The sequence below is a fragment of the Saimiri boliviensis genome, chromosome 1 (genome assembly GCF_048565385.1).
Source record: "Saimiri boliviensis isolate mSaiBol1 chromosome 1, mSaiBol1.pri, whole genome shotgun sequence".
NCBI lineage: Eukaryota > Metazoa > Chordata > Mammalia > Primates > Cebidae > Saimiri > Saimiri boliviensis.
In genome coordinates, this window is record NC_133449.1 from 227,795,027 (window position 1) to 228,945,336 (window position 1,150,310).

General features: G+C 40.8%; 10 protein-coding genes, 2 long non-coding RNA genes and 6 pseudogenes across 36 annotated transcripts; 6 read left to right on the plus strand and 12 right to left on the minus strand.

The window, feature by feature from the left end:
* Positions 1 to 19,156: 19,156 nt before the first annotated feature.
* On the plus strand, positions 19,157 to 76,921 carry ACOT12 (acyl-CoA thioesterase 12). 6 transcript variants are annotated; one of them, XM_074384242.1, is made up of 16 exons: positions 23,717 to 23,889; positions 24,097 to 24,166; positions 30,290 to 30,350; positions 35,995 to 36,164; positions 39,766 to 39,867; positions 43,989 to 44,124; positions 57,909 to 58,065; positions 59,866 to 59,985; positions 60,789 to 60,936; positions 61,558 to 61,613; positions 61,905 to 61,968; positions 62,951 to 63,034; positions 70,421 to 70,554; positions 74,492 to 74,620; positions 76,187 to 76,313; positions 76,563 to 76,921. In XM_074384242.1, exons 4-16 carry the CDS (start codon positions 36,111 to 36,113, stop codon positions 76,710 to 76,712), a joined length of 1,461 nt encoding a protein of 486 aa, XP_074240343.1. In that variant the 5' UTR covers positions 23,717 to 23,889; positions 24,097 to 24,166; positions 30,290 to 30,350; positions 35,995 to 36,110; the 3' UTR covers positions 76,713 to 76,921. The 6 variants fall into 6 exon arrangements, 5 of the variants coding, with proteins under 5 accessions (XP_074240342.1, XP_039328090.1, XP_074240352.1 ...); XM_039472156.2 differs by lacking the exons at positions 23,717 to 23,889; positions 35,995 to 36,164 and adding an exon at positions 19,166 to 19,601; XR_005580056.2 differs by lacking the exons at positions 23,717 to 23,889; positions 35,995 to 36,164; positions 76,187 to 76,313; positions 76,563 to 76,921 and adding exons at positions 19,157 to 19,601; positions 72,663 to 72,902 and having other exon boundaries at positions 74,492 to 74,576.
* On the minus strand, positions 61,151 to 67,942 carry LOC141580922 (uncharacterized). Its single transcript, XR_012513349.1, has 4 exons — positions 67,843 to 67,942; positions 64,643 to 64,982; positions 62,172 to 62,260; positions 61,151 to 61,803 (listed from the first exon to the last, which is right to left on the minus strand). It is a non-coding gene; the product is annotated as an uncharacterized LOC141580922 (long non-coding RNA).
* A 13,993-nt stretch (positions 76,922 to 90,914) lies between the features above and the next one.
* Positions 90,915 to 101,631, minus strand: ZCCHC9 (zinc finger CCHC-type containing 9). Of its 2 annotated transcripts, none has more exons than XM_010340782.3 (6): positions 101,527 to 101,631; positions 98,477 to 98,877; positions 95,282 to 95,432; positions 94,955 to 95,047; positions 92,761 to 92,829; positions 90,915 to 91,507 (listed from the first exon to the last, which is right to left on the minus strand). In XM_010340782.3, the coding sequence occupies exons 1-6, from the start codon at positions 101,618 to 101,620 to the stop codon at positions 91,389 to 91,391; spliced, it is 927 nt and encodes a 308-aa protein (XP_010339084.2). In that variant the 5' UTR covers positions 101,621 to 101,631; the 3' UTR covers positions 90,915 to 91,388. The 2 variants fall into 2 exon arrangements, with proteins under 2 accessions (XP_010339084.2, XP_010339091.2); XM_010340789.3 differs by having other exon boundaries at positions 101,500 to 101,595.
* Positions 101,632 to 132,257: 30,626 nt separating this feature from the next.
* Positions 132,258 to 150,522, minus strand: CKMT2 (creatine kinase, mitochondrial 2). Its single transcript, XM_003920798.4, has 9 exons — positions 150,371 to 150,522; positions 148,545 to 148,743; positions 146,969 to 147,064; positions 146,250 to 146,471; positions 144,098 to 144,183; positions 143,035 to 143,158; positions 141,625 to 141,759; positions 135,022 to 135,147; positions 132,258 to 132,517 (listed from the first exon to the last, which is right to left on the minus strand). The coding sequence occupies exons 1-9, from the start codon at positions 150,520 to 150,522 to the stop codon at positions 132,398 to 132,400; spliced, it is 1,260 nt and encodes a 419-aa protein (XP_003920847.1). The 3' UTR covers positions 132,258 to 132,397.
* A 23,471-nt stretch (positions 150,523 to 173,993) lies between these two features.
* Positions 173,994 to 548,360, minus strand: RASGRF2 (Ras protein specific guanine nucleotide releasing factor 2). 3 transcript variants are annotated; one of them, XM_074384260.1, is made up of 30 exons: positions 548,275 to 548,360; positions 532,311 to 532,386; positions 528,623 to 528,696; positions 527,659 to 527,714; positions 369,634 to 369,740; positions 346,620 to 346,767; positions 344,219 to 344,308; positions 341,380 to 341,633; positions 334,712 to 334,791; positions 334,122 to 334,315; positions 328,550 to 328,659; positions 327,192 to 327,310; positions 321,096 to 321,256; positions 319,393 to 319,459; positions 318,780 to 318,916; positions 298,258 to 298,340; positions 293,685 to 293,933; positions 292,616 to 292,998; positions 282,556 to 282,681; positions 278,815 to 278,904; positions 228,855 to 228,961; positions 207,199 to 207,311; positions 199,962 to 200,022; positions 199,519 to 199,622; positions 197,227 to 197,311; positions 193,407 to 193,604; positions 189,864 to 189,943; positions 187,510 to 187,627; positions 185,239 to 185,307; positions 173,994 to 178,531 (listed from the first exon to the last, which is right to left on the minus strand). In XM_074384260.1, the coding sequence occupies exons 3-30, from the start codon at positions 528,654 to 528,656 to the stop codon at positions 178,439 to 178,441; spliced, it is 3,516 nt and encodes a 1,171-aa protein (XP_074240361.1). In that variant the 5' UTR covers positions 528,657 to 528,696; positions 532,311 to 532,386; positions 548,275 to 548,360; the 3' UTR covers positions 173,994 to 178,438. The 3 variants fall into 3 exon arrangements, with proteins under 3 accessions (XP_074240361.1, XP_003920994.2, XP_039330601.1); XM_003920945.4 differs by lacking the exons at positions 527,659 to 527,714; positions 528,623 to 528,696; positions 532,311 to 532,386; positions 548,275 to 548,360 and adding an exon at positions 460,967 to 461,791; XM_039474667.2 differs by lacking the exons at positions 346,620 to 346,767; positions 527,659 to 527,714; positions 528,623 to 528,696; positions 532,311 to 532,386; positions 548,275 to 548,360 and having other exon boundaries at positions 369,634 to 369,715.
* LOC101042006 (DNA repair protein XRCC1-like) lies at positions 461,390 to 496,092 on the minus strand (annotated as a pseudogene).
* MSH3 (mutS homolog 3) lies at positions 543,354 to 808,423 on the minus strand. Of its 4 annotated transcripts, none has more exons than XM_074384262.1 (24): positions 808,351 to 808,423; positions 777,433 to 777,553; positions 768,364 to 768,584; positions 763,208 to 763,417; positions 758,955 to 759,071; positions 758,446 to 758,565; positions 756,201 to 756,344; positions 752,217 to 752,383; positions 698,349 to 698,461; positions 694,833 to 694,947; positions 682,580 to 682,664; positions 679,831 to 679,940; positions 659,563 to 659,695; positions 652,403 to 652,590; positions 651,517 to 651,685; positions 644,155 to 644,219; positions 640,811 to 640,927; positions 631,340 to 631,447; positions 625,885 to 625,996; positions 603,485 to 603,642; positions 569,781 to 569,967; positions 560,101 to 560,230; positions 551,883 to 552,051; positions 543,354 to 548,480 (listed from the first exon to the last, which is right to left on the minus strand). In XM_074384262.1, exons 1-24 carry the CDS (start codon positions 808,411 to 808,413, stop codon positions 548,369 to 548,371), a joined length of 3,234 nt encoding a protein of 1,077 aa, XP_074240363.1. In that variant the 5' UTR covers positions 808,414 to 808,423; the 3' UTR covers positions 543,354 to 548,368. The 4 variants fall into 4 exon arrangements, with proteins under 4 accessions (XP_074240363.1, XP_074240362.1, XP_074240365.1 ...); XM_074384261.1 differs by lacking the exon at positions 808,351 to 808,423 and adding an exon at positions 779,002 to 779,202; XM_074384264.1 differs by lacking the exon at positions 808,351 to 808,423 and adding an exon at positions 778,406 to 778,864.
* On the plus strand, positions 677,434 to 677,958 carry LOC101044653 (S-phase kinase-associated protein 1 pseudogene; annotated as a pseudogene).
* Positions 702,704 to 735,738, minus strand: LOC104651891 (lamina-associated polypeptide 2, isoforms beta/gamma pseudogene; annotated as a pseudogene).
* DHFR (dihydrofolate reductase) lies at positions 779,334 to 801,729 on the plus strand. Of its 2 annotated transcripts, none has more exons than XM_039469266.2 (6): positions 779,334 to 779,521; positions 779,885 to 779,934; positions 781,740 to 781,845; positions 792,598 to 792,724; positions 796,794 to 796,909; positions 801,432 to 801,729. In XM_039469266.2, the coding sequence occupies exons 1-6, from the start codon at positions 779,367 to 779,369 to the stop codon at positions 801,508 to 801,510; spliced, it is 633 nt and encodes a 210-aa protein (XP_039325200.1). In that variant the 5' UTR covers positions 779,334 to 779,366; the 3' UTR covers positions 801,511 to 801,729. The 2 variants fall into 2 exon arrangements, with proteins under 2 accessions (XP_039325200.1, XP_074240371.1); XM_074384270.1 differs by lacking the exon at positions 779,334 to 779,521 and adding an exon at positions 780,681 to 780,744 and having other exon boundaries at positions 779,892 to 779,934.
* A 45,135-nt stretch (positions 808,424 to 853,558) lies between the features above and the next one.
* Positions 853,559 to 868,718, plus strand: ANKRD34B (ankyrin repeat domain 34B). Of its 5 annotated transcripts, none has more exons than XM_074384303.1 (5): positions 853,559 to 853,782; positions 854,795 to 854,942; positions 856,504 to 856,589; positions 859,598 to 859,678; positions 865,512 to 868,718. In XM_074384303.1, exon 5 carries the CDS (start codon positions 865,539 to 865,541, stop codon positions 867,078 to 867,080), a length of 1,542 nt encoding a protein of 513 aa, XP_074240404.1. In that variant the 5' UTR covers positions 853,559 to 853,782; positions 854,795 to 854,942; positions 856,504 to 856,589; positions 859,598 to 859,678; positions 865,512 to 865,538; the 3' UTR covers positions 867,081 to 868,718. The 5 variants fall into 5 exon arrangements, with proteins under 5 accessions (XP_074240404.1, XP_074240409.1, XP_074240410.1 ...); XM_074384308.1 differs by having other exon boundaries at positions 856,507 to 856,589; XM_074384309.1 differs by having other exon boundaries at positions 854,795 to 854,938.
* Positions 868,719 to 880,185: 11,467 nt separating this feature from the next.
* On the minus strand, positions 880,186 to 949,444 carry FAM151B (family with sequence similarity 151 member B). 4 transcript variants are annotated; one of them, XM_074384314.1, is made up of 8 exons: positions 949,028 to 949,213; positions 937,215 to 937,340; positions 915,694 to 915,820; positions 915,362 to 915,527; positions 909,951 to 910,168; positions 907,436 to 907,571; positions 890,666 to 890,734; positions 880,186 to 887,240 (listed from the first exon to the last, which is right to left on the minus strand). In XM_074384314.1, the coding sequence occupies exons 3-8, from the start codon at positions 915,716 to 915,718 to the stop codon at positions 887,081 to 887,083; spliced, it is 774 nt and encodes a 257-aa protein (XP_074240415.1). In that variant the 5' UTR covers positions 915,719 to 915,820; positions 937,215 to 937,340; positions 949,028 to 949,213; the 3' UTR covers positions 880,186 to 887,080. The 4 variants fall into 4 exon arrangements, with proteins under 4 accessions (XP_074240415.1, XP_074240416.1, XP_074240414.1 ...); XM_074384315.1 differs by lacking the exon at positions 949,028 to 949,213 and adding an exon at positions 938,787 to 940,925; XM_074384313.1 differs by lacking the exons at positions 915,694 to 915,820; positions 949,028 to 949,213 and adding an exon at positions 949,275 to 949,444.
* Positions 949,445 to 954,202: 4,758 nt separating this feature from the next.
* On the minus strand, positions 954,203 to 1,009,788 carry ZFYVE16 (zinc finger FYVE-type containing 16). 6 transcript variants are annotated; one of them, XM_074384289.1, is made up of 19 exons: positions 1,009,471 to 1,009,788; positions 1,004,983 to 1,005,106; positions 991,613 to 991,721; positions 987,199 to 989,453; positions 985,884 to 985,980; positions 982,458 to 982,625; positions 979,978 to 980,120; positions 976,685 to 977,105; positions 975,338 to 975,460; positions 974,464 to 974,619; positions 973,376 to 973,600; positions 969,367 to 969,449; positions 968,566 to 968,670; positions 968,041 to 968,188; positions 965,989 to 966,069; positions 960,844 to 961,006; positions 959,582 to 959,687; positions 958,563 to 958,730; positions 954,203 to 956,085 (listed from the first exon to the last, which is right to left on the minus strand). In XM_074384289.1, exons 3-19 carry the CDS (start codon positions 991,680 to 991,682, stop codon positions 955,927 to 955,929), a joined length of 4,671 nt encoding a protein of 1,556 aa, XP_074240390.1. In that variant the 5' UTR covers positions 991,683 to 991,721; positions 1,004,983 to 1,005,106; positions 1,009,471 to 1,009,788; the 3' UTR covers positions 954,203 to 955,926. The 6 variants fall into 6 exon arrangements, with proteins under 6 accessions (XP_074240390.1, XP_074240375.1, XP_074240395.1 ...); XM_074384274.1 differs by lacking the exon at positions 1,009,471 to 1,009,788 and adding an exon at positions 1,009,204 to 1,009,338; XM_074384294.1 differs by lacking the exon at positions 1,004,983 to 1,005,106.
* Positions 1,009,789 to 1,017,037: 7,249 nt separating this feature from the next.
* Positions 1,017,038 to 1,021,570, minus strand: LOC141581001 (uncharacterized). Its single transcript, XR_012513395.1, has 2 exons — positions 1,021,481 to 1,021,570; positions 1,017,038 to 1,018,932 (listed from the first exon to the last, which is right to left on the minus strand). It is a non-coding gene; the product is annotated as an uncharacterized LOC141581001 (long non-coding RNA).
* Positions 1,021,571 to 1,061,629: 40,059 nt separating this feature from the next.
* Positions 1,061,630 to 1,072,991, plus strand: LOC101043260 (RNA-binding motif protein, X-linked 2 pseudogene; annotated as a pseudogene).
* A 7,303-nt stretch (positions 1,072,992 to 1,080,294) lies between these two features.
* Positions 1,080,295 to 1,106,285, plus strand: LOC101043589 (actin, cytoplasmic 1-like; annotated as a pseudogene).
* SPZ1 (spermatogenic leucine zipper 1) lies at positions 1,086,007 to 1,087,777 on the minus strand. Its single transcript, XM_003920802.4, has one exon. The coding sequence runs from the start codon at positions 1,087,466 to 1,087,468 to the stop codon at positions 1,086,317 to 1,086,319; it is 1,152 nt and encodes a 383-aa protein (XP_003920851.1). The 5' UTR covers positions 1,087,469 to 1,087,777; the 3' UTR covers positions 1,086,007 to 1,086,316.
* Positions 1,100,557 to 1,100,966, minus strand: LOC101045919 (interferon-induced transmembrane protein 3 pseudogene; annotated as a pseudogene).
* Positions 1,106,286 to 1,150,310: the final 44,025 nt, after the last annotated feature.

A 1,150,310-nucleotide genomic window follows, 5' to 3' on the forward strand; every position in this document is an offset into this window, starting at 1 on the left:
GTGTGTTGGTGCATGTGCACATTACTGCATTTATTCTCAAGTGGATTTATAATTTAGTGTTTTTGTGTAAGTACTTGAGCTATTCGTATAAAGGGATAAGTTGCCATAAAGATGTACATAAATGACCCTTTAATTTGGCACGTTTTCACGTTTAATTTTTAAAAATACAGCTTTTCATATGCAGTTTCTACCGTTTCATTTCTAGCCTGTATTTCATTACTTATTGAAAAAGTAAAGTTTGTATGAAGCCAGCATGTTTTCTGAATGGCAAGTCAAAATATACCTAATGTGGATATTTGCTTATATAATTGAATTAGACATTGTGTCTTATATAATATTCAGGAGGCTCTAATATCAAAGGATTTTTATATGCATTGAAGAAAAGACTCCAATGCATCTAATGTAGATATGAGTGGCTGGTTCTGTGTGGTCAGATAACTAAACATTGAATGCCAAAAAAAAACTAATGTTATTAGCAAATAGATATATGTTAATGAATTAAGATCAGTATTTTACTCCAAGTATGACTACACATAATGTGGAAATGGAAACAGTTATCCAGGTAATTCATATAAAACTATGCTTCTCCTCAAGTACATTCACCTTTCTGATGAATTATACAGATGGTTGCCTCAGTTCACCATGAACATTTTGCCCAAATAAAGATTCCGAAGTAAGTGCTGCCTACTAGTAAATAGGTAAATGAGAATATAGGAGGAGTAGGGTCTGCAATTGAGGTGAGTGATTCATCCTTAGATATCAATGGAAGTACATTACATCATTTTTTCAATCAGTTTTTAAATCGTTCCGCATTATTTATTATGGCTTTGATCCAAGTGGAATCTTCTAGTCCAATAATACATACAGCATATTTCTACATCATGATTCGAAACAAAAATGTTATAAATTCCATTGGCCAGACAGTTTAAGCCAAAGAGTACCTCAAATAACCGGTCAGGCAATTTTAGCAAGGTGTCTGGGATTACTGGGGGGTAGAGGGTAGATAGCAAGGTGACTGATAAGTCCCTGACTTTAAAACAGGTAGAAATCATGTAACTAAGAACTTTGTTGGAACTTGTTATTTAAATTATTTCTAATTGTCCAAAAATGACTCTTACTGGTGCATTTTGTAGGTTCAGCGCAGGAGTAGCATTCATAAATAAAAGCCAACAGAATTGGTTTAATCCCTGTGAGCTCCTCTTGGTGAATGAGATAACAAACAGTGAAACATTCCAAAGCGAGGGGAAAAGAGATGAGAGTGTCTGCATACCCAGCCCCCAAGCAATCTGAGTTATCAAGGGTTTGTTCTCATAGCTCAGTGTATCCTTAAAGGTAAAGAAACTCTTGATGTCAAAAAGTCATTAAAATTAACTGAAAGAAATTCTAGATGTTCTCTTCCCTACACAAATTGTCTGATGAGAATATGTTGTAGCCTTGTAGAAGATTCTGTGCTGAGTCGACATTGTAAGTGTTTAATTGTCCCATTCCGTTCTGGAAGCTTCCCTTGAAGTAAATATTGGGCGCTGCTTGGCTGTAGCTGCCTTTCTCGGTGAATAATAACCTCAAATTTTCTTCCCAAAATCGTCTTTGCATTTTAACCACCCACAGTTCTTTGTGGGAATAGGGATGGAACTCTTGGTATTTAGTCATGTCCCATGGAAACAAATTACTTTTAAATGTGTTTTCGATAAAATATCAATAATCATGTATATTATGTAAATTAATATTTATTCTATTAAAGAATTCAGCATTACTTATGTAAATATTTGTTGCAGAGAAAGAAATGGTTTGTGAATTGAAAAGTCAGATGTATTCTTCATGTAGTCTTTTATATTACAGTGCTACTATTTTGTCATCAGGTTAGCCATTCACTTCTGACTGAAGGGATATTATACAGACATGATGGTCTCAAAATTGCTTTAACAGAACACACATATCATTGAAAGAGATATTAATTTTGAGAATTCATCATAGTATTAAAACAAGTAGTTACTAGCCACATTTTATACACAGTATTTACTTCATGTTTATTTGTGAACTACTTACCTAGGCACATGTTTTTATTCAAATGAAAAACCCACAGAGAGCTGAACTTTAATCCATTGCAAAAAGATAAATCAATCAACACTTTTAAAAATATAAACGATGGCTAGGTGCAGTGGCTCACACCTGTAACCTCAGCACTTTGGAAGGCCAAGGCAGGAGGATTGCTTGAAGCCAGGAGTTCAAGACCGTCTGGACAGCATAGGGAGTTCCTGCCCTGGCCGCACCCTGCTCCCCCAGTCAAAAAACATTTTTTAAAGCGAGGTGTAGTGGCCAGTGCCTGCAGTAGTAGCTACTCAGGATGCTGAGGCAGGAAGATCACTTGAGCCCAGGAGTTCAAGGTTACAGTGAGCTATGATCATGCCACTGCACTCCAGCCTAGGTGATAGCGCAAGACCCTGTCTCATAAAAAAAAAAAAAGTGAACTTTTGATTAAAAACATAACATGTTTTCTAAAAAACTTAACACTTTTATATGTGGCATATACATATGCCACATGTAAAGTACATATGTTGTATAAAAGTACATATGTATGTATGTATATGCCACATACAAAAGTGTTAATGAAAACAGAAGCACTAGCTATTGCAAGAGACCCATCTCATATCAAAGTTTTCAAACTAATGCCCAAATTCAAAATTAAAATGCTCAGTATGACAGGTACTTATAAGAAGAAATCTACTGAGCCAGATAACCGAAATCAAAACTAACATAAAAGCCATATCTAATTTGCAACAAAGGTGGATTAGTAAATCCACTGCCAGTATCTCTAAGTTAATTATCTCTGAAAAAATCAGACTATAATTAAATTCTCAGTATTGCACCATCAATTTAAAATTCCATCCATTTAGCAATACCATTTCAAATAGGCAGCACAATAATCTCAGGCTCTTCTCAGAAATTGTCATCTTGCCGGAAGATATCTGCTTGCAGAATTACATGGTCATAGGAGGCTCAGTGTAGAATGTAAAACATTCCAAGTCCAAATCTCTGTAGAAACTCAATGTCATGAGTGTCTCTAAAATGAGCCTCTTAAATCATTTCAGATGGGAAGTGGTCCAGGGTGAATAGAAATCTGACAAGCTATCTCTGGTTACTTCACTTCCCAGATTATTTAATACCTTGTTTGGAAAGGTATTTACCTACTGTATTTTCAAGTTCTAAAAAGATTTGCCTGTTGTTTATGTGCAAGAGAGTTACTGAACTATGCATTTGCAAAAATGAATAACATATGAAATTTTTTCCTTCAAGTAACCAGAAGTATTTTGCTGTTTTGCTCTGGAAACAGGCACTTTAGAAAACATGAACAGATTGCAAAGGTATTTCAGAAGACTTTCACGTTCATTTGACTATCTTCCTGGTTTATTTGGCATTATTGATTCTCATCAAGTTCACTATGACTTGGGCACTTTCATTGGGCCTCAAAATATGAGGTTCTGTTCACCTCTCTTGTAAATTAAAGTGGCGCTGGAAATATGTGAACTTACCCAATTGAAGAGGAGCTTTGGAGCAGACAAGTGATTAAATCAGAAATCACTCCCATTTGAATTGCAAAAATAGATGTCCTTACTCCTAATGAGTACAAATTGGCATTTAGCAAGATTAATGATTAATCACTGAACTGCCACATAAATTTCCAGTTCAGAAGTTAAATGTATGTGGTAAATTCCTAACCTACTTTGGGGGATTTCTTCCTGCTGAAGATAAAAATTTATGCTATAGGCTTTATGTTATAGATCCCTTTGTGGGCATCTTGATTCTGCTTGCCAAAATAAGCTGCAAGATTCCAGCCATTTTCAGATATAGATGACAACTAAAACACTTCAAATCCATTTCTGACAGAAAAACCTGTACACAAAAGGTAAAAGAATGAGAAAGTAGGGGTTTCACCAAAAGAGTTGCAAAGAAAAAAAAAAAATCTCTGTAACTTTGGCTTTGGAGAGTATAAATGTGCACTGATTTATTAATACATTTCAATTTTCAAATCTTGAGTAAATATTTTCTTATTTTACAAATGGAATTTATATTTTCTTGTTTGTTTAAATAATTAAATATTTAGAATGTGCTTAGAGTTCAAGACATTCATTAGTTACTTGCTACAGATGTTTATTCTCAGTGATTGTATTAAAAGCATATTTAAAATTTTCAGACTTAATTATAAGACAGATCAGAGACGTAAAAGAACAACTGGTTTCTGAGGATGTTTATATGTATAACTGTTTCAACTGGAAAACAGTCTGCACATTTCTGGAATGCAAGCACAGAATTATAAAATTGCTTTCCCATTAGGATATCTTTATTCTCTTGAGACATTTAGCCAGGGCACTGAGATAGGAAAGTGGCTGTGTGAAGCTTCCTGTGACCTTTAAATTCAGAAAGGATGAGGCCAGAAGAGGAATCTTGCTGCAAAAGACCATTTATTTGCAGGGCTGGCTCCTGTCTTCCTTGGCAAGAATTCAATTTGCTTACCCAGTGTGGGCACCACCCTCCTTTTCCTGCAGCTGTACGTTTGACAACCTGCGTCACAACAAGGACTCATTTCTCAAGCCATGTTTAAGGCAAAAGAGTTTCAATTAATATGGAAAGACGGGATGGAAACTTCAAAAAAGGAACAGAAAGAAAGGCCTATTTTCCTTTCACAATGAAAAGAGTACCTAGAAAATACTCTTAAAAGTCAGTGAAGAAATTAGTTATCCAATTATGCCTTAACTTGATTAACTGAAACCTAAGTTGCCAAATGAGAAATTCCCATGATTTTTGCAAGTGCAAATTCATTCTCTTTTTCCCTCCTCCTCCTCTCTCTCTTTTCTCTCTCTCTCGCTCTCTCTCTGATATAGTTCAGCTGTGTCTCCACCCAAATCTCATCTTGAATTGTAATCTTAATAATCCCCACGTGTCATGGGAGGGACCTGGTGGGAGGTGATTGGATCTTGGACGCAGTTTCCCCCACGCTGTTCTCATGATAGTGAGTGAGTTCTCACGAGATGTAATGGTTTTATAAGCATCTATCATTTCCCCTGCTGGAACTCATTCTTCTGCCACCCTGTGAAGAGGTGTCTTCCATCATGATTTTAAGTTTTCTGAGGCCTCCCCAGCCGTGAGGAACTGTGAGTCAATTAAGCCTCTTTTCTTCATAAATTGCCCAGTCTCGGTATTTCCTTAGAGTAATGTGAGAACAGAAATATTCTCTCTCTCTCTCTCTCTCTCTCTCTCTCTCTCTCTCGCTCTCTCTCTCACACACACACACACACACACACACGCGCACACACACACACTGTCACTTATAGATACGGTACTATACAGAATTACTGAAGAATTAATTCACCTTCATAAGCAGCTATTAGCTTTAAAAGAATTAATGTGGCTCTTGAAACACCTACTTTATTCCTTAAGGAGTAACTTAGGCACTGGTTAAGAACAGAGTCCAATTGTCTTTGGAACATTCTTAAGACAAAAAGACTCCAGGAAAACGTAGGTAACTAAAAGCCAAGTCAATACGTATCTTAAGCTACTGTGGCAAGTGGTAACGGCATCTCACAATTACTGTAATCTTTCCTGTAATGAATAATCACATTTAATAAGAAATTCCATTTTTCCATTAAACAGTCTTTTGAGTTGTTTTGCTTTAGGGCTAATCATATTCCTCATCTCTACCACAAGACCTAGTGTACACATTCAAGCCAGTTGACAGCGATCTTCCTCCACCTCCTCCTTCTCCTATCTCTCCCCATTGGACCCTGAGGTCCTTTTGTAGGAACAATGTTGATAATCACTTATCACTGAATAGGCAGCAGGTGGTTCCTCGAGTCAATATAGCACACACTAGCAGTTCCTTAGACTGAAAAAATGAACCACCAACGTGCCTCCCCTGCACCAACCCCCTTGAATCTGTTGGTTTCTGTAGAGACCCATGAAACTTTTAGGTCTTGCAAATTTCACTTTCAACTTCGAATTCTTTATTAATGTATTATTAGGAATTTTATAGTTTGCGTTCTCAGCTTTTCTTTAAAAATTTTTACTTGTCTATCTGGGCTTTAGCAGTTTTTAAAGGCAGAAACGAAGTGTTCAATGACTAATAGAAAATGATTGTTCAACAACAAGCTGGTTATTTTTATTAAACTTGGTAAGTGGCTTCTATTGATAAATGTTAGGCATGTCATATTAGGTAGACATCTGATCATGGTAGATCTTGAGTTTGCTCAGCTTTTTTATACTACACAGCATATTGTAATACCATAACAAATGTCTATTAATATTTTACATATTAGCTTTAGTGGAATATTATAAATGTGTGGTGACATTTTTAGTCAAGTGCTTTTCAATATTTAATGTTTGGTAACAATAGGGGAAAGCAGGGGAGGAAGAGAGCATGCCCCTTCATCCTTAATCACTGGTCCTTTACATGCAGGAAATATGACTTGATTGTTTCATTATCCACCTCTTCAATCAATAGTTCTTAAATACGGTGCAGAGTAAATGTATTAAGCTTCTAAGACTTGCACGGATCTGGAAACATAAGTAATATAAATCTATTTGAGCTTGCATGCTCATTTCATCTATTTTACCATTCATCTATTTCACCATTTCTGTGAACTGGATTCATCCAAACCTACTACCACAGTATTTTTTCATCCAAACACATTTATCCCATTATTTCAACATCTTATGTGGGGGCTGGGGGTCATAGATTGGTGGAGAGGCACTCATACCCAGTTATAACTGGTTAATTGTATGACTTTCAAAAATAGCAAGAAATAATCATTCAGGAAAATAAATCATAGTCCAACATATTTCTGAAACCTATGTATTTGAAGATCACTTACAATAATTAACAGCTTAGAGTTCTGAAATAGGACTTGCTTCTTTGCAAGAGGGCAAAACTGACCAGTGAATATGCTGATTAAATACTGTGACTTCATTCTGTGTCCCAAGTGATTTACATGTACATAAACACAAAGAACAAGACCAAAGAGTGAGGCAGAAGGTGAACCAGGTTAGCAGGCTGAGCTGTGCTCGGGGCAGCAGAATGAATATACGCACATTGCTGTCTGGAGTGAGCCTGCCTTTCTCTGAATATGAGGGTGTGTGGGAGCCTAAGGGGCTCCATAAATCTCAGTCCTAGTATATTCCCAGGGGATGATCAGCATCAGCATTCAGAGCTATGTTTAGCCATTATGCCATGCTATATCTTTATTAATCCTCCACATACAAAAACTGAAACAAAACATTAAAATGCAACTCCAAACAGAAAGATGGAATTTATTCCTAATAAGAAATGTGTAACTTCTAGCAAAAAGAAAAAATCCTCAGAGATTGGTTTTCAACATATTATTTCTGCTTAAGATATATTTTTACTACTAAAAATCAAGAAACACAAGGGCTTTTATTAGAAGCAATGTAGTTTCACAGAGTGACAAACCACAGTATCAGCAGACAGAAAACGTGGGTTCTAATCGTGCTTTCCCTACCTAACTCTCACCTGGTTAATTAGGTTCTCAATAAACTTAAATGATGAAATATCTCTTCTTAATGCTATTGTATTTTGTTAAAATCTAACACTGTTTATATCAAGATGATATAAGCAGCTGGAAAACCATCAGTGTAGAGAAAGAATCTGAAAAATTTTGTTAATCTATTTTTCTGCTGATATGAGAAAGTTAAGGGGTCTGATTTACTATTTTTGAGCTCACTTTCCTTTGTTAATAGTCTGTTCTCATTGAAAATCCCAAAGAAATTGTCGAATAATGTCAGTCTTTTCAGACAACTCCAGGACCTTAAGGAAAAAAGAAACTAAGGAATGATGTCAGGAATAATGTGAAAAAATATATCATCTGCCCAGTGGATTTGTTCCATTCACGTACTAGCTAACAAGAATTTTTTTTTTTTTTTTATGGGAGGCTGAGGCAGGAGAATTGCTTGAACGCAGTAGGCAGAGGTTGCAGTGAGCCAAGGTTGCACCACTGCACTTCAGCCTGGGCAATACAGCGAGACTCTGTCTCAAAAAAAAGAATGTTTTTTAATGCCTAGTCTACAGGACTTTTGTCCCCTTAATTATATTCTGAGCTTTACTAAGTCTAAGCTCTGAGACTGACCTGATGTGTTGCTAGTAGTATTTCAAGAACAGAGGTATTGAAATTTCAAAACATATTCATATGAACTCATTCTTGTGTAGATTTTCTGCCATTATTATTCATTTCTTTGAAAAGAATTTTAAATGTCCATTTAAAGGAGTAAAGCTACCATAGTAATACCGTTGATGTAGTAATGAGGTTTTAGTTCCTGAAATGTTTAGAATACGAATTTAGAGAAAGAAGATGTCACAGATAAGCAAATTTCACAAAAATGTCTTCATTAAAATGCCCAAAGCCTAATAAGCCATTCTGTGGTTCAGCATCAGGTTTCACAGAACCCGATTTATTTGGGAGGTAGGGAAAAAAGAGGACAAGGAGGCAGTTGCCAGATCACATAGGAAACTTTGGAAATAAACCCTTTGAAGATCGTTTTATAAAATCTTCGTTAGTCTATGGTTCATTATGGACATTTTCCCTTAATTGGCGGGCAAGGATTTGAAAAGGTGAGGCCTGTTGGGAGCTGACCATCCTGCCTGATTTGAGGACATACTGATGAGTTGTAGCTTTCTGCATCTTTAGCACAGTCATTTATAGTGCATGATATATATGCGCTGTAAATATGTATATATATGTATATACATGTATATATACACACATTTTATATTTGAATTTAGTTTCAAATAGTTTTGTATTTTATATTAGGTATATTTGGGAAATTATGCTACAACTAATATATATAAATTATATATAATACATAAATAAACAGAAATATCTTTAAATTGGGTTTCATTAACGAAAGCTCTTTAAAAAGAATAAAATTATATTCTTCATGTTTCACCATTCTATATAACAAACTCTATCCGTTTCAGTGGTTCTTGTGCCTTGCAATTTTGGATACATTTTAGAATAAAGTTCCATTTTACAAAAAAAATTTTTGATAAACGATGCTGAATTTCTACAGTTAAAATTACCTAAAAACAACTCTTAAGGATAAAACAAATTTCAGATTAGTTATGAAAACAAGAATGTGTCAGGGCATGGTGGCTCACATACTCGATCCTAACACTTTAGGAGGCCGAGGTGGAAGGATTGCTTCAGCCCGGGAGTTCAGGATCAGCCTGGCCAACATAGTGAGATCTTGTCTCTACAAAAACAATTTTAAAAATTAGCCACATGTGGCAGTGCATGCCTGTGGTCCCAGCTACTTGGGAGGCTGAAGTGGGAGGATTGCTTGAGCCCAGTAGTTTGAGGCTTCAGTGAGCCATGATGGTGCCACTGCACTCCCTCCTGGGCAACAGAGTGAGACCTTGTCTAAAAACACACACATAGCAACTGACCTGGACCCTGTTTGCTGCTGTGTTGTGCTCCCCACAGCTCTGGGCAGGGTCTTGAAAAGGTGAGGTGTGTTGGTGGCTGACCAACCTGCTTGATTTGATCACACACTGATGAGTCTAGATTTCTGCATCTTTAGCATAGTCAACAGCATGGCTAAAAAACTGATTTCAAAATTGCTATGAGAACAAATACATGTCCAATGTAATGTTCTCTTTGTTTATTAGGTATTAGATACTCTATATGGTACAAACATTATAATAGTATACCATCTATCTGAGATAAATGACTTGAAAATGTGATATTATCAGCTGGATCAGTCATCTGATATGAGATATAAATTTGCAGCACAAATGTCACTTAGATGCTGAAAAATGAGTATAAATCAATAATTTCATAGGAAATAAAAAGAAAATAAAATGTTGCCTAAAATTATATAAAAAACACTCTAGGGGTCTGTTAGAAATGTTTTGGTTACACATGACAGATAACGAAACTCAAATGGGCTTGGAGCAAAAAATGGAGGGCATAGGGGACATTTATTTGTTTACAGAACTGGAAAGCTCCAAGGCCGGTTGGTTTCAGGTGAGGTTTGATCCAGCAGTTCAGCAATATTACCAAGGACTTGCCTTTTACCCATATTCTTCCCCATGCCTGAATGTCCAGGTAAGAGTCATTGGTCATTTTAAAGCTTTGTCCAGTTTCCATTCTTCATTCCTAATCTGAGTTTTGGAGAACAGCTCCCCACTGTGTTTAATCTTAGTAAGAAGGTAATTATTCCAGGCACCAGTGTCATCTCTACTGAAAGACTAAGCAATAGATTTCACCTCTCCCTTTGCCCTTCCCTTCCCTTCCCCATCCCTAAGCTCATCAGCAGACGTATGACTTAAGCTTAGTCAGGTAGATGCTGTCTTCTGGACTTTGAATCGTGACAAAGTTCCACAGTATGGAAGGACCAGGGGCAGGCCTGCAGCATAGCCTTTGCTCCTGCCTGCTGTCTGTATTTAGTCAATCCTGGAAGTCCTACAAGCATTTCCTTTTGCTTAGGTTGCCTATGTCCTGCTGTTTGATTGATAGAGCAACAGAGCCTTTCTGGGAAAGCCCGTGCTGAGGACAGCCTCCCCATCTTGTCTCGATGGCACTGAGTACCGTATCTTTTGATGTGCCCGTATCAATAAACATTGTACTACTGACTTAGTAATCTGTATCCCCACCCTGCTGAGCTCTCTAAACACACAGTGCCTAGCCTATACTCAGCTCAGTGTCTGGTCAACATTAGATATTTAGAAAAATCTATGTGAATGAATGCCTGCATGCATGCATGAATGAATAGATAAGTGAATCATTTTTGGGAGAAAGGACATGCTTATATTAAACAGTTCTTAAATTTCAGTCAGCACATTATCAAGCACAAATAATAAGGGCTCTTTACAAAGTATTGAACTGCCATAAGGAATATCTTTAGGCTGTTTTATGAGGCGTTATTCTTTGAGGATCTATTTAGCTGTCGGGATGAATCTTGCTTCATCTCTGAAATGCAATCTGAAGGCTTCTTCAGTGCAGATTGCTCTCTATCTAATAGGGGATAAATATCATCCATTATGCCACTAGGAAATGCCTCTGACGTTTAGATGCATGCCTCATCCTAAATGAAATGAAGGATCTCAATTCTCCTGGGTTTGCCTGCAGCACCACTTCCGGGAGCCAAGCCCTGGCCTGCCCAACGCCGCTGCATGTGTAGAAAGATGCACTGGGTTTTGCAGGCGTGTCACAGTGCTCCAAGGAGGGGAGGGTAAGGCGGTGACATGCACTTCTGCCACTTTCTCATTGAGGCCTGAGCCCTGTACCGTGTGATCACACACAGGCTCGGCCTCCTGCAGGGGCACCGGCATTCCAGCCTGGCTCAGTATACACCTGGCATCTCCCAGGGGAGCAGGGCAGTGCCGTGAAGGTCGAGGTGTTCCAGCAAGGGCGGGCATAAAACCAGGGCTGGTCTTCCCCTACCTGTCTCCTTCCCTTTCCCTCCGAGTAACATGTGTCTAGCCATTAGGTGAGACAGAGGATGTGGATGTGTACCCGGAGCAGGACACTGCCCTGAGTCCGGTGGGGAGATTGAGAGGGAACTCCCTTAGGGGCAAGGGTGGCGAAGGAGCTGGAAGTTTGCTGTCATATTGGGGACTGACCAAAGTCAATCTATTAAGCATCACAGAAGCCAGGTTTCTTGTAAGAAAACAGAGTTAAAAATATGGGGAGGGAGAAAACCAGAATGACCCCTCCAGGTGGAACTGGATCTGACCCATCCATCTGCACTGGCGGTTTTCCAGGTGGATAGTGTGTTCATTTCCTAGGGCTGTTGTAACAAATTACCACAACCTGAGGGGCTTAAAACAGAAATGGTTTCTTCCACAGCTCTGGAGGCCAGATGTTTGAACTCAAGGTGTTGGCAGGGCCTTAATTCCCAAAAGCTCTAGGGAAGAATTCTTCTCTGCCCCTTTCCGTTTCTAGTGACTCTACAACACTGAGTCCTCACATGGCGACCTCGAGAGAAAGGCAAAAAAAAACAAGAAGAAGAAGAAGAAAGAGAAACAAGGCAGAGGGCCCGCCTAGCTCGTACTCTCTGGCCCTGTGACCAGGGCACTCACCAATGCATTCATGAGGGCAGAGGCGACAGGACTTAAGCACTTCCCAAAAGGTCCCAACTCTTGATCACATTGGGTCTTAGGTTCCAACACAGGAATTTTAGAGTGACAAATGCGTTCAAACCATAGCAGGTTCTGAGGATTAATGTCAACTTCCTCATTTTGATGGTGTGTTACGGTTCAGTAAGAAATTCCTGTTTATAGGAAATTCACACTAAAGTATTTGGGAGCAAGCATCAGGCTGGCAACTTAGTTTCATATGGCTCAGAGGAAAATATGTTTTTTGTATAGGACTTCCAAATTTTCTGTAAGTTGGTGGTGGTTTTGAAAAACAGACACAAGTCAGCTCTGATCTTTTTTTTTTTTTTTTTTTTTTTTTTTTTTGAGACGGAGTTTCACTCTTGTTATCCAGGCTGGAGTGCACTGGCTCAGTCTCGGCTCACCGCAACCTCCGCCTCCTGGGTCCAAGCAATTCTCCTGCCTCAGCCTCCTTAGTAGCTGGGACTACAGGCGTGCACCACCATGCCCAGCTAATTTTTGTATTTTTAGTAGAGACGGGGTTTCACCATGTTGACCAGGATGGTCTCGATCTCTTGACCTCGTGATCCACCCCCGCCTCTGATCTTAAATCTAGTAGACAGTCACCAGCAGGTTATGATTTGAGGAGCTACACATAGCCATCAGCCAGTTTTCATACATGCTTATTCCATTTCATTCTCATTAGAATAATGGACATTGTAGCCATTTCCCATTTTATCTTTAAACTATGAATTCTATAAAGTTCCAAGGACCAGTCTATTTTACTCACCAGCATTTATCCAATGACCAGAATAGTCCTTGCGACAATGTAGGCACTCAATAAGTATGTGCTGATTGAATGAATGAAAAGGCACCTTGAAATAGAGGCACCAGCGTGGCCTTTGGAGCTAGAGCTGGGTACCACTCCCATCTCCCTCACTCCCCATTTGTGTCCTCTGCGCCACACGCATCAACTTCTTAGCCCAGCTGAGACAAGAGCCAGACTTTCTAGATTTGAATCCTGACTCTACTACTTCCTGCTTATGTCGTCATGGCCAAGTTCCTTCCGTTTCCTCATCTATAAAATGGGAATTGTCGTAGTCTGTATACTTCCTAGGGATGTGTGGCATGTTATGAGTGTTTATGAATTATCAGGGCTTGATTTCCCAGCTCTTTAAAGAATATTACTTGCAAGGTTGTTGTGAGACTTAAAGGACCCTTTATAAATAGTGGTTATCATGATTACATTTGATAATAAATAATTGCTATGATCTAATTACAACTTCATGAAGCAGGAAAGCATCCTTGTTTTGTTTAAAAAGAACTAATGCATAAATCGGTTGAGTAATACATTCAAGTTCAACACTAGCAAGGAGAGGGTCCAACTCAGACAGGAACCCATCTCTCAAGACCCAAAACTGTGGCCCTTTTCCCCATATCACAAATTCCTTTAGAGATCTGAAAAGGTCCCCAGTGAAATTGAAAACGTTCTTGGGAAGGGCTGTACTGTAAGCGCTATTCCCTTAATGAACGTCACCGTGCCGCAGTAGTGCTTAACAGAGTGTGCAACAGGAGTTTTTAATGGAAGACTTGTTAAAACGCAGGTTATTGGTCTCACCCCTAGAATTTCGGATTCAGTTAGTACGGGTTGAGCTGGAAGATCCTGAGAAGCATTGTCCTAGGGGGAAGTAGCTGAAAGCCGGCTTCGAAAGCAGGAAATGGTAGGGGCAGGAGGCAGGAGAGATCTGGGGAAAGCCAGAGAAGCAGGAAGCGGCAGCTTTAAGAGCCCGTCAGGGAGGGGAGGGCTCTGCCAGATGGAAGAAAAAACACCAGATCAGATTTCCTGTCTTTGGCAAATAACCTTTTCTGAGATAGAAAGGAGCAATTCTTTTTAAAACAGAAGCTACCACAACTCACCCTGTATGAAATAATTTAAGTACCCCTGTAACTGCTTTAAAATTTGAATTCATGGCTGGGCGTGGTGGCTCACACCTGTAATCCCAGCACTTTGGGAGGCCAAGGTGGGTGGTTGATGAGGTCAGGCGCTCGAGGCCAGCCTGGCCGACATAGTGAAACCCTGCCTCTACTAAAAATACAAAAAAATTAGCTGGGCATGGTGGTGGGTGCCTGTAATCCCAGCTGCTCAGGAGGCTGAGGCAGGAGAATCGCTTGAACCCAGGAGGCGGAGGTTGTAGTGAGCCAAGATGGCGCCACCGCACTCCAGCCTGGGTGACAGAGCAAGGCTCTGTCTCAAAAAAACAAAAAATTGAATTCATAATTTTAAAACTTCCCAAAAAAAGAAATCTTCAAGGCCCAGAGAGTTTCACTGGAGAACTCTACCAAAAGTGTAAACAACACTAAATCTGTACAACCTTTTCCAGAATACACAGTGGGGGAATCTTTCCCTCGTTTCATGAACCCTGATGCCAAAACCAGACAAAGACAGTTTTAAAGAAGGAAAGAAAACTGCAGACCAGCATGTCTCAAAAATACAGACATAGAAGCCCTTATTAAAATATCAGTAAACAGAAATCTGTAATATATAGAAAGAATTGTGTACCATGACCAAGTGGGATGCAATATTCGAAAATAATGTGCCCTGGCATATTGACAGGCAGTGCTGCTGACCGCCAGGGGACTCTACTGAGCAGCGACCAATGGCCTGGGATGAAAGTGGGGCCAAACAAATCTGGAGAAGCAGAAAAATTGGATTCTCTACACTTGGCTTTTGTCCAAACAAAGCTTTGTACTCTACAGGAATGAGGTGGCCTTTAGGTTACACACTTAATGCTTATCAGAGAGCAGGGGCCACGGGAAGTGCAGGGACAAACAGGAGCAAGGTTATCTTGAGGCTCCAGGTGCTACGAGGGACAATCCAAGCAGCAAACCCATTCCCCAGAGTCACTGTCATCCCTAGAGCAGGTTGCAGGGGCAGAGAAGGACAGGAGACCCTCCAGTCAAGAAGCTGGCAGCCAAAGGCTAAGGAAACCCATCCTGGAATTTTTGCTTAGGGGCTCTGTATTTAAATTTTGAACCATACCCTTATAAATTTCTATTCGAATTTGAAAACACTGACCTGGCACCTTTTATAACCTATACCAAAGAGAGTTTGATGGCTAATCAAGTTCCTCTCTGTATGAAATACTTGAACTAGCAAACCCTCTGTCCGGGACACTTCTTCCACAACGGAAAGGCTCCCGGCTACCTCTACGGTTCAGGACAGGAAGGATTTCGGCTGTCTGTGCCTTGCCCGCATGGCCGTGGCACTCACCATTCTGGGTCCTAGGCCAAGCTGACAGCGTCTTCCTGTCCTACTGAAGTGAAGCGCCAGCTGAGAGTTGGCCCTTGCCCTGAAATCTGCAGAAGTCCTGGGGAGTTCATCTTCTGGGACCAGCCCTTAGTCAGTGAAGGATGCCAGTCAGAGGATAAAAACCCCAGGGTTCATGCCAGTGGGAGGGATGGTGGAGGCTGTTCTTCACAAACTGTAACGTGCCTGCGAATCACCTAGGAAGCTTAATAAAATGTAGACTCTAATTCAGTAGGTTGGAGTTGGAGCCTGAAATTCTGCATTTATAATTCTTTTTCTTTTTCTTTTTTTTTTGAGACAGGGTTTCACTCTGTCACTCAGTCTGGAGTACAGTGGCCTGATCATGGCTCACTGCAGCCTCGACCTCCTGGGCTCAAGCAATCCTCCTACCTCAGCCTCCCAAGTAGCTGGGACTACAGGCATGTGCTACCTTTCTCAGCTAATTTTTAAATGTTTTTAATAGAGTCAAGGTCTCTCTATTGTTGCTCAGGCTGGTCTCAAACTCAAGAGGATGAAGTGATCCTCCTGCCTCAGCCTTCCAAGGTGCTGGGATTACAAGCATGAGCCAACACCTCTGGCCCAAGATTCTGCATTTCTAACAGGTCCCAGGTGAGGCTGAGGCTCCTTACCTGGGGACTATGCTTTGATGCCTTCTGCAGTTTCCTCCCAAATAAGCTGCCTGCTCTCAAATTCTTGTCAGAGGTTCTGTTTTCAGAGGAAGCATTTATTTTCTACCTCTCTACTTATATTCCAGGCTCCTTGTTCTTAGTTTTCACAAAGCCCAACCACTACCTTTCAATGTGACCCAAGAAAAATCCTTCATTTCCTCATCTCTAGAATAAGAGTTTAGACTGTCTGGTTCCCCTTCCCACTCCAACGTTTTAAAGATTTTCTCGTTATTCTAGTGGTTATGGAATTCCCACAGTTTTTTGGATCAGCTTTCCTGCTCTTGTGTACAACCCTTTAAAATCAGGCTGGCTTCACGTTCTGATCATCTTCAAAAAATGTCTCTAAACACAAATGAAACGCAAAGATCTTTTATTCAACCATAATAGTAAAAATCCTTGACATCAGAGAGAATTGGAGATGACAAATATTCTTGCATGCAGATGACATTTTCATTGTAAAAGGAAGAAAGGGACCATTCAGAAAAACACAAGAATAGTAGTTCCAGGACAAGGCTATTAAAATGAAAATCAGTGTGAAACCAACAAAAGATATGAAACCATAATCTAAAAATGTCTAAACAGGAGATAAATCTAAACTCAAGTCCAAACACAGCAGTGAATTTTTATACCACATCTGCCTTTTAAGCAAACATCTCTAGACATAGAAACCCATGCTGTCCCCTTCCAGAAAATCATTTTGGAAAGCCACCCTCTTACACTTATGCTTAAACATTTTTGAAATTTATTCTTTTGTTGTTTGTTTGTTTGAGACTCAGCTCACTGCAACCTCCACCTTTTTGGCTGAAGTGATCCTCCCACCTCAGCCTCCCAAGTAGCTGGGACCACAAGTACACGCCACTATACCCGACTAATTTTTTGTATTTTTGGTAGAAAGAGGGTTTCACCATGTTGCTCAGGCTGGTCTTGAACTCTTGAGCTCAAGCAATTTACCTAAACTCAGCCTCCCAAAGTGCTGGGATTATAGGCGTGAGCCACCGCACCTGGCCTGAAATGTCTTAAGTTTATAAGAAACCAAGTACACAAGCATACATGTAATTCAATATCACCACTTTAGTCAACGCTTGTTACTCAAAATAATACAACCCAGCCTAAATGCAAACTTTATTTTCAGTAATTTAATAAACCTCCCAAATATTAATAAATACAGTTCACTCATGTAACTGTCAGCTACTGCTGCATAAAAGACAACCCCCAAAATCACAGTGGCACACAACAGTAAGTAGTCGTGTCTCATTCAAGAGTCTTCATGTCTGCTGGGTTGCTCTGCTTCAGGCTGTGAGTCCTTGGGTTGGCTGAGGACTCACAATCTGCGAATTCAGTCTGGTATCCAGATGCTAATAGGTAACTGCTTGGGCATAATCTCCTCATGACAGAGGTCAGCTGTTCCTGAGAACAGAAACACATGGTACTTCTAAAGGCAAGTCTGGTATACTGCTGTCTCTCCACATTCCATTCTAAAGCAAGTCAAATGGCCAAGTCCAAGCTCAGTAAATGGCTCCCACAGAGTTATTGGTAGATGCAGTGAATATATGCTGAATAGTAATCTCATCTATCAATTTCTAAATTATGATCCGTCAATACAGAAGACATTTCTTAAAAAGCATTCAGAATTCTTTAGGCATTTTCCAAGGAGTAGGGCCAAAAGTGATGAGAGTAATAACATTATCATTGAAATAAGTGCATAGCTACATAATGGGACCATCTTGGATGCACAAGTTTTTGTTTGTTTTTAAAAGTTATTTTAATGCCTTTTATATAAGTCAAACTTCATGCTTGCCTCAGTGAAAGCATTCAATTCCTATTTGTGCTTGAATTGTCCTGAAACCTATACAGAGGCTCCTAAAAGCTAGCAAGTCAATATTTCCTTACTTCCCCTCTTTCATTAAAAAAGAAAAAAAAATTTAAAAAGGAAACAAAAATACCAGATCTCCATTCTGATGTCGCCATGCTGGGGCTTGGCACACCAAAGGTATAACGATGAAAAGATACCCCAATTCGTGAGAGTCGGCTAGGTTTCTTGGTGCTATTCTGGACAGTCAAGAGCCCTGGGTTCCAGCTTGTGATCCGGGTGGCTTAGCAGCTCCCATCAGCTCAGCTGCTTGCTCCACTTCTCCTGGACGCTGCGCCACGTCTCCAGCTTTCCAGTTCTCCATCGAAAATGTGCTTCCTGGCGCAGCCTCCCCTGACGGTCAGACATCGACCAATCCCTTAGATGCTGGAGGTTTTCTGGAGACACCGTTTCTACAGTCACTGATAGGAGCTCTAGAAAGTGTAACCGCTTCAGTATGTCAAAAGCTGAGTACAAAACCTCTCATTGAATGTTCTAGATTTTTTTAAGATAGAAACGGGATCTCACAGTGTTGTGCAGGCTCTTGAACTCCTGGCCTTAAGCGATCCTTCCACCTCGGCTGCTCAAAGTGCAGGGATTACAGGCCTGAGCCTCTGTGCCTGTCGAATGTTCTAGATTTTGTTTCCCGTTAAGACAAGATTGTTTTGGGATTTGTGGGGACCATTAGTAACAAGGTGACAGGTTTTTTGTTTGTTTGTTTGTATTTTAAGACGGGGGTCTCAAGCTCTGTCTTGCACTGCAGGCTGCAGTGCAATGGCGCGATCTCCGCCTCCTGCAACCCCCGCCTCCCGGGTTCAAGCCAATCTCCTGCCTCAGGGGTGACAGTTTCTAATCTGAAATTCGCTAGATAAAAATAAAAATGTTACTTTCTCTTGTTGCGTGACTGATGCACCTAAATACATCTTCTGTAAGGTTTGTGCGGCAGTGGGAGCAATTTCGTAACAAAATGATCTTTGGAGCCATTATAATTTCCCAAGAATCAGACGGTGGATTTTGAACTAGGGCTCGTGTAGGGAGTGCCTGCTCTGCCTGACAGCCAACAGCCAGGAAGCCAATGCAACAAACATCAAATACTCTAAAATCAGTTTCTAAAGCAAATGCTTTACGTTCTCCAGAGACCATGAGCTCTATTCGTTCTTGCCGCCCCCTGCCGCCAAGTTCCCCAGGCTGATAAGTGTTTCCCCATCCCCTTGGCCAGGGCGGTGCCCGGCCACGTCTTGTTTCCTCGCACCGCGGCCCTCAAGGAGCCGCGCTGCCAGCCCCCTCTACCCGGGAGCACCCCCCGCCCCTGCGCATTTCCCGGGCTTCTCCTGAGAGCCGAGAGCCCTGGCCTTCGCCCCCCCTCGCGATAGTCCTGCGGCGACACTGCGGGCCTCTTCACTTGCCGCTCCGAGCACCCAGCAGTAGGAGGGCCAGGGGTTCGCGGCCCGGGCGGGCTGGGCTGCGCCCTTTGGAGCGGGGCGGGGCGGGTGGAGCGGGCATGGCCGGGTTTCGGGGGCCGAGGGCTTCGCGCTCTTGTCCCGGCCATGGAGCGGCAGGCGCCGGGCGAGGTGCTCATGAGCCAGGCCATCCAGCCTGCGCACGCCACTGCCCGCGGCGAGCTGAGCGCCGGACAGCTGCTCAAGTGGATCGACACCACCGCCTGCCTGGCGGGTGAGCGGGCGCCGGGGCTGCGGGGAGGCGCGGGGCGGAGGAGGAAGGCGAGGAAGGGACTTGCAGAGCTGAGCCCAGCGCAACCAGGGGCAGGGAGGATGCGACAGTGCACCCGCGCGGGGCATGACCGAGACCGCCGGTTCCCAAATGTGTGGGTCTCAGGACTCCTTCATCTCATGAAATAAATGGGGAGCCCAGAGAGCGTTTGCAGGGTTTTTTGTTTAGTTGTTGTTGTTAAGACAAAGTCTCACTGTCGCCCAGGCTGGAATGTATTGGCGCCACCAGGGCATGCTGCAGCCTCGACCTCCTGGGCTAAATCGATCCTCCCACCTCAGCCTCCAGAGTAACTGGGACCACAGGCACACACCACCAGGACCAGCTCATTTTTCGGGTGTTTTTGTTTCGCCTTGTTTTTGTGGAGATGGGGCCTCGCTATGTTGCCCAGGCTGGTCTCAAACTCGTGGACTCAAGTAATCTTCCCACCCCAGCCTCCCAAAGTGTTGGGATTACAGGCGCGAGCCACTGCACCCAGCCAGCTTTTGTTTAGGTTATTTGTGTCATATTTACCATATTGGAAATTTAGTATTTTAAATTTATTTTTAAAAAAGAAATGGACTACACATTAACATAACCTTTTTAATTAAAAAATAACTATTTTCGACAAGAACAAAAGTGTAGTGAGAGGAGTGTCTGGATTACATCCTGGTGAGTCTCTCTAAGGCCTGGTTAGTGGAGGATTGCTGACTTCTCAGACCTGGTTCTGCATTCACCGTGTTGCTACCACACCCTTATGTAGTCTCTGGGAAACACAGTGTTCCTGTGAGAGACAGTAAAAATGGCAAGAACATTGATTATGGACTGAATTATGCCCCCATGCTACCCACCGAAATTTATACGTTGAAGTCCTAACCCCTGGTGTGGTTGTATTTTTTGGAGTGAAGAATTAAGGCTGATGAGGTCGTCAGAGTGGAATCCTGGCACCATCCATACATTTAATGTCCTTATTAGAAGAGACACCAGAGAGCTTCATCTCTCTGCCTTGTGAGGCCACAGCAGGAAGACGCCATCCACAGGCCAGGAAAAGGGCCCTCCACTAGGACCTAATAGGCAAGCACCTCCATCTGCAACTTCCCTGCCTCCACAACTGTGAGAAATCAATGACTTGTTTAAGCCTGATTTTTTTGTTTTGTTTTTGTTTTTGTTTTTGTTTTTTGAGATGGAGTCTTGCTCTGTCACCCAGGCTTGAGTGCAATGGTACAGTCTTGGCTCACAGCAACCTCCACCTCCCAGGTTCAAGCGATTCCCCTGCGTCAGCCTCCCGAGTAGCTGGAACTACAGCCGCGCACCACCACACCTGGCTAATTTTTTGTATTTTAGTAGAGACGGGGTTTCACCATGTTGGCCGGGTCTCGATCTCCTGACCTCATGATCCCAAAGTGCTGAGATTACTGGCGTGAGCCACCGAGCCCAGTCCATTTTTGTTTTTTTGTTTTGTTTTTTGTTTTGAAACAGGATTTGACATTGGTTATATTAACGTAATAATGGAAACATGAATACAAAATTAATGCACACGTAGGAAAAAGAAACAATATAGAAACCATTGCGGTTGCTAATAATAATGATGCCTATTTCCAAGGCAACTGAATGCGTTATGAGACAACTGCAGTGACTTTTATTTACCTTGCTTAGTGCCTCTGTCTTGTGATGGAGAAACAGTGGCCCACCTGCGGTTGTCGTCATTTCTATGGCCTGACATCTTTGGAAACCCGGACCATGGAAAGATCCAACTGACAATCAATTACTCCATACCGTAGTAGTTAGGTTACTATTAGTAGTGTAATATTAATAATTAACAATATCAATATTACTAATATTAAGAAAACCTGTATGAAAAATTTGGTTTGGTAAGCATGAATAATGCCCATGTTAAACACTCTATGGTGATCAGAGGCTCCACATCAGCAGGGGACATGATTTAGCCAATGTGTAACTGAATCTGTGTAGTAATACAAGACTGATTTCTCTGGCATTTTCTCAGAGTTTTTTATAGGCCAGCATTTCTCTTTAGCTCCATTACTGCGATCCCAGTCATGGCCCCAAGGCATTGCTATGACCCCTAGGCACTGCTGGATTCCAAAATGTCTTCTCAATATTTAAAGGAAGACGAAATATTCTCACTATCCTCACTTCTGTCCGTGGCCCTATTATTTTTCCAGTCCCTGAAGTCTAAAGGCTTGAAGCCGTCTGAGTAATCCTCTATCCCACACATCCATGTATTATTTTGGAACATCTCATGCACACGTTTTTCTATTTGTGAATCTTTTCCAGGGTTTACTGTCTCTGGAGTGCCACCCAACTCATCTAGTTGAGCAAGTCAAAAGTCTAGGAGTCATCCTTGATATCTCTCTCTCCACCTTACTTCTGCCTTCATATACTCTATGCATGGGCCAAGTTCTATCGATGTTGCCCCTAAAGGAATCTGTGAAATCCAGCCGCTTTGCTGCACCCTCAAAGCAACCATGTTATCCAAGCTATCATCATCTTTCTTGCGGACTTCAGCAGCGATTTCCAAAGTGGTCTTCATTCATTCTGGTCTTCTCTCCACACTGCTTCAAAGTATTCTTTGAAGATGCTAATCTGATCATGTCGTATGTTTTGTTCATTTTTCTTTCTTTTCTTCACCAAGGGTAGTAAGGATTTTTCTAACATGTTAATCTCCCACAGATAATAATTATAAACTCTGGGCAAAACACTAAAAAGGACTTAAGGCAAGTGAAAAGTGAACAAAAGTAGGCTTAGAACGCTTGAAAGCTCACACATGAAAGAACAGAATGGTTCTGGCTCTTTCTGTTTTTGTTTTTTAAATGATTTTAAGCCTGAAAGGAAATGCCAGTCTTCCCCCAGCTATAGTTCTGATGGAAAACCCACAGGCTTGCTGGTTTGAAGAGCCCAAAGACAGGGTTTGGGAAAAGCGCAGCTACTGAACTATGAAAGGGAAACTTCCAGAAAGGAAGGAGCCAGAGAGACAGAGCCCTAAAATCTATCCACAATCTTTGCCCAGGTATCTGGCAAATCTTGAATTATGTATACATAGGACGGACTCCAAACCTCCTAGCTGAGGTCAAAATAACTGAAAATAGTTGTTCCCATCTCTAGATAAACAGAATTATAGTTTCAGTTTGGTCAAGTTAACTGCTTGCTTTAAAAAACAAAAACAAAACCAACACTTTTCAGAGAAACACAGTTTCTATAATGGATCACTCACAATGGCTAGGATATTATCCAAAATTACTTAACATACAAAGGGAAACATGATTCATTCTTAAGAGAAAAGACAAATAAATGGAGACTCATCCCTAGATAACCCTCATGCTGGAATTAAGCTTCAAGAATTTTAAAGCAGCTAGTATAACTGGGCTCAAGAATGTAATGAAAAATATGATAATAAACATTGCTGTAATCCCAGTACTTTGGGAGGCTGGAGACTGTGTGGATCACTTTAGGTCAGGAGTTTGAGACATGGTGAAATTCTGTTTCTACTCAAAATACAAAAATTAGCTGGGTGTGGTGGCAGTCGTCTGTAATCTCAGCTACTCGGGAGGCTGAGGCAGGAGAATCACTTGAATCTGGAAGGTGGAGATTGCAGTGAGCCGAGATTGTACCACTGGACTCCAACCAGGGCGAAAGAATGAGACTCTGTCTCAAAAGAAAAAGAAAAAAATAGGTTGAAAAGGTAGTACATTTCTGGAAAGTAATAAAAACTTTTTTTTTTTAAGCCAAATGGAAATTCCAGAACTGAAAAATATAGTGTCTAAAATAATAAAGTCTATGGACAGGCTTACCAGCAGAATGGACGTGGCTGAAAAAAAAGCAAATGCAAAAATACATCAACAGAAATTATCCAATCTCAGAACAGAAAAACAAATGAATTTTAAACCTAATTAATGCATGCTGAATTTGGCATAAATTTGGTAATAATAAAATAAATATTGACTATCTACTGTGTGCCCATCTCTCTCTTCTTCTCTGATACCCAGCGAAGATCCTCTTTGATTTGGGATGACTCAGGGTTTCCCATACTGCTCAAAGCTTACAGTGGTTAAATCATTTAAACAGATTCTGCTGCTGGTTCTGTGGGCAAGTGGATACACCTGTGATGCTTTGATTTGAAAACAAAAGAAGGATAGCACCTGATAAAATATTTAAAGTCATCACCAACTTACTAAAATTGCTATTTCAGTAGCAAGATTTGCTGGATATTGGTATTGAATTTCAACTACAAGATCATGTAAGTTTAAATTTAGGATAAAGCGCAGTAATTACCATGCAGTAGAAAACAGAGCAGAGAAGCTCGTGAAAGTGTGGGTACAGTGGTACTGTGATGAATGAGGGCTGGGTGACTAAAATCAATGCACATACATTTCATTCCTTTCCCTTATCCTGAAATATTCTAATGTCGCCACTAAAGCAGCACCTTTTTCTGTATTTTTTGAAGCTGAGAAACACGCTGGAGTTTCCTGTGTTACAGCCTCGGTGGATGACATACAGTTTGAGGAGACAGCTAAGTAAGTGACACAGCTCCATCACTCCTTTCTCCTGGGTTTGTTGGTTCATTTGGGACATGTACGGGTGCACCGGAGCTTATTCATGCAGCGGTAGTGATCTTGTTTCTTAATTAAATAACATGTGACCCAATTTAAGTAAGTAAAAAAAAATAATGACAGGGCCTACTTATAACAAACACTCTAAGTATACCTTCACAGTCTTAATTTTGTGGAGAAATAGTTCTCAGCCTTAGATGCATTGTGGTGTAAGGCATAACCCCCAGCTGCAGGAATAATCAACCCACAGACACTCCTGCTTTATCAATACCTCTCTACACTCCTGCAGATGCCTGGTTTGTTTTGAGGAAAATCCCAAGCATCATCTATAACTATAACTATATATATATATATATATACATATATATATATTTTTTTTTCTAAATTGTCTCACTGTTTCCCATACTGGAGTGCAGCAGTATGATCTCAGCTAACTGCAACCTATTCCTCCTGGGCTCAAGTGACCCTTCTGCCTCAGCCTCCCAAGTAGCTGGGACTATAGGCCTGCACCACCATGCCCATGTGACTAATTTTTTTTTGGATATATATTTTTTCATCATTTTGTCCAGGCTGATCTCGAACTCCTAGGCTCAAGCAATCTGCCTACTGACCTCCCAACGTGCTGAGATTACAGGCGTGAGTCACCATGCCTGGCCAGTATAAGCCAATTATTAAAGTCTCCTTCCTCTACTAGAAGAATTATTACGGATAATGAGAATCTTTATGATGGTGAATTTCATCATTAGGTTGTTAGGTAAACACTAATTCATCTGCGTAGAGAGAGTAAATTATGGAAAACATTTTATGTGTGAAAGTGCTTGTGTGCTTTACCATCTCTTATTGCAGAAAATCTCAAGATACACAAACATTTCAAACATGCATATTTAGGTTGGTAATTGCAAAAACCACCATTACTTTTGCACCAACCTATAAAATGAGAGAGGATAGTACAGTGTATCCCAAGAACCCTTCACCCCCAGCTGCAGCGATAATCAACCCACAGACACTCCTACTTTATCAATACCTCTCTACACTCCTCCACATGCCTGGATTGTTTTGAAGAAAATCTCAAGCATCATCTATAAATATTTCAGTCTATACAGCATGCATCACTTAATGACGGGCTACGTTCTGAGACATGCATCACTAATGATTTCATCCTATGCGAACATCACGGAGTGTGCTTACACAAACCTCTATAATGCAGCCTCTTACGCACCTAGGCTACGGGGTATAGCCTGTTGCTCCTACGCTACAAATCTTGCAGCCTGTTACTGTACTGCAAACTATAGGCAATTATAACACAATGCTAAGTATTTGTGTATCTAAACGTAGCTAAACAGAAAAAAGATATGGTAAAATACAGTATAAAGGGGAAAAAATGGTACATCTGTATAGGGCACTTACCATGAATGGGGCTTACAAGGCTGGAAGTTACTTTGCATGAGTCAGTGAGGTGAGTGCTGAGCAATGTGAAGGGCCGAGACCCTACCTAACACTACCATAGACTTTACAAATACCACACACTTAGGCTACACTACATTTATGAAAATAGTTTTCTTTCTTTAATTATAAATTAACCTTAGCTTACTGTAAGGTTTTTACTTTATAGACTTAAAAAAATCTTTTGGGTTCTTTTGTAATAATACTGAGCTTAAAACACAAGCCTTTTGTAGAGATGTACGAAAATATTTTTCTTTGGCCGGGCACGGTGGCTCACGCCTGTAATCCCAGCACTTTGGGAGGCTGAGGTGGGTGGATCACGCAGTCAGGAGATTGAGACCATCCTGGCCAACATGGTGAAACCCCGTCTCTACTAAAAATACCAAAAAAAGCTGGGTGTGGTGGCATGCACCTATGGTCCCAGCTACTCAGGAGGGTGAGGCAGGAGAATTGCTTGAACCTGGGAGGCAGAGGCTGCAGTGAGCCGAGATCTCACCACTGCACTCCACTCCAGCCTGGTGACAGAGTGAGACTCCATCTCAAAAAAAAAAAAAAAAAAAAAAAAAAAAAAAAAAAAAAAAAAAAAAAATTCTTTATGTCCTTACCTTATTCTATAAGCTATTTTCTACTTTAAAAATTCATTGTTGTTTTTTCACTTTTTAAACTTTTTTTATTAAAAACTATGACACAAACACATACATTAGCTTAGGCCTGCACAGGGTCAGAATCACCAGTCTCACTGTTCTGCTTCCATATCCTGTCCCACTAGAAGGTCTTACAGGATTTATTAAACCAGGATTCCGTTTAGGCAATATGTCTCTTAAGTGTGCTTTAACATATAACTTTCCCTTCCTTCTATCTTGCGATTTATTTTTTAAAGAAACCTGGTCATTTGTCTTATAGAATTTACACATTCTGTATTTGCTCACTACCACCTTGATTAATGTGTTCTCCTGTCTTTTGTATTTCTTGCAATCTGACAGTTACTTCTAAAAATTGAATATGATGAAGTTTTGATTTTTTTTTTCTTTGAGATGGAGTCTTGCTCTGTTGCTCAGGCTGGAATGCAGTGGCACTGCGATCTTGACTCACTGCAACCTCCACCTTCCAGGTTCAAACAACTCTTCTGCCTCAGTTGAGAGGCAGTAGCTGGGACTACAGGTGCATGCCACCATGCCCAGATAATTTTTGTATTTTTAGTAGAGATGAGGTTTTGCCATGTTGGCCAGGCTGGTCTCGAGCTCCTGACCTCCGGTGATCTATACCCACCTCAGCCTCTCACAGTGTTGAGATTATAGGCATGAGCCACCATACCCGGCTGATGAAGGTGTGATATTTCGGTACAAACATCTCATGTCAAGAGCATATAATATCTAATGATCATAGACTACAACCATTCTGTCATTAGACGTTGGAAACATGGTAATATGCTAATTCTTTCATTTCTTCTTCATGTATTTTCTGGAATGCTTCTCTAGAGGGAAACACTCACTAATGACCTGAGTATCCTGAGGAAAAGTTTGTCTAGGAAAAGACAGGCTTGACTCTTTCCCTTTACTCATTAGGAACCTATGGATTTTCATGTATTTGATGTGTTACAATTCACCAATGTCATCAGTCTTTTTTATTCATTTATTTACTTATTTATTTTGAGACACAGTTTTGGTCTTGTTGCCCAGGCTGGCGTGATCTCAGCTCACTGCAGTCTCCGCCTCCCAGGTTCAAGCAATTCTCCTGGCTCAGCCTCCCAAATAGCTGGGATTGTAGGTGCCCACCACCATGCACAGATAATTTTTTTGTATTTTTAGTATAGACGGGGTTTCACCATGTTGGCCAGGCTGGTGTCGAACTCCTGACCTCGGGTGATCCACCTGCCTCAGTCTCCCACAGTGCTGGGATTACAGGGGTGAGCCACCGTGCCTGGCCAATGTTATTATTCTTACAGGAGCTCAGACTGCCCCCTCTTTGAGCAGTGGGAGCTTCTTCAGTTTAATTCCTAAGTCCCTTGAACAAAAGCTCAGAGTTAAAGGTGTTTAATAATTCCTTGGCCTTCTGGTATGAAATATTTCCAGCTCATCTTTTACCTTTGCCCCCACAAACTTGGAATCCATTATTTCTCCAAGAGTCCTGATTCCTTGCAGTAGAAATGAGAAGTAGAGACCACAACCCGGGCAGGCAAGGTGCTCACTCACATCAGCATGGGCATTAGTTCTCGGCCTTTTCAGCAGATGGAATTAGGAATTATGTGTTTTTAAAGCATTTATATTAATAAACTAATAATTTAGGATATGGTCTTACTTAATTGATTTTTATGTCCATATCTCTGATTTTTTATTTTATGCTGAATATCTTGACATTTAAAGACATAAACTTATTTGATTCAAATTAATGTGTATTTACACACATGTACACATTAATTAGATTCAGAATAACAGTACCAATATTGTCACTAACGAATAGAGAAAGTCATTTCAGATTATTTATGCAGTTTCCTTCTCAAACTGTATCTCATCCTGTACAGTCAAGTCACTCTAATTTTAAGTCACTTGAAATAATCCTTTTCCATATGGTTAAGCTACTGACTTCATACATTCTTAAGTTCATTTGTTTAATTTGCTTTTTATTTTGTAGGAATGACTTTTATTTTTATTTAGTTTTGTTTTATGGTTTAAAATATCCACACGTACCAGAGTCAAATCTGGAAAACAGACCTATTTCACTCTGGGGAATCTAACTCCTCTCTACCTTCCACCTAGCTCCCTCCCTCTCTGTATAACCATTTTATTTATTTTGTGGCTTATCCTTTTTTTAATGTAAAGAAATATTTATATGTATCCATGTTATTTTAAAAATAAATTTCAACACACTATACTTTTCTCCACTTCCCTTTTTTCACTTAAAATAAAAATGAGGTGGATAAAAGTATATGTAGTGTATAAAATATACACTATAAAATATACAGTATTTCTATCTAGAAAATCACTCCATACCCATATGCAGTCATGTGCTGCATAGCGGCATTTTGGTCAGTGACAATGGTCCCATAAGACTTTAATATTGGCCTGGTGTGGTGGCTCACACCTATAATCCCTGCACTTTGGAAGGCTGAGGTGAGTGGATCACCTTAGGTCAGGAGTTCAAGACCATTCTGGCCAACACGATGAAACCTCATCTCTACTAAAAACACAAAAAATTATCTGGGCTTGATGGTGTGTGCCTGTATTCCCAGCTACTCAGTAGGCTGAGGCAGGAGAATTGCTTGAACCCTGGCGGTGGAGGTTGCTGTGAGTCAAGATCACGCCACTGCATTCCAGCCTGGGCAACAAAAGCAAAACTCTTGTCTCCAAAAAAAAAAGATTTTAATACTGCATTTTTACCAAACATTTTCTAAATTTAGCTATATTTAGACACACAAATACCATTATGTTATGGTTGTCCACAGTATTCAGCATAGTAACATCCTCTACAGGTTTGTAGCCTAGAAGCAATAGGCTATACCATATAGCCTAGGTGTGTAGAAGGCTATACCATCCAAGTGAGTGTGGGCACACTCTATGATGTTTGCACAACACAATCACCTAATGAAGCATTTCTCAGAACACATCACCATCATTAAACTAGGCATAACTGTAAGTAGATATTCTAGATATTCATCATTCCTTTTCATAGCTACCTAGTACTCCATTGTGGAGTGCGCTGCATTATTCAACTGGTCCTCCACTGATGAACATTGAGATTGTTTCCAGTCTCTCGCTATTATAAATAACATTTCAATATGTAGTCTTGTGCACTCCAGCATGCATCATGTCACTGCACTCCAGCCTGGGCGACAGAGTGAGACTGTATCTCAAAAAAAAAGCAGAAAAGAGGACAGAGTTGATGACACAGAGCCAACAAGGGAGGCAACAGGGCCACAAGAGGATGGGACCAAGGGCACTGGTAAAGATAGGATTAGGTCTTGAGAGATCCCTCTTTCCCTGAAACAGAACAGCAAAGAGAAAGGTGCAAATGCAATTCAACCTTGAAGTTAAGGAAAAATAATCAAGGAGGCTTCTATTGGGTAACCTCTCACCTTCTGCTAAGGTGAAGGGAATAGAGCTGACTGATGAGCCTTAACACAAAAGATCTGGAACAACTTCAAGTTACATGATTGACGTTTCAGTAATAGTAGGGAGTGAGTAGACCACCTGGCATCACTGAGGGCCCATACAAATCTGTTGAAGCTGATGGATTTGCTTGCTTGCTTTTTCGTATGTTTGTCCATTTTTGTATTAACTAACATTTTAAAATATCAGCTGTATAGATGTGCTGGTGTATTTGTCTTAACTTCTCTTGGGGAAACAGCTGCTGTATAGTCAGTATGTGTTGGTTGCAGATTTGGAGTCAGGTTGCACACTACCTTTGCAAAGGCTCTTTTCTGTTTCAATACTGGTGGTCCGCTAACACCGTAAGTGTGGTTTACAGTGAGTGGCCTTTGCTTTTAAGCATTGTCTTTTTCCATTATCATTAACCTGAATTTCCCATGCGTGAACGTTATCAGCATGATAAGGTGCAACTGCTTTATGGCATGCATGTAAGTAATCTTTAAGTCTGATCTAAAATGAAATGTGCTAGAACTACTGAGGTTTTTTTGTTTTTCCCTAGAATTGGACAAGTTATAACCATCAAAGCAAAAGTTACTAGAGCATTCAGCACAAGCATGGAGGTAAGAGGCACCTTTTCAAACGTCTGCCTGTTGGGGCTCCCTTCTTCATTGTTTACAAAGGGCAGAGTAGGAGGCCTAGAGTAATATTTAGAGTTAATGAGATTCTGAGTTTCAGAATGCTCTGGAATGTGTAGTCAGGTCACAGGTAAATAATATGCAGCAGATGTTTTCACTGTTTCCCAGCTAAAATTCAACCAGGCACAGTGGCTCACACCTATAATCCCTAGCACTTTGGGAGTCTGAGGCAGGAGGATCACTTGAGGCCAGGAGTGAGACCAGCCTGGGCAACATAGCAAGACGCAGTCTCTAAGAAGAAAAAAGCAGTTACCCAGCACAGTGGTTAAGTGCCTTCAGTCCTGGCTACTCAGGAGACTGAGGTGGGAGGATTGCTTGAGCCCAGGAGTTTGAGGCTACACTGAGCTATGATCGTACCACTGCACTCCAGGCTGGATGTAACAGTAACACTTTGTCTCAAAAAAACAAACAAACAAAAAAAAAGGCCGGGCGCAGTGGCTCAAGCCTGTAATCCCAGCACTTTGGGAGGCCGAGGCGGGTGGATCACAAGGTCGAGAGATCGAGACCATCCCGGTCAACATAGTGAAACCCCGTCTCTACTAAAAATACAAAAAATTAGCTGGGCATGGTGGCACGTGCCTGTAATCCCAGCTACTCGGGAGGCTGAGGCAGGAGAATTGCCTGAACCCAGGAGGCGGAGGTTGCGGTGAGCCGAGATCGCGCCATTGCACTCCAGCCTGGGTAACAAGAGCGAAACTCCGTCTCAAAAAAAAAAAAAAAAAAAAACACCACACACATTTCAACACGATACAATACACTATTTCTACATAGAAGGATATACAGAAAGTAAACTTGCAAGAGAAAAGGACACTCTTAATTCTTTATAAAGTGTGGATTTTATTTCTCAGTTATTCTGATTCTATTATTATTCTAACTCTATCTGTTGCCCATCTCCTCACTCTCTGATAGAAACTAGTTCCATAATTAACTAACTTTTGAAAAGCAAGATAACTGGACTTTAGGAAGAAGGTGAATTTAGAAGATTTTTCTTCTGCATCCCGTTGGTTTTCTTTTCTCTACGATTGTGAATACCACATTCTCGGGGGCTCTGGAGATCTCTATTCAGGTTACATTAGCAGGAAAGGATCTCATATTGCACCCTCCAGGTTGCTCAGTGGCCACCACTTTGATCTCTAGGCATGAAGACACGGAAGAGCTTGTATGTGTTTCCTAGGGCCGCCGTAACAAAGCACCACACACTGGGTGGCCTAATCACAGAAAGGGATTGTCCCCCCGTTCTGGGGACTAGAAGTCCTACATCAAGATATGGGCAGGGCTGGTTTCTCTGAGGGCTGGCGGGAGAATCTGGTCACGCCATTCTCCTAGCCCCTCGTGGTTTTCTGTAGTCTTTGGTGTTTCTTGGCTTCTGCTGCATCACCGGATCTCTGCCTTCATCTTCACATGTGTTCTCCCTGTGAGGATGTCTGCTTCCAAATTTTCCCTTTTTATAAAGATATCAGTCATATTGGATTAGAGGCCTGCTCCACTGCAGTCTGGCCTCATGTTAATTAATGACATCTGCAACGACGCTATTTCCACATTTACATTCTAAAGTACTGGGAGTTAGGACTTAAGAATTTGCGGGGAGGCTGGGCAAGGTGGCTTATGCTTGTAATCACAGCACTTTGGGAGGTCGAGGCAGGTGGATCAGGAGGTCAGGAGATTGAGACCATCCTGGCCAACATGGTGAAACCCCATCTCTACTAAAATACAAAAAATTGGCCAGGCGTGGTGGCATGCGCCTGCAGTCCCAGCTACTTGGGAGGCTGAGGCAAAAGAATAGTTTGAACCTGGGAGATGGAGGTTGCAGTAAGCCGAGATCATGCCACAGCACTCCAGGCTGGTGACAGAGTGAGACTCCATCTCAAAAAGAAAAAAGAATTTAGAAGGAGAAACGCAATTCAACTATAACAACTGTTTTGACAGTAACTATGCCCTTGATGATGGCATTAACCTGATGTGGTCACTTTCTACCATTATCCAAACAAACAGGAAACAAAGCACTTGAAGAAAGCAGAAAGGAAATGCTCGTGAAAAAAACAAGCTCTGCCAGCAAATGGTGTTTCTGGACACTGTTGATTTATTCAACTGCGGGGCTCTTAGCCTTTGCACACAGGAGCCCCTGGCTTGGTCTGTCTCCTGAGGGCCACATACTCTCCTGATAGACAGTCCAAATATAGACAAAAGCTCCTTTACCTTTCTCCTTTTCCTCCTCTTCCCTGAGACAGGCTAGAATTTCTAAAGGAGGCTTATCTAAAAGCTAAGAAAAGAAAAATAAAACCCAGTGAGTTTGAAACCACACATTTCTGATACTAGAGAAAGTAAACCCTAGCCTCCACTGACTTTCCAGGCCTGAGCCACTGTGCAGAATTTTGTTCTCTTTCATCATCTGTAAATCATGACCAGGCAGCCGCTAGATTTTGTCTTACTTTCTACCACCTGATAGAAATTTCTTGAAATTTTTTCCCCTAAATCTAGATACCAGCTAAACATTTTCATTTTTACTTTTTCAAACTGGACACGTCCTTTAGGGTCATCCTGTTCAATTTCACTTTCCTGCCACAACTGAGGCCAGCCCTCTGCTAATTTGCTGAATAGAAATAAATGACTGACTTACCCCTGAATCCAAAGCAAGCAGGAACCCTGCTCTGTGCCAACTCCACCTCCAGGGGATTCTCGGACTCTATTGATCAGTCTCTTCCCTCCTCTGGAGGGCGTGTGATGTGTTACTATTAATAGATGATATTGGCCCATTTTCACTAAGAGCGCATTATATGAGAGTGGATTTTTATTCATATATATTTTTTTGTCCTTAGAATATGTCTTTAAAAGCCAGTTTCATTATTAGCCAGGCATGGTGGCATACACCTACAGTCCCAGCTACTCAGGAGGCTGAGGTAGGAGAATTGCTTGAACCCAGGAGGCAGAGGTTGCAGTGAGCCAAAATTGCACCATTGCACTCCAGCCTGGAGAGAGAATAAGACTCCATCTCAAAAAAAAAAAAACAAAACAAACAAAAAAAAAACATGGCTGGGTGTGGTGGCTCATGCCTGTAATACCAGCACTTTGGGAGGCCGAGACATGGATCATGAGGTCAAAAGATTAAGACCATTCTGGCCAACATGGTGAAACTCTATCTCTACTAAAAAATATAAAAATTAGCTGGGTATGGTGGCGTGCTGCCTGTAATCCCAGCTACTTAGGAGGCTGAGGCAGAGAACGGCTTGAACTCAGGAGGTGGAGGTTGCAGTGAGCAGAGATTATACCCCTGCACTCCAGTCTGGTGACACAGCAAGACTCTGTCTCTTAAAAAAAAAAAAAAAAAATCAGTTTTATTGAGATACATTTTACATTAAAAATCTCCCATTTTAATTATAGATTTTGCTGGGCTTTGACAAAGTTATATAGTTGGATCACCACCACTGTAATGCATAACGTTCCCACCACTACACGAAGCCCCCTCATTCCCCTTTGCAATCAGCTCCCTCAGGCCTCAGCCTGTGAAAATCACTCATTTACTTTAGGTCGGTACCCTTTTTTTTTTCTGGCCTTTCATTGAATTTTGTGTAAACGGAATAATATATGTAATCATTTGTGTCTAGTTTATTTCACTTAGCATGGTATATTTGATTTCTACTATTTGTTATTACATTATTCTCGTTCTTAGTTTTAGGGTTTAATTTGCCTTTCTTTTTCTAGTGTCTTAAGGTAGAATCTTGGGAAATTGATTAAATTTTTCTTTTTTTTCAAATGTAAGCATTTAAGATCATAAAAGTTTCTTCAACGTATTGCTTTACCTGCATCTTTTTTCTTGTAGATTCTTCCCTAACCTCTAATCTGTCTAGTTGTGTGTTGTCTCATTTCCAAGTCTCTGATCATTTTTCCAGACATATCTTTATGTTTTTATATCTAATTTAATTCCTTTGTAGAGATAGAATATAATTTGTATAATTTCAATTATTTTAAATTTATTTAAACTTTTTTAATGACCCAAAATATGGACAATTTTGGTGAATGTTCTGTATGTACTTGAAAACAATGTGTTGCTTATAGTCAATGAAGTATTCTGCAGATGTCAATAAGCCTAACTTGGTTCAGAGCATTATTCAAGTCTTCTATGTTTTTTTTGTTTTGAGACGGTGTCCCAGACTGAAGTGCAGTGGTGTGATCTCCACTCACTGCAACCTCCACCTCCCGGGTTCAAGCGATTCTCCTACCTCAGCCTCCAGAATAGTTGGGATTGCAGGCGTGCACCACCACACCCACTAATTTTTGTATTTTTAATAGAGACGGGGTTTCACCATGTTGGCCAGGCTGGTCTTGAACTCCTGACCTCAGGTGATCCACCACCTTGGACTCCCAAAGCGCTGAGATTACAGGCATGAGCCACTGCACCCCGCCAGGATTCTTAACTCTTCCTGATCTTGTGAGCCTTTTATTGTCATGAAGTTTACCTTTTTATCTCTGGTTTTTGTTTTGAAATCTACTTTGTTCAATATTAATTTAGCCAGACAAGCTTTCTTTGGAATAGTGGGGGTTTTTTCCTATCGTTTTTTCTTTTAACCTGTCTTTTATTTGTATATGTAAGTGGGTTTCTTATCAACAGAATATATTTAGATGCTATTTTTTAATTTAGTCTAACAATCTCTGCCTTCTACCTAAAGTATTTAAGCTATTTATATTTGATTATCTATATGATAGAGTTGCAATCTGTCATCTGGCTGTTTGTCTTCTATCTCTTCCATCTGTTCTTTGTTTCTTCCTGTCCACATCTTTTCCTGCATTTTTTTTTTTTTTTTTTTTTTTTGAGACGGAGTTTCGCTCTTGTTACCCAGGCTGGAGTGCAATGGCGCGATCTCGGCTCACTGCAACCTCCGCCTCCTGGATTCAGGCAATTCTCCTGCCTCAGCCTCCTGAGTAGCTGGGATTACAGGCACGCACCACCATGTCCAGCTAATTTTTTGTATTTTTAGTAGAGACGGGGTTTCACCATGTTGACCAGGATGGTCTTGATCTCTCGACCTGGTGATCCACCCACCTCGGCCTCCCAAAGTGCTGGGATTACAGGCTTGAGCCACCGTGCCCGGCCCCTTTTCCTGCATTTTTTAGAGTAATGTTTAGTAATCCTTTTTTATCTCTACTATTGATGTTTTAATCATACATGTTTGTTTTGGTTTTAGTGTTCTTTTCCTCAAGCTTACAATACGACTACTTAACTTATCTGAGGCTACCTTCAAATAATATAACATCCCTTTGAGTCTAGTGTAATAACCTTATAACAGTACACACTTCCCTTCCCATGTCCCAGCCTTTGTGCTGTTATCGTCATGTCTTCTACATGCACATATGTAGGAGGTAAACCCTAAACTACATAGTTATTACCTATGTTTTAGATGGTCAGTCATCTTTTAAAGAGAATAAAAATGAAAAGAATGTATTTTATATATATACCCACATAGTTGCCATTTCTGGTGTTCTTTATTCTTTTGTGTATCGTGTAACTCCAAATTTCTCCCTAGTGCCATTTTCCCTCTGTCTGAAAATAACTCTTTTCACACTTCTTTTTTAGGCTTTGTTTGATCTTCATATTTAAAAGAGGTTCACATTCAGCAGATACAGAATTCTAGCCTGGCTGCGTTTCCCACCTCGCAGTACTCTACGGAGGTCTCTCCATCGTCTTTTGGCATGTATAGTTCTCTGAGAAGTCTGCTGTTATGCTTATCTTTGCTCTTCTTACATGTATGTTTTCTTTTTCTTTGTTTTAAATGTTTTCTTGTCACTGGTTTTCAGCAAGTAAATTATTTTATACCTTGGGGTTTTTTTCACATTTATTCTGGGGTTTTTTTGAGCTACTGGATCTACGGATTTATCGTTTCTAAGAAACATGGATTTTTTTTCAGCTGTTACATCTTCTTTGTTTCCTGTCTTTTGTACTGTCCCTCCTTTTGGACTTTAGAATTTTAGACTTCTCATTAGTGTTCCACAGGTCACTGATACTGTTCTTTTTCTCTTTCAGTCTTCCTTTCTCTCCATGCTACATTCTGTGTAGCTTTTTTGTCGTCTTCAGCTTCACTGATTTTTTCCCTGGCATTGTCTAAACTGCTGTTAATCTTACCTGGTTGGTTTTTTATTTCAGATGTTATATATTTTTTATCTTAGAAAGTCCCACTTTAGTATTTTTTATATTTTCCATTCTTTCCTCATTATTTTCATCTTTTTCTTTATATTAGGAGTCAGCAAACTATGGCCTATGGGCCTGTTTTTATGAGTTGTTGGTTTTTTTGTTTGTTTGTTTGTTTTTTTAGATATTTCACTCTTGTTGCCCAGGCTGGAGTGCAATGGCACAATCTCAGCTCACTGAAACCTCTGCCTCCCAGGTTCAAGCAGTTCTCCTGCCTTGGCTTCCTGAGTAGCTAGGATTACAGGTACACGCCAACACACCCGACTAATTTTGGTATTTTTGGTAGAGACAGGGTTTCACCATGTTGGTCAGGCTGGTCTCAAACTCCTGACCTCATGATCCACCCATCTTGGCCTCCCAATGTGCTAGGATTACAGGTGTGTGCCACTGTGCCTGGCTGAACAAAATTTTTTTTGGAGCACAGCTATATTCGTTCATTTATGTTTTGTCCATGTTGTTATCAGAGTACATTGACAGAGTTGAGTAGTTGCGATAGAGTCCATGTGGCTACAATACTTAAAATATTTACGATGTGTCCTTATCCATTAAGAAGATGTTGCTGACTCCTGTTCCACATCTCTGAGTTCATGGTGCCTATATTTAATTGCTGTTTTAATATCCTTTGTTGTTGATTCCATCATTTCCATTATCTGTTGTTTTTATATTACCTTTCACCTAATAATTTTCTTGCATCTAGCAATTTCTATCGGATGCTGAACATTGTGAATTTTACATTGTTTAGTGCTGGCTTTTGTTACATTTCTTTTTAAAAAAAGTGTCAAACTTTTCCTGGTAGGAAGATGTTGTTACTTGCAGATTGGTTTAAGCCTTTAAAGATCTATTTTAAGCTCTTCTATGGAAGATCTACAGTACTCTACTCTAGGGTTACTTTAGCCCATCTTTGAAGTTGAAATCTTCTGTGATCTCTGTGAAGGTGTTGTATATTGTATATGTATATGTATTGCACATGCATATGAAGATGTTGTGAAATCTGGCTGGAGAGGACTCAAAAGATTCCCAGCTGTATGTGAGTTCTTGGAATTGTTCATGTTACACTTTCCCAGGAATTGTCTGTTTCTCAGAAGCTGTTCTTGTCTGGCCTTGTGAGGTTTCACCCTGTATATGATCCAGTTAGTATCAACCCAACGATTCACATGCATATTTCTGGAATTCTTTCCTTTTTTTAGCTCCCTTCTCTAGTACTCTACCTCACAAATTTTAGTTCTGTTCAATTTAGCAGAGTTAGGTTTTTCTTCCCTAACCCTAACTGTAAATTCCCTTTAGTCTGAGAACCTGGGAACACAGTGCTCCTCTCATTGTTTTTCCCTATTTGGGGATCACAGTCCTGCATTGCCTATTTTTATAGGTGTGAAAAGAGATGCTTCCTATATTTTGTCCAGTTTTCTAGTTGTTTTCACAGGATGTAATTCCAGTCTTACCTGATGTCTTACAACACAATGAAATTTTTTCTGGCATGTTTTTGAAACATTTGGTTATCACATATAACTAAGTTAACCGTTCTAGTAGAAGATAGTGTTTAGAACTTAACACTCCAGAATTGTTGCTTTGTTTTTACTGTTAGATTTTTATATTTTATTTTTCATTTGCCCATTTCTCTAAAAGTGGAAAGCTGATTGAGGGTTGAGAGTTGGGAATAGATAATTTAATTTTGGCTAATTACCATCTAGTTAATTTAGGATTTACCATGTAAATACTAATTTGCATTTATGAGTTGAGTGACTTAAAATGAGTCATAGATTATTGATTATTCTTTTTACATGGTGTACATAGTAAAGATATAGATAGAGATATTCTTTATTGTTGATAACACAGTGCTGAGCTGTGCCTGAGATTGCTTATTATTTTCAGAAGATAATATTACTCATCTGAGATATGTAGGGAAAAGGTTTATTAGCGAGACTCCACAGACAAGTCCTTGAGTTTACCGACACTTTGGCAAAGTGCAATCCTGAGGACCAAGCTTCAGAGCTCTTTACACAGGGGAACATCTAGCCCCTTTTAGTAACAACATAAAGTGTCTCAGGTACCTTCTTATTACTCCTGAAAAATTAATCACAGAAACAAAGCTGTAAATACATGATGCAATTCTATCCATGTTATCTTGGTTATGAAACTCTGAGACTATGCTGCCTAGAGAGATTGAAAAAAAAAAAAAAAAACTCTGAGAGTAAAGCCTAAAAAAAGTTACAGTACATCTGTCTGGTAGGTTTATAAGGCAGTCACTAAGATCTTGTTTTCAAAAGCATATTTACTAATTAGGAAATTTCAAAGGGCTCATCATATAATGCCAAATTTTTAAAAATCAGAACATAAGGGCCAGGCACAGTGACTCAAGCCTGTAATCCCAGCACTTTGGGAGGCCAAGGCGGGTGGATCACGAGGTCAAGAGATTGAGACCATCCTGGTCAACATGGCGAAACCCCGTCTCTACTAAAAATACAAAAAAAAATTAGCTGGGTATGGTGGCGTGTGCCTGTAATCCCAGCTACTCAGGAGGCTGAGGCAGGAGAGTTGCCTGAACCCAGGAGGCGGAGGTTGCAGTGAGCCGAGATCGCGCCATTGCACTCCAGCCTGGGTAACAAGAGCGAAACTCCCTCTCAAAAAAAAAAAAAAAAGAACATAAAATTGTAAATACATTATAATAATTTTATATACACATGCATATATACACACATATATTTCATGTCATATGTATGGAATATGTTATGAAAAGTATATATTATGTGATATAATTATGTATATATGTTATATGACATGGATGTGTATATATTATGTATGATATACACATCACATATGATATATAAAATGAAAAGCTAGAAGAAAATTTACCTAAAATTTATAATTTTTATCTCCGGGTGATGGGATTACTGATAATATATACTCTGGATAGTCAGAGTCCATAAATTTTACAGGGTAAATAAATAATTTTTATAATCAGAAAAAAGTTATTAGTCCAATGTTATATAATGTTATTAAAATAATTCTATTGCTTAGAAACAAGTTAAAATTCTGGTTTCATTTTTAAACAGAAAGAAGATAATGGTGCATACATGTGATTAAAGTTTGAATGATGAAATCTGAACTGTTTCTGGATGGCTAAGACTGTATTTGTTTATCTTTTTTTTTTTTTCATTTTAGATCGGTATCAAGGTCATGGTACAGGACGTGCTCACTGGCATTGAGAAGCTTGTTAGTGTGGCTTTCTCAACATTTGTAGCCAAAGCAGTTGGAAAAGAAAAGGTAAATTTTCTAGGCAAATATGTATCTAGCATGTAATTCAGGGACATGGTAACAATTGCATCTGAATTATTATAGAAAAAAATTACATTTCTTCTTACCATCAGATATACTTTCCTAAGATTTGTTATTCACCAATATTTATTGTAAAAGTTCTCATTCTTTGGTAACGTCAGAGGAATAGGGACTTTAGAGAAATGTACCTTAGAGAAAAGACAATATAGACAGTTTGTAAAATACAAAAAAAAGTCCACATTGTTTTAAATGATCTGAAGGTCATACTAGCTTCTTTAAAATACTACCTACTGGTCTAGTGCTTTGCATTTGTGATCATATAACTTAAAACTGAGTTAAAATCTTTTTTAAAAAAAGCAAGAGCAATTTAGCAAGCAGTTGTGGGTTATGGATTAATATTAATCATTGTTTAATATCTGAAGGAAAATTGTCAACATTGCTGAGTTATTGAAGTTTAAAAATAAGCTTTTCGGCATCTAGGGTGAAAACACCTTCCGAAGCGATGCTTTGGCCCGATGAGCATGCTTAGCTGGCTACCCACCCCGCCCCGCCCTTGCCCCAGGCCACTGCTGGGAATTTTCTCCTTATAATTTCTTGGCATTTTTTTTTTTCAGTGTCTGGGTGCCTTGAGGAGGGTCCCCATGTAGTCTAAACACTGTGATAATTCAGTCTGGAATTTGAGTCTTTCACTCCAACAATCATCCCAGAGACACAGTGGCTTCTCCTAGCTCCACTCTGCAGCAGGGAGAAGTACTTCTCTGTCTCTCTGTCCGAAGCCTTCTTCACACTGCCTCCCACTTCAAAGCCAGGCGAAGCAATGTTTCCACTGTACCCAGGAGAGGTAGTGGCAGAACGGCACTCACCAGCTCCTCCTCCTCACCTGAGCCAGGAGGCATAGAGATGGGCTAGGGCTGAGTTGGACCATCATGATGCCAGTGGCCGGTGTCCCTGCAGAGCTTTGTACCCTGGTGCATTTCTCCCATTCTCTCTTTTTTTTTTTTTTTTTTTTTTTTTAATCGGAGTCTCGCTCTGTCATCCAAGCCAGAGTGCAGTGGCGTGATCTCAGCTCACTGCAACCTCTGCCTCCTAGGTTCAAGTGAGTCTCCTGCCTCAGCCTCCCAACTAGCTGGGATTACAGGCTCCCACCACACCTGGCTACATTTTTTTTTTTTTTTTTTTTTTTTTTAGTATTTTTAGTGGAGACGGGGTTTCGCCATGTTGGTCAGACTGGTCTCAAACTCCTGACCACAAGTGATCCACCCGCCTTGGCCTCCCAAAGTGTCAAGAGTACAGGCATGAGCCGTCACACCCGGCCTCCACTCTCAGTCTAACATTAAACACGTTGCAAGGCAAATTCATATTGCCCAAGGGTGTTGTTTTTCAAATGGAAGTTCTATCAGCTAATTGTTATTAAAAATGCAGTTTTCTGGGCCATGTTAGAATCACTAGTATGGAATCTTGGAATCTGTATACTTCCCCAAGCATCCCACAAAGCCTGTGTCCACTAAAATCTGAAACACTGAGGTAGTCTTTCCAACCATTCTGTTTTTCCTGGCATCCCACAAATCTACAGACTCTTGGAAATCAGAGAATATGGAATGGGTGTAGGTGCCCGTATCTTAAAGCAAATAACAAAGGAATGCACCTTGCCATCCCATTCCTTCACATGGGACAGCAGAGGAGGGCTGTCATTTTCCCCTTCTAGCCTCAGACTTCTCACTCTAACTTCACAGATACATGGAATAAGGGTCTGCCGGGCGCGGTGGCTCACGCCTATAATCCAGCACTTTAGGAGGCCGAGGCAGGCAGATCACCTGAGGTCAAGAGTTCGAGACCAGCCTGACCAACATTGAGAAACTCTGTCTCTACTAAAAATACAAAAATTAGCCAGGTGTGGTGGTGCATGCCTGTAATCCCAGCTGCTTAGGAAGCTGAGACAGGCAAATCGCTTGAACCCAGGAGGCGGAAGTTATGGTGAGCCCAGATCGCACCATTGCACTCCAGCCTGAGCAGCAAGAACAAAACTCCATCTCAAAAAAATAAAAGAATATAATAGTCACACTTCAGTCCAATCTCTCTTGAGACTGAAGAACTGGTTTCTGAAAGTGGAAAGTCAGATCCGTTATGGTGCTAGCATAATTGGTTGGTTCAGATAACCTTAATTAAAGCACCTTTACAGACTAACTTATTTCCCAGTTGCTAGTATGCTGGCTTAGTAGCTCATCACAAAGAGACTCATTGAAAAACTAGTGGTTTGGTTTGAACCCATAGTACTACTTGAATCTCTGTTCAAAGTGAGTTTATTCCAGGATAAAATTGGTTCAAAGCATAATGTAGGCTGATAAAAAACCAAAAAGAAATTGGCAATGATTAACCAGACTTAGTTCAACAACTGCACAGGCCAGATTGTTGAAACGACTTGCAAGACTCCACAGGGTACAGTCATGCAAGGCCTTACTAAGCTACAGTGGATGGTGCAGCGGGAGAAAGCAAGCACCGGCCAGCCTCAGAGGGGGCCGAGGCCTCCAGGCACAGCCCTGCTTCAGGGGCCTCCTTAGTCACACAAGATGTACTTTGCAGAACAGGGATCACCAAAACACATGTGACGTATATTGGTTTCAGGACAACCCATACACAAGTTTACCAAGCAGTATTAATACCCTGCTAGTCACACGACTAAAACAACGCTACAAAAACTGTTAAATTGGGCTGGGTGCAGTGGCTCACACCTATCCCACTGCTTTGGGAGGCTGAGAAGGAAGGATTGCTTGAGGCCAGGAGTTTGAGACCAGCCTGGGCAACATAGTGAGCCCTCATCTCTACAAAAAATTAAAAATTAAAAAAAAAACATAGCTAGGCATGGTGATGCTTGCCTGCAGTCCCAGTGGGAGGATCTCTTGAGCCCAGGAATTTGAGGTCATAGGAAGCTATGATTGCACCACTGTGTTCCAGCCTGGGCAACAGAGTGAGACCGTTTCAAAGGAAAAAAAAAAAGTTAAACCAGTGCATGCCATGAATCTACACATTCCTGACCAAATTACACAAGGTAGTCCAGGGGAGTTTTGGACTATCACCAGCTTATTTTTTTCTTTCTTTCTTTCTTTCTTTCTTTTCTTTTTCTGAGATGCAGTCTCACTCTGTAACCCAGGCTGGAGTGCAGTGGCATGATCTCAGCCCACTGCAAACTCCTCCTCCTGGGTTCAGGTGATTATTGTGCCTCAGCCTCCTAAGTAGCTGGGATTACAGGTGTGCTCCACCATACCTGGTTATTTTTTGTATATTTAGTAGAGATGGGGTTTCACCATATTGGCCAGGCTGGTCTTGAACTGTTGACCTCAAGTGATTCACCCACCTCAGCCTCCCAAAGTGCTGGGATTACAGGTATGAGCCACCACACCCAGCGGTCACTTACTTCATCCTTATCTTGGTCAAGGATCAGTATCAGACTTTGAGTATCTTGGACATAAGCATGGGGCTACATTAGTCCAGCTTCAAGGTGATCCCTCCTTCTACACACAGGGTCAGCAGAGGGCATTTATGTAAGAATTTGAGCTCTTGGTTCTGTTGCCTCATATTTCCAGGTTTCTGGAGGTTGGTGAAAGCTTTATTCACACATATTGATTCTTTTGGTTTGCTTATTAGATAATGTTTTCACCATGTAATGAAATTTCCAAATTGGGAATGCCTCAAGGTAAAAGATAGCTTTCTCTAGAACATCTTTATTCCCTCTGCTTGCTATCTTAATTTTGCAAAAGATAGAAAATGTTTCTTGATAAGAATTTGGTGGAGTCAGTCCCTTTCCTCATTCATCGATCTGAATAATTTCTTATTTTGTAGTTCTGCTGAAAAATTTTAAAATCAGGGGAAATTAATAGAACTTTTTAAAGCACAAATCTTATTGCATGAAGAAATAAGCCTATATTGATTTTTTTAGTTTGAAAATAATTTAAGAAAAATATCTAGTCATAGCACGTTTAGTGAAAACACTCATAAAAGCTCTATTTACTTGAGTTAGGAAACCATGTAGCATATCATTTGTTTTTGCAAAATTCATGCCGTGCTTTTATAATTTAACAAGGCAATAAAAGATGAATGCTTTTCTTTTCTAGATTCATTTAAAGCCAGTCACACTTCTAACTGAACAAGATCATGTGGAACATAATCTGGCTGCTGAGAGAAGGAAAGTTCGACTACAACATGAAGAAACCTTTAACAGTTTAATGAAGGCAAGCAGCAAGTTTGATGGTCAGTAAATTCACTTCTAAGAATTTTAATTCTATGACTGTGACAGGCAAAGGAATCTTTTCTTAGAGCACACTTATTTTCACCTTATTATTACCATTCAGTCCTGGCGATGCTAGGTATCTTTTAATTCTTTTTTTTTTTTTTTTTTTTTTTTTGAGACAAAGTCTCACTTTGTCACTTAGGCTGGAGTGCAGTGGCCCGATCTTGACTCACTGCAACCTCCACCTCCCAAGTTCAAGCGATTCTCCTGCCTCAGCCTCTCAAGTAGCTAGGATCACAGGCATGTGCTACCATGCCCAGCCAATTTCTGTATTTTTGGTAGAGACAGGATGTCACCGTCTTGGTCAGGCTGGTCTCAAAATCCTGACCACTAGTGATCCACCCACCTCAGCCTCCCAGAGTTCTGGGACCACAGGCGTGAACCACCGCGCCTGGCCGACACTAGGTATCTTTTCCAACAAATCCAGTGGCTGGAGAAGAAAGGGACTGGCCATTGAGAAAGTAACTGCTGGCACCTAAGGCCTCTTTAAATTGGAAGATCTCCAGGAGAGGAGATGGGGAAAAAGGGACCAGGCAGTCATTAGTAAGCATGTGTTCACTAATGATGGCTGAATGAAGGGTTGATGACAATGCCATACATTGACACGGTGCTTCATGGCTTACCAAGCAGTTTCTCATCCATGGTTTCATCGGAGCTGCATGTAATCTCAAAAGAGCAGGAAGCTGCAACTCTGAGCAGGAAAGAAACTTGCTGAAGAACATAGGCGATGTGAGCGGAGGCTGTAAGATCCCGCTCCTGTTGCCTGGTGCCTTCCACAATCACGCTGTGTTTTATGAGCCACACTTCCTTAGCTCTCTGGCAGTGATTTCCTGGGCTCTTTGACGCCTCCTGGAGCCAGAATGGTGGGGAAAGGCAGAGCCCCTCCCTTGCCCCTCCTCTGCCCTTCCTTTATGTCTGACCACATCTTCTGAAGCCCCAGGGGATGACAGTGGAGAGCACAGTGAGGGAGAGGAGGCCGTGGAGTGAGCCTGCCCAGGCCGCACAAGCTCACCACTGCCAGGAGGGCAGAAGGTTCAACACCTCTTAGCTCCAAAAGAAGGCACAGGAAGAAGAGGCAGGAAAGGAGAGGACAAGAACATATCAGGATAAGGATGCCAAAAGAGAAGAGAAAGGCCAGAGGAAAGAGAGAGGTAGCAGCCAGGGTGGCGGAGGGGCAGGGCCTTTATTCTGCCCCAGGTGATATTCTGGGACCAGCCCACAGAAGACTTCTGGGGTGAAAAAGAGATTTTTCAAAGGTTTCTACTCATTGCTGACCTTTCAAAGGGCAATACTTATTATCAAGAGATTTTTTTTTTTTTTTTTTTTTTTTTTGAGATAGAGTTTCATTCTTGTTGCCCAGGCTGGAGTGCGATAGCATGATCTCAGCTCACTGCAACCTCTGCCTCCCAGGTTTAAGCAACTCTCCTGCCTCAGCCTCCCAAGTAGCTGGGATTACAGATGCACGCCACCACGCACAGCTAATTTTGTATTTTTAGTAGAGACGGCGTTTCACCGTATTGGTCAGACTGGTCTCAATTCCTGGCCTCAAGTGATCTGCCCACCTCGGCCTCCAAATGTCCTGGGTTGCAGGTGTGAGCCCCCGTGCCTGGCCCAGACCAAGTTATTTTTAAGGAAATAAAGACTTCATCATTAAATGGTGGTGTTAAGAAGAGCGAGGCTCCTTTTGTAAAGCTGGTCACAGCACCAAAATACATTTCAAATGCATTTTGACCAAGTAATAAAATAGCTGAACCAAGAGAACAGCCCTGAGGCAGATGAGACAACCATTAATAAAAAACAAAACCCTGCTGTCTCCTCATCCCTAAAATCCTAAAAAAGAAATGAAATGGCGATAAAATACTTAGTAATAAGCAAACCCTTACCATGTATGGCAAGTAAATCTCTTAGGACATCTTAGGAAAACTCAAGCATTTAACACAGTTTTTAGTAAGTATATGCAGTTCCCCTAGTTTCACTGGTCTTCCTTTCTGCAGTTATGTCTTTAAAAAAGTTTTTGGCCGGGCGCAGTGGTTCAAGCCTGTAATCCCAGCACTTTGGGAGGCCGAGGCAGGTGGTTCACGAGGTCAAGAGATCAAGACCATCCTGGTCAACATGGTGAAACCCTGTCTCTACTGAAAATACAAAAAACATTCGCTGGGCATGGTGGTACGTGCCTATAATCCCAGCTACTCAGGAGGCTGAGGCAGGAGAATTGCCTGAACCCAGGAGGCAGAGGTTGCGGTGAGCCGAGATTGCGCCATTGCACTCCAGCCCGGGTAACAAGAGCTAAACTCCGTCTCAAAAAAAAAAAGCTTTTTGTTCTCATTGAAATTACACTACCTGAATTTGTGAGGAGAAAGTAGAAATAAGCCACTAAACAACCGGAAATCTAATTGACAACGTCAAAAAACAATTCTTTTTTTTTTTTTTTTTTTTTTGAGACGGGGTCTTGCTCTGTCACCCAGGCTGGAGTGCAGTGGCTTCATCTCTGCTCACTGCAATCTCTGCCTCTGCCTCCCGGGTTCAGGTGATTCTCCTGCCTTGGTCTCTGGAATAGCTGGAAATACAGACACATACCACCATACCCAGCTAATTTTTGCATTTTTAGTAGAAACAGGGTTTCAGCATGTTGGCCAGGCTGGTCTTGAACTCTTCTCTTTTTTTTTTTTTTTTTTTTTTTTTTTTTTGAGACAGTTTCTTTCTTGTTACCCAGGCTGGAGTGCAATGGCGCAATCTCGGCTCACCGCAACCTCCGCCTCCTGGGTTCAGGCAACTCTCCTGCCTCAGCCTCCTGAGTAGCTGGGATTACAGGCACACACCACCATGCCCAGCTAATTTTTTGTATTTTTAGTAGAGATGGGGTTTCACCATGTTGACCACGATGGTCTCGATCTCTTGACCTCATGATCCACCCGCCTCAGCCTCCCAAAGTGCTGGGATTACAGGCTTGAGCCACCGCATCCGGCCCCGACCTTGAACTCTTGACCTCAGGAGATCCTCCTGCCGTGGCCTCCCAAAGTGTTGGGATTACAGGTGTGAGTCACCATGCCTGGCAAAAAAACAGTTCTTTTGAAATCTGTAGATATTCATCCAGAGAGTCTTGCAAGAACTGCTTCCATCCTCTCCAGGTCATCTGTCATGTGAATCACATGTCTGAAGGTCATCCTCCATCCTTTTACTCTCTAGAGCAAGCCACTGCTCATGAGAAAGAGGGGGACCCTGTGATGTGTGAGGTGCTGGCCAGGTGGAAGGACTCCTTCCCTCTCAGCAGAGAGAGAGGACAGACTACCGCCCTGACTGGCAGTGCTATCCAACAATTATGTATGAAATGCCTGTCGTGTGCCAGGAGCCTGCTTGCCACTAGAGGTATAAAGATGAAAAATGCAGGGTCTTTGCTTTTGAGAAACTTGTAGTTTAGTGCTGGAGACAGACACATTAATAGTTTCTAAATAATATAGAGAGTGAGCAGAGAGGTATAGATGCCAAGTAACGTGAGAGCCCAGAGGAAGGGCCCTTAGGGGGTTCACAAGAGACTCGCTGGAGGAGGGGCTACGAGAAGAAAGTTGGGAAGGCGAGGAGGCGCGTAGCCGCGAGAGTGAAGGCACGGAGGCATGGAGCAGCACCTGTGCACTGGGAAGCCACCAACACGAGAGTATTGCTAGAGAGAAATTGCAAGGGAGAGGGAGGCGGGAGAGGAAGAAGGTAGGACTGTGTCATGGAGGCTCCCTCGGGCATGCTGAGAAGCTTGGCCTTTCTTCTATTCTTGATGGGAGCCACTGAAGGATTTGGAGCGGGGTTGGGGCACGACTGGGTTTGCACTTAATATGGTCACTCTGGGTAGAGGAGAGAGACCAGGGGAGAGGTGAGGAGCTCCTAAACCAGGAAGTGATAGTGAGGAGAGACAGGAGGGAGAGAGTTTAAAAATATACACGAGGCCACGCACAGTGGCTCATGCCTATAATCCCAGCACTTTAAGAGGCCAAGGTGGGTGGATAAGGTCAGGAGTTTGAAACCAGTCTGGCCAACATAGTAAAACCCCATCTCAACTAAAAACAAATACAAAAAAAAAAATTTAGCTGGGCATGGTGGTGGGCACCTGTAATCCTAGCTACTTGGGAGGCTAAGGCAGGAGAATTGCTTGAACCCAGGTGGTGGAGGTTGCAGTGAGTTGAGATCACACCACTGCACTCCAGCCCATGCGACAGTGGAAGACTCTGTCTCAAAATATGTGTGTGTGTTTGCGTGTGTGTGTGTGTGTGTGTGTATACACACATATATATATGAGGCTACACCAACAGAATAGGGTCACTGACTGGCTGTGGGAAGAAGGGCAAGGACAAAGGAGCATAGGCTGACTCCAGGGTGTCTGCCTGGAGCAGCCGGTTAGCAGTCGTGCTATGAACTGAGATCATGGATCTGAGGGGCAGGGAAGGGCAATTTTCAGGAGGTAGGTGATGAGTTCAGTTTTAGGCAGATGGAGTCTGATCTGCCCGTGGACATCCAAGGAAGAGACCGCGGCTGGGGAGATACCACCTGCGAGACAACCGCTTGGAGATGCAGCTCAAATGAAGACAATACCTGCACCGCACGGGGTGCTGGGCCAAGAACAGAACCTGCAGAGCACAGGCATCTAAGAGAGGATCCGGGAAGGCGAACCTATGAAGGACACCTGGAGGGACTCATCAGAGGGGCGCAGGGAGAGCTGGAGAGAGCAGCGTCACACGCCAAGGGAGTGGAGTTACAAGAAACAATAATTGGTCAAGTGCGTTCCAGGAAGTGAGGAATAAAACCTGTCTACTGGACTGGGAATCAGGAAGGCACTGGTGACGTCGGCAAGTGTGGGGTTAGAAGTTTGGGAGGCATTTGGATGACCTCAGTTACTTAGAGGAATAACGGGATGGGGGACGGTTTGCCATAACCGTTATGCCATATGCGCAGGCCAGATTAAACACTCCTGTCACCAGGCTTGCTTGACGCATGTGTACAAGGATGCAGGGGGGTGGGAGGAGGGAGGTGGAGCTGCAGCCTCCTCGCCCTGACAGCCCAAGTGTCATCTGTTGCGGGACATGTGGACGGTGAGGGACACAGTGGCCATCGCAGCTCTTAGAGCAGCTTGGCTAGTTCAGAACCTTTGCTTTTGTGGAAAACAGGTGTCCTGTGTCCCACAGCAGCGCTAGCATTTGGCAGGAACTCACTTTTCTCAAGGTGTTTTTTTTTTTTTACTCCAGCCATCAGAGGTGGAGCTTGCTCCTTTCTGGTCTCTGGACGCAGCCCAGCAGGAAGCAGGAGGCTTCCATCAGCCCACTTACCCCTAAACCATCCACCTGGGGAGAGCCACCTCCTCCCACTGGACTTACTCTTAAAGGCCAGTTGCTAGGAGCCAGGCCTATGCATTGGCTCATCTTTCTCTCATAGTCTCTGGTTGCCCCAGCATTAAGCTGCTCTTTGTATTTTCTCACCCAGTACTTTCTTATCCAGGTCTGTAACCAAGTCCTCTGATTTTGCAAAACCATCCTTCTATCTCTGTGAGTTCAATTGTTTTGATTTTTAGATTCCACAAATAGATGAGAACACATGATGTTTGTCTTTCTGTGCCTTACTTATTTGGCTTGACATAATGACCTCAGTTCCATCCATGTTGTTGCAGATGACAGGATCTCCTTCTGTATTATGCTGAATAGTACTGTAATAGGTCTGTCACCAAAACCTCTGACTTTGCTTTTCTCGGCTTGCTGAGGCAAGGTAAAAAATAAACAAAACAAGAGCCAGGCCTGGTGGCTCACACCTGTAAAATAACCCAGCACTTTGGAAGGCCGAGGCGTGTGGATCACAAGGTGAGGAGACTGAGACCATCCTGGCTAGCATGGTGAAACCCCATCCCTACTGAAAATACAAAAAATTAGCCAGGCTGGGTGGCATGCTCCTGTAGTCCCAGCTACTTGGGACGTTGAGGCAGGAGAATGGCTTGAACCAGAGAGGTGGAGGTTGCAGTGAGCCAAGATTGCACCACTGCACTCCAGCCTGGGTGACAGAGCAAGACTCCACCTCAAAAAATAATAATAAAAATTTAAAAACAAGAACTGTAAAATGAGAATAATAAAGGTACTTGGGTTTATGGGATCATTAAATGAGTTAATATAGAAAGTGTCAGGCATGCAGAAAGTGCTGTCATTTCTATTATAGTTTGAGAGGTCCCCACCACAGGAGGAATTAGAGCCAACAGTTAAAGACAGATACTTCAAAGGAACTTTGCTGTGAAGGATGAAAGAAATAGCCTGAAGCTAGAGGAGACCCTCAAACTCAAGGGACACTGTTTTTCAGGGTAGGAGAAATTTGGTCATGGTTCCGGGTTGATCAAGATAATTGACGAGGCCTGGCGGTGGCTCACACCTGTAATCCCAGCACTTTGGGAGACCGAGGCAGGTGGATCATTTAAGATTAGGAATTCAAGACCATGGTGAAACCCTGACTCTACTGAAAATACAAAAAATTAGCTGGATGTAGTGGTGCACTCCTGTAATTCCAGCTACTTGGGAGTCTGAGGCAAGAGAATTTCTTGAACCCAAGAGGTGAGCCAAGATCGCACCACTGAAGTCCAGACTAGGCCACAGAGCCAGATTCAGTATCAAAAAAATAAATAAATAAATAATAAATAAAAAGATAATTGATAAAAATAATTATTGAGGAAGAAGTTGATTATAAAACAAAGATATAATTCATGTCAAATCTGTACTTCAGGCCCTGGGAAATTGTTGTTATGTATTTGTCTGGGAGGAATGAGGATCTCTGCTACCCTGAGCTCCTTTGCAAGGGTTTGTCTATTGGGAAGGGTTTCTAGGATGGTGACTCAAGCTGTCTTCACACCCCACTCAAGGTCGCATGAGCCAGGTAAACGTGGGTGGCTGCATTGGCTTCTTCTGGTGTTGTACAAGTTGCACTAATAAATGAAATCAGCAGGAGACAATTTGTCTGCACAACACTAACAGTACTTTGAGTACTGGAGATAGTCTAAATTAATTAGTAACAGGCACACACGACAGTCACTCAATTACAGAGATGAAACGATTACAATTGACTTGAGTTTCAGTTTTTTAGAAAGTTATCCAGATTAGATCTACATGTCTGGTTCAATTTAGAATTACGGATTTTTTTTTAAGTCTGCTTTTATCATCTGCTTTGTTTAACCTGCCCTAACATAGATTATTCTACATTCTTTCACACAAAACAACTTTTAACCTAATTCCATTGATCTGATTTTATTTTTGGAAATTTTACTAACTTCCATGCCAGCAAAGATGCCAGAGAACTTAAAAGCAATTTCTCTTAAAGAACATAAGAGTCAGACTCTGACATTCAAAGTTGCTGTGTAGTGTGCAATTTCTCCACCCTTAGATCTGACAGAGTTGGTTTTTGACAGGACAGTGTGTGATCTAAAAGAAGAGAACCAGATCATCTCTGTTCTTGAACCATGTTTTTAGGAAACCAGGAGTTTGCATTGGTTATAAATATCAAACATAAAACATTGGAATATTTTTTGAGATGTTGTATGATGGAAATGCGTATTATTTTAACAGTGAGAACATTGAATCCAGATCATATCCTTTCAGAAGGAAAGAAAAAAGAGATGAGATTAGTTTTGTAAAAGCGGGATATTTCTGGGATGTGTATATAAGCACACACATCCCATAAATACTACTGGGTCATTATTTGCAAGTTTGACATATAGGGGAGAAACTTATGATTTGAAGCATTTTAATTCTAATTTTTCAGTAAGAAAATTAGATCTTAAGGGCATTATCCTGGGTAATTTTCTGGATATGCAGAAAGAAAACTAGGTCTAGCATGACCTCAATTCAGGTCAGATTTCCTGATCTACAAATATAGAGTGAATGTAAAGTTGTCTAAGCAGGATGATGACACAGTAAGAACATCCAAAGTACAAGAATTGAACCTGATCACTCAAAGCCGGCAGAAAGGATCAGGTCTGTTTACTTAACCCAAAGCAGAACTGTGAGCCTGAATTGCTCTCTGAACCTGAGAAAACCCTGTTTTTTCATTGGTTGTAAATTAGCTGCAAATAAGCAAACTCCTGCACCAAAGTCATTTAACCCAATATATTTCTGCATACGTACCGTAGCTGATGCTGGTGCACGTATGACCTTATCTAGCACCTCCCTCTACAGGTTCCAATGTATACTGTATATGTCTTCATAGGAAGCGTGTGGGTTCTCTTTAAAATTATCCCTCAGAAAAGAAGACGCTGGCCGGGCGCGGTGGCTCAAGTCTGTAATCCCAGCACTTTGGGAGGCCGAGGGGGGTGGATCACGAGGTCGAGAGATCGAGACCATCCTGGTCAACATGGTGAAACCCCGTCTCTACTAAAAATACAAAAAATTAGCTGGGCATGGTGGCTCGTGCCTATAATCCCAGCTACTCAGGAGGCTGAGGCAGGAGAATTGCCTGAACCCAGGAGGTGGAGGTTGCGGTGAGCCGAGATCGTGCCATTGCACTTCAGTCTGGGTAACAAGAGCGAAACTCCGTCTAAAAAAAAAAAAAAGAAAAAAGAAAAGAAGACGCTGCTTTATATTTGAGTTTTTATGATGTCTCTTATATCATGAAGCCTTCTCTTAATTTTTTTTTATTTTATAAAAACTATTTTTAAAGAGGTAGTACATGCACAGGGTAAAAAATGCAAAATGCATAAAAGAGCATATAGTTAAACAGTAAGTCTGCCCACCATTTCACTTCCCACCTTCAGAGACAATCACTATCACACACACTTTAATTTTTATGGTTACATAGTAGGTGTATATATTTATGGGCTATGTGAAGTATTGTTATACAAGCAGGTAAATGTGTAATAATCACATCATGTAAAATGGGGTATCCATTCCTTCAAGTGTGTCAAAGAATCCAATGCTACTTGTTATTTTTAAATATGTAATTATCGCTGACTATAGTCACCCTGTTGTGCTGTCAAATACTGGGTCTCATCCATCCTTTCTAACTATATTTTTTGTGCCCATTAACCATGTCCACCTTCCCACTGCCCTTCTCAGTCTCTGGTAAGCATGCTTCTGCTCTCTATTTCCGTGAGTTCAATTGCTTTCATTTTTGGCTCCCACAAATAAGTGAGAACAGGTGATGTTTGTCTTTCTATGCCTCATTTCACTGATCATAATGATCTCCAATTCAATCCACGTTGTTGCAAAAGACAGGATCTCATTCTTTTTTATGACTGCATAGTATTCCACCATATATATGTATCACATTTTCTTTATTCATTCGTCTGTTGCTAGACACTTAGTTTGCTTCCAAATTTTTGCTATTGTGAATAGTGCTGCAACAAACATGGGAGTGCAGATACCTCTTCAGTATCCTGATTTCCTTTCTTTTGGGTGTATACTCAGCAATGGGATTACTGGATCCAATGGTAGCTCTGTTTTTACTTTTTTTTAGAAACCTCCAAACTGTTCTTCGTAGGGGTTGTACTAATCTACATTCCCACCAACAGTGCATGAGGGTTCCCCTTTCTCCACATTCTTACCAGCGCTGGTTATTGCCAGTCTTTTGGATGAAAGGCATTTTAACTGGGGTAAGAAGATATCTCATTGTAGTTTTGATTTGCATTTCTCTGATGATCGGTGATGTTGAGCACCTTTCCGTATGCCTGTTTGCCATTTGCATGTCTTCTTTTGAGAAGTGACTATTCAAATCTTTGGCCCATTTTTTAAGTCAGATTATTAGATTTTTTTTTTTTTGTAGAGCTGTTTAAGCTCCTTCTTATATATTCTGGTTATTAATTGCTTATCAGATGTATTGCTGTCAAATATTTTCTCCCATTCTGTGGGTTGTCTCTTCACTTTGCTAATTGTTTTCTTTGTTGTGCAGGAGCTTTTGAACTTGATGTGATTCTGTTTGTTGATTTTTGCTTTGCTTGCCTGTGCTTATGGGGTATCGCTAAAGAAATTTTTTCCCAGACCAATGTCCTGGAGTTTCCCCGATGTTTTCCTGTAGCAGTTTCATAGTTTGAGGTTTTAGAGTTAAGCCTTGACGCCATTTTAATTTTATTTTTGTGTATGGTGAGAGATAGTGGTCTAGTTTCATTCTTCTACGTATGAGTATCCAATTTTCCCAGCACCATTTTTTGAAGAGATTGTCTTTTCCCCAATGTATGTTCTTGGTACCTTTGCTGAACGTGAATTGACTGTGGTTGTGTGAATTTGTCTCTGGGTTCTCAATTCTGTTCCATTGGACTATGTGACTGTTTTTACGCCAGTGCCATGCTGTTTTGGTTACGAAAGCTCTGTAGCATAATTTGAAGTCAGGTACTTGTGTTAATTTATTTTCAACAAAAAATGTACCATTTGAGTAAGCAACATTAGCCTGAAAACAACCTCAATCAATACTAGTGTGTGATCTGTATAAAACATCTAATAAAATCAGTTTTAGAGAGAGAAGTTGAAAGGGATTAGGATTTTATATTTCTTTTAAAAATCACTTTAGAAAGAATTCAATTTTGATTTCAGCAATATGGTGAATTCATTGTTGGGAAAAAAAATAAAAATTTCTGGAAAAATTTTTACAAATATCTTTGCAAACACATCTCAGCAGGCAGAAAAATAAGAGGAAACTCTGAAGTCCCAAAATGGTGAGAAGACACAAATGCAGCAGTGCAAGGAAGCATTGGGGCTGGCATTTGTTCTGGAGGACCCAGCAAGTGCCTGAAGACATAGAGCTTGTATGTAATGAGCTGCCTGGGCTCAGGAGACAAAGCCAGGGGCCCATGTGAGGGAGAAGGTTGGATCCAGGACCCTTCTATGGTGCTTCAGCCTCCAAAAGGTGATTCCCCCAGTGAGTCAACTAGAAAAATCCCACCCTCCAGAGAGCCTTCGCCCTAAGTGGAATGGGAAAAAAGTTCTTTCTCTTTGAGAATTCAATCACAAGTGCATCCTCATGCAGATTTGGATCCTCAGAAGTCACATGACCTGTCTGGGCCAAAACAGAACAAGTAAACTTTACTGTAAAGCAGTGCTATGTTGTAGGACCCCAGGTGATCTGCCACTGTAAATGCAGATTCTTTGTGAAAAAATGACTTTAAAGCCAGCTCTCAAGAATTTCCATAGGAAAAGATCCAAGCAGTATGAGATCCTAGCCAAAAATCATAAAAGATAGAAATAAACAAGGCACCCAAGATCTAGAAGTGTCACCAGGCCCCACAAAGTCTGAATAAGGCCTGCAAAGACAGCAGATAATAAATTTATCAAGTAAGATGAAGTAAGAATCTTAATATATTTTAAGAAATTAAAGAGCATCAAGAGTACGATGCAAGCACAAAAAAAAGAGATGACTTAGAAGGTTTAACAAAGAAACAAAGGCAATTTCTGTAAAAAGAATACATAGTAATTAAAATGTAAAACTCAGCGAATGAATGAAATAGCAGGTAAGACGGAACTAGAAGAGAGATTTGAAAGAGTTACTTAGAACACAGCCAGACAAAGAAATGGGAAACATGCAAGGTAGATTAGGAGACATGGAGAATGGAGTGAAATGTCTAACATGCAAAAAAAAGCTTCAGAAATGAGACGAGCAAGATTTCAAGCAAATGACATAAACAGACGTTTCATTAAGAGGTAATGAGAACGTTAAATATACAGGTAAAAAAGATGTTGGACCTCATTAGTAATCAAGGAAATGCAAATTATAACCAACATGAGATACTCTTGCACACCCACCAAACTGGAAATAGTTGAGTGTCTGATACTAAGCAAATATAGGGACCAGTGGGGACTCTCGTAAATAGAAGACAGAAGTGTTAGTACAACTATTCTATTACCTAAAAATATTCTATTGCGAGTAAGGCCTATGAACGCGAAGGAAATCAGCCAAGTTAAGTTCATTCATTCATTTCATTTAACAAATATTTATTGAGCACCTATGTTCAGGAATTATATTAGAATTTTTAAAATTCATAGTCCCTGCACCAAAAAGCTTAGGATCGAGTGGGTCACATAATAAAAGGTCACACAAATAACGTAAAACTACAGCCACGAATGAAAGGTCCTTCGAGAGACCCCGAAGATGGGACTGAGCTGTGGAGGTCAGAGAAGGCTCCTCTGAGGAATGATGACCAAGCTGGGCCACAGAATATGAGTGAAATGGAAGACACAGGTGGTGGTGGCCGGGGGGTTGCTGTAGACAGCTGGGGTGTGATAAATGCTCTGTTGTTGAAGGTAACACATCCTCAGAGGAAGTGAAAAAGGACCAGTGTGACTGGACCAAAGGGAGACGGAAAGTGAGGCCAGACCAGGAAGGTAGGGCTTGCAGGCCTGGGAAGGTTTTGGGGTTTTATACGGTATCAGTGGGAAGCTACTGACTTGTTTTAAGCTGGGGACTGAAATATCAATGGAAATACGAAAAAAATAAAAGAGGAAGACCATCAATTAATTATAAATCTAAAATTGCATTGGGAAGTGGAGTTCAGGGTTTCTGTGACTACACTTCTTGATCACCAGCTGTGACTGTGCCCTGAACGCCAACAGCTGCTGAGTGTATCTTCCCTCTCACACTGTAAGCTCAGCTCTGCCTCTGACAGTACAACCAGGATGGTGCCCCAGTTTGTAAATCCTTTCCCCCTCCTCCCCAACAATAGCATGGGAGATGGAAACCTAGCTAGTGGTTCACTTTGTGATGCAAGAAGCATACCATTTTACTGTTTTGCAGCCAGAGTAAATGATTTCGCCATTGTTGAGAGTAAAAACCAGTTTGTCAGTAAATGAAGCAGATATGATTCAAAAGAAGCAGAAAGGCCAGGTGTGGTGACTCATGCCTGTACTCTCAGCACTTTGGGAGGCCGAGGCGGGGAGATCACCTGACGTCAGGAGTTCAAGACGAGCCTGGTCAACATGGCAAAACTCCGTCTCTACTAAAAACACAAAAATTAGTCAGGTTTGGTGGCACGCGCCTGTAATCCCAGTTACTCGGGAGGCTGAGGCAGGAGAATCGCTTGAACCTGGGAGCCTGAGGTTGCAGTGAGCCAAGATCTCCTCAATGCGCTCCAGCATGGACGACAAAGCAAGACTCTGTCTTTAGAAGAAAAAAAAAAAAAAGAGTAGAAGGACATGGAGAAGTGTGACAGATTGTGTCTTTCCTGCTCATGACTGCATTCATTACAAACAGTTTCCACAGGAGGCCACTTTCCTCTTCTGAAGTTTCAGTGTTTCAGGCCTCTCAGTGTCTCTGGTCCTTTGTAGCTCAGATTCCTTTATTTTTAACAACTTTATTGTAGTGTAATGGACAATGAATGGCCCATATGTAAAGCATACAATTGGATAAGTTTTGACGTAAGTGTCCACTTGTGAAACCATCACCACAATCAAGATAATGACATATTCGTCACCCCCAACATTTCTGCCCCTCTCTGTCCTGATCTGTCCCTACCCTACCACAAACAACTCAAGTTTCAATGTAACCATTCTTTTCATCAAAATTCCGATAGGCTAGAATACAATCTCTAAAAGGCCCTTTCTGATGTTATCTTAAAATTAACTCAATTCACTGCAAATATTCACCATTCAGATGAGAGTTACTCTGTAGAACCTGTCAATTGGATCAGTTTTAAGGTTTTGAGAACACTTCAATTTTTCTGTAAATCTGAGTTGAATGTACTGCCAGGAAGGAAAAGCTGTAGCCCCAGAGCCTCTGGTTCATTCCGCCATCATTAATGTTTACCTCCACCTTTTAGATCTCATTTTTGATGAAGAGGAAGGAGCGGTTTCCACAAGGGGCACCTCTGTTCAGAGCATTGAACTGGTCCTCCCACCCCACGCAAACCATCACGGAAATACGTTTGGTGGCCAGATTATGGCTTGGATGGAGACAGTGGCTACTATTTCTGCAAGGTGCTTGGTTTTGACCTTCGAGATATGATATTGGGACCAGTGAGGAGAAAATGGAAAGGGTCTGAAGAGCCAGTTCTTGGGCTAGTCAAGAAGTCAAGGAAAGGACTGAGGAAAACGTTGCCTCTTACAATGATTTGTAAATCATTTACTTGCTTACTTTAGGATTAACCTGTCCTTTTGTTTGAAGGTGAATATTTATTTGGTTCAAAAATAAAAATAAGATGACAGTTTTAATACTTTATTCTGAATTATGGATATTGATCTTGTGAAACTGCAACTCATTGTCTTGATAGCTTATGACAAAGTAAATTCAGAATAGAAATGGAAGACAGACTTCACACTTAAAAAAGTCAGTCTAGGCTGGACATGGTGGTTCGTACCTATAATCTCAGCACTTTGGGAAGCCGAGGCAGGAGGATTGCTTGATGCCAGGAGTTCAAGACCAGCTTGGGTAGCATAGTAAGACCCTGCCTCTACAAAAAAAATTTTTGCTGGTGTGGCGGTGTGCACATGTAGTCCCAGCTAGTTGGGAGGCTGAGGTGGGAGGATCACTTGAGCCCAGGGATTCAAGGCTACAATGAGCTATGATCATGCTGCTGCACTCCAGCCTCTCTATAGATAAGTAAGTAAGTAAATAAATAAATAAATAAAGTCAGAAACCTTTTTAAAGACAATTTACAGTTAGGTCTGACCTTTAAAGGTGCTGGTTAAAAATCATTATGGCCAAAGAATTAACTGAAACATAGAGAAAGTAAAAAGAGAATAAGAATACTTTTTAAGACTCCTCAGTTTCAAAAAGGTTATTTTATTCTTAATGGAAAGATGGAGGTAATTGAGCAGCTTTAGGGAACACTCTGTACCCTGGAAATGCACTTGAATAGTATCTGCCCTCCTGACAATTTTCATAACCACTGAAAATGGTTGAGATTGTATTTCCCTCAAATTAAAATAAATTTTGTTATTAATATGTCTGTAGTAATGACTACAGTTAGAAACCTGTAGTTATTCTTTCTAAAAATTATGCACAAATAAGCGAGTTTGTTTTTAAAATGAGATTGTCATTCTTAATGACAGCAAAGCAACTGAACATATTCTATTGTAAAGGCTTACAATATAACTACAGCTGTGTCTGTTCACGTGGGGTTGGCACAATTCTTTAGAGTAATTGAGTGATGACAGTGGGAATCCAAAATGTGGAAAATTATAGAAGTAACTTTCTGAAATTCAATATTATATATAACTATTTTCAAATTTCACGCATACACAAATTATAAAATGTGTATCTCCTAGCCTTTCAGGCTTTATGTAGCAAGCCAGGTGATTTTTCTGTGGGGGAAAAAACTTGTCTTTTGATCTCTGGGTGAAATCTGATTAACTGTGAAGCTGAAGGATTGTGTGAGGACACCTGCCTTCACTTGGGCCCCACTCCAACCTGGATCACAACTTCTTGGGACTGCAGTCATGAGCTATCAGGATGACTGTAATTCAAATTAGAACAAAAGGCACTGGTTTGTTGTTCCAAGGGACTTCCATAGGAAACAAGACAAGAGTAGGACTGTTACCAGAGGAGCAGAAGTGTCACCATCTAAGTAAAGATCCCACTGCTGGGGACATGGGATTTCCCAAGATGTTGGCAGGTAGTGTGCAGATCCACTCTCAACACACACAATCCGGTTGTTTATTTCAGTCAAGTTTAAAGAAATGCCAATTTGGAAAATAGGTTGAAGACTTGCCTGTGCATCTGTTCAAAGAATGAATGAGTGATCGTGTTCTTCTCTCTCCCTCCCTCCATCTTCCCAGCCGCTTGTGTCGGGCGCATCTCTTTCTGAAGTCCGTAGATATGTTTAAGTTCCGGGGACCATCTACGGTTGGAGATCGTCTTGTCTTCACTGCTATCGTCAACAACACATTTCAGACCTGGTAAAGTGAGCTCTTAGGCTGCTATGAAGAAATTTAAACTTGCACAAATGTAATTTTTAATTTCAACCTGGAGGTGAGTATAGGAACTACTTTAGTGAAATTCCATTTTTTTCATGCGACTTTCAAAATCCACGAACGTATTTTTAACCCTTTGTTCTGCTTAGGGCCTTCTCCCACTGAGTAAATTGCGATGGACTGGTTTTCGTCTTATAAGGGTAGCCCTATGCCCCATTGGCCCAAGATGGACCTGGTTTATACCTGTCATCTCTGTATAATTATTAACTTTTCCATTCAGTGCCAGTGACTAGATGGTCAACCAACTCGTAATGGATCTGGTATTACCAGCATGAAATCCAAACCACTTCCCAGTTACTTTTATTATTCTTGATAGGCAATGAAAAGATTTGATTTAGTATTTCTTTCTTTTTAAATGTAAAAAAGAGTATCTGTTTCCTGTCTAATTTCAATGTTTATTTTTTAATTATAGACTTACTGTTTTTAGGGACGAAAACTGGACTTTGGCACAATTTCAGCCCTCCCCCACGTTGCCAAAATATGTTCACGAATGTATTTAAAGCCCTTCCTAGCCTTTTTCCCACTTGAAAGTGGGGAAGTAAAATGGAAGTGCCCTCAGGCAGTCCCTTGACCTGAAAATGGATTTTAATAGTTACACAGATTTGCTGGTAACAAAGAAGAAAACCCAGGCCCTTATCCTCCCGTTGCTTGGAGGAGGTGGCAGCAGTGGGCAAGGAGGCCTAACAGGCCGAGCCCCTCTGCCCACCGCCCTGCATCACCCCTCACAGTGTTGAAGTTGGAGTTCGCGTGGAGGCCTTTGACTGTCAGGAATGGACTGAGGGCCGAGGGCGTCACATCAACAGTGCTTTTCTCATCTACAATGCTGCTGATAAGGAAAATCTCATCACATTTCCCAGAATCCAACCCATTTCAAAGGTCAGTTATTATCAGGCAAGGTTCAACAGGCAGAGAGCTCTACCCAGAATCTCCTCCCACCAGCAACAACCTCTGGGGTCCTTTCCCTGTTTTGCTCTCTTTTCAGCATCACAAAGTGAAGTAGGCTTTTTTCTTTTCCTTTTCCCCCCAATCGCTCTGATCATTTGTTCAAATGATGGAAGCCCTGAAGGCCTGACCTCGACTGGGCCACACGCTGCTGTGGGTAGGATGTCACCTTCAGTGTCCTGTTTCTGGGTCTCTTCTCTCACGTCCCTAACTCCAGCTCTTGACACTGTGCCACGTTCATGGGAACCATATCTTTCCCTCATCCTGAAATTACTAATTGCTAATTTTTTCTAAAAACTCTGTAGTGACAATTGAGTATAATTCTGGTAACATAAGATAATTGTCTCCACTTTTGAAAAAAGGAAGAAAACAGCTACGAGGATTGCTGCAGCTGCCCTGTGTGGAGTCAGCAGAGGCTCTGACCTGACGAAGTCAGTTCACGGAGAGATACCGCATCCCAGTTAGCTCTTTTGACTGATTTAGGAGAAGGATACTTAAGGATTATAGCACTAAGATAGTAGAGATTTGATTTGATTTTCCTTATTTTGATTAAAGGATGATTTTAGACGCTATTGGGGAGCTATTGCACGCAAAAGAATTCGCCTAGGCAGGTAAGGAACGTAAGGTCTAATGATTTTATGGAGTATTCTCTAATCTCACAAGTTATATAACGAAGAGCCCCTCTCTGGGTCTCCATTCCCACATAATGGAAGAAGAGAAGGTCTGATGTTTCCTGGCCGTGAAGGCTGATTACTGACTTATGAAAGTAGTTCTTCCATGTTGTTCCACGGATATCCACTCCTGATGGAAGTTCAAGAAAGTATTATGATTATTGTTGTGGCTAAATGCAGAGGGAAAAAAAAAAAAAACCTGTCATTTAACATTTTACTGTTTTTCCCCAGGAAATATGTTATTTCCCACAAAAAAGAGGTTCCACTTTCCATACACTGGGATATCAGCAAGCAGGTGATGTTTTATTATTTGGAGCTCTTCATTTAAAATTATTATCTTTACAAAAATGGAAATCCCCTTGCCTAACTGGCTTAGGTTGTACCTACAAGGTTATGTGAAAAGGTGGATTACATCAGCCAGTCATGTCAAAATGAAACAAAACCAGGCTATCAGTTACCGCTGACCAACCAGCAGCTTAGCCTTGTTGGACTTCTTACCGTTCGACCCAGGATGCTCTGCCATCAGACATGTTCCAGAAGCACGGCACGGTCCCATCCGGTATCTCACTGTGGCTTGTGCCCACCAGCTTGCAATTTTATAAAAATAATAACAAAGTAGTAGTCATTTGAATATTTTTGACCATTAAATGTAAAGAGAAATCCAAGTTTACTTATTACACATTGATTAGCAGTCATACTGAAAGGTACTCTGTCTTCACTCAGGATACCAACTAAAATACCAGTTGTTAAGTATACAGTTACCTTGTCTGAATCCTAAATTAAGGGTTCAAGATAGAAATTATATGTTAGCTGCAGCTTCGTTCTTTTTAATTTTAATTTTAATGTTTTGGAGATGGAGTCTCACACTGTCACCCAGGCTGCAGGGCAGTGGTGCAAACTTGGCTCATTGAAACCTCCACCTCCTGATGGCGGGTTCAAGTGATTCTTCTGCCTCAGCCTTCTGAGTAGCTGGGATTACAGGTTTGCACCACTACACCCAGCTAATTTTTGTATTTTAAGTAGAGATGGAGTTTCACCATGTTGGCCAGACTGGTCTTGAGCTCTTATTCTCAAGTGATCTGGCTGCCTCGGCCTCCCAAAGTGCTGGGATTATAGGTGTGAGCCACGTCACCCAGCCCATAGCTTAGTTCTAAACTCAACACTATCACTTGGGCTAGACATATACATCCTCCAACAGTGCCTATTTTTTAAGCAGAAAATATTTGATCACACATCCATGTATTGAACACACAGCTTTAAAAATATTTCTATTCTAGGCATCCCTGAGTGACAGCAATGTGGAGGCCCTCAAAAAACTGGCAGCCAAAAGGGGTTGGGAGCTGACCAGCGCTGTGGAAAAGGTAGGACGCCTCCAGGTATTTGTGTAATCGATGGCTCATCACAAATCAAGGCGCTGATGGTGGTGGTGGTTCTACTGCTTCTACTGCTGCTTTTTGCAGCCATGAAAAACGATGAGTTCGTGTCCTTTGTAGGGACATGGATGAATCTGGAAACCATCATTCTCAGCAAACTGACACAAGAACAGAAAATCAAACACTGCATACTCACTCACAGGAGGGTGTTGAACAATGAGAACACATGGACGCAGGGAGGGGAGCATCACACACTGGGGTCTGTCAGGGGGAAATAGGGGAGGGACAGTGAGAGGTGGGGAGTTGTGGAGAGACAGCATGGGGAGAAATGCCAGATATAGGTGATGGGGAGGAAGGCAGCAAATCACACTGCCATGTGTGTACCTATGCCACCGTCTTGCATGTTCCCCACATGGACCCCAAAACCTAAAATGCAATAAATAAAAAGATTTAAAAATCTTTTGAGGTAACAGCTTCTAAGAGGCAAGCATCTTTTCAGCCCTGTCTCTACCAGCTGGTTGATTTGGAGTCCTTCAAATAGGCCCTGCATACTCCTACCGCTGAGCTGAGGTTCTTACACTCCGTCTCCCTCTCCTCCTTCTCCATCTACCCCAATCCCACCTGATCTAGATCAAGACAGATGCTTCTCCATAAACACTCTCCTGCCATGCTTGATTTAAGGAGCGACTTTTTCTAGTAAATCCTTTAGTCATGACTTCTTTAAAGTTAATTTTTCTGGCTGAGTGTGCTGGCTCATGCCTGGAACCCTAGTGCTTTGGGAGGCCAAGGCAGGAGGATCCCTTGAGGCCAGGAGTTTGATACCAGCCTGGGAAAAATAATGAGCCCCATCTCTACAAAAAAAATTTAAAATTAGCTTGCTGTGGTAGCAGACACTTGCAGTCTTAGCTGCCCAGAAGGTTGAGGTGGGAGGATCAGTTGAGCATTTCAGCCTCCAGTCGGCTATGATTGCATCATTGCACTCCAGTGTGGGCAATAGAGCAAGACTCTGTCTCTAAAAATAATGAACAGTTTGTCAACTAATTATACCCTGTCTCGTGACATTTCTTCCACAGCTACCTCAAATTAATATTTAAGCCTTACAGAGAAATTTAACTTTTTACACATGGTCTTCTTCCCCTAAGTACATCATAAACTTAAGAAAGAAGCCTTGTCTCACCTTCTTTGCATCTCTCTTATGACCTATGATAGTGTTTTGCATGCCATCAGGTTTAAAGAGACATACATCATTTGGATCTTAATTTTGTCTAATTTCAGAGGTTTATTAGGAGACCCTCAGAAGCTCATGCCCACACTAACTAGACCGTAGCTTTCTGAGGGCTGGTCTGCTCACCACTACACCCAGACCATGGGAACGCCTGGCACTTCAGAGATGCTCACTAATGCCGGCACTTCAGCTCCATTCATATTTCAGTATGCACTGATTTTTATCATCAGTGAAGCAGCAGCCTATGAAATAGGATGACCATATGTCCTGATTTTCCTGAGACAGTTCTGGCTTACACCTGTTATCCCATCATAATTATGAAGAGTGTCTTGGTGTTCCAGTTTGGATGATAAATTATATTGTTACTTTACCTTAAAATCTAAGTAAATTCAGATGCTACTTCATTGATTCTTTCAATGCTGACTGTGACCCCTTCTGAATGTTTTATTTTTCGTTGTTTCCTTTTATGATTTCTTTGCCCTCATTATTAAATCCTTCAGGGGTCTTCCTTATCCCATTTGGATCCGGTTAAGTTTCTGTCTTTGCCTCATTCAGTGATACAGAAACAGAGGTTTAACTAAACTATTTGTTTCTCTTTCATAAAAGATGCTTCAATGTTTTGTTTAATTCTACTCATATAAAATCTGCTTCTTTCATCATTGCTGGCATCCGAGCGTTCATGAGCAGCAGTGGAAAAGAACAAATTCATGTCTGGAATGAAGTGAAAGAACATATTTAGTGAAGTCATAGAATATATTAAAACTTCAGTTCTTTGGGAGGGTGTGGCCTGAAGCATATCCAAATAAATTTGCTAGTGTTGTAGGACAGCTATCAATGATTAATTCTTAATTTTTGTGTAGCTACTTACTAGAGGGTAAAGAAACATAGTTAAAGAAACATTCTCGTGTTATTTCCATTGAATTTCTTCTATAAAGATTATACTTATGATAAAAATCTGATTTTAAAAATCTGATAAAAATGTTTTTGAAGAGTTCTCCTCTTCTCTCCCACTTCTTACAGCTTATATGTTTTTAATTTTAAAATATTACTTTATTTTTTTCTGTCACCTTTTAGTGGAATAATTCTTACAACACAGTTGCCTGTGTTGTAAAAATCATACTTTCTGGCTGGGCACAATCGCTCACACCTGTAATCCCAGCATTTTGGGAGGCCGAGGCGGGTGGATCACTGGAGGTCAGGAGTTCAAGACCAGCCTGACCAACATGGTGAAACCCCATTTCTACTAAAAGTAAAACATTATCCAGGTGTCATGGTGGATACCTGTAATCTCAGCTGCTTGGGAGGCTTAGGCATGAGAATCACTTGAACCTGGAAAGTGGAGGTTGCAGTGAGCTGAGATCATACCACTGCACTCCAGCCTGGGCAACAGAGTGAGACCCTGTATCAAAAATTAAAACAATTTTTTAAAAGAATCATACTTTCCTCAAAGCTGGGTCTGACAGCATCCACCTGTAGTCCTAGCTACTCAGGTGTCTGAGGCAGAAGGATTGCTTGAGCCTAGGAGTTTGAAGCCAGCCTGGGTGACATAAAACGACCTTGTCTCTAAAAAAAAAACAAAACCAGGTTTTTTCCAGGTTTTCAATACAAATTTGATGGCAAAAGTCTAAAATTATAGTATATGTGATGAAATTTGATAGAGCTTATGGTTTTAACTCATTTCATGTTTCGTGTATAATGATAGAATTAAATGTAGTAGTAATACAAGGAGCAAAAGGTGTATTTTGGAAACATCACACAGGTGAAGAATAATTATAAGGTCAAACGACCTTATATATATAGTGGAATAACAAGTGAAAGATTGTAGTGCTAAAACCATAAAAGTCAGCTCTTGGTGGATCACCACGTCAGGAGTTCCAGACCAACCTGACCAACATGGTGAAACCCATCTCTGCTAAAAATACAAAAATAAATAAATAGCCAGATGTGATGGCACACACCTGTAGTCCCAGCTACTTGGGAGGCTGAGGCAGGAGAATCGCTTGTACCTGGGAGGTGGAGATTGCAGTGAGCCAAGATCATGCCACTGCACTCCAGCCTGGGTGATGGAGCTAGACTCCATCGCAACAGGTGAAAAAAATAAAAAAAGTCAGCTCTTACAGGCAAGTCCAAGAAAAAGAAGACAGTTATATAGGGAGAACTTCAGAGAGGAGGTCGTTCTTACCTCCTTGAAGATAGTGTCAGGAGTGGATTGCTGAGGGAGAAACAGGGCTTTCTAGGCAGTGGGTAGTTTGAGCCAGGTTCTCCTCATGAGAATTAGCATTGCGTAGGAGACTGGCCTGACAGCAGTAGCTTTTTATTAAAGGAAGACCTGGGTGTACTGGGGAAATTATGGTGAAGGCCAGAATGACACGAACCATCTGAAAACCTTTACACAGGACAGACTCCCAGTGTAGGAAATAGAGCCGAGGGGAACTATTCTCATGGAGCTGGGGGAAGGGCTGGGCCCAGAGCTCCGCCTGTCTGACCCCCACCTCCTTGGCCCCTGCGGTCATCTCCAGATGCCTCCAAGAAAAATGAAGCCTCTTCTAGGCTTCTGTAAAAACCACTTTTGTCCTCTTTCCCACAGTGTAGTTTCAATAATGTATTTGTTAATAGATGGCACAAACGTTCTAAAATTTTTAGTTGTTTCATCTTGTACTGTTTGGTTTTTTGAGACAAAGTCTCACTCTGATGCCCATCCTGGAGTGCAGTGGTGTGATCTCGGCTCACTGTAACCGCCACCCTCCAGGTTCAAGGGATTTTTGTGTCTCAGCCTCCCGAGCAGTTGGGACTACAGACACGCGCCACTACGCCTGGCTAATTGACATATTTTCACTAGAGATGGGATTTCACCACGTTGACCAGGCCGGTCTCAAACTCCTAACCTCAGGTGATCCACCTGCCTAGGCCTTCCACAGTGCGGGGATTACAAGCCCTTTTGTACTATTTGTATAAGACATTCACAGTCAAAAAGAGTCTTACTCGAATTTTAAAAAAAATGATATCGCTAATAAAATGTTAGCAAGCTCCAGCAGACTTTGAGCCTGCTGGCTTTCAGCTTCATTTCCTAGAATAAAATTAACCAACTATCAAGTGATAAAGCAAATGTCTGAGTTGATGTATTAGTTCATCCTCACATTGCTACAAAGAACTACCTGAGACTGGGTAATTTTTTTTTTTTTTTTTTTTTTTTTGAGACGGAGTTTCGCTCTTGTTACCCAGGCTGGAGTGCAATGGCTCGATCTCGGCTCACCGCAACCTCTGCCTCCTGGGTTCAGGCAATTCTCCTGCCTCAGCCTCCTGAGTAGCTGGGATTACAGGCACACGCCACCATGCCCAGCTAATTTTTTGTATTTTTAGTAGAGACGGGGTTTCACCATGTTGACCAGGATGGTCTCGATCTCTCGACCTCGTGATCCACCCGCCTCGGCCTCCCAAAGTGCTGGGATTACAGGCTTGAGCCACCGCGCCCGGCAGAGACTGGGTAATTTTTAAAGAAAAGAGGTTTAATTGGCTCACGGTTCCACAGACTGCACAGGAAGCGTGGCTGAGGAGGGCTCAGGAAACTTACAATCATGGCAGACGGCGAAGGGGAGACAGGCACGTCCTACCGGGCCAGAGCAGGAGGAAGCGAACGAAGGGGGAGGTGCCACACACTTTCGAACAACCAGATCTCATGAGAACTCACTCATTATCACAAGAACAGCAAGGGGGACGTCCACTCCCATGATTCAGTCACCTCCTGCCAGGCCCCTCCTCCAACAGTGGGGATTACAATTCGACATGAGATTTGGCTGAGGTCACAAATCCAGACCATATCAGTTGGTTACAAATAAATAAATAAATTGAACCTCTATATTCCCAAGCATGAAAGGTAATTCATTTTCTTGGAGAATTGTTCCTGGAAAATTTTTTTACTAAGCAAAAACGGGCCTTTCTTAGCAGGGTTTAAAGAGAACCAAAACTAACTACAGCATTTCCTTGTCTACTTTGTTTGCATCAATATCATTGATTTTGACAGCAGGGCAATGGGGACTTTCTGCTACCCTCAGCTTCTAGGGGAAAGATCAAAATCGAATTTGCTCATTCAGCACTGTACCTGGCATTGGATAAGTCAAGTGAGCTCTGTAAGGGCAGAATTCAGTGGTGGTTATAACTTAGCCTGATGTTTGGTTTGGCTCCAGGATAGAAAGCAGAAGCATGTGACTGCAGCCTGGAAGCAGCTCCCTAGAAAAGTGCTGTTTTAGTTTCCTAGGGCTGCTGTAACAGAGGACCACGGACTGGGTAGTAGACACAGTAGAAATCTATTGTCTCACAATTCTGGAAGCTGGTAGTCTGAGATCAAGATGTCAGCAGGGTTGCTTCTTTCTGAGCCTATAAGGGAGAATCTGTTCCATGCTTGTCTCCTAGCTTCTGCTGATTTTCTGGTCATCTTTGGCGTTCCTTGGCTTGTGGACACATCACCGGATCTCCACCTTTATCATCACATGTGTTCCTTCTGTAAGCATGTCTATGTCCAATGTCCCTTTTTAATAAGGATACCAGTCATATTGGATAAGGGGCTCTTCCTACCACAGTACAACCTCATCTTGACTAATTACATCTGCAAGAGTCCTATTTCCATATAAGGTCACGTTCTATGGTACAGGAGGTTGGAACTACAGCACATGAATTTGGGAGTGGACGGGTGGAGACATAATGCAACTCTTAATGAGTGCTCAGTACAATATTGCATCCCACTTCATCTCATTCCACCAGAGTAGAACATGGCTGCCCGAAGGCCAGAATAGGACTGGCACTATGGAGTTCACCCTGGCCACCTGCCCTCAGCTCCTCTGAGACTGCAGATCCCCAGTGGCCCATCCTAGAGCCATTTGCCCACCAAGCACTGGTTAGGTGTCTGATAAATCTGATAAATTCCCTCGATTTATACCAGTGAACCTCCTTCAACTCCCCCTGTGCCGGGGACAAAGTTAGACATGCCCATGCTAAGTAAGGGGAGTCTCACCAGCCACCTGGAGCCCCATCCATAGTTTTCTTTGTGTTTGGTAAGTGCTCACAGCCTCAGTCATGTCTTCTTTGCAGGCTGGATTTAAAGGGAGGCTTAGAACCAAGTTCAATTGGAGAGGTTAAATGGTATAAACAAATAATCACTTGTTTCCTTTCTGACATGCTTGTAGTTAATTTCTCATTTCTTCATTCTCTTATTGACAATATTTATGTTCAAATAAAGGTTTCTCTTTTACAGGCTGATTTTTTCTATCTTGACTCCTGCAGTGAAGTCCTAACCTCATGTGTGTTTGTCTTCTCACAGCTTATTGCCATGGGAGTGGTTATAAGGTGGCGAATTTCAACACTAACTTCAAAGTACCCTGAAAGAGACAAAGAAAATGGGAAGGATAGAAATGTGTTCTTAGCTGAACACACATCTTTGATATTGTCAAAAACACAGTAGAAGAAAAGTTCAGAGTAGCAAGGGATGCATTAATGCTTAAGTGTATGTCAAATGGCTCCCCAAAACATGCCTCCTCTTACCTAAGGAATAATGTGTGTCAGGAAACCAGGAACTAGCTTTTCTGAAGGATGAGCCAGCCTCTATGATTCAGAAATGAAACGATGCTTTGTGCTAAGGAAATATGGTGCTCCAGGAGCCCCCCCCCCGCCCCCTCGCCAGAGGCTGAGATGGTTCTAGAGGTGGCTGATTCACTTCCTGGATCCCTTTGGCCCAGTTGAAGACACACCTGACATTCTGGGAAAGTGTCCTAAGCTATATAGCCCTGGAGATGAGGTGCTGACCTGCCTCGCAGTCTGGTGATATTCTCGGTAAAGGGAGGGAAACATCACAAAGAGACAAGGAGAGAAGGGCCTAGGTTTTTAAATTTTTCATGAGAAAAAAAACTGCTGTTCAATAATTAAATACCCCACCCTCAAGTCACATATTGTTTAGAGGATAAGGGATTATAGCCTCTGGAAAGACTTCTAGACATCCTGGTATTTCAAGAGAAATTGCCATGGGGCTTCATTTTCATCCAGGAAACAAGATGCCTTAGTTAGTGCAATGGGTCTGTGACTATATATACATGTGTATGGTTTTTAAAGTAAAAGCATCAATTTTCTTTTGTAATTTAATTTTTGTTGTTTTCTTTTAGATAAAAATATACACTCTGGAAGAGCATGATGTTTTATCTGTTTGGGTTGAAAAGCACGTGGGAAGTCCAGCGCATTTGGCTTATCATCTCTTGTCTGACTTTACAAAGCGACCTTTGTGGGACCCCCATTTTGTGTAAGAACAAATTTAAAAATTTTTCTCAATCAACCTTGACATCGTGTAAAAGATGATCTCCATGTTGCAGTCCACCTCCATTGTCCAATGTGTGACCCATTGTTTTAGTAATTAAAGAGCTATTTAAAAGTTTACCCAGGCACAGCACTTTGGGAGGCTGAGGCAGGTGGATAGCTGAGCCCAGAAGTTCAAGACCAGTTTGAGCAACACAGTGAAAGACCATCTCTGTAAAATATACAAAAATTAGCTGAATGAGGTGGTGCCTGCCTGTAGTCCTAGCTACTCAGGAGGCTCAGGTGGGAGGATTGCATGAGTCTGGGAGGTCAAGGCTGCAGTCAGCCAAGATCACACCACTGTACTCTAGACTGGGTGACACAGGAGACTCTGTCAAAAATTAAAATAAAGTTGGCTCTGCATAGAATACTACATCAAGTGATACTGAGAGACACAAAACAAAAATTATTATGCTCATCATCTATATTGAGTTGACTTGCTTTGCCCACATCTATAGTAATTCTACCAGTAACTTCAAGGTTGACATTATTTCCATTTAAGAACTTCTGAGACTTGCCAAGATTGTACAAGCAATGAAGTGATGGAACCCAAATTGGAACCCAAAATCTGTTATGCTTTGAATTCTACATTCTTCTACTTTAATATGCAACCTCATTGCTCTTGAGGAAGTGATTATCCAGTTGTCCTGCCTACAATATTTCATTGACAGTCCCTTACTTTCCTGTGAAGCAACCCTCCCTGGTGAGAAGCTAAGAGGGCAAGCTGTGTGAGCCCCAGGGTGAAAGGCATGCCTGCCTGCTCCCCCTCCTGATGATGTCCCTGCTCTCATTAGCCGACATCTACTCCTGTCCCTCCCTGTCTCCTGCATCCCTAATCCAGTCTCTTCCACTCCCTGACCCTCTCCTGGAACACAGTACAGAGCTGTGCACACTGCCAAGGGCACTGATGGGGTCCAACTGCACTGAGGCCCAGCCGCCTTGGCTATGGCACCCCACTGAGCTTCACGGCCACCTTGTTGACACGGAAGGGTTGGTGAGATGGGCTTCCTATTATGTAAGGCATTTCCTAATCTTGACAAGATCGAGGCTCATCTTTAAATTTTCTAAAGCTCACTGTGATAGAGTTTTAGAAATACCATGTAACAAATCATTTAATACCACTAAAGTGAAACATCTCTTGGGTCATGTGTTACATTTGCACAGATGCTAGAGTTAAAACGGGAGGCGTTCCCTCATCCTCCTCATATGGCCGGCTACAGGGGTATGTCTTGTCTCTTCAGTTTTGCTCAAACCCCTAGGGGTATCATGCAGATGCTCAGGTTGGGGGAGCGTTTTTGGGCCCCAACCCCACAGCAGCATCTAGGGTTGAGTGTTTCCGGCTCCCGAAGCCCCAGTGGGCCTGTGCTACGGTGCGCTCTTTCAGTTTTGCTGTCTGCAGGCAGCTTGTGTTAATAAGTTCAGTTAGACCCTCTGCCTTACGGCAAGGACAGAGGGCTTTCTGTATCCTGGATTCTTTTTTTTAAGTCTTTATTTCATAATCATAAACTTAACTCTGTAATCCAGCTACGCATGGAAGGGAACAAGGGAAACATGGAATCCAAAGGGAACTGCAGCGAGATCACAGATTCTTAGATACTGCAAGCAAATGGGGTGGAGGGGTGCTCTCCTGAGCTACAGGAGGAATGGTCTGGTGGTGAAGATAAAACATAAGTCAAATTCATTAGAGTTGTCCACAGTCAGCAACGGTGATCTTCTTGCTGGTCTTGCCATTCCTGGACCCAGAGCGCTCCATGGCCTCCACAGTACTCATGGCTTCTTTCACCTTGCCGAAGACCACATGCTTGCCATCCAACCACTAAGTCTTGGCAGTGCAGATGAAAAACTGGGAGCCATTTGTGTTGGGTCCAGCATTTGTCATGGACAAGATGCCCGGACCTGAAATCTATAGGATGAAGTTCTCGTCATCAAATTTCTCCCCGTAGATGGACTTGCCACCAGTGCCATTATGGCGTGTGAAGTCACCACCCTGACACATAAACCCTGATGTAATTCTGTGAAAGCAGGAACCATTATAAACAAATCCTTTCTCTCCAGTGCTCAGGGCATGAAAGTTGTCTGCTGTCCTGGGAAAGTTGTCTGCAAACAGCTCGAAGGAAATGCAGCCCAAGGGCTCACCGTCAATGGCGATGTCAAAGAACATGGTGAGGTTGACCATGGCTGATACTACAAGGCTCCAGGCTGCAGTGGCATCTGCAAAGCGCTCTATATCCTGGATTCTTGCCTTAGTGTACTGGAAAAAATGGATCACATGTGGCCTTGGAAGATAGATGCAAGGTTTTATTAAGTGGGGGAAGTTGTTCTTAGTGAGATGGATGGGGAGCCAGAAGGGGGATGGAGTGGGAAGGTGGTTTTCTCCTGGAGTCCAGCAGCCCAGACGCCAGACTTTCCTCCGACTACCCCCAACAGAATTCCACATCTTTCCACCATCGATGGTTGCCAGCATCTGCTGATGTCTGTCAGTGTGTCCTTCTGTTCCTCTGTTCCTCTCAACATCCAGCCACTTTGTCTGTGCCTGCTAGGGTCTCGGGTTTCTTACGGACACAGGATGTGGGGTGTGGTGGGCCAAAAGGTAACTTTTGGGGTATGAGAACAGAAATGCCTGTCCTCATTTAGGTCCATGGGCACAGGCCCAAAGGTGGAGCCCTCACCAGGGACCCTGCCCTTCTCTACCCAATATTTACCATATCATAATGATACATCATAGTTAATGCTATCATAATAAATCATTCTGAGAGAAGAGGAACAGTTCTCAATTTTCTTGTATCAACTTAGTAGATACTCTACCAGTACAAAACTTTTAGGAAGAACAATGCCTAAACTTTGGTGTTGATGCTTAAAAAATGTTTCACCCGCTATTCTCTATGTCACTTGACATTACAGCCAAATTGAAGTTGAATGAATGGGGGAATGGATGAATTAATCGTAATTCAACTAACTTTTCTTGTACAGCTACTATGATTCAGGTGCCAGGTGTTTTCAGTGACTCTTTGCAATAACCCCATGTATCATTATCTAAATTTTATAGATGAAAAAATAAAATGACTTGCCTAACGCAACTTACATAGCAAGTAAGTGGCACTCTGGGAGTCGAAAGAAAGTTGTTTGACTCCAAAGTTACTGCTGTTTCCAGTATACCACGTTTCTTTGTCTAACAATCCCTGGATTAACTATGTCATTTACCAGCTTTTACTTGATTCTAGAGAATGCTTTTACTTGATTCTAGAGAAAAATAATTTTATATAAAACAACTCAATGCCTTTCACTGAAGTACTGAGAATTATGAATTTGAAGTCAGACAGCCACCATCCTCTTTATCACATGCAGAATTATTCCTTCTGATCAAAGAGCTCTCGTGTTTTTTGTCTGTTTGTTGAGGGTTTCTTTTTGTTTTTCTTTGTTTGTTTTTGAGATAAGATCTCACCCAGGCAGGAGTGCAGTGGCACAATCATGGATCACTGCAGCGTCAACTTCTCAGGCTCAAGTGATCCTTCCACCTCAGCCTCCCACATAGCTGGGACTACAGGCATGCGTCGTCACACTCAGCTAATTTAAAAAAAAAATTTTTTTTTGTAAAGATGGGGTTTTGCAAGATTGCTCAGGCTGGTCCTGAACTCCTGGCCTCAAGTGATCTTCCCACCTTGACCTCCCAAGGTGTTAGGATTACAGGCATAAGCCATTGTGCCCAGCCTCAAAGAGTTCTCCTAAAGGTAGACTTGAGCAATGATGCTAGCTTTTATGGGGATGATTAGGTGAGCTGAAGGCGCAAATATGGACACCAATAATGAGATTAGGTAAGCAAATAAGGGAAGCGAATGCCTTAGCAGGTAGAAAGTATACCCTTTTTCACTGTTCTGTATACACAGGTCCTGTGAAGTCATAGACTGGGTGAGTGAAGATGATCAGCTATATTACATCACCTGTCCTATAGTGAATGATGACAAACCCAAAGACGTGGTAGTACTCGTATCACGAAGAAAACCTCTCAAAGATGGGTAAGTATATGCAGTTCAAGTGTTCTATCAATATTTCATAGTATAGGATAGAAATTAACAGTTGATGTGAAAATAAGGAAGTTTGTGTAGATATTTCTGCTCCTCAGTTATGTTCATTTGAATTGTACCTAGATGAATCTTTAGCTATTATTTAAAAAATTAACAATCATCTATTAAGTGCCAGCTGTGTGCAAAGCACAAGGCAAGAATCCTAAAGTAGTTCTTTTCCTATGTAGATGTAAAACTGATACTCAGTAAACCTTTGAAACATTCCATGATTAGTAAAAATGCAGTGGGAGCTAAGCAAAACACCGGGAATTGGTTTAGAATTCACAGAAGCTTGGCTGTGTTAGACATCCCCCATGGCTGGCTGGCAGCTGGGGCTGTCGATCAGAATACCCAGGCATGGTTTTTCCATGTTCATTGAACTGCTCAGAGCATGGCATCTAGCTTCTAAGAGGAAGCGTCCCAAATAATCCCACACACATGTGAGCGTTAACAGATGTTCAGTGTCGTATCATTTATTATGTCAAAAAATATTAGAAACAAATGGAAAACACATCTTGTAGTTATGGTAGATCCATACTACAAAGTATCGTACCATCATTAAAATGGGTGAAGCAGCTATAGTGGCACGGATAGAGAAACACTGCCAGAGATTATTGCTAGATGAAAAATCAAATTGTAGATCGATGTTTGTAAAATGATATTTATGTAAAAAGTTTTGTGTGCATTTGCTTATACAAGTGTCATTCATTTATTTTAAAAAGGCTAGAGGGCCATACAGTAAAATGTAGTGGTCACTTCTAGGGTAGAGAGTAGGATGGGAGTGCAATTGGACTGGAGGAAGATTTTTATTTTCTAGCCTACAGGCTAGAAATTTTATTTTCTCCCCTATTGTTGGGGAGTTTTTCTTTTAACAACAATGGGTATTTATTTTATTATTATTATTATTATTATTATTATTTGAAACACAGTTTTGCTCTTGTTGCCCAGGCTGGAGAGCAATGGCATAATCTCAACTCACCGCAACCTCTGCCTCCCAGGTTCAAGCAGTTCTTCTGCCTCAGCCTCCCAAGAAGCTGGGATTATAGGCATGCATCACCATGCATGCCTGTAATTTTGTATTTTTAGTAGAGATGAGGTTTCTCCATGTTGGTCAAGCTGGTCTTGAACTCCTGACCTCAGGTGATCAGCCCACCTTGACCTCCCAAAGTTCTGAGATTATAGGCATGAGCCACTCTGCCTGGCTTGTTTTTTAATTTAAAAAGGAAAGGGGGCTGAAATTACCACCCTGTAGGGCACAATAAAACTTCAGTTTGGAGGTTGACTCCAGCTTTGTGGAGTTACACAAAGTATTGTATATGAAATTCTAAGGCAGAAAACACTACTTCCTACCTTGCATGTAGCCCAGAGAGTGTTTACTGATGAGACCAGTAATCTAGAAGATCTGGGCCTTCCTAGTTTCACTTCTACCTGTATAAATTAATTGGGTTAGCTATAGGGATTTATTTTCCGACAACTATTACATATTCTCACAAGAACTTAGAAAGTGTCTTCTTTCAGTAACACTTACACAGTGGCAGTGAAGTCGGTCATGTTGCCATCGGTCCCCCCGTCTCCACAGTACATCAGAAGTGAAATCATATGTGCTGGATTTCTCATCCATGCTATTGACAGCAATTCATGCATTGTAAGTTTGATGAAACATCTGCAGATTAATTGGCTCCTCCAGATAGAGGAAAATCTCTTAATTTATCTATATGTGTTAATTAACTGTAATTTTGTAATTTGCGTCCACACTATGGGAATCCTAAGGTCATCCTTTCGGATCATCTCTTTCAGAAGGTCCCCTGAAGGTTAGGGTCTTAGCCGCCCCTAACCCAGCAAAAGCTCCAAGTCAATGAGAAATTAAAATATTGTACTTTCTTTTTTGAAACAGGTATCTTACTTTAACCATGTTTCTGCTAGCATCCTTCCTTACTTTGCTGGAAATCTTGGTGGCTGGTCAAAATCCATTGAAGAAACAGCAGCCTCTTGTATACGGTTCTTAGAGAATCCTCCTGATGATGGGTTTATAAGCACATTTTAAATGGTCAACTTTCAATTACTGGTAATTTAATTTCCCACTTTTAATTCCAAACAACCTTAGCCTGACATTTGTCAAGCTTTGGGGCCGCAACATAATTTGATGTCAGCCTACGCAAACTGCAGTGAAGAAGAAGTTAAAAAACAAAATGCATCTCGTCAAGTACCAGTGATTTGGATTCGCATTAAAAGAGCTTTAAAATTCTGTTTTAAGTCACCTGTGGCTCTGCCTCTTCAGGGGTACTGATAACGGAAAACTGCCTGTATGCAATACAATGTGTTCTATAAAATGGCATGAATTTAGTTTAAATCATCATAAACATTTTTAGGTTACAGAGGTGAAACATGTGTTCTGTGTGAAATTTCAAAAAAAATTTAAAATCTAAAATGATGATTTGCTAAGTTGACTCATTGATTAATGTATAGCATTTTTCCTTGTGCAGCAGGTATCTATATGTCAGGAGCATTTGACAAGATGTATTACACAGTCTAGAGATTTAAATTAGGGAGACATTAAAGCATAATGGAATCCAATCAATTTTAGTAATAAGAACAACTTTACCAGTGTCATTTAACATATATTCCAGGTGGCTGACCAATTTAGTATCTATTGCTCTATATACACACACGAGGTACCTGCAAAATGTAATATTACAGGAAAAGAATATTGACTGAGCTCTCTTTCATAACTGTTACATTAGCACTTTATTCTGTAGACTTCTGCATTCATTATTCTACTCTGTCTGTGATTTGTCTTAACTCGTAAGACAAGGTAGAATATGTCAAGCTAGCCTCCTCTAAAGGACACATTTTAAAAGTTGAAGGAGTCTCCTTATTGGTTGGAGCACTTAATAGGTTAGATGCATCCTGATGCTAGTTGTACCTCTGCTCCCCCTACCCACCCTCACCCATCTATTCACACAAGGTGAGCATGGTTATAATTATTTTTATTTTTCCTGTGCCAGCAAGTTTTCATTTACATGAACTTTGGACTGTTGTGCAATTTTATACACTAACATATACATAAGAAGAGTGGATATGTGGATTAAAATAATTATATACAGGTATTGATCGACTTAACGACCTATGCAACTTACGACCATTCGACTTTACGACCACAATCGCTAGCCACGACTGCTCCGCGTCTGGCAGCGCAAACCTTGCCCAGCTGGGCGTACGACAGTGCGGACCAGCTTCTGGCAGCACTACCATCTCCGCGTGCACCATTTCAACTGTACATATAGCCTGCTCAACTAACGACTAAATCGTGTTACGACCGTTCCTCGGTCCCAACCGTGGTCGTAAGTCGAGCACTGCCTGTATTATATTCCGGAAGTAGAAATGTTTTTGAGAATATTTTTACATTTCAGAAAAGTCAACAAAATTAGTTATGAAGGGGTTACATTAAAACTTCAGACCTTGCCTACAATTGAGACACTTCCAAATGCTGTCTGCCTAGCCTAGGTCTTTGGGTTTATATTTTTTGAAACTTTTTCCTGCATAGTAATGGAAAGATTGTGAAGTTAAAGGAGTAGAGTGATGATAGCTGGATCACTCTGAGACGTAAAGATGTTGCCCATGCTAGTTTACGACAGAGGCCTAATCTACTCCTGCATTCTCTAATATGTGCCATTAACTAGCACTAGCCATATATGCTATTTAATTAAAATGAAATAAATTTCAAAAATCAATTCTCCCACCATTCTAGCCCCATTTCAAGTATTATTAGTCACCTGTGGTTAGGGTCTACCATATTGGACAATACAGATATAAAATATTTCCATGATCACAGGGGATTCTTTAAATGGTGCTGTTCTATTCAGTTTGTCCCAGTTTTCTAATAATGGAGACAGGTCCTGTTTTCCTGTTTTCACCTATCTTAGTGCCAAATAGTCCTTTCTACCCTTTTTGATATATTTCACTTCTATGTTTCTGAACAAAAACACAGGACTCATCCACCTGGCTCTTTCTTGGATCATTTGGCATATCCTGAATTGAAGAGCTCATTTTAAGGACCACTGGACTTTAGAGATGCTAAATGAGCATGGCAGGAAGACAAGATAGCAATGCATTCAGGCTCTCCTTAGGAGATTTCAAAAAGTTTGAAGTCTATTATCCCAAACAATGCCAAAATTAACTGAGGCATTCCAGTTGTAAAATTTAACAACAGCTCTTAAGTTTGCATTTCCGTTTTTATTAAGAATATGCTTACTCTTTTATTCATTCAGGTATTTACTGAGAACTTACTTTGTGCTAGACACATCTTAGACACTTCAGGTTCAGCAAGAAACAGAAGCATCCTGGTCACATCACACATAAAATTAATATAGAATATTAGAAGATATGTCATAAGGAAAAAATAAGCAGGGTAAAGATGAAGAGCGCTGGGGAAGGGCTGGGGGTGGTGGTTGATATTTTAAGCGGGTAGTCAGTGTAGGCTTCCTAGAGGGACATTTGAGCAAAAGCCTGCAAGCAGAGAGAGAGTGAGCTGAGGATCTCTGCATGTAGCATGCTTCCTACAGGACTAGCAAAGGCAAAGTCCCTAAGCAGGGAGTGTTTCTGGCACCTTCTAGGAAAGCAAAGAAGCTGGTGAGACTTCAACAGAGTGAGAGAGAAAATTAAAGACAGCTGAATTGAAGACCGTTTTCTCCCACTGTCTTTGGTGCCCAGGCTTTAAGCAAATGAGATTGCTCTAAGGGCAAGCAGCTAAGCTGCTTCATCAGCAGGCCCCTGGAGACTAAGGACAGAGGAAACCTAGAAAAATGTAGTCACACTGTGTTTTTCCTTTGGAGTGTCAAAGTATCCTTAATGGACACTCAAAATTCCATGCTGTTTTTTGATGGTAAGGGTTTTCGAGTGCTTCTGACAGGACCGAAAGCTTTTTGATTAAGAAAGGAAGCTTGGGGCGTGGTGGCTCACGCCTGTAATCCCAGCACTTTGGGAGGCTGAGGCAGGAGAATTGCTTGAATCCAGGAGGCGGGGGTTGCGCTGAGCCGAGATCGCGCCATTGCACTCCAGCCTGGGTAACAAGAGCGAAACTCCGTCTCAAAAAAAAAAAAAAAAAAAAAAAAAGGAAAAAAAGAAAAGAAAGGAAGCTTGTCCGGGTGCAGTGGCTCACACCTGTAATCCCAGCACTTTGGGAGGCCAAGGCGGGCCGATCACAAGCTCAGCCTGACCAACATGGTGAAACCCTGTCTCTACTAAAAATACAGAAATAAGCCGAGTGTGATGGTGCGTGCCTCTAATCGCAGCTGCCCAGGAGGCTGAGGCAGGAGAATCGCTTGAACCCAGGAGGAGGAGGTTGCAGTGAGCCAAGATTGCACTGTTGCACTCCAGTCTGGGCAAAGGAGTGAGACTCCATCTCAAAACCAAAAAAAAAAAAAAATGTGGGGGAGCTCATTTCTATTCTTCCTGGTTTTAGTGCAGCCTAGTTACTAATCTGCATTCAGTTTTTCTATTATGTTTGCTTTGGAAAAAATCTAGAGAAAGAAATGTGAAAATGGATCAGAATATAGTTTTACCCTATACTCAAACATCTTTAGGAAATCAATTTTAATAAATGATGAAAAGAAACCAGTATACACACACATACACACACACACATAATCACAAGGTTTTATCTGTATTTCTTATTATACATTCAGAAATAAGCTTGGAAATTTTTACTGGCATAGTTATAAGGATAGTCTTGAAAATATATGTTGATACTTTCATATTCGGGATTAAGTTAAAAGAAAATATATATTGAAAACATACATATAAAGAAGTTTTGTGGCTTAGAGTAAATTATTAAAATAAGAACTATTAAGTTTGTTCATGATTTAGTCCCCCTTTCCAAAGTATTGTAACTATGGGGACAGGCAGCTCACCATGAGCCTTGGGTGGTGGTGCCCATTCTTGCTGAGTGTGCCAGGCTATAGGACTAATCTGTCTCCCAATTTTGAGCAATTTCTGTAGCTAGTCGCATAGACAACCAAGTAGGTCAATGTCACCACAGCATGACTTCATGCTTGCTGCCTGCTACAGTGATTGCTACTTGCTCAAAAAGTTCTGGGACTTGGGTTCCTCAGCTGGGACACAAACTCAATATGTCTGCAGCATTCACTAGGCCCATCTTGTCACTTCTGTGAGACTGGGAGGGAAAGGAAAGCAACACAAATATGCTGATACGCTGCTGGCTGTGTCATGAGTAATACAGTCCATCTCTGAACCAAAAGTCTTGTGTCTTTTGTCAACACAAAACAATTAACTATTAATTTAATAGTAAGAATCTCAGCTGGGCACAGTGGCTCACACCTGTAATCCCAACACTTTGGGAGGCCGAGGCAGGTGGATCACCTGAGGTCGGGAGTTTGAGACCAGTCTGACCAATAAGGCAAAACCCTGTCTCTACTAAAAATACAAAATTAGCTGGGCATGGTAGTGCATGCCTGTAATCCCAGCCACTCGGGACACCGAGGAGAAGAATTTCTTGAACCCGGGAGGTGGAGGTTGCAGTGAGCTGAGATCATGCCACTGCACTCTAGCCTGGGCTACAAAGAACAAGACTCCATCTCAAAAAAAAAAAAAAAAAAAAAAGAAAGAAAGAAAAAATCTCAGGGCCGGGTGTGCAGTGGCTCATGCCTGTAATCCCAGCACTTTCAGAGGCTGAAGCAGAGGATCACTTGAACTCAGTTTGAGACTAGCCTGGGCAACATAGCAAGACCCTATCTCCATGAAAAAATGAAAAAATCAACCAGGCATTGTGGTGCATGCCTGTAGTTCCAGGTACTTGGGAGGCTGAGGTGGGAGGATTGTTTTAGCCCTGGAGCCATGACCGCAGTGAGCCATGATCATGCCACTACACTCCAGCCCAGGAGACAGAGTGAGACACTGTCTCTAAAAAGAGAAAGCAAAACTCTCAGACCCTTCACATTTATTGACAGTAAACCAACTCCAGATTCAAAAGTCAGATATTTAAAATGCCTTTCTTTTTTTATACCTGCAAGGATGAAGCACACTGTAAAAACTACACGACTGATACCACCTTTCACATCCAATTTAGTGATTTTTGGGGGGATACTTAAAATAGATGAGAAAAAAAGTATTTTTATCATTGGATACAACTCATTCCCACTTTACATGCCCCCACTTGTTTCCTTGTCTGGCTTAGATTCCACGGTCCATTGTTATAATCACTCCCTGAAAAACACTGCTCCTCTGTCCTTTCATTCAGCTTCTCTAACAAAAACCCCAACTGTGGCAAAATTAAACTATTCATAATACTTCACCCCTGCACAGAGCAGGTGAAAATTGTGTACTGGTCTCACTTTAAGTTCATGAGCACACATTTTAAAAGGGTGCTTAGGAGGCTGGTAATTCTAGTCCATTTCCCTGGATGATTGCTATTTCACACTGAGTCCTCTTCCCTCAAGCTTCTCATGTCTCTTACCCTGACTCAGTTCATGAACTTCAGAAAATACTTCATTGAGAAAATAGAAACCATCCGGCCGGAGTCTTCTCCCGTTCCATCCATGCGCCTTTCACCTCTTTGCCTTTTCTCCTGTTATAATGCATAAAATAGCTCTACCCCTAGCAAAGAGCAATTTCTCTCACCTTCTCCAGGACTCCTCTCCTTCAGTTCTCTTTTTTCTCTGCTTCAGGAGTTTCTTTACCTCCATTGGATTAATTTCCATAACCACTGGTATCTCTTATAAAAATAAAACAATACTTTTTCTGGATGCATTTCCTAAATCCCACCCCATCTCTATTCCAGTGATCTATAGAGGTGGTCTTCACACCTTTATTTACCTAACTATACTCCCACCTCCACTACTCCACAATACTTTATTATCAGGATCAACTATTTCTTTTCTATTGCCAAATCTAATGACCCTGTTCTTGACTTATTTAGTCTTTGAGCAGCCTTCAGTGAAATTGACTCCTTGCTTCTTTTTGCAGCATTTGGCTTCCTTCTTGGCTTCCATGACGTCACACTCTTAGAATTCCTCCCATGTCACTGATCCCATTTTTAAAGCCTTTTCTTGTGGTTCTTCCTCCTCCATCAGATCTCTCAATATTAGGTTAGCCTGGGGTTCTGCCCATGGCCTCTTCTCCTCTATCGCTATTCCTCAGTGGCTCTAACCAGGATCTGGGTTGTTTTTTTTTTTTGTTTTTTTTGTTTTTTTTGAGACAGAGTTTCACTCTTGTTACCCAGGCTGGAGTGCAATGGTGCAACCTTGGCTCACCGCAACCTCCGCCTCCTGGGTTCAGGCAATTCTCCTGCCTCAGCCTCCTGAGTAGCTGGGATTACAGGCACGCGCCACCATATCCAGCTAATTTTTTGTATTTTTAGTAGAGGCGGGGTTTCACTTTGTTGACCAGGATGGTCTCGATCTCTTGACCTCGTGATCCACCCACCTCGGCCTCCCAAAGTGCTGGGATTACAGGCTTGAGCCACCACACCCAGCCAGATCTAGGTTTTAAAACCATCTATTTACCAGGAACTCCCACATCTATGTCTCTAAGCTTAACTTCTCCTGAACTTCATACTTGTATATTTAAGTGCTTAATTGATAATTCCATTAGGACAACAGCCATCTCAAAGCCAGTATTTCCAAATTACCGAACTCTGCCACCTATCCCTCCACAAATTACCTTCCCTTCAGCAAATTATATTGGCCCTATGTCAAAAACAGAACCAAAACCTGACTACTTCTTAGCAACTTTACCACTAAAACCCTAATCCAAAACACGATTTTCTCTTATCTGGATTATAACCTATCTTCCCTGCTGGGCACAGTGGCTCATGCCTGTAACCCAGCACTGTGGGAGGCCGAGGTGGGCAAATTGCCTGAGGTCAGGAGTTCAGGACCAGCCTGGCCAACATGGTGAAACCCCATCTGCTACAATACAAAAATTAGCCAGGTGTGGTGGCACACAACTGTAATCCCAGTTACTCGGGAGGCTGAGGCAGAAGAATTGCTTGAGCCCGGGAGACGAAGGTTGCAGTGAGCTGAGATCGCACCACTGCACTCTAGCCTGGCTGAGAGGTGAGAATCTGTCTCAAAAAATAAATAAATAAATAAATAGCCTATCTTTCGTTTCTCTTTTTGCTCCTCCCTTCATTCTACTTTCAATCCAGTACCCGATCATGTCACATTTCTCTTCAAAACCCATTAACAGTTTTGCACATCACAGAGTAAAAGCCATAGTCTCATAATATAAGGGTCTGTGTGGTACATTGGATGACTATTCAGAACTATTCATTCTGTCACCTTTCATTCAGGAATGGAGTATACTTTCCTATTTCTTGCCTCTGGGCTTGACCATGTGACTCATCAATGGAATGTTAGCAGACATCGTGCAACCAAAGGCTTGAAAAGTATTTTTGCAATGGACTTTCCTTCTTGCATCTCTGCCCCTGTCATGAGAAAAACAAGCCAAGGTTAGTCTGATGGTCCCAGGAAAAGAGAGACACGTGGAGCAGAACTGCTCCATCTGAGCCCAGCTTAGATTAGCCAGCCCCAAACCGAACTGCAGATGGTTGTCAACAAGCCCAACTAGGATATGCATGGCTGTCTAGGTATGCCCAGCCTAGATCTCTGACCCATGGGCACGCGCTAAATAAATGGTTATTCTTGTATGCTGCTGAGATTTTGTGACTGTTACTTAGCAGAAACTGACTGATAGAGCCTACAGAATCTGAGCCTTGTTAACAATATGATCCTTTACTAGTTGTTTCCTCATTCTTTTCCAGCCATATTGGTCTCTTTGCTGTTTTGGTTTTTGTGTGTGTGCATTTTTTCCTCCTTTTTGCTATACCAGGCATGCTCCTTCCTCAGTATAATTGCATTTATCTATTCCCTCACCTCAGGATACCCAGGATAATATGCTTTGGCTGTGTCGCTACCCAAATCTCACCTCGAATTGTAATCCCTATAATCCCCAGGTGCCAAGGGCAGAGCCAGGTGGAGGAGGTGATTGAATCATGGGGTGGATTTCCCCCACGCTGTTCTCATGAAAGGGGGTGAGTCTCACGAGATCTGACGGTTATATAAGCCTCCCACGTTTCCCCTGCAGGCCCTTGCTCCATCCTGCTGCCCTGTGAAGACGGTGCCTGCTTTTCCTTTGCTTTCCATTATGATTCCTCCTCAGCCATTGCGGAAGTGTGAGTAATTAAACCCTTTTCTTTACAAATTACCCAGGCTCGGGTATTTCTTCATCACAATACTCTGAGAATGGACTGATACATCATGACTTACTCCCTCACCTCCTTTTGGCCTATCCTCAAAGCCTATCTTATAAAAGAGGCCTTTCCTAACCCCCTTATTTAAAATCACTCCCCTCAAACTTCCCTTTTTCTTTTTAATTCTTACCATTATCTAACATATATCTTTTTTTTTTTTCCTTTTTTTGAGACAGTTTCGCTCTTGTTGCCTAGGCTGGAGTGCCGTGGCACTATCTCGGCTCACTGCAACCTCTGCCTTCCAGTTTCAAGTGATTCTCCTGCCTCAGGCTCCCAAGTAGCTAGGATTACAGGCACCTGCCACCACACCCAGCTAATTTTTGTATTTTTAGTAGAGATAGGGTTTTACCATGTTGGCCAGGCTGGTCTCAAACTCTTGACCTCATGATCTGCCCACCTCGACATCCCAAAGTGCTGGGATTACAGGTGTGAGCCACCGTGTCTGGCACATATATCTTTTATATATTTTTTTCATCTGTCATCCCTAGTTAGAATGTAAGCTTCATAAGAGCCAAACTTTTCATTTCGTTCATTGCTGTGTCCTCAGTATTAGTATATTTCCCAGCACATAATAGGTATTCAATTAAATTTTCTTTGAATGAATAAAACTTTCTTTCCTCATCTCAGTTACAAAGTCTAAAAGTTTTAAATTAATTTGTATTTTTTCTCTTCACAAGAGCAATACATTAGAAGGATTTCATAATACTTTAGCTTATATACTATTATCTACAAGTTACGCATATTTTTGTTCTTTTAGTAGTATTTATTTCAATGTATCTACATATATACCAATATGCTTGCTTACCATTCTTTCTTGCATCTTAGAATTTACATCTTCTATGACTTCACTTCTGCCCAAAGTACGACACTGAGAATTTTCTTTAGGAGCTCTTGGTGGTACATTTTTAAAATTTACCTCCTTTTTTTTTTTTTGAGACTAAGGTCTCACTATGTTCAGGCCTTGAGCTTCTGAGCTCAAATAATCCTCCTGCCTCAGCCTCCTGAGTAGCTGGGACTATCTATAGGCACGTAGCACCACCTGGCATTGTCTTTCATCTTTAAATATAGTTCAGTGAGCATATAATTCTAAGTTGAAAATTATTTTTTCTAAGCATATTAAAGATATTATACACTGTTTCCTGGCTTTCATTGTTATTGTGACAGAGCATATTGTTCTTCTTTGTAGGTAATGTATTTTCTCTCCAAATGCTTTAAAATAATCTCATTTTATGGTTCTGTAATATACTATAATGCCTAATTGTGTATGTTGTTATCTTATTTAACCTTCTCTGGATATATTGAGCTTCCTGAAAGGAAAAACAAAAGCTTCAATGATTCTGAGAAATTCTTGGCCATTTAAAAAAGTATTGCCTCTTTCCCATGTGAGGCCTTCTTATTCTGTCCTCAAAGTCTCTTAACCTCTTTTGCCATATGTAGAACTCAACATCTCTCTGTGGTATATTTGAATTTCTTTAGATTTATCTTCCAATTCAGTGTTCTGTTCACCTTATCTTTTTTTTTTTTTTTTTTTTTTTTGACAGAGTCTTGCTTTGTTGCCCAGGCTGGAGCGCAGTGGCACAATCTTGGCTCACTGCAACTTTTGCCTCCCAGGTTCAAGCAATTCTTGTGCCTCAGCCTTCCAGGTAGTTGGGACTACAGGTGTGCACCACCATGCCTGGCTGATTTTTTGTACCTTAGTAGAGATGGGGTTTCGCCATGTTGCCCAGGCTGGTCTTGAACTCCTGAGCTCATACGATCCACCTGCCTCAGCCCCCAAAGTGCTAGGATTATAGGCGTGAGCCTCTGCACCCAGCCCACTTTATTATTTTTTGACCTAAAATTAAAATGTCAATTTCAATTCTAGAAGTTTCTATTGGTTACTTTTCAATTCTGTTTGGTAGTTTTTTGTTTTTTGTATGTTTGTTTGAACAATCTCCTGTTCCTTTCCCCAATTTTCCATTTTAAAAATTTATTTAAATATATGAATGGCTATGGTCTGAATGTTACATCCGCCCCCAATTCATATGTTGAAATCCTAACCCCCAAGGTGATAGTATTAAAATAGAGCATTTGAGAGGTGATTTGGGCATGATGGTTGAGCCCTCATCAATGAGATTGGTGCCCTTTACAAAAGAGGCCCGGAGTTAGTTTGTACCTTCTACCGTGTGAGGACACAGCAAGAAGGCGCTATCTGGTTTGTCTTTCTTTCTTTCCTTCCTCCTTTCCCCTCCCTGCTGTCCCCTCCCCTCCTCTTCCAGCAGGGTCCTGCTCTGTCTCTGTCACCCAGGCTGGAGTACAGTGGTGCAATCTCAGCTCACTGCAGCTTGACCGCCCAGGCTCAAGCAATCCTTTCCCCTCCAGCTTCCCAAGTAGCTGGGACTACAGGAGCGAGCCATCACACGCAGCCATATTTGTACCTTTTGTAGAGTTTTGCCGTGTTGCCCAGGCCAGTCTTGAACTGCTGGGTCCAAGTGATCCACCCACCTGGCCCTCCCAAAGTGCTAGGATTACAGATGTGAGCCACCTTGTCAGGCCAAGAAGGCACTATCTATTGAACCAAAGAGCAGGCCTTCACAGACACTGAATCTGTTGGCACCTTGATCTTGGACTTTCTAGTCTGCAGAACTGTAAGAAATAACAATTTCTGTTGTTTATAAGCCATCTGGTTTAGTTTACATTAGTTGGTTATAGTGGCCCAAACAAAACAAAACACAAAGCATGCTTGTTTACATTTTATTTAATAATTCCCAAACCTGAAATATTTGCAGGGTTGATTTTTACTACTCGTTGCTGCTGCTGGCTCTTATTCATGGTATCATATTGTCTTGTGTGTGTTTGTGATTTTATCATGAAGTCTGGTCCCTTGAATTTTGTGTGAATTCTTTGAGACCTGGATTTTAGTTGAGGGCTGCCAGAATGGATTGTGATGATTCTGCCAGTCACTGACGAGCACTTCTAACTCAGAATTTGACCACACAAGCAGTATGAATTAAGACTGAAAACTCGGGTGATAGTGGACAATTTTTTTCCCTGCCACCCAATGCCAAAGTGGAGACAGGCAACAAGTTCTCTTCCTGTCTTCTTTAGAATAGGCTTATTTCTCACTCTTACAGTGAGGGTATAGCTCTTTGGTCTCTGCCTTATGCAAAGGTGTTCAACTATACCGCCATAGTAACTAGGACCTTGACTGTATTTTCTGTTCCTATGCAGCTCAAAGTTTTCAGGGTTCGGCTTCAGCACTGGCTTATCTTCTGAAGCTCCTGCATTCACTTAATATTTAGCCTCTGTACGTTCTGTGCTCTCTTGTAAACTCAGTTATACTTTTAAGGAGATTGAAAAATAAATTTACTCCACGTTTTGGGGGTATATTTTTAGTGGTAAGACACATTGGAGGTTCACCCTCCTGCCAGAAACAAAATTTATGTCCGTTTCTATCTTCACATTCACCGCGCTAGTCTGACACTATAATTTCTCACTGCAAGAGCTTCCTAATTTCTCTGTGTTTGCTCTTGTACTCCTGCAATTTATCCTTCACATAGCAACCGGAATGATATTTTTTAAAAAGGTTTGTCACAGCATGTCACTTCCTAGCTCAAAACTTCCCAATGAGGAGAGTAGGCAAATCTTTAGAGAAAGAAAGTAGATTCATGGTTGCTTAGAGTAGGGTGGGTGGGGTGTTTGTGGGGATTGGGGATAGGAAGGATGAATGACTGCTAATGGGTATGGGTTTCTTATGAAGGTGATGAAGATGCTCTAATATTGATTGTGGTTATGGTTACATAGCTCTGTGAATATACTAAAGCCGATAAGCAAATAAAGCTATAGTGTTAGGTATTTGGATGAGGAAGGAAGGAGCAGCTCTTTGCTCTAAGGATGGTCATAGCAGATGCCTGAAGGAAATAAGGGGGCTGGCTATGGGGACTGGGGGAATGTCAAGCAAAGAGCAACTTGAGATTCAGGTCTGGTGGCTTGGAATGTAATTGTAGTGAAAACAAAGAGACAAAAAAGTAAATTCAGCATTTTTCCCCCCCAGGGGAAAGTGAGACTGTTTAAAGCCATCTTGAATTTGAGGTATCAGTGGAGCATCCCGGTAGGAACATCCAGCAGGCAGATGCAAGACAGGACTGATACCTGGGATTTTAGGGCTGCTGGAGATTTAGGAGCCATTCATAGAAAAGTGAAAGATAAGTCTGTAAGAGGAGATGAAATTTAAGTTTGTAAGAGGAGATGAAATTTACGAACGACTGAAGGAGCACTAAGGACTAAGTCTTAGGGGATTCAGCTGGGTGTAGTGGCTCATGCCTATTGTACTCCCAGCAACTCAGGAGGCTGAGGTGGGAGGATTGCTGGAGCCCAGGTGTTTGAGGCTTCAGTGAGCTATGCATCACTGCACTCCAGCCCGGGTGACAGATCTAAAAAATTCTTTTAAAATCTTAGGGGATTCAAAAAATATTTTAGTCATGTAATAAAACATTTCTTTCTGGTATTTTTCCTAAGTCTCCCATCCACTATTCAGCCCCATTATAATGCATGTGGCCGTGTTTTACTGACTGCCACAATTTCAAGTGCGTAAGAGTAACGGTAACATAGTAGTGCTTTGCAAGTATATAAGATGAATGATAAATTGTTGCCTTCCTTTTTAGGCATTTTAAGCTAAGAAAATAACCAATGTCTATAGCTCCTTTTAGGAAACACTCAGGATCTCTGGTGCTTTCCTTTCAGTGTCTCTACACTTGTTTAATGTTACATTCAGTACCTGCAATTTATTTCTAATAACTTTCACTGCCTAATGTTTATAGATCATTAAAATATAAACAAAGTATTCCAATTAAGACAAAAGAGATACCAATATCCTTGCACTCAAGACTACAAAAAGCATTAGACGTAACTTTGAGCTGACAGGCTGTAGACCAGGCGTCCCCAGACTTTTTACACAGGGGGCCAGTTCACTGTCCCTCAGACCGTTGGAGGGCCGTCACATACTATGCTCCTCTCAATGACCACCAGTGAAAGAGGTGCCCCTTCCTGAAGTGCGGCGGGGGGCCGGATAAATGGCCTCAGGGGGCCGCATGCGGCCCGTAGGCCGTAGTTTGGGGATGCCTGCTGTAGACGCTACAAAGCCTTCTGCTCTTGATGGGACAGGTGAAATAAATCTGGGTATGTTCAGACTAGATGACTAAGGCAGCATTACTGTCCTTTTCCAGCTGCATGGCTTGTGCAATTCTTTTTAAATGGCACTCATTTCCTTAAACTCTGGGATGCTGAGCAGTATTTTGTCATCATGTTTTCCTCTCACACTGAAATAAAAGAACAGCTCCCTATTAAGACTAGAACTGTTGAGTTGTACAGATATGAAAACAGAGAAAAGTGTTTCTTTTCTTATTTGGTAAATATTTTGCTTTTGAGGCATCAGGAACTAATCACAGCTGTTTCCTTTAGTCACAAATGGATTCAATCAGGTAAAATTTCAAATGAAACACAAAACCACTAGAGTCATTCCATTATACAGTACAATGGTAGTGTTATGCCTTGTGAAATGTATGTATTAAGTATGCATGAATTCATCAAATCAAACAAAGACGCTAATGGGTCTCTGATTAGTCTTCTAACTCTATTATGGTGATACTTCCATCTCTGCCTCATCTAAAACATGTGAACAAAATGCTATTAAGTTTATTATACAGTCTGTTATGTGCCATCATTCTGGTTAAATAACGAAAACTGAATTTTGGCTAGAATTTCTCTCTCTAACCAAGGACAGAAAGAGCTGCTGTTAAATTGAGGTATTCAATTTTAACTTTAGTAACTTGTAATCCTTTATTTCAAAAGATTACATAAAATCCTTTATGTCAAAACGGAAACAAAAATTGTTTATTCTTAACCAAGAGTCATAAAAAATCTTGTTTCCAAAGGGACTGTTAGGTGGATATTAACAAACAATGGCTATTTCAATCAAGAATCAGGTATTCAGAAACCAAGCAATAGAGAATGCATTTTTTATTCCATATTTTAAAAACACAGACTTTCTAGCAACTTGTACATTTCTATTATAATAATAAATTGATACTCTGAGCCAAGAAAACAATATCACCAAAAGTGCATTTTTATCCTTTGTTTAGGGGTGTTTCACATTTATCCATAATTTTGCTTTGATAAAAGATGATTGTTACAATTAGGTATACATCCACTTAGTTATGCCTGAGTTCTCTCCCTTAAAATGTGTTCTTTTAGAGAATCCATTTAACCATCTTATTCTCTTCTTTAGTTTTCTCTGAACAGTGGTAGAAGTACTATTTGATGAACAGAATAATCAAGATTGTTTTTGATCACAGTTAGATCATACTGCTATGTACAGTACAGTCCTGGCTACAAGGGAGCCTGACTCTAACTTGTGAAATGGGCCTGTTTAGAAAGTAAAAATGAGGTGGTAACTAATGATAGTGCTAGTTGTTATCAAAAATGAACAACTTTAGGTATTTTTGTTTTGGGTTTTTGCAGTTTAGGTGCATCCAAAATTTCTTCATAATCTGCACTCATTCCCTTTGCCCAGCGACCTACTGTGACCATTCGATCTGTAAAGGGGTAGAAAAGTGAGAATATGAGAAAAACAGTAATCAAATGCATCCACTCAGATTATCACTGGTTTTGGAAAGGAATTCGTTTTGACATGAATAATCACAAGGAGAGAAGACTCCATCACTAAAGGAAAGTGAGAAATTCTGTAATTGATTATAACCCTTGATTTCAGAGTACCATAGGCAATTTCTCATCCCAATTAGGGAAATGCAGCAACTACTTTGCAATGCATGAATTGATGAGAAAGCTCTTTCATTCTTTCCCAGAGTTCATCATTACAAAGTCAATGAATTCCAAGAGTCTGTAAACAGCAAGGCTTATGAAGCATCAGTTTTAAATGCACAAGATTCCACCTGTGAAATTATACCACATCTGCTTGTCAGTCTTGTCATTTGGGAAGTGGCAATCCTCCCAGGAGGGAGAATTCAAATTCCACTTCATCATTTCAATATCACTGCCTACAATGTACTAAAGACCATCTTCTAGACAAGCTTGTAAACAAGAGCTCTTGGTTTTCAAATTTAAATGTTAGGGATAGGAAGTAAGAATGAGCAGACTTATTTGCGTAGTGTTGTGACTACGTAAAATAAGAAGAAATGTGTTCTTTCCATAACAAGCACTGCTGGGCTATCCTACTGTCTTCTTGCTTTCTTACACATAGTTCATCATTCTAGTCCAGGCAAACTAATGTAATAAACATCTTCACTTCCTCAAAAGTCTGCCATAGATATAGTGAACATCTCTGAAGCTTATGATGCATAAGGCTGGTATTTCATCAGGAAGAACACAACTAGCCAGATTCAACACATTTTTAATATTTTGGTAGTTTCTGCAATCAACTCTGAATCTTTTAGGTATATACAAAGCAAAGCATACATGAGGACACTCAATACCAAGACTATTGAAAATTATTTCATATTTTTTATTTTCTCTTGAATTCATACTTTTCTGTAACAGAATTGGCTCTATTATATTAAATTCATTTGTTAGCAAATATAAATGCTTGTGAATAAGATGTCTTATAAAGTCAGGGTCCTCTAAGGCTTATTGGTCACTTTTTTCCCCAACTACTTAGTTACTTAATACTATGTGTGTCTATTGCTAACAGAGAAGTGATTAAGTCATTGCTACAACAGGCAAACAGGTTGTCTTAAAATCATTAGTACCCCAATGATTTTTAATAACAAGTGCAGAATAAAACACAGAATACTAATCTCACCCCTTCTAAGTAGAGGCCCAGAGATCTCACCTGAATTCTGACTTTCCGGGCAATCTTTCTTTAAATGTTCCACAGAGCCACAAAGTTTGCAACCACCACCTATTGAAAGAGCAAAGCCACTGAATACTGAATACCATCTCATACTTACATGGAATTTTTAACGTCTCAAAGCACTTTCCCAACTTACTGGATCCTCACATCCTTGCCAGTTGTAAAGGTAGCTGGACCAGGAACATAGGGAGGTGCCACCATTCCTATTAATAATTCATTCATTCCTTTGACCCTCAGAGCATTAAATTGTACCCACCCACTGCTTCTTGCACCTGGCCTTGAGAGAAGTAGGAAAGAGAAATGAGATACAATGGAAAGCATCTGTTCAAAAGCCATTGCACAGAAGCCTGGATCTTAACAATGCTTAGACAGTCAAGAGTCTGTGAATCCTTGGACCTGTAAACAAAAGTTGTAAGCAGATGCACTTTCCTGAATAGTATGTCAGATTCTCAAACACTCAGAGGCCCCAAAACAGATTAGAAACCTCTGTTCAACTGTACAGATCAGATGGGGGTAAGCATTTATGAAAGAAAGTTAATTTTTGTTTCACTGCCTTTCATTAGCCAGGCACACCATCCCTATAATATGCCCATCTGCCTACTTTATACAACATTTCAGGATTGTGAATTATGACACATGTAGTTTCTAAAATAAATCTTTCACTTAATGATCAAACACTACTGCTTAATGGTCAAGCACTATCATACTCGTGCTTGAAATGTTAAGTGACTTAGAAAACTGAGCTAATCAGGTACAAATCTGGCTGAATTTTCTTTTCCTCAAATCTTGACTTTATTTTTAATATAAAAAATGCAAATTTGGAAACCCACCCTACTTTCCCCCCAACATAATACTTTACCTCTTAAAGTACTAATTCTATATACATCACATGTATCATACAAAAATGTATCCAAAGTTTCTATTGCTACCGAAGTGTTCTAAATTAAGAGAAGTTACAGAAAGCCCCTTATTGGAAACAAAAGATTATAAGTTATAAAATCAAAGCACACACAGGCAAATCTGGCCAAATTTTCACATCTATGTGATCTACTCTCCTTGCTGCATTAATTTTTTTTTTTTTTTAAAACATCTAGTCACTTTGGTTGACCATTGAAAGTCATTTTTGCTAATTAGTCATGTTATCTACCCAGTTTCATAAGCTCAAAACTGAAACACACCTGAGCATTTTCCAGGCCCTGGTCTCTTTACATGCCATAGTGAAAAAGCAGCAGTTGAATAGTATATTTTAATCGTTATAATAACTCTTTAATTCATCAACTCTAAGACACCACTGATTATAAGATGTATCATTATTGCACATATCTCTCAGAAAAACATCTGTCAAATGTGGGATCACCAATGGTAAGATATATTCTGATTTCAGAGAGATTAAAATTCAAAAACTCTGCATCTTAATAAAATACAGTTTTATCATGTCCATTCTACAAGTGAGGAAACTGAGATAAGAGTTTAGTAAGTTTGCCAAAGCCCCCCCACCTAGTGAGTGGTGGTGCTGGGGCTATAACCCAAGTCTGACCGACTCCAAAAGTTAAGCTTTTTCACTGGACTTCTCCGGGGGAAACTCAGGACATGACACAAGAAACGTCTAGAGCCTCATGGCACTAGCCATCACATTAACAGATAACAACCTCCTCCTTAAAGCTTTAGACATATAGACTTTACTGTGTGAACCTTAATTACCTGAGTTAAAGAGAAAAAAGCCACACGATCCCACGCCAGAAAAATAACTAAGAAAAAAATTCAGAAGCAAACATTACTGCAGTATTAAGTCATGTGTACCTGCGCTTCCACCAAAACGGTATGCAGGCTGAGGTTAAATATATATCATGATTTAAAAAATCTTATATTAGCTTGAGATATAATCCCTCTGCTTCTATTATATCTAAAAGTAGAAATGTATAACATAGTCTCACAAATGATGAAGCAAGCACAGTTGGAAATATACACCTTAGTTTTGTCTAATTTGTTTTATTAACATATGAAGTCAAACTGCACAAAAAGCCCAGTACATATAACAGCACTTGATACAAATAATGAAATCTCAGGGTTCTGCAATTTATTCAAGAATTTATTCAAGAACTGATTGAGTGTAAATTAAATCACAACTGCACCATGACCACAATTTCTGCTATACAAGGGTAATGGTACTTACCATCAGCATAGAGTCCTTTGGGATTATCAGGACAAGCTCTAGACAGGTGCCCCATTTCTCCACAAACAAAACATTTTGCAAAAGGAAATTCACCTGTAAAAATCAACAGTTCCTGTTAAGTTGACAATACATATGGCAAGTCATAAAATTCACATTATTTTAAAATACTCTGAATTAAAAAATATTTTTACATAAAATTTAATCTCATATGATTTCCATATACTAAGTGGCACACTTGTAGCAAATTTTATTAACAAAAAAAATACCCAGGGTGCTATTTATTTATTGGCTTTCCCCACCAACCAAACAAAAAACTGAAAAACATACCAAGAGCCGGGTCTACTTTAGCCTTACACTTGGTTATTTCGTGCTCTGTGGACCCACACCTGTAACATATTCCAGTGCCCATATCTTGATTTTCAAGGGCGGCAGGGCAATCTGCAATTCCATGACCAGGTTTTCTACAATGGAAACACACCTGGAAAAACAAAATGTGGGTTGCCACACTGCAAAGCTATACCAGTGACTTTATTAATTCTTATTATCAAAAACATATTTAAAACATTTCTCACCTTATTTAGCTCTTTTTCTGAAATCTCAATATTTTATTTATAGGAAAAAGTGTTTCATACATTCCTGGACATTAAGAGATGTCCTTTCCATCAGAGGGTTTTATTGCTTTTGAAAAGCTCAACCAATAAATCTATCAATCTCAGGAGCAATGTTATATGTGGCTTTGTGGAAGGCAATTGCTTAAATGAATTGAGCAAATATGGACTATTCATTTGATTAACTGGAATGTGTACGGCGGAAAAATGAAGTTTTCTATAGGAGATGGACAGTGGCTATAAAAATTATCAAAATTTGTATTTGTGTATAATTATTATGTACTCATAAAACTCTTAAAAATATTTCTTTTAAAGTTCACATAATTGAATGAATTTGGGTCAAATTTCCATTCAAATTATGATTCAAACCATATGATATATTTCATAGCAAAAAAGTATATCCTTGTTTTTGTACCCTAAATACACATTCTTTTTTTTTTTTTTTTTTTCTTTTGAGACGGAGTCTTGCTCTCCTGCTAGGCTTGGAGTGCAGTGGTGCAATATCGGCTCACTGAAACCTCCGCCTCCCGGGTTCAAGAGATTCAACTGCCTTAGCCTCCCAAGTAGCTGGGATTACAAGTGCGCAGCACCATGCCCAGATAATTTTTGTATTTTTAGTAGAGACAGGGTTTCACCATGTAGGCCAGGATGGTCCTGATCTCCTGACCTCGTGATCCTCTCACCTCGGCCTTCCAAAGTGCTGGGATTACAGGCGTGAGCCACTGCAACTAGCCATACACATTCTTTATATTCATTTTTAGAATATATACACAATACATTTTAAATGAGTAATTTATTCTGAGATGAATTAATTGGCTCCAACATAAACTGAGCAATGGTTATTTTCAGAAATTTGAAGAATTTTTTTACTGCAGTAAATGAGAACATCAATCATAAATAAATATGGCAGCTATTTAAACTTATTTAAACTAGAAAAAGATATATTTCTTGGATAATAGTCATTTAACTATGTTTTTCAAAATAAACACAGGTTTTTTAAAAACGCAAATTCAATAGGTAAAATAAAACATTTATTTTGCAAATCTGTCCTTTCTTTTTTTCCTGCTTAATAAAATATTAAAAAGAATGAGTCCCTTTAAATTGTTCAGTAACTTGTACATTTAGAATGAGCTGGTCCAAAAAAAGAAGCTGCATTTATTATACAAATGCAAGAAAAGCTACTGCTAAAACCTGCATTACCACCACGGGAAGTCTTGACTTCTTGGTGAAGTCAAGGTCGTCTCTACTAAGCTGAGACCACTGCCTTAGTTCACTGCCTTCTCCTTTAAAACCTAATCATCACCTAATACAAAATTTTTGAATGGTCCTTAAGTTTAATGTAGATGGGATTGTGACTGTAAATTTCTATAGGATAATCAATTTATTAGCATTTAAGGACTGATGCTTAGTATAAGGTACTAAAAAATAGCAAGAAAGTAAATTAACAATAGGTCACAACAAGCCATATACTATTCATATAGCACTCCCCTTTTTAAAAAACAACGTTCTTCCCCACTTAATTACAAACATAATGCTTTTCTTAAGAGGTCATTAACAGTAAAGGTTTTCAAACGGTATGCAATTCACCATATGTCAACTAAATTAAATTAAAATGACTTAAAATATTTAAAAACAGACAAAACTCTATACTGGTATCAACAGAAATGTTATCCTTTCTATCCAAATTTATCCATAAGGAATGTTTCATTAGTATTATTTGTAAATAATTATCTTTAAATATAACAATGCATAGAATAATGTTGCAAACAGCCAAGACACATTTATAGAGGCTGTTAACATTTCAAGCCTGCGTTGGTGCAAATAGTGCTCAACATATAGTAATACCAATAAAAAATAATAAGTGGCAACAAGTCCTCATTCATACGAAGTGTCATGCTAGGAGACTTGGGAAGTTCATTTAGAGAAAGGAAATAATTATACCAAGTATTTCATCCCCTGTGCCTGACATACTTTAAAATCTAGGGCTAGGCATTACAGAAGAAATCTACTGCCTCCAGCATTCCTTTGAATATAATATGGGGGAGAGAGGGAGCAATGATGAGGAAGTCTCAAGGACTTTTAATTCTGCTATTACTTTGCCCTAACTAGTGTGACTCCTATGTATCTCTTTCAGGAGCCTCAGTATTTCATAAAGACCAAGAATATCCTTTCCAAGTAAGAGGGACCCCCCACACATTTAACCTGCTGTATTGTACTTCACCTTCTTCATAATTTTGATATTTTCTCAATGGTAATTTGAAAAAGGGGCTATTGGAAGGCAAGGAGAGGCTTTGATTTTTTTGAAGAACAAACTCTCATTTTGTTACCCAGACTGAAATGCAGCGGTTGACCATGGTTCACTGCAGCATTGACCTTCCAGACCCAATCCTCCTGCCTCAGCCTCCAAAGTAGGTGGGATCACTGGTGTGTACCACCACACCTGGCTGATTTATTTTTTTCTTTTGGTAGAGATGCAGTCTCCCTATGTTGCCCAGGCTGGTCTTTAACTCCTGAGCTCGAATGATCCTCCCGCGTCAGCCTCCCAAAGTGCTGGGATTACAGACATAGGCTACCAGGTCTGGTTTACAACATAGGTTTTGAAGTCAGACAGGCTGGGTTTGCATTTCACCTCTGCTACTAGTTAAGTGGCTTTCAGGAGTTATTTAATCTGTCTGCACTACAGTGTGTGCCATTCATAATATAATGCCACCACCTTTATTGTGGTGTTGTGATAATTAACCAGTACATCATGTGCCTAGCATATATATGCTAAAATAGTACTAGTCCTTAAAACGATGCTTTATAAATCTGGGACATAACAGTAAGCAGACCCTGCTATGATATATATATACATGTGTGAGTATAAGAAGAGTTTCCAGCTAAATAAATAACAAGGTAGAAGTGATGCTCTCACCATTGCATTTTTCTTTGCCGCTTGTCTTTTTAATCTTCTTCCTTCCCGTCGACTGTCTTTCTTTAAAGCAACTGCAATTTCTTCTCTTACTTCCTTACTGTCTGTTGCTATAATTTGCCCATTGTGAACCATCTGTGAATTCTGTCTTAGGTATTCCATGAATCCATTCACATCTTCATTTAAGTACTCTTTTTTCTTTTTGTTCTTTTTATGTTTTGCTTGGGGTGTATCATTTTTAAGGGATAGCCTATCGGCTTCAAGTTGTTTACGCTTTGGTAGGTTTTGGCTTGTTCCCTCAAAGGATCCCTTCTTCATGTCCTCCCATGATGTTGCAGGCAAGGGTCTTTTGTTATATGTGGTATTAATTCGTGCCCACCTGGTCATAATTTCAGCAGAGGTACCTTATCAATTTTTAAGACAAAGATGGGTGGTTAGTCATCAACAACAAAAACAACACAACTAAAGAGACATGCTATATGGCCATATGTTAAACTTTTAATTATTAAAACCCTTTTTACTTCAGTTAGATGTCTATATACATATTTAATGCTATAATACACTGCATAGATATGCTTCTAATATAAATCTACCACTTACCAGAAAAGCTGCCCCACCAGTTAAAAAAGAAAAGTGTGCTTAAAATTGAAAAATTATCTTAAACCAAATTATTTCATAAAATATAAACCAGACACTAATACAGTGAATGCAATTATTCCTTCCAAATTCTGCAGTTTTCCTGCCTGTTTTCCTATCTCCAAGTCCCACAGCTATTTTCTGTCAGTCTTCTTGCTTAGTCTGCCACTTCAATGCAACAATTTGCATAGCAGATTACTAAGTATACAGAAATTATGTCCTTTAATACGAAGTTTGCTGAAATTTCCTGGCAGAATTATAAGTAAAACATATAAAAGTGTTTACCATCACAGGATGATACTGGGCTTCCTTTCTTACTAATCAAGGTATAAGCTAGTTTCAGCCCAGTGATTTCACATCATCTTCAATTCTATTTAAATTATGATCCAAATCATAAGATACCTTTCACACCAAAATCTGTATCTTGTTTTTATACCCTTAATACCTATGCTATAATATTCAGAAATACTTTTCATTTTAGAGCACATACATAAAGAAGTAATTTATTCTAGCATTAATTATTTAGCTCCAACATAAAACTGAACAAAGTTTTGGTTACTTTACGTACTACCTAGTAATTTGGAGGATATTTTTTGACTGCAGTGAATGAGAACATTCAGCCATAATCAAAGATTCATCAAATACAGTCACACACTACATAACATTTAGGTCAACAGTGACTGCACATATGATAGTGGTCCCAGATGATTATAATGGAACTAAAAAATTCCTATTGCCTGGTGATTTTGTAGCCCTCATAACTCATAGTATAGCACGTTACTCATGTCTGTGGTGATGCTGGTGTAAACAAACCCACTGGACTGCCAGTCATATACAAGCATAGTGCTTACAATGATGTACCGTACGTAATACTTGATATTTATAAGTATTCCAGAAAAAGGCAGTTATCATAAAACATGACAGCTCCATTCATGTTACTGCCCCTGAAAACCTTCCAGTGGGGCAAGATATAGAGGAAGAAGAATGATACTGATGATCCTGACCTGGTGTAGGCATAATGTGTGTGCCTTAGTTTTTAACAACAAAAATAATTTTAACAGGAAAAAGCTATATAATAATGTAAGGGAATAATGAAAATATTTTGTATAGCCATACAACATATTTGCGTTTTAAGTTGTTATTACAAGAGTGAAGTTTAAAAGTTTGGCACAGTAAGATTAAACATTTTTAAATAAATTAGTTTAGGCTAAACATACAGCATTTATAAAGTCTACAGTAGCATACACTAGTATCCTGGGCCTTCACACTCACACACCACTCACTGACTTACCCAGAGCTACCAACAGCCCTGCAAGCTCCAAGCGTGGTAAGTGCCCTATTCAGGTGTACCACGCTCTCCTTTATATCATATTTTTACAGTATATTTTCTATGTTTAGATACACACATCCTTTTACAGTACTGCCTACAGTATTCAGTAGAGTCATGCTGTACAGGTTTGTAGTCTAGAAGCAACAGGCTAGCCCATACAGCCCAGGTGTGTAGGTTTGTGTTAAGTACACTATGATGTTTGCACAACCACGAAACGGCCCAACCTTTTCTCAGAACTATCCCAGTTGCTAAGGGAAGCATGGCTGTATTAAGCCACCACCTTTTTTGTTGTTGTTGTCATTGTTGAGATGGAGTCTCACTGTGCAGCCTAAACTGGAGTGCAGTGGGCGATTTCAGCTCACTGCAACCTCTGCCTCCGGGGCTCAAGCGATTCTCCCGCCTCGGCCTCGCACGTGCCACCACGCCCAGATAATGTTTTGTATTTTAGTAGAGACGGGATTTCACCATGTTGCCCAGGGTGGCCTCGAACTCCCAAGCTCAGGAGATCCGCCCGCCTCGGCCTCTCTGGGATTACAGGCATGAGCTACCGCGCCCGGCCTAAGCCACTTTTCACGACCAGCATCCCTGCGCAATCCCCCTTCAAGTCTCAGCTCCTGGCAACAGAAAGATCTCTTCCACAGAAGCTGAAGGGTGGACCCAACTAATTGGTGTGAGACGCTCCACCCCACTTTCCGAGCACACTCTGCGCTGAAGTTCCGGCGACTGTCACAGTGGGGACCGAAGCCGTTCAAAAGGAAGTGCATCCTCCTTCCCCTGAGTGCACGGGAGGCGGGAGGCTGAAAGCTACCAAGAGGGTGAAGTGGAAGGGGCGGGCGGCCCACCCGCGTGCGGATCCCAGGGCGGCTGGACGCGCAGTCCCCGCCCGCCCGAGCCCAGCAGCTGAGACCAGCGCCCCTAGACAGGCGGCGCATCCCACGCTCCAGTCAGCTCAGGGACCCAGCGGCCAGGCCCTGTGTCCTCCCAGCTTCACACACAAGTTCCGCCAGGTCAGTGGGAACGAACGATGAGACCCTGCGGCTTTCATGGTCGAGAACCTCACCTCACCGCGCTACCGCGAGAACCTCACCTCCCTGCGCTACCGCGCACGAATCCCCCAGAGCAGCCGAGTTAGTGAGCCAGAGAAGCCAGCCTTCGTACGGCTTTGGAGACCGGAAGCACATCGTGCCCGAGAGCGCGTCACTTCCTGCGTCGCTGACGGGAGAGACTTGGCGGGCGTGAAGGCTGGGCTGAGTTTGTGGCGCGCTTAGTGACGGGATGGCGCTGTGCGGGACACAGACACGAAAAGATGAGTGGAAACCGTGCTGTCTGAACTCAGCGTAGTGGGCGAGCTTGACGGGAGGATCGGTAGGGTGGGAGATGCCGGGAAATCTTCCTTGCGACTGGATTAGAAAACAAAAATCTGGTGAAATTGGCGGCAGGAGGGAGTTAAGGACGTTCCGGGCGGAGGCAAGGTAAAGGCGCGGTGCGAGTGGGTCACTGTGATAAAAGTCTGAAAAGGACATTTTGCGGTTGTCTTGAGCGAAAGGCAGTGCCTCATGTCCCCGCTTCAGTGCTGGTTGAGCATTCAGTTAAAATGTTAACACTTAGTAGCCAAACAAGTCTTTTTAAGAGGAAAACGCTAGATTCCTAAACGGCTCATTTTCTGTAGCCTCTTCCTAACGGATGCCACCACCAGCTGTGCCTAGTGGAAAAAATGCAATTTACCAGGACCACTACTCCCAACAGTTCGCTTACTCCATCTAACCTTTTGAATATCTGTCCACTTCTTTTTGTCTCTGTTGCCACCTCCTCCCTTGTCCCACGTCGCACCTGTGTTACTACAGCTGGTCTGGGGATTCATTCTGCCCCAACTCCCTCAAATCTGTTTTCTGTGCTGCAGCCAAGGGAACTTTTGAAAATGTAAATCAGATAATTGCTGTATTGCTCTGAACTCTCCCATCGGTTCCCATTGTTTTTAGGATGAAATTCAGACTCCTTATTAAGTCCCTGGCTGGCTACTTCACTAGCCTCACCTTGCGCAATCTCTCCTTTGAGCTACGTGCATGGGATCATTTCTTTAATTTCTCAAATGCCGCGTGTACCTTGTCATCTCCAGGCCTTTACATTTGCTGTTATCTTTGTGTGGTACTCCTTTTCTACTTTCAGTTACTTTCTGCTTACCCTACAAGGCTTTAAATATTTTATTCTCAAGAAAGCCTTCCAGCCTCCTACCCCCATACTAGACCAATCTCCTACTGTGTGCTCATGGCAGTCTTCTTACGGCACTTTGCACGTTTGTAATTATATAATAATTGTGTAATAAGTTTATTGTATCCTCATTGCATCGTTGGTGCTCGGTTCGTTTTTTTTGTTTGTTTGTTTTTTTTCGAGACCAAGTTTCGCCCTTGTCGCCCAGGCAACGGCGCAGACTTGGCTCACTGCAACCTCTGCCTCCCGGGTTCAAGTGATTCTCCTGCCTCAGCTTCCCAAGTAACTGGAATTATAGGCACTCACCACCACGCCCTGCTAATTTGCATTTTTAGTAGAGATGGGATTTCACCATGTTGCCAGGTTGGTCTCGAACTCCTCTCAGGTGATCCACCCGCCTTGGCCTCCCAAAGTGCTATTACAGGTGTGAGCCACCGCGCCCGGCCTTTGTATTTGTCACGTAAAGAAAAATAAATACTTTGCCATGTTTGTTTAAAGCAAACTAGAAAGTGGCCCAGTTTTAAGAGAAGGGATTTTAAAGTCAGTGCTGTAGGAATAAATATCCTAGGTCATGTGGAGAAAGTTTTAAAAGACAACAAACCAAAACAGCACCTTCCAGCTCTTACACATAGGTAACTTCCTAAAAGATGTATGGTAGTGTTCCCCATACTGTATTGATCTCAACCAGCTGACTTCAGGGTAGTGACATTTCATGAAGAAATTTTCTCTTTTGTAGATGCCAGGTACTTGCACGTAACGTACCACTAGAGGGCGCATTTAACTAAAACTTTTTTTTTTGAGACGGTCATTTAAATCTGTAGGTCGGTCATTCATTCTTAGAAGTAAAGGAACATTCCGATTTCTTTTTGTAGAGGTATGTCTAATAAAGATTTGTAGTTGAGTAAATGGGGCGTAAAATAGGTCCTTTGGAATTCGGAGGAAACTATTGCTACTAATAGCTAATGTTACTGAACATTTTTTAGGTGCCTGGCTCTATGCTTAATGGTTTGCATTCATTACCTAATTAGTCCACTCAGTATCCTGTGAGGTAGGTACTATTATTTTCTCCATTTTGCAATGAGGGAATAAGTTCACAGAGCTGATGTAACTTACCCAAGGTCACACAGCTAATAAGAGGTAGAGCCAGAATTTGAATCAAGATCTCAATCCAAAGCCTGTGTTCTCTGCTGCCTCGAAATACTGCAGAGAGGACTGTTTACTTGATCCACTTTAAAACACTTTATTAAGTTATCCTTGCCCATGTTAGATTTTTTTTTTTAGAAAGTATTTACTTTTATAGTTCAAGGGATTACATGTATATTCAGTTTTCCCATCTACTTACTGAAATACTGTAAATGTATTTTTTATAACAATATTATCAGCAAGCTAAGTTAAATAAAGAATGAAGGTTTGACAAAGGCTTTTATGAAGGGCTGGTACCTCATTTAAAAAAAATTATTCAGCCCGGGCAAGAGAACAAGAAAAGTGCTGAAAAGGACATTAAAAAAACATATAAAGTAATTGTAAAACACATGTTCATGTAAACATTACCCAGTTTAAGAAACTGACCACTGCCACATATTTTTTAAATTATATTAATGTAATTTTTTGCAGGGGCAATATGTTTTTATGTTTCAAACAAAAGTAGTTTGTATGATGATGTATGCTTTCTACAAAGTATCTGCCATCCTGATGATAACTATACATTTCTGGAGAAAATGTAAAAAACTGCCTGAGGATTCTGAAGAGAAAAAGACGTTTGTGGAAGGGAGACAGAATTTGAAGACAAGTAGCACATGGGTGAGAGTTCCTTTGTGTGTGGGGGGTGGGGGTTGTTCTGAGGGTAGGCCATAGTCAAAGTGGTACAGCATGAATAGTTAAAACTATAATAAAAGCTCACCGCATCTTCCCGGCTGGAAGAATCAGAGACCATGCAACAGCCATACCTAATGACAGAAGGGGGAGTTCTGGAGGGAAGAGAGTCACAAGGAGGAATCCTCTATTTCTGTGTATGAATTCCACTCAAGTCTCAAGCTCACCTCTGAATCACTCGTGCTCAACAGAAACTCAGAGTCTTAAAGAACTGAACTGAGATTTAAGTTACCACTCACAAAAAACGGTACAACACCTATGATACAAGTCTAACCAAGTTAATTGCCTGCTTAAGTGTTTTTTCTTAAGGAAAATGTGAAAGAAAAATAGAATCTTGGGACCTCAAACTCACTATGCCAAAGGGAAAGTGAAGCTTGGGAGTTGAGTCACCAGCAAAAACTGCATTCCTTTGTTCCCAAATAACTATACTTTTACATATTTACTTTATCTTGCGTAAAATCTAGATTGAGATTTCTCATCTTTTGAAAAAGATTTTCTTTTCAATTATGCCTGAGAATGCATAATTGACTTTTCCCTTACCCCCTTCTTTTCATACGTAATCACTGCACACCAAGCAGAGCCTCATAAGGATGTAACCATTTGCCTACTTGTTCACTCACTCCTTTTTTTTCTTTCCCTCATGCTTGCCCTTTTCTCTTTAAATATTGAAGTTTCAAAACCCTCTTTGGAAAAAGTTCAGGTCACACAGATTCTACTTTGACTTGTGTTTCTTTGTCACCAGTGTGCCGTCAGCCTTGGCAAAATAAACCTCTGAGATCTGCCTCAGTTACTTTTTGGTTTACAAATAGAACTCAAGGCATATACTGAATAACATACACAATGTTCAGAATAAAACCCAAAATGACTTGATATACAAAGAACTAGAAAAACGTTAAACAGTCTCAAGGAAAACAAATGGCAACCCTAGGATGATCCGGATGTTGTAATTATTAGTCAGGATCTTTAAAGGATGTATTTGACTATGCTTAAGGAGGTAAGTGAATGCTGTAAATTATGAGATAAGAAAAAAAATGCTGTAAGTGAATTGAGAGATAGGTCAGTAGAAAAATAAAAAGTATAAGAAAAACAAATTTTAGAACTAAAATGTATCTGAAATAAAAAATTACTGGGTTCTCAGTGATAGCGCTCAGAGACAAAAAAAAATTAGTGATGGGCTTAATATTATGGAAGTGACCAAAAAGAAAAAAAAAATTAGCTGGATCAAAAACTATAAGCATTTTAAATTTTGATAGATGTTGACGATTCTCCTTAGAGCTTGTACCAATTTATATGCCCAGAAGCAATGTCTGACAGCTCTAGTTTCCCATGCTTCCCCAAAGAGTATTTTGTCACACTTTTTGGTTGTCAAACTGCCATAGGTGAAAATGGTATACTGATATTATTTAAAGTATCAATTCTGCTGTTTTAAGTGAGATGGAGCATCTTTTTATATATTTAGAAGTCATTTGTATTTCCTTTTCTGTCAACCAATGATTTATATAATTTGCCCATTTCCTATTGGATTGTGGTTTTTTTCTTATTGATTCTAGGAGCTCTGCATATATATTCATAATCAGATATTGTTTATAAATATTAGACTAGGAATAGAAGGAATACAGGGCCCCTTCTATACTTTTGTCCTGGTACTTAACATGCAGTGTTACCTGTCTCCCCTGCTAGACTATAAAAGCACCAAATTATTAAAGTGATATGGATCTTTGTTGTCTTGTTTTTATCATTTACATCTTGTTTATGTTACTGGATTGGTATATAGAAGACAATTTTTGTTGAATGAAAAGAATGAATACAAAATAAGAAAAGTAGTTGTTTTTCTGTTTGATAAATAAGTGAATACCAAATTAGAATCATTCAAAATCAGTTGTCTAGTGTAGTTTAAAACAGTAGCAACCACCAGAGGAAGAAGCAAATAAAACCAGAAAAGTGAGTATCTTAGTCTCATATTCCTGAATAACTCTCAGATAGTTTTGGCCTATAAAGTGTGTAATGTAACTTTGTTTTGTCTTTGGTAGTACCTAACAGAATTTGCTGCCATCTTTTGACGGACTCCTCTCTGAACTAGGATTAAAAGGTCGTAGACTGTACCACCAGAATGTGCCATGTGCAGTACAGTTGGATACTGCTAGCAGTTTGGTGATGTTGTAAACAAGCCTTCCTTTAAGAGTTGAGATAAAAGGATACAAACATGGTATTACAGAATACCCCAGAGCACAAGTTTATGCATCAGGTATTTCAGTTTTGTATTTACTTCAAAAAATACAGCTTTAGCTATACTTGGAAGTTATTTTTAAAACATTACAGTTAATATTTATTTTCTTTTACCCAGAAATGATCTAGGCTAATGATACAGCCTGTGGGAGAGGAAGAACTATAAAAACATTTTAGGAACCTGTAAAGGATTGATCCTGTAAACAGATTGAATACCCTAATTTTAGTAATAACATTCCTATAGGACCTTAAGGTTTGGAAAGTATATTCACATAGAATTTCCATTTCTTTTATTGCACAGATATTTTCAGCTGGCTTTTGGGCACATTTTAAGGTGACTTACTTAATACCTGTTTAAATTCTTAACCTACAGATAATTTTTTTTAAAGTATTAATTTGATGAATTAATGCAAAGCTTATTGAGCAGTCTACCCTGATCCAATATTTGAATGAGTGTTCTCTATGCTCTTTCTGGCTTATACTGCAGGCTGGTACAGTGTAGGAGATACAGAGGATTAGCTGTATTGACTTTTGGGTATTTGAAAAGAGAGGGGTTTGTGCAAAGGGATCGAGGATTGGCTCTTACACTCCCAATCCCTGTATGAGTAGACACCACAAAAAGAAAAATTTTTGTGAAATAAAGTGAATTTGTTATTTCTGCAAGTTGGAATGTATAAAATTGCATCACAAAGTAATTGCTTAAATCAAGGTCTGGTCCTGGGAGTAAAAGGTAGTAGACTGATGTTTGTAACTGCAGGGAGAGCTGTCTTGTACCACGATATTTTTATCACAAAAATATTAAAACCTTTATATAAAGCACTTGGGAGGATATTTTCAGAATATCCACTATCTGTATGGAATCTGTAAGTAGGGAGCCAACCAGAGGCAGACCAAGTAAGATTTCATACTATTATCTAGGTACTTCTCTATATTTTATGGAATAAAACTTTGGGTTTCTTATTCAGCTGAAATGCAAGATTTACACTCTAAGAGACGAGAATTTCATGTTCCTATGAGACATGCTTTCCTTATTGTAAGTCCCAGAGTCCTCTGTACTCACAGAGGGAAGTTCATTTTCTGACAGGCCAAATTCTAGTCAACTTTGTTTGAGAGTTAATGATACTGATATAGTGTACTAAGATGTGGCAGTTTATCACACAAAATGGTATAGTTATTTGGGGGCAGGGATTATCTTACTGAATTTCTCAGAGTTCTTGATATAGCTTGGACAGAGAAGGCACTCCATATTTTTTCAACCAACAGAATAAATTCAAGTTTGCATCATATGTATTATATTTGCAGGGGTGGAGAGAGGAAAAGGAAAAAGGCAAAATAGAGAAAAGATAAGAATGGATATAGGCTTATGGTGAGGGAATATTGAGGAAAAATGAAAAAGGGATAAGCACTTTGGTGGCTGTAGAGTAGATGATGGGGCAGTCTGCCAGGATTATGAAGCAAAATAGGATATTCTCATATTTGAGATGGGTTTTCCTCTATGAAATTCCATTTTTAGATGACAGCTGTTACTTCTTCCAATCAGATTTTCTGTCCAAATTATCATGAAAAGATTTGGGGTAGGGGGGAAGTATATCATCAGTTTAAAGTGCTCATTAGTGTACTTCCAAATATTCTACCATTTTAGTATTTTGCTTTTTTTTATTCCCTCTCTTTTTTAAAAAATATTTTTAAATTTATTATACTTTAAGTTCTGGGGTACATGTGCAGATTGTGCAGGTTTGTTACATAGGTATACATGTGCCATGGTGGTGGTTTGCTGCCTCCATTGCCCCGTCATCTACATTAGGTATTTCTCCTAATGCTATCCCTCCCCAATACCCCCACCCCCCAGGCCCTGGTGTGTGATGTTCCCCTCCCTGTGTCCATGTGCTCTCATTGTTCAGTATCCACTTATGAGTGAGAACACACAGTGTTTGGTTTTCTGTTCTTGTGTCACTTTGCTAAGAATGATGATTTCCGGTTTCATCCGTGTCCCTGCAAAGGACATGAACTCATCCTTTTTTATGGCTGCATAGTATTCCATGCTGTATATGTGCCACATTTTCTTTACCCAGTCTATCATTAATGGGCATTTGGGTTGTTTCCAAGTCTTTGCTATTGTAAATAGTGTCGCAATGAACATACATGTGTATGTGTCTTTATAATAGAATGATTTATAATCCTTTGGGTATATACTCAGTAATGGGATTGCTGTGTCAAATGGTATTTCTATTTCTAGATTCTTGAGGAATTGCCACACTGTCTTCCACAATAGTTGAATTAATTTACATTCCCACCAACAGTGTAAAAGTGTTTGTTTTTCTCCACATCCTCTCCAGCATCTGTTGTCTCCAGATTTTTTAATGATCACCATTCTAACTGATGTGAGGTGGTATCTCAATGTGGTTTTGATTTGCATTTGTCTAATGACCAGTGATGATGAGCTTTTTTTCATATGTTTGTTGGCCTCCTGTATGTCTTCTTTTGAAAAGTGTCTGTTTATATCCCTTGCCTACTTTTTGATGGGGTTGTTTTTGTCTTGTAAATTTGTTTCAGTTCTTTGTAGATTCTGGATATTAGCCCTTTGTCAGATGGGCTAATACTTTTCTGTATTGGATATTTGTTTTTAAAACTGATATTTAGAATGGTGGTGATGCAGCATTGTGGATATGCTTAATGCCACAGAACTGTATGCTTAAAATGACTAGTGGTAAACTTTGTTATGTGTATTTACCACAATATAAAAAAATTTAAAAAACTGGTGTTTAACCTTCTTATGAGTAGCATTTTCTTGATTCTCTTTGAAGCTCAGTTTTACATGTTTATCCTTTCTTTATTAAGAAGTTACTCTGAAATTTAAGAATCAAAGTGTTAACTATGTATACTTATCACAGAATCTAACAATTTTAATTTAGCATGTGCAATTTATGAAACATGGCATTTTTAAGAATGTACATGTTTGTTACATGGGCATTTTGCATGATGTTGAGGCTTGGAATATGACTGATCCCATCACCCAAGTACTGAACATAATACCTAATAGTTTTTCAACTCTTGCTCCTCCCTCTAGCAGTCCCCAGTGTCTGTTGTTATCATCTTTATGTCCATGAATACCCAATGTTCAGCTCCTACTTATAAGCAAGAACATGGGGTTCTGTTCCTGTGTTAATTTAGTTTTCTGTTCCTGTGTTAATTCACTTAAGATAATGGCCTATAGCTTCATCCATGTTGCTGCAAAGGGCACGATTTGTTTCTTTTTATGGCTGCATAGTATTCCATGGTGTATATGTACATATTTACTTTATCCAGTCCACCATTCTTAGGCACCTAGGTTGATTGCATGCCTTTACTATTATGAATAGTGCTACAGTGGACATATGAGTGCATGTGTCTTTATAACAGAACAATTTATATTCCTTTGGGTATATACCCAGTAATAGGATTGCTGGGTCAAGTGGTAGTTCTGAGCTCTTTGAGAAGTCTCCAGACTGCTTTCCACAGTGGCTGGTCTAATTTACATTCACACCAACAGTGTATTTTAGCATTGCCTTTTCTCTGCAGCCTCACCAGCATCTGTTGTTTTTGACTTTTTTTTTTAAATTGAGATGGAGTCTCGCTCTGTCACCAGGCTAGAGTTCAGTGGTGCAATCTTGGTTCACTGCAGCCTCTGCCTCCCGGGTTCAAGCAGTTATCCTACCTCAGTCTCCCTAGTAGCTGGGACTGTAGGCATGTGCCACCATGCCAGCTGATTTTTGTATTTTTTGTAGAGACAGGGGTTCACCATGTTGGCCAGGATGGTCTCCATCTCTTGACATAACCAACTGCCTCAGCCTCCCAAAGTGCTGGAATTACCGGTGCGAGCATCTGCACCTGGCCTTATGTTTTTTTGACCTTTTAATCACCATTTTGACTGGTGGGAGTAATCTCATTGTGGTTTTAATTTGCATTTTTCTGCTGATTAGTGATGTTTGTTCATGTTTGTTGGCCACTTGTATATCTTCTTTTGAGAAGTGCCTGTTCATGCCTTTTGCCCATTTTTTAATGAGGTTGTTTTTTGCTTGTTCAGTTGTTTAAGTTCTTTATAGATTCTGGATATTAATCCTTTGTTGTATGCATGGTTTGTGAATATTTTCTCCCATTCTGTAGGTTGTTTACTCTGGTGATAGTTTCTTTTGTTGTGCAGAAGTTCTTTAGTTTAATTAGATCATCCCACTTACTGATTTTTATTTTTGTTACAGTTGTTTCTGAGGACTTAGCATGAACTCTTTCCCAAGGCCAGTGTCCAGAATGGTGTTTCCTAGATTTTCTTGTAGAATTCTTACAGTTTGAGGTCTTACATTTAAATCTTTAATCCATCTTTTGTTAATTTTTGAAAGGTAGGGATCCAGTTTCATTCTCTCACATGTTGCTAGCCAGCTATCCCAACACTATTGAATAGGGAGTCCTTTCCCCATTGCTTTTTTGTTGTTGACTTTCTTGAATATAAGAGAGTTGTCCAGCTTTATATCTGATTTTTCTATTCTGTTCCCATTGGTCTCTGTGTATCTTTTTGTGCCAGTACCATGCTGTTTGGGTTACTGTAGCCTATTAGGATAGTTTTAAGTCAGCTAATATGATACCTCCAATTTTGTTTCCTTTGCTTAGAATTCTTTCAGCTATTCCTGCTCTTTTTAGTTTCCATGTAAATTTCAGAATAGTTTTTTCTAGTCTTATGAAAAATGACATTGGTAATTTGGCAAGAATAGCATTGAATCTGTAGATTGCTTTGGGTGTTATGGCTACTTTAATGATACTGATTCTTCCAATTGTAGTTCTCCTTTTAGAGGTCTTTCACTTCCTTGGTTAGATATGTTCTTAGGTATTTCTTTCTCTCTCTCTCTCTCTCTCTCTCTCTCTCTCTCTCTCTCTGTGTGTGTGTGTGTGTGTGTGTGTGTGTGTGGTACGTGGAATTGCATTCTTCAGTTGGCTCTCAACTTGAATGTTATTGGAATATAGAAATGCTACTGTTTTTGTACATCGATTTTGTATCCTCAAACTTTACTGAAGTTGTTTATCAGTTCTGGGAGCCTTTTGATGATGGCTTTAGGTTTTTTAGGTATAGAATCATATCATCCATGAAGACAGATAGTTTCACTTCTTCTTTGCCTATCTGGATACGTTTTCTTTCTTTCTCTTGTCTGATTGCTCTGGCTAGCACTTCCAGTACTATGGTGAATATGAGTGGTTAAGAGTAGGCATCCTTGTCTTATTCCAGTTCTCAAGTGAAATGCTTCCAGTTTTTGCTTGTTCAGTATGATGTTAGCTGTGGGCTTGTCATAGATGGCTCTTATTATTTGGACATATGTTTGCTTTGAGAGAGGAGGCAGTTGGGGCTGGCTAGGCAGTTAGAGAGGGAAGGTCTCGGGAGAAGAACAACACTTGTGGGACCACAACTGCACTGCCCCTGTTATGTAGCAAGTAAGTAGAAATGTGGTGAAGAGTTTCCTCTTACACCAGGAGGTTTGCCCAGGAAGGGAGTGTCCCAACTTAGGTGTAGTAAATCAACCTAATGTCCTTAACCCAGGTCATTATATATAAATTGTTAACATGATATCTGTATGGTGGTTTTACACCCCTGCCAAGTGGGATTTTCTGTGATGTTTATGGGTAATAACTACGATGGAGTAACTTTGGACAAGAACATACCTGCACAGAAAGAAGTGGGACCGGGAAGCAACCAGGACATAGAGGGTTATACAAGATGCAAATGAGAAAAATGCCTTTGGAAAGAAGGGATAAAAACCCCTGGGGACAAGCCCGTAGGTGTCGACCCACTTTCAGGTTCCCTCTTGCTTCTGAGAGCTTTTCCTGTTGCTTAATAAACATTTACTGTGCCTTACTCACCCTTTGGTGTCCATGAACCTTATTCCTCTTGGTCATGGGACAAGAATTTGGAATTCACCCAACTATGGGAGTGAAGGAGCCACATCACCTTGATGCCTAGTTTCTTGAGGATTTTTATCATAAAGGGATATTAGATTTTATTAAAAGCTTTTTCTGTGTCTGTTGAAATGATTATATGGTTTTGTTTTAATTCTGTTTGTGTGCTGAATCACATTTATTGATTTGCACATGTTGAACTAACTGTGCTTTCCAGGAATGAAGCCTATTTGATCGTAGTAAGTTAGCTGTTTGATGTGCAGTTGTATTCAGTTTGCTAGTATTTTTGTTCAGGATCTTTGCATCTGTGTTTCTCAGGGATATTGGCCTATAGTCATCTTCTTTTTGTTGTGTCTTTGCCAGGTTTTGGTGTCAGGGTGATGCTGGTTTCATAGAATGATTTAGGAAGAACTTTCTCCCTGACTTTTTTTTTAAATAGTTTCAGTAGAATTGGTACCAGCTCTTCTTTGTATGTCTGGTAGAATTCTGCTGTGAATCCATCTGGTCTTGGACTTTTATTGGCTTATGGTTTTTTGTTTTTTGTTTTTTGTTTTTAGTCACTGATTGAATTTCAGAACTTGATATTGTTCTATTTAGGGTTTCAATTTCTCCGTGATTCAATCTTAGGAGATTGTGTGTTTCCAGGAATGGGTCCATTTCCTCTTGATTTTCTAGTTTGTGTGCATAGTGGTATTCATAATAGTCTTTGAGGATCTTTTGTATTTCTGTGGGATTGGTTGTAATATCACCTTTGTCATTTATTTAGAGACACGGTCTTACCTTTTTGCCCAGGCTGGAGTCCAGTGCCATGATCATGGCTCACTGAAGTCTTGACCTCCCTGAGCTCAGGTAATCCTCCCACTTAAGCCTCCCAAGTAACTGGTACTACGGTACTACAGGTGCATGCTACTGTGCCCAGCTAACTTGTGTAGAGACAGGGTTTCACCCGTTTGGTCTTGAACTCTTGGGCTTGAATGATCCACCCACCTTGTCCTCCCAGAGTGCTAGGATTGCAGGCATTAGCCACCATGCCTGGCCACCTTTGTCATGTCTAACTGCTGATTTGGATCATCTCTCCTTTTTCTTTGGTAATCTAGGTAGTAGTCTGTGGTCTTTATCTTTCAGAAAACCAATTTTTGGTTTTGTTGATTATTTGTATGGAGTTTGGGTGTGAATTTTGTTTGGTTCTGCTCTGAAACAATAAAGTTACCTTCTGCTAGCTTTTGGGGTTCTTATTTTTCTAGTTCCTCTATGTGTGATGATAGGTCATTAATTTGAGATTTTTCTAACATTTGGAGGTACAGTTTTGGCTATGTCAGAGATTTTGGTATGTTGTGTCTCTGTTTTCATTTCTTTCAAAGAATTTTTTTATTTCTGCCTTAATTTTATTGTTTACCTAAAAGTCCTTTGGGACTACGTTGTTTAATTTCCATTAAATTGTGTGGCTTTGAGCTATCTTTTTGGTATTTATTTCTATTTTTATCCCCCTATGCTTTGAGAGTATAGTTTATAACGGTTTTGATTTTTCGAGTTTATTAAGACTCGGTTTATGGCCAATATGTGGTTGATCTTGAAGTATGTTCCCATGTGCAGATAAGAATGTGTATTGTGACAAACTAAAGCAGGAACACAAAACCAAATACTGCATGTTCTCACTTATGAGGGAACAGGGAGGGGAACAACACACTCTCCCTCCCCTACCCCCTGATGCTACTGACAGGACCCAATGTGTGTTGTTGCCCTCCCTGTTCAGTGAGGGGAACAACACACACTGGGTCCTGTCAGCAGCATCAGGGGCTAGGGGAGGGAGAGCATCAGGAAAAATAGCTGATACATACTGGGCTTAATACATAGGTGATGGGTTGATGGGTGCAGCAAACCACCATGGCACACATTTACCTATGTAACAAACCTGCACATCCTGCATATGTACCCCAGAACATTAAATAAGAATGATATTCTGTGGTTGATAGGTGAAGTATTTTGTAGATGTCTGTTAGGTCCAGTTGGTCAGTTGTCAGATAATCAGTTTAGAATTTCTTTGTTAGTTTTCTACCTTGATGATCTTTCTAATGTTATCAATGTGGTGTTGAAGTCTTCCATTATTATTGGGTGGCTCTCTTAAGTCTTTTTGTAGATCTAGAAATACTTGTTTTATGAATCTTGTTGCTCCAATGTTGTGTGCATATATATATTTAGGAGAGTTACATCTTCTTGTTGAATTGAACCCTTTATCATTATATAATGCCCTTCTTTGTCCTTTTTGCTGTTGTTGGTTTAAAGTCTGTTTTACTGATAGAAAAATAGCCACCCCTACTCTTGTTTTCCATTTGCATAATAGATCTTTTTCCAAATCTTTATTGAGTCTGTGGATGTCCTTCAGTGTGAGACTGCTCTCTTGAAGATAGCAGATGGATAGATCTTGCTTTTCTAATCCCAACTTGCCACTCTTTGCCTTTTAAGTGGGGCATTTAGACCATTTACATTCAAGATTAACATTGAAACGTGAGGTTTTGTGGATCCAGAATGTTAAATGTCTATTTCCTTCTCTGTGCTCAGAGATAGCGATATAGCCATGTTATCTTCCTGACATTGTTTAGTATTTCATTCTGTTACTTGCTGGGCTAGTATTAAAGTACAAATTGATACCTGACAAACATTCATCTTTCCTTGCCAACTTTATATATTGCAGAATCTCATAGTAGCCCTATTTGAAGATGGTTGGACTTTCCACCCCTGTCATGGAATAGGGAATATATTCCTAGAAAAGTGTTTTGTTTTGTTTTTTAATGGGGGGCTTTATTGGCTTAGAAAAGTGCTAACAACTTAAAAGAGGGAAAAAACAACATCTAAGCAATGTAATGAGAAAATTTGGGATCTGAGAAAGAACGTTTTATTTCAATTTTAAAAACTAACAGGATAGCAAAAGACAGATAAGTTCATCTCTTTTAATTCAGCTAAAGCAATAGACCATTTAAGTGAATATGGAGGAGATGTGCCAGATAGTGTGTTACTTAAAAAACATCTTGAGGCTAGGTGTGGTGGCTCATGCCTGTAATCCCAGCACTTTGGGAGGCTGAGGCAGGCAGATCACTTGAGGTCAGGAGTTCATGACCAGCCTGGCTGACATGGTGAAACCCTGTCTCTACCAAAAATACAAAAATTAGCTGGGTATGGTGGCAGGCATCTATAATCCCAGCTACTCAGGAGGCTGAGGCAGGAGAACTGCTTGAACCTGGGAGGCCGACAGCGCATTGAGCTGAGATCGAGCCACTGTACTCCAGGCTGGGTAACAGAGCGAGACTCCATCTCAAAAAAAAAAAAAAAAAAAAAATCTTGAATAATTAAAATTTTTACCTGTCTACCAGAAAGAGATGTGACTGCACTGTTAATCACATTGTTGCCAAATGAGTAAAATGGATAAAAGATTTTAATACAGCCCCCTTTTATTTATTAAAGTCTTCTTGTGGTTCATTAATTTTAATGGTATAATCTAGTTCCGACTGAAGTACACCTGAATGCAGTTAGTGTCTCGTCAGTCCTGATGAGTTCCAATAATTCAGGCCCTATCTGCAGTGTTGGCAAATTGTGTCTTTATTTCAGCTTTATGCATGTTTGCACATGTCTTCAGCAGCACAGTTTTTACAGTACAGGAGCCCAGTGTCTTCCTGTTTGGCCTCATCCACATTATTTAAAAGAGTTATTTTCATAATTGCTTTTATGCCAACAACAGGTTTTACGCAAACAAAGATTTTGTGGCGATGCCAAAATTTGGCATTCAGGTTGAATATAGATACAGCTTATATGAGTCTAACACACTTTTGAAGAATAGGGAAATCTGATGTATGTGTTATGACAATATCAGTTCATTGGATTTCCACTGTAACTCTTAAGTTTCATGAAGCTATTAAAAAAAACAACTCTTCTTAAATCCTGCTTTTACAGTTTCATAATTACATCCCTTAAACTAGGTTTACTCATTTTCAGATACAGATTATGTTTGTAGAATGAACACATGATTCATGATGGCACACCTCTTTAATCCTTCATTTCTGGTGTGGGTGTTTTCACAGCACTAAGATAAGTAGAGCTTTCTCCTGTGATGCTGAAGGTTTATTCAACAGTTATGCTCTCTGGGTTTTTTCTGGGTTTTTTTTGAGATGAAGTTTCACTCTTGTTGCCCAGTCTAGAGTGCAATGGCGCCATCTCTGCTCACTGCAACCTCCACCTCTTGGATTCGAGTGATTCTCGTGCCTCAGCCCCCCAAGTAGCTGGGATTACAGGCGTCTGCCTCCGTGCCTGGCTAATTTCTTGTATTTTCAGTAGGGATGGGGTTTCACCATGGTGGCCAGGCTGGTCTTGAGCTCCTGACCTCAGGTGATGCACCTACCTTGCTCAGTCTGCCATAGTGCCAGAAGTACAGGTGTGAGCCACTGTGCCCAGCCCAATTATGATCTCTTAATCCTCCTTTTCTAGGTTCCATGATAACCATTTGCCTTTTCTGTTAAAAAAAAAAAAATGCATTTTTTACAGAAAGAGTGAAATGAAATTGGTTCAGCATCCTTTTCTGAATCATCCAATTCCAGTCTTGCCTCCTGGGTGTTTTTTTAGTTTCATTTTTTCTAGTTTAATTTTCAGATGGAAGTCTAATTAACTGACCCTAACTTTTTTTTTTTTTTTAATGGTTTTGAGGACCCTCATATGTATTCTGTCTCCCAATAAAATTGTAAACTTCTGGATAGTTCCCTGCATATATGAGAAGTGAAATTAACAAATGACAATCAAATACATTAGATATTCTGTAATTTTATAACAAAGCTTTTCTCCATTAAAATTGAGTAACAGCTGTATATCCCTTATTTGCACCTAAATCTTATGCTTGATTTAATTTTAAATTTCAAAAAGTTGGTATGAAATAGTTTTTGACAGTCAAAATGAATAAAGAAATGTTTTTTGTCTAGGGACCACAGGTGAGGAGTCACTGTTGTGAAAGGGAGAGTCAATTTTGGGAGCAGAAAGAGGTATGGCTGGCCAGGCGTTTATAGGTCTTATGCCTATAAACCTAGCATTTGGGGAGGCTGAAGTGGGAGGATCACGTAAGGTCAGAGTTTAAGATCAGCCTGGGCAATGTAGTGAGACTTCATCTCTACAAAAAAATTAAACATTAAAAATTAGCAAAACATGGTGGCACATGCCTGTAGTCCCAGCCACTCAGGTGGCTGACGTGAGAGGATTGCTTGAGCCCAGGAGATTGAGGCTGCAGGGAGCTTTGATTGTGCCACTACACTCCGCCTGTGCAACAGAATGAGACTGTGTATTAAAAAAAAAAAGAAAAAGAAAAAGAAAAAAAAGAGCTGCTTTTATATAGAGCAAGGAGCAGTGGGTGCCTCCTGGTGCTTACTAACTTGTCCTGGTTGTAACTGGACAGAGATGTGGTATAACCCTGGCCTAAGAGCATGTAATTACCAAGGCTTAGGGCTGAATGTTTGGCTTACACGAAGAAGTATGCCACCAAAGTCTACCGAGGTGTTAGATGAAAAGCGAGGGAAATTTAGAATAGATAATGGAGGAGGCTGAAGATGAATAGCAGCAATAGGGCTTTAGTTTATACCACCACTAACCTCCCTCTTCTAAGATGTTCCTTAGGATGTAAGACTCATGGAAGTCATAGAAGAGCTTTTTCCTAAAGTAAATTTGTATGATGCACAGTGGACTATGGTGGCTATGAAAATATATCACTGAAATTTCCTCTTGCGGGGACCATGATTGATAAATAACCCCAGCTACTGCCCCTCTTGATGAACCATTGTGTTGACACTGAGGCCAGGCTTCCTGTAGTCTATATTCAGCTCATAGCTGAGTAAAGTCCGTTCTTTCCTTAGGAGATGCAAAACTCTTACAACAGGTGTGAAGATGGCTGAACTCATTGGCCTGGCTGAACCTTTTTTGGTCTGGGACTTTTCCTACCCCTTTTTGCCTTCTTCCCTTTCAGTCCAACATACTGATTTGAAAGTATCTACCTCCTCTTATCCTTTCCCACAAAAATCACTTTCATGTTAAATCCTGTCTTGGTACCTGCTTCTTGGCATCCCCAAACACAGTTGATATTCTTGTTTAAGTCTCCTGGATTTTTCTTCATACTCTGTCTGCTTGTTCTGTGGAATTCTGAGAGTGAGAAATACTGCATATGTGTCTATTTCCTCTTGCAGTTATGTTTTGGCATCATATATTTTGAAACTTGTTATTAGGTGAGCACATATTTAGAATGTTTAAGTCTTCTTAATGAATTTGACATATGCATAATTATGAAATGCCCCCCCTTTATGCTTTTTTTCTGAAGTATACTTTAGTAATAAAATAGAACACTCTTTTGATTGGTATTTTCTTAGTATGTCTTTTTTCATCCTTTTAATTTTGTCTTTATATTTAAAGTGAGTTTCCTATAGACAGGATATCACTGGGTTTTTTAAATGTTTTCCCCAGCATAATGGTCTCTGCCTTTTTAGTGGAGTGTTTGGACCAGGGATGGACACTTTTTTTTTTTTTTTTTTTTTTTTTTCTGTAAAGAACCACATACTACATATTTTGAGTTTTGTGGACGATACGGTCTTTGTTGGAATTACTCAGATCTGCCATTGTAGTGCAAAAGCAGTGACAGACAGTATGTAAATGAACGTGTGGCTATATTCCAATAAAACCTAAAAGTAAGTGATAAGTCAGATTTGTCCCATAGCTGTTTGTCTTTTTTTTTTTTTTTTCCCTAAGACAGAGTCTCATCCTGTTGCCCAGGCTGGAGTACAGTGGCACAGTCTTGGCTCACTGGCTCACTGCAACCTCTGCCTCCCAGGTTCAAGGAATTCTCATGCCTCATCCTCCTGAGTAGCTGGAATTAAGGTGTGCACCACCATGCAATTTTTGTATTTTTGGTTGAGATGGGGTTTTGCCATGTTGGCCAGGCTTATCTCAAATTCCTGACCTCAAGCAATCCACCCACCTCTGTCTCCCAAAGTGCTGGTATTACAAGCATGTGCCATTGTGCCCAGCCAACTATTTATATTTGATGTAATTGTGGATATAGTTGGCTTTCCACCGATATTGTAGTTTATTGGACTTATCCCAAGAAAAGAATTGTATTCTTACTTCCTTCATTTAGAATTAATTTATTGATGACTTTAAAGCGTTTTGTCAGAAGATTAATTTTACTCCCCTTTCCTATTAAAATGGAATCAGTTTTCCTTAAAAGTCTTGGAAGGAGAAAGAAGTCTACTTCTATGGTTCAATATGCTTCTAACAGACTCAGTCTTCTATGGTTAAGAACTATAAACACTGATTAAATTTTTAAAATTGCATAAGAACTCTGGAGATTGGAAAAAAAGCAGGTAGCTTTTGGAGAATATTCAAATCTTAGAGGTTCAGATTGCACAAAGTACATTTCAAATTTTGCAGCATTAGCCTGCATGAGCCATAGATTCGGTACAGAATGGAGTGGCTAAGACTCCAGTAGAGAACCAAGCACTTCTTTGACCTAGCAAAAACCAGGAGATGGAGCCTGGAACAAGCATAGCCACCAGAGAGGGTATTCTAGAGGAGAGAGCCAGAGAAGTGGAGGTCTGCCTTCTCTGGATGAACTCTGCTCAAATCTTTACTTGACTTCTGAACTACATGTGAATGAAGCAGCTTCAAAACAACCCCTGAGATTTAAAGAGCTTAACTGTGTATTGAACTTGCAGTCATTACAGGCGAGATCTCAGTTTGAGTCTAATCAAGGTAATTGCCTGCTAAAACAAATACCTTGTCATTTTTAGAGCAATACAGTAGAACTCAGATTATAAAAAATATAACATTCTCAATGTCCAGGATACAATACAAAATTACTTGACTTACAATGAAGTAGGAATAGAATACTACTTAGCCATAAAAATGAACAAAATAATGGCATTTGCAACAACCTGGATGGAATTGGAGACTATTTTTCTAAGCGAAGTAACTCAGGAACGGAAAACCAAACATTGTAGATTTTCACTCATAAGTAGGAGCTGAGCTATGAGAATGCAAAGGCACAAGAATCATACAGTGGACTTTGGGGACTTGGAGTAAAGGGAGGAGGGGTGAGGGATAAAAGTCTCCTCATTGGTACAGTGTGCACCACAGGTGATGAGCTCACCAAAATCTCAGAAATCACCACTAAAGAGCTTACTCATGTAACCAAACACCACCTGTTCCCCAAAAACCTATTGAAATAATAAAAGAACAGAAACAAAGCAAATTACAACAACAAGAAAAAAGAGTAAACAGGCAAACACACAGGTCATCAGACAATAAGAAGAAGATTTTAAGAACAATTTTATGTCTATACATTCGACAATTTTCGTGAAATGAGAACATTTCTTGAAAAACCATCTGACAACAGAAAGATATGATTTGGATTCGAAAAATTTACTCTATTATTTATAAAACAAAAAAGTTCTCACACACCCAAAAAAACTCTAGAGATCTCTTTCAGTGAGATGTTCAAAATATTTAAGAAATAGCACACTTAGACAAACCCTTCTCGAGAACAGAAAAAGTTGTACTTTGCCAACTCATGACCTTTTTTGTCTTTCTTTCTTTCTTTTTTTTTTTTTTTTAAAGATGAGTTCTCGCTCTGTCACCCAGGCTGGAGTGCAGTGGCATGATCTTGGCTTACGTTGCAACCTCCATCTCCCAGTTTCAAGCAATTCTCATACTTCATCCTTCCAAGTAGCTGCGATTACAGGTGTGCACTACCATGCCCAGCTAATTTTTATATTGTTTACTAGAGACGGAGTTTCGTCATGTTGGCCAGGCTGGTCTTGAACTCCTGGTCTTGGGTGATCTGCCTGTCTCGGCTTCCCAAAGTGCTGGGATTATAGGCATGAGCCACTTTGCCTGCCCTTGCCATTTGTTTTTCTTTTTTTATACAGATTCTCTGTCTCCCAGACTGAAGTGCAGTGGCAGTATCATATCTCACGGCACCCTCAAAACTCCTAGGCTCAAGTGATCCTCCTGTCTTGGACTCCCAAAGTGCTGAGATTATAGGCTTTAGACAGTGTACCCAGCCCCAATTGAGAACCCCAGTTATTTGTCATGGAATATCAAGGAATTTTCTCATTTTATCAAAATTGTCAAATATATAGGTATAAAATTGTTCTTAAAATCTTCTTATTGACTTACTTTGTGATGACCTGTGTGTTTGCCTATTTACTCTTTCTTCTTCTTGTTATAATTTGCTTTGTTTCTGTGCTTTTTAATTATTTCAATAGGTTTGTTGGGAACAGGTGGTGTTTGGTTACATGAGTAAGCTCTTTAGTGGTGATTTCTGAGATTTTGGTGCGCTCATCACGCGACTAGTGTACGCTGTACCAAATGTGTAGACTTTTGTCCCTCACCCCATTCCCCTTTACTCCAAGTCCCCAAAGTCCGCTGTATGATTCCTGTACCTTTGCATCCTCATAGCTCAGCTCCCAGTTATGAGTGAGAACCTACAATGTTTGGTTTTCCGTTCCCGAGTTATTTCACTTAGAAAAATAGTCTCCAAATCCATCCATGTGCTGCAAATGCCATTATTTTGTTCCTTTTTATGGCTGAGTAGTATTTCATGGTATATGTACCACATTTTCTTTATCTATTTGTTGATTGATGGGTATTTGGGCTGGTTCCATTTTTTTGCACTTGCAGATTGTGCTGCTATGAACATGTGTGCAAGTTACCTTTTTTGTATGATATCTTATTTTCCTCTGGGTAGGTGCCCAGTAGTGGGATTCTGGGGTCAAATGGTACATCTACTTTAAGTTCTTTATGGAATATCCACACTGTTTTTCATAGTGGTTGTACTAGATTACATTCCCACCAGAGTGTAAAAGTGTTCTCTTTTCACCAAATCTACACCAACATCTTTTATTTTTTAATTTATGGCCATTCTTGCAGGAGTAAGGTGGTATTGCATTGTGATTTTGATTTGCAGTTCCTTGATCATTAGTGATTTTGAGCATGTTTTCATATGTTGGTCATTTGTATATCTTTCAAGAATTGCCCATTCCTGTCCTTAGCCCACTTTTTGATGGGATTGTTGTTTTTTTTTCTTCCTGATTTGAGTTCCTTGTAGATTCTGGATATTAGTCCTTCGTTAGATGTATAGATTGCGAAGATTTTCTCCCACTCTGTGGGTTGTCTCTTTACTCTGGTGATTGTTTCTTTTGCTGTGCAGAACCTTTGTAGTTTAATTAAGTTCCATCTGTTTATCTTTGTTTTTATTGCATTTGCTTTTGGGTTCTTGGTCATGAAGTAGTTGCCTAAGCCAATATCTAGGAGGATTTTCTTCTTTTATCTTCTAGAATTTTTATGGTTGCACGTCTTAGATTTAAATGTTTGATATACTCTTAGTTAACTCTTTGATACACCTTCAGTTGATTTTTTGTATAGGTGAGATATGATGATCCAGTTCCATTTTTCTACATGTGACTTGCCAGTTATCCCAGCGTCATTTGTTAATAGGGTGTTCTTTCCCCACTTTATGTTTTTGTTTGTTTTGTTGAAGATCAGTTGGGTAAGTATTTGGCCTTATTTCTGGGTTCTCTATTTTGTTCCATTAGTCCATGTGCCTATTTTTATACCAGTATCGTGCTGTTTTGGTGACTGTGGCCTTACAGAATAGTTTGAAGGTGGTATTTTGATGGAAATTCCACTGAATTTGTAGACTGCTTTTGGCAGTATGGGCACTTTCACAGTATTGATTCTACTCATGTATTGAGTCTGGCCAGCAGACTGGCTAAACAAGGGATGAAAGATGTACACAAACACAGGTTTTTTTGCCTGATCATGCGGCTAGAGGGCTGGCGCTTACTCACCCTGAGGGGAGTGCCATATTTAATTAGTACAGGGTTAATGACAAAGGTCCTGAGTAAACACCATTTGTGGGTAATTAACATTGCTGACCCCCTGAGTAGACAACAGTCATGCTCGTGGATAGGCAAAGGTTGGTCTTAGGACAACAAGCTATTTAGATAAACTCCTCTACATTCCCTGTTATCTGCTCTTTGCTGTTAGCTCAAGGTAAGAGGATTAGGCTGCCTTCAGCCATAACTCTCTCCTGAGGCTTTTGCAAAAACTTTCTGGCCTTCCAAGAATGTTTGCATCTATTTTATAATTTCTCCCACCATCCAGACCAATCTACACGTATCCATGAACATGGGATGTGTTGTCTATGATTTTTTTTCAGTGGTGTTTTGTAGTTATCCTTGTACAGGTCTTTATCTCCTTGGTTAGGTATATTCCTAAGTAATTTGTGTTTTGTTGTTGCTGTTTTATGTGTGTAGCTATTATAAAAGTGGTTCAGTTCTTGATTGATTCTCAGTTTGGTAACTCTTGGTGTATAGCCATGCTACTGATTTCTGTACATTAATTTTGTATCCGGAAACTTTGCCAAATTCATGTTTGAGTTCCAGGAGCTTTTTGGAGGACTCTTTAGGGTTTTCTATGTGTACAATCATACCATCAGCAAACAGTGACAGTTTGGCTTCCTCTTTACCAATTGGGATGCGCTTTATTTTTTCTTTTGTCTGATTGCTCTGGCTAGGACTTTCAGTACTATGTTGAATAGAAGTGGTGAAAGTGGGCATTCTTGTCTTGTTCCAGGAGGAATGCTTGCAACATTTCCAAGTTCGGTATAATACTGGGGGTGGGTTTGTCATAGATGGCTTTTATTACCTTAAGGTATATCCTTTCTATGCCAGTTTTGCTAAGGGCTTTAATCATAGAAGGATGCTGGATTTTGTCAAATGCTTTTTCTGCATCTATCGAGATTATCATGTGATTTTTGTTTTTAATTTTGTTTATGTGGTGTATCACATTTATTGACTTGTGCATGTTAAATCATTCCTGCATCCTTGGTATGAAACCCACTTGATCATAGTGGATTATCTTTTTGATATGCTGTTGGATTTGGTTAGCTAGTATTTTGTTGAGGATTTTTGCATCTATGTTTCTCAGGGAAATTGGTCTGTGGTCTGTAATTTTCTTTTTTTGTTATGTCCTTTCCTGGTTTTGGTATTAGGGTGATACTGGCTTCATAGAATGATCTAGAGAGGATTCTCTCTTTATCTGTTGGAATAGTGTCAGTAAGATTGGTACCAGTCCTTTTTTGAATGTCTGATAGAATTCAGTTGTGAATCCATCTGGTCCTGGATGTTGTTGTTCTTGGCAATTTTTAAATTACCATTTCAATTTTGCTGCTTGTTATTGGTCTGCTCAGAGTTTGTATTTCTTCCTGGTTTAATCTTACGAGGGTTGTGTATTTCCAGGAACTTACCCATTTCCTCTAGATTTTCTAGTTTATGCACATAAATGTTTTCATAGTAACCTTGAATGATCTTTTGTATTTCTGTGGTATTGGTTGTAATATCTCCTGGTTAATTTCTAATTGAGTTTATTTGGATCTTCTCTCCTTTTCTTAGCTAGTCTTGCTAATGGTCTATCAATTTATCTTTTCAAAGAACCAGCTTTTTGTTTCATTTATCTTATGTATTTTTTGTTTGTTTTAGTTTCATTTACTTCTGCTCTGATCTATCTTTCCTTCTTTCTTTTTTCCTTTCTCTCTCTCCCCCTCCCTTCCCCTCCTCTCCCCTCCCTTCCCCTCTTTTTGAGACAAAGTCTTACACTGCTGCCCAGGCTGGAGTGCAATGGCACAATCTCAGCTCACTGCAACCTCCACCTTTCAGGTTCAAGTGATTCTCCTGCCTCAGTCTCCCAAGTAGCTGGGATTACAGGTGCCCACCACCCCACCTGACTAATTTTTTATTCTTTAATTTTTTAGTAGAGAGGGGGTTTCACTATATTGGCCAGGCTGGTCTCAAACTCCAGACCTTGTGATCTGCCCACTTCAGCTTCCCAGAGTGCTGGGATTACAGGCGTGAGCCACCATGCCCGGCCATTCTTTGTTTTTTCTTTTCTTCTGCTGGGTGTGGGCTTGGTTTGTTCTTGTTTCTCTAGTTCCTTGTGTGACCTTAGATTGTCCATTTGTGCTCTTTCAGACTCTTCAGTGTAGACATTTAATGGTATGAACTTTCCTCTTAGCACTACCTTTGCTCTATCCCAGAGGTTTTCATGGGTTGTGTCATTATTATTCAGATCAAAGGATTTTTAAATTTTCATCTTGATTTCATTGTTGACCCAAGAATCATTCAGGAGCAGGTTATTTAATTTCCATGTATTTGCATCGTTTTGAGGGGTTTCTTTTGGAGTTGATTTTCACTTTTATTCCACTATAGTCTGAGAGAGTACTTGATATAATTACAATTTTCTTAAATTTATTGAGACTTGTTTTGTGGCCTATAGTATGGTCTATCTTGGAGACTATCCCATGTGCTCATGAATAGAATGTATATTCTATATTTGTTGGGTAGAATGTTCTGTAAATATCTGTTAAGTCCATTTATTGTAGGTTATAGCTTAAGTACATTGTTTCTTTGTGGACTTTTTCTTGATGACCTCTCTAGTGCTGTCTGTGGAGTATTGAAATCTCCCACTATTATTATGTTGCTGTCTGTCTCATTTCTTAGGTCTAGCAGTAATTGTATAAATTTGGGAGTTCCAGTGTTAGGTGCATGTATGTTTAGGATTATGATATTTTCCTGTTGGATAAGTCCTTTTATCATTATAGAATGTCCCTCTGTATGTTTTTAAACTGCTGTTGCTTTAAAGATTGTTTTGTATGATACAAGAATAGCTACTCTTGCTTTTGGTGTCCGTTTACATGGAACATGTTTTTCTGCTCCTTTACGTTAAGTTTTTGTGAGTTCTTCTGTGTAAGGTGAATCTCTTGAAGACAGCTGATACTTGGTTGGTGAATTCATAGCATTTAGGCCATTTACGTTCAAAATCAGTATTAAGGTGTGAGGTACTATTCTATTCATCATGGTATTTGTTGCCTGAATACCTTGCAAGTTTTTTTTTTTTTTTTTTCAGTTGTATTCTTGTTTTATAGGTCCTGTGAAATTTATGCTTTAAGGGGGTTGTAATTTTGACGTATTTCAAGGATTTGTTTCAAGATTTAGAACTCCTTTTAACAGTTCTTATAGTGCTGGGTTGGTAGTGGCACATTCTCTCAGCATTTGTTTGTCTGAAAAAGACATTGTCTTTCTTTCATTTAGAAAGCTTAATTTTGCTGGATACAAAATTTTTGACTGATAACTGTTTTGTTTAAGGAGTCTTAAGATAGGACCCCGATCCCTTCTAACTTATAGGGCGTCTGCTGAGAAATCTGCTGTTACTCTGATAGATTTTTCTTTGTAGGTTACCTGGTGTTTTTGCCTCACAGCTCTTAAGATTTCTTCCTTCATCTTGACTTTAGGTAACCTGATGGCTCTGTGTCTAGGCAGTGATCTTTCTTCAGTGAACTTTCCAGGTGTTCTTTGAGCTTCTTGTATTTGGATATCTAGATCTCTAGCAAGGCAGGAAAAGTTTTCCTTATTTCCTCGAATATGTTTTCCATACTTTGAGATTTCTCTTCTTCCTCAGGAATACCAAGTATTCTTAGGTTTGGTTGTTTAACATAATCCCAAACTTCTTGGAGGCTTTGTTCATTTTTTAAAATTCTCTTTTCTTTCTCTATGCTGGATTAGGTAAATTCAAAAGCCTTGTCAAGCTCTGAAATTCTTTGTTGTATTTGTTTGATTCTATTGCTGAGAGTTTCCATTGTAAAGTGCATCCTTCATTTCCAGAAGTTGTGATTGTTTTTTATTTATGCTATTTCTCTGGAGATTTTCTCATCCATATCCTGTAACATTTTAAAAATTTCTTTAAGTTGGTATTCACCTTTCCCTGGTGCCTCCTTGAGTAGCTTAACAATTGACCTTCTGAATTATTTTTCTGGCAATTTAGAGATTTCTTTTTGGTTTAGATTCATTGCTGGTGAGCTAGTATGATCTTTTGGGAGTATTAAAGAACCGCGTTTTGCCATATTATCAGAATTATTTTTCTGGTTCCTTCTCATTTGTGTGGACTATGTCAGAGGGAAGATTTGGGGCTGAAGGGCTGCTATTGAGATTCTTTTGTCCCGCAGGGTGTTCCTTTGATGTAGTGCTCTCCCTCTTCCTTAGGGATACTGCTTCCTGAGAGGCAAACTGCAGTGATTGTTATTTCTCTTTTGGATCTAGCCACCCAGCAGAGCTAATAGGCTGTAGCGTGGTACTGGGGAGTATCTGCAAAGAGTATTGTGATGTGATCTGTCTTGAGGTCTCTCAGCCATGGATACCAGCACCTGCTCTGGTGGAGGTAGCAGGGAGTGAAGTGGACTCTGTGAGGATCCTTGGTTGTGTTTTTGTTTAGTGTGCTAGTTTTGTGTTGGTTGGCCTCTAGCATGGAGGTGGCACTTTCAAGAGAGTATAGGGAGAATCAGCAGTGGGCAGGGCCATAGAACTCCCAAGAGATTATGTCCTTTGTCTTTGGCTACCAGGGCAGATAGAGACAGACCATTAGGTGGGGGCAGGGTTAGGTGTGTCTGAGCTTAGACTCTCCTTGGATAGAGGTTGCTGCAGCTGCTGTGGGTATGTGGGTGTAGTTCTCAGGCCAATGAAGTTATATTCCCAGGAGGATTAAGACTGCCTTTGTTTTGTCATGCATGTTGCCAGGGAAGTGGGTGAAAGCTGACAGTTACAGGCTCCAACAGCTCCCATGCAACCCAAGAGGCGGGGTTGCCCCATCCTCAGTTGCACTGAGTTTATTTCCAGGCAGCCAGTCAGCAGGGATGAGAACTTACCCAGGCTTCATACCTCCCCACTGAGGAAGCAAGCAGGGCTTTCAGGTTTCATGCCTCCCTGCCTGCCACAGCTTCTATGCTTTGTTTCTGCACTCCTGGTTTGCCCCTCCCCCAGGTTCTGTTCAGGAAACTTTGTGTTTGGTGGAAGTGGTTACAAAGTTCAGCCGAAAATTTCATTCTCCCTGTGGTCTTTCCCTAGTTCCACTGGCAGCCCTCCCAGGGATCCCTGAGAAACATAGAAATGCTTCCCTGGGGATGGAGAATTCCCACAGGGCTCTCCCTGCTCCTTCCCCTACCCCTGTATTTGGCTCAGCTGTCTAAATTGTCTCAGTTCCAAGCAATGTCAAATTCTTCTCCTGTGATCTGGACCTTCAGGTTCACCAGTGAGGAAGTGTGTTTGGGGGCAGATGATCCCCCTTTTCACACTTTCACACCTCGGGCACTCACAGTTTTCTGGCTGTGTCATATAGCCTACAGCCTGCCTGTTTGTGTACTGGGTTCTCATGTAAAATATATTTCTTCCCATAGGTTTCAGTAAAAGGAAAAGAAAAGTAAGTCACTGGCTTATTTAATCATCATGAAAACTTTATAAGGCGGGAATTCTCTCCATTTTACAAATGAAACCAAGATTCTTGAGTCAATGGAGTTAAATAATTTACCTTTGGTTATGTAGCTCATTAGTGGTTGAGCCTGAATTTCATGCAAATTTTTTGACCTCAAAACAACTTCTTTTGGGCTGGGCACAGTGGCTCATGCCTGTAATCCCAGCACTTTGGGAGGCCAAGGTAGGAGAATTGCTTGTGTCCAAGACTTCATGACCAGCCTGGGCAATATAGTAAGACCCAAAAAATAAAAAATAAGCTGGGCATGGTCATGTGCACCTGTCATTGCAGCTACTCGGGAGGCTGAGGTGGGAGGATCGCTTGAGCTTGGGAGTTTGAGGCTGCTGTGAGCCACTATCGTGCCACTTCATCAGCCTGTGTGACAGAGTGAGACTTTGTCTCAAGGGAATTCTTTTGGCTGCTTTCAGAACACTCTGACATGCTGTTTTATATTGTTTGGCCTGATGGAAGAGGAGCTGAGTCTCCATAAACAGACTTACTGTGGAAGCCCAGAAATCAAGGAGAAGACCCCTGTTTCTCTTCCCCTGTAGAAGGGAGTCAGTTTCTCAGCCATCAAAGCTTTCTCACCGCATCTGCAGCATTTGCTGCATGTAAGAAATGTAGCAAATTTTAAAAGGCTTTTGACTCAGAACCGTGCTCTGTTCATATGAGTGCTTGATGAATCCTGATCGAACTAGACCTTAGTAAACAGGAACTGTTTGCCTGCCATATGACTCCTTTGGCGGGAAGATATGTATTCAATTAGAATTTTAATTAAAAATTAAAAGTCCCTTTGTCTCTTCTAATGGACTCATCTTTCTCATAAAAGATTTCATTTTGACTGTAATTTTGCCAATGTGGTTTTTCTTGTGGTAAAATTAAAACGTCATAACTTCTGCAAACAGGATATCAAATGCTTGTCAGTGCTTGAGGAGAAAGCATATTATTGTGTCCGATTTAAGTGCTGTAACATAGTCTGATAATTGGTTGAAGAACTGTCAGGAAAAGATAGTTAATGAATATGGAGAATTTCGAAGAAAAGTGAGGTGCCAGATCGAGTATTGAGGAATCCATTGTATACTTGGTTTAGATGACTGTCTTTAGTTATGAATATTGTTTTTAAACAGTAAAGTCACACGAATAAATTCCTAGTAATATACTAAAGGTCAAACAGCCCAACAAATGAATAGTTTCAAATGTAGATATATTAAAGAAGAAGTACTAATAGTCTGTGAGCAAGCCAGTATTGAAAGCGAATGTCATTGAGCTTATTGATGAATTAAAACGAATGGATACAGGTGGGAAATAAATTTGATAAAAATGCAGCAACGAAAAAGGAGAGAGATGTTATCTGGAGTTCTTTGACCCTTAAGATATTTAGTTAATTATTGTTGATGTTGCTGTTGCTTTAGATGTGGTGGTATAGATTACAAGACTTACGTCAGCAGCCATATACGTTATGACAATGCTTGTTTTTCAGCTTTTCTTCTTAAAAAAATGAAATGTTGCTATATACATCTGTCTAGTCTCTTCAGCCCACTTATGCTTATGAGCACGTGTATTTATTAATATGCATTTGCTTCAATTTACCACTTAGCTCATAAGATCTTTCAGAAGAGGGACCATGAATCTTGTTGGCTTGCCCTAAAAGATAGTGTAAGGCATATTCCTAGGTGGATTATTACACTGTTGTAAGTGATTTTTTATTTATTTAGCAAATGCCTACATAGTACTGTGCATTGAACACTTGTAAGTGAACTGTTATATACTAATTAATTTTATCCTTCTGACAACCCTTATGCAGTAAGTATAATCATTGTTCTCATTTTATATAGAGGAACCTAGAAATTAAGTAACTCAGTTTATAGTTGGAAAATTGGGACTCGTACCCCAGCAACGCAGCTATAGAGTCAGTGTGCCTGCCATGACACCAGTCTTCTCTACCCTTTCTCTCTTAAATCAGAGAGTATCAACCACTGCATGAGGTTGTGATCCTCCCTTTTTCCTTCAGGCTTGGTTGGAGGAACAGCCCTTCACCCTCTCCCATTTGGGGCACTGACCACAATGTTTCAAATTATGTTGGTATGGTTTCCTCTTTCTGAATTTCTACCACATACCAGTTTGTCACTTAAAGTAGTCCATATTAGCACCAGCACAATTTTAATATTCTTATACTTTTTTCTCAATATAGTAGGAAGAAATACAAATGCATACATTAAAGCACGAATTTATTTTAACTATAGCACCTACAGTGCTCACTTACTATAGGGGTATAACTTGGTTTCATTTCTATTATGCTAAAAATATTTGTCTTTTGTGTGTGGAGCTGTTTCCAAACTTGTTAATTGCTCCCAGCTACTCTATCATGTCCCTTCAGGTTACAGACATCACAGGATAGATGGAAAATAACATGATTCAAGATAATGATCTGCATGCTGAGGGAAGAATTCTGCTTTCAGATTATATTAAAAGCATTTTCAGTATTTCAGCCATCCAATTTTGAATTGTTTTTGAGAGACTGAGTATACAGAGACAATGGCTATATCACAGGACAATAGAACTCTCACCCACAACCTCTAAAGCAACCATTCTAGGAGGCCAAACCACAGCCTCTGTAACAGTCAGTACAGGATGGTGAGGGTTTGATCAATGACTGCTGGCTTCCCTAATTTTTGCCCCTGCCTCCAACTCAGTACCAAATAGATAAAACCAAATATGCTTCCCAAACTAATCACATAGCATATACCACTTCTAGGCCTGTCTCCAACGTCCCCATGACTGAAATCCCAATCAGGGCATACCTGAAGCCTCCCCTTTCTTTTAGCATAGATTTCTCATGTCTCTGCCTGCCTTTGAGTCTCTGCCAAATGCAAGTGATGATGGCTGACTCCCTTGTGATAGCAAACTCTGAGTACATAAGTAGCCTCTGGGTTTTATTTCCTTACTTTCAAAAGAAATAGTCCCCTCTTGCTTCATTTGCCAGAAAATTGTTTATTATATTAATTCCTCACCTTTCAATGGTGTCCATAAGAGATATCTGAAAGGGTTGACAAACATCTGGATAGCCAAAGTGTTATTTAGATGTGTATGTAAGTTGTGGCAAAATTAAAACTTAAAAATATTAGTTTTATCATTGTCTTAAAATATTTTGCCCCTTGTCTACTTGTAATTGGATATGTTTGCCCCTAGTATTATTTAAAAAATCGAGAAACAAAGCAAAGATACATTAAGGAGAGTTTTATTGTAAAGATAGGCAGGACCTACAATTTTACATTTTTTCAAGTGTACAAAAACTCTCAGAGTAGAGATTTATGTCTGTCATACCAGCAGACAGATTACTTATAAATTGGGAAAGGGAAAGTTCATTTTTTGCCAAACTGAGGCAGAGGGGGTGGCACCTTAATATCTTGGCCTCTCTCCAACTTCTTTTCACAATCCACCAGGTAATTGACTCCATCGATGACTATCTGAACAAGCTCCACCTTTGACAGTGAAGAAGATGAATTATTAATTTGAATAGAAGACACCTGCAGGGCATTGATTAACAGGAACAACACTGGGATCAATGAGAACTTGCCACTTAGATGGACTTCACAACAATTTCTTCCTTCTCAAAAATGGAAGGTAGAGATATTTTAAGGGGTTCTCTCAGTCTTGCCATAGTTAAGATGGGGTTACTACTTTGTATGTGAAAGCTTTTTTACTATATGAAAAGCATTAGTTGGCATCTCAAATTTTTTTGCCTATCTGCTATAAAATGTGAGAGTTTGTCTAGAAATAAGACACCACAATGCCACCCTTGTGGTGTTCTTTGGCCTGGATCTGAATTCTGACCTGTCACTAATCTGTCTGAGCACTGGATATGCCAGTGTAGTTCAGATGTCATAATTTACACAGTGGGCATCTTCCTGAAAAATTATGTAACGTCAAATGTTTGTCAGCTAAATCACGTTTGTACTAGGCTAGGCAGACTTATTAATGAAATGAAGTTTTGCAAATTATATTAAGATATACTTTCTAAAATTCCTGCTCTTAAAAAACTATGTTTAGAACTTTGGTTTCCAAATATTGGTTTTCGTTAAACCAGAGCACATCTACTTAAAATTTTTTTCCCCTTGGGATCCCCTCCTAAGCAAATGACTTGCACTGTTCCCAAGGAAACCCAAATTCAGAGAGAAATTAGTTAATTTCAAACAATACATGATACAGCTAAAAAAAGAATGGCAAGGGTGAAAGGGATCATTGAATGTTAGTGCTTAGGCATCACAGATTCCAGCTGCCTCCCTGTCTCTTTATATGCATAAGGAAACTTAGGCCCCAAGAGAGGGTTGAATCAGAAAGTTAGTCACTACTAACTAAAGAAACGTATTTTCTACTTGTCCCTTTGGTCTCTTCTAGTGTTGGCGAGAGTGTGATGAGATGGGTCTGTCACTCACTGCCAGTAGGACTCTATCTTGGTATAAATCTGGTAAAAAACTTGGTCATAAATAGGGCCCCCTGCTTTTAACCCCCAATTCCTTTCCTAGAAGTATATTCTAACTAAATAACCAGAGTTGTGATTAGAATTATATGTAGAGATGGTCAAACATAAAATCAGGAAAACATTAAATAGACAATGGATTATCTTTACTATGATTAAAAATCATGTGTTTGAAGAATACTTAATATTTTGGGAAAATGCTCATGATATAATACATTGGAAAAAATTATAAGTAGTATTTGGTTATAATACTAAAATATGTGTTCCAACGATTTCTTTAAAGTTTTTTGAGTAGATTTAAAGAATGAAGGGCCATTTAGAATAATGTTCACAGTGGTTAGCAGGGTTGTTGGGTTAAATAAATGGTGTTTTAAAATTATTTTTTGGCACTTTGCTCACTTTTATGACTGCCTATCATAGTTAGACTTGAAAATTTAAGCATTAACTACATGGTTTTCCAGTAATAAATATCTAGTTAATGTTAGAATCAACAGGGATAGACTCCCAGATTTTCTTTATTCACTACACCACACATTATTCAGTAAATTTCAGAGGTTGTGGTATTATAGTTGCTTGTCCCTCAGGTACTTTACCACAGCTGATAGCACACAGGCTGATCTAATTGTTTGGATGTTTCTTCCTTTCCTTTTCCTCAGTGTACAGGTGGGATATCAATAGGCAGTGAAATATTCAAAAACTGGTAAGGAAGAAGACAGTTTCGATAATCCATAGATTTAATAACCAGTCACTGAATCATTAAGAGTTTTGTTATGAGAGGAGCCTTTTAAATTAATGATGGGCATGATCTGTCCAATGAGACCACATCCAGATAAGCTGGTATAACTTACCATGATCAGTATTTGCTTAGCATTCAGCTGCATGTTCCTTATATGTGATCTTTTTGCCTCATTGTTCAGGGCCACACATAGTCTATGAATCCTTTTCATCCTACATATTCATCACAGAATCCTAAGGATTTTATGAACACAAACTTATCTAGACCTGGCACATGACATATTTGCTATCTTTAGCCTAAGAAATAAAAGTGTAGATACCATCAAGCATCTAAGAACACCAAAGTAAAGATGATAAGAACACCAAAGAAAATTCACAATCAATAGAAAATTCCACTATTTTGTCACCCTCCAAGGGATAGCACAGATGTTCTGACTTTAAAGTAATAAAATACTTCAGTCTTTTAGCATAATAGAGCTCCTGCTTGCTGAAGATTGTTGGAATACTCTTAAGGCAGGTTGGTGACAACAGCCTCACTGTAAATTCCTATACTTGCCTGTAAATTCTCAGCTCACATTATGTTTACCTTTATGCAGTTATTTCCCATGGAAGAATAATGTTACAGAATGAAAAGCTAACTTAACTCAGGACTCGATGGGTGAAAAGGTGGTCTTGAATTCTGTGAAAACGGTAAGGCTGTTTAGGCTGCTTTTCTCTTTTCTCTCAGGCTGATTTTGTTAATTCATGTTAGGAAAGTGAGAGAGACATTACCTCTGATCGACCAATTCTGTCTATGTTGGAAATGTCGTACACATCTGCAACCGCGGCAGTGTCCACACCACCTGTGCCACGCTTCTGGAGTCTTAGGTTTTCCAGGATCTTAGAAAAGCGTGGGTCCTAGGACAAGGGAATAATACTTAAATGCAGTAAGAGGCAAAAATCGATTCATAATCGTTGGTACATTTACTTAGAAAAGACATATAGTAAGATAACAGTTTAACTTTTTTTTCTTATACTTTTAAGTTCTGGGATACCTGTGCAGAACATGCAGGTTTGTTACATAGGTATACATGTGCCATGGTGATTTGCTGTGCCCATCAACCCATCATCTACATTAGGTATTTCTCCTAATGCTGTCCCTATCCCCTAGCCCCCCACGCCCTGACAGGCCCCAGTGTGTGACATTCCCTTCCCTGTGTCCATGTGTTCTCATTGTTCAATTCCTACTTATAAGTGAGAACATGCAGTATTTGGTTTTTGGTTCCTGTGTTTGTTTGCTGACAATTATGGTTTCTAGCTTCATCCATATCCCTGCAAAGGACATAAATTCATCCTCTTTTATGTGTTCCATGGTGTATATGTGCCACATTTTCTTTATCCAGTCTATCATTGATTGGTATTTGAGTTGCTTCCAAGTGTTTGCTATTGTGAGCAGTGCTGTAGTAAACACATATTTGCATGTGTCTTTATAGTAGAATGATTTATAATCCTTTGAGTATATTACCCAGTAATGGGATTGCTAAGTCAATTGGTATTTCTGGTTCTAGATCCTTGAGGAATCACCACACTGTCTTCCACAATGGTTGAACTAATTTTACACTCCCACCAGCAGTGTAAAAGCATTCCTATTTCTCCACATCCTCTCCAGCATCTGTTGTTTTGTGATTTTTTTTTTAATGATTGCCATTCTACTGGCATGAGATGGTTTATCAATGTGGTTTTGATTTGCATTTCTCTAGTGACCAGTGATGATGAGCCTTCTTTCATATGTCAGTTGACCCCTTAAATGTCTTCTTGTGAGAAGTGCTTGTTCATATTGTTCACCCACTTTTTGATGAGGTTGTTTTTTTCTTGCAAATTTAAGTTCTTTGCAGATTCTGGATATTAGCCATTTGTCAGATGGAAAGATGGCAAAAATTTTCTCCGATTCTGTAGGTTGCCAGTTCACTCTGATAATTTATTTTGCTGTGCAGAAGCTCTTCAGTTTAATTAGATCCCATTTGTCAATTTTGGCTTTTGTTGCCATTGCTTTGGGCATTTTAGTCATGAAGTCTTTGCCCATGCCTATGTCTTGAATGGTATTGCCTAGGTTTTCTTCTAGGTTTTTTTTATGGTTTTAGGTCTTATGTTTAAGGCTTTAATCCATCCTGAGTTAATTTTTGTATAAGGTGTAAGGAAGGGGTCCAGTTTCAGTTTTCTTCATATGGCTATCCAGTTTTCCCAACGCCATTTATTAAATAGGGAATTCTTTCCCCATTGCTTGTATTTATTAGGTTTGTCAAAGATCAGATGGTTATAGATTTGTGGTGTTATTTCTGAGGCCTCTGTTCTGTTCCATTGGTCTATATATCTGTTTTGGTACCAGTACCATGCTGTTTTGGTTACTGTAGCCTTGTAATATAGTTTGAAGTCAGGTAGCATGATGCTTCCAGCTTTGTTCTTTATGCTTAGGATTGTCTTGGCTAAAGGGGCTCTTTTTTGATTCTATGTGAAATTTAAAGTAGTTTTTCCTAAATCTGTGAAGAAAGTCAGTGGTAACTATACAGGCTCTTTTTTGGTTCCATATGAAATTTAAAGTAGTTTTTTCTAATTCTGTGAAGGAAGTCCATGGTAGCTTGATGGGGATGGCATTGAATCTATAAATTACTTTGGGCAGTATGGCCATTTTCACGATACTGATTCTTCCTATCCATGAGCATGGAATGTTTTTCCATTTGTGTCCTCTCTTATTTCCTTGAGCAGTGGGTTGTAGTTCTTCTTGAAGAGGTCCTTCACATCCCTTCTAAGTTGTATTCTTTGGTATTTTATTCTCTTTATAGCAATCTGGAATGGGAGTTCACTCATAATTTGGCTATTTTTGGTGTATAGGAATGCTTTTTGATTTTTGCACACTGATTTTGTATCCTGAGACTTTTCTGAAATTGCTTATCAGCTTAAGAAGATTTTGGGGCAAGACAATGGATTTTCTCTTTTTTTTGAGACGGAGTTTCACTCTTGTACCCAGGCTGCAGTGCAATGGCGCAATCTCGGCTCACCGCAACCTCCGCCTCCTGGGTTCAGGCAGTTCTCCTGCCTCAGCCTCCTGAGTAGCTGGGATTACAGGCACGCGCCACCATGCCCAGCTAATTTTCTGTATTTTTAGTAGAGACGGGGTTTCACCATGTTGACCAGGATGGTCGCAATCTCTTGACCTCGTGATGCACCCCCCTCGGCCTCCCAGAGTGCTGGGATTACAGGCTTGAGCCACCGTGCCTGGGGACAATGGAGTTTTCTAAATACACAATCATGTCATCTGTGAACAGCCAATTTGACTTCCTCTCTTCCTATTTGAATACCTTTTATTTCTTTCTCTTGCCTGACTTCCCTGGCCAGAACTTACAATACTATGTTGAATAGGAGTGGTGAGAGAGGGTATTCTTGTCTTGTGCCTGATTTCAAAGGGAGTGCTTCCAGCTTTTGCCCATTTAGTATGATATTGGCTGTGGCTTTGTCATAAATAGCTCTTATTTTGAGATACGTCCCATCAATACCTAGTTTATTGAGAGTTTTTAATATGAAGAGATGTTGAATTTTATCGAAAGCCTTTTCTGCATCTGTTGAATTAATCGTGGGTTTTGCCACTGATTCTGTTTATGCACTAGATTATGTTTGTTGATTTGCAGATGTTGAAGTAGCCTTGCAGCCCAGGGATGAAGCTGGCTTGATCGTGGTGGATAAGCTTTTACATGTGCTGCTGGACTTGGTTTGCTAGTATTTTATCGTTATAATTAAAATAATGATGTTCATCAGGGATACTGACCTGAAATTTTGTTTTTTTTTGTTGTGTCTCTACCAGGTTTTGGTATCAGGATGATGCTGGCCTCATAAAGTAAGTTAGGGAGGAGTCCCTCTTTTTCTGTTGTTTGGAATAATTTCAGAAGGAATGCTACCAGCTCCCCTTTGTACCTCTGATAGAAGTTGGCTGTGAATCCGTCTGGTCCTGAGCTTGTTTTGGTTGGTAAGCTATTAATTACTGCTTCAATTTCAGAAGTTGTTATTGGTGTATTCAGGGATTTGATTCTTCCTGGTTTAGTCTTGGGAGGTGTGTATGTCCAGGAATTTATCCATTCTTTCTAGATTTTCTAGTTTATTTGTGTAGAGGTTTTTGTAGTATTCTCTGGTGGTAGTTTGTATTTCTGTGAGATCAGTGGTGATACCTCCTCTTTTTTTTTTTGAGACGGAGTTCCACTCTTGTTACCCAGGCTGGAGTGCAATGGTGTGATCTTGGCTGACCGTAACCTCCGCCTCCTGGGTTCAAGCAATTCTCCTCCCTCAGCCTCCCGAGTAGCTGGGACTACAGGCACGCGCCACCATGCCCAGCTAATTTTTGTACTTTTAGTAGAGACGAGTTTTCACCATGTTAACCAGGATGGTCTCAATCTCTTGACCTCATGATCCACCCACCTCAGCCTCCCAAAGTCCTGGGATTATAGACGTGAGCCACCACGCCCAGCCTATCATTTTTTTTTTTAAATCTATTTGATTCTTTTCTCTTTTTTCTTTATTAGTTGGCTAGCAGTCTATTTTGTTAATCTTTTCAAAAAACCAGCTCCTGGATTCCTAGATTTTTTTTTTTTTTGAAGGGTTTCTTACCTCTCTCTCTCTCCTTCACTTCTGCTCTGATCTTAGTTATTTCTTGTCTTCTGCTAGCTTTTGAATGTGTTTGCTCTGCTTCTTTAGTTCTTTTAATTGTGATGTTAGGGCGTCAGTTTTAGATCTTTCCTGCTTTCTTCTGTGGGCATTTAGTGCTGCAGATTTCCCTCTGCATACTACTTTAGCTGTGTCCCAGAGACTCTGGCACATTGGATCTCTGTTCACATTGGTTTCAAAGAACTTATTTACTTCTGCCTTATTTTCGTTATTTACCCAGGAGTAGGTTGTTCAGTTTCCATGTAGTTGTGTAGTTTTGAGTGAGTTTCTTTTTTTTTTTTTTTTGAGACGGAGTTTCGCTCTTGTTACCCAGGCTGGAGTGCAATGGCGCAATCTCGGCTCACTGCAACCTCCACCTCCTGGGTTCAGGCAATTCTCCTGCCTCAGCCTCCTGAGTAGCTGGGATTACAGGCACTCGCCACCATGCCCAGCTAATGTTTTGTATTTTTAATAGAGACGGGGTTTGACCAGGATGGTCTCGATCTCTTGACCTTGTGATCCACCCACCTTGGCCTCCCAAAGTGCAGGGATTACAGGCTTGAGCCACCACACCCGGCTTGAGTGAGTTTCTTAATCCTGAGTTCTAATTTGATTGCACTGTGGACTGAAAGACTGATTTCCATTCTTTTGCATTTGCTGAGGAGTGTTTTACTTCCAATTATGTGGTCAATTTTAGAAAAAGTATGATGTGGTACTGAGAAGAATGTATATTCTGTTGATTTGGGGTGGAGAGTTCTGTAGATGCCTGTTAGGTCCACTTGGTCCAGAGTCGAGTTCAAGTCCTGAAGATCCATGTTAATTTTCTGTCTTATTGATCTAATACTGACATTGGAGTGTTAAAGTCTCCCACTACTATTGTGTGGGAGTCTAAGTCTCTTTGTAGGTCTCTAAGAACTTGCTTTGTAAATCTGGGTGCTCTTGTATTGGGTGCATATATATTTAGGATAGTTAGCTCTTCTTGTTGCATTGATCCCTTTACCATTATGTAATGCCCTTTGTCTTTTTTGATCTTTGTTGGTTTAAAGTCTGTTTTACCAGAGACTAGGATTGCAACCCCTGCTTTTTTTGCTTTCCATTTGCTTGGTAAATCTTCCTCCATCCCTTTATTTTGAGCCAATGTGTATCCATGCATGTGAGATGGGTCTCCTGAATTCAGCACACTGATGAGTCTTGATTATTTATCCAATTTGTCACTCTTTGTCTTTTAATTGGAGCATTTAGCCTGTTTACATTTAAGGTTAATATTGTTATATGTGAATTTGATCCTGTCATTATGATGCTAACTGGTTGTTTTGCCCATTAGTTGATGCAGTTTGTTCATAGCATCCATGGTCTTTACAATTTGGTATGTTTTTGCAGTGGCTGGTACCGGTTTTTCCTTTCCATATTTAGTGCATCTTTTAGGAGCTCTTGTAAGGCAGGCCTAGTAGTGACAAAATCTCTCAGCATTTGCTCTCTGTGAAGGATTTTGTTTCTCCTTCACTTACAAAGCTTAGTTTGGCTGAATATGAAATTCTGAGCTGAGAATTCTTTAAGAATGTTGAATATTGGCCCCTACTCCCTTCTGGCTTGGAACTCCTGGACTCAAGGGATCGTCCTGCCTCTCGAGTAACTAGGACTATAAGCACACACTACTGTGCCTGGCTAATTTTTTTCATTTTGTAAAGATGAGGTCTCACATATTGTTCAGGCTGGTCTCGAACTCTGGGGCTCAAGTAATCCTCCCGCCTCGGCCAGAGTGCTGAGATTACAGGTGTGAGCCACTGTGGCTGGCTGAAACTTGTGTTCTTAACTTCCATATCATTTGGTTTTTGGTGCTAAGATGCCAGCATTGGTGTGTTTATTATTCGTTTACGTAACAGTTGTCATTGTTAAAATTAGAAAGTTAAATCACTTAAATTTCTTAGCTTTAAAATTTTGAACAAAAAATTTCTTTCTTTTTTTTTTTTTTGGTAGGAAGCACATTTTCTAGAATTGTTTTAAAGTATTTGATTCACTTTGGGTGCTAAAACTACTAGTTGCCCACCAGAATCTTTTTCTTCTTCTAGCATAGGAGCTAGAAAGTGACCACTGGCCAAGTTCTTAGCTAATGAAACAAATGGAAGTAATGTGTGCCACTTCCAGGCCCAGAACTAAAATCTCTATATGCTGTCTCCCCTTTCCACAAGCTGGAACATGGGGCCTGACTGTGACCATGGAAATGGGGACAGTGCTGTAAGACAGCACTCCTCCAAGTGTAGCCCCTTGACCAACAGCTTCAGCATCTCCTGGAAACTTGTCAGAAATGCGAATTCCGTAGGTGGGGCCTACAACTTGTGTTTCACCCAGTCCTTCAGGTGATCTCATGCACACTCAAGTTTGAGAACTGCTTGAACTAAGAGAGACAGAGAAGGGAGATGGAAAGAACAGAGAGAGCATAGCCTAAGTATCCCGAGTTGTTACATGAGGAAAAATTTAAAGGTCATATTCTTGAAGCTACCATCTTTTTCTTAGTCTCCTTAACCTTTTATTCTAACTAATATAACTGTCTTTTGAGGCAAACTTAATTTTTTCTTATTATTTTTATATTACAGGTAGAGAAAGTAGAGTTAAGGAATGGGCAGTGACGTTTTCTCCCTCCACAAAGCAGTCACATCTGAGCTGATCCTGGCCCATCGGGGCCACTAGTCAGTCACATAACAGTACCTTGCTGAGCTTTGGGATCCTAACGTGGACACCGGCTCGTAGTCCTGTTCCAAGGTTTGAAGGACAGGTCAGAATGTATCCTAGGCGCTCATTCCACATGAACTCCCACCCTCGTTCTTGAATTAACCGTTCCACCTACAAGTAGAACCACAGTGAACAAATGACAGTATTTTCCAATATCCATTCATTCAGCACATCCCCAACACCAGGGAGAGAGATGTGTACCCTTCTCTGGCATGAATGAAATTAAGATAAATTTATAGTACTCCTTTAACAGAAAATAATACCTCTCCTACCAGACTATTAAAATGGTCCAATTAAGTTAAATGAACCATGTAAAGCAGTGGTCCCCAACCTTTTTGACATCAGAGACTGGTGTCTTGGAAGACAATTTTTCTACGGCCCATGGGGAGGGATTGTTCTGGGATGAAACTGTTGCTCCACCTCAGATCATCAGGCATTAGCTTCTCATGAGGCACTCGCAACCTAGATCCCACACATGCAGTTCACAATAGGGTTTGTGCTCCTGTGAAAATCTAATGCCGCCACTGATCTGACAGGAGGTGGAGCTTAGGTGTTAATGTTTGCTCACCCACCACTCACCTCCTGCTGTGCGGCCCAGTTCCTAACAGGCCATAGACTGGTACCAGATCCATGGCCCGGGGGTTGAGGACCCCTGATGTAAAGCAGTCACCACAGTACCTAGTACGCACTAAGCAGCACTCAATGAATGTTAGTTGGTGGCATTATTTTTCATGCCAAGAGAGTAGGAGAATATAGGAATTCTCAGCAGGTAAGTCTATGATGAGGCTACATTCTCTGTTGTCTCTCTGCTTAGAATAGCTCAGAGCAATATTAAATAAATCAAAAAAGAAATAATGATCCACAGACTTCCCCAAACCACAGTGGAATGGGGAGGAAAACATAATAGCTTTCTAATAACGAGAGAAAGTCACCTATTTTCTGAAGCACTACTTTGAAAGTTCCACTCCAAGAAATGCCTTGAGGCCTGCTCCTGTAATCCCAGCACTTTGGGAGGCTGAGGCAGGTAGATCACCTGAGGTCAGGAGTTCGGAATTAGCCTGACCAACATGGTAAAACCCAGTCTCTACTAAGAATACAAAAATTAACCAGGCATGGTGGCCAGCACCTGTAATCCCAGCTACTTTGGAGGCTGAGGTGGGAGAATCACTTGAACCCAGGAGGTGGCAGTTGCAGTGAGCTGAGACTATACCACTGCACTCCAGCATGGGCAACGAGCGAAATTCCGTCTCAATAAAAAAAAAGCCTTGATCTCTACAAAAAAAAATGAGCCCCATCTTGGAAGTTACCATAGTGTCTTCTTTCAAGAACAAAAAATACGGTAATTTTATTTTAATAAATATCCAGAAATCTCAGATAACATCTTACTTCTTTTAGTCCACGACAGAATCGCTCAAACACTCGTTTCATATTGCCTCCTTTTTCCATTGAGATTACCCTGGTGTGATCTTCCTCATTTATCCAGATGAGAAATGTCTTATCATAATTATGCCTAATGAAGAGAGAAATATGGTGCTGAGTGTTAATTGCATTTGTTTCAACACATGAAAATTCCCATTACCTTCCTGGCTTGATTGCTTCATTTCACCTTCCTCATTTCCTAGATGGCCCTAATCTCTTAACTGTGCCTGAAAAAGTATGACAAAATAATGTTACCCTGACAGAAGGAAGAATAAGACCAGCTGTCACCATAAAAGATGTCATGTTTTTACCCAACAAGAATATAACTCCCCCTAGGTCCTCTGACTAGGATGACAGTAATTCAACTATGTAACATTGGCTTCGATACTAACAAGAATGTTTTATCTCCTAAAAGATTCAACCAAAATCTTGTGCTTTACAAAGGGGGTGGGGTTACCTTCCACCCAAGATGTTTAAGGTATACAGCATTTCACACGTTTGCACCATAGATCCTGCCTGTCCATCCCTACTGAGCGGCTGCTCATGAACACCTTTATTTCCACTACTTCAGGTATATTCACTCATAATAAGCTATCAGGGTACAGGAGGCAAAGTGGGCTGAGGACTGTTGGCCAAGATAAAATATATATATATATATATATATATATATATATATATATATATATATATATATACTAGATATCAGTTCTTTCAGGGTTTTTCTTAAATCCTCAATATTTTTTAAGTTTTGCTCTTTTAATGTCATGAAACAGATACTCTGTGAGGTCAAATAATATGAAGTAAATTTTTTCTTAAAAAGGTAGCCTTTTTTCTTAGGCATAATTCAGGCAAACCAGGTCACATTTCTACACATCTTAGTAACATCACAATACTTAGACACACACACACACACACAATTTTTAAGGCATGCTGTCAACTTCAGTACACAGCAACTCCAGGTTAGGATAAGCAGGTGATCTCAAAGAGATCCTCTACAGATACTGCAAATGTGAAAATGCTACATCCATACCAGATTCCTCTGGCATCTGGCCAGTCACGGGCCATTCCAGCACATGTTAATAAAGGGGACACTGGCTTATCAAACAGAAAGTGGTCCTGTAGGTCAAAAGGGATAAAGCAGAGAGGAGAGACTGATGAGGTCAAGCAGGACTGCAAGTGGCAGGTGAGTAAGTTTCAACTCAATTCTAATGACTGCTGTCTCTTAGGTGGTGGTTCTTAGCCTTGACTGCTCAGTAGAATAACCTAGGAGCCTAAACAAACTAATGCCTACTTCCCATCCCCAGAGATTCTGACCTAGTTGTTCTAGACTGTGTCTGGGCATCAGGTTTTTTAAAAGACTCTTTCAGGTGATTTTAGGGTGCAGCTAATGTTTGAAAACACTAGTTTAGTCCATATGGAACTCAGTAAATCACTATGGAGTAGGTATACACACTACCAACACCAACCCTATGCAATGGCTGAATGAGCAATGAATGGGGGGCGCTGTCCTGAAAAGGCTTTTGTACACAGTGGTCATTCTCTGTTTCTAGCATTATTGCTTCATGTATTTCTTTCATTAAAAAGTATTAGAGATGTACAATAATGATCAATAAATTAAAATAGCTACCATTAATACTGTTCCAGGCTCTAGATCACAGGCTTTTATTTCCTTTAATCTTCACAACTATGAAATAAGTGTTATTCTATTTTATAAATGAGGAAAACAGATTCAGAGAGATCATACAACTTGTCCAATAGGGTGATTGTGGGAAGCAGCAGAATATAGATTCAAGTATAGACTTTATGACTCCCAGGCTTGTGCTTTAACCACTGGAATGTACTACTCCACATATCAAAGTCAAAGTCGAGACTAACTTTTTTTTTGCAGTGTGTATACCAGTGTTTCTTTCATAGCTACACACATACTCTACAGTGAGACATATGGAAACTGTATATTCAAATATGATTACACTGAGGTAAGAAAACAAGTGGATGTGGAGAGAGGAGTCCTACAGTCTCTAAGGGGGAGAGATCAGCCAGGAGAGGATGTGAACTGCCACCATCCAGAGAGCAGCAGCGGTTTCCCTTAAGCAGGAAACCAGGGTGGCTACTTGAGGTGGAGGGAGGCTTGTTCTGTAACGGGGCAGGAGAATAATTGGCCTAGTGGTCACACAGAGACCAGGAGTAGCCCATAGGCCATATAGTTGTCCAGTCTGGTTTGGAAATGAGGCATATTTCTTAGCATTTGCATCTTTTGAAATGACAAAATTTTGGTTCTGCGTTTTTTTAGAGTTTAGTTAAAAGTTACTTTTGAAAGTGCTATCTTGGCCGGGCGTGGTGGCTCAAGCCTGTAATCCCAGCACTTTGGGAGGCCAAGGCAGGTGGATCACGAGGTCAAGAGATCGAGACCATCCTGGTCAACATGGTGAAACCCTGTCTCTACTAAAAATACAAAAATTAGCTGGGCATGGTGGCGTGTGCCTGTAATCCCAGCTACTCAGGAGGCTGAGGCAGGAGAATTGCCTGAACCCGGGAGGCGGAGGTTGCGTTGAGCCGAGATCGCGCCATTGCACTCCAGCCTGGGTAACAAGAGCGAAACTCCTCCTCAAAAAAAAAAAAAAGGAAAGAAAGAAAGTGCTATCTTGTTTTAGCTATGATAAGGTGAAAATAAGTAAGGGACTTGAGTTTTGTGCACTCTGGTGCCAGAGGGAAGCCATGGTGGACACAGTGGAAGCAGCAGGAATCAACCCCAGCAGGAAATGCAGAGGCTGGCACCACGTGAGTCAGGGCTGGCCTCCTACCTGGAAATTCCTTTGGCTATGATAATAGAGACCATCTTCTGGGCACAGACAGGATTTCCACACCTAACTTCCCATTTATGAACAAGCTAGGAGATCCTCCATTCAATCTCCACCCCGCCCCCCACCCCCTCCATGCACAGGCACCATCTCCATATTGGAGCTTCCTATGCAGATTTTATCCATGGAATATTTCAGTGGCTTGACAAGTACAATGTAAGGCCTCATCTTTCTTTCTTACAGTGAATAAGTAGATGCCCTTGGGCTGAGCCCAGCAAGCTCCCGGCCAGGGTAAGGGCTGAGCTGAGCACCAGGAGAGGCCTTCCTGTACACGTCAGAGCCCCACATCCAGCCCTTCTCTAGGGATCTCCATCTGTTACTCACATCGATAAGCCGCTGCTGGTCCTGCTCCGTCATCTCAGACAGCCTGTAGTAGCGGCCGGCCAGGTCTCCCTTGAGGCCCTCCAGGGCCATGATGGCCACGTTCTCCACCTCCCTCCGCTCAGCCCGGGTGCAGGCAGGTGGTAGGCTCAGCCCACGGATGCTGCGGCCTGTGCGTACCCGAGATGACAGCACATAGTGCTCATCGAACTGCCCTTGGGTGATCTGCCAAGCAGAGTATGGGGTCATGGCGGCCAGCCTCCGACCACGGGCCTGCCACAGCCACAGTTGTTTCCAATCTGCAGTTTCCCAGGGGACCCTCAGGCACTGTGCACAACTGCACAATCCATAAGTTGGACACATTCTGGAAGTCTTGGGGCAGGGGCCTTCGACTAGCAAAGGGGAGAGCTGTTTTATATAGTGTGGTCTGAGGTCCTTGACCCTAACTGGACGGTTTGGGATGAAAAAGGGAATAGCTTTGGAAAAGGTTTAAATTTCCCAATGACCAACCTTTCCCTAGTTGTATTTATTAAAGAAAACAAAGACTTTGGGAATTTCCTCACCTCTCGTCTGTGGCCCTCCAGTGGGCAGGCTGTGCTAGGGCAGTCACAGCACTTTGCAGGGGTATCGACACAAGATGGGGAGCCCTTCTCTCCAGGGCTCCTCCCCTTAGGCTCTGGAGTGCAAGCTTCATGGGAAAGGAGAAGGAGGCAGGAGCCTACCTTGGATGCATCCAGGTCAGTTGGGTGCTTCATCACCCTGGGGTCATAGCCATTGTGTCTTAGTTTGATGACGGGGTCAAAAAGGTCAGCAAACACCTGCAGGAGGGAAGATGCGTGTTTCCTCTTTAATTGGTTCACCTACTGTTCAAAGACCTTTCCATTCACTTGCTCTTTATATCTTAAAAGCCAAAGTTGATGCCTCACTCCTCTGACATCCTTGGGACTATCATATAGGAAATGGATGTGAGAATGGATTGGTTAATGATAATAACAAGAGGGAAAACCTTTTGGAGGCATCTTGCCTCTTGAGACAGGGTGAGGCTGCTGAGTCCTGCCAGCTTACCCTCCCCCCCGAGTGATCTGCCAAAATCACTGCCATCAGACCGAGCAAGAAAATTCTCATGGTTAGGAATTTAAAGGGTTTCCTAGACGTGTTTGCCTTTGTGGGTTACAAGAAGCCACCAGATCGGAGGCTACAGTTTTATGCTCAAAGGGAAAGTCAGTTTCTAAAGGTTAAGCCACATACTAAATTTGTTGAAAACCTGACTGTGCCAGAAGAAAGTACACAGCAACAGCTAGGGCGAAGCAGGGAACCCTCACCCTGTGAGGACCTTTCCCAGCCCACACGATCTCCTGCAAAATCTTATTTAAAAACAAAACTTCAGGCATATCCTTTGTTTTTTTAAAAAATAAAAAATAAATAAATAAATAAATAAAATTGTAACAAAGCACCCTGCAGACTTTAGGAGCTGTGGAAAGTAGGGAGGGCTTTGGGTCCAGAGAGCTACCACTAGCTTGGGACTCAAACTAGACCCAGGATTGTGCGCTGCTGTATGTAAATGAGCCACAAGTTGTGTTTTTTTCCCCAAGATGGCTCCCTCTCCTCTGGCTGTCTTTCTAGGGAACTGCCTTCAGTTCCCTGCAACAGAAGAACCCAAAAGGGTGGACCTGAAGGAGGAGGTCTGCAGGCATTTGCCTCGGCAGAGAGGCTACTCTGGAGGGGATGCATGGTGGCTGCATTCTGTTCCAGCCGACCACTCTGCTTCTGCACGGAGGATGAGGATGGTGAGATCATAGGGTTTATCCAAGAGACTTGGTGAATTCAATAGTCTGGGTTAACAGTAATTGCCTAGTCAGTAATAGAGAATTCAGTAATAGAAGTTGTAATAAGAAGCGAAGTCCTCATTTTCCTAAAGATTGACCCCACTCAATAAAGCTCAGCCACAAACACATCAGCTTCTAATGTCTTATTGGTGAATACATGCCATTCGATTTTATTGTTTCTGTACCACTCATCCCCTTGACAAGCTCAGAGAGTTCTGTCATGCAGTTCATTCCTCCACAGGGAGGGATCCTAGCACAGCAGCAAGGGAAGCCTTGTCCCTGGAAGCTATAGACCTCATTGTTTCAGAAAGCATTCCAGGTGATTCTTCTGGAGCTGGCTTCCCTTTATGGGAGCCCTTCTGGAGAAGGCAAAAAGTTGGCCCCATAGACAAGAGAAGGACCCCAGGACTGTGCAGTTCAGTCATATCCAGAGCATCCCTCCCACCCTGGAACTAGCAGCCAACAGTTTTACCTCGTAGGACTCCTCGTCACCAGCCACCATGCCCACAGTCTTTATGAAGGGGTGTCCAGGGTTGTCTACTCCAGTCTGGATGCACTGGTCCAGGGTGTAGCCATTGGGCGTCACCTTGTTGCGAAGCTTGGCGTAGATGGCAGGGGTGAGGCACTCGGCCATGCAGTTGTTGTGCTTGCGCAGGTCTGGGTAGTCTGCGCTGTGTGGGGAGGGGGGCAGGCTGTCAGCCAGCAGCCCTCAAGGAAAGGAGCCAATGTAAGGACTTGGTGTTTGCCCATCCTTCCACTAGGCTCCCTTTAGCCAGTGGGCACAGGGATACTTGGCTAGAACTGCCCAGGAGTCATAAATGAGTAAGCCAGGTTTCAAAAAATAGTCCCAGAGAAAGGAGCCTGGCCCTAAGAATCTCATGATGCTTGCTGTAGAAGCCCACAAACCGTGGGTCATGTAAAAAGGGATAAAGTGAACATAATACAAGAATTAATTGAGATTGTATGCAGCCTCCATTCCCGCCCCCACCAGAAGTTTTGGTAAAACATTAACAACAGCCACATTTTGGTCCCGTAGGTTAGTAGTGGAGAGAAACCCTGCAGGTGGAACTGCATAGAAATACGTGTATTTCTGTCCTTTGTTTATCATGCAAGCTCTACGAGAGCAGGGATTTTGCCTTTTTGAGAACAGTCCCTGGCTCTTGAAATCAGTGTTCAGTAAATATCTGTGGGACTAATAGAGAGAAAATTGGGTGCTGTTTCACTCTGGGGTATGTCCTGGTTGAGGAATAGGAGATTGAGGACCACCACAGCCTCAAATACAGGTCATGTCACCTCAGGAATTCCCAAGGTACATGGTGGTTGCTGGTGATTGATTCCCTCAGATGCTGATTTCCACAACAGACAAAGTGTCTCTGAGAGACACTTCCGTGGTTTTCCTCGTCTCTCTTATCCACACCTGCCTAAGAGGAATTCTGCATGCCACTCAAACTCTGCTCAGCGTATGGTGTCTCATCCATGGCAGGGTTCCAAGAGCTGAGAAAAACATGCCCATTTTTACCCCCTCACGCCACTCCTCCACTTCCCATCTGCAGTGTCCTTTAGAGCTGATACTTAAAATCAATACTACAACAGAGGCATGGTTCTGGAATTAGGGGGCCTGGATTTGCATTTGGCTGCAGTAGCTATGTGAACTTGAGCACTGTTTAATTTTCGTAGGCCTTCATTTCATCACAAGCTAAGACGAGTAACAGATACTCCATGTAAAGTGCTGGTCATATATGAAAGTGCTCCACAAATGTTAACTATCCCTATTAATACCATTCAACTGGATTGCAAGCTCTAGGCAAGCACGATGATGCTACACTTCTTTGTATACACCACGGGTCACAGGCTTAATGAGTCTCAAAATGATTTTGCATTTTACTTAGTCATTCTCAAAAGCAAAAAGAAGGAATCTTGCTAACAGTTTCGAGCAGGGGAAAGCATATTTCTTGCTGACCTTTGAAGGTTTTTTGTTTGTTTTGTTTGAGACGGAGTCTCACTCTGTTGCCAGGCTGGAGTGCAGTGGAACGATCTCGGCTGACTGCAACCTCCGCCTCCCAGGTTCAAGTGATCCTCTTGCCTCAGCCTCCCGAGTAGCTGGGACTACAGGTGCCCGCCACCATGCCAAGCTAATTTTTTGTATTTTCAGTAGAAATGGGGTTTCACCATGTTGGCCAGGATGGTCTCGATCTCCTGACCTCGTGATCTGGCTGCCTTGGCCTCCCAAAGTACTGGAATTACAGGTGAAAGCCACCGCGCCCAGCCTGAAGTTATTTTAAAGCCAAGGGGCCTTACCTTGCAGGAAATAGCCTGGGCTGCTCCCGGGCCTCGGCACACACCTTCTGCCGGTTCAGCAGGTAACCAGTGGTGAGGGCACTAGTGCCCATGGTAGCAAACAGCAGAGAAGCATTGCGGCCAGTTAGCAATTTAGAAAAGATACTGGCCATCCTTTCTCTTGGATGAGTGTCTGGAAAGCAAAGAAGCTGGATTAGATAGCCTCATAGGATGACCCTGCACAGCATAGAGGTCAACAGGCAAGAGAGAAAACTGCAGAAACCATAGCACAGCCCCTCTTTCTGGGAGGTTGAGGGTGTGTGTGTGTGTGCATGTGTGTTTATTCGTTCGTTCTGTTTCTTGCTTTTTTTCTTCATATTGCTTGGGAAAATCTGGGTAGTTTTAGACATTAATGCAACTTTCTGAACTCCATGCCTTTTCTCTGTTAATATGATAAAAAATTAACCACAGCAGAGGATGGCTTCTTCCAGCTGTTTGACAGACCAGGTGCTCTTTTGAACTTTGCCACTAGACCACAACTAGACCCTGAACAGGATGGATTTCTGGACTTCCAAAAGGTAGGAGAAATTTCTGAGGACCACCCTCCCCCTCTGCTAAAGTTGGGATGCCAGCAATGGGGATGGGGACTGAGACTGGGATTCCCTCATTGGAGTAGGACCTTTGAAAGAGATTGAAGTGGCACAAAGTCAGCAGACCTCATCCTCTGACTCCCACCTGAAGCAGGCCTAAAAGCTCTTGGAGGAAATTATATTTAGTTTAGGCCCTGGATTCCTACAGATTAAGATGAAAGAACAAACCCCCAAAGATCACCAAACACACAAAGAGGTGCAGTGAATAAGAGTCAACAGAAGAAATAAAAGATTTAGCCTGCTAACGACTGAAGATGCTTAGAACTGTCAAATAATAATATAAATAAGCCCTAGATTGAATGTTTAAAGAACTAAGTGTGAAATCATAATTATGAGCAAGCAACAAGAGACTATTAAGAATGACCAAGCTGCCCATTCAAAAATGGGCGAAGGATATGAACAGATACTTTACAAAAGAAGACATACAGGAGGCCAACAAACATGAAAAAAATGCTCATCATCACTGGTCATTAGAGAAATGCAAATCAAAACCACATTGAGATACCATCTCACACCAGTTAGAATGGTGATCATTAAATCTGGAAACAACAGATGCTGGAGAGGATGTGGAGAAATAGGAACACTTTTACACTGTTGGTGGGAATGTAAATTAATTCAACCACTGTGGAAGACAGTGTGGCGATTCCTCAATGACCTAAAAATAGAAATCCCATTTGACCCAGCAATCCCATTACTGAGTATATATCCAAAGGATTATAAATCATTCTAGTATAAGGACTCATGCACATGAATGTTCATAGCAGCACTGTTTACAATAGCAAAGACCTGGAACCAACCCAAATGCCCAACGATGATAGACTGGATAGGGAAAATGTGGTACATATACACCATGGAATATTACGCAGCCATCAAAAACGGTGAGTTCACATCCTTTGTAGGGACATGGATGAACCTGGAAACCATCATTCTCAGCAAACTGACGAGCAGAAAATCAAACACCGCATGTTCTCACTCATAGGCAGGTGTTGAACACTGAGAACACATGGACACAGGGAGGGGAGCACTACACATTGGGGTCCGTTGGGGGGAAATGGGGAGGGGTGGGGAGGTGGGAAGAGATAGCATTGGGGAGAAATGACAGATGCAGGCAAGGGGACGGAAGGCAGAAAACCACACTGCCAGGTGTGTACCTATGCAACAATCTTGCATGTTCTTCACATGTACCCCAAAACCTAAAATGCAATTAAAAAAAAAAAGTCGGCCGGGCGCGGTGGCTCAAGCCTGTAATCCCAGCACTTTGGGAGGCCCAGGCGGGTGGATCACGAGGTCGAGAGATCGAGACCATCCTGGTCAACATGGTGAAACCCCGTCTATACTAAAAATATAAAAAATTAGCTGGGCATGGTGGCGTGTGCCTGTAATCCCAGCTACTCAGGAGGCTGAGGCAGGAGAATGGCCTGAGCCCAGGAGGCGGAGGTTGCGGTGAGCCGAGATCGCGCCATTGCACTCCAGCCTGGGTAACAAGAGCGAAACTCCGTCTCAAAAAAAAAAAAAAAAAAAAAAAAAGTCAAACAAGCAAACAAAAAAGAATGACCAAGCTGATTTGAAAGAACTAAATTAAACTACACATTATGACACAGCTGAACATAGAACAGATGAACTGGAAGATATTAAGAAATTACTCAGACTATATCACAGAGAAATGAGAAAATGGAAAATAGATATAAATTAAGAGAGATGATGGATAGAATGTCAAGCTCAAATACACATCAAATTGAAGTCCCAGAAAGAATAGAGAAAACAGAGAAGTCAAATTTGAAGAGGAATAACTGAGACATTTTTAGAACTGATGAAAGACAAGAATCCATGATTCAAGAGGTATAACATAATCTAAGTAAACAAAAAAAATTGACACCTAGACAAATAATAATGAAACTGCAGATTATCGGTGACCAAGATGTGAAAAGCAGTCAGAAAGAAAAGACACTTTACCTACAAAGAAATGACAAACATGAGCTGATTTTTCAGTGATGAGCCCAGGTAAATATTTTTTAGAACCCAATAACTATTAACATAGAACTGGGGAACTAGTCTAACCATTTTTTCAAAAATGAGAGTGAAAAACATATTGATAAAAAACATCAATAACAAAGGAATTACTAAACTATCTGCTTGAGAAAGAAAGGAAATGACAGCAAAAGGAAAGCCTAAAATGCAGAAAATGGAGAAAGCACATATAAATCTAAATAATATTTATATACTTATTTATAATACAGGTACTAAACTACCAATAAATGATGAAAAACAGGATGAACATGCATGGACAGAAACCCTGCTGGGTCTGCTAGTGCCCCGAGATTAGATGGGCCAATTAGCCCTACAGTGTTACCTAGCAGGAGCTATGCAACATGGCTCTTTAAGTAGAGAACAAAAGAGCAGGTACCTCTCAGTACTTACTCTCTGATGTTCATGATGCCCATATAAAGAGTGTATGGGCCAGCCACAGTAGTTCACGCCTATAATCCCAGCACTGGGAGGCTGAGGTGGACAGATCAATTGAGGCCAGGAGTTTGAGATCAGCCTGGCCAACATGGCAAAACACTGTCTCTACTAAAAATACAAAAAATTAGCTGGGTATGGTGGCATGCATCTGTAGTCCCAGCTACTCAGGAGGCTAAGGCATAAGAATCACTTGAACCCAGGAGGCGGAGGTTGCAGTGAGCCAAGATGACACCACTGCAATCCAGCCTGAGTTACAGAGTGAAACTCTATTTAATAAAAAGTAAAAGTATGGATTTCTCTAACATTTGGAAGGCTCCCAAGACTCAGCTGGAAGATGCTCCAAGCTTAGATGGTTTGATGGCTTCAAAGAACTTGCTGATGTGGAAGGCTGTAGCTGAAAACCTGGGCCATCCAGTGAAGGATAAACAACTCTTCCAAAAAGTTGAACCATCATTTGGAAGTTTCTACTAAACCTGAATGTCCCCACTAAAAGCATCAAAAACCTTGAAAACATTTGAGAAGTTGTTTATCTGCATTAGCCCAGGGAATCAGATTAGTTCTTCCATGCTAGTATCTGCCAACAATTCTTTTAATTCTAAGGACAACATAAGTTACTAAGAGCAGACAAATTGGTCATTTCTTGAAGTTGTCCTGGGGACTTGTAAAGACCCAACATTAAATCTGATCACGTAAACTTTGCTCCCCTACTAGATTTCAGGTTGTCCTGTAAGTATCCCTCCGAGAATAGATAACGGCTCTTCAAGGAGCTGCACCAGTGCTTCCTGGTCCGTGCATGCAGCAGGCAACACCAGCATACGTCCTTTGGGCTATCTTATCTACTGTCACACCCTCAAATCCACTTTCTAAGGAGAGAGAGGCAATGCCGTCACTCTAGAGGTTTACTATAGAACTGACCAAAGTCAAAGAAGCTCTGCCCAGATTCTTTCCAGGCAGTATGGGCCTAAACATAAGCCAGACTGGTCTTCCTAAGCTATCAGGAAGTACATTCCTTTCTGGGATTTACCCAAATATCTTGATCTTTTCCTTTCCTTAAATTGCCTATCCACTGATAAAGTGTTCAAGTCAGAGTCTGTTTGAGAGGATCTTAGGAAACAGAGCCAAGAGGAAGGGGAGGGAATGGTCTCCATGTACAGCCACATGACCACTGGAAGTTTTCAAAGGTCTTCCTCCCTATGAGGGTGATGTGTGGGTGGGCATCTGGCTCAAAATGTAATATCTGAAGTGTCATCCATATGTTAGTTCCTAGAAGGAACTAATTTATTCTAATTAATTTATAATTAGTTATTAATTTATTCTAAGAGTTCCAACACTGCCCTTGTATCTGAGCAACAAAGTATGATTCATGCAGATAATCCTGGGGAGGCTTTGGTCGAGACTAGCAAAGCTATCTTGAAACTGAAATTCCTCCGTATCCTTGCTTTGATTCCTTGAAGAGAATTGATACAGACTCCAAGTTTTAGTGAAGCAAAGAATTCCTGCTTCCTTAACTCTGATTTTCTCTTGCCAGGACACAAAGAGGCATTGAATTTCACCATTAGGCCTTAATTAGTAACCTTGTTTGTGAAATTGACACAAAGGTCTCAGTGAAAGGCTGGCAATGGCTGTTCTATGCTCTCAAGACCCAGAATCAAGGCTTGCAATGAAATCACTTTTCCTCATGACTAAACTAAATCTCTCTTGCATGTTAAAAGTCTTTTAAAAGCTGTGCAGTCAGAACATTGCTTTGGCTTTCACATTTCCCTGTTACCTGGCAGGCCCCAAATGTTACATAAGCGTTCTCTGCAGCTGTAACCCCTACCTAGAAGAGGCTTGACTTGTTATTTGCACACATGATAACATGTGGCGTAAATAAGAAAAGCTGGGAAGATGTATGTTTGTAAGGGGTTATCTGTGTCTACCAAAGCAGATAGTATTTAGATATATTGACTTAAAACATGGTTTTAAGTCAGTATATCTTGTGCAACCATTAGGACAGAAGTTTGGAACAAAAAGAAATCCGAGGCTCACTTGCAGAGCTTTTTTAATGTTTTCAATTCCCTCCATGTTCTGGGCATTATAACATACTCAACTGTTCTGTTCAGAGATCACTAGGGAGAGGAGATGAGGAACCAGAGCAGCCAGGATGTTTCTCCCTGGGATAAAAGCTCAAGCATGGCCGGGCGCGGTGGCTCAAGCCTGTAATCCCAGCACTTTGGGAGGCCGAGGTGGGTGGATCACGAGGTCAAGAGATCGAGACCATCCTGGTCAACATGGTGAAACCCCGTCTCTACTAAAAATACTAAAAATTAGCTGGGCATGGTGGTGCGTGCCTGTAATCCCAGCTACTCAGGAGGCTGAGGCAGGAGAATTGCCTGAACCCAGGAGGCGGAGGTTGCGGTGAGCCGAGATCGCGCCATTGCACTCCAGCCTGGGTAACAAGAGCGAAACTCCGTCTCAAAAAAAAAAAAAAAAAAAAAAAAGCTCAAGCATTCAGACAGCCTCCCTGTGGGCTCCACTTCTGTAGCCAGGGGGATTGCAAACAGCAGGAGCATCTCACATACAGCTTGTAGGAGGCACACATCTTTTCCCCAAATGTTTCGTTTTGTAGTTGGTCCTTGCTGGCTGATCCAACTTACCCATCAGCATATGATGAGCAGTTGAGTGAGAGGACCACACTTCCAATCCTGGCAGTTATGGGTCCACAAGGACCTTCTCCCAGGGAACCCTGGCTGCTAGCTACCATAAGGCTGAGGGAATCTGGCTTCTCAACTTCGCTGCTGCCCACTTTCCTTCCCACCATCCCCTCCACTCTAATTGGCCCTGTTTTCCGGCCTCACATCTACCACTGTGCCGTCTTAGATCAGTTAAACAGCCTAGGATTGGCTTCTAGCCCAAGCAGGAAACACAGAATTCATTACCTACTAAGTGCCAGGCACTGCACTAGTCAATGATGATATGAAAGTGAGCAAAAGGAACAGTTCTGTCCTGTGGGGGCTTCTAATTCATTTGTGGCAGACAGTCCAGAAACAAAATCATCATAGGTGGGGTGAGTGCAAAAAAGGGAATAAGCAGGATGTTATTCAGGGAAAGCAGAAGTGATATTTACTTTTAAATAGGCTAGTCAGGAGCAAAGAGAATAGAACAGCAAAGCCTTAAAGCTGGACAGATCTGGACTTGCCCCAGGACAGGAAAGAAGTCAGTGGGGCTGAAGCACAGGGAGCAAATCACAGTGGACTGCCGGAAGGGTGGAGGGGCGGTGGTGAAGGGAGCCAGGTGCTCAGGGCCCCGAGAACACCCTAAGGAGTATGGATTTTATTCCAGTGCAGAGGAAATTCACAGATGTGCTTGCAAGCAGGAGAGGAGCTGAACTCATTTCATCAGTTACAGGGGCAGCTCTGGCTGCCAGCGGAGAATGGCTTAGAGGGACGTGCAGAATGGAAGCAGAGAGCAGTCAAAGGCCCTGCAGGTTGTCCGGTGAGAGATGAGGTGCTGAGACCCAGGTGAGTCGGCGAGGATGAGGAAGAACGTATTTGCACTCTGTTGTGGGGCAGAACTGACAGGTCTTTCTAATGGTTTGGAAATGTAAGAGAAAATCAGGGATGTCTCAGATTTCTGGCTTACAGTTGGTAGGGTGGTGAGGCCCTTAGGTTTTGGGGCCTCTGGTACGACAGCAGCTGGAGAGTAGAGCGTTGCTGGCAGAGGTGGCCCCAGGCCTCTCCCACTGCAGCCGCTGGGACTCCTCACAGCTCTGGCGGTGCTGTGCCCTCTGCCTGCTTACCTGCTACCCCATCTCAGCTGTCCCATCCCGCTGGCTGCTGGGACTCTTTCAAAGGCTTCATAACACCTACAGGGAAGGCCTGGCCATCAGGCCGCATTTCTGCCCAGCACCACTACAGAGACTGCCATACCCAGTGGTGACATTGTGCCCTATGAACTTCCCCACATTCTCTTCAACTCCCAGATGACCTCAAATGTAGCTGCTCTCTCAGGCCTTCAGTGTACGTCTCCACTCAAATGAGTAATAATTGCATTACGAGGAGGAAAGGAGAGAGGAATGGGGAACCACTGGGTACCTGCTGTACCAGGCACATTATATGCTGTTGTCCTGTTTTCCAGATAAAGCCAGATACTCCTCTATGACATTAAATGACTTGTCAGGGTTACACTGCTGGCGAGTGACGGAGATGGAATTTGAATGCACACCTGTCTAACTCTACCTCCCATGTTCTTTCTGCATGGCCAGCAAGCTCCACTGTCCCTTCTGGCTCTCTGGGAGGTGGCTACCCTCTCTTTCCACCCCCTTTCTGGATCTTGACAAGTAGTTCTGCCCTGCCCCAGCTGTCAAAGCCTGCAACAGCTGCCAAAAAAAAAAAAAAAAAAATCAACACAGGTGCACTTTGGACCTCCATCATGTGTTGATGTCACAGATGCTGTATGGGGCATTTGACTCCTTGATCTAAAGCCAGGATTCCTTCCTGGAGGCCATAAGGTGGACAGAGGTGGGAAGCAGGCAGGAATATAATAGACTGTCCAAAAGTGTTATTTGAGAGGCAAGAGGCAGGGTGAGGAGGGCAATCGGTGGGTTTCCATGAAAAGCGATGCACGGCCGGGCATGGTGGCTCATGCCTGTAATTCCAACATATTGGGAGGCCGAGGCAGGCAGATCACTTGAGGTCAGGAGTTCAAGACCAGCCTGGCCAACATGGCGAAACCCCATCTCTACTAAAAATAACAAAAATTATCTGGGCACGGTTGTGGGTGCCTGTAATCCCAGCTACTTGGGAGGCTGAAGCAGGAGAATTACTAGAACCTGGAAGGTGGAGGCTGCAGTGAGTTGAGATTGTGCCTCTGGACTACAGCCTGGGCAACAGAGTAAGAATGTCTCAAAAAAAGAAAAAAAATGGGGATGCATGCTCACACAAAGGAATCCTAACAGAGGAAAAATGGCATGATCAGTTTCCCCACCTGTGTAGCACTGTGATGAAAGATCACCTTTCAGTTATGTGCCTTGATGGAGCCAATGGTGGAGGAAGAGGGGCAGTGAGAGGTTCGAGGACAAGCTGCTGATACCCTCATATATCATCACAGTGGCGCCGTTTGGGAGCCTCTAGTGCGCTAGTCCACTCTAGGAAGAGGAATTGTCTTATCCACAATTCTGTCTTCAACACTGAAATTCCTTTGGGCAGAGCCTAAAAGAGAGCTGCCTCATTTCATGTAACTATAGTGTATGTAGTGAAGAGGCTCCAATGTGTTTTCAAGGCAGACCGAGAGCTCTTTCTGGAAATCCTCGGCTGATGACGTCTGCAGCTGATTCTAATTTGTCTTAACAACCAGGCTGAGACCTTCAGCATCATCAGACTGTGGAACTGCTCAGGTCAGGGCAGGCAGATAGAAAGGCCCACATGGATGGTGGTTCCTCCTCCCAGGAGGCCCACACCAGGAAGGGGCAGGTGATGTTAATGATGTGAGGCAGGCAATTATGTCTTGTGATTTCCATGAATTACACTAAGGAAGTTTATCTCACTTGGTTTGTGACTTCTGTTAGTGAAAAGTGGCTTGCTGGCCTATACTATAGTGGACTTGCAGAAAACTTCCCAGCCACTGGCAGAAGGTTCAGACGTCTCCCCCTGGTTCCTCCCCAACCCATTTAGTGTGAAACAGGACAAAGGGAAACATTTCATTCTATCTATTTTTGGGGAAAGAGGCAAATGTCAACTAAATAAGATTGTATTAGAGACCGGGCGTGATGGCTCAGCACTTTGGGAGGCCAAGGCGGGCAGATCACCTGAGGTCAGGAGTTCGAGACCAGCCTGACCAACATTGCAAAACTCTGTCTCCACTAAAAATACAATATATATATATATATATATATATATATATATATATATATATATATATATTAGCCAGGCATGGTGGCATGTGCCTGTAATCTCAGCCTCAGGAGGCTGAGGCATGAGAATCACTTGAACCTGAGAAGCCGAGGTTGCAGTGAGCCAAGATCACATGACTGCCCTTTTGCAGCCTGGGTGATAGAAACTGCCTCAAAAAAAGAAAAAAAAAAAGATCCTGTCAGGAATTTGATGAAAGCTCACATAGTTCATGCACACATCATTTGGGACCTGTCACAGGGCCCCAGAACATCAGGACACGGTAGCCCACCTCACATTCAGCTGCATGGCGCTAGAGCCCTGCATGATCTCAACTTGAAAAACGAATGTGTCTATATACATTTGTATATTCTAATATTAAATACTGTATATGACTTTTAAAAATATTGGTTTGCTGTTTCTGTTTTGTGCTAATGCAATAAATCTTATTAATTTGCTTTAGAAAAAGTTATTACTGTTTCTTGCTTCTTACTGCCCCCTACAGTTTGGACTTTGTTGTCCATCTTTCCCTGCCTAATTGGACCACAGCCTGGTGCCTCAATCTCCACAAAATCTGTTCCCTTCTAGCTCAAGATGACAGCATTCTCAGTTCCCATGCACTCTCAGGCTGCTTATTCATTTGCCCTTGTGCTCTGTGCCTTTTTGGCATCTGCCAGCAAACTCGATGTCACATATCTCTATCCTGTTAACTCCTACTGTTTGCATTGTCTTCCCAGTAAGAGGGAGCAGGGACCCCGCTTATGGCACTACTGGGTCCCTCCCCTTACCCATACCCGCCAACTGTAGAAATCAAGGATTTCTATGTCCCTTTAAGTTCTCTTAAAAGAACTTCCCTCTCAGTCCCTTTCAGGGAAGTTCCGGGCACCTAGCTAGTCCTGCAGCCAGCAATTAAGGAAGTTAACGAGTAACCTGCTAAACAGGAAGATAACGTAAACAAAAGCCACCCGAGTCAGTCAGAGTCACAAAATGTTTGATTCCCCATAGAAACTAAAGATAGCACATTGATATATGCCCTTGCATTGATTTTCAGAAACCAATTCCCACACCAGATAGAAAATGCTGACCACAGTCATAGACCTCAGACTGAAACCAAAAAACAGATAAGAAAATTCCCTAGCTCTTCACTCATTTTGGAAAACCCACCCCCTACTCCTGCCTTAAAAACCCTTGCTTATAAGCTACCAGGAAGCTCAGGTGTTAAATCCTAGGTACCCATTCTTCTTGCTTGGCATCCTGCAATAAATGGCTGACTTTTTCTCACTGCAAATCCCAGCATCAGTGTTTGGCTTTTTTGGCATGCTGGGCGAGCAGAACTAAGCCCATCTTTGTGTGCTCACGTCCAACCGTGATGCTCCTGTGTATGTCCAGTTGGTGGAGGCCCTTTGTGTTGAACACCAGATCAATCTAATTAAGGTTGATGACAAGACACTAGGGGATAGGCAGGCAGCCTCTGTGAAACTGACGGAGGGGAAACCATGCAAAGTGACTGGTTGCAGTTGCGTAGTGGGTAGGGACTATGGCAAGGAGTCTCAGGCCAAGGATGTCATCGAAGAGTCCTTCAAACGCAAGAAATGAACAAATAAATCTTTGGCTCACAAAATAAAACCACAAACTTTTGAACAAAGTCTGCTTATACGATGTGACATTTCTTTCAGACATGGACGTTGAAATCCTATCAAAAGCCACCAAGTAAGACTGACAAGTCTGATTTTGAACTGCTCTGTTTCCTGGTATCTGCAAATTAGGGTGGCCCAGTGCAGGCTCCTGACCTTTTTGACCATGACAGGCTGTATGAACCCTGGAAGCTCATGGTGCCCATCCTCAGATTTCTTTGTGTGACCCAGCAGACACTACCCCACAGATAACAGATGCAAGACAGCAGAGTACAGGGCATAAATGTGCATGCCCTTCTGTTTCCTTTTTTTTTTTAGGGGTTCTGACTGAGCAGGCAGATAGGGAAGGAAGAATCAGATGAGGAGCAAGTGCTAGGCGTTGGAGAAACATAATTTAAATTTCCTACCACCCCAGAAATTTCTCTATAAGATATAGGAGAAAAAGGATTTCATTATTGAATAAACTTGAAGCTAGTGCTGCACATCTTTAGCATTCTGCTAAGGAAATCCCACCCTTTATATAGGCAAGCAGACAGAACTCATTCATTACATACATGTTCCCAAACTAACTCAAGTAAGAGGACTTGGCAGCATCATTTACCAAGCACAATTCATCCTAAATTCACATGGTAATTGGGGTGGCCATTTGTGTTTGCTAATTGCCTTTATCAAAAGGAAAAATAAAATTCCTTAAATCTCTATGACAGAAGGTAGTTTTACAACTTGGAGCCAGGTGCTTAAATGAAACTACTACCCACTGCCCTTCCACTGAGAGTGGGAGGTAGAGAGCTATTTTCCTTGATGTCTACATTTTCAAAGAGGTGACTTCCAAGCCCTTGAAGAAAGAGAGTCCTCGGTTGTAAAATTGACTGGAGCCTTACTTCGCTTTTAAAAAGATTTATATACATTTCAAAGGGGAGCAAAATAATTTCCATGTTTCCTAAAGGAAATGCTCTAAGAAAGAGGAGGAAGCTCTTTCGCTTTGTGCATGGGGTTGTGGGGGAACATTCTGGAATTCTTGAGGAGCGTGAATTTGGTTTCCTCCCCTCCTCCACGTGCTAGAGGGCAAAGTGTAAGAAGCTCGGTAAGGCTCTAGTCAGGGGTGGACAACCACTGGGAATTCCACGCATCAAAGGGACAAGGGACAATCACTGGGTCCACTCTGAGGGACGAGACCCAGTGAATGTAGAACTGGGCCAGTTTGCCTTTGTTCTGAAGCCCGCTGGCCCACACATGATAGGCTAGCATTAAACGCCTACTGAGTGAATGAATGTCAGGAACTTGAGAGACTAATTTCGAGGTCATTTGCCTCGGCTGAAATTCAGGCATCCCTTTCCCTTAGCCCTTCTTAAATACCAGCAGTGCTAGAGATCTCACCACCTGCCAGCGCAACCATGTTACTGTTGGATCACTGTAATTATTAGGACATTTTTCGTATCTTAATAAGGAGAGAAAAACAAAATCAGAGTACTTTCAAGGGCTAGGTACTTTTTTCAAAACAATCCCAAGAAGCAGGTATCCCATGTCACAGAGGAGAGAACTCAAAAACAGAGATGTCTATAGCCCAAGGTCACACAGCTGAAGGAAATTCATACGTTATCGAGTGTCTGTTCTGTACCAGGCACTCATTTAAATAAAGATTCTGCTTTCACTCACAAAGATTTACCATGCAAACATGACAGCACGTCTAGATGGGGTTGACCCCTTTGTCTCCCAAGGAACAGAGCTGCCAGAAAGTTCCAGCTGCCTCAGATCCTCCCTGGTCTCTCAGGGAGGCTGAGCGCTTTCCGCCCAGCAGGGTTTCCAATAGGAGGATGCCGAGGAGAGGCTAAACATGGGGCCAGATCCCCACAGCACACAGGTGTCATTGTGGGTGGCACTGAGGGGAAGCAGAACCAGGGGGTGGCCCTTGGGGCATTCGTTCACAGGAACAACACTCATCACAGACTTCCAGGCAGTCAATGGGTCGTGTGAGTCAAGGGCAAGTGAGTGAATGACGCTGATATGTATGCTTCAAGAAGCGTATCGAGAAGCCATGGTGGGCAGCTTCGGAAGGGAAGAAGGAGAAAGACAGGAGAGGGGAGAGGGGGGAGAGCGGGGAGAGGGGGGAGAGCGGGGAGAGGGGGGAGAGGGGGGAGAGGGGGGAGAGGGGGGAGAGGGGGGGAGCGGGGGGAGCGGGGGGAGCGGGGGGAGCGGGGGGAGCGGGGGAGAAGGACAGGAGAGGAAGACGGGGGTAAGGGGAAAGGGGGGAGGGGGGAAAGGAGGAAAAGGGGAGAAGCGGGGAAGGGACAGGGAGGGGATGGAGATACGTATTTGTCTACTTATTCATCTGATGACTATTTAAGTACCTACTATGTGGCAGCTTTCCCAGAGTCCTTAGTCTGAAAGAAAAACCCTATGTGCTGAGCACTGAGTTCTGTTCGTTTTATGGGTATTACCCCCATTTAATCCTCACAGTAGACCCAGGAAGTAGATGCTCTTATTTCCATTTTACAAGTAAGCGGATGCAGGGAAAGAAAGGCAAAATAACTTGCCCAGGACCACACGGTTTGTGAGTGGCAGTGCTGGGATTCTGGGCAGCAGTCAGTCCACACTCTTAACCAGGGACCTCTGCTGGGCAATTAGAAATTGTGTTCAATTTGTGCTCTACTTGGGGAGCCAGAGCCCGGTGAGGGGGTCCTGGGAGGGCATGGTTGGCTATGGGACAGACCATTCAGTGATGTTGTTTAGGTCTTAACCATACCAAAGTATCGCATGCCTCCAGCTGCCTTGAGACTAGGGCCATGTCACACACTGCAAAGGATTCGAGTGGAAATAAGTAGACCACTAAATGGAGGACCACGGGTCCCACGTGCGTCCGTTCCTCACTCCCAACAGCTGCTTTCCAGGCAACTTCCAGGTGAGGACATGGCCATTGCCCTCAGCCCGTAGCAGACTTAGCCTACCCCTGAATGCTGCTGAAAAAAAGAAAAGGGTAAATGTGTCCCCTGTTCTATTCCTAGGTCCAGATTCTTAAGGATGAGGACATCGCATCCTGGGCCACTGCGGCTAATACAAATTTGCCTCTGGAGGGACTCTACAGAAGATAATTCACCTGAAACATGGAGAGCTGAATTAAGCTAGAACTGTTTCTGCCTGGAATTTGTGGTGGCTACCTACCCTAAAGGGCCTCAAGGAAACCCATGATTTGGGACAACCCTGACAGATTCTAGAGTCTAGAACAGAACACCTGCAGCTACCAGGGATGGAGCTGAACATGGGCGAGACCAACCACCCAGCTCATGGCCTGTTTACAGAGAAGATTACATTACAGCCTGAGAGCTAAGCCTGGAAGTTCTTTCATCCATCTGTTTGTCCATCCATCTGCCCATCTGCCCATCCATCCATCCATCCACCCACCCACCGACCGACCGACCCATCTGCTCATCCATCCATCCATCTGCTCAACAAATGTTAGAGAATCAATCCCTATGTCAGATACTGGGGCTGCCCTCAATGAGCTTTTTTTTTTTTTTTTTTTTTTTTTTTTTTTTTAAGATGGGGTTTCTCCATGATGGCCAGGCTGGTCTTGAACTCCTGACCTCAGGTGATCCACCCACCTTGGCCTCCCAAAGTGCTAGGATTACAGGCGTGAGCCACCGTGCCCAGCCTCAAGGAGCTTTTACAGAGTTCAGGGTACAGCCTGGTGAGGGAGACAGACTACTGTAAAAACCTACCACTATAAAAAGGACAAGAGCAAAAATAGTAAAGAGGAGAGAAGACCCAAATTTGCCTGGTGGGTCACAGAGGGCTTTCTAGAGGAGGTGAAAAATCTGCAGGGCTATCATTTCACCTCACCTGGTAGATAAAGGGAGGACTTTCCAGATATAGTGGACAGCTCGTGCAGAGGCAGGAGCATGGGTGGCAGCGGAGAGTGAAGGGCAGAGGCAGGGCAGGGACTGCAGAGACAGGCCGGAGCCAAAGCACTGGAGCCACAGCCAGAGGAACAAACTGTGAGACCTGGGACTTTTGGAAGCGGTGAAAAGTGACAAGAAGATTCTTCATAAGAGTGATTTTGGGCCAGGCACGGTGGCTCAAGCCTGTAATCCCGGCACTTTGGGAGGCCGAGGCGGGTGGATCACGTGGTCAAGAGATCGAGACCATCCCGGTCAACATGGTGAAACCCCGCCTCTACTAAAAATACAAAAAATTAGCTGGGCATGGTGGCACGTGCCTGTAATCCCAGATACTCAGGAGGCTGAGGCAGGAGAATTGCCTGACCCCAGGAGGCGGATGTTGCGGTGAGCCGAGATAGCGCCATTGCACTCCAGCCTGGGTAACAAGAGCGAAACTCTGTCTCAAAAAAAAAAAAAAAAAAAAAAAAGTGATTTTGTTTTGTTTGACTTATGGAAGGTTGACTCCGGACCAATGCTGTGGGCTGTGGGCTGTTACCAGTTCATGACGACGTAAGTAGAGGAATTGAGAGTAAGCATGTAGAACACTTAGAGCGCATTGATAGTCATTTTAGTTTTTAAATTTTGAGGTAGCATTTTGTATGTCTGTTGATTCTATTTTTCTAGTAGTTGTGCTTTATCATATTTTACAAATGTGTGGGTCTGCTATGAATTAGAAATTTTCAACATTTTGAAACTTTGAAAGAAATTAGAAAATTAGAGATTTTGCCACAGACAGTGTGAGAAGCCCAGCATTGCCACTCAGAAACTGCTGGTGCATTCAGATGGTGAAGTATTCTGCACCTATTAAAGGAGTTAGAACTGCCTCCACGGACCTGGCCATCTGTGACACCTTTTAGGTGAAAAGGAAAATTTGCTTAGGACTGAATATGAGTGGTTGCAGTTTTGTAACAATGATGCATGCACATATACATTTTCATATATTTGTATGAACATGAAAGTATCAAAGGATATTCATCAAACTGCCAAAAGGGTTGCTTCAGAGCAACGGACTTGGAGAAGGCAGATTAATTTTCTCTTAATGGAACTCTGTATTGTATCACTTGTAAAAATAAGCATGTGTCACTTTTATGATGAAATAACAACCTAAAAAAGAAAATTGTGATGTGTGTTAAAATTTTGGATTTCTAGGCTCCACCTTTTGGAATGGGTCTCTCTAAGAGTGGGGTCCTCACGTGTATAGTGAGAAAAAGCTCCCTGAGTACAGGCTGTCACCAAGACCGCTGGGTGTAGGAACCCTGCATGGTACCCACCTGAGCCTGAGCAGCTCCTCTCCATCATGGGCATAATGGAGTCTCCCTGTGGGGTGTCATGAAGACGACGGGACAGGCTGCAGTAGGCACTGAATAAATGCGAGTCGCTTCCCCCCGATGACCCTACGGCTATGGGATCGTTGTCACTACCTCCCCAAAGCCACACCTGATTTTTCCAGCCAGCACTGGTCTGCCCCTCCTCTGAATGCTTTTTCATTTTAGCCTACATTTTTAGCATTTAAATCTTTCATTTAATTTGAGAAGTAGTCTCACTCGGTCACCCAGGCTGGAGTGCAGTGACATCCCTGCTCACTGCAACCTCCAATTCTTGGGTTCAAGCAATTCTCTTGCTTCAGTCTCCCAAGTAGCTGGGGTTACAGGCGCCCACCACTGCATGTGGCTAATTGTGTACTTTTAGTAGAGATGGGATTTTGCCATGTTGGCCAGGCTAGTCTCAAACCTCTGACCTTAATTGATCCACCTGCCTCAGCCTCCCAAAGGGCTGGGATTATAGGCGTGAGCCACATGGCTGGCTTCATTTAATTTGTATTTTCTATCTCTCTGCAGACAAGACTTTGAAGGTGTCTATCACATACTTTCAGACCTACTGGTCATCCTCCGAAAAGCAACATTAGGGTTCACAAAATGGATTTAACCAGTTGAGTTCCCCAGTTTTTCTTCCAGACTCCACCCTCCAACAGTGTGTCCAGTGACGTCCTGGCATCACCGGACAGGTCCTTCACTTTGCCACCTCTGACCCTTTGCTTGAGCATTTTCTTTTACCTGGAATATCCTTTCCAACCCTGTACACCGACTGAGTCAAACCTCTGTCTTCTTTTTTGAGCTAACATTTATGAGCTTCTATTATGAGCCATGCATTATGCAATGGGCCTTATAAACACAACCAGTCTTTGTAACAATCTTGCCAAGTATGCTTTATTGTGTGCATGGGGAAACTGAGGCTCAAGAGAAGTGACCTACCCCAGGTTTCAGCGCCAGCACACTGGTAGAGCTGGGATTTTTTTTTTTTTTTTTTTTGAGACGGAGTTTCGCTCTTGCTACCCAGGCTGGAGTGCAATGGCACGATCTCGGCTCACCGCAACCTCCGCCTCCTGGGTTCAGGCAATTCTCCTGCCTCAGCCTCCTGAGTAGCTGGGATGACAGGCACGCGCCACCATGCCTAGCTAATTTTTTGTATTTTTAGTAGAGACGGGGTTTCACCATGTTGACCAGGTTGGTCTCGATCTCTTGACCTTGTGATCCACCCGCCTCGGCCTCCCAAAGTGCTGGGATTACAGGCTTGAGCCACCGCGCCCGGCCTTAGAGCTGGGATTTGAACCCAGGTTTGCCTTTAGCCCTGGATTCAGCTTCCTTGCAGATCCCAGCACCTCACAGACAGCCCTGCACTGACCAGCAGTTGGAAGGAAATCACCCTTGTGGCTTAGGAGCTGTGGTGCCACAGGCCACTCCACTCGGTCAAACCCCAAGACCGTACAAGTACATTTACCATAGCAGCTCCTGGGCACAGGATTGTCACCTCAGGGCATATGACTCGCCCTGAAATCCTAGAGTTGCAGATTATAAACTTACTCTCTCTCCCTGTCCTTGGACTCCCCACTATGGAGCCCAGATGCCAGGGATATCTCTGCCCCTTCCACTCTGACCCCAGGTGCCCAATGTGCCTCCCAGGCCTTGCTAGGGATGCTGTGCCAGTATGAGGAGGAAGGCAGTCTCCAGCTCTCACGCCATAGAAACTGTCTGCCTCAGTTTCCCTGACCTGGGACACTGCCATGGCTCCCAGTTTGAAAAACACCATTTATAGCATGTAGGCTAAAACTGGCAGAATACCTGGGCTCCAAGCTAGGGAGATCGGGAGCAGGGAAGTGCAAGGGTACAGCCAGACAGAGCCAAAAGCAATAATACTGTGTTTGGTCCTACACTGCCCTCTCCGTTAAAAATAAGGAGAATTGCATCAGGCTCTTTTAATTGACCACGAGCTATACATGTCTTGGTCCCAGGCAGTCATACTGGGAGTCCAGATCCTGGTCTAATGGTCTTCTCTGGTTCTGTGACATCCTAGAATGTGAAGGGGAGGCCCTGGGTTCTGTCGCTGCCTCCAGCCCAAGCTCCCTGCTTTTCCTGGGCATCATGGATGGACCATGTCTGCCTTTCGGCTGACTCAGACTTATTTCTGCTCCAGCCATTCACAGCGTCGGTGTGTCTGAACTCCTCAGCCAGAGGGCAGGTGGAAGGCTGTGGGGAGCATCACGTGTCAGCTTTCCATCCAGAGAGCCACCCCAAAACAGAGGACGTCCTTGAGTTTGGACCAGCTCCACAGAACACTCTGAACAAATTCTCAAGAGGCCAGGCTCCTAGGCCAGCAGAAAATGCCTGTCTCCTCCCAGTTCTAAGACAGCAAAGGGTTCAATTGACCTCACGATCACTGGGTACACAGCCAACCTTAATGGGCACTCTTGACATCACTGTTCTACTCAGCAAGTAGAAAGTCCCAGGCAGGAGATACTTAGAATCCTACTTGGTAGGACAGAGGCCTTTCCTGGGCCTCCTGTGAAGGAGATACGGGATTGTTACCAGACTTGTTCCTCAAGGGTGTATATATTTTTAAGAAAACAGGAAGCTAGGAGCCATCTAGTCCACTGAAGTGCTGTGAAGTGGGCTTCCTTCCTCCCTGCCCACAGTGGGAGTCTCTGAGGCTTCCCAGGCAGGGCTGGGTATGACCTCCAGCAGTCACCTTCAGCATGGCTTCCTGCTGGATTCCTGGCTCTGTGGGCAGGAGCTCCCAGAATGCTCAACGAAGGCTCTATGAGGCTTCCTCTGGGAAGACAAATGGAGCCAGCTCTAGGCGATGGCAGAGACGGAGGCCCGGGGCCTCTGAGCTAGGGGCAAAGTCAGTCCCCACCATGTGTCTGAAACCTCAGGATTCCCTGTTCTGTGCTGCCCCCGCCCCACCGACACACACGTAACTCACGGTTTCCTTAGGAAAACCGACCTGGCTATGGCCCATTTCTGAAGGATGTGATTTGGTCACGAGGCCAGCAGTCCACGGGGTGCCTGTGGCACTCCTGTGCTCTGCTGGGACAGTGCCTTAACCCTCAAGTGTGATTAACGCCAAAGTCTTTGGAAAAGGTGCCTCTCAATGCAGAGGAAGTGAAGTGCTCAAACTGCCAAGCAAGGCGCAGAGCCTTCTGGAGGAGCCCACCTGTCAGGAAACCTGTGGCCACATTCCGTGGCCGTGCTCGCTTCCGCGAGAGGACAGAGAGACCAAGGACACGAGTTCAGAATGGAGAAACCGTGAGGGCCACAGACCGGAGAAGCAGCCCTTCTGGAAACAGCGCACAGGTGTAACTAGCGTTAACCTTGTCCTGAGGCACTAATCGCCCCTCACTTGACTCCAGCTGCCACTGAGGGGTCACTGAGCCTGGCGACACTCTCTAGAAGATCTAAAGAGCAGCACTGAGGAGACCTAAAGATTTTGGCCTGTCAAATGTCACTCTTCCTCAGATTCGGAGGAGAGCATTTGAAAGCAGACCACTCAACAGGATTGACTGTAACCCCGGGACAACCCAGCAAGCTAGCGAAGAACAAGCCCCTGCCCAGATGCAACGCATGGGGCCAATTCCACAGGTTTGGGTTGTTAATTAACCTCCGGTGGGAAAGGTAAGGAAGGGGGGAGGGGAGACGCTTACTTGGCTCATTTTTATCATTGTGTAAATATTAATGATGGCAAAACTGAATCTCTAGCAATATTATTTGCCAGTTTAAACTGGGCCTGGCTACTGGGCTTATTAGTAATTAGCGTCACCAAAATTTTAATTTTCTAGTCAGTTCATCCCGTCACTGATTTACATGTCTTTTTGAGACTGAGACTCCTGGGGAAAAACATTCCCGGAAATGAGTGGATTAGACTCTGCAAATTACAAGGGGAAGATATTTGAAGTTTAAAGTTGTCCCAAACTTAGTGTCAAAATACAGCCTTTGGATTTCTTTTCCTTTTTGTCCATCAGGAAAAATTCCTGATTCACGACAAAAAGAGGCCCTGCAGGCAGCGTGCTGATTTGTTCTGCTCCTCGGGCTGAGCTGCCCCAAGCCAGGGAGGAGGGGACGCTCCGGCCAAGGGCGGCGGTCTGCGGGCTTTAGCGAGTCAGCGTTGCCTCCCCGCAATCAGCGTCCTAACGGGGTCCCTGCCGGGCCACAGCCCTGCATCCGCTCCGCCGAGGCCCCTCACACTGGCTCTAGCCATGCCGCCTCTTTGGAGGAATAAAACAGAGTTTCACGGACTCACCGACCTTGACGCCGGACTCTCCCACGTCCTGCAGAGCCCACACAGCCAAGAAGCGTCCGGGGAGCCGGCCGGCCGGCCTGGAAAAGCCTCCCTGGCGGGGCGGGGCTTAGGACCTCGCCAATCCCAGCGCGGACCTCCCGTGGCACCGGCCCCACAGCCGTACCCTTGAAGGCAGGCCCCTGAGCGCTGGGCCCTTGGCAGCACCTGCCCTTTCTCTGAAACGTAAACGGCCAGTCTTGCTCCCCAGGCCTGGTCCTGGAGGCTCCTCTGCCAGTGCTCTAAGAGTGGTGCTTGGGTCTCAGAATGGAAGGGTCAGCAGGAGAAACTGCACATCTGTTGGGGGATTTGTTTCTCTCTTCTCTCAGGTGCACCAGCCTTGGGTCCTGGTGAGCTCTGGAGGATGAACCCCTCAAGCCAAGGTCAGAGAGGAGGATGTCTCAAGCTGCCTGACTCCAGCAGCTGACCGGTCCCTGAACCAGGGGCCGGAGGGACCTCCTTCCAGCATCTTTGTCTGGGGCCGGGATCCAGGGACAACTACAGTCACATTTCTCTTCAAGATCAGGCCATCTGCAGTAGACGGCTAGATCATGTCGCTTTCTGTCCACACCAGCTTAACCCACGGCAGGCCATAGCCCTGCTTAAAAATAGCCCTGCCTGGGATATCCATTGCACGCTGGGAAGGCTGCTTGTAAATAGCAATGAACCAAGCAGGATTTTGGACAGCAGCCCTGCCATTTCAAGGGAGCCTACCTAGGTATCTGGTGACCGTCACGTACTCAGCTTCTGAGGCCACGTGGACATGACCAGCTGGTTCCTGTCTCTTCCTTCTCAGAGCCCAGCTCACGCTCAGAGGACTTGATGGAGCAGGAGGTGGAGCCCCATGAGTAACCTTTTACCCAGTGTGCTTCTCCTTCAGTTTCTATTTCTTTTAAACACGACCCATGTTTAAAAATATCACCTGTTGCCGGGCGCGGTGGCTCAAGCCTGTAATCCCAGCACTTTGGGAGGCCGAGGCGTGTGGATCACGAGGTCAACAGATCGAGACCATCCTGGTCAACATGGTGAAACCCCGTCTCTAGAAAAAATACAAAAATTAGCTGGGCATGGTGGCCCGTGCCTGTAATCCCAGCTACTCAGGAGGCTGAGGCAGGAGAATTGCCTGAACCCAGGAGGCAGAGGTTGCGGTGAGCCGAGATAGCGCCATTGCACTCCAGCCTGGGTAACAAGAGCGAAACTCCGTCTCAAAAAAAAAAAAAAAAAAAAAAAAAAAAATCACCTATTTTACCTTTGCATGGGGTACTGATTGGGAGAGCACATGAGGGGGCCTTTTGGTGGGATGGAAAGGTTCTTGGCTGGAGTGGTTATATACAGTAAAGATAGGGACCAACCAAATGGATTTCATAATCCTGTAAGGAGTCAAGACCCACCAGTGTGCATATTCTGTCATCAGGGCGGTCTCGGTTTATTCCTTCTCAAAATAGCTCTTTTGCACACACAGGCGTTTCAAGTTAGTTCAGGCACCAACTGAAATAAATCCAGTGACCCTGAAACAGCCCCCCTCCCAGATCCAGAAAACCATAAGGCTTTTGAAGAGCATGGAATTGTAGATTTCAAGAAATGGCATCTATAGCAAAAACCTCCTTTTCCTCCCCAATTGCCTAGTCAACATTTAGGGCCCCCTCCACTCACCCTAACTCAACACCTTATATTTTACAGAATAAATGTATAGGTTAGTGAGTAAGGTCAGAAGAAAAGCTGGGTCCTTGTTGAGAAAAGAGAGGGTACCACTCTTCCTTTGAGGACCTGGTCCTCTCCAAGCTTATAAAGGTGGGGTGATGGGGCTGAAATCTCTACGAGGTTCTCACAGTGGAAATTCTGGATTTCTGGAAATCCTTCAAATGCCATCCCTCTCACATGCCATCCATTCCCCTCTCATCATTACCAACTCCCTCTGAAGCTCTGGGGCTCGAGCCACACCAGGCTGCCCTGTGGCTGGCTGCTGCCATAGGGGCGGGAACAGAATTGAAGCGTATGATTGCCATATCATTTGCTGTAAAGGAAAATGTCCTGGACTTACTCTTTTCCGTTCCTGAGTCCAGCAGGAGTGTGGCTAGAACAGGCCACAGATTTGACCTTGTAGGCAAGGACAATGCCTTGTGGGATGAGCAAGTAATAGGATGAAAGGAACCTGGGTCCCACCAGCCTGGATTGCTCATTTCAGAATTGGGCAGGAGGAACGCCTTTACCCCTTTCCTTAGTCTATTCTTGTGTCCAGCAAGTGTGACTTAATTCCATCAGCTCTAAATGTTAGCACAACCTCGTAAAATTTCAAAGTATTTTAATATATAGTAATCTATATGCTACTGCAGTGATTTTAGGGGTAGACAGGAGTCTTATTTCAGAAGGCCCTCCTGAGTGGCACCTGGTGACTGTTGGGCCAGGACTCCACCCCAGCAGCTTATCTCCACAGCCCATGCAGGAGCATTGAGCTGCTGTGTGATGGACTGAGCTGTTCTAGGTGGTAGTGAGTTCTCCGTGCCTGGAGGTAATCAAATATGGGCTGGGGATGTCACAGGAGGAATCTAAGCACTGGAAAGAAAGTCTGATTAGCTGATCGTTTGTATTATTTCAAAGCTTTCCCCAAATTCTTTGATATTTTAGGGCCACTTCTAAACTGTTTTTCTCCCTGAACTTTGGAAGTAATATTTAGAAATAAAATATTTCAAGGAACTCACAAGAAGATGCAAAATAAAAATAAGCCCCCCAAGCAAAACAAAACAGACTCATTGTGGTAAAAGAGACCCCAGAAAATGTTAAAAACCAGATTCTACAGCTCTGGCAAGGGAAGAGGTCAGCCACACCCAGCATTCCCCCACCTGGGTAACTGCCTCAAGACTTTCTTTCCTACAATTAAATGAAAACCAGTTGCTGAAAAACTATGTCTGGAGGATTTCTTCCTCAACTTCAACAGACAAACTGATGTTGTGACGAACCCCCGTTTCTTCAACACAGTTTCCCTATGACAAGTGATCAGCCTCACAAAGCATTCCATCCTCATAACTGACCATGGACCACAGCCGGCTCTGGCTGGCTTACAGATTGCACACCAAACGTCTTTGTGTCCCGTGTTTCATCTCTTGACGTACACAGCCCAATTTTACTACATTTTAATGTTAAGTCTCCATCCCCAAATGAACACGGGTTGTATGTAACATATATGATTACTGACTATGCATGCATTAGGACCTCTCGTAAATATTTGTAAGATTATCCTATAATCTACCTAATGTCTATGTATGACCCCTCTTGTTGGGCATAAATCTCAGCCTCTCCCTTTTGTCTCTAAAGGGCTTGCTTTTGGCTTTGGCCAGAGGCTCCAGCCTGCAGGCTGTAACCCTTATATAAGAAATAAAGTTCTATTTTTTCAAAATGTATACATTTCATGGTTTTAAGTTGACAAAGGCAATGCAGAAAATGGGGAGGGGGAAGAGTTAAATGAAGAAACCAATGAGATTTCTGCATATTCAAGAAAGGTGAAGTTTAATTTGCATATAGGCATAACCTACACCTCCCCTGGCAAGTGTCAGGCCACAGCACAAACCCCTCTGTCCAATCCCAAAGGCCCAGAGATTTGCAAAGTAACTGGACACGAATGATATGCTTCTCAAACTAATACACATATTCGTCCATGGCACACACACTCAAATGATAAAGAAATACACAGAAATCCTCTACAAAAAAAGAGCTGAGGATAGTAATCAGATTACCTCACATGTGGACAGCACTTTACAGTTTACAGTCTCCATTTGGTCCTCACAATAGCCCCGTGAGGTAAGCAGCACAGGGATTACTATTCATTCACACCATTTTGCAGATGAGGAAATTGAGGCTCAAAGATGCGTAAACACCAGCCTAAGGTTTTCCAGGGGGAGACTGGGCCTAGGACTCATAGCTGGGATGCCTAGGCCAGGTCTCTTTCATAACTGGCTTTCTAGTGAAAAATGAAATGAGCTGTGTGAAAAACAACATCATTAAGTATAATAGAACTATTATTTTCCTTGAGCAGAACAGACGAAGTACAATCAGTTCTAATGTTAGTGTCATGCTGCATGGCAGCTGAGATGAATAATTTTCTCAATCGTTCATGTGTTTATACCTACAACAAAATGACTGTTTCCCATTTTGGTTCTGCCTCGTCTTAATTTTAAGTCACCACTGGCTGCTGAGAAATGACACACTGATTAGATTTCATTGACTCAAGTCTTCTTCCCAGGAATTACATAGTGGTGTCTATAATTGAGTCACTTATTAAACTTACAATCTGATTTCTTACTGAAATGAAAATGACTTTCATTCATTGATTCCCTCTGGCTGTGGACATTAGCCTGGCTATGTCCTTCAGCCCTAAATAGTAGGTTCTTTTATGCCATTTCAATAGTCGTGAAAATAATACATTTTGCAGTTGGAGTTTTTAAAACCTTTATACTTTAAAGTGAAGAGAGACTTTTTTAAAGGGGATAATATCAAACTTTGAAAAGAAAAACTAAGTAAAATGTGTTGCTTTTAAATAAAAATTAATTTTATTGGGAATAATCCCTGTATTGCATTATTCTTTTTAGTTAAGAATTTAAAAGCTGCCTAATCACTGCTGGGCCAAGGTCTCATCTGATACAATAACAAGAGAGAAAGGGCACTGATCCATTATTATTTGCTCCACGTGGGACCATAATGGATTTTTCTCTTCCAAGTGATTCAGTTTCTCTGAGTTTCATTTGTTTATAAGTAGTACTTTAGGACGTACTGAAATTTAACAAACAGTAATGGGACTTTGTGTGAGAGCCACTTGAAAATATTGCAACGGCTGTTTAAAATTCCCTTTTTAAATTCCTTCAGAAAAACACTAAGGAAAAGTGACAACGTTTCACTTTATGCCTGAATCTGTCAAATAATGTATTGGATTAGAGAAGAGATTTGTCCCTGTAGCAAAACTAGATGTCTTAGTTAATAACCAAAGGCATCCCCTAAAAGCCCCAGGATAATTCCGTTGACAGTACAAAATGTGGGCAGTCTTTCCAAAGCATAAAATTGGATTCTACTTCGGATTTTCTAGGTTAATTTTACAGTATACATGTTCGCTACTTGGCTGTTAGAGGCTGACCTCCCATTTCCTCTTAGAAATGGGTCTCCATACTGGAATAGAGGCAGACACAGCTGGGAACGCAGGCTCTGTGCGTAGGCAGAAGAGGATGGCTACTTTAACGATCAGAAAAAAAACACTGCAAATTGCTCTTGGGGATTTTTAATTTGACCAAATTGAAGGTATTTTAAAATGTGCATTCCCATCCCAGCTGGCCCAAGAACAGTGCAGGTCATCAAAACGCACCCCCTCAGAGGTGGAACGAGCTCTCTTGCTCTCTTGCAGCTCCAGGAAGACTGCAGACTCCAGGAAGTGGTGTCATTCTCAAACGAAAATGCAAAGGGCTGGCGAGTGGCGCGCCCCTGCAGTCCCAGCTACTTGAGGGGCTGAGGCAGGAAGATTGCTTGGGTCCAGGAGTTCAAGGCCAGCCTGAGCAACATAGTGAGACCCTGTTTTTCAAAGAAACAAAAACTCCCTAAAAGGCAGCATAGCAATTGACAGTGCCTAATATGACCACCACGACACAGTTCCAACATCCTGCAGTAAATAGGTGCAAAAGCTTTTTCACTAGTTGAAGAAAAGCTGTGGTCCCAAAGGGCAGGAGCATTTGGAAACTCCCATCTTATTTTTCTTTAATAAGAATGGCTGCAGCGTCTCTGGAACATTTGGGTCAAAGAAATGAGTCCAAACTTCCAGGGAAAGCACACGTTGAACCATCCCTTTCCCTCTGAAGGGCTCTGGCAGCTCCAAGGCAGAAGAGAACGCATCGACCTTTCCACGTGTTGTTTGGCCTGAAACTAATATGTGTGTGGTCTTCTCACAGATTTGTCCTGCTTTTAGTTCACCTTTCAGGACTTCGCATTAGAGCCAAGAAATCTAACCTTTACTTTTCTTCTGCAAGACCTTGAGGTGTCTGGTGCAACTGATACATATTATGTCAAACTCTCAGTTTCTGCGCACTGAGAAATAAATCACAAGTTATGCTTTGTTAGGATCCAAACAGCCCATGCTTCTCATCATGCATCAAGATGCGTCAACCTCTTATTTGAAACTAAAGAGAACAAACAAGCAACTTTAAAAAAAGAAAAAAAGAAAAAGAAAGCATCCATAAGGAACCCTCCCTGGGTTGAGTGCTACACTGTTGGCTAATATGAACTATTAAAAATATTTTTGGAATGGTCTTCAAATATTATAAATATCTTCTTTTACTTAGTTGACATTTTACTATATAGTTATGTACAGAGATGGCGCTCACCATGCAGAAAATGTACATTCTCTACCTCTATGGTATATTACCCATGCTAGCTCTTCCACTGGGTCTTAGGAGCCAGCAGGTGGAATTTATTAGTCAGCTGTTAGCTCTAGCAACATAATTAAAGTGCAAGGAAAGAGGGAAAACAGCCAGACAGATCGATTTTTCATTGTCAGCATCAATAAGTTTCATGCCGCTAAGAGAAAACGTCAGGTGCAATAGGTTCAGGGAAATAGAACTGTATTTTTTTCTCTTCCTTCTTTTAAAGCAGCAGTCTCCCTGAGAAGAGAAGAGGGAGGTAAACAATGAGATAGCCCTATTTCTTCCACGACTGACAGCCTTGGGAAAAGTAAGGTCAATTCCCCAGCCTCAGGTAGCAGGACTAACCCCCACATTTGGTTTTGTAATATAAGAGCTGTTCGGTGGTTGGGCCCACTTCCCATGCACTTACAATATTATCACTCAGAGATCCCTCAACATCATTTTTAAAAGAAAGATATCTACCAGCAGCATATGGAAGTGTGGGTTTTGAAAGGAAAATTTCACAAACTGGTTTAAAAAAAAAATACAGCCAATGTTCATAGTAAGCCTATAAAAGGTCCGCATAAATGAGAATGGATTCCTGCGGTACGAAGGGCAGGGAAAGAAAACACGCAAAGCGAGGCGCGGAGAGGTTTTTTAGGTCTGGGTTTTCACTCAGCACTGAAACCCATGACTGCCCACAGCCCTTGGCGGCCTTCTGCCTGTTCCGCAGTTTTGCTGGTGAAACGGGTGTGTGTGTGTGTGTGTGTGTGTGTGTTTGACAACTGCAGTGCCTCTCCAAGGGGGTTGGCTTCTTATGACCAAACAGTCTCAAGGAAGAGCTCCCCACCCACCTCAGCCAGCCACTGCCTGGAATCCTCCTACTGCATTTACTTAAGGAAATGTTACATACACATCCATTTGTCTTTCCTCCTGTCTTTCCTATCCCGTTGCCTAAAGACTGGAAAGGCAGTTTCAGAAGGTACCATTCCTCACATGTAAATATTTACAATGCACTGAAAACCATGCACATGCTGTAGACTGAAATTGCTTGTGTGTTGGTCCCTCTCTGCAGAGGAAGTGTCAGCTTTTCTGTGAAGCTTATACCAAAAGGAAATGTAATGGAACCAGTCAAATCCCAGAAGATTGGTAGGTGTGTCCAAGCCAGTAAAGCGCCAGAGAAACATCACAGGTCCTTTTCATGGATCCTTGTCCCTGAGTTCTAACAGAACACGGACAGAGCTTAAAATCTACCGATTTACCTGCTTTGTTAAAATGGCAACTAGCATCTCCCATCTGACATTCTCTTACGTAAAACGTGCCACCAGCTTTCTACACAGCCATCTTTCACCTTCCCACCCAAGTCTGAAGCCTCTGTCTTGGCCCCAAACAGCTGGGTTTCTCTCTAACGGAGACAGAATTCCAGTCTGGTTCCATCTTCTTTGGTGGAGAAAGGAGACTGGCTTCGTGCTGTACCGTGTGAGGCATGGCATACACAATTCTGTCTGTCCTGCTTTCCATGAAAATCCCGTGGATGCAGGGGCAAGGCCAGATCTTCAAGCAGGGAGTCGAGGTTCAATTTTTAGTGACAGCTCATATAGCGTATCTTCATCTATGATAAGGTCTTTGTCAAGCAAGTACTGTGTAACCTGAAAAAAAGGGGAAGTCCCAGCTTTTACCTCTTTTAGAACACAAGTGGGTACATTTTCTGAATGGAATCTAACAGAATTCAACATTTTCTCTTAAACACCTAAAAATCTTGTGTGACCAAAAAATCATAAATGTTTTCACTGTGGAAAAAAAAAAAAAAAGCAATCAAATATCTCTAGTCCTCTGGCACCCTCCGATCCCAGGTACCTCCCTCAAGAAGAGCTACTGTTTCCAGCTGGTTTCATTCTCCCAGTTGTTTCTCTATGTGTTTATAGACATGACATGTACTTAAAGAAACCATTTTTCCCTCTAAAATTGGCATCATGCTGTATAGTTTATTCTGCTTTCATTTCCTAATGATAGGTCAGAGAGGGCTCCCTACACAGAGCTCTAGCTGCTATACAGTATTAATAGTGCAATACATTGAACCCTATTTAATAATCTCATTGATGGATGTTGAGTTGCTGTCAATACTTCACTGTTACACAAAGTTTCAGTGAATTCCTTGTTAGCATGCTTCCTGGTGTGCATTTGTAAATACTCTGCTAGGGTAGACACCAGAAGTGAAAGGAAAGGAATTGACAGGAGAAAATGAAAATGTTGGGGCATGGGGCATTTCCATGAAAATATTTCTTTAGTTTTATTGAAATATAACACACTAAAGTGAAATGAATACTTTGATCAGTTTTGACAAACATATACACCACGTAACTTACACACATTTCATGATAAAGCACAATTTCAGCATCCCCAAAAGTTTCCTCACGCACCTACCCAGTCAGTCTGCTCCCAGAATCAAGCACTGCCTTGGTTTCTGCCACCGCATATTAGTTCTGTCTACTTTGGAACCTCCTATCAATGGAATCGTATGGTGTGTACTCCTTTGTATGTGGCTTCTTTCACACAGCGCTTTGAGATTCAGCCTTGCTGTGGCCTGTACCAGTAGTTTGCTCTCTTCTCATGGCTGAGTAATATTTCATTGCAGAGAGATACCATAATTTGCTTATTCATTCGTCAGTTGATGGACACTTGAGTTCTTCCCAGATATGGGCTATTATTTAGAAATGTTATGAACATTTTATACATGGTTTTTAATGAGCATGCTTTCATTTTCCCTTTGGATAAATACTTAAGAGAGAAATTGCTAGGTCCTAAGACAGATGTTCTTTTAACAGTTTAAGAAACTTCCAAATGGCACAATTTTGTAAAATGGTTGTTCTATTTTATTCTCACCAACAATGGTAAGAGTTCCAGTAATTCAATATGCCAATTTTTAATTTTAAATGATGATGGAAAATGACCTGCAAAGCTTCCGAACCTACAGTACATGACAGTACCTGTTTTCCCGTATCCTAAGCAATGTTTGATATTATCAGTCTCTTAAGTTTTTGTCCATCTGATAAGTGAAAATGCTGTCCCACTCTAGTTTGCATTTTCTCTTTTTACTAGTGAAGTTGAGCATTTAAAAAATATTTTTTCGCCATTTTGTTTCTTCTCTGACGTAACCATTCACAGATTTACCAATGGAATTGTTTATGCTTTTCTTATAGATTACAGAAATACTTTTATTCTGTTTCTTCATTTTATATGTTGCAAATGTTGTCTCCTTGTCTACTGCTTATATTTTGACTTCAAAAATAATTGTCGCGCCGGGCGCGGTGGCTCAAGCCTGTAATCCCAGCACTTTGGGAGGCCGAGGCGGGTGGATCACAAGGTCAAGAGATCGAGACCATCCTGGTCAACATGGTGAAACCCCGTCTCTACTAAAAGTGCAAAAAATTAGCTGGGCATGGTGGCACGTGCCTGTAATCCCAGCTACTCAGGAGGCTGAGGCAGGAGAATTGCCTGAACCCAGGAGGCGGAGGTTGCGGTGAGCCGAGATCGTGCCATTGCACTCCAGCCTGGGTAACAAGGGCGAAACTCCGTCTCAAAAAAAAAAAAAAAAAAAAAAAAAAAATTGTCCTCTGTCATATAGAAGTCCTTAATTTTCATTAATTTTACAAAGCTTGGTTTTTACGTTTTTGCATTCTGTACTTAAGAAGGTCTTTCAAATCCAAAGTCATGAATATTTTATCCTTCATTTTATTCAAATAATATAAATATTTATTTTTAAACTTAAGTAATGAACTCATCTGGAATTTATTTTTGTGAACGGTAAGACAGAGAGCCAAAATTCCTGTTCTATTTATTGAACGGTCAGTTTCTTTCTGGCACTTTCTTTAAGTGTCTTCTTTATCTAGTATTAGATTTTCACGTAGATGAAACACACACGGCCTTTCTTCTGCCTCACTGGATCTGCACTGCTGTGCAAGGAGGGTCCTGCCTTAGTTACTCTCACTTTAGAATGTGGCCATAGCTGGTAGGGAACACTCTCCTTTACTATTCTTATTTACCAAACAGTTCTTGTCTGTTTTCTGGCCTATCCATGCTTCCATATGAGTTGCAGGATAAGCCTGTCAAGTTCCATGAGAACCCTGTTGGGATTTTGACCAGGATTTCAATGAATTTATACATTAATTTGAGTTCAATGGATCTCTTTACAATAGCAAGTGTTTTGATCCATGAATATGATAGAACTCTCTCCTTATGTACTTTAGTACATAAAAGTCTCACATATTTCCTGTTCCACTTAATCCTAGGCATTACCGATTTTGTTGCTATTTTGATTGAGATTATTTATATTGTATTTGAATTGGTTATTACCAATGTAGAAAATTGTTGGTTTTTACATGTCAAGTTGTTATACTCCCTTAATAATTTATCAGTTTTTCTCCTGGATTTCCTCTTGAATTTCTCTTGGATTTTCTAGATCAAATCATCTGTGAATTATAGTATTTAATCTTTACTTTTCCAATTTTTATGCCCTTTGCTTCGTTTTTTTTGCTTCATTGCCATGGTGAATTTTTTCCTGCTTGAAAATGAATAGTAGCAGCGATGGTCACAACCTTGTCTTTTTCCTGACTTGTATTAACTAATTCAAGAAGCATTTATTAGGCCAGGCGCGGTGGCTCAAGCCTGTAATTCCAGCACTTTGGGAGGCCGAGGCGGGCGGATCACAAGGTCAAGAGATCGAGACCATCCTGGTCAACATGGTGAAACCCCGTCTCTATTAAAAATACAAAAAATTAGCTGGGCATGGTGGGGCGTGCCTGTAATCCCAGCTACTCGGGAGGCTGAGGCAGGAGAATTGCCCGAACCCAGGAGGCGGAGGTTGCGCTGAGCCAAGATCGCGCCATTGCACTCCAGCCTGGGTAACAAGAGCGAAACTCCGTCTCAAAAAAAGAAAAAAAAAAAAAAAAGAAGAAGCATTTATTGTCTGCTATGGTCCAGGCACTGGGCAAGATGCTGGGGCTATGATAGTAAACACAGTAAGTTTGGCTCTGACCCTCAGAGATATCATGCATGTGTACATAATCACACAAATAAATGTTAAATGGCGACTCAAGCAGTAAGTGCTAGAAAGGAGAGGGACATGGTGCAATACAACCTTGAAAGAGTGGAGCAGGGTTTGGGAAAGCTAGGGAAGTCTTTCTGAGAAAGTGATACTTAAGCTGTGTACATGTAAACTATGCAATGAGGAAGAAATGGCACTCCAGACAGAAGGAAGAACATAGGTAACAGCTTTGTGGCAAACAGAAATAGGGCAAAACCTAGGGGCTATTACAGAAAGTGTGTCTCTCACTGTTGGAGTGGGAATTTACAGATAAGCAAATGTGGGGAGAGGGCTGGTGTGTTTCACATGGTAACAGAATAGAGTTGGAGGCATCAGTATATTTAGATTAATACAAATATTGATGGTTACATAAAGACATTTATAAATATGTATGTGTGTATGCATATATGCATATACATATATATGGGTAAACCTATATATACGTGTATGTGTATGTATATAGTTTTTATATATATATATATATATACACACACACGTATATATAGGTTTTATACACACACACACATATATATGTGTGTATATATATATATATATATATATGTGTGTGTGTGTATATATATATAGGTTGGTATACACACATTGATTCCTGTGCTCTGTCAGCTGAGGGGGCCTAAAAGAAATGATATCTCTATAACACAAGCATACCTAGAGCCTATATCTTGGTTGCTGAAACCACTCTCCAAAAAAAAAAAAGGAACTGGAGCTTTTGGCAGAAATATCTGATTCTAGGAATGGAGCAAAATATAAAAAATGAGTCTAGAGCATCTTTTTTCCCCCCCAGAGTCAGGGTGTTGCTCTGTTGCCCTGGCCAGAGTGCACTGGCTGGAGTGCTGTGGTGGGATCTCAGCTCACTGCAACATTTGCCTCCCAGTGTCAAGCGATTCTCCTGCCTCAGCCTCCTGATTAGCTAGGATTACAGATGCCCGTGACCATACCTGGCTAATTTTTGTAGTTTTAGTAGAGACAGGGGTTCACTACGTTGGCCAAGCTGGTCTTGAACTCCTGACCTCAGGTAATCCACTTGCTTTGGCCTTCCAAAATGGTGGGAATACAGGCATGAGCCACCACACCCAGCCACACTTGGTTAATTTTTAATTTTTTTGTAGAGACAAGGTCTCGCTATGTTGCCCCGGCTGGGCTCAAACTCCTGGGCTCAACCCATCCTCCTGCCTTGGCTCCCCTGAGTGCTAGGATTATAGGTGTGAGCCACCGTGCCTGGCCTGGAGCATCTTATATTATCAGAAAGTAAGAAAGTCCTTAAAAAAGAAAAAGAGAAAACCCCACATGGATTGGGGTATGACAAGGAAGTCAACTGAAAGAGCACCCAGTGGCCAAGCTTGGAACAATTTCAGCAATAGAATAAAGTATTAGTGGATGACAACCCTAAGTATCAAATCCATTAGTCCATATGGATATAAATAAAAGACTGAATAAATTAATAAATGGAGAAGAAACAAATCTCTTGAGCAGAAGAATCTCAAGGAATTTATGTAGGTATTTCACTCTCAAGGAGAGGTAGGCATAATTCTCCACTCCTTAGGTGTGGGCTGTACCTAGTGACTTCCTTCCCAAGAATACAGGATGGGAAGGAAGGAAAAAGAGTAACTTTACAGTGGAGACACCCAGCAAGCATTACCTTAGCCAGGCGAGTCAAGCTAACATCAACAGTCATAAATTATGTTGATAATATAATCTCCGATATGACGTGATGAAAATGGCACTTCCCCTCTGCGGTCTTCCTTCCAATAACCCATAACCCCAGCCTATCCATGAGTAAACATCCGACACATTTCAACAGCGGGCCGTCCTGCAAAATACCTGAGCCTATTCCTCCCAGGCGTCCCCAGACTTGTTACACAGGGGCCGGTTCACTGTCCCTCAGACCGTTGGAGGGCCGCCACATACTGTGCTCCTCTCACTGACCACCAATGAAAGAGGTGCCCCTTCCTAAAGTGCGGCGGTGGGGGCCGGATAAATGGCCTCGGGGGGCCGCATGCGGCCCGTGGGCCATAGTTTGGGGACTCCTGCAGACAGTCAAGGCCACCCAAAATAAGGAAAGTCTAAGAAACCACCACAACCAGGGAGAGCCTACAGAACCTTGACAATTAAATGACATGTGGTGTCCTGGATGGGATCCTGGAGCAGAAAGAGAGTATTAGGTAAAAAATAAGGAAATCTGAATAAACTATAGTCTTCAGTTAATAATAAGGTATCAGACTGGACGCGGTGGCTCACACCTGTAATCCCAGCACTTTGGGAGGCTGATGGAGGTGGATCACAAGGTCAGGAGACTGAGACCATCCTGGCCAACATAGTGAAACCCCATCTCTGCTAAAAATACAAAAAAATTAGCTGGATGTGGTGGCACATGCCTGTAGTCCCAGCAACTTGGGAGGGTGAGGCAGGAGAATTGCTTGAACCAGGGGGATGGAGGTTGCAGTGAGCCGAGATTGCGCCACTACACTCCAGCCCAGCGAAAGAGTGAGATTCTGTCTAAAAAAAAAAATAGTATCAGTATTGGCTCATTAAGTCTAACAAACACATCATACTAATACAAGATAATAATAGGGACATTGGCAGTGAGGTATATGGGAATTTTCTCTACACACTACCTTCTCAATTTTTCTGTGAATTTTCTATGAATTAGACTATCCTAAAAAAGAAAAGTCTATTTTAAAATGGGGGTAAAAGACCATTTGTGACTGGGATGGAGATGGTAAGGGGGTGTATGATGTGACCTGAATCTTAAGAAACAAGTAGGGGCCATATAATGTGAGACTTCACGGTCATGTCAAAGATCCTTTTTTTTTTTTTTTTTTTTAAATCCTAAGAACAATGGGAAGCCAAGAAAATGTTTTATGTAATGGAGAAAATAATCCACTTTGCATTTCACAGAGCTCTACCTAGCTGTAATTTGTAGAATGAATTTTGCATTCTAGAGTGAATGCAAGTAGACCAGGCAACAGATACTGGCAGCTGGAACCAAGGGTGGTGGTGGTGAAAACAAATGGAAGAGGGACAGAGTCACAAGAAATGCAGGATGTAAAATCAATAGAACTTGATGATGAACCGTTTTTTTTTTTTTTTTTTTTAAATCAGACTTGCCAAAAATTTTCTATTTTACTGGTCTTTTCCATGAGCTAGCTTTTGGTATTTTGAATCACCGTTTACTGTTGTTTTCTAATTCACTAACTTCCCCCCCCACCCCCGCTTTTTTTTTTTATTAATTCCTTCACAGCCACATAATATTACCTTTGGTTGATGATCTATTCTGTAGGAAGTCTGCTGGAACTGGCGTATCTCTCTGATGATGTGTGATATCTAACAGAGAAGAAAACAAAACAAAATGACAGAAACACAAGCAAAGAATGGTATTTCCTGTATTGCAGCACATTATTCTGAGGCCTCTTCCCAGAGGGGTCAGTCCCTTCCTCCAGTGAGGTAGGTGGAGCCTGCCTGACCATTCCCTATGCTTGGTGCTTTCTTGCCTCTCAAGGAGGCTCCTGAAATGCCAAAAGCAAAAAGATACTGAATTCAAAATCGGGGAACAGCTGGCACTATGTGGCCTCAGGTTTGGGAGAGGCAAGCTCTGGGTGCTATCATTCCTTGCTTCTAGCTTAGTGCTCAGAATCTGGCTGTCCAGACTGGGTGCGGTGTGGCTCACACCTGTAAACCCAGCACTTTGGGAGGCTGAGGTGAGTGAATCAGGAATTCGAGACCAGCCTGGCCCCAACACGGTGAAACCCTGTCTCTACTATTAATACAAAAATTAGCCAGGTGTGGTGTCATGCACCTGTGATCCCAGCTACTCAGGAGGCTGAGGCATGAGAATCACTTGAACCCGGGAGGCGGAGGTTGCAGTGAGCCAAGATCATGCCACTGGCCTCTGCACTCCAGCCTTGGTGACAGAACTGTGTCTCAAAAAAAAAGAACCTGCCTGTCCATCAAGAATCCTTCAGCAAGTGTCTATCACTGGCCAGTCTTAGGGAGTCATCCTTGGATTTCCCATCCCCTTGGGGATGCTGAAATGGCTCTGCCAAAAATCTCCTCAATCACTACTTAGGAATATACCTAACCAAGGAGTCGAAAGACCTCTACAAGGAAAGTTACAAAACACTGCTGAAAGAAATCACAGACAACACAAACAAATGAAAACACATCCCATGTTCATGGACGGGCAGAATCAATATTGTGAAAATGGCCATATTGCCAAAAGCAATCTACAAATTCAACACAAGCCCCATCAAAATACCACCATCATTCTTCACAGAATTAGAAAAAACAATTCTAAAATTCATATGGAGCCAAAAAAGGGCCCACATAGCCAAAGCAAGACTAAGCAAAAAGAACAAATCTGGAGGCATCCCACTACCTGATTCCAAGCTATACTGTAAGGCCACTGTCACCAAAACAGCAAGGTACTGGTACAAAAATAGGCACAAAGACCAATGGAACAGAATATAGAACACAGAAATAAACCTAAATACTTACAGATGGATCTTCAACAAAGCAAACGAAAACATAAAGTGAGGAAAGTACCCTTTTCAACCAGTGGTGCTGGGACAATTGGCTAGCCACATGCAGGAGAATAAGAGAATCTCTCACCTTACACAAAAATCAACTCAAGATGGATTAAGGACTTAAAGCTAAGATCTGAAACCATAAAAATTCTAGAAGATAACATTGGAAAAACCCTTCTAGACATTGGTTTAAGCAAGGATTTCATGACCAAAAATCTCCTCAATCAGACCATATTGGGTATTAGCAGTATCCACCACCTCTTCCACCTCGAGATTAAAAAGCAGACATTGGACCAGGCCTGCCATCCCAGCACTTTGGGAGGCCAAGGAGGGCAAATCACTTGAGGTCAGGAGTTCGAGAACAGCCTGGCCAACATGGTGAAAGCCCCTCTCTACTGAAGATATAAAAATTAGCTGAACATAGTGGCGTGTACCTGTAATCCCAGCTACTCAGGAGGCTAAGGCAGGAGAATTGCTCAAACCCAAGAGGTAGAGGTTGCAATGGGCTGAGATTGCACCACTGCACTCCAACCTGGGTGACAGAGTGAGACTCTTTTTTAAAAAAAAAAAAAAGAAAGAAGGCCGGGCGCGGTGGCTCAAGCCTGTAATCCCAGCACTTTGGGAGGCCGAGGCGGGTGGATCACGAGGTCAAGAGATCGAGACCATCCTGGTCAACATGGTGAAACCCCGTCTCTACTAAAAATACAAAAAATTAGCTGGGCATGGTGGCACGTGCCTGTAATCCCAGCTACTCAGGAGGCTGAGGCAGGAGAATTGCCTGAACCCAGGAGGCGGAGGTTGCGGTGAGCCGAGATCGCGCCATTGCACTCCAGCCTGGGTAACAAGAGCGAAACTCCGTCTCAAAAAAAAAAAAAAAAAAAAGAAAGAAAGAAAAGAAAAGAGAAGGAAAAAAAAGCAGACAATGAGTTTTTTTTTTTACTTAGCCTCCTCTCTATAAACCTCTAAAGCCATTGAAACAGGATAATTGTGAAATTATACTTACCATTCTCATTTTGGAGAAATTGACAAGGCCTTCCTCAGTAAAGTTTGGTGTTCCTTCCTCAATAAAGGCCAGGTCTGTCAAGTACATCCCAAGATAAGGAACTGCAGGAGGGTTACAACTGCAAAAGACCAAGAGGCACTGTTCTCAGACTCATTAGAATCAATGTCTATTTCCGTCCCCAAATTAAACTGGAAGCAACTGTGCTGCTTTGATCCTGGAGAACAAACTCTTTTTATTTCAGTTTCAGAAGCATATTCATGATAGGCAGAATTTTAAACACATTTCACAATAGAATATAATACAAAATGACAGCTCATGCTTTACTACGTGTTTGAAAAAAAAATGGCATGTTCAGACAACAGGATATCTTAGAGACAAATGCAAAGCAGTTACTAGCAGTAACTGTTTGCAGTACTTGTAAATTGCCCACACTTCTTTGAGGGGTAGAAGCTTGGAGGAAAACATCTATGGTCTTATGTCTTTAAATCAAACATTCAGCCTTGATGAACTAGACGGGAAAATCCATGCAATTAGAGCTTTGCACTGGTAAAAACTTGTTTTCTGTTTTCATTGGTACTTAAATGTTTTAGAAAGTGTAGACTCAACATCAAAACTCAGGCTAAGGTGAGACGCTGTTTTGTTTAGTTTTTAGAGAGAGCTGGGTATACTTGGTCTTCTCAGAGGCCTGAGGCTAAGCACATGGGCTTTTGATGCAGGAGGAGCTGGGTTTGAATCCCAACTTGACCAATTACTAAGTGATACTGGGAACGCTCTCTGAACTGCAATTTGCTTTTCTGTAAAATGGAAATAGAAAAGCTTATCTCAGGCTGGGGGCAGTGGCTCATATGTCTAATCGAAGCACTCTAAGGCCGAGGTGGGTAGAGCACCTGAGGTCAAGAGTTGGAAACCAGCCTGGCCAACATGGTGAAACCCGGCCTCTACTGAAAACAACAATTATTCAGGCACAGTGGTGTGTGCCTGTAGTCCCAGCTACTCAGAAGGCTGAGGCAGGAGAATCAATTGAAAGCAGGAGGTGGAGGTTGCAGTGAGCCAAGATAGTGCCATTGCACTCCAGCTGGGGTTGTGAGGCTTACATAAGACACATCACACGCTTAGTATGAAACCTGTCATTTAGTAAATATTTTGGTAATTAGTTCTTATACTATTATTGCTGTTGTTGCTATCATTATTATTATCAGTCTTAGTTTTGCTTTCACTTATACCATCACAGGACTCATGTTTTTCCAGAGTAAGTACATGTAGTAGATCATGAGAAAACCAGTTGCAGAAAAATCAATCTCTCTCTCTCTTTCTCTCTCTCTCTCTCTCTGTGTGTGTGTGTGTGTGTGTGTGTGTGTGTGTGTGTGTGTTTAGAAAGCAAATGATCTAGAAACCAAAAACCCAAAATAATAATCAACAGGTGCTGGAATATTTAAATAAAACTCACAGGAAATCATTGTGCTTACAGTAAAAGATAGTTTGCTTTATTATGGTGGTATTACCTTCTTTTTTTTTTTTGAGACGGAGTTTCGCTCTTGTTACCCAGGCTGGAGTGCAATGGCGCGATCTTGGCTCACCGCAACCTCCGCCTCCTGGGTTCAGGCAATTCTCCTGCCTCAGCCTTCTGAGTAGCTGGGATTACAGGCACCTGCCACCATGCCCAGCTAATTTTTTGTATTTTTAGTAGAGATGGGGTTTCACTATGTTGACCAGGATGGTCTCGATCTCTTGACCTCGTGATCCACCCGCCTCGGCCTCCCAAAGTGCTGGGACTACAGGCTTGAGCCACCACGCCCAGCCCATGGTATTACCTTCTTAATTCTCTTTTTTTTTTTTTTTTTTTGAGACGGAGTTTCGCTCTTGTTACCCAGGCTGGAGTGCAATGGCGCGATCTCGGCTCACCGCAACCTCCGCCTCCTGGGTTCAGGCAATTCTCCTGCCTCAGCCTCCTGAGTAGCTGGGATTACAGGCATGTGCCACCATGCCCAGCTAATTTTTTGTGTTTTTAGTAGAGACGGGGTTTCACCATGTTGACCAGGATGGTCTCGATCTCTCGACCTCGTGATCCACCCGCCTCGGCCTCCCAAAGTGCTGGGATTACAGGCTTGAGCCACCGCGCCCGGCCACCTTCTTAATTCTTAATCTGTATACCGTGAGTCTATCCATAAGACAATTACTGTATGCACAGTATTCCAAATAATGAGGAAAAATCAGAAAAATACCTAGATGATGAAAATTGTTTCCCATTTATTTTTCTTTTCAAAGCAAAGTAGGTGGTTGGTCACTGTTTGTATACTATACACATTACATACATTTCTGAATTATGAAAAAATTAATAATTAAGATAGACATACTTTTTAAGGGTTTCTCTAAGATTTTTAAATCTTCCTTCAGAGGAAACAGTCTTTTGAAGTTTGTCCATTAGAGCTTTTGTCTAAAAAGAAAAGAAAAAAACTTAAGAGTCATGAAAATAGCGTGGTTTAAAAAGACAGTGAATTGCCAAAAGATGTTCAGTTCACTTCTTTGGTGGCAGGTGTTGATACCTTCACCAGAATAAAGGTCATTATGTGATATGATTCTTATGAGGTAGAGACAGGGCATTGTTTACATTTAATTTAAGAATATATGGAGAAGAGGAAGTGCCTATATCTATACATTTAGCTAAAAAGAGAGGGAAAATGGGTAGAAAGAAAAATTGCAATAGACAGAAAACTTAGGCACTTAAAGAACTGACAAGTAAGCCAGGTGCAGTGGGTCAAGCCTATAATCCTAGCACTTTGGGAGGCTGAGGTGGGCGATCACCTGAGGCCAGAAGCTTGAGACCAGCCTGGCCAACATGCTGAAACCCCATCTCTACTGAAAGTACAAAAATTAGCCGGGCATAATGGCGCATGTCTGTAATCCTAGCTACTCAGGAGGCTGAGGCAGGAGAATCACTTGAACCTGGGAGGTTGCAGTGAGCTGAGAATGCGCCACTGCTTTCCAGCCTGGGTGACAGACCTAAAAAAAAAAAAAAAAAAATTGACAAGCACATGTTGAATATAGAATTTTTTTTTTTTTTTTTTTTTTTTGAGACACAGTCTCACTCTGTTGCCCAGGCTGGAGTGTAATGGTGCAATCTCAGCTCACTGCAACCTCTGCCTCCTGAATTCAAGCAATTCTCCTGCCTCAGCCTCCCAAGTAACTGAGATTATAGGCTCCCATCACCATGTCCAGCTAATTTTTGTACTTTTAGTAGAGATGGGGTTTCACCACGTTGGCCAGGCTGGTCTCAAACTCCTGACCTCAAGTGATCCACCCACCTTGGCCTCCCAAAGTGCTGGGAGTACAGACATGAGCCACCGCGCCCGGGTGAATATAGAATCTTACAGGAGAAGTCTCATGTCGGACAGCTTTTGTGATGTACCCTTTTGAGTGTTAATCTCCATGTGGTTGCTTTGGTATTGACTGAGCAATGTCTTCTACTATAGATCCTTTCTTCCGTGATCTTCTTCATCAATTGGTTAGAAAAGGATAACTGATAATTACTAAGAAATAGCATTGTTGTTGACATTGGTCTGGGGTTTCTTCTATGAATACAGGAGATTGGTAGGGTGGCCCTTGGGTATGATATCTCCTTCCTGGGGATCCTCCATGCACATCCAGGCAGCTTGGCTGTGCATGGAGGATCCCGGTCCTACCTGGAGAAGAACTTCGCCTGCCCAGGTTGAGGGTCCTCAAACTTCTTTGTCCTGCCAGGAGAGGAGCTGCACAGCCTCCTGAGAGGCAAAGGGCTGTCTTCCTAATTCTGGTGTCAGGGCTCTAAGACCGCCTGCTTGGTCCAGGGCTAACCTTGCTCAAAAAAGTTGCAAAGGTTCAACCTGTCCTATAGCCACAGACCAATCTGTGGGCTCCAGAGTGCAGATTATCAGGCCCGCTGAACAACGCCCTGGCTGATCTCAGATGTGGAAAAGGGACAGCTGCGCAGCAGATGTTATCACCAAACATGTCGACATATCTGCAAACAGGCTCTACCTACCATGGCTGGAGTAAGGCGCTTGGCTCTGGAGACAGCCTCTCTGGAGGTCAGTCCATTAGCCCATGCTAAGGGCACTGTGAGTGACCTATAACATGACTGAAATGCTAATATCTTATTTAGAACGTCTACAGATGGTATATTCACATTTTGAAACAATCATTTCAATTTTAGTCTCATCATCTCTATTTCATGATCAGTACAGTTATGCCTAAACCCGCATCCTATCCAGAACAAGAATAAGTTCACTACAAAGCGGGCCTTGAAACTTTCTTAGGAAAGATTTAGGAATCCCTTGGTGATAGCTGGTGAAATCTGAATAAGACTGGTGGATTGCAGCAATGTTCGTTTCCTAGTTGTGATACTGTCTGCAGTAATGCAAGATGCTGCTGCTGGGGAAACTGGGTGTGAAGTGCAGGAAATCTCCGTGTTATTTCCTACAACTGCATGTGAAGCTATAATTATCTCAAAAAAAAAAGTTTTTTTTTTTTTTTAAACCAGTATTTGTAAAAACTGTGGCCGTTATTTACCACAGGTCCATTGTTGACAGAAAAGAGGACTCCTGAGTTCTAAGGGGCTGAATTTGGGATTCTCAGAGCACTGCATTTTTACTAAGAAATAAGTGGGGGAAGGCAAGGTGACAGATATGACTTAGGCTTGGTTTCCTGCTACATGGAGAAATTAACTTGTTCTCCTACGCTAAAGGGAAAGGCTTGGAGGGCAAAAGGAAGACAGAAAAGAGTAAGAAAACAATGCATGTCTCTGAGAGGGGCTTAAATCCTCGGAGTGGGGTGATAAAACAGTTTTTAGGCCATGTCAGCAGAACATAGATCTTCTGATCTGGGACCCTGGAGGTGGCACTCTGTGGATTCCCCTCACCAACCCTGTGTCCACAGCAAGGCAGGGGAGGGTCAGGCAGAGAGGGCCTGATGTAGACTCCCGTACCCTCTGGCACCAATGGGACATGGAGGAGCCTCGAAACTTCCCCAGAGACCCTTTGAGAGGGCCAAGGTAGTCATCTAATGATAAAGAGTTCACACGTCCATTAGGGACCGCCACAAGGCAGAATGGCTGTCACAGCGGTTAAGACAAACCCCAGACCCAGCCAATGATGGCTGAAGGGGTGGCGAGGTCAGCCACACTCCCCGAGTGCAATCACTATGCATTGTTCCTGGGAGGGGCGGGCAGGCCAGATGACACCAGGTACAGGCAATTCACAGCAGCCTGCACCCAATGAATAATCAGCAAAGGATGACCACAGGAGGCCAGAGGAGCTGGCAGGTGCCCAGAAGCCCAGAGATGCCCTGGGTACCCAACATCCAGGGAGGAGGCCAGGAGAAAGAGCAGGGGAAGAATCATGATTCAGTTTGAATCTCGAAATTATCTGAGTGAAAATGACAGACATGGGCAAGCTGGGATTAATGAAAGAAAACGAAAATTACATTTCCACACTTCTAAGTCATTATGCTAAAACTTTACATCTACTACATGAATGAGAAAGAAAAAGGTGAACATTGAGGCCTTTTGTCCCTAAGGAGTTTGCATCCTCACCTTGGGAGAGAAAGAATGAACCCAGTTGGATATAAGCATGCTTACTCAGAGTCAATGTACCCTCTGAAATAGTTCAGGAAACAACTCTTGACTGACAACCACATTGTTTGTGGCTGTCCCCCAAAATGCTTTAATGACTGTTTTAGAAATGCACATGAATGAAATCAATTAAGTGGTAAGAGCACTGTAATTACCCATGTTGGCACCTTCCTTTGGCAACTGAGCGGCTTATTTCAGTTAATGATTTCCCAATTAGTAATATTGATCTTGGCTCCCATCTCCCAGCCTCTCATCCTCTTAGCAGCAGGATGTGTCACACGCTGGGGCTCACCTGCTTAGAGACCTTGGCCCAGGTTTTCTTTAGCCTGTAGATGGCACTTCTGTTTAAGGCCGAGGTGATCTCCAGCACGCCGTTGTAGTTGTGCAGGCATCGGCAGATGTCGGCCACCGCCACCCATTTCTCAATGGCGTTGGCACGGGAGCTGACATCAGCATAGTTCATTATCTGGGAGGCCACCAGGTTACTCATCTGAGACAATCAAAGAGCCCGAAAAGGCAGTCTAAGAGCCAAACCAGTGCATTCAGGCAAAACACGTAAATTATCTGCAGATAGGTCAGGAAGGCAGGGTGTTGAGTAGGGGAAGATCACAGTCTACATTTAGATACCAACTTTCTAAAGAGACTAAAGTCTGTAATAATAGCAAACTAATGAACATCTGGTTATCCTCTGAGTGAAAACAGGTATTATCTGGATTCCTGCTTGTTGGGGGAAGAGGTGGTTTTGTTCATCAGCAATTTTGATGGTGTCATTTCTAATAATTTCTGAGGAAATGGGACAGAACAACCCAATGCCTGAGGAAAGGCCAAGTCTGCAGATCATGGATGTCACTCCCTGCGGCCTTTCCCCATATTCCTTGGCCCCCAACAGTGTGTGATTGCTCACTCTGGGAAGCCACAGTTATCACAGAGAAAGAGAAAAAAACACTTGGCCCCAGTTAGATCAAATTCTGAACTGATTACCTCTCAAACCAGAAACACTTGGCTGCAGGGGAAAGGGGAGCATTTCCTTCGTCTAATCTTATTCTTCACCAGCAGTTAAAAGGACCTACAGTTTTGAGGCTAAGTACTGTAATTTTATTACTTAAAGCCAGTTTAAGAAGCTCAGCTCTTGCAAAAGGGAAAGGAAAAAAAGTGAAATAGGATTACTGTGTTAGCAAAGGGGATTCGGGGCATGTAATCTTATATCCATACACTACATCTGATGGATTCGCCCATTCTTTGATGATTCTGAAGCTACTTAAGGTCTCACAGTGCCTCAACACGACCACTGTGGACATTCCCTAAAGCACCCGCTGCAGCGCTATTCGCCGAGTGCCTCTGCATCCTTAGCGTGAGGAGAGGAATCACCTGGAATCCAGTTTGTTCCAGGAAGAGGTGCTTTTGTTAAGCAGTAACTTCGATGAAGAAGTTCTTGCCAATAACTATTGAGGAAATGCGATAGAACAGGATTCTTTTTGGTGCTGGGAACAGAAAGACAAATCTGTGTCCCTGACCTTAAGGTAGTCTGAGCCTAGGCAGGTGGGAAGGAGAGGGGCACAGATACATAAACAGGTTAAGTGCCATGCAGTGAAACACAAAGTTAAATCTATTCATGGCGGGATTTGAGAATATACAGGCAGCATGGGCATCTGGTCTAGTACAGAGGAGGCTTCTAGGAAGAGGTGATACCTGCATTGAGTCTTTTTTTTTTTTTTTTTTTTTGAGACAGGATCTTGCTGTGTTGCTCGGGTGGAGTATAGTGGCATGATCACAGCTCCCTGCAGCCTCAACCTCCAGGACTCAAGTGATCGTCCCACCTCAGCCTTCCAAGTAGCTGGGACCACAGGTATGCATTACCATACCTGGCTAATTTTTTGTATTTGTAGAGACAGGGTCTCACTATGTTGCCCAGGCTGGTCTTGAACTGCTGGGCTAAAGCAATCCTCCTACCTCGGCCTCTCAAAGTGCTGGGATTACAGGTGTGAGCTACAGTATCCAGCCTTGCATTGAGTCTTAAAGGATCCAAGTATGAGAGCAAGGGGACAGAGGTGGGAGGGATGATGTAATGGAGGTTGTGGCAGCCATCTGAGGGGCATGAGGAGTGGAAGACACAAGGGTGACAGATGGGCAGGGCTCTTGTATGCCAGGTTGAGCAGTTGGGACCATATCCTGAAGGTAAGGGGAAGCCACTGACAGATTTTTGTCAAAGGGAGGGAGATAATTAGGTTGACTTTTCAGAGAAGTCATTCCTGTGCCACTGCATGAAGGATGGTTTAAGGTACATGGCTGTGCTTTGGTCAAAGATAGGCCAAGGTGGACATCCAGGCCAGAGTGACTCTGAATTTAGAGCACAGGTGTATAATTCCAGTTGTTATCACAACCATGACCATAGCATGGAAGGCCGTCACTTGGCTCTAAGCCACTATTGTCTGTAAAAGGTATAATTGCCCTGCTGACACTGTACAGGAGCTCATGCCCAGAGAGAGAAAGAGTTAAGCTGCTGACCCTGAAGGCAAGGGAGAGCCGGCCATGCAGCTGTGCGTGGTGGCCACGGCTCATGCAGCGGAGACAGAGCGGACAGCATTAGGAGAGCTGGTGATGAGAGAGTTGCTGCTGAATAAAACGATCTTTCACCTACCTATGCACCCCCCCAACCCCACGTGTTCTTTCAGGTATCCACCCAATCCCCTGAGACCTCAGCATGGGCTGGAACCTGACCCTGGACCTAACAGATGGATTGGAGGGCAGTGAGGTTGCAGGGGAGAGATGAGTTAGGAGCTCCTGGAGAGAACGGATAAAAGGCCACATCAGGGTGGTGGCAGTGAGGAAGGCAGGGTTGGGAAGGGCCTGAGATGCATATAGATCTAGGGTTTGCAAATCTGTTGGGCAGTGGTGAGGGTGAGGTAGGTAAGGAAGACGATGACTTCCAGAGCCTGTGCTTGGGTAAGTGAGTGTGTGGCGAGGCCACTACCCAAGACTGAGAACAGACAGGACAATGAAGAAGCAGGCTGGGTGAGTCTGGGGTGCAAATGACAGGTTCCATCTGTAATTGTCTACAATGCAATGCATCGGGCATCCCAGCGGAGGAGACGTGGGCCTGGGGCCTGGGATTGAACCTCTTTAGACTTCTTTGGAATGTCCATTATATCCGGTGTGTTGACTGACCACAGGTAACAGAGGTTTATTTCCCACGGCAGGGAATCTGTTTCTCAGGGAGGGACTGGATGGTCATGCCCCTTGTCCTTTAGGCAGCAGCGGCACTGAAGCTCATTGCGTGATAGCGTTCGCTCAGCACCCACGTGCTCTCGGGAAAGCCTGCACAAAACACTGTCTTGGGAATCTAAACTGTCATTTTTGCATTTTGTTTCTAGATGACTTATTAATTTACCTATGGGGTTCCTGGTAGTTTGCTGTTGTTGTTTTAAAGAAAGCATCATTATTTATTTACTATAGTTTAGCGAAACTGGAAAGGGAGGCTTCCCTTTGCCTGGATAGGCCAGAAGACACTCACACACCTATTACTTGTTCTACCACGGGACTGAGACTATGAGAACAGCACGAATTAACAGCTGGGAGGTATAAAAGCATTTCCGAGTCTTACTGCTGGGGAAAAGCAGAGCTGGAAGATGGACCGACAGCTGGCCACCACGGCACAGAACCACACCAACAATGTGATTATGCTCCAAGAGACCCCTTAACCCGGGAATGTAACTCAGGCCGAACGTTCAGTAATGATAAAGACTTGCACCAACCCAGCCTGACCGTCACCAACACCACCAGGGGCCAGTGACACAGCTGCTGCTCATTCTGTTAGTCAATTTATGACACGAAGTAGTGATGATCCCAACAAAAATAGGAAAAGCAACCTGTATATTACTGAGCACTTACCAGACTTGGGCACCATCAAAAGTGAACCTCTCATATGTCAGGAAGTTAACTGGACATGATTACATTACTGTGAGCTGTTAGAGGAGATTTAAGCTTGTCTTCAATATCCCAACCATTCTGTTTAAAAAGTGGGTGGCAGAGTTGCTTTATTTTAGGGGCGTCTTAAGACTCCAAAATCCATCTTCCTGTGACCCACCCAAGGCTCTACTTTGATGGTCACTCACGTCATTAAAGTGTTGGCTGGTTTTCATGATGTAAGGTGTTCTTTCGTTTTTATCCAGCTTCATCCACCCCTGCCCAAGAAACTCCCTGAAAGTTCAAAACAAAACACAAAACCAATTAAGTTTTTTTAAACAATGGTGGCTATGATCCTGGATAATTGTCATGAATATGAGAAACGTTCCATGTGACACTGTCTAGAATGTTTCCTGACACCTGCTGCTGCCAACCTCACCAGTGAATTTGACCTCGACTCTAGCCGTTTACCTCTCAATGCCAAAAAGGAAGATTTTTCAGTTTCCAGCTCTCTTATAAATGTTTGGAACTGCATCTTTATTAGGATCCTATAAAGGCTTCTCTGGAGTTGGAAAACAAGAACCAACACAAGGGAAATAAAGAGGTTAAGCGCTACTTAGAAATCAAGAATAGTTTCCCAGGATTAGCTTTTAAAAATATTAAGCCTCAGCAAAGGGTCCAAGTGTTTCATCACTACCAAAAACATTATTCAGAAGCAGAATTTTCTCCCTCTGTTCTGCCCTGCCTGCCACTCTCCTGGAGGATGCAGGGACTGTGCTTTGTTCTCAGGAGAGTGCACATATTAAGGGCTGAAAAGTGCTCCTTGTTAGGCTTATACCTCACGTTCACCTGACCAGGCAGTTCAGCAAGGCAGGAGCTCCGCCCGTTGAGATGGGCTGTCTTCAGGGCAGCATCCCTGATCATTCACTTCATTCCTGAGCAGGGCACCAGACACAGCAAGAAACAAGGGACAAGCGAGATGGAGCATACAGGAATTATGTTGTATAGGCATTAAAATAACTCAAAATTACTCTGACACCTTCTTAAGATGAGACGATGACTGAGTCCCTGGGCAGGGTTCTTTGTCCCTTGCTGTTGCTGGTCCCACTCCCATCCTGCAGAGTGCTGGACACAGAGGTGTGCCAGTTCCATGGATGGAAACAATTGGTAGGTATTCACACAGGAACCGGGGGGACAGGGACAAGCAGTGGGGGGGAGGGGTGCTGCCCAGAAACAGACCACACTAAGGGCAACTACAAAACTCTGGCTTTGCTCTTTCTCCTCTTCCATGGAGGCCATGGCCCCCCATCCGCACTGCACTGCAGGCTGGGTGAGGAGGGCAGTGGATGGAAGCGGGTGAGAAGAGAGACTGTGGCTCCTAACTCAAGTGTTCAAATAGCCAATGGTCCACGTTTCTTTTTCTTTTTTTTTTTTTTCATGGCTAGCTCCATGAGTGCTGGAAGACAGGGAAGGAAAGAAAAGAAAATTCACAAAAGAAGAGTCTGCAGGGGCATTCTCTGGCCCTGTCCCTGGTGCCTCTGACACAGCTGCAGCTCTGACCCCCAACCCATCCACCCTCCGTCATCATGGACGTCCTCTACTCTGTATGCAACGTGGCTCACTCATGTCCCTGCCCAAATCTCCCTTTATCTCCAGCTTAGTTATTAGCTCACAGACAACATCTGCTAACAGTTGCCATTTGTCCAAACAAAAGCCTTGCTTGTGCAGCTACTGAATATGACACTCAGAGGGACTTAAAGAGCCCCCTTACTCTATACACAAGGAAATCAAAAGGCTTTGTGACGAGCCCATGGTCACAGCTTAGCAATACTTGTTAATGTAGGGAAGCCGGTGAAGAATTGTAGCAGAATTTAGAGCCTCCTCTCTAGATCAGTGGTTCCCAAAGCACAGGCTTAGACCACCCAGAATTTTCTGGGGTTCTCCTTGAAAACAGTTTCCTTGCCTCAACCAAATCTATTGGAATCAGAAATTCTGGGTGGGGGGCTGGCCAGGAATGTACATTTTTAACAAGCTTCCCAAATGATTTTAGGTACATTGAAGCTTGAGAACCACTACTGTGTACTGAGGTTTCTGTAATTCAGGATAAGACAGTACAAAGAAATTCACATTCGGTACCACAGAAATTCACATTCTGTACACATTCTGTATCATATTCTGTGGTACAGAATGTGAATTTCTTTGTACTGTCCTATCCTTGAATTATAGAAACCCAAGTGCCTACAGAGTAGCCATCTTGAGAGTCCCCCAAATCAATATTTCAAACATAAACTGAAATCAGAAGACATTCAAGTGGTACCAAATTATCTTAAGACTTACATCTCTGTGTGTGTGTGTGTGTGTGTGTGTGTATGCATGCGCACACCCACACACACACACACAAGCACACCCCCCCCACACACACACAATCTGCCTTAGGCATAATGTCAATTTCTAAGCCAGCTAGTACAGCCAAGCCCTGCTGCTATGGGGGTGGCACTCACTCGTAGGGAATGCTTCTGAAAATGATGTGGTCCAGGAGGGTGATCTGTTCAGCCAGCTCCATGGCCGACAAGGACTGAAAGCATTCGGCCTTCATGCAGTCAGTCTGCAAGAGATGAGGGAGGGAGATGAAACACCGGGAGCAATGGGCCTACCATCTCACTGCAGGTCAATGAGGCAGACAGCTGCCTGTGTGGAAGCAGGACGTTCACCATTAAATTCTAACTGTAAACAAATGGCAGAAAGCTAAAAAACATCAAAGCCAACACGAGTATCTTAGACCAACTGCTAGACCTCACACCAAATGTGGTTCATCTCATAGAGCTTCAGAGATAGGACAGAGGGTCTAACGCCACAACATTCCTGATCGGTTACAAGCATATTGCTCGCCTTGGAGAGGTAGTTTGCACACAGTTGTGCTAGACAAAAATGTGGTCAGACTTACCATTTGAATTATGTCCTCTAATTTTAGGTGGATGTCATCTTGATCATCTTGTGAAAGGGCCCTGAAAGAGACATCAAATTATCCTCCACGACAAAAAAACAGACAACCTAAGAGGGAAGCTACAAAATGCAGTTTGGTTTTCCCTGGATGGGAGGTCTGAAGATTTGGGTCTAAACGCCATGCAGCACAACAGGCTGCTGAGCTGGAGATGAGCAATCCCCAAACAGAAAACATGCTCAGGGTATGAGAGAATCATCAGGACAGCTGACTTAGAACCAAGAGCCAACCTGTTACATACATGGTTGCAAATGAAACAACCACCATCAAAGTGAACCTGAGGGTGAGCACGCTGGGTGTGCTCTGAGTTACTGTCTATAATGTAAAATGGAGCAGCCTCTAACGCTATCAGCCAGTTGTACTCCTAGGCCCGAGTGCCCACCTCCCCAAACCTCTCTCCCCTACTGCAGGCCTTCCCTGCTGTCACAGACTCAGGAGAGGCAGGGCCACCCCCTTCTCAAGCTCACGTAGACCAGAAGCACAGGGGCTTAGCTTCTGCCCCCTTGCACTGCCTGCAGATGGACTTCCCTCAGACACTTTTGGCCCTGAATCTCAGACATGTTATTCAGCTCTCTCTCTCTCTCTCTCTCTCTCTCTCTCTATATATATATATATATATATATATATATTTTTTTTTTTTTTTGAGACGGAGTTTCGCTCTTTTTACCCAGGTTGGAGTGCAATGGTGCAATCTCGGCTCACCGCAACCTCCGCCTCCTGGGTTCAAGCAATTCTCCTGCCTCAGCTTCCTGAGTAGCTGGGATTACAGGCACGCGCCACCATGCCCAGCTAATTTTTTGTATTTTTTTTTAGTAGAGACGGGGTTTCACCATGTTGACCAGGATGGTCTCGATCTCTTGACCTCGTGATCCACCCGCCTCGGCCTCCCAAAGTGCTGGGATTACAGGCTTGAGCCACCGCGCCCGGCAAATATCTTTTTTTTTTTTTAAATGATGAATGAATGAATAAATGAATAAACACAAGTTAATATCTTAGATACTGGTTTTAGAGTAGAAGGTATTTTATAGCCAATGGAAGTTCAGAGTCCAGGAAAATCAGAGTGCAGTAGGGCTCCAATTACATAATTTTCCATTGAAGAGACAAGCATTTTACATTTCCAAAAGGAAGGCACAAGTACATATTAAAAGTATTAAAATATCTGAACAGTCCCAAACCAAGTACCCTGTCTGCTTCAGGAAACTTGTTTTAAAAGAATTAATGATGATGTGATGTTCTGTTGTGTTCTGAGTTGATTAAAACAGCAACCAAACCCTCAAAACTACAGTATCAACAGAGATGGCTTACCGTACGCCTGCTCTATGCCAGGCATGCGCTAAGCATTGGATACGCACTATCTCCTGTATCCTAACAAATCCCTTCCAAGGGACTGATATACAAGATAGCGCATAACGGAGGCATTGTGATCTCCAGTTTACAGAGCAGAAAACAAAAGCTCAAAGACATTGACTAAGCGGCCCAGGGTTCTGGGCCAGTTGTGCTCTTTCTCACTCTGCGCTTCTCTTAAGCAGGCTCAGGGGAGGCACCTCTTCAAGGGTCCCAGGCACAGCACACAGTCAAGAAACACAACTTCCTTCCCTCTGCTGTCTGAAGGGGGAGCCGGAGCCTTCTAGATTATACTAGTAGCCCTCTTATCAGCACTTAGCCATATTATTTGTGAACAGAAACAGCCGTCTTGCCGGGTGTGGTGGCTCATACCTATAATCCCAGCACTTTGGGAGGCTGAGGTGAGCAGATCACCTGAGGTCAGGAGTTCAAGACCAGCCTGGCCAACATGGCGAAACTTCATCTCTACTAAAAATACAAAAAAATTAGCCAGGTGTGGGTGGCAGGCACCTGTAACCCCAGCTACTTAGGAGACTGAGGCAAGAGAATTGCTTGAACCCAGGAGTCAGAGGTTGCAGTGAGCTGAGATCACACCACTGCACTCCAGCCTGGGTGACAGAGTGGGACTCCATCTCTAGAAAAAGAAAAGAAATAGTCATCTTATCTTAAATGGCAGATTAAGATGAGCAAAAAATAAGTTAAAGCTAACTCTTTCTCCAAAGACTATTAAATCACATGGAAGGGTGACACATAGGGGATAAGAGTGACTTTTCTGGAAGTTCATGTCATTTTTTCCACCAGAGTCTGGGTTCCTGGGGAGAGATCTGTGGCTCCATAATTATGTGTGCCAGTGGGAAAGGTCTTTCTTATGAAGCTGGGTAATATATTTCCTTTGGAAAGCAAAGGTCAAAAAGTTAGTTAGTTCCCATTAAATGTTTCTCTTCTCAATGATCTTACCCTCATTTTCCAAGATGGCCTCTGGTTCCATTAAGTTACCTAACATTTTATGCCTTCTCATTGATGCTATGTGGGGTTTGGGGATGACTTTTCTATGACCTGAGCCCATCACAGCTGAACATCCAAGAAGTTAATCACTGTTTCTTTTTATTTTGTGGCATGTGAGGTATCTAAAAAAATCTGTACACTGAAAAGACTTTGAAGACAGCTAGTTAGACAACTTTGGAGGAAGAGAGATGGTATTTTAGAATATACGTTTTGAGTAGAGGTTTTTATTTACAAACAGGGCAACAAACTATATATGGCCATTAAGTGTACTCAGTATCATTAAGTGACCTCTATGAGGCTGTGAGTCAGAGATGCGTCACTAAAAAGAGCATTTGCTTTGTTGCATTAACACAACATATGCATAAAAACATGTTTTATGTTCATATGTCTTATATGACAGGAATGCATACACCTCCGAATGTCGGGGCTGCACTTAACTACCATGTATGATAAGTTTATATCTCTCACAGTCATAGCCTGTATTTCCTAGAGGGCATGTTTAGAATTCTTTCCCTTCAGATGAGGAGGCCTCTGCACTTCTGGTTCAGACCCTATAGAGGAAATATTTGCTTCTAGTCTTCTGGCTACCCGTGGGCTTTGATGAACATTCCAGGATCCCGGGTTTCCCACCACCACCACTACCACATCTAACAGCAGTATCAACAGTTTAATAATTGTGCATTTACAATGAAACACCAAATAAAAGGAAATGGGATTATCCAAGTTGTATGAATGGAAAATTCCTCTTTCAATTAGGGGAGTCCAAAACAGAGCCAAGAGCAACCAGTGTCTGTCCTGGGATTGGTCCATGCTCTCTTTGTGTGGAGAAGGTGATGAAGCCTAGAGAAAGTAGAGTGTGACTCAGATCCAGCCTGGTTTTGCTTGGGTCATGTGGCCTTCATGGCAGAGGCTGCTTTTTCCAGGAACTACTGTCGGTGTTTCTAACAGTAATAACACTCACTTTACTATGAGTGCTAATGACTTTCCAGGCATCGTGTTAACCTCCTTACACATATCACATCATGTACTCTTCACAACAACCTAATGAAGTAGCTATTACGAGTCCCACTTTATAAATGAGGAAACAGGTTCGGACTGGTTGAGAACTCGACATCTGTCAATGGCTGAGCCAAGACTTAGCCCTGTGACATCCTGCCAAAGCTCTGCTCAGTGTTGGGGTTTCAAGCTGTACCGCCTACTAAAACGTCTATTCCCTATCAGTCTTACACTTCTAACTTTCAGGTCATTATTCAGCAAAAAGAGTTGGCACACCTGAAACTGGATGAATAATCAAGACCTGGGATGACAAACAGGATTCATCGGGTTTTTTTTTTTTTTTTTTTTTTTTGAGACAGAGTTTTGCTTTTGTCACCCAGGCTGGAGTGTACAATGGTACGATCTCGGCTCACTGTAACCCCCGCCTCCCAGGTTCAAGCAATTCTCCTGCCTCAGCCTCCTGAGTAGCTGGGATTACAAGCATGTGCCACCATGCCCAGACAATTTTGTATTTTTACTAGAGACAGGGTTTCACGATGTTGGTCAGGCTGGTCTCGAACTCCTGATCTCAGGTGATCCACCTGTCTCGGCCTCCCAAAGTGCTAGGATTACAGGTGTGGGCCACCACACCCAGCCAGGATTCATCTTAAACACCAACTCCAATTAACTGACTTCTGAGGTCACCTCTTGATGCAGACAGAAAACTCTCAGAATTGATGGGTCAAGTCTGGCCTGGGCATCTTGAGGGGACTGGCAACAGATGCCCTCATACTGGCTGATCCTGACAGTTTTCCCCAGCCCGAACACCCTCACTTCCCTGAAAGCTATTTAGTCAAATGTCCCTAGGGGCACACACTTTCGGAATGTAGTTTTTAAACATTAGCGTTTTAAATGCAAAGAACATATAAACTAGTTACATGAAGAAAACAGAAACAGTAATCACTCACTGACAGAGTCACTCATCCACTGAAACCAGACTTCACCTCAATATGTACTTACAATTTTAAAATCTGAAAACAGGCACAGGAATGGAATCCCTGGGCTTATTTAGATGTTTTCATAGACTGGAAAATGTGAAGACGGCCCCTAATTGTTTCCTAGGGCTGCCCTAAAAAAATCCCACACGCCGGGTGGCTTAAAACAACAGAAATGTGCTGTCTCCCGCTTCCAGAGAGAGGTCTGGCATGGAGCTCTCAGCAGGGCTGTGCTGCCTCTGAACCTGGAGAGGAGCCCTCCCTTGCTGGTGGTTTAGCTGCTGGTGGTTTGCCGGCGGTCTTTGCCATTCTTTGGCTTGCAGCTACATCACTCAGTCTCTGCTTCCACCTTCAGATGCCATTGTCTCTGTGTCTGTCTTCCATGGTTGACTTCTTTTTTTTTGAACAGTCTTGCTGTCACCCAGGCTGGAGTGCAGTGGTACCATCTTGGCTCACTGCAACCTCCGCCTCTTGAGTTCAGGTGATTCTCATGCCTCAGTCTCCCAAGTAGCTGGGACTACAAGCACTCACCACCACACCTGGCTGGATTTCACCATGTTGGCCAGGCTGGTCTCAAACTCCTGTCCTTAGGTGATCCGCCTGCCTCGGCCTCCCAAAGTACTGGGATTACAGGCATGAGCCACATGGTTGACTTCTTATAAGGGACGCCAATCAAAGTGGATTGGGGTCCACCCTGCTCCAGTCTTAACTGATGACATTGGCAATGACCTCATTTCCAAACGAGGTCACATTTTGAGGTATGGGAGGTTGGGACTACAACATATCTTTTAGCGGGTAGAGATATATGGAGATACAATTCTCTACATAAAAGCCCCTACACCGATGCAAGGTCTGTCTACGGGATCTTCAGCTAATGGGGGCTAAGAAGGACTTACAGGCGGGTTGCTAACATAACACAGAGCAACATCTGGCACTGCTGCATCAGGGAAGGACTTTTTGAAATGCAAAGTAATTTATTTGTTTTGCTACATACTGTTCCAGACTTTTTTTTTTTTTGAGACGGGGTTTCGCTCTTGTTACCCAGGCTGGAGTGCAATGGCGCGATCTCGGCTCACCGCAACCTCCGCCTCCTGGGTTCAGGCAATTCTCCTGCCTCAGCCTCCTGAGTAGCTGGGATTACAGGCACGTGCCACCATGCCCAGCTAATGTTTTGTATTTTTAGTAGAGACGGGGTTTCACCATGTTGACCAGGATGGTCTCGATCTCTTGACCTCGTGATCCACCCGCCTCGGCCTCCCAAAGTGCTGGGATTACAGGCTTGAGCCACCGCGCCCAGTCTGTTCCAGACTTTTAAAGGGGACAATAAAGCAGACTGTGGGGAGGAGCATGTCAGGAGTGAGCTTGGTTGTTTTAGCAGCACCGGAATATGCCTACCTACTCCTCTTTTCCTTGAAAACAACCCACAATGCTCCAACTCCCTGTCTCCTTTAGAGAGACATGAAACTGTCACAGGTGCTGGATGACAATCAAAGGTTATGTCCCTTAAAAACAAAAACAAACAAACAAAAAACATAGACTGAGCTAAAAATAGACTGCCTGTGGATGACACAAGCCTTCTGGATAATGTTAACAAGGAGACAATGTAGCCAAGGGAAGGAAGGTCATTGCTAGAGGTTGTAAATGAAGAGGGAACTAGAAGTCAGAGTGGTAAAGAAGCGCCAGACCCTGGCAGAGAGAAGCTGGGCTTCCCATCCTCAAGCAGGGACAAAGAACACGGTTATGTGTGAGCCGGGAAGCTGTAACTGAGATGTCTGCACAAAGCCAGCAGTGGCTGCCCCTTTCCACATACAGTGAACTAGAAAACATCCACCCACCAGTTCAAGAAGCTATAAGAAAGCTTGTTACCCACCTAGATGCTGGGTACAACTATGGACACAAATAAATCTCTAGCAGGATCCCAAAGTGGAAGCCTTTATCACATAGAAGTGTGCAGTCATACCTTATACAATCCCCCATAATTATACCACCTACATGATGTGGAAATCCTAATTGGACAAGTTGTAGAAAAGCTGATCAAGGACCAGTGAAAGAAGCCAAAGAAGATTCATAACTACTCTGTGATGGCACATCCACAATTTACGTGCACGAGACTCCCACAGACACTACTACCCTGCTCACAAACATGAACTTGCAATAAACAATTACAACCCACATGAGGAAAAGTCGTCTCCCTTTGACGCCTGCTGGACTCACAGGAGAGGCTTCTCCAGGCTTCCTTTCTTTTTTTTTTTTTTTTTTTTTTTTTTGAGACGGAGTTTCGCCCTTGTTACCCAGGCTGGAGCGCAATGGCGCGATCTCGGCTCACCGCAACCTCCGCCTCCTGGGCTCAGGCAATTCTCCTGCCTCAGCCTCCTGAGTAGCTGGGATTACAGGCACGTGCCACCATGCCCAGCTAATTTTTTGCACTTTTAGTAGAGACAGGGTTTCACCATGTTGACCAGGATGGTCTCGATCTCTCGACCTCGTGATCCACCCGCCTCGGCCTCCCAAAGTGCTGGGATTACAGGCTTGAGCCACCGCGCCCGGCTCCAGGCTTCCTTTCTTTAACTGTTGGTTCTATGGTAAACTGCTGTCTGCCTCCATATATAACAGCAATTGCCTTCCACATGAGTTATACCACCCAGTCCCAAGTCTTCCTGAGAGAGTAGGACCAAATTGCCCCCAGGAAAGAGAAGATGATAGGTAACACTTTACTGCCAAGAACATAGTCCCAACTGTCCCCTGGATTCTAAGATTTATCCTTCTGGTTTGATAGGCTCTGATTTTCTATAAACATAGCACAAATAAACCAATGTCACGAAATCAACCAAGATCCAGTCGGTATCTTCAATTGCCTTCACCTGAGGATATTCGCGGTGGCTTTTCTTTCTTGGGGAAGAAGGTCTGGGTCTCGCAAAACTTCTTCTAGCAAATTTAGGACATTCATCTTTAGTTCATTGTTGAGTTCAAAATCCTATAAGATAAAATAAGTCTTTTTAAATTTTAGTTTTGAAAGGTTTAGCTCTATGACACACGACACCATTCTTCATGATAAATTCTCTAGAAGCTAGATAGGGAAATTAAACATATAGACCCTAGAGTTCCCTGCCACACCTAGGATCTTGATTTTTTTTTTTTTTTTAGATGGGTTTTGCTCTTATTGCCCAGGCTGGAGTGCAATGGTGCGATCTTGGCTCATCGCAATCTCTGCCTCCCAGGTTCAAGTGATTCTCCTGCCTCAGCCTCTCAAGTAGCTGGGATTATAGGTATGCACCACCAAGCCCGGCTAATTTTGTATTTTTAATAGAGATGGGATTTGTTCATGTTGGTCAGGCTGGTCTCGATCTCCCGGCCTCATGTCATCTGCCTGCCTCAGCCTCCCAAAGCGCTGGGATTACAGGCGTGAGCCACCGCGCCCAGCCAGATCCTGATTTACGTGGTTTGGAAAGGGGGTCTGTTATTGGTATTTCTGACAGGCACCCCCAGGAGCTCACCAGGAGTGCAAATGTGCAGTCAGTGTTGAGAACAACTGCCTCTAGAGACAGCCATTGGGAAGTGTCCTTAACAGAGCTACAAAGCCCTGGCCCACCCCTCCAGCCTCTTCTCTCGCACTGCTGCGTACCTGAGGCCTGCAACAATACCACGCCCCCAGCACACCCACGCTGTCCTAGACTTAACAAATACCTTCAGTTCCTCAAGAGACACGTGACGTGCTTCCCACAGCCTGGAACACAATGCCACCTCCACACATTTATTTCTATTCATTTTTTGGGCCTAGGAGATGATATGCATTCTCTCTGGTGTCTTTCTCAGTTCACCCAGTGGGACTGGGAGCTTTTCGTTGTGCACCCATGGCACATGTAACTCATGGCTGCTGTAACTCCCTGCAATACACTGCAAGGGTCAATTTAATTGCCTGGATTTTTTTTTCTTTTTTCTTTTTTTTTTTCGAAATGGAGTCTTGCTCTGTCACCCAGGCTGGAATGCAGTGGTGTGATCTCAGCTCACTGCAACCTCCACACTCAGAGTTCAAGTGATTCTCCTGCCTCAGCCTCCCAAGTAGCTGGCATTACAGGTGCTTGCCACTGCACCCAGCTAATTTTTGTATTTTTAGTAGAGATGGAGTTTCACCATCTTGGCCAGGCTGGTCTTGAACTGCTATGAGCCACTGTGCCTGGCTAACTGCCTGGCTTTTTACTGGCTCATGAGTAAGATCAGTACTGTGACATACCAGTATCTCGAAAAATATTTGCTGCAAGAAAAAAATCTGTCATTTGAGCAGCATGTTGAATGAAGATATGCTAAGGCTATAAATATCTATATCTGAATTGATATAGATATGCTAAGGGCTAAAGGATGATCCAGACTAATGGGGCCATGTCAAATGAACACAGGAGTGAGATTGAAGAGGCACTCCCTGGGGAAAGTTTTGACAACATGAGCATCAAAATGAATAATGAGGGTAATGAGCAATAACCAGTTTAATAAGAAGAACCTGTACGTCCTTATTGATATTGATGCTCGCAAAGACAGACAGATTTTAAAAAGGTAGAAAATGAAACTATTCTTCTTCTTTTTTTTTTTTAATCACAGGGTCTCTCTGTGTCACCCAGGCTGGAGTGCAGTGGTGTGATCATAGCTCACTGCAGCCTCAAATTCCTGGGCTCAAGGCGTCACTATCATTCAGCCACCTGAGTGGCTGGGACTACAAGTGTGTGCTGCCATGGCCAACTAATTTCTAAATTTTTTGTAGAGACAGGTCTTGCCATGTTGCCCAGGCTGGTCTCGAGCTCCTGGGGTCAAGTGACCCTCTGGTCTCAGTCTGTCAAAGTGCTGGGATTACAGGCATGAGCCACTGCACCTGGCCCAAAATCATCATTTTCAACCAAGGCAGTTATCACCGATTCAGGCAAGGATCATGAAAGAATGCTGAAATGATTGAATGAAGTGTATCAGAGGACAGAATTAACAGTGTCAGAGTACGCCTCAGAGATTGCTTGTTAATTACAAAGGGAGAATCTGGCAGATAATCATCTTACCCCAAATGATCAAAGTTACCATCCCCCATGATGGAAGAAACCAACATCATATGTCTACTAACGTAATGCTCTATAATGTAATACATCCTTAGTATTTCTGCCAAAAATGCATAATATTGATTTGATTTTGAAGAAGCATTGGCCTGTACTCTTCAGAAATGTCAATATCATAAACAACAGAGACAAACTGAGGAACTCTTCCAGCTCTAAAGACACCAAAGGGACAACAGCTAAATGCAACCTGTGAACCTGGAGTCAAGAGAGGAACGCTTTAAAAGGGCATTACTATGACAGCTGGCAAAAACAGAATCAGGACTACTCACTAGTAGAGAGCATTCTGCCAATGTTAAATTTTCCTGAATTTGATCGTTTTACTGTTGGCTATGCAAGAGCAGGTTTTGCATTTATAGACTATTGGTGGGAATGCAAATGAGTTCAGTCCCTGTGGAAAGCAGTTTGGAGATTTCTCAAATAACTAAAAATGGAACCACCATTCAACTCAGCCATCCCTGGGTATATACCCAAAAGAAAATAAATTGTTCTACCAAAAAGACACATATACTCGCAAGTTCATTGCAGCACTGTTCATAACAGCAAGGACATGGAATCAACCTAGGTGGCCATCAGCAGTGGATCAGATAAAGAAAATGTGGTACACACACCACGGAATACTATGCAGCCATGAAAAATGAAATCATGTTCTTCACAGCAACATGGATGAAGCTAGAGGCCATTACCCTAAGCAAACTAATGCATAAAGAGAAAACCAAATATCATGTTTTCACTTGCAAGTGGGAGCTAAATCTTGGGACCACATGAACATAAAGATGGCAACAGTAGACACTGGGGACTCCAAAAGGAGGGAGAGGTATGGGTGTGAGGGCTGGAAAACTTCCTATTGTGTACTATGTTCACTATCTGGGTAATGAGATCCAAATCTTAGCACGACATAGTATACCCTCATAACAAACCTGCACACATACCCACCGAACTAAAAGAAAAAGGCACACATTCTTTTAAAAGAACAAGTTTTTGTTCTTAGAGGGAGTGGGAAGAGAGAGGATTCATGTGTTAAACACGTGAATGATTACTGAGGGATTCTGGATGTGTATCAGTGTACTTTCTTTTATTCTGGCAATTTTTTTCTCAATTTGAAAATTTTCAAGGTGAATGTTGGGAAAAAAAAGAACAAAAATGTGTCTCTGACATGCTTTAGTTGAATGTATCCTTATAAAACACATACAGGCAGCATAGAGGAATTGTTAGGTATCCAGAGATGAACCGAACACGGCAAAGTCCTGCTTTTGAGAATCTTACTCTGATAGACCACATCTTTGTATGTACAGACATGAGTATTTCTTTTCCCTCATGGAAAGTGACTTATAATCACATTTTAACTTCAGGGAAAGTAATTTTGAAGCACTGACATTCCGAATGCTTTTAAATGATTGGAGAGAACACTGTTAATTGCAACAAATCAGATAAAAAGAAAACAGCAAGATTTTACTGTATTTGGTAAAAAAAAAAAAAATTAAGATCATAATTTCACAAACTGTAGACAATGCAAGTCTAATCTAATTTGAATTGAGTATTTTTGTACCTCAGTTTGGTGGCAGATGATGTAACAAATTATTCCCAATATTTTACTTTTCACTGTTTGACACAGTCCCAATTCTTTAGAAACAAGAGCCACTGGGGACCAGCAGCAACATAGATGTTAATATCTCATAAATAGTAAGGCTTCAGATGATACGTTTTCCTAATATTTCACCTATTTATTGCCAAACACCTTCTCGCTTTTAATTTTTCTTTGAAAATGTATGTAAAGAGAAGAGAGTAATAGTTTGCCGGTATTCTTTTTTTTTTTTTGTTCCACTCCCTCCCTCCTTTTAAGGTAAAGGGAATGATGTTTGTAAACAGTTTATGCTCTCACCTTCATCAATCTGTGTGCATTACCAGAGAATTTCTCAGCCATCCGGACTTTATTTCCTTAATGAATATTTCATATATATTAGTGAGACAACCGAGTCCTCATGTAGCTATGTCAGGTCTCTAATGATGCAAATAATCTTGATTATCATGAATGCACAATCAGTGTGAAGGATATCAGGTTACTGTTTGGACCGTGCTGAAGGCCAATTAGTGGTTTAATCAACCGGCATCAGTGAGCACCTACTGTGCTGCATGCTGGGCTCAACAGCGGACGCTTCTGGGGCCCCAGGACAGGAAGTGTGTGAAAGGTCTTATTAAGGAAAACCTAATATAATCGCATTATTTTGAATTCTGGGAAGACTGGCCTGAGAGGGACCTTTGAAAGACTTCATGAAATCTGCTGAGACACTATTTGAAGCATGACAAATAGTCACAGTTGAATAGTTGCTTGGCTGCTGATGGTATAAATCAGACTCTGATAGAATGCAATGCAGGCTCTCTGATAGTGGAGTATGAAATGGAAGAATTTTTGCCATCCATAATTTCCGCTTACATTTGCACAGGTTTTTACAATGTACAAAGTGACCTGTTGTATATAATTATTTGCTGTTGCTTGGTTTTGAGACAGAGTCTCACTCTGCTGCCCAGGCTAGAGTGTGGCATGATCTGGGCTCACTGCAGCCTCTGCCTCCCAGGTTCAATGGATTCTCATACTTCAGCTTCCCGAGTAGCTGTGACTACAGGCACACACCATCATGCCCAGCTAATTTTTGTGTTTTTTGTAGAGATGGGGGTTTCACCATGTTGGCCAGGTTGGTCTCGAACTCCTGACCTCAAGTGACCTGCCCTCTTTGGCTTCCCAAAGTGCTGGGATTACAGGCGTGAGCCATGGTACCCGGCCTCGTATATAATTTTAATTCTTCCTCAGCTGACCTAGCATCAGACAAGACAGAAACCATAATCTATGGTCTCCCATCACATATGGGCCACAGAGGCTGAAGAGAGGTGATCGCGTGGGCTGAGAAGCATGGGGAGATGGAGGGGCTGGGACAAGAACACTAACCCTTCTGACTCCTTCACAGTCCTTTATACTTGTCCTTTTCAAACTGTTACATGCACTGGACTCACTAGGGGTTCTGGCGAAAATCAGATTCTGATTCAGAGGATCTGGAACCGGGATAAGGATTCTGTGTTTCCAACAAGCTCCCAGATGATGCTGATACTCCTAGTCCAGGGTCCACATTTTGAGTAGCAAGTTTACATTACCTCTGTTTATCTACCCGCCCCCCCAAAAAACCCATGCCAAAAAAAACCCTAAAAAGTAAAAGAAATTTAGATCTTCTGATGTACTAACTAGAATAGATGATTTTACTTTTTACAAATGCGTGTAAAATACAGAATTGGGTCATTCAAAAGTCCCTGTTGAAAATATAGAAGCTGCTGCTCAATAAAAGAAATCTAAAGCAGCAAAAAGACATTTGCCCTATTTCAATCCAGAGATAAGTGACTGCTAATGCCCGGCTGACAGCCACCTTGTGATTGTCCAGCATGGGATTTTTGGCTACGTTTCCCCAAGTCCTGAAACGATGGAGTTAAGATTTACCCGAGCGCCTGCTCGGAGGCGGCCATCGAGGCGCCCACAAGGTGGCGCTCCCGGGTCGGCGTTGACCCCTGGCGCGGGCTTCTGGAGTGGGCCCGCAGGCCCCGAGGACGGAGGCCACCGGCCCGCGGTTGCAGCACAGCGCCGCGCAAAGCCGCCTGCGCCGGTAGAGCGAAGCAGTGGCACCCAAGCGACCCCAAGGTACTTGCCGAAGTTCCCAAAGCAGCAGCATCTAGTTTACTTTTTGTTTTCCAATTCCTGAAGCAGGGATGCAGAGACAGAGGATTCGAACAAAGAAAGGTTTGTTTGCTCAAAGTTGGGGCGCTCAGAAAATGCAAGACATTTACAGTTCTTTCTCTGAAAAGGAGCCCATCGCTGTTGTTCCTTCAACAAGAATTACTGAGCAACAAACAAGGTTCTGTGGTGACGGTGCAGCAAACAGACTTCAGGGTGGGTTTGCACATGAAAGAAACACTAACCAAAGAAACCAGAAGAGGCTTAGGGAGGGCGGCCATCTGCAAGGCGGGGCTTGGGGACGCCCTACTGACCCTTAGGAGAGGCTGGGCCTGGAAACACAGCAGTCCGGAAACCACCTGCAAGAAGTCGGTAGTTCTGGCAGGGAGCAAGACAGAAACTATCGAGGGGCAAAACGCTGTCCACTGACGATGTCAGAATCCCCCAAGAGAGATGCTATTGTGAGATGGGTCTATTTTACCAAGATTGTATTGACTCTACTCAACATGTTCATAAATAATTAGGAAAATCAGCATTTTCCCTGGATCAAATGAAAACAACAACAACAACAACAACAAAACCTTCCTAAAGTAATTATAAGACTTAATGAGAAGTTGTCCCATGCTAGGTAATTTTTTTTGAGACAGGGTCTCGCTCTGTCCCCCAGGGCTGGAGTGCAGTGGCGTGATCACGCCTCACTAGCAGTATCCACCGCCTGGGCTCAGGGGATTCCCCCCACGTCCGCCTCCGCCTCCCGAGTAGCTGGGACTACAGGCACCTGCCACCATGCCCGACTAATTTTTAAGACTTTATTATTATTTTTTTTTTAGAGATGGGGCTCCCTCTATGTTGCCCAGGCTGGTCTCCAACTCCTGGGCTCAAGCAATCCACCTACCTTGGCCTCCCGAAATGCTGGGATTGCAAATGTGAGCCACCACACTCAGCCACATTTTAACCACTTTATTATCTCATTTAATCTTCAATAGCAATCCTGCAGCATAGTTACTATCATGATTTCTATTTTACATATGGGGAAGTCCAGGCACAGAAAATCTAGGTATCTTACCTAAGGTCACACAGTTAGCAAATGGCAGGCCCAGGACTTAGATCCAGGCTAAACTCTTGGCTAAAGGCTGAGTTTTTAACTGCTACAACCACTCAGTGTCTCGAGAAAAAGCAGCTATCAATGAATTAGTGGCAGCTGGCTTGAGGAAGACTAGACTGAAATGTCAAACAGTTGCTGAGCCTGGAACGATTTCGCTTTACCAATGACCATGTAAGACAGGGATCTGGAAACTAAGGTTTCCAGCCTGAATAAACTAGTTTGCATGAATGAGACTCGATCAAACACCAGAAAAATCATCTGCAAAGCAATAAATCAGGTTCTCTAGCACTTTAAAACTAATCCCTGTTGATAGCTTAGGCATTTTAGAAATTATATTCATTCTTTCAGGACAGCAGGGTAGTAATTAGTAATTTACTATACATGGCCAAGAGAACTCTAGGACACTGGGAAAATCTGCTTCAATAAATGCAGTTTGAGGCTAAAGAGAACTATGAGAGTCAGTGTAATCAGTACAGTATATTCCTAACGGTGGCCAGAGGTTTTGAAAGGAAAGTGGAAATACTGCAGAGTGGCTTAAAAATCACACAAATTAGTTTTTAAAGTGCATTTTAGGTTTTGGGGTACATGTGAAGAACATACAAGATTGTTGCATAGGTACACACATGGCAGTGTGATTTGCTGCCTTCCTCCCCATCACCTATCACACAAATAATTTTAAAATCTGGAACAAAGAGCTTATAAAGAAGGACTCAGGATGTGTTGAGTTCAGAAATAAGAGATGGGGGTTTAACTTGATGATTTTCAAGAAAATGAAAAGCATACTACTGTTTTCTGTCTTTGACTACACAAAATGAAGAATATAATTTAAATTGTGGTGTAGAGTTAATTAGATTCAGGCCAGTTTGTAAACTGGGAAACTGAGGCAAAGACACTGAATGATCATGATATATGCAAGTCAGGCTTGACAGGTCTGGGGTACACTTGGATTCCTCATGTTCATGGACTAGAGACAACACGCCTAAACCAACGTGGTTTTCAACTCTTCTGAGGAGAAGAAATCTTATTCAAAACTTTAACACTGCAACCCTATTCCAGGGAAGACTGCTGGCTAAAACCTGGGACAGGAGGCTCTGCAGGGCACCTGCTCCCCTTGCCCACCGGCCACCATCCGTGGGCTGCCTGCATTGGCACCACCTTGGGGCAATAATGACTCTGAATCAGGGCTTCTTGCTGGAAAAGTGGAAGGGCGGGGTTTTCTGGCATTTTTCATTGCCTAACTACAAAAATATTTTAAAGACCTCTTTGTTCGCATGATGAAAAACAACATTCTGATTGAAAAACATTAAGAAAGGGCAATAGGTTTGGAATTAAACCCTACACAGCAATACCACAGTAATTCTAAACTTTCCAATACACATTCAACACTTACTAGTCATTAACTACTCATGAGGTTCTTGAATCTTCGAAGAGGAACAGAACATAGATAAAATATATGCCTGACAGTCATCTAGGGGCTTATGTTTCAGGTAGTAAAACCCACAGGCAATTAAAGCCCAAATCGGGTAAGCACTGTGCCTTGCTCCTGGTCAGCCCTCAAATGTTTGTTGAATGAATGCATACAAATCCCTGGGGGAGAATACTTCACTTTGAGACAAGTGGTAATAAGCTACCTCAGACTTAAACTGGTGGTTTGGGAAATCAGTTTAGCAGATGTGAAGTGGGAGGCGGCTGGGAGAAGGCGCAGTGAAATGTGGAAGATATGTTAGAACAAAAATAACTGGGACAAGGCAAATGGCAATGAATGACACTAATTCAGCGAGAAGGAAAAAACCATCAGGAAAACCATTTATCGGAACATTTTCTGACAAATGACTCTGCATTTGAATGACTTGCTAAAATTCAGTCCCTAGTTCTGAACAGCTGTGCATACAGGAATCTTTAAATACTGCCCCACAACCCCGGAATCAGATCGCTTCCAAGCTTACATATTTATGTCCCAAAACAGAATCAGTCCGTTTAAAAAGTATTTTAAAAGCCTCATTCACACGATGAAAAAGAACATTCTAATTGAAAAACATAAGAGAGGGCAATAAGTTTACCGAAACAAAAGAGAATTTTTTTTTTTTTTTTCAGATACTGTATTTTCCATTAGGTGGGTGGTTAATTTATGTGGATTGTCATTTTCAAGAAAATGACAAAAGACCAGAGGGAAAAAGAAAAGTCTGGAAAGGCCTCCTTTTATTCCTGATGCTTAAAATTGTATTTAACTTTCTTAGTTAAATAATGTCCCCTGCCAACAAAATTATCTTTGAGTTTAACTCCAATATAACTAAAAAGTAGTCTATTAGTTACACTTTTTTTTTTTTTAACCCTGATCCATAGGAGGGAAAAAGACATATAAAGAAAGCCAGTGGGTGCATCCTTCCTTCCCCAAGGAGAAGATGTACTCAGAGTTACGGGAGTGTGGAGAAGATGCGCTCAGAATTACAGGCGTGTGGAGAAGATGCGCTCAGAGTTACGGGAGCGTGGAGAAGATGCGCTCAGAGTTACGGGAGCGTGGAGAAGATGCGCTCAGAGTTACGGGAGCGTGGAGAAGATGCGCTCAGAGTTACGGGAGCGTGGAGAAGATGTGCTCAGAGTTACGGGAGTGTGGAGAAGATGCGCTCAGAGTTACGGGAGTGTGGAGAAGATGCGCTCAGAGTTACAGAAATGTGGAAGAAGTAGCATCTTGGACCTTCACCCAAGGAGAGACTTTATGCAAAGAGATTGGGAGCCAGAAGTTAGGGGCATCTGAGAGCAGAGTGGCGAGGAGAGGAACACAAAGAGAAACGCAGCAGACAGGGGAGGACTGTGGGGCCTGATGAACCGGTTGATACATAAGTGTTAAGTCGGTTCTTGGCAGCCTGAGGCACCTCTAAAGTGATGGATGGCACTGGTCCAGGTCTGGCTGGATCAAACAAGGACCAGGTGATGTCAGGGTCATCGTTCCCCATCCTGAGGGCTTGGTTGCATGCCAGTCACCAGAAATGCTTCTAAGGTCCAAGAGTAATTACAAGAGGAGAGAGGAAAATTAGGAAAACTAAGGGATCCCCATGGCACTTGCATCAGAAAACTCTTAGAACAGAGATAAGAAGCTATCGACATACATAAAATTCCATCAACAAAATCCATCCATGAAAGGTTAAAGAATCCCACTAGTTCAATGGGACAAACATTTCTGTTTCAACAGCTAATGCAATCTGAAAATAAGTGCCATTAAAGACACGCTTCTTAAAAGCTTAAATCTAGCTCATGCTAACTTAATAAATCCTGTTGTAAATGACTCGCTGTGAGGAGAATTTAAAGGATAACAATAGGGAAGTATAAAAGATGGGGAAAAACTTTGGTAAGTAGTTCAAGGACCTAGGAGTTTCTTACTTGGTGGTTGTTTGTCTGGACCAGAGAGAAAGAGTTAGAAAATAAAAAAATCTATCTTTGGAATTAAAAAGAAAAGAAAAAACCCATACTTCTAAGATAAGTTTCTTACATTTCAAATTTCCAGAGAAATATAACAAATAGTTCATTTGTGCACTGTAACTCCACACAGATTAATTTGCCAGTTTTACAAATGAGGAAACTAGCCAGCTCACAATGGAATCCAAACTAGTGTGCAAGTTTCCAGATGTCTCCCTCATCTGAGACCTTTTTGACACAGGGATTTCTGAAGAACTAAAGCAAAATGTGATGCCTAAGGAATCTGTTCTGAGGAGAGAAGGAGAGGGCAATCGTTAGTAAAAGAACATGGTAGGATCCAGCACCGCCGTGAAGCTAAGGGTCAGTCTATGTGTCCAGGAAATCAGAAGGGGCCAAAAGGAATGGAAGTTGCTGGCCAATTTCAATTAAATGGAGCATTCTCTATTTCATTTCGGCTGCTGTCATGGGAAATCTGTTTGTGAACAAACACTGGTGTGTGCCTGGTGGATGTTTGGGATCTCTTAGCTGAGATACACAGAGGCTGATGGATGACATGTGGACAGCTAGAAGTGAATGGGTGCTGATAAAAGGGTGGGACTGACATAAAAAGGATATATGCCATCGATTATCCTCTGACTTGGTGATTGTATAAAACCATCTGTGGCTGGGTACAGTGGCTCTTGCCTGTAATCCCAGCACTTTGGGAGGTGGAGGTGGAAGGATCGCTTGAGGCAAGGGGTAGGTCAAGGCTAGAGTGAGCTACGATCGTACCACTGCACTCCAGCCTGGGTGACAGAACAAGAGCCCATCCCTTAAACAAACAAACATAAAACACCATTTGCAAGGCTGAAGCGGTAGACAACTCATTAGTCATTTAAAAACATTTCATAGCTGCTAGCATCTCATATTTAGACTAAATTTTTTCTTCTTCTTCCTGGTATCCCCATCAGCTCCCACTGGCTGGGGACAGGCCCAGGAGCCTCATGGCACTCTGTGCCCTGAGCAGTGAGCAGCATCTCACCCATCTGTCAAGGTGGGATGTCTGGGGTCTTGGGGCCTCAGGAACAGTGGAGTTTTCCTGGCGCTTCACTGTGGGAAGCTCTGACTGTGTCTCCTGCAGGCAGGTGGCCTGGGGAGCTGGCAGGGGTGTCTGCTGCCACTATCCCAGCCTGGGAGGTGTTGCAGTGGTTGTCAGCAGGGGTGCAGTGCTCCTTCCTGCACCAGCCTTTAGTAAGTACAAATCCTTTGTTGGAGCAACACAAAATAGACTCGTGGTCAAAAGTAACTTTCCTAAGGAAAGACTGAGAAATAGAGAAAGCCTTGGCAGGGTTGACATATGCTATTCTCACTGTCCTGAGTCAGAAGCAGGTTTTTACATTTCATTTTTTGAGCAGTCTGCATCTCAAGAGTTGGCCAGCAAGATGGAGAGGCTGCAAGATTCGGGGTACCTGGCAAAAACTGTGCAGCCACACGGCAGGGACTGACACCAGCTGCGGCCATTTGCTATCGGTGGATCCTTGGGGAAATGACTGGGTCTCTCTGAGCTTCCATTTCCCCATGTGTAAAACAGAGGTAATAACAGTATCAACTTCCTCTTCCTCAAATGAGTCAAGTCACAGAAAGTGACTTACTATTTGAAAACAACTTAAGATAGTGTCTGATATAAAGTAAGTGATATAGTATGTTATTTTTTAAAATTGGGTTTCTGTCATTCAGAATCCATCCTCACAGAGGAAACTACCTACCTTCATTCTAAGAATCAGGCTCTCAAGTCACCCATAAAAGACCATGTGCCCTGTATCCTAATTAAACCAATACCAAACTTCAGGCTGCTCCCAGGTTATTTCCATGCAATTCAATGGTTCCTCTTCCTTGCTCAAGAGTCCTCGTGACACACTTCTCCACCAGACGTCTCATCTGGCCATGGTGAAGACTTAGGGAAAGGGGCTTGTAAAGTCTTGAGCATCTTCAGGAAGTGGGGACAAAAAGCAGCACTCGCAGCAGAGAGGCCACTTTCTCCTACAAAGAGCTCAAAGGTCAGGCCCGGCATGCCAAGATTGCCTTGCCAATGGAAGAGAAGATCCGCTCTTTAAGGGCAGAGACCGGGCAGGGAGTGTGATTGAAAAGTACCCTGGGGCCGCTGGCAGGAGCCCGGATGGGTGAGGAGGGGCAGGGCTGGAAGCCGGCTGGCCGTGCGGAGAGGTGACAGCAGCTGCCTGCTTAGTAGCTGCTGGTTTCTTTCACTTCTTGTTCTCCTGCCCACACTGAAAATTCTGTGCTGTGTTTGTCCTGGCCCAACCTCCATTTCCGACTTGGAGCAATGAACAAACCTGAACTCAGGGCTCTGATCAACACAGAGTTGCGTTTCACTAGGCAATGCCAAAAAATAAACAAAAAAATGTAGAAGGGGCCCCTGCCATCTGTCAAAATAAGAAACAAAAGAGACAAACTGTGTACACTCACATTTTGGGAAAATCTGATCCCTGAGACCTTGAACATACTAAGTAGAGGCCATTACACCGGCACCCACTTTTCCACCTTAACGACTCAGAGGGTGTGTCCCCGCTTTACCTCAGACCTAGGACTGCAGCCCCAATACCTAAACTCTGTGGGGCAGACGGATGCTCACTGGTCGGTTTTCTCACTGGGAAAGCACCATTGTCTTCTCTGAGATAACAGCAACTCTGAGGTTACAGAAAGGTTTTGCTTTTCTCTCCATAAACCTAATACAGATGTGCTCCCTTCAGCAGGCTTATTGCTGGAGCCATTGTGGAGGCCACCAGTGGGGTTCCTGTTTCAGAGGAATGAGGTGCTGCAGGAGACTGGAAGGGACGTTGACAGCTGAGTTTGTTTCTCTATGGTACTTTTGAGGGGTCTAGATCTGTGCTGTCTATACTGTAACCATTAGTCACATGTAACTATTTACATTTAATTCAATTCGGTAACATCAAAACCAGCTTTTCATGGCCGGGCGTGGTGGCTCAAGCCTGTAATCCCAGCACTTTGGGAGGCCGAGGCGGGTGGATCACAAGGTCGAGAGATCGAGACCATCCTGGTCAACATGGTGAAACCCCATCTCTACTAAAAATACAAAAAAATTAGCTGGGCATCGTGGCACGTGCCTGTAATCCCAGCTACTCAGGAGGCTGAGGCAGGAGAATTGCCTGAACCCAGGAGGCGGAGGTTGCGGTGAGCCGAGATCGCGCCATTGCACTCCAGCCTGGGTAACAAGAGCGAAACTCCGTCTCAAAAAAACAAAAAAAAACCAAACAGCTTTTTAGCCACATTAGCTACATTCCAAGTGAGCAATTATCTGCACGTGGCCAGAGGCTACCGTCCTGGACACCATGATATAGAACATTTCCACCATCACAGCAAGTTTAACTGGGCGACGCTGACTGAACCCCTTTGAGACTGAAGTGGTTCACTGGTCAAATATGGGTAACGGCATTTGGCCTGCTTGAAGGTCTGGGTTTGGACCAGACATTGCCTTTACAAGATTATCTCTATCAAGAGCAGGATCTGCTGCGCTTTGAACCTCCATCTGTAATGGCTACTCTATATGTTTTAACTCATATAATCCTCACCATGACACGAAGGAAAAAGTGGTATCCATCCCCATTTTTACAGACGAAGAAATGGAGACCTGGAGGAGCTTCACAGTTTGCTCAGACACAGCCAATAAATGCCAGAGCAGGGGTTTTGATCAAGATCGCCCGACTGTCACAGCTCCAGACAGATTCCAAATCCCCCTCCACCTGCTCTGAGAGCTTTTCTACAAAGGCACACTGGGACTGAATTTAACTCCAGCTATGATTTTTGGAGATGTAAAAACTCTCACCTCAGCTGCTACGAGTGACTAGAATGGGGTTGTGAGATCTGCTAATTCCTGTCTTCTACCCCAGACTCTATTTATTTGTTAATTGTGTTATGAAAGTATCAGGGAACATATATTTTAACAAGAGTGATAAGGATTCTGTGTGTGTGTGTGTGTGTGTGTGTGTGTGTGTGTGTGTGTAGGATAAAGTATATACAAAACCCTCTTATAATGGGAAAAGGGTGTATATACGTAAAATATAAGCAATGTTAAATGTAAAAGAACAAATTGGGGGAAATGAGTATCATTGGACAGATAAAGGATTTTATCCTGAATATATTAAAAGCTCATAATGTCGAAATGAACAATACTAAAACTAATAGTACACAGGTAACACTCAGGAAGATGGGCAGAGACTTGGGGGACCCCCTCAGGTGCTGGAAAAGTCCCAGACCTTGAGGTGGGTGGCAGTTATATGGGTGTATACACAGGCAGAAAGACACTGAGCTACACACTGGAGTGTAGTGCCCTTTATATGAGGTATGCAATCTTTCAATAAAAATGCCATAAAGCATATCAATTGAAATGTAAACTCAAGTTATTCACTATCAGCTAAATCTGTATCTCTTTCTTCACCATAAAGTGAATGTAAGAGGACTGAAGCAAGTTAGAAATATAACAGCCGAGCTATTTTGATAGATTCTGTGAAACTGCTCTCCAAGGCACCCTGGACTCCCTGCACCGTAAGTAACGATGGAAGCATCAAACGGCATCACTGCTTCGTGCCCGTCCTAGCAAAGCGGTCGGCAGTCTTTCCTTCCCCACCTGGCATGGAGTTCTGGGCGGGCACCAATGTCTTCCAGCACTTTTTAGTTACAAGAATGGTCTCATTTCAACAGTCAAAATGTCCAGTCCAGTATATTCAAAACCTCAGTCCAGCCTCCCTCTGGCCCTGGCATGGGCTGCTTCCAGCCCGGTGGCCTGCACAGGAGGCCCTTTCTGCTCTCACCACCACCTCCCCACTAGCTGGCTACAGCTTCTGATCCCACAGCTCAGGTCCAGGGGACAGCAATGGTTTGGTGTGATAGTGTAGGGGGAGCCTGGCCCTGGATCTCTCTAGATATGGCAGGTGGGAAGTGGCCACCTTTTCCCATGTGACGTATTTTGGTGAAATTTTGAAGACCTCTCTGTGGGAGACTTAGGGCCACCTCCCCTGACTCTGGCAATGTCTGTCCTCCTGTGAGCCACTTTCAACTGCCCCAGGCCCTGGGCTGCCAGTGGTCCACCTCACCCAGCCTCTGTCTACGCATCAGCCCTCCAGGCAGTCCTGTTGGGCAGGATGTGGGGTCATCCAGATGGGACTCCCCACGGATCCACCTGGTTCACTGAAACACATGTGAATGCATCTCACTCCTAGCACACCCACCACTCTTCATTTTGCCCAGTGAGCACCTTTCAGGGGAGAGGCTAGCTGGGTGGGTTCCTTGAAACATTTCTCATGTGGCTCGAAGTGAAAAGGAAGCATCTCCCCGCCTTCCCCATGGTGGTAGGAACTTAGAGACAACTCTCTCTAGAAATCACTGTCCTTGACCTCTTCTGCCTCAATTCCCACAGGTGGCTGATCACAATTACCAGCAGGATTGATTTCACGAGCTCCTAGCTGGTCTTGTGTAGGTGACCTAGCCACTCAATTAAGGCCACGCAGGCTGTTGCTACCTATTTTACCTGCCCCTGTGCCTTTGGTCCTCTGCCTGAAAGTCACAAACAATCAGAAGAATTCGATTTAATAGCTGGCCACACATGTAATTTTGTTAAGTCCAGTGGCTATTAGTGGGCCTTTCCCCAATGGCTGGAAGCCCCTTGAGGTCAAAGCCTGCGTGGATCTTACTCACTCCCACACCTACCCCAATGTCTGGAACATTCTGGTGCCCAATTCTTATTAGTGAAGGAATCAAGGAGGTGAGAAAACAGAAAAGGGAGTAGCAGTATTCCTCTGTCAACTCCTCTGGGGAGCTTTTTATGTAGGTAAGTCATTTTTGTCTAATCTCATGTTCTAAAAACATTCCCCTAAGCCTACAATTAAGAAAATACGTGACTGTTTCATTCTCAGCCACTTGTCACTCAAACGGGTACTCAGAGCCTGATGGAGCCAGTGGTAACCTGCAGATACAGCTGCAGCTCTTTTACCAGCGTCACTCACGGTCTGTGAAACTCCTCGAATAACTAGACAGAACATCTCTTCAGAACTGGTTGGTCAATAAGATAATTGAGGAAAACCAAAATTGCTATAGATCATACATGAAAGGCCTTCAACAGAGACTTATGCATAGATCCGAAATGTCTGTAGCCAGCCCCCATTCATCTGTCTGTGCACAAAGGACAAAAGCAATCCTGGGAGCATTTGGTTAACAGCACTACAGATCTGACACCTGCAGGGACCTGGGAATTGTGTAAATGATACGTAAGGCCTCCCAGCAGGACATGCTCAGGAAGTGTGTCGACATCTAATGAAAACACTTCCTTTACTTAGACTGTCTAAACACACAGCCCAGATTTCTGATTGATTCGTGGTTCTAGTCTCTGTCTGGGCTGACTTTGGAAACGTTAAAGGCTAGAAAACGACCTCCAGGAAAGAATGAACAATGGAAACATTAAAATAGAAACTCAATTTCACAAGTGTTAACTGGGCATCCGCCATGTGGTCAGCATTGCAGAACTATGTGAAAGGAGAGGCAAGGATGAATGAGACCAGGAAGGAGCTTACAGGCTGGGTGTAGGGCGATGAAAAGTGCATCGCTCCTGTCCGCAGCTGAAAGGAGTTTCATCGCACACATCAATATCATGCTTTACGCTTAATTCAACATCACCTTTAACTTCATCACATCCTTGGGAGAGGTAAAGCAGAGATGGTTGTTCTTATTTTCAGAAGAGGAAACTAATACCCGAAGAGGCCGAGAGACCAGCTTGGGGCCCCGTAGGAGCTACAGTGGTAGAGCTGGAGAAAAAACACTGGTCCCCTGACTCTGGGCTGCTGCTCCCTCTGCTATCTATAGACAAGGCACATGGCAGAAACCCAGCTTGGGCCTGTGGCTTCACTTTCAACTGAAAGGCAACAAATGACTGAGAATGTGTAACAAAATGAGGAGCAATAGGCCAGAAAGTATTCACATATGAAGAGGTTTAGAACCCTCTAAAAATGAGACATCATAAGCCTCCCAAAATATTAACTAAAGAAAAAACCAGAAGGCTCTAGAAGAAATGCCCTCCCAGCATCACATGGGGGTAGAGTTAGGAGATGGTATCCTGGGGCATTCTTACTTCTCTGGAGAACAAACCCCTACCCCCATACTTCTGCAACTTTTTATTTCTCCTGAATAAAGGTCAGGGTAGTATCTGCCAATATTAGTTAGCTTTGATGAAAAGTGATAAATAAATACATGACGTCTAATTCTCTGTGGTGGCCTTGATTGTCTAGATTATTTGTGGGTAAATCTACATCTTGGTTGATGTAGAGCTACAGCTTTTCTGTTTCTAGAAATCGAAGTGGCCTCTCTGGGTAGTTTACCATGTGAGAAAAAATGTAATTGTTACCATGCTTGGCTGTAGTTTTGAGATGAGTTCAACTTCCTACTCATTTTTTAAAAGCTACTGATTCAAAATAATCAGGTTGCCACGATACTGATATATTCTTCCTGAAATGGACTCCACTAGTAAAAAGTGAATCAGATAATTAAAAATCATCTTATCCAAGCCCTTCACTTTATGATGTGAAAACCAAAGACAATAAGGGTGAGGGTGGGTTGACAGTCGGATTATAGCGTAGGTTTTTGGACCAGCAGTCCCATATAGCTAGATGCCGCCTTGGGAGAGTAAAGACCTGCAGATAAACTTGGATAAAGATACCAAGATGGACTGTTACTCTTTTTTTTTTTTTTTTTTTTTTGAGATGGAGTTTCGCTCTTGTTACTCAGGCTGGAGTGCAATGGCACGATCTCGGCTCACCGCAACCTCCGCCTCCTGGGTTCAGGCAATTCTCCTGCCTCAGCCTCCTAAGTAGCTGGGATTACAGCCATGCACCACCATGCCCAGCTAACTTTTTGTATTTTTAGTAGAGACGGGGTTTCACCTTGTTGACCAGGATGGTCTCGATCTCTCGACCTCGTGATCCACCCGCCTCGGCCTCCCAAAGTGCTGGGATTACAGGCTTGAGCCACCGCGCCCGGCCCTGTTACTCTTTTTGAGGGGGCGTGGGGGGACAGAGTTTTGCTCTTGTTGCCCAGGCTGGAGTGCGATGGCATGGTCTTCGCTCACTGCAACCTCCATCTCCCGAGTTTAAGCAATTCTCCTGCCTCAGCCTCCTGAGTGGCTGGGATTACATGTGCCTGCCACCATGTTCGGCTACTTTTTATAATTTTAGTAGAGACGGGGTTTTCCCATGTTGACCAGGCTGGTCTTAAACTACTGACCTCAGGTCATCTGTCCGCCTCCGCCTCCCAACGTGCTGGGATTACAGGCGTGAGCCACCGCTTCCGGCCCTACTCTTTCTTTAAGCACCGTAACAGTCAGCTTGCTTAGGCTCCATAAAGCCAAGGCCGCCTTCACGTGTTCTGAATGAAATGACCTCAGGCCAGGCCCACAGTTGGTGAGAGGAGGCACACAATGAGGCCCCAGGACCACGAACTGAGAGTAGCTCTGTCTGAACCATTTACCAATCCATCACCAACAGCCTGCCTTGACTTGCTCAGACTGCCCATTGTGGAGGACAAAGGATGACCAGGCAGCCACAAGTGAGTCAGCAAAAGGAAGAAAGGGAATCTGGACACTCAAGCCAGCAAAAAAGAAAAAAAAAAAATGCCCTGAAGCAATTCCCAATAAGTAGACATTTCACAGAAATGTCCTGCACGTGGCCATGTGCTCACACAGAGAGGATGAGGAAGGTGACAGGAGACGCACATGACAGGGTTACACCAGGACACCGATAACCAACCACAGTCCCCGAGGCCCACTCACACACACAGGGGACGTACGGAGAGACTTCATGGGAAGACTTCCTTGAGCACATGAGTGAATGAAACAGCCAGGGTCTGTATTTTACACAGTGGTAAGGTCGGAAGAGAAGACTGGATCCTTGAGCCGTTTCTCTCACTCACCTATGCCTCTGTTGGAGGGAGAGTCTGAGGAGCTAGGATCCCTCTCGCTGGAATTGGAGTGGACGTGCTGGCTCACGTATAAGCACAGCTGCAGTCACTCAGGTCGCAAAGCATCTGAAATGCCTAAACAATTCAGCTGCCAAATCAGGTGGCAAACCTTACTGTAGAACTCTTTATTGTAAACGAGGGCTTCCGTAGGTAAATCTCTCCCCATCTAGGAATTTTCTTTACCAAAAATAAAAAACACTCAGCATACTGTCATTCGCTTTGGGGTATTTTTGTAGCAACTGTAAAAATTATATGTGAATTGGGAGGGATTCCTATTTGAGATAATTAGAAAAAGAGGGCCCTGGGGATTGAGCAAAGTGAAGTCAGGTGGATAGGGAAGCAAGGCTGGAGGGCTTTGGGGAGAAGATTTGGAAGGGAGGAGGGGAGCTGAGGCCTGGTGAGAGGACCAGCTCAGCCTTGTCTATGGAAGCTACTTCACATCTTAGAAGCCACTGTGGGCCCCAGGAATTAAATGTCCAGATTCATGAGTGAAAAAATCAGATAAGAGGCCGGGCGCGGTGGCTCAAGCCTGTAATCCCAGCACTTTGGGAGGCCGAGGTGGGTGGATCACGAGGTCAAGAGATCGAGACCATCCTGGTCAACATGGTGAAACCCCGTCTCTACTAAAAATACAGAACATTAGCTGGGCATGGTGGCACACACCTGTAATCCCAGCTACTTGGGAGGCTGAGGCAGGAGAATTGCCTGAACCCAGGAGGCGGAGGTTGCAGTGGGCCGAGATCGCGCCATTGCACTCCAGCCTGGGTAACAAGAGCAAAACTCCATCTCAAAAAAACAAAAACAAAAACAAAAAAAATCAGAGAAGATTAAGATGGACCATCAGACAATGGAAAAGTTGTAAATGCTAAAATTCATGATAGGGTTTTATCTGCAGTGAGGCAAAATGGATTTACCAGCAGCTCACTGAGACTACAGGGAAAAGAGACTAGACATTTCTCATGAGCTAAGATGGTTCTTGGAATTTGACTCATATAGGATTAAAAAACTTTTAAGATGTGTGTAAGATGGAATTTTTACATTCTTTAGTACGCTATGTTATTTAATTAATATTTAAGAATTTTTATGGACTTACTTGTGGTTAGGCTTAAATTCTATTTTTCCTAATTAGTAAATTCTCTTAGCACAGGGATTTCAGGAGCCTGCCCTCATGATGACCCTATTGAATAGACTGTCATTACCAAGGACGACACAGCAGACACGCGATGGCCTCAGAATATACAGGCAAAAACTGCAATTACTTTTGCACCAACCTAATAATAAAGACCTGGGAATACCTTCTCTTTTTCTGTTATAACACATGAGTTTCATTAGTGGACGGACAATTTACTTATATTTCTTTTAATATAAGCTTCATATGCTCTGCTCTGAGCCACGCAGGGCCCCATTCTCTCTCTCAAATGCTCCTTGCAGGGTGCCAGGCAGGTGCGTGTCCAGGAGGGACTGCCTGGCATGCGGCAGTGGGTAAGAAAAGCTCTCTGTATGCATCATACCAGGGGAACAAAGTGGCGCCTGATTTGTTTTGCAAAAGGAGAATAAATTCTACAAACTTGCACTGAAAACGCATAAACAGATCACAATTGGGTGTCCTGTCAGTGTAACACAATTTAAAAACAGCATTGGGAACCAATACGTCAAAGGGCATGAGGCAAATTATCTCCAGAAAGCACTCCCTGACCAGATCCCAGAGTGTTACTGACTTCCGGGGGACACCTGCTGTCTGCCTCTGGGGGCACTGTGGTGCTTGCCTCTAGTTGGGTTGGGGGCAGGGGTGCCTACAGCTGGCAGCCTCTCAAGCATAGCTCCACTTACAGAGAAGACCCTGTGAAAGGTGCTCCCAGGGTAGGTGGCACAGTATAGTGGCCTTTCTATGGCTCAGGTGACCATCGGCAAGGGCTGTTTCCTCAGAAGAGGCAGGGACAGGGGAGCCCCGTTTCACCGCATCACGTCATTTGCAGATCTGAAACAGTGGATGTTGGCAAGACACGTGTGTCTGCTTTGATCTGTATGCCTAGCCTATTTCTTCCCTTCCTAAGTTCCAGCATCAAGGTTTCAAACTTAACTCCAAAGAATCGAGAGGTGTCTTACATGTGTCACAACTTAAAAAGGTGATTTTTAAAAATCCCTGACAGTAATCAATGAGGGCCCTCCCTGACTTACCTGTGCGTGCTTTGAGACCCAGTGACGGAGGACATTCAGCACTCGATTGGTAGCCGTTCTCCGTATGATGAACTCTTTATCACATGTTCTCTCCGTGTTGTTAAAGCCTTAGAAGGAAAAGAAACACACATGGGTTGCAGTTAAAACCACTCCCCAGGGACCCGGAAAAGGTCATACGTTTTAGGACACTAGTTAACGAAACTCACAGATGACACTTCTTGGCAGAGAGGTTTGAGTGCTTCAGACGGCTGTGAATTCTGCTCACCTATTACACTCTCAGCAGTGAGGCCCTCATGCAGTTACAGGTGCAATTAAATGAACAATGCACACATATTTCTTAAAGGCCACTGATTAAAGCTAAAGCTGCTCTCCTGACACTTCCATTTATGTCTGTCTTGGCTATAATACAAAGCCAAGAAGGATTTTTTTTTTTCTTTTTCTTTCTTTTTTTTTTTTTTTTTTTACTGCCACCCTTTACACACAATCACAAAGGAATTTTAACCAAGTATTTGAGTCGGCATTAATTTATACTTTGCCTCAAAGTAACTGCACAATCGAGAACATTTTCAGTATCTGTAGCTGGACGAGCCCGTATCTTGGCTCATGGATGATTCAAATACTTTACTTTGCATCTCTATACTGAGAAGCAGTATAGCATCACCGCTAAGAATGTGTATTTGAAAAATATTACAGGAGTAGATTTTCATCACACACACACACACACACACACACACACACACACACACACACAAATAGTAAATATGCGAGGTGATAGATTTGTTAGTTTGGTTTTGATCATTCCATGACATAAACGTATACCAAAGCATCACATTGTACTCCATGGGAATATAATATCTACAATTATTATTTGTCAATTAAAAAGGATATTTTTTAAAACCCCCTGGATTCCACAACCTGACTGCCTGCTCTCAAATCACTGTTCTCCCACCCTGGCAAATTAGGTCTGGTTTCCCACGTTCCTCAAGAGACAGTAATCATACCTACCTCATAGAGGTTTTGTGGGATTCAGACTTTTAATACATGTTAAAGATTTGTAATGGCACCTAGCACAGCAGTGAGACTGCAATAAATGTTAGCTATGATTACAATTCAATCTTGGTTCAGTGCCTTTGAGTCTTCTCTGTGCTGACTGATGTCTCTATCTTGGCTACCTTTTCGTTATCAATAAACCATTTTAATATTTTTCCACTGACATCCTGTTTTAAAAGATTCTGCCTTCCAATCACAATGAAATCAAATTTCCTTTAAACATTCGTTAAAGCCTTATATAACTTCAGTGGCAAACTTGTTGAAAGAGTTGTCTATACTCACTGATTTCGTTTCCTCATTTCCTATTCTCTTACATCCTACTCCAAGCTTTTCATCCCATCTCAGCAACAAATCAGCTCCCATCTAAAGTCATATCAATAACCTTCATGTTCCTACATCCAGGGGACAGCCTATAATCTCTCCATAGGAAATCTCATCTAGGCCTACCACTTAAATGATTACCTACAAGCAAATTAGTCATATATTTCTATCTCTAGATCTCTTCTCTGAGTTCCAGATCCATATACACAATATCCAATTGTCTCTTTCTATTTTCCTGTTATATGTTTCAAATACGTCTCAAACTTGATTTAAAAAACCCATGACCTTTACACCAAAGGTGTCTTCTTCTAGCGTTCCCTATCTCAGTAAAGAAATCCTACCCTCCCTCCAGTTATGGCAGCCTGAAACTTTGTTATCTGCTACATAAATCTCAGATCTGTCCCAGGTCTTCCCATCTACAAAGTCAAAATGGGGGCCGAGCTACCAGCAACTCTGTCTACTGTAACAGCCTCCCAACTGGTCTCTACTCTCACTCTTGCCTCCTCAAATTTGTTTTCCTCACTGAAGTCAGAAAGATCTTTTAGGATCATAGAAAGAAAATTCGGATGTGTTGTTCTGGCATTTAAAGCTCTTTAGATGGCTCCTGGGATAAATACTAAACTCCTTAACACAAACTACAAAGTCTTTGGTGATTTAGGCCTACCTCCTCTCAGCCTTTTCTGAAACCGTATTTTTCTATTCTTCTTCCATGTCACCATACTTCTTTTTTCATTCATCCTCGCCCCAGGGCCTTTGCACATACTGCTCCATTATCTGGAATAATGATCACTCCTCTTTTAACTCAGTGAAAGCCACTCTAGTTTCCAATTTCACTTCTTCAAATGAGCACTTTTCAGCCTGAACTAGGCAAAGCCCCTGTTACATATCTCACAGCGCCACACACGTCTACTTTATGGCACTTAGTACATTTGCAATTTTATACCTATTGATGTGATTATCTGATTAATATTTGTGTCCTCCAGGAAGACAGGGATCTAGTATGATCTTGCTGGGCACGAGCACCTGTGTGGCACATAGTAGATGCTGTACACAATATGTATTTGCAGAAAATGAAAGCCTAGATAGTAGGAACGAAGTTTTATTGAATGATCTACGACTGTAAGGATAATTGAGTGAATGACTGAAAGAATAATTCTCGGAGCTTATGAGTGAGTTAAGAGGAAAAAAAAAATCTAAAAGTTTTTAAAGGCCAGAGGCCCCTTCTCCTTACTCCTCTTTGAATGTAGACAGCATCTTCCACCCACCAGTAGACATTTTAATTCTGTCAGAGGATGGTGATGATGTGTTCTTGGCAGAGGAAGTATCTTGGGGAAAAAAATCTTTTGTTATTAAAAACGTAGAAATTCTATCACTTCTCAGCCTTTTGGCAAAGATCAAGTGTAAAAACGTAGAAATTCTGAGTAAAATATAACAAATATCTTTCTAAATGCATAGCTGAGCTCTCAAGAAAGTAAGGAATTTTCCATGGTCAAATACACAGAGGGATGTGAAAAGCAGAACCAAGTCTCTGAACTGGCGCTGGCTGTCCTGGGCGGGGGTGGGTGGCGGTCAGTATCATGGCATTTGGATCATAACATCCACATGGTTCAGGAGAAGCCCAGGGCCTTCATGAAGTGGGGATGGGGAGATGGGAGCTGAGACTCCCACATAAACCTGGAACTCTCAGAGGATCATCGCTCTGTAAAAGTGGAACGAGGAAAAAATTATCCTACCTAGAAAAGGAGACTACTAAGAAACTTGTCTGCCTCTGCCTCGGTGGGGTCATGGGAGAGGGTAGAAATGTCCTCCGCGAGAACGGATCATCGCCGCCCACCTCCTGCAGGCTGGAGGCTCAGGTTGAACCACTATTGTGTGGTCTACCCATCTAAGGAGAAGTTAAAATAAAAAGTGGCCTAGGCCAGTGATAACCCTGAGGACCCCAACAAAAGCACGTGAAAAACCTCTGTAGAGGAACGCACACCTCAGCCTGGATCGCCATGTTTTGCCCCTGAAGAATAGCACACAATCCAAAATTACAAAACACACCCACTGTCCACATAAGCAAGGATCAATAGGCACAGCAATCAGGAAGCTGATGGTCCCCACTCCACCCTTCCATCACCACCAGCAAGAATTTCAGATATAAGAACTCTTACCTAGCTCTAATTTAAACATACAGTATGTATTCCACAAGTGTGACATTAATACAATAGATTCTCCTGGATTATGGAGAATTGGGTTGTGCTGCGCATGTGAAAGATGTCTAAAGTCCCCAAAACATTTGTTATTTGCTTTTCCAGAAAATGGCACAAGGACTTCTTGGGGATGGATCTATGATTTTGGGACAGAATGGCTTCCACATGGTTACTGCCACCAATTAGCAGCGTAGACCATATTTAAATTTAAAAATAAACATTGTCCAAGCAGCTCTCTATTTAGGTGGTGGCTTATAAGCAGAAACTCTGGTTAAGTTGTAGAAAATTGTTTGCAGAGCTTTAAAGACTGTGAAAAGTGGTGAGATGGGCACATCTGATTAGAAGCATGATTGGCATGGACCTCGATGTCTATGTAAGCAAGAACACACGATCAGCTTCACACATGACAGCACAGTTAAAACAATCACAGCTAATGAGTATACATCAGCACCTTTTAGAAAACTTGATTTATCAAACTGCTACAGGCATGTCTCTTGGAGAGATGACATCGGCTTTGGGGCATTTCTAAATTGTCCCAAAGGACAATTTGGGAGAAATTAGGAATTAAGAATTGGGAATTAAGAATGCCATCTCAGTGATGCATCATCTTTCATTTCATACAAATGGGACATAATCTGTCCAATAGCATCAATGTTGTCAATGTGCTTTCTTTCGCCCAGTAGATATTTTTCTAAAGAACTGTAGGCAAGATAAAATCATACAACTGGTTTGTATACTACCGTGCACTTGGATTACAATTGTATTTCTACTCTTTGGTTGCTGTTATGAAAAGATCATTAAGATTTATTGCTGCTTTGTGCCAGGTGCTTTGCTAGGAGCTTCACAAGTGGTCTATAACTTAACGCTCACGACCAAGGACAATAATAACAATTGCCATTCATCACATGCCCACCAAGTGCTAAGTATAGTACCATAAGTAATGCAGCTTCTTCAACATATGAGCAACTACATAGGTTAAACGTTGTTATCCCAATTTGCAAGCAAAGAAACAGAAAACCAAAGAGGCTAAGAAACTTGGCAAAGGTCACAGAACTAAGAAGTGTGAGAACCAGGTTCTGAGCCCAGGTTTGTCCATTTCTAAAGCTAGAGTGCGCTTAATTACACCCCAGTGCCAGGATCCAAAGTGTAAGCCTTAAGTTTCTCTTGCAAGTTGATAAACCAACACTTAAACCTGCAAGAGAAGATGCTACTTGGATATTTGGGGAAAGAAAATGCTTTCCTTTTAATTCTATCTCTCCTCTAAATTTTCAAGTGTGAGAGCATGAGACCATTATTAAATAGACAAATAAGTCTCATACTGTCATAGATTTTAAGTCAAAACCTTTCCTATCTAATGGGAACTTAGATTTCCTCAAAATGTGCTCTTTTCCCAAATTCATCACATTTCTTATGTGACAATTATATGGAGCAGCACTTTTCTTCAAGTGGGTTGCAATAAGAAAGTTTGAAAGTGACTGATAGAGGCAATCTGATTAGTAGCACTATGTTTACACCAGGTGTCCCCAAACTTTTTACACAGGGGGACAGTTCACTGTTCCTCAGACAGTTGGAGGGCCGCCACATACTGTGCTCCTCTCACTGACCACCAATGAAAGAGGTGCCCCTTCCTGAAGTGCGGTGGGGGGCCGCATGTGGCCCACAGGCCGTAGTTTGGGGATGCCTGGTTTACACAATCTGCATTGATTTCCCCGAAATCCTGGGTCACCATATTTGTGCTTTGCTATGAAACATGCCAAGGAAAAAGCAGGAGATGCTTCTCCTCTTGTCATGGTCCCTGCTTTGCTCTGTCACCAAACACTCTTCTTATTCTCTCCCTGATTCTCCAGCCTCTCCACCTCTGCTCATTCCTTGGCTCCTCATTCCAGGGTTGGCCCCATTCAGTTAACACCCTCTTGGGCACATGCCCTCTCTCGTGGTTTTTCCATGCCTTCCAACTTGACACCTCCAGTTCCAACAGTACCCCAAACCCCTCATTTCAAACTTCCTATTAGACATGTCCCTATTAATGACACATTCTCCTCTCCTAAGAAATGTATCTAAAAACCGCGTGTATGCTTCTTTCCTTCCAACTGCTCCCCAGTCGAACTTTCCCACTGATTTCATGGCATAGCCATGGTTTCAACCTCTCAGGTGGGTAACCTTATTCTTTTTTTTTTTTTTTGAGACGGAGTTTCGCTCTTGTTACCCAGGCTGGAGTGCAATGGCGCGATCTCGGCTCACCGCAACCTCCGCCTCCTGGGTTCAGGCAATTCTCCTGCCTCAGCCTCCTGAGTAGCTGGGATTACAGGCACGCGCCACCATGCCCAGCTACTTTTTTGTATTTTTAGTAGAGACGGGGTTTCACCATGTTGACCAGGATGGTCTCGATCTCTCGACCTCGTGATCCACCCGCCTCGGCCTCCCAAAGTGCTGGGATTACAGGCTTGAGCCACCGCGCCCGGCCCTAACCTTATTCTTCTTTGTCTCTTCCTGTTTCTTCTCCTTCAGTCAATAAATTCTGTGACCTTTTGGTAGCACCTCTTGGATTTATCCCTTCTTTTCCATTCTCCAGCTGTCACGCTGTGTGCCACACATATGGGTTGCAGCTATTGTCTCTGAGATATTCTTCCTTTCTTCATTCTCTCTGTTCTTATGTTCTCCTTCTATCGATAATTCAGTTATTCAATCAGTATCTATAAAGCACTTCCTACTACGTCCAGATAATGTGTATGTGCTGAGTGAACAAAGAGAGATGCTCCCTGCTCTCAGCTCCTTAAAGTGGGAGGAGATGGTCTTCAAACAAATTTACAAAACTCGAAACTCTGAATATAAGTAAGGTGCCTATCTCTCCCAGAATAATCTTCCCACATACCTTTTAACTTGTTACTCCGCCAGCTCAAGTACTTCTTATGTCTGCCTATTGCCCACTGAACCAACTTAGAACATTTTCCTAGACATGAAGAGGTTCAGTAACTTGTTCAAGGTTACACATCTAATAAACTGAAAATAATTGGTCAATGCAGACAAGTGGATTTTCATATACATAGATCATGGTAACAGTATTCACTGAGTCTATGAACTGACATACTGTTTCTTGAGAGATAATTTAGGATAACAGGATTACGGAAGCTCAACTTTAGTCTGGATAGGGCAGGACATTTGGTGTAGTTATCTACTGGCATATTCAACTGCTTTTAAACTACTTCCATATTTATTTATTTATTTATTTATTTATTTATTTATTTATTTGAGACAGAGTCTCGCTCTGTTGCCCAGGCTGGAGTGCAATGGCACCATCTTGGCCCACGGCAACCTCCACCTCCCGGATTCAAGCAATTCTCCTGTCTCAGCCTCCTAAGTAGCTGGGATTACAGATACCCACTATCACACCCACCTAATTTTTTGTATTTTTAGTAGAGATGGGGTTTTACCATGTTGGCCAGGCTGGTCGAGAACTCCTGACCTCAGATGATCCACCTGCCTAGGTCTCCCAAAGTCCTGGGATTACATGCATCAGTCACCACGCCCAGCCTAATTGCTTCCATCTTAATGGAGTATCAGTTGGCAATCTTTTGTTTTCAAGGTACAGAAAATCCAACTCAAACTGGCTTGGAGTAAAAAGAGAATTGCTATTTCACATATCTGGAGACAGTGACAGCTCTAGATTCAGATCTCATTTGATTCAGAAGCACATGATGTCATTTCTGTCTCACTGCCAAGCAGAAAAGATGGGGAAGGCCATCTAGTCTTATAATCTCACCACACATCATCCAGAGTATGAGAGGGCATTATTTCTGGAAACTTCCAATTACGACAGAGGATGTTTCTATCCTAGGGCCCCCAACCAAATCCTTGCATTTTGCTGACATGAACTGCATCATAGGCGTTCTACAAACTCATCATTTGACAATGGTAGGGATAAGGGGTGGTAAGTTCCCACTCAAAGCACATGGACAGAATGTGAAGGGGTAGTTTCTTAAAGGTTACTGGCAAGATGCTAATGAGGCAATGAACAAATGCACCAGAGTGGATGTTTGTCTTTTTTACATTTCTATAGGTGTGTTCTCATCCTTCAGTTTTTACATTCATCTCCTTACTCAGGTTAACCTAAGATTTTCTCTAACTGCAATTAACTGTAACCACTAAAAAAAATACACATCCTTATAGACTGAGGGAAAAAGGCTCAGCAGATCTATCATTATTTGTGATAAAAAATACATGAAGAATGGTAAAATCAATATCTTTCCTTTGCTTTCACCTTTCAAGGAAATTAGTAACTAAAACTGTCAACTAAATTGTTCTCATAGATTTTTTTAAACAACATGTGTTGTTTAGATTCTTAAAGGAATGATTATATATTGAATTTAAAATGAAACGTTGAGAACCTATTATTTATCATAATTCCCATCATTCCATAAAAACATATCCCTTGTTTTTACAGATGAGGAAACTGAGCCTCAGAGAAGTCCAACATCCACCTAAGGTCACAGATGGTAAAGGAGCCAGGATTGATGACCAGATAAGTGCCTCTAAAATGCAGGCTCCTCCCACTGACACATGCAGCCTGGCCTGCCTGTGGACTCGTGAGGAGCAGAACACTGTTCCTGTTGATTTTGTGTAATTTTCAGCCCTTCCATGGCTGCTGTCATCAGCTTTTATGCTGGTACAGAAATGCAATAAGAACATACTGCCAGGATAAAGAGAGGATGTGACTTCTGCCAAAGAACAATGGGGACAGGGGTCAGTGAGAGGTGAAACTGGACACAGACACATTGAGAGGGAAGAAGGCCATGTGACACGGAGGCAGATATTGGGAGTCATGATGCCACCAGCTGGGGAACACCAAGGATTGCCAGCCAACACCAGAAGCTAGGAGGAGGCAAGGCAGGATTCTCCCCCCAGAGCCTCCAGCAAGTATGGCCCTGATGACACTTGGATTTTGGACTTCTGGCCTCCAGAACAGTGAGAGAATAAATCGTTGTTGTTTTTAGCCATCCAGATTGAGGTAATCTGTTACAGAAGCCCTAAACAACGAAGTCAAGGTTTGAGGGAAAGAAGAATCAGGAATGGCTCTACTGTTTGGGGCCTGTGCAGCTGGGTAAATGATGATGCCACTTCCGGTGATGGGCAAGGGCAGGTTTGAGGGAGACAATCAAGAGTTTGACATAGTAAATGTGAAATGCCTCTAGACATCAAAGTTGTAATACTAATGATCACACTCGAAATGCAAATTGAGAGTATCAGCATTTAAATAGTACTTAAAAATCAGAAGTCTGGATGGGCTCACTTAGGAACAGAGTATAGATGAGACAAAGGCCAGATGAAGCCCTGTGGCCCACAACCAGGAGACATTTGGTCAAAGAACCAGCAAAGCAGACCCAAAGAAGGAGAGCAAGGGGAAAGGAAACCCAGGCACACTGGAACCCAAGAGGGCAAGAGACGTTTCAACAAGGAGGAAGTGATTGCTGTGTCAAATGCCACTGAGAGGTTGAGTAAGACGAGGGGACTGGATTTGACTTTGACTCTGGCAAGCTACTGGTTGTCAGTGACCTGGGCCAGTCATTCCAAGAGTGGTGGAGTAAAAGTCCAAACTGAGGGGAAAAAGAAGGTGAGGAAGTGGAGACATGAAGTATGGCCCATTTTTCAACACACTGTGCTTTGAGGCAGAGGAAGGGAGCTGTAGCTGGTGAAATGGGTGCTATTAAGACGCTGCTGCCGGGCGCAGTGGCTCATGTCTGTAATCCCAGCACTTTGGGAGGCCAAGGCGGGTGGATCCCTGAGGTCAGGAGTTCGAGAACAGCCTGACCAATATGGTGAAACCCTGTCTCTACTAAAATATACAAAAATTACCCAGGCATGCTGTGCACCTGTAGTCCCAGCTACTCGGAGGCTGAAACAGGAAAATCGCTTGAACCCAGGAGGTGGAGGTTGCAGCGAGCCAAGATCGCACCACTGCACTCCAGCCTGGGCAACAGAGCGAGACTCTTTCTCCAAAAAAAAAAAAAAGAAAAAAGAAAAAAGAAAAAGACACTGGTGTGCTATAGGAATGGCTGAGTAAAGGGGAAATTGATGTTAAGAGAGAAAAGGGTAACTTCAGGAGACAGTTCTTAAGGAGGTGAAAAGAGAGATGGGGCACCGGGGAAGGTTTGACCCAGGAGGAGTGTGGGGATGAGTACTCCACCACCACTGGGAGAAGGCGGAGGCTGAGACCAACTGCATGTGCTGGTGAAATAAGTGGAGGGAAGAGGTCATCCTTGACTGTTTGTGTCTGCTTTCGCTGTGAAATATGACACCAGATCGTCAGCCATGCCTGGAGGGGTATATGGAGATCTGCGAAAAGGAGGAGACGGTAAACGGTGAAAGTCAGTGTAGCAACATGACTTTACTAGGATTGTCTGGCAGTGCAGAATACCCACGTAACATCTGAAGTCTTAATGTGAGTCCCGGCAGCACCACCCTGAGTCTCTCCAGAGAATGGCTCTGCTGTGTCTGACTGCTGAGTCTGACTCTGTCAATGTTCAGTCACGCTCTTGGTTGCTCCATACTCCCCACCTTTGATCTTTCCGACAGAACTTGCCAGGGGAGGCATCTGCTTTTCCTCATGTCCCTGGAGGCAGCCCATAGAGAGGAGAGGCCCAGGGGTCAGAGTGACAGCATCCCTGCCTGCAGCTGCTCTTGGGGGCTTCCATTTTCAATTCTGTGCCCTGCTTTGGAGCTTACAGAAAGCCCAGTGAGGAGAACACCACTATCACTGACTGCACTGATGTGTGCAGTTAAACCCCTTGCAGTTAAGGATTTCAGACAGATTCTACCCAGTTTGATGCATAATTCTACTCAAGTGGATTAGTTTAACAACAATTGATTCCAAATTTTAAGACTCTCTCGGTTTTGCAATTTCTCTTGTTTGTGTTCCTACTGGTGATGCTTTTCTGCTCTGCCCCCTCACCCAAGGCTGCTGTGGGGCAGAAACAACACCTACGTTTTGGTTGGCCTTGAGTCCCCAGGAATCACACAAAACAGGCCTTGGATAAATTGGCTACTGCGTGTATGTATTACAGTGAGTTCTTCTAACTGCGTAAGGAGGAATTTCTGCTGGGAAGCCCAGACTTGGACAGCCCAGGGCTTTATGCTGACAGTCTTGCATCCATCACTCTATCCGCAGAGAGCAATGTCACGTAACTCCCAATGGTGCTAACAGCTCAATGTGGTAATGCTTTAATTCTATACTGCCAGGATCATCCATCTCTTCACTCTGGGAAGACCTGGCCACCTACGGCCTAAAGATGAAAGTCATCTCATGAGAGGGATCAGGAGACACCCTAATTTCCCTTCCTTCAAAACCTCCCTACAATTTCGTCCTCATTGTTTTTCTTCACCCGTCAGGAGAGCGAAAAGACGTGATGGGAAGAACATCTCAGAAGGGACTCGGAATTCTTTAATTGGCTTAGCTCAATGAGTGGACTTAGAAAAGTCCCATCAGCTGTTGGGTTCCCAGTGACCTCTTTGGTCACGCAAGGAACTTATCTGGATGCTTCTAAAGTCCCTTCCTTAGTTTCTCCTTGGACGAAGCTCAGTTTACCCACTATGCATCTGACACCATCCTTTCCCTGACCTCAATTACCAGCTCCTCATCCCTCCCCCATCCTTCCCCTTCAGTATCCGTAAATCCTTCCCATCTGCTGACAGAGGCCTTTCCTCAACACTGCCACTCCCTCATATGTGACAGTAGAGGCTCTGTCTTTCTTGCTATTCTTAGGTATCCTCAGAATATTTGTAAGCAGACAAGGGCTTTTAGCAGGAGAAGCAAAGTTCATGGCCAGGCACGTGGCTCACACCTATAATCCCAGCACTCTGGGAGGCTGAGGTGGGTAGATTTCCTGAGGTCAGGAGTTCGAGACCAGCCTGGCCAACATGGTGAAACCCTGTCTCTACTAAAAATACAAAAATCAGCTGGAAGTGGTGGCAGGCACCTGTAATCCTAGCTACTTGGGAGGCTGAGGCAGGAGAATCGATTTAACCTGGGAGGTAGAGGTTACAGTGAGCTGAGACGGTGCCACTGCACTCCAGCCTGGGGGACAAAACAAGACTCCATCTCCAAAAAAGAAAAAGAAGGCAAAGAAAAAACAAGAAGTAACACTTTATTTTTTGCCCTAGTAATCCACTGAGGCAAATCCGCTGATGCTGAGATATGTTAGGTGGACCTGTGTGGCACAGAACCAGGTCAAACGGTAGGAAAGGATGATAGGGCCTTCTGAGAGACAAGTCACCAGAAGCAAAGAGGAGTCTGGACTGGTGCGCTGGAGGAAGCCCCAGGGCTTAGAGAAGGTGTAAGTCATGTGATCTGGATGAGTTAGCCCCAGGCTAGATAGCAGAGATCTACACCGGCCCCAGAAGTGGCCATGAAGAGGGTGAGCGTCACAGAAGCACCTCTGGAGATTGCTCAGAGGTTTGGCACGAGCAGCAGAGGCACACAGGACCGGCAGGGGGCGCTGTTGAAACAGTTAGGACCAGACATCTGGCCTAGAGGAGCCTCGCCAGACAAGGTCAGGTGAAAACAGTGCTGGAAATTTTGGGGAAATATTCTCAAGGAATTCTTTGAAAGATGGATTTTCCCATGATGATCCATACTGATTGCAAGGTGAGAGAAGCAGCTATTACACTGTTAGAATTCAAAAACAAAAGAATCAGGTCTCGCTTTGAGGTCCAATACTGGAGGCCTGGAACACTGGGTTGCATTTATGCCTCCCTGCATACGCCTAGAGAGGACCTTACACATGGTAGGTACTCAGTCAAACTGTTCAATTCTTTCTTTTAAAAAAAAAAATCAAAGATTTTTTGTTCACTTTATCATTTGTGGATAAATATACCAACACAGACTGGTTCCGTTTATGGGAAGACCTTGGTATTTCCTAAGTCAGGAGGTCCGTGAACCTCCCTGCTTTGGAATTTACCACACTTCTCCTCCCATCTCCTCCTCTCCAGGGTCTGTAACCACAAGACTTGAAGTATTGTAAAGTACTTTCAGTTCAGCAACTGAGGACTCAGAAGAGAGGCCTGGACACAGCTGTGAAACCTTAAGCCCTAGGAAAACGTCCTCCACGCAAGGGCAGGGTTGCACTGGGCTCCACCCTGGGGGAACCCCCCATGCTGGCAGGCTGCGGATTGGCTCCGTCTGTCTTCCATGTCTCTGCAACGGGTTGACAAAGTCTATTTCTATCGTTTCAATGGAAAATGGCTGCTCAATGCTCAATGTTGAAAACTTTCAACATCTATTTAAGAGTTTTACTGAAAACTCTTAAAACGTATTTGAGAGCTTTCAAGTTCCTCTTCTGCCCTGCCTAGATGCCTTCCCCTCACCTACAGGGACTCTAATTCCTATAGAGGAATTTCATCATTCTCCCCTCCAGAATCCATACTTTGCTGATCAGGCCAATACTTACTAATTGGTATGCAGCTGCCAGAAGGCAACAGAAGCTTCCCAAGATTTCCACCCCCTAAATCTGTGTTACCATTGCTATTCATTGGGCTAGACAAAGTCCTTTCTTTAAACCGCAAATTCTGAAAGTATTTTCTATGTAACTTCCCAAGAAATGATTTAACAGTCTAGAAATGATTCAACAGTCTACCAGATACTTTTAAAAAAAATATTTTCTACCAAATCAAGTCGAAATATTTGCTTAATATAAATATGAATTAATGAACCATATTCATTCTTAAACTTCATGAGGGTTTTGTTTTTTTTTTTCATCAAACTTGGCCCAATTTAAGGCCAGAGACCTTAATAACCACAATGAATGTGGTCATTTTGGTTAGGAAAACAACTTTCCAAAAGCAAACTAACCTCTTGGACTTCAGGTCCTATGGAAAGGCTATGGGAGTTACTAAACCCATGGAGTGAATGCGCAGGTTGCTGAGAAAATGCCCAGTCTCGAAGAAATGAAGATGGCCTTTGTGCTCTTCTCTCAAATTCAAGCCAGCTCTGTCTTACTCTTCAGAGGTAGGAGACCTCTGGATTCAATGGCCTAGGAAGTATACTACATTGAAAGCATCACTTTTAGAGTTCAAACATTACTATTATTATTTTACAGCTAACATCATTTGGTATTTATTTATGCCAGGGACTAAGCTCATTGAAGCTTCGCAAGTCTGCAAGTTAAGAGTTATCCCCATTTTATGGACAATAGTAACAATACAATACTAATATAATAGTGTTTATTATATGCCAGGAACTGTTCTAAGCAATTTACACATATTAAGACATTTAACACCCACACTAACTGCATGAAGTAGGAGAATTTTTGAACTGCACAATCCCACCAGGTTCCATTCACATCAACGATGATGTGACTACAGCATTCATGGTTTCTAATTTCTCCACCTTCTGAGGGTTCTTGAATGAGTAAATGCCTCTGGGTGCAGTTGGCCAGTCTAGCTCTCTGACTACACAGCATCTCATGCTGGACCCACATCACATCTGTACTTTTCCCAGGTGAGAAAAATTAAGGATCACTTATTCTAAGTACAGAACTTGATGTACACTCATACGCACAGAAACGTGGATCTCACGAGAACCCTCTATTTGCATGTTTCTTTTGTAGCTAGACCACATGTTGCACAAAAACTGCTTTGCCTGAAGGTATTCTAAAGTAGTGAGTGTGGGGGGTCTGCAGAGTTGCATTTAAATTTGTAAGAGCACCTTTTATGCCTATTTGGCTATTTCACATATGCACATTTCCCCAATATATTTATACCTGTATTTGAATTAAGATGGTTAAAAAACGGACATTCTTGGCCGGGCGCGGTGGCTCAAGCCTGTAATCCCAGCACTTTGGGAGGCCGAGGCGGGTGGATCACAAGGTCGAGAGATCGAGACCATCCTGGTCAACATAGTGAAATCCCGTCTCTACTAAAAATACAAAAAATTAGCTGGGCATGGTGGCACATGCCTGTAATCCCAGCTACTCAGGAGGCTGAGGCAGGAGAATTGCCTGAACCCAGGAGGCGGAGGTTGCGGTAAGCCGAGATCGCGCCATTGCACTCCAGCCTGGGTAACAAGAGCAAAACTCTGTCTCAAAAAAAAAAAAACCAAAAAATGGACATTCTTTCATAAGCATAACTGATGACATGTAAAGGGCTAAGACAGAGAGGTGTTCCTCCCTGTACTGTGGGGCTTGAGGGCTCAAAAGCTAGAAATCGCACTTCCTAGGCTCTCCTGCAACTCAGGTTCAAAATGCAAATAGAGTATTAAGGCCCAGAAGATGGAAGTGAGACAGGCTATTTTCCTGCTGCTGCAGCCACCTCAGCCAGCAGGTGGTCATGGAGGCTAGGACTCTCCTGCAGTGGGGTAGCGGCTTCCAGGTGTGGGGGTCATAAAAGCAGCCTCCCACAGGGGCAGAGTAGCTTCCTGATCACTGACTGTAGTTAAGTTGATGTCTTGTTGAGGCAGCAATTTTAGCAGAGATGTCCTGCTTTCCCAATGCCCCCCACCACAGAGACAGAAGCCCCCCGAAGGGCCAGTTTTACATGGTGTTCCAGAAGCGATTCCTAGACTCCCAGTCCGGAGCATTCTTCTCCAGCCTTTCCTTCTCACATACCCAATGTCCTGTAACAAATCTCTTCCCATGGAAATTAGTTCATTTGCTCCCCAAAACCAAACTTTAATGGATAATAGATAGCAAGTGCCAAACGCCCAGGAGCTGCCTTTTTCCTGTCAGGTGGCAGACGCAAACAAGGGAGGCAGTGCCCTAGTAAGTCTTGGCATACAATGAAAACTGCACATTCCATATTCAGAGGTACCAGTCCCAGAGGGCTGAAGCTTGCCTTCTAACTGATCTGTGTAATTTCTGCTTAAATACACATAGTTCTCACAATTTCTCACCACTGTACCCCATGCTCCCGAACCCCCCCCCCAAAAGAAAGCAAAAGAAATTCCAGCAGAGTTAAAGAGTTTTGCGCAAAAACTTCTCTCTCAACTCTGAGTACCATCCTCAGGGAATTGGGCACTTCTGAGCTCATCTTTGGTGTGCGCTGAACCTCTATTAACGGAACCCATCTTTAGAAGACAGTTAGCCTATGAGTTTTTAAGAGCCTGCCTCAGTCCATGCTTGCCTGGCAGAACTTAACCTCCCCTTTAAATCTGAACCAAATCACTGCAAGGGATCATTCTTTTATAGCTTCAGAATAAAAGGTCCGACGGGCAAAATAAAATAATTTAAATAGATGATAATGCATACAGGACAAAGGCTGGCAATGAGTTCCTTGGGGCCAACAATGTTTATAGTAATACTATCTTCATTGTGAGGATTTCAAGAACGCATCAAATCATTTGCACACTAAAGTTCATGTATGGGAATCTGTACACAAGGTGGAAAGAGGCTACACTAGGGACAAAACAATATTTATATATCTTCTAAGAGATCCTCTGCAGCTATAGAACGTCTAATAATACTAGCAAACTATACAAACTCTATGACTGGTAGTCAGCATGTTTGCCTGAAGGCTACATCATTGCCTCTGGCTCCTGAAGATTCTAAGAACTGGAGAGCAAGGATTTAACAGCATCTCAATCATACAGTGAGGTCATTCATTACAGCTTATTCTCCATCATCAGCCCAGATGATGAAAAAGGCTATTTTCTCTCAAGGTCATATCTCAGAAATGCTCTCTAATGAGTGAAATGAAACCAAATCAGACCATTGCAACAGCTCTCAGGAGGCCCTCTCTCTCAGTATGACCTACTCTGTCACCAGCAAGATAATTTTCAGCTCTATGAGAGCTTGCCTATGTATCAAAAATGCCTGGGTTTTTTTTTATGCTTTACTAACTTACTGTCTTGCTAAGATGCAGTAGGCAATTATGCAATCATCCTAGTCGGGAATTTAAATTGAGTGCTTGACCTATCTGCAGCTCAGACCCTATGGTGTGAATGCAGTGATCACAGTGACAACCTGACATATAAATAGGACAACACAATCCTCAGAAAGCATGGACAATTCCTTCAGCATCAGATAAATTAACCTACCTATTCAATTCTAGGTTGGATATTACTAGAACTTTTATAGAAGTCAGGAAGAAAATGCTCACAATTAAAGGTCCTTTCTTACCTACCACCAAAACTACAGTCTCTGATTGTTGCCGTTTTTTTTTTTTTTTTTAGAGACAGGGTCTTGTTCTGTCACCCAGGCTGGATGGGGTGTGATCATAGCTCATTGGAGCCTCAACCACCTGGCTTCAAGCCATCCTCCCATCTCAGCCTCCCGAGTAGCTGGGACTACAGGCACATGCCACCACAACCTGGTTGATGTTTTATTTTTAGAGACAAAGTCCTGCTATGTTGATCAGGCTGGTCTTGAACTCCTGGCCTCCGGCAATCTTCCCACCTTGGCCTTGTGCTGGGATTACAGATGTGAACCACTGCACTTGGCCTCCTTCAGAGTTCTAACTAGGATTTTCCTGATAATAAGATATCTGGAAGAGGGTTCAAAATGAGCCCACCTAACACATACCAACTTCTGCTCTGAAGAGAAGAGTTCAAAGTTCCAAAGTTCTTATAAAACTCTCTAGGCACTGCTCTTAGCTTGAACACTAGTCACTAGTAAAACAAGTCTTTCACTGAAGATAAAATGAGAATAATAATTTGAGCAGAAAATGGCTAAGCCAGTAAAAAACAGAAACAAGAATAAATGGAAGTATATGTTCTTTTTTTTTTTTTTTGAGACGGAGTTTTGCTCTTGTTACCCAGGCTGGAGTGCAATGGCGTGATCTCGGCTCACCGCAACCTCCGCCTCCTGGGTTCAGGCAATTCTCCTGCCTCAGCCTCCTGAGTAGCTGGGATTACAGGCACGCGCCACCATGCCCAGCTAATTTTTTGTATTTTTAGTCGAGACGGGGTTTCACCATGTTGACCAGGATGGTTTCGATCTCTTCACCTTGTGATCCACCCGCCTCAGCCTCCCAAAATGCTGGGATTACAGGCTTGAGCCACCGCGCCCAGCACATGTTCTTTTTAATAGGTTTATCGAGGGGTAATTTACATGCCATGAAATTCACCCATTGTAAGCATGTAGTTCACTGATATTTAGTAAATTTATAGTTTTGCAGTCATAACCACAATCCAGTTATATATAGAACATTTCTATCACCCCCCAAATACCCCTAGTGCCAATTTGCAGTCAATCCCTGTTTGCACCCCCAAGCCACTAATCTGTTTTCTGTCTCTATAGATTTACTCTTTCTGGATACTTAATATAAAAGAATCATAAAGTATGTGGTCTTTTGCATCCAGATTCTTTCTTTGAGCACCGGAGTCAGCAAACTACCTGCTGCCTGTTTTTGTAAATAAGGTTTTACTGGTACACAGCCACACCTATGCATTTATATACTGTCTGTTGCTGCTTTAGCACTACAAAAGCAGAGTTGAGAAGTTGCAACAGAGATCATCTTGTCCACAAATCTGAAATATTTATTACCTGACCCTTTAAAAAACATTTGCCCACCTCTAACTTAGCATATTTTTGCATTTCACCTATGTTGTAACATGTCTCGGTCATTCATTCCTTTTTATCACAGAACATTTTGCAATATATCACATTTGATATATAGCATGTTTGTTTATGTATTAAAATATCACATTTATATTTATGTGTATGAATGTATCACATTTGACTATCCATTCATTTGCTGATGGACATTTGGATTATTTCATGTAAAAGTTTGTGTGTGAACGTATAAGGTCATTTCTTATGGCAGACACCTAGTACCCAGGACTGACATTGCTGGATTCTACAGTAAGCTTACGTTGAACCTTATAAAAAACTGGCAAACCGTTTTCCAAGTGGCTGTAACCATTTTACGTTCCCACCAGTAATGTATGAGGGTTCCTGTTTCTCCACATTCTCACTGCCTCTTGCTACCATCTGTCAATTTTATGATGCTATTCTAATAGGTAAGAAGTGGTATATCATGGTGGTTTTTATTTGTATTTCTTCTAACGACTAATGATGTTAACATCTTTTCATGTGCTCGTTAGCTATTTGTCTTCTTTGATGAGCTGTCTTTTCAAATTCCACCTATTTTTTCTTTTCTTTCTTTTCTTTTCTCAGATTATCTTATTATTGAGGTGTAAGACTTCTTTATATATTTCATACAGAATTCCTTATCAGATGTATGATTTCCAACTATTTTCTCCCATTTCTCTATGGGTTGTTTGTTCACTTTCTTGACGGTGTCTTTTGATATTCAAAAGTTTCCAATTTTGATGATGCCCAATGTTTTAAATTTTAAAATGTATAGCTCTTGCTTTTGGTGTTGCATGTAAAAAATTTTTGTCCAGCCCAGTGTACTAACAATTTATCCTATGTTTCTTATCGAAGTTTCATAATTTCAGCTCTTAACATTTAGGATTAATCTTTTTGCTTGTAGCTGTCCAATTTCCTTAGCACCATTGTCCCTATTGAATTGCATTGATACCTTTACAGGAAATCATCAACTTTAAATGTAAGAATTTATTCCTAGAATCCTAGAATTCAGTTCCATTGATCTATATGACTGTCTTTTTGCTGATACTGTACTATCTTGCTAACTGTAGTCCTATAGTAAGTTTTTTTATTTTTATTTTATTTTTTTCATTATTATTATTTATTTTTTTTTTTGAGACAGAGTGTCGCTCATGTTACCCAGGCTGGAGTGCAATGGCGTGATCTCGGCTCACCGCAACCTCCGCCTCCTGGGTTCAGGCAATTCTCCTGCCTCAGCCTCCTGAGTAGCTGGGATTACAGGCACGCGCCACCATGCCCAGCTAATTTTTTGTATTTTTAGTCGAGACGGGGTTTCACCATGTTGACCAGGATGGTCTCGATCTCTTGACGTCGTGATCCACCCGCCTCGGCCTCCCAAAGTGCTGGGATTACAGGCTTGAGCCACTGCACCCGGCCCCTATAGTAAGTTTTAAGGTATGAAGTGTAAGTCCTTCAACATAGTTCTTATTTTTTTTCAGGATGGTATGGCTATTCTGAGACCTTCGCATTTCCGTAGAAGTGTTAGCACACTACCAAAAACAAAGCTTGCTGAGGTTTCCAATATTTGTATTTAAAACTATACTTTTTCTTTAAGGATTAGCTTGTCCATTGCTGTAAACGAACCTGATATGGTTTGGCTGTGTCCCCACCCAAATCTCATCTTGATTTGTAATCCCCATAATCCCCATTGGGAGGGACCTGATGGGAGGTAAGGGAATCACAGGGGCAGTTTCCCCCATGCTCTTCTTGTGATAATGAGTGAGTTCTCCTGAGATCTGATGGTTTTATAAGCCTCTGGCATTTCCCCTGCTAGCACTAATTCTCTCTACTGCCACCCTGTGAAGAGATGCCTTCTGCCATGATTGTAAGTTTCCTGAGATCTCCCCAGTCATGTAGAACTGAGTCAATTAAACCTCTTGTCTTTATAAATTACCCAGTTTCAAGTAGGGGTATTTCTTCATAGCAGTGTGAGAACAGACTAATACAAAGCCTACTGATATTTTGATAGGCATTGTGCTGAATCTATGAATTGATTTTGGAAAAATTTCCATCTTAACAAATATTAAGTCTTCTAGTCATTGAACTTGGTATATCTCTCCACTAATGTCTCTCAGCAATGTTTGGTACTTTATAGTACTTAAGCTTTTTTTTGTTAAATGTATTTTTAAGTAGTTGATTCTTTTTAATGATGTTGTGAATAGAATTGCTTTGATTTTTGGGTTGTTCATTGTTAATATACAAAATAAAATAGATTTTTATATATTGATCTTGTATCCTGCAACTTTGTTGCACTTATTAGTTTGAGTAGGGGCTTTTTTGTGGGTTCCTTAAGGTTTTCCACAAACAGCATTATGTTATCTATGAATACTGACAGTTTACTTCCTCCTTTCTAATCAGGCTACCTTATATTATTTCATTTTTTTCTGATTGCATTTTAAAGATGCTCCAGTGCAATACTGAATAGAAGTGGCAAGAGCATGCATCCTTAATATTGTTCTTTATACCAGGAGTAAACCTGCAGTTCACATACATAGTAGTGAAAGTAAATCTTTCCAGGTTTTCCATAGATGCATTTTTATCAAATTAAGGAATTTTCCTTTGATTCCTACTTTATTGAATGGGTGTTAAATTTTTTAAAGTGTTTTATTTATCTTGGTTAAGATAATCATATAGTTTTTTTTAATCATTTGTTATATTTATATGACATATTATATTAACTGATTTTCTGATATTAAACCACCCTTGCATTTCTAGGAAAAATCCTATTTGGTCGTGGTGTTAATCCTTTTCATAAGTTATTCCATTTGGTTTACTAATATTTTATTGAGAATTTCTGCATTTTACTCATGAGGGATATTAGTTTGTAATTTTCTTCTTGTATCTTTGTCTGACTTTGGTATCAAGGTAATACTGGCCTCATAAAATGAATAAAAAAAATGTTTTCTCCTCCATTTTCTGGAAGATTCTGTGAAGGATCAGCATTATTTATTCTTTAAATGTTGGGTAGAACATTAAAGGAATAAATAATAGTAGACATGATCTATGAGCCCATCTAGGTCCGGGGTTTTCTTTTGGGAAAGATTTTAATAACATTCAATTTCTTTATTATGCTTCCATTCAGATTTTCTTTTTTCTTCTTTTGAATCAGTTTTGATCATTTGTGTCTTATTAGAAATTTATTTATTTCAGATAAATTTCCCAGTTCCCCTTCCTCAACTTTCTTTGTCCTGACAGGGGAACATAAAGTACCTTGACACAGTTGCATGCCTTCCTCTGCAGGCTTGAACCCACACTGAGGCCTTGCACATTCCCAGGCACAATAAAGTTGTTTAGATTGTTGTGCAAAACACTGAAAGGTCAAACATGTTGCTAAACATGTAGAAAATGGCCCAAGCCCTGAGTCAAATTCCTTAATCCCCCGTATAATTTCCATACCCTGAACCCCTCATTACAGATATACCTGGGCAGAACATCTCCTGTCTCTCTATCAGTTTAGAGGCCTCTGAGGCCTCCGTAAGTTAAATGTTTTGAACCAGTCACCCGAGTGTTCAGTGCTTCTTTCTTTCTTGGAATCCTAACCAGTTTCTATCTCAGGATGGGCTGGGGTAGTCCCTTATAGGAACTCCACTGCCACCACTTTTGGGCATGGGTTTGGTTGGACAGAACATTTGTTTGCATAAAGTTGTTCAAAATATTTCCTTATAATTGTTTTAATTTCTGTAGGGTTGGTTGTGATGTTTCTGCTTTCATTTCTGATTTTGGTAGTTTGTGTCTTGTCGTGTTTCTTATTGATCACTCTAGTTTAAGGTTTGCCAATTTTGTTGATCTTAAGCAGCACTTCTGGCTTTTTAAAATTTTTCTCTAATGTTTTTTCCGGTTCTCTATTTCACTTATTTATGCTCTAATCTTTCCTTACTTCTGTTTGCTTTGGGTTTGGTCTGCTTTTCTTTTACTATTTTCTAAGGGTATCTTTTGTGAAAGATGTTATGTAAAAAAATAAACAATTTCTGAGGCTGGGAACTTAACTGATTGATTCTACATAATTTTTCTTTTCGAATATAGATATTGAAATATATACGTTTCCCTCTAAACACTGCTTATCTGAATCCTATAAATTTCAGTATATTGTGTTTTCGTTTTTATTTGTTTCAAAACATTTTCTAATTTTTCTTAAGAAGACATAAAAATAGCCAACAGATATGTGAAAAAAAAATGCTCAACATCACTAATCATCAGCAAAATGCAAATCAAAACCACAATGAGATATCATCTCACCCCAGTTAGAAATGGCTATTATCAGAAAGACAAAAATAATAAATGCTGGCAAGTATGTGGAGAAAAGGGAACTCTTGTGCACTACTGGTGAAAAAGTAAATTAGTACAGCCATTATGGAAAACAGTGTGGAGGTTTCTCAAAATATCAAAAATAGAACTACCATAGGGTCCAGCAATCCCATTACTATGTATATATACAAAGAAAATGAAACAAGTATATCAAAAGAAATCTATTTTTTTCTTTGACTCATGAGTTATTTAACAATGTATTGTTTTAATTTCTAAATATTTGAGAGTTTTCAAATTTATTTCTGTATCGATTTCTACCTGTGTTCTTGAAACATACCTTTCATAATTTCAGTCTTTTAAAATCTAGTGAGACTCGTTTTATGGCTTCATGTATGGTGTATCTTGGAGATATTTTCATGTCTTTCTTAAAGAATGTATATTCTAGCCAGGTACTGTAGCTTACACTCAAAATCTCAGCACTTTGGTAGGCCAAGGCTGGAGGACTACTTGAGACCAGGAGTTTGAGACCAGCTGGGGCAACATAGTGAGACTCTGTCTCTACAAAAATAAAAAAAGAATTATTCAGCCCAGTAGTCCTAGTACTTGGGAGGCTGATCACTTGACCCCAGGAGTTCAAGGTTACAGTAAGCTATCATCACACCACTGCACTCTAGACTGGATGACAGAGAGACTCTGTCTTAAAAAAAAAAACCAAATGTATATACTTTCATTGGTTGGAGTATTCTATTAAGTGCCTATTAGGTCAAGTTGGCTGATAGTGTTGTTCAAGCTCTTTTCTATTCCTTTCATTTTTTTTTTTTTTGGTATAGTTATTTTACCAACTATTTAGAGTGGGGTATTAAAGTTAATAATTATTATTGTTGAAATGTCTATTTGTCTTTTCAATTCTGTCAGTTTTTGCTTCATGTATTTAGGGCTCTATTGTCAGGTGCATATATTTATAATTATTATATATTCCTGAAGAATTCCCTGTGTTTTCATTATAAAACACTGCTTTTTGCTGTTAGCAACTTTTTTTTTGTCTTAGAGTCTATTTTATCAGTAGAGCCATTCCGGTCTCTCATGAATATGTTTTGCATAAAATAACTTTTTCCATTCCTTTATTTTTAATTTATTTGTGTCTTTTAATTGAAAATGTGTTTCATATATGGCATATGGTTAGATCTTACTTTTTTATATGGTCTGACAATATTTACCTTTTGATTTGCATTTTCCATCAATTCTTATTTAATGGAATTTGATATGGTTGTATTAATATCTGCCATTTTTCTATTTGCTTTCTATTCTGTATAGTTTTCTGTTGCTGCTGTAACAAATTACCATGAATTTAGTGGCTTAAAACAACATGAATTTATTATCCTTCAGTTCCGGGGGTCAAAAGTTTGATGCAAGTCTCACTGGGCTAAAAGCAAGGTGCTAGCAAGGTTGCATTCCTTTCAGGATACTCTAAGAGACAATCTGTTTTCTTGCCTTTTCTGGCTTCTAGAGGCTGCCCTCAATCCTCGGCTCATGGCATCCTCCAAAGCCAGCTATGGCCACTCCTGTCTTTCTCACATTACATTATCTGACACTGACCCTTCTGCCTCCCTCTTCCACTTTCAGATATCCTTGTGAGTCTATTGGACCTGCCTGCATAATCCAGAGTAATCTTTCTATTTGATGGCCAGCTGATTTGCAACCTTAGTTTCAACTGACATCTTAATTTTCTTTGCCGTGTAAGGTAACAATACTCATGGATTACACCAATTAGGATATAGACATACTGGGGGGCGTTACAATGCTGATTATCTTTGCCTACCATGATGTCTAGCACCTTTTTGTTTCTTTATTTGTCCTTTATGTCTTCTTTTTTTTTTTTTTTTTTTTTTTTTTTGAGATGGAGTTTTACTCTTGTTACCCAGGCTGGACTGCAATGGTGCGATCTCGGCTCACCACAACCTCTCTCCTGGGTTCAAGCAATTCTCCTGCCTCAACCTCCCAAGTAGCTGCTACTATAGGCACACGCCACCATGCCCAGCTAATTTTTTTTGTATTTTTAGTTGAGACAGGGTTTCACCGTTTTGACCAGGATGGTCTAGATCTCTTGACCTCGTGATCCACCTGCCTCGGCCTCCCAAAGTGCTGGGATTATAGGCGTGAGCTACCGCGCCCGGCCTCCTTTATGCCTTCTTTAGTGTTAAATACTTTATAATGTACTATTTTAATTATAATTCTTTTGTTGATTTTTAAATTTCCATGCCCCACCTGGAATCACAACTTCAGGCCAGCTGCAATGTTGATGTTCCCTGTCTCTTTGCCACTGAGATTGCTAATGTTTCCGACAACACTCAACAGCATGAGGTTTTCCCACATTCTGCTCTGCTCCATATCAAAGCCGGTGCCCCCTGACAATAAAGCTGCTGGTTTTCCTAGTTTGCCTATACCAAAGGAGATGGGGTGAGGAGACAAGAGCAGACTCAGGCTAAAATGCCATAGACACCCACTGTTCTGATCTAGCTAGGGTCAGTACTTTTTCCTGAATAAAAGCTTTTCTATTTTGGTATACCTGTGCTTGATTTCAGGAGCTCATAAATGGTTGGTTTTGATAATTTTGTACAATTTTGTCATTGTTTGGGGGAAGGAAATTTACTGAACTCCTCACTCTATCATTCTCATATTATTTTTAAGCACACAAAAAGTTGGCAAATAATATTTCATAGCATCTTCTTCTAGGATAAAATCACCCGTTTCTAAATCTGAGAACTTTGTGGTGGGAAGGGAGCAGTATGATGCCTAAAAACCTACAAATATTGAAGAAAAAAGGGATAGCTTAAATTTGCATATCCTTCTTTCTTCTTAGATGGGTTAAACCACACTTTGGTAAAAACAATATTGGTGACAACTTCAAATTATTAGAAATAATTGTCCAAAGGCTGAGGTTAGTACCCATAATCTTTATTTGAATTTGAACAAAAATATCTTGGCAGGACGCAGTGGCTCACACCTGTAATCTCAGCACTTTGGGAGGCCAAGGCAGGTGGATCACTTGAGGTCAGGAGTTCAAGACCAGCCTGGCCAACATGATGAAGCCCCATCTCTACCAAAAATACAAAAATTAGCTGGGCGTGGTGGCACATGCCTGTAATTCCAGCTACTCTGGAGGCTGAGACGGGAGAATCACTTGAACCTGGGAGGTGGAGGTTGCAATGAGCTGAGATCATGCCATTGCACTCCAGTCTAGGTGTCAGAGTGAGACTCCATCTAAAAAAACAAACAAACAAAACCCCTTCCATAGATTTAACATTAGTTCTCAACATCCTTCTGACTACGGAAAGACTTAGTACTGCCACATAAATGAATAAAGTATTATAATCGTTGTGCATAAACAGTAATCAAGACCAAAAAAATCATACATTAGCTGCATTGAACCACAGTGGAAAGCATTCTGAAACATATACATGATCACAGCACCAATACAGCTGTGTCCACTTTTGCATATGGTCCAAGATGATTCCTGTGAAAATCACCCTAGGAATGTCAGTCCCATGCAAGACTGGAGCAGTGTCAGAGGAAGTCTCAAAGAAGTCTTAAGTAAGAAAATACCAGAACTGACCATAGCTAGTAAAATAACTAACAGGGAATTATTCAGGCATTTTGGAGGTGCTTTCCTTGATCCTAACTTTGCTGCCTTTCCATTCTTGGAATTTTCTATATCCGATAAAATGGTCTCTTTCTGGCACAGGTCAGCCAGGCAGTAGAAGAGTCTCAACAGGCAAGCGGCAGCCATAAAGCAAGACTCCATTTCAAAAAAAAAAAAAAAAAGAAAAAAAAGAAAAAAGAAAAGGTACCAGTTTCCCCATGGACCCAAAACCCATTTGCCTTTGAACTCTATCCCAAATGGAACCCCAACAGTGTCTTCTGACTGGTAGTACAGCCAGGGATCTGCCTCAAGACCTTTCCAAAATGATGTGAGGCATAAATAAACAGGCTCAGGGGAGGGCTCTCCAGAGCTCAGACTGTTAGACAGACTCCTCTTCGAAGTACATCTAGTCCCCTCTCTTGGGTTCTTTGCACTTAGATATCCTGCTGACACCCAACACTTAGCTAATTGTAAACAGAGATCATTATCATACTATTGGCCTAGGCTTTCACAAATAACTGTGATAACTCAGTTTATATAATATATATTAAACTTTCATAAACTATATATATAGCCCATCAAAACCGTCTACACTAACATTTCTCAGACTTCTTCCCCTTCCTGAACGGTCCCAGTGCAGCTCATAAGCATCTCCTCACATTACTACTGCAAGACCCACTGGCAAGTCTCTTGGCTCTTCTCTTTCCAATGATCTGTCATTATACACAGCACCATCTGTGGTGAACACCATTATATAGCATAGATTCATTCTGGGTCTCTTGATTGTGCCTGGAAATTACGCTCCTTTTACTGAATTATCATGGGATACCACACAACTAATATATGCTTTTTTAATTTAAACTTTTGCAGTTATTTTACTAATTCCTGCCTGGAAGTCAGTTTGGGGAGTAGTGTGCATGTGTATGTGTCTGTGTATGTTCATGGGCACATATGTGTGTGCACATAAGTGAATCAGGAAGAAATCCAAAAAATAAATGGATGATGGAGGAATGCATCTATTTCACTTCAACACTGGTCTGCCTTGAGGATAGGGGCTGGAGTCCAGCGGTGAACACACAGTCCCTGCTCTCAAGAAGCTCATAAGTCAAGTGGAGGAAATAGCCAATAATAACAGCAGAAAATATTCATTGAACACTTAGATGGTTCCAGATGCTGAGCTAAGAACTGCAAATGGTTCACCTCATTTAATCCTCATGAGAACCCTGTGAATTGGGTACAATCATTCTTCTCATTTTAAAGATGAGAAAAATGAGACTTAGAGAAGCTGCCCCGGGTCACACAGCTAGCTAAACGGCAGAACTCAGGTGCAGGTTTACTTGACATCAGAATTTACTCTCTGGACCACTCTTTAATTCTGACCCCTTGGAAAGCCATTCTTACCTGCCCTCACGGCCACTCTCCCTAAGGCACTTACGGCCCATGTTCCCTAAAAACATCTTTTCCCACTGCCAAGTCACCAGACACCAGCAATCATTGTCCTTGGGAATAGGCACACAGCCCTATGTTTCCCTCCTTAGAGCAATAAGAACAGAAGCTCAAATCCTCAGGCCTAGATTGTGAACATGCCAGGGCCTGGGGCTTCTTAACTGTATCCTCCACCCACCCCACAGTGCTCAGAGTGAAGAGTTTCTCACAGATCTCAAGTGAACTACTTTCTACAGTAGGCAGCCTGGGTGTTTTCAAAAATCAAGTCTAGAAGCCCATTGAAGACGGCAGGGCAATGCTAAAAACCACTGAATTACATACTTCAAATGGGTGAACTGGGTGGTATGTGAAACACATCTGCACAAAGCTGTTTAGAAATAAGAATATGACAGGGTCGGGCGCGGTGGCTCAAGCCTGTAATCCCAGAACTTTGGGAGGCCGAGGTGGGTGGATCACGAGATCAAGAGATCGAGACCATCCTGGTCAACATGGTGAAACCCCGTCTCTACTAAAAATACAAAAAATTAGCTGGGCGTGGTGGCGCGTGCCTGTGATCCCAGCTACTCAGGAGGCTGAGGCAGGAGAATTGCCTGAACCCAGGAGGCGGAGGTTGCGGTGAGCCGAGATCGCGCCATTGCACTCCAGCCTGGGTAACAAGAGTGAAACTCCGTCTCAAAAAAAAAAAAAAAAAAAGAAATAACAATATGACAAGGCAGCCAATCTTTAAGAAAGGCTTCTCTCCTAGCTTTCCATCGAAAGATGGCGAAACTCATGGAGGATGGATTTTTAAATGACAAAGAAAATAAATGAAATCTGGTTGGTGAGTACATGTGTTTCCTCTACTTGCTGTCATGGTTCTGTTACATGTTTAGCTAAGAAATGTTTATGAGAACAAAGAAATAGGTTCAGATCCCTAAAGATGTCTTCTATGAGTATCAATCAGTATCTGAGTATGCCCTGAGCCCTGCTGGAAAATTAAACTCAAACTGTCAATTGCACAAAGGAAACCAGGAATAAAAGGCAGTCCTTAAAACTTTCTTATATATGGAAGTGACTGAATCTGAGAAGCTGGTCAGTAGTTAAAATCACAAAGCTGCATACCAATTAATTCTTCAGATGTCCCTTGAAATATCAGAGGGATATGGCTGTGAAATACCACTAAACAAAAGTAACCTAAAGCACTAGGAATCCAGTTTGTGATTTATAATTGCCCTGAGTAAGTCTCCGTGCCCCTGAGTAAGCCTCTTTTTCTCACTGAGCCTGTTCCTTTATCTGTCAGACGAGGAAGATGATGATATCAGCCTTCCTACTTCAAGCCTTGTTGTAATGAACACTTATGCATTTGTAAAGCCATAATGCGAGTACAGAAAAAAGAGAAAGAGAACATCACTTGCAAGTCATTAACACCCAGTGAGGGACCCGAGGAAGGCAAGGCAGGAGAATCTAACCTCTGCGGAGACTGCACGCATTTACTGCCTGCCTCTGAAGGGGACTATGGCTTGTTTTCCACACATCTACAGGAATTAAAAGAACTGACTTTGGCAGAGGAAATCTCTGCAGTGTAACATTATTTGCCAGATGAAGGCTTATCCAGACTAAGTTGCTCTACTGTTTTTAATTAATTTCAAATTGTGTACAGGATCTCGAAAATGAGAAGCAAAAACAAAGCAAAATCTGTAGAGAGGAGGAGGATTATAGGCAGGTAACATCTGTGCTGTTACCATTCAAATGCTAGACATAATTAAACATGTAGCCTCAGAGCCTTTACAGCGGATGATCCAGTAATATCTGAAAAAGGAGACAGGTGGTCCCCTACGGCTGTTTGCTACATTTATTTTAAAACACACACACAAAACAGCACTTCACAGCACTATTATTTTACTCGATTTTGGTTAGACTATTTGGGGTTTATGACTATTGATTTTCAAAACCAGTGAAATATAATTTGCTCCAATATGTCTCTCATCACTTCTCATTTCAATGCACGTGCAGAAATCTTGGAAATATTAATTTAGTCCAGCATGACAGATGCTGCCTCCACCTAATCTAATATACCAGCTAAATTCCTCAGACAGTTACACAAACCAGGAAATGCATACCCATAAAGAATAACTTATAGATCCAGAGGAAGAAAGTGTTTCAAAGTTAAAAAAAAAAAAAAAAATCTGCTGCCAGAAAAAGCTGACTAATTGGAAGAGCCTATGAAATAATTTGAAACTATATTAACCTATTATTTCAGGGTCATGCACTGAAGCCTTGTTATTTTGCTAATGTGACATTTTCTCTTGGTTTTCAAGTCCAGAGTTTAATAAAACATGGCTGATAATTATACTGATTATTATACAGCATGCTGGAGTTTACACCTTGATCATTTAACCTTTATTTTATGCCTGTTCATCTAACCTTTTCAACAAGCTGTCCAGTTCTTAAAGAATAGAAGCAATGCCTTCTACTCCTGTACTTTTACTCAATGTATTTCATTTTTATCCTTCCACAGTACCTGATATGACACTGCATGCTCACAGAAAGACCTATATAACTAACTGAAGATTTCTTAAAAATCAAGTAACCTTGTACATAATTTAGTCTAGAGTGGGAAAGAATAACACTTTCAATTTGAGTGGAGGCTTCTGAAACTTGATACCAACCTTTCTGATGAAGAATCAGATTTACACCTTGTGTTTGAAAATTCTAAGCAGCTGACATTTCTGGGAGCCTTCCCAACAGAGCAGGGTATCAAGGTCAGTGGTGGCTAGACATCCCACCTTCTCCCACACCCCGCCCCCCAATTTTTTAGAATTCCCACTTCTCTATGGATTCTTTTCTAAAATCATTGGCCCAGGTTGTAGTCACAATTTAAGAGCCACGTTTTTGGTCCCAGAATCACAAAATAAATACATGGTGAATACAAACCACCTGTTTGCCTACCCATGAAGAATTTACTAGTTGTTTTTTTTTTTTTTTCCAGCTTTGTCTCAGACTTTTAAATACCTCATAATTCCAAGAGACTAGCTTATCTACGAGGGACCGCAAACTGGGTCAGTCTAACTCCCTGGGCAACTGAGATGCTGGGGTAAGGATAATGTGTCACATAGGCCAGCTTCAATGTCATTTTCAAATGATAATTACAATGTTAAATTCAGCATTACAGACAGACAATAGCTACACAGGGAAGCTCCTCTCGGTTTGCAGAATAGAGTGGAACCTTTCAGTTCCTTCCTATTGCTAAGCAACAGTTGTGTTAAAATCAAACTGCTCTAGGCTCTCAAACAACAGGAAAAAATGAATCTATTCAATTCAGAGCACTACAGGTGATGAGAGAAGAGAGAGGCTGTTCAGAGACCTTGAAATAGAAAGCAGATTTAAGTTACATGTTCATTTCAAATATACTCCCTCAATTTCAAAATATTTGGTTGAGTATAAGCCCAGAGTGCTCTGTTCCATAGGCAACACCCAGAAATGCTTCTCTTTCGAAACTTAAAATACTCTCCTTAAGTTCAATGTGATTATAAATAATTTGGTGAAAGTTTACTGGCTACCATGATACCACCTGTATGAGTTATCCATTACTACACAACAAATCGCCCTAAAATTTAGAGACTTAAAACAACAAACGTTTATTATCTCACAGTTTCTTTAGGACAAGAATTCGGAGGCTTAGCTGGGTGGCTTGGGCTCGGGGTTCCTCACGTTATTGGAGAACAGATGTCCACCAGACCTGCAGTCATCTGAAAGCTGTGCTGGGGCTGCAGGGTCGGCCTCCCAGCTCACTCACATGGCTGTTGGCAGAAGACCTAGATCCTAGTTTTTCTGCCTTGTGCGACTCTCCTCATGACATGGTAGCTGGCTCTCCCTACAGCAAGTGATCCAAGACAGAGACTGACTAAGATGGGGGGCGCTGAGCTTTTGATGACCTAGGCCCCAAAGTCACACACGATCACCTTTGCTTTATTTTATTTGTTAGAAGCAAGTTACTAAGTCCAGCCCGCACTAAAGAGGGAAATTGAGCACCATTTCCTGAAGGGAGAAGTAGAAAAGAATTTTGTGGTATATTTTTAAAGCCACCAGACCATCCAAGAGAAAGGTTCATATCCCTCCTAAACAAAACGGCAACATTACAGAAACCCAAATATAAGGCTCCAGCTGTGCCCTCTCCATATAGCGCAGAGGTTAGGCTGGTGACAGGTTAGACTGTGGCCCTTTCTTCACTTGTATTTGAAACATCCAGTGTGCATTGGGCCAAGGCAATAAAGTATTGATGAAATCCAGGCAGAATAGGGTGGTGGTTACAAGAGCCAGATAACAGGATTCAAATCTGCTACTTACTCCCTATATGACCGAAGTGACCTTAGGTGATTCACTTACCTCTCCGTATCCTCTACTGGAACCTGGGTATAGTAATATTAACTACTTCACACATAAGTTAACATATGTAAGACTCAGACCATTGCTCAGTATATTGCATGCCTATTGAAGTATATAACTCTAAATTACTGTCATTGCTATGTTGATAATAAGTGCAACCACTCAATTTATATACAGAAATGCCCAACTGGACAGCATAGGAGAAGGGTTTGCAAGATGTAGGTGAAGCTTTGGGAGCTTCACCTCTATAAAAATGACCCATAACTGCTGTGTATTCACAACCAGTTAAAAAGGTGAACTGATTGTGAAGCCACAGGCTGTAAGTGCCAGTAAAGGCACAAGCTGTGCTAATCACATCTGATGCATAAATAAGGAACACACACAGGACCTGCAGTCTAAGGGGATATTTTCCTGGCAGATGAAAAGCCCCTTCCCCCCTTACCATAGACCTTAGAGGTTTTAAGATTTGGTTTACTTGCGCTGCTTCCACCACCAACCATATAAAAGCCGTCGGTTTCCACAGATTACTTTGACTATCCCACTTCATCTTTGCCATACTAGTTCAAAACATTTTACAACTAAAATCTTGTTACATCCTTTTAATGTATGAGGCTGATTAAATGTTACATAATCACAACATTATCATTGGTTATTTCTCCCCAAAAAAATTAATTGAGAAATTTCACTTTTCTTTGTACATTTTTGAGGCTGTTTACTATTTCTAACTTTCCTGCATAATAATTTTTAGCTTTGTGTAATATTGACATGACCACTGCTGCTTATTTGTCCTATTGCCCTTATTATAAAGGTTCAAACAACCAAAAAGTCCAGGAATCCAGAATTTTTTTAGTCTTACATGATCATAATTTTTGTTTTATGGTTACTCTGAATCATCATTAGATAGTGAGAGTCTTTCTGACTCATCAGAGATTATTTTCAGCATTCTTGCATTGTTCAAAGTATTTCACTGTATGTCATTATTTAAAAATTTGTATTTTATTCAGGCCGGGTGTGATGGCTCATACTTCTAGTCCCAGCACTTTGGGAGGCCAAGGTGGGTGGACCACCTGAAGTCAGGAGTTCAAGACCAGCCTGGAGAACATGATGAAATCCCATCTCTACTAAAAGTACAAAAATTAGCTATGTGTGGTGGCACATGCTTATAATCCCAGCTACTTGGGATCTTGAAGCAGGAGAATCATCTGAACTCAGGAGGCAGAGGCTGAAGTGAGTGGAGATTGCATCACTGCACTCCAGCCTATGTGGCAGAGTGAGACTCTAATAAAAAAAAAAAAAAAAAAAAAAGGATTTTCTTCAAAGAATCAGAAGTCCTATGCTTAGATATTTTTTTGTCTTTCTAATTGGTCTCTCCCAGTCTAAGATTTTTTTGTCTTTAAAATAAAGGAATTTGTCTTCTATGAATATATTTTTCACTATAGAAAACTTCTGCCGGGCGCGGTGGCTCAAGCCTGTAATCCCAGCACTTTGGGAGGCCGAGGCGGGTGGATCACGAGGTCAAGAGATCGAGACCATCCTGGTCAACATGGTGAAACCCCGTCTCTACTAAAAATACAAAAAATTAGCTGGGCATGGTGGCACGTGCCTGTAATCCCAGCTACTCAGGAGGCTGAGGCAGCAGAATTGCCTGAACCCAGGAGGCGGAGGTTGCGGTGAGCCGAGATCGTGCCATTGCACTCCAGCCTGGGTAACAAGAGTGAAACTCCGTCTCAAAAAAAAAAAAAAAAGAAAGAAAACTTCTACAGAACCAAGATATAATCCTAGAAATGCATTGGAGGCCACATCCTAAGAGCTATTTACTACAGGACCCAGCTGGATGCATTAGGAGACTGTTGGACTCCTGACAAGACTGCAAGAGGCAGGGCCAGTTGCGTGGTGTACAGCCCTGTGTCACACACTTCTAAGCATGGGCTCATGCTTAGAAGGTCACATGCTTAGTTAAATGCCCTGCTGTCTCTGTCTTGAAATTCTTAATAATTTTTTCAACAGGGAGACTTGCATTTTCATTTCACACTGGGTTCTGTAAAGCACATTGCCAGTCCTAACAAGAGGGCGTATCGCAGTGAAACAGGAGCAGAATTCCAAAATGTGAGAACCTAGCAAGGTAAAAAGAGCACGATACAGAAAAAGGAGATGAATAAAAAACAAGGCAAGGGTGGGCTCGCACCAAAAATGAAAAGATGGTGAGGGGCCCATGGGAGAAACATGGCATGCAGCCAACATTTTGATCTTAGACTTCTGAATGCTATTGCTAAAACAGGTTAGATAGGCAGCCTGCTTCCCATTATGCCCTGACTAACCAGAAGATAGAACACTGAATTCAGAAAGTGAGCATAGTTCTTTTTAGGGCTGGCAGATAGCAGAGCACTGATGCTTAGCCTTATGTCTGTTTTCGCACCATTCACATGTGCAGCACATTTCCATCAATAACATCTCTCTTTCTTTTGGAGTGCTTGCCTCTGGGCGGCCACTCAGAATCCCCAAGGGGATAGGTATATTTTGAGGAACCCCCTGGCTGTTCTTAGTCTACCCCTTCCACACTCCACTGGGAATCAATGCAGTAAAACATCTATGTGATATTAAGCTTCTGATTTTGAAAGAGAAAATTGATTTGTAATTCCTGCCTGAAATTTCCATTTTAGCTTAAAATCTCGACCCTTGAAAAAGTCCAGATTCTGTACCTTTCTTATAAGTTTATCCATGCTGTTAAGCTATTTAAACAGTGTTGAGTGTTCTCACAAATCCTGAGAGACTGTAGACAGCAGGGTATATACATGACATCAACTTAATTCACAGTAATCAATATCTCACTGCAAATTTAATCCAATTGTCAATACAAAAACACATGCTTCCTCTAACCAGATCATATCATTGTACTAAGGCCCTGATTTCTGCAATGCTGAGAAAGAAATCACAGATCCTTCAATGCTAACTGCTGTCAACTAAGATCCCAACCACAGACTACTAATTTCCCCCAGGCTTGTCTTTCTGGAGTTCCCAAACTGCTGTATCTGTCACTTAAGGGAATGCTAGGTGGATACAGAGGTGGGAAAAAGATGGAAAGAAATGGATATGCTGCAGACAAAGGCGGAAGCAAGAGTTAATAACAAAAGCAATTCAAGCTTCCCAAGCTCTTGTTGTTTTTGAAGTTAATGTGGATTAGAGGCTATATTAGAGCAAAGAAAGCAGCCATTTAGTAGTGGATAGATCTGAGTCTCATTCTCAGTTAACTATGGGAACCTGGGCAAGACCCCTCCCCACTCCAGATGCCATACTTTCTTCAGAATCTATAACATGAGATGAAGAGAGATGGTCCCCACTGTGCCCCATCCATCGTGAGGGGATGACATAGTGAGGGATGCTCAGATCTTTGAGATCAGATTATCCCCTGAAAGTGAAAGTGGTGAAGCCCAGTGCATGAGAAATCAACTTTTGTAAAATCACCCAGTAAAAGGAATAGAAGATACATGGGGTGGCACCGAAGAGATTCAGGAGTTTACTGCTCATATTCAGGAGTGTCTCTGGAAATCTTAGCTGTAGCAACCTACAACTCCAGCTGTAAGTGATTACAGTAAATCTAAGGTCACATACTGGTGGCTCACAGCCAAATGTGGCCCATGGAAGTGTTGTGTTTGGCCTGGACAGTATTTTTAAAGAGTGTGAATTCACTTCCAACATTGCAAAACAGAAGATTTCACATAAATATCCAGATTTCTGGCTGAAAAACAAAACAAAACAAAACAAAAACAAAAACAAAAAACAAAAAACAAAAAAACAGAGGAAACCCATCTGACAGCCCTAGTCCTGCAGCCCCTCATGGCAACAATCGGCAGGGGCTAGGCAGTGGCTGTGCCCTCCAGACATGGCATCAGCTCTCCGTCCCTACTTAGGTTACTTGCCTGGCCCCGACATGGATGAAACAGTAATAAAGCAGCAGTTAAGCCATGGGAGGCACAATCAGCTACATTGTCCCTTTGCTGAGAAGAGACGGTAATAGAAGAGAGTGGTCTGCAGGGAGCCTGGGAAGGGAAAGTGCAGAGAAAGGGAACTTGGCAGTACAGCACATTCAGGGAAGAAGGGCCACAGGCCAGCTGGAACAAGGATTTGGGTCTGCTTGGAAAGCACAGCAAAGATATCTCAGTGATCTAGCTTGCTGCATGGCATCTTTCCAGGAAGAGAATGCAAAGACCACCTGCCATGAGCAATCTAGCTACTTTGCAGGCTGAGGAGTGTACTCACACCAGTGAAAACTACAGCTCTGCAGTTCCGCAGTTCTAATTCCAAGCAAAATGTGAGTGTGCATCGTGTATGCGTGTGTGTGTTTAAAAATAGGACTTGGGATTACTGTTAAACTACTGGTCTTTAGTGAAATAATTTTTTTTTTTTTTTTTTTTTTTTTTTTTGAGACAGAGTTCCGCTCTTGTTGCCCAGGCTGGAGAGCAGTGGCACAATCTCGGCTCATTGCAACCTCCACCTCCCGGATTCAAGGGATGCTCTTGCCTCAGCCTCCTGATAGCTGGGATTACAGGCACGTGGCACCATGCCCAGCTAATTTTGTATTTTTAGTAAATACAGGGTTTCTCCATGTTGGTCAGGCTGGTCTCGAACCCCCAGCCTCAGGTGATCTGCCTGCCCTGGCCTTTCAAAGTGCTAGAATTACAAGTGTGAGCCACCGCACCCAGCCTAGTGAAATAATTTTTAAATATTTTAAATATATTTTTACAAAAACAATGGAAAATATGTCCCAAACTCGGACACCCTCCAGTAGGAAAAAACAAAAAGGTGTTCTGTATCTGTTGAAGAGTGGTATAAAAGAATAAGTGAACAAAAATAAAAGTATCTCTGGATGCTTTTATTTAGATATTACCCAATGACTCTGAAAAGCAAGGCCTACTAAGGTACAGCTAATCTAGTTTCAAAGTCAAGTTCCAGCCAGGCACAGTGGCTAACACTTGTAATCCCAGCACTTTAGAAGGCCAAGGCAGGAGGATCACTTAAGGACAGGAGTTGAAGACCAGCCTGGGCAATGTGGAGAGACATCGTCTCTACAAAAAACTAAAAAAATTAGCCAGATGTAGTGGTGCATACCTATAGTACCAGCTACTCAGGAGGCTTAGGTGGAAGGAATACCTGAGCCCAGGAGTTCAAGGCTGCAGGGAGCCATGCTGTGTCATTGTACTCCACAACAGCCTGGGTGACAGAGCAAGACTCTATCTCAAAAAATAAAAAAAAAAACTCTGAATTCCAATGGGAGGTGTACAGAAAAAGATTTGTGGGATTATTTTGATAGGTGCCTTTTGTGAGCTGACTGTATGTTTACATCATTATATTTATTACTGTAAAAAATGAGCACCAGCTGTATCATCACCGGTGTATAGTTCCCATACTTGACAAGGACTTGAAAGAAGCACTTGCAACTGAAAACACAGGCTTATAGGAGTTCATTTTGGTCCAGTCGATGCAATAAAGCAAGAACAGCCTGGCCAATATGGTGAAACTCTGTCTTTACTAAAAATACAAAAAATAAGCCGGGTGTGGTGGCGGGTGCCTCTAATCCCAGCTACCTAAGAGACTGAGGTGGGAAAATTGTTGGAACGGGGAGGCGGAGGTTGCAGGGAGCTGAGATGCGCTGCTGCACTCCATGCTCTGGCCTGAGTGTGACAGACCAAGACTCCGTTTCCAAAAAAAAAAAAAAAAAAATCAAGAAAGAAAATGAAAGGCATATAGATTGGAAAGGAAGAAATAAAACTAAAGGAAGAAATAAAACTATCTTTATTCATAGAAGAAATGATTCTATATGTAGAGAGTCCTAAAGAATCTTTGAAAACAAACCTAGCAGAACTAATAAATGAATTTAGCAAGGTTATAGAAAACAAGACAATCTAGAAAAATCATTTGTATTTCTATATGTTAGCAACAAACTATCTAAAAATAAAAGGAAACAAATCTATTCACAATAACACCAAAAGGAGTCAAATACTTAGGGATAAGTACAACACGACAAATGCAAGATTCGTATGCTAAAAAATAAAAAAAACATCGCTGAGAAGTGAGAGAAGATCTCAGTCAATGAAGAGACATTTCTAGTTCATGGATTGAAAGACTGAGTATTGTTAAGATGTGCAATTCTCTCCAATTTCACCTACTAAATTAATAGATCACAATAAATATCCCACCAAGTTGAGAATCTGAGTTTCAGCTCTGACACATAAAGAACTTAGAAGTTATCACATCCATCCATAACACAGGAAGAATGAAACAGACTGAAAATCAACAACTTTTCTTGGACACATCAGAAAATTGACGTTTCAAGGGAAATAGTCATCACAAACTCTGGGGGAAAAAACCGAGCACATCCACAGAGACACAGGTCTGCCTACCTGGATCAGAAGTTGCAGGAGCCATGACCCATAGCGACACTTGAATGGCTGTATTGACAAACTTCTGGAGGTTGAATGTGGACCGGGATGACAGTGAGACACTCTTGAAAACTACATTCTTAGGCGGGCCGCCACACATTTCAGGACTTTACCTCCAAGAATCATACCAAGTCCTCCCAGTAAACACTGGAGAAAGATCTCTTCATGGCTCTTGCAAGGAGAGGGGAAGAGTAACACTGGAAATACGCCAGGGCCTTCTCCACAATGAAGGCCCACTCTTCAGGGAAAAAGGCTTTGCCAAGGCCTTGTCCCACTAGGAAAAAGACATTTTTCCCATTCCAGTCCCCTCCCACCTTCCTCTTAGCTACAGGGAAAATAATATAGTCTACAAGGGTCAGGGATTCAAGGAAATAAATTGGGAATGCTGCAGCCAGGGAAGTGGAGGCAGTGGGAAAAGAAGCTGTATCACTGGAGAAACATTTGTAAGAGTCACAGCTTCAAGATACCAGTTCATTAAAACACTAAGATTTCACTGGAAGATACAGAACAGTCCCCCTCCCTACCATCATCCCACCCTGCCAACAGAGACCCAGTAAGATAACAGTAGATTACAAGAGAAAGAGCTGGAGAACGGATTCTCTCTGAGGAGGAGCACTTAGGAAAGCCCCAAGTCAAGAGGAGAAACAAATAGAGAACTGAAGGAATTTGAAGCAAACATCAAGCACAGCCCAAGTTCCAGCCAGATAACATAAATCTACACACTTAAAGGACTAGGTATCTCAGTCTCTACTATCTGATATAACCTGTCTGGGTCTCAGCAAAAAACCACAAGGCATGCCAAAAGGCAAAAAGAAACACAGTCTAAAGAGACTCTGTTAATTTGTTCAGGCTGCCATAATAAAATACCACAGAACTGGTGGCTTCAATAAATGCATTTTCTCATAGTTGTGGCGACTAGGAGTCCAGATCTCGGAGTCAGCAAATTTGGTTTCTTCTGAGCCTGTCTCTTTTTGGCCTGTAGGTGGCCATCTTCTTCCTGTGTTTTCACATGGTCACCCCTTAGTCTGTGTGTAAGTCCTAATAGCCTTCTTAGAGGGTTCACCCATATGACCTGATTTAACTTTAATGACCTCTTTAAAGACCTTACCTTTAAGTGCAGTCCTATTCTAGGGTAATGGTAGGACCTCCACATATGAATTTAGTGAGGACACAGTGCAGTTCATAACAGATAGAAAGCAAGCATCAGAATCAGACTTAGATGTGACAAAGACCTTGGAATTAGCAGACAGTGAATTTAAAGTAACTATGATTTCAGATGCCCTTCAACTTATGACTGAGTTACATCCCAATAAACCCATCTTAAGTTTAAAATAATGTAAGTCAAAAATGCATGTAATATATCTAACCTACCAAATACGATAGCTTAGCCTAGCCCACCTTAAATGTGCTCAGGACAGTAACTTACAGCTGGGCAAAATCGTCTAACACAAAGCCCATTTCACAATTAAGCACTGAATATCTCATATAATTTATTGAATACTGTACTGAAAGTGAAAAACAGAATGGTTGTATGCATACTCGAAGCATGTTTCTACTGAAAGGGCATCACTTTCACACCATTATAAAGTCAAAAAATTGTAAGTTGAGCCATCATAAGTGGGGAAATATCTATATGTTAAGTGTTCTACTGGAAAGAACAGACAACATGCAAGTTCAGATAGGCAATGTTAACAGGTAAATAGAAACTAAGAATCAAAGAAAAACGCTAGAAATAAAAAATACAGACATATAAATGAAGAATGCTTTTATCTGATTTATCGGTAGATTCAACATAGCTGAGGGAAGAATAGTGACCTTGAAAAGGGGCCAATCAAAGTTTCCGAACTGAAGTGCAAAGATAAAAAAGAAAGGGGGAAGAGACCCAAACAGAAGAGCACATCCAAGAACGGTGGGACAATTTCAAAGGGTATTATTACAAACAGGTAATTGGAGTACTGAAAAATGGAGTCAAAGAAATGTTTGCATCAATAATGGCAAGAACTTTCCAAAATTAATAACAGACATGAAACCCAAATCCAGGAGGCTCAGAGAACACCAAGCAGAATAAATACCAAGATAACCACATCTAGGCATATCATATTCAAACTGCAGCAAACCAAAGGGAAAGAGAAGTTCTTGAAACAAACACCTTACCAACTGAGGAAGAAGGACATCACAAGACTGGAGTGAAATTATTTAAAGTGTTGAAAGGAAAAAAACACCAAGCTAGAATTCCATGTTCAGTGAAATTATGCTTCAAAAGTGAAGGAGAAATAAAGACTTTCTCAGGCAAATAAAAACTGGAGGAATTCATTGCTGGCAGACCTGCCCTACCAGAAATGTTAAAAGAAGTTCTTCAGGGAGAGAAAAATGATATAGGTCAGAAACTTGGATCTATATAAACAAGAGAAGAGCACTAAAGAAGGAAAAAATGAAGATAAAGGAAAATCTTTTGTTTTTCTTATTTTTAAATGATCTAAAAGATAACTTTGCTTAAAGTAATAATAGTAGGGAGGCTGAGGCAGAAAGAATTGCCTGAACCTGGGAGGTGGAGGTTGCAGTGAGCCGAGATCACGCACACGAGCCTGGGCAACAGAGTGAGATCCATCTCAATAAAGCACTGAATATCTCATATAATTTTGAGACTCCATATCAAAATAATAGTAATAATAATTATTATTATTACAATGTACTGGATAATTATAGGATACAGGTAAGTAAAATAAATCACAGTAATATTACAGGGAAGAATTGGGATGACTCTGTTAGAAGGTACCCACACTACACTGAAAGCAGTGTAATATTACTTGAAGGTGGAGAAAATGGAACTCAATTACACCGCTGACAGAAATGCAAAATGGTATGGCCACTTTCCAAAACAGTTCGACAGTTTATCAAGCATTTAAACATTATCTTATCACACAACCTAGCAAATCCACTCCTAGGTAGATACTCACATAAATGCAAACAAACATATACACAAAAACTTGTATGTGAACTTTGATAGCAGCATCATTCATAGCAGCCAAAAAGTAGAAATAACCTCAGTGTCCATCAACTCATGAATGGTTAAGTAGAATGTGGTATATCCATACAACAGAACACTATTCCACAGTATAAAGGATCAAGTGATTGATGGATGCGACAAAAAATGGTTGAACCTCAAAAACACGATAGTCAAAGAAGCCAGTCACAAAAGGGCACATATTGTATGAATAATTCCATTTATATTAAATGTTGAGAAGTAAGTATATAGAGACAGAAAAGAGATTAGCAGCTGCAAGGGGCTAGAGGAAGAGACAAATGGGGAGTGACTGCTAACAGTTAATGGGCATCCATGGAACTGCAGACTTTTTAATTTATTATTATTTTTGAGACAGGGTCTTGCTCTGCTGCCCAGGCTGGAATGCAGTAGCACGATCATGACTCCCCACAGCCTCCACCTCCCAGGCCCAAAAGATCCTCCTACCTTAGCCTCCCGAATAGCTGGAACTACAAGTGAGTGTCACCATGTGCAGCTTTTCTTTTTTAGAAATGGGGTACATATTACTATGTTGCCCAGATTGGTCTTGCACTCCTGGGCTCAAGCAATCCTCCTGCCTCAGCCTCCCAAAATGTTGGGATTACAGGCGTGAGCCATTACACCCAGCTTAAATTGTAGGCTTTAAATAGGTGAACTGTATGGTATGTGAATTATAGCTCAATAAAGCTGTTATAAAAATGTAACTAGAGAAAAATTACTACAACAGTTTTTATTACTTTGAGATAAAAAGATTTTCTAACATGATGCAGAACTCTAGGCAATCTTCCATATTTTAAATGATGGAAGAAAAGTGAGAATTTAAATGTACAACTTGGAACAACATCAATTATGCATACTATGCAAAAAACTACCAAAAGATAAAGGTTGAGTTGTACTTAATGTTTAGGAAGAGATTCAAATTTAGGTTTTTCATGTACTGCATAGTCTACTACAAGTAATACAGAGTCAGATTTTTAAACAGGGAAGGCAGCTCAGACATTATACTAGTTCACTGGTTCTCAAACCTTAGTACGTATCAGAATCAACTAAAGAGCTTGTAAAAGACACATGCTGTACCCCAGCCTCAGAAATGGTGATTCAGTAGGAACGATGTGTGACCTGAGAATTTATTTTTCCAGTAAGTTCCCATGTTATGCTGTTGCGATAGGCCCAGAGATCACACCTGAAGAGCCTGTGCACCCGCTGAGCTCTCAGGCTTCCATCATGAAACAACAGGCCCAGAGAGAAACTGTGCAAGGCGACACACACAGGCCTCAGTCTAGCACTCCTTACATCCAGCCCACCTGCCACATCTACACCTAAAACACTGAATATGTAAATTCATACTAGACTGTAGAACGAAATCCAGACATAGTCCCTAAATTGCCTGAGGGTGTGGATTAAGACGTTTTAAACACATCCTTCTACTGAATTAATCAAATAATCATGAAACTCATCTACATCCAAATCTAATATGAAATTTGGAAACATCCAAATTTTTACCCTTAACTGACATTAGCTCAGTAAAATATTCACACATACACACACACACACACACACACACACACACACACTCCAACATACACACCTCTATCTGGTCACACACACACACACACACACACACACTCTCCAACATACACACCTCTCTCTGGTCCAGGAGTTCTCCTGCTTGGCTTCACATTAGTATCACTTAGGAAACTTTAAACATTCCTGAATCCTGATGTACCCCAGACCAATCAACTCAGAATCTCTAGGTGTGGGACCAGATATCAGTATTTTACAAAACTGATCCAAGCCCAACTCATACCAACTTCAGATCTATTGCTTACTATACAAGCCATGACCGGTTTTACAGAAGAAAAAAGAGATTATAAATTATCTACTTTACAAGTACCAGGTAATCACCAATAAAAGAGTCACTATTTATCTAAGTGATTGTAACAGTGTCATTAATTTTCCTGTAAGTTCATTCAACCATTCCTTTACTTTGTTAATTTACTTTGACTTGCACAGAACAGTAAAACATATAATCTGCTCACAGATAATCAGGAGTTGCTTACAGTATCTCCACTGCCATTATTTCTACTCTCATAAAAATAACCCACCTTATACTTTCATACTGCATTTTATATCATTTCATAAACTCTATAATTAATCCTACAACTTCAGGTGTATACTAAGTGCAATGATGTGTTCTGCTATATTTATTCATTGAATTTGCATTTCTATTCATATCATAACTATATCCAAACTGCACCTGCAGATTCCCTGTATCAGCAGCCATTTGAAATGCACACATTTATATTTCTACTTTATGCAGAGCTCTTAAATTCGAGCAGGTGCCTGCAAATACATTTCAATCAGTGTGGTGGCACAAAAGAACACCATCAGCCATGCTTTGTTTCAGTCTTATCCTGTATAGAGTTAAAGCCCTATGGAAGGGAGGCTTATTTGACATTGGGAAAGGAAATCAGGGTAGCAGTACATACATCATTCTGCTCTACTCTCCACTACCAACTAATCCAACTCAACTCCATAACAGTGCACATATTAATACCTGGTCAATTGTTCATGTTTAACTGATGGTATTTTCTGCTTTTTTCATCATGCCACCTGGACCAACTTAGAAGAAAGATGGCTAATGACTCACTGGCTATCACTGATGCCCCCACCCTCACTCCTCAGCATACAAAATTTCTTGTAGCTGTTGTGATTCCAAGAATTTTCTGGATTGAACTCGAAAGCAGATTTATCAGGAGGTCAAGAAAGCTTAAGCTTTAGGCCTTCTCAATTTGTATGGGCCTCTTCCAAAGCCCTGGGAGGTGCACTAAAGGTTTATAATTTATAATTTTATATTATTTTCCTTGAGGTGTGTTTCCCCAAATTGTATAAACATCAGGCCTACAAATTTAGGATCCATCTGTAACTGGGCCTAATTTGTAGATCAATGATGGTACATTGATCTACAAATTCTATCCAATAGATGTATTGGATAGAAAGAAAAGCCTTGTTCTATTGGATAGAAAAAAACCTCTATTGGATAGAAAGAAAAGGGTATGATTGCAACACAAAACCAATTCTTGTTAATATTACAGTATGAAGCTTTAACAGTTTAGTTAGTGCTTGCATTCTGATTGGCAGCAAACATTTAGGGTGACCCTAGGCCTCAGGTCCAGGCATATCTCAAGGACTTTACAATCATGAGTGTGAGGAAAAGTCTTACATCAAATGAAGACCGAAACAATGAGGCTCATTTACAAGTCTACCAGGTACTCAGCTCAGGGTTTTAAGTATCTAAAAAGGTGATACTAAGCACAAAAGACACTCAAAACCTGCTTCCTGACTTGAAGAGACTGGTATCACTTCCCCAGGTTAGCTGGAGAAATAAGACAAAACTCTTTTGCCCTAGAAATAACAACAAAAATTTTAAAACATCACAGCACTATAAAAATATATGAATGGTACAGTTTTTTCTTTTCTGCACTGAATATTCCCTACTGTAAGTAAGAGGATTCAGTCATTGATTCATTAATTCATTCAGTAAACATTTATGGATCATTAACTACATGTACAATACTATTCTAGATACTGGGGATACTGCAGTATATAAAATAGGTAAAAACCCCTGCCCTCGTGGATCTTACATTCTATTGGAGAAATAGATAATAAGCAAGATAAATTAGTAAAACATGTAGTATGTCAAATAGTGGTAAATGTTGAAGAAAAAAATAAAGCAAGAATAGAAAGTGTTGGTAGTGAGTTGAAATTAATCAGGAAACATGAGACAATAATCCTTCTGCTAAAAGCTGCATTTCTACAATGTGTTTCTTTGTCAGAGAAACACTATAAACAGAGAGAGAAGTAATAGTGAAAGCACATCACTACAATCCTGGATCCCGCCTATGGGTCTATATAAAAATCCAATGAAAATTCCCTGAAAGGTTACCACATTCACAGAAAGCATAACATTCGAATCTCGAGTTTTGAGGGGCAGAATTTGGGTTATCTAGATAGTGGTGACTCGGGTAAACAAAGGGAGCATGACATGGAAGGAAGAGATCCATCCAATTTTGGGAAGGGGAGGCTCCAGATAAGAAAAGAAAAGAGGGGGAAAAAAGAGATTAAGGCCAGACGCAGTGGCTCACACCTGTAATCCTAGCACTTTGGAAGGCCAATGGGGACAGATCACCCAAGGTCAGGAGTTCAAGACCAGCCTGGCCAACATGGCAAAACTCTGTCTCTACTAAAAAATACAAAAATTAGCTGGGCATGGTGGCACATGCCTGTAGCCCCCAGCTACTTGAGAGTCTGAGACAGGAGAATTGCTTGAACTTGGGAGGCAGATGTTTCAGTGAACCAAGATCACACCACTGCACTCCAGCCTGGGTGATACAGCGAGACTCTGTCCCCCGCCCTCCCTCCAAAAAAGACTGAAAATCAGGCTTTTCCAGTGCATGTGGAAATTAGGCAGGCTGAGACCTCAGCAGCAGGGCAGGCAATCCCAAACAGATCCCAGGACACCATCCACAAATAAAATCAGTTTTTCTTGCCTCTAGGGTCAGGCAGGAACATCTTGTCTTGACCTCGTGGCAAAGAAAATTTGCTGTCCTCCCACTTATTGAATTTGAAATTCTTTTTAATGCAGTAAGAAAGTTTTCTAAGCAATAATTAAAGAGAAATGGTTTAATAAGCAAATGCCTAGAATTAATGTTTGAAAGCATAATAATTAATTGACAGTTATAACTCAGAGGTACCAGATTCCTGTGTATTTTGATGGACAAGGGTCAGGGGAGGGGTTGGGAGAGTATTAAAGCAAGAGGGAATCTGCAGAGGAACCTGAAACATGGAAACCCACACTGCAGACCTCTGGCTTGGCTGAGCTGTACCTTGTTTCCTGTTATGAGCCAGAAAACAGCAGAGCTGCATCCCCAAGTGTATCTGTATCATAGCCGAATAAGCAGACAGGAAGCCTGCAGAGACCGATGAAAGCACGGGGTATTTATTTGTCTGTGCAATATTTTCTTCTGCTTGCCTTTGCAACTCACCAGGTTCTGGATGCATCCAGGCTGGTAATTCCTGATTCACAAAGGAGATACAAAGTCTGTTTGGGAGTTGACACTTATTCAGCACTCTCTTCCTTTAAACACTTGTCCAGGTATCTAGGTCTAGCCCTCCCTAGGCAATGCCATGCTCTCTCTGGCTAGGCAATAAATCCAGATTATCTGCTGGATCATCTTCTTAGATGTCTTCTTAGCCCTTCCCTGTGTCTGCTATGAGTACATCTTCTGTTCCCTGCCCAGTTCTCCCAGGCAGGTGAAATCTGCTAAGGGACCAGTTCCACTGAGTGCCTGAGCCTCAGGAATGCACTGGTCTCCACTCCAAAAGAGAACCCCCTCTCTTACTGCCACTAGCCACTGAAACTGACCCGTGTCACTTGCTGCCTTTACAGCAGAGCCACGAGCACTACTGAATCCAATCCCTTATTGCCTCTACTTCTAAAATCAAATCATGTGGCTTCAGACTGCATGACAGACAGCACAGTCATAAAACAGCAGTCTGCTCACCCAGGGTCCAGGCTTCCCCACACCCGGCAACACTGACTGAGTTTGTTAGCAAGTCCGTGCTGCTCTCCTCAGAAAGTACCGCTAGGGGCCAGCTCTCTGAAGAAGCCTTTTCTTCCTAAGACTGTCTCAGCTGCAGGAGAGAAGTAGGAAAAAAGGCAACAGAAAAGCCGCAGGCTTTCAAAAAGGGAGAAAGAGCTGGCTGTTTGGGCTACCTTTTCCTTCTGGCCCAGTGTACCTGGGAAAGCTAGTCAGAAAGTCATTCTTTAAAGGCCTTAGAATGATTCCATCTTCATTGCAACCTCGGGTGAAAAAAGGACCGCCCCCTACCCAGCTTCCAGCAAACGGGGAATGGGCTCATCTCAGAAAAACCCCACGTTTATTTTCCCTCACAAACCATACTTAAATTAGGAAATCTGGGAGATGCTCTGTCCTTCACTTTTTCCAAAGACAGACGAGCTCATGAGAACAAAATACAGGAGAAGGTCTTAGCAAATTGACAATAACTCTTCTGAAAGCCTAGTACAGCCTCTCTTATTTCCCCCCAAAAGTTCATTGTTACAGAATGTAAATAATCGTAGAAGCCAACTGTATCGACAAGATTAATATTTTGACCATTATAGGCTGCTTTGTGTTGTGCTGATGGGACTTTTGGGGAAAGGTTTCAAGAATATTTGGGGCAAACCAAACCACAACCCAATTTGCCGGACATATCTCCAGTGAATCATGTATGGCAAAATGCTGAAGAAGCAGAATACGGTCAGTCTGCAAAATTTCTATTTAGATAAAATATATACAATAATATATAATATATAAATTACTATGATAATGTCCATTAGAGAACATCTCTTTTCGGTCCGCAATTTTGAAAAAAGCAAAATCACATAGATGATACCTACTAGTTACTATTATAAATATTGGTTCAGAAGCTTTGGAAAGGACTCATTTGTTAGCACAACGGTGAAAAATGGCTAATTAGCAAAATATGCCATCTCTCATGTTTCTACAAATCATGATGCTTAGGGCCCACAGGTTTAGTTTAGGTGAAGACATAGCAACAAGGCTATTTAAATCACTTACAGATTATTTATTTATTTATTTACCTATTTACTTCTGAGGTAGAATTTCACTCTTGTCACCCAGGCTGGAGTGCAATGGTTCCATCTAGGCTCACTGCAGACTCCACCTCCCAGGTTCAAGTGATTCTCCTGCCTCCCCTTCCCAAGTAGCAGGGATTACAGGCGTGTGTCACCATGCCCAGCTGATATTTCTATTTTTAGCAGAGATGGGGTTTCATCATGTTGGCCAGGCTGGTCTTGAACTGATGACCTTGGGTGATTTGCTTGCCTTGGCCTCCCAAAGTGCTAGGATTGCAGGCATAAGCCACCACACCCAGCTCTAAACTATTTACAGATTTATTTTAACATAATATCTTCCTTGCATGTGACAGAAGAGGAAAGGAATAATGAATATAATTTTTATCTATTAAAATAATGTACTTTTATTTTAAGTACTTTTTCTTTACCCTGAAAATTAACTGACAGCAACTCAGAAAGAATCATGGAGCTACTGGAAATGAATTATGAGTCAGCTAAAGCAATAGCTGCCCCCCACCCGCTCCCCGCACTCCACAAGCCCTCCCTCCCACCTTGCATATGCTTTTAGCATTGTACTCAATTAAAATGGAAAGGTGTTCTCAGTAATTGAGTAATAAAGGGTGAAGAACTCTGTCAAACAATACAGGAGGAATAACAAAGCCTTCTCTGATAAAGAATTTCTCAAAGCTGTAACCCACAGACCACCTGAGTGAGACTCACCTGGAGAAGCTTATGCTTATTTATTTATTTATTTATTTGATTATTTTGTGTTGTATATGCTTACAGGGTACAATGTGATGTTTTGATGTGCGTATTTATTAAAGAATGATTAAGTTGAGCTAACTAAAACCTGTTACCTCACTTACTTATATTCTGTGGTGAGAGTATCTAAAATCTACTCTCTTAACAATTTTCAAGTATGCGGTACCTTTTAAACTACAGTCACCATGCTGTAAAATTGATCTCCAGAACTGAACTTATTCTTCCTGTGGAACTGAACCTTTTATCCTTTGACCAAACAGCTCCCCACTTTCCTTCCTCCCCACCAACCCCTGGGAACCACTGGTCTACTTTTTACTTCTATAAATTTGACTTTTTAGATTCCACACATAACTGAGATCATGCAGTATCTGCCTTTCTGTGCCTGGCTTATTTCAGGTAACATAATGTCCTTCAGGTTCATCCATATTGTTGCAAATAATGGAATTTCTTTTCTTTTTTCTTTTTCTTTTTTTCTTTTTTTTTTTTTTTTTAGATGGAGTCTTGCTCTGTTACACAGGCTAGGGCACAGTGGCACAATCTTGGCTCAGTGCAACCTCCGCCTTTCAGGTTCAAACAATTCTCCTGCCTCAGCCTCCTGAGTAGCTGGAATTATAGGCATGCGACACCATGCCCAACTAGTTGTTGTATTCTTAGTACAGACAGAGTTTCACCATGTTAGCCAGGCTGGTCTTGAAATCCTGACCTCAGGTGATCCGCCTGCCTCAGCCTTCCAAAGTACTAGGATTACAGGCGTGAGCCACCATGCCTGGCCAAATACGGAGATTTCTGAAGATGCTTATTTAAAAGACAGTCTCTTCCCAGAAATACTGACTCAGAAAGAGCCATGAATTTGCATTCTCTTATTATTATTTTACTTTATTTTGTTTGGTTGAGAGGGTCGTACACATGATCACACCACTGCCTGGCTGGAGTGCAGTGGTGTGATCACAGCTCCATGATCACAGTAGTCTCAAGCTCCCAGCCTCAAGCGATTTTTCTGCCTCAGCCTCTTGAGTATCTGGGACAACAGGTATGCAACACCATGCCCAGCTAATTTTTTAATTTTTTTGTAGAGATGGGGTCTCTATGTTGCCCTGGCTGGTTTCAAACTACTGGTCTCAAGCAATCCTTCTGCTTCGTTTTCCCAAAGTAGTGGAATTCCAGTGTGAGAGCTGCCGAGTGTCTCATCAAGACACTTGCAGTCATGGGCCAGTGACTTAATCTAAATGGTCACATATCTGTACGTAGCTGCTCCCCTACTCACCCGGTGGACTCCCATGTCCTGCTGCAGCTGTGGCTATTGCAAAAGCAGAGGCCGGTGAAACAGAGCAGTGGGCATTGTCAGTTGTCTGTCCTGGTTATTTGAAAAGAAAGGAAATGGAAAGGTGAGGCAAATGGATAATATTCTATAATAAAAATCATCATTTTTATTCCTGCATTGAATGAAGGACTGGGCCGAATGCCCTGTATTATCTCTGTTAGTGGGCAAATAATAAGATCACACATCAGGAATTCCACTCTAGGTATATCACCAAGAGAAGTGAAAGCAGATATCTACACACAGAAATGTGTATATGAATATTCATAGCAGCATTGCTCACAGTAGCCAAAAAGTAGAAACAACCAAATGTCTACCAATTGATGAAAAGATAAGCACAAGGGAATATTATTCGGCCACAAAAAAGGAACGAAGTTGCAATACATGCTAGAACATGGATAAACTTAGAAAACATTAGCCAAGTTAAAGAAGCAGCCAATCACAAAAGGTCACATATTATATGATTCCCTTTATGTGAAATGTCCAGCAGATGTGAATCCATAGAGGGAGAAAGTAGATTAGTGGTTGCCTAGGGCTGCTGAGGTTGGAGAAGGAATGGAGAGTGACTGCTAATGGGTACAGAGCTGCTTATATGTACAGGGTTTCTTTTTGGGTGATGAAAACGTTCTAGAATTAAACAGTGGTTATGGCTGCCTGTCCCTGTGAATGTATTAAGTTAAAAAATGGCTGAACTATATACTTCAAAAAGGTGAATTTTATGGTACATAAACTATATCTCAACATAAAAATATTCTTAGGCCGGGTGTGATGGCTCATGCCTGTAATCCCAGCACTTTGGGAGGCTGAGACGGGTAGATCATAAGGTCAGGAGTTCAAGACCAGCCTGGCCAGCACGGAGAAAATCCATCTTTACTAACAATACAAAATTAGCCAGGCGTAGCGGCATATGCCTGCAATCCTAGCTTCTCGGGAGGCTAAGGCAGGAGAGTCGCTTGAACCCAGGAGGCAAAGGTTCTTCCTCGGCTCTTCAGTGAGCTGAGATGGTACCATTGCACTCCAGCCTGGGCAACAAGAGTAAAACGCTGCCTCAAAAAAAAAAAAATTCTTAAAAAAGATACACCATGTTACTGATAGAATTTCCTTCTCAGAACACCCTTAACAGTGAGGATGGGTTAAGGGTGGCCCTTTGAAAATCAAAAGGATGCACTGAGCAACCTTGCAGTCCCGTTCACTGCTCCGACTGTACACACAGCATTTGCCAGTGCTGGTGCCAAGCTCACTGCTTTTCCTTGCTCAGGTTTTTAGTGAAAACAGTCCACTGTGATTCTGAGCTCTGACAGCAAGTAGGAGGGTCTGAGGGCTTTTATTAGTTTGGCCCTAATGTTTTACAATCATGCTTAAAATAAATAAATACCTAAGAGGGGAAGCAAAGAGCTGCTTAATGTGCCCAAGCACACACACATAAAACAGCTCTACCTTCTCTTTCCACAATAGCCTTATTGCAAAAGCAAACATTTTGGAACAAGGTGGCAAGAAGATACAGAGGCAAAATTTCAGCTAGATAGAAATGTGTGATGCTGTCCCCGTTTGGGTCCTCCATATTATCACAGGTTTCAGCCTCCTTCTGATGTTTCTATGTCTCTATGATTTAGTCATATCAGGGAAGAAATAAAGGATTTGGCTTAGTTAATCTACGAACAGGAGGAAATTTTCCAAATAATCCTTATGTAAATTAAAAATTTTACTTGTGAATATAAACATAAGAAGAGAGGATATAAAGCAGAGTTCTAATAATCCTAACACCTTGAACAGCATTTAACTCTTGCCTTGGTACAGCCTTATTTCCGTAGGTTTTGATCCCAAACGCTTCCAGGTTACAATGAACTCAAATTGTCCTACTTGCCAATTATCAAGGAAGTTGCCAAGACCTGGACTGACCAAAGCTCTAAGAAGAATAGAGAGATCTGGCTAACTCCACAGCAGTACTATGACAAGCCAGGAAAGTCTAATTTGTCACCTTCATTTACCAGAAGTACCCAAATGGCAGAGTAACCCATAACGGACCTGGAGCCTGAAAGCCCCAAGTGCTAACATCCATTAAGGCAGGTATCTAACAACAGCCTGACTCAGACCCTCCTAGGTGCTCTCAGAGTTCATGGCAATGACAACAGCTTCTACCAAGCTGCAAAGGCCACAGATAACCATTTGGTTTGCTAAAATGCCCTATTTGAAGCATGCGTATGAGAGTCAAAAATGCCTTTACAGGCCAGGCGTGGAGGCTCACACCTGTAATCCTAACACTTTGGGAGGCTGAAGAGGGTGAATTATCTGAGGTCAGAAGTTCGAGAGCAGCCTTGCCAACAAAGTGAAACCCCATCTTTATTAAAAATACAAAAACTCCTGGGCATGGTGGCACACATCTATAATCCCAGCTTTTTGAGAGGCAGGAGAATTGCTTGAACCCAGGAGGCAGAGATTGCCGTGAGTCAAGACTGCATCACTGCACTCCAGCCTAGGCAACAGAGTGAGACTCTGTCTCAAAAAAAAAAAGAAAGAAAAAGAAAAAAAAAATGTCTACTCATTTGGGTTACTTGGGGTGAATCAGGTTTCATAATTGTGTAATTTTCTCTTCTGACTTGAAGTAATTGGCTTAAGAAGAGAAAAGCAAACATTTCAAAACCACTGACATTTGGATATATTTATTTGAGCAGTGAGAAAAATGGGAGATAATTAAAATATTTCTGCTTTTTGTCCTGATTATTTTTTCTCCAATTAGAGGACATTTATTGTGTTCCCAAACAAATTATGGAGTAATGCTTTACAATTTTCTTAACCATATATCAAAAACATATGCCAGTTTCTGCCACTTGCAATAATGATGACTGGGGTCCCATGCACTTGGACCTTATTTTAGGTCCAATAATTATTGAACCTTATTTTAGGTCCAATAATATTTGGAATAATATTATTAACAAAGTCTCACCAGATTGTGATGTCCCAGATTAGTCCACTTAAATAGATGACACTGGGACTCAAGGTAAGATAACAGGGTAAGATATCAGAGACTGGGAACATTTTGGTAAACCCAGCGCTGAGATTCTTCAACTAACTAACATCTAAAGAAGAGCCCTTTGATTCACGTTACTCCTCACAAAATGCAATGCAATTGATGGAACTAAACAAATATTCGCTAGACTAATGGCGTATTCTCTAATCATTTTTTTTTTCACCACTTGGTCCTACAGTAACATTATAGTCATCCCTTGTTACCTGTAGGGTACTGGTTCTAGAATCTCCCTCAGATGCCAAAATCCATGAATGCTCAAGTCCCTGATATAAAATCATGTAGTATTTGAATATAACCTATGCACATCTTCCTGTATATTTTAAATCACCTGTAGATTATTTATAATAATACAACATAAATGCTATGTAAATAGCTGTCATACTACAATGTTTAGGGAATAATGACAAGGAAAAAAAGTAGGTACACTGTCAGTACAGAAGCTTTTTTTCTTCTAACAAATATTTTTGATGGGTGGTTGGTTGAATCCACAGATATGGAACCCCCAGATATAAAGGGCCAACTGTATTTGCTTCCAATTAATTTCAATAAGTGAGACTAAAAAAATTATTTTGGCAGTGAAAACATAAGGCAAAAGAAAGGTTCAGAAGCTAGACATCATTTTCCACGTTTCTATTTCTGAGTCCCTCCTGAGCTCTTACCTCCAGGCTGGCGGTAGCGGAGGTGCCGGGGAGTTGAGGGGGATCTGCAAGGTGAGAGTTCTGTGGCGTCCGCGGCGGGGGAGCTTTCCACTCCTGCTCGGTCCGCTGGTGCAGACTCTAGGACTGCTGCTTGAAAACAGAATGAATTTTAACAACCAGGCTATAAATTCTATAGCTTCTTGACAATATCATGCACGGAAACAAAAGTTCATTACAGATAATAAACATTTTATTAAAGGGCTTTAATATGAAATCAAGTCAAGAGCTAATGACAATAAATAAGTAGGGATCTTCTCTAACCCTGTCTTGATGACCCTATTGGACCTGGCTGATCCTAGCTGACCCTGGCCAGCCCCTTCTGTCAAATGCAGCAGCAGATGCTAAAAAGAATGGAGGGGCCAGGCATGGTGGCTCACGCTTGTAATCCCAGTACTTTGGGACGCCTCACCTGAGGTCGGGAGTTTGAGATCAGCCTGACCAACACGGAGAAACCCTGTCTCTACCAAAAATACAAAATTAGCCAGGCGTGGCACATGCCTGTAATCCCAGCTACTCAGGAGGCCGAGGCAGGAGAATAGCTTGAACCTGGGAGGCAGAGGTTGCGGTGAGCTGAGATCGCACCATTGCACTCCAGCCTGGGTAACAAGAGCAAAACTCTGACTCAAAAAGAAAGAAAGAAAGAAAGAAAAAGAACTGGGGGTATGTGGTGGTGGATCCCCTGACCTTCCAAATGTTTCTGCTTTCTCGGAGGGGAGACACTGGGAAAGATGACTTTTCCAGGTTAAAAATCAGATTGGGATAAAAATCAGAACTTCATGAATTCTTTGTCCGGGTTGCCTCCTAAGCCAACCAAAAGTTTGCATCTCTATCAATGTGGCCCTCACCAGGGATCTCTGGGATCTAAGCTATGTTGTCCAAAATGATAGCACTACCCAAACATGGCTATGTAAATTTATATTAACTGAAGTTAAATTATTATTTCAGCTCCCCACTAGTCACATTTTGAGTGCTCAGAAGCCACATGTGGCTAATGGCTATGGTATTGAACAGCCCAGATATAGAGTATTTCTATCCTCCCAGAAAATTCTATTGGGTATCTCTGAGCTAGAGCTACAGATCAGGAGGAAGCAAATGAAAAATTTTTAAATGAACCATTGGGAGGGTTTAAGGTCATTTGAGCTTCTTTGCTGCAGCTAACATCCCGAGAATAATAGGCCCATCATTTTAGGGTCACTCTTAGGCCATTACTAATGATATTTCTATACCCCTCCAACTGATTTATTAAGCAGGTAAGACTACAACTTCGTGTCTGCTCTTTCAGAGAAAAATATTTCAAAAATACAATAAATTTCCAACGATTCTTCCATTCTTCTTGGGCTTTTCATTAATTCCCACTGATAAAAGCTGTGTTACCTCCACAAATTGTACATTAATCCTGTTAGTAGAACTACTTTGCTTTGCCATTCCATTCAAGATTTCACACAACAAACTTTCAAAAACTGCAATGACTTCATATAAAGCCATTTTTATACTTGCATGTGACTTACCCACTTAGAAATATGACCACAATTTTGCTCTTTTGAAACACAAAGAGGCCAGGAAAAGGAAATGGTTAGATTCTTTCTCTGAATGACATAATTATAGTAAAGCTGGCAACGATGCAAGATGCAGACCAAAAAAAAATCAGTGCTTAGCTGTCGGTTTTATTATTTTCTAAATAACTCCTTCAAAATTCAGTAATGGAAGGCATCTGCTCTGTATGAACAAACAGAATATCAAACACACGTCCTTGGTCTGATTCAACCATTCAGTCATCTCAGGAAAATGAGAAAATCATTAGACAGCAATTATACTGAACCCAGGAAATTTCCCAATGAGAAAGCTGGACAGAACCCGACTGTTCTGAAAGAAAGGAGAGCACAGAAGAATCCTGTAAGCTAACAGGCACCTACGGAGAGAAGAAACCATGCCAGCATTGGGGGCTGGGGGCGCATTCCTTCTGGCGTGTTCACTTTCAATCAAGCTCCTTGCAAACAGCTTTGTCTGCAGGACGAGTGGGTAGATGTGGCTCAAAACAAAAGCTAAAATCGGGAGCACTTTCAGCCCACAGGCAGGCAATTTTCAAACTAAGAACACAGAAACAGACACTAGTGCTGTGGGCTGTGCAACAACACTTAGGTGGGTAAGTTGCACAGTCGTGGTCTAAGTGAACACTGAGTGGGTAATGGGGTCCGAAAACAGGGAGTAGCTCTTTGGCTCACCTTTCTTGCCTGCTGTTGGGTTGGTTTTTGTTGAGAACCCACCACTGGGTGGAATCTGGATATCTGAGAGAGGCTGGTATTTTTATTTTGTAGAGGTACTTGGGGCTGAAGAAGATAGACACTGCCTGATAAAAAGAAGGAAGGGTACTAGCGAATGTTGGATGAGCCTGGAACAGATGTAGGGACTGAGTCGGAGGGAAATTAAATTGATTTTTCCCTAAGTTCATCGCCTCACTCATTTTAAAGGATATTTCCTATTTCTCTTCTTTATTCTCACATTGATTGAAGTGCTCTTGCCAGAAAATATTGCAAGGCTGGCACTATCATTGCAATGACAATAAAAATGGATGAATATCACTAGTACTTTTCAAAGAACATGCCCTGAAATGAATAGCTGGATGGCAGTGAGGGAGACCCATGGCATCAGTATGGTCCTAATTGGCAAAACTGGTATTATACAATGAGATTGTGTGGGGTTGTATCCTTAAGTGAAAAGCAGAAAATGTCTAAGTTCTTGGCACAGGATTCTTATTCAAGTGTGCCAACTGTTTTAAGTGTTAACATTATGTGAAGCACATGCAAACATCTTTCAAATTAAAGATGGATCAACGTCTCCTTTTTCTTTGTCAACTCAAAATTTTAAGACTAGACAGCAGGGTTAACATAGCAGCACTCTTGACTCTTACAGACAACATACACACACACACGTGCACACACACACACACACACCCCACTGAACTTTCAGACTCATGCTGAAGTAGTGTTCATCTGTGATTTTCCAAAAACTATTCATGACCACTGTTACCCATATGCCAATGCAAAAAACGAAACAACAACAAAAACCCACAACTGAGTCTGTAATTTCTTTGCTTCACCTATTCAGAAAAATGCCAAAGAGCTACCTCAACCAGAGTCCAAATTCTAAACTTTCTACTCAGAGTGTTTCCTTCACAAGGATCCATAGGATAAACTGTTCTCAGTCTCAAGAGCCAGAAAGTATATGCCTGCACAACCAATCTATTCCTAGCCTTCAATATGAATCACATGACTGATTATATTCCTGTCTTTACTCTGTCAGCAGAGGAGCTTGGAACCAAAGTCAGGGGACTCTAGGAACTGCAGAAAATCACACAGTATTCATTTGTTCAGTAACCATACACTTGGCCACATACAACTTTTTCCTTTTTCCCCATTGCCCAATTTCCTTGCCTATTTTATTTTATTTTTGTCTTTTTAATTTTTTTCTGTATTTTTGAGACAGGGTCTCACTCTGTGACCCAGGCTGGAATGCAGAGGCATGATCAGTGTTCACTGTGGCCTTGACCTCTTGGGCGCAAATGATCCTCCTGTTTCAGACTCCTGAGTAGCTGGGACCACAGGGGCACACAATCGCACCTAATTCTTTATTTTTTATTTTTAGTAGAGACAAGTTCTCACTAATATGCCAGGCTGGTCTCAAATTCTTAGGCTCAAATGATCCTTCTACCTTGGCCTCCCAAAGTGCTGGGATTATAGATGTGAGCCACCATGTCCAGCTACCTACTTTTAATGTAGTTGTACCCTGTATCTCTCTGAATGACCACCTTAAATATTTTTAAGTTTAAGAAGGGAAATAAATACATTAAAAAGAAATTAGAGGACAGCTACAGAAAGGGAAAAGAATGCAAAGTAGTAGCTTAACGGAAGGATTAAGGAAGAGGTCATGGTAAAATGAGAGCTAAGCGGGGTGCATTAGGTGGTGAATATGACTAAGAAGCCTGGGGAGCAGAGGAGCTGACAGCTCTGGAGTAAAGGTCGTCTCTACAGGCTTCATCAATTGCCATGGGCCCCTCCGAGATACAATCTTGGACATTCTCCATCACCCAGAGTGGAAAGAGCTCAGCATTTCACTATGCTTGAAATGATATTTCTAACCTATGAACCATCTAGATAAATTAACTGATAAAAATACAACACTAAATCACTTGTTTTGGGGAAATCCAGTGAGAAGTGGAGGCATGAAGCCTTCCACCTAATTCTCTAATATGAGAAAGATCCTAATATTTCTGCCACACGGTTATTCACAGGTCCTCTCCATATGCTGGCCCCAGGTCATGAACGATCAGTGCTGTCACGTGACAAGGCTCTGCAGCAGCCACTGGCTATGTCCACAATGATCCCACTCTGTCCAATATCTGCACTGACAGTGTCCTTCCCTAAAAGCTTGATCCCGCTCTTTCTCATTTATCTTGGTCTCCCCATGCTATGATTTGAATATGTCCCCTAAAGTTCCTATGTTGAAAACTTAAACTCCAATGCAACAGTGTTGACAGGTAAGACCTCTAAGAGGTGATTATGTCATGAGTACTCTACACTCATGATTGAATGAATGCTTTTCTCTTGGGAACAGAATGAGTTTGGCCTACTTCCCTTTCTTTCTCATCCATATGATGCTTTCCATTATATTACAATGCAGCATGAAGGCCCTCACCAGATGCCAGCCACTAGAATTGGGAGAGACACACTTCTGTTCATTATAAATTACCCAGTCTCAGGTAGCACAAAGTAAAGACAGAAAATTAGTACTGAGAAGTGAGGTTGTTGCTATAACGAATACCGGAAAATGTGGAAGTGGCTTTAGAAATGGGTAATGGACAGATGTTGGAAGAGTTTGAAGGAATGGAATAGATAAAGCCTGTATTGCCATGAATGGAGTGTTAAGTATGATGCTAGCAATAGTCAGTGCTCAGAAGAGGAGAAGAGCTTTCAAGAGTCTGACTCTCCTTAGAGATTACTTAGGTAGTCATGATCAGAATGCTGGTAGAAATATGAATGGTAAAAGTACTTCTGGTGTGAGATCTCAGATGGAAACAGGAAACAAAGTGTTGAAAACGGATATAAAAGCCACCTTTGTTGAGAAGTAGCAAAGAACTTGACTGAATTGTGTTTATGCCCAAGGGCTTTATGGAATGCAGAACTCCAGCATGATGAACTAGGATACATGATGGAAGAAATTTATAAGCAAAATATTAAGAAGCTGCAATGGCTACTTTTAAATATATACAAGAGGAAAGAAATGGTTTAAAGGTAAAATTTATAATTAAAAAGGAAGCAGAACAGAAAGATTTGGAAAATTTGCAGCTCAGCCATGTAAAGAGTGAAAAGCCATTTTGGGAGCACAAACCAAGCCTGTGGCCAAGTGACCATTTGCTAAAGAGATTAGTGCTAAAGAGATTAGTATGGCTAAAAGAGAGCGAGGTGCTATTCATTAAGACAATGGGAGAAAGACTCCAAAGGCATTTCAGAGATGTTTCAGCCAAGCTAGCACCTTGAGGGCCAGGTTTGCAGAGAGGAGCCTAACGGACCACAGCATTTGCTGCCCAGGGCGGCTCTCCACATTACTGTGCAGTGCTCCTAAGCCCCACTAGCTGTGGCCCAGGCAAACCCAGGTGCAGCTTGGGCCACCGCACCAGAGGGTGCACATGGAAAGCACTGGTGGCATCCATGTGGTGCTAATTCTGCAGGTGCACAGAATGCACAAGCTGTGAAGGCACAGCTTCCTTCACCTAGATTTAAAAGGATGCTGCAGACAGCCTAGGGGCCCAGGCAGAGACCTCCTGCAGGGATGGAGTCACAAAGAAAGTCCTCACTGGGGCAATGCCTAGTGGAGCCATGAGAGTGAGGCCGTTGCAGAAATCCTGGAACTGTCAGCCTGCAACACCAGCCTGAGATTGCTGCAGACAAGAGACTCTAATCTATGATGTGGGCTGAGCCTAGAAAAGCCATGGGAGTAGGCCTGCCTGAGGCTTTGGGTACCTAACCCCACCCCCGTGTACCCAGGAGACAGCACATGGAGTAAAAGATTATTCTGGAATCTTAAGATTTAACGGCTGCCCCCTTGGGTTTTGGACTTACTGGAGGCATGTTATTCCTTTCTTCTTGTTTATTTTTCCCTTTCACAATGGGAAGTTCTATCCTATCCCTGTCCCACCACCATATTACAGCTGGAGGGGAATTTGCTTCAGGATGAATCATGTCTTGAGTCTCACCCATATCTGATTCAGATAAGACTCTGGACTTTGGACTTATCAGTTGATGCCAGAACAAGTTAAGATTTTGGGGGCTATCAGGATGGAATCAATGTATTTTGCACATGAGAGGGCATAAATTTGGAGGAAAAGGGACAGAATGCTATGGTTTGAATGTGTCTCCTAAAGTTCCTATGTTAAAAACTTAATCCCCAATGCAACAGTGTTGAGAGGTTGGACCTCTAAGAAGTGATTATGTCGTGAGGGCTCTAGCTACATAAATGGATTAATGCCATTATTGCAGTATTGAGTTCCTTATAAAAGTACAAGTTTGGCCCCTTTCCTCTCTCTCACGTCTATGTGTTGTCTTCCACCATGTTATGACATAGCAAGAAGGCCCGTGAAAGATATCAGCACCTTGATCTTGAACTTTCCAACCTCCAGAACTGTGAGGAATAGATTTCTATTCATTTTACAATTATCCAGTCTCAGATATTCTGCTTTAACAGCACAAAACAGAGTAAGATACTCTCAAGTCTAACTTTTTTCCAACTTATTGTTCCAGGTAAAAAAAAAACTATTGATTTCTACTCTGTCCTAGACAGTAGCTCAAGCAGCTTTCATGATAAGGTATTGGATTGTCGCTTTAAAGACTAAAACTAGGAAAGTTGGTGATCGAAGTGGAACACTCCCTGCATAACAAGTTAAAGTGGAACACTTAATCATGGTGATATCAAAGAGATATTTGCACACCATATTCGTTGCAGGATTATTCAAACAGCCAAGAGGTAGAAGCAACTAAAATGTCCTTCAATGGATAAATGCATAAAGAAAATGTAGTATTATGCATACTGCATTTTCCTATTGTTCAGCGTATTAAAAAACGAAATTCTATCACATATTATAACATGTTGACTCTTGAGGACATTACATTAAGTGAACTAACCCATTCAAAAAAGAACAAAAATTGAATGATTCCACATATATGAGGTACTTAAGGTAGTCAAATTTAGAGATAGAAAGTAGAAAGGTGGTTGCCAGGGGTGTGGGGCAGGAGGAAGATGGGATACTATATAATGATTTAGAGTTTCAGTTTTGCAAGATGAAAAAGTTCTAGGGATCTGTTGTTCAATAATAGTATTGAGCTATAACTTAAAAATGGTTGAGACGGTAAGAAGGAGAAGAAGAAAGATTCTCTATGAGAGTTGTTAAGTTTACTCACTACTAGAAAGCCCTAGGAAAAATACTAACAAGGTCTGTTCTTCAGGGCTACTGATACTGTCAAAACAGGACAAAGCCTGTCCCTTCAGAAGGAGTGATGCCTCTCACTCTCAGAAATGGCCTTCACCAGCCAGTGCAGTGGCTCATGCCTGTAAATCCCAGCACTTTGGGAGGCCGAGGTGGGTGGATCACGAGGTCAAGACATCAAGACCAGCCTGGCCAACATGGTGAAACCCCGTCTCTACTAAAAATACAAAAATTAGCTGGGTATGGTGGCGCATGTCTGTAGCCCTTGCTACTCGGGAGGCTGAGGCAGGAGAATAGCTTGAACACGGGAGGCGGAGGTTGCAGTGAGCTGAGGTTACGCCACTGTGCTCCGGCCTGGGTGACAAAGTGAGACTCTGTCTCAAAAACAAACAAAAAAGAAATGGCATTCACCACTGGTGAATACCACTACTCCTTTACTTACATATTCTCTTTGTCCAGAAGATGTCCCATCTTCTCTTTCCAACCCATATATCTTTTGGCTCATGTCAAACACACTTCTTGATTCTGCTCAACTAGATGTAATCTCCCTGCTCTTCAACTTCCAGAGCACTCTGTCGACACCTCTTGTACCACCTGCCCATATAGTTATGTTGTTTCTCTATTATCCACATAACTAGATTATGGCGGTGAAGGTGATATTTACCATTGTAGACCAGCACACATGGTATCCTGCACAAAGAGGCTCTCTCAATGACTCTTGAACAGACTTTACTGCCTCCTTATCCCAGCCCCAGGAGCAATCAAACCACAGCCTCTAAGCTACTAGTGTTGGACACTGAAATGCTTGTTCCTAAAGCTTACCTAACTCAAAAAAGGGGGAGAGAGAGAGAATCCGACTTATCTCCAGATTTCTCCTCTCCTATCTACTGCAGTGCAAGAAGAAGGGGAAAAAGCTTCCCATTCCTGACCTCAGGTGATCCACCTGATCTGAAAGGTCCTGTACTTCCCATACCACCATGCCCCATTCTAGTCATTCTCTCCACAGGGGTTCCCAAGCACTGGCACTGGATGCAACCCTGAATGCACTTGTCAGCTTGTACGCTGCCTCATTATTCCTGAGAAGAATTCCTCATAATTTTGCTTAAGCTTGTTGTTCTAATGACTTTTTAATTATCTTCTCCCTTTCCACCTCCTTAGTTGCTAACTTGTCAATTTAAAGAGTTTAAAAGGGTGCAACTTTTGATGATGACAACCACTCCAGTTAAAATTCCATTAACTGCTTCACTCAGGAAACTTACTTAAACAATCCAAGTTAGAAGCACATGGAAGCTTCAAGCAGGTAGAAAAGCAAGACTCTAGGCATCCATCTGAGCAATCCATCCTTGAGATTTGGGCACTTTGTCTGATTTACTGCCCAATTTTTATTATATTATAAATAAGTCAGTTATTATACAGTTTTTTTTAAAAAGCTGTTTGTAATTTGACTATGAATCATTTTTATTTTCATTACAGAAACATTGGACTTTAAAGCAACAAGAATCACCTCTTCCAGCCCTATACTGTACCAAGCTGAGAAAGTTAAAGCGATGGGCGAGAGGGCCCTCGATCAGTTCACTGTATATTTTATTTCATTCATTCATTTAACACAAATTTACTACTTGTCAGGTGCTGGCCAAGACACTGAGGGTACACAGGTGAGTAAGACAGACTGCTGATCTCACGGAGCTTACATGGGAAAAGAGTGGCCAAGCAGAGGAAAGGACGAGTGCAAAGGACCCTGAGGCAGAAATGACCAAGGTGTTTCTGACACGAAAAGGAAATAATGGGACAGTAGCCAGTGGATTAGGGAGGGCGGAGGACCAGGGACTGGAGAGGGAGGAAGGATTCATGTCTCACAGATCTGAAGGCCCTGGCCAAGAGAATGTCCTCTATTCTAAGTGTGATAGGAAGTCATTAGAGAATTGAAGCCAGAAACCCTATATCTAATCAATAGTTTTAAAAACTGTTTTGGCTACATCATGAGCAATTAACACTGTCTCCAATCTGATTTCTCTCCTGTACCTCTGCTATAACATGGAGCACTGTCATCATAACTAAACTAAAGAAGCCATCATGGTGCTTCCAGCCTAGCTCATCCTCAGCAGGGAAAGGCCGGAAGTACACAGGTACCTAAGGCAAACGGTGGAGGAGGAGAAAGCTTTGCAGCCTGAGTTCACAGGTGAGGGTGCCCACAACCTCCCATGGTGCAAAGCACCATGCTAGGCTCTTAAGCCAACTAGTCTTAACCGAATTCCAAGAACTCTCTAGTAATACCCTTCAGATATGCTATGCTTCCATAGACAGCTGACTACAATCAGCCTTTTACTACAGGGGCATAAGGACAACTCATCTTCCTTTCCGTTCCAGAGGGGCCAGAGGAATCTACAGAAATTTTCTCTTCTAACTAGCCATTGAACTTATTCTACTCTCTATGCAGAACTATTAGAGGTGTAAAGAAAGGAAACCAGGGTTCCAAAAGGAAGGGTGGGGAGGCAGGCGGCCAGCAAATGTGGGGTGTAATTATGCAACTGTGCTAGATATTACCTTTTTGAATATTTCGTTTTAGCTTGTTACACAGATCCACACGGGGGTTATCGACATTCTCTTCTACCGATCCCGGGCTTTGCTCTGGAGAAGAGAGGGCTCTGCTGAGATCCAGTGGTATTTGACCAGTGTGTGGCGGTGGAGAGGCAGCAGGGCTCTGGGTGGTGGTGGTGGGGCTGCTGGAGGTCGTCAGGTCCAATGCTCCTATCTTTGAGTTCAAGGGAGAAGTCAAAGACAGCTTTCTGGCCCTCACTGGGGAAGATGTTCTGGACACAGCCAGTGGTGGTGGGGAAGAGAATTTGCGACACAGACGTGGGGATTTTCCATCCACCAAATGTTCACCTCTGTTGTTCTGACTGGTAGCAAAAAACAATTCCAATGACCTAAAAATAAGAGCAAAAGTGACTAAGAGATTGTAGCCAAGTGAAATAATTTCCCAGATGTCATTCAAGAACATGTTCCCTTCATTTACAGGCCACAATCTCACTGAACTTCTATTGCTGGACTTTCCCTAATCTAAATGCTACATGTATACCCTTCACCTGCCAAAGAAGCACAGACACTTATTAGGCATCGTCTAATCCTTTACTACTAAATTGTGATCCAAACACCAGCATCGGGATCTCTGGGGAACTTGTTAGACATTCAGATCTCAGGCTCCACTCCAGACCTACTGAATCAGAGCCGGAAATTTAACAAGATACTCTCCCCCTACCACACGCAAGCTGATTCTTACGCATACTAAAATTTTAAAATCATAATTGTCAAAAAAAAAAAAAAAAGAAAAAAGAAAGAAAGAAAAAAAGAAAAGCCAAAAGCAATAGAGTTTATTTTCAAGTAATCACAGAGCAAGCAAAGGCCAATTGGAGACTTCTGGTTTTCAACTTGGTCCCTAGGAAACTCTCTGTGACCTTTACATACGGCCTCCTGCTGGAGGGCATGGTAGGTTAAAAAGCAAGCTAGTATACCCTAGGAGCTGCTTTGCAGAGCTGGCCTGCTCGTCTGCATGGTGATTCTGAAACAGAGGGCCATATGCTAATAGCAGGCAAGTCTCTAGTGACAGGCGTACCTGACGGGGATGGAGGTGAAAGGCCTCTTGTATATGTCGGAGAGTTTCCCCAGCACCACAGCGGCAGTAGTGAAAATACGATAGGTGTGCAGAAAAGTGTTGAGGAAATCGATACTAAGAAACCGCAAGTCTGTCAGTCGTTCCAAGAGGCGCTCCACGCTGGCATAACGGATCTGGGGCACCTTGCAGGAGTTGAGCGTTTTACTGAAGCAGATGTCAGTGTCATCTTTATGAAGACGGGCATCAGACCTACATGCAAAGCAGGAACATGATGGTAAAACCAGGCTGCCCCCTCGGCCACTGAGTATTTCAGTATTTGTAATCCCACACTCAGGAGTGGGCTTCTCACTGCATTTGATAGGGGGAAGATAATTGCACAGTTGTCCCCCAGTATCCTCGGGGCATTGGTGGCTTGACCCCCACCGCATTAAAGTCCGCAGATGCTCAAGTCCCAGATATGAAATGATATCGTATTGCTACATAACCTATGTACATCCTCCTGTATACTTTAAATCATCTCTAGATTATAATACTTAAAACAATGTGAATATTATGTAAATCATTATCCTGTATTTTAAAATTTATATTTTTTTATTGTGGTATAGCTATCTTTTTATTTTCTTTCTTCCAAATATTTTGGATGTGTAAGTAACTTTGGCAGATAGAGGGCTGATTGTGTATGTCTATATGATAGATAGACATACTATAATTTAGGAAAGCCAGAATTTAGGATGGAGGTGGTAAATAATAATTTGTCTCACACTGTGGATTCCTTCTAATTCAGTCATGCTTTTATAGGAAGATGAAGCCAAAGGTCCTCTTTAGGAGTGGGGGGAAGCACTGCTTATGCCCTTAAAGCAAAATATCCAAAGTGTTCATAAAGCATAGTGGGTGTCACCTTCCACAACAGGGGAGGAAAAGATGCAGATATCACTGCTATATCCGTGGTTCTTTTATTCCTCAACTCTAATTCTGTATGTTTGTGCTTTCCTCCTTTGTTCTTGATTAAATAAGGTTAGGTATTTTGCTGTCTAGAATCAGCTCTTTCATTTATCCCTTCTACTGTTTTTTATACTGAATTAATGTCTATTTTTATTTCCTTCCTGCACTTTCCTACAGTTTAGTCTCTCATTCGTTTTCTAATGTCATGATTTGAGTTCCTAATTCATTTATTTAATTCTTCCTGGCTTATTAATGCCTTTTAAGGCTATCCATTTTCTGAATACCGTCTAATCCATAAAGTTGCAAGTGTGACTTGTTATGTTTTTATTGTGTTTTCAAAATTCTGTGGTAAATGCCTTCATTTTTTTTAAATAAAAGGAATGGGTGAAATATATTCCCCTGAATAGCACCTACCCCCACCACCCTGCAATTCACTGCTTTTGTCATTCTGTAAAACTTCCCATCTGGTTGCTCCCAAGCCCTCGCCTTCAGACCATTGCACTGGCAGCCTCTCCAAGGGGACAGGGAAGACCACCAGTAGCCTTCACTTCCCTTTCTGAGATCCCTTGTTCACCCTCATTGCAGCATCTCAGAACAGGCGATGAATGAAGTCCTGAATTTCACCAGTTGATTAAAGAATATGCTACAGGGCCAGTGACTTTTAGTGAGCCAACTGCTTGCTAAGAATCGGCTGGCTAAGAATCAGTTGTGAGTGCCCTTAATTAGCCCTTTCAGCGCTTCGAGGGATTTGAAATTATATATTTATTTTCTTTCGGATAAAAAGGTATCAATAGCTTTCTTAACTTGCTCTTAGAAACACCCCAGCCCAATGTATGCTCAGTGCAGGTTGAAGTACTTCATCTGCAGGCCTGAAACAGCATGTTAAATGAGCAGCGTGCCCCTGCCAAGGAACTGACTGGGGTAGCCTGTTAGCTTGAGTTACAAATCTTGAAATGCCCGAGTGCATCTTTTGAGGTTCTTGAAAATAACAAGGCTCTTTCTTCCACTCCCTATGTGTCCCTCAACCAACTTTATTTTTCTGGTTCTTAATTTGCTCATTCATAAAAAGATCTGAGAAAAATTTTATGAATCCATCAGTCTGTCCAGAAGATGGCTGAACTAGATAACTGCTTGTTATCCCATCATTGTCCACCACAAAAATCTCTATTTTCTAAGAAAGTTGAGATCAAATATTATTAAAAGAAAGAAATACCCTATAAAGGGATATTTTCACCTAATAAGCGTCATGATTTTCACATTCTATTCATAGTTTTGAGCTTTGCATCTTTTGGCTATAATTAGCTTATTTGAAACACTAGGACAAAAAATGTGTTGCAGCCAGCATGAAATTAAAATAAAACTGACTAATTATACTACTTTCCTTCAAAATTGCGATTACAGTTTCATTTTAAGGAAAGAAATTAAATATTATGAAATTATTTCATTTTCTTTTATTACGCTGAGTAGAATCTTACTTTATTTCCTAAGGGACTCTCAAGAAAAATATAATACATTACTGAAGTCTCCTACGATAACAGCAACTCCTTTTTGGTAAACACTTAAAAAGCAATCTTGAGAGATTAAACCCAAATCATCTATTACAATTGGTAAGTTTTAAAGGAAATGAGTGTTTACAAAGTTACGCCCTGTCAGTAACATGACACAGTTGTAACAGGATATATATATTTTTTTAATTTTAACTCTGAGAAATGTTAGGAATTTTCTTCATGGTTTATAGATAGGGAAATAGATACATAGGGAAGAATACAAACTTCAAGGTAGAAAAGAGCCATCAGAAGGAAGAGAGACTGCAAAATCTCTTTCCTCTGAATGAGGATAATCAGGCCCAACAAGACTGGGAAAAATAGAAGTATATATATTAAAAAAACTTCACTCTGCCGTGGGAATAAATCTAGTGTCTTATAGATATGTTGGATTTAATAGAAAATCTTTACAGTCCAAGATACAGGTTTCTGCCCTAACAGGAGAACAATTCCAATTCATTAAGTGTCACCTCTGAGCACCTGAAGGCAGAAAAGTCCTGGTCGGTAAGTGGTTAGACAAATGAGATTGGACATGGACACTGCCATGGCTGGGGACAGAAGATGCATCTGGGTGCCAGCAACAACTGATCAGGCCCAAAACTAAAGTCTCCATTAGTATTAATTTTTAATGTCAACAAAATGTATGTGTAGTGGGCATATAGCTGCCCTAGGGTTTAGTGGCTTTGAACTTGTCTACACTGTCTTACACATTTCAATTACAAAGCAGGTGGGCTTTCACGGTTGTCTAACCTCCAAGAAAGTGCTTTCAAAAATAATAAAAATCATATATATCATTTTGGGAAATACTAAAATTATGTGATAGGAAATTAATAAGAAAACTCTAACCCAATGATGTAAATTCAAAAATTAAGTCATAGTTTTGACTTTTTGATTGAATATTCTATATTTATTCTGATTCTTAACATCATAACATTTAAACTAACCTGGTTTCAAACAGTATACTAAATTTAAAACCTAGAAAATTGAATGCAAAATAAATTTTGCCCTAGAATTTAAAAATGGCTCTACCCAAAGTATTTTTAAATTTGACTAGTAATGTAAAACACTATCATCCTTTTGTCATTTATATTTTTCTGTAGCACTGATGGTACTAGTATTATGTACTCTGCTTTCATGTGATATAATAATTAGTAAGTTTTAAAATGGGTACCATCAGGATGATGCTAACTGTAATTAATGTCTATCAGAATAGGAAAGTCTTCCTCCTAAAGTTAATGTTATTTATAGCCTCAGCAAAAACAGTTCAGACTTCAAAATATCCACATAAAAAGGCAGGAAAGACACACTTTTTTTCAGTTTCAAGTAACTTCCTTTTTAAACATAGAACTGCTTTTAAAAATACATTTTACTCTGAGAATTTGGAATGCAAATAACCAAGAAAATGAGAATAATGAAAACTGTGGTTAGCTTCAAAATACTCCCAAGACAATTTCAAAACAGAAAAGTATACGCAGACAAAAGCATTAATACAGACAGCTCTAGCACACAGTTACTGATAACTTTTCATTTTAAACTAGAGCTTCCCCAGTGGAAAATCATAAGATTTACTTTGTTAAAAACAGCTGGAGCAGGACGGCAGCCCTAGGCAAATAGCCTCTAGGGCAAAGTATAAACAGGCAGTGGGTAGACAGCAAAGCCACTTGATTCATGTTATCTAAATCTATCTGAATGGCCAAATCAGGGTATTATGACTCATACCCAATGGGAGGATTCATACCCAGTGGGGCAGCTGCACCTTTGTCTACCCTCTGACCTTGGCACATCCGGGTGTCACTATTTACTTTTTATTTTGAACTTGAACATCTTAGGATTTTGTCCTGAACGAAGACATATGTAACAGTATAAAAAATAATTTTTCTATGCTATGAGTTAATAAACCATGCATCTGAAAAGCCACTTTGATAGTCTTATTTATAACAGAATCATACGAATCACCGCATTCCTGTCAAGAAACATATTCTCAATAAGAAGCAGAATCCTATTGAAGCAGTATTTTATTCAAGGTTCTACATGCTCTACCAATTTAATCTTGATTAAAATGTAAAGGAAAGGATTCTCACACTTACTTAATCATATGTGGCACAGTGACTTTGGAATTCTCTTCAAATACTATAGTCATTAAACCATTACATCGTATATTGTCCACACACTGTAAAACAAAATGTTGACAATTACAACCAACAGGAAAGCCTAGGCAGATCACATATTCCCACAATTGTTTATAGCCAAAAGAATCAACTTAATTTCTCTCTCCCTCTTTCTTACACACACACACACACACACACACACACACACACGTGCAGAGCAAGTAAATACTACACACTGATTAAGATTCAGTATTCAGATACCAAAACTGTACCAACTAAGTGTCTGACAAATACCTGAAGAGAGATACAACAGCTGTATTCTCCCTGGATGTATTTCCCAAGAATTCTGATCACAATGTCACTTCGTCACAATTATTTGGCAACCCCAACACTACTTGAGAGGTGACTGGGACCTGACCATGATCGCTCTTGCTATATTCATTTTCTGCAACCAGGGGGTGGTATGGAGTAGTCAGATTAAAACAGTGGCTTCCTCAGATGGAGTTCCCATCTGTCTCTAGTAAGCTGTGCCTCTGCTTCTCAGGTATTCTTTGCCAATAAATTCCCACATTTTACCAGTACCTCTGGCAGCCCCTGTTGATACTATGTTATTTGGAGAAGGGACAGTGTGTAATTTCTCCTGTCTCTGGCATGCTTAAAGCTTTGTATCATCTTTTTCTCTTTTCCAAGAGGAGAGTTCAGGAAGCTCTGCTAATTTTCTCTGCCTTCATTATTTAACCTGTACCTTATCAATTTAAATTTTCCCTCCGCAATTATTTTGGGTTAAAGAAAAATTTATTTTGAATTATACATATTCCCTTTGAACAAAATAGGAAAATGAAAAAATATAATCAATTTTTAAAATAAAAATTTGCTTCTAGTCACTATGATATTATCTAGTGCTTTGTGGCTATCATTAAATAGGGCAATGAAGCTGATCACAATGTGACCTCACATAGGTCCTGAACTCAGGGTATACCCTCAACACCAATGTTCTAAAAAAAGGGTGAATGTGCATATAAAAAACTCTAGATCACTGGAATTCTGACAATTCAGTCTACTTAGTAGATCAGCCATTTTTATATTTGTTTTTCCTTAAAACTTTGTTTTCCTCACATCTTATGCCATTATTTCAACTACAAAGTATAAAGGATGCCATTTGTGGCAAGAAAGTCGAATTTTTATTTATTTATTTATTTATTTATTTTTTATTTTTTATTTTTTTGAGACGGAGTTTCACTCTTCTTGTTGCCCAGGCTGGAGTGCAATGGCACGATCTCGGCTCACCACAACCTTTGCCTCTCAGGTTCAGGCAATTTTCCTGCCTCAACCTCCTGAGTAGCTAGGATTACAGGCATGTGCCACCACCTATGGCTAATTTTGTATTTTTAGTAGAGACAAGGTTTCTCCATGCTGGTCAGGCTGGTCTCGAACTCCCGACCTCAGTTGATCTGCCCACCTCAGCCTCCCAAAGTGCTGGGATTACAGACGTAAGCCACCATGCCCGGCCAAAAGTAGAATATTTTTAAGTTCCCTTTCAATATATTTCTTTAAGCTACAGCATCTAGAAGTAATTTGGAGTTATATTTTCATATAAAAAATTATCATCTACCTATATATTTGGTTATTTTTGTTTAAATGTGAATTTATGCTCCATCTTATCCCCCAAGCGGATTACAAAAATACCAATAATAAGACAAAGTAAAGATAAGTGAGAAAATCAGAGAGAATTTTGATAAAAGGATGAAAAACAATAAGACAAAGCTGGAAATGAAGCCACTGCACATACTTGACGCTGAAGAGTACTTGCTGTAAGTTGGCCTCAAAATTAGCAGGACTACGGAGTAGTCAACTCAAAGAAGGACTAACTAGTGTTAGCTACAAAATTCACAGTTTAGCAGAAGATCAATTAATTCTAGTCTAGGACCAGAAAGGATGATTATCTTATGTGTTCTCATCAAGAGAAATATTAAATAATGTATGGAACAATGTCCTCAATAATATCTTGTTATTATTATTATTATTATTATTTTAAATTTTATATTTAATATTGTATTTTTATTTATAAATAAATTAATTTATAACATTGCCAGATCAAAATAATTGTGAACTTTGCAGTTTGAACACAATATGATTATTCCCAAATACAAACTTCAGACAAATACCAATTTTTGCATTCTAGGTACTGGATGTCTTCATATACAGGTAAACCTCAATATTAATATCTTAATTGTAAGATCACTTTCTCATAAACAGTGGCCTCTCCAGTGGTTAAAAAGAGTTTCAGTTCTAAAAATCTATCTTTCTTGTTCTTAAATGGATTCACAGACACAGACATACACACATGCCACAGTTTTGGCTTATTTTTCTGATAACATAATGCTTTATATAGCTTTTTCATTGGACTTATTTAAAAATAATTGTAAATTAATTGAAATAATACTAAGGCGTCAAATGACAACTTGTGTTTTTAATACCTAAATAGCTTAACAGTGGACTTCTTTGAGAACCATCCCGAGATTCTGAGAAAATGCTATCTACTATATCACATGGCAGAGGAAGTTATCTCTTTTGCTAGTCAGTCTTCTTTATATATACAACTGTATTTGATCATGCAGGAATTTTTTGATAATGGAGGGACACTAATAGAAAACATATCCAAAAAGGAAGGGGAAAACCTGATGGACTTTATTGCGACTGACAATTGGTTTCATTGAATACCTTCCAGGCAATCCAGCCAATCTAACACTTTGAACAGGCAAGTACAAGGTTCCATAAGGACAGCCTAGATACTGACAAAATAGAAATAACCATGAGGAAATATACATGGTTGATTTTAGAGTAAACTGTGACAGAAAGTCAGCAATTCAAATTTGTCAAGATTAGTTTTTTTCAATCAAGATCTGTGATTGATTTAGATATCACAGAAAAGTCAGGCCTGACCTCATTCTTCTATAATAACTGAGATTCTGTACCCGTTGAATAGAAATTATTTTCCTGCTGTGGCAAATACGAGACAATTTTCTTCTTGTCTTTTGATTTCCTTATGCTGCTGGCTCCAAATATAGAGAATAATTGGTAACTTTTATAGATAGCAGCAATGTGTGACTTTGTGTTTTATGGTTTGTTCTCTTTTTTTTTTTTTTTTTTTTTTTTTTGTTTTGTTTTGTTTTGTTTTGTTCTGTTTTGTTTTTTATTTATTTTATTTTATTGCATTTTAGGTTTCGGGGTACATGTGATGAACATGCAAGATTGTTGCATAGGTACACACATGGCAGTGTGGTTTGCTGCCTTCCGTCCCCTCACCTGTATCTGTCATTTCTCCCCATGCTATCTCTTCCCACTTCCCCACCCCCCACCCCTCCCCCATTTCCCCCCAACGGACCCCAGCGTGTAGTGCTCCCCTCCCTGTGTCCATGTGTTCTCATTGTTCAACACCCGCCTATGAGCGAGAATATACGGTGTTTGATTTTCTGCTCTTGTGTCAGTTTGCTGAGAATGATGGTTTCCAGGTTCATCCATGTCCCTACAAAGGACGTGAACTCATCCTTTTTGATGGCTGCGTAATATTCCATGGTGTATATGTACCACATTTTCCCTATCCAGTCTATCATCGTTGGGCAGTTGGGTTGGTTCCAGGTCTTTGCTATTGTAAACAGTGCTGCAATGAACATTCGTGTGCACGTGTCCTTGTAGTAGAATGATTTATAATCCTTTGGATATATACCCAGTAATGGGATTGCTGGGTCAAATGGGATTTCTATTTTTAGGTCCTTGAGGAATCGCCACACTGTCTTCCACAATGGTTGAACTAATTTACATTCCCACCAACAGTGTAGAAGTGTTCCTATTTCTCCACATCCTCTCCAGCATCTGTTGTTTCCCGATTTTTTAATGATCGCCATTCTAACTGGTGTGAGATGGTATCTCAATGTGGTTTTGATTTGCATTTCTCTGATGACCAGTGATGATGAGCATTTTTTCATATGTTTGTTGGCCTCCTGTATGTCTTCTTTTGTAAAGTACCTGTTCATGTCCTTTGCCCATTTTTGAATGGGCTTGTTTGTTTTTTTCTTGTAGATCCGCTTTAGTTCTTTGTAAATTCTGGATATCAGCCCCTTGTCAGATGGGTAGGCTGCAAAAATTTTTTCCCATTCTGTTGGTTGCCGATTCACTCTACTGACTATTTCTTTTGCCGTGCAGAAGCTGTGGAGTTTTATTAGGTCCCATTTGTCTATTTTGGCTTTTGTTGCCATTGCTTTTGGCGTTTTGGTCATGAAGTCCTTGCCTACACCTATGTCCTGAATGGTTTTGCCTAGATTTTCCTCTAAGGTTTTTATGGTGTTAGGTCTGATGTTTAAGTCTTTAATCCATCTGGAGTTAATTTTGGTGTAAGGTGTCAGGAAGGGGTCCTGTTTCTGCTTTCTGCACATGGCTAGCCAGTTTTCCCAACACCATTTATTAAACAGGGAGTCCTTTCCCCATTGCTTGTTTTTGTCAGGTTTGTCGAAGATAAGATGGTTGTGGGTATGTTGTTTTTCCTGTGAGGCCTCTGTTCTGTTCCATTGGTCTATATCTCTGTTTCGGTACCAGTACCATGCTGTTTTGATTACTGTAGCCTTGTAGTATAGTTTGAAGTCCGGTAGTGTGATGCCTCCTGCTTTGTTCTTTTTGCTTAGAGTTGACTTGGCTATGCGGGCTCTCTTTTGGTTCCATATGAAGTTTAAGGTGTTTTTTTCCAGTTCTGTGAAGAAGGTCATTGGTAGCTTGATGGGAATAGCATTGAATCTGTAAATTACTTTGGGCAGTATGGCCATTTTCACAATGTTGATTCTTCCTAACCATGAACATGGAATGTTTCTCCATCTGTTTGTATCCTCTCTTATTTCATTGAGCAATGGCTTGTAGTTCTCCTTGAAGAGGTCCTTTACGTTCCTTGTTAGTTGTATTCCTAGGTACTTTATTCTCTTTGTAGCAATTGTGAATGGCAGTTCGTTCTTGATTTGGCTCTCTTGAAGTCTATTACTGGTGTACAGGAATGCTTGTGATTTTTGCACGTTGATTTTGTATCCTGAGACTTTGCTGAAGTTGTTTATCAGTTTCAGGAGATTTTGGGCTGAGATGATGGGGTCTTCCAGATATACAATCATGTCATCTGCAAATAGAGACAATTTGATTTCCTCCTTTCCAATTTGAATACCCTTTATTTCTTTTTCTTGCCTGATTGCTCTGGCTAGAACTTCCAGTACTATATTGAATAGGAGTGGTGAGAGAGGGCATCCTTGTCTAGTGCCGGATTTCAAAGGGAATGCTTCCAGTTTTTGCCCATTCAGTATGATACTGGCTGTTGGTTTGTCGTAAATAGCTTTTATTGTTTTGAGATACGTTCCATCAATACCTAGTTTATTGAGGGTTTTTAGCATAAAGGGTTGTTGAATTTTGTCAAAAGCCTTCTCTGCGTCAATTGAGATAATCATGTGGTTTTTGTCTTTGGTTCTGTTTATGTGGTGGATTATGTTTATGGACTTGCGTATGTTGAACCAGCCTTGCATCCCCGGGATGAATCCTACTTGATCATGGTGGATGAGCTTTTTGATATGCTGTTGCAATCGGTTTGCCAGTATTTTATTGAAGATTTTTGCATCTATGTTCATCATGGATATTGGCCTGAAATTTTCTTTTCTTGTTGAGTCTCTGCCGGGTTTTGGTATCAGGATGATGTTTGTCTCGTAAAATGATTTGGGAAGGATTCCCTCTTTTTGGATTGTCTGGAATAGTTTCAGAAGGAATGGTATCAGCTCCTCTTTGTATGTCTGGTAGAATTCCGCTGTGAACCCATCTGGACCTGGGCTTTTTTTGGGTGGTAGGCTCTTTATTGCTGCCTCGACTTCAGACCATGTTATTGGTCTATTCAGGGTTTCGGCTTCTTCCAGGTTTAGCCTTGGGAGGGTGCAGGTGTCCAGGAATTTATCCATTTCTTCCTGGTTTACTAATTTATGTGCATAGAGTTGTTTGTAATAATCTCTGATGATGGTTTGGATTTCTGTGGAATCTGTGGTGATATCCCCTTTATCGTTTTTTATTGCATCAATTTGGTTATTCTCTCTTTTCTTTTTTATTAATCTGGCTAGTGGTCTGTCTATTTTGTTGATCTTTTCAAAAAACCAGCTCCTGGATTTATTGATTTTTTGAAGAGTTTTTTGTGTCTCTATTTCCTTCAGTTCTGCTCTGATCTTAGATATTTCCTGTCTTCTGCTAGGTTTTGAGTTTTTTTGATCTTGCTCCTCTAGCTCTTTCAATTTTGATGATAGGGTGTCAATTTTAGATCTCTCCTTTCTTCTCATGTGGGCACTCATTGCTATATATTTTCCTCTAGAGACTGCTTTAAATGTGTCCCAGAGATTCTGGTATGTTGTGTCTTCGTTCTCATTGGTTTCGAAGAACATCTTTATTTCTGCCTTCATTTCATTGTTTAGCCAGTCAACATTCAAGAGCAAGTTGTTCAGTTTCCATGAAGCTGTGTGATTCTGAGTTAGTTTCTGCATTCTGAGTTCTAACTCAATTGCACTGTGGTCTGAGAGACTGTTTGTTATGATTTCTGTTCTTTTGCATTTGCTGAGGAGTGATTTACTGCCAATTATGTGGTCAATTTTAGAGTAGGTGTGATGTGGTGCTGAGAAGAATGTATATTCTGTGGATTTGGGGTGGAGAGTTCTGTAAATGTCTATTAGGTTTGCTTGTTCCAGGTCTGAGTTCAGGTCCTGGATATCCTTGTTGATTTTCTGTCTGGATGATCTGTCTAATATTGACAGTGGGGTGTTAAAGTCTCCCACTATTATTGTGTGGGAGTCTAAGTCTCTTTGTAGGTCATTGAGAACTTGCCTTATGTATCTGGGTGCTCCTGTATTGGGTGCGTATATATTTAGGATCGTTAGCTCTTCTTGTTGGAGTGATCCTTTTACCATTATGTAATGTCCTTCTTTGTCTCTTTTGATCTTTGTTGCTTTAAAGTCTATTTTATCAGAGATGAGAGTTGCAACTCCTGCCTTTTTTTGCTCTCCATTTGCTTGGTAGATCTTCCTCCATCCCTTTATTTTGAGCCTTTGTGTATCCTTGCATGTAAGATGGGTTTCCTGGATACAGCACACTGATGGGTTTTGGCTTTTTATCCAGTTTGCCAGTCTGTGTCTTTTGATTGGGGCATTTAGTCCATTGACATTTAGGAATAGTATTGTTATGTGTGATTTTGATACTGTCATTTTGATGCTACCTGGCTGTTTTGTTGGTTAGTTGATGCAGATTCTTGATTGTGTCGATGCTCTTTTACCATTTGGTGTGTTTTTGGAGTGCCTGGTACTGGTTGTTCCTTTATAAGTGTAGAGCCTCTTTCAGGAGTTCTTGTAGAGCAGGTTTGGTGGTGATGAAATCTCTGAGCGCTTGCTTGTTCACAAAGGATTTTATTTTTCCTTCGCTTATGAAGCTTAGTTTGGCTGGATAGGAGATTCTGGGTTGAAAGTTCTTTTCTTTAAGGATGTTGAATATTGGCCCCCAATCTCTTCTGGCTTGTACGGTTTCTGCTGAGAGATCTGCTGTGAGTCTAATGGGCTTCTCTTTGTGGGTAACCCGACCTTTCTCTCTGGCTGCCCTTAGCATTTTCTCTTTCATTTCAACCTTGGTGAATCTGACGATTATGTGCCTTGGGGTTGCTCTTCTTGCGGAATATCTTTGTGGTGTTCTCTGTATTTCCTGGATTTGAATATTGGTCTGCCTTGCTAGGTTGGGGAAGTTTTCCCGGATAATATCCTGAAGAGTATTTTCCAGCTTGGATTCATTCTCTTCACACATTCAGGTACTCCTATCAGACGTAGATTAGGTTTTTTCACATAGTCCCACATTTCTTGAAGATTTTGATCATTCCTTTTTGCGCTTTTTTTCTCTGTTCTTGCCTTCTCTTTTTATTTCATTGAGTTGATCTTCGACCTCTGATATCCTTTCTTCTGCTTGGTCAATTCGGCTGTTGAAGCTTGTGCATGCTTCACGAAGTTCTCGCGTTGCGTTTTTCAGCTCCATCAATTCACTTATACTCCTCTCTATGCTGTCCATTCTCGTCAGCAGTTCGTCCAATCTTTTTTCAAGGTTCCTATTTTCTTTGCGTGCGGTTAGAACATGTTCTTTTAGCTCGCTGTAGTTTCTAACTACCCACCTTCTGAAGTCTGATTCTGTCATTTCATCACTCTCCTTCTCCATCCAGTCTGGTTCCCTTGCTGGTGAGGAGTTGTGATCCCTTTTAGGAGGAGAGGTGTTCTGGTTTCGGGAGTTTTCATCCTTTTTACGCTGGTTTCTTCCCATTTTTGTGGGTTTATCCACCTGTTGTCTGTCTCTGTCCCAGGGAGTTGGAGCTTTATGAGTTTCCGTTGCACTACTGCCTTTTTTTGATTTTTCTTTCAGGTCTGACCCGCCCAGCTAGCAGCACGCCTAGCCACTGCCTGCCCGCAGGGGCTTTGCTGAGCTGCTGTGGGCTCCGCCCAGCTGCCCTGAGCTCTTCCCTGTAGTCCTTTTTATATGGGCGTAGTTAGAACTGTCTTGGCAATGGTGGCCCCGCCTCTGTTATGGCGGACTCTCTCTGTTGTGGGAGGTTGCCTCGGCAACGGCAGCCTGCCTCCGTAGCGGTGGAGAGTCTCAGTAATGGCGGAAGTCCCTCCCCCACCGAGCCGGCCGTCCAGGTTCAGCTGTGCTTGGTTTGAAGGGCTCAACCCAGAGGGTTTCCAATTACTGTTTTTGTTTTCGTTGTTGTTGGGGGTGGAGGGGTGGGACCAACCGAGCCTGATCACCTGGCTCCCTGACTCAGAGTCTTTTCTTTTAAGTTGAACGACCCCGCGTTCCGGTCGCTTGTTGAAAAGGCGCCAGGATCTCCCGTGCTGCGACTCACGGAGTCGGCTCGGACTGCGGCGCCGGCTCCTGGTGGATTTTCTGCCTAGGAATCTCCTGGCCTGACTCGCTATTTCAGATGAATGGGCAACTCTGCCGTCTCAGGGCTCTGCTCGCCAGCTAAGAGGGCTCCCAGACCAGTGGCTTTTGTATGGAGAACCGCAGCAACAGGGAGTGGTCACAGCAGCCGCGCGGGCGGAATCAGCCCCACAGGGGCCAAAACAGCCACACCGGCTGGGACTGCGACACTGGCGACCCCTCTGCCTGGGTATCTCCTGGTCTGTGGGCAATAACAGTTCGTCTGTAAATGCGGCGTTCACTCACCCTCTGCACTTTCACTGGGAGCTGAAGTCCTGAGCTGTTCTTAGGCGGCCATCTTCCCAGCATTCCCCTTATTATTATTTTTTTAGAGACAGAGTCTCACTCTGTTGCCTAGGCTGGAATGCAGTGGCACAATCATAGTTCACTGTAACCTCAAACTCCTAAGATCAAGTGATCCTCCTGCTTCAGCCTCCTGAGTAGCTGGGACTGCAGGTGCATGCTACTACCCTGAGATTTTTTTTTCTTTTTCTTTTCCTTTTTTTTTTTTTTTTTTGTAGAGACAGGGTCTTGCTATGTTACCCAGGCTGGCCTTGAATTCCTGGGCTCAAGCAATCCTCCCACCTTTGCTCCCCAAAATTCTGGGATTACAGGTGTGAGCCACTGCATCTGGCTAATAATATCTCTAAATAACTATAAGTTTTGGCAACCTCTTTCGTATAAACAGTTGAAAAGTACAATTCCAAACATACAACCCTGTGGTGGACCCCTAAGAATGTGACCCAGAGGCCCACCCTTCTTCTGCTGGTCTGGTTGCAAGCACAGGTTTCACCCTCTCTAGAAAAGACCACGAGCTGCTCTTCTTCAGACGGAATAAATGCTGCTTTTCTCATCCTAGTTTATTAAGTCTTGAGCACTAGGAAGTTGAAAACAGTATTCTCCCACAAATCCTGAGACTGTGGTATCCTGTGTGTCCAGTTATGTAGAGTCAGTGGTTCAGCCAGTGAGCCAAGCTGCCAGTAAGTGGGATACCCTCCTGTGCCCGAAGAAAGCCCACACTACCTCTCCATGGGAAAGCTCTGTCAGGCCAATGAAAATACACATCAAGGGCCCTGTTTCAAAGTGGGACCATACATGGAAGAATGAGGAGACAGGGCTGGCTGGCATGCGTTCATGATGGAGAAGAAAGTAAGAGACAGGACAGAGAAATCAGTTGGAGGCAGGCTATGGAGGAGGGAGTCTTGAATTTTAATTTTATCCTATAGGCAGATGGGAAGCCACTGAGGGTTTCTAAGCAGCTCACTTAGGCTAAAAGATCTAAACTGGCCTCCTGGTGGGTATTCAGTCAATGGTAAAGAGGGAAGAATGAATGGAGACCCAAGGGATGATCAGAATAATATTGAGTCAGCAAATGAAATGATTCATACTTCCCCTGAGACAGACTGTGGGAATGAAGAGGAAAGGGTGGACATAAACATTTTGAAGAAAGGAATAATAAAAATGGATGGATTACTGAATAAAACCAAGAGAAGGAAACAAGGGAAAATCAAAGATGGCCATAGTTATAAGGTAATTTTTAAAATTTTTGATGCAAATATATTTAAAAGCAATAAAGCATTGCCAAATGCCTTTCGAATCACCCGGAGTTTAACCAAAGTTAAACAGTCTGTCTTGAATTCTCAAGAGCACCAAGAAGATGCATGGACTCCATGGCATTGGGATTTTACTAAGTGGCTATCTCACGTCTGCATTTATCAAGTACTTACATGTGAGGACACTGGGCTAAGCACTAGGAAATGAGGATAAAGAGAATAAAAATAATATACGAAAGAGTTTTGAAGATGAATAAGGCAAACCACTTCGAATTCACTTTCCTAATCCTGATGGGGAAAAAATAGATCAACATCATCCCTGTTCTTACCAAGCTATGTGGCAGGGTCAGGGGTGATGAGGAGAAGGATTGGATAGGGAGAGAGGTTGCACACTGGCAAGGATAATGCTCCTTCACTCAGCGACCTTTCCAGCTATTCCTTAGACTTCTTTTCATTCTCAGTGTTTCCTAATCACAATGAGGAAGCCCATTGGGTAACCAACACAGGAAGTGGGAAAGTAGACGTGGTGTTTGGTGAGACAGGTGGGAAATGAACAATGTTCCTTCAATTTCCTTTAATATTCTAAGCAAATGGCATAGTTACACAGACAACGGACTTAGAATGACCACACCATCAAGAACAGAGGTGAAGTAATGACCTGGGGAGACCTGTTAAACTCAGCCCAGAGCTCCCACACAGCTCCAAAGAGACAACCACACTGAGTGGAACCCAGACGAGGTGAGGATGTTTGCTGGAGGTAGCCAGAGTCATAGACCTGTGTCATAAAGAAGCATCTCTGTCTCGTCCTGGACAGGGGGTCAGAAGGCAGAGATTTAACTCCTGTTTCTTAGGGATTCGTAGTTCAAACCGATGGCGTATACAGGAATTGGGTCTTGAAATCCAGGAAATGAACCACTGGAGATGAATTCAAAGGGCTCGGCATCCTACCTGCACCAACAGTCAGAGAATGGAAGGGCAGAGCTAGCTGGCAGCCCATCAAAGCTGCAGGATGCTCACAATGAGAGTATCTTAAAATGGAGTTCGCTGGGGGCTGACTTTGCCCACTTCTTGGAGACCAGAAGGGACATAGCTTTTGCTTTTTGAGAAGCAAAAGCAGGAGGAAGGGGGTCTCAAGACCAATCTGCCCAGTTCACTTGCCCAGGAAACTCCGCAGGGTTGAAAGTGGGAGCAGGGAAGACAGTCAGCTTCCATAGTCCCCAACAGAAGCCACGATGTTTGACCTAAGTGCCAAGGACTGAGAGATAAGCCCACTCCAGGAAGCTGAAATACAACTTTTTTTTCCTGTTCCCAACATAAGAGGCAAGTGCTTTCCCCTCCTCCATCCTTCATCTACAGTGCCAATCCGGGGTTTAGCCGTGTGTCTCTTCTGTTTTCCAGGATCTGGAAAGGCTTGCAGAGAAAAACAGAAGAGACACACTGAGACATTTTTGATCAGCTACAGTGTTACATATAAACAGCTTAGTCAGGATACCACGTAAAATTTGAGAGAGGAAATAGAAAATAAATCTGACTTTTCATACCTGATAGGAATACACAGAGTATTACTTTGGCTGGAATAATATTTAACTTGGAAAACCATGTAATTATACAAAAGAGAATTGGAAAGGGGAAATAACACACTAAAAATTATCACAAAAAAGATGAAAAATGAAGACTGAAGAATTTTATTACTATTAAGCTATTTATTTTTAAAATAAATTATTCATTTATGAAACAGGAAAGAAGAGGTCTTCATCTTTTTCTCTTGAAATTTAAGAGATATAGGCAAATAAAAAAATCTGGTTCTTAATCATCTTACTAGCTATCATTGACCCACTGTCTTTAACGAATTTTCAATGAATTTCTAGTGAATATGTAATTTTGTGGTCCTATAGATTCTAGTTTTAAATTTTTCTATGTGGTTCCTTGACCGGTCAGCCTGTTTTTTTCTGCATAGTAATCTCTTCTTTCCTAATGGTTTCTTTCTTTCTTTTATAGTTTTATTATACTTTAAGCCTCGTTATTTTATGGTTTTTTCCAAGTTGTCACCCTATTACTTGAAGTTCTTGCAGTGCTAATTCTACTGCTCTCCATGCCTGCGGAGTCTCACTCATGATAAATCATTTACCCACAAGATTTGTAATCTTTAATTTGAGCACATGTCACAAGCCCGAATTGTAGAAGTGTTGCTAATGGAGTGACTTTGTGTTTCGGGCTGCAAGCATGCTTGGGATTTCAACACTCAAAAGTTATTTTTAAAACAATTTCTCAGTTTGGCACTTTTGCACCATGTGAATAAGTCTGATTTCAAATCTGTAGGCCAGAGACACATTCTTTTTTTTTTTTTTCCGAGACAGTCTCACTCTATCGCCCAGACTGGAATGCAGTGGAATGAGCTTGGCTCACTGCAACCTCTGCCTCCTTGGCTCAAGTGATTCTCCTGCCTCAGCCTCCTCAGAAGCTGGGACTACAGGCATGCACCACCACGCTCGGCTAATTTTTGTATTTTTAGTAGAGATGGGGTTTCATCATATTGGACAGGCTGGTCCCAAACTCCTGACCTCAAGTGATCCATCTGCCTTGGCCTCCCAAAGTGCTGGGATTACAGGCATGAGCCACTGTGCCCATCTATATTCATTTTTTAAAGGAAGATTTTTAAAAATTCAGAACCCAAGACAAAGACAAATTCCTTTATTTCTTTCCTTGGGTCAATGGGTATAGCTTTTCTAGGTTCTTGTTTCACAAAGGGAACACCCTTTCAGTGCCCAGGCTTTAAATAGAGAACTTGATTAATGGGCCTTAGGCCAACTCTTGCCCTCTTTACATGTTAATATTCCTAGGATGTAGGACTAATATCCAGTCTAAAATCATTCCCAAGTCTGTGAGTCTTTAGCTTACAAGCTTTCTGCTATGGCTTTAAATTCCCTTGTTTCTGGCAATGAGAGATTTCCTTTCCTGTCTGTAAATATACCTATGCATTAAATTTTTTTAATTTTACTGATTTTATATGTTAAACATTTCTGTTTTTATAGCTAGAGGGGACCTAAATCAGCTCAGTCCTCTATACCACCAGAATTGAAAGTTGGGATAGACATTTTGTACTCAAAAGAAGAGATTTATGTGACCATTTCCACACATCTCATTATCCAGCAGCAAGTCTCATTCACAAATCTTTCTGAGTCATTGTCAAGCATTAAAATTATTTTAGGAATAAAGGGAAATTTTCACTTTCATTCAAGTTCCAGAAGAACAAACTATATATTCAATCTGAACCATACCTCAAAAGACCATGTAATTAAGTCATATTTTAAGTGACATAAAAAGGTCTTTGATAATTGGCACACAACCTTTAATCTATCCATGAGATGGCTGGATGGATAGATGCATGGATGGAGAGAGATATATGATAGATAGATCTCATTACGACATGTTTATAACAGGGGAATGGTTTTCAAAATTAGTTTCTTATCCCCAGACTGCAGGGACATCCCCAGGCTTCAGACAACAGGAGTATGGGGAAAAATGGCTCCTGGAGTCTCTAGGTCTACCAACGTTATTTCAACCAGATAATTCTGTTTTGTCTTACTTTCATTTGGGACTTTGAGTAATGCTGCAATGAAGAAAGAGGAGTTCTGTTATAGAAAAAAATGTTAAACTACAATAGAACTGGTATATGTGAGCGTGTACATAAAGAGACTTAGAGTGAAAGGTGTGTTATATATTTATGGTTATATAAGCATGTACCCTGGTTTTTGGGAAGAAGCGATGCCTGTATACAGTTCACTTAGTTAAGAATAAATATACTGGACTGGGCACAGCGGCTTACACCTGCAATCCCATCACTTTGGGAGGCCAAAGCAGGCGGATCATCTGAGGTCAGGAGATCGAGACGAGCCTGACCAACATGGAGAAACCCTGTCCCTACTAAAAATACAAAATTTGACAGGCATGATAATGCCTGTAATCCCAGCTACTTGGGAGGCTGAAGCAGGAGAACTGCTTTAATCTGGAAGATGGAGGTTGCGGTGAGCCGAGATCGTGCCATTGCTCTCCAGCCTGGGCAAAAAGAGTGAAACCCCATCTCAAAAAAAAAAAAAGAAAAAAGAAAAAGAAAAAGAAGAAATATACTCAAGTAAGCAGGGTTTCAGATATCTTTAATGTCATCTTGAATTTATGTGAATTACAATAAACCTTGAAGTTAACAGGATAACAAAATTAGATTCCTAGATCATGGATAGTCTAGCTCAGTTTGTAATGGCTGGGATGGGATCTGGGAATATCTATGTTCACAAAATCCACAAGTGATTTTTGAAGTAGCTGGTCTTTGGACAAGTGTTGAGAATGACTTCTCCTGCATGGGGTTTTGAGGGTCTTACTAAGGCAGTACCTATTTAAAGATCAGTGATCTCCTGTGTTACCATATTTTTCACCTTCTCAATACTTCTTAGTAGTGGGAAGAAAGGTTAGAGTCAATTTTTTATATTCACCTTTTTATGTTAAAGTAGAAAATTCCCTCTTGATTTCTGAGTAGCTATTTTTAGGGAGAAAACATGTCCAGTGTGCAGACAATTTTGTCTATACAGGTCTATATTTTGGGACATTTGTCCAAACCAAGAAGCTCAGAGGTGAATTTTAATTCTGCATTTTAGTTAATAGCCATAATTACAGTGGATCTGTTTAATAAAACATTACGTATGACAGTGAGACAAGCACAAATGAATGTGCTTTATTGAAATAAATGGTCAGATCTTCAGCCTCAAATCATTCCCTATAAATAGATAAAAAAGGGGAAGAATTATTGGTTGAAACCATTAGCCACTTGCACTTTTTGCTGGAGGTGCCAACAGTTAATTACGGCCTTACTGGTGTAACTAAGAGTGTGATTAATCTTTCAAGCAATCGTTCCTTCTAAAAATTACAGCTTCAGAGACAGACCTGGCAAAGCTGAAAGTCTTAAGTTTTGTAGAGTTTCTTATGTGAAACTGGGATTGTGGCAATACTCAGGAACCACTTTATCATCTTAAATAAGAGCTACCTGTGATTAGTATAATATACAGTAGCTTATCAAGGTGGATTCAAATCAAGACAGAAAAATTAGGACTTAGAAAAATAGTGACAAAAATTAAAAAGAGAAAATAATAGAGAACATATTCATAATCTAAATAGAAAATGTTCATTTTCCTGTCTATAAGGGCAGTGCCAAATGAATTATTGTCCATCTAGTATAAACAGAAAAGAAACAGAAATAGTAGAAAATGTTAATCTCATTGATAATTACAGAAATGTAAATTAAAACCACTAGAAGCCAAAAACACTTTTCCATTAAATAAAAAGTGTGATAAATGTGACAAATTCAACATTGGCAGGACTTAGAAGAGAGTTACATAGACACCTTGTTGACTTACATATTTCTTGAAGGAATTGTGGCAGTCTGTCACACCAGGAATCACGTAATCAGAAAAGTGATCAGGCTTTTTACACCAGCCTTACAAAGGACTTTAAAAGAAGGGGAAAACTCCTGCACAAAGATGTTTAGCACCTCATTATATATTAATCCTGAAACTTGGAAACAGCTCATATACTCAATGCTCAATTATTCAGAAAAAGCTATGAAAGCAGTAAATTGATGCAGCTGAATATATTTAATATAATGCCATTGAATAATAGATAGCCAATATGCATATGAAGAGTACATAGGAATATAGAAAGAAGTAAATCAAGTAAAAAGCAAAAATGATGTATGAAGATACTGAGAGGCAAACTGTACAATTATTTCTATATGGCAAGATTGTGGGGACTTTAGATAGAAACAGTTCATTCTTCAGGACGGAGGTTCTTTAATTGTGCAAAAGTGATCTATGGAGCTTCTAGAGTTTAGAATGGCATTCGGAATGTGGGTTCAGGAATCTGCATTTAAAACAGTCCTCATGTAATTCTAATACAGGTTATCTGTGGAAGCTATTTTGATAAACATTTTAGTATGTTGGGAATATTTCTAGTTCATTTGTGTGTCTATATTTTAACATATACACAATAAAATACTAAAGAGTATATTTCAAACATTCAGTAAGCTTATCTTATTAATAATGAATATGTCCAGAGATATACTTGAGAGACTAATTCCATGAATATATATGTAATCTCTCCTATAAAAGGAAAATGCTTAAAGCAGAAAACGAGGCCAGCTGAGATATAGGCTTCTGGGCAGCTGGCTCGACTCAGTCAAGAGCAGAGCACTCTGTCCCTACCACCTACCCACCCACCATTCAAACCCCACACCAGCAAAATTACTAAGTATCCTAGAACAATCACTACTTTACTCAGCCTTTGGAAGCAGTTGTGCAAAAGTGCAAAAGTGATCTATGGAGCTTATGGAGTTTAAAATGGCATCCAGAATGTGGGTTAAGGAATCTGCATTTAAAACAGTCCCCTCCTCCTTGACAGGTTTTCTTCACTTGGCTGCGAAAACACCACGTCCTCTTGGCTGTCCTCTGGCTGCACGCGTGGTTTCTTCTTGGTTCTCTTCACTATTCTCCCTGACCTGACCCTTCTCTCAGGCTACAGCCCTATTACTTCTACCTACGCATATTCCTTCGGTGATGTCAGCAGTCTCACAGCCTTCAGTACCACCCAAATGATGTATATCTCCCACCTGGACCTCTTTCTAAACACTGGGCTTCCATATCCTACTGCTTATTCATCAACTCCACTCAAATGTCTAGCAGACTTCTGAGACTCAATATATCCAAAAGTAAACTTCTGCTTTTTGCCCCCAAATCTCTTTTCCCAGCAGATTTCTCCATCTCAGCTAACGACAACTCCATCCTTCCAGTTGCTCAGGCCAAAACCTCTAAGGTCATCCTTCGCTCTTCTTTTTCTCTCACACCCCAGCCCTAATCCACAATAAAACTCTGCTGGTTCTACCTTCAAAATGAATCCAGACTCAGAACCCTACTCTCTAACTCCACTCCTGCCAAGCTGGCCTGAGCTCACAACATCTGTCGCCTGGACTACTGCAGCGGCCTGCTCGCTCACCTCCCTGCTTCCACTCCTGCCCTCTGCCCTCAGCCCATCCTCACCACAGCAGCCATAGTGATCCTTTCCAAACCTAAGACAGTTCGTGGCATTCCTTTGCTCAGATCCTTTAATAGCTTTCATCTGACTCAGAATACAAGCCAAAGCCCCTTTCATTGGCTTAGAAAAGCATTCCTGATCTGGCCCCTGTTACCTCTTACTTTTTTTTCTCTTCTCCTTCTCACATGCCCTACTCCAGCCACACTGCCTTTCATGGTATTCCTTGAAATGTGCAGCATCCTCCTGCTTTACAGTCTTTGCAATTGCTGTTTCCTCTTCACATCACATATTCACATGGCATCACATACTCACATGGTATCTCCATCACCTACTACAGTCTAAAGCAGGCGTCCCCAAACTTTTTACACAGGGGGCCAGTTCACTGTCCCTCAGACCGTTGGAGGGCCACCATATACTGTGCTCCTCTCACTGATCACCAATGAAAGAGGTGCCCCTTCCTGAAGTGCGGTGGGGGGGCCGGATAAATGGCCTCAGGGGGCCGCATGCGGCCCGCGGGCCGTAGTTTGGGGACGCCTGGTCTAAAGTCTCCTTCAGAATGAGGTGAACACCGTTTAAAAACTCTACCAACCCACTCACCTTCAGCAACCCAACCCTTCTTACCCTGCCCTATCACTGTCTAATATAAAATAGTATCTACTTAGTTATTACCCTTATCATTTATTTTTGGTCTTCCCCATGTTAGAATGGAAGTTACAAAAGGTTAAGAGAATTTTTGTTGTTGTTGTCTCTTTTCTTCATGATAATGTCAAAAATCTCTAGAACAGTGCTAAGCATATATCACTGCATAAATATATTTGTTGAATGAATGAAACCACAAGTGTCAATGCCGCACAATGCCAAGACTGTGGGACACAGTCATTTCGTGTAATACTATCATCAGCACTATAAAGGATACAACTTTTGGTTAGCTTCCTTCCACTGAAGATATAATCTAGTACGATTTTTTTTTTTTTTTTTTTTTTTTTTGCTAAGCAGCATCATAGCCATAGCATCTTGGAGAAATAAGGAGGAAGCTGCATATTTCTACCTTAAGGTCTAGTCTAAGCAGAGAGAAAGACTCACTTAGATCTTTGCTAGTAACAGGCAAAGCACTGGCTGCCTTTCTTTAAAGGACTAGGTACAGAATCATTCCTGCACACCAAGGGTCTTTCTCTCTTAACAGTGCCTCCCCACTCACCTTAAGGAAGATCATCTGAGCTTTTATCAAGTCTGTATCTTTGGAGCTCTAATTATATCATAGAGTAGAAGGTAGAAGCAACTGGAAAAACACCTTTGCCTACTCCTATTCTCCCCATTCTTCCTACTTATCTTGGCTTCACAACATGCACAAAATTTTGTTGCATTTAGTGGTTTATTCCTTTTGCTCCCTATGAGACTGCCTGTTCTCCCTGAGACCAAGAACCATGGTTTATTCCTAGTACATGAGTAATACATGCAGCACATGGTGATTCCTCATAAATGTTCATAGAGTCAATGAATGATCCAGAGTTTCATAAAGAGATGCATTACAAATAGGGAGAGACTTAATATGGTATTAATTGATACAGCATAGAGCTAATGAAAGCATGAATAAATCACCACAAAGATGCAATTTTACAAATATGGAAGATCCCATATTTTCATTTCCTTGTCAGCCAGAAACGAAATGCCTTCTCTTCTAGCCATTTATTCACCATCGAAACCATCCTGAGGGCATATAAGTAAAAGTCCAGCATAAGGCACTCTTGTAGAGGATGTTTAGAGTGCTAAACAGAAAAAAAGACCCGGATCAGGTTTACGTTCTGACTCAGTGAAGTTGAGCAGCTTTTGACAAATGCTTAGCTTTCCAGACCTCAGCTTTTTCACCTGTGAAATGGGACTAAACTTATTTCTCTCGGTTTACCTTCAGAATACTATTATAAGAGTCAAATGAGATTAAATCTGTAAAACTTCAACGACAACTAAAAATGATTACTATTGACATTCGTTTTCTATTTCCCCTCAATTTTCAGTCACTCAAAAAAGAATTACATATCCAAAGGACTATGATTGAATTCATGTTTCCATCTAAGTCCTACATAAATTGCTATGAACCCTTCAAAAAAAAGTATGAAATCTACAATACACATCTTTTCTATGTGCCCCAGTATTCTTTGAGTTAACAACTTTGAAAACAATTATCAAGTCCTTATAAAGTATTTTTCTCATATAGCAACACTTTTCCCCTACAGAGCCAAAATGTATATGGAGCTTGAATAAGAATGCCTAAGTCCAATCATGATTAGTTCTGACATATTCTAAATCATATTATTTCCTAAATAAATGGAGCAATTCCCTAACTGGGCACTGCTGATCAAGGAAAGGTAACCAATTCTGTTCCCTGATTTTTAATATATGAAATACAGGAGCTCATTTTCATGTTTTATACCTCAGACAGTGTCCCTTTTGCTTCCTTAATTCACAATTTCTGCCACAGCCTTTGTTGTCTGTTTCTGTATCTTTCACCATTTTTCTACTTCAGAAATAAATAAGCAAAATATCGAATGGAGTCACTAGAGAATTTATTACTAACTGGGCAATTTCAATACTGTTCAACACAAATGATCACATTTGCAGCTGGTGTAAAATGCCCAGGAACTAAAATCCAATTACAACATTTCAGGCAAATTTTTGACCTTAAGAAGAAAAACAAACAGCAACAACACAGATGAGAACGATCACAGCTTATCAAGATACGTAGATTATGGCAATGACTATAGCAACTGGGTGTAATTTTTTAATAAAAATAAAAAACCTCTTAAAACTATCTCCAAAAGTTTAAGTTGTGAAACTTAAAAAACAAAAATTTGGCCAAAGCCACTTGCTTACCTGACTGATGTCACTCATCCAGGCAGCTTTCTCCTGGCGTGAGGGTGCTAACAAGACAACAGTGAAGGAGGCAGCGTCGGGAGGCTCCACCACTATTTTAAAATCCAGGTGCCCAAACACTTGCCCAGAACCTTTGGCTTGAACACATGTAAACCAAACACTCAAATGAGAATACCAAAAAAAAGTGATAGCTGCTTTCACATCATTCTATCTATACAATCCATTTGCACTCAAATCAGGAATCTCATTTCACCCATATCATACTTCTTGGGCATGAAGAAGGCTTTCTTAAACTCATAAGCAGATGAGGAAGCTGAGGTTAGTAGGTTACTTTAGACTAGAATCCTGGTTTCCTTCTAATTTCATAGTTTTTATTTTTTAAACCCCATGATTTATAGAATTCCAACACTCTAATTCAACTCTTCTTTCTTCTCTATCTGCCGCTGAATAGTCACTATCACAAAACAAATTCAGTAAAATGTGAATTCCCAAAGATGGTTTAACAAGGCTCACAGCCTAAATGGTTCAATTTTTCATATATTAATGACTTTAGGGAGTTTGTCCTCAGCCTCTCTAATTCTAATATAATCTTAAGTGACTGAATGTGACTTACAGTCATCATCGCTTGCATCTGGCTCTTCAATCAATGTGCAGTCTATTAGAGACAGAACCCCACCTGTCTGGAAACAAACCAATTTTTCATTAAGACGCTGAAGGTCTTGTGTAGATTGGGAAGCTCTGATTTGTAAACTCCATATTCAAGTTGCCATAGAAGAAAGCATAGCAATTCTGCATCATAAATAATTTTTCATAGAGCCCAAAATTAAACTTAGATGTGCAAAAGGAAGTGAATTCATTTAACTTCAGTAAAATTCTTCTCTCTCAACCCACTCTCACTCAGTTGTTTATAAAATTTAGCAAGTCAGCGGATGGGAAACTTAGATGGCACCACAGTGGCTTTAGAGAGTAATGCAGCTTAGCAAAGGGCTGAACTCATCAACCAGGAAGTGGCTTAAGCAGTAGAAAGCTGTCATCATGGTGTTGAATAATATTTGTAAGCAATAATTTTAAAAAGGGTATAGATAGGCAAACTTTTTCTGTGAAGGGTTAGATAGTAAATATTTTAGGCTCTGCAAGTCATATGATTTCTGTCACAACTACTCAGATCTGCCACTTTAGCAAAAAAGCAGCCACAGACCGTACATAAACAAATGAGCGTGGCTGTGTTTCAATAAAACTTTATTAACAAGCCAGGCACAGTGGCTCACACTTGTAATTCTAGCACTTTGGGAGGCCAAGGCAGGAGGATCACTTGAGCCAAGGAGTTCAAGACCAGCCCAAGCCACATAGCAAGACATTGTCTCTACTAAATTTTTTTTTTTTTTTAAACAGTCTCACTCTGTTGCCCAGGCTGGAGTAAAGTGGCATGATCTCGGCTCACTGCAACCTCAGCCTCCCAGGTTCAAGTAATTCCCCTGCCTCAGCCTCCTGAGTAGCTGGGATTAAAGGTGCATGCCACCATGCCCAGCTGATTTTATTTATTTTTTTTATTTTTTTTTATTTTTAGATGGGGTTTCACCATGTTGGTCACACTGGTCTCGAACTCCTGACCTCGTGATCTGCTCATCTCTGCCTTCCAAAGTGCTGGGATTACAGGTGTGAGCCACCATGCCCAGACTCTACTAAAATTTTTTTAAAAATTAGATGAGCGTGGTAGTCTGTAGTCCCAGCTACTCAGGAAGCTAGGCGGGAGGACTGTTTGAGCCTAGGAGTTCAAGGCTGCAGTGAGCTATGATCATGCCACTGCACTCCAGCCTGGGCAACAGAGTGAGACCCTATCTCAACCAAAAAAAACACCAAAATCAAAAACTGTATTAACAAAAACAGGCTGTAAGCCATGGGCCATAGTTTGCTGACTCCTAGTACGGAGCAAGATAAAATAGTGTTTAGCAAATATTGCATTGGTACATTGTAGTGATTTGACAAGATTTTTGTAGCTCAGTAGTTGTCAACTAGTATATAACTTTGTATATGATTTTAATATACAGATATAATATAGTATGTAATTTTGTCCAGGTTATGATTTTAATTGTATTTCCTTACGGTGAAGCATACATAAAATAAATTTATTTTACTTTGAATTCAAACGATAATGAATTAAATGTCAGAGCTGGTAACTGTACATTACCTCGCTCATTATGCAATCATGACAATCTGTTTTATGATAATATCAAGCATGGGAAAATACAAGTGAGTTAACATCAGTACCTTGTAAGCGCTTGGAAGATAAATGGAATAGTTATGGAAAACCAGTACCTTGAGCAGATGTAGCTTCCCTCCTGAACTTCTTGTACATATTAAAAAGTGTTTTGTAAATAAGAAGCACTGTCTCTCTCCTTCCTTTTTCAAAGACAACGAACCCAGGCGAACTTTACTAAGTTTCCCCCTCTCAACGGAAGGTACTTGAATAAGAGAACCTGGCGATTACAAAAATGAAGAATACACAGCAATTAAAATTTTGTCAAGTGAGGACCATGTCCATGGTAATAAACACTAAGGCCTGTTTCCCAAGATACCAGGGATTGATTTATGTGACGCACTATCAGAACAAGAAATTCTCTAACACTCTGAGCAGAAGAAACAATGCATTGTATTTTAAGGGCTAATCTGTTCCTAATATTTTTGTGAAACACTTTAGACTTGATTCTTCATCTAAAACTGGAAAATAAGTTTGAAAGAAGACAAGATTGAATTCAAAGTATGAGGCACTTCTGCCATCTGTCCTTAGTGATCTGATCCAATCAATTTATATATTTAAATACATATTATTGATATTACATATAATATCAATATATTATGCCAATATTATATATAATATGAATATTAAACTATTCTTGATAATATATAATACACATATTAATAATTACATATATAATTATATAAAGTAATATAACATAACAAAAAGCAAATGCAATATATTCTTCCTGAAGCACAGAAGGTAGATAAATAGCATATTAATATAGTTTACTTTGTGTTTTTAAAAATAGAATGTAGAATACTTGTATATTATAAAAATACATAAATTATATAATTCAGTGAAATTTAGCTAAGAACGATTTTTAAAGGGAGCTATTTCAAGTTACATGTAAATTATGTGTGATAAAAATTGTTTGTGGAATCTAAACAGAAAATAAACCACATAAAATCTATACCCAGTACACTCCTATGAGCAAAACTACCTTCCATTCAATGTGGGAAGCTATACACAGACTTTATAATACCAGTATTACATTGGATTATTTCTAGATTTCACCCTCATAGCAACCTCCCTACCCCAAAAAGAAAATTCCAATCTAAGTTAAATATCAAATCAAAAAGGACTAAGAAAGATTCTTGCAAATCCCTTGATTCTGACTTCTGAAGTGCCCTGAGATAGTCATATTTCTTACGTGTATTTAATCTACCACCTACCCCAAATGCAGCCTTACACAAGCCCATGTTACTCTCAGAAGAATCACTGAGTGCATATTCAGCCCTTGAATATTAACAGCAGCCATCATTAAGAGATGAGACTGTGGACAACCTTATTTTCCTCTTCATACATTTTCCTAACTTCCTGATTTTTTTTAATGAGCACAAATCACACCTATAAGCAGAAAAACATGACTAAAGCTCTTCATATAAAGAGCATATATATGTAAGTTGGTAAAACTATGTCTGTGAGTCACAAAACGTTCATATTAACATATGATTGTTGCAAACTGCACCTACTTTTTAACAGAGATTGAAAGGTGTACAGGATGGCAAGAGACCCAAGTTTCCACGCCCGGATCTCATACTACCTATTTGGGTGCGTGCTGCAGTGGGATGCCTGACAGCCACAGAGCAGGCAGCTATTCTGGGCCCAAAGAACAGCAGGGATGCAGTCCTGGGCGAGCATGTGGAATTGGGGAACAAAGGGCCAGGAGACGGCTTGACTCCCACGAAGGTATGGGCAAGAGGAGAGTGAATGAGGAGGTGAGGTGGGTGGGAGCAAACTGGCTGGCAGCCCAGGCAGCAAGGAATAACATAGAGTACAGGAGACAGGTGAAAGCAGGAGGTAAAAGTTAGGGACGTCTATGAGCAGGTCATAGCAGCAAAGGGCTGTGCTTATGGGGCTCAGGATGCAATCAAAGCCAGCGGCCTTGCAGAGGATGTGGTTCAATGCCCCCCATTTCACAAATGGGGAAACTGAGGTCTGAGGCTAAGTAGCTCTCCTAAGGTCATACCTAAGTGAGTGACGTAGCCAAGGGATTCAGCCATGTAAAATGTTAAGACTCAACAAGGGGACAGATGGGAAGAGAGCAAGTTCTAGCTTTGCGATGGGGGCTGTGGGTCATCAGGCCCATTAGTTAGGGCTGAGTAAAGGAGTGAGGCTTGGACAAATAATCTCGGTGGACAAATAGGTTTGTGAACAATTTTCAGAAAGGCTATAAGCAACCTGTGAAAACTCAGTAATAATGTGTTCGTTAGTAAATGCTTCTAGCAATTCAGCAATTTTCTATGTCAGAAATTATAGAATACGTAAAAATAAAATTTAGAAAGAAATGACAGAATACCTTATTAGCTCCTATATTAGCAATTATTGTGAATTTCAGCTGTGAGACAAAAAAAATAAATGTTTCCTTGGCATACACTAATATGCTTAATCTATAACCTATAACCATACACTAATATGCTTAATCTATAATTGTTTACCTCATATCCAAGTAGGAGGGAGACGTAGGAGACTGAGTATATTAGGTACATACAGAAATGTATACATCTGAATTAAAAGTGAGACATTTCAAATCTATGGTTTGTAAAGTAATCATGTTTGGAAAAAGCATTTTAAGTGGACTTTTTCACATTTTCTCTTGCATTTGACATGTTTCAACATAGCTATGAGACATGAAGAAAGGATTCCTCTCTAGCTAATACAAATCAGAAAATACTTAGTATTCATTTAGTAATTCATCAGATCATTGCATGATTCTTTGCACCCTGGTCATTAGTCTATTTAATAACTGGGGTTAACTTCCAACAAAATGTCTGTTATTTCAATCACTTTATTCCCACAGTATGGCATTCAAGACTGTGCCCCATATTCTTAATTCTACTGAATAGTGAAAAAGAACAAGGAGCAATTTCCAGCTTATTGGGTTGGGCATTTGAGAAGGTATAACTGTCTCTTGACCCCATGTTACAATTTCAGAGAACACTGGTGCATCGAAAGTGCATGACTTAGGGTCTAGGAATGATTAGAATATCAGGAAGGTCCATGCCTTATTTATTCTTAAGGCACTTAGCACTGTATTCAGTCACCTATATCTCATTTTCCTGATTTACATTTCCACAAAACACTGTTCACAATGCATAGTAGATTTTGTACAAAATGTCAGCTTAGAGTGCCTTTATCTTCTACTAAATATTCATATATATTTCATGTTATGGAAAATAGAAAATCATTCCAAAATTTGGATCTTGGCTTTTAAAGTTTATCATAATCTTGCAGTCTAGTCTATGTGCTTTTGTAAGCATTAGCTCATTTAATCAACAATCCTAAAAGATAGCTACTACTATTAACTCCAATTTAAGGAGAAGAAACTGAGGCAGAGAAAGGATAAGTAAATTGCCCAATGTCACACAGCAAGGAAGTAGGGGTGACAGGATTTGACCTCCAGTGATGCAGCTAGACTGTTTTCCTATCATTGCCTCAGACACGCACACATTTATTCAAAAAACTTTTAATAGATTTTACAAAATAATGACATCAGACCATTTCTATAATACAGTCTTTTGTATCCTATCCATCAGACTAATAATTGGAAGCCATTTACAATAAAACTTTCATTATTTCCATCACTAAATCCCCATCAAAAAACATTCAAGAGTGGCTGATGCCCTTATTCTGAGGTGACTTTTCAGATGATCTGGATGACGTATATTTTCTAGTCCTTAGCATAAAAATTCACATAAGGTGGAAACCACATGCACACATGCATACACATACACACAGAGAAATAGACCACATATCATCCCTAAGAGTAATTAACACAAATATTAGCACATCTTTAAAGATAAAATTGTAGACTATTTCATAGACAATAGGAATCCCTCAAAAACTTTTTTAAGTAATAATTTTAAAAATCACCTCAATGGGTCTTAAAATCTGTTAAGAGTGTTATGTAAAAGTGATAAAAGAAATAACCAAAGCTAAACAATGTAAACTTTCCAAATTCTCTGTGATTGTATTACTTCCTACTTTCAGATTTAAGGTCTGAATTTCAGAAACCAACTTTACTGAATAACTCTTAAACAACTAACCAAATCACACATGTAGAAAAACACTGCTAAAAGGCAAATCATTATATTGACATCAACACAATAATATCAGAAATACCCATAGCTGACAGAAGTGCCTTAAACATGTGGTACATAACAAGGAATTAGTAATATATGGGCATGAATACAGGGAGAAATCGTTCATGATTGTTTTCTCTCCAATTGCAATGAAAAAATATATGACATTCAATATATTTGACCTTCCAGCATTTTTCATTATTGAACATGTTTTCAAGCTCAGATCAAAAAAAAGGTTATGTTTTTTTTAGCAATATAGTAAACGTTTATGGGTAACAGTACTTCCCAATCAAGAATCCTTTAAGCAATTGTATGCTATGTCTCCATTCTCACATACTATGAAGCACATAAGTCAAACAGTAGACATTTTCAGGGAATTCCAATACAAGAAAAATACAACATAAAACACCTTTCAGTCATAATTGCAATTCAATAAATGATTTAATTTGATTCAATGCCCATTTTCCAGGTATCTGTAATAGAAAGTATCATACTAGACAAGGCAAGGCAGAGAGAATTCCTAAGCTAAGTGCTGCCCTTCAGAGTTTACAGTTACTGGGACAGAGAGGCATACAAGCAAGTACCTCTACACAAGACGATGAAATACATGCACCAGGAGTGAAGTGCCTTGGAAATGGAGTGGAAGGGAAATCCACTCTAACTGGAGGAGAGGGAAGGAGGAAGAGGAGATTCCAAGGGACTCCTTAGAGGTGTCTGATCTGAGCCTGGTGGGACAAGCAGACCTCCAACAGGCACAAAAGAGATGGATAAGGACATTCCCAGCCCCCAGGTTGGGGACAGCACAGGTAAAGGCACAGAGGCTGCCAGACAGGAAGCCAATGTGGGAACACAGTCTGCAGAGGAATAGAGAAGGCATTATAGGGCCTGATAGTGTTAGCATTACATTCTACCCTTATTTAAAGAAAAAAAGAGTATCTAAAGCCAAAATTGAGAAAAGGAATCATTTTCTAAAATAGACTCCCAAACTTTTAACATATGTGTGGTTTCTCCTTGTAAATAAATAATGGAAAATAGAATGGCATGCATTAAACTTTTAAAGTATTCTGTGCAAAAATTAATGTGCACAAAACACAGTCTTGTGTGATGAGGTTAAAAAAGATTTTAAGCAGTACATTATGGTAGGCAATGGCAACATAAATGTCTTCAAATGATACTGGCACATTATAAACAGAAACTACATTAAAGATGGCGTTCCAAATTTATGTTTCACTCCTCGCCAAATTCAAAATTATAAATGTGTGCCATATATTGTCTCAAATCAATTGCCCGAGGCATGCTCCCCTCCCACAGAGGACCTAAGTATTAAAATAAATAAATAAATAACTTGAGATGTAGTTTACATCTTGCATTTTGGAATAACAGCCAAGGAGAAATAGGCACTGTCAGGCTCTTGCTTCTCCACAGTTTCCGGCACAAATATCTTCAACTCTTCAAAAGCTTAATTTATCCAATGACGCCCCCAAAGCACACTTTGCACACACGAAAGCTTCTGCATTACCAAAGCAAGGCGTGGCAAGGGTCGATCAGAGACATTTCAGCTGGCAACGGGAGTTACCAGTTGAATCAAATGAGACCATGTGGGGCGGATCCGGAAGTGCTGATGAAAAATGGGAACAAGAGACAGCTGCTTTCACTTCGGACATGGTCCCCAGTCTTATGTGAAAGGGCTTTGAGTAACGCAAGTTTCTCCTGGGCCTTGGCCTGGGTATCGTCAGCGCTCGGCGCAGCCACGGCCGTGGGCCAGGCCGACTGGTCCTCCTTGGAGCTGCAGAGAATGTCCGGGCCGCTGAGGAGGAGCGTCCAGTCAGAATGTAACTGCCTGCCCCACTCGTGCTTTACTATGATTGTGTTGCTGTGTTTCATGGCCCCTGAAAAGAAACAGCACAAAGGTGGGCCTCAACCACAGCCTCGGCGCAGGCCGCGGGGGGCCTGCTCAGAACGCCTTCCGGGGTGTGCCGAGACCACGTGGCAGCCGCACTCAGGTCGCGGGTCCGTTCCACAAGGACTTACCTTGGCGGATGAACGTTTGGCTGGTGTCCAGCAAGATGTCACAGCCCTCCACGATCATTCTTTCGATGGCAAGGTTTTTCCTTATGTTTTCAGTGTCGCTTACTTCATCGTGCATTACTCTGTCGGACACAGCACAGTCAGGATCACAGTAAGAGAGACCTTCTGTTGCCCTAGCAGATAGGCGAAGAAGAGCTCGGAGATCTGAGAAGCTCGGTTTCCAGCTTGAAACAATTGAACTAGGGGGTTGGGGGAAATAGACTGGATCTTTCCAGGCTTCGACAAGTCATGATCCAAGGCAAGGCCAATGTGCCTCGTGATTCTACAGGGTAAGTGGGTCAGCAATGACCAGGGTCCCTGGGCATGTCTGCTTCTAAGTGCATCCGGAAAGCAACATGTTATTTTGGGGCCAGTCCTCTCATTGAAATTAGGGGGCCATTTCTTGGAGGCAGACTAAATAAGAGACCTTGAGACCATTTAGCCATGTAAGCTAAAATAACACAGGCATAAATAAGTGCTTGGAACAATGAAAAGTCACTGAGAAATGCAAACTGTACCTCCTCTAGCTTCTTGCCAAATATGAATATCAAATGCCACTGAGAGTCTATTTTGTTGACACAGGGTCTGGCTATGTTGCCCAGGCTGGTCACAAACTCCTGGGCTCAAGTAATCATCACCTGTTGCACCCTCCTCTCAGCCTCCTGAGTAGCGGGGACTACAGATGCACACCACTACAACTGGCTATCTTTTTTTTTGGTGGGGGGGGGGGGCGCGGGGATGGAGTCTCGCTGTGTCACCCAGGCTAGAGTGCAGTGGCGTGATCTCGGCTCACTGCAACCTCCGCCTCCCAGGTTCAAGTGATTCTTCTGCCTCAGCCTCCTGAGTAGCTGGGATTATAGGCATGTGCCACCCCACCTGGCTAATTTTTTGCATTTTTAGTAGAGACGGGGTTTCACCATGATAGCCAGGATGGTCTCCATCTCCTGACCTCAGGATCTGCCTGCCTCAGCCTCCCAAAGGGCTGGGATTACAGGTGTGAGCCACTGCGCCTTGCCCATTTTTTTTTTTTTAATACTGAAAGAAACGTGAACATTTCCAAAGTTAAACCAAAATATGCCTAATCTGAATTACATAAATTCACATGCTATAAGAACGTTTTCCAAGACATGTATTTTTCTTGGTTAAAGTGAATGTGAATAATGTTCAATATCACCTCACAAGCTAGTATTTAACTTGCAGGTGAATCTGAGAAGCTGGATTTGTTTTGCTTCTTGTTCCTTGGAACATACACAGGAGGTTTCCACAAGGGACTAATTTGCTGCTTTCCTCTCCCAAGCCTTTCTTATAAGTTCTTGGCGTACCTGGACAGTTCCTCTAGCTTTGATTTGGCAAACTCCAGGCTTTTCCTTTCCACATGCTCATGGGGTGTGTGAGCGAGGAGCTCATGCAGTGTGATGATGTATCTGGGGATCTAGATGCAAACAGAGGCTAGTGTGAGCAAGACATCAGGGTGGGTGACCGGGCACATGCTCTGCAGGGCCACCATTGCTTCCAGAAGCTTGTCTCTACACTCCCACTTTTGACTGTTTTACACATTTTATAAAAGAAATACAAATAAAATGAACTACACTTCACATTTCATGCACACCAAAGACTTCATCAAGAACACATAAAAAGGTAGAAATTATTGAAGTGTTATGGTACAAAGAGATGATTGTTTCTTTAATATTTTAAATATAATCATGTACTTTTGAATCATAGTTTCAGAGAGAAACAGATACAGCTGTCATCAAGTCACTTGAGTCTGTATTTTAGATATATTAGTCCATTTGCAGTGTTTTTAAGTCAACAATCCCACTGCACTACTCTAAGTATTAAAACTTGGGAGAAGACATGTTCACCTTTATTACTTCCTGTTTCTGCTTTATCTCAATTCACCTTGCAGTAAAAAGTACTGTTTAATTAGGGTATTTATTGGTACCTTTATTAACAGACTATCTGAATTTTGTCAAAGACAGAAATTCCACCAACCGGAGGAAGATCGTAATAAAACATAGTAGAGATTGAACTTAATTTACAGTGACACAACATATTTATTGTGGGCTTAATTTTAACAAGAGCATGCATGAATATCTACCACAACACTACCCACTGGGGGTTAGACTGGGTGCTCCAGGCTTTGCCAATGTGTCCAGTCCTCCAACACCATAAAGATTATTTCTCCATTTTACAGATAGAGAACTGAAGTGGGAAGAAGTTTGGTAACTTGCCCAAACTTGCCCCAAAGGTGCATCAACTATAATCCCAGCTCTAACCAGAGCACTACCTACCTTCTCTCTGAGCTTGCCATGGAGGGGGAGTCTCATCTGCCTGGGGGTGAGGGGTGTGTGTGGGGGGGCGGGGAATGAGGTCTCACTCAGCACTTGAAAGGACCTCTGAGAATGAAGAAACTAAAATGGCTTTCCAGCGCCCTGTGTGCGGTTTCTTCTTTTTTGTCCTGAAAGGCCAGTGGCCCCACCTAGGGATCTGCTTTTGCTCTTTGCCAGTGGTGGCCTTCACCGGGCTGTTTACCAATATTTATTAAGTGCCTCCATTTACACACTATGCATAGACAACAGCCACCATTAGCACAGACACTGAACTTCAGCTCTGGGACCTCGCCCTAAGGAATGTCATCAAATCAAGGTTTCAGGAAGCACAGATAGGCCCCCTTCATCATGGGAGGGTGGGATACAGGAGAACTCTCCCTTTGTAGGCTACATGGAGATTTTCTGCTCCTTTTCCCGTGAATTTCTCACTAAGACAGCCCTTACGGTTGTCCGACTTGATAAAGTCTCCTGGGATAAGTGTGCTTTTGTTGGCATAATTGCATGACTGATAAGAGTTTGCCTCTAATTAGTAGTTCCACAAGTAAATCAGGCCATTAATAGCTAACGTACCCAATTTTTCATAGCAAAGCGGGCAGGTGCAGGAAAGCCCGAGTACTTAACAATGCAATGACAATCCACAAAACTGAGTTTGGTCAATTCTCTCATGAGCCTTCCTCATTACTTACATTTCTTTTAAAGTGCTCCCTGGCTAAGATTCAGGTGGATGGATTTGAGTTCAGTCTCTGGCCCTTTCCACTTTATGGTGAAGGAACAAACAAGCACGGGAACTGCCAAAGAGCAGGTAAACAAAGTTCTGCGAGAAGTGAACAGCTCTCCAAAGGGCTCATCTGTATCTTCAAGAGCTGACTATAAATCTCTTCCCCCAAAACCAAGAATCATAGGAGCTGTCTAAATGAATTATAATTCTGCTTTCAATTATGGAGCAGATACTTGTCACTTTATAGACATTAATTAGCTTGCTCTCCAATTACAGTAAATAAATGGATAGGATAGCAAGTAGCTACTTTCTGGAGAACATCTAACACTACTGTTCTTGTCAGGAGCAGATTTCACGATCGGCTTACCAATGGACTTTCAACACATAGCCAAATAAATACATGAGCAGCTGAAGCCAATTTAAACAGTACCAGCCAAGCCACTGTCTTTAATAAATAAAAATTATGTTCATGACAACACTATTTTCCATAACAAATTTCTTGGCAATACTTGGACTTAACTGTTCTGATAGTTCAACTGGGGATAATTTTACTGCATCATCCAAATTCTACAATTTCTCTGTGTTTCCACAGTACAACATAGCTCGATAACAGCAGTAACTGACGAACTCAACAAAGGGTCCAGAAGGAGGAAGACAATCACCTTCTCTGTTCTTCACATATAAGCTAAAGGCCTTCAGTCACCTCGCCTCCTCCCTCTGCCCCTACACTAACTTCTGTCTCTGTATCTGGGCTCAAGAAAGTCTGGCCAGAGGTCCCTTGGCAGTATAAACTAGTCACCTCTTCCACTGTTGGCCTCCAGCAAAAAAAAAAAAAAAAAAAAAAAAAAAAAAAAAGTGAGAGCCCTAGCCTCATCCTGAGGGTGTCCAGCCTTACAGGGGAGCAAAGCGGATGTGCAGAAGCACCACTGCTAACACAGAGGGAAGCAGATACATCCGGCTGCTCCAAGAGATCAAACACCTCCATGACTATTTCACTTCGTTAGTGAAAGAACCACAAGGCAACAAGAAGGATAGAGTCAGCTTAGTAAGGAAAACCCTCCCAGCTTCTGGAAAAGGCAATTTCCCCCAAGTTTCTCCTAGGGTTCTTTCTAGAGAGAAGGCAGAAAAGCAAGGCATCAAGTGAAGAAGACAGAAAGGAGACACCAAGGAGCATAAGGCCCTTGGGCAGAGAACTCTAATGACTTCTCCTGGTCTATTCAATAGCTACGGGGAAGCAAACAAAGACAATTCCGTGCTCTTTCAATCTGCTCATTTCTTGCAGTTGGACAATTCTGGCTAAATTCTTTGAGGCTTCTTCCAGGGCAAAGGCTCCCACAAGCTGAAACTTCTGGTTATACTTGTCTGGCAAAAGCCAGAAAGCCTCAGTATCTGACCCAACATTCTACGGTTTGAAGTCACCACATTCTTGGGAAGGGGAGTCCTAGATTAACACCAGGCTCCTTGTAACACCACAAAGTCAGCCAACCGGAAGTATCAGAACCATTGCAGTTGCCCTAGGCTCACCACGTCAGAGGGCTAGAGAGTCTGGAGCTAGCTACAGCTCAGCTGCCTCAATTTAGCAATTAAGAAATAGCTATTCAATTATTTTCCCCAATGCTCTGACTGAAGGGTGAGTGAGACATCAGGCCTTTTAAAGATTCCTAGTCCCATGTTCTTTTTACATTATAAAAATTCCCTGGACTCAATCAAAATGCTCAGTCATTGCTATCAGACTTCATCTTCAGGAGAGGAAGGGAAGGGTGGTGGGTGAGTATCCCAGCATTTTAAAGAAATCCAAAGACCTTTCCAAGTTCCTACATTCCACTGTATTTGGACACCTCATCTGCAGTGAAAGCGTAGTTCTGCCATTTCAAAATACTGAGGAAATCACACCAAGAGGGAATTAAATAGCATGAAGAAAGACATCAGTGGGCTGTCAGATAGGGATCTGGGTTCCTCTCTGAATGTCCCACGGGTCTTTCACAACTCTACCTTTGTATAGTCAACTGACTTGGGGTAACTGAACAGATGCAATTTGGGGTACTGAATCATAACCTAGAGATAACTGTCAAAAATTCACATAGAATCTCAGAAGAATGTGATACTACATAAAATGTTTCATTGTCAATAAAATCTTAAATTTCAATTATGTAAATAGATTTTTTTTAAGTCTGAAATTTTTCTTGTAAAATATTTCCTCAGAGAGGCAAAGAGTTCAAACAATTCAGTTCCAAGGACGAAAAAAAACAAAAACAACAACAACAAAAAACCACTATAAAGTTTCACTATACTTAAGTGGTTTGAAATGCATCCTTTCGGTTAAAAACCTGACTAAACTTCTATGGCGACTTCCAGGATTTCGAGCCAGCCTGACAAACTTTAAGGCAAACAATTGTGCACCACAGCCACATTTCTTTCTGAGGCTGCAAAATGATTAGCCAGGGTCAGAGATGCCTGCTCAGGAGGACAAAGCGCTCCACAGTAACCATAACACACATGATTAGTAGAACTGGTTTACCACATGACAATTCGGAGGCCTGGCCAGAAGCCACCTAAATTCCACAGTGGGAACACTCAATGCTCTTCCAAAAGAACAGAATCAACACTTTTCCAACGAACGGGAGATTCAATGCACATTTTGGCCTCCCTGGTTCTCACTTCTGAGCTCTTAACCGTAAAACCCTAGGCCAGGAAAGAATGCAAGTGTTCTTGACCCTTTAGGTTGCTCTAGTCTCGAAAAAGGGAGCCCCTGCGGCTACCTAACCAGTTGCCAAGAGTCCCCAGGTCCAGCCCCAGCCTTCCGTTTCCTAAGTCTCCACAGCCTCTGTGACCAGGGGAGGTCCTCCTTTTGTTCTCCAGAGTCTCCAGAGCTCAACAGCAACCGCAACAGGGAGGGAGGATGGGCCGGAAAACAGCAGCCTGCCCAGCAGCCACTCCGTCCCCAAGAATCTTTTATGCAACTAGCATAAACTGGAACATTTGCACAGAATCCTATTTCTGTAAACCAAATAATATTTTTAAACATGCTGGAGGAGGAGACTCCATGAAAGAGGTCTGTGTGGAATCTTTCTGTAAAGAGAAAACTGTGCAGCGTTTCAAAAAAATCATTCTTGAATTCTTTGCTTCAAAAATGCCTGGTTTTCCTACATCCATGAGACACAGAGAATGTGTGGCACAATATTTGTTTATCTCAGGGTCAAGCTCAAGACAGCAGCAGATGATACGTGTGTGCCATAATTCCTCCCAGGGCACACTTAACACATCTCACGCTGGTCACACTAGGTTCAGTGACATTGGGCTGGAACCTCTGACTTACAAAATGCATCCCAGGCTGTCAGAATTTCCACCTGCGGGAGTCCCTCCTACAGACCCTGACTCAGCCATGGATGAATAATATCCATGTCAAACACAGAATACAAGAAAAGTGAGCTGGGGTGTCCAGGGGCCAATCGCTCACAGCAGTTAATGGCAGCCCCTACACCCGGCTTTTATTTAGTATATCAAAGGAGAGGGGTCTTCGGATAAACACCATTAGAGGATCATGAACTTCTGCAGACCCCCTGAGTAGAAGGCAGTTAAGCACCTGCAGATGATCAAAGGTTTTGCTAACGAAGGTGGGGGGTAAACAGATTTATCTGGAGAAACTTCTTTTACAATTTCCAGCATTTACTCTACTGTCCTGATGCCCTAGGGTAAAAACCTGTTGGCTTTACACAGTCATTATAAACTATGTAAACCTTTGGCCTTCCAAGAAGGTTTCTTACTATTCCCTAAAGCTATCTCTAATACTTTTGCTTTCATATTTTTGCCACCACCCTGAGTGAACCCCCACACGCAGTGACTCACCTGAAACATTGGATAGGTCAAGAATGTTTCCAGCATCCTCCCCTCACAGGCCGGATTGGCTTCATACTGTTTTAAGAGTTTGTCAAAATCTCTGTTTTGCTTACAATTGGCGAGAACTTGGAGGCTATACTGGTGATTACGCACAAATTCTTGATAAATATTCAGCATGGGGAGCAAAATATCAAACAGATCGGCTGGAAAGAAACAATAAACATGGCTGTTTCCCTTGGCGCTTGGTAAATTACCTACACTCAGCAGGAATGGCAAATAGTGGGTCCCAGAACCAGGTGTCACATATGCATGGAGCTGCAGCCCTGAGGCCTGAATGATGATCTGGTAGACTGCACTTGTGGGCAGTAGTCGACTCCAGCCCCAAATTAACTATGAGAGGCCAGGGGAAAGAGTCAAAAGGTAACTACTGAGGCAGGGCCCAAAGGACCCAGAAGGCAAGGAGACAGAGTCTTGGGGTATGGAAGCTCACAGGTCAACAGGGTGATGCAAACAGCTTAAGCTGAATAATGCTGGAGCTATTTTACTCTAATTGCAGCCATTCTAACAGAAAATCTTACATCTTTAAAGAATGCACTTACCTAAAATTAAAGTGGGCCAGTTTGCTATCCTTGCCTTTAGTCCTTGATGAAATATTTCATGAAGAAACATGATTGTTTCACTATGAAAAATGGAAAAATAATTTAGTTGCTATATGGTGTTTATTAAAGGAGGCAGTTAAGCACCTGCAGATGATCAAAGGTTTTGCTAACAGAGGTGGGGGGTCAACAGATTTATCTGGAGAAACTTCTTTTACAATTTCTAGCATTTACTCTACTGTCCTAATGCCCTAGGGTAAGAGCCTGTTGGCTTCAACACATTCAGTCATTATAAGTGGATTTTGAGTTCTTAAAATCCACTGAGTTCTTAAGCCTTGATATATAAAGGTTACATATGTCCCACAGGGCCTCCAAACTATACCCAATAATAACATGGATTACACTATCCTCTAACAAGCAATTATGACAGTCTCAGCAAACCCTGATAAAAGCTTCAAATATTAGAGGACAGAAAGCACCAAATAATTGTCACGCAATCTTCTTCATCAATTTTTAAGCGAACTTTCTATTAGAATGCAGTATTTCAATCAATAATAAGAAAATTAAAGTTATGACCCTCTTTTCTTTTCATATGTGATTCTGGATAACTCAGGAGAAAGTTTCTCTGTCAGTAAAATGAGTTTTGACAGAAGGAGAGAGGATGAAGAAAAATCTAGAGCAAAACTTTTGACAGAACTCCACTATAACCACTCCTAAGATACCCAAGACAGAAATGCAAAAGAATCTTCTGAAAAGAGTGAAGCCTACACAGAGATACTAAAATAAGGACGATGCATAAATTAGGGATCTAAATTCCTAAAAGGGCCAAGAAGGGTAATTACCAAAGTCAAAACATCATTTGCTTTCTACTCACTGGAATTAACCTACTGCAATGAGCCTTTGAAGCCCTTTCTGAACTAACACAGTGACACACAACCAAAAACAGAACTATTAATCTCAGTGAAATACCTTGGCTTGTTATTAGTCAAGTTCCATTACAGGAGACATCAAGAAGTCCTTACTATTTCAAATGATTCAAGAAATGAAACAAAAATGGCTCCGTAAGATTCTAATTTGTTTTTCTTTTATAACAATTTTAACTAAGTAGTGTTTGTTCTTCAAGGATTTCAACCAAATCTAGTTTGGCAGGTATTACAGATTAGTCATTGAATCTGTATTCTATCCTCCTAGGTGGAGAGGGGTAGAATTAAAACTACGTTTCCCAGGCTCCCTTGCCACTATGGTTCTGGATGTAAATTCAGTTCCACTAATAGATGCACTTGGAAAGACAAGGAAGGTGGAAGTAGGGGCCATCTTCCTGTTGCTGAAAGTCAGTCATGGAGATGTGAGTGCTTTAGGGCAATGTCGGCACCCAGCCTCAGGATTCTAGTTTCTGGGAACGAGCTTCCCAAGTCTGAGAGGCATCTGTGGCAGCAGCAGTGGTGGCAGTGGCATCCTAACCTCTGGATCACATCTGTGGTGCTGTTCTCTGAAAGTCAACAGTTTAAGGGCTGTTCCTTGACTTTATTCCCCCAGCCTTTCCAACAGATTCTGTAAACAATGAGTTCCCTCCACTCAGAGAGGCTTTCCTCTGTCCTATGTTGAACACGAACTAATTGATACATCCCCTTTCATACTTTGATACGTGGATGGTTAGAAAACAGATGAAACAATTCTGTATATAAATAGGAAGACTACATTTTCTTAACTATAAAACTGTGTTGAAATTTAAAATTATTGCCCTGTCTAGGACTTAATTTCAAAGGCATGTAAAGGGAATCTAGTTAAACAACAGCAATGATGTAAAACTTCTTTAAACCTCACCTGTATAGACATACCTCTTCACATTATATAAAGTGAAATAAGCCAGGCGCAGAAAGACAAATATCACATGTCCTCACTCATATTTGAAAGCTAAAAAAAAGTTGATCGCATGGAGGTAGTGAATAGAATGGTGGTTACCAGAGTCTGGGAAGGGTAGTGGGAAAGGAGAGGACGAAGAGAGGGCTTGGTGAATGGGTACAACAGTTCAGTTAAATAGAAGGAATAACTTCTATTATTTGACAGTATAAAAGGGCAGCTATAGTTAATAATTTATTTAAAAATATCTAGAAGATATAGACTGTTCCCAATACAAAAAAATGATAATGTTTGAGGTGACGGATATCTCAATTACCCAGATTTGATCATTACACATCATATGCTTATAGTAAACTACAACATATACCTCATAAATATGTACAGCTATGACATATTCATTCCACATTATATATATATTTTATGTAACCATAAAATATATCCATAAAAATTAAAAATAAAAATGTTTTTAAAATACCTCATCAAATTTCCATCTGGGTCTAGGTGTGGTAAATAATTGCTAGTCTATATGATGAGCTTGCTTATGGCTTCACCTTCCAAAGAGAGGCACATCTTGACTCTGAATTTAAACAATATGATAAACCTGGCCTTTCCTGTTTCAGATCAAGCAATCCAGTGGAAACAAAGAGCCAGAGGCAACCTAAACCAATGTGGCACAGCCTCTTTATTTACCTCTAGGTATCACCCTGTTTCTCTGTTCCTTTTTATAGCAGCCCTCTTCAAAAGAGTTTTCTATACCCATCCTCTCCAATTCCGCTCATCAGAGTGCAGTACACAGTCCCATCCACTGTCATCGGACCTGCTGAAACTGCACACTTCATGACTGAAGTCTCACCAGAATGCTGCACTGCCTGAGGATCAAGAGCTACCCCCAGGTTCCTTCGGATGTCTCACATACTTGAGAAGAGCCATGGCCAGGAAGGTGGGGAAATCTCCTTCCTTCCTTTTAACAAAAGAAAGCCTAGATTTTAATCTCATTATTATCAGACTACCAGTCATCACCCTTCCCTTCTGCACTCATCTACAGGCACGCCAGTGGCTCTTCCTGATGCCTTGAGATCTGAGCTCTCAGCTCATGGTTGCTCTTTTCTCCAACATTACTCTTGTCATAATTCTTGGGGATTCTAATATGCACACAAACAACATTTCAATATCCTGGCATCACAGGCCCTTGAACTCCTCCTCCAAAAATCTTGTCCTCCATTGACCTCAGTCAACACCCCCTTGATTGTAATCTAGACCTTGTCATCGTCAATAGCTGCGTCTCTTCCCTATCTCAGTTTCAACCACATTCTCTGACTACTCCTAATCTTTCAGTTCACTGCCTTTGGAACCCTGACTCCAAAACTTCTTTCACATCATCGCGACCTAAATCCTCAGATCCTACCACCTCTTTATCAGCCAAAACCCTCTGATACCGCATCACTTTCTCTCCTTAGTTTAGATTCCATGGCTCATTGTTATAATCTCTTCCTTGCATACACCTTCAACTTCCTTATTCTTTTCTCACTTCGTCACGGCAGCCACAACACCAATCCTAATTAATCCCAATCCTCCACCCACTCTGCACCTGCATCCATGCAGCTGAAAGCAGCTAAAGAAAAACATGCAACCATCCTGACTGATCTCACTGTGAAGTCATAACCACTAGCCTAATAAACTAAAACAGGCTCTTAGTGCTGCCCAGCACTAATACAACATTGCTGAATCCATTTACTCCCCTTCCCTAGTTATCACGATTTCTCTCACCTCTGTCTCTCTTCTCCAGCTCCGACACTTCCCTCCCATCTGCCCCATCAGTGGATGTCCTTGCCTCCGAACTACGGAAGTGTCCAAGTGCTATTCCCGCCCTGCCATGCTCCCGGCTAATGACAATCTCTTGACCCGTGCAGGACGTTCTGTCCACTTTCGCCTTTGCAAGTTTACTGCTTGACAGTTCCCTCTCTCCTCTATCCTCTTCGTTTGCCTCTAGGTACCATCCTGTTTCTCTTCTCTTTACAGCAGCCCTTTTCAAAAGAGTTTTCTATACCCACCCACTTCAATTCCTCATCCCCCCGCCCCACCACCTGTTCTCTCCTAGGCCCGCAACCAGGCTTTGGACTGTCATCAAAGTTACCAATAAACGCCGAGTGGTTAAACGCTTGGTCAATTCTAAGTTACTGCTTTTTTGACCTTTTTGGCATTGTTGTTGTTTCTCTCTTGCTTTTGTTTCCAGGTAACTCAACAGATCCCCTTCACTCTTCTTTGCTGGCTCCTGTTTCTCTTCCTGACTTCTAGATGTTGGAATATCTCTGGGCTTAGTACTTACTCCTCTTCTCTTATCCATCTGTATTCACTTGCTTGGTAATCCCATTCAGACTAGCAGCTTTAAATACTATCCGTATGCTAGAAGACCCCCAAATTTCCATCTTCAGCCCAGAATCTTCCGCTGAACTCCAAACAAATATTCAATCCTTGCTCACTTGACATCTCCATTTAGATGTCTAATAGGATCTCATGCTCAACAGATCCAAGAGAAAACAGTTAATCTTTTCCCCTCAGCCTGTTCTTGACTCAAGCTTTACCATGTAGCAAATAGTAACTCCATCCTTCTAGTTGTCCAGGCGAAAAATCATTGCAATCTTACCTGTCTTTTTGCTTTCTCTTAAAACCCATGTCAAACCCATGAACAAATCCTACTGTTGAGTCCTGATGGATAAGTAAGCAACAAGGAAGGGGCCCCAGGTGGGGGAAGGTTGCAGGTAGGGGAGAACAATGAACAATTCTTCTAAGAAATACAAACAAAAATACAAACAATCTGCTGGCACAAGGAATGACCTCTTCCACACCTAGCCCCCTCTAGCACGACCCTATAAAACTTCCCTCCAGCCCTGCCTCTCTGCAGATAGCACCTTCTCTACTCTGCTGCTCATTGCACTCTTGCAACATGTGTTCACACTTTCTCTAACAAATCTGCCTTGCTTTATCTACAACTGTTTTTGACAAATTCCATGACACTGGCCCCAACTAGTCGCACCGGTAACACCTACTGTCTCTGATTTAGAAATACACTCAGACTCCAACTACTTTTCACTGCCTCCGTTATAATCATCTCTAACCTGGATTACTGAAAAAGCTACCTAACAGGTGTGCCATCTCTCACTTTGTTTATTGAATAGCCACCAAATTGATCTCCCTACAGACCATTCTCAGCAGAGAAGCCAGAGTGAGCCTTTCAGAACAGAAGTCACATCACACCCCTTCTCTGCTCAAAACCTGACCAATGCCTCCCCATCTCATTTAGAGTAAAAGTCAATGGCTGTACCATGTCCCACCTTGAAAACTTCCTGGCTCTTCCCTTCACTGACACTAAGCAGGGCAGGCCCTCAAGCTGGCCTGCCGGGCATGTCAAAGCCCCATGTCCCCAGCACGGGCAGCTCCCTCTACTTGCCTCACTCTTCCTCCAGGAACCTCAAGCCTTTGCTCGAATGTCACCTTAGCCTTTTTGAAAACCTGCTATAAAAAAAACTATGGTACATTCACAGATTGTAATATCATGTAGTGATTTTTTTTAATAGAATGCTCTTTAGGGGGCCTGGCGCGGTGGCTCAAGCCTGTAATCCCAGCACTTTGGGAGGCCGAGGCGGGTGGATCACGAGGTCAAGAGATCGAGACCATCCTGGTCAACATGGTGAAACCCCGTCTCTACTAAAAATACAAAACATCAGCTGGACATGGTGGCGCACGCCTGTAATCCCAGCTACTCAGGAGGCTGAGGCAGGAGAATTGCCTGAACCCAGGAGGCGGAGGTTGCAGTGAGCCGAGATGGCGCCATTGCACTCCAGCCTGGGTAACAAGAGTGAAACTCTGTCTCAAAAAAAAAAAAAAAAAAAAAAAAAAAAAGAATGCTCTTTACGTATCAATATGCAAAGACCTTCAGGAAATAACGTTAAGTGAAAAAAATGAAGTATATGTTAAAGTATATTGCCTGTGTGTAAGAAGAGGGAAAATAAGACTCTATATTCATATTTTCTTAGATCAAAATTGAAAAACACTGAAAGGATAGATAAGAAACTAGTAAAAATATTAATAAAAGGCGGGGGAATCGGGTGGACAGAGACAGGGTGAGAGTGCAACGGCTAGCTGTTGTTTCCATGTAATTTTGACTTTTGAACCATGTGAGTGTACTATCTACCCAAAAACAAATAGCTACAATTCTAAGTAAAACACCCAAACTCCCCCTTGTCCCCCTTCTCCCCTTCCCTTCTTTATTTTTCTCCACAGCTCCAATCACCATGTAATATACTATCTATTTCACTAATGCTATTCGTTGTCTATCTTCCTGCATCAAAATTTAAGTTCCATAAAGGCAGAGATTTTTGGATTTTTCACTGATGAATCCTCAGCAGTAAGGAAACTATAAAGATTTATTGAGCAAATACATTCACCAGAGATTCTCAGGCCCTGCCTTAGCTTTTGCTCTTCCTAAAATACTTGCATATAATTAACATGTTTAAATCACTCCATTTCCTTCAGTTCATGAGACAGATTATCTTCGCCAACATACACCTCCACACGATAAGACAATGTATGTCAAATAATAGAGAAGAAAAAATTAAGAACATTAGATGCTAAGATTCAAGATGATACATACATTTATACTAACAATGGGACACAAATAATAGCTTTCTTATTTTTACGATCAGAAACTCATAGAGATGAATTTATGAGAACTTTTTAAGATTCAGTAAAAATTCTTGTAAGAAATAAAAAGGGGTTTTTCTCATGACTCTTTGATATATGCAATGTCAAACCTGTTGAGAAAAATACTGCTGACGTCGTCATGGCTGATGGGGGGCTTCTTGGAGCTGGCGGCCATACGCAGGGGCCGGAGAAAGCCGTTGACCAGGATGTAGAGCTGGTGAACGTACTCTGACTCTGCCTCCACCATAGTGAACACAATCTGGTTTCTCTTCCTCATGCTTTCAGCATGAGGAGAACAAATGTAATCCTGCACGATGGTCTTCCATTTCCTTCTGCACAACCATCCTCGCATGAAACTCTGAACCTACAGAACAAAAAACCAAAAGGGAATCTGACTACTTGCAATGGTGATTATTTTATGGAAAAGAACATAAAATATAATTAAAATCAATTTTGCAGAGAACATCATAGCCTCTAAAATTGATCAAAATTCCCTAGGGATGATGTGAAAAAGAACAGCAAGCCTGAGACAGTGCACTGGCCTGCGTGTTTCAGCCAATCAACAAACACCTACTGATCATCTTTAAAATGCTCAGGTGAATGCTGGGCACTGAGCAGTCAAGCATGTATTATAACCTTTAACTCAGAGGCTCTGCCATTAACCAGCTTGCAACCACCTTGACCTCTGATTCACTGTTTCTTTATCTATAAAATAACTGACAGAGCTGGACACGCAGAGGCCCGTAGTCCCGGACCTTGGGAGGCTAAGGAGAGAGGATCACTTGAGCCCAAGAGTTCAAGTCTATCCTGAACAGTACAGCAAGACCCCATCTCATGTTTCTGTTTTTAATCTCGTGTTATCAGACTACTTTCATTTTTCATAAAAATAAAATAGAATGGTTAACAAAAAAAAAAAATCCACAGTCCTTTCTAAATATAAAAAATTGTAACATAATTAATTAGGATTTGTTTTATGACAATTAGGATTTGTCACTTTAGATATGGCCAATTCAGCAACAAAGTAGGTTGTTAATTCACATATAATCGACAGTATTAAATCACTACGAAAGTATCATTATTATCTATTTAACACATCCTTATGCTTTTTACTTTTTCCATGCAATATTCTAAATTATCATGTACTAAACAACGACCCTTCTTTTGCAATGTCTAAGATTCTCTTGTTTGCCTATCAAGGTTGTCACCATGTTATCAATTTTTATACAGGCGTTAAAGTCACTCTGCCTTAATAAAAATTAACCACATTTTAAAAGAATTATGTGGGGAAATTATATTCATATTATTTGAAAAAGTCTAACAAAAATTTCCATGAATTATAACCAATTTTAAATTTTAGTCTATTAAGGTAAAAAAAAATTATATTGATATTTGCCAAGATCAGAATAGAGAAATGATTAATTGTTAACACTTTTCTCCACACGGACGTTATTTTGAATTGAGACATAAAGAACAACAAAGTTAATTTCAAAACCTATTTAACAAGTACAAAAGCTGGTTTAAAAATTATTCCTATTAAGAAACAAAAAGGTAGAAAATATTTTTAAAATTTTATCAGTATTCTTTTATTTAACAGAAATATTTTTAAAAATCAACTTAACTGGATTTGGTGTTAGGTAACACCTTTCTATTTACTTGGCAAGAGGTGCTTGCTGACCAGTAGCCACTTCACTTATTTACTAATAGAACAGTTTCTACCACATACCTGAAAATTGAATTTTATTAATTTTTTATTTACATGCAGCTGCATACTATTAAAGGAAAGGCCGTAGAATTAATATGTTTCCAGACTGACTAGATGGGATTTTTTGTAAAAAAAAACAAAAAAACAAAAAAAAACAAATTTATCTTATAATAGCATAAACCAGATTCAAATAAAAAATTTTAATTTCTAAGAAATGGATAGTGAACGAATATTTTAGTTTTTTATTTCTTGAAAACTGAAAACATTTGACTTAGTCCTAAGAATCATTTCTATTTCAAATTCTGAGCAATATTTAAAGTTATAAAAAGAACATAAAATATAATTTTAAATCAATTTTGTAGAAAACATGATATCTGAATTCCATAGGGATGATGTGAAAAGGGACAGGCCAGCCCGACAAAGTGCATGGGCCTGTGTGTTTCAGCCAATCAACAAACATTTACTGATCATCTTTAAAATGCCCAGGCAAATGGTGGCTACACTAAAGTTTTGTTAAAAGGGAAGGGGAATAATTATTAGCATAAAATAAGAAGAATAATAAAAAATTTAAAAGAAATAAGATTTGAAAATGTATATCCAGGGAAATTTCCCGATACATGATGCTTTTCACTTATTAACAAAGCTGAGTAAGTGCTTTATGTAAGACTATCAAGATCATGGGATCAAAACGTAAATGACAAATCAAAACACAGTGGACTAGAATGAGAGCCAGGGTCTGGTTCACTGCAAAAGTTGTGCAATTATAAATGGCAGTAAGAGGGGAAAATGTGCTGATTGTGTGGATGTTAAACAAGAAACAATAATAAAACAGAAATCTAAGCGGATGTGTTGATTTACCCAATCTTCTCACATGCCCAAAAATATCTTTCTTAAATAGCACTAAAGATTAAAGCTAAAAGAAATATTTTTGAAATGTAATTAAAAAAATATTCCCCCAAAATATGAAAGCCACACAAAATCAAGAGGCTGAACAGCACTTAATTAACCCAACTGAAGAACACTATTGTCTTAACGTCCGGTTTTGGCATCCTTCCCAGAGAGTGAAAAGAAATCTCAAGCAGAAGTTCTGTAGAGTAGCCACGCCTGGCACACTCCGCAGGGCAAGTCTGGGAGCCATAGCACAGAAACGCCAAGGCTGCTCCCAGCTCACGTGAGCACAAGACATCACCACAGGACAGACGACTGGTCACTATGCGCCTGCAAAGCCGGAAACCTCCAGGCCCTACCTTTTTAATCTTCTTGATGTCTGGATCTTCATCTTCTTGGTTGCTTTGGTAAGGTCGCATTCGTTCTTTGGTTTTATTAAGAGCAATAATCTGGAACACAAAATCGGTCCATTTCATGATTTGGGAAATGCTGGATTACAGCCATAACACACAGGAAGCTCTGCCTACAGAGGTGGGCCGATGAGCTCCTCAGGAAACAGCCACTTTTTCTGCATCCTCTCTTCCTTTGGTGCTGAGATGGGGGAACATAAACTTTACCCCCAACCGGCTATCACCAACAAAAGTGTTTATAAGAAGTGACTGTGGAAAGTGTGACCTGAGATCTGGGTTAGCAGAAATGTTAGCCCAAAACTCAGTCCCAGCTGCCAGTGGTGAGCAGGCCACGACCTTATCAGGAGTCCAGCGACATGTCCACCCCCTCGCCTGAAGGCAGCTGCCTGCAATGCCCTGTGGTCCCCACATGCAGTCTCACTCAGCTCAGGGCTCCTGGTTCTAGTCATTGGCCTGTTGTTTTCCAAAGCACATGGCATCCTGAACTGACAAACATCCTTAGGAAAATGGCAACCATAAAAGGAACTTCAGAGCCCTGGGGCTCGTCCTAGCCAACCAAGAGAATTCCTCGGAAAAGGTAAAAAGGATTGAAATAACCTGGGATCTCTTTATATATCTCCAGCTCAGTTCTGTGACCTGTGAAGGGCGTTTCAAGACTGGGTGGCCTCTCAACTACACACAGCAGCAAAAACCTCTAGGTCAGCACTGAACAGCTGGCTCTTACAAGCTTAAGAACCTGTACAGACTTACTAACAAGCAATACTTCAAAAGTTAAGAGATCATAATTGCCCCTATCTAACCTGTCATTCTATTTTGTCCCCAATAGCAAATGCACCCCTCCGCTATTTCTGGCAAGGAAGTAGGAAAAGAAAGGGAGTAGGAAGTAAATTATGGCTCCTGTCGAGAGACTACAGAAGACATACCTGCAACTGACAGTTTTTTGCCGTAATCTACATTCAGACTAAAACAGAACATAGTGAAGGCAGATAAACACACATAAATAAACATTGAGGAACATCGCCTAGTGCTGAGCTTCTCTCGTGGAGTAAATACCAACCTCTTTCACTTAGCAGACAAGCATCTGCTCTAGCTTACAGTGGCAAAGAAAGAACACAATAATTTTGTTTTAAATAACAGTCCCTGATACAGTCTTTTAAAATGCAGGTTTGTTAAGTGTTCTGTTGTTGTTTTCACTGTATCAGATACCAGGATCGAATCGGGAAGTTAACTATAATAATATGGTGAACATAATCCGCAAGTTGTCATCCTCAGAGAAGCTGCCACATCCCAGCTGGAAGAAGCTTACGCCCGTGCTCTGAACACTGGAGGTGATGTGGGCAGGGAACAGAAGGTGAAACCCCCACCTAGGATTCACAGGGTGTATCTTAGAGGAAAGTAGGAAGATACCAAAAGGAAAATGTCTGATGACAGTAAAAATGACCAGAACACTGCCAAGGCTGAGGAGCCTAAACTGTTCTGTCAATGAGGATACAATTACTAATAGGGTTCATTGTGTCCTATTCCCTTCTTTGAATCTCAGAAGATACTAATGCATCCCTGGGCAGAAAGAGGGAGAAAATCTCATTCTCTGCATTCCTCTCCCATTCTTCAGTTACTGCTTACTGCCCATGAGGAAGGGCAGGACAGCAGGAAAGGAACATTCGGGATTCTCTATCTAGACTGAGGCCTGGGAGGTAGGGAGGATGGAGGCACAGACCATGGCAGTGGACTCTAAAACCCCCTTCTGCTCACTCTGGGCATCAGCCTCACTCTGGGGATGCAAGGCCTGAGAAGGTCACACTCTGAGGGAGGGAGAGGGGAGGCAGGAATTCCAACTCCAGGGAAAAAGGCACCCTAGCAATGTCTTATAGTTTAATCCAGATGTTCTTTTTAAAATGGTGGAGGGGAGAAGGATGGACTCCTTCAATCTAAAAGAGTCTGAATTCATTTCTGGTCCTCCCTTAATCATCATTTTAGACTTTAATTGAATCTATGGCAGACTCGTAATTATCATTACCATAGGGTATCTGAAAACAGTTAATTTTTCAGAACCATAGTCAATTCTTGAATTTCTGAGCTAATAAAGGATATCAGGAGAAAAAAATAACACCCCCCACCCCACCCCCCACCAAAAAAGCACACTATCCTGATATGTTCCTGCAGCACATTTACCTAATCCTAATGTAAACATTAGATTCATGTCAAGGTCAGGCCCAGCCATGCATGTGCTGATGACAGAGGAACTTAGCCTGGGATTAAAATGTTGCCCTGAATAGGCCTTAAGTAATCATGAGGAAATGATGGTAAACGTGAAACAATGAGAAGGAATCTATCGACTGGGAAATAATACCTCTGATTTAAGCCTTTCGATTTCTGTGTCTTGATCTTCAAGTTGATGTCGGAGTTGGTTAGCTGCAATTTTTTCTGTCTCTACGATCTGAACTAGATGAATGTACTTCTGCATTAATACTTCCCTCTCAATCAAAATGTCTGCATAACTTGAGAGAAAATTACATAGTTAGTCATTGAGATATTGTTCTACTATATATAGTTCCATATAGAATATAATACACTACATTTGAAAAAAAGTTATGAACATTGTTTGTTCAGCTATCTCTACTTTACATAAACATTAACTTTCAGCTTATATCTGGTATCCTTCAATGATGAAGAATTTAAATAATCATTTTACATATCCTTTTCTAAGAAGTCATTTAATAATAATTGCTACCCAAAAAATCTTACCACGGAAGTGAGAAAAGCACAAAAGAAATTGTAATAGTCTTAAATTAAAAGAAAGTACTATGTCTTCTTTAACAAATATACTGAGGTCTTTTGAATTCTGGCACATGGTTTCCAGGGATGCTATTCAAAATATTTCACCGAGTAAGATATTAGCCTATAAAAATAAACCTGCTCCCAAACAGAATGAATGCAGAGACCATCAGAACAGGCACTAACTGGAGAAAAGCTATTACGTCTGTACTATTAGTGACCACCAACTCTGTTAGGTTCTCTTTTAGATTACAAGATCATTGACTACTCCATTTCTAAAGCCAACAGAAATGGAAATTATATTCTAGAAATAAGTTTAGATTATGTCGGCCCTAACTCCTGCAGCCTAGCCTGTATCTGTCTTTGCTCAAGTATGGTAAGACAAAACTTACTCTTAGATTTTTACTGATGATATAATTCTGTGGTATCTAAAATTTTGCCTTCAGATCTTCTTGCACCATTCAGGGTTATGAAATGCATGTTCTTCCATTCATATCATCTTTCTCCAGTGGTATGATAGTAATAATTCATGATAGTTACTATTTATTGAGTGCATAGGATATACCATACATTATTTCATCTTTATCTTCCCAGCAACCCCGGGAGATTTGTGATCTCAATTGCCCAGAGAAAGAATTTGATCTTCACAGAGGCAAAGTACTGACTTCAGATCACACAGCTAGTAGGTAACAGGGCTGGGATTCTAATTAAGGTCTGTCTGACCACAAGTCCATGTTCTTAACCACCAGCTAAACTGTCTCTCTGATGAGAAAGAGCATGTAGGACACAAACAAGAATGCTGAAGGATGAGTGTTTTGAGATATCTGCCCAATCTTCCACTCACTTACCTCCTCTCTAGGAACTTGGGCCACAGCAAGCCATGTTTATACCACAAAACTTGCCCTCACGACCATATTAAACCAGTCTAAAAAGAGATAACTGGCACAAGCTCAACCAAATGGATTCTTTCCCCCTTGGAACCTGGGATTGTACCTCTCCCTTATTTGCTTGAAATGAAATAATATTAACTTGGAAGTTCTAGTTGCCACTTTTGGGCAGCCATATTTGGCCACATTCATGCCAAAACAGTCAAATTGTGTCCACCAAGAGAGAAAAGAATAAGATGTGCAGAAAAGCAAAGACAGGAGAGACAGAAATTTAACAGCTACCTGGGCTCCTGTAGCTTTCTAGTTCCTGGTGCCAGGCCCTTGTGACGTCGGAATACAATTTTAGCCTGGGGTTCAAGGAGATACTGCAGTGTCCTGCTAATACATTTTTTTTTTAATGTAAACTGTTTGAGGTGTAGGTTACTTGGTTTGCGTTGCTTAGAACTAAAAGTCTTAAGACAATTCTAAAATCACAATTTTAGATCAGTATCTCAATATCCTCAGCACCTGTATCATGCATACTGTTAGGGTTAGAAAAGAACCATGTCAGAAATATTTTTAAGTCACTCATTCTAAGAAATTACCCAAAGAGAATAGAAAGGGAGGATATGAAAGTACAAGTGACCGGAAGGGAAAAGAAAAAGAAAAGAGAGAAGAGTCTTGATAAGGAGTATGCTTGGGGGAACTTAAGGGAGAAAAATAATAATGGAGCATAAGAAAAGCAATTGTTATAAAAATTATGCCTTTTCTCGTCAGATTTATTAGCAATATGCCAAATTGGTTACAAATACATTAGATCAGTGATAGGCAGCAAAGCAACATATTCTTTCCTCTTAAAAAAGAAAGAAAAAGAAAAGAAAAAGGCAGGTCCAATTTGAAATGCAAGCTGACTTCACACAGTCTCATCACCAATATCTGCCGCCGTTCGCTTCCAAGGCCTTTGCTAGGAAAATGGTTTTCTGTTTAAAGAATGAAACCCTAAGAGCATTATAAAAACAGGAAAATATGCCATCAATAGACCAGACATCCTCAGCACCCATATCATGGACTTTGTAAAATTCCATTTGAAGCAGCAAATGTAAACAGCAGAGGAGCAGGCAAGGGCAATTGTTACGATCTTCCATTAAACAAGTACCTTTAGAATATCTGAGGTTAGGCTCCTCCTCTTCATACACTTCAAAAATAAGAAATAAAAGGCACAGCTGGCAGCAGTGACATGTCCCCAGCTGGCAGTGCAAAGTCTGCTTTCTCTACAAAAGGGTGGCACTTTCCTAAAGAAGGCCTCTAATGAGGGAGCTGGACTCTGAGGCCAGAGCTTGGGTTTACTCCAGACAGTCACTGTGGACACAAGGGAGAACCAAGAAAGCAAAGGCAGGAAGAGAGCCTGGAAGCAAAATACACTGTATTCATTTTCTGTTCTGTAACAGCAGAACCGAAGCCACTAAGTCTGGTGATACTTTGTTACAAAATAGAAAATGAATACAGTGTATTTTACTTTCAGGTTCGTAAATCAACACATATTTATTATCTTATACTTTCTGTGGGTTAGGAGTCTAGACTCAGTTTAGCTAGACCTTTAGCTCAGGATGCCACAAGGCTACGATCAAGGTATGAATCAAGATGCATTATCATCTTGAGGCTTGACTGGGGAAGAGTCCCGTTCCAGGTTCATTCAGGCCAATTAGAATAGTTCATGTCTTTGCTGAGACAGAACTCATGGCAGCTTCCTTCTTCCAAGCCAGTGCGAGGGCATTTCCTACCTGCTCTTTAAGGTCTTTCATCTAATTAAATCAGGTCCACCAAAGATAATCTCCTTTTTTATTAACTCAACGTTAACTGATTTAAGACTGTAATGATATCTTTATATTCCTAAATGTAAAGCTAAGTAACAGGCTACTACAAAGGAAAAGGCTACATAAGTAACCCTTTTCCTTTGTCATATAACATAACCTAATCAACTGAGTCACTATCCCATCATGTTTGGCATATTTTAGTGGGTAGTAGCAAGTAACAAGTTCCAACTGTGTGGGTGAAAGGGTATAGAATTATACAAGGAAGAATTTCCAACCCGCCTTCCTACTGTCTGCCCACACACCTGAAAAGGAAGCTGACACAACACGATCCAGCATTCACAGTCACACAGTGAGTCCAGACCAGCTACCCAGAATGTCCCACAAGGTCCTTCATTTAGAAACAAGGAAGAGCAGACACTCATGAAAACCAGCCTTCCCTCTTCCCACAGCAGGCACCATAGTAGGCAGCATCTAAGATGGCCCCTCAGTGACCCCTGCCTTCTAGTACCCATCCCCTTAGGTAAAAAGGACTTTCCCTTTGATTGTGAGCTGGACCTAAATGACTCACTTATAAAGAACACAACATGGCAGGACTGGTGGGATGGCAATGTCATGATTATAAGACTGTGGCTTCTGGCTGGGTACGGTGGCTCAAGCCTGTAATCCCAGCACTTTGGGAGGCCAAGATGGGTGGATCACGAGGTCAAGAGATCGAGACCATCCTGGTCCACATGGTGAAACCCCGTCTCTACTAAAAAATACAAAAAATTAGCTGGGCATGGTGGCGCGTGCCTGTAATCCCAGCTACTCAGGAGGCTGAAGCAGAATTGCCTGAACCCAGGAGGCGGAGGTTGCGGTGAGCCGAGATCATGCCATTGCACTCCGGCCTGGGTAACAAGAGCGAAACTCTATCTCAAAAAAAAAAAAAAAAAAAAAAAAAAAAAAAAAAAAAAGACTGTGGCTTCTATCTACTTGCCTTCTCTTGCTGTCTTGCTGGGTTGGTTTGAGGGAAGTCAGCTGCCAGGTTCTGAGCTACTCTACAGAGAGGCCCATGAAAAGCAGACACTAAAGGAGGTCTCTGGCTAAGAGTAATTTAGCCAACAACTGGTAAGGAAGCAAATCTAGCCAACAACAGAGTGAGTGAACTTGGAAGTGGATCCTTCTTCCCCAGTTGTGCATTCAGATGAGAATACAGACCTGGCCAACAACTTCATTGTAGCCTGGTGAGACACCTTTGGGCAGAGGCACCAAGCTAAGCTATGCCTGCATTCCTGGCCCACAGGAACTGTGTATAACAACAAATTGTTTATTGTTTTAAAAACTGTTAAGTGGCAAGAGATTAAAAAAAAAAGCCCCAAATGAACAAACAGAAAAGACACAAAAAGAAACAAGGCTAATTCAGGCAAAAAGGTACTTACTACCTTCAGAAAGATATGGAAGGATATTAGAGACATAAAGAAAAAGAGGCTGCCCTGGAAAAGGAGTAATCAGGTTTTTTAAAGAATTTCTTGGAAACAAAAAAAAATAATTACGAAAATTTTATAGGTCAATGGATGTACTAACCAATAACCCAGACATGGCTAAAAACTAAGCTGGTCAGAGAGCTCAAAAAAAGAACACTAAACAAAAATATAAAGAGATTGCAAATATAAAAGGAAAACTGAGCAACCTAGAGCATAGATCCAAGAAGTCTAGTATCTGTCTTGTGTGAGTTCCAGAAAGGAAAAAATTTAGACTGCAATGGGGAAAAATATTAATAATAAAAGAAATGAGAGCTGGGCAGGGTGGCTCATGCCTGTAATCCCAGCAATTTGGCTGAAATTACACTTTGGCTAAGGTGGGCAGATCACCTGAAGTCAGGAGTTTGAGACCAGCCTGGCCAACACGGCAAAACTCCGTATCTACTAAAATACAAAAAGTTAGCTGGGTGTGGTGGTGGGCACCTATAATCGCAGCTACTTGGGAGGCTGAGGTAGGAGAATCGCTTGAACCCGAGAGGCGGAGGTTGCAGTGAGCCGAGATAGTGGCACTGTACTCCAGCCTAGGCAACAGAGTGAGACTCCATCTAAAAAAGAAAAAAAAACAGAAATGGAAGAAACTTTCCCTGAAGTGAGCATAGCACAGTTCAAATAGAATAGTCCAAATACCAGATAGAATACATGAAAACATTTCATACTCTGATATACCCTGGTAAAGTATTAGAATTCTAAGGATAGAGAAAAATTATAAAAGCTTCCAAAGAGAAACAACAGGTATCTAAAGGAAATGAGAATCATGCTGTCATACTTTTTATCATTAACTTGGGATTCTAGGTGGCCACAGAGAATTATGGAGAAAATATTTTGAACCTGCTTAACAATTTCTAAAACGATAAACAATCGCTGACCAAGTACCAGAACAAGATAGGAAAAACTTACTAACCCACACAAACTTAGTGCAAGGAAAAATTATGAGGAGGTTTTCCAACCAAACAAAACAGAAATCAAAGATAACAGAATGGCATCGAATGCAAGAAAACAAGCCAGATGAAGTAAAGGAAGCTAGAAAGAAACTAGAAGTTGACACATGCAAGATTATCCTCCAAGGAGTAAATATTAAACAACATATGGTTATATTTCATTCTCTGTGGGACCAAACACCAACCTTGATACTTTGGGACATAACATTTGTTATAATCACAATGGAAATGTTCCTTACTGGTTTTTAATTTTCAGAATCAGCCTATGACAAAACACAGAGGAACAATTTCGAGAACAGAATATAAATGTCTAAAGTTTATAAAGAATAGCCGGGCGCGGTGGCTCAAGCCTGTAATCCCAGCACTTTGGGAGGCCGAGGCGGGTGGATCACGAGGTCGAGAGATCGAGACCATCCTGGTCAACATGGTGAAACCCCGTCTCTACTAAAAATACAAAAAATTAGCTGGGCATGGTGGCGCGTGTCTGTAATCCCAGCTACTCAGGAGGCTGAGGCAGGAGAATTGCCTGAACCCAGGAGGCGGAGGTTGCGGTGAGCCGAGATCGCGCCATTGCACTCCAGCCTGGGTAACAAGAGCGAAATTCTGTCTCAAAAAAAAAAAAAAATTTATAAAGAATAAATAATAAGGAAAGTAATAAAACCTCAGGATTAGCAAAGAAATAAAAACACATTAAACGTCTTATTACACTTACCTCTCCTAGTAGAGTCAGTCCATACTGTGTAAAGTTGATAAAGCAATAGAGGTTTAATTGTATTGCTTTAGAACATGAAGTCAACTAATTTAAGAGCCAAAAATGTGTAACTAACAAAAACAGAGGGGACAAAAAGCAGGGGACATAAGAGATATTGTAAGGGTGTTAAATTTTTCATTTTTGTGCCAGAGACTCAATCATACTGGCTAAAATTAGTAAGTCAAGAAACAGACAAAAGGGTTTCACAAAACGTAATAAGCAAACGACCAATAAATGCATGAAAAGGGTCCTTCTTGCTGGGCACGGTGGCTCATGCTTGCAATCTCAACACTTTGGGAAGCTGAGGTGGGAGGATGGCTTGAAGGTAGGAGTTCAAGACCAGCCTGAGAAACTTAGTGAGACCTCACCTCTACAAAATTTTTCTTTTTAATTAGCTGGGACGAGGTGTAGTGGCTCACACCTGTAACCCCAACACTTTAGGAGGCTGAGGCAGGTGGATCACTCTTGCTCAGGAGTTTGAGACCAACCTGGGCAACATGGTGAAACCCATCTCTACAAAATAACTACAATAATTAGCTGGGTGTGGTGGCATGCACCTGTAGTCCCAACTACTTGGGGGGCTGAGGCTGGAGTGTTGCTTGAGCCTGGGAGGTCAAGGGTGCAATGACAGTGTTTATGCCACTGCACTCCAGCTTGGGTAACAAAATGACACCCTATCTACAAAAAAAAAAAGAAAAAGAAAATTAGCTGGGTGTAATGGCACACACCTGTTGTCCCAGCTACTCAGGAGGCTGAGGCAGGAGGATCACTTGAGCTCAGGAGTTTGAAGTTGCAGTGAGCTATGATCATACCACCACACTCCAGCATGGAAAACAGAGAGAGACTCTGTCTCAAAACAAAAAAAAAGTCCTTCTTAATCAAAGAAGTATAAATTATTTACCAAAACTGGTTAAGACTTTTAGAAAAAATAATACTCAGGGCTAACAAAGATATAGTAAATAGATATTGTTATATAGTAGCACTGAAGTGCATCATTGTAGAAGACAATATCACAACATGTATCAAAACAGGTCAAAATGGTTATATCCTTTGCCTTCATAATTTCCCTTATAATAATATCACTCAAAAGTAATAATCTGAGGCTTGCACAAAGAGGTACAAAGAAACAAAATATTCATTCATTAAAACAAATATAAGAAAATGGAGATAATCTAAATATATACCTGTATAATATGGAATTAAATAAGTAATAATATATCTACATAATGGAATAACAAGGCATTTAAAATATGTTTTTAAAAAATAGCCATAACATAATGGCACATACCCAAGACTCACTGATAAATAAACAGAAAAAAAAGCCCAAGAAATTGAGATAAACATTATACGTACATGTACATATATATGTGTTCATGTATAGTGGGAGAAAATTAAGTATAAACACAGACATAAGTGGATGAGGATAAGGGAAGAGAAAGACAGAGAGAAAGGTACTCTAAGTGAGAGACACACATCAAAACTTAAAGGGAGCTTTCTTGAGCTGGAGCAATTACGGGTGATTTTTAATTACTTCTTGAATTACTTCTTTTGTGCTTTTTCATACTTTCCAATATTTCTGCAATATTAAGTGGGGAGGAAAGAGAAAATACACAAAATCCTAACGGTAGTTATTTACTTCATGCATTGGGAATATAAGTAACGCTGATTTCCTTCTTTATATGTTCCCATGAGTCCACACTGATTCTCTGAGTCAACAAATATTTGCTGAGTGTTACATATTCGGAAACTGTTCAAAGCACTGGACACAGGAGTAAACATAGCAGGAAAAAATCAGTGTCTTTCTGGAGCTTACATAGTACTGGAGACAGACATCATTAATGTCACTTGGTGATTAGTACTGTAGAGGAAAAACGGTAAGAGTAGAATAGGAGGTAGGTGGGCAGAGGTTACAATTTTAACCAAGCTGTGAGGGCTGCTTTCATGGAGAAATGGTACTGGAGAAATGACTTGAAGCAGGGAGCTGTGTGGCTAGCTGATGGAACAGCATCCAGGCCCAGGGAACAGTATGTGCAAACGCCCTGCAGTGGGAGTGAGCCTAGCCTGTCTAGGGAATGACAAAGTGGTGAGTTTCCTCAAGGGGAACGATACGGTTTGGATCTGTGTTCCACCCAAATCTCACATTGAGATGTAGTCTGTTGAAGGTGGGGCCTATTGGGAGGTGTGTGGGTCACGTGTGGGTCATGAGGATGGATCCCTCATGGCTTCATGCTGTCCTCAAGATAGTGAGTTCTCATGAGATCTGACTGTTTAAAAGTGTGTGGAATCTCCTCTCTCCCTCTCTTTGTCTTGTTCCTGCTCTTGCCATATGACCCACCTGCTCCTCCTTCTCTTTTCGCCATGAATAAAAGCTTCCGGAGGCCTCTCCGGAAGTGGAGCAGATGCCGGTGCCATGCTTATACAGCCTGCAGAACTGTGAGCCAATTAAAACTCTTTTCTTTATACATTATCCAGCCTCAGGTATGTATTTTTTTTCTTTTTAGACGGAGTTTTGCCCTGTCACCCAGGTTGGAGTGCAATGGCATGATCTTGGCTCACTGCAATCTCTGCCTCCCAGGTTCAAACAATTCTCCTGCCTTGGCCTCCTGAATAGCTGGAATTATAGGCACCCACCACCACGTCCAGCTAATTTTTGTATTTTTAGCAAAGACAGGGTTTCATCATGTTGGCCAGGCTGGTCTTGAACTCCTGACCTCATGATCCACCAGCCTCAGCCTCCCAAAGTGCTAGAATTACAGGCATGAGCCACCACACCCAGCCTCAGGTATTTCTTTCTAGCAATGCAAGAAAGGGAGGGAGTAAGAAAGGGAGTAAGAGCCGGGCGCGGTGGCTCAAGCCTGTAATCCCAGCACTTTGGGAGGCCGAGGCGGGTGGATCACGAGGTCGAGAGATCGAGACCACCCTGGTCAACATGGTGAAACCCCGTCTCTACTAAAAAAATACAAAAAATGAGCTGGGCATGGTGGCGCGTGCCTGTAATCCCAGCTACTCAGGAGGCTGAGGCAGGAGAATTGCCTGAACCCAGGAGGCGGAGGTTGCGGTGAGCTGAGATCGCGCCATTGCACTCCAGCCTGGGTAACAAGAGCGAAACCCCGCCTCAAAAAAAAAAAAAAAAAAAAGAAAGGGAGTAAGAAAGAGATAAATGGGGAACAGGATTCTAAAGCATGTAGATCAACAGAAAGTCCCAGGTTTTCCCCCAGTGTTAGGTGTAAGCTTTGATAGTTGGAAGTAATGTAATAATAATCCAGGCAAAAAGATTAAATACTAGACCAGGCCTGGGGACTTGGCACAATATAGTCATTCAAATGATTTAATGTCATTGTCAAATGAAACAAATCATATTATCCAAATGAAATAAATAATCTAATATGATTTATTTCATCTAATATGAGCTAATATAATTTATCATTTAATGTGATTTATTTTGCATGGTTTATTGATTTATTTATTTATTTATTTATTTATTTTGATACAGGGCCTCACTTTGTTGCCCAGGTTGGAGTGCAATGGCCTATCAGGTTCAAATGACGCTCCCACCTCAGCCTCCCAAGTAGCTAGGACTACAAGCACAAGCCATCACATATGGCTTTTTATTTTTTGTAAGATGAGGTCGTGGCCAGGCACAATGGCTCATGCTGTAATCCCAGCACTTTGGGAGGTTGAGGCAGGTGGATCACAAGGTCAGGAGTTTGAGACCAGGCTTACCAACATGGCAAAACCCCATCTCTACCAAAACACAAAAATTAGGCGGGCATGGTGGTATACACCTGTAATCCTAGCTACTCAGGAGGCTGAGGCAGGAGAATCGTTTGAACCTAGGAGGCAGAGATTGTAGTGAGCCAAGATCACACCACTGCACTCTATCTAGCCTGGGCGACAGAGTAAGACTCTGTCTCAAAAAAAAAAAAGAAAAAAAAAAAAAGATGAGGTCTCACTATGTTGGCTCCTTATTCTTCACATAGTAGTTTTCCAGTCATGCTGTTTATTTCATTAGGGCTCCCTAGTTTACTACTCCTATTCTGTTCTTACTGGTGTACCCTCCAACGCTGCATCACAAAACTTTCTTTTCACATCCTACTAGTAAATGGATGTCTGCTCCAGGATTGCATCAAATCAACTAAAAATACATACAGGGCTTCCCTTCAATATTTCTCAGAGCACTGGTATTTTTATTCCACTAGATTGCCAATACATATTTTATCTAATTAAATTTTCCATTTATTAGATACTACTCAAGTTTTGAAATGTTTGCTTAATCTCCTTATTATTTTCATTTGGTTATTTTTTATTTTTTATGTTTGCTTTTAAGTTCAACACCTACAACAAAAAAAAAGCTTTCCCCTGCCAAAGGACATATAAATCAACATGGTAAAAGCATAACTTAAAATTGTTTCTGAGTACAAACAGATATCAACATTAGGATACATATGGAAAAAAATATTAGTACATAATATTTATAATAATTATCATGTATTATATATTTCAAAATAGCTGGAAAAGACATATTTTTAATTAATTATTTATTTATTTTTGAGGCAGGTTCTCATTCTGTTGCCCAGGCTGGAATGCAGTAGTATAATCACAAATCACTGCAGTCTTGACCTCCTGGGATCAAACCATCCTCCTGCCTCAGCTTGCCAAATAGCATGGGACTACAGGTGCATACCATCAGGCCTGGCTAATATTTTTCATCTTTTTGTGGATATGAGGTCTCACTACGTTGCCCAGGCTGGTCTTGAACTCCTAGGCTCAAGTGATCCACTGGCTTCAGCTTTCCAAAGTGGGATTATAGGCATGAGCCACAGTGCCCTGCTGAAGAGAAGTTTTTTAAATGTCCACAAAGAAATAATAAATGTTTAAGGTCACTGCCTTAAACATTTGGTGCTAATAACCAAATATTAGCTTATATGCTAATAACTCTGATTTTATCATGATACATTTATGCATGTTTCAAAGCATCACCTTGTGCCCCATAAATATGTACAATAATCATATATCAATCATAAATGAACGAATAAAATTTTTAAAAATCCTGACCACCATCACTCCATATGGAGAAAAGGGAATATTCAAATAAAATGTTGAAAAGTCTAAAGCAGAGGCACAGTGTGAAATAATAGACCTTAATTATTTTATAGAAGGGCAAAAATTATATTCGCTTAGTAAGAAGCTGTTGCTGCTGGGCCAGATTCTCACACCACTTATTTGGACTGAAGACATATATATGAAGGGAAATACACCAAAACCCAAGATGAAAAGTCATAGCCCAGGTCACTAAAGTAAAAGTCTGCCTAACTCCAGGGTTATGATAATTTTGTCAGGAAAACTGTTTGGAATCGGCATTCCTCACGTCAGGAGAATCATCATGCCTTCAGGAAGAGGAAAATCCAAGCATGGATGACAATAGTACAGATCTTATCAAAGCAACATTTGCTTTGACCTGACCTAAGCAAGACCAGTTTCTCTATCTTTACTCATCATCACTTTGGCATGACTATCACATACTGTTTCTGGTTCTCAAGTTCTCCCATGTCAGTATCTCCACTTCTTTGGCTAATCAGTATTTTTTAGATATCACATTAACATGAGGTCCTAACACTGTCACCTCCATCAATCTCTTCTCTCTACTGACAGGCTTTTCCCTCCTAAGCTGTCCCCTCTACAGTAAATGGAAAGTCAAGCATCTCAGTTAAGACAGCTCAAAAAGAGGAACAAAATTAAAGACTAAAAACCCCTCTCCTAAACATTGCTCCTTCTTTCCTGTTCACAGTCACAGTTCATTACTTAAACATTGCACTAAATTTGGGGCATGAGGAAAGTCATTGATAATCCTTTCTAAAGCACAATTAAATATAAAAGCAGGCAAAATATTGTTACTAGGAAATATAACAGAACATCATTAATGGTAAAATTATTACCTCGGGATACAGAAATTTTAAGGAGTGCTTCTAAAAATTACTATCTTTTACAGTACTATATTATGAAGCTGAGGAAAATGTTTTACATCACAATAGACATTAATGATTCTTTCCTAACACTGAGACTTTCATTTCTTTTCAAATGTGCATAAGTAGGTATTGGTAGAAGTATTTTTATCATCACAAAAAATTCTTTAACAAGAGTTAAATTCTTTAACAATTAGTAACTATACTAATTCAACCAGAATAGATTAAAGGGGCTTCTACATTCTTATATTTAATTTCCACCACAAAAACTCTAAGCAAAAAAGCAATGACAGTAAGTGTTGGTAAGGATGTGAAGAAACTAACACCCTCAATTCATTGCCGGTGGGAATGTAAAACGGTGCAGAAAACAGTCCGGCTGTCCAGTCTATCATCGATGGGCATTTGGGTTGGTTCCAGGTCTTTGCTATTGTAAACAGTGCTGCAGTGAACATTCGTGTGCATGTGTCCTTATACTAGAACGATTTATAATCCTTTGGATATATACCCAGTAATGGGATTGCTGCATCAAATGGAATTTCTATTTCTAGGTCCTTGAGGAATCGCCACACTGTCTTCCACAATGGTTGAACTAATTTACACTCCCACCAACAGTGTAAAAGTGTTCCTATTTCTCCACATCCTCTCCAGCATCTGTTGTCTCCAGATATTTTAATGATCGCCATTCTAACTGGTGTGAGATGGTATCTCAATGTAGTTTTGATTCGCATTTCTCTAATGACCAGTGATGATGAGCATTTTTTCATGTTTGTTGACCTCATGTATGTCTTCTTTTGTAAAGTGTCTGTTCATACACTTTGCCCACTTATGAATGGGCTTGTTTTGTTTTTTTTTTTTTTCTTGTAAATCTGTTTTAGTTCTTTGTAAATTCTGGATATTAGCCTTTTGTCAGATGGGTAGACTGCAAAAATTTTTTCCCATTCCATTGGTTGCTAATTCACTCTAATGCTGTTTTCTTTTGCTGTGCAGAAGCTGTGGAGTTTGATTAGGTCCCATTTGTCTATTTTGGCTTTTGTTGCCAATGCTTTTGGTGTTTGGGTCATGAAGTCCTTGCCTACACCTATGTCCTGAATGGTTTTGCCTATATTATCTTCCAGGGTTTTTATGGTGTTAGGTCTTATGTTTACCATGGAATATTATGCAGCCATCAAAAATGATGAGCTCATGTCCTTTGTAGGGACATGGATGAACCTGGAAACCACCATTCTCAGCAAACTGACACAAGAACAAAAAATCAAAACACCGCATGTTCTCACTCACAGGTGGGTGTTGAACAATGAGAACACATGGGCACAGGGAGGGGAGCATCACACACTGGGGTCTGTTGGGGGGAAACAGGGGAGAGACAGAGAGGGGTGGAGAGTTGGGGAGAGATAGCATGGGAAGAAATGCCAGATATAGGTGTAGGGGAGGAAGGCAGCAAATCACGCCACCATGTGTGTTCCTATGCAACTATCTTGCATGTTCTTCACATGTACCCCCAAACCTAAAATGCAATTAAAAAAAAAAAGACAAGAAAACAGTTTGGCAGTTTCTCAAAAAGTTAAACATAGAGTTTCCAAATGACCTGGCAATTCCACTCCCAGGCATATAGCCAAGAGAGTTGAAAACATGTGTTCAGGTACAAATGCGCACAAATATTCACAGCAGCATTATTCAGACTAGCAAAAAGCAGAAACAACCTAAATGGCCACCAACTGAGGAGCAGATAAATAAAATGTGGTATATCCATACAGTGGAATAGAATTCAGCCATTAAAAGGAATGAAGCACTAATATATGCCATAACATCTACGAAGTTTGAAAACATTATGCAAAGTGAACGAAATCAGACACAAAATGTTTGTATAATTCCATCGATACGAAATGGCCGGAAGGAGCAAATCCATAAACACAGAAAGGAGTCTGGTGATTGGCTAGAGCTAAGGGAAGTGGGGAACTGGGAGTGATGGCCATTGGATATGGGGTTTCTTTTTTGGTGTTGCAAATGCTCTGAAATTAGTGGTGATGGTTGTACAACCTTGTGACTATACTAGAAAAACACTGAATTATACACTTTACAATGATAAACTTTTGGTATATGAAGTATATCTTGATTTTTTAAAATATTTTTTAAAAAGCAATAGAACAACTTCCCCCCAAAAGCAATATATTTTAATTACATTATAATTCAAAACTCTAATATCAAAAAAAATCCCATAGGTATAACTACAAGACAAAAAAATGATGCAGGGTGATTTGAACAAATATAAAAGATGAATATATTTTTGTCATACAAAGAGCTTATTAAAAAAACTTCTAGAAAAATACCAATACCAAAAAATAAAAAGGATATGAGATGATAATTTATATGGTAAATATAGACAGATATTGGTGATAGCAAAACAACATCTCACCAATAATCAAGAAAATGCTTATTACACCAACTTATCATTTTTAACCCATTGATACAGTAAAGATTTTAAAAAATGATTCCAGTTTTCTTCTGCCCTAGTGGAGGGAGATTAAATCAGTACATGCATTTCTGAAAAGCAATTTGGCTCTATGCTGGGGCAGGGCACAAAAAGTGAGTAGTGCACAATTTGCTTTGAAGGAATTCTGGCTGACAGAGAGACACAGACATATAAACAAATCAATGCAATAATCTCTTAGGTGCTTTGAGCGAAATAAGAAGTTACCGCGAGGTCTCAAAGAAGGGAATGGCCAGGCTTCCTGCTGGTAGAGGAAGAGGACTGGGAAAGAAGATGCAAGCTGCTAAGGGCTCCATCCTAAAAGATGTGTTGGTATAAGTCAGACTGGAAGAGACATTCCTGCACATTAAAATTCCTGTAATGTGGTGGCTCTAGCTAGAGCCCAGGACATAAGGGGAGGGGTGGGACGAGGAGTTCACAGAGGTCAGCTCAGAGGGGCCTCACTTGGACTGGCTCACTCCATCACAGAACTCAGAGCAAAGCCTAGCATTGGGGAGGAAAGCAATAAATGTCAGTGAAATCATGACTATTTTCTCTTCTTAAAGCAACAAGGATAACCATTGTCTCTCTTTCTCTGCATGTATTTAAAATTTTCTACAATAAGAAGTAAATTGAATTATAATAACTAAAAGCAACCAGGAACCCTGGAATTCCTTCAGCAGATCAGATGTTCTCTTAGAAACGGCACTCTAGTAACTATGGAGAAGGGATGGGAAGGAAGCCAACCTGGAAGAGACAGATGAGGTGGCAGAGCAATAGTCCAGGCAATCGATGTTGGTGGCCTGAACCAGACCAATGCTGCAGATGTAGAGGAATGAAGACTAGTGATGTTCTGGTTTAGGATCCACAAGTGATGACTGGAATGAGTAGTCAGGCTGGGGTCGGGGGTGATACCCTGCTGGTTTGGGTGACTAGATGTATAGGAGACTATGCCTTGCATCCTAGCCAGGAAAGGAACCTGAGGCTGCCTGGAGAAATACATGAGTTTGGATTTGTCTTGCTGAGTATCAGGTAACTCTGAGAACCCAGGGAGAGATGATATATAGATAGTTCAATATAGAAAAATATGTGTTGGTGAATTTCTACATATAATGGAGGCCATATATCTTTGTGGTTAAGTGCATAGGCTTTGGAGTCAGCCTGCCAAGGACTTGATTACAGCTCTGTCATTTCCTAGATTGGTGGCCCTCAGGAGATCATTTTATCTCTCCAAGACTCAGATTCACTGGGGATAGTGCCAGCTACCTCATGAGCTATCAGATGATTAAACAAAAAGAGGCACACAGTGCATGTAGCATGTGTTTAGCAGAGAAAGTATTGAGAAAGAGAGGCTCTATCTACATGGTCTAAGTCTGGGGAGTAGATCCAAGTGAGGAGACAGAAAGAGCAAAAGCAAAGCCCCACACAAACAGCCACAGTAAAGAAAGGGACAGAACCACAGGAGTAGTGAAATAGAACAAGAAGAAATTGTCAAAGGAGTAGAGGGAGAATCAGGCGGGAGAGACATCATAAACAAAAGGAATGAAAATTTTGAGATAAGACTTAGATCCCTATATCCCTACAATGTTAAAATAAACCCTCCAAATTAACATAAAAAGATGGCAAATAATGTGAAGAGCAAATAAAAAGTCTGTAATTATATCACTCTACATATCTATCCATATGCAAATGTAGAGAAAAGTCTGGAAGTATGCACACCGAACTGTTACCAGTAAACCCATCTGAGAAAGTAAGTGGGCTTGGGGAAATAAACAGGGAGGGGATGGAACTATAACTTTTTACTTTTGTATTGTCTGAATTTTTTTTTTTTTTAGGGAGCGTGCTTTTATGTATCACTTGTGTATTTCAAAAGTAAGTATTAAATATGAACAGAAAGTTGAAGTTATATAATGAAGAAAAAGCTTTGAAAATTCATTGTTGACCCAGGTGACAACAGTTACGGCGGAGTAGGAACAAAACCCATCAGGAAGAGCTGGAAAGAGAGGAAGAGCTGCGTGCCTAGGAGAGCAACAGAACCATTTCTTCAAGAAGCTGGGCTGCATGTGCAAGAAAAGACAGTTGCAAGAGGAGTATTCAGTGCCAAGAAAAGACTTTCATTTCTCTTTCAAGACAGGAGAGATTTTTAGGAGACCCCAAAAATACAGAAAACAAAGCTAAGGAGCGAGAAGTAAATAGACTGGAAATACAAGAGAGAAATGGAGTAAGAAATCGGAGAGAGAGCTCAAGGTAGAAATTGGACTTGAACCAGAGATGGTTCTGCTGGAGCAGGCAAAGAGAGTCACGAGGATGGCTCCCTCCTGCAGGTGAGATGGTGTACGCATGAGGACGGGGCGCCAGCTTGGTGAGTGTAGGCAGAAGGTCCGACTGTGTGTCAGCTGGGTGCCTCAGGTGCAAGGCAAACACTTGAAACAAAAACACTGAGAAGTAGGAAAGACAGCTGACAAAAGTATTAACTAAATATTCAAATAAGAAAATTCAAGCCCAACTTTTCCCTGTAGAAAACAAATTGTAACCATCAAATCAGGTGAGATCTTTCATAATTTACACAGTATCCCTTCTCTTTCATGTTGCACTTTGTAGGATGTAAGAGAAAAAAGAATGTTGAATTCTCCTTCATTGTGGCAAGTATGGAGGCAAAGCCCTGACAGAAGTTCTTAGCAAAAAAATATATATATATATAAATACCTTACATGGACAAAATCTACATTTTCAGCTCTGAAGTAGTGATGGTCTTACTGTTACAAGAAGAATACAAATTATGGTGCTGGGATTCTTTAGGCTATAACATCACTGCCCATCTCTAATTTTTCTGGTCCTATGATGTTGCTGTGACACCTGAAACATTTTCAGCTTTTCTATGTAATCACTCTTCTCTGATTTGTGAGGCATTTCTCTCTGTGTGTTCTCTAAAGGGCTAATTTTATGGGAATGATATGATACACACAGTGGCCTTTAGTGCTGCACAGATTTTTATACTATATACTTTGCTGCGGATCAAGTCTTTTTCCAAGGATGAGGTTACAAGCGTTATGTGTTGGGTGTTTGGTGCAGCTACCACATTGTGTGTGTGTGTGTGTGTGTGTGTATTTTAAGGGAAAGAGAGCATGAACAACAGCTGTCTCAGGCACATGTAATCAAAAGGACTATACATGACAAACAGATCCAAGAGGCTGCATTAGAGCTTTCTTTACTGGAGAAGAGAACAAGGCATAATTGAAAGGTTTAACTGGAAGATAAAGTCTCTCTGCTCGCCAAGCTGGAGACTGACGGGTGAAAGAAAGGGTTAGGTCAGGCCCTTGCCAAAGTCCATCTGACACGAGCTTTATGGAGTAGAAACATATTCCTTTTTGTAATTCTTTTTTCCCTTTGTATGCTCTGCCCTTAGAGGAAAGCCTGCGTTTCACCTGTACAAGATACACCCTGAGGGGAGGGAAGAGAATAGAGGTGGGGATTTGAGCAGATTCAGCTGAAGAAATTGGAAAGCAGGCAAAAGATAGTGGGATAGTCTCAGACACTGAACACATAAATCTGCAGGGTTGCAAAGCTACACACATTCACCAATGCTCTGTGCTAGGCTCAATGTCCTTAACGTCTGTTTTCCCAATCCCTCCACCTTGGTAGAAACCCAAACTCTCCTCTCTCCTCAAGACACATCTTACTTCTGTATCAGCCCCCTGGATACTCATTCTCTCATACCAAGGGATCAATTCAGTATCTCACAGTTCCCTTTCCATCCCAGGGATAATCAAAGTCTTCCAATTTCCAGCAGAAATTGCTCAGTGCTTCCTGTCCAATGCTCATCATCTTTGCCCCACAAACCTGTCCTCATTCATCATTTCTTTTCCTACTGAGTGACACCATCCAAGCTAGGGGCCTGAGAGATGTGTCAGATGCCACCCTTGTCTAATACTGTCCAAATCCAGATCATCACAAAGTCATCTGAAATCTACCTACTACATCTCTGGAGAACCTTCCTCCTTCCTTCCCAAATGTCATAGTCTAGGTCCTGTGAAGTATTAGGCTTAGTCCATGGTGGCAAGATCCTTGGAAGATGTTCACCTGGATCCACGCCCATGCCATGACTATCTCCTAACTGCAGATACTTTGCTTGGTCCGTGTTATAGCAAATGAAACACTGAGAAGATATCTTTTCAGCTAATAAGCCCTAATGACCCGCAATCGACCAGGTCAGTGTCTTTGATCGTCCTAGTGTCTGCAAGTAAATCAACCATGAGGGACACATATGGCCAAGAAAACAAGAAATGTCAGGTTATTTTTCATGTCCAGAGTTCCATACTCAAGTAGAAAACCACATAGGAAATAAGCATAGACTTAACTGCTATGAAAATGCTCTGGCCTCAACCCATCAAGACAAAAACAAGACTGGGTCTCAGTAGCAGCTTCCCCTGAATTAGTGCCATAACAAGTGGTAAAATGACATCCTAAAAATGCCTGCATTCTAGAAATGCAGTATTTGCCAATGGTAAGCAAAACATTAAAATTAGCTTCTTGGACTGGTCAAAGCTTCCTACTGAAAAATGTTAATTTCAAAATGTTTTTTTTCTGGGCCAGATCTAAAGGAGAAAACATGCAACTGGACATCCCAGAAAATGACACTAAGATTCTCTGAAGACAACGTGGGGCAAGTAGATTCCTCTTGGACATACAAAAGCCAACAGCAACAAAGTGATTTTCATAGCACGCAAAGACAGCACACCCAGGCTGGTACTGAAAAGCCATCCCAGGAAAACAAGAGTGACTCAGACGAGGGGTTCTGAGCAGTCTTTGTATCTAAGTGGCATCTATAGGAGGATGAGTAGATCAGAAAAGAACTAATCTAGTGCTAAACTAATAAAAAGTTTTGATTTTTTAAAAGACGGATTAATAAAACCATAAATATTGAGTATTTAAAACTTTTATATTAAAAAGGCATCGGTACAAAATTAATGCCATCAGACTGCCCTGTGAGGGTGAAATGCTTAGTCAACCAAGCATAATTAATTAATTGTGTTTTATTACAATGCCAAAAAAAAAAATGGCTGATCAATTCTTTCTCTGAATCAGCTTCGTTAACTTTCTGGCTTTGCTCATGCATGAACAAAATCAAGGTGAATTTTACAGATCCAAGTTTATACCAAAAACTCAACTTAATCAAGCTTAGATCAAAAAGTTTTCTTCCCTGATTTAGAAAACAAAAAATTAAGAAATATCTCAATTCATAAAGCAAAATATAAGAACTCAGTATAAAGCAGTCAGAGTAAAATAAGCTATAAAAGAACCCAGTCTCATGTCTCAAGCCAAGAGAAAAGTAGACCTGGTAGACCAAAACGTCAAAACATCAAGAAAAAAAGTCAATTATTAACCAACTCTTCATATCCGAAAAGAAGAAAATGGTTCACCATTGTATCATCCAAACCAGTTAAGTGGTTTCTAAAGTCTGTCTCCTGACAAGATCACACATGCCCTGGATTTGACTGCATGTCAAACGATACCAAATACTTATCAACTCAGTTTCCTATACATGACAGAGTTCATTCCTGGAACAGAAAAAAGATCTCTTACTTGGAATCTAATCATCTTCAAAGCAATTCACACTACTTGTGTTTGGTTCACCAAGATATTTGCTTGGCAACTACAAAGGCATTTGGGGCTACTGATGGTACTTGCTCTTCTGGAATGAAAAAAGATGGGAAAACAGGCATGTTTTAAATTACGGATTCTAACTCCCAAGTAGAGAGGAATAGAAATGGCTGCAAAGATTGTGTCTGGAAATGACCCAAGGCCTCTACCTTGCCAGCTTAATGCTTCTTTCATCTTTGAAGACCTGACTTACTTTCTACAGCAAATCATTCCGCATTAGTCCTAAGTCTGGATCGAAACCCTCAAACAGAGAGCACCAAGAGCGAGGACAGCTGAACCAGGTGCCAGGGTCCTCATGACTTGTGGCAAGCTCCCCTGCGGCTCACGTAGAGAGCGGCACTTAGTTGCCAGCCCATTGCCTCTCAGAGAAAGAAAAGGAACTGAAATACTTTGCAAATAACATCTTTTACTCTCAACCCTAGTCTCACATTAATCTACTTTCCTCTTTGAATGAGGAAGAGAAAAACAAAAACAAAAACAACAAGAAAAGACTGCAGAGATAAAGAGGGTAATGAAAGTTTAAGTACAATATGGAACACTGGCTAAAGGTTCTGAGGTCCAATTGACTTGGGTTTGAATCCCAGCTCTGCAGCTTAATACCTTTGTGTTAGAATTTGGCCAATCTGCCCATCACAAATTTTTGTTTTCTCATCTGTAAAATGGGGTAATAATACCGTATTAGCTTGTAGTGAAGAATAAAAAGAGATAAGTATGTAAAGCACTTGGCACATTGCTTGTCAGAGAAGGAGCTCAACATAAGTAGCTGAAGAGGGAGGGGAGTGGAGAGGAGAGGGGAGACTTTCAGAGAAAGCGTCAAGGGTTCAAAGAACAGAACAGCCTGTACTCACTCAAAATAAATGCCTCATTCTTTTTTTTTTTTTTTTTTTTGAGATGAAGTTTTGCTCTGTCACCCAGGCTGCAGTGTAGTAGGGTGACCTCAGTTCACTGCAGCCTCCAACTCCTGGGTTTGAGCAACTCTCCTGCCTCAGCCTCCAAAGTAGCTGGACTGCAGGCGTGTGCCACCACGCCTGGCTAATTTTCTTTTTTTTTTTGAGACAGAGTCTCACTCTGTCACCAGGCACTAAGCTGGAGTGCAGTGGCACAATCTCGGCTCACTGCAACCTCTGCCTCCTGGGTTCAAGCAATTCTCTTGCCTCAGCCTCCTAAGTAGCTGGGACTACAGGCTCACTCCGCCATGCCCAGGTAATTTTTTGTATTTTTAGTAGAGACGGGGTTCACCATGTTGGCCAGGATGGTTTCAATCTCTTGACCTTGTGATCCACCCGCCTTGGCCTCCCAAAGTGCTGGGATTACAGGCTTGAGCCACCGCGCCCGGCCCTAATTTTCGTATTTTTAATAGAAACGGGGTTTCACCATGCTGGCCAGCCTGGTCCCAAAGTCCTGGCCTCAGATGATCCACCTGCCTCAGCCTCCCAAAGTGCTGGGATTACAGGTGTGAGCCACCACACCCAGCCTAAATGCTTCATTCTTATAATCAAACTGAAGAGATTTCCTGATCACCCACTACATAAGTAGCAATGCACTTCACTCAGATATGAATGTACCCCAATCCCTCTCTTCATTCTCAAGGTGTATACAATCCTACTTAGGAACCAGAAATCTGACATGTTAACTACATTAAAAAAGCAATGATAACCGGAATTGCAAAGTGGCCTGTGTGCAGTACACAATGCAAGAGCCACAACCATGTGAAGAGGGTGCCAGTGAGGGCTGACTTGCAGGGAGAGGAACAGACAGAAGGAGAAGGGAAGGCTCATCAGGTGAAGAAAAAGAAAGCATGACACAGCTAGAGTGTTGCCCCAAAATACCCGGGAGATGAGCAAGACAAAAGAGCAGGGAGTTGCAGAGTGACAGCCCGGATTAGGGAGTGGACAAGCGAAAAGGAAGAGCTTGAGAGCCATGGGAAACAAAACTGAACCGGTTTTAGGGACTGAACAGGAAAATAAAAGAGATGGCCCTGCCTTGCATCTCTCTCAGATTTCTTGTTCCCATTTAAGACCTTGCACACACCTTTCCACCTTCCTGATGTTTCACAGGGGGAAGTGAAATCACACTCTTCTATTTCCCTACATAGAGGATGTCATCACCTTCGTTTGATAACCAAGATGCACAGAGCAGGGTTTACAAATGTAGGCTGGGCTAGGGCCATATCCCAGCTCTGTGGCTTACTAGCTGTGTGACCTCAGGCAAGCAAACTAACCTTCCAGTCCTCAGTTTCCTTCTCTGCAGACGGGGGGAATTATAATGCCCCTCTGCAGACTGTTGACAGGATGAGTGAGTCAATACATTTCATACATTCTGTAACTGAAAATCACGTATACTACATATAATAATGCCTGGCACATAGGAAGAAATCCACAAAAAGGACTACCACTACTACTTATTATTATTATATGTATTATCATTAATCTTTAGCTGGAATATAGCCACGGAAAGCCCAAATAATTCTCTCACGCACGACTAAGGACCAGGCACCAGGAGAAAATTCATCTTAGAATTGCAAATTCTTTCACAACTACCACCAACAGTGGTAACCCCGATGCAGGGCCCAAACAATCAAGTACCACATAGGAGGACTCAGCCCATACCTGGCTTGGTGAATGGCCTCCATCCACTCTTTACCATCCTGCTCCTCCTCACAGCGCAGCTCCAGTGGTTTCTGACCTTCATGGCCAAAAAGAACAGTAAAGTAATACTGGAAAGGAAAACAAACACAAAAAGTTTAGTTCTATTTTTCAAGCACAACAGCATAATAACACAGTATTTGCCTACCAAGGGTATATATTTACAAAATGCATCAGCACTTATGCAAATTTTATTTCAAAATGCAACACATCATCTTGGTCCAGTTGGCAATGACTTTGCACCTAGAAGATACCATAGTCTGCATCTTAACACCCCTCAGTGAGGGTCAACCCTTAACACTACTGTAATGGACCTTTCTGTACAAGTACAAAGAAGGAATATTGTACAAACTGGGGTATGCAGATAAATGAAAGGTAATATGATATTTTCCAAAAGGTTTCCCTTTTTGTGGTGTGATAAAGCTGCAGGGACACATGAGTCTACATCACTGCACCAGCTAATTTTATTATCTGTTCTATTCTGTATCTATTCTCCATCCTGGGAAGCAATATCCCTATAATTATGCAGTCCAGTTGCTATCATTTGCCTCTTCTGCAATCTTAGCAGATGTCACCATTTGCTTATGCCCCTGTTTCCCCAGAGGTAGCCTTGTAATTCTGTTCAACACAGTATTCCAGAATGCAGACTTGAAAAACTGGAAACAACCTAAATATCCAAATGCAGTACATCTGAACAATGGAATACTACTCAGCAATAAAGAGCAAAAAAAATTATTGATAAAAGCAACACTGTGCAGAAAAAGCATCACGTTGAATAGAAAAGTCAGTCTCAAATGCTTTTCAGCAATAAAAAGAAATAATCTTGATAAAAGCAACAACGTGGAGTAAAAGTATCATTTGGAATAGAAAAGTCAGTCTCAAAGGTTATATACTATGTATGATTCCTGTTGTGTGATATTCTTTTTTTTTTTTTTGAGACGAAGTTTCGCTCTTGTTACCCAGGCTGGAGTGCAATGGCACGATCTCGGCTCACCGCAACCTCCACCTCCTGGGTTCAGGCAATTCTCCTGCCTCAGCCTCCTGAGTAGCTGGGATTACAGGCACGCACCACCATGCCCAGCTACTTTTTTGTATTTTTAGTAGAGACAGGGTTTCACCATGTTGACCAGGATGGTCTCAATCTCTTGACCTCGTGATCCACCCGCCTCGTCCTCCCAAAGTGCTGGGATTACAGGCTTGAGCCACCGCGCCCGGCACGATATTCTTAAAACAGGGACAGAGAACAGATCAGGAGTGCCAGTGGTCAGGGGTGGGAGTGTGTGACTACACAGGAATCACATGAGGGAGCTTAGGTGGTGATAAAATGGTTCTGTATCCTGATTATGGAGGTTATACAAATCCAAGCATCTGTTTACATTCATAGAAATGTACACCAAAAAACGGTCAATTTTATACTGTTAATATAAAGATAAAAATTTGTTACTGGTTTCTCAGGATTCCAGAACAGACATAATCATACAACCAAGATTCAAAGACTCTCAACCTCATGCTAGCTTGCTAAGCCACTCCATGTTCCAGCAAAGACAGACATGTTTTATAGCAACAAGCAGAGTCCTTAGATCACAGTTCTAAAACAGAAGTTTTTTACAACCAGCTTAGAATAATCTGCTAAGATGTGGAGAATTCTCATGTAAAATACACAGAAATACATATGTATATTGGGTTTAGAGTGTGCTTTGAATTAGACAAAGTGACAGACGTGTTGAGTGGAAGATGCATTGCCCTTCGACAATATTCACAAATAACAATACACCCAGTAGATCACGATCAGTCAGTACAAACTCAGACATCTTTAAGTCATAATTGAACACATGGGATATCTGAAGATTTGCTCTAGCTATAAAGTTTCAAAATGCTTTAAAACAAGCCACTAGATCTAGAAAAACTAATAGTGCTTCCAAGCCCCTTAGGATATGTTAGGATATGTCCTCTCATTTCCTTTTTTTTTTTTTTTTTTTTTTTAAGATGGGGTCTTGGTCTATCTCCCAGGCTGGATCTTGGTTCACAGCAACCTCCGCCTTCCAGGTTCAAGCAATTCTCCAGCCTCTGCCTCTCAAGGATCTGGGATTACAGGCGCCCACCACCACACGGGCTAATTTTTGTATTTTTAGTAGAGACAGGGTTTCGCCCTACTGGCCAGGTTGATCTCAAACTCCTGATCTCAGGTGATCTGCCTGCCTCAGCCTCCCAGTGTTGAGATAACAGGAGTGAGCCACCGCCCTCAGCCATCCTCTCCAATTTCCTGACCACTGTGAATCAAAGTAGGGCAAAGCAGTAAACCAAGCTGAGGGAAAATCCCAAACTGGGCAAAACATACATAGCCAAGCTAAAGTAGGGGAGAAAAGAAGGAATCCTTTGGTGTAGAAACAAAGGTGAAAGGCAAAGCCAAAGCAAAAAGCATAGTAACTAAGGTTCTAACATCCAAGGGGGTGGGGGCCTTGAATCTCATGGTCTTGGCCCTGTGCAGGGCACCAAGTTGGAGCCAAGATCCATGCATAATATTGGAACATATGAAGGGTTACCACCTCCATGCAACAGAGACTAGAAAAACTCTGCCCCAAATCCACCATACACCAGGATAATTTCCAATTGCATCAGAAATTTTAATGTTCTGTTGTATTGATAATTATTACAATAATATCAAATACTTCTTATAATATTACTATCAGTAGTAGTAATTATAAAATTATAAAGTATCTTATTCCTCTTTTGCTTATTTCCCAACAATTCCATTTCCCTGATTGAAGGATACTATCAAGTCACTTAAAAAACAAAATAGACCTGAGGAAGATGGCCGATTAGGAGCAGCTCAGGATTGCAGCTCCCAGAGAAAGCCTGGGAGGGTGAGTGGACGCCACATTTCCAGACAGATTTTTATTACCCACAGACCAGGAGACTCCCAGGTGGCGGAGCCCCAGGGGTCAATAGCATGGCTGTTTTCACCGGCGAGGCTGTTTTCGCCAGCACCCCTGCACGGTGGTTCTCCATACAAAATACACAGGTCCAGGCGCCATTTTAGCTGATGATTGGAACTCCTGGCATACAGAGTCACCCATTCAACTCATTTTAAAAAAGGGGACCGAAACAGGGAGCCAGGCCAGGAGATTCCTGGGCAAAAATGCACCACGAATCTCAGCGCGGCTGTTTCAGCTGGCGCAGTGGGTCACCACACAGGAAATCGCACAGATCCCAGTGCCTTTTCAAAAGGCAACTGGAACAACTGGGACACAGAGTCACCCATTCAACTCAGTAAAAAAGGGCTCTGAGGCAGGGAGCCAGGTGATCAGGCTTGGCTGGTCGCACCCCCGCAAAAAAACAGCAATCTGAAACGCTCTGGGTTGAGAGTTTCACAGCAACCCCAGCTGAATCTGGGAGGGTCCAACTCTGTGGGGGAGGGGTATCCATCATTACTGAGGCAGTCCACCAGTAAGGAGGTAGTCCTCCATTGCTGAGTCAGCCCGCCATTGCCGAGGCAGCCCACGATTACAGAGAGAGTCCACCACTATAGAGGTGGGCCGCCATTGCTGAGGCAGTTCTAACTACAGATATTGATCGACTTACGACCTATGCAACTTATGACCATTCGACTTTACGACCACAATCGCTAGCCACGACTGCTCTGCGTCTGGCAGTGCAAACGTTGCCCAGCTGGACGTAGGACAGTGCGGACCAGCTTCCGGAAGCACTACCATCTCCGCGTGCACCATTTCAACTGTTATCCCAGACTCAGTATGGCAATTTGTGTTTTGTGTCTTGGATATTTTTCATTAAACCCCTCCCAAGATGTCTACCAAGAGGAATTGCCAATAAAATGTTTTGTACATGTTTATATATTTTGATATGTTTTGCAACTGGGAAATGTTTCCTATGGTAGTTTTTACACCTGTATTTTGTATTTTTGTATGCACCTGTATTTTGTAATTTGGTATGTTTTGCAAGTATTAAACCAGTTGTACTGGTAATGCAGTGTTTTACTTAAACCTGACGAATGTAAAAATAAGAAACAAAATGGTGCAGAGATGATACAAATGGCATAAAATGAACAAAGAAAATTATGAAATATAACAATAATGAAAGAAAATTATGATCAAATATGACTTACAGATTTTTATAACATCATTTCACAGTACTGTACATATAGCCTACTCAACTTACGACCAAATCGTGTTACGACCAGTCTGTTGGAACCAATCGTGGTCATAAGTTGAGCACTAGCTGTATATCCATATAAACAGGACTGCAGGGAAGTTCACATGGCATCTGGGTGGAGCCCACAGCTGCTCAGCAAAGCCTCTGCAGGCAGACAGTGACTAGGCTGCCTCCTGGCTGGGCAGTGCAGCCCTGAAAAAAGGCAGCGGCACAACAGAAACACATAAATAAAGCCCTAAATCCCCAGAACAGAGCACCTGGGAAAAAGGGAAAAAGAAAAAACGGGTTTATGAGTTCTGCTACAGCAGACTTACATGTACATGCCCAGCAGCTCTGAATGAACAAAGGAGCTCACAGCTCAGCATGTGAGCTCCTATAAAGGACAGACTGTCTCCTCAAGCAGCTCCCTGACCCCTGTATATCCAAAGAGTCACCTCATAAAGGAGAGCTTAAACTGACATCTAGCAGGTATCCTTCTGGGACAAAGATAGCAGAAGAAGAAACTGGCAGCAACCCTTACTGTTCTGCAGCAGCTGCAGGTGATCACCAGGCAAGCAGGGCCTCAGCAGTCCTACAACAGAGGGGACCTCAGCAGTTCTACAGCAGAGGGGCCTGAATGTTAGAAAGAAAACTAAGAAACAGGAAGAAATAACTTCATCATCAACTAACTGGATGTCACTCAGAGACCCAATCTGAAAGTCAACAACTACAAAAACAACAGGCAGATAAATCCACAAAGATGGGAAGAAACCAGTGCAAAAAGGATGAAAACACCCGAAACCCGAACACCTCTCCTCCTACAAGGGATCACAAATCCTCACCAGCAAGGGAACAAGGCTGCATGGAGAATGAGTGTGATGAAATGACAGAATCAGACTTAAGAAGGTGGGTAATAAGAAACTTCTGTGAGCTAAAAGAACATGTTCTAACCCAATGTAAAGAAACTAAGAACCTTGAAAAAATATTTGATGAAATGCTAATGAGAATGGACAACATAGAGAGGAATATAAGTGAACTGATGGAGCTGAAAAACACAACACAAGAACTTTGCGAAGCATGCACAAATTTCAACAGCTGAATTGACCAAGCAGAAGAAAGGATATCAGCGGTTGAAGATCAACTAAATGAAATAAAACGAGAAGGCAAGAACAGAGAAAAAAGGGTAAAAAGGAATGAACAAAGTTTCCAACACATGTGGGACTTTGTGAAAAGACCTAATCTGCGTTTGATAGGTGTACCTGAATGTGACGAAGAGAATGAATCCAAGCTAGAAAATACTCTTCAGGATATTATCCAGGAAAACTTCCCCAACCTACCAAAGCAGGCCAATATTCATGTCCAGGAAATAGAGAACACCACAGAGATATTCCTCAAGAAGAGCAACCCTAAGGCACACAATTGTCAAATTCACCAGGGTTGAAATGGAGAAAATGCTAAGGGCAGCCAGAGAGAAAGGTCAGGTTATCCACAAAGGGAAGCCCATCAGACTCACAGCAGATCTCTCAGAAGAAACCCTACAAGCCAGAAGAGAGTGTGGACCAATATTCAACATGCTTAAAGAAAAGAACTTTTAACCCAGAATCTCATATCCAGCCAAACTAAGCTTCATAAGTGAAGGAAAAATAAAATCCTTTGTGAACAAGGTAATACTCAGAGATTTCATCACCACCAGGCCTGCTTTACAAGAACTCCTGAAAGAGGCTCTACACATATAAAGGAACAGTCAGTACCAGCCACTCCAAAAACATACCAAATGGTAAAGAGCATCAACACAATCAAGAATCTGCATCAACTAACAGGCAAAACAACCAGCTAGCATCAAAATGGCAGTATCAAATTCACACGTAACAATATTAACCCTAAATGTAAATGGACTAAATGTCCCAATCAAAAGACACAGACTGGCAAATTGGATAAAAAGCCAAAACCCATCAGTGTGCTGTATCCAGGAAACCCATCTCACATGCAAGGATACACAAAGGCTCGAAATATAGGGATGGAGGAAGATTTACTAAGCAAATGGAGAGCAAAAAAAAACATCGGAGTTGCAATTCTTGTCTCTGATAAAATAGACTTTAAAGCATCAAAGATCAAAAGAGACAAAGAAGGACATTACATAATGGTAAAAGGATCAATGAAACAAGAAGAGCTAACGATCCTAAATATATACGCACCCAATACAGGAGCACCCAGATACATAAGGCAAGTTCTTAATGACTTACATAGAGACTTAGACTCCCACACAATAATAGTGGGAGACTTTAACAGCCCATTGTCAATATTAGACAGATCAACAAGACAGAAAATTAACAAGGATATCCAGGACTTGAATTCAGATATGGAACAAGCAAACCTAATAGACATTTACAGAACTCTCCACCCCAAATACACAGAATATACATTCTTCTCAGCACCACATCACACCTACTCTAAAATTGACCATGTAATTGGAAGCAAATCACTCCTCAGCAAATGCAAAAGAATGGAAATCATAACAAACAGACTCTCAGACCACAGTGTAATCAAGGTAGAACTCAGAATGCAGAAACTAACTCAGAATTGCACAGCTTCATGGAAACTGAACAACTGGCTCTTGAATATTGACTGGATAAACAATGAAATGAAGGCAGAAATAAAGATGTTCTTCGAAACCAACGAGAATGAAGACACAACATACCAGAATCTCTGGGACACATTTAAAGCAGTCTCTAGAGGAAAACATATAGCAATAAGTGCCAACAGGAGAAGCAAGGAGAGATCAAAAATTGACACCCTATCATCAAAATTGAAAGAGCTAGAGGAGCAAGATCAAAAAAAACCTCAAAACCTAGCAGAAGACAAGAAATAACTAAGATCAGAGCAGAACTGAAGGAGATAGAGACACAAAAAGCCCTTCAAAAAATCAATAAATCTAGGAGCTGGTTTTTTGAAAAGATCAACAAAATAGACAGACCATTAGCCAGATTAATAAAAAAGAAAAGAGAGAATAACCAAATAGACGCAATAAAAAATGATAAAGGGGATATCACCACAGATTCCACAGAAATTCAAACCATCAGCAGAGATTACTACAAACAACTCTATGCACATAAACTAATAAATCTGGAAGAAATGGATAAATTCCTGGACACTTGCCTCCACCCAAGCCTAAACCAGGAAGAAGTTGAAACCCTGAATAGACCAATAACAAGGTCTGAAGTTGAGGCAGCAATTAAGAGCCTACCACCCAAAAAAAGCGCAGGTCCAGATGGGTTCACAGCCAAATTCTACCAGACATACAAAGAGGAGCTGGTACCATTCCTTCTGAAAATACTCCAAATAATCCAAAAAGAGGGAATCCTTCCCAAATCATTTTATGAGACCAACATCATTCTGATACCAAAACCTGGCAGACTCAACAAGAAAAGAAAACTTCAGGCCAATATCCATGATGATCATAGATGCAAAAATCTTCAATAAAATACTGGCAAGCCAAATGCAACAGTACAACAAAAAGCTTATCCACCATGATCAAGTAGGATTCATTCGAGGGATGCAAGGCTGGTTCAACATACACAAGTCTATAAACGTAATTCACCACATAAACAGAACCAAAGACAAAAACCACATGATCATCTCAATTGTTGCAGAGAAGGCCTTTGACAAAATTCAACAGCGCTTTATGCTAAAAACCCTCAATAAACTAGGTATTGATGGAATGTATCTCAAAATAATAATTTTATGACAAACCAACAGCCAATATCATACTGAATGGCCAAAAACTGGAAGCATTCCCTTTGAAATCTGGCACTAGACAAGGATGCCCTCTTTCACCACTCCTATTCAATATAGTACTGGAAGTTCTAGCCAGATCAATCAGGCAAGAAAAAGAAATAAAGGGTATTCAAATAGGAAAGGAGGAAGTCAAACTGTCTCTATTTGCAGACGACATGATTGTATATCTAGAAGACCCCATTGTCTCAGCCCAAAATCTCCTGAAACTTATAAGCAACTTCAGCAAAGTCTCAGGATGCAAATTCAATGTGCAAAAATCAGAAGCATTCCTATACACCAATAACAGACTTAAAGAGAGCCAAATCAAGAATGAACTGCCATTCACAATTGCTACAAAGAGAATAAAATACCTAGGAATACAACTAACAAGGAACATAAAGGACCTCTTCAAGGAGAATTACAAGCCACTGCTCAATGAAATAAGAGAGGACACAAACAGATGGAGAAACATTCCATGTTCATGGTTAGGAAGAATTACTATCGTGAAAATGGCCATACTGCCCAAAGTAATTTACAGATTCAATGTTATCCCCATCAAGCTACCAGTGACCTTCTTCACAGAACTGGAAAAAACCACCTTAAACTTTATATGGAACCAAAAGAGAGCCCGTAGAGCCAAGTCAATTCTAAGCAAAAAGAACAAAGCAGGAGGCATCACACTACTGGACTTCAAACTATACTACAAGGCTACAGTAATCAAAACAGCATGGTACTGGTACCAAAACAGAGATATAAACCAATGGAACAGAACAGAAGCCTCAGAGGCAACACCACACATCTACAACCATCTGATCTTTGACAAACCTGATAACAACAAGCAATGGAGAAAGGATTCCCTGTTTAATAAATGGCGTTGGGAAAACTGGTTAGCCATGTGCAGAAAGCAGAAACTGGATTCCTTCCTGAAACCTTACACTAAAATTAACTCCAGATGAATTAAAGACTTAAACATAAGACCTAACACCATAAAATCCCTAGAAGAAAATCTAGGCAAAACCATTCAGGACATAGGCGTAGGCAAGGACTTCATGACCAAAACACCAAAAGCAATGGAAACAAAAGCCAAAATAGACAAATGGGATCTAATCAAACTCCATAGCTTCTGCATGGCAAAAGAAACAGTCATTAGAGTGAATCGGCAACTGACAGAATGGGAAAAAATTTTTGCAGTCTACCCATTTGACAAAGGGCTGATACACAGAATTTACAAAGAACTAAACAGATTTACAAGAAAAAAACAAACAAGCCCATTCAAAAGTGGGCAAAGGATATGAACAGACACTTTACAAAAGAAGACATACACGAGGCCAACAAACATATGAAAAAATGCTCATCATCACTGGTCACTAGAGAAATGCAAATTAAAACTACATTGAGATACCATCGCATGCCAGTTAGAATGGCGATCATTAAAAAATCTAGAGACAATAGATGCTGGAGAGGATATGGAGAAATAGGAACACTTTTACACTGTTGGTGGAAGTGTAAATTAGTTCAACCATTGTCGAAGACAGTGTGGCAATTCCTTAAGTACATAGAAATAGAATTTCTATTTGACCCAGCAATCCCATTACTGGGTATATATCCAAAGGATTATAAATTGTTCTACTATAAGGACACATGCACACGAATGTTCATTGCAGCACTGTTTACAGTAGCAAAGACTTGGAACCAACACAAATGCCCATCAATGATAGACTGGACAGGGAAAATGTGGCACATATACACCATGGAATATGATGCAGCCATCAAAAACGATTACTTCTTATCCTTTGTAGTGACATGGATGAACCTGAAAACCATCATTCTCAGCAAACTGACACAAGAGCAGAAAATCAAACACCACATGTTCTCACTCATAGGCGGGTGTTGAACAATGAGAACACATGGACACAGGGAGGGGAGCACTACACACTGGGGTCTGTTGGGGGGAAATAGGGGAGGGACAGTGGGGGGTGGGGAGTTGGGGAGAGATAGCATGAGGAGGAATGCCAGATATAGGTGAAGGGGAGGAAGGCAGCAAATCACACTGCCATGTGTGTACCTATGCAACTATCTTGCATGTTCTTCAAATGTACCCCAAAACCTAAAATATAATAAAAAATAAATAAAAATAAAATAAAAGAATACCATAGTGGTACTGCAGGCAGGGAAAAGTCAGCGAGGACTTGGGCAGCCTCCATTTCCGGAGCTGCAAAATGAGAAAATAAACAAACAAACAAAAATCTGGGGACAACAGATGCTGGAGAGGATGTGGAGAAATAGGAACACTTTTACACTGTTGGTGGGAGTGTAAATTAGTTCCACCATTGTGGAAGACAGTGTGGCGATTCCTCAAGGACCTAGAAATAGAAATTCCATTTGACGCAGCAATCCCATTACTGGGTATATAACCAAAGGATTATAAATCATTCTACTATAAGGACACATGCACACGAATGTTCATTGCAGCACTGTTTACAATAGCAAAGACCTGGAACTAACGTGAATGCCCATCGATGATAGACTGGACAGCCAAAGTGTTTTCTACAGTGGCTGGCGGGGTGGGTGGGGAGTTGGGGAGAGATAGCATGGGGAGAAATGCCAGATATAGGTGATGGGGAGGAAGGCAGCAAATCACACTGCCATGTGTGTATCTATGCAACAATCTTGCATGTTCTTCACATGTACCCCAAAACCTAAAATGCAATTTAAAAAAAACACAGAAAAAAAATAAAATAAGTTGAGCATGGTGGCTCACACCTGTAATTGCGCTACTTTTGGAGGCTAAGGCAGGAGGATTGCTTGAGCCCAGGAGTTTGAGATCATCCTGGGCAATATAGTGAGACCCTGTTTCTACAAAAAGTAAAATTAAAAAATTAGTTAGGTATGGTGGCACATGCCTGTAGTCCCAGCTACTCAGGAGGCTGAGATGGAAGGATTGCTTCAGCCCAGGAAGCCAAGGCTGCAGTGACCAGTGACTGGACCACTGCAGTCTAGCCTGGACAACAGAGCAAGACCCTGTCTCAAAGCAAACAAACAAAAAGTTAATGTTAAAGCATTAAGCCATGTGAGTATTTTTTTTTAATGAGTGAATGCCACTATACCTCTGAATAGGACAAACTGTCCTAATAAGGGCTCGAAATCCAGAAACGTTAAGACTAGCGATCTGACTATACAAAAATGAAACATTTCTGCATAACAAAACTATTGTAAGCAATGCATAAAGACATTTGACAAAGTGGAAAAATGTATGCAATTTGTATAAAAAGGATAATATCATTAATAAATATAATCAGACCGGGTGTGGTGGCTCACACCTGTAATCCCAGCACCTTGGGAGGCCAAGATGGGTGGATCACCTTGAGGTTGGGAGTTTGACACCAGCCTGACCAACACAGAGAAACTCCTTCTCTACTAAAGATACAAAATTAGCCAGGCGTGGTGGTGCATGCCTGTAATCCCAGCTACGTGGGAGGCTGAGGCAGGAGAATCACTGGAACCCGGGAGGCGGAGATTGTGGTGAGCTGAGATGGCACCATTACACTCCAGCCTGGGCAACAAGAGCAAAACTATGTCTCAAAATAAATAAATAAAATAAAATAAAATAAAATAAAATAAAATAAATATAATCATGTGTTTTTCTCCCTAGCCTATATATACGGTAAGTTATATTAACAGATTTACTCATATTTACAACCTCTATAGTTGTGTTACTTTTATGTACAAGGTTCTGTATAGTTCATAAGTTGAAATGTGCATATCCTCCATATGCATTCTGCTTTTTTTAATTGATGTTTATATTAATGGGAGCCAGTTTAAAATCCAATATAATGGTGCACTTTACATTTTTTTCCATTTGTTCTGTCAGATTTTGTTGTATGTGTTTTAACACATAATATATATTATTAGGTGTGGACAAGTTTAGACCTGCTACATTTTCTAATGAGTTAAATATTTTATTGATATAGTGGCCCTCTTTTGCCCAAATTATATATTTGGCATCATAGTCTAAGTTTATCTTTTGGTTAGTGTTTACTTGTGATGTCTCTTCTATCACTTTATTTTTAATGTTCTCTTTTTATATTTTGGGTATATCCCTTATAACTCACTTTTACAGTAACTCAATTTTTAAACTTATTTTTGATATAATTTTAAGTTTTATCAGAAAGTTGGAAAAATCAAAATACAGTAAAATATTAGGACATCTGTTAATATAACTTACCATATGAATAGGCTAAGGAGAACAATTGTATTATCTAATTCTAAGGAAGAGTCAAATCCTACTAAAAGTAAAACTTTAAAACTGTTAGTATATAAGAGAATATCTTTATGATCTTCTTGGGTTGGAAAAGCATTTGTTAAACAAGACACAAACCCCAAATCATAAAAAAAGACTGAAAATGTTAATTGTATTACAATTTAAAACTTTTATACAACAAATGATACCTATTAAAGTGAAAAGATAAACCATAGATTTGAAAGGTTATTTGCAACACTTTTTACTGATAAAAATTAGTATCAAGAATACAGGCTGGGCACAGGGGCTCACGCTTGTAATCCCAGCAATTTGAGAAGCCAAGGCAGGAGGACTGCTTGAATTCAGGAGCTTGAGAACAGCCTGGGCGACATGGCAAGACCCCATCACTACAGAAAATTTAAAAATTGGCCAGAGATGGTGGCATGCACCTGGGATGTGGTCTCAGCTGCTTGGGAGGCTGAGGTAGGGGGACGGTTTGAAGCCAAGAGTTTGAGACCGAAGTTTGCCATGATTCCACCACTGCACTTCAGCCTACACAACATAGTGAGACCCTGCCTCTCAAAAAAAAAAAAAAAATACACACACACACACACACACACACACACACACACACACACACAAAGATTTACAAATCAATATATTTTTAAAACTCAATATAAATACAGGCGAAGGATATGAACATACCATACCCAGAAGAAGAGATAGAATGTATTAATAAACTTTAAAAGACATTTAATTGCACTCGTAATCAGGGAAAAGAAAATTTAAAAAAGAAATACAACAGTTCCTTCCTATTAGATAGACAGAAATTAAAACACCTCATAATACTAACTGTTGACAAGGAGACAGAACTGGAAAGAATCATATACTATGGCCACACAAATTGGCACAAGCTCTTCGGAAAGCAATTTGACAAAAACCTGGTAAAGCTGAAGATGCACACATCCTCTTACTTTAGCAATTTCACTCCTCCACATATACCATAAAGAAACAATCACATATTGGTACAAGAAAACATATTCAAAACTTGTCCTAACACATTTCATAATCACAAAGAAAAAACTGGAATCAATCTAAATGTTCACCAACAGGAGAAAGGATAAATACTACAAGGCATATCTATACAATGATATACCATAAAGCAATTAAAATGAATAAATTAGAGCTATAGGGAACAGCATGGATGAACCAACTCAATGTTGAGCAAAAAAATGTTTCTGACTAAATACAGCATGATATCATTTCCATAAGGCTTAAAACTATGCATATCAAGCTATTCATTTTTAGATATGTATATAGTTAGAAAGGTATAAAGTAGTACAAGGAAACATAAACATTAAACTGAAGATAATACATTCCTCTAGGAAGAAAAGGATAGCAGGAGGTTTTAAGAAGGGTACATGGAATTTCAACTGAATATTTTTTTCTAAAAACTTTTTATTTTGACATTCTTTTTAATCTTCCGAAATGTTCCAAGGAGAGCACAATAAAGACTTCACCTAGGTGTCCCTTTCAATGTTTGGTTTTTTTTTTAACCTCATTTATATTCTCTTTCTCTCAACCATTTCACATAAATCATTTTGTGTTGATCTTTTTATATCCCAGGTTGAGTGAAAGTACACAAATATTGAACGTTTTTAATATTTGTGTCTTAACATTGTATAATAAATTTAAAACAAATAACTAAAGATCCACATAAAAAGATGTCATCATGAAATTTCAGAAGAGGAATGACACAAAGAGGATCCTACAAGCCTCCAGAGAGAGAGACAGAAAATAAAGAAGCCGCATAAAAAGAATGTGAAATTAGGATAGCATTGAGAGTTGCTGGAAAAAAGTTGAGCAATGCCTTTAATATTCCGAAAAAAAAATATATTCAACATGGAATTCTATATTCAACTAAGCTGTCAATCATGTATTAGGGCAGAATACATATTTTTTAAAGGTTTTAAAAATATACCTTGTAGAATCCTGATATGGCTTGGCTGTGTCCCCACCCAAATCTCATCTTGAACTGTAGCTCTGACAATTCTCATGTGCTGTGGGAGGGACCCGGTGAGAAATAATTGAATCATGGGGGTGGTTTCCCCCACACTGTTTTTGTGATAGTAAGTCCCATGAGATCCGATGGTTTTATAAACAAGAGTTCCCCTGCACAAGCTTGCTCTTTCATGTAAGGCTGCTATGTAAGACATCCCTTTGCTCTTCCTTTGTCTTCTGCCATGATTGTGACGCCTCCCCAGCCACATGGAACTGTGAGTCCATTGAACCTCCTTTCTTTGTAAATTACCCAGTCTCGGGTATGTCTTTATTAGCAGTATGAGAATGGACTAACGCAAATCCCTTCCTAAGGAATTTATTGTATATATTATTTTGCAAATAAAGGGATTAACTAAGAAATAGGAATACACAGGGCTCAAAAACACCATGGTTCCAACACAGGAATGTAACATAGGAAAATCTCTGAATGACAGCTGTACAGAACATCCAGAGAGCAATCAGCCCAATTTGGACAAGATGGGAGTATCTGGAAGGGAAGTCTCTAGGGATTAAAAAGAATTCATAAGATATCTGGAATAGGTATATAACATCCTTAAGTAAAAATTGTAGTTAAGAGTGGCACAAGGCCAGGCATGGTGGCTCACACCTGTAATCCCAGCACTTTGGGAGGCCGAGGTGGGTGGATCACCTGAGGTCGGGAGTTTGAGACCAGCCTGACCAACATGGAGAAACCCCGTCTCTGCTAAAAATACAAAAAAAAAAAAAAAAAATTAGCCAGGCATGATGCCTTGTGCCGGTAATCCCAGCCACTCAGGAGGCTGAGGCAGGAGAATCGCTTGAACCCAGGAGGCAGAGATTGCAGTGAGCTGAGACTGCGCCATTGCACTCCAGCCTGGGCAAAAAAAGGAGCAAAACTCTATCTCAAAACAAAACAAAACAAAACAAAACAAAAGAATGTGGCACAGATATATTAAAATATTTATCAAAAAATAAAAACATGCAGATAGAAAACTAAGCAACTTGGGTATGGGAGGGATGGTAATTATTAATTCCAGGAAAAAAACAAACTTATCGGAAAAAGTAAAAGTAAAAATTGTATACTATTTGGCTGTGCAATGAACAAGATTTTCAATGATAGTGTTAATAACAATTAATTATTAGTTAATAACAATATTCCATGGTTGTGTTAATAAAAAGTACTGATTTTATCAAAATTAATGATACAATTACATATACAGAACATGAGAGTGAGAAACAGAAGGTAAGAAGATGGCAGGAGGAAAACAGAGCTAAATTTGCAACAACTGTAACAGTTCAACAGGAAATACTTAAAATTCGTAACCCAAGAAATACCTCTATAAGCATATTATTTTAAAATATGAAGGTAAGTACCAGGAAAAGAAAAACGGACAAAATGAAAAACATTTGCCTCTAAATCCTTTTCATCTAAGTTTTCAAATTATTTTCTTTATAATATTTGTTGGTACCTTTTCTCCATGTCTAATATGATTTGTGCCTTTTGAAAAAAAATGGTATTACTAAAAATGTCTTCTCAAATAAGTAGGCCTCCTTGATTAGTGCTCGTTTTTCTGTTTTATTAATTTATTCTCCATATTCCTTTTTTTCATCTGTACTTTGGATATTTGTTCTGTAGTTCTTCTAGCTTCTTGAATGCAGTGTTTGAGTTCTCAGCCACAATCTCTTTAAATATTACTAATTTGCTATGCCTCATATTCTCTCTTGCTGTAATTCCCATAGGATGTGTTTGACTCTTTCAATCCATTGTCTATATGCCTTAACAACACCTTTACATTCATATTTTCCATTTCTTTATCTCTGTTCACTGTGTTAAATTATCTAAGACTCTCTCCTATTTCACCAATTCTCTATTCAGCTGTATCTAGCATAAACTTAGCCAGTCTATTGAGTTATTTTAATTTTAATGGCAAATTTTTTATTTTCTTGATTTTTGGTAGAATCATTTTCATATCCACCTGTCCTTGATTCATAGTTACCTGGTTTTGTTTTATAATTTCTTGTCCTTTTCATGGTTGTTATATTCATATTTTAATGAGTGCCAAATGTACTTTTTTTGGAGACAGAGTCTCATTCTGTCTTCCAGGCTAGAATGCAGTGGCATGATCTTGGCTCATTGCAACCTCTGCCTCCCAGGGTTCAACTAATCCTCTTGCCTCAGCCTCCTGAGTAGCAGGACTACAGGTGCATGCTATCACACCTGGCTAATTTTTTGTATTATTTTAGAAGAGACGGGGTTTCACCGTGTTGCCCAGGCTGGTGGTGAACTCCAGAGTTCAGGCAATCTGCCCACCTCAGCCTCCCAAAGTGCTGGGATTACAGGCGTGAGCCAACGCACCCGGCCCCAAATGTACTTTTTAAATTACACCTAATCTTGAGGGACCAGAAAGATACACAGAATTGGAGGGAAACCTTCTCACTCTAGATGAGCCTGAAAACTGAGATCCTAAAACACCAGATTACCAGAAAGACATAGAAATGCAAACAAGGCCAGGCGCGGTGGCTCAAGCCTGTAATCCCAGCACTTTGGGAGGCCAAGGTGGGTGGATCACGAGGTCAAGAGATCGAGACCATCCTGGTCAACATGGTGAAACCCCGTCTCTACTAAAAATACAAAACATTAGCTGGGCATGGTGGTGCGTGCCTGTAATCCCAGCTACTCAGGAGGCTGAGGCAGGAGAATTGCCTGAACCCAGGAGGCGGAGATTGCGGTGAGCCGAGATCGCACCATTGCACTCCAGCCTGGGTAACAAGAGCGAAACTCTGTCTCAATTAAAAAAAAAAAAATGCAAACAATTAGGAAATAAATTTTTCTCAATGAAATGCAAATCATGAATTTTAATATTTCATCAAATTCCACCCACTCACACTCCAGGGTGATGTTGCAGATATTGCTTATATAGGCATTGAGCCTCTCCACACAGATATGTCTCCTTTTTTTTTTTTTCTCTGAGTCTCTCTGTTGCCGAGGCTGGAGTACAGTGCTCAATCTCGGCTCACTGCAACCTCCACCTCCTGGGTTCCAGTGTTTCTCCTGCCTTAGCCTCCAGAGCAGCTGGGACTACAGGGGCATACCACCATGCCTGGCTAATTTTTTGTATTTTTAATAGAGATGATGTTTCACCATGTTAGCCAGGATGGTCTCATCTCCTGACCTCATGATCCGCCTGCCATCACCTTCCAAAGAGATAGGATTACAGGCATAAGCCACCGCGCCAGGCCACAGATATATCTTTATAATTTTCTCTGATTTCTCAACCACTACAGATAAGCTGCCATATGCATGCTGCTCCAGGAAGACCCCAACATAGTTCCCAGTTCAAGTTCTCTGAGCATGACTCTGATCCCAAGCTATTCTTAGAATGCTTTTCAGTGATTCTGTCCCTCAGTTGTCAAACTCACAACCCCCTCTGCCTGCTGCAGAGTTCACAGACCTGGTGCTTCAGGTTTCACATGGCAGAAATATTTTTATTACACTTTTAGACCAACAAGCTTATTTTTCTCCCATTTTTATGAATAGCTATGCCATTTTAATTTTTCAAAGCATATTTTATCCTTCACTAATGTTTTCAGCAAGGGCAGATGGGAGTTATAAGGATGTGATATTTTAATGTAGAAACACTCGGCACCATCCTAAGTGTAACTACCAAAATAAATGGCTTAAATGCTTCTTCAAAGAACTTGTACAACAGACAAGATACAGGTAAGTGGTTGCCAGGAGCAAGGAGAATTGACAGTAGGGAGTGACTGCTAATGGATGAGGGGTTTATTACTATTTTTCACTATTTATTACTATTTTTTAATTAACAGACATTCTAGAACACTATTTAGTTTACAGAAAAACTGAACAGAAAGTATAGGAAACTCCCATATGCTCTCTCCCACATACACAGTTTTCCCTGTTATTGATTTTGCATATGTGACACATTTGTTACAGTTGACGAAAAAATATTGATACATGATTATTAACTAAAGCCCATAGCTTACATTAGGGTTCTATGGCTTTTGACAAATGTACAAAGTCATGCAGCCACCATTCCTGGGCTTTCCTTTTTAAGCGATAAAAATGTTCTGGAAATAGATGGTCATGATGGTTTCACAAGCTGGTGAATATACTAAAAACCACTGGATTGTACACTTGAAAATGGTGAATTTTATGAGATGTGATTTATATCTCAACTTTTAAAAGTGGGAAAAAAATAAGCAGCAGGAAACTGAGGGAAAAACACGTGCAAATTCTTGGATTTACTAAATTCCACTCATTTTTAACCATTCATGAAATCTTTTCCCAAAAATGCTTCAGCTTTAACATGCTGGTTTACTTTGACCTGTTCTTTATTAAACAATTACTTACTGAGCTGCTGCAACTACTGATAAAACACTGTATTAGGTCTTTGAAGTATAAAAAAGTTAATTCAACCTGCCCTCTGCCTCCAAAAAGTTGCTTGCTTTTTTTCCCAGCCCTAAAAATACATGGCTTTTTAAAACAATTTCATTAGTCATGCTTTTTTATGAACTTACCTGGATTTCCTGCTTCGATCAGCTGCATTAACGAAGTTGACTGGAATTGCAGCAGCATCCAACAGTTACTTTACCTCTCATTTGCCAAGCATTCTCTCTCCCATTCGCTATTCTACCTTCTACCTGCTGATTTCTTTTGTGTTTGTGTGTGCATTGTGAGTGTTGAGAGTGGAGTGAATGCATTGGTGTCAGGAGTTCCAGGATGTGTGAGTACATATATCAATCCCAGCCGGGACTGAAGGGAGCATCTCCTATGCAAACGTTTGTATGAAGAGGCAAAAAGGCTCCTTGGGGGACACAATACAGAGTCTTGGCCCTAGGGAGACCATCAGGGGAGCTTAAGTACAGAAGACGGAAAGAAAGTCTCTTTCATTGGCCAGGAGAAAGAACAGAGGCCTGAGAGAAAGAAAAAAAAGAGAGGGGAGACAGAAAGAAAAAACAGAAAAAAAGGAAGATGAGAGGAAGAAGAATGGAAGGAAAAAGGAAGGAAAGGAGGCAGAGAGGAAGAGAGGGAGGGAGGGAGGAAGAGAAAGAGGGAGGGAAAGAAGGGGGAGGGAAGAGGGAAGGAAGGAGAGAGGGAGGGAGGAAGGGAGAGGGAGGAAGGGCTGTATGCGGAGGAGGGAGGGAGTTTGTTTAATCCTACAAAAAAAAAACATAAAAACTACAAACAGATTACTGAATAGGTAAAGTAGCTTGGTGGGGGGAAAATATCACCACTTCTTACTAATCTGAGGTAGCAAAAGACTTTGGAGACCCTTTCACTCCGCTGGCCCCCAACTACAGTGACAGTAGCAGTCCATATGGGCAATGTAGCCAAATGTAACCAAATGTTAAAATGGGTCTTTCTGTTTCAGTTTCATCTGCTGCCTCCAGATAACAAATAGAAACCAACATCCAAGTATCAAGGTGAGGTACTGAACCACCATTTTGGACTTAGAAAGAAGGTGGTTAAAGTGGTTTTGACTTTCACTCAAGGCTACAGAAGAGTTAAATTTGAAATGGCCAAAGTCTTGGAGATTATAGATTTCTTTATGGAGAACTGTGTACGGTAGGCCCCCCACTTCTACCACCTGTACCCCAAAACACACACCACACACCCTAGGGAAGGGGGAAGGGCGTTTTCTTGGCCTCAAGCTAGTGAGAGGGGCTCCAAGGAACTTGCTAAGTGTTGTTCCTGTCTTCCCAAGTTGGTGTCTGGCCTGTGGAAGAATGTGACAGGCTCATGTCTGGGAGCCGCCTGCCAGGCAGCTCAAAGCAGAAGGTGCTGCATGTGGGAAGTAATACTCCCACCAACAGCAAGTAGAAAGGGAGTATTTCCTTTGGCCCAGAAGTTAGCCACATCTGAGAAAGCCAGGCTGGGCTTGCCTAAGAGCCGGCTGCAAGGACAGCGAAGAGGGCAATTTGCAGGGCAAGAAGCAGCAGCACAGAGAAGCTGCGGGAATCACACCCAGTGCCAAGGAGACGGGACGGCACATCACAGGAGACTGGGCAGAGGAGATGCACTTCCTGCTTCTCAAAAGAGGAGAATCCCCAAAGATCAAGCTTTAAATTCAGACCACACACAAGGAAACCCATGCCAGATGCATCCCAACTTGGAAAAGTCAGAGAAGCTCAGGAAGCTGGTGAGGAGACCCAGGGATGGAGGAGCAGCCGGCACTGACCTTCCCTGCAGCAAGCTCCAGCCAGGAATGGCATGGGAGAAGCTTTCACTTTAAATTCGCCTGCCTGAGGCTGGACATATTCATCACCAAACTGAGACTGTCTGGGAGGAAAATGTGAGCAGAGAACTTTTGATTGTATTAGAGTGAATAGAAAATACACTGGGCCTGTCCAAGACTTTATCCTGGCGCATGAAAAGAACCAGCCCCACAGAGCTGCTCTGAAAGAGAGAATCAAAGACCAAAACAGAATTCCCATTATCCCACCTTCCCCTACCCCAGTCCTGCTTATTCTGTATGACAGTTACATAGTCATTTTCTTCAAAGTAAGTAAAAACCCTCAGGTCAATAACCACATGAGGCCGGGCAGGGTGGCTCATGCCTGTAATCCCAGCACTATGAGAGGCCGAGGCAGGTGGATCACCTGAGGTTAGGAGTTCAAGACCGTCCTGTCTAACATGGTGAAACCTCATCGCTACTAAAAATACAAAAATTAGCCAGGCATGGTGGCCAGCACCTGTAATCCCAGCTATTCAGGAAGCTGAGGCAGGAGAATCGCTTGAACCCGGGGCTGGGGGGGTGGGGGGGTGGAGGTTGCAGTGAGCCAAGATCGTGCCACTGTACTCCAGCATGGGCAATAAGAGAGAAACTCCATCTCAAAGAAAAGAAAAAAGAAAAAGAAAAAGTCATATGAATACCTCTAGTCCTGGAGAGGGAAATTTTCAGCACAGTTTTACCAAAAAGGAAAAATTAGCTAAGAGACCTCTCAAGCCACTTGTGCGTGTCATCAGTGATTGAGGACTTTGGGCCATGCCTATGAGATAATCCACCACGCTTCCCAGACAGTCATGGGCCCCATAAATGACAGCTGTCTTTAGTTCTTAAATCTCAAGTTCAGGCAGAGGACTAAATGTTATAAACTAGGGGAAAATAACCCTTACGAAAAGACAACTGGGAATGGGAAGTATTGAGGTTAGTACTGTATTCAATAAAGCTTCATTTAAATTTGAGTGGAAGAGTCAAAACTCAATAAAATAACAAATCAGCGGCTTAAAGGGCAATCTTATAACTGATGGCATTTCAGTAACTGCTGGCTACCATCCAAATCCAAATGCCCAGTTTGGGGACAGGAAACACTTAATGAACCAGCCCAATGTATCCAAAGGCTGCAGCCTGCACCTTCACAGCAGCTGCTGCTTGGGAACCCAATTAAAAGCCACCTTTAAAAGACAGCAAGGCAATTACATTAGCAGAGTACATCCAAAGGTTAAAGCAAGTCTCAGGCATAACAATAATGGAAAGAGTTAGGAGAAGTACATGTCACACTTTTAGGAGTTAAACAAATTCAGCTAAATCACAAAAAATCAAACACTGCCTCTGCATGTGCCTGCAAATCATTATTTGTAGCCACTCATCAAAAAGTCTTGTATGTCTAGTTTCGCTCTGATATGAACTCCATGCACCACAGATCTGTCTCAGACCTGGGGCTTCACAGGTCCCCCAGAGGATGGAAAATAGCAGGAGGCACCCTGGATGGCATCCTGTGACCTTTTACCTGTCCTGCTGTAGGAATTGGAGCAGACATAACCAAGTACCGGGTCATCACAAAGTGAAAGGAATAATAAAACAGAGTGCTGACCTTGTTTATGTCTTTAAATTCAATATCTACTATGACAATGAGTTCCTCTACTTTTTTCCTTCTTGGATATTCTCATCAGTTTTCAGATCGATTTCTCCAGGCAGACTCTCTTCCAGGCACCAGCGCTGTATTTCTACACTAAACAGCATTCCTGTTACATCCAAAATGGAATGTACTTGTTACCTTCTTTCCCTCCCTCCAGTCCTCTACCCTTCACACTCAACAATTATTCCTTCTCTTGTCTTTTGTCTCGAGAAAAGTGCATCTGGACTCAACCGCTGCTCCGCCTGGGAAACTCAAAGTTCTCCCCAGCTTCTACCCCCTTATCAGCCCCCGCCCATTTGGTTTCACCAATGCCCCCTCCTAGGACTCTCTTTGGAATTTATTAGCTCTCACCAAGAACTAGACCCACTGACGCACCCCTTTATCACTGGCGTAGCAGAGGTAACATCTGTGAAACACTTTCCAATCTATGCCGCTTTATCTGACAGCGGGTCTCTTTCTCTCCTTGTGTCCCAGCTGCCATTATGGGAGGCTAATTTCCCCACCGCCCCCCAGGGAGGAGGACAGTAGGACCTGGGGAAAGTCCCAGTGAGTTGGGAGCACAAGGAGGAGGGTGGCAAGAAGGAGAGGTCTGAGGTATGTAGAGAAAACAGAGGTAGAGAGAGACTCACGTGGTACAGCTTCTCCCCACTTGGATAAATTCCCAAGGAAGGGTGAAGAGTTTAAAGCACTGAAGACAAAGCTGATGCCAAGGAGCTTCAGGGCCTCGGGGCACTCCACTTCCCTCCGGGGCTCTGGAGGACCTCCTTTCACACAATGTCCTCTTGCCCCACCCCAAGCCTCATGACAATACTGGTGGTGACCCCAGAGCTGGGGACCACATCATGTAAATCAGGAGGACTGGTGTCCCAGCAGTTGGGTAAAGAATGGGCCTGTCCAGAGCCTCCTGAGCATCTCTATGAGGTGGATGTTCCCAACTACCCTGTGGAGGAGTGTGGAGGGAAGGGCACTATCAGAACGCACAGCCTGGAGCCAGGAAGCCCCAGCAAGAGAGAGCTGGGAGAGAATGCACTGCCTGGGGCAGAATCATAGTTAGGCACTGACCGGTGGGCTGGTGCACTTCAGCCTACTCTCCTGCAGCTGCTAAGCGAGAGTCACGTAGCATGCTGACCACCGGCTACTGCTCCCCCATCATTCCTACAGATAGAATCTCCGATGCTATAATCATAAGATCTTTTTGCTCAAGAATTGCTTAAGTTGTTTTTCAGATTCTGAATTCCAGTGGAATGGCTGACATTAACCTGTCTGAAGACCCCCACCAAGGAACCGACTCAGCACAAGAATGCAGTTTCTTCACCTCTCTGTCCCATGACTTCGCCCTCACTTCCTGACCAATCAGTGATCCCCACTCTTCCGCCCTGTCCAGACCCTTTACAAACCCTGTCCCAAAGCCTTTTAGGGAGGTGAATTTGGGATTTCCTTCCATCTCCTCACTGGCTGCCCTATGATTATTAAACTCCTTCTCTGCTACATCCCAGTTCCCTGGTACACTGACTCACTGTGCATTGGGCAAATGAACTGATTGTGGTTATAGAACGACATGTTACAGCAGCCACTTCAGCAACAGGTATCAACAAAATGCCCAAAGCTGAACAGAGCAATGCCAGCTCCCAATCAGCACCAGCAAGATCCCCGCCTCACCCTCTGATACACACACACACACACACACGCTCACGCACACACACATGCTCGCACAACCTCAAGGATGTGTGAGCCCTCTTTTACCATGACACCATTTTAATGAGGCATAGAAGGACGAGTGGATTACTAAGGGGGGCCTTTTCCGTTATCAGAGTTTACTATTTCAATACTGAGCTGAGTTGATTACTCTCCACCAAATGCAGGTTCATTTTTCTCCACTTATTCAGTGGGGAGGCAGTCTTAAGGAGAAAGACCAAATTTAGAAAAACATTTTATTTGCATATCTAAGTGTAGTGAGAATAAATCTGTGACCTTCCTCCAATTTTCTCAAAATCTTCCATCCCAAATAAGGCAGCCAGGGTTTTCTTTCTAAAAGATAAATCTGAGCTGTCAGATCTGCTTACAAACCTTTGCTGGTATTCTCAAACTGTAATAGCAAATCTTATACAGGCTTCAAGCACCCTTCACACACTGGCCCCATTCTCTATGTTTTCATTTCTGCCAGTTTCTTCCAATGCACACCATACTCGAGCCCCATCAACATAACACTCCCCCAAGCAGCACAGCCCTGTGCTGTGACAGTGTAATCTGTGGCACGTTCACACCTGTATGTGAATCCTGATGCCTCCAGGTGATAACTCAAGTTAGGAGACCTGGAGCAAGCTACTTCACCTTTTGGAGCCTGGGTTTCCTCATAGGAAAAATGAGAGGACAATGATACGTGCAGCTGACATCCAGTGTCTGGCACCCAGCAGGCACTTAACAAATGCCAATTCCCTTCTGTATTAGTGTATCTCTGTGTCTTGACATATTTTTTCCTTCATCCCTGGGCCATTCCGCACCTACAGTTTCTCACTGGACTTTCTGACTCATGTCACTGAAATGTGACACGAGGACTCCAAAAGAATCCTCCCCTGGAGTCTTCTGGCAGAAAGGAGTTCCTCCCTCCTCTGCACCTTCTTTACTCACATCAGCTGAGAGCTGTCCAAACTAATGTGTCTCTCTTCCCGGCCAGCCTTGTCCTGGGGTCCCCTCAATCCTAGCACCATGCCAGGCACACAGAAAGCCCTTAATAATATTTGAGTGAATAAATGATCATCAATAAAGAAACATAAGATGTAATGAACCTAACAAACGTGCTTCAAGCAGTCATACATGATGAAGACTACACAGTCACCTCCAGATACTCATCCAGAGAAGGGATTTATACACAGATTTCACAAAGATAATAGGTAAATTGCTTGAAGAAAAAAAAAAAGACCCCTTAAGCCTCCCAATACGTCTTTTTATCATAAGTCTTAGGAAACTAGAAGATTACAATGATCTCACAAATCCCTAGCAGAACAGTAATAAGAGATTGTAGATTGGCAGGTTCACCAAAGACTCTTCCTCTTATCTACAAAGACCATAACAAGCCAGAAAGACAACAAAATGAATACATTTAGGAAACGGAAAGGTTCTGGGTCTTATTGGTATCAGCTGTAGCTTTGTGTGAATTTTTATTTTCAGTCTTCTGGTTTTTATTATAATGTGTTTGCTGCTGTTTATGCCATGTGTTTTTGCAGAGAACAAATGTAATTCAATATGAGAACACAAGCTCACTTAAAACTCTGGTCCTTAAGCTTCTGCAGCTTCCCAACAAACTTACAGCTAACAGTGGCAATTTCCAGGGAATGGTATCACCAGGCCGCTTTTCCCCTTTCTACATTTCTATATCATTTGAATCATTTATAATAAACATGTATTGCTTTATAATCAGCAATCAAGGTACTTTATTCAATTTTCAAAACTGTGTGCAGGTTCTTCTAATATTGCCTATATATCCATAGACAGTAAATGATGCTGGTTAAATCAGTGATGTTCAAATTAAGATTAAAAAATATTTTTTGGTTTTCTTTAAAAGCATATGACAGAAAAATAATTTCTAAAAAAAAATATGCGGAGAGAGATCCAAGATGGCTGATCACTAGCAGCTCAGGATTGTAGCTCCCAGTGAAAGCACAAAGAATGAGAGGACGCCATACCTTCACATGAATTCTTGTTGCTCACGCACCAGGAGATTCCCAGCGGAGGAGCCCCACGGGTCGCCAGCGCGACTCTTGTGACCAGCGAGGTGGTTTTGCCGGCGCCTCGGAGCGTCGGTTCTTGGTGCAGAGTCAGAAAAGCACCATCAATTTTAACGCCGCTGATTTAGTCGGCGCAGTGGGTTGCTCAGATTTCGGCGCTGAGAATCAATAAGTTGGACGTCCACTCAGAAACCCAATTACAAAGACGGTAATTGGATAAATCTACAACGAAGGGAAGAAAACAGCCAAAAAAGGCTGAGAATACCCAAGATCAGAACGCCTCTCCCTCAGCAGGGGATCACAGTTCCTCATCAGCAAGGGAACAAGGCTTGATGGAGAACGAGTGTGTTCCAATTACAGAAGCAGGCTTCAAAATGTGGATAATAAGAAACTTCTGTGAATTAAAAGAACTTGTTCTAACCCAATCCAAAGAAACTAAGAACTTTGAAAAAAAAGTTTGATGAAATGTTAACAAGAATACACAATTGAGAGAGGAAAATAAGTGAATTGATGGAGCTGAAAAACACAACACGAGAATTACGTGAAGTATGCACAAGTTTTAACAGCTGAATTGATCAAGCAGAAGAAAGGATATCAGAGGTCGAAGACCAACTCAATAAAATAAAACAAGAAGACAAGATTAGAGAAAAAAGGATAAAAAGGAACTAGCAAAGTCTCCAAGAAATATGGGACTATGTGAAAAGACCTAATCTACGCTTGATAGGTGTACCTGAATGTGACGAAGAAAATGAATCCAAGCTGGAAAATACGCTTCAGGATATTATTCAGGAAAATTTTCCCAACCTAGTAAGGCAGGATAATATTCAACTCCAGGTAATACAGAGAACACCACAAAGATATTCCTCAAGAAGAGCAACTCCAAGGCACATAATCATCAGATTCACCAGGGCTGAAATGAAGGAGAAAATACTAAGGGCAGCCAGAGAGAAAGGTCAGGTTACCCACAAAGGGAAGCCTATCAGACTTACAGCAGATCTCTCAGCAGAAACCCTACAAGCCAGAAGAGAGTGGGGACTAATATTCAACATCCTTAAAGAAAAGAACTTTCAACCAAGAATTTCACATCCAGCCAAACTAAGCTTCATAAGTGAAGGAAAAATAAAGTTTTTTGTGAACAAGCAAGCACTCAGAGATTTCATCACCACCAGGCCTGCTTTACAAGAGCTTCTGAAAGAACCACTACACATAGAAAGGAACAAACAGTATCAGCCTTTCTAAAAAATACCAAAAAGTAAAGAGCATCAATATAATGAAGAATTTACATCAACTAATGGGCAAAATAGCCAACTAATATTAAATAGCAGTATTAAGCTCACATATATCATTATTAATTCTAAATTTAAATTGACTAAATCCCCCAATCCAAAGACAGACAGGCAATTTGGATAAAAAACTAAAACCCATCAGTATGCTGCATCCAGACCCATCTCACATTCAAGGATAGACAAAGACTCAAAACAAGGGATGGAGAAAGATTTACCAACCAAACAGAGAGCTAAAATAAATAAAAAGCAGAAGTTACAATTTTTGCCTCTGATAAAATAGTCGTTAAAGCAACAAAGATCAAAAGAAGCAAAGAAGGACATTATATAATGATAAAAGGATCAATGCAACAACAAGAGGAGCTAAAGATCCTAAATATATACGCACCCAATACAGGAATACCCAGACATACAAGACTAATAAAGAGACCTAGACTCCCACACAATAATAGTGGGAGACTTCAACATTAATATTAGACAGATCAATGAGACAGAAAATTAACAACGATATCCAGGACTTGAACTCAGATCTGGAACAAGTAAACGTAATTAAGATTTATAGAACTCTCCACTTTAAATACACAAAATATGCACTCTTATCAGTACCACATCATATCAACTTAGAAGTTTAAACGAAATGTTGGTTGGCTCCTTGTTTGTTATTCTCTTCCCTCATTTTCTTTTATGTCTCCATTATTAAGGACAATTATAGGCATACCCATTATTTAGACTGCATTCTAGCCCGGGCAATAAAGCAATACCCCCATTCTCTCTCCCTCTTCCTCTTTCTCTTTCTTCCTCTTCTTTATTCTTTTTCTTATTCTTTTTTTCTTTCTCAAAATAAATAAATAAATAAAAAATAAAAAAAATATGCTGCTCCACACATATTACTATTTGGATAGTAATGCAGGATTTAAAATTATTACACACATGCTTTACAGTTTTCAGTTTCTGATAAAGAGAATGGAAGCCTCACCTCTCACAGATACTCCAGCCCTCTCTGTGCAGCCATGGAGGCTCCTGCTGGGAGGGATGGGAGGTTCCCATCTCCTCTCAGGCTGCAGGACCCCTGACCTCACAAGTCAGATGCTAGATGGATAAAGAAGTGGCTGCCTTTCAAAGGACACATCCCTGGCTCTGTGACTTAGCTCAGCACACAGGGACTACTGTTCTGTCACAGTAACACAGCAGCCTGCAGGGCAGTGCCCCTAAGACTCCATCAGGGCCCTAAAGTGAGGTGAAGCTCTCCCTCTTACCCACCTTGCACTCCAGCCTTCCTTCTCCCCAGAAATTTGAATAATGCTATTGAGTGGCCCTCTGAAGTCCAGGGCATTCTTCTCCCTGACATCCAATGGGTGGCCATTACCATTCATCCCAAGAGATTCCAAGTGTTTCAAGATGTACAGATGGGCCAGGTGCAGTGGCTCACACCTGTAATCCCAGCACTTTGGGAGGCTGAGGTTGGGGGGAAAACTTGAGGTAAGGAGTTTGAGACCAACCTGGCCAACATGGCAAAACCCTATGTCTACCAAAAATACAAAAATTAGCTGGGTGTGGTGGCAGGCACCTGTAGTCCCAGCTCCTCAAGAGGCTGAGGCACAAGAATCACTTTAACCTGGGAGCCAGAGGTTGCAGTGAGCCAAGATTACGCCACTGCACTCTAGCCTGGGTGACACAATGACTCTGTCTCAAAAAGAAAAAAAAAAAAAGTGCAGATGGACAGAATCACAGGCAGCAATGTTCCCATCTAGGTGCATTTCAAAAGCAGTAAAAAAGTATGTGGTCACATCATTCACCCTGTGATTCATTATCACCTCCTCTTTCTTGTTTTTCCCTTTCTTCTTTCTGTAGCTGCTTGTGAGGTGGAAATAAAATGCATTTTACACATTGGATATATTGATGAAACTGAGTTTTCTGTTCCTTTATACTAATGTTGACTCTGAATTTAATCTTCACATATCTCAAAAGGTAACCCAAACTGACAACGGAGCTGTCTTTAACACTCCTGGGAGCTTCAATTAATGTTGGCCCTTCAGAAGGGTAAAGTATCCCATCCCTGAGCCCCAGAGGCGTAGACAGCTCACTCTAAATCTGATTTGCTGCCACTGGAAGACAGAAAATGGGAGAGAGAGAATTAAGACAAGACAGAACAAAAATAACCGTAAGGTTGGCATAAAACGGGGGAAAATACTTTGTTTCTCGATAGCATTCCTCCCCTTCTCCTCACACTCCTACTCTTTCATGCTTCTTACCACTAAAATGTTACTTGCAAGGGGTTTCTCTACCTATCCCAGTTGATCATTGTGCCTTGAAAAGCATGAAGTGAATCTTGTCATTGCTGTTACAGTGAAACTGCCAGAGTACAATGGGGAACCAGTCACCTCCAGGCTGCCTAGGACACTGGACTTCTAGGTGGGGGTACCAACTGAAGAAGAAAAGTCTAGAGTCTTTTTTTTTTCTTTTTGTTTTTTGAGACAGAGTCTCGTTCTGTCACCCAGGCTGGAGTGTAGTGGCACGATACCAGCTCACTGCAACTTCCACTTCCCAGGTTCAAGCAATTCTCCTGCCTCAGCCTCCCAAGTAGCTGGAATTACAGGCGCCCATCACCATGCCCAGCTAGCTTTTTTTTTTTTTTTTTTTTTTTTTTTGGTATTTTGCTTAGAGACGGCGTTTCTATGTTGGCCAGGCTGGGGCTGGTCTCAAACTCCTGACCTCAAGTGATCTGTCTGCCTTGGCCTCCCAAAGAGTTAGGATTACAGGTGTGAGCCACCATACTTGGCCCAGAAAAGTCTAGAGTCTTATCTTTGTCCCAGCTGGTCTCTCTGGGCATAAATATTTTATTCTTGTGCCTCAGTGACTGGTGTTTACCATAACTCTATGCCATGGGCAGGTTTAGCCCCAAGAATATTCTGTGTGAATTAAGGAAGGCTGACTTTTCAACCATTTATAGAGTCCATCTTTTCATATCATGGTTACACAGTATGTTAACATTCATTCTTTATTGTCAAATTATCCAGCTACCACCTCCGGGTCTTCTGAGGAAAAAAGATCTAAGAGGCTGAATTCTTAGATCTTGAATTCAACTGCCCTATTGGTTCAATTCCCTTTAAACCTCTCAATTCAGAGGCCTTGCCATGGGCACATTTGCTTCAGTAGAAGCCAACTTCTCAGATTTGCACCAACAATGAGCAGGCCGTGCGGTTCCGCAGGAGCCAGAGGCTAGAAAGCAGATATCAGGACTCTCTCGGGGAAACGGTCTGAACTCTGGCAAGTCCCACTTTGCACTGTTTGTTCTTGGGTCAAGTGGAGACAAGCCCCTCTTTCTTACTAACCCCTAAGTGAGGATCAAATGCAGTAAAACACATCAACATGCCTTGAATAGCATAAAGTGCATCTTGTCATTGCTGTAATAGTGAAACTGCCAGGGTGCACCTGGGAGTCAGTCACCTCCAGGCTGCCTAGGACTCTGGACTCCTGTCAGTGCTGTGAAACAGGGTAGTAATTTCAGTGTTCTCTCCTGTTTTTGCCCTTCTTGCCTTAGATAAATGTGCTCATGCCTGGGGAAAAGAAGAAAGGGATGTATGACAATTACAAACCAGCACATACTAACACAGTGTAACCCCGTGCGGTCATACTGTTTTGGTGTGACGGTTGTTTGTTAGTTGTTTTGTGTTGGTGGACATTTGGGTGGATGTTTGATAGTCGTAATAAAAACAGTTCCAATTCTCTCAAAGGCATAGAGGGTAGTTTATATTTTTTTGCTTGAATGACATGCAAGAGTTTTCTAAATCATTTGTCCCAACAGAAGACAGCATATAGAGTAGAAATTTGAAACTATGAATAAAGCAAAACATTAGCCCTCATAAAATCCACACTATGCTGCTAAATCAGCTTTTATAAACTGCCTTAAAATATATTCTTCCTTTTTTATTTATATTTTTTACATTCTCAAAAGAGGTAATGAATATATTCTTCTATTAAACACATTTTGAGAGACAAGAATTCTGCTTGGAATCCAGCTCACAGAGTAAGAGTTTAGCTGCAACCTATTGTGGTTTTCTCCCACAACAGGAAAAATACATTCAGTCTCGCTTCCAGATTTTACAAATAACTGAAGCAAATTAAACCGTGCTCCCTGGAGAGTGGCAAGAACAATAAGGAGTCACAAAGCCTGTCATTTTAAGAATGGCTAAGAGAACTTAATAAATTAGGCTGCTTTTCAAATCTCTGAAAGACTATCTTATAAAAATTCAAACAGAGAAACTTTGATCAACCAAGGAATCTGAGAATCTGAGCTCCCATAAATCACCAGGCCTATTGAGATTTATGCAAAGCGAAGCTTGCTGCATGGTGGCTTAAGACATAATTCCCAATTTGCAGGGAAAGACAATGGTTCCTCTCTGTGTTGTGTTAAATTCTCATACAAGTTCCGTCTTTCTATTACCATTCCAGCTAGGGATTGTTGATGCTGAAGATGATCTTTGATCTATATGATTCTATTCACCCCAATCTCGACCCTCTCATTTACTTGTTTAGAAAGAGATCGCCAACTCTCGTCAGCCTAAGAGCCACACGGACTGAGCACACTTGTGAATTCAGTCACCATTGTCAACGTCTTCTCTTACAGTGTGATGGCTAAGTCTTCTATAAGGTTGTGCCTGGTTTATATTGGTAATCATCAGTTACACTTATCAAATTAGCTTGGAAACACAACTGCATTGATGATTTTTAATCAGAAGCATTGGGTTAATTACATTGTAAAAGTGCCAAAAAGAATACTTGAAAACATTGTTTCATTTTTTTGCATTTTAAGTGCAGTAATGAATTTAAGTGCATTTAATGAATTTAAGTGCAATAAATATTAACACAAATTCATTAACCAACACTCAGAGATGGAAGCCCTAATAATAATCATATAATAATCAAATTATTATACATATCCAAAATGTCATATGCTCATGAAGCAACAACTAGATAATACAAAAGGACTAATTAATGTACCTAATATATAGAGAGGTTTTCTAAATCAATAGGAAAAAGCTAAATACACCAATACAAATGTGGGGAAAGGGGCAGAGCATGGTGGCTCACACCTGTAATCCCAGCACTTTGGGAGGCTAAGGCGGGCGGATCATGAGGTCAGGAGATGGAGACTGATGGAAGGTGTTCTCTTTCCAGGTCCACGAGGGGGCGTAGTTTTAAGGGCAAGAATTTCCAAGCGCCATGCCCCGCTCCCATCTCTTTCCATCCGGGAGATTCAATGGTTTATGTTTGAATTTCGTAGGTGGGCCAGGAAGAAACTAAGAGCCAATCACCCCAGCGGAAGTTTAAAGGAACTCCTTTCATTAGCCAGAGGAACTTGGGAAGGTGGGAATTTCTCCCAGGATAAATTTCCCTGCTCCTTCACCCACACAGGATTTCCAGCTCCCTGGAATCCCCTCCCACATGGTGGGAGCTCCCTTTCCCCTCTGGAATCCCTTTCCACACACTTCATGGAAATCTTTCTCTTCTTCTCTTTTCCCTACCTGAATAAAAGCACCTTTCTGCAACACTTCTTGGGTCTGATATTTACTTTTACGGGCTTACAGGCCACCTGCAGTGGTCCTATCGCTTATTCTTTAAGAGATTGGAGACCAAGAACCCACACCATTCTCTCAAGGGAGCTGTGCCTCACCAGCAGCCAAGAAAAAACCTGGTTACAAGACCATCCTAGCCAACATGGTGAAACCCATCTCTACTAAAAATATAAAAATTAGCTGTGTATGGTAGTGGGTGCCTATAGTACCAGCTACTCAAGAGGCTGAGGAAGAAGAATCCCTTGAACCCAGGAGGCAGAGATTGCAGTGAGCCAAGATCATGCCACTGCACTCCAGCCTGGTGACAGAGTGAGACTCCATGGAAGGAAGGAAGGAAGGAAGGAAGGAAGGAAGGAAGGAAGGAAGGAAATGTGGGAAAAGAAACAGAATATTCCCATGCCCACAAAAAGAAAAAAAAATTATAAAACACCTGAAAATCTGAAAAAAAAATCACTGATAATGAAAGAAATGCATATTTGCATATTAAGACAATTTTACCAAATTACAACTTTTTTTGTAAACAGCTCTTCAAGCTGATTCAATTTTGTATTTATTTATTTATTTTTTAATTTTACTTTAAGTTCTGGGATACTAAATTAGTTCAACCGTTGTGGAAGACAGTGTGGTAATTCCTCAAGGATCGAGAACCAGATATACCATCTGACCCAGCAATCACATTACTGGATATATACCCAAAGGATTATAAATCATTTTACCATAAAGACACAATGCACACATATGTTTATTATAGCCAAATTATAACTTTTTAAAAATAATAAAATCCAGAGCTGAAAAGTGTAGTGTGCTGATTGAAATTTAAAAAAAAAATTCATGGCCAGGCATGGTGGCTCACGCCTGTAATCCCAGCACTTTGAGAGGCCGAGGCAGATCACGAGGTTAGGAATTCAAGACTACCCCCTGGCCAACATGGTGAAACCCCATCTCTACTAAAAAATTTTAGTTGGTCGCAGTGGCAGGCGCCTGTAATCCCCGCTACTTGGGAGCTTGCATCAGGGAGTCAGAGGTTGCAGTGAGCCTAGATTGCACCACTGCACTCCAGCCTGGTGACAGAGCAAGTCTCCAAAAAAAAAAAAAAAAAAAAAAAAAAATTCACAACAATCTTTGTGAAGATGGTTGGCAATCTGTATGATAGGCTTTAAAATATCCCCAGACTAAACTCAGTAGCTCACAGCCATAATCCAACACTTTGGGAGGCTGACATGGGAGGATTGCTTGAGCCTGTGAGGTCAAGCATACAGTGGGTCTTTACGGTCACTGCACTCCAACCTGGGCAACAGAATGTGACCCTGTCTCAAGAATAAATAAATAATTCCCATTTTCATAGAGGAATCTATACCAATAAAATAATTGGAAATATATATGACTATGTACAAGAATATTCTTAGCATCAATAATAATACGAATGTCCAACAATAAGGGATAAGTTAAATAAACTGCAGAATATTTAAACTGGAATACTCTAAGCAACTAAATAATCATGGTCCCTAATAATATTTTCAGGATTATTCCTAGGAATATTATTTATTCTACACAATAACTTTTAAAGCAAGTTGTAAAATAGCATATCAGAACATTTCAGTTGCTGCCCACCACAGGGAATACAGAGTTTAGTGAATGAGTATTGACATGGTCTAGCTGTGTTCCAACCCAAATCTCATCTTGAACTCCCACATGTTGTGGGAGGGACCTGGGGGGAGGTAACTGAATCATGGGGGCAAGTCTTTCCTGTGCTGTTCTTGTGATAGTGAATAAGTTTGATGAGATCTGATGGTTTTAAAAAGAGGTGTCCTCCTGCACAAGCTCTCCTTTTTTGCCTGCCACCATCCACATAAGATGTGACTTGCTCCTCCTTGCCCTCCGCCATGATTGTGAGGTCTCTCCAGCCATGTGGAACTGTAGACCCATTAAACCTCTTTCTTTTGTAAATTGCCAAGTCTTGGGTAAGTCTAGATCAGCAGCATGAAAACATACTAATACAAATATGAAACAAATTTTGTAAATAATAATATGTCTAGAAAAGCACTAACATAAGGAAGCAGAAGACATAAAAGATAAATTTGACATAAAACTTTAAAATACATCATGAGCAAAGGTGAAAACAGACTATGAGAAGTTATTTGCAATATAAGGGTTAACTGATTATAATCCACATATATAATCAGTAAGAAAAAGATGAATAGGAAAATGGGCAAAACTATTAAGTAGGCAAGTTATAAAATAAAAAATAGAACTTTCTAATGAATATAAAAACATTCTCACTCTCACTAGAATTTAGAGAAAAGCCCATGAAAACATTGAAATAACATTGTCACCCATCAGGCAGGGTATTACGACAACAGCTTTACAAAATTATTATCAAACATGGGGAAATGGGAACAATGATACAACATTGGTAAAGAACATTGATAAAACCAACTATGGAGAGTCATTTGATAATATCTATTAAAATTTTAAATAAATTTCTGGTTCCAGTAACAGTAGAGTAGCTTTCACTAACCCTCCAGTAGAAAACAATTAGTAATTTGGGATAATATATACAACATATATATATTTGGGATAACATATATGTCATATATATTACACACACAACATAATACATAGCATAACATACATATAAAACAAATATATTTGGGACAACATATATAACTATTTGACAACAAAATTCAAGAGAGGATTTGATTCTTGAAATAAGAGAATTGTGCATGAGCTCCATGTCTATATAGCTTTTCACATGAGGGCACACCACAGCCCAGGTGGTGTGGCACAGCCACAAATCAAGCAGAAAGCCACAACTTTACTGGTCTGAGGAGTCACTGAGGACAGAATTAAGATATGCCAGAGTAACAAAAATTAAAGGAGAAAGTACAGAAAAAGGTGGGAACCACAGAATGTCCTAAAATCTGCCTTAGAAACTTTGCTCAAACCTTTGGCTGGACCCTGAATTGTGCAAGCAAGTTCCAAGGCACCCAGTAGAAAGCAAGAGCTGGAAGACTGAAAAACTGATCAAAGATTTCAGCTGCTTATCTGCTACAGGAAAGACAAAGCTTAGAGATTAAGTCAGTCAAGTAAACTGCCTGCTAAGACTTAAAATGAACACTCTTCAGAGGAAAATAACAGAATACAGACTGTCTTAAAAATCTCTAGGGGTGCTGCAGCCAACATCATATTTGGGGCCTGCTCTTATATGTTCATTCATATGCTTCTTCCCAAGCCCATTGTCCCCAACATTTAAGTCCCTTTCCTTCCAATCCCTTGATTCCAGCCAGGCTATTCACCACTGCCATGAGTCTGTATGTACTTGAACATCAGGCAGCTTTTTATTGTTTGTCCTGTTCATTTTGGTACATGTAGATCTAACTCATTTTTTGAAAGTGCTTATTCATGTTATGACTGTGTTATAGTTTAGTTAACTATCACTTTATTGGTAGACATTTAGATTGTTGCTTTTTTTTTTTTTGCCATTAAACCAACATTACAATGAATATTCCTGCATGTGCTCTTTGAGCATCTGAGTGAATGTTTTACTAGAAAATAGTTACTTGCGGCTGAGTGCAGTGTCTTATGCCTGTAATCCCAGCAGTTTGGGAGGCCAGGGTAGACGGATCATGAGGTCAAGAGATTGAGACCCATCCTGGCCAACGTGGTGAAATCCCATTCCTACTAAAAATATAAAAATTAGCTGGATGTGGATAGTCCCAGCTACTTCGGAGGCTGAGGCAGGAGAATCGCTTGAATTCAGGAGGTGGAGTTTGCAGTGAGCCGAGATCCCGAGATTGTAGCACTGCACACCAGCCTGGTGACAGAGAGAGACTCCATCTCAGAAAAAAAAAGGAGTTGCTCCCAAAGGATGAATCCCAGTAGACATACACATTTCAAATATATCAACAGTCCTATGTGCAGTAAAGATGTGAAAAATATTCAGGGCTTACTGAACATTTTCCTGCTTTAAAACATTCAAATGTAATGCTGCAACATACCAGTGTGAAAAAGAGATCTATTTGGTATGCACTTATTTAGAAGTAGAAAAATATACAATGAATCACTGGAAACATTTATGTAAATAAAAGAACATGAAGCACATCTGGTGAACATGTCTGGCTATTAAAAACCACGGGAGCAGGATTAGGAAGGGAGCTTACAATGTTGCCTGAATGTGACTACTAATGATGGTTTTGCTGGGCCTCTTTCCCTAAGAAGACTTTTAATATTAAAAATACATTTTCCCCTCATTTGCTGATAGCTGAAAGCTTACAGCTGTCAGACTTCTAGAAGAAAATGACAGTCTCAAATCACCCAAAATCAGAATGGCTAAGAATACCAAACTTCGGTGCTGGAAAAGAAAATTGACACAAGCTCATGCACATTACCTTTACATTTTTGCTGCTTCTCCAAAAATCTTCAAAAAGCGAACTTCTCTCGAACTCTCCTGAGTAAAGTGTTTTTAACTGAACTCACACCACGCTCTTATTTCTCATACATAAAAAGTAATTGAGTTCTGTGCTGAACACATTCAGCCCTTTTTTTTCGTTGTAAAAATACAAGCCAAATACCATGGCTCTGTCCACCATCTATGCACATTATTTCCCTCTAGTGAAAACATTTGAGATTTTTGTTCATGAAAATAATACACATACATAAATACAGAAAATACACAGAGGCAAAAATAGGAAAATTTATTCATAACCCCACCATCATCCAAAGACAACCACTGTTAAATCTTGATGTATACCTCTCCGATCTATTGTTTTTGGGTTTTTTTTAGACGGAGTCTCGCTCTGTCAGACAGGCTGGAGTGCAGTGGCATGATCTCTGCTCACTGCAACCTCCACCTCCCCGGTTCAAGCGATTCTCCTGCCTCAGCCTCCTGTGTAGCTGGGACTACAAGTGTCCACCACCATGCCCAGTTAATTTTTTGTATTTTGAGTAGAGACGGGATTTCACCATATTGGCCAGGCTGGTCTCAAACTCCTGACCTTGTCATCTGCCCACCTAGGCCTCCCAAAGTGCTGGGATTACAGGTGTGAGCCTCTGTGCCCGGCCTCTCCAATATAATTCCTAAAACCATTTTAATACAGTCATGTTCATGCTGCATATGCAATGCTATTCTGGCTTATTTTTCAGGTCACATAATAACTTAAGCAATTTTCCATGTTACTTGAAAAGGTAGTAAACATTTATAAAGTACACATAATGTTTCATAGAGAGGATATCCTACTTAAATGTCTACCTAAATTATATTTGCCAATTTTAACATTTGGAAAGTTTTTAATTATTCCTTATGAATCTTGGTATACAAAATTTTTTATTTGACTTTTGGGGTATTCCATTGGAGTCCAATTCCATGGACTTGAGGAACATATAATGGCCTGGGACAATGTCTCCTGGGCCTGCACAGCAGACAATGGTTTGTGACAAGTGTGTACAAGTGTGTTGATGGACTTGGAATCTTTCTTCCTGAGATTCTCAAGAGCAGATGAAGGACATGAATAATTTGGTTCTTGGAAGCTTGTTTTTAGCCTTGTTTTAGGGATATTTGCTTCTCATGTTTGCCAAGGCTGATGTGATGCTCCATCTGAGAGACATGATAAATAATCAGCTACTGAACAACACTCACATCACAATTTTAGCAACTGAGAGGCCCAATATGTGATGCTATAACTGGAAACTCTAGGCATTTGATGGCTCCTGCCCTCTAGAAGCTTACAAATGCTGTCAGGGTATAAGAGGAGTTCACTAACCTGGGCAGCATATGATGATGTTCATTATCTCCATATCTAGGCATGAAAATAGTAACATATCCATTTAGTGCCTTATACATGGCAGGCATTGTTTAAGATTCATCCTGCATTTTCTCATCAGGTCCTCATAATGAGTTCATAATTTATTCCCCCTACACCCCCACCTTTTTTTTTTGAGATGGAGTTTCGCTCTTGTATGCCCAGGCTGGAATGCAATGGCACAATCTCGGCTTACCATAACCTCCTCCACCTCCCGGGATTCTCCTGCCTCAGCCTCCCGAGTAGCTGGGATTACAGGTATGTGCCACCATGCCCAGCTAATTTTGTATTTTTAGTAAAGGCAGGGTTTCATCATGTTCAACAGGCTGGTCTCTAACTCCTAACCTCAGGTGATCCACCTGCCTTGGCTTCTCCAAGTGCTGGGATTACAAGCGTAAGCCACCATGCTCGGCCTTATTTCCCTTTTGCAGATGAGGAAACAGGCTGAAAGAGTTATTTTCTTCCCTCATTTTTTCCTGTCTCCATTATTAAGCACAATTATTGGCATAAAAGAGGTTTTCAATACCCATTTTTAGACTGCATTCTAGCCTGGGCAATAAAGCAACACTCCATTCTCTCTCCCTCTTCCTCTTCCTCTTTCTTCCTCTCCTTCATTCTTTTTTGTTTGTTTCTTTCTTTCTTTCCTTTAAAAAAAAAGGGGGGGGGGAGCAGAACAATCATCCACAACCCATCAGGGCATGTGCTCTCAGCAGCAGGCCTAAGAGCAGCAGTGGACTCCCACTGATCCACCATACTCTGTAATGAGTCTGTGTTGTGAAAGCTATCTATGCGGCAAAGCCAATTGGGTCATATGAGTCCAAAACCCACAACTCTGACATGGAGTTCTACTTGTAGAGACAATCAACCACAAAAGGATGGATTACACAGGGGCTGGAGCCTGTATAGATAATAAGTATGTCCAGAAAATAAATTTCCAAAAAATCATCAAGTCTACAAAGCTCTACTCTGCCCTTGAATTTTATAAAACCCTGCCCTAGCCACTTCTATTCTCATTTCTAATATTACATCAGCAGCCTAAGAGACAGGAGGTGCTACAAAAAAGGAGAAGGAGGGAGGGAAGAAGAGAAGGAAGAGGCGAGAAATCCATTAAATATTTTATCAACCATCTTATTTTTTGAAAGTGTCATGCCGGCATGTATTTTATAGACATACATACACTGGTCTTAAGAAGATTACAGTTTAGCTGAAGAGCTAAATCAGGTACTCATAAAGCAATTAAATAACATCGTAAGATTAAGTAACAGTGCAAGATGTGTCAAAACACTAAAATAAGCTGTATGAAAACTGAAAGCACCATCATCCATTTTTTCTAATTATTACACATTTGAGATAGCTGGTTCTGTAAATCAGACCAGACAGTGTAATCCTGGCCTATCAGAAAGTGTTTACATAGATGAAGACAACAAATACAATCATTCATCGTACAAACAGAGCAAAATACATAGGAGTTGCTCCCAAAGGATGAATCCCAGTAGACTGGCGCATCTCAGGCAAGAAGCATGGTCCGGAATATGGAGAGAGCAGATGTAAAAAGACTGGCATGTATGAGACAGGTCTCTTGTTGGATGGTCCTGGGAAGTTGGGGATATTGGAATCTTTCCATTATGGCCATGGCCAAGAAATGAGGATGCTTCCATTGCTCTTCCTACTCACATCCCTATCTTCAATTCACCCCCTCCCAAATGAGAAGTTGCATCGGATTTGCTTGCTCAGCATTTTGCATTTACTGGGTGACTCCTCCACGGGTGAGGCCACGCCTTTGAAGAACAATATATGGTTACCCTTCTTTCTCAGTTGCACCTGCGATTAGGTGAGCAAGGTCAGCAGTTACTGTGGAGGGGCAGTTGATCTGAATAGTTCACTTTCCTCATCCTAAACCAGCCTTCGATATTTACTAGTAAGCAAGGACCACTCTGAGAAAATTGACTTTGTTGGCATGAATTTTTTTTTAATGGGAAAAAGAAAGTGAAGGAATATATGGCCAACTAACCCTTACTCTGAAGAAAAAAAAATGACATCCCAGGGAAACTGACAACGGGGCTCTCTAAACACCTGGTGCCAGTGCGGAGATGTTCTGATGTTCAAGACAGCTCCGGGAAGAGGATCTCTGGGAGGGAATGGACCCCTTCCTCAAGAAGAGCCTGCTTCACTGCACAGAATGGTCTCTCGGGAGCTTGGAAAGCTAATGAAGTTGCTGAGCTTGAAAACCAGAAAGTAGGCAAAAAGAAAAAGAAGTGCAAGCTGCCTTCCAACACAGGAAATAATTTGAAACCACAGTCAGAAGCTTTTTGAGCATTACGAAAGTGTAGAGGCCAAGGGAAAACTTCCCCCCCTTCTCCCTCTGCAGGTTTCCTGAAAATCACACCCCCTCTCAAATGAGGAGCCACATCTGACAAAAGGAAGGTTAACAGAAGAGGCACACACATTTCTCAACGTGTATGGAGGTAGGCGGATCACACCGTAATTACTCCACCGTGCAATGAGATACAGATGGTTAATGGTTATGTACCCTTCTTCAGGGGAGAAAGGGAGATGGGACAGTGTGGCTTATTTTAGGAGGTTAGTAAACTATTTTTAGGAGAATTCCATGGACTTGAGGAACATATAATGGCCTGGGACAGGTCTCGTGGGCCCGCACAGCAGACAATGGTTCGTGACGAGTCTATACAAGTGTGTTGATAGACTTGGAAACTTTCTTCCTGAGATATGTGTTCAGCTAATGAAAACTCAGAAAAGTGGCCAGAAGCAATTGTTTCCTTCTTCAGCAGGTCTGGACTTTAGGCAGATAAGTGAACTTCAGAGAACAACTTAATCCTGTGCTTTGGGGCAGACAGAGAAGTGGGGGAAGGGGGATCAGAGAGGCCCTGAGGCTCCTTCCTCAGTTCAACATGTCAAAGCACCATAGTTTGGGGCATCAGCTTCTGAGCCCCTACAAAGAGAATACCTAAGCATTTTGATTGATGGCTTCTAAATCAGCCAAAACACAGGAGGAAGAAGTGGGTTAGCTGCTCTGGGGTATAGAACTATTAGATTCAAACACATTTAAAATCTCATCTCTGTCTACTACATATGAAGCTTTCTACTGACTATTCTAGAAGGTAACATACTTTCAGAAACACCTTTATACTTTCAAAACGATCATGCCTTTCCCAAAACCACTTAACGCAAAAGACTTTTCACTTTCAAAGGTCCTTCAACCAAAGTAAGAAGCATATGAATGAAATCAAGACTAGTCTGAAGGGCAATGAAAACAGGATCCCCATAGAACACTGTGCACTGAGCATGACTATAGCCCAATAAACAACAAAACAACCTAAAGGGGCAAGTTAGACAGGAAATAGGCCAAAATATTAAAGTACATGACCTTGGGTAACACAAATTTAAGTTTGGATAAGCTTTCTCCATATCCATCCAATTTTTAAACATTTATGTTTATTAAAAACACAAAACTTAACTAAATAAATAAATATTAAAGTCCAAGTTGTTTTCAAATAGGAAACAACAAGTAACCCCAGCATCTAGGGACTTTGGTGGGGTGTGGTTTATTACACAGACTTTGCTGGAAATGTTTCCCTTCATATCTTGAAAGCCTTTCAATACCACTCAGGAAAATGTTTTAACTTGGAAGATTTTAACTTGGAAATGACCTTAAAGATTTTCTGATAAAACTACTTCATTCTACGGCTAAGGAAACAGACTGAATTTCCTAACACATGGCCAGTCAGGGGCTGACATGGATCTCTAATCAACAATTCCTGCCTTCTACTTAACGCTCTATCATAGACAGAGTCCATCTCACCAAGGAACACTCCCCTTCAATTTTCCAGAGAGAGAAAAAAAAAAGCACTGCAAAATATCTCTCTCCACTCTTCAGTATGTACCCAAAAGAAATAAAATATATGTCTACACAAAAACTTGTACATGAATGTTCACAGCAGCACTATTCATAGGAGTCAAATAGTAGAAACCACCCAAATGTCCATCAGCTGAGGAATGGATAAACAAACTGTGGTATATCCATACAATGGGATTTTTTCATCATAAAAAGGAGTGAAATACAAATACATGCTACAATATGAATAAATACTAAAAACACTAACTGATATGGTTTAGCTGTGCCCCCCACCCAAATCTCATCTTGACTTGCAATTACCATAATCCCACATGTTGTGGGTAGAACCTGGTGGAAGCTAATGGAATTATGGGGACCATTATCATCATGCCATCCCTGTGATAGTGAGTGAGGTCTGATATTTTTATAAGGGGTTTCTCCCCACTTTTGCTCACACTTCTTCCTGCCGCCATGAAGAAGGACATGTTTGCGTCTCCTTCTGCCATAATTGTAAGTTTCCTGAGGCCTCCCCAGCCACGCTAAACTATGAATCAATTAAACCTCTTTCCTTTATAAATTGCCCAGTCTTGGGCATGTCTTTATTAGCAGTGTGAGAACAGAATAATACACTAATGTTAAATGCAATAAAACAGACACAAAGACCGTATATTATATGACTCCACTTATATGAAATATCCAGAATAGGCAAATCTATATAGACAAAGTAGGTTAGGGGTGGCCTAGGTCTGGGGGTAGGTTTGGAAAATTAGGAGATGATCACTAAGGGCTGAGGGGTTTCTTTTTTGAGGTAATGAAACTGTTTGGAAATTCAGAATGGTGACAGGTGCAGTTGAAAACAAATGCTAATATCAACATGCACTGCACTTCTGTTCCAAGCAAACAATACTGATGATGTCACACTGAGGAAAGAACAATCAGCTACACAGATTATCATTTCAATCAAGGCATTTGTACCTTTGCCATATTTGCTGCACTGCATTTGGTTATGTTAACCAAGCTGGGACTCTTGCTTCTATCTGCCAAGATAAGTTCTCCAGAGCCATTTCAACTGAGGGAAAGACCAGCTTAAACTGCTGTGTATACCACATCGTGGAACAAGTCAGTCTTGTGCAAGACAGCCACGTGCTTTAAAGAAAAGTACATTATCAAGATGCAAGAAATAAATCTGCTTCAAATGGTCTGACCAAGTAATTACGTGTCTAGTGATTCTCACTTACAAGCCAAATTGGTGGAAAGTTGCTATTGGACACGGAGCCTCCTGGCCTGCCACACCAAGCAGACTCTTAGCAAGCCCACTTCTCCCCCACAGAAGTCCGTGAACTCACTGGTAAGTAAATACCACTCTGTGATCAGTAGGTTGGCCACTGCCCAGAAACAAAAAGGGCTGTAACAAGTAACGTGCCACAGCCTATCACATTTCAGATCAAGGAGGAGACCTATAACCCAAATACATCAAAAACAGTAGCTGAGCAGAATTTTCTCCCCTGTTAAATGACAGGAAACTGCTCATTGTGCTTACAGTTTAGCAGCAAGTAGGAACTTAATCCTGGCTATAGGCCTCAAATCCTTCCAGAGAACCTTACATGCTCCTAGGCTGTGATCAGAGGTGCCTGCCAATATTAATACAAACACAAGGCACAGAAATCAACTCCCAGTTCACATATCACCAACAGCTCTGGGGCAGGGATCCTGCTTTTGGGAGGGAATTTTTAAACAGAAGGGTGGGACCATGTGCAACTGACTAGCACCCTTGTTAGCACCATTGATGTGAAGTTAAATGAGGTGTCCCCAAACTACTGCCCACGGGCCACATGCGGCCCCCTGAGGCCATTTATCCGCCCCCACCACCACCACCCGTCGCACTTCAGGAAGGGGCACCTCTTTCATTGGTGGTCAGTGAGAGGAGCACAGTATGTGGCGGCCCTCCAACAGTCTGAGGGACAGTGAACTGGCCCACTGTGTAAAAAGTTTGGGGACCCCTGAGTTAAATGATCCCCTCTCTAGTCAAAGTCCCTTAATTGCAATCTCCAGAACTCTCGCCAAAGATCTAACATAACTGTAAACATTTCAGAAGGCTCAGCTCGCTATGGTTTGGAATGAAACATACAGGTTTCTATTTCCTAAAATGCAGAAAATGTAGACATTCTGTTTCTTTAGGTCTGTAGCTCAGCCTCAGCACTGGCCCTGTGTTACACAGATGTCTATTTTGATAACCGCAATTAAACATTTTATTTTTATTTTTATGAATAAACCTTAAAATCCAAACCAACTTATTTTTCCTTTACTTAAAAAACTGTCTTGGCCAGGCATGATGGCTCATACCTGTAATCCTGGCACTTTAGGAGACCAAGGTGGGAGGATCACTTGAGGCTAGGAGTTCAAGATCAGCCTGGCCAACATGGCAAAACTCCATCTCTACTAAAAATACAAAAATTATCCAGGTGTGGTGGCACACACCTGTAATCCCAGCTACTCCGGAGACTGGGGCAGGAGAATCACTTGAATCTGGTAGGCAGAGGTTGCAGTGAGCTGACATCAGGCCGCTATACTTTAGCCGGGGCAACAGAGCGAGACTCTTTCTCTCAAAAAAAAAAAAAAATAGTCTCTTTGTGATATTAAAATACATTGAGACTTCATAGCTACTGTGTAGCTATGATTACTCTTCTGGCAAGTAATCAATTACTTGGACCAAATTCATGTCAACTGAACAAAAGAGTTCAAGGAACCCACACTGACACCTTCCATGTTGTTTGAAGACATCCAAAAGGCATTTTTTTCCATAAGCAGCCCAATGAACAAAGTGCATCCTGCCATTCTAGCTGCTAAACCTGTCATAATAAATGTAACATTATGCCAATAATTTATTGTCAGGGAAAATAATCAAATTTTCTCTTTCATTCTGCCTAGTGAGATAACATCTTGCAATATCCTGAAAGATTATGGCTTAATTATAAAACTTCCAGATCAGCACAACAAATAATCTTTTTTTTTTTTTTTTTTTTTTTTTTTGAGACAGAGTTTCGCTCTTGTTACCCAGGCTGGAGTGCAATGGCGCGATCTCGGCTCACCGCAACCTCCGCCTCCCAGGTTCAGGCAATTCTCCTGCCTCAGCCTCCTGAGTAGCTGGGATTACAGGCACGTGCCACCATGCCCAGCTAATTTTTTGTATTTTTAGTAGAGACGGGGTTTCACCATGTTGACCAGGATGGTCTCGATCTCTTGACCTCGTGATCCACCCGCCTTGGCCTCCCAAAGTGCTGGGATTACAGGCTTGAGCCACCACGCCCGGCTCAAATAATCTGATTTATACAGTCTTGATATTCAATAAATCCAAACATTTTGCCGGGCACGGTGGCTCAAGCCTGTAATCCCAGCACTTTGGGAGGCCGAGGTGGGTGGATCACGAGGTCGAGAGATCGAGATCATCCTGGTCAACATGGTGAAACCCCGTCTCTACTAAAAATACAAAAAAACTAGCTGGGCATGGTGGCGCGTGCCTGTAATCCCAGCTACTCAGGAGGCTGAGGCAGGAGAATTGCCTGAACCCGGGAGGCGGAGGTTGCAGTGAGCCGAGATCGCGCCATTGCACTCCAGCCTGGGTAACAAGAGCGAAACTCCGTCTCAAAAAAAAAAAAAAAAAAAAAAAATCCAAACATTTTAAAATCTAGATCATTACTAAAGACACAGCAAAAACGACTTTTTCTTTTTTACTTCTTCCAAAGATGCATGTACCCAGTAGTAGTTAAAGGCTCTTCACTTGTTTACAATGATGATATCACGATTTCTGAGTCACAGAAAATATTAAAAATGGACAGGTTACCACAAATTATTGTCCAGATGTTCCTTGGCTATCTCTCAGTTATAGTTTTGTTTTCATCCCTCATCATTGTTCATTTAAAACATGTAGCAAATGAATGGCATCTTAATCATCATCTGCCTATTCTAGTAAACACTTTGATCAAAACAAAGCATTAAATCCAATACCCAGCATACAAATGCTGGAGGGAAAATGCAACTAAGTAATTAGATGTATTACAGACAAGAAAAAAAGCCCTGAAAATAAAGTTGACAGATTAGATAACTATTCCCTCTATAAATGGGAATGGATGCTAAATGCTAAATATGCTATCTTTACTTCCTCCAGCAAAGCAAAACTAGAAGGAAAAAAAGTTGGTTGATATCCTCTTCAAAAATAGATTTACCACTGAATATATACAGTATTTTACCAACTGGACCACTGTGGAAAGTCATTTGCTAAAAAACTACAGTGATAACCAAATTATCACACACACATCTCTTCATAGACATCACACACACGTCTCTTCATAGACGAATTGATCAGATTATGAACAGGTCCCCTAGAAGCTACCAGTTCCGTCACCCTTCAAGAGGACATAGAAGACAAAGACCTTGTTCAAACCAGTAAATGAGGAGAAACCCAGAATTCCCTTGTATTTAACATAGACATATAAGTGTCCACCATATTGCAGAATCTATCCTGGGCAATGTTTGCCTATGAAGATGAGAAATTCTTCCTTGCAGCCCTCAAGGAAATTATAATCCCACAGCAGAAAAGAGGCAGGAAAACAAGTAAATAAATACAAGTCAGGGTACAATTGTCTCAAAAAGGTTGCTCTGGGTTGTCACAAGAGGAGAACAGCATGTGTATATGAGTGTGAGAAGGCTCTTTGGACATCAAACATTCACATCATATCCTTTCAACAGCCCAGGAATAGGATCCATGCTCAAAAATGGGAGGAACACTTGACTCTGAGTGCCAAGAAGCATTTTCATGTTCCCAAAGGAAAAATAATGAGATATGAGGCCCAGAATGACAGTGAAAACAGACACACTCACGTGTAAAAAGGATAAAGGACACCAAGAACGCAGACATGCATTGTGTGAGGATATGAAGTCTGTGGGGTCCTTCAGAAACACAGGCCTGTAGTGAACTCAAACTCAGACAGCAAAAAAGCCTAACAAAGGCAATTTACTGCTCAAAACCCTCATTAGCTTCTAGTACCTTATCCTTGATTAAAATTATCTTAGAAAAGACCCATCTAATCAAGACTAGCTTCATTTGTAAATCTAATAATAATAATATAAAAAAGGACTGCTGCTGGAAGGCTACTGTCTGGGAAGTAATCGTATTTCCCAGGAGTGAAGACATATAAACAACAGAAAACAAATCTCTGTAGGATCCAAATATCAGCTTAATCTTTTTAGAACAGTACTTCTTAACTTCTTAACTAAGACTGCATGCATCCTAGTCTGGTAGACATGCCCAATCTATCTGAACAGTAAATGAGGAAACACATCAAACTATTGAGATTGCATTCACTCATGCATAACTTGCAGTGCAACAATTCACCATCCTCCTAATAGATTCTTATTTTTTAAGAACATGTCTCCAGTGACAGATGCTAGATTCAGCAGCTAGCTGCTAGGTCCAGCTGTGTACACTGTTCTGTATTTTGTGATCATGTTGAAGGAACCCAGATTGAACAGAGTCTTTCTTTGCTAGAGTTGCTGACATGTAGAAATGTATAGGACACAGCCAAGGCAGTGTACCCTGTGAAACTCACTCTAATTGAACACTAGTCCCATGCCGTCAGAGCAGTCTGTGTGCTTTGACCAACACCAGCATTGGGTAAAGTCGGATATGCCCTTGACACTTTAACTTTTACTAGGAAAAAAGAAAAAATCATAGATTATCGTTAATGACTTAGTATGAGAGCTTCATTTACTGACATTATTGTTTCCAAATAAGTTGTTCAAAAGTTGGAGATAGTGGCTCACGCGTGTAATCCCAGCACTTTGGGAGGCTGAGGTGAGGCAGATCACCTGAGGTCAGGAGTTCAAGACCAGCCTGGCCAGCATAGTGAAACCCTGTATCTACTAAAAAATACTAAAATTAGCCAGATATGGTGGCAGGCACCTGTAACCCCAGCTACTCGGGAGGCTGAGGCAGGAGAATTGCTTGAACCCAGGAGGTCGATGTTGAAGTGAGCCAAGATTACACCATTGCACTCCAGGCTGGGCAACAAAAGGGAGACTCTGTTCTAAAAAAAAAAAAAAAAGTAGCAGCTAGATTCTACCTTTTCCATAGAGAAGAGTACAGACTGAGTTCATGGCTTAGTTGGGACTTAAAGGAAAGCATAGATATGTGGTCTCTCCAGCCTGGCATCTGCAGGGCAGGTGGGCTGTTCACACAGTCTCAGGGCTCTAAATGCAAGTCCTTTCTTCAGCCACCCCAGCCCAGGTACCAGAATGTGATCCAAGAAGCCACCCTGAAAGTGGTTCTTCCAGCCTCAGCTGTTGCAATGCTGGGCATTCCCAGTCCAGCTACTCCAGCCCCAGCCATCCCAGCAAAGGCCCTAGATACCGTAGAACACAGAAGAGACCTCCCCATCATGCCCTTTCTGAATTCCTGACCCACAGAATCTGTGAATATAATAAAATGTTTTAAACTGCTAAAATATATGGGGGGAGGTGGGTTAGTTTGTTATGAAACCAGTTCTTCTCTGCTTTTCCCACTCCAGAACACGAAGCTCAAGCTGTTTATCAGCAGGCTTAAACAAAAACAAAACAAAACAAAATTTAAAAAAACACAGAAAGCTCTTCGTTGAAGAAATTAAACTGAGGAGAACTGAAGCAGATGTCATGGGTATAAAACGCACACCCCCTTCCACCCACACCCAGAATGAAAACTGTTATCATTTTGACCTGGTATGGTTGGCTCACATAGGTAATCCCAACACTCTGGGAGACCCAGGAGAAGGATTGCTTGAGCCTGGAAGTTCAAGACTAGCCTGAGCAACACAGCAAGATCCTGTCTCTACAAAAAACAAAAAAATTAGCCAGGCATAGTGGCACCACCTGTGGTCCTAGCTACTCAGGTGGCTGAAGTGGGAGGATCACCTGAGCCCAGGAGGTTGAGTCTACAGTGAGCTGTGATCACAGCACTGCACTCCAGCCAACCTGGGCAACACAGCAAGACCCTGTCTCTAAAAACAAAAAACAAACAAGCAAATAAAAAATGGTTAAGAAGAGAGGGGGCTCTAGGGGTGAGATGTAGTATCTGATAGCAGGCTCCCCATCTGATCCCCATAAAGTCAAGATCCTCCTAACCAAGTACACAGAGACCCGTCAGCCCTCTTAGTTCTTCCATCTTATATAGGAATGGGTGAGCAAACTCTGATCTCTGAATATATCTTGCTTCCTCCTCCAACCCCATTGCATCAGTTAAAATCCCAAGCCAGTGGCAGCCTCAGATTAGGATAATTTGTGGTCTATTTGCCAAAACGTGAGAAAAATAAAAAGAGATAGTGCAACAATGGAGAGCTAGCAAAAGTAGAACCATCACTCTTTCAAGACCCAGGCACCAAGACAGTATTTTGCCCAAGTCAAAAAAGTCAAGAGTTTGTTTTAAAAAGAAAAAAACCTGTCTTGAGAGGGAAAGTGGTTTTCAGCAGAAGTACCAGCCAAACGGAGGCAGTCTCACAGCAGAATGAACTCCAAGCTCACTCTTTCCGCTTCTGTTCATCTACAGGGCTGAACCAGCCAGAAGCCCCCAAGCCTGGCTGTCTGCTGATGCAACTTATAGGCAGGGCAGGGTGAAAAAAGGTGGAGCGTGGATGTAGAAGTCATAGCAGAAGGTACTGTGTGTGTCTTCCAGTGAGAAAAATGAGTCAGTAAGAAACTCCAGGAAGGGGAAAATGTAAAAGAAAGTCATAGTGCAAATAGGAAGCCTGCTAAAAATGTGGCATGATGTGGTGGACACACTGGAAAGAGAATGTATTTAAATGCATTTCTTAAAGATAAAGCAGCTGTGGTGTTAGAACCACAGAGAAAGAAATCAATCAGAGTATACCCCTATTTGCTGCAACAAAACCTATTTTTGGCTCTTGTCTTTCAAGAATCAACCTATGTGTAAAACCCAGATGATCATTGAAATCTCAGAATGGATGGTATCAATCATAATAGTCTCACAGTAAAGGTAAGAGGAAGAAAGGAAGAGGTAGGGCAGAAAGTAGAGAATCAAAAGGTAATATTGAAAGTGGATGAAACAGGAAACAGAAATTTATAAGTAATATTAAAAGTTATAAAATTGGGAAGATGGTAACCAATGAGGGAAGGTTACTCCAGCCCTATGCACACAACATGTGAATACCCAGGTGTCTGAAGAAACTGCTCAGCAAACACAAGGTCCTCAGGTTTTGGTCACTCAAAGCCCTCCTTTGGCACCAGTTCCTACTCTGGATTCCTAATATCACTCATCTTCCTATTTTAAAGATGCAGCTGTTGTCAATGGAGAGATTAAAGTCTTAACACTTTAAAGATGAATATTCACTGATTTTCCTCCATGGTTTAGATTTCACTTTTATATGAACTACTGAAACTATTTCTTTTTGTGACAAAACAGTAAGTTTCCTGAGGTGGACTGTGAAGCTATTGCTGTTTCAGTGAATTCTCATTTTAGCTATCTTGCATGGATAAATACACCAAGAAAGACAAATAGTTGTTTGGGCTTCATTAATATCACACTTTGTTGCTGTTGTTGTCAGATTGAATTAAACAAATTTCTTGAAACTGTGGTTGCTGTAAGAAGGGTCTGTTTCTGTATTAAGAAGTCTCTTTGTACTCACCTTAAGTGAAATCCTCAAGCATTGGCAAATGAATTAGTAGTATCTTTGAGCACCAAAGGGGCCCTCCACTTAGTGAAGACGTCCTAATATGCAGCACCCATAGAAAAGTCGGATCTGCAAACTGGATGCCAGCTGCTAGATGATAAAGTCAAATTCTACAACTTCCAAGAAGACTTACCTTCTCAGAAGGTAAATTGCTGAGACATCCTGTTTGCACCTGCAACTCCTTATTATAAAACTACAGTCATCTCAAAGATGTTTGTTTATAAAAGTGCAAAGCAAGTAGGCTCAAGTTCATAAATAGTCCTCTGAAAGTTTTAGTTTTATAATATTGGCTGTAAATGTTCTGACTCAGTTAATTGCCAAATAAAGAGCCTTTAGTTGTAAAATCTGTATTGCTAGCTAATTTTTATCAAGTGCCTCAAGCTTTTAAATTTCATGTTTTTGCTGGAAAAAGGAAATTTCCTGACTTTGCTTTACTGAACCTATTAATACATACACAAAAGAAGCAAAACAACTCTGAGAGGCCAAGGCTGGTGGATCACTTGAGGTCAGCAGTTTGAGACCAGCCTGGCCAATGTGGTGAAACCCCATCTCTACTAAAAATACAAAAATTAGCCAGGTGTGGTGGCACGCACCTCTGGTCCCAGCTACTCAGGAGGCTGAGGCATGAAAATCACCTGAACCCAGGAGGCGGAGGTTGCAGTGAGCCGAGATTGAACCACTGTACTCCAGCCTGGGCAACAGAGCAAGAAAGAGAAAGAAAAGAAGAAAGAAAGAAAGAAAGGAAAGAAAGAAAGAAAGAAAGAAAAGAAAAGAGAGAAGAAAAGGAGAAGAAACACTTTACACTTTTTTAAAGTGTCCTGCAGTTTCTTCTGAATTTTCTTTGTTGTTTACAAAAATTAACAAATTCTTTGTTATGTTTACAATAATTAATTATTGTTACATTAACAATAATTAACATCAGAGGTCTAATTGAACTGTTTTGTAATATGTACACACAACTGAAACAAAAGCGAGTCATGAATTATCATACAGAGAGAGAAAGAGAAAGAGAATAGCAAAATAACTGGTTATGCCTGATCTCCACTCCTGAATTTTACAGTTTATGTGGTTATTTTACATAAAGGATATTCTGTAAGTCCAAAAATTGTAACTATTTTCCTCCTCAAAGTGCAAGTTTAAGGTGTAAAATCAAGAATAAACATTTAAGGTTAAAAGGTAAGCAAAAGAGGCAATAAAAATAATAATTTAACTAATAACTATAAGGAAGAGGAGGCGGAAGGGAGAAGGAGGAAGAGTGGAGGAGCTAATGCAATGAGGAAAATCATCACTCTCCCTGCGCAATGTCAATAGATGCTGTCAAGAAACAATGGTTTGGGGCTGGGCACAATGGCTGTAATCTCACCACTTTGGGAAGCCAAGGCAGGCAGATCACCTGAGGTCAGGAGTTCGAGACCAGCCTGGCCAACATGATGAAATCCCGTCTCTAATAAAAATACAAAAATTAGCCAGGCTTGATGGCGCATGCCTGTAATCCCAGCTACTCGGGAGGCTGAGGTTGAAGAATCGCTTGAACCTGTGAGGCGGAGGTTGCAGTGACCTGAGATCATCCCACTGCAAATTCATGGGGAGGGGTACTTAAAATGGATGAATTTTCTTGTCTATAAACTATACCCCAATCAAACGTTTTGAAAACTCCACTAATGGTTTGAAAATCTACTGTAATTCCCTCAAGAGAGTAAATACCCATGCTTGATTTCAAATCATAATGTTTTTGTGGTCTAGCCAATGTTGCTTCAAGCTCCCACATCAGTGAATACAAGCTCAGAGGGTGGTTCTTAACAGTCGAGGCAGTCACATAGGAGAGTCCACAATACCAGATTGTCACTTATCTGTGAGATTTATGGATCAGAAAATGGGGAGTTTTCTCCAAAAATAGAAAGATGAAAGCAGCAAATGAAATTCTATGAAGGTTTTATTTTTACCCTCCAGCCTGAAAACTATTTTCTCACAGATTTCACTAGGACTAGGGCGACGAAGACTTGAGGAAACCTGACAAAGCCATCAGCTCATCATTTCTGTTTGATTTCTTCAGTATTGTAGAGTTGGGTCCTTGCTTTGACCTGCTACTCTTCTTAAAAGTGCACTTCGCAGGGTGCCCTGGAACCACAGTGGTAAATCACAGAGATAAGCGCCCTCCAGGAGCTGACAAGAAGGCAGGAATTTCCTTACCTTGAGGAAAGACTCAAAGCATTTGTTTAGAAATATGAAGTTATGGAAAGTGCTAGGGGTCTTCCACTTGCCCCCTCCACCCTTCTCAGCCCATCTGTGCCCCTGGAGGCCGAGGGACATGGAAACCCTTTGGTTTCCTGCTGGGTTTGACCCACAGAGGCCAAGATTAGGACATGAGAGGGGAAAGGGGTGAAACTGAGGTAGCCATCTCTCCAGCTCAACTTCCTACCATGATTGGCTGCAACCCTCTCTGGCTTTTGTCAAATAATTCCCTAAAGCTAATCTCTAATTTCTATAATCACTCCCTTCCTTCTTGCCTTCAGGCCTACAGGTGGGAATGGCTCCCTGCTCTAGCCAGCCCTGGGCACTCACTAGGTCTTGTAGGTTCCCAAAGCCCTGCCCTCCCTTGGTAAATCATCTCTTTATTGGACATGCCTCCATGACCCAGTTTGAGAATGTCAGCTCTTTCTTGCCAAGACTCTGACTACCACGGAGGACTCTGGAGACAAAAAGGACCTTGATGCAACATGTAAATGCTCTCACTACATAAATTAGGAAGTGGAGTGATGAGTATAAGCCACTGGATTTACTCTAGTTTTTATATACCTGCCCTGAAATTAAAGTTGATGACATTCTGCTAACAAAAGCTTTAGGCACTAATTTTCCACTGATAAATTTAAACAATTTCAGTGTAACTTAACATTCTAAAAATACAGTTTGGTTGAGCAAAATCATATTCATGGAAGACTGGATCATGGATATGGTGTCCATCCATTCCTCCACACATTGTAATTTCATCCCTCGAGGTGGCCGGAGAGGTGCAGACTTTGATGCTCTCATTTGGGGCCCTATTGAAAAGGCTTCCCTAAATTATGCATAGACATTATGCCATCAACCTCTAGCAAAGGACATTTTGAAAAATAGCCCCATAAAACACTGCACTATGTATTTCAGTAATGTTGTTGAGAGCACAGTTCATAACATACACAATATTCCTTCTATGGGGTGTTTCTTTTGAGTCTCAGCCCAGGAAAAAAAAAATGGTTTACCTTCATCTTTTCAACATTATGAACCTTATCACTGACTCAGGGAGCCTGGAAGCTCTGGCCAAACTTGTACCCTCACTTCTAACAAGTAAACAGCATCTTCTAGAAAATGTTTCATGTGCTGACCATACTCCCTGCTTCTTTTCTTTCCACCTCATCTCCTCGTGTATTTTTGTTTTATTTTTTAATCTTTGTAGGTGTATCTTTGTGGGATGTATCAAAGCCATTTGAAATGAGGCAGGGATAAATTAAGAATGAACTTCAAAAAAGACTGAAAATAGTGACACGGATCTTTCCTCATGAAGTTTAATCTATATTTACTCCATTAAGACAATAAACAGCTCAAGTTGGAATGATAACTTTTATAACTTACCCCTGAGGCTTATCCTGGAACCAACTGTTTTCTGTTTGTCAGAGAGTTTCTCCCCTCTTTCACAAGCAAGACGCTGCTTGTATCTCCCTCCTATTCTTTTCTACAAATTAGAACACTACTTTTTCACTTTATTAACCAGAAATAAAGGTGGAACAAACACTACACTACATTGGGTAAACTTGCAGAAACCCTCAAAAAAGTAAACTCCCTGCAGGCATGGGGACATGAAAGCCACTGATGTCCCTGAGTGGGATGGGGAGACAATTTCCTCCTGCAGCCTAAACACTAAAGGGAGCATTCAGACCTTAAGAGGCAGGGTCCTACCAAGGACAGTACTGGCTTTACTGAGAGTCTTGGTCTCTTAGTGTCTCTCTCTCTCTCTCTCTCTCTCTCTCTCTCTCTCTCTCTCTCTCCCTCTCTCTCTCTCTCTCTCCCTCTCTCCCTCTCTCTCTCTCTGTGTGTGTGTGTGTGTGTGTGTATGTGTGTGTGTGTGCCTGTGTATCTGTGTGTGCGTGTAACAGAAAGAAGAGTGATATTCTGTATGTTAAAAGAAAATTCAGCTGAGGCACCGGGGTTTCTCTGGTCCAGGATGGGGGTGGAGGTGGAGGCATCACTGGGCCAGGAGAACTTGGGAACAGATACAGCAGGCGTTCATATGAGGCCCATGTGCATCATGACCTTCTTAATGGGAATTTCTTCCCAGGACATCTCATCCAAAGAGTCATTCCCTTGTCTATGCAGTCTGCTTAGATTTTAAATTCACCTCTCATGGCAGCACTTACTTACCTAAGGGCCTTTTGCCTCCACAATTCACATCAATGTTGTTAGGTTAAAAGCCACTATCTCTGGCAAAAGGTTTATGTAAACTACAGGTGCTTGAAAAAGCATTTCTGTAAAATTTGAACGTGGCTACATAACTGAAAGAGGAAAATTTTTTTTTTTTTTTTTGAGATGGAGTTTCGCTCTTGTTACCCAGGCTGGAGTACAATGGCGCTATCTCGGCTCACCGCAACCTCTGCCTCCTGGGTTCAGGCAATTCTCCTGCCTCAGCCTCCTGAGTAGCTGGGATTACAGGCACGCGCCACCATGCCCAGCTAAGTTTTTGTATTTTTGGTAGAGACGGGGTTTTACCATGTTGAACAGGACGGTCTCGATCTCTCGACCTCGTGATCCACCCGCCTCGGCCTCCCAAAGTGCTGGGATTACAGGCTTGAGCCACCGCGCCCGGCAAATATTTTTTTAAAAAGAGCAATTAGCCAGGCGCGGTGGCTCACACCTGTAATCCCAGCACTTTGGGAGGCCAAGGTGGGCAGATGACAAGGTCAAGAGATTGAGACCATCCCAGCCAAAATGGTGAAACCCCGTCTCTACTAAAAATACAAAAATTAACTGGGTGTGGTGGCACACATCTGTAGTCCCAGCTACTCGGGAGGCTGAGGCAGGAGAATTGCTTGAAACAAGGCAGCGGAGGTTGCAGTGAGCCGAGATTGCACCACTGCACTCCAGCCCGGAGCCTGGCGGCGGAATGAGACTCTGCCTCAAAAAACAAAACAAAATAAAACAAAACAAAACAGAGCAATTAATTCTTCGTATGTATTAGCTTGAAAATGCATTCAATAGTTCAGAAGGTTTTTTAAAATGTACATCAACATACATCTCATTGATATTAAAGCAAACAGGGCCACTAGAAATGGCTCCAGTGATAAAACTAAATAAAAATGGACTTGTAAGGTGGGACTTTGGAGTAAAACCATAAAAAGGTGGAAAATGTCAAAGTCCTGTTGAGTGAGAGAAGGCTGATAAGGTCTTCCTGGACCTTGTTAGGAATGCAGACTCTCAGGTACTGCCTGAGATTCTGCTATGTATTTAGTTATTGAGAGACAAGGTCTCATCTGTCACCTAGGTTGGAGTGCAGTGGCACTATCTTGGCTCACTGCAATGTCCACCTCCTGGGCTCAAATGATCCTCCCCTCTCAGGCTCCCCCAACACATGCACTTTTTCGTAGAGATGCAGTTTCACCATGTTGCCCAGGCGGCACTCAACCTCCTGGGCTTAAGTGATCTGCCTGCCTTGGCCTCCCAAACTGTTGGCATTACAAAGTGCTGGGATTACAGACATGAGTCACCATACCTGGCCCCAAGTTTGCATTTGAGAAGGCCTCAAGGAGATTTGCAGATCTTTGTAAGGTTTGACAGGCCTTGCTCTAAGGTACCTGAAGTTCAGATATTCTGTCAGTGAACATAAAATTAAGAACTACTGATGAAAAACAAGGGGTCCCAGACATCTAGAGCAATATGAAAAATGAGATTACCATTTCTCAAGGTAAATAACTTTTCTACTCTAGTCTGACAGACTCTTACGACCCACAAATTGACAAACTCCTATGACCCACAAAAGCACTATCACTAACCTGAGCTATGCAGCTCACCTTCTGTGAACCTTCATGTACTAGAGCAGCCAGCACTTCCAGTGTACAATGGACATTTGAACTCACTGTCCTTAACTGTGCTCATTTCCAGATTCATACCAAGGAATCTGAAACCACAAGAATGTGAAAGATACCAGCCAGACAGTGATTCAACCCATGGGAAAAAAAAAAAAAACAAACCTCACCTGGAAGTACAAAAGGACACCAAATGGGAGCCCAGTGGGGCTGTGGGGTGAGGCAGTGCAGGTGTGGACCAACAGCCCTGCTCAATAGAACAGGGCTCCTGCCACCAAGAGCTCCTAACAGAAGCCAGCTAGAGAAGGGAGAACACCCCCAGCAGATAGGAAGCCCCAACCCCAGAACGTTTTTGGCTTAACAACGGGGGTCTAGACAACTTCTTCCTGGAGCCCCCTCCCAACTCCTTTCACTGGCAAGAGGATGACAAGAGTGTTGGGAAAGTTCTCAGGACTCCAGGTATTAGCTCTGGGTTGCACATGAAATTGAGCATGAGAGAAGCTCACCTACTTCCTACAGAACCTGGAAATCAAGCCGCCACTAACCAACACATTGGTGCCTTTGTGCAGTTGAGTCCATGGTGCTTCAGCTGGGCAGGAAAAGATTAAAAACAAAAATCTGGCATTCAAATTCGTAAGAGGTCTTTCCTTTAGGTGATAGAGCACTGAGCTAAGCAAAGAGAAGGCAGCTGTGTTCTAAGAAAATGACCATACTTTCTTCAGAGGACACAGTTCCCACTTGTCCCCAGCAAAAACATGTATGCAGCCTTTATACACAAAGCCATCTGTCCTCCCCATCTTGGCAGCCTCTAAGGGAGGTGGTGGGGAGAAGGGGAACACAGAGTACATGAGCAGAGGCATTCTAGAGTCCAATAAACAATCCAGACAAACAATAGTGTTCTGAAGTGAGGAAATAGCTCCCCAGGGGCTCACCATCCCTCTCATCTCATTATAACTCTTATTGTAATTGTATTTTACCACAAAATAATTATATTGAGTTTCACAAGTTGACTGATAGCATGATTAACTACAGTATAACTACACAGTGTTACAATGCCATAACAGTACACATTTCAAAATCTAAGAATATAATAAAGCGCGGGCTTCAAAATGGAACTGTTTATTTCGGCATGTGAGGAGAGCAGGCTAGCTCCCTCTCTGTTCACGGTCCATCTCCATCTTCCAGATCTCATTTACTAACACAGTGCGGCACTTATGAAAACATTTTTTCACTCTACAGTAATAGCACCAAAGTCTGCAATAACATTATTAGTTGTTCCAAAGATAAAGGTTGCTTTAATACAGAATTCCACACAAAGGAGTCTTTTAGTATCCCCCATTATAGTGGAATGTCTAAACAGAACACAATAGCTGCACAAAAATGAGTAAAATCATGAATAACATTTTCCTAAGTATGTTTTGATCAATCCTTTTAACATCTGGTATCTTTAGGTAAGGCTTTATGCAACTGACTTCATCTGATTTAGAGTAATTTAATCTGATTGTGAATATCAACATACAGTAAAGGGGTTCTTTCTTTTAAAAATATCAATTATAAGGCCAGGCACAGTGGCTCATGCCTGTAATCCCAGCACTTTGGGAGAGACAGACGGGTGGATCACTTGAGGCCAGGAGTTCAAGACCAGCCTGGCCAACATGGAGAAACCCCATCTCTACTAAAAATATAAAAATTAGCTGTGCATGGTGCCTGTAATTTCAGCTACTCAGGAAGACGAGGCATGAGAATCATTTGAGCCCTGGAGGTGGCGGTTGCAGTGAGCCAAGATCGCACCACTGCACTCCAGCCTGGGTGACAGAGTGAGACTGTTTCTAAGAACAACAACAATAAATCAATTATAATGTTCAACTTTCTGATGCTCTATTAATGTCACCTTAATTTTTTAATGTCTGTAATTTAAAAAGTAAAATTTACAATCATTACAGCAAATTATATATGTCCAGACTATACCTATTTTGTTACGCTTTATTTTCCTATTTGTATGTACAAACTGTACATAATGGCTAATATGTATCAAGCATTCATTATGTGCTGGTCATTGTTAAGCAACATTACAATATTTTTAACGAACATTAAAGCAATATTTACAAATGCCTTCTCAACATTATCCCTGAATTAACCCTACCAGGGAGATGTTACTTCTGCCTCCTTAAGAGATGAAACCAGAAGTGCAGAAAGGCTAGACTGCTAATATGTGGCGGAGTCAGTATCTGAAAGCAGACAGTAAGCGACTCTCTCAATTGCTATTAAGTAGCAATTGACAGAGAAGTGCAGAAAGTATCCACCAGGGCCTGAACTATATACATCAATTAATACTTAAAACACTTAACAATGACTTAATTCAGCAAGACTCTAATATTTATTAACAACCTTCATAGAATGGCACTAAGAACTCTAGGTAACTTAAAAGAAAAATAAGATATGGTCCTTGGATAAGAGGACTTTGCAGACTAATTAAAGAGATGATAAGCCAGGTGTGGTGGCTCATGTCTGCAATCTCAGCACTTTGGGAGGCTGAGGCATAAAGATCACTTTGGTCCAGGAGTTTGAGACCAGCCTAGGCAACATGGTGAAACCTTGTCTCTACAAAACATATAAAAATTAGCCGGGCATGGTGGCGTGAGCCTGTAGTCCCAACTGCTTGAGAGGCTGAGGTTGGAAGACTGATTGAATCCAGGAGGTGAAGGTTGCAATGAGTCAAGATCATGCCATTGCACTCCAGCCTGAGTGTGAGAGCAAGACTCTGTCTTTAAAAAGACTACACACACACACACACACATTTATTTCAAAACTACATATGAGTAGAGATGATAATGTGGTATAAATGAAGCAAAGACAAAGATGACAGATATAATAGGAAGTGCTGTGGAGGTGATCTCTAAGTAGCTTTCTAAGAAAATAATGCTTGGATTAGAGTGATGGAAGAAGAGAATTTCACACTGTGATCAAAAACAGGGGCAAAAAGGAACAGGAGAGATGGAGGTGGCAGCTGGAGAATAGAATGTATGTCACGAAGTATTTCAAGTTATATGAGACTGTGATGAGCTATTTCACAGTGGTTTTCTTTAACGAAGAATCTACATTGTATGCTCATCACTATTCTGACTTTATTCCCTCTTTTCCCTGTGTTCCAGAGCAGCCTTCTGAGTATTAAGTGGAAACCAGCTCCCTGCGCTCCCTCCCTTGTCTGCCTTCCCACAAACGTGCAAGGATGTGCTCAAAAACAAACTAGCAGAGTAAATAAGTGACGTCACTACAAATCACCCACCACTTATTTCCAAAAATTGTCTTCTCATGAAGCTGAAATAAAATTAGTGTGGAATTCAAATGACTGAACTACTTGCCTATTTTAAAACGATGATGGGGAGGTCTACACCCAACCAATGTGTTTTATTTAAAGAGCTCTCACTTGACCAAATGCTTAGCCTAGGGAAAACTGTGGTTCCTGTCCACAAGGACTTTTTAATCCAGTGGGAACCAAGTCTATCACAATGCCTGGCACACAGTCAGTGCTCAACAAATGGAAGCTCCTACTTCTTAAGCACTGTAGCTGAACAATGGAAATTTAAAGAAAAAGTCCAGAAGCAAAGGACAGACCCATAAGGTCACCGTAAATCAAAGAGTTGGTAACCACTTTGTGGAGACTGACTGGCAGGGTGGGGCTAACTTCCTAGAGGGGCAGAGACCTAGTCTTTTACAGAAAAGGAGCTCATCTGGTAGAAGGAAGCTAGAGAGCATTTCGACCAAAGAACACAGCAATGTGCATGGCCTGTTGAACAGTGATGACTAGCTTTGTATGGTGTAGGTGGGTCCCAGACATGGGGACAGTGTGAGAAAAGGGGCCAGACCTCCGAGGGCTTCAGTGTTCTGGAAAGAGGGTGGGTTATCGAGCAGTTACAAGGAGTCAACAGCAGATATTAAGCAGGAAAATAATGTGATCTGACCCATTTAGAGAAACAGGCGCAATGGCAATGAGGAGAATGAATTAGAAAGGAGGCGTAGCGGTCACCTAGCAGTTCAACTGAGGTGATATAAAGGTTTGCATTCAAGCACTGGTGAGCAAGATGAAAAGATGAACCTTAACGCATACTAATAGTAGATTTCTCCTTGCAAAACGTAGTTTAAACTCCGCTAAGTTAGAAACTGTCACATTTCTTTATGTCCCCAAGGCATCCAGTACAGAGCAATTCAGACTATTCAGACTACCACCTTTTGAATATGGAGACCAATTAAAAATTGTACCATGCAGAATGCCCTTCTCTTACCTTAATTCTTTCAGTAAACACTGACTATGTGAAACTAACTACATATCTGTACTGGTAGTTAGAAATACAAAAATAAATAAGATACAGTCCTAAGGAGTTCAGAGTTTAACAGAAGACAGACAGATACACAGATAATAACCAACAATGATCCCAGTCCCAGTGCTGTAAGAGCTGTATATGGAGCGGTGGATGCACACAGGACACACAGAGTGCTTGGCTGGGACTGAGAAGGTACCGTTTAACTCCACGAATGTCTTAATGATCTAAAAGATTTATGACCAATTTTTAAAATAATGTGCATATTGCCAGTCACATTTCCAATTAACTTAACTGAAGCTATACTTAAAACATATAATTTCAGATATAGACTATGTGATGGCATCTATAAAGGTTTGTTTAATATTGTGAATGTGAAAGGTAAATCCCAGTGGTAGAGCTGTGCTTGCTGGCTGGGACTCACCTATTAACTGCTATAATAAAAGTCATTTTCTCACTGTTTGAAGTTTCAACTGTTAAACTGACCCTTTGCATTGAATTTCACCATGGGAACAACAAATGCATACACACACACACACACATACATACACACACACCTAAAGACCAATTGGAGTCAAGCACATACTCTGTATTTATCTTCCACAATTAAAATCTTTGCTTCATACCTAACACTCTCTTCAGAATCCTTTTGGTGGCCTTAGTTCACTTTCATTTTTTCCACAAACTGGCAGGAGTTCCCATAAAACCCCACCCCTTCCATATCCTTCCTGTGCTGGGTCATTTAAAAATAACTAGCCATGAAACACTTAAATGTTCAGGAAATTATTTTAGTGGAAAAGTCACTGGTGATCACAATTGTAGCAAAATGGAGAATCCAGGGTAGACCCCAGAAGGTGTTTATATAAGAACTTTATCTTTTAGAGGGTATACATGTCGTTACTCCTTACCTTACTACCAAAACAATTTGTTTTCAACATGTGACTCATCTCTGAGGGAAATCTTCTTTATCTAACATCCTTCATCATGTGATAATAAAATCAACTGTTATAAATTCTCATGCCAGGCTGGGTGCGGTGACTCAAGCCTGTAATCCCAGCACTTTGGGAGGCCGAGGCGGGTGGATTACGAGGTCAAGAGATCGAGACCATCCTGGTCAACATGGTGAAACCCCGTCTCTACCAAAAATACAAAAAATTAGCTAGGCATGGTGGCACGTGCCTGTAATCCCAGCTACTCAGGAGGCTGAGGCAGGAGAACTGCCTGAACCCGGGAGGCAGAGGTTGTGGTGAGCCAAGATCGCACCATTGCACTCCAGCCTGCGTAACAAGAGTGAAACTCCATCTCAAAAAAAAAAAAAAAAAAAAAAAAAAAATTCTCATGCCACAAAAATATTTTCATTTAGAATTTTGAACTTTTTATATAACTGCATCATATATCAGTTACTAAATGACTAAGTAATTATTTTAATTATATAAGATTTACAACTCTACTACAGAAAAATAAATCATCTTGAAGCAAATTAACCCCAAACTTCCCTATCAAAGAGAATCAGTACAAACAGTCAGAATCCATTGCTTTCAGAACTTCTGTTGTTGTTTTTGTTGTTACTATTTTTGAGACAGGTTCTCACTTTGTTGATCAGGCTGGAGTGCAGAGGCACGAACTCTGCTCACTACAATTTTCACCTCCCAGACTCAAGTCATTCTCTCACCTCAGCCTCCAAAGTAGCTGGGGCTACAGGCACTTGCCACCACATCTGGCAAATATTTTTGTATTTTTGTAGACATTAGGTCTCGCTATGTTGCCCAGGCTGGTCTTGATCTCCAGAACCCAAGTGATCCGCTTGCCTTGGCCTCCCAAAGTGCTGGGATCACAGGCATGAACCACTACACAGGCCTCTTTCAGAACTCTAAAAGCATAAATTCATACACTTCTCTTTAAAATACTGATACTTTATAGATACTTTCTAATAACTCATTTCCATCATTTACATTGGAAATACAATTATGTGGATATTCCATAATTTAAGTAACCGATCTTTATAGTTGGGCATTGAGGTTGTATTCAATTTTCCATTATTAATGACAACACTCTAATGAGCCTACTTATTATATACACACCTTTGTAGACTTTCCCAAGTGTTTCCTTAGGACATAATCCTAGAAGAAGAGTTGCTGGACCAAAGATTAGATATGATAAGGTCATAATTTTTACATCACAGAAAATGTAGACTTCATAGATATTTTAAAGCACATATGATACAATAACAAAGGAATGCCTGATTTAAAATTAAACAGAGCATAATAAACACATCTGTATTTAGAAAACACAAAGGAAAGTATACTCTTTATTTAAAGGTAAGAGTTTACATCAATTAGCCGGGCGCAGTGGCTCAAGCCTGTAATCCCAGCACTTTGGGAGGCCGAGGCGGGTGGATCACGAGGTCAAGAGATCGAGACCATCCTGCTCAACATGGTGAAACCCTGTCTCTACTAAAAATACAAAAAATTAGCTGGGCATGGTGGCACGTGCCTGTAATCCCAGCTACTCAGGAGGCTGAGGCAGGAGAATTGCCTGAACCCAGGAGGCGAAGGTTGCGGTGAGCCGAGATCGCGCCATTGCACTCCAGCCTGGATAACAAGAGCAAAACTCCCCCTCAAAAAAAAAAAAAAGGAGTTTACATCAATTAATTTATACCTTAGCTATCAACAAAATACAAACCCTAACCTAAAACATGCTTGGGGATCAGTCACATTTGCTAAATGTGTACCACAAGAAAATCGTAGCCAAGTGCAGTGGCTCATGCGTGTAATCCCAGCAATTTGGGAGGTCGAGGTGGGTGGATCACTTGAGGCCAGGAGTTCAAGACCAGCTGGGCCAACATGGTGCAACCCCATCTCTACTAAAAATACAAAAATTTGCCTGGCATGGTGCCTGTTATCCCAGCTACTTGGGAAACTGAGGCAGGAGAATCGCTTCAACTTGGGAGGCAGAGGTTACAGTGAGCCAAGATCGCACCACTGAACACTAGCCTGGGCAACAGCATGAGACTCCTTCTAAAAAAAAGAAAGAAAAGGAAGAAGAAAAAACGAGCTAGTTTTATTCAAGAGGCTCCATGAAGAAAGAACTCTGTAGACAATAAACTTGAATGCTATATTATAGATCAGCACTGGATAACCGAAACATAATATGCACCACAAATGCAAGCCGTGCATGTAATTTTAAATTTTCTAGTGGCCACATGAAAAAGAAATAAAGAGAAATAAGTAAAATTAACTTTAATAATACTTTTACTTCACCCAGTATATCCAAAATATTCATTCAACATGTAATCAAATAAAAAACATATTGAGATATTTTATGGATTTTTTTGGTACCAAGCCTTCGAATTCTGGCATGCGTCAGTACACATAAAGCACATCTAATTTTGTACTAGTCACATTTCAAGTGCTCAAAAGCCACCTGTGGCTAGTGGCTACCATAATGAACAGTGCAGGTGTAAAGCAGAGGTTAGAAATGTTTTCTGTAAAGGGCTAGATAGTAAATATTTTAGGCAAAATCCTAGATATTCTGTAGGTACTTAAATAGCACCCAAAGGCAAAATCAAAGATATTCTGTAGGTACTTAAATAGCACTGTTTACCTAGGGTGGGCTGCCCAGGGTTGTGGCTTCAGATACAGACATGCTCAGGATGGAGAGCAGCTCAGCTTAGGGTGGGCAGGGCTGCTGCCATCAGTTTCACCTGGATCCCAGTGAGCCCACACACACACACACACACCATGCAGAAAGCCCAAGTCATCACAATTTGAGCAGGTGGCTGGAAGAGACAAGACTCAGCAACTGAGACTCCCAGATGGAGAGTCTACCAACTTCAGTGTCCTGCAGTTGCCACAGCAGAGACCCCAACATGTTGGTGCTGAGCAGAGCAGATGCTGGGAGCAGAGAAGAACAGGGGCAAAGGGGATGCCCCAGCTTGGTCTCTGTACTTGCTGATGCCAGCTCATCGATATTCAGAGGGCAGACACTGCTTGAAGAACAGGTTATCAAGTAAGGGAGGATTAACAAAGATATTTGCAAAGTAAAAGTTCTGGAAATCCTGTCCTAACCCATTTCAAAAGGTGGTACCAAAGCATACAAGTGGATATTCCTCATGGCTAACTTTGAGAGACATGGCTCCAAGCTACTGTAAATTTTGTGGAGACCTATTTGACATCAAGAAAAATTCCCCACAGTAAACTTGATTAATAATAGAACCAAATTCCTATCCCACTCCCAGCCCCCAGCCACAGAGTCTGCCCTATCTGCCTTTCCAGTCTTGCCCAAACAGTATTACCAACTTGAACCTAAACACTCTCAACTGAAAACAAGCCTAGCTCTTCCTTCTTCCTACAGGTTAAACATGGCTCTTTCATCAAGGGTGATTTCAGATGCTCCTGCGACCCTCCCTGACCACAAAGCCAGAAAGGTCTTCCCCCTCCAAGAATATGTATAGCTTTTACCAAACCCCTCAACTCATCAGAGAATGCCTTCAAATACACCATGTCATCTCCTGCATAGAAATGATCTTTCAGGACAGCAGAGATGAGACCTTAAATTCTTTGACAGGCCTGAGTACAGCCTTCAATACTCATCAAGTGCTCAAAACCTGCTTAGTGAGTAAATGAAGGAATGAAGTCCTCAGGCTCTGACAAAGGCTCCTAAGAGTCATTAGAGCTGAGAATATACTTTCGAACCTTCACAGGCAGAAAAGTCCCATCAATGCCCGCCCTGATCTATCATTTTAGGGGATAAGTCATATCACTCTAGTGCTCCACTGCTAGTGAATTAACTCATTTTAAAACTGTATTTCCCTTTATAATTTATCCTTTACATAATTTTTTCTTGAAAGGCAAATATAAGACACTGTAATTTTCCCATTGAAACTATTTACTTTGCTTTCAAAATGCAATTTTTAGTATGAGAAAGGAAATGTCTGGTACACCTCCTACAGAAGACTTTAGAGGACGAGGCAGGCAGATCACTAGAGGCTAGGCTTTCACAACCAGCCTGTGCCAACATGGCGAAAACCCTTTTCTACTAAACGTACAAAATTTAGCCATGTGTGATGGTGCATGCCTATAATCCCAACTACTGAGGAGGCTGATGCATGAGAATCACTTGAACCTGGAAGGTAGAGGTTGCAGTGAGCAGATCATATGACTGCACTCCAGCCTGGGAGACAGAGCGAGACTCTACCTCGAAGAAAACACTCTCTAGAGCACTGCTACACCTACACACACACACACACACACACACACACACACACACACACGCATGTACACACCAGTGTGCTCAGAGCTCAGCAACAACAAATGACAATGTAAGAAAGCTTCTTTGCATCTCAGCTGTAGCACATGGACTGCTGAGAACACTCTTTTAGATTCTAACCACAGATTTGTAAACTTTTTTTAAGCTATCAGAAAGTACAGGTACCACAATTTTTAAAGCAAAACCATGACATCATGACCTTAAAACCCAAAAGCATTTATGGAATTATAGAGGTAGAATATTTCAATTAAGACTGTGCTGGAAAACTTGGAACCCATGCTGTGGTATCAATTAGGCAATGAAAAGCCAAATCACATTAACAGGAACAACAACAAAACTCTTTTTTTTTTTTTTTTTTTTTTTTTTTTTTGATACGGAGTTTTGCTCTTGTTACCCAGGCTGGAGTGCAATGGTGCGATCTCGGCTCACCGCAACCTCCGCCTCCTGGGTTCAGGCAATTCTCCTGCCTCAGCCTCCTGAGTAGCTGGGATTATAGGCACGCGCCACCATGCCCAGCTAATTTTTTGTATTTTTAGTACAGACAGGGTTTCACCATGTTGACCAGGTTGGTCTCGATCTCTCGACCTTGTGATCCACCCGCCTCGGCCTCCCAAAGTGCTGGGATTACAGGCTTGAGCCACCGCACCCGGTCCCCAAGTCTTTCCAAGTCTTTTTTTTTTTAATCCTTTTTTTTTTTTTTTTTTGAGACAGAGTTTTTGCTCTTATGGCCCAGGCTGGAGTGCGGTGGCACGATCTCAGCTCACATCAACCTCCACCTCCCAGGTTCAAGCAATTCTCCTGTCTCAGCCTCCCAAGTAGCTGGAATTACAGGTGCCCACCACCACACCCAGCTAATTTTTGTATCTTTAGTAGAGACAGGGTTTCACCATGTTGGTCAGACTGGTCTCGAACTCCTGACCTCAGGTGAACTGCCCACCTTGGCCTCCCAAAGTGTTGGGATTATAGGCATGAGCCACCATGCCTGGCCAAAAGTCTTAATAAAACCTAAAATGGAAGGTTTTCACTTCTTAATAGTGACTATAAGCAAGTAGTACTGGTGTATTAGGACTACAATAACACAATCAATACATACACAGCTCTAAAACTTTAAGTGGCTTTTAGACAAATGTGGAGAAGACATTACTAAGTATCTAGAAAATGCTTTCTTGCCTGGATTTTACCATGATGTCATTAGCAGGAACCCTAAGGAATTTGAGAACCGGCGTGCAGGGGTGGGTGAGTGGGCTCTGGAAGAATCCTGTTTCTCTAGCCCACAAGGCAACCAGGTGGAAAGCCAACAGGCTGTCTTCCCCTCCTCAAAATTACAGACACGCTTCCAACAAACCTGCCTTCTAAGACCCCCAAATAATTTTCAAATAAAATGTTTCATCTAAACATTACAGTTAGAACACTCATTTATTGAAATTCACAAAGAGTATAAGTTTTAAAATAGTAGAGGAGAGGAAACTAAATGGTATTCTCTTTTTTTTCTTTCTTTTTGTTTTTTGAGACAGATTTTGGCTCTGTTGCCAGGCTGGAGTACAGTGACACAATCTCAGCTCACTGCAACCTCCGCCTCCTGTGTTCAAGCTATTCTCCTAACTCAGCCTCCCGAGTAGCTAGAATTACAGGCATGCACCACCATGCCTGACTAATTTTTGTATTCCTTTAGTATCAGTGGGGTTTCACCATGTTGGCCAGGCTGGTCTCATACTCCTGACCTCAAGTAAGCCACCCACCTTGTCCTCCCAAAATGCTGGGATTACAGGCGTGAGCCACTGCGCCTAGCTGGTATTCTTCCAAGAGTACTGTCCGGTGCCCAAATCACCCTCATTTCCAAAAGCCGCATGGAAAGCCATGCTGGGGAAGGGCTGGTGGGCCCCAGGGACACAATGTTCTAGGTGGAAAGGGTAACAGTCAGTCCCAGGAGGCAAGACAGCTCTTACCAACAGTAAAGTAAAGTAGGAAAGAATGAGTTTCCTAATCCAGAAGTGCTGAATAGTTTTGTTTTGGTTTTTTCAATTCACAAAGGTAACAAATCAAATTTAAGGATGGGCTAAAATTACCAAACTGTCAAATATGCCACCTCTAAGCCAAACGGAAGAATATGAAAAAATGAAAACCCACTGCCAAATGAGTAGGTAATGCTGTAGCTGTATAAAGAATCAGCAGCAGCATCTTGATTTTTAGTGCGCAAAGGTCTTGTTGTCCTGCAGGGTTACAAAAAAAGATAAAAATCAACCAAGGGTAAAGGTCTGCTGGGACCAACATCTGCCATCTTCCAAGCAGGTTTTCAGAGCATACACCTGAAAAGCCAAGCACCAGCCTTTCCTCTTTCTCACATGGTCATGATAGTCTCTGTCCTTAAATTGAATTATTATAAAAGGCCAAAGCTTATAGTACAGAATGCAGTGTAGACATCCTTATATAGTACCTGCATGCTGTTCCGAATACACATGCAGCAAAGATCTTTGAAACACAAATAAACGCCAAGTATCTCTTGTCTGAAAGCTGCCACATTCCTTTGTTTCTAAGACGATATTGTACAATGCAATATAAATTAGTGAAGACTTTAGGGCAATAATTGGTACACCAATCAAATGTACACAATGAAAACACAACTTAATTTCAGAAAATGCAATATATTAAAATGAAGATATTCTTAGAATCAATTAAATCTTGTAATTTGAAGCATTCCTACTTTGTGCCTTCAAATGAAGCTCATTAATAATAATCCTAGGCACTTTAATTACAATAAATATCACCCCTAATATCACCAAAAAGTATTCATAACTTAGTTTTAAATCAAGAAATCAGACTACTATATTTGATCATATTCATTTCTATATTTTAATTCACAGATTGTACTTTCATTTCAGAAATATATATCTTATGTTGGATTTTTTTTTTCAATTAGTTATAAAGCTACCTTGAAATGCAAGTAGAGTGTTTATTAAAGAAAACAGTTCTTAATTAAGGTGGAGAAACTGGGAACTACCCTTAAAAGGAGACTCTCACTTTCCACTTTTTTATTTGTTCATTTCTTTGCATGTGCTCCACCAGCCCTGCAAATTTATTCACAAATGCCATCCTGATGTTCGCTGCAGAATCACAATAGCAAAACAGAGCTTTTCAACATGAAAACAGGTTGTAGGGGAGTGCTTATTGTACATCTGTGTGATAGAATGCTATACAGTCCTTAAAAATAATGTGTTCAGGGCTGGGCTCGGTGGCTCAAGCCTGTAATCCCAGCACTTTGGGAGGCCAAGGCAGGCGGATCACCTGAGGTCAGGAGTTCAAGACCAGCCTGGCCAATACGGTGAAACCCTGTCTCTAAAAAAAATAAAAATTAAAAAAAAAATTTTTTTAATGTGTTCAAAGAATATTTAATGGCAAGCAAAATGCTCAAAATGTAATATTCAGTAAAGTATCAGGATCCAAAATTCTATATACAATATGATCCCAATTTTATTTCCCTTTATTTTTAATTTTTTGAAATGGAATTTCACTCTTGTCGCCCAGGCTGGAGTGCAATGACATGATCTCAGTTCACTGCAAACTCTGCCTCCAGGGTTCAAGTGATTGTCCCACCTCAGCTTTCTGAGTAGCTTGGATTACAGGTGCCTGTCACCATGCCCAGATAATTTTCGTATTTTAAGTAGAAAAGGGGTTTCACTATGTTGGCCAGGCTGGTCTTGAAAATCCTGACCTCAGGTGATCCACCCGCCTCAGCCTCCCTAAGTGTTGGGATTACAGGCATGAGCCATTGTGCTTGGCCTTGTCTTCCTTTAAACTGTCTATTTATTATATACATACACAGAAAAAAGGCCTTGAAGAAAATTCTCCAACAATTGAGTAGTTTTCTGTGAAGAATGGAATTTCAGAAGATTTTTAGTTTTTTTCTTATAGTTCTCTGTGATTTCCAAATTTTACATGATAGACATTACTTTTATAAATTAAAAAACTGCTTTTAAAAAATGTTCCATTAACACAGTACTTTATACTAAAAGGAAGAAAAAAAGAATAAGCTGTGGACTTGTATTATTTTCCTTTTAGTATACATTTTAGACATTCTCTGTTCAAAAAAAAAGCCTACATTTTTAAAGCATAAATATCAATTTAGCTATGTATTTCCTCTAAAAAAACTACTATTCTTACTTTAATATCTTTAATACAATTATTAGTCAGAAGGATTTACATAGCAGAAAGAAATTACATGACAAAGAAACTCTTTCACTGACCTAGGCTCTAAGGCAATCATTTCCTGAAGTTAGTAAAAGTAATCTCCCAACTATTTCTTAAGGAATTTACCATCCACTAAATATTCTCTGAAGAGCTTAAAAACCCTGGACTCATAAACATGCTTACAAACCAGGCGGATAAGCTATCTGGTTCTCAAGATGAACCGTAAAATAAACAGAATACACATCTGTAGCATCCAAACTTTCAAATGATTTGCTCTTTAAATTGCCCGCACTTAAATGAAAAACTTTAATTGCAAAGAATTTAAAATAACATTTTGGACCAGGCACAGTGGTGCACACCTGTAATCTCAGCACTTTGGGAGGCTGAGGCAGGTGGATTACCTGAGGTCAGGAGTTTGAGACCAGCCTGGCCAACATGGACAAACCCTGTCTCTATTAAAAAGTACAAAAATTAGCTGGGTGTGGTGGCAGGCGCCTGTAATCCCAGCTACTCTGAGGGTAGAGCATTGCTTGAACCTAGGAGGTAGAGGTTGCAGTGAGCCAAGATCCAGACGTTGCACTCCAGCCTGGGCGACAAGAGCAAAACTCTGTCTCGATAAATAAATAAATAAATAAAATTTTGGTAGCATTTTACAGTTTACAAACTCCTTTCACATAGATTATCTCAGTTAATTTATTATTCCCACTTTATTAGGTAGAAACTATCATGTCCATTTTCCAGATGAAGACTTGAGTAAGCTTCAGGACCCAGTTTGTTAAAGGTGGGTCAAGAACTTGAACTTGGGAATTTGGCCTCAATATACTGGACTTTCGGTACCATTCATCCAAATGGTATGCCATGACTCCTTCCACGCTGTAACAAAGGACAGGTCAGGTAAACAGGAAGGAGGATGGACTCTGCTCAAACCGCCATGCTGAAAATAAATTTATATACTCATGTTTGTGGGAGGAAATGACAGTTGGGGCTCTACAATCACAGGATGCTACTGTTCATTTTATGTCACAATTCCAAACAGGTGAACCTTGCCAACAAAACAAATACAAGGCTGGGCTCGGTGGCTCATGCCTGTTATTCCAGCACTTTGGGAGACTGAGGTGGGTGGATCACAAGGTCAGGAGTTCAAGACCAGGCTGACCAACACAGTGAAACCCCATCTCTACTAATAATACAAAACTTAGCTGGGAGTGGTGGCACATGCCTGTAATCCCAGCTACTCAGGAGGCTGAGGTAGAAGAATGGCTTGAACCCGGGAGGCAGAGGTTGCAGTGAGCCGAGATCATGCCACTGCACTCCAACCTGGATGACAGAGCAAGACTCCATCTCAAAAAAAAAAAAAGAGGACACTTTGGACCAAAACAAAAGGACTGCATACATCTAAGGACCCCTTCTCATTTAATTACGCACACAGTGAATGGCACAGGTTGCAGTATGCCAATGTGTGGCAACATGTTATTCACTGTTCTGGGCCTGGGGAGACTGAAAATTACAACTAGTGGCCAGAAAGTGGTAAGCATAAATCAAGGCACACATGATGTGGGCCCGCATTAAAATGTAAGAAATGTTCTCATGGAGTTAAGAACTATAGCATAGGCAAGGTCTGAATAGGCAGAAAACCGTGTTTTCTACATCTTCAGCGCCAGCACCTTGTGGAGCTGGGCAGAAGCCTGAGCTGCAAGTCAAGAGGTTCGACAGGAAGACAGTGGGTTCTTCAGAGACAGATAGACTGCTGTTCTCCAACACCCCACTGTCTACATGACTAAGTTTCCAGGCCCTCAGCACAGAAAGATTATAGAGGGTATGCATACTAGTTCTGATGGAGAAGAATGAGACTGAAGACAAAAACATTTCCTTCCTAGCTATATACTGCCAGACTTCCAGCTCCTAGCTAAAGGCCATACTCACCAAATGCTGTTACTAATTTTGGTTCTATTAGCCAGGATTGCCATTTCATAAAGGCTTGCCCTGGTAAATTACCAAACCGTTCTAAACCTCCTGCAAAATAAACAAGATGCTGATATCTCGAGGTGGTTGCAAAGATTAAATGAGATAATATATGGAAAGAGCGTGCCTCGGTGTTAACCTTAAATCAGCATTAAACAAAAAGAGGCTCTTACAATCACCTAACACAAAACAATGTTTATAAAAAATTAGCAAGTTAGTATGTTACAGGCCTACAGAAAGATAACTGCTTTAAATTAAATGTTCATCAACTAAAATAGACAACAGACCAATAGACATTCAAGACCAATAGACAGACATCAAGTACAAGAAAATATCTCGGCCGGGCACGGTGGCTCAAGCCTGTAATCCCAGCACTTTGGGAGGCCAAGGCGGGTGGATCACGAGGTCAAGAAATTGAGACCATCCTGGTCAACATGGTGAAACCCCGTCTCTACTAAAAAAAAAAAAAAATACAAAAAACATTAGCTGGGCATGGTGGCGCGTGCCTGTAACACCAGCTACTCAGGAGGCTGAGGCAGGAGAATCGCCTGAACCCAGGAGGCGGAGGTTGCGGTGAGCCGAGATCGCGCCATTGCACTCCAGCCTGGGTAACAAGAGTGAAACTCTGTCTCAAAAAAAAAAAAGAAAGAAAATATCTAAAAGCAAAATTTAAACCCACTGTGTGAGGAATAAATGGGACTCACAGCTTGGTACCCTCATAATATACACCTCCTTACATTACTAATATAAGGGTAAATAGCTGTAACAAGTCTTATGACTACAATATGATATTTTTCTTTTATTTTGCTCAAATGTACAATGCTAAAAGATGTTCTGAATTGATAAAATAAGGATTAGCTGTAATATGATGAATTATTAGCTTATCATTATTAAACTAGAAGTAATTAACGGGTAAGTTTCCAGAAAAAAAGAGGGGGATTAACTTTTCCACTGTTTTAAAAAGTTTCATGTATTTTTGGACACAAGATTAAAACTCCTGCCGGGCACGGTGGCTCAAGCCTGTAATCCCAGCACTTTGGGAGGCCGAGGCGGGTGGATCACGAGGTCGAGAGATTAAGACCATCCTGGTCAACATGGTGAAACCCCGTCTCTACTAAAAATACAAAAAATTAGCTGGGCATGGTGGCGCGTGCCTGTAATCCCAGCTACTCAGGAGGCTGAGGCAGGAGAATTGCTTGAACCCAGGAGGCGGAGGTTGCAGTGAGCCGAGATCGCGCCATTGCACTCCAGCCTGGGTAACAAGAGCAAAACTCCGTCTCAAAAAAAAAAAAAAAAAAAAAAAAAAAAAAGATTAAAACTCCTGCCTAAGTAGTAACGGCCAAGTAGCCTGTTGCAGACCCACCCTTCAACCACACACACACTAAGAACAGTTTTCAAAGCGGGGCACAATGCCAAAAACAATAAAATCTGTCAGCCAGGACATGAGGAGCAAGGATACCTGAGAGGAGGGAGGTTCGCTAGCAGTGAGTCTGACAGTTGGGGAAGCTCTTCCCCAGAGGCACCTGCCCCTTTATCAGCGTGCAGAGCCAGGAGGCTAAGAAACCCCACAGCAGCTAAAAAGAGGGGACTAGCACTGAGTTCCTCACAATCTCATAGGGCTGAAGCGCCAAAAGAGGAAGAGTTGTGTAAATATTCCAGAATTCCAGAGAGGACTCTGGGAAGGCTATACTTTAGATTTTAGGGCAAACTAGAAATAGCCCAGCTCTCAGAAAACCTGAAACCTAGCTGACCAGCCCAATCCCAAAATGGATTAACAGAATGTACCCCCACACTAAGGCCTGCAAGAAAGCAAAAGTAAATCCTCCCTGAAAGAAACCAACAGGACCTCAAATTTCCTCTATGATTTTTCACACCCAATGTCCAGCATTCATCAAAATTACAAGGCATATAGGCAACTATTAGTTTGCTGCCTCAGAGTCTCTGTCAAAACATTCATAGAGACCTTGTTACTCTCCAGCCTGAAATTTCCATTTGAAGATGTATCAAGTCAGATCAAGAACTAACAAGGTGGGAAGGGCCAGCCCCTTGTTTGTCAAATGGAAATGGTATACTGAAGAAGGGGCTGGTCTGGCGGCCTCAGCTTTACATTTTCTAAAAAGTAGCTAGTGTCCCTGTGGGGGAAACTTTATCCCCAACTCTAATACCTGAACCAAAAACACTGGCTCAGTGAGGCCCTCGCATAGATTTTCTAAATGCTTGGGCCTGGTTCACCGATGGTTCGGCTAAGCTAAAACCCTATGGTGTTCACTAGGGTGCTGTAGCTACTCAGCGTCAGTGTTAGCTATGCAGTAGCAAAAGCAGATAGACGATGTTCTTGCTTCATTCAGTGGGTAGAACTGACTTTTCAGTTGTTGCCAATAGCACAGCTGTTTGAGCTACCATTTGGAAAACTATAGACAGGCAGATTAAAGAGACCCTTCTTTGTGGATGTGAGCCTGGAAACAAATCACGGCTGCCGATCAAACCGTCTAGAACAATTGCATAGATACTCTCAAATAAGGACTGATTCTCTGATGGAACCCACTGCTGATCAAGTCTGGCTGTTTTGGATGCAGAGGCTACCAATGAATGACAGAATTGTGACTCCTGTCAAAAGCTGACCAATGAGTCTTGCAATGAGGAAGGTCATATTGCAAGGAGCGTTACCCACTCCTGCTCCTGGTAGATCGGCTACATCAGACCTTTGAACCCTTCTGAGGGCGATCAGTGTTGCCTTATTACTGCTGATACCTTTTCGGGTTACGACTGGTCAGCTGTTTCCAGCCACACCATTGTAGCTCTTGAAACTAATCGATATTTTCAAAATGGACTGACTGTTCAGTTCTCTCTCTTCCTCATCTCCTCCTGGTCCATATCCTTTAGCAAGGTAGTTTGATATAGTTTGATCATTGAATGTACTATCCCCAAAAAGGGATCATCACTTATTGGCCAATTCCTGGATAATGGTCAGGACAAAAGGGGAGGGAAGTGATTATGGAGTATTACAGAGACCTGTTTTGAAAACTGAGGATACTTGTCTTGACCACTGCTGGGCATGATGCATCGTTCTTTCCCTCATAGCACCCCCAGGCCTGGCTGGCACACCTTCCAAGTGGTTAACTTAATTCCGGATAATTTGTATAAAGTGCCCTTATCCCTTCCAGATGAAACATCTAGGTGTGAGTAAGGAATGACTGCGAAAACCTTAAGTTAGAGCTGCTGGAATGAGATACCCAGAATATGTGGAGGTGCAGGAAGAGCCATAAGCCCTCATCCAAGGAGGGAACACTTCACATCCCCTTAGGATGAGGGAGGGAAGAACATCATGACTTTTATCTTTCAGAATTGTCCTTGGAGACTTCCTCTACAAGCAAGACAATCCTGGGGTGGCAATCCCAACCCACTGTAAACACATTCTATTCTACCTACTGTTGGGTCTTCTGTGATCCATTTGATTGATTTAACCACAATTTGATCTATCAGAGCAACAGGGAGGGCGCCAGTTCCTTTTCTTTCTACAGAAAGCAACTTCAAATGTTGTCCTCACCTCCATTCATTTCATGGACAGACAAATGCCATAAAGAAAATGAGATAACTAAAGTGTAAAACTTCTCTTCGTTAACAGACACCATTAAGAGTCGAAAGGCAAACAGCAGTAGGAGAAAATATTTGCAATACACATAACTGACAAAGGACTCATCATATGTATTAGGATGAATAATATGAAATTATGATATTCAACCATTTTTGATGTATAAAAATGGTAATTCATATAGTTTAACATAATATTTCTAAGTCCTGCAAATCAATTAGACAATTCAATAAAAGGTGGGTAAAAATTGAATAAGCACTTCAAAACAGAGAACAGGCTAGGGGTGATGGATCACACCTGTAATCCCAGCACTTTGGGGAGCCAAGATGGGCAGATCAGTTGAGGTCAGGAGTTCAAGACCAACCTGGCCAACATGGTGAAACTCTGTCTCTACTAAAAATATAAAAATTGGCCAGGCGCGGTGGCTCAAGCCTGTAATCCCAGCACTTTGGGAAGCCGAGGCAGGTGGATCACGAGGTCAAGAGATCGAGACCATCCTGGTCAACATGGTGAAACCCCGTTTCTACCAAAAATACAAAAAAAATTAGCTGGGCATGGTGGCGCGTGCCTGTAATCCCAGCTACTCAGGAGGCTGAGGCAGGAGAATTGCCTGAACCCGGGAGGCGGAGGTTGCAGTGAGCCGAGATCACGCCATTGCACTCCAGCCTGGGTAACAAGAGTGAAACTCCATCTAAAAAAAAAAAAAATTAACCTGGTGTGGTGGTACACACCTGCAATTCTAGCTACTTGGGAAGTTGAAGTAGGAGAATCCCTTGAACCTGGGAGGCAGAGGTTGTAGTGAACTGAGATCACACCACTGCACTCCAGCCTGGGCGACAGAGCAAGACTCTGGCTCGAGAAAAAAAAGAAAAAAAAAAAAAAACAGAGACCAATCAAATGATAAATGAGTATTTGAAAAGGTGCTCAACCTCATTTTTATCAGAAAAATGAAAATCAAAATCAAAATAACAAGTTACTACACACCTATTAGAATGCTTACAACTAAAATCCTGATAATATCAAGGGTTGGCAAGGATGAAAAGTAACTGGAATTCTATTTTTTTTTTTTTTTTGAGACGGAGTTTCGCTCTTGTTACCCAGGCTGGAGTGCAATGGCGCAATCTCGGCTCATCGCAACCTCCGCCTCCTGGGTTCAGGCAATTCTCCTGCCTCAGCCTCCTGAGTAGCTGGGATTACAGGCACGCGCCACCATGCCCAGCTAATTTTTTTTGTATTTTTAGTAGAGACGGGGTTTCACCATGTGGACCAGGATGGTCTCGATCTCTCGACCTTGTGATCCACCCGCCTCGGCCTCCCAAAGTGCTGGGATTACAGGCGTGAGCCACAGCGCCCGGCAGTAACTGGAATTCTATTTTTTTTTTTTTTTTGAGACAGAGTTTTGCTCTTGTTACCCAGGCTGGAGTGCAATGGCGCGATCTCAGCTCACCGCAACCTCCGCCTCCTGGGTTCAGGCAATTCTCCTGCCTCAGCCTCCTGAGTAGCTGGGATTACGGGCACGCGCCACCATGTCCAGCTAATTTTTTGTATTTTTAGTAGAAACGGGGTTTCACCATGTTGACCAGGATGGTCTCGATCTCTTGACCTCGTGATCCACCCACCTCGGCCTCCCAAAGTGCTAGGATTACAGGCTTGAGCCACCGTGCCCGGCATAACTGGAATTCTTAAACATTGCTGGAGGAAGTATAAATTGATGGAACTATTTTGGAAACTATTGAGCAGAAATTATTGACGCTGAATACATGTATGCCCTATGAAACAACAACTCCACTCCTGAAGATATATACCCAACAGAAATATGTACATGTCTGTGCGCCAAAAGACTTGTACAATCATTTTCAAAGCAGGATTATTTGTAACAGCTCCAAATTGGAAGCAACCCAAATGTAGAATAAAGAAATCTTTGTATACTCATTCAGAGGAATACTACAAAGAAATGGAAAGGGGGCAGGCACAGTGGCTCATGCCTGTAATCCCAGCACTTTGGGAGGCCGAGGTGGGAGGACCACTGGAGGCCAAGAGTTTGAGATTGGCTTTGGCAACATAAAGAGACACTGTCTCTAAAAAAAAAAAGAAGAAAAAAAATTAGCTGGGGTGGGGAGTGGCGACTCATGCCTGTAATCTAGCTAGGCATGGTGGTGCATGCCTGTAGTCCCAGGCTGAGGTGGGAGAATTCGCTTGAGCCCAGGACATTGAAGCTGCAGTCAGCCATGATCATGCCACTGTACTCCAGCCTGGATGACAGAGTAAGACCCTATTTCAAAAAAAAAAGTCAGGTGTGGTGGCATGTGCCTGTAGTCCCAGGTACTCAGGAGGCTAAGATAGGAGGATCACTTGGGCCTGGGAGGGTCAAGGCTGCAGTAAGCCATGATTGCATCACCACACTCCAACAAGACCCTGTTTCAAAAAAGAGAAAAAGAAAGAGAGAGAGAGAGAGAGAGGGAGGGAGGGAAGAAAGAAAGAAAGAAAGAGAAGGAAGGAAGGAAGGAAGAGAAAGAAAAGAAAGAAGGAAGGAGGGAAGAAGGAACAACATGGATGAATCTCACAAATACCATGTTGAGGAAGAGAAGCCCAACGCAGAAGAGTACTTCCTGCATGAGTCTGTAAGTAGGAAGTTCAAAAACTGGCAAAAGCAATCTACAGTGTCACAAATTAAGGATGGCGGCCACCCATGGTTGGGGTGATGGAGAGGAACAGACATAAAGTTAGCTCTGGAGGGCTGATCATGTTAATTTCTTGATCTGGGTTGTTGATCACAAAAATATTCACTTCGTGAAAACTCATCAAGCTCCACACCTACGATGTGTGTATTTTTCTGATGTATGCTACATTTTGAAAAATAGTTTTATTAATGTATTATTAAAAGAATAATTGTAGCCGGGCGCGGTGGCTCAAGCCTGTAATCCCAGCACTTTGGGAGGCCGAGGTGGGTGGATCACGAGGTCGAGAGATCGAGACCATCCTGGTCAACATGGTGAAACCCCGTCTCTACCAAAAATACAAAAAATTAGCTGGGCGTGGTGGTGCGTGCCTGTAATCCCAGCTACTCAGGAGGCTGAGGCAGGAGAATTGCCTGACCCCAGGAGGCGGAGGATGCAGTGAGCCGAGATCGCGCCATTGCACTCCAGCCTGGGTAACAAGGGCGAAACTCCGTCTCAAAAAAAAAAAAAAAAAAAAAAAAAAAGAATAATTGTAAATAATTTTTAAAATACAAAAAAGTAAAGAAAATTTTGAATGTGGATCCTGGGCAGTACAGGTGACGGTACAGGACCAGAGGACAGAAATGGTGTATTATTGTAAAGATCTCATTGATAAGGTTAGGGTGTAAAACTGCTACTGAAAGGAAAGAATGTGGCCTATCACGATGAACGAACATTCGTTTGGTAAAAGCAATCTTAGGTCGCTTGATGAATGCACTAGGTGCGTTAACAATGACGATCATACTCATTAAACTTTCCATGAAACACCCTCGTCCACAGCCCCTGCTGTTCGGCAGTGAAGCCACGGGCTGGTCAGGGACTGACGATTTCGTTTGGCCCCAAAATCGGAACAGAAATAATCGCATTCCCTCCCACAAGAATATGGCCCTGGTTATGAGAGACGCTGCAGTGAAAACTGAAGCAGGAGAAAAGGGGCCACAACGCTGAGTTAGTACCATGGCGAATACGGCAACCTGAAGTTAGTGGAAACAAACCCTATAAGGAAAGAAAGGCTCGGTGAGAAGGCAAATGGGGATAAACACTGAAAGCCTGGCCCAGCAGCAAGATCCAAAGAAGAGGTAGGCCCCCATAAAGAGCACTGCTCACCCTTATATTACCTGATAATATTCCCACTGTTTCCCCCAACACTCAGAGGTGATCATTATTCAAGACAACTCTAGTTCCTATGTCTCCCTTGCAATCAAAAGGGCCTAAAGCAATCAGTCATAGAACAGAAACCAACTACCTTATACAAGTTTAGCAATACTAGAAAAAGTCGACTACACACTTGATTAATGAAGCTTAGTAACTGCCCTAAAATAATATTGAGCAGCTGTTGGGTCAATAGATTGTCTCAGAACTGATTGTGAAAGTTGGATGAAACATTGGCTTATGGATGATGTCCTCATTGTAGCAAAGCTGTGCCAAGCACGGAGTGAGAAGCAGCATTATTGGCATCTGTGTAGGAAACTCCTGTCCTTCATTCTAAATAAGAGTGCTGCACAGCTGGGGGAGCTGGGTAAATGGAAAAAAGATCTCTCAGTAAGAGAATCACCAATGATTTAATCGTCCCCTAGAGTGGGGTCAAACCATGAAAATAATTTACACCATGATCATGGTTAAATAATTCAATTTGGCCAGGAAAGGTGGCTCACACCAGTAATCTCAGCACTTTGGGAGGCCAAGGCAGGAGGGTTGCTTGAGGCCAGGATTTGAGACCAGCCTAGGCAACATAGGGAGATCCCAATGCTACAAAAAAATAAACAAATAATTAGCTGGGTGTGGTGGCACACATTTGCAATCCCAACTACTTGGGGGACTGAGGAAGGAGGATTGCTAGAGCTCAGGAGTTCAAGGCAGCAGTGACCTATGATTGTGTCACTTCACTCTAGCCCAGGTGACAGAGCAAGACTCCATCTCAATTTCTGTAATTGATTTCAAACTTTCTTCTCTTTAAGATTTAACATACTAAGGCCGGGCGCGGTGGCTCAAGCTTGTGATCCCCGCACTTTGGGAGGCCGAGGCGGGTGGATCACGAGGTCGAGAGATCGAGACCATCCTGGTCAACATGGTGAAACCCCGTCTCTACTAAAAATACAAAAAATTAGCTGGGCATGGTGGCACGTGCCTGTAATCCCAGCTACTCAGGAGGCTGAGGCAGGAGAATTGCCTGAACCCAGAAGGCGGAGGTTGCGGTGAGCCGAGATCACGCCACTGCACTCCAGCCTGGGTAACAAGAGCGAAACTCCATCTCAAAAAAAAAAAAAAAAAAAAAAAAAGATTTAACATACTAGGACTTATTTAATAGCTAATTCCATCTCCTTTATATCTTCAAAAGTATTGTCTTAAGATTTTTCCTTTATTACAACATGAAAGAAACAAAAAGAGAGCTGCCATTATAAGAGCACACATTATTAACAAACTCTTTACAAACTCTTTCCAGGAGAGTCCTTCTCAGAGCTATATCCAGTGCAATCTCCAGTACCAAACAAATGCTGTGCCAAAAAGGAAAAAAACTTCCTTATTGACAAGTGAAATAATACAATGTCTGGAATTTGCTATAAAGTGGTCTAACAGAAAAAAATGTGTGCATGGAGGGAGACAGAGAGAACAAGAATGGCAGAAAGCTGAAGATGTTGAAGCTGGAGGACGAGTATATTGGCATTCCATGAAATATTCTCTTTTGTGGGTGTTAAAGTATTTTTGAAAGGAAAAAAGAAGAAAAATGCTTTGTTTTTTTTGTTTGTTTGTTATTTTTTTGAGACAGAGTCTCACTCTGTTGCCAGGCTGGAGTGCAGTGGTGCGATCTTGGCTCACTGCAACCTCCGCCTCCCATGTTCAAGCGATTCTCCTGCCTCAGCCTCCCGAGTAGCTAGGACTAGAGGCCACACCACCACACCCAGCTAATTTTCGTATTTTTAGTAGAGACTGGCTTTCACCGTGTTGGCCAGGATGGTCTCCACCTCTTGACCTCATGAAATGCCCGCCTCGGCCTCCCAAAGTGCTGGGATTACAGGTATGAGTCACTGCACCTGGCCATGAAGGAAAATACTTTCTTTCTAAGTGATCCTAATAATGAAAATAAAAAGAAAACTATCAAAGAGAGTAATAAAAATATTAGCTGACAAATGTGCTGACTGTTCACCGTGTGCTAGGTCTATGCCAAGAGCTTGGCCTGGGATATTGCCTGTGAGCCTCAAAACAACCTGATGGCGCAGATACTATCATGATCCCCATCTTCCAGGCAGGGAACCAGGCTTAAAAAGAGAAACTGCTCAAGATCATGTGTCTAGCAAGTAGCAGAGCCAAGACTGAATCCCATGCAGTTTAAATCCTGAACTAAACCATATATAATACCAGCACCTCACCTAGAAACTGATATTCTTAACTTCTTAAAAGAAAGCAAATTCATATTGAGTATGAGTGACCTCCTATTCCTATGAATCACTGATATTATCTCATCATGACTTCTTTTGTAATCAGTTATACTGTTATCTACTGAGCCTCAGACCAAGTTATCACCTCCCCATTTCCACACTGCTAAATACAGGAAACCTCCCAGCTTTCCAACAGTCCCTCTATTTGAAAGAACTAACCCCACTGTTTACATTAGTCACACAAATGGCATGGGCTCATAAATACAGTTCAGGAAATGAATCAGGCATTGTCTAAATTAAATCAGACAATGACACAATAAAACATTTCAGTGCTCTGAAAATAACAAAAAGTACCACTCACGTCCCTGCTGTTTCCATCACCATAGGTCTTAGCAATGTCACATTGGTAAGTATCGTAAGAGCCAAAAACAGAAACTGTGGCCTGATTTTTTTTTAATTAAGCACTAACGAATCAATAAATTTTACTTTATTTTGTTTACTTTTGAGACAGAGTTTCAGTCTTGTTGCCCAGGCTGGAGTGCAATGACACGATCTTGGCTCACTGCAACCTCCACCTCTCCAGTTCAAGCGATTCTCCTGCCTCAGCCTCCTGAGTAACTGTGATTACAGGCATGTGCCACCACGCGTGGCTAATTCTGTATTTTTAGTAGAGACGGGGTTTCACCATGTTGGTCAGACTGGTCTCAAACTCCTGACCTTGTGATCCACCTGCCTCAGCCTCCCAAAGTGCTAGGATTATAGGCATGAGCCACCAATCTCGGCCAATAAATTTTATTAAGTATTGCTTTTTTTTTTTTTTTTTTTGAGACGGAGTTTCGCTCTTGTTACCCAGGCTGGAGTGCAATGGCGCGATCTCGGCTCACCGCAATCTCCGCCTCCTGGGTTCAGGCAATTCTCCTGCCTCAGCCTCCTGAGTAGCTGGGATTACAGGCACGCGCCACCATGCCCAGCTAATTTTTTGTATTTTTAGTAGAGACAGGGTTTCACCATGTTGACCGGGATGGTCTCGATCTCTTGACCTCGTGATCCACCCGCCTTGGCCTCCCAAAGTGCTGAGATTACAGGCTTGAGCCACCGCGCCCGGACTGCTTTTTTTTTTAAGCATCGTTTTATCCTTATCTTCTCGAATCTTAAAAGAATTAAAATTCTGATTAACTTAGTCAAAAGCTGTAAATTATTCTTATGCAGATCTCCTAACTTTCTGTCTCATTTCTTTCTTTACAGTTTTTTTTAACAAAGAAAAGAAACATTGAAGTATATTAGTTAAATAAACACACACCAATTCAAACTTATTACTTTTTTTCTGTCTTTTTTCTAAAATTACATTGGGAGGATTTTGTAGTCACTGTAATAAGTTTTAGGAAAAATAATTTGATTCCTTATTTTTCATTAAATCATTAGTTTTTCAAGTGCCAGTAAAAAAAATTAAACTGTGAGTATGTGTGTTTTCTGCCTCTCTGTTCCACCTACTGATGCCAATATTTTCTGCAACAACAACAACAACAAACCTGCTACTGTTTTTTTTTTTTTCTAAATATATACACAATTATATTTTTAACTCCTTGGGCAAAACTGCTAACATATTCTCTTTGGCAGAACCAAATTCACATATTTATAACTTCTCAATCAGCTAAAACTTAAGTTATACCAATAAAAAATATAATGAATAATTTTAGAATAGTGGTTAGATTTAGGAATAAATGCCAAATATCATAAAATAATCAAACATTTATCAAAGTGCTGTGTTGATACTTAACAAATATCATTTCTAGCTTCCTATGAATATCAATAAAATTTTACTACTTACAATGTTTAAGGTAGACTACTTTCAGAGAGGAATTTATATTGCAAGTAACTTAACAGAATTGTTACATATCCTTAGTCCTGAAAAATAAATCTCCCCAAATTGTAGACAGATTGGATTTATAACTCAGGTCTTGAAATGTTAATGATACAAATCAAAATCTGCAAACTTCAATATATAACTGCCTAACAAATGTTCAGTATTCAATGACACAAAGTAAAAAACTGAATAAACACTACACAAACACGTACACACACACACACACACACACACACACACCCCTTTCTTGTAGAACAAATAAATAGGTATAAAAACAGAAAGCCGCTTTAAACATGTGAATTTAAGATCTGAGCAAATCCATATTATTGGTCAATCTAATTTCATTACAAAATAATCATAAAGACTTAAGTTTTTTCATTCCAAAAAATTAAAATTAGACTGACTGTGGCATAGATATTTAAGTAGTATTTATAAATGTAGAAAAAAATCAATTTCATAATATAATCTGCGTTAAACAGACAGCGATATCAACAATTGTTTTAACAAACCACTGACATTTGCTTGGCTAAAACCAGAAACAATTGCTTATCACACATACTTTAGGTCTTATCATCACCCACTATGAGAAAAATTTCTCTATTTTTTAATTGTCAAAAGAAGGAAAAAATAGCCGGGCGTGGTGGCTCAAGCCTGTAATCCCAGCACTTTGGGAGGCCAAGGTGGGTGGATCACGAGGTTCAGAGATAGAGACCATCCTGGTCAACATGGTGAAACCCCGTCTCTACTAAAAACATAAAAAATTAGCTGGGCATGATGGCACATGCCTGTAATCCCAGCTACTCAGGAGGCTGAGGCAGGAGAATTGCTTGAATCCAGGAGGCGGAGGTTGCGGTGAGCCAAGATCGTGCCATTGCACTCCAGCCTGGGTAACAAGAGCGAAACTCCGTCGCAAAAAAAAAAAAAAAAAAAAAAAAAAAAAAAAAAAAAAAAGAAGGAAAAAATTGTTATAACACTACAAATATTTTCTACCCCTCAATAGTGCATTTAGTTGTCACTTATCGAAACCCACAGAAAAATAACTGTTCACAACAAGAATGCATTTTTATGTATTAAAACATCTGTCATATCAGGGATGGAGTTTTTTTATGTTGAATTCTTACACAATAATCTAAATAGTAAGGCTTAGTGTAGCCAAAATTAAAATAACTCGATTTTACTAATCCACCAGATTTTTTCTTCATTTAACTTTAAATAGAAGGATAATTAGAAAGTTTAAGTCATAAATCATTTTGTTCCCTAAATTATATTTTTTAATGTTGCACAAGATTTAGCAAACATCATTATTATATTTCCCTTTGTGTTCAGTAAGCAAAAGTTGAAAAGAATATATTTAGTTGGTTATGATTAAACTTGAAGTAGCATGAAAATCGACCATCCACACTCTCCATCTCCCACAAATATTTCAGAGCTTGCATGCAGCTCAGCCTTATTCATTTGCATGATTAAAATCCTCTGCTTGTGGTCAAGTTAGGAAGGCTAAAATGACTATCTAGTAATGAAGTGACAGGAAATCACATAGCCTTTAATCCCTTTAAAATTAAACCAACATGTTTAATTCAGCACAAATACAACTGTCTACTTCTTTAAACCTCCAGAGCTAAAGAGATATTTACCCCCAAAACAAGTGAAATTAAGCTAAACAGAACACTGAACATCAACAGCAAAATAAGAATCAAGGTGGCTTTGTTGCTACATGTCTTCTCCTGCTAATAGGCAAGACTGATCCTGCTACTTAAACAGAGCAGACTAACCAGGATGTGTACTTTCACCCTAATTGCAAATATTTTTAAAGGTACCCCATTCCTGAAGTAAATGAATTCCTGAAGTAAAGGAATGTCGTGTGAAACTGCTTATTTAAAAATAAATCTCGTTTTTCTTTGCACATGTAATCATCTGCAATTGTATTTTTTTTTTTTTTTTTTTTTTCCTGAGATGGAGTTTCGCTCTTGTTACCCAGGCTGGAGTGCAATGGCGCGATCTCGGCTCACCACAACCTCCGCCTCCTGGGTTCAGGCAATTCTCCTGCCTCAGCCTCCTGAGTAGCTGGGATTACAGGCACGTGCCACCATCTCCAGCTAATTTTTTGTATTTTTAGTAGAGACAGGGTTTCATCATGTTGAACAGGATGGTCTCGATCTCTTGACCTCGTGATCCACCTGCCTCGGCCTCCCAAAGTGCTAGGATTACAGGCTTGAGCCACCGCGCCCGGCTGCAATTGTATTTCTTAAGAATTACAACTGCCAGGGCTGGGTGCAGTGGCTCAAGCCTGTAATCCCAGCACTTTGGGAAGCTGAGGCGGGTGGATCACGAGGTCAAGAGATCGAGACCAGCCTGGTCAACATGGTAAAACCCCGTCTCTACTAAAAATACAAAACATTAGCTGGGCATGGTGGCACGTGCCTGTAATCCCAACTACTCAGGAGGCTGAGGCAGGAGAATTGCCTGAACCCAGGAGGCGGAGGTTGCGGTGAGCCGAGATCGCGCCATTGCACTCCAGCCTGGGTAACAAGAGCGAAACTCTGTCTCAAAAAAAAAAAAGAATTACAACCGCCATTTAAATAGTTTTGAAAAGGAAATAAGAATAAACAAAACAGGCTGGGCGCGGTGGCTCAAGCCTGTAATCCCAGCACTTTGGGAGGCCGAGGCGGGTGGATCATGAGGTCAAGAGATCGAGACCATCCTGGTCAACATGGTGAAACCCCGTCTCTACTAAAAATACAAAAAAATAGCTGGGCATGGTGGTGTGTGCCTGTAATCCCAGCTACTAAGGAGGCTGAGGCAGGAGAATTGCTTGAACCCAGGAGGCGGAGGTTTCGGTGGGCCAAGATCATGCCATTGCACTCCAGCCTGGGTAACAAGAGTGAAACTCCGTCTCAAAAAAAAAAAAAAAAAGAATAAACAAAACAGTGATTCACATCATATAACCCTAAACCCCCAACCATTCAGATTTGCTCAGTGGATTTAAATCCAGTCTTAGTAAGGAACTCTTCCACATTATTTATTTAGTCTCCATATCTTCAGTTGGACTTTGATCATCTCCCTAGAAGTCTCTGAATTTCAATGTCAGCAATAGGTAATAATAATGATGATGTTAATAAGCATCATCTCCAAAAGCTGAAGTTCAAATTAGATGAGGTTATGGAGGATAACAGCCACCCAGAGCACAGAGCCTACCATGCAGAAGGTACTTGCTAAATACAACTTCCCTTTCTCCTTCACCTGGAACAAAAGGGAAGGTTCTCATTTTCCACAAATGGAGCTTTACTAGAAAGAAGTGCCACCGGACACATTTTGAAGAAAAGGAACAACACTTTTGGAGAAAATAAATCACTTAAAATTGTTTTTAACTGATCTCATTTTCAGTATATCACCATTACTATTCCAAAGAAGTAGTCACTATGGAAGGCTGGTAAGAGAGCCTGCAATCCTCCAAGGACTAATCAAAGTGAAATCTGAGAACGCTGTGAAAAAAATAGAGCAATGCAAATATTCCTAAAACCTAAGCATAGTTGGAAAGTAAAAATCGTCTTTCTTTTTTCTGCTTAATTGGTAACTGTTTAAGTCCAAGTAAAAAAATAAAATGATTTTTTGTTGTTGTTGTCAACCAACTTATTTTGAATTATTACTTAGATGAAGCAAACCAATGGGTGTTTTCTCCTCATAACTTACCTAAAAACAATTAATAAGCATAAAAATTATTTGAAAGAGAGGCAGAATTTAAGCTCTCAAGAATGCTTAGAGGCAATTTATTGCAAGAATTACATCAACTATTATAACTGTCAAGGAGATTACAATAAATATGTTGCCCTCCAATGTGATTAATAAGAATGTCTCTGCCTCAGGCAATGATGTTACTATAGATTTGCGCATCTTCTGACCTAACTAATTTATCAGAATGTCCACTTCAATCACCTGCTTGTCCTTGGCTTCTCAGATGCAGTATTTATTACAAACACTGGTAAATTTTGAATCTTGTGAAATGGTCTTTCACAGTCTCCACACTGCAAAAAGCTCACACTGTCTATAATAACCTTATAAATAGATGTCATTATTGGAAGGTACCTGGAAATCATCAGCTTAGCCAAACTCTTAATTTTTACATATTAGGAAACAGATTTCATTAACCAAAAGACAGACAGAGAGAGAGAGAGAGAGAGAGAGAGAGAGATTAAGAGAAGTGCTTAAGCTGGGCACGGTGGCTCAAGCCTGTATCCCAGCACTTTGGGAAGCTGAGGCGGGTGGATCACGAGGTCAAGAGATCGAGACCATCCTGGTCAACATGGTGAAACCCCGTCTCTACTAAAAATACAAAAAATTAGCTGGGCACCGTGGTGCATGCCTGTAATCCCAGCTACTCAGGAGGCTGAGGCAGGAGAATTGCCTGAACCCAGGAGGCAGAGGTTGCAGTGAGCCAAGATCGTGCCATTGCACTCCAGCCTGGGTAACAAGAGCGAAACTCCGTCTAAAAAAAAAAAAAAGAGATGTGCTTAAAGAAATAACATGGAAACTTGGTGAAGAAAAATGACTCTGCCTCGCTAAGTCCTGTTTCAAGCCCTAAACTTCATAGCACTGAGGGAGACATTGACATGGAAAGCTCCAGAAGCATACAAGGAGAAGCAGACCTTGGGATGTGCTCATTTCCTCACATCCTCCACAGATCCTTCGTGTCTGGATGTATCTGGATGATCTGAGCACCTCAGAACATAAACTAGCTGAAAGGGAACCAACTGCAAAAACTGTAGATTTAAGGTAGAATGTTTCTCCTTGTTTCTTATTTTCACAGTTTCTTCTTAATTATTCAAACACACCCAGTTAGCAGTGCCAGATAAAAGCATCAGTCAGCTAAGCTAACCCAACTCACAGAAGCACATCTAATGCAAGACAAAATTTGGAAGCCTTCCCAACCCAGCTCCTAATCCATTCTGGAATGCTTGCTTCTCTACATCTTAGATTTATCTACAAACACCAAAGATTCTGATTTCTAACCTCTCGAAGATGCATAAAATGACTGAGAAGGACTCACCATTTGTATGGTCATAAAAAGAGAGAAAAAAAATTTCATTAGATGGTCTGTTTAGGACAACCATTAGAAAGTGGCATAAAAGTCAAACCATTTGGAAGTTATGTTTCTTTATTAAAGTGCAAGAAAGAAAACAGTCCTGAAGATTATAGTCCAGATATTTTCCAAGTAGAAAAATGTTGGTTTCCATATAACGTTAACAAGTCAGAGAGACATGTGAATTGTAACAGGTAAAAACTCCCCACCCCTAACTCCAAAAAAAAAAAAAAAAAATACACACACCCCTCCCCCAAAAGTGATTATTTTATGTTAATATAAATATGAAGAAAATAATTTGGGGTTAAGTAAATGATATATATCCCAAGTAATTTAAAATACCCTATTTTACTTTAGACATAATAACACTTAGAAACCTATTGATTTTGGTTCCTGTGGGGCCTTAGAACACATATCTTTAAAAAAAAAAATCCCACCAATAGAATATATATATATATATATATATATATATATATATATATATATAATCCTGGAAAAAATGTTTCCTCAAAATTCTTCTCCCAAATTAAATTCTAAAATGTATGACTTGAAATTTATGTTTATGTTTCTAGTACCCGTATCTATAAAGCTGGAAATCAGTTTTTCAAATGACTCTGAATAAGCCCTCAGAAACTAAAGAGCATATTTAAAATTTCAGGTTTCTGAGTGTTATAACAAGTTAAGTCTGTTAATGATTTATAGTGAAAACAAATCAAACTTCTGGTTGGTCTAGTTTTAACTCCTCTTAATTGTACACATTGTTTTCTGAGCCCCAAGGAGTTAGGTAGGCATCTTATGGATCACTCCGTTGCTAGCAGTTCCCACAGCCTCTGTGGTTTGCGGTATGTGCAGTCTGATCTGACTTACATGGAAAATTCAGCTGCGAAATATTTTTATGCAACAGCAAAAACAATCAGCCTTTTTTTGTATCGAGGTGGGAAACGAGAAGCGAAATGAGAACGTAGGGAACATACAATTAGTCTGCTTTCATTTCAATAACCAAACAGTGATTGAAAAAATACAAATTTTGTATTTGCGGGAGTGGGGGGCTGGGATCACTAGACCGAAAGGGTTGTTCTCTCCCACCCCGCGGCCATGAGCACACAGCAAAACTAATAAAATTATGACCCAGAATTAAAAGGTCGCATTCATTTTCAAAGCAGTCATTTCAAAGTACAGAAGTGTTCTTTAAAAATGCCCACATTTTTAAACATAGCAAGAATGTGGCTACCAAATATTAATCCTGAGGAATATGAATACACATTTACCTTTATAATTAGACCCAGCAGGTCAAATGTTACCAAGGCAAACTGACCTAAATCACAAAGACTGATTGAAAATGACCAACAGAAAGTGTCTGTCCGGTTTGGAAGCCCCGCTTGTACCCAGCTCAACCAGTGGTCAAACATCTGCAGGCAAAGAAATCTACGCGCGCCAGCCGGGTATGGCAGAAACCAAACTTTTCCGAGTAAGTTAGTTCCGTCTTGCCAATCTACACCCAACAGGTGCTGATACAAGTCACCAGACAAAATTCTTGCGAGCCAGGTCTAGAGAAGCAATGGATGGGTGGCAGAGAAGCTGAAACGACTCGACCTCTATCAAGGTCCTGAAAGCGAGTGGGGCCACTATTCTGACCGATCACTTGGCAGTGGGGTGCAGGGGTGTGGAGATGGGAGAATTCCTGGATGAAGATAGGGAGACGCACGGAGATGTCCCGCCACTGGTGCCGCGGGAGGATTTCGGAGCACCGTCCTTGCACTCGTACTCGTTCCCGACCCCCGACCCCCGACCCCCGACCCCCGGTTAGGACTGCCAAGGCTGGGACACCGCAGAGGGAGGGCACGCGGTACCTGCTTGTCCAGAGCGTCCCGGACGCCTCCCGGCCCGGCGCCGGCCCTGGGTGGCGCGGGCGTTCGTTCGCAGCTGCAGCCCTCCAGGAGGTACATGCCCGCCGGGCGGCAGCTCTGCTCGCCCTCGAAGTAGAAGAGCACATTCTGGTAGAGGGCGAACCACTTCTCGTGCCAGCGGCTCGCCTCGGCCGTCTTCTTACTCAGGAAGCCGCGCTTCGTGCCCTCCTTGCGCGCCAGGAAGGCCAGGTACAGGGCGTGCCCCTCGTTGTAGCGCACGCTCTTCTGCATGGTGCGGGCGCGCGGGGCGCGCAGGCGTCCGCCCGCCTCACCCCTGCCTCGCGGCCATGGCCCGGCCGACTCCCTCGAGGGCGCGCTCGCTCAGGTCCCGGCCGGCGAAGGGCGCCCCCTTTCCCAACGCCGCGCTCAGGGCACCCCGGCCGCTTTCGGCAGGCGGCGGCGCGCGGTGCCAGGGGCGCGGGCTGGGGCCGGGACACGCTCTCCGCCCTGACCGCCACCCTCGCGGCCGAGCCCTCGGAGCCCCCAGAGCCTCCGACGCCCTCGTGGAGCGCGGCCCCGCGAGGGCGCCCTAGCCCGCAGCCGCTTCGCCCAAAGTTGCGGGAGGCGAGCCCCCGCGGCGGGCTGGGGCGGCAGCCGGGAAAGGACTGTCCTCGGGCAACGCGCTCCGGGAGACAGAAGGTAAAACGTCACGTGGGAGCTCAGCTGTAATCGGCTTGGAGACCGATTTAAAGGGCGAAGTCGGCGCAGCGCCGGCGGTGGCGCAGCCCGCTCGCCCCGCCGCGCGTCTCTCCCTCGCCCGCCCCGGCCCGGGTTGCTGCCTCTGCTCAGGCGCCCGCCGGGATGGGGCGGATCGGAAAGGTGGAGGCCCCTGGACGCACCACACACCCGCTCACACGCGCGCTCCCACACTCGCGCAGAACGCGCGCACACACACGCACACCCACACACACGCAGACCAGTACATTCACCCAGATCCACAACGCACACACTCAGATGCACAAAAATATACACTCACAAATGCACACAAACACAATGCTCGCACATATGCACAAAAACACACGGGCACACTCATGACACAAATACACATTCACACAACGCTCACAATACACAGTCAACACACAAATACATATAAACAAATACCCCCACAATGTGCGCTCTTGCACACAAAAATACAAACCCAAATACAGATACACACTTAGGCAACTACACAAATGCACGCACTGATATGCTCACTCACACACACATTCACTCAAACCATATGCAAATATATACTCATACACACATTTACACTCACATATTCACACCAACAGCACACATATACTCACACGTTCACAATCAGACTCACAAGCAGATAGTCATACACAAACACACACAGATGAACACACATATGTGCATTCACATACAAATACACACATTCACCCAAAAATACAAACACACACACATACATAAGCACCCACACACGTATTCACACAAATCTACACACTTTCACAAACCCACTCACACATACACACATTCACATGCCACATTCATAAGCACGTTCCCATGGCAGTAGGTGGAGTCACAGAGTGACTTTCCATGGCCCGTATCCTTGGCTTTTCTGCTTGTACCTGCACTGTAGTGTTTAAAACTGCTGGTAAAGGTTAAGGAGAGTGTCCCAAGTGTTTTCGGAAAGGCATCAGATGCTGAGAGTTCTTTAGGAATGCCTGTTATTTCACAGTGGTAAGATGCTAAATTTTAAGTGCTGGAGTTCTCAACCAGGAAAAAAAAAAAAATATTCAAATCAGGGACACTTTGCTGCCCAGGGCAGAATCCATCCCCAAAGGCCAGCTGTCTCAGGCTCACTGTTTGTAGGACTGGATTCATTTGATTAACAAATCTGACAGCCAGTAAACCAAGAGCCCCCACCCCCACTCCCACCCCCACTCTGTGCTATAAAATGTAAGTGGAAAAGAAATAATGTACCCAGCAGCTGTGAGAGAAAGCCAGAGAAACCCCTAGGGAGTGTCCGTGTTTGATTCTGCTATACACACATTTTATGCCCCCCAGTCATTTATCACTAAATCGGAGTGCCATCATAAAATGTTTATTGTTAAAAGTAAATAATAATGCTTTTCTGGGTAGTGAGTCTATGACAATACACCTGTCTTGTACTGCCAGTTGTGTGTTCATAAATTGGTAGCCGCAGGGGTTCTGCCTGTTTCATAAGTGCTGTTTCTGCAGAATATTTTAACTCTGCCTCACTGAGCAGCTGAGTGCGTTTGTTTTTTTTTTTTTTTTCTTTTACCTTAAAAAAAAACTTTCACTTTTAACAACTATATAATAGGGAAATTGCCATTTGGAAATTACAGTGTGAGAACAGTGGTCATTTTTCTTTACATTTTTAAAAATATCTAAAGGACGGTGCTGTGCTAAATTGGGTTTAACCCAGCTGGAAGCTTGCATTGTTCTTCAGAGAAGACACAAGTCTAGAGGCCGTAAGGAAACGAAGGCAACATTTTGTAGCCAGAGTTTAGACGCGGAGGAGCTGGTGATTGCCTCATGAGGCCTTTTATTTCTTTCTCTGTGGTCCAACCCCAGCTCTGAGAACCGTAAGTGAATAGACACCTGTGTAGCTGAAAAGCTCCATTTTTTAGTAGCAACCAGTAAGAGGGTGAAATCGGCACAAAAACTATTTTGCCATGAATACTCAAAGCTTCCAACCCACTTGGTTTTTTTCAGAGGTGAAAGATTCTCTTCTTCAATAAGCAATATCTCACCATTTCTGTCTCCTTAAATGTGCTTTTCATTTGAACCACATGAAGTATTTATCACCCCTTGTCTGACATCACTTCCCACTATGGAAGGTTATGTGGCCCTTATATGCCCCCCACCCTGCTCTGCCCCTGGACAATGAGAGAAAGGAGCTCTTGTTTCCTCCAAAATTTGGCTGGTCACTACTGTGGGTTGTAATTATGGAAATTCACTGCAAGAACCATTTATTGATCACTAGTTTATGTCCTCAACACTATATTTAGGTGAGGTGGAAGCTACAGAGAAAAAACGGTGCCTGTGCGCCTGGTGTGCTCAAGTATAATAGGAAGAGAATTTCTTCCTTTCCTTCCTTTCCCTTTCCTTCTTTCTTTCTTTTCTTTCTCTCCCTTTCTCTCTCTCTCTGTTTAGAGACAGGGTCTTGCTCTGTTGCCCAGGGTGAAGTTGTAGCTGACTGCAGCCTCAAACTCCTAGGCTCCAGAAATCCTCCTTCCTCAGCCTCCAGAAGAGCTAAGATTATAGCCGTGCACCACCCCACCTGGTTAGTTTTGTTTTGTTTTGTTTTGTTTTAACTTTTTGTAGAGACAAAGATCCCACCATGTTGCCCAGGCTGGCCTCAAAGTCCTGGTCTCACGCAGTCCTCCTGCCTTGGCCTAGCAAAGCCCTGGGATTCTAAGTGTGAGCCCCCACCCAGCCAGGAAGAAGATTAACGTTTAGGTGCTTCTTCTCACCTGTCTGTTTCTCAGACGCAGCGCTAGCTCCCTAGTCTCTGCAGCAGCCAGGAGGAGAGTTTATATGCAGTAGGCAAATGAGCTTTTCAGACAGTTTTCTAAATCAATTTCATATTTGCTCATTGAATTGTTAAAGCAGGCCTAAGTATTCGCAAATATTAGATCATTCTGCAAGATTGTAAGAGAGGAAAACAACCAGAAATTCCTGGACAGTCTGGAGAAGCTATCTCCAACAGGTGTCTGATGGGCACCTGGGGGCCTTTGGTCTCCATTCATATGGAAACCACATCCTGGAATGGCGCCATCCCGAAACACAAAGGATCAGGAGGCTATGTAAATAAGAATGCTTTCCCCCAGCTGATCAAATAGATGAGCAAAAAGAGACTGCTGTTCCACCTGGATGGGAACAAGCTCCTCTGTGAATTCACCGTTTTTCCTCCTTGTATTGCATGGATTCTTTCTTGAGGGGGCCAGTTTAAATTGTTTTTTTATGGCCAACAAAGCATATGATCACAGTGCAAGTGTTTTCCTTCCCCTTTTCTAGATAAGAGGGAAAAAATAATGAGCTTCCACATCTGGAAGCTACTACATAGAGAGGGAGACACTCTTCGGATAATTTGACGAGAAAAAAAAAAAGAAGGGAGGAAGGAGAAAAAGAGGAAAGAAAGGAGGGAAGGAGGGAGGAGGGAAAACAGGGAGGAAAGATGGAGGGATTTGTTCGAATTGTCCAAAACTTTGAAGTTTAGGCGAGTGAGGAGTGCACAACCCAACCTACAGCTCTTCAAAATCCCTAACTCATGCCTTATCATTCAGATGCACAAGGTAGGTTTTAATTGTTTTTCTTTCTCCTAAACTCTGTTTTGTTAGTAGAATTTAAATGGGCTGCATGAGTCTCTGCAATGACTTTTCCCTGTGGTGTCTGTAATTTAGAAATGCATCAGCACTGGGTTCTTGGAGGAAGATTATGTCAAGCAGAGCTGTCAGAGGCATTTGAACCAAAGCAACTCCATCTTAAATAGGAACCAGGTAAAATGAGGCTGAAACCTACTGGGCTGCCTTACCAGATGGTTAAGGCATTCTAAGTCACAGGATGAGATAGGAGGCCAGCACAAAATACAAGTCATAAAGACCTTGCTGGTAAAACAGGTTGCAGTAAAGGAGCCACCAGAACCAAAATGGCGACAAGAGTGACTTTGTAATTCTCTTTTTTTTTTTTTTTTTTTAGACGGAGTTTCACTCTTGTGACCCAGGCTGGAGTGCAATGGCGCGATCTCGGCTCACCGCAACCTCCGCCTCCTGGGTTCAGGCAATTCTCCTGCCTCAGCCTCCTGAGTAGCTGGGATTACAGGCACGCGCCACCATGCCCAGCTAATTTTTTGTATTTTTAGTAGAGACGGGGTTTCACCATGTTGACCAGGATAGTCTCGATCTCTTGACCTCGTGATCCACCCGCCTCAGCCTCCCAAAGTGCTGGGATTACAGGCTTGAGCCACCGCGCCCAGCCTACTTTGTAATTCTCAATGCTATGCTCCCACCAGTGCCGTGACAATTTACAAATGCCATAGCAAAGTCAGGAAGTTACCCTCTATGGTCTAAAAAGGGGGAGGCATGAATAATCCACCCCTTATTTAGCATATCATCAACAAATAACCATAAAAATGGGCAACAGGGCTTCTGTATCTATGGAGTAGCCATTCTTTTATTCCTTTACTTTCTTAATAAACTTGCTTTCACTTTGCATTGTAGACTTGCCCTGAATTCTTTCTTTTTTTTTTTTTTTTTTTTTTTTGAGACGGAGTTTCGCTCTTGTTACCCAGGCTGGAGTGCAATGGCGCGATCTCGGCTCACCGCAACCTCCGCCTCCTGGGTTCAGGCAATTCTCCTGCCTCAGCCTCCTGAGTAGCTGGGATTACAGGCACACGCCACCATGCCCAGCTAATTTTTTGTATTTTTAGTAGAGACGGGGTTTCACCATGTTGACCAGGTTGGTCTCGATCTCTCGACCTTGTGATCCACCCGCCTCGGCCTCCCAAAGTGCTGGGATTACAGGCTTGAGCCACCGCGCCCGGCCCTGAATTCTTTCTTATTCGAGATCCAAGAACCCTTCCTTGAGGTATTAATTGGGACCCCTTTCCTGGAACAAAGCCACGGTATTACAAAGATCTTTTTCTTGGCCTGACAAGATCACTTGGGGAATTGTCATTTCGATGGCTTGTAGACATAGAAAATAATAACATTTAATAATGCAGACTCACCAAGAATCCCAGACTGTTTCTACAGGATACAGTGTTACCAGTTCCGGCACATATATGATACTGTATTGTCTCTTGATACTAATTAGTAAAAGTCAGGTTCTTCCCCAAGTAGGTTAAACCTAAAAGAATTATTCCTTCCTTGTTTCCAGTATTATTTCGACCAAAAAGAATTCCTTATTTACAAAATACTAGGATGAACTATTTAGAGCTAATAAAACTGTTTATCTGGTGTCTTTATGATATTTCAACTAACTTAATTGTTCTAGATACCCAAAGCTTGTCCTTCAGACACTAAAGATAAATGAGCTCTGCATCTCTATAGTCTAAAAAATGAAGAAAATTTAGCATCGTCTTGATTTAAGGTCACCATTCTAAATACAATGTGTCTGGGAGCTAGACCAGAGCTGTTGCTAGCCGCTACTCTTTTATGCAAATTAGAGAAAGGCACACTCTCTGGGAGGAGGAATTAGGGAGAGCGTTGGGGCACACACAGCCCTGAGAACAAGAACCTGATCAGTGAATGACACCAACACCTTCATGTGACTAGAAGATGCCGCTCCCCCTGATGGCTACAGCTCTGTGCAGGGAGCCCTGTGCAGTGAACAGCCTGCACAAGTGAGCACAACAGCTTGTTCTGTGTGCCTCTCCCTGGGTGGCCGTGAACAGCTGTGCTTTCAGAGTTTCTGTAGCTGTTCCACAAACCCAACTGCATCCTTCACCCTTTCTCCATCCTAACCTTCTAATTGCCATCTTCTGGTTTCTTGAAGACTTAGGCTGTGAAGCTTTTAAGAACTTTGTGAAATAAAATATGACTTTATTAAACATAAAAATGAGAAGAACTTGGAGAGTCCTCTAGAGAGTGAAGTGTGTAATCTAGCTAGGAGTACACGTGAATTGTTTTGACTACCAGAGACGATTTCCTTTTGGCTTCTCAGGTATGCTCTGGACAGATAAGGTCTGACTACATGAATGTAATTATTCATATTATATACAGTAGTATAAATTATGCATGCATTACTTTTATACTTTTTAGTATCACTACAAAAAATGTAAGTTATGATATACAAGGAATTCTTAAAGACCCAAGAAAACACTCATGATTTAGTGGTAAGTAAAAACCCCTTCCTATTCCTCTGCTTCCCTTTACAGCAAAACTTGCCCTTGATAAAATCTCTCTACACACTGGCTCTACTGCCTTCTCCCCATTTTCTCCTGAACTACTTCATTCAGTCTTTTCGTTCCCACCACCTCACTGAAACAATCCCCACAGTCACAATCACCAGCATTCCCCACAATGCCAAGCTCAATGATCAGTTTCCGGTCTGCACCTTGACATCGCACATCACAGCAGCATTTGATACAGCTGAACACTCCCTCTTTCTGGAAACACTCTTCTCACTGAGCTTCTGGGACACCACACCCTCCAGCCCCTTCCGGCTTCTCCTGCTGTGTCTTCACTTTCTCATGCTGTCTTCCTCCTCTGCCTCACCTCTAAATAGTATTTTGCCCCAGGGTCCTTTCCTGGGATGTCTTCTCTTCTTTATCTACATCTTTTTATCCACTCCATGGCTTTAAATAAGTCTCTCCACCCCTTTCCTTCTCTGACCTGCAGACCTATGTGTCTGCCTACTCAACATCTTCTCTTGAATATCTAGTTGGCATCTCAAACTCAACATGTTGAAGAATTTCCCGCAAAAAAGCAACTGTGCTCTTCCTCATCTCAGTAATGGCAACTCCATTCTTCCTTTTCTTTCTTTCTTTCTTTTTTTTTTTTAGACAACTTCTCACTCTGTCACCCAGGCTGGAGTGCAAGAGCACGATCTCGGCTCACTGCAACCTCTGGCTCCCAGGTTCAAGCTATTCTGCTGCCTCAGCCTCCCGAGTACCTGGGACTACGGGCGCCCGCCACTACATCCGGCTAATTTTTTTTTTTTTTTTTTTTTGAGACGGAGTTTCGCTCTTGTTACCCAGGCTGGAGTGCAATGGCGCGATCTCGGCTCACCGCAACCTCCACCTCCTGGGTTCAGGCAATTCTCCTGCCTCAGCCTCCTGAGTAGCTGGAATTACAGGCACGTGCCACCATGCCCAGCTAATTTTTTGTATTTTTAGTAGAGACAGGGTTTCACCGTGTTGACCAGGATGGTCTCGATCTCTCAACCTCGTGATCCACCCGCCTCGGCCTCCCAAAGTGCTGGGATTACAAGCTTGAGCCACCGCGCCCGGCCTGATTTTTTATTTTTAGTAGAGATGGAGTTTCACCATGTTAGCTAGGCTGGTCTCAAACTCCTGATCTCAGGTGGTCCGCCCTCCTTGGCCTCCCAGAGTGCTGGGATTACAGGCGTGAACCACCGCACCCGGCCCACCCTTCCTTAAGTCAAGAACTTGAAGTCATCTATGAATTCTTTCATCTTCTCTCACCCCAGTCAGCTCTGGCTTCAAAGCATATGCTGAATCAAACCATTTCTCACAAGCTCCATTGCTACCCCCATCCAGCCCATCGCCATTTCTCACCTGGACCACTGGAGCAGTCTCCTAGCCATCTCCCTGCATTCACTCTTCCCCTCCTGCTGTCTGTTCTCTATTCAGCAGCCAATGAGAACCTTGGACACATAAATCACTATTACGCCTCTTCTCTGCTCAACACCTGCCACCATCTTCCCCTTGTACTTAGGGAAAAACCCTATCCCTTTTTCTGCTTGACCCTATTCTCCTTTTCCTCTGTAGCACCTATTGCTCCCTGACATTCTAGTATGTACACAGAATTGCTTGAAACACAGTTTTTCTCTCCCTCACTGTGATATCCTCAGCACCTAGAACATTCCTGAATATTACTCCTGGTAAGACTCCACGAACATCTGTTGAATCGATGCTAGGAAAGAATGACACCCTGTTGATTCAAGAATTTCTTTTCCGCATCAAACATCTGAACCTTCATTAAATACTTTCCGGGACCAGCCCTTACACTTTCTAAGCTGCTCCTTGACTTTTATCCCTTTTTCTCATGGAATTTTACAATCCACCCCCCTCCTCAAGTTCAGCCTCTGGAGGAATCGAGAGCTTTCCACAGAACTCCTTGTGATTCTAGAGCATATTGGAGACTGAAGTGCTACCACAGTCTCCTCCTTCAGGACTGAGGGACTTGTTCACCCTCCTCACCTCATTATTCCACGCTCTACTACTGGAAGTTCTACTGGTAGTCAGTCCTCCCTGGGATTGTTCTCAGCAGAAGAGAGCCACCTCATCAAGATCATGTCTCCCCTTCCTGAGGAAGCCCACAGCCACTGAATGGACATATGGATATAAAACGCACAACCCCCTCAGGAGAACTCCCACTCATGGCATCTCTGAAGGACTATGGAACCCATATGTGCAGCACGGAGCGGGGTGTTCCTTTCTGCTGGGAAGGCACACTTCCCAATCAAGGGAGTATCTGGTCTGAGTCCTGAAGGTGGCTGGTTAAGTGGCAAATAGGCAGAGCTGGAGAATGAAGGGTTTTTTTGTTTTTGTTTTTTTTTTTTTGAGACGGAGTTTCGCTCTTGTTACCCAGGCTGGAGTGCAATGGCGCGATCTCGGCTCACTGCAACCTCCACCTCCTTGGTTCAGGCAATTCTCCTGCCTCAGCCTCCTGAGTAGCTGGGATTACAGGCACGCGCCACCATGCCCAGCTAATTTTTTGTATTTTTAGTAGAGACGGGGTTTCACCATGTTGAGCAGGATGGTCTTGATCTCTTAACCTTGTGATCCACCCGCCTCGGCCTCCCAAAGTGCTGGGATTACAGGCTTGAGCCACCGCGCCCGGCCAAATGAAGGGTTTTTAACTAAGGAAGCTATGAGAACGAAAGACCAATCACAGAACAGTACCGGGTAGAGGAAGTGTAAGTGTTTATCGGGGTTTGAGAGAAGGAAATATGGTGGGGTATGATGAGAGATGAAGGTGTAAATGGAGGTAGAGGTCAGATCACGGTGGCCTTCAAGGTACTATATACAGTAGTCAAAATGGAACAACAGGTTTTTGAGTAGGGAGGCATAGTGGCCTTGTCTCGTGTTGCACCCCTCCTTTCTTCCCCTTCTGGCCACAGTCCTGCCCTTCAGACTGTCTGGGTCAAATGGGAGCTGCCACCTTTTTATAGGCCCCCACATCCCTGGTCACAGTGATTGGCCTAGGAGCGGGGGCCTGATTTGACCCGACCAAAATGAGTTGTTCCCTGGGATATTTGAACTAAAGACCTGCAAGATTTAGTCTCAGTTCATTTCAGAGCTGCAAATTGTCCAGTGTAACCATAGGAACTGCTGAGATTGTATGAGATCATGGGCTCTGGAATAAGACAGTGTAAATTCCAATCCCTGGTCTATTACATATTCATTATGAAACGTTGAACAAACCACTTAATCTCTTACAGGCTCGGCTTTCTCATCACTAAATTGGAAATTGGAGATACAGGGAATAGTAATATCTAGCTCTGGAGGTATTTTTAATTACTTCCACAGTACCTGACACATGGTAAGTTTTGTTTTTTTGTTTGTTTTTATTTCTGAGATGGAGTCTGGCTCTGTTGCCCAGGCTAGAGTATACAGTGGTGTGATCTCAGTTCACTGTAACCTCTGCCCTGGGTTCAAGCAATTCTCCTGCCTCAACCTCCCGAATACCAGGGAGGTTGCAGGCGCCTACCACCATGCCTGGCTAATTTTTGTATTTTTAGTAGAGATGGGGTTTCACCATGTTGGTCAGTCTGGTGTCGAACTCCTGACCTCGTGATCTGCCCACCTCAGCCTCTCAAAGTGATTACACGTGTGAGCCACCATACCTGACCAACATGTGGTTAATTTTAACAATGGTAATGGAGGAAACATGTGGATGTTTCCAGCCAAATTGGAGGAATCGGCGAGTCTTGTCTGCTGAATATAGAGGTTGGAAGATGGAGGATGGAGGTGAAGCAAAGATGGCTCTAGATATCCAGCCTGAGCAAGAGAACTGATAACAAGTTGGTATTTGGGTTTGACTTCAAGGGAACTATGGCATATCTAGATGGAGAGAGATATAGTGGCATCTTGGAATTTCTAAAATAAAATACATAAGTAATGTCTTTTATAAGTCACCTGCCTGGAAATGTAGACAAATCCTTTGCTTGGTGATTTGTGTATATCTGATTGTCAAATCCACCTCACAAAGTAGGTATTATTATCATGCCCATTTCACAGAATGAAAACAGGGTCAGAGGGGGTTAAGTAACTTTCCCAAATGGTAAAGCTTGTGAGTTTCAGAGGCAGGATTTGAACCCAGGTCTATCTGACCAGAGATCCATCCTCTATTATAGAATGCTTCTCCTGTGTTGCGTGGAAGCGTGAGTTAAAGCTGAGAGGATGTGCCTTGTGCTCCAGCCCAACTCTGGCATTTATTATATTGGACAAATTACTTACCTATCCCTCAGTTTTGATGTTAGAAATGGGGGTAATAGTAGGACTTTCTTCCTAGGTGCTCATGAAAATTTATAGTTAATATAAGCAGAGTACATAGAACATGGCCTATCACATACTAATGACATCATTAAATGGGACAGGATAGGACTTTATTTATTTATTTATTTATTTATTTATTTATTTATTTAGTGAGCCAACATCTCACTCTGTTGCCCATGCTGGAGTACAGTAGTACAGTCTTGGCTCACTGCAGCCTCGACCATCCCTGGGCTCACCTCAGTCTCCTGAGTGGCTGGGACTGCAGGCAGGCACTATCATGCCTGGATTATTTTTGTAAAGACAAGGTTTTGCCAAATTGCCCAGGCTGGTCTTGAGCTCCCAGGCTCAAGCGATCACCCACCTCGGCCTCCCACAGTGTTAGGATTACAGGCTTGAGCCATTGCATCTGGCCCAGGGTGGAACTTTAAACAGAAAAAGGAGGTGAGCATGGAGCTCTGGGCTGAGTAGGAATGAACAATGCTACATTGAGGAGAGAACAGCAAAGGAGACCCAGCCTTAGAATGAGGCCTTAAGCTTTGGGAGTTGCAGCAATGACCTCCCATGAAAATCCTTGGAGTCACCCGGAGAAACAGAATTCTGGAATTGGACCTAAATCTGTTCATTCTTATTTTTCCTATTTTTGGCTACCCGAAGGAACCAACAATATTTGTTCCCTGGGTATTTCGAAGTTCACCGTAAGTAATACCACTTAGTTTAGAAAAATGTTTATTCGGCCGGGCGCGGTGGCTCACACCTGTAATCCCAGCACTTTGGGAGGCCAAGGCAGGTGGATCACAAGGTCAAGAGATCAAGACCATCCTGGTCAACATGGTGAAACCCCATCTCTACTAAAAATACAAAAAATTAGCTGGTCATGGTGGCACATGCCTGTAGTCCCAGCTACTCAGGAGGCTGAGGCAGGAGAATTGCCTGAACCCAGGAGGCGGAGGTTGCGGTGAGCTGAGATCGCGCCATTGCACTCCATCCTGGGTAACAAGAGTGAAACTCCATCTCAAAAAAAAAGAAAAAAAATGTTTATTCAACTTCCTCAGAGAATGGATTATTTAATTATGTGTCTGTGCTTAAATGGGACAGGTAGTCCAGTCCATGAAAGTGTGAGAACCATGAGCCTAGTCTTGACCTCAGGAGTCACCTAAGGAGACTAACACTAAAAATCCAAGTCACAAATCACAATATTAGAAAAATCAACTCATTCTCTAGACTTGGAAGCCTGACACTTAGATCATCTCTCTCTGAGCAGAGCCAGCTGTTGGCCCCCACAGGTGAATGTCAGTGACGTTCTGACACAGGAAAGGTCAAGAGGTGTCCCAGGACCACATCTACCTGATTAGAAGCTCTGCTGGGTTTGGTCAGGGGGAGACCCACTGCCTCGAGAGAATTTGCAATACAAGGAAAGCCCCCTGGTTAACCCTGAATGTGATATGTTATGTCATCATGAAGATAGAGGGATACTGTAGAAGACCTTACTGGGGTATGTAATGGGGAAGGTGGGCAGGGGAGGTGGGAATAAATGATGCAACAAAGTACAAAGCATCTTTTCTCTCTTGTGTGTGTGAAAATATGCTTTTTGGGGCATTAAAATCCTACCAATGGACCCACATGGCCTTCCGAGATGAGCTCAGGGAGATGTATTTTTGTGTTGCGGTCAACATGCTGATAATCATCTACATCACGGATCATGTACTTAAGGCTGAAAAACAGCAGCCTTTCCTATCCCGTCATGGAAAGGCCATGTTGAACCACATAGGCTATGTCCTTGGTAATAAACATCAGAAATAACTATTTGAATAAATTATATGTATGTAGCATGTGATTTTACAGCATGTTTCCACATGTGTTACTATCTCATTTAATTCCATTTTGATGCAAATGTGTTATACACTTGCGTAATTCTCTACATTTCACGCATTTGGGGTAGGGGCAGGGATGTAATGGCACTCAGATGACACCAGGGCCTGTTTGCTTTATGGCAGTAACTAGCATCTGTAGGGCATTTCACAGTTTATGCAGAGCTTAAATGAATTTATTAGACCTCATTTGATCCTCACAGCCTTTATAAGATGGATATTGTTCCTATCATAGACTTTAATGCATAATATTAATTGTCTTTGCTTCTTTGCATCTAACTCTAGACTGCAAGTTCCAAAAGGATTATAGCTTTTCAATACACTATTCACTATTTCGTCACAGTGCTCAGTAACTCTTTGTTTAATTGACTTTGATAGTATTATAATTGTCCCCATATTTGTGATCAATGAAGAAACTGAGGCTTTCAGAAGGATTTATTTTGCCCAGGATCACACAACTGAGAATGAAAGCCCTTGAATTCATATCTTGTCACTGCCACTGCCTGTCCAAATGGTCACATATTGGGCTATCTGCCCGGTGAGAAGTCCTTTGATCCTGCTACAATTTTCTTGGTGGATCTGTGTCATTATGCTGGATGCAGTTTCCTGTCAAGCAGGTGCAGACGTAGATGGCCAGGGCACATAGCTGCAGACCTTTGCTTAGACTGGACTCTGAAAGATTTGAAACCTTAGGGATAGAGGTGGAAAAGGAGTTGGGAAGGCAGTGGTAATAATTTGAAAACTATAAGCAATTTTCTCTCTCCAAGGAGTTGAAGACTTGGTATCTCCTTTGGTGCAGAAACTATTCCTTCATGAGAAGAGGTCCTTAAATAGGCTCTCCAGGTAAGAGATATCAAGCAAATGCCCTGTGGGAGAGAACTGTGAGGAATCCAAACAGGTATTTTGGCTTAGAACCCCCATGTCTTTTGTAATCCATGTTATTATGTGCATAGCTCCTTGGAGGAAGGCAATTTAGTTTTCTCCCGGCAGGGACTGGCAAAATAGATAAATGAAAACACTATTCTCATTTATTGGCATGGAGAGGACTGCATTTGCCAACCTCCCTTCCAGGTAACTGGGTTTTGGCCTAAGGGATGTGGGCAGACATGGTGGGCACCTCCCTATGAAAGGTCTGGTCATAATCGTCTCTGCCGTCTCTTCTTTTTCTTGAAAAGAGAGGAAGCCATATGTTGAAGGCACCAGGGTCACAAGATGGAAGAACCAGGGTCCCTGAGTCATTAGTTGGCTTCAAGCTGCCAGGAGCAACCCAACACTTGGAATTTTGACATAAACAACAAAGCATTGATTGTTTTTTTTCTGTTTGTTTGTTTTTTGAGACGGAGTTTCGCTCTTGTTACCCAGGCTGGAGTGCAATGGCGCGATCTCGGCCCACTGCAACCTCTGCCTCCTGGGTTCAGGCAATTCTCCTGCCTCAGCCTCCTGAGTAGCTGGGATTACAGGCACGCGCCACCATGCCCAGCTAATTTTTTGTATTTTTAGTAGAGATGGGGTTTCACCATGTTGACCAGGATGGTCTCGATCTTTTGACCTCGTGATCCACCCGCCTCGGCCTCCTAAAGTGCTGGGATTACAGGCTTGAGCCACCGCGCCCAGTCAAAGCATTGACTGTTTTATTAAACCAATGAGATACTGGGCTTCTTGTTTTAGCAACTAGTATAAATTGCCCTGACACATTACGGATTTAGAGTCCACTGTACTACATCTGTTTGTTGTATTTTCAAAAACAGGTTTGTTGTGGTATAATAGACTTACAATACGCTTTATATATTTAAAAACTACTCTTTAATAAGTTCAACATATTTATGTATCCATGAAACCATCACCACAATCAAGACACATTTCCATCAACTGAAAAAGTTTTCTCATTCCCCTTTGAAATCTCTTATTCCACAACTACAAACCACTGCTCAAGGAAATAAGAGAGGGCACAAACAAATGGAAAAACATCCTATGCTCATGGATAGGAAGGATCAACATCATAAAAATGGTCATGCTGCCCCAAGTAATTTATAGATTCAATGCTATTCCTATTAAACTACCATTGACATTATTTGCAGAATTAGAAAAAAACTACTTTAAAATTCATATAGAATCAAAAAAGAGCCCACATAGCCAAGACAATCTTAAGCAAAAAGAGCAAGCTGAAGGCATCACACTACCCAACTTCAAACTATACTAGAATGCTACAGTAACCAAAGCAACATGGTACTGGTACAAAAACAGACACATAGATCAATAGAACAGAATAGAAATCTCAGAAATAAGACCACACATTTACAACCATCTGACCTTCAACAAACTTGATAAAAACAATCAACGTGGAAAGGATTTCCTATTTAATAAATGGTTCTGGGAAAACTGGCTAGCCATAGTCAGAAAATTGAAACTGGACCCCTTCCTTACATCTTATACAAAAATTAACTCAGAATGGATTAAACACTTAAATGTAAAACTCCAGACTACAAAAACTCTAGAAGAAAATCTAGACAATACCATTCAGGACATAAGCATGGGCAGAGATTTCATGACTAAAATATCAAAAGCAATTGCAACAAAAGCAAAAATTGACAGATGGGATCTAATTAAACTAAAGAGCTTCTGAAAGAAACTATCATCAGAGTGAACAGACAACCTACAGAATCGCAGGAAATTTTTGCATTCTATCCATCTGACAAAGGTTTAATATCCAGAATCTACAAGAAACTTCATGAAATTTACAAGAAGAAAACACACAGCCCCACTAAAAAGTGGGTAAAGGATATGAACAGACACATCTCAAAAGCAGACATTTATGTGGCCAACAAATATGAAAAAAGGCTGAACATCACTAATCATTAGAGAAGTGCAAATCAAAACCACAATGAGATACTATCTCATACCAGTCAGAATGGCAATTATTAAAAAGTCAAGAAACAGATGCTGGCAAGGCTGTGGAGAAATAGGAACACTTTTACATTGTTTGTGGGAATGTAAATTAGTTCAACCATTGTGGAAGAGAGTGTGGCAATTCCTCAAAGACCTAGAACCAGAAATACCATTTGACCCAGCAATCCCATTACTGGGTATACACACTCCAAAATATAAATCACTGTTATAAAGATACATACATGTGTATGTTCATTGCAGCACTATTCACAATAGCAAAGAATGGAATCAACCCAAATGCCCATCAACGATAGACTGGATAAAGAAAATGTGGTACATATACACCATGGAATACTATGCAGCCATAAAAAGGAATGAGATCATGTCCTTCACAGGTACATAGATGGAGCTAGAAGCAATTATCCTCAGCAAACTAACACAGGAACAGAGAAGCAAACACCACATGTTCTCACTTATAAGTGGGAACTGAACAATGAGAACACATGGATGCAGGGAGGAGAACATCCCACACTGGGGCCTCTTCAGGGGTGGGGGAGGGAGAACATCAGGATAAATAACTAACACATGCTGGGCTTAATACCTAGCTGATGGGTTGATAGGTGCAGCAAACCACCATGGCACATGTTTACCTATGTAGCAAACCTGCACATCCTGCACATGTACCCCAGAACTTAAAATAAAAATTTCTCCTTCCCATCTTTTCTCCCCCATCACCCCATGCAATCATTGATCTACTTTGTCACTGAGAGTTAGTTTGCATTTTCTAAAATTTTATGTAAATGGACTCACACAGTATGTACTCTTTTTGTCTGGCTTCTTCCATTCAGCATAATAATTTTAAGATTCATCCATTTTGATGAGTGTGTCATTAGTGTGTTCATTTTCATTGCTGAATCATATTCTATTGTATTCTATTGGATGGGCACACGCCATTTGTGTATCCATTCACCTGCTGATGGACATTTGGGTTGTCCTTTGCGTTATCCCAAGATTTTCTTTATTTTGTTTTTTTGTTTGTTTGGTTTTTTGTTTTTGTTTTTGTTTTTTGAGGCGGAGTTTCACTCTTGTTACCCAGGCTGGAGTGCAATGGTGCGATCTCGGCTCACCACAACCTCCGCCTCCTGGGTTCAGGCAATTCTCCTGCCTCAGCCTCCTGAGTAGCTGGGATTACAGGCATGTGCCACCATGCCCAGCTAATTTTTTGTATTTTTAGTAGAGACGGGGTTTCACCATGTTGACCAGGATGGTCTCGATCTCTTGACCTCGTGATCCACCCGCCTCGGCCTCCCAAAGTGCTGGGATTACAGGCTTGAGCCACTGCGCCCAGCCACTTCTTTATTTTTTTTTTTAGAAGTTTTCTGATTTTAGCTCTTACATTTCAGACCTAGGATTCAATGGTGTAAGGTATGAGTTGAAGTTCACAGTTTTACATAAGGCTATCCAACCATTCTAGCACCATTTTTTGAAAATATTATTCTTTTCTTAATTGGCTTGTCATCTCTGCCAAAAATCAATTGGCTATACATGTATGGGTATATTTCTGGACTCTAATCTGTTCCTTTGATGTGTGTGTGTGGGTGCGCGCGTGTGTGTGTGTATGTGCGTGCGCGCGCGTGCGTGTGTACGTGTATATATATATACGTACACACGCACGCGCGCGCACGCACATACACACACACATACAGAGAGAGAGAACGGAGGGGAGAGAGAGACAGAGAGAGAGAGAGAGTAAGAGTGAGTCTTGCTCTGTCTCCCAGGCTGTAGTGCAGTGGCATGATCTCAGCTCACTGCAACCTCTGCCTCCTGGGTCAAGTGATTCTCATGTCTCAGCCACCTGAGTAACTGGATTACAGGTATATGCCACCATGCCCAGCTAATTTTTGTGTTTTTAATAGAGACGAGGTTTCACCATGTTGGCCAGGCAGGCCTCAAACTCCTGGCCTCTAGTGATCTGCCCGCCTTGGTCTCCCAAAGCGTTGGGATTACAGATGTGAGTCACCGCACCTGACCAATGTCTATCTGTATGTATGTACCAACCCACATTGATAATATATCTTTACATCAACATCACACTGTTTTGATTATCTCAACTTTCTGAAGTCTTAAAATCAAGTAGCTTAAGACTTTCAGCTTAGTTCATTTTCAAAATCAGTTTGGCTATACTAAGTCTTTTGTATTTTCATATAAGTTTTAGATTCATCTTGTAAATTTCTAACAACAAAAAAATTTAGCTAGACACAGTGGTGAGCACCTGCAGTCCTAGCTACTCAGGAGGCTGAAGCATGATTGGATGTTTAATTTTGACAGAAGGTTTTTTGATGCTCATATGGTTTTTCTTTTTTTTTATTTTAATGTGAAAAAGTAATAATTGATTTTTCTGTGTTAAACCTTGCATTCCTGGGGATAAACTCTATTTCATTATGACTATCTGCTGCTAATCCCCATTCAGTGTATTTTTTCATCACAAACATTATTCTTTTGTCACTAAAATTTTGATTTGGATCTCTTGTCTTCAATTTCCCTCTTCATCATGCTCATGATTTCCTCTGCCTTCTATAACATATAGGATATATTTATAAAGGCCATTTTAATGTCTTTGTCTACTAAGTTAGTCATTTTTGTCATTCCTGGGTCTGCTTCTATTGGTTGCACATTTTTCTGCTCCTTTGCTATTTTTGGTTAGATGACAAACATTGTGATTTTTACCTTTTGGGTTCTGTTCTTATTGTTTGTTTTTCAAAATATAGACTTTTAATATTTTGAACTTTGTTCTGAGACTCAAGCAAGCTGGGAATAGTTTTTTCCATTTGAGGCTATCGTTTCAGCTTTCTCGGGTGAGTTCCAGACAGTCTCAAGGCTCTACTTCCTAGTCCGTATGCTAGGAGACCTTGCCATTCTGACTACTAAGAGCCAGCATTAGCTCTGAAGATCGTTCCCTCTGCTCCTTTCTGGAGGTTCTTTTTCTGGCCATAGCAGTTTTCTCACTTGCATTAGCTGATTAAGACTCAGCTAGACTGTGGGAAAATCTCTTGCAGATTCAGAGCATTATCTTTCTTCAGCCGTCTCCTTTCCAGTACTCTGTCCTGTGTGTTCTAGCCACTGACATCCCAAAACTCTCCACTTTGTATCTTCAAACCAGGGATACCGTCAGCACCTCTTTGATTCTCCTCCCAGCACTGCAGCCTGGCTACTCTGCCCAGCCTTGAACCGGGGCACTTGGAGGTCTCACCTCATCTGCATCCTTCACTCAAGGATCATGGTCCTTTATTGCCTATTGTCCCATGTCTGGAAACTCTTGCTTCACATATTTTGTCCTGGTTTCTATTTGTTTAAGGCAACAAGTAGAAGTTCTGTCCTTGTTTTTCTGTTTTGTTTTGCTTTGCTTTAGAGACCGAGTTTCACTCTGTCACCTAAGTTGGAATGCAGTGGTGCAATCATGTCTCACTGCAGTCTCAACCTCCTGGGCTCAAGGGATCCTTTCATCTCAGCCTCTGGAGTAGCTGGGACTACAGGTATGCCACCACACCTGGCCCCACCTGGCTTTTTTTTTTTTTTTTTTTTTTTTAGAGATAAGAGTCTCACTATGCTGCCCAAGCTGGTCTTAAACACCTGCCTCAAGCGATCCTCCCACCTCAGCCTCCCAGAGTGTTAGGATTATAGGCATGAATCACCATGACCAGCCTGCTTTGTTCTTGAGAAGTTGTTTGACAGTTACTCATAGAAGATGAAGCGTTAATGTTGCTAGGATATCTACAGAGTAAACAACATTTACCTTAATCCACATGTAGGAGAGACTGGGAAGGAGCTGCGCCAAGCTTGGCAGGCATTCACCATGAACTGTACTATTGATTCTTACCTACCAGAGATGACTTCTAAACACTGAGAGCACAGAGGGCTCGTGTTGGACTATTAAGTCTCATTGGAGCCTGAAAGCAAGCCCCAGGGCTGGCATGTATGTTTTTTCCTAATGAAAGTGAAGCTTCTGTTCATAAAGTCATCCTGAAGGAAGCTGATTCCAAAGCAAGAAATAAGAACTAGAGAGAGGCTGGCACGGTGGCTCATGCCTGTAATGCCAGCACCTTGGGGGGCCAAGGTGGGTGGATCACCTGGGGTCAGGAGTTTGAGACCAGCCTGGCCAACATGGTAAAACCCTGTCTCTATGCAAAATACAATAATTAGCCGGGTGTAGTGGCACATGCCTGTAATTCCAGCTACTCAGGAGGCTGAGGCAGGAGAATCACTTCAACCTGGAAGGCAGCGGTTGCAGTGAGCCGAGATCATGCCACTGCACTCCAACCTGGGTGACAGAGCAAGACTCCATCTCAGCCGGGCGCGGTGGCTCAAGCCTGTAATCCCAGCACTTTGGGAGGCCGAGGCGGGTGGATCACGAGGTCGAGAGATCGAGACCATCCTGGTCAACATGGTGAAACCTCGTCTCTACTAAAAATACAAAAAATTAGCTGGGCATGGTGGCACGTGCCTGTAATCCCAGCTACTCAGGAGGCTGAGGCAGGAGAATTGCCTGAACCCAGGAGGCGGAGATTGCAGTGAGCCGAGATCGCGCCATTGCACTCCAGCCTGGGTAACAAGAGCGAAACTCCGTCTCAAAAAAAAAAAAAAAAAAAAAAGACTCCATCTCAAAAAAAAAAAAAAAGTAGAGAGAAAAGTCTTGGACTGAGGGGACAGAGAAACATTTTACAATATTACAATAGCAGGACACTCCTGAGTTAGTCTCCATGTTTAACGCCTGCATTCTCTGTTCTACCTGAACTCTCAGTTCTCTATGGTTCTGAGGAAAGTTAGAGGAAGAACTCACTCCCTGGTACAGTGAGCGGTGCTCTCCTTGCCAGTCTCCATTCCCGCTGGTCTGAAGGACGACACCAGTCCAGAATTGTGTGCAGGTGATTCCAGCTGCCAGGGGATAACAGACAAAGGCCCCTGGGGCTGGAAACTCAATGAGGAGGCTGGAGCAGGAGACCCTGTGCAGACATTTTCGTTTGTTTGTTTTGTTTTGTTTTTTGTTTTTTGTTTTTTGTTTTTTGAGGCAGAGTTTCACTCTTGTTACCCAGGCTGGAGTGCAATGGTACGATCTCGGCTCACCGCAACCTCCGCCTCCTGGGTTCAGGCAATTCTCCTGCCTCAGCCTCCTGAGTAGCTGGGATTACAGGCACGCGCCACCATGCCCAGCTAATTTTTTGTATTTTTAGTAGAGACGGGGTTTCACCATGTTGACAAGGATGGTCTCGATCTCTTGACCTCGTGATCCACCCGCCTCGGCCTCCCAAAGTGCTGGGATTACAGGCTTGAGCCACCGCGCCCGGCCCCTGTGCAGACATTTTTATGACCCCCCCACCTTAAGGAAGCACCCCAGGGGCCTTTTAGCAGTAACATGGAAACACTTTGAGATGGCAAAGTTCCTAGACTCAACTGGATGGGATACGGAAGTGTGGTAATTAGTCTAGATATTAATAGATGCGTTTCCTTATTTATTGTCCCTAGATAGTGGTGCCTAGACATATTGTTACACACACACACACACACACACACACACACACACACACCCTGGTCCAGATACCACTGCGAGTACACATTGATATCCTTTAGGTTAAGATCAAAATACCTTCCCCAAGGCCAAGTGCAGTGGCTCATACCTGTAATCCTAGCATAATGGGAGACCAAGGCAGAAGGATCACTTGAGGCCAGGAGTTCTACACCAGCCTGGGCAACATAGTGAGACCCTATCTCTATTTTTAAAATAATAAAACAAAAAACAAAAACACCGAAAATTCTTCCCTCAATTTACAAGACATACACACACACACAGAGATATGCAAGGACAATGGGTTTTCAACCTTAACTGCATTTTAAGCACACCTAGAAGGTGTTTTGTTTTTTTTGTTTTTTTTTTTGAATGGAGTCTTGCTCTGTTGCCCAGGCTGGAGTGCAATGGTGAGATCTTGGATTTTAGCTCACTGCAACCTCTGCCTCCCACTTCAAACTATTCCCCTGTCTCAGCCTCCCAAGTAACTGGGATTACAGGCACTGGCCATCATGCCCAGCTAATTTTTTTGTATTTTTGTAGAGACGGGGTTTCACCATGTTGGTCAGGCTGGTCTTAAACTCCTGATCTCAGCTGATCCACCTGCCTCAGCCTCCCAAAGTGTTGGGACTACAGGCGTGAGCCACCACACCCAGCCTGGAAGTTTTTTTTTGGTTTTGTTTTTGTTTTTAAAAACACCAATGACTGTGCCCACCCTCAGAAACTCTACTTCAAGTTGGCCTGGTGGATAGCCTAGACATCTGCATTTTCAGAAGTTTCTAAGTAATTCTAATGGCCAAGTAGGTTTTTTTTTTTTTTTTTTTTGAGACGGAGTTTCGCTCTTGTTACCCAGGCTGGAGTGCAATGGCGCGATCTCGGCTCACCACAACCTCCGCCTCCTGGGTTCAGGCAATTCTCCTGCCTCAGCCTCCCGAGTAGCTGGGATTACAAGTGCACGTCACCACACCCAGCTACTTTTTTGTATTTTTAGTAGAGACAGGGTTTCCCTATTTTGGCCAGACTGGTCTTGAATTTCTGACCTCATGGTACACAGGCCTCGGCTTCCCAAAGTGTTGGGATTACAGGCGTGAGCCACCATGCCTGGGCTGAGTTTTTTTATTAGTGTGTCCCTGGACATTTTTTTACAAATGCATATATTCCCCATAGGGATATGCATCTTCGTATGAATGGGATTATCAGCTCATGTGCTTCCTAACAAGAGAAATAAGCAGCGTGAAAGCTCTGGATTTAAAAGAGGGAAAATTATAGGGAGGGAGGGGAAAGGGGTGGAGAGTGATATTAAATTAAGGGCAAAATATATAGTTGAAAGACTTGGGAGAGAAGATAGTGACTGGGATATATTATGTCATTCAGGGTCAAGCCTGGAAAATTTGAGAATTTTAAACAGAGAGAACTTAATTCGGGAACAGAGGATCAAAGGAGCCAAACAGATTTGGGGTGGAAATTCAGAAATTAGAGCCGCAGGAAGCCATACCGCTTCTAGGCTGGAGAGACAAAGGGTGAACACCTGGGCACCTGGAGCCCCTAATAGAAGCTGGAATTGTGGTGGCCTTGTCTGGCAGGAGCTGAAGCCACAGATTAGACTGAGTCACAGCTGCAGACATCAGCCAAAGCTGAGATAGGGGAAGAGAGGGAAAGCACTGGCATCAGTCTCCTGCCTTGCAAACTCAACCATGCCTCTCGTTGGCTGGACCCAGGCAGAGCCAGGGAGACATATGCAGAATAGAGGGTTGGCAAAAAGTTGCCGGGCGCGGTGGCTCAAGCCTGTAATCCCAGCACTTTGGGAGGCCGAGGCGGGTGGATCACGAGGTCAAGAGATCGAGACCATCCTGGTCAACACGGTGAAACCCCGTCTCTACTAAAAATACAAAAAAATTAGCTGGGCATGGTGGCGTGTGCCTGTAATCCCAGCTACTCAAGAGGCTGAGGCAGGAGAATTGCCTGAACCCAGGAGGCGGAGGTTACGGTGAGCCAAGATTGCGCCATTGCACTCCAGCCTGGGTAACAAGAGCGAAACTCCATCTCAAAAAAAAAAAAAAAAAAAAGAGGGTTGGCAAAAAGTGGATCTGAGAGCACGCAAGCCCAAGACTGGGAGACACCACACACAGCTATTTCACTGCTTCCCAACTTGTTCAAGGGCTGACTGTCTTGTCAGCAGCATGCTCTGAGCATTGGAATGTTGCAGCCCTAGACTTCAAAACACAACTTTACACTAGAAATAAGTTTATGGTCTCTGTGATCCAGATCATTAAAAGGTCAATTCAACAAACATTCATCAAATTCCTACCAGTTATGGTGATGATGGTGGAAAGAAATGTGGGTAAGACTCAAGAGCCTCTGAGAATTCCCCATTTTATGTTATTATTTATTTATTTTTGAGATGGAGTCTCACTCTGTCAGCCAGGCTGGAGTGCAGTGGTGCCATCTCGGCTCATTGCAACCTCTGCCTCCTGGGTTCAAGCAATTCTCCTGCCTCAGCCTTCCAAGTAGCTGGGATTACAGGTGCATGCCACCATGGCTAAGTTTTGTATTTTTAGTAGAGATGGGGTTTCACCATCTTGGCCAGGCTGGTCTTGAACTTCTGACCTCTGGTGATCTGCCCACCTCAGCCTCTACTAAATATACAAAAAATTAGCTGGGTTTGGTGGTGTGTGCCTGTAGTCTCAGCTACTCAGGAGGCTGAGGCAGGAGAATCACTTGAATCCAGGAGGTGCAGTTTTCAGTGAGCTGAGATCATGCCACTGCACTCCAACCTGGGCAACAGGGCAGACTCTAACTCAAAAAAAAAAAAGACAAGAACAAAAATATTAACTATTGTTAACATGCGTGGTGTGCTTAGTCTTCTGGGCTAAGCCTATTTAAGTGATCATTGACTATCCTTTCAGAAAAGTTCAATATTCTTGAACAGTTGAGTAACTCCCTTAAATCAGAACATGCAAGTGGCAGAAGTAGGATTTAAATTTGAACCTTGGAACAAACAGCCTCCTACCTGGATCCATGTGTCTAAGAGATACCAAAGACTGTCTCCCTGGACCAGGCCTGTGCAACACACTGCAGGGAAAATAGATCAGTAAGCTATGATCACTCTTCCAAAAGTCCACAGTCTGGCTGGTGAGATCAAACATAAATACACAAAAGTGAATGATCACAAAAAATTTAAGTCATATTTCAAGAACTGTCACTTGGAATGCAAAAGGGGTTGCCAAGTGCATCTGACTTATCCTATCCTAACTGCAGTCGGAGTTGGAGGTGGGGCGTTTTCTCGGGTTGAGGCTTTTCAGGTGAGAGCAGAGCCTGCACCAGGGGTCAGGGCAGGCAAGTGCTACCCAGGCTGGAACAGAGGGCTTGAGGCTGGACTGTACACTGTTCCATAGCAGTTTAAATTTACTGTCTTTCAGTAATTTTTGATCTTAGCCAAAATGCCAAGAAATTCAGCAGGAGTCTCAATCATTTTTTAACAAGCTCATTCCTCTGATCAACGTTCAGCTATAGCCACCCTCATTCTTTTATTTCTCACCAAGTTAATGGTAATATACAATGAAGCATTTCCTGTGGGATAGTCATTCAGATTTCCTATACTGGAGACAAGCTCAATTTCCTGAAAAGGACCATCTGGCATTGCCTCAGGCTGTCCTTCGGAGCCAGAAACATTGCCTGGCAGTTGGCACCTGGAGTATGTTTCATTTTCTCTTGTAGGTTTCAATAATCATTTTCGTTCAAATTACAGTTCTGCTCTCCTTTAGTGCTGGAATCAGATGTGAAAATTTAGGCCAAAAATGCACATTCATTTTATAAAATTGTGGCCTCTATGTAGCACCAATCTCTGGGTCTTGACCTTGTCTATAAATTCTGTGATGTTTTATTCTTTATTCTTTTTTTTTTAATTGACTATGTCATTGGCCAGTGATGTTTTATCAAGAAGGCAATGAGGACCAGAGAAATTAGAAAGGAAGCCTCAGAAATCAGTATGCCTCAGGCTGCAGGCTGCTATGAGAAATAACATCAGAAGACTCAAGCCTGAGAGTTTTTATACCATACTGCATACACATTTTCATTTACTTTTATTTGCCTTTGTTTGCATGAGTTGTGTGAAGTTAACTACCAATGAGTTTATTTATATGACTTTCACGTTGTTGTACATGCCGATATCTACCACTGTGATCATTATTTATGACAAATTTAGCTCCCGTGGGTAAACCTAGCAGGTTTTCACTCACAGACTACATCTAAGTTTGTGTTATTTTAATCTCAAATACAAATTGGCAAGCACTTTAGTTGTGGAAGAGAACGAGGAAGCTGGATTATAGATTGCCTTTACGGAAAACAAAATATCCTGGGGATACTTTAAACCTTATTTTTTAATAGCATCTGAGGAAAAATGGGAAATCACCTGTTTGGTTTGAATGTAAATGTTCCTTTAAAATTCTCTCTTTTTTTTTTTTTTTTAGATGGAGTTTCACTCTTGCTACCCAGGCTGGAGTGCAATGGCGTGATCTCGGCTCACTGCAACCTCCACCTCCTGGGTTCAGGCAATTGTCCTGCCTCAGCCTCCTGAGTAGCTGGGATTACAGGCACGCGCCACCATGCCCAGCTAATTTTTTGTATTTTTAGTAGAGACGGGGTTTCACCATGTTGACCAGGATGGTCTCGATCTCTTGACCTCGTGATCCACCCACCTCGGCCTCCCAAAGTGCTGGGATTACAGGCGTGAGCCACCGCGCCCAGCCCTAAAATTCTTATGTTAGAACTTTAGTCCCAAGGGGATGGTATTGGAAGATAGGGCCTTGTGGAGATGCCCTCATGAATGGAATTTATGCCCTTACGAAAGGGCTGAAGAGAACAAGCTAGCTAGGTCATTTTTTGTCCTTCCATCCCTTCAACCAGGTGAGGACACAGCATTCCATCTTTCCAGAGGATGCAGCAACAAGGCACCATCTTGAAAGCAGAGAGCAGCCCTCACCAGACACCAGATCTGCCAGCACCTTGATATTGGACTTCCCTGCCTCCAGAACTGTAAGAAATAAATTTCCATTGTTCATAATTTACCCAGTCTCAGGTATTTTGTTACAGCAGAGGAGAAATGGACTAAGACATGCCCTACCTCTCCACCCAAGACACGACCCAGTGCTCCACTCTTGACTCTGATGATATCATATTTGGGGATTAAAGAGTTGAATTTTAACTTGATCTTCTACTTTTATTTCCAGTGTCATTACTACAGTTATTCAGGTTATTACAGGAATAAACTAAAATATCACAGGAACTTTTAAAATATATTCACTTGTCTTACTGGTGAGAAATATACTTTTTTGTTGCTGTTTTTGAGATACAGTCTCGCTCTGCTGCCAGGCTGGAGTTCAGTGGCGCAATCAGCTCACTGTAACATCTGCCCCCCAGGTTCAAGCAATTCCCCTGCCTCAGCCTCCTGAGTAGTGGGGACTACAGCTGTGCACCACCATGCCTGGCTAATTTTTTGTATTTTAATAGAGACAGAGTTTCATCATGTTGGCCAGGATGGTCTCGATATCCTGAACTTGTGATCTGCCCACCTCAGCCTCCCAAAGTGCTGGGATTGCAGGCATGAGCCACTGTGCTTGGCCACTCTTTTTTTTTTTTTTTTTTTTTTTTTTGAGGAGGAGTTTCGCTCTTGTTACCCAGGCTGGAGTGCAATGGTGCGATCTTGGCTCACCGCAACCTCCGCCTCCTGGGTTCAGGCAATTCTCCTGCCTCAGCCTCCTGAGTAGCTGGGATTACAGGCACACGCCACCATGCCCAGCTAATTTTTGTATTTTTAGTAGAGACGGGGTTTCACCATGTTGACCAGGATGGTCTCGATCTCTTGACCTCGTGATCCACCCACCTCAGCCTCCCAAAGTGCTGGGATTACAGGCTTGAGCCACCGCACCCGGTGGCCGCTCTTTTTTTAAAGAATAAAAAAGAAACTATCATTAGAGTAAACCAGTAACCAACAGAATGGGAAAACATTTTTGCAATCTACCCACCTGGCAAATGGCTAATATCCAGAATCTACAAAGAACTTAAATTTACAAGAAAAAAACAAACAATTCCATCAAAAAGTAGGTGAAGGATATGAACAGACACTTCTCAAAAGAAGACATGCAGTCAACTAACATATGAAAAAAAGCTCATCATCACTGGTCATTAGAGAAATGCAAATCAAAACTACACTGAGATACCATCTGATGCCAGTCAGAATGGTGATCGTTAAAAAATCAGAAGACAACAGATGCTGGAGAGGATGTGGAGAAATAGGAACACTTTGACACTGTTGGTGGGAGCCTAAATTAGTTCAACCATTGTGGAAGACAGTGTGGCGATTCCTCAAGGACCTAGAAATAGAAATTCCACTTGACCCAGCAATCCAATTACTGGGTATATACCCAAAGGGTTATAAATCATTCTATTATAAAGGCACATGCACACGAATGTTCACTGCGGCACAGTTTACAATAGCAAAGACCTGGAACCAACCCTAATGCCCATCAATGAAAGACTGGATAAAGAAAATGTGGCACATATACACCATGGAATGCTATGCAGCTATATAAAAAAAGAATGAGTTTATGTCCTTTGCAGGGACATGAATAAAGCTGGAAACTGTCATTCTCAGCAAACTGACACAAGAACAGAAAACCAAACACTGCATGTTCTCACTCATAAGTGGGTGTTGAACAATAAGAACACATGGACACAGGGAAGGGAACATCACACACAGGGGACTGTCGGGAGGTGGTGGGGGGTATGGGATAGATAGAAAGCAGGGGGTGAGGGGAGGGACAGCATTAGGAGAAATACCTAATGTAGATGATGGGGGGATGGATGCACCAAACCAGCATGGCACATGTAACAAATTTGCATGTTCTACACATGCGCCCCAGAACTTAAAGTATAATAATAAAATTAAAAATAAAAAAATTAATATTGAAATCGCTTTGTAATCAAGATGCAGGAAAAATGATACTTGTGCAGGGTTGCACAGTGGGGCCCTTCAGTGTGTATAGAAAGGGGAGGTTTTTGTCATTAGGATTGGCACAGTTGAATACATGTTGAGACATCGGGAAATTTTGGATTTCCAGTCATTGAGTAGACTATATTAATAATTTTGGGCTGGGCGCGGTGGCTCAAGCCTGTAATCCCAGCACTTTGGGAGGCCGAGGCGGGTGGATCACAAGGTCGAGAGATCGAGACCAACCTCGTCAACATGGTGAAACCCCGTCTCTACTAAAAATACAAAAAAAAATTAGCTGGGCATGGTGGCACCTGCCTATAATCCCAGCTACTCAGGAGGCTGAGGCAGGAGAATTGCCTGAACCCAGGAGGCGGAGGTTGCGGTGAGCCGAGATCGTGCCATTGCACTCCAGCCTGAGTAACAAGAGCGAAACTCCGTCTCAAAAATAATAATAATAATAATTTTGGTTATGACATAATACAACTATCCCTTGAGGATTTTTCAGTCTAAATTGTTATGATGCCCAAGAATTGAATTTTTTCAGGGGGAGGGTCTTGCTCTGTCACTACTGCACTCTAGGCTAGAGTACAGCGCCCTCCACCACACCTGGCCAATTTTTGTACTGTTTTGCAGAGACAGGGTTCCACCATGTTGCCCAGACTCATTCAAACTCCTGGGCTCAAGCAGTCCACCTGCCTCAGCCTCCCAATATGCTAGGATTACAGGTGTGAGCCACTGCACCTGGCTCTAAAAAACCAAAAAATATTTTTAAAAGTTTTTTTTTTGGCCAGGCACAGTGGCTCATGCCTGTAATCTCAGCACTTTGAGAGGCCAAGGTGGATGGATCACCTAAGGTCAGGAGTTCAAGACCAGCCTGGCCAACATGGTGAAACCCCATCTTTACTAGAAACACAAAAATTAGCTGGGTCTGGTGGTGTGCACTTGTTATCCCAGCTACTCAGAGAGGCTGAGGCAGGAAAATTGCTTGAACCAGAGAGGTGGAGGTTACAGTGAGCCAAGATCCCACCACTGCACTCCAGACAGGGCAACAGAGCAAGATTCCATCTCAAAAAAATTGTTTTTTTAAATCAAAGGTACTTTTCTGGTCACCTTTGACCTGACCCCAAGGGAAACGGCTAGACTTCTCCTGGGTTACACCTAGCTCCATCTGTGGCATCATTCTATGCCCGTCCTAAAGAGCCATTGACCACTGAGGCCTGGACCATTGGAATATGCCTATTAGACCAACTGATGGGGTCTGGGGTCATGCTTGGATAATGGAACAATGGAATAACACTTCCATGTGCTTTAATTTCAAAAATATCAAAATGTGGCCATATGTTATCTTACAGGAATGACATCTAGGAAGTCATTTAGACACTGGTTCTCAAATCATTGGCTTATAAAAAACTTCACTTGTCCTCCGTGAAATGACAAAAGTAAAGAAAACTGTAGTAATTTTGTAATACAATTTCATTATTCAAATTTAGAGCAGCCCTCCCTTTATGCTGAAATTTTGGCCTTTCCTGTTTTAGGAATTAAAATATTATTTTTCTATGAAATGACAGTGATTGTAGATAGTAGCGTTTTAAAATATATATTCTTAGCAAAATAAAAAGATTGATAATCTATCTAATCCAAGTTCTCCTCTATTCCCCAAACCCCATTAAAAAACAACCTTGGACCCATCGATCCAAGCTACACTGTATCAAGTAAGCCTGGTGTGCTGTCTTCTGCACTGCATTCAAGAATTCTGCATGTGCCGGAGCCATATGTCACTTATCCTTGGCTGTGCTTTGATTTCCTGACAGGGTTTGGCACTTTGAACGCAGTAGGTGCTCAATAAACACTTGTTTCATTGACTCGGAAGCAGCTGTCATTCATAATGAAAACATCTCCAGGGGACATCAAAGACACCCTATATTTTATGGGGACAAATCATTTTGAGATTTAGTGATATAGAGTGAAAAGGGCTGTGCAGCGGCAGGCCTGGGTGGATTCCTGGTTTTGTCACTTTCCCATGAACCTCTTAAGTTTTTAATACCTTGGTTCCTTCACCCATCAAATGTAGAGTATGTACTTTGCCTCTCCATGGACTCAGTTGTGAGGATCAGATTTGTGTGCAGAGGAGCACTCTTTGTATACGTTAACACTCCATTTTGTTCTACCCCAGGCTCCTCATCTTATGTCCCAGGATAGGACTCTGGGGCTGCCTCCTGGCTGCAAGGCTGAGTGATGCAGATGGCGCTTGGGGTCAGCTGCCACTTTCTCCTCTGTAGCAGAAGCCTGAGTGTAGTAGGAGCTTGAGGGAGTCGGCCAAGCAGAGACTGGACTAATGGCTAGCATATATTAAGTCCTCCCTATGCACCAGACACTCTTCTGAGCACTTCTACACAAGAACCCTGGAGGTAGGTGCCATTATTGTCACTCTTTATATCAGAGAATAAAACTGAAGCATAGCTAGAAAGAGGAGGAGCCAAATGTGAACCCTGGCAGCCTGGGAGGAGCCCACAGTCTCAGCCACCCCATTGTAACTGTCTTTCCAGGAAGAGGGACAGGAGGTAGACAAGCCATAACACAGCCTCCCTGGGTCTGCTCTCATCCTTCTCAGTTATACAAGCCAATTGACCCCACTTTTGAAAGCAAGTTATTATCCTCAGGTCAGCTCTCAGAATTACAGAAGGTCAGAATGTTAAGGAGGGCGGGGAATGTGTGCTCCATCTTCTCAGGAGGATGAGGAAACAGGTCCTGTGACTTACACAAAGACACGTGTTCCTGCCATCTCTGCAGCCTCAGCCCCACTTCCGCCTCCCACAGCGCTTCTGCACATCCCTACCTAACACACCTGGCCATTCCTGCTGTCAGCCATTGCTCACTTTCGTTTGAATTCTGCCACGCATCCAATCCCATATCATCCATGAAGCCTTTGCTCATTCCATCAGCCCACAGCTGTCTCTCTTTCCTCTCGGTCACCTAGCAGGGTCTACACAGTCAACTCTATTCGCAGGCTGCCTACTGGAATCTTTTATGTTGATATTTAACTGAACTCAGTTTAACTCATCTACCTGATCCTTGATGCCTATCTCAAATAAGTTCCTTAAGGGTGGAACATTCTATTTCACTTTATTTTGTGATTCTCAGAGCAGTTAGCACCAGCACCTTACATACTATTAATGTGTGTGTGAATGACAGAGGGCGGGTTGACCCTCACTCTGTTGTTATTCATCTTTTTCTCTCGTGTACTGCCTATCGGCTCAGTCCAAGAAAGTCAATAGCATCCTCCCCTTAATCACCTTCTAGCAGAGTAGCCCAAGCACCTTTCCCAAGCCTGATCCAGCCCTGTGTCTGATGATACTCAAGCCTCAATCAAGAGCGGAAAAAAACCCAAGCACTGGACAAGCCCATAACAGATAAGCTGCTGTTTGGGAACTTGATATTCCCTCTATGCAAACTGGACCAACGCACAACCTAGATATGTCACTGCAAATCTTTGTTGAATGAACAGCTCCAATATCATCAAAGTCACGTCTTTACTTCTCTTTGTAACACAGTTGTCATGAACATCATGATAAAGATGTATAGGAAAACTGAAGGCTCTGACCATTTGGAAACATTAAACATCAGAAAAAGTAGTGACCAGAATCCAAAATGTCAGATGAAATTCTGTGTTAAGCCATATAAGTAACTGAACAAAATATCTGGTCTTTCTCAGTTGGGGGGAAAAAAAAAACTTTTGTAAGGATTGTTCCATTTTACAGACTAGGAAAATGACACCCATTGAGGCTGGGTAAGCAATTCAGGATAATCCAGATGGGGAGAGAAAGAGGGCATGAGGACATTTAGCAGAGACTGAAAACACTGTCTCATACTCAATTTTTTTTCCCAAACCAAGTCATCTTTATTAATGCATCTTCTCTCCCTCCCTCTGTGTGTGTGTGTGTGTGTGTGTGTGTGTGTGTGTACATGTATGTATGTAGCAAATATTTCTTCTTTTTTTTTTTTTTTTTTTTTTTGAGACGGAGTTTCGCTCTTGTTACCCAGGCTGGAGTGCAATGGCGCGATCTCGGCTCACCGCAACCTCCGCCTCCTGGGTTCAGGCAATTCTCCTGCCTCAGCCTCCTGAGTAGCTGGGATTACAGGCACGTGCCACCATGCCCAGCTAATTTTTTGTATTTTTTAGTAGAGACGGGGTTTCACCATGTTGACCGGGATGGTCTCGATCTCTCGACCTCGTGATCCACCCGCCTCGGCCTCCCAAAGTGCTGGGATTACAGGCTTGAGCCACCGCGCCCGGCCAGTATGTAGCAAATATTTCAGGCCTGAGGCACCACCCCATAGAGCTGGTGAGGAAGTAACTTCTTTTTTTTTTTTTTTTTTTGAGACGGAGTTTTGCTCTTGTTACCCAGGCTGGAGTGCAATGGCGCGATCTCGGCTCACCGCAACCTCCGCCTCCTGGGTTCACTCAATTCTTCTGCCTCAGCCTCCGGAGTAGCTGGGATTACAGGCACGTGCCACCATGCCCAGCTAATTTTTTGTATTTTTAGTAGAGACGGGGTTTCACCATGTTGACCAGGATGGTCTCGATCTGTCGACCTAGTGATCCACCCGCCTCGGCCTCCCAAAGTGCTGGGATTACAGGCTTGAGCCACCGCGCCCGGCCCAGTAACTTCTGCTTCTCGTTGCAATTGTAGATCCACTGGGGACGAATGAATGCCAGGGTGGGGCTGTCCATCAGGGCCTCCTCAAAGCTGGGATCCCATTCCTGTGCGTGATCACAAACTGAACCCTGTTGCTCATACAGCCCTCGAGCTCCCGGTTGAAGGCTGTGATGTATTGGATGAGTTTCCGCCACTTGTTCCCAGGGAACTCCCCATAAAGGAAGAAGTGCTTGTCCTGGAAGAAATCTCGGAGCTCGCGAAATCATCCGTCTTCTCATCTGTGGAGCCTGCATATGGGTCTTCCCTGTTCTCCTCCTGGCCAGGGGGTGGTCTGTGTTCCTTCTGCTCAGCCACCCACCTCAGCTCATCTTCTGTGTCCCCAGAATCTTCCACCCCATTGTCCTGTCCTTCTGACTGTTCCCCTTCAATGTTTGTGTCTTCCTGGGGCACCAGTGAGGCTGCTTTGGTCTATTCCGGGGTTGGGGGCTTCTGGGGTGACCTCGGTCCAGCTGCCTGAGTGGGCTTGGTTTTGGTGTGGGGGCACTTGCGAGGATGCTTGAGGGCTTCATCACCACTGCTGCCGCTGTGAAAGGCCTTATCATCCTCACTGCTAGAGTCTGGCCCTGCCGTAAGGTAGCACCGGGAGGGCAGCCGCTGACGCCTGTGGTGACAGTCCAGCACCCACTCCCTATGCTCGATGCTGCCTACGAGGCCTAGGACCTGGCTGTACTTGAAGGTGTAGGCAAAGACACAGATGAGGTGCGTGCTGTCCGGGGTCCAGTCTTGGCCCCCAGCTTTACGGCCTTATCTTGCAATTCAGAGCAGAAGGGGTTCTGGAAGCCACTCAGCACCACTATCACACCCTGAAGGACCTTCCCCAGCTCCTCTGGGCCAGCGTGGGGTCGTCTGGGCTCAGCACCTTCTCCTCGGGGCTTGCCTGTCACTACCCCCTGTGCTGGGGCAGGGACTGGGGCTGTGGCTGGGGTACAGGTGGGAGCTGGCAATTTAGGTCTCTTGGGAACAGGTGGTGACAGCTGGGGTGCTGGTTTGCTGGCAGGTCTTCTTTTCTTCTTGGTTCAAATCCCGACCTCCTCTTCCCTTTGGGAGACTCCTGGGGCTTGGAGGTACTGCCTACGGCCCCGGAGACTGGAGAGGCTGAGGCGGCGGCACTGGAGGCCTAGAGGGTGGCAGCTTCGTAGCTGGGTCTCGTCAGGTCGCTGGCTGTGGCTGGGGATGTCTTTTTGACCTGGTCGAAGAAGAGAGCCCTCAGCCTCAGAGAGTTGGCATTCTCGTCCTCTTCACACGGAACTGGCCGAGCTTGGTCACTGTCACCTTCTGGGACAGGGCCTCTGCCTCATCTGTCTAGGGGGCTATGAAACCGTTCAAAACTCAGGCCAAAGGGGGAGTCCTTGCTGTAGGGCTGGCTGCAAACAATTTTGACCCGGTCCCAGAGCTTCTCAGCTGCTGCCCGGACCAGCTTGTCAGGCCCAAACATGCGAACGTGGTTGGGGTTCGAACCACTGTGGCTCTCCAAAAGGGACATGAAACATGAGGTGACCAGAAGGATCTCTTAGTCTTGCTCCCCAGCTCCTCCAGCCGAGCTGTCCACCAGCACCTCCATGAAAGCTGAGCAATCATTCCCGATGTCCACGCAGTGTATCTGCTCCTCCTTCTCCAACTGTAGGACCACAGAGATGGTCTTCTTGCCTGCCTTGGCTGCCCGTCATTTTCAGTAAGTGTCTGCCTTGTGAAGATTTTCTGCACAGTGGGTTGAGTCCTGGCTGCTGCAGGATGCAACATGGTGGAGGCTGATCTCCGGCACATCAACTTCGTGGGCTTCACTTGGCCACAGGGATGAGGTATGGTCTGGGGTCCAAGGAGCAGGGAGAGTGGGAGGCGGTGGGGTGTTCCCTGCACGGGCTCCACACTCAATTTTTAAAAAGACAAACACTAAATCAGATCATAAGGAGCATGTGGATGTTTACTCCATTGTGCCTTACATGAACTTGTCATAATGCAAATCTCAGCAAAGATTCTTTCATCATCAAAGTGTTGGCTGGGCAGGGTGGCTCACACCTGAAATCCCAGCACTTTGGGAGACCAAGGTGGGCAGATCACGAGGTCAAGAGATAGAGATCATCCTGGTTAACATGGTGAAACCCAGTTTGTACTAAAAATACAAAAATTAGCTAAACGTGGTAGCATGCACTTGTAGTCCCAGCTACTCAGAAGGCTGAGGCAGAAGAATCACTTGAACCCAGGAGGCGGAGGTTGCAGTGAGCAGAGATCACGCCACTGCAATCCCACCTGGTGACAGAGCGAGACTCCGTCTCAAAAAAAAAAAAATTTTTGAGGCCGGGCGCGGTGGCTCAAGCCTGTAATCCCAGCACTTTGGGAGGCCGAGGCGGGTGGATCACGAGGTCGAGAGATTGAGACCATCCTGGTCAACATGGTGAAACCCCGTCTCTATTAAAAATACAAAAAATTAGCTGGGCATGGTGGCGCGTGCCTGTAATCCCAGCTACTCCGGAGGCTGAGGCAGGAGAATTGCTTGAACCCAGGAGGCGGAGGTTGCGGTGAACCAAGATCGCGCCATTGCACTCCAGCCTGGGTAACAAGAGCGAAACTCCGTCTCAAAGAAAAAAAAAATTTTTTTTATAATTAGTTATTTCCATTTGATGTTTCAGTATATCTTACCACAATAAAAAAACACCAAAAAGTAGATGTTCATTATTTTAAAAATACAAAATGTACCATAAATATAATGAATAGGGCCGGGTGCAGTGGCTCAAGCCTGTAATCCCAGCACTTTGGGAGGCCGAGGCGGGTGGATCACGAGGCGGGTGGATCACGAGGCGGGTGGATCACGAGGTCAAGAGACCATCCTGGTCAACAAGGTGAAACCCCGTCTCTACTAAAAAAAATACAAAAATTAGCTGGGCATGGCGGTGCATGCCTGTAATCCCAGCTACTCAGGAGGCTGAGGCAGGAGAATTGCTTAAACCCAGGAGGCGGAGGTTGCGGTGAGCCGAGATCGCGCCATTGCACTCCAGCCTGGGTAACAAGAGCGAAACTCCGTCTCAAAAAAAAAAAAAAAAAAATATATATATATATATATATATATATATATATATAATGAATAGAATAAAAATCATTAGTAATCTCCTATCTAGGACTAATGCATTAATTATGAAGGGTTTATAAAAATGTAAATTCCTCTGCATTGCTATAGTTCTACAGTGATCTTTTAGAATGTTAACTGTGAATGACAGGCCAGTTTGCCACTATCTTTTTATTATAGTTCCATTGACTTTTGAGGAAGAGGGATTAAGGTCCAAATATTGGCAAATTCACATGAATCTATTGCAATTATCAGTGTAACCTGCTATGTGCATCTAAACTTACAGCTTCTCCTTTTGTACCCAGGAAACTCAGTGTTCCAAATAATATCATTGTGTTGATCAGATAACCAAAAGAAATGGGACACTTTAGGGCATGGAGGATGACTATAAACGGTAGTGCAAGGTGGAAAACGCTGTCTTTCTAAACCCAGTGAAACTGTCCTAGTCACCAGGTAAAGACAGGTTTTACTTCTTATATAGACAGCAGATTCCTATAGAACACTGCGGGACTAAGAAGCAAATAAAAGGTCAAACATACGTGCTTTCTATTTATGCTACTGGCTGACTGCATCTATAAACTGATGTACAGTAGTCTCCCCTTATCTATGGAAGGGTTCATTTCAAGATCCTTAGTGGATGCTTAAAACTGCAGATAGAGGCTGGGCGCGGTGGCTCAAGCCTGTAATCCCAGCACTTTGGGAGGCCGAGGCGGGTGGATCACGAGGTCAAGAGATCGAGACCATCCTGGTTAACATGGTGAAACCCCGTCTCTACTAAAAATACAAAAAATCAGCTGGGCATGGTGGCACGTGCCTGTAATCCCAGCTACTCGGGAGGCTGAGGCAGGAGAATTGCCTGAACCCAGGAGGCGGAGGTTGCGGTGAGCCGAGATCGCGCCATTGCACTCCAGCCTGGGTAACAAGAGCGAAACTCTGTCTCAAAAAAAAAAAAAAAACATGAACGCGGAGTCAAAGTATGTGGGTTTAAATTCTGGCTTTATTTCTAACAAGCTGTGTAACAAAGAAAGTTTCTTAAATTCTATGTGCCTTGGCTGAGCGAATTCAATAAAATAATTTATGTATAGGTGTTAGAATTATGTGCTTTGTATATAGTAATTGCTCCATAAATATTAGCTATTATTTTCTTTTCTTTCTTTTTTTAGCTTTTATTTTAGGCTCAGGGGTACATGTGCAGGCTTGTTAATACAGGCAAGTTCATGTCACAGGAGTCTGATGTACAGACCATTTCATCACCTGGGTACTAAGCAAAGTACCCAGCAATTATATTTTCTGATCCTCTCCTTCTTTCCACCCTCTTCCCTCAAGAGGGCCATATTAATATTTTCATTTTTAAAAATTTCTAGTTTATCCAGGGAGTAGTAAGCTGCTTAAGGGCAGAGAGTGTCACCTCATTTTTTTGTCATTCTCCAGCACTAGTAAGGGTGCCTGGCACACAATAGGTGCTCAATAAATGTTGTTTTTGAATACAGATATAACCAAAACAGACTTAGAGTCTAAGCTAAAAAAAACCACTAAACTGGCCGGGCGCGGTGGCTCAAGCCTGTAATCCCAGCACTTTGGGAGGCCGAGGCGGGTGGATCACGAGGTCAAGAGATCGAGACCATCCTGGTCAACATGGTGAAACCCCGTCTCTACTAAAAAACACAAAACATGAGCTGGGCATGGTGGTGCGTGCCTGTAATCCCAGCTACTCAGGAGGCTGAGGCAGGAGAATTGCCTGAACCCAGGAGGCGGAGGTTGCGGTGAGCCGAGATCGCACCATTGCACTCCAGCCTGGGTAACAAGAGCGAAACTGTGTCTCAAAAAAAAAAAAAAAAAAAAAAAAACCACTAAACTTTAATCTATCACCAAATATGCAGGGTTCCCTTCACTTCTCTCCAGAGTCCACACAGTAACCATCCTTTGGGACTATCCATGGTGCTGACCTCTGGCCAACTGGCCTACATGGCCAGAGCCTGACCAACAATTTGGGCCACATCCTCAAATCTGACTTAACACCTCTGCCATGCTCCCAGTTGGATGGAGCAAATTGTCACCTCAGTGTGGCTCATGACTAAGGCTTTTTATTTTTATTTCTATTTTTATTTATTTTTGAGACGGAGTTTCGCTCTTGTTACCCAGGCTGGAGTGCAATGGTGCGATCTTGGCTCACCACAACCTCCGCCTCCTGGGTTCAGGCAATTCTCCTGCCTCAGCCTCCTGAGTAGCTGGGATTACAGGCACACGCCACCATGCCCAGCTACTTTTTTGTATTTTTAGTAGAGACGGGGTTTCACCATGTTGATCAGGATGGTCTCGATCTCTTGACCTCGTGATCCACCCGCCTCGGCCTCCCAAAGTGCTGGGATTACAGGCTTGAGCCACCGCACCCAGTGACTAAGGCTTTTTAGTAACTGTCCCTACCTGACCTCCTAAATGCCAGAGGATCCTTTCCTAAACCCTGCCCTGTTCGCTGTTTCTCATGACACTGACAACAAAAGGAGCTAACTCTCTTCTCCACGTCGCCTCCCTTTCCTTTTCTAATGCCTTTTCTGCTGTGGTTTCTCCCACTACTTCATTGCTCTTGGGTTTTCCCCCATCTTTTCCTCTTTTCCTTCTTCCTCAAAATATCCCATTTTATGTCCACTACATTACTAATACCTTCTCCTGCCCCACCTCACAAAATCCTTTGGAATTAGGCATATTTTATCCAAATGCAGAAATATAGGATGCAGAGAAGGGCTTCCCTGGGAGAAGAATAAGAGACAGCAGGCTTTTCACAGGATGGGAGCTATACATCAGGCCTCTAACATTTATTTACCTGTTTAAAATATGCTCAAGAGATTTTCATTAAGACAGAGCTGAGGATGAGGGTGGTTATCAAGCAGGTATAGTGACAGAGATCAGACTAGGGGTTAAAGCCTAGGTGGGAAGTGACCCAAGGATGAACTTTGGTTACATCACTGGCTTGTGTGGGGCCAGAACTGGCTAGAGAGACAGGTTTTTGTTCCACATAAACTCTGCTGGAAGGAAGGCATCCAAAGACGAAAAGGAAAGTTATGAGGTATTTTTGATTCTCTCCATGGACTGACTTAAAAGAGTTTTAGCTACATCCCCACACATGCTGGTAAATACTATCAGCATCTTTGAGTAGGGCCATCTCTGAGAAGGAAGACCAGGAGCATTTAATCTATGTGGTTTCTAACATTGCTATAGCAAAATGCAATCAACAAAGCTGGCAAAGGACCTAAAGTGAACCAGGTTTAGATCGTTAGTCTTAGAGCTCTTCTGACAGTTGGTGCTGGAAGTGGACTAAGCCAGAGGGGCCAAGCCAGCCTCTTACCATTCACGGCAAGCATTTACTAGAATGCTTCTGAAGGTAAATGAATATACATACAGCAATATATGCAATTGTTTTGTTAATATGAGTAATCAGCAAAGGAGTTTTAAGTTTTATTTTGTTTTTTTGTTTTGCTTTTTAAAGCTAACACTAGTTGGAGCCATGCATTTTTCTTTCTTTCTTTTTTTTTGAGATGAAGTTTTGCTCTTGTTGCCCAGGCTGGAGTGCAGTGATGCAATCTTGGCCCACTGCAACCTCTGCCTCCCGGGTCCAAGCAATTCTCCTGCCTCAGCCTCCTGGAGCCATGCATTTCTCTAGGAGTTTCACATCTATTAACCCATTCAATTTCCACAGTAACCCTATGGTTTAAGTATTATTATTATACAATTTTACATATGAAGACTGAGGCCCAGAGAAGTTAAGTAACTTGCCCAAAGTCACACAATACTGTCATTTGAGTCAGGATCCAAACCCAGGTGTTCTAGCTCCATTCTCGGCTCTTAATCCCTGTATTCCTCTGGCCCTTTAAGGGAATTACAGGTGATGGACCATCTTTCTAGGGGTGCAGGGACTGGGTACAGGTCTAACTGGGTGAATCTTTTAAATATGTTTATAACAAATATTAACAACTCTTTAAAATGAAAATGAAGATATATCCCCAGAAGTACCTGCAATTCAAGGAGGCTAGGAATGGGGTGAGCAAGGTTAGATGATGAGCTCAGCTCCTGCCCTCCTTTGCAGGGAGTGACACTTCTTCATTCAGTGTCTCCAGGGGCCCCAGTTACTTAGCTCTTCCCAACTCTGTCCCCCCAAATAAACTAGTCAATTTATAATCACACATTATCAAAGTATAACAAATGTAAAACAGCATTCTGTTGTGAAGAAACAGATAAATTCTGAGCATTTCTCAAATGATCTCTTAGGATTGACTCTTGGAAACTGTGGAATTCATCTGAGTGAAATCTCTGCCAAATTGGCCTAACTTTTTCCTGTGCTTTACTTCCTATAGCTTCTCATAACCATCTTGCAAAACAGCTCCTTCCCTTTACTTGTGCTGAAATTGGTTCCCCATCCCTTCTCACGCTGCTTACCTTAGGTCACAAGAAGTTGTTTTTGGATCAACAAGGTCACCCCTTGGCTTGGGCGATCACTGTCTGATCTAAATTGTCTCCCTCCCTACTACTTTTCTTCTCCCCAGTGAGTCCAATATTTTATTTACCTTCTCCATCTTGTCCTTCGCATTCCCAGCTCAATTCATTCCTTCTCAGGAAATCCTCTCCCAACCACCTCTTCAGTAATTCCCTCCCTGCTTCACCTTTTTCTTCCTTGCTCCCATTTGCACTGGAAACTCTCTGTCACGGACATTGTTTACTCTCTCAATAAACCAATGTGCCACTCTTTTGTCTCTCTTGCTGCTGCCATATCCCACCCAGCACCTGTCACTTAGCAGACAATGAACACTCATCGGTTCCTTTAATGAAAGGACCACAGGAGACTGAAGTCATGGCTGTTAAAAAGTGTCTTTGATAGAACTTTCTCAAGCAAGAAGGACACCATGATGTTTTTCACTTCTTAAAACTTTCTTGGCTGGGCAAAATGGCTCATGCCTGTAATCCCAGCCCTTGGGGAGGCCGAGGTGGGTGGGTCATTTGAACCCAGGAGTTTGAGAGCAGCCTGGGCAAACAAACATTAAAAAATAAACATTAGCCGGGCGCGGTGGCTCAAGCCTGTAATCCCAGCACTTTGGGAGGCCGAGGCGGGTGGATCACAAGGTCGAGAGATCGAGACCAACCTGGTCAACATGGTGAAACCCCGTCTCTACTAAAAATACAAAAAATTAGCTGGGCATGGTGGCGCATGCCTATAATCCCAGCTACTCAGGAGGCTGAGGCAGGAGAATTGCCTGAACCCAGGAGGCGGAGGTTGCGGTGAGCCGAGATCGTGCCATTGCACTCCAGCCTGGGTAACAAGAGCGAAACTCCGTCTCAAAAAAAAAAAAAAAAGTGCCGGGCGCGGTGGCTCAAGCCTGTAATCCCAGCACTTTGGGAGGCCGAGGCGGGTGGATCACGAGGTCGAGAGATCGAGACCATCCTGGTCAACATGGTGAAACCCTGTCTCTACTAAAAATACAAAAAAACTAGCTGGGCGTGGTGGCGCGTGCCTGTAATCCCAGCTACTTAGGAGGCTGAGGCAGGAGAATTGCCTGAGCCCAGGCGGCGGAGGTTGCGGTGAGCCGAGACCGCGCCATTGCACTCCAGCCTGGGTAACGAGCGAAACTCCGTCTCAAAAAAAAAAAAAAGAAAAAGAAAAAAGAAAAAAGTTCTCATTAAATTTACATTTAGCATCTTTTACCTGATGGTTTTTAAAACACAATGTATATTGAAGAATATTTTGAAACTATGTCAAGTTGTTTACTTTTATTTTAAAGAGAAACATGTATAATAAATAAAACTAGTGTCACGTCCTTCAGTCATCCCTTTTGGAATCGTAAGAGTATTTCTCTACATTCTCATCTAGCTGAATTTGTTTTTCCTTGACAATCATCATTCAGTATTTTTTTTTTTTTTTTTGAGACGCAGTTCCGCTCTTGTTACCCAGGCTGGAGTGCAATGGCGCGATCTCGGCTCACCGCAACCTCCGCCTCCTGGGTTCAGGCAATTCTCCTGCCTCAGCCTCCTGAGTAGCTGGGATTACAGGCACGTGCCACCATGCCCAGCCGATTTTTTGTATTTTTAGTAGAGACGGGGTTTCACCATGTTGACCAGGATGGTCTCGATCTCTCGACCTCGTGATCCACCCGCCTCGGCCTCCCAAAGTGCTGGGATTACAGGCTTGAGCCACCGCGCCCGGCCAGTATATGTTTTTAAAAGCTTCTTTGTTATTGAATTGCGTGACTTTTCTGGCTACTTAGGTTACTGATATTACAATATTCTGCTCTTATTCATTGCAATGCATGTAATTTTAGCTATATTCTGGGTGGAACAGGCTTTTATGAACTAACCTAGAAACTTAAGTGCCCCTCTTATCCTTGTTTCCATGGGGAAATGCATTTCAATAACCAGCTAGCATACTGACTGTTAGAACACAAGCCATTTGTACAACACTGGCTGCCTGGGACATTGAAGGCCTATGACATGCAGCAACAAAGCCGTTAAATGTGCTTTTCACTTCTATGTTGCCACACAGATGTTTCAAGGTTTTTGTAAGCTGATGAAAAAATGGAAATGCTTCAGCAAAAAAATCCACAATAAATCAACAAGGTGAAGTAACCATTATGATCTGCAAGAGCTTGGTGCATTTGTGTATCCAACGAAAATTTTACGGGACAACATGCAGAAAACAGATTCTTTTTCTGGTGGGGGCTGTGGCGGGGGTGGGGTGTGGGTAAAGCTTTTCTAATTCAAAGCATAAATTTAAGAAAGAATGCTAAGAACTCACAGGTGCTGAGTAACAACAAAACTTGACCTAGGGGCAGTCTACCTATAAAATGCAGGAAACAGGAAGTAGAGAGAGACTGTAAATATCTCATAGCCAATTCTTACCTAATTTATACTAAGCAAATTAAAATAGGATAGTACAAATTAAAAACAGGAAGTTATTTAATGAAGATAATTTGTACATTTAGAAAAAAACTGTATTAGCTTTACAGCAGCTTAACTGTTCTTGCTGGAATTTTTCAAAGCAGCTACCAGGATTAAGTAACTGTACAAGTTTTGTATATTTCTCTGTTATTAATAAGAATGTGGTAGCAGAGACAATAAAAAGGGACACCAAGCATCAAAATAATACTTTTGGCAAAAGTGAAATATGCGACGTAAAACAAAAATGAAAAGAAAGTAGTGCCAGAAAAATTGAGATATTTGTTACGTGTTTCCAAAAACCTGAAATTAAAGTAACGTTCCTACAAGGTGTCCAGAAACCATACTGCGAGGACACAAAGAAAAAAGATACTAAGAACAATTAAAAGATGATCACATTTCTGAGACCTTTTCTAGGATCCACAAACACAGACATAAGAAAAAGGTCGAGGAGCAAAACATGGTTTGGGAAACAGAAAACTAGAAACAAAACAAGGAACATCTGGAATTAATAGATGATAACAGAAAGCCAACATGGAGACTATTCCAAGAAACTAAAAAACCAAACTTCTGTTGAGCATTTAGATGCATTCCTACTTGCCCAAATCCATGTCTACCCTGAGGCATTTGCGGCTGCTCGTCTCGGTGACTGGGAGCCAGGGAGTAGCCTTGCCTCTGAGGATAGATGCACATATTACTCTTTAGGGCTTGAGCCAAGAGGTCCCTGTGCACTCATCCTATTGCAGCATTAGGATACGAGAGAGAGCTCAAGACAGGGACATTGGCAGCTCTTCAGGCTTAACTATCTTTTGTTGCTGAAATTGTACATTGGGGGTTGGTGGTAGAGACATGAGTGGGGTAGGAGGGAACACGCAAGGTAGCTTCTAGGACCTTACAGCGACAAGGACCTACAACAAATGACCACAGGGAGCTGAGGGTTTTGTTCAATGCATACACCAAAGAGAACTTCATCAAGATCTGAGCTGGGTTTAGAGTGCAAATTAAGCAAAGGCCCTAAATTCCTTTGACTTTCCTTATGGTTTTTTAAAGAACTGGTAAATTCCAGGCCTATCTGGGGCAGTCATAAAGATGAACTCCTTGTGAAATGGGCGATATGAACAATGCTGTGTCCATGAAGGTTTTGTCAGTCAGGATGATTCTGGCAGCAAGAAACAGAAAAATCAGACATACGGCTTAAACCATAAAGAAATGAACAGTTCACTATGAAGTCTAGGTAGTGTGAGTTGATGGTTCAGTTACGCCATCAAGGACCCCGCTCTTTCTATCCTTGATCCCATTGCTCTCAGCTCACACAGGTGTTTACCTTCATGGTCAGAGCTCGAGCACCACATTCTTCTACTATGGCTTTTAAGGCTGAAAGTGATGAGAAGAGGACAAAAAAGGCTTTCTGAACTTTGCATGCTGCTCTTATCCGAAAGGAAAAATTCCCCTGAATTCCTAGGCAGATTCCCCTTAAAGCTCATTGTTCAGAATTGAGTCATATGCTAACCCCTAGGCCAATGACTTTCAAGGGAGAACTGAGTTGCTGTAACTGGCTTAGAATAATTGAACTGTAGTCGGACACACTGGTGGGGTTGGGCATACTGCAGCTGGAATGAAGTTGAAATTCTGTTGTCAAGAACATGAAATTGAGCCGGGCACGGTGGCTCAAGCCTGTAATCCCAGCACTTTGGGAGGCCGAGGCAGGTGGATCACGAGGTCAAGAGATCGAGACCATCCTGGTCAACATGGTGAAACCCCGTCTCTACTAAAAATACAAAAACAGGCCAGGCGCGGTGGCTCAAGCCTGTAATCCCAGCACTTTGGGAGGCCGAGGCGGGTGGATCACGAGGTCAAGAGATCGAGACCATCCTGGTCAACATGGTGAAACCCCGTCTCTACTAAAAATACAAAAACTTAGCTGGGCATGGTGGTGCGTGCCTGTAATCCCAGCTACTCAGGAGGCTGAGGCAGGAGAATTGCCTGAACCCAGGAGGCCGAGGTTGCGGTGAGCCGAGATCGTGCCACTGCACTCCAGCCTGGGTAACAAGAGCAAAACTCCATCTCAAAAAAAAAAAAGAACATGAAATTGAGTAAATTTGGATTTTGGGAAAGTGTAAACAGGTACATAAGAAGCCTATGCAAACTCTTACACAAATTACATAAATCTTTATGATGCTGCTGTTATTTGGATGGAAAATGCAACAGTCAGGATAAGCTAAAGTAATGCTGTGGGAACAAACAACACAAAATAAACTGAGGTTTATTTCCTGCTCATGTCATATGCCTACTATGGGTCAGCTGCAAATCTGCTCCACACATAGACCCAGACTCATAGTGCAGGTCTTATTTTGGATGTAACTGGTCTTACAGTAGAGGAATAAAAATCACAGTGAACCAGATGCTGGCTCTTAATGTTTCTGCTCCAAAGTGACATATGTCACTTTTGCTCACAATTTATTGCCTATAACAAGCAAATTGACCATGCTAGACCTCAACATCCAGGGAAGTATCATCCTTCTGCAGGAAGGTGAACTGAGAGAGGAACAACAGATTTTTCAAATAATGCAAACTACCAAAAAGATGAATGTGTCATTCAGCCATCATTCACTTAAATATGGTCATGCACATTTGTGACTCACAATTAAGCTTTTTCTTTTTTCTTTTTTTGAGACAAGAGTTTTGCTCTATTGCCCAGGCTGGAGTACAGTGGCACGATCATGGCTCGCTGCAACCTCCACCTCCTGGCTATAAGCAATTCCCCTGCCTCAGACTCCTGAGTAGATGGGATTACAGGCAAAACCCCGTCTCTACTGAAAACACAAAAATTAGCATTAAGGTTTTTTTTTGTTGTTGTTGTTGTTGTTGTTGTTTTGAGATAGAGTCTTGCTCTTGCTCTTGCTCTGTAGTGCAGTGATGTGATCTCAGCTCACTGCAGCCACCGGTTCCCAGATGCAAGAGATTCCCCTGCCTCAGCCTCCTGAGTAGCTGGGACTACAGGCACACACCACTACACCCAGCTAATTTTTTCTTTCTTTTTTTTTTTTTTTTGTATTATAATAGAGACAGTATTTCACCACGTTGACGAGGATGATCTCAGTCTCCTGACCTCATGATCTGGCCACCTCATCCTCCCAAAGTGCTGAGGTTACAGGCATGAGCCACCGCACCCGTCTGCATTAAGCTTTATGATTGCAGTCTTCCTTGAGTTTTTCTGTTGCCATTAGAAGCACAGCAGGCAAACTTTGCCATTTATCCTATGATGATATGCTGCCTGAAGAACAAAGTCAATGTACAGCATTTATTATTTTCCTCATGTTAAATTTTTTATAAAATAAACAACAATATTAAAATGATTTAAAATGGCCATTAAAAAATACCATTTCCTGGGCTCCATCTCTCTTTTCTTTTTTTTTTTGAGACGGAGTTTCACTCTTGTTACCCAGGCTGGAGTGCAATGGCGCGATCTCAGCTCACCGCAACCTCCACCTCCTGGGCTCAGGCAATTCTCCTGCCTCAGCCTCCTGAGTAGCTGGGATTACAGGCACGCGCCACCATGCCCAGCTAATTTTTTGTGTTTTTAGTAGAGACGGGGTTTCACCATGTTGACCAGGATGGTCTCGATCTCTCGACCTCGTGATCCACCCGCCTCGGCCTCCCAAAGTGCTGGGATTACAGGCTTGAGCCACCGCGCCCGGCCCCATCTCTCTTTTCTTACCTCAGCTTTAAGCCCTTCTGAATGCAGAAAGGACTTTATCCTCTCCACATCTCATATTCTTTTTCATCTAGAGTTAGGCTGGCTCAAGGAAGACCCCTCACACAACCACAATAGCCTAACCTGCACAGTTCAGATATGGCCTACTTGGAAAGCATAGAGTTTTATTGTTGAGCAGCTGGTTTAAACTATGGGCAAACCCCATACCTTCTAAAGCTCTATTCTGAAGTTCTGAAGGTGGATAGTGACACAGGACACAGCCTGATCATGACCTTGCAAAGCAGCCTTCTTCCAGAGCATTCTTTATTGTATTCTAAGGATGAGAATCAGGACAATTATGTAACTATCTGTGATCTCCCTGTAATAATTAAGGGAGGAAATATTGCTTTTCCTGTTGCCTAGGGCTTTGCAGAAGCATTCGAAGCAAGCTTTTAGCTCTTGTAGCATATTTTAACTTACTCTGTGATTAACAAAATTCCATGGCAACATATTATACAGAAATCATATATGACTTATTTGAAATAGTTAATGGATTAACTTTTTCATCTTTAAAGAACTCAAAATGAACTAGAATGAAGAGTACATAAAGACATTTTTCCTGAATTTCTAAATCAAGACCTATGAATAAGCAATATTATGTAATCTATTAATAAACTTCCTAAAATTGTGGTAAATACACACAAAATCAAATTTATCATTTAACTATTTTTTTTTTTTTTTTGAGACGAAGTTACCCAGCCTGGAGTGCAATGGCATGATCTCGGCTCACCGCAACCTCCGCCTCCTGGGTTCAGGCAATTCTCCTGTCTCAGCCTCCTGAGTAGCTGGGATTACAGGCATGCACCACCATGCCCAGCTAATTTTTTGTATTTTTAGTAGAGACGGGGCTTCACCTTGTTGACCAAGGTTGGTCTCGATCTCTTGACCTTGTGATCCACCCGCCTCGGCCTCCCAAAGTGCTGGGATTACAGGCGTGAGCCACCGCGCCCGGCAACTATTTTTAAATGTTAGATCAGTGGCATTGAGTACATTCAAATTGTTGTACTATTATCAGCACTATCCACCTTCAGAACTTTTCATCAACTGAAACTGAAGCTCTGTGCCCATTAAACACTAACTCTCCATTTTCCCCATCCCCTACCACCATTTCACTTTCTATCTCTATGAATTTGACTACTGTAGGTACCTCAGATAAGGAATCATATAGTATTTGTTTTTTTGGACTGGCTTGTTTCACTTAGCATAATGTCTTTAAGGTTCATCTGGCTGGGCGCGGTGGCTCAAGCCTGTAATCCCAGCACTTTGGGAGGCCGAGGTGGGTGGATCACGAGGTCAAGAGATCGAGACCATCCTGGTCAACATGGTGAAACCCCATCTCTACTAAAAATACAAAAAATCAGCTGGGCATGGTGGCGCTTGCCTGTAATCCCAGCTACTCGGGAGGCTGAGGCAGGAGAATTGCCTGAACTCAGGAGGCGGAAGTTGCGGTGAGCCGAGATCGCGCCATTGCACTCCAGCCTGGGTAACAAGAGCGAAACTCCGTCTCAAAAAAAAAGGTTCATCTATGCTGTAGCATGTTTCAGAATTTCCTTACTTTTTAACTCTATTAACTGTTCTTTTAAATAGGCAGATTCACTTTTTTCGATGTATAGTTGTGTGTGTTTCAGTGCATGCATAGGTTTGTGTAATCACAATTATGGTACAGAATCCACAAAAGTTCCCTCATTATATCCTCCCCGCAACTCTAACCCTAGGCTAACCATTAATCAGTTCTTCTTCCGTATAGTTTGTCTTTTCTAGAATGTCACATAAATGGAATCAATACATGTAAATATTTACCCATGTCATTGTGTGTATCAATAGTTTGTTCCTTTTCTGCTGGGCATGGTGGCTCATGCCTGTAATCCCAGCACTTTGGGAGGCTGAGGCAGGCAGATCACCTGAGGTCAGGAGTTCGAAATCAGCCTAGCCAACATGATGAAACCCCATCTCTACAAAAATACAAAAATTAGCCAGGTGTGATGGCACATGCCTGTAATCCCAGCTACCAGAAAGGCAGAGGCAGGAGAATTGCTTGAACCCGGGTGGTGGAGGTTGCAGTGAGCCAAGATTGTGCCACTGCATTCCAGCTGGGGTGACATAGTGAGACTCCATCTCAAAAACAAAAACGTTTGTTCCTTTTTGTTGTTGAAAAGTATACTGTTGTATGGAGGCACCACAGTTTGTTTATCCAGTCAACAAATGAAAGGCATTTGGGTTGTTTCCAGTTATGGATCATTATGAATAAAGCTGCTATAAACATTCACGTATAGGCTTTTGCTTGAATATCATTAGGGTAAATCGCTAGGGGTGGGACTGCTAAATCATACAGTAACTCTATGTTTAACTTTCATAGCAACCACCAAATGGTTTTCCAAAGTGGCTGCATCATTTTGCACTCCCACCAGTGATTATGAGTTCCAATTGCTCCATAACATCTCCAGGACTCCAGTACTGTCCGTTTTGTGTGTTGAGCCATTCTAATAAGTGTGCAAAGGTATCTCATGGTTTTCTTTTGCACTCCTCTAATAACTAATATGTTGTACATATTTTCATGTTTTTTTGTCATTCATAGATCTTCCTTCATATAGTGTTTGTACACATCTGTTGCCCATTCTTTATTGAGTTGTTTCCTTATTGCTAAGTTTTAAGAGTTCTTTATGTATTGTGGCTATAAACCCTTTGTTGGATATGTAATTTTCAAGTATTTTTTTCCAAGTCATCTTTGCATTCCCTTAACAGTGAGTTTTGCAGATGAAAAGTCTGTTTATTTATTTTGATGAAGACCCACCTATTGATTTAAAAAAATTGATTATATTTAGTGTCACACCTAAAAATTCTTTGCCTAACCCAAGGCCATATTTTCTCCTAGTAATTTTACAGTTTCACATTGTTCATTACGTCTACACTTCATTTTGAGTGAATTTTTGTACAAGAAGTGAGAGAGGCACAGCTGAGGTTTTTTACGTTTAGTTGCCAGGTTGTTCTAACATCTTTTGTTGAAGAGACTATCCTTTCTCCTAAAAATTACCTTTTCTCCTTTGTTAAAAATCAGTTGACCATAGGCTGGATGTGGTGGCTCATGCCTATAATCCTAGCACTTTGGGAGGCTGAGGCAGAAGGATTGTTTGAGGGCTGGAATTTGAGACCAGCTTGGGCAACAAAGCAAGATCCCCATCTCTACAAGAAATAAAACAAATTAGGGTCAGGCACAGTGGCACACACTTGTAATTCAAGCACTCTGGGAGGCCAGGGCAGGCAGATCACTTGAGGCCAGGAGTTCAAGACCACCCTGAACAACACAGTAAAACCCTGTCTCTACAAAAAATACAAAAAGCCAGGTGCAGTGATGTGCTCCTGTAATCCCAGGTACTAAGAAGGCTGACGCATGAGAATTGCTTGAGCCTGGGAGGCAGAAGTTTCAGTGAGCCAAGATTGCATCACTGCACTTTAGCCTTGGGAACAGAGTGAGACCTTGTCTCAAGATAAAATAAAATAAAATAGCCCAGAGTAGTGGCACATGCCTATAGTCCAAACTGCTCAGAAGGCTGAGGTAAAGAGGATAGCTTGGGCCCAGGAGTTCAAGGGTATACTGAACCATGATTACAACATTGCATTCCAGTCTAGGTGACACAGTGAGAAGAATCTGTCTCTAAACAAACAAATAACAAAATGTCGGGGTCACCACCTGAAGGGGTCTGTCCAGCTGACCCTGACTCAGTGATGGATGAATAAAGTATACTCACACATAGAACACAGTGAATGAGTGGGCCAAATGTTTGTGGCCTCTGGGTGTCTGTGACTCCCTGAAGAGTGCTGTACACAGTTGTGACCACCAACCCCCACAAGCCAGTGAGACTCATATTTATTCAGTAAAGTTTAATTGACAAAGGCTTGAGTCAACACCACTAGAGTGAAGATTAAAGGACAGGTTCTGATGCCCAAAGCAAACACCATTAGTGAGTAGTATCCCTGGTCGACCTCCTCCACCAAGAGAGCCATCCCACTCAAAGGTTAGTTTTAAGACCAGATGAGTAAACAAGTTAGTTAAGTAAACTCCCCCATACACCCTAGCTATTTGCTTTTCTTATTAACTAAACGTAAAGGGGATTTAGGCTGCCTTCAGCCAAGAATTGTAGAAAAAACCCTTAGACCTTCCAAAAGGGTTTAAGACTATATTTTATATTTCTCTAATATTTTTCCCTTAATATTTTTGCCACTACTCTCAGTGAATATTCTCAACAAAACAATTGACTGTATTTGTGAGGGTTTAATTCTGGCCTCTTCTGTTCCACTGATTTATGTGGTTACCATCTTGTGAGTGTCACAGCATCTTGATTCTTGTACCTTCAGAGTAAAGCTTAAAATCAAGTAAGATGAGTCTTCCAATATTTTGTTTCAAAATTACTTTGCCTTTTCATCTAAATTTTATGACAATCTTGTCTATATCTACAAAAGGTCTTGCTTGAGAGTTGGCTTAGAATTCACTAATACTGTAGATATATTGGAGAGATTTGAAATCATAACTATATTTTCTAATCCATGAACAGTATTTCTTTATTTATTCAGATCTTTTTTGATTTTTTAGCATGTAGATTCCACAGATATCTTATTAGACTTAAACCAAAGTATTTTATTTTGAGGCAACTATTATAAATACAGAACTTCTTTCAAAATGTTGATGCTGACATTTAATAAAACTTGAATGGGATATGAGGATTAGATGGTAGTTATGTATCCTGTGTAGCTTCCTGATTCTGAGAGTTCAATTACAGTTAATGTAGAATGTCCTTGTTTGTGAGAAATGCACACTCAAGTACTTGACACTGAAGAGGTTCAGGTCAGTAAGTTACTCTCAAACAGCTGGGGCAGGGGGAGTTCTTTGTACTATACTTGCAAATCTGACTTCTCTAAGTCTCAGAATGTTAGAAAATTGTGTAAGCAATATTAAATAGAAAATACAAAGTTGAATAAGGGGCAAAGAATGTACAGTCTGAAGAAGTTAAACATGAAATTTATACAATCCAGAGAGTCAGGGAGTGTTTCACTATGCAATTCCAGGGGCTTGACAGACCAAGAAGTGGGCAGAACAAGACAGACTAGAAACTCTTAAGCAACCCATTTAACCAACTACCCAGATTAACAGACACACACTCAAATTCCCTGAGTAAAGCAGTCAACTACCCAATTACCCCCAACTGCCACAATGACTGAAGTCCCCCATATGCAAACTGCTTGCTGCTGTAGACTGCTCTCTAGCAGAGCTGAGAGCTCCATCAGTTGAGTTATACACTTTATATATTTGCCAAGGACCAACTGTGTTTGGCCTTAACTTTGCTTGTGTTTGTTACTGTAAGTACAGTTTAAATAAAAACTGTGATATTAAAATAATAAAATGTTGATGTTGAATTGCTCGTTGTTAACATATAGAAGTGTGATTTTTAGGCCGGGCGCGGTGGCTCGAGCCTGTAATCCCAGCACTTTGGGAGGCCGAGGTGGGTGGATCACAAGGTTGAGAGATCGAGACCAACCTGGTCAACATGGTGAAACCCCGTCTCTACTAAAAATACAAAAAATTAGCTGGGCATGGTGGCGTGTGCCTATAATCCCAGCTACTCAGGAAGCTGAGGCAGGAGAATTGCCTGAACCCAGGAGGCGGAGGTTGTGGTGAGCCGAGATCGCGCCATTGCACTCCAGCCTGGGTAACGAGCGAAACTCCATCTCAAAAAAAAAAAAAAAAAGAAATGTGATTTTTATATGTTAATCATGTATTCTGCATGTTAACTGTGCTAAACTAATTAGTTCTAGCAGTTTTTTTTTTTGTAGATTCTTCAAATCTTCTGCATAGTCATATCATTGTGAATAGAGAAAGTTTTGTGTTCTTTTCTCCAATCTGTATGCCTCTTACTTCTGTTTCTTGCCTCATCGCACTTGCCAGTACTTTCAGTACAATGTTAAACAGAAATGCTTAGAGCAGGCATTTTTGCCTTTTTCCCAATCTTAGGCAAAGTAATTGGCCCTTCACCATTAAGAATGATGTTAGCTGCCAAGTTTTTCTTTTTATAGTTTATTTATTAAATTAAGGATGTTCTCTTGTATTCATACTCTGTTGCGTTTTGTTTTATAAAGGATGAATGTAGAGGTTGGGCACGATGGTTCAAGCCTGTGCTCCCAGCACTTTGGGAGGCCAAAGCAGGAAGGTTGCTTGAGCCCAGGAGTTCAAGGTCAACCTCGGCAACACAATGAGACCTTGTTTCTATAAACAGTTGTAAAATTAGTCAAGCATGGTGGTGAGCACTTGTAGTCCTAGCTACTACGGAGGCTGAGGCAAGGCTGTTTGAGCCCAGGAGGTTGAGACTACAGTAAGCCGTGATTGCCACCACTGCATTCCAGACTGAGCTACAGTGAGACCCTATCTTAAAAATTAAATAAAAAGAAGGCATGTTGAATTTTGTCAAATAGGTTTTCTGCATCTATTGTTATAATCATGTTTCTATACTTTAATCTGTTAATATGGTGGATTATATTGATTTTCAGATGTTGGAACAACCTTACATTCCTAAAAGAAAATTTTATTTAGATATTGCTGCATTCAATTTGTCAGTATTTTGTTGGGGATTTTTTTGTCTGTGTTCAGGATACTGATATTATTTTTGAAATATCTTTCTCTGGTAATGTTAGGGTAATGCTGATTCTTAAAATGAGTTGAAAATTTTTTCTTTCTCCATTTTCTGGAAGAGATTATACAGAATTGGTCTTCTTTATTCCTTAAATCTGAACCTGGAATTTTCTTTTTTGGCTAATGGTTTTCCAGCCTTCTAGATTCTTGCTGATTTTCTGTCTACTTGTTTTATTGACTACTGAGAGGAAAATTCAAATTCCCTTCTATAATTGCAGATTTATCTATTTCTCCTTTCAATTCTATTAGTTTTTGTTTTATGTACAGTATTTTGACATTCTGTTGTTAGCTGCACACATACTCAGAATTATTGTCTTCTGAGTGAAGTGACCACTTTATTTAGTAGGTAAATTACCTCTACAAACTTGTTAATTTTCCTTGTTCTGAAGCCTATTTTATCTAATATACTCATTTTAGCTTCCTTTTGATTAGTCTTTATATGGTCTATCTTTCTTTTCTTTCTTGAGATGGAGTCTCACTCTGTCACCCAGGCTGGAGTGCAGTGGTGGGATCTTGGCTTACTGCAACTCCTACCTCCTGGGTTCAAGTGATTTTCCTGCCTCAGCCTCTTGTGGAGGCACCTGCCACCATGCCCAGCCAATTTTTTTTTTCTTTTCTTTTTTTTTTAGTAGAGATGAGGTTTCACCATATTGGCCAGGCTAGTCTCAAACTCCTGACCTCAGGTGATCTGCCTGCCTCAGCCTCCCAAAGTGCTGACATTACAGGTGTGAGCCACTGACATGGTATATCTTTCTCCATCCTCTTACTTTGTACATACTTATGTCATTTAAAGTGGACTTCTAATATATAGCACATAGTTGAGTCTTGTATTAACCAAAATGACAAACTCTGTCTTTTAAATGGTGTTTCTAGAACATTTACATTTAATCTAACTGTTAATATAGTTGGATCTAGCATTCTATTACTTGTTTTCTGTTTGTCCCCCTTTTTCTTCATTCCTGTTTCTCCTTTTCTGGATTTTTTTTTTTTTTTCTGAGAGAGGGAATTGCTCTGTTGCTCAGGCTGGGGTGCAGTGGTATGATCTCGGTTCACTCCAACCTCTGATTTTCAGGCTCAAATCATCTTCCTGCGTCAGCCTCCTGGGTGTGATGCACACATGCACCATGTCTAGCTAATTTTTTAATATTTTGTTTTGGAGAGATGTTACTATGTTGCCCAGGCTGATTTCTAACTCCTGGGCTCAAGCAGTCTGCCTCCCTTGGCCTCTTAAACCGTTGGGATTACAGGTATGAGCCACCATGCCTGCCTCTTTCTTGGATTATTTTGAATTATTTGAAAATCTTTTGGTTTTCTATTTTATCTCTTGGCTTTAAAAATAACTATATACTTTTAGTAGTATTTTAAATCATTATTCTAAGGATTCCAATATATAACTTCACTTTTAAAACCAACTATTAATTTTTTATCATTTCAAATAAAATGTGGGAAACTTTCAACAATTCAGGTCCTTTAACATTCCACCCTTTATGTTGTAGTTGTCATATGTATTATATCTACATACACCAAAAATCCTACCACCAAGTGTTATAATGTTTGCTTGCATCCCATTAGACAGATTTTAAAGAACTTCTGAGGAATAAAAAGTACATTTATCCATATATGTACTGTTTCTGTTGCTCTTCTTTCTTTCCTGAAATTGTGAGTTTCCTTCTGCTATTATTTCCTTTCCACCTGATGAATTTCCTTTAGGATTTCTTCTAGTACAGCTGCATTATCTTCCGTTCTTCTGGGAAGGAATTGTTTTGCCTGCATTCCTGAGGAATATTTTCACATAATATAGAATTATGTGTTGCCATTACTTTCAGCATCAAAAAAATATTCTACTGCTTTCTGACCTTCATGATTTCTGATGAGAAACCCAGTCATTTTAGTCATTTTGCCTTTATACATGTAATGTGTCATTTTTCTCTTTCAATTTCTTTTTAAGCCAGTGTCTTGCTCTATTGCCCAGGCTGGAGTGCAGTGGCACAATCTTGGCTCACTGCAACCTCCACCTCTGGACGCAAGTAATTCTCCTACCTCAGCCTCCCACGTAGCTAGACCACAGGCATGCACCACCACGCCTGACTAATTTTTGTAGTCATATATATATATATATATTTTTTTTTGAGACGGAGTTTCACTGTTGTTACCCAGGCTGGAGTGCAATGGCGCGATCTCGGCTCACCGCAACCTCCGCCTCCTGGGTTCAGGCAATTCTCCTGCCTCAGCCTCCGGAGTAGCTGGGATTACAGGCACGCGCCACCATGCTCAGCTAATTTTTTGCACCATTAGTAGAGACGGGGTTTCACCATGTTGACCAGGATGGTCTTGATCTCTTGACCTCGTGATCCACCCGCCTCGGCCTCCCAAAGTGCTGGGATTACAGGCTTGAGCCACGGTGCCCGGCTTTTTAATTTTTTTTTTAAGAGATAGCGGTTTCGCCATGGGCTGGTCTTGAACCCCTGGGCTCAAGCAATTTGCCTGCCTTGGCCTCCCAAAGTGCTGGAATTAGAGGCGTGAGCCATCACACCTGCCCACATTTTAAAATTTTTCAGCAATTGGCCGGGCGCGGTGGCTCACGCCTATAATCCCAGCACTTTGGAAGGCCGAGGCGGGCGGATCACGAAGTCAAGAGATCGAGACCATCCTGGTCAACATGGTGAAACCCCGTCTCTACTAAAAATACAAAAATTAGCTGGGCGTGGTGGCGCGTGCCTGTAATCCCAGCTCGGGAGGCTGAGGCAGAAGAGTTGCTTGAACCCAGGAGGCGGAGGTTGCGGTGAGCCGAGATCGCGCCATTGCACTCCAGCCTGGGTAACAAGAGCAAAACTCCGTCTCAAAAAAAAAAAAAAAAAAAAAAAAAAAATTTTTCAGCAATCAAAAATCTTTAATTTTCAGCAATTAAATTTGGATGCATCTCAATGTAGTTTTTATTTATTTTAGTGCGTCTTGTTTAGGGGTTTCCTGAGTTCCCTGAATCTTTACATTGATGTCTTTTGCCACATTTTAAAGTTTCTTCCTTTATTTTTTTCAATATTCATCTGCACCACTATCTTCCTCCTGTTCTGGGACACCAAAGACATAAATGTTAAGCTTTCTGACACTGTCCCACAAGTATGCAAGCCTCTGTTAGTGTTTTCAATCTTTTTTCTTCTCTGTTGTTCAAATGGGATAATATATCTTGATCTTGATCTTTTAAGATCACGGACTCTTCTGTTATTTCCATTCCACAAATGAGCACATCCAGCGAAGGTTTTTTTTGTTTTTTTTTTTTTTTTTTTTTGAGACAGAGTCTAGTTCTGTAACCCACACTAGAGTACAGTGATGCAACCTTGGCTCACTGCAACCTCTACCTCCCAGGTTCAAGTGATTCTCCTGCCTCAGACTCCCAAGTAGCTAGGATTGCAGGTGCCTGCACCATGTCCAGCTGATTTTTGTACTTTTAGTACAGACAGGGTTTCACTGTGTTGACCAGGCTGGCCTTGAACTCCTGACCTCGTGATCCACCCACCTCGGCCTCCCAAAGTGCTGGGATTACAATGCATGAGCCACCACCCCTGGCCCTAGTGAAGATTTTTATTTATTTATTTATTTATTTATTTATTTTTTGTTTTTTTGTTTTTTTTTGAAACGGAGTTTCTCTCTTGTTACCCAGGCTGGAGTGCAATGGCGCGATCTCGGCTCACTGCAACCTCCACCTCCTGGGTTCAGGCAATCTCCTGCCTCAGCCTCCTGAGTAGCTGGGATTACAGGCACACACCACCATGCCCAGCTAATTTTTTTTTTTTTTTTTTTTTTTTTGAGACGGAGTTTCGCTCTTGTTACCCAGGCTGGAGTGCAATGGCGCGATCTCGGCTCACCGCAACCTCCGCCTCCTGGGTTCAGGCAATTCTCCTGCCTCAGCCTCCTGAGTAGCTGGGATTACAGGCACGTGCCACCATGCCCAGCTAATGTTTTGTATTTTTAGTAGAGACGGGGTTTCACCATGTTGACCAGGATGGTCTCGATCTCTTGACCTCGTGATCCACCCACCTCGGCCTCCCAAAGTGCTGGGATTACAGGCTTGAGCCACCGCGCCCAGCCGCTACTTTTTTTGGTATTTTTTAAATAGAGACGGGGTTTCACCATGTTGGTCAGAGTGGTCTCGATCTTTTGACCTTGTGATCCGCCTGCCTCGGCCTCCCAAAGTGCTGGGATTACAGGTTTGAGCCACTGCGCCCGGTCAGGTTTTTGTTTTAATTATATAGTTTTCAGTGCATATAACTAGTTTGTTCTTCCTTCCTGCGTTCTTTCCCTTCCTTAACTCTGAAATATAATTTAGTTTTACTTAGAACTATATTATGAACATCTTTTCAGGTAAGTACCTATCAATCTACTTTAGTTTTATTGTGGTAAAATACATGTAACATAAAATTGGCCATCTTAACCATTTTTAGTATACAATTTGGTAGTGTTAAGCACATTCACACTGCTGTACAGGCAGTCTCCAGAGCTCTTCTGGCTTTGAAAAATGGATACTCCATATCCGTTAAACAACAACTCTCCACTCCACCCTCCCCAAGGCACTTGCTTGTAGCTTCTATTTTTCTGTTAATTTTTCTTTCCATTCATTTCAGGAGTGTTCTCTCTTACTTCTTACTGCTCTCTCACTGTTATTATGTACTTTTTATTTTATTTTATTTTATTTTATTTTTTTTGAGATGGAGTTTCACTTTTGTTACCCAGGCTGGAGTGCAATGGCGCAATCTCGGCTCACCGCAACCTCCGCCTCCTGGGTTCAGGCAATTCTCCTGCCTCAGCCTCCTGAGTAGCTGGGATTACAGGCACGCGCCACCATGCCCAGCTGATTTTTTCTTATTTTTTTAGTAGAGACAGGGTTTCACCATGTTGACCGGGATGGTCTCGATCTGTTGACCTCGTGATCCACCCGCCTCGGCCTCCCAAAGTGCTGGGATTACAGGCTTGAGCCACCACGCCCGGCCTATTATGTACTTTTAAGATGTCTGCGTTTTCTTTCAAGAGTTTTTGGTTGTAATCACTGAGAAAGATAGTGGTATGTGCTGCTTACTCCATCTGAACTAGAAATTAAAGTCTGAACTCCTTTTTAAATTAATTAATTAATTTTTTGAGACAATGTCTCACTCTGTTGCCCAGGCTGGAGTGCAGTGGCATGATCAAGGATCACTGCAGCCTTAACCCCCTGGACTCAAGTGATCCTTCTACCTCAGACCCGTGAGTAGCTACACCTGGAACTTGGCCGTAATCGCTGCTTTGAAGTCACTGTCTGATAAGTTTAACATCTGAATCATTTGGGGACTGACTTTTTTCTTGAAAGCTGGTGAGATTTTCCTGGTTCCTTATATGGTTGATCAATTTTAGATTATTCCTGAATGTTTTATATATGTTACAAGTCTCTGAGTCTTGTTAAAGTCCTTTGGTCAATGCTTACTTTGTTTTAGCTGCTAATTAACCTGGTTGGTTCAGATAATAAGTTTGGACATACTTTTAGTAGGCTGTGGCTTTAGTGTCACTTCAGTTTGCAAAGGTTTTGCAGTGCCATCTGGATCTAACTCACATATGCACCACCCAGGTGGTCATTCTGGTGGTAGTCTACACCATAGCCAGTTCTCAGAGCTTTTGGTATGTTGTTTTGGGTCAGCTCCCTGCGTGAGCAGCTTGGGGTGGAGCTGAGAACTTTATACACAGCTTTTTAGGAACTTTTCCTTGAGCTTCGTCTTTTCTGTGATTTCCCCCATACTCTCCTGCTGCCAAGAGCCTCTTTTTCTGGTTGTGTGACCAGAAAAGTAGAAATTGAAAGTTTCACCCTCCTTGCATTGTCGTCCACTTTTTGTGACTAAGTCCACATCTAGTGTAAAGTGTTGAAAGAACAGAGACCACCACCACCACCAACAGAAATAACAGAGTGCCATTTATGAGTCCTTACGGTCAGAGAGAATTTCTCCCTCAGAGTTTCAGGTGGCCACGCATCTGTTGCTGCTGTTGCCACCACCATCTCTGCTACTGCAGGAGAGAAGTTGAGGGACTGGGGTTTGACTTGGGGGAGGGCTGGGAGAAAAAAAAAAAAAACCCCAGAGGATTTCCCCAACTATATCCACCTCATAGGGAGTCTCCCTTCCCAGTCCTGTAACAAGGTTTCTCGTAGAGCTTTTTCTGTCCACACCCACTGTGCACTAGAGCTTTTAGTCTATAGGCCAGAAGGTATGGGAGGAAGAAGAAACACATAAAAACCCAGGACCTCACCACTGTATGGATTATCCCTCAGTCTTTATTTCCCTCCCCAGTCTGCCTGCTATTATTCACTTTTCAGACTCCTAATTGTTTTATGTTTTCTTTCAAGGGTTTTTGGTTGTAATCTTCGGGAAAGGTAAAATGGTATGTGCTGCTTACTCCATCTGAACTGGAAATTAAAGTCTCAATTCTCTTTTTAATTAATTAATTAATTTTTTTTTGAGACAGGGTCTTGCTCTGTGATCCAGGCTGGAGTGCAGTAGTGTGATCGAGGATCACTGCAGCCTTGACCTCCTGGGCTCAAGTGATCCTTCCACCTCAGTCACTGGATCTACAAGCGCACCCCCCATAACTGGCTAATTAATTTTTTTGTAGAGACAGAGTCTCACTATGTTGTCCAGGATGGGCTCAAGTGTCCTGGGCTCAAGTGATCCTCTTGCTTCAGCTTTCCAAAGTGGTGCGATGATAGGTGGGAGCCACCACGCCCAGCTCATTTTATTTTTTAAGCTACTTGATGTTATTCCTCAATCAGAGAAACAAATTTGTTGGGAAATAAGCATGAAAGTAATAATATACTTTATCATTCCCTACTACTATTGATAGTAAATTATAAGTGGTATTAGATAATTGTTGCAATCATTACCAATACAACAGAGCACAGACAAATCCATTCTGACCCATACAGGCTGTGAACTTCTAAGACAGAGCTAAGATTTCCTCATCATTGACTTTTCTTCTTTGTTCCTAGTCATCAGAAACTGCTATACCCCTACTTCATTTTTTTTTTTTGAGACGGAGTTTCGCTCCTGTTACCCAGGCTGGAGTGCAATGGCGCAATCTCGGCTCACTGCAACCTCTGCCTCCTGGGTCCAGGCAATTCTCCTGCTTCAGCCTCCTGAGTAGCTGGGATTACAGGCACGCACCACCATGCCCAGCTACTTTTTTGTATTTTTAGTAGAGACGGGGTTTCACCATGTTGACCAGGTTGGTCTCGATCTCTTGACCTCGTGATCCACCCGCCTTGGCCTCCCAAAGTGCTGGGATTACAGGCTTGAGCCACCGCACCCGGCCCCTACTTCATTTTTGATTCATAAAATTAAAACTTTCACAAATATATTTCAGAGCTTGAACAAAACAAAAACAAACCAAAAATGCGTATGACTAAACATGCATTATTTACATGTTTCACACAAAGAAGTAACTGTGTGTGCTGTTCCCACAGGCAAGTTGCAGCTACAAAGAGACAGCAGAGGACAAAGAAGAATGCTTAAAGGCTTCTCCTGAACACATCTTATATCCTTCAGAAACTATGTGAATTGGATACTTATTTAAATAATTCACCAGCAGGAATATAGACTAACTTTTTATTTTTATTTATTTATTTATTTATTTATTTGAGACAGAGTTTCACTCTTGTTACCCAGGTTGGAGTGCAATGGCATGATCTCGGCTCACTGCAACCTCCGCCTCCTGGGTTCAGGCAATTCTCCTGCCTCAGCCTCCTGAGTAGCTGGGATTACAGGCACGCGCCACCATGCCCAGCTAATTTTTTTGTATTTTTAGTAGAGACGGGGTTTCACTATGTTGACCAGGATGGTCTCGATCTCTTGACCTCGTGATCCACTCGTTTCGGCCTCCCAAAGTGCTGGGATTACAGGCTTGAGCCACCGCGCCTGGCAACTTTTTATTTTTTAATAAATAATAATAAGTAATAATGGTCGGTCAATGGGCACCTTAACTATGACATTATTCTGCAATTAGACTTATTTTGCAAAAGACAGGGCAAATGGTCAGAAATACCATACATTCAAGCTTTTATGGCTTTGTATCAGAATACTTCCATCTGTAAGTCTCCCAAGACTTGCCCTCAAATGGAGAGCCCCAACATTGAACCGGGGATTGTGGATGATCCTCTCTCACAAGGGCCACTTGTCTCTCAGGGGGAACCACAGCTATCCCTATATAACCCCTTGCCAAATGCTCCAACCATGCAAGGCCAGCCAGAGAAGGAAAAAATTATATGAAGCCCCCAACATAACCGAAGTGGAACACCCTACTCAGCAGCTCCTCTGGCACTACTGCCTCTTACAGAAGTAGCAGGAGCAGAAGGGCCAGTTTGAGTGCAAGTCTCATTTTCCATAACTGATACTCAACAATGAAAAGAAAACTGGGAAGGTACTCTGATGACCCTGACAAGTTTGTAGATGGGTTCCAAACCTTGGCTCTGGCCTTCAATTCATCATAGAGAGGTATCCAATTCATTTTAGCATGCTGCTACACCGCTGTGGAAAGGGAAAGGATTTTTGAAGCTGCCCACTGAGAGGCAGTCAGTATGTTTGCCTGAAACCCCCAGGGCAATCATCTGGGCCCAGACGCAGTGCTCACCACTGACTCTAAATAGTATTATAATACCCTGTGGGAATAAACAGGCAAACAAATTTTCTTGAGGCACTCCTTGGAGGGATGAAAAAAGGGATAACCAAGACCATAAATTTTAAGATGAGGGAAGTCACACAATCTATGTTTTATGGCAGGTTAGAAGAGGCTTTCAGAAAATATACAAATTTAGACCCAACCTCTCCCAAGGTTATAGTGCTAATGGCACAACATTTTATCAGCCAGTCTACTCTGGACATTGGGTGCACCTGCAAACTCCAAAAACTGCACATGGGACCACAAACTAACCCAAATCAGCATGTTGACCAGGCGTCCCCAGACTTTTTACACAGGGGGCCAGTTCACTGTCCCTCAGACCGTTGGAGGGCCGCCACATACTGTGCTCCTCTCACTGACCACCAATGAAAGAGGTGCCCCTTCCTGAAGTGTGGCGGAGGAGCCGGATAAATGACATCAGGGGGCCGCATGCGGCCCGCGGGCTGTAGTTTGGGGACGCCTGATCTTGACATTGTCTTCATGGTATATAACAATCATGACCTGGAGGAGGGGAAAAAAGAACAGAGCAGAGAAAAAATGGCAAACCAAAATTATGATAGCCATCACTGGCAATGCCCTAAGTGCCCAAAGAGCATCCAAGGGAAACCCAAAGAGCCATAAGGATGATGCCAGCAAGGCTCTTGCTTCAAGTGCAAGAAAAATGGACATTAGGCAAAGGACTGCATTAATCCCCTTCCGTCAGTGTCAAGGCACCAGTTATGACCCCTGGCACTGGAGAACTGACTGCCCTGGCTCCCACCAAGGGGCTCAGCCAGTCAAGACTCTAGCAGTGCAAAAGAAGGAGCTAGATGAAGACTGAAGGGGCCTGGGACTTCCTCACTGCCCCCATCCAGGAACATCATCATTACCACTGAGGAGCCCTGGGTAACTGTGATGTGATGGGCAAACAAATTCAGTTCCTTTTCTTTTTTTTTTTTTTTTTTTGAGACGGAGTTTCGCTCTTGTTACCCAGGCTGGAGTGCAATGGCGCGATCTCAGCTCACTGCAACCTCCGCCTCCCGGGTTCAGGCAATTCTCCTGCCTCAGCCTCCTGAGTAGCTGGGATTACGGGCACACGCCACCATGCCCAGCTAATTTTTTGTATTTTTAGTAGAGACGGGGTTTTCACCATGTTGACCAGGATGGTCTTGATCTCTTGATCTTGTGATCCGCCCGCCTCGGCCTCCCAAAGTGCTGGGATTACAGGCTTGAGCCACCGCGCCCGGCCCTTCAGTTCCTTTTCAATACAGGGGCAAGCTACTCTGCCCTTACCGCTTTTTCAGGAAAACCCTCCACTAGTACCATGACTATTACAGGAATGGAAGGGAAAAACAAAGTCAGGCATTTTACCCCTCTTTTAACCTGCCAATTTGAAAAACATGTTTTCCCACAGGAGTTTCTAATAGATCAAGCTCCCCAGTCCCCTTGAGAAGAGATACTATGATTAAAATAGGGGCACTGCTGCAATTTAAGTGCTACCCATCAAGACTGCTCATGATAAGTGATGCAGACAATGTTCCAGGCCATGTCAACCAACAGGTCAACCACTAGCACTGTATACAGGGAGGCCTGGAAGAGCTAGAATGGCAGTGCCAGTCAAAATACCGCTTAAAGGCTCCACTCATTTTCCCTACCAAAAATAATACCCAAGTAAGCCAGAGGCAACAAAGGGCCTTAGCATATGTAGTTAAGGAAGTGCTTGCCTATGGACTCTAAAACCCTGAAATTCTCCCTACAATACCCCCATTTTACTTGTTTTAAAGCCTTCAATAAAATACAGTAGGTTACAGGATCTCAGGGCAATTAAGCCATGATCACTGTCCACCCATTAGTGGCAGATCCATATACTCTTAACTCAAGGGCTGGGGAACAAAGAATAGTTCTCAGTCCTAGACTTAAAACATGATTTATTTTTCATTCCTCTGGCCCTGGAATCTCAACACCTTTTTTTTTTTTTTTTTTTTTTTTTTTTTTTTTTTTTTTTTCTGAGACGGAGTTTCGCTCTTGTTACCCAGGCTGGAGTGCAATGGCGCGATCTTGGCTCACCGCAACCTCCGCCTCCTGGGTTCAGGCAATTCTCCTGCCTCAGCCTCCTGAGTAGCTCGGATTACAGGCATGTGCCACCACGCCCAGCTAATTTTTTGTATTTTTAGTAGAGACGGGGTTTCACCATATTGACCAGGATGGTCTCGATCTCTTGACCTCGTGATCCACCCGCCTCGGCCTCCCAAAGTGCTGGGATTACAGGCTTGAGCCACCGCGCCCGGCCATCTCAACACCTTTTTATTTTGAATGGGAAGATGTTAATGGCAGAGAAGAATGACAATACACCTGGATAGTACTTCCTCAGGGCTTTTGGGATAGCCCCCATTTTTTTTTTTTCCTGAGCCTTAGAAAGGGATCTGAGGGATCTGCAATTGGGAAACAGGAGTATACTCCAGTATGTAGATGACCTTTTTGTGTGTAGTCCAACCTGGGAGGCACCTAACAAAAATACTATAAGAACGCTGAATTTACTGGCAGACAGGGAATACAAAGTGTCCGAAGAGAAAGACCCTCCAAGAGGTCCGATATTTGGGGTATAGCTGTGGGAGTGCTAACACAGAAATTAAGACCAACTGCCTGCTTTTCAAAGAAATTGAATGGAGTGGCCTTGGGGTGGTCAAGCTGTCTGTGGGCAATAGTAGTCACTGCTATTTCAGTGGAGGAAGCCACTAAAATCACCCTGGCTCACCCACTGGAAGTGTTAAGCCCACATCAAGTAAAGTCAGTCCTGGAAACAAAAGGACGTATCTGGATGATGGGAGAAGGCTTAACCAAGTACCAGGCTATGCTCCTAGCCAATCCAGAGGTTACCCTTAAAACCTGTAGCACCCTGAATTCCAGCTTCATTGCTGCCCACAGTCCCAATAATTAATCATTCCTGCAAGCAGGTCATGGCACACACATATGTCATCTAACATGATTTAAAAGATCGGCCCCTCCCAGATTCAGACAATGAATGCTTCACAGAAGGCAGTAGCTTTGTCTCAAAAGCGGGGTGGGGTAGGGGTGGCGACCACCAGGCTGGATATGCGGTAGTAAATTACAATACCATTACTGACACTGCACCCAGGCACATCAGCACAAAAAGCTGATATAATTGCTCTTACCCAAGTCCTGATATTGGGAAAAGGGGAAAAGATTAACATCCATATGGATTCTAAATATGCATTTCTTGTGGTTCATACGCATGCTGCAATTTGGAAAGAAAGAGGACTAGTAACTAGTAAATATTCCCCTCTAGAGCATGGGTTCGAAATTCTTCAACTATTGGAAGCAATACACTTGCCAAAAGTCATATCCATGATCCATTGTAAAGGGCATCAAAAGAACTTACCCCTATAGCATGTGGGAACAAAAAGGCTGATAAGGAAGCCAAGGCAGCAGCCCACAGGGTGCAATCCCAAAAAGTCTTAGCACTGCTTCCATTTTTATGATTCCCCAAATAGAACCTGAATATATGTCACAGGAAGAGTAGTTAATAAAGGAATAAAAGAGACAAAAACAAGGATCCTGGTAGCATACAGGATCAAAAGTGTATCTCCCTCAAACAGCCCAATGAAAAGTTATAAAAATCCTGCATAACTCTTTTTTTTTTTTTTTTTTTTTTTTTTTTGAGACAGGGTCTTGCTTTGTCACCCAGGCTGGAGTGCAGTGACGTGATCTCAGCTCACTGCAATCTGCCTTCTGGGTTCAAGTGATTCTCCTGCCTCTGCCTCCAGAGTAGTTTGAATTATACGCACGCACCACATGCCCAGCTAATTTTTTAAAATTTCTAGTAGAGATGGGGTTTCGCCATGTTGGCCAGGCTGGTCTTGAATGCCTGGCCTCAAGTGATACATCCATCTAGGCCTCCCAAAGTGTCAGGATTACAGGCGTGAGCCACACCACCGGGCCTAAACACCTTGGATGAATCTTTCCATATGAAGGGAGATGCTACTCTGGCCATGATAAACAGGCTCCTTATTGGGCCTAACGCAGCTTTGTTGATTAAGCAGGTCTGTCAAGCCTGCTCACTGTGTGCATTCAACAACCCAGGAAACAAAATGCCTCCTCTAATGGAACCAGTACAGAGAAGGCAAACTCACTCAGGGGAAGACTGGCAATTGGACTTTACCCATATGCCACCCTGCAGAGGATACAAATTCTTGCTAGTGATACAGGATTTTCTGCTCCTTAGTTCAGCTAAAATCCAGGTTCTAGTCTCACATCCAGGAAAAATTAAGCACACGGACACATTGAAGGGTGAGGAAGGCAGATTCATTAGGTGAAAAGAAAGGTCTCAGCAAAGAAGGAGGAGGTCCTGCCAACAGGCTCTTACCTCACAGACTGAAAACCAGGCCACCACACAGTAGCTGAAGAGGCCAGCCTCCTTCCCTGCAGAAGATGCAAGGCGTGAATTCCTGTTGGCTCTACCTCATTCTTTCAGCTTGCATGTGGGCCCTTAATCCGAGCTACTCTATGCTGATTTATTTCCCTTACTGTGCATGCAGTAAGAAACAGAATTTTTCAACGTGGGCATGTTTAGGCAAGCCTCCTGTACACAACGACCTGGGTGGCATTTGACTGTCTCCTGTCTCTATCATTAGTGCTAACCCACCTGGCTGCATTGAAGCTTACTTTACCAGAACAGAGAAGGCTAATGAAGTTATAAAGCTTCCTCTTAAGGAAATAATCCCCTGGTTTGAGTAACCCCAAAGCCTCCAAAGTGAAAACAGCCCATTTTTGTCTCCCAAATAACTCAAGGGGTTGCTAATGCTCTCAGAATCAAATACTATTTACATTCAGCACGGAGGCCTCAAACCTCAGGAAAGAAGGGCTAAGCAAACTCTGAAATGGGCGTTAGCTAAGCTATGCCAGGAAACATCAGAAACTTGGGTCGGCTTACTGCCCATAGCCCTCTTAGGAATCCGTAACTGCCAGAGAGCAAAACTAAGTATGAGGTCATATGAAATGCTATACAGGAGGCCATTTTAAACTAATGATCTAATTACTAACCCAGAAAATGGCTGGCTTAATACATTAACTAGTTAACCGGGGAAAATTTCAGCAGGTATTACAAAAGTTTGGAATTCAAAGGCTCCCTGCATCAGGAACTAACCAGCAACCCAAGTTCAGGCCAGGAGATAAGGTACTTGTTAAAACATAGAAAGAGGGGTCCCCCACTCAACAGCTAGAACTTAAAGGGAAGGGACCTTTTATAGTGGTGTTGGCCATGCCTTCTGCAGTCAAAGTACTAGGATTAGATAGTTGGATACATCTTTCCAGGATCAAGTCTACCATACCTGAAGCCCTGGACCTGGAACCTGAAGCTCCCATCAGCCACTATCCATGTGAACCTGTGGAAGACCTGAAGTTCCTATTCAAAAGGACAAAATAACACGTAAGTACTGTTGGCTCCCATAATGATTTGGCATGGCCTGCCTATACCGGACCCTGTACACAGGGAACTAGCTTAATTTTTCAGCAGGGCTTCACCTTACCCCTTTGGCAATTAGTGAATTCTGGGTATTAAGACCTTTAATTTAACACGTAGCTTGGGAGGCCGAGGTGGGTGGATCACGAGGTCGAGAGATCGAGACCATCCTGGTCAACATAGTGAAACCCCGTCTCTACTAAAAATACAAAAAAACTAGCTGGGCGTGGTGGCGTGTGCCTGTAATCCCAGCTACTTAGGAGGCTGAGGCAGGAGAATTGCCTGAGCCCAGGAGGCGGAGGTTGCGGTGAGCCGAGATCGCGCCATTGCACTCCAGCCTGGGTAACAAGAGCGAAACTCCGTCTCAAAAAAAAAAAAAAAAAAAATTTAACACGTAGCCTGTTAAATACCACCAGTCCAGCTTTGGCAAAGGACTGTTGGCTTTGTTTATCTCCATCATCAACCAAATATGCTGCCATCCCAATCCCAGTCCGATTTTGGGCCCCTGAAAAAATGATTTATCACCCAAACTATAAGGGAGGAGGAAATTCCTTCAAATTAATGAGCCTGGATGACTTACATGACTTCAAAGTTATAAAATTGACAAAGGTTACAATGACAGGATGAACAGTACACCTTCTCCAGTCTTATCAAAGTGACCTTTCTGGGGTCACATCCCCTTAAAAACCCATTTGGGGCCCAGTATCAATGCATACAAAACTAAGATTCCATGCGCCTCTTTGTGTTAAAAGAAGCCAAAATTTTGGTTAGGCCTTGGGTACCTTGAAAACTCATCAATGCAGCTACACCCTAGATATTAACTCTTCACATGATCATGTAAGCTATGCAGTTACCCAGACTGCATCATTTAGGAAACCTGTAGAGTTTTCAGGGAAACCATCCCTAGTTAAGGGTACATTCAAGGATTCATAGCATAAGTACTGTCAGGGTAGGCCCACTAGCTATGTTCACATTTTCCCTTGGGAAGACTATACTAATCCTGAGACATCTAGCTGCCTTTTAGTTCCCCATTAGGAAAACACCTCTGGGTGGTTGTTTGTGGATACTAAGCATACCCACCTACACTGGGAGAAGAACAAAACCACTGGAGCAACTCAGGATACTTCCTAAGGCTCCTTCCAGCCTTTAACCGGGGCCACTTTAGTAAGGACCTTAACCACATGGGAAAGTGAAAACAAGCTAACCCATATGTTCACCGTACAGAACAATTTTTGTCTTGAAAAACAGGAATTCTTTTTCCTGTGTGGGGACTAGTTCCTACTTATGCTTACCAGTCAACTGGACTTGAACCTGTACACTTTTTTATTTAGCCCCTCACATCAATATAGCTCCCAATAACCAGTCTCTCATTATACCTTTAACTGCAACTGCCAGGCACAAATGAACCATTTAATGCATGACCCTTTTAGTATGAGTTTAGGAATAACTGCAGGAGTAGGAACGGGAGTTACCAGGCTTGCAACTTCCCTTTCCTATTACCAACGCTGTCCAAGGATTTTTGACAGCCTGGAAAACACTGCCCAAAGCATTGTCACCATTCAAAATCAGATAGACTCCTTGACAGTGGATGCTTTATAAAATAGAAGGGGACTGGATCCCCTAATTGCTGAAAAAGGTGGCTTATGGCTTTTCCTAGAGGAAGAATGCTGTTTTTATGTCAACTAAATCAGGATTAGTAAGGGATGCCATCTGAAAATTAGCTGACGAGGCCTCTGAAATATGACAACAGCTGCCAAGTCATGGGGCTCCTGGTCAAGGGCACTAAGTTGGGTTTCATGGCTCCTTCCCCTAGCCGGCCCATTATTAATCATTATACTTGCATTGATTTTTGGACAATATTTGCTAAATCTTTTAACCAGATTTATTTCTTCTTCCCTAGAGACCAAGACCATTAAGCTTCAAATGATCATGTAGCAGGACTTCCTGCCAGTTCCAGGTGACAATGCCAGCCCCGGCCATCAAGAAGTCATCCTGTCTCCACTAGACAGAACAGGGTGAGAGTTTTATGATCCCCAATAGGTAGGAACTGTACCCCAATCAGCATGAAGCAGTTACGTAAGAAAGACCATTGATCCCTCTGCCTCTCATAAAGATTGAAGGAGGAAATGAAGCAGGAGAATAGGGTATGGAAACAGGGAGCCTAAGGTCAATGTGTGGCTGACTTCTTGGAACTGGACCAAAAGGAAAACGTCCTCTCCATGGCCAAGAGACAAAGGGCCAGAAGCCTCTCCCTCTACATAATCTCATCTCCCCTCCCACAAGTGGAAAATGCCTCTGATTGTTGATAGGACAAGCCTCCCCTTCAGCCTCTAATTTGTCACAGTCTAATCCTCCATTTGCATAGGGGATAACCCATCAGAGGCCTCTAAAGGGTACTTGGGGGTGTTACCAAATTTTTTTTTTTTTTTTGAGACGGAGTTTCGCTCTTGTTACCCAGGCTGGAGTGCAATGGCGTAATCTCAGCTCACTGCAACCTCCGCCTCCTGGGTTCAGGCAATTCTCCTGCCTCAGCCTCCTGAGTAGCTGGGATTATAGGCATGCACCACCATGCCCAGCTAATTTTTTTTTTTGTATTTTTAGTAGAGACGGGGTTTCACCATGTTGACCAGGATGGTCTCGATCTCTTGACGTCGTGATCCACCCGCCTCTGCCTCCCAAAGTGTTGGGATTACAGGCGTGAGCCAACGCGCCCGGCCCACCAAATTCTTTTAGTTAATAAAAACCCTAAAGAACACTGCAGTTGGGGCTCCTGAGCCACTTGCTCAAGCTTGCTCCCACTCTGTAGAGTGTACTTTCACTTCAGTAAATCTGTGCTTTCATTGCTTCGTTCTTTTGTTGCTTTGTGTTTTGTTCATTTCTTTGTTCAATGCACCAAGAACCAGGACAACTTACAGTTAAGACTTTGTATCTGGCATAATCTCAAGATAAAGGATATTATCATCACCATAGAAGGCTACCTGTCCTTCATCAAAGGAGGTTTTCTAATAGGGTAAGCTGATTTTGCTTCTTTTTGCACTTGATATACAGGGATACACACACACACACACACACACACAGAGTATGTATGGTTATGTCCTTTGTTCATGCCATTTTTATTTCCCCCTGTGTAGTTTCCTAACTGGGGAGAGAGGTCAAGAGATGAGGGGCAGAGGGAACCAATTTGCTGTAGAGCAAAGATGACCTAACAGAAATAAGTAAGACTGGACCTTTTAAATAAATGGCCGGGGAGCCACAGAATCTCACACTGTCCTCCAATTTAAAGGTGGGTGAGCATGAGAAACCTGAGATTGTTCACCCCACCCCCCTTACACCGGACTAGACATACACTAGTGATGAAAAATGAAACAGATATGGTGATCGCATGCTTAGAGATAGCATACCTAAAGTGGGCTGGCTTTAGGACACCTAAAGTGGGATTTGCTGCTCAACATCACTGCTCTCTGCTGCTCCCTGCCTATCTCTATTGAAAGTAACTGAATAACCACACAGATTACAAGGTAAAAACATAAGGAAAAGGCAGGTGCATTAATACTTACTTTTACTATACTGGACAAATATCAGTCTATGTAGAACTGTCCCCACTCAAAGATAAGGAAAATGATGGTATCCAACCTATGCAAAAATAATTTTTATAATTAAGGGCTATAACATTAAAAAGATAAATGCAGAATATACACGTGAAGCCAGGCATAATGGCTCACACCTATAATCCCTGCACTTTGGGAGGCTGAGGCAGGAGGACTGTTTAAGCCCAGGAGTTTGAGACTAGCCTGGGCAACATGATGAAACACCAACTCTACAAAAAATACAAAAGCTAGCTGGGTGTGGTGGTGCATGCCTATAGTCTCAGCTACTTGGGAAACTGACGGGGGAGGACTGCCTGAGCCCAGGAGGTCAAGCCATGATTGCATCACTGTACTCCAACCAGGGGAAGAGCGAGACCCTATCTTGGGAAAAAAAGAAGAAAATACATTTGAAGATTCCTCCTGAAAACTTAAAGTTTTATTGAAAAAACATGACCTATGTTCTCTTAGGATCTGAAGAAAACAAATGGAAAGAGAAAGGGAGAGCAACAGAGGGTAAGAATAACTGGGGATACAGAAAATGAAAGTTATTACTAAAAACGTCCCATATAGAGTTCAATAGAGTAAACATGTGGTAACAAGTTTTTCCTTTCTTTTTTGAGACAGTGTCTCGCTCTGTACCCCAGGCTGGAGTGCAGCGGCATGACCATGGCTCACTGCAGCCTCAACCTCCTGGGCTCAGGTGATTCTCCCAGCTCAGTCTCTGCAGTAGCTGGGAGTACAGGCACACACCATCGAACCCAGCTAACTTTTTGTATTTCTTTGTAGAAACAGAGTTTTGCAATGTTGTCCAGGCTGGTCTTGAACTCCTTGTGTGCAAGGAATCTACCACCTTAGCCTCCTAAAGTGCTGTTATTATAGGCATGAGCCACGGTACCTGGTGGTTTTTCTGTATAAAATTTTTCTGTATAAAAGGAAAGCTGGGCCGGGCGCGGTGGCTCAATCCTGTAATCCCAGCACTTTGGGAGGCCGAGGCGGGTGGATCACGAGGTCAAGAGATTGAGACCATCCTGGTCAACATGGTGAAACCCCGTCTCTACTAAAAATACAAAAAATTAGCTGGGCATGGTGGCGCGTGCCTGTAATTCCAGCTACTCAGGAGGCTGAGGCAGGAGAATTCCCTGAACCCAGGAGGCGGAGGTTGCGGTGATCCGAGATCGCGCCATTGCACTCCAGCAGCCTGGGTAACAAGAGCGAAACTCCGTCTCAAAAAAAAAAAAAAAAAAAAAAAAGGAAAGCTGCCGGGCGCGGTGACTCAAGCCTGTAATCCCAGCACTTTGGGAGGCTTAGGCGGGTGGATCACGGGGTGGATCACGAGGTCAAGCGATCGAGACCATCCTGGTCAACATGGTGAAATCCTGTCTCTACTAAAAATACAAAAAATTAGCTGGGCATGGTGGCACGTGCCTGTAATCCCAGCTACTCAGGAGGCTGAGGCAGGAGAATTGCCTGAACCCAGGAGGTGGAGGTTGCGGTGAGCCGAGATCGCGCCATCGCACTCCAGCCTGGGTAACAAGAGTGAAACTCTGTCTCAAAAAAAAAAAAAAAAAAAAAAAAAAAGGAAAGCTAAACTAAGGAGAATGAAAGGGCTCACTATGTTTTAGGAAAAATTAATAAAATATAGTCACTAGTAAAAAATTCTGGTTATAGTGTTGAACTTCAAGGATAAAGAATATTTATGTACCATAAGGAAATGTGATGCCCAAGAAAAATAAATCAGACTGACCTTAATTTCTCCTTAGCAATAATAGATTCCAAAAAGCAATGATGCAAAGTTCCCAAGGCTTGAATGAAACAATGAGACCCTAAAAAGTCAAGCTTCCATTCACACATACAAACAAAAGAAATATATGTGGGAATTCAGGAAATACAGCAACCACGAATCCTTTCTAAAAAATACTGAAGATATAATCTAGTTAAGTTGATGCATCACAATAAAGAACTTGCAGGGAAGTTTTGATCTGGGAAAGCTAGAAATAACCATCATTTCCAGTTAAACATAAGACACAAAAATATGTGTAAGTAAAGATTCCAAATATACTATAACTGTCATAAATTTTTGAAGAAAAGCGAATGTTAAAAAGAGAGAGAATAATTCAATCATAATGAACTTAGAAAAAAATCCAGAATACATCAAGAAAAAAGGGGGCCAAAAGAAATAGGAGGAAAGCAGTGTAAGAAATAGGCACAACATATTTTTCTGTAGTTTTATACACACACACACACACACACACACACACACACACACGTATATATGCATATTTTTGGGGGCGGGGTGGTGATGGGGGTGTCTTACTCTGTTGTCCAGGCTGGAGTGCAGTGGTGTGATCATGGCTCACTGCAGACTTGACCTCCTGGGCTCAAGTGATCCTTGCCCCTCAGCCTCCCCTGTAGCTGGGACTACAGGCATGCACCACCATACCCAGCTAATTTTTTTGGTATTTTTAGTAGAGGCAAGTTTTCACCATGTTTTCCAGGCTGGTCTTGAACTCCTGGGCTCTAGGTATCTGCCTGCCTGGGCCTCCCAAAGCTTTGAATTAGGCTGGGCTCCATAGCTCATACCCATAATCCCAGCACTTTGGAAGGCTGAGGTGGGCAGATCACTTGAGGTCAGGAGTTCAAGACCAGCCTGGCCAATATGGTGAAACCCCATTTCTACTAAAAATACAAAAACTAGCCAGGTGTGGTAGTGTATGCCTGTAGTCCAGCTACTCGGGAGGTTGAGGCAGTAAGCCTCAGAGGCTCAACCTTGAGCCTAAGAGGTGGAGGTTGCCATGAGCCGAGATTGTGCCACTGTATCCAGCCTAGGCAACACAGCAAGACTCCGTCTCAAAAAACAACAACAAAAACACAAAGCTCTGGAATTACAGGCATGAGCCACTGCACCTGGTCTGTAGTATTACATTAAAGAATAAAAATTTGGCTGGGCGCAGTGGCTCACGCCTGTAATCCCAGCACTTTGGGAGGCCGAGGCGGGTGGATCACGAGGTCAAGAGATCGAGACCATCCTGGTCAACATGGTGAAACCCCGTCTCTACCAAAAATACAAAAAATTAGCTGGGCATAGTGGTGTGTGCCTGTAATCCCAGCTACTTAGGAGGCTGAGGCAGGAGAATTGACTGAACCCGGGAGGTGGAGGTTGCGGTGAGCCGAGATCGCGCCATTGCACTCCAGCCTGGGCAACAAGAGTGAAACTCCGTCTCAAAAAATAAAAAAATAAAAATAAAAAAATAAAAAAAAATAAAAATTTAACATATGATTGTTTTCAGTTATAAACACAATCCCAACAGAACTAATGGGATGATGGACAAACAAAAAGGGGCCATGTAGAAAAACAGAAAGAATAAAAACTTTCACAAAGATATGTAACAAGAAAAATAATAGGGGCCGGGTTTGGTGGCTCACACCTGTAATCCCAGCACTTTGGGAAGCCGAGGCAGGTGGATCACTTGAGGTCAGAAGTTTGGGACCAGCCTGGCCAAAATGGTGAAATCCCTTCTCTACTAAAAACACAAAAAATTAGTCAGGCATGGTGGCACATACCTGTAACCCCAGATACTTGGAAGGCTGAGGCTGAGAATCGCTTGAGTCTGGGAGGTGGAGGTTGCAGTGAGCTGAGACTGCGTTACTGTATACCGGCCTGGGAGACAGAGCAAGACTCCGTCTCAAAAAAAAAAAAAAAAGAAAGAAAGAAAAGAAATGAAAAAAGAAAAAGAAAGAAAAATAATAGGATCCCAAAATTAAGATTAAATATATCAGTTGTGTCAGTTAATTTATAAAGGATAAGTTCACCTATTAAAAAAAAAAGGGGGTCAGAGATTCTAACAACTATCTACTGTCTTTAAGAGACATACTGAAGTCACTAGGACTTAAAAAAAGAAAAGGAGTATTGGTGCAGATATACTGGGTAAATGCAAACTCAAATAAAGTAGGTCTCATCATGTTAATATTAGGCAAAGTTGAATGCAATGCAAGAGGCATTAAATAAAACAATGTGGGTTACAGTAGAATGATAAAGAGTGTAATCTATAATGAAGATATATAACTCGCATTTTATGTGGCAAATAACAAAGCGTCAAAGTACATAAAACAAAAACTTCATAAATAAGCAACTATCAGGTTTAATATGTTTTAGTTCTAGAAAAATTGAACAAATTTGAGGGGAAATTATACAGATAATCTGCAAAGTATAATTCATATGATTAAAATCATCATAAAACAGGGTCTGGGCGTGGTGGCTCCAGCACTTTGGGAGGCTGAGGTGGGAGGATCATTTCTATCCAGGAGTTTGAGACCAGCCTGGGTAACACAGTGAGACACCCATCTCTACAGAACATCAAAACTTAGCTGCTCATGGTGGCATGTGCCTGTAGTCCCAGCTACTCCTACTCCGGGGGCTGAGGTAAGAGGACTGCTTGAGCCTGGCAGTCAAGGCTGCAATGAGCCTGATTACACCACTGCAGTCAGTCTGGGCGACAATGAGACTTCATCTCAAAAAAAAAAAAAATAATAATAATTATAAAATAGGACATAGAAAATGTGATTAATATAATTAATTTACATGGGATCTGATATAAGGGTCAACCAAATAATAAGTATTATAGGCTTAGCAGACCATATAGTCTCTGTTACACTACTCAACTGTAAACGCAGCCACAGACACCATATAAACAAATGGTCATGGCTGTCATCAAACTAAACGTTTTTTACTAAAACGGGCAGTGGGCCAGATTTGGTCAATAGGCTATAGTTTTCCACCTCTGATCTAATGGTATAAAATTTTACATATACTTGCATAAAACTTTACATCCTGAGTACAGGAAAAGCACCTTTTATTCAAGCACTCATAGGAGAATTTTTAAGACAGTCGAAAGGGTACAGATGGTATTTTCTGACCACAATGAAACAAAACTCAGTAACAAAAGGAGAAACAACCTAACTTCTATGACAGAAAAAACAGAGTGGCTCAATCAATAGCCACTCCAACTCATTTGTTGCATTCCTTCCTGTGGACAAGAGCTGGAAGACCCAAGTCTGCATTTTTCCCATTCCCTTGAGACTAAGGTTCCGTATGGGCCTGCCTTTCACCAAATAGACAGATCTATGAGAGAACGTGGAAGCAGAATGGAATTTTGTAACGGGAAGGCCACATGGCTGCTCAGGCATCTATCATCTTCCAGTCTGGATTTTCTGCAACAGTTGCAGTAGAGCATCTGGTATCTAGTCATTATCTTTGTGAGCAGCAAAGGAGAGGTGGCAGCAATGAACTTTTTACTGGCACAGTATAGTGGGACAGTGATCCTGACCATACCGCTTCTCATTATAAAATACCTAGGCTTGATCCTTTATCGCTTTCAGAAACCCTGAATATTAAATAGACTCTATAATAAAGTCCTGTCTTCATAAACTGGCAGGTGTGCTTTGTTGTCTGTAACTACAAACTTGTTCAAAACAACCCCAATCACTTCAAGGTTTTAAGCTGTTTAAAGCTTTAAGACTCTTTTAAAGATACTAAGTGGCAGGGCCAGCACTAGAAGTACTGTTTGTATTGAGCCATAGAGACTCAGTTGAATGTACACCATATGTTGTATCACTCATATTTCAACCAATGATCGGATGAGTCACAGTTAGATGAGTATCTTTGGAGTCTAAAGAAAGACTGGTTAGTGCTCTCTCTGCATGTCCTCATTTTGGGTGGAAATCATGAGCTAAGGTGAACAATTTTTCTTTCCTCCAACTACAGTGAATAATAGATGTCATAAAAAATGATGGCCTGTCTAAAATACACACACACACACACACACACACACACACACACACACACAATCCTTTCTATCCCAAAATGATGGCCCTTCTGGTTCCCCTTTGGATCCTCTTAGTAAAATTAAACTCAGGGATTAAAACACACATACACACACACACACACACACACACACACACACACACACACCCCCTACCTCTAAAACAACCCACTGAATCCAAGTTAATCCTTTCTATCCCAAAGCTGTAAGTTGTTCAGCAAGTTCAGAGTCATTTGGGAACAAGGGGAAAGGCATTTCAGAAAAACTAACATCAGGTTTGGGACAATAAGAAAAGGTAGAGAAGTAGGAGGTAGCATGTGAGAGGGTAATGGGTACAGGCAGGTGCAAAGGACAGCACACAGGAAGTTATAAATTGTTCAGTAAGAGAGAAGGGAGAAACAGCAAGTACAGAAAGAGGAGGACACATTGGGCTGCTAGGACCTTCGAATCATTAATTCACAAGGCCATAGGCAGGGAATTCCGTGCCAGTGGTTGCTACTCTCCACGCTAGCTGCTGTCCATGTGAGTGCCCCAGACAAAAACTGTGTAACAGGAGCTACACCCCGCATCATTAACATAACCAATCAGGTCTGCCTTCCTAAACAGTTGAAGGACAAAGGAAGTAAGAAAGTGGTAAACTGGTAGAGGGGGTAGGAACAGAGACACCTGGAAAGAAGGCAGTTAAGACAGAGGAAAACCCAAGGCCAGAAAACAGAGCAGAAAGTCGGTAATGGCAGATGCAGCAAAAATGAAGACAGAGAGAAACTGATTCTCTGTAATGATGGAACAGCTGCCAAGCATGGAGAAACAGAAGTAGTGAGAAAGGAAGCTTGCTGTGGATAGAGTGACAAAATAACAGAAATCAAACCACACTGTATTCTGAAAACGATTCCAATTTCTCTTCTTCCATAAGCCCAGGTTAGGCCACTGTTTCTATTTTCCTTTTCAATGTATTCTCCAGTGTTTTTCTGTTCTTGCAACTTAAGAGAATTTATTACTATTTACTAAGTTTGCAGTTATTCATTTAGACACAGATTTATGATAAATTGCCACTCTGAAGGAATCATTTTAGTTTAACAATGTCTTAGCTATGGTTGAGCATTTACATAACATTTTCTTCTGGTTTAGGGCTGATCTCAAACTGACTGAATATAATTAGGTGTCTTGCAATTGATGACCTGCACTCACCTGCCACTAACAAATGTCTTTTTTACCTTTAAATCAGATAGTTTGAAGTCTCTGGTACTTCTGCAGAAAAGTTACCATTCAAAAAGCTACTAATGAACCTAAAAGCCCATCAATGACAGACTAGATAAAGACAATGTGGTACATATACACCATGGAATACTATACAGCCATAGAAAGAACGAGATCATGTCCTTTGCAGGAATATATGGATGGAGCTGGGGAGCATTATTCTTAGCAAACTAAGGCAGGAACAGAAAACCAAATACTGCATGTTCTTGCTTATTAAGTGGGAGCTAAATGATGAGAACTCGTGGACACAGAGGGGAACAACTGACACCAGAGCCTCCTTGAGAGCGGAAGTTGGGAGGAGGAGAGCAACAGAAAACATAACTATTAAGTATTAGGCTTAGTACCTGGGTGATGAAATAATCTGTACAACAAACCCCTATGACAAGAGTTTACCACCTATACAACAAACCTGCACATGTACCCCTGAACCTAAAAATTACAAAAATAGAAAAGATACTATTTCAACTTATTCAACTTATTTCTTCCCACAAATAAGAAACTACATATTCTAACTGCAAGAGAACATTAACTGAAGGACTTAAAAAAAAAATTCAGGGCCGGGCGCGGTGGCTCAAGCCTGTAATCCCAGCACTTTGGGAGGCCGAGGCGGGTGGATCACGAGGTCGAGAGATCGAGACCATCCTGGTCAACATGGTGAAACCCCGTCTCTACTAAAAATACAAAAAAATTAGCTGGGCATGGTGGCGCGTGCCTGTAATCCCAGCTACTCAGGAGGCTGAGGCAGGAGAATTGCCTGAACCCAGGAGGCGGAGGTTGCGGTGAGCCGAGATCGCGCCATTGCACTCCAGCCTGGGTAACAAGAGCGAAACTCCGTCTCAAAAAAAAAAAAAAAAAAAAAAAAAAAATTCAAATCTTACTCCAAGTCTTCTAATATAGGTTTGATTGTTGGATGATTTAATATTGTAGTACAAGTTCACCCACTGCTGATCAGCATTCATTTACACAGGGCCTTACATGCCTGTTGCTTACAAAGTATGAGTTGATTCCCGGGTTCGTTAACAACTCTTTTCTCTTTTTTAAAAAAATAAAGATAGGGTCTTGCTATGTTCCCAGGCTGGTTTCGAACTTAAAGCAATCCTCCTGCCTCAGCCTCCTAGCAGTTTCAAGATGTGAGCCACTATACCTGGCCAACAACGAAATCTATCATGTTTTTGTGCCCACAGTGAAGTAACAGTTTAGAATCCTAGCTTGTGTGCTAATACCAAAGCTACTGACTGATAGAAACCGTAATGCTTAACGTCTTGAAGCAGAGTTGGTCCTTGGGAATATTTTCGTTACCTCCTTTCCTGATAATGCTATAAAATGATTAAAATATTATTTAAAATCTAAAATACTACTCTTGTAGAGTTTATCAACAGTCTGAAGTATCATGCACGCTCTTCATAGGTACTTCTTTAAATCTCTTAACACAAAAATGCAACTTAAATGTTTGCTTTTGCCTGGTATTCTGTTAAGTAATCTAAAGAGCTTAGAGAAATTAAAGACTCACTGTTATTTGAGGAAGTGGCCTCTTCTGATGAATAATGATTTGAAGGCAATATGGCTTTTAAAACTTGATTCTTTAACTGTATAGGAATCACTTAGAATAATGATTTGAAGGCAATATGTGCTTTTTAAAACTTGATTCTTTATCTGTATAGGAATCACTTAGAATACTCAGTTTAAAACTCAAGTGTCCTCTTCACATTTCCATTCAATTTTGCTGTGAACCTAAAATTGCTCTAAAAAATAAAGCCTATTAAAAAAGAACCTATTGACCTTACACCCTTCACAAAAACTTATTCAAATAGACCACTGTAAAATGCAAACTATAAAATCCCTTGCGGATGGAAGAGAAAACCGAGAAGACCTTGGCCATCGCAATGATTTTTTAGGTATAACTCCAAAGGCATGATGAAAGAAAAAAGTGAAAGCGGGACCTCATTAAAATAAAAAACTTCTGCTCCATGAAAGGCACTGTCAAGACAATGAGAAGACAAGCCATGGATGACAAAAAAACATAGCTGATAAAGGACTGTTATCCAAAATATGCAAAGAACACTTGAAATTCAACAATAAGAAAATGAATAAACAGATTAAAAAATGAGCCAAATATCTTGACACCTCACTGAATAAGATAGATGACCAATATGCATATGAAAAGATGTTCCACATCACGTTATCAGGGAAATGAAAGTTAAAATAATGGAATATCATGACATACTATTAGAATGGCCAAAATCCATAACACTGATACCACAAAATGCTAACAAGAATGTGGAGCCACAGGAACTCTGATTCATTGCTGATGGGAATGTGAAATGGTAGTGTCACGTTGGAAGACAGCATAGTGGTTTCTTAGGAAACAGTACATTTACCAGCAATCGCACTCCTTGGTAGTTATCCAAATAAGCTGAAAATGTATGTCCACATAAAAAGCTGCACACAGATGTTTACAGATGCTTTATTCATAATTGTCAAACTTGGAGGCAACCAAGATGTACTTCAGTGGGTGAATGGATAGACTGGGATATATCCAGATGATGGAATATTATTCAGTGCTAAGAAGAAATGAGCTATCAAGCTATGAAAAGACGTGGAGTAACCCTGAGTGCATGTTATGAAGTGAATAATAAGCCAGTCTGAAAAGACTGCCTACTGTGTGATTCCAACTATATGACATTCTGGAAAAGGCAAAACTATGGAGACAGTGAAAGGATCAGTGGTTGCCAGTGGTTTGGGGTGAGTGGGATGAATAGACAGAGCACAGAGGATTTTTAGGGCACTGAAACTATTCTGTATGATACTATAATGATGGTTACATGTCATTAGAAATTTGTCCAAACCCATGGACTGTACACATTAAGAGTGAGCCCCAATGTAAATTATGAACAATGGGTGATAATGTTGTGACAATGCAGGTTTATTGACTGTAACAAACGCACCACCATGGTGCAGGATGTCAATAGTGAGGGGAGGTGGTGTGTTTGGGCAGAGAGTATGTGCTTCCCACTCAATTTTGCATTTAATCTAAAACTTCTCTAAGAAATAGTCTATTTGAAAAATAATAACGAAGTTCCCTAGACCCCACACCAGATGCAGTAAATTGATAGAATCGTAAAGAGTAGTCATGAACCAAGGAGTATGATTTTTAACAAATTTCTTTGGAGGCCAGATCACTGGCCACATGGGGAAGGAAAAAGTGAGAGAACGTGATGAAGAGAGATAGAAATTAACACTGACTGGTATTTCTGTGTCCCAACTTCAGAGATTCAAAGTCAGTAGCTTTAAGGTGGGGCCTAGAAATCAGCATTTAAGAAACTCCTTAGGTGCCTCTGACAGGGCAAGACAGTCCCACCTCCAAAAGGCAGCTTCCTGTAAGTAGGATTAAGAAAAAGGGGCTTGAAGCTGAAAAGGAGGTGAAAATAGCAGATAACATTTCTTTTCTGATGTGAAAATAAAGTACGGTTTTGTCAAAAAAAATAAAAAAAGATAGCCAATGGCAATGAAGAGAGGATCTGAGCAACGGACAAAAGAACTACAGGCGATTCCTCCTGAGGAATAATTATTTCTGCAAGAAGACAGTCTTGCTGTATATCTCACAAAGTCATGTAGGTGCACATTCCTCACCATGATTTCATGGAGAAGAGGCAGATGACATGTTATCTTCAGGGATTTAGTCTCAACAACAGATTAGGTAGCAAAGCTCTAACGCACCAATTAGCAGAGCTGTAGCTTCTAAATGCCACAATACAAAACACTTACCAAGAACAGGCAAAAACAATTGGCAGGTCTTTGGGGGCTGGTTCATCCAATAGGTAAGAAAAAAATGAATTTTTTTAGATGACATTCAAAATGTAGCAAGTCAGTAACTGTGCTCATAAACTAGCACCTATAATTGAGGTAACTGTATAAGTTATTATTCAAAACAGGACACTTTTGAATTAAAGAGGCTTTTAATAAATATGCCATCAAAACAGGTATAGAATAGACTTCCCAAGTAAACCAGAATGAATGGCTCTCAAACTGTGGTACTTCCCTGGATATTAATAAACTGAATAATCATGATATATAATAACTACAATGTTCCACAGAGGAATTGGCCTTAATTACAAAGTTAGAAATCACAGATGGTATTAACACAAGTTCTTTTCTCTCTCCACCTATATCCTTGGTGTGAAACATCAAATAGCCCTTTAATAATTACACAGCACAGCAGTAATTAATATTGATCTCAGAACTCAGTAAAGGTCAACATTAATTTGTAGAATATTTTGGATTAAATCTAGTTTCTACTCTGGAATTCATGCAGTGGGCAGTGTTTCACCAGCCCCATTACCATCACCATGATGACAACAGGCACAAGGTTGGACAAACTGTCTGTAAAAGTTTTTATTTTTTTCTAAAGATGTAGCACACTTCTGTATGGATCTTGAATCCCTAGTGAAATGGAGCCTTCATTATGAAAAGTAACATCTTTTCATTGGGTTTCTAAGCTGAAGGAGTTTGGGGTTTTTTTTTTCCACTTTAACAAATATTAATTAGGGCCTACAGTACGCCACACTCTGCCCTAAGTGACAGATGAAGCAGAGGCCAAATGGACCAAATGACTGTCAACCCAATTAAAAATATTATTTAGTCATTTGTCATCTTTGAGGCTAATGGTTCACAAACGTGACTACACATCAGAATTACTAGGTGAGCTTTTTAAAAAATATTATGCCTTGTCACACAAAAACCTGCATACAAATGTTCACAGAATTATTCATAATAGCTAGAAACCATCCAAATGTGCATCAATGAATGAATGGATAAATTAAAATGTAATGCATACATAAAATGCAATACTTCTTACCAGTTAAAGAGAATGAAGTTCTGATACACAGATGAATCTTGCATCTAAGTGAAAGGAACCAGACACAAAAGACCACATATTCTATGGTTCCGTTCATATGAAATGTCCAAAATAGGCAAATCTATAGAGACAGAATGTAGATTAGGGGTTGTCCAGGGCTGAGGATCTTGGTTGGGGAGGAATGGAGAATGACAGCTAATGGGTACAGGTTTTCTTTGTTAGGATGATAAGAACGTTCTAAAATTGATTATAGTGACAGTTGTACATCCTTCTGAATATACGAAAACCCACTGAATTATTCACTCTAAATGAGTAAATTGTTTAGTATGTAAATTATGTCAATAATAAAACTGAAAAAAGGATACTAAGCTTGGATTTCAGTCCAAAAGACTATGATTCAATTGGGAATCGTTTGATTTTCATATTCAGCACCGAGAAACATTGAGATAAACTGAGTAACTCAAATGCTTAGGTTTTTACATTTCTTTTCCTTAAAATTTTTTTTTTTTGGAGACGGGAGTCTTCCTCTGTCACCCAGGCTGGAGTGCAGTGGTGTTGTTCTCGGCTCACAGCAACCTCCATTTCCAGGGTTGAAGCAATTCTCCTGCCTCAGCCTCCCAAGGGACTACAGATGCATGCCATCATGCCTGGCTAATTTTGCATATCTTAGTAGAGATGGGGTTTCACTGTGTTGCCCAGGCTGGTCTCAAATTCCTGAGCTCAGGCAATCTGCCTGCCTCAGCCTCCCAAAGTGCTAGCATTACAGGCATGAGCCACTGTGCCCAGCCTTTAAATTTATTTTTAGCTTATAAAATTTAATTTTAAAAGTTCATTTTTCCTTCCTTTTTTCTCTTTTTAAATTATAAATTATAGTCCCATGGATTTTCAAATATTGTTATACTAATTATATTATATAAGAATATTTTTAAAACTACATAGGATAGACAGCACTGAGAAGAGATGAAGCAAAAGAAAGGTCAAAGTTGAAACCTGTTAAAATGTACTTGGCTTTTTTTCCCCTAAGGTTGGAATGATTAAACTGGTCGGACTCCAGCCTGGCCTAGATGGTGAAACCCTGCCTCTACTAAAAATACAAAACTTATCTGGGCACGGTGGTGGGCACCTATAATCCCAGCTACTCAGGAGGCTGAGGCAGGAGAATCACTTGAACCTGGGAGGTGAAGGCTGCAGTGAGTCGAAATTGTGCCACTGCACTCTAGCCTGGGCAACAGAGGAAGACTGTGTCACAAACAAACAAACAAACAAGCTGGACTGACTTTAGAAGGCTTTCGAGGAATTGGTATTTGTTACTGCAGAATCATTATCTTTTAATTTGTAATTTGATGGGTAAAAACAGACAAGTCACTTAAAGGAAGACATCACATTAAAAAGTTACTTTCCTTGACATCTGGCCACCAGTCAGCCCAGTCTCTCCCAGCCTTCATCTGAAGAACGGAAGACGTTTAGCTTACAGGTTCGTGCCTATGCAGTACCAGAGGGAATCTGGAGGGCCCTCGCCATGCACCAGCAGCCCTATTCTCACTGGGATGGTTATATGTAATCTTAGAATTGCAGCCCTATGTTGATTACCTGAAACACAAACCCAACTGATTGCAACTTTCTGCCTACCTCCCCATGGCATTCGGGCAGTCTTTATGACTGGGATTTGGCCTCAACGTTTCCTTCAATATCTCAGTAACCTGGCTGGGGATGAGCCTCACTTAGAAATGCAGTTCAGCAGTGCCGGCCTCCTCCTCAGCTTGGAGGAGGCCTGCCCTCCTGCAAGCTGGCCGCCTGGCTAGCATCCTGCTCATGCTGGAGAATCTACCCTGTAAAGTTCCATGCTGTCAGCTGCCAGACACTCTGTGCTGTGTCTGGCAGGACACTGCCAGGACACCATGCTCCTGGAACCCCTACCTGCTTCAGTGTTGATACTGGCCTGGACCAAGCAACAGGGAGAGGTGGCTCCAGATGTCCACCTGGACATTACCAGTGTTTGCTGGTCCCTGAAGCTCCCTCTGGCATGGGCATGACATTCCTGGAGTCATCTCCTTTTCTCCTTGGCCTGCCAGTGAGGTTATGGCACTATCTTTGAAATCTTGTTAGAAAGAATATCAAACATTTAGTTATATACAGTATTAAATAATTTTGTTTTTTAAAATTTAAAGAGTACATTCCAACTAACTCTATTTTAACAGTTTTGAGAACTTGACTATATGTTAGTATTTCTGGAGGGGTGGTAGAATCAATCAAACTAAATCATACTCTAATTCCAAGAAGGTTGGGAGTCAGATAGCTAAAGAGTGACTGACTCAAAGGCGAAGCAACAACTTGGGGATACTGTATTGAGTCCTCTGTCTGGGGTCATTGCTGGGATCACTGAAGGTAATAATCCGGAAGAAGGAATTAGAAATGTTCATCATATGTGGGGAAGACATTTAACTGAGCAGAAATAATAAAAGAGAGGAAAATAGGATGGAGAGCTTTTGTGCAAGATCATATATTTAGAAACAAAAAGAACACATGGATATGGGAAGCCAGATTGTAAGTGCTGTAAAAAACCCAGGGACACAGTTGAGCACGTGTTACCCTAAATTTGCAGGAAGGGAGCACTGTTATGAATCAACTAAGCTATAAGGCTCATTACTGGGAGGATCATACATCTGATATGTTGATGAATAGAAAGGTCCCAAATGAATAAGTTCACTCTTGTGTACTGCACTAGCCAAAGCAGCAACCTTAGTTTCATAATTACACCTAAAAAAATGACAATTTCCAAATACTTGAAAACATCAAAATTCAATAGGACATACCATAATCTATAGCAAGTATTCATTAAATATTTATTACTTGAATGAATGACAAATAATTTCATCCAACAATCTTTAAACTGCTTAATCTGTGGCAATATCTAACCTTTTAAATTTCATGACCTTATTCCTTCTGTGCTCTAGTTTTCTTTCTTTTTTTTTTTTTGAGATGGAGTTTCGCTCTTGTTACCCAGGCTGGAGTGCAATGGCGCGATCTCGGCTCACCGCAACCTCCGCCTCCTGGGTTCAGGCAATTCTCCTGCCTCAGCCTCCTGAGTAGCTGGGATTACAGGCACGCCCCACAATGCCCAGCTAATTTTTTGTATTTTTAGTAGAGACGGGGTTTCACCATGTTGACCAGGATGGTCTCGATCTCTTAACCTTACGATCCACCCGCCTCGGCCTCCCAAAGTGCTGGGATTACAGGCTTGAGCCACCGCGCCCGGCTGTGCTCTAGTTTTTAAAAGCTCGATAATTCTACTTCTTTTCTTTTCTTTCTTTTTTTTTTTGAGGTGGAGTCTTGCTCTGTTGCCCTGGCTGGACTGCAGTGACGTGATCCCGGCTCACTGCAACCTCCGCCTCCTAGGTTCAAGCGATTCCCCTGCCTCAGCCTCCCAAGTAGCTGGCACTACAGGAATGTGCCACCAAGCCCAGCTAATTTTTTTTTGTATTTTCAGTAGTATTTTTAGTACTTTGTATTCTTAGTAGAAATGGGGTTTTGCCATGTTGGCCAGGATGGTCTTGAACTCCTGACCTCAGGTGATTTGCCTGCCTTGGCCTCCCAAAGTCCTGGGATTGCAGGCGTGAGCCACCATGCCCAGCCAATTCTTTTTATTTCTTGTCAAAAAGTCTTATGTTCTTGGTGGATAAACTGGTTGCATAATAAAACTATTTTAGTTCAAATGGAAAGATAGATTCCTGCCAGATTCACCCAGTTGCCAATTATCTGAACTGAAACAAATAAAAGTATGAAGTAAATTTTTACATCACCCTCCAAAAGCTTGTGAATTATATTCTACCACTTAAGGCATAACTGGACTTTCTGTCCATGAAATTTTCTAATTAAAAGTGGAAGTCTATTCAAGAGTGTTTATACTTAGAAAAGATAGGAAGACAGGAACCTGAAAAAGACTGTCTTGAGAAAAGCCTCTGTTTCCAATAGGAATATACCATGGTCATAATTTTATGCTCACATGTCACACAAAGATAGGCTGTTACTGGAGAGTTATTTTGCACAGTTGGTATTTTTAATTCTCCATTTTTTTGTTCACAAATGTAGTCTTCATTTTAATGAGGAAGAGAAGTCTGTGTTTCTTCCATTTCCAACTCCTCTGTCCACTTCTGCAGGTCTTGTGCATTACTCATTGTCCATAACTTTGCAAAATACTTTAGTCTCTTCCTGGGGAAAAAGAAAATACTACTTATTTAATAAATGAATACCAGGCAGACTCTATAGTTAGGAAGCTGTGTTGTCACCCTTCAGAGCTGCTACTATAATCAAGGGACCCAGGTTATCAATTGCCACTACTGCCTCTGTGCCTTCTCCTAAAATCTCTACCCCCACCAACCCAGAGGGGAGAAGCTGACCTCCTTCCCCTTCAAACTCTGCTAGAGGCTGGTGGTGTGTGCTTATTTGCACCTGAAGACAAAAAACTCCTGTGACATGTTCCCAGGATGAAAAGTAACACCAACAAAAGACAATAAAGCTAATTACAGAGTAAAATATCAGCATACCATAGACTTACTTTTTTTTTTTTTTTTTTTTTTTTTTTTGCAGAATAGCAATCCAGTTGAGTATTTTAGGGTCTGCAGCTAGAGTATCTGAATTCCAATTACTGCTCCACCATCAACTAGCTAGGTGACCCTGGGTTAGTGTCCTGTCCTTGCTGGCTTCACTTTCCCCAAATATACTATGGGGATAAGGCTGCCATAAGGATGAAATGAGTTAATGTATGAGCACAGTAACTGGCACAATGTGTAGGCTGCTGCAAATGACTGCTCAGAATGATTTCTACACACAGTAACCATTCAATATATGGTAACTATTATAACAAATCCACACTAAGGCCCAAGATTCTGTTTGATTTCTTTGATCTGGCCAAAGGAATTTATATGATAAGCACTTTTAGGAAAAAGGTAAAATAACAAATACAGTATCTTGATAAAATTATCAGATTCCATTCCCATGCAACGTCTTCTAATAATTCTCTTAACTTGTCAAAATAACTTCATGAATTTCAAAATGTCACTTACTAGTTGGAAGAGTTAATATATTTATGAGTAATCTGTGAAATTTTTTGCTCTTGCTTTATAGGCTCTATAGCAGAAACAAGAATATATGAAAATACAGAATTGCCATATTTTATTACTATCTTGCATACATTTCTATAGCAAATATAGAAATTGACATACTTTGTTGCTATCTTGTACATATATCCTTTGTAGTAAAGTTTTATTCTGGCTTTTTTTCAGAGAAAAAGAACAATAATAAGATGACAGCTAAAGAGAATTTAAATTTGTCTCTGGACTTTGCAGAGGAAGAGGGTTAAGTTTATTTTTAAACTCTCACAGATAACTTTCCCTCAGGAAAAATTTTATATTAATCTGCCTTGTAACAGTTATAGGCTGAAACTGATCATGCCACTTTGCTTCTGTTTTGGCATTGTGATTTGGAAATGAGCCAGAAAAGAGTGTCACTAGAGGAGGCTGTGTACCATTTGTAGAGTCCAGTACTCTGGACTTGGTCAACTATAGTATACCAAGGTGGAAGAGTGTAAGGCGGAAGCACAGGAGGGAGGAGGTAGGGAAAGAGAAGTTAATTGTACTACTGCACCTTGTTAAACAAGTTAGTAACTGTTTCTTTTTTCTTTTTTTTTTGAGACGGAGTTTCGCTCTTGTTACCCAGGCTGGAGTACAATGGCGCGATCTCGGCTCACCGCAACCTCCGCCTCCTGGGTTCGGGCAATTCTCCTGCCTCAGCCTCCTGAGTAGCTGGGATTATAGGCACGTGCCGCCATGCCCAGCTAATTTTTTGTATTTTTAGTAGAGACGGGGTTTCACCATGTTGACCAGGATGGTCTCAATCTCTTGACCTCGTGATCCACTAGCCTCGGCCTCCCAAAGTGCTGGGATTACAGGCTTGAGCCACTGCACCCGGCAGCAACTGTTTCTTTAGCTAGTTTGATAGGCATTATTATTTCAATATTGAAATCTGGTAATAATTCCCAGAACCAAAGAATATTCTTTTTTTTTTTTTTGAGATGGAGTTTCGCTCTTGTTACCCAGGCTGGAGTGCAATGGCGCAATCTCGGCTCACCGCAACCTCTGCCTCCTGGGTTCAGGCAATTCTCCTGCCTCAGCCTCCTGAGTAGCTGGGATTATAGGCACGTGCCACCATGCCCAGCTAATTTTTTTGTATTTTTAGTAAAGACGGGGTTTCACCATGTTGACCAGGATGGTCTCGATCTCTTGACCTCGTGATCCACCCGCCTCAGCCTCCCAAAGTGCTGGGATTACAGGCTTGAGCCACCGCAGCCGGCAGCAACTGTTTCTTTAGCTAGTTTGATAGGCATTATTATTTCAATATTGAAATCTGGTAATAATTCCCAGAACCAAAGAATATTCTTGGAGTATAACACAGGAACCACCAGTAGCCAGCCAAGATCTTTTATTTGATCAACAATCTGTTCATCATGGTCATATAATTATCAACCAGGGTACTAATGTCCTGTCCCCAGCACATCAGGCTCCCCAGGAATGGCGGGAGCGGGAGGGGGCAGTAGGTAGATGGGGAGCTTATGTTGTCTTATAATTTTATATTTGGGAAACAAAAGGCTGTAATTTACTATTTATTAATATATTTTCCTAGGAATACCTTTCTTCCAAAGTATACCTCAGGTTTACATTGAGATTAGTTTAAGGCCGGGCGTGGTGGCTCGATCCTGTAATCCCAGCACTTTGGGAGGCCGAGGCGGGTGGATCACGAGGTCAAGAGATCGAGACCATCCTCATCAACATGGTGAAACACTGTCTCTACTAAAAATACAAAAAAATTAGCTGGGCATGGTGACGCGTGCCTGTAATCCCACCTACTCAGGAGGCTGAGGCAGGAGAATTGCCCAAACCCAGGAGGTGGAGGCTGCGGTGAGCCGAGATCGTGCCATTGCACTCCAGCCTGGGTAACAAAAGTGAAACTCTGTCTCAAAAAAAAAAAAAAAAAAAAAGATTAGTTTATATACTGACTACATATTGGCTGGATAGCAAGGGTAAAAGGTGGAAAGTATTCCCATAAGCATTTAAAGTGACAGAAGCCAGTTTAGAATGGAAAAATTTGTCATAATCTACAAAATAAGTGACATGTGGATATTGACTATGATTGCCTGTTACATAATACTATTATTTTCATTAATGTTCTGATAGAATTTCTGGATGTAATCATTGCATATATGAATAAAATCTATGAATTAATGAAATCCTCTGTAGGTTCTAAATATCTTCAATAACCTTTGGCATAACTGCATGTTTAAGGCAACTAATGTGTTGGCACATATTAAGGAGTTAACTAAATTCTTTAGAAAAATGACCGAAAAACCAATTTAGCAACTTAATAATGATCTAATAAAGATGGACTGAATTCATCTGAGCTTTGCAAGAGCTGTTTTCACTTCATCATAATTAAATGGTTCAGAATATTTGAAGAGGTGCTTAAAAGTAGATCTGATGTTCGTTTTCAGGACACTCCTCTTTCTTGGACAACTTAGGTTTTGTTACAAATGAAAAAATGCAGCACAATCACTCTGACCTTTTTGTATTTATTAATCCTTCCAGCTCTTTTGACTTGTGAGCTGCTTTCTTCAAAATTTCTCCAGGAACATCTGCTAGCTTAGCCACATTTAATCCGTAACTCCTTTCTGCAATTCCTCTAGTTATTTGATAAAGGAAAGTGACAAAATCAGGGACTTGTTCTTCACCTGTGAAATAAAGAAAAACAGAGAAAGAGATCAAACCGGTGCCTCAAAGCTGAAACAAATTAGAGGATTAAAAAGGACATGTAAATTCTCATAACTTTATTAAAGCATACAATCTGAAAAAGAAGTTCACTGTTCCTACTTGCCTGTTAGCTCCATTTATCAATCTGACATGTCTAGAAAAGGGTAAATACTGTTTTGAAACTGCTGTGTGCATGTAGGATCTATCTTTTAGCTCACTTAAAATAGTTTTTAACAATGATTCATTGCAAATTTGAACTGAATGTCTATATTAAAAAGATAATGATTTTATTTATTTACTTTTTCAGAGATAGGGTCTCACTTTATCGTCCAGGCTGGAGTGCAGTGGTACAATCATACCTCACTGTAACCTCAAACTCCCGGGCTCAAGCAATCCTGCCTAGCCTCCTAAGTAGCTAGGACTACAGGCTCGTGCCACCACACTCAGCTATTTTTTTTAAATTTTGTGTTGAGATCGGGTCTTGCTTTGTTGCTTAGGCTGGTTTTGAACTCCTGGCTTTAAACAATGCTTCCCTCCTCAGTCTCTCAAAGTGTTGGGATTACAGGCATGAGCCATTGCACTGGGATGAGAATGATCTTAGTACATGGTTGATACAATATAATTTCTCCTTTTTATGTTTCTGAGACAGGGTCTCACTCTGTCTCCCAGGCTGGGGTGCAGTGGCACAATCTTGGCTCACTAGCAGTCTCAACCTTCCAGGTTCAAGGTGATTGTCCCATCTCAGCCTCTGGAGTAGCTGGTACTACAGGTGCATACCACTAGGCCTAGCTAATTTTTTTTTTTTCTTTGTGGAGATAGGGTTTTGTCATGTTGCCCAGGCTGGTCTCGAACTTCTGGGCACAAGCGGTCCACCCACCTCAGCCTCCCAAAGTGCTAGGATTACAGGTATGAACCACCGTAGCAGGCCTATAATTTCTCCTTTAAAAACAGATGAGAAAATATTACATGTTGGACAATTTAAATAACAGGATTGAGGTGTTCTGGTTTATTAAATATTCGGGTTAACTAAGAGGTCCACATAGTGGATTCTGTTCAGTACCACCCAGATCCCACTTTCGACTAAAGTTTATTCCCTCAGCTGTCAGAAAGACTGTTAGCCTGCAACCCTCCACTGTCTGCCTTCTTTGGAAATTGCTGCAGCTGAAGGGAGGGGCTTTACCCAAGACCACACCCCACTTTGGGGCTGCCTGCAACCAGTGACTGGTTGTTGCAGGTAGCACCTAAGATGGCCATCAAGGACCTCGGCTGGCTAGCGTTCATGTGCTTGTGTCATTCCCTCTGTGTCATTCCTACCCAGTGACTCACTGCTAATGACTAGAATATGGTAAAAGTGATAAGATGTCACTTCAGAGATTAAGTTACAGAAAGACCGGTTTCTGACTTGGGCACTCTCACTTTGTTGCCTGCCTGTTCTGAGGGAAGACAGCCGCCAAGTTGTGGGCTGTCTATGGATATGCTCACATGGAAAGAAACTGATGTCTCCCACCAACAGTCAGCAAGGGCCTGAGGCCTGCCAACAGCCACTCGAGTGGGCTTGGAAGCAGATATTGGGAGGCTTGCCAAGAGCCATGTGAGTGGGCTGGGAAGCCTTGACATGGCTGCTGCCCTGATTGGTGACTGACTGTAGCCCTGTGAGGAACCAAGCTAGAGGGTCTCTCACAGGGCGACAGTGTTCAGCCTTAGAGATGTTCAGCTAAGTTGCTCCTGGGCTCCTGACTCACAGAAATTATGAGGTGATAAATGTTTGTTGTTCTAAACTGCCACGTTTTAGGGGGTAATCTGCTGCACACTGTTTGCAAATTACCTCAAACCAATAAAGATAACTAATAAACAGTATAGAAGTCTATCCCTCTCACCCCAAGTTGAGGTAACTCTAAAGGACCATCCTAGCCTCAGAGCTCTCTGCAGGGATGGCTGAAGCCTTTTGACTGTAACACAGCCCAGCACTCTCAATGAACCTTCTGAATGCAAATCTCAGAATCTGCTTCCTAGAGAACCCAGTCTCATATATATACATAGACATGAACTTAAAACTTTAAAAGAATTAGGATGTAATGAAGTACGATAATTACAACAAACCACTGCTTTGCAGTTTAAGCTAAAGCAGCTCAGGATATTACATAACTTTTATCATGAAATTCAACATAATTGTACTGTGCTGCAAAAATATCCAAGGTGAACCATAGTTACAAAGATTTCTATAATCCCAGTGTACTTTTGAGTTTGTTAAGAGCTTTTCCTCAATCATTACTTCATTTGATAGATGTATATCTTTTCTTCTTTTATCAGTGAAAATTTAAAAAGCCAAAGACTGAACACAACAGTGAAAAAGGACAATGGATTTTCCCTGGCCCTTCTCTAAGAATTCAGCAACATAGAGATGAGAGCTTTCCAAGGGTGGGTGCTAAAGAGGGAGGTGGAAAGAATGCCAACTCACTCAGGAACACAGACCCAAACTTCCATTACAAGGCACTGAGAGTACTTTTTGCCCCCAAATGAAAGTTGAGGAACACACATGAAGAAGTGGGTGGGAACAGATTAAGGAAGACACAGCTAGAAGCCAGTACCTGCAAACCTGGATAATTTTTTGTTATTTTTCAAAGTTCACAAGAGTAAGAGTGAAGTGAAAAGCAATAAGCAATCAAAAAAAGCCATGTCTTATCTTTAAGACAGAAAAACAGTTTATCACTTCAACTGTGTTAGTCCTAACTGATCTCCCTGTCTCCAGCTCTACGGAATAATCTAGACCCCACGCTGACCTTTCTAAACAAGATCCATTCATCTGTCTGTCCATCTATCCATCCATCCAGGGAGCCTAATAACTGCCACAAAATCTCCCTACTTAAAAATTTGTAACGACTTTTAAATATTTTGTTTTTATGTAAATAGTATAGACAGTTATAACAATGTTTATATATATAATGTATAATATAGCTACAAAATATAGCTAACTTACATAAAATATTACACTTCTCTGAATACCTTAATATACAAACAGTTGCTGAGTGTGTCATTATATGCTGGTCTCTACTTTAGTAGTAATTATGGTAGTTCTCACATGTTCAAGGTAAAGAATGAGACCACTCTTCCATAATCACCTGGGGGATCTCTTTTTGTAATTATGTATTCCTTTACCCTCTGTGTGGGGGACAGGTTGGGGGGGCTGGTAGGATGGAAATATGAAGTCAGAGAACGTCACATGGGAGAGAATAAAACTTGTTTTATGAGTAAAACTCTGTTTCTTTACAGGCTCACAGTAAAAGTTCTTGATGAGGATATAACTACTTATAAGCTATGGCCATTTCTTAAATGGACATTATTAAAATGTTTACCTGGCACTGCTTAGAGTCAGTGGAAGTAATAATTCATGTTTCTGCCAATTACAGGGAAACATAGCAAGATGTATATTTAAGCCAAACTTCTCTACGCAGTTCTTAAAGAGATGTGTGCTGACAAATAATTTCTGAAATTGCTTTTAGAGTAGATTCACAAAAATTTAGGGGGTGAGTGAAATTAGGTGACTTGTCCAAGATCATACAGATTGGAATAGACTAATACACAGGTTTCTTCTCTGTCCATTATTTTACCTATCATATCATGGGAATTAGAGTATCTTAGAAGCCATACAAAAGACCTGTGGTGCATTTTACTGATGACCTATGCAACGGCCTCTAACTTACACAGAAGAGGACAAGTTGGGGTGAGGTAATGGATGAAACACAGATATAGCCAGGAATAATACTGGAAGGCAGCAGGCAGTGGAGCACTGCTTCAAAATTCTGACTGAAAATGGTTTTCAATCCAAAGTTCTAACCCTGGCTGAACTATAAATTCGAACATGGAAGCTCTACAGATTTCTTTTTTTTTTTTTTTTTAACTTTTAAGTTCAGGGGTACATGTGCAGGTAAACTTGTGTCACGGGGGTTTGCTGTGCTGATTAATCACCCAGGAATTAAGCCTAGTACACAATAGTTATTTTTCCTGATCCCCTCCCTCCTGCTACTCTGCACCCTCTAGCAGGCCCCACTGTGTGTGGTTTCCCTCTCTCTGTCCATGTATTCTCATTATTTAGCTCCCACTTATAAGTGAAAACATGTGATGCTTTGTTTTCTGTTCCTGCATTAGTTTGCTAAGGAAAATGGCCTCCAGTTCCAACCATATTCCTGAAAAGGACATGATCTTATTCTTTTTTAAAGGTTGATAGTATTCCATGTTGTATTTGTACCACATTTTCTTTAACTAGTCTACCACTGATGGTAATTTAGGTTGATTCTATGTCCTGCTACTGTGAACAGTGCTGAAATGAACATACGTGTGCATGTGTCTTTATGACACAATGATTTATATTTCTTTGGGTATATACCCAGTAATAGGATTGCTGGGTTGAATGGTAATTCTGTTGTTAGGTCTTTGAGGAACCGTCACACTGTTTTCCACAATGGTTGATCTAATTTAGACTCCAACCAATAGTGTATAGCATTACTTTTTCTCCACCACCTCACCAGCACCTGTTATTTTTTGACTTTTTAATAATAGCCATTCTGACTAGTGTGAGATGGTATCTCATTGTGGTTTTTATTTTAATTTCTGTAATGATCAGTCATGTTGAGCTTTTACCATTCTAGACATAGGAATGGGAAAAGATTTTATGACTAAGAGGCTAAAAGCAATGGCGACAAAAGGAAAAACTGACACATGGGACATAATTAAACTAAAGAGCTTTTGCACAGCAAAAGAAACTACGAACATGGTAAAAAGGCCACCTACAGAATGGGAGAAAATGTGTGCAAACTGTGGATCTGACAAAGGTCTAATACTCAGCATCTATAAGAAACTTATATACATTTTAAGAAAAAACCAAACCCATTAAAAAGTAGGCAAAGGACATCAACAGATACTTTTCTAAAGAAGACATACATGTGGTCAACAAGCATGTGAGATATTTTCATTCATGAAAAATCTCAAAACTTTTACCTCCTTTAGTTGATATTAGTAGTAGCCTATTCAACATTTATTCCACCCCTAAGAAAACCCCACTTTTAAAAGGAATTAACTTGCTAATCAGTTAACTCAGGGGACTGGGTATTCAATGCCAGCTCCAGAAGTTGATCCTGATTCATCTAGGCCCATCAGAATCACCCCTGCCATCTTCTGCTAAGGAGTGTTTTAAGAAGGAGCCTGTTACTCAATTCTGAAAATGGGATGAGGCAATCATGAGACACTGGAAGGCATCTGAGAAAAAGTTCCCTTATTCTAAGAAAGAGTTATCAGGAAATGCTGATCTCTTTTCTCCCTTTGGACATCCTGGGCATGATGCCAGGAAGAACTGCAGCCATTGTCACTAGCCTGATGATAAAGCTTGCCAGGCAGGAAGACAGAGCCTGGAAATCGTGAAAAGGAGGAGCTGAAGCCTACTCTTCCTCTGGAGTTCATGGAACATGGGATTATATATACTGCATCCTTGTTGTCTGAGCCAGTGTGAGATTGAGTGTTTTGTTCCTTGCAATCACATGCTCAGTAGAGGGGTAATGGAACTCCTAGGATGTCAGCAAGGCAGGCAGGATGACAGCTGTGCAGCAGGCTGAGACAGCAGCCAGTTTAGATGAGCAGGAGGACAAAGGGCTCCAGGGGGAAGGGTCCCAGTGGGACAAATGGGAACCAGTAGGTTCAGTTGTATGGAAAAACATCTACAGAGGCATTTTACAAAGCTATTGGAGGGTACAGGAAGATTCAGCTATAGACTCAGAAACAAAACAAAACAGAATGAAAAAATAAGGACAGTCAATTCTTATTTTTGAGAAAATAGAAAATGTTGTAAAACAAAAAAAATGCACTTGTCTCCATACTTGGCTCATAAGTAAGCATTACTTAACATGGCAATAATAATGAAAACAACAAATAAGAATGACATACAATACATGTGAAATGACTATACTAGAAGGACAGAGGAAGGGAAAACTGAAGATTCTCAACTAACACAATGAGAGGTTCATCAATAATGTGTCAATTCGATGAATCGCGAGACAGTAAAATATGCACATTACTCAGAAATACAACAGAAATGGAGAAAAGTGTTGAAAGTAGTTGCCTTGGGTCTAGGATGGGGAAGGACATGAACTGAAAGGATGGAAGCTTGTCAGCAGGAGCCTTTTAGTACCACTGAATTTTAAACATTATGTTCATTGATAAAAATTAAAATCAGCTAGGCAAAGTATTACAGCATCCTGTAATCCCAGCACTTTGGGAGGCCAAGGCAGAAGGATTGCTTGAGTTCAAGAGTTTGAGACCAGCCTGGGCAACACAGTAAGAGCCCGCCTCTACAAAAAATACAAAAATCAAGCCGGGTGCGGTGGCTCAAGCCTGTAATCCCAGCACTTTGGGAGGCCGAGGCGGGTGGATCACAAGGTCAAGAGATTGAGACCATCCTGGTCAACATGGTGAAACCCCGTCTCTACTAAAAATACAAAAAAATCAACTGGGCATGGTGGCGCGTGCCTGTAATCCCAGCTACTCAGGAGGCTGAGGCAGGAGAATTGCCTGAACCCAGGAGGCGGAGGTTGCGGTGAGCTGAGACCGCGCCATTGCACTCCAGCCTGGGTAACAAGAGAGAAACTCCGTCTCAAAACAAACAAACAAACAAACAAACAAACAAACAAAAATCAGCCAGGTGTGGTAGTGTATGCCTGTAGTCCCAGCTACCAGGGAGGCTGACGTGGGAGGATCACCTGGGCCTGGGAGGTTGAGGCTGTAGTGAGCTGTGATCAGGCCACTGCTTTCCAGCCTGGATGACAGTGAGGCCCCGTCTCAAAAAAATAAAATAAAATAAAATAAAATGCCCAGAACACTTAAGGGAAAGGTACAATGCTCTGGGTTAGTTTTCAGTTCACATCAAATGCAAGCATTAGCAGCACTGACTCCTCCTCTTCCCTGTTGGTGAACTCTATTCTCTTTGTCCCAAGGGTTTTAGCTCACGTCTCCTCTTGTCACTCTGGATGCAGATTAATAGACACAAAACTACTTCCATGAGAGAATTTATGATGTGTTTTCCAAGACTGCATGGTGGTGAAAGGCAGGAACTGCCTAACATTACATTTATCTTAGGCCCAGTGCTTTGTTTTATTTGGGCCAGTTGCCTGATTTCTTTTTCAGGTCCATCCTTATTACTTTTCCAAAATAAAACTTGGACTCTGGAGTATCTTGCATGATGGATTTTCCATTGTACCATACCAATTGTGTAACCCACCACAGGCCTACAGGCTGGTAGCTTAAAACAATTACTACTGAACAGAAAAAAAATGCTAAAGTCTACTATATTACTTACTGCTCTTAAATTTACTGCTATTGGATAACGGTGTTCTTTTTCATAAAATGTCCCATTTCGGTGACACTAGTAACCGGAAAGACTAGGAAAAATATTGTAGATTTTCCCCACAGCAGCTCTGGCCGAGGAGAACAGAAGAGAATCCAGAAGCAGAAGTGAATTCTCGGCTCGTTTCAGCCCCCATCTAAGTCCTGACATGGTCAAACTGCTTTACCTGTCTGAGATTCAGTTTCCTTGTAATATTAAAATAAAAACCCATGTCCAGTACAGTATATGGCCCTTAGTAAGTTATGATATTTGGGGTAAAATATTGAGCATTTTAAAAAGACGACTAATTATACTCTGCAATTGACTGTCATCCTTACTGAGATGAATCATGTAAAAGTATAAGGCACTAAGAGGAAAACCTAAGTGCCGCCTTCACTCACACCCGATTCCTATAAAAAAAGAGAAAAGGATTGCCACAACAAATGAGAAAAGGAAGACCAGAGAAGAACTCGGAGACAGCAAGGATAAATGTGAATTCTACTTGACCTAAAGCTTAGCGAAAATGAATCTTGGCAAACGTTATTTATAGCTCACATTCACAGCTTTCATTATTAATAAGCAGTAAGTTCATATTCCAACAAACTTTGAGTTATCAAACATGAAAACCAGTATTTGTACCAACTGCAGGAATATTTCATACCTGGAGGTAGTCTGCTTTCATCCTCACTGACCAAGAAGCCCATGTGGTAATTCCCCACCTGGTGCGAGTAATTTTTTTCCAGTTCACAAACTGGAGGATAATGGGTGACAAACAGGGTTAAGGATTTCACCTACAGCAATAAGACAGAATAAATGTTATTTCCTTTTGAAATTTTATTTTAATTAAAATCTGTCTTCAACTTTCTTTCGAAAATTTTTAAACGCTCCTAAAAGTCACAAGTAAAGTACAATGACCAACTATTATATACTCTTTATCCAGATAATCAATTGTTAATATTTTGCCATATTCCCTTTCTTCTTCCCCCCACTCCACAGAGACTTTTTTTCCTGAACCATCTAAGAATTAGTTGCGGGTATTATACTTCATCTCTAAATATTTAAGATTCTATCTTCTAAGAACAAAACATCCTCCTATTTAACTAGAATACAATTATTACACTCAAGAAACGTATTACTATTATATACACAGTTCCTAAATTTCCCTAATTATCCCAACAAAGTTTCTTTTTTGTCTTTCATGACATGGACATTTTTGAAATAAAAAGTATCCTTTTGTACAGGAATAGAGTATGGATGGAGGGGGCACTTACGCTGTTTTGCATAATGTCTTTCAATTTGGACTTCGCTATTTCCTCCAGACATTACTGCCAGTAAGGACTAAGCTCTGATTGTTCATCTTGCCCAAATTCCTACATAAGGGGTTTGAGGAGTCATGCCCTGCAAACCATGGATTCTCATCAGATGAGTGTTACTGGATCGTGTATATTGTCACTTGCTTTTCAATATGACTCTGGCATAACATTATGAGACATGGAGAAGATATTTAAGCCCAAAATATATTTCCTTGCCATGCCTTGAAATTGCCCTGCGAAGTCTCTTGTGGGAAAAATCCACATTCTATAGAGAGTCCCCTTTCCCTTTTGTTTTCCTTCCTTACCAGAACCACGAGATAATCAACTAAGAGCCAGGCACCCTTTTAGGTCAGATAAGAAACATTTTACAACCTGCTCTCTCTGAAGTCTGCTATCTGAGAGATTCCTCTGCACAATAACACTTGGTCCCCACAATCCTTTATCTTAACCTGAACATTCCTTCCCCTTAATCCCAGATCTTCAGATAAACTCAGCCAATTGTCAACCAGAAAATGTTTAAATTTACCGATAGCTTGGAAACCCGTCCTCCTCTCCCCCGCCACTTTGAGTTGTTCTGCCTTTCTAAACCAAACCCATGTATTTCTTAAATGTATTTGATGGATGTCTCATGCCTCTCTAAAATATATAAAACCAAGCTGTACCCTGATCACTTTGGGCACATATTCTTAGGACTTCCTGAGGGCTGTGTCATGGGCTATGGTCACTCATATTTGACTCAGAATAAATCTCTTCAAATATTTTACAGAGTTTGACTCTTTTTGTCAACACCAGGAATACTCCATGTATATGTAGGTGATGGATCATTCCCAGTGCATCACATCAGGAGGCACATGATGTCAATTTAACTGGGGACACTGAATTTGGTTATCTGGTTGAAGTGGGTGCCCACCAGATTTCTTCACTATACCTCTTCCCTTTGAAATTAATAAATAACCCGTGGCATGATCCTTTAAGACATATGAATATCCTGTTCTTCAACAATCTTTCATCAAAGATTTTATAATCTATTGATCATCACTGCCTGAATCAGTTATTATTATAGTGATTATTAAATGTTGATTAAAAAATTCTTCCTACATTTATTCGTTGGCATTCTGTAAAGCAGAGCTTTCACTTCTCTCCACTCACCTCCACCATTTTAAAATTTATTTTTGTTAGTGTCAGTATGAATTCTTTATTAACAAATTTTTTTTCTTTAAATACAGGGTCTCACTCTGTTATTCATGCTAGACTGCAATGCACAATCATAGCTTACCATAACTTCAAACTCCTGGACTCAAGGGATCCTCCCACCTCAATCTTCCAAGTAGTTAGAACTACAGGTGTGTGCCACCATGCCCGGCTAGTTTTTTATTTTTATTTTTATTTTTGTAGAGAGGGACTACGTTGCCTAGGCTGGTCTTGAACCTGGGCTCAAGTGGTCCTTCTGCTTCAGCATCCCAAAGTATTGAGATTATAGGTGTGAGTCACTGCACCCAGTTTCATGGATTCTTTAATAAGCATTATTTTAAAGCATATTTTATGTATTCTAGAAACCCCTAACTAAAGGAAAGTTAAAACCAATCTTAGCCTAAATATTGGCAGAAGGAGGTAATTAGATCAAATAACTCCAGTTTTGATTCAAAGGCCATTCACCTTATTAAAAGTCTGCCTTCTTCTGATAACAATGACAAAGAAACCTATTAAGGCAGGATTTCTTTAAGAAGCTGTGCTTAAAGTCTGCCCTGAGGGATCTTAGGACCACTTATCTCCCTGGTGCTCCTTCTTGAGCTGACAACCATTTTTAGCTGGAAGACATAAGGGTCTGGGATCTAACACTGCACTCCTCAAGGCTGTTCTAGACCTGCAGCAGCAACACATGACCTCCCTTACTGCTCCCTCTCTAATCTCTCTTCCCTATCCAAAGACCAGAAAGAACCATGAAAATAAAGATTGTCATCCATAAAAAGGTCAGGGAGGTTTCTGGTTTCCAGTCTAGCATATAAGAAGCTTGGAGGTTGCCTATCCATCACAAGGAAAAAGCAGGACAAACTGAAAAATCAACAACTCTTCTTAGATCTGGAAGAGAAATGAAGTCACAGGCAAACCACCAACCCCCAAATTAGAGACAGACAAGCAGATACAAAGAATCACAACTTTCCTGAGCTAAAACGCAGGCAAAAGCCTCTGAGGAAATCAGTATCAGGGTAGGAAAACTGGAAGTGGAACTGATAAATTGCTGGAGGCTCAGTGTCAGGAAGTCTGAGAGTCAAAAAGTCCAGGGGAACTGAGTCATGGGGGAAAGGGGCACACTTTTGTAAGTTTTACTCCCAGGAGTTCCACTTGGTTCTCACAATAAATAGTGGAGTAAACTCCACTTATGCTTCAGGCAAGGGGAAGAAAGAAAGAACTATTTTGAAATGCACCAGGGCACTCTGTTCTTAACAAGGCCTAGCCTCAGAAGAAACTGCTTAAGCAGAGCCTAACCTGCTGGGGTTTTATTAGAGCCTAACCTACCTGGGGGGAGGGAAAGACTCAACTCTAGCCTCCTCTAGCCTATCACATAGGAGAGGGGAAATACCCCACTCCAGCCCACTCCAGCCTTCCTATTCCACCTGAGGGGTGGGAGGGAGGTAAGACTGAGACTTAATCATAGGACTCCTCCACTAGCCCTTACCACCACATTACTAAAAGCTAATTTACAGCAGTGCCTTTTATCTAATACATGGCCAGCTGTCACGAAAAAGTCACAAGACATACTAAAAGTAAAAACCCACAAATGTGAAGAGACAGAGCAAGCATCAGAACCAGACATAGCTATGGCAGGGATGTTGGAATTAACAGACCGGGAATTGGAAGCAACTGATGAGTGTGCTAAGGGCTCTATGGATAACACAGACAGCATGCAAGAACAGATGGGCAATGTAAGCACAGAGATGCATATTCTAAGAAAAAATTCAAAATGAAACACCAGAGATCAAAAACACTGTGATGGAAATGAAGAATGTGTTTGATGAGCTTACTGGTAGACTGGACACAGCTGAGGAAAGAATCTCTGAGCTTGAGGACATCTTAATAGAAACTTCCAAAATGGAAATGCAAAGAGAAAAAGACTAGAAAAAAACAGAATATTCAGAACTTTGGGGCAACTACAAAAGATATAACATACAGCTAATGAGAACACCGGAAAGAAAATAAAGAGAGAAAGAAACAGAAGAAATATTTAAAACAATAATGACTGAGAATTTCCCCCAAATTAATGTCAGACACAAAACCACAGGTCTAGGAAGCTCAGGGAACAGCAAACAGGATAAATGACCCCAAAACCACACCTAGATAAATCATATTCAAACTACAGAAAACTAAAAATAAAGAAAAAATAAAATACTGAAGCCAGAGGGAAGAAACACCTTATCCACACAAGCTCAAGGATAAAAATAACATCTGACTTCTCGGGAACCACACAAGCAAGAAAAAAGTGACATAAAATTAAAAAAACAAAACAAAACAAAAAACAAAAAAAAAACCCACCTCACCAACCTAGATAGAATTCTGTACCTTGCAAAATAATCCTTCAAAAGTGAAGAAGAAATAAAGACATTCTCAGACAAACAAAAATTGAGGATTTGTAGCCAGCAGATCTATCCCGAAATGTTTAAGGAAAGTTCTTTAGAAGGAAGGAAAATGATAGGGGTCAGAAACTTGTATCTACATAAAAAAAAGTGCAGCATTGAAGAAGGAATCGGTGAAAGCAAAAAAATTTATTTTTCTTATTTTTAATGAATCTAACATAACATTTTGTTCAAAATAACAGTAGCAATAGTATATGTGATTATATTATGTATGTCTATATATACATATGCTATGTACACTTATGTATAAGTGAAATGAATGACGGTGATGGTACAAAGAATGGAAGAATGTAATCAGGGTTATTTTGTTATTAAAAATATGTGCATTACTCATAAAGCAGTATAGTGTTATTTGAAAGTGGACTTGGATTAATTGTAAAAGTATATTTGCAAAATCTAGGGCAACCACTAGAAAAAGTAAAACAAGAAATATAACAGATATGCTAAGAAAGGGGAGAAAACAGCTGGGCACAGTGCCATGCACCTGTACTCCCTGCTACTTGGGAGGCTGAGGTGGGAAGAGCACATATATATATATATATATATATATATGCACACATGTACATATATATATGAGGAAGATATATCATGTTAACATTAAAGAAAACTGAAGCAGCTATATTAATTTCTAAAGTAAGCTGGAATAGCTACAATAATTTGAGACAGAGCAGACTTCAGAGCAAGTAAATTTGTCAGGGATAAAGGATATTATATAATGATAAAGGGATGAATTCTCCAAGAAGACATAATATCCTTAACATGTATGCATCTAACAAGAGAATGTCAAACTACATGAGGCAAAAGCTGATAGAACTGCGAAGACAAACAGATGAATATACTACTATAGTTAGAGACATCAAAATTATTCCATCTGAAACAGACATAGATTCAGCAGGCAGAAAATCAGTAAGGACATAGTTGAACTCAACAACACCATCAATCAACTAGACATCATTTATATCTATAGATACTTCATCCAACAGCTGAATACACATTCATCTCAGGCTAACATGGAACATTCGCCAAGAAAGACCACATTCTGGGCCATGAAACACAGGTTGACAAATTTAATATAATAAAAATCATACAATATTTGATCTCAGACCACAATGGAATTAAACTAGAAATCAGTAACAAAAAGGTAACCGGAAAATCCCCAAATACATGGAGACTAAACAACACATTCTTAAAAAACATATGGGTCAAAAAAGAAATAATGAGAAATTTAAAACATTTGGAACTAAATAATAACAAGAAGCACACCTTATCAAAATTTGTGGAATGCAGCAAAAACAATGCATAGAACAACATTTATAGGCCAGGAGTGGTGGCTCCACCACTTTGAGAGGCCAAGGCAAGAGGATCACTTGAGCCTAGGAATACCAGACCAGCCTGGGCAACATAGTGAGACACTCATCTCTGCAAAAAATAAAAATAACATTAGCTGGGTGTTGTGGCACGTGCCTGTAGTCTCAGCTACGTGGGAGTCTGAGGCAGGAGGATCACTTGAGCTCAGGGGGTCGAGGCTGCAGTAGGCCATGTTCATGCCACTGCAGTCCAGCCTAGGCAACAGACCAAGACTGTCTCAAAAAAGGGGAGGGGAGGAAGAAAAGAAAAGAAAAGAAAGAAAAAGAAAAAAAAAATTAATAGCACTGAACACATTAGAAAACAAAAATTTTAAATCGACAATCTAAGCTTCCATTTTAGGACACAAGAAAGAGAAGAGCAAAAATAAGCTCAAGAAAAGAGAATAAAAATTAGAGCAGAAATCAATGAAATTAAAACAAAAAAGCAATGGGGAAAATAATCAGTAGAACCAAATGCCAGTTCTTTGAAAACTGATAAGCTTCTAGCCAAGGTAACTAAGAAAAAAGAGAAAAGACACAAATGGCTAATATCAGACATGAAAAGGACAACGCTATGGATGCCGTGGAAATCAAAAGGATAATAAGGGAATACTATGACCAGCTCTATGTCCACAAATTTTTCAGGAAAATTTCCTGAAAAACAATTCCTTAAAGACACAGTCAGCCAAACTGCACACAAGAAAAAACAGAAAATCTGCATAGGTCTATCTATTGAAGAAACTGAGTCAATGGCCTTCCAAAAACAAAAAGTACAGGCCCAGATGGCTTCACTGGTGAATTCTAACAAACATTTAAGGAAGATATTTTACCAATTCTCTACAGTTTTGTTCAGAGGATAGGAGAGGAGTAAATACTTTCTAACTCATTCTATGAATTACCTGAATACCAAAACCAGACAAAGACCTTATAAGAAAACTACAAGCCAGTGTCGTTCATGAGCATAGATGCAAAAATCCTCAAAAAATATTAGCAAAATGAACCCAACAATGTATAAAAAGAAAAACAGACCATAACCAAGTAGGACTCATCCTAAGTGTGCAATACTCATTCAACATTTGAACCCCAGTTAATGTAATCCATCACAACAAATGGCTAAAGAAGAAAAATCATACGATCATATAAACAGATGCACAGAAAGCATTTGACAAAACCTAACACCCATTCATGATAAAAACTCTCAGTAAACTAGGAACAGAGGAGAACTTCCTCAATTTGACAAGGAACATCCACAAACAACCTATAGCTAACATACTTAGTGGTGAGAAACTCAAAGCTTTCCCACTATGTTCCCTTTTGTCTTTTTTTTTTTTTTTTTTTTTTTTTAAAGATGGGGTTTTAACACGTTGGTCAGGCTGGTCTTGAACTCCCGACCTCAGGTGATCCGCCCACCTTGGCCTCCAAAGTGCTTGGATTACAGGCATGAGCCACCGTGCCCGGCCCCAGCTTTCCCACTATGATCATAAACAAGGCAAGGATATCCTTTTTCACTACTCCTTTTCAACACTGGTACTGAACATCCTAGCTAGTGCAGTAAGACAAGAAAAAAAAAAATAGATTGGGAAGAAAGAAGCCAAACTGTCTGTCTGTAGCTGACATGACGGCCTATGTAGGAAATTTTAAAGCACTGACAAACATACACACAGACTGGAATTAGTAAGTAATTATAGCAATGTTGCAGGATGCAAGGTTAATATAAAAAATGAATATACTTTTGTATATTAGTTTCTATAATGTAGATTCTATAATGATTAAAGCTCCTGAGTTACGTCCTTTTGCAAATAAATTTTTTAAAGCAAAACAAAAAATTCCTTTTAAAAAAAGTGTCATAATTACCTATGTAATCTAAACAAATGTTTAAACAAAACCCGAGTCTCTCTTGGGTCTCCACTGCCAAAATAACAAAGAAAGGAAAGAATGCTGAGCACAGTAACTCATGCCTATAATCCCAGAACTTTGGGAAGCCAAGGCAGGTAGATCACTGGAGGGAGCCCAAGAGTTCAAGACTAGCCTGGGCAACATGGTGAAACTCTGTCTCCAAAAAAAAAATACAAAAATTAGCTGGGCAAGGTTGGTGTGTTCCTGTAGTCCCAGCTACTCGGGAGGCTGAAGTGGAAGGATCACCTGGACCTAGGTAGGCTGAGGCTGCAGTGAGACATGATCATGCCACTGCACTGCAGCCTGAGTGACAGAGTGAACCCCTGTCTCAAAAACAACAATGATAACAAAACAAAAACAAAAACAAAAAACAGAGGATGAGGAGGAGAAAAAAGAGGAGGAGGAAGAACAACAACAACAGTTGTGCCTAAAAGGGCCATAGCTAGGTGCAACCTATTTGCTGCACAAACTCTACTGGATGCACACCTCAGGATAAGGTCATTAAGAAGTTTGTCATTTGAAATACAGTACAAGGTACAGATGTCAGGGACACTTCCAAACTGAATGTCTTTGATGTCTATGTGCTTCCCAAGTAGTGTGTGAAACCGTATTACCGCATGAGTCATGCCACTGACAGCAAGGTAGTCAGGAACCATTCTCATGAAGCCTAGAGGACAAAACGACCCCACTCCAATTTAGATCTGAGGATGCTGCCCCACAATCTCCTTCAATGTATGAATCTGAGTCTCTAGGGACAGAAGAAAAACTACCTTCTGGAAAAAAAAATAAATGAAAATTAAGCTTTAAAAACAAAACCAAGCCCCAAAACACCAAGGGCAACAAAAGGCTAAAGAAAAAGAAATTTTATGTTTGTGTTGCTTTTTGAAAAGAAATATTAAAAATATGCTTTTATTGGCTATTTAAGGAAGAGAGAAAAATGAAAATGGGGGAAGACACAATGATAAAGGAGCAAGAAAATGGGGGAGAAAAACATCTAAGAAAGACCAGAGAAGAGAAAGTCTCAGCAGCAGGTGCCATGAGGAGGAGATCTGAAAGGCAGGGACCAAAATGAACAAGATAGAGAAAGTAAACTAAAAGGGAGAATTCAATGGAAATGATAGGGATGGAAAGTTTGACACAAACAAAATTTCACAATAAAGTTTAGAAAAAGGAGACATACGTGGAAGGAATGATGTTACTAAATCAGATAGAGACACAAAGAGATGAAATCAAGGATCTCACACTGAGATCTTTCAGGATGTTGGTGAAAAAAAAAAAAGTATATCACAAAGTAGAAATGGCACTATCTCCTTGTTTTTCCCTTGAGGGATTTGGCTGTAGATGGATGGTACCTGTTCTTGATTTAGGGTTGACCAAGGATAATAAGATACAATTCTGAATGAAAATACTGGGGGCAGGGTGCAGTGGCTCAGGCCTGTAATCCCAGCACTTTGGGAGGCCGAGGCAGGTGGATCACGAGGTCAAGAGATCGAGACCATCCTGGTCAACATGGTGAAACCCTGTCTCTACTAAAAATACAAAAAAATTAGCAGGGCATGGTGGCGCCTGCCTGTAATCCCAGCTACTCAGGAGGCTGAGGCAGAAGAATTGCCTGAACCCAGGAGGCGAAGGTTGCGGTGAGCCGAGATGGCGCCATTGCACTCCGGCCTGGGTAACAAGAGTGAAACTCCATCTCAAAAAAAAAAAAAAGAAAAGAAAAAGAAAAAGAAAAAGAAAATACTGTCAGGGAGGTCTTTTTCCTACAACCAGATTTATGTTGAATCAGCAAGAAAAAGGAACATATACCAAACAACTACAAACATTATTTATGGTCATTTCGTCTGAATTCAGTGTGTAGCATTCTAATGATTACTTGCAGGGCTGTAGTCAATTATAAAAAAGATAATTTTGAGTATTTGGAGATTGCATTCAGGGAAAAAAGGTATATAGAGTGTATCATCCATGTACAAAAGGGTATTCAGGGATTGCATAATGGTATCATGACTACAGTCGATAATAATATATATTTCAAAATAACTAAAATAAATTTCAAATGTCTCACCACAAAAAAACTGTATCTATACAATTATGACTCATTTAAAAATAATAATTTAAAAATCAATTTCTTTTAAATACAGTTTACAGGATACTTACATCTCTGATGAAATACTCAAGTGTAGCATAGGCAATAGCAATTCCATCATGGGTGCTCGTCCCTCTTCCCAATTCATCCAAGATAACCAAGGACTGTGATGTTGCTTTTCTGATTATTTCCGCTGTGTCAGTCAGTTCTTCCATAAATGTACTCCGTCCTTTATATATATTGTCTGCAGCACCCATCCTATGAGCACGAAGAAAACACCTTGAATTTCCTCTTAACTTTCTTGTTAGGAAGCCAAGCATTATTTTATGAACAATAAATATAAAAGATCATTAGGAATCTATATATTGAGCCAGTAACAGCTGAAATTACATTAAACAAAAGAAAATAATTGGATGTAAAGAGTGTCTAACATCAAATTGTACTTTGTAGGAACATTCTAGATAGAATTTGAGGTACTGCACAGAACACCTAAAAAGTATGGAAATGTTTGATCCTGCTTATTTTTCGCCAATAATTTCAAATCAAAGTTTTGGTATTCACAGGACAAAACAATGCTTCTCTGTGTTTCTGTGTTTAAAAATCCATGATGTTGTACAAAGATCTTGTACAATTAAAGGTTTTTTTCAGTGTTTCTTTAAGGATTCCATAGTGATATTAAAGTACTACATATGACATAATTTATTTATAAACAACTTTTTACGGGAACTAGGATGCTAAATGTTTGATACCTCAGACAGCAGCTAATACAAGTTCCTAAAGTGGATTTTATGAAACAGTTCATACAGATGTCAATAAATGGTCCAAAAGATTTAAATTTCTTTTCTGTTATTCTTCTTAGAGCCTTTAGCATGGAACTACACATTGTGCATTTCTCTCTTTCTTTTTTTTTTTTTGAGAAAGGGTTTCACTCCTAGTGCCCAGGCTAGAGTGCAGTGGCACACTGTCTGCTCACTACAACTTCTGCTTCCTGGGCTCACCTCCAGCCTCAGCCTCCCAAGTAACTGGAACTACAGGCGTGCACTACCACATCCAGCTAATTTTTTTTTTTTTTTTTTTTTTAAAGTAGATCTGGGGTTGCACCATTTTGGTCAGGCTGGTCTTGAACTCCTGGCCTCAAGTGATCTGCCCACCCTGGCCTCCCTAAGTGCTGGGATTACAGGAATGAACCACTGCACCCAGCCAATGCATTTCTTAGAGACAGATCTAGTACACAGCTTTTCTTTAACTGTTTTAACTATGGTCCCTGAAATGTCTTCCAGAGGACCTTGTAGCAATAATGTCTTCCAGAACACATTTGGGAAAACACCTACATAATGCAAAAGGAACTGAAAAAAAGAAAAGGAATCATTAGGTAATAGTGTCATGCAGCTATTTGCAAAAGTTAGAATTCAGGTTTTTTCACCCAGTAGCCAGCTTTGTGAATGCTGGTAACTACTTCTTAGCAAAATCCCTTCATTGATTTAGTTTTGCTACAATAGTTCACAAAATAGGTCACATACTTCACACCTGACCTACAGCACCATAATGTATCTTTCACATCCCAAGAAATTCACAGTAAAACTGCAGTTAACCAGCTGTGTTGTTGAAGCCCTATAAGGACAGGGGGATGGAATGTGATGTCTATACATGAGCAGAGCCTTAGAACTGTTCCAATAACCAGCGGCATTGAGAAACTTTAATTAACTCCATCTATGATGGAGTTAATAAAAAGGTTTTACTCAAAGTCTTGTCAATTTTATCCGTTTAAAAACCAATGGCCAGGTGAGGTGGTTCGCATCTGTAATCCCAGCACTTTGGGAGGCCAAGGTGGGCGGATCACTTGAGATCAGGATCAGCCTGGCCAACATGGTGAAACCCCAGTTAGCTGGGCATGGTGATATACACCATAGTCCCAGCTACTCAGGAGGCTGAGGTAAGAGAATCGCCTGGACCCAGGACCCGGAGGTTGCAGTGAGCTGAGATCATGCCATTGCACTCCAGCCTGGTGACAGAGCAAGATTCCATCTCAAAAAACAAAAATAAAAACTAATGAATACAAAGTATAATTTCTGAAATGTTGTTACCTTAGGAACATTCTGGCTACATTTTAAGAGTTCAAATACTGGTATTTACCTCAATTTTCAATTTTTACTTTACCAGTATTTCCTTTCCCCTACCACAAAACAAAATGATGACACTTTCACATCTCTAAAACCACTTAGAATTCTTCATAATCACAATGTTTCACCCTATTTACCACTGTTTGCCTTTATTCCTGGCAGGTTGTGAGCAGACAAAAAGAAATCTTTGGCTGATAACAGAACATACTGATGAAGGAAGGAAATATTTGGGAGGGGTGGGTCTTTAATTTTTAGAAATTAGAAATTAGGATAATACATAAGCACTGGATACAGTTTTTTTTTTTCTTTTTTGAGACAGGATTTTGCTCTGTTACCCAGGCTGGAGTGCAGTGGCGTGATGACAGCTCACTGCAGCCTCCACCTCCCAGGCTCAAGCAAGTGCTCACCTCAGTCTCCTGAATATCTGGAACCACTGGCACATGCCACCAGGCCCAGCTAATTTTTAAATGTTTTGTAAAGGCAAGGTCTTACTATGTTGTCTAGGCTGGTCTTGAACTCCTGGGTTCAAGTGATCCTCCTGCCTTGGCTTCCCAAAGAACTGAGATTATACGCATGAGCCACTATGCCTGGCTGTATGCAGTTTTAATACAGTAGATTAAGTATTATACTTACATGCTTTCTAAAACGGTAAAGTAACAGAGTGGTCTTGTTAGAAATGTCAGGAATTGTAAGATATGCTTGGGCAAGTTATTTTTAGGCAGGTACACACACATATTTATATAAAATGTTTGGCATATGACAAAAGTGAAATTTCAAATTAGTGGGGAAAGAATGAACTGCTAGTCAATGAAAAAGATACTAGCTAATTAGTTATTTTAGAAAAAACAAGGATGTGTCCCTATTCAAGCCATATTCTAAAACAAATGTGCATGAATTAAAAAGTTTAATGTGAAACTAGAAATCATAAACATACCAAGCTACATATAAATGAAATTTAATCTCTCAACAGGTGAGTGGGTAGCTTTACATATATGGCATCAAAACACATATTTAGCAAAAGACACATAATGAAAAAGTTAAAGGCAAACCACAAACTGAGAAAAACTTGCAGCACTTACAATGAAGACTTAACATTCCCAAAATAAACAGTCTGACAAAGCAAAACAAAATGGTGAACAGAAAAACAGGCAAACAACATAAAGAGTCAATTCACAAAAGAAGCAAACTCAGGAAAATATCCAAATATGTAAATTCAAACAGGAAAATATTCATATTCAATATGTATATCACTAAGTTAGCAAAGATTAAAAAGAACCTTATCTGCCATTATCAAGAGTACTGGGGGGAAAGGTATTTTTGTGTGAGACTCAGACTTGCTACAATCTTCCAAAAGACAATTTAGCAATGCCTATTAAAAGTCTTTCATGACCTATAAATTGCACTCTAGGAATAAGCATTATGAAAACTATCAGAGATACATAAAGAAATACATGTACAAATGTGTTCTTGATGTTATTTAATGAAAAGTTGGAAAAAATCAAATATCCAAGAATAAGAGGCAGAGTAAATAGTACTACAATAAAAAACTATCCAACCAGGCCGGGCGCGGTGGCTCAAGCCTGTAATCCCAGCACTTTGGGAGGCCGAGGCGGATGGATCACGAGGTCAAGAGATCGAGACCATCCTGGTCAACAAGGTGAAACCCCGTCTCTACTAAAAATACAAAAAATTAGCTGGGCATGGTGGCGCGTGCCTGTGATCCCAGCTACTCAGGAGGCTGAGGCAGGAGAATTGCCTGAACCCGGGAGGCGGAGGTTGCGGTGAGCTGAGACCGCGCCATTGCACTCCAGCCTGGGTAATAAGAGCGAAACTCCGCCTCAAAAAAAAACAAAAAAAAACAAAAAACAAAAAACTATCCAACCAACAAAACTAGTGTGTTAGAATTTTTGGCAGTGGAAAATGGTTATATTAATAACATAGTGTATGTTAAAAACTGATGTCATCAGAAATTTTTTAACTTCAGTGGAGGGGTCTGCTAGGAAAAGAGACCTTGAACTACTGGGAATTCATTCTTGCTATTATAATAACTCAAGTAATGTTCCAGTTAGATATATGAGCAGCATCCGCATTAAAGAAAAATTTGAGGACACCTGAGGAAAAATGACAATATGAAAGAGAAGACTGAGAAAAACCAACAGAGCAAGTACGCCAGAGGAAGTGCATAAAAATACAACTCACTGGCGATATGGTTCCGCTCTGTGTCCCCACCCAAATCTCATCTTGTAGCTCCTGTAACTCCCAAGTGTTGTGGAAGGGACCTGGTGAAAGATGACTGAATTACGGGGCGGGTCTTTCCCATGCTGTTCTCATGATAGTGAATGAGTCTCATGAGATCTGATGGTTTTAAAAACCGGAGTTTCCCTGCACAATCATTCTCTTTGCCTGTCATCAACGTAAGATGTGACTTGCTCCTCCTTGCCTTCTTCCATGATTGTGAGGCCTCCCTAGCCATGTGGAACTGTTAAGTCCAATAAACCTCTTTCTTTTATAAATTGGCCAGCCTCAGCTGTGTCATTATCAGCAGTGTGAAAACAGACTAATACAGCAAATTGGTACCAGGAGTGGTAAGTTGCTGGAAAGACACTTGAAAAAGTGAAAGCAACTTTGGACCTGGGTAACAGGCAGAGGTTGGAACAGCATGGAGGGCTCAGAAGACAGGAAAATGTGAGAAAGTCTGGAACTTCCTAGAGACATGTTGAATGGCTTTGACAAAAATGCTGATAGTGAGATAGATAATAAGGTTCAGGCTGAGGTGGTCTCAGATGGAAATGAGGAACTTGCTGGGAACTGGAGCAAAGGTAACTCTTGTTATGTTTTAGCAAAGAAATTGGTGGCATTTTGCTCCACCCTAAAAATCTGTAGAACTTTGAAATTGAGAGAGATGATTTAGGGTACCTGATGGAAGAAATTTCTCAGCAGAAAAGCACTCGAGATGTAACTTAGGTGCTGTTAAAGGCATTTAGGTTTTTGTTTGTTTGTTTGTTTTTTGAGATGGAGTTTCGCTCTTGTTACCCAGGCTGGAGTACAACAGCGCAATCTTGGCTCACCGCAACCTCCGCCTCCCGGGTTCAGGCAATTCTCCTGCCTCAACCTCCTGAGTAGCTGGGATTATAGGCACGTGCCGCTATGCCCAGCTAATTTTTTGTATTTTTAGTAGAGACGGGGTTTCCCCATGTTGACCATGTTGGTCTCGATCTCTTGACCTTGTGATCCACCCGCTCGGCCTCCCAAAGTGCTGGGATTACAGGCTTAAGCCACTGCGCCCAGCCAGGCATTTAGTTTTATAAGGGAAGAAGAACATAAGAGTTAGAAAAATTTGCAGCCTAAAAATGTGATACAAAACAAAATCTCATTTTCTGAGGAGAAATTCAAGCTGGCTGCAGAAATGTGCACAAAAAACAAAGCTGAATGTTAATCCCCAAGACAATGGGGAAAATGTCTCCAGGGCATGTCGGATGTCTTTAAAGCAGCCCCTCCCATCACAGGCACAGAAGCCGAGGAGGAAAAAGTGGTTTCATGGGCTGGGCCCAGGGCCCCCCTGCTGTGTGCAGCCTAGGGACTTAGTGCCCTGCATCCCAGTAACTCTAGCCATTGCTAAAAGGGGCCAAGGTACAGCTCAGGTTGTGGCTTCAGAAGGTGCAAGCACAAGCCTTGCCAGCTTCCACATGGTACTGAGCCTGCAGGTAGGCAGAAGTCAAGAACTGAAGACTGGGAACCCCCATCAGAGGATGTATGGAAATGCCTGGATATCTAGGCAGAAGTTTGCTACAGGGCAGGGCTCTCATGGAGAACGTCTGCTAGGGCAGTGCAGAAGGGAAATGTGTGGTCAGAGCCCCCACACAGAGTCCCTACTGGGGCACTGCCTAGTGGAGCTGTGAAAAGAGGGCCGCAGTCTTTCAGACCCCAGAATAGTAGATCCACCTACAGCTTACACAGTATGCCTGGACATATCAGACCCTCAATGTCAGTCTGAGAAAGCAGCTGGGAGGGAGGCTGTACCCTGCAAAGCATAGGAGTGGTGCTGCCCAAGATCACAGGAACCCAGCTCTTGCATCAGTGTGACATGGATGTGAGACATGGAGTCAAAGGATATCATTTTGGAGCTTTAAGATCTGACTGCCCCACTGGATTCTGGACTTGCATAGCCCCTTTGTTTTGGTCAATTTCTCCCATTTGGAATGGCTATATTTACCAATGCCTGTACCCCCACTGTACCCAGGAAGTAACTAACTTGCTTTTGATTTTACAGGCTTGTAGGCAGAAGGGACTTGCCTTGTCCTGGATGAGACCTTGGAATGTAGACTTTTGAGTTAATGCTGAAATAAGTTAAGACTTTGGGGGACTGCTGGGAAGGCATGATTGGTTTTGAATGTGAAGAAATGAGATTTGGGAGGGGCCAGGGTGGAATAATATGGTTTGGCTCTGTGTCCCCGCCCAAATCTCATCTTGTAGCTCCCATAATTCCCAAGTGTTGTGGGAGGGTCCTGGTGGGAGATGACTGAATCATGGGGGCAGGTCTTTCCTATGCTGTTCCTGTGACAATGAACAGGTCTCATGAGATATGATGGTTTTAAAAATAGGAGGTTCCCTGCACAATCTCTCTCTTTGCCTGCTGCCATCCACATAAGATGTGATTTGCTTTCCCTTGCCTTCTTCCATGATTGTGAGGCCCCCTCAGCCACATGAAACTGTAAGTTCAATAATCCTTTCTTTTTTAAATTGCCCAGTCTTGGGTATGTCTTTATCAGCAGTGTGAAAATGGATTAATACAACTGGAAAGAATTAAAACAAACAAAACCTCTATTTGGTATCCTCAAGGAGATTAAGAACACGACAGACTTAAAACAAGAACAGTCTATGAAGAAATAAACAACTAGAGAACAAGAAATCTTGGAAATTAAAAATACAATCACTGAAAAAATTTACTGTATGGGTGGAATTAAAATTAGATGCTGTATAGGACCAAGCTTTCATTTTATTTTATTATTGTTTTTTGAGACAGGGTCCTGGCTCTGTCACCCAGGCTGCAGTACAGTGGCATGAACATAGCACACTGCAGCCTCAACATTCCTGTACTGAGATGATCCTCCCACCTAAGCCTCCTGGGAAGCTGGGACTACAGACATGCCTGACTAATTTTTTATTTTTTGTATCTTTAGTAAAGACAGGGTTTCACCATGTTGCCCAGGCTGGTCTCGACACCTGGGCTCAAGTGATTCACCAGCCTCAGCCTCCCAAAGTGCTAGGATTACAGGGGTGAGCCACCCACCGTGCCTCACCCTAGATCCAGTTTTTAAACCTGAATGACAAATCCAAAGAAATTTCTGAGAACAGCAAATAGAAAGACCAAGAAATATAAAGTACCCACATACAGTTTTAAAACACAGAGGTCCTGTCCTGACAGTTGAAAGCCAATCAAATAGGAAGTGCAGAAGAGAAAATGCCCCTACCCTAAAATAAAACATGCATCTTCATGTGGGAAGGTTCCACAAAATGCTTAGCAAGATTAGTTAAGGAAAGATTTACATTTAAACATTCTGCTGAAAATTTTATAAAGATTAGAAAAAATTATAAATACTTCAGAGACAGAAAAAAACATCATTAAGCAAGGCATGAAAATCAGACTCTTACTTTTTATCTACATTGAATGTAATACTGGAAAATAATAGGAGCAATGTCTTTAAATTTAAAATCTGGATATTTATATTCATCTAAGCTTTCAAAGCAAATATGAAGATAAAATAAAGTTGTTTGAGGCTTTCTAAAACTAAAAAATTTTGCCACCAAGAGCCCTACATGAACAAAAGTACTCAGAGACAGACTCACGAAAGAATATTTGGTCAGGTACAGTGGCTCATGCCTGTAATCCCAGCACTTTAGGAGGCTGAGGCAGGCAGATCATTTGCGATCAGGAGTTTGAGACCGGCCTGGCCAACATGCCAAAACCCCATCTCTACTAAAAATACAAAACTGTTCAGGTGTGGTGATGCGTGCCTACAATCTCAGCTACTCAGGAGGCTGAGGCAGGAGAATCGCTTGAGTCCTGGAGGCAGAGGTTACAGTGAGCCAAGATCGTGCCATTGCATTCCAGCCTAGACAACGGAGCAAGACAGAAAAAAAAATTAGTCGGGCATGGTGGTGAGCGTCTGTAATCCCAGCTTCTTGGGAGGCTGAGGCATGAGAACTGCTTGAACCTGAGAGGCAGATTTTGCAGTGAGCAGAGATTATGCCACTGTACTGCAGGCTGGGAGAGAAAGAGTATTAGACGGGGATACCTAGAGGATTCCTCTTTTATCAACAAAGTTTAGTATCTTAGAATGATATACACATATATTTAGCTCTAAGGAGAATATACATGTAACATGTGGTCACAATAATGCATTCTATTTTAAATAAACTAGTCTATGAAAAAGCATGAGACATAATATACCAGTAATAATAAATGTCAGAGACCTTTTCAAGGTAAAAACCGTTTTACAAACTGAAGCTGAGAAGAAAGGCTCATGAATTGATAAAAAGTTTCTACATATTTTATAGCAAAAGGTCAACACTGTCTAAAGCTGATAAATCTAACCTAGAGTTAACAGATTTTATAGGAATATAATGTTAACTACCAGAACAAAATCAGGCACCACTCAGTGGTTGCCTCTAGTGCGCAGGGCTGGGGTGGGTAGGCGGGAGTTGGAAGGAGATGGGAATCTCTTAGTTTTCAGTTTTGTGCTCTCTGATTTGCTTTCGTTTCTTCCTACCATGACAGCCACTGCTTCTGCAATTATAATTTCTGAAAGTATTTTATTATGTCACTTTTATTAAAAATTACATGTGCAAAAAATATATATAGAAGGCTATCAACATGTTTAGAGTAGTTATCTCTGGGTAGGAGGATTAGTCATTTGGTGACCCTTTCACATCCCTCAAGCACCTAGCAAACATCTGACACAAAGATGGAAATTGATAAATGTACATTAAATGAAAGCAACACAATCAAGCCTTCTTTCCCAATTCCAGTGGATTAAAATATACAGGAAATATTGTTCTAGGACAGCTATAAAATTTTATGCTGCTTAAGTATTATTTTCATTACTATCATTGGGATACCCTTAAGAATCAGTTCAAAAAATATAGAGAGCCCATATATACAGCATGAATACACATACACATTTAAGTAGCAAATTTAGTTTTTGTTTGTTTGTTTATTTTTGAGACAGAGTCTTGCTCTGTCTCCCAGGCTGGACTGCAGTGGCACAATTTCAGCTCACTGCAACCTTCACCTCCCAGGTTCAAGCGATTCTCATGCCTCAGCCTCCCAAGCAGCTGGGACTACAGGTGTGTACCACCACATCTGGCTTTTTTGTATTTTTGGTAGAGACAAGGTTTCGCTATGTTGACCACGCTGGTCTTAAATTCATGGCCACAAGTGATCCTCCCACCTCAGCCTCCCACATTGCTGGGATTACAGGCGTGAGCTACCACGTCCACGCAATTTAGAGTTAAAACGTCAAATCACATCTTATATAACAGAGACATTCAGAGAGATTGAGTATTGTCACTAGAAATTTGCAAATTCTTATTTTAGGGTTAAGGCCTTGAACTTTTTAATATATCTATTTCTTGGCATTAAAAAATTAGCTGTCACACTAAAAAAGAAGTTTCTAGTTTTTAAGATCAAGTGAAAAAAATTTATAAATGCCATAATTAAAAATTATGTCACATAGCTAAATATGGTAGAAATAGCAGTAACTTGAATAAAGAGGCCATCACTCTAGTCCTGGCGTAGCCACTAACTATTGTGAGATCTTAGCCACATCGGGTAACTTTTTTATGTGGTTGTAGCTTCCTTGTCTGTAAAAAGAAGAGGTTGATTAAAAAAAAAAATTGGCCAGGCGCGATGGCTCAAGTCTGTAATCCCAGCACTTTGGGAGGCCGAGGCGGGTGGATCACGAGGTCAAGAGATCGAGACCATCCTGGTCAACATGGTGAAACCCCGTCTCTACTAAAAACACAAAAAATTAGCTGGGCATGGTGGCACGTGCCTGTAATCCCAGCTACTCAGGAGGTTGAGGCAGGAGAATTGCCTGAACCCAGGAGGCGGAGATTGCGGTGAGCCGAGATCGCGCCATTGCACTCCAGCCTTGGTAACAAGAACGAAACTCCGTCTCAAAAAAAAAAAAAATCTTCTACTCAAGTCTAATGATTTTTCATGAATGTGTTAATCCATGCTGAAAATGATATAGAAAAAAAGTTCATTAGATTAAGTTTTAAACTCTTACTGAAGAGCAAAACTGATTTAATATAGGCAAATCATTCAATGGAAAACTTTTCAATCAGTTATTTTTCATGGTAGCTGAGACTCAAATGTGATAACACATGTGAGCAATTTTCCTGTGTCTTGGACACTTACTGAAGTGTTTTACCTGCATTATCTCATTCTGTACTGATACCACCATCGTGAGATGTAGATCTTTATCCCTATTTACAAATGAGAAGACTGATCATGGGGTAAGGATTCAAACCTGGCTTGGTCTGATGCCAGAGTCTATACTCTGGTCACTCGGATTTGGAGTATGCTCTACTGTACTTTAAGAGGCTAAAAGGTACCTGTGGTGAACATGCTCTATAGTGATCCCAACCATTTCCACTTTCTGGTATTTACCCCCTTGCATAATTTCCTCCTCTTTCGGTGAGTGGGACTTGTAACTTGCTTTGACCCATCAGACTATGGCAAAGGTGATGGGATATTAATTTCATGATTATATGATGTTGTATGTTTTGCCAGTCAACTAGCGCTAGAGACTTTCTCCCTAGCTGGTTTTGAAGAAGTTCACTGTCATGTTGTGAAGGGCCATGTGATCTGCAAGCATCCTCTAGGAACTGAAAGCAGTCCCCAGTCTATAGCTGGCAAGCAGCTGAGGACCTGAGAACCACAACCTCAAGGAAATGAATTCTGCCAACAACCTCGGTAATCCTGAAAGTAGGTCCGTCTCTAGTCCTGCCTCCAGGTAAGAACTCCACCCTGACCAATACCTTGACCACAGCCTCACACAGCCCCAGCTAAGCTGTGTCTGGGGGTCATGAACCACAGAAATGTTGATATAATAAATGTGTGTTGTTCAAGCTCCTAAATTTGTGATAATTTGTTATGTGGTTCGAAAACCTAATACAGTATCTTTGTTCTATAAATATGAAAATGAGAATTCTGCGTTTTCTTATATTTTTCTTGCTCTTTTAAGATTCAATACCGCCGGGCGCGGTGGCTCAAGCCTGTAATCCCAGCACTTTGGGAGGCCGAGGCGGGTGGATCATGAGGTCGAGAGATCGAGACCATCCTGGTCAACAAGGTGAAACCCCGTCTCTACTAAAAATACAAAAAGTTAGCTGGGCATGGTGGTGCGTGCCTGTAATCCCAGCTACTTAGGAGGCTGAGGCAGGAGAATTGCCTGAGCCCAGGAGGCGGAGGTTGCGGTGAGCCGAGATCGCGCCATTGCACTCCAGCCTGGGTAACGAGAGCGAAACTCCGTCTCAAAAAAAAAAAAAAAAAAAAAAAAGATTCAATACCCAGTCCCCAGTTTTTTGTTTTTGTTTTGTTTTGTTTTGTTTAGACAGGGTCTGGCTCTGTTGCCCAGGCTAGAGTGCAATGGCATGAGCTTGGCTCACTGTAGCCTTGACCTCCCAGGTTCAAACAAGCTCCCACCTCAGCCTCCTAAGTAGCTGGAACCATAGGCATGCACCACCATGCCTGCCTAATTTTCATTTTTGGTAGAGATGGGGTTTTGCCACATTGTCTAGTCTGGTCTTGAACTTGTGAACTCAAGTGATCCTCCTGCCTCAGCCCCCCGAAGTGCTGAGATTACAGGCGTGAGCCACCATGCCTGGCTCCCGTCCCTAGTACTCTTGCAAACTAGTTTCACTAGTTTACACTCTTTGGTCGAAGCTGTTTCAATAGGCTCGTTTTTCTCTCCACCTTCACTTTTACTAACAGCTAATTTATCTTCTACCTCCATATTTTAAAATCAATGGAGTCATTTTGATTCCTATGCTTAAAAACTTACAATGTTTTGCTAATGCCTGGAAAATAAAATTCAAAATTCCTAGCATGGTTTTCAAGACCCTCTGTGGACTCTGGTCCTACATCTTTCTCCAATCTCCTCTCCTTGTGCACAACACAGGATCCCATGTCACCATCACAACAATTTACCCTCGCCATCCATAACACATGGCATGTACTTTTAAAAAATAACAGCTTTATTAAGATATAAGTGACATAGCACAAAATCCATCCTTTTAGAGGGTATACAATTGGCCCTCTGTATCTGCATCTACAGATTCAATCAACTATAGATAAAAAATATTCAATAAAAATACAAAATAAGACAAATGTTAAAAACAATATAGTATAGCCACTGTCTACATAGCACTTTCATTATACTAGGTATTATATGTAACCTAGAGATGATTTAAAGTATTGAGGAGGATGTGCACAGGTTATATGCAAATATGCCATTTTATATCAGGAACATGATCATGTGCAGATTTTTGTATTGGGGAGTCCTGAAACCAGTTCTCAGCAGATACTGAGGCAAAACCGTAATTCGGAGTTTTTTGTTTTTAGCATATTCAAAGAGCTGATGCCACACACCTTTATCCCTCTGCTTGTTCTCATGGTTCCATTAGCCTGGAATCATCTTTGCCCCTCTCTTTCTGTGGAACAGAAGCTTTATCTTCCTTAAGCTGCTTCTGTGTAGCTGTCCCTGATTCCCCTCCCACAGAACTGACCAGAAGAGCTTTCTCTTGTTATCTTCCTAGAAGTCAGTGCTCTCCGAGAACAGGCCTCACTGATTTACCTTTATAGTCCCCTCAAATATTAGGCAGTGTGTCTTGTACACAAGATGTTCGATACATGTTGAAATGAATGACTTGTTTCCAGAACTGTAATACAACTTACTTTACTCACATTACTCAAGAGTTAACAATTTTGTGAATGTCCAAAGTTAAAGTTTAAAATAAAAAGAACTGACTGACCAAGGGGCAAAAGGATTTAAATTTATATGTTCCTCTGTGCTTCTATATAGATTAGAGTATCTTTGTATACGATTGCTGAGTTTATTCATAAAATTTTTTTAAATTTTTGTAAATCATAAAATTATAACATATGTAATTCTAAGAAATATGATAGAAACTTAATTTTTAACAACAAAAACAATTCTTTTTGTTGTTTTCAGAAAGCTTATCGTAGTAATATAACTGGTTGTTATTAAACACTGGCACACAACCTCCACAGTATTCATCAGTATTCATTCATACACACACACACACACACACACACACACACACACACTTTTTTTTTTTTTTTGAGACAGAGTCTCGCTCTGTTGCCCAGGCTGGAGTGCAGTGGCACAATCTCAGCTCAGGGCAACCTCCGCCTCCCAGGGTCAAGTAATTCTCGTGCCTCAGCCTCCTGAGTAACTGTGACTACAGGCACGTACCACCAAACCCAGCTGATTCTTGTATTTTTTTTTTTTTTGAAACAGAGTTTCGCTCGTTACCCAGGCTGGAGTGCAATGGCACGATCTCGGCTCACCACAACCTCTGCCTCCTGGGTTCAAGCAATTCTCCTGCCTCAGCCTCTTGAGTAGCTGGGATTACAGGCACATGCCACCATGCCCAGCTACTTTTTTGTATTTTTTTTTAGTAGAGACGGGGTTTCACCATGTTGACCAGATGGTCTCGATCTCTCGACCTCGTGATCCACCCGCCTCGGCCTCCCAAAGTGCTGGGATTACAGGCTTGAGCCACCGTGCCCGGCTGATTCTTGTATTTTTAGTAGAGACAGGGTTTCACCAGGCTGGTCTCAAACTCCTGAACTCAAGTGTTTTGCCCACTTCAGCCTCCCAAACTGCTAGGATTACATGCATGAACCACTGCACCTGGCCTCATATTTTCTTCTTAGTTAAAAACTCTGCATTAAAAAAACCACAAAACTCCAATTTTTATTCTTTGCAATGACCTAATTAGTGTAAAAATGCCTTTCCTATATTGGTAAGGCCAAACCTGTGCTAATGAAGTATTCTTAAAAAAAAATGCTATTGCTCTTTTTAATTTTTTTTACCTTCTGCTTATCCAATCTGTCTTTGCTAATACCTTCCCTCCCTGCAAGTCTAACAAATCTCCAGCCTGCCTTAGTTTGAGATTTTGTCACTGGTGACTACCCACTTGGTGTAGATGCTTCTGATGATGTTCTCATCAAAGCCCAAACAGTCTTTCAGTCATCCTTTATCAAAGGTCTTTGTTCTTACCAAACCTTTCCTACAGAACGGTCTGACCTAGACAAGCTATAAACAAAAGGCAATTGCTCTAGACAGAGCTACTTACCTTCTCCTACATTTTATTTTTCTGTCCTCACATTCTCTATATAGAATGTGGCCATTTTTTTCTCTAATGGTTCTTCACTTTTGACAGAAGAGAAGAGCTTGTCTGATGGCAAATTCTTTGCCATCCTTGGGTTAAGAGAAAGCATTTTGAGAAAGTCTTGGTGCTGGACAAGATCTTAGTAATCGTTTTATACTCCTATTTTACAGATGAGGTAAGACATTTCAGAGGTCAAGTCACTTCCCCAAGGTGACAGGGCTAATATGTGGCAGATAAGAGACAAATACTCAGGTCTTCTGGTTTCTGGCCTGGAGTTTTTGAGTTACCCCTATGTGCCTCATGGTGTTACAGGGTTTCTTTCTTTTTTTTTTTTTTTTTTTTTTTTTTGAGACGGAGTTTCGCCCTTGTTACCCAGGCTGGAGTGCAATGGCACGATCTCGGCTCACCGCAACCTCCGCCTCCTGGGCTCAGGCAATTCTCCTGCCTCAGCCTCCTGAGTAGCTGGGATTACAGGCACGCGCCACCATGCCCAGCTAGTTTTTTGTATTTTTAGTAGAGACGGGGTTTCACCATGTGGACCAGGATGGTCTTGATCTCTCGACCTTGTGATCCACCCGCCTCGGCCTCCCAAAGTGCTGGGATTACAGGCGTGAGCCACCGCGCCCGGCGGGTTTCTTTCTTAAGAAGGACAGGCCAATGCTCAGGAGATCTTGGACATACTTTTACTGGCCAATGGTCCTGACTCTACTACTAGGTCAGAGGTTTTAAAATATCTTTTTAGCTGTTAAATCCTTCATTCAAACAATATTTTTATTTTATTATTTTTAGGTATTATTTTTATTTTAAATAAAAATGTTTTATATTTAAAACATAACTAGAGCTTGAATATTAAAATTATTAAGTAGAGGCAATGATTATTTCTATTACAACAGGATTCTTTGACATACTTCAAGTACTTTTAAAAATTATAATAAATAGACCAGGCATGGTGGCTCACAAGGTCAGCAGTTTGAGACCAGCCTGGCCGACATGATGAAACCTCGTCTCTACTAAAAATACAAAAATTAGCCGGGTGTGGTGGTGTGCACCTGTAATCCCAGCTACTCATGAGGCTGAGGCAGGAGAATCGCTTAAGCCCGGGAGGCAGAGGTTGCAGTGAGCCGAGATCGTGCCACTGCACTCCAGTCTAGGCAACAGAGCAAGACTCCATCTCAAAAAAAAAAAATTATGATAAGCATAACATAAAATTTACCAATTTAGCATTTCTTAGGTACACACTTCAGTGGTATTAACATCCACAGTGTTGTGTAGTCATCACTAATTTCCATTTGTAGAACTTTAAAAAAAAATGTTAAGTGTATTTTTAATACTAGATATATAACATTTTACAAGAAAATTCACTCTGCAGTTTAGATACAAGGAATGATGTTCGCTCTGGTTAAGAACCCAGCACTATTAGGCCCCTTATCCAGAGGTGACTCTGTGGAACTCTAGCACCCAGGAGGGCAGTTTGAAGGCCACTGCATTAGAAGCCAACACATTTTCTTTTCTTTTTTTTTTTTTTTGAGACGGAGTTTCGCTCTTGTTACCCAGGCTGGAGTGCAATGGCGCGATCTCAGCTCACAGCAACCTCCGCCTCCTGGGTTCGGGCAATTCTCCTGCCTCAGCCTCCTACGAGTAGCTGGGATTACAGGCACGTGCCACCATGCCCAGCTAATTTTTTGTATTTTTAGTAGAGACGGGGTTTCACCATGTTGACCAGGATGGTCTCGATCTCTTGACCTCGTGATCCACCCGCCTTGGCCTCCCAAAGTGCTGGGATTACAGGCTTGAGCCACCGCCCCCTGCCTGCCAACACATTTTCTATTACAATTCTATTTTTCCGTAGCACCTGATGGTAAAGTAGCAATGCTGCCCTGTACACACTACAGAAATACTGGCTCATGAACCAGTCATCAAGGCTACTGGGGAAATACTTATTTATGATTGTGGGAACTGTTTATTGATAAATGTATTTTCTGTTTATTTCCTTTAAGAAATACATAGTTGCCAGGCGTGGTGGCTCACGCCTGTAATCCCAGCACTTTGGGAGGCCGAGGCGGGTGGATCACGAGGTCAAGAGATCTAGACCATCCTCGTCAACATGGTGAAACCCAGTCTCTACTAAAAATACAAAAATTAGCTGGGCATGATGGCGCACGCCTGTAGTCCCAGCTACTAGGGAGGCTGAGGCAGGAGAATTGCTTGAACCCAGGAGGCAGAGGTTGCAGTGAGCCGAGATCTCGCCATTGCCCTCCAGCCTGGATAACAAGAGCGAAACTCCGTCTCAAAAAAAAAAAAAAAAAAGAAATACATAGTTTATTTATTCTAGTTTGATAGTACTATTTATTCTAGTTTGAATAACATCTTATTATAATGAATAAATACCTGGGTTTATCTCACAATTCAACTCTTATTTTCTCAGTGATCCAGAGTCTTTGGATACCATTATCTTCTCTTGTTATTCTGCTATGTTGTATATATCGCAGTCGAGTGCCTAAAATGGTTGAGCACGGTGGCTCATGCCTAAAATAAGTTTTTGAAGCAAGGCAAGATATACATTAACAAAAAAGTTTGGCTGGGTGTGGTGGCTCACACCTGTAATCCCAACACTTTGAGAGGCCAAGGCAGACGGATCACGAGGTCAAGAGATTGAGACCATTCTGGCTAAGATGGTGAAACCCCGTCTCTACTAAAAATACAAAAATTAGCTGGGCATGGTGGTGCACGCCTGTAGTCCCAGCTACTCAGGAGGCTGAGGCAGGAGAATCGCTTGAACCTGGGAGGCGGAAGTTGCAGCAGTGGACCAAGTTTGTGCCACTGTACTCCAGCATGCCAACAGAGTGAGACTCTGTCTCAAAAAAAAAAAAAAAAAAAAGCCAAAAAACAAACAAACAAAAAAACTCTAAAAAAGTTTCTAGCTTTTTATTAAATCAACAATCATTTATAAGACATACTATTCTAGACAATGATCCTTAAATTTTTCAAATGTTAAAATATGGTAGAGATTTAGGGAATTCCACAGCATATGTATATTATCATGCTTTATTTACAGTAAAATGTAGTAAAAAATGAAAAATGCATTCTTTAGGTTTCACCTTAGAGTTAGTTTGCTCTGAGTAGACAGAAGGTTACAGTTATGTGATTAAGGAAAAAAAATCACTCTGATATTTTTAGGAGTGGCAGCCGACTAATCTTCCTAATCCCCCTACTCCCCGCCTCTCCTATAACCCTTATATAGGTCAACAAAGCTTAATAAAGCATTAATGGAGAAAAGAAATTATTACTTTTTTGAGTCAAAACACTTTCATGGAAATTTGCAAAAGAGTTTTTCTTTTTTAATGAGATCTTAATATTTGAGACAATATTCTAGATGTTTCTCAATTAGGCAAATGGAATGGGCTTCTGTCCCTTCAAATCACAATTTCTGGGCCTTTGCAAGGAAAATGCTAGTATAAGGGAGAAATATTGCAATTAGGAAAAGAGGATTTTTCATATTAAATGATAACTAGAGCTTTAATATTATAATTGTTAAGTAGGGGCAATGATCATTATAATAGAATTCCTTGACATACTTCAAGTGCTTTTAAAAATTATCATATGTTATACACACACACACACACACACACACACATATATATATAAAATAAAATTTACCATTTTAGCATTTCTTAGGTACACAGTTCAGCGGTATTAACATCCACAATGTTGTGTAGCCATCACTACTTTCCATTTGCAGAACTTTTTTTTTTTTTTAAGATGGAATCTCACTCTGTTTCCCAGGCTAGGGTGCAGTAGCACGATCTTAGCTTACTGCAGCCTCTGCCTCCCAGGTTCAAGCGATTCTCTTGCCTCAGCCACTTGAGTAGCTGGGATTGCATGCATGCACCACTGCCCCTGGCTAATTTTTGTATTTTTACTAGAGACAGAGTTTTGCCATGCTGGTCAGCCTGGTCCTGAACACCTGACTTCAGTTTATCTGCCCACCTGGCCTCCCAGAGTGCTGGGATTACAGGCATGAGCCACCACTCCCGACCTCCATTTGTAGAACTTTTTCAGCAAAAACAGAAACAGAAACTCTGTATCCATTAAAAGTAACTCTTCACTCTCCCCTTTTCCGCATCCTGGAAAACCTCTATTCTATTTTCTGTCTCTATGAATGTACCTATTCTAGGTATCTCATATAAGTGGAATGTAGATTTATCCTCTAAGTGCTTCATATGGGAGGGTTTTTAATGTTCATTTATTTTGTGTGTTTTCTGAAACTGAAGATGTTCCCATTCACTTCAGGTTGCTAAAAACTTTGCAGAATTCTGTCCAAAATGGATGTCTAAGTCTAAGCTTCTTGGTTTGTTTGTTTGTTTTCTTTTTTGTATATTTCATATATTTTACAAAAGATAACTAATCTCCTAACTAACAAAGTACTCTAACTTTTAAGAAGGATGATAAAAGGAATTTTTAAAAACCCAAAAAACTAAAGTCCAAGTAAAGGAAAGACTGCAAGAGAATACCAATTACTAAAAGATATGTAGGCACCATGCAGCATATAAAAGGCATAAAAAGCATGAATTAGTAAATCTGTCTTGTATTTAATTAAATCTAAACATTAACTCAGAAATGGAATGAAATTACAAATCATTTACCACTACATGTGTGCATTTTAAAAAAGCCTGGAAGGCCATCTACCTAAATAATGATGATCTCCAGGTGGTGGAATTACAAGTGATTTAAAAATTTTTCTTTTGAGTTTTAAATTTTGCATAATGAACATGCATTTCTTGCATAATTAGAAAAACAAATGTTATTTTTAAAAATCACAAGTGATACATTTAAAAATTACATTGTATCATCCTGTTAAGACAAGGCAGAAATAACTAGCCTTCTTCTAGCAATATGAAAAACATTTATTAGCATGAGTAAAATTACAGACAATCCCTGACTTATTATTTTTAAATTTTATGAGAAGCTTATTGGAATATTAAATGCATTTTTGATTTATAATATTTTTGACTTATGATGGGTTTATCAGGGCATGGCCCCTTTTTAATTTGAAAAACATCTGTATTATAATAGAAAAAAAGTTACTCTAATATATCCTTTATTCTAATGGTTGCAATAGAATCACACACAGTATTTAAAGTTTATTTAGAAAAGTTATAATACTAAACTGTACATATAATCAAGCAAAAACCACTATAGCAATTTTTCAATTTCCGTGGAAACACTGATGAGAATCAAGAGAACAATCCAGCAAAGTTCTAAACTTCTACTGGCTCACATGATACAGTGTTCACTGAAACTGTCTATAAAGCATGTGTAGGACACTTATGAAGGACACAAGCATTTTCCTCCATAGAAAATCCATACTGTGCTGACTTGGCAACTCATCCTCTAACATAGCTGTGGGAAAATCCCAAGAACTGCAAAGGAAAATAATTAACTGAGCAAATGCTTTTACTCAACCTTAACTATAGCTAGGAAAACCACAGATAATTAAGGTTGCCAAAGGAAGGTAAGATTAATTAGTCATCATGAATAAGATGAATCAGATGAATTAATAAGACAAATACAGGGAAGCCCAATATAACCAGAGAATGCATCCTTGTAACTGCACACATTATAACCTCATGCAAGTCATAATCTCTCTCTGATCTTCAGTTTTTCTTCCTATAAAATGTCAGAAATTAAAATGGAAACAATGGCTTCTAAATTTGTGCATCAGAGTCACTTATAGAGATTATTAAAAGTAAGAGTTCAAGGGCAAGCCAAAAATTACAGGAAAGTAAATTAAGTCTGAAGTAAGCAGAAGACAATAATGAGATTAGAGCAGAAATCAATGAAATTAGAAATAGAAAATCAGTAACACCAAAAGCTAATTCTTTGAAAAGATAAAGAAAATTGATAAGCTTCTAGCCTGGCTAACTAAGAAAAACAGAGCGAGGATACAAATTACGAATATTAAAAACTAAAGAGGAGACATCATCACAGAGCTCATGGGAATTAGAAAGATAAAAGAATATTGTAAACAGTGTTATGCCCAGAAATTTTATATCCTAGATGAAACAGACTGATTCCTTGAAAGACACAATCTGTCAAAACTCACACAAAAAGAAAGAGACAATCTGAATAGACCTGTATCTATTAAAGAAATTGAATCAATAATTATTAACCTTCTAAAACAGAAAACACCAGGCACAAACAGCTTCACTGGTAAATTTTATCAAACATTTAAGGAAGAAATTAAAACAAATCTCTACAATCTCTTTCAGAGTATAGAAAGGCATTTCTTATAATGCCTTTGTTTGGTTTTGATATTAAGGTATTTTATTCTGTCTTACAATGCCAGACAAAGACATCATAAGAAAACTACGGGCCAATATCTCTCACGAACATAGATGCAAAAATCCTCAATAATACATTAGCAAAATGAATCCAACAATGTATAAAAAATTCTCTACAATCTATTTCAGAGAATAGAAACAGAGGGAATACTTCCTTACACATTTTAGAAGGCCAGCATTACCTTACTACCAAAACCAGACAAAGGCATTATAAGAAAACTACAGGCCCATATATCTCATGAACATAGATGCAAAAATCCTCAGTAAAACATTAGCAAAATGAATCCAACAATGTATAAAAAGAGAAATAGACCATAACCAAGTAGGACTCATCCTAAGTGTGCAATACTCATTCAACATTTGAATACCAGTTAACGTAATCCATCACAACAAATGGCTAAAGAAGAAAAATTATATGATCATATCAACAGATGCACAGAAAGCATTTGACAAAATCCAACACTGATTCATGATAAAAACTCTCAATAAATTAAGAAAAGAGAACTTTCTCAATCTGATACGGAATATCCACAAAAAAACCTATAGCTAATATCATACTTACTGGTAAGAAACTTGAAGCTTCCCCAACTGGGATCAGCAACAATGAGAAGTTGTCACCTCTTACCACTCCTTTTCAACACTGTAGTGGAAGTACTAGTTAATGCAATGTGGGAAGTAGAAAAGTTCCTTTTTAGAGTTTCCTCTCATGTAAAGTGTGCTAATAACTTTGTTAAGCCATATCCTATGAGGCTGTTAAACATGCCATGCTTACAGGCATGTAGTACATTCTAGTCTTTGTACTTTAACCAAGATATCTGTGCTGGATGTGCTCCCAGGCATGTCCCAGCTCTCCACTGCTTTTACCTGTTTAGAAAAGTTTTAAGTTATTAGCCAGTCAGGTTTTAGTTTAGATTGTGAGGTCTAGCTCCAGCCAACGCATATCAGACACAGCAGTAAGGACGACCCCAAATGCATAAGGGATAAATTTGTGTGTTTTCCTTTGTTCATTGTACTCTCATGGCATGATGGCTAGTGAAGGTACCCATCCTGCAGTCCAGGAAGTAAAAAGCGCGTTGCTGAAAGATCCTTTGTCTCAGTGCTAATTTTTCTTTGCGGCACCAAGCATCTATTTCCAACATGCAATAAAACAGGAAAAGGAAATAAAAAATGCTTTGGTTCAAATTTTGTCCCTTCTGAAACTCAAGTTGAAATTTAATCTCCAATATAAGAGTATTAAGAGGTGGGGCATTTAAGAGGTGATTGGGTGATGATGACGGCTCTGTCATTCATGGATTAACATCAAGCCAAATGTGGGATCTGAGCCAGAACCAGGACAGAGAGCCCCAGTGCGGTAATGCCTAGTTGAGCAGTGAGAACAAAACCCTGCTGAGATCTCAGAACCGTAGAACTGCCAGCATTCAGCTCCAGCCTGGGAAAGCTGCAGGCACTTGACTCTTATGTGTGAGAACTGACACCTGGGTGAGCCCAGGAAAGCCTAGGTGGTGGGAATGCTCACTGAGGCCTTGGGATTGAATCCCCACACCAGTGTATCTAGGAAGCAAGACCTGGAACCAATGAAGGTTATTCTGGAGCCTCAAGGCTTAGTTTTTCCTTTGGGTGTTGGACTTATTTGGGACCTGTTACTCTTTTCTTCCGATCTCTCCCTTATGAAATGAGAATGTCTTATACCTGTCCCACCATTTATTTTGGACGTAGATAACTTGTTCGATTTCACAGGCTCACAGCTGTAAGAAATTTACCTCAAGACAAATTGTCCCTTGAGCATTACTCACAGCTGATTCAGATGAGACTCTAGATCAGGCGTCCCCAAACTTTTTACACAGGGGGCCAGTTCACTGTCCCTCAGATCGTTGGAGGGCCACCACATACTGTGCTCCTCTCACTGACCATCAACGAAAGAGGTGCCCCTTCCTGAAGTGCAGCGGGGGGGGGGGGGCAGATAAATGGCCTGAGGGGGCCGCACGCAGCCCGCGGGGCAGTAGTTCGGGACGACTTTGGGGCTACTAAAATGGAATTAACGTATTTGTATATGAAAATGACACAGAATTGTGGGGGGCAGGAGCAGAATGTTGTGGTTTGAATATATGTCCCCTCTAAAACTCACATTGAAATTGAATTTCCAACATAACAGGATTAAGAGGTAGGGCCTTTAAGAGGTAACTGGGTCATCAGGGCTTTGTCCTTATGAATGGGTTAATCCATTTGTGGATTAATGGATTAAGGTGTAATGAATTAATGGGTTATCATAGGCGTGGGTTAGTTTCATTTGAGTGGGTCTCTTGTAAAAGCCAGTTTGGTTTTCTCTAGTAAGCCCCCTTGCCATGTCATGCCTTCTGCCATTTTATGAGGCAGTAAGAAGGCCCATACCAGATGTGGCCCCTTGACCTTGGACTTCCCAGTCTACAAAACTGTAATAAATTTACTTTGTTTATAAATTGCCCAATGAGCCCTCGTGTAAACTATGGACTTTGGGTGGTAATGACGTGCCAGTGTAGGTTCATCAATTGTAAGAAAGGTAGCATTCTGGTGGGGGATGTTGAAAATCGGGGAGGCTACATAGGGGCAGTCACAGGGGTATATGGGCACTCTATATACCGTCCTCTTAGTTTTGGTGTAAGCCTAAAACTGCTCTAAAAAATAAATAAATAAAAAAATAAAAAGTATCTAAAGGTCTCCTTCATCATATCTACTACAACAGTATCTATCTCCAGGGGATCTTCAATCAGATTTGCCCAGGATTTGCAAACCAAACCAAACCTTCAGGTGACTTTGAGGCAGTTAATTAAAGGAACAAGCATTAAATTCATAAAACCATTTCCTATCAAAAAGATGAAATAAGACAACTAGTGTTTGCTAGACACAGCCACGGGAGCTAAAGAAAGCACAGAGACATTCATAAGACAACATTTCTAACGGCAATAAAATCTTAACTTAATCACTTAGTGCTGACTTATCCTGTGGATTTTAGTACTGGTATGTTCAACTCATTAGAAGATGTGGAACTGATTCAAGATGTTTTCTTTCTGTCCATAAAGAATATATTTTGTGTAGAGTACAAATACTCCACAGTAGGTGCTCAATAAATATTTTCTGAATTATACTAAGTTAGACAAACAAATCAGTTACTAAGTACTTGAATGCTTATTACCTTCCCATTCTCTTTCAAGATAAACACACGTATCCCACTCTGAGTATACAGCATTCCCTGAAGCTGGGTGGCAGAAGGGGGAGTTTATGTAAGTACTATGGCATGAAAATTGTTAACTATGGGCCACTTCGAGAAATATCTCTTTTCACCAATGTTTAATAGAAATAAATTATGCTGAGAGAAGAGGCCAATTGTTTTGCTTTTTTCAAACTGTTTTCTAATGAGACTTAATAATTCATCGCTTTTCTAAAACTTAATTACTGAGTCTAAAAGGCTAGATAAGATTTAAGTTTATATTCATCAAGATAATAAACAGAACTTATCTTGGTGATGCATTCAAGGCTGTTAATGATCCTTGGAAATATGGGTCTAGAAATATTTCACTGATGAGTACACATATACTCACATAATACACAGATACACAAATAAATCAATTAGAGTCAAATGTATGTATTTGCCAAAATTCTACTTTAAAAAAAAATCTGCTTCTTATTTAGGAAAAGATTAGTGTGAGGTTATAATATTCAGATTAAAGATTCCTAACCTCCTATCTGTTTACAGCTTTTCATCCATTTACTACTTCTTACAACACACTGTATGGCACATAGTAGGCACTCAATGCATATGGAATCTACAGATTTCAACCTAGTGTTCTAAATGGCCAATTGATAATACAATCAATTTAGGGATAAAGCTTGGAGCTAACTCTTATGCAAATACCTAATTCTGCTAGATTTTAATATTTTTCCATTGAGTACAAAGAGCATTTGAAGTGATTTAGGACAACATATTCTAATGAAAGAATTACAATGAATATGAAATTAAGATTACAAGCCATACAGTAGATTGTTACATATGAGTTTAGCAGGAGCTTTTAAAATACTAATTCTTGTGTACCACCTTGGAGATTCCAATTAAAAAGATGTGTGAAAGGGCTTAGGAAGTAGCATTTTTAACTACCATCCCTAAGATTCTGATGCAGCTTTTCTAAGAATGACGCTAGAGAAATACTCCTATATAAGAAGAGAAGGGGAAAACTAAACCAAATCTGTTTCCACACCTGAACCTTGAGTTTAGCTCTTGCTGTCTTGGCAGCCAAGACAAAAAGGAATTAAAGCAGCAGCAGCCACTGGCTGATAGCAGGAAGCCTGGCAGTTTGTCAGAAAAGGCCAATAAATTGCTTCAAATCTTTTTGTAAACAGGCACAGTATGCACATGGAGAGAAAAAAATGTCCCCAGCATTAACAAAAAAATAATTTACCAGATGGCATTTCATGTAAAGGACATAAGTAATAAAAATGAAAATGTTCTTACAAGGAATTTTGGAGAATATCAAATGAGTATTTCTTATTCCAATCTATTTTAAGCATGAGAACAAACTTTTAAACCCTGGTGGTGGGATTCTGAGTTGGTACAGCCTCCTTGGAGAACATGAAAGATGCTTGTTCCTTACAATCCAGCAATTCCACTGCTAGATACTATATCCTAGATTGAGAAAAACTCCCTGTTGAAAAACTAGGAGTTGAATATGAGACAAGTAATAAATATGACTGATTATATTAGGAAAAAATTGGCATCAAGAAAAATGAGTGAATACTAATATATTCACACAATAGACTATCATAATTAGGGAAAAATTTAATGAACTAAAAGTGTATGTACCCATATGGATGAATTTTGTAAATATACCACTGAGGGGGGAAAAATCACTTACAGAAGAATATAGTGTGATACACTGTGTCTAAAGTTTAAAAGCATATCAAATACTTCTATGCACTCTTTCAAAAAACATATCAATGAGTGAAACTATAGAGAAATGCATGGGATGGATGCCAAAGTCAAGGACAACCAGTTAGTTACTATGGATGGGGTAGAGGGCAGTGGGATTAGGGAAGATTAGAGGTTGGATTGTATTGTAATGTTTTATTTCTTTAGTAGGGTGGAAGGTGCATGGAGGATTATTATATGTCTGAATTATTTCATAAAAAAATAAATGAAAGTTACAAGGGCATAATATCAATCTACATTCTAGGGATATAATTTAACGTGGTCCATACAGATTCCTTTCCAATGGTAACAACAGGAAGATGGGGGGAGGGGTGCAGAGGAATGGTTAGGGAACATGTCCCATATACCAGAGGGCAGTCTGTCCCAGATGGAGCTCTCAGAGGTTAAAGAGATCAAGGAGTATCTGTACTCCAGATACACTGCCGCCATTAAAAAGAGCAAGACTAATCTGTATAAACTGATAGAGAAATATGTCTCCCACATATTAGGAAACAAAAGCAAGTTATACAACAGTGATGCTTAGTACGAAACCATTTTAGAAAAGATGTATACTTGTATACTTGTGAAATGTTACCTAAAGAAACGTGCTAGGCTTGGGAGAATGGAGTGTTTTTGTTTCACTTCATGCCCTAGTACACTGTTACTTTTCATAATAAGCATCCATTATTTTCATAATTCAACACCTGATTTCTCCAGCAAGGGCTTGGGGAAGTGCTTCCACACCTTGGTTTCACTTTAACATTATCTGGGATACTTTTTTAAAATGTGACTTCTAGACCCTGCCCTAGTCCAACTTAAAATTTCTGGAGGTAGAGTTCAGGCATCAGTATTTTTTTTTAAGTTCTGTGAAAAAAAAACCTGAATGTGCATTAAGGGTTAAGAATGCTATATGAGCAGTGTTTTTATTATGAAAATGAAATACATGAAATATATGAAAATGAAATACATCTTTCCCCAGACAAAATGCCATCAACTCCTAAAGGAAGAAAAACTAGGGTTACTTATAGGCTGGGAAAAACTTTGTGGAAAAGTAAGTAGGGTCTGATATACTGAAGTGCCCAGAATGGTCACTTCAGTGAATCCGGGGTTTCCAAATTCCATGCCCCTGAGTAGGGAGGATAAATTTGCCCCCCTCCACAAAAAAAGTTACCAGACTGACCATGTAAGCATTTCACCAGATTCCTGTAAAACATCTCATTTAGCCAAGGCGGGTGGATCATGAGGTCAGGAGTTCAAGACCAGCCTGGCCAAGATGTTGAAACCCCATCTCTACTAAAAATACAAAAAGCTGGGCGCAGTGGCAGGGGCCTGTAATTCTAGCTGCACAGGAGGCCGAGGCAGGGGAATTGCTCGAACCCAGGGGGGTGGAGGTTGCAGTGAGCTGATATCACACCACTGCACTCCAGCCTGGGTGACAGAGTGAGACTCCATCTAAAAAACAAAACAAAACAAAACTCATTTTGACCAATACTGGTAATCTGTGAGGGCAGGGAGATTGTACTTTTATTACACACATTTATTTTAGAAATTAAAAGATTTATATAAGAAAAGAAAAATCACCATAAAGCCATGTCCCCCATGGTATTTTAGAATAAGCTTTCTATCTAGATGGCTTTCTCTGCATATATTTATATATACTATTACTCATACAAAAGTGGAATGAATGCCAGGCTTTGTAACTGGCTCTTTTTCATATATTACAACAAGCCTCTCCTTCCATATAACACTACCCACCAGGACCAAGTCACTGCAAAATATATCCCTAAGTAGCTAAAAAAACTGATATGTTTGATGGAGTTAATTGAGAATGAATCCTACTTTGAGAGGATGAATCCTACTATGAATGAATCTTACTATGGGAGAGAATGAGACTGAGAATGAATCCTACTACGCTGAAACAACAGATTTGGTGCTGGCAAGGTTTAAAGCTTTGTTGTTCTTTCACACAGTGACTGGCAATTGGGCCAGCTCCTTCAGGCTGTTCCTGGGTCATGAGATAAAGGCATGTCTCAGCATGGAGGAGGATGTGCAACTTCTATGCGACCACCTTCCATGGCAGCCACTTCCTGAGGAACAGGAGGAAACACACTGCCATCATCCTATTCTGTGTGGGTGGTGCCTCCAGGTTCCTGGATTCTCAACTCTGTACAGTCTTCCAAGAGGGAAAGTGTCAGGGAGATTAGATTTGGTCAACTTCTGTCAATGAGAATAGCTAAGAGCACTTCATAGTGATTTCACATCCTTTTAAAGCTTATTCTCAAATCAACCTTGTGAAGTCAGTATTAACAAACTTTTTGTTTTATAGATGCAAAAACTGATGGTAAGTTTAGAAAAGGGAGTACTATACTCACACATATATGAAGATAGATTTTAAAATCTAAAATACTAATGGCATAGAATCTGGAAGAAAAAAACTGTAATGTACTGGGTACCTACTATGTGCCCGGCACTCTCATGTACTTTATTTAATTCTCACAATAATATATGAGAGTAAGCGGCATCATCTCCATTTTACAGGTGAAAAACTGAGACACTGAGAAACAGTAATTTGGAAAAGGTCACACAGTTGTTAAAAGGGAAAAGCAAGATTTATACTCAAGTGTAACATGTCTGATTCTTTTGACTATGGCACAGCACTTCTCTCAGGGTTCTAGAAGGATGAAGTAACTTGTACATGGTCAGGACACTAGGGAACTTGTACAGAATCCTGAATTTTCTAGATCTAAAGCCTCTATTCTTTCTCATACACAGCCTGTTTACTCACATTTTGCAGCTATTTAATATTAGCAAGAGATCTAAGAATCCACTGACCCATCAAAAACTGTGTAAAGTCTAGGATTTTACTCTACTTAAAAGCTAACAAGTTGCTGGGCGCAGTGGCTCAAGCCTGTAATCCCAGCACTTTGGGAGGCCGAGGCGGGTGGATCACGAGGTCAAGAGATTGAGACCATCCTGGTCAACATGGTGAAACCCCGCCTCTACTAAAAATACAAAAAATTAGCTGGGCATGGTGGCACGTGCCTGTAATCCCAGCTACTCAGGAGGCTGAGGCAGGAGAATTGCCTGAACCCAGGAGGCGGAGGTTGCAGTGAGCCGAGATTGCGCCATTGCACTCCAGCCTGGGTAACAAGAGCAAAACTCCGTCTCAAAAACAACAACAACAACAACAAAAAGCTAACAAGTTAGCCTAATACCCTTGGTTTCATAGATGCTGGCAGAAGACACAAGACCATTGGGTTAGAGACAAAGAACTTTATTACTCATGCATTAGCATCCAAGTCCTGTGAGGGTGATGTACCATGAATGCTGTGCATACAGCAAGGGAAGCGAGCTTCCTCTTTAAGGGGAGAACTACCTTATCCCTCCAGGTTGCTTGCTGCAAGCACAACCCTGACAAATGAGAAGTGGTCCATGTAAAGAGCAATCAGGGACTTTCTTGGCATACTCAGTAAGAATATGCAGGGACACAGAGCCTATGGCAGACTGCTTCTATAAACATGACTTGAAGATCGATAAACTACCAGCTACTCAAATGGCAGAGCACAGAAAAATGTCCCATATTTCGGCATTTAAATCTCCATAATCTGCATATTTCTTTTTGAAATGGCTTATGTAATTAGTTATTATTTAATGCTTTAAAGTTGTGGTCAATTTTGAAATATGGGATCAGTATTTCTGGGTATGTTTCAGACTAATGAAAACTTCCAGGATGAAGTGAAAACAATGTAATATAAATGTGAAAATAATTTCATTTCTGATTGACTTTAATTTATATTACTATCTATAATTACTGCCATCCTGAGTGGGATAGGTGATACACGATGGAGTAGAGTTCTTTCCCTCAAATAGTGTACAAATAGCATGACGGCATGGGATAATCAGTTATGAACTAAGATAGATACTGAAATAAGACAGTGAAATAACTGAGTCCAAATAAATAGAGCATTAAGAGTTCAGAGTAAATAGATCATGGTGGAAGGAAACGGTCAGAGTAACTGTCATAGAGGTGGGACTTAAAATTATAACTAACATTACTGAGGAACTACAGTATGTCAGGTTCTAGATTGTTTTATGTGCATTATTTAAACTATACAACACCACACTGGAATATAAGTATCATAATTATCCCATCTTATAGAGAAAGAAGCAGGTTAAGAGAGCTGAATTGCCAGCACAGTCTGATACTCAGATTTGCCTGAGACTTCCCACTTTAGAGACTAGGGTCCAGATTGAGCAACTAAGCTTAACCCGGACCTTCATAAAGTACAAATCTCCTCTTAACTCAACATCAAAAGGTGCACTGGCGCACAGAGTGTTCTCAGGACAGACCAATGCCCATGACACTGGAACTTTTGCTCTTTACCTTTGTATTAATAATTTATTCTGTCACATACCTAAACTTAAGTGTTTTCTTTATAAAACTAAATCTTACACAGAAATTTGATGACTTTTTGACTCCCGTGGCAAATCTTAGTTAAGCTCCAATATACTATTTTAGATGGTGTTTGAATCACAAGGGGATGCCTCAGTCAGATTCCAGAAATCTGGACTAAGAAACAGAGCTATGTCAACACATCTTATTTATATTAAAATTTTTATCATCAGTTTTTCTGCAAATATTTACTGCATGTCTACTTAGTACTAGAAATGGAAGATAAAAGGTATGCAGAATAAGCACAATTTCTGTCTCAGTGGAGCTCGTGATCCAGAATAACATAACTGAACATTTGTTTCCTAAACTCTAACCAAAGGGACCCAATAAAAACTTGTCTATGTGATACTACCCAATATATTCTTCTAGCTGATTTTATTACTAAAAGATTGTTGCCTAACACAATAAAAAATGTTTAAGTTGCCTTCTTAACTAATTAATTTATTTTTATTTGGTTTTCTGGGCACTGTGAACTATTTAATTGAACGAGTTTTCTTTGCGGAAACCTTTGAACCAGATTTGTGGCTTATCCACAGCAGTGCTGGTCAGTGATGTTTTAATTATCAGTCATGGCTCCATTTTAAGCCCTTATCCTTATTTATTCACTTAGGCTATTTTGAATTTTCTGCAAGCTGCCTCATTCCTTTCTGGAAGATGGTAGGATAAACATGAATGAATGAATGAGCAAGCAAATAAATACATATACACATCCACTTCTCTAGCATTGTATGATCTTATTGAATTGTAAAGATTTGCTTCTCCATCTTCCTTACTGCTCTTGACCTCCATGAAGACAGGTAAATTATCTTATTCAGTTTTGTATCCCTAACATCTAGCATAAAACTATGGTGCACTAAGGTTTTAATAAAAATATGACTTTGGCCAGGCACAGTGGCTCATGCCTGTAATCCCAGCACTTTGGAAGGCTGAGGCAGGCAGATCACTTGAGATCAGGAGTTCAGGACCAGCCTGGCCAACACGGCAAAACCGTGTCTCTACTGAAAATACAAAAATTAGCCAGGCGTGCTGGCAGGCACCTGTAGTCCCAGCTACTCGGTTGGCTGATGCAGGAGAATAGCTTGAACCCAGGAGGTAGAGGTTTCAGTGAGCTGAGGTCACGTCATTGCACTCCAGCTTGGGCGATGGGACCAAAACTCCATCTCAAAAAAAATGTCTTTAGCACAACAGAGCTTAAATCTCATTATTGCATCAATATTAACATTTCCTAATACCATTATAATTTCCATGTCATTACTGATGACATGGTAATGTAAAGGCCTTCTTATCACATAACTCTACTGCTGTGCCACATGCTACAAATTAATGCTTTTGATGCTTTTTCTTCTACTCCATTCTACTGCACTAAAAAAAAAAAAAAAGAAGCTTATTTGGGTCAGCTGGACATTGGCTGCATCCTGATATGCTATGATGTGGAACACAAAGCACTATCTAGGAAGTATTGCCTCAAAATGCTAATTGCAATTCAATGCATTGATTTCACACCCATAGTTTGAAACAATGCTTATCCTACACAAGGGATCTTGTCTCTTTCTTAACTGGCTAAATCCCATGAACTTTAGAACAAAAAAACCCTTATAAAAAAATCCAAAGATGTACAACAAAGAAAAATGCATAAAATAACTCCAATGCAGCCATCATCTAACTCAAACAATGACCAATCTCATTGGCCAATCTCATTTCATCTCTATCCTGCCAAAGTTCCCTATCCATCCTTGATTATTGTGCTGTAAATCTAAGGTAGCAGATCATGTAACATGTAAACATTTTAGCATGTATCACTAAAGTAAGGATTTTTCTATTAAATCATAAAATAAACCCTTTGATTTTACTTGTATCTACAAACACTCCTGATATTCTGCTCAGTAACAAGATCCCCTTCCAGGCAAATCCCCTTAAACTGACCAAGAATTTTTTTCTTTTTTCTCTTTGTTTTCTTAATACTGTAACCAAAATAAAATACCAGTTTTGTTTTTCTTATAAAATAGAAAATGAATTACAATCTTAAGAACTAAAGAAAGACTCTTCAAATTTCTTGAGTTAGTTTAGACATATGGGGATCAGGATAACATCTATTTGGTAACACAGCATCAAACAGAATTCAGGGTACTTTGCTTTGTTCATTCTCAGATGAAAAATGAAGCTTTAAAGCATTTTAGTGTCCATTCAAGAATATCAATATAGCATGTGATATATTCTGATGTGATTCCACAGTCAAATATTACATAAATATGTAGCTGGACAACTCAGACACTCTATACACGGAGCTTGACTATACATATAGAGACTGTATTTACTTTTTAGAAATGTACATGTAAGAACTCACAATGCTCTAAGAACTGATAAATCAAAGGTGTCAGACAGATGAAACTATGAATTCTCCTTAGTGAAACAAGGATATTTCATTGATATTCCTAATGTGGCATAAAATTTAGGTTTACACATTGAGGATAAGAGTTAGTCAGTTACATGCAATGTTTTAGAGTAAAAACGAATATAAACAAAATGATCTTGGTCCAATGCCTTTTGCAGTTTGTCTCAGGTCTGCTCCTAAAATGGGGAGGGTGGACTAGTTTTCAGACTGTGCTCTACAGAGCCTAACAGCCAAGCCTCCAAGCCTTCTACCCCTGGAAGACAAGGCAGATCTGTTTCTATATTTTCAACTAAAGATTTTCCTTCAAATAAGAACTCGGCTGGGCACGGTGTTCATGCCTATAATCCCAGCACTTTGAAAGGCCAAGGCAGGTGGCTCACTTGAGGTCAGGAGTTTTGACACCAGCTTGGCCAACATGGCGAAATCCCTTCTCTACTAAAAACATAAAAATTAGCTGGGTGTAGTGGTACGTCCCTGTAATCCCAGCTACTCAGGAGGCTGAGGCAGGAGAATAGCTTGAACCAGGGAAGCAGAGGTTGCTGTGAGCTGAGACAGCGCCATTGCACTCTAGCCTAGGAAACGAGCAAAACTCCTTCTCAAAAATAATAAAAATAAAATGTAACAAGAATTCATTAAGAATAATTTGGAAACTACTGGACAAAATTAACTCCTAAGTCTTTTCTAGTTCTAACATTCATAATAAAAATCACCTTTTTTTTTTTTTTTTGAGACAGGGTCTCACTCTGTTGTCCAGGCTGGAGTGCAATGGCGTGACCTTGGCTCACTGTAGCCTTTACCTCCCCAGGCTCAGGTGATCTTCCCACCTCAGGCTCCTGGCTAATTTTTAAATTTTTTGTAGAGATGGGGTTTTGCCATGTTGCCCAGGTTGGTCTCAAATACCTAGACTCAAGTGATCCTCCCACCTTGGCCTCCCAAAGTGTTGGCATTACAGGTGTAAGCCACTGTGCCTGGTCTTGGATTAATTTAAGCTCTTAAATGTTGAATGCTTTAAAAGCATCTAAATATGTATATAAAAGGAAAATGCTTATAATAATGTGGGCTTCAATTATTTCCAAGAATACATTCAAATTGAATTAATGTTCTAACCTCGTGAAAATGCCATCCACAATCCCAATTGTTGCTTCTTCTGCAGGAACATAGGAGCCAATCTGAGCCATGATGGTAATCAACGCAACTTGTTTTATGTAGGAGCTCTTTCCACCCATGTTTGGTCCAGTAATTATCATTACTCTCTCTGAGTCCTCCTAAAAATTAAAAAGGAATTTCACTCATTGTACCAGAAAAGTTTTAAGGTAATATCCACAATTTATCCCATAAATGGAAATGCATTAGGCAAAACAATACTTTGCAGTGTAAATATCACGAAAGGAAAGAGGACCTTTTTGTCTTCAACCTGAACTGTGTGATACTGCTGAAAAGTCAATTCTTAGCAGTACACACAGCTATTCCTGGGTATTAAAAAGCAAAAAAGACCAAAGTGGATAACTGCTAGGGCTTTCTCAGTAAGCATTTTGTGATCGGCCTATGTGGACGTTCTCCCTATTGCTTATGTTTAAAGTCTATCAATTTCCATTTGTCCATCTTAAAATGACAGGTGTTACATATCTAATCACCCAAGGCCCTATTTGGGATTGGCAGCACATGAATTTTTCAGTTACAGGTAGATGACTACTAAAAGATATTTACAACACCAAATTCTAGATATTGGTTTATCAGAATTTAATTATTTACTAGCATTCACCAGAGCACGTGAAGGAGGCAGAACTGTAACTCTTGCAAGAACTTAATTTTCTAGAATTTCTCTGTATTGATCAATTATAGTATTTTCCATGTACACACCACTGCTAAGGGAACTTGTCCAATGACAGCCCTTGGCAGGTGAGTTAGCCCAGGGCATCTGTGCTCTGTGCTATGTGAATCCCACACTTTGGCAATAGCTGCCTGGTCACAAGCCAGCAGGGCACAGTGGCTCACTCCTGTAATCCCAGAACTTTGGGAGGCCAAGGAGTTAGACTGCTTGAGGCCAGGAGTTTGAGACCAGCCTGAACAACATAGTAAAACCTCATCTACATAAAAATTAGCTGGGTGTGATGATGCCAGTTACTTGGGAGGCTGAGACACGAGAATCACATGAATCCAGGAGGCAGAGGCAGAGGTTGCAGTGAGCCACTGCATTCCAGCCTGGGTGACAGAGTGAGATTCCATCTTAAAAAAAAAAAAAAAAAAAAAAAAAAAAAAAAAGCCAGAACCAGCCAATGGGCCTAGCATAAAATCTTCTCAAACTAAGCCAATCAAATAATCTTTTGGGAGTTAACTGAGAACCAGTGAGGTTCAATTACTTGGTAACTTGAGAGACTGAAAAGAATCATAGAAAAGGCCAGGTGCTGTGGCTCACACCTGTAATCCTAGCACTTTGGGAGGCCAAGGTGAGTGGACCACCTGAGGTCAGGAGTTCAAGACCAGCCTGGCCATCATAGTGAAACCCCACCTTTAAAAAAAAAAAAGAATCATAGAACAAGGCCATAAGACACTGGGGATCATGAGGAAGTAGTTAAGAGAAAATAAAAGATATGATAAAAAATTATTTAGACGGGGCAAAAGGGTTAGTTAGTAATGAAAGGAAGAAAAGATACACAAGAGAGAGCCAAAAGGAGGTGAGAAACTTCTCACAATTAACTGGGTATCAAAGTAAAGCCTTACAAAGTATAACTAATGGGGGATAAAAAGAAAACCTGTTCCATCCCTAAAGCTGCATCATATTCTAATTAGCCACACATTTCCAATCTCCCTAATGCCAAACTGTGCTAGTGATCCTGCTCTTTCTGTGTGATTCCTTTCTCTTATGGCTCCATATGGCTTTATAATGCACCTCATACATCTCCTTTACTTGAAGGAGCTTCAGTGAATCTATGTTTCGTGTGACAGGAAGAGCCTAACATAATAAGAACCTTGAAAGTAGTTTGGTATAAACAGAATAAAAGTAATGATAAAAGTAAAATGAATTCTACAGAGATTAAAAATAAGCCTGTCATAAAACAATGACAAAACTAATGAAAAAAAAAATGAATTCTACAGAGATTAAAAAATAAGCTTGTCATAAAACAATCAAATATTTGGCATGATCAAATATTTTATCTCTTTTTAATCTCTTTTTTAATATATGTCTTTCTCTCCTTTTTTAAAAATCACAAAATGACACAAGAAATAGAAAATCTAACAATCCTATATTTATTAAATTTGTAAAAGCCCTTCCACAAGAAAACCTCTAAATGCAGTTCCTCACTGAATTCTTGCAAACATTTAAGAAAGAAATAGCACCAGTATTACAATAATTCTTCTAGAGAACAATAAGGTTTTTCCAAATAATTTCAAATTTGAGTATCAATATTCTTGATATTAAGAACATTACAAGAAAAATTACAGACCAATTTTATCTATAAATGTACATGCAAAACTTTTAAATAAACTATTAATAAATCAATCCAAGGTTATATAAACCATTTAGAGCTTTTGAGGAATACAAAGTTGGTTTAGTACTCAAAGTCCAATCAGTAAAATTCACCATATTAACAGAATAAAGAACTATATAATTATCTTCAACAACGCAGAGAAAGTATTTGACAAAATCCAAAACTCACTTGTGGAAAAAAATGGGCAGGAAAGGGAAATAAAAATAAAAGGTATAAGGATTATAAAGCAAATAATAAAACTGTCATTATTCCTATATGTTATGATTGTGCTCCCAGAAAATCCAAGGAAATCTATAAAAATTGATATCTGGATACAAGTTCAGTATTCAAAAATCAACTTTCACCTATAATTTAGCAACAAATGTAGGCTGAGTATCCTTTATCCAAAATGTCTGGGGACAGAAGTATTTCCAATTTCAATTTTTTTTTGGATCCTGAAATATTTGCATTATAAATAAAATTTAAAATGCTCTGATATCCAAAGCTTTTTGAGCACCAATATGATGCTGAAAGGAAATGCTCATTGGAGCATTTCAGATTTTGGATTTTCAAATTAGGAATGCTCAACCTGTAATTCAAAATAAAACATTTTTAGTGACACAATTTACCACAGTATCAAAAGAAATCAAATATCTAGGAATAAATCTAACAAAGTGAGCAAGACACTATACAGAAAACTACACAACATTATTGGAAAAAATTAAAGAAGACCTAATTAAATGAAGGAATATACCATGTTCATGAACTGGTTGTAATGCTATAATAATTACAGTAGTGTGATTCGGCACAATGATATACATACATAACCAGTGGAATGGAAAGCACAGAAACAGACTGATATGTATACAGTTCCCTGATTTATGACAAAGGTGACACTGCAGCGCATTTGACAAAGGACAGTCTTTTCAACACAGGATGCTGGCAAGATATGGAGAGCAATCTGGAAATGCCTAGAAAGACTGTGTCTACTGGTCTACATGACCCAGCAATTCCGCTGTTAAGTATCTACCCAAAAAAACACACAAGTGCTCAAAAAGGCATGTATAAAACTGTTCGCTGTAGTATTGTTTGTATGCATTCATAATTGACAAAAACAGAGGTAATCTAATTGTCTATTGTTAGGAAAATAAATAGATCTACTTGTACAATTATTAAGACAATTGTTTACAATGCAGAATACTAAGATAGGCTCAGTGAGACATTAATGTATATTTTTAAAGATACACGAAACATGATTATATGCTTAGTTGATACATATATATGTGTGTGTGTGTGTGTGTGTGTGTGTGTGTATATATATATATATATATATATATATGTCAAATAAAAGAATAAAAACCATGCATAAGGATAATAAGTAACATCAGGATAATATTTGCCATGGAGGGTAAGAGGTGAAGAGGGAGACAAAGAAATAGCAGTTAATTATGTATGACCTTAGCTGTATCTGTAATTTTTTACTTACTAAAATTAAATTCCTAAATATTACAAAATGTCAATCTCTATGACATTTGTGTGATGGGTAAATAGATGTCTGTTACACTGTTTTCTATACTTTTTCATCAGTTGGAATCATTAAAAATCAAATGAATTTTCTTAGTTATTTCATAGATCACCATCACAAACAATTCAATAACTCCTTACAAACACATTTATGTAATTTAGGAATAATTCACATAACTTCCAAATGACATTTTGTTATTTGGAATTCCAGAACATTGTATACAAGTAAAACAATAGAGAAAAGTAAAAAATGGAATGTGCAAGAATGTAATGGAAGAGAGAATACCACACAGAAGGGTTATGTGTGTCGTGCCAAGGCTCCCTGAACTGTGACCACATTGTTAAAGGAGCTGTCTCAAATGGGATTACCAAATTCAACAAGCACATGAGAGTGACCAATGGAAATGCAGAAACAGAAATGTTTTCAAATCAGTAGTTTAGGAAAAGACAGGAGGAAAAAAAAGAAAAAATAAACACTTCTTATTTTGTAGAAAGCTTAGGCCTTCCAATACCTTGAAAGATAAGAGTATTTATACTTATTGTTCAATTTGGCTTTTTCATGCAATGAGAATCAGTAATTTGACAGTGTATTTTTTTAAAGTATTAATTTGGTAAACTAACGTAGTTTACTAAGTAAGATTTGTAGTGGTAAAGCACATTATCGTACCATTTAGAGTTAGAAGACGGGTTCAGTTTCTGGCTTAGCCATTGGCTAGGCTAGATACATTTCATTTTCTCATCTGTAAGACCGAGTAATAATGGAAATCCTAGTCTTACATGCATTTTGTAAAGTTTAAAACAATTAAAATATATATATGAAATTCCTTTGAAATTATAAATGCCATAATCATTTTTATAAATCATAAATTCTTAAAAATAAAAGATGCCCAAAGCAGCCACACACAGTCCCAATGCCCCATAAACTAATTAACTGAAACAGAGGAAATGAACTAAAACAAATGAAAATACATTTGGTTTAGGTCTAATGTAAAAGTCAGATGTGAAACTTACTTGAAGACCTTGATAAGTAAAATTCTGTGTATGATATTTACATGAATAGAAATGTTACTCTCTTCTGAATTTAAATTATATATACACTGGTGAAAAGGATGTATTACCCAAAGTGATTAAGCAAGTCTGACAGTTTCCAATATTTTCAGAAGGAGTAATGTTTTTTATACTGAACTACACAGAAACTGCCAGCTTTTAAAACTATACAGTCTTTGAGTATTTCATTTCTCCTGAGTTTAATACAGAATGATGAAGTTTTTAGTTGATTTGAACTTTAGGATTTCAGAGCTAACGGACACACAAAAATCATTCTTTGTACATATGGGGAAAAAAATCTTATAAAAAATTTCACAGTTCCAATATTTAAACAATGTTTATTTAGCTGGGAAATAGGTTTCTTTCTGACATCATCCACCAGTAAGTGGTGAGTGAGTGACAGAACAAAATTACCCTTAGACAACTTCTTCAACCAGGTCAGGGATAGCTACTAAAAACCTACAGAAAACACAGGCTTAATGGTGACATGAAAAGTCTTTCCTTAGGTCAATCAAGACACGATATCCACATTTTCCTGGAGGTCCCAGATAGCAAAACATGACAATAAAAATAAATAAAAAGGCATTAGGATGAGAAAGGACAAAACAAAACTGTTATTTGCAGATCACAAAGCTACCCATAAGGAAAACTAAAGGGAATCTCCATACGAAGTATTGTAATTGATGAGAGGATCTAGGAAAGTGGCTACATTTCAGATCAAGATGTAAACTCAGGTGCATTTTTCTATAAGAGCAACAAATAATTAGAAGACTATTGTAAAAAAGATATGACCTATATACCAACAAAAAATACTAAATAATTAATCTAATAAAATATGTAAAATTCCTTTATAGAGAACATTTAAAAACTTTATTGAAAGGACTTAAAACCAAAATAAAAACACAGCAGGTCCTCAAATAATGTCATTTCATTCAGTGTCATTTTGTTACAAAATTGATAAGGGAAAAAAAAAATTCCCAGCCAGGGCCACTGTGTTTGCACATTCTCCCCATGCCTGTGTGGATTTTCTCTGGGTATTCCGGTTTCCTCCCACATCCCAAAGATGTGTAAGTTAGGTTCGCTGGTGTGTCTAAATAGCCCCAGTCTGAGTGTGGGTGTGTGTGAGTGTGCCCTGTGACGGGGTGGCATCCTGTCCAGGGCTGGTTCCTGCCTGGTGCCCTGTGCTGTCAGGATAGGCTTTGGCTACCTATGACCCTGAAATGGAATAAGTAGGTTGGAAAATGAATGAATACAAATAATTGTCAAGCAAAAATTCAAAAGGTATGTGATAATCATACAAATGCATGACAATAAACTGATGTAACAAAAGTGGTAAGCAAGTCTGCCATATGTATTGCTGGCTTTTGAGCTGCATGATAGTAGGAGGTGCTTCTTACCATTTTCACTAAGCAAACATGTATTCATTTGTTCCTCGATTTAACCCACCATTGCTATGACCTCTTTCACTCCCTGATTTACCAAAAATTGTTTATATAAAAATCTTAAGTTTTTATTAATCTTTAACATATAGTTCATATTTATTTCAATGTTTTATATTAGAAGTGTGTTGGGTCTTTATTTAGAAGTCTGACGATGTTTTTTGTGGACAGAAGTATGACATAGGAATTTAACTTTGTATCCATTAGCCTATGATAAAATTAGTTTCATTTTATGTCATTTCACTTAAAAGTTGCAGATTTTTTTTTTTTTTTTGAGACAGGGTCTTGCTTTGTCACCTAAGCTACAGTGCAGTGGTGCAAACATGGCTCACTGTGCCTCAACCTTCTGGGCTCAAGAGATCTTCCTGCCATAGCCTCCAGGGTAGTTGGGACCACAGGGTGGTTGCCAACACATCAGGTAATTTTTTTTATGGACATGCGGTCTCGTAATCCCAGGCGAGTCTTGAACTCCTGGGCTCAAGTGATCCTCTCACTTCAGTCTCCCAATGTGCTGGGATTGCAGGTGTAAGCCTCCATATCCAACCAGCAGTTTCCAAGAACCTACTGATAACGTTGAGTGAGGACTCACTGTATAAACTGTTTTCATGGAGGGACATATTCACATGTTCACCTATGTATCATAAAGATGTCAACTCCTCCCCAAACTGATCTATCGAATCAATGCAATTCCAATAAAAATCTCAATTTTTTCCCCTAAGAAACTGAGTAAGTTGATTCTAAAATAAAGAGAGGAGCAAATGCTAAAGGAAGTTCTATTAGAAAAACAGGTGGGGAGAACTTTCCCTACAGATATAAAAAGCTGGTTTATGGACAAACACTAAACAGTGAAAAATAAAAGTTCAAAACAGCCCCATAAAAATATGGAAACTTAATATATGATAAATAATTCCATAAACTGATGGGAAAAGTATGGATTATTTGAAAACCGGTGCAAAACAATTGACTATCCATACAGAAAGATATGAGATTAGATTCCTAACTCATTTTATTCATGGATAAAAATATTCTGAGTAGACTGATTAATGAGTTAAATTTGAAAATTAAACTTTAAAATGCTGATAAAAGATTATAGGAGAATATGTTTAAGACCTCAGGGACTGGCTGGGCATGATGGATCACGCCTGTGATCCCAGCACTTTGGGAGGCCAAGGCAGGCGGATCACAAGGTCAGGAGATAGAGACCATCCTGACCAACATAGTGAAACCCTGTCTCTACTAAAAATAAAAAAAAATTAGCTGGGCATGGTGGCGTGTGCTTGCAATCCCAGCTACTCAGGAGGCTGAGGCAGGAGAATCACTTGAACCAGGGAGTTAGAGGTTGCAGTGAGCTGAGATTGTACCACTGCACTCCAGCCTGGGTGACACAGACTCTGTCTCAAAAAAAAAAGAAAGAAGAAAAGACCTCAGGGATTGAAAGATTTCTTATTTAAGGCACAAAGACATTTACTCATAAAAGGAAAGACTGATACATTCAACTTTATTAAAGTTAAGACTTTTTCTGTCATCAAAAGGCATCATACTGAGGCCAGGTGTGGTGGCTCATGCCTGTAATCCTAGCAGTTTGGGAGGTCAATGCAGGCAGATCACTTGAGGTCAGGAGTTTGAGACCAGCCAGGCCAACATGGTGAAACCCCTTCTCTACTAAAAATACAATAATTAGCTGGGCTTGGTGGTGCATATCTGTAGTGCCAGCTACTCAGGAGGCTGAGGGAGGAGAATCGTCTGAATGCTGGAGGCGGAGGTTGCAGTGAGCCAAGACTGCACCACTGCCCTCCAGCCTGGTCAATAGAGCCAGACTCTGTCTCAAAAAAAAAAAAAAAAAAAAAAAAAGGTAGGGGGCATCATACTGAAAGTGAAGACAAAAAATTACTTTAAATAATCTCCTTTAGCTATAAAAATTAGATTCCTCATCATTTAATGTATTTAAAGTGTAGAGTATCTCAAATTTTCTAATAAATTCTAATGTATATTTCAGCATTTAATTGTGTGCATTAGGGGAAATTTACATGCTTGAAAAGTCAAAAATACTATTAAGAAGACTTAATTGTTCGCAGAAGTTTTTTCTACCATCCCTTCTAAATTGGCTTGCCTGACCACTACGTTTATTTCCCAACCCACATACCAGTTTTAACACTCTTGGCTGTTTTGGTCTGAGGTCAGGTAGCAAGGCTACAACTTTGAGAGCCAGACCCTGCTGAAGCAGGCAGCAAAATACCAACACACTCAGTGCTTTGCTTTGGCATCCACTGAAACATGAAATGTGATGAAGGTGGTTAGACTAGAACAAACTCCAAATAAAAACTTTACTTTCTGGAGATGACTGGTGGATTCCTGTGGGTCTTTTGGCCCAAGGTATCAGAAAACAAGTATTACAAGGTAAATTATTCTGTCTTCACTCCTGTGACAGAGACCAAAAAGATCCCTACTGTTGAGGGCTAACAAAGAACAGGACTGCCGAGTCATATACATGTTATCAAGGTCAAATTAATTACTTTCCTTCCAGAGTTTCATCCACTGTTGCTGGGCATAGTGGTATAAACAGTGCTAGCCTTTCAGGCTGAATTTGCCACCTGCTGACTGTAGGGCCCTAGGGCCTTTAGTGAACATAGGTAGTTGTTAGACAGTGGTCACATGGGCCTTGGGTGAGACCCAGTGTTGTGTTGGTTTCAGGTCTGATCCAGTGCAGCCACAGAGGTGCTTGTGTCACCCCTCCACCAGCTCTAGGTGGCTCAGCAGAGACAGAGAGGTTCCATTTGTTTGGGGAAAGTAAAGGATGAGAACAAGAGTCTCTGCCTAGAAATCGAGGGAATTCTCTAGAATATTATGCAAAACCACCAAGGTGGCACCTCTAAGAGTCTATTAAGAGCCACAGCATTACTGGGCTTAGGGTGTCGCCTAATGCAGACATAGCTGCAGTGACCACAGATTTAAATCAGAACACCCAAGTCCCTTTGAATACTTGGAAAGCCTTCTCTAGTACAAGTACAAACAAGCTAGGCTGTGAAGGATATAATAAATACCTAATTCTTCAATGCTCACTGGGTCAAACCTGAAGCCAGCACAACACTGAGTCTCACCCAAGGCCCATGGTGACGACTGTCTGACTACTACCTATGTTCACTCAAAGTCCTAGGGCTCTACATAAACTAATGCAAAAAACTGAAGTGGACATACAAAAAGGGAAAAATATTCCACACGTATTGACTGGAAGAATAAAGACTGTTTAAGTGTCCATACTACCTAAAGTAATCTACAGATTCAATGCAATCCCTACCAATGACATTCTTGACAGAAAGAGAAAAAAAGTCTTAAAATTTCTGTGGAAACACAAAAGGATCTGAATAGCAAAAGCTGTCTTAAGCAAAAAGCACAAAACTGGGGGCATGACATTATCTGACTTCAATTTATACTACAGAACTAGAGTAATCAAAACAGTGTGGCACTGGCATAAAAACAGACACATAGACAAATGGAACAGAATAGAGAACCCAGAAACAAATTTACATACCTACAGTGCACTCATTTTTGACAAATGTGCCAAAAACCTATGCTGGGGAAAAGGCAGTCTCTTGAATACCCCAATGAATGAAATTGGACTTCTACCTCTCACCATGTAAAAAAATCAAATCAAATGGAATAGAGAGTTAAATCTAAAACCTCAAACTATGAAAGTACAAGGAAACACTGGGAAAAATCTCCAGAACACTGGTCTGGGCAGTAATTTCTTGAGGAATACCCCACGAGCACAAGCAACCAAAGCAAAAATGAACAAATGGGATCACATCAAATTATTAAATAAAAATCTGAACAGCAAAAGAAACAATCAACAAAGTGAAGAGAAAACCCATAGAATGGGAAAAATATTTGCAAACCATCCGCCTGATAAAGGAATAATAACCTGACTATAAAAGGAGCTCACGTAACTCAACAGGAAAAAAACGAAAATAAAAAAATTTTAATGGGCAAAAGATCTTAACAGATATTTCTCAAAAGAAGATATACAAATAAACAGGCATAGGAAAAGGTGCACAACATGACTGATCATCAGAGAAATGCAAATTGAAACTACAATGAGATATCATCTCACCCCAGTTAAAATGACTTATATTCAAAAGACATGCAATAACAAATGGTGGTGAGGATGTGGAGAAAAGGGAACTCTTGTACACTATTTATTGGTAGGAATGTTAGTTAGTACAACCATTGTGGATAACAGTTAAAGTTCCTCAGAAAACTAAAAACAGAACTACCGTGTGATCCAGCAATCCCACTGCTATATATATGTATGCCCAGAAGAAAGGAAATCAGTATATCGCAGAGATATCTGCGCTGCCATGTTTATTGGAGCACTATTCACAATAGCCAAGATTTGGAAGCAAATTAAGTGTCCATCAACAGATAAATGGATAAAGAAAATGTGGTAAATATACACAATGGAGTACTGTTAAGCCATAAAAAAGAATAAGATCCTGTCATTTGCAACAACATTGATGGAACTGGAGGATATTATGTTAAGTGAAATAAGCCACAGAAAGATAAACTTTGCATGTTCTCACTTCTTTGTGGGAGCTAAAAATTAAAACTACTGAATTCATGGAGTAAAGAGTAGTTACCAAAGGAAAGAGGATCCAAGATGGCCAAATAGAAACAGCTCTGGAGTGCAGTTCCCAGTGAGAATGCAGACAGTGAGTAATCACTGCATTTCCAAATGAACTTTTTACTGCCTACAGACCAGGAAATTCCCAGGCAGAAAAGCAACACGAGTCTCCAGCATGGCTGTTTCAGCCTGCACAGCAGGTCTCTGCACAAAAACACAAAAATCTGGGTGCCGATTCAATAGGAGTCTGGAGCACCTGGGAGACAGAGTCACTCATTCAACTGAAAAAAAGGGGGCTAAAACAGGGAGCCAGGTGATGTGGCTCAGTGAATTCTACCGCACAAAGACCAGCAATCTGAAACGCTCTGGACTGAGAGTTTCACAGCAAGCACAGGAGGCTGAGACAGGAGAACTGCCTGAACCCAGGAGGCGGAGGTTGCGGTGAGCCGAGATCGCGCCATTGCACCCCAGTCTGGGTAACAAGAGCGAAACTCCGTCTCAAAAAAGAAAATAAAAGAAACTAACTCAGAACCACACAACTTCCTGGAAACTGAACAACTGGCTCTTGAATGCTGACTGGATAAACGATGAAATGAAGGCAGAAATAAAGATGTTCTTCAAAGCCAACGAGAACAAAGACACAACGTACCAGAATCTTTGGGACACATTTAAAACAGTGTCTGGAGGAAAATTTATAGCAATAAATGCCCATATGAGAAGCAAGTAAAGAACTAAAATTGGCACCCTATCATCAAAATCGAAAGAGCTAGAGGAACAAGATCAAAACAACTCAAAAGCTAGCAGAAGTCAAGAAATAACCAAGATCAGCGCAGAACTGAAGGACAGAGATACAAAAAATCCTTCAAAAAAAATCAATAATTCAAGCAGCTGGTTTTTTGAAAAGATCAACAAAATAGACCACCAGCCATAATAATAAAAAAGAAAAGAGAGAAGAATCAAATAGATGCAATAAAGTGGATATAACCACAGATTCCACAGAAATACAAACTACTATCAGAGATTACTATAAACATCTCTATGCACACAAACCAGTAAACTTGGCAGAAACAGATAAATTCCTGGACACTTGCACCCTCCCAAGCCTAAACAAGGAAGAAGTCAAAACCCTCAATAGAGCAATAACAAGGACTGAAGTTGATTCAGCAATTAATAGCATACCAACCAAAAAAAGCACAGGTCCAGATGGGTTCACAGTCGAATTCTACCAGGCATACAAAGAGGAACTGGTACCACTCCTTTTGAAACTATTCCGAACAATACAAAAAGAGGGAATCCTTCACAAATCATTTTGTGAGACCAACATCATCCTGATACCAAAACCTGGCAGAGACTCAACAAAAAAAGAAAACTTCAGGCCAATATCCATGATGAACATAGATGCAAAAATCTTCAATAAAATAGTGGCAAACCAATTGCAACAGCACATCAAAAAGCTTATCCACCACTATCAAGTAGGCTTCATCCCGGGATGCAAGGCTGGTTCAACATATGCACGTCTATAAATGTAATTCACGACATAAACAGAACCAAAGACAAAAACCACATGATCATCTCAATAGATGCAGAGAAGGCCTTCAACAACATTCAACAGCGCTTTATGCTAAAAACTCTCAACATACTAGGTTTCGAAGGAACGTAACTCAAAATAATAAAAGCTATTTACGACAAACCCACAGCCAATATCATACTGAATGGGCAAAAACTGGAAGCATTCCCTTTGAAATCTGGCACTAGACAAGGATGCCCTCTCTCACGACTCCTATTCAATACAGTATTGGAAGTTCTAGCCAGAGCAATCAGGCAAGAAAAAGAAATAAAGGGTATTCAAATAGGAAAGGAGAAAGTCAAATTGTCTCTATTTGCAGATGACATGATTGTGTATTTAGAAGACCTCATTGTCTCAGCCCAAAATCTCATGAAACTGATAAGCAACTTCAACAAAGTCTCAGGATACAAAATCAATCACAAGCATTCCTATACACCAATAACAGACTTAAAGAGAGTCAAATCAAGAACAAGCTGCCATTCGCAATTGCTACAAAGAGAATAAAATACCTCGGGATACAACTAACAAAGGATATAAAGGATCTCTTCAAGGAGGACTACAAACCACTGCTCAAGGAAATAAGAGAGGATGCAAACAGATGGAAAAACATTCCATGCTCATGGTTAGGAAGAATCCATATTGTGAAAATGGCCATACTGCCCAAAGTAATTTACAGATTCAATGCTATCCCCATCAAGAAGCCTATGACCCTCTTCACAGAACTGGAAAAAAACATCTTAAATTTCATGAAGAACCATCGGTGGAATGAAAGAGCAGGAATTTAACTGGCACCAGAGCTTTGTCCAGCATTTGTTTGAAAGATAAGATGTTGTGGAATTTGCTTGCATGAAGTACCTGGGAAAAGTGGTGCATGGTGAACCTGGTCAGACTTGGGATACTGTTTTGGAGGCAGATTTTTTTTCCAGAACCCTTCCCTGGATTTGTAGATGTCAAAAAAGAACTAGGAGCTAAATGTTTACAGCTCACTAAAGTCAAATATTTGTAGGTGACAACATGGTGGCTTTCCTAATAAGCCCTAAGAGTTAGACTGCCAGTGGGAGATAAGTTGTACAGCAGGCATTCTAGTAAAACACCAGCGGGAAAAAAGATACAAGCCTATGAAGAATCAGGAGGTCCTCTTGGTGCATAAAATGACTGCAGTGGCTCCTGCTGGGTCTTTCTGCTTCTCCTCTGCTCACAATCCACTCTCCATATGGCAGCCAGAGTGACTGTCATAAAAAGTAAAACAGGACTTGTCTTTTGCTAAAAGCCCTCATCATAGACTAAAGGCCATGCCTGCCTCCAACCCATTCTCCACCACTCTCCTCCATGTTCACTTGGTGCTAGCCAGATTTGATTTCTGCTCTCTTTCCATCTGCCAGAATACATGTTGCTCGTTCCTGCTTAAGGCCTTTCCACAGGTCTAAGCTCAAACATCAACTCCCAGGACACACCTTCCTTGACCACCAATTTACAGAAGCCCCTTTGCTCTGCCATCCTCTAACACATCAGCCCATTTTATTTTGTTTTTAACCTTCGCTGAGAATTTTCTTGCTTGTTTATTACCAATCTCACTGCTAGAAAGTAAGTTCTCATGAGAGCAGGAATCATGTCTTCTAGTTCATCCCCATTGCCTAGAACAAGACTTGGCACAAAGAAGACACCCAATAAACTGATCAAAGAGATGAATATAATACATGAAAGGCATTACAGCAGAAATATCTACCTTGTTTATATTTCAAAAACAATCATTTGCATTCTCCATAAAAATTTCTCAGGAATATATGAGCCCCGTGCTTTCACGGTTCCCAAGATGACACAATAAGTAAGGAAATTGTCAAGAAATTTCACTCATCTAATGTGTTAATCTCTCTTTTTTGGCAAGGATCGTGTATTTGAGGCAGTACATGTCAAGGGTTTCCAGATATAAGACACATTAAGCCTATCTGCAGGACCATTTAGTATGAGTGAGTGTTCTAACCAAATAGCCAGAATCCGAAAGTTGGCAATAACCACCTCTCCACCCATTCTGGAGCCCACTGGGAATGCATCAAACCAGACTGGCCTTGACAGTGCCCAAAGCTGTCCTAGCACCAAGCCTAAGGAGGTCACACAGAGTAAGTTCTCAAGAAACTAAAGGGGGATGAATTAATGAATGACAGCAAACAAAACGGGGAAGTACTGCACTGAAGCGACTATGTTTCTGGATAACACCTAGAGAGGACTGCCTTGGCAAACCTATGGAGAGACTAGAAGCACATTCTTTTAAGTTTTCCCTTTAATATTGGTAGTATCTGTCTGAATAGCATCAGTCAGTAAGATCTTAGTATTGTTGATCCAGTATCTAAACAGTGAACCTAAACTTGTGATAACTAAGCAACTTCCACATAGAATGCCAACTTCTGTGGGGGAAGAGAAGATTAAAAATAAAAGGCAAACTTCAAGGTATTGTAAGAAAATCACAGATAACAAGTGCCAGGCACTGTGCTAACGATTTCATATGTATCACCTCATTTAGTTCTTACGACAGTGTCACAGAGTAATACCAGTATTACTGTATTCCCATCATACAGGTGAGGAAACAGAGGCCTGGAGGAGCTAAATATCTTGCCCAGCAATGTACAACAACTAAGTCACAGAACCGGAATGTTAAGCGACACTCATCCTCGGACGTGTCTCAACGGGAACGCTTGCTCGATGACAGGGAATCATAGTCACTACTAAATAGAAGAGATGCTTTAGCTTAGGGTCTGTGTGTTCATCATTGAATACATTAGAATGATGGACAGTCATAATATCCACGAAGCCAGGAGATGTACAGCAGAAAAAAATAAAAATAAAACTGTCACATGTTCATCTCTAAGACCTGAAAAGTGAATTTTCTGCAAAAAAAAAAAAAAAAAAAAAAAAAATTCTATCTTCCATATCAGGTATAAATATTGACAACTGTCTTTAAAGAAAAATTATGGGGGAACTATTTTTATAACAGCTGCAGACTGCTAAAAAAGTTTGGTAGTTTCAAAGTGTTTTATTCCTTGAAAACGTCAATCAACAGTAGGTTATGGTAACAGACTCTTGAATCAAAGCCTCCTCCAGAAAAGCTCTCACCAAATCTTTGCACTTTTAACCCGAGGTGAACTAGAAACAGAAAGAGGGAAAATGAGGCTGGAGAGCGGCACCGGCTGCATGTTGAGATGCCAAAGTCAGGACCTATATCCTCCCAACACTTGGATCCTGTCCGATTTACACTCCCTCAGGTGTGAGAGCTGGCTATGATCCAGCTCACCAAGGCCCAGAGAGTATCATGGTCTATCCAAAATGACCGTGAAATGAGAGCAGAGCAGGATTTGAATTTAAATCTCCTGCCACTGTGAGGCGCTTTCCTACTATACCTCTGTACCAAAAGTGGTAGGTGAGAACTTTGAAAACAGAGCAAAGAACATGCTCAAATAGAAAAGGATTTTTTTCTGGCCAGAGGATGGTGAAGGCTCTCAGGAAGAGGCAGTGTTTTGTTGGGTCCTGCAGGATGAGTGTAAGACCAATCAATGCAGACAGGTAAAAGATAAGAAGAGAGGGGAGGGCCGTTCTGGGCAGACACAGCAAATGTCCTTCTCTCTCCATTGTTTCAGAAGCAAGAAAGAGGAGAACCAGGGGAAAGGATCGATAGGAAAGCAATATTCGACTGCCATTAATATTTCCTCAAATTTTAATCCATGAGCCCGTGATTCAAAGACAATACTATGTGAAAAACACCTTTGCAGCAGAATCTGTGAGAATATAATTTAGCCATGGAATTAAATTAAGCTTTAAAGCTTAGATATATTTGATGGTATGCATTATCACTGTTCTGCTTGGTAATTAGGCACAAATTGTCAACAGCCTATGAGTATTACTGTAACTAATCTTTTAAACGTTTATACAGCCAAAGTTAAGTATTTCTGGGGCAACTAGACATTATTTGTACTGAGATAAGGGAAGGAATTGGGAAATCTGTCCTCATCTTTACCAGCTTCAAGCACTTGTTCGTGTAACAAACATGTGAGCACCCATTCCATTCCACATGCAGAGGTAAGGACTGAAGCACCCCAGGCCCCTCTTGATCTCACAAGAAGGGACCTGTGACTAGCATATCAGTGTCTACCCTGCCCCAGCATTAAAATACCTGGGGTGTGAATTCTGCTTGGGCTAGAAAGAGCTACAGGGTTCGAGCGCCTCCTGGGAGTCTTCCTGTTCTGCACTTTTGACACATTTTCTTCCCACCCAACAAACTGAGAAGCTATCAACCACTCTTTCTCCTCCCCTCCATCAGTTGAAATTTATATTATTTATACTAAAAACAAAAACCCTACAAATGAACTGAAAATTCCAATTTTAACTGCTGTTGAAAATCCATCCACTAAAAAAAGAGTCATCTGGTTTAACAAACAATCCTGTGAGAGTTGAGATTGCAGTGGGTATGCTGGGGTTTCCTAAGCAGCAGTCCTGGGCTGCTTCACAAGGTGACAGGGGTGCCAAGATGCTGACCCCTTAACCCACAGGTGGCAGGTGGGGCTGTGGCCACCACAGTCCCTGGACCAGCCTCCTTGGCCTCTGAGCAACCTCTTCCTTCTCCTTTTAAACCAGTGTGCCATTAAAATATTATCATTTTCTGTGTGCTGAAAAGTGAAAAAGCACTGGCTTGCCTTAAGATGTGTTTATGTTTAGGGAAACAGTTCAAGATGACCCAATCTGAGTAACCTCTGGCAGATCATTTCCCTTTTCTGAACCATAGTTTACTCAAATGTAAGAAGAAGTGGTTACACTGAAAGATCCCAAACTTCCCTTCTAGTTTGACAGTAAAACTATTCTGTAAATTGGAGAAATCCCCATATCATATCCTGAAAACTAACATTTTGTATAGAAAATAAAAGGCAAAAATTTAAACTGAGACTTGGAGACTGCTGAAGGCATCTAGCTACTCCTTAGTGATGTAATAAATCTGATTAGGTGCCAGCTATGTGCCAGAGAGCTGTGACTGATCCGGGATTACACACAGGTGACAGAGGTGTAGTCCCTGTTCTCTTCATGCTTATAGTCCACCGAGAAAGGCAGACAAAAAAAAAAAAAAAAAGGAAAGACTATAAATTTGTGGAATAAATACTGAGATGTGGAGAAATCGAGTGGCAAGGGTATGCGAGAGGGCTACCCACCCCAGCTAGGCAAAGGAAGGCTGAGTGCAAGAGCTGCCATCCAAGGCAAGAATTGAACAAGCCAGAGCTGGAGAGTGGGGTGGGTGGGTGGATGTGGGGGTGTGTGAGGCGGGAGTGGGTGGGGTGGGGAAAGATGACATTCTAGGTGGAGGGAACACCATCTGTCAAGTCCCAGAGGCACAATGACTTGGGAACCACATGAAGTCCAATCTGGCTGGAGTTCAAAGCACGAATTCAAAAGGGAGAGTGACATGGCCGGTTCCAGAAGCCCTGTGGCTGCAGAGTAGAGAATGCAAGGAGGTGGGCGGGGTGGAAGAGGGCGATCCAGTGGTGACCACGTGGATGAATGCTTGGATTATATAGTGAATCAAGGAAGGGGACAAAAAGAAAGAGGGTTTTAAAAAGTATTCTTAAAACTGGGAGAGAAAAAGCGGGCAGAAAGTTGGCTTGTTTAGAAGCACTATAATAAGTTCATGTAATACAGAATGCAGAAAAGTATACTTACAATTCCATGTACAAAAGACTCGTTCTTAAAACTACATGATTATCAAAAGCAACAATGTCATTTAACTTTAAAATTAATTTCAGGGTATATTTTATAATTAACATCCATAAAATATTTTAAATTGAATTTTACGTAAGTTCTTTCTCAACACTATCCCTATATATAAATTTATTCCCTGAAAAATAGAATGCACTTCACCATAGCAACAGTTCTATATCAACTCCTACTCAAGTTAGAAAAAGCATATGTAATAGAAATGAATATTCTGGAATATTCTGAGGTGCCTGCTTAGAAAAAAAATTACTCCATTTATTTTGTAAAGATTTAAATATAAGAGTTCAATGTTTCTTTAAAACATTATTGTAATTAGACAGAAGGCTATTTTAGTTCTTCAAATCTTGCTTTATTAAAGTGTAATATACTTTATAAAAGAAAAAGGGAAAAAGAAATGAATGAAAAGAAAAAAGAAATAAAAAAGTCAATCCCAAGGGTAATATTCGTGGGGTCAAGTAAAAGGGCATGGAAACAGTAACAGGAAATTATTTTAAGAGACTTATACTTCTAATATTTAGTCACTTAGTTTATATTTAACTTACATTACTTTCTCAAGAAAGGCTATATCCTACTGGTATTATGAGAACTGAAAAAAAATTCTTATCTCTTTTTTTTTTTTTTGGAGACAGAGTCTCGCTCTGTTGCTTAGGCTGGAGTACAGTGGCTTCCCAGGTTCAAGCAATTCTCCTGCCTCAGCCTCCTGAGTAGCTGGAATCACAAGCAGGTGCCACCATGCCCAGTTAATTTTTATATGCATAGTAGAAACAAGGTTTCACCATGTTGGCCAGACTGGTCTTGAACTCCTGAACTCAACTGATCCTCCCACCTTAGCCTCCCAAAGACATAGTCTTTTTTTTAAAGACAATAAAAAGATTGGTACTTATTAACTTGTTTGACTAATAAATATAAAAACTTCCTAATAAGAATGAACAAGTTTAAAAACACTGGGTCTTAGGTGGCAATGATATGAATGTTTGTGTCTCGCCCAAATTCATATGTTGAAATCCTAACCCTCATGGCAATGGTATTAGAAGATGGGGCCTTCAGGAGATGATAGGTTCATGAGGGCCTGAGAGAGATCCCTTACCCCTTCTACCATGTGAGTACATGGGTAAGAGACCCTTTACCCATTCCACCATGTGAGGTGCCATCTATGAATCAGGAAACAGGCCTTCACCATAAACTGAATCTGCTGGTGCCTTGATCTTGGACTTTCCAGACTCTAGAACTCCGAGAAATAAATTTCTGTTGTTTACGAGCTACTCAATCTATGATATTTTGTTACAGCAGCCTGAACAGACTAAGACACGTGTTATATACTACCAACAAGTCTTGTTATGATATGAAAATGCAATATTAAACCAGATGTCATTTCCTTTCACATCCCCCTCTCATGGCCAGTCAAATGCACCATGGCTGCACACATCTCTGCCATCCTTGCTCATAGCCCAAGGTAGAATACTCTGTTACAGTCCCAACTTGCTACTATTCTGAGCTTCCTTTCTCTAACCTACATTCCAAATGCTCCCCTACATCTCAATTCTTTCACTGTCCTCAGAAAAGTTCCCTAGTACTTCTGTTTCTAACCTCCTTGCTTAACATTTCCTTCATACACCAAGATGAAACCTGGCTGGCTGTTATTCCCCTGCAGGTCTCCCATTTGGGGACTGAGCTTTCTGCCACATCCAACCATGGACCATGCACCTCAGGGCTCAGAAGTTCTTCCTTCCTTCCAGTTTACCACTGCCTGTCCTCAATGCAAGCCATATACAAACTTCAGGGTTCCCAATTGCCATTCCTTGTAATCTCAGACATCCAGACCCCTGTTGTCTTCTAGGATGAATCTTGCTGTTAGACTTCAACATTCACATGGACAACTTTTTCCCAAACTCTGTTCCTTGACCTCTCCATCTCCAAAGATCGTCTCCCTTCTGCTACCCACCTTCCATAGCCATACCTAGGAACTTGCCATCACCCAGAAGAACACCACGTCTGCAATCTGAAAGTCAGGCATTTCATTCTCTGATACCTTCTCTCTCACGTAATTACTCCCTACATATTATTTGACCCATCACCATACTGTTTTATCCCATGTCAATGAAGACCCTCTCCTTGATCAAATTCTCATCAGGTTTCACTGAGCCCTCTTCTGGACTAGGTCTCAACTTTGACCTATAAAAACCTATAGACTTTGAGCAAAAATGATTTTGTCCACCCTTCCCACTTAGAAAGTAGCCCACTAGCACAGTTTCTAACAGCTCAAGGCTGCATCCATAAAATGACCCCAGCCCCACTAACAGTACCTGCTTGAAAAAGCTCAGTGCTGCCAGGATTCACTATTCCAGCCAAAAATTGGTGACAGGCAGCCAGATGCTGAAGCCCTTCTTAGAACAGTTACCTTTAGAAAGCTTGCAATTATAAATACATTCTCTGCCCCTTTGGGATGTAAATCTATCACCCAGAACTGTCTTCTTAAGGACCAGAGAGCTACTCTTTGACATGTGGTATAAGTGGCCAGGCGCAGTGGCTCACGCCTGTAATCTCAGCACTTTGGGAGGCCGAGGCGGGTGGATCACGAGGTCAAGAGATCGAGACCATCCTGGCCGACATGGTGAAACCCCGTCTCTACTAAAAATACAAAAAATTAGCTGGACGCGGTGGCACATGTCTGTAATCCCAGCTACCTAGGAGGCTGAAACAGGAGAATCACTTGAACCCAGGAAGTGGAGGTTGCAGTGAGCTGAGAATGTGCCATTGCACTCCAGCCTGGGCAGCAAGAGCGAAACTCCATCTCAAAAAAAAAAAAAAAAGAAAAGAAAAGAAAAGAAATGTGGCATAAGCAAATAATTAGTAAACCTAGATGGGTTTCACATTACCACACCTTACTTGTTCTCCTCCCCTCACTCATTTCCTCTCCCTGTTCCCTCGAGCTTCCTTTAAAACACCCAGCCATCTATGCCAAAATGAAGTCAAGTTCAGTTCACAACGGACTCTTCCCTACTGCAGGAGTATTACTGAATAAGATCAATGCTTACCACTGCAGTGCCTGCTCCATTTATCTTTGACAATGGAACTCACACACTCTGCCACAACTTCACTATTTTCCCCAGCTTCAATCACTCTCTTGCTAGTATTCTTAATCTTTTAGGGGGAAAAATGTAAATTCCTTGATATAAGTGAACTGGGCTCTTCCTTATCTCTGAACACTTCTTTCTTTACACTCTGCACTCCGACCTTACTCACCATCCTTGAATTCATCCTGCTATGCCTCACTTCCAGCATCTGCCATGCTGGTTCTTCTACCTGGAATGCTCCCCTTCACTTCCCTGGCTTGCACTGATTCATTCTTCAGTTGGTATCTCATCCCTGAGGAACATTCCTCAATGCTTCCCTGCCGTTGGGTTAGGTCAACCTGCTACCTATCCCCAGGCCACCCTGGTCTCCTCTATCATGCTAGGCACTAAGCTGTATTGCACTAGCCTATCTTCTCTGCTATACCACAAGCAGAGGGCAGGGAAGAGTTCCGTATTTTTTTTTTTGAGTTCTGTCTTCTTTACCACTCTCTGTTCCAAATCTTGCTTTACCTGAGACACAGGCACTCAGTAAGTATGTGTTAAGTGAATAAATATTTAGGATCATTCATGTTATGTAAGAGAAATCCAGACCCTATAATGAAAATTCTCATTACTGGAATCTGCAGAGGCATCTCCGATTCTTTCATAGAAAGAACATCTGAAAATAGTCACAGTACAAAGGATGTAACACTATATGCTAATACGAATTTGCAAAACTATTGTGTAATTCCAACTCTATTTGCTTATTGGGTATTTACAGATGTAAAATACTTTTATTGGGTTACCTAGGATAACTAATTACATAGAACTAAAGCTTTAGTTACTAAATCTACAGATAATCTTTCATTGAAAATCGCACCAATTCCGCATTTGGTGGTAAATATAAAACTATGTCCAGGATTAGCCCATTTAAAGTCAAAGTTGAAATCTGGGTAACTTTTAATTATAAAAACGTTTCCTTGGTATTTAAAAGTTTGGGAAGTTATTGTCAACTTTTTTTTGGCATAATATAGTACTTACTGATAAATCTGTACTATTGGGAACATATTGATCCTGTTCTCCCAGCAACACATCAATCACAGGGTGCCTTCCATTTTTTATTAAGATTTTTCTTTCTTCTTGTACAGTTGGTCTGCAAAAAGAAGTATGTTTCAATTTACTAGGCATGGAAATAGCCTTTAAAAAAATCTCTAAGATAGCATGAAAAATTTCAGTCCTCCATTTATACAACAGAAAACAAAACTTTAAACATAGATTTTAAGAACATATGTCCAGAATAAGGCCTTGAGTACAAAAGTTAAATTGGAACTATAAAATAAAAATTGAGAAAACATTTATTATTATAATAGTGCAATGAAGCACATACTTTAGAAGAGTCTGGGCTAGGTGTGGTGGCTCATGCCTATAATCCCAGCACTCTGGGAGGTCAAGGTGGGCAGATCACAAGGTCAGGAGATCGAGACCATCCTGGCCAACATGGTAAAACCCCGTCTCTACTAAAGATACAAAAATTAGCTGGGCGTGGTGGCGCATGCCTGTAGTCCCACCTACTCAGGATGCTGAGGCAAGAGAATTGCTTGAACCAGGGAAGCGGAGGTGGCTGTGAGCTGAGATTATGCTATTGCACTCTAGCCTGGTGACAGAGTGAGACTCCATCACACACACACACACACACACACACATACACACACACACACACACACACACAAAAGGGTTTTATAATGGCTTCACCTTTGTAGTTTACCCTTATAAGATCTTTTTTTTTTCTTTTGTTTCTTCCTTTTTTTTTTTTTTTTTTTAAGAGACAGGGTCTCACTGTGCTGCCCAGGCTGGAGTGCAGTGACTATTCACAGACACAATCATAGCATACTACAGCCTCAAGCTCCTGGGCTCAAGTGATCCTCTTGCCTCAGCCCCTTAAGGAGGCTGGGACTATGGGTGCATGTCACCATGTCAGCCTTTATTTTTCATTTTCCTATTACTGTCTGCGATCAAATCAATATTTTCATTAGTAAAGATAACAGTTCAGATTACTGCTACTTATTTTCATTAATGAATATAATAATGTAAATCAAATAACATTGTTTCCAGATGTAATTATTAATATAAACTATGGGTTGGACATGGAGATGAACTGACCTGAAATTTTCATACATTGTGTAATTAAAACATCTTTCTATGGTCTTTTGTATCTTTTACTTTGATACAAAAATCATTTTTGTTGATTTGGTGTTGATAAGTCTAAAAATGAAAATATTTTGAAATTATGGAGCAAAGATGACCATCTTTTAGAAAATTATGAGCTTTAAAAGATTTCAAAAACTTCAAGTATTTGCATTTTGGTTGATACAAGGGTGAAAAGAAACCGAAATAATGAGCACTAGAACCTGTTAGAAGTGTATTGACATTTGGAATTTAGTAGTTATGAATGAATATGGTCCAGGTGCACTGTTGGTCTTTATGATTTTTTTTTAACAAAACATCTATATTTGTTTCATCTACAATTTTATCTGTGTCTCTAAGCCCCTCTGAGTCCTGCCCTACTCTCAGCTCTCCTTCCCAGAGGTTACTACTGAGACCAGCTTGGTGTCTACCCTTTCCAACCTTCTTCTGTGCATTTATGTTGATATATGTATCATACTGGTTGTGATTTCTTTAGAAAAGTCACACTGTAATATATGATTCTGAAACTTAAAAAATTCAATAGTTAATCTTCAGTTACTATACTGAATTAACCCTCAGTACACACACAAAATAGATTTTACCATTTACCATCTGGATCCAATGTACTCCTTTAAGGTCATTTCACAAATAATTTTACAGAAATGTGAATAAAGGGACAGTAAAAAAAAAAATCAACCTCATGAAAAATTTTAATAAGAATTTAAACAGCAAATCTCAAAGTTTTATTCCATATTTTCCTGGTTTTCAAGACATATATATCCAAAATGAGTAACACATTCTGACTGCCATTGCTCATCAGCTGTCAAGCATGTACCTGGAGCATATTCATTCATAAATACTACATTCCAAATATTAATACATTTCCAATAGGTTCTAGAGCTCATTATTTCTGATTCTTTTCATACTTGTATCAATGAAATGCTAATACTTGAAAGTTTTGAAACCTTTTAAAGCTCATAATTTTCTTAAAGAGAAGATGGTCATCTTTGCTCCATAATTGCAAAATATTTTCATTTTTAGACTTATCAACACCAATTAGAAAAATCAAATGAGTACTTTCATTCTACATCATCTATATCCTTTCAATCTCCTGTCTGTCCACCTAGAAATTGTATCTAGTAAATTTTAGTGAATAAATATTATGAAAGATAGAAGAATACTATCACATGTCTTTCAGCAAAACAGGATAGTCCAGATTCTTGTCACCAAATATTTCATGATGAATGTTTCCTATTGAATGACTAACTAATGAGAATTTTGCCCTTACAAATACATTATTCACATGCCAATTCTTGAGTTTGAGAAAATTCACCTAGGATATTGTCTGAGCATTCAGAATCTCGGATTTTGCTGATACATGAAATTTCACCATCACCAAGAATATCCAGAGCACAGGTTTCTTTCTCTTCACATTCATCATCTGATTAACCTAGTAATTGTGAAAGGCCTCTGCCAATTTTTCTCTCTTTGCTTTTATAGGTGAAAAAAGGAAAATTCTAAATTTACAACTGTGTTCAATGAAAGTTAGAAGCAGACTCCAACTGTGGCATCTGCCCTCTTCTTTTATACCTTCTTGGGAGATGACGTAACATGGGCAATACAATAAGAAAACAGAAGGATGATGTGGCAGTGATTTCTCCCCTCACTCGTGCATCATCATTCTCCCGTTTTCTTTTTATTTTAGACTTTTATAGTATAACTGAAACAACCAATAAACAATACTGAAATAATTCTCAAGATGATGAAATAACAAAATGTTCCAAGATACAGAAAAAATAAGATCACTGAAGAGCCCAAAACGCATCTTATATTTATAAAAGAATCCAATAAACTCACATGGTAAATTAAGACAGAATAAGTTTTACTCTCCTTTTTAAAGGAAAAAAAGTAAACTTTGTCTTTGTTCTTTGGATGGCCTTTAGGAAACTGAAATTAGGGTCAATATACCTTTATAGTTACAGTATACTTAAGACACTTCTTGTCAGATTTTCAGCATTCTGTCAAAGCTGCTACACAGATGAGTTAGTCATTTTCCACTGTTGAACATTTAGATTGCATCCAAATTTTTACTTACAAATGATGATGCAATGAACAATTCTATACACGTCTCTGACGTAATAAACAATTCTATGCATGTCTCTACGTGTACATGTCCAAGTGTTTTCCAAAGTTAGAGTAAATTTTTAAAGTGGGATTTCTAAGTCATAGGGTATACATATTTTTTATTTTAATAGATAAGAGTAGACATACCAATATAACTTCCTACAAGCAGGATATGAAAGTTAACTTGTTTTCTCATACCCTCACCTAGACTTGTTATTATTAAACTTTCTAATGTTTGTCAATGTAATAGGTGAACAGTGTTATCTCACTGTTTTAATTTGCACTCACTGATGACTGAGATTGAACATCTTTTCATCAGTTACTGGTCATTCATTGGTCTTTTTCAAAAGCTTAATTGCTACCAACAACCTCCTTGAGTTCTTGACTCAGAACTTGAACATGTAACCACATTTCTGAACTTTCTCATAATACCAATCAATGAATACTATTTTCCTAAATTATTCTTCTTAAACATATCTGGCTAATAAAATCCCAAATGCTCTCATATGTTGCGAAGAAAGAGACTACAGGCCAGGACGGCGGCTCAGTCTATAATTCCAGCACTTTGGGAGGCCAAGGTGGGTGGATTGCTTGAGGCCAGGAGTTCAAGACCAGCCTGGCCAACATGGTGAAACCCTGTCTCTACTAAAAATATGAAAATTAGCCAGGTGTGGTGGCATACGTCTGTAATCTCAACTATTCAGGAGGCTGAGGCAGGAGAATACCTTGAACCTGGGAGGTGGAGGTTGCAGTGAGCTGAGATTGCACCACTGCATGCCAGCCTGGGCCACAGTGAGACTCTGTCTCAAGAAAAAGAAAAAAAAAGTGACTACAGTATCTCCTGAGTAATTAATCTGAAATCCTCTGTTGGAGAGAGACGCTTGAAATTATGAATAAAGGATAGGTTTGGGATTTTAGAGTATAATTCGGAAGACAGGATTTTAAAAATCTAGGTGGGTTATAAATTCACTGTAAAAAACAAAAAGAAAGTATTTGTCATATCAATTTTAAAATAAAATCCTAGGTGCTCTGCCAAGTGAAATCAATATATAATATTCATGACACTGATATGATTTACCAGGAAGATTTTCATTTTGAAACAAAATTTTAAGTGACTTACTCTGTTGCTATCAAAATTATATAATGACAAAGCACTTCCTGGAAGAATTGGACACAAAGGATTACTCAGAGCTGGGAGGATATACTAGGATAGAACAGGCATAGCAAAAAAGACAGACAAGGGAAAGCATACTGATGACTTCTATGGCAGTGAAGTGGAGAATCTAGATGCTTCCTGAAAAGAAAACATTTGAACTTGAACAAATGTATTTATTTTATTTTATATTTTTAAATTGTATCTCTTTTTTTTTTTTTTGAGACAGGGTCTGGCTCTGTTACCCAAGAGCACAGTGGCACTATCATGGCTCACTGCAGCCTCAAACTTCTGAGCTCAAGCAAATCTCAGCCTCCCAAGCAGCTGGTGCAACTACAAGTGTGCACCACCACACCCAGATAATTTTTTAAATTTTTGTAGAGATGGGGTTTCAATATGTTACCGAGGCTGGTCTTAAACTCCCTCATTTCAAAAGATGTTCTTGCCTCAGCCTCCCAAAGAGCTGGGTTTACAAGTGTGAATCACCACACCCAGCCTTACTTTTTCTTAAATATATATAAACTCCAGGTTTTGGAAGACATACAACTTGTATGAAAGCTGTGTCTGAATTTTAGAGTTCGATTTGTTTGACGCTAACATCCTTATGAAAAAGAGAATCAATATTCCATGTTGGGATGTCAATAAAAAATAGTGAGATGAATATAGGCTCTTAACAAAAGGAACAGATCACAGAAATGTCCTCCAATCCCTATCTTTTCAGTCTTTTGTTGCCTAATCAAACTTTTAAAATAATAAAAGTGTTCAAGTAAAAGCTAATAAATGAAAAGAGTGCTCAAACTTTATAAAAATGTCACCCACATAAACTTTAACATCTGCTTTCATTGTACTCAGTGACAGAGCAAGAAAGAAATTTCTTAATTTTCAAATCAAGCTATACATGTATGACATTCAGCTTTTCCAAGAGTCTAACACATTTGAGTCATTTTAATATTTTATAATAAAGACACTATAATTAATTGAATAATGTCATCTTATCCAAAGCACTGATAAAGGAGGAAATGAAAAGTATATTACCTGCAGTAATCTCCTTGCTTAGCGACCTTGGCCAGGGAGAAAATGCAGTCAATAGTTGCTAGGTGATCCACTGCCTTACACAAGGAGTGATAATGTTCACTGAATTTCCTACAGAAGCAGCAGCAACAACAAAAAGGTGAGCAAACTGATTTCTTAGACCTATAATAGCTCTACAACAAGCAATCACTTTATCAGCTAGTATAAGCATACGGAAGATTAGCAGACATTCCTAACAGTTAAGAGAGATGGAAATTACACCGAACAGCTTTTCTTTTTAATATAATAACTAGATTACTGAGGCTTCTTTTCGTTTTGTTTGGGATGTAATTACACAAATTTAAAACAGCTTCTATGTAAAAATACCAACTATTAAGAACACATCACAGATTTCATCTGATCCTGACATTTGAACTTAGACATAACACAAATATAGCAGTCATTTTTATTTCGTTTCAATAACATCATGAACTACTCATGTGGGTCAGCTTTGCTTCTCCTTCATAGCATCCTCCAAACCTGAAATTACAGTTTCAATACCTTTCTTACACACTAAAATGGAAGCTTCTTGAGAGCAGACTGTCTATCTGATTAACCCCATTGTAGATCTAACAACTAGTTCATAATGTTGTCATAAAATAAACAGTGTAATAAATATTTATTAAAGACAAGGGGAGAGTTACTTTTTTCACTTATCTTCAGTTATCTTATTAGTAAGGCATATAAAACCTAGTTTTAGATTTGTTTTTTAAAAGACAATGGTCATTGCCTCAAGTCTTTGGCTACTTTATAATACCTGTTGATCTAAAAGCTTAAATGACTTTTATTGAACAACTTATTCAGAAAACATACCTGAATATTTTTTTCTTTTTTCTTAAATTATCCCATTATCTCATATTATAGTATTTTACATCAACGTGTGTAATATTGTTCAAATTGTGGACATCTGTGTATAGTGACCAATTGTGGATGTTTGAAGTATACATAATTAAACTACAAAAAGGACCAAAAACTTAAGTTTTTAAGAATGGCCAGTAAAAAGAATCTTTTTAAGTAAGAGGAAATATATAGCTGAGCTTAAATCTGCCTCCAAGAGAGATTAAGACATTGCTCAATTTAAAAAAATTTTTTAAGTAGGTGGTGATGTCACAAATTCTTAAAAGATTGGAAAACGAGAAAATGTAATAAGTAAACTAACTATAAATAGGTCCAAAAGGAAAGCTGAAAGGAAAACAAACATTTACTAACCAAAGATAATGAAGAGGCCACTATATTTTTTTCTTTACAACAACCATAAAGGTAGGTCTTCATTACCTAAGTTTTACAAATGAAGTTCAGAGAGATAAAGCAGTTAGCCTAAAGCAATTGAACCTAGACTCAAACTGTGCTCTTCCTATCACCCTACCTCACAGTGCAATTTTACAGACTCCTACTGGCATCTTTCCTTATTTTTGTGCATACATAGAAATAAAATAGAAATAAGTTACCTACTTTCTGCATAATATCTGAGTGTAACTTGGATACTCTGTAAAGATGATCCAAAAACAAAGAAAATGATGACCAATGGACAATAAATACCTCTCTTAAAAAACATTTCTCTATTGTAGTGTGGGTTTCAGAAATGTTTAGACTTAGTCTGTTTACTACTGAAATTCAAAAGTTTCTAGAGTGCTTCCTAGTTTGAAAAAGATATCCAGATTAAGCTACTAAAATGAGGGATTGTTCCTATATAATCACTATGACTTTTTAAAACTGTAACTTCTGATTTTTCTATTATTAGAATAAGATATTATACATAAATGACTTTTTCCAGATACTAGAAACAAAATTTTAACTATCCAGCTTCATTTCTGTGTTTTTTGTGAACTATACTTCTTTGCTGAGTGGACAGGACATAATGAATATAACTTATCTATTTCTCACTGAATTAAAGTTCATCAAAACAAATAATATAATTCCCACTAACAGTGTTAGAATCTGTGCAAAACCCCAAACACAAAAGGGACAGGCCCCTGGCATCAGACAGGCAGCCCTTAGTCACTACTTTAAAATGTGGAGGGAAGTGGAGATGGTTAATGGTTCCAGGAAAAAAAAAAAAAAAAAAAAAATAGAAAGAATGAATAAGACCTATTATTTGATAGCAAAATAGGATGAGTATAATCAATTATAACTTAATTGTATATTTTGAAATGGCTTTTTTTTGTTGTTGAGACAGAATCTCACTCTGTTGCCCAGGTTGGAGGGCGGTGGTACTATCTTGGCTCACTACAACCTCTGCCTCCCGGGTTACAGGGATTTTCCTGCCTCAACCTCCTGAGTAGATGGAACTGCAGGCTCACACTATCACACCCAGCTAATTTTTGTATTTTTTAGTAGAGACAGGGTTTCACCATATTGGCCGCTGGTCTCTTGACCTCATGATCCTCCCACCTCCACCTCCCAAAGTGCTGGACTTACAGGCCTGAGCCACCAGGCCTGACCTGGAATGGTTTAAAGAAGGTAATTGGATTGTTTGTAACCCAAAGTATAATAGCTTGAGGGGATGAATACCCCATTCTCTGGGACATGCTTATTTCACATTGAGTGCCTGTATCAAAACATCTCATGTACCCACAAACATTTAAAAAAATAATTAAATAAAATACTCCCTAGTTTTGAAGATGGTATATGTTGCACTCACCTAACTGTCCTGGGTGTTTAGAGTCAGAGCCACCCTAAACCCTGAGTGGTTGTTCACTGACTTTGCCTTGTTATTTATTCTTTATTATTATCATTTTGAGATGTAGTAGTCAAGCTCTTTCACCCAGGCTGAAGTGTAATGACACGATTTCAGCTCACTACAACCTCCACCTCCCAGCTTCCAGTGATTCTCCTGCCTAGTAACTGAGATAAAAGGCGTGTACCACCGTGTCCAGAGAATTTTTGTATTTTTAGTAAAGATGGGGCTTCCCCATGCTGGCCAGGCTGGTCTTGAACTCTTGGCCTCAAGCAGTCCACCTGCCTCAGCCTCCCAAAGTGCTGGGATTACAGGTATGAGCCACTGCACCTGGCAATGGCTTCAACTTTAGATCTGACCACTCATTGCCCTCTTGTACTGTGGTGTCTGCTGTGTCTGTTCTAATTTCTAACCCATCTGGTCCTCCTATCTAGCAACCCTCTCATTTGCCAGAAAGCAGCCACAGTTGGTGTTCCTTCCCTTGCCTCTCTGGACATAAGTATCAAAGCTTTGGCACTAACAAATGGTCAGGTTTTCTTTCTCACTCTCCTTCCTTCCTTCTCAGGTCCTGCCCAGGTCCTCAAGACCCTAATTTGCTACTACTCAGTAGCCTGACTTGAGGGTAACTGTCCCTGATGACCTAATTTTTAAGATGAAAGTGAGATAACATAGCTCTTAGTAGGTCCCATTTCAGTTAAAACAACAAAAAAGCAAAGAGGGATAAAGTAATTAATTTGATATAAACAACAATGCTCTTTCTAATGTCAATGGTAAAAATAAGATGTGAATAAAACGAAAAATTATCATAAACCTTTAACATCATCATAATTTTTTTTTTTTTTTTGAGACGAAGTCTTGCTCTGTCGTCAGGCTGGAATGCAGTGGCGCAATCTTGGCTCACTGCAACCTCCACCTTGTTCAACCAATTCTCCTGCCTCAGCCTCCCGAGTAACTGGGGCTAAAGGCATGCATACCACGCCCATTTAACTTTTGTATTTTTAGTCGAGATGGCATTTCACCATGTTGGCCAGGATGGCCTTGATCTCTTGACCTTGTAATCAGCCTGCCTCAGCGTCCCAAAGTGCTGGGATTACAGGCATGAGCCACTGTGTTTGGCCCAACATCAACATAACTCTTAAGGAAGCTTTGTTTGGGTTAGGAGATCGAGACCATCCTGGCCAACATGGTGAAACCCTGTCTCTACTAAAAATACAAAAATTACCCAGGTGTGGTGGTGTGTGCCTGTATTCCCTGCTACTCAGGAGGCTGAGGCAGGAGAATCGCTTGAACCCAGGAGGGGGAGGCTGCAGTGAGCTGAGATAGGGCCACTGCACTCCAGCCTGGGTGACAGAGCCAGACTGTCTCAAAAAAAGCGGCAGCAGCTTTGTTTGACTTCTTGGTCTTTGTCCATTTGATACACTTTGCCAAACTTCAAAGAGATTATTTATACTTAGAAAAATAATAAGCTGAAAAATGGTCAATGCAAATAATAATGTGATAGACTGTGTTTACAGCATAGTAAGCAATTTTATCACTATGCTACCAACCAACTTAAGGATGAAGTCAAGGCACTATGATTTAATCTCTGGTCGAAAGATACTGCTGGGCCCATGGGAAGCAGATGAAGACACTTGGGTTCTAAAGCTGTTAATGATGACTAGAGAAGGTTACCATCTCTATGATATCTGATATTATGCTCAATGATATCTGAAGTTAATAAAAGTTGAAAATATTTTATTTTTTATTTGCAAATGAATATCTACAGTTTTTTATTATATGATGTTACAATTCAATGTTTACAGAATTTGCAATTGAGACGACTTTTGAATATCCACAGTCCATCTTCTAGAATGAAAAAAAAAGAGAGACATGTTTTAAGGGAGAATTTAATCCACAGCAGTGTCTACAGCCTTAATTTCTGGTAACATTTTGATAAAAAGTAATATGAGTAATGCACAACAATTAGTACCACAGCAAGTGACAAATAAATTTGTAATGCTGGTATTTAATCCTCTGATGTCAGGTTCACGGAAGTTAATCATTTTTTTAATGATATCATAGTCACACCATCTGGCACCTCAATAAATAGTGTACATAACAATCAATACTGCACTCAACTGGGGGCTCTAGCTGCAAATGCTCCAAATTTTCAGCCAATATTCTTTTTTTGGATACAAACTTTTTTTTTTTTTTTTTTTTTTGAGACATAGTCTCACTCTGTCACCCAGCCTGGAGTGCAATGGTGGTATCTCAGCTCACTGCACTCTCCGCATCCTGGGTTCAAACGATTCTCCTGCCTCAGACTCCTGGATAAAAACTTTAATACATTTTTCCTATTTTGAAAGTAGTATATGTACAATATAGAAACTTCTGAAATCACGTACAGTCATCCCTCAGTATCTACAGAGGATTAGTTCTAGGACCCCCTCCACATGCCCAAATCCAATATGATCAAATCTCTTACATAAAATGATACAGTATTTGCATACAACCTATGTATACCCTCCCATATACTTTAAATCATCTCTAGATTACTTACACTATGTAATACAATGTAAATGCTACAAATAAATAGCAGTTATACTGTACTGTTTAGGAAATAATGACAAGGAGAAAAAAAGCCTGTATGTGTTCAATATAGATGTTACCATCCTTTTCATTCCTCGAATATTTTCAACCTGCAGTTGATTAAATCCATGGATGCAGAACCCACAGATACAGAGAGCCGACTGCATTTGCAAAGTAAAGAAATTAAAATCACCAGTAACCTCTAGAAATAATTAGTTAAATGTTTTGAGTCTATACATATAATATATATGTTCATATGTGTATATGGATAGATATTTCTCCAAAGATATACACATGGTCAATAAGTATATTAGGAATACAGTAAGTATATATATTTAATCTTTATAAATATAAAAGTTTGTATGCTGCCGGGCGCAGTGGCTCAAGCCTGTAATCCCAGCACTTTGGGAGGTTGAGGCGGGTGAATCACGAGGTCGAGAGATCGAGACCATCCTGGTCAATATGGTGAAACCCCGTCTCTACTAAAAATACAAAAAATTAGCTGGGCATGGTGGCGCGTGCCTGTAATCCCAGCTACTCAGGAGGCTGAGGCAGGAGAATTGCCTGAACCCAGGAGGCGGAGGTTGCGGTGAGCCGAGATCACGCCATTGCACTCCAGCCTGGGTAACAAGAGTGAAAACTCTGTTTCAAAAAAAAAAAAAAAAAAGTTTGTATGCTATGCATTACGTGAATATACACACAAAAAACTGTATCATAGTTTGACTGTTTTACATAATTTTCTTCACTTAGTAATTAGAATATCACATTCTTCTGTGATGTTATATTTACTGTTAGCTCACTCTTCACAACTCTCAATTACAGCCGAGGGATGACATAATAAAAACTCCTGGGTCAACCTAGTAGAATGCCCAGTCAGAAGGCTGATGCAGTAAGAATGGTTTGAGTTAACAGTGGGCTGTCAGAAGACAACAGAAGAAGGGACAAATCAAAGAGACATCTCAAACGGGGGAAAGACAATCAGAAATTTGATAACAGGTTGGGCACGGTGGCTGGCACCTATAATCTCAGCACTTTGGGAGGCTGAGGCGGGCAAATCACTTGAGCCCAAGAGTTTGAGACCAGGCTGGGCAACATAGAGAAACCCTGTCTCTACAAAAACGCTTAAAAATTAGCCAGGTGTGGTGGTGCATGCCTGTGGTCCCAGCTACTTGGGAGGCTGTGGCAGGAGAACTGATTGAACGTGGTGGAGGTTGCAGTGAGCCAAGATTGCACCACTGCATTCCAGCCTGACAACAGAGCAAGACTTCGTCTCAAAAAGAAAAAAAAAGAATTTTATAACAAATAAAAGGACCAAAGGGAAGATAAATAACACCAAGATGATTAGCCTGGGATACCTGAACTTTCCTGAGTCTGGAATAATGACAGAGAGAATAGAAGCCAGATCTATGAAATTATGTATGGTCTGAATGGAATGAACATGCAATTACCTCACCAAATCCCAGGACCCTTCTAGAATGTGAGTCCTTGAAGATTGAAAGGTGTAATTTTAGTTCAATTGTCACATTTTCAGTGGTAATACTAAGGAAAAAGTCAGGAGAACTGAAAGACTCAAAGGTCCTGAAAACCCTTAAAATGGAAAATTCAAAGTGAAATAGAAAAGAAACTGATAGGCCAGGCGCGGTGGCTCAAGCCTGTAATCCCAGCACTTTAGTAGGCTGAGGCGGGTGGATCACGAGGTCAAGAGATCGAGACCATCCTGGTCAATATGGTGAAACCCCGTTTCTACTAAAAATACAAAAAAGTAGCTGGGCATGGTGGCATATGCCTGTAATCCGAGCTACTCAGGAGGCTGAGGCAGGAGAATTGCCTGAACCCAGGAGGCAGAGGTTGCAGTGAGCCGAGATCGCGCCATTGCACTCCAGCCTGGGTAACAAGAGAGAAACTCTGTCTCAAAAAAAAAAAAAAAAAAAAAAGAAAAGAAAAGAAACTGATAAGACAAAATCTGTATCTCTGCATTCAATATTCTGAGTAAAGATAATCTCAAATGATTTAAGTAAATTGGAATTTCTTCCTAGTCTTATAATTTGACACTCCTCAGGTCAAAAAGATTGGCACCAACTTACTACCTTGTAAAAATTCTCACATATCTGTCTCGTTTTTTTTAACTTATCAGGTTGATTACTTGAAATGCAATAAAACTCTCTGAAGGACATCACTGAATTTTTACTGTTTAAAGTTTTATTTATTTATTTGAGACAGTCACACTCTGTTGCCGAGGCTGGAGTGCAGAGGCACAGTCTCAGCTCACTGCAACCTCTGCCTCCCAGGTTCCAGCAATTATTGTGCCTCAGCTTCTCTAGTTAGATGGGATTACAGGCACACACCATCATGCCTGGCTAATTTTTGTATTTTTAGTAGACAGGGTTTCACCATGTTGTCCAGGCTGGTCTTGAACTCTGGTCTCAAGTGATCTGCCCACCACAGCTTTCCAAAGTGCTGGGATTACAGGTGTGAGCCACTGTGTCTGGACTGTTTACGTTTTAAAGTGAGACTAGTAGAGATGCATTTAGACTGATGCCTGTGGGCTCACCGTGGGCAGGCTGGCAAAGGCTACACACCTGGCTGACTGATGGCTGGGGCTGAATCTTGACTCCAACCCTACCCTTGGAAGATTAGCTTCTTAATTCTGCATCTCACCTTATTCATTTGTAAGTTGGGTGTGATACTTAGCTTCATAGGCCTAATGTGACACATAATAAGTTTATCTATAAAGTACTTAGGCCAGTGGTGGCCTAGAGCTGGCTCCTATGGACTCATGAAAAACAACTGTGTACATCTCTTCCCAACTCCAATCCACTGGTGGCTTGAAATCAGCCCTGGTGAGAATGTTTACACTTCAGAAATCAGCAAATTCTACAAACATGACTGTTCTTCCAAAGAGCTGGCTGTTAATCATTCGCCAGCACACCATCACTTAAAACTGCCAATATGAACACATGACTATCAATAAATCCAGAATGTGAGACATTCTTTGAGACAACGGCAAGGACTCTTCAAACACCATAGTATAAAAATAAAAAAGGGTGGCAGAAGATTCTAGGTTCAAATAGACTAAAGAAGCATAATTACCGGCTGGGCGCGATGGCTCAAGCCTGTAATCCCAGCACTTTGGGAGGCCGAGGCGGGTGGATCACAAGGTCAAGAGATCGAGACCATCCCGGTCAACATGGTGAAACCCCGTCTCTACTAAAAATACAAAAAATTAGCTGGGTATGGTGGCGCGTGCCTGTAGTCCCAGCTACTCAGGAGGCTGAGGCAGGAGAATTGCTTGAACCCAGGAGGCGGAGGTTGCGGTGAGCCGAGATCGCGCCATTGCACTCCAGCCTGGGTAACAAGAGCGAAACTCCGTCTCAAAAAAAAAAAAAAAGAAGCATAATTACCAAATGCAACATGTAAATGTTGATTAGGTCTTTCATTTAAAAATCTAAAGGAGGGGACACTGAGAAAATTCAAGGAATTCAAATACATTCATAAGTTAATGTTAATTTTTCTTAGACATAATAATGGTGTTATAATTATATAGTAGGAGGTCCTTATTTTTAAAGACATAGGGTATTTAGGGGTAAAGTGTTATGATGTCTAAAACTTACTTTCAAATGGTTCAGGAAAAAAAATACACGAGAGATAAAATACACGAGAGATAAAAAACAAATGTGGTAAATGCTAACATGTGATAAACTTAGGTGGTCATTTTAACTTTCAATAGATTTTAAGAATTTCTTTCAGGCCAGGTGCAGTAGCTCATGCCTGTAATCTCAGCACTTTGGGAGGCCGAGGCAGGTGGATCACTTGAGTTCAGTAGTTTGAGACTAGCCTGGCCAACATGCCCAAACTCTGTCTCTACTAAAAAAATTAGCTGGGTGTGGTGGCGGGAGCCTGTAATCCCAGCTACTCAGAAGGTTGAGGCAGGAAGAATTTCTTGAACCTGAGAGGTGGATGTTGCAATGAGCTGAGATTGCACCATGGCACTCCACCCTGGGCAACAGAGTGAGACTCTTTCTCAAAAAAAAAAAAAAAGAAATAAAAGAAATAAAATCAGAGAACACGTGTACTCAACTATTTCATGGTGGGCCACAAGCTGTAATCTCTATTTTCTCTTTGATAAAAAGACTTTTCCAGTCTGTTTCTAAAAGTAAAAAGTCAGATTATATTTTTCATTGTCAACTCACTCTAGAAAATCAAGCCATTCAGCACTGCAGTCAAGGACTAGCTGCTCCCGGAGCTGATTCAAATGTCTGTAATTTTCTACAATAAAAGGAGTGTGAAAACGGCTCACAGCTTTTGTGCTAGAAGAGGGGAAAAAACATAAATAGGAAATCAAGGTTAGTAAAAAATTGAAATGCCATCACTTTAGAAAATTAAAGTAGTTATTTATTATTCTCTGATGAACCTTGAAAGTAAACAGCTGTAAACAGAGGAACATTCTTTAATTATGGTCCTGAACTCTACTGATTCCAAAGAATATGTCTTTGCTCAGGAAGTCTTTCTAAATGCATTTCAAATTATATCCATATGGCAAAGTCAGAGTTTAAAATTTTTATTTCATAGGCAAAAAGCTTTTTTCTTTAAATTATACTAAGTGAGAATGCTTTTTTAAAAAGATAAGAAGCAAATATGGTAAAAGAAAGTATGACAGAGCTGGGAGGTAGATACATTGGTGAAGGTTATATTATTCTTTGTTTTATGGACTTTTCTGTATGATTAAAGTATTCCAATGAAAAAAGAAAAATAAAAAGCATTACAAACAATAGCAATGCATTAATTCAGGAGGCAATTAAAAAAGAGATCTTTAGGATACTGTGATCTGTGCAGATTCATAGTGGCCTTGGATGGCAGAAAATACCAAATGCTCCCCATCTGGGCTTGAGTATCATCTCTGCTCTCCATTCAGTAGCTGCAGAGCACAACAGAGGATGTCATGGATCCCCAGTCAGAGAAGCCAGGTTGAGGCTCTGGTCCTGCAACTTACTTACTAGCTACGTCATTTCAGGCAAATGGAACAGACCTTCTCTAAATATCACTTTCCTCATCTATGAAATAGGGATAATAGTATCTACCTCATAGGTAGTGTTGAGAGGATCAAACAGATAGCACTTAGGAAAGCACCTATATGTATTCAATAAAACTAGTTGTTTTGTGGTGGTGGTGGTTGCCATTGCCCTTAATGCTGTCATTATGATGATAAGTCTTCAAAAAGAAAAGGTCAAGGTGTCTGGTCTTTGTTTGCTCCTCCACTCTTATAATACACTGCTGCACTTTAATTTGCCAACTTGCTGAATTAGGGGTGGGCCTTTTGCAATCAAAATCTGACTGCCGATGTTCTAACTCATCTCTGTCAAAGCCCTATGGTTGAACAGATAAATTGCAATGAACCTTTCTAAAACCATCTTATCTGTTGATTCAATTTACATTATTGAACATTCAAAAGATGGTGACACTGATTTACGCCTTGCTTGTTGCTTTTAAATTACATCATCTAGACTTCTATGCCAACACATTTATCAAAGCTTTCTCTTCTGGCAAAACTCATTTAGTGAGACATTTTGGTTATTGTTGTAGATAGACTAACATGGTTTTTGGCAATTTCTCTTCATAAAGCATATTTCATTCATTAGCTGTGATATAGGACAAAAATAGATAAAGGAAAGAATGCCTGCAAAGAGAGAAAACAACATCCCTAGAATCAACAATACCCAAATCTAACGTATACCTTCTGGTAGCATTTAACAAAAAAATAATGGTATTAGTGTGAAAGAAATGCATGCCTGTGCCTTCAACATTTGATAATGTGGTAATGGATAATGAACATTTTCTTTTTAAGTTAAAATAATGAATTACAGGCTGGGCATGGTGGCTCACGCCTATAATCCCAGCACTCTGGGAGGCCGAGTAGGGTAGATCACAAGGGATCACAAGGTCAGGAGTTCAAGACCAGCCTGGCCTACACGGTGAAACCCTGTCTCTACCAAAAAAAAAAAAAAAAAAAAAAAAAAAAGCAAAAATCAGCCTGACATGGTGGCATGTGTCTGTAATCCCAGCTACTTGGGAGGCTCAAGCAGGAGAACTGCTTAAACCCTGGAGGCAGAGGTTGCAATGAGCTGAGATCATGCCACTGCACTCCAGCCTGGGCTACAGAGCAAGACTGTGGCTTAAATAAATAAATAAATGGGAGGCTGAGGCAGGTGGAATACTTGAGTTTGAGACCAGCCTGGCCAACATGGTGAAACATGATCTCTACTAAATATACCAAAAAAATTAGCCAGCCTTAGTGGTGGGCACCTGTAATCACAGCTATTTGGGAGGCTGAGGCAGGAGAATCACTAGAACCCTGGAGGCAGAGGTTGCAGTGAGCCAAGATCACACCATTGCACTCCAGCCTGGGTGACGAAAAGAGACTACTCAAAAAAAATAATAACAATAATATAATAATAAATTAACAATCATTCACACATTATGTCAAAATTTCCCTTCATCCTTAAAACAGAATGCCCATACACTATTACCAGCTACCAGTCCCTCTTCTACCACCTTAGGCAAATGTACCATTTGCATCTTGTTTGTGCAACTTACTGGTAACAGTACTAATAAATATTCCATAAAGAATACTACTCACAGGTGTATATACTTCCCTAAGACCTTGTCTTTAAATGAGTCCCCTCTTGAGGATTAATGTCTAACCAAGGACAAAAGGCAGAGTCTCAATGTAGTTCTCTAAATTTGTTTTTGATTAATTTATTTTTATCAATTCATGATCTGGGTTACCAAAAAAAGATGTAAAGATTTATAATAATTATGTGCCAAGGAAGGCATTAAGAATAAAGAGATGTGGAGCTCAGTGAGGTAGAAAATGAAATTGCAGCTTCTTAAAAGAAATGTCAGGCATAGCATTCATCATGAAGTACAAGCAACTAAATTAATCTTAAAACTGAAAGTTCCTCAACTTTTCTTTCATGTGTACCCTGTGCTGTAAGATAAAATAATTTACAAAACAAGAAAACAAATGTGAAAAATAAGATACTCTTATGAAACATGTTTTAAAATCAATGAGAAAGAGTTAAAAATAATGATCTCCTTGGTTAAAAGTTCCATAACAAAGGGCCAGACTCGGTGGCTTACATCTGTAATGCCAGCACTTTGGGAGGTCAAGGTAGATCACCTGAGGTCAGGAGTTAAAGACCAGTCTGATAACAGAGTGAAAACCCATCTCTACTAAAAATACAAAAACTAACTGGGCATGGTGGGGCACACCTGTGGTCCCAGCTACTAGGGAGGCTGCGGCATGAGAATCCCTTGAACCAGGGAGGCAGAGGTTGCAGTGAGCTGAGATTGCACCACTACACTCCAGCCTGGGCCACAGAACAAGACTACAAAAAATCAAAAAGTTCCATGAGAAGAAAAAAATAAAAAGAATTGCTTTTAGTTTCAAGAATGTGGTTACTATCAGTCCAGTAGCACGTAGATACACAGATGTCATTAAAATTCATTATAAGTAAAAAACTTATTTTAAACCTACCTTCCAACCTTTACCCAATCAGTTGGTATACAAGATACAGCAGAGTTCTTTATTTCAATCATAAACTAAAACAAATACAAATAAACAGATGTTTAAATGAATAACCATTATATATTTTAAAGCATTCCTCAAATTGTGGTATAACAATTTATTATATATTGTTCTAAACACTCGAAATAAACCCAGCATTGTTTTTCAGACTGTATATATGTCAAAAAAGACAAACATTAATTAAAGGTTCAATACTTGGGACAAAGTCCAATTTGTATTGCGCAAAACATCGTAATATGTAGGCTTTCATATATCTAATATTGTTAGATATGTACTCTGAATGACGGCTTTTTCATTAACAAACTCTTTCATTTATTCTCACTTATCTTAAGAATTCTATTACTCAGAAAAGATTGAATTTCTAAGTATATAAAATTTTAAAATATTCAATTACTAGATGTTACACCGGTTTGAGATATGATCCTCCCCTATTCTGAACAAAGAGGATTTTTAAATAGTTTTTATCCAAGGAACCTAAATCCTCTAAAATTATTTTCATAGGAAAGTACTGACTTCTCCACCTACAAAGAGAGGAAAATATTTCTTCCCATATGAGACTTTTCTTTACGTTTCTGCTTATATGAACCAAAATATCTTTTTAAAAAAGTTTTTGTGGGCACATGGTAGTTGTATATATTTACTGGTTATATGAGATATTTTGATACAGGCATACAATGCATAATAATCACATCAGGGTAAACGGGGTATCCATCACTTCAAACATTTATCTTTTGTGCTACAAATAATCCAATTATACTCAATTAGTTATTTTAAAATCTACAATTAAATTATTACTGATTATAATTTCCCTATTGTACTATCAATACTAGGTTTTACTCATTCTTTCTGTATTTCGTATCTATTAACCGTCCCCTCATCCCCCCCACCCCCACTACCATTGCCAGTTTCTAGTAAACATCATTCTATTCTATATCTCCATGAGTTCAATTGTTTTAATTTTTAGCTCCCACAAATAAGTAAGAAAATGCAAAGTTTGTCTTTCTGCACCTGGCTTATTTCCCTTAACATAATGACCTCCAACATCCACGCACGTTGTTGCAAATGACAGGATCTCATTCCCTTTTTTTGGCTGAATAGTACTTCATTGTGTCTATGTACCACATTTTCTTTACCCACTCGTCTGTTGATGGACACTAAGTTTGTTTTCAAATCTTGGCTATTGTGAATAGTACTACAATAAACACAGCAGTGCAGATACCTCTTCAATATACTGATTTTCTTTCTTTTGGGTATATACCTAGCAGTGGGATTGCTGGATCATATAGTAGCTCTTTTTTTTTTTTTTTTTGAGGGACCTCCAAACTGTTCTCCATAGTGGTGGTAGTGGTATTAATTAGCATTCCTACCAACAGTGTATGAGAGTTTCCTTTTCTCCACATCCCCACCAACATTTGTTATTGCCTGTCTTTTGGATAAAAGCCATTTTAACTGAGGTGAGATAATATCTCATTGCCATTTTAATTTACATTCTTAATATCTTTATAGATCCAACTGTGCCCTGTAAGTATGGTTCTCTGAAATCAGCCAGGAAGCAACTGAAGTTCTTCTATCACACCATTCATTTTTAGCATTAGTTACATATTATCTCTTCTCAGTGTGCTCTCATTCCTGTATTATTAGTCAAATTCAGGCCAGGTACGGTGGTTCACACCAATAATCCCAGCACTTTGGGAGACTGAGGCAGATGGATTACCTGAGGTCAGGAATTCAAGACCAGCCTGGCAAACACGGTGAAACCCCGTCTCTACTAGTAATACAAAAATTAGCTAGGCATGGTAGCAGACACTTGTAATCCCAGCTACTTGGGAGGCTGGCGCAAGAGAATCTCATGAACCCAGGAAGCGGAGATTGCAGTGAGCAGCGATCGCGCCACTGCACTCCAGCCTGGGCCACGGAGCGAGACTCTGTCTCAAAAAACAAAAACAAGAACAAAAACAAAAACACAAAATAAATGTTTCATTTAAATACATTTCTGAAAACCTATTTTGAACAGAATGGAACCCAGAAACTCTGGTTGTAGTTTTGAGATGGCTATGAGAACTTTTTCACATTTATCAGTTTCATTATATGCTTATAACTGCAGGTATTTATAATGTTCATATTAATAATAGTATCAATATGGTTCTTCAGTTTATTTTTCCCATTAATAGAAACACTGTAGCTTTTACATTAATTATATTAAGAATCAGTGGCTAATTTAAAAAATTTTCATCCTTACAAAAATGTTTGGAACTAGCGATGTCCTCATGTATAGAGAAGAATTAATATAGTTTCAAATCTGCCACACCTACTTAAATAGTTAAGAGTGAAGATTCTAAAAAAGTCTCCTTTGGCTACAAAAGTAATTTTTGAAAAACCACAAAAAATATTATTAATGGGAAAAACAAAACCACTTTTAAACTATGCTAAATAATTCTGCTATTTTAAAGTGTTCTATCAAAAGAGATGTTGGCCTTTTTATAAAATAATTCTGGAAAGAGCTATGCTAAAGGGAAACAGCAAAACTCAGCAATAGATTGACTGGATCACTGATATATGGGAAGGACACATCCAGATGCATAATGACTAACACAGAGCTCCACAGGAGTTACCACCTAAGGGATGGTGGACATTTTGAACAAGGAGCGCCTTGGGAATAGTTTGGACCATAACTATTCAATCTGTACATATCAAAGTTCTACTCTAGGGACCACAATTGCTATAGCAGGCCACATACACAGAGCCAATACAAGGAGGAAAACAGTGAGAGTCAGAAAGGTGCAAGTTAAACACCTTTGGTCATGCCCTCAGACAAAGCCTGGTCCTTGGACTCATCCTCAATGTCCTTTTTCCTCACTCAGCAGTCCTCGGGATTTCAGCCTGGGCTCCTCCTCGGAGCTGTCATCTGCTAGCTTTTCTTCTGTTCTATGCTGACAATAGGATATAAAATTTTTTCTCCAGCTATTCTTTTCTTCAAACATTCTAAGAATGAGAATAAGCAGGTAGGCCTTTGGTTTAAGAATTATATTACTAAAGAAAACTAACACGGAAAAACAGCATACATTCCAGTAATCTTAGAAAGCTCTTACAGCAACTTTTCCTGTTCTACAGTTTCTGACTTTGTTTCTTAGGTGTTGATTTGAGTAGTCTGCCTTGATTCATTATAGCAATCTCTCATATTCTTCTCCTGGGACCCAATTCTGTCTCAGTTAAATGTCAGATATTGTTACTCAATCTATATAGCCTGTGGTATCACTGGGCTGGCAACATTGCTAGGTTTGCTGAAATTCTTAACTCACTCCAGAAACTGTTGTTTTCTCCAGCACCACACTTAACCCATTCCTCCACCCCCATCATTTCATACTCTCTTCCTTTTTTTTTTTTTTTTTTTTTTTTTGAGACAGAGTCTTGTTCTGTTGCCAGGCGCCAGGCTGGAGTGCTGTGGCGTGATCTCAGCTCACTGCAACCTCCACCTCCTGGGTTCAAGCAATTCTCCTGCCTCTGCCTCCTGAGTAGCTTGGACTACAGATGAGCGCCACCGTAACCAGCTAATTTTGTATTTTAGTAGAGATGGGGGTCTCACCATATTGGCCAGGATGGTCTTGATCTCTTGACCTCATGATTCGCCCGCCTCGGCCTCCCAAAGATCTGGAATTACAGGCGTGAGCCACTGTGCCTGGCCTCTCTTTCTCTTAATAATTTAAGAAGTACTTAGATTTAACAGATTTTTTTCCACATTTTAAACATAGTAAACAGATATCTGGATATGCTGCATGCTGTCAATTAATAAAACTTTTTTTTTTTTTTTTTTTTTTGAGATGGAGTTTCACTCTTGTTACCCAGGCTGGAGTGCAATGGCGCGATCTCGGCTCACCACAACCTCCGCCTCCTGGGTTCAAGCAATTCTCCTGCCTCAGCCTCCTGGGTAGCTGGGATTACAGGCACGCGCCACCATGCCCAGCTAATTTTTTTTGTATTTTTAGTAGAGACGGGGTTTCACCATGTTGACCAGGATGGTCTCGATCTCTTGACCTCGTGATCCACCCGCCTCAGCCTCCCAAAGTGCTGGGATTACAGGCTTGAGCCACCGCGCTCGGCCTCAATAAAACTCTTTCTAAAGATTTTTTTCAATATCTTTTTTTCCTTAAAAATAATAATAATACTTATTAGTACTACCCCCAATCTAAATGTTGCCCCATTTCCATTCCATATTTGATTCAAGGTTAAAAGATAATTGGCCTATATTCATAAAATATGATAAAGGCTGTTACAGAAACAGTACACTCTGCAAACTTCTGTTTTCATTACATACGTACATAATATTCATACACATATGCATTCATTATTATGTAATAATACATAATAATGTGTGTATATTACTACATAAAATATAGTTTCTGCTTTTATTAATTCCTTCTAAGCCAATAATTACATAGTCAGAGACAATAAGGCACCATAAAATAAGGCTTTAATACTCTAATGAGTAACGAAAGCTGGAAACAGAAGTGAAAAATGAATGTTGTCAAAATAACACTGGATTGTGGCACATTTACTAATTTTAGTAAAAATAACAAGATCCACAAGATTCACATGGATCACATGGGGCTGCTATAATGGATCTTTTAAGGTCATTACAAAACCCATATGCATAGAAATAAAATGTCAGACAGAACAGAAAGGTAAAAAGAAGCACCAATAAATGTAAAATAAGGGTTTTCCACCCTGTCTCCCTCAATTCTAAGAGATAATCATATTTGGTAGAGTCTGTTCCTAGTCATTTAAGTACCTCTAAATAATTTGAGGATACCATCAATCCTGTTTGTTTTTTGTTTGTTTGTTTGTTTGAGATAGGGTTTCACTCTGTTGCCCAGGCTGGAGTACACTGGCACGATCACAGGTCACAGCAACTTTGGCCACCGAGGCTCAAGTGATTCTCTACCTTTGTCTCCCAAGTAGCAGGGACCACAGACAGATGCCACTATGTCTGGCTAATTTTATTTTTATTTTTTAGAGATGATATCTCACTATGTTGTCCAAGCAGGTCTTGAACTCCAGGGCTCAAGTGATCCTCCTGCCTTGGCCTCCCAAAGTGTTGGGATTACAGGTGTGAAACACTGTAGTCGATTTTTTAAAAACAGAATCTGATGAAAACAGTTTTGAATATTTATAATTCCTTTGGTGTTCCAATGAATAGAATCATTAATTTTCAAAATGTTTTATGAAAGCAATTCTGTATTAATGTTCTACTAAAATCCTAGAGAAGATTATTACAAACCAACAAGAATCCCTCCTACTATTAATAATGAAGAAATTTTGTTCCTCAAATTCATCAACTTAACCTAGTAGAGACAAAAGGTAACTGATCTTCCTTTGTAATAATTTTTAATACAATTTGTTGGCCTCCATGCTGTACTTTTTCTTAAACCTCAATGCCACAATCATAATGAATAAGAGATAGTCTACTATCTCTTCTGAATTCCTGTTAATTTTCTCTCATTTTTACTCAAAATGCCAAATGAATCCAGGAATGTCTTTCCAAGACTTGAACTTTATTTTACTTTGAAAACTATGAGCTCTAAAACATCTACATTTTGTCACATAAAATCCATGGTTTTGAGAATCATTTGTGTTAATATTTGGAATTAATAAATGGAGTGAAATACTGATAATATAATTGAAAGACTGGGGTCTGGCAGAATTGGGATGGAATTGTGCTTCTGACCTTGGGTAACTTATCTACTCCAAACCTTGGTTTTCTTTCCAGCAAAACTGGAATGACCCTTTTTGGTATTCTTATAAGAATTAAATAGGATAATATATGTAGGCACCTACCACCATTCTAGACTTTAACAAGTACTTGATAAATAGTAACTGTATTACTATTATTGATTATATGAGTAGCATAAGCATAGCACTTTATGATTAAAAAGCACTTTCATGTATATTAACTTAATTGGTATCCATAATAGTCTTACAACTGAGGTAACTCTTCTATGGTCATACATCATGAAAATGGTAGAACTAGCACTTACACTTAGCTCTCTCCACTGTACACCAGGCAGCCACTTTTCTACTACATGTCTTTTATAAAAGTAACTAAAGCAGTGTTAATCATCTGATTTTAAACCAATAGCCAGAATAGTGGCCTTAGGTCAATTTTCACTTTGCAACGTCATGACTGCATAGTAAAAACGAGAGTTACAATTAAATATTTGGAATTTGTCTGTTCAGACAATAAACATAAGTATAAATATTGTTAAATCATTTTTCTGTTATATAGAGCTCCATGCAGCATTCTGAATGTCTGCTGAGTATAACATCTTAATAGTTTTAGTTCAGAAGACAGGTTGATTTAATGGGTAAATCTATGAAACAGCACAAGACTAATAAACGCTTTAATGAACATCCTCAATTACTGCAGCACTGCTTATTTCAAATAACTATACAATCAACAATCTTTTGGCAAAACACACAAAGCAATGTAAGTATTTAAAAATTTGATTTGAAATTAAGTTCTTCCCCACTAGAAAAATACGTATTTTTTAAAAAATCTTGAATAAAATGCTCACTCTATAGATGTTATCCATAAATTTCCTAATTTGCTATTTTAATAAAACAGAATTTCTCAAACTCCCCCAGGCTGAATCTTCATATTTTATTAAACATAAGATATAGGAGTAGCAAGCCTCAAGACTCAGAATAGGACTGAAAAACACAACCATATTTAAAAGGCATACTTCCTCCTTTTCTGGTTCTCATTCAGACATTACTATTAAACTTTAAACAGAAGTACACATCTCCAAGAAACATATTCTAAACAGTACCATAATTTTATGGAAGACTCACTAAATGTAGTTTCTCACTCTAGATTTGTTTTTTTAGCAGCTATACTCTTTAGGAGGAAGAGCTGCATTTAATCACTGCATGAGCCAATCAACACAGGTGGCCCATTTTGTATCTTTTCATCATCTGTAAAGCAGGGATCAAAGACTAGCTTCTCTTTCCTGGATTTAAAACAAATGAATTCTGTAAGTTGCTACTCATAATAATCGAGATTTCTATAACATAATTTCAACAAATAACACTAAGACACATATAAGATTAGGTTGCATTACTTTCACAAGAGACTAATAAAACACCATCATTAAAATAATTCTTATCAAAACAAGTTATTATAACATATTTCCAAGGAACAAAACAGAAAATTTGAAAAGATAATATATATCCTATCTTCAGATTTTTATTTACATTTTAAAACAGGTTTTCTACTAGAGGAAAACTAATAGAAAACAAAAGTAGGTTTGACATTACCTCCTGTCCTGATACTGTGACATATTGTGCAGAAGGATTTTTTAGTATTTTTCTTATTTCTTGCAAATGTATTCGGATCTTGTCACTAACACCTTGAATTTCATCCTTCCTCTTTTTTATTAAAGGGAAGTCAGAAAGGTCTTTAAATAATTCAGTTTTATCCCCAACTCTAAAAAATCAAAAAATGCAAATGCATATTCAAAGTTTATTAATTAAAGCAGTTATCACTTATTTTTCAAAGTGTGATGAAAGAGGAAAGCACTAGAAGACAGGGAAATGTGGTTCCAATTGTCACTAAGCATTTATGGTTTTTTTTTAACTTTTCTGAGGATGGTCAAAATTACCCTAATATCATTTTGTCCTATAAGTTCATGATTCCCATGGTAAAACCAAGAAATAAACTATTTGTTGTTTGCCTGTGTAGAAAGTAAAGACAAATGTAAATGTCAAATCTTACTTCATTTATATAGAACGTTTTGTGCAATACATTATAAAATAACTACCTTTTAAATGATAACTTTGCTTTTAAAGATTCTAAGTATAAGGCCATCTCTGGAAATACAGGAAATGAGTACAAGATAACATCTAACACTCATTTTGGGGTTAATAAACTTCTACTGCTTAGCTTTGCCTGTGTTTTACCTTTTCATCATCTGATACCTGGGGAAGAACTATATCTGTCCTAGACAAAACTGTCTAAATTTTAGAAAGCAAGTATTCCAGCTGTAATGTAATACTTTTAGGATCCAATCACATTTCTAATGATATGTGTCCTCATGCAACTTCTATTATTAGTCTAGAAAAATTAAGAATCCACAAATCAAATGGCAAATGCGCTGGATTATGTTGACTGCTGAAAAGGAAGAATAGAGAGTCTAGTACTTACTTGGCAGCTTGTTCGTTGAGTATCTTTAGGTAATGCTCTACTGTACTGAGGAGTTCAGGAATTTCTAAAATAATGGTCCGGAGCAAGTCTGACTGAACGTGGGAATTAACAGCAGGTATTATTGCTTGAAATTCTGACTTTAAGTGATACAAGGTTTTGACAATCAAGAAGAACTCTTGGGTAGAACACTGAAAAGAGAAATATTTTTTACCAAAATAGCATAAGATACATGAAAATGAAGTTTAATTAGTGATCTTTTAAAAGTTAGAATCAGAATTAAGGAAAGTTTTAATTTTCTATTAACTAGTTAGTTGAAATAAAATACCGCTGTATTTTCCAAATGAGGTTAAATACTATGTAATATTTTAAAGACATAAAACAATTTTAGCCAGGGAAAACAAAGCCAATTCTTGTTCAGTATTTTTTCATTTTAAAATACATAAACCATATGGCAAAAATATGTTAGACAAGCTAAAAAAAATGTGAATAATAATATCTGTAAGACATAACAGACACAGAGCAAAATTCTCCCAAATATAATGGGCTCTTACAAATTGACATGAAAAAGATGAATAATCCAAAGAACAATGGCTAAACGAACTGAATGTGCAGCTCACAGAAAGAGAATAGCCAGTAGGTACATGATTATCTTCATATATAACTAAAGACAAGCAAATTAAAAATACAGGATAACATTTGTCACTTATCAGAATATCAAAGATTTAAAAGCTTCACAATAACCACGTAACAGGATGCAAAAAAAAAAAAAAAGACTTTTATATACTATTAGCAGAGGACTAATCCTTTTGAGAAACAACTGGCATGTCTTCATAATTAAAAAATGCATATAACTCTTTGAATAAGCATCACTTTAAATAATTTATCTAAAAACAGGCTTTAACAAATAGTGAAAAGTATGTGTCTGAATATTCATAGCAGCACTGCTTATACTAAAAAGATGAATAAGAAATAAATATCCATCAATTGGGATCTTATTAGAAAAAACTCATGCAATGTAATACTATGAAAAAGCTAAAATAATTAAGATCTGTTTGTACCAGCACAGAACTCTGTAATTTCAACATATAATGAATATACACAGTATGTTTACATCATATACCATATATGTATATATTTTTATGTATTTACATGGTAACACTTTGTGATTTTTTATTTTTTATTTTTTATTTTTTTTGAGATGGAATTTCGCTCTTGTTACCCTGGCTGGAGTGCAATGGCGTGATCTCGGCTCACCACAACCTCCGCCTCCTGGGTTCAGGCAATTCTCCTGCCTCAGCCTCCTGAGTAGCTGGGATTACAGGCACGCACCACCATGCCCAGCTAATTTTTTGTATTTTTAGTAGAGACGGGGTTTCACCATGTTGACCAGGATGGTCTCGATCTCTTGACCTCGTGATCCACCCGCCTCAGCCTCCCAAAGTGCTGGGATTACAGGCGTGAGCCACTGCGCCCGGCCCACTTTGTGATTTTTTAAATGAGATGCATTATTCAATATAAATAAAAAATATAAATATCAATAAATATTTTAGGAGCTAACATATGTGACTTACTTTGGTTACCTCTGGGTATCAGGTATGAAAGAGTGGCAGAGGGAAACTTTTTACCTGTTATTTTATACCCTTGCATACTACTATAGTATTTTTTTTCTTTTTTTTTAACATGAACATAAATAATTTTTACATTGTAGCTTCTGATAAGCAGAGTCGGTTAAACACATGCATCTAATTTCTCTCCATCTTGAAACGACAGTTAAGAGATTATTTTATTTTATTTTTTTTGAGATGGAGTTTCACTCTTGTTACCCAGGCTGGAGTGCAATGGTGCGATCTCGGCTCACCGCAACCTCTGCCTCCTGGGTTCAGGCAATTCTCCTGCCTCAGCCTCCTGAGTAGCTGGGATTACAGGCACGCGCCACCATGCCCAGCTAATTTTTTTGTATTTTTAGTAGAGACGGGGTTTCACCATGTTGACCAGGATGGTCTTGATCTCTTGACCTCGTGATCCACTCGCCTCGGCCTCCCAAAGTGCTGGGATTACAGGCTTGAGCCACTGCGCCCAGCCTCAAGAGACTATTTTCAAAGGCATAAAACCACACTAGAAAAGATGACAACAGCAACAATATGTTAGAAGCTATAAAGTAAACAGATAAATAGAAATTGACTTAAAAGACTCAAGGTACCTGAGTTTTAAACTGTCCTTAAGGAAAACTGAAACACAGTTTACATCAAGAATCCAAAAAGACTTGTTTATCAGTTCAGATTGTGCCCTGCTAGAGAACTTCTAAACATATTAATATCTTCCATGAAACAGAAGATATTACAACCATGAAACAAGATGCTACTTTTAAAAAGAAAAAACCTTTGGAGAACGAGAAAACAAAAATTCTTGGAAATTAAAGTATAACAGTAGAAATGAAAAAATCAACAGAAGAGGTAGTAAAGATAATAAAGTCGGCTAAAACTTAGAATTTTATACCCATCCAAACTAGCAATCAAATGTGAAGGTAGTAACAACAATTTAAAAAAAAAAAAACACTTCGAGACATGAATGTTTTAAAAGATTTACTTCCAACATGTTTCCTCAGAAAGGTTCCAGAGGATATACTCCACCAAAATGAAGGAATAAACTAAGAGGAAGACATAGAATGTAGAAGACAAAAAATTCAACTCAAAAGAAGTAAAGGGAATCTAAGATAGTACTGCACAACAGATATGAGGACAACCAGTCCATAATGGATCAAGTCAGAAGGCTCTGGAAGACAATTCAAGAATATAAAACGGACACAATATTGGCTGAAAAGAAATGTCTTGAGATGAGAAAACAATTTAAGAGTAAAGTAATAAGGCACATAATAAGTAGTATAGATGAAACAGATTAAGGCTAGAAACATATTCAAAAAGGTAACTATCAACCACAAAGGGTTAAATAAACCATACAAAAAAATAAGAAGCTAGGTCCAACTGAGCAAATGTTGAGTTCTAAGTGTATCGTAAGGCAACTTTTCTCCAGAAAAACCTCCTTCCCATCCCATACAGGAAGCTGGACTGTGTACATAAATGTGAACCCTGGAAGCTTTCTGGCCACTAGTCAATTAATGATACCTTTTAACAAAAAGCAAAGGACTAAACATAAATATTTTCAATATAATTTTGAATATTATCCTCTTGTAATTATTGTAATCCCAAGAAAAGGATTAATTTTACAAGCTGAGATACAATGTAAAGTCGGCAACAGAAGCAGGGTGAAAACCAGTAGTGCTTTACAATCACATTGAAAGCTGGAGGTAGCAAGTTGTTCTCAAGTTTCTTAAGCAAAAGAACTCAGAAGCTTTAAGAAAGCTGAGGATGGGTAAATGGCTGCTCCTGGACTCACTCTCCAGAGTTCAGCCCTTCTTCTGGCAGCAGCTATCTCACTGGGAGAGCTTGAGCATACTCACAAGTGTGGAGGCAGGGCCTTACAGGACACAGGATGGGAAGGACCCCAGCCTAAGTGCCACAATGAAAATGCAGCTTTGGGCTAATTCTTGCCTGGCTAAAAGTGATTCTCACCTAGAAAATTCTGAACACACTCTCCTCAACATTTGCTAAGTGCGATTATCCTTTAAATGTATTCACCAACCTTGATAGTTACTTAACACTTTCTTACAAAATAGTTCTTGAGCAAATAGTTCTGTGACTAGCACTATTTACAAGATTTGAATTTGATGTTTTGCCATCAAAAGAAATGCTTATTTTAGGCTAGGCATGGTGGCTCACGCCAGTAATCCCAGCACACTGGGAGGCCAAGGCAGGAGGATCTCTTGAGCACGGAAGTTGGAGACAGCCAGGGCAACATGGCCAGGCCTTATCTCTACAAATAATAATAATAATAATAATAATAATAATAATAATAATAAACTAGCTGGGCATGGTGGCACACACCTATTGTCCCAGTTACTCAGGAGACTGGACCCGGGCAACACAGTAAGATCCTGTCTCAAAAAAAAAAAAAGAAGAAGAAATGTTTACTTCATGTCAGAATCAGCTCACTTGAGATCCTCTAGCACTATCACCATAAAACATCTATTGGTACATATTCCAGGACACTTTCCACATAAGCATACAGCCTATGCTGACCACTTCCAACAACATCCAGCGTTCCTTCTCATTTTATGAATTTCACATAATTGGCACAATCTGTACCCAGGACATCACTCACTATGTGGTGTACAGAGTAGAAGCTTATTTACAGTAATCTAATGATAAAGGACAGACATATGTTTGATGATGCATTCCTAGAGTCAGCCAACTTATCTATACAACATTGGTTTAAAGCATTCAGCTTTCCTGAAGTTGGTTTGTTACCAGATCATTTTTACTCTTCACCCTTCAATCTACTCTTTAGGCACATTCTTGTGTAAACAAAACACTAAAACAGCAACAAGGAATGGCTTCCAAGTGAATCATAAGTTCCCTTAGTAAAATAAATTTTGAAATTCCAAAATAAGTCATTCTTGCACTGCATACTGGTCACTTTTTAAATGAATTAGATTCTGACTTTAGTAGAGTTTTGAAACTTTTATAAATACACAAACCCTATGCAATACAAACATCATAGCCCCATGGACTGATGCTGCCATCTTGATGCCATGGACACTTTGACTTAGTGCGTTTGAGCAGACATTGAGAGATTTTCAGCTTCGCTTCTGTTTTCTCTTAAGGAAAACAAAAATCTCTGACATCTGTCAGTGAATCCTTTCAAACAATGAAGGCAAAGTGCCTGGAGATCTGCTGTTTAAAGAAAGTTAATATGCACCAATTTTTAGGCTCCAAACCAAGGATACAAAACAACAAATGGTTTGGCACCCACTATGCAACTTCAAAAAGGTCTACTCTAAAACTTGTGACTATAAGCACAGCTTCTGCTATTGCCAGCAAAACAACATGGTGTACCCAATAATGATGCAATAGGCTCCCTTGACCCCATAACCAACTCATACATCTTTCTTCCCAGGATGAATATTCCCAATTCTGGCTTGTGCACTGTTTTCAAATTTAGCTGAAGCATGTAAAACAGTTACATAAGTAGTCTTGGGCACCTCAAGTATTCTTAGAAGCAGTATTTATCATGCTAGTAAAATTCTGTAGCGGGGGAAAAAGGGACCGAAAAAAATGGAAACACTAATAAAAAATTGGTCACAACTAAAATTTAGGCATATAGGCTGAGGGTGGTGGCCCACACCTGTAATCTTAGCACTTTGGGAAGTCAAGACGGGCAGATTACCTGAGGTCAGGAGTTCAAGACCAGCCTGGCCAACATGGTGAAACCCCATCTCTACTAAAAATATGAAAACTAGCCAGGTGTAGTGGCAGGTGCCTGGAATTCCAGCTACTTGGGAAGCTGAGACAGAAGAATCGCTTGAACCTGTGAGGTGGAGGCTGCAGTGAACCAAGACTGTGCCACTACAATCCAGCCTGGGTGACAAGAGTGAAACTTCATCTCAATAAAATAAAATAAAAAGATAAAATAAAATTTAGACACATGAAAACTGTTCTACAGTAAAAGTATTAAATCAGCAAGGAGTTACATTTGAAGGAAAAATAAAAGTTGCCTTTGAAAAGTGGCAACGGGAAAAAAAAAATGCCAGTGAAGATAACTACATCAAACACAACAGTATCCAAAAGACACAGCCACTGAAAACACAGTCAAGAATCCTTGGTCTATATACAGATTCTGTTACTAGCAAATTACTAAGCCTCTCAGCATCATCATATTAGCCAAGGTAATTCAAGTGGTTGCAGCAATATATACTTTTTTTTTTTTTTGAGACAGAGTCTTGCTCCTTCGCCAGGCTGGAGTGCGATGGGGCGATCTTGGCTCCTGCAACCTCTGCCTCCTGGATTCAAACAATTCTCCGGCCTCAGCCTCCCAAGGAGCTGGGACTACAGGTGTGCGCCACCATGCCCAGCTAATTTTTGTATTTTTAGTAGAGACGGGGTTTCACTATGTTGGCCAGGATGGTCTCGATCTCTTGACCTCGTGATCCACCTGCCTCAGACTCCCAAAGTGCTGGGACTACAGGCACGAGCCACCGTGCCCAGCAATATATACATATTTTTTTGAGACAAGTTTTGTCTGTCACCCAAGCTGGAGTGTAATGGCGTGATCTCGGCTCACTGCAACCTCCGCCTCCTGGGTTCAAGTGATTCTCCTTCCTCAGACCCCAGAGTAGCTGGGATTACAGTTGCCCACCACCACACCCAGCTAATTTTTTGTATTTTTAGTAGAGATGGGGTTTCACTATGTTGGCCAGGTTGGTCTTGAAGTCCTGACCTCAGGTAATCCACCTGCCTTGGCCTCCAAAAGTGCTGGCATTACAGGCATGAGGCACAGTGCCTGACCATATACATTACATGTATTTCATATATATTATATATATACACACACACATATATAGCATTAGATATAATTTCTCATTACTAAGAAGGTAATAAAAATAGTAATTTCTCAATGTCATAAAGTTTTGACAAGGAACAAACAGTATAAGGTATGTAAGAGTTTCTAGTGTTTTTTATCATTTAAAAATATTAATAATTTTTTTTAATTTTAGGCATATTTTGAAGATAACCTAAATTATTTCCCTAACAGTGGAAAATGACTCGTTTTTGCTATGACTCAAACTGTAAAGCTTAAGCACTGACCTTCACTATCCAAGCTTGTTTGCATACTAATTACCACAACAGATGTTATACCAGCAGATTTTTCCTTAGTTTAAGTCAAATAATAAGTTGTTCTAACATCAAAAGAGATAAGGTATTTCTTTTCTAAAATAACAATTCTACATAAATTTCCTATTTTGATAACAGTCTATACTTTCATTATAAAAATATAATACAGGAGAATATCCTGTATTGTAACAGAAGGGTCTCTGTGTTGCTGTAGTTAATACATGTGAGAAAACTTTATTTTTTAGAATGGAAAAACTGGAATAACTCTAATTTGTACTATTAAAATTTCTGACGATTCAGCCACTCTCGCATGCTATTTGTAAGATTTTACAAAATAAAACAATAATAGAGCTCTCCGAAGTTTTCCTTTAATATGAAGCGTCCTCTAGCTGAAGAACACTGTCAGCTTTAAAAGATTTCTATCACACTTACTTTTTTGTGATAAATGCTACAGAGTCCTCTCTCTATGTCGGGCAATTTATGTAGATGATTTTCTATCTGACCAAACACGCTAGATTCTGAATGGAGGACTTCAGATACAGCATCAAGTCGGGCATTTATTTCCCTGTGAGAAAAGAGTAATAGCAATTATCAGATACGTTAGGAATTCAGAATGTAGACATTTCCCACCATTTCCCACTCTAATGCCCAGGACTGTGACATAGCCACTTACTAGGCACAAAGGGAACGCCTTCATATTGAGACTGTCAGGTGGGAAGGGCTCCCTGGCAAAACTCCAAAGGGGTGGGGCCATAGAAGCTCATGCCTTTGGCAACAGGGAGGAGCCTGCCCCTTCCTCCCCCTGAATGGAACCTGGGATTAGAGTCTGAAGCGGGAAGCGTACTGGTAGGATTCTCGCTCTGTCTTGGCAGAGAGTCACTGTTTCCTTTTTTATTCCTTTTTGCCCAATAAATTCCATTTTTCTCCTCCTTCAAACTGTCTGCACGCCTAATTTTAAATGGCTGTGTGACAAGGACCATCTTCCCTCAACTCCGCTGTCTTTAGGTGAACTAAGGAAAAAGTCCTACAATATATCTGGTTCTTCAATGCCTCTTATTATTATCTTGAATCAGAGCTGGTATTGTAAAAGGAAATTCACCAGCTGGGTTTGACAAAGACAGGCTCACCAGGCAAACACACAGACATTTCCCAGTCTTCCCTGCAGTTAAGTATAGCCATGTACCCGAGTTCTGAAGCATGGGTGGGAATGAAGTAAGCCACCTCTAGTCCTAACCCATAAAAACTTCCTGAATAAGCTTTCACATTCGCCTAACTCCCTTTGCCAGCTAGGCAAGCTTGTGAGCCTCATGGTGACTCCATCAGCCTGAGCCCACAGTAGGAGCTAAAAATCCACCTTTCCCCTATCTGCTACCAATTGAACTTAGATTAGCAAGAAATAAACTTCTAATGTATTTAAACCACTTAGATGGAGAATTTGTTTGTTTGCTGATAGCTTGCAATACCTTGGCTAATACAATAGCTCAACAATGACCAACAAGACTACTTAGTGGTGGTGGTGATGGCTAAACTGATCAACTGTTTGAATGAAATGGAATTAGACATACTGATCCTGACCAAGGATTGAGGAGTAGCAACAGACAGTGCAGAGAATATGACATTCAGATATGTATGAGATCAGGGTTGCAGGATTTTCCCAATGGCTACACCTTAAGTGATGAGCCAACTTAAAATGGAACCCTGATGGACTAAATGTATCCTAAATGAGATGTGGTCCATGAAATACCTATAAACGTCAAAGGCCCACACTAAGTATAAAGGCCATATGTAGCATTAAAAACTAAGATAAGTAAACATGTCTGGTGAGTAGTAGGCTCTCAGTAAGGATTTGAAGTGTTTGTAAATCAATGAATGAATAAATAAGGAAGTGGATGAAAGAATGAACTGATGTTTGGTGCGGGGAAAGGAGTCATTAACCACTGAATAAACAGGACTGTCTCTCAAAATTCTGTTGGCATCACACACAGAATATGAAGAGCAAATCTGAGATCAGGATCCTGCCTAGATTACAATTAAACTGAGGACTTTCCAATTAATTGAGTGCTTTTGTCTTTATTATCCTTGTAACTACCTTTGAGATCATGCATTTTCATAATACAGAGCTTCTATACTAACTTCAGGCCTCCTTTTTGTTCCATTTTTCTCTGGCTCATACTCTTGTATGCAGAAAGACCATTCGTTAGTATGACGCAGGAGAACAAGACAGAACTTTGTACACACAAAGGCTGGCTCTTCCATTCTCAGCAGGGTGGCCTCTGTAATCCATCTACCTCTATCTACCTCTCCTGCCACTACTATAGTCGGAGTCAAAATCATATGGAAACAGCCTCCTAACTTTCCTCCCGACTTCTGTCCCTTTTTCCAATTCATTCTCCACACTGCAGCCCAAGTGGTTTTCCTAAAGCCCAAATCTGTTCATGTCACACCTCTGCTTTAAGCTCATCCGTGACTTGCCATTCATCTTCGGTTCAAATCCAGAATCTTTAATTGTCTTACAAAACAACTGATGCCTGTTTAGCTCTCGGGTCTCCCTTAAGACATGTATCACTCTCTTCCTCCTACTCTTAAGTTCCAGTCAGACTGCATATCTTTCAATGACTTAGTTACTTCAAGCTCTCTGACATGGAGGCTTTCTCATTTGCTGCTCACTTTGCCTAGAAGATTCTTTTCTTCTTCCCTACTATCCATCAGCTACACTTCGTTTGGTGAACTCATACCCACTCTTCCTCTGAAAGGCCTTTACAGACTCACTAGACCAGACTTAATCCCTTTACCAGCATTTCCCATGCTACCGTCTTTTCTCATAATGGTAATCATAATTGTATTTCTTCTTCAATTGGAATTTACTACTTCACTGTTTTTCCTGTAAGACTGTAAATTCAGTGAGGACAGGAGTCATTTCTTATCCCTACATTTCAGGATAAAAATTTGTGCTCAGTAAACAGTTATTCAATTCAATTTCATTCTGAAGACTACATATAAAATAAATCAAGATGAGCTGGAAAAACTAATTTTCTTTGCAAAGGATTGTTGTGATAAAATAAACCAATGTTTTACTCTAACATTTGCCCAAAATGCTACACAAATATAAAGTTTTACTTTAATAACTCACTCCTGCATAAATGAAAGATGACACCAATTGAAATAGACTAAGTTGATGCTACAGATGGTTTGAGGACTGATAAAATAATGCCATCTGTGAACGTATAAGACAGCCTACACACATAGCTACTGTCTCAAAAATTAAAGGTTTGCTGAGATACAGAAAGATACAAGCAAAAGAGTTTAATAAAAATCTAAGTCATATTTATGCAGTCTACTAGAAATGTTTTTTTAATAGATAAAAAACTATAAATTTCTTAGAGACTTGAAAGGTTATGCCAAGTTGATTTCGAATGGAGGGGTTATTCTAGCCTAGTGTCAACACAGGCAAAAGCAGCATTTTCACTATCAATCAGTTTGGTTTTAACCCAACTTTCTGTAAGGACTACGTCAGAGGTTAACAATTTGGGCTCAGAAGTCAGGTGGCCTTGATTGAAACCCAGGCTCTGCCATTTACCAATTATTTAGCCTTGCCCTAGTTTCTCCATCTATAAAATGAGAACAATGGGCCCCAACTCTTGATGTCAGTACAAGAATTCCATGAAATAATACACATCAGGCACTTAACACAGTACCTGATACATCATGACAACCACTCAGAAATGTTAACTGTTACCACATCATTACAAATGTTGTTTAGTAGACACCACAAAGAACAGCATGGAAGAGGAATAAATAGCACCCAAAATATGAGCTCAGAAATAACTATGTGTAGACATACCTCAGGGCACATATATGTAAACAGGTATTTTGTGCAAAGTGGACAACAAGTGGGAATTATACAAGGAAAGCTAGTACTGGGATCTTGAGTACTAAACCTGACAAGTAGTAATGATCTGAAGTACTCCCTGTGCTGAGACTGGACAGTAGGTTGCATTGTGAAAGCACATTGTAACTATTAATAATTATGGAGGTCTAAATGGGCAGGGAGAGAGTGAAAGGAATATGACACTGTTCACCACCAATTTCTCATCACTGGGTTAGCTATAATTCCATCTTTATCTCCTATACAAAGACCAGAATGGAAATGAGTAAGAATGACTATGTTTTTAAATTTTAAATAATTCACATATGGTAGAATTATTCTTTAATGTGCAGTAACAAGACCTTCCAAATAATTGTAATAAAACAGTATGTCAGGGCACAGAATAGAGAATTATTATTTTAGTGCAATTAATAACAGTGATGGGGTGAAAGCAACAGGAAACAAACCTAGAAGAAGCATCATCAACTAGATGATGATAAAGATACTATTCCAAGATGGCCAATAGTATTCTATGGTTGATCTTACAATACTATACAACTTAAATAACTGAAGAAAGGCACTTGAGTCATTTCATTCCATATACCAAACAAACAAAAAGACAAGGTCCTGGGGATGACAAAGATTCATCTTTACTACCAAAGATCCAAGGACTAAATGTGAATGTCACTGGAGTTCTTCACATTTGAAGATGAACGAGGTGGGAACATGAGTATCTACTGTGTGTGGCTGTCACTCAGAAACAATGAGTGTGACCTATAGCTACTGTCAGTGGTGGAGTCAGTACCCACTGGTTGCTACTGTGAAAATATCACTACAATTCAAACTTAAGGTTATTTTGTACAGTTAGATATACTGAATAAGATCTAGTATTTGGGAGTTCAACAGCGTGACTACAGCCAACAATTTATTGTACATTTAAAAGTAACTAAAAGAGTATAATGGGAACATTTGTAACACAAAGAAATGATAAATGCTTGAGGTGATGGATATCCCATTTACTAGTCTGATGTGATTGTTATATATTGTATGCCTGCATCAAAATCTCTCACATACCCTTAATATACATACTTACTCTGTACCCACAAACATAAAATATTTTTTAAAAAGTTATCTGGTGGGGGTGGGGAGCTGAAATACAAACTGCTGGGGGTGTATTTTTTGTTTGGTTTGGTTTTATTGAAAAGTTTGGCTTTAAAGACAATGACACAAAACAAGTAAACTAAATTTACACATTGACACACTCGTCACGTGAAATGGCTAAACAAACTGCCTAAATAACTTTGTCTCGGAAATACGAACCACAGGCCCTTTCTAGGATCTAAGCATCATTAGATTTATCTAACTTCACCTTTCACATACACCCTTCATTCTTACATTCAATGAACAATTACTGAGTGCTTACAAAGTACTAACTGTACAAAGTGGTAGACATTAGGGATATAATTGTTAACAAGAGAGCTTTGCTAGTCTAAAAGAATTTGTACTCTATTGATGAACAGTAAAACTTTTTAAAAAGCATTAATAATAACAATGTAGTAAGATTATAACTGGGTTATGATCTAAGTACAATGGGAACACAAGCCAGGAGCATCTCACAAACAAATGCAGTTTTAAGATCAGGGAGGATTTCCTGGGGGTGGCTACTGAGTAAAAGATTAGCTATTGTCTATAAAAGATAAGTGGAAAATGGAGGGTGACGGTTTGAAAATGTAACCACAGGAGTGGGATCCAAGGCTAATAGTTTGGATGCGCCTAAGAACAGTGGCAGGAATACCAGAGGGAAAGCTATTTCAAAAATCCAGGGAAGCAACACTGAAGGCCTGACATTGTACAGAGAATACAGGAATGGAGAGAAACATGCAGTGTTAAGAAATATTGAGGTAAAATGAACAGTTGTGGCTAGACAAAGGAGGGAAACAAATGAATACGCTGGGTAATGAGATGCCCTATGCCAAGCTTGTTCAACTCGCAGCCTGTAGGCTACAAGCAGCCCAGGATGGCTTTGAATGAATGCAGCCCAACGCAAATTCGAAAACCTTCTTAAAACATTATGAAATTCTTTTCTAATTTTTTAAAAACTCATCAGCTATCATTAACGTGAATGTATTTTATGTGCGGTCCAAGACAATTCTTCTTCTAACATGGCCCACGGAAGCCAAAAGATTGGATACTACTGCCCTATGCCATCCACAAATATCATGCTCGAAGCTGTACAGATCATGAAGAAGCATTACTTGGTTTATACAATTATATCCTAAAAGAGATACTTTGAATATTTACATTGCTGCAAAGAGTAAATCATACATTAAGCTTTAAAAGATTTTTATCATCCCTGTTCCAAAAAGGCAACATTTTGCCAAAAAAGTACGATTCACTCTCTTTAAAATATTAAACAGACAAATTTTCTGACTGTTATTCCTCATTATCACTTTAGACACAAACCTGAGCCTTTAGAAAAAAAAAAAAAAGCATTAATATGAATTCTGCTTGTGGTAATGGTGGCAAAAAAAATTTCCAGACCATCCTTCCACTCAGGACAATTTTAAAAGCCAAATGAAACATAAAACCATGTTTACAAAAACATTAAAGAACAAAATGGTAACTCAAGACTATGTGAAAATCTAAAGGAAAGTGAGAACCCAGAGAAATAATCTAGTAGTCGAAGTTCGTTTTGTACTAAAGGGACATGCCAGAAAAATCAGCCATGCAATGAACTGGCCTCAGAGTAAGGATGAACTTGACATCTTGTTTAGTGTTATTTAGATGGACTGCAACATCTTAAGCATCATACTTGAATTAAGATGGTCCCAGACCAGTAATGCCACCAGAAACCTTACAGAAGGAAAGAAAAATCTCTGGGAGAAGGCATCTTCATCCTAGCCCTCTCATTATTTCCAGAAACAAATTTCCAAGTAACATAAGCAGTACATAAACAATGATAACCAAGCACGAAAAGAAACCAGATGAGTAAGGATCAACAGAAATAACAGACAATAGGAAGAGACACACAAACTACCAAACTATTGGAAAAACTGAATGATAAATATTAAATGAACCCAAAAGAAAGAAAAAAAAAAGAAAAATCAGAAAGCAAATCAATTATGTAATTTTCATCGCTTTACAGGTGATCTTTCTTTGCTGTCTCTTTGTAAGACTTTATCTCTGATTTACTGTTGTGGAGTTTCACCATGATCCACCAAAAAGTAGATTTCTTGTTTGTTTCAATCACACTTTGAATTCATTGTGCTTTCTAAATCTAAGGATTCATAACTTTCATGAATTATGAGAAATTATCCTTTATCACCTCTTTGAATATTGTCTTTCTTTCCATTCTTTCTAATTTTCTTTTCTTCTGGAAATCTGATGAGGATTAAGTTACACTTTCTAATTGTGGATCTGTAGTTCAATCTCTTACATCTTCTATCACATTGTCACTCTATGCTACATTCCAGATAATTTCTTCAGGTATTATCTTGCATTTCAGTTATTTCCTCTATTCTTGTTTAACCCATTTACTGTTTTTGTTTTTGTTGTTTTGTTTTCTTTATTTCTTGTTGGAGTATAAGGTCCATTCTTATTTTATTTAAATAATTTTTTTAAATTTCAATAGTTTTTATGGCAGAGATGGTTTTTGGTTACATGAATGAGTTCTTTAGTCCATTCAGTTTTAAAGAATTGTATGGGGTTCCTTTTTAAATCAACCTGAGCCCTTTTGATAGTATTTATTTCCTATGCTCATCTGTTTTATTCTCCTTTGTATTTTTTTTTAACTTGGTGATTTCTGTGAGTACAATCAGCCTGTTTAAAGTAAATTTCACAGCTTCGAAATTGCCAGACCACACAGATAATATAAATTGAAATTGAAAATCTATGAGGGAGGGCCTGTGGTTAAGAATTCTTAGAAACATTTTCACTAAGTAAGAATAGGTCAAGGCCGGGTGTAGTGGCTCATGCCTGTAATCTCAGCACTCTGGGAGGCTGAGTAAGGTGGATCAGCTGCGGTCGGTGGTTCAACACCAGCCTGACCAACATGGAGAAACCCCATCGCTATTAAAAATACAAAATTAGCCAGCTGTGGTGGCGCATGCCTGTAATCACAGCTACTTGGGAGCCTGAGGCAGGAGAATCCCTTGAACCCGGAAGATGGAGGCTGTGGTGAGCCAAGATCATGCCATTGCACTCCAGTCTGGGCAACAAGAGCGAAACTCCGTGTCAAAAAAAAAAAAAAAAAGAATAGGTCGAACATATTTCTTTGTCACCTCTCTATTGAAACCACAGTCCATTGAATATCTCACATTACTATAATCTCCCTACCTTAAATGGAGCCAAGACCCTGTCTCCTGTCTCCCACAAAGCAATTAAACCCCAATCCTTTTGATTACTAAGATCTGTAAGAGTCCAGAGGGCAGCTGCAGCAGTCAATTCACTTTCATTTCCAGTTCCTTTTCAATCTGTTCCTTGAGTTTTTACTTTATGTTTTAAATACAGATTCAGCAATATCCTAAAATGATGTTTGTTATACTTGATCCAACATATTTAGTTATTTCACATAGGGAGATCTTTTATGACATTAAAACCACAGAAAATAAAGTCTTCTTATAGCATTTTTGAAGAGAGAGATTTGGAAAATCCTCAATAAGGGCATAAAGATGGAGAAAGATAAAGCAGAAAAGGCCAAAAAAGAAAAGATATTTATCTCCTTATCCTCATTCTCTCCAATATTCCTCCCTCTCAGCCCAAATGAAAGCTGCCATTTGCTGCAGGTCATTTATGTAGGTCTAGAGCTCACTGAAGGGGTCCTGATGTGGAAGAACAAAGCAGAAGCCAGCTAAAAGTTCCTGGATGTTAGCTAGTCCCTATGCACTGGCAGTTGGGGCAGGTATTTGGGTGAGAAGCACTTGGGTTCATTTTGTTCTTAGCAGCAGCAGTTCCTCTTTTCAACTCTCATTCAACCCAGCAGAGGAAAGAGGCACGAGGTCAGTCCCAACCACACACAGCCCTCAAATGTGCACCACCTGCTACTCTCTCTTCCCATCTCCAAGCGGTAATGCATCCCCGGGAGCTGAGTAAACCAGAGTCACTACAGGTGAACACTCTGTTGGCGGCTCATGGAACATGGGAAACCACAAAGAATACGTACGGCTTCCCAATGTAGTTCATTTTAAGAAGTTCCACAGTTAAAAGTAATGTTCAGTTTTGTTAATACAAAGCAAATGTTAAGTGGAAGGAAATATGTAACATTCTATTACTTCATCATTTGGGTCAAGATAATAAATTAGAAATACAACCATTAATACTCCAAACATAGGTTTACCAAAACAAAAGCCATTTAATGTAGAATACATTGACCACTAAAATGTACTTAATGCATTAGAAAGTCAAGCAAAAATGTAGTCAAAGAGCTATTTCCTAAGATGAACCATCTTCTAGTCCCTTAATTATTTATGTGATTTAAATGTTAAGAATTAACTTAGCATGCTGAATTTCCTTGAGCAGTTTTCTAAAAATTTAATTTAACTTATAAAGGTATTACTAATTTGCCCTAATTGTGGTATTGAGTTATAGAGTAACAGGTAAGTATTTGATTTTAGGTACAAAACCTTCCGCTACTTTTATCTCCATCTCCTTACTAGTAGATTATACCTTGAACAGATTAGACTAGAAATTCCTTGAGGCTGGGAACACCACTTTGTCACTGAGACTGAATAATACAAATTTGAAATAACTATCTTATACTGCTAAGGGAAAACAGCCAAGTACAAAGCACTGGGTATATCATGGCTCCATCTATGCAGTAAGGGAGAAAGAGATTTCAAATATATATATATAATGGAGTGAAATTAACTTTCACTCCATTAGAGCCATTAGACTTTTTGGGGTGTTTCTGTTACCAGCTAGCTTTCCTAACCAATGCATTGCCTTTTGTGTAACACATTATATATTTTATATATATATATATACACATACATACGTATAATTCATATTTGCTTTTTTAAGCTAAAGATTTCTGGAAGTATACACAACAAAGTAATAACCATGCTTACCTAGTGGGACTGGGCAGATGTGGGGCAGGAATGATAAGCAAATATTTTACTGTGTAACTTTTCACATTTTTAAGCTTTGAAAGTATGCGAAGATACTGCCTGTTCAAAAGTTCAAATAATCTTTTAAATGCTAAGAAGAACGTACAATTGAATTAAAACAACAAAAGCCATCTCTGGCAACAGACTGCTAGGCATTCACCAAACATTTTTTCTTATTCCTTGAGAAACAAGCAGACATTTGTTAGCCCCAGTGCAGTAAAGTATGACCACCAGAATGCGTTCTTCTTTTAATCAGATTCAAGCAGAAAAGCTATGTGCCAATGCAAGGCCTACCTCACATAAAAATCATAAACATGTATCTTCCCTGTTCTTTCTCCTTCCACTGGGGGATGTCAATTCCCAAGATGACGTTCTAAGCTACATGTTTAAGACTGAAGAGCCTCTGGGGTTCCTAAATGCCTATGTGATGAGAGCCTCATCTTACCCCCAATCTGGAAAGGCCACCTCACCCCCAATCTGGAAAGGCCATGGACTGCTTATGCAAAGGAAAAAAAAGAAGAAATTAACTTTCACTCCATTAGAGCCATTAGACTTTTTGGGGTGTTTCTGTTACCAGCTAGCTTTCCTAACCAATGCATTGCCTTTTGTGTAACACATTAGCATATACTTAGTCAATCACAACGTGAGATTGAGCCTCCTCAATTCCCAGTACTTAGTCAAGTTTACAGCATTAAATAAAAGGTACCACAGAAGACATTCCTCAATTGTTCATGGTTATATTATTTTGAGAGGGCGCACACAAAGACTCTACCTACTCACCAGCAGTCCTTGCAAAGTCTTCCTTCATTCCTGACAGTAGCTACAGGCAAAAGAAAACACAGGCAAGTACCAGCTTCAGGAAAAGAACTGACCTGGGAAGATCCTGGAAATTGACAGCATAAGCACCCAGCCTCCTCCCTGTCATCCCTGCAAGGTTTGGTCATCTGATGACTGTCATCTGTCTTTCTAATGCAAGATGTGGTAGAAAACACTCTCTCAAGTTCAACATGGGCTTTCTAGACAGATGTGCATGGGTCTCACTTTCACCTGATTATGATGAGAGTGAAGGTCAATAGCAGTACAATATAAAAAAATTCACGTGTATATATTTTCTGTATAATTTTTTAAAAATATTGTAAATTTAGATGTAAAACATCAGCCTACCTGTATCTCTATCCCTTTCCTAATTTCCCAGAAGTTATCATTGTCCTGACTGTCTTTGTGAAGAAAAAAACACCACTTCTATTTGAACCTCTAAACAGGATATCATGTGACAAAATTTAAATAAGTGATATATAAACAATACATAAATAGTGTTCTTTTACAACATTGTTTTTTTGAGATTCATCCATGTTGATACATGCAGACTTAAGTCATTCATTTTAACTGCTGCATAATATTCCAGTATATAATCAGACAATTTATTTTTTTTCCCTATTAATAATTAGGCTGCTTCCAATTTTTTGGTATTCTAAAGACCACGGCTATCTTCTTGACCAAAAATTGATACGACAAACCACACTAACCCTTTTACATATACTGTCTCATTTGGTCCTCACGACAACACAATGAGGTAAGTAGTGAATTCCCACTTTATAAGTGAAGAAACTGAGCTATATACAAATTCATAACTTCTCCAAAGTGACAAAAGAGGGTATCAGAACTCAAGCTGAAGTATCATTAACTCTAAAATTTTGCAAGGACCCCTATGTGCTTGGCTGGACAACCTTGGAAAAGCTGAGTCTTACTTTTTCTTATCTCTAAAATAGACTAACTATCTCTGAAGATAGTTGAAAAAAATAGATTAAAAACTAAAGGACAGTTAGAGACCAGTTCCCTAGTCTGACATTTTCTTTTTATTCCCTGGATCCCTGAGAGCTTTAAGTCCTCTACTTGCCCTATAGAGAGACATGTTCGCAGAGGAACACATCTTACCTCTTACACCTCAGCTCTTTCCCCTTCCCCTCTTGGCTACTTTTCCTTCTTGGAATCTTAGATTCAGGCCTCTGCTTGTTTCTTTCAAGTCATTTTCTTCTATTTTTAAATATATACAAATGTTTCTTTTTCATCTATAAAATTAATCTCACATTTTACATACATATATCTTCACCTGGACAGATACAGTCCAGGGTATTTGTCAAAAATAAGAGAATAACTTTTCAGAGAACTGTACTACAAACACAAAATTGTACAAGATCGGCAATTTTACAAAATTCACATCAAATGTTGAACAAATGTGCAGAACATTTACATAATAATCAAAACACTTGTTTCTAGTAAAGAGATGGGTACACTCAGTCTACCTGTGCCAAAAGGAAGAAAATTTGGAAACAATGGGCCTATTTGTTTTGGGTTAAATTGTGTAACTCCAAAAAGATATGCTGATGCCCTTACCCCACCACCTCTAAATGTTATCTTATTTGGAAATAGGGTCATTGCAGATGTAATTAACGAGATGAGGTCATTCTACAGTAGGGTAAACCCCTAATCCAATATGACCGTGTCCTTATTAAAAAACAATAGGTGAAGAAACATGCATACAACAAGCACACCATGTAACCATGAAGGCAGAGATCAAGGAGATACATCTACAAGCTTAGGAAAGCCAAAGAGTGCCAGCAAACCACTAGCAGCTAGGAGAGAGGACAGGAACAGATTCTCCCTGAAAGGCCTCAGAAGGAACCAACCCTACTGATGCCTTGATCTGGGACTCTTAGCCTCCAGCTAGCCAATATTCCCAGCAACATTTATTAAATAGAGAATCTTTTCCCCATTGCTTGTCTGTATCAGGTTTGTCAAAGATCAGATGTCTGTAGATGTGTGGTGTTATTTCTGAGGTCTCATGAAACTTTTCATAAAGCATTAATAATTTCATCACTCTTCCATCCAAGCTTCACCACAAATACGATGTTTGTTCTTGCTTTAATTTTTAGCAGAATTTACGTTATTCTGATAGAAGCTCTTTTCAAACTGGTATCTTGTCCCTTTTAATGCCTCAAACTACTTCCTATTCAGACATGCTATAACAAGTTAGTATGAGTTTATTTTGGTGCCAAAAATTTTTGAAATCTATGCAAAGCTTTTTCATAATATGCATTTTCCATGAACTTTTTGAAGACCCCTTGTACATATAATGTAAGACCTCCATACATATTAAGTAAACACAGATAATCATCAAATCATGATAAACTCTATATGCTATTATTGAGTATACAAGGAACATAATTTAGATTAGAAGGCCAAATGAAACCTCTCCAAAGATATTAATATAACATTTTAAGCTAAGACCTCAAGTATAAGCAGTTAACCACGTAAAGATGAAAAAGAAACAGAAGAATATTCTTTTTTTTTTTTTTTTTTGAGACGGAGTTTCGCTCTTGTTACCCAGGCTGGAGTGCAATGGTGCAACCTCGGCTCACCGCAACCTCCGCCTCCTGGGTTCAGGCAATTCTCCTGCCTCAGCCTCCTGAGTAGCTGGGATTACAGGCACGCGCCACCACGCCCAGCTAGTTTTTTGTATTTTTAGTAGAGACGGGGTTTCACCATGTTGACCAGGATGGTCTTGATCTCTCGACCTCGTGATCCACCCGCCTCGGCCTCCCAAAGTGCTGGGATTACAGGCTTGAGCCACCGCACCCGGTGAAACAGAAGAATATTCTACACAGAGAGACCACGAAGTACAAAGACTAACAAGTGCAAAGACTATGTGAAAAGGCTTTGGGATGTTCAGGAACCAAACCATGGACAACAAAAGCAAAAGACAAATGGGATTACATAAAACTAAAGATCTCCTGCACAGCAAGGGAACCATGGACAGAGTAAACGGTCAACCCAGAGACTGGGAGAAAATATTTGCAAATCGAACACTGGATAAAGGGTTAATATCCCAAATATACAGGGAACTCAAATTACTCAGTAACAAGAAAACAAATAACCCTATTTAAAAATGGGCAAAAGACCTGAATAAACATTTTTCAAAAGATACACAAATGGCTAATAGATACATAAAACAATGCTCAACATCTCTAATCAGAGAAATGCAAATTAAAACCACAATGAGATGTCACCTCACTCCTTTTAGATTAGTTACTGTCAAGAAGATGAAAGATAACAAGTATGGGTAAAGATGTGGAGAAAGGGGAACACTTGTCCACTGCTGGTGGTATTATAAATCAGTACAGTCACTCTGCAAAACAGTATGGAAGTTCCTCAAAAAACTAAAAATAGAATTACCATATGATCCAGCAATTCCATTTCTGGGTATATATCCAAAGGAATTGAAATCAGTATGTTCAAGAGATATCTGAACTCCCATGTTCACTGCCACATTACTCGTAATTGTCAAGATATGGAAACAACCACAGTGTCCATCAATAGATGAATAGATTTTTAAAATGTGATACACACACACACACACACACACATACACACACACGAATACTATTCAGCCACACACACAAAAAAAAAAAGCAGGAAATTCTGTCATTTTTGACAGTATGGATGAACCTAGAGGTCATAATGCAAAGTGAAATAAGCCAGGCACAGACAGAGAAATACCATATGATCTCACTTATGTGTAAAATCTGATAAAGTCAAACTCATAAAAGTAGAGAGCAGATTGGTGGTTATCAGAGGTTGGGGGAGAGGGCAGATGAGGAAAAGGGAGATGCTGGTCAGCTGAGGCAAAGTTTTGGTTAGACAAGAAGAACAAGTTCTGGTGATCTATTGCATAGTATGGTATCTACAGTTAATGCATTATATATGTGTCAAAATAGCTAAAAGGATTTTAAATGTTCTCACCAAAAGAAATGATAAATATTTGAGGTGACAGATACATTAATTAGCCTTTGATCATTCTATATTCTATATACATAATGAAATATCACACTGTATCCCACAAATATTGTGATGGTTAATATTAAGTGTCAGCCGGGCGCGGTGGCTCAAGCCTGTAATTCCAGCACTTTGGGAGGCCGAGGCAGGTGGATCACGAGTCAAAAGATCGAGACCATCCTGGTCAACATGGTGAAACCCCGTCTCTACTAAAAAATACAAAAAATTAGCTGGGTATGGTGGCGTGTGCCTGTAATCCCAGCTACTAAGGAGGCTGAGGCAGGAGAATTGCCTGAACCCAGGAGGCGGAGGTTGCGGTGAGCCGAGATCGCGCCATTGCACTCCAGCCTGGGTAACAAGAGTGAAACTCCGTCTCAAAAAAAAAAAAAAAAAAAAAAAAAAATACTAAGTGTCAACTTGACTGGGTTGAAGGATGCAAAGTATTGTTCCTGGGTATGTCTATGAGGGTGTTGGCAAAGGAGATTAACATTTGAATCAGTGGACTGGGAGAGGCAGACCCACACTCAATCTAGGTGAGCACCATCTAGTTGGCTGCCAGCACAGCTAGGATAAAATGCAGACAGAGGAACGTGGAAGGACTAGACTAGATGAGTCTTCTGGCCTCTGTCTTTCTCCTGCCCTCAAACATCAGACTCCATTCTTCAGCTTTCAGATTCTTGGACTTACCCCAGTGGTTTGCCAGGGGCTCTGCACTCTTCAATGACAAACTGAAGGCTGCACTGCTGGCTTCCCTACTTTTGAGGGTTTGGGACTCAGACTGGCTTCCTTGCCCCTGAGCTTGTAGATGGCTTCACCTTGTGATCATGTAAGTCAATACTCCTTAATAAAATCCCTCTCATATATACATCTGTCCTACTAGTCCTCTCCCTCCAGAGAACCCTAATATGAATATATACAGTTATTTGTCAATTAAAGATAAAACTTTATAAATTTTTTTAATTAAAGAAAATTAAGGTACAGGTAGAAAAAGAGGTACCCATGAAAAAAACTAAATTTCTTTTTGTTTCTTTTTAAAATACATAGTTTGCTACTGAAAGTGGAATACCTCTAAGATTAAAAAAAAATTCTGCCTTGGAAACTAATTATTTTGCCTAAATCACCATTTTAGAGACTCATCCCATATATCCCACTGATGAATCTGGTACATAGAGTCATCTCACGGTTTTCTTTTTTCCTCCTCTACCAATATTTACAAGCAGAATTTGCATTTTCAGACTTTTTGACAAAACCAACAGCATACACATGGGGGTGGGTGTGTGTGTGTGTGTGTGTGTGTGTGTGTGTGTGTGTATAAATAAAAGATTGACAAGACAGTAGCAATTGAAAGTAAAGTCCAAAGATAGAATCTCAAAAAAAATGAATTCAATATAATCTATTTAATTTTAAAAGGCTTTAAGACTAATGGCATCCCAATGCAGCATTCATTTATTTAAAAAAAAAATAAAATTAGGCGGGACGCGGTGGGTGGCTCAAGCCTGCCTGTAATCCCAGCACTATGGGAGGCCGAGGCGGGTGGATCATGAGGTCAAGAGATCGAGACCATCCTGGTCAACATAGTGAAACGCCATCTCTACTAAAAATACAAAAAATTAGCTGGGCATGGTGGCACGTTCCTGTAATCCCAGCTACTCAGGAGGCTGAGGCAGGAGAATTGCCTGAACCCAGGAGGCGGAGGTTGCGGTGAGCCGAGATCGCGCCATTGCACTCCAGCCTGGGTAACAAGAGTGAAACTCCGTCTCTCAAAAAAAAAAAAACAAAAACAAAAAACCTACATTGAAGAATCTTCTTTCCTAAAATTAGCAGAACTGATAAAAACGATAGGTGACAATACATAAGAAAAAAATAACCTATTTATAAACACTAATGTGATACCAATAAAGTAAAATCTAGCATCAATAATCTAAGTGAACTCTTTGAATCAGTCAATAAGTATAAAGTAAAAAACATTTTTACTTTCTAAAAGTCACTAGTAAAATTCTGCACCAAAGAGGCCATTTTATAGAATAAAAGGTGATAGGAGTGGAAAGCCCTCTGAAACTTGAATGCCTGGTCCTAGACTTGTGAACTGTGTGTTTGCCCTTAAGAGCAAGAACAAGGTAAAAACACAAAGGAGCTTAAGGGATTTAGGAGAACTCATGGATGACTGACAACGGGATCTTGCAGAACTTGGGGAGATCTGCATTATTTTGCTAAATTCCCTTGTCATCCATTATTTGTTCTATGACTTCACTGTAGAAGAAAACCAGACCCTAAACCTCTGGCTGTTAATGTCAGAGACAGAATATTAGTCTGGATGAGCCACTAATGTGATCAGCATGGCACTTACATTAGTATAAACAACACCACCATCATGCCTCACTTAATGATGGGAATACATTCTGCAAAATGCATCGTTAGGCAATTTTGTCATTCTATGACCATTACAGAGCATATAGTTACATAAAATTAGACAGTATAGCCCCTGCACACCTAGGCTAGGCTATACAGTACAGTGTACTGCTCCTATGCTAACACCTGGACAGCACGTTACTGTATTAAATACTGTAGGCTACTGTAATATAATGGTCAGTATTTGTGTGTCTAAACATAGAAAACACCTCGGTATATGCAGTCCCTCAAGGACCAAAATGTTGTCATGCGGTGCATGACTAATGATACAGCTAAGCCACTGAATAATCAGCAGATTCTCTCCAGGTATTTGTTTGGAATAAGTTGCAGGTGCCATTAAAATTAAACTGGAATTCTTTGGAAAGAGATTTAATGGATTAGGATGATAAAAGTTTGAAAACCATGACCTAAAATAAAAGGGCAAAGAAAAGTTTTGTGTGTTTGTTTTTGGCTAGCATCAATGTTAGGTCAGCAGAAAGTTCATGCTTAAAAACATCAGTGTTGAATGCCTGGCATGTTTCTCTCTGCCTTTCTGGGAAGGTAGGATCCCCAGAGATACGTGATTCAGCCCCTAACAGCAGACAACATGGTCTACTGGATTTATCGCAAATTAATCCTGGGTACCTACAAAAAAAGGAAATTTAACATTGGAAAAAAAAATTTTTATTTCAATTTACATGGAAAAGTCTGCTAGTGAGTCTGTTTCTGCAGAAACAAGCAAGCAAAAATACAGCAAGAACTGCAGTAGATATTTAAGCAAATGTCTTTCCAGCAGCCACAATGCTACATTCCTGACAGAAAGCCATCTTGCCTGCATTTGCTCTACAAGGTCTGCTTATTTCATTAAAATGCTGAACTAAGGGAGATATTTCCATTTTCAGGATTTCTTCTTTACCTCATTAGTTTCCCATGTCTTAAGGTCTTTATGGTTAAGAAAAGAAATTGCAGTGACCCACTAAATCTGAAAAGATTTGGTAATTATCATCATCAAAACAGTGTCTTGAGTGTCCTTGTCCTCTGCCTTCCTCTTTTTTGCTGACGGCACCCTGCTCAATCAGCCTCTGGCCAGTGTTCTCCTTAAGATCGGACACCATGCCATCAATTAAGGTGCAGAGTTCTGATGGGGAGATATTTGATTTGGAAATCGCCAATCTGTGACTATCAAGACCATGTAGGAAGATTTGAGAATGGATGACAGAGATAATGACCCAGCTGCTCTACCAAATGTTAATGTAGCAATATTTGTAACAGGTCATTCAGTGGTGCACCCACCACAAAAATGGCCCTTCTCCTCCCGAGGATGAGGCGAACAAAGAAAACGAACAGAGGAGATCCCTCTTTAGGACCAAGAATTCCTGAAAGTCGACCAAGGAACACTTTTTATACTTATTCTGGCTGCAAACTACTTAAACATCAAAGGTTTGCTTGATGTTACATGCAAGACTGTTGCCGATACGATCAAGGAGAAAAGTCCTCAGAAGATTCGTAAGACTTCCCATATCAAAATGACTTTACTGAAGAAGAGGAAGCCCAGGTATGCCAAGAGAACCAGCTATGTGAAGAAAAGTGAAATGCTGTAGTTGACGCTGTCACACTGTAAGAAATGTTACAAATACTAGTTGCCCTGCTCTGTTTATAATTGTTAATATCAGACAAAGAGCGGAGAAATGCAGCAGCAAATCAATCATATGAACAGAATATTGTACCCAGTAAATGTGTAGGTAAGAGTACAGATTCCAAACCTATGGCTGAGTTTCTCATGGTATGATCAAAAGTTCCTTTTTTCTTTGCTCTGAATAAAACTGTACTGCAGGTTCTCTGTAGAAAACGGCATTTTGGGCTTTCTCTCTTTTTTGTAAAGTGACAACTGCCTAGATTATTGTCCAGTTAACTTTAGTGACCTTTTAAAGTTCGCATTGTAAATAAAACAACTTGCAAAAGAAAAAAAAAATACAGCAAAACCCAAAACAATGTTTTCAAGCTTATGACCATCCACAATCCTTTATAGAAGATAGTGACTATTTACTAATCACAGAGTAACATGGGGCTAATAACAGCATCTGCTTAGTGAGGCTGCTGTGCAGTTTAAAAGAGACAATGCTCATAAAGCTCCTAGCATACTGTGTGGTATTAGATCAGGCGTCCCCAAACTACGGCCTGCGGGCCACTTGCAGCCCCCTGAGGCCATTTATCCGGCCCCCCCGCCGCACTTCAGGAAGGGGCACCTCTTTCATTGTGGTCAGTGAAAGGAGCACAGTATGTGGCGGCCCTCCAACGGTCTGAGGGACAGTGAACTGGTCCCCTGTGTAAAAAGTTTGGGGACGCCTGTATTAGATAAAGAGCTCAGAATTTTATTCCTTGCAGCAATGCTGTGATGAGGTGTTCTACCATGCCAAAGGTGAGAACACTGAGGATTAGTGGGAGTGACTCACTCCGTTGACAGAGCCAACACATAGCAGTTCTTTTTACCAGCACACCATATTCACTCTGGTCTAGCCAGAGGTGTAACTATGCAGGACAATGGCTAGTTCTTGCTAGGGTCCCTGAAGTCAATGCTGGTTTTAAAACTGATATTTACCTCTATCAGCTATGAAACTCTAAGCAAGTTAGTGAAGCTCTCTGAATCTGTTTCCCCAGTTCAAGGACCTATCTCAAAGGGTGGTTTTGAGTATTAAACACCAGTAAATAGAATGTCTCAATAGGTAACAGCTTTTATTTAATAAAAATTAACTGGGCTTTGACTAAGTGCCAGCACTGTTCTAGGTCAGAATCTCCAAATTTATCTGCATATCAGAATCATCTGTGTCAAATTTAAATCTCAACTCCCTGGTCATGCTAGAGACCAGTTAAATCACAATTTAGGAGGCCGGACACAGGCATCAGTGTTTTGTGAGGCATCCCAGGTGATTCCAATGTGCAAACAACCTTGGAAATCACTGTATGTTAGGAACTGGATTCAAGTACCTTCCCTTAGGGAGCTCCTTGTTTACTCACTCTACTGTTCTAAGCATTTCACACCTGACCCCTTCTTTTGGACTCCTTGCTGTTACTGATGTAGCTCAGGTCCTCAGCACCTCTCCATGAACTTGCTAACTTAACCCAACCACTACTACCACTTAGTCCCATCGTGCACAAAGCTCAGCTCTGATCATATCAGCCCCATGCTCAGAATCACTGAATGAACTCCCTCTGGCTATCAACTCCTCAGTCTAGCCTTCAAAGCCCTCCACAAAAGGCACCTGCCCACCTCTCCTCCCTATCCTTGGACAATGCCTTATGTTCGCCGATCTGCAAGCAGGCTCATTCGTGAGAATGAGGAAAAAAATCCTTGTAATACTAGATAGCCAGTCTATTGCTCACGTATAAAATAAAATGTTCCCCAATTTAAAACTGTGTTCTTTTAAACAATGATAACCTTAGTTTTAAGATGCCTTTAATTTCACAATTTTATACTTTCAGATTAAACACCAAAAAAAGAATTCCTTTTACCTTAATTTAAGGAGTGGCTGGGTCACCCACTTCTTTAACTTCCGTCTCCCAAATGAAGTCTTAGTGTGGTCTAAAACCCAAAGCAAACTTCCTTTGGTTTTCATATCAGTCTAAGAAAGATCAGAAAATAAGTTTTATTAACTAGACAATTATTTGTCCAAAATTATTATTTCATATGCCCCAATTCTAAATGTCATATATTCCTAGCACAACGTGTGGCACATAAGAGGTGTTCATTTAATGTTTGACAGATGAAGAAATACATACAGAAAGAAGTACTGACATTTCACAAAGAAAAGGGATCATTTGTAGTTTTTGGTTACCTACGAATAAATTATTCAGAAGATTCTTTTGAAATGTACACTTATCTAAGCATCTTTAAAATATAATTGCATACTTTCCTATCTTGAGAACTACAATATATTGAAGATGACTTAATTTTCCTTTGGTATTTCACAGTTACCATTTTATAGACCAATGCGCTCATGACAACATTGAACAAGGTGCTAGAGAGAGATGTGAACCTGCACTGCACTCTAGGTATTTACCCAGGAAGGAATTTTAGTCTGTTTTACTAAATTCCTAGAAGAGTTTGCTTTTGCCACTTAAAATATGGGTCTTAAAAAAAAATCACAATTAACTGAGATAGTTAATTTTAACCAAGTTTTCACAGTATTACAAAGCCCGCTGAGATACTTAAATCTTGAAACCTAAAATGGCTGTTTCCACTTGAGTTGGGTTTTTTGGTCTTTTCTTTATTCCTTCTCCTCTGTAAGTAGTTACTTCCAGAGTATCTTCTATGTGCCGAACATAGCAAGGACATGGTTCCGCCCTCAGGGTGCTTATAGCCAAGATGGAAAAAGACTCATAATTAGGATACAATGCCACCTGCCAGGAATCAACTAAAAAAGGTGTGACATAAGCTCTCGGGAGTTCAACGCAGAGAGCACAGAAAAGGTACAAGGTCAGAAAAGTTCCTCTGAGAATGGGCTGGACAGGCCCAGCAGACAGGGGAGGACAGTCCAGATCAGCAGCAGCACTATATGTTCCTGACACCAGAGCCTGACTGGCCTGACTGGGGTAAAGGGTCCCATGAGGAGGACAATTCCCTGATACCAGTGGAGAAGCAGGCTCAGGTAAGAGGGGTGGGAGAGACACGTGTCCTATGATATCTTTGCTTTCGCTGACACCCAACCCCCACCTTTCACCTCTTTCCATTGCTCCTTGGAAAGGGGGAGGGGGGCGGGAGTTGAGGTACAAAGACAAGCAGATATTAATTCTTAGCTTCTCATTCTAAAATGGTTCAAGGCCCAACAAAGGAAGGAATTTTAAAGAGTATTTTAATTCTAGATGATTTTTGCCTTAGGAATTTGATTTCAGAACTGACTCTGTTGCGGTAGGATTTGAACAGAGAAGACGTGGCAGAAGCAAGGAATGCTTACAATGCCAGGGCTGGCTGCAGGCTGACTGTGAGCGCTCCTTCAGCCAAGAAATGCCCCTTGATTCCTACTACTTGTTTCCTCTCATGAGATGGCTACAGAGTTGATGAGTGAGACCTGCAGGACAGAGTCTCAGCTTTTAGATGATGACAAGATAAAAACGTTACTGAAGAAAAATACATCGGAATTCAGCATAACAGAACAGACTGAAACAGGAAGAAATTAAGGGAAACTGTTATTAATATATAGGTTCAGGAGTCAGGAGAATAAATTCAGCATTTACTTTAATTTGCAAAAGTAACAAATATTTCTGAAGAGTTTTAACTCCTTTAACTCAGACGGCTCTGGTTCTCCACTACTTAATCAAATGACTGGGGGTTGCTTTTTATCTCTATGACTTTGTTGGGATAACATTAATTTCATAATATCTCATCTTCCCAAGTGATAATTTAATAAATAAAAGCAATAACTTTAATCTCTCTATTATCTTCCTAATTCATCAATAAAAGACAAACAATCAAAGTTTACAAACTGAGGCTGGACGCAGTGGCTCATGCCTGTAATCATAGCACTTTGGGAGGCTGAGGTGGGCGGATCACCTGAGGTCAGGAGTTTGAAACCAGTCTGGCCAACATGGCGAAACCCCATGTCTACTAAAAATGCACAAATTAGCCAGGTGTGGTGGTGGGTGTCTATAATCCCACCTACTAGGTAGGACGAGGCAGGAGAATCGCTTGAACCTGAGAGGAGGAGGTTCAAGATCGGTGTTGCAGTGAGCCAAGACTGCATCACTTCACTCCAGCCTGGGTGACAGAGCGAGACCATCTTGGGGAAAAAAAAAAAAAAGGAAGTTCATGAACTGAAATATTATGCATCTTATAGTCAGACTGAATATCCCAGAAACCTGTTTTATAAGTTGAATAATAAGACTGCAAACATTTCAACAAAAAGTTAAAGGTATATAGAAAAAACATAACCAAGTAGACAAAAGAAAATCACTTCATATTAATTTTCAGTGATGATGCCTTTCCAAAAAAATACCTGATGTAGAAATGATGACACAGAAATTGTCAGGATGGGCATGCCCCTCGGTCATTAAAAAGGGCAGCTCCATTGTTCCCCCCAAAAACTCCAAAGAAGTATTTCGTACAGTTCATTCTCCAAAAAGTGCAACAGTTATCAATTAACAGAGCAGTCAGCTAAAGACACTATATTTTCACCTGCTCCTCTAAAAACAGACTGCTGCCTACCTTACTCGGAAGGTTTTTCCAAAACAATTTATAATCAACTAACCCTTACGTTTGCCTGACCTGATTCTGTAGGATTTCCAGATTCCTTAATGTTGTTCCATTAATTGTCATAAATTCCATTTTACTTGACAGCTGTTTAAAATTCCTGTAAAAGAATCAAATATAATTAGCCTAGATGTAAGTGCATAAAGAAATAAAAACTAATTCAGGAACTAGAAATATTCGGCTACATTATGGCAAAAATTAGCATTCTGAAAGGAAATCAAATCAAAAGGAGCAAAATGAAAATTCACTGGATTGTATTCCATTAATGCTGGTGCTGTTAAATATACTGATGCGAGACAAGGATAGTTATTCTAACAAAACAAACAAGAACAGGGAAGGAAAGTAATGGTAACAACATTTTGTTTCAGTTTTGCTCCAGGAATAGAACCAAACATGGTCTTTTATCTTTAGTCAAGCATAGTAGTCACATCTTCATGAAAAGCTACGCAATCAGCTAGAAAAATATGTCATGATACTTAAACCTGTCGTCCTTATTCTTTAGCATGAGATCATCTTGATAAATACTTTTAATCAAAATTATAGGCCAGGCACAGTGGCCCACACCTGTAATCCCAGCATTTTGGGAGGCCAAGGCAGGTGGATCACCTAAGGCCAAGAGTTTGAGACCAGCCTGGCCAATATGGCAAAAACACGTCTGTAATAAAAAATATAAAAATTAGCCAGGCATGATGGCGTGTGCCTGTAGTCCCAGCTACTCAGGAGGCTGAGGCACAAGAATAGCTTGAACCCAGGAGGCAGGGGTTACAGTGAGATGAGATCACACCACTGCACTCCCGCCTGGGTGACAGAGTGAGACTACTTTTTAGAAAAAAAAGATTCCCACATGTTCAATAAGTGTTACTTACTCTGTAATTAACAACACACATTACCATGGCCAGGTTTAGTGAGTATAAAACACTGTTATTTTCTTAAGCTCAGTTAAAGCATTCACACTCTCCTTCTTGTCCCTTTATCTATTCAAAACAAAATTAGAAGTTCAATAAATTTCAATGTGAGAATGAGCTACAACATGACTAATAAATGTATGTACAATTCCAATTCGTGTTAAGAAGTACTAATCAATGCAGTACTAATGCAGTAATTCAGTTTCCCTTATCAGCCAGTCCTTAGATGTTTCTGTCAACAGCACTTAAAGCTTAAGAGCTTATTTTTAAAGGCAAGAAAAGTAACAGCAGGTCACCAAATCATTGAACGAAAGAAAGGCATGTGTTCATGCTATAAACCCAACCACCCTTCCCATGGCTGTAATGAAATTTAGGTAACATCCAGTTTCCCCAGTTATAAAAACAAGCCCTCCCCCAGAACTGTAGAGAACCTAAAATCAGAGCCTGAAAAAGTAGCACCCAAAAAGAGATTCCTTCACTTCCAAATGACTCCTCTGACCAAGGCCTGAAGCCCAGGAAAAGAGAAATACATTATCTCAAATTAGGAATGTTACCTAGTAACTGAATGCTGTCCTTTGTTAGTGTAATGTATCTGTGACAGGTTTGACCTAGCTTCCAAAGAATGATAATCTGTTAATGATTTTCAGAGGGAAGCAACTCCAAAACTGAAGGATAGCAGGTGTTCAGCCCTTTTTCTCCCTCTTGTAGCAGTTACCTTAATTTGTCTTGAATTATAGCAATTTATGTTGTGCCTCTACCCTCCTTAATAGATCTAAGCTCCCTGAAGGCAAGTATTACGTCTTAAATCTTGTAGCACCTGCAGGGCTTAGCGAACAATAGATGCTCTACAAATGTCTGCCATCTCCCTATGGGAAAACCACGCTGGGTTTATTTTTTCTCCCTAATTTAAATCACAAACCTCCAGAAATGTCTGTGAAATATCCAGAAAAAGTTATAAAATGTAAAACATTATTTACAGGAAGTAACAATTAGGCAGTGATTGGCTGTGTAGCTGACAAGAGCTCACATAAATTCATGGTCAAAGATCAAAGCTGGAAGGGCTGATAGCCTGCACTCTGAGTAGGTACCTAGCCAGTTACCCACATGTTTAGATAAGAGTCCTTACTTTCCCTCTTCTGACAGTTATTTTTAACTAAGTCCATCCTAGGGGTGACTAGTTAACACGTTAGTGCCCTAAACAGACATCGACTCTAGAAGGGTACTTAGTTGGCATCTTTGTCCATTTAGTTATAACAGAACACCTCATAATAGGCAGTTTGTAAACAGAAGTTTATTATTCAGAGTTCTGGAGGCTGTGAATTCCAAGATCAAGGTGCCAGCAGATTTGGTGTCTGGTGAGGGCTCATTTCCCATAGACGGGACCTTCTGTTTGTCTTCACGTGGAGGAGGGGCAAACAGTTCCTTCAAGCCTTTTCTATTAATATAAGGGCATTAATCTCATTTACAAACGATCTGCCTTCATAACCTAATCACTTCCTAAAAGGTCACACCTCTTAATACCTTAAACCTCACATGACTAGGTTTCAACATGTGAATTTTGAAGGACACAAACATTCAAACCATAACAGTTGGCATGAGACTAATCAAGAAACCACAACCTAGCAGCGTTTCCTAAAAGTATCTCAGCTAGCTGCCTTTATCTTCTGTTAACAACAGATGTGTTAAGACATAATTTTTCACTGGCAAAATATGTGGTATGGAAGTTTGTGGGCTGTCTAGAAATACTGCCCAGTTGGCTCCTCCCTCACATGAACAGAGTATAATAATCCTGTAAACCCAACAGTCCATACCCTAAGGGATGGTGTTTTAGGTTTAGGGATCTGAAAACATCCCGTCTTCTACCAGTTATCTCAGGATTTGTTCTCTCACTCCAACTAAAAGTGAACTGTCCCTATTATAATGTTGCATATGCTTCAAGTGAACCACTGAAACAAGATACTGTCGGAATACCAAAAAGACAGAATTGGAATTTCACAGAGCTAGAGAAGAGTTTATGTGACTGTTTTTGTGCCCACTTGCTAAAAAGTATCTAAATGAGTGGCAGAATTCAGTTTGAATTAACCCACTACCTGGTACAGAGGGAGTGGGGTAGAAGGCTTATAGCCTTCATCTACATACAATTACCCAATATCTACAATATCAAAAAGAAACCAGTAACTGTCAAAAACCAAGTTGGTTTAAGTTAGCTCACAACACCAGACCTTTAGAGAGCAAAAGTGTAGGTTATTTTAATTAATGGTATTAATGTAAGTATTAATGTGTTGTATGTATAGTTTTTTATTTGGTTGGTTGTGGGTGCTTCTGCCTTTTCTTTTACTGTGGGTGTTTTTGTTTTTTCTTTTTGTCCTTACTAAATAAATTTCAAATTAGATGCAGTGAGAACTTTTTAAAACTGATATCTACATTGATTTTTAGAAAAGATCAACTGCTGGGCAATCTTAAATCAAACTGATTCCCATCTAGAATGGTAATTATCAAGCAACTACAAGGACTAACCATGCTTCTGGATTTCCCATATATTTCATAAGTTTTTATAATTATAAGTATAAATTTATACGTATTCTGGAGTTGGAGACTTCCTTCCCTATAGAAATGAAATTTCCTTCTGTTAGCACCTATTTCCATTAGAATTATATATATTTTTGAACTAAGGGTTTTATCTGCCAGCATCCTTAGGTATCCAATAGTATCTGCTCACTGACCTGAAACACTCAAGCAATTCTCAATTATTTATCCTTGTGGAAGAAGCCAAATTCTATGTGCTTTGAAATGAAACTTATCAACAATGTCTGGCTAGAATTCATGCTGTGTGAACCTGCATAGAAATCTTATACATATGGGAAAATAGTTTATCAATATTTCAGGCACCAAAAATACAATGGATGCTTTTTTTCCCTCAATAATGGGAGGGAAACATCTTTGCCAAAAGTGGGATGGAGAAATCAACTGTATTACTCCAACCCTGCTTAAAAAAGAAAAAGAAAAAAGAAAACCAATCTTCTTAACTTAGACAAAGGCAATAAAGGTATAGAACTTATTTGAAATATTAATCCATTACAAAGATTCTATTTAAACATTTTAAAATGGAAACAATGACAAAAAAAACTACCACATAACACACAAAATCTATCACTGAAAATAGTTCTATATGTACAGAAATATTTTCACAGTTCATAAATTCAGTTCATAATTTCAGAGTTCCTAAATGTGTCTAACATTTTGGCAGTTAATTTGATTTATAAATTATAAATTGTATTATATTACAAAACATCAGGATTATAGATTCACTTACAATTGATTTGTAATTAAACAACATGACTAACTTTAATTCCTCAATGCTGCCTAAATAAGCCCATTCCTAAATAAGCCCATTTGAAAGGCAAATAATGAGAAAGGTGTATGTCAAATCCACAAGACCACTGCCAGGTTCAATGATTCATGGAGGATACACAGGACTTGACATAAAATAATACTAACAGCTATGATTTATTACAGTGAAAGAATGAAAAGCAAAATCAGGCAAAGAAAAAGGTGCCTGAGGCAAAGTCCTGGGGAAACCAGGGCCAGCATCCAAGAATCCTCTCCAGGTGGAGTCACACAGGATCCACTTAATTTTCCCAGCAATGAATTTTAACAACATGTGTGAAATGTCCACCAGGGAAGCTCATCAGAGACTCAGCACCCATGGTTTCTACCCTGGACTGGTCCCATAGGCACCCTCTCCCTACCATGTACCAAAATTCCAGCTGCCAGAAAGTAGGTGATCAGCAAAAACCACATTGTTTGCACAAACAATTAAGGCACAGTGAGCCACTCTCATCGGGGAATGGTGAAAACTCTCCTGAAATTCAAGGTCCCAGACTCCAGTCAAGGGTCAAGCTTGCAGACAGGCCTTTCTAAGGAAAGCTTTGTGATCAGGACAGCTATGTTAATGTTTTGCACATCTCTCTTTTTAAATTCTACTTCTCTAGAAGTATATGTATTACACTTATTTGCTATTATGTTCTTTCAAGTTTACACTTCAGTTCTAAATTGACCTTTTCCTTTATATTTCTTTCTTAAAACCTATCACCTCATTTCCAGTTTTTCATACTTCTCATTTATGTTCTTTCACATTTAGCATCATTTTCTTAGTGTCTTTTAGCTTATTTTAAAACAGTAGATCATTTTTTTTTTTGAGACCAAGTCTCGCTCAGTCACCCAGGCTGGAGTACAATGGCGTGATCTCGGCTCACTGCAACCTCCAACTCCCAGGTTCAAGCAATTCTTCTGCCTCAGCCTCCCAAGCAGCTGGGATTACAGGCACCCACCATCATACCTGGCTAATTTTTTGTATTTTTGTACAGACAGGGTTTCACCATGTTGGCCAGGCTGGTCTTAAACTTCTGACCTCAGGTGATCTGCCTGCCTTGGCCTAAAGTGCTGGGATTACAGGCACGAGCCACCATGTTCGGCCAGATCATCATTTTTATTTCATTTGTGACCATGTTTTTCTGTCATGTATATATTATTTGTAATGATGTCCTACTCCTTATTTTCTTTTTACTCATAATAATTTTGTAAGAAATTTGAATTTGGTTCTTTTCCCTTTGCTAATTTTTAAGTGAAGATTAATTTTCCTGAAGTTTCAGAATACAGGCAGTTTTTAGGACAGCTTTTCTAACTTCATACATCTCCTTCTGTTTTATTTTTTTATTTTTTGGTTTTGTTTTGTTTCTTTTTTGGAGACAGAGTCTCGCTCTATCGCCCAGGCTGGAGTACAGTGGCACAATGTCGGTTCACTGCAACCTCCACCTCCCGGTTTAAGCAATTCTGCCTCAGCCTCTGGAGTGCATAGATGGGAGTACAGGTACCCACTATCACACCCCAGCTAATTTTTTGTATTTTAGTAGAGACAGGGTTTCATTGTGTTAGCCAGGCTGGTCTCAAACTCCTGAGCTCAGGCAATCTGACAGCCCTAACCTCCCAAAGTGCTAGGACTACAGACGTGAGCCACTGCACCCAGTCTGCCTCTTCTGTTCTTTCTGTGCAGAAATTGTGACACCTGACCTCTGCTTTCATTCATAAAAAATCAATTGCATGAGAAATCTCCTCCAACCATAAACAATGAGAAAACTGGACAAAACACATGAGGGGGAAAACTTCTCAGGTACTGAACAACACTTGGCCCAGAACTGTGATCCCTGAAAGAGGAAAAATAAATGAAGTAAATAACATGACTGCCTCCTTGGCAAGCGCAGGGAAACAAGAATTCCTGAGTCAGAATGCCGGATAACAGAGCTGCACATAGAGAGAGCGCTCCAGAGATGGGCCAAAGAGTCATCTCAACTCTTGGACAAATACTATTCCTCAAAGGTGTTTCGGCACTTCTGTGAGACCAGGGAAATAACCACCAGAAAATAGCAGTGAACAGTGACCAGAGTTCACAAAGGGCTTGGAATGCTCTCCAACCAGAGTAGAAATACCACAATATATACGAGGCCTTGGGTATAAACCTCAGAAGGCTATTGCCTTAAGAATGGGATTAAAATAGACAGAGACAAAGATTTTTCAATCTCAGCACTATTGACATTTGAAAGATAAGTGTGTGTGCGTATATCAACTTTACTGATAAAATTCACACACTATCCAATTCACCCACTAGGAGTGCGCAATTAAGTGGTTTTTAAAATTGGCCAACTATCATCACCATGTAATTCTAGATATTACCACTCCAAAAAGAAACTCTATAATTAGCAATCACTCTCCATTCCCCCGCACAACCCAAGAGCCCTAGGCAACCACTAACTACTTTCTATCAATTTGCCTTTTCTGTATCAGACAATATGAGACTTTTTGTGACTGATGTCTTTCAATTACCATAATATTTTCAAGGTTCATCATGCTGCAACACTGATCTGTATTTCATTCCTTTTTATGGTTGAACAATCTTCTATTGTATGCATATACATTTTAGATATTCATTCTTCAGTTGATGAACATTAGGGTTGTTTCTACTTTTGGCTACTATGACTAATGCTCTTATGAACATTTGTATAAGTTTTTATGTGAATGTCGTATTTTCATTGTCCTAAGCAACATCTAGTGGAATTGCTGGATCACATAGTAAATGTTATGAGGTATTACCAGACTGTTTTCCAAAATGGCTGTTATCATTTTATAGTCCCATTAGCAATGTATGAGGATTCTAACTTGTCTGCATCCCAACCAACACCTTTTTTTTTTTTCATAGTTACAGCCATCCTAGTGGGCATGAAGTGATGTCTAACCGTGGTTTTGATGTAAATTCACCTGATGCTTAATGATGCTGAACATCTTTTCATGTGCTTCTTCGTTGTTTGCATATATTCTTGGGAGAAAAACCTATATGGATCATTTGTCCATTTTCTGAGTTATCTTTTGACCATGGATTTGTAAGAGTTTTTTTATAAATATATTCTAGATACAAGTCCCTTACTGGATGTATGATTTGCAAAAATTCTTCTATTCAATGGGTTGTCTTTTCACTTCCTTATGGTGTTCTTTGAAGAACAAAAGTTTTTATTTTGATGAAGCCCAATGTATCTATTTTTGCTTTTCTCACTTGTGCTTTTGATGTCATAGTTAAGAAATCATTGCCTCATCCAAGTTTACAAATATTTATGCCTATGTTTTCTTCTAAGAGTATAACAGTTTTAACTCATATCAGGTCTTTGGTCCATTTTCAGTTATTTTCCAAACTGAAATATGACATGAAGCAAGGGTCCAACTTCATTCTCTTGCATAGATAGTTATCTTGGCACCATTTGTTTAAAAAAAGAAAAAAAAAAATCTTTCTCTGCTGAATTGTCTTAACACCCCTGTCAGTAATCAAATGACCATAAGTTTACTTATTTCTAGACTCTCAAGTGTATCACAATGATCATATGTCTGTGCTTATGCCAATTCCACTGTCTTTTTTTAACTCCACCCTCCACACTGTGAGTATACTTTGTAGTAAGTTTTGAAACAGTAATATGAATTCTATGAATTTTAGAATCAGCTTGTCAATTTCTCCAAAGAAGCCAGCTGGGATTTGATACAAATTGTCCTGAACTTAAAGAGACTGATCTGAGGAATACTGCATCTGAACAGTATTAAGTCTCCTATCCATCAGCCTGGGGATGTCATCCTATTCATTTTGGTCTTATTTCAATAATATTTTGTAGTTTTCAGAATATAGAATTTATACTTCTTGTTAAATACATTTTTATTTTATTCTTTTTGAATAAATAATTTATAAATTGAATTGTTTTGTAATCTTCATCTTTGGATTCTTCATTGCCACTACAGTCATACATCACTTAATGATAGGGATAATGTTCTGAGAAATGTATCGTTAGGTAATTTCACTGTTGTGCAAACATAATGGAGTGCACTTACACAAACCTAGACACCTTAGCCTACTACACATCTAGGCTATACGGTATTTTCTATTTCTCCTAGGCTGCAAACCTTTACAGCATGTTATCCTATGAATATCATAGGTAACTGTAAAATAATGATAAGTATTTGTGTATCAAAACATCTAATCATGGAAAAGGTATCAGTAAAAATATGGTACTGTAATCTTATGAGACTACTGTCATAAAAGCAGTCTGTCATTGAAAGCAATGTTGCTATACAGCATGACTGTATACAGAAATACAATTGATTTTTGCATATTTATTTTGTGTCCTGCAACTTTGTGAACTTGTTTATTACTGTAACAGTTTTTTTGTGGATTCTTTAATGTTTTTCTCTGTGTAAGTTCATGTCATACGTAACAACAGAGGTTTAATATGAGGTTTTCATAGACATCCTTTATCGAGTCAAAAAAGTTCCACTTAAGCTATAGCTTTTTGAGTTTTTTTGGTTTTGTTTTTGTTTTTTTTAAAATCCTGAAGCGGTATTGAATCTTATGAAAAAGGTTTTCCTGTTTATTGAGACTATCATGTAGTTTTTGGTAAGGTAGATTACATTAATTGGTTTCCAGATTTTTAAACCAAATCTGTATTCCTGAAATAAATCCAATAGTCATGGTGTATAATTGAAATATATTTGTCTGGTTTTGGAGTATTGAAATTTGGGGCCAAATAATCTGTTTTTATAGAGAAATATCTTGTGCATTTTAGGATGTTTAGCAGCATCCCTGGTGACTAGCCATTAGATGTCTTAGAGTAGCTTATGTATTAAGCTATTTCTTTCATTAGCAAACGTAATCACCACATGCTATCATTCTGTTATCATAAGAAGTTTTCTCTTGAATAAAAAGGTTTTACAATTTATGTTGGGTGAATTTTCTGATTCTTTTCCAAAAATATCTTTTTGAAGTTGTGATCACTCCAATCTTAATAAAAAACATCCAAAATGGCAAAAGCATTTATTTCTAACAACAACAAAAAGATGATTCCTTTGAATTTCATAAATTTAGGAATCAGGTTAATTCTAGCATAAAAAATATCTAATATCCCTCACATTCTATTCATTTTGTCACGCTGTTTTTCTCTGAAACAAACTAAACTCTCAAAATAACTTTAGAACTTCAAGTCTGCCTTAACAAAACTTCACTTACATCATCCTTTAGAACAATTCCTGAAATGGTATATGTTCTCAAACTACCTAAAATGTAATGTTCTCAATATGTTCTCAAACTACCCCTACTGTAATGGCAGAAGGACCTTTAAATAAATGCATATCATTATTTTTATGAAATATGCAGCAATGTATGTGAAAGCATTTACTAAACAAGGCAACTCAAGAGAAGTTTATTTTCCCCTTGATAACACAGTTTTTGGTAAAACTTCAGCAGCATAAAGTAATGCAAGTGAATTTTTCATATACAAGGAGAATATTCATTTTTCCAAAGTAATCACCTTAAGAAGCATTATTTTTGCAAAATATAAGAACTATAGAATTACTTTTTTAGAATTATCTTCAGAGTCAAATTACATGCCACTCATAAACATCACATTTCATTTTTAAGCAAAAGTAGAGTACCAGTTTGATCATCATCTTTATTAATTAATCTTGGTTTCCAATGACCATTTGGCAATTTCCATTGAAAGACAACACCCTCACAGAATGAAGAATTCCTTCCTTCTTTCATTAATCCTATATTAATACAACATATAATAATAACAGCTAATAAAAGCCTACTAGGTGCTGGGCTTATGCCAGATGCTGAAAATATGTACAAAGTGAAGCACTTTCTGTCTTTAGGCTTTGGCTCCATGGAAGCACCCAACAGGTAGATGAGACCATACACCAAGTCACTAGCAGAGCCAGTTTCCTGACCATCCTCCACCACCAATTATAACATGCAAAAGTTCAGCTTCTCTCAATTTATCAAGAGGTTGACCTTGAGGTAATTTGAAAATAAGCTATTTTAATTTCAGCATATATAGACATCTTGTTTGGTATTATTCTTACTTCAAATGAAATATGAGGACAGGCCAGGCACGGTGGCTCATGCGTATAATCACAGCACTTTGGGAGGCCAACACAGGCAGATCACTTGAGGCCAGGAGTTCAAGACCAGCCTGGCCAACATGGTGAAAACCTGTATCTACTAAAAATACAAAAAATTAGCTGGCTGTGGTAGTGTGCACCTGTAATCCCAGCTACTCGGGAGGCTGAGGCAGGAGAATTTGCTTGACCCCAGAAGGCAGAGGTTGCAGTGAACTGAGATCACACCACTACACTCCAGCCTGGGCAACAAAGCAAGACTCTATCTAAAAAAAAAAAAAAAAAAAAAATATATATATATATATATATATATATATATATATATATATGAATGAGAGGAAGACATATCTTTTCACGTCCAAATTCATTTACTTCTAAATACATCAGGCCCTGATTTTTAAGTTAGTTTCCTTATTCCAACATTAAAACTTCTTTGCTTGGTGATAACAGAAATACAAATCTTAATGGGCAAGCTATTTAACACTAATGCTACGTCACTTACAGGGTCCCTATCATGAACAAGCCAAATTGGTAGGTAGCTTGTCACCTTTTCTTTATGAGGACCCAACACAACCAACCACACTGATCTCTCTAGTAAGTTTATTTTTGGAGCTTAAAGTAGAGTCCATGAGGGTATAAAGTGAAATCCAATGAGGGTATAATGCCAGGCTGACACTTTTTAAAATAAAACATTTTGGCCACACTAATATATGTACAGATTAATACAATACCCAGGTTCGGAAATGAAACACTGGTTAGAACTTCTCTATGCCACATCCATCCCCAACCTTTACTACTTTCCCTTCCTCCCTGCTGGAAGGAACTCTGCTTATGAATTTTTTGCTATTCCCCAGCATGTATTCATTTATTCCCTAAGTACATATATATTCTTAAGCAGGATATAGTATAATTTCACATGTTTCTAACTTCATAGAATGGTGTCCTTCAGCAACTTTATTTTTGGCTTAATATACTGTTAATAAAATTTTAAATATTGGTCATATATTAATAGCTCTAGTTCATTTATTTTCATCACTGTATAACATTACATTGCATGAATATAGCACAAGGATCCCTGACGGGCATTTAGATTGCTTTTAAATAGGATAAAATTGCTTCCAGAGAAATGATACACTGTTCTAGTACCAACGGGAAAACAAAGACATTACAAAAAGAACCCCAAGGAACCTGCCTTTCTTCGACTCTCTCCAGCAACCTCAAACCAGCACCTCTATTTCCTAGTTAACTTATATTCTGTCATTTTGCTGAGATAGCACCTACCTGCCCTCCCACCTGTGCAGAATGGGACAGAGATGACGTATCCGAATCAATATAATGGAGGGTGATTCTTGACAGCCAAAGAGAAGGGGATGGTGAAGGCAGACTATAAAAAGACAAGTATCCCACAATTTTTTCTATTCCACTGATCATTAAACTAGTATTTTCCTAGAATGTCAACTGTAAGCTTTTAAATTTCCAAAATGCACAGTTAATCGCTCTTGTAAAAAGCTGTGTTAGCAGCTGGTCCTTTTATCTCTAACTTTATGGTCTATGAAATAAGAACTGAAACCAAGAATAAGAAAGGTGGTAAATTTTTATGAATGCTTTTTAATACTATTTCTGGATCCAGTTAGTATACAGCACAGTTTTGTAGTCAAAACTATATCAAATAGCTATCATGAATACAATTTCTTTGACAGAATTCTATCAATAAATTTTTAATATTCTTCAGCAACAATACCAAACAGCCCATCCTTGCACTCTAGTATTCTATCAATAGCAGGTAAGCTTCTCTAAGTACAGTACTACCAAATTCAATTTAAGAAATGTTCACAGTATGACCTCCTCCTTTTGTTAATTTTGGAGGAATCACTTACTCAGGTTTGGAAAGCATCTTCTCCAAGTTGAATTCTCTGAGGTATTTTATGATGGCAGCCAAAGAGCAAATCACAGACTTCTCTAAGTTAATGATGCCAGAAATAATTTTAGAACCTAGCAAACAGAATATATTAACTTGTTATAAAGACATTTTTTAAAATAAATAATAAAGTTAAAAAATGTAATAAACAGAATCATTAACTTGTTACCATTATTAAACACATATTTTAAGTAAAACTTTATGGCTATCAAAATAGTAATTTGGACAATATCTCCTAAAATTGCCCTTTGAAAAAATGTAAATCACTACTTATACCCACGGCATGGAAAAAAAGGGCATTTTTCTGATGGTGGAATTAACCTTTTTTGGAGAACAGGGTATTTTTTCAAAATGTAAAATGCTCATTCCCTTTGTCTAGAAATACTCCAAACTGCATGTTGAGATGTGTGTACAAGGAGGTGACTTGAAAAATCTTTTGGAATATTGAAAAAACTAGAGACCACCTAAATAAACATTAACAGGGTGGCAGTTGAATAAAGTTCAGTAAATCCTGGTTATTATGCACCAACCAAATGGAATGACTTCCAGTTATCTGCACTGATATGGAAGGCCATCCATAACATGTTGCTAAGTTGGGGAAAAAAGTTGTCTGATCATTCTCATGTCTCACCACAAACACTGCAACAGCTTTCCATCTGGTCTCACTGCTTCATCCTTGCACCCTACAGGGTATTCTAAACAGAGCAGCCAGAGGAATCTCTTTTTAAAATGTATATCTGATCATTAGACTATTTTGCTCAAAAGTCATCCAACATCCCCCAACTTATTGAGAGTAGAAGCCAAAGTCCTTACAGTGATCCTGTGACAATCTGCCTGCCATCTCCTCTTTATTTCTGAGCTCACCTCCTAATGATCTCCCTATCAGTTACTCTGTTCCAGCACACAGACTACTTGCTATTCCTCAAACATGCCAAGCACCCTCCCACCTTAAGATATTTTGTACTTACTGTTGTCTCTGCCTGAAATACTGTTCCTTCATATGTCTATGTGGCTTTTTCCCTTAACTCCTTCTAGCTCTATTCAAATCATCATTCAAGTGCCATTTTCTCAGTGAGGTCTTCCTTTACCATCCTATTTAAAAGTTCAACCCATTCCCCTGTCTTATTTTTTTCACAGCACTATCACCTTCTAACAGACTAGTTTATTTTATTGTCCATCTCTCATCATTAGAATGTAAACTCCAGAAAAGCAGAAATTTTTGTCGGTTTTATTCCTTATTGTACACCCAATGCCTGGCGTACAGAAGGCATTCAAAAAAATTAGCTGAATAAATCCCAGTTACCTTAAACAAATACAGAGAACTATGTGTGTATGTGCATGTGTGGATGTGTGGATTTTGACACAAGGATACATGCCAAACTGTTAATGATAACCCCTCCAACATATAAGTGGCCAGAGGACAACTTTGAGGGCAGGCCCTCTCCTTTTTTCCTTATATACAACTATGTTGTTTGACTTTCTTGCAATAAGCATTAATTACTTTTAGAAGTTAAAAAAAAATAAGTATTACAAGATGCCCTCTACAAATCAGTAACATAACATAGCAACATAACATAGTAACATAACATACGTTATTAATTTTAACTGTAGATGCTTATAAAACCAAGTGTAAATGAAGGGATAACAACACCTTTTCATTCCACTGAGAATTTGATTTTCTTTTAACTTTCTAGCTTTGTTTCCCTGAAAACGTGATAAAGATGGTTATAAGGTAGTGCTGCCTATGGGGAAAATGACCAAATATCAGTAAATTATATCTGGACTGAGAAGAATTATAAATACCTGATTCCAGAGTTTGGGCCTTCCCTTAGTGCACTAACTTTTGTAACCTGACATGTCTTTTGTAGAGACTGCAGCAAGAAATACAGGCCTGGAGCTTCTTAGCCAAGGTGGCTCTTACACTCACTTGATGCGAGTCTCCTTCCTTCACACACTCTCCTGCACACTGCCACAAAGACTGCCATAAGGACTATCCCACTAAGAGGAACACATGCTCTGCTTGCAAGGTGTTTTCTGGCCCAGATCCTTTAACTAAATCTGATACCACAAATGGATCACGGTAGTGTTGGGACTTAGTCAGGTCTTTAGTTGAAAATAAGAAGACCTCTTGGTAATATGGAATACTGGTGTTAGAAGTGGGATACACTTGGTTAGGTGTGGTGGCTCATGCCTGTAATCCCAGCACTTTGGAAAGCTGAGGTAGGAGGGTCATTTGAGCCCAGGAATTCAAGACCAGCCTAGGCAACATGGCTAAACTCCATCTCTACAAAAAAAATACAAAAATTAGCTTGGTGTGGTGGTGCATGCCTGTAGTCCCGCTATTCGGGAGTCTGAGGTGGGAGGATTGCTTGAGTCTGAGAGACAGAGGTTGCAGTGGGCTGAGATCACACCACTGCACTCCAATCTGGGTGACAAAGTGAGACTTTATTTAAAAAATGAAAAGAAATGGGGTACACTCTCAGACACTTGATTCGATTTGACCAGGGCATCATGAAATTAAAACAGACATGCTAACAAGACACTGATGCCTAGAAACAAGGAAATGCTAACCAGACACTGATGCTTAAATGGAGCAGTGACAGAGAGCTGATCTAACATGTGACAGGGATAAATTTCCTCCATATGGGTTCTTATGAAGATCAGAGTGAAGTCAAGCTTATGCCAAGAGGGAAAAAGTCTATTTGCCTCACCATCCACCAAATGGACCCTAACAAAAGCTGAACTGGCAGGAATGTGAGGTACAAATGAAAGCAAGCATTAATGAATGCCTGACTGTGGACATGTGAATTAGGCAAATAATGATTACCTAACATATTTTGACCCTGTCACTAACATTCTGGTGTTTCAATTTTGGCAACCAACCTTTCCAGATGCCAGGCTTCATCAGAATATTTATGATCCAAACAGTCTATAAAATACAAAGATACTAATGAGTCACCTTCAAAGATGAACGAAAAGGAAAGATGGTGAAAAACTCCTTCCACTTTAATGAGTATAACAAAACCATCAAGTTACTAGCTGGTCATAATTTTAAAAAGAAGCCGCAATGGTTCTTTTTGTTTTTTAAGAAACAGGGTCTCACTTTATTGCCCAGGCTGGACTGAAATGGTGTGATAATAACTCACTGCAGCCTTGAAAAAAAAGAAGCTGCAATAGTTCTTTTTGTTTTTTTAAGAGACAGACTCTCACTTTGTTGCCCAGGCTGGACTGCAACAGTGTGTAATCACTCACTGCAGCCTCGAACTCCAGAGCTCAGGCGATCCTCTCCTGCCTCAGCCTACCCAGTAGCTGGGACTGCAGTGCAATGGTGTTTCTGATGAGCACAACAGTGAGCTCTTCTTCTCCCACATATTTATGGTAACTACCTAGTCATCATTAAATTGAGAATCATACTCATACCTTTATCCAAATTTCAAATCAGTTCAACTTGAGGATATACAGGAAAAATATTTACCTTTGAAGTCAACTGTATCTTTTGCATAAAATTCTGTAACTGCCTGGAAAGCATGGCTGTATTCAAAATAAGTGTTATCCATCCTTTCAACTCGAATTCTGTCATCTCGCACACTGAAAGAAAAAAGGAAAATTTCAGAGATCATTTATCATCATGAAATACTGATATTTAGGTCTTGGACAGAAAAAGAAAACAAAAAAATAAAGATTTATTCCTCATTCTTTCCCAAGTTGAAGAGAGAGAAAGAAAGAGCTAAAGTTTCTCTGCCAAAAAGCTTCATTTCATAAAATATTAAAATGATTGCTTTTTATTAACTGCTATTTTATATCATCTAGCACATTGTGAGTACTTTATATCTATCATTATTTAAAAAGAAAACCTCATTGAAATTAGGGTCCATTATGTTACTAAATATGAAGGGAGAAAAAGTGAAAAGTATCATTTTGATTTGATTACATTATTTGTTTAAATACTCCAGCAACGGAATACAGCATTGAATAATTCCTTCTTTGAGAGACTTTCCGTTAAATCTGTTTCTATCACAGCTTCCAATCAAATATAACAAATTAGGTCAACTCTCAGTCTTTAAAGTGATCCTACAGTCCTTCTAAAAATATGTATAAAAATTTGCCCAAGTACAGAAACAAAATCCTATCAAGCATGCTGGTAGTGCATTTTCTTTTTCTATTTTTCTTGACTCCCTATTCCTTCCTCCTTCTCTTCTTACCTTATCACCTCACTCCCACGACTGCTATCTCTCCTGTTAACAGCCTATAAATCTTTCCACATTTTTTCACGTTCATATTTTGGCCATACACAGCATATATAATATATGCTCATTATATATTATCACATGACATTATAAAAATGAGATGATTTTATAAACATTTTTCTGTATCTTGTCCTGTTCACTTAATAACTCTTGAAAGTCCTCCCATAAAAGTGACCTAATTGCAACTCATTAATGGCTGAAAAATATTTCATAGTATATAGATGCCACAATTTCTCCAACTATTTCTTTGCTGTTTGATACACTCACTTGGTGTTAATGTTTTGTCACACGTTGCTTTAAAACATTTTAATTTAAAAATATAAAACTTTAGTTACAATTGTAGCTGCACATAGCCCTCCCTAATCACATTCCTCTGTGATTTCCAGAAGGAAATGCTGGCTAGGCATGGTGGGTCAACATCTGTAATCCCAGTACTTTAACAGGCTGAGGCAGGAGGACTGCTTGAGCTCAGAAGCTTAAGAACAGCCTGGACAACATGGCCCCACCTAACATGTTTCTGTTTCAGATGAAGACAAGAAAGAGGTATGTGTACATATCTAAGAGTGAGCGCAACCAAAGAGATATAAAACCTTCATGAAGAAAATTATAGAACATTGCTGTTGGATATAAAAGACATGAATAGAGGAATATACCAGCTTTGATAATGTGATATCTCTATTTCAGATGTTATTTCTCTCCAAATTAATTCATTACATATCAAATCAAAATACTAATAAGGGCCAGGTATAATGGCTTTCTCTACAAAAAATACAAAAATTAGCCAGGCATGGCAGCAAATGCCTGTAGTCCCAGCTACTTGGAAGGCTGAGGTGGGAGGATCACTTAAGCCTGTGGGGGGTCAAGACTGCAGTGAGCTGTGATCACACCACTGTACTTTAGCCTGGGTAAGAGTAAAATCTTGACTCAAATTAAAAAAAAAAATTAATAAAAGAAAAGAAGTAAACACTATCTTGAATGTGATATATATTACCATGTATGTTTTCATTTTTTATAAAAATCTGTATCATTTCATGCTTTTCATTTTGTATGAGTGATACTTTATTATAATACAAATTGACTCTATACTCAATATTATACTATTTCTAAGATTTATATGTGAAGATATGTGTGTATTTTTAAATTTTAACGACAGTTGAGTATTCTATTATTTCTTATATTTTCTAATAAATTTAAAATCTGCTTTCTGAATTTATTCACCAGAATTTATCTTTGTGGACAGTGTGAAGTTATAAATACAATTTCATTTTCCATATAATTAATGATTGAAGCAGCATTTAGAGAGCATTTTTTTGTCCCTGCTGATTTACAATGTTACTTCCACTGCATATTGTATTTCTATATATGTTTTTGGCTTCTCCATACTGTTCCACTGATCTTGTCTATCTTTATATCAGGACCACCGTCTCTTAATTTCCAGGGCTTGGCATCTATATCTAAGCTGGAAAGGCCCCTAGTCTGCTCTTCAAGATTGTCTTGGCTACTTCTGGCCCTTTGATTTTCGTGGTAAATTTTAGGTTCACTTATCTTCTGTCTTCACAAGAAACTTACTAGGATTTCTTAAGACACAGTTTCACTCTGTTGCCCAGGCTGGAGTGCAGTGGTAGTGGTTCAATCAGGGCTCACTGCAGTATCGTCAACCGCTCAGGCTGAAGCAATCTTCCCCCATCAGCTCCAAGCAGCTAGGACTACAGGTATGCACTACTACGCCTAGCTAAGACAATGTGGTAGACATATGTAAAAGATACAGAAAATACAGAAACACAAATGGCTATACCCCGTCACACAAGAAACACATTCCCTCCCTTAATATTATGAAAACTGGAAATAAATGTATCATTTTATCAATGTAACATATATTTGTAATTTTTTGCTATTTCCTTGATATAACATTTTATTGAAATAATTGTTTTTTTTAAGAGGTTAATTGCTTTTTTATTATTGAATTATATTGTAAAGTCTACATCTACAATTTAATCAGGAAGAAATGCTTTGCATTTACATCAAGGACACATTTATTCTAATGGAATAAAACAGACACACACAAAAGACCAAGAACATGTTTTTAAAAAATGACTACATGTTTTACCTGGTCCTATTTTTGCGATTTGGACCATACTTTTAAGTGAATTGATCTTACATACATGTTAAGTCTGATTTATCTCCCCACATTTTTAAACACTAAATGAAGCTTCTCACAATTTCTAATTATAAACAAAAGACTGAAAACAACATGGGAAACAAAGTTTAAAAACAAAGAAGAGTTGAGTAAAAGGTGTCTCCTCTATGGCTCATCTCAAAGAAACACTTTTACTCCGAGAGGCAAACATTTCTGATCTAGTAGTAAGCTTCCCACTCACTCTGTAGGACCTGTTCACTCTGCAGAAAGACCTACAAGTCTTTCTGGTCTCAAATGCAAAGTATGTGAAAATGTGTACAAAATATATAAAAGCTAAATATCAGAATATGGCTAACTGAAATCAAAATTGTGTGCTGGTCTAAATATACATTTTCAGCTTCTTCCTTTTTAAAAAGTATCTTTATTTCAGATGATATTTAAAAATAACTTACATTTTTAGTGTGCTTTATGGTCAATGACTGTAAAGTTGAAACTCAAATTTGTCAGTTTAAAATGTTTACGTCTTATTGAAATTTTCATCACCTACTACTTTACGTAACCAGGTTATTCATGAGGTAAGTTTCAGCTTTAAAAAAAAAAAAAATCAACCACAAAGAACCATTTCAAGAGTACACAAATCATAATGCCAGCTGGGCAGTGTGGCTCATGCCTATAATCCCAGCACTTTGGGAGGCCGAGGCGGATAGATCACTTGAGGTCAGGAGTTCAAGACCAGACTGGCCAACATGGTAAAACCTCATCTCCACTAAAACTACAAAAATTAGCTGGGCATGGTGGCAGGCAGCCGTAATCCCAGCTACTCAGAGGCTGAGGCAGAATTGCTCAAACCCAAGAGGCAGAGGTTGGAGTGAGCTGTGATTGTGCCACTGAACTCTAGCCTGGGTGACAAGTGCGAGACTTCGTCTCAAAAAAATAAAATTTAAAAATTTAGAAACAAATCATAATGCCCACCTCTTATTCAGAGTATACTTTATTAACTACTGCGTATGATGTAAAATAAAAGCAAGGGCTTTTTGTACTTTTTTTTGAGACAGTGTCTCGCTCTGTTGCCAGCCTGGAGTGCAGTATCGTGATCTTGGCTCACTACAACCTCCACCTCCCAGATCCGAGCGATTCTCCTGCCTCAGCCTCCCAAGTAGCTGGGACTACAGGCGCACGCCACCATGCCCAGCTAATTTTTTGTATCTTTAGCAGAGACGGGATTTCACCATTTTGGCCAGGATGGTCTCAATCTCCTGATCTCGTGATCCTTCTGTGGGGGCCTCCTGACATGTTGGGATTACAGGTGTGAGCCACCATGCCCGGCCCTTTTTGTACTTTCTAATCAAATTATGCTGGGAAATATAAGGCAAAAAAACTTGGCAAAATTTCTTTTTGGTAACAAGACAATGCAACAATGAATCTAAATGAAACATAAGACCAGTGTTTACAATTTCTAACTTCTAAACAAACATACAATACACTTATCCAAAACATATTTTGGTTGCAAACTGGATTGACTGATTATAGCCTTACAGCTAGCTAACAGCTTTTTAAAACATATATAGCTAGCTAACAACTCTCTAAAATATGTGTATGTTACACTAAATGATCTCTGCTAAAAATCAATTGTATGTAAATAGGTCTTACTGAAGTAGGACTTTCATGATACTGTAAGTCTTAAAAAGTATGATAGGGCTGCAACAATATTATTACTATTAATAAAGGTTACAGAAGAGATTATTGCTGTACTTTTCCTCATAAACACCATCAAACTTTGTTGCAGTTACAGAAAGTACAACTAAGTTACTTTTCCTCTTACTGAATTTCATTGTTTCACATGTTTGTACTTTTTATTCAGCAGAGAATTCTTAAAATCTTTTCTGAAAGAATTCTAAGTATTTAAATGTTTTGCTTCACATTATACTACCATGTTTTGCCCTTCTTGTTTCCCAAATACACAAAAAACATATACATTTTTTTCAAAAATGAAATAATATGCCCACATTAAAAAAATAAAGCCTACAAAAAATTCCAGAGCTAAAAAAGATTATTCACATGGCACAAAGTGATCTCCTATTAGTCCAAAGTTCAAAAACATTTTAATGAAGTCCATTTATATATATTTTGTTTGCTTTTCAATGGAATACTATATTTATTGAGGCAAAATCACATTATTTTTAGTTCTTGGAGTCAACAAGCGTACACAAGTTTTTCAACACAGTTATTAAAAATAGGAGACCAAGTTGACTGGGCCAAAGAGATACCATTCAGTTGGATTTTGTAGCGTTAACAGAAAGAAAATGAGAGAAGGGATTTACTTGGTTGGTCTCCATAGCTTGATAGACCAAAAACAAAAAAACTACCACAACAACAAACAGCAAAATTTTTATCCACACGGGAATGGAGCGTCCCTTTTTTGTCTTTTCTGACTTGACATCTACCAAGGGAACATACTTAGGAACATATTTAGATGAAAAAGACTCCTCCATCCTGAAATCACTGAGTTCTAATGGCCGGCCTGCAGCCCCTTTGATTGGTCTGTGGCAACTAGCACTAATTCCTGTTGGTGTAGATGCTTCATAGGGGAACATTTCCTTAAGAATATCCCTTTCTACTCTTCTTTCCTCTGTTTTTTCTCCCACTTCAGCTCTTGTCAATGGTTTCTTTGGTGCTCTTCTGGATATGTCTGAGAATTCAGTGATTGGCAGAATAGGAGATGCATGCTTGAAATTTCCAGTCACCCTATTGACAACTAAGGATTCGTTGCTTGAAGCCATTATAGTTTCAGCTATAGGAGTACTCTCTGAAATTACTGCACCATCTATATGAAAATGCTCTGAAGTTTCCACCCTTTTCCTTGGAGTTCTTCTTGACCCTCTTGTAGATTCCCTAGTTAATGCCTGCAGAGGTCCGCCTTTTGAAGATCCACTTGTCCATTCAGTCTCAGTTATTCCAGCTTGAGAATAGCTCTGGTTGTGCTCAAGTCTTCTTTGCTTGAGTGTTACTGGAGTCCTTGCTCTGCCCTTTAGTGGTTCTCTCTTCTCAAGCTTGAGCTCTATTTTAGAGTCTTCTTCATTGTCACTATATCTGTCAGAATCATTACTTCCATTCTGCCTTGTACTTTCTGCTGAAGAAGAAACTGTTGGCAGAGGAGTAGAAGACCTTGATTCTGTTCCTTGTTCCCTCAGTTTCAAAAGCTTTTTCTCTATAGCTTCCTGGTTGTTCCCACAATAGGACCAGGATTCACTCCGTATTTCACAAGCTGATCCAAAAGGTCTTCATTAGTTACCTCTGTTACATCTAGATCATCTTTATCATCTTGTCTGGGTTTATCAGTTTTCTTTGTGGCTTTCGCTTTTGTGTGCCGTTTCCTCTCCCTCCGCCAGCTTGAGAAGCAGCTTTCCTCTCCGGGGTCGATCGCCTAGGAACGGGCCAAATTCTGCGCCAGCTGTGAGGACCCTTGGCTGGGCCTTTCTTTCTCCCGGGACAATGAAGCCCCGAAGAGTACCCGCAGCCTCGCCTTCCCCAAACACTGGCCCTGAAGGGGAAGAAAAGCAGCGAGGCTTGTCTGCAGACACTCACAGTCCTCGATTTGATTCGAAATAATTGTTGCTTTTTGTTAGATTCAAGCATAGTTTTCCAGTCTCCCTAAATCCCTCCATAAATACAGAGAATTTAATAACCAAACTAAAACCCGCAGATAAAATGTACTACACTATCACTGCATTTCCAGATATTCTTTAGAACCCCAAAATGCAAGCAGATGGGATGAATAGATAATAAGACACACATGCTATCAGCATCCATGTGAGAAGAAGCAGACAGAAGCAACAGAACTCTAACAATCAGAAAACAGGAACAATACAAAAGAGCAATCAGGTACTCCCCGGAAAGTATGGTAAAATATATTGAGGAGCTGAAATTGGGAGTGCAGGTTGTACACTATATATTAGTGACTACAAGGAGTCCACAGTAAGGCCTGAAGCGGCTTGAGAACTCTCAGCCCTATGAACTCACAAAACCAATGATGCAAAACACTTTTTTAGGACAAATCTTAACACTGAGGAAAAACTCCTATGATCAGAACCTATAATGAGGAGAAAAGGGATATCAGGGTAATTGTTAAAAAGACAAAAGTACTATAGACACAGAGCTAGGAGAAAATGAGCTGTCATATTTTTCAAGCACTTGACAATATGAAGCAAAATGAATGAATCTAAAAAACATATTTTGTGAAAGAAATCAAGCCAAAAAATCTTACTAAATCTTAATATATACTGTAAGATACCCTGTATATGAAATTCTGTAAAAGGTAAAATATACTGGTGGGAAACTAATAATTGCCTAGAGCCAGATGTGAAGGGAAGGGACCAACTGTAGAAGCACATGAGATAAGTTTTAGGGTAAAAGTAGTGTTCCACATCTTGGCTGTGACGGTGGTTACAAAACTGTGTAAAACTACCACAATTCAAACTGTACACTTAAAAATGAATGCACTGCTTATAAATAATACTTTGAGTTCTTAAAAAAAAAAAACACTACCAGAAACGCTATTTTGAACCCATGCCTCTACTAAACGTTTGGGGAAATGAGTTAACATAAAAACGAGTAATAGAAAAGGACCAAGGTTGAATCCTATCCGAAGCTATGATAAGAAAAAAGAATAAGCACAATAGCATCTCTACAGACAATAGAATCATGTTAGAGACCTCCATAAAACATGAAAACCCTAACTTATAATCTCAAGACAAGTTTAAAAAAATTATTAAGAAAGCAAACTGGATTTAGAAAAACTCAGAAATGGACAGAAAAACTTCTCGGAATGAAGGACAGACTAGAAGGCACACAACTGAATAAATACGACAGATAATAAAGATAAGAAGCCGGAAATGAAAGGGGGAAATTTTTTCAAAGTCAAAAAGAAATGAAAAAGGAGACTTGAAAGACTAGAAGAAAGTAACAAATACAAAAGGTTGGCGAAGAAGATCTAAAACATGTATAAAAGGTGTTCCCAAGTTACAAAGTCGGCAAAGAGGGCAAAGCAAAGAAACAGAAAAACCCCTTTATACTATATAATTAAAAAACACATCACATACCCGGGGAAATCAATCCATAATGACCTCCCCAATAAATAATCTAGTAAAATTATTTCCAGCCAAAATGACAAGTCATTTGTAAAAGAAAGAAAATCAGAATTGCCAAACTTTAACAGCAATATTTTATGCTAGAGACAATGGGGTAACATATTTAAGATACTCAAAGAAAGAAACTGTAAGCCAAGAATTTTATGTTTAGCCAATCTGCCTTCCATGTATAAAGCCACAGACAGCTGTAATCAAAGTATGGTCACCAGACCAGAAGCAACATCACCACCTGGGAACTTGTTAGAAACACGGATTCTCAGGCCCCAATCCACATGTACTGAACCAGAGAACCTACTGGGGAGGCCCCATACTTGGGGCTTTAACAAGCCTGCCAGGTAATTATGATACACACTAAGGTGTAAGAACAACTATACTACAGAATAAATTTCAGACAACGAAAATGACTAGAAAGACATGGATATGAGAATCGGTAGCGGGCATGTAATACATATTTGCTTCAAGAACTAAGACTCAACAGAGGCTATAGGAAAGAAGGCATACTGGCCACACATGCTATCTCACACCTATAATCCCAGCACTTTGGGAGGCCAAGGCAGGCAGATCAAGACCAGCCTGACCAATACAGTGAAACCCCATCTCTACTAAAAATACAAAAATTAGCCAGGCGTGCTGGCGACTGCCTGTAGTCCCAGTTACACAGGAGGCTGAGGCAGGAGAATCACCTGAACCTGGGAGATGGAGGTTGCAGTGAGCCGAGAATACACCACTACACTCCAGCCTGGTAACAGAGCGAGACTCCATCTCAAAAGAAAAAAAGAAGGTGTAGTACCTAACAGCTACATGCTTTGATGATATATTACAACTATGAAACAAATGGGAAAGAAATGGAAGACCAAATGCAACAAAATTTTATAATCTGTAATTCTAATAATATAGATTACTGTTTTCAATAATGTGGGATAAAATTAAATACCTGGTATTTGAATAACAAAATCAGAGTACTTACATAAGAACCAGGATTGTCGCCGGGCACGGTGGCTCAAGCCTGTAATCCCAGCACTTTGGGAGGCCGAGGCGGGTGGATCACGAGGTCAAGAGATCGAGACCATCCTGGTCAACATAGTGAAACCCCGTCTCTACTAAAAATACAAAAAATTAGCTGGGCATGGTGGCACGTGCCTGTAATCCCAGCTACTCAGGAGGCTGAGGCAGGAGAATTGCCTGAACCCAGGAGGCGGAGGTTGCGGTGAGCCGAGATCGTGCCATTGCACTCCAGCCTGGGTAACAAGAGCGAAACTCCGTCTCAAAAAAAAAGAACCAGGATTGTCGACATGGTGGGGAAAAGGATATATAGGTGTAAGACTGAAAAGTTAAATAAAAACTCTTTAGCCCTGAATTTGAATCAGAATTATTTTTAATGAGTTCTTAATATATTTGACCTATCCAATATATAGCCTCCCTAGTTGCACAGGCTGTAGTTTTAGAAATACCATTTCCAACTAAAAGAAACTAGGGATTACCGGAGAAGTGACTAATTTCAGGTCTGGGACTGAAAATGTTTAAGATCAACCTAGACTATTTTGTTACACCAAAAAGCAGAAAGGCTACTAAAGATTACTAGGATCATGGCAAAATGACACAGAAGTCAACTGGAGAGACTCTAGCTTCCCAATCACAGACCATTTTGAGCACTGGGAAGAACGGCAACTGCAGTGAACCAAAACACGTTAGATATGTTTAAACTCTCAAGTTCATAACAACACTTTAAAAAGCAAGACCTGTCAATCATTACTGAGTATCAATAGCTACTCAACTCACAAAAAGAGAGATAATTACATGCCTCCTAATGAAAAAATAGAATCTATGAAGTTCTCTTCCTCTCCCATGAAAAAAAAAATGCTGAATTTTATTAAGCCTCTCAATTTGACTACCAATTTACAGAAAATACAGAGGAACATTTTAAACTCTATGGAGATGTAATCAGCAAAATCCAGACTTCGGAAAACTCCACAAGAAAAACACTGAATTTCTTCAAAAAAAAAAAAAAAAAAAAAAAAAAAGGAGGGAGTATAAAAAGAGATGGAGAGGGAATCTGTAGACAAAGAGGCTTTAAAAGGTATTTTTATAAAAAGCCAGGCATAGTGGTATGCATCTGTAGTCCCAGGTACTCAGGGAGCTGCGAAGGGGGACCACTTAAGCCCAGGAGTTCCCAGCTTGCCTGCACAACATAGCAAGACCCTTGTTTCTAAAAATACAAATTTGAAATATTTTGAAGACATTTTAAAAATAAACTGGCAAAATTAAGCTATAAGAACATACACCTGGGTGACAAAACTACAAAGGAAATTAAGAAGGTGATAACAATGACAAAGTCAGGATCATGGTTCTTCAGAGGGCTATGACTGCAAGGAAGCAGTGAGAACTTCCAGAGTAACTGCCAAAACTCTGTATCCTGGACTGGATGGTGGTTTCGGCTCCCTTCTTCTATATTTGTATTATATTGTTTCTTATATTTGTACCATATTTTAATTTTCTCAAATAAAACACAAATGATTCCAATTTTACTGGTTTCTCCTAAAATTAAATAACTTCTCAAACTATTATTTACTTTTTACTTTAATCATGAGTCTGTTTTATCCCATAAGCAACTACCAATGTTCCATCAACACTCTGAATTTAGAAGTATTTTGATGTAGGAAACTCAAACAACTCAATACCAAAAAAAGAGAGAGAAATTTTAAAATGGGCAAAGGACCTGAATGAATGGCCAATAGATATATGGAAAAAATGCTCTCATTAATCAGGAAAATGCAAATCAAAACCACAATGAAATATTCACCTCACTCCTGTGAGAATGGCTATTATAACAAAGACAAAAAGTATTGGTCAGGACATGAAGAGACAGGAACTCTTGCACACTGTTGGTGGGAATGTAAACTAGAACAGCCCTTACAGAAAATAGTATGGAGATTCTTTAGCAACTTAAATTAGGCCTACTAGCTGGGCAGGATGGCTCGCACCTATAGTCCCAAATTCTTGGAAAGATAAAGCAGGAGGGTCACTTGAGGCCAGGAGTTTGAGATCAGCCTAGGCAACATAGCCTGTCTCTATAAAAAAAAAAAAATGATGTAAATTATCTGGGCATGGTGGAGTGCACCTGTAGTCCCAGATATCTGGGAGGCTGAGGTGGGAAGGATCTATTGAACCAAGGAGTTCCAGGCTGCAGTGAGCCATGATCATGCCATCGGATTCCAGCCTGGGTGACAGAGCAAAACACTCTCTCTTTAAAGAAATTTTAATAATAAAAATAGATTTATTACATGGTCCAGCAATCTCACTACTGGGTATATATCCAAAGGAAACAAAATCAGTAAGTTAAAAAGATATCTGCATTCTTACATTTATTGCAGCACTAGTCTCAACAACCAAGTTATGGACTCAGCCTAAGTGCCTGTCAATGGATGAAACGCTAATGAAAATGTGACATATACACACAATGGAATACTAACTATTCAGCCCTAAAAAAGAATGAAACCCTGTCCTTTGCAGTAAACTGGATGGAACTGAGGTCATAACATTAGGTAAGATAAGCCAGGCACCCAAAGACAAATATCACATATTCTCACTCAAATGTGAGAGCTAAAAAAGTTGATCTCATACAGGCAGAATAATGGTTACCAGAGCTTTGAGAAGGGAGGTAATGAGAGGTTGGTTAATGGGTACAAGGATACAGTTATACAGAAGAAATAAGTTCTAGCGTTTGATAGCACAGTAGGGTAGGACCATAGTTAACAACAATTTATCATATATTTCAAAATAGCTAGAAGATTTTAAATGTCTGACATAAAGAAATGTTGCGTCTGAGGTGACAGGTATCCTAAACACCCTCATTTTATCATTATACATTGTATATCTGTATGAAAATACCATATGTACCCCATAAATATGTACCAATATTATGAACCAATAATAAATATGTAAAAAATAAAAGTTTCTCAAAAGAGGTGGTAGCCAGACACAGTGGTTCACACCTGTAATCACAGCTTCTCAGGAGACTGGGGCAGGAGGATTGCTTGAGGCCAGGAGTTTGAGAACAGCCTGGCAACACAGCAAAACCCAATTTTTCCAAAAACAAACAAAAAAAAAGATAGGTGTCAGATAACTATCATAAAAATCAGACACAGGAGAGAAATACAAAAAGACTTCCATTTAGAGCATTAAACAAGTTTTCTTTGTAAGTTAAGAATCGGCCTTTAGAACAAATTAATCATACAGAGGAATGTCTCTAAATAAAAATTTACTGAGGAATTTTCTATTTAATAAAGAAATAGGCCAGGTGCTGTGGCTCATGCCTGTAATTCCAGCACTTTGGGAAGCTAAGGTGGGCAAATCATAAGGTCAAGAGATTGAGACTACCTTGGCCAACATGGTGAAACCTCATCTCTACTAAAAATACAAACAAAAATTAGCTAGGCATGGTGGCGTGTGCCTGTAATCCCAGCTACTCGGGAGGCTGAGACAGGAGAATCACTTGAACCCAGGAGGCAAAGCTTGCAGTGAGCTGAGATTGCGCGACTGGTTGACAAAGCAAGCAAGCAAGCAAGCAAGCAAGCAAGCAAGCAAGCAAGAGAAAGTGAGAGAGCTAGAGCAAAAGAAAAAAAAGAAGGAAGAAAGGGAGGGAGGGAGGGAGGGAGGGAGGGAGGCAGGCAGGCAGGCAGGCAGGCAGGCAGGCAGTTAGGCAGTTAGTTATTTAGTTAGTTAAAAGATAGGCGTGGAGAGGGGAAAACTAGCATTTTTCATTAGTCAACACAATTCTGAAAGAGAGTCTATATAATGCTTTTAAACATTCACAGGCATTTCTACCAACTACTCTTATGGCTCATAGTGAATGCAGAATGATCGTTTTTAAAAATGCTTAGCAGACATTTATGGAGTGCCTACTGCATGTTACCCTGAAGCCCTTGGACCACACTGCTGTCATAGACAGGGCTAAAGAGGAAGACACTGCACTTACCCCCTGACTCTTTCAATAGCTTCCCATTCCTGTGATCAGGAAAAGTACTTCTATTTATGATATGGTTGGGATTTCTGTCCCCGCCTAAATCTCATATCAAATTGTAATCCCCAATGTTGGAGCAGGGACCTGGTGGGAGGTGGTGGGAAGTGACTGGATCATGGGAGTGGACTTCCCCCTTGCTGTTCTTATGATAGTGAGTTCTCATGAGATCTCGTTGTTTGAATGCATGCAGCACCTCCCGCTTCGCTCTATTCCTCTTGCTCCAGCCATGTAGGACTTGCCTGTCTCCCCTTTGCCTTCTGCCATTATTGTAAGTTTCCTGAGGCCTCCCCAGCCATTCTTCCCATAAAGCCTGCCAAACTCTGAGCCAATTAAACCTCCTTTCTTTATAAATTATCCAGTCTCAGGCAGTTCTTTATAACAGTGCAAGAACAAACTAATACAACAGAGCACATTCAAAATTCTCTAACAAAACAGATACCACACCCTGCCCATCACTGTCATAGAACTTACTTTCTAGCAGGGTTAAGCAGAAAACAGTAAACAAAAAAAATAAGAATGTTAAAAAGTAATTTTTCATGGTGATCTGACTCCCTCACCTCCCTCAGTTCTCCATTCAAATGCTGTCATCTCACGGCAGCTCACGCCTGTAATCCCAACACTTTGGGAGGCTGAGACAGGGGGATCACCTGAGGTCAGGAGTTCGAGACTAGCGTGGCTAACGTGGTAAAACGCCATTTCTACTAAAAATACAAAAAATTAGCCAGGTGTGGTGGCCTGTAATCCAGCTACTCAGGAGGCTTAGGCAGGAGAATCGCTTGAACCTGCAAGGCAGAGGTGGCAGTGAGCCGAGATCATGCCACTGAACTCCAGCTTGGACAATAAGACCAAAATTCCATCTCAAAACAAAACAAAAAAACCTCATCATCTCAATGAAACCTTCCCCAATCACCTTGTGTACAATGGCACTGTTCACTAGAATCCATGAGGACGGGGACTTTTGTCAGTGTTATTTCTGCTGTATTCAATGCCTGGAACAGTGCCTGGTATAAAACAGGTACTCAACCTATAGAGTATTGCTGAATAAATGAACAAAGGAGTACAAGTTCCAGAACTACAGCTCTCCTTGCTGTGGGCAGCATTATTCTCATTTTAAAAATGAGTAAATTGAGCTTGAGACATTAAGTACAATGTCCAAAGTCATCAAGAGATAGCAGATTAATAGATATTCAAACCAAGAGTTGCTAGCTCAAAAGGCTTTATCTGTCCTACTACAAGCCTAGGTAGCCATAAGCTGATTCAGGAAGAAACCTAAGAGGGAGGATTTTCTCCCATCTGTGGTGCTGAAGAAGGATTTTTCTACCTTAATCCACTGGAGAGAAAGTGTCAGACTATTGCAAAGTTCTTATCAATTTTTATCTTCCTGTAGACTTCCTTAATACCTGGATTTTTAGAAGTACGCAGTAAAGTTATTTAGCAACTCAAAAAGGAGTCACCTTACATGAGCTACACCATGTTTTTAGACAAGTTCCTAGAGTGAACACAAGAGGCAGCTGGTTACTCAATTACTGTTCTAATTAAAATTTTGTTTGATAAGCAGATAAGGATTTAGAAACCCATTAAGTTTGATAAAAATGGACTTGCCAGTTATCCTTGAGGCTTTCCTGGAAGAGTTACAAGAATGTTAAATTCATCATTCTGCAATCTGTATATTAAATCATCCTCACATAAATAATTTTTCAAACTGGTCGAAGTTATAAAATCTCCTATCTCTATTTTTCTAGATTTCTTAATTTCTTAATTAAAGAATGTTATGGTAAATTCAAATCACTGTATCTCTGAAACAAAAGTCTATTTCGGCCAGGTGCGGTGGCTCATGCCTATAATCTCAGCACTTTGGAAGGCCAAGGAGGTTGGATCACCTGAGGTCAGGAGTTCGAGACCAGCCTGGCCAACATGGTGAAACCATGTCTCTATTAAAAATACAAAAATTAGCCAGATGTGGTGGTGGGTGCCTGTAATCCCAGCTTTTCAGGATGCTGAGGCAGGAAATTGCTTGAACCCAGGAGGCAGAGGTTGCAGGAAGCTAAGATCACACCACCACACTTCGGCCTGGTGACAGAACAAGACTCTGACTTAAAAAAAAAAAAAAGAAAGAAAGAAAGGCTATTTGAAATTCTGCACACATGTATAGCATCCTACCAGAATTCTGTCAAACAAGATTTTAGGAAAATTTCTACATGTAACATGCCTCTCTGTTGCTGAAAATATTTTTTGAAAAATTAAAGGGTGATAAACTTACAGAACTGTCAGTCTTGATTTCCTCAAACTGTAGTCGGTGGGACACCTGCATCAGAATCACCTGCAAAGCACACTGGAAGTACAGATTTCCACCCCGAAGGTGCTAAATCTGAATTCACCAGGAAGTTAGAGGAGAGCAAGTATTTTCAACAGGTTTCCCAGCGTGAGTCACAGGCAAACCACAGACTGAGAACAGCAGGCGACAAGAACAATACTGGTAGCCACCACCAGACTGGAGTAAAAATGGACGGAAATCTGCTCCAAGGACACGTATCCAATGACAGTTTATGATTCAGATGCTTTATTAGAGGTGGACATAAATACTTTGCATTAAAAAAATTAGGTTATCTATGGTTATATAAATGACCTGGGTATAAAAAATTAAAAAGCCACATTTCCTTGACTACCCTCTACAGGGCTATTTGTGCTGTGGCACTGAAGCCTCCTGAATGAAGAGGAGCCTGAACAGAAGATGTGCTCCTCCCAGGGTGGCAACCGCCCTTTTACTCTTGTTGGTGGGACTAACATCAGGACATGCATCTCAGTCTCTCAGTTGTTACATAGGGCATGCCAACCTAGACTGTTTTAAATTAAAGCTTCTAATTAAAAAAAAATTCTTTCCACATGTAATGCAGCTCTCTGTTGCCTACTATATTGTTTTTTAAAAATTATATGCTCTCTCGACAAGTGTTGAACCCACACTTAAAAAAGGGAATTCAGAACCAATAATATCTTTTAATAACTACTTGGATATAAAACTGGTGACTCTCTGGCATCAAATAACAGACCACCAACAGAGATTCTGAACTAATGTTCAACTGTGAACAACAAATGTCAGCCTACCAATTTTATGATCCATACTGACTTTAGAAACTCTAATTTTTATAGACAAAAAGAGCCTTGTTAAAGGCAGACAGTATCCTTTGGGAAAACTCACAAAGCCTCCTCTGACAGTGAACTTATTGGACTGATGAATTTATTGGACTGAACTTGGAACTGATGAGTTCCAAGCTGAGTAATTCATTCTCTCCTCTGAAGACAAAATGAAACAGAGTTCTTGACCGAGTAAGACAAACAAGGTAACCTGGCTTTAATGTCTCCATATTAGAATTAGTATGAAATTCAGTAATTTTATCAGTGCTCACAGTAGGGAACAATCACCACTTTCTTAGAAGACTAAAGGTATTACCTGAAATTATAATTCTAAAACCAATCACTAAAACAAAACAAATCGAGTAATTTAAAAAAGCAAAGAAAGCAGATCACATCGTGAAAGATTATTTAAAAGATATAAAAATAGACAATATGACACAGGCCAGGCGCGGTGGCTCATGCCTGTAATCCCAGCACTTTAGGAGGCTGTGGCAGGTAGATCACGAGGTGAGGCGTTCAAGATCAGCCTGGCCAAGATGGTGAAATCCCATCTCTACCAAAAACACAAAAACTAGCTGGGCATGGTGGGGGGTGCCTGCAGTCCCAGCTACTTGGGAGGCTGAGGCAGAGAACTGCTTGAACCTTGGAGACAGAGGTTGCAGTGAGCTGGAGATAGCACCACTGTACTCCAGCCTGGGTGACAAAGACTGTCTCAAAAAAAAAAAAAAAAAGGAAAATATAACACAAAATAATGTAGACAAACTAATATCAAATATATCTGACATATTAAAGGAAATGAGCTAAATTCGCCTATAAAAGAAAATTAAATTCATATCAGATCACAGAGGGGAAAAAAACCCAAAAACTCCATGCTACAGCCGGGTGCGGTGGCTCACACCTGTAATCCCAGCACTTTAGGAGGCCGAGGCGGGTGGATCACGAGGTCAAGAGATCGAGACCATCCTGGTCAACAAGGTGAAACCCCATCTCTACTAAAAATACAAAACATTAGCTGGGCATGGTGGCGCGTGCCTGTAATCCCAGCTACTCAGGAGGCTGAGACAGGAGAATTGCCTGAACCCAGGAGGCGGAGGTTGCGGTGAGCCGAGATCGCACCATTGCACTCCAGCTTGGGTAACAAGAGCAAAACTCCGTCTAAAAACAAAACAAAACAAAAAAAAAACTCCATGCTACAAACAGAAGCACAATTCAAAACAAAGTAATTCAGAAAGGTAACAAATAGAAAGATGGCTGAAAAACAACTGCCTAGAGGTAGGTACTAGGTAAATACAAAGTATGAGATAAATCTTATCAGGAAAAATAAAATTCAGAACATAAAGCATTAAAACAGGACAAAGACAAGTATTTTTATAATAACAAAAGGGGCAGGATGGAGGAAACTCTTTACCGAATATCCTTTTTAAAATATTTTTCAGCCAGGCATGGTGGCTGACACCTGTAATTGCAGCACTTTGGGAGGCTGAGGCAGGCCGATCACAACGTCAGTACATCAAGACCACCCTGACTAACATGGTGAAACTCTGTCTCTACTAAAAATAAAAAATAAAAAAATTAGCTGGGCATGGTGGCACACACCTTTAGTCTCAGCTTCATGGGAGGCTGAAGCAGGAGAATCATTTGAACCCAGGAGGCAGAGGTTGCAGTCAGCAGAAACTGCACCACTACACTCCAGCCTAGGCGACAGAGTAAGAATCCATCTCAAAAAAAAAAAAAAATTCTTTTCGTTTTTTGAATAACTAAAATATACAACTTATTCAAAAATAAAATGGCATATTAAAAAAAAAGAGAAAGAAGAGAAAAAAATGAAATACAGGATTTATGCAGGGGCTCCCAGGAGGAGATGGTGTTGTACTACCCAGGACCGGAACCCTGGAGGCTGAGTCAGGACACAGCACTGGAGCATCCTGCCACCTTGTGGAACACCACAAAGCAGCCAACATAGGAGGAGAGGAAAGGACAGAGCCCGTACATCCAGCCATGCCCAATTCCAGCAGTGCCTGATTCCAGTCTGCCTTCAAGCTTTTCACTTACGAGCCAACAGCTTCATTTTCAACTGAAAACTTTTTCAATAGAACTCACTAGAGCCGGGCGCGGTGGCTCAAGCCTGTAATCCCAGCACTTTGGGAGGCCGAGGCGGGTGGATCACGAGGTCAAGAGATCGAGACCATCCTGGTCAACATGGTGAAACCCCGTCTCTACTAAAAATACAAAAAATTAGCTGGGCATGGTGGCGCGTGCCTATAATCCCAGCTACTCAGGAGGCTGAGGCAGGAGAATTGCTTGAGCCCAGGAGGCGGAGGTTGCGGTGAGCCGAGATGCGCCATTGCACTCCAGCCTGGGTAACAAGAGCGAAACTCCGTCTCAAAAAAAAAAAAAAAAAAAAAAAAAAAAAACTCACTAGAAAGTATAGTGTTGGCCAGACATGGTGGTTCATGCCTGTAATACCAACACTGTGGGAGGATGAGGCAAGGTCAGGAGTTTGAGACCAGACTGGCCAACATGTGAGACCCTATCTCTACAAAAAATACAAAAATCAGCTGGGCATGGTGGTGCAGGCCTGAAGTCTCAGCCACTCAGGAGGCTGAGGCAGGAGAATCGCTTGAACCCAGAAGGTAGAGGTTGCAATGAGCCGAGATCACACCACTGTGCTCCAGCCTGGGCAACAGAATGAGACTCTGGCACAAAACAAGAAAGAAAGAAAGAAAATGCAGTGTTTTCAAAAAGGGGTCTTCTGCTGTCCAGAGAAGACAATAGACAAATCTTAGAAGGATGGCAGCCCCTAATGAAGTCCACGTGGCCAACAGTGAACCAAGGTGAGAAAGCCCCAGTTTGACAGGGTCTTCAGAGACCCTCGCAGGTACTCTGTCTCCCCGTTGGCTCGCTCTGAAGAGGTCAGCCGGGAGTCCTCTTCAGAGTGAGCCAGCGGGGAGAGAGAGCACCTGTGAGAGGCTCCAGAGGCCTGAAGGGCCCCTCCTTACCAACAGAGGCAACAGGACCTTAGCCAAGTTACCACAAGGGACTGAAAACTAAAAGCAGATTTAGGGCCCAGGCTTCTTCAGGCTTAAAGAGGTCTGAGGTGAAGAAACACCGCAGGACCTACCTGCAAAGGAGAGGCCTGTTTGGGAGCAAGGGAGGACTGCGAATTTCCCCACTTACAGGAACTCCATGGGGCCTCAGATAAGAGGCCCGAGGCTAAGGAAGTACCTAAGGCCAGCGCATGGGAGGCGGACTGTTGTTCAAAAGGCTGAGAGAGACTAGAGGTGTTATCATCAAGCAGGAAGTCTGTACTAGGTAAACTCACGTTGTTCTAAAACTTTTTTCTAGTTTTTTCTATACTTTTGATTATACCTTTCCTTCTTTTGTAATGGTTGGTTTTGTTGTTTTTAAAAGTAAAACTCCGTTAAACAGTTTCTAATCTGTCTTGGCAAACCTGACAGGAAAGTACTTCTGTCTGCAATGAGGTTAGAAACACTAAGAGGATTAGCGTGCAACTGGGAAAACAACGGAAGTGGGAAAACTTGAAGTGGGAGGGAATGGCAGAGAGGTCAAGGACTGAGAGAAGCCACTCATTTCTGCCTGTGGTCATCATGTCCCAGCTCTTCGTCCTTGATCCTGGAAACCTTTTTAAGGACAGAATTCCTTAGTAACTATATTTTAAAACCCCCATCCTGAGTTCATGTCCTTTGCAGGGACATGGATGAAGCTGGAAACCATCATTCTCAGCAAACTGACACAAGAACAGAAAACCAAACACCGCATGTTCTCACTCATAAGTGGGTGTTGAACAATGAGAACACATGGACGCAGGGAGGGGAATATCACACACTGGGGCCTGTTGAGGGGTGGGAGAGCTAGGGGAGGGATGGCAGGGGGTTGGGTTACTGGTGAGGGATAACATTAGGAGAAATACCTAATGTGGATGATGGGTTGATGGATGCAGCAAACCACCATGGCATGTGTATACCTATGTAGCAATCCTGCACAATCTGCACATGTACCCCAGACCTTAAAGTATAATAAAAATAAATAAATAAATAAATAAATAAAACCCCCATCCTTTCTTAATCTTTTAGCCCATCACAATCCCAAGTCTTTTTACTACCAATCTACACATACCATACCCCAGCCCTGTGTGCACATTCTCGGTTAACAAGTGGGCCAAGGCTCACCTCCTCTAAGATGCTTTCCCAGAAGAATAACCACATGCAAGGACAGCCCATGCTTTCTGCTGGACACCAGGGCTGTGGTTTGTAAAGAAATACCTTTATAAATAAAGCCGCTTTGTTTTAAGCACAGATGCTTTGTCAGAAACTTTACCACCAGAGAGAAATTCAAACTGTAATGTGCATTATAAGAAAAAGAAATTTCATGAAATATTAACCAGAATAATTTTGCCATAAAATATTACTCCTTTTGCAGTTGCAAGCAGTGGTGGAGGAAGGGAACAGCTGCCCCCTTGTGTGTTTTTCCTGAGACTGTATGACACAGTGTGCTTTAGAGCCAGGAAGTCTGAATCAAATTCCAGTTTTGCCACTTAGTAGTTGCATAACCTAGATGGGCTACTTAACATCTCCAATCCTCTGTCTCCTCATCTATAAAATCTGCAGTAAAATAAAAGCAGCTTCCTCACAAGGGTGTTTGTGAAGACAAAGTCAGTTAACAAACATAAAGTCTTTAAAACAGTATCTAATATACAGTGTTAGCTATTGCTATTATTATCAACATTATTACTGCAGGTTAAGAATGAGAGATAGATAGCAGTGGTCATCTGCTCAAAGAAAAAGGAGGAGAGCTTTAGAATAGATGTAATTGGGTAAGACAGAACAAAGTCAAGGAGCTACCAGCATTGAGGATTTTTTCAGTAGCCACAAAGTTATATCTCTAATAGCACCTTTTTCACTCCAGGGGAACAGAAGATAAAGGATAGAATAAGCTGTTAATGCCATTGCCCAAAATACCATCTTATCTAACTCTGATGCCTGAAATGCCTTTACAAGCATTTCATTTCACAAGAAGAAAGAAGTTCCTGAAGATCATTTAAATTGCAGTCCTCAAATATGAGAAAATCAAAAGTACAGAAAGGCTTATCTATACTAAAGTTATTTGTTATTAAATGTAAGAAAAATTAACAAATGTCATTAAGAACTTTTAGAATTGATTACTTAAGATTGTACCAGTTGTGTGATATTTATGAGCTTTACCAAATGCTCCACAAATTCCATTAGCTCATGGTACACATACACACACACACACACACACACACACACCACACAGCACACACACACACACTCTCTCTCTCTCTCTCTCTCTCTCTCTCTCTCTCATCTCATCACTAATGTGGGTCTACTAGGAAGAAGCTGACATGGTAGGTTTCTAGAGCTCCCATCCTACTCTCTTTATGTATTTCTAATACTTGATAAATATAGTAACTTCTGGAAAAGAAAGAAAAAGCGGGTCCAGTGCCATGGCTCACACGTGTAAACCCAGTACTTTGGGACACCAAGGAGGGTGGATCAGTTGAGGTCAGAAGTTTGACACCAGCCTCACCAACATAGTGAAACCCCATCTCTACTAAAAATACAAAAATTAGCTGGGTGTGGTGGCAGGTACCTATAATCCCAGCTACTTGGGAGGGTGAGGCAGGAAAATTGCTTGAACCCAGAGGCAGAGGTTGCAGTGAACCAAGATCCTGCAACCACACTTGAGCTTGGGTGACAGAGAGAGACTCTGTCTCAAAAAAAAAAAAAAAAAAAAAAGAAAAAAGAAAAGAAAAGAAAAGAAAAAGCGAGCCCTAAAAACATTTTTAAATAATATCCTAGAAAGTCAAAGTCTAAAATATCTATAAGAACATAAAAATCTAGGTCATTTTTCAAAGTCAAATTCAAAACAAAACCTTTGATCAAGGCCAGGAGTTTGGGACCAGCTTGGGCAACATAAGTGAGTCTCCATCTCCACAAAAATATCTGAACCCCAGCGATTTGCAAGGCTGAGAGGATCACTTGGGCCCAGGAGTTCAAGGATGCAGAGAGCTATGATCGCACCAATGCACTCCAGCCTGGGCAACAGAATGAGACCCTGTCTCTAAAAAAAAAATTAAATAAACTTAATTAAAAACAAAGAAAAAATTAAGCCATTGGCACCAACATAATTCAATTCATATGAAAGTCTTTTCTAAAAAACAGTGTGGAAACAACTGGTAAATGTACAAATAAACCTCAATCCCTACCTCATATCATGATGCCCCAAAGTTAAATCCAACTATTTAATACATTAAAAGTAAAAGCTAAAACTATAGAACTAAAATAAAATACGAGAAAATCTTCATTATGTTGGAGTAGGCAAAGATTTCTTAAGATACAAAAAGCACTAGTAACCATAAAAGAAGACACTGACGCATCTAACTTCACCAAATTAAAACCTTATGCTCTTCCAAGGTCATAACCAGGAAAATTAAAAGGCAAGCCACACTGGGAGTAAGTATTCACAATACTTATAACTAACAAGGATTTTTATTTAGAACGTATAAAGAATTCTCATAATTAAAAAAATACAAGTAATCCAAGTCTTAAAATGGGAAAAAGATATATAAATGAACAGCCAATAGGCACATGAAAACATCACTTAGTCGTCAAGAAAAAAGCAAATTTAAAACAAAACATGACACTATATACTAACTATAATAGCTAAAGTTTAAAAGTCTGGCAATACCAAGAGTTAGCAAGGATATGGAGCAACTACAGCTCTCACACACTGCTGTTGGGAGGGTAAATTAACGACTACTCCGAAACACAATTTGGCTGTTACTTTTTGCTTTTTGAGACAGGGTCTTGTTCTGTTAACCAGGCAGGAGTGCAGGGGCACGATTATGGCTCACTGCAGCCTCAACCTCAAGGGCTCAAGCCATCCTTTCATCTCAGCCTTCTGAACAGCTAGGTCTACAGGTTCATGCCACCACCACATCTGGCTAATTTTTTTTTTTTTATTTAGAGCCAGGGTCTCACCATGTTGCCCAGGCTGGTCTCAAGCCTCTGGCTCAAGTAGTCCTCCCACCCTGGCCTCCCAAAGTACTGGGATTCCAGGTGTGAGCCACTGTGCCTGGCCTGGCTGTTTCTTACACACTTAATATATACTTACCCACATAATCCAGCAATTCCACTCCTAATCATTTGAAGAAAATAAAAATATAAAAATACAGATCTGTGAGAAGAGTAGTACACAAATGTTAGTAATTTTAATGAAAATAGCCAAAAGCTGGAAACCCAAATGTTCAGCAAGTAAACAAATAAACAAATGTTGGTATATGCATATGACACAATACAACTGAGTGATAAAAAGGGATGAACTACTGATACACTCAACAACAACGACATGGATGAAATTCATACACATTATGCTGAGTAAAAGGAGCTGGACACAAAAAAAGTATGCACTGTACTGACTCCATTTATGTAAAATTCTAAAACAGTTTAAACAACTATCCTATAGTGACAGGAATCAGATCAGTAGTTGCTTGGAGTGGGAGGTGGAGGTGGGGAGAAAACGACTGCAAAAAGGCACAGGGAACGTTTTGGGAAGATGAAATGTTCTAGATCTGAATTTGGGTGGTAGTTATACTGATGTGTGTATCTGTCAAAATTGATTGACTCATACACTTAAAATGTATAAATTTTATTGCGTATAAATTACACCTGATTAAAGTTTATTAAAAATAAAACTTTTTATATTTGCCATATGTAATTTACACATAAAGGTTTTTATTAAAAAGTCTGAAAAAAAAGCCAAATTCCTGTGCAAATGTGTACTCCAAATATATTTTTGGCATAAGATTCTAATTCTGGTATTTACTCAGCAAAAAGCAATGGTGAGAAGTATCTCTCATTTTGAAGAGAACTATTTAACTTCAAAAAGTACATTCCATATTTACATGCATCAAGATAACAGTCTAAATGTCATCCATTATATATTTAATATATGACACCATCATCCTAACACATGGTAAATCTTTAAAAAATAAGTTATGCTTCCTGTGACTCAGGAGGTATTTTTTCAATAGCATAACAGCAAAATTGCCTGACACCATATTTGCCTTTGAGAAAAAGCAAGAGAGGCCATAATCTTCTGCAAACTCTATAGTCTTACATAACTCTGAAGAGGACTAGCAATGTTAAAACATTTTCAGATCCATGGAAATTCATCACAAATATTTTTTTCATGCATGATTAAAAGCATCTTCTCAGCAACTGACATAAAATCAAGACCATTTCACTCTGATCATACGCCTTTTGGGTCCACAAGTTCATCAACAAGCTCAGGTCTGCTTTAGCCTAAAATAACTAATCTTTCTAAACTAATATTTTTCTCTAGAAATACTAACTCTAATATTTTCCCAAGAAGGAGCTGCTTCCAAAACAAACAAACAAAAAAAAGTTTTTTAAAATCCTACTGACTCTGAAGTTCATATTACAAAGAATAAAAAATTATACACAAATAACATTAGCTAAAATGTATTTCCTTTTCAGAATGTGTGATTTCAGAAACAACTGCCATTGAGGAGTATTTTCAGTATCTACAAACCTTTACTGTGCAACTAGCAAAGGCACAAATGGACTGAGGAGCGGGGTGGAAAAGAAGGTCCTTGCCCTATGTTTGAGTTGAATTGTGTCCCCATAACATTCAAATGTGGAAGTCCACACCCCCAGTATAGAACCTGACTTTATTTGAAGACAGGATCTTTACAAAGGTAAACAAGTTAAAGTGAGGCCATCAGGGTGGGCCCTAATCCAATATGACTGGTGTCCATAGGAAAAAACACAGACATAGAGACATGCATGGAGGGAAGGCAATATGAAGAGACATTAAGAAGGTGGCCATCTAGAAGTCAAGGAGAGAGGCCTGGAACAGACCCTTCCTTGACAGTCCTCAAGAAGGAGCCAACACTGTTGATACCTTCATTTTTTTTTTTTTTTTTTTACTTCTATCCTCCAGAACTATGAAACAATGAATTTCTGTTGCTTAACCCCTCAGTTGGTGGTACTTTGTTACAGCAGCCCTGGCAAACTAACACGTTCCACTAAAATGGTCAACAGCTATTGAGAGAGACAGGCTTATAAACAAAACACTAGAACATCAAACAGATTGAGGACAGAGCTGTGGTAATGTTTGCCAATTACAAGTGTAAATATTCTCACCATGGTTGACTTCAAGTTACCAACGCTTTCACCATCTGGTACAAAGTCCTGGAACTATAACAGTCAATTCTTTTCTTTTTTTTTTTGAGACGGAGTTTCGCTCTTGTTACCCAGGCTGGAGTGCAATGGCGCGATCTCGGCTCACCGCAACCTCCGCCTCCTGGGTTCAGGCAATTCTCCTGTCTCAGCCTCCTGAGTAGCTGGGATTACAGGCACGCGCCACCATGCCCAACTAACTTTTTGTATTTTTAGTAGAGACGGGGTTTCACCTTGTTGACCAGGATGGTCTCGATCTCTTGACCTCGTGATCCACCCGCCTCGCCTCCCAAAGTGCTGGGATTACAGGCGTGAGCCACTGCACCTGGCCAACAGTCAATTCTTACAAGCAGCTACAAGTGGCTCTAGCACAGGCCAAAAACTCAGGCATCAGCATTTTTAAATATCCACAGGTAATCCCAATGTACAGCTAAGGTTAGAACCTTACCTGGAAACTGCAGATCAGCTTCATGAAAGCAATAAGACTGTTCGTATACAGAATATTTGAAAAGACAGATGTGACAAAAACACATGGCGCAATGGAGAGTAACTTAAGAATGGTAGAAAAATAAACGATGAATGAATAACAAGAGCTAATATTTAACGAGCACTATGTTTTAGGCACTGTATTAACTCCTTTAATGCTTGCTACTCTGTAAAGCATTCTATTATATACTTGTTTTTGAATGGGGAAACTGAGCCATGGAGAGGTTAAGATTCACAGGTAGTGAGGAAAATAAGAGTCCAAACATAGGCTATCTGGTCCCCGACTGTACCCAGACCATTATGCTGTGCTCTCACTGTATGGTGTTGAAAGCATGGCAATTAGTCTGGTATAGCTAGAAGCCCAGAATGAGGGACAAGGGACAAAACTAGAGGAAGGGCATCACACGCAGGGCCTCAGGTATGTTACCTTACACAAACAACGGGCTTACAAACCAAACTTCTGCAAAACGGGTTAATGTTTTCACATAACTTGTGTGCAATGGCACCATCTCAGCTCACCGCAACCTCCGCCTCCTGGGTTCAGGCAATTCTCCTGCCTCAGCCTCCTGAGTAGCTGGGATTACAGGCACGCGCCACCATGCCCAGCTATTTTGTATTTTTAGTAGAGACGGGGTTTCACCATGTTGACTGGGATGGTCTCGATCTCTTGACCTCGTGATCCACCCGCCTCGGCCTCCCAAAGTACTGGGATTACAGGCGTGAGCCACCGCGCCTGGCCATAACTTGTTATTTAAATGCATCAAATCAAATTAGAATTTGAAAAGATCTGAAAGTTTACAAGTGAAAATCTCTCTGTAAAACAAAATCATCACCACCTTATTTGCCTCATGTCTAAATCCTGATTTTTACACGTAAGGATGGGCTTCCCAGGCAAAAAGCACCATAATCACTACAGAGAGATCCACATGGCCTAGTGCCTCTGAGAACGAAAGCAGGAAAATCATACAGACACCCTAAGCCAAAAGAGAAATCTGGAAGATGAAGCTTTACTCACTAAGCACCTGGAAGGCAAGCAGCACCAACCTCAAAAAGCAAATGTTTTCACGTTTGAGGTCAGAACAAAGAAACCCATAAACACTTCATATCACCATGGCTCCAGACAACTGGTGGGGGTGACTACTGAATGCCAGCATTGTTTTCCACACTTAGTCAGGATTTAACTCCGCAATTGTACTTTCAAAAAACTCATTCTTTGGTGACTGAGCAGGGAAGGACTGTAAGGAGGACCCTGTAGGACCTGGGAAGGCAGGCTGAGCCTACAAGACCCACACAGGTCACCCTCAGTGACCCACAGCCATGGCAGCACTGACAGACCCAGTGCAGGTTGTGGCACAGAACAGAAAATCAGTGAGCCCCTTGAGATCAGTTCAGCAGAAGGAGTGTCAAAGGGCAGGACTTTTAAAGATTCTTCCAGAAGCCCATCATTGTGGCCTGCAGGCCGGATCTCACAGGACATGCCCTGTGCAGAAACCACAGACACATGCTTCCTGGTCCATTATAAGATTCCCCTGCGATTATGAACAAAATCAGGCTGCCCACTTTCTGCACCTAGATTTAGTGTTATATTAGTGTTTCCGTCCAGTCAACAAAGCAATTAAAAAAAAAAAATTCTTTATATGTTTGCAGAGCACATAAGCACGTTGACAAAGGTACTATTTAAAGTATATAGGATAATGGCAGGAGTGAATAAAACACACATTCCTGAAGTAAAACCTTGCATTGTTGTTACAGAAGGAAAGATAAAGTAGAAGGAAATATGTACGCAAGAAGCAAGATGGAAGCTTCTCTCCTTCTACAAGCACATACTTCAGCATACATAGGACTTCAGAATTAACCTGAGGAAGCCCTTTTCTCTGCAGCCCAAGGAAAATGACAGACTGTGACAGGAGGCTAAGCAATGTGTCTCTCTGTAGGAATAAGTAGGTGTGAGGGAGGCAGAATCTGACAATCAACCTGAAGGCCAGGCTGCTCCCACTGTTCTCTGGAAGGCAGAAGCAATAGAAATTCTGTATGGGTGGGTAATCTCTTGTCTTACTCAAGTTAATCACCCACAAGTAAACTTTGTGATATCTGGGGGTTGATAGTTAAGAGTTACATAAAAGACTGTAAAGTATACTTACCTGTAAGGTAATTCATACATAAATGATACCCTGACTTAGCAACCAGAAATTGCTCACACTTAAAAAAAGTACTTCCTCAACTGCCCAATATTTCAGTCAGAACCACAATTCAAATGTAAGGATGGGCTTACCAGGCAAAAAGCACCATAATCACTCCAGAGAGATCAGCACAGCCTAGCACATCTGAGAATTCAAAGTATACATTCCTAAACCTGTCATTTATTATTTTACAGATATATTAAATAATAATAGTAATCACCTCAAAGGATTGTTGTGAAGATGGTATCAGTTAATTTCAGTAATGGTAAATTTCAGCAAGGGTAGAATGTACCAGGTATACAATAAGAACTTCATTCGGTGTTTTTATTTTTGTTTTCTTGTTGTTTTTTTTTTGAGACAGAATCTTGCTCTGTCGCCCAGTCTGGAGTGCAATGGCATGATTTGGCTCACTGCAACCTCCACCTTCCGAGTTCAAGTGATTCTCCTGCCTCAGCCTTCTGAGTAGCTGGGATCACAGGTGCTTGCCACCATGCCCAGCTAATTTTTGTATTTTTACTAAAGACAGGGTTTTGCCACGATGCCCAGGCTGTTCTCAAACTCCTGAGCTCAAGCAATTCACCCTTCTCAGTCTACCAAGTGCTGGGATTATAGGTGTAAGCTACCACACCCAGCCAGCTGTTTTTCTTTTTTTTAAAATAAATTATTTCACCTTTATTTAAACTTTGCTTTCATTGCGGAATGTATTTTCCCAAAATCTGTCTAATTAAGTGTTACCTGTCTTTCTAGGCCCATCTCTTGTATGCACTGAGCTACTGTCCATAAAAGTACATTGCCTAATATAGTAGCTACTAACCTTACAGTTAATGAGCACTTGAAATGTCATGGCTGGACACTATCTTAAATATGACATGTGATACCTAGCCCTCCTCTGTTCCCAGTGGCTCCCACCAGGTAAAAACTAACCCTGTGGTATGGTCATGGTCCCATATGGCCATCAGGGAGGCAAGCAGGCCCACTCATCATACATTCTTCTCTCAACCTGCCTTCACATTAAGGTCCGGGACAATCCAGTGCACCCACTGAAAAGGGAGACCCAGGCTTCTCAGGTCAACTTCCCCTTTGACTATCATGCTGCATTTCAACAGAAGAAAAGGTTGACCGACTGGAGCCTCCGGTTTTACCTTCCTATAGGTGACAGGCTAGGCCTTGGGGAAACTCTCCAGAAGGCACTACTTTTACTTAAAACAAGATCAAACCAGAAACCTTTTCACATGTGAGTCCAAAACTGTAAACCAGAACCCTTTCATATGTGATTCCTGAAACTGTAAACCAAAACCTTTTCACATGTGAGTCCTAAAACTATGAACCTAAAATTCTTCCACTTGTAACATCTAAAGTATAAGCCTATATAAAGGCAGAGCCTTCCTTTGTTAGAGGAGCTGGGTTTTTGACAAATTACTGCCTGGTCTCCTGGCCGAATAAACTCCTCCCTCCTTTATTCGGTGTTCAAGAGATCCGTTTCCCGCAGCTGCTCCTGCTACACCACCACATGATGTGTTCAGGATTCATGTTCACTCCCATGAGGTACAGAGCCCAGCTCAGCCAGGCCAAGAAGATAACTGGATAGAGCTGAAGGTGCAAAATAAGGGAGAGTTCACAATGGCACTGAGGGAAAGAATCCTAGGACTGCAGTGGGGAGCTTCCACAAAAACCCGGAAAAACTCAGTATTGTGTATATTAAGTCAAATTATATATAGATAATTTTATATTGATGTATTTTGATTATCGATAGACATAAAATCAAGTATCAGAGGGTTTTATTGTTTGTTTTTCAGAATGGAGAGAAAGAGAAGGGAGAAAGGAAAAACCATACCAGGCCTTCATAGGCTTTTATGGCTTTAGGGATCAAGACTTGGGCCAGAGGTTAAAAAGAATTCACAAAAAAAAGCTGGGAGGGGGAAGAAATTCCTGGCCTGAAAACAAGAGATAAGAGAATAATCTCAGAGCAAGCGGAGAAAATAATAGAAATTAGTAAGAAATCTCCCTTCAGCAGGGAGGTGTGACAGGAAGAAGTCATTACAAAGACTAATGGACAAGTCTAAGTCCACAAAGGCTGGGAGATAAGTCCAAAAGAGCTCTGAACTAAGCTAGCCACAAGTTTTTGACTTCAGGGAGAAAGTGAAAGGAAGCTTTGCTGAAAGGGAAGAGATAAAAAGGGATCTCTCTTTGAACCATGAAGAGGAAAAGGTGAAGAAAAAAATAATTAAAGAGATCCTGAGGACAGACAGTAACTGTATTTGGAGTTCAATGAAGGGAGATTTTTGTGTTTTACACTGCTGTCAGGTTATACCTTAATGATAGCAGGTGAACTTACCAGCATCAAATAGGGTTAGGGCTCTAGTGGGCTGTGCCACTTACTACCTAGGTGACCCTGTAACTTCAAGAGAGGTTCACACCATCTCTGCCTCCTCGCTGTAAAATGAGGATAACTACACTTACTTCAGAGGGCTATGCCAGGGTTACTGAAGCCATGAACGATGTGTCTGGAACATGGTGGGACTCAACCTTTCCCTTCATCTCCTGTCTTTCCTTTGTCTTCCTTTCCCTTCACCCACTACCTCGCAACTCGTACAATTTCCCTTTGACTTCACCTGAAATAGTAAAAACTACTTTAATATATAGTGTAGGATTTAGGATGCTAATAATAAATCATTTAAAAGCACTTTTAATATATTAACATTTACAACACAAACTTCTGGGAAAGCCATGAGGACAAGATGCCTCAGTTAAATTAGAATCCTTATGCAATTAAATCCTCAAACCCAAATGAACAGGTGTATTTACAAGAATTAAGTTAAATTAGTAAAACAAATGCTGCACACCTGACACAACTGCTTCCAAACTTTCTGTTCAAGCAGTCTGGCCCCACTTTAGGAGGTCTCCATAGTAATCAGGAAGATCTTTCCTCCACACTCCTCAAATGTTATTTTTTCCCATTCAACTATCAATAAACTTAATGCAAAGACACCCCATTTTTTCTTTTCAAGTAGATATGTTCCTGAGAATACACTTGATGAAAATGCACAAAGAAGCTCTCATTCTTTAAATAAACCCATGGCAAATGTTCTTATAAAATAACTATCACCTATTAACTTACTGGATTTTCATGAGTTAAGCACATCCATTAAAAGTGCTAGCTAGAGGCCGGGCGCGGTGGCTCAAGCCTGTAATCCCAGCACTTTGGGAGGCCGAGGCGGGTGGATCACGAGGTCGAGAGATCGAGACCATCCTGGTCAACATGGTGAAACCCCGTCTCTACTAAAAATACAAAAAATTAGCTGGGCATGGTGGCGCGTGCCTGTAATCCCAGCTACTCAGGAGGCTGAGGCAGGAGAATTGCTTGAACCCAGGAGGCGGAGGTTGCGGTGAGCCGAGATCACGCCATTGCACTCCAGCCTGGGTAACAAGAGTGAAACTCCGTCTCAAAAAAAAAAAAAAGTGCTAGCTAGATATATAAAAAGTATCAGTACTAAAAAAAAAAAACCTACTGAAAATACAATGGCATTACCACAAGGGAAGATATTAATGTAATTTTTAAAAAGAAATTTTTAAAAGACAGATTCTTAAATACTACTAACACTTCCTCTATAAATGTTTCCCAGAGGCAAACATTTTCCTATGGCATATGAGATTTATTTCTGCTATTTAGTCACTACCATCTCTACTACCACATTAATTTGCTCTGTTGCCCAGACCAAGTGCAGTGGGGAGATCTCAGCTCATTGCAACCTCTGCTTCACAGGTTCAAGCAATTCTCCTGCCTCAGCCTCAGGAGTGGCTGAGATTACAGGCATGCACCACCATGTCCAGCTAAATTTTTGTATTTTTAGTAGAGACGAGGTTTCACCATGTTGGCCAGGCTGGTATCGAAATCCTGACCTCAAGTGATCCACCCCTCTTAGCCTCCCAAAGTGCTGGGATTACAGGCATGAGCCACCCTGCCCAGCCCACAATTTATTTTCTAATTCTACATTATCTAAATAGTTAAGTGAAACTATTGTCTAATAAACATAATGAAGTAGAATAACAAAGTAGTCAACTTTATATTTATCTTCTACTCTGAAAAAGAGAAATGAGGAAAATAAGGAAGATATAATATAAAGGAAAAAAAAGATTTCCTGTGAACATCACAACAGAAAAGGTTTCAAGTGCCAGAAGGAAGGCTGGGGCCTAGTTATCACCAATTAATCTGTAAAATAGTAACTTAGCCATGTAGATCCCATTAATATTTACTGTAAAGGAATATCTATGGAAATGTCAGGATGCTTCAACTAATTTAAAATGATATTTAAAATTTTTTTTAAAGAAATAAAAACAATGAGGAAAAAATGGTAAGACAGTAATATCTTTCCAAGAGAAGTAAATGAATTGGCTATATCTGTATCATGTAAATAGACACTGATCATCATATATGTTAATGTATAGATTTCCAGCTACATTCAACCCAGGCTGGAGTGCAGTGGTGTGATCTTGAATCACTGCAACCTCCACCTCCCAGGTTCAAGCAATTCTCCTGCCTCAGCCTCCTGAGTAGCTGGGATTACAGGTACTGACACCACGCCTGGCTAATTTTTGCATTTTTAGTAGAGGTAGGGTTTCACCATGTTGGCTAGGCTGCTCTCAAACTCCTGACCTCAAGTGATCGACCCACCTTGGCCTCCCATAGTGCTGGGATTACAGGTGTGAGCCACCACACCTGGCCTTACAACAACCCTTCTATATTTACAAAACCCAAATTACTTATCCTTAAGAAAAAAAGTAGGAGATACCCATTATTCTCTTTATTCTAAACATCACTTATTTAATCATTCATTTATCAAGCTTTTATTAAGTACCTAGTATATGTGAGCTACTCTGATAGGTGCTGGGTACACAAAGGGTCACTAGGCTACAGTTCCTATCACCAGCCATCTCAGCTCAGTCTCTGTCACAAGAAACTCTCCAGGACCATGTAATACCACTTTCTCTCTTCACTGTTTCACTTTATTTTTCCTTTTTTTTTTGGAGATGGAGTCTCACTCTGTCGTCCAGGCTGGAGTACAGTAGCGCGATCTCGGCTCTCTGCAACCTCTGCCTCCTGGGTCCAAGAGATTCTCTGCCCCAGCCTCTGGAGTAGCTGACATAACAGGCACCCACCACGTCTCGCTAATTTTTTGTATATTTAGTAGAGATGGGGTTTCACTATATTGGCCAGGCTGGTCTTAAAAAACTCCTGATCTTGTGATCCACCCGCCTCAGCCTCCCAAAGTGCTGAGATTATAGGCATAAGCCACTGCGTCCGACCTCCACTGTTTTACTCTTGATCCTCTTTCACTTTACACACCCTTTCTCTCCAAACCACATGTTTGTCCTGCCTCAGGCCACCATGCTCGCCCTGGGAGAGTAACCCAAACAAACAAACTAGTTTCTGCTTCTTAAGAAAAGCACGCTCTCTCATACCTCCACCTGACTGTCATTCTTCCAGTCTCAATTCTAACATATCCCTTCAGCAAACTGACATGATGCTCAAGTGCTGCCAGTAACTCTCAGATATTTTCAACCAGCACTTTCATTATAATTGTTTATTTCCATGATTACCTCTACTCTAGATTATAAGAACTTGGCAAGGAGGGATCTTACCCATTTATGTATCCTTGCCATCTAGTAACAAAGCTGGCAGACAGCAGCCACTCAATAAATATGTTTAAGAATGAATAAATGAATGACTGTATAATAATGTTCAACTCAGATGTATCAGCAAGTTGAAAGTCTACTGGAAACATCCATCAAAATGCTGATTTTGGCCAGGCACAATGGCTCACACCTGTAATTCCAATATTTTGGGGAGGCCAAGGCAGGTGGATTGCTTGAGTCCAGGAGTCTGAAATCAGTATAGGTGACATAGAGAGACCTCATCTCTGCAAAATAAATTAGCTGGGTGTGTGCAAAAGTAGTCCCAGCTACTCAGGAGGCTGAGGTGAGAGGATTGCTTGAGCCTGGGAGATCAAGGCTACAGTGAGCATGACTGTGCCACCGTATTCCAGCTTAAGCAAGGGTAAGACCCTGTCTCAAAAATAAATAAATAACATCGATTTTTTTAGATATAAAAGAAGAATCAATTAGAATTTCCTGCTATCTAATTTAACAAACTTGACAGCAGGATAAAATACCTTAGAAAGGTGAGCTACTACAAAAAAAATATGGAGTAACCAATCTTGTGGGAACTTAAATGTCCTTTCTGGGCTTCAAATTAATCTACATTTCTTTACACCTCAAGTTTGAATTTCTTTTTCATTCAAACAATGGTCCCATTTATACTAAGTTTAGCTTATGACAAGCTAAATGACAAGAGGCAGATAATGTGATCATATTGCGTTTACAATTGCTCCAACATGTTTCTTTAACTTCTGTCACTCCCCCTTTACCTTCAATAACACTGACACATTTGTAAGGGTATCACTACTATGACCTGATAGTTCTTGCTAAGTTAACTCACATGTTTAACTCAAAGACCAACGTTAAGAATCTTTCCTTACAATAAAAATTTATGAAATCACAAGTTTGATTCACTAATTATATGTTTTTAATATACCTTAAGTAAATATTTAACTATGAAGGTAAAAAATGTTATTTGTGAACCACTTAAAATTCTATCATGTAAGTAAACTAGTCGTAACTTGGCTCTAGCCAATACCTTGTAGAACTCAGGCACCTTTCCTTATGGCAGGGCCATTCTGTCAACATAAGGCTCTGCACATGATTTCTGACCTCTGGGCTCTCTGAATCCACTTGGTATTGAGGTTCTCTCAAATACTTAAAATCAGGCGTCCCCAGACTTTTTACACAGGGGGCCAGTTCACTGTCCCTCAGACTGCTGGACGGCCGCCACATACTGTGCTCCTCTCACTGACCACCAATGAAAGAGGTGCCCCTTCCTGAAGTGCAATAAATGGCCTCAGGGGGCCGCATGCGGCCTCCAAGCCCTAGTTTGGGGACGCCTGCTTTAAATGTTTAACTTTGATGCTTTTTTGCAGGTGATAAACAAGAAAGGCTAAGCTTCATAAGGAAATATGAACTAATTGTCATGACAGCACTCTGATGCAGAGCTGGCAACATTTTCCTATAAACTTTTGTGGGTTTTGTTTTTGTTTTTAAAAAAGAAAGAAAAAGAAAGAAAAAGAGAGAAAGAAAGCAAAAGAATTATAAAAAAAAAAAAAAAAGAATGAAGGAAAGGAAGAAAGAGTAAGAGGGAGAGAGAATGGGAGTGTTGCTTTATTGCCCAGGCTAGAATGCAGTCTAAAAATGGGTATGCCAATAATTGTGCTTAATAATGTAGACATGAAAAAATGAGGGAAGAAAATAACAAACAAGCAGCCAACCAATATTTCATTTAAACCTGTGAGTAGGTGTGATGTGGTACTGATAAGAGTATATATTTTGTGTATTTAAAGTGGAGAGTTACATAAATGTTTATGAAGTTTACTAGTTCCGGATCTGAGTTCAAGTCCTGGATAACCTTGTTAATTTTCTGTCTCACTGATCTGTCTGATATTGATGTTGAAGTCTCCCACTATTATTGTGTGGGAGTCTAAGTATCTTTATAAGTCTTATGTATCTGGGTGTTCCTGTATTGGATCCTGTATTAGGATTGTTAGCTCTTCTTGTTACATTGATCCTTTTATCATTGTGTAATGTCCTTCTTTGCCTCTTTTGATCTTTGTTGCTTTAAAGTCTATTTTATCAGAGGCAAGAATTGCAACTCCTGCTTTTTTATTTATTTATTTATTTTTGCTCTCCATTTGGTTGGTAAATCTTTCCCCATCCCTTTGAGTCTTTGTGTATCCTTGCATGTGAGACGGGCCTGGATGCAGCCTACCAATGGGTTTTGGCTGTGTCTTTTAATTGGGGGATTTAGTGGATTTAAATTTAGGATTAATAATAATATATATGAGTTTAATACTGCCATTTAATGTTAGCTGGCTGTTTTGCCCATTAGTTGATGTAAATTCTTCATTATGTTGATGCTCTTTACTTTTTGGTATATTTTTGGAAAGGCTGATACTGGTTGTTCCTTTCTTTGTGTAGTGGTTCTTTCAGAAGCTCTTGTAAAGCAGGCCTGGTGGTGATGAAATCTCTTGTTCACAAAAGATTTTATTTTTCCTTCACTTATGAAGCTGAGTTTGGCCGGATGTGAAATTCTGGGTTGAAAGTTCTTTTCTCTAAGGATGTTGAATATTGGCCCCCACTCTCTTCTGGCTTGTAGGGTTTCTGCTGAGAGATCTGCTGTGAGTCTGACAGGCTTCCCTTTGTGGGTAATCTGACCTTTCTCTCTGGCTGCCCTTAGTATTTTCTCCTTCATTTCAACCCTGGTGAATCTGATGATTATGTGCCTTGAGGTTGGTCTTCTTGAGGAATATCTTTATGGTGTTCTCTGTATTACCTGGAGTTGAATATTATCCTGCCTTGCTAGGTTGGGAAAGTTTTCCTGAATAATATCCTGAAGCATATTTTCCAGCTTGGATTCATTCTCTTTGTCACATTCAGGTACACCTATCAAACATAGATTAGGTCTTTTCACATAGTCCCGTATTTCTTGGAGACTGCTCATTCCTTTTTATCCTTTTTTCTCTAATCTTGTCTTCTCGTTTTATTTCATTAAGTTGGTCTTCGACTTCTGATATCCTTTCTACTGCTTGATCAATTCGGCTGTTAAAACTTGTGCATAATTCGCGAAGTTCTCGTGTTGTGTTTTCCAGCTCCATTAATTCACTTATATTCCTCTCTAAATTGTCTATTCTCGTTAGCATTGTCAAACCTTTTTTCAAAGTTCTTAATTTCTTTGCATTGGGTTAGAACAAATTCTTTTAACTCACAGAAGTTTCTTATCATCCACCTTTTGAAGCCTACTTCTGTTAATGGAATATACTTGCTCTCTCTCGGGCCTTGTTCCATTGCTGATGAGGAACTGTGATCCCCTGTAGAGGGAGAGGCGTTCTGATTTTGGGTATTCTCAGCCTTTTTATGCTGGTTTCTTCCTTTCATTATAAATTTATCCATCTGTCATCTTTGTAATTACCGACTTTCTAATTGAGTTTCTGAGTGGACGTCCAACTTGGTGATTCCCAGCGCCGGAATCTGAGCAACCCACTGCACCGGCTAAAACAGCAGCATTAAGATTGATGGTGCTTTTCTGACTCTGCACCAAAAACCGTCGTGCCGAGGCACTGGCAAAACCGCCACACCGGCCACAAGAGTCGCGCTGACGACCCATAGGGCTCCTCCGCTGGGAAACTCCTGGTTTGTGAGCAACAAAAATTCGTCTGAAAGTGTGGTGTCCTCTCGTTTTCTGCGCTTTCACTGGGAGCTACAATCCCGAGCTGCTAGTGATCGGCCATCTTGGATCTCTCTGTATATAAACTTCTGTATGCTTAGGTTGTTAATTTGCCAAGAAAAGGGACAGAATTTTCCTCACTGGTTGTGCTTTTGAAAAATATAGTAACATGCTTAAACTGTAAGCAGCATTCAAAATATTAAAAGCAGTTTTTAAATTATAAAAAATATGAAGAGAATTTTCTTTTTCTCTTTATCAGATTCACCCACATGCAAAATTCAATTCTACTGCAGTTGAAATTTGTACATTGGCATTATCAATATAATCAAAGTTCTAATTTTGTTTTAATTAGATCAAATTAATACTAAGGAGGCAACGTTCATTTATACATAGAGCAATCTCTAAAATAAGATCTTGATTAGAAGAACTGCTTCTGGGAAGATGGAATGGAGATATGCTCCCAACTCCTCCTGCCAAGTACCACTCCTGCACATTACATGTCAAACAAACACAAGGCAACTCTGAAAAGTGGGCAGAAAGCCGACCAGCTAAGGAACTTGGGATGTGAGGAACAGTATAATGGTGAGTTTGTTAGGTTTACTTTTTGTCACATAAAACCCAGACTTGGAGCTGAAGAAGCTGACAACCCAGAAAGATCAACGGGCACAGATGAAAAAGCCTCAACAAACCTCCTCTCTCTAGATGAATCCCCAGAAAACAGGAAGCCTACCAAGACAGAAAACTTTTAGCTAATAACTGCTCTACTCTAGCCAAGCACCAGAGAAAAACGCATGGTCCCACCATGCTAGCAAAGGACGGGACCCCAGATTTCCATTCTCACCAGTGAAAGAAGGCACTCCAAACTCCAGCTAGGGCTGTATCAGAGCCAGCCATACAGTAGCAAACAAGAGGTTCATTCCTGCTAGCCAGTACTGAGGCTTTAACCCCCACGGTGTCAAAGGAAACACCAGAGAGACTGGACTTCCAAATCCATTAAGCAGTACTGAGACTCCCTTCTCCCTCCTCACAGGATGGCATTACAGAAGGCGCAGTGGAGGCCACATGGGAAGCTGGAACTCCTACAGGCACCCAGTAGTAACAAGAAGCACCCATCTCCCTTGGGTTTCAACACAGACCAAGCAACCTGGGCTTCTACCTCCACCTGGCAATAAGGAGGCAGCACACCTCTACCCTGCTGAAGTAGTGTCAAGGAAGGCCAGCTATAACAGAAGGCTTAAATGAGACACAGATTCTCATATCATAACACGAAAAAGCACTTGTTCCAACCAAAAATCACTCATCATACCAAGAAATAGGAAAATCTCCAACTGAAGGAAAAAAAATCAATAGATGCTAACACCAAGATGACAGAGATGTCAGAATTATCTGGCAAAGCTTTCAGAGCAGCCATGCTAAACGCTTTAAGAGTAATTACACACATGCTTGAAATAAATGGAAAAATAGAAGTCAAAGCAAGGAAAAATTCTCTGCAAAGAAATAGAAGGCATAAAGGAAAAAAGGGGCCAGACGCAGTGGCTCACGCCTTTGGGAGGCTGAGGCAGGTGGATCACCTGAGGTCAGGAGTTTGAGACCAGCCTGGCCAACATGGCAAAACTCCATCTCTACTAAAAATACAAGTATTAGCCAGGTGTGGTGGTGGGCACCTATAATCCTAGCTACTCGGGAGGCTGAGGCAAGAGAATTGCTTGAACCCAGGGGCCAGAGGTTGCAGTGAGCCAAGATGATTCCACTGCACTTCAGCCTGGGTGCAAGAGCAAAACTCCATCTCAAAAAAAAAGAAAAAAACGAACAAAAATTTAGAAGTGAAAAATACAGTTAACAGTGGATGCACTCAACAGCACAATGGAAGGAACAGATGAAAGAATCAGTGAAATGAAAAACAGAACAATAGAAATCACCAAATCTGAAAAACTGAGAGGATACAGACTGGAATAAAAATAAAACGAATGGAGCCCCAGGGACCTGTGAGACTGTAACAAAAGATCTAACATTCTTGTGATCAAAATCCCAAGAGGAGAAAAGAAAAAAAGGAAAAAAAAAAATTAAAGAAATAATAGATGAAATAATCACAAATCTGGCAAGAGACATAAGCTTTCAGATTCAAGAGTTGAGTGAACCAAGCCAAAGATACATGTTCCAAGACACATCATAATTAGACTTCTAAAATCTAAAGAAAAAAAAATCTTGACAGCAGCAAGAAAGAAATCATACCTTAGCTACAGGGTAAAACAATTTGAATAATGAGTAGATTTCTCATCTGAATCCACGAAGGCTAGAAGAAGTGGCAAAATATTTTTCAAGTGCTGAAAAAAGAATTGTCAACCCAGAATCTCATGCCTGGTGACAAATATCTTCCAAAAATGAAAGGCAAATCAAGGCATTCTCAGATGATGAAGAACTACCTCTGTCACAAGCAGAGCTACTCTAAAAGAATGGCTAAAGGAAGTTCTCTAAATAAAAAGGAAAAAATAAAAAGAAGAAACCTTAGAACATCAGGAAGAAGAAAGAACAAGGTAAGCAACAAGGAGAAACTCCTCCTGAGGTTCCTAAATTATGTTTGATGGTTGAAGCAAAAATTACAACACTAAATATTTAAGTAATTTTAATATTTATAACAATTATTATGAATGGGGGAGGATAAAGAAGCATAGACAGAGGTAGGGTTTTTATATTTCACTCAAAATGGTGAAACAATGACACAAATACTGTGATAAGTTATGTATACATAAAATGCAATGCCTAAAGCAACCTGCAAAAAAGCTACATCATTTACTAATTGTTTCCTTTGATTTGTGCTCTTTGTATGTGTCATGTTTAGGATATCTTTTCAGTTCCTGAAGTCATGAATACATACATATGTTTCCAATGGAAATTTTCTGTATAGTCTGAAGTAGGGTTTAATTTTAATTTTATAGTATGGAAAGCTGTTGTCCCTGCATCATCAATGGAATAATCCCTCCCTCCCAGAATGTCTAATGCCATCTCTGACATACGAACTTCCTATGTATGCACAAATTTGTTTTCTCCATCTATCTTCTGTTCCATTGTTCCATTTGCCACTCTATATGCCAATTCCATACTACCTTACCATTGCTTTATAGGTTTTGAGTTTTGGCTGGGCATGGTGGCTCATGCCTGTAATCCTAGCACTTTGGGAGGCTAAGGGTGGTGGATCATTTGAGGTCAAGAGTTTGAGACCATTAGAGATGGTGAAACTCCATCTCCACTAAAGAAAAAAGCAAAAATTAGTTGGGCATGGTGGCACATGCCTGTAGTCCCAGCTATGCAGGAGGCTGAGGCAGAAGAATTGCTTGAACACAGGAGGTGGAGGTTGCAGTGGGCCAAGAATGCACTACTGCACTCCAACCTGGGCAACAGAGTGACACTCCATCTCCAAAAAACTATGTTTTGAGTTTGGTAGGTCAGATATCTCTACCTTGTTCAGTGCTGTCTTACTTATTATTGACCCTTTGATCTATCTTTCTAAAAGCAGCTTGACAGTTTCTGTGAAAAACCTCATTGCCCTTTTGATTAAAATTGCATTGAAAAACATCTCATGTACCCTACTATGTACTCACAAAATTGTTTTTTAATTTAAAAAAAGAAAAGAATTGCATTGGATTTATATTAAGGAGACCTGACATCTTTATGCTGAATCTTTCCATTCATGAATGTGTTGCATCTTTCCAGTATTTATTCAGTTCTTTAATATCTTTCAGTAAAGTTTCCAAATTTTCTTAAGATCTTATTTTCTTTTTGATAAACAGAGTCCTAGATAATATTATTGTGGTTGCAATTTTAAATAGTATCTTAAAAAATTTTTTTTCATTTTCTATTTGTTGCTGCTGTATTGAGACACTATTCATTTTTATAAACTGACCTTGTATTTAATAGCCTTGCTGAATTCTTATTACTTCCGATAATGTGTCAATTCTCCTAGATTTTCTATGTGGGCAATATCTGCTCTGTGAATCATGTCAGCTTTAGGATTTTAAATATACAGTCTAAATACTAACTACTTTTCAATGGTACTATTGAAAAATATATTTCTGGGCAGTATCTGATCAGTTTTAGGTAATAAGAATGTACATATAAAATAACCTATGAATAACATTGATTAACTATATTAATATATTAAATTAGGAGTTTAATTCTCTTCTTGGACAATCACAAACATGATAGGGATTGGAGAGAGGATTAGAAGACATATACAGACAGAGAGATTATGTATAAACAGATAAAAGTGAAAAAAAGGAATTTCATGAAATACCCTTACTACATGTGATATACTTTGGTAACTTCTACAGTATTTTAAAAAAATGTTAGTCACAACCTACCAATTGATTTTATGACCTTAGGTTAAGGTCTTAGGTCAACTGGATTATCAGCTTTTAAGATGAATATTGTTACATGCTTCCATTTCTGCATTTCTGTTTATGTCTAAGCTCACATTAGCAGTAAGGTACACTGAACAATTAAAGTTTAATGAGAAAAATAAAACAGAAGTAGTTTGAAGTCATACTGTGGTTTAAAGAGAAAGACTGGAAGGTGCTAAATGCAGTGGCTCATGCCTATAATCCCAACAACTTGAGAGGCTGAAGTGAGAGGATCACTTGAGGCCAGAAGTTCGAGACCAGCCTGGGCAACACAGCCAGAATCCAACTTTACAAAAAATTTTTTAAAAAATTAGCTGGTAGGCCTGATGCGGTGGTTCACACCTATAATCCCAGCACTTTGGGAGGCCAAGGCAGGCAGATCACCTGAGGTCAGGAGTTCAAGACCAGCCTGACCAACACGGAGAAACCCTGCCTCTACTGAAAATACAAAATTAGCCAGGTGTAGTGACACATGCCTTAGTCCCAGCTACTCGGGAGGCTGAAGCAGGAGAATTGCTTGAACCCAGGAGGCGGAGGTTGCCTCTGTGAGCCAAGATCACGCCATTGCAATCCAGCCTAGGCAACAAGACTGAAACTCTGTCACAAAAACAAAACAAACAAACAAAATTAGCTGGGAATGGTGGCGCCTGCCTGAGTAGCTAGGACTACAGGCATATGCCTGAGTAGAATGCTGCTTAGGAGGCTGACTTGAAATGATCACCTGAGCCCAGGAGTTCCAGGCTCCAATGAGCTATCTGATGATGTGGCACCTTTACTCTCTGTATCTTACTCTCGATTTTGCTGTGAACCTCAAGCTGCTCTAAAAAAATAAAGCTTATTAGAAAAAAAAAAAAAGAAAGAAAGAATTAACAAACTTGGTCCTCAATTGGGAATGCAGCCCACTTAAACTGGGAGGAGCAGTTTATTTTTAGCAGCAGAATATCACCCTTCATACCATACAATCATTCATTTATATTTTATTAGTTTCATACATTTACTTTTATCTCAAATTTTGCTTTGACTTTATTCCTATTTAAAAAGGTATAAAACCTACAGCACTAAGTTTCTAGTTTATAAATATTTAAGTCACATTGTAATAAAACTGATTTAAGTCAAATGGGTGGGGAGGTTAGCAAGAATTATTTTTTCCTTTAAAACAGATTTTCTTCTCACTTTTACCACAAACATATATTAACTCTAATTTTTTAAATAATTAACAAATTTAAAGAAGAAAATTCTAACACAAAGTAGAAAATTAAAAAGTTGGTAGGTCAAGTTTGAGAAGCACCTAAATAAAGTATAAGCCCCTCCCACTAGTGCCCAACATCCTCAATGAAACAGCTCCAGTCTTCCTCTCTGGCCTAAAACATCATCATTCAGCAAATACTCACTGAACAGCTCTTCTGCTCTAGATTCTGTTGCAGGCTACTCTTGACCCATATATTGCTAACACTCCAGTCAACTTGACGTTCCCAATTCCCTTATCCCATCCTGTGACCACACTTCCTGAAATGCCCTCTTTCTTCCTAGTACCACCTTCCACCTAATTTAGGGGCTATGTTATTCATATCTGCATCCTATCTAGTGTTTGGTATGGCACTCCACATTTACTTGGCTCTTAATATCTAAGAATTATATTGAAATGACCTCATATGAGCCCACAGAACTGAGCTTATTAAACTCTGACAGAACGAACTGGAACACTGCAATCACAAAATTGGTATCAAGTACTGACCGTTTAATAACATTTCATATGTGTGAAACACTTCCTCTTAACCAAATGAATGAATAAGACGTGTTGTTGTGTCTTTTACTCTCATGCTTGAAAAAAAAAAATTGAAAACTTTTAAACTAATGTTAAATGCAACTGACATTAGAAAGAAGTTGGACTTCGGCCATAACACAGATACCTAATTTGCATAACAATTCCTCTGATAATGATAGTCTCACAGTTATCATTTCATTTTGGAAGCAAAACTCTGCTAAATATTTTCCATTAAAAACTTGAAAAGTCAAAGTACAATAACACAAAGCAGTAAGTAATTTCTATTATAGATATTAATTTAATAAAAAAATGAACACAAAATCCTACTATGGTAATTTCTTTTTTTTTTTTTTTTTTTTTTTTGGAGACGGAGTTTCGCTCTTGTTACCCAGGCTGGAGTGCAATGGCGCGATCTCGGCTCACCGCAACCTCTGCCTCCTGGGCTCAGGCAATTCTCCTGCCTCAGCCTCCTGAGTAGCTGGGATTATAGGCACGCACCACCATGCCCAGCTAATATTTTGTATTTTTAGTAGAGACGGGGTTTCACCATGTTGACCAGGTTGGTCTCGATCTCTCGACCTCGTGATCCATCCACCTCGGCCTCCCAAAGTGCTGGGATTACAGGCTTGAGCCACCGCGCCCGGCCGGTAATTTCAAATATATGTCACCATAAATGACATTCAGGTAGTATTAAGCCTCCGCAAAAAGAATCATGTTAAATAACAGTTTTGGTTAAACCTCACATGATGTAAGGCTCTCTGTGGCCAAAAACACATAATAAATAATGTATTTCTAACACTGAAAGTAAACACAAGAGAAGTTACTCTTATTCCCCAATATTAAGATTTCAATGTTTTCTTTAAATCCACAGCACACATATCTATCTTTGAGGAAGCACTTATGTGTTCAAACATTTATTTCAAAGGTCAGAAAGCTAAAGTCACTGTGGTACCACAGTACATTCTTCCACTGATGTCTTTTTTGAATGGTATCAATGAGCTAAGGTTAGTTTTTAACGAAGTATCTTTCCAAATGTCATACAGTTTCAGTAAATTATAAGAGTCAATAATGTAAAAAATTAACTCACACCATTGATTATATCATATGCAACAGATAAATTATAACTACACATCCCCACCTTGTCCTAGTTCCCAATCTAGCTCTTTAATTCCTCCCTTTCTGTTTCTATTCTTGCTCCTATTCCCAACTATTGACACTCTCCAATCTCCTTGATATAATTCTTTTCTCTGTATCCATTTTTTCCTTTGGGGAAATATTTATTTTTAAAATGCAACTGTTCCATCTAGGCAGTACATTCACCTCTTCCTTTCTATCATGTCATTCCCGTTCCCAGAAACCTTACTTCCTTCTATAGGAGTCCATACCAGTTTGCTGGATTTCATAGGCTTCACCCTTTCTTTCTCAATTCTCAACATGAAAGCTTTCTCTAATCACAGAAACCTCCCTTCTGTCTTCACACTTCTCTAATATTTCCAGCCTGTGTGCCTGAGACCTCATATCATTTCCATACACACACGACATACCCTTCCTACCTCCCCATTACCAACTCAAAGTCTTCTATCCTGCAAATGTACCAGCCAAGCCCACCTCCTCCATATAGCCTTCCTTAGCTACGCCAGTGCTGAGAAAGCTCTCATTTCTCCGAACACAAAACTGAGTATCACTTGTGATGTTTACCTGATTTGCCTCAAAAGTCAGTTTCCTTGAGAACTAGTAAATAATAATAGCATTTATTTATTGCTTTCTAAAGCTTTCCTCTCAACCATTTCTATAAACATACAACATTTCTAAGCTAAAGTAACCTTTAACTGCAGTTGATAAAGGGCTCAAAACTATATCTTTCCATTTGTTTCTTTCTCTACATTCTTACAACAAAAGAAAGTGTAACAAGATAGTAAGATTGATTCACTAAGACCCAGGCTGAAATCTTACAAACGTACTTCACATAGATAAAAATATATAACCTAAGAAAAGTTGATAGCATATTATTATAGAGGAGTAATTTTAGCTTACTACCATCTCTAATATTTGTTCTATGTCCTAATATGATACAAAGTAAATAAGTCTGTACTATGAGATATAAAAAGAAATCTGAAGATTTTAGTAACCATTAAACAGTAATTCACAGAATACAAAATCCTTTGGAGACCTCTTGTGGTAGAAGTTAAGAATACCAAAAGCCGTAATATTTTAAGATAGATACTCTACAATTCCATGCCATTCTTTTTGTCTTTCCTCATACAACTTTAACATATTATGTCTTCAATATTAATAAAATGTTATTAACCAGTAATGGACAAAAACTGCTGTTTTTACCTTTAAGTATACAGCATAAGAAAAAAATGGGGTACTTAGTCTGAGACATAAGAAACTACTTACCAGTGTTTAAAACAAACAAGAAGATACCACCAAAAACAAAACAAATTTTGTACTTGCAAATTTCATACTGTATCATCTACTGGTTGTAAATATGGAAACAAAGAAGGTCATTATATAATGACAAAGGGGTCAATTCAGCAAGAGGATACAATAATTTTAAATATATATGCACCTAACACTGAAAACACACACATAGAAAAAGCAAATACTCCAGTTAAAAAGATTGACCAGATATGGTAGCTCACGCCTGTAATCCCAGCACTTTGGGAGGCTGAGGCAGGCAGATCACTTGAAGTTAGTAGTTTTGAGACCAGCCTGGCCAACATGGTGAAACCCCATCTCTACTAAAAATACAAAAATCTGTCAGGTGTGATGGCACCTGCCTGTAGTCCCAGCTACTTAGGAGGCTGAAGCAGGAGAATCACTTGAACCCATGAGGCAGAGGCCGCAGCAAGCCAAGATTGTGCCACTACATTCCAGCCTGGGCAACAGAGTGAGACTGTCTCAAAAAAAAAAAAAAAAAAAAAGAGGACAGGCACAGTGGCTCACGCCTGTAATCCCAGCACTTTGGGAGACCAAGACAGGCAAATCAGTTAAGGTCAGGAGTTCAAGACCAGCCTGGTCAACATGGCGAAACCCCATAACCTATGTCTCTACTAAAATACAAAAAATTAGCCAGGCATGGTGGTGGCACACCCCTGTAGTCCCAGCTACTGGGGAGGCTGATGCAGGAGAATCACTTGAACCCAGGAGGCGGAGGGTACAGCGAGCTAAGATTGTGCCACTGCATTCTAGCCTGGGTAACAGAGCAAGACTCAGTCTCAAAAAAAAAAAAAAAAAAAATGAGACAGAGAGAGAGGTAGACCCCAATATAATAGCAGCTGGATACATCAACACCCCACTTTCACCATTGGACAGATTTTCCAGCAGAAAATCAATGAAAAAATATCAGACTTAATCTTCACTACAGACCAAATGATCCTAATAGATATTTAGATAACATTTCATTCAATGGCTACAGAATACACACTCTTTTCCTCAGCAGGTAGAGTATCCAATCATTAGAGCGTGAGTGATCCAATCATACCCAAGATTAGATCATATGTTAGGTCACAGAACAAGTCTTAAAACATCTAAAAAAACTGAAGTAATATCAAGAATCTTCTCTGACCACAATGAAATAAAACTAATGATCAAAAACAAGAATTTTGGAAACTATACAAACACCTGGAAATTAAACAAGATACTCCTGAATGACCAGTGGGTCAATTAAGAGATCAACAAGGAAATTTTAAAATTCCTTGAAACAAATGATAATGAAAACACATACCAAAACCTATGAGATACAGTGATTGATGGCTGTGCTAAGAGGGAAGTTTATAGCTAAAAGCGCCAACATCAAGAGAGGAAAAATTTCAAATAAATAACCTAATGATAAACCTTGAAGAACTAGAAAAGCAAGAGCAAACCAAAGCCCAAATTAATATAAAATAAAAATAAAAATCAGAGCAAAAAATAAATGAGATCGAAACAAAGAAAATAATATGGAAGATCAACAAACCAAAAGTTAGTTTTCTGAAAAGGTAAAATTGATAAGACTTTACCCAGACTATGAAAAAAAGAGAGAAACCCCAAATAAATAAAATTAGAGATGAGAAAGAAGACATTACTACTGACACTACATGAATTCAAAGGATCATTAGTGGTTACTATGAGCAACCATATGCCAATAAATTCGAAAATCTAGAAGAAATGGATAAATTTCTAAATACATACAATCCACCAAGATTGAACCAAGAATAAATCCAAAACCTGAACAGACCAATAATAAGCAACAAGACTGAAGCCATAATAAAAAGTCTCCCAGCAAAGAAAAGCCCAGGGAAGGGCTTTTTAACTTCACTGCTGAATTCTACCAAACATTTGAAGAACTAGATCCGTTTTCCTCAAACTAGGCCAGAAAAAAAAAAAAGAAGAGAATACTTTCAAACTCATTCTGTGAGGCCATTATTACCCTGATACCAGAATGAGACAAATTCATATCAAATAAAAAATATTACAGGCCAATATCTCTGATGAATATTGATGCAAAAATCCTCAGCAAAGTACTAGCATTCAACAACACATTAAAAAGACCATTTATCATGACCAAGTAGAATTTATCTCAGAGATGCAAGGATGGTTCAACATATGCAAATAAGTCACTGTGACACATCATATTAACAGAACAAAGGACAAAAACCACATCATCATTTCAACTGATGCTTGAAAAAGCATTTGATAAAATTCAACATCCTTATAACAAAAACAAACAACTGGGTATTGAAAGAACATAGCTCAACATAATAAAAGCCATATACAACAGACCCACAGAATTATATCGTACTGAATTGAGAAATATTGAAAGCCTTTCCTCTAAGATCTGGAACATGATAATGATGCCTACTGTCACCACTGCTATTCAACCTAACAGTCCTAACTAGAGCAATCAGACAAGGCAAAGAAATAAAGGGCATCCAAATTGGAAAGGAAGAAGTCTAATCATTCTTGTTTGCAGATGAGATGATCTTATATTTGGAAAAACCTAAAAACTCTACCAAAAAGCTATCAGAACTGATCAACAAATTCAGTAAAGTTACAGGACACAAAATCAATATATGAAAAAAAAAACCAGTGGTATTTCTATATGCTAACAGTGAACAATATGAAGAAGAAATAAAAAAGGTAATCCTATTTACAGTAGCTACAAATAAAATATCTAGGAGTTAACCAAAGAAGTGAAAAAACTCTACAATGAAAACTATAAAATGCTGATGTAAAACATTGAAGAGAACACAAAAAAAGAAAGATATTCCATGTTCATGAATTGGAAGAATAAATATTGTTAAAACATCCAAACTATCCAAAGCAATCTACCGATTCAATGCAATCCCTACAAAAATATCAGTGACATTTTTCACAGAAATAGAAAAAATAAGTCTAAAATGTATACGAACAATGAAAGACCCAGAATAGCCAAATGTATCCTAAGCAAAAAAAAAAAAAAAAAAAAAAAATTTGGAGGAATCACATTACCTAACAACAGGCACAGTACTGGCATAAAAACAAACATAATGAAAACACATACCAAAACATATGAACCAGTGGAACAGAATAGAGAACCCAGAGATAAATCCATATATCTGCAGTGAACTCATTTTTGACAATGGTGCCAAGAACACACACTGAGGAAAGGACAATCTTTCAATAAATGGTGCTGAGAAAACTGGACATTCATATGCAGAACAATGAAACTAGACCCATATCTCTTGCCATATGCAAAAATAAAATCAAAAATGGAGTAAAGATTTAAGTCTAAAACATCACACTATGAAATGGCTAAAAGAAAAAATTGGGGAAACTCTCCAGAACACTGAACTGGGCAAAGATTTCTAGAGTAATAAGGCAACTAAAGCAAAGATGGACAAATGGGATCACATCAAGTTCAAAACCTTCTGCACAGCAAAAGAAACAATCAACAAAATGAGGAGACAACCCATGGAATGGAAGAAAATATATGTAGACTGCACATCTGACAAGGGATTCGTAACCACAATATATAAGGAGCTCAAATAACTCTATAGAAAAAATCTAATTATCCAATTTAAAAATAGAGAAACTGAATAGACATTTCTCAAAAGAAGACATACAAATAGCAACCTAGCATATGAAAAGCTCTCAACACCACCGATCATCACAGAAATGAAAATCAAAACTATAATGAGATACCATCTCACTTCAGTTAAAATGGCTTTTATCCAAAAGACAGGCAATAATAAATGCTAGTGAGGATGTGGAGAAACCGGAACCCTCAAACATTGTTAGTGGGAATGTAAATTAGTACAACCACTATGGAGAGCAGTGTGAAAAAAACGACTAAAACACTAAAAATAGAACTACCATATGATCCAAGCAATCCCACTGCTAGGTATATACTCAAAAGAAGGGAAATCAGTATAGGGAAGAGATATGTGTGCTCCCATGTTTACTGAAGCACTATTCACAACAGCCAAGATTTGGGAGCAACCAGGTGACTGTCAGCAGACAAACGGGTAAAGAAAATGTGGTACAAATATACAATGGAGTAGCATTCTGCCATAAAAAGGAATGAGATCCTGTCATTTGCAACAACATAAATGGAAATGGAGGTCATTACGTTACATGAAATAAGCCAGGCACAGAGAGATAAACTTTGCATGTTCTCACCTACTTGTGGGAGCTAAAAATTAAAACAATTGAACTCATGGACATAGAGAGTAGAAAGATGGTTACCAGAGGCTGAGAAGGGAACTGGGGATGGTTAATGGGCACAAAAAAAAAACAAAACAGAATAAGACTTAGTATTTGATAGTGCAACAGGGTGACTACAGTCTAAAATCATTTAATTGCACATTTTAAAATAACTAAAAGAGTATAATTGGATTATTTGTAACACAAAGGATAAATGCTCGAGAAGGTAGATAACCCATTTACCCTGATGTGACTATTATGGATTGCATGCCTGTATGAAAATATCTCAGGTAACACATAAATATATACATCTATTATGTACCTACAAAAAAATTTAACCATGCCTGGTTAATTTTTGTATTTTTAGTAGAGACAGGGTTTTACCATGTTGGTCAGGCTGGTCTCGAACTCCTGACCTCGTGATCCACCTGCCTCAGCCTCCGAAAGTGCTGGGATTACAGGTGTGAGCCACCACTCCCAGCCACAGAAAAACTTTTTTAATTAAAATATTAAAAGAATAACTTCTGCTTATACAGAGCCTTCTACAGCAGGTACTATTTCAGGTGCTTTACCTATATTAACTTATTTAATCCCTACAACAACCCTATGAGGTAAGCACTTTTAATAACCCCATTTTAAAGAAAAGGACACCGAGAGACAACACAGTAGATAATCTATTAAAAGCCACTAAGGGGAAGAGCTAGTTTTCCAACCCAAACCCTAAGTCACAAGAGTCTACACTGTTTGACCCGCTAACTTTTGAATTTCATCTACTCCATTCTGTCCACAGATATAAATTAGTTGTAGGAACTCCACAGAAATGCAGATTTAACTTTTGACTTTGCTTAGTCCAATATGCAAATAAAGTGAAAATGATCAAAGACACAAAACAAAAAAAGTTCAAGGAACAAAAAATTACACATGGTCAATAAACATAGGAAAAATTTTTCACAATGCTAACTAGAGATATTCAAATTAAAACAAGACAAAAGCAGGCATTAAATTTGGTAAAAACCCACATAAAACACCCAAATTATCTTTGACATGCCAAATTCAAGCTTTTATCTCATGAGATGAAAAAACATTTGGGAGTATCAGCAGGCAGTGAATGCTGCTTGCCAAACAAAAATTCACTTTTGGCAATGTCTGTCATTATGAAATACTTTGATGTTTTATTGAATTTTGCCTTTATTTTATAAAATTAAGTGGAAAACAGAAAAATGAATGTGTTGATAAAATTGACTTTAGACTCAATCTAAATTAATAAAACATATACCAAGTTAATAAAATAGGAAGAAAACTAAACTAAATCAAAGACAGGAAGTACTGAAAATACAATATAGAAATCTATCTTTAAAATTTTTTTTCAAGATTTTATTAATTTTTTTAGTTCTGTAAAAGCAGCACTCCTTGTAAGTTTACTGTTTGCCTTTTAATTATTCAGGTTTGAACACATGATCAGAAAAGGATTAAAATCAAAATAAAGAGATTTGATGCAAAATTTTTCCTCTATGTGACTGTGAGACATTAAATGATCACCCTAATGTGGGCAAAGGTTCAAAGAACCCTCCTAGACTATACTGTTGGAAGTATAAATTGATATTATCATTTTTAGCAAGCAATCAAGAGCTTTATAAACATTCATACCCTCTGGTCCAGTTAATTCCATTTTCAGGAATTTATCTTAAGGAAATAATCAGAGATGCACACAAATATTTCTATATATGGATATGCATCATAATATTTGAAATACTGATAAAAAGGAATATAATAAAAATAGAATAGATAAATTACGATACACTTATATGACAAATGTTGTGCATTTATTTTATTTTTAAGAGTACCTACTGAAATATTAGAGGAAAAAAATGATGCTCACTAGGATTGGCTTCAAAGCCAAAACTCTAGGGAGAAATAAAAGGAGGGAGTGTAGAAAAATTAGATTGGTTCTGAGAAATGCTGAAGCTGGTTGATAGACTCATAGGAGTTCACGACACTATTCTGTATAATTCTGTGTATGTCTAAAATTTTCTGCAATAAAGTTCTTAAAAATGGGGAACTTCAACGTAAAAAAAAAAAAGACGCAAAAATGATTTTGCAGCACAAATACAAGTTCATAAATGGAAAAAAAAAGTGACATACACACATGGAAATAATAGGCCAAAATGTTTAACAGTCATTTCTCTGGGTTATAGAATTCGACTTATAACTTTTATCTTTTTTTGGTAACTCCTAATTTCTTCTAAATAAACATATATTAGTTTTATAATTAGAAAAACAAATTATGAAAGCTACTTTGAAAGAAATCAAATTCAAATGAAAATGAAAACAACACTAAGGCCAAAGAAACATATGGAACTTCACTTAATCGGTTTCCTTTTCTTTTCTTTTCTTTTTTTTTTTTTTTTTTTTGAGACAGAGTCTTGCTCTTTTGCCCAGGCTGGAGTCAAGTGGTGCAATCTCGGCTCACTGCAACCTCTGCCTCCCGGGTTCAAGCAATTATCCTGCTCAGCCTCTGCAGTAGCTGGGATTAGGGGTGTCTGCCACCAAGCCCGGCTAATTTTTGTATTTTTTTTAGAACTGCATTTTGCCATGTTAGCCAGGCTGGTCTTGAACTCCTGACCTCAGGTGATCAATTCGCCTCAGTCTCTCAAAGTGCTAGGATTACAGGTGTGAGCAACCGTGCATGGCCTTGATTTTCTAAATGATTTGTCCACTTACTAAATGAAAATCCTCAAGGGCTTCTCTGCCTAGTCCAAAGTCCAAATTCCCCAGTATATAGTCTATTTCGCTGAAGCCACAGCACACTTTTCTGGTCTCCTTCCCAACACACTCCTCCAGGTGGCAGTATAGAATCTTTCCAAGAAGGCACCTTCTTGTTTAGCACTTAATATATCATGCCTTGAAGTCCAGTTAGGTACGCACACATCTGCCTCTCCGGTGGGGTTGTAAACTCTGCCAGACACACATCATAACCACATCTTCTTCCTTTGTATGCACAGTGCCTAGCACACTGCTTCATAAATAAGTGGTCTGATCTTAGATCTAGTAAATAAAACCACTGGACACAGCCATGAATTGAAACTTGCAGCACAAAGAGTTTCCAAAGTTACATAAACTTTGTAAGAAGTGAACTCTAAATTATCTACAGAAACTGAAGATTACCAATAATACCATTAAATATCATAAACCCCGTAACTACCAAATAATATCACTAAATAATATCAGAAACCTCTTTAAAAAGACTGCCTTCTAAAGTCCTACATTAAGGTGATAGCATGAGTAGTAGTGTTTCTTTCATTTGTTTGTTTTTTAGATATGGGGTCTCACGTTAGTTGCCCAGGCTGGTCTCAAATTCCTGGGCTCAAGCAATCCTTCCTCCTCAGCCTTCCGAGAGGCTGGGATTACAGGTATGTACCACCATGCCCAGTTTTGTTGTTTTACTTTTTTTCTTAATTTCCACTACCACAGTGGAAATATAATTTTTGTAAGTAAAACCTATTTTCAGCAGTTTTAGTTAGTATTGGTTTTGGAACTAAACCTAAGTTTCAGAATTGGTATTATTTTCCAGTGATGTGCCAACTTACCTAACAGATGTGGCTCTGTGGATGAGCATCTCTGTTTGCTTGGACAAGGCCGATGGAAGCAGCAGCTCTACCGGCTGCAGGCTTGACATCCGGGTTTCTAGCTCGGAACGGGAAGCAGAGTCCTGGAAACTATCAAACACAACCTCGCCTGTGGCAGGCTGCACTCCCTAAAAATAAATACAAATACAATATTACAGAAAAAATGCATTTTCCCAGTTACAGCTATTATATAGCATAAACGTGAAAAAAGTAAGGATGATACACTCAGGAGTATATATGTATTCTATATATATGTAGAGTCAGACATTTGCTTAACCAATAAGCCCTTCTTTTAGAGAGTTAGCATTCTTGTTGGTGTAAGACAGCTCTAAATGATATTTTTATCCTTGAGAAGCACTTTTTATCTAGCCACAAGCAGATAAAAGAGTCAGACTCACAGATATCTAAACCATGCTATAAATTAGATTTCCGAGAGCCACTCTGAGTACAAGCCCTGAAGCCAATATACCTGGCAGGGTGACAATGGCAAGTTATCAAATACTGTCGGGCCTCAGTTTCTTCCTCTGTAAACGGAACCAAACGAGCCTGCTTCGCTCATAAAGTTATTATAAGGATCAAATCGAAACAGGAATTATTTATGACTCTAAAGCACTGTACAAATAGTAGTTATCACTCAAAGCTACAAGTGATATGATCCTAGTAACCAGATCACCAGAACAGTAGTAAATTACTACTTCATATACCAAAGTAACACATAAAAAGTACACTTTACCGAACTCTGAATAGCCAGTCTATCCAGTGGAATGGCCATGCCAACTTGAAGCTACTGCCTAACATCCCAAGCCAATAATAGCAAAGATAAACTGGAAAAGATCATGGTTTGGAGAAGTGATGGGAAGTTACCTAACCAAGGAACAGAGTAGTCCAGATTCAAACCCAAGAAATCTGACTACTCCCCTGTCCACACTGTTAACCACTACAGATGCTTATGAAAAGCATGGGGACTAGTTACAGACTGCATTAGCTAAAGAGAGGAAAAATCACCAATCCCTATGTTCATGTACTGTTGATGGAAAGCCACTTCTGACAACAGCAAGGGATTATCTAGCAAAGTTGAAGTATCCGTATCCTACAACTCAGTAATTCCTCCCCCAGGGATATACTCTTGAGAAACTCAGGCATTTGTATACAAGACATACAAAAATATTTACGGCAGCATTCTCTGTACAACCGTAAACTAGAAAGAACCAACATGTCCATCAACAGAGGAATGAAAAAACTGCAGAACGTAAAATGAAAAAGGACAAGGCGATGAGAGAACTACAGCGACCCATGCAAATAAATCTCACAATCAAAATGATAAACAAAAGGAGCAAAACCCAAAAGAATACATACACTATCTTTACACTTGTATGTAAAGTTCAAGGTGGTACGGCAGAAACTAAAACCTCCATCTTAAAAGTCTGGATTACAAGTCACCTCTGGAGGGAAGGGATACCTGGGGATCTTACAGGTTATAGGCAGTGTTATGGTGCCTCTAACTGTAATTAAGTAACTTTCTTAATTCTAGCCTAAAGGTTTTCTCTAGAGCCTAGACAGATGGACTATTCAGTACATAAGTATACACACATCAATTTATATACCAATCCACAAACCAAGCATTTACAAAAACCAGGTACAGATGTTAAAGTAACAAATTTTTCAGTCAGCCAAATTCCTGTTTTCTTTATTTAATCAGAAAAATGGTCTACACTATAATATATGCAACATCTATCACCCTGTGTGATATGTGACACTCTGAGAAACTTAAAAACAGTGTGTATAAAACTGCACTGCCCAGACTGAAGGCAGAGAGCCTGACGGCAGTGGTACTACAACAGCAAAGCCCTTACTTTCAGACTAACTACCAATACTCAAAAGGTGACTCCCAGGTAGTGACCGGGGAATGGGTGACACCCATCGTGGCAGGGAAAATAGTGTTGAGGGTAAAGGAAGGCAAGATCAATTTCAGCCACACTGAGTTTGAGGAGCCATGGTAAATTCTAAGTGTCTTTGTTCAATAAAAACGTGAATGCAGGTGCCTGGAGCTCAGGAGAGGTGCAGCCTGGACCCAGAGCTCAGAATGTCGTCAGGCCAAAAGTGGTTGCTGAAGTATAGGACAGCCTCCAAGAATATGCTTGAAGGGCAATCAGCTGTTTTCATTTTTTCGAGTCCCAGTTCGCACACATGGTTAAATCTGGCGGTAGGCCAGATGGTATTTCCAAATCCGCTAAGTAGGAATTATATACCATCAACTCTGTTCTTTAGACTGAGTTTTAGGTAAATATAAAATAGCACATTACATATATTAAAGCTTAAAAGTAAACAACTTTACTATTTGTAGATAGATCCAACTGCTTGTGGCTAGATAAAAAGTGCTTCTCAAGGATAAAAATATCATTTAGAGCTGTCTTACACCAATAAGAATGCTAACTCTCTAAAAGAAGGGCTTATTGGTTAAGCAAATGTCAAGTTAACACGGAGTTACACAGTCAGAATAAGGTATTAAAAAGCACACTGGAGACATTCAGGTTGTAAGAACTTTTGTTGATACTGCAACTGACTGTAAACATTAGAAAAAAGCAAAGAGAATTAGTTTTACTTGGACAGAGTTCTATTTGTGCTTAACTTGCAACAGAAAAGGGGTGTCTGAGTGTTCCAAAAGGCCTTAAAAAGTCTAAGACTTTTAGCAGAGTCCAGGTAGTCCATAAATGGGAAAATTTATTCATAAACTGCTAGAAGATCAACAAAACAATGACTTGGCTGGGCACAGTGGCTCATGCCTATAATCCCAATACTTTGAGAGGCCAAGACGGGTGGATCACCTGAGGTCAGGAGTTCAACACCAGCCTGGCCAACATGGTGAAACCCCATCTCCAATAAAAATACAAAAATTAGCTGGTGTGGTGGTGGGCACCTATAGTCCCAGCTACTCAGGAGGCTGAGGCAGGAGAATCACTTGAACCTGGGAGGTAGAGGTTGCAGTGAGTTGAGATAGCATCACTGCACTCCAGCCTGGGTGACAAGAGTGAAACTTCATCTCAAATAAATAAATAAATAAAACTATGATTCACAAATTACATTTATCTAGAAAACTGATTGTAAATATTTCTAATACTTAGTGTCGTACTTAATATCTGCCAATTATCACTTCTCTTTAACTATCGCTTCCTCCAAATCTAGATATAATACCAGTCATTCATGTTTAATTTCAAACCCCTATAGGAAATTTATAAAACACTTTCCCACCCATGTTTGTGGTGGCTTCATGTTTTATTCTGCTATCTGTACATTGTTCACATGCATGTCTGTCAATGTGTCTATCTTAAAGTCCCAGGGCACATGGACCAAAACCATCTGATCTCTCCATAGCACAGAGTATTGATATGGTTTGGCTGCGTCCCCACCCAAATCTAATGTGAATTGTAATCCCCAGTGCTAAGGGAGAGACCTGGTGGGAGGTGATTAGATCATGGGACCAGATTTCTCCCTTGCTGTTCTCATGATAGTTCGTTCTCACAAGATCTGGTTGTTTAAAAGTGTGTAGCACATCCCCCTTCACTCTCTCTCCTGCTATCTTATGAAGACGTCCCTACTTTCCCTTTGCCTTCCACCATGATTTTAAGTTTCCTGAGGCCTCCCTAGCCATGCTTCCTGTACAGCCTATGGAACCATGAGACAATTAACCCTCTTTTCTTTATAAATTACCCAGTCTCAGGTGGTTCTTTATAGCAATGTGAGAATGGACTAATACGAGTACCAAGTAGCTATGAAAAAATTGTAACTAGTGATTTAACATATAATATTGTGAGAAAAATGTTTTTCTAGTACAGTCACCTGAAGGCACACTTCATCAGATGTCCTCATTATAAACCATACATGATGGCTCATATTTAGAGATACCATGAACATCTAACATTTGTTCCTCACCTGCAAAGTACTTACCACAATGCCAATAAAAACGTTCCCCTTGTTTTTGTCCCTAACATTTTCGTTATTTTCAGAGATGCACAGAAGATAGCTGGTAGAAGTATCCGTCATTACCTCGTCAACATTTACAGCATCATCCAGCTTGATTAGGGGATTCACATTTAATAATAATTAAAGAAAAATAATTATTTTTATATGCTAAATTCTAAATGCTAATATGCTAAATTTTCAATAATATTAACTATTTCCTCCTTTAAAATAGTGGTTCACAGCCAGGCACAGGGGCTCACACCTATATATAATTCCAGTACTTTAGAAGGCCAAGGCGGTACGATCACTTAAGGCCAGGAGTTTGAGACCAACCTGGGCAACATAACAAGATCCTGTCTCTACAAAATAAAAAAATAAAAATAAATAAATAATAAAGTGATGATTAATTTCACACAGTACTTTCACTCTTTGCAAAAATCTTCTGCCCAGCATTCATTCTTTTGATTTATTTGGATTACAGTTGCATGCCTTATCTTTCCTAAAATATAAAGATCATGAAGACAGATAACCAGTATATTCTCACTTCCAAAGGGCTTAGGAGAATACATCAGACCCTATGGAGGCCCAAATATCAACCCACTTCTTCACTTGGATGATGCTGAGACTTGAATACTTAACAATCCCATAATGCTTAATTCCACAATTCAAAGTGTAAATACACTAAAATAGTGTACATTATTTTCCTCTTTTAATGTGCCTAAAGCTCCCAGAAATAGCAAAAAAATTTTTTAAAGACATGATAAAGAAAACAGAAACATACACGTATAAAATGAGTCCACTAACTAAATCTCAGGGATGAAAACTGATCTGGGCAAAGTCTGGGCACGTCTTTGGACATCAGGACACAGGAGTCATAAAAGCAGCAAAGGAAAAGCAGGGAGGGGGACTGTACTAAGAATGGGCTTCAAATAAGAGACTCAAGCTTAGGCAAAAGAAAAAACAAAAATACCATGTTCTTATAGCCTGATCAGCTCTGAACAACACAGAGCTGTAAAAACTCTTTTGAGTCCATTCTGCGTGATAGCTATTCCTTATTGATGGTATTCATGGAACAAAACAGTCCTTAGAATTTAGGTAGAAGCTAAGCAGTTCGTTAAATAAGTAGATCTGAAATCAACCATAACAGAAATAATATGTTCACACAGTATGATTTAAGGCCTTCTTATACCTCCATTCTTTTATTATCAGAGAACTCATTGCACCCCATAGTAAATTTTTTAAATGCACCCTGATCTAAATTTAAATATTTTGGCTTTTGAAACTGACAGATTTCTATGACTTTGCTTTTGAAATTATTTGGCTTCAAATAACACAATGAATTTATGAATGACCATAAATTTAGGGGCAATCGTTATGCACACTAAAAATTCTTCTAAATGAGAAAAGTTCACCTACAATCCGTTTTCAAAAGTATTAAAATTTTTGTGAAGTTAACAATTGATGAAGATGGCCTACCAATATATTTTACAAGCATTTAACTCTGTCTTCATTCTGACCTCAGCAGTTTTCTTCTCACGTTCTGAATTTTTTTTTTGAGAGAGTCTCACTCTTGTCACCCCAGCTGGAATGCAGTGGCATGATCATAGCCCACTTCAGCCTTGACTTCCTAGGCTGACATGATTGTCCCACCTCAGCCCCCCAAGTAGCTGGGACTACAGGCAAGTCCCAACATTCCCAGCGAATTTTTTATATTTTTGGTAGAGATCGGGTTTTGCCATATTGCCCTGGCTGGTCTCAAACTCCTAGGCTCAGGCAATCTTCCCATCTCAGCCTCCCAAAGGGCTGGGATTACAGACATGGGCCACCACGCCTGGCTTCAAGTTATTTCTTAGGTCTCACTTTGGAAAGACCCTGAAGAGCTTGTAGGCCCTAAGCACCTAACTACTACCCACAAATAAGCTAAGAAAGATATAATTTCAAATCAGTTACTAACCTGACATCATCTTTTACTAGTGTTCCTTTTTTCTTGCTCTTCAAGTATGATGAACTTTCCTTTTACTATGACATTTGAAAAGATGCTTGTTTCTAGCCACTAACAATCCTTCCCTCTTGAGGAGCACACCCAATCAAGGGTTTACCATAATGCATCTCAGCTCATTTAAAAAGTTCCCAAAGAGCAACCAAGGGGGAAAAACAAAAAAACAAAAACTGCCATTTTCAGACAAAGCCCTTGTACCATATAAGAGGAAAATTCCTGTTCAAAAAGGATATCTTCTCCAATGAGTGTAGATTTTGTATAAAGGGCAGTCAATTTCCGAGAAAAGAGTGAACTTCTGTTGTCTCCAATGGCCTTTAATGCTGCAGTTTCAGTTTGCTTCACAACGCCCACCTTCAACAAAAAGAAGAAATACTGATATAAAATGATAAAAAAAAAAAAAAAAATCACTTGTAAAAACTCATTTCAAAATGTTTAAAGGTCATTTCTGAAACGTTTAAAATAATCAGTCCACAATGTTCAGACGCAGGGCTTAAAGGAATTGAGGGGAGTGGCTAAATCGCTAAGAAACACTATCATAGAGTTTTAAAATTTACCCTAAATATCTAACAATATGTTAAAAACTCATAAATATATAATGCTAATAATTATTAAACACCCTTCAGTTCTCTCAAATGCAAAATTCTCAACCAATTGCCTTTCTACCACCTTACAAAACACATTTGCACTCTGTGGAAGAGAATCCCAATTTCCTTTTCCCACAAGTTAAAGCTGAAGCTGACCTTATATCCTTTTGCCACCAGGCGGCGCACATGAACAAACAGTCTGTGAGTAGGTATACTTGCTGTCATAAAGTTGTGATCTAAATGGCAATAAATATTGAGCTCCCGGGCTGCAATCTAAAAAATGCAAAAAAGAAAATATCGATACATTTATATTTTAAGATTCTATATGTGTGTTTGTTCACTTTGTTAAAAATTCATCAAGGTATAGATTTAGGATTTGTACACGTATCTAAATGTGTAGTACATCAATAAAGTTTAAAAAACATTCCCCGTATAGAAGTCTATGGTTTAATGTATTTTGGGCAGTTCCAGTGTCCTAACTTCTGTATTAACAGCTGTATCTATAAAAGACTCAGAAAAATATGACAGGTCTTCTATGTCCTTAGAGCTTTCTCTACACAAAGACTATCCAATACAGAGAGCATGAAACTGTAAAAGAGTAAGAATTTGCTACATGGCATGTGCAAATGACTGACACTTAGAAGACACTACAGAGTATGCAGAAATGACTAACCCATCTGGACAGAGAAATTGTTGAAAAAGTAAAAAGAGAAGGCCCAGACTGGCTAATTAATGATGAATGTCTGATAGAAACATAGAACCATGCGGCCCATCTGATTCCCTGATTTCTTCTAGAAAGCACCATGGCTTAGATATTGCCCACTGGAGTCATGGAACTGGAATTCCAACATTCTCACTCCCTGACCTCACCCCCTCTCTGAACTGTATTAGTCCCTCATAAGAAGGGCAGGAAGACATGAGCCTACGACAAACCAACAGCCAATATCATACTGAATGGGCAAAAACTGGAAGCATTCCCTTTGAAATCTGGCACTAGACAAGGATGCCCTCTCTCACCACTCCTATTCAATATAGTACTGGAAGTTCTAGCCAGAGCAATCAGGCAAGAAAAAGAAATAAAGGGTATCCAAATTGGAAAGGAGGAAATCAAATTGTCTCTATTTGCAGACGAAATGATTGTATATCTGGAAGACCCCATCATCTCAGCCCAAAATTTCCTGAAACTGATAAACAACTTCAGCAAAGTCTCAGGATACAAAATCAACGTGCAAAAATCACAAGCATTCCTATACACCAGTAATAGACTTCAAGAGAGCCAAATCAAGAACGAACTGCCATTCACAATTGCTACAAAGAGAATAAAGTACCTAGGAATACAACTAACAAGGAACGTAAAGGACCTCTTCAAGGAGAACTACAAGCCATTGCTCAATGAAATAAGAGAGGATACAAACAGATGGAGAAACATTCCATGTTCATGGTTAGGAAGAATCAACATCGTGAAAATGGCCATACTGCCCAAAGTAATTTACAGATTCAACGCTATTCCCATCAAGCTACCAATGACCTTCTTCACAGAACTGGAAAAAAACACCTTAAACTTCATATGGAACCAAAAGAGAGCCCGCATAGCCAAGTCAATTCTAAGCAAAAAGAACAAAGCAGGAGGCATCACACTACCGGACTTCAAACTATACTACAAGGCTACAGTAATCAAAACAGCATGGTACTGGTACCAAAACAGAGATATAGACCAATGGAACAGAACAGAGGCCTCACAGGAAATACAACATACCCACAACCATCTGATCTTCGACAAACCTGACAAAAACAAGCAATGGGGAAAGGACTCCCTGTTTAATAAATGGTGTTGGGAAAACTGGCTAGCCATGTGCAGAAAGCAGAAACAGGACCCCTTCCTGACACCTTACACCAAAATTAACTCCAGATGGATTAAAGACTTAAACATCAGACCTAATACCATAAAAACCTTAGAAGAAAATCTAGGCAAAACCATTCAGGACATAGGTGTAGGCAAGGACTTCATGACCAAAACGCCAAAAGCAATGGCAACAAAAGCCAAAATAGACAAATGGGACCTAATCAAACTCCACAGCTTCTGCACGGCAAAAGAAACAGTCAGTAGAGTGAATCGGCAACCAACAGAATGGGAAAAAATTTTTGCAGTCTACCCATCTGACAAGGGGCTGATATCCAGAATTTACAAAGAACTAAAGCAGATCTACAAGAAAAAAACAAACAAGCCCATTCAAAAATGGGCAAAGGATATGAACAGATACTTTACAAAAGAAGACATACAGGAGGCCAACAAACATATGAAAAAATGCTCATCATCACTGGTCATCAGAGAAATGCAAATCAAAACCACATTGAGATACCATTTCACACCAGTTAGAATGGCGATCATTAAAAAATCGGGAAACAACAGATGCTGGAGAGGATGTGGAGAAATAGGAACACTTTTACACTGTTGGTGGGAATGTAAATTAATTCAACCATTGTGGAAGACAGTGTGGCGATTCCTCAAGGACCTAAAAATAGAAATCCCATTTGACCCAGCAATCCCATTACTGGGTATATATCCAAAGGATTATAAATCATTCTACTACAAGGACACGTGCACACGAATGTTCATTGCAGCACTGTTTACAATAGCAAAGACCTGGAACCAACCCAAATGCCCAACGATGATAGACTGGATAGGGAAAATGTGGTACATATACACCATGGAATATTATGCAGCCATCAAAAACGATGAGTTCACGTCCTTTATAGGGACATGGATGAACCTGGAAACCACCATTCTCAGCAAACTGACACAAGAGCAGAAAATCAAACACCGTATATTCTCGCTCATAGGCGGGTGTTGAACAATGAGAACACATGGACACAGGGAGGGGAGCACTACACACTGGGGTCTGTTGGGGGGAAATGGGGGAGGGGTGGGGGGTGGGGAGGTGGGAAGAGATAGCATGGGGAGAAATGACAGATACAGGTGAGGGGACGGAAGGCAGCAAAGCACACTGCCATGTGTGTACCTATGCAACAATCTTGCATGTTCATCACATGTACCCCAAAACCTAAAATGCAATAAAAAAAAAAAGAAAAAAAAAAAAAAAGAAAAAGAAAAAAAAAAAAAAAAAGACATGAGCCTTTATGGTATTGAGGCCTGAATTTACCATTTAACCTACACAGTTTCACTCATTCACCTAGAGGATGCCAAACTACATACTCATTTCTGCCCTCAGAAAACATGGTGACACTATTTCAGAGTCTAATTTAATGTCACAGAACACAACATAATGCATCTGACTTAAAGAACACTGCTTGCCTGCCACAAAGGATTTAGGAAACTTGAAGAAAAATGTTGGCCAAGTCTTTACTTCCCATCCACAGGGCACAGACATGCTACTTCATCACTCTCTGGTGTACAATCCAACCAGGTCTCAAACTGTGGAATCATCACACGCACTCATGACTTCCAACAAAGGTGTCATCAGCAGTACTTTCCCTAAGCTTGCCCATGAAATGCTCAAATTTCATTTTCAACCTTCTTGACTAGGGCCTATAACAAATATTTAAACACTAACTACAATCCCAATTTTTTTTTTTCGAGACAGAGCCTTGCTGTGTCACCCAGGCTGGAGTGCAGTGGCGGAATTTCGGCTTACTGCAACCTCCGGCTCCCCAGTTCAAGCGATTCTTCTGCCTCAGCCTCCTGAGGAGCTGGGACTGAAGGCATGCACCAGCATGCCTGGCTAGCATTTTTTATATTTTTAGTAGAGACAGGGTTTCACCATGTTGGCCAGGCTAGCCTCAAACTCCTGACCTCAAGTGATCCATCCCTGTCACCCTCCCAAAGTGCTGGGATTACAAGTGTGAGCCACCACACCTGGCACAATCCCAATTTAGACTAAGACACCAAGATGACTGATACACAAAGAGATCTGGAAAACTTCAAACAACTTCTGGTGGTAGCTGGCAAAATTCATGTGTTCTTCCACTGAGAACTAACTTTGTTCCTGGCTATGAAAATTCCTAAATTAAGGGTAAACAGAGGAACTTCTATACATCTGAAAAGTTTTTTCTTGCTTGAGTCTTCATTAAAAAACATATTTACATGATTATGGTTCATTCACTAATTGATTCATCCAATAAACTTTGGATGGATAAAAAGTACTGGCCTAGTATCATGGAGCATAAGCACTAGCATTCCAAAAGAGACCCCTCACTTTTGCCCCACCAAGTCTGGTTCCCACCAGGTTTCTTGTGTTCACTTTCAGTTTTTACTTTAAATAACAGTATTTTTTTAAATGTGATTAATCAAATAAGCTTTTACATAAGATTGGAAAACGAAACAAAAATACTGAAAAATATCTAAGACTAGACAAGAAAAACAAAATAGTGCCTGAAAAAAAAAAACTCACCTCTGCATCTTCCCCAAAGAATCTATACTTATATCCACATTCCACACACAGAACTGCATCTTTGTGCTGCTGCTTCATTTCTATGTATTGTAATTCTAGCGGCGTATAGATGCTTTTGGACCGTTTGTTAGCTGGTTTAGAATCAGTTTTCTGTAAATTTTCATCACTTGTATTTGATGATCCAAAATGACTGAGATCAAAAAGTGTGTCCTGGCAACAAAAAGATTTATAAAGTTTTAAAATATTAACCATAATAATAAGTTCCCAGAGACGGAAAATGCAAACCTGGCAAAAAGCTAACACTTGGTGAATCTAGGTGAAAAGTTTATAGAAGCACATTGCAGCATTCAGGCAAATTATCCATAGGTTACAACTATTTTCAAAGTAAAAGGTTAAAAAAATTATAAGCCCACTAAGCTCTCCTATAATTTTTATGCAAATTTTGAAAGTCTAAATAGCTTAATGTTTTATATGTCTTTTTAAATCTGATTTCATTAACTCAATTAACATTTCTTTTCTTTTTATTATTTATTCTCAGGTGTGTAATGCACAAAAAGCCAATGGGGGCAAATCTGGCTCCCTCTCAGGAGTAGGGCAAAACAACTCTGAGCAAAGCATGCCAACAGATAAAGCTGCACTTAATGTTTTATACTTCCAAGCACACTGTAAAAGACAGCACATTCTACGAATTCTTATTCCAAGAAAGAACCATGATTCTTTTGGTAAACAAACATGAGAAAGAGCTGTTAAAAAAACATACAGCACAAGGCCACATTTTCAACATCAGTACTCCTACTATTCTTAGCTTCCTGTGATGAACCATAATTAATTCCAATTCACAGCTTAGGGAAAATTACTTGCTTATTAGACTTAATTTAGAAAAATGGAAATGAGACAAATTTATAGGCTGAATCCAACTTCTAATTAATTGACACTCTGTCACTGCCAACTTCTAAAAATTTACCCAGCTCCCCCTACAATCAAAAATATGGCCTAAAAGTCTTGTGGCCAAAAAGAAGAGGGGAGAGTAAAAGAAAAATGCCTAGGAACGGGAACCCCCAATCCAAAAGAAAACCCAGAAACATGTACACTCTGTAGCTGCCAAATGTTTAAAACAATTCAGCTTCACCAGGACATCAAGTAAAGATACTAACTTTTCAAAAAACCTCAATTTATTTGAATAGTGCAGTCCAGCAAACCTCCAAAGATCAGCAATAGGAAGACGGTAAGGTTTGGAGAGGTTGGCAAGAGAAATGCAGGTCATTATGATGGCGGTGGCAGCACCTCTGGAGCAGCTGCTACCATAATGCCAGCTGCAGTAGAAGAGGCACAGCGAGGGCTGCGTGTTCCACAGAGCCAGCAGGAGCCAGGAATGGGTGGAAGCCTCACCCTCTTCTGCTATGGCAGGGCGAGAACCTTGTATTCCCCAGGCACAGCTGTGGCTGGCCAGCCACGGCTGCAAACCTGGACATCTCTGGGCTCTTGGGGGCTAGCAGCAGGCAGGAGCCCCACCCTCCTGGTACAGTTGCAGCTGCCCAAGCTGCAGCTGTGGACCCCAGCATTTCTGCACTCTCAGGGACCCAGGAAGGGAACTTCCCTTCCCTCCCACTGCCTGCTCCCACTGCCTGGCCTCTCCCAGCTCCCAGAACCCACTCTGCTCTCCGAGCAAAGTTGAGGCTACGCCCAGGATTGTTGCAACCCGGCCAGGTGTGCACATGTTGAAGGCAGTGCTAACATGTCAGCCCCCTGCTGCCTTGGCCCCGCTCTGGACTTTGGGCACTGATGAGTACAGGAGGAAGGCAGCTCAGAGCTGTCCTGCAGGTGTCCCTTGGCACAAACAGCCTGGGTGCCATGGATTACAGCAGGAGGCAGACAGAGTCCTGGGCAGACAGGAGCAGGTTGGAGTGAAGCCCCCTTCAAGCCAGGAACAGCCTAAAGCCTGGGGGCCAGGCTGAAGAACCAGAATTAGAACTTAAGGTGCTTTTTATGGGCTCGCCCATGGCAGCCCATGAACAAAGCAGCACATACTTCCTCCTCTCAAGCCCATACAAACCCAAGACACAGCCAAACTTGAAGAGACAAGTAGACAACCTGACTGCAGAGAGAAGCTACCTGCTCCAGGGTCTCCTCTCTGTGGAAGGCTGAACACTTACAAGGATGCCCTGCCTGCAGAAAGGCGCTACCCACTGGAGGTCTCCCCTGAGATGTTCTGTCACTCAAGAAAGCTCCTCATTGCCTTGCTCACCCTCCATTTGTTCACATACTTCATTCATCCTAGACACAGGACAAGAACCCGGGACCCAGCGAATGGCAGGGCTAAAAATGCTGTAACAAAAACAGGCTTGAAACGCATCCCTTGCTTGCCACACTGCAGCAAGAAGAAGGAGAAAAGAGCTGTGGCCCTTCGGGGAGCCTAGACCTAGGAGATCCCTGAGCCAGGTCTATGATACCCTCTCTGGGGCTGTGCAGTTCCTGGCATCTCCAAGCTTCTAGGTGCCAGCCGTGGAAGCTACCTGCGGTATGCCTTGGTTCAGCCCTTATCCATCCTGGCACCTGGAGCTGCCTGCCCCACTAAAGCCGGCATGCCTGGCTGTGCACAGTGGCCAGACCCCATGCTCACTCACTCACACACCCCTCACCACTCTGCTCCTGGCTCACCCTTGGCAGCCATGAGATTCAGGCCAAAAGCACAAGACGAGCACAGCCTGCCAGGCTGAATGGGCAGAACAAGCCCACCTGGCCCAAGCAGAAACTCAGGCAAAGGCCCCACTAGTCACAGAGGTTTACAGCTGGTGAAGTGAGACCCCAAGGATGACATAACAATTACCCTAGACCTGAGAATGAATTTGCTTTTAATGTTGATGGGTTTACTATTCTGTTATTGTAATTTTTTTTTTTTTTTTTTGGTTCCCCAGGTTGGAGTGCAGTGGTGCAATCTCAGTTCATTGTAATCTCTGCCTCCCGGGTTCAAGTGATTCTCCTGTCTCAGCCTCCTGAGTAGCTGGGACTACAGGGACATGCCACCACACTCAGCTAATTTTTGTATTTTTAGCAGAAACAGGGTTTCACTATGTTTCAAGACATAGATTTCACTATGTCTTGAACTCCCGACCTCGTGATCTGCCCACCTCAGCCTCCCAAGTGCTGGGATTACAGGCGTGAGCCACCATACCCAGCCAGAAAATATGTTTCTTACATTTTAAAAGCTTATTCTTTATACTTTATTCATTTAGGAAAGAGATAAGCTTCCAAAAAAAAAGTTTTATCCTTACAGGATGCTAACAATTAAATCGATCTAAAATTTTGAATATTAAGCAGCCTTTTTTTAACTTTCATTTTAAGTTCAAAGGTACATGTGCAGGTTTCTTATATAGGTAAACTTGTGTCATGAGGTTTGTTGTACAGATTAACACCTGTGTGACAAAATAAGCAACTTTTTAAAAAATGCTTTGGGTGGAAATACTTATCAGATACATTACATTCTATTTCATATTCCCAGAGACAATACGCTGAACTCAATTTAACCTTGTCTGGACAATTCAGAGTGATCAGAATGTATTTCAAAACCTGTTGAGAGTTACGGTGTTGCTGGCCCCACCCTAATGGTCCTGGACCATGGGGCATTTTTGTTCATTCAGTAGCTCTTTGCCATTCCTCCATGTCTTTCCATGCCATCAAACGACTTATCACTTGTAATAATAGCATTGCTTCTAGGTGCCCCCTCTATCTGGTAACTTCTAATTTCCTGTGATGTGGAAATGCCAAGTTGGTCATTCTATGTATAAAGCAGTAATGGATACGCTCTTCTAAGACCTTGGTGTAAATGCTCCGAACAATAAAGTGAGCTTTAATGGATAAACTTTATGACTTCTATGCTTAATAACCATTATACTCAGGTGAACTGCTTCTAAGTATTAAAGGAGATTAAAAACAAAAACACCTTTTTTTCCTGATGATCTAAGATAAGTCAATTAGTATTAGTCAACCTGTCTGAGGGAGGAGTTCATGGATCTGGACTTTGTGGGAAAGGTGTGAACTCTAAAATTATAGGCAAAATTTTGTTGGCTTGAGAATTTTTCTGAGGAAAAAGGCCAACAGCTTTCATTAGAATTTCAATTACTCAAATATATGTAAACACACACACACACACATATGTAGAACCATTTCTCTAATTCCATGGTTGTCAACCATGACTACGAATTAAAATGACCATTTTTCCTTTAGTCCTACCTCCTCTGGAGGTTAAGGTGGGAGGACTGCTTGAGCCCAGGGGCTTGAGACTACGGTGAACTGTAATCACACCAGTGAACTGTAATCACTACAGTGAACTGTAATGCACTCTAGCCTGGGCAACAGAGCGAGACCCCATCTATAAAAATAAAATATAAAATAAAATGCACGCTTTTTAAAAATAGCCATGCCCATTTCTCAGTGAAAGCCAATTAAATTAGACTCTGAGGAAAGGATCTTAATGGCCATTTTTGTTTTAAGTCCTCCAGGTGATTCCAGTGTAAAGCTAAGGCTGAGAACCGATCACTATTCTGAATTACAGATTTCAATAATGGATCATGAGTTAAATTCCCTGATTTTGCAAGATTAAAGCCGTTTGCAAGACCATGAAAAGTCTCAAAACAAATAGTGGATAAAGTAAAAAGCCCATGTTCATCTGGCTTACATTTGAATTTACTTTCTACCTTTCCAGCTTTCAACTAAAACCTCAAAACATCTAAGTTGCCCATCATGATTTTCCATGGTAGTCATGGAAACTCTAAGAAGGACTGTAAGAAACTGTGCTTGTATTAATCATCAGTAAAGAATCCCTCCAAGTCAAGGGCTCCTGATCCAGGCAGTACCTCAGAATTATCTGGAAGACTTTTGCTTTCTTCTCAGACAAACCAATTAATCCCTCCCAAAACACAGTAAATCAGACTCTCCAGGGATGTAAAAAACTAAACTAAAACACAAAAGCTCCCTCAGCTGATGCAGAACACCATCCAACTTCAGGAACCACTGCCATGAATGACCATGATATGCTTTCTGCATGTCAAAATTGTATTCATTCTTCAAGACTCATCTCAAATTTACCAGAGAACCTGACAATACTTCAGAACCCACTATTCTAGGTAACAGGATACTCATCTATAGCAGTTACATACCTTTGGATTAATTTGACATTTCGAATCTTTAGAAGAAACCGCATTCTTTGCACGTAGAAGACTGATATCATCAAAATCAGTACATTTGGGCAGAACTGCAAATCTCTCCTGCAGAGATTCTGTCTGGACTCTATTTTGAGGAGGGGCAGAATCGCAGCAGAATTCTTTCAGTTTTTCCAGAGACTTTAAAACATTCCTCGTCCTCAGACATTTCTTTGGCTCTTAGGTAGCAAATAAGAAGAAAATAGAACAACAGTATTTTGGTCTCATTATGTCAATTCATAACCAGCATAGAATTTTTTAAAGAGGTTGATTACTAAAGCAACAAACCTAACTATAATGTGACAAAAAAAAAAAAAAAAAAAAGAAAGAAACACTGTGTTTCAGGTAAAGATGGCATATAAAACATAGATCTAATTTCAGTCATTCCTGAAACCTCACTGGTAAAGTTTTTTTCTTTTTCTTCTTTTTCTTTTTTTTAAGACATAAGCCCATAAGGACAGAGAAAAGAGGAGAGGTAACAATCGCAAATGAGAAGTCTAAAGCTAGAAAGGAAAACAAATGAACATAACCAATTGCGCACACCTGAAAGCTAAATCCTACGTTAGTAATTAGGAAAACCAAGAACCAGCTCTACTTACAACACAAAATGCTCAAAAGAGTCAGGAATTAGGGTACCAGTCACTCTGGAAAAGAAATAAAGGGAAGTTCTAAAATAAAAAGGATTGGTTCAAAGCAATTTGTTCCCTAAACCCCTGCCACACTCGAAGCTTAAAGACAACTGTTCGCCTCAGCAGGCAACTGGAGATTTCTTCCCTGGAAAGGCAAAACAAGCCCAGTTGATGGAGTACTGTACCTAACCCAGAAGGATGATAGAAACATAGGCATATTGTATGCTGAGATCCACAGCACGGCCTCTCCAGAACCCAGACAGCCAGAGCACTTCTCTCCAGGCAGAAGCTGGAAAGGCTATTGACTGGAAAATCTAACTAGCCCAAGGAGAAAGACTTGACATCCACATCAGAAGGGGTTCACCAAGAAAACCAAATCACCATACTCAGACACATCATCACTTTGCCCATGATATGCTTTCTGCATATGAAAATTGTATTCATTCTTCAAGACCCATCTCAAATCTACCTTTTCCATAAAACCTGCTAATTTTCCCAGCTTAAAATCATCTTTTCTTTCTCTGTGTTCCTATAACAAGATCACATCTGCCTGTGGCACTCATTACAGTCTGCCAGTTGGCAGTTTTTCATAAGCGAGCAATCCACAAAAGAAGGGAAACTATCATTTTCTGGATCCCTACCATGTACAAGAACACATTACTTCATCATTTAGAGCAATACTATTAGGTTGGTGCTACTAAATACAAAGGAACTGGGACTGCCCACATTTATCACCTGTCACCTTCCCTACTAAAGCAAAACACTCTAGGGCAAGAGTTGTGTTTTGTTCATTTCTAAAAGCTCAAATTTTTCCCTATTTATATTTAAACATCTTCACAGGCTTTCATTATGTCTCCTGTAAATTTTCTTTTTCTTTTTTTTTTTTTTTAAGACGGAGTTTCGCTCTTGTTACCCAGGCTGGAGTGCAATGGCGCGATCTCGGCTCACCGCAACCTCCGCCTCCTGGGTTCGGGCAATTCTCCTGCCTCAGCCTCCTCAGTAGCTGGGATTACAGGCACGCGCCACCACGCCCAGCTAGTTTTTTGTATTTTTAGTAGAGACGGGGTTTCACCATGTTGACCAAGATGGTCTCGATCTCTTGACCTCGTGATCCACCCGCCTCGGCCTCCCAAAGTGCTGGGATTACAGGCTTGAGCCACCGCGCCTGGCTCTCCTGTAAATTTTCTAGCTAGAAAAATGTAAATTTGACTCTTCTTTCAAATACATATTCACCTTATTTACTATATTCTCTTTTTCAAAATGTATATTTTTATCACTCTTGAAATGTATACTATAAGTATGTATCTTATACAAAGACTTCCCTCCTACAGACACACACAAAAAATAAAAAAATAAAAAAACTTTGCATGGAATGGAGGTGGGGTGAAGATCTTGGAGCTGTATTTGTCGGGAAAAAAAAAATATTGTGAAAGTTGATCATGTGAATTGGGTCACTCTTGTCATAATTAAAACGGAGTAGAGAGGCCAGGTGAAAAAGCATTGAGAGCATATATCACTGCTCCAAAAATGTAATTCTCTGCAAGCCTATCTGCTAAAACTGCCTATTGTAACCCGAAACCAATTTTACCCGACAGCTGCTAAAATAACCTGCTGTGACTCTAAGATTAGTTTTACCTCTTGGGGTCATTCACCAATCAGTTTGCCAGTTCCTCCAAATTTTCCTAGTACCAATGAACCTTCTTTCAAAACAATACAGTTTCTTTTTCTTTTTCTGTTTTTTTTTTAGACAGAGTCTTACTCTGTCACCCAAGCTGGAGTGCATGCCATCAAGGTTCACTGCAATCTTGACGTACCAGGTTCAAAAGATCCTCCCACCTCAGCTTCCTGAGTGGCTAGGACTATAGGCAAGTGTCACCATGCCCAACTAATTTAAAATTTTGTATATAGATGGGGTCTCCCTATGTTGGCCAGGCTGGTCTCCAACTCCTGAGCTCAATCCTCCTGCTTTGGCCTCCCAAAACGTTGGGAGTACAGGTGTGAGTCACTGATCCTGGCTCATGTCTCCCTTTTAATAAAACCTCCAATTTTTTTCTTTGCCCTTCAAACATACCAAAGACCACCTGGTATGTATGTATGTCCCAAACTGCAACTCCTGCGTCCCAAATTTAAAAAATTGTTTTTTTGAGACAGAGTCTCACTCTGTCACCCAGCCTAGAATGCAATGGCGCAAACTCAGCTCAATTCAACCTCCACCTCATGGGTTCAAGTGATTCTCCTGCCTCAGCCTCCTGAGTAGCTAGGATTACAGGCATGTGCCACCATACTTGGCTAATTTTTATATTTTTAGTAGAAGTGGGGTTTCACCATGTTGGCCAGGCTGGTCTCAAACTCCTGAACTCAGGTGATCAGCCCGCCTCAGCCTCCCAAAGTGCTGGGATTAAAGGCATGAGCCACCGCACCTGGCCCCGAATCAAATATTTGAAATTTAGAGATTTCTCTTTATATTTTATTTGACAGTATTTAAAACAAAAGTGTTAAAAACAGAGATGAAATAATCAGGGACTCTTATGGCTGGCAGATGCTGTATTGAATAATAAATAAATACTTAGTCACTTCCTAAAACTTACTACAGTTGTCAATGACAGCCTTGCATCATTTAATGATGGGCATATGTTATAAAGAATGTGTCATTAGGTGATTTCATCGCCGTGTGCACATCAGAGAGTATGCTTACACAAACCTAGATGGTATAGCCTCCTACACACCTAGGCTGCATGGTATAGTGTATTGTTCCAAGGCTGTAAACCTGGACAGCATGTTACTGTACTGAATACTAGAGACAACTGTAACACAATGGCAAGTATCTGTGTATCTAAACATATTTAAAAATAGAAATAGTACAGTTAAAATACCTAATATAATCTTGCAAGATTCATGTTGTAGAGGTGGTCCCTCACTGACTGACCTTAGGCAGCATATGACTGTATTTATATTCTTCAAGTTACTAATGTCTACTGTCTCTGTATCTTGGAAATACAATTTAATGGTTTGCTACTGCAACTATGCATCTCTTTCCAACTCTAAAAAAGTCAAGCCTTAGGCATGTGACTAAAGTAGCCCTAGAGTAAGAGCACTATAGACCTTCTCCACTGAAGTTTAAAAACAATCCTTAAAAAGAAAAAGGTGATTCAAAGGAATTTAACTGCTTGCCAGATCAGAGTCCAACACTCCAAGGAAATACAAACTCCAGCAGGAGACAACACAGAATTCAACATATCCATGATCCAACTAATTAGTTACTAGACATGCAAAAGTAGGAAAAATCTGTCCAGGGATGCAGACCCAGAAATCATAGAGATGATGCAATCAATTAGCATATAAGAACAAGAAAATACAATTTATAAACATGCTCCACATAATCGAGAATGTAAAGGAAAACATGAGCAAAACAAGGAGCAAAAGGATTTCTTTTTAATAACCTTACTGAGATATAATTCATATAGAGAACTGGAAGATATTTTAAAAGAACAAAATAGAACTGCTAGAGATGAAATATGCAATACGGGAAATAAACATTTTATTGAATGAGATTTACAGCAGATTAGACATAGCAGAAGAAAAGACCACTGAACTAGAAAACAGAGCAGTAGAATCTATCCAAAATGAAGTACCAAGAGAAATAAGCCTGGAAAACAAATTAAAAGAACCTCAATGACTTAAGAGATAATATCAAGTAATTAACATCCCTGTAATAAACTGTCAGAGGGGGACACAAGGGAAAGACAGAAAAAATCAGAGACAGTAACAACCAAAAAAGTTTCCCACATTTAATAAGACCTATAAACTCAAAGACTCAAGAAGCTTTAAATGAGCTCTAAACAGAATAAAAATAAATGAAGAAATAAATAAAAAGTAAAAACCAGACAAAGACAGACAGGTGTGGTGGCTCACGCCTGTAATCCCAGCACTTTGGGAGGCTGAGGCAGGCGGATCATGAGGTCAGGTGTTCAAGACCAGCCTGGTCAACATGATAAAACCCCATCTCTACTAAAAATACAAAAATTACCCAGGCATGGTGGCGAGTACCTATAATCCCAGCTACTCTGGATGCGGAGGCGGGAGAACTGCTTAAACCTAGTGGGGCAGAGGTTGCAGTGAGCTGAGATCGCGCCACTGCACTCCAGCCTGGGTGACAGAGCAAGATTCCATCTCAAAAAAAAAAACAAAACAGAAAAGGTCCATCAAAATCAAATATATATTCCTGCAGATTATATGGAGAAAAAAAAATTAAACATGAAAACCAGTGATTAAGAGAAAAATCTTAAAAGCAACCAGAGAAAAAGACATATTAGGGAAATCAACCCTCTATAATTAAAAACAAAAAACCTTGATGTCATATATGCTAAAGGCTAAGGATCTCTGAAAAAATACAATGACTCTTCTAAACAGAACTTTTCTAATATATAGTTACCTTGTTTACTATGACTTCCTTTGTGCTAAAAATATATTTTTGAATCTTTTCCAATGTGATATGGTTTAACTGTGCCCTGACCCAAATCTCAATTTGAATTTTATCTCCCAGAATTTCCACGTGTTGTGGGAGGAACACAATGGTAGGTAACTGAATCATGGGGGCCGGTCTTTCCCGTGCTATTCCCATGATAGTGAATAAGTCTCAGCAGATCTGATGGGTTCATCAGGGGTTTCCGCTTTTGCTTCTTCCTCATTTTCTCTTGCCACCACCACACGTAAGAAGTGCCTTTCAACAAACTTGCAGGTTCTACAAAGGTATCCCAGAACATAAAGTAAAATTGAAAAAACAAAAAACAAAGAAGTGCCTTTTGCCTCCTGCCATGATTGTGAGGCCTCCCCAGACATGTGAAACTGTAAGTCCAATTAAACCTTTTCTTCTTCCCAGTCTCTGGTATGTCTTTATCAGCAGTGTGAAAACGGACTAATACAAAATGCATATTTTACTTTATTATTATTCCCTTGGTTTTCAAAATATGTACTTAGCTGGCTTTTCAAATGTACTAAGTTTGCTTGTGTATAAAAGTTTCCTTTCCCTGTGGATCCCAGGTATGAAAAAGAACTTGTTAATTGCAGAGTTAAGAACTGAGGTGGATATACAAAATGGAACACTACCCAGAAATAAAAAGGAATGAATGCATTAATAGAGTAGGCAAAATGACAAGACACAGAAAGCTGAACAGTAGGCGCCAGGAGTTGGGGGAAGGGATCACAGGGAGTTAGTGTTTCATGGGTAGAGTGACAGGATTGCAAGATTAAATGAGTTCTGGAGATGGATAGTGGTGATGGTTGCATAACAATATAAATGTACTAAATAGCCCTGAGCTATATACTTCAAAAATGTCTAGGATGTTATATTTTATATTATGTATATTTAACCAAAATAAAGAATTTTTTTAGAAAAGGGAATGAAGTACTGATACATGCTACAACATGGATGAGCCTTGAAAACTTACAGTAAGTGAAAGAAACCAGACACAAAAGGCCACATATTATATGATTCTATTGATAGAATAGTAAATCTACACAGAAAGTAGATTAGTGGTTATCCAGGGCTGGGGAGGGCTGCGGGAGAACAGGCGGTGGCTGTCAATGGGCATAGGGTTTCTTTTGGAGTGATGAAAATGTTCTAAAATTGACTTTGATAATGGTTGCACAACAGACATATTGGTTGAGAACTGTACTGTATGACTTGTATGAGAATTGTATCTTTTTTTTTTTTTTTTAAGACAGAGTCTCACTCTGTCATCAAAGATTATGCAGTGGCATAATCTCGGCTCACTGCAAGCTCCACCTCTCAGGCTCAAGCGATTCTCCTTCCTCATCCTCCCAAGTAGCTGGGATTACAGGTACCAGACACCATGCCCAGCTAATTTTTTGTATTTTTAGTAGAGACGGGGTTTCACCATGCTGGCCAGGATGGTCTCAAACTCCTGATCTCAGGTGATCCGCCTGCCTCAGCCTCCCAAAGTGCTGAGATTATAGGTATGAGCCACCATTCCTGGGCCCAAGAACTATGTCTTAATAATTGTTATTATTTTTAAAATTTAAAAAAAAAAAAAAAACTTGCCAGGTATGACAGCTCAGGCATGAAGTTCCAGCTACTGAGGGACCGAGGCAGGAGGATGGCTTGGGACCAGAATTTGAGACCAGCCTGGTCAACAGAGCAAGATCCTGTCTCTAAAATCTATATATACATTTTTTTAAAATTAGCCAGTCATAGTAGCATGCACTTGTGGTACCTGCTACTTAGGAAGCTGAGGCAGAAGGATAGCTTCAGCCCAGGAGTTTGGGGCTACATGAGCTATGATCCTACCACTACGTTCCAGCCTGATGACAGAGGTATACCTGTCTCTAAAAAATAAACTGAGGTGGAACAGCCACCCAGCTTCTGACTAGTGGATGATCCTCTCCCTTCTTCATTAGTAGCATATTTAACAAGTGGCAAAGGTCCTATTTTAAAATATGCCAAGTGTGTTATCTTATTTCAACAACGTTCTATCTCAGCTGTCCAATGTGGTCTTGGTTAAGTTACTTAACTGTGATAATCTCCAATTCTCTTTGTCTATCACCTACTTCTTTCTCTATAAAAACGGACAACAGGCCGAGCGCAGTGTCTCCTGTCTGTAATCCAAGCACTTTGAGAGGCCAAAGCGGGCAGATCACTTGAGGCCAGGAGTTCGAGACCACCCCAACTCAACATGGCAAAATCCTGTCTCTACCAAAAATATAAAAATTAGCCAGGTGTGGAGGTACACACCTGTAATCCCAGCTACTCAGGAGGCTGAGGCAGGAGAATCACTTGAACCCAGGAGGTGGAGTTTACAGTTTTACAGTGAGGCAAGACTGTGCCAGTTCACTTCAGCCTGGGCAACAGAGCAAGACCCTGTCTCAAAAAAAGAAAAAGAGGACAACAAGCATTCTTAGGAAGAAGAAATGAGCCACAAAAAGTCTCTAGAATAATAGCAGGCTTTTAAAAAAATCATAGGTATTCATTCAGTGTTTGTAGACCTCAAAAATGGGTCTCTGCAAAGTAATGAAGCAATGAAAGGTAGGTAGCCCCAGAAATGTAACATTAACACATGGCAAATTCTCTCAAGTCATGCCTCCTTGCATGCCTCCTCCAGAAAGGAAAAGTTTGAAGTTTACTTTTTTCCTTAGCCATACGTCTCCATTCCTGTAGTTATTTCATACTAAAGCTTTCGTGTTGACCATGAATCCAAATTTTACCTTTTATGGAAGGATTAATATTTTACATATATCTCCATTGGACAGATACCTCTACTGAACTGGGACTTCTTTTTTCTTCTTTCTTATTCTCTTTACCCAATTTCCTTGGGAATAATGAATATGGATTTCCTGTCTTCCCCTATCACAAATTCTCTGATACGAAAAACTGGAGAAAACTCTGCTCAACTGTCTATATGCAATACCACCTCTAGAAATCCAGGAACTCAGGAATTCAGGCACGCTTTTTGTTTGTTTGTTTTTTGTTTTGTTTTGTTTTTTGACACAGAATCTCATGCTGTTGCCAAGGCTAGAATGCAGTGGCACAATCTAGGATTACTGCAACCTCCGCCTCCCAAGCTCAAGTGATTCTCCTGCCTCAGCCTCCCGAGTAGCTGGGATTATAGGCAACCACCATAATGCCCAGCTAATTTTTGTAGAGACAGGATTTCACCATATTGGTCAGGCTGGTCTTGAACTCCTGATCTCAGGTGATCTGCCTGCCTTGGCCTCTCAAACTGCTGAGATTGCAGGCATGAGCCACGGCGCACAGCCTAGGCATGCTGTTTTTATTCAATTCCTTTTACATACACAAAGAGCAGGTCCAGGCAAAAAAAAAAAAAGGTGGGGGGAAGAGTAGATCTACATGTCCTGATATTGAAAACTGTTCAAAATGTTCTATTAAGTGGAAAAAGATAGTAGTAAATTAGTATAGAATATAATCTGTAAAATATCATTATTTAAACTACTTTGTGGGCTTATGAGTATGCACATATACACATGTATAAATTTTAAAATCTGGAAGTATATATACAGAACACCAATTAGCAGTGGGCCTTACTGAAAGCGGGGCATTATGGGGTCTATCACTGCCTACCTTCCAAATTTCTGTACTGTTTGAAATTCTGTTAGCAAGAATGTTTTATAACAAGGACAAAAATAGCTAGAAGGAATAAAAAAGTTGGGAGAACTAGAGCTAAATTGCAGAATTCTAGCTCTACCATCCCCTTAATCTCCTATACACATAACCATCACCTATAGCTGGCCACTCTGCTCAGGCACAAAAGGGACCTTTCTCCACAAAGAAAAAAGACACAACTCCAAAAGGCTCTTCTGCCCTCGAAAATTGAAGAATACCAGAGCCATGACTGAAGAGAAAAAAGAATCCCCCACAACTCACCAGAGTTGCCAGATATTCCCAGATCACTTCCTCCTTCTTTTTCTTGGGTTTTCTTTACTTTCTTTTTAACAGGCCCATCATTTTCCAATGGTCTCTTCCTACTTCTGTCCATTTCTGTAGTCTGTATCAAGAAGGGTAGAAAATGATGTGTTATCTCTATTCTGAGAAAGCTTCATGTATGTGAAGTAATTTAAACCTTACATCTGAATGACAAACTCCTTGCCATCCACTCTTCATAGAATCCCCTACTTTTAGCCTATGGGGAAAAGTCTATGGGTGAACTGTTTTGAACACCATCAAAGACAAGGTAGAGTCTGATGACTGAAGTCAGGAGCCTCAGCAACTCAAGCCCTGGTAGAATTAATTGAAACCAAGGCTGGTTACCTGTCTTGACTCAATAATCAGCCTTCAGCTTTCTCTAATTATAAAACTTGAATCACCCTAATTACATATGTTAAATAAAATACTTCTAAGAAATAAACAGCTACGTAGCAAAGGCACAATTAGAGGGGAAAAGATAGGTAATAAAAGAACAGAATCATTTTTGACATGTTCATTCCAATTTAAGTGTTTCCGGTTTAAATGGTTTATGTTCATCAATAAAGATGTGACAAGATTATGAACTTCTTTTGGCAGAAAACCTGCAAAAAGCATACGTAAATCCTTCACCAACTACCCTCTAAATGGTGGTCAAAATTTTGGTGAATTCATGATAATGTAGGTCATCGTTAAAAAAAAAAAAAAAACACAAAACAAAACAGAAAAGGAGTAATCACTTTAAGGGAGAAATATACAAGAAGGGAACGAGATTTTGAAGCACCCAAGCTGTAATCTACATTAAAACACAGTAGGTGGCTAAAAACCTGTTTTCAATGCCCTTCCACAGCCTCAGTTTGAGAAATACTGTGCAGAGAGCCCCAATAAGGGGCTTTTCCCGTGGCAGTATCTGTGGTTTAAAAACAAACAAACGTACCTATTGCGTTGAAGCATGGCAACAGGAAGGACCCCATGATTAATCACATCTATAACTATCCTAAGAAACTTTATCCACCCAAATTGTATTTCAGACTATATTATCTAAACTACAAAAAGTGCAGTCACTGGGGAACTGCACAGTATGATTGCTTTTAACCTAATGATTTGAAATACTGAGCAATGCTGCGGCAGCCTTAAAAACGGGAGACCTAACAGCAGCTTCCTTCTAGTCAGCCAATCCAGCACTTTTTAAATCAGTGAAACCCTTCAACCACCAAGAAAAAAAAAAAAATGGAGGTTAAAAGACGCAGCCCTTGCCCACAAGCCCCCTCGTCAGGAGACCTTAGTTCCTGTCTCAGGCCTGCCATTAAAAACCTGCGTGACCGTGGCCTATCAGCTCAAATGGAAGTGCTAAAACCTCAACGCTACACCTAGAACTTAGCCCCGGCTAGGCCCTTCCCACCTTCCCCTTTCTCGGCCCGCCCCTTCCTCCTCCAGCCCTATCGTCTGGCGGAGGGTCCCGACCTCCGCGCCTCACCCACAAGCCCCGCCCCCTGGTCCCGACGGCTCGGCCCAGTTCCGGACAGCACCCACCACGTGCGGCGGCAGCTGGGGCGGGAAAGTGGACGCTGGGGGCGCTGCGGCGTCAGGGTCCACCTGGTCGGCTGCACCCGCGGAGGAGGAGGTGGATTTCAGAGTTCCCGTAGACTGGAAAAATCGGCTCAAAACAGCTTGCCGCGCAGGGGCTGCGCTGGAGGCAGCGAGGCCGCCCGAAGCAGGCTTCCGGCGAGACATGGCAGGGCAAGGATGGCAGCCAGGAAGCAGGGCACGGCCGGGAGCGCGAGCCCGCGGCCTCAGTTCCCAGGCGTCTGCGGGCGCGAGCACGTCGCGACCCTGCCGTGCGCCGGGGCGGGGGGCGGGGCCTCACCTGCACAAATAAGGACGAGGAGGCGGAGCAGATGATTTCGCGCCAAAGTTGGCCGCGCACCGTTGTGTATCCAGCGGACTCAGTGCTCACTGCTGCTGTCATGGTTCAGTTGCTAAACTGCATCGTCGCTGTGTCCCAGAACATGGGCATCGGCAAGAACGGTGACCTGCCCTGGCCGCCGCTCAGGTATCTGCCGGGCCGGGCTGAGGGGACCCAGACTGGCCCAAGTCTGGGGTCGGGTGCCTGGGTGGGACTCGCCCGGCCTACTTGCGGCGGGAGGATGGGGTCAAACTTGCGGTCTGCACTGACTGGAGGGGTGGATCCGGCTGGATTCCCCTTTTCTGCTGAGCGGGAGGCCAAGTTGCTGATTTCTACCCGAAGCCTGCTGCCTGGTGAGGTCTTTGCCCTGCGGCGCCCTTGTCCAGAGCAAAGTCCCAGCCCTGGAGTAAACACCCCACCCCTGCCCCCAGCGCTCCGTTTGTCTGGTGCGTTAGAGCTCGAGCCCAAGAGATAATGTTTCGAGTAACGCTGTGTTTCTCTAACTTGTAGGAATGAATTCAGGTATTTCCAGAGAATGACCACAACCTCTTCAGTAGAAGGTAATGTGGAATTCAGTAGAGTCTTGCTTAAGTTTACCAATGCAAATGTTAGTTAAATGGAAAATTGTCCGTATTAATCTGGGACCTTTGCTCGTATGGATCTCTATGCAGTTCCCAAGGTTTATTTATCATTATTTAAAATTTTTTGTCTTCGAAATTTTATGTTAACGCATGAGCAAATTCAGGCAAGGGACAGAATTGGCAACTAGTTGGAGGCTTCCTTGGAGGTCAGCACTCTGGAAAAAAAAAAAAAGCAGAGGAAGCCTTTGGAACAGCTTCCTGGCTTTTGTAGATCTGGAATCTAAAGATGATGAATCAAGGATGAACGCTCAGATTATCAGTTTGAAAGCTAGTGTGACATGTAAAAATGTGGAGAATAATATGCCACTGTAGTGATGAGGAACCTCTAGGACATCGGGGTTAATTTCAGGCACAGGGTGTGGGTGAATTGAACTATTGGAGGGAAGGGGATAACCAAGGAAAAGAATGTGGAGGTTAAGAGATGCCCCGTTTAAAACCTAAGAGATGTAGATATTTATGGTCGTAAGAGGAGGCATGGGCAGGGGAAACAAAGAGTAAGGAAGGAGCAGATGCCGTATCTCTTTAATGGGACAGATACAAGGCATTTGGTTTTGACACTTAGATCACTGGTAGAGTGATGACAAAAGCCTATAGCTAAAGAATTAATAAAAGCCACTCTCAAAATCCCAATATGGTCTGGTAATCTTAATGTTTCTTTGGTTCAGATAGCTGACTCTCAAAGTTACTCTTCTAAGAAACTGAACCAGAAGTGGAAGCTATATGTAAAAGGTTTGTATAGAAGTCTTTACTTAAAAGAGTAGGATAGAGACATAGTTAAACATGTTTTAAGGTAATTGAGTGGAACATTAAGCAGCTATTTTTCAAAGTATGATTTCATGTAAATCTACAAGGTACACAAATATGAGTAATACAATTATATCAAACAGTTGTGACAGTACTGATTAGAGGCTGAATATTATTCTAAGTTTTTAATTTCCACAACAACCCTAGAAGGAGGAACTACTGTTATCTCTGTTTTGTTAAGTAAACCACAAGGGGTTAACACGGTTTGTCATGTGGATGAGAAAATGCATTCAACTTGAGCACTTTGACCTAGAATCTTTACTCTTTACTATGTTATACACAATTGCAATTGATTAAAACTAAATATTGGATATAAATTGGATAATTCCAAAGGGAAAAATAGTTATATTTAGGATATGAGTGATAAGTATGAATTTTGGTAAGTCTTTTAAGTTTCAGTTTTTTTAAAGGAGATCCACTAGATGGCAGGATGTCAGTCATGTCCATGCACATACCTAAACTAAGTCCTCATTTAAAGTCATCTGTGAGTTCTTGAAAACTGACTGTAAGTGAAACAATATATAGCGAAACCAATTTTACCGTAGGCTACTTGATATGCACAGGAGTTAAATTCCTAGGGCATATTGCTGGTCACAAAAAAATCGCAAAAATTCTAAGTGAAGGCTGAAAACATTTCTAATATTAAACACTGAAATAAATAAGAGCTTTACATATGTTTAAGAAAGATTAATAATGTGCACATCTTTGGAATGTGAAAGGAAACGAGTACCTAGAGAAAACCCAGGCAGACATGGGAAAAGCATGCAAACTCCACATAGACAGTGTGGCCCCGGCCAGGAATTATTTTTCTCATCAACATTAGACAAAAATGATATTATTCAAAGACCTGTTTTATATAAACATATGAAAATATATGTATATTCCCAAAATATACTTAGGCTTTCTTTGTGATTTTATAGATAAACAGAATTTGGTGATTATGGGTAGGAAGACCTGGTTCTCCATTCCTGAGAAGAATCGACCCTTAAAGGATAGAATTAATGTAGTTCTCAGCAAGGAACTCAAGTAAGTACCTTACTTAGCATAAATTCACCACAAGAAAATCATGTCTCATTTCTTCTAGTGGAGATCAGTATAAAAGGAGCTATTGATGAAGCTGCTTAATATCACAAAGGTTATTACAGAAAATGAATAAGCAGTTGTTTATACTACATGACATTAGCTTAGTCTACTACCTGAGTTATTGATTTCATCACCTTGAAAAGTTACATTAAACATTAAGTATCTCACTGTGGCATCAGATTTGCAAGTTTTCTTGAACCATCATTCAGTAGCCTCAAATGTAAATTATACAGGGTAATCAATAACTTCTAGTTTCACATAAAGTCAAAACAACTATGTTTGGGGACTTGCTAAAATTAAGTGATGATCCCCTTTCTGGACACAACCCTAAATGTAATAAATTGTGAATTTTAGGATGGGCTGAAATGGGTCGTAATCTTCTGCCTATTATTCCTAATTAACCACAATACCCATTAATATTTTGTACTTAACATTCATTACCCAGTGTCTGAAGGTAAAAAATTTCAGAGTATTGAGATGGTTCTAGAGACCCTGGGGCAAAGCGTGTGTCTCCAATTAGCCTCTGCTAAGAATTTTCCTGTCCTCCAATCCAGCGTTGGAGTTAGTAGTTTCTGAAATTACTCCTGGATATTCCCTGGAGAGTTGGAAGCTAATCATATTAAGACTGCCCAGGAAGTCAACTCCCAATGGTTTGAGAGGTCGAGAGGTGGGCAGAATTGGACCTGTGTTAGTCCATTCTCACGTTGCTATAAAGAACTGTCCGAGACTGGGTAATTTATACAGGAAAGAGTTTTAATTAACTCACAGTTCCTCATGGCTGGGGAGGCCTCAGGAAACTTAAAATCGTGGTGGAAGGGGAAGCAAACACGTCCTTCACATGATAGCAGGAAGGAGAAGGGCTGAGCAAAGGGAGAAAGCCTCCTTTTAAAACCATCAGATCTCATAAGAACTCACTATCACAAGAACATCATGGGGGAAACACTCCCCCCATAATTCATGTATCTCCACCTGGTCCTGCCCTTGACATGGGGATTATTACAATTCAAGGTGAGATTTAGGCTGGGGACACAAAGGCCAAACGATATCAGGAACTAAGAGCAAAGAAAGTCTGGGATCTGACATGTTAATCACTGCTTCTTAGTCTAATAATATAATCACCTAAAAGAATGCAGTATCGTAGGGCACTACTTGCTTGGGAACAGTGATCGTAGTATTCTTTTCTCATGTGTATTAGTCAAGATTCAACTCAAAAAGCAGAACCAGTAGTAGATAAATATAGGTGTATTAAAGAGTTTTCTTGCAAGAAATTGGCTTACACAATTGTGAGGGCTGGGGAATTGTGAATTTGTGGACTCACCTGGCTATATGAGTCCACAAATCTGTAAAGCAGGCCATCAGAAAGGTCAAGCTGGAATTCTGTAGCAGGGGCTGAAGCAGTGCAGGTGAAATTTCTTCAGAGAAGCCTCAACTCTACTCTTAAGGCCTTCAAACTGAATCAGCTCACTCAGATTAAAGTCTGACAAGGAACAGTGGGTAACCCCTGTAATTCCAGCACTTTGGAAGGCCAAGGCAGGTGGATCACTTGAGCTCAGGAGTTTTGAGACTAGCCTGTGCAACACAGTGAAACCCCATCTCTACAAAAAAATTTAGCCAGATGTGGTGGTGCACCTGTAGTCCCATCCACTCAGGAGGCTGAGGTGTGACGATCACTTAAACCCGGGAGCAGAGGTTGCAGTGGGCCAAGATCGTGCCACTGCACTCCAGCCTGGGCAACAGAGTGAGACCCTGTCTCAAAAAAATAAAAAACTGAATTGTAATCACATCTACAAAATACCTTCAAAACAACACCTAGATACAGTATCTGAATAACCAAGGACTATATCCTAGCCAAATTAACACACGATGAGAAGGAAAAAACTACACAGCTATATAGGCTAAGGGGATTCAGGCTTACATAGATTTTCTCCCAGGTTTTTCCTAGAATGGCATAGGTAAAAACCGAGAAATGTACCAGAATATTTGCATTGATTGCCTCTGGGCAGTGGAGCAGATTTGTTGATGGGCATCTTGCTGCCTGCCTCCATCTTCATGCTGTTCTTCTGGTTGCTAGGATATTCTGATTATCTCTGTCTTTGGTAGAATTCAAGATCACAGACTATATCACCATTCCAAGAAACTCTAATAGACATTTTTGAATACTACTAAAGTTTGTTTATGGCTAGCTTGAGCTCAAACAAACAGAAAGAAATCTCAGTGGGGGAGATGTTCACTTGAGCCACCATTTCTCCTCAAAAGATGAGTGTAATTTCTTTTTTTTCTTAACCTCCCTGTGGTGCATGTAATTGGGTTTGGTTGCTTCTTGTGTATTTATATATAACATATGTTGGTATCTTGTGCTTTCTTCTTTTTTTAGGCTAAGAAGATTTAAAGTCTATTATCAAGCATGCCAGAGAAATAGTGATACCAGTTAGTAAAATATGTTAGAGCTCTTTTTTGTTGTTCTTGCCCCTGCTTACTTACTTGCTGGTCAGTCCCACATGTGTAGGGAGCACCTGCTGAGTGCCAGGCACTGCAGGGTCCTGAATAAAAGGGCAGAGATTTATACATGGAAATCACTTGCTTATGCAAGCTCTAAAGATATTTGTTTTTTCACCCTCTCCCCCACTGTAAGAAGAAACTGCATCCCCAAGGTAATCACAAAATTTTCTATCAAACCCTAGTTATTTAGGGTAAATATTTCCTTAGCGAGGTATTGGGGGAAAATGCTTCTCCACATTTGTCTAGACAATCAAGTTGTACCTTTAAAAGAACTTGAGGTGAGAAGGATGGGAATGACCACCAATGAGTACAGAATGGTTTTATTTTTATTTTTATTTTTTGGTATGATGGAAATGTCCTAAAAGTAGGTAGGAGTGATGCTTGCACAACTCTGTGAATATACTAAACATAACTGAACTGTACACTTTAAAAGGGTGAATTTTATGGTATATGATTTATATCAATAAAGTAGCTTTTAAAAGTCTTTGGAACCAGCCAGGAACCGTGGCTCATGCCTGTAATCCCCACACTTTGGGAGGCCAAGGCGGACAGATCATAAGGTCAGGCATCTGAGACCAGCCTGGCCAACATGGCAAAACCCCAACTCTACTAAAAATACAAAAATTCACCAGGTTTGGTGGCACACGCCTGTAATCCCAGCTACTAAGGAGGCTGAGGCAGGAGAACCGCTTGAACCTGGGAGGCAGAGGTTGCAGTGAGCCAAGATCCTGCCACTGTACTCCAGCCTGTGTGATAGAGCGAGACTCCATCTCAAAAAAAAAAAAAAAAAAAAAACTGTGGAACCAAATACTAAATAAACAAGTTTTACTGCAATGCTATAGCCTTGACATCATCTTTAGAAAATCCAAAATTGCCTCTCTGATAGAAGATTTAAATAGTCTCCCTTCCATGAACGTTAACTAACTTTCATGTTACAATTTTTTACGATCTCACTATCAGTTATAATTTTTTATGATCTCATGATCTCAGAGATAGTGAGATCATAAAAAATTTTTGAAGCTGCAGTTCTCTCTCCCTACCACTCACACACGTAGAGTAGGAAACACTGACTGACCTGGCTTCTGATATCTCCTGTGGCACCTAGTAACTTTGTGACTTTAGGCAGGTTACAAGAAAGCTTTGTTGAACCTGTTTCCTTACCTATTAAATGAGATGAATAATGACAACTTTTTAGGGTGATTTTGAAGACTCGCTGAAATTTTGTATTTAAAGTTTCTGGCGCACAGAAGGATATAGACATCAGTTCCTATCTCCCAGCCTTGCTACTTTTTATCTTATAGAACATACCCATTAATATAATATTAATGAAATCACAGTGAACAGACTCATGATGTCATTTTCACTTTAACATATTACTTTGTTCTTGTTTCCCTGGATCTTGAGACAAAAATCCCCTGCCACCTAAATCAACTTTCTCCTCTCCCCTGACTTTATTCTGGATTCCTTTTTTTTTTTTTCCTATCTTCGCCTTGCTCTGCTGTCCCAACCTTTTAGTATTATCAAAGGCGAAATAAAAACGTTGAGATGAATTTCTAAATTTAACATTTTCTTCGGGAAGAAAGAACTGCTGTTTAGGGCATACATGCGTACAAGTGGCCTTCCCTATGTCTGAAGAACAAGGGAAGGTTAGAGGTTTTATTAAAAAGGAGAAATGTTACTGCTCTTAGAGGAAGTTCATTGGCATTACTAAGATTTGGGGGACCTGGCACCTCCAACTGTTGAGCAGCAAGTGGTAGGCAAAATTAGTTCTGGAGTTGCAGCAAGTTATCTTAGAAGCTATAGATAAAACTGGTTTCAGGTTACAACAAACAGTACTAGCAGTCAGGCTCACAGAGAATTACATTCTTGGAGCAATTTTTTGTATGCCGAGTGCTTTCCTCCCCGGCCCCTCAACTCTAATTTAGTTGGGTATGGCAAGAATGACCCACCGTCACCCACGCTGGAAGGCAGTGGTGTGATCTCAGCTCACTGCAACCTCTACCTCCCTGGCTCAAGCAATTCTCCTGCCTCGGCCACCCAAGTAGCTGGGATAACAAGCATGTGCCACCCACGCCCAGCTAATTTTCTTATTTTTTAGTAGAGAAGGGATTTCTCCATGTTGGCCAGCCTGGTCTTGAACTCCTGACCTCAAGTGATTCGCCCACCTCAGCCTCCCAAAGTTCTGGGATTACAGGCAGGAGCCACCACATCCAGCCTACGGGACATTTTAAACCTCACCACAGTTTACTTTTTAAACTTACTTTTTACTGTTTTAAACCTCACCACAGTTTACTTTTCCTCTACCCTCAACTTTGTCAGAAATTTCTTGTATTAAATAACTTCCATATAATTAAAATAAAATTCTGTACTACACTTCTATTGTAGTCTGTCATGCCTGTGCCTTTGCACATGTTTTTTATCTCCTTTGACACTCAGTTAAGGAATCGTGACTTGAGGAGGATTCTCCCTCATCATCCCTGCCCTGCATTCCCCTGTAGCGTCCCCTGCACATCTTCACTGTATATCCTTTTGTACATCATAGTCACTGCTGAGACATTTCTGACTGCCATCACAATCTCTTTGAGTGCAGGGACTACATATTTTATCTCTATTCCCACAGTCTAGCATAACCCCTAGCAAAGTAGGGATTCAGGAATCTTCACAGAATGAATAATACATAGGTGATTTATAAAAATAGAATGATCTATTTTTATAAATTTTATATTTTGACCTAGTCATTTTATATAATGACCTAGTACCACTTTGTAACCTCCCTCTTTTCCCATCAATACATTAGAAAATAAAGTCGTGTAAACATTTTTAGTAGCTACAGAGTATTTCACAATGAGGCTAGGTCATACCCAATTTTTAATATGGGTATACCTCAGAGATAATTGCAAGTTCAGTTCCAGACCACTGTAATAAATAAAGCAAATATCACAATAAAGGTAGTCACATGAATTTTTTGGTTTCCCAGTGTGTATAAAAGTTAGAGTCACACTATACTATTTAGCCTAATAGATGTGCAATACCATTACGTCTTTTAAAAAAATGCATGTACCTTAATTAAAATATGACTAAAAAATACTAACAATCATCTGAGCTTTCAGTGAGTCATAATCTTCTCATTGTGGAGTGTCTTGCCTTGATATTGATGGAAGCTGACTGATATAGGTGATGGTTGCTGAAGGCTGGGGTGGCTGTAGCAATTTCTTAAAATAAGACAACAGTGAAGTTTGCCACATTGATGGACTCTTCCTTTCATGAAAGATTTTTCTGGAGCATGTAATGCTGTTTGATAGATAGCATTTTGCCCACAACAGTTTCTTTCAAAATGGGACTCAGTCCTTTCAAACCTTGCTGCTGCTTTATTAACTTAGTTTGTGTAGTATTCTAAATCTTTTGTGGTCATTTCAACAACGTTCACAGCATCTTCATCAAGAAGCCAGTTTCTTTGCTCATCCATAAGAAGGAACTCCTTATCCATTGATATTTTATCATGAGATTGCAGCAATTCGATCTCATCTTTAGGCTCCACTTCTAATTCTAGTTCTCTTGCCATTTCCACCACATCTGCAGTCATTTCCACCCCTGAAGTCTTAAACCCCTCAAAGCCATCATGAGAGTTGGAATCAGATTACTCCAAATTCCTGTTAATGTTGATACTTTGATCTCCTATGAACGTTGTTAATGGCATCTAGAATAGTGAATCCTTTTTAGAAGGTTTTCCGTTTACTTTGTCCAGATGCATCAGAGGAATCACTATCTATTGCAGCTACAGCCTTACAAAATGTATTTCTTAAATAATAAAACATGAAAGTCGGAATTACTCCTTGATCCATGTGCTGCAGAATGAACAGGAATATTTTGAAAGGAATCTTTGTCCCTGAGCAAGAGGTCTCAACAGCAGGCTTAAAATATTTAGTAAACCATGCTGTAAACAGATGTGCTGTTATCCAAGCTTTGTTATTCCATTTCTAATGCACAGGCAGAGTAAATTTAGTGTAATTCTTAAAGGCCTTGGGATTTTCAGAATGGTAAATGAGCATTGGCTTCCACTGAAAGTCACCAGCTTGCATTAGCCTCTAACAAGACAATCAGCCTGTTCTTTGAAACTCTCTACATTGACTTCTCTACAGCTATGAAGTTCTAGAGGGCACTTTCCTTGAATAGCAGGCTATTTCATCTTCATTGAAAATCTGTTCTTAGTGTAGCCAGCTTCATCAATGATCTTAGCCAGATCTTCCGGATAAACTTGCTGCCGCTTCTACATTAGCACTTGCTGCTTCATCTTGCACTTTTTTCTTATGGGGACAGCTTTTTCCTTAAAATGAACCAAACTGCTAGTTTCAGACTTTTGTTCTATAGCTTTCTCACTTCTCTCAGCCTTTGTAGAATTTAAGAGGGTTAAAGTCTTGCTCTAGTTTGGGCTTTGGCTTAAGGTAATGTTGTGGCTAGTGTGATCTATCCAGACTACTCAACTTTCTCCGTATCAGTAAGGCTGTTTGCTTTCTTACCATTCACATTTTCACTAGAATAGCACTTCTAATTTCCTTCAAGAATTTTTCTTTTGTATTTACAACTTGGCTGTTATATGCAAGAGGCCTAGCTTTTGGCCTATCTTGGCTTTTGACATGCCTCCCTCACAAAACATAATCATTTCTAGCTTTTGATTTTCTTGAGAAATATGTGACTCTTCCTTTTACTTGTACACTTAGAGGTCATTGTAGGGTTATTAATTGGCCTCTTTTCAATATTGTTGTCTCTCAGGGAATTGGGAGGCCAGAAGAGAGGGAGAGAAACAGGAACAGAACAGCCAGTTAGTGGAGCTGTCAGAACACACATTTATCAGTTCACCATCTTATAAAGGCATGATAACAGTTACTTACAACAGTAACAGCAGGTAACCAAAACATGTGAGAATTACCAAAATGTAACATAGAGATACAAAATGAACACAAGCTGTTGGAAAAATTTCACCAGTAGACTTGCTCAGTGCAGGATTGGCACAAACCTTCAGTTTGTTTAAAAAAAAAAAAAAACAAAAAACAGTGTATGTAAAGCACAATAAATGAGGTATGGCTTAGTAGGAAACCCCACTCTTTTTGAGTATGAAGGTTCGTAAATTGATGTATTTTTGAGTTCTGGTTAAGACACCATTCTATTTCAGGATCTCGGTTTTTTTGTTTTGTTTTTAAGTAGTTTCCCAACACTCCCCAGGGAAATTGAGCCAGAATTCCATCTGCCGTCCTATTATCTTTCAAGTCAGAAACAGTGAAAAAGGGATAATGTTTCTGCACCCTGGGATAATCAGATAAGGCCAGAGGACAAGAGTCAGAGGGTTCTGCCTAATCTAAGCCCCACCATACTGATGTCTAAGGGCCCCAGAATCAGAGGCCCCTGTAGCCTACAGGCACAAGCTGAAGTCCTTTGTCCTTGTAACAAGTTGCATCTCAAGTTTCAAAGTCAGGCTGTGGGAGTCCCAACTCCCAGGTCCCTCATTTCTGGGTGTGTGACCAGTGGTGTCTTACCCATTCAGCCTCAGTTTCCTCGTCTATAAAAAGGAATGATAGAACCACATAGGATTGCCAGTTAAATGCATTGTGTACCTTATCTCATTTAGTCTTCATGCAAACCCTCAAGACTCAATCACAAAAACGTCAAGCATGTCCACACATTTCTTAACACAAAATACTTATGCTACCACAAACCAACTCTCCATTGTCAGGGAATCCAGTCTGGATTGGCTTAAAATAATTACAGGAAATAAATTCAGCAGTGAAATATGTCACTATATTGGATGTTTGCTATTTGTCATTTACTGTATTACTTTCTAGGACCTGTGCCATGTAACGGCTGATGAACTCAAACACTAACTCAGCTTTTTACCTACCTGGAGGTCCAGTGTTTCCTGTGAAACTTACTTCTAAACCACTAAATAGCCACATTTTACAGAAGCATATTCTTCATACCTTTGCTTTAAGTTAAATCTCTAAGTTTGCTCTATCTTTTATTTGGTGTTTGGGGGTTTTTTTGAGACAGTCTTAAACTCTCGCCCAGGCTGGAGCGCAGTGGCACAATCTCTGCTCACTGCAACCTCCGCCTCCTGGGTTCAAGCCATTCTCCTGTCTCGGCCTCCTGAGTACCTGGGATTATAGGCAAACACCACTGCACCTAACTAATTTTTCTATTTTTGAGACGGGTTTTTGCCATGTTGGCCAGGCTGGTGTTGAACTCCTGACCTCAAGTCATTTTCCCCCACCCCCAGCTTCTGAAAGTACTGGGATTACAGGCATGAGCCACCGTCCCGGGTAATCTGTTCTTCATTTCCTTTTCTAGACTCATTACAAAAGGGCAAGGAAGACATCACATCTACAATTACTAACTAAAACTGTCACAGTTCTGTGTCATCTGTATATTAACTAAACCGTCTTCCCTCCCAACTCCAAATCTTTGTTTCTTCTAGATTCAATTCTCTCACTGAATGAAGAGCCTAGTCCAACCTGGTCTTTGTACCTGCCCTGATACCTTTGGAAATACCTGGATGTATTTAACTTCTCCCTGGCCTCCATGTCTTTTTCCAGCCTGAGTCAAAGTGCAGACTTTGCTCTAACCTAATTCTTTTAAGAATGACAGAGTGAATTAAGTAAAATATGTATCAGGAGGGAGAAGGAGGAGGCAATCAAGAGAATGAATAGTCCCTGTTAGTTCTTGATTAATCATTATTATAACTGTGAGTTCAAGGGCAATTATATAATCTTGTTAAAGCATCAGACTAAAAACTTGACATTGAATTGTAATTTCTGTTGTGTATCTAATTACTATGAAAGCCTAGTTCTACATATTTCATCATTTCTTTTTCTTTTTTTTTTTTTGAGACGGAGTTTCACTCTTGTTACCCAGGCTGGAGTGCAATGGCGCAATCTCAGCTCACCGCAACCTCCGCCTCCTGGGTTCAGGCAGTTCTCCTGTCTCAGCCTCCTGAGTAGCTGGGATTACAGGCATGCGCCACCATGCCCAGCTAATTTTTTTTTATTGCAACCCCCACCGCAACCAACAAAATAGTTTCAGAGATTGGGAGAGATTAAGCTATTCACTGTAAAGTGAGCTTGTCCAGCCCATGGCCCAGGATGGTTTTGAATGCTGCCCAACCAAATTAGTAAACTTTCTTAAAACATGCACAGACCTGGTTTTTTTGTTTGTTTGTTTTTGTTTTTTAAGCCCCTCAGCTATCATTAATGGTTATGTATTTTATGTGTGGCCCAAGACAGTTATTCTTCTAATGTGGCCAAGAGAAGCCAAAATATTGGACCACCCCTGAGTAAACACTGAAATTAATTAACTTCTTCCCTTTGGGATTTTAATTACATAAGTAATAGTAAGCTCATTTTTTAATACTACACCCATTTCTGTATTGTTTGGACATGAAAATCATTTCTCCATTCCCAAAGGTAACAACATATTAACAGTCTAAACGTCATTCCAAGCTTTTCTGCAGTCATTCATACATATCACTCTTTTTCTAATATTTTATCAGGAAAATCTTCACACATACAGAAGGAACTTTACAGTAAACCCACCGCCTAGATCTACTACTAACATTTTACTCTACTAGTTTCATCACATATTCATTCATCCATCAAATCAGTCTTGTTCATTTATGCATTTCATAATAAACTGCAGACATAAGTGTATTTCCACCTAAATATTTCATCATTCATACCATTAATGATTCAGTATTTCTTTTACAGCTTTTTGAAGTAAATATTACATACGATGAGACACATAGATCTTAAAAGTACATTTGCTAAGTTTTGATAAATGTATATGCCTGCATAATCCCAGTCCTATCAAAGATACAGAATATTATCCATCAGCCCCAGAAAATTCTCTCCTGCCCTGACGCAGTTAATCTTTATCCCATCTCTCCGGAAATAACTCCTATTCTGATGTTTTTCCACCAGAGATATCACAAGATATCATGTGGTCTTGTTTTATGATTCATCGTGAACCATAGATATACAAATGTAGGTTGAATTATTGGTCATAGGCCATACTGATACTAAGTGCTTCTTGTTAAAAGGATTCATATTTATGATGATTTTAGTTCTATAATCACTGCTTCTTAGTTAGATTATTTGACTAGTATAGATGGATTTTACAAAAATTATATGTAATTCTTTTCTTTAACCTCAGGGAGCCTCCACAAGGAGCTCATTTTCTGGCCAGAAGTCTGGATGATGCCTTAAAACTTACTGAACAACCAGAATTAGCAAATAAAGTAGACATGATTTGGATAATTGGTGGCAGTTCTGTTTATAAGGTAAGTAAAGTTATTGGTAAATAAAAAGAAATGTTTTATTCTACTTTCTTTCAGCTTCTCTGACATTTAAAGGAGGTGGAACAAGTATGTCATTGTCTGAACCTTTAAAAAATTAAGCCATGAGTATAGGAAGCAGCACATTATGTGTACTGTAAATTATTTGTTGTCAATTCAAATTACTTGTTTGATACTATCATACAAACTAAATAAAAATGCAAAAATAAATATTTTAGTCTGTATCAGCCTATCTTTTATTTATTCATTTATTTTTGAGACAGGATCTTGCTTTGTCACCCAGGCTAGAGTGCAGTGGCAGTATCTCAGCTCACTGCAGCCTTGAGCTCCCAGGCCCAAGCAGTCCTCCCACGTCTCCTCCAAAGTAGTAGCTGGAACTATAGGCACACACCATCATGCCCAGCTAATTTTTGTATTTTTTTGTAGAGTCAGGGTTTCGCCACGTTGCCCAGGCTGGTCTCGAACTCCTAGGTTCAAGCAGTTGACCTCCCAAAGTGCTGAGATTACAGGTGTGATCCATCACACCCAGCCTATTTATCTTTTTAATGGACAAATAATTCCATGTCATGTACAACATCTTGTTTCGAAATGTGTATATAGTGGAGAATGCCTAAACTGAGCTAATTAACATATGTATTACCTCACTTATTTTGTGGTAAGAACACTTAAAATCTACTCTCTTAGCAATTTGCAAGAAAGTATTTGTTATTAACTGTAGAATAATAGACGTTGTACAATAGATCTCTTGAACTTACTCCTCCTATGTAACTAAAGTTTCGTATCCTGTGGCCAGCATCTCCCTAATACCAGTCTACTTTTAAATCGAAGAATAATTGATGTTTCCAATTTAAAATCCACTCTAAATCCTTTCCTGAGAATTGTGCTTGTACTGTACTGGTTTCTACTCCCTGAATGTACTCTAGATACACTGAGTTATCCCTTTGTCTTTCAAGATGAATACGTCTCTTATCGAGAAAGGTCTGGGGCTCTCAGTTGATATATACTATCTAGATGTATATGAATTTATTACAAGCAGAAAACTTCCTCACTCAATTTGCATGTAATGTGAGGACACAGGAGAAAGATGACATGATTTTATAGCATAAGGAAAAATAGTATATAAAAAAGAAAATATACCTCTTTTTTAATACCAGATGACTTCCAGCTTTAGAATTTTTGAGGATAACAAAATTTTTTGCCTTCTAGAACACTAATGAAAATAATGTTTATGAGGAGGAGAAAAAATCAGTTTCTGCCATTTGAGTCTTGTGGTAACATACATACATTGAAATTATTTTAGTAAGAAGAGATAGGCTGATGCCTGTAATCCCAGCACTTTGGGAGGCCAACACAGGTGGATTGCTTGAGGTCATGAGTTCAAAACCAGCTTGGCCAACATGGTGAAACTCCATCTCTCCTAAAAATACAAAATTAGTCAGGCGTGATGGCGGGTCCCAGCTACTCCGCAGGCTGAGGTGGGAAAATTGCTTGAACCCGGGAGGCAGAGGTTACAGTGAGCTATTGTGCCACTGTACTCCAGCCTAGGTAACAGTGAGAGTCTGTCTCAAAAAAAAAAAAAACCTCAGTTTGTAACCTCTTATTTTCCGCATTTGTAACAAAAGAAAACGGACATTATTCCTTGATATTTCCATCCAAGTATGAATTTCTTGGAAGAAAACAAGTTACTTGTTTTAATACATACCACACTTCAAATGATTCATTACCGTAGTCACTTGATAATGTATTCATTTACAGCATAAGTATGTAAATGCATTTATGTAATATGATCAATCTATATATATAGATAAATAGGAAGTAGAACCTTCAAATGATATTTTTACATTATCCACCTACCTCACATCACCACAGCTTGTATATCATTTGGGTTTATCTTCCTATGGGCCAAATCAGACCTCCCAGCCTATGTTTGTAAAGAAAGTTTCGTTGGAACACAGCCCTACCCATTCATTCACTACTGTCTGTGGCTTACAAAGGTAAGAAACCCTATGGCCCTTAAAGCCTAAAATATTTACCATCTGGCCCTTTACAGAAGGTTTGCGTTGTATGATCAACTTTACTACAGAACTTCAAATGCTGCCATAGTTAGCCCTACAGTAGCTCCGCCCTGTATTCTCAGGGGATATATTCCAAGACCCTCAGCAGATGGCTGAAACCACAGATATTACTGAACTCTATCTATGCTGTTTTCTCCTATGTATACATACCTATGATAAAGTTTAACTTATAAATTCAGTTAGGGATTAACAACAATAGTAAAATAGAACAATTATAACAACATGCCAGCATCATTACTCTTGCATTTTGGGGCCGTTATTAAGTATTTTATTATTTCCTTGAATAAAATCTTATTTTAAGATTTCCTTGAGCACCACCATTGCAATACCACCACAGTCAATCTAATCCAGATGGCTCCTAAGTGACTAAGGGGCAGGTAACATAGACAGGAAGTGCAGGGAGAATTTACTTCCTGGACAGGACAGCAGAATGGCACGAGATTTCTTCCCACTATTCAAAACAGCATGCCATTTGAATCTTAGGCATTATTTCTGGAATTTTCCATTTAATATTTTCAGACTACAGTTGACCACAAACAAACTGGCAAGTGAAACCGCAGATAAGGGGGGACTACTGCATTCCACTTTTTAAATTTTGGTAGAGTAAGAATTGATAGAGTATCTATTGGGTTGTAGCAAACAATGATTTAATATAAAATGATATATTGAAGATAAAATTTGTTCTGTTCCCTTATTTGGAATTTTAAAAATAACACACACTTGCATTTGTATATGTGTGTATATATTTTTTATATCTATAAAATTTTATAATTTCTATATAATTTTTTGAATTTGTATATAAAATTATATCTAGTTTCTTAATTGCAACTGTAAGAAAGCAGTAATTCTTGATCTTAAATAGCTTACAGGCTATTTGGGAAACCAAGGCAGGTGAATTGCTTGAGAGTCAGGAGTTCTATGAGTTATAGGCTATTTGAGATCAAGAATTACTGCTTTCTTAGAGTTGGAATTAAGACATACTTTTTATGAATGAGAATTTTAAGATGCTCATTCCAGGGCAGCTTTTTCTGCAGAAACTATCAACTGTATTTTAGGCAGTTGTTAGAAAAGTCATGTACAGTATAAAGCCAAATATTAATATAATTGTTAGCAACAAGCAGAATAAATTACCTACCTACTAGCATTGTAATTATCTTTTGAGAATTGGAAGCGTTATTAAATTTTATGTACATGTACTAAGTATGCTCTTGGGGTTTACCACAGTCAAGATCTCATTAAATTGCACTATCTTATTCCTATATGTGTATGTAAATTTTTCTATGGAGAGCATCTTGATAATTTAGGGCTCTTTTAACAGCCAAAGGAAAACAACAAAAGAAAATGCTAAAATTAAAAAGTTCTTGTAAGCAAACCAGAAACCAGACTATATTTAAACTCAGTCTCTCATAATTATTGGCTGGGCACAGGGTGAGGTGGCTTACACCTATAATCCCAGCACTTTGGGAGGCTGAAGTAAGCAGATCACCTGAAGTCGGGAGTTCGAGACCAGCGTGCCCAACATGGAAAAACCCCATCTCTACTAAAAATACAGAATTAGCCGGGCGTGGTGGCGCATGCCTGTAATCCTAGCTCCTCAGGAGGCTGAAGCAAGAGAATTACTTGAACCCAGGAGGTGGGGCTTGCAGTGAGCCGAGATCGCACCATTGCACTCCAGCCTGGACAACAAGAGTGAAACTGCCTCTCAAGTAAAAAAAAAAAAGGAGTTATTATATGGAGGCCAGACTATATTTAAACTCAGGCTCTCGTAATTATTGATAATGGTTAGTGTCACTCTAAATATAACTAAGGCACAATTTGCAGCACCCCAGATGAAAGAATAGGATATTTAAATAATATTCTTTGGCGGTACCAAACATATCTTTAATACCTAGTATAAACTTAAGTAATCAAACATAAGTCTTAGAATTTCTGTGTCTTTTGACATACATTAAGAAAATTGATGTTGTTTTATTTCAAAGGAAGCCATGGATCACCCAGGCCATCTTAAACTGTTTGTGACAAGGATCATGCAGGACTTTGAAAGTGACACGTTTTTTCCAGAAATTGATTTGGAGAAATATAAACTTCTGCCAGAGTAAGTATAATGTTATTAATTAGTCTGAAGCACTTTGGCTTTCCTGCTTAAGACTATAGAAAAGAGCATGTCTTTTCAGACTAAAAATTGGGTTCATTGTGTACTGCTTGGGTGATGGGTGCACCAAAATTTCACAGATCACTGCTAAAGAACTTATGTAACCAAATACAACCTGTTTCCCAAAAACCTATGGAAATTATATATATATATATATATATATATATATTTTTTTTTTTTAATTTTTTTTTTTTTGAGACGGAGTTTCGCTCTTGTTACCCAGGCTGGAGTGCAATGGCGTGATCTCAGCTCACAGCAACCTCCGCCTCCTGGGTTCAGGCAATTCTCCTGCCTCAGCCTCCTGAGTAGCCGGGATTACAGGCACGCGCCACCATACCCAGCTAATGTTTTGTATTTTTAGTAGAGACGGGATTTCACCATGTTGACCAGGATGGTCTCGATCTCTTGACCTTGTGATCCACCCGCCTCGGCCTCCCAAAGTGCTGGGATTACAGGCTTAAGCCACCACGCCCGGCCTATATATATATTTTTTTCATGGCTAGGCACAGTGGCTCACTCCTGTAATCCCAGCACTTTGGGAGGTCGAGGCAGGCAGATCACCAAGGTTGGGAGTTTGAGACCAGCCTAGCCATCATGGCGAAACCCTGACTGAACTAAAAATAAAAAAAAAATAAAAAAAAAAAAAACCAGCCAGGCATGGTGGTACCATGCCTATAATCCCAGCCCCTTGGGAGGCTGAGGCAGGAGAATCACTTGAACCTGGGAGGCAGAGGTTGCAATGAGCTGAGATCATGCCATTGCACTCCAGCTTTGAACTGTCTCAAAGAAAAGAAAAGAGCATGTCTTTTTAGATTGAATGCAGAGTAACAATATGTTTTATAGACAAATTCTGTAGGAATTTTTGGCATCTGCTTCAATAGACTTGGAAACGTTCAGGTTTTAATGATGTTACTGAAATCTAGAAGAGTAGTTTTTAGTTCATTTTAGGAGAATTAGATATTATCTAGGCACTGGGGAAACAGTGTTTACCAGGCCAGCCACTACTGATCTTCTCCAGAAGATTACATTCTTTCTAGTGAGGGCCAAATGGCAGAGGAATCAAAAGAGGTGCATGTGGAGAACTAAAATACTGTAATGTGGCAGATACTGGGTAGTGTGAGACATCTTCTCTGAAGGGTGATGTCTATGCTGTGATCTAAATAAGAAGCCAGCCCTGCAAAGAGCAGGAAGGACATTCTAGGATTCGGCAATAGCTACTGCAAAGGCCTCAGGCAGGAATATGCTTGGTGTGTTCTCTGAGCCTGAAGCCGCTGGAGGCCTTGTGAGCAAGCAGGAGGCCCACAGAGGTCAGACCAAGTACAGGGTGATGAGAGGGTTCTGAAGAGAGAGTGACCTTGTTCTAGCTGCTTTGTGGTGAATGGACCAGAAGAGTGAACTAGGGGGAGCCTTGTCATTCGGGTGAAAGATTAAGGAACTGAGGTAAGCTGTGGCAGGTGGAGATGGAGTGAAGAGGTTACACTTGCTTCACCTTGTGGTGACTAGCATGAAACTGCCTGATTTTGAAAACTCATAGCATTTTTGTTTATAAGCAATTTTTAGCTGTTGGCTTTAGAGGATAAAAGTAAAAGATTATCATATCAATACTTTTGGAATAGCTTTTAGCACATTCTTTCACATATTCTCAGTTTTATCTAGTCAATATTCTTTGAGTGTGGTTTGTGTTTGTAATGTCCCTTAAAGGAACATTCAGAGCCAAGTCTGAATACCAGGATGGCCAGGCTTCAGATTAATAGTCTGTTACTCTATGAAGTAATAGTCTTCAATCAACTGAAGTGAGTGACTGATTTTCTTGGACTCTTATCTCTAAAGAAAACTGAAAATTTTCAGAACTATAAACAGCTAAAGTACAGGCTTTTCCTTAGGCTCCAAAGGTAACTACTTAGAAAACTCACACTTAGTGATTTTTTTACTTTGTCATACCTCATACGTTTTATTTTCTGCTTAGACCACTGATTCTCACATTATGGGACTATTGATATCTGCTCAAACTTATTGAGATGATCATGTTGTTTTCTCTTTTTACTAATACTTTAATGTAATATTAATATGGTATATCACATTAATTTGCATGTTAAGCTAATGTTTCTGGGATAAATTCTTCTTGGTAATGGTGTATAATCCTTTTTATATGTTACTGGGTTTTGGTTGCTAGTTTATTGTTGAAGATTTTTGCATTTATATTCAGAAGGGATATTGGTTTATAGTTTTGTTTTTTTTTTTAATGCCTTCCCTGGTTTTGTCATCAGGATAAAAGTGACCTCATGGAGTGAATTGGAAGATGCTGTCTTCTCTTCTGTTTTTTTTTTTGAGAGTTTGTGATAGATTGCCAGTACTTCTTAAATGTCTTAGAAAATTTTAATAGTGAATAGATTAAGATAGGAATAAGTAAACTGCTCCAAAGTGGACATTCTAAACAAAGCTATGGGAGAAAGCAAAAAATTCTTCCATTGCAACGTTTGATGGTCATTTGTACTTTCAGGTGTGTACTAATATAACATCATAACAGCCTCTTTAATGAAATAGAGGGAATTCTCTAACAGGAGACCTAGAATAAGTCAGTCCTTTATTCTATGGAGAAAAAGGAAACCTCTCAAGATCAAGTGAATATACTTTGTCCCTGGAAAACTAACATTGCTCAGTTCTGGAGCTGCTTTCTCTCCATAGATTTGCTCTCTACTGTCCAGATATAAACTTTGGTCATTCTCTACTTTCCCTATCCCTTTCCCCCAGGTATTCACTTAGTTTAAGCCCCATTGTCTCTACCAGTCAACCTCTTGTGGTTACATATGTTTCTGTTAAAACATGATATCTTTTATTTACACCATTCTTCCCGATTTAAAAATAAATGCACCAGTATAGTGAAATAAACATGAAAGAGAGAAGTTGAATACCACCACCATGCCTGTTATCCCTGCCTACCTTGAGTTTAGAAAATAGAGAAATGAAACAAACCAATATTATTAGTGGACACCATTTATAGAACACTTAATGTGTTAGACACAATGGTACATTCTTTTTCAGGTTTTTTTTTTTTTTTTTTTTTTTTTTTTGGCTGGGGTGGGTGGCTGTGTCACCCAAGCCGGAATGGTGCAGTGGCACCATCTTGGCTCACTGCAACCTCTGCCTCCCAGACTCAAGCAATTCTCCTGCCTCAGCGTCCCGAGTAGCTGGGATTACAGGTGTGTGCCACCACACCCAGCTAATTTTTGTATTTTTAGTAGAGATGGGGTTACACCATGTTGACCAGGCTGGTCTCAAAACTCCTAACCTCAAGTGATCTACCCACCTTGGTCTCCCAAAGTGCTGGGATTATAGGTGGGAGCCACTATGCCTTGGCCAATGCTAAAATTTTTACAAGGATGAAGACTTTGTTGACAGCCAGGCTCAGAGGCATGTCACACAGCAGAACCAGAGTCAAGCACAGTCTGATTCAAGCAGGCATTCCTGACCACCACCTGGAGCATACTGGGGTGCAGCCTGCATAGTACTGAAGTACCCCAAGATTTGGGTTTCATTCAAGGTTGGAATGGTCAGAAGAGTCCTCTGTGGAAAAGCTGGTTTTGGATGGGAAGCTGGAGAGAACACAGGCTCAAGTGAGAGGAGTTAGGGAGCAGGAACAGCAGATCCTCATACAGTCTGCTGCACATAGTGGAATTAGAGCAGTGTGGTGTCCATCAACCAAACGGAAGCGGAGAACCCATCACTGTCTAGGGCATGTAATTTCAGTTATGTTCTAAACAGCTTCACATTGTATTTTTTCTTCTGCCTACACAAGAAATGTGATAACAAATATAAGACTTGCAGGCCGGGTGCGGTGGCTCAAGCCTGTAATCCCAGCACTTTGGGAGGCCGAGGCGGGTGGATCACGAGGTCGAGAGATCGAGACCATCCTGGTCAACATGGTGAAACCCCGTCTCTACTAAAAATACAAAAAATTAGCTGGGCATGGTGGCGCATGCCTGTAATCCCAGCTACTCAGGAGGCTGAGGCAGGAGAATTGCCTGAACCCAGGAGGCGGAGGTTGCGGTGAGCCGAGATCACGCCATTGCACTCCAGCCTGGGTAACAAGAGCGAAACCCCATCTCAAAAAAAAAAAAAAAAAAGACTTGCAAAAAGCTCTTAAGAAATTTTCTGTTAGCTGAGTGATAGAGTCGAAAGATATAAGGGAATCTGCTAACTGGTTTTTGAGAGAATTCGGAATCCAAAAGAAACAAAAGAGGAGAAATTACACTAATTTTCTATATAGTTTACAGTTTTTTTTCTTACCATTTGCATATGTGGAATATTTGCATGATACTTATCCAACTTTACAAGGCTTACCATTGTGAAGAAAAACGAAGGGAAACCTTTTATTTACTTTATGCACTATTGATGTGTTTAAACTGAGAATCAGGGAAACTATGTTTTTAATGGATACATAATTTAATATTTTTTTCTTTTACAGATATCCAGGTGTTCCCTCTGATGCCCAGGAGGAGAAAGGCATTAAGTACAAATTTGAAGTATATGAGAAGAATGATTAATATGAATGTGTTTTCTGGTTTAAGCTGTTCCTTCTCCCTCTGAAAAAAAAATTATGTATTTTTACATTAGAAAAAAAGACTTTTTTTCCTTCTACAAGATCTTATGGAAGCTTTTCTCTCTTATCTTTTTCTTTCCCCTTTTTATCTCTTTCTGCAAAAAAAAAAAAAAAAAGACTTATTGACTTTAGATCTGTGGATAATTAAATTATTCCTAAGCAATGTGTTTGTATTCTCCACTAATCTTTTTTTTTTTTTTTTTTTTTTTGCTGTACACCACTATTGACTTTTTACATACTTTACACTTTCCCCACTAATCTTGGCTATATCAGATACCATTTATGAAACATTCTTGCTATAACTATAACTAAGTGCCTATCCAAGACCCCAACTGAGTCCCCAGCACCTGGTACACAGTGAGCTGCCATTCCACACCCATCACGTGGCACTCTTGGCAGTCCTTGACATTGTTGAGCTTTTCAGATGTTGGTAGTATTTATTAAAGATGAAGATGCACATACCCTTCAACTGAGGATTTTCACTAGTGGGAAATACCAAAAGCTTCCTGCATGTATATCCAGAGGTTTGTAGACAAATGTTGCAGCCTTGTTTGTAACAGTGAAAAATTGAAAACAACCTGGAAGTCCAGTGAAAGCAGTTTATTTGCTAGGTAGTACCAGAAATCATCAATTGAGGTATGGAGAAATGGAACTGAGTAGGTAAGGAAACCAGTTTAAAGTCATTGAGCAGGTTCTCATTGGTAACAAGCTCCATACTGCTGAGATACAGGGAAACGGGAGAAAGCCGGAGTGTTGATCCCCCACTCCTTGATTGTCAGCTCCCTTTCCTGTGTGTGGGTGGAACGTACTCCAGATGCTCTATAGCAAGTCCTAGGTGTTTGCAGTAAGAAGCTGCTAGCATGCACGGGAACAGTGAATGCCAAACACTTAAAGCAACTGTATGTTTAAGTATGTAAGCTCTTCATGCTTTTTTTGTTTTTGGTAGATAGAGTTTCACTGTTGTTGCCCAGGCAAAGTGCAATGGTGCAACCTTGGCTCACTGTAACTTCCGCCTTCCCAGGTTGAAGCAATTCTCCTGCCTCAGGCTCCCAAGTAGCGAGGACTACAGGTGGACACCATTTTGCCCAGGTAATTTTATATTTTAATAGAGACAGTGTTTCACCATGTTGGCCAGGCTGGTCTCAAACTCCTGACCTCAAGTGATCTGTCTGCCTTGGCCTCCCAAAGTGCTGGGATTAACAGGCAGGAGCCACTGCACCCAGCAGATCTTCATTTTTTTTATGTAGTAGAAAGTGTGAAGCCACACATGGTTTATTTAAAATACTTTATAATTTTAAAAAACACAGAAGAAGGAAAAGCAATTCTAAGTTCAAGCAAGGGATGGTGGTAGTTTGAACCTAAGGATTGCATGTAGTAAGGAATTGTGATTTAAGATATATTTTAAACTTGGCCGTAGCAGGATATTCCAATGGAGTTTGACTTTGGTTTTGGCCCACTGAGTTTGAGATGCCTTTGAGAAATGAAGAAAGTAGAGAGAATAAAAGAAAAATTGGCCAGGCAAAACGGCTCACACCTGTAATCCCAGCATTTTGGTAGGCCAAGGCAGATGAATCACTTGAGAACAGCTTGGGCAGCATGGTAAAGCCCCATCTCTACAAAAAATACAAAAATTAGCTGGGCACTGTGGTGCACACCTGTAGTCCCATCTACTCAGGGAACTGAGATGGAAGGATCAATTGAGCCCAAGAGTTCACGGCTGCTGTGGTGCCTTGTGATTGTGCTGCTGCACTCCAGCCTGGGTGGCAGAAGAGACCCTGTCTTGAAAAAGAAACTGAAAACAATGGAACCATGCTTTCAGAATTCTAGAAAGAAAGTCATTTTCTACTGATAAATCTATATTCAACCAAACAGTCAAGGGTTGAAGGTAAAATAATACGTTTTTAGACAAGCAAAGACTCGGGTTACCTCCATGTGAAAATATTCCAGCAAAATGAAGGAGTACACAAACCAGAGAATGACATGGATCCAACACAGGCAATATTCCAGGTATGGAGCTGGCTTTGCAAAGAAACAGTAAAAATAATGGGTTAGCTGGGTGGAATGGCTCGTGCCTATAATCCCAGCTACTCACGGGGCTAAGCAAGAAGATGGCTTGAGCCCAAGAGTGACAGACCAGCCTGGCCACTATAGTAAGGTCTCTTCTCCATAATAGGGGTCGAGCACAGTGGCTCACGCCTGTAATCCCAGCACTTTGAGAGGCCGAGGCAGGTGGATCATGAGGTCTGGAGTTCAAGACCAGCCTGACCAATACGGTAAAACTACATCTCTACTAAAAATAAAATTGGCCGGGCATGCTGGTACACGCCTGTAGTCTCAGCTACTCGGGAGGTTGATCCAGGAGAATCACTTGAACCTGGGAGGTGGAGGCTGCAGTGAGCCTAGGTCGCGCCACTGCACTCCAGCCTGGGTGACAGAGTGAGACTCTGTCTCAAAAATAATAGGTTATTGCCAGATTTGGGGCATTTGGAAAGAAGTTCATTGAAGGAAGATAAAGTAAATAAAAGGGGGGGGGGTAGGGAGGATTAAGCAATCATTAGTTCTAGGACAGAAAGAAGTACAGGATAGGAAGTAAGAGCATAGTATGCTCTTCTCAACAATGAGCAATCTGTACATATAATGATGCGGTGACTGCTTACCCCTTAAATCTCGTAACTACTTTGGGACAATATGGGAGGAAAAGTGAAGATAGTGATGATGTAAGAGCTAAATCCTAATCTGTTGTATCAAGAAATCATTATATAATATATAAAATAATCAAGAAATGACTAGTTATGTGAGGTAAAAAATAGAAGACATTGGTAAGAGTTAAAAGTCATTGCTAGCCGGGTGCGGTGGCTCAAGGTGTAATCCCAGCACTTTGGGAGGCTGAGGCGGGTGGATCATGAGGTCAGGAGATCAAGACCATCCTGGTCAACACGGTGAAACCCCGTCTCTACTAAAAATACAAAAAATTAGCTGGGCATGGTGGCACGTGCCTGTAATCCCAGCTACTCAGGAGGCTGAGGCAGGAGAATTGCCTGAACCCAGGAGGCGGAGGTTGCGGTGAGCCGAGATCGCGCCATTGCACTCCAGCCTGGATAACGAGCAAAATTCCGTCTCAAAAAAAAAAAAAAAAAAAAAAAGTCATTGCTCTGGAGAATTAGGAGGGATGGGGCAGGGGATTGTTAGGATGCATCATAACCTGAAAAGGCTTTTGCAAATTACATGTATTAATATATGCATTCACTTGAATATATTAATGCGATGGGTCTCAGAATCAGCCTTTTAAACAAGCATCTCAGATAATCTGAAGCTTACTTAAGTTTGTAAGGCACTGCTTTTGCACTCTAAGGAAGAACAAAAGTTTTAATCCCCATCTCTACAATATCTCAGTGAAGCAAAACAGAAAAGCAAATTATAAGTTAGTATAAGATTTCAGAAGGCAAAGTTGTAAAGATTAGTTTCCTCAGCCTGGGCAACATGGTGAAGCCCCATCTCTTAAAAAAACAAAACAAAACTGGTTATAGTGTTGTGTGCCTGTGGTCCCAGCTACTTGGGAGGCTGAGGTGGGAGGATCACTTGAGCCCAAGAGGTGGAGGCTGCAGTGAAAAGTTGTATCATCACTCCAGCAGCCTGGGTGACAGACCAAAACCCTGTCTCAAAAGAAAAAAATATTTCCTTGTTGCTGATCTATTTTAAGAATGAGATTTTCTTAAATGTGTGACGCAAATACATATAGGAGCATTTAATATCAGTAAGTCCAAGAGAAACAGTAAACAAACTCAATAATAGATGTCCCTTAGCAAGATGCTTTTCTTATACAGGTAGTAAACTAAAAACTATAAAGTTAATGGCCTAATTAGGCAACATGAGTGAGGGAAAGGTTGGCTGGCCAGCTGTTGTAAGGATTCAGAAAAATGGTTACCTTGTGATTAAAGATGATCCAGCAGGAAGAAAGAAAATAAATGCATAATTAAATGGCTACTGGGAATAGAATTAGAGACTATAAGCAGAAGATATTACTTTTTGTTTATTTGTTTTTGAGACAAAGCCTCAGTATCACCCAGGCTGGGCTGCAGTGATGGCAATTTCAGCTCACTGCAACCTCCACTTCCCCAGTTGAAGCAATTCTCCTGCCTCAGCCTCTCTGTAACTGGGATTACAGTTGTGTGCCACTATGACCAGCTAATTTTTTTTTTTTTTTTTTTTTTTTTTTTTTTTTTTGAGACAGTCTCTGTCACCCAGGCTGTGCTGCAGTGGCACAATCTCGGCTCATGGCAGCCTCCACCTCCATGGTTCAAGTGATTTTCCTGCCTCAGCCTCCCAGGTAGCTGGGATTACAGGCATGAGCCACCATGCCCAGCTAATTTTTGTATTTTTAGTAGAGACGATGTTCCACAATGTTGGCCAGGCTGGTCCTCCTCAAGTGTCACCCAGGCTGGAGTGCAGTGGCACCATCTCAGCTCAGTGCAACCTCCACCTCCCAGCTTCAAGCATTTATCCTGCCTCAGCCTTCCCAGTAGCTGGGATTACAGGTGTGTACCACCAACTCCAGCTAATTTTTGTATTTTTAGTAGAGACAAGGTTTTGCCATGTTGGCCAGGCTGGTCTCAAACTCCTAACCTCAAGTGATCCATGCACCTCAGTCTCCCAAAGTGCTGGGATTACAGGCCTGAGCCATCATACCCGGCCAGTTTTTGTATTTTTAGTAGAGACGGGGTTTCACCGTGTTTGCCAGGCTGGTCTCAAGTGATCAACTCCTGGTCTCAAGTGATCTGCCCGCCTTGGCCTCCCAAAGTGCTGGGATTATAGGCGTGAGCCATTGCGCTCAGCCCAAGATACTGTTACTTTCAAAGGGGATACAGCCCCTGGTCGAACAGGAAAGAAGGCCTGAAGCTACATGAAGTGCTGTTCTTGTTACTGGGGGTGAGTCGGGGGGAATTATTTTAATGACAATTTCTAATGATCTGCTCATGTCCTTTCTGTTCCCCAGCTGACCTCATGTGTACCAGGAAGTTACTCTGTAAATATAGTGACATTTCTGTTTAATTTAAAAAAAAAAAAAAAAAAGTACAAAACGCATCAGGGTGTGATATTTCAAATAGCTCTGTAGTAAATAATCAAATGTGAAATGGAATTGCTAGAAGAAAAAATTAAGTGGTGTCCACTCCTTTGCCCAGGAGCCGTAAGACAAAGACAACACAAGACAAATCCTAAAGGGATGGAGTGTCGTCTGCAAGGAGGAAAAGACTTCATGTTGCTGGAAGTCGGAAAAAACTGCAAGGAAAAGAGATTTTTTTCAGCACCTACCAGCCAAAGTAATTTGGAAAAGGGATCCTGAATTAGACTGCCTCTTTTTCAGGCTAGTCAAGCTCTCCTTCAAAAGGCCGGAGACAAGTAGTTAGGAGACTTCCAGTTGACTGTCACTGTCCACAGGCTGGCTTCTCACTGCCAGTTGTCTTTACTTTCGATAGGTGAATTGGCAAAACTTAGACTAGGGTTCCTTCCCCACACTGTACCCCTCACCATTTTATAATGACTAATTCAAGCACACAGAAAGTTGACGGAATTGTACAGTAAGCACCCATTTACCCATCACCTAGATTCTATCATTAACACTTTGCTAACTCTGCTTTATCATGTAGTGAGCCATCCATCTATCCATCTTATGTTTTGATGCATTTTGAAGTTACAGATATCAGTATGCTTCATGCCTACATTCTTCAGCTGGCCTATTAACTGTAGTTCGCTTTTTTGGTAAAATTTACATAATGAAATACAGATCTTAAGGAAAACATTCTACAAGTTTTGATAATGACATACACCTCTCTATAACCCCATCTCTATCACCCCAGAAAACTCCCTTACCCCTTTGCAGTCAGTCCTCAACCCCAACCCTGAGAGGCAACCACTATTTTGTCATTATAGATTAGTTTTTCCTGTTTCTGAACTGCATAAGAATAGAATCATATAGGATAAACTCTTTTGATCTCGTTTATTTCAGCATGATTTGAGTTTCACCCAAGTTGTTCCATGTATCAGTGGTTTGTTCCTTTTTATTACTACATAGTGTTAAAAGATAAGCTACATCCTATTAAAATTATGAAAGAGTTTATTTGAGCAAACTGCAATTCACAAATTAGGCAGCTCCAAACCAAGTGTGGTTCAGGGCTCTTCCAAGGGAAAGCAAGGAAAAAGATTTTGTAACTTGGAAGCAAGGCAAAGAAAATAATGGCTTGGTTATGATTGTGTAGTTGCCTTATTTGGTCTCCTCCTACCATTGAAAAGTCCCTGGCTATATAAGTTAATTAATGGCTTCTGATTGAACTTAAACTTCATTTTGCTTTAATATAGGTATTTACCAAAAATAGCCCAAGTTTAGCTCATCAAGGTCAAGTTTGTGTCCATGGATTAACTGGCTTCGTCTGCTCAAGAGATTTACAGTCCTGGTTCCATTTTCTCTAACAGTAACATTCCATTGTACAATGCACCGGTTTATCCATTCTTCTCTTGATGGATATATGGACTCTTTTAAGGTGGGACTCAAGGCTGGCCTTGAAGAAGCTAGAAAAGTGATGGCTAAGCATCAGGACAAGAACAGATACCTATTTCAGGCAGAGGGAAAGACACGAAGAAACCTCATCTTCAGATTCCAAAACCCAGAACAAGCCCTCACCAAGGGAGAATGAGGTGTTATTAGGCCTATATTAGTCCATTTTCACACTGCTATAAACAACTGCCCAAGACTCGGTAATTTATAAAGAAAAGAGTTTAATTGACTCACAGTTCTGCGTGGTTGGGGAGGCTTCAGGACACTTACAGTCATGGCTGAAGGGAAGGCAGGCATGTCTTACATGGTGCTGGCAAGAGAGAAGAGAGCAAAAGGGGAAGAGCCCGTTATAAAACCACCAGATCTCATGAGAACTCACTCTCACGAGAACAGCATGGTTGAAACCACCTCCATGATCCAATCACCTCCCACTAGGTCCCTCCCTTGATAGGTGGGGATAACAATTCGGATTACAGTTTCAGATGAGATTTGGGTGGGGACATAGCCAAATGATGTCAAGGCCACACCTCCACCAAGTACCTAGTACCTACTTCACCTGTGCTGTGCCACTCAATCTATTCTCTTTCATAACCACATATAGTTCACGTCTTCGTTTTCTCTTACTTAGACTGCTGGAGAAACCTAAACTGGTAGTTTCTAAATCTCTGATCTCCCTCTCCAACAGTCTCTCATAAACATGGCCACAAAGACAATCTTTATTTATCTTTTTTTTTTTTTTTTTCCTGAGACAGAGTCTCACTCTGTCCCCCAGGCTGGAGTGCAGTGGTGTGATCTTGGCAACCTTCGCCTCCCAGGTTCAAGCGATTTTCCTCCCTCAGCCTCCCCAGTAGCTGGGATTACAGGTGCCCACCACCACATCCAGCTAATTTTTTTTTTTTTTTTTTTTTTTGGGGAGACGGAGTTTCGCTCTTGTTACCCAGGCTGGAGTGCAATGGCACGATCTCAGCTCACCGCAACCTCCGCCTCCTGGGTTCAGGCAATTCTCCTGCCTCAGCCTCCTGAGCAGCTGGGATTACAGGCACACGCCACCATGCTCAGCTAATTTTTTTGTATTTTTAGTAGAGACAGGGTTTCACTGTGTTGACCAGGATGGTCTCGATCTCTTGACCTCATGATCCACCCGCCTTGGCCTCCCAAAGTGCTGGGATTACAGGCTTGAGCCACTGCGCCTGGCCTAATTTTTTGTATTTTTAGTATAGACAGGGTTTCTCTACCATGTTGGCCAGGCTGGTCTCAAACTCCTAAAGTGATCCACCTGCCTTGGCCTCCCAAAGTGCTAGAATATCAGGCATGAGCCATCATGCCCTGTCCAAGACAAGCTTTCTGAACAGCACCTCTGATTATATCACTTTTTTGCCTCCTCAATGCTGCCCCAGCTAACACCAAACTCCACTTCAGTCTTTAAGGCCCTCTACAGTGGTGGCATTGACCAATCTCTCCAGATTGACCATCTACCATTTTCACTCCCTATATATTATATACAAGCTACTTCAGCTCTTCACAAATCCCCAGACAGACCCTAGCTTTGCCGCTCCCATGCCCTTCTTTATGCTGTTCTCTCTGCCTATAATTCCTCCCTCCTCATATCCTCCAATGTAAGTCCTACCTGTTCCTCAAAGCCCTACCCAAATCCCAAATCGAACCTCTGTTGTGAAGCCTGCCTTCTCACCCTCCTCTGAACAATCCAGCACTACCTATTTCAGACCTTAAATACTGTTTTCTTTACCACTGCTTATTATTCTCCTTTCCTTTATCAATTAGGAATGTTTTTTAGCTGTGAGTGCTAGAAAAACCTAACTTATAGTAACTGAAACAAATTGGGATTTTGCTGACTCTGATTCTCTTGATTTTTTTCCCTCAAAAAAATCAAACCAAACTTGGTTTGGAGTTGCAAGATGGCTGCCATTACTCCAGAGATCACGCCCATGTTCACAGTAGGAAGAGGACATACGGTGTCAGGCACATATTTTCTTTTTATCCAGAAAGCAAAATTTGCCTCAAATCCTCCTTCCCCTGCAGACTCTCCCCTTATATTTCAGTGACTAGAACTGGGGCACAAGGCCACTCCCAGCTGCAAGGCAGGTGAAGAACATGGAACAAGGATTGTAGTTACTGACTCACTCAAATCAGTGTTATTTTTTTGTTATTTGTTTTTTGAGACAGAGTCTGGCTCTATTGCCCAGGCTGGAGTGCAATGGCATGATCTCGGCTCACTGCAACCTCCACCTCCCAGGTTCAAGTGACTCTCCTGCCCCAGCCTCCCAAGTAGCTGGGACTACAGGTGTGTGCTGCCATGCTCGGCTAATTTTTTTTTGTATTTTAAGTAGAGACAGGGTTTCACTGTGTTAGCCAGGGTGATCTCGATCTCCTGACCTTGTGTAGATCAGGGGTTCTTAACCCTGGCTACACATTAGAACCACTGAGGGATTCTTCAATGTCTGGGTCCACCCCCAGAGTGTCTGACTCTAGTTTATGCAAATCAGAGTTTAGGAGCACTGGTTTAAAACCAATTTTGATTCATCATCTAGGTCTGGCATATTGCTCCCCAACAAACAAAATAAGGGTCTCTTGGCAAGAAAAAATGGAGGATGGAGAGGAGAATACAATTAACCATGCTTACTTTTTCTACCCTGTCATATGGCCAGCTGTTAAGGGCAGAAACCACATCTTATTTACTTTTGTCTTCCTGCAAGATGTCTAGAAGTCAATAAAATGTTGGAGATGGCTGGGCGCGGTGGCTCAAGCCTGTAATCCCAGCACTTTGGGAGGCCGAGGTGGGTGGATCACGAGGTCAAGAGATCGAGACCATCCTGGTCAACATGGTGAAACCCCGTTTCTACTAAAAATACAGAAAATTAGCTGGGCATGGTGGCGCGTGCCTGTAATCCCAGCTACTCAGGAGGCTGAGGCAGGAGAATTGCCTAAACCCAGGAGGCAGAGGTTGCGGTGAGCCGAGATCGCACCATTGCACTCCAGCCTGGGTAACAAGAGCGAAACTCCATCTCAAAAAAAAAAAAAAAAAAAAAAAAAATGTCGGAGATTAGGTAGACAGATATTGAAATACATTACAATATGGGTTAAACTGAATTTTGCATATTGTCTTTGGAATCTCATAAACTGTATAACCATTGATTCATCAGGAGAATTGACTTCAAGTCTTAACCAATTTACAAATGAACTATTTGGTTTTTTAAAAAAAATCCTGAGGAAAAAATCAATACTTGGCTTTTTTTTTTTTTTTTTTTTGAGATGGAATTTTACTCTTGTTGCCCAAGCTGGAGTGCAATGGCATGGTCTTGGCTCACTGCAACCTCCCCACCTCCCAGGTTCAAGTGATTCTCCTGCCTCAGCCTCCCAAGTAGCTGGGATTACAGGCATGTACCACCAAGCCCAGCCATTTTTTTTTTTTTTGTATTTTAGTAGAGATAGGATTTCTCCATGTTGGTTAGGCTGGTCTCAAACTCCTAACCTCAGGTGATCCGCCTGCCTCAGCCTCCCAAATTGCTGGGATTACAGGTGTGAGCCACGGTGCCCGGCCCAATGCTTAGCTCTTTGAATGACAGGTTTGTATGTTGGTTTTATTCTATGATAACTGAATAGAAAACTATGCTAACTTATTTCTTACTTACTGTATACCTGGTGGCCATGTGCCCAAATATGGGCAAAATACCTAGAAAGGAAATCTTCAGCTTCCTCCCTTGCCTTCCTGCATTTGCTTTCCTCCCAGGTTACCACTGACTCCAGTCTCTTCCCCTAATAAAAAATTTCAGACCATGTGACACACAGACACATGGTCTTATGCTAACACAGTACCTGGGGGAGAAAATCTTGTGACTAATCGAGGATTGAAATGTCATATTTAATTGCTATTATATATTCAAACTCATGATAATAAATTCTATGTGGCATCCACATTTGGAATTTACCTAGCATTTCATTATGTTAGCCACATTGCTATAAATTACATTCCCAATCAATGGATTAAACAAACTTGTGCACTTTCCTCGTATTACCTTAAAAGTGAAAAGCAATGCTGTTCGCCCACTGTGGTAGTAAAAGACTTGCTAGCTGCCTTAGCAGATAAAACTTCAAATTGCAATGACTTAGCACAATGGAAGTTTATTTCTTATACATCTGAAGTCCATCAAAGCTGTTTTTTTTTGTTTTTGTTTTAGAGATGGGGTCTTGCTTGTCTCTAAAACAAAAACAAAAAAAAGGATTTTCTCAAACTCCTGGCCTCAAGCAATCCTCTTACCTCAGCCTCCCAAGCCTCCATGCCCAGCTTAACACAGGTGTTTCTGATCAACAGGCAGCCCCCAGGTAGTGACTCAGAGATCCAGGCCCCTTCCACCTTGTGGCTTGTATCTTCAAGAAGGGATTTCTAAGCTTGTTGTCAAAGAGGAAAGTGCATGGAGGACCACATGTTGGAGGTTTGGCAAGGAGGGCAGGCTGGGAAGTTGCACATACCACTTTTACCCACATTTTTCTGGCCAAAACTTCATCACATAACCATACCAACTGCAAGAAGGCTGGGAAATGTAGTCTAGCTCTGAACCAGGAGGAAGAATACACAGGCTTGGTGAACAACTAGCCAGCCTCTGCCATACCCATAAAAGGAAAAAGACACCAGGCTTACAACTAGACTCCTGCTTCCCCACATTTTTCAATTTTTTTGGATCTTTGTTTTAGAATTAAGAAATTTGGATGGATGGTTTGGAAATGTAATTTGCTTCTAGTGAGGGTCCTCGAGGTGTTTAAAATCAGAAGACTCAAAAAGTTAATGCTAATTAGTCTTTAATGGTTGTGAAAAATAAAATCAAGAGTTCAGGTCTCCTTAGAAAATAATTCCATATTTTAGGAAAGTGACTCAATTATGGGCAAAGACAGATGCTGCGTTATCTCTCTTGCAAAAAAAGGCAATGAAAGCCAGGTGCAGTGGCTCACACCTGTAAAGCCAGCACTTTGAGAGGCCAAGGCAGGAGGATCACTTGAGCCCAGGAGTTCAAGAACAGCCTGGGCAATGTCGCAAGACCGCACCTCTACAAAAAATAAAAAATGTAGCCAGGCATGTGATGGCACATGGCTGTGGTCCCAGCTACTCTGGAGGCTGAGGTAGGAGGCTAATTTGAGCCCAGGAGGTCAAGGCTCCAGTGAGCTGAGATTGTGCCACTGCACTCTAGCCTGAGCAACAGAATGAGACCTTGTCTCACCAAAAAAAAAAAAAAAAAAAAGGAATGAGTACCATTCTTGGCTGGTATGTGGAGATAATTTTATCATATAGGACCTTTTCCTACATTACATATTGGGCTTGGGTTTCAGTTCTGTATTGTCTATATTTTCATTGCCTATGTCATTATATTTGGTGAAAAGTGTTCTGTTGTGGGATATGCTATTCTCGTTTACACTTTCCGTCTAGATTAGGAAGCCTGTCCTTGCCCAACAGGCCATTAGTAACATAGACTTCACATTCTGTCCACAAAACTCAGTGCTGGAAGGCCTTTGTTCCTGGATGTGAGGGAGAGAGAAATATGAACCGTGTGGCCTTTGTTGGTCAATGTTCCCTGCTGGGTTTCACCACCCAGTGTTCTTCCAGGCTCACCCTCAAGCAGCCTGACAACTCAAACGTTTTTTTTACTTCCCACCTCTGCAGAACTTTGTGGCATTCTGGTTGAAATTAAGATTGTTATCAATTTGCTTAATACAAACTCACAGAGGACCAGAAGACATGCTTATTCAGATCAAACGGTTCTGCATTTCCAGCTTAAAAACTTTAGCTTTGGCTGGGCACAGTGGCTCACACCTGTACTCCCGGCACTTTGGGAGGCCAAGCGGGCAGATCACCTGAGATTGGGAGTTCAAGACCAGCCTGGCCAACATGGAGAAACCCTGTCTCTACTAAAAATACAAAATTAGCCAGGTGTGGTGGTGCATGCCTATAATCCCAGCTACTTGGGAAGCTGAGGCAGGAGAATCACTTGAACCTGGGAGGCGGAGGTTGCAGTGAGCCAAGATTGCACCATTGCACTCCAGCCTAGGCAACAAGAGTGAAATTCCGTCTCAAAAAACAAGAAAAAAACAAAAACAACAAAAAAAGAAAAACATTTTAGCTTTTACTTGGTACATAAATATAATCGTATTGGTCGTTTTCCATAGAAACAGAACCAAGAGTATATATATATATCTCCAATAGAATAAACTTTTATTTTAACCAGAACCTATTTTCCCCAAAACTAGCCATAAAACCTAAAAATAGTACTCTAATCTCCCCCCATATCTGTATAAAAATGGGCCGTAAAGAAATTCTCTGACCTACCATGTCTGATGGTAGGCCATAAGCCCCCGCTTCTAGGAAAGATCCTGCCCTATGCCCTGGAGAAAGGCATGCTGCAGAGAGGCCAGTAGGAATCTGCACAGATTTACTGGGTCCCCCTCTCTGGTGCCATAAATCTTAAATCACACCCTTTTGTCCAATCACAGTTCTACATGGCTATCCATTCTTCATTGAATCTAAGCATAAAAATAGTTCTTCTGGGGTCTTTGGGTCTGCATTCTGAAAGCTCCTGTGTTGCATAAAATTAGGATTCAGTAAGTTTGCTACGCTTTTGTCCTGTTAACTTGGCTTTTGTTATAAAAGTGTCAACCATGACTCTTATGATGGATAAGAAAAGGTACCATCCCTTTCTATACCTATAGGTGTTAACTATATCTACAAAATACTTTCATAGCAACATCTAGATTGATGTTTGTTTACATCACCGAGTACTAAAGCCTGGCCAAGTTAGCAGAAAAAAACTAATAATCATAGCAATCAAAGTAACAAAATGCAATTGTGCTATATGCCTCCTTGGAATTATTCCATAGTCGCATCAGGAAGTGTCTTGGGAAAAAGGCAACATTCTCTTAAGTACTGAAGTCACATTTGTTGATCTATCAGAATGCATCAGAGTTTGTGGTTCGGTCTAAGCAAAATGACAACCACATTCCAGAGGCTGTTGATCTGTGGTTGGGTCTTAACTGTTACCTCCTTCCCTATAGTTCAGTGATTTTTCCTTTTGATTAGATCAAAAAGGAAAAATGAACTCGAACTTTGAAGATTATCTTCCCTATGCTCCTGAAATTCCAACTCAAATAGGACATCCCACTCTTGATTTTTAATAGTGCTTGCAGGTATTTGCAGCTTTAGAAAAGCATCTCTCTGGAAAATAAAATCTTAAAATATTCAAACAGCTGGCCTTCAGCTCTGCAAACTTTGAACAATAATGTCCATTGAATGCAGTTTGTCAAAATCTGTTTCTTTTCATAGCCTGCGGCTTGTGAGTGATTTCTGGGAAATGTTGATTATAAGATAAGCTCTTTTCAGATGGTTTCAAAAGGTGACCCCCAGGTAGGTAACTGTCAGGCAGAGGCATCTTTTCAGAGGAGCAAGGGAGTGAGCAAACTCCTCTGCACCAGCTATTGTGGCGGAGGCGTCATGAAGCTGCCCATTCAATGCATGAAAGGCCGAGCAGGCAGGGGCGTGGGATAGGATTGAGGAGCGTCAGCGTTTTGTATTTTAACTTTTCGGCACAACATTAGAGCCAGGAGAGGGCAGGACAACAGCTCCCTTTCAAAGGGACCAGCCCTCAGATCCGTCCTTGAGTCACTCTGTTAAGTGGAACTAGATAATTGTCTCGTTGGAGACCTGCAGAAACAGCTCATGGGAAAGAACGATTTGTACCTGGAATATATTCATTAGCTTATGTGTGAAAAGGCCACACGTGGATAGAAGCCATTATCCTGGCCTTCTTTGCACTCTGGCAGCCTTGAGGCTGGAGGTACAGAAGCCCACATGCCGGTATGGTCGCAGTCTCCCTTTGTAGTTTTGTGGGCAAGCGCTGGCAGGTGGAGTCAGTGGGAGGGGGCAGCTGAGACTCCCCTGGATTTGGGTAGAAAGAGAGCAGAGAAGGCAGACGACTTGTACTCACAGGCACTGTGATTAGGGCCTATTTTCAGTTTATTGGGACCCTCCTACTGGTCTCCATTGAATTGAGAGGGGATTTGGTTTCCCCTGCTGGCTGTCTCTGCCCACTCATATTTACAATTACACATTTTTCATTGTCATAAAATACATGTAATATGCGCCTTTTTTTTCTACAGGGTCCTCTGTCAAAATCTGCACAAAGACAATGCTATTTGCACTAAAATGGTGGAAAGAGCACTGGCCTCAGAGATCTGAGGCTTGGGTTTCAATCCTAGGTCCACCTTGGAATGTTCATTAAAATCATTAGTTGCAAGGAACAAACACGAGAATCACATCATGTGATTGGGCGGGACATGGTGTTGAGTGTAAAGATACACACACAAACCAAAACCTGAATGTGAAGGCCCCGGGGTCCAGGGACCCTGCTGGGAGTCACTTGGTGTCTCTCTTTCATGATCGTGTTTGAATACTCCAGCCTACCTTCCACCAAAGGCTTTTGTTTGAGAATTCCCTTACTAACTCATTTTCTGTCTCTTAATTCAGATTCTCAATTGATAATATAATCATCCCAGCTCATATTTTTGAATCAGACCTTATAATAGCCCAATAAGGCTTCATTGCCTGTGGAATAAGGGCCCTTCCAGAGCAGCCATGAGCAGCCTGCTTCTCTCCCTGAATGAGATGTGAAGGACAGGCATTCAGAGGCTTGGCTTGTCCAAACACTACGACAAGTTGCCTAAGCCTTCCCAGACTAATTTCCTCAACTGGAATATGGTGGTAGCACCTTCCGCAGCCCACAGAGTTATCACTCATGCACTGAAAAGTCATTGTTATGGGCTGAATATTGCCCTAACTGCCAATGCGATGGTATTTGGAGGTGTGGCCTTAGGGAGGTTACTTGAGTTTACATGAACTCATGAAGGTGGGCCCCCCATGATGGGAATAGCATCTATATAAGAAAAGGAAGAGACCAGATCTCCACTTTTCAAGGACACAGCAAGAAGGCTGCTTGCCATCTGTAAGCCAGGAAGAATGTGCTCTGAACAGGAAAAGCTTAAATCACTATTTCCTGACAAAGATTAGTGGTGTTTGCCTTAACTAAATTTGATCTGGCCCAGGTTAAGGTTAAGGATAAGTCATAGTGTCAGAGTTTCGGGTGTGTGTGTGTGTGTGTGTGTGTGAGTGCGCACGCACGCGCACACGCGTGACCTTATGGGTAGATATTTTTTGACAGGCTTAGTAGATGTTTTATGCTCCATGAGGCTCTAGCGCAGTCCAGAACTCCCACTGTTCTGCCTAGTAATATACTTGGGTATCTCCATTGTGGACACAAGAAACTAGCCTGCTCTAGAGAGAATTGAAGGAAAACATGTACTTATAAGTTAGCTGAAAGGAAAGACATTAATAAAGCAGAGACTAAAGATATGCTGAAGATAGAGGTAGGGGTGGAGGTGGGGGACGCTCTGAGGGCTCCAGAGTCCAGGTGAAGTGGCTGGCCTTGGAGAGGAAGAGGCAGAAAGGAAGCAGTCAAGAGGGTAGGCCCAGCTCACCAGGTAGGTGAAGCAAGGAGGATCTCACATGTGGAAGAGGAAGTAGTTCACATGTGGAGCTTAAATCTCTATTGCTATGGAGTGAATATTCGTTCCCCTCCAAAACTCATGTTGAGATTTCACCCTCAATATATTTAGAGGTGGGGACTTTAAGAGGTGATTGGGTCATGAGGGTTCTGCCCTTAAAGATGGATTAATCCTGCTGGGCTTGGTGGCTTATGCCTGTAATTCCACTTTAGGAGGCTGAAGTAGGTGGATCACTTGAAGTTAGGAGTTCGAGACCAGCCTAGCCAACATGATGAAACCCTGTCTCCACTAAAAAAAATACAAAAATTAGCCGGCATGGTGTCAGGCACCTGTAATCCCAGATACCTGGGAGGCTGAGGCAGGAGAATCACTTGAACTCAGGAGACGGAGTTTGAGTGAGCTGAGATCATGCCACTGCACTCCAGCCTGGGTGACAGAACAAGACTCTGTCTCAAAAAAAAGTAAAGGAAAACATGTATATATAAATGAATTAATCCACTCATGAATTAATGAGTTAATAGATTACTAGGTTAATAAATTAATGGGTGGCTTTAGCAGAAGAGAGAGAAAGACCTGAGCCAGCATGCTCAGCCCCCTTGCCATGTGATGCCCTGTGCCTCCTCAGGGACTTTGTAGAGTCTCTCACCAGAGGAGGCTCCTTAACCTTGGACTCTCAGCCTACATAACTGTAGGAAATAAATTCTTTTTCTTTGTAAACTACACAGTTTAATGGACTGTTCTCTGTGGACATCCATGAATATGGAGATAGGGAACAAGGCTCTCTGAGGAGGAGGGGCACGTGCTTGAAGAATGTGAGCTCCAGAACCGGCAGCCAATGTGAGATGGAGCTGCCCAAAAACCAGTGATACATGGGCGACACATGTTTAGACCATAAAGTGTATATATTATACCTGTCAAGGTAATACACATTTAGGGATGAAAGGGAAGGACACCATCTCACGTATTCCAGCTTTTCCAACATCTCATATATTCCAGTAGAAAAGGACCTGGGAAAGTCATCATTTTTTCTTTATAAACCCAGAATAATTTGTAGAGAAGGCTAAGAGAAAAACACAATGATTGAGCTTTGCAGAAGCAAGTACATTTTAAGTTTCAGCCTCCATAATATATTAAAAGTACTGAAAACTAGAGAAGAAAGGGAGCAAAAGCTGACAGGACAAATGAGCAAATGATACGAAGGTCAAAAAATAGCCCTGCCGGACGCGGTGGCTCAAGCCTATAGTCCCAGCACTTTGGGAGGCTGAGGCGGACGGATCACGAGGTCGAGAGATCGAGACCATCCTGGTCAACATGGTGAAACCCCGTCTCTACTAAAAATACAAAACATTAGCTGGGCATGGTGGTGCGTGCCTGTAATCCCAGCTACTCAGGAGGCTGAGGCAGGAGAATTGCTTGAACCCAGGAGGCGGAGGTTGCGGTGAGCCGAGATCGCGCCATTGCACTCCAGCCTGGGTAACAAGAGCGAAACTCCGTCTCAAAAAAAAACAAAGAAAAAGAAAAAATAGCCCTTAAACAGAAATGGCTCTTAAACATATGAAAGGCTGTTCAACATCACTAAAATTCACTACATGCCAATTAGAACTACACCATAAAACTCAAAGCTTGACATCATTCTCGGGTACAACCCCTGTAAAGGGAAATTTGGCAAAATGAAGTACACGGCACTACTTATGTAGCCTTCCTGCCAACAAGTATAATCTGAGTTAAGCCTCTGGACTCAAATTTCAATTTATAGGAAAGGCAGGGGCATAAAGGAGGAAGTCAACTGGTACCATCACAAACTCAGCATATAGTACTTTTTTTTTTTTTTAAAGAAAGGTAGCCTGGACCCTTACAAATGCTCATGCCATAAACCAGAAATGATCCAAATGCCTATCAACAGTGGAATAGATTAATAATTTGTTATATAGTCATACAATGGAATGCTTGAATTATACGTAAGAGAATAAATTTACAAATATGAGATTGAGTAAAAGAAACAGAAATGAGAAATAATACTCTTCAGTTGCATGTACATAAAGTTCATAAACAGAAGAAACTAATAATCTATGGTGTTAGAAGCCAGGATAATGGTTTCACTTAGAGGGATAGTGACAAGAAGGAAATGGGCTGTTCAATTTGTGAAAATTTATAGAGTTGTAAATGGGATTTGTGAAACTTTTTAAATTTTTTTGTATTGTGGTGTGGTGTAACACATACAGTGATGTGCATGAAGTATAATAATCTTAAAACGTACAGTTAGATGATATTTAACATTTATATGCACCCTGCAACCACCAACCAGATCAAGATATAAAACACCTTCAGCACCCCAGAAGCTTCCATGATACTCTGCCCCAGGCTATATCAACCCCCACTCCATCCATCCATATATATATATAAAACCATTTCCTGACTTCTATCATCTTTGGTTAGTTTTTTCTGTGCTGAACTTTATCAGACTTCTATGTCTGACTTGTTCATGTCTGACCTTTCTGGTTCAGCATAACGCCTGTGGGATTCATTCTTATGTTGCATATATCAATTGTTTGTTTTTTTAATTGTCAGCTGGGCACAGTGGCTCACATCTATAATCCCAGCACTTTGAGAGGCCGAGGTGGACAGTTCACCTGAGGTCAGGAGTTCGAGACCAGCTTAGCCAACATGGTGAAATCCTGTATCTACTAAAAACACAAAAATTAGCTGGGCATGGTACCAAGTGCCTGTAGTACTAGCTACTCAAAAGACTGACGCAGGAGGATTGCTTAAGCCTGGGAGGTGGAGGTTGCAGTGAGCCAAGATATTATGCCACTGCACTCCAGCCTGGGCAACAGAACAAGACTCTGTCTCAAAAAATAAATAATAAAATAAAAATAATAAACTGTCATATGTTAGTCCACTGTATGAAACATAGCACATTATTCTATTGGTGGATATTTGGGTAGTTTCCAGTTTTGAATTATGAATAATTCTTGTATATGTGTTTTGATAGATATAGCCACTCATTTCTCTTTGGTTATTAACCTGAAAATGGACTTGCTGAGCCATTGGATAGGCACACATTTAGCTTCATTAGATACTACCAGTTTTCCAAAGTGATTAAATCACCTTTACTCATACCAGTAATGTATGAGAGTTTCAATATTTTCATAATTTCAACAAATCTTGGCTTTCTCATCTTTTTAATTTTAGCCATTTTGATGGGTATATATTTTATTGTGGTTTTAATTTGTACTTCTCTTATGACTAATGATATTGAATACCTTTTCATATGATTATTAGCCATTTGGATATCTTTGATATAGTTTGTATATTTATCCCTACCCAAATCTTATGTTGAATTGTAATCCCCAGTGCTAGAGGTGGGGCCTGGTGGGAGATGTTTGGGATGTGGGGATAGATCCCTCTTGGCTTGGTGCTGCCTTTGCGATAGTCAGTTCTTGTGAGATCTGGTCATTTAAAAAAGTATGTGGCACCCCCACCCAACACACACACATAATTTCTCTCTCGCTCCTACTTTTGCTATGTGACATGCCTGTGCCCCCTTTGCCTTCTGTCATGACTGTAAGCTTCCTGAGGCTTCCCCAGAAGCTGAGCAGATGTTGGCACAATGCTTCCTGTAAAGCCTACAGAACTGTGAGCCAATTAAATCTCTTTTCTTTATCAATTACTCAGTCTCAGGTATTTCTTTATAGCAATACAAGAATGGTCTAATACGCTTTTCTTGTGGAGTAACTGTTAAGTCTTTTACCATTTTTAAAAAAACACTTGGGTTGTATTTTTCTTATGAATTTGTAGGAGTTCTATATATATTCTGGATATCTGAGAACTTTCACAAATATAAACTCTGAAGCTATCTTCTCAATCTATGGCTTTCTTTTGTCTCAAATTTGTCTTATAATAAACAGACATTATTTTATCTTCTGATGAACAGATATTATTTTAATGAATTCTAGTTTATTAGTTTTTTTAGGTTATTGCTTTCTTATTTTCCATTTTAGAAATATTTGCCTCCATAGGTCAGAAAGACATTCTTCCCTATTGTTTTTTAGAAATGTTATAATGTTGACTACACTCTCCAGTGAGATTTATACTTTACTGTATGTAAAATAAGCTTAAATTATTTTAATTTAGTGACAAAACTGAGTTAAATTAAAAGAGACTAAAATAACATAACAAATGCAATGCATGAAACCTGATTGGATCTTGATTTTTAAAAATTTATAAGAGGTTTGCTCCTACAATGAAAGAAATTTGAACATGATCTGAGCATTAAATGACTGAATGAAAATATTGTTAATTTTCTTTAAAATACTTTGATAATTGTGTAGTGTATAGAAGTGTACTGTTCCTAGGAGTTGAATACAGAGAGAAATAATAATCATGACAAGTATTCAATGTGTGTGTGTGTGTGTGTGTGTGTGTGTGTGTGTGTGTGTGTGTATATGTCTGTGTAGAGAGAGAGAGAGAGACAAAGAAACAAAGCAGATGTGTAAAATGTTAACAATTCTTGAATCTAAATGGAGACTTGTGGTACACAGGCTTACACTGGTTCCCATGATTCCCACTACTGGTGTTCAGACTCTTATGTGACACCTCTCCCTCTTCCCACTTGAGTGTGAGCAAGAATTGTGACTTGCTTCTTGACAATAACATATGGCAAAGGTGACAGGATATAAATAATTATCTAATTAAGTTCTCTCTTTTTCACTTACTAGCTTTGAGGAAGCAAATGAACATGTTGGACAATCCCATACAACAAGGAAGTGCATGGCTTCTAGGAAGTAAGGGTGGCTTCCAGCTGACAGCCAGTAAGAAACTGAAGACCTCAATCTTGTAGACAGTGTGAGTGAGTTTAGAAGACAGTCAAGCCTCTGATGAGACCACAGCCCTGGCTGGCATCTTGTGCAGTCTTGTGAAACCTTAAGAACAGGATCCAGCTAAACCATGGCCAGCATCTTGATCCACAGAAACTGTAAGATAATAAATGTATGTCGTTTTAAGCAGCTAAATGTGTGGTAATATTATTGTACAGCAATAGAAAGCGAACACAAGATGTGATGGTTAATTTTGGTTTTAGGGTCAGGATCTTGCTCTGTTGCCCAGACAGGAGGCTGTGGTGTGATCATAGCTTATTGTAGCCTCAAACTTCTAGGCTCAAGCCATCTTCCCACCTCAGCTTCCCCAAGTACAAGGATTACAGGTGTGAGCCACTGCTCCTGGCCTTGTGAGGAAGTTTTCTGATGAAATTAACATGTAAATCAATAGCCTAAAAAAAATTGTCCTTCCTAATATGGGTGGACCTCATCAAATCAGTTGAAAGCCTGAATAGAATTAAAAGGCTGACCCTTCCCCAGGTAACAGAATTCTTCCTGCCTGACTGCCTTTGAACTGGGACATTGGCTTATTTTTCTCCCTTCAGACTCAAACGGAAACATCTGTACTTCCTCTTGGGCCTGCTGGCCTTTGGACAGACGCTACATTGTTGGCTCTACTGGTTCTCAGATTGACTGATTTATTGGCTCTCCTGGGTGTCCAGCTTGCTGATTTCACCCTGAAGATCTCAGGACTTGTCCGACTCCATAGTTGCATGAGCCAATTCAAATCAATCAATCCTACTGGTTCTGTTTCTTTGGAGAACCCTGTGTAATATGCAAGAATATACAGATGTCATCACAATATTCTTTAAGCTTTTCTATATGTTTGCAAATATTTACAATAAAAATTGAGAAAAATGATTCAAAGTCAGCAGGTGCCAGAACAGAAGACAGTTCAAAGGCAGCTCTTACGGAAATTCACTAGACTTTCTCCCTTCCTGATTCCCAACCTCCCTCCCTTCCCTTCCTACTTTAGTGAATCTACTTCATTTAATATGGGCTCTTAAACACACAATAGACACTGTAGTTAAACACAAATAATAAATCTGCCCCCACTTTTTTGTACAGATTTATTCTCTATAAACACTATGTTGATAAAGTTTGGCCTTAACCTTTGTTCTGTAAATGTTTCAGAATTTTTTACTGCCACATTATAAGATAAATGTCAGTCTAAATGCAGGCTTTTCTATAAAACACAGCAGCTTCACAGATGGCCTCTAATTCATAGTCATAAAAGACAGGACTAATTTTTTTGGTTGAAAATAATTTCAAGAAGATCTCTTAAGTTCCCACCAGAATATAATGCTACTCTTGATCCTGCATGAGGTCAGTTTAATAAACTCCGATAACATCCTCCAGGAATTATCAACCAAACTTAGAAAATTATATAAAAGCAAGTTTTTAACCAAGTATTAATACAAGTACTTTTTCTCAGAAACCTTGATAGTTATCCATGGCTAAATAGCTGGCTTGGCACAAGTTGCTTTCTCTGATAGGCCTTGAAGAATAATCCTATACAGAAATTGCCCAAGGTCAGCCAGAGGCAAACAATGGAGATATGCCTCAAATTAATTCTCTGAAATACCTACCTTAAGGAAATCTATACCCATTGACATTGTATTTTGAAGGAGGCCTACTGCATAGTAGAGTACATTAGCATCATCTGGGGAGCTTAAAATACTGGTGCCTCAGTTCCTATCCCCTCCCTATCCTATAGAGTCCAATTTTGCTTTGGAGTATAGACCAGGCATCAGAATTTTTAAGTTTATGTGACTATTCTAATGTGCAACAAAGATTTAAGAATTATTGTAGTAGAGGTTCAATACATATTATTTGAGTAAATAAATGAACTCTATACATACTCTTAGATTAAATTCAGAAACTAACTTAAGCAGCTTAGTATGAATCAATTTTGAAAGTATAAAGCATTTTGGTACTCTATGATCTGAGCTGCTCATGCTACACCAAAATGCTTAAACTTAGAGGAAAAAAAAGGGTCAAAGATGGAGAAAAGACTAAAAATGTTTTCAGATTAGGAAAAGATACAGCAGCAGGTATTAAGTCTGAAAAGAAAAGACCTAAGAACTTGAGAACGGCCTTCACATATCTCAAGAGCAAAACTAGGGTCGCAGATGACAGCCAAAGAAAGTTAGACATTGGCATAATACAAGACTTTCCTAAAAGGTGGTGTTATCTGGGGATAAACTGAATTACCTTAAACTTGTGAGTATCTGGTCACTATAGGAATTCAGACATTGCCTTTTCAACTGCTAGGCTAGGTTCCCGCAGAGAAAACCCCGGGACAAGGCACTATATTGAACATGTATGTTCCTTTTTGGCCATCCAATATCCCTTTGCTCTTTTCCTAGTATTTTTCTCTGAAGGCCCACTCTTCCCCCACTCACAAAGTTCTGACAGAGCTGATTTTCTATCTAGTTCTAGGGGAGGAATGTTGATCCACTCTCAACCAACTGGACCACTGTGGTCTCCCTACACAGTGCCTGGTTCAAGAACGAGCAAATGACCCAACTTGAGCCAATCAGAGCCACTTAGACTAAACTCCAGGGATTTGTCTTTAAGTTTTGAAAACCCTTTTACTAGATTTTTTTTTTTTTTTTTTTTTTTTTTTGAGATGGAGTTTCGCTCTTGTTTCCCAGGCTGGAGTGCAGTGGCGTGATCTTTGCTCACCACAACCTCCGCCTCCTGTGTTCAGGCAATTCTCCTGCCTCAGCCTCCTGAGTAGCTGGGACTACAGGCGTGCGCCACCATGCCTGACTAATTTTTGTATTTTAGTAGAGACGGGGTTTCACTATGTTGACCAGGATGGTCTCGATCTCTTGACCTCGTGATCCTCCCGCCTCGGCCTCCCAAAGTGCTGGGATTACAGGCGTGAGCCACCGCACCCGGCCTACTAGATTTAAAGTTGGGGAATGTTTAGACTAAAAAGGAGGAATTTTAAAAATAAATATAGTGAAAATGCAATGCAGAAAATATGAACTTAGGAATAATGAAAATAAGTTTCAAATAATCTTATTAATAGCCTTAGAGAGATTAAAGATATTACATCTATGAAACAAGAGAATGATACCATAGAAAAAAATTCAGATACCAAGAAAGAGTTGTTAGAAATTTAAAAATATGATGATGTTAGCAATAAAAAATTAGGAAGTTGAAAGATAAATTTGAGGAAATCTTACCAAAAGTAGAACAAAAAACAAAGAGATCAATAAAAGGAGAGAGATCATATCATATATACATATATAATACACATATATGTGTATCTATATTATATTCACATATATGTATATTTATGATATACATAAGTATATTGTTAATCTAGTAGGATTAACATGCTAAAAATAGGAGGCCCAGAGAGAAAGAATAGAGAAAATGAAAGCAAATAAATTGTCAAAGAAGTAATACAAGGAAAATCCCTAGAATTGAAAAACAGAATATTTATAGTATAAAGTTTTACCACTGAAAGCACAGCAAAAACAAAAGACACATTGTCATTGTCTCTGAAGATAAATTCTTATTATCATAGCATTTGGAAGAAAGTAAAAAACAAAATATAGGAAGTAAAGAGTGTCTGGCCCCAACTCTGAAATGCAGATACAATGTTCTGCCTTCATAATACATATAACTCTTCAATAATTAGAAGTGAAAAATCCATAAAATACATTAAGAGAGCTTAATATTTTAAGGAATTTTCTAGTGGCTTCTTTCATAAATACGGCAACCAGAATCCCTGGTTTAAATAGGCCTAGAAAAGAAAGGGAATTGGGAAAACAGCCTCCCTTATACTTCTGCAGAGTGGATGGTGAAGTCCACCTGTCTTAGTTTATTTAGTGCTGCTATAACAGAGTACGAGAGACTACGTAATTTATAAGAAACAGAAATTTATTTCTCACAATTCTGGAGGCTGGAAAGTCCAAGACCAAGGGACTAGTGTTTGGTTTGATGAGAGCCTTCCTTCTGTGTTCTTACATGGCAGAAGGCTGAAGGACAAGCTGCATGCTGTGTGAAGCCTCTTTTATAGGCTGCCATCTCCAGGAAGTATCAACCAAAGTTTGATTGATACTTCCTGGAGATAGCAGCCTTAATTCCATTAATGAGGAAGGAGCCTATATGGCCTAATCATCTCTTAAAGGCTCTATCTCTTAATTTGACAACATTTGAGTTTTGAAGGGTTACATATTCAAACCATAGCACCAGTTGGCTGGTATATAATCCTGTAATACTTCATGGGACTAGCAAATCTTTCAGGATGACTTCCTAAAGCTTCAAAATATCCTTGAAAGAGGACTGGATACAACATTTTACCAATGCTACAATGCATACCAACCATATTTATAAAATGGCCAACCATGACAATCACAAAGTTAAAATAAGTTTTGATAGTATGTTTCTATTTACTCAAAAATGTTCTTAATATTGCTATTTTAGTTTTGCAATTAAAAAATTAGGTTCCAATAGCTTCCTGCTCTGCACCTTCTCAGTGGACTCCCAGGAATCCTTTCAATACTGCCAGTATGTCTCAGGCTGTTAGAGAAAGCTGCCAAGGATAGTAAGCACCTTAAGAGCAAGCCAGCAGATGATGAGATGATGTACCTTTACAGCTGCTACAAACAAGCAACTGTGCATGACTTAAATACAGAATGGCCCATGATGTTGGACCTCGACGGCAAGGCAAAGCAGAATGCTGGAATGAGCCGAAAGGCACTGCCAAGGAAGATGCTGTGCAAGCTGCTATCAACAAAGTAGAAGAGCGACATAAAAAAAAAAATACAGAATAAAAGAGACAGGATTTGGTTGCCAGCCATGCATTTAACCTAAACTGATACAATGCCTTGTTTTTTCTTATACTGTGGATGATGTGAAATTGTGAATGTAAACAGTTAACCCAGTTTATGAAGGCTGTTCAGGATACAGTTCTAACCGATTAGGGGCTGAAATGATTACTAATCTTCGCCAAATAGTTTTTATCTGAGATCAATTAAAAGTGTATTTGTTACTTTAAAACAAAAATTAAATTCCTTTATTTTTCCTTTAAAATAATTGACCCCAAGCACAAAGTGATAATTTTATTTTTGTTTACTCTCACGACATATTCCAGGATGATTTTGTGAAGACCTAAGTGTTCTGTTTAGTATTAAGAAAAAGTAAAATGTTAAGGGATGTTTCAGTTCTTTAAAGTTGAATAGAATAGCATTTGAATGACAGGATGTAATTACAGATCACTAAGGATATGGTACAAAGTGTACCCAATCCCACCTCTTCATATTTAGCTGAGAACAGAGTGCTTCAGTGACACAAGATTAATAAAGTATCAAATGAAATAATAATTTTGGAAGAACCAGATCTCAGAGTTAGCAGAGCTGGAATAATTATTACTAGAATTTCATAAAATCTATAGCAACTATAATGGACTAGAATCTGTACCACTCGTGTCATTTAACTGAAACCTGCCTTTTATTTTTATTTTATTGCTTTCCAGGAATATTGTTCAAATACTCCAACTAAACTTATAAGTCCCCTATGGGCAAATACCGTATCTTATATGTCTCTCTATATTAGTTTGAGTTTTTCTTAAAGCAGAACTTTGACAAGGTCTGGGAACATGTAGTTTATTTGAAATGCAAGCCTAGGAAGCAGAAATTAGGGAATAGAGAGAGTAAAGCAGGAGAGAAGGGCCTTAAAAGGATGCATTCTCAAGGTTGCTATTATGGGTCCTAGGGGCCTGGCTGAAAACAGAGATGGGAATGCGATGTAAGACACGGAAAGCATTGACGAGGTTCACAGATCTAGAAGCCTGCCCTACGCTCAAAAGACTTAGTGACAGTTTTCTAATTGTTTAATCCATCCCAGTGGCTTCCCAAGTCTTCCTGCTCCAATAGGTGTCCTTTTACAATGACATTCCAGGACCTCATTTCATTTTGTCAGGTCCATGTGTAACAGAAGCCTTCTCATGCTAGCTTAATCAAATAAAGTATTTGTTATGAGCCTGTAGATTCTCAGGAATCCCAAAATGAGCCCCAGGCTGAGTCTGGACTGCAAAATCTGAAGGTGACCCTCTTCTCTGCATGCTGCTTTCATTTTTCTCCGCAAGGTTTAAAATGAGCCATCAAGCCCAGGGTTTCAGGAATGAGAAATGGAGAAAGAAAGCCGAGTTGCTGCTTATAGATTCCCAAGAAGGCTAGTTGCATCCTGTTCTCCCAAAACTTTATGACCCAATAACTCCTCTTTTCTCTTTTTTTTTTTTCTGGAGATGGAGTCTCACTCTGTAGCCCAGGCCGGAGTGCAGTGAGGGGATCCTGACTCATTACAACCTTCGCCTCCCTGGTTCAAATGATTCTTCTCCCTTAGTCTCCTGAGTAGCTAGGATTACAGGCATTCACAACCTCGCCCAGCTAATTTTTGTATTGTTAGTAGAGATGGGGTTTCACTATGTTAGCCAGGCTGGTCTCAAACTCCTGACCTCAGGCGATCTGCCCACCTCGGTCTCCCAAAGTGCTGGGATTATAGGCATGAGCCACCACACCTGGCCTAATCCCTCTTTTCTGCCTGAGGTAGTTTGAATTGAGTTTCTATCACTAGCAACCTAAATCATCTTGTCCAACACTGCATCCAGAAACTATGGTGTTCAGATGGGTCTTGATGTACAATAGCTTTTGCTAACCAAGGGAAGAAGGAGGTGGGAAATGGGAGGGCCCAGAAGAGGAGCCTGTGCAGAGAATGACAGTGAAGAATCACTTGGTGAAAGGGTAGGTAGAAGGGAATTGGGCTCTATTTCCAGAAAAATACGCACACAGTATACACAAATCAGTGATTGCCCAGTTTACTTTGCCTTTGCTCACCAGCAGTGATAGGATATACATTTTGACTGTGATATTACATATATATATACACACACACACACACACACACATATTTTTTTTTGAGGAAGTCTCACTCTGTCACCAGGCTGGAGTGTGGTGGAGCAATCTCAGCTCACTGCAACCTCCATCTCCTGGTTTCAAGTCATTCTCCTGCCTCAGCCTCCTGAGTAGCTGATTACAGGCATGTGCCACCACACCCAGCTAATTTTTGTATTTTTAGTAGAGACAGGGTTTCTTTCACCATATCGACCAGGCTGGTCTCAAACTCCTGACCTTAGGTGATCTGCCCACCTTGGCCTCCCAATGTGCTGGGATTACAGGCATGAGCAACCGTGCCCAGCCATATTGTTATTATAAATGCTGCACTGTGGCCAGGCACGGTGGCTTCACACCTATAATCTCAGCACCTTATGAGGGCAAGATGGGCGGATCACAAGATCAAAGGATGGAGACCATCCTAGCCGACATGGTGAAAACCCTTCTCTACTAAAAGTACAAAAATTAGGTGGGTGTGGTGGCACACACCTGTAGTCCCAGCTACTCAGGAAGCTGAGGTAGGAGAATCCCTTGAACTCAGAACGCAGTGGTTGCAGTGAGCTGAGATCACGCCACCACACTCCAGCCTGGTGACAGAATGAGACTCTGTCTATAAAATAAAATAAAATACAAGCTGCACTGCAAATTGACTAGTGGCTCCTTTGATTCTTTTTAACCTCTCTGCTGAATGTTGGTCACCATAGCAAGCTAGAATCTATCAGGTGTTGAAAATGTTTTCCTGGCCAGGCACGGTGGCTCATGCCTGTAATCCTAGCACTTTGGGAGGCCAAGATGAGTGAATCGCTTGAGGTCAGGAGTTTTAGACCAGCCTGGCCAACATGGTGAACCCCGTCTCTACTGAAAATACAAAAATCAGCCAGGTGTGGTGGTGCATGCCTGTAATACCAGCTACTCAAGAGGCTGAGGCAGGAGAATCACTGAAGGGAGGTGGAGGTTGCAGTGAGCAGAAATTGCCCCACCAGACTCCAGCCTGGGTGACAGAGACCTCATCTCAAAAAAAAAAAAAAAAAAAAAGAAAGAAAGAAAGAAAGAAAAAGGAAAAGAAAATGTCTTCCTGTTCTTTTTAAACTACAATTCAGTCATTGCTGTACTTTCCATAAGATCTTGAAACCCGCACAGAATATGGCCTTGCTAATATTCTGGGTGAATGCTCTTGAAGTCACAGGTATAATCAATCTTCACTAGAATCAAAGAACATAAAATTCAGCCACCAGAGAAAGGTTCTTATAACAAGGAAAGGTGTTTTCTCCCAAGGAGCCTTAACACATAGATGGTTTTTCCTCAGAACTTAACGATATGGATTATATTACACTGATATGAAGGCCTCATCATCCATTTTTAACATTTCACACTTAAAATGATTTTCTTTGAATTGGAAGCAAACCTGAAAGTTACATTATTAATTTTCTAGTTCCTAACCTCTGCAATCTCCAAGAAATAAGACATCCCCAACTAAAACCCGTAAAGCATCAAATTATCCTATTATATAATGAATAGTTATCATCACCTATATAATACTTCAATACAGATTACAACAATTTGTTGTTTTCATCATACCATGATGTAAAAACACTCACGAAATAGTTTTGAAGTTTTAAAAGTATATAGTTTTGTTATTGTACCTTAACCAGGTGTATTAGTCCACTGTCATGCTGCTGTGAAGAAATACCCGAGACTGGGTAATTTATAAAGGAAAGAGGTTTAATTGCCTCACGGTTTCACATGGCTGGGGAGGCCTCAGGAAACTTACAAGCATGGCAGAAGGCAAAGGAGAAGCAGGGACCTTCTTCACAGGGCAGCAGAATGGAGTGGGTGCGAGCAGGGAAATGCCAGACACTTATAAAACTATCGATCTCGTGAGACTCACTATCGCGAGAACAGCGTGAAGGAAGCCGCTCCCATGATCCAATTGCCTCCACCTGGTCCCACCCTTGACCCAGGAGGATTATGGGGATTAAGATTTAAGATGAGATTTTGGGTGGGGACACAAAGCCTAGCCGTATCAGTAGGAATCACTTCTTAGTTTTCATTCTTCCTCTTCTACATGTTTACTAGGTAGGAGCTACAAGCTCAGCCTTATAAGAACAGTTGCTGTTTGAACTCTTTTTCCTATTGTAAGATGCTGGACTTTCCCCACTAGGGCCGGTCTCAGTTTGGCCTGAATTTCATCTTGTCTTCTCCGTCCTGTGACACCCCCATTTCCTACATAATCCTCAGCCTGGTTTGGAGACAGTTTCCTTCTCCCTGCGGTTCGTTTGCTCGCCCAGCCATGTAACCTTAAAAAAATAGTAACAAGATCTCACAGAAATCAAATGATAAACAGAAATCAACTCTAAATGGCAACAGCCTGCAGAAGAGATGAGTATCCTGAGGCATATCAGTGCTTTCAACAGATCCATCTGTCACTTACATCACGTGAAAGTCATTGTGATGCGTGAGGAAGCCGTTTAAACGAGTCAAATTCCCTCCTTCCGAATGATATATTAGTTCTCTTAAGGGGCCCATATAACTAATAGCTGCTCAACATGTAAAGTAAGCACCTCCAACTGAGGGAATAATTCTAACAACTAGATAGAGGCCCAAATGGTGATGTGCCCAATTGTAGCCCAATTCTGTGAGGCATGTCAATTCTCAGACCAAAGGCAGAGGAAACATACATTCCAGAAATTACAGCTGTATTCATGAATTTTTTAAAAAAGGTGAGACCGTCCCACAAAGTGAAAAAAAAAAAGGAAGGAGGCCCGGTGCAGTGCTCATACCTGTAATCCCAGTATTTTGGGAGGCTAAGGCAAGCAGATTGCTTGAGCCCAGGAGTTTGAGACTAGCCTTGGCAACAAAATGAGATCCCAATCTCCAGGAAAATTTAAAAATTATCTGGGCACGGTGGCATTTGCCTGTAATCCCAGCTACTTAGGAGGCTGAAGCAGGAGGATCTCTGGAGTCCAGGAGTTCAAGGCTGCGGTGAGCTATGATGGCATCACTGCACTCCAGTCTGGGTGACAGAGTGAGACCCTGTCTCAACAACCACAAAAAAGGTGGGAGTGGGCTAAGGGGTGTTTAAATTCTTGGGCTTCTAATCCATACAACTCTGGGGATAAGAGGAAATCTTTAGGTTCAGCCCTTTTCTTATCCAACCCTACTGTCCAGCAGCACGGCAACACCTGCCAGCCTTGCTGTGTGGCCACGCTCTGACCTCAGGACTGGATTCTGTGACTGCCCAGGCCTCTTAACCAAAGAGACATCTGGTGATCTCAGTTCTGCAAGCAAGATACCAGTCATTGCCACTCCCTCCCCTACTCTGCTTGTCTTTTCCTGTTGAATAACACAGTTCCCCAGTAGTGTCTGATTAGAATTCCTGCTGTTTCACTAATTAGTTGTGCAATTTAGGGTGAGTAATTCAGCCGGTCAGAACCTCAGTGTTCTTTGGTGTAAAATGAAGTGTTTGGATAAAATCGTTTCAAAGGTCTCTTTCAATTCTAGCATACCACTGCCTCTCTGTCAGGCTCTTGGAGACTCTGGCTGTCCCTGATTAGTCTTTTGTCCATAGAAAGGGTGAGTAGCAATTAAGTGCACCAAACAAACATGTTACAACATATTCTTTGTAAAATATATGATTTCCTGTCAATTTATCCTTAAAGTAACTGTAATTTTTAGATTAATTCTTCCCAGTCTAGAATTGGACCAGATATATAATAAAATTTTCTTCTTACATAATACTGTATATCTTATTCTCACAGAGAGTATGCAACAACCAGTATTCTTGAAAATAAGGAAACCAACACTGGCTAACATACACAGAAAAGAAGTTTATTGAACGCATACTGGATGTCTCAAAAAATGTCATGAGGGGGCTGGGTGCAGGGGTTCATACCTGTAATCCCCGCACTTTGTGGGGGCTAATGCAGGAGGACCACTTAAACCTAGAAGGTCAGAGCTGTAGTGAGCCATGATCACGTCACTTCACTCCAGCCTGGGTGACAGAGAGAGACCTTGCCTCAGAAAAAGAAAAAAAGAAAAAGAAAGAAAAATCTCTGGAAGAATGGAGAATTAGCTTTGGAAACAGCAACTCAGGTACACAGGGCACAATCAGGATCCCTCCAGAGATTTCAGTCTACAAAGGGTGCCAGCTCTAACATCATCAGCCCCAGACACTTGTCAACAGCCATTGAAGTCTCAGTCCCATCCAGCAGCCACTCTGAATAGTCTCTGCTCTCTCTGGCCTTGGTATCACTCCCTGAAGATCCAAACCCTAGGAAAGAAGACGTGATTGGCAGAACCATGATCAAATGTCCACACACAGGTTCAAGGAATCTGGTGGGAGAGTCTTCCAGCTTCCAGAGTGGGAAGCAAGATCTTGGCCTTCACTGACCTTGTACTTGACAAAACAGAAAGGTGTCTGGATGCTGGGCAACCCAAAATGACAACGTTCACTACAGTTTTCTCACTTACGATTATAAATGTAACACATCCTGAAGGCCTCTATAAGCGGTTTCATTATACTGTGGATAGGTTGATATCTGATCAATTATCAGATATCACTTTATCTCTTCATCGATTTACATGAATCAGTCTCCAGCTAATGAAAACATATTCATCAGTACACTGACTAATTTATTGGGCTGACTTTTCCTATGTGCATGACTCCTCTGCATGACAAAATGAGTACTTAAGAGTGGATAATGAATCACCAGAAGAAAAAACACATCTTCATTTTGAGCATAGGTTGTCATTGACTTTTTTTATTTTTGAGACAGATTTCACTCTTGTTGCACAGGCTGTAGTACAGTGGCGTGACCTCGGCTCACTGCAACCTCTGCCTCCCAAAAGGTTGGTGATTCTCATGCCTCAGCCTACAGAGTAGCTGGGGTTACAGGTGCACACCACCATGCCCAGTTAATTTTTATATTTTTAGTAGAGACAGGGTTTTGCCATATTGGCCAGGTTGGTCTCAAACTCCTGACAGGCGATCAGCTGGCCTCAGCCTCCCAAAGTGCTGGGATTACAGGCATGAGCCACTGCACCCAGCCTATTGTTGACCTTTATTTTTAGATGGAGTTTGGCTCTTATTGTCCAGGCTGGAGTGCAGTGCCACGATCTCAGTTCACTACAACCTCTACCTCCCGAGTTCAAGCGATTCTCATGCCTCAACCTCTCAAGTAGCTGGGATTACAGGCATGCACCATTATGCCTGGCTAATTTTTGCATTTTTAGTAGAGACAGGATTTCACCATGTTGACCAGGCTGGTCTCAAACTCCTGACATCAGGTGCTCCACCCACCTCAGCCTCCCAAAGTGCTGAGATTGCAGGCATGAGCCACCATGCCCAGCCTACTGCTTTTAAAGTGAGCACAGTACCTAGTATTTAGTACTGGAGGAAAGTTCTTTGCAAAGCTGATATTATTTTCCTAAGATGTTGTTTTGCTCTAGTTTTATATGTAGGTCAGCAGGGATGTCTAAATTACCTGGAGGTTAGATGGCAGATGTCAGAAGAGACATCAGAGCAAAATCCTCTCAGTGTCTTCTCAGAGCATATTCACTAAACCTCAGAAACAATTCTACCCTAGAAACAAAACTGGCAAGAAGGTTCTCACCGAATTGTGTGGTGTTATGTCAAGGAGCTTGAGTTAAAAGAGTCTTTCAGAGTAAAAGTTAAGCTCACCGAGAGGAGCTTGGCTGAAAAAGGGAGGGGCATCATTGCATAAAAGGACTTTTGTTTTCATTTTTAAGACGTTTAGGGGCCAACCAACAAAAACTTCCCCGAAGAGAAATAAGCAGCCAGCAACCCAGAGTCCACTCGCCTTGCAACTTCAAGCTCCTCCCCAAACCAGTCCACTCAGCGGCTCTGACTCCCAGCTCCATAGGAGGAAGCAGGTCGTGCAGTTTGGGTGCAAAGAATGCATGAGGGCCAAGTGCAGTGGCCATACCTATAATTTCAGCACTTTGAGAGGCCATGATGGGAGGATCACTGAAGGCTGCAGTTTGAGACCAGCCAGACCGACATAGTGAGATCCTGTCTCTACAAAAAATGAAAACGTGAAAACTTAGCCAGACGTAGTGCTGCATGCCTGTAGCCCTACCTACTCAGAAGGCTGAGGTGGAGGATCTTTGAGCCCAAGAGGTAGAATCTGCAGTGAGCTGGGACAATACCACCACACTGGGCAACACAGAAACAACAACAACAACAACAAAAAGGTGTGGCCAGGCGTGGCAGCTCACACCTGTAATCCCAGCACTTTGGGAGGCCGAGGCAGGTGGAATACGAGGTCAGGAGATTGAGACTATCCTGGTTAACACGGTGAAACCCCGAATCTATTAAAATACAAAAAATTAGCTGAGAGTAGTGGTGGGTGCCTGTAGTCCCAGCTACTGAGAGGCTGAGGCAGGAGAATTGCTTGAACCTGCGAGGCAGAGTTGGCAGTGAGCCAAGATCGCATCACTGCATTCCAACATGGGAGACAGAGCAAGACTCCATCTAAAAAAAAAAAAAGGTTTGGATGCATGTAACAAAGACCTCCCAAATAACACCTTAAATAAGATAGAAGTTTGTTTCTCTCCATGTAAATGTCACCTTGCTCTTCACTGATATGATACCTACTTGTCCTTCAGGTCTCACTGGAAATATCACCTCCTCTAAGAAGCCCTCCCTTGATATCACCTACACAAGCTGAGGTATTCCCACTCTCTATTCTCTAGACACTTTCTATCTTCTCCAGGAGAAACATTGTCATATTTATGGTTACAGATTGCTTAATTTTTCCCATTAGAATTAGCAACACAAGGGCAGGTTGTGTTTATCTTGTTCCTTATCGTATCTCCAGAGAGCTTTCCTCTCACCTTCATGTCACGGGTACTTAGTTTGTTGAATGTTCTTTAGGATCAGAGGAATTTAATATTTCTGACTTCTCAAACAAAGGGCTGTTGCCCAGATTTCAAAACAGTAAATAGTATAAAAAATAACGAAGTGAGATAGTAACTGTTAATGTCCTTAGTATGACTGAAGATTTGGAAGACAGCAAGAACAAATATTTCCATCGGAAGGCCCTTAGCTTATTATAGGAACAGGGGTCAACAAACTTTTTTTGTTAAGTGACAGATAATTAATATTTTAGGCCACACAATCACTGTTGCAAACTATTAAACTCTGCCCTGGTAGTCCAAAAGCTACAACAGGCAATATGTAAATGAATGGGTATGGCTATGTTTCAATAAAGCTTTGCTTATGGACAGTGAAATTTGAATTTTATATGATTTTTACATGTCATGAAGTATTATTCTTCTTTTAGCCATTCTTTTTTTTTCACCATTTAAAAATGTAGACACATTCTTGGCTCATGGGCTTTGCAAAAACAGGCAGCAGGTGAACTTGGCCCACAGGCTACAGTTTGCTAATCCTTGTTAGAAAGCACATTTTTGGCAGAGAAGACCCTCCACCATTGGTTCTTTCCTTTATTCTCTGTACGTATTTTGCATTCACACGCACCTACAAGGTGCCCAGCACTAGGTTAAAATGACAAAATACAGCTAAGACCTGCTCTCTGCCTCCAAGCCCAGGCATCCTAGACCCGAATAACTGTGATACAGGGCTGGCAGTGGTAAGTGCCTGAAGCAATTCATGAACGGCAGTTGCAGCCTCAAGGGGAAACACTTCATGACATCTGAGAGCTGTGAAGTGAGTCAAGCGCCTGAGCAGCCAGGTAAATCCCACAGGTAGCTATGAGAAGGCTGAAAAGGCATGGTCCAGCCATGGAAGGGCCCTTGGGGGCCAGCATGAATCATCGTCTGGTGGGCAACTGAAAACCAATGGGGATAATTGAACTGGGCGCTCCCAACAGTGTATCAGTGGTTTAATGTTCTAACTTTTGAAACTATTAAAAGGGGTTTCTGAAGCCACTTGAATCTTTTTCTGTTATTAACATACCAAACCATCCACTTGGCAAAGTCTCCTAGAAAAAATGGATTGAGTCCAAGAAAGTGGAAGAGGGGAGCCCTCAGTGACTCCGGAAAAGGGAGTTAATGGTTTCTCAGGGGTGATCAATTTTCCACCGTATGAAAGCAAGAATAAAATAATTTCAAATATTCATTAGATTTTGGCAAACACTGAACTCCTATCAATCACACAATGCCCTCCCTCAATCCATATTGAATCAGAAACCCCCATTTTGTGCTTCAGGAGAAAATGACTAAATATATTGTCCCTTATCTTTCGGCTTTGGAATAGGAGATTTTCTTGCTGAAAATCATGACCAGGAAAATAAATCACTCATCCCAACATAAAATATAGGAAGCAGGAAAAAAATCAACGAGTTGCAAGAATGAACACTGAATTTCCCTTCAGTTAGTTACAGAATGTCACGTTGCCCACCCAACCAAAAATTCAAGACAAATCTCTGAATGCCTTATATTAAAGGATATTGTCCTGGGACAGGATGCTCAGGAAATAGAGAGACATTAATCTGCATGCAGTGATCACCTCCCTCATGCGGACACATGCTGTCCTATGGGGGTGAGCAGTCGGGTCTCTGGCATTCAGAAGAGCTGTGCTGGGTCGATGCTTGGCTGGATGCTCAGGCGGAGCCCCGCAGCTCTCCCTCCACCCAGGCATTCACCCAGCAGCTCCTCTGTGCCAGCTTCATCCCTCACCTTTCTCCTTGCCCTGATCATAGATTAGTAGACAAAACACTCAAATGCAGGCTGAGTGCTGATCAGTAATGAATTTGAACAAACTACAGTGGTGCAAGATCAACACTTTAATTCATTTGGTTTTGTTTTTGTTTTATTTTGTTTTGTTTTTGAGACAAGGCCTCACTCTGTCACCCAAGCTGGAGTGCAGTGTCTCAGCCTCCTGAGTAGCTGGGTCTACAGGTGTGTGCCACCATACCCAGCTAATTTTTTGTAGAAACAGGGTCTCATTATGCTGCCTAGATTGGTCTTGAGCTCCTGGGCTTAAGTGATTCTCCTGCCTTGGCCTCCCAAGGTGCTGAGATTACAGGGATGAGTCACTGTACCTGGCCTTATTTATATTTCTTTTCTTTTTTCTTTCTCTTCCTTTCTTTTCTTTTTTTTCTTTTCTTTTTTTTTTTTTGAGACAGAGTCTGGCTGGCTCTGTCACCTAGGCTGGAGTGGTATGATCTCAGCTCACTGCAACCTCCGCCTCCCCAGTTCAAGTGATTCTCTTGCCTCAGTCTCCTGAGTAGCTGGGATTACAGGCATCTACCACCACACCCAGCTAATATTTTTTTTTTCTTTTTGGTATTTTTAATAGAGACAGGGTTTCACCATGTTGGCCAGCCTGATCTCAAACTCCTGACCTCTAGTGATCTGCTGGCCTTGGCTTCCCAAAGTGCTGAGATTACAGGCATGAACCACTGCATCCAGCCCCTGTATTTTTTAAAAATAAATATTACATTTATATGGTTCAGATTTCAACAATTATACGTATTTATAGAGTAAAAACAAAACAAATGAGACTCCTTCCCACTATTATTCCTTATACTCTAAGTTTCCCCTTCTACAGGTAGCCTATGTTATTATCATTTCCTAAATATCCTTTCAGAAATATTTTATGCATAGTATCAGTAAATATTTTAACATACCCTATTTTAAATTATGAAAGTAATTGTATTAGTTGAGAAGCCAGAATGAAGAGTTACAAAATGCAAAAGCTTAAACAGAATAGAAATTTCTTTCTTTTCATGTAACAGTCCAGAGTAGATGTTCTAGGTCAGTCGGTGGCACTGTGCCATGCAGTCATTCAGGGATCCAGGCTTCCTGGCAGCTCTGCCATTGTCATAAACTAGCTTCAGTCATTGTTGTTCTTGCCATTGGATGAGGGAAGGAGCAGAAGGCAAGAGGTTGGAGATTTTCTCCTATTCACAGTCCACTTCTACTCACTCTCTATTGACAAAACCAAGTCACATGGCCACACCAGTCGAGGGCAATCTGGGAAATATAGCTACATTCCAGCTACAAATCTGCCACTGCTCTCATGGTTGTGCCTTGTTACTTTGAGGAGGTGAATTCCTTAGCCCCGGCCCACTCTCTACAGGTCACCTTACAACACTTTTCCAGGCTGCTGCCATGTGCCTCTCTTAATTTCCTGAAGTACAGCTAATACAAGGTTGTAATGGCCAATTGACTGCTACTGTAAAAGAGAATTACCATGCAGAATGGCCATGCTTCATGGAAGGCCCTATGTAGGCCGGCCCCATGAATATTCTTCCATTTATTAATTTAACAAACACTTTTATACCACTATATTCTGTGTGCTTTATAAAAATGAACTCAGGCCAGGCACAGTGGCTCACGCCCTGTAATCTCAGCACTTTGGGAGGCTGAGGTCAAAGGATAGCTTGAGCCTAGGAGTTTGAGACCAGCCTAGTCAACATGATGAAACAGAGAGAGAACCTGTCTCTACAAAAAATAAAATAAAATAAAAAATTACCTGGGTGTGGTGGTGTGCACCTGTGGTCCCAGCTACATGGGAGGCTGAGGTAGGAAGATTGCTTGAGCCCAGGAGGTCAAGGCTGCGGTGAGTGGTGAATACCCCACTGCACTTCAGCCTCGGCAACAGCAAGAACTCTGTTTCAAAAAAAAATATTCACAACAACCCTCTGTTATAGGCACCATTGTCCATTTTACAGAGGAGAAAGTCAGAACAAAGAGAGGTTAAGTAGTTGCCCAGTGTCACAACTAGAAACCTATGCTATTCTACCTTTTTTATACTGACAGAACCCTGATTTCATGGTAATTTTTTTTCATGGGTAGAGATAGCCATGACCCAGTTCAGACCAATGACTAGAAGTGGGAATCATTGGACCAGGCACCAAAGAAAGCTATTGTTCTTCTGATAAATCAGGAGAAACACAGATGGCACGCATCTTATGCCTTTTGACCTTTGCCCTTCTGGTCTGTAATATGGATAAGAGCATTTTGTGATCATAAGACCAAAGCTACAATTCTAAAGAGGACCCAATGGGGAAGAAGGAGCCAGCTACATTAGCCCTGGACTCTTTGTTATGTGAACATATTACACGCACTGTCTCATTAAGTTAAACACTAAAATTTGCCTAATGCTGTTGTCACTGATATTTAAATATAGATCCCGGTCTCGATCACCCCAACGTCCATAGGCCAATTGGCCCCCTTTAGGGGTATCGCTACTGTCCCTTCTGTCATTGGGCCAGTCCCGTGTCCAAGACTCACTCTCTGCATCAGGTCCCAATGCCAACTTTTCCTGTCATGACGCACAGCAATCTAGCTCTTCTGTATTCCAGAATAGGATTTTGGATCTAACCACTTAAGCGCCGAGGGAAGCAGTTGTGAAACTGGGTAAGCCAATTTCACTGCTGCTCCTGTGGTTATATTTACTAAGCCACTTACAAAGACCAAGAAAAGAATTATACACATCTAAATTTTGGAAAATTGCAGCCTTTTTTTTAACAACAACAACAACAAACCCAGGGTTTCTGACACCCATATTGGCATGCAGTGGTATAACCATCACTCACTGCAGTCTTGAACGGCCAGTCTCAAGCAATTGATCCTTCCTCCACAGCACCCTGATAACGGGTGTGCACCACCACACCAAGCTGGTCTTTTTTTTTTTTTTTTTTTTGAGACGGAGTTTTGCTCTTGTTACCCAGGCTGGAGTGCAATGGCACGATCTCGGCTCACCGCAACCTCCACCTCCTGGGTTCAGGCAATTCTCCTGCCTCAGCCTCCTGAGTAGCTGGGATTACAGGCACGCACCACCATGCTCAGCTAATTTTTTTGTATTTTTAGTAGAGATGGGGTTTCACCATGTTGGCCAGGATGGTCTCGATCTCTTGACCTTGTGATCCGCCCGCCTCGGCCTCCCAAAGTGCTGGGATTATAGGGGTGAGCCACCGCGCCCGGCCCAAGCTGGTCATTTTTAATATTTGTAGAGACGAGGTCTCAGTATGTTTCCCAGGCTAGTCTCGATCTCCTTGAGCAATTCTCCCACCTCAGCCTACTGAAGTGTTGGGATTACAGGTATGAACCAGCCACTGTACCAAGGCCACAGGCTTTTTATAAAGTCCAAGAGGCCATGCACTGGGAGACCAAGAAATAGGCCTCTCGACTCTAAAGGACTTAGTTTTCAATCCAAAAGAGACATATTAATACTCACTTGCTGTGTAATATTGAGATATAGAGGCCCAGCTCCTATCTCCAGGGAAGATGGCCTGGCTTAATGATTATGGCCTAAGGACCAAGAATTGGACATAAAATGTATATTTTACCGCTATCTGGAAAGCTTCCAAAGGCTATTATGAAGTGACTCTGACGGCAGCTTTTCTTTCCTCCCATCAGTAGGCATGTGTGGTGGATGCCCGTGGGACCAAGGTGCATAGGCAGCTGGGGTTTTTGGAAGATAGCACATCCAAGTCTGAGGCTTGTGAATTTCAAGCATGGACTCTCAAATGGAGGCATTAACCCTCACTTTGATCCTTCTAGCACATCAGAGCATTTCTTTTCTTTCTCAGCAAAGGGATGCAATTATCTCCCAGAGATGAACCCAGAAAACTGCTGGCAGCTTGGACACCGCAGCCCATCCGCATGTTAAGCTGTTTGAGAAAATGTTGGGGAAAGGCTCGTCCAGAACGTCAGGACAGTGAGCAGAAAGGGGGAGACATGAGGAAATGAGTGCAAAGAACCCAGGAGGAAAAACATCATCAACAGATGAAGCAAAACAGGCTCCGTTTTGTTCAGTGCGAGTAGAAGCTATGTTTAACCTGTTCCCACAGCCATTCCTGTCCTAAAGAGAACCTCCTCCAGAAAAGATAATATTAGTGTATTTAAATATTTTCTGAAATAAAAAAGACCTTGAAAATGCATTTACATCTCCAAAGCTGAAATGAAATATTTTCCTGTATTTGAAAGATGAGGCTGGGTACAGTGGCTCATGCCTGTAATCCCAGCACTTTGGGAAGCCGAGGAAGGAGGATCACTTGAGCCCGGGAGTTTGAGACCAGCCTTGGCAACAGTAAGACCGCATCTCTATGAAAAATACAAAAATTACCTGGGTGTGGTGGTTTGCATGCCTATAGTTCCAGCTACTCGGGAGGCTGAGGTGGGAGGATCGCTTGAGCCTGCGATTTCCAGGCTACAATGAGCCATGGTCACACAACTGCACTCCAGGCTGGGTGACAAATCAAATCACTGTCTCAGTTAAAGAGAAAGAGGTTGATCAAACTTTTATGATTGACATTAATCATAAATATTTAGCAATTGGTAATTGGTAATAGGCATGATTCTATCACTATTACTCTCTATCCCTGGGATGGAATATTATGCAGTCATTAATGCATTTTAAAAAATTGTATTGTATGAAAGAATACAATATATTTGAAATCTAAAAAGTGAAAAAAGCAAGATAAAAATTGTTCATTGCCATCTACATTTTGTTAAAAACAAATCTGGACAGAGACAAAAGTGGAAGGAAATATACCATTTTTTCTTTTCTATAATTTCAGTTTTACAAATATTCTATGACGATCATGTATTACTTTCATAATAAGAAAACATATGTAACATTAAAAACACATATTTGAATAATTACTTCTTTGTTACATTTATGCACTATCACATGAAATCAGAAGAAAAATCAAGCCTGCTGAGGTGCTAAGGTAAAAATCAACTCTGGGATATTCAGGACAATGGGTAACTGCTATCCCGGTCTTTCTAACACAGTTACTCAAAATACAAACTTTCCCTCTATCACTTCCAAGATGAAGGCATTTTATGGTCCTCTTCAAATCAGGTGGGAAGGGTGATCGCTGAACCCCTTCCCACAAGGCCTCCTCCCTCTTACCACCCTCACCCCAAACCCTCACTGTACACACAGGCTTCCAGGGGTAACCAGAGGGGTGAGAAGGTCTCAGTCAGGCACAGAGCAGACATTCTGTGGTGGGTTCCCCAGTTGTATTAGTCTGTTTCCACACTGCTTTATTGAACTACCTGAGACTGGGCAATTTATGAAGACAAGAGGTTTAATTGCCTTACAGTTCCTACAGGAATCATGACTGAGAGGCCTCAGGAAACTTACAGTCATGGCAGAAGCAAAGGGGAAGCAAGCAAGTCTCATCACAGTGGAACAGGAGAGAGCGAGGGGGGAAGTGCCACACTTTAAGCCATCAGATCTCATGAGAACTCACTCACTATCATGAGAACAGCATGGAAGATTGGAAATCCACCCGCATGATTCAATCACCTCCCACCAGATCCCTCTCCTGACATGTGGGGATTACAATTTGATGTGGAATTTGGGTGAAGAGCAGAGCCAAACCACATCACCAATGCAGCAGCGGCTTGGAGAAGGAGGCAGGACAGACTGGAGGACAGTAGTGGAGGCAAAGGGTATGTTAGGTGGCATTTGGACAGTCAATTGTGTGCCCCAAATTAAAAGTGAGAAGAGGAGAGGTTGTGATCCTTTCCAACCAGCCTCCCTCTCTTCCCACTTCACTTTTGGGAGCAAAGTGGAAAAGAGCATTGGATCCAGAGACTGACAGACAACTCAACAGACGACTCAATGTCAAATCCAACCACACTTTTACCAGTTGTGTGACCTTGGGCACCTCACCTGAATATTCTGACTCTCAGTTTCTTCCTCAGTAAGGCAGGGAAAACAAGAGTTGTGAGAACTACGTGAGATGATGCATGTAACATGCTTACTTGTGCCAAACATATGGTTCTAAACACTGAACAGCATTAGTTTTACTTATACATTTTATTTTGGAGCCAGGCACGGTGGCTCACGCCTATAATCCCAGCATTTTGGGAGGCTGAGGCAGGCTGATCACATAATATAAAAATTAGCCAGGCATGTTGGTACATACTCGTCATCTCAGCTACTCAGGAGGCTGAGGCATGAGAATTGCTTGAACCCAGGAGGCAGAGGTTGCAGTGACCTGAGATCACACCACTTCACTCCAGCGTGGGTGAAACAGTGAGACTCCATCTCAAAAAAGAAAGAAAGAAAGAAAGAAAAGAATAGTAGAAAGAATTCTCATGTACTTCTGCCCAGATTCCCCAAATGTTAATGTTTTACCACTCTTTATCCCTTTCCTTCTCCCCCTGTATATATGTTAACCCTTAAACAACAAGGGTTTGAGCTGCCTGAGTCCATTTCCATGCAGATTTTTTCAACCAAAGGCTGATAAAAAATAGAGCATTGGTGGGATTCTAAACTCACCTATACAGATATCCGACTTAGTTCCTATATATCCTGGTTCTGCAGGGCCAACCTGGGAACTTGAATATTTTGAGTGGATTTTGGTGTACACACGGTTCTGGAACCCATCCCCTGCATATATCAAGGGATGACATGTGTGTGTGTGTGTGTGTGTGTGTGTGTGTGTGTGTATGCATATGTGCATGTGTGTGTATGTAGTTGAGCATTAGCCACCATTGATCTTAAACTTAGCATTTAAATGTATTAAAGTAATGTGTATACATTTTTTTAAAAAATTAAATAACTGCCCTACAGAGGGCTTGTATTGAAGGCTCTAGCCCTCGCACTACCTCTCTCCACCCCAGCACCACTCCCCAGATGGAATCATTTAAACTATTTTAATTATGTCCTTTTTTTCAGTTCTTCTTGTCATGACTCCATATTCCTAACAATGTACTTATACTGCTATTTTATGAGTTACTGATTTTAGATATTTATTCCTTGACTTCCTGCAATTATCAGATGAGTGCTGCGATTACAGGTGCAAGCCACTACACCCGGCCTTGATTGTTTCTTTTCTTTAATTTCTTTTTTTTTTTTTAAAGATGGGGTTTCACCATGATGGCCAGGCTGGTCTTGAACTCCTGACCTCAAGTGATCCACCCACCTCGGCCTCCCAAAGTGCTAGGATTACAGGCGTGAATCACCACGCCCAGCTTCTTTAATTTTTAGAGACTCAGTCTCACTCACTCTATCACCCAAGCTGGAGTGCAGTGGCCTGATTTCGTCTTACTGCAACCTCCGCCTCCTGGGTTCAAGTGATTCTCCTGCCTTAGCCTCCTGAGTAGCGGGGATTACAGGTGTGCACCACCACACCCAGCTAATTTTTGTATTAGGGCTGGTCTCAAACTCCTGTCCTCAAGTAATCCACCCACATCTGCCTCCCAAAGTGCTGGGATTACAGGAGTGAGCCACTGCACCCGGCCTGATGGTATCTCTTTGATAATATCCTGTTCTTATTATACGGTTGAAATATTGTACCAGTTATATTGAATGATAGTTTTTTGATGATTTTTCTCCTTGCATTGTTGTCTGTTTCCTCCAAATTTCGATACTTCTATTTATTTGTTTAGTTTAGTTTTAATCTTTCATATTAAAAGCTTCCCTCAAATGTCACATATTTGATGCTCAACTCATATTTGAGAGTGAGGGACTAAAAAGATGTTTGGAAGCTTTGAGCATGTGGCTGGGGCATTTAGACAGGAAACTTCACTGGAAGCTAATCTGAGGGTCATTTGGAGAGAGTCCCTCACAGGTCTGGCTTCAAACTATCTGGGAATGGAGCAAGAGAGGGGCAGAAATCCCATCCCAGCACTCATGACATCCCCGTGTAGTCAGGATGGTGGTACCTTCACCTCAACTCTACCTGGTGTCCTCAAAGACCTTCTATTTCCCTCTCCAGAGGAAAAAACTGCTCTCTTGTGCTGGGATGGCAGGGGGCAGTCACATTACTGAGAGGAGCAGGGGAGAGGAAGTGGGAACATCACTGCTTCTCAAATAGACTTTAAAATATGTGTGACAACTTTATTCAAATGCATTTTACATACCATGTTATCATTCATTTAAAGTGTGCAATTCAGGGGTTTTAGCTTATTCATAGTCATATAACTATCACCACAATAAATTTCAAACATTTCTTCATGCCCAAAAGAAACCTTATAGCAATTAGCAGCTACTCCCAACTTTCCCCAAACCCTCCTCCCTCCTAAGCAACCACTAATCTACTTTTAGTTTACAGATTTGCCTATCCTGGACAGTTCATATAAATTGGATAATGTGGTTGTGTGTGTTCTTTTGTGACTGGTTTATTACACTTAACATAATGTTTTTCTTTTCTTTCTTTCTTTCTTTTTTTTTTTTTTTGAGGCAAATTTCACTCTTGTCACTCAGACTAGAGTGCAGTGGCGTGATCTTGGCTCACTGAAACCTCTGCCTCTGGGCTCAAGTGATTCTCCTGCCTCAGCCTCCTGAGTAGCTGGGATTACAGGTGCCCACCGTCATGTCTGGCTAATTTTTGTATTTTTAGTAGAGATACGGTTTTGCCATGTTGGCCAGGTTGGTCTCAAACTCCTGACCTCAGGTAATCTGCCCACCTCGGCCTCCCAAACTGCTGGGATTGCAGGCGTGAACCACCATGTTTGACCTTAACAAAATGTTTTTCAAGGTTCACCTTTGTTGTAGTATGTATTACTTTATTTCTTTTTGTTGCCAAGCAATATCCCATTGTCTTAATATATCACATTTCATTTGTTCATTCATCAGCTGATGGACATTTAGGTTTCCTTTTTTGGGCTATGAGCATTAATGTGCCATTTTGTGTGTGTACATATAGTTTCATTTATTTGGGGTACAGCTAGGAGCAGAACCTCTGAGTAATATGGTAACTCTCTGTTTAAACCTTTGAGGAATTGCCAAAGTATTTTCCAAAGCACCTGCATCATTTTACTTTCCCACCAGCAATATGTGAGTGTGTTAATTTCTCCACATGCTCATCAACATATGTTATTGTCTGTCTTTTTCATTATGGCCATCCATCTTAGTGGGTGTGAAGTGATATCTCTTTGTAGTTTTGACTCGCCTTTCCCTAAATGACTTATCATGAACATCTGTTTTTGTTTTTTTGGAGACAAGGTCTGGCTCTATCACCCAGGCTGGAGTGCAGTGGCGTGATCTCAGCTCACTGCAACCTCTGCCTCCTGGGCTCAAGCAATCCTCCCACCTCAGCCTCCTGAGTAGTTGGGACTACAGGTGCACACCACACCTGACTAATTTTTGTATTTTTTGTAGAGACGGGATTTTGCTGTGTTTCCCAGGCTGGTATCAAACTTCTGACCTCAAGTGATCTGCCTGCCTCGGCCTCCCAACGTGCTGGGATTACAGGCGTGAGCCACTGAGCCCAGTTGAGCATCTTTTCTTACGCTTGTTGACCATTTATATATCTTCCCTGGAGAAATGTCTACTCAGATCCTTTGCCTGTTTGTATTGGATTATTTGTCTTTTTAGTAGGTTGTAAAAATATTTTCAAAAAAATTTTCAAAAAAATATTTTAACACAAGCCCTTTATCAGATATAAGATTTGTAAAAATCTTCTCCCATTCTGTTGTGTTTCCATTTCCTTCTTGGTGTCCTTTGAAGCACAAAAGTTTTTAATTTTTATTTAGCCCAAGTATCTATTTTTTATGTTATTGCTTTTACTTTGGGTGTTATATCTAGGAAACTATTGCCTAATCCATGGGCAAGAAGATTGTTGCCTATGCTATCTTTTAGGAGTTTTACAGTTTTATCTCTTACATTAAGGTCTTTAGTCCTTTTGAGTTAATTTTTGTATATGGAATGAGGTGGAGGTTTAAATTCTTCTGCATGTGGATATTCAGTTGTCCCAACCCCATTTTTTGAAAAGACTGTTGTTTCTCCCATTGAATTGTCTGAGCACCTATGTTGAAAATCTGTTGACTACAAATGTGAGGGCGTATGTCTGAAGCCCGCATTCTATTCTATTGGTCTATCTTTCTGTCATCATGCCAGTATCACACTGTCTTGATTAACATGGTTTTGTAAGTTTTGATATCAGTAAGTGTGAGTCCCCCAAGAAGCCAGCTGGGATTTTGATAAGAATTGTACTGTATCTGTACATCAATGTGGGGGAGTATTGCCATCTTAATAACACTAAATCTTCTGATCCTTGAATATGGGATGTCTTTCCATTTATTTAGGTCTTCTATAATATCTTTGAGCAACGTTTTTGTTTCAAAATATGTTTTGTCCTTCTTTTGTTAAATTTCTTCCAAAGTGTATTCTTTTGGATGCTATTGTAAATAAAATTGTTTTTATAGTTACATTTTGTATATATATATATATATATATATATATATATATATATATATGTATGTATAGTATATTGACCTTGTGTTTTGCAACCTTGCTGAACTCATTTATTAGTTCTAATTGTATATAGAATCTTAGGATTTTCTGAACACATGATCATGTCTTCTGCAAGTAGATGTAGTTTTATTTTTTTCTTTCCAATCTGAATCCTTTTTATTTCATCTTCTTACCTAATTGCCCTGGCAGTACAAAGTTGAATAGAAATAGTGAGAGTAGAAACCCCTATCTCATTCCTAATCTTAGGGAGAAAGCTTTTAGTCTTTCACCATTAAGTATGATGCCCACCTTGGGAAAAACAGAGTTTTAATCAATTCTTAATTTAGTTGTCTTTTTATCCCTAGTTCTAAGATAACAATGCTACCAATTTCTGAGCATTTTAGGGCTTCTGGATTGTTAGTTGGATGATTTTAAGCTGTCTCCACTACAAGCTTAGAATTCTGTTTTCTTTAAAAATATATATTAATTAAATGATGATAACTGTGATACTGATAACCATGGAACTTTTTAAAAAGTATAACTTAAGGGGTGCAAGTGCAGTTCTGTTACATGGAAAGACCAGGTAGTGGTGAAGTATAAGCTTTAGTGTAACTATTACCCAAAAAATATCTATTGCACCCACTGAGTAATTTATCAGTCCTCACCCCTCTCCCATATCCCCACACTCTTCTAAGTCTTCAAAGTCTATTATACTACACTCTACGCCCATTTCCTCACATTACTTAGCTCAACCATCAGATTTTTAATTCAAGATGTCAGACTAACCACACATTTCTCTGTCTGGGTGAGGGATGAGAAATTACTCAATGGGTACAATGTACATTTTTTGGGTAATGGTTACACTAAAGGCTGGATCTAAGTTAAATTGTTAGTAAATGAATTGTAAAATAGTATAAACCATAATTGTGAAGAGAACCAGGGTGATGTCATCAGTAGAACAGAGTTTTCACCTGATTTCTGGAAGACAGAAAGTAGATGGAAAGGTTTCTGATGAAGATGTTCATCAAACACATTGCATCTATTTTTTTTTTTTTTCTTAGAGATGGAGTCTCACTTTGTTGCCCAGGCTGGAATACAGTGGCGCAGTCTCAGCTCATTTCAACCTCTGCCTCCAGGATTCAAGCAATTCTCCTGCCTCAGCCTCCCAAGTAGTTGGGATTAAAGGCACATGCCACCACATCCAGCTATTTTTTTTTTTTAAATAGAGATGGGGTTTCACCATGTTGGCCAGGCTGGTCTCGAACTCTGATCCCAGAAGATCCACCCGCTTTGGCCTCCCAAAATGCTGGGATTACAGGCATGAGCCACCATGCCTGGTCCAAGCATCTACTTTTACTTGTTTCTAAAATATATATTTTTAATGGTATAAAACCATGAGGAGAGGGGTCCCACATTCCAGAGAATCCTACTCACAAAATAGGATGTGTCTGATTTGGTTTGAATGGCTGGGGTCAGTTCTGCATTCTCAGTTTCCATGACCTCAGGTCTTAGTGAATCTACACTCCAGGGAGGTGGAGCAGAACCAAGGACAGTGGGAAGGGCTGGGAGGCTCCTTCTGTTCCTGCTTCCTCTCCAGGGGCTTCTCAGGTGAATCATGGAGCCTCCTGGAGCCCTGGCAGTCTCTTTGCTAAAATGAGGATAAAAACATCTGTCCTCTCTCCTTCAAAGGTGTGGTTGCTGGACTAAACTGACACCAGAAGTAGGTGTAATCTAGAAATTCTCATTCTCATACTTCGAGTGTTAAAGTCATCTTCCTTTAACATTCAAATTACAGTGATGGCATGGACTGGCCTGCCCAGATTAACAGGACCTGGGCTTTGTAGTCCAACCCAGCCCTCCCCTTAACTCTCCTGCTGTGGAAGTCAGTTCTCATCATTCCGCCATTGTGGCATGTGATGGGACACGGTCCACTGACCACAGGGCTTTTCCCACAGTGTTAAATGTGATGTGTTCACCACTGTTTAACTGCCGTTACCAACTGCCACAAAGGAGGGTCTGCCTTCTCTAACTTTCACTCAGCATGGGTGCCCCGGGTACAAATCATGCAGTGGCAGTAGGGTGGTGGTGGCTAGAAGCGGTGTTCCAGCATCAGCTCCCTGCGCTCCTGCCGACCGGTTCTGGCAGAGAATCCTGATCAACAGTAAAAATCCTACAGGTAAATTGTATCTGGGCTTTCATTGTCCTCTTTAACTCAGTCCAGCCTCCATCCATGCAACGTGTTCCAATATCCTGCTGATAGGTGTGGTGGGTTGAGTAATGAGCCACCATAGAATTTAATGTCCCAGTCCCTAGAATCTATGAATATGTTACCCTACAGGCCACAGTAATTTTTCAGCTGTGATTAAATGAAGGATTTTGAGATGGAAGATCATCCTAGATTATCCAAGTGGGCTCAGTGTCATTATAAAGGTCCTCAAGAGTGAGACAGGAGAGTCAGAGGGAGAGAAGGAAGCAGAGGGAGAGAGGACATGTGACAACAGAAGCACAGCAGTGGTGGGGGGGGGGTTCAGGGAGAGGGGAGAGAGAGAGAGAAAAAGAGAGAGACAGATATTTGAAGGTGGAGGAAGGGGCCACCAGCCAAGGAATGCAGATGACTTCTAAAAGCTAGAAAGGGCCAGGAAACAGATTGTTCCCTGGAATCCCCAGAAGTAATGCAGTCTTGCTGATACTCTGGTTTTAGCCACATAAAACTCAATTTGGACTTCTGACCTCCCAAACCATGACAGAATAAAACTGTTGTTTGCAGCCACTAAGTTCATGGTGATTTGTTTGTGGTAACAAGCAACAATAGAAAACTAATAAAGTAGGAGTGAAAACTGGATCATCTGCTTTCAAAAGCTGTTTGGTGGCATCTCCAGAACCTGAACATATGCCTACATCATGACTCACAATTCCACTCCTAGGTATGTACCCGACAGAAATATGTATATATGGTCACCAAAAGACATCTATTTTAATGTTTATAGCAGCATTATTTGTAATGTCGCAAACCTGAGAATTACCCAAATGTCTATCAGTAGTAAAATGAATAAGTAGTTGAGGCACTGTCACACAATAGAATACCCTACAGCAAAAAGAGTAAACAGACTACGGCCACACACAGTGTGCATCTCTTAAACATACCACTGAGTGAAAGATGCCAATCAACAGAGTGATTCAATCACTATAAAGCGCAAAAACAGACAAAAGTACTCTATACTGTTTAAAACCACCACTCCCTCCAACAAGAGCTCCAAAGAGGGAGTGTTCTGGGGGAAATGGTGATGTTCTGCTTCTTGCTCTGGATGATGCATAGTTTGTGCAAAATCATTAGACTTGTGAAATATGCATCTTTTTTTGAGATGAAGTCTGGCTCTGTGGCCCAGGCTGGAGCGCAGTGGCACTATCTTGGCTCACTGCAACTGCCGCCTCCTGGGTTCAAGTGATTCTCCTGCCTAAGCCTCTCCAGAAGCTGGGATTACATGCGTGCACCACAATGTCTGGCTAATTTTTGTATTTTTGTGGAGATGGGGTTTCACCGTGTTAGCCAGGCTGGTCGCAAACTCCTGACTTCGAAGTAACCCACCTGCCTCGGCCTCCCAAAGTGCTGGGATCACAGGTGCGAGTGCAGCACTCGGCTGAAATATGCATCTTTTAATAGGTACACTGTACATCGATGAGATTTTTTAAGAGAAGGGTTGGAGGTGGTAAGGGGGAGGATCCCCGTGCTTTCATGCAAATTTGCCCAGTCCTCCCTGGTAACCTCCAAACAAACGGTTGTAGGCAAAGGGCAACCCAGATCTAGGATTCCAACTCCCTAGAGACCAACACTGGGGTAAAGCGCCCTGTGCACTTGCTTTGCATATGTTTACTAAAGCGTCCTGATTTCAGAGAGGTCTTTTCTTTAGTAAAGGAAGCCTGCCCAGACATAAATCTACTTTTCCCCTTTGAGGACTCAAAACTATAAACAAAGTTTGGTTGACTTTATCAGAATAACAAAAATAGTGATGGTCTTTTTTCCACGAGACCCTCCAAGATAAATGAAGAGCTGAAAACGTTGCTTCTGGCCGGGCATTGTGGCTCATGCCTGTAATCCCAGCACTTCAGGAGGCTGAGGTGGGCAGATCACTTTAGGTCAGGAGTTCGAGACCAGCCTGGACAACATGGTGAAACCCCGACTCTACTAAAAATACAAAAATTAGCCGGGCATGGTGGTGCACACCTGTAATCCCTGCTACTCCGGAGGCTGAGGCATGAGAATTGGTTGAAGGTGAGGATAGGGTGGAGGTTGCAGTGAGCCAAGATCCTGCCATTGCACTCCAGCCTGGGCGACAGAGCGAGATTCCGTCTAAATAAATAAATAAATAAATAATTGCGAAAAACTAGAAAACAACAACAAGAACAAAAAGTTGCTTCTATTTCATTTCGTTTTCATCTCTCAGTGGAGTTTGACATATGAAATGCATTTTGCGAAATTTTGTTAGTATGTTCTATTCATGTTTTAATAATAGTATAACAACGTTATAAATTCCTAAAGACATAGCAAGAACGGTTGTTCCCACTAACACCTCAACCTGAAGTGAGGCTTTGGCTACCTGAAGTGGTACAGGGACATGGATGGGTGGAAGGATGAGTGGGGACTGACAGATGCATGGACCAGCGGGGGGATGTGAGCTGAGGGGAGGAACACAGGCTGGAGGAGCCAAAAGCTATGATGTAGGGGCGCGTGCTCCCATCGGTGGGGAGACCCTGCTGCCGCTGTTGGCCAAGTCGCCTTGGCCAAAGCGCGGTGGCCGAAGCGGGGGGCGGGGGTGGGACTTACGGGGACAGAAGGCGGAGCTTCGAAGAGCATCTGGCCCCCGGGGTCCAGAGTGGCCCTGCCGCCCTCACCTGCAGCTGCACCGGGAACCGACGCGTCACCCCCAGCGGAAGCGCCGCGCTGCCCGGGTGTCTGGCGAGGTGCGCGCTCCGGGTGCCAGCTCCAGCGCTCGCGGCAGTCGCCCGCCTCTTTCCGCCGAGCAGGGCGGGGACGGGGTGGCCATCTACCCAGATCTGCGATTCGAGCCGCCGAGGTGCCGAAGACCACAGCTCAGCTCGGACGGCGCCCTAGGACCATCAAACGGAGGGTCGGGCAGTCCCAGAGGGAGGCTGCAAGCGCGGCCGCCAACTCGACAGCGCGTCCCAGGTCAGTGCGAGGCGCCGTCCCCGCCGGCTGCACTTGGGAAACTTTGGCTGGCAGTGGCGGCTGAAGAGAGGGGAACAGCTGGGGCGCAGCCCGGGACCCGGCGGCCGCACGGCCTCGGTGCGCCCCCCCAGGTGCGACGCAGGCCCCTGAAGCCCGCACCTCCCGCGCACCCTGACACTGCAGTGCCCCGAGCGGGGTGCGAGACCCAGGGCTAGCCGAGGGCCGCCGGGCTGCAGAGGCCTCCCGAGAGACTGCCCCGCCACCCCGGGGCGCGCTCCACGCGAGCTCACCCTCGCCGCGCCTCCTGCGGTCCCCGCTGGTTTTCGATTCCAGTTTTGTGGCCGCTGGGGCTTGGACCCCGGGGGATGCGGGTTCCGCCTCCTTCTCAGCCTCGCTGAGCGGCGGGAACCGGCGAGGGCTGCCCGGCCTCGGGGTGTCGAGGAGGATGCGGGGCGGGGGCCTGGCGGGCGCAGGTCGGCGCAGCAGCGGGAGCGGCGCGCTCTGGGCCTCCGGAGCGCGCGGGTCAAAGGGTCTGACTTGGGCGCGTCTCCGCAGGTGCCTCGGCCGCTGGGCAGCAGGAGGTGCCGGGTGGGTGCAGGGGGCGGGCTGGTTACTGCGGAGCGGTTTGCAGCCTCTTTCTCGGGAAGCAGGAGCCGCACAGGGGCGGGCAGCCGGTCCCCACGCCTCCCAGGTGCGCACAGCTTTGGCACCAGGATGCCGGACCCCCTTAGCGGAGAGGCGGGTGCGGAGTTGTGCCTGCTCCGGGATGGGGGCCGTGGCTGAGCCCCTCAGACGCGCCATTTCCCAAGGGAGGGCCGTGTCCTGCGGACAGGCGGGCGGTGCAGGGACCGCTCTGCAGCGGCTGTGGGCAGAACACGTTTTCATGGATGGCGATCGCCTTAGCCCGCCAGCTGCCTGCCCTGGCTCAGAGATGCGACGAAACGCGCACCCCGCCCCGATCGGTGCCCTGTCGCGGTCGCCCCAGTCACCTTCCTTTGCCCTTCTCCGACAGCGCCTTGAGCTCGCTTTGTCCTGCTCTCAGGAAAAACCTAAGAAACGAGCCTGGTTCCTGGGGTCGGCGGGGACCGTGGAGACGCTGCCAGCATCCTCAACAGCTTGGAAATCCCATCACCTTGATTCCCTGAGACTTGGAAGAGTAGGTTGGTTCTCGTTCTCTCTCTCTCTCTCTCTCTCTCTCTCTCTCTCTCTCTCTCTCTCTCTCTCTTTCGTATGTCGTATGTCTCTGTGTGTTGGGGGGAGGTGAATCAGTAGCAGCGGTAGGGGCGTATATGCCACCAAAGGCCTAGGGGACAGCCGAAGTAACTAGGAGAACACAGCAGCCCTTTGGAGGTATGTGTGGGAAACATAGCAAACCGTCTCCTTGGGCAGTTTCTAAATATTTCTTGCAAGTCAGTACCAGGGAAGAATCTTTTTCTGGCCAGTCATTCCATTTTCCAGGACGACCTCAGATACATCTTTTATTATGGCTCTGCCCCTTTCCTTGGGTGGGGAGGAGACACACATTTGCTTGTGGCAGGCAGGCTTGCCTTATTCCAAGTGGAGCTGGCCTCCCTCCTGGCCTTCGGCTGCCCTCTAGGGCTCCAGGCTTTTTCAAACCTGTCTAGGAAAGGCAGGGCGGCAAACCTTCAGCTCCTGGCCCTTTCTACTAATTCAAGTTTGTCCTCTTCTCTGGGGCCTGTGAGCTCCCTGCACCCCCTCTAGGCTGTGGCAGCCATCTCTGCCTTTCACTCCTGCAGGGGAGCTGAGCATCTCGCCACTTGGAAGTAATGATGGAGACAGCCCTGTGTGAATCCGAGGCAGGGGTCCATAGCAAACAGAAGTGGCCTGGAATGAGGAATGAAGAGTGTGCCTCAGATCTTCTCCATGTGTGCATTAGAAGCACCTTCCATGGAATATCTGGGAGTGGAGCTGGAATTTTATTTTTAACAGGGTCTCCATGTGACTCTTATGCCCACAAAGGAAGAAGAACCCACTGGTGTAGGGAACTTGGCCCTACCAGGATTCCTGTATGCAGCACCTGTATTTGGTGATGCATGTTTATAAATGGACATTTATTGAATAAAGTAGCAAGTGTGTTCAGATCTTTTAAAATCCTCATAATCATCCCCTGTAAAGTAGATATTATCCCCATTTTAGGGGTGGGGAAACTAAGGCTAAGAAGAATGACTTCCCAGAGGTTGGTAACTTGGAGAGAGCCAGAGCCCAGGCCCCTGATACACACCCTGCTGCCTCATCTGAGCAGTCCCGAATTCCCTTTGGGGCAGCACATAGGCAGGGACTGGGGCAAGGGTGATGGGCTGAATTTTGAGTTCAAACCCATTTGTTAAGCTCTCCCTCACCATGGTCAGATGATGAACTTTAACTTCTAGCAAGCAGGTGAGTAAGATGATTGACTTTGGGAGAATGCCTTCATCTTTCCTTTCTCAGCCTCCTCGTCTGCACCAAGTTAGCGCCAAGGCCCTTCCAACCCCAGCAGTCCTTGCATGGCCTACTCGGCCCTGCAGGCAGACACACGCACGGTTGCTGTGCATAGAATCTCCAGACACTTTACAAACTCATAATCAGTGAGCTATGACTAACTGAGCAAACATTGTAGGGATTTCTTAATAAGGAATTTAAAAACTAGATTCCAAATGGGAAAGATGCACGTAACAAGTTATTGGTGTTTATGTAACACTGAATAGCTTTGATTTCCTTCAGTAGGAACTGACAGCCAGCTGACAGAAAACTCATCCAGGGAGAGAAGACACAAAAGTGAAGTATGAAATTTTGAATAATGTTTTCAGGTAATTTCTATTTCCATTTAGAGTGGGTGTCTGGAAGGGTGAATGCAGTTATGGTTTGAATTGCTTTCATGTAGCGACAGATATTTTTAATAGGGCTCATCTCTCTAAGATGCAATGCTTCTTACTTCCTTTTCCTGGCTTCCAGTCCCCTTGTAGCCATGCAGGGAGCTGGGGACTTCACCATTTGACCTGCACATGCTCACTGAATCCCCCTGTTTTCAGCAAGCTGCCTCTAAGTCTGGAGCCTTTCTGATCAACTTAGAAAGTAAATCTTTGTTTTCTTGCCTAGGAAAGTGGTTGTCTGCTCCTTGGGATCCGATAAAACACACGGACGGGGGTCCAGTTGTTCTGTCTACAGACTTATTCAACCATCCTCTTGTTTTAAGCCCTGTTGCTCATTGCCATTTGCTCTGGCACTTGGGATCTCTAAGTCCTAAACATCACATGTCCTGTGGGTAAGCAGCTCCCTTCCCCTCAGGGCCGCCTCCCTGGGTCTGTGTCTTGCAGCCCCCTCTGCTATGCTAAGGCCATTTTCCACTCCATCAACCCCCCATTTCCAGAGTTTGTTTGAAATTGCTCATCTAATGGTATCTCTCCTCCAATTTTCTTTGTTCTTAAAAATATACATATTTGGCTGTGCAGAGTGGCTCACACCTGTAATTCCTGCATTTTGGGCGGCTGAGGTGGGCAGTTCACGAGGTCAACAGACGGAGATCACCCTGGCCAACATGGTGAAACTCCGTCTCTACTAAAAATACAAAAAATTAGCTGGGCATGGTGGCGTGTGCCTTTATGACTCGGGAGGCTGAGGCAGGAGAATCGCTTGAACCTGGGAGCTGGAGGTTGCTGTGAGCTGAGATTGCACCACTGCACTCCAGCCTGGTGACAAAGTGAGACTCTCTCTCAAAAAAAAAGTATTTAACTCAGGAGGCTAAGTCAGGAGAATCACTTGAACCCGGGAGGCAGAGGCTGCAGTGAGCCGAGATTGTGCCACTGCACTCCAGCCTGGGCGACAGAGCCAGATTCTGTCTCAAAAAGCAATATATTCTGTCTCAAAAAACATATATATATTTTAAAAATCTTTTTAAAACAACTCAATGATTATAATTTTGGTGGTATCTTGGGCATAGAGAGAGGAACTAAAGGAGCATCATAAATATGCCATGATGAGTTGCAAGTGATATTAAAGACGTTGTAATTTTTAAATGAAAAGCAGCTTATCCAGCCTTTTAATAATTAATATCTTGTAATAATGTTGAGATGACAGTGTTTGGAAATTGTAAGGAAAATGCACTTAAGGAGTATGTTCTTTCCATGTTTCACTTATTAGATTCCACTGATATTTATAAAACGAGATGAAGCACTGCATCCTAGAAATATGAGATCCTTAAAAAAATTTCCAACATTTCATCTGCTATTTTAAATAGGCTGTGGATTGGAGACATGATAAATATTTTTAAAAGCTAATTATGAGATAAACATTTTAAAAAGAGGAATGCAGTGACTGTGAAGACACAACAGGAAAGTCTTTTTTCTAGACATTGTCTGATTTCATTACCACATCCCCGTGGAATGAAGGTTCTATGATTGTCATTTCACGCATGAGGAGCTCAAGACTCCTAGAGGCTGAGAGACTTGATCAGGGCACGCAGCCAATGAGTAGGAGAGTCATGACTGACACCTGTCTGATGCCTGAACTTTCAGCAGTCGAACTATTATCTATATGGAAGGTGCAACTAAGTTTGGGGATTGCTTATAGTCTAGGCATAACAAAGAGATCGATTGGATGTTAATATGCTATCAACACTCAGGATCCAGTCAGGATGCTTCAAGGAGGAAAGAACGTTCTAGGCAAGAGAAGGTCTTCATCAAAAGTAGAGTTCAACTCTATGAAAAGGAAATAAGTCAGATGTAATTATCAGTGTTTTTGATGTACAACTGGAGAAGGCAAGATAAAAGAACCCCAGAAAAGGATGAAGGCCTAAAGAGAAGGGGATTCTTCCATTCAGGTACTGATTACAGAAAGAACCTGAACATGGATTACACATTTGGAGAATAAAGTATCTGACATCTTTTTCCTGACAAGTATGTTTAGACAGTGTCAAAATTGCTCTACTAAACGTTAAAAAGTGAGCACACAAGTGGCTTTAAAAGTCTTTATAATGAGGAAAGAGTCAACCTCATGGGGTTGGTTTTGCTAGACACTCCCCAGTCCTCAGGGGAGAGGGTCTGCCTCTGTCCACATTGTGGGTGCATTAGGCAGCGAGCTGGTGCCACTGCTCAACTTCTCTGGGACCCTGGAGCCCACAGCACCCTCTTTTTCCACAAGACTGTGATGGATGGGATCACTGTCCTCTTTAGGCATGGCAGTCACCAGCATAGTGCCAGCTCCTCTTCTTCTCTCAGAACCTCCTGACACCAACCTTGGTGAAAGAAATCTGTGACAGCGAGTGCTCAGGTTTAGTGTAGTGGAGAAAGGCCTTTACTTGAGGGTGACTGAAAAGTAGAAAGTCTTGGCTGGGCATGGTAGTTCACGCCTATAACTCCAACACTTTGGGAGGCTGAGGCAGGAGGATCATTTGAGGCTGGGAGTTCAAGACCAGCCTGGACAATATAGCGAGACCCCACGCCAAAAAATAAAATAAACATTTTTAAAAAATTGTAAGTAAAATATCTTCCCCAAAAGATTCTGCTAAAATTTTAAAAAATAAAAACAAGATTGACCTAAATACTAGAAACTATACGAGAGTATAATATTGAAATCAGGTATCTGGCAACTTATTCTCATTTGAATATCTATTTCTCAGATGCTACTTTTGGTCAAAGAATTTTTTTAATGACTGATACTGTATAGCTCCTTGAAATGCAATTACTAAGTAGTTTCTATATTTGATATTATATCCTGGCTCATTTCTCTAAATTTCTATGCTCTATTAAGCCCATTTATACATAAAAATGTTTTTAAAATGATTCTTTTGTGATCACTGTCCCATGTGAGTTCTTTTCAGACGCTTTGCATCCAGAATAGACCTCTGAATTGGGACCCAAGCTGTCAACGGATCCCAAATTCCTAAGTTCCTGACTTGCAGGTACGTCTGGCTCCAAGATAGCTTTTACAGAGTATGTCACAGGGAACATAAAATCAAAGCATTCACTTTCATTGCATTTATGTGCATATATATTGAGTAGTTCTCTGCTTTGCATCAGGAATGGTACTGAAGTGGAGATGAACACTATGTCCTTTTGAATACTGCCTTTTGGGAGCTTAGTCAGTTGAAATTCCAGTTGAAAGTCAAGGCACAAATGCCATCGATAATATCATGAGAACTGAAATAGTCTTGTAGAAAGTAAGACCTAATAGGACTCTTTGGAATTTTTAATAATGAAATGTATCTTACATATATGCTATGCTCTTTTCTGCACAAATGTTCTATTTTACAGTAAGTAAATAAGAGTGATACACAGAGGAGTATGTGAAATGTGTAGTGTTTCAACAAGAAGAATAAAACGGACACTTTCCTATGCACCACCCAGACTGGGAAACAGAACATCACCTGAACCTCTGGCTGCTCTGTGTTCCTCCCAAATGGCATTTTTCTCCTAATCCCTACCAAGGAGTAGCTTTCTGTTGACTTTTGTATTCATCATTCCCTTTGCTTTTTAAAAAGAAATTTTCAGGTTTCCCCTTATACTTGATCCCTAAGTAAAATAATTGTTTATTTTTAAAAAAATTGTATCAGGTACAAAATTAGATGAATAAAGAAAGGACAAGATTGTCAGCATATGGCAAAAGCTTCCAGGAGAGGATAAGCCAGACAGATCCTGGGTCTTAGTCTGGCTCAGTCTCTGAGCCTTTACAAGAGCCCCTTCAGGCAAGGTCATGAGTCCTGGGAGGCATGGTGTCGCCCTTACAGTGCTTCTGGCAGAGCTACAGAGTAGACCAGGAACTGGATATACAAAGGGACAGACCATTGAGTCTTTCTCCTCCTAAGTCCACCTGGACTTATTCCCAGGCAGTCAAAGCAAACACCTGAGTGGAGCTGGAGTGCCATTGGCTGCCTCCGAAAGCAGGACACAGAGGAGAGAGCACAGGTGTGGCTGGGACCAAGCAAGTAGGGAAAAGAACTGAGAGCAGGCTCACCGGGGCATCTGGTCTTCAGTTAACAAGATGGCAAAATGGCAGGGTGGCCTCAGAGGGGATGTCTAGGCACAAGAACTTTCCTGGCATCTCCCTTCACCATTTTCCTGAAAATTCTTCATGTCTTTCTTCCATGATGATCTCCAGTCTCTGGTATCTTATGTTTTCTTTTTTTATGGTTCTACCATGTCATCTTTGTAGATTCCATCCTCTGGTAAATTCTTCAGAGTATGTTGCAGTTCTTCCTTGATGATTTGCTTAATATAGAATTCTAAGCTAAGAATCGTTTTCCTTCAGATTTTAAAAGACTTTCCTTCATTGTCTGTGCTAATTCTTGACTCTTAAATAGAGTTATCCCCACCCCTCAAACTCTTAGCCCATCCCTGACCCCAAGATTTTGGAATCTTAGTTGTCTTTGTTCTAGAAATTTACTAGAAATTTGATTATGTGCCACAGTCAGAGTCTGTTTTGTTAGTTTGTTTTTAAATTTTCATTGTACTATGCTCTCCTTTGGGCCATTTCAATTTGGCAACTCATGACCCTCAAGTCTAGAAACTTTTCTTGATCTTACAGATGATTTCTTCTTCTACTTGCCTCTTCTTCCTACCCCCACATTTTCTCTTGTTGAAACTTCTATTATTTGGATGTTGGAGTTCCTGATCTAGTCTTCTATCTTTCTCTTTTCCTTTCTTTTCTTTTTGCTTGATTATGTTAGAGATTTTATCAGTGTTATCATCCTACCCTTCTATTGAGTTTTACAGGTTGGTATCATGTTTTTACCTTAAGAGAGCTCATTTTTATGATCTCTGAATTTTCTTTTTCATAGAATCTTATTCATGTTTCATGGTTACAACTGTAAGAGTTAAAGAAAGAGGAAAGAAACATGAAATGTGGCTGGCAGTTAAAGACAGGTTTACTATAGATCAAATCTGAGAGGTGCTCCTGGCCCATTTTGGTCAGGAACACTTTCTCTTACAGACTAGAAGTATATGTTAGTTTTAGGGTGAGGGGGCTTATCCAAACCTTGGAACATCTATGTGTGTGGAGAAGTTTTTGGCAGGGTTGGAATCTCTCTGGGACGAGGGGAGGATATCTTGGGGTAGACATCTTTCCGACCAGAGTGGGGGTTTATCTTGGGGCTAGCATGTCTCTGGTTGGGGAGGAGTTGGAATGTTGCTGGGTGGAGATGTTATTTGTGGTTTATGGTCATACTGACCTTAGCCATGCCTTTGGATTTAGGTGGTTTTATATGAAGGTGAACTTTAGAATGAGGGGTTTGTCCAAGATGGCAATTCTCCTGCTCTGTCAACATCTTCTTATACTTTGAGGGTAATGAGTTTTTGAGATTTTCATTTTTCTAATTAACATGTTTCTTCCAAGTTGCTTTTTTCTTTCTTTCTTTCTTTCTTTTTTTTTTTTTTTTTTGAGATGGAGTTTCACTCTTGTTACCCAGGCTGGAGTGCAATGGTGCGGTCTCAGCTCACCACAACCTCCACCTTCTGGGTTCAGGCAATTCTCCTGCCTCAGCCTCCTGAGTAGCTGGGATTACAGGCACGCGCCACCATGCCCAGCTAATTTTTTGTATTTTTAGTAGAGACGGGGTTTCACCATGTTGACCAGGATGGTCTCGATCTCTTGACCTCGTGATCCACCCACCTTGGCCTCCCATAGTGCTGGGATTACAGGCTTGAGCCACCGTGCCCGGCCTGCTTTTTTCTTTCTTTTTTTTTTTTTTTCCTGAGACAGAGTCCCTCTCTGTTGCCCAGGCTAGAGTGCAGTGGTGTGATCTCAGCTCACTACAACCTCTGCCTCCCAGGTTCAAGCAATCCTCCTGCCCCAGCCTCCTGAGTAGCTGGGACTACAGGTGTGTGCCACCACACCCTAATAATTGTTTGTATTTTTAGTAGAGATGGGGTTTCACCATCTTGGCCAGGCTGGTCTTAAACTCCTGACTTCGTGATCCACCTGCCTTGGTCTCCCAAAGTGCTGGGATTACAGGCGTGGACCACGGTGCCCAGCCCCAAGTTGCTTTTTTCAACTTGTTCTAGTCTCTATCTTTAATGTAAGAGGAATTTTTGTTTTTAAATTCTTCTTGTGGCTGCTGCTGATTAAAGGGTTGGGATTAAAAGCTGATGAGAGGCCTTAAGCACACAGATTGAGGCTTGTGACCCGTAAGCTTCACTGTTGTTTGACCTGGGTAGCATGTCAGATTCTTGAGAGAAGGCTATAGCAATTTTTCCCTGAGGGGTGAAGATATGGCTGCCAGCAAGCCGAGCTGGGGAAGTAGGCTGTGGGATCCTTCAGCAGTGGTCAGTAAGCAATCACTTATTCTCCTTTTTCTTGCTTGCAAAGAACAAGAAGACTGGTGCCTCCCAGTCCAAAGATACTCCGTTTCATCATTTCCTGAAAATAAACCTCTAGACATCCTGTAGGGCAGGAGGGGCAGCCTTCCATATCCTAGTGACTGGGAGTTGGAGGAAAGACCTAAGGCTGTATTTCTCAAACTTCCCTGTGCTACAAATCGCCTGGGGATCTTGTGAAAATGTAGGCTCTGATTCAGTAGCTCTGGGGTGGAGTCTGAGCTTCCGCGTATCGAATGAGATTTCTGGTGGTGATGCCAGGGTAGGATCACACTTCAGGTAGCAAAAGGACCTAGGAATCTAACTGCTTATCTAACAGATTTTCACCTGTTCCTCCTTATTTTAGCTGTATTCTTCACGCATATGCCAGAGCGCGCGCGCACACGCACGCGCGCACACACACACACACACACACACGCTGAGTCAGTTACTACTGGCTCACTGCTTTCCGGCTTCCAAAATATTGTTGCTGCCATCTTCTCATCCCTCTAAGAGTTTATGTCTTTGAAAAAATTCTTTGGTTTTAAGGCGTTTCAGGAAGAAGCAAAATTAGATGATGTGTGTTCTGCCATATTAACCCTAACTCTAACCATCTGCTAAAACATTATCCTAAAGTTTGGTTGTAACCAAGTAAGTGAAGTCTGTTTCCTGATAAATAACTGCTACTTTAGACCTCTAGGTCTTTGCAAAAGCAGTGTTATCTACTTCTCCCTTCCTCCTTTGTCTGCCTGCCAGATTCTTACACAGTTTTTAGGATCCAACTCAGTGGCTGGCTTCTGTGAAGCCTTCTTTGATCCCCAGGCTGTTAAAGCTTCTGTGCGCTCCTGACTCTGTAACCAGCTGCTTATACAGTATCTCTTCCAAAAGACTGTGAGCTCCTCAGGATAGGGCTTGTGTCTTTGTAGCTCAGTGCCCAGCACATATGAGGAGCCTGTAGATGTTTAACAATAGAATTTCTGCCTACATGCTTACTTTTCTCTTTTTTTCTTCACTTTTTCTGCTGTCTTCATCTCTTCTTTCTTTTGGCTGTTGTTAGATTTGTCATCTATTCTTTTATCAAATAGAAATCCATTTTCCATAATTTTAATTTTAAAAGTAAATAAAATAAACAATAGTTTTCACTTTCCAAAAACTATTGAATCAGTGAAACAGATTTAAATATTATATATGCATTCATCTGATATCCCCCCTCCCCAACTCTAAGGACTGTTAAAAGACAGAAGTTTTATTAGCCCTAGATGAAGACATAATTCTTATCACTTAATGGAATTATCTGGTGAAGGAGTTTGAATCTAAAATATTTAAATAAGTTTAACATAAATATTGTTTAGTTTCAATAATAAAAATGAAAATGTTTACAAAGTCTTCATGGCCCCTTTCAGGTTTCTTGCCTATAAAACTCCTTTTTCAGAGCAGAGATACTGTTGTCAAAATTTAACCATATAGTTCTTTCTAACCCCATTATCTGGTCGATATATACTTTAAATAATAGAATCAAGAAAGTTACATAATCACATGCTCACCATTCCAGTCTCAGTGTGAATTTCAAATATTATGTCAGTTATTTTAACATGTTGTAGCCCAAACAATATTTCATCCTTCAAAAAAAACCCATAAAAATGTCCCTCAAATTGAAAATCTAGCTATCACTTGCATTATTTAATTGAAGAGCATGTTTAAGTAATGTAATACTAAAGCTTTTACATTGAGCTACCACAAACATGTTATGTTTTAACGGATCCAGTTGCAATGACACAGAATTTTGGCTCTATGGCTTAAATTTACTTTTTTTAAATTTACACTTTTATTAATTAATTTTTTTATAGACAAGATCTCACTCTTTCACCTAGGCTGAGTGCAGGTGGCAAGATCATATTTCACTGTAACCTCAAACTCCTGGGCTCAAGTGACCCTCCTGCCTCAGTCTCCTGAGTAGCCGAAACTACAGGCCACACCACCCTGCCCAGCTAATTTTAAAATTTATTTTTGGTAGAGACAGACTCTCACTACACATTGCCCAGGCTGGTCTCAAATTCCTGGCCTCAAGTAATCCTCCTGCTTCAACCTCCCAAAGTGCTAAGATTATAGATGTGAGCCACAGTACTTATCTAAATTTGCTTTTTAATATTATTAATTTAAAAAAATATTTTCCACAGGTAGAAAATAAGTGGATTATTGTTTAATTAACGTGGGACTTTGGAAAGTGCTATGTTGGTGTTATAAATATCAATGAAGATTTTGAAAATAAATTTTAATTTGTAATTTCATAAAGGTCATTACAATTCAAAAATTTATTTTGCAATTCACTATTTAGCATAATCCCATTTAGGTCGCGTACATATTTTAGAAATTAATTCTCACAAAATGAATATAAATTGGGATGTGGATTCTGGCTAATCTTTTGGTCTTTACTGTCTTTGATAGCTAGGTATTGATTTCTAACTTCTGAAGATGGATGAAGGTATGGAAATTTCAAATGAAGGAAATTCCTTGATCAAAGCAGTCCATCAGAGCCGGCTTCGTCTCACAAGACTTTTGCTAGAAGGCGGTGCCTACATTAATGAGAGCAATGACCGTGGGGAAACCCCTTTAATGATCGCTTGTAAGACCAAACATGTCGATCACCAGAGTGTCAGCAAAGCCAAAATGGTGAAATACCTGTTAGAGAACAACGCCGATCCCAACATACAGGACAAATCTGGGAAAACGGCTCTGATGCATGCTTGCTTAGAAAAAGCTGGCCCTGAAGTTGTTTCCTTGCTCCTCAAGAGTGGGGCTGACCTCAGCTTGCAAGACCATTCTAGTTACTCAGCTCTTGTTTATGCTATAAATTCAGAAGATACAGAGACAATGAAAGTTCTACTTAGTGCTTGCAAGGCTAAAGGGAAAGAGGTCATCATCATCACAACAGCCAAGTCACCCTGTGGGAAGCATACGACTAAACAGTACTTAAATGTGCCTCCTATGGATATAGACGGGTGTCATTCCCCAGCCACCTGCACTACTCCTTCAGAAATAGACATCAAAACTGCCTCATCGCCACTTTCAGATTCTTCTGAATCAGAGCTGATGCTTTTTGGCTTTAAAGATCTTGAGCTCGCTGGAAGCAGTGATGATACCTGGGACCCAGGTTCCCCTGTGAGGAAACCTGCTATGGCCCCTAAGGGGCCCAAGCTCCCCCAGGCTCCACCCTGGATCAAGAGTCCCCCATCATTTATGTACCAGAACAGAGTGGCTTCATTGCAAGAGGAGCTCCAGGATATTACACCAGAGGAAGAATTATCCTATAAAACCAATGGGCTGGCACTTTCCAAGCGGTTCATCACTAGGCACCAAAGCATTGATGTCAAAGACACTGCACATTTGCTAAGAGCCTTTGATCCGGCCAGCTCAAGGAAGATGTCATATGAGGAAATAAACTATCAATCTTATCTTTCAGAAGGAAATCAGCAATGCATTGACGTCCCCGTTGACCAGGACCCAGATTCTAACCAGACAATATTTGCTTCCACCTTAAGAAGTATAGTTCAAAAATTAAACTTGGGGGCGAATCACTACAGCTCTGATTCCCAGCTCTCAGCTGGCCTTACCCCTCCCGCTTTAGAAGATGGCAAAGCACTTACAGGAAAGAAAAAGATCCTCTTGCCATCTCCTTCCCAATTGTCAGAGTCCAAAGAATTGGAGAATATCCCCCCAGGCATCCTGAGCAAGAGAAATCACGCAATTTTAGAAAGGCGAGGTTCAGGAGCTTTCCCTTTGGATCACAGTGTTACCCAAACCAGACCAGGGTTTCTCCCACCCTTAAATGTGAATTCTCACCCTCCCATCTCAGACACCAATGTCAACAACAAGATTTGCAGCCTTCTTTCTTGTGGTCAAAAAATGCTTATGCCAACAGTTCCTGTTTTCCCTAAAGAATTCAAAAGTAAGAAAATGTTGTTAAGGAGACAATCATTGCAAACCGAACAAATTAAGCAATTAGTCAACTTTTAGGAGATGGGTACAAAACACATTTTCTTCAAATGTTTGTATCAGAGAAACAAAGAACTAGAGAATAAATCTTAAGTGTTCATTCTTTTAAATCTCATAATTGGTTAGTCCACAATGGCTAGACAGATTAAAATGTAATGGATTTGTACTAGGCATCATGAACAGAAAAAATAATATATAGTTTCTGCTAAGGGAATTCTCTCAAACAAAAGGAAAGCTATTTTTCTCAATGCTTCTAATATTTAACAATCTCCATGTAGGCTAAATTTGTCATTTAAAAAAAAATCAGCAAAGAAAGAAGGCCACATATGTTGGGGTAATTTTTTAAAAAATTCGGATTGGCTAAATATTTTATTAGGAAACAGTTTTCAAGTCAATAATTGTTTAACATTTTATGTTAATAGATGAGATTGCAATTTTTTTTATGATCTTCAAACCATAAAAGAAAACACTGACAGCTATTAAATGTTCTAAGGTCAATAAACTCAAGCTACAAAGAAAGAATGAACTAATTCCTTTAAAATGTTAACTGAAGGTAGGTAAAACTCTAATTAAAAATATAAAAGGTTAAACACTGTATTAGAATGAGCAACTAAAATATTCGTGATGTCAGTTTAATCGGTGTCTAACTGGCAAGTGAGTTTTACAACCTACATATTCTATGCTGAGTCTTCTTGTCTGTGTACTGTGTTTTGCTTTGCGGAATTGTTCTTTCTTCATATCTTTTAATTCCTGTTATTAGTTTTGGAAGCCTATGCATAGGTTTCCAACAACAAGATGATATAAAAGCTAAAAAGCATTTCTCTTTACTTATATCAAATTATTCTTCTCTTTAAAAAATAATCAAATTTTTAAAAAGTTCATCATGGATAGAAACTAAGCACTTGCTGTCTTTTAAAAAGAAACACTGATGATTAGATTAGGTTAACTAAAATTAAGAGCAGCAGCAGAAACTTAATCACAAAATGTACTAAATATTTGGGCAATATTAAAAAACACCTTATTTCTGATATGTAGTTATTAGACATTTATATAATAAGGATAACTTATTTATTGTAACATTCCAATCATCTAGTATTTCAGGACCTGTGAATAACTTCTAATAAATTAATGAATACCATATTAGTATTATAAAATATTATAAAGTAATAATTATATGATCTGTATAACTTCAAAGTATGATGTTTAAACAAAGAATCCTTATTTCAATCTAGCAGTTTAGCAGCAAAGAATAAATCAGACTACACAAAACCTAAGTGGATTAATTTGATGATTGTCATATAAAACTTTCTTTGCCTTCTGAGTAGAGGTGATCCTACAATTGGCATGATGCTTTTCTTGGTAATTTGATATAAGCAAGTTGTAATGTACATAGTAATTATTTAATTACTGTGGCTTTTATTTAAAAAAGTAATTAGATGTTTTTCCATTTCATGTTTTGAACAATATTAATATTAATTACACTAGATATTTTTGATTCAGAACTTAGAATTGTACCTAATATTTATAGGTAGCTAAATGCTTTCTGCAAGTTTAATATTGAGAAAAGTACTTGACTTCAATTTGTAAGGATACAATTTGGAAGGATATGTAAAGAGATTAGTTCATAAACAAAATGGTATCAATAAAGATTTAAAATATCATTTTGGTTACTGATTTTTATTTATCTTAAATACTAATGATATTTCAATATAATTTCAAGAGAAATTTTGCCACATGCTACTTTGAATAAATAGAAAACTAAGAAAGAATAACTTTTGTTGCTATTCTGAAACCAACATGAAAAAGGTATTTAACAGCATTACATTAAAAAAATGTTTTTTGGCCAGGCACAGTGGCTCACACCTATAATCCCAGCACTTTGGGAGGCTGAGGTGGGAGGATCACTCAAGGTCAGGAGTTCCAGAACAGACTGGGCAACATGGTGAAACCCTGTCTCTACTGAAATTATAAAAAATTAGATCGGGTGCAGTGGCTCATGCCTGTAATCCCAGCACTTTGGGAGGCTGAGGCAGGTGGATCATGAGGTCAGGAGTTTGAGACAAACCTGGCCAATATGGTAAAACCTGTCTCTACCAAAAATACAAAAATTAGCTGGGCAAGGTGGTGTGCACCTATAATCCTGGGTACTCAAGAGTCTGAAGCAGGAGAATTGCTTGAACCCAGGAGGGGGAGGTTGCAGTGACCCGAGATCACACCACTGGACTCCAGCCCGGGTGACAGAGCAAGACTGTCTAAAAAAAAAAAAAACGAAACTTTTTTTTTGGCCATATTTAGAAGAATTTTAAACCTGCTAACAATCCTAAGAACACTTACTGCGTTTGGTTCTGGTTGTAAAGTCATCCAGTAGAATGTTCACTCTATTAAGTAAAATATATCATTGTGATCCTAATGGTGGGTTCTATCGATGTTTGCAACAGCAATTAGGCATGTATATAGGTACATATTTTTAAATGCATTTTTTGTTATATTTTAACTTCATTTAAGAATATGATTTAACTTATGGGTATAATGACATTTCATTTATTCATTTTATAGGTACCATTCTTAGTTACTCGGGACTAGGATTTCCAATGAGTACAACTAATGCTGAATCATGGCAGGAGTCCTTTTGTGGAGGACATAGGGCAACCCCAGTTACTGAGACAGGTGTCGACAGTGCCCATTCAAGTGGTGCCCAGGGAAGGGGTGAACAACTGCCTGGCATATTCTTGGCTGGAGACACACCTATCAGGCATCTAGTACTTGAACCCTATAAATGTTCAAATACAACCACTCTTATTCTGATTAATCACCATGTAGTCTTTTAATAATTTGATTCCCACACTGCTTGCTTAAAGGAGAGAATAAGCTTGTTAGGCTGCTAAGTGTAATCGTCATATTGAATTTTTGTATTTCCTAAGGCTTTGACATCCTGAGACCTTGCTGACACTGGAGGGACAGCCCCTCCCAGGATTAACTAATTCCTAGAGATAGAAAACAGCTCACCCCAGGAGCATGCCTTCCACATGCAAACCAACCAATCCAGAGCCCATTCCCCAAACACCTCCATTATCAGGCACTGGTAGGGCTCTCATACTGTGGGTCACCATCCCTCATCCTAATCACCCCAGGGCCGGGAACCAGACAGCTAGAGACGACTCCCACACCCCAGAGCCCACTGAAGTTATTCAAACCAGCCAACTGGAAACCTGCTTACCGTGCCTTGCCCATTCCTTCCCACTGAAACCACGACAAAGGCCCTTGCCCACCCTTACCCCTTGCTCCTTCTGCCTCCCAGCCAACCCAGGTGCTTTCCCATGTGGTGCTGCATAGTGCGCCCCCACAACCCTCGCCACCAGCCCCATTTCCTCATGAGAACTGAGTGTAACAAACTCTTTTTCACTATCAGTTTGTTCTCTCTCTCTCTTTTTTTTTTGAGACAGTCTCACTCTGATGCCCAGGTTGGAGTGCAGTGGTGTGATCTAGCCTACTGCAACCTCTGCCTCCTGGGTTAAAGAGATTCTCCTGCCTCAGCCTCCTGAGTAGCTGGGACTACAAGTGTGAGGCACCACACCTGGCTAATTTTTGTATTTTTAGTAGAGATAGGGTTTCACCATGCTGGCCAGGCTGGTTTTGAACTCCTGTGATCCACCCATCTGAGCCTCCCAAAGTTTTGGGATTAGGGGCACAAGCCACTGCACCCAGCCAGTATCAGTTGTCTCTTGATCTGCTGGCCTTACCATACCTGAATAATAATTAAGCCTACTGTGTTAGGCTATTTTCACTCTGCTGATAAAGACATACCTGAGACTGGGCAATTTACAAAGAAAGAGGTTTAATAGGACTCACAGTTCCGCATGGCTGGGGAGCCCGCACAATCATGGTGGAAGGCAAGACATGGATGGTGGCAGGCAAAGGGAGAGCCTGTGCAGAGAAACTCCCACTTTTAAAACCATCAGATCTCCTGAGACCCATTCACTATCACGAGAACAGCACTGGGAAAGACCCACCCTCATAATTCAGTAATCTTTCACTGGGTCCCTCCCACAACACTTGGGAATTTTGGGAGCTACGAGATGAGATTTGGGTGGGGACACAGAGCCAAACCATATCACCTCCATTTTAAAACACGAAGACATAGTGCAATTGAAGATGATATTCTTAGCACACTAATATTTGAGCTTATATAGTCTTATGCCAATATTCCTCAGATCCTATTTCTAAGTCTCCAGGAGGGCCAGACTGTGACCGTCACAAACCCACCAGATTTATTTGTGCTGCCCACTGGCCTCCTCAAGGTGACATCTTTGTGTACCTTTGAATGTCTACCATTCTTTTTTTTTTTTTGAGATGGAGTCTTGCTCTGTCACCCAGGCTGGAGTGCAGTGGCGAGATCTCGGCTTACTGCAACCTCCACCTCCCTGGTTCCAGAGATTCTCCTGCCTTAGCCTCCTGAGTAGCTGGGACTATAGATGTGCACCACCATGCCTGGCTAATTTTTGTATATATATATTTTTAAGTAGAGACAGGGTTTTACCATGTTGGCCAGGCTGGTCTTGAACTCCTGGCCTCAAGTAATCTTCCTGCCTTGGCCTCCCAAAGTGCTGGGATTACAGGTGTGAGCCACCTCACCCAGGCTGAACGTTTACCTTTTTTTTTTTTTTTTTTTTTTTCTGATAGAGTCTTCCACTGTCACTCAGGCTGCAGTGAAATGGTGCAATCTTGGCTCATTGCAACCTCCACCTCCTGAGTTCAAGTAATTCTCCTGCTTCAGCTTCCTGAGTTGTTGGGATTACAGGCACCTATCATCACACCCGGCTAATTTTTGTATTTTTAGTAGAGACTGGGTTTTGCCATGTGCCATGTTATCAGGCTGGTCTCAAACTCCTGACCTCAGGTAATCATTCTTAAAGAGAAGGCCAGGAAAGGAAAAACTAGGAAGAACAGCTTACACGACAAATAGCAAAAACAATTCAAAATAATGTCGATTAGTTGGAACAATGAAATCAAAACCCAAAACCTAAGCCTCCTAGTTCCTCAGTGTGGTCGATCCAGATATCCACCTTAAGTAACTGCTTTCTGGTGACTTCCCTATGGAACAGCTAGATGCAGCCTGCTTAATGGTCCCACTGGCCCTCACACCCCACATGGATTGTTCATATATGCCATAGCAGCCACCTCTTAGTCACTGTGTGACCTCCTAGAACCTGTGCCTGCTTACCTTACACCCACCAATTAAAACTCCCCTTGGGAAACCTGTTTGGACAACAGCCTGGACCCAATAAAGCCACTGGCCTGCAGGTCTCTTCCTATCTCTCTCCATGCGCTTTCTGACATCCCTGCATGTGGCCTCCAGGTATGCTGTGTACCCCAGGACCTATAAGCAATAAAACCTTACTTTTTCTCTTATATCTCTCATAATCATTGAAGGGATGCTTTCCATCTTAAAGATCCTAAATTGAAACAATGTGGGAAAAACAGCAGTTAATTAAGTAATGCGGGTTTGTTGGGACTGCTAACAGCCTGACTACATTATTTAATCAGTGTCTACTACTGAATCTTAGCACTCATAGATCAAATATGAAATAGTGGTTTTAATTCTAGGTACCACATATTAAACTAAATAATATGCAGTGAAAGAAGAAAAATGATAGAATCTAAAAACAATTTTTAAATAAGTAAAAGAACTGTTGCTTAGCTTGGAGATAAAAAGATTCAGTTGAGATTAGATGGCTGGCCTTAGGTACTAAAAGAACCAATGTAATGACTTACTCAGAGTCCTCCAAATAAAGATAAGCTAGAACCAGAAAATTAAGTTACAGAAATATTTCAGTTCTCTCTTAGCTACTGGAGCTGTCTATCTATGGAAAAAGCCTGTCCTAGGAAGACCTGAATCACCATTTTTGGAAAGAGGAGAGGACATGGACATGGAAGAGATGTTAAATCAGAGATTTAACAAAAAAGATTCCATTTACTGAATACTCTTTAAAGTCTTTTAACTGGGAGCGGTGGCTCAAGCCTGTAATCCCAGCACTTTGGGAGGCCGAGGCGGGTGTATCACGAGGTCAAGAGATCGAGACCATCCTGGTCAACATGGTGAAACCCCGCCTCTACTAAAAATACAAAAAATTAGCTGGGCATGGTGGCGCATGCCTGTAATCCCAGCTACTCAGGAGGCTGAGGCAGGAGAATTGCCTGAGCCCAGGAGGCGGAGGTTGTGGTGAGCCGAGATCGCGCCATTGCACTCCAGCCTGGGTAACAAGAGCGAAACTCCGTCTCAAAACAAACAAACAAACAAATAAATAAATAAATAAATAAAGTCTTTTAAAATAGATAGTTCTTTAGATAATCTTTACTTATTAACTATTCCACATTTAGCAGAAAATTTTGAACAAATGACTGAAGTTGAAAACTTTCAAAAAGGATCTTGTTGTCAATTTAAAAAATTGCTATCCTACCCCTGCAATTCTGAGCCCTACTGATATCAAGAATTTAGCACCTAAGGGAAGAAGAATACTTCCATCAAGGGATACCATGGTAGTTCCCCTGAAACAGAAGCTGAGATACTACCTGGTCATTCCAGTTTCCTTCATAGGCAATAAAGGGGTCATGGCTAGAGTGCTTCTCAGAACGCACAAAATAGGAGCTACAAGGAGCATGGGTAGAATCTGAGGAACCCACTGGGCACCCCCTTATGCTCTCATGACCAGACACAAATGTAGATTATCTCAATTACACACAGGCAGGACTATCAAGGCCTCAGAACCCCCAAGAATGAAGGATTGGGGTGCATCACCAGGTACTTTTTTTTTCTTTTTGAGACAGGTTATTGTTACATTGCCCAATCTGGTCTGGAATTCCTGGGCTCAAGCGATCCGCCTGCCTCAGCCTCCTGAGTAGCTGGGATTACAGGGATGCACCACGGCACTCAGCTAGACTCTCTTGCCCACATTCATTGGAGGAAGCAGCATCGAGATAAGGTCCACACATCTGCCTGGAGAAGTCAAGAAACACTCCTTGAAGGAGCCCAGATTTGGGGCTGAGCTGCACAGGCTGCTTGAAGAGCCCATTCTATTCTAATCCAGGGTTTTTTCATTAGCCCCTGAATTGACAAAGGACAACAGACTCTCACACTGAATATTTCAATTAAATTTTTTGAACTTGATTATATTATTTCACTCCAAGGAAAGGATAAAGAAGAAAGAGACAATGACCAGTTTCAGTGAAGATTCAACAATAGCAATCAAACCCAGAACACCACAGTTGCCAGATTTAGACAGACTGGTTCCTCTGGCAAGCAGAAATGTAGAAACCAAAGGCAGCTTTCTTGAGAGGACAAGTGGCTGTGTGAGCACCTTTCAAGCCCTGCCTACTTTCTCTCCACTCTGAAGGTGGAATTGGGTGGATAGTTTCATTGTTTAATATTATGAAATAATTTAATTTTTTTGTCTTTCATAGAGATGGGGTCTTGCTATGTTGCCCAGGCTGGTCTCAAACTCCTGGCCTCAATGGATCCTCCTACCTCAGCCTCCCAGAGTGCTGAGATTACAGGTGTGAGCCACCGTGCCCAGCCTTGAAACCATTCAAATACGTAGTACAGATTACTAAGAGGGGGCAATGGGGAGAAGGATGGGCTTTAAGAAACTGGCAGGATTACAAAAGCCATCTACAAATTCAATGCAATTTCCATGAAAATATCACTATCATTCTTCACAGAACTAGAAAAAATAATCCTAAAATTCATATGGCACCAAAAAGGAGCACACATAGCCAAAGCAAGACTAAGCAAAAAGAACAAATCTGGAGGCATTGCATTACCTGATTTCAAACTATACTATAAGGCCATAGTCACCAAAACAGCATGGTACTGGTATAAAAATAGGCACATAGACCAATGGAACAAAATAGAGAGCTCAGAAATAAACTCAAATATTTATAGTCAACTGATCTTTGACAAAGCAGACAAAAACATGAAGCAGGGAAAGGACACTCTATTCAACAAGTGGTGCTGGGATAATTGGCAAATGACATGTAGAAGAATGAAACTGGATCCTCACCTCTCACCTTCTACAAGATAGATCAAGTACTTAAATCTAAGACCTGACACTATAAAAATTCTAGAAGATAGTATCAGAAAAATCCTTCTAGACATTGGCTTAGGCAAGATTTCATGACCAAGAACCCACAAGCAAATACAATAGAAACAAACATAAATAGCTGGGACTTAATTAAACTAAAGGGCTTTTGCACAGCAAAAGGAACAGACAGCAGAGTAAACAGACAACCCACAGAGTGGGAGACAATCTTCACAATCTGTACATCTGATAGAGAGACTAATATCCAGCATCTACCATGAACTCAAACAAATTAGCAAGAAAAAAATCAACAATCCCATCAAGAAGTGGGCTAAGGACACAAATAAACAATTTTCAAAAGAAGACATATAAATGGCCAACAAACATATGAAAAAATGCTCAAGGTCACTAATGATCAGGAAAATGCAAATCAAAACCACAATGCAGTGCCATCTCACTCGAATGGCCACAACCAAAAAATCAAAAAATAATAGATGTTGGCGTGTCTGCAGTGAAAAGAGAACACTTCTAGACTGCTGAAAAGAAGACATTATACAAAAAAGATACTTGCACATGCATGTTTATAGCAGCACAATTCGCAATTGCAAAAATGTGGAACCAACCCAGATGCCCATCAATCAGTGCATCAAGAAACTGGTATGTACGTGTATGTGTGTGTGTGAGAGGGAGAGAAATACTACTTAGCTATAAAAAGGAATGTGAATTAGTGGCATTTGCGGCAACTTGGATGAGACTGGAGACTATTTTCTAAGTGAATTAATTCAGGAACGGAAAACCAAACATTGTAAGTTCTCATTCATAAGTGGGAGCTGAGCTATGAGGAATTAAAGGCGTAAGAATGATACAGTGGACTCTGGGGACTCGGGGAAAGGGTGGGAAGGGGATGAGGGATAAAAGACTACAAATTAGGTTCACTGTACACTGCTCGGGAGATGGGGGCACCAAAATCTCAAAAATCACCACTAAAGAACTTACTCGTGTAACCAAATCCCACCTGTTCCCCCAAAACCTATGGAAATAAAAAAAAAACAAAAAAACAAACAAACAAACAAAAAACAAAAAAAACAAGACAAAAGAAAACAAAACAAAAACGTGGCAGGATTAAATACCAAAAAAAGGACATCTTAGAGTGATTTCAGGGTTAGGCAGATAGGATTCCATTTTTTTTTTCCCCAAGTTGGTAGAAGTAACATCAATGAGTCACTGAGAAACATAGCCACACCTGGCTCTTTTCCATCTTGATAAGGTCAGTGGTATTACCTGACACTCTGTCACCCAATCTAAAAATACTAGACTCCCCCCTCTCCCCCATACTACTCATTCAACTACAAATTCTCCCTTTCTTTTTTTATTGTACATTTTATAATTATTGTTACTATTTTTTATTATTATACTTTAAGTTCTGGGGTAGACGTGCAGAACATGCAGTTTTGTTACATAGGTATACACATGACATGATTATCCATCACACCATCATCTACATGAGGTATTTCTCCTAATGCTATTCCTCTACCCCCTGCTATCCCTTCCCTAGCCTCCCCCAACAGGCCCTGGTGTGTGCTGCTCCCCTCTCTGTGTCCATGTGTTCTCATTGTTCAACACCCACTTATGAGTGAGAACATGCGGTGTTTGGTTTTCTGTTCTTGTGTCAGTTTGCTGAGAATGATGGTTTCCAGCTTCATCCATGTCCCTGCAAAGGACATGAACTCATCCTTTTTTATAGCTGCGTAGTATTCCATGGCATGTATGTGCCACATTTCTTTATCCAGTCTATCATTGATGGGTATTTGGGTTGGTTCCAAGTCTTTGCCATTGTGAACAGTGCCACAATAAACATGTGTGTGCATGTGTCTTTATAACAGAATGATTTATAATCCTTTGGGTATATACCCAGTAATGGGATTACTGGGTCAAATGGTATTGCTATTTCCAGATCCTTGAGGAATCACCACACTGTCTTCCACAATGGTTGAACTAATTTACACTCCCACCAACAGTGTAAAAGCATTATTTCTCCACATCTTCACCAGCATCTGTTGTCTCCTGATTTTTTAATGATCGCCATTCTAACTGGCATGAGATGGTATTTCAATGTGGTTTTGATTTGCCTTTCTCTAATGACTAGTGATGATGAGCATTTTTTCATGTTTGTTGGCTACATAAATGTCTTCTTTTGAGAAGTGACTGTTCATATCCTTTGAACTTTTTGATGGGGTTGTCTTCTTCTTCTAAGTTTAAGTTCTTTGTAGATGCTGGATAATAGCCCTTTATCAGATGGGTAGATTGCAAAAATGTTTACCCATTTTGTTGGTTGCTGGTTCACTCTAATGATTGTTTCTTTTGCTGTACAGAAGCTCTGAAGCTTAGATTCCATTTGTCTATTTTGGCTTTTGTTGCCATAGCTTTTGGTGTTTTAATCATGAAGTCCTTGCCCATGCCTATGTCCTGAATGGTATTCCCTAGGTTTTCTTTCAGGATTTTTATGGTGTTAGGTCTTATGTTTAAATCTTTAATCCAACTGGAATTAATTTTTTTAAGGTATAAGGAAGGGATCCAGTTTTAGCTTTCTGCATATGGCTATCCACTTTTCCCACCATTTATTAAATAGGGAATCCTTTCCCCAGTGCTTGTTTTTGTGAGGTCTGTCAAAGATCACATGGTTGTAGATGTGTGGCATTATTTCTGAGGCCTTTGTTCTGTTACCTCACTCTGTATATCTGTTTTGGTACCAGTACCATGCTGTTTTGATTACTGCAGGCTTGTAATATAGTTTGAAGTCAGGTAGTGTGATGCCTCTAGGTTTGTTTGTTTGTTTGTTTTTGCTTAGGATTGTGTTGGCTATGTGGGCTTTTTATTTTTATTTTTTTTATTTTTATTTTTATTTTTATTTTTTGGTTCCCTTTTCTATGTGGGCTCTTTTTTGGTTCCATATGAAGTTTAAGGTGGTTTTCTTCCAATTCTGTGAAGGAAGGAATTTTTTTTTTTTTTTTTTTTGAGACAGATCTTGATTCACTACAACCTCCGCCTCCCAGGTTCAAGAGATTCTTCTGCCTCAGCCTTCGAGTAGCTGAAACTACAGGCACATGCCATCATGCACACCTAATTTTTGTATTTTTAATAGAGACCGGATTTCACCATATTGGCCAGGCTGCTTTTGAATTCCTGACCTCGTGATCCACCTGCCTTAGCCTCCCAAAGTGCTGGGATTACAGGCATGTGCCACTGTACCAGATCATAACCTTTATTTCTTGAGCTTTTCCATCCCCTTTTGGTGTCACCGTAATTCAGGCCTTCATCTTCTTTAAGGATTCCAAATCTCCCAATTGATTTCCTCCATCTCACCATCATTATCACTTTTCTAACATTCAAAACTGATAGTAATGCTTTCCTACTTAAAGTAGTACAATAACTCCCACTCCCTAAGAGAAAAGAAGCCAACTCCTTTCCCCAGAAAATGAATCTGGTTCCTGCCTCACAGTATGATGCCTCCAGAAACTTTTCTGAGCAGGTTGATCAGGCTCTTTCCTACTTGGCTCAGGTGGGTCAGCCTGAAAGGTCCTTCCCCGTCAGTCTACCCAGTGAATCTTACTCATCTTTTATGACACAGCTTGTGTTCCCTCCCAATTAAAACAGACTGCTGTCTCTTCAGGTACTACACCACAAGCCCTGTGTTGTTCCATCACAGGATTTTTAGTAAATATTCAACTTATCATTTACAGGTCTCTCTCCCGTGACTAGATTACTGTAAGCTCCACATCTGAATTATATAGGGACAATTTTGGAATTATTTGCACAGCCTCAGCACATCAGACCTTGCTTAGATGACTGCCTCTTCCCTCCCTATCTGCCCCTGGAGTTCCTATTGAGCTGTGAAGTCTTGACATGAGATTCCCTCATGAAAGACACAGGTGACTGGACAAGCTGGTTCCCCAGACCAAAGGCTGATGGGTATAAAGAAGTAATTACTATGAAGAGTGAGAGTGACACTAATGTGGAACACTAGGACACTAGAGCCTGAGCTCCCTCAGATCCTGCCATAAATAACAAGGTCAGAGAAACAGCATTTGTCTATATATTGACTAGGTACTTAATTTTTTTAAAAATTACAGGAAAAAAAAAAACCATGACCCCAACTCCAATAAACAAGCAAATTAAAAACTGTTCCAAGTTACTTTTAATCATTTCCCACTGGTTAAGTACGTATCTGGCTAATTAACAAATTAGGGCAATTAGCTACTCTATTAAAAGCCTTTGAATTTTTGAACAATTGATTTTCTTTCTTTTTCTTTTTCTTTTTTTTTTTTGAGATGGAGTTTCACTCTTGTTGCCCAGGCTGGAGTGCCATGGTGCAATATTGGCTCACCACAACCTCTGCCTCCCAGGTTCAAGCGATTCTCCTGCCTCAGTCTCCTGAGAGTAGCTGGGATTACAGACATGCGCCACCATGCCTGGCTAGAACAATTGATTTTCTTATTAAAATCTCTTTTGGAGTTAGGATTGCTTTGTCAGTCTTGGGAAATAGCCTTCGGATGCTATATGATACCAACACCAATGTATTAGACATGAACTTAGAGGAGACAAATAGGTGGCACTTAACCATTATGTTGTGCATTTGAACTTCTTTGCAAACATTTTCTACGTATATAAAAATATACACTTTTACATATTTATGCTCTTTTACAACCTGCAGTATGCTGTAACATCTTCTCATATTAATAAAGGTTGGGCCGGGCAGGATGGCTCACATCTGTAATCCCAGCACTTTGCGAGGCTGAGCCGGGCAAATCACCTCAGGTCAGGAGGTCGATATCAGCCTGGCCAACATGCTGAAACCCCATGTCTACTAAAAATACAAAAAAATTAGTCAGATGTGGTGGCACATGCCTATAATCCCAGCTACTCGGGAGGCTGAAGTGGGAGAATCACTTGAACCCAGGAGACGGAGGTTGCAGTGAGCCGAGATTGCTCCCTTGCCCTCCAGCTTGGGCAAGACAGTGAGACTCTGTCTCAAAAAGAATAAAAAAGGTCACTTTTTCAGTTTCTGCATAGCATTCTATTGCATTTCAATACATCAAGGCCTTTAAAATATTATTGAAAATGGATTTTCATACAGTAAAATGCACAAATATTAAATGTTACAATTCATTTACATACAGTAAAATGCACAAATATTAAATGTTACAATTCAGTACGTTTTCTGCCTTGCTTATGTACACATCAAAATAAACGCCACCCCGGAACAAGATACAGAACATTTTCAACATCTAAAAAAGTCTCAACATGCTCCACCCCAGACAATACCCTCAGAATCGCACAGGTTTCTACTATTCTGACTTCTAGCACCATATATTAGTTTTGACCATTCTTGAACCTCATATAAATGGATCCAGATAGCATGTTTTCATTTGTGCCTGCTTTTGGTTTTGCATGTTGTTGTTAATAATCATCTTTATTGTCACATCAGTTGTTTTAGTGCTGTGTAGTAATTTCATTGTATGAATCTACCATTATTCATATATTCTCTTGCTGATAAAAGTTGGGGTTATTTCCAGTTTTGGGCTATTAAGAATACAATTTTTATGAACATTCTTTACAAGTCTTTAAATGCAAACATATGAGCTCTTTTGAGTACACGGCTATTCAGAGTGCCTGGGTCTTAATGTAGAGATATACTTATCTTTATTAGAAACTGTCAAACTGTTTTCCTTTTTTTCCTAAAAGGTGTTCTTAGTCTTTATATAATTAATCTTTCTGGTAGGCATGTACTGGCATTTATTGTGGCTTAAACTGGGCTTTCCTAAGTAAGTAATGCTGTTGAGTTCCTTTCCATATTCTTCTGGCCATTTGAATTTTTTATTATATGAAGTATCCAAGTCTTTTGCTCATTTTCAGTCTTTTGTGTGTGTGTGTGTTTTCTTAACAGCTTACAAGAGTAATATACTGTCAGATATGTGTCAATGATGGCGATGTCTTTTCATGAGAAGTTTTAAGTTTTGACAAAGTCCATTTATTAACATTTCCTTTTCTGCCTAGTGTTTTCTGGGTTATAAGAAACCTATGCCGCCGGGCACGGTGGCTCAAGCCTGTAATCCCAGCACTTTGGGAGGCCGAGGCGGGTGGATCACAAGGTCGAGAGATCGAGACCATCCTGGTCAACATTGTGAAACCCCGTCTCTACTAAAAATACAAAAAATTAGCTGGGCATGGTGGCGTGTGCCTGTAATCCCAGCTACTCAGGAGGCTAAGGCAGGAGAATTGCCTGAACCCAGGAGGCGGAGGTTGCGGTGAGCCGAGATCGCGCCATTGCACTCCAGCCTGGGTAACAAGAGCGAAACTCCGTCTCAAAAAAAAAAAAAAAAAGAAACCTATGCCTACTCCAAAGTCATAAAAACATTCTCCCTTATTCTCTTCTAAATGTTTTAAGATTTTAGCTTTTACATTTTAGCCTAAGATCCAAATTATTTGTATATGGCATGACGTAGGGATCAAGGTTTGTTTTGTTTCTTTTTCCATATGGATAGCCATTAAAATTTTACTTTTCAACAGAATACATTTTATAATTCCTTTATGTGTTCTTGTTCCTGAGAACAGTTTAAAACATACCTTTAATTATTAATCTAAGTGAGGCTTGATGTGGTGGCTCACGCCTGTAATCCCAGCACTTCGGGAGGCCAAGGCAGACAGATCACATGAGGCCAGGACTTCAAGACCAGCCTGGCGACATTGTGAAACCATGTCTACTAAAAATACAAAAATTAGCCAGGTAATTACACTACCGTAATTCCAGCTACTTGGGAGGCTGAGGCATGAAAATCACTTGAAAGCCTGAGGCGGAGATTGCAGTGAGCCAAGATTGTGTCACTGCACTCCAGCCTGGGTGACAGAGTGAGACTCCGTCTCAAAAAAAATAATAATAAAAAAATTAATCTAAGTGATATCAGCCTTCTAGATTTCTCAATATATAATTTTACCATATTGATATTTTAAAAAATATTATCAAAAGTGGGATAATTTAGTAGTAAAAATAATATTCTGGACAAGAGATTTTTACTTCAAACTTTAACAAAAGGCAGTTTATTTATAAATTCACTTGCCTTTAGTAATGTATGGTCTTTGTAGAAAATTTATAAGATAATTTAAAAAAATTATTCTCTGTAATCCCAGCACTTTGGGAGGCCGAGGCGGGTGGATCACGAGGTCGAGAGATCGAGACCATCCTGGTCAACATGGTGAAGCCCCGTCTCTACTAAAAATACAAAACATTAGCTGGGCATGGTGGCGCGTGCCTGTAATCCCAGCTACTCAGGAGGCTGAGGCAGGAGAATTGCCTGAACCCAGGAGGCGGAGGTTGCGGTGAGCCGAGATTGCGCCATTGCACTCCAGCCTGGGTAACAAGAGCGAAACTCCGTCTCAAAAAAAATAAAATAAAATAAAAAATTATTCTCTATAGCAGTTGGTGAAATTTCATAATGAAATTGCATCTTTTGACTTTGGCAAACAACCATGGATAGTACAGTTTTAGGTATTATTTGACATGAAGCATTTCATTTGACTAGAGCTGAATTTGCAAGTGGAAATACTATAATTGTCTTTAAGTATTTATATGTGTACAATGTTTCATATTGTATCTCTTAGTGCTATCTATCTACAATGGACATGATCACAGGATACATCTAAAAGAAGAGAAACTAACTTTACTGAGCATTCCCTATGTCATTGAGCTAGATGTCTCTACTACACGAATCTCACATAATCCTCACAACAAACCTACAAGAGAAATTTCATTTCCCCACCTCCATTTTATAGACAAGTGAGCCTAGAGTCAATGGCATTACGGCTTTCCCAAAGTCTATGGCTAGTAAGGGATAGAGGTGGAGCTGTAAGGAAAATCTGTCTGAATTCAAAACCGAAGTTCTTTTCTCTATAGAACTATGTTATTCTCTGAGGGAAAAATGGTTGATTAATAAAAAGCAAATTACATATTTTAGGACATTCACTAGTAAAATATTTCTTAATAAATCAAAGCAGCCACATATTTTTTCTCAATGTTTTTCTCAGGACTATGCCAGGTATTACAAAAGATACTTAAGCATGAACCTTTGCCACAAAGGAATTTACAGTCTAGCTGAGGAGACATAACTAACATGCATGAGTCAATTAGTGAACATAACTAGTTACCATTAATGGTTAAAGTAAGATCTAGAAACCACTGACGTTGAATAAATTTTTTTAATGAACTGTGTTGGAGCACAACAAACTGACATTTAGGTGGGGCTGTATTATGAAGGGTCTTGAAAGAGGAAAAATGAGTAAAATTGAGTTTAAGCCCTTGAAGGTCTTTGATTTGGCATAAAGAAAGAGGTATTTAAGAAAGTTTTGGCTGAGTGCAGTGGCTCATGCCTCTAATCCCAGCACTTTGGGAGGCGGAGACTGGCAGATCACCTGAAGTCAGGAGTTCAAGACCAGCCGGGCCAACACAGTGAAACCCCATCTCTACTAAAAATACAAACATTAGCTGGGTGTGGTGGTGCACACCTGTAGTCCCAGCTACTCAGGAGGCTAAGCAGGAGAATTACTTGAACCTGGGAGGTGGAGGTTGCAATGAGCCATGATCAAACCACTGCACTCCAGCTTTAAGCGACAGAGCAAGACTCCATCTGAAAAAAAAAAAAAGAAGAAGAAGAAAGAAAATTTTGTTTAGCAGAAAAACTCAAAAACTCAAAAACTCAGGTTATCTCTGAGTAGAGTATGAGAAATAAAGCCATGAAAAAGTAGTTAATAAAATTCTAGTTGTAAAACAAGGACCTGAGTGAAGGTAGTGGCAGTAAGAAACTTGGAAAACAAATGATATACAACAAAGACTAAAACTTCTCTCCAACAGTACAATGTTCACTATAAATCAGATATTATAAAAATAAGAGAACACAGATGCAAAAATCTTCAATAAAATACTGGCAAATCGATTGCAGCAGCACATCAAAAAGCTTATCCACCATGATCAAGTAGGATTCATCCCAGGGATGCAAGGCTGGTTCAACATACGCAAGTCCATAAATGTAATTCACCATATAAACAGAACCAAAGACAAAAACCACATGATCATCTCAATTGATGCAGAGAAGGCCTCTGACAAAATTCAATAGCCCTTTATGCTAAAAACCCTCAATAAACTAGGTATTGATGGAACTTATCTCAAAATAATAAAAGCCATTTATGACAAACCAACAGTCAATATCATACTGAATGGGCAAAAACTGGAAGCATTCCCTTTGAAATCTGGCACTAGACAAGGATGCCCTGTCTCACCACTCCTATTCAATATAGTATTGGAAGTTCTAGCCAGAGCACTCAGGCAAGAAAAAGAAATAAAAGGTATTCAAATAGGAAAGGAGAAAGTCAAATTGTCTCTATTTGCAGATGACATGATTGTATATCTAGAAGATCCCATCATCTCAGCCCAAAGTCTCCTGAAACTGATAAGCAACGTCAGCAAAGACTCAGGATACAAAATCAATGTGCAAAAATCACAAGCATTCCTGTACACCAATAACAGACTTAAAGAGAGCCAAATCAAGAAGAAACCGCCATTCACAATTGCTACAAAGAGAATAAAGTACCTAGGAATACAACTAACAAGGAACGTAAAGGACCTCTTCAAGGAGAACTACAAACCACTGCTCAATGAAATAAGAGAGGATACAAACAGATGAAGAAACGTTCCATGTTCATACTTAGGAAGAATCAATATTGTGAAAATGGCCATACTGCCCAAAGTAATTTACAGATTCAATGTTATCCCCATCAAGCTACCACTGACCTTCTTCACAGAACTGGAAAAAAACACCTTAAACTTCATATGGAACCAAAAGAGAGCCCGCCTAGCCAAGTCAATTCTAAGCAAAAAGAACAAAGCAGGAGGCATCACATTACCGGACTTCAAACTATACTACAAGGCTACAGTAATCAATACAGCATGGTACTGGTACCAAAACAGAGATATAGACCAATGGAACAGAACAGAGGCCTTGGAGGCAACACAACATATCTACAACCATCCGATCTTTGACAAACCTGACAAAAACAAACAATGGGGAACGGATTCTCTGTTTAATAAATGGTATTGGGAAAACTGGCTAGCCATGTGCAGAAAGCAGAAACTGGACCCCTCCTCGCACCTTAAACTAAAATTAACTCCAGATGCATTAAAGACTTAAACATAAGACCTAAGAAGAAAATCTAGGCAAAACCATTCAGGACATAGGCATAGGCAAGGACTTCATGACCAACACACCAAAAGCAATGGCAACAAAAGCCAAAATAGACAAATGGGACGTAATCAAACTCCACAGCTTCTGCACAGCAAGAGAAACAGTCATAAGAGTGAATTGGCAACCAACAGAATGGGAAGAAATTTTTGCAGTTTACCCATCTGACAAAAGGCTGATATCCAGAATTTACAAAGAACTAAAACAGATTTACAAGGAAAAAACAAACAAGCCCATTCAAAAGTGGGCAAAGGATATGAACAGACACTTTACAAAAGAAGACATACACGAGGCCAACAAACATGAAAAAATGCTCATCATCACTGGTCGTTAGAGAAATGAAAATCAAAACTACATTGAGATACCATCTCACGCCAGTTAGAATGGTGACCATTAAAAAATCTGGAGACAACATATGCTGGAGAGGATGTGGAGAAATAGGAACACTTTTACACTGTTGGTGGGAGTGTAAATTAGTTCAACCATTGTGGAAGACAGTGTGGCGATTCCTCAAGGATCTAGAAATAGAAATTCCATTTGACCCAGCAGCCCCATTACTGGGTATATATCCAAAGGATTATAAAGTGTTCTACTATAAGGACACATGCACACGAATGTTCATTGCAGCACAGTTTACAATAGCAAAGACCTGGAACCAACCCAAATGCCCATCGATGATAGACTGGACAGGGAAAATGTGGCACATATACACCATGGAATATTACGCAGCCATCAAAAACGATGAGTTCGTGTCCTTTGTAGGGACATGGATGAACCTGGAAGCCATCATTCTCAGCAAACTGACACAGGAGCAAAAAATCAAACACCGCATGTTCTCACTCATTAGGCGGGTGTTGAACAACAGGAACACGTGGACACAGGGAGGGGAGCACTACACACTGGGGTCCGTTGGAGGGAAGTAGGGGATAGACAGCGGGGGGTGGGGAGTTGGAGGGGGGATGGCATGGGGAGGAATGCCAGATATAGGTAAGGGGGAGGAAGGCAGCAAATCACACTGCCACGTGTGTACCTATGCAACAATCTTGTATGTTCTTCATATGTACCCCAAAACCTAAAATGCAGTAAAAGAAAAACAGAAATATAAAAAACATACTTAGCCACTAGTATGCTTCCCAATCATATGGAAATTTTCAGATCTAATTTATAGTTTCAGGAAGCAGATTAATAGATCTTGATATGAGACAGCTGCTCACCCCTGTGAAAATTAAAAACATTTGAAGAGCCCTCTTCCTTTTTGATTATCTCTGAAATAACCAGTTTTCTAGGAAAAAGGAAAAGTGCCATCTTTTTCATAATCTCTGCAATGCAAGTGCCAAGAAAATGTCATCTATATCTGTTTTATGACATACAGATTCTGCCAAATATCTTCAGTTTATCAAAACTACTTTTTATAAAGGGGTGCAGAGTATCGTTTTCCTGAATTATTATTAGACTCGGCTTACATGTGGAAATCTCTTCTTTCCAAATCTTGTATGTAAGTGCACTATTATAAGGACATATGCCCACAAAGCAAGCACATAATAAGTGTTTCTTGATTAGATGACTTGGAACATAGACCAATAACCATGGTAATTAATTCAGACCAATGCAGAGAAGGATTATGAAACCAAAACACAGAAAATAATTGAGGAGAATCTTCTTAGAGATTAACTTTGATTCCAATGGCTTGTTTAAATTCATGGTTTTGTGGTTCCAAGATGTCATAGAAAACTTGGTTTTTGTCAAAATGGTCTCTAATGTAAAGTAAATCTTCAATGGAATAGTTATCATTTTTTCCGGTCCAAACAGTCAGGCTGTACCTGCATTAAAACAAAACAGAATTATGTAGTTAAAAGAGGAAAATAAAGTGATGAGTCATTCCAATCAGCCTAAAAATACTTTCTCTTGTCTCTAACTCAAATGCACACAGATGAAAAAATCAGTCAGCAATGGTGTAACTGTACTTTCCTATTTCATTCTTTCATCAGTATCAGAGGGACTAGAGACAAAAAATATTCACACTGCTGTTGTCTAAATGACATAATTGCTCTATCTGCATTACAGGAATGCTAAATGGACTAAGAAAGCAGACTGGTGGCATGAGAAATGGGTCTAATTTTGAAAAAAGGAATCAAAGAGATTGTGTGGCTGATGGAGGAATCTGTAATCCCAGTTTGTTCAGGAGCCTGGTCAGAGTGAAAAGCACAACGGTAAGGGATTGTGAAGATACACAAATGTCACTGACATCCACTGACAACCCCTGTGGAGGTTTTTGTATGAGACACAAGAGTGCCAAGAGATGTCACTAAGAATGGCAAATAGAATACACTTAGATCTTTTTCTGAAGAGCTGAAAACCAATAACCTACGTAAGTTCATTATGGATGTAAGAGTATGCTCAGAATGTTAATGTTACTTAAACTGTACATTTTTATTTCTTCTGGTGACACTACTACTGCTGCATTAAAGTCTGGGGAAATGCAAAGCTGCTAAGGAGTTTCATATTTATATTCCCCATAAACTTGTCAGAATCCAGGGGAAAATTTCCAAAGCATTTTTTCTACTGGTGATAAGAAATAACTGCCTAACCAAGGCATATTTTCTTGTCACACTGACACATTCTTGTCCTTAAGGATGGCGATATTCACCATTCTGGAAATACAACAGAGGAAGGTAATTTGGATATCATCCCACAGCAGTATCATATGACAAACCAAAAAGAATTTAAGCTAAGGACACAGAAAAAGAAAAATGAAAATTAGTTCTGAAACCTGTATTTTTTGCTAAAATGGAATCTTTATTACTTTATCTGGGCACCATGGTGACAAACCTTTAGAAAAAGGCATGGTTATAAGCATTCAGATTAAAAGAAGAGCTTCCCACTATTATTTTGCCTCTTAATATTCACTTCATTGTATTTAGACTGAAATGGAAAAAAAAAATTGCCTGAGGGTAAATTGTATTCATTGATATCAATTCTCAAACTTCATTTTTTAATTTTCTTTATTGTGAAATAACACACATAGAAAAAAGCACATAATTCTTCTGATTGTGGTTTTGATTTTAAAAAAAGCAGCACATATAACATAAATAGAATTTTTATCAGATTATTATAAAGTGAATGCCAGTGTAATCAAAACAAATAAATAGAACATGGCCAGCAGCTGAAGAAGCACCATGGTGTCACTGCTCTATCATAATCCCCTCTCCCTTCAAGTGGCCATGATCTTTAAGATTGTTAAGTACCTAACAGAGAATGAAATGGGAATGATTACAGAGTGAAGGAGACTGAGGAGACATGATAACTACATTCAGTGCATGTTCTTGGAGAGTTTTCTGGATCAGAAGGGAAAAAGTGGTATTGTTGCAATGGTTGGTGAAATCTGAATGGGGTTGGTGCCCTGTATGCTAGTGTTGTATCAACGCTGACTTCCTGAGGGAGGCTGGACGGTGGTAATACAGAAGTGAGTCCTTTGGGATGGTATCCTCTGGAATACTTAAGGATAATAAGCTCATCCAGAAAAACATAAATAGAAAATTATATATCTGGAGAGAAATAATGGACAAATGCAGGAAAATGTTAAGAATTGGGGAATTTGGGTGAAGGAGATGTGGTAGTTTTTGTGATTTTTTCTGTAAATTTAAAACAAAAATAACCGTAAATCAACCCTACAAAAGACAGTATTAAAAAAAAAAAAAGCCCAGGTGCGGTGGCTCAGCTTGTAATCCTAGCACTTTAGGAGGCCAGGTGGGTGGACTGCCTAAGCTCAGGAGTTCAAGACCACCCTGGGCAACATGGTAAAACCCCGCCTCTAATAAAATACAAAAAATTAGCAAGATGTGGTGGTGCGTGCCTGTCATCCCAGCAACTTGGGAGGATGAGGCATGGGAATCGCCTGAGATCCAGAGGCGGGGGTTGCAGTGAGCCGTGATCACCCACTGCACTCCAGCTGAGGCTACAGAGTGAGACTGTATCAAAAAAAAAAAAAAAAAAAGTAAAAAAGCAAAATGCCATAAAGTTAATTTTCAAATAAAAGATAGGGCAAAGTTACTCAAAGCAAACAAAAAGAAGACAACATGCTTGACTATTTGTAAAAAAAAAAAAAAAAAAATCATTAAATAAGATCAAGAACACTGTGGTAAAGGTATCATTCTTAGTGATGACACAATAGATATGAATAGATAAATAGTCTATAATGAACATTTTAAAAGCAAAAACTATGAAGGTGGGTGAGGAAATAGATAAAAATACTTTAAGAGCTGGAGATGACATTTATTTGCACATATGCAAAATAACACACTAATAAGGTTATTCATGGCAACATTGTAGTATCAAATATTAGAACTATGCTAAATGCCCATCAAAAGGCGGTTGGTTAAGTCAATTATAATACATACATAAATATCATGCACCTAGGAAAGAAAAACAAGAAAGTTTACTTCAGAAAGAGCTTCACAATGCATAAAGCTAAAAAGAGAAAAGGGAAGGAAAAGGAAAAAAAATCAAAGAAAAGAACAAAACCAAGGAGCAAGGTGTATAACATGCTATCTTTTGTTTTAAAAAGGAAGGGGACCAGGTGCGGTAGCTCACACCTGTAATCCCAGTGCTCTGGAGGCCAAGGTGGGTGGATCACTTGAGGTCAGGCATTCAAGACCAGCCTGGCCAACGTAGCAAAACCCTGTCTCCACTAAAAATAAAAAAAAATTAGTCAGGTGTGGTGGTGGGCTCCTGCAATCCCAGCTACTAGGGAGACTGAGGCATGAGAATTGCTTGAACCCAGGAAGCAGAGGTTGCAGTGAGCTGAGATTGCACCACTGCACTCCAGCCTGGGCAACAGAGCAAGATTCCATCCCTAAATAAATAAATAAATAAATAAATAAATAAATAAAATAAAAATAAAAAGGAAAAGGAGGGGAAATTAAGACACTATATTTACATTTACTCTTACATGTATAAAGAAAGTAACAACTATAGTTAGTGACATTGGGCAGGAAAACTGGGCAGATGAGCAAAAGGCTTTTCACAGTGTAAGTCTTTATTCAGTTTTTGAACTAATTTTCTTCTTTGAAAAATTAAATTTAAAATACTTTTTTTTTCTTGAGACAGAGTTTCGCTCTGAGTTATAGTCAATGTGTTCTAACAGGAAGACATGTAACATAAGTAACACCGCAGAATAGAAGTTTCTATCCCTCGAATACCCCACTGAAACACTGATTTTGAAAGCTACTTATATAGACAGAAGTACCTTTGTGGAAACCCAGGAGTCCAGTGGAAAGGCTCTGCTACTACACTGGAGAACACACACACACAAAATCTGAGAACAGACACATTAAAGAAGGTAAAACATTTCACTTTACCCATATTACCCCTCCTCTAAGGCATCACAGTTCAGTGCCAACAAAGACCTCCTTGGCCTGTGTATTCTCCTATGAGGAAAAGCAGGAGTGTAGTAAGTACCTAGCTTCACTACCCATGAGGCATGCTGCTCAAGAGGTCCACTTTTTCCTCTCACCCTGCCCAGAAGGCTGAAGGGATCAGCAAGGCTGATTAGTCCAGGAGCAACAGGAACTGGAAAGTGGGTAGAGGCTCACTTATTTTTAACTTTAGTGGGTACATTGTAGGTATATATATTTATGGGGTACATGAGATGTTTTGATATAGGCATGTAATAATAATCACTTGAAAAATGGGGTTCCCATCCCCTCAAGTATTTATCCTTTGTGTTACAAACAATCCAATTATACTCTTCTAGTTATTTTCAAATGTACAATTAAATGAACAATAGTCACCCTGTTGTGCATCACATACTGGGCTTTATTCATTCAAATATTTTTTCATATCCATTAACTATTCACATCTCCCCCAACACCCACCACCACCACCTATTCCAGCGTCCGGTAAACCAACCTTCTACTCTCTATCACCTTAGGTTCAATTGCTCCAATTTTTAGAATGCTCAAATAAATGAGAACATGTGATGTTTGTCTTTCTGTGCCTGGCTTATTTCACTTAACATAATGATCTCCAGTTCCATCCATGTTGTTGCAAATGACAGGATCCCATTCTTTTTTATGGCTGAATATATCCCATTGTATATAAGTACCATATATATATACTTTAATCTATTCATCTGTTGATGAAAGAATACTTTGGCTGCTTTCAAATCTTGGCTACTGTGAATAGTGCTTCAACAAACATGGAAGTACAGACATATCTCGGATACGCCGATTTCCTTTTTTTGTTTACATACCCAGCAGTGGGGTTTCTGGATTACATGGTAGCTCTATGTATACTTTTTTCCTTAAAAAACTAAAGCCCTCATACCAACAGCATACAAGGGTTCCCTTTTCTCCACATCCTGGCTAGCATTTATTGCCTGTCTTTTGGATAAAAGTCATTTTAACTGGGGTGCGATGATATCTCATCATAGTTTTGATTTGCATCTCCCTGATAATCAGTGATCTTGAGCACCTTTTCATATGCTTGTTTGCCATCTGTATGTCTTTTCTTCAGAAATGTCTATTCAAATCTTTTGCCCATTTAAAATCAGATTATTAGATTTTTTCCAGTTGAGTTGTTTGAGCTCCTTATTATTCTAGTTTTTAATCCCTTGTTAGATGGGTAGTTTGCAAATATTCTCTCCCATTCTGTACATTGTCTCTTTACTTTTTTGACCATTTCCTTCGCTGGGCAGCTTTATGACTTGATGTGATCCCATTTGTCCATTTATGCTTTGCTTGCCTTGCTTGCGGAGTATTACTGAAGAAATCTTCGCTCAGACCAATGTCTTAGAGGGTTTCCCCAGTGATTTCTTGTGGTAGTTTCATAGTTTGAGGTCTTAGATTTAAGCCTTTCACTTCTTTGGTTAATTCCTAGGTATCTAATTTTGTTTGTGGCTACTGTAAGTGGGATCACTTTTCTGATTTCTTTTTTAATTGTTCACTGTTGGCATATAGAAATGTTAGGAATTTTTGTATGCTGATTTTGTATCCTGCAACTTTACTAAATTTGTTTATCAGTTCTAATAGTTTTGTGGAATCTTTAGGTTTTTCCAAATATAAGATCGTATCATCTGAAAACAAGGATAATTTAACTTTTTCCTTTCCAATGTGGATGTCCTTTATATATCTCTCTTGTCTGACTGCTCTACCTAGGACTTCTGGTGCTATGTTAAGTAACAGTGGTGAAAGTGGGCAACCATGTCTTGTTCTTGGCCTTAGAAAAAAGGCTTTCCATTTTTTCCCATTCAGCATAATACTAGCTGTGGGTCTGCTGTATACAGTTTTTATTATGTTGAGGCATGTTTCTTCCATATCTAGTTTTTTGTGGGTTTTTAGCACAAATGGATGTTGAATTTTGCACAGTGATTTTTCTGCATCAATTTAAATGATCACATGGTTTTTGTCCTTCATTCAGTTGATATGATGTCTCACAGTGATTGATTTACATGTGTTGAACCATCCTTGGACGCCTCAGATAAATCCCACTTGGTCATGATGAATGATCTTTTTAATGTATTGGTGCATTCAGTTTGCTAGTATTTTGCTGAGGATTTTTGCATCAATTTTCATCAGTAACATTGACCTATAGTTTTTTTTTCTTTCTTTCTTGAGATGGAGTCTCACTCTATTGCTCAGACTGGAGTGCAGTGGCATGATCTCAACTCATTGCAACCTCTGCCACCTGGGTTCAAGTGATTTTCCTGCCTCACCCTCCCAAGTAGCTGGGATTACAGTGTGCACCACAATGCTCGGCTAATTCTTGTATTTTTAGTACAGACACAGTTTCACCTTGTTGGTCTTCTGATCTCAGGTGATCTGCCTGCCTCAGCCTTTTTGGTATTTTTTGTATTTTTAGTAGAGACAGGGTTTTGCCAGGCTTATCTTCCTGATCTCATGTGATCCGCCTGCCTCAGCCTCCCAAAGTGCTGGGATTACAGGTGTGAGCAACTGTGCCCGCCTGATCTTTATTATTTACTGTCTTTACTAATTTTGGATTTGGTTTGCTCTTGCTTTTCCAGTTTTTAAGACGCATTGTTAGGTTATTTGAAGTTTTAAAAATTTTTGATGTAAGCACTTAGAGCTATAAACTTCCATCTTACTATGGCTTTTGCTGTATCTGCTAGGTTTTGGTATGTTGTGTGTCTATTACCATTTGTTTCAATAAATTTTTCAATTTCCTTCTTAATTTCTTCATTGACTAGCCATTCAGGAGCACATTGTTTAATTTCCATGTATCTGTATAGTTTTCAAAATTCCTCATTATTGATTTCTGGTTTTATTCCATTGTGGTCAAAGAAGATGCTTGATGTTTTTGGACTTGTTTTGTGATCTAACGTATGGTCTACCCTGGAGAATGATCCATGTGCTGAGAAAAAGAATGTGTATTCTGCAGCTGTTGGATGAAATGTTCTGTAAATATTTATTAGATCCATTTGCTCTACAGTGCAGTTTAAGTCCCATATTTCTCTACTGATTTTCTATCTGGAAGATCTGTCCAATGCTGAAAGTGGGGTGTGGAATTCTCCAGATATTATTGTATTGGAATTTATCTGTTTATAGATCTAATAATATTTGCTTTATATATCTGGGTGCTCCAGTTGGGTTCATAAATATTTACAATTGTTATATCCTCTTGCTGAACTGACCCCTTTATCATTATATAGTTATCTTCTTAGTCTCTTAGTTTTTGTGTTGAAATCTGTTTTGTTTTGTTTTGTTTTTGAGACAGGGTCTTACTTTGTTGCTCAGGCTGGAGTACAGTGGTGCAATCACTGTGGCCTCCACTTCAGCCTCCTGAGCAGCTGGGATTACAGGCACATACCACCACACTGAGCTAATTTTTTTGTGTTGAAATTTATTTTGTCTGATGTAAGTACAGCTACTCCTGCTCTTTTTTGGTTTCCATTGGCATGGAATATCTTTTTCCATCCCTTTCTTTTTAGTCTATGTGTGTCTTCACAGGTGAAGTATGTTCCTAGTAACCAACAGATGAGTCTTGTTTTTTTTTTAATCCAATCACTCTGCTTTTGATTAGAGAATTTAGTCCACTTATGTTCAATATTATTATTGATAAGTAAGGACTTACCCCTGCCAGGTTTTTATTTGTTTTCTGGTCTTGCCTTCCTTCCTTCTTTTCCTCCTGTCTTCCTTTTAGTGAAGGTGATTTTCTCCAGTGATAAGATTTAGTTTCTTGCTTGTTACTTTTTACATATCTGCTGTACGGTTTTTGGTTTGGGCTACCATGAGGCTTGCAAATACTATCTTATAACCCATTATTTCAGCACTCTACTCATTCAGAGAAAACTTTTCTAGTAGTGAATTATAGAAACAATTCCTGGAAGTATAGTTTTTGTGTGTTAGTTTTTAATAAAAATATGTTAAAAGTTTTTTAAAGTAACAAGTTAAAAAAATAGAAAAAGCTTATAGAATAAGGATATAAAGAAAGGAAATATTTTTGTACAGCTATACAAGGTGTTTGTGTTTTAAGCTAAGTGTTATTACTAAAGAGTCAAAAAGGTTTGTTTAGAAAAAGCTTATCAAGTAAAAATATTAGCATAAGCTAAGGTTAAAAAGAAATTTTAAATAAATTTAGTATAGCCCAAGTATACAGTTTATAAAGTCTACAGTAGTGTACAGTAATGCTGTAGGCCTTCACATTAGCTAACACTCACTCACTGACAATTCCAGTCCTATAAGCTCCTTTCACGGTAAATGCCCTACGCAGGTGTGCCATTTATTTTATCTTTTATATCATATTTTTACTGTACATTTTCTATGGTTAGATATGTTTATATACACAGATACTACTCTGTAACACTTAGCTACAGTATTCAATATAATAATATGCTGTACAAGTTTATAGCCTAAAAGCAAATGATTACATCATACAGCCTAGGTGTAGGCAATTTAGGTTTGTATAAGTACATCCTATGATGTTCAAACAATGACAAAATAAGCTAATGGAAAAAAAACCTTTTTTTTTTTTTTTTTTTTTTTGAGTCTTGCTCTGCCACCCAGGCTGGAGTGCAGTGGCGTGATCTCGGTTCATTACAACCTCTGCCTCCCAGCTTCAAGTGATTCTCCTGCCTCAGCCTCCTGAGTAGCTGAGATTACAGATGTGTGCCACCATACCCAGCTAATTTTTGTATTTTTAATAGAGACGGGTTTTCACTATGTTGGCTAGGCTGGTCTTGAACTCCTGACCTCAAATGATCCAGCTACCTCGGACTCCCTAAGTGCTGAGATTACAGGCCTGAGTCACTGGGCTCGGCTGACCCAGTGAAAAGTTCCTGAGAATGTATCCTCATCTTAAAGCGATAGATGACTGTACTTCTTTAGACAATCTTTTCAGAATACTAAAAGTTTTGGTGTTAAAGGTAAGGATGTTTGGGCACTATTAGCAATATTATCTAACACTGTTCTAGAGTCCTCAGTCTTTACTATTGACATTTCAGCTAGGTAATTCTTTACTATGGGAGCTGTCCCGTGCAATATAGCATGTCTACAGCAGTACCCCCGGACTCTACCACTAGCTGTTCCGTAGAATCCCTGCCCCCACCCCTCATCTTTTGGTGTGACAACCAAAATGTCCTCAGGCATTGTCTGCTGGAGAGCCAAATCACCCCTACCAGTAATATCTTGAGAATCACTATTCTAGAAGTATTAACCACCATAAAAAAAATAGAGACACAGAAGTTGAAAGAGGTCAAATTAACATTATTCAAAGGGACTATAATTTTTCTTTTTTTGTTTTGAGACGGAGTCTTGCTCTGATGCCCGGGCTGGAGTGCAGTGACACAATCTCAGCTCACTGCAACAACCTTCACCTCCTGGGTTCAAGCAATTCTCCTGCCTCAGGCTCCTGAGTAGCTGGGATTACAGGTGTGTGCCACCACACATAGCTAATGAGAGTATAATTTTTTGCTTAGAAAATCAATTTAAAGACTATTACAAATGGTGGGAGAATTTAGGATATAGATTTAGACACAATATTTGTATCAATATAGTTGACTCTTGAACAACACAGGCTTGAACTGAGTGAGTCCATTGATATGCTGATTTTTCTCAACCAAATGAGAATGCAAAGAGCGTATTCACAGGATGTGAAATGTGGATATAAGGAGGCTAATTTTCTGTGTGCTCAAATCCCATGGGAACAACTTGGGAACTTCAGTATGAGACAATTTTGATATACACTGAGCATCCTGGAACCAATCCTCCACATATACTGAAGGATGACTGCATACAGAAATCTATAGCCTTCATATATATGTACATGCACTCTCTCTATATATATAGCACATATATATATACTCCTAGTATATACAGGTCATATAAATACACCTAGTATAAGCCTTCATATATATATGCATACAGGTGCTATTTCATCACAAAGGGCATTAGAAGCCTGTACTTTCTGGACAAGTAGTTTTGGTGTTTACATACAAAAACAGTTATAAAAGGCAGCATTAAGCAGAGAGTCCTAGAGGTTATTTTAGTTACTCTGGTGTCAAGTGCCACCTAAATCACCCTGTGATGTGCTCTAATGTAATTAGTAATATGAATAATATATTACAAAGAGGAGTAGCTTCTAGAGAAACAATGCTTCTAAGAAGATAGCAATACCCCACCTTTAAACAGGAAACTCATTTTGAGTCAAGCAATTGTGCCTGAATCAATCTTGCAACGTCAAGAGAGCTATTTGAAACAGGACACTATTACAATATTTCTGTGTCAGGGAACTCAACAAATGATGAACTGCCAATCCCGTTTTGCTTCTAATTTAAGTAGTTGGTGAATCTATTCTGCTGTCACACCCATGAACCATGGTGAAGTTTCAGTTCTTGACAGCATGCCTGTTCAAAGAACAGCTCTGCTGATATGTTGAGGTCTTCTTTTTCAGTCTTAGGCAAACAAACACATAAGCGTTGACTCTCTGCTCTCTATATCATTACGTACACATCATAAGGACTTGCAGTTCAAACAGAGGAGCATGGCAGAGGCTTAGTCCCAATCTTGGAAACCATAAAAAGCTTAAGGAGAACAATCATAATGGTAACAACAAAAACCTGTGAAATGAACACTACGTTTCAGCAAACCAGAGGCACAGCGTATTAGGCTGTTCTTGCCTCGCTATAAAAAAAACTGAGACTAGGTAATCTACAAAGAAAAGAGGTTTAATTGACTCACAGTTCTGCAGGCTTTACAGGAAAATGTGCTGACATCTGCTTGGCTTCCAGGGAGGCCTCAGGAAGCTTATAGTCATTCTTTCTTTAGAAGCTACTCCTCTTTGTAATATATTATTCATATTACTAATTACATTAGAGCACATCACAAGGTGATTTAGGCGGCACTTGACATCAGAGCAACTAAAATAACCTCTAAGATTCTTTGCTGAATGTTGCCTTTTATAACTATTTTTGTTTTTGTTTTTTTCAGATGAAGTTTCACTCTTGTTGCCTAAGCTGGAGTGCAATGGTTGGCTCACTACAACTTCCGCCTCCTGGGTTCAAGCAATTCTCCTGCCTCAGTCTTCCAAGTACTGGGATTACCAGCATCCACCGCCGCACCCATCTAATCTTTGTACTTTTAGTAGAGACAGGGTTTCACCATCTTGGCCAGGCTGGTCTTGAACTCCTGACCTTGTGATCCATCCGCCTTAGCCCCCCAAAGTGCTGGGATTACAGGCTTGAGCCACCATGCCTGGCCAACTACTTTTGTATTTAAACACCAAAACTAGTTCTCCAGAAAGTACAGGCTTCTAATGCCCTCTGTGATGAAATAGTACCTGTATACATTTGTTTTTTCCATTTAACAACTATTAAATTCCTATGATGTGCTAGGCATTGTTTTACATGCTAAAGATTTGTGGATGATCAAGATAAACAAGGTTGCTGTCTTCATGCAATCACATGAACATCAAATTATAAGAAAATTATTGGAAGCAAAATTAAAACACCTGGGTCCATCATAAAGACATTCTAACCTTCAGTCTTTTAAAGTAGAACCATATTATCCAGATTTTATTATCTGAAACACTAATATCAGCCTACATTGCTTTTACCATAAAAAGTACAGCCTACATAAATACTTCAGTGCAAATTTTTAAAAAAATGTACTTTTCCTTTCTATCTCAAATATAAGCACTTCCAGGTCTGCAGGACTAACAATAATGTTCGGTAGATTTTTTTTCTACAGAATAATTAGAAAAACAAGCAAACTCCAGAATTTTGGAGAATGAATATAATTCTCAAAGCCAGTAAAATGAGAGTAAATAGGTTATCTTTAAAAAATAACAAGTGGATGAACTTGCAGTTACACAGGATAATAAGTCTAGAGATCTAATGGACAGTATGAGGACTACAGTTAATATTGTTGTATTTGAAAAATTTGCTAAGAGAATAGATTTTAGGTGCTCTTATCACACACATGACTATGTGAAAATCAGTGTGACATCATTAAAAATAAAACTTAAAATACAGCCAAATGGAATACAGGCTGGGCTGAATTCTCTCATAAATGTAGCCATAGTCTTATGGTACTTTTGCACATGATTATCTGAGTACTATGTCTCCAAGAATATAGAGTCCATCAATATTGTAAATGTTTCTCAAACAGGGAGTAAGAAGATATATTCTCAAAAATTCTAGCGTTTTCAAGAGAATTTAAAATTTTAATTAAATTTAATGCTTTAATTTCAATAATCTTTTAAAAATTAATACAATATGCTCTTTGATTTCAGTGCACTTCTCTGATACTAATGAAAACAAACAAAACTAGAGGCAGAGTTAATAAATAAACGTGTTTGCAAAAAGAGAATGTCAAATAGCATCACAGCATACTTTAACAATGAGAGTTGCCCCATAACTGTAACTAAGAATCTGACTGGTATAGTGTCTAGTATCATCTAATATTTCTCTGTAAGCATAATGCTAGCAGCCACTGACTCAAACTACTCTAAGTTCAATTCATCCATAAATATTTTTACACATCAATTTTCCCACATGCAAATGGAATCATACTATATCTATCATTCTGCACCTTATTTAGTTAATAATACATCTTAGAGATCATTCCATATTAAAACCTAGGGTCTACTGCATTATCTATAACATATAATATTCCATCATATGGGTGTACCATAATGTATTCAACAGTGTCTGACCTATAGATATTTAGAATGTTTCAAGATTTTTATTACTACAAACAATGGTTCCAGCATATCCTTGTACCTATGTCTCTGTGCTCATGTGAACTTCTATTAGTAAGACATGGCTTCATTAGTGAAATTCATGAGTATATTCCAAATTTCTCTCCAAGGAGATTGCTGATCAGTTTACACTCCAGCCAAAAATGTCTGAGTGTCTGCTTCCACTACTATCTACAGCATAGTGAATTATTAAACTGGGCCTTTTTCTGATTAATTTGCAAAAATTCTTTATTTGTTGGAATTCTTTACATTTGTCTGACATATATATTGGGGGTCTTTTTACCAGTTACTTTCCATTTTTATGGATTCAAATGTATCAAAATCCCTTTTACAGCTTCTGGGTTTTGTACCTTACTACTAAGAAAGGTCTTCTCCATTCTGAAACTATATTTAAGAAATTATCCCTTGTATATTCTTTATGCATTTACTGTTTGATGTTCAAGTCTTTAATTCATCAGGAAAGCATTTTGGAGCAAGGAATAAGCAAAAGTGTCAGCCTTGTTTTTCCTACACAGCCTGATGTCTTAAAACCAGTTATTGAACTTGCTCCAGTGATCTGAAAGGTCAGCTTGTTTCTACACTAAGCTCCATGACAGATTCTGAACTTTTCCGTTTGTTCTACTGACTAATCTACTAAAAATAAAAAATAAAAAATAAAAAACAACTTTAATATCTATACTTTTATAATTTATTTAAATATTCAATAGGTGGTCCAACTAATTTTTATTACATATTAAAAGTTTTATATAAAAAAGATGTCTGAAAGTAGTATGATTTTTGAGATAGGGTGTCACTCTGTCACCCAGGCTGGAGTACAGTGGTATGATCTTGGCTCACTGTAGTCTCTGCCTTCCAGGTTCAAGCGATGCTCCCACCTAAGCCTCCTGAGTAGCTGAGACTACAGGTGCATGCTGCCATGATTGGCTAATTTTTTAATTTTTTGTAAAGACAAAGTCTCACTTAATTGCCCAGGTTTATCTTAAACTCCTGGGCTCAAGCAATCCTCCTGCCTCAGCCTCCCTCCTGCCTCTAATTCCAAAATGCTGGCATTACAGGTATGAGCCACCACACCTGGCTGATTTGTGAAATGATGATGAAATTGAAAAAGAAGCTAATTTATCCACTTATAACTTTTTGTGAATATAAAACATAATGAAAAAGACAGCTAAGAGGTAGCTGGCAAGATGGCCAAATAGGAACTGCTCGGGTCTACGGCTCTGAAGGCAGCTGATTACTAAATTTCGAACTTAGGTACGCAGCTCATCTCATTGGGGCTGGTTAGACAGTGGGTGCAGCCCACTGAGGATGAGTAGAAACAGGGTGGGGCATCACCTCATCTAGGAAGCACAAGGGGTTCAGGAACTCCTTCCCCTAACCAAGGGAAGCTGTGAGGGACAGTGCCCTGAGGAACAGTGCATTCCGGCCTAGATACTACACTTTTCCCATGTTCCTCACAACCCGCAGACTAGGAGATTCCTCTGGGTGCCTATATCACCAAGGCCCTGGGTTTCAAGCACAAAACTGGGTGGCCGTTTGGGCAGACACTGAGCTAGCCTCAAGAGTATTTTTCATACTGCAGTGGTGCCAGAATGCCAGTGAGACAGAACCGTTCACTCCCCTGGAAAGGTGGCTGAAGCCAGGGAGCCAAGTGGTCTAGCTTAGCAGATCCCACCCCCATGGAGCCCAGCAAGCTAAGATCCACTGGCTTGAAATTCTCACTGCCAGCACAGCAGTCTGAAGTTGACCTGAGACACCTGAGCTTGGTGGGGGGCGGGGCATCCACCATTACTGAGGCTTGAGTAGGCAATCTTCCCCTCACAGTGTACACAAAACCCCCAGGAAGTTCAAACTAGCCAGTAGCCAGACTGCCTCTCTAGATTTCTCCTCTCTGGAGAGGGCATCTCTGAAAGAAAGGCAGCAGCCCCAATCGGGGCTTCTAGATAAAACTCCCATCTCCCTGGGACAGAGCACCTAGGGGAAGAGGTGGCTGTGGGCACAGCTACAGCAGACTTAAACCTTCCTGCCTACTGGCTCTGAAGAGAACAGCAGATCTCCTAGCACAGCACTCAAGCTCTGCTAAGGGACAGAAAGCCTCCTCAAATGGGTCCCTGACCCCTGTGCCTCCTGACGAGGAGATACCTCCCAGCAGGGGTCAACAGACACCTCATACAGGAGAGCTACAGCTAGCATCTGGCAGGTGCCCTTCTGGGACGAAGCTCCCAGAGGAAGGAACAGTCTTTGCTGTTCTGCAGCCTCTGTTGGTGATACCCAGGCAAACAGGGTCTAGAGTGGACCTCCAGCAATCTGCAGCAGACCTGCAGCAGAGGGGCCTGACTGTTAGAAGAAAAACTAACAGAAAGAAATAGCATCAAATCAACAAAAGGGACATCTACACAAAAACCCCATCTAAAGATCACCAACATCAAAGACCAAAGGGAAATAAATCCATGAAGATGAGGAAAAACCAGTACAAAAGGCTGAAAATTCCAAAAATCAGAACACCTCTTCTCATCCAAATGATCACAACTCCTCGCCAGCAAGGGAACAAAACTGGACTGAGAATGAGTTTGACAAATTGACAGAAGTAGGCTTCAGAAGGTGGGTAATAACAAACTCCTCCAAGCTAAAGGAACATGTTCTAACTCAATGCAAGGAAGCTAAGAACCTTGAAAAAGGTTAGAGGAACTGCTAACTAGAATAACCAGTTTAGACAAGAACATAAATGACCTGATAGAGCTGAAAAACACAGCACAAGAACTTCGTGAAGCATACATAAGTATCAATAGCTGAATCGATCAAGTGGAAGAAAGGATATCAGAGATTGAAGATCAACTTAATAAAATAAAGCTTGAAGATAAGATTAGAGAAAAAAGAACAAAAAGGAAAGAACAAAGCTACCAAGAACTATGGGACTATGTGAAAAGACCAAAAGACATTTGATTGGTGTACCTGAAAGTGACAGGGAGAATGGAACCAAGTTGGAAAACACTCTTCAGGCTATTATGTCCCCAACCTAGCAAGAGAGGTCAACATTCAAATTCAGGATATACAGAGAATACTACAAAGATAATCCTGGAGAAGACCAACCCCAAGACATGTAATTGTCAGATTCACCAAGGCTGAAATGAAGGAAAAAACGTTAAGGGCAGCCAGAGAGAAAGGTTGAGTTATCTACAAAGGGAAGCCCATCGGACTAACAGCAGATCTCTGTGCAGAAACCCTACAAGCCAGAAGAGAGTGGGGAGCAATATTCAACATTCTTAAAGAAAGGAATTTTCAACCTAGAATTTCATATCCAGCCAAACTAAGCTTTGTAAGCAAAGGAGAAATAAAATCCTTTATGAACAAGCAAATGCTGAGAGATTTTGTCACCTCCAGGCCTGCCTTACAAGAGCTTCTGAAGGAAGCACTAAGTATAGAAAGGAAAAACTGGTACCAGCCACTGAAAAAACATACTAACTTGTAAAGACTATTGATACTATGAAGAAACTGCATCAACTAACAGGCAAAATAACCAGCTAACATCATAATGACAGGATCAAATTCACACATAACAATATTAACCATAAATGTAAATGGGCTAAATGCCCCAATTAAAAGATACAGACTGGCAAATTGGATAAAGCGTCAAAGACGCTCAGTGTGCTGTATTCAGAAGACCCATCTCATGTGCAAAGACACACAAAGGCTCAAAATAAAGGGATGGAGGAATATTTACCAAGCAAACAGAAAAGAAAAAAAAAAAAAAAAAAGCAGGGGTTGCAATCCTAGTCCCTGATAAAACAGACTTTAAACCAACCAAGGTCAAAAAAGACAAAGAAGGGCATTACATTATGGTAAAGGGATCAATGCAACAAGAAAAGCTAACTATCCTAAATATATATGCACCCAATACAGGAGCACCCAGATTCATAAAGCAAGTTTTTAGAGACCTACAAAGAGACTTAGACTCTCACACAATAAGAGTGGGAGACCTTAACACCCCAATGTCAATATTAGATCAGTAAGACAGAAGATTCACAAAATATTCAGGACTTGAACTCAGCTCTAAACCAAGTGGACCTAATAGACATCTGCAGAACTGTCCACCCCAAATCAACAGAATATACATTCTTCTCAGCACCACATTGTACTTACTCTAAAATTGACCACACAATTGAAAATAAAACACTCTTCAGCAAATGCAAGAGAATGGATATAACAAACTGTCTCTCAGACCACAGTACAATCAAATTAGAACTTGGGATTAAGAAACGCACTCAAAACTGCACAACTACATGGAAACTGAACAACCTGCTCCAGAATGACTTCTGGGTAAATTACAAAATTAAGGCAGAAATAAATAAGTTCTTTGAAACCAACGAGAACAAAGACACAATGTACCAAAATCTCTGGGACACAGCTAAAGCAGTGTTTAGAGGGAAATGTAGAGCACTAAATGCCCGCAGGAAAAAGCAGGAAAGATCTAAAATCAATACCCTAACATCACAATTTAAAAAACTAGAGAAGCAACAGCAAACAAATTCAAAAGCTAGCAGAAGACAAGAAATAACTAAGATCAGAGCAGAACTAATGGAGATAGAGACACGAAGAACTCTTCAAATAATCAATGAATCCAGGATCTGGCTTTTTGAAAAGATTAACAAAATTAGCCAGACTAATAAAGAAGAAAAGAGAAAAGAATCAAATAGACACAATAAAAAATAATAATGAGGTATCACCACTGGTCCCACAGAAATACAAACTACCATCAGAGAATACTATAAACACCTGTATGCAAATAAACTATAAAATCTAGAAGAAATGGATAAAATCCAGGATACATACACTCCCCCAAGACTGAACCAGGAAGAAGCCAAATCCCTGAATAGACCAATAACAAGTTCTGAAATTCAGGAAGTAATTAATAGCCTATCAACCAAAAAAAGCCCAGGACCAGACAGATTCACAGCCAAATTCTACCAGAGGTACAGAAGAGCTGGTATCATTTCTTCTGATACTATTCCAAACAATAGAAAAAGAGGGACTCCTCACTAACTCATTTTATGAAGCCAGCATCATCCTGATACCAAGACCTGGCAGAGACGCAACCAAAAAAGACAGTCTCAGGCCAATATCCCTGATGAACATCGATGCAAAAATCCTCAATAAAACACTGGCAAACCAAATCCAGTAGTATATCAAAAAGCTTCTCCACCATGATCAAGTCAGCTCCATCCCTGGGATGCAAGGCTGGTTCAACATATGCAAATCAATAAATGTAATCCATCACATAAACAGAACCAATGACAAAAACTACATTATTATCTCAATAGATGCAGAGAAGGCCTTCAATAAAATTCAACACCTCTTCATGCCAAAAACTCTCAATAAACTAGGTACTGATGGAATGTATCTCAAAATAATAAGAGCTATTTGTGACAAATCCACAGGCAATATCATACTGAATGGGCAAAAACAGGAAGCATTCTCTTTGAAAACCGGCACAAGACAAGGATGCCCTCTCTAATCACTCCTATTCAACATAGTATTGGAAGTTCTAGCCAGGGCAATCAGGCAAGAGAAAGAAACAAAGGGTATTCAAATAGGAGAGAGAAAGTCAAATTGTCTCTGTTTGCAGATGACATGATTGTATATTTTAAAAACCCCATAGTCTCAGCCCAAAATCTCCTTCAGCTGATAAGCAACTTTAGCAAAGTCTCAGGACACGAAATCAAGGTGCAAAAATCACAAGCATTCCTATACATCAATAACAGACAAACAGAGACCAAATCATGAGTGAAATCCCATTCACAATTGCTACAAAGACAGTAAAGTAGCTAGGAATACAACTTAGAAGGGTTGTGAAGGACCTCTTCAAGGGGAACTATAAACCACTGCTGAAGGAAATAAGAGAGGACACAAACAAATGGAAAACATTCCATGCTCACAGATAGGAAGAATCAGTATCATGAAAATGGTCATACTGCCCAAAGTAATTTATAGATTCAATGCTACCCCATCAAGCTACCATTAACATTCTTCACAGAATTAGAAAAAACTACTTTAAATTTCATAAGGAACGAAAAAAGAGCCCATATAGCCAAGACAATCCTAAGCAAAAAGAACAAAGCTGGAGATAATCATGCTACCTGACTTCAAACTATACTACAAGGCTACAGTAACCAAAACAAGATGGTACTAGTAGCAAAACAGACATATAGACCAAGGGAACAGAACAGAGGCCTCAGAAATAACACCTCACATCTGCAACCAAATGATATTTGACAAATCTGACAAAAACAAGCAAAGGGAAATTATTTCCTATATAATAAATGGTATTGGGAAAACTGGTAGCCATATGCAGAAAACTGAAACTGGACCCCTTTCTTATACCTTATTCAAAACTTAACTCAAGAGGGATTAAAGACCTAAACCTAAAACCTAAAACCATAAAAACCCTATAAGAAAACCTAGGCAGTATCATACAGGACATAGGCATGGGCAAAGACTTCATGACTAAAACACCAAAAGCAATGGCAACAAAAGCCAAAATTGACAAATGGGATCTAATTAAACTAAAGAGCTTCTGCACAGCAAAAGAAACTATCATTAGCATTGAACAGACAACCTACAGAATGGGAGAAAATTTTGCAATCTACCCATCTGACAAAGGGCTAATATCCAGAATCTACAAGGAACTTAAACACATTTACAAGAAAAAGGCAAGCAACTTCATCAAAAAGTTAGTGAAGAATATCAACAGTCACTCCTCAAAATACATTCATACAGCCAGCAAACACATGAAAAAAGCTCATCATCACTGGTCACTAGAGACATGTGAATCAAAACCACAATGAGATACTATCTCACACCAGCTAGAATAGCGATATTAAAAAGTCAGGAAATAACATGCTGGAGAGGATGTGGAGAAATAGGGATACTTTTACACTGTTGGTCGGAGTATAAATTAGTTCAATCATTTTGAAAGACAGTGTGGCAATTCCTCAAGGATCTAGAACCAGAGATACCATTTGACCCAGAAATCCCATTACTGGGTATATAGCCAAAGGATCATAAGTTATTCTACTATAAAGATGCATGTACATGTATGTTTATTGCAGCAATATTCACAATAGCAAAGACTTGGAACCAACCCAAATGCCCATCAGTGATAGACAATATGGCACATATACACTATAAATAAATATACATCATAAAAGAAGATGAGTCCATGTCCTTTGCAGAGACATGGATGACACTTGAAACCATCAGTCAGCAAACTAAGACAGGAACAGAAAATCAAACACTGCATGTTCTCACTTATAAGTGGGAGTTGACCAATGAGAACACATGGACACAGGGAGGAGAACATCACACACCAGGGCCTTTCAAGGGGTGGGGGGCTAGGGGAGGGATAGTATTAGGAGAAATACCTAATATAGATGATGGATTGATGACTGCAGAAAACCACCATGGCAAGTGTATACCTTTATAATAAACCTGCATGTGCTGCACATGTATCCCAGAACTTAAAGTTTAATAATAATAAATAAAAAGACAGCTAACATTTATTGGCACCCACTATGCACAAAATCTTTTGTGAGGAATAGGGGTAAAATATACAATGTTAAGTAAGTTAAGGTTCATCAAGGAGCTCCAATCTGGCGAGAGTATGTGCACTTACATCATCAATTTTCATTCCTTTTCCATCTACCTTTCTCTCATACACACTGTCCTTACATAATCAGTTTTCATGCCCTCTCTATCTCTGTCTCTCATACCCACTCACATGCACATATTATATTGTTAAACTATTACATACCTGTTTGATTTCTTTAACAGCCAAAGTAACTGAGAACAAGACTGCCTGACTAATGCTGCTCTGACAGGGAACGTTACAGGCTGACTTAGTTCATTACATATATATTCCATCTCTTTCACCATGGTCCAGCTGTACCCTTAAAAAAAAAAATTGTAACTTTATTGATTGAAATCTCAAAAGCCAATTAAAGACTAAATGACCTGTAATAAGGTAAAACCATAGATAAATGGTTTCATTGATAAATTCATAGGTAATTAATTCATAATAATTTCCATTTAGATTCTAGTGAATTAAAATTCTACTTAATGTGAAAAAAACCTAAATGGAAAATGTCAATAAAAAGTCATGCCACAAGTGACCTAGAGCAAATTTAACAAAAAATTAAGGCATTAAAAAGGTTTTACTAATATCTCAGGCACAAGAAAAGAAATTTTACACCACTAGATCTTATTTACCTTAAAGATTTTAAGATCCTTGTTTTAGGTACATCTGCATCATTATTTTTCTCTATAAACTTGGGTTTCCTATATTTGTTAAATTTTCTTTTCCAGCAAAGTAGCTTTGGCGTATACACCAGCTGTTTAAGTGATAATTAACATCAAATCAATCTTCTTTTTGGCTTGCCTAAATTACATGTACATATTACTTAAAGTAGAAATAGTGGTAAAATGGACTATATGTATATGTATATATTTCATATACATTTAAATCATGTTAAGATAATGTGGGCCAGGCATGGTGGTTTATGCCTGCAATCCCAGCACTTTGGGAGGCCAAAGTAGGAGGATTGCTTGGGCCCAGGAGTTTGAAACCAGTCTAGGCAACATTGTGTGGACCTCTACAAAAAAATTAAAAAATTAGCTGTCTGTGATGGTGTGTGCCTGTGGTCCCAGCTACTCTGGAGGCTGAGGTGGGAGGATCACTTGAGCCCAGGAGGTTGAAGCTACAGTAAGCCATGATGGTACCACTGCACTCAGCCTGGGTGACAGAGCTAGACCCTGTTTCTTTAAAAAAAAAAAAAAAAAAAAAAAAAAAAGGCCAGGTGTAGTGGCTCACACCTGTAATCTCAACACTTCGGAAGGCCAAGGTGGGCAGATCACTGGAGGTCAGGACCAGTCTGGCCAATATGGTAAAAACCCGTCTCCACTAAAACAATACAAAAATTAGGTGAGTGCGGTGGCACACACTTGTAATCCCAGCTATTCAAGAGGCTGATGCACGAGAATTGCTTGAACCTGGGAAGCTGGGAGGTGGAGGCCGCAGTGAGCTGAGATTGTGCCACTGCACTCCAGCCTGGGCAACAGAGCAAGAATCTGTCTCAAAAAAAAAAAAAAAAAAGATGTGGAAAACACACTTGCTTGTTATAAACACCTTCAAAACAAGTATATATATACATATATATGTGTATGTACATAGTATATATATTTATAAATATAAATAAAATACATACATATATGTAACAAAGATAAGTATATATACTTTTTTTTTTTTTGAGACAGAGTCTTACTTTGTTGCCCAGGCTGGAGTGCAGTGGCACAATCTTGGCTCACTGCAACCTCCGCCTCCTGGGTTCAAGCAATTCTCCAGCCTCAGCCTCCTGGGTGGCTGGGACTACAGGCATGCACCATCATGCCTGGCTAACTTTTGTATTTTTAACAGAGATGGGGTTTCGCTATGTTGGCCAGGTCTTGAACTCCTGACCTCAGCTCATCTGCTCACCCTGGCCTCCCAAAGTGCTGGGATTACAGACATGAGCCACCACATCCAGCCAGAATATATATATTTGAAATAACTCTACATTCTATCAAAATCAAGTTGTAAAAACTACTGGTCAATCAATAAAGGAACATTTTACATAAATATTAAGTGAATATGTTAATTTAGTAGCTAATTTCCTGATAAAAAGAAGTGAAGTGATCCACTGGAAAATTATAATTTTAAAAATTACAAGATTGCTAGCAGAAGCTTTACTTAAATGACTATAAATGTATACTCTCTCTTAAAATTTGCAGCGTCCAGCCAGGCTCGGTGGCTCAAGCCTGTAATCCCAGCACTTTGGGAGGCTGAGGTGGGTGGATCACAAGGTCAAGAGATCAAGACCATCCTGGTCAACATGGTGAAACCCCGTCTCTACTAAAAATACAAAAAATTAGCTGGGCATGGTGGCGCGTGCCTGTAATCCCAGCTACTCAGGAGGCTGAGGCAGGAGAATTGCCTGAACCTGGGAGGTGGAGGTTGCGGTGAGCCGATATTGCGCCATTGCACTCCAGCCTGGGTAACAAGAGCGAAACTCCGTCTCAAAAAAAAAAAAAAATTTGCAGCATCCCAAGTGAACACGGCATCTATCTGAAAGGGTAGACAGAAGGGTCTACACATACCTGCAGAGTCAGGCCTTCTTTTCCATTAGCCTTAGATTTTGTAGAATGTGTTTTGGGCTTTGTATTAAAGATGTTATTTTTATACTTGGAGGATATATTAATTTGACCAATAAGAAATATGTTATTAGAATTATCACCTTCATTGACTTTCTCTGGATGCCATCCTGTTGTCCAACCCAGGGAAAACGTCACATCTGGAAAGAAGGATGTCACGGTGTCTAAAAATGGTTTTGCATCTATTACTTTGCTATTTCCATTTGGACCAGGAAGAATATCAGCATTAATCCATACAGGACGCTTCAGATGCCTCTTCATATTTTTCAAGAGCATCATGGATGGTTCTACAGCTGCCAGACTAAAAACATAATATGTTGTCAATGAGAGATTCCTAAGGTAAAGTAAAAAGAAGTTCTTTTAGACTAGTGGTCTTAATGTTCTCCAATTCATAATAAAAATATAATAATATCTGGGTTAAATAAAATCAAAGATCACATAGCACCCAAGGGAAAAGCTAACATAGGCCATGTCTCTCAATGTTGAATTGTACTTAGTATTCATGAATATACCATAAAGAGTCTATAAATACATGACTAATGCTACTACTTGTGGACAAAATAGGTTTCAAAACTCCATATTAAGATCACTTAGTGTGAAAACAGTTTTTTAAGAGACACAAATATTCAATCAGAGAATGTATAAATAAGATAAGTGAAATACATGTATAACCTGTAAATTCACATTTATGAAATACCCAAGTGGATCCAAGCACTGTATTTCTAATTTAGGCTCATGACCCTGGAGGAAAAAAGTAGCTTCTTTCCTTTATGTATTTTTGGGTGAGTTTGGCTACATAAACATAATTCTAAAAATGACTGCAAAATATAAAATTACAGTATTTCGTTAAACTTTTTGTAAGTTTTTCTTTTTTTTTAATTGTAAGAACATTTTCTGACAACTAGAAACATGTATATTTTAGTTTAAATCAAAAAAGCAACTTCATTCTTTTTACTTCCCTACATCTATTCTAGCTGATACCTACAGACTTCGAAGCAATAAGGTTTTAATCAGCTTCCATAATTATTACTTGCCTATGTTCATTTATAAGAAAATTACTAGCCAAGCATGGTGGCTCATGCCTGTAATCCCAGCACTTTGGGAGGCTGAGGCAGGTGGATCACCAGAGGTCGGGAGTTTGAGACCAACCTAGTCAACACGGTGAAACCCCGTCTCTACGAAAAATACAAAAACTAGCCAGGTGTGGTGGCGCATGCCTGTAATCCCAGGTACTTGGGAGGCGGAGGCAGTAGAATCGCTTGTACCAGGGAGGCAGAGGTTGAGGTTAGCTGAGATCACACCTTTGCACTCCAGCCTGGGCAACAAAAGCAAAAGTCTGTCTCAAAAGAAAAATTAAATTACCTTGCAGTGAATATTGTAACAGGAGACTAAGAATTCTGGAGATGGACATTGGAGGGGAGAACATTCAGTGACCCCTCCCCACAGATGTCTCTCCCCACAGAGAGACATCTTAGGCAGTCTCTCTGCCTAAGAGACTGCAGTACTATCTATGCTTCCACCTCTCCTCTCCACTCCTTTTGAGCCGCTTACTCTAAGAGGAGAAAAAATAATCTCATTATTTATTGGATCATGTTTACCAGTGAGCAAGGATACTACATACCAAAATCAGAGGAACCCAGGCTCTATCCCTTAGCCTCTAGCCCCTTTCTCTCTGCTCCCACATGGTACACTTCCTTCTCACTCCTCTGCCCCTGAAATGGAGGGTCTAGGTTTTAGTGGATAAGTAACCCCTAATGCTGGACTCTGCAGACTTTAATTTAGATCCCGTCATTTGTCTCTTTTAAATTCTCCCTGCCTTGTCCTGTATGAACACCACGCTAAAACCACAATTCTGAGATCCAACACTGTACTTCCTACAAAATTCTATTTTTGGTAGCAAGCAACTTGTGCCTGTGACTCCAAAGGTTCTCGTCTGTCAGTCCCATAGCGGCAGCCAAGTTCCCACGAGGTTCTGCTCTTCAAGGGCGGAGTAAGGAAAAACCTTGAACTAATCCATGCATGTCTCCCGCCAAGCTCTTTTTCCAGAAAGGACTCTAATTTCTTATGAAATCTGGTGTCCACGGAAGCTGGATTAAATACTCATCTCCAGTTTACATTTCAAGAGAGAGCTTCTTAGGCTTTCTCAATCCAGTAAGCTGACATAGAGTAGTTTAAGATTGATTCTCCATCTGATAATATCCAGTTTCTTTTTTTTGGAGACAGAATCTTGCTCTGTCACCAACCTCAAGCTCACTGCAACCTCCACCTCCTGGGATCAAGCCATTCACCTCCCTCAGTCTCTCGAGTAGCTGGAACTACAGGTATGTGCCACCATGCCCAGCTAATTTTTGTATTTTTAGTAGAGATTGGGTTTCACCATGTTGGCCAGGCTGGTCTTGAACTCCTGACCTTAAGTGATCTACCCTCCTTGCCCTCCCAAAGTGCTGGGATTACAGGTGTGAGCCACCACACCTGGCCAATATCCAGTTTCAAACAGCGTCTTCTCCCAAAAATCGAAATTCCACCAGTGTTTATGTAAAGTGCCTATTACATGCAGTTAAAGAAGCTATCACAAAAGACATAATGAAGCAAGAATTTAATATATTTATTCCATTTTATATGTAAATGTTTTCATTATCACTAACGTAGACTAAAGATAATGGTAGTTTCCCTTACCAGAAACTTAAATAAGACCAACAAAACCTGTGGTTAAATTTAAAACTTCACTAAGAAACCAAAAACTTTTTGTTGTAGTTCTTATTTTCAAAAACTTGATAAAATCATTCTAAAGTTCTTGTGGAAGAAAAGGTGTAACATGTTGCAGGGGGAAAAAGGACTGAGGACAAACTTTCCTAAACAACAAAATAAATGTACGGTAGCGCCCCTTATCTGCAGGGAATATGCTCCAGGACCACAAGCAGATGCCTGAAACCACACAGCATCTAACCCTGTATGTACTTTGCTTTTTTGCCTACATGTAACTATCTCTAATAAAGTTTAATTTATAAATTAGGCACAGTAAAGGATTAACCACAAAAACTAGTAATTTTTTAAAACAGAATAAGTATAGCGATGTACTATAATAAAAGTTATGTGAATGCATTCTCTCTCTCTCTCTCTCTCTCTCAAAATAGCTTACTGGACTGTACTCACCATTCTTTTTATGATTTTTCACTCTGATAACCATGACAGCTATTAAGTGACTAATAGGTGGGCAGCATACGTGGTGTGGATACACTGGACAAAGGGAAGGGATGAGTCACACCCCAGGTGGGATGGAGGGGGAAAGTACAAGATTTTACCACACAACTCAGAATGGTGTGCAATTTAAAATGTATTCATTGTTTATTTCTGGAATTTCCCATTTAATACTTCTAGACCATGGTGTACTGTAGGTAACTGAAACTGCAGATAACAGAGGACTAGTATATACTACAAGAAATAACAGACCCAGCCTGGAAGGCTCAATAGTGCATGTATTATAAAGTGACACATCCTTCTAAATTAACCATAAATTCCATGTAATTCTGGCTTAAAATATAATGGCCAACATTCTCAATTCTTACATATATTGCTACTAAGTTTCTCATAAGGCAGTGCCAAAGCTTCACTAAGATGATCATCTGAAGAAGAAAGTCCTGATTAGAATACTACCTAAAATTGTTCTTTGGTGGTATTTAAGTCTCCTGAAAAGAATATAAACTTAGTTATCATAGAACATATTTTTTCCCAAAAAGTTACTTGTAAATCAAACTTCTAAATATCATATCCTGCCTTCCTATTAATTTCATTTAGAAATTGGGGATGAAAAAGTAAATATCATACTTAAAACTGTAACAAACTATATAGAATTGCATGTTAAGGGAAAATGATTCTTTGCTAAAATATTGAAGAACTTGCTGAGACTCCAGATGAAATTTAAAAATATAATGTTTTTATTTATGTACCAAACAAAATAACTTAGAAGCACAAAACAAGAACTGCTAAAATTCAACTAACAGGTCATTCAGCTGCTCTTACAAAGGGAGTGAGTGTGGCAATCTGGTTAAGAGTGTGAACTCTCCATCCAGGCTGACAGCTCTCTAGTTCCATTACCAACTATGTGACAAGCAACCTCCTTACCCGCCTCCATCTCCATTGCCTCATCTGGAAAATGAGAATAATAGCAATAACCTACCTTTTAGGACTGTTATAAGAATTTCATGAAAAATACATGCAATGCTTTAAGAACAGTGTCTGACATATAATAGGTGTTCATATACCTATCAGTTTATATTGAATCCCCTTCAAATACGTTATGATTTTTTAAAAACTTGCAAAATCTTTGTTCCAGTGGCTCGTCCTTTTGTGGTAGCTGCTAGCATTTAAGAATGAATGAGCTGATCTGACTGGTGAGAAGCCAAAGAATATATCACAGGGAACAATTCAGGGGCAACAGTAAACATGAAAAACTGAGCACACAGTAAGTCAAGGAGATCTAAAAGTTTAAGCCATCAAGCACTAAAGGTCAAATACTTTATTTCATGATACAGAGAACACTGGACTGGTTTCAGGAGACCTAGGATCTGGTTGTAGCTTACCTGTCAAAGCTTACCTGTTGCCCTTACATAAATCACTTAACCTCTCTGGAAACTGTTTGTCAATAAAATGAAATTGAACGATTCATAACTAAAAAAGTTTATGCTCTTTTCTTTTTTTTGAGACAGTTTCGCTCTTGCTGCCTACATTGGAGTGCTGTGGTGTGATCTCAGCTCACTGCAACCTCTGCCTCCGGATTCAAGTGATTCTCCTGCCTCAGCCTCCCAAGTAGCTGGAAGTATAGGCACGCACCACCATGCCTGGATAATTTTTTGTATTTTTAGTAAAGATGATGTTTTACCATGTTGGACAGGCTGGTCTTGAACTTCCAACCTCAGCTGATCCACCTGCCTCAGCCTCCCAAAGTGCTAGGATTATAGGCGTGAGCCACTGCACCCGGTTACCTCCAAATATTATGTTTAAGGAACACTTCGGTTGTTGGAAAATTCTCAATATTTCCCAGGATTATAGGCGTGAGCCACTGCACCCGGTTACCTCCAAATATTATGTTTAAGGAACACTTCGGTTGTTGGAAAATTCTCAATATTTCCCTTTACAAACATAGTAATATAAATCAAATAGGATATGCATTAACTAGCTCAATGAATTTCTCCCAGGTCCCTCTCTCCTGGGATACTTTTTAACAAAAATCACATTTTTAATTTATCTTTCTGTTGTCACAGTGGTCACTTATGATAAATTCCTTTATAAAAATTAATCTAACTTTAGCCTTTAAGGGTCTCCAAAAACAATTTTGGTAAATAACTCAGTGGGTCTTAGGTTCATTTAGGTTCAGTTCTGAAATATATTAAAGTCTACAATTCCATTTGCAGTTTGGATAACATTAAAAAAAAATAGGTAGTCAGGCACAGCTATTACTTTTTTCCCAGAAAATTGAACATGTTTATACGAATACCTCTTGAAATCCAGCTTGATGCCTTTATTGCTTTTCGTAACTTCAGTCAGCCACTCCTGTAACGTATTATCACTGTTTGTTTCAGGGGGATGGGCCATAATTGGCTGGCGGTGCTCTGCCCCATCACTTGGAAGAAGGACATCAGCCTCTATCATGTGAGCGGTACCTGTTCAAATAAAAGAACTCAAGTTAATGCTAAGAAAACAGGGCACAGAGCTACAGGAGCCACCATGCCCAGTATTTTTTGAGGAAGATTAAAAAAATAAATAAATAAAAATAAAAATAAAAATAAAGGAAAGAAAAGTATCACTCAGTGAGCAATTATTCCATACCAGGTAGAATACAAGGTCCGTACATGTTGTCCTTATATTAGCAAACAGATGCCAAGAAGTTAAATGACTTTCCCTAAGTCACACAGGTCGTAAGCTGTTGACAAACTTCTGAATTGCTTTCCAGTACCTAGCAAAGTGCATACATAATGGAAGGCCTAATAAGTATTTGCTGAAGTTTTCTGGGAAGAAAAATTGTACTTTTATCTTCTCACTCCTCAAATTAGAAATTATAGATATTCATTGCTCACATTTGAAAGTCTAATTTAAAAATTCACTTCTTTGACTCATAGTTTAGCTACTGCTTAAAAGCATACATCCTTGAACAGGTAATGAGCTTCACCAGACATGGTGTGAATATGTTCAGCAGGCTGTGGCAGACTGACTCCAAAGATGGTTGTCAACAACTCCTCCCATACATGCATACCCCTCTTTCCATCAACTTCTCCTTCCCTGCCTCTTCAGCTGGGCTGGTCTTGTGAGGGTTTGGGGCCATAATTCCCAAAATACCACAATCTCGAATTTTGAAATCCCAGAAGATCAAAATCCCTGAAGTCTAAAATCCCCAAAATCACAATTCCAAAAGATCAAAATCCTGAAAATATTGGAAAAAGTAATTTTAAATTACATTAAATTGTCTTTTTTTTTTTTTTTTTTTTAAGAGACGGGGTTTCACCAAGTTGGTCTTGACATCAGGTGATCCACCCGCCTCGGCCTCCCAAAGTGCTGGGATTACAGGCATGAGCCACCACGCCTGGCCCCAAAAAAATTTTTTTTAAGAGACAGGGTCTTGCTGTGTCACCCAGGCTGATGCAGTAGTAGAATCATACCTCACTGAAAGCTTTGACCTCCTGAGGTCAAACTATCCTCCCGCCTCAGCCTTCTGAGTAGCTAGGACTACAGATGTGTGCCACCGTGCTCAGCTGACTTTTTAAAAAATATCTGTTGTTGGCTGGGCGCGGTGGCTCAAGCCTGTAATCCCAGCACTTTGGGAGGCCGAGGCGGGTGGATCACGAGGTCAAGAGATCAAGACCATCCTAGTCAACATGGTGAAACCCCGTCTCTACTAAAAATACAAAAAAATTAGCTGGGCATGGTGGCGCATGCCTGTAATCCCAGCTACTTGGGAGGCTGAGGGAGAAGAATTGCCTGAACCCAGGAGGCGGAGGTTGCAGTGAGCCGAGATCGCGCCATTGCACTCCAGCCTGGGTAATGAGAGTGAAACTCCGCCTCAAAAAAAAAAAAATCTGTTGTAGAGACAGGGTCTCACTATGTTGCCCAGGCTGGTCTTGAACTCCTGGGCTCAAGCAATCTTGCTTTGGCCTCCCCAAGTGTTGGATTACAGGCATGAGCCCCTGTGCCAATTCTGTTCACTTTTAAAAGGGCATTTATTTGAGAAACATATGAAAACATGGCAGAACCCTTCAGAGGCCACTTTACACTACAAAACAGGTGATAATAACCACATTTTTGCAAACATAAATACTCAGGTATACAATGAGTTGCAAAGATGTAACAGGTATGAGCAGGTGAACTGTAGTCATAAGGAAATAGCTTAAACAACTGCAGTCATCTGAAATAACTTGATGAACAACCTAAGTCTTTTGACAAGATCAATCAAAAACTGTGATGGGTTGCCACCACATATGTAGTCAGTTACTCAAAGAATGCAACCTTGAGAAACTTCATCTTTCACAAACGCAGACATACAAACTGATATCTCTTCATCGATAATGAAAGTTTCAACATTTTTATCAATAAGCACAATGGTTATACACAAAGTCAATGTTATGAAATGTACCTCTGTGGAATCAAATTTGAAAAAAAATTTAAAAAACAAATTAGAACATTCTAAAAATCTTTATACAATTTATACCTCCAATATTGAAAACAATGCAAAGATAAAATACATAGCATAAAGAATTATACAATATAATACTAACAATTTAAGGGCCGGGCACGGTGGCTCAAGCCTGTAATCCCAGCACTTTGGGAGGCCGAGGCGGGCGGATCACGAGGTCAAGAGATCAAGACCATCCTGGTCAACATGGTGAAACCCCGTCTCTACTAAAAAATACAAAACATTAGCTGGGCATGGTGGCGCGTGCCTGTAATCCCAGCTACTCAGGAGGCTGAGGCAGGAGAATTGCCTGAACTCAGGAGGCAGAGGTTGTGGTGAGCCGAGATCGCGCCATTGCACTCCAGCCTGGGTAACAAGAACGAAACTCCGTCTCAGAAAAAAAAAAAAAAAAAAAAAAAATTTAAAATACTGGAAATGGCCATGCACAGTGGCTCATGCCTGTAATTCTAATACTTTGGGAGGCCAAGGTGGGCAGATCACCTGAGGTCAGGAATTCAAGACCAACCTCACCAACATGGTGAAACCCAGTCTCTAACAAAAACTCAAAAATTAGCCTGGCGTGACGGCATGCACCTGTAATCCCATCTACTTGAGAGGCTGAGGCAGGAGAATCACTTGAACCCAGGAGGTGCAGGTTGCAGTGAGCTGAGATTGCACCACTGCACTCCAGCCTGGGCAACAGATCAAGACTCCATCTGAAAAAAAAAATGTTTTTTAAAGATAAATAATATAATAGGATGATCCAAGATGGCTGAATAGGAACAGCTCTGGAGTGCAGTTCCCGGCAAGAACACAGAGGGTGAGTGATTACCGCATTTCCAAACGAGTTTTTACTGCCCACAGACCCAGAGATTCCTGGGCAGAAAAGCGCCATGAGTTTCCAGCACAGTTGTTTCAGCTGGCACAGTGGGTCTCCACACAAACACACACAAATCTGGGTGGCTGTTTCAACTGGTGCCTGGAACACCTGGGATACAGAGTTGCCCATTCAACTGAATAAAAGGGGGCTGAAACAAGGAGCCAGGTGATCTGGCTTGGCGGGTCCCACTCCCACAAAGACAGCAATCTGAAATGTTCTTGGATTGAGAATTTCACAGCAAGCATAGATGGACCCAGGACGGTCCAGATCTGTGGGGGAAAGGGCATCTGCTATTACTGAGGCAGTCCACCACTACTGAGGCAGTCTGCCATTACCGAGTCAGTCTGCCATTACCCAGGCAGTCCACCATTACTGAGGAAGTCCGCCATTACAGGGGTGGTCCGCCATTACCAAGGCAGTTGTAACTAGACCTCTATAAGCAAAAACCACAAGTTCACACAGCAGTGGGGCAGAGCCCACGGCAGCTCAACAACACCTCTGCTGGCAGACTGTGACTAGGCTACCTCCTCACTGGGCAGGGCATCTCTGAAAAAAGGCAGCAGCATGTCAGGAACTTATAAATAAAGCCCTACCTTCCCAGGACAGAGCACCTGGGAAAAAAAAGGCGGTTATGAGTTCCGTTGCAGCAGACTTAAACGTACCTGCCCAGCTGCTCTGAACAGAACAACGGAGCTCACAGCTCAGCACTTGAGCTTCAATAAGGGACAGACTGTCTCCTCAAGAAACTCCCCAAACCCTATATATCCAAAGAGACACCTCATAAAGGAGAGCTCAAGCTGACATCTGGCAGGTATCCTTCTGGGACAAAGATAACAAGAAGAAACTGGCAGCATCCCTTACTGTTCTGCAGCTGCCACAGGTGATCCCCAGGCAAGCAGGATCTGGAGTGAACCTCCAGCAGTCCTACAGCAGAGGGGTGTGACTGTTAGAAGGAAAACTGAAAAATAGAAAGAAATAACTTCATCATCAACAAAAAGGATGTCCACTCAGAGACCCCATCTGAAAGTCACCAATTACAAAGACCACAGGTAGATAAATCCACAAAGATGGGAAGCAACCAGCGCAAAAAGGATGAAAACACCCAAAACCAGAACGTCCTTCCTCCTCCAAGGGATCACAACTCCTCACCAGCAAGGGAACAAAGCTGGATGGAGAAGGAGTCTAATGAATTCACAGAAACAGGCTTCAGAAAGTGGGTAATAACAAACTTCTCTGAGCTAAAAGAACATGTTTTAATCCAATGCAAAGAAACTAAGAACCATCAAAACAGGTTTGACGAAATGCTAACAAGAATAAACAGCTTAGAGAAGAATATAAATGAATTCATGGAGCTGAAAAACACAACATGAGAACTTTACGAAGCATAAACAAGTTTCAATAGCTGAATCCACCAAGTAGAAGAAAGGATATCAGAGATTGAAGATCAACTCAATGAAATAAAACAAGAAGGTAAGATTAGAGAAAAAACAGTAAAAAGAAATGAAAAAAGTCTCCAAGAAATATGGGATTATGTGAAAAAACCTAATCTACGTTTGATAGGTGTACCTGATTGTGATGGAGAGAATGAATCCAAGCTGGAAACTCCTCAGGATATTATCCAGGAAAACTTCCCCAACCTAACAAGGCAGGCCAATATTCAAGTCCAGGAAATATAGAGAACACTACAAAGATATTCCTCCACAAGAGCAACCCCAAGGCACATAATCATCAGATTCACCAGGGTTGAAATGAAGGAAAAAAAGCTAAGGGCAGCCAGTGAGAAAGGTTGGGTTACCTATAAAGGGAAGCCCATCAGACTCACAGCGGATCTCACAGCAGAAACCCTACAAGCCAGAAGAGAGTGGGGGCCAATATTCAACATCCTTAAAGAAAAGAACTTTAAACCTAGAATATCATATCCAGCCAAACTAAGCTTCATAAGTGAAGGAGAAAAAAAATTCTTTATGAACAAGCAATTGCTCAGAGATTTCATCACCACCAGGCCTGCCTTGAAGCACTAAACACAGAAAGAAACAACCAGTACCAGCCACTCCAAAAATGTACCAAATGGTAAAGAACACTGACACAATGAAGAAACTGCATCAATTAACAGGCAAAACAACCAGCTAGCATTAAAATGGCAGGATCAAATTCACACATAACAATATTAACCCTAAATGTAAATGGGCTAAATGCCCCAATCAAAAGCAAAGACTAGCAAATTGGATAAAAAGTCAAAACCCATTGGTGTCCTGTATCCAGGAAACCAATCTCATGTGCAAGGACACACATAGACTCAAAATAAAGGGATGGAGGAAGATTTACCAAGCAAATGAACAGCAAAAAAAAAGCAGGAGTTGCAATCCTAGTCTCTGATAAAATAGACTTCAAACCAACAAAGATCAAAAAGAGGCAAAGAAGGGCATTATATAATGGTTAAAGGATCAATGCAACAAGAAGAGCTAACGATCCTAAACATATATGCACCCAAACAGGAGCACACAGATAAATAAAGCAAGTTTTTGACAATCTACAAAGAGATTACACTCCCACACAATAATAGTGGGAGACTTTAACACTCCATGGTCAGTATTAGACAGATCAACGAGACAGAATATTAACAAGGATATCCAGGACTTGATACTTGAACTCAGATCCAGACCAAACAAACCTAATAGACATTTACAGAACTTTCCACCCCAATCCACAGAATATACGTTCTTCTTAGCACCACATCACACCTACTCTAAAATTGACCACATAATTGAAAGTAAATCACTCCTCAGCAAATGCAAAAGAACAGAAATCATAACAAACAGTCTCTCAGACCACAGTGCAATCAAATTAGAACTTAGGATTAAGAAACTAACTCAGAACTGCACAATTTCATGAAAACTGAACAACTAGCTCTTGAATGTTGACTGGATAAACAAATGAAGGCAGAAATAAAGATGTTCTTTGAAACCAACAAGAACGAAGACACAACATATCAGAATCTTAGGGCCACATTTAAAGCAGTGTCTAGAGGAAAATTTATAGCAACAATGCCCACATGAGAAGCAAAGAAAGATCTAAAATCGACACCCTATCATCAAAATTGAAAGAGCTAGAGGAGCAACATCAAAATAACTCAAAAGCTATTAGAAGACAAGAGATAACTAAGATCAGAGCAGAACTGAAGGAGACAGAGACACAAAAAACTCTTCAAAAAATCAATAAAGCCAGGAGCTGGTGTTTTGAAAAGATCAACAAAATAGACCACTAGCAAGATTAAAAAAAAGAAGAGAGAAGAATCAAATAGATGCAATAAAAAATGATAAAGGGGATATAACCACAGATTCCACAGAAATACAAACTACCATCAGAGATTACTACAAACAACTCTATGCACATAAACCAGTAAACCTGAAAGAAATGGACAAATTCCTAGACACTTGCACCCTCTCAAGCCTAAACCAGGAAGAAGTAGAAACCCTGAATAGACCAATAACAAGGGCTGAAGTTGAGGCAGCAATTAATAGCCTACCAACCAAAAAAGCCCAGGTCCAGATGGGTTCAGAGCTGAATTCTACTATACAACGAGGAGCTGGTACCACTCCATCTGAAACTATTCCAACCAATCGAAAAAGAGGGAATCCTTCCCAAATCATTTTATGAGACCAACATCAACCTGATACTAAAACCCGGCAGAGACTCAACAAGAAAAGAAAACTTCAGGCATAGATGCAAAAACCTTCAATAAAATACTGGCAAACAGATTGCAACAGCACATCAAAAAGCTTATCCATCACGATCAAATAGGCTTCATCCTGGGGATGGAAGGCTAGTTCAACATTTGCAAGTCTGTAAATGTAATTCACCACATAAACAGAATCAAAGACAAAAAACACATGATTATCTCAATAGATGCAGAGAAGGCCTTCGACAAAATTCAACAGCACTTTATGCTAAAAACTCCCAATAAACTAGGTATGGACAGAACATATCTCAAAATAATAAAAGCTATTTACAACAAACCACAGCCAACATCATACTGAACAGGCAAAAACTGGAAGCATTCTCCTTGAAATCTGGCACTAGACAAAGATGCCCTCTCTTACCACTCCTGTTCAATATAGTATTAGAAGTTCTAGCCAGAGCAATCAGGCAAGGAAAAGAAATACTGGGTATTCAATTAGGAAAGGAGAAAGTCAAATTGTCTCTATTTGCAGATAACATGATTGTATATTTAGAAGACTCCATAGTCTCAGCCCCAAATCTCCTGAAACTGATAAGCAACTTCAACAAAGTTTCAAAATACAAAATCAATGTGCAGAAATCACAAGCATTCCTATACACCAATAACAGAATTAAAGAGAGCCAAATCAAGAAGAAACTGCCATTCACAATTGCTACAAATAGAATAAAATACCTAGGAATACAACTAACAAAGGATGTAAAGGACCTCTTCAAGGAGAACTATGAACCACTGCTCAAGGAAATAAGAAAGGACACAAACAGATGGAAAAACATTCCACCATGGTTAGGAAGAATCAAAATTGTGAAAATGGCCATACTGTCCAAAGTAATTTATAGATTCAATGCTATCCCCATCAAGCTACCTATGACCCTCTTCACAGTAATGGAAAAAACCACTTTAAATTTCATAAGGAACCAAAAGAGAGCCCGCATAGCCAAGTCAATTCTAAGCAAAAAGAACAAAGCTGGAGGCATCACACTACCTGACTTCAAACTATATTACAAGGCCGCAGTAATCAAAACAGCATGATATTGGTACCAAAACAGAGATATAGACCAATAGAACAGAACAGAACAGAGGCCTCAGAGGCAATGCTACACATCTAAAACCATCTGAATCTTTGACAAACCTCACAAAAACAAGCAATGGGGAAAGGATTCCCTGTTTAATAAATGGTGTTGGGAAATCTGGCTAGCCATGTGCAGAAAGCAGAAACTGGACTCCTTCCTCACACCTTACACTAAAATTAACTCCAGATGGATTAAAGACTTAAACATAAGACCTAACACCATAAAAACCCTAGAAGAAAACCTAGGCAAAACCATTCAGGACATAGGCATAGGCAAGGACTTCATGACCAAAACACCAAAAGCATTGGTAACAAAAGCCAAAATAGACAAATGAGATCTAATTAAACTCCAGAGCTTCTGTACAGCAAAAGAAACAATCATTAGAGTGAACTGGCAACCAACAGAATGGGAAAGTATTTTTGCAATCTACCCATCTGACAAAGGGCTAATATCCAGAATCTACAAAGAACTAAAACAGATTTACAAGAAAAAAACAAACAACCCTTCAAAAAGTAGGCAAAGGACATGAACAGACACTTTTCAGAAAAGACATATATGAGGCCAACAAACATATGAAAAAATGCTCATCATCACTGGTCACTAGAGAAATGCAAATCAAAAACACATTGAGATACCGTCTCACACCAGTTAGAATGGCGATCATTAAAAAATCTAGAGACACCAGATGCTGGAGAGGATGTGGAGAAATAGGAACACTTTTACATGGTTGGTGGGAGTGTAAATTAGTTCAAACATTGTGAAAGACAGTGTGGTGATTCCTCAAGCACCTAGAAATAGAAATTCCATTTGACTCAGCAATCCCATTACTGGGTATATATCCAATGGATTATAAATCATTCTATTATAAAGACACATGCACACATATGTTCACTGAAGCACTGTTTACAGTATCAAAGACCAGGAACCAACCCAAGTGCCAACTGATGATAGACTGGACAGGGAAAATGTGGCACATATACACCATGGAATAATATGCAGCCATAAAAAATGATGAGTTCGTGTCCTTTGTAGGGACATGGATGAACCTGGAAACCATCATTCTCAGCAAACTGACACAAGAACAGAAAATCAAACACCGCATGTTCTCACTCATAGGCGGGTGTTGAACAGTGAGAACACATGGACACAGGGAGGGGAATATCACACACTGGGGCCTGTTGCGGGGGGACTAGGGGAGGGACAGCGGGGGTAGGGAGTTGGGGAGGGATAACATGGGGGGAGAAATGCCAGATATAGGTGATGGGGGGATGGAGGCAGCAAATCACATTGCCATGTATGTACCTATGCAACAATCCTGCATGTTCTGCATGTACCCCAGAACCTAAAGTGCAACAAAATATATATATAAACAAATCTAAAAGGTCAATAAAATACGATACATAATAAGAAAAGATAAATAGTGGAAAAATAAACAAGAAACTTTGACCCATGAAAAAGTGTATTACAGGGCTAGATTATAGGTAATCGCACAAGTGTACTCCATAAGAGCTGGTCGACTTGCACTGCAATGAATAGTTAGTTGCTTTTCTCTTTCCTTTTTTTTTTTTTTTTTTTTTTTTTTTTTTAGAGACAGAGTCTCGTTTTGTTGCAACTTCAAACTCCTAGGCTCCAGGGATCCTCCTGCCTCAGCCTCCTGAGGAGCTAGGACTACAGGCATGAACCACCACACCCTGTTTTTTTTACATTTTTAGTAGAGATGAGGTCTCACTGTGTTGCCCAGGCTTGTCTCAACCTCCTGGACTCAAATGATTCTCTCACCTCAGCCTCTCAAAGCTCTAGGATTGCAGGTGAGAGCTACCATACCCGGCCACATTTTTTCTTTTAGGGCATGAGTCTCCTTGGAGAATACATTCAGATTCATTTTCTATGTGGCGCTGTTTTTTCTGAACTTCTTCTATGATTTGATTTATACCTGCATGAGTATTCCCTATTAAATCTTCCCATCTTCTATGCCACATGTCTACGTTGTTTTGGCACACGGAAATCCATTTCACATGCACTTATACACAGACCACAAATTTGGTGGTAACAATACCGCTGGTGGAACAGCAACCCCATTGTGTGCCTTCTTATCCTACTACACATGTCATTATCGTCTCTGGCTTCTTCATGCAAATGCAGTTTTGATTTGCTAAAAGCTCCTGGAATTTCCTCAGCTGGGAAAAAATGCCAATGTAGACCCATAGTTCATTTCAAACTGAAGTTTTTGTCATTACCATTTCACGTGGCCAATCCACTCATCTGAGTTTTCTGTCAAAGGCATCAGACTGAATGAAAAAAACAAACTTTACTGGTAACAACTTGAAATTCACTCTTAGTAGCCTTGATTGCACCTAATTCTGAATCTGTCATTGCAGTTTGGGGATTCAATTAGATATTAGGGATTTTAGATAATAGATTTTGATCTTTCAGCATTTCAACACTCGGGATATGGCATTTAGGACTGTTTCCTTCGGAATTATGCTCGGCACTGCTTTGACCAACAGAAGGTAGTGGAAATAAAACTGTCAGTTCTAGGCCTAGCCTTTCAAACAGCTGGTACCTTCAGCTTGCTTACTCTTGAAATCCAGCCACCGTGTAAAGACATTCAGGAAAGATTACTGAAGACTGAGAGACCATATAGAGAGAGAGAAGCCACATGGAGGAGAACTAAGACTTCCTATCTGACAGAGAGCATTAAGGCCACTGACGTATGAGTGAGGTCATTTTAGAATTTCCAGGCCCAGCTGAGCTCCCAGCTGAACATGGCTACATGAACGTCCTTAGCCTGTACTACATGCAACAGAAGAACGACCCAGTTGACCCATAAAATCAGGAGAAAAAATACACTACTGCTATTTTAAGCCACTCAGTTTTGGGTATTCTATTACACAGCAATAGATAAAAAGAAATGGTACCTGGAAGTGGAGTGCTGCCATATAAAAAACTTTAAACATGTGGCATTGGCTTTGCAACCTGGTGGAGGCTAGGAAAGGCAAGGAGAGAACTGTTCATAGAAGTTGGAAGAGCAGTGCAGAAATTCTTATTGGAAGCTTAAGAACAGTAAGCTCATTTTATTGTTTTCCATAGTGGTAAAACTTCTGGCAATACTGTCACTGTATCAACTGGTGGAAGATAGAGAGGACACCCAATAAATCTGTGTATTTGGCTAACGAGGTTTCCAGGGGAAATGGTGAAAGTGACAAGTGGCTTCATTTAACTGATCATTATAAAGAATGAGAAGAAAGAACTAAGCTAAATAACTAATGTTCAGATTTTCACCAACATACAGAGAAAAGATTTCCAACTCAGGACTTCCTGAATTAGAAAATAAAACCTTGTCTCTAAACAAAAAAAAAAAAAAAAAAAAATTTTGACATCAGTTTTGGATGAGACGAACATTCAAACCATAGCACTGCCAGTAAAATATGGCCTCAGTGTCAATATCAAGCCGAGGGCACAACCATACGACCCTTCATTAATCACTCAGAAAGAAGGTGCCTCATGTAGCCACATAGCTAGATATGCAATCTTCTGGAATCTTAAGGATGTTGTCCACAGTACCTTAACTTGCATACCAAAGTAGAGAGAGGCCTACCTCCAAGAGACTTGGGGGTGTGGCTTCTGATTAAATTTAACATATTAAAAGCCCACTATATTTTTAAAGGAAATGTATCCACTTGGACACAAAAGGACAGAGACAGTTCAAAACGAAAAGAGGTCTGTGGGCTCCCATATTTCTACAGGCAGGGAACAGGCTAAGAAAGCTACTCAGCTGCAAATATGAGCCAATTTCCAAAAAGCACACGAAGAGATGCTCACCAACATGAGTCTTCAGGGATGCAAATCTACACCACAATGAGAAGCCAACTCACATACACTGAGCTGGCTATAATTTTTTAAAAATGTACAATAACAAGTGTTGGCAAAGATGTGGAGAAACTATAACCCTTATCCACACCACTAGGAGGAATATAAAAAGGAGCAGGTACTTTGGGGAAGTTTGGTAGTTCTTTAAAAACTTAAACATACAGTTACCATATGACCCAGCAATTCTACTCCTGAACATATAAGCGAGAGAACTCAAAATACATGTCCACAAAAATACTTTCATGTGAATGTTCATAGCAGCAGTAATCACAGCAAAAAAGGGAAACAACCCAATGTCTATCAATTGATGACTGGATAAACAAAATGTGGGATATCCACACAAAAAAATGATTGAGCCATCAAAATGAATAAAGAACTGAGATGCACTAGAGAACAGCTGAACTTTGAAAACATACTAAGTAAAAGCAGCCAGTCACAAGAGGCCACATATGAAGGTGCTACCTCGAATTTTGATTCTGGAGTCAGGAAAAGTCTTTTTGAGGAAGTGACAATTCAGCAGAGTGTGGGGAAAAGAGCTTTCCAGGAAAGAATGTGTATGATAGCCCAAGAGGAGAGCATACCCATGCAAGGAACTGTTGTGAGGACATTGTAGGAATTTCTAGGAATGTGAAAACACTGTGAACGTGAACTTGGAGAAATAGGCCAGTTTGTGCAGGTCCTTCAGGTTACTGAGGTGGTTTGAAACTGCCAATAAATAGCACCCCCTTCTCAAAATTGATTTTTTTTTTGAGGCTGGAGTGCAGTGGCATGATCTCAGCTCACTGCATCCTCTGTCTCCCGGGTTCAAGCAATTCCCCTGCCTCAGCCTCCCAAGTAGCTGGGATTACAGGCTTGCACCACCACGCCCAGCTAATTTTTGTATTTTTAGTAGAGACAGGGTTTCTCCATGTTGCCCAGGCTGGTTTTGAACGCCTGATCTCAAGCAATCCACCTACCCTGGCCTCCCAAAGTGTTGGGATTATAGGCATGAGCCACCACACCTGGCCTCCAAATGGATCTTGAGAAATAAAATAGGTTAGTTAAGCAGAGGGGGATCAAAGTATACTTGTATAACCCGTTAAGCCAGGTCAGAGAACACAGCTTAGTTAAGAGCTAAATGAGCCTATGCCTGCTACCTGCTAACTGCCACAGTCACCCACTAGTCCAAATCCTGGAACAGCACCTTCGAAGCAAAGTTCTAAAAAATACAAATATCCAGATGGCTGCTTCCCAGTGTCCAGGTGGAAGCAAAGAACTCACTCCCATGTCCAGCACATTTTTTTCCTTGAGACAAAGTCTTGTCCTGTCACCCAGGCTGGAGTGCAGTGGCATGATCTTGGCTTACTGCAACCTCTGCTTCCCGGTTCAAACAATTCTCCTGCCTCAGCCTCCCGAGTAGCTGGGACTACAGGCATGCACCACTATGTGTAGCTAACTTTTGAATTTTTAGTAGAGATGAGGTTTCACCATGTTGGCCAGGCTGGTCTTGGCCTCCCAAAGTGCTGGGATTACAGGCATGAGTCACCTCACCTGCCCTGGCACATTTGATAGATGAGCTCCACCCAGCTCCACCCAAGAACTACAAACTAAAACAACATCTCCACCTCTGTAACAGAAATAAACTGTGAGGCAAGAGGTCAAAGCCTTAGGGAAAAATCTCCCCACTTGGAAACCAGGGCAGTAGAACCAAACGTGTTTCCATCTAGCAATTATATTCAAGATTTTAAACATAAAACCATTTGAGACCAAAAAAAGAGGTGTGATTTATGTTTAAATATTCCACTTTGGATGCTGGGTGGAAAATAAACTGGACAGGGGCAAGTGTGGAAGCAGGGAAAATAATCTATTCAGTTAGGGCGGACTCATAAATCTACTGGATGCTTCTGGCTGCAAATAAATAGAAATTCAGACTCAAGCTAGGAGATTTATCACCTCAAATAACTGAAAGTCCACAGGTCAGGTGAGCTTCAAGTGTGGTACAATCAGCAGCTCACTGATGTTACCAGGATCTTTACGTCTCTTTTAGTCACTGTCCTTGGTGCTGTCTTCATCATAAGGCTAATTTCAACTCATTACTATAAGACAGCTACCAATAACCACTGGGGCTACATATTTTCATGTTCACATATTTCAATTTTAAGATATAGAACTTCTTTGGCAAGTATAGATATAATTACTTTACCAGAGTCTAATTGAGCCTAGTTTGATCACTTGCCCACCATGGGAGCAATACGAATCATCAGGAAAACTTCAAGTGCTGGTTAACTTACTCTAATCCACCCCTGGAGCTACAAATGGAATCAGTTTCCATAAGCTTGTATGGAGCAGAAATGGATACCTTCATAAAAGGAATGTTCTTGGCCAGGCAAGGTGGCTCACACCTGTAATCCCAGCACTTCAGGAGACGGAGGCAGGAGGATCAGGAGGTCAGGAGTTCAAGACCAGTCTGGCCAATATAGTGAAACCCTGTTTCTACTAAAAATACAAAAAATTAGCCAGGTGTGGTGGCATGAGCCTGTAATCCCAGCTACTTTGGGAAGCTGAGGCAGGAGAATCATATGATCACACCATTGTACTCTAGCCCAGGCGACAGTGCGAGACTCCATCTCAAAAAATAAAAAGTTCTTATAGAAAGAAAGAAAAGGGGACTGGTGATGCAGTAAGAACCCAATGGATGTTTGCTATGTTTCTCTTCTCTAAGCTAGACCATATTTAGGCTTACTTATTTATTTATTTATTTATTTATTTATTTATTTATTTTTAGGCTCTTTTAATTACAGTGAGGCAAAGCATAGAATAACAAAATGGCTGGGTGTGGTGCTCACACCTGTAATCCTTGTAAGCACTTTGGGAGGCTGAGGCAGGAGGACTGCTTGAAGCCAGGAGTTTGAGACCAGCCTCTCTACAAAAAATAGAAAAATAAACACCAAAACACCAAGACCAATCAGAGTTTTATACTCCTTTTATTCTCTATCAAATGCAATTCTAAGCAATGTTCAGGTACTATCCAAACAGGTTCTAGCTCTCTGCCAAAGGTGGAATTCTTCAACCATGTGAACGGTGATGAGTCCTGATGTTTGTGTGGCTCATCTTGCCAGGGGGATGGCTGATACAGAGAAGTTGTTCTTTCACCCTATGGCCAAACCTCTGTAAGGATAACAGGGAAAGTGCATTTAGAGAAAGACAGATAATCTGGTCTTTTACTATTTTTCCAGGCTGAAGTTGGGGAAGGGGTTTGTAGGTCTCCTTTATCAGTGTGGTTATGAAGGGTCACAAGAGCTTGGAATCTTTCATTTAAGAGAAATAGTCTTTTTTTTTTTTTTTTAAGGAGTCTTGCTCTGTCACCCAGGTTGAAATGCAGTAGCACGATCTCAGCTCACTGCAACCTATGCCTCTCAAGTACAAGCAATTCTCCTGCCTCAGCCTCCTAACTGGGACTACAAGCATCTGCCACTATGCCCAGCTACTTTTTGTATTTTTAGCAGAGATGGGGTTTTACCATATAGGCCAGGCTGGTCTCAAACTCCTGACCCTGTGGCCTCCCAAAATGTGCTAATTCCATTACTTCCAATAAATAGAAAAAAAAATCAGTAAATAAGCAAGTCGAGGAGCCTCCGAACCCATGTAAAGTATGTTCCTAAGGTCTCTTACATGAAAAAGATGGGAAACTACAGCAGTAAGAGCAAGAAATCCTAGTGGCTTCTAGGATAATGATAAGAAAGATGGAAAGATGTGGACTAATTCAAAATGTATTTTGGAACACAATCATAATGATTGGATGATATATCAGATACAAGAATAAACAAAGTAGATAATAAATGACTCCTAGATTTCTGGTTGAAACATCTAAGTACACTGTGGTGCCATTTCCTGGGACAGGAAAGAGCATAGGAAGTGCAGGTTAGTAAACATAGTCAAGAATCTTATTTTGAGTAATGTAAATTTGAGATGCATGAGAGAGCTCTAAGTGCAAACATCAATAACCAGTTGGATAGTCTAATACTAAGTCCTAACAAGAGAGGGAGGCCTGGCCTGGAGACACAGACACAGAAGCTGCCCAGCCCCTCTCCCTACTCTCCCATCCATAGCCTGTGGTTAGAGGACTTTTGAAAGTCAGGGCACACTTCTGCTTGGGAGACTGCATGGTTCTAATAGTCTCATATAACAGGGAGACCCAGAGGAGTATGTCTGTCTGTCAAGGCATATGTTACCCCACCCACAGGAGCTCCAGTTTGTGACCATGGCCAGACTCTGCCTTGCATCACCAACTCCTGCTCAGCAGAGCAAAAGTAACTTTTCACCATCCTCAGCCTATGACAGAAAAAGGGCTTTGTATATGCTATTTTTTTTCCCCACAAATGAGACTTTTTATTTGCCACTATTGTAAGTCTGAACTTTAAACAGATTCTTGGACTGGTGGTTCATATCCATCAGCTCATTCAACTTTAGCACCTGTCTCATCTGCAGTGGCTTTTCCGGAACTACTGCCTTCACCATGAAGCTCCATGAGTTTTCCAAATTCAAACTCGGGCTTCTAAATTCAAACTCCGGCTTCTTCAGTATTTTTACTTTTCTAACAAAGACATCACGGAGAGGATAAACAGATGAGCAAGCCTTTTCTGTGTCTTTTCAGTGCTGTCTGCTATCAATTTATTGACCATTTCTTTCAAGTCATTTGTCTGCACCTCTTGGGTCATGATTTCCATCATCTTCTTCTGGATTTGGCAGACCTGTTGGTACTAAGCATAAGACGCTTTCCATATCTGATTGTTGTGCTTTTTAGTAAAACCAACACAAAGAAGATGAAGCAAATAACCATTGGTAGCCTTGACATCAACAACAGCTTCAATCACTGTCCGCCTTTTTTTTTTTTTTTTTTTTTTTTGAGACAGAGTTTTGCTCTTGTTACCCAGGCTGGAGTGCAATGGCGCAATCTCGGCTCACCGCAACCTCCGCCTCCCGGGTTCAGGCAATTCTCCTGCCTCAGCCTCCTGAGTAGCTGGGATTACAGGCATGTGCCACCATGCCCAGCTAATTTTTTGTATTTTTAGTAGAGACAGGGTTTCACCATGTTGACCAGGATGGTCTCGATCTCTTGACCTCGTGATCCACCCGCCTCGGCCTCCCAAAGTGCTGGGATTACAGGCGTGAGCCATCGCGCCTGGCCAGGCTGTCTGCCATTTTTTGACCACGGAACACATTTTGTCACGGGTAAGATCAACACCATGGAAGTTGGTCAGGCAGTTTTTGCCCTGAACATCTTCAGTAATCAGCTTCAATTTCCTAAATGCAACTTTGTCATTCTGCAAATCAGCAAGACTAACTTAAAACACTCGACCCTTGAGACCATCAGATGCAATTTTGGTTCCTTGGGTCCTGGTAACTAACGTCTTTCCAATATTTCTTATATTGAACATAGCAGGTGCTTTCACTCGATTGCACTGTGGTCTGAGAGACTGTTTGTTATGATTTCTGTTCTTTTTTTTTTGCATTTGCTGAGGAGTGATTTATTGCCAATTATGTGGTCAATTTTAGAGTAGGTGTGATGTGGTGCTGAGAAGAATGTATATTCTGTGGATTTGGGGTGGAGAGTTCTGTAAATGTCTATTAGGTTTGCTTGTTCCAGGTCTGTATTCAGGTCCTGGATATCCTTGTTGATTTTCTGTCTAGATGATCTGTCTAATACTGACAATGGGGTGTTAAAGTCTCCCACTATTATTGTGTGGGAGTCTAAGTCTCTTTGTAAGTCATTAAGAACTTGCCTTATGTATCTGGGTGCTCCTGTATTGGATGCGTATATATTTAGGATCGTTAGCTCTTCTTGTTGCAGTGATCCTTTTACCATTATGTAATGTCCTTCTTTGTCTCTTTTGATCTTTGTTGCTTTAAAGTCTATTTTATCAGAGATGAGAATTGCAACTCCTGCCTTTTTTTGCTCTCCATTTGCTTGGTAGATCTTCCTCCATCCCTTTATTTTGAGCCTTTGTGTATCCTTGCATGTAAGATGGGTTTCCTGGATACAGCACACTGATGGGTTTTGGCTTTTTATCCAATTTGCCAGTCTGTGTCTTTTGATTGGGGCATATAGTCCATTGACATTTAGGGATAGTATTGTTATGTGTGAATTTGATACTGTCATTTTGATGCTACCCGGCTGTTTTGTTGGTTAGTTGATGCAGATTCTTGATTGTGTTGATGCTCTTTTACCATTTGGTGTGTTTTTGGAGTGGCTGGTACTGGTTGTTCCTTTATATGTGTAGAGCCTCTTTCAGGAGTTCTTGTAGGGCAGGTTTGGTGGTGATGAAATCTCTGAGTGCTTGCTTGTTCACAAAGGATTTTATTTTTCCTTCACTTATGAAGCTTAGTTTGGCTGGATAGGAGATTCTGGGTTGAATGTTCTTTTCTTTAAGGATGTTGAATATTGGCCCCCAATCTCTTCTGGCTTGCAGGGTTTCTGCTGAGAGATCTGCCGTGAGTCTAATGGGTTTCCCTTTGTGGGTAACCCGACCTTTCTCTCTGGCTGCCCTTAGCATTTTCTCTTTCATTTCAACCCTGGTGAATCTCACGATTATGTGCCTTGGGGTTGCTCTTCTTGAGGAATATCTTTGTGGTGTTCTCTGTATTTCCTGGATTTGAATATTGGTCTGCCTTGCTAGGTTGGGGAAGTTTTCCTGGATAATATCCTGAAGAGTATTTTCCAGCTTGGATTCATTCTCTTCATCACATTCAGGTACACCTATCAGACGTAGATTAGGTCTTTTCACATAGTCCCATATTTCTTGAAGATTTTGTTCATTCCTTTTTGTGCTTTTTTCTCTGTTCTTGCCTTCTCTTTTTATTTCATTTAGTTGATCTTCGACCTCTGATATCCTTTCTTCTGCTTGGTCCATTCGGCTGTTGAAGCTTGTGCATGCTTCACGAAGTTCTCGTGTTGCGTTTCTCAGCTCCATCAATTCACTTATACTCCTCTCTATGCTGTCCATTCTCGTCAGCAGTTCGTCCAATCTTTTTTCAAGGTTCCTATTTTCTTTGCGTTGGGTTAGAATATGTTCTTTTAGCTCATTGTAGTTTCTTACTACCCACCTTCTGAAGTCTGATTCTGTCATTTCATCACCCTCCTTCTCCATCCGGTCTGGTTCCCTTGCTGGTGAGGAGTTGTGATCCCTTTTAGGAGGAGAGGTGTTCTGGTTTCGGGAGTTTTCATCCTTTTTGCGCTGGTTTCTTCCCATTTTTGTGGGTTTATCCACCTGTTGTCTGTCTCTGTCCCAGGGAGTTGGAGCTTTATGAGTTTCCGTTGCACTACTGCCTTTTTTGATTTTTCTTTCAGGTCTGACCCGCCCAGCTAGCAGCAGGCCTAGCCACTGCCTGCCCGCAGGGGCTTTGCTGAGCTGCTGTGGGCTCCGCCCAGCTGCCCTGAGCTCTTCCCTGTAGTCCTTTTTATATGGGCGTAGTTAGAACTGTCTCGGCAACGGTGGCCCCGCCTCTGTTATGGCGGACTCTCTCTGTTGTGGCAGGTTGCCTCGGCAACGGCAGCCTGCCTCTGTAGCGGTGGAGAGTCTCAGTAATGGCGGAAGCCCCTCCCCGACGGAGCCGGACCATCCCGGTTCAGCTGTGCTTGGTTTGAAGCGCTCAACCCAGAGGGTTTCCAATTACTGTTTTTGTTTTCGTTGTTGTTGGGGGTGGAGGGGTGGGACCAACCGAGCCTGATCACCTGGCTCCCTGACTCAGAGTCTTTTCTTTTAAGTTGAACGACCCCGCGTTCTGGTCGCTTGTTGAAAAGGCGCCGGGATCTCCCGTGCTGTGACTCACGGAGTCGGCTCGAACTGTGGCGCCGGCTCCTGGCGGACTTTTTGCCTAGGAATCTCCTGGCCTGACTCGCTATTTCAGATGAATGGGCAACTCTGCCGTCTCAGGGCTCTGCTCGCCAGCTAAGAGGGCTCCCAGACCAGTGGCTTTTGTACGGAGAACCGCAGCAACAGGGCGTGGTCACAGCAGCCGCGCGGGCGGAATCAGCCCCACAGGGGCCAAAACAGCCGCACCGGCTGGGACTGCGACGCTGGCGACCCCTCTGCCTGGGTATCTCCTGGTCTGTGGGCAATAAGAGTTTGTCTGGAAATGCGGCGTCCACTCACCCTCTGCACTTTCACTGGGAGCTGAAGTCCTGAGCTGTTCTTAGGCGGCCATCTTCCCAGCATTCCCTCAGCAGGTGCTTTCACATCATACCAATCTTTCTTAGAAAATGGATCAACCACTTTCTTCTTGGCACTCTTTTTACCGCCTTTCGTAAGGCGCTTGTTCTTGCCAACCACCATGGTGCTGCTCAGAGAGCCAAAAGGGCTGTATATACTATTATTATACAAACCGTACAATTTTAAAAGTTGTATTTCTGGGTTTTCAGTTGTTAAGAGAAAAACAGAACTTATTTTCCATTTTGACCTTGCATCCTAAGATTTTCTTTCTTTCTTTCTTTTTTTTTTTGAGACAAGGTCTTACTCTGTCACCTAAGTTGGAGTGCAATAGCATGATCACAGCTTACTGCAGCCTCTACCTCTTGGGCTCAATTGCTCAATTGACCCTCCTGCCTCAGCTTCCCAAGAAGCTGTGACTATAGGTACATGCCACCATGCCTGGCTTATTTTTCCATTTTTTGTAGAGATAGGGTCTCATTATGTTGCATAGGCTGATCTTGAACTCCTGAGCTCAAAGGATCTACCCACCTTAGCCTCCCAAAGTGCTAGGATTACAGGCATGAGCCACCACCCCTGACCATATCCTGAGATTTTCTAAATTCACCTATTTATTATGATCATTTATCTATATAATCTTTTTGTTTTCTTTATATACAATCATATTGTCTGGGAATAATGGTTTCATTTCTTCCTTTCCTAGCTTTTTTTCATTTTTAAAAACTGAGACATAATTTACATACTATAAAATTCACCCTTTTAAAGTGAACATGTCAGTGGTTTTTATTTAGTGTATTCCAAAGGTTATGCAACTATCACCATTCTCTAATTCTAGAAAAATTTCATTATCTGAAAAAGAAACCCTGTACTCATTAGCATTGACTCTTTACAGTTCCTGGCAACCATTAGTCAATTGTTTCCTGAAACATCAATTTTGCTAAAATTTATTTACTAAATAATCATTGTGTAGTTATTATATGCTACACATGGTTTTAGGCATTAGGGATTCAATATGAAATGAGACAAAGTTCTTCCTTTTGAGGAGAAAAAGACAATTTAAAAACAGTGTTTTGACAATAAAAGAGCTCAGATTTATAACGGACTAGGATGCAAAAATGCATAAATTTTTACAATAAAACTTGGAACTTCAAGCTAAATCTCCTGTTGGACCAGGCACACTGCAAGCTCTGGCCCAGCCCTGCGATGATATGCTTTCATTCTCCTTTCCTGCTGCAGCCAATACGAGCACTTTATAGGAAAAGGCTGAGAAACACTGCTTTAATGTTCATCTGTATACTGATGGGATATGCATGCAATGATTACGGGTTGAAGCAGTAAACCAAAGACTTCTGGCTTAGGCATAAATACTGCCCAATTATTTAGTAATCATCAATTGGTATATTTCATTCATCCATTGAACAAATAATGAGTGAGTTTCTCATTAGTACACAATGGAAGACATAAAAATATGAAAGATACATGGTTCTGATCTTAAAAGTTTTATTCAAATCACTAGATACATAAGAAAATATAATAATATATTAGAATTTTGAATCAGATATAACAGGCAAATCACTTCTGGAAAATAAAAAAATTCTTCCATTAAGCAATTTATCCATCGTAAACAAAATGAAACACTTCATAAAAATGTTTAGCTGGGTGTGGTGGCTCACAGATTTCCTGAGCCCAGGAATTTGAGCCTGCAGTGAGCTGTGATTACACCTCTGTATTCCAGCCTGGGCAACAGACTGAGACCATGTCTCTAAAAATGAATAAATAATAATTAAATAATAAAAATAAATACATAAAATACTTATGTCAGCCTGGAACTTACACTTGGATCACCTGTCCCTAGTATCTGCAAATATAACTAGATATCAAAAAGGAGTTTAATTAATCTATTATCCAAAGTAAATTACAAGTAACTGTACTGACTTACTTTTCAGTGCCTCATTCATTTGTGCCTTGTGGTTAGCTGCATGATACCAGGTGATCTCAGCGCCATCTTCTGTGGTAATCTGGTTATTTCTCAGAAAATATTCCAATATATTTTCACTCCACGATCCTAAAACAAAAGTATTTACATGAAAAGTAATATTGTTTTCTGTAGGGTAAAAATTTTAAAAATTAATTTCGTTGTGTATATTTAAGATATACATATGCTGTTACGTGATATATATAGATAGTAAAACGGTTACAACAGTGAAGCAAATAAACATATCCATCATCTCACATGCCTATTTTCTGTGTGTGATGCAAGAACAGCTAAAATCTCATTTAACATGAATCCCTTACATATAGTACAATTTTATTACCTGGAGTCCTCATGTTGCACATTAGATCTCAACTTGTTCATCTTTTTTTTTTTTTTTTCCAATTTGAGAGCAGGTACTGTTTATTAACTGACCAGCTTAGAAAAATAACCATGGTAGTCACTTTAGTTCATTCTTCTAATAAGCCTGTTGATCTGGTCCTCCCTGTTGCCAGCATCTCCACCTTCTACAAAATGGGTGGTCATTTTCTTCATTCTGCTTCATGGAGAAGATAATTTGAAGGGCAACGGGAAGTTATTTGCTTCTTTGAAGCATTTTCCAACAGTACAGATCTCATGAATCAGATTCTCCATGCAGATGATGCCATATTTACCAAGAGACTGAGCAGTCGAAGTGTTCTCTGTCAAAGCAATTCACTTCTTACTGATTTTGCCATAACCATGTTTATAGATTAATTCATTTACTGACTTCGGATTTGGGTACCCCCATGCAATATATACCCCCAGCACATTAACTGAAACCTTGTTGAGTTTCACAAATGTTCCACTGAAGATTTGACAGAGGCGAAGAAGCTGCAACACCTTTCAGACCTTTGGGCTCACACCATTGATACCTCTGATCCTGATGACAAATGCCGATTTGGGTGCTGCAGGTACACAAAAGTTGCCAGCTTGTCTTGTCATCCTAGCCATTTGAATTTCAGTTCTGTGTATCTGCCTATATTCCCTGTGATAGTGCTTCATTTTTTCATAGATAGCTTCCTCTTTGCCTTTCAAAGCATCTTTTGGGCGAAATTCTTTCTCCTGTACTTGATCTTCAGCTCTGCGGAATTCCTTCACTTTTTCTTAAGGTTTCTGGCACAGCAGGAACCTTCTTCTCTTCTATACCCTCCATGGTTCCAGCCAGAAAAAGAGGTGACTTGTTCATCTTATATATCTGTTCTGTATCCTCTGCCTACATCTCCCCATTTCCTCTGCTTCCCTCTCTCCTAACCACGGTTTTGTTCTCTATTTCTGCTACATTTGAATTTTTTGATTCTGCATATAAGTGAGATCATGCACTATTTGTCTTTCTGTGTCTGTCTTAGTCCACTTAGCATAATGTTCTCTGGGCTCATCCATGTTGTGGAAAATGGCAAGTCCTCATTCCTCTTTAGGGCTGAATAATATTCCATTTTCCCTGTGTACTACAATTTATTTATCCATTCATCTATCAACAAACACTTGTTGTTTCCATACCTTGGCTACTGTAAATAATGCTGCAATGAACATGGGAGTGCAGACATCTTTACAAAGTGGTGGTTTCATTTCCTTTGGGTACATGCCTGGAAAAGGGATTGCTGAGTTATGGGGTAAAAAACAAAACAAACAGACAAACAAAAAACAAAGTGCAGACAAGCTATTAAAGGATAATAACAAAGTAGTTAGACTTGGAAAAACACAAGATTTAAAAATAGAGAACAGGTATTATGATGTGGCAAATATATAGTATATAAACATGTTATATATTATGTTATATAATAATTAGATGACATATTGGATAGTCTGAACATCAAGAGTATAAGAATGTAGGAAGAAAATAAAACTGGTAAGAAGCAGATATTTAAAAGCTGGAAATTTCATATGATGTTTTCTACACTCCTGGTCTCAGAAATATAAGGAAAACTGATGTAAAGCCAAAGCTATATTTAAAATTCTAAATTTTACACAACTTAATTGTTTTTTCTACCTGAAGCCCAATTCCACATTTATATTAACTTAGAATTTAAATTGCACATTTGACTGCATATCCACCTTCAGATTCTCAGCAACATCTGAGTGACCATGTAACCTCTTGAATTAACATTCATAAGTTTATCTAGTGTGTTCAATATACATAATTCTCATATCTTTCAACTAATTTTTGGCATAACATATTTTCTCTTAATTAAGCATTGAAATTTGTGAGTTAACCAAGACTAAGGTAAGTGGTAGCAAAAATATCTGAACCCAGATCTATTCCACGCTACATCATAACATAATATAAAAGAAGAAAATACTGAAAAAAAGTTGTCCATAATTTTACCTCCCTAATCGTTGTTCATGCTTCAACATTTATTAAGAGCCTAGCAAGTGGCTGCAAATTCCCCATGCATGAGAATCTTTCCTCTATTATTTGTTTGTTAACTCTACCTTTAAAAACCTAAAAACTGCTTCTCTTTTTTTTTTTTCCATCTGCTATCTGCAGTGGAGCTGCCACCAAAATGCAGATTTCGTAAAAACCCTTCCAGGGAAGACCACCACCCTCAAAGCTGAACCCTTGGACACAATAGAAAAAGTAAAGGCCAAGATTCAGGAACTCCTCCTGATTAGCAAAGACGGATCCTTGCTGGCAAGCAACTGGAAGATGGACATACTTTGCCTGACTACAACATTCAAAAGGAGTCTACTCTTCATCTTGAGTTGAGACTGTGGTGGTGCCAAGAAGAGGAAGAAGTCTTACACCACTCCCGAGAATGATAAGCCTGAGAGAAAGAAGGCGAAGCTGGCTGTCCTGAAATACTATGAGGTGGATGAGAATGGCAAAATTAGTCACCTTCATCGAGAGTGCCCCTCAGATGGTGCTGGAGTATTTATGGCAAACTATTTTGACAGACATTATTGTGGTAAATGTCTGACTTACTGCTTTAACAAATCAGAAGATAAGTAATTGTGTATGAGTTAATAAAAGATATGAACTAACATCTTTAAAAAAAAAAAAAACCCAAAAAACCAAAAACCTAAAATCTACAGATGGCTATCAGAAACTGCTGATAAGATATTGAGAAAAGTTAAAATTTGACCAGAGAATGGAGGGGCATACAAAGACAAATTCTAACTAATGTACATGGGACTTAGCAATCACTTCTAATACTAGGGTGCAGAATAATTAAAAAAAGGAAAGTTAGGTGGAGGATCCACTATCCCCAAAGCAGTCTCCCACCCAAAACACGTGGCCCTATTTTGGCATATGTAATAGAGTCATAGACCTTTCAGACTCAAATGGCAACACGAGGCCATCATTCTTTAAAATATTAAGGTAGACATTTTAGAAGGCACATTATTAATTGGCCAAATGTCCAACAATAGGGAAATAATTAAATCACAATACATACGCATGATAGAATATGTGACTAATGTGGCTGTTAAAAATGAAGGTTTTAGGCCGGGCGCGGTGGCTCAAGCCTGTAATCCCAGCACTTTGGGAGGCCGAGGTGGGTGGATCACAAGGTCGAGAGATCGAGACCGACCTGGTCAACATGGTGAAACCCCGTCTCTACTAAAAATACAAAAAAAAATTAGCTGGGCATGGTGGCACATGCCTGTAATCCCAGCTACTCAGGAGGCTGAGGCAGGAGAATTGCCTGAACCCAGGAGGCGGAGGTTGCGGTGAGCCGAGATCGCGCCATTGCACTCCAGCCTGGGTAACAAGAGTGAAACTCTGTCTCAAAAAAAAAAAAAAAAAAAAAAAAATGAAGGTTTTGAAATATGCCAAATGATTTAGAGAAATGGTAAGTATGCATATTACCAGAAAAATCTAAATGTTAGTTAATGGTTCATATTGGATATTTCCACAGCACTTTTCAACTAAACATACTGCATTCAGGATTTCTATAAAGGGAACTTACAAGGTAATAATAAAATACTATGACTCTAGAATTTAAAAACTTGTAAAGTAAAAAGTTCTCCTTACCCTTTTGGTAAGTGAAATTTTTAGTTTGTATTTAAGCCACAACTGTATATATCTTAAAATTTAAGGAGAATCCAATTAATTACCTATGATCTAGGGTCTTAGTATTATTATTTAAACAGGCTGTAACTCTGAAAACAGGACCAAGAGAAAGGCCAAAATAGCTGCAACTTTTTTTTAAAGGTTGCGTTTTTTGAGCATTTTTTTTTTTTTTTTGAGACAGAGACTCACTCTGTCACTCAGACTGGAATGCAGTGGCACGATCACAACTCATTGCAATCTCTGCCTCCTGCATTCAAGCAATTCTTGTGCTTCAGCCTCCCGAGCAGCTGGGATTACAGGCATGTGCCATCACATCGGCTACTTTTTGTATTTTTAGTAGAAATGGGTTTTTACCATGTTGTCCAGGCTGGTCTTGAACTCCTGGCCCGGTTTTTTGAGCAGTTTTCATTTACAGAAAAAATTAGGCTGGGCACGGTGGCTCACGCCTGTAGTCCTAGCTACTCGGGAGGCTGAGGCAGGAGAATAACTTGAACCCTGGAGGCAGAGGTTGCAGTGAGCCAAGACCATGCCACTACACTCCAGCCTGGGCAACAGAGCAAGACTTGGTCTCCAAAAAAAAAAAATTAAGCAAAAAGCACAAAGTTCCCATATGATCCCCACTCTTCCCCTCAATTTCCCTGGTTTTTGCTTTTTTGGTAATTAAAAAATTGCTTTTATTTGAAGCTCCCCAATTTTTAACGTCTTGCATTAGTGTGGTATGTCTGTTAGAATAAATGAACCAATACTGACTTACTGTTATTAACTAAAGTCCACAGTTACATTAGAATTCACTCTTGGTGTCATACATTCTATGGGTTTTGACAAATGTCTAGGTGTACATCTGAGATAGTAGGTTCAGTTATGTGCCACTGGAATAAAGTATCACAATAAAGCAAGTCACGCACACATTATTTGGTTTCCTAGTGCATATAAAAGTTATGTTTACACTGTTATACTGTAGCTTATTGGGTAGGTGTACAATAGCATTATGTCTAAAAAAGTGTGCACACCTTAATTTTAAAACACTTTATTGCTAAAACAATGTTAACAATCATCTGAGCCTTCGGCTAGTTGTTATCTTTTGACTGGTGGAGGGTCTTGCCTCGGTGTTGATGGCTACGGACCAATCAGGGTGGTGGTTGCTGAAGCCTGGGGTGGCTGTGACAATTTCTTAAAATAAGACAATAAAGTTATCAACATCATGGATTCTTTCATGAAAGCTCTCTCTGTAGCACACAGTGTTGTTTGATAGCATTTTACCCACAAGAGAACTTTTCAAAATGAGAGCCAATCCTCTCAAACTCTGTTGCTGCTTTAACAACTAAGCGTATGTAGTATTCTTTATTCCAGTGTGGGGGGGCGGGGAATCACTGATCACAGGTCACCATAATAAATACAATAATTTTAAAACTCGAAATATTGCAAGAATTCCCAAAATGTGACAGATGCAAAGTGAACACATGCTATTGAAAAATATGGCACCAATAGACTTGCTCAATACAAGGTTGCCACAAACCTTCCATTTGTAAAAAAAAAAAAAAAAAAAAAAAAAGTATTATCTGCAAAACACAATAAAGTGAATTACAATAAAAGAAGGGACGCTTGTACAATGGCATGTATCCACCATTACAATATCATATAGAATCACAGTTTTGCTGCTCCAAACCTCTATGCTCCATCTATTTATCCCAATCTCCTTCCCTGTGCAACCTGTGGCTGTTTTCCAGCTACCACAGCAGAGTTGATTAGTTGGAACAGAAATTAACCTCTTGCAAAGCCCAAAATTTAATATCTGGTTCGTTACAGAAAAAGTCTGCTGACCACCAAGATACGGAAATAACCGAAGTATCATGAGCAGATGAATGGATAAAGAAAATGTGCTATATATACACAATGGAATACTATTCAGTCTTTAAAAAGAAGAAATTTCTGTCATCTGTAACAACAGATGGCAGAACACTGCTGTCTACAACAGTCTGAGCATCCAAAGAAGAAACCCGGAGGACATTATACTTAGAAGCCAAGCACAGAAAGAAAAATACTGCATAGTCTCACATGTGGAATCTCAAAAGGTAGTGCTCATGGGAGTAGAAAGTAGAATGGTGGTTACCAGAGGCTAGGGATGCAGCCCAGGCCATTGGATGGCAGGGGGATATGTTAGTCAAAGGGTACAAAGTTTCGGTTAGACAGGGGGAATAAGTTCCCGAGATCTATTGCACAGCATGGTGACTATACTTAATAACTCCAGGCATGCTGGCTCACAACTGTAACTCCAGCACTTTGGGAGACCAAGGCGGAAGGACTGCTTGAGCTCAGGAGTTTGAGACCAGCCTAGGTAATGAAGCAAGACTTTGTCTCTACTAATAAAACAAATAATAATAATAATAATAATAACCTGGGCATGGTGATGTGTGCCTGTAGTCCCAGCTACTCAGGAGGCTGAGGCAGGAGGGTTACTTGAGCCCAAGAGGTCAAGGCTACAGTGAGCCATGACTGTACCACTGCACTCCAGCCTGGGTGACAGTGAGACTTATTTGTTTCAAAATTAACAAATGAGTAGACTTTAAATGTTCTCATTATAAAGAAAATGTTAAGTATATCATTTTATTTTGACTTTTTAAAAAAATAGTCTTTACTTTGTGATTTATAGAATTAACAAGTTGCTCAGGGTATATTTTACAGCTGTAGCACTGATGATATCTGCATTAATCAATAAATACTATCAAAACACAATGGACCTAAGTACAAAACTGAAAAATCCTACATTTATTATTAATATCAGTGGCAAATGTTTAAGTCTGAGGAAAAAAGGGTATCTCTATGTATTAGCAACTTTGAGTTCTATAGGTTAACTCTAGGGGGGAAACCCCGCAAGTACCATGGCAAGGGTCTGAAGCCTCAGCCTGTTCCCATATAAATACTGATTTAGAAAAGAATTAGAAATGTAGGCACATAGTTACTCCTCTATATAATCATATATAATCTTATAGTTACTTATAATCATAAAGATATATACTCAATATAACCTTTAATTTTACTAATGACTATCGGGTTATGAAGCATAGAACTGAGGTGACATTGTGAACAAAGTGATCCTAAGGCAAGATGCTCTAAGCCCTCTGTCATGCCCACATAAGGGCTGCTGGAGGGCGCCTTGGCTGTGAGGCAGTGCCAGTGCTGTGACAGCAGCCACTATTTAGCCAGCTAGGGAAGGAGATGCCCAAAATGACTGAGACATCTCCTTCCTGGGGAAGTTAGGAGAAAACGCCGCTTCTCCAAGCTCTTGTGGCAAGGCCTGACGGCTGTCAGGGACACCCACGGACATCCCGGATCTTAACTGTCTCTATGAGACGCTGTGCTTCAGTGATCACATTCCACGTCTACTCTCATGCCCTGCTTCTGCACCTGGTTTCTCTTTTCCTTAAAATATAAGAATTAATAATAGTAGGGCCAGTGCGGTGGCTCACGCCTGTAATCCCAGCACTTTGGGAGGCCGAGGAGGGTGGATCACGAGGTCAAGAGATCGAGACCATCCTAGTCAACATGGTGAAACCCCGTCTCTACTAAAAATACAAGAATTAATAATAGTAACATAATCTTAGTGTCCTTGATATTTCTGACAAATATGAAAAGAGCACTGACACATTAGCTTTTCTCCTCCCTTCGGCTACTTGAAAGTCTTAGGCTCCCTATCTTCAAGACACGTGATTTACCTGACCCTATCACCGACCACCATTACCTCATCCTACCTTCCCTGCCCACTGCTTTGTACTCAATAAAAGTCAGAGTGTCTGGGCACTCGGTGCCACTGCAGGTCTCCGCCCTTTGGTTGGCAGTGGACCCCCGAGCCCAAACTCTCTTTTCTTTATCTCTGTGTCTGTGTCTTTTATTTCTATGGTTTCTCATCTCTGCACCAGCAGGGAGGGGCTCACAGAACCCTACAGGGCTGGACCCTATAGTTAACAACCAGACTTTGGTCTCCTGTGACTGGCTAATGGTCTCCACGTGGCAGACTTAGTTCAGGTTTTGCTTCTGCTATATCCTGCCAGTAAGGAAGCTGCAAAGGCAGAGAAGAGACCTTTTCCTCTATTTATCAAAAGGTGCCAGAGATGCACCTTTTGATAAATTACATATATATATAAATTATAAACATGTAAATTATGTATTTTATATATATAAGATGGATATATTAATTAGCCTGACTCATTCTACCATGTATACATGTAATGTAACATCACATCATACCTCATATATATATGATTATTATTTGTCAATTGAAAATAAAATTAAAAAAGAAAGTTTGCTATTTGCTGACTCCTGGACTACACAATCATTAAGGTTCCTTCCAGTTTCCAAAAGTGACTACCAGAATTGACTTACCATTAAAGACAATGTAGCATATGTCCACACAAAAACTTGTACACAAATGTTCACAGCAGCGTTATTCACAATAGCCCAAAAGATGGAAACAACTCAAATGTCCATCAACTAACGAGTGGTTAAACAAAATGTGGTGTTTCATACAATTCCTTTTTTGGCCATAAAAAGAATGAAGCACTGAAACATGCTACAAGATGTATGAATCTTGAAAACACTATGCTAAGTGGAAGAAGCCAGACGTAAGAGGGTCTACACTGGATGAGTCCATTTATCCGAAATGTTCAGAATAGGCAAATTCATAGAGATAGAAAGTAGAAGAGTGGTTGTGGGTGTTTAAGGGTGGGAGATAGGTAGTGCTTTTTTCTAAGGTGAAAATGTTTTAAAATTGTGGTAATCGTTGCACAAGTCTATGAATAAGCTAAAACCCACTGAATTATACTCTTTAAATGAGTAAATTGTATATTAATAGTATGCAAATTATACATCAGTAACAATTTTTAAAATGGGAAAAGTTTTTTAAAAAAGTAATCCATCTATCCTCTGACCTAGAAATTCCACTTCTATAAATTTACCCCATAGACAGATATGCTTACCTGTAGGAAAAAACTCATTTCATAGACGTACATCTATTGCAGTATTGTTTGTAATGGCAAAAGAGTAAACACATAAATGTCAATCAACAGTGGATTCAGTAAATTATTGTATATTCACACACTGGAACATTATACAGTCACTAAAAAGAATAAGGCAACTCTATATGTGCTGAGATAATCTAAAAGATATATTATTATGTGGGGGAAAAAAAGCACAGTGGAGAACAGAATGTATAGTTACCCCCCCCCCCCCAACCAGAGATGTCCACTTCCTAATCCCTGGAACCTGTTAATGCTATGTCACATAGCAGGGAGGAAATTAAGGTTACAGATGGAATTAAGGCTGCTAATCAGATGACCTTGAGATTAAAAGAGTTTACTCTGGATTAATCAAGTGTGCCCAATTTAACTGCAAGGTCCTTAAAAGTGAAAGAGGAAAGCAGGATAGTCAGTGTTAGAATAATACAGTGTGAGAAAGACTCAGCCAGCCATTTCTGATTTTGAAAGTACAGGTGGAGGGGAGTTGACTGGTTGAGGGAAGGGATAAAACTTTGTTTCATTTTATTATTTTATTTTCTTGAGACAAAGGCTCTGGATTCTGTCGCTGGGGCTGGAGCGTAATGGCATGATCTTGGCTCACTGCAGACTCACCTCTCCAGCTCAAGCAATTCTCCCACCTCAGCCTCCTCCTAAGTGGCTGAGCGCACAGGTATGTGTCACCACTATACCTCGCTAATTTATTTATATTTTTGTAGAGACAAAGCCTCCCTCTGTTGCCCAGGCTGATTCAAACCCCAGGGCTCAAGCGATGCTCCTGCCTTTCAACGTGTTCAGATTACTGGCGTAAACCACCATGGCTGGCCAGGATGGAACTTTTCACTATACATCCTATTGTGCCTTTTGAACTTTTTATGTTGAGAATGTGTTTTGTTGTTGTTGTTGTTGTTGTTGTTGTTGTTGTTGTTGTTTTTGAGACGGAGTTTCGCTCTTGTTACCCAGGCTGGAGTGCAATGGCGAGATCTCGGCTCACCGCAACCTCTGCCTCCTGGGTTCAGGCAATTCTCCTGTCTCAGCCTCCTGAGTAGCTGGGATTACAGGCACGTGCCATCATGCCCAGCTAACTTTTTGTATTTTTAGTAGAGACAGAGTTTTACCTTGTTGACCACAATGGTATCGATCTCTTGACCTCGTGATCCACCCACCTTGCCTCCCAAAGTGCTGGGATTACAGGCTTGAGCCACCGCGCCCGGCCGATAATGTGTTTTTTTAAAGTAAGGGGGGGAAATGACATATAATGAAAAAATCTGGTTAAGAATTTGCTTTATCAATAACTTGGTAAAGAGAAGAGAATTTGTTGTTGTTGTTGTTTTTAATGGCATTTGTCAGGTCTGGGACATTTTTCACTTGTGCACACATTGTATTCCAAGATTCTGTAAACCCTGCATCGATTCAGAAGAGAACCTGGATTCACACAGCCTGTGCGTGACAATGGTGTTAAGTCTTGAGCATGAACATTGTCCCAGATTTGTTTGGATTCTTAGAAAAACCAGGCATTAAAAGGATTTATACTGAGCTATAAAGAGCCCAAGGGTTAAAAAAGGAAAACTCTGGTCTGAAGAAAATGTTCTGTTTAGCACAGGTCTCAAAAAAGAGAGAGAAAAAAAGTTTACATCCTTTGATCCAGTAATTTCAGCTACAAGAAACATGTCCAAGATAAAAACAAACCAAAAACATAACCAAGGAAGAACAATGCAAAGAAGTTCATTACAGAATGAATTCTAACAAAACAGAAAACGATTGATTAACGTCCCATATTAGGAGACTGGTTAATTACAATATAATTGTATACAATATAATTGTATAAAACAGTCATTCAAAATTATGTTTATAAAAACCTTGGTGACATAGGGATAGAATGAGAACATGTAGGACTTTTAAAATTATGTTTACACGACCTTAACTCTATCTTTAAGAGTCAGGGTTGCTAGAAAATACCAAAAAGTTAGTAGTGGTGCCTGTGGGTATCAGCATTTGGGGGATTTTTCCTACTTCCACGTACTAACATATTTTCAGGCGTCCCCAAACTTTTCACACAGGGGGCCAGTTCACTGTCCCTCAGACGGTTGGAGGGCCGCCACATACTGTGCTCCTCTCACTGACCACCAATGAAAGAGGTGTCCCTTCCTGAAGTGCGGCGGGGGGGCCGGATAAATGGCCTCAGGGGGCCGCATGCGGCCCGCGGGCCCGCAGTTTGGGGACGCCTGTATAAATGTTCCACAATGGCATTTTTCAGGACCTGTCATTTTTTGCTTACACACACATTTTATTCCAAGATTGTGTAAACCCTGCATCGATTCAGAAGAGAGCTTGTATTTACAGAGCCTTCTAGTCAGAATGGTGAAAGCGTGTACTATTTTTTACAATTAGGAAACAAAACTAAACTGAAAAAAGAACGCGTCACTGAGGCTGTCTAACGCCACTCCTTAAGTTTACAGAAACGACACTGTAACCTTCGGCCCAAGGGCTGAAGCACCTGATTCCAAGCAGAAACAAGCGAGCCGCGCTCCGCCAGCTTCCGAGGCCGCGCTCAGCAGCGGGGCCACGCCGGCCCTGCCCCGCGTCCGTGCTCCCAAGCCTCGCCCAGCTCCCAAAGAGGAACCGACTGACCCAGACCGCCCCCATGCGGTCGGCTGAAATTAAGGATTAGGGAAACGTCACATGCCTTCTTTTCAACCAAGACCTCAAAAGACACTGACCCTGTCATTCTCCGACTCCCGGAACGCCTGTCCGTTAGCGCCCACCCCGCAAACCAAGGTCCTCGCCAGACGATCGCGAGCTGCCCTGAGGGCGGAGCGGGCTCCAAGCCCAGCCGCGCGGCTGTGCGCGGCGCGCTCCCAGGGCCCTAGCAAGCAGGACCGCGGGAACCCGCAAAGGGAGGGTGTCGCCGGCGGAGGCTCTGAAAGCGCCCCACCTCCAGGCGGAGGCCGCGCGCTCGGCGCTTACCTGGGCCTCCAGCGGGTGCTGCCATGGTGACGACGCCCGCCGTCCGCGCAGGCGCCTAGCGGCTGGCGACCCAGCGGACCGGGCAAGGGCGACAGGGAAACGACTCCGCAAACCACAGGCTGCGGGCAGGGGAAGAGCCAGCCGGGAGCCAGCGAAGCGGAGCCAATAGGAGCCGCGACGCGCAGGCGCAGAGGCTGGCGGTCCAGGTTCGCTTGCGCGCCGCGCCGCGGTGCTGGTGTTGCCGAGCGCTCCTCGGACAGATTGCCGAAGGCCGTTGTAGCTCTGAAGACAACGCTGCCGTTAGGGAATTCTGCGGCGGAGGATGGAACTCCGATTGAAAGCAATTGTTGGAGTGGGGTACGAATTCCAAAGCTGGATATATTTGCCTTTAAATGTTAGTAATATCCTAAAAGGATGTGAAGTCGTTACTGATAAAAATCAGTGTTTCTGGCCCGGCGCGGTGGCTCACGCCTGTAATCCCAGCACTTTGGGAGGCCGAAGAGGGTGGATTGCTTTAAGTCAGGAATTTGAGACCAGCCTGGCTAACATGATGAAACCCCGTCTCTACTGAAAATTTAAAAATTAGCCGAGCGTGGTGGCGCACGCCTGTAATCCCAGCTATTCGGGAGGCTGAGGCACGAGAATGGCTTGAACCTGTGAGGTGGAGGTTGCAGCGAGCCGAGATCACACCACTGCACTCCAGCCTGGGCCACAGAGCAAGACTGTCTAATTAATAAATAAATAAATAAATAAATAAATAAATAAATAAATAAAATAAAAAGCTTTTTGCACAAGATTACCGAGCTGATAACTTGAAGTTTTCTCTCCCCTGTTTTGTCTCTCTACCAGCTTTCAATCAGAAAAACGCTCCCAGCAACTGGGTCCTCCCATCCATTGTCTTTCTAGCCCTCCTTAACTCCTTACTTTCTGAAGCCAAACTAGTGATCAGAATTAGCAACAAAGCTCTGCCATTTCAGCCACTGTTACCAAAAAACTCAATCTGCCAGCGGTAGACCTAAGATAACTATACATTACCTGACAGATAATACAAAGGGAATTTATTATCACCCAGCCTTTCAGATAAAGTATTTTTAATCACTCCAAAGCAATCACTCTCCATTTACTCCCTTCCCACCCCCAGACAACAACTCATCTACTTTCTGTCTCATGAATTTGCTTATTCTGGAATTTCATGTAAATGGAATCACAGACTATATGTTTCATCTTTTGTATCTGGCTTCTTTCACTTAGCATGTTTTCAAAATTCATCCATGTTTTAGCATGTATCAGTACTTTCTTCCTTCTTATGTTGGAATAAATTCCAGTTTGTATATACCACATTTTATGTGTGTCCATTCAACAGCTGATGGACATTTAGGTTTTTTCTACATTTTGCATTGATGAATAATGCTGCTATGAACATTCATGGACAAGTTTTGTGTGGATGTATATGAGCACATTTCTGTGTACATATCTGTGTACATACCTAGGAGTGGAACTACTGGTTCATTTAGTAACTGTTTAACTGTGTGAGGAAGTGCCAGTTTTGCAAAGCAGCTGTACTATCTTTCATTCCCACCAGCAATGTATGAAGATTCCAATTTCTCCACATCTTCACAGTACTTGTTGTTACTGTGTTTAATTATAGCCATCCTAGTGGACAGGAAGTACTACCTCATTATCTTGATTTGCATTTTGCTACTAATAACGTTGAGCATATTTTCAGGTGCTTATTGGTCATTTATATATTTCCTTTGGAGAAATGTCTTCTCAAATCCTGTGCTCATTTCAATTGTGAGAATTCTTTATATAGTTTCCATACAAGTCCCTTAACAGATAATTTTCAAATATTTGCAATATTTTCTCCCATTGGGCAGATTGTCTTTTCACTTTCTTGATGGTATTGATTGCAGTACAAGTCTTTTTTTAAAACCTTTTTTTCTTTCTTTCTTTTTTTTTTTAAGATAGACTCTTGCTCTGTTGCCCCAGGCTGTAGTGCAGTAGCATGATCTTGGCTCACTGCATCCTCCCAGGTCCAAGTGATTCTCCTGCCTCAGCCTCCCTAGTAGCTAGAATTACAAGCATGTGCCACCACGCCTGACTAATTTTTGCATTTTCAGTAAAAATGAGGTTCACTATATTGGCCAAACTCCTGAGGTCAGGAGTTTGAGACCAGCCTGGGCAACATGGTGAAACCCTGTCTCTACTTAAAATACAAAAAAAAAATTATCTGGGCATGGTGGTACACACCTGTAGTTCCAGCTACTCAAGAGGCTGAGGCAGGAGAATCACTTGAACCCTGGAGACAGAGGCTGCAGTGAGCCAAGATTGCATCACTGCACTCCAGCCTGGGTGATAGAGACTGTCTCAAAATAAAAAAATAAAATAACTAGTTTAAGTCTTTTTCTGATAATTCTGACATTTGGGTAACCTTAGAGTTGGCTCTTGTTCATTGTCTTTTTCCTAGAGAATGCTTAGGTTTCACTAGTTCTTTGTCAAGTAATTTTGGATTGTTTCTGGGATATATTTGGAATATTAGGAGATTCTCACCTTGTTACTGCTGCTGGATCGGTAGAGCAAGGAAAGTCCAGAATGCACCAAGTCATTACCCTTGGTTCCAGTGGTGGGGAGGTGGGTCTTACTGCATCTTTCCTGAGGCTCTCTTAGAATAGTGCAATTATATTAAAAAGCCTCCAACCTCCTTTCTGGTCCTCTGACTACAGAAAGCAAATTGTTCCTTGGACTCCTTTTCTGTCAGCTAGCATTTTCAATTTTCCTGTTAAATGTCTTACCTTTTTGAAAAATTTGAGACAAGGTGTTGCTCTGTTGCATGATCACAGCTCACTGGAGCCTCAACCTCCTGGGCTCAAGTGATCCTCCCTCCTCAGTGCCCACGTAGCTGGGATCACGGGTATAAGCCATCACACCTGGCTATTTTTAAATTATTATTTTGTAGAGACAGTGTCTACCTATGTTGTTGCTCATGGTAGCCTCAAACTCCTGAGCTCAAGTGATGCTCCTGCCTTGGTCTCCCAAGGTGCTGGGACTACAGGTGTGAGCCACTGTGCCCGGCCTTATGTGTTGACGTGTAGATTTTCTAGTTTATTCTGTTTGGGATTTGTCTGGCTTCTAGAATGTGCGAGGTCGTATTTTTCATCCATTTTTGAAATTCTGCATTCTATCTAAATGTTTGCTCTGTCCTATTCTCGCCTCTCCTCTCACAGCTAATGAAGCACATGTTATAACTTTTCACTGAATTCTCTTCCGGTCTTCTGCTTTTTTTCCCAGCTGTTTCTCCATGCTGCATAGTGGACAGGTTCTTCTGAGTTGTTTTCCAGTTTTTAAACTACTCAATTGGCTGTGTTCTATTACATTTATTTACTGAGTTTTAAAGCGCAGTTTTTATGTACATTCTTGCAATGTTTATATTCAGTTCTTTTCCAGATTAGCTCCACAACTTTTTATAGTTTCCCATTTCCTGCAAGTACATTCACACACCTGCCTTTATTTCCTTAAATTAAGAAAACAAATCTGTCAGGCACGGTGGCTCATACCTGTAATCCCAGCACTCTGGGAGGCCGAGGCGAGTGGATCACGAGGTCAAGAGATCAAGACCATCCTGGTCAACATGGTGAAACCCCATCTCTACTAAAAATACAAAAAATTAGCTGGGCATGGTGGCGCGTGCCTGTAATCCCAGCTACTCAGGAGGCTGAGGCAGGAGAATTGCCTGAACCCAGGAGGCGGAGGTTGTGGTGAGCCGAGATCGTGCCATTGCACTCCAGCCTGGGTAACAAGAGCGAAACTCCGTCTCAAAAAAAAAAAAAAAAGAAAGAAAAGAAAAAGAAAACAAATCTAATACCTATGTCTGTGATTTTGTTTTCATTGCTTCAAGTAATTCTTACCTCTGGAATCTAGATTCCTTATATGCCTACTTAATTTTTACTACATGTTACTAGACATATTTGAAAAGTAATTTGAGGCCTACAATGCAATTAGTTTTCCATGGAAAGGATTTACATTTTATTTTCTCTGTCCCCTGGAGGCATAACCAGTGTGGGAACACCTTAAAGGAAGTTCAATGCTTAGGATTCTTTAGATCACTAAGGCAATTCTACACTTGCCTATTCTTTTACATTGGTTCTTCCACCTCTGATTCATTATCATTCTAAAGGTAAAACTATTTGGGGCTCTCAGCTTATTGTGTGGAGGGTCTTCTGTTTGGTTCACAACTGTATATGGGCCTTCAACTTTGATTTCTGTACCCCACACTCATAAGGTTGTCAGAGTAGGGGCCTATGCTCACTTCTCTTATTCTCTTTACTTTTGAACTAGGCATTCCTTATTGTCTGGAAAAATCTCTTTGATGTTTTAAGATTATTCTTGTATTTTAATCAGGAATTGTTTTCAACAGGAACATGATGTAAATATCCTAGCATGCAAATTTCAGAAACAGGAAGTTTCCCACAATTGCATCTTTGTTCCTACATGGCCAAATCCTAATCTTTCTCGGCATGCTCTGCACTTAAGCACATACTACTTGTGGCATGGAATCCATGAATGTTTATAGAGAACCATGTCTAATTCTGTCAGAACAATTAATCGCTTTAAAAATTTTTTGTTTAAAAACCTGGTAAAGTGCTCTGCATGTATCAAGTATACAGACACACAAAGTTTGTTGAATAGCTGCATAAACAAATGGGCTAGATTTTACTTCATATTTCAAAATTCAGAGAACGAGAGTAGTATTAGAAGACGTAAGCCAAAAATAGATCATTGCAGATTGAGTACAAAGAACCATTCTATTTTTTCCCTCTTGAAAAACTAAAATTTCAAATTAGGTACCAATGACCAAATATGTAACAAACACATTCAGAAACATACTATATATACATCTGCAAAGAATACTTCAAAATGTGTCTCCAAACTTGAGGCACATCATTCCAAATTTTATTGAATGTAGAGATTTTATGAAAACAAATCTAAAGCTATCCCATCATGGAAGAGCCCTGCACCATTTGGTTATTTTAAGACTGTGCAATTACTTACATGGCACAATACATATACTATATTAGGAAAACATAAATTGGGTTTTCATCTTACACCATTTCAATAAATTTCACAAATTATAACAGGTTGCCATTTTATTGAATATCTGCAACACTTTACATTGTTCATGAAGTAGCCACTTTCAGAAGGCTGATATCCTCCTCCCAGTTGTCTTTGGCTAGTATTATAGATGTGATTCAGTCCAAACTATATGCCCAAACTGATTAACATTCTCAGTCTCTCCTAGCTTGAGACCTTAGATCCTGAGTTAGAACTCTGACTTGATCTTCAAGTCGAGATGCTTCATAAATATTTTTCTTAAAACAGGGTTATTTACCATAATTTCTTTTTCTTGAAATGTAAGAGTGTTTTTGATACAAAAACATATATTACACATAAGAATGTTTAAAGCATCAAAATAATGATTAAATTTTTTATATAACTTAAATGACAGGACTACAATATTCTCCCCTTTTTTTGCTGTTTGAAGTAAAGAGGAAAGCTGTGTAACAATTTCAAATACATAGAATTTAACTTACGTTAATATCCTGTTATAAAAAATAACTACCATATAAACAATTTAAAATATGCAAAAGTAATTATTTCATTTAAATTTATACTTATACATTGGTGTCAATGAAAATATGCGGAGTTGCCAAGAAATTTCTAAGGATTAAAGTGGAAGTAAAAAAACCTGTTTCAGGCTTCATTTATTGCTACATAATGACTACTTCAAGGGTCATCTGGCCTGTCGTCAGTCACACTCATAAGTGGTAAATACAATGGTATACTTTGGAAGAAAAGGAGGAAAAAAATAATGTACTATGATACAAAAATATTGCCTATATACAAATTATTAAAGTTTTATAAAACACATTCAGAATAATATGTTCTTGCTATAAAAACAATATACTTAAATATAGAAGCAAAAAATCCTGAAGCACCCACAATTATTTTAATATCAATTTAATCAGGAAAAACTATATATATATGGATATATAATACATATATATGTATAATTTGAGAGAAAAAAGGCAAAATTTTAATCCAAAAAGAGTTTATCTAATTATGGAGGTAGGTCTCCACTCCAATTATACAAATAAGTTATCAGCTTTATTCAAAGAATTACAAGTCTAAGATTTCGAAACTGGTTTTTGTGCCACTGAAATACAATTTTGACAGACTTTAGAAACCAGTATTCTAACTGGCATATACACAAAACAGACATTTCCTTCATAAGGTTACATCTGAAAAGAGCCTTCATTAAAATCATCATTGACATAAAGAGGTATACCTAAGTGCAGATACTTTGGCTTAGCATTTAAATAACACAGTAAATGCTACAAATTTCTTAAAAGAAATCCTTGTCTTTTCAGTACTTAAATTAATTGTAAAGCTTCAAAAATCATGGATCTTTTAAACTTTTAGATATTTAAATATTGTGCTAATGATTTGAAAAGCTCATTCCTGCCTAAAGAGCAAAGCTTACATGTTTCAAAAATCAGACATATTTATACTTCTAGTGTTTGTGGCATTTCAGCTTTAGTGCTGGAGTTAGTTTTAACAAATCAGGCTGCAATATATAATGTGGCTCAATCTTTCACTAAAAAAGACGTTCTATAATGAAAAACACTAATTCTATTTCTAATGGTAAACTAGAGTTGGAGGTCCCACCATGGATCACAGGTATCAGAGCACTATCAAGATCATTTAGATAATGCTGAGGCAGAAGTTGGCCTTCAGATCCTGCCTGAAATTCAACCTGGAAAAAAAAAAAAATCTTAATAAGAAAATGAGCAATCTTGTGAATGTGAATGTAGAATCTAGCTCAGAATGTGAATATAAAATAAGTGAAATATTTTTAAAAGTTCAAGCATGTTAAATATTTGATATATTTATAAAAAGTATTCTACATTCTCCTGTATTTCTTTTATCCTTCTACTACAAAAATTATAATTGTCCCTCCCCATATATCATAAAGATAAAATTGTCACTATGTCATACTTTATGTTTCTCTAAATGAACGCATAAACAAATTGGAGGGATGAGGCTTTGAATAACTGCTGATATTACTTAAATTAAAAACCCCATGGTATTTAAAAAACTTAAAATATTTCAAATTTGTTATTGCAATAATATTTAACATTAGAATCTGATGTACAAATTACATTAATACATTTGACTGAAAAAATTTACAGTGCTTACTCAAATAACAAATAGTTACTGAATGCTTCCTTGCAAAGAGGTCTTTTAATAGTGAGATAAAACAAAACCCCCTTTCCAGTAAGAACTATGAACAAAACATATCCTGGCTGGAGAAAAGCAAATCTTCAACATATGAACTCACCCATGTCTAGAGTAACCATTCTAATGAAGTCTTGGCTTTGAAAATCTATATTGGATGTTGGAAACAGTTACTTGGATGTCGAAAAGAGAACTTTCAGTTCAATCTGTTAAAGAAATAAATATTCCTACTCCTAAAAAATTCAAAATATTTATTTTCCTAACAGATTTAAACTGAAAGTTCAAAGAAAAACAAATTGTTTTTACATGCAAGATAATCATCACTCCTTGTTAAGAGAAATATACATTAAAATAATACTGGGGCCCAGGCATGGTGGCTCATGCCTATAATCCCAGCACTTTGGGAAGCTGAGGCAGGTGGATGGCTTGAGCCCAGGAGTTCAAAACCAGCCTAGGTAACATAGTGAGACAGCATGTCTTTAAAAAGTAATAATAATATTAATAATAATGCGATATTATTTTTCACCTATCAAATTGTCCAAGTTCAAAAGTTTGATTATATACTTCTTTGATAAGGATGTGGGGGTGGCCAGGTGTGGTAACTCACACCTATAATCCCAGCACTTTGGGAGGTCAAGTGAGCAGATCACATGACGTCAAGAGTTCAACACCAGTCCAGCCAACATGGTGAAACCCCGTCTCTACACAAAAATTAGTCAGGTGTGGTAGAGCGTGCCCATAGTCCCAGCTACTCAGGAGGCTGAGGCAGAATTGCTTGAACCCAGGAGGCAGAGGCTGTAGTGAGCTGAGATTGTGCCACTGCACTCTAGCCTGGGTGGCAGAGCGAGACTCTGTCTCAAAAACAGGATGTGGGGGTGTAGGGGGAAGAGCTCTCACAAATTGCTAAAGGAAATATATATAAATTGGCATAATCTCTATTTGGGATAATATAGTAATATCTATTGAATATATATACTCAGGCCTGGCAATTCTATTCAGAATTTTTTTTATAGATATATTTACTCTTATGTAAAAGCAAAATATTGTGGACAACCTAAATGTCTATCAACATATATCAAATATGCATAGATAACTAGTTAGATAAATTATGGTACATTTATATAATCAACTACTATGCCACTGTTAAAAAGAATATATACTGGTATTAATATCTTTAGGATATATTAAAGGAGGTAAAAAATGTGTAAAAGAGAGGAGATGAAAAAGGAGGATGCCCACTTATTTGCTTGTACATGCATAAAATCACAAAGAATACTAAGAAATGAGTAACACTGATTGCTTGGCCAGAGAAGGAGGATAAAGGAAAGTACGGAGGTGAACTGATCAGTTGATGTCAACAGTAGGAAAGATATTTCCAAGGCTGTTGCCTTTATACATCTCTACTGGGAACCATTTACACTGTAGTCTGGAGTTGTTATCTCCAGAATCCACCAGTTACACAGAATACAGTGTGAATGCTGCTATCTGGAAATGTTCAGTGAGGTGGTCCTCGTATATATATACTTTTAGATTTTAAATCTGGTACATATAGAATCTAGTCAGAATAAGTAACTTTAAAAACCTATCTATAAGGCAGGGTAGTCATGCGGCAAGGTTCAGCAAACTATGGCCTGCAGGCCAAATTTGGCCCCATGGGGTAAACAAAATTTCACTGGAACACACCACACTCATTTGTTTACCTACTTTGAATGGCTGCTTTCCCAATATAATGGTAGTGCTGAGTAGTTGTGAAAGAAACCATACTGCCTACACTGTCCAAAATAGTTACTGTCTGGTCCTTTTACAAAGAAAGTTTGCTGATCCTTGCTGCGGAGATTAATACAGATACTATATGTGAAGTGTATAGCACACATTTAATGCTCAACAAATTTTCATTCACTTCTTTCACCCCAAAATAAAAGGTTGGAGAAAAACTTGATTATTTTAATATGCAATACATTCATTTCAAAAATACATCACAAAAGCACACCTCACCATATCAGTGTCAATGGAAACTCTGAGTCCAATTTTATTCATCCCATTACTCTTTAGAGTTTTCAGGTGAGGGCACAGCGCAGCACTACAAGCCATGGCTATTTCTTTTGCAAACTGATAACAAGTTGATAAAATAGATAAATCCTGGTCCTTTAGAAAGTAGAACACCTGAAATGTATTTAATTAGGAAACAAGTCATAATTAAGATTAAAAGTAACTTTTAAATGCAACAATTGCTGCTTTCAATTCAACTTTAATTAGATTCCAATGTAAAATGCCAGGAAAATCATTAGTTGTGAGAATTCTATATCAATAGCTTGATCTATACTACAAGTAAAAACATAAAACCAAAGGTTATGGTAAATATGGAAATGGCTCAGCTATTTTTGCCTCAAGTTAATTTGTAGCAAGGAAAACTTTGTTAAAACAGTGTAAGTGTATCCTGTAAGAACATCTATATGAAGGTAAGATAAAACAAACGATATTCCATTGTGTCTATATTCCCTGTAGGTTCTATTTTGTACATGTAATAAAATCGTAAAAAATGCTTAAGAAATCAATGTGAGGGGGAATAAGGACGTAGACTAAGGAGTTGGGAGTCTATAGTTTTGTATCCTCTAATTAAAAAATAAATTGGAACATAAAAAATAACGTTCATATGTGAATGCTGATTATAAATTAATGACAATAAAATATCTTATTTTTTGTAAAATATGAGGAAAATGAAAATATGGTCAAATAACATAACACAGTCCAAAGATGGCAATGCTTCCAACACTTAACTGTTAGCTGGGAGGCAGTACCACCAATTTGATAGCCTGAACTAACCGTATGGAAATCCAATTCTGGTGTATAAAAGTCTGGGGTGGAAATGTGTGTGTCTCAAAGTATAGCATAAAAAGTATAATAAGCTTCGCATACACATTTGGAGGTTGAGTATGCATAATCTCCAAGTTCAAAGAACAAAAAATATATTGAAACACAGCATGTAAAAGGAAGGAACCTTCTTTCTTAGTTACCTCACTACACTTTACAATCTTCTCATCACTTTCAAAATCTGCTTCCAGTTTTATTTTTTCACTTGGAAATCCCTGTAATGATATTCCATCCACTGAACTGACAACACTACCAAATAAAACATAATAAAATAGAATTATTAGCACCAATGTGCTTTTTGAAATAAATCATTAGATTTGAACAGATGAAATGAGGGAAAAATATAAAAGAAGATATCTCATTTATATACAAAATAATTAAATCTGTAGTTCATATTCATTTACCAAGATTTCTTGATTGTGTAGTAATCTTTTTTTATTCCATCAATAAACTATATCTCCTTTCTCATATGCCCAATTCAGACTTGAAGCTTAAAATACCTTAGATAGCAACGTCTGGTGGCTCATGCCTGTAATCCCAGCACTTTGGAAGGCCGAGGTGGGCAGATCACAAGGTCAGGAGTTCAAGATCAGCCTGGCCAACATAATGAAACTCCATCTCTACTAAAAATACAAAAGTTAGCTGGGTGTGGTGGCATGCACCTGTAGTCCCAGCTACTTGGGAGGCTGAGGCAGGAGAATTGCTTGAACCGGGGAGGCGGAGGTGGCAGTGACCCAAGACCATGCCATTGCAATCCAACCCGGATTACAGAGTGGGACTCCATCTCAAAAACAACAAAACAAAATAAAAAACCCTTAGATAGTCTCCTAATAGAAAAGCTGCCTCATGAATTAAAAAACTGTTTTGGAATCCTTCAGCCCTCTTCTTCCTTCTTTGCTCCAGACCCAATCTCAAAAAAAGCCAATCTCAAAAAAAGAAAAAAGAGTAACTGAAGAGAGGAAGGAGTGGCAGTAACAATTTGTAAGGCCTCTAAGGTATATATTATTAAATCCAGTTGTTTGTATTTATAGTGAATCAAAATAATATAGTATATATCATCCAAAGGAATCTTTTACTTATGTGACAAAAATAGGTACCATCTGACAGAAAAAGTGCCTTGCTTTTCTCAGCCCCGGCATCAAGCCCATGCTGCTACACAATGGATGTTTCATCATCGAGCTCCTCCCAAATAGACCATCCTGGCCCAAAAACCACACCACCACTCATGAGGCCAGTTAGGTACATGTTTGAAAAACAGACTGCATTCATTAATTTGAGTATAAGCATTTAAATAAATGGTGTAAGTCTATATTCATTCACAAAATATTTAATTTTATTAATACAACGTTTTAATCCTTCCCTTTCCTTCAAATCAATTATATTTTAGAATAAAAAGAATTCCTACCCTTTGTTTCCTTTTTCTTCGGAATCTACCCAGCAAATATCCACGTATTCTCTCAGGTCTACTGCATCAACTTTCCCACATGTAATTTTAAAGTCTTTCTGCTCTCGTAAAGCTAGCCGCAAGCCATTCATGGTCTCTGGAGTTATTTGTACCATTAAGCCATCTAGAAATGAGAGTAAGTTTCACATTTCTTTTGCCAAATACCAATGTGTATATCTAAGCCATAAAATTTGCTATCAAAATATGTTCTGTGTAAGATACAAGTTTTAAATCATTTGCTAATCATCTGAATGGTTGTTTTCCACTAAGAAATAAGACAAATATTCAGCAAAGTTAAGATTATTTTTTTAGGGTTAAAAAAAAAGATAAGAATTTCTGCTTCTGGCTATGATGAAATAACTGGTACCAGATAGCCTTTTTTTCTCCCCCACCCCGGCTGGAGTGCAATGGAGCGATCTCGGCTCACCGCAACCTCCGCCTCCTGGGTTCAGGTAATTCTCCTGCCTCAGCCTCCTGAGTAGCTGGGATTACAGGCATGCGCCACCATGCCCAGTTAATTTTTTGTATTTTTAGTAGAGACGGGGTTTCACCATGTTGACCAGGATGGTCTCGATCTCTTGACCTCATGATCCACCCGCCTCGGCCTCCCAAAGCGCTGGGATTATAGGCGTGAGCCACTGTGCCCAGCCAGATAGCCCTTTGATGACAACCAACCATAAGACTAGAAAAAATATATGAGATAACTGTTTTTAGGTTACTGCACTAGGCAGTACAATACTGAGATCCCTGAAGGGAATCTGAAGAGATAAGCCTGCAGTTATCTCCAGGCGGAGAACTCAGGTAAGCTTAGTGGGTCACCTGAGGAAATTATTCCCAAGCGACTTACAGGTGGTGTTGAGCCTGTAGATGCACAATGAGGTTTGGGAACCTCAGCCTAGATTTCAGAGGATGTATAGAAATACCTGGATGCCCAGACAGAAGTTTGCTGAAGGGGTGGAGCCCTCATGGAGAACCTCTGCTAGGGCAGTGCAGAAGGGAAATGTGGGGTTGGAGCCCCCACAAACAGTCCCCACTGGGGCACTGCCTAGTGGAGCTGTAAGAAGACAGCCACCATCCTCCAGACCCCAGAATGACAGATCTACCAACAGCTTGCACTGTGTGCTTGGAAAAATGGCAGACACTCAACGCCAGCCCATGAAAGCAGCTGGGAGAGGCTGTACCCTGCAAAGCCACAGGGTTGGAACTGCCCAAGGCCATAGGAGCCCACCTTTTGCATCAAAATGACCTGGATATGAGACATGGAATCAAAGGAGATCATTTCAGAGATGTAAGATTTGACTGCCATGCTGGATTTCAGACTTGCATGGGGCCTATAGCCCCTTCATTTGGGCCAATTTCTCGCAATTAACACAAGTGTATTTACCCAATGCCTGTACTCCAAATGCATCTAGGAAGTAACTAACTTGCTCTTGATTTTACAAGCTCATAGGCAGAAGGGACTTGCCTTGCTTCAGACTAGATTTTGGACTTCGACTTTTGCGTTAATGTTGGAATGAGTTAAGACTTTGGGAGACTGCTGCAAAGGCATGATTGTGTTTTGAAATGTGAGGACATGTGATCTGGGAGGGGCCGGGGCAGAATAATATGGTTAGGCTTTGTGTCCCCACCCAAATCTCATTTTAAATTGTAATCCCCATAATCCCCACAAGTCAAGGGAGAGACCAGGTGGATGTAAATGGATCATGGGGGCAGTTTCCCCCATGCCGTTCTAATGATAGGAAGTGAGTTCTCACAAGATCTGATGGTTCTATAACCAACTCTTCACCCTTAACTCGGCACTTCTCCTTCCTGGTGCCTTGTGAAGAAGGTGCCTTGCTTTCCCTTCACCTTCCACCATGACTTTAAGTTTCCTGAACCCTCCCCAGTCATGCTAAACTGTGAGTCAATTAAACCTGTTTCCTTTATAAATTACCCACTCTCAGGTGGTTCTTTTTTTTTTTTTTTTCAAGTTTCAGTTATTTATTAATCAGTGTAATCTCCAACAGATTACATCAACATGATTTCATGCATTTAGAGAATAAATATTTCCTGGTTAAGTAGAAAATTGTGTGGATGGCTTCTGGAAGACCTTCATCTTAAAGCAGCTTTATAGTGAAACATTTCATTTAGAAATCCAGATGTTCTTTCTTCAGTTTGCTGTAATCCACATTCACTGTGCAGAACTTGTACTGATCATTGGAACCCAGTTTGTTCCAGGGCTCTGTGTTATTCTTTCTGTCCCAACAAACATCCAGATTGAACAATACCAGATGCAAGAGATACAGGGCTGATCCACTACCTCCAGTTCCAATAAATACAAAGAGTGGGGATCAAGGTTGGATGCCTCTTGGCCTGAGCTGATGGAGCATGTTCGCAGCAGAGGCCTCTGATTAGAAAGGAGAGAACCAGCCTAGCCACAAGGCCCTGGGCTAAGTAGTATTTCAGGCAGTTCTTTATAGCAGTGTGAAAATGGACTAATACACTTAGAAAGCCACATACTACCATAATTGATTTAAAAAGAATTAGAAAATCTAAATGTTATGGATAGAACTGTGTTCCCCCAGAATTCATATGTTGAAGCCCCAACCCCCAAATTTAACTGTATTTGGAGTTGGGCCTTTAAGAAGATAACTAAAGCTAAACTAAGTCATAAAGGTGAGGCCTTAATCTGAAAGGACTGGTGTTTTTTTTTGTTTGTTTGAGATGAAGTCTTGCTCTGCTGCCCAGCCTGGAGCTCACTGCAACCTCTGCCTCCCAGGTTCATACGATTCTCATACCTGAGCCTCCCAAGTAGCTGGGATCACAGGCGCCCACCGCAATGCTTGGCTAATTTTTGTATTTTTAGTAGAGGTGGGGTTTCACCACGTTGGACAGGCTGGTCTTGAACTCCTGACCTCAAATGATCCAACTGCCTCAGCCTCCCAAAGTGCTCAGATTACAGGCATGAACCACTGCGCCCAGCCTAGGACTGGTGTTTTTATAAGAAGAAGAGATACTGGAGCTCATTCTCTTTCTGAGAGCACACACAGAGAAAAGGCCATGTAAGGATACTGCCACTCACAAGCCCAGGAGACAAGCCTCACCAGAAACCAACCCTGTTGGCACCTTCATCTTGAACTTCTAGCCTCTAGAATTGTGAAAAAATAAATTTATGTTTCTTAAGCTACTCAATCTGTTGTATTTTGTTATGGCAGCCCATACTGATTAAGAAGAAGTAATACAAAAAAAAAAAAAAAAACACTGAAAACAGACATAATTAAAAGAGTAGACAACTGATTGCAGTGATTTGATCTTATTTGGATACTGACTAAGAAAGAAAATGGGGGTAATATGACTACTGACTGGATATACAGGAATTATTGATAAAATATTTATGTGTGATAATACAGGTTGAATATCCCTTATCTGAAGTGTGTAGGGCCAGAAGTGTTTCAGATTTCAGATTTTCTTTGGATTTTGGAGTATCTGCATTATACACTTAGCAGTTGAGCATCTGAAATTGAAATGTGAAGTCTGACATGCTCCAATGGGCACTTCTATTGAGAGTCATGCCAGTGCTCAAAGAGTTTAGGATTTTGAAGCATTTCAGATTTCAGATATTTTGATTTGGAATGTTCAGCCTGTAGTTTTGTGGTTATGTTTCTGAAAAACTACTTTTTCTTTTAGAAACATGTATTATTTGTGAATGAAATGACATAATAACAATAAACCAATGGGAAGAGTAGGTAACGAGTATGTATAAAGTAGGTTGATTATAAATTGATAACTGTCAAAGGTGGGTGATGGTTCCATTAACATTTTTCATATTATACTTTCTTACTTTAATACATGCTTCATTTTTTCATAGTAAAAGTGAAAATATTTACAAAAACAATAAAATAGTATGGTATCAGTACAGAGTTAAACTGACTAAAACACAACAAAAGCTAAGAACATAGACCAGAAACAGATTCTCATGCAAATAAAACATGCCATGTGACAGAGAGAGCATTAAAGGTTACTAGAGCAAAGGGACAATTCAATATCTGATGCTAGAGCAACCCCTATTCAAATGACAAAAAAAGTCACTGGATTTCTCTACCTCATACAACACATAAAATTAAATTCCAGATAAATTAAGGACTTAAGTGTGAAAGGCAAAACTTTAAATCTTCAAAGACAACATAGGAGAATATCTTTCTAAACCATATGACAGACTTCTTAAATAAAAGACATTAGCTATAAAAGAGTCATAAATTATACTGTATTAAAATGAGAACTTCTATTTCAAAAGACACTAAAAATGGTAGAGAAGGAATATAAAATACATAAAATTGTGTAACTACACTTTAGTTAGAAAAAGACACACAACCCAATAGAAAAATGGGCAAAAGATATGAACAGACATTTCACAGAAGAAGCAACATGCATGTCCAATAAATATGTAACAGGATGCTGTGCTTATTAGTAATTAGGGATATGCTAATTATGACTATATTCAGAGATACTTACAGGATCAACACAAATTAAGCAGTCTGATAAAATCACATTTGGAGAAAATGTAAACCAATCATAAATTTTATATATTCTGATGGTAATATAAATTGATACAACCAATTTGTAAAGTTTCTAGGGCAACTCTAGAATATATTCTTAGAACAGAAACAACCCAGAAGTTCATGATCAGGAAATAAGTATGTTGTAATACATTCACAAACTATTTAACAGCATTTAAAATGAATAAACTATAGTTGTAAGAAACAACATGCATAAATTTTAGAAACTCATATTGTCTGAAAATAGGGAGTTCCATATGACTATATGAAGAATGATTTCACTAAATAAGCACAAACAATATGTTGTTTAGGCAGATGTATATACAAAGTAAAAAACAATTAAGCAAGAGAATGATAAACACAGTACTCAGTCCAGTCACTAATTCTTGGGGAGAGGCAGAAGAGAGAGAGATAAGTCTTGTAGTTCTTGTGCTGGCTGATGAATTCATAGAAGTTTGTGGTACTGTGCTTTATAACTTACATATGTTCTTTTGTAAATATCAAACGTATTTTTAAAAGGTTGCAGAAAAATAACTCTACATTAAAACAACATTAAAAATGAAACTCATACCTTCAACTATGCTGGACTTAGCAAGAAATCCTGACGATGTTTTCAGAGCTCCATTGAATACCACAAAACTTGCACCTGTCACTGATCAAGAAATACAAGAATTATTTGTTTTAAACTGCTCATTTTTATAGTATTTATTTTTATATTACATATTTGTTAAGTGCAGAATGTGGATATGCACATTTGAAGTGCTCAATAAATGTTATACCACAACTTACATTAGAAAACTTTTAAAAAATTAAGATACAATATTATATTAAAATAATTTAATGCTTCCAGGCACAGTGGCTAACGCCTGTAATCCCAGCACTTTGGGAGTCCGAGAGGGCAGATCACCTGAAGTCAGGAGTTCAAGACCAGTCTGGCCAACATGGTGAAACCCCGTCTCTACTAAAAATAAAAAAACTACAGCAGGTGCCTGTAATCTCAGCTACTCAGGAGGCTGAGGCAAAACTGTTGGAACCTGGGAGGCAGAGGTTCCAGTAAGCTGAGATCAGGCCACTGTGCTTTCTGTTGCCTAGGCAACAGAGCAAGACTCTTTCTAAAAAGAAAAAAGTAAATAAAATAAATAATAAAATAATAATGTTTTTATTAATAATTAATGGACTATTAAACTGTTTTAAATGTTTGTGCCTGTATTAGTGAGAGTGTAGGAAATCAAACATTCACTACTGGTGAGAGCACAAAAAAGAACAGTCTTTATGGAGCCCTAACTTGGCAATTTTCTACTAAAATTTCAAGTAAATGTATCATTTGACACACCAATTCCACTTCTAGGAATTTATCTTATAGGTTCAAATGTATACAAAGCCATTCACTGTACCATTTTTATAAATAGCCCCTAAGGATTGGTAACAACTTATGTCCATCAATAAGGAACAGTTAAAGAATACATAACATATAAAATGGAAAGTTCTGTAGAATATAAAAGTTCTTTATATACAAACATAGAATAATCGCCAAAGTATATTAACAACAACAAAAAAGCAAGGTAAGAATGGAAAAATACTATGACTTGTCTAAAAAAGTGGAAGAAAGAGATAGATGTGTATGTGTGTGTCTCTTGAACATACATTAAAGCAAAAAAAATGTCTGTGAAAAGATATATAAGAACTGATAACATTGGTTTGGTTGCCTGTAGGGAGAGTAAGAGGATGGCTGAGTGGTCAAGGGAGGAAAGGAGATTTTTCACTATAAATATTTATACCTTTTTAATTTTACCACATAAAAATATACCTATTCAACAAATAATCAAAAGTTGTTAAATTTTAATGGCAAAAATGCCAATATGTTAAGTAATAAAGTATAATATAAAAGTATAAATATCCAGTATAAAATCATCTATTTAACATATATTAATATATATTATATTATATAAACAGAAGGAAATACAGTAAAATGTCAATAGTGACCGTATCTTGGCACTTTTTTACAACTTTTCAAAATGCATTTTCTAAGCTTACTACAAATAAGTATATATTACTTTTATAAGCAGAGGAAAAAATTTTATTAGCAACCAGAATGTCAGATTATTCTAGGTATGTTATCCTATAATAATGTATTAATTTTATGAAGTGCTTCCATTTAACTTTCAATTTGTTAGGCCTTCTACTGCAAGGGTTTGGCAATCAGAGCAATCACTGAAGCCATTCAGCCAGAGCTGAGAGTAACGTCATTCATAGATGCTGCTTGTTATGTTTTATAAATCATTCTTATCCTTATCACCCTGTGCTCTCCCAACTAAGAGTTGTTGGAGCAGAGAGTGAACAAATGTGAAAAGAAATACCTTATTTCAGAAAGAAATTATTCCAATAAAGACTCCCACTCTATGGGATATATGAAACCTAAATATGTCAAAAGGCATATAGTCTTCCAAGTCTGTAAGCCTAATGTAGCCCAAGAGAAAAACAAAAATTAGAAGCAATTTTTAAATCTGTTATGTAGATGAAATTTCAAAGCATACTGTTTTATCACCAACAATTCAGCAAATAGGTAAATATACATTTATTTCCCCTTTGAAAGGAACTCTATTAATTGAACCATGATGCTCACCTTTTCTGGGATGGCCAGTGGCACTGTTGGCCTGTGTTTGATATATTCCATCATTCTGTATACAGACTAGATGAGAATCTGCTTCTGTACTGAAACTAGCTCCAATGCTAATGACATGTTCATTAGAAGAATTTAGTACTTTCATTACCTGAATAAAAACAAAAACAACAACATCTGTCTAGAAACACTTTTAACACTGTATGCTTATTCTAAGAGCCACATTCCTGACCAGCTTCACAATTATCAAGCTTTGGTCTGAACAACTCCCTGGGAATGTGATAGAACAAATGTTTTAAAATAAAATCACTTCAGTTGAACAGTAATCACCTCAATAAAACAGTAAGGAAAAAAGAAACACAATAAAATAGATTATTTACTAGTAAACAAATTCTAGGATTTCAAAAACAATGTTTATTGTTGCCATAATACAATAGATAGTCTAATTCAAAATAAAAAATTTAATGTGACATAATTCTAAGGAACTCTAATGTTCAATAGTTGTCATTTGAATACAATTATACTTACATCGCTGTACTTTTTTCGTGGTATTTTTATGCAGCTTTTTCCCACTTCCATATGGATCAATAGTTCATCTATATTATGCAAGGTATACTGGTAATTTCGAAGGTCCTGCATAAAATAATCCCATTACCATAAACTACTATCCATGAGCATTTTCCCATCCATTAAATCCTTTTTCAAGAACTCCTTCTCTACAACAATAATAAAGAATATCATCTCAGGAAAAATTTTGTAGTATTTAGGGTATCTCCTCTTTCTAGTTACAGAACTTCCAATACAGAAAAGGTCTTCAAACTAGACATATATAAATAAAAGTGAGCCCACTGAAATATTTTTCTATGGTAACAGAGAAACACAAAATTACAAAAATTATAGATGGAAGAGAATTTTAGCTATCATGTAATCCAACACTTCCTATTATAAATGAGGAAACTAAGGCCATAATTTGCTCAAAATCACAAGACTGATTGACTTTACTAACACATTTACAAAAGTTTCAACAACTTTAAGAGGTCTGTGTAGAGTTTCTACATTACCTAAATATCCAAGAACTGCACGAGAATGAATCAAAACGCAATTAGAATCAGGTACACAACATACAGTAGAAGAGACAGTATGTTCTAAAAAGCAATTCATCAAAAACTGAGCACTAATATGTTAAAAAATTAGGATTTATTGTAAATGAATGGTCATCATACTAATCACAGCAAATTAAAGTAGGCATATATAAATGTGTAAAATTTGCTAAATAAAGTTTGAAAGTAACAGTATAAAAACATCTAATAAAATAGTTCAATTACTCACCACAAGTAAGTTCATAATAGTGTGTCCTATTTCTCCAAAAAGAGGTTTTCGGTCTCTGATACTTGTTAGAGGAGCAGGATATGCTATACATGAGAAAGGAAAACAGATTACTATCAACAACAACAAAAAAACAGATTATTGAATTTATTACATTCAATTCTCATTTTACAAACAAACATTAGGTATAAATATCACTCAATCAGTTCTTAGGGGAAAGTGAGAGACTTTTTTTTCTCTTTTTGAGACAGGGTCTTATTCTGTTGCCCAGGCTGGAGCACAGTGGTGGGATCTCGACTCACTGCAACCTCTGCCTCTCGGGTTCAAGCAATTCTCCTGCCTGAGTCTCCCAAGTAGCTGGGATTACAGGCATGCGCCACCACACCTGGCTAATTTTTGTATTTTTAGTAGAGATAGGGTTTCACCCTTTTGGCCAAGCTGGTCTTGAACTCCTGACCTCAGGTGATCTGTCCAACTTGGCCTCCCAAAGTGCTGGTATTACAGGCATGAGCCACCACACCCAGCCAAGAGATAATGTTAACACTTACTGTATAGCTATGTATCTACTAGATGCTACATTGAAACTCAGAACTATGTATGCATTATCTTAAATTCAACAACAACCTAATGAGTAAGTGTGTCTATACTATTTCATAAATGAGAAAGTTGAGACACAGAAATTAATCAACTTGCTCATAGTGACTAAGTTAATAATTAGTGAAACAGGTTTGAAATTAGGCTTGTCTGATTCCAAAGTATTTCATCTTTTCGTTATATATCTTGTTTTCATAAAATTATAGGGGGTGAAAATTATGATAGTTGGTTAGAACTCTATAAATTTCTGATAATTTAAAGAGAAATACAGAGAACTAAAGACTTTTAAGGCATATATAATTAATATTCAATTGTACTAATTTATGAATGGTAGCAAACTTTAAAGTTCTTGGTTCAGCATGATAAAAGAAGAATACAGATGAGTCAGGGAAACCAATACACAAAAAGGGGAGGCCAAGTTAGGCAGATCACCTAAGGTCAGGAGTTCAAGACCAGCCTGACCAACATGGAGAAACCCTGTCTCTACTGAAAACACAAAAATTAGCCAGGCATGGTAGAGGGCGCCTGTAATCCCAGCTGCTCAGGAGGCTGAGGTAGGAAAGTATCTTGAACCTGGAAGGTGGAGGTTGCAGTGAGTCGAGATCACTCCACTGCACTCCAGCCTGGGCAACAGAGCAAGACTCCATCTCAAAAAATAAAAATAAAATAAAACAATAAAATTACTATTTTTGAGACAGTTACTTTCAGTCTTTATTCTTGGGACTTTAACTTTCACATTAGCTTTTTCAAATGTACATTACCTCTGTAACAAAATACACACATACACAAACGCACGCATGCGCGTGGGCGCGCGCGCACACACACACACACACACACACACACACACCCCAAGTTCACATCTAGAAAGACATAGGCAGCAATAATGTCAAAATGCCAGTCTATGTAAAATCCAGCAAAACAGAAATAATTCAGAAAAGTGCTGAGGTGAATTAACTTCTAAGTATAACTGACAGTTTCCCCTCATTACCACTAAAAAGCTTCCTCGAAGCTTTGCAGTTCCAATCCCTGTGATTTATGAGAAGTCCTTCGTATTGCTCCGTGATTCTCCAACCCTCAGTGTGAGAAAACCAGACTTACTATCTAGAAGTGCTACTGGTAAAAATACTGGCCATACTTACAGACACGTTCCATAGTAATTTGATTAGCTAGTTTGTTGCCCTAATCTTTCTTAAGCTCTTTGGTTCACACAGTACAAAACCTGAGATGCAAATTAAATTTTGTTATTTTTCCCACAAGTTAATAGCATCACATATGTAAATCCTGAATCGTAAGAAATCCCCATTCCCAAAATCACAGCTTAATAATATTTGCCAAATAGATTATCCATTCTCTCAATTTGTCTATTGTGAAATAGTAATCACCGTTTTTATAGCTTCTCAATATTTAATTTTCCGCCAAGAAAATCTCTACCAAATTATATTGGAATCAAATGTCTTAAAAGTTCATTAGATGTGATGTACTTCAAATGCAATAAATATAATTTTTCTTGAAAAAAGTCAGAGATAAAAAATATGGTGGGAATTCAAAAAAGTTTAACATTAGAAATAATTCTAATTCAGAAAGAACCATATATATAAACATCATAGCAGCTTTAGAATCACCATTGTGTCAAGGGTAGATAATATACACACATGCACATATACATAAATGATACAGGCTATGTCACTTTTGAGAGACAAACATCAGAATATAAAAATAAGAGGCCGGGCGCGGTGGCTCAAGCCTGTAATCCCAGCACTTTGGGAGGCTGAGGCGGGTGGATCACGAGGTCAAGAGATCGAGACCATCCTGGTCAACATGGTGAAACCCCGTCTCTACTAAAAATACAAAAAATTAGCTGGGCATGGTGGCGCGTGCCTGTAATCCCAGCTACTCAGGAGGCTGAGGCAGGAGAATTGCCTGAACCCAGGAGGCGGAGGTTGCGGTGAGCCGAGATCGCGCCATTGCACTCCAGCCTGGGTAACAAGAGCGGAACTCCGTCTCAAAAAAAAAAAAAAAAAAAAAAAAAAAGAATATAAAAATAAGAATAATCGAGCTTAGAAAAGCACTACAATTTTTAAGTACTTCCTTCTCTAAAAATAGTTAGCTTTTAACTGTGGTCAGTACCTGAAAACAACAGCACCGCTGACCCGAAAATCCTTTATGTTTGGCTTTATGACGTAGAAAAATTGAGAGAGGCAATGATTTATGTTCTTAATACATAGGCAACATAACAACTCCCAACAGTATATGCTTTTAAGAAAATTTTAATAAAAGTAATTAACACATGTTGAACACCCCAAATCTGAAAACCTAAAATCCAAAATGCTCTAAAATCTGTAAGTTTTTTTTTTTTGAGACAGAGTCTTGCTCTGTTACCCAGGCTGGAATGGAGTGGCACGATCTCGGCTCACTGCAAATCTGCCTCCTGGGTTCAAGTAATTCTCCTGCCTCAGTCTCCCAAGTAGCTGGAATTATAGATGCCTGCCACCTTGCCTGGCTAATTTTTGTATTTTTAGTAGAGACAGAGTTTCATCACATTGGCCAGGCTGTTCTTGAACTCCTGACCTCAAGTGATCTGCTCACCTTGGTCTCCCAAAGTGCTGGGATTACAGGTGTGAGCCACCATGTCTGGCCTGTAACTTTGTTGAATGCCAAAGTAATGTTCAAAAGAAATGCTCACTGGAGTATTTCAGATTTTGGATTTGGGATGCTCAACTGGTATGTATTCTGTGAATATTCCAAAATCTGAAAAAGTCCGAAATCCAAAAAACTGATCCAATAGATTTCAGATATAGCACACTCAATCTGTACTGTTTTCTGTTTTTTTGTTTGTTTGTTTGTTTTGTTTTTTGTTTTTTGTTTTTTGTTTTTTGAGACGGAGTTTCACTCTTGTTACCCAGGCTGGAGTGCAATGGCACGACCTCGGCTCACCACAACCTCCGCCTCCTGGGTTCAGGCAATTCTCCTGTCTCAGCCTCCTGAGTAGCTGGGATTACAGGCACGCACCACCATGCCCAGCTAACTTTTTGTATTTTTAGTAGAGACGGGGTTTCACCATGTTGACCAGGATGGTCTCGATCTCTTGACCTCGTGATCCACCCGCCTCGGCCTCCCAAAGTGCTGGGATTACAGGCTTGAGCCACCGCGCCCGGCCCTGTTTTCTGTTTTGTTCTCAAATTTAAGAAGAAAAGTTTTAGGTAATAAAATAACTTACGAACATCTAAAAACTTGAAGACATACCACAGTTATCTAGATGAACCTGGTAGAAGGGAGTTGTATTCGAACTTTAAAAGCATAGCAAAACAAATGTAGTTCCATTAATCCACTAAAATTGATTTAATGATTCCCTGAAAGTCTTATTTTACATTCAGTATATTTGAAAATATGCAATTTAACTTATGACTCTAAAACTCACCGTTATATTCTGCACCCAATCTCAACATTAAACGCATAGGAAAAACCTTTGCCCAGGGAATCTCAAGCTTCTGGATAAGAATTCCACAAAGAAAAGGATTACTTGGTAATGGGAGATCATCAAGTTTCTGAAAAGTAGGTGTAATAAACAGGAATCCGCCATGATCCTTGCTATCAAGAAAACTCTCAGTAAAGGTAATATTGTCCAAGTTTTCTACGTATTTTCCTGCAAATAAATTCATTAGTAAAAAGATTTTAAGTTGTTTCATTACTGTTTTTGAAGACATGCCTGGAGTTTGAATGTCCCAATATAAACTGTCTTAAGACACTATAGAATTTTTTCCTTACTTCTGTTCTTGCAAAAGAATCTACTGAATACCTTCGGTACACAAAGCTCCAAGTTATTCCTGAATATTGGGAATTATGAACAAAAATTGGAAAATATTTCCAACCTTTCCATTTTTCTCCTTACTGCATGGTCAAGTGAAAAATTACCATATCTCCCAGTCTTATAATGAAAGTAAGTAAATTACATAGACACATTAAAAAATCAAGGAGGCAGGCTGGGCACAGTGGCTCATGCCTGTAATCCCAGCACTTTGGGAGACTGAGGTGGGTGGATCACTTGAGGTCAGGAGTTCTAGACCACCCTGGCCAGCATGGTGAAACCCCTCATCTACTAAAAATACAAAAATTAGCTGGGCATGATGGCCCATGCCTGTAATCCCAACTACTTGGGAGGCTGAGTTAGAAGAATCTCTTGAACCCAGGAAGCAGAGGCTGTAGTAAGCCAAGATCGTGCCATTGCACTCCAGCCTGGGTGGCAGAGAGACACACTGTCTCAAAAAAAAAAAAAAAAAAAAAAACACAAGGATATATTTCCATTTTTAAAATATAAAAATTTGCATATAAACACTAACCACATAAAATGCTAGTTTTAAGGAAACAAAATAATTAAGATCTTTTCAGAAATCAGCAATCTCTTCACAAAAATAAATCTTTAAAATAGCTAGCACAGTGAAATGCATAAATGCCTTTAAATGATTTATCCATTTCCTAGTCTGAACAATTTAAAATAAAATGCCATACCTTTTAGAGCATCCTTATATATGGTGATAAATAGTCTGAAGATGTCCTTAGGAATAGTATCTTCATTTGGCAAACATAACAATAGAATAATAATTTCTGCCTGTCCCAAGCCATGCAATCCATTGGTTGAGAAGTACCAATATTTGTCTGAGGAATCTTAGATGATAAAAGAATACAACTATTAATGTCAACTTCTATTAACCAAAAAACTAAGAAAAATTGTTTTTGCATTTAACACAACTTTTCAAATTCCTTGTGTTCCCAAAGTTCTCCTCATGAAAATCTTAAATTGAATTGTATAAAATTCATATAAAGTAAGAAAAAGGATTATCTTAGGGAGTCAATTAATAAATAACACTAAAATAAAAGATGCACTAAATGCTGAAATGTAGTGGGTAAGAATTTAGTTTTAAATAGAATGAAAAGCTGATAGATGCATTACTGAGTAGTAAGGATTATTAAGAATTCCTTCCTTCCTTTGTAATTAGGTCACATGTCTCTTACTTAAAAAAACTGTCTTTATTGCTACTAAATCAGTATTCCTGCTTATTTCAGTTATCAAATTTCAATTTATCTATAAGCCATAGGAGATATAGTCAATTGTATCATGAGTATCAACATACAGCTCAGCTATCTAAGCCCACGACCTTAACCTAAGATTGACTGAGGGATGTTAATAAAACTCTGTAAGCTTGTGTTTCAAGTCCCACTGAACATAAATTTGCAAAATTTATTTATAGTCATATCTGGCTGAAAAACCAATATCCAATGCTGCTTATTTTTCACCACTGCCAGTCAGAATCTAACCTGAAGATGTAATTAATTCAGAAATCCTGCTTACCAATTAAGCAAATAAAGACAAATTATTACTTACAAAATATGAATTTGACATTCACGAGTAGATTAGCATTTAGGACAAATGTAACAGGAGGAGATCCTTCACCTTCAAGAAGCAAAATGATCTGCTCATGAGACGGATGTTCTTCTACTACAGACACTAAATGATGAAAGTAATATATTAATCAGGATAAATATCCTATTAAATATGCTTACAAATCAAGAAAACAAATTTATAAATCCACCAGTGGCCTGATCAAATTTAAAAACAAAAGCAAACATGTTTCATAAAAATCAATCAATACCCCAGACAACTGTTATATACTAATTTTTACTTTTTTTCATGTAAAGTTGTTAATACTGTAATGCAAATACTGTATTACACATAGTATATTTATAATATATTGATTAAACAGTAAATGCATACAATTTTAGCGTCTTCAAATTTTTAAGACAAATGCTTTTATAAAGTGGATTCCAGTTTGGTAGACACTCCATTTATCATTTTTGAAATTTATAAGTCTGTGAAAGTTGTCTAGACCCACATTATATATGCTGCTGGCTACCGCATGCCTGTATCAGCTGCTTGCTACCATATGCCTCTATCAGTGAACAGGTAGCAAAAAAAAAAAAAAAAAAATTCTTGACGATCAATAGAAAGATATGCACGGCATGCAAAGAACAGGGTTCACTGTATTCTGTATTTTTGCCACTACAGCTAGGTTCATGTAATGGCTCCCACTGACAGAACAGAAATCCTAAGCTTCAATCATACATTATTACACAGAGAACCACCATTTCATGTTGCAGAATGTGATATAATGCCTGGAGTGACAAGTGTCTATCCTAGGAAACCACTCTGAGGCAGGGGTTAGCCACAGAATCTCCTGCTTGAAAAGGACCTTAGAAATCATCTAGGTTCTATTTAAAAAAGAAACCGAGGCCCAAGGAGATTAAGTAACACACTGCAAGTCATAGATGCAACAAATAGCAGAAAAGGAACTAAAATTCCTAGCTTTGCCATCCAATCTAATGTTCTTTTCTTTAGGTACCACGCTCCTGAAAAAAAAAAATAGTAATAATGTGGTGTCAAAATTCCAATACAATGGAAATATTTCTTTGGGCTAAAAGTCTATGAGCTTCCCTATCATATTAGACTTTTCCTCATTCGAAATTAGGGAGTCAGATGTGATAAATGGATCATAGATGTTCAGATATTTTTAGGATTTGTTTTTATATAGTAAGACTTTCTGTAAACAAAAGATACCAGCCTAGTACATACTGCAACCAAACTAAGTTTAAAAAAATATATTTCATATGTCACAGACAAAATTCATCAGCATTTAAAAAAAATCTTCTAAAATTTAAATAACTGCTTTCCTACCTGATCCCTTTTCTCCAGATGCAACCAGAAGTGGGGGCAAATTGTCCTCATCATTAGGTAGAAGACTAATCTTATTGCAAACATACTTGTTAATACCACACAGTAACCTATAATCTGAAATACTAGCAATAGGTAAATTGCTGTTAACTAAGACACCGGTGGGACTAGATGATTCTTCAGTTTCTGCAAAAACATCATCATCTAGTGTAAATGAACTAGAAGTAGGTAACCCCTCATTTCCTGTGTTTACAGGCAATTTTTCCATAGGTAACCCCTCATTTCCTGTGTTTACAGGCAATTTTTCCACTGATGGAACCTGAGAAATAGGACTCCGAATTATCTCATTTCTTGTAATATCTCCTATCTCATTGTTTGGCTTTTCCACTGTAGTAGAATGGGAATGATCCACTGTGTCTACTATCTGTAAAACATGGAACAAAAAAATTAACAAATAAGTTCATATTCTCTGTTCAACTGAAATGTGATCACTATAGTTAAATATATCTTTTTATAAGAATAAATAAAAACCAAAACGGGTTGAGAAATTCTCATAAAGTCAAATTTCCCAAGAAATAGTACGATTTTGCTTCTTCAAATTCAGGAGCATAAGGTATTAAGAAGCATAGGGTTTTCGTTTTACTGCATGCTCAGGTATGTATTAATGACTTAATATTAACATTGGGAAAAATGAGGCAAGAAGAACTTCAAGATACCATACCATATCACACAGTGAGCAAGCTTAGTTCAACCCAAGGCTCTCCCCTCCTTATGATAGCCAAAAACCCTTGGGTACTTAGTGGGGAGGGACAAGGCAGGAAGAACAGGAGGGGAGTGGTTAGGAAGCCACCCCCTAGCTATATTCCACAAGAGTAACCACCTGGAATAAACTATATAAAGTCTACTTCAATAAAGCCTTTTTCTTTTTAGACTGTATGAAGTCAGTATTAAATAAGAACCATTTATGAACTCAATTAATATTTATTAGCCTGTTCACAGTTTTCATTAATATAGATTGACAGTAGGTGCTAGCTAGGAAACATACCCATGGTAATTACGGCTATTTGTAAAATCTGGCTCATGAACTCTTGACAAACAGCATATGTTTCTACCAGATGTAAACTTCAACAGAGCTGATAAGTATCCATCTTTTACCTTTTTTTTTTTTTTTGAGACTGAGTCTTACCCTGTTGCCCAGGCTGCAGTGCAGTAGCGTAATCTTGGTTCACTGCAACCTCTGCCTCCTGGATTCAAGTGATTCTTTTGCCTCGGCCTCCCCTAGTAGCTGGAACTACAGGCATGTGCCACCATGCCTGGCTAATTTTTTGTTTGTTTGTTTGTTTTGTTTTTTGAGAGAGAGTTTTGCTCTGTCACCAGGCAGGAGTGCAGTGGTGTGGTCTGGGCTCATTCAACCTCTGCCTCCTGGGTTCAGGTGATTCCCCTGCCTCAGCCTCCTGAGTAGCTGGGACTACAGGTGCCTGCTACCACACCTGGCTAATTTTTGTATTTTTAATAGAGACGAGGTTTCACCATGTTGGCCAGGATGGTCTCAATCTCCTGACCTCATGATCCACCCACCTCAGCCTCCCAAAGTACTGGGATTACAGGTGTAAGCCACCATGCCCAGCCAATTTTTGAACTTTTTTTTGTAGAGATGGGATTTTGCCATGTAAGTCAGGCTGTCACCAACTCCTGAACTCAGAAGATCCGCCCACCTTGGCCTCCAAAAGTGCTGGGATTACAGGTGTCAGCCACCATACCCGGCCTATGTCCATCCTTTCTAGTACATGTACCCAGGATCAACCAGGTGACTGGCACAGAGGAGATGCTCAATAAATCTGTTTAATGCATAAAACATTCCTAATTTATACAATACTTGCTTCTATGAGTATGTGCCACTCTATGAGAATTCTTAGTGATCTGGGATTCTACATTCTATATCTTCTGTTTAACACCTAGCACATTTATGTAAATGTAAGCATAAATATCATCACATACTTTCTTGAATGTTTGAAAATAATTAAATAAATATTAGTCTAAATTAAATTACTAAATCTCAGTTACATTTCCTCATACCAGTGGCTGTCAAAATGTGGTCCAGAGATCCCTTGGGGTTCCCAAGACCCTTTTAGGGAGTTGGTGAGGTCCTAGGTTTTTTTCATTTAATTTATCAAAAATAACATACACAACACACTGAATGTAGAACCAGATGTGAGAATATGTTTGTCTTCTATTAAGTCAGACATTAAAGAAATTGGCAAAAATGTAAAACAATCCCACTATTCTCACTAAACTTTTGAAAAAAATTTTCATAAAAAATTATTTCTGCTAATGTAACAGCCTTATTCTGCAATTAGTTAATAAATATTTTTTAAATTTCTGAATTTTAATTTTAATGTAATAATTATCAATAGGTATAACCCTTAAACCCTACAGTGCTTTAGGGTTCTTAATAACTTTTAAGAGTATAAAGGGGTCCTGAGGCCAAAAGTATGAGAACCAGTCCCTTAAACTGGTATTTAAAACAGGCAAAATCTGGGCCAGGCGCAGTGGCTCACACCTATAATCCCAGCACTTTGTGAGCCAAAGTGGGCAGAAAACTTGAGGTCAGGAGTTTGATACCAGCCTGGGCAAAATAGTGAGATCTCATCTCTTAAAAAAAAAAAAGTAATTAAAAAAAAAATTTTTTTTAACAGTAAAGTCTAAACCAGGCATGGTGGCTCACACCTGTAATCCCAGCTACTTGGGAGGCTGAGGTGGAAGCATCACTTGAGCCCAGGAATTAAAAGGCTGCAGTTAAGTGGTAATTATGCCACTGCACTTTAGCCTGGACAACACAGCAAGACTGTCTCTGTCACCAGGCTAGAGTGCAGTAGTGTGATCTCAGCTCACTGCAAACTCTGCCCCTCCAGGTTCAAGCGATTCTCCTTCCTCAGCCTCCTGAGTAGCTAGGACTGCAGGTGCACACCACCACACTCAGCTAATTTTTGTATTTTTAGTAGAGACAGGGTTTCACCATGTTGGCCAGGATGGTCTTGATCTCTTGAAAGGATGGTCTTGATCTGCCCACCTCGGCCTCCCAAAGTGGTGGGATTACAGGCGTGAGCCACTGCACCCAATCTCTGTTTTTTTTAAAGGGGGTTAAATTTAAAATATATTCACTCTATCAATCCAGCTCTTATTTTAGGAAATTCAAAGTGTTAAAAAAGAAAAAAAGGTACTCTAGTAATCATACCAGGAATCATCTACAAAATAAAATTTTATTTAGTCAATAAGTTATTCTTTGAATTCCTTACCACAGGCATATCGGGTGAGAGAGGACTAAAGTCTTCAGAACATCGTTTACTTCCAGATGATAATTTTGTTGTATCTGCAACTTCACCATTGGGCAATATACCATCTGCAAACCATACTCTTTTCTGTTCTTTGGAGCATGGTCCTAGAATCAATTGAAAAAGTAAAACATTTCAATCTGCTAATATTGCAATGATTTAATGCCAAATAGATCAGGAAATGTTTTCAAAAGCCTTTTGCTATCGATTGGCAACCCCTGAATTCTCAGGGCTACAAAGGTCTAGAGAAATAGCGTTTTGTGATTCATCTGCCCCGAGTGGAGTCTGTTTCTATCTAATTCATACAAGAGGCGCATATTAGACCAGGAGTGGCCCTAGAAATCATGAATTTTACTATTTTACTATGAAAAGGAATGAACAGGAAATCTATCTAATTCATAGCATATTAGACCAGAGGTGGCACTGGGTATCACTCTGAAGAGGAGTGGACAGGAGAGATTATACCTTAAAGACAAAGGGGGAAGAAGATTTAAAGCCTGTATTATTGAGGGTAAGTTTGCGTGAGTATGGAGAAAAGACTGTATAAAATTTAGGGCCTAAGCTACAGTGATGAAAACTGGAGTGGACTGAAGCATATATATATAGCTTATATATATCTATTCTTCATATATATATATATAGACATTTAAAAACTTAAAAAAGGTTAACAGGATCACTTGAGATTTCTTAATATCACAGGACATTTCTTTTTTTTTTTTTTTTTTTTTTTTTTTTTTTGAGGCGGAGTTTCGCTCTTGTTACCCAGGCTGGAGTGCAATGGCGCGATCTCGGCTCACCGCAACCTCCGCCTCCTGGGTTCAGGCAATTCTCCTGCCTCAGCCTCCTGAGTAGCTGGGATTACAGGCACGCACCACCATGCCCAGCTAACTTTTTGTATTTTTAGTAGAGACGAGGTTTCACCTTGCTGACCAGGATGGTCTTGATCTCTTGACCTCGTGATCCACCCACCTCGGCCTCCCAAAGTGCTGGGATTACAGGCTTGAGCCACCGCGCCCGGCCAGGACATTTCTTACTACCACAAGACATATCTTACTTTTATTTAACAAGAGAAGCATAACATTTTTTTTATTCTTATAATGTGGATACTGAACTTTATTAATACAGATTAATATTTCCTTCCAAATTTGAAAGAAGTAACTAGATATCAACATAAACATTTTTCTCTTTTCTTACAAAGCATCCATAGAGAAAGGTTATGAAAATCTCTGCCAGATGATTTTACAACAGTATTTTTTAAATAAACAAAGATTCAATGTCTACTTTCCAGAACACAATAAACACTGAAAAAATTGGAATTATATATATATTTTATATATATATATATATATATATATATATCAATGTAGTTAGACATGTTCAATATCTTTCTTGTATTTGCAACATTTTTATAATTTAATCACTTTGGTTACCAATGTAAGACTATGTACATATTTTTAAACACAGATTTATTCATCTTTAGAGCTATAATATACAACATATAATGCTAAGTCTCATTTCATTATAATAAATGAAAAACAGCTACCGAGTAATAAATTTAAGTCCATAAAAATAGAAGGATCCAAGTTTCCTTTAACTGACATTTATCGTTCTTTTCTAGCATGTTACAGACTAATAATTCATATTTAAAGACATACATGTGCTTTACTCAAGATGCTAAGTGATGACGGGTTGGAAAAAAGAACAGGTAACTCAAAGATTTAAAAACAGATTTTAAAAACATTGCTGTGGTAAAATAAACAATTAAAAATAGATTTTTAATGAAAAGGAGATAGGACAATTATTTACCTATTGCCTCTCAAACCCAAGCTCACCCTCTACACTGGGCTCTTGGATGCCAGGTTGGAAGTCTGGAAACTGCAATTTCCAGACTCTCTTGTTACTGGCTTTGGTCAGGTTTTTCCAATAGCAGGCACTGGTGGGAGACCATAAGGTGGGAAGAAATGAGAAGGAATTCTTCGTTTCTGGTTCCTGCAAGGATCTTTGCAGCAGCACCACCAACAGATACAGCTGCTGGACTCATGATTTTCAGTACTCTTAACATCAAATCTGGAGCTCTACTTCAGTCATCTGAGCACCAACTCTATGAGGCCTCTTGATGGTGCCATGACCATGGCTTCTGACTCCCACATCTGATATCCAAGCACCTCCTGGTTCTCCTGCACCGAGCTCTAGCCTCTCCCCTTTTGTAGCCCCAAACTCCAGTTATAACAGTTGCTTCCTACAGTTACTAACTGCTGAGGCACTGGAGCACAGCCTTTTTGCTCTTCCAGTCTTCCAGCCTGCATGTGAAACCAATTCCCTGTATTAAATCCCTCTTGATATCTAGTCTGGTTTCTCTTTCCTGACTAGACTCTGGCTACACTATAGAATTTCTATTTCAGTAATTTATCTTTAGTCTAAGACACAGCATTTTCTCCTATTACCTTCAACACTTGGTTGTTTAAGTGCTGAGATCGGCAAAGTTGTTGGTGAAGGTATACTGGATGTTTGGTTTTCCTGAGGAGGCTGGGCAGTAGCACATTCATCAGAATGGTTAGATTTAAGATTAAGATTAGAACCAGTTGGACTCATCATCCTTTCAAATGCCTGAGCTATAAAGGGGAAAACAATAGTGTTAAAATCTCAGATGTTTTTGTAATGTACTTCCAAGCAAATTACAATCTCTATTTTTTAAGTTGTAAGGAAAAAGAAAGAAATGGCTAATCAAGAAAAAGTAGTAGCACTTGGCAAAGATGCTGTCTGAGTAGCTAGCACAGGCTCTTTTTTTTTTTTTTTAATTGTACTTTAGGTTCTGGGGTACATATGCAGATCATGCAGGATTGTTGCATAGGTATACACATGGCAATGTGGTTTGCCGCGTCCATCCCCCATCACCTACATCTGACATTTCTCCCCATGTTATCCCTCCCTAACCTCCCCACCTGCTCCTCACTGTCCCTCCCTTGTCCCCCGCAAGAGACCCCAGTGTGTGATGCTCCCCTCCCACTGTCCATGTGTGGCAGCATGCCACTTTGATAAGCTACTGATAAGTTATTTCAATATTATATCTGGTGAATGTTTGATATCCACAGAGAATAACCCTTATTTAACATGACTGTCTCTGTTTTTGCCCTTGTACTCCTAGAGTCTATTTCCAACATAGTTTAGAGAGATTCTTTTAGACATAAATCATATCTCATCATTCCTCTGCTTAAAATCCTTTAATGGCTAAAGTGAAAATTTAAGTTATTACAATGGCTCACAAGATCCAACATAATTAGCATCCCTTCCTCCTCTACTTTCCCAGGTACCTGTTTGACCTCCTCCCTCACTACAACCCCACTCATTCACTATGCCAGCCACCCAGAGCTCCTCGCTCAAGTAAGTACTCCTCCAGCTTAGAGCTTTCGCTCTTATTATTCCCTTGGCCTACAATGTTCTTTTCATAGGTACTTACACAGCTTTATTTTCTCACTTCCTTCAAGACTCTGCTCATGTCATATTACCATAAAGCCTTATTCTGATCACCTTATAAAAAATATTACCTAAGGTCAGGCACAGTGGCTCATGCCTACAGTCCCAACACTTTGAGAGGCCAAATCAGGTGAATCACTTGAGCTCAGGAGTTTGAGACTAGCCTAGGCAACATGGTAAAACCCCCGTCTCTACCAAAAATACAAAAAGTTAGCTGGGTGTGGTGATATGTGCCTGTGGTCCCAACTACTCGGGAAGCTGAGATGGGAGGGCTGTTTGAGCCTAGGAGGTTGCAGTGAGCTGAGATCACACCACTACACTCCAACCGCAGTGACAGGGTGAGACTCCAACTAAAGAAAAAAAAATTCCTTTTGTCACTAATCTATAAACTATCACTCTACACTTTTTAAATTTTTTAATTTAGGGCATTATCACCATCTGATATATTTTTGCTTACTATCCATCTCTACATACATTCATAAATTTCATGAAAATAAGGCTTCTATTTTGCTCTCAGCTTCAACTTCAGAATGCAGAATAGTACCTGGGTACTGCTGAATGATCCTTCATCCAAAAAACAAGGAACAACACTGATAGCTCTCCCTTCAGCATTTCTCCAAACTGATCTGCTATAAATGTTGCCATTGCTAAAATATTCCTCAAGTGCCACTGAATGATGGCACTTATAAAATGGCTTCCATTAACCAAGTGAAATCCAAACACCTTACTCTGGATTTCAAAGTAATTTCTAACTTGCCCCAAATCTACTTATTGATATTCACATGCGTGCTTCCTTGAAACTCATGTAATCGCAGGACAGCTTTCTCATTATTCGCAATCTCTATTCAAATTATCTTTTTCCTCCAATCCTTCATGGAATGTGTCTCACAACCCATGAACCATCTTTCTCTTCTTGTTTAATATCATTAATTTAAATGATCACTTCTATTATTTTCTACCCTAATGTTGATATTAACTTTTATTTATGCCTTCTTGTGGCATATAAATTAATGATAAATAGCACTGTAGATGAAACTATACGCTATTAAGATATCAAAAAGGAATAAATTTAAACAGGTAACTAAATAAGCTCATTCCACAGTATTTTCTTTGAAAATCCAAAGCTTGATCTCAGTATGCCACTGAATGTCTTTAATAACCATATCTTCTCCCCTCCTGGACCCTCAGTCAAAATATGCCTGAATGCTCACCCAAAAATCTGACCTTTCAACATAAATAACATTTCAAATCTTCACGGGTGTTTAATTTCTTTTTAAGTGGGGGAGATAATTATGTGGGAGCTTGCTCTAAAATTTCTGAATTCTAGCAGATTCCCTTGGCTAACAGCACCGGCAGTCATCTTCTAGGCTACTGAAACAGTTTAAGAAAAAACAAAACAACTATAAGCGCTTAAACTAACCTCTTCATAAACAATGGTGGTAACATGGAAATATAAAAAGATTTACACTTTGTTATCTTCCAGAGCAGAGGTCAACATCAGGGAGAAGAGCAGCTTACCTCAGGCTAACAGACTCACATCAGAGATTTTTGAAGAATTGCTGAAAAAATTTATCTTCGTTCAAAAGAGAAAAACAAATTATTATCGGGTATTCATTCCCCTGGCTAACAGGACGCAGTGCCTGAGCTAGTGCATAGGTCTGGTCAAAGAAGGCCCAAGTAATATTTGCTGGGAATTAAACTGTCAACAAATCTTTAAAAATGCCACGTGGTACTCAAAAGAACAAACATGGATTTGGGGAAAAAACACAACACACACCCTGTGAGAACTCAAAGACCACCGAGACTATTGCTAATAATTGTAGCTAGAGAGCCAGAGAAATAATGGGAAGTGTACATATGCAAAATTCTGAAGTTGACAAAGGAAAAAAAATGAGACAGAAATGTGCAAATAGTGTGGCAGTCTGATGAATTTATAAAATCGTAAATATTACCACCTTATCTTATACTTCCATTTTAGGTTATTTTCTAAAGGGTACAAACTAGTATCTTGCCCTGTGCTATTAATAAATAATATTCAGTACTACTTGATAGGTATCTACAAGTGTTTATTTAGATTAAGATGATGAACATGACAATGATAATGACAAAAACAAATAGGCAGATGAAATGCAGCATTTAGGGACTTGGTACCTGTTAAAAGTTAATGAATTGCCACTCCAGAAATTGAATGCTTCCTTTCCAGATTGGTAGTATTAATTGTGAGAGTGGAACAAAAAGAAGAGAAACCAAGCCTTGGGATGTCCCACCTAAGCCAGATAATTCAACACTAGGTCCCTGCCTTAAGAAAATAAAGAAGTTTATCTTTGTCATCACAATCCAATTAAATTTAAGATATATTCAATTACTGGAAGAAAATATGTCAAGTTAATACTCACCTTTACTAATAGTTTCATAGCAGACTACACATACTCTTGCTTCCTTTTCTAGATATTGCAGTTTACACTTCCTATTACAACAGACACCACAAAATACCTATAAAGAATAAAATGTCAAATTTGTTTTTGTTTCAAGAATGTTTACAATTACTAGAGGCGGTGTGAGGAGGTTCTAAACCTAATTAACAAAAACTCATTTTCCTTATTATATAAATCATTTTCCTAATCACTCTAATCCTAGGTGGAGTTCTTAAATGATTTCTTTTTTGTTTGTTTGTTTGTTTGTTTTTTTGAGACAGAGTTTCGCTCTTGTTACCCAGGCTGGAGTGCAATGGTGCAATCTTGGCTCACCGCAACCTCCGCCTCCTGGGTTCAGGCAATTCTCCTGCCTCAGCCTCCTGATTAGCTGGGATTACAGGCACGCGCCACCATGCCCAGCTAATGTTTTGTATTTTTAGTAGAGACGGGGTTTCATCATGTTGACCAGGATGGTCTTGATCTCTTGACCTCGTGATCCACCCGCCTCGGCCTCCCAAAGTGCTGGGATTACAGGCGTGAGCCACCTCGCCCAGCCCTCTTTTTTTTTTTGTAACTTACATAAGACTTCTGCAATTTGATACCATATTTCCGATAAGGAGAATTCTTAAATCAATTCTGTTCACTAGAAAGGGAACAAAAACTATCTGTAATGAATAAGTTTATAATATTAAAAAGTTCTCTGTAGTTCTTTAAAACGTCTTAAAGTAAAATATTTTGCTAAAAAAATAGCGCTGATCTGAAACCAATGTTATTACTGAAAAATCTGAATAAAAAATGTTATAGGATTTCAAAAGGCAATCCTTACAGTTTATAGACAATCTTTTTTATCTTGACTGCTATCAGACAGTCAGATCTCAAGGTCAGCTTCAATATTCTGAATGCTGTGCAAGTCAAATTGCTCTGGAGTGATCACAACACTAGCTGTAGACTGGTCTTGAAATTAAATATTTGAGGACAAAGGTGAATGTGACCAAATCTGGAATATTTAATGTGTCAATATTAGAGAGATAAGAACATTCTTAAATTTCACAAAAATTAGTAATTGTTTCTCATTTCCCAGCATGTAATTAATACCTCTGATAATGTAACATTTATTCAACCATCAAGCAATCTGCAAAATGACACTGCTTTATATATTTTCCTGACTGGTAGATGAAAAACACTGATTTTAAACTAACCCATCTTGTAATTATCTGTTAATCAGCATTTTCTATCGCATTATATTTGTTTAAAATGTCTCAAAAGAACAAAAGACTTAAAGATTTTTATAACTTACTTTCCCACATGCTCGGCAATGGTGTCGCCGTTTTGTAAAAGTAAATTTGACTTGGCAGTTCATACAGTTTGGAGCTTCTGAATCAGGAACCCAAGTAGGCTGTTTCTGGCCCAAAACCAAGCCTTCTTTGCAAGTGTTTTCAGGTAGAGAATCTTCATTTGCAGTTACAAAACTAGATCCACCTTCAGAATTACTTTCTATATCGATGTAATTAGAGTTGAAGCTAACCTGAGGATCAGCTGCAGAATCTATAGCACAAGCGATTGGAACAATGGTATCTGCTATGCTAGGTTCACTTTCTATTGTATTTGGAACATCTGGCTTATTCAGGTCCTTTGAACTCCTTGTTCTTGATGGAAGGTTAAACAATTGCTTAGGTCTGGCCCCTCCAACAGACTGACTATTAGTATCGGAGACTGATAATTCATTTGTAATCTCAGACTTACTGGTAGGTAACCCTTGTTCAATTAGAATTGTACTTTTTTCTCCTAAAGAAAGGCGATTTTCTATTGTATTTTGTTTATCAACTGTTTCACAAATTGTATTAATACCATGACCTTCCCCAATAGCTCCTGCCTCTGCATTGAAATATATATTATTGATGTTTCCATTATCTAAGCCTTTCATATCTATCTGATTCATTTGCGATTTAGAGTCATTTACATTTTCTTCGAAAGACTTTATGTTAGTGGTCTGAAGATACTGTTCTGTCAGAAAGGCATCAAGTTCAGCATCACTAATTAGTGTGCCACTTTTTGCACCTTCATCAATATTAAAGTAATCTAAGTCTTGCCCGTCCATAACATTGCTTGAAAAAGTATTAATAAAACCTTCACAACAATCAGAAGACTCTGGGACATTAGTGCCAGAAAATCCCTCTTGAGTTTCTACAGCTGTAGAACTGGTGTCACCACCATCCAAAGACTCAACTCTGATGACTGTCTGGTCAGGATCTACCTTTCTGTTTTCCATCCCTTCAATTAACGGCTGAAGAAGTATGTTTTTACATTTTTCCTGTTTCAAAAGATCAGTCTCCTCAAATGGTTCCCCATCTAGAGCAACACTCTTCTGTACTTCTTCATGTATAGTCACTGCATCTTGTATATTATCTTTATGTTCACGCTGAGGTAAAAAATCACCCTGTGCTTTACTTTCAATTAGTGATCCACACATAGTCCCAGATACCAACAGACAGGACAATGAGGACTGTACATCTTCACTTGAAACATGTAAAGCTGGAGAGGAATCCTGGATTATTTCATTATCTGTAAGGTCTAAATTTCTTGAGTCTTCTTGTGCAGATTGTTTTATAAATGTAACAGTCTTATCTTCCTGAAAGGAAAAGTCAGGTAATTTGAAATTTTCAGCTCTTGAATTTAAACCACTTAAGCATGTAACTTCAGTTTTTGGAGGGCTGCAGGACAAAGCATTTGTCTTGCCCTCTTCTTTTAAACATTCTGCAGCATTTATGACTTCCACATCTACTTCCTCCTTTACTAAGCCATCATCTTTTAGTAATTCACATGGCTGCCTCTTCTGTTGTAGTTTGTCTTCGGTATCAAACATTTTGGAACTTTGTTGAGTCAAAGCAGATGATGTGTTAAAATCAACGACTGGTTCTAACTGATTAGAGATCTTTTTATCTTCTAAATTTTCTGTTCCACTGTAATTACAGGAATCTGAAAGTGTATCTATTTTTATACCCAGTTCTTTGATTCCTCTGATTTCTCTATTTTGTAATTCAGAACTGATGTCATTCTGCTGTTCTCTGACAGTATCACTACCATGGTCTGTTGAAGAAACACAGGGAGTATCTGACACTGATGATAAATCCAATCCAATCAAGGAATCTGCATTAGACTTAAAATCATCTGGCAATAATTGTTTAATATCTTCTTCACTATTAGTTGCATGAACTAAGTTACCCATGTCACTTATCAGATCACAGATAGGTTTACTACATCGTCCCATACATAAAGGTTGGATTTCATCTGAAGTGCCACCATCCACAGAAGAAAGAAGATCAAGTCCTGTTACATTCTTTTCATTTTGTATAGTAGTAAGTCCCTTGAGTGTTTTTTCATTCAGGGAACTCTCACTTGTTTCATAGCTTATGTCTGATGAGGCACAACTATTAATGCATTGTTGGTCTTTTGGGAGCAATGAAGTTAGCTGTGAGGAAGCCAACTCTGAAGAAACTGAGCAGTGGTTAGAATCATACGCATTTTGTACATCTTGAAGATAATCTTCTTCATCTAAAATAGAGAAACGTGTTATTCGGGAGACTCAAATCAAATAAAAATTATTAAACATATCATGTTTCCCAAGACTTCTAAATTAAATAAACTTTTTAAAAAGACCATAGATTATCCTTTTGCAAAAGAGAACCTCCAAAACTATTTTTTATATTTCCTTTAGAGCATTTATTTTTATCTGAAATTATCTTGTTTATGATTATTGGCTGTTTCAATCAACTACAAAATAAGTGTCACAAGTGCAGGAACCTTGTCTCTTTTTTTCTAACTTACACCCCCATTGCTTAGAATACTTCCTGAAACTTAAGTGTTCAAGAAATGATTAAGTGACTGCATAAATGAATGTCCTAGGGTCTTGTGCATAGTTGCTCTGGTAATTTGATCTCCTTGATTTTTCCTTTGTTTGGGAGGACTCAAGTTGACTTTCTACTTGTTCATTTTTCTATCACCTGGATCCTACCCTCATTCCCCTGTGGTGCTCTAATCGAGGTTGCCAATTACAGTAGCATCACACACTATGTCCATGGTGATGGGCATGTGATTGTTTCAAGCTGGGCCACTTAAAGGCATTCTCCTAATACTCCAAATTTGACAGAAGGAAAAAGGAGACTTCTCAGGTGGCAGTATGAATCTGGAGCTGTTGGTGGCCATAGCCACATTCAGATAAAAGAAGCCAGTAATTCTGCATGGCTGGAGAGGTCTCAGGAAACTTAAAATCATAGCAGAAGGCAAAGGAGAAGCGAGCACCTTCTTTACAAGGCAGCAGGAGAGAGATCAAAGCTATTTTTATTTGACTTTAAAGTACTTTCTGGTTTTTACTTTTGAATGTAGATGTCATAAAGTGATAAAAAATTCCACTCAAAATAATTTAGTTGTGGCTGGGCATGGTGGCTTACAACTGTAATCCCACTTTGGGAACCCATAGCAGGAAGACAACTTGAGACCAGGAGTTCAAGACCAGCCTGAGTAACACAGTGAGACCCCGTATTTAAAAATATACACATTTTTAAATTAGCCGGGCATGGTGACACACACTTGTGGTCCCAGCTACACAGAAGGCTGAGGTGAGATGATTGCCTGAGTGCAGGAATTCCAAGGCTGCAGTGAGCTATGACTGCACCACTACACACCAGCCAGGGTGACAGAGCAAGACCCCGTCTCTTAAAAAAAAAAAAAGAAAAGAAAAGAAAAGAAACTTAGTGGCACTATAAAAACCAAACTAAAGTGGCCTGTAATCCCAGCATTTTGGAAGGTCAAGGTGGGCAAATAACCTGACATCAGGAGTTCGAGACCAGCCTGACCAACATGGAGAAACCCCATCTCTACTAAAAATACGAAATTAGCCAGGCATGGTGGCACATGCCTGTAATCCCAGCTATTCTGGAGGCTGAGGCAGGAGAATCACTTGAAACTAGGAGGCGGAGGTTGTGGTGAGCTGAGATCACACCATTGCACTCCAGCCTGGCAACAAGAGTGAAACTCCAAGAAAGAGAAAGAGAGAGAAAGAGAGAGAGAGAGAGAAAGAGAGAGAAAGAAAATACCACCTCTCATATTAATGAAATACCAATTTATGTAGAACTCTCAAGTAGCTTTTAGCTTGCTCATATGTTGGTTTTAAAGGCTTTTCTAGGGCCAAGCAGGTGGCTCATGCCTATAATCCCAACACTTTGGGAGGCTGACGTAGGAGGATTGCTTGAACGCAGGAATTCGAGACAGGCCTGGGCAACATAGGAAGATCCTGTCTCTAAAAGTAATTGAAAAATTAGCCAGCATGGTGGCATGCATCTGGAGGCTGAGGTGGGAGGACTGCTTAAGCCCAGGTGGTTGAGACTGTAGTGAGCTCTAATTGTGGCACTGTACTTCAGCTTGAGTGACAGAGTGAGACCCTGTCTCAAATATAAAAAGAAATGTGTCTCTTAGAGCTAATTTGAATCTAGAAAAAAAACCTTCTAGTTTCCTTACTTCTGTTTCTGGTTATGGATCCCATTCAGTCTAAGAATCAACTAACATCTTATTATGACATAAATGAACTTTTAGCAGAAGATAACAATGTGGCCAAAATTGAAAGAAAATTTTGCTAATATTACTCTATACCTAAGATAACTTAATTATAGATATTTAAAAATTCCATTAGTGGCAAAAATGGAAAATCAACAAACCTGGGTTCTGTTCAAAATCATCAAGGAGTTTGTCCAAGTCACTGACAGCTGCTTTAAAATAAGTGTCCATCCTACCTGTAGACTTACTCAGAATTTAATTCTTGTTTGCCTAAAAAATAAAAAGCAAGATAATATTTCATTTAACTCTGTAACATAAATATTATGCCATCTATTCCACGCCAGAAAACACTGTCAAGAAACTGACACAGAAATAAAATTTAAGAGTGCTGCTTTATGGAATCTACAATTTAGTTGGGGAAATTGCCCTGTATATATAAAAATGACACAAAAACCAACTCTAACAACATATTTGCACATACAAACTATTATAAATTTTAAAACATTTACCTAAATAACTCATGGGTCAAAGAAGAATTCATAATGGAAAGCTAAAACTACTTATAAACACAACATTTCAAAATAATATAAATAACATACATAAAAATACTCTACATTAAAAACTCTGGGATTCAGTAAAAGTGGTACTTCTCGTGATACTTAGAGTCTTAGATACTTTTTTATTTTTTGAGATGGAGTCTCACTCTGTCACCCAGGCTGGAGTGCAGTGGTACAATCTCGGCTCACTGCAACCTCCACCTCCCAGGTTCAAGCGGTTCTCCTGCCTCAGCCTCATGAGTAGCTGGGACTACAGGCATATGCCAACATGCCCAGCTAACTTCTGTATTTCTTTTTTTTAGAAGAGTAGGGGTTTCACCATTTTGGCCAGGCTGTCTCGATGACCTCAAGTTATCTGCTTATCTCAGCCTCCCAAAGTGCTGGGATTACAGGCATAAAACACTACACTCAGCCACCTTAGACACTTATACTACAAAAGAAGAAAGACTGAAAACTAATAAACTAAGAGCAGAAATTAAAGAAATGGAAAATAAGCATATAAGAGAGACGCACAAGAAAGCTAAAAGTTAGTTTTATGAAAAGATGAAAAAAGTAGATGAACCTCTGGTCTGGAGCAGAAACTCTACCAAATAAGCCTGAGAAACCTCACAGGAATCTGTCAATAGCTAATGGGATAATATCGAAAGTAAAAGCCAAGTTGAAGGGCACTGGCTTAAAGGGGGCAAGTGATCATCAAATGAATGAAGACTGCAAAGGACTAAACACAAATCAAATATATTTTTCAAAAAAACAAAAGATCAAATGATACTAAAAACAAAAACAAAACATACCACTCATTGGACGGTTAGCAGGGTACTAACCAAGTACTCTGAAAATTGATCAATTAAGGGGAAAAAAATCAAGAATTTATGCTACCCAAGGACACGAACAGACATTTCTCAAAAGAAGATATTTATGTGGCCAACAAACATGAAAAAAAGCTCAACATCACTGATCATTAGAGAAATGAAAAGTAAAACCACAATGAGATACTATCTCAGGCCAGTCAGAATGGCAATCATTAAAAAGTCAAGAAACAATAGCAGCTGGCAAGGCTATGGAGAAATAGGAACACTTTCACACGAAGACAGCGTAGTGATTTTTCAAAGATCTAGAACCAGAAATACCATTTGTCACAGCAATCCCATTACTGGTATATGCCCAAAGGAATATAAATCATTCTACTATAAAGAAACATGCACGTGTATGTTCACTGCAGCACTATTCACAATAGTAAAGACATGGAATCAACCCAAATGCCCATCAATGATAGACTGGATAAAGAAAATATGGTACATATAAAACCATGGAATACTATGCAGCCATAAAAAAGAACAAGATCATGTCCTCTGCAGAACATTAGAAGCCATCATCCTCAGCAAACTAATGCAAGAACAGAAAACCAAATACATGTTCTCACTTGTAAGTAGGAGCTGAACAATGAGAACATGTGGACAAAGGGAGAAGGAACCACACATACTGAGGCCTGTTGCAGGAGGGGTGGTCGGTAAAGGGAGAGCATCAGGATAAATAGCTAATTTATGCAGGGCTTAATATCTAGGTGATGGATTGATAGGTACAGCAAACCACCATGGCACATGTTTACCTATGTAACTAACCTGCATGTCCTGCATGTGTATCCCAGAACTTTAAATTTAATTTAAAATACATACATACATACATATATGTGTATATCAATTTGGAGAACACCATCCTTAAAAATATTGAAATTTCCAATTCATGAGCATGGTATATGATGTGATGAAGCCTTCTCTGTTGTATTTCAATAAAGCTTTGTCATTAAATAAAAAAATTTATCTTGCCCCTTAATTACTAAATATGACAAAATAATTACTGATATAAAGTTCTTTAGATAAGAATTCCAGTTAATAAATGCAGAAGGATATTAAAAATTTTTAATTCATCTCCTCATAATCCCTAATGCAATAAATAGACTAGGCAATGGCTATAAACGGATGCTTAAAAGGTTAGAGCAGGCGTCCCCCAACTTTTTACACAGGGGGCCAGTTCACTGTCCCTCAGACCGTTGGAGGGCCGCCACATACTGTGCTCTCCTCACTGACCACCAATGAAAGAGGTGCCCCTTCCTGAAGTGCGGTGGGGGGCCCCCAGATAAATGGCCTCAGGGGGCCGAATGCAGCCCATGGGCCGTAGTTTGGGGACATCTGGGTTAGAGGAAAAGGTTTATGAGGAGGTTTATAATGGTGGGATCGAGTCAACACATCTGAACCCAACAATCAATTTCACCATCAATAAAAGTGGAAGAACAGTGTCACCTAAAAAGTATTACTGCCTAAAAAAACTGAATCTGAATCTAATCAAACTAACTGCATGTTTACAGGAAATTCAAGCGTAAGGGACAAGTTAAGTGACTTAAAAAGAAAGCAATCAGCTAAGCTAATCTAGAAGGTGAAACCCTGTACAGCAACATTCCTCAAACTACCTATGGTAAAAATTTTTCTTATACTTCCAATCCATTGCAAACTGTTACTTTTTAAAAAATACAATGAAACTGTATAAATTTGTATTAATACAGACAAAAGAATATACATTATTAAACACATCTGTTTGGCTACCTGTCATGGGGACTAGGAATGCGAAATCAATTGGGGTAAAAGACAACAAACAAATGAGAGAGCTTCACAGGACGTAGTTATGATCGTGTGCCATCAACTATGGACACCTGAGGTCCAGGGGAAAAAAAGATACTTTTTAAATGGGCTTAAAAATTAGGCAGAGCTTAAGAGAGAACTGAATGATAATGAAGACCTATCTGAAGAAATTATCTAAAATAATGCCCAGAGGGATGAGGAAGAGGAAAATATAAAAATGGTTAAAAGATATTGATGACAAAATAAGAATGGAGTACTACAAGGAGAAAAGACAGCATGGAACAACTATATTTGAAAAGATAATGCTGGGAGTTTTTCCGGAATTGATGAAAAAGTCAACTCAACAGATACAGGTAACATATTATACCAAACAATGCAAAGAGAAATCCATATTTAGAAACACTATTGTAAAACTACTAAACCCCAAAGACAGAACAGGCAGAGAGAAAGGGTCACTTTCAAATGAACAATTATGCTGGCAACGTACTTAAAACTAATAGGTACACTTCAGAAGAATTTTCAATAACATTGGTATGACATCTGAATTCAATGAAGCAGGTTACCATTTTTGTTCCAGTTTTAATATTGTGGTTATACCATACACATAGAGTACACAAAAACACAGACACCAAACAAACAAAAGGAATTTGGATGCCAGGCAAGGTGGCTCACGCCTGTAATCCCAACACTTTGGGAGGCCGAGGCACGTGAATTGCTTGAGGCCAGGAGTTTGAGACCAGCCTGGCCAACATAGGGAAACCCCATCTCTACTAAAAGCACAAAAATTAGCTGGGCATAGTGGCACACACCTGTAATACCAGCTACTTAGTTAACTGAGGCAGGAGAATCACTTGAAACCAAAAGGCAGAAGTTGTAATGAACTAAGATCACGCCACTGCACTCCAGCCTGGGCAACAGAGTGAGGCCGACTCAAAAAAAAAAAAGGAATTTGGAGGAAGAGACAATGCAGGAGGGAGAATAAAACTTCAAAGAAGCTAATTAATATTCTCAGAGACAAAAAAGCAATGCAACCATGAAACAGGAATAGGAAGCCATAAATAAGAAACACACAGAGAACAAAAAAAGATCATGAAACTTGATAGTAATCTTAAAATTTAAGCAAGATTTGTAAGCTGCAGTAAAAGCAGTGTTTAAGGGACAATGGCAGCATTAAAAATGCATATATTGAAAACGAATTTGGGAGGCTGAGGCAGGAGGATCACCTGAGGTCAGAAGTTTAAAACCAGCCGGGCCAACATGGTGAAACCTTGCCTCTACTAAAAAATATGAAAATTAGCTGGGCATAGGGGCAGGTACCTGTAATCCCAGCTACTTGGGAGGCGGAGGCAGGAGAATCACTTGAACCTGGGAGATGGAGGCTGCAGTGAGCAGAGATCACGCCATTGCACTCTAGCTTGGGAACAAGAGTGAAACTCCATCACAAAAAAAAAAAAAAAAAAAAAAAAAGAAATCTAAAATTGGTAAGCTCCCACCTTGGAAAACTAGACAAACAAAAACAATTTAGGCTTAAAGAAATTTATTTTCCTAAAGTAGGAAAATAAAAATTGGAGCAGAAATCAATGAAATTTAAAACAGGAAAACAATAGAAAAATAAAGAAAGACAAAAAACTCATCCCTTTAAAAGACCAATAAAATTGATAAACTACGTTAATGAAGAGAGAGACAAATGATCAACTTCAGAAATAAAATAGGAGTCATCCAAAAAAAGAAAACTTCAGGCCAATATTCATTATGAACATAGATGCAAAAATCTTTAATAAAATACTGGCAAACCGATTGCAACAGCACATCAAAAAGCTTATCCATAACGATCAAGTAGGGTTTATCCCGGGGATGCAAGGCTGGTTCAACATACGCAAGTCTTTAAACGTAATTCACCACATAAACAGAATCAAAGACGAAAACCACATGATTATCTCGACAGATGCAGAGAAGGCCTTTGACAAAATTCAACAACACTTTATGCTAAAAATTCTCAATAAACTAGGTATTGACAGAAAGTATCTCAAAATAACAAAAGCTATTTATGACAAACTCACAGCCGATAATATACTGAATAGGCAAAAACTGAAGTATTCCCTTTGAAATCTGGCACTAGACAAGGATGCCCTCTCTCACCACTCCTATTCAATATAGTACTGGAAGTTCTAGCCAGAGCAATCAGGCAAGAAAAAGAAATAAAGAGTATTCAATTGGGAAAGAAGGAAGTCAAATTGTCTCTATTTGCAGACAACATGATTGTATATTTAGAAGACCCCATCATCTCAGCCCAAAATCTCCTAAAACTGATAAGCAACTTCAGCAAAGTCTCAGGATACAAAATCAATGTGCAGAAATCACAAGCATTCCTATACACCAATAACAGACTTAAAGAGAGTCAAATCAAGAACAAACTGCCATTCACAATTGCTAGAAAGAGAATAAAATACCTAGGAATACAACTAACAAAGGATGTAAAGGACCTCTTCAAGGAGAACTACAAACCACTGATCAAGGAAATAAGAGAGGATACAAACAGATGGAAAATCATTTCATGCTCATGGTTAGGAAGAATCAACATCGTGAAAATGGCCATACTGCCCAAAGTAATTTATAGATTCAATGCTATCCCCATCAAGCTACCTATGACCCTCTTCACAGTACTGGAAAAAACTACTTTAAACTTCATATGGAACCAAAAGAGAGCCTGCACAGCCAAGACAATTCTAAGCAAAAAGAACAAAGTTGGAGGCATAACGCTACCTGACTTCAAACTATACTACAAGGCTACAGTAATCAAAACAGCATGGTACTGGTACCAAAACAGAGATATAGACCAATGGTACAGAACAGAGGCCTTGGAGGCAACACCACACATCTACAACCATCCGATCTTTGACAAACTGCACAAAAACAAGCAATTGGGAAAGGATTCCCTGTTTAATAAATGGTGTTGGGAAAACTGGCTAGCCATGTGCAGAAAGCAGAAACTGGACCCCTTCCTCACACCTTACACTAAAATTAACTCCAGATGGATTAAAGACTTAAACATAAGACCTAACACCATAAAAACCCTAGAAGAAAACCTAGGCAAAACCATTCAGGACATAGGCATAGGCAAGGACTTCATGACTAAAACACCAAAAGTATTGGCAACAAAAGCCAAAATAGACAGGGATCTAACTAAACTCCAGAGCTTCTGTACAACAAAAGAAACAATCATTAGAGTGAACCAGCAACCAACAGAATGGGAAAACATTTTTGCAATCTACCTGTCTGACAAAGGGCTAATATCCAGAATCACAAAGAATGAAAACAGATTTACAAGGAAAAAACAAAAAAGCCCATTCAAAAGTGGGCAAAGGATATGAACAGATACTTTACAAAAGAAGACACACATGAGGCCAACAAACATGAAAAAATGCTCATCATCACTGGTCATTAGAGAAATGCAAATCAAAACCACACTGAGATACCATCTCACACCAGTTAGAATGGCGATCATTAAAAAATCTGGAGACAACAGATGCTGGAGACGATGTGGAGAAAAAGGAACACTTTAACACTCTTGGTGGGAATGTAAATTACTTCAACCATTGTGGAAGATATTGTGGTGATTCCTCAAGGACCTAGAAGTAGAAATTCCATTTGACCCAGCAACCCCATTACTGGGTATATAGCCAAAGGATTATAAATCATTCTACTATAAGGACACGTGCACACAAATGTTCATTGCAGCACTGTTTACAATAGCAAAGGCCTAGAACCAACTCTAATGCCCATCGATGATAGACTGGACAGGAAAAATGTGGCACTTATACACCATGAAATATTATGCAGCCATCAAAAATGGTGAGTTCGTGTCCTTTGCAGGGACATGGATGAACCTGGAAACCATCATTCTCAGCAAACTGACACAAGAACAGAAAATCAAACACTGCATGTTCTCACTCATAGGCAGGTGCTGAACAATGAGAACACATGGACACAGGGAGGGGAGCACTACACACTGGGGTCTGTTGGGGGGAAAGAGGGGAGGGACAGCGGGGGGTGGGGAGTTGGGGAGAGAAAGCATGGGGAGAAATGCCAGGTATAGGAGATGGGGAAGAAGGCAGCAAATCACACTGCCATGTGTGTACCTATGCAACAATTTTGCATGTTCTTCACATGTACCCCAAAACCTAAAATGCAATAAAATAAAAATAAATAAATAAACATCATTTGTCTTTAGAGAACTGCACATTAAAACAATGAGATATCCACTTCACATATACTAGAATGTCACTGTGAAGATGTCAAACAAGAGATAAATCTTATTATTGCTAGTGGGAATGCAAAATGGTGTAGTCGCTTTGGAATAATATTTGGTGGTCTCTTACAAAACATATTATGATATAATCCAGCAATTGTGCTACTAGGTTTTTACTCATCTGATTTGAAAATTTACGTTCACACAGTAACTTAGATGTGAATGCATATAAACAGCTTTATTTATAACTGCCAAAAACTGGAAGCAATCAAGATGCCCTTCATTAGGTATATGGATAAACTAACCATCATACGTCCATCCAATGGAACATAATTCAGTGATATAAAGAAATGAGCTATCAAGTCACAAAAAGTCATGAGTGAATCTTAATGTATATTGCTAAGTGAAAGAATCTACATACTATATGATTCTATCTAGAAAAGGTAAAACTACAGAGACAATAAAATACCAATGATTGCCAGTGCTTTAAAGTGGGGGAGAGATGAATATGTGAAGCACATATTTTTTAGGGCAGTAATGGCGAATGTAAGATAATCACATGCTAATACCCATAAAACTTCACAGCATAAAGAATAAACCTCAATATGCAAATTTTCAAAAAATTATTTAGGAGACTGGGGAATCCTAGATTGGAAAGCAGAATGTGACAAAGAGTCTAACTGTATTCCAAATGCATGAAACAACCCCATCACAGGGGATGGAGGAACAATATACTAACCTTTGGAAATGAGTGGAATATGTAAGACTAAAGAAAGGAAAGACAGGCACTCTATCCTAATTGATAAAGTTGCTTTCCATGGTGGTATAGGTTAACAATTCTGAAATCACTATACCTGTATACTGAAATTGAACAATTAAATAAATGAATGGCTGATGGTGAAAGCCAAGTTTCTCACTGTTGAAGGAGGAGGTATGGCTAAACAGGGGAGGACGGTAAAATAATCTATATGTTAAGAGTTGAAGACATCAATATAAACTCATGTTTAGCTTAATATGTATATTGATGGTTACACATAGAAATATTTACAGATATGTGTAATACAGGTTAGTATAAACACATATACTAACAAATCTCCTTGTTTTTGTCAGCTCAGAGGGCCTAGTAGAAATAAAATCCTAGGAACAACAAACATACTTAGCACCCAGATCTTGGTTTCTAATAAAATTATCTGACAAAAGGAACCAAGCTCCTTGGTGAAATGGCTGCTTCTAAAACTAGGGCAGGAAATAAACAAAATGAGCACAGAGTGTCTTGTAATGCCAGAAAGTAAAAGTTCACGTGCACACATACAACAATGGGAGTATGTCAAAGAAATACAAGAGCCAAGTGAAAGAGCTCTCAATGGCCAAAGCTGGGACAAAATAAAAGGGCAGTACTGAAGTATAATCCAAAAAATTGAAAAAAAAAAAATCTATGTGTTCATACTGACCTAAGTAAATGATTGAATAAATGAATGGGAAAAGACAAATCTCCCATGCAAAAAAAAAAAAAAAATCCAAAAAATTTATGTAGGTTTTTTGCTCTCGAAGAAGTAGAACTCCCCATTCCTTAGGTGTGCAGTGCACAGTGACTTTCTACTTAAGAGTACGTAACAGGAGAAAAAAAGAAAATACTAACTTCCAATGAAGAAACCTGACAAATACTAAATCAAGTCAAGTGATCAAGGTTAACATAAAAAGTGGCAAGTCACACTGACAGTATGCATTGATGAGAAAACTGTCCTTTATCTCTGTTGTCTTTCTCCCCAAAACACATTACCACAATATCATCATGAGGAAAACACGAGACAAATCCCAACTGACACTCTACAAAACATCTGACCAGTAATCCTCAAAACTTTCAAGAGTATCAAAGACAAGGAATGTCTGAGAAACTATCACAATCAAGAGATGTCTAAGGAGACAGGACTACTCAATGTAATGTACTATCCTAGATGGGATCCTGAAACAGAAAAAGCATATTAGGGGAAAAATGAGGAAATGTGAATAAAGTATAGCCTTTAGTTAATAATGTATCAATACTAGTCCACTAGTTATAACAAATATACCATATTAATCTAAGATGTTAATAATAAACTGGGTGTGAAGTATACAAGGACTCTCCATACTGTCTGCAATAATTCTGTAAATCTAAAACTTCCAAAATAAAATGTTTATTTTTAAAAATGCAATCAAGGTGTTAGAAATAAAGCTGAGAAAATATCCTACAAAACAGAATTTTAAAAAAAGGGATGGAAAACAAGAGAGAAAATATTAAGAAATTAGAGAATCAATCTAATGAGGTTTAATATTCAAATAAAAGAAGTCCAGAAAGAAGGAACGGAGGGAAAGAAGAAATTGTCAGATAAAACACCACAGATAAGGTCTCCAAACGGAAAGGGCTGATTTGGGGCCCAACACATGAATGAAAAACTCTTACTAACCAACATCAGTGTGAAATTTCAGAATACCTGAATGGTTTAAGGGAAGATCACCCCATTTTATACTACAGTCTGCATCCCCCACCTCTCCTTTCCCCAATGTACCTGAACTTCCCACCCCATCTTGCTCTCCCTTTTTCTCTTTTCTAAAGCAGTTATTTACAACCTCCCAATATTTTGTATAATTTGTTCATTACATTTTGTATAATTTGTTCATTCCTCCCTCACTGAATTTAAGCTCCATAAGGACATGGATCTCTTATTCTTGTTCACCTATATATTCAAAAGGTCTTAGCCAGTGCCTGGCTTATAAAATATGCTCAATACATACTTGCTGAATAAATATAAAAGATTCCAAAGAGATATAACACATTACAATCAAAGGATTAGTTATCATAAATGTGAGGGTTAAATAAAAAATGTTTGGACATGCAAGAACCCAAAATATATGCATTTCATTCAGTCTTTCTCGGGAAACTACTGAAAGATCTACTCTGCCAATATAAGGGAGACATTAAGAAAAAGGAAAACCTGAAATCCAGTAAAGAGGCTACCCACACAGAAGAGACAAATGCAATTCACAAATGACTATAAAAGGGCAGTCCAGAAAAAAAGTTGTGCAACAGGCCTAGAGAACAACCCCTCAAGATGGAGGCAGGATGACCAGCACATTATAGGAAAGATGTTGCAAAAGGAACATTATCAGATGTGTTTGAATCTCCTAAAAGGAGACTGACCATCTGGTTCAAAAGGTTAATACATCAAATAAAGAATACAAAAGACACATTAAAAACATATAAAACATATATTTGTAAAGAAACATGAAAGGTAACGTACATGTACAAAATAATTAAGATAATTATTAACTAGGAAAAACAAAAATTATACAAGAAAGGAAATAACCTCACACTTACCCAGGTCATCTACATACAATATTTACATAGTTAAAATGATGCAAACACCAAGCAACTAAAAGTTAACATATAACTAATTTGAGAATATAGAGGGGAGAGGAGTTGTAGTGAAAAGCAGTGTTTAAACGTAGGAGTTGGTGCAAAAAATCTAAATTCCCATCTTCTGTAATAGGAAATTAGTAAGCAATATCTAAAATTGCATTAGGATGGGAGTGGGGAGAGAATATCGCTGTATATCTAAACATGTTTTTAAAAACTGCAAGTGAAAAAGAATTTAAGTCATTGACTCTGGAGCAGCCTTTCTCAGTGAAGGTTCAGCGAGAGAATTAATCTTTATTCCCCTAACACTTCTATTTTGTGTAATAAGCTAGCTTCTCTCCTATGCATCTATCATATTAGCTACGTACCATCCTTGGGAGAATTAAGAAAATAGGTGCTCAAATCATTTTTCTTGTTCAATGATTCAGAAAGAAAGCATTGATTGAGAACAGACTGCTTCTGGAGAGTGGGATTCAGGGGTGAGGACTGGGCCAGAAGATTGTTGTTTTTCTTTATTCTTCTTTTCTTTTTTGAGACAGGGTCTTACTCTGTTGCCTAGGTTGAACTGCAGTGGCAAGATATCAACTCACTGTAGGGCTCAAGTGATCCTCCCACCTCAGCCTTCCAAGTAAATGGAACAACAGGTGTGTGTCACCATGATCCAGCTAATTCTGTTCATTTTTTGTGAAGGCAAAGTCTCACTATGCTGCCCAAACTGGTCTCAAACTCCTGGGCTGATGTGATCCTCCTGCCTCAGCCTCCCAAAGTGCTGGGATTACAGGCGTGAGCCACTGCACCCAGCCAGTTTTTCATTATAATCCATGAAGTATTAATTAACTCTTTATGTACATGTATCCATTTGATAAATATAAACACTAAATTTAAAATAAACGTAATAGTAAAAAGTAGTAAAAAAACTCTGAATGTAGGATGTATTTAACAAAGCACAGAAATTGAAAGGTCTAGAAATAGTTTCTTTTTTTTTTTTTTTTTTTTTGAGACGGAGTTTCGCTCTTGTTACTCAGGCTGGAGTGCAATGGCGCGATCTCGGCTCACCGCAACCTCCGCCTCCTGGGTTCAGGCAATTCTCCTGCCTCAGCCTCCTGAGTAGCTCGGATTACAGGCATGTGCCACCATGCCCAGTTAATTTTTTGTATTTTTAGTAGAGACGGGGTTTCACCATGTTGACCAGGATGGTCTCGATCTCTTGACCTCGTGATCCGCCCGCCTCGGCCCCACAAAGTGCTGAGATTACAGGCTTGAGCCACCGCGCCCGGCCCTAGAAATAGTTTCTTACTAGCAACAGCCAGAGAATTTTTTAAAAAATAAATTATGGAATTCATTAAATAACATCTGTTTACAAAACATTCTTATCTATATAGCAATGCTCTACTAAGCATTATGTTATTTGAGGTGCCAAGAAAGATATAAAAAAGATAATGTAACAATTTGTAAAAGGTATGGCAATTTAATATGGTATACCCAAATGTTTTAACATGAAATCTCATTAAGCTGCATACATTTTCCTTTCAATCAATATGTACTTTCTGTGCCAACAATCTACCACATTCAGTAGAAGACATAAAAGAAATATAAGATATACTCCCTTTTGAATTTATTTTCTCTTTTATTTATTTATTTATTTATTTATCTATTTTTTAAAGACGAGGTTTCACCATGTTGGTCAGGCTGGTCTCCAACTTCTGACCTCAGGTCATCCACCCGCCTCGGCTTCCCAAAGTGCTGGGATTACAGGCATGAGCCACCGAGCCTGGCAGTACTCCCTTTTTTTTTTGAGACGGAGTTTCGCTCTTGTTACCCAGGCTGGAGTGCAATGGCGCGATCTCGGCTCACCGCAACCTCCGCCTCCTGGGTTCAGGCAATTCTCCTGCCTCAGCCTCCTGAGTAGCTGGGATTACAGGCACGCGCCACCATGCCCAGCTAATTTTTTGTATTTTTAGTAGAGACGGGGTTTCACCATGTTGACCAGGATGGTCTCGATCTCTTGACCTCGTGATCCACCCGCCTCAGCCTCCCAAAGTGCTGGGATTACAGGCATGAGCCACCACGCCTGGCTCCCTTTTTAAATAGGTTTATTTATATGTACATGTGACTTATTTTAGGTAGTATTTTTATTCACTTGGCTAATTATATACTTTTAGATTTAGGAAAAAAATCTTCATAATATTTCCAATAAAATGATTTTTAAAAATCTCTTCATGTTTAAAAAAAATTGGCAGTAACATGGAAGATTAATCAGAAAACCAACAAAACCAATAGTAAGGAGACACTTAAAATGGTTAAGGTAAGAGGTGAAGGCCTGAGCTGAGGCAGTGCAGTGAGAAATAAAGGAAACAGATATAAAAGTGGCTAAAATGAGCCAGGCATGGTGATGCCCCCCTGTGCTCCCAGCTACTCCAGAGCCTGAGGTGGGAGGATCAGCTTGAGCCCAGGAATTTGAGACTAGCCTGGACAATACAGTGAGATCCTGTCTCAAATAATAATAATAAAATGAAATAAAACTGGCAAAAGAATGAGAACTTTTGGAGACTGAAAGCAAGGGAGAAAGCTAGATTAGTGCCAGGTTTCCACCATGAGTGTCTGGGATAGATGGTGGTGCCACTGACCATGACAGGCAATACAAAGAGGAACAGGATTAAGGGAAAACATGAGTTCACGTTTGGACTGTTTGAAGTACCTTGAGAACATCCTGGGAGAAATATCCAAAAAGCAGCTGAATGTAAGAATCTGGAATGCAGGAGAGGAGTCTGAGATAAAGATTTGGGAATTGGCAACACACAGCTCTTAATGGATGAGATCACCTAGGAAGAGAATATATTTAGAAGAGGACAAGAGCCTGCCATCAGATAACTAAAGATCACAATTCATGTTCCTAAAACCACCTAGGATAAACTTTGCCCAGTTACATGTACTGCTGTAGAAAAATATCCAACATACAATGTTAAATGAAAGAAAATCAAATCACAAAACTATGCGTAGTGCAAACCTATTTCTACAAATAAGTTGAAAAAAAAATAACAAAGGCACAGTAAAAAAAAAAATGAAGGAACAAACATTAATGATGTTAGTAATACTGTAAATCTATGAGTGGGATTATCCAAGCATTTCAGAGCTACATGACATGTCTCATACTATTTTACTTTTTAAAAATAAGCATGTACTCTTATAAACAGAGAAAACACAATTTTGTTCTTTTCCTTAAAAGAAAAAGCATAGAACATGTCCTTACAATATATTTAAGAAGATAAAAATTTGTTAGAAAAACACTTGGCTGCCGGGCGCGGTGGCTCAAGCCTGTAATCCCAGCACTTTGGGAGGCCGAGGCGGGTGGATCATGAGGTCAAGGGATCGAGACCATCCTGGTCGATATGGTGAAACCCCGTCTCTACTAAAAATACAAAAAATTAGCTGGGCATGGTGGTGCGTGCCTGTAATCCCTGCTACTCAGGAGGCTGAGGCAGGAGAATTGCCTGAACCCAGGAGGCGGAGGTTACGGTGAGCCGAGATCACGCCATTGCACTCCAGCCTGGGTAACAAGAGCGAAACTCCGTCTCAAAAAAAAAAAAAAGAAAAAAAAAAAGAAAAACACTTGGCCACTGGACTATAAATGGGCAAATAATATCAGCAGACAACTATTAAGATTAAAAAAAAATTCGGTACACTATCAAAGTAATGAGAGTAAGAACATATACCATTTATTGCCTACTAAATTGAAACAATTTTTTAAAATAATAAAAGTACTCAATGTTGGTAAGGGTGTGTGTTTTTGTTCTTTTTTTTTTTTTTTTTTTTTTTTGAGATGGAGTTTCGCTCTTGTTACCCAGGCTGGAGTGCAATGGCACGATCTCGGCTCACCGCAACCTCCGCCTCCTGGGTTCAGGCAATTCTCCTGCCTCAGCCTCCTGAGTAGCTGGGATTACAGGCATGTGCCACCATGCCCAGCTACTTTTTTGTATTTTTAGTAGAAACGGGGTTTCACCATATTGACCAGGATGGTCTCGATCTGTTGACCTCGTGATCCACCCGCCTCGGCCTCCCAAAGTGCTGGGATTACAGGCTTGAGCCACCGCGCCCGGCCCTGTTCTTTTTTTTTTTAAAGCATGTCAGACACTGCTGACAAGAAATAAACTGGTACTATCTCCCAGGAAAACAATGTGACAATATGTACCAATAGCCTCAAATATTCCTAATATTTGATCTAACACTTATCTTTTGAGAAATTTTAGAAAAGAATCCATGTGTTACAGCTCTTTTATAATGCATCTAGTAGTTGTCTGGTTGTTCTTTTCTGTTCTTTTGTTTTTTTGTGGGTTTTTTTGAGACAGAGTCTCACTCTGTCCCCCAGGCTGGAGTGCAGTGACACAATCTGGACCCACTGCAACCTCCACCTCCTGGGTTCAAGTGATTCTTCTGCCCCCTGAGTAGCTGGGATTATAGGCATGCGTCACCACACCTGGCTAATTTTTCTATTTTTAGTAGAGACAGCGTTTCACCATGTTGGCTAGGCTGGTCTCAAACCCCTCACCTCCAGTGTTCCACCCACCTTGGCCTCCCAAAGTGCTAGGATTACAGGCATGGGCCACCCAACCCGGCTGGCTGTCTGGCTTTTACTGGAATCCCCCAGGCTCCCAAAGAGAAAATAATTCGAAACTAAAAACATGCAAAGATATTTTACCAAATCATTAGTTGAAACAATGTGAACACCAACATTAGTGCACAAGAGAAAATTACACAGGCATCACACTTTGTGTTTGTGTTTAACAAATTTAAAAAAAAAAAAAAGCAAAAATCTATGACCTAGCAATTCTACTTACAGAAAAATACTAGCACCGTTACACCAGAAAACATCACAAAGGACCTTCACTGTTGCAATGTTTGTTTGTTAACAGTGCAAAATTTTAAACAGTCCAACAGCCCATCAGTCTAAGAATGGTTAAATTAGCTTTCTCAAACTGTGGTCTCAGGATCCCTGGATGTCCCCAGAAGCCTTCCAGCACGCTTGTAAGATCTCTTCCCTTTTCCTACTACGTATCTGTGCAAGGCTGGGTTTTCTTCATATGCTTCAGCCTTAACCAGATAGCACAACAGACTGAACAGAAGCAAATATGAAAATCCAGCTGTCTTCTATAAAGCCAGACATTAAAGTGATTTGCAAAAATTTAAAACAATGCCACACTCCTCTTCTAAGTTTTGTTTTAGAAAATATTTTTCACTCAAAAAGTATTTAATATACGAGTCTTTTATTTTTAAATAAATAAAAACTTCAGTTTTCTGAGTTTTAATTTCCAAAATAGTAAATATACTGCATTAGGAACCAAAAACTCTATTGGTTCTCAATATTTTTATTTATTTTGTGTGTGTGTGTGAGACTGAGTCTCGCTCTGTCGCCCAGGCTGGAGTGCAGTGGCGCAATCTCAGCTCACTGCAACCTCCGCCTTCTGGATTCAAGCGATTCTTCTAATTACAGGCGCACGCCACCATGCCCAGTTAATTTTTGTATTTTTAGTAGAGACGGGGTTTCACCATATTGGCCAAGCTGGTCTCAACCTCCTGACCTCGTGATCCACCTGCCTTGGCCTCCCAAAGTGCTAGGATTACAGGCATCAGCCACCATGCCCGGCCGGTCCTCAATTTTTTTTTAATGTAATTATCCCCATAATTTTTTAGTGAATAATTTTTTAGTGAAACATTAAAGGAACTGTGGCACTATCCTACAATGTAACATTATGATTGGGGATAATTAATGGGAATTTGGCTTTAACTGTTTCAAAAGATACTTTGCTCATGTATAATCAAGACGTCATTTCTACGAAGCTTTTTTAAAACATGGGGAAATGCTTACAATATCATTTAAATCAAGGAAAGCAGACAATCCAATGATATAAAATCTCACCTCAATTAAGAAAATGCACAGGGGAAAAATAACTCAAAGGAGAAAGTCAAAATATTAAAAGTGACTGATTGCCATCACATGGTGCAATTACGACTGATCATTTTTCCTTATTCTTTATTGTTTTTTCAATTTTTCCCACTAAGCATGCAGTTTAATATCCAGGGGAGAAAAAGAGGAAGAAATTAGGCGAAAAATTATATATAGTTCTACTGGATCAAACCATTAAACTCCTGCCAACTCAAGAAAGGACAAGTGAATAAACGGAGGAATCTGATTGAATCAACAAAGTGCCTTTTTTTTTTTTAATTGAAAAGATTAACTTATTATCAAATGCATGCACTGGTTTCCATACAAGTCAAACCAACAAGAAAGAACATCCTTAGTCTGGAACATACTATTTGCAATCACGGTGGTGCAGATTAGTTGGGTTAAAAACAAGGTCCACTTTTTGGAGTTTCTCAAAAGTACCCAAGGAAAGGCAGCGGGAAAGGCGTCTACTGCATCCTTTTGGTCTCTAACGAAGAGGAAAGCACGGGTGCGGGAATGGGCAGTGCGAGGGCCCCGGCAGCGAAGAGACTCCTCCGCGGGGACCAAGCCTCTGCCCCTCCTGAAGAACCACAGTCCCCTCCGCGGTCGCGGCCCCTCCCCAGGCGGGACGGCGAAGCCAGGGCGCTTCTCTCTCCACCCGCCGGGGTTGCTCCTCCGGGAGCGCCGGCCACTCGGGCGGCGCGGGAGGGTGGAACCAGGCAAACAGCCGCCGTGATTGCCCTCCCGGTCCAGTACGGTCTGGCCCCTTCAGGCTCCAGGAGAGGACAGATAATTGTAGGGCCAGGGTTCCCCGGGGATTCGGAAAAGGAATCGGTCGGGGCCCAGGCTCTGTCCCCAGAGGAGGAGGAGGGCCGGACCCAGCACCCCGGTCGGCAGGTCCAGCGGCCACCCCACCCCCTCTGTGGGAACAGCAGGACTGAGGGAAGGCCTAGACGACGGGTCGCGGGGGGCTCTTACCTCCCCACACCCCTTAGGAGCTTTTTGCGCACTCGACGCGACGTCGAGCCGAGGACTGAAGAGCGACCCCGGCCGGGAGTCCTGGGCGTGCCAGACGCCGGCTCTGGGTTTCTTTCCCCGCCCCACTGGCCCCGCAGAGAGCGCAGGCGCAGAAGAGGCTTCCCTTCGGCTCACACGCCCCCTCCCTCGGCGTCCGCCGCCCTCTCCAGGCCCAGGGCGCCTGCGCGCAACGGTGCAGGTTCCGAGCCGGGGCGCTTGGCTTCTTACCGGAAGTGTCTGAGTGGGTTCTGAGGTGACGAGGACCCCTGAAGATTCAGCCTTAGATCGGGACCAGGTTTCCCACTCGACGCCGGGATCGGGAGGCCACTCGCGTCCGTGTCTGACTTCCTTTGCCCTTCGCTGACCTCGGCCCCGAGCCGGCGCGGCGTTCCGGTCTCCACTGGACAGCTCCGCCCGCTCGGCCGCTGGCTGGGCCTGCTCTGCGCGCCGCGGGCCCCTCGGAAAACCTAACTTTCTGTTTACTTCAGTCTGGTTGTCCTACCCGCGGCTCCCACGCCTCCGCCTCTTCCCCTTCCTCCGCCCGGCAGCAGCAGAAATGCTCCCAGCCCAACCCCGAGCTCCAAGCCCTCCAGCTGACTGGACATTCCCAGCGACCTTTTCCTTCCCTTTGCTGCGTTGGTTCTGCTTTTTTTTTTTTTTTTTTCTCTTTTTTTAGTGGTCACTAGAACAGTTGTTCAGTTGTTTCCCGGTCTAAAAGCAAAAGCTGACTTACCTGATAGAGAAATAAAATGTCACTCACTTGATGTATTTTTATGCTTGTTGAGCTTTGCTGGTTTTTGTTTGTTTGTTTGTTTGAGACGGAGTTTCGCTCTTGTTACCCAGGCTGGAGTGCAATGGCGCGATCTCGGCTCACCGCAACCTCCGCCCTCTGGGTTCGGGCAATTCTCCTGCCTCAGCCTCCTGAGTAGCTGGGATTACAGGCACGTGCCACCATGCCCAGCTAATTTTTTGTATTTTTAGTAGAGACGGGGTTTCACCATGTTGACCAGGATGGTCTCGATCTCTCGACCTCATGATCCACCCGCCTCGGCCTCCCAAAGTGCTGGGATTACAGGCTTGAGCCACCGCGCCCGGCCCTGCTTTGCTGTTTTTTACCACAAGATTCCTATAAATTTAAATGAGAGACCGGGCGCGGTGGCTCGCGCCTGTAATCCCAGCACTTTAGGAGGCTGAGGCCGGAGGATCGCTTAAACTCAAGAGTTCCAGACAGGCCTGGGCAACATAGCAAGACGCTGTCTCTACTAAAAATGGAAATAAGAAAATTAGCTAGGCCTGTTGGTGCATGCCTGTAGTTCCAGCTACTGGTTGGGAATCTAAGGTGGGAGGATCACTTAACCCCAGGAGGTCAAGGCTGCAGTGAGCTCTGATGGGAACACTGCATTCTAGCCTAAGGAACAGAACCAGACCGTGTCCCTGAAAATAATAAAAATAAAAACAAGGGAAGAGACATCCATGTGGGATCAGATACAGACGAGGGGAAAAAGCAGTTCCTTAAAGGTATATAATAGCTTACAGTTCATACTGATCTTGCAAAAATCGCAAGAATCGCCCAGGCGCTGTGGCTCGGGCCTGTAATCCCAGCACTTTTAGGAAAGCTGAGGTAGGCGGATCACCTGAGGCCAGGAATTCGAGACCATCTTGGCCAGTATGGTGAAACCTCGTCCCTACCAAAAATACAAAAAGCCGGGTGTGGTGGCGGGCTCTTGTAATCCCAGCTACTTGGGAGGCTGAGGCAGGAGAATCACTTGAACCCCGGAGGCAGAGGCTGTAGTGAGCTGAGATCGCGCCACTGCACTCCAGCCTGGGCCCCAGAGCAAGACTCTCTCTCAGAAGAAAAATTGCAAGAATTATAATTTCTCGAGTATTCCAGCCACATGTGATTTGTGATGAAAGATTTTAAAATCAGGGTTCACATCCTAAATCTGCAGTTTACAGCTATAGTTCCTGATCTTTCAAAGATTCTTAATCTCTAACCTTGGTTTTCCTAAACAACAACATGAAATAGCGAAACTTTTGATTGCCTAAAATAATGTATGTATTGAGAATCTGCTATGTGACAGTGTGTTAGATGCTTTGCTTACATTATCTCATTTAATCGTAAGAATAATTCTACAAAGTACAGTATGCCTTTTTCCTGCTATGTGTTAGGCATTGTTCACAAATAAAATAAAATGGGGCCACTGGTCATGGGGAACCACAGTCTAGTAGCAGAGACTCATATATACAAATGCATATTGGGGACAGAAGTATTTATACAGTACAGTATGGGGACAAAGAGAATAGAAAAAAGATACAAACACCTTAAATAGTTCAATGGGGAAAGTATATATAATTGTCAATTCACAAAATATGAAATTTGAATGCCTACTATACATTTTACCAATATTCAAACTCATTAATAATAAACAGACAATAGAGAGGTTATTTCCCAGGCATCTAATTACCCAATCTGTTTAAAATGTGAACAAACTCCACTGGTGACAGAAGAGTAAAGTGGACACTTGTACCCTGGGAGGGATGTAAATCAGGACAACGATTTTGGAAAGTTATTTGTCAAATCAACAACCTTATGAGTGTTCACATGACCTAATTTGATCATTTCTCTTTTGAAAATTATAAGGAGATAGTCCAGAACATGAAGATCTCTATAAAAAGATACTTAGCCATGGTAAGTAAATTGATATAAGTCTAAAATCCAACATTATGAGAATGGCTAAAATGATTACTGCATATATGTGATTACAACTATTAATGTAATGTTTACAAGGAATTTTTAATGACCTGAGGAAATTATCTCATGAAAAAACATTTTAAATATTTAAAAATATTTAACATTACCTATGTAGTATGAAGTCAGCTACAGTATACAATATATGTAAATGAGTGAAGAAAGTATATAAAAAATGTTGACAGTCATGTCTATCTGATTAGAATATAGGTGTTATTATCCTGGACAGTCTACATTTTTTGCAATGTCTATATATTACCTTTTTATTCTGGGGAAAAAGAAAAACACCTCTAATGTAACAGATGTGATAAATTGACCAGGAAACCTAAGAATCCATTTCCCCTGTCATTAAAATTATGGTCTTTATTACCTGGATTTGAATTCTAATTCTATAACCTATTAGTTGTGTGACCTACATTTGCTAAGCTTAGATGCTCCTATAATCAAATGATAATAGAACTGATACATTGATTGAGATAATCCCTATAAAGTGCCTAACTGAAGCACTGACTGTAAATGAATAACTGTTTTTTTGTTTGTTTTTTTAAGATAGGGTCTCACTGAGTCACTCAGGCTGAAATGCTGCAGTGGTTGGATCATGGCTCACTGTAGCCTCAAACTCCTGGAGCCCAAATAATCCTCCTACCTCAGCCTCCCAAGTAGCTGGGACCACAGGTGTGCATCACCATGCCCGGCTAATTTTTATTTTTATTTTTTTAGAGATGAGGTTTCACTATGTTGCCCAGACTGGTCTCAAACTTCTGGGCTCAAGCAATCCTCCCAATTAAAATTCAAATTCAGGTAATTAGGTAATCAGCCTCCCAAAGTGCTGGGATTACAGACATGAGCCACTGTGCCCTGCCTAACAATTCTTATTTTTGATGTTTATAGTTCTTTTTTATAAATCGAATACTTACATTCATGTTGTTACATCAGTATCCTGTGAATTTGACTAATGCATGTGTAAGTTCCCTGGAGCACAATTACTTGCAAATACATTTTAAAACTGAATTTCTTAGTCTACTAAGCTGAGAATAAGATACAGGGACTTGATGAGCACTCCACATGATTGTCACCATATGAAGACTCATTTGCTTTGTTTTTGTTTCTGTTTTTTTTTTTTTTGAGACGGAGTTTCGCTCTTGTTACCCAGGCTGGAGTGCAATGGCGAGATCTAGGCTCACCGCAACCTCCGCCTCCTGGGTTCAGGCAATTCTCCTGCCTCAACCTCCAGAGTAGCTGGGATTACAGGCATGTGCCACCATGCCCAGCTAATTTTTTGTATTTTTAGTAGAGACGGGGTTTCACCGTGTCGACCACATTGGTCTCGATCTCCTGACCTCGTGATCCACCCGCCTCAGCCTCCCAAAGTGCTGGGATTACAGGCTTGAGCCACCGCGCCCGGCTCTGTTTTTGTTTTTTAAGGAGAAGTAATACGTTTGATCATATAAAATTTACGGCCTTTGATTACCTTTTAATGCTAAATGTCTAATAAAAATGTAATCTGCTAACAAAGCAATTGCAATACTTTTAGTAGATTTTAAAAGTATATTAACCTTTCCTAATTATGCCTTAGGATAATATTTAATATGGATTCCACAAAACTTCTGATCTATAAAGTAGCAAAAATAGATGAAATCAACCAACTAACCAAAGTTTAAATTAATGACTACGACTTTAACTCAATAATTCTCTGTGGAGGTGAGGGTGGTTTTGCCTCCAAGAGGATATTTGACAGTATCTGGAGACATTTTTGGTTGTCACAACAGAAAGGATGCCTCTGATATCTAATTGATATAGGCCAGGGATGCTGCTAAATGTCTTGCAATGCATACGACAACCCCCAACAATAGAGAACTTTTCAGCCTAAAATATCAACAGTGCCAAGTTTGAGAACCCCTGATTTAGCCAGTGAGTGGTTTAAAGCTAATGTTTTCTTCCAACTCCCAGTAAACAGTTTTGTTTTTGTTTCTGTTTTTGTTTTATGACCACAGCAGCAAAAATATGAGTTCAGAAATTCAGAGCTGGGTTTTGAACTTCTACATAAGGCCCTATACCAGTGAAAATTAAACTTTTGTACCAAGCAGTAAACAAAGTTGATGAGACTAGAGAGAAAAAATCTACAATGACCAGTTTTATGGAGCAGACATCTGGCCATTTGTACTCTAACAGAGAAAAACGCTCCATTCCTATTGTTGTTCTTGTTGTTTTGAAACAGAATTCTGCTCTTGTTGCCCAGGCTGGAGTGCAATGGTGTGATCTCAGCTCACTGCAACCTCTGCCTCCCAGGTTCAAGCTCCTGAGTAGCTGGGATTACAGGTTCATGTCACCATGCCTGGCTAATTTTTGCATATTTAGTAGACTCAGGGTTTCATCATATTGGTCAGGCTGGTCTCAAACTTCTGACCTCAGGTGATCTGCCCACCTCAGCCTCCCAAAGCGCTGGGATCACAGGCGTGAGTCACTGCACCCGGCCCTTTTTTTTTTTTTTTTGAGACAGAGTTTCACACTTGTTGCCTAGGCTGGAGCATTCCTGTTATTTAGTTCCACCAGACACATGTATCTATATCATCACTTATTACTAAGAACCACTTTATAAATAGCTGCCATTTATTGATCACCTATTGTCTTCAGCCTTTAATAAGTAAACCAGATGTTCCTGCAGTATGAACATTGTTGCTCATCTGTAAACAAAACCTGAAGTTCAGGAATTCTTGCTGTTATAACTATTTTGTTAAGTACAGCAGCACTTACTGGTCAAGGTCTTCATCATAACAGCAAACTGAAGAACACACTGTCAACAACCATTTTACTTTTGTACCAAATTTAGTATTGGTTCTTGTGAGAGATGCTTTTCAGTTCTCTAAGGAAAGTTTTAATTGTAGTACTCAGACAATCACTGTAGATTCTTGTATATAGCACAGCAACTGTATTTACTTACAGTTATAAAGTCGAAAAGCTCAACTAACCAAATGTTTTTTGAGTTCTTTTAGAAGTATATGACAAAAACCGAATAATAAATTAATGACATAGCAATGATTTGCTGATAAACATTATAAATATTATGAACTTTCTTTTTTCTTTTCTTTTCTTTTTTTTTTGAGACAGAGTTTCGCTCTTGTTTCCCGGGCTGGAGTGCAATGGTGCGATCTCGGCTCACCGCAACCTCCACCTCCTGGGTTCAAGCACTTCTCCTGCCTCAGCCTCCCAAGTAGCTGGGACTACAGGCAAACGCCACCATGCCTAGCTAATTTTTGTATTTTTAGTAGAGACGGGGTTTCACCGTGTTGACCAGGATGGTCTCGATCTCTTGACCTCGTAATCCACCGGCCTTGGCCTCCCAAAGTGCTGGGATTACAGGCGTGAGCCACCATGCCCAGCTCATGCTACTTTATAACACTAAATACGAGAAACGTGGCTTAGTTTTTGGCTTTGGGACTGAGTAATAAGGAAAATCAACAAGCTACTAAAAACTCAAATGCCTTTCACACATAAATGAAATTGAATTGCATTCTGTATTACATTTATTTGTTTATGGGTGTTTCTTCTTCTGTGCAATGCATTATGCTAGGAATTGGAAGAATTGCAAAGGTGAATGATTCATTGTTTTTGCCACGAAGAAGTTCACAATCCACTATATCATTCTTTTGTTTACTGACAAATATTTGAGAGACTGATGGAAGATAATAAAGTTACAAGATCTTTGTGTAGATTCTTAGTCAATTAAATTTTCCATGAATTCCTTTGTTAATTTAAATGAAAAAGAAATCTGCATATCAAATTCAGTGTCAAATAAAATATTAATAAAAAAGAATCCTTGGCAAAGTTTGGATCATAATTGCTAAAAAAATTCCATATATCAGCTTTGACCTCTAAAGAGCTTAGTTTATAACAATGGTTTCTATGTTTGAGGAAATCATCCCAAATGTAACATGTCTGGGCTTTATTCCCTAGACCAGCCAGCCATTCCTTGAATCACCTACAGTTATTATTATTATTATTATTATTATTATTAGACAAGGCCTCATTCTGTCGCCCAGGCTGGAGTGCAGTGGCCCAGTCATAGCTCACTACAGCCTCAAATTCCTAGGCTCAAGTGATCCTCCCACCTCTGCCTCCCAAGTAGCTAAGACTACAGGCACTTACTACCACACCCAGCTAATTTTTAAGTATTTTTGTAGAGATGGCAGGAGGGGGTGGGGGGGAGTATCCCCCTGTGTTGCCAAGACTGGTCTCAAACTCCTGGTTTCAAGTGAACTTCCCACCTTTGCCTCCCAAAGGATTATAGGTGCGAGCCACTGCACCTAGCCAGTTTTTATTATTTTCAAGAGAAACAGGAATCTTGAAGACTTTGAGGCTTAAATTCCACAATAACATGAACTCCCATAACTATTCCCTTTTCATAAGTAACCTGAGTAAAGAAAAATACCAAAACCAAATTAAACTCAACTGCAATATTGCATTTTTTCATTTCTTTCCTATTTCTTGGCTGGCCTTATGCTAACAAGCAATTTTAGAACTAGGGATTCTTTGCCCCAAAACACAGAATGTGACCTGGAACTCTTAGTTAACCGCTGGTATTTAACGGCTATGTAACCATTTTAAAACACTCACATTTCAAGAAAAAGGGATTTTAGACCTTTTAAAGAAGATAAGACCTTTGTTAAAATTATCTGCTGGTTCACAACCATTAAGATCAGCTGTTTGAAGCAATGTCACTGCTATTGATTGACTATGTGCTCCAAAATTCATGTGTTCAAATATAATGGCCAATATGATAGTATTAAGATGTGGCGCCGGGCGCGGTGGCTCAAGCCTGTAATCCCAGCACTTTGGGAGGCCGAGGTGGGTTGATCACGAGGTCAAGAGATCGAGACCATCCTGGTCAACATGGTGAAACCCCGTCTCTACTAAAAATACAAAAAAATTAGCTGGGCATGGTGGTGCCTGCCTGTAATCCCAGCTACTCAGGAGGCTGAGGCAGGAGAATTGCCTGAACCCAGGAGGCGGAGGTTGCGGTGAAACGAGATCGTGCCATTGCACTCCAGCCTGGGTAACGAGAGCGAAACTCCGTCTAAAAAAAAAAAAAAAAAAAAAAAAAAAAAAAAAAAAAAAGATGTAGGGCCTTCAGGAAATAACTGAGTCATGATGATGAGGACATAGCCTTCATGGACTGGATTAGGGTCATTATAAAAGGGCTTGGAGCCTGGGTAACATAAGGAGATCCCATAACTATATAACTATAAAACATTTTGTTGTTATTGTTAAATTAGCCAGGCATGGTGGTACATGCCTGTGATCCCAGCTAGGGAGGCTAAGGCAGAAAGATCACTTGAGCCTGGGAGGTCACAACCTTCATGCAGTGAGCTGTGATCACACCACTGTACTCTACTCTGGGTGACAGAGCCAGACACTGTCTCAAAGAGAAAATTTAAAAATAAAAAATAAATAAAAGGGCTTGGTGATATGGTTTGGCTGCACTTGAATTGCATCTCCCAGAATTTCCATGCATTGTGGGAGGGACTCAGGGGGAAGTAATTGAATCATGGGGGCCAGTCTTTCCTGTGCTATTCTCATGATAGTGAATAAGTCTCATGAGATCTGATATGGGTTTATTGGGGGTTTCTGCTTTTGCTTCTTCCTCATTTTCTCTTGCTGCTGCCATGTAAGAAGTGCCTTTTACCTCCTGCCATGATTCTGAGGCCTCTTCAACTGTAAGTTCAATTCAACCTCTTTTTTTTTTTTGAGACAGAGTCTTGCTTTGTTGGCCAGGCTGGAGTGCAATGGTGCGATCTCTACTCACAGCAACCTCTGCCTCCCAGGTTCATGTGATTCTCATTCCTCAGCCTCCCAAGTAGCTGGGATTACAGACACCTGCCACCACATCCAGCTAATTTTTGTATTTTTAATAGAGAGGTGGTTTCACCATCTTTGCCAGGCTGGCCTTGAACTCCTGACCTCATGATCCACCCACCTTCACCTCCCAAAGTGCTGGGATTACAGGCGTGAACAACCACACCCAGCCCTAAACCTCTGTTTCTTTTCAGTCTCAGGTATGTCTTTATCAGCAGCATGAAAATGGACTAACACACTTGGGATTGTTCTCTTCCACTCTTCCATGTGAGGACACCAAACCTCCTAACACCTTGACCTTGGACTTCCCAGTCTCCAGAAATGCAAGAAAATAAATTTCTGTTCTTCGTAAATTACCTAGTCTCAGGTATTTTCTTACAGCAGCACAAATGGACTATGATGGTTACTATGAAAAAAAGGGTTACAGTTTTGATGATCATGAGAACTAATTTTTTTAAATGCAAAGAAAAGCTTGGAAAGAAATCCACCAAAATATTAACTGTGATTATCTTTGGATGGTAAATCATGAGTGATTCTCCTCTTGTTTCTGAGAAAAAATACTTGAAAAACAGAACACTTTCTTTTTAAAAATATTGCTAAATTCATAATTAAGTCAACCTATTACCTCACATTTATTATGCAATCTCTGCATACAATATATTGCATGACTGTGAATCGCAAGCCACAAATAAACCAAAAGGATGAATGAGCACTTGTGTCTGGTTGCTGCCTTAGAGATGGTAACAAGAAACAATCATTCCCAAGGCTCAAGTATGATACAGCTTCAATATCATGATACAGGTTCTCTCATCAAATTATCTGCCAAATATATTCAGTTCTCCTTTCTTCTGGTCATATGATGGCAGTGTCCTTCCTGCCCTCCTTGTGGTTAAATAGGGCCATGTGACTGATTCAGACAAATGAATTGTGAACAGAAATGACATGCCATTTCTGGACTGAATTCTTTACTCACCAGTGTGAGATCCTCCTGAGCCTACTTTCCCTCTGGCATAACAATAGACAAGATTTGATACTGTGACTGCTCCATCAGCCTGAGTCCCTAAGGGATTTCAACAAACAGAACACATCTAGAAGAAAAAAAAAACATTGCTGTTTTGTGCCCTGGGTTTTTGAGAGTGATTTAGTACCGAAGCATAATTCAGTCTCTCCTCAAGGATAAACTGGAACTCTGTGTTATGCCCCAGAGATTTCTGGCTGGCTGTTCTGATTGATACACTGAGATGGTGCTTCAATGAGACTATTTGCAACAGCCTTGTTTCCCAGTATGTTTTTCCTTTGCAAGTGACTTACTCTATATTCATGGCCACAGCTCTTATTTTTATCTATACACCCATCCATTTTATCCCCTCTCCCCCACAATTAGATTATTTTGAGGCAAAGTTCATTTATTACATATTTTCTTTTCTTTTCTTTTCTTTAAGATGGGGTTTCACCATGATGGCCAGGCTGGTCTTGAACTCCTGACCTCAGGTGATCCACCCACCTCAGCCTCCCAAAGTACTAGGATTACAGGCGTGAGCCACCGCACCTGACTCATATATTTTCATCTCTAAATTTTTCTACACTGATATATAGGAAAAGCAGAAACCCTACAAAGTGGAAATAATGCAATCACCCACCTTGTAGCCAATCCCATAATCCAGCTTCAATATGGACAAACTAGTTTTATCGATTCCATTACCCACCCGAATTATTTTGAAGCAAATGCCATATGTTATATTATTTCATCCATAAATATTTCAATATATATTTGCAAAAGAAAATAACTCTGGCGGGGGGCAGTGGCTCACGCCTGTAAACACAGCATTTTCAGAGGCCAAGATGGGTGGATCACCTGAGGTTAGGAGTTGAAGATCAGCCTGGCTAATGTGGCAAAACCCTGTGTCTACTAAAAATACAAAAAAATAAAAGTTAGCTGGGCATGGTGGTGCATGCCTGTAATCCAAGCTACTCGGGAGGCTGAGGCAGGAGAATTGGTTGAACCTGGGCGGCAGAGGTTGCAATGAGCCACTGCGCTCCAGCCTGGGTGACAGAGCAAAATTCTGTCTCAAAAAGAAAAAAGGAAAGAAAATAGCTCTTCACAAAAATCTGATAATAAGATTATAATCATTCCTGAAATTTTTAAGAATAAATCTTCAGTATTACCAGATATTTAGGTACTGGTATTCATATTTCCTTTTTTTTTTTTTTTTTTTTTTTTGAGACAAGAGTCTCACTCTGTCACCAGGCACTAGGCTGAAGTGCAGTGGCACAATCTCGACTCACTGCAACCTCTGCCTCCTGGGTTCAAGCAATTCTCTTGCCTCAGCCTCCCAAGTAGCTGGGACTACAGGCGCACGCCGCCACGCCCAGCTAATTTTTTGTATTTTTAGTAGAGACGGGGTTTCACCATGTTGGCCAGGATGGTCTCGATCTCTTGACCTTGTGATCCACCCGCCTCGGCCTCCCAAAGTGCTGGGATTACAGGCTTGAGCCACCGCGCCCGGCCCCTCGTATTCATAGTTCTAATTGTTTCATAAATGTCATAATTTTTAATGGTTTAAATGAATCAAAATTCAAATAAGTTTAACATACTGAGATTGGTTGATGTGTAATAATATTTACTCTTTCTTTTTTGTCCTGGCAATTTATTTTTGAAAAAAGTTATCTTTCAGCCTGTAAAATTGACAATATCTAGATTTTTCTTTTTTGCACAAATCCTCCCCATTGTCTTTTAACATGTTTCTCTTCCCACTGAATTTCCTGTAAATTTCTAGTTAGGTCTAGAGGCATGGTTTGATACAGGCTGAGTGTTTTGGTAAGGTTGATAAGTGATGTTGGGCACTTCCATCAGGACACACATGATTATCTTGTTGTCTCTCATTCAGTGATGTTAACAACCATTGATAAGTGCTGCGTGGATCCATTCTTTGATTTGGTGTTTGTAAATGATGACTTTTTTTTGAGACAGAGTCTCGCTCTGTTGCCAGGCTGGAGTGCAGTGGTGAGATTTTGGCTCACTGCAGCCTCTGCCTCCCAGGTTCAAGGGATTCTCCTGCCTCAGCCTCCTGAGTAGCTGGGAATACAGGCGTGTGCCACCACTCCCGGCTAATTTTTGTATTTTTAGTAGAGACAGGGTTTCGTCATGTTGGCCAGGATGGTCTTGATCTCATGACCTCGTGATTCACCCGCCTTAGCCTCCCGAAGTGCTGATATTACAGGCGTGAGCCACTGTGCCCAGCCCAAATATATATATTTAATTCTTTTAACAACTATTTAGTTCTCCTGAAATAAAGTTTATGCAGGAGGCTAAAACTTAATTAGTCATAATTCTAATGTTAGATTTCTATTTTCTTACTTTCCCATCAAGTCATAAATAGGTTCAATGAGAAAACTTTTCAAAACTATTAATTAATTTTGTACATATCTAAGGATAGTCACAACCAAATTCCTCTACAAAAACTTTAAAGATACAGACCTATTGCTTTTGAAGGGTGATAACTGGGCCTGTGGATGCAACCCCAGGAGCGGGAGCTGTTGCATTCCCTCCTCATTCCCACTTACCACTGCAAGTAATAAAGTCCATTTCTACCATTAATTTTTAAATATATATATAGGCATAAAAAGGAAACTTACAGGAGCTTAAACATGTTAAGATGGAATTCACAGTATCAGGCAATCTGCTGAAAGACGAGCCAGCTGTTGGCCATCTAATTCCATTGCTCGTTAGCATGTAAACTGCAGCCAGAAAGAGAACTGAAATTCAAGTGAGAGAAGTGAAATTAAACATTCTACTTGTTAGTCACTTGAATCATCGATTTTGTGAGGAAAGCTGAAAACATGTTTCTTTCTGATTTACGTAAGTTTAACGTTGCGTATAACTAAGAGAAAAAAATTAACTGGCATTACGTTCTCCTTTCCATAGCTATACTGAAGAAAAGACATCATGTTTCCAAACATTGGAAAAAAGGCTTTTAGCTTTCTTCAGGTGAGAAGAGAAGGAAGTCACCCCAGAGTGGCAGAGACCAAGTTCTCCAGCATGCAGTGAGGACTCTCTCACTAACTTGGCTGCCGGCTGCCACAGTTTGAATACAGTGAGATCTCTGATAGGTGTGTCTCTGAGACTGTCTGAAGCCTCAGTGCCTGAGAGGCAGGCTCCAGGCTCTATAGCAGCATCCCGGAGTCAACAGAGCAATGACAGCAAACATGAAAAACAAAGGACCAGCTCACCTTTCTGATTTTGACAGTCCGGAAACCCAACATTGTTGTAGGACCCCACCAATGGGGCAAAGGGAGTCCCAAGAATGATTGGTTGAATTTTCCCTTCAACCTCAGAACAGATTACATTTGATTTAGGAAATATAGAGTGTGATATTTCTTGTTCCCTGGCATTGTAGAATAAAACTCATGCTCCTTATAGGTAGTTTTATAATAGTGATCAGTAAAAAGCATATATACTAAATAGAATTCTGTCGTCTATCATAAGAGCTCATAATTAAGTATCTCATCAGTTTTTTGTCTCAGACTTTTATTATTCATTTATTTCTTTGAGTCAGGATATGGCTCTGTCACCCAGATTGGAGGGCAGTTGTGTGATCTCAGCTCACTGCAACCTCTGCCTCCCAGGCTTAAGCCATCCTCCCACCCCCACCTCCCAAGGAGCTGGGACAGCAGATGTACACCACCACACCTGGCTAATTTTTGTTGAGACAGGCTTTCACCATGTTTCCCAGGCTGGTCTGGAACTCCTGAGCTAAAGCAATCCTCTCACCTTGGCCTCCCAAAGTGCTTGGGTTATAAGCATGAGCCACTGCACCCAGCCTGATTTTTTTTTTCTTTTCTTTGTTTTTTTTTTTTTTTAAAGATGGGGTTTCACCATGATGGTCAGGCTGGTCTTAAACTCCTGACCTCAGGTGATCCTCCCACCTTGGCCTCCCAAAGTGTTAGGATTACAGGCGTGAGGCACCTCGCCCGGCCACCTGCCTGATTTTTAAAAATCAGCTGACGCTTTTTCCTTCTTGAAACCCTCTCTTCTATTCAATTGCATGACACCACATTCTTCATGAAGCTCTTTGTAAAATTTCTGTGTGAGGTTTTCCTTAATCAGAACACAAATGACAGGTCTCCCCAGGGCTCAGTTCTAAGGCCTCCCGCTCTCCACCACTACACCTAGTGACTTCATCTACTGCAGGCTGCAATTATCACCATGTGCTGAATATTCCCGTGTCCCTTTGTTGAGCAACAGACTTTTATATTCAACTGCTTGCTGGTGATTTTTACTTATATTTCTCATGAAAACTTATTATTTTAGCACAGTGTTACATCATAAAATCTCAATAAATATTAGTTAATTGACAAATATACTTACCATCCCATTAAAAAGATAGACATATAGAATTCCCTTTTATTTTTGAACTTAGCATTTTTGTGTATGTTCTATAACCTAATAGTGTTATGTTCTGTGGGAGAAACAAAAGAACTCAAATGTACCATATTAAAATTTTAAGTTATCATCTTTCTCACCCAGCCAGGTTTTCTTCAGTGTTCACTGTATTTGTGAACTGTACTTTGCTCAAGCAGGAATTTGGGAGTCACCCACTTTGCCTCCTTTTCCCAAACCACTACCCACCTGCCACACATACACACACACACACACACACACACACACACACGCACACACACACACGCACACACACACACAGTCTTATTTTATTCAAAGGCCTATGAAATTTCTTCTAAACATGTCTCCAATCAATCCTCAAACCCTCAGCCCCCAACCCTCTTGATTTACTGGGTGCTATATGATCTGATTTCTTTTTTTTTTTTTTATTGCATTTTAGGTTTTGGCGATCTGATTTCTTAGCTGTCATCCTCTCTCTGACCCCAGCTCCTCACTCTAGCCAGGGTGGTGTCCATGTTCTGCACACAGGTCAGTCTTTCCGAGCCTCATAGCCTTCGCTCCTCCCTTGACTTGGAATGTTCTTCTCCATCTTCCCCCACCTTCTCTAGGCTGTTAATTAAAAAGTCCTTTGTTAGTGAGACTTTCCTGATCATCTTATCTAAAAATTTAACACTTGGCATTTAATATCTCCCTTTCCAACTAATGTTTTGTTACCTTAGACCTGTCACAATCTAGCATCCTTTATATTCTACCTGCTTATCTTGTTTGGTATCATCATAATAGAAAATAAGCTCCGTAAGAGCAGGATTCTTTAGAGTGAGAGTCTCGCTTTGCTGCCCAGGCTGGGTACAGTGGGGCAATCATGGCTCACTATAACCTCAAACTCCTGGGCTCAAGTGATCCTTCTGCCTCAACCTCCTGAGTAGTTAGAACTACAGGCATGTGCTATCATGCCCAGGTATAGTAGGGTGTGTGTGTGTGTGTGTGTGTGTGTGTGTATTTATTTATTTTTGAGCTAGAGTCTCACTCTGTCGCTGGCCCAATCTCAGCTCACTGCAAGCTCCACCTCCCATATTCAAACGATTTTTGAATTGTTCTACTCACCTCCTGAGTAGCTAGGACTACAAGTATGTACCATCATGCCCAGCTAATTTTTGCATTTTTAGAGAGGGGGGTTTTGCCATATTAGTCAGGCTGCTCTTGAACTCCTGACCTCAAACAATCTGCCTGCCTTGGCCTTCCAAATTGCTGGAATTACACACATGAGCCACCACACCCAGCTGTTACAGCAGGATTTTTTTTTTTAAGGTATCTTTTTTGTTTACTACTGGCTCTCTAGCACCTAGAATAGTGCCTGGCACATAGTAAAGACTCAAAAATATTTGTTAAGTGAGTGAATGAATTCTTGTTCTGCATCTCTGCTGACTATAGCTTAGGCAATCATTATATCTTATCTGGTTTGCAACACTTCATAGGTGGACATAAGATCACCTAAGGAGGAGGAACTAAGAATACAATCATGAAACAAACAAAACAAACAATAATTAGTTGGCACAACCACGTGCACCTGTTGTCTCAGCTACTCTGGAGACTGAAGCCAGAGGATCACTTGATCCCAGGAGTTCAAGTCCAGCCTGGGCAACCTAGTAAGACCCTATCTCTAAATAGAAAAAGAAAAAAAAATAGTAATTAATGGGCAGTATTGAACTCTGAATAGAGAGCGATTAATAAGTTCTTTTCCCAAACCACCACCCACCCACCACAGACACACACTAATATTATTGCTACTGTTGCTACTGTGTCAGGCTATGTTATATGTTACATTCATTAGCTCATTTGTCACACCACCCTGTCAGGTAGATATTTCTATTATCATCACTTAATAGATTAGGAAACTGAGGACATACAGAGTCAAATAACTTGCCTACAGTCACGCGGTTACTAAATGCCTGATCCAGGACACTAAGCCTGGCAGTCTTACTCTATAGCCCAGGCTCTTAACCACACTGTAAAGGTTTGTAAAGCATCTGTGAATTTGACACCCAGGAAGTGACTAGTAACCTAAGGAAGAGTTTTGACTAGAATGTTGTGAGTTGAAACATTAGTAATAGGTAAGGAATGGATGAAGGGAAGATTGAGACAACCACAGTTCTCATAAACCAGGGAGTAAGTCATACTTTTTTTTTTTTTTTTTTTTTGAGACACAGCTTTGCTCTGTCACCCAGACTGGAGTGCAGTGGTGCAATCCTGGCTCACTGCAGCCTTGATCTTCTAGGATCGAGTGATTTTCCTGCCTCAGCTTCTTGTGTAGCTGAGACTACAGGCACGTGCCACCACATGGGCTAATTTATATGTTTTTTGTAGAGACAGGATCTTGCTATGTTGCCCAGGCTGGTCTAAATCATACTTTCATTATTGATAGATCAAGGAAAGCAGGTGTAAGTGTATTTGAACTTGGCAGTGCCATTAGTGGAAGATTTGAAAATAAGTAATCATATGGTCAGGGCTAGGGGGAGGAGTAAAGGCAGAAGTCTGTGCTGGGAGTATGTATGTAAGAAAAAGTCTTATCTAATGCATCATCAAGTGAAAAGCCAATGTCTAAATTTGATGTATCAATATACAGTGTATAAATATATTATTTATAAATATGAAAGTTACTAACAAGAACTGACACTGCAAAAGAGTTGGGTAGAATAGCTTCTAGTTGGAAAAAATGGGGCAGAGGACTGTTCATTTCTATTATAAATTTTATTGTACTCCATTGCCTTATATACAAAATGGGTATAGTAATAGTACTTACCTTACATGGTTCTGAGGATTAAATAAGATAATTTCTATAAAAAGCTAAAAACAATGCTTGGAACAAAGTAAAAACTCAATAGCTATTAACTATTATTATTACTATTATTATTGCCACTACTTTTTAAATGACTTAACATACATATACATTATTTTGGTTAAACATTTTTTTTAATTTAAAAAACACGAGGAATTAACATCGCTGAGCAGATTGCTGTTTACAGAATCTAGCTAGACTGGATTTTTTTTTTATTATTACAAACAGGTGTTCTGTGTTTTCTCATAGACTGGATTTTTTAGGTTAGTTTCCTAAATTTAGTCAGCTTAGTTTTTGTTTTTGTTTTTGTTTTTGTTTTTTTTGAGACGGAGTTTCGCTCTTGTTGCCCAGGCTGGAGTGCAATGGCGCGATCTCGGCTCACCGCAACCTCTGCCTCCTGGGTTCAGGCAATTCTCCTGCCTCAGCCTCCTGAGTAGCTGGGATTACAGGCACCCGCCACCATGCCCAGCTAATTTTTAGTAGTTTTAGTAGAGACGGGGTTTCACCATGTTGACCAGGATGGTCTCGATCTCTTGACCTTGTGATCCGCCCGCCTCGGCCTCCCAAAGTGCTGGGATTACAGGCTTGAGCCACCGCGCCCGGCCAGCTTAGTTTTTTAAAGATTAGAAAAACAAGTTTATAATATAAGGGGTTAGTGGATAAAACCTAGTGAAGTGCAAGAGGCTTAAGGTTTAGAAAATAAAATATATAATTGATAAAATAAGGTCATGGAGGAGGCAAAAGAAGTTGAATTTTAAAGTCAATGGAGTGTATTCATTTCTTTTAAAAAAGTATCCCACTGTACTGTGAAGTATTTGAGATCAGTGTCTTACTAATCTTGTCAGTCATCTAGGATATATCATAATACCTAAGACAGAGTTGGCATACAACAAATATTTATGAATGAATGAATGAACAAGAATGAAAAATAATGAATCTAGATGTCCTCTTTTGTCTTGAGTGGAGTTAGCTTAATTGTGGTATTCATAATAAAAAACAATAAGAGTAAAAGATTTGATTTGGGAAGAAGATGATGAGTCCATATTTGGAGATGTTGAGTTTTGAATTGCCTGTAGAGATATCCGACAGAGATTTAGAAGTTTGAGCAGAGATCAGGAGATAGATTTGGGATCCATGAGCATATAGGTAGGAGTCAAAACTCAGGATTTAATTGTGTAGGATTCTTAGCCACAAGCAACAAAAACCACACTGGATATTTTTAAAGGAGAAAATGAATTTACCAAAAAGATACTGAATATCATCAATAATTTTCAAGAGGGCTGTAGAACTAGGATCAGGTCACAGATAGAAATAGGATCCAAAATCCTGCCATAGAACTGGCATGGTGTCACTGCCACTAGATACTGGACATTGATTGCAGCCCTGTTGCCAATGGTGTCCCAAAAATTTACCTTTCTACAACCACTGTCTCTTGAGAGTCCTTACTGCTATTACATATTGAGTGTCTATGATCGGTAGTCCCAGTTATTCACTTTTATCCTGCCCTAGCTATAAGGAAAACTGAGAAAGATAATTCCTAGCATATTTTTTTCTTTCAGGGAGAATTCAAACATTACCTCCCACCAAAGTTTATAAGATAGAGAAATAAGATCCAGATACTAGCCATGATAACAAAGGTTTACTATAGAGGATATAGAATGAAAGGAGAAGAGAATCAAAGATGTAACCCTAGGGGAAGATCAACATTTACACGGTGGACAGAAAGAGAACCCAATAAAAATCACAGCAGGACAAAAAGATTCCGTTGAGAATTAGGAGAGCTAGAAAATCTCTCATGAAAGTCAAGGAAGAAGAGATTTACAAAGGTCAACATTGTCAAAAGGAGCAAAGAGGTCAAATAAGATAGAGCTGTTGGTAATTTTCTCAAGATCAATTGTGGCGAATACACTGGGGGTAAAAGGGGAAAATTCAAAGACTGAGGAGAGAATGCAGGTAAGCAAGTAGAGTCAGGTAGGAACCAGTCTTTAAAAATTTTGGTTATGCAGGAAGAGGAAAGCCAGGATTTAAAAGAAAGTGAGTGAAGTAAATAAGTTATGTGAAATAGGAAGGCCTTTTGGCAGTGAAGGCCAGTTTAGTAAAACAGATTGAGTTTGAGAGGTTGGCAAAGTTGTGGACAGGCAGACAAAAACTTGTTTGAAGCGGCCGGGCACGGTGGCTCAAGCCTGTAATCCCAGCACTTTGGGAGGCCGAGGCGGGTGGATCACGAGGTCAAGAGATCGAGACCATCCTGGTCAACATGGTGAAACCCCGTCTCTACTAAAAATACAAAAAATTAGCTGGACATGGTGGCACGTGCCTGTAATCCCAGCTACTCAGGAGGCTGAGGCAGGAGAATTGCCTGAACCCAGGAGGCGGAGGTTGCGGTGAGCCGAGATCGCGCCATTGCACTCCAGCTTGGGTAACAGGAGCGAAACTCCGTCTCAAAAAAAAAAAAAAAAAAAAAAAACTTGTTTGAAGCAAAGGTAAGAGAGATCAAAAAAAGGATCTTTAGCTCAGAACCGAAGGCTATTTGCATGGTAGTCATAATTGAAACTTAAGACAGTGAAAACGCTACCTGAGAGAGTAGAAAAGGAAGAGGAAAGGCCTGAAGCAGAAGGGTGCCTAGTTAGGATGTGGCTGCAGAATAGAATAGCAGAGAGGAAAATGGTAGGTGAACTTGGCACCAGCAGTGCTATGGTTTGACTGTTTGTGTCCCTCCAAAATTCATGTTGGAACAGAAGACCCAACATGATTTATTAAGAGGTGAGGCCTTCAGGTGGTGATTAGGTACTTATAAAAGGTGGGATTAGTTCCCTTATATAAGGGCTTGAAGGAGTGAGTTTGTCCCTTTAGCCCTTCTGTCCCTTCTGCCATGTGAGGACACAGCTTTCATTCCCTCCAGAGGACACAGCGACAAGAAGCCATCTTGGAAGCAGACAGCAAACTCTGATGACATTGAACATGCCACTACCTTGATCTTGGACTTTAGAACTGTGCGAAATACATTTCTATTATTTACAAATTAACCAGTCTAAGGCATTTTGTTATAGCAGGAGGAACAGACTAAAACACATGGTGATTCTGAAAGGGTGTGCTGAAAGGGCTTTGGGAGAAATGAGTGACCCTCTGGGGCCAGGGTAAATCTAAGAGATGGTCACATGGTTTGGTGAAGTAGAGAGTCATGATCGCCTCCCAGGGAGCAATTTTAGTAAAAGAGGAAAGAAACTGAAACCAGATTGCAAGAAGTTAACAAAAGGCTGCTGTTCTGTGTTCTGTGTTGTGTTCTGTCTGAATTGCTACGTCAATGGGAGCTATTTAGCTGATGCAAGTGGTTTAATATACCCGAATGAAACATTTAGCAAAGTAGATAATCCTCCTAAACAAAATGTCTAACATAATAATCAAATGAAATGGAGGCACCAAGCAAAAAAGCTTAGTTTCCCTGACAACCATATCTTGAGACTGAGGATGGCGAAACCAAGCTAGAGAGGAAAAATGTTAACTATCAGGATTTATCATGTTAGCGACGTGGCAAAAGCATATGCTCTGGAGTCAAACCAATTTGTTTTAATCCTAGTTATGGCATATGACCTTGACTGCTAACTTCTTGGGGACTTAGTTCTGATCTGCCCTCATATGTCATTCTCATTTGTAAGGCATGTAGGAATAACATTTAGCAGAGAGTAGGTACACAATAAATATTAGATATTGCTGTATTACTACTAGATAGGTCATTGGAATCCAACAAATGGTATCTTCTAAAATGTAAACCAAGAAGTTAGTGTTTTAATCTCAATTTAAAAAGGTAAAGTTGCCTGAATAGAGGTTTTTGCTAAGAAGCTGCAGCGGCCTATGACGATATATAGAGTCCAAACCCGTACTTTTAAATACCTGAAGTTCCGTGAGTGAAAGTGAAAGTTCAAGCTTAGAACAATTATGGGAAAGCTGTTCATACTTGCATATCTTGAAGGCATCTTAAATTCAATATGTATAAGACTAAATTCTTGATTTCCTCGTTTCCCTTGGTGGATTCCACACTGCGCCCCCCGACCTCCAGGTCTTCACATATTTTAAACCAGACACCTGGGAATCACCCTTGGGTATTCTGCTGGTCTCGTCTCCACAGTCATCTGCTGCTAAGCGCTGTCTACTCTTTTCTATCTCTCCTGCTATTGCCGGAATCCAGGCCATCTTCCTTTCCTCATGCAATAGCCTCTCTCCTGAGCTCTCTGCTTCCATCTGGCCTCTCTCCATTCATTCTTACACAGAAACCGGAGTAACAACTTAGTTCATCTTACATCCCTGCTTGAAACTTGAGCAGGGTATGGTGTAAATATCTAAACGGTTTTTGATTTCCCAAAGAATGAACCAATTACCTTACCACCAATTATTAAATAGTCTTCCCTCCTGCCATTGACTATGATGAGGCACACATGTAAATATAAATAGACATTTTGGCATATGCTTGTAAGAAATATTTCAATCAACTGATTTACCAATACCATGCTACTGAAATTAATAAAGATTTATGGTAGATTTGTACTTTTTTTTTTTTTAAGACAGTCTTGCTCTGTCACCAGGCTGGAGTGCAGTGGTACGATCTTGGCTCACTGCAACGTCCACCTCACAAATTCAAGTGATTCCCCTGCCCCAGCCTCCCGAGTAGCTGGGACTACAGGCATGCACCACCACACCCAGCTAATTTTTTGTATTTTAGTGGAGACGGGGTTTCACCATGTTGGCCAGGATGTTCTCGACTTCCTGACTTCGTGATCTACCCGCCCCAGCCTCCCAAAGTGCTGGGATTACAAGCATGAGCCACCATGCCCGGCCACAGATTTATATATTTTTAATGTCTAGTTTGGCTTATTTTACATACTTCAATGGAGAATTTTTATACAGCAGATTTTATTTGTCAAGCATGCAGTTTATGTAAGTGCCAATTACATATCTATGTGTTTAGCACCACCACAAAATAAACGGTTTACATCAATTACTGTATTAATAATACCCAAATGCAATCTCATCTAAGTAACTTCTAGTATAACTGTTAACAATATATAATTAACATAATTATAATGCTATGTATATAGCAATACTCCCATAACATATAAAAAGATCGCTAGCTTCTTTTCTGTAAATCTGGTACAAAATAAAAATAATGTAGCCTAATATTCAGCATCAATATCATGAAAATGAATAAGAAATATCTGACTATACTTAGTATTCTGCATAAGTTCTAGGCTCTATAATATTAATCACTTTGACAAGAGAAAGAGATGTAAAGTAATATATTTTTTATATACTTCTGCCAAGGTATAAACTTTTGGCAAAGTCCAACTATCATAGTTTGAAACTCCAACTATCATAGTTTAACTTCAACCCAACTTTCATGGGTTGAAGTTTAAAAAAAAAAACTATTATTCCTAAACTTGCATAACAAATTAGAATACACACACAAAAGAAAGGAAATTAAAAGAAATACATCTATGTCAATTGCTTCTGCTTAACAACTGGTGATTGTCATTTCTTAAAAGACCACACTTAAAGATCCTATTTTTTCCTTAGTCAATCTGTTTCCTTTTTAAAATATTTAAATTCTTAGGCCGGGCACAGTGGCTCAAGCCTGTAATCCCAGCACTTTGGGAGGCCGAGGCGGGTGGATCACGAGGTCAAGAGATCGAGACCAACCTGGTCAACATGATGAAACCCCGTCTCTACTAAAAATACAAAAAATTAGCTGGACATGGTGGCACGTGCCTGTTATCCCAGCTACTCAGGAGGCTGAGGCAGGAGAATTGCCTGAACCCAGGAGGCGGAGGTTGCGGTGAGCCGAGATCGTACCATTGCACTCCAGCCTGGGCAACAAGAGCGAAACTCCGTCTCAAAAAAAAAAAAAAAAAAAAAAATTAAATTCTTAAGTGGATTTTCAAGATTTTTTCTAAATCATGTAATGTCTAGAGTTTTAGAATGTTGATCAATAAACACTTCATATAAAAAAAATTTTTTTGAGACAGGATCTCACTCTGCCGCCCAAACTGGAGGGCAGTGGCTCGATCTCTGCTCACTGCAACCTCACCTCCCAGGTTCAAGTCATTCTCCTGCCTCGGTTACCTAAGTAGCTGGGACTACAGGCACAAGCCACCACATCCAGCTAATATTTATTTAATTCTTTATTGTATTTTTAGTAGAGACAGGGTTTCACCATCTTGGCCAGTCTGGTCTCAAACTCCTGACCTCAAGTGGTCTGCCCAGCTCAGCCTCCCAAAGTGCTAGGATTACAGGTGTGAGCTACCACGCCTGGCCAACACATCATACAACTTTTAAATATAATTTGCAAATGAAATATTTCTATTTATTTATTTATTTATTTATTCTTTTGGGGATGGAGTCTCACTCTGTTGCCCAGGCTGGAGTACAGTGGCATGATCTCAGCTTATTGCAGCCTCTGCCTCCTGGATTCAAGCAATTCTCCTGCCTCAGTCACCTAAGTAGCTGGGACTGCATGCCACTACAACAAGCTACTTTTCTTTTTTGTATTTTTTACTAGAGATGGGATTTCACCATGTTGTCCAGGCTGGTCTCAAACTCCTGACCTCAAACGATCCTCCTGCCTCAGCCTCCCAAAGTGCTGGGATTACAGGCATGAGCCACGGCACCCAGCCTGCAAACAAAATATTTCTATGCTCAATACCAACGTATCTTTTGTAGAGTGTTTTTTCATGAGGTTTGATGACATAAGCTAATCCTGAAAATTAGAAATACCCAGAAAACAGGCAACTTGCCAAATTACGTTGACATTCAGTCTTTTCTAAAGGACTCAACATAAACATCTTTAATTCTGATATGAATTGGATTTTTGTCAAACTAGCCAACTCCTGATGACAAAAGATGGCATTTTAACAAGCATTTTTGTGCAGTTTGACATAAGGGATTTTGGATTAAACCAATGCAGCCCTTGGAAGTAAAAATTTGGGAATTTAAATAAATAAGATCATGTAAAACATAGCATTTTGAAGTTTTATGACAATGGTTTTTGAATGAAAAATTTTCCTTGAACAATGTCTTTATTCTATGTTGCAGTGCCTTTTTTTTCTTTTCATGCCTGCACAAGTGACTAACTTGTCATTGATTAGCTACTTTATTATTCAGAACACTTTATTATTCATCAAAATGCACAGAAATTTTAAAATGTGTGAATTTATCAGTAAACTATATCATCGTATTGAGAAAAAAAGTAAGGCTATTAGTATAGTCTATAATTGCACTTTTAATCTTTTATCCCTTAAACTGTCAATATAAATAATTAGGTGTCTACTGTTTCCCAGACATATTTTCTATATATCATTGATTATTTATTTATTTATTTATTTAGAGACAGAGTCTCGCTCTGTCACCCAGGCTGGAGTACGGTGGCAAAATCTCAACTCACTGCAACCTCCACCTCCCAGGTTCAAGTAATTCTCCTGCTTCAGCCTCATGAGTAGCTGGGACTGCAGGTGTGCACCACCACACCCAGCTAATTTCATTGAGGATTTAAAAAAGAAACTAATGGTACTACTTCTTAGTGTTTTAAATTGGAACATATCTTGCCTCATGAAGCTTTAAATTATTATTTTCAGTTTCTCCCCATGAAGTGCTCCATTTGACATTTGTTTGGAATCGTGCCACTGCTGGATTCTGCATATCATCTTTCCCAACTAAAAATGTCTGAATGCTTACACGAATAAATTTTATAACATAGAAAAAAAATTAAAAAAAAAAAAGAAACTAAAGACAACATCTTTTTTTTTTTTTTTTCTGAGATGAATTCTTGCTCTGTTACCCATGCTGTAGTGTGGTGGTGCAATCGGAACTCACCACAGCCTCAAACTCCCTGGCTCAAGCCATCTTCCCACTTCAGCCTCCTGAGTAGCTGGGACTACAGGCATGTGTCTCCATGCCAGGCTAATTTTTTTTTAAACTTTTCTGTAGTGACAGGGTTTGCTATGTTGCCAGGGCTGCTCGCAAACTCCTAGTGATCATCCTGCCTTGGCCTCCCAAAGTATTGGGATTACAGGCATAATCCACCACTCCCAGCCTTCTTTTATTGTTTTAAATAAATATTCATGCTTATAATTATATATTTTTAAAATAAAACCTTCTAAGTTATTTCAGCTTCAGGCCCCATAAAATCCGATCATCCCTGAAAAATAGCTAGGAATGAACTAATATTAATTCATCGCTAAATTGGAAACTTTTAGTAAAGGTAAGACAGGCAGCACAGGGTAAAGGAAAAACCAAGAATTTTAGGAAAGAGCTTGTAAATGCAAATGCCTATTGGCAGGACCTAGTGCAAATAAAAATTTGTGACTCCCTGATCAAGGATTTTAATGAATTTCAAGATAGTGATAGCAGAACATTAAACCAAGCACAAGGCTCTTCTAAGCATGGGGCCCAGTAGAACTGCTCATGTCCCACATGCATGAAGCCAGCCTGTGGGCACCATTAGGTAATAGGAGCAAGAAAACCTCCAACTAAAAAGACTTGAGTCCTATGTAAAGGACCCTCTGTGACTTAGCTTGAGTGACAGGTGTCAGACCAGTCCCAGAGCTGCCACCTTTGTCAGTTTCTTAAGAGAAGTCAGAAATCTGGATTTCCTTATGCAGTCACCTGGTCAGCTGGTTTTAAAATACTGACTATTCAAATTATTTTTTAAAAATTGTACAGACCATAAAAAAATGTGTCTGAGTGGGTTAATCATGATGTTAAATGCAGTCTATGAAACTTTATCTGGAATCTTTGCTTCAGAAGCAGAAAGACCTGGATTTGATTCTTGACTTTCTTCTCCACAGGGTGACTGGTCTTTTCTGAGATTTATTTTCCTTATCTAATTCAGAGCCTGGCATATGGAAAGTGCTCCATAAATGCTAGTTCAATATCTCACACTCTCAAAGACATATGCTGGTTGCTCTTTGAATTACTTAATTGTCATAGAAGGCACATCTTGTTATGCTAGTAGATATTTTTATTTAAAAGGAAAAAATTTCAGAAATATTTTTTCATTTGGATGCTATGAAAGTGGTAGACTTAAGCAATGCCCTCCCTCGAATTCACCTAATCCTTAAATATAATACAATTAGGAGACACATATTATTATTATTATTATTATTATTTTGAGACGGAGTTTTTGCTCTTGTTACCCAGGCTGGAGTGCAATGGCGCGATCTCGGCTCACCACAACCTCCACCTCCTGGGTTCAGGCAATTCTCCTGCCTCAGCCTCCTGAGTAGCTGGGATTACAGGCACGTGCCACCATGCCCAGCTAATTTTTTGTATTTTTAGTAGAGACGGGGTTTCACCATGTTGACTAGGATGGTCTCGATCCGTCGACCTCGTGATCCACCCGCCTCGGCCTCCCAAAGTGCTGGGATTACAGGCTTGAGCCACCGCGCCCGGCCCAGGAGACACATATTCTTATTTTATTTCTTGCATAAGAAACTATGGTTAGAAAAATAATCACACAACCTGGTACTCAAATCAACAGTGATTGGTCATCTAGGTATCAGTTTCCTCTGTCTAAAAAAGGAAATCTATGTACCTATTTCTCATCCAAAAAGGAAACATTTAAAATAACCTACTTTATAGTATTTCTCAAAATTGTCATAACCGAAGTCTTGTTCCTAAGAAATCTGTAAAGAGATGGTGAAAACCGTTTGAAATGGAAAAATGTTTACATAGATGAATTGTTTTACAGACTTTATGGATATGGTATTAGTCAGCTATTACAATAATAATGTTCCATACAAAACACTGCAAAACTCAGTGACTTACAACAATTAGCATTTGTTTCTTGCTCACCCATCTTAGGTTCTGCTGTGGTTCAAGCTGACCTAGGTTGGATCTAGTTGGGCTTTGGTTCCAAGCTGTAGGCTGGGTCCAAGTCTAATCCATAAATTTCTTTTTCTTTCTTTCTCTCCCCTCCCTCCCTCCCTCCCTTCCTTCCTTCCCTCCTTTCTGCCTTCCCTCCTTCCCTCCCTCCTTCATTCCCTCCTTTCTTCCTTCCTTCCCTCCCTCCCTCCCTCCGTCCTTCCCTCCCTCCTTCCTTCCTTCCCTCCCTCCTTCCTTCCTTTCTTCCTTCCCTCTTTCCTTCCCTCCTTCCCTCCCTCCTTCTTCCCTTCCTTCTTTCTCTCCTTTCTTCCCTTCCTCCCTCACTCCCTCCTTCCTTCCTTCCTTCCTTCCTTCCTCTTTCCAGAGTCTTACTATGTTGCCTGTGCTAAAGCACAGTACCTATTCACAGGCACTATCATCATGCACTACCACCTTGAACTGCTGGACTCAAGCAATCCTCCTGCCTCAGCCTCTCCAGGAGCTGACACTACAGGCAGGTGCCACCACACCAAGCTGCCCCACAGATTTCTTCTTTTCCTTGGACCAGCAGCATGTTATTCTCATGGCAAAAGACAGATGAGCAAGAGGGGAAGCCCGAATGTTCATTTCAAGCCTATGCTTACGACTCCCTTGGCATTCATTGGCTAAAGTAAGTCATATGGGTAAGCCCAAGTTAAGGGATGAAAAAGTCTACTCCACCCATCATGGGGCAATTGTAATGGTGATGATGCAATAACAAGAGAGAGTAGGATTGAGTTTAATAATTCAAATATACCTCAAATACGTTAATAAGACTAAATATTTTTGAGCTATACCTTTCAGAGTTTTATCCTCCATGGAACATTACTAAAGTTTGCCTATATTTGTTTTGAATTTTTTTTTTTTTTTTTTGGTACCAAAATGACTGCTGTGGATATTCTGATGTGGAACACTGAGATAGCAAGTCAGGAGTTATGCAAATGCTAGAGGAAATCCAAATCTACCTCTTAAGGAAAATCCCTGACTTTGCATACTAATACGTACTCATATGCAGACACAAGGGTCTTCTATACTACCCCACCACTCTTTATCAGACCCCATCTGTATTCCAAAGCTCCTGGTTCTGCCTTCATCAGCTACACAGAATACCAACATTTCTGAGTCTTTCTCAGACTTTATTTTTTATTTTGTTTTATTTATTTATTTATTTTTTGAGACAAGTCTCACTCTGTCACCCATGTTGAAATGCAGTGGCAAAACCTTGGCTCACTGCAACCTCCACCTCCTGGGTTCAAGCAATTCTCCTGTGTCAGCCTCCCCAATAGCTGGGACTACAGGCATGCACAACCATTCCAGGCAAATTTTTGTGTTTTTACTAGACACGGAGTTTCACCATGTTGACCAGGCAGGTCTTGAACTCCTGATCTCAAGTCATCTCCCTGCCTCAGCCTCCCAAAGTGCTGGTATTACATGTGGGATCCACTGTGCCTGGCCCAGACTTTATTTTTGTATCAAAAGCTCAGATGAAAGAAGTAGTTCTTGAGGAGTCATCTTGGGTAATATTTTCCATAGTCTTCCTTGGTATTCTAACTTCTTTGGGTTAAATTATATTTCAGCCTGATGTGGTGGTTCATGGCTGTAATCCCAGCACTTTGGGAGGATAAGGGGGGCAGATCACTTGAAGTCAGGAGTTCCGATAGGCAACTATCTCTACTAAAAAATACAAAAAATTAGCTAGACATGGTGGCAGGTACCTGTAATTGCATCTACTCGAGAGGCTGAGGCGTGAGAATCGCTTGAACCTGGGAGGCAGAGGTTGCAGTGAGCCAAGATCTTGCCACAGCACTCCAGCCTGGCTGAGAGAGTAAGACTCCATCTCAGAAAAAAAAAAAAAAAAAAAAATCAATTCACCAGTACTGAATTAAGATTTATTGTTATACGCTCAACTTTTACCAAAGTCATAAGAGAAAGTCACATAAAACTTGATCATGTTTTCATTATTAAACAATCACTGAAGGTCATTTTCTTGCTCAATGACCTCTTGTAAACCCTTGTCAGAAATTGCTATTCGAATTTAATGCCAGAAAGAATGATGCATGTTTTGAGGAATAAGTATAGTTCTTCCTTTCTAAAATCTACTCTGATTTGGTTTGCTCCTAGCTACCAAGAAATTAAGAGACAAATCAAATGGTCAATGACACTAAGTTCACAGCCTTTATGATCACTTTTTACCTTCTTTCATGGCTAATTTTCTGTTTCTATTTCACTGTATGTAAACATATAGAGGCTAGCTGGCTAGCTCTCCTTTAGAATAAGCTACAAAAACATAAGGAAAGAGATACCTTCTACTATATCATGCATCCTTTTTTATTTTTTTCAAGATGGACTCTCACTCTGTTACCCAGGCTGGAGTGCAGAGGCTCGATCTTGTCTCACTGTAACCTCCACCTCCCAGGTTCAAGCGGTTCTCTTGCCTCAGCCTCTGCAGTAGCTGGGACTACAGGCCCGAGCCACCATGCCCAGCTAATTTTTCTATTTTTAGTAGAGATGAGTTTTCACCATGTTGGCTAAGATGGTCCTGATCTGCTGATCTCGTGATCTGCCTGCCTCAGCCTCCCAAAGTGCTGGGATTACAGTCGTTAGCCACAGCACCTGTCCTCTTTTTTTTTTTTTTTTTTTTTTTTTAATGTTAATGGAAAAGTATCATTCCAGACAATTGTTGTAAATACATAAGAAATACTAGAATTAGGGGAGAGATCCAAGATGGCTGATCACTAGCAGCTCGGGATTGTAGCTCCCAGTGAAAACGCAAAGAACGAGAGGACGCCACACCTTCACATGAATTCTTGTTGCTCACGCACCAGGAGATTCCCAGCGGAGGAGCCCCACGGGTCGCCAGCGTGACTCTTGTGACCGGCGAGGCGGTTTTGCCGGCGCCTCGGAGCGTCGGTTCTTGGTACAGAGTCAGAAAAGCACCATCAATCTTAACGCTGCTGATTGAGTCGGCGCAGTGGGTTGCTCAGACTTCGGCGCTGAGAATCAATAAGTTGGACGTCCACTCAGAAAACCAATTACAAAGACGGTAATTATAAAGACCACAGATGGATAAATCTACAACGAAGGGAAGAAAACAGTCAAAAAAGGCTGAGAATACCCAAGATCAGAATGCCTCTTCCTCAGCAGGGGATCCCAGTGCCTCATCAGCAACGAAACAAGGCTTGATGGAGAACGAGTGTGTTCCAATTACAGAAGCAGGCTTCAAAACGTGGATAATAAGAAACTTCTGTGAATTAAAAGAACTTGTTCTAACACAATCTAAAGAAACTAAGAACTTTGTAAAAAGGTTTGATGAAATGTCAACAAGAATACAAAATTTAGAGAGGAAAATAAGTGAATTGATGGAGCTGAAAAACACAATACGAGAACTACGTGAAGTATGCACAAGTTTTAACAGCCGAATTGATCAAGCAGAAGAAAGGATATCAGAGGTCGAAGACCAACTTAATGAAATAAAACTAGAAGACAAGATTAGAGAAAAAAGGATAAAAAGGAATGAGCAAAGTCTCCAAGAAATATGGGACTATGTGAAAAGACCTAATCTACGCTTGATAGGTGTACCTGAATGTGACGAAGAGAATGAATCCAAGCTGGAAAATATGTTTCAGGATATTATTCAGGAAAATTTTCCCAACTTAGTAAGGCAGGATAATATTCAACTCCAGGTAATACAGAGAACACCACAAAGATATTCCTCAAGAAGAGCAACTCCAAGGCACATAATCATCAGATTCACCAGGGTTGAAATGAAGGAGAAAATACTAAGGGCAGCCAGAGAGAAAGGTCAGGTTACCCACAAAGGGAAGCCTATCAGACTTACAGCAGATCTCTCAGCAGAAACCCTACAAGCCAGAAGAGAGTGGGGACCAATATTCAACATCCTTAAAGAAAAGAACTTTCAACCAAGAATTTCACATCCAGCCAAACTAAGCTTCATAAGTGAAGGAAAAATAAAGTTTTTTGTGAACAAGCAAGCACTCAGAGAATTCATCACCACCAGGCCTGCTTTACAAGAGCTTCTGAAAGAACCACTACACATAGAAAGGAACAAACAGTATCAGCCTTTCTAAAAAATACCAAAAAGTAAAGAACATCAATATAATGAAGAATTTACATCAACTAATGGGCAAATGGCAGTATTAAACTCACATATATCATTATTAATTCTAAATTTAAATTGACTAAATTCCCCAATTCAAAGACAGACAGGCAATTTGGACAAAAAACTAAAACTGTATGCTGCATCCAGACCCATCTCACATTCAAGGATACACAAAGACTCAAAACAAAGGATGGAGAGAGACTTACCAACTAACCAGAGAGCAAAAATAAATAAATAAAAAGCAGAAGTTACAATTTTTGCCTCTGATAAAATAGTATTTAAAGCAACAAAGATCAAAAGAAGCAAAGAAGGACATTATATAATGATAAAAGAATCAATGCAACAACAAGAAGAGTTAAAGGTCCTAAATATATACGCACCCAATCCAGGAATACCCAGACATACAAGACTTTTTAGAGACTTAGACTCCCATACAATAATAGTGGGAGACTTCAACATTAATATTAGACAGATCAATGAGACAGAAAATTAACAACGATATCCAGGACTTGAACTCAGATCTGGAACAAGTAAACGTAATTAACATTTATAGAACTCTCCACTTTACACAAAATATACACTCTTATCAGTACCACATCATATCAACTTAGAAGTTTAAACGAAATGTTGGTTGGCTCCTTGTTTGTTATTCTCTTCCCTCATTTTCTTTCATGTCTCCATTATTAAGGACAATTATAGGCATACCCATATTTAGACTGCATTCTAGCCCGGGCAACAAAGCAATACCCCCATTCTCTCTCCTTCTTCCTCTTTCTCTTTCTTCCTCTTCTTTATTCTTTTTCTTATTATTCTTCTTCTCTTTCTAAAAAAAAAAAAAAAAAAAAAAAAAAAAAAAAACCTGGAATTAGGGTTAAAGGTTTAACAAATTTTAATCAGATATTTAGAATTATCTCAGAATTTGAATACTGTAACAACAAACATTTAAATATATTCTAAACTTCAATTTAATCTTTCTTGAAAATGAAAATGCATAGATTTTATTTTATTTATTTATTTTGAGATGGAGTCTCCCTCTCTTGCCCAGGCTGGAGTGCAATGGCAAGATCTCCACTCACTGCAACCTCCGCCTCCCAGGTTCAAGCTATTCTCCTGCCTCAGCCTCCCGAGGAGTTGGGATTTCAGGTGCACCCACGCCCCACTAATTTTTTGTGTTTTAGTAGAGACAGAGTTTCACCATGTTGCCCAGGTTGCTCTGAACTCCTAAACTCAGGCAATCCACTGCCTCGGCCTCCCAAAGTGCTAGGATTACACAGGTGTGAGCCACCACGCCTGAACAGATTTAAATGATTATTTGATTGGCATTACTAATTTACACATCATGAATTCTGTAAGATAAAATAAAAAGGCCAGGTGCAGTTGCTGACACCTATAATCCTAGCACTTTGGAAGGCCGAGGTGGGTGGATCACAAGGTCAGGAGATCGAGACCATCCTGGTTAACACGGTGAAACCCTGTCTCTACTAAAAATACAAAAAAATTAGCCAGGCGTGGTGGCAAACGCCTGTAGTCCCAGCTACTCAGGAAGCTGAGGCAGAAAAATCGCTTGAACCTGGGAGGCAGAGGTTGCAGTGAGATTGTGCTACTGCACTCCAGCTTGGGCAACAGAGCAAGACTCTGTCTAAAAAATAAAAAAAGAAAGAAAGAAAGAGAAGAAAAGAAAAGAAAGGAAAAGCTGAAATTGGGCTATAGAGTAAGACTCTATATCAACCAAAATAAAGAAAGTGAAGTAAGAAGGAAAAAAGAAAGGGAGGAAGGGAGGAAGGGAGGAAAAGGAAAGAAGAAAGAAAGAAAGAAGACAGAAAAGAAAGAAAGAAAGAAAAAATGCAATGCAATGCAAAAAAAAAATTGAAATTGGGCTGCAGAGACTCCATCTCGAAGGAAAGGCAAGGAAAGGCAAAAGAAAGGAAGGTAGGAAGGAAGGAAAAGAAAGAAAAAGCAATGCAAAAAAGCTCAAATTGCCGTAAAATTTTGGTAGGCTAATAAGGCTAAAAGTATCCAAAATGGGCTATTTTATTAAATAAAATCCTAAAAATTAATAGACTATGCGCTAAAGCAGTTTTAGGTTTACAGAAAAAATGAAGCAGCGCGCACAGACGGTTTCCACATGCTGCCTCGCTACCACCCACTGTCTTGTACCATTTCACTTTTCATGGGAATAGTTTGTAAAATTTTTTAAGCCAAAATGATTTTATCTAACCGTTAAATGTTCCCTCCAGAATTTCACACATGTAGCATTGGCTAAGTAAATCAGATAAATAAATTCAACGGTGTGTTTCATCAACACAGTCAATGTTACTTCTTTCTGGGGAGTTCTCCTTTAATTATATGCAGCTTTCACTCCACCCAACCCCAGCTAAATCTGATATTGTTTACATGAGACAGCAGAGGATAAAGAAGTGATTCTACCCTCTATGTGAAAAGATGATTTCATTATTACAATGGACCATTGACAGCTCTGACCTCCAATAACCTCCTTTGTTATTCTATTCAGATGTGCTAAATAGTTTAATGGATCACAATTGTAAGTGAAACAGTATAGATTACAATGTTTAAACTGAGCATGGCTGAAATAAATACACTTGTTTGACGAGAAAACATTATATTTAATTATCTCTATTAGAAAAATATTTTTACAACTCCTTTAAGGCACCTCCAATTTATCTGTTCTGGTTTTCTTTTTACACATTTCATCCATTTGTGCCAGTTTTAGTGCCTGGTTCTTTTTCTTTGTCAGTTGCTTCTCATAGGCAATTTGGAGAACGTCTTCAATTATATCAACTCCTTCTTTACTCTTCTTCAGAAGTTCCCACTGTTGTTGAGATAGTGTTTACCAGGTGTCAGAGATAAGCTCAGGATAATTATTGACTGAATTCTGAGGATGTTGAGTGGGTGTGGGATCCTGGCCTCTATATCTCCCAGGGTGGAACATTGAGCCCAGGCTAAGTCTGGTTTTTGCCTGTCCATTCATATATACAATGTGGAATTAAAGTATGCTTGGAAGTGTGCATGGGTGGAGCTCGTGAACTTGTGGGGAATGACCATGGAGTGATTACTGACTCAGATATTCCTGTGGGAAATCCCTAATTATTGGTAACTATAGGAATTTTTTTCTTTTCCTTTCTTTCTTTCTTTTCTTTTCTTTTTTTCTTTCTTTTTTGGTTTTGGTTTTGTTTTGTTTTGTTTTTTTGAGATGGAGTTTCGCTCGTTACCCAGGCTGGAGTGCAATGGCGTGATCTCGGCTCACTGCAACCTCTGCCTCCTGGGTTCAGACGATTCTCCTGCCTCAGCCTCCTGAGTAGCTGGGATTACAGGCATGCGCCACCATGCCCAGCTAATTTTTTGTATATTTAGTAGAGACGAGGTTTCATCATGTTGACCAGGATGGTCTCCATCTCTTGACCTCGTGATCCACCCACCTCGACCTCCCAAAGTGCTGGGATTACAGGCGTGAGCCATCGCGCCCGGCTTCTTTTTTTTTAAAAAAAACAGAGTCTTGCTCTTTCACCCAAGCTGGGCCCAGCTAATTTTTGTACTTTTAGGAGAGACTGGGTTTTACCATGTTGGCCAGGCTGGTCTCAAACTCCTGACCTTGTGATCCACCTGCCTCGGTCTCCCAAAGTGCTGGGATTACAGGTGTGAGCCACCAGGCCCGGCAAGGAATTTTTTCTTGAGTGAATCAATTTTCCCTAAGAGTAGTAGGTACCGAAAAGTACCCAAATGTCTTGTGGTTGAGGGAAGGGTTGGGGGACAGTAAATGGATAAACCTTGTCTACCACCTTTCTTAGAATCAAAGGAAGGAAGAAAGATGGGGTTCCACATTTGGAAATATAGACTTTCACTTAATAATTCCCTGGTTTCTGCCAGGAACGGTGGCTCACGCCTGTAATCCCAGAACTTTGGGAGGCCAAGGCAGGTGCATCACGGGGTCAGGAGATCGAGACCACCCTAGCCAACATGGTGAAACCCCATCTCTACTAAAATACAAAATTTAGCTGGGCGTGGTGGCACGCGCCTGTAGTCCCAGCTACTCAGGAGGCTGAGGCAGAATTGCTTGAACCCAGGAGGCAGAGGTTGCAGTGAGCCAAGATTGTGCCACTGCACTCCACCCTGGCGCCTGGCGACAGAGCAAGACTCTGTCTCAAAAATAATAATTCCCCGGTTTCAGTAGTGTGCCTCCTGCATTACATTAAAAAAAGATTCTTTGGGAACAAAACATTTTAAAATTTAGCATATCAAAAACCAGATTCTTGCTATTCTTCTCAAACCTTCTCCCTTGCGGTTTGCTCATCTTAACAAATGACGGCTTCCGGCATCATCCTCCACTCTTTTTTTCCCCCTTACACTTGCACCTGATCAATCAAAAAATCCTCTTAGCTCCAACCTCAAAATGTATCAGGTTCTCACCCTCTGGTTCCAGTCACCATCATCTCTAGGCTATTGTGGACTGTTCCACTGACATTGATTATCCATCTGTTGCCAATGAAGAATCTATTTTTTTTTTTTGAGACGGAGTTTCACTCTTGTTACCCAGGCTGGAGTGCAATGGCGCGATCTCGGCTCACCGCAACCTCCGCCTCCTGGGTTCAGGCAATTCTCCTGCCTCAGTCTCCTGAGTAGCTGGGATTACAGGCACGCGCCACCATGCCCAGATAATTATTTGTATTTATTTTTAGTAGAGACGGGGTTTCACCATGTTGACCAGGATGGTCTCGATCTCTCGACCTCGTGATCCACCCGCCTTGGCCTCCCAAAGTGCTGGGATTACAGGCTTGAGCCACCACGCCCGGCTGAAGAATCTATTTTATCTGCTTAGAAGAATAAGCCATTTTGTGCCTTTGTGCCTTCCTGCCATAGTTTCCTTTTTTGGACTTGAAGAGATAATCTAACTTAATTTGTGGTACGTACCTATGAACCTCCTTCCTGTCTAATTACAGTTTTGGATCTCAACACCTAGACTTGCCCTGTGCAGAATCCTGGGAGGGAAGGCACTGATGGTGAAGAAAGGAAAAATGCAAAAGCAGTAAACCACCTGTCTTGGAATTCTGTCCCAAGCCACGCAAACAATTCCTCAGAAAATAACTGAATGCCACTGTGCTGGTCATTGGTCCATTTGTTCTCACATCCATCCTCTGTCCTTCCTTTACTCTGCTCTGGATTGCAGGGCAGTGACCTCTGCAAGCTACATTTCCAAACCAGTTTCTCTTTGACAACTGGTTTCTAGTTAGAATTGACCAGTGGGGAGGCAATGACTGGAGATCGGAGGGTGGGAAGTGGGAAAGCCAGGGTATTTTTCCTCCTTTCTCTCTCTCTGCTTTGTGTGGAATCTCAGGCAGGGCTTGAGCCTTTGCCATGGTTCCAACACTCTCTAGGCTTCCTAAGCTCTGCTTCTACCACTTCTTCCCTATGTTCATCCCACCTTGGGAGCAATAGCAGTTTCCCGACATTTGTAAACCCTTTGTTGCCTCTCTGACCTCTGATTCCTCTTAGGTCTCCCATCGCTCTTGTGACCGAGTCCCCGCGTTGAATTTCTTCTATGAAGATACATTGGTTCTGTATTCCTGGACCTTGAATGATACTGCCACCTTTCAAATTCCTGCCACAAGCTGCTAATACCTGCTCTTAGTTCTATGCTTTTGACCAGACTTTCCCCCGCACAATGCATTCTTTTTTTTTTGAGACGAAGTCTCACTCTATCGCCAAGCTGGAGTGCAGTGGTGTGATCTCAGCTCACTACAACCTCTGCCTCCTGGGTTCAAGCGATTCTCCTGCCTCAGCCTCCTGAGTAGCTGAGGCTACAGTCACACGCCACCACGCCCAGCTAATTTTTTAGTAGAGAGGGGGTTTCACCATGTTGGCCATGATGGTCTCTATCTCTTGGCCTCATGATCCAGCAGCCTCGGCCTCCCAAAGTGCTGGGATTACCCGTGTGAGCCACCACGCCCGGCCCTGCATTCTTAATGCTTGTTTGCTTTCATATCTACCCTGAAAGGGTAAAATAAAGATCTCTACCTTTTATAAAGTGAAATATTTATAGAATCCTACCCTAAGTATTTACTTCTCAAGACCAGAAATTGCAGTGATTTTAATGAATGTCTATCAAGTGTTGGTACGGAGCTAGACACTACAAAAATATTTTCTGGAATCCTCACCTGCAAGGTAGTTACTACTCCCTGTTGCTAAAAGGAGAAAGCTGAGGCTCCGACTCGTTGAGTGACAGGATTGCATAGCTAGTAGATGGTGAGGTACAGCTGCACACTTTCATCTGGGTGCCTCAAGGGCTTTCCACTGCTCTAATCCACTTTCCTAACTCACTCCATGCCTATCATTTTGTTAATCCACATTTGCTTATCCTTTTGATTTTAACAAGCACAGTAGGTTTTATTATACCCTTACATAGCAATTTCAGGATCCCATGAAAGACACATGAATTTAGGAAATATTAAGTAGAAACAGAGAACCGATTGTGTCTCAGATCAGTAATTGTACATGGTTGTAAACGTCATTCTAACTACCATTTGTACACTTGAACCGTGGAAACAAAATCTATTTAATGAGTTAATTCTATCATCTAAAATTAATCAGACATTTTAATATCTCTTGAGTTCCACAATGAAGTTCATACAGAACAGGTACTTTCATTTATTCTACAAAAAATGGAGAGCTGAAGCTTTTCCTAATAATTGCTTTTCCTAATTATTGAACCTCTGTTTTGAATGGAGGAAGCTGCTTCCTGAGAGAAGAGACCCCTATAACAGGAGTTATAATGGAAGCAGGTCCAGCCACTACAAGCTTGAAATCCAAAAGGCATCCTAATGCCCTATTTGCCCAGAAACACAAAGGCAAGCACACAAGTTTATATGTTATTTTCAAGCTTCATGTCCGAAGAAACTAGAAAAACAAACATAAACCAAAGATATGCCAAGGCTAACATATCAAATGGGAATTAACCACAAATGGCAAAGAACCAATTCCATTTTAAAAAGAAAATAAAATAGGACCCTATCTTCCTCCTTTTTACTGTCAAACCCTTGAACAGTGACATTCATCTTCAATAGCTCAAATCCTCGGAAGAAATTTAGCCTAATTTCACAGGTAACGCTTGCATATATACACATGTAGCTTGCCTATATACACGTAGATTTGTAGCTTGTGGATTTCTCTGTGACAAAGTAATATTCCACACTGGTTTCTCCCTCCTGCCTGGATTCACTGTTGCCAATTCCTTCCAGTCTTGGCTGCCATGTGTTAAGAAATAACAAATAAATAATAGTATATTGTCAAGTAAAACACAAGCACTCTCTAAACCTCTCCAATAAAAAGAAATACATAATCTTAATATACATTTCAAGACAAAGAGAAAAGATTTCTCAGATGATCTAGTGTTCTAAAAATATCTGTGCACCTGATCCCTTATAATAACAAAGATGATCAGAAGTTAAATAAAATTACCCTGATTTGGTCATTATACAATGTCTGCATATATTGAATGAAACATCACACTAGCCTGTAATATGTACAATTATTATATGTCAATTATAATTTAAAATTAAATTTTAAATTTTTAAGTTAATTTTCTTTGCTTACCCCAAAGCAAAATGAAGGTATGTGGAACTTAGTTGAGATTAACTCACAAAAAAATGGGGTAAAAATACTCCTTTTTTTAAATACTCATTTTAACAATCCACAATAAATTTTTACTTTCCCAACAAATTCTGATTTTAGCCATTTAATAGAAAGATTCTGTTCACCATATTAGGCCATGTTTTTTAAAGTTTCAAATGTTTTCATGTGGAACTTATTATAAAATTATTTTCTAGGCCGGGTGCGGTGGCTCACACCTGTCATCCCAGCACTTTGGGAGGCCGAGGCAGGTGGATCACAAGGTCAAGAGATTGAGACCATCCTGGCCAACATGGTGAAAACCCATCTCTACTAAAAGTACAAAAAATTAGTCGGGTGTGGTGATACATGCCTGTAGTCCCAGCTACTCGAGAGGCTGAGGCAGAATTGCCTGAAACCGGAAAACGGAAGTTGCAGTGAGCCGGGATCACACCACTGCACTACAGCCTGGCAATAGAGTGAGACTTTGTCTCCACAAAAAAAAAAAAAAAAAAAGTATATATATATATATTTTTTTTTCTAGACTTTTATTGGCTATAAAATATATTCATTGCTAAACAGATGGGTTTGTTTTTATACTATCCTATTTTTAGATACGTCTGGGGAAGACTTTGCATAACTTCTTGTGACTGACTGCTGCCTCTAGAATAGCCAATCCTGTCTTATTTCCCCCAGGATCCTTTTTGCTGGCTATTGTAAATTACGCTGCATGAATTTGGGAGTCCAGATATTTCTTTGAGATACTAATTTCAATTCCTTCAGATACGTACCCAGAAATGGGATTGCTGGGTCACATGGTAGCTTTATTTTGTTTTTTGATGAACCTTCATACTGTTTATCTCCTTCACTCTTTTTACAGTTGTATTGTACTCCATTCTATGGGTGGATAACCCAGAATTTATTTAATCAATCTCCTGCTGTTGAATAGTTGTATTGTTTCCAGTATTTTTCTCCTAAAAAAATGCAATGAAAAATTTTATATTGTTTCATTCCTTACGTGTATAGATATATCTGTAGCATAAATTCTCAGAAGTGGAATTACTAGGTCAAAAGGAAAAGTAAATGTATTAATATATTAAACAGCCTGTTCCCCCACAGACTTGCCAATGAAGTGTATTTGCTATACATTATATAAACAGAAACTGATCGAATAAGAATATTTTTACTTCCATTATGAGAACACACAGTATACGTTTTTATATTCCAAATAATTCTTACAAAGAATGGGACCCTAAATTGTTTTGTTTTGTTTTGTTAAATAGAGGCAGGGTCTATGTTGCCCCAGCTGGTCTCAAACTCCTGGACTCAAGTGATCCTCCTGCCTTGGCCTCCCAAAGTTTTAAATCTTTCAAATGGCTCCACAGAGTTTCAATCTGTTGGGATGACAGGCAGGAGCCACCATGCCAGGGTACCAAATTACTTTTTGTTTTGTTTGCTTGCTTGCTTGCTTGTTTTTTGAGACGGAGTCTCACTCTGTCACCCAGGCTGGAGTGTAGTGGTGCCATCTCTGCTCACTGCAACCTCCCCCTCCCAGGTTCAAGTGATTCTCCTGCCTCAGTCTCCCAGCTAATTTTTGTATTTTTGATAGAGACAGGATTTTGTCATGTTGGCCAGGCTTGTCTCAAACTCCTGACCTCAAGTGATCCTCCTGCCTCAGCCTCCCAGAGTGCTGGGATTACAGGTGTGTGCCACCACACCTGGATGACCAAATCAGTTTTGATTAGAATGTCTAAATACACTTCTATACCATCATACTTATTTAATTTCTTTGGGAAAAAAATTAGTACCAGAAATGATGTACTACTTTATGTGCCTATTCTCTTTATGTTTTAATTCTATTTAATAAGTATTGTTGCTTACTAGTCCAAGCTCAAAAAACATGCATTAAAAACCCATATTTTAAAAATTTAGTTATACTGTAAGAAATATTCTTTTGAAAAACAGTCGGCCGGGCGCGGTGGCTCAAGCCTGTAATCCCAGCACTTTGGGAGGCCAAGGCTGGTGGATCACGAGGTCAAGAGATCGAGACCATCCTGGTCAACATGGTGAAACCCTGTCTCTACTAAAAATACAAAAAATTAGCTGGGCATGGTGGCACGTGCCTGTAATCCCAGCTACTCAGGAGGCTGAGGCAGGAGAATTGCCTGAACCCAGGAGGCAGAGGTTGCGGTGAGCCGAGATCGCGCCATTGCACTCCAGCCTGGGTAACAAGAGCGAAACTCCGTCTCAAAAAAAAAAAAAAAAAAAAAAGAGTCTCGCTCTGTCACCCAGGTTGGAGCGAAGTGGCTCAATCTCAGCTCACTGCAACCTCCGCCTCCCGGGTTCAAGCAGCTCTCCTGTCTCAGCCTCCTGAGTAGCTGGGATGACAGGCGCCAACCACCACACCCAGCTAGTTTTTCTATTTTTAGTAGAGATGGGATTTCACCTTGTTGGCCAGGCTGGTCTTGATCTCCTGACTTCAAGTGACCTGCCCACCTCAGCCCCTCAAAATGCTGGGATTACAGGCATGAGCCACCATGTTCAGCCCAAATCCTAAGATTCTAAGGAGGTACTTTACAGGTTCACAAATATTTGATTAGAATTTTACATTAAAACTATGATTTAGGACCAGGTGCAGTGGTTCATGCCTGTAATCCCAGCATTTTAGGAGGCCGAGGTAGGCAGATTGCTTGAGGACAGGAGTTCAAGACCAGCTTGGCCAACATAGCAAAACCCTGTCTCTGCTAAAAATACAACAACAACAACAACAACAAATAGCTGAGCAGTGTGGTGTACACCTGTAGTCTCAGCTACTTAGGAGGCTGAGGCATGAGAATCACTTGAACCTGGGAGGCAGAGGTTGCAGTGAGCCAAGATTACACCACTGCACTCTAGGCTAGGCAACAGAGTGAGACTCTGTTTCAAAATAAATAAGTAAATAAATAAATAAAATAAAAATTAATTAATTAAAAAATAAAACTGTGATATAGAAAACAAACTGAATTCTCAATGTGTTATACAGAAATATCCTGGAGGTTACCAACAAATTGATACTTGGCCGGGCGCGGTGGCTCACGCCTGTAATCCCAGCACTTTGGGAGGCCGAGGCGGGTGGATCACGAGGTTGAGAGATCGAGACCATCCTGGTCAACATGGTGAAACCCCGTCTCTACTAAAAATACAAAAAATTAGCTGGGCATGGTACCTGTAATCCCAGCTACTCAGGAGGCTGAGGCAGGGGAATTGCCTGAGCCCAGGAGGCAGAGGTTGCGGTGAGCCGAGATCGTGCCATTGCACTCCAGCCTGGGTAACAAGAGCGAAACTCCGTCTCAAAAAAAAAAAAAAATTGATACTTATGCTACCAGATAATTCATTTTGTATAGACCTCAGAATAAAACTTCCTCTGCCATCTGTTTAATTGAAGAGTATCAAGAAAATCAAGCTATTAAATATCTGCTAGAATGTGAATGAGTTAGAATGTTCCCCACACTTTATAGACAAAACAAATACAGGTATAAATTATATGCGTAGGCCATCTATAATCTTGATTTCACATTTGGCCTGATTAAAACAGCTTCCTTGTTCTTGCTGATTTATTTGCTAAAAATAAATGCTGTACTTTGCAATTAACTAAATTCATGCTATAAAACAGCTCATCATTAGATTTTCTCTGCGAACAAACAATCTCATGGTTAAAAGTGTATGGAGCCCGGCATGGTGCCTCACGCATGTAATCCCAGCACTTTGGGAGGCTGAGGCGGGTGGATCACAAGGTCAGAAGTTCAAGACCAGACTGGCCAACAGAGTGAAACCCCACCTCTACCAAACATTAAAAAAGTTAGCCAGTCATTGTGGTGCATGTCTGTAGTCCCAGCTACTCGGGAGGCTGACGCAGGAGAATCGCTTGAAGCCGGGAGACAGAAGTTGCAGTAAGCTGAGATCGTGCCACCGCACTCCAGCTGAGTGATAGAATGAGCCTCTGTCTCAAAAAAAAAAAAAAAGGGCCTAGAAGAAAGGCATGCACAGCAGTATATTAATTAACACTAGAAAGGAGATTTAAGAACAAATACCAATTAATGCTTATTTGCATTAAACAAGACTACATACAAAAATTTGTCTTAACATCTTTTCTTATACAGTTATATATACTCTTATAGAAAGATGTCCAAGATATATTGCCCTTGATAAAGGCAGGGTAGAAAATGGATTGTTTGTTTCATAGAATATATAGATAAAATAATACCTAGGCCTCAATTAATGACTTTAAATTGTTCCTGAAGATCTTGTCATTAAATGAAAAAGTATTTTCATTCATTTTAATGGAGAAAAATTATACTGACAGTGTTTTGCATCCCAAGACACCCGAACAATTCTCACGAATAGAAAAATCAGAACAATGAAAACAAAATGACGCAGTAAAAAGTGTTTGAAGGTAAATAAATACACTTTGAACATAAAGTGTGGTCAATGAAACTGTATCATATTCACCACAGGAAGAAAGTTCCTATTTTGATGGAAGAAGGATGTGAAGTTTTTCTTTAGAAGAGGCTGGAGAAGCAGATGATTAATTTTCAAGCAGGCAACTTTTTGTGGATTCGTGATTATCTTGCACTCAAACAGCTCACGATCAACTGGAGAGTTGTAGCCACTATTGTAAAAAATAGTTTAAAATTCGGATAAAGATATGTAACACAAAACTTAACAGTGGGGTTGTCAGACATGGAATTATTAGCCACTTTTACTTTCTGTACTATATACTTTATAAAATTTAAGATTTACAATGAGCATGTATTTTCGTTCACAGAAAACAAAAGCTGAAGAAAAAATTGTTTATTGTAACATGTAACCAAAGCTGATACTCTGATTATATATAAAGCTAATAGATAGAAACTGACAGGACTGGCTACATAATCTGTGGCGCCCAAACATTAGTCCTAACATTGTTAACAACTTCAAGTGGCAACAGCAGAGCATTAAACCAAGTTCGAGGCCCTTGTAAGTATGGGGCCTAGGGTGAATACACAGGTATGGGCCCACAAAACTAGCCCTGCAAATTGATAAGGAAAACATGAAGGCTCTAGTATACAATGGAAAAAGGCTATGAAAAGACAATTTATGATACAGGAAGTTAAATTTCCTGTAAACGAAAAAGAGATTACTGTAAGATTATTAACGTTTATGAGCCTAGTTTCAAGTCAGACTAACATAAAACACCAACACATTTAATATCTAATCTGTAGTTACCATAAAATTCATGATTGCAAAAATAAAAATAAGTAATATAACATTCCAGACATCTTTTGAGTGTTTTTTTTTTTCACAGAAAGAGAAGTGCAAAAGAACTCTCACTTTTTAATAGGAGGATTATAGTTTGTTGTGTTTTGTTTATTCCTTGTGCTCTGTTTCTTTTGTACTTTCGTTGTTTTTTCTTTTTTAACCCTAAGCATGTATTGTAACAAAACAACAAGAACAAAACTACTCTCTCTTCCCTAACCCCCAAACCCAGACTCTAATATAGATGAATCTTCTGGATCAACTAATTAAATCTGATCTTGAAGCATTAGAGATACATGACTGAGCAAATACAGAGCAAAATATATTAAGCTGATGCATGTGATTCTTTTAATAAAAAAGAGATTATTGTAAGATTATTGTTTATGAGCCTAGTTTCAAGTCAGACTAACATAAAACACCAACACATTTAATATCTAATCTGTAGTAACCGTAGAATTCATGATTACATAAATAAAAATAATATAACATTCTAGATATCTTTGGGTTTTTTTTTTTTTTTTTTTTTTCAAAGAAAGGGAAGTGCAAAAGAACCTCTCAGTTTTTAACATCCCCCACCCCCACTATGTATGTCTAAATGATGAGAAAATATACCAGGGGAGAAATGAGTATTGCAAAGGCATGAAACTGTTAGCAGATGCAACAACTCTTGGGAATGAGACTTGGGAATAAGAGAGAGAGAAAGGGAGAGATTGAGAGAGAAGTTAGGTGAATTAGAAGACTCCTAAAGAAGAGGAGGATCACGTAGAGATGGTTAGTCTAGCATTTTCCGAATGACCCAGTGACTCCCACATAAGGCCACTGTGAAGGTTTCATGGCCTACTTCATGTCACATGCTTACCATAGTAGGCACTCAGTAAGAGTTAACTATTAAAACTATTGATAGTTATGCTTCCTATTGTGAATTAACACATTAGCATTCTTGCAGCTAAATTAGCCTCCTGTGTTTTTGGTTAGGGTGCCTATATTCCCTGGAACCCAATCTCATGTGGATAGTCTAATACACTCCATTTCCAATACTATAAAAGTAAGACAAGGTGCTGAGACATATTGACGTTTTACTGGATTGCCACTCTCTATAGATCAAAATTTTGTAAAATGAGGAATGAAAAATGCATACTCTTTGATTCGTAAATTTAGAACTTCATGATAAAGATTTAATTCTGAGGTTGACCATGAAAAGTGCAATAATTTAGCAGACCCATGGAAATGTAATGATGTCTGTTTTGTATTTCAAATAAAACATGGAGAATATTGGAAGCAACCTTTGAAATGCATGTTATTTTAGCCAATTAATGAAAATAGTAGCTGAGAAAGAGAAACACACCCCTTGACATCATAAGCTGGCCTGGCGCTGGCAGTTAGGCCACAGTGTTTTCCTGTGAAACTGAAACAATTTCACAGAACATCAACCTCATATAAAGTCACTCTGTGACCATAATGGATAAAGACAAAAATAAGGATTCCCATAATCATGTCTGAATACAGACAAAGCATGAACATTGCCCAAGCCTCAAAATACCAAATATCTCCCTATCCTGGCAAATATTAATATAAGTGCCTGCTGCTTTTTTTTTTTTTAAGCCAATTACACCTTTAGCATAGGTCTGGTCTTCCCTTCTCTCCAATAAAATAGGTAAGATATCTCATCATAGAATTCACCTACATCCTGAGAGTCTCCAATGGAGAGCAAACCTGGCTTCCTTAAACCCTTCGAAACCCTAACATAAGCCCAAATTCTAGAAAGTTTTTCCAACACTCCTGTGCTACAGTATCCTACAGTTCCCTGTGGTATCTGTTCTCCCTCACTGCGGTGCGTGATAAATCCACTTTGTTTAACTGTGAGCATATCCCTAACGACTTTTGGCTAAAGGGCATTCATATAATCATATATGAAATATATTTCCCAATCTCTTTTTTTTTTTTTTTTTTTTTTGAGACAGAGTCTCCCTCTGTTGCCTGGCAGTGGTGCAATCTGGGCTCACTGCAACCTCCAACTTCTGGGTTCAATCCATTCTCCTGCCTCAGCCTCCCAAGTAGCTGGGACTAGAGGCACATGCCACCACGCCCAGCTAATTTTTATATTTCTAGTAGAGATGGGGTTTCACCATGTGGGCCAGGCTGATCTCAAACTCCTGACTTTGGGTGATCCACCTGTCTCGGCCTCCCAAAGTGCTGGGATTACAGGTGTGAGGCATCGCACCCAGCCCCAGTTTTTAATAAGTAGTTCACTTTGGCTTTGACAAAACAGGCACAGAAAGGCGCATTCAGATTTCAGCTTTTGCTCCTAGCATGGAAATAAAATGATATGCCTATGCCAACTCAAATAGGCCCTTCTTCTAAGTTCACATAAATTTTAATCATAAACTATACATATCTGATGGCAAGTTTATGTATAAAAATGTTCCAAAAAATAGTGTTATGGTCTGAATGCATTCTCACCCCCCACCAACACACACACACAGACCAATTCATACATTGAAACCTAATCCCCAGTGTGATAGCCTTATGAGGTAGGGCCTCTCGGAGATGATTAGGTCATGAGGGCAGAGCTCTCATGGGATTAGTGCTCTTATAAAATTGGCCCACAGAAGGTTGCTCCTCCTTTCCATCACGTGAAGGCACAGCAAGAAGGCACTGTCTATAAATTAGAAAGCTCTCACCAGAATCTGCCAGAGTCTTGATCTTGGACTTCTCACCCTCCAGATCTGTGAGAAGTAAATTTCTGTTGTTTGTAAGCTGCCCAGTTGATGGTGTTTTTTTTGTGTGCCAGTTGAAACATATCAAGACAGAGTGAAAGCAACTCCTATCCATTGATTATAGTCATGAGTTTCATATGCAAAATTGCTCATACCAAAAGGCTACTCACTGTCTTTTTACAAACTCTTAAGTGTTAACAATTTTGGTCTTTAGCTGTGATCCAAACCTACACATCACTAGTTCTTCTTGGTGTTAAGACAGTTGTTTGTTAAGTAGGAAAACAGCAGTCCATCAAGAACAGCCTATCAGCTGATAGTTCATTATCCTTTTGTACTGAATACTATTTTTTTAGCAATTGTTCTTGTTAGAGCTGCTTTTTCAATGCTCTAAGGACAATCATATTTGCAATGTCTATAGCGGTAATCACTGAAGATCCTTGGGAAGACTGACAGAATAATTCCTTTTACATCCAACATTCCAAAGATGAAAACATCCAAATAACCAGGTTTTTGAGAATGAGAGGGGTTGGAGTCAGTAAATGAGATAACATAAAATTAGCTAATTATTTTATTGAATTTCTGGTAGTAATATATTTAGCATAAAGTTGTGTAAAATTTTTATACTTTCTACATCTCTAGTAAAATGTGGGACTATCTGTTGTTCAAGTCAACAAACACCTGTTACTTATTGATTGAATTAAATTGTCACTGTCGTTGATGACCCTAATGCAGTCATTGCAAAGTCCTGATATGCCTTGTAAATTTTAAAAATGCTTTATTCTTTTGAAAATATTACATGTGTATTATGTATTGTGACTCATTCATCTGCTAGTCTAGATAAATGAAAACTTTCTCTAAATCCACTCTAACATTCAGTTGTAATCTCCTTTTTTTTTTTTAAAGACAGGGTCTTGCCCTGTGGCCCAGGCTGAAGTACAGTAGCACAATCACAGCTTGCTGCAGCCTTGATTTCCCCAGGCCAAGTGATCCTCTTGCTTCAGCCTCCCATATAACTGGGACTACAGGTACACCACCCCATCCAGCTAATTTTTGTAATTTTTTGTAAATATTTTTTGTAAAGATTTGTATTTTTTGTAAAGATTTTGTAAAGGATCTCACTATGTTGCCCAGGCTTGTCTTGAACTCCTGGACTCAATCAATCCACCCATGCTGGCCACTCAAAGTGCTGGGATTACAGGCATAAGCCAGCATGACGTTCTGAAAATGGCATTTTTAAACCTCTGTAATCGCCTTTCATATCTCATAATCCAATTTAACCTAATGAGAAAACCAGCAGATAAAGTCCCATAGCAGGATGTCCCACAGTATAACTGACCAGTACTTCTCAAAACTTTCAAGTTCATCAAAAACATGAAAAGTCTAAAAGCGATCATAGGATGATATAGTTTGGCTGTGTCTCCACCCAAAATGTTTTGTTTTGTTTTTTTTTTTTGAGACAGTTTCACTCTTGTTACCCAGGCTGGAGTGCAATGGTGCGATCTCGGCTCACCGCAACCTCCGCCTCCTGGGTTCAGGCAATTCTCCTGCCTCAGCCTCCTGAGTAGCTGGGATCACAGGCACGTGCCACCATGCCCAGCTAATTTTTTGTATTTTTAGTAGAGACGGGGTTTCACCATGTTGACCAGGATGGTCTTGATCTCTTGACCTCGTGATTCACTCGCCCCGGCCTCCCAAAGTGCTGGGATTACAGGTGTGAGCCACTGTGCCACGCTACCCACCCAAAATCTTATCGTGAATTATAATCCCCATTTGTCAAGGGCAGGATCAGGTGGAGGTAAATCGATCATGGGGGCGGCTTCCCCGTGCTGTTCTCGTGATAGTGAGTGAGTCTCACGAGATCTGATGATTTTATAAGCATCTGGCATTTCCGCTACTTGCACTTCTTCCTGCTGCCTTATGAAGAAGGTGCCTTGTTTGTCTTTTGCCTTTCATCATGATTATAAGTTTCTGGAGGCCTCCCCAGCCATGCTGAACTGTGAGTCAATTAAACCTCCCTCCTTTGCAAATTACTCAGTGTCTGTCGGTCTTTACAGCAGTATGAAATTGGACTAATATACAGAGAAGCCTAAGGAGACATGACAACTAAAGGTAATGGGGGACCCTGGAACCAAAAAAGGACGTTAGATTAAAAACAAAGGAAATCTGAATAAAGTATGAGTGTTAGTTAATAATAAACAAACGGCCGGGCGCGGTGGCTCAAGCCTGTAATCCCAGCACTTTGGGAGGCCGAGGCGGGTGGATCACGAGGTCAAGAGATCGAGACCATCCTGGTCAACATGGTGAAACCCCGTCTCTACTAAAAATACAAAAAATTAGCTGGGCATGGTAGTGCGTGCCTGTAATCCCAGCTACTCAGGAGGCTGAGGCAGGAGAATTGCCTGAACCCAGGAGGCAGAGGTTGCGGTGAGCCGAGATCGCGCCATTGCACTCCAGCCTGGGTTAACAAGAGCGAAACTCTGTCTCAAAAAATAAAATAAAATAAAATAAAATAAATAAAATAAACAAACAAAAATTGTGGATTTTCACTCGTATTACTTTGAAACATACTTGTTTCAGAAGATGTAGAGTTACAAGTTATGGTCTGTTGCTTCAGAACTGAGTAACTCAATTCTGGTGGTCATCAGAGCCGTGGCTGTTTTTCCGTCTAATTCCTGTTTTGGCCAACAAAACTGGTCCTGGACCAGAAATGAATTTGTAACAAGTGTACTTGCTTTTCAGAAAATAATTTTAGTTGTTTTCTTGAAATATAGCTGTTTTAAAAGAAACACATGCTACTTATTTTTTTTAAAATACTCTCAAACCAGGCCGGGCGCGGTGGCTCAAGCCTGTAATCCCAGCACTTTGGGAGGCCGAGGCGGGTGGATCACGAGGTCGAGAGATCGAGACCATCCTGGTCAACATGGTGAAACCCCGTCTCTACTAAAAATACTAAAAATTAGCTGGGCATGGTGGCGCGTGCCTGTAATCCCAGCTACTCAGGAGGCTGAGGCAGGAGAATTGCCTGAACCCAGGAGGCGGAGGTTGCGGTGAGCCGAGAACGCGCCATTGCACTCCAGCTTGGGCAACAAGAGCAAAACTCCGTCTCAAAAAAAAAATACTCTCAAACCCAATGTTTAACTATATACCTAGGAATTCTAGATCATGTGCTATTCTTCAGGACATTTATTCCCTTGCTTAAAAATGTTTATGATAGTAACATCAATTAAAAAGCAATGGACATTGAGAGGTAAACTACAAATAGCTCAATGTTATATGTTCCTGGTATTTTCTCCATCCAGGTTATGTATGAGTGGGAAATAGCTTATTTCCCACTTATAACCTATAAGCTATTTCCCACTTATTTCCCAATCAAAACAATATGATTTTCATAGCAAAATATTCAAAAATTTGGAAGAACATGCTACTAGGTAATTTAAATTCTTAAAACCATCAACAAAATTTGATTAACATTCAAAATCTTGAAGGTGTTTATGATTCCTTAAGTCCAACCATTCAGTTAGAAACAAATGAGATCCTCTCTAGAATTATTTTAGCAGTTATTTCTCAAGTTACATTAAGATTCTTTTTCATTAATATTTGATTTAGTACTGTATCTGCTGTACAAATTTCTTCATTTCAATTAACATATGAAATAATAGAAAATTTAATTGATCAAATGTCTTCCAAAAGTATCTGAAGTCTTTTCTCAGTATGTGCAAGGAGAAAAATAATCAATAATTCAAAATAATTGTCACATTGTTGTAATTCACCAAATCCTTGACTCCTCCAGAGCACAAACATCTATTGCTTATCTTTCTGATTCTCACTCACTCTAACATGGTGCCTTGCTTACAACAAGTACTCAAGAAGTAGTGAAGAAATAAATAATAATGTAAAGGACAATTTTACTTTGTGAAAGACATTTGAATTTTCGATAGCCCAGTTACTTTCTTTATATTAAAATTATTTCTATTTCTTGACAAATACCAACCAGTGGCAGAGGGTAGTACCTTAGCTTGTTATAAAAGAAAAGCTAAACTGTTATAAAAAAAATTTTTTTTTTTTTTGCTAATCCATAAAATCCCAAATCATACACAAGTAACCAAATGTTGACTATGGTGTGATTACACTATGTAAAATAAAATAAATATAAAAACTAACATGAGATACATCATTAAATATTGCTATCTTTGAATGATGGATATATTTTTGGGTTAACATTAATAGAATCTGGAATAAGGGGTAGCTATATTTTTAGATTTTAGGATCTATTACTTCAGTGGTATTACACAATGTCTCTGCATCTCCCAAAATATCTTTCAAGTGACATGGGGCAAGAGCATTATTTCCTCATTATGCTTCTCTAAAACATGTTTTCCTTCATAAGTAAATGACCTCATACTTATTCCTGTTATAACTGTTCAATTATATATATATATATATATTGCATAAATTTCCACCCACATATGTAATTTTCCAGGGTCATTTTGAATTCTAATTCAGTTTCCCAGGATATCAGAGGTCCCTCCAAATTCTGTATCTTTAACATGCCTAAGCATTTTCACAGTTCTTCATCAAAATCCCTAACACATGCAATAATCACAAGTAGCATCCATTGCCATAATCCCAATTCAAATGCCATTGTGATAATTATGCCATAAACAGACAATGCAGTTAGTTAAATTCAAATCCAAGTAGGGTCTAGTTATGATTCTGCTAGGTTTCTTTTTTTTTTTTTTTTCCTTTAGCTAACAAAGTGCTTAATAGAAAGACGTTTTCAAAAATTTAAGTTTGGCCAGGCCTGTTGGCTCACTTCTATAATCTCAGCATTTTGGAAGGGTAAAGAGGGAAAATTGCTTTGAGGCCAGGAGTTCAAGACCAGCCTGGGCAATATAGCAAGGCCCCCATGTCTATAAAAAAATTTAGGCCGGGCGCGGTGGCTCAAGCCTGTAATCCCAGCACTTTGGGAGGCCGAGGCGGGTGGATCACGAGGTCGAGAGATTGAGACCATCCTGGTCAACATGGTGAAACCCCGTCTCTACTAAAAATACAAAAAATTAGCTGGGCATGGTGGCTCGTGCCTGTAATCCCAGCTACTCAGGAGGCTGAGGCAGGAGAATTGCCTGAACCCAGGAGGCGGAGGTTGCGGTGAGCCGAGATCGTGCCATTGCACTCCAGCCTGGGTAACAAGAGCGGAACTCCGTCTCAAAAAAAAAAAAAAAATTTAAATTAGCTAGATATGGTAGTGCTTGCTGTAGTCCCAGCTACTCAGGAGACTGAGGTGGAAGGATTGCTTGGGCCCAGGAGTTCAAAGCATGCTGTGAACTTGGATTGCACCACAGCAATCCAGCCTGGGAGACAGAGTGAGACTCTATCTCTTAAAAAAAAAAAAAAAAAAAAAAAGTAAGTTTGTTTTTGCATCTAAAATTAGACACAGTTCATATATCTTCAAAGCTATGTATATATACATTTTAATTTATGAATACATATGCTGAGCTATCTAGAAATACGTACTATTTTATGGAGCATCTGAACTGAATGCTTGACAGCTCTATACCAGGAGACTTCACACTAGGATCCAAAATGACACAGATACTACCAGGCTTAGAACAGATCTACTGAGAGAACACCTAACTGTTGGTGACCTAATTCTCTTACCACTTACCACTTACACTGAAGCCAGAAACAGATATGAACAATGTTATTCTTTTCTTTAACAAAGATATTTTTGAAAGAGAAGGATGAAAAATATGACTAAGATATTTTTTGAGTTGTATGAACAAACTGGATGAGCTATTTTTAAAAATCAACTGGAAGTAGTATGCCATGTGTTATCCCAAGGCTGAGAAGCATGACCCAAGACTAAGAGGTAGTGTTTGTAGCTTCTTTCAGGCCTGGAAAGGCAACAGGAAACTACAGGGACCACCTGATGGCAGAGGACCGGAGAACGTGGGTATGTTCGAAAGTCAATGCGGAAGATCAGGTGGGAACTGTCCTTGAAGCTGCTTGCATCCTCAGTGCCCATCAGAAAACAGCTCTGCAGAGCCACCAAAGCGACCACCTAGGACAAAGGGCCAGCCCTATCCCCCTATTTTCTGAGACCCAGGAACCCAGAAGTCTTGTGTAATTCCATTGAGGTAAAGGAGCCCCTAACTAACTAACTGAGTGACTTCATTCCTCAGTTTCACCTCAAAGCAGATTAAGTCTGATTTAGGGAAATAAGGCTCTGTGACTTTTTGCATCTGACTGTTTAGCACTCACTAAATATGGTTTTGGTTTTTTGGGAGTTTTTTTGGAGACAGGGTCACCCAGGCTGGAGTGTAGTGGCACAACCAGGGCTCGCTGCAGCCTCAACTTTCTGGGCTTAAGTGATCCTCCTGCCTCGGCCTTCCTAATACCTAGGACTATAGGTGTGTGCCACCACACTCGGAAAAATTGTTTTAAAAAAATTTTAGTAGAGATGGAATTGCACCATGTTGCCTAGGCTGATCAGGAGTGATCCTTCTGCCTTGGCCTCACAAGGTGCTGGGGATTACCGGCCACTGCACCAAGACAATGATAACATTGTCATTGGTGTAATATGCTTTTAAATTTCTCAATGAGGAAAACCAGAATAGAGTAGGAATACTACTCTCTGGATGAGCATTCCCAACTACCTTCATTGGTATTTTCTATTCCTGGAGTGTGGTGATCAGTAAATCTTAAATTTATTTCTTCAGATCAAAAGTAGACTATAATGGGCACAAGGTGTGTTTTCCCCCCTATACTGTTTAATTTTAATTTTTGGAAATGAAGTCTCGCTCTGTCGCCCAGGCTGGAGTGCAGTGGTGCAATCTGGGCTCACTGCAACCTCCACCTCCCAGGTTCAAGCAATTGTCCTGACTCAGCCTCCCAAGGAACTGGGATTATAGGCACCCACCACCATATCTGGCTAATTTTGGTATTTTTAGTAGAGACGGAGTTTCACCAAGTTGGCCAGGCTGGTCTCAAACTCCTGACCTCAGGTGATCTGCCTGCTCCAGCTTCCCAAAATGCTGGTATTAAAACAGATGTGAGCCACTGCACCGGGCCAATTTTTGTATCTTCAGGCCAGGCTCTGCTTCTGAACTCAGGATCACATATTCAGTTGGTTGCTGGACATGGTCAAGATCTACAAATGACCTGAGATCTTCTTAGTTTCAAGTTAACTAATTAACCTGACAAAATTGTATAAGCTCTGCCAGAAGACATGAGAGTCAAAAACAAAGGGCTTTATTACTCACAGAAGAGGAAGCATGAGCCTCATGTTTGCATCTGTGTATTTACCCCCAAGACTCCACAGGGAGGATAGAAAGGGGGGCTCAGGTAGATTCTGCACAGACTGTGGGTTTGTCTCACAGCTAAGGAACCCTGAACTTACCAGAACTTAGAAACGCCCAATTTTTTCCCCTTTCTTTTTGTTTTGAGATGGAGTCTCCCCTTGTCGCCCAGGCTGGATTGCAGTGGTACGATCTTGGCTCACTGAGACCTCCACTTCCCAGGTTCAAGTGATTTCTCCTGCCTCAGCCTCCTAAGTAGCTGGGATTATAGGCATCTGGCTAATTTTTGTTTTTTTTCAGCAGGGATAAGGTTTCACCATGTTGGCCAGGCTGGTCTCAAACTCCTGACCTGAGGTGATCCGCCCACCTTGGTCTCCCAGAGTGCTGGGATTACAGGCATGAGGCACTGTGCTAGCCCCATCCCCCCCCCTTTTTTAATACAGGGTCTTGCTCTGTCACACAGGCTGTAGTGCAGTGGCATGATCATGTCTCACTGCAGCCTTGACCTCCCCAGACTCAAGCGATCCTCTTAGCTCAACCTCCTGAGTAGTTGGGACTACAGGCATGTGCCACTACATCCAGCTAATTTTTGTATTTTTTTGTAAAGACAGGGTTTCACCATGGTGCCAGGCTGACCTTGATCTTTTGGGCTCAAGTGATCTACCTGCCTCGACCTCCCAGAGTTCTGAGACTATAGGCAGGAGACACTGCACCCAACCCTAAACTCCCAATCTTTTAAAGGAGCTGATAGCTAGCCTACCCAACCTTTACCTTGGAGAGAAACATTATTGGAGAAACATCTTAGATGGAAAAAAAAAGATCCTGCTCTCTTCCCTGGAGGAAAATGCTATTTCAATCTTTTAAGGCTGTTCACCATGCAAACATCTTTGAAAGAGGTTATCCAGAAATAAAGGTGCCACAATAACCCCAAAACCCATGAAGAATTGTCTCCCAACAGATATTTCTCCATGTTTCTTTAACATATACCTCACCTAATACCTGGTGTAAAACAGATGCTTAGTAAAAATTTGTTGGTTAATATGCCTAAGAAAAACTAGTGATTAAAGAAGAGGGTCAAAGGTATCAAGCACCACATAGAGAAAATAAAAGAATAATTGGAAAATGCCACTGAATTCAACACGGAGAAAGTTACATCAGTAAAAATGTAAAGCAGTAGATGAGGAGTCTATGTAAGATGAGGTATGGAGGAAAAAAATATGAGAGCTGATGTTCTCGTCAAAAAAGTTAAGGGGCCAAGAGCTATTGTTCATAACCTATAAAATAAGAAATTGATGTCACTTGAGGCCAGGAGTTTTCTGTCTTTGTCTGGTTTTAGTATTAAGGTTACATTGATTTTTAGAAATGAATTGACAAAAAATGAATTGGAAAGTGTTTCTTTTATTTCTTTTCTTTTTTTTTTTTTTGAGACGGAGTTTCGCTCTTGTTACCCAGGCTGTAGTGCAATGGCACGATCTCGGCTCACCGCAACCTCCGCCTCCTGGGTTCAGGCAATTCTCCTGCCTCAGCCTCCTGAGTAGTTGGGATTACAGTCAGCTGCTTTTTCTACGTGAATGGTTATGAATATAAAATCACATGTTCTTATCAAAACATTAAGCAAACAGAAATTCAACAATATAAAAAATTATTCTACTACAACCAACTGGAATTCATTTTGGAGATTCAAAGTTGGTTCAATATTTAAAAATCAATCTGGGAGAGGAGAGGGGAGAGGGGCTAAAAAATAAATAAATACATACATACATACATACATACATACAAATCGATCTATATAATCTACCATGTTAACAGGCTAAATTTTAAAAAATCACATTATCCTAACCATTCACGTAGAAAAAGCAGCTGACAAAATTCAAGGCCAGGTATGGCGGCTCACACCTGTAATCTCAACACTTCAGTAGGCTGTGGCAGGAAGATCACTTGAGGCCAGGAGTTCGAGATCAGCCTCAGCAACATAGTGAGACCCTTTCTCTACAAAAAATAAAAAAAATTAGGCAGGCATGGTTGTGCATGCCTGTAATCCCAGCTACTCAGGAGGCTGAGCAGGAAGGATTGCTTGGGCCCAGGAATTCCATGCTGTAGTGAGCTATGATTGTACCACTATACTCCAGCCTGAGCAACAGAGCAAGATCCTGTGCAAAAAAAAAAAAAAAAAAAAAAATCAACACTTATTCCTTTTAAAAAGTCTCAGAAATCTGGGAATAGAGAAAAACTTTTCTACTTGATAAAGAATATCTATGAAGAACTATAATTAACCCATATTTAATGGTAAAAGACTGAATGCTTTCCCACTAAGATTGGGGGCAAGGTAAGGATGTCCACTTTCACCACTCTTGTTCAATATAGTACTATAAATAGATGATTTCCAAAAACTCTTATGTAGAATATATTTTTAAAAATCTAAAATGTCAACAGTAAAAACACAAATAATCCTTAGAAGATGAGCAAAAGAGACATTAATCTACTGAAGAGAATATGTGGGCAGCAAATCAACTCACAGAAAAATGTTCATCATTATTATCAGAGAAATGCAAGTTAAAACCACAGTGAGATATCACTACATTCCTATTAGAAAGGATAAAATCAAAAATAGTGGCCGGGCATGGTGGCTTATACCTATAATCCCAGCACTTTGGGAGGCCAAGGCAGGAGGATCACTTGAGCCCAGGAGTTTGAGACTAGCCTCAACAACATAGTGAGACCCTGTCTATACAAAAATTAGCCATGCATGGTAGCATGCACCTGTGGTCTCAGCTTCTCAGGAGGCTGAGGTGGGAGGATCGCTTGAGCCTGGGAGATTGAGGCTGCAGTAAGCCATGACTGCACCACTGAACTACAGCCCTAGCTTTAGAGCAAGGTGCTGTCTAAGAAAGAAAAAATAATGCCAACATAAACTGAACATGCAGCTAACATACAACCTAGAAATCACATTCCTGGCTTTTATCTCAGAGAAATAAAGACATGTTAACACAAACATTTATAAATACATTTTTATAGCAACTTTATTTGTAATAGCTGTACAATAGAAATCATCCAGATGTCTTTCAATGGGTGAGTGGTTAAATAGTAGTACATTTATGCTATGGAATATTATTCAGCAGTCAAAAGGGACAAACATCTTTTTTAAATTGACGGGGCAAGAGGCTAGTGTGGTGCTTGCATTCTCCCCCCATTTTTTCTTTTGGTGACATGGTCTTGCTCTGTCACACAGGCTGGAGTGCAATGGTACAATCATAGCTCACTGCAGCCTTGAACTCCTGAGCAATGAAATGATCCTCCTGTTTTGGCCTCCTGAATAGTTGGGACTTCAGGCATGTGCCACCATACCTAGCTCGTTTTTAAAAAAATGTTTTGTAGCGGAGGCTGGGCGTGGTGGCTTGTGCCTGTAATCCCAGCACTTTGGGAGGCCAAGGAGGGTAGATCACGAGGTCAGGAGTTCAAGAACAGCTTGGCCAAGATGGTGAAACCCCATCTCTACTAAAAATACAAAAATTAGTATATTTTTTTTAGTAGAGGGTGGTGGGTGCCTCTAATCCCAGCTACTGAGGAGGCTGAGGCAGGGAATTTCTTGATCATGGAAGGTGGAGGTTGCAGTGAGCCAAGATTGTGCCACTGCACTCCAGCCTGGGTGACAGAGTGAGACTCTGTCTCAAAAAAAAAAAAAAAAAAGAAAGAAAGAAAGAGAGAAAAATGTTTTGTAGTGACTGGGTCTATGTTACTTGAACTCCTGGCCTCAAGATAGCCTCCTTCCTCAGCCTCCCAAAGCACAAGGATTGCAGGTGTAAGCCACCATGCTAGACACAAGTACAGGTTTTTAATAGGAATTTTAGATCTCAATTATAAGAAAATATGTTTTGTTTTGTTTTTTTTTAATTTTTTTTTAATTTTTTTTTTGAGACGGAGTTTCGCTCTTGTTACCCAGGCTGGAGTGCAATGGCACGATCTTGGCTCACCGCAACCTCTGCCTCCTGGGTTCAGGCAGTTCTCCTGCCTCAGCCTCCTGAGTAGCTGGGATTACAGGCACGCGCCACCATGCCCAGCTAATGTTTTGTATTTTAAGTAGAGACGGGGTTTCACCGTGTTGACCAGGATGGTCTCGATCTCCTGACCTCGTGATCCACCCGCCTCAGCCTCCCAAAGTGCTGGGATTACAGGCTTTAGCCACCGCGCCCGGCTAAGAAAATATGTTATATAACACTAACCTGCTAGTGAATCTTCATTCCCTTTCCAGATCTTCACTAGCAAGTGGTGTGGTCTTGGACAAATCACTTGCCCTCTCTTTGCTTCAGTTACCTGTCATATGGGTGGATTGGAAAAGGGACAGGTAACCAAGAACCCAAAATTCTACCCTGAATGGAATTTCCATCAGTTTACTGTAATATATTGAATTGTTTTCTTTTTTACTGCTTTTCACTTAAAATTTTTCTTTTTAACCATCATTTAAACCATCATTCTCTTTTTAACCATCATCATCATTCTCTCTTTAACCACCATCAACCATCTCATCTCTTTTGAACCATCTTTTAAACCATCATTCTCAGCAACCTGACACAAGAACAGAAAACCAAACACCACATATTCTCTCATAAGTGGGAGTTGAACAATGAGAACACATGGACAAAGGGAGGGGGACATCCTACACTGGGGTCTGTCAGGGGCTGGGGAGGGTTAGCAGGGGTGGGGATATTGGGAAGGGATAACATTAGGAGAAATACCTAATGTGGATGACGAGTTGATGGATGCAGCAAACCACAACGGTATGTGTATACCTATGTAACAATCCTGCACGATCTGCCTATGTACCCCAGAACTTAAAGTATAATAATAAAAAAAGAATTCACATTTATATTATTTGTATTTTGATAAAAACATTAATTTATTTGTTGCAGAAATGCAATTTTATGACACAAATTAACATTTAAAGCAATTGCCCAATTTGAGGCTTTCAATTTTTAGACATTTCTACATGTTGGCTGATGTATGGGAGAGATTTTCTATTTTATTAGAAATTTATTCATATCCTTCGCCCATTTTTGAATGGTCTTGTTTGTTTTTTTCTTGTAGATCTGCTTTAGTTCTTTGTAAATTCTGGATATCAGCCCCTTGTCAGATGGGTAGGCTGCAAAAATTTTTTCCCATTCTGTTGGTTGCCAATTCACTCTACTGACTGTTTCTTTTGCCATGCAGAAGCTGTGGAGTTTGATTAGGTCCCATTTGTCTATTTTGGCTTTTGTTGCCATTGCTTTTGGTGTTTTGGTCATGAAGTCCTTGCCTACACCTATGTCCTGAATGGTTTTGCCTAGATATTCTTCTAAGGTTTTTATGGTATTAGGTCTGATGTTTAAGTCTTTAATCCATCTGGAGTTAATTTTGGTGTAAGGCGTCAGGAAGGGGTCCTGTTTCTGCTTTCTGCACATGGCTAGCCAGTTTTCCCAACACCATTTATTAAACAGGGAGTCCTTTCCCCATTGCTTGTTTTTGTCAGGTTTGTCGAAGATCAGATGGTTGTGGGTATGTTGAATTTCCTGTGAGGCCTCTGTTCTGTTCCATTGGTCTATATCTCTGTTTTGGTACCAGTACCATGCTGTTTTGATTACTGTAGCCTTGTAGTATAGTTTGAAGTCCGGTAGTGTGATGCCTCCTGCTTTGTTCTTTTTGCTTAGAATTGACTTGGCTATGCGGGCTCTCTTTTGGTTCCATATGAAGTTTAAGCAGTTTTTTTCCAGTTCTGTGAAAAAGGTCATTGGTAGCTTGATGGGAATAGCGTTGAATCTGTAAATTACTTTGGGCAGTATGGCCATTTTCACGATGTTGATTCTTCCTAACCATGAACATGGAATGTTTCTCCATCTGTTTGTATCCTCTCTTATTTCATTGAGCAATGGCTTGAAGACATACAGGAGGCCAACAAACATATGAAAAAATGCTCATCATCACTGGTCATCAGAGAAATGCAAATCAAAACCACATTGAGATACCATCTCACACCAGTTAGAATGGTGATCATTAAAAAATCGGGAAACAACAGATGCTGGAGAGGATGTGGAGAAATAGGAACACTTTTACACTGTTGGTGGGAATGTAAATTAATTCAACCATTGTGGAAGACAGTGTGGCGATTCCTCAAGGACCTAAAAATAGAAATCCCATTTGACCCAGCAATCCCATTACTGGGTATATATCCAAAGGATTATGAATCATTCTACTACAAAGACACGTGCACACGAATGTTCATTGCAGCACTGTTTACAATAGCAAAGACTTGGAACCAACCCAAATGCCCAATGATGATAGACTGGATAGGGAAAATGTGGTACATATACACCATGGAATATTACGCAGCCATCAAAAACGATGAGTTCACGTCCTCTGTAGGGACATGGATGAACCTGGAAACCATCATTCTCAGCAAACTGACACAAGAGCAGAAAATCAAACACCGTATATTCTCACTCATAGGCGAGTGTTGAACAATGAGAACACATGGACACAGGGAGGGGAGCACTACACACTGGGGTCCGTTGGGGGGAGATGGGGGAGGGGCGGGGGGTGGGGAGGTGGGAGGAGATAGCATGGGGAGAGGTGACAGATACGGGTGAGGGGACGGAGGACAGCAAACCACACTGCCATGTGTGTACCTATGCAACAATCTTGCATGTTCATCACATGTGCCCCAAAACCTAAAATGCAATAAAAAAATAAAAAATAAAAATAAATAAAAAAATAAAAAATAAAAAGAAATTTAATTGAATAATAATTTCTTTTTTTCTTTTTTGAGTCAAGGTCTCACTTTATCATCCAAACTGGAGTGCAGTGGTGCCATCTCAGCTCACTGCAGCCTCAACCTCCAGGTTCAAGCAATCCTCCTGCCTCAGCCCCCCAAGTAGCTGGAACTACAGGCGTATGGCACCATGCCCAGCTAATTTTTTGTAGAGATGGGATTTCACTGTGTTGCCCGAGCTGATCTCAAACTCCTGAGCTCAAGCAATCTGCCCACCTTGGCCTCCCAAAGTGTTAGGATTACAGGCGTGAGGCACCACGTCTGGCCAATAATAATAATGTCTTCATAATAATTTATCTTTGTGTATTGAAACATCCATTTTATAAACTGAAATAAAAATCTTTTATAGTTCTGGACAGTTTTTAAATGGAATAACAAATAACTATGTCTGGTTTTAACATGGCATGAATTGAAAAAGACATTTTTTTAAAAAAATCACATATCCTTCATGTTTAGTTGTTAAAGAGTAGGAAGAAATTTTTTTTTCTTTTACTAAAGAAATATCAATTAAACTTAAAATATTAGGTCATTTGCTGTCATGATTTTACAGTCTCAAATGGAAACAGATTTTAGCCTGGAGGTTGGATGGGGTAAGGATAGACATCTCAGGTAATATTTTCAATGCTATGGTAATTTTAGAGATGTTTTTCTATGCACCTGCCTAGAATAGAATAAATATGTAAGTCTAGCGGTTTAAATATGTACTTTAAAACTCTACCAACTTAAAATGCAAACAGCTGTTATAATGCAATAAGAAAATAAATAATCCAATTTTTTTAAATGGGTGAAAGGCTTAAAGTGTCACTTCACAAATGTATATGAAAGACTAAAAAGCATATGCAAAAATCTTCAGCATGTTATACACTCTGGTGCGTGCCTGTAGTTCCAGCTAATTGGGAGGCTGAGGTGGGAGGTGGAGGCTCACTTGAGCCCAGGAGTTCAAGACTATCCTAGGCAACATAGTGACACCCTGTCTCAAAACAAAACAAAAAAATAAATAAAAAGTTCCATTTTAAAAAAAGGTTCAGCTTCATTAGTCCTTAGAGAAATGAAAATAAAATCCAAAATAAGATATCTCTACACATCCACTAGATTAACTAAAAGTAGCAGACCGACAACACCAAGAATTGACAAGGGTGTAGGTAACTGGAACTCTCAAACACAGCTGGTGAGAGGGTAAAATGGTACAACATCTTGGAAAACAATCTCACAATTTCTTACCATGTGACCCAGCAATTACATCCCTAAGTATATACCCAAGAGAAACAAACAAACAAAAAAATGTGTCCACACAAAGACTTGTACCTAAACGTTCATAGTGGCTTAATTCATAATATAGTCCAAACCTAAAAAGAACCCAAATGTCCATCAGCAGGAAAATGAATAAACTGTAATCCATTCACACAATGAGAAGCACTGATACACACAACAACATGGATGAAGCCAAAAGCATTAAGCTGAGTGAAAAAAAAGCCAGACCAAAAAGAGTCCATATAATGCGATTTCATTTCTATTAAGCTCTGTAATTGGCAAATCTGACCTATATTGATAGAAATCAAATTAGTACTTGCCTGGGACAGGGAGTGGAAAAGAGGCATGAGGGAAGTTTCTATGGTAACGGAAATGTTTACTATCTTAACTATGGCAGTGATGGTTACATAAGACCATACATTTATTTATTCATTTATTTTTTGAGATGAAGTGTCGCTCTTGTTGCCCAAGCTGGAAGTGTAATGGTGCCATCTCGGCTCACTGCAACCTCCACCTTTCAGGTTCAAACAATTCTCCTGCCTCAGCCTCTCGAGGAGTTAGGATTACAGGCATGCGCCACCATGCCCAGTTAATTTTTTGTATTTTTAGTAGAGATGGGATTTCACCGTGTTGGCCGGGCTGGTCTCGAACTCCTGACCTCAAATGACCCACCCACCTGGGCCTCCCAAAAGGGCTGGGATTATAAGCTTGAGCCACTGCGCCCAGCCAAGACCATACATTTAAAGAGATGTGTTTTATTTTATGTAAATTATATCTCAGTAAGTTTGGTCTCACACACACACACACACACACACACACACACACACACACACGAAGTATCACGGGGGGCTGTCTCACCCGGGCACTGATACCTGAACGTTGAGCGGGAGCCCGCGGAGGTGAACGCTTTTTTTTTTTTGGAGACGGAGTTTTGCTCTTTTTGCCCAGGCTGGAGTGCAATGGCGCGATCTCCTCCCACTCCAAGGAGGTGAATGCTTTAATCCAAGGTAAAACTGATCAACAAGCTGAATGAGGGAGAGGTCCCGCTCGGGGTGGCTGATAAGGTGTCCTGGCGCTCTGAGTACAAGGACAGCACCTGGATCTTCCTGGGAGTGCTTCCTTATGAACTGACTGAAGAAGACATCATCTGTGTATTCTCACAGTGTGGGGAGATTGTTAACATTAATCTCGTGCGGGACACGAAGACTGGGAACTCTAAAGGATTCTGTTTCTTCTGCTATGAAGACCAGAAGAGCACAGTTCTGGCCATTTACAATTTTAATGGGCTCAAGCTCAAAGGAAGAACTATCCGAGGATCCTGTGTCTAACTATCGAGCTCCTAATGACTCAGTAGAAACGGATGATGTGACCAGAGAGCTTCAGAAGGGCTCCTGTGGGGCTCGTACCCCTCACCAAGCTCGCCTGAGAGCTCTGAAGATGAAAAACCAACCAAAAAAAAAGCATAAAAAAAGACAAAAAGGAAAAAGAAGAAAAGAAAGAGAAAACTGTTCGGTTGGTACAGGCAGAGCAACCATCCTCTTCGTCATGCAGAAGCAAGACAGTAAACGAAAAGGGTGACCCTGGCCCTAAGAGGCACAGCAGCAAGAACTCAAGAGAGCTCAGCAGTCACGGCCCAGAGCGGGGCGGAAGCTTCCTGAGGCCAGGACTGCCTACTCTGGTGGAGCAGAGGACCTACAGAGGGAGCTGAAGGAGAAACACAGGCACGAGCACAAGTCCTCAAGAAGGAGGGAAGCAAGAGAAGACCAGGGATAAGGGACACAGGGCAGAGCTCAGACACACATTCTAGCCCGCACAACTGGTGTTCCAAAGGGCGTAGTCATGGAAGTAGAAGTAGGAGCCAGGATAAATCCCATAGGTATAAAAGGGCCCAGAGCTCTTGGGAGCGGAAGTTTTCGAATCCCGGTGACCTTAGGCGTCACTGAAGATTGTTCAGCTGCTCAGTAGATTTGGAAATAATTATGTTAATTTAAATGCAGTCAAATTCAATTGGGTTGTTACTATTTGTTTTATTTTTATTTTTTGAGACAGAGTTTCGCTCTTGTTGCCCAGGCGCGATCTCAGCCCAGTGGCGATCTCAGCCCAGTGGCAACCTCCGCCTCCCCGGTTCAAGCGATTCTCCTGCTTCAGCCTCCAGAGTAGCTGGGATTACAGGCATGCGTCACCATGCCCGGCTAATTTTGTATTTTTACTACAGACGGGGTTTCTCCATGTTGGTCAGGCCGGTCTCGAACTCGTGACCTCATGTGATCTGCTCTGCCTCAGCCTCCCAAAATGCGGAGATTACAGGCATGAGCCACTGCGTGGCCGGGTTATTACCATTTTTGTATCTAAAACTTCTGAGGCTGGATTCTTTCAATCCCTTGAGTATTAGAGTCATTGAGAGGGCTGCAGTTTCAGCAGCTAGATATCCTGGATATTTTTCGCACCATCCATTGTCTCTGTGCCAGAGCATGTGTCCTGAATTTTGGTTCACAAATATGGCTCTTGAACCTATAGACCCCAGTTGAATATGGAATTTTCAGGGAAGGGAAAATGCCAGATAATTCTAGAATTCTAGTCTTTGGTTAGATGTTTAGAGCCCAGCATCGCGGGACCTTTCCAGTTACTACGTTTGGACAGCTTGATGTGAAGGAATGGGTTAGGATTTTTAAGATCAGCCAGCTCCATGCCCAAACACTCTGTTAAAAAAAAAAAAATTGTTAAAAAATTGTCTTTTCTTTTTCATTTAAACTTGATTTAAAAAAAAAAAAAAAAAAAAAAAAAAAAAAAAAAAAAAAGTCACAGCACCAAAAAGAAAAAGAAAAAAGTATCACCAAGGACTATGCATCTTTATAATATCTGAAAACCACAAACAAATGACTGAAATATTTAGAAATTAAGTGGAAAAAAGTATTACAAATTACTGGCAAGTATTTCATTTGCTAACCAGAGCCAACAACTAGATTCAGCTTCCAGGACACTTTCCAGTGGAAACTTTCAAGGAGAAGCCAACCCTCACTTGGCAATAAAATAGGAGTATAAGGCCGGCCGTGGTGGCTCACCCCTGTAATCCCAACACTTTGAGAGGCCAAGGCAGGTGGATGACTTGAGGTTAGGAGTTCGAGATCAGCCTGGCCAACATGGTGAAACCTGGTCTCTATTAAAAATACAAAATTAGCTAGGTGTGGTAGCACATGTCTGTAATCCCAGCTACTTGGGAGGCTGAGGCAGGAGAATCGCTTGAGGCTGGAAGGTGGAGGTTGCAGTGAGCCAATATCATGCCACTGCACTCCAGTCTGGACGACAGAGTGAGACCTTATCTCAAAAAACAAACAAAAAATACCTTATAACAAGTTAAAGCTAATGTGCTGATAACAAATGCATGAACTCGGAAGATTCCAAGGAAGATACTAAAACTAATGACTGGAAGCTAGCTAAGAAAATTAGATTGTTGGCCGGGCGCGGTGGCTCAAGCCTGTAATCCCAGCACTTTGGGAGGCTGAGGTGGGTGGATCACGAGGTCAAGAGATCAAGACCACCCTGGTCAACACGGTGAAACCCCGTCTCTACTAAAAATACAAAAATATTAGCTGGGCATGGTGGCGCGTGCCTGTAATCCCAGCTACTCAGGAGGCTGAGGCAGGAGAATTGCCTGAACCCAGGGGGCGGAGGTTGCAGTGAGCCGAGATCACGCCATTGCCCTCCAGCCTGAGTAACAAAAGTGAAACTCCGCCGGGCACTGTGGCTCACGCCTGTAATCCCAGCTCTTAGGGAGGCAGAGGCAGGAGGATAGCTTGAGCCCAGGAGTTCGAGACCTGCCTGGGCAATACAGCGAGACCCCATTCTCCACAAAAAGGAAAAAAACCAAAAAGACAAAAAAAAAAAAAAAAAGTGAAACTTCGTCTCAAAAAAAAAAGAAAAAGAAAATTAGATTGTTGAGTAGCTGCTTTTCAGAAATAACAATTGTGCTTGGGCTGGGTGTGGCACATGCCTGTAATCCCAGCAGTTTGGGAGGCCGAGGCGGGCAGATCACTAGGTCAAGAGATGGAGACCATCCTGGCCAACAGGGTGAAACCCCGTCTCTACTAAAAATATAAAAATTAGCTGAGGCGTGGTGGCACGTGCCTGCAGTCCCAGCCACTTGGGAGGCTGAGACACTAGACCTGCTTGAACTTGGGAGGCAGAAATTGCAGTGAGCTGAGATAACGTCACTGCCCTCCAGCCCAGGTGACAGAGCTAGACTCCATGTCAAAAAAAAAAAAAAAAAAAAAAAAAAAAAAAATTGTGCTAGGTAAACAGAAGATGTCACTATACCTACAATGCTTTCTTTGAAAACACCCGCATCCTATCATAAAGGCGCTCACAGGTACATTTGACGCACAACGTTAGACGTGCTAACGTACCCTTTAAAAAAATAGTTTTCGGCCGGGCGCGGTGGCTCAAGCCTGTAATCCCAGCACTTTGGGAGGCCGAGGCGGGTGGATCACGAGGTCAAGAGATCGAGACCATCCTGGTCAACATGGTGAAACCCCGTCTCTACTAAAAATACAAAAAATTAGCTGGGCATGGTGGCAGGTGCCTGTAATCCCAGCTACTCAGGAGGCTGAGGCAGGAGAATTGCCTGAACCCAGGAGGCGGAGGTTGCGGTGAGCCGAGATCGCACCATTGCACTCCAGCCTGGGTAACAAGAGCGAAACTCCGTCTCAAAAAAAAAAAAAAAAAAAAAAAAATTTCATCAATAAACAGTGTTCAGAAAACACTATTGGAATCTAATATGACTATAAATGATACCAATATCTTTAGAATATAGTGGCTGATTAAAATTGCCTTTTTTTTTTTTCTGGAGGAGTCCCCCTTATTAAAACAAAAACAAACAAACAAACAAAAAAACCTGATTTAAAAATATGTTAAGGCCAGGCATGGTGCCTCACACCCATAATCCCAGCACTTTGGGAGCTGAGGTGGGTGGATCACCTAAGGTCAGGAGTTGGAAACCAGCCTAGACAACATGGTGAAACACTGTCTCTACTAAAAATACAAAAATTACCCAGGTATGGTGGCAGGTGCCTGTAGTCCCAGCTACTCGGGAGGCTGAGGCAGGAGAATCGCTTGAACCCAGGAGGTGGAGGTTGCAGTGAGCCGAGATCATGCCATTGCACTCCAGTCTGGGCAACAGAGCAAGACTCTGTCTCAGAAAATAAATAAATAAATAAATAAAAATATGTTAAAATATTGGGTAGTATTTTACTCTTAATGAAAATATATGATATAAAGACAACATGAAATGCTAAATACTACTGTTGAAAAAGTGATTTTGTAAATATAATATTCAGTTAAGGTATGTAAAACTTTAGGTGATTAGTTTTATGAAAGTTCTTCATCTAAAGTTTTTAAATTCCTAAGAATTTTCCTTTGATTAGTTAGGTATCATAACTGACATTGGTCCAAAGTTCTGACAAAAAATGTCAAAACATCTCTCCACACTGGTACGTGTAAAGTTATTCATCTTATTCATTAAAATTATATTACTTATTTAAATTAGATTACTTTTTATAACTATGTCCCCCAAAAGATAAATAACTAAATGAAATCCCAATTTAGCCATTCCTTACTAATAGCCTTTATTTAGGTTTTAGGCCCACACTATTGGATTGTTCCAGAGTATTCTTACATATGTATATTTTTGCTCATGTGCAAGAGTTTCCCTAGGGTTTTGTTTGTTTGCTTATTTGTTTTGATATAGAGTCTCTCTCACCCAGGCTAGAGTACAATGGTGCAATCTCAACTCACTGCAACCTCCTCCTCCTGGGTTCAAGCAATTCTCCCATCTCAGCCTCTAGGGTAGCTGAGATTACAGGAATGTGCCACAACACCTGGCTAATTTTGTATTTTTAGTAGAGATAGGGTTTCATCATGTTGACCAGGCTGGCCTTGAACTCCCAACCTTAAGTGATCTGCCTGCCTCAGCTTCCCAAGTGCTGGGATTACAGGCGTGAGCCACCATGTCCAGCTGAGTTTCTATAGAGTTTATAAGTAGAATTGCTGAGCTGCAAAATTAATTTTCTTTTTTTCCTTTTTACCTTAAATTTGTTTACTATGAAATATGTCAAACACGTAAAGGTTATTATATGATGCCTATGTATCACTGAAAGAATAACAGTTAAAGTCTTATCAGTGTATCTACTACCCTGCCTAATAATATTTGAGTTTAAAGAAAATCATAACATATGTATGTGTGTGTGTTTTTTGTTTATTTGTTTGTTTTTTGAGACAAGTCTCACTCTGTCGCCAGGCTGGAGTGCAGTGATGCGATCTCGGCTCACTGCAACTTCTGCCTCCTGGGTTCAAGTGATTCTCCTGCCTCAGCCTCCTGCATAGCTGGGACTACAGGTGCGCGCCAACACGCCCCAGCTAATTTTTTTGTAGTTTTCATAGAGACGGGATTTCACCACGTTGGCCAGGATGGTCTCAATCTCTTCACCTTGTAATCTGCCTACCTTGGCCTCCCAAAGTGCAGGGATTACAGGTGTGAGCCACCACGCCTGGCACAAATATATATATTTTTTTAGGTTAATGATAAAGCATTTCCCATCAACATTTGTGACCCACAAATGACAAGCATTAACTATTACAGTATATACAAGGAAATTTGTAGCCTTTTTTTTTTTTTTTTTTTTTGAGACAGAGTTTCGCTCTTGTTACCCAGGCTGGAGTGCAATGGCGCGATCTTGGCTCACCGCAACCTCCGCCTCCTGGGCTCAGGCAATTCTCCTGCCTCAGCCTCCTAAGTAGCTGGGATTACAGGCACACGCCACCACGCCCAGCTAGTTTTTTGTATTTTTAGTAGAGACAGGGTTTCACCATGTTGACCAGGATGGTCTCGATCTCTCGACTTCGTGATCCACCCGCCTCGGCCTCCCAAAGTGCTGGGATTACAGGCTTGAGCCACCGCACCCGGCCTGGAAATTTGTAGCTTTTAATATCTTCTTGAGGAAACAAAAAAAGTTAAAAATAAACACACTAATCATTCAACTCAAGAAACTGAAATAAGCACTAAAATTCATATGGAATCTCAAGGGCCCCCAAGTAGACAAAACAATCTTGAAAGAAAAATTTTGGAGGCATCACACTTCCTGATTTCAAAACATATGACAAAGTAATGGTAATCAAGACAGTGTGGTATGGGCATAAAGATAGACACAGACCAATGGAACAGAATAGAGAGCCCAGAAATAAGCCCTTGTGTACATGGTTTATGGCCTTCAATAAGGGTGTCAGGGCTACACAGTGGGGAAAGTGCAGTCTCTTCAATAAAAGGTGTTGGGAAAACCAAAGGTCTATATGCAAAAGAATGAAGCTGGACTCTTACATTATATACAAAAATTAAGTCAAAGTGGATTAAATATCTAAATGTAAGACCTAAAACATAAAACTCCTAGAAGACAATATAGCAGGAAAGCTTCAGGATGTTAGATTTGACAATGATTTAGTGAATGTGACACCAAAACACAGGCAAGAAAAGTGAACGTAGACAAATGGGACTTCACCAAACTTAAAAACTTCTGTGTAGCCAAAGAGGCAACTAATAGAATAACAAGGAAATCTATGGAATGAGGAAAAATATTTGCAAGTCAAACAATGAATAAGGGGTTAATATCCAGAGTATATAAGGAAGTCCTATAACTCAATACCATCAATAAAAAAATAACCTGATTAAAAATGAGCGAAGGACTTAAATACACAATTGTACAAAGAAGATATTTTAAAATCAACAAGCATATTAAAAATGCCCAATATCAATAATCGTAAGAGAAATGCAAACTAAAACCACAGTGACATGTCATCTTACACCATTAGGATGTCTACTATCAAAAGAACAGAAGGCTAGGCACAGTGGCTCAAGACTATAATGCCAGCAGCCCAGGAGTTCAAGATTACAGTGAACTACAATTGTGCCCCTGCACCCAGCAGTGCAAGACCCTGTATCTTAAAAAAAAAAAGAAAGAAAAGAAAAAAAAAGAAAAGAAAATAATAAATGTTGGCAAGAATGCAGAGAAATTGTACTGCTGGTGGGAATATAAAATGGTGCAACTACTATGGAAAACAATATGGAGATTCTTCAAAAAATTAAAAATAGAATTACCATAGGATCTAATAATCTCACTTCTGGGTAGATACCCAAAATAATTTAAGGCTGGACCTTGAAGAGCTATTTGCACACCCATGTTCATTATAACATTATTCACAATAGCCAAGAGGTAGAAGTGAACCAAATGTCCATCAGCGTTTGAACGAATAAAGAAAATGTGGTATATACATGCAATGGAATATTAAAGAGTCTCAAATAGAAGGAAATCATGCAATGTGCAATAATGTGGATGAAACTGGAGGACATTATGCTAAGTGAAATAATCTAGTCACAAAAAGGCAAATACTCTATGATTCCATTCACACGAAATATCTATAATAGTCAAAATTATAGAAACAGTAGAAAAGAAAGAGGAAGAATTAGTGCTTAGTACGCATAGAGTGTAAGTTTTACAAGATAAAAAAGTTCTAGACATCCGTTGGACAGTAATAAGAAAATGAATATACTGAACACTTCTAAACTGTACACTTAAAAATGGTTTAAGATGAGCGAGGCATGGTGGCACATACCTTTAATCCTAGCTACTTAGGAGGCTGAGGTGGGAGAATACAGGAGCCTAACACCAGCCTGGGCAACATAGCAAGACCTCCTCTCAGTATAAAAATAAAATAAAATAGCCGGGCACGGTGGCTCAAGCCTGTAATCCCAGCACTTTGGGAGGCCGAGGCGGGTGGATCACGAGGTCAAGAGATCGAGACCATCCTGATCAACATGGTGAAACCCCGTCTCTACTAAAATACAAAAAATTAGCTGGGCGTGGTGGCGCGTGCCTGTAATCCCAGCTACTCAGGAGACTGAGGCAGGAGAATTGCCTGAACCCAGGAGGCGGAGGTTGCGGTGAGCCAAGATCGCGCCATTGCACTCCAGCCTGGGTAACAAGAGTGAAACTCCATCTCAAAAAAAAAAATAAATAAATAAAAATAAAATAAAATATAAATTTAAAAAATAAAAAAATTGTTTAAATAGTTAAGATGGTAAATTTAATGTTGTATATTGTTTTATCACAATAAAAGAAAAATAAATTGAAAAAATGCAAGAAAACAACTTTTAAAAAGGGAAATCAAGAAAGGGCCAGAAATCTTTGAAAGGGAATACTAAAAATAATAAAGATTAATGAAGCCAAAATCTGGATTTCGTTAAAGATTAATAAGATACAACGAGAAAAAGGGAGAAAATACAAATAAACAAAATAGCGTCTTTTCCTAGAAATATCTGAGGACCATTGAATAGTACTTTCTCTTAAATCAGAAAAATCATTTAAGGCCGGGCACAGTGACTCAAGCCTGTAATCCCAGCATTTTGGGAGGCCGAGGTGGGCAGATCACGAGGTCAGGAGTTTGAGACCAGCCTGGCCAACATGGTGAAACCCCCCTCTCTAATAAAAATACAAAAAAATTAGCCGGGCATGTTTGCACGCCTGTAATTCCAGCTATTTAGGAGGTTGAGGCAGGAGAATCGCTTGAACTCAGGAGACGGAGGTTGCAGTGAGCCAAGATCACACCACTGCATTCCAGCCTGGGCAACAGAGTGAGACTCTCAAAAAAAAAAAAAAAAAAGGGAAAGAAAGAAAAACCATTTAATCTTTAAAATCAAAGCAAAATGCACATATCAGTATCTACTTTCACATCAACTGAGGCTTCCTAACAGACCAGTTCGAATCAATGCAATGTATGCTTCCCTATGAGAAAAAATTTAATTAAATATGGATTAGTAGTTAGTGGTTTCTGCTGGAAGACTGTGTGATTGTTAGAAAAGAAAAACACTCGGCCGGGCGCGGTGGCTCACGCCTGTAATCCCAACACTTTGGGAGGCCGAGGCGGGTGGATCACGAGGTCAAGAGATCGAGACCATCCTGGTCAACGTGGTGAAACCCCGTCTCTACTCAAAATACAAAAAATTAGCTGGGCATGGTGGCGCGTGCCTGTAATCCCAGCCTCTCAGGAGGCTGAGGCAGGAGAATTGCCTGAACCCAGGAGGCGGAGGTTGCGGTGAGCCGATATCGCGCCATTGCACTCCAGCCTGGGTAACAAGAGCGAAACTCCGTCTCAAAAAAAAAAAGAAAAGAAAAACACTCAACTGGCTGTGACACTCCAGTGATATCTGCCTGAGGCCTTTCTTTATTAAGGTAAGAAAAATTTAGAATAATTTTCTGTATCAATCAGGTTTGTAGAATAACTTTATTAAAATAATAATATTGATGTGATAATGTTGATAAATCCTCTCTACCTCACATTAATCTAGGATAGCTGACTTTTTTTTTTTTTTTTTTTTTGAGACTGAGTCTTGCTCTGTTGCCAGGCTGGAGTGTAGTGGCATGATCTCAGTTCACTACAACCTCTGTCTCCTGGGTTCAAGTGATTTCTCCTGCCTCAGCCTCCCGAGTAGCTGAAACTAGAGGCCTGAGCCACCATGCGCAGGAATAGCTGACTTTTAATGTAATACTTACCTTTATTTTTACTTGCAACATACCAATGACCCCAAATTCCAGACATCCTGTGTGCCTGGGTTTTTTGCTATTGTTACCTTTCTTTTTAGCCAGGCTTGCTTCCGATTAGTTTCTAATTCTCTCATTTAATCTGTTCCTAGGTTTAAGCTATTCTCCTGCCTCAGCTTCCCAAGTAGCTGAGACTAACAGGTGCACGCACCACACCCAGCTAATTTTTATATTTTTAGTAGAGATGGGGTTTTGCCATGTTGACCAGGATGGTCTCGAACTCCTGCCCTCAAGTGTTCCACCTACCTCGGCCTCCCAAAGTGCTGAGATTACAGGCATAAGCCACCGTGCCCAGCCAAGTGAATTACACTTATTATTTTGAGATGGAGTTTTACTCATTGCCCAGGCTGAAGCACAATGATGGAATCTCGGCTCACCGCAACCTCCGCTCCCCCTCAGGGTTCAAGCGATTTTCCTGCCTCAGCCTCCCAAGTAGCTTGGAGTACAGGCATAAGCCACCACGCCTGGCTAATTTTGTATTTTTAGAAGAGATGGGGTTTCTCCATGTTGGTTAGGCTGTTCTCAAACTCCCAACCTCAGGTGCTCCTCCCGCCTCAGCCTCCCAAAGTGCTGGGATTACAGGCATGAGCCACTGCTCCTGGCCTTACACAATTCTTTATTAATCAAGGTGCTTGGAGAATAGTGTGGAGGGTATCACCATTTGAAGGAAAGGCAGATGGAAAGAAGTGTGTAATTTTTTCAGGACTCCCAATATTATTTAAGTGTGGCAATCTCTTTTTATTTCTACTAAGGGGTGTAACAGGTAAGCATTGGCTTTTAGCTTTTGAATAAAGTGATATACATTCCAAACATGGAAAGAAATGTTGGTTTAGGAGTAGGGAGCAGTATTTCAGATTGCTGTTTCGGTACTTAAAACATACGAAAATCTCTTATGCCCCCTGCTATCTGCGTAACAGAACATGCGGTGGGGATTGTGGTTGTCTTTGTTGGGCTTTTAATAGTCATCTTTATGTTGCCCTGAATGCATACATGAAGTTTCTGCACCAGAGACAGATTATTATGACATAATAATTACTGTGCTGGATTCCCTTGTCCTAGTTCTTATCCCTGGGGGGATGCGGTGAGAACAAGATGTCATCCTCTATGTAATGAGGTCCGTACAGTAAATGAAGAATTCGGAGAAAATGAATCTGGGCATTTATATAGAAGAGAAAGGCAACTGTCCTCCTCCCCTTCTAAAAGGAAAGAGAGAGAGAGAGAGAGAGAGAGAGAGAGACAGACAGAGACAGATTGATTTACGCCTGAAAGGCAAGATGGAGAGTATCCTGGGTTCTCACTCCAAATCTTTTCTTGATTGATTGACTGACTGATTCAGATGGCTCACTCTGTCCTCTAGGCTGGAGTACAGCGGCATGATCATGGCTCATTGCAGCCTCAACCTCCCAGGCTCAAGCAATCTTTCTATCTCAGCCTCCCAAATAGCTGACACTACAGGGGTGTGCTGCCACACCCAGCTAATTTTTGTAGTTTTTGTAGAGATGGGGTCTCCCTATGTTGCCCAGGCTTGTCTCAAACTCCTGGGTTCAAGCAATCCTCCCACCTTAGCTTCCTGAGTAGCTGCGACTACAGATGTGCCCCCACCATGCCTGGCTAATTTTTGTATTTTTTTGTAGAGATGGGGTGGGGGAGTGTCTCACTACATTGCTCAGGCTAGTCTCCAACTCCTGACCTCAAGTGATCCACTCCCCCCAGCCTCCCAAAGTGCTGGGATTACAGACAGACGTGAGCCACCGTGCCCAGGCACTCTGTCAATTTTCTCTGGGTCATCTCTATGGTTCTCTCTTCAAAGTTCATAGAATCTATTCTCTGACATCTATATTCTGCTACTGAGCACAATCAGTGAGGTTATATTACTTCTATTTTTCAGTTCTAAAATTTCCACTTATGTCTCCTTTATATTTTTTTGCTGATACTTTCTATTTTCTCATTTGTTTCACATTTGTAACTGTCCATCGAAGCATTTTTATAATGACTGTTTAAAAATCCTTGTCAGCACTGCATGTTCTCACTCATAGGCGGGTGATGAACAATGAGAACACATGGACACAGGGAGGGGAGCACTACGCACTGGGGTCTGTTGGGGGGAAATGGGGGAGGGGCGGGGGGGTGGGGAGGTGGGGAGAGATAGCATGGGGAGAAATGACAGATACAGGTGAAGGGGAGGAAGGCAGCAAACCACACTGCCACGTGTGTACCTATGCAATAATCTTACATGTTCTTCACATGTACCCTAAAACCTAAAATGCAATTTAAAAAAAGAAAAAAAAATCCTTGTCAGATAACTCTAGTGTCTGTGTTATCCCACTGTCAGTATCTATTGTCTTTTCTCATTCGAGACTTCTTTTGGTTCTCAATATGAGTGATTTTTCTATTATATCCTGGACATTTTGAGCATTGTTAGGAGACTCTGGATCTTATTAAGTCTTCTTTTATTTATTTATTTTTTTTAAGATGGAGTCTCGCTCTGTTGCTCAGGCTGGAGTGCAATGGCGCGATCTCAGCTGACTGCAACCTCCACCTCCAGGTTCATGCAATTCTCCTGTCTCAGCCACCCACGTAGCTGGGACTACAAGCGTGTGCCACCATGCCCGGCTAATTTTTTTGTATTGGTAGTAGAGACAGGGTTTTACCATATTAGCCAAGATGGTCTCGATCTCCTGACCTGGTGATCTGCCAGCCTTGATCTCCCAAAGTGATGGGATTACGGGTGTGAGTGACCATGCCCGGCCTAAGTCTTCTTTTTCGGTAGGGCCCTGCTGATGCTGCCAGCAGGGAAAAGGGGTAAAAATCTAGTCTACTCACATGGCCTCCACTGACATTCTACTCTACTGGAGGGGCTGGAGGAGGCCAGGGAAGATCACTGTTACCATCAGGTGGAGGGCAGCGCTTTAGGATTCCTACACTTACCTCCTCTGCACCATCCTAGAGTAGAGGAGGGGTGCCTCATGACTGCCAGGCAAGGATGAATATCTAGGCTCTTGACTCAGTATTTGCTGACTGATGAGGCAGAAATGTGTTTCTATGCAATTTGGCTGGATTAGGACAGTTTTGTCAAAAGATTTCTGTCTTGCCAGACTGTTCCTTTCCTCATCTGTCGGCCAAAGAAAGCAGGCAAAAAAATGGGGGAATTTTTTTGTCTACATGCATTGATGTTTTGGGGTTGTGGGCTCCTCCAGCACCTAGCTCAGAATATATAAGAGGCAAAAAGAAAGCCCAGAGAACTAAACACCCTGTTGTTCCTTAAGTTTCAGCATCCCTGGCCATTCCACCTCCTTCTCTCCACCTTTCAGAATCTTCTTAGGTTTGCTTTATCTATAATGTCCAGGGTTTTTAGCTTACTTAAAGAGAAGAATAAGGGAAAATTCATCTGCTCCATCTTTTCTAGAACCAGAAGTCCAGCTCCCTTAATAGAAGATACTGCTTTTTTCCCCCTGGGTAACACTACTGATTATATCTGGAGGAGTGGGAGAAACTTTTCCAGCAAAAATAAAATCTAGGCCAGGCACAGTGGTTCATGCTTGTAATCCCAGCACTTTGGGAGACCAAGGCGGGTGGATCACCTGATGTCAGGAGTTTGAGGTCAGCCTGGCTAACGTGGTGAAACCCTATCTCTCCTAAAAAATACAAAAAATTAGCCAGGTATGGTGGTGAGCGCCTGTAATCCTGCAACTCAGGAGGCTGAGGCAAGAGAATCGCTTGAACCCGGGAGGCAGAGGTTGCAGTGAGCTGAGATCATGTCTTTGCACTCCAGCCTAGGCAATCAGGCGAGACTCCATCTCAAATAATAAGAATAATAACTAAATAAAATTAAAAAATAAAATATAGATATGTCTCTATTCTTCTAAACAAGTTGAGGGGGTCCTTCCCAAGGGCCTCTGCTGCCCAGTGTGCCCACAGTTCACTAGCAGAGGAGCAAGGGGGGCACATTAGGAAAAGTAGAGTCAGTGCAGATTTATAAGAGAAAGGCAAATTGTTAGGGGTGGATTATCAGCATTTAAAAAATTCTCCCACGTCCCCTACTTGTATAATAGGAAAAGGAAACATATATTTAGAAAGGGAGCTTTAAAAGGTCACAACTAAAGCACTATATATCTTTTTTTCACTTAATTTTTGCTGTGTTGCTCAGGCTTGTCTCAAACTCCTGGCCTCAAATGATCCTCCCACCTTGGCCTCCCAAAATGCCACTGTACCTGGCGAAAAACACCATACAGTTTTCCCCCCCAGAACTCCCTCTCTCCGTGCAATGATTAAATAAAGAAAAAAGATACTTTCCCTTGTCTTTAGGTCTTTACTTAATTTAGGTCTTTACTTAATTGGATCTTTAACTTCTCACTCTAAGCTGTCTATCTAATAATTACAAAAAAAACCAAGCAGATTATAGAGGTGAAGAGGTGAACTTGATGTAGACACAATGGTCACTAAAGACCACACTTACATAACTTCTGAGGTAATGTGCAATATAAGTGTTCATCTTCTTACTCTGTAGCTCTTTTTTTGGTTGAACCAGCAGATCTGCCCATGGTTTGATGATTGATCATGCCTGAAGCTGGATGTATCAGATGTATTTTTTAAGGATTCACCTTTTCGTCTGCTTTTGATATTTTCTATCTTACGCTGCTAACTGACCTCTTTTTTCTCATAAGAGCTTTTGTCGCAACGTGAATATTGAACTGGTTATTGCAAGCTTTCTTATTAAGATAAACATCCAGGCTTCTACAGGATCTCCCCTTTTTCTGAAATGTACCCCTCATTTCTTGCTTGTTCTGCTTACACATTTCTAATTTCTCTGCTTCTGATGGCTTCTGATTTTTCTTGTCCTGTTTATAGGTTATCTGAATTGGCTTCTCTTGCAGAGTTCCCTGGTTCTGATGATGGAATTCCTTAAGAATCTCTATCCTCTGCTGTAAGATTTGGCATTCATTCTCTAGCAAAGCTGCCACCAACTGCAATGAATGGGTGTCATGGATCAGTTTCTTCACCTGTTCCTCCAGCTCATGCTTTGCTGATGCTTGATTATTCATTGGGGTTTGGAAATCAACTCCATTATTTCCGAGAGTTTCACTTACGTCTTTCTGAGATTTATGATACGATTTTATCAGTTCGCTGAGCTCAGTATGTTGTTTACTCCAGTGTTCTGCTTCCCGTAGTAACTGCTCCATGTTGTTCCTAATTTTCATGGTTTCTTCTTGAACACTAAGAAGTCTGTTTTTTGCTTTTTCCTGACTTTGTTGAGTTTCATTAAAAACTTGTTTTTCTTCTAAATGATTTACTAAATCTCTTGCAAAAACTTGTACTGTGTTTTCAAAGTTCTGGTTTTCCAATATCATCTCCTTTTTCTTTTCATTCTCTTCTTTTTCTGGGTCTAAACTAACAGGCAGGTTTGTTGATAACATTTCATTGATTTTGTCAAGTCCTCTGATGTTTTCTTTGTGGGCTGACACATGCTCAGAAATATTGCTTTCCTCAAAAAGTTCTTTTGCTTCTGTGATCTTCTCTTGAAAACCTGCCATATTTTTAAGAATGTCTTTAATTTCTTTTAAGAGATTGTTAAACTTCTGTGCAGTCTGTTGTTCTGTGACTTGATGGCTGCTATTCTTTAGGGAAGCAAGAGAGCCTGAGAAGGAAGGGGAAAGTGACCCAATTTCAAATAAGGCAATGGTAATCTTAGGGTCCAGAGATTCTTGATGAGGATCAGGAGTAGGGTTAAGAGTTTCGGAGAGGGTGGGCGTCTCAGCTGACTTAGCAGAGCTGGCCATCAGGACAGAAGGAAAGCAGAAAACCTTAGAGATTCCAGGAAGAACAGGTGATGGTCTTTCATGCAAATGTGGGTGGAGATTGTGGAATCAAGCAGAAGTCAGAGACCAAAGTTAAGGATTAAAACTGGGGAGATGCTGTTTAGGTGGAAGGTGGCATCTCAGACAGCCCTTGGGGGAGAAAGGGTGGGAAAGGGGACTGGAGCTAGGGCTCCATCTCTCTTCCTCTGGGCACCCGGCTTTTATTCTCTGGCCCTAGCAACCACGTCTTTATTGTGTCACTGCACCACTGTGGCCTATCCCCAGTGTCTGTCTCCTTTATGTCACAATGGAAGCCTCTCCAATTCCTGCTCAGTGACTCATGCATCAAAAGCAACCTTGGGCTACCCCTCCTCCTCATGCCAGAAAGAGCTCTACAACAGCTCTTCCCCTACTTAATTTCTAGGTTTCCATTCATCTCAGTCTAAGTGCACTCAGTTACTTCCCTACCTCACCCCTATTCCCCCACAATCCTGACCCCAACTGCAGCATGTTTTGACCACTTAAGGGCATGGCGGAGGCCAGTCCTCTCTGATGAGGTCCCCTTCCTTTCATGGCACCTAGAGGCTCTATTGCTCTCATTCTAAGAGAGTTGTGACTGTAAAAGAAAGTTATCCATACAAAACAAAACCCCAGAGTGCTACACCTTTTGTGATTTAAGGAAAGTAAAGCCAGGAGTCCAGATGGATTAAAGACTTAAACCTAAGACCTAACACCATAAAAACTCTAGAAGAAAATCTAGGCAAAACCATTCAGGACATAGGCGTAGGCAAGGACTTCATAACCAAAACACCAAAGGCATTGGCAACAAAAGCCAAAATAGACAAATGGGACCTAATCAAACTCTACAGCTTCTGCACAGCAAAAGAAACAGTCATTAGAGTGAATCGGCAACCAACAGAATGGGAAAAAATTTTTGCAGTCTATCTGACAAAAGGCTGATATCCAGAATTTACAAAGAACTATAACAGATTTACAAGGAAAAAACAAACAAGCCCATTCAAAAGTGGGTGAAGGATATGAACAGACACTTTACAAAAGAAGACATACATCAGGCCAACAAACATATGAAAAAATGCTCATCATCACTGATCATCAGAGAAATGCTAATCAAAACCACACTGAGATACCATCTCACACCAGTTAGAATGGCGATCATTAAAAAATCTGGAGACAACAGATGCTGGAGAGGATGTGGAGAAATAGGAACACTTTTACACTGTTGGTGGGAGTGTAAATTAGTTCAACCATTGTGGAAGACAGTGTGGCAATTCCTCAAGGACCTAGAAATAGAAATTCCATTTGACCCAGCAACCCCATTACTGGGTATATATTTGAAGAATTATAAATCATTCTACTATAAGGACACACGCACACGAATGTTCATAGCAGCACAGTTTACAACAGCAAAGACCTGGAACCAATCCTAATGCCCATCGATGATAGACTGGACAGGGAAAATGTAGCACATATACACCATGGAATATTATGCAGCCATCAAAAACAATGAGTCTGTGTCCTTTGCAGGGACATGGATGAACCTGGAAACCATCATTCTCAGCAAACTGACACAAGAGCAGAAAATCAAACACCGCATGTTCTCACTCACAGGCGGGTGATGAACAATGAGAACACATGGACAAAGGGAGGGGAACATCATATACTGGGGTCTATGGGGGGGGAATAGGAGAGGGACAGAGGGGGATGGGGAGTTGGGGAGAGACAGCATGGGGAGAAATGCCAGATATAGGTGATGGGGAGGAAGGCAGCAAATCACACTGCCACGTGTGTACCTATGCAACAATCTTGCATGTTCTTCACGTGTACCTCAAAACCTAAAATGCAATAAAAAACATTAAAATAAAATAAAAATAAAAATATTCTACTGCTGCAAGAAGGGACTATCTGAATGGTTATTTATAATAGTAACACAATTACAAACTGGGGCTTTTCTTGGCTTTGAATATAGGCATTCTTCAAGACAAGCTTGGCAGCCTTGCTCATGAATCATTTGCATCAGGTGATAGAAAACTTTAACCATTACTTTTCAGAGTAACTTATTTGGAGATTTTTTTTTCCTTTTGGCTCTTTTATTGATCCTCTAAGATTTCCACACTCTACACAGTAACTTGTTAAAATGACACAATTATATATCTAAAGTGTTTGTTTAGCAGGGTGTGGTGATATGTGCCTGTGGTCCTAGCTACTTGGGAGGCTGAGAAAAGAGGATCACTTGAGCCTAGGGGGTTGAGGCTGCAGTGAGCCATGACTGCTGCTTAGTGCACTCCAGCTTGGGTAACACAGCAAGACCCTATCTCAAAAAATTTTAAAGCTGGCCAGGTGCAGTGGCTCACACCTGTAATCCCAGCACCTTGGCCTGGATCACTTGAGGCCAGGAGTTTGGGACCAGCCTGAGCAATATGACAAACCCCATCTCTACTAAAAGTGCAAAAATTAGCTGGGTGTGGCAGCACACACCTGTAATCCCAGCTACTCAGGAGCCTGAGGCACCAGAATTGCTTGAACCCAGGAGGCAGAGGCTGCAGTGAGCTGAGGTCACGCCACTGCACTCCAACCTGAGCAACAGAGCAAGACACTGCCTCAAAAAAGTAAAAACTGCCGGGCGCGGTGGCTCAAGCCTGTAATCCCAGCACTTTGAGAGGCCGAGGCGGGTGGATCATGAGGTCAAGAGATCAAGACCATCCTGGTCAAGATGGTGAAACCCCGTCTCTACTAAAAATACAAAAAATTAGCTGGGCATGGTGGCACATGCCTGTAATCCGAGCTACTCAGGAGGCTGAGGCAGGAGAATTGCCTGAACCCAGGAGGCGGAGGTTGCGGTGAGCCGAGATGGCGCCATTGCACTCCAGCCTGGGTAACAAGAGCGAAACTCCGTCTCAGAAAAAAAAAAAAAAAAAGTAAAAACTAAAAAGCATTTAAAACAGGTAAATTCTATAGTGGGTTACAGAAAAGTAACAAGCTTATTAAACTTCTTTTATTTTAATAAACTGCTTTATTGTCTTTTTGTTCTTAGGAGTCAGGCCTTGAGAATATAGAACACAATCAAAGAAAACGTTTCTTGTGTATGACTTTTTCCTGGCCTTCAAAATCTTGCTAGCAAGCACTTTAATAGAAAGTTGCTTCCAATCTTAGGGGAAAACTCATACTCAGTTTTTTTTTTTCCTCTAGAAAAGAGAAATTCATGTGCTTTCTTTCCTCTCCAGTTACCAACTCACTTTGGCTCTAATTCCTCAGAGCCTCATGCTCGTCTTTCAGCCAGCTGGGCTCCAGGCCATCATCGCTGACTACTCACAGAGACAGCAGGGTTGGCCTTTGTTTTTACTTGAAAAAGGAACACCAGGCCGGGCGCGGTGGCTCAAGCTTGTAATCCCAGCACTTTGGGAGGCCGAGGCGGGTGGATCACGAGGTCGAGAGATCGAGACCATCCTGGTCAACATGGTGAAACCCCGTCTCTACTAAAAATACAAAAAATTAGCTGGGCATGGTGGCGCGTGCCTGTAATCCCAGCTACTCAGGAGGCTGAGGCAGGAGAATTGCCTGAACCCAGGAGGCGGAGGTTGCGGTGAGCCGAGATCGCGCCATTGCACTCCAGCCTGGGTAACAAGAGCGAAACTCCGTCTCAAAAAAAAAAAAAAAAAAAAAGAAAAAGGAACACCTTTTCTAATTTACACAGTGACAGCACAGACGCTAGCAATTGTCCTTATGCTTTAATTCCATCTTAGAAGGTTCAACATTGCTCCTGATTTCCCCCTTTGACTCAAGCATCATTTAAGACAATTTCTTAATCTTCAGGACAAGGGGAATTTTTTTCTGATTCGATAATTTCTAGCTTTGTCATATCGTACTCAGAAAATGTCTGTAATATCTAACTTTTGAAACTGACTGATATTTTCTTTTTGGCCTAATAGATTATCAGTGTTCATGTATGTTCCCTGGACACTTAAAAAGAAAATGTATTCACTATCTCCTTGTGCTTGCAGCTTTTGTATGCGTCAAACATAAATCTAATATTACCCTTGTCTTGATTTTTTAAAATAAAAAGTGGTTTGGCCGGGCGCGGTGGCTCAAGCCTGTAATCCCAGCACTTTGGGAGGCCGAGGCGGGTGGATCATGAGGTCAAGAGATCGAGACCATCCTGGTCAACATGGTGAAACCCCATCTCTACTAAAAATACAAAAAAATTAGCTGGGCATGGTGGTGCGTGCCTGTAATCCCAGCTACTCAGGAGGCTGAGGCAGGAGAATTGCCTGAACCCAGGAGGCGGAGGTTGCGGTGAGCCGAGATCGCGCCATTGCACTCCAGCCTGGGTAACAAGAGCGAAACTCCGTCTCAAAAAAAAAAAAAAAAAAAAAAAAAAGTGGTTTGAAGGTGGCTTGGTGAAGATAAGAAGATAATTTTTTTTTTCTTTAATCTGAAAAGAGCTGGGTGCAGTGGCTCACATCTATAATCCTAACACTTTGGGAGGCTGAGGTGGATGGATCATCTGAGATCAGGAGTTCAAGACCAACCTGGCCAACAGGGTAAAACCTGTCTCTACTAAAAAAAAAAAAAAAAAAAAAAAAATTAATCGGGTATGGTGGCATGCACCTGTAATCCCAGCTACTCGGGAGGCTGAGGCAGGAGAATCACTTGAACCCAGGAGGCAAAGGTTGCAGTGAGCTGAGATTGCGCCACTGCACTCCAGCCTGGGCAATAAGAGCAATACTCAATCTCAAAAAATAAAAAACAAAAAACAAAAACAAACCAAATCTATAAAGGACTTAAATATTTCCCCTACAACTAGAATGAATTCCAATTAACAGTTGTTAATTTTATTGGAATTTGTTTATATATTAGGCACTGAAAGGTATACAGATGTTGAGAAACAAGAGTGGTCCTCTTGTGTCTATTGACCCATATTCCCCAGTGGATAACCATGGAGGTTAAACATATTTGGACTGTTTTACAATTTCTATCCACTAAGTTTCACATAGCTTAATGACTTAGAAAAAGTTGGCTGGGCATGGTGGCTCATGCCTATAATCCCAGCACTTTGGGAGGCCAAGGTGGAAGGATCACTTAAGCCCAGGAGTTCGAGACTAGCCTGGGCAAAATGGTGAAACCCCTGTCTCTACTAAAAATAAAAAATTAGCCAGGCGTGATGGCACACACCTATAGTCCCAGCTACCTGGGAGGCTGAGGTGGGAGAATGGCTTGAGCCCATGAGGTTGAGGCTGCAGTAAGCCATAAGCGTGCCACTGCACTCCAGACTGGGCGACAGAATGAGACCCTGTCAAAAAAAAAAGAACAAAAAAAAAAAAGAAAGAAAAGAAAAAAACTGCAAAAAGCTGTTTCTAAAATTGTTAAAATGACAACTTGTGTCAGATTTTTCTTTCATTTTCTGTTTCTGGGGTGGAGGACAGAGTCTTTCTCTGTAGCCCAGGCTGGAGTGCAGTGGGGCAATCACAGCTCAATACAGCCTCAAACTCTGAGGCTCAAGCAATCCTCCTGCCTTAGCCTCCTGAGTAGCTGAGACTATAGGCACGCACCACTACACCTAGCTAGTTTTTTTGGTTTGTTTTGTAGAGACAGGGACCTCACTATGTTGCCCTGGCTGGTCTCAAACTCCTGGACTCAACTAGTCCTCCTGCCTCAGCCGCTCAGTGTTGGGATTATAGGCATGAGCTGCTGTGCCTGGCCCAAATTTCTCTCTTTAAAATAAGATTGCCTTTACAAAAATATAAAATCAATGTCATCCTTTAATGCATTTGAATTTCAAAATGAATATCAAAATATTGAACATAGGCTGGGCGCAGTGGCTCACACCTGTAATTCCAGCACTTTGGGAGGTCGAGGCAGGCTCATCACTTGAGCTCAGAAATTTGAGACCAGGCTGGACAACATGGTGAAACTCCTTCTCTACCAAAAATACAAAAAATTAGCTGGGCATAGTGGTGTGTGCCTGTAGTCCCAGCTACTCGGGAGGCTGATGTAGGAGGATCACTTGAACCCAGGAAGTAGAGTCTGCAGTGAGCTGAGAACGCACCATTACACTGCAGCCTCAGCAACAGGAGTGAGACCCTGTCTCAAAAATAAATTAATTAATTTAAAAAATTAAATATAGAATGTTTCATTCATGATTCTTTTGGTACCAATAGACAGAGCCTAAACTTAAACTGGCTTAAGCCAAATAAACTGAGGCAGAAAGGGTGGAATGTTAAGAGTATCAATGATGGCCGGGCGCGGTGGCTCAAGCCTGTAATCCCAGCACTTTGGGAGGCTGAGGCGGGTGGATCACGAGGTCAAGAGATCGAGACCATCCTGGTCAAGATGGTGAAACCCCGTCTCTACCAAAAATACAAAAAATTAGCTGGGCATGGTGGCACGTGCCTGTAATCCCAGCTACTCAGGAGGCTCAGGCAGGAGAATTGCCTGAACCCAGGAGGCGGAGGTTGCAGTGAGCCGAGATTGTGCCATTGCACTCCAGCCTGGGTAACAAGAGCGAAACTCCGTCTCAAAAAAAAAAAAAAAAAAAAAGAGTATCAATGACTCATGTAACTTAACATGGTTAAGTTAACCAAGAAACCTATGGTTTCCGACATGCCTAGGTTCAGGGGCTGAAGTTAAATAATTAGGGCTGGACCTCACTGTTTCTGAGTTGTCTCTCTCTGTGCCATCATTCTTAGGATTCTTTCACTACATGGTGGTATCAGGTAGCTCCAGGTTGATGTCCCACAAATTGAACAATCCTAGAGGAAAACAAATTTATCTTTCCTTACAGTTCTAACAAAAATGCCAAGGCTGGCATTGATTGGCCCAGGTGGGTCTGTGCTCATGGAGTTTTGATGTGGGTCAGCCCATGGACTGGACCAGGGACAGAGTGGCATGATGAGGGGCAGTTATCAGAAAAGAGGGCACAGTGGCTCACACCTGTAATCCCAGCACTTTGGGAAGCCAAGGCAGACAGATCAACTGAGGTCAGGAGTTTGTAATCAGCCTGGTGAACACAGGGAAACCCTATGTCTATTAAAAGTACAAAAATTAGCCAAGCATGATGGTAGGCACCTGTAATCCAAGCTACTAGGGAGACTGAGGTAGGAGAATCACTTGAACCTGGGAGGCAGAGATTATAGTGAGCCAAGATAACACCACTGCACTCCAGCCTGGGCAACAGAACAAGACTCCATCTCAAAAAAAGAAAAAAAAGAAAGAAAGAAAAGAAAATAAGGGAATGAGTGTCTGTCTGGAAAAACCAATAGATGCCTACCACATTGTGCCTAAAACAGAATAATAGCACAAACCTGCTTTCTATCCAAATTAAAGATACTCTGTACCCCTTGGAGATTTTGATCTCTCTCCCATAAGACTTCTGGAGGCTGGGTGTGGTGGCTCATGCCTGTAATCCCAGCACTGTGGGATGCCAAGGCAGTGGATCACTACTAGGTCAGGAGTTCAAGACCAGCTTGACCAACATGGTGAAATCCTGTCTCTACTAAAAATACAAAAAAAATTAGTTAGGTGCGGTGGTGTGTGCCTGTAATCCCAGCTACTCAGGAGGCTGAGGCAGGAGAATTGCTTGAACCCAGGAGGTGGAGGTTGCAGTGAGCCAAGATCATACCACTGCACTCCAGCCTGGGTGATGAGATTCTGTCTCAAAAAAAAATAAAAAATGAAAAAAAACTTGTGCAACTAATAATTAGCCTTGATAATAATCACTTATATTATTATTAACTCAGAGATAAAAATCCTTTTTATGTGGGAATCATTTTTTAACCTTTTATTTTGAAAAAAAAAATTAGATTTAGAAAAATAGTACAGTATTTCCATGTATCCTTCACCCAGTATTCCCAAAGTTTAACATCTTATGTAATTATAGTACAATTATCAAAACTAACTTCAGCACGATGCTACTAACTAAACTACAGATTTTACTGGGGTTTCACCAGTTTTCTCTCTATGTTCTTTTTCTGTTCCAGGATCCCGTGCCGCGTTTAGTCATGTCTAGTTTCCTCTGTGACAGGTCTCAATCTTTCCCTATTTTTCATGACACTTCTGAAAAGTATTTCTCAGTTATTTTGTAGATTTTCAATTTTCAGACAATTTTCCCTTTAGAATGGCTACTTACAAATGCACTACTACATCTATAAGCATCATACAAATAACGATAAAACCACACCTTGATGGCCAGGTGCAGTGGCTCATGTCTGTAATCCCAGCACTTCGGGAGGCCAAGACAGGTGGATCACCTGAGGTTGGGAGTTCGAGACCAGACTGACCAACATGGAGAAACCCCATCTCTACTAAAAATACAAAATTAGCCAGGTGTGGTAGCACATTCCTATAATCCCAGCTACTTGGGAGGCTGAACCAGGAGAATACCTTACATAAAATCCTCATAAACATTAAGATTCTAACCCTTGAATGGTCACCACCAATCAGCTATTATTCTTTGGTTTTCATTGTTTTGTTTTGAAACAGAGTTTCTTTTTGTTGCCCATGCTGGAGTGCAGTGGGGAGCTCTGGGCTCACTGTAGCCTCCACTTTCTGGGTTCAAACGATTCTCCTGCCTCAGCCTCCTGAGTAGCTGGGACTACAGGTGCATGCCACCGTGCCTGGCTATTTTTTTTGTATTTTTAGTAGAGATGGGGGTTTCACTGTGTTAGCCAGGTTGGTCTCAATCTCCTGACCTCATGATCTGCCCGCCTTGGCCTCCCAAAGTGCTGGGATTACAGGCACAAGCCACCGCACCTGCCTATTCTTTGGTTTTAAGAAAACCTATTAAACAATTACATAAAATCTATACATATGTATACATATATTTTGGAGTCAGGATCTGGAATGCAGTGGTGTCATCACAGCTCACTGCAGACTCAAACTCTTAGGCTTGTTAGAAATAAGTTCTCAGTGCCACAGAGAAAGACCAGCACTTGGAAGAAAAGTTTCTTAACAAGGCAAAGTTCACTTCTGCAGAAGGGTGCTGCCTGCGCCTGCAGCAGTCACAAGAGCACACCTAACAAAGGAAGGGAGGGGGTTTTGTCCCTAACATAGTTCCTTTTAAATCCTTTTAAATCCTACTTTTAAAAGTAGGATTGGCTCAAGCCTGTAATCCCAGCACTTTGGGAGGCCAAGGCGGGTGGATCACAAGGTCGAGAGATCGAGACCATCCTGGTCAACATGGTGAAACCCCGTCTCTACTAAAAATACAAGAATTTTTTTTTTTTTTTTTTTTTTTTTAAGACGGAGTTTCGCTCTCCTTACCCAGGCTGGAGTGCAATGGCGCGATCTCGGCTCACCGCAACCTCCGCCTCCTGGGTTCAGGCAATTCTCCTGCCTCGGCCTCCTGAGTAGCTGGGATTACAGGCACGCGCCACCATGCCCAGCTAATTTTTTTGTATTTTTAGTAGAGACGGGGTTTCACCATGTTGACCAGGTTGGTCTCGATCTCTCGACCTTGTGATCCACCCGCCTCGGCCTCCCAAAGTGCTGGGATTACAGGCTTGAGCCACCGCGCCCGGCCTAGGATTGACTTTTAAAGCTGAGTCTTTGAAGAAGAACTTCGTTGTCCCAACATTCTTAAGCCATCCTTCTGCCTCAGCCTCCTGAGTCACTGGGATTACAGGCAAATGCCACCATGCCCAGCTCAAATATTTTTCATTAAACCAACAACTTTAACTCTATCAAAATTATTCAAACATATTTGAGCAATAAAATAAATGATTGTATTGGATTATAACCTATGAAACCATAGGTTGTTGAATGAATAAACAAGTAAGGAAATACAGGAAAATAGACACTTCTTCTTTATCAAACAATTCCAATTAATACACAGGAAAAGAATAAGGAAAACAGAAACCCTCCTTAGAACACCACTATAATAATTATTGCAGGCAAGATCTACCTATGGGTGCTAAAATTAGGAGAGAGAAACAGAATATTTGCATAGTCTCAAAGTATCTCCCTTAAGTCTCAAAGTAATTAACAAGATGTTTGTTAATTACAAATGAAAAGATAGTAACTTCATAGTTGATAAACCAAGTAGACAGCTGTCTTAATGAGGTGATCAAAGCTAACATAACCAGAAATACGACATACGGACATCATGTACCCATTTGTATTGATACAGGGGTTAAAAAGTAGTTTCTTAGGCAGATAGGATACAGAAATCCTGGGTCAGATTTCCCCTTTTTCTTTTTCCTTCTTTTTTTTTTTTTTTTTTTTTTTTTTTTGAGACGGAGTTTCGCTCTTGTTACCCAGGCTGGAGTGCAATGGCGCGATCTCGGCTCACCGCAACCTCCGCCTCCTGGGTTCAGGCAATTCTCCTGCCTCAGCCTCCCGAGTAGTTGGGATTATAGGCACGCGCCACCATGCCCAGCTAATTTTTTGTATTTTTAGTAGAGACGGGGTTTCACCTTGTTGACCAGGATGGTCTCGATCTCTTGACCTCGTGATCCACCTGCCTCGCCTCCCAAAGTGCTGGGATTACAGGCTTGAGCCACCGCGCCCGGCCTTTTTTTTTCTTGAGGGAGTCTCACTCTGTTGCCCAGGCTGGAGTGCTGCAATCTCAGTTTACCACAACCTCCACCTCCCAGGTTCAAGCGATTCTCCTGCCTCAGCCTCCCGAGTAGCTGGGACTACAGGCCTGTGCTACCATGCCTGGCTAGTTTTTGTATTTTCAGTAGAGAGGGGCTTTCACTATGTTGGCCATGCTGGTCTCAAACTCCTGACATCGTAATCTGCCTGCCTGGTCCTCCCAAAATGCTGGGATTACAGGCGTGAGCCACCGCGCCCAGCAGGTTTCCCTATTAATGAAAAACAGCCCCCAAATCATTTTCTTTTCTAACAAAGAGCAGCCTGTAAAATCGAGCTGCAGATGTAAACAAACAAGCTGGAAGCGTGCACGGGTGAATGCCAGTACTTGTGCCCACAGGAATATATTACCTGGGACTAGGCACGTTCAAAGTGGCGGCTCCATCTTCTCTTGCTGCCCGCCGGGTGTATGGTGAGCAGCGGGCGAGAGGCGCCAGCCCAGGGGAAGCTCATTTGCATAATGATTGGGGTGGGACGACCAGCGTCCCCGCTCCCGCCGCTGCTATGGAAACGTCACACCTGGTGAAACCAATCAGTGAGCCCGGGTCAATCAGACACCGCCTCCTCAAGCCTGCTGGTAAACTCTCCTGCTTTTGGCTGCTTTTCTCTTTTTTCGAGCCTCTGTCTCTCAAGGAGCTGTTCTCCCTCTCCATTCTACTGTTAAGCTTTCCACTCCTTAACCTACCCACATGTGTCCCTGTCCTTAATTTTCTTGGAGCAAGATGACAAACCTCAGGTGTTTACCCCAGACAACGATGCTGCTTCAAACAATACACTAAGAAAAACTTACCACTTTTGTGGCATTTTTGCCAAAATTGCCTCACCTTGATTTAATGATTAGGATTAGACAAACACAAATGGAGATAAACTACTATTGCTGTGTTTTAGGCACAATGTAGTAGACATCTGTTGCTTTTGCCTCTGACAGAGGCATTTCGCATATGAAAAATTTTAGTATGGAAATGTTTTGGTATAATACAAATTTTTTTTGTTTTATATAATTGTTTAATAGGTTTTTTATAATACAAAATATTTTGTTTTATATAATTGTTTAATAGGTTTCTTTAAAATCAAAGAATAATAGCTGGCTAGGCATGGTGGCTCACATCTGTAATCCTAGCACTTTGGGAGGCCGAGGTGGGAGGATCTCTTGGGTACAGATGTTCCAGACTAGCCTGAACAACATAGTAAGATGTTATCTCTCCAAAAAAAAAAAAAAAAGTAAGTAAGAATAATAGAAAAAAGTAAGTAAGAATAATAAAATAGATAAAATAATAAAATAAAAAATAGATTAAATAATAAAATAATAATAGAAAAAAGTAAGAATAATAATAAAAGTAAGAATAATAGCTGCTGATTGGTGATAACTAATCAAGGATTAGAGTCTTTACAAGGAATTCTATGCAGGGTATGATTTTAAGCATAATTTTGTGATGCTTTTAGATGTAGTAGTGCACTTATAAGTAGCCAATTTAGAGGGGAAATTGAACATTGAAATTTTTATTCAAAAATCAAAAACTACACAACCTCCTTTCCTCAGCATAGCCTCTTTTCTGTAACCACCAGGTGGTGCTATGAGCCTTAAAAATTGCTCTACAAATGTTTCTCCTTTTTTTGGTGGCATAATACCTGAACTACACAATAAGTGGAACCTTAGAGATATTCTCATCCAAAGTCTTTTTTTTTTTTTTCTCAGAATTTGGGAGTGTAGATTCTAAGAGGCTTGCCCAAGGTTACAGCTAGTTATGATGAGAGCTGGGATCAGAGTCCAAGTTTCCTGCCTTATTAAAGTTGCTGGAGAGGCAGGTTCTGCAGACAGGAGGCTACAGAAGACTTTTAAAAATACCTTCTAAGTGTTATACAGAAAAAGGATTATGAAGCAGAGCACTGTGGCTCGAGCCTGTAATCCTAGCACTTTGGGAGGCTGAGGAGGGAGGATCACCTGAGGTCAGGAGTTTGAGACCAGCCTGGCCAACATGGTAAAACCCCATCTCTACTAAAAATACAAAAAGTAGCTAGGCGCGGTGGTGGGCACCTGTAATCCCAGCTACTTTGGAGGCTGAAGCACGAGAATCACTTGAACTGGGGAGGTAAAGGTTGCAGTGAGCCAAGATTGTACCACTGCACTCCAGCCAGCCTGGGCAACAGAGTGAGATGCTGTCTCAAAAAAAAAAAAAAAGAAAAGAAAAGAAAAGAAAAAGAATAAAAGGATTATGAGGAAGAGCAGGCTTTCAACACTGATGGGACTGGCTTGTTTTACAAGAATACTGACAAACAAACCTATGTAACACAAATGACATTTTTTTTTTTTTTTTCTGGGAGCACATGCACTTTATTGAATGCCACTGTAGAAAAGTGTGTGAGGGTAAAGGGCTGATACAGGATGGGCTGGGGGCAGGGCGAGGGATGGAAGCTGGAGTACCAGGGAGACAGGTCACGGGCAGAGCCCCTGGCCCAGGTGATTCCTCTGGATCTACTGATAGGCTTGCAGAATCAGGATTGGGATGATGATCATCAGAATGGTCATGATGATGCCCAAAACCAGGGCCCAGATGTTCAGGCACTTGGCGGTGGAGGCGTAGGCCTGGGCCCCGGTCAGGTCGCCAACCATCTTCCTGTCCCTAGACTTCACGGAGTAGGCAAACGCTATGAAGCCCAGGCAGCAGGAATTCATGAAGAGGGTGTTAAACAGGGACCAGACGACGTGGTCAGGCACGTAGGTCTCACTTCGGATGTGGACCACGGTGGATGTCGGGGGTGCAGGGTTGTGGGGCACCCCCAGCACATCCACCTCATGCTCCTCCTTCAGCATCTCATAGTTTGGGGGATGGTCAGTGCTGGCGGGAGTGAAGAAGGTTTGGACAGTGTGGTTCATGGTGTCCGGCAAGACCGTCGGTGGTGGGGTTGCTGGGATGCTTCTCCCACAAATGACATTTCAACTGACGAAAATGTTGAGACCAGAGGCTCACAAGAACCTAACACTACATTACTCTGAAAGCTATAGTAATCACTAGTTCAATGTCTGGAGTGGCTTCATAGAGAGTGACTACTGCATATGATGAGAATCAACTCTAGAAATAAATGTAACAAAAGAAGTTTTCAAAAGAACTGAAATCTCTAAAACAGTGTTGAAAGATATTAAAGCTTTAAATAAATGGAAAAATATCTCATGTTCATGGGTTTGAAGACTTGATATTGTTAAGATAGTAATATTTCTTAAATTGATCTACAGATACAACATAATCCCTTTCAAAATGCCAGCTGCCTCTTGCCAAAATTGACAAGCTATACATCTATTTGACAGACCTGGTGCAATTACTGTGTGCTGCTAAGGCTCTCACTGCAGATGCAAGAAAAAACGTGTCTTGTACTTTCTGTCTTATTGTGGCAGCCAAGACTGAATAGAGAAAAACAGAGGAAAAATACGGACAGAGAAGTTTCAGAGATCAGAAATAACCTTGTAAACAGTGAAGAGCCTATTTTATTCCAAAGAGGAACCCAAAATTTGAGTATACATGAGAGGTGTTGGGATAGATCTCCTACCACCCTCACTTGGTTGATTACACTTAAGTAAAAGCTTAAAGGTTAAGATAATGAGTGCCACTGCACTCCAACCTAGGTGACAAAGTGAGACTTCATCTCAGAACAAAACAACAAAAAACCACTTCTGAAAGAAAACACAGGAAAAAGTCTTTGTGACTCCTGATCTGGCAATGAGTTTTTAGATAGAATATCAAAAGCATAATCTACGAAAGAAAAATTTAGGCCTGGCGCAGTGGCTCACACCTGAAATTCTAGCACTTTGGGAGGCTGAGGCAGGCAGATCACAAGGTCAGGAGTTTGAGACCAACCTGGCCAACATGGTGGAAACTCCTCTCTACTAAAAATACAAAAATTAGCCGGGTGTGGTAGCATGCGCTATAGTCCCAGCTACTTGGGAGGCTGAGGCAGGAGAATCTCTTGAACCAGGGAGGAGGAGGTTGTAGTGAGCCAAGACCATGCCATTGCACTCCAGCCTGGGTGACAGAGAATTCCATCTCAAAACAAACAAACAAACAAAAACATTAAAACAGAGATCTTAAGACTGACAAAGAGCAGACTCCTTGTAGCAATAATATACCAAATTCCATCCTGACTTTACTATAGCATCACATACCAGATAGCAGGCCCTGAAAGTGAAGTATTTTACTCTGAAATATATTCCCTTGATTTTTTTTTTTTAGATGGAATCTCACTCTGTTGCCAGGCTGGAGTGCAGTGGTGCCATCTCGGCTTACTACAACCTCTGCCTCCCGGGTTCAAGTGATTTTCCTGCCTCTGCCTCCTGAGTAGCTGGGACTACAGCTATGTGCCATGCCCAGCTAATTTTTGTATTTTTAGTAGAGACTGGGTTTCACCGTGTTGGCCAGGATGGTCTCAATCTCTTGACCTCATGATCCTCCCACCTTGGCCTCCAAAGTGCTTGGATTATAGGCGTGAACCACCATGCCCAGCCTCCTTGACTTATTTTTTAAATGGCTCGGCAAAGCTGACTCTTAAGGGGGAAATCTACATTCTGTAGAGAAACTTCCAGATCTTTTCCTGACTCAGGAGAGATTGAGAGTCTAGCACCTTTTGTTTTTTGAGACAGGGTCTCACTCTGTTACTCAGGTTGGAGTGCAGTTGTGCATCTCAGCTCACCGCAGCCTTGACTTCCTGGGCTTAAGTGATCCTCCCACCCACCTGAGCCTCCCAAGTAGGCGGGACTACAGGCCACCAAACCCAGCTACAGCTAGTGCTCGACTTACGACCACGATTGGTTCCAACAGACCGATCGTAACATGATTTGGTCGTAATTTGAGTAGGCTATATGTACAGTACTGTGAAATGATGTTATAAAAATCTTTAAGTCATATTTTATCATAATTTTCTTTCATTATTGTTATATATAATTTTCTTTGTTCATTTTATGCCATTTGTATCATCTCTACACCATTTTGTTTCTTATTTTTACATTCGTCAGGTTTAAGTAAAACACTGCCTTACCAGTACAACCGGTTTAATATTTGCAAAACATACGAAATTACAAAATACAGGTGCATACAAAAATACAAAATACAGGTGTAAAAAATAACATAGGAAATATTTTCCCAATTGTAAAACATATCAAAATATATAAACATGTACAAAACACAAATTGCTGTATCGAACCTGGGATAACAGTTGAAATGGTGCACGCAGAGATGGTACGGAAGATGGCCCGCACTGTCGTACGCCCAGCTGGGCAACTTTTGCGCTGCCAGACACGGAGCAGTCGTGGCTAGTGATTGTGGTCGTAAAGTCAAATGGTCGTAAGTTGCATCGGTCGTAAGTTGATCAATACCTGTAATACTTTTTTTTAAGAGATGAGATCTCACTATGTCACCCAGGCTGATCTCAAACTCCTGGGCTCAAGTGATCTGCTTCAGCCTCCCAAAGTGTTGGGACCATGAGCCACCACACCTGGCCAAGTCTGGCACCTTTTTAGGTGTGGTAAGAAACATGTGCCATCCATACTCTTTGAAGTCTGCTACCTGGAGGCTTCATCTGTGTCATAGGAACCTTAGTATTCAGAAACCCTATCTTAATCCAGACATTCCTTTCTATTGATTCCAGATCTTTAGATAATGACTTAATTTTTTTCAGCCATCTGCCAATCATAAAATCTTTGAATCCACCTATGACCTGGGACCCTCACTGTTCCCACTTCAACACCTTTCTTTCTTTTCTTTTTTTTTTTTTTTGAGACGGAGTCTTGCTCTTGCAACCTCTACCTCCCAGGTTCAAGCAATTCTCCTGCCTCAGCCTCCTGAGTAGCTGGAATTACAAATGTGTCCCACTTTTCCACACTGAACCAATGTACACCTTACAGGTATTAATTGATGGCTGCTTGTAACTTTTGTCCCCCTAAAAGGTATAGAGTCAAGCTGTAACCCAACCACCTTGGGCACATGTTCCCAGGACCTCCTGAGGCTGTGTCACCAGTCAAAATCCTCAGCCTTGACAAAATAAGCTTCCAAATTGATTGAGACTTGACTCAAATACTTTTTGGTTTACATGATAAAGGACTTATATTCAATATATAAAGAATTCTTCAAATGCAGCTATAGGAAAACAACTCAGTTTTTTAAATGGACAAAATATCTGAATAGAACACGTCAAAGGAGATATACGAATGACAAATAAGCACATGAAAAGATGCTGTTGGCCGGGAGTGGTGGCTCACGCCTGTAATCCCAGTACTTTGGGAGGCTGAGGCAGGTGGATCACCTGAGGTCAGGAGTTCAAGACCAGCCTGACCAACATCTTGAAGCCCAGTCTCTACTAAATACAAAAGATTAGCTGGGCGTGGTGCCACATGCCTGTAATCCCAGCTACTTGGGAGGCTGAGGCAGGAGAATCACTTGAACCTGGAAGGCTGAGGTTGCAGTGAGCTGAGATTGCACCATTGTACTCCAGCCTGGGCAACAAGAGTGAAACTCTGTCTCAAAAAAAAAAAAAAAAAAAAAAAAAAGCCAGCTGGGCGCTGTGGCTCACACCTGTAATCCTATAATCCTAGCACTTTGGGAGGTTGAGGTGGGTAGATCACCTGAGGTCAGGAGTTCAAGACCAGCCTGGCCATCATGGTGAAACCCCATCTTTAAAAAAAAAAAAAAAAAAAAAAGAAGCCGAGACTGTGTCTGCCCCTCGAGCACAGCACAGAGCCTCACCCTCTCCACTCCACTGCCCATCCTCACCTGCTGCCAGGTCACCATGGATGATGATATTAACGTGCTGGTCGTTGACCACAGCTCTGGCATGTGCAAGGCCAGCTTTACAGGCGATGATGCCCCTTGGGCTGTCTTCCCCTCCATCGTGGGGAACCCGAGGCACGAGGGCATGATGGTAGGCATGGGTCAGAGAAGGACTCCTATGTGGGCGAGGAGGCCCAGAACAAGGGAGGCATCCTAACCCTGAAGCACCCCATCGAGCACAGCATCATCACCAACTGAGACAACATGGAGAAGATCTGGCACCACACCTTCTACAATGAGCTGACCGAGGCCACCCAGAACCCCAAGGCCAACCACGAGATGACCCAGATCATGTTGAGATCTTCGACACCCCAGCCACGTATGTGTCCATCCAGGCCGTGCTGTCCCTGTATGCCTCTGGCCATATCACTGACATTGTGATGGACTCTAGCGAAAAGGTTACCGATGCTGTGCCCATCTACAAGGGATATGCCCTCCCCCACGCCATCCTGTGTCTGGATCTGGCTGGCTGAGACTTAACTGACTACCTCATGAAGATCCTCACCAAGTGTGGCTACAGCGTCACCACCACAGCCAAGCAGGAAATGGTGCATGACATCAAGAAGAAGCTGTGCCATGTTGCCCTGGACTTCGAGCAGTAGATGGCCATAGCAGCCTCCAGCTCCTTCCTGGAAAAGAGCTATGAGCTGCCTGTTGGCCAGGTCATCATCATCGGCAATGAGCGGTTCCGCTGCCCCAAGGCGCTCTTCCAGCCTTCCTTCCTGGGCATGGAATCCTGTAACTTCCATGAAATTAGCGTCAACTCCATTATGAAGTGTGACATGGACATCCACAAAGACCTGTATGCCAACACAGTGCTGCCTGGTAGCACCACCATGTACCCTGGCATCACTGACAGGATGCAAAAGGAGATGACCGCCCTGGCGCCCAGCATGATGAAGATCAAGATCATTGCTCCTGGGCCAGGCATGGTATCTCACACCTGTAATCCCAGCACTTTGGGAGGCTGAGGTGGGCAGATCACGAGGTCAGGAGTTCAAGACCAGCCTGGCCAACATGGTGAAACCCCATCTCTACTAAAGATGCAAAAAGTTAGCCAGTTGGTTTGGCAGACACCTGTAGTCCCAGCCACTCTGGAGACTGAGGCAGGAGAATCGTTGTAACCTGGGAGGCGGAGGTTGCAGTGAGCTGAGATTGTGCAGTTGCACTCCAGCCTGGGCAACAGGGCAAGACTCCATCTCAAAAAAAAAAAAAAAAAAAAAAAAAAAAAAAAAAGGATCATTGCTCCTCTCGAGTGCAAATACTCCAGGTGGATGGGTGGCCCCATTCTGGCCTCTCTGTCCACCTTCCAGCAGATGCGGATCAGCAAGCAGGAGTATGATGAGTCTAGCCCCTCCAGTGTCCATGGCAAATGCTTCTAGGCCGACTATTGCTTGGTTGCACTTCACCCTTTCAAAACGTAACTTGGGCAGAAAACAAGATGAGATTGGCATGGTTTTATTTGTTTTGGATTTTTTTGGGTGGGAGGCTTAACTCAGGATTTAAAAACTGGAACCATGAAGGTGACAGTGGTTGGTTGGAGTGAGCATTCCCCTAAAGTTCTACAATGTGACGGAGGACTTGGATTGTATATTGTTCTTTTTTTTAAAATAGTCATTCCAAATATCATGAAATGCAATGTTACAGGAAGTCCCTTGCCCTCTTAAAAGCCACCCCACTTCTCTCTAGGGCGAATGGCCCAGTCCTCTCCCAACTCCACACAAGGGAGGTGATAGCATTGCTTTTGCGTAAATTATGTAATGCAAAAATTTTTAAATCTTCGCCTTAATACTTTTTTTTTTTTTTCGAGATGGAGTTTCGCTCTTGTTACCCAGGCTGGAGTGCAATGGCGCAATCTTGGCTCACCGCAACCTCTGCCTCCTGGTTCAGGCAATTCTCCTGCCTCAGCCTCCTGAGTAGCTGGGATTATAGGCACGTGCCACCATGCCCAGCTAATTTTTTATATCTTTAGTAGAGACGGGGTTTCACCATGTTGACCAGGATGGTCTCGATCTCTTGACTTCGTGATCCACCCGCCTCGGCCTCCCAAAGTGCTGGGATTACAGGCTTGAGCCACCGTGCCCGGTGCCTTAATACTTTTTTATTTTGTTCTATTTTGAATGATCAGCCTTCACGGCTCCCCGTTTTTTGTCCCCCAACTTGAGTTGTATGAAGGCTTTTGGTCTCCCTGGGAGTGGGTGGAGGCAGCCAGGGCTTACCTGTACACTGACTTGAGACCAGCTGAATAAAAGTGCACACCTTAAAAAACAAGCAAGAGCCTGTAATCCCAGAACTTTGGGAGGCCGAGGCAGGTGGATCACGAGGTCAGAAGATCAAGACCATCCTGGCCAACACGGTGAAACCCCATCTCTACAAAAATACAAAAAAATTAGCTGGGTGTGGTGGTGCATGCCTGTAATTCTAGTCAGGAGGCTGAGGCAGGAGAATCACTTGAAGCTGGGAGGCAGAGATTGCAGTGAGCTGAGATCATGCCACTGCACTCCAGCCTGACAACAGAGTGAGACTCCATTTCAAAAAAGAAGATGAAGAAGAAAAGAAAAGAAAAAGAAAGAAAGAAAAGAAAGGATGCTGTCAATATCATTTTTCATTTAGAGAAAGGCTAAGTGCAAAGCAATAAGATGCCACTACATACACATCAGAATATTTAAAATAAAAAAGCAGCCAGGCGCGGTGGCTCAAGCCTGTAATCCCAGCACTTTGGGAGGCCGAGGCGGGTGGATCACGAGGTCGAGAGATCGAGACCATCCTGGTCAACATGGTGAAACCCTGTCTCTACTAAAAATACAAAAAAATCAGCTGGGCATGGTGGCTCGTGCCTGTAATCCCAGCTACTCAGGAGGCTGAAGCAGGAGAATTGCCTGAACCCAGGAGGCGGAGGTTGCAGTGAGCCGAGATCGCGCCATTGCACTCCAGCCTGGGTAACAAGAGCAAAACTCCGTCTCAAAAAAAAAAAAAAAAAAAGCAAACTAACAATAACAAATGCTGTAAAGGATTTGAAACAAGGGCACTGTCTTTCACTGCTAATGGGAATGCAAAAATGATAAAGCCATGCTGGAAGACAGTTTCCCAGTTTTTAATGTTCAACATAGACATACCATATGGCCTAGCAGTCCTTCTCCCAGGTTTTCAAACCCACCTGACTTGAAAACATGTCTCCATAGAAACCTGTATGCGAATGCTTATAACAACTTTATTCATAATTACCAAAAACCAGAAGCAACCAAGATGTCCTTCAATAAGTGAATGGGTTAACCAGGCGTCCCCAAACTTTTTACACAGGGGGCCAGTTCACTGTCCCTCAGACCGTTGGAGGGCCTCCACATACTGTGCTCCTCTCACTGACCACCAGTGAAAGAGGTGCCCCTTCCTGAAGTGCAGTGGGGGCTGGATAAATGGCCTCAGGGGGCCGCATGCGGGCCGTAGTTTGGGGATGCCTGGCCGGTAAACAAACTATTCAGCAAGAAAAAATGGGAAGTACTATTTATCCACACAATAGCATGGATGAATCTTTTTTTTTTTTTTCTTTGAGATGGAGTTTCACTCTTTCGCCCAGGCAGGGGTGAAGTGGCAAGATCTTGGCTCACTGCAACCTCCACCTCCCAGATTCAAGCAATTCTCCTGTCTCAGCCTCCTGAGTAGCTGGGATTACAGGTGACCGCCACCATGCCCAGCTAATTTTTGTATTTTTAGTAGAGACGGGATTTTGCCATGTTGGCTAGGCTGCTCTGAAACTCCTGACCTCAGGTAATCCACCCACCTTGACCTTCCAAAGTGCTAGAATTACAGATATGAGCCACTACGCCCAGCCACATGGATGAATCTTAAGTGGATTTTGCTAAGGGGGAATCAAACGGACTAGAATTGCTATATATTGAATAATTCCATTCACAAGACATCCTAGAAATGGCAAAACTATAGGGATCAGTGGTTTCTAGGGACTAGGGAAAGGAAAGAAGACATCAACTACAGAAAGCACAGGCTGTTCTTTAGGGTGATGAAACTAACCCGTATGGTATTGCAGGGATGGATATAGGACTCTATGCATTTACCAAAACCCATAGAACTTATAGCAAAAAGGATATATGAGGCCGGGCGCAGTGGCTCACGCCTGTAATCCCAGCACTTTGGGAGGCCGAGGCCAGTGGATCACGAGGTCAGGAGTTTGAGACCATCCTGGCCAACATGGTGAAACTCCGTCTCTACTAAAAATACAAAAAATTAGCTGGGCATGGTGGCGTGTGCCTGTAATCCCAGCTACTCAGGAGGCTGAGGCCGGAGAATTGCCTGAACCCAGGAGGCGGAGGTTGCGGTGAGCCGAGATCGTGCCATTGCACTCCAGCCTGGGTAACAAGCGAAACTCCGTCTCAAAAAAAAAAAAAAAAAAAAAAAAAAGGATGTATGAAAACTTAATGCATGAAAATTTCAAAAACAAAATCAGCCAGGAGGTCAAGGATACAAGGGATATGATTAGACTGTGCCTATGCTGAATGATTTACTTCCAAAAAGTAGGGTATGGAAAGGGGGAAGGAATAAAAGTAAATTCATAGTGGGGAAATCTGGCAGCCATCACCTTAAACAAGTGATTGAAGTTAACATCACCAGTAAAGGACAAATAATTTTTCTGTGCCTCCTATGTGATGCACTGAGAAGAACATGTCACTTGTATAGTATTCATAGCCAAAACGTGTAATACACATCTAAGCATGAGAAAACATCAGAAGAAAACAAAATTGAAGGGCATTCTAGAAAATAACTGAACTATTCAAAAAAGTCAAGATCATGGCCTGGCGTGGTGGCTCATGCCTGTAATCCCAGCACTGTGGGAGGCCACAACGGGTGGATCACCTGAGGTCAGGAGTTTGAGACCAGCCTGACCAACATGGTGAAACTCTGTCTCTACTAAAAATACAAAACATAGCCGGGCATGGTGGCAATGCCTGTAATTCCAGCTACTTGAGAGGCTGAGTCAGGAGAATCGCTGGAACCCAGGAGGCGGAGGTGGAGGTTGTTGCAGTGAGCCAAAATCAAGCCACTGCACTCCAGCCTGGCAAGAGTGAGACTCCGTCTTAAAAAAAAAAAAAACAAGATCTTGAAAGAAGAAAGACTGGGGAACTGTTTAAAGGAGACTAACGAGACTGAAAACGAAATGAAATATGCAATCCTGGACTGGATCGTGACTGGAAAAAAATTATCTATAAAAAGCATTATTGAGACAATTAAATTTGAATACAATCTACAGATTGAAACCCAGGCATCAGTACTTTTTAAAGCTCCTGGTAGATTTCCACATGCAGCCAAATTTGAAAACCAGTAGAGTTCTTCAATAGAGTTCCTCCCGTGGTCTTCATTTAGCCCTCACTGCCGGCCCAGTTAAACCAGGCAGTTTCTAACTCCTGCATAGTGTCTCAGAGTCTTTAGGAAGCTCTGAAGACAGAGAGGTTATAAAGATGACATGCTATAAACCTAATATTGGCATGCTTTTACAGTAATTAATAAGACAAATGATTACAAAACTGCATTAAAAGAATTGCAGAGGGCTTGAATGATGTAAATAATTAATCTTCCTTCCTAATTACACTGATGTTCCTTAGTCATCAATTCTGCCTTGTTTCTTAATTTCTAAAGACAAGCTTCGATTGCTAAAGTAAAAAGGCCAGCCTGTGCAACACACTGAAACCCCATCTCTACTAAAAATACAAAAATTAGCCCAGTGTAGTGGTGGGCCCTTGTAATCCCAGCTACTCAGGAGGCTGAGGCAGAAGAATCGCTTGAACCCCGGAGCCAGAGGTTGCAGTGAGCCAAGATGGCACCACAGCTCTCCAGCCTGGGCGACAGAGGAAGATTCCATCTCAAAACAAAACAAAGCAAAACAAACAAACAAACAAAAACGAAAAACAAATGTAAAAGGGCACACAATGACATCAACACAAGAGTAAGGACAAAAGTAACTTGTCTCTAGGTGTCAGAGTTCAGTTCTCTTGACTGTCAGTACTAGGAGCCATTCAGTCTTTTCCGTCCTTGTTCTTTTGTTTTGCTTTGAGATAGGATCTCACTCTGTTATCAGGCTGGAGTGCAGTGGTGTGAACTTGGCTCACTGCAACCTCCGCCTCCTGTGCTCCCACCTCAGCCTCCCAAGTAGCTTGGACCACAGATGCATGCTATCATGCCTGGCTAATTTTTGTATCTTTTGTAGAGACAGGGGTCTTGCCATGTTGCCCAGCCTGGTCTTTTCTTTCTTATTTCCTCTGGGCCCAGAACACCATACTGGGCCTTTTCACCTCCTCACAGTTTTTCACTATTTACATGTGCTGAAATCGCCAAGAAATAAAAAGCAATAGCGCTGCCACCACATGCATCCCCCAGCTAGGGCCCCGCCTCTCACTTTCCAGCCAAACTGCTGAGCACTTTCTATTTCCTCACTCCTGCTTGCTCTTCAGACCATTAGAATCGGCCTTGTTTTTTTTTGTTTTTGTTTTTTTTTTTTTTTTTTTTTGAGACCGAGTTTCACTCTTGATACCCAGGCTGGACTGCAATGGCGCGATCTCGGCTCACCGCAACCTCCGCCTCCTGGGTTCAGGCAATTCTCCTGCCTCAGCCTTCTGAGTAGCTGGGATTACAGGCACGCGCCACCATGCCCAGCTAATTTTTTGTATTTTTAGTAGAGATGGAGTTTCACCATGTTGACTGGGATGGTCTTGATCTCTTGACCTCGTGATCCACCCGCCTTGGCCTCCCAAAGTGCTGGGATTACAGGCTTGAGCCACCGCACCCGGCCCAATATTAACTTTTTTTTTCAGAGTCTCACTCCATCATCCAGGCTGCAGTGCAGTGGTATGATCTTGGCTCACTGCAGTCTCTGCCTTCCAGGTTCAAGCAATTCTCCTGCCTCAGCCTCCCGAGCAGCTGAGATTACAGGAGTGCGCCAACATGCCTGACTAATTTATTTTATTTTATTTATTTATTTTTTTTGAGACAGAGTTTCGCTCTTGTTACCCAGGCTGGAGTGCAATGGCGCGATCTCGGCTCACCGCAGCCTCCGCCTCCTGGGTTCAGGCAATTCTCCGGCCTCAGCCTCCTGAGTAGCTGGGATTACAGGCAGGCGCCACCATGCCCCGCTGATTTTTTTGTATTTTTAGTAGAGACGGGGTTTCACCATGTTGACCAGGATGGTCTCGATCTTTTGACCTCATGATCCACCTGCCTCGGCCTCCCAACTGATTAATTTTTGTACTTTTAGTAGAGATGAGGTTGTACCATGTTGACCAGGCTGGTCTTGAACTCCTTACCTCAAGTAATCCACCCACCTCGGCCTCCCAAAGTGCTGGGATTACAGGCATGAGACACCACACCTGGCCTATATTAACTTTTTTTCAAATGTGAGGTTTACAAATATTTGCTCCAATTTCATAGATTGCCTTTTCATTTTGTTGGTTGTTTCCTTTGCTGTGCAGAGCGTTTTAGCCAGGCACAGTGGCTCACGCCTGTAATCCCAGCTCTTTGGAAGGCCAAGGCAGGTGGATCACCTGAGGTCAGGAGTTCGAGACAAGCCTGACCAACATGGAGAAATCCCGTCTCTACTAAAAATACAAAAAAAATTAGCGAGGTGTGGTGGCACATGCCTGTAATTCCAGCTACTCAGGAGGCTGAGGTAGGAGGATCACTTGAACCTGGGAGGCAGAGGTTGCAGTGAGCTGAGATTGCACCATTGCACTCTAGCCTGGGCAACAAGAGTGAAACTCCCTCTCAAAAAAAAAAAAAAAAAAAAAATTAGCCAGATGTGGTGATACACACCTATAATCCCAGCTACTGAGGAGGCTGAGGAGGGAGAATCGCTAGAACCCATGAGGCAGAGATTGCAGTAAGCCAAGATCATGCCACTGCACTCCAGCCTGGGTGACAGAGTGAGACTCCGTCTCAAAAAAAAGAAAAGAAAAAGTAAAAGAAATAAGAAATAAGAAAAAGTAAAAAAACAGAAAAACAAAAAGAAAGGAATCCAAGTATACTGCTACAGAAATTCAACAAATCACAGAGAAAGAAAGCAAGATTGAAAGAAAGGAACAACAAAGTAGTCAGTAAGAGTTAAAAAAACGGCAATAGTAAATCCTTACCTATCAATAATTACTCTCCCTATCAATAATCTTTTTTTTTTTTTTGAGACAGAGTTTCACTCTTATCACCCATCCTGGAGTGCAATGGCACGATCTCGGCTCACTGCAACCTCCACCTTCCAGGTTCAATCGATTCTCCGGCCTCAGCCACCTGAGTAGCTAGGATTACAGGCACCTGCCACCACACTCAGCTAATTTTTGTATTTTTAGTAGAGACAGGGTTTCTCTATGTTGGTCAGGCTGGTCTCAAACTCTTGACCTCAGGTGATCTGCCCACCTTGGCCTTGCAAAGTGCTGGGATTACAGGCATGAGCCACTGTGCCTGGCACTAGTAATTACTTTGAAGGTAAATGAATTAAATTCTCCAATCAAAAGACAGAGGAGCTGAATGAATTTTTAAAAAAACAAAAAACAGACCTGGCCAGGCACAGTGGCTCACACCTGTAATCCCAGCACTTTGGGAGGCCAAGGCAGGTGGATCCAAAGGTCAGCAATTCAAGACAAGCCTGGCCAAGATGGTGAAACCCCATCTCTACTAAAAATACAAAAATCAGCCAGGCGTGGTGGTGAGCACCTGTAATCCCAGCTACTAGGGAGGCTGAGGTAGAGAATTGCTTGAATCCAGGAGGCAGAGGTTGCAGTGAGCTGAGATTGTGCCATTGCACTCCAGGCTGGGTGACAGAGGAACACTCTGTCTCAAACAAACAAACAAACAAACAAAAACCAGGTCCAACAATATGCTAGTTACAAGAGACTTATTTTAGCATTAAGGGGACACACAGACTGAAAGTGAAGGGATGGAAAGAGATATTTCATGCAACCAGCAACCAGGGGAGAGCAAGTGTGGCTATACTTACATCAGACAAAACAATCTTTCAGCTCCCTCTCTTTCCTCCTGCTCCTCATCCCTCCATAAAAAAAATGAAAAGAGGCCAGGCATGATGGCTCATGACTGTAATCCTGCACTTTGGGAGGCCAAGGTGGGCAGATCACAAGGTCAGGAGATCGAGACCATCCTGGCCAATATGGTAAAACTCCAGCTCTACTAAAAATACAAAAATTAGCTGGGCATGGTGGTGAGCACCTGCAGTCCCAGCTACTCGGGAGGCTGAGGCAGGAGAATTGCTTGAACCCAGAAGGCAGAGGTTGCAGTGAGCTGAGATTGTGCCACTGCACTCCAGCCTGGCTATAGCACAAGACTCCATCTCAAAAAAGTAAAAATTAGAATTAAAAATAAAAAGAAAGGGCCGGGCGCGGTGGCTCAAGCCTGTAATCCCAGCACTTTGGGAGGCCAAGGCAGGTGGATTACGAGGTCAAGAGATCGAGACCATCCCGGTCAACATGGTGAAACCCCGTCTCTACTAAAAAAATAAAAAAAATTAGCTGGGCATGGTGGCGCGTGCCTGTAATCCCAGCTACTCGGGAAGCTGAGACAGGAGAATTGCCTGAACCCAGGAGGCGGAGGTTGCGGTGAGCCGAGATCGCGCCATTGCACTCCAGCCTGGGTAACAAGAGCGAAACTCCATCTCAAAAAAATAAATAAATAAATGAAATAAAATAAAATAAAATAAAAAGAAAGAAACAAGAAAAAAAATAGACTTTCATTTAGTCTGCTATGAGAAACAAAGAAGGTTAATAAATGATGTTAAAAGGGTCAATTAATCAAGGATATAACAATTGTAAATATGCATGTACCCAGTATTGGAGCACCTTAATAGAGAAAGCAAATATGAACAGAACTCAAGGGAGAAACAGACAGCTATACAATATTAAAGAACTTTAGTACCCCACTTTCAACAATGGAATTACCCAGACAGAAAAATCCATAAGGAAACAGAAGACTTGTATAATGCTGTAGACCAAATAAACCTAACATCTGTTCATATATATGGCATTCCATTCAACAGCAGTGGAATATGCATTCTTTTCAAGCGCACATGGAACATTCTCCCAGATAGATCATGTTTTGGGCCACAGAACAAGTCTTAACAAATTTAAGAGTATTAAAATAATCTAAAGTATTTTTTCTGACCATAATGGTTTAAAACTAGAAATCAATAACTGAAAAAAAATTTGAAAAATTAATATGTAGAAATTAAATGACATACTCCTGAACAACCAATGGATCGAAAAAGAAATCAAAAGTGAAATCCAAAAGTATCTTGAGACAAACAAAAATGGAAATGCAACATGCAAAACTCATGAGACACAGTGAACACAAGGGTAAGAGGAAAGCGGATAGCAATAAATGACTACATTAAGAAAAGAGGGCTGGGCTGGGCGCGGTGGCTCAAGCCTGTAATCCCAGCACTTTGAGAGGCCGAGGTGGGTGGATCACAAGGTTAGGAGTTTGAGACAAGCCTGGCCAAGATGGTGAAACCCCGTCTCTACTAAAAATACAAAAATTAGCCAGGTGTGGTGGCAGGTGTCTGTAGTCCCAGCTGCTCAGAAGGCTGAAGCAGGAGAATTGCTTGAACCCAGGAGGCGGAGGTTGCAGTGAGCTGAGATTGTGTCACTGTACTCACTACCTGGGCGGCAGAGTAAGACTCTACCTCAAAAAAAAAAAAAAGAAAAAGAAAAAGAAAAAAGAAAGATCTCAAATAAACAACCTAACTTCACATCTCAAGGAACTAGAAAAAGAAAAACAAACTAAGCCCGAAGTTTGCAGGAAGGAGAAAATAAAAATGAGAGCAGAAGTCCTTAAGTGCTTTAAATCCAAGGTCTTGGGCCTGTTTTGACCCTTTTGAATTCAGGCTTTGTCTCTTTACTTAAATTAACTTCATTAAAGTACATTTCACTTCTGAAAGTTTTCCAAAAGCCCTTGTAAAAAATAGTGATATTTCCACTGAGTTCTTGTTTTTCAATAATTTTTCCCATTTCTTCTCATTCTTGTTCATCACTGTGGCCTAAAATAACAAGGGGATTTACCACTGGCATTTGATTTGTTCCTTCAAGCCCTTTGATTACATCTTTAATCCCTCAGAGAGGTTCATATGATTCTTGTTTGTATCTTGGATTTCACAAAAGATTTCTTTGTGTCTTTGACGATCTCTGATAATCCGACAACTTTCTAAGACTTTTTTTTTCAGACAGGGTCTCACTCTGTCACCCAGGCTGGAGTGCAGTGGCTTGATCGTGGCTCACTGCAGCCTCAGCCTTCCCAAGCTCAGGTGATCCTCCCACCTCAGCCTGAGTAGCTGGGACTACAGGCACACACCACCACACCCAGCTAATTTTCTGTGGAGAAGATGGGGTTTCACCATGTGCCTAGGTTGGTCTCATACTCCTGGGATCAAGCAATTCCCTCAACCTCCCAAAGTGGTAGGATTACAGGCATGAGCCACTGTGCATGGCCACAGAATTTCTTTTTGTCTTGAAGAGGTTTTTAATTTCTGTACAGCGTCCTACCAGTCACTTCTTTTTTTTTTTTTTTTTTTTTTTTTGAGATGGAGTTTCGCTCTTGTTACCCAGGCTGGAGTGCAATGGCACAATCTCGGCTCACCGCAACCTCCGCCTCCTGGGTTCAAGCAATTCTCCTGCCTCAGCCTCCTGAGTAGCTAGGATTACAGGCACGTGCCACCATACCCAGCTAATTTTTTGTATTTTTAGTAGAGACGGGGTTTCACTGTGTTGACCAGGATGGTCTTGATCTCTCGACCTCGTGATCCACCCGCCTCGGCCTCCCAAAGTGCTGGGATTACAGGCTTGAGCCACCGCGCCCGGCTACCAGTCACTTCTTATCTTTTTTTTTCTTTTTATTGACAGAAGCTTTCTCCATGAAGAAAATTCGAAAGTAATTACTTCCTAATAAGGCAGTTATAATTTCCCAAGGCACTTACTACAAATCAGACCATGGAGATTAGAGTCGGGGACAATGATGTGGCAGAGAAGGGACAGAAGTGCCAGAGATGAGAGCCTGGGCCCAGGAATGGGCAGTAGGTGACTAGTTGAAGCTGATTCCTGGTGGAAAGAAGAGCCCAAGGGAAGAAGGAGCTAGAGCTTGGAATCCATTGCTCCGCGCAGGAATTCCTGCTGTGTAGTATCTGGTGGTGGTACCCAGGTCCAAATTCTAGAATCAGGTAAGGCAGGCGCATCCCCAGATCTTATTCCTGCCCTGATGCAAATGGACCCTCTCCTCAACAGTATGGCTAGTGCTAGTGGTACCTTTCCAGAAGGTTCTTTCAGGATGCTTTGCTGTCATCTGCCCCCAAGATTATTGTAATACACACGCAAATCTGCAATGAGTATGATGTGACTGGTGCCTCTAAAAGTCACACCATCCACAACTTGCACAATCATACACTGTGGACTGTCCCTCCTACCTCCTGCCATGTGACCCCCCACCTTCCTCAAATCCCCCTTGGGCCTCTTTAACTCCCTACCCTAAATTGATCCTAAAAATCAGCATTCCTGGCCAGGTGCAGTGGCTCGCACCTGTAATCCAAGCACTTCGGGAGGCTAAGGCAGACAGATCAGGAGGTCAGGAGTTCAAGACCAACCTGGCCAACATAGTGAAACCCCCATCTCTACTATAAATACAAAAAAAATTAGCTGGGCATCGTGGTGGGTGCCTGTAATCCCAGCTACTCGGGAGGCTGAGGGAAGAGAATTGCTTGAACCGGTAGGCGAAGGTTAGAGTGAGCCGAGATCACACCATTGTACTACAGCCTAGGCAACGGAGCGAGACTCTGTCTCAAAAAAAAAAAAAAAAATACGCATTTTCAGCTGGGTGCAGTGGCTCATGTTTGTAATCCCAGCACTTTGGAAAGCCAGGCCTGGTAGATCGCCTGAGGTCAAGAGTCTAGCCGGGCGCGGTGGCTCAAGCCTGTAATCCCAGCACTTTGGGAGGCCGAGGCGGGTGGATCACGAGGTCAAGAGATCGAGACCATCCTGGTCAACATGGTGAAACCCCGTCTCTACTAAAAATACAAAAATTAGCTGGGCATGGTGGCTCGTGCCTGTAATCCCAGCTACTCAGGAGGCTGAGGCAGGAGAATTGCCTGAACCCAGGAGGCGGAGGTTGCGGTGAGCCGAGATCGTGCCATTGCACTCCAGCCTGGGTAACAAGAGCGAAACTCCGCCTCCTGGGAGTTTAAAAAAAATAAAAACTCCGCCTTTATTTTTATTTTTAAAAAATAAAAAATAAAAATAAAATAAAATAAAATAAAAATAAAAAAATAATTTAAAAAAAAGAGTCTAAGACCAGCCTAACCAACATGGGGAAAGCCTGTCTGTTTCTACTAAAAATACAAAAATTTGCCAGGTTGTGGTATGTGCCTGTAATTCAGCTCCTCAGAAGACTGAGGCAGGAAAATCCCTTGACTCTGGGAGGCAGAGGTTGTAGTGAGCCGGGATCACACCGTTGCACTCCAGCCTGGGCAACAAACAGAGTGAGACTCCATCTCAAAATAAAGAAATAAAGAAATGAAGAAATTTTAAAAAGGCCAGGCAATGAGGCTCATGCCTGTAATCCCAGGACTGTGGGAGACCAAGGTGGTCGAATCATGAGGTCAAGAGCTCAAGAACATCCTGGCCAACATGGTGAAACTCTGTCTCTACTAAAAACACAAAAATTAGCTGGGCATGGTGGCGAGTGCCTGTAGTCCCAGCTGCTAGGGAGGCTGAGGCAGGAGAATCACTTGAACCCAGGAGACGGAGGCTGCAGTGAGCCAAGATCACGCCACTGCACGCCATCCTGGTGACAGAGCGACACTCCATCTCAATCAATCAGTCAATCAATCAATAAAAACCAATAGGCATTCCCTTCCTTCTGGGAAAGTCTGGATCTCTAGTTCATTTCATTTCACCTGCCCTCCCTGTTCCTTCATCCCCTTCCAGCATTACCACTCAAGACAGAAGGTAGGCCAGGCTTGGCGGTTCACACTAGTAGTCCTAACACTTTGGGAGGATTGCTTGAGCCCAGGAGTTTTGAGATCAGCCTGGACAATATAGAGAGACCTCATCTCTACTAAAAATGAAAAAGTAGCTGGGCATAGTGACTTGTGCCTGTAGTCCCAGCTACTGAGGAGGCTGAGGTGGGAGGATTGCTTGAGCTCAGGCAGTTGAGGCTGCAGTGAGCCATGATCATGGCACTGCACTCCAGCCTGGGTGACAGAGAAACACCCACTCTCAAAAAGAAAATAAAAGGAAACAGCTGGGTGTGGTGTTTCATGCCTGCAATCTCAGCACTTTCGGAGGCCGAGGCGGGCAGATCACTTGAGGTAAGGAGTTCGAGACCATCCTGGCCAACATGGTGAAACCCTGTCTCTACTGAAAATATAAAAAATTAGAAGGGTATGGTGACTCATGCCTGAAATCTCAGCTAGTTGGTAGGCTGAGGCAGGAGACTCACTTGAACCTGAAAGACAGAGTTGCAGTGAGCTGAGATCAAGCCACTGTACTCCAGCCTGGGTAATAGAGCAAGACATCATCTCAAAAAAAAAAAAAAAAAAAAAAAAAGAAAGAAAGAAAGAAAGAAAGAAAGAAAAGAAAAGAAAAAGGAAAGAAGGGTCTGGAATGGTGGCTCACGCCTGTAATCCTAGCACTTTGGAAGGCCGAGGTGAGTGGATCACCTGAGGTCAGGAGTTCCAGACCAACCTGACCAACATGGAGAAACCCCGTTTCTACTAAAAATACAAAAAATCAGCTTGGTGTGGTGGCACACACCTATAATCCCAGCTACTTGAGAGGCTAAGGCAGGAGAATTGCTTGAACCTGGGAGGCAGAGGTTGCAGTGAGCCGAGATCACATTATTGCACTCCAGCTTGGGCAACAAGAGCGAAACTCTGTCTCGACAAAAAAAAAAAAAAAAAAAAAGAGCTAAGATGGTAAGCCCCTGAGGTCATGAGTATCCACAGAAGCCCAGAATCTTAAAGGAAATCGTTAAGCTGCATAAGAAATTGAGTAGAGCCAGGCAAGGTGGCTCACACCTGTAATCCCAGCACTTTAGGAGGCCAAGGTGGGTAAATCACAAGGTCAGGAGTTCAAGACCAGCCTGGCCAAGATGGTGAAACCCTGACTCTACTAAACATACAAAAAAATTAGCTGGGCATGGTGGCAGGTGCCTGTAATTCCAGCTACTTGGGAGGCTGAGGCAGAAAAGTGCTTGAAACCAGGAGGCAGAGGTTGCAGTGAGCTGAGATCGCGCCATTGCACTCCAGCCTGGGTGACAAGAGTGAGACTCCATCTCAAAAAAAAAAAGGAAAAGCTAAACAAATTGAGTAGAATTTGATTTTGCTCATGAGAGAGAAGTGTAAGGAGGAGGGACTGGGTGTCGGGAGGCCCAGAGCCCAATCTCAGGTGTGCCATTAGCTGAGCTGGTATTTTATTTTGGGCCTTTTACTGTGGGGTTCACAGATGTCACCTGTAAGATAAGTAGATTGAACTAGATGATCATGAGGGCTATGCCTACATGTGTCCAGTGGTTAGGAGTCAGTGACCAGACTTTGAAGGAACAGTGACAAACTTAGAAAAGTGAACTACTCTTCTGGGAGGAGCTGACTTGGGGGAAGTGGTTCATTTGGGAGAAATAACTCATGGCATATTACCTAGACCTGGACAAGCAGCCCGACTCTTTCCTTGTGTTATTTTCACATAAAGTCAGAGCCATGTCTAGCTTCTAATTATGCAGAATTTGAACAAGTGTTGAAGATCTTAGGTAGGGTCCATTTACCAGGTTAAAGAAGTTTCCTTCTATTTCTAGTTTGTTGTGAATAAATATTGTCTTTTATCACATATGTTCTCTGATTTCCACATTTATTGAAAGAACCATGTGGCTTTCTTCTTAAATCTGTTAATCTGGTAAATTAAATTGTGTTGATATATCTCCTTCCTTTTCCTTTTTTTTTTTTTGAGACTGAATTTCGCTCTTGTCACTCAGGCTGCTGGAGTGCAGTGGCGTGATCTCAGCTCACTGCAACTTCTGCTTCCCAGGTTCAAGCGATTCGTCTGCCTCAGCCTCCCAAGCAGCTGGGATTACAGGTGCCTGCAACCATGCCCAGCTAATTATTGTATTTTTAGTAGAGATGGGGTTTTACCATGTTGGTCAGGCTGGTCTTGAACTCCTAACCTCAGATGATCCACTGGCCTCGGCCTCCCAAAGTGCTGGGATTACAGGCATGAACCACCGCACCCAGCCTCTTTCTTTTTGAGACAGAGGCTCACTCTGTCGCCCAGGCTGAAGCACAGGGATGTGACCTGGGCCCACTGCAACCTTTGCCTCCCAGGTTCAAGAGATTCTCCCACCTTGTCCTGAGTGTCTGGGTTTACAAGCGCCTGCCACCATGCCCAGCTAATTATTGTATTTTTTGTAGAAACTGGGTTTTAACATGTTGGCCAGGCTGGTCTCCAACTCCTGGCCTCAAGTAATCTGCCCACCTTGGCCTCCCAAAGTGCTGGGATTACAGGCTGAGCAATTGACATGTTTTCTGTTGTTAAATGGTCATTGTCGGGTGGGGAGGAGATGGAAGATTTAAATAAAAAGATACATAGTAGCAGATATGTAGAATGAACAAATCTAGAGATCTAATATGTAACATGAGGACTATAGGTAATGAAGTTGTATTATATTAGACATTTTTGTTAAATAGATTTTAGCTGCTCTTATCACACACAGAAGTGTAACTATGTGAGATAACAGTTACGTTAATTTTCTTTTTTCTTTTTTTTTTTTTTTTTTTGAGGCCGAGTTTTGTTCTTGTTACCCAGGCTGGAGTGCAATGGTGCAATCTCGGCTCACCGCAACCTCCGCCTCCGGGGTTCAGGCAATTCTCCTGCCTCAGCCTCCTGAGTAGCTGGGATTACAGGCACGCGCCACCATGCCCAGCTAATGTTTTGTATTTTTACTAGAGACGGGGTTTCATCATGTTGACCAGGATGGTCTTGATCTCTTGACCTCGTGATCCACCTGCCTCGGCCTCCCAAAGTGCTGGGATTACAGGCTTGAGCCACCGCGCCCGGCCAATTTTCTTCATTATAGTAACCACTTTACTCTCTCTATATATCCTATTACATCATGTTGTACACCTCAAATATACACAATAAAATTTATTTTTTAAAAAAACTGGGCACAGTGGCTGTCACTTGTAATCCCAGTGCTTTGGAAGGCTGAGGCAGGAGGATCTCTTGAATCCAGGAGTTCAGCATCAGCTTGACTAATGTGATAAGACCCTGTCTCTATGAAAAATAAAGAATGTGCCGGGCGCGGTGGCTCAAGCCTGTAATCCCAGCACTTTGGGAGGCCAAGGCAGGTGGATCACGAGGTCAAGAGATCGAGACCATCCTGGTCAACATGGTGAAACCCTGTCTCTACTAAAAATACAAAAAATAGCTGGGCATGGTGGCGCATGCCTGTAGTCCCAGCTACTAGGGAGGCTGAGGCAGGAGAATTGCTTGAACCCAGGAGGCGGAGGTTGCGGTGAGCCAAGATCGCGCCATCGCACTCCAGCCTGGGTAACAAGAGCGAAACTCCGTCTCAAAAAAAAAAAAAAAAACCCACACAAAAAACAAAAAACAAAACAAAACAAAAAGACTAGGTTTCACCATGTTGGCCAGGCTGGTCTTGAACTCCTCACCTCAGGTGATCTGCCCATCTCAGCCTCCCAAAGTAGGGATTACAGGCCTGAGCCACCACACCCAGCCATGGAATTATTTTTGAATCATATTTTTTTTTTTTTTCCCCTAGGATTGAACTTGTTTGTACTTTATTTGAGGCTTTTACATTATGTTTATAGGCAATGTCTTTTGTTTTTGCTTTTTAAGAACAAAAGAATTTCTTGGCTCACTTAACTGGAAAATCCAGTTATAATTCCATCTATGTTTATAAATAAGAACGATTTTTAAGTGTGTGTGTGTGTGTGTGTGTGTGTGCACAATGACCTTGTTTGAGTTATCAGAATCAAACAAGTTTTGCAAAATGATTTGTGTAACTTTCCTTCTTTTCTATTGGCTGAAATACTTTGTGTAAGATGAGAATTAGCTGTCCTCTGAAGTTGTATTAAACACACCTCTAAAAATATCAGGGTAAACTTTTCCTTAGGCAAGATGGTGTCTACATTATCATGGACAGGCTTTCCAGTAAAACAATTACAAAAGGAGAAGTGAATATTTTTTAAATTATGTAACTGTATTGCTGAGCTAGCCAAAAAAAAAAAAAAAAAGCAAAAAAAAAAAAAAAAACACAAGAAAAAGCAGGAATTCAGAAGAAGCAAGAAACCAGACCCTTCCCTCAGGGCATTTCCAAATCTTGGTGAATTTGAATTTTAGTTTTTTTTTTTTTTTTTTTTTGAGACGGAGTTTCGCTCTTATTACCCAGGCTGGAGTGCAATGGCGCGATCTCGGCTCACCGCAACCTCCACCTCCTGAGTTCAAGCAATTCTCCTGCCTCAGCCTCCTGAGTAGCTGGGATTACAGGCACGCGCCACCATGCCCAGCTAATGTTTTGTATTTTTAGCAGTGATGGGGTTTCACTATGTTGACCAGGATGGTCTCGATCTCTTGACCTCGTGATCCACCCGCCTCGGCCTCCTAAAGTGCTGGGATTACAGGCTTGAGCCACTGCGCCTGGCCCCAGCAATTTTAATTATTTAAAGAAGATCCCAGCTCTATCTTCTCTGCAGTGTTAACTACTGTCCTGCCACAGCCCCTCACCCCCTGAAAATGTACACTTGCTTCAGATCCCCTTCCAGGCCCTCCTTGGTCAAGATCACCTCTCAGCTGCTGAGCCTACCACTGTCTGCAGTGCTGCTGAACAGATGAGCGCCTCACCTGCCTGGCAGTCTCACATCCCCTGACCTCACTTGTCCCTAGCCACAACTTACAAACCAGCACCATTTCAAGGGACATGATCACAAGTTCACTGGAGCTGAGGCTGCCACAGTTGGGGTGGCTGGCTCTGGGGCTAGGACTGGGACTGTGTTGACAGAGGGAAAACAAATAAATACTGCATTAATAAAAAGAAGAAAGAGGAGAAGGAGGAGGAGGAGGAAGAAGAATATCCCAGCCTTAAGTCTGAGCCAAGATAGCTGCCTTGAAAAAGAACTCATAATTAGTGATGGAATGCACAGGAAAATGAAGTAAATTATTTTTGTCTTTGTTCCAAAGTGATCTGTGGGCTAGAAGTAGGGGGTATTTTGGGTTGAATTACTCAGAAAGGAAGGGGGAAAAATGTGTGTGTGTGTGTGTGTCTGTGTGTGTGTCTGTCTGTGTGTGTCTGTGTGTGTGTCTGTGTGTGTGTGTTCATCAGGGAGTATTCATCCAATACAATTTAAATATTTCTTGACAGATCCCTTTAGCAGGATGTGCTTGTCAGAGCTCCATGGTCTTTTGCATTCCTCAGTCCCTCTTCCCCTCTGTCCTAACCTGCCTCCCCTGCTCCTCAAGGGAGTCTCACATTACCTTGGAATCAGCAAGCCAGGTCTCTCCTTTTCCCTCTCACAGAGCCCTCTCAAGGCCATTGTGCTGATCTGAGCCACAGTTAGACTGGTTAAAGAGTTTATCTAGAGGCCGGGCGCGGTGGCTCAAGCCTGTAATCCCAGCACTTTGGGAGGCCGAGGCGGGTGGATCACAAGGTCGAGAGATCAAGACCATCCTGGTCAACATGGTGAAACCCCGTCTCTACTAAAAATACAAAAAATTAGCTGGGCATGGTGGTGCATGCCTGTAATCCCAGCTACTCAGGAGGCTGGGGCAGGAGAATTGCTTGAACCCAGGAGGCGGAGGTTGCGGTGAGCCGAGATCGCGCCATTGCACTCCAGCCTGGGTAACAAGAGCAAAACTCCGTCTCAAAAAAAAAAAAAAAAAAAAAAAAAGAGTTTATCTGGTATGTGACTGGGCGCAGTGGCTCATGTCTGTAATCCCAGCACTTTGGGAGGCGAGGCAGGTGGATCACTTGAGGCCAGGAGTTCGAGACCAGCCAGCCAACATGGAGAAACCCTGTCTCTGCTGGGCGTCGTGGCACATGCCTGTAATGCCAGCTGCTCAGGAGGCTGAGGCAGGAGAATCACTTAAGCCCAGGAGGTGGAGTCTGCAGTGAGCCAAGTGCACCACTGCACTCCAGCCTGTGTGACAGAGTGAGACTCTGTCTCAAAAAAAAAAAAAAAGAGTTTATCTGGAATTTAACTGCTGACGTGAGAACTCTATTTCAGTCCCAGCAAAAAGTAAAAAACAAATTTTTTTTTTAATTAGCTACTTGGGAGGCTGAGGTGGGAGAACTGCTTGAGACCGGGAGGTTGAGACTGCAGTGAGCCATGATCAACACCACTGCCCTCCAGCCTGGACAACAAAGCAATATCCTGTCTCAAAACATAAAAATAAAAATTCAAGAGACAAACATGTGGATTAGGTCTCCTTCAGTTTTATTGATTGCAAAAAATTGGAAACCACCTGACTTGTAAGAGACTTTGCCCTCTATTCAGAAAGATTACTCACATTCTCCATTTCTACAAACTTTATCAAAAAGATTCTTACTAAAAATTAGCAATTGACTTTATGTGTATGTGGAATATGGGTAGTATTTAGAGGTACTTTGTTTAGGCCAGGTACAGTTGCACACGCATGTAATCCAAGCAGTTTGGGAGGCTGAGGCAGGCAGATCACTTGAGCCCAGGGATTGGAGACTAGCCTTGAACTCCTGGGCTTAGACAACCTCTGGATGGAACTCCATCTCTCCAAAAAATAAAAAAATCAGCCAGGCATGGCGGCGTCCATCTGTAGTCCCAGTTACTCTGGAGGCTGAGGTTAGAGGATTACCTGAGCCTAGGAAGTCAAGGCTGAAGTGAGCCATAATGGTGCCACTGCACTCCAACCTTGGCAACACAGTGAGACCCTGCCTCAAAAGTGAAATAAAATATAAAATAAAATAAAATAAAATAAAAATTTTTAAAATAAAAATAAGGCCAGGCACGGTGGCTCACACCTGTAATCTCAGCACTTTGGGAGGCCGAGGCGGGTGGATCACGAGGGCAAGAGATCGAGACCATCCTGGTCAACATGGTGAAACCCCGTCTCTACTAAAAATACAAAAAATTAGCTGGGCATGGTGGCACGTGCCTGTAACCCCAGCTACTCAAGAGGCTGAGGCAGGAGCATTGCTTTAACCCAGGAGGCAGAGTTTGCAGTGAGCCGAGATTGCGCCATTGTACTCCAGCCTGGGTAACAAGAGCGAAACTCCGTCTCAAAAAAAATTAAATTTAATTTAAAAAAATAATAATAAGGCCGGGTGCGGTGGCTCAAGCCTGTAATCCCAGCACTTTGGGAGGCCGAGGCGGGTGGATCACAAGGTTAAGAGATCGAGACCATCCTGGTCAACATGGTGAAACCCCGTCTCTACTAAAAATACAAAAAAGTAGCTGGGCATGGTGGCACATGCCTGTAATCCCAGCTACTCAGGAGGCTGAGGCAGGAGAATTGCCTGAACCCAGGAGGCAGAGGTTGCAGTGAGCCGAGATTACGCCATTGCACTCCAGCCTGGGTAACAAGAGCGAAACTCTGTCTCAAAAAAAAAAAAAAAAAATAATAATAATAATAATAATAAATAGAGGTACTTTATTTAATCTGATATACTCAAAGGACTAGGAATACAATCAAAATACTAGATTTTAAGATCTTAGTACTTCCCCCCACCCCCCGCCCCCAGCTCTGTCGCCCAGGCTGGAGTCCAGTGACACAATTTCAGCTCACTGCAACCCCTGCCTCCCAGATGTAAGCGATCCTCCTGCCTCAGCCTCCCAAGTAGCTGGTAGCTGGGATTACAGCCCACACCACCACACCTGGCTCATTTTTGTATTATTGGTGAAGACAGGGTTTTGACATGTTGTTCAGTCTGGTGTCAAACTCCTGGGCTGAAGCGATCCACACACCTCGGCCTCCCAAAGTGCTGGGATTACAGGCATGAGCCACATGCCGCCCAAATCTTAGTACATTCTTACTAAAACATCATATTTTGATAAAATGTTTTTATGTTATTTCATGCTATTTGTCTAAATATTAAAACTACAGGTTTACTCATTTAACTTAGGTAAAATGCCTACTAAATAAGATAATTAGCAAAATTTTTTTTCTCTTTAAAAAAGTTAATAAAATTGTAAACAACAGTACAAGCACTTCTCTTTCTTTTTTTTTTTTTTTTTTTTTTTTGAGACGGAGTTTCACTCTTGTTACCCAGGCTGGAGTGCAGTGGCGCTATCTCGGCTCACGGCAACCTCCGCCTCCTGGGCTCAGGCAATTCTCCTGCCTCAGCCTCCTAAGTAGCTGGGATTACAGGCACGCGCCACCACGCCCAGCTAGTTTTTTGTATTTTTAGTAGAGACGGGGTTTCACTATGTTGACCAGGATGGTCTCGATCTCTCGACCTCGTGATCCACCCGCCTCGGCCTCCCAAAGTGCTGGGATTACAGGCTTGAGCCACCGCGCCCGGCCCAAGCACTTCTCATGAATAAGGTAAATCAGGATTAATTTCCTCCAGAAAAAAATATTGTCATATTATTAAATGTGTTACTATGAACTTCACTGATTATAACAACCAGGCCAGGCATGGTGGCTCACACCTGTAATCCCAGCACTTTGGGATGCCAAGGCAGGTGGATTATGAGGTCAGGAGTTCAAGACCAGCCTGGCCAACATGGTAAAATGCCATTTCTACTAAAGATACAAAAAATTAACTGAGCATGGTGGCATGCACCTGTAATCCCAGCTACTCAGGAGACTGAGGCAGGAGATTCACTTGAATCCAGAATGTGAAGGTTGCAGTGAGCCAAGATTGCACCATTGCACTGTAGCCTGGGCAACAGGGCAAGACTATCTCAAAAAAAAAAAAGAGAAATAAATAAATTTTAAAAGCATTTGGAAAGATAATTTACTAAAAGCAATCAGATTAACATTATAACATAGTGCTAATAATTAATATATTTTTATAACAAATTATAAAAACCAGAATAAGGAGAGATCCAAGATGGCTGATCACTAGCAGCTCGGGATTGTAGCTCCCAGTGAAAGCGCAAAGAACGAGAGGACGCCACACCTTCACATGAATTCTTGTTGCTCACGCACCAGGAGATTCCCAGCGGAGGAGCCCCACGGGTCGCCAGCGCGACTCTTGTGACCGGCGAGGCGGTTTTGCCGGTGCCTCGGAGCGTCGGTTCTTGGTGCAGAGTCAGAAAAGCACCATCAATCTTAACGCTGCTGATTGAGTCGGCGCAGTGGGTTGCTCAGATTTCGGCGCTGAGAATCAATAAGTTGGACGTCCACTCAGAAAACCAATTACAAAGACGGTAAATACAAAGACCACAGATGGATAAATTTATAACGAAGGGAAGAAAACAGCCAAAAAAGGCTGAGAATACCCAAGATCAGAACGCCTCTCCCTCAATGGTGGATCACAGTTCCTCATCAGCAACGAAACAAGGCTTGATGGAGAACGAGTGTGTTCCAATTACAGAAGCAGGCTTCAAAATGTGGATAATGAGAAACTTCTGTGAATTAAAAGAACTTGTTTTAAACCAATCCAAAGAAACTAAGAACTTTGAAAAAAGATTTGACGAAATGTTAAAAAGAATACACAATTTAGAGAGGAATATAAGTGAATTGATGGAGCTGAAAAACACAATACGAGAACTTCGTGAAGTATGCACAAGTTTTAACAGCCGAATTGATCAAGCAGAAGAAAGGATATCAGAGGTCGAAGACCAACTCAATGAAATAAAACAAGAAGACAAGATTAGAGAAAAAAGGATAAAAAGGAACGAGCAAAGTCTCCAAGAAATATGGGACTATGTGAAAAGACCTAATCTACGCTTGATAGGTGTACCTGAAAGTGAGGAAGAGAATGAATCCAAGCTGGAAAATACGCTTCAGGACATTATTCAGGAAAAATTTCCCAACCTAGTAAGGCAGGATAATATTCAACTCCAGGTAATACAGAGAACACCACAGAGATATTCCTCAAGAAGAGCAACTCCAAGGCACATAATCGTCAGATTCACCAGGGTTGAAATGAAGGAGAAAATACTAAGGGCAGCCAGAGAGAAAGGTCAGGTTACCCACAAAGGGAAGCCTATCAGACTTACAGCAGATCTCTCAGCAGAAACCCTACAAGCCAGAAGAGAGTGGGGACCAATATTCAACATCCTTAAAGAAAAGAACTTTTAACCAAGAATTTCACATCCAGCCAAACTAAGCTTCACAAGTGAAGGAAAAATAAAGTTTTTTGTGAACAAGCAAGCACTCAGAGATTTCATCACCACCAGGCCTGCTTTACAAGAGCTTCTGAAAGAACCACTACACATAGAAAGGAACAAACAGTATCAGCCTTTCTAAAAAAATACCAAAAAGAGCCGGGCGCGGTGGCTCAAGCCTGTAATCCTAGCACTTTGGGAGGCCGAGGCGGGTGGATCACGAGGTCAAGAGATCGAGACCATCCTGGTCAACATGGTGAAACCCCGTCTCTACTAAAAATACAAAAAAAATTAGCTGGGCATGGTGGCACGTGCCTGTAATCCCAGCTACTCGGGAGGCTGACGCAGGAGAACTGCCTGAACCCAGGCGGCGGAGGTTGGGGTGAACCGATATCACGCCATTGCACTCCAGCCTGGGTAACAAGAGCGAAAACTCCGTCTCAAAAAAAAAAAAAAAAAAAAAAAAAAAAAAAAAAAATACCAAAAAGAGCATCAATATAATGAAGAATTTACATCAACTAATGGGCAAAATAGCCAGCTAATATTAACTGGCAGTATTAAACTCACATATATTATTATTGATTCTAAATTTAAATTGACTAAATCCCCCATCCAAAGACAGACAGGCAATTTGAATAAAAAACTAAAACCAATCAGTATGCTGCATCCAGACCCATCTAACATTCAAGGATACACAAAGATTTAAAACAAGAGATGGAGAAGGATTTACCAACCAAACAGAGAGCTAAAATAAATAAATAAAAAGCAGAAGTTAAAATTATGCAACAAAGATCAAAAGAAGCAAAGAAGGACATTATATAATGATAAAAGGATCAATGCAACAACAAGAAGAGCTAAAGATCCTAAATATATACGCATCCAATACAGGAATACGTAGATCAGTACCACATCATATCAACTTAGAAGTTTAAACGAAATGTTCGTTGGCTCCTTGTTTGTTATTCTCTTCCCTCATTTTCTTTCATGTCTCCATTATTAAGGACAATTATAGGCATACCCATATTTAGACTGCATTCTAGCCCGGGCAATAAAGCAATACCCCCATTCTCTCTCCCTCTTCCTCTTTCTCTTTCTTCCTCTTCTTTATTCTTTTTCTTATAAAAAAATAAAAATTATAAAAGAAAAAAAAGAAAAATGCTGAACCTCATTTGCATTTCACTAGAGAAATGCACACCAAAACCACCATGAGATACTATTTCACACCCACTAGGATGGCTGAAATAAAAAAGACAATAGCGAGTGTTGGTGAGAATATGGAGAAATTGGAACCCTCATACATTGCTGATGGGATTAAAAAAAAAAAAAAAAAAACTAAGAAAAACCATAATTTTAGTAAACATAGTGAAGAGAAACAATAATTTTAATAAATATAGAGAAAACATTTGGCAAAATCCAACAACCATTTCTCATTAAAATTCTAGCATACTAAGAATAGAAGGAAACATCCTCAATTTGATACATGGTGTCTATAAAAAAACCTATTACTAACATTAAGAAATACCTAATGATTTTAAAAAACTGAATGCTTTACCTCTAAGATTAGAAAAAACACAAGAATGTTCACTCTCACTACTCCTGTTTATCTTACTGTAAAGAAAAAAAAAAACAGAATAAGTCTACATCCCATTTTTAATTACTTAGTTTATAATAAAATAGGATAATATACAGATAAAATGATGAGTTATTTATAAAAGGACAAAATGAGTTTTTTTTTTTTAGTTAGAGCTTTGCTCTTTTACCCAGGCTGGAGTCAAGTGGCGTGACCTCAGCTCACTGCAACCTCCACCTCCCAGGTTCAAGTGATTCTCCTGCCTCAGCCTCCCAAGTAGCTGGGATTACAGGTGCTTGGCACAATACCTGGCTAATTTTTGTTTGTTTGTTTTTAGTAGAAACAGAGTTTCACCATGTTGGCCAGAGCTAATCTCAAACTCCTGACCTTCGGTGATCCACCCGCCTTGACCTCCCAAAGTACTAGGATTACAGGCGTGAGCCACCATATCTGACCCGGACAAAATATTTTTAAAAGGTATAGTACTCTTTCTGTAAATATAAGTGTGTTAGCTTTTAGAAATGATTAAATAAAAGATATATTAAAATTTCAAAAAATGTACCATTAGGCCGGGCGCGGTGGCTCAAGCCTGTAATCCCAGCACTTTGGGAGGCCGAGGCAGGTGGATCACGAGGTCGAGAGATCGAGACCATCCTGGTCAACAAGGTGAAACCCCGTCTCTACTAAAAATACAAAAAGTTAGATGGGCATGGTGGTGCGTGACTGTAATCCCAGCTACTTAGGAGGCTGAGGCAGGAGAATTGCCTGAACCCAGGAGGCGGAGGTTGCGGTGAGCCGAGATCGCGCCATTGCACTCCAGCCTGGGTAACAAGAGCGAAACTCCGTCTCAAAAAAAAAAAAAAAAAAAGTACCATTAATTATATTAGCTATTATTATCAAAGTTTTTCTATGTATTTAAGAGAAAAAAATGACAATAATATGGGTAGGTGCATAAAATAACTAATAATTCCCCCAGCTAACATATAATTTTAATTTTTGTTAATAGGAGATAGAAAATATTAAACAATTTCAAGATGAAATAAGATGAGGATTGACTGTAACTAGAATAAATGTTTGACAATATGATTTGATAAAATGTTTTAATTGTCATATTAAATAATGCCTTTATGGGTAGATCATTTGAGGTCGGGAGTTCGAGACCAGCCTGGCCAACATGGTGAAACCTTGTCTCTACTAAAAATACAAAAAATTGGATAGGGCATGGTGGCACATACCTGTATTCCCAGCTACTGGGGAGACTGAGACATGAGAATTGCTTGAACCTGGGAGTTGCAGGTTACAGTAAGCTGAGATTGTACCATTGCACTCCAGCCTAGGTGACAGAGTGAAACTGTGTCTCAAAAAAAATCAAACAAATAGACTGGGTGTGGTGGCTCACACCTGTAATCCCAGCACTTTGGGAGGCCAAAGAGGTTGATTAGCTGAAGTCAGGAGTTGAAGACCAGCCTGGCTAACAAGGTGAAACCCAGTCTCTACTCAAAATACAAAAATTAGCCAGATGTGATGGCACGTGCCTGTAGTACCAGCTGCTTGGGAGGCTGAGGCATGAGAATCAGTTGAACCCAGGAGATGGAGGTTGCAGAGAGCCAAGATTGTCCCACTGCACTCTAGCCTGGGCGACAGAGACTCCATCTCAAAAAAAAAAAAATAAAATAAAATAAAAAAGAGGATACAGAATGACTGAGGGGAATGTCTTTGTAAAGTATAAGAAGTGGGACTGCAGTTCATTGAATCTAAAACCCCATTAATTGAAGGATGTACCAGCATTTTATAGGCTAGTAAGAAAGGAAAACACTGATATTTCGACTATGGTAATGCTCTCTTCTCACTTTGAAATGTTATGCCTGGACGAATGCCAGGAAAAGGAAGTGGCTGAGAAATCGAAACTAGTGGGGAAGGGGAGGGCCCACTGAGAACCATCCCAGCAACCCGACCACAGCTGGTCTTCTCTGGACAGCATGAACCACACTGTCCAAACCTTCTTCACTCTCGCCAACACCAACCATAGCCCTAACTATGAGATGCTGAAGGAGAAGCATGAGGTGGCTGTGCTGGGGGCGCCCCATAACCCTGCTCCCCGGACCACGTCGTCTAGTCCCTGCTCAACACCTTCTTCATTAACTCCTGCTGCCAGGGCTTCATAGCGTTCGCCTGCTCCCTGAAGTCTAGGGACAGGAAGATGGTTGGTGACCTGATCGGGGTCCAGGCCTGTGCCTCCACCGCCAAGTGCCTGGACATCTGGGCCCTGATTTTGGGCATCGTCATGACCATTCTGCTGATCATCATCCCAATACTGATTCTGCAAGTCTATCAATAGATCAAGAGGAATCATCCAGGCCAGGGGCTCTGCCCATGACCTGTTTTCCAAATACTCAACTCTCCATTCCTTGCCCTGCCCTCCAGCCAAGTCCTGTATCAGCCCTTTATTCTGACACACTTTTTTTTTTTTTTTTTTTTTTTTTTGAGACGGAGTTTCGCTCTTGTTACCCAGGCTGGAGTGCAATGGCGCGATCTCGGCTCACCGCAACCTCCGCCTCCTGGGTTCAGGCAATTCTCCTGCCTCAGCCTCCCTAGTAGCTGGGATTACAGGCACGCACCACCATGCCCAACTAATTTTTGTATTTTTAGTAAAGACGGGGTTTCACCATGTTGACCAGGATGGTCTCGATCTCTTGACCTCGTGATCCACCCGCCTCGGCCTCCCAAAGTGCTGGGATTACAGGCGTGAGCCACTGCGCCCGGCCTCACACACACTTTTCTACAATGGCGTTCAATAAAGTGGACGTGTTCCTGGTAAAAAATAAATAAATAAATAGAAGAAATGTTATATCTACTGAAAGAGCTTTAAAACAAATATTTTTTTAACCTTATAAAATAATAGTTTAAAGTATTTTAAAACCATCTTTGTAGTCTGAGTGCCTCACACAAATCACATCTTGATTCAGAGTCAATAAGCTTTTTTTTTTTTTTTTTTTTTCATGAAACGTTATCTCAGATTCATCAAGAGCCTTGGTGAAGCAGCATTTCCTAAAAACTACTCCACTCTTGTCTCATAAATTTTATTCCAAGTCACAGACATCCATTCTTCAAGTTTTCATGCTGACCCTTTCTTGCTATTACCAGAAGGTGTCAGGCAAAGACAACCACAGCAAGACCACCACTTGGCCAACACAGAGGGTAACATGCATCTGCATTTCAGAAATATTGTCTGGGCAGGGAAAGGAGCATCTCAGAATCAACGAAATATAGTAGTGTGAAGGGAGAGGTAGGAAAAGAGACCTCTGTGAAGCTAGGGCAGAGCACAGGCTAGGCAAACCCACATGAAGCTAGAAAGAAGGCTGGACCCAGTGGCTCATGCCTGTAATCCTAGCATTTTGGGAGGCTAGGGCCTTGAATAAATGTTTGACAATATGGTTTGATAAAATATATATTAATTATCATACTAAATAATGACTTTGTGGGTAGATCATTTGAGGTTGGGAGTTTGAGACCAGACTGGTCAACATGGTGAAACCCCATCTCTACTAGAAATACAAAAAATTGGGTAGGGCATGGTGGCATACACCTGTATTCCCAGCTGCTGGGGAGACTGAGGTATGAGAATTGCTTGAGCCTGGGAGTTGGAGGTTTGCTTGAGGCCAGGAGTTCAAGGCTACAGTGCCTTGAATTGCAGCTGTGAATAGTAGCTGCACTTCAACTTGGGCAACATAGACCTCATGTCTTAAAAAGAAAAAAAAAGGTAATAAAGCTATAAACAATAGTACAAGCAAGATTTTATTTCTTAATTTGGGTAGGAAATTAAGAACCATGACAAGCTTTTTTTTTTTTTTTTTTTTTTTTTTGTAGATGGGGTCTCACTATGTTGTCCAGGCTGGTTTTGAACTACTGTCCTCTAGAGATCCTCCCACTTCAGCCTCCCATTGTGCTGGAATTCCATGTGTGAGCCACTGCTCCTGGCCGATTTTAATGAAACTTAATTAGAAAACTTATATAAACGGCCGAGTGCAACGGCTCACATAATCCCAGCACTTTGGGAGGCCAAGGCAGGTGGATCACCTGAGGTCAGGAGTTCGAGACCAGCTCTGGCCAACATGGTGAAACCCTATTTCTACTAAAAACACACAAAATAGCCAGGTGCTGGCGTGTGCTTGTAATCTCAGCTACTTGGAAGGCTGAGGCAGGAGAATCACTTGAACCTGGGAGGCAAAAGTTGCAATGAGCTAAGATCACACCATTGCACTCCCGCCTGGGCAACAGAGTAAGACTCCATACTCTCCCCACCCCACCCCCCGAAAAAAAAAAGAAAAGAAGGAAAAGAAAGAAAGAAAACTCGCTGGGTGGCTCATGCCTGTAAATCCCAGCACTTTCGGAGGCCAAGGTGGGTGGATCACCTGAGGTTAGGAATTCAAGATCAGCCTGACAAATCTGCGAAACCCTGTCTCTACTAAAAATAAAAATTAGCCAGGCATGGTACCTAACGTTTTTCTTGAGAATCCAGTTAAGCCTTTTCTCTGCTCAATGGCCAGCTTTTGCTTTCTTCCTTCTTCTCTTATTTTGACCCTTCCACTTTCAAATCTACAATGTGGCTTTAACTCTGTGTTTTCTGCTAATTGGTCCCGTGTCCCAGCAAGCAAAATTTGATGCCTGTTGCCTGCCTCAGATTACTGTGACTCAAGTCATATACACCTATGTTGAATTTCATATTTTGAGTGGTACATCAGAAATGAACATCCTTAAGACACCATTTGGTTCTTCAGAAATATAGTCTGATGATGGAGTAGAAATCCACTGTTTTTTTTGTTGTTGTTGTTGTTGTTGTTTTTGAGATGGAGTCTTGCTGTGTCGCCCAGGCTGGAGTTCAGTGGCGTGATCTTAACTCACTGCTACCTCCACCTCCCAGCTTCAAGCAATTCTCCTGCCTCAGCCGCCCAAGTAGCTGGGATTATAGGCATGTGCACTACCAAGCCAGGCTCATTTTTGTATTTGTAGTGGAGATGGAATTTTACTATGTTGGCCAAGCTGATCTTGAATTCCTGACCTCAGGTGATTTGCCCACCTCGGCCTCCCAAAGTGCTGAGTATAGGTGTGGGCCATTGTGCCTGGCCAGTCTGCTTCTTTTAAATTAAGCAAAGAAACAGGAACATTTATTCCTGCCTTCAATTTATAGACTTAGCATGGGAAAGAAAAATAACATGCACAAAAACAAAATACCCAAAATTATTGAGTAATGTTGTTCAATAAATGCATAATTTTTCTTTTTTTCAAGAAGTTGTTTCTAAACTTCTCATTTGAACTTCAGAGTCATTAACTTTCTTCACTGAGTGTTTTTCTCCCTTTTACATTAAAGAGGGAAACAAAATGAAATGGTCTATGAACATTTTCTTACCATCTTTTCTCAGCCATTTAAAATTCTCCTGTTGAATCTAAATGTTCTTCTGTAACTGAAATCCCAGTATGAATAAATAGGCTGGGCTGTCTTCCCGTGAAACCTCAGGGAGCTCCTTCCGCCTTTCTTTTTTTTTTTTTTTTTGAGACGGAGTTTCGCTCTTGTTACCCAGGCTGGAGTGCAATGGCACAATCTCGGCTCACCGCAACCTCCACCTCCTGGGTTCAGGCAATTCTCCTGCCTCAGCCTCCTAAGTAGCTGGGATTACAGGCACACGCCACCATGCCCAGCTAATTTTTTGTATTTTTAGTAGAGACGGGGTTTCACCATGTTGACCAGGATGGTCTCGATCTCTTGACCTTGTGATCCACCCGCCTCAGCCTCCCAAAGTGCTGGGATTACAGGCTTGAGCCACCGCGCCCCGCCTCCTTCCGCCTTTCTAACCTGCATAGAACAATCTAAACATTTTCCAAGGGAAACCCTCAGTGAATGCCTTTTGTTGATTTTCACGGAACTGTAAGGTTGCACAGGCAGTTAACTGGTGGTGGTTCTTTTAAAACCAAGCACCTCCAAAGAGAGCTTGTTTCAAAGTATGCATCTTACAAAGTGAATTTAAAAGAAACTGACAGGAGTTGTCTCTTTAAATACACATTAAAAAGATAAGTCAACACATAGCCTGTTGTTTGAAGAAATGGGCTCACCTCTTGTGCTTCCTCTCAGGAAATTAATTAGAATGGATTAACCAAGAAAACTGAAAAGAGAGACTTGTCTTGCCTTTGTGTGTGTGTTTTTTTCTTTCCCCTCTCAGCCTCAAACATATCTGAATGTGTTTAGTTGAAATCAGGATGTGGAAAGTTTTTTTTTTTTTTTTTTTGAGACGGAGTTTCGCTCTTGTTACCCAGGCTGGAGTGCAATGGCGCGATCTCGGCTCACCACAACCTCCGCCTCCTGAGTTCAGGCAATTCTCCTGCCTCAGCCTCCTGAGCAGCTGGGATTACAGGCACGTGCCACCATGCCCAGCTAATTTTTTGTATTTATAGTAGAGACGGGGTTTCACCATGTTGACCAGGATGGTCTCGATCTCTCGACCTCGTGATCCACCCGCCTCGGCCTCCCAAAGTGCTGGGATTGCAAGCTTGAGCCACCGCGCCCGGCCTGTGGAAAGTTTTTTGAATTAATTTTAAAGCCAAAGAAGCCAGAATAATTTTCTGTGGTATGCAGAATCACAGGAATGCACTCTGTTCAGAAATGTTTTTTAACTTTTATCATAAAGTTGAATAGTGACTGTAATGATAATTTACCCAAATATTTATTTCTAAGTGAAGAAAATGGAGACTTAAAAAAAAAAATTCGGCTGGGCGCGGTGGCTCACGCCTGTAATCCCAGCACTTTGGGAGGCCGAGGCCGGTGAATCACGAGGTCGAGGGATCGAGACCATCCTGGTGAACATGGTGAAACCCCGTCTCTACTAAAAATATAAAAAATTAGCTGGGCATGGTGGCGCGTGCCTGTAATCCCAGCTACTCAGGAGGCTGAGGCAGGAGAATTGCCTGAACCCAGGAAGCGGAGGTTGCGGTGAGCCGAGATCGCACCATTGCACTCCAGCCTGGGTAACAAGAGTGAAACTCCGTCTCAAAAAAAAAAAAAAAAAAAAAAAAAAAAATTCAAGGCTGAGCATGGTTGCTCCTGCCTGCAGTCCCAGCACTTTGGGAGGTCGAGGTGGGCGGATCACCTGAGGTCGAGAGTTCGAGACCAGCCTGACCAACATGGAGAAACCCCATCTCTACAAAAAATAAAAATAAAAATTAGCCAGGTGTGGTGGTGCATGCCTGTAATCCCAGCTACTCGGGAGGCTGAGGCAGGAGAATCACTTGACTCCAGGAGGCACAGGTTGTGGTGAGCTGGGATTGTGCCATTGCACTCCAGCCTGGGCAACAAGACGGAAACTTGTCTCAAAAAAAAAAATCAAAGATTATTATGTGTTTTACTTAAGGAGGCAAAGCCTCTATTAATAACTTTCATATATATGAAAAATATATGATGTACATTATATATTTTAAGACAGGGTCTGGCTCTGTCACCCGGATTTAAGTGCAGTGGCATTATCACAGCTCACTGCAGCTTCCTATGAGTTCAAGCCTCCTGTGAGCTCAAGTGATATTTCTGCCTCATCCTCCTGTGTAGCTGGAACTGCAAGCATGCACCACCACACTCTGATTTTTAAAAATTTTTTCTAGAGATGGACAGGGTCTCACTATGTTGCCTAGGCTGGTTTGGAACTCCTGAGCTCAAGCAACCATCTTGCCTTGGCTTCCCAAAATGCTGGAATACAGGCGTGAGCCACTGTGCCCAGTCCAGTTTCCTTGACACAAAGGATTAACTCAAAATCTGAGTGTACCTGGGGCTAGGAGAGGAACAGCGTGCGGTGGGGAGGGTAGGGAAGGATAACATGGGGAGAAATGCCGGATATAGTATGCACTTATGCAACATCGCTGCATGACCTGCACATGTACCCCAGAACCTAAAGTAAAATTAAAAAAAAAAAAAAGAAAATCTGGCCGGGCGCGGTGGCTCAAGCCTGTAATCCCAGCACTTTGGGAGGCCGAGGCGGGTGGATCACCAGGTCAAGAGATCGAGACCATCCCGGTCAACATAGTGAAACCCTGTCTCTACTTAAAATACAAAAAATTAGCTGGGCATGGTGGCACGTGCCTGTAATCCTAGCTTCTCAGGAGGCTGAGGCAGGAGAATTGCCTGAACCCAGGAGGCGGAGGTTGCGGTGAGCCAAGATCGCGCCATTGCACTCCAGCCTGGGTAACAAGAGCGAAACTCTGTCTCAAAAAAAAAAAGAAAGAAAGAAAGAAAGAAAATCTGAGTGTACCTGATTCAACTTAGAAAAAATACATCACCGGGCACAGTGGCTCATGCCTGTAATCCCAGCACTTTTGGAGGCCGACATGGACAGATTACGAGGTCAAAAGATGGAGACCGCCGGGCGCGGTGGCTCACGCCTGTAATCCCAGCACTTCGGGAGGCCGAGGCGGGTGGATCACGAGGTCAAGAGATCGAGACCAACATGGTCAACATGGTGAAACCCCGTGTCTACTAAAAATACAAAAAATTAGCTGGGCATGGTGGCGTGTGCCTGTAATCCCAGCTACTCAGGAGGGAGAATTGCCTGAACCCAGGAGGCAGAGGTTGCGGTGAGCCGAGATCGCGCCATTGCACCCCAGCCTGGGTAACAAGAGCGAAACTCCGTCTCAAAGAAAAGAAAAGAAACGAGAAGATCGAGACAAAAAAAAAAAAAAAAAAAAAAAAAATGCCGGGCGTGGTGGCTCAAGCCTGTAATCCCAGCACTTTGGGAGGCCGAGGCGGGTGGATCACGAGGTCGAGAGATCGAGACCATCCTGGTCAACATGGTGAAACCCCGTCTCTACTAAAAATACAAAAAAATCAGCTGGGTATGGTGGCGTGTGCCTGTAATCCCAGCTACTCAGGAGGCTGAGGCAGAAGAATTGCCTGAACCCAAGAGGCGGAGGATGCGGTGAGCCGAGATCGCGCCATTGCACTCCAGCCTGGGTAACAAGAGCGAAACTCCGTCTCAAAAAAAAAAAAAAAAAAAAAAAAAAAAGAAAGAAAGAAAGAAAAGATCGAGACAATCCTGGCTAACATGATGAAACCCTGTCTCTACTAAAAATATAGAATATTAGCTGGGCATAGTGGCAGGTGCCTGTAATTCCAGCTACTCTGGAGTCGGGATTGCAGTGAGCCGAGCTCGTGCCACCGCACTCCAGCCCTGGCAACAGAGTGAGACTCCATCTTAAAAAAAAAAAAATTGTTGGCCGGGCGCGGTGGCTCAAGCCTGTAATCCCAGCACTTTGGGAGGCCGAGGCGGGTGGATCACGAGGTCGAGAGATCGAGACCATCCTGGTCAACATGGTGAAACCCCGTCTCTACTAAAAATACAAAAAATTAGCTGGGCATGGTGGCGTGTGCCTGTAATCCCAGCTACTCAGGAGGCTGAGGCAGGAGAATTGCTTGAACCCAGGAGGCGGAGGTTGCGGTGAGCCAAGATCGCGCCATTGCACTCCAGCCTGGGTAACAAGAGCGGAACTCCGTCTCAAAAAAAAAAAAAAAAAAAAAAAAAAAACTAATTTGTTCCCAGAAGGGTTGAGCAGGGCTGCAAAACCTGTTGAGCAACTCTCTACTCTCTTTATTAATTTGGAATTTGGGTTCCCTGGGGTACATAAAGGAGATTTTCCTTAGTACTATCTACACTCAGAGGACTTGCCATGCAAATTAGTAACGTGAAAGGCATTAAAGGGAGAATCTTTGAAATACTAAGTCAAAACTTTTAAAGCACCATTACAGTGCTGAAGAATCATTAACTTTCCATATGTACAAAATAACTGATGAGAAGTACAAAAGGATTTCTCTTAAGCAGTTCCCTTAAGCAGCTCCCCTAGCCTATTGCAGTCATTATTAAGAATTAGTAGTTACATTAAATTTTCTTTTTGCCTTTGGATAGTTAAGTAGTAAACCATTTTAAGGAGCTACTCCTCCCGTCAGAAGCAGGCTGCAGGAGACACCAGTGACCTTGGGCGAGCTGGAGGGGTGGAGCCAGGCCAGAATGCATTCTGGAGCACGGAGCACCAAACTTTGTTTTGTAGTTTTAGGACAAAGATAAGGAGAAAGGATGGTAGCTGGGCAAAAGAGGCATTTATTGTTTAATTTAGGAGAAATGTGAGCTGGTTTGAGCTTGAGAATGATTCAATAAAAAGGAAGAACTGAAAATGCTTGGAAGAAAGGAAATAAGAGAGGTAAGGGAATTAAAGGTAGATCAAAAGCGAAATTAAGAGATTCGTGTTAACAAGAAAAATGAACAATTTTTATTTTGACTTGGGCAGCTCAAGGAAAATCAGTACAGGGTTAAAAGCAGGGGTTCTGGAGTCCAGAAATTGCTGATACTACGCTCCACCACAATGAGAGAGTAAACCAAGAAGGAGGACACCAGCTCCAGAAAGTCACAGCAGCAGAAAAAGAGTGGCAAAGGGGAGTCCCCAGACTGCAGTAGTGCAGAGGTCTCTGGAACCAAGACCGGGCCCTCGGGGAAAGTGGAATGACAGACTGTCTGATGTGGATGATCATCTGGGAAAAAAGGATTTTGACAGGCCTGGCACAGTGGCTCACACCTGTAATCCTAGAACTTTGGGAGAGCGAGGTGAGAGGATCACTTGAGGCCAGGAGTTTGAGACCAGCCTGGATAAAAAATACCAAATTTAGCCATCTGTAGTCTGAGCTGTTCAGGAAGCTGAAGGAGGAAGATGGCTTAAAACCCAGGAGGTTGAGGCTTCGGTGAGCGAAAATTGTGCCGTTGCACTCCGGCCTAGGTAGGTGACAGAAAAATCCCATCTCAAAAGATGAAAAAAAAAAAAAAAAAAAGGCCAGTCATAGTGGCTCATGCCTGTAATCCTAGCACTTTGGGAGGCCAAGGCAGAGGGAGGCTAGCACTCCTTGATGCCAGGAGTTCAAGACCAGCCTCGCCAACATGGTGAAACTCCATCTCTACTAAACGTACAAAAATTAGCAGGTCTTGGTGGTGGGCACCTGTAGTCTCAGCTACTCAGGAGGCTGAGGCAGGAGAATCACTTGAACCTGGGAGGCAGAGCTTGCAGTGAGCTGAGATCACACCACTGCATTCCCGCCTGAGTGACAGAGTGAGAGCCCATCTCCAAAAAAAAAAAAAAAAAGATTATGGCAGATCAGATGCACAAGCAGAGAAGAAGCAAGGGTACATAGAAAGTCAAGTAATAATACATAACCAAGAACTTAATGCATGCTAGGTGTTATTGTACTTCACCGTGTATAAATGTATGAATTCTCGCTATTTTATAGAGGTGGAAACTGAGGTACAGAGAAATTAAGTCACTTCCTCAAGATTATAGACCTAACAAATGGTAAAGAACAAATTTGATACCAGGAGTCCTAACCCTAACCACTAGAATATACTGCCTCTAACAGGAGGGATTAAATTGGAAAATAAAAGTTGACAGGAAATGTTATTTTTTGTTGTTTTTGTTTTTTGTTTTTTGTTTTTTTGACACGGAGTTTCCCTCTTGTTACCCAGGCTGGAGTGCAATGGCGCGATCTCGGCTCACCGCAACCTCCGCCTCCTGGGTTCAGGCAATTCTCCTGCCTCAGCCTCCTGAGTAGCTGGGATTACAGGCACGCGCCACTGAAGTATTTGGTTCCGAGATTAAATGACACCAAGACAAAAGTATGCCAAATTGCAGGGTCTTTATTGCCGGGGGCCACGGAGGACTCGTGTCTCTCCAACCCATGGCCCCGTAAGGAGGGTGTCAAGACATTTTATACCTGTAAAATCACCTTGGGAGTGGGGGTGAGGAGTGGGGTTGGGGATGAAGGGCTTCAGACATTCTGAGGGCTTGTGGATTCTGTAAATCACCTCCTCCGCGGAGGCGAGGGTGGGGGGCTCTGGACATTCCAAGTGCCAGGCGACTTTTGTCACTCCGATTGTTACTTAAGTGGTTTACAGAAGTCAAGATAAGCGTTAGTTACAGATCTTAGTTACTTATTACGAGTTGCAGGAGCCAAGATGGCATGGGTTTGGACTGCTTGCCTGTCACATTAGGATCACAGAGAGCAGTTACTGATAAGCAAAGGTAAGTGGCTTTACACAGTGGTTATTTTAGAGCAAATTAGCTGTCTTTATTTACAGAAACCAAGGTCAGCAGTTATTGCAGGGAGAATGGGGCAGCCGTTACAACTTATCTTTGGAAAAACAGCTTTGTCTTGTATGAAATGGCGTTGCTCAGGTTCTAACTCTAGGCCAGCTATGGCACACTACCATGCCTAGCTAATTTTTTGTATTTTTAGTAGAGACGGGGTTTCACTATGTTCACCAGGATGGTCTCGATCTCTTGAACTTGTGATCCACCCGCCTCGGCATCCCAAAGTGCTGGGATTACAGGCGTGAGCCACCGCGTCAGGCCCAACAAGAAATGTTAATATTATACACTATGCAGCTATGCAATGCATAATTTTTACTAGACATATTATAGGTTGGCTGATAAATTTTATGAAATTGTGATATAATTAGATTGGCAAGAGGGCAGGTGGAGGTTGATTGAGAATTCAGCTCACATGGAACATAAAAGAAACTCCAAAATAAATACTATCTGTTGTATTGGAGCGAGCATAAAAAGTCAACACCAAGACAAAAGTATGCCAAACTGCAGGGTCTTTATTGCCGGCGGCCACGGAGGACTCGAGTCTCTCCAACCTGTGGCCCCCAAAGAAGGGTGTCAAGACCCCTTTATACCCGTAAAAAATCACCTTGGGCATGAGGGAGAGGGGTGGGGGGGTGGCGGTGAGGGGGTTCCGGACATTCCAGTGGATTCCTGGGTGAAGATGGGGTGAGGGGCTCCCAACATTTCAAGGGCCAGGGCCCCTTTTTGACATTCTGGCTGTTACTTAAGTGATTCACAAAAGTCAAGATTAGCATTTGTTTACACATTGTCTGGGTAACCTGTCGATCATAGTCCTTAATTGCTCATTCACATTTGGGTTATAGAGAGCAGCTTAAACAGAAAGCCGAGGTATGGTTGAGGTATGCAGTTTTACGGGGCTTTTTACCATGTCACACTACCCACACATCAGGAAGTAACAGCAGAAGAATATTATTTGAAAATATGAGGCTGGACAGAGTGGCTCATGCTTGTAATCCCAGCACTTTGGGAGGCCAAGGCAGGCAGATCACCTGAGGTCAGGAGTTTGAGATCAGCCTGGCCAGCATGGTGAAACCCTGTCTCTACTACAAATACAAAAATATTTTTTAAAAAATACAAAAATAAGGCCGGGCGCGGTGGCTCAAGCCTGTAATCCCAGCACTTTGGGAGGCCGAGGCGGGTGGATCACAAGGTCGAGAGATCGAGACTATCCTGGTCAACATGGTGAAACCCCGTCGCTACTAAAAATACAAAAAACTAGCTGGGCGTGGTGGCGAGTGCCTGTAATCCCAGCTACTTAGGAAGCTGAGTCAGGAGAATTGCCTGAACCCAGGAGGTGGAGGTTGTGGTGAGCCAAGATCACGCCATTGCACTCCAGCCTGGGTAACAAGAGCGAAACTCCGTCTCAAAAAAAAAAAAAAATTAGCCAGGCATGGTGGAGCATGCTTGTAATCCCAGCTGTTTGAGAGGCTGAGGCAAGAGAATCACTTGAGCCTGGGAGGCGGAGGTTGCAGTGAGCTGAGATGGCGACACTGCACTGCAGCCTGGGCAACAGAGCAAGACTCTATCTCAAAAAAAATATAATAAAATAAAAATGGAGGTGAATAAGGAAAACTGCTAAAATGATTGTGTTGACTCTGGGGTAGAGACTAGAAGGTAAGGTGTGGAGACAGGAGAGGATATTTTTCCTTTTATTTTTTGTAATATTTGGATACATTTCATGTCAATGTCAATTTGTAAAATTCTGACATTAAAAATTTTTACTTTAAAAATTTAAAAAATTGTAGCTGGGCGCGGTGGCTCAAGCCTGTAATCCCAGCACTTTGGGAGGCCGAGGCGGGTGGATCACGAGGAGAGATCGAGATCATCCTGGTCAACATGGTGAAACCCCGTCTTTACTAAAAATACAAAAAATTAGCTGGGCATGGTGGCACATGCCTGTAATCCCAGCTACTCAGGAGGCTGAGGCAGGAGAATTGCCTGAACCCAGGAGGCAGAGGTTGCGGTGAGCCGAGATCACGCCATTGCACTCCAGCCTGGGTAACAAGAGCGAAACTCCGTCTCAAAAAAAAAAAAAAAAAAAAAAAAATTGTGAATATGTTGGGTGCAGTGGCTCATGCCTGTAATCTTCCAATTTTGGGAGGCCAAGGCAGGTGGATTGCTTGGGCTTAGGAGTTCAAGACCAGCATGGGCAGCATGGTGAAACCCAGTCTTTACAAAAAATACAAAAATTAGCCAGGCTGTGGTGGTGCATACCTATAGTCCTGGTTACCTGGGAGGCTGAGGTGGGAGGATTTTTTGAGCCTGGGAGGTGGAGGTTGTAGTGAGCTATGACAGCACCGCTGCACTTCAGCCTTCCAGCCTGGGCAACAGAGAGAAAAAGACCTTGTCTCCAGAAAAACAAAACAAAACAAAAGCAAACAAAAACCCGTGCAGATGTTAATTTAATAGAAATAAATGACAATGTAGCTACCAGAGAAACGGGGTGAGGGTACTATAGGGTTCTGATTACTTTTTGCCCACGGCTTCCAAATTTAGAGCTGTTTGTTTCTAAATGAATACTTCGGTGTTTACTTTTTTTTTTTTGAGACGGAGTTTCGCTTGTTACCCAGGCTGGAGTGCAATGGCACGATCTGGCTCACTGCAACCTCCGCCTCCTGGGTTCAAACAATTCTCCTGCCTCAGCCTCCCGAGTAGCTGGGACTACAGGCACGCGCCACCGTGCTCGGCTAAGTTTTTGTATGTTTAGTAGAGACGGGGTTTCACCATGTTGACCAGGATGGTCTCGATCTCCTGACCTCGTGATCCACCCGCCTTGGCCTCCCAAAGTGCTGGGATTACAGGCTTGTGCCACCGCGCCCGGCCCGGTGTTTACTTTTAATCGTAATTACTTAAACTTCATCCACTAGATTGAGGCTCCTAGAGACCTTAAAAGGGAAAATAAAAAATTTCTCCTTTTATATTTAAAAACCAACAGAATGCTTCACTAGGTTTTTCAAAGTTGTTAATGTTTTAGACAATTAGAATAGTTGGCAATTAAATTTGTAATAAAGTTTCGATCTTGGCTCACTGCAACCTCTGCCTGCCAGGTTCAAGTGATTCTCCTGCCTCAGCCTTCTGAGTAGCTGGGTTTACAGGTGGCTGCCACCAAATCCAGCTAATTTTTGTATTTTTAGTAGAGACGGGGTTTCACTATGTTGGCCAGCCTGGTCTTGAACTACTGAGTTCAGGTGATCTGCTCCCCTCAGCCTCCCAAAGTGCTGAGATTACAGGCATGAGCTACCACATCCCGCCAGTGTGTGGTGTTTCTAAACTCACCATTGAACTCTACCAAAAAAATCTTCAAATTCAGGAGGGAAAAATGCAAGTTATAAGCGAGATATTTATGTCATATGTATGTATATATAATTATGTTGTATAAAAGAAGCTAATTCAGTTAATTTGTGAAAAATTTTGTGGGGAAATATTTCACATGGTCTGCCAAGAGCTACAGTCTTATTAAAACAGGTCTGTTACTGCTGGTTACTGAAAAAGCCACATCAGAAGAGCTCGACTATAAAATTATCTACATGTTATAAACATCAAGTCTTCCCTGAAAAAGTCTGCAGAGAACTTAAAATAAAAGTTAAGGTGCCACTGTTTTATATTATGCCTGCTAACATTACCTCTACTCTTGTTAACCAACCACAGATGCCAAGGAAGCTACTAACCAGACCCTAAATAGTAACTGTAAAGTTCTCAGAGCCAGAAGGCAGGTAAACCTCCAGATCTGGCCACATTCCCTTAAAAAAACTTTGAGTGGGGACAAGGAATAAGCCTGCATAGATAATTTCTTTTTAATTTTCTTTTTCTTTTTTTGAGATGGAGTCTCATTCTGTTACCCAGGCTGGAGTGCAGTGGCACGATCCCGGCTCAATGCAACCTCTACCTCCCAGGTTCAAGTGATTCTCCTGCCTCAGCCTCCTGAGGAGCTGGAATTACAGATGCCCGCCACCATGCCTGGCTAATTTTTGTATTTTTAGTAGAGATGGGGTTTCACCATGTTGGCCAGGCTGGTCTCGAACTCCCAACTCAGGTGATCCACCCGCCTCAGCCTCCCAAAGTGCTGGGATTATAGGTATGAACCACTGTGCCCAGCCTCTTTTTTTTTAATGGACACATCCTGCCTCCTGTTTTTTGTTTTGTTTTGCTTTTTTGAGATGGAGTCTCATTCTGTTGCCCAGCCTGGAGTGCAGTGGTGTGATCAGCTCACAGCAATCTCCACTTCCTGGGTATAAGCAATTATCCTGCCTCAGCCTCCTGAGTAGCTGGGACTACAGGTGCATGCCATCACACCCAGCTTTTTTTTTTTTTTTTTTTTTTGGTATTTTTAGTAGAGGCAGGGTTTCATCATGTTGGCCAGGATGATCTCAATCTCCTGATCCACCCACCTTGGCCTCCCAAAGTGCTGGGATTACAGGCATGAACCACTGCGCCGGGCCTATGTTTGTTTGTGCAAATAGCAAACAAGGGTACCAGCTCCATGCAGACAGATGGCATCCCAGGGCTCACACCAATCCTTTCGTCCTTCTATTGGTGGACAGAGGCCTCTACTCCAGAGCCCTTGAAAATTGGAGCTGGAGCTAAACTGGAACTGGAGCTGAAGCTGAAGCCTGGGCTTTGGTTGGAGCCTTCGCCTTGGACATTGGCCGGCAAAGCCAGCCTTGGCCAGGTGGGTTGAACCCATGCTTCCTCAGTTTTCGGTGGGCGATTACAGGCAAGTTGATTGAATTTTCAGCTGATGTCCTCCGGGATCTTGCGCCTGACCACATAGGGGTAAACTTCCCTATTACCCTCTGAAGGTTCACTGAAAATCAACCGACAAGGCAGATTAAAAGGGAGAAAAGGCAAACACATTTATTTGATCATAGTTTTCCATGCCATGGGAGCCTTCAGAATGAAGACCCAAAGATACAGGGGAAATGTCCATTCTTATGCTTACATTCAACAAAGTACGGACAGCTATGTATGTATTTGGACAAAATTTATTGTTACCAGAAAGGGGTCCTGATCTAGACTCCAGGAAAGGGTTCTTGAACTTCACGCAGGAAAACATTCAGGGCAAGTCCATAAAGTGAAAGCAAGTTTATTAGAGAAGTGAAGGCATAAATGGCTACTTCATAGGCAGAGCATCGGCACAGGCTGCTCAACTGATTACACTTACAGTTATTTCTTGATTATATGCTAAACAAGGGGTTGATTACTCATGAATTTTCTGGGAAAGGAGTGAGCAATTCCCAGAACTGAGGGTTCCTCCTCCTTCAGACCACATAGGGTAACTTCCTAAGGTTTGCAAGCTGTCACGGTGCTGGTGGGAGCGTCTTTCAGCATGCTAATGAATTATAATTAGTGAATAATGAGCAGTGAGCATGACCAGAGGTCACTTTAGTCACCATCTTGGTTTTGGTGGGTTTTGGCTGGCTCCTTTACTGCATCTTGTTTTATCAGCAAGGTCTTTGTGACCTGTAAGCTGTACTGACCCCTATCTCATCCTATAAGAATGACCTGGCCAGCACTTTGGGAGGCCAAGGCGGGTGGATCACGAGGTCAGGAGATCGAGACCTTCCTGGTCAACACGGTGAAACCCCGTCTCTACTAAAAATACAAAAAAATTAGCTGGGCATGGTGGCTCGTGCCTGTAATCCCAGCTACTCAGGAGGCTGAGGCAGGAGAATTGCCTGAACCCAGGAGGCGGAGGTTGCGGTGAGCCGAGATCGCGCCATTGCACTCCAGCCTGGGTAATGAGAGCGAAACTCCGTCTCAAAAAAAAAAAAAAAAAAAAGAATGACCTGGCAAGGTGCGGTGGCTCACATCTGTAATCCCAGCACTTTGGGAAGCTGAGACGGGTGGATCACGAGGTCAGGAGATTGAGACCATCCTAGCTAACATGGTGAAACCCTGTCTCTACTAAAAATACAAAAAATTAGCCTGGCATGGGGGCACATGCCTGTAGTACAAGTTACTCGGGAGGCTGAGGCAGAAGAATTGCTTGAACCTAGGAGGCGGAGGTTGCAGTGAATCGAGATCATGCCACTGGACTCCAGCCTGGGCAACAAAGTGAGGCTCTGTCTCAAAAAAAAAAAAAAGACTCTGTTTCTCCAGGAGACAAGACATGCACATTCTCAGAGTCCTCTCACATTGGCATGGAAATGGCAATGTAGGGGAGGGAAAAATGGCTTCCCTCTACCCTTCTAGGTTCTTTGCTTGGGCTGCAAATTAAATTGACATAAGACAGATTAACAGAAGAAAAAACATTTTTTTTTTTTTTTTTGAGACGGAGTTTCGCTCTTGTTACCCAGGCTGGAGTGCAATGGCGTGATCTCGGCTCACCGCAACCTCCGCCTCCTGGGTTCAGGCAATTCTCCTGCCTCAGCCTCCTGAGTAGCTGGGATTACAGGCACGTGCCACCACGCCCAGCTAATTTTTTGTATTTTTAGTAGAGACGGGGTTTCACCATGTTGACCAGAATGGTCTCGATCTCTTGACCTCGTGATCCACTCGCCTCGGCCTCCTAAAGTGCTGGGATTACAGACGTGAGCCACCGCGCCCGGCCAGAAAAACCATTTTAATTAACTGCATGGGCAGCAGCACAGGAGTCTCACAAAACACAAAGGGCCACATGATTGAAGCTTATAGCATTCTGAGCTAGAAAGAAATAGGGGCTTGGGGCTTCTCTGGGGACAGTGCAGAGGCACCACAGGTGTCAGGAGGGTTAGAGAAGGAAGTGTTTAGGAAATTGTTGTAATCCAGCGAGTTGCAGAGAAAGCGCCACACTCTGAGATTGAATCAGGAGTCCTTTATTGCCAGAGACCGACAGATGGCTAACACTCAAAATTCTCTCAGCCTTGAAGAATGGGCTTGATTCCTTTTTATACCTTGCTTAAAGGAGGGGAGGCGGACCCTAGCTGAAGCAAATTTTACAGAAGCAGAACAAGCAAAAGTTAAAAGATAAGCAGTTGCAGATGTAGGGGCTTTTCATATTATCGGTAGGTGCATTCCTAGGCGGGGATGGCACAGCTTGAGTCGGTGCCTTATCAATTAAGTGCATTCCTGAGTGCCCTTGAGTGCAGCTAGACCTAGCTATGCACTCAGGGGAGGGAGATAGTGGGAAGGGGGAGGCTAAGATGGAGCCTCTCTGGCTTTCAGCTAAAATGGAGTCAGTCAGGCTAACACAGGGTAGGTTAGCACAAAATAAGGTTGCCTTGCTATGCAGATAAAGTCTCTCAGGTAATAAAAGTTGTCTCTGAGCAGCTGCCTTCCTGACACAGATACTCTTACTATGTGGACTTCCTTTATAGATGTAAATTGGCTTTACAAAAGGACAGCTTTTCAGAACTAGTCCTG

What these genes read in the sequence shown, in the direction of transcription:
- RASGRF2 (XM_003920945.4), bottom strand. Translation starts at nt 461,254, where the DNA reads ATGCAGAAGAGCGTGCGCTACAACGAGGGGCACGCCCTGTACCTGGCC. An exon ending in AAAACGAAATATTCAAAAAG is followed by an intron (nt 282,682 to 292,615) that starts GTAATATCTAGC and finishes GTTTTCAAGCAG; the next exon opens with CAGTCCTAGAGTCTGCACCA. An exon ending in TTCAGAAGCATTCCCTACGA is followed by an intron (nt 197,312 to 199,518) that starts GTGAGTGCCACC and finishes TTGAACTTTCAG; the next exon opens with GGAGTTTCTTGGGCAGGGGT.
- CKMT2 (XM_003920798.4), bottom strand. Translation starts at nt 150,522, where the DNA reads ATGGCCAGTATCTTTTCTAAATTGCTAACTGGCCGCAATGCTTCTCTG. An exon ending in GTGACGAGGAGTCCTACGAG is followed by an intron (nt 147,065 to 148,544) that starts GTAAAACTGTTG and finishes TCCCTCCTGCAG; the next exon opens with GTGTTTGCTGACCTTTTTGA. An exon ending in CTGACCTGGATGCATCCAAG is followed by an intron (nt 146,472 to 146,968) that starts GTAGGCTCCTGC and finishes TCTGCTTGGCAG; the next exon opens with ATCACCCAAGGGCAGTTCGA.
- DHFR (XM_039469266.2), top strand. Translation starts at nt 779,367, where the DNA reads ATGATTTCGCGCCAAAGTTGGCCGCGCACCGTTGTGTATCCAGCGGAC. An exon ending in GTTCTCAGCAAGGAACTCAA is followed by an intron (nt 781,846 to 792,597) that starts GTAAGTACCTTA and finishes CTTTAACCTCAG; the next exon opens with GGAGCCTCCACAAGGAGCTC. An exon ending in GTGGCAGTTCTGTTTATAAG is followed by an intron (nt 792,725 to 796,793) that starts GTAAGTAAAGTT and finishes TTTATTTCAAAG; the next exon opens with GAAGCCATGGATCACCCAGG.
- SPZ1 (XM_003920802.4), bottom strand. Translation starts at nt 1,087,468, where the DNA reads ATGGCCAGCTCTGCTAAGTCAGCTGAGACGCCCACCCTCTCCGAAACT.
- ZFYVE16 (XM_074384294.1), bottom strand. Translation starts at nt 991,682, where the DNA reads ATGGACACTTATTTTAAAGCAGCTGTCAGTGACTTGGACAAACTCCTT. An exon ending in TAAACAACCAAGTGTTGAAG is followed by an intron (nt 980,121 to 982,457) that starts GTAATAGGAGAA and finishes AATTGATTCTAG; the next exon opens with GACCATGCTCCAAAGAACAG. An exon ending in GAAGAAAAAGGAAACAAAGG is followed by an intron (nt 959,688 to 960,843) that starts GTAGGAATTCTT and finishes TTTATTTGGTAG; the next exon opens with TGTTGTCAGTTCAGTGGATG.
- FAM151B (XM_074384313.1), bottom strand. Translation starts at nt 949,299, where the DNA reads ATGGCAGCACCCGCTGGAGGCCCAG. An exon ending in ATCAAGCTGGATTTCAAGAG is followed by an intron (nt 910,169 to 915,361) that starts GTATTCGTATAA and finishes TTATGTTTTTAG; the next exon opens with TCTGGCAGCTGTAGAACCAT. An exon ending in TCCAGAGAAAGTCAATGAAG is followed by an intron (nt 907,572 to 909,950) that starts GTGATAATTCTA and finishes TTTTTTTTTAAG; the next exon opens with GGTACAGCTGGACCATGGTG.
- ZCCHC9 (XM_010340782.3), bottom strand. Translation starts at nt 101,620, where the DNA reads ATGTGCTTCCGGTCTCCAAAGCCGTACGAAGGCTGGCTTCTCTGGCTC. An exon ending in CAAAGGACTCTATGCTGATG is followed by an intron (nt 92,830 to 94,954) that starts GTAAGTACCATT and finishes CTCTTTCAATAG; the next exon opens with GTGGTGGTTGCAAACTTTGT. An exon ending in CCCGGAAAGTCAGAATTCAG is followed by an intron (nt 91,508 to 92,760) that starts GTGAGATCTCTG and finishes ACCCCTTTACAG; the next exon opens with ATCGAATGGTCACAGTAGGT.
- MSH3 (XM_074384261.1), bottom strand. Translation starts at nt 779,202, where the DNA reads ATGTCTCGCCGGAAGCCTGCTTCGGGCGGCCTCGCTGCCTCCAGCGCA. An exon ending in TGGTGGCAAAAGGATATAAG is followed by an intron (nt 758,566 to 758,954) that starts GTCAGCTTCAGC and finishes TTTTTGTTGAAG; the next exon opens with GTGGGCGTTGTGAAGCAAAC. An exon ending in GTAGCATTTATCACAAAAAA is followed by an intron (nt 652,591 to 659,562) that starts GTAAGTGTGATA and finishes TTCTCTTTTCAG; the next exon opens with TGTTCTACCCAAGAGTTCTT.
- ANKRD34B (XM_074384303.1), top strand. Translation starts at nt 865,539, where the DNA reads ATGGATGAAGGTATGGAAATTTCAAATGAAGGAAATTCCTTGATCAAA.
- ACOT12 (XM_039472156.2), top strand. Translation starts at nt 19,475, where the DNA reads ATGGAGCGGCAGGCGCCGGGCGAGGTGCTCATGAGCCAGGCCATCCAG. An exon ending in CAGTTTGAGGAGACAGCTAA is followed by an intron (nt 24,167 to 30,289) that starts GTAAGTGACACA and finishes GTTTTTCCCTAG; the next exon opens with AATTGGACAAGTTATAACCA. An exon ending in AAAAGAATTCGCCTAGGCAG is followed by an intron (nt 61,614 to 61,904) that starts GTAAGGAACGTA and finishes GTTTTTCCCCAG; the next exon opens with GAAATATGTTATTTCCCACA.